The 1153433-nt window shown below is 37.0% G+C and overlaps 1 protein-coding gene, 1 non-coding gene and 1 pseudogene across 2 annotated transcripts; 1 reads left to right on the top strand and 2 right to left on the bottom strand.

The window, feature by feature from the left end:
- Positions 1-28191: 28191 nt before the first annotated feature.
- LOC133065659 (U6 spliceosomal RNA) lies at positions 28192-28298 on the top strand. The gene has a single exon (XR_009694931.1). It is a non-coding gene; the product is annotated as a U6 spliceosomal RNA (small nuclear RNA).
- A 198584-nt stretch (positions 28299-226882) lies between these two features.
- On the bottom strand, positions 226883-228500 carry LOC133064884 (E3 ubiquitin-protein ligase KCMF1-like). Its single transcript, XM_061155407.1, has one exon. It carries the CDS (start codon positions 228383-228385, stop codon positions 227240-227242), a length of 1146 nt encoding a protein of 381 aa, XP_061011390.1. The 5' UTR covers positions 228386-228500; the 3' UTR covers positions 226883-227239.
- A 622386-nt stretch (positions 228501-850886) lies between these two features.
- On the bottom strand, positions 850887-852218 carry LOC133065569 (proteasome maturation protein-like; annotated as a pseudogene).
- Between the last annotated feature and the right edge of the window lie 301215 nt (positions 852219-1153433).

Genomic DNA, 1153433 nt, shown 5'->3' with positions numbered 1-1153433 from the left:
TCTGTTTCCTAAGAAACAAAAACACATAAGGGACTTATGGCCAGCAAAGGAAACCACTGGCAAAGTGAAAAGACAATCTACTGAATGGAAGAAGATATTTGTAAATGATATAACTGATAATGGATTAATATCCAGGATATACAAAGAGTACATAGAACTCAACAACTAACAAAACAAAACAAGCAGATTCAAAAACAGGCAGAAAATGTGAATAGACATTTCTCAAAAAAATAGGCACATGAAATGATGCTCAGCAGCATTAATCAGAGAAATGCAAATTAAAACTACAAAGACATCACATCACACTGGTCAGAATGGCCACCATCAAAAAGAACACAAATAAATGTTGGCAAGGATATGGAGCAGAGCGAACCTTCCTACACTGTCTTTGGGAATGTATACTGGCATAGTAACTGTTGAAAACAGTATGGAGGTTTCTAAAAAATTTAAAAATATACCTAACATCTGGTCCAGCAATTCCAAACATAGGTATGTATCTGAAAAAAACACTAGCTTGAAAAGATACATGCACGCCTATGTTCATAGCAGCATTGTTTACAATCAACAATTTATGGGAGTATCCTAAGTGTTCATTGGTGGATAAATGGATAAAGAATGGATACACACATGATGGAATACTACACAGTCATAAAAAAGAATAAAAATTTTGCCATTTGCATCAACACGGATGAACTTGGAAGTTTATAATGCCAAGTGAAATAAGTCAGAAATGGAATCTAATAAATAAAAAGTAACTAAAGAGTACAACACAAAGAAAACAGATCTAGAGAACAAAACTAGTGGCTGTAAGTGGGAAGAGGGGAGGGAGAGGGGCAAGAGAACAATGGGGCATGAATGCACAAATTATTATGCATAAAGTAAGCTACAAGAAAATATTGTACAATACAGGGGATATATCCAATATTTTATAGCTATAAATGGAATATAACCTTTAATTGTGAATATCTATGCTGTACCCTATGCCGCATACTATGTTGTACACTATGTACTATGTTGCACATTGGAAAAGACCCTGATGCTGGGAAAGATTGAAGGCAAAAGGAGAAGAGGGCAGAAGAGGGTGAAATGGTTAGATGGCATCACCGACTCAGCGGACATGAATTTGAGTAAACTGCAGAAGATAGTGAAGAACAGGGAAGCCTGGATACTGCAGTGCATGGGGTTGCAGAGTCAGACATGAACAACAAAATGTTATACACTTGAAACTTATTTAATACTGTATATCAACTATCCCTCCAAAAAGCCTTCTTACCCTGAAACTACTATAAAGATAATCTACTTATTCTAAGCATTTAAAAAATTGTATTATTTACATGTGCATCTAACCAGTTATAATTTTTATGTTTTATAAGATAGGAATCAAGTTTTTTTCTCTATTTTATTCCAGAATCAATTAGTGAATAGTCCATCCTTCTGCACCTATTTTTAGTTTCACTTGTTTAAGTTTATAAATATATACAAGTGTGTATGAACACCCATGCATCTGTGTTTTTAGATCTCTTCTGGTTCACTGATTTTTTTTATGCCAATATTTCATTGTTGGTTTGAATGCTGATTCCTGCACAAGGAGGGAAAGAAAAGATGGAAGAAAGAGGCAGGCCACTCTAGATTGGTAGGTGCTATTTCACAGTTATGGAAATTAATGAGGCTTGTTTTGCACAGTCGCAAGATGAGAAGATCTCTGCACCAACCTGCCTTAACCTTAAAAGTTCATAAAGAGGCCATAATGAGATTCAGTCAAGTATACTGTCCAGATGGTCTTGACATATTTCTCTCTCAAGGCCACGGCTTTGAAAATAGCTCCCACTGTGGATACAGCGAGCAGAACATTCATTTGAAGGACAGGGGAGGCTGTGAGGAGTTTCTCCAGTTGCCTGGGTCCAACTTATGGGTCAAGCGGCAGTCATGTCCTATGGAAGACCTTCTCCAATGTGCCTCATAACTAGCTTTTACAATCTTATAGACACCCTGAGAGGTCAGCAAGGACTTCCACTGGCATGAAGATGGCTCGTTTGGTGGCTGGCTGCAGTAGAGGCAGATATCACAGTAGCAACAGAAGTGAATGCAAGATAAACCACATACGAAGATCAGTTCAGTTCAGTTCAGTTCAGTCGCTCAGTCGTGTCCGACTGTTTGAGACCCCATGAACCACAGCATGCCAGGCCTCCCTGTCCATCACCAACTCCCGGAGTCCACCTAAACACATGTCCATTGTCGGTGATGTCATCCAACCATCTCATCCTCTGTCGTCCCCTTCTCCTCCTGTTTCCCAGCATCAGGGTCTTTTCAAATGAGTCAGCTCTTCGCATCAGGTGGCCAAAGTACTGAAGTTTCAGCTTCAACATCAATCCTTCCAATGAACACCCAGGACTGATTTCCTTTAGGATGGACTGGTTGGATCTCCTTGCAGTCCAAGGACTCTCAAGAGTCTTCTCCAACACCACAGTTCAAAAACATCAATTCGTCAGCACTCAGCTTTCTTTATAGTCCAACTCACATCCATACATGCCCACTGGAAAAACCATAGCCTTGACTAGAGGGACCTTTGTTGACAAAATGGTGTCTCTGCTTTTTAATATGCTGTCTAGATTGGTCATAACTTTCCTTCCAAGGAGTAAGCGTCTTTTAATTTCATGACTGCAATCACCATCTGCAGTGATTTTGGAGCCCCCCCAAATAAGGTCACCCACTGTTTCCACTTTTTACCCAACTATTTGCCATGGAGTGATGGGACCGGATGCCATGATCTTAGTTTTCTCAATGTTGAGCTTTAAGTCAACTTTTTCACTTTCCTCTTTCACTTTCATCAAGAGGCCCTATAGTTCTTCTTCACCAATACCTAAAAGAAGTAACACACTTTTTTTTTTCCCCACCAAGAGCCAAACCACTAATTTATTAAGTCCCTTGGACTGGGGATTGGATCAGTTAGGGTGTTCACTTAAGTCTTTATAAAGAAGGCTGAGTGTGGAAGAACTGATGCTTTTGAATTTTGGTGCTGGAGAATATTCTTGAGAGTTCCTTGGATTGCAAGGAGATCAAATCAGTCCATCCTAAAATAAGTCAACCCTAAATATTCACTGAAAGGACTGATACTGAAACTGAAGCTCCAATACTTTGGCCACCTGATGTGAAGAGCCAACTCATTGGAAAAGACCCTGATGGTGGGAAAGATTGAAGGCAGGAGGAGAAGGGGATGACAGAGGATGAGGCGGTTGGATGGCATCACTGACTCAATGGACATGAGTGTGAGCATACTTAGGGAGATAGTGATGGACAGGGAAGCCTGGCATGCTTCAGTGCATGGGGCTGCAAAGAGTGACACGACTTAGTGACTAAACAACAACAACAACACCTCATGACCTTTAAAAGGTGATCCCAATCACCATCTAGTTGAGGAGGGTATTTGTACATGGTACCCAGCTTCTCTAGTCCCCAGTGATGGCAGGCTGGGATAGGCCAGACACGGTGTCCACACAAACTAAGGTACATTTAGAACCTTTACTCAGAGGGACTGGTCTGCCTAATATAATCTGCCAATCACTTGCATGTTGAGAACCTTGGGGGGCAACCTCAGACTCCTTTGATAGTTGCCTTGGCTGTTGTTTAGAACACACAGAACAAGCTGTCATTGCATTAACCAAGTCACTGCATTGGGTTGGCCAAAAAGTTCATGCAGGGTTTTCCATATGATGTGAAAATAAAACTCAAATGAATCTTTTGGCCGGCCCAATACTTCAGTGGAAATCTGGCATTCTTGGCAATATGCCATCCACCCAGGTACTGCTGTGGGTGTTTTTTCTATGCGCCCAGTCTGCCGCATCTACTGAAGGGTCATCCTTTCTGTCAAACACCACAGCATCTTCCTGTAGGCTCATTTTCACAAAGATTCCACCTCTTGACATCCCAACCTGTTTTATCACCAGCACTCATACCATGATCAACTGCAACTTTTACTCTTCTAGCTTTGCAAAACAGCACATAAATGTCTCCAATTTATCCAGTTTGCCCATCTTATCTGCCAGCTCTGAACTGCCAGAGTAGTGGACACCCACACATTCTCCTCTAATCACAGCCCTCCTTCCAAATTTCTAACCCAAATTTCTGCCTCTGGTTGGGTATCAGTAACCACAGAACTGCCCACAGCAGAGCCCAGCCTAATGTGCAGACGTATGGTTTTCTTTGCTGAAATGCACTCCACCTTGTTCCTTGAAGAAGCACATTAGTCCAGCCAGCATCTTCAGGGAGTCGCTATACACACAGCAATCCACAAGCATCTAAAGAACACAGAGGCCAAAGACGAACCTGGGATTTTCTCTGTGGTCACCCTTTTTACCAAGGCCCATTTCTCCCATCTCCTAACTGGTTTGCCAACTGTTGGTTCACAAATTGTTTCCTGTACATGGAAGTCATGGAGAGACGGAAGAAAAAGGCAGACCACTCCAGACTAGGAGGTGGTAGATTCAATAAACAAGAGAACTTACGTATGAGGCGTGTCTTGCGAGACCACCAAGCCAGTCAATCTCTATGCCCACTGCCACATTTTGAGTTTACATAGAGGCCTTAACCGGTGTTCAATTGTGTATTAGGACCAGGTGATTTTTTTAAAAATTAATTTATTTTTTGTTGAAGGATAATTGCTTTACAGAATTTTGCTGTTTTCTGTTAAACCTCAACACAAATCAGCCATAGGTATACATATATCCCCTCCCTTTAGAAACTCCCTCCCATCTCCCTCCCCATCCCTCTAGGTTGATCCATAGCCCCTGTTTTGAGTTTCCTGAGCCATACAGCAAATATCTGTTGGCTATCTATTTTACATATGATAATGTAAGTTTCCATGTTACTCTTTTCATACATTTCATCTTTTCCTTCCCTGTCCCCATGTCTATAAGTCTATTCTTTATGTCTGTTTCTCCATTGTTGCCCTGTAAATAAATTCTTCAGTATCATTTTTCTAGATTCCATATATATGCATTAGAATACAGTATTTATCTTTCTTTTTCTGACTCACTTCACTCTTAATAATAGACTCTAGGTTCATCCACATCATTAGAACTGACTCAAATGTGTTCCTTTTTATGGCTGAGTACTATTCCATTGTATATATGTACTACAACTTCTTTATCCATTCATCTGTTGATGGACATCTAGGTTGCTTCCATGTTCTAGCTTTTGTAAATAGTGCTGCAATGAACAATGGGATACATGTTTCTCTTTCAATTTTGTTTTCCCCAGGGTATATGCCTAGGAGTGGGATTGCTGGGTCATATGGTGGTTTTATTCCTAGTTTTTTTAAAGGACTCTCCATAAAGAAAGCTGAGCACTGAAGAATTCATGCTTTTGAACTGTGGTGTTGGAGAAGAATCTTGAGAGTCCCTTGGACTGCAAGAAGATCCAACCAGTCCATCCTAAAGGAGATCAGTCTTGGGTGTTCATTGGTAGGACTGATGTTGAAGCTGAAACTCTAATACTTTGGCCACCTGATGGGAAGAGCTGGCTTATTTGAAAAGACCCTGATTCTGGGAAAGATTGAGGGCAGTAAAAGGGGATGACAGAGGATTAGATGGCTGGATGGCATCACTGACTCAATGGACATGTGTTTGAGTAAACTCTGGGAGCTGGTGATGGACAGGGAGGCCTGGCTACGGTACATGGGGTCGCAAAGAGTCAGACACGAATGAGCAACTTAACTGAACTGAACTGAGTCTCATATAATGAAGTATTGATGTTTTTTTCCCCCCACTGTCTTTTGTTTAGTGTGTTTAAACTTACCACATTTGACCTCCTGACTGACAGGAGGTCCAGAGTGATGTTGAGAAGTTCAGTCATATAAACAGTATTAATCTCCATGACAAACATCTTTGAATTTCTATTTTTTCCTCAGTCCTTATTTTACATTCCTGATTTATTTATTTCCAATAACCATTCCAGTGTCATCTTCTCATAAGCTCATTAACTATTTTTTGAAAGAACCAGAGTATATATTTAGGAACTTAAAAATGTAACCATCAAGCTGTCCTTATCAAATGTCAACCAAAGCCACAGGAACAGCATTAAGGAAATTCTAAATCAACTACCATAAAACAAAACAAAAATCAAACAACACTGCCATGAACTAAAGGGTTTTATTTCTTTTTCACATTTACTATGTGAATAAACATTTCATCTAAGTTTGGATTAAATAAATTATATTTTAATGCAGTAATTTGCATTTATGGTGAAACAAAGATTTAGTTATTGAGTTAAAATCAATACAGTTAATTTGCATGCATGATGAAACAGAGATTTAGTTACTGAATTCTCTTCCTTTAGCACACAAAGTCAAACATAGTTCTATTCTTTTCTGAGATGGTATAACTATTTTCAAAATGTTAGCATGAGGCTTTTATAAAGAAGACATCTTTGCAGACAATATACATTGACTTTTCTCTCCTCAGGACTCTCTTCAACTCAGAGCAGGACCTTAATTTCTTTCATCTTGAGCAAGGTTCCTTAGCTCCCCAAGGGAATATGGTACAAGTTGGAGCCAAGGTCTTATGGATAATGAACACATCTTTTTCTACATTACAACTCAAAATTGGCATTTATATTGGGTGAATGAAATATTCAACTCACAGAGGAAGAAGACAACTTAAAAAAAGATTTAAAAATGAAAAATTCACATTTGTTCAGTTTGCCTTTTAAAATTCTAGGCAGAAGAGCAGGAAGAATCAACTCATTTTTTTTTTTTTCCATGTGTACTTCTCTTCTGTATTCTTTGACCTGACATTATTCAGGAAATACTTGTTGCCATTTGGTGTCTTAAGTGAGCGAGAACACACACTGAGAGAATCAGTTAGTTCCTTTTCCTTCAGATGAACAGGTGGATTAATGCACACATTTTCTCTCCTGAATTTATTGCTCTGATGACCTGAACCATTTGCTGAGGCCTCACTTAGCAAACTTGAGCAGCAGAGGTGATGACTGGGGCTTGAACCATTTGTTGTGTTTTGCTGATTTTGTTCAAAGAATCTGATATTCTGAACATTGTTCAATTGATCATAGCTACAAGGATGGAACCTAAGAGGAAGAAGGACTATGACAATCATATATCCTATATAACTGGTACCTACTTAGCCCCTTTCTTGCTTCTGTCTTCTCTTTTAAGTGATTGGAGTTGAAAATATAAAGAAGGTCCAGAAGGCTAAAAACTGACAAGTATATTTGTAAGGACTTTTTCAGCAGTAAGTCTGGCTTATCTGTCTTAGGTTAATTCACTAACTCTACTTAGAGGCAATAAAGCATTGTTTCCTTTAAAAACATTACAAACATGTCACTAATTCACTAATTAATCTTGACCCTCTGGGTTTGTTCATTCATTCATTTACAATCCAACATGTATTTGAATCTATGCGCCACTAACAAGGTTAGATGCTCAGGATACAGCAGTGAGGACAACACAGTCACTCATACAGTTCACACACTTCAGGGAACATAGATTTTGCACAAGTAATTGCCTGTCAGTTGAGTAATATGAAGCAGAAGTACAAGGTGCTGTGAAAACTTACTACAAAAATGTTTCAGGTCACGTTTCTCAGAAGGACTCTTGTATTTGAGAAGCAGTCTCTGGAGAAACGGGGGAAATATGAACAGAAGGGGGATGGGTACCCTAGCCTGATGCTGCAAGGGTGTCAACAGTCCCGAGTCAAGGCAAGTAAGCTGGGCTGTCATCCTGCCATGCCATCTGTCACTTGCAAAGGACTGGATGCAGAATAAGGGTGTGCGCATGATGGTATGAATGGAAAACCCAGATACTTTCAGCTTTCTGCACAAGTGGCTCTGGTACCCTGAGGACAGTAGGTCACAACAGACTGATGGAGCTCATTGGAGGCAAAATTGCATAAAAAGCTGGGAGCAGGGCAGACAGAAATTTATTGATTATTTGCATCTAACACTGAATATACCCCACCATATCATAGCTGCTATTTCTGACTCCAGTTCTAATGCTCTTTGAACTACTTTTTTTCCCTCTGCTAGTATGTTTTCTAAAGTTTTTTGTTGAAAGGTGGATATGAGATACTAAATAAAAGGCCTTTAGTAATACTGTGGTAAGGGGTGGTGGGGAGGGGAAGCATTCTATAATGCTAACAAGTCCTATAGTTAGATCTCAGTCTCATAGAGAGCCTGCATCCCTGGACTGTGAATTTTACCAGTACTTCTCAATATTCTTCTTCCCCTACATGAGACAGGATGGGCTGCAGTTGCGTGTTTCCCTTCCCTCATATAGGTTGGATTCTGATAAAACCCCAGCAAATTAGGCTCTGGTAAAATAGTTTTACCTGAGGATAGGCCTTAAAATCAGAATTCTCTAGCATATTTTCAAAGGGTTTCATTTTTTTGTCCTCTGCTGGAATCATGAAGAGAATTTTTTCTGATATTCACTGTGAGGATCTGTATGGCTCCTGGAGGTAAAACTTACATAAATGTTGGGGTACCCCATGAATGGGGCCCCTGGAGTTTTAAACTCTCAAACTTTCCCACAGTGAGCCTCCAGCAATCCATCAATTACAGGGAAAGTTTTCCTACACTGTACTAGTTCCTGTGGAAGTTACTGCTTACCAGTTTCCTCTCCAGTGTACTTGCCTCTCTGTGTATTTTCCTGTCTCCCCAATTTGAGGGGTAGTGGGGGGGGGGGTGCTGTGACATCATTTCTGTGATGGAGGTAAGAAGGGTTGTTGATTTTGCAGTTTTTTATACATTAGAGTGGAGTGATGACTTCTAAGTTTCTTAAATCCTAGACAGGGAAGCAGAAGTCCAAACTCCACTTTTTTAAAAATTAGAGTTCTTCATCTTTCTAAGTCTAATCTTTGGCTTTGTGTTCTCCAAATTATGACATCTCCATCTTTCTGATTGCTTAAACCAAACACTTAGAGCCATCTTCAACTCCTCTCACTCTCTAACCCATCAGCAAATCCCATGGTATTACCTTTAAAACATATCTATTATCCAGGCCCCCTTCATGGATCAAAGCATTGTTATGGCAAATGGGTTTGCATAACTCAATGAAGCTATGAGCCATGCTGTGCATGACCACCTATGGTGGACAGGTCATAGGGAAGAGTTCTGACAAAACATGGTCAACTGGAGAAGGAAATGGCAACCCACTCCAGTATTCTTGCTTGGAGAACCCTATGGACTGTATGAAAAGGCAAAAAGATATGACACCAGAAGATGAGCACTCCTCCTAGGTCAGAAGGCATCCAATATGCTACTCGGGAAGTGAAAGTGAAAGTCTCTCAGTCATGTCTGACTGTTTGCGACCCCATGGACTATGTACAGTCCACGGAATTCTCCAGGCCAGAATACTGGAGTGGGTAGCCTTTCCCTTCTCCAGAGGATCTTCCAACCCAGGGATTGAACCCAGGTCTCCTGAATTGCAGGAGCTTTACCAGCTGAGCCACGAGGGAAGACCAAGAATACTGGTGTGGTAGCCTACTGCTTCTCCAGCAGATCTTCCTGGTCCAGGAATCGAACTGGGGTCTCCTACATTGCAGGCAGATTCTTTACCAGCTGAGCTACATGGGGAAGCATGGCAGGCAATTACAAATAGCTCCAGAAAGAATGAAAGGCTGGGCCAAAGCAGAAACAATGCTCAGTTATGGATGCGTCTGGTGGTGAAAATAAAGTCGATACTCTATAGAAAAATACTGCATAGGAACCTGATGTTAGGTCCATGAATCAAGGCAAATTGGACATGGTCAAGCAGGAGATGGCAAGAGTGAACATCAACATCTTAGGAATCAGTGAATTAAAATGGATGGGAATGGGTGAATTTAATTCAGATGACCATTATACCTACTACAGTGGGCAAGAATCCCTTAGAAGAAATGGAATAGCCCTCAGAGTCAACAAGAGAGTCCAAAATGCAGTACGTGGGAACAATCTCAAAAACAACAGAGTGATCTCAGTTCGTTTCCAAGGCAAACCATTCAACATCACAGTAATCCAAGCCTATGTCCCAACCACTGATGCCAAAGAAGCTGAAGTTGAATGGATCTATGAAGGCCTACAAGATCTTCTAGAACTAACACCAAAAAAAAGATGTTCTTTTCATCATAGGAGATTGGAATGTGAAAGTAGGAAGTCAAGAAGATACCCAGAATAACAGACAAGTTTGGCCTTGAATTGCAAAATGAAGCAGGGCAAAGGCTAACAAGAGTTTTGTCAAGAGAACATGCTGGTCATAACAAAGACCCTTTTCCAACAATCCAAGAGATGACTCTACACATGGACATCACCAGATGGTCAATACTGAAATCAGATTGATTATATTCTTTGCAGCAAAAGATGTAGAAGCTCTACAGAATCAGCAAAAACAAGACCTGGAGGTGATTGTGGCTCAGATCATGAGCTCATAATCGCAAAATTCAGGCTTAAATTGAAGAAAGTAGGGAAAACCACTAGGTCATTTAAGTATGACCTAAATAAAATCCCTTATACAGTGGTGGTGATGAGTAGATTCAAGGGATTAGATCTGGTAGACAGAATGCCTGAAGAGCTATGGATGGAGGTTCTTAACACTGTACAGGAGGCAGTGACCAAAACCATCCCAAAGAAAAGGAATTGCAAGAAGGCAAAGTGGTTGTCTGAGAAGGCTTTACAAATAGCTGAGGAAAGAAGAGAAGCAAAAAGCAAGGGAGAAAGGGAAAGATATACCCAACTGAATGGAGACTTCTAAAGAGTAGCAAGGAGAGATAAGAAAGCCTTCCTAAGTGAACAATGTAAAAAAACAGGAAAACAACAGAATGGAAAAGACTAGTAATTTCCTCAAGAAAATTAGAGGTATCAAGGGAATATTTCATGCAAGCATGGGCATGACAAAGGACTGAAAATGATAAGGACAAAACAGAAGCAGAAGAGATTAGGAAGGGGTGGCTAGAATACACAGAAGAACTATACAAGAAAGGTCTTAATGACTTGTATAACCATGGTGGTGTGGGCACTCACCTAAAGTCAAACATCTTGGAGTGTGAAGTCAAGGGAGCTGTAGGAAGCATTGCTATGAAAAAAACTAGTGGAGGTGATGAAATTCCAGTTGAGTTACTTCAGATCCTAAAAGATGATATGTTAAAATGATGTACTCTATACGCCAGCAAATTTGGAAAACGCAGCGGTGGCCACATGACTGGAAAAGGTTGGTTTTTGTTCCTATCCCAAAGAAAGGAAATACCAAAGAATGTTCAAACTACCGTACAATTGCACTCATTTTACATGCTAGCAAGGTAACGCTCAAAATCCTTCAAGACAGGCTGCAACAGTACATGAACTGAGGACTTCCAGATGTACAAGCTGTATTTTAAAAAGGTAGAGGATTTACATGTATTCATGGCTGATTCATGTCAATGTATGACAAAAACCACTACAATATTGTAAAAAAAAAAAAAAAAGGTAGAGGAACCAGAGATCAAACTGCCAGCATCCTTTGGATCATAGAAAAAGAAGGGGAATTCCCAAAAAACATCTACTTCTGCTTCATTGCCTACACTAAAGTGTTTGACTGTATGGATCACAACAAACTGTGGAAAATTCTTAAAGAGATCAGAATAACAGACCACTTCACCTATCTTCTGAGCAGCCTATATACAGGTCAAGAAGCAACAGGTAGAACAGGATATGCAACAATGGACTGGTTCAAAATTGGGAAAAAAGTATGTCAAGGCTATGTATTGTCACCCTGCTTATTTAACTTATATGCTGAGTACATCATGTGAAATGCTGTGCTGGATGAATCACAAGCTGGAATCAAGATGACTGGTAGAAATATCAACAACCTCAGATATGCTGATGACACCATTTTTATGGCTGAAAGCAAAGAGGAACTAAAGCGTCTCTTGATAAAAGTGAAAGAGTAGAGTGAAAAAGCTGGCTTGAAACTCATCATCCAAAAAATTAAAATCATGGCATCCAGTCCCATCACTTCATGGCAAATAGAAGGGGAAAAAGTGGAAGCAGTGACAGATTTTCTTTACTTGGGCTCCAAAATCACTTCAGACAGTGAAGATTAAAAGATGCTTGCTCCTTGGAAGGACAGCTGTGACAAACCTAGACAGCATATTAAAAAGCTGAGACATTACTTTGTTGACAAAGAGTCAAAGCAACGGTTTTTCAAGTAGTCATGTACTCATGTGAGGGGTGGACCATAAGAGAGGCTGAGAGCTGAAGAACTGATGCTTTTGAACTGTGGTGCCAGATAAGACTCTTGTGGGTCCTTTGGACAGCAAGGAGATCAAACCAGCCAATCTGAAAGGAAATCAACCTTGACTATTCATTGGAATGACTGATCCTGAAGCTGAAGCTCCAATACTTTGGCCACCTGATGCAAAGAGCTGACTCACTGGAAGAGATCCTGATGCTGGGAAAGAAGGAAGGCAAAAGCAGATGGGGGCAGCAGAGGATGAAATGGTTAGGTAGCATCACCAACTTAGCAGACATGTATTTCAACAAATTCTGGGATATAGTGGGGACAGAGGAGCCTGGCATGCTGCAGTCCATGGGGTTGCAAAGAGACACGACTTAGCGACTGAACAATAGCAACAATTATTCAACCACTTCTCACCACTTTTTGTCACCTACACAGCTATTTTTCTGATCTCTGCTGCCATGCCCTCTTACCTGAATAACTATAACACTTTCCTATCTGATCTTTCTACTAGCCTTGGCCTTACTCTCTACAGCCTAATCACAACAGAACAGCTACAACTTAAGTTAGATTATGGGGCTCCCTACATAAAAACCTTCCAAAGGCTTTCCCTGCTACTTAGAGTAAAATCACAAGTACTTGCAGAGACTTATAAGTCTTCCTATTATCTTCTTATCTTTTCTCCTATTACTCTTCCTTTCACTCACTCCATTAGAGGCACTGGCCTTCCTGCTATTCCTTGAATGTATGAGATATAATTCCACTTTATATTAGTTGCACTGCCTCTCTCTGTCTCATTCTCTTTTCCCAGATGTCTGTAGCTAACCTCTTCAACTCCTCTAAATCCTTCCTCAAAGACATCTCAGTGAGGTCTCCCCTACAACCTTAGATAAGATTGCAACCCTGCACCGAGTCTTGGTCCCTCTTTCTGTGCTCTGTTATCTTCTTTTTCCTTAGCACTAACTACTTTTTCTACATATTGCCATAGCATTTATTTTTTTTTTAGGGTGTTTGTAAACTACAAGCTCATGGAGTCAGTGGCCTTTTTCCATTCATGGATGTGTTCCAATTGCCCAGAACAGTACTTGGCATGTAGTAGGTGCCCAGTGGATACTGTTTCAAGATGAATAAATTGATCATTAGGGTTTTCAAATAGACTTTTTAAAATCTCAGCTGCAAAATAACAATTAAAAGTTGTTTAATGTAGCAGACAAAGGAGTGAGGTATGTCTAAAAAAATCAGTGGGGCTGAGATAAGATAAAAGTTCTCTGGTGTCCAAAAGCAAAGAAACTAACCTGATTAACAACAACAGAATTAACAAAACACCATGAAAACAAAAACCATCAACAACAGGGGACAACAAAAGTCTTCCCCTGTGCTGCTAAAGTTTGTTTTCCCACAATTGTTGATTTACATTGTAAACTCTTCTGCAGAAAGGGATTTCCATGGCAATATGTCCAATTTCTAGTTTTGGTTAATCCATAAAAATATCAGAAATATCCCCCAAACCTCAGAGTAACATAAAAAATTAATGAGATATAATTTTTATACATAAGATACATATGTTATTATTATAAATAAGAAAGTAGTCCATATGAAGCCACACACTATTCTCATTTTAGAATTAAGCAATTCAAAGTACAATTATTAAGTACTAATGCTTTGAAAAATACACAGCTGTCTAATATTTTGTAATCAGAATTTGAAATTAAATTCCCAAAGCACACTGACACTTTATATTCAAGTGTTAACTTATTATTGTCAGTTCTGATATTCTACAGAAAGGTTTCAATCCCGAGTGAAAGATCAATGGCATCCAGTAGGGATTCTGTTTAATTACCATTTCTTTCATGGTCTAAAGGGGCTTTTCTGACAGGAGAAGCAACTGACATGTTATTTTGACAGTTATTTGAATAACAATAAATAGTAAAAGGCTCTTAAAGCAATACATTAATGGTTTTGGAGAATTAATCTGTTGAAAAAAATGCATTTTGTATAGCTTTAGTAGAATTCAATGGGGCCACTACGAAAAAAGGGGAATTATTAGAAGATAGAAAAATCATTTTATTTTTAAAGTAATGCTTTTGCTGGCTGATCACTTTGGGGATCCCATCTCTTCACATTCCAGTCTTCTCACACAATGAACCACTTCTTTTTTCACTGGCAAGTCAAACGTTTTCATGTTTTCAATTACTTCTGCAAAGTTTTCCACACAATAAGAACTATCATTATATATAATAATTATATAATTACACTATTATATAATTATTATAATAATGTAATAATTATTATATATAGTAGGAGTTATTGTTAATTTCTGGGGTATGTGTGTGTGTTTTGGAGCTATTCTTCCTAATGCTCTCGTCTCTCTAGCCTCATTTAGACTGACAACTCTCAAAATTGTTTTGAAAGTCCCTAGTAGATCACATCAATTACATGATGACCGATGCCATTCTGCTCTGCTCAGTCTCTCAGTCTGACTCCTAGTGACCTTATGGACTATAGCTTGCCAGGCTCTTGTGTCCATGGAATTTTCCAGGCAGGAATTCTGGAGTGGGTTGCCATTTCCTCCTCCATGGGATCTTCCTGAGCCAGGGATTGATTCTGGGTCTCCTGTGGCTCCTGCGTTGACAGGCCAATTTTTACTGCTGAGCCACTGGAGAAGACCCTGACAGATCACACTGCTACTCAAACCTGATACTCAACATACCAAAGCTGCATGAGGTTCAGGACTAAATCCCATATTTTAGCTGGAATTTTCTCCTCTCTTTTGTATGTGTGCAGTTTTTCTACTACACAAAAGCAGCTTGCACTGAATTTTAATTCCTCCTAAGGGTTTACTCTTTATACTACTCTCATCTTAGCTTTCAAGACCATAAGATTAGAGTGGATGGCAGCTAGAGTACCAGCCAAAGGTGAGCAGCAAACACCACACTATGCTTGAGACTTGGTTAATGAGTCAAGCTTGCTGTGACTGGTTCCTTTTTCCCTTAAAAATTATGTTCTTAACCAGAGTTGACCAGCCCTGACTGTGTCTGAATGAACTACAGAAGTTATATGAGCCTAGTGAATTTGTACAAACATTTTGTGGGTATGTGAATTTAACTAGAGGTATTTCAAAATCCCCCAAAGGTTAATAATCATAACAAATTAACTTTCTGTCATCTCATGAAAATATCTCTAGTTTGCCCATCCCATGAGTTTTGCTGACATGCTGAGAAATACCTTAATTCTACGATTTTTGGTTCAAACTAGAATAATTTTCCACTCCTACCCCCAAACCCTAGTACCATATTGATACCAAGTACTTGGTAGTTGGGGTTCCCTGGTGGCTCAGTGTTAAAGAATCTGTCTGCCAGTGCAAGAGGCATGGGTTTGATCCCTGGTCTGGGAAGATCCCCTGGAGAAGGAAATGGCAACCCACTCCAGTACTCTTGCCTGGGAAATCTCATGGAAGAGAAGCCTGGTAGGCTACAGTCCATGGGGTCACAAAGAGTCGGACACAACTGAGCAATTGAACAACAACAATTTGGTAGGTAGCTAGTTACAGCATGAGGCAATATCTAACAATATTTTAGGAGAACTACTTGAAAATAGGCAAAGCTGGACTTAAGTCCCAACTCTGTCATTTTCTAACAAGTTTTGACAAGTTACACAGAACGGCTAAGCCTGTTATACACTGGATATAGGGTTCTTGTGAAGAATATGGAAAATACATGGAAAAGAATATGCTTGGGATGCAGGGTAGAGTTCATGCTTCAGAATGAAAGTAAATACTTAAAAACATGTTGGGACTTCCTTGGTGCTCACTAGTAAAAGAATCCGCCTGCCAATGCAAGAGGCATGGATTCGATCTCTGGTCTGGGAAGATCCAACATGCTGTGGGGTTACTAAACCCATGTGCCACAACTATTGAGCCTGTGCTCTAGAGCCCAGGAGCCACAACTACTAAGCTTACACGCCACACCAACTGAAGCCTGTGCACACCCTAGAGCCCGTGCTCCACAGCAGGAGAAGCTACTGCAATGAGAAGCCTGTGCACTGCAACTAGAAAGTAGTCCCCCCCCCCACACACACTGTAACTAGAGAAAATGCCTGCATGCAGCAATGAAAACCCAGCATAGCTAAATAGAGAAATAAACAAAAATTACATATATAAAAAATACATCAATAGACTGATTGAGTAACTCCTTTTAGCTCTTCCCTGTGTTTTACATATCCTCAATAACACTCAAAAGGCAGAGAGGAAATAACAGCCAAAGACTAGATCCGGATACAAAAAATGAACCTACAAAGCTTTCCAGTCCTCCCACATCAAGCAAAAAAAGACACTCTGAGAACTAAGCACTAGATCTTTAGAAACACCTATTCAGGCTTTGTCTGCCTTTAACAAATTCAGATTGTCCTAGATTGCACTTCTTGATACTTCACCACTTTGCATGTGTAAAACACTACTAATACTAGATTGCAAACCCATTTAGGGCAAATATAGAGTTTTACTCATCTGTTTTTGCAATCAAGCACATTGTTTTATATTAAGATTGAAGCAATACTTACTGGGTTGATGCTATGGGAAGCACAGATAGGTATTAAATATTAATAAGTGTTAAAGCATTTCTAGAACAAAAGTGAATGAGATCATTTTGGTGGGTAATAGTCACTGCCTTTTAAAGACAGGCTTCTCTTTAAATGTCAGCGTTGTCGGGGAGCCCAGGTGTCTCTGTGTTTAAGAGACTTGGAAGGAGATGAAGCTCTCCAGCCGGGTGGTCCTGGCTTCCAGATTCAACTGTGTAACGGGCAGCTCTTCGGGCCAAGCACTAAATGTCCTTGTGCTGGTGCCAGCGGCAGGTGTCTCACCCTAGCCACAGAATTCCACCGCACCCTCGGTTCTGGGAAAACTTAATTGCAGATCGTTGGCTCAGAGTAAAATGACGTCTTGTGATTAAGGAGGAAAATTATTTTCCAATGGGAATGAACTGGGAGACTTTCCCTGTCTGATTCCACCTGACTGATTCCACCAGCAGGCTGTGTATGACTGCACCCCTCCAAGTTGATTCTTTGTTACCATCAACTTCTTTCTTTCTAGCTTAAGGCTTTGTCTGTCTTAGCTCTCTTTAGGACAAACCTACCAATGAGCTCAATCCTGGTTCCTAACTGAGGGGAAATACATCATACCTGTCCTACTTGGGCCTAGCCCTAACCACTTGAGTCATGAGACTCCACAGTAGTCAGATGCAGAGTTTCAGGGTACAGGGGTATGCCTCTGGGCCTGTTCCATTGTCATCGTTCATTCGCTAAGTCATGTCTGACTCTGTGACCCCATGCACACATCCGAATCCCCTGTCCTTCACTATCTCCCAGAGTTACTATTCCATAGAGCCATACTTTTGCTTAGATTTCCCACCTTTGTTACCATGTTTCCCTCTAGAACCAAACGCCATGATTCATGATTGGATTCTAGTTTAATACTTTGTCTAAAATAGGTTTTTATTGTAATATATTTTGATTTTACATTGTAGACATTTTGAGCATGTTGGACTGGATTTGCACTAGGGCTATAAATCAGACTAAACTCCAGATTCTGTTTGTTCAGGAGGTTGAAGAATAAGGATTTTCCAGTTTTCTTCTGTTTTAGTAAATTTACCTACTATATATGGGTTTGATTTTGTTTGAAGAGATTGACTAAAGATTTTGACAGGGTAACATATAACAAAACATGATAATACTACATGGTTCAATTTAGTTCAGATAGCTGGGTGGGTTTTTTTTTTTTTCATACAAATGATTACAGGCAACTCCCTTCTGTCTTTTCTTGTTCTTTGGCCTCTACCTGCATCACAGATACATAATATCCAATTGTCAGGATGCTTCCTATCTCTGCTCAGGCAGGTCTCATACTATGATCCTATGATATCACAGAAGGTACACCTATGACTTGAAAAATAAGTCTTAGAATGCAAAGAAATAGATATATTTTATACAGAGGGTTGCCTTCTTTTCAGAGAGCAAGCACCCAGTGTTCCTTATAAATTTTTGATTTTTTGGTTAAACATTACAAGAAGAGGTAAAAACTTTTGAGTTAGCAGAGGGGTCCACTTGTACTTCCATTGCTAGCATAAATGGAAAGGCTGAATCCCCCAGAGATGATAAAAAAGTATAAATATGGCAAATGACCACAGGAGGGTCAGAGTGGTACTCTCTGGAAAGCCACTGGTTGGGGGGAGCACGGCAGAGCGGGGCCGGAGCTGAGCCCCAGTGCTGGCCATCTGCCCCTGCTGATGGTCCTCTTGGCAGCAAACGAGGCATCGAGGGGCTGAGGGGCTCGAGGGACTTGGTGAACAATGATGCCATGCTCTGCTGATTCCAGTGCCCGAGATCAAAAGGTAGAGTGGACCACAGCCCTTTACCTAGGCCTTCCAGCCTGGCTTAGAGTCTGTATAGAGATTCTCAGGGATTTCCTGGTGGAATATCATTGCTCTCAGTATGAGATAAGAATTAGAACTAACAAAGCAAAAGGCATTTTTAGTCATGAAGTCACTGATTTTATCCTGTTTCTTCTGGGAACCCACCTGTAGCAGGAAAGGCTCTTGCCTAAAGTCAGTGGTTCTTAAGCAAGTGTTCATGTGCAGAAGAATCACCTGAGTACTTTTTCAAAATGGGCCTCATTTCCAGAAATTCTGATTGGTACTAATGTTTCATGGCCCACAATAATGTATTTTGATATCAGTACCTTGAGTAATTCTGACCTGACAGGGTAGAACCAGTTTGGAAAACACTGAAAAAGCAAAACCCAAATGCATATGGGTTTGGTGGACTCATTTCACATGGGTTGGGTAGCCTTTCTGGAAGAAAACACATTTGTTTTTCAGGTACAAATAATGGAGGACACAGCCGTGAGACTCCCAAGAAGCCCTCTGCAAACTGTTTTCAGACTCTTAGCATAAGCACATAACTGTGACTTGGTTGGTAATGTCATGGCTGTAAGTCGGAAGAATGCAATTTAACGTCATAGCCATAAGTTGGAGGAATGCAATTATAGTATGTTGTGTATTTTCCGGTACTGATCTGTTTTCCTGGTGAGCTCTCTGTCACTGAGTATGGAAAAGTGGCCCAAACTAGGAGTCAGGAGACTCACAACCAGGTTTTTCAAATATGTGTGATACTGAGCAAATCATTTCACTTTTCATTTCCTAATTTTCTCATATGCAAAATTTAAATGCTGGTATAAATAATTTTAAGGTTCTTTTAAACCCTGTGTCATATGTGTGTAAGTGTGTGTATTTTTTTCAAATTTATTTTTATTGGAGTGTAGTTACTTTACAATGCTATATTAGTTTCTGCTGTATAGCAAAGTGAATCACTTTGATTTTTGTGATTTCCTTACCCCTTAGGTCACCACAGAACACTGAGTAGAGTTCCTCTGCTATGTTCTCATTTATTATCTATTTTATACAAGTAGCATATGTATGTAATTCCATATCTTCCAATTCTTCCCACTCCTCCCCTTTCCCTCATGGTATTCACATGTTGGTTCTCTACCTCTGTGTCTCCATTTCCGCTTTGCAAATAAGACCATATCTACCATTTTTTCAGATTCTACATATATGCGTTAAAATACAACTTTTTTTTTCCTTCTGACTTACTTCCATCTGTATGACAGTCCCTAGGTCCGTCCACCTCTCTTCAAATGACCCAGTCTCATTCCTTTTTATGGCTGAGAAATATTCCATTGTATATATGTACCACATCTTCTTCCTCCATTCCTTTGTTGATGTGTATCTTCTTTTAATGAACTTTTCTGTGTACCTAAAAGGAAGAGTGAAGGCACTAAATATTTCTACATTATTGTCCTGTCATTCTTATCATCATCATCATTTTCTTCCTCCCCAAAGAACTTGACTTTTAACCATAGAAAGGCTTAATGGCTATTTAAATAACCCCTCTAAATTCAATAGCTTCCTCTATACAATGAGTATAATGGCAACTATCAAGTAGAGTTGTTTTGAGACTTGAATGAGATAATGCTTCTAAATAATTTAGTGCAATCCTTAGCATATGGCAAGTCCTCAATAAATACAATTTTTGTGTGTATACCAGAGGTTCTGAACCTTTGCTGTGTAGCAGAATCTCCTGGGAAGTTTGTAATACATTGTGATGTCTGTGCTCCACCTGAGACTAATTATTTCAGTGCTTCTGAGGATGAAGTCAGGACATAGGCCTATTTTGAAAGCTTCCCAGGCAATCCTGTGTGTGATAATGGTTTAGAATCTCTGGTATTTGCCAGCATAATATAGAAATCAGAGAGGAGATGATTCTTCTGGCCTCTTTATGTACATATGACTATTAGACACAGCTGATACAGATATCTCCCTCCATGCAGAAGAGAGGCATTTGGTTCTCATTACAGTGCTCATCCTTAACTAGTCCCTGACAGGAGCCCTAGAGGTCAAGGCTGTTATTTGGTAGCAAGAAAAAAAGACACGCTGGAAAGTCTACTTTAGCCTGTAAAGCCCAACATACTGTTCTGAATTTTATGATCTCTGGTTTTGAGAGGATTTTTCACAATCCTTCTGGTCCAATTACTATTAAAACACACAACACAACAAAAAATAATCTATGAAGGCTGTGAGAGTTATATAAGAAAGGTGACATTTTCTGAGTGTGAGGGAAGATGGTCAGGGCCTCTTGGGGGGTCAGTGTGGTTTTTCACTTTTCGTTGATTCTCTGGTCCAACTTAGAGCACAGAACAAGCCCAGCAATGTTGATCTGATTTGAAGGAGTTTCCCTGAAGTGAGGGCCAGGAGGGGCCACTTTGGCAGCCCTAGATCTGGAGCAAGCTCTGCTTCCAGGCTCAGACCTCTAGTGCTGAGTTCCTAACAGATTTTTAAGCTTGGGCTTGTCTGAATGGATAAGGTAAATGCCAGCTTTCTCGAGAAGCTTTCTAAAACTTGGAGGCTATTCTTGTATGTTAGAGAGGATCCTGAAGCTCTGACATGAATTCAAATAAATGAAATTACACCTTTTGACTTTCTAAGACAACTGCCTACACCCTGTACTCTGATGGGCTCTGACCTTCATCAACAGAGGAGGCTCCTCAGTTGAAGGAATATTTCTTTCAGCAGCTCCTAATTTATGCATTCCATCCTTATCAGGGGCTGGAATTTGAAGGCTATAAAGTACAGAGTGGAGAGGACAACAGTCCTTACAGACACAGAGAGCGTTGAGATGGGTGCTGGACAGTGGATGGGCAGTGAGAGGGCAGTAAGTGCCTCGCAGGGCCGGTGGAGGAGGATGGTGGTGGGAAACCGTAAAGCTGCCCTAGCGACTAGTACATGTGATTGTTTTGCCTTCCCAGAGCCCTTCCCCTCTTCTGGCCTCCCAAATCGAATAGTGCAAGCGGACCTGTCCCCGCTCCTGACTTGGCGAAGCAGTGAGGGGTCTGGAGGTACAAATGTAACTCAAGGAAGGTCTATCAGAGTCGTTTTGGGGATTGATACCAAAACAGTGAAACCCAGATGCTGATGGTAACCCTCTGTCACCACAGGGAGAGAGGATGCCTTAAAAGCCAACAAACATGGGACTCAAGAGGAGAGAGGGGGAGGAGAGACCTGGGGATTCCTCTGTGCCTGGAGCTGGCCCTGCCTTGTTCTTCCCAACAACATGAGCCAGCCAGTTCCCCTTTTAGCCCAACCAAAGTGAATAGAGTTTCTGTCACAGAAAGTTCCAGTACAATCCATTTCACAATTTTGACAAGAATTGGCCCTCCACAGGGCAGTAACAATAGAACTTTGTCCTCAGAGTTATCTTGAGAAGGCTGCCTCTCCTAACAGAAAAGTCCTGAAGCCTACAGTTCACCCAGAACTATCCGCTTCGTAGGCATTTTTCTATGGTCTGTTTCTCACATTTGTCCTGCCCCTGGTGGACTGAAAGCTCCTCGGTTGTATTCCAGATTTAGACTCAGAACACCTCAGCTCAGGGCCTGACAGAGGCTGCTTCCTACTCCCTCTCATTCTTTCAGACGAGGCAGTTTCTTCATTTAAATGCTGCTCTATGTGTAGAAGGTGAAGGAGAGGAGAGTCAGGACCGGTCAGAACATGTACTGATGAGAAGCCCTCCCTGGCCTGTCCTCTTTCTTTCCTCTTCACAGGAACACAGTGCTGACACTGCTTGGATCCAGGAACTAAAATAATCCACTAGGGTCATTTCTTGGGGGGTGGGGGGATGGAAGAGAGAGCTCTTTAGGTGATATAGATAATTGTGCTTGGAGCTAGAGAGAGCTAACTGGATACTTTCTGCCTTTGCCCTCTGGCCCTGCTCCATCAGAACAATGGAGAGCCCTCCCTGAACCTCTCTCATTTTATGTGTCCAATTCCTATAAACAACCAAAGAAATCCTACTTTTAAAGGGCTCAGGTGATTAGGTTAGGCTGGTCTGGGTAATCTCCCCTTTGATTAATTCAAAGTCAACTGATTAAAAACTTTAATTATATCCGAAAGATCCCTTTGCCATGGAATATAACATAATCAGAGGCTTAACTTGAAGGAACAAAAATCATGGGGATCATTTTAGAATTCTGCCTACTACACTAATTAAATAATGATTGCTATTTTAATTAAGTAGAAATCACAGAGATTTGTTGCTGACATACATATGCACAGAAAATAAACTTCACTAAGACTAAAGGCTCTAAAATAAATAAAATAAATCATAATGTAAATAGATAAATGAACTTTAAAAATTTCCAAAGCAGTAATAAATGTATCAAATAGTGACAGACACTTATACTTAGTATATAATTTCAGAAATCTCAGAAATACTACTGTTTATATATTAATTATTTGCACAGTGTATCAGGCTACAAAAAGTCATTTGAAATAAGACTTCATTATTCTAAGTTTTGAGGCAGCTATATTTCTAAAGCATAGTTATTTACTTCTAATTGAATAACATGCTTTGTGACTTTAATACTATCTACTTGTCCCTTTCAATTTCTTCTATAAATTGCACCAACCGTTGTAAACTATAAAACCATATGTTACCTTAAGATGATGGAAGATATTTTTAATATATTTGTTCTGTGAAAATGGTGAAATGCCATTAAATTCTTATGTAAAAATTCTCACCTGAACTTACTTCATGCCAGAACAAGTCACTACTACTTCATCAGGATACACAGTCAATTTATTGAATGCTTATTAATTTAATAAAAGATGATCTATTCTATATCTAGACTTATAAGGTAAAAACAATTGATATTAAGCAAGCTTTTAATAAGCTAATATTCCTTTTGTATTTATATGCAACCTCAAAATTACAATTCAAATTTGTATTAACCATACCTAATAAAATTATCCACTGTGGAAATAGGTATGTAATTTCTATGATTATAAAAAAAGGAATTCTAGAGGCAATGAGCTATAATATAGTGAAAAATGAAATTTAATGTTAGCTGCCATTATACTAAAGTGAAAAATGAAAAAGAAACTATAAATAGACATGCTGGTTTTGCAAAATAATGCATTTTCATGTCCTTACCTCAGTTATATATTCTAATTTCTTTTGCTTGATATTTGGTCTCTCTTTATGCAATATAAATACTATTTAACTATCTCAATCAAAAAAGGAAAATAATTTGAAAAAGCTTAATAGTCACTCATAAAAATTTCTTACCAAAATAGACATAATTTTTTTAGTGTAATAAAATCTAAAAACATTTACAAAAACTGACCTTTTGCAGTCCCATGGCTGCTGCTGAGTTTTCCAAATTTGCTGGCATATTGAGTGCAGCACTTTCACAGCATCATCTTCTAGGATTTGAAATAGCTCAACTGAAATTCCATCACTTCAAATATGCAGATGACACCACCCTTATGGCAGAAAGTGAACAAGAACTAAAGAGCCTCTTGATGAAAGTGAAAGAGGAGAGTGAAAAGTTGGCTTAAAGCTCAACATTTAGAAAACTAATATCATGGCATCTGGTCCCATTACTTCATGGCAAGTAGATAGGGAAACAGTGTAAACAGTGCTGACTTCATTTTCTTGGGTGATTTTGGAAAATCACTGCAGATGGTGATTGCAGCCATGAAATTAAAAGACGCTTACTCCTTGGAAGGAAAGTTATGACCAACCTAGACAGCATATTAAAAAGCAGAGACATTACTTTGCCAACAAAGGTCCGTCTAGTCAAGGCTATGGTTTTTCCAGTGGTCATGTATGGATGCGAGAGTTGGACTGTGAAAAAAGCTGAGCACTGAAGAATTGATGCTTTTGAACTGTGGTGTTGGAGAAGACTCTTGAGAGTCCCTTGGATTGCAAGGAGATCTAACCAGTCCATCCTAAAGGAGATCAGTCCTGGGTGTTGATTGGAAGAACTGATGTTGAAGCTTAAACTCCAATATTTTGGCCACCTGATGTGAAGAGCTGATTCATTGGAAAAGACCGTGATGCTGGGAAAGATTGAGGGCAGGAGGAGAAGGGGACGACAGAGGATAAGATGGTTGGATGGCATCACCGACTCAGTGGACATGGGTTTGGGTAGACTCCGACAGTTGGTAATGGATAGGGAGGCCTGGTGTGCTGTCGCAAAGGGGTCGCAAAGAGTCGGACACAACTGAGCGACTGAACTGAACTGAAGTTCTTTTTTATCTTGAACAGTACTTTAGGACTACTATGAAAAAAATAATTTTAAATGCTTTACATTTTAATATTGTAAAACCTCAGACATTAAAAGAAAAAAAAATGCTGTATTTTGACTCACTATAGAGCATTAGATACTAAGTTGCAATGTACCTTAATACCAACAAGTAGTATTGGAGTATTTGTTCCAACATTTTTAAGCTTCCAAATCACAGAAGCTTCAGTTTGGAAATTATCTTAATGTTTTTACAAATATCTGTAACTTAGCTGCCATTTATTTAATTTTAGCACTCACTATTAAAAAGTGAATTAAATGTTCATGGTCTTGTATATTTTCAAAATATCTCTGTATAGGGATGTAGAGTAGAGCAAATTTTCTTTTATATATAAAAATGAAAGGTAGTTTCAAGTTTCTGTTTTAAGAACAAGATAAATATGCTCTCTACATATCCATTTATTCAGTCTTTACTCACTTTTCCCCCAAGACTTAAGATATAATCAAATATTAATATTTTTAAAATGCATTTATGGATGGTGCACACACAAGCACAATATAAATAAATTTTCTACATGTTTTTATAAAGTTTACACAATATTTGCGCTCACTCCAAAATTTTGATAGAGTATTCTCACCCTGAATTGTGTTATTTTTGTCATATTTCTTATCTTCATTTTCTTTAATATATTTGCTCTAATAGCATGTGCTTTAATGTAATTCTGACAGGAAGTTCATGTTCAGTAAAACTTTTAAGTGTCATAATCTTTGAACAATTTATTAAACAGATACTTATCCATGTATTAAGCATAGATAATTATCTTCTAAAAGTCCTTAAAAGAAAAGAAGTAATGAATACAAAGTAACTTATATATAGTATAATAAAATAAATGTATGCACACATATATGCATGTATACACACATATGTGCATCTATACACACATGCCAATGTGTTTGAACCAATTGGATTTTAAAATGTATACTTATAAAATGTTGAGAATTTAAAATGTAAATATAATAAATCTTACACTTTAAAAGATCTTAAAGGAAAGCACCATTGAATATTCATTAGAAGGACTATGTTTAAGTGCCAATACTTTGGCCACCTGATGCCAAGAGCCGTCTCATTGGAAAAGATCCTAATGCTGGGAAAGACTGAGCATAGGAAGAGAAGGGGGTGACAGAGGATGAGATAATTGCATAATGTCACTGACTCAGTGGATGTGAGTTTGAGCAAACTCCAGAAGATAGTGAAAATAGGGAAGCAAGGTGCGCTGCAGTCCGTGGGGTCGCATAGTCAGACAAGACTTGGAGACTAAACAACAACAACATAATAAATCTATTTAAACAACTTTTCATATATTTCTTAATGTCTGTACATTTTCTAAGCAGATTTTCTAATCATTATCCCATAAATTATATTTACAGGAAGTAAATAACTTTGTTTTTCTAAATGACTAGGCAGTTCTCAGAAAAAAGGAAAAATAAAGCCTACATAATCAATCAATGAATATCTTCTAACCTATAATGAATGCAAAGCTTAATTTTTTTAAGAATAAAGTTTTACTTTTAATAATAAAAGTTACAGTGGATGCAAAATTGAGAATTGTATGAAACAATTAGAATATTTGGTTGTGAGAAACTAGATCAGCATTGAGTAATTTGAGCTTGGAATGAAATGACTGGGGAATACATGCTATCTCACAGAATTGCAAGAACAGCTGAGTAGGCAGAATCACAACCAGGAGGCAGAGGAGATCACAGAAGATGGAGCTCTGAGACAAGCTTATGTATTGCTGTCACCAGATAACAAAGTTCCAACAGCTTTATATGCCTTTTTATCTCAGTTCGAGACTCAAAATTTCAATAGACCAAGACTTCTATGGTAGAAAGGTGGGCCCCCGGCCAAACCACTTAGAATGTGAAGGGGGAAGAGGCGGGTATAGGAAGGAGATGGAAATTAAGAGAGGGAAAGTACATGATATGATCATAGATTAAAAATATCAGTGATAGCCTTGAAATGATAAACAGACTCAAGAAAAAAATTGGCAATAACAAATGGGGATTTATTTAGTTGAGCCAAAAAGAAGTAGGATGTTTTTTTAAATAGCATTTCATGTGCAAAGAACCTGGAAGAATTAACAATCATGCAGTCACTATAAGCCCCAAGTCTTCCATGATTGCAAGAATATACAAAATGCAAACAGTATGATAAGCTGTATTAAAAATGGTAAATTGTTCAAATTACTGGAAATAATTCCTATTTTGACTAAATTGTACATGGAATAATAATATGCTCAGTTCCTGATGCAATATTTTAAGAGAGGCTTTCATGTGATAGATTGCATTCACATAAAGTTAACAGAACAGGGAGTATTAACATCAAGTGAGATTAACTGAAAGGACTAGGAAGAATGACCATATAGATGAACTTTGAAAGAATTGATATCCATCTACAAGACCTGTAAGTGTGCCATGAGGAAGAAGGATTACTTATTTCCTGTTGATCAAGAGAATAGAATTGTGATTTAAAAAACATTCCAAGAACAAATACTACAGTTGATTATAAGAATGATTTCTCTAAAACTTGGGCTGCTCCTTACAGAAATGTCCTGTTCTGTGATGTAATTAATCATAAGTTGGAAGATCCTCTATAGATGGGCTGTCTTATTGGTGAGACTACTTTGAGTATTTTGGGTAGGTGAGAGGATATAAATCCCAAGGATCTTTTAACTCTAAAATTTTCCAAATTAAGTGATGTATTGCCTAAAGGTAAAGATAAATTTCTTGATATTTTCACACAGAGCAGAGCCAAATGCTATACACTTCCATTTCATTTTATCATCTATATAATTTGGTCTATTAATATATATATTGAATGTTTTATGTGGGGTGGTCCTAACAATCAAAAGAACACATAATCCAGGAGTTCTTCTGTCCTCAGTAACATTCAGTACATAGTTGGCAGGGAAAGGGCAGGAAAGATTTTATAACTAGATCTTTAGACAGAAAGTGCACAATGCTCACTTGGCTACAAGTGATAAAAATGTAAAAATGGATAGTGTGAATAGATGGCAATCTGTTCTGTTTAAACGAGCTCCAGATACTTGCCTCTTCTATATTGTGTGTGTCAGAATGCATCAGTAGACTTTGCTCGTGTTGTCCATGACTCACTGGGGAATAAGAAGGTCTTTCTTTAAGAGATGGGAAATTGTATCAGATTTTTCAATATCTTTAATTCCACATTATTGATTTCCACTGTATAATGAGAGGCTCTGATTTTGTTATATCATATCATATTGCTCACATAAGTGGATATGTATTAAATTCCCCAGCTCAGCTGGTAAAGAATCCACCTGCAGTGCTCACTTCGGCAGCACATATACTAAAATTGGAACAATACAGAGAAGATTAGCATGGTCCCTGTGCAAGGATGACATGCAAATTCGTGAAGTGTTCCATATTTCTATTCAGTGCAATCCCTATCAAGCTACCAATGGTATTCTTCACAGAACTAGAACAAATAATTTCACAATTTGTATGGAAATACAAAAATCCTCGAATAGACAAAGCAATCTTGAGGAAGAAGAATGGAACTGGAGGAATCAACCTGCCTGACTTCAGACTATACTACAAAGCCATAGTTATCAAGACAGTATGGTACTGGCACAAAGACAGAAATATAGATCAATGGAACAGAATAGAAAGCCCAGAGATAAATCCACAAACCTATGGACACCTTATCTGTGACAAAGGATGTGAGAATATACAATGGAAGAAAGACAACCTCTTTAACAAGTGGTGCTGGGAAAAACTGGTCAACCACTTGTAAAAGAATGAAACTAGAACACTTTCTAACACCATACACAAAAATAAACTCAAAATGGATTAAAGATCTAAATGTAAGACCAGAAACTATAAAACTCCTAGAGGAGAACATAGACAAAACACTCTCTGACATAAATCACAGCAGGATCCTCTATGACCCACCTCCCAGAATACTGGAAATAAAAGCAAAAATAAACAAATGGGACCCAGTTAAACTTAAAAGCTTTTGCACAACAAAGGAAACTATAAGCAAGGTGAAAAGACAGCCTTCAGAATGGGAGAAAATAATAGCAAATGAAGCAACAGACAAAGGATTAATCTCAAAAATAATACAAGCAACACCTGAAGCTCAATTCCAGAAAAATAAATGACCCAATCAAAAAATGGGCCAAAGAACTAAACAGACATTTCTCCAAAGAAGACATACATATTGGCTAACAAACACATGAAAAGATGCTCAACATCACTCATTATCAGAGAAATGCAAATCAAAACCACAATGAGGTACGATTACACGCCAGTCAGGATGGCGGCTATCCAAAAGTCTACAAGCAATAAATGCTGGAGAGGGTGCGGAGATAAGGGAAACCTCTTACACTGTTGGTGGGAATGCAAACTAGTACAGCCACTGTGGAGAACAGTGTGGAGATTTCTTAAAAAACTGGAAATAGAACTGCCATATGACCCAGCAATCCCACTCCTGGGCATACACACTGAGGAAACCAGATCTGAAAGAAACACATGTACCTCAATGTTCATTGCAGCACTGTTTATAATAGCCAGGACATGGAAGCAACCTAGATGCCCATTAGCAGATGAATGGATAAGGAAGCTCTGATACATATATACAATGGAATATTACTCAGCCATTAAAAAGAATATATTTGAATCAGTTCTAGTGAGATGGATGAAACTGGAGCCCATACAGAGTGAAGTAAGCCAGAAAGATAAACACCAATACAGTATACTAATGCATATATATGGAATTTAGAAAGATGGTAACAATAACCCTATATGCAAAACAGAAAAAGAGACACAGATGTATAGAACAGACTTTTGGACTTTGTGGGAGAAAGCGAGGGTGGGATGATCTGAGAGAACAGTGTCGAAACATGTATGTGAAACATGTATGTGAAACAGATCACCAGCCCAGGTTGGATGCATGAGACAAGTGCTCGGGGCTGGTGCACTGGGAAGACCCAGAGGGATGGGATGGGGAGGGAGGTGGGAGCGGGGTTCAGGATGGGGAACACATGTAAATCCATGGCTGATTCATGTCAATGTATGGCAAAACCACTACAAGATTGTAAAGTAATTAGCCTCCAACTAATAAAAATAAATGAAAAAAAAAAAAAAAAAAAAAAAAACCAGAATCCGCCTGCAATGCAGGAGACCTAGGTTCAATCCTTGGGTTGGGAACATCCCTGAACAAGGGATAGGCTACCCACTCCAGTATTCTGGTCTGGAGAATTCCATGGACTGTATAGTCCATGGGGTGACAAAGAGTTGGACATGACTGAGCGACTTTCACTCACTCATATTAAATTTAGTGCTCAGTCTCCTTTGTGTGTGGAATTAGATATATTAATTAAAGAAAAGTTTTGATGTCAGGTGTGATTTGTGTGATGATAGAGAGTTCTTTGTGTGTCATATTTGTTATTTTTCTCTTGATGTTTACTTGAATAATATTTCTCCTATAGTATGTGCTTTAATACCACTTTGACAAGGAGTTTATGTGCAGTGATGTTTTAAATATCATAATATCTGAAAAATTAAACAAATATCTCTTCATGTTACTGAGCAGATAAAACTATTTTTAAAGGACTTTAGAAAACCAATAATAAGCAAAATAAATTACTTTCTCATAATCAGTAATAGTTTTGTAGGCTGGAATTTTTTTTTTCCAGAATAAATACATTTCTCAGTAACCAATCCATGCACTAAACAGCAAAAACATAGACCAATGATAGCACTGAGGAGATTCATATGTGAAAAAAATATATATCCAGATTAAACTGTAATAATCACAGCATTAGATAGTGGTATGAGCATGCTCTGGAAACTTTTCTTTCCAATGACCTAAGAATTTGTGAGGGGCTTTTGCACTTTATGTTATTTCATCATGAAATGCCAAATTTCACAAAATTTCTGTAGATTTTTACCTGGATTGTTTCTTTTTGCCATGTAAGTATTTTAAGTCCTGTGGTATGTAAACCCCCTCTCATTAATCTAAGCATTCACAAAATCTATCTGCATGTCATTACCTATTATATTTTTATCCTTAGCTCTTAGAAGAACATCCATGTATAAAAACTGTTTTACAATTGTTGAATAAAACAAAAACCATATTCTCTTTATGACTAAGTAAAGTGACCCAGTGTTTCATACTTTTTTAAGATAAAAATGTTTTTGAAAAATAAAATAATTACATGAATTCAAGAAGATGAGTCCTTCTCGTGACCAGGAAGATCAAGAGCAAGAAATATTTCAAAGCAAATCAATTAAATGAAAATCATGAAAGAAATGGTGAGACATGTGACTAATATGCCAAATGAATTAAAATGCATGTATAAAATCAGAGTACATAGAAGAAGATGAAGAAGAGCCAATATTTATAATGATACAGAAGAAAAATTTCTTCTATCTGAATAAAGACTTGAGCTTTCATACTGAAGGGGTTTATCGAGTTATAGGCTGGATTGATGAGAAAATGTGCATTGCCTGAACACATCTTGGTAACAATTCTGAAACTTCTTAGTTCCTTGCTTAAATTTTGATAGATTTGGTCAAAGAAAAGAAAAAAGAGTTGAAATGAAGATAAGGTGAATAATATAATCAATAATCTTAATTTAACATATACATGTAAGATTTTTATCATTTAAAGAGAAAATATACACTCTTTCTTGTATACACCTAAAACTTAAAAAAATGACTGGATTAAACATAAAGCACATATTTATAAAGTTCAAATGTATAAAATTTTATTAGCAACATAGTATAGTTGTGAATAAATATATTTCAAAATTATGAATAAAATGTAACCAACACAATTAATTATTTAGAAAGACACTACACAACTACTTTTGCAACAAAGGGAAAGTCAAAAGAAAAATTGAAAACTATAAGAAAATGAAAAAAAAAAGAGAGAACATGTAGCAACTAAATCTATATGTTGCAAATTATATTTAGATAACAAAATTATAGGTTTAAATATCTCAATTACTAAAGAAGGGAAAAATTCCTTCAGTTAACTTACATAACAAAATTACCTTTAATATAAAAATCTGAAAAAATTAAGGTCACAAAAGGACACTCATTTATAACCTTAATTAGAAATACAGTTATAACAGTTTGAAATAAATTATTAGCAAACAGAATCTGGTAATATAAGAAAGAATTAATACAGTGGCACCAAAAATTGATATAATTTATGCCAAAAGAAAAAAAACAATATTGAAACATGTCAAAAGGACAAGTAAAACCTAGCGTCCATTCTTGACTAAAAATCTAAATAAATTAAAAGAGGGGAAAACACTTCCCAATTTATTTTCTAGAACCACTAACAGGCTGACACCAAACTAGAAGCTATAAGAAAAAACAGTATAGACAAATACCCCTTGAGAGCATAAATGTAAGTATCCTTAAAAATGTTAAATAAACATTTGATTCTCAGGACAGACCTAGATATAGTATTTTTTTATATTGCCAGATAGCAGATTAAATCTTACAGTATAAAAAATTATACTACTTCTGGACTAAGTGAGGTCAATTCTGAGAATCAAAGATTTATTTAACATTTTACCACATAAACTGAATCAAGGTGAATGAACATATACTGATAATTATTTTCTTAATGCACACACACAAAAAAACACTTTATAAAATTCAGTACACATTCATGCAAACCAAGAATAGAAACTTCTTCAAGCTTAAAAGACCATCTAAGTAAAACCCTAAATTTTAATAGCAAAATATTGAATGCATCCTATACAATGTCTTAAACAAGATAAAGATATCAACACTTGCCACTGCTTTCAACATTGTTTCAGGGATCCTAAACAGTGCAGTAAAGCGTGCACACACAAACACACACATACACACACAAGAGCAAGTAAAAGATATGTCAAATGTCAATTTGGAGAAGAAGAAGTAAATTTTCTTTTCTTATTTTCTTGTAGTAATAAGTTTATAAGTTTGTGTAACTTGAAAATGTTAAGGAATCTACAGAAAAAGAAACTACTAGAACTATTTGTTAAGCTTGTTGAATAAAATAGCAATGTTTAAAATCATTCTTCAAAAACTGAATGTATCTCCACATACTATCAAAAAAGTTGCAAAATAAAAGTTACATTATTTTAAAAACTTCAAAAACATAAAATATTGATATTCAAGGATACATGTAACAAAATATGGGCAAGAAGACTTCTACACAAATATTTTCAGCGATTTTATTTGTAATAGCCAGAAACAGGAATCAAGATGAAGGCACATCAACAGGTTGCTGGATAATGCACTTGAATACTAGTTAGCAATATAAATTAATGAACCAGTGGTACATGCAGTAATATAAATGTTGCTCAAAACACTGTGTGGAGTGAAAAAAGGCTAGGTACAAAAGGGGATATGTGATTTCAATGGACATCTTTAGGAAATACAAAGTAATCTAAAGTGTCAGAAGTCAGATATATAATTGCCTGCACAAAGGGCAGGATTGCCTGTAGAGGCATGAAGACATTTTCAAGGGCCCCAGAAAAATTCTACACATTGCCTGTGGTGGTTTTATGTCTGTGTATATCTGTCACCCTGGCAGGCTCCTCTGTCCATGGGATTCTCCAAGCAAGGATGCTGAAATGAGTCACCACGCCCTCCTCCAGGGGATCGCCTCAATACAGGACTCCAACATGTTTCTCTTACATTGCATCTCTTACGTCTCCTGCATTGGCAGGAGGGTTCTTTACCATTAGTGCCGCCAGGGAAGCCCTGTATACCTTATACATGGGGAGAATTTACTATACACAAATTAAACTTTAATAAAGTTGATTTTGAAAAGTGTAAATAAAATAGAAATAAAATATAGATAGACAAAAAACAGTAAGTATTATTCTTTTCTTTTTTATTTTCTCCCAATCTGGGCTTATCTTTTCATCTTCTTCTTCTTCTTTTTTTTTTTTTTTTTTCATTTATTTTTATTAGTTGGAGGCTAATCACTTTACAATACCGCAGTGGGTCTTGTCATACATTGACATGAATCAGCCATGGATTTACATGTATTCCCCATCTGGATCCCCCCTCCCACCTCCCTCTCTACCCAGTCCCTCTGGGTCTTCCCAGTGCACCAGGCCCGAGCACTTGTCTCATGCATCCAACCTGGGCTGGTGATCTGTTTCACTATAGATAATATACATGTTTCGATGCTGTTCTCTCAGATCATCCCACCCTTGTCTTCTCCCACAGAGTCCAAAAGTCTGTTCTGTACATCTGTGTCTCTTTTTCTGTTTTGCATATAGGGTTATTGTTACCATCTTTCTAAATTCCATATATATGCATTAGTATACTGTATTGGTGTTTATCTTTCTGGCTTACTTCACTCTGTATAATGGGCTCCAGTTTCATCCATCTCACTAGAACTGATTCAAATATATTCTTTTTAATGGCTGAGTAATATTCCATTGTATATACGTATCATAGCTTTCTTATCCATTCATCTGCTGATGAGCATCTAGGTTGCTTCCATGTCCTGGCTATTATAAACAGTGCTGCGATGAACATTGAGGTACATGTGTTTCTTTCAGATCTGGTTTCCTCAGTGTGTATGCCCAGGAGTGGGATTGCTGGGTCATATGGCAGTTCTATTTCCAGTTTTTTAAGAAATCTCCACACTGTTCTCCACAGTGGCTGTACTAGTTTGCATTCCCACCAACAGTGTAAGAGGTTTCCCTTATCTCCGCACCCTCTCCAGCATTTATTGCTTGTAGACTTTTGGATAGCAGCCATCCTGACTGGCGTGTAATCGTACCTCATTGTGGTTTTGATTTGCATTTCTCTGATAATGAGTGATGTTGAGCATCTTTTCATGTGTTTGTTAGCCATCTGTATGTCTTCTTTGGAGAAATGTCTGTTTAGTTCTTTGGCTCATTTTTTGATTGGGTCATTTATTTTTCTGGATTGAGCTTCAGGTGTTGCTTGTATATTTTTGAGATTAATCCTTTGTCTGTTGCTTCATTTGCTATTATTTTCTCCCATTCTGAAGGCTGTCTTTTCACCTTGCTTATAGTTTCCTTTGTTGTGCAAAAGCTTTTAAGTTTAACTGGGTCCCATTTGTTTATTGTTGCTTTTATTTCCAGTATTCTGGGAGGTGGGTCATAGAGGATCCTGCTGTGATTTATGTCAGAGAGTGTTTTGTCTATGTTCTCCTCTAGGAGTTTTATAGTTTCTGGTCTTACATTTAGATCTTTAATCCATTTTGAGTTTATTTTTGTGTATGGTGTTAGAAAGTGTTCTAGTTTCATTCTTTTACAAGTGGTTGACCAGTTTTCCCAGCACCACTTGTTAAAGAGGTTGTATATTTTCCATTGTATATCCTTGCCTCCTTTGTCGAAGCTAAGTTGTCCATAGGTTTGTGGATTTATCTCTGGGCTTTCTATTCTGTTCCATTGATCTATATTTCTGTCTTTGTGCCAGTACCATACTGTCTTGATGACTGTGGCTTTGTAGTAGAGTCTGAAGTCAGGCAGGTTGATTCCTCCAGTTCCATTCTTCTTTCTCAAGATAACTTTGGGTATTTGAGGTTTTCTCGTATTTCCATACAAATTGTGAAATTATTTGTTCTAGTTCTGTGAAAAATGCCGTTGGTAGCTTGAAAGGGATTGTATTGAATCTATAGATTGCTTTGGGTAGAATAGCCATTTTGACAATATTGATTCTTCCAATCCGTGAACACGGTATGTTTCTCCAAAAAACAGTAAGTATTATTCTAACCCTCAAGATTTTTAAAATATAAATCAGTGACACATAGAGATGTCTACTCTTAGTTTATTATTAAAGATGTACTGGAAGACTTTGGAAAAAGAAACAAAAAAGATTGGCATAACATAAAAATATTTTTAGATGTCTTTTGCTATAATATGAATATGATTTATAAAATTCAAGAGAACCTCATAAAATATACCTATCAGAATTAATAATATATATTCTAATTCAGTTAAGATAGCTAAATAAAATAGTTCTATTCTACTCTAAGTATAAATTCCTGTAAGTGAAAGTGGGAAACATATTTCACTCACAATAGTAAATAAAATAAAATAGTAAGTAAAATTAAAAATTTTTAGATATGCTGCTGCTAAGTCACTTCAGTCATGTCCGACTCTGTGAGACGCCATAGATGGCAGTCCACCAGGCTCCCCCATTCCTGGGATTCTCCAGGCAAGGATACTGGAGTGGGCTGCCATTTATATAATGTGTAAAAAAACTATGAGTCCCTATAATGATAAATGTAGTACTCTAAACAGATAACAGTATGATCTAAAAAAATATAAAGTCATATCATAATCTTGGAGGGGTAATTATTAATAATATCTAGTTTCAAAAATCTTTCCAGGTTGCATATGTATGTGCCAATATTTTTGATAAACAATTTGCCACATCTAATATGGTAAGTTCCATTAATGAAATTGAAAATAGGAAATGATAAAATAAGAGTAAGTAGCAACTGGAGGAGGGCATGGTGATTCACTCCAGTATTCTTACTTAGAGAATCCCAAGGACAGAGGAGCCTGCCAGGCTACAGTCCATAGGGTTGCAAGGAGTTGGACATGACTGAAGCCACTTAGCACTCACTCATAAGGTAAACAATGTGAAGAGTTTTGACAGATATACATACAGATATAAATATATTGTTGGTGAAAGCAAAAAATGGTACAGTTATTGATAAAAACAGTTCAGTAGTCTCTTGTTAAAAATATACTTCCTATCCAACCCAGCAATTTTATTCCACAGTATTTACCAAAATAGAATAAAAACTTATGTTCATACAAAAAAACCCTTGTACTATATAGTTAATATGGCCTTATTCAGATATGCAAAAAACTGGAAACAAACAAAAAAAAAATCAACTGGCTACTAACCAAATGGTAGTCTATCCATATAATAGAGCACTGCTCAGTGTTTAAAAAGAAATGAACTGAGACTTCTCCTTGTGTGAAAATAGTTGATACTTTTCCTTATTTCCTCTGCTAAGACAACTAAGAAATGTGGATATTCCATATAAAACAATTCTAAGAAGACAAAGTGGAGAGGAGAAGACCAATAGGCTAAAGCCCTCAAGATCGAAGGACAGTATAAAGGTATGCTCCCTACGTTTTGTGTTTTATTTGCTTGTTTGCTTGGTTTTTGCCACACATATCCAAGATTGGGATTTAAATATAACAGTCTGATGTGGTTCTAAATAAAGGTAGAGGAAATGGTTAAAGATTACTATGTTATATGTGAGAAAGAATAGACAGTTATAAAGGAAGGTATTTTGCTCAAACTCATTAAATTATGTCACTGTACTGTAAAGAATAATGTATGTATTGTTTAATTCCTAGAACCACTGAAAAACCACACAAAGATTCATTCAAAAACACTATTAAGATAAGAATAGGATTCTAAACAATATTCAAGGAAATATTAGAAAGATTAAGGAATACATAGAGAACAAACATTAAACATAAACAATGAAAAGCAGAAAAAGTTCAAAGATATCAATACATACAATAAAATGTATATGGTTGAATATGCCAATTAAATGAGAGAGATTGGAAGAATGAACTTAAACACAGGCTTAACTATATGCAATAAATCAACTTGATTTCAGCATTAAAAGTAGAATCTTTGAGATCTAAGCAAAGATTGACACCCAAAATATGATCTATTAAAAGTAATCAAAAAAGAAACAAAAATACCTAGAGAGGAATGAAAATGAAAACATAATATATCGAAACTTATGAGACATAGCTATGGCAGTGCTTAGAGAGAAACTTAACCTTAGTTCAGTTCAGTTCAGTCACTCAGTCGTGTCCGACTCTTTGTGACCCCATGGACTGCAGCATGCCAGGTTTCCCTGTCCATCACTAACTCCCCAAGCCTACTCAAACTCATGTCCATCGCGTCAGTGATGTCATCCAACCATCTCGTCCTCTGTTGTCCCCTTCTTCTCCCGCCTTCAATCTTTCCCAGCATCAGGGTCTTTTCCAATGAGTCAGTTCTTTGCATCAGATGGCCAAAGTTTTGGAGTTTCAGCTTCAGCATCAGTCTTTTCAATGAATATTCAGGGCTGATTTCCTTTAGGATTGACTGGTTGGATCTCCTTAAGACATTGGTAAAAGAAGAGAAAACTAAACATAAAGCAAGCAGAAAGAAACAATAAAGATTAGAATAGAAATTAAGGAAATGGAGAATAGAAAAGCAATATATATCAATGAGACCAAGAACCGACTCTGAAAATACCAACAAACAAATTGCAACACTGAACAAGAAAAAGAAAAAGAGACACCAATTACTAGAATCAGAAATAAAGAAGGGTCTGCTACTACTGACTTTATAGAAATAAACAGGCTTGCCTGGTGACTCAGCAGTAAAGAATCTACCTGCAATGTAGGAGACAGGCAAAGTGAGTTCGGGAAGTGAGTTGGTTAGGAAGATCCTGGAGCAGGGCATGGCAACCCACTTCATTATTCTTGCCTGGGGCTACAGTCCATGGAGTCACAAAGAGACAGACATGATTTAGAGACTAAACAACATGAAGGAGTGCTAAGAACACTTGTATGCCAATACGTTCTGCAATCTGCATGAAACAAAATTCTTCAGCTAAAATGGTGACATAGGAGCTCCTGAGTTCCCCTGCGCCACAGACACATCGAACTTGCAGCCACACACTCTTCTGAAAGACATCCAGAAACTAGCTGAGGAACTCCTACACACCAGATTGTTTAATTAATTAGCAAAGAGATCCTTTGACTGAGGTGGCCTCAATGCCTTAGCACACTATTTAAGCACAATACAACCTAAGCCTGTAAATGCCTCAGGTTAAGAAATCAAAACTTTATGACAACCAATCACAAACAGCCAACTAGGCTGTTCCCCCCAAAAGGTGACCTCTTAAGCTATATAGCCAATCAATTTCTTCGTTTCGTTTCTGGGTTTGGTAAAGAATCTGCCTGTAATTCAGGAGATTCCAATTTGATTCCTGGGTTGGGAAGATGTCCTGGAGAAGGGATAGGCTACCCAATCCAGTATTCTTGGGCTTTCCTGGTGACTAAGTTGGTAAAGAACCCACCTGTAGTGCGGGAGACCTGGATTCCATCCCTGGGTTGGGAAGATCCTCTGGAAGAGGGCATGGCAACCCACTCCAGTATTCTCGCCTGGAGAATCCACATGGACAGAAGAGCCTGGCAGGCTGCAGTCCATGGGGTTACGGAGTCAGATATGACTGAATGACTAAGCACATTTCTCTACAAAACTCTTGCTGCTAGCTCCTGTCAGTGGAGCGCTTCTTACCACTTCCCATTTGGTGCTAATCTGAATCAGTTTGCTCAAATAAACTCTTAAAATTTTGTATATACTTTAGTTGATCTTTTAACAGGGTGAATGAAAAAATATCTACATTGAAACAGATAGGAAACGCTGAGACACACTCTTGTCATAAATTCCACTCCCAGTGTAGTGCCATAATTATTAGGAGGGAACCCCAAATGTCAGCTTCCTCCTGAGGATTTGAAACCATAAAACTCCTAGGAAAAAACCCTATAGGGATATAAATCCTTGACATTGTATTAAATTTGACACCAAAAGCAAAGGTAACAAAAGCAAAAATAGACAAGAGAATCCATATCCAATTAAAAGGCCTCTGAATAGCAAGGTAAACCATCAACAAAATGAAAAGGCAACCTACTGAATGGGAGAAAATATTTGCATACCATATATCCAAAAGGGGTTAATATTCAAAATACACAAAGAATACATTTGTGAATATGGGCAAAACAACAAATACATTGATTAAAAATGAGCAAAGGATCTAAATAGACATTATCCAAAAGAAGACATGCAAATGGCCAAGAGGTACATGAAAAGATGCTCAACCTTACTAATCACTAGGAAAATGCAAATCAAAACCACACCTGTTAAAATGGCTATTATCAAAAAGACCAGAGATGTCAAATGCTGGCAAGGACTGGAGAAAAGAGAAATTTTGTACACTGTTGGTGGGAGTGTAAACTTGCATAACAGCCTTAGGAAAGAGCAGGGAGTTCCTCGGGAGAAGGAAATGACAACTCACTTCAGTATTCTTGCCTGGAGAGTCCTGTGGACAGGGGAGCCTGGTGGGCTACTGTCCATGGGGTCGCACAGAGTCTGACACAACTGAAGTGACTTAGCAGCAGCAGCAGCAGCAGGGAGTTCCTCAAGAATTTTAAAATAGAACTACCATAGGAACCAGCACTCCCACCTCCCGGTATATAACCAAAGGAAACAAAGTCATTATCTCAAAGCCACATTTGTACTCTCGTGTTCACATGTTGCAGCATTATTTATAATATTTACATTGTGGAAACAATCTAAGTGTCCATGGAGGAATGAATGATGAAATGTGGTAGATGATACACCCACATATAGATGTGCATGTATACATACACATGTACATGAAATGAAATACTATTTAACCTTATAAAAGAGGGAAATCCTGCCATTTGTGATAAAATGGATGGAACTGAAAGACAGGTATATTTCTTTGTTTTATGATGTTTCAGGACAGAAACAGTCAGATAATTCTCTGATTATCTATAAAGCCAGTCAAAATTTTAGGGTGCATTCCTGATTTTATCTCTTCTGAGAAAATTTTGATATGATATTTTTAAAATTCAAAGCAATATTTATATTGGTATTAACAATAGTAATGCCTTTGTTATTAACAAAGACATGACACAAGAAAAGTAATGTTCATATTTTTCAGAGAAAAACAGTATTATACTTTATAATATTATATTTTTTATACTTCCAATAAAAAAGATAAAAATAAAAATAAATAAGTAGGCCAATTCTAGATTTTAGTTTATCGTGCAGAGGGAACAGCTACATTTAATGAAACTGAACTTGATATAATCTTAGGACAAGAAACTGATGACTATGTCATGATTTCATTGGTATTATAAATCAAAATAAATCCAATAGAGATATAGAATGACCATTTTTTCTCTCAACGTTACCCAAGAGGAACTGGTAGAATTTTGGAGTCAAAGAGCTCTACAGATAATCCTTAAGAATAATTTGGCCAGAATATATTAGTTAGGAATTCAACTGGGTAGAGTAACAGAATATTCAACACTCAATGCTTCACTTACAATAAAAGTCTGGAGGTAAAATGCTGTAAGCATTACTTTAATTCTCATGACTCTTTTTTTCTGTTTCACTGGACTTGGTTCATGCCTACTCATCCGCTATTTGTTACCTTGTGTGTACAGCATGGCTACTGAATATAGAGGCATCATTTTCACAATCAAAGCAATAAGAATTTGAAAAAAGGTACCTGTCCTGTCTCTTTCTTGGGAACATAATATTTCTTAAAAGAAAAGCCCTATCCTAGGAGATCATGCAATATTCCATGGGAGAGAATGGTTCACATGGCCAGTGAGAGCAGAAAGGGAGTCTGGAAAACTATCTTTCCGAGGGTTAGAGCAACACTGAGACTGTCTTTTCCCAACTGTTGTACATTGCCTGGGGTGGGACACATTAAAATTAGGTTCTGTTAGAAGGAAGTAATGGAACAGCAGCTAAAGGAAAAGTGAATAATAGTGCTTACTACACACAACTCAAATGTCCTTCTTGAAGAAATAATATAATCCCTAAAGATTTGGAGATATTCTAGCTAAAATATTGAAATCATTAGAAATAGTCATTTTTTTCTTCCTTTCTCTCTTTCCTTCCTTTTTAAGTAAGTTGGATATCCCACACAGATCGGTTCTCCAGTAGCTTTCTACAAAGCCTTCAGTCAGTTCCTGAGTCAGGTTATCTAGCACCTGCATATGGTTGCCTGGTACCCATCTCTGAGCACACTGCTTCCTTTGCAACTCTGTCTCTTACCAGATGCTGCCACCGTTACATTTGACTTTAGAACTCACTCAGACTGGGATGAAGAAAATAGCTATTTCTTCTCCATTTGCCAATAGAGCTATATTTACATTATAATAGTAATAGGATACAAGAGATCACATGTGAGTTGTTAAATTCTGGGTCATGAAACAGGGGAAGAGAAGTCTAAGACAACTCTAATTTCAGATGGGAAGTTGTTTATCAAGTATTCTTTTGGCCTTTAGATCTTTTTACTGTGAATGTGAGCTAGAAGGAAAACTGAGTAATATGAATTTCATATCTCATTTTCTTCTTCCTTGCCTGTAATGACAGTCTTAATAACCAGGAGGCAGGAGGTGAGAAGTCTTATGGCCACATAGACAGTCTACTCTCTGAATAGCTAATTTTATGTTACACCAGAATAAACATTTATTCTTTACTTTACTCTCATATGCTGAGACATAGAGATTAATTTCATTATTTATCTGTACAGGAAATACATGAATAACAACTGAATACTTATACTGTATTTTCTAAAAATTAAACAAAAAATCAGGGAAGTTTTGATCTTCCAAACTGGCCTGATATGCATTTCCTCAAAACTATAGTCACTGACCTACTTGCAAAGCACTAATTTTTCCCACTTTGAATATTTTCTGGTGATGCAACAAATTCTATGCAATGTGCAATAGTTGAACCTGAAGTATTAGGACACTGCAGATGTGCAAAAAATGTTTTTAAGATTTTATTTTGTTAAGCAAAATGTAGAAACTAATCAGATATCTACAGATGGCTTCTTTGTTATATAGAGAAATCATGCCAGAAACAATGCAAAATCTTAGATCCAAAGGACTTCCCTTACATATTTATTTTTACAAAACATTTTACTCCCTACACTATCACAAACATACTTTGTATATAATCTTTTTTTGTTCACATTAGTGACATAAAAACACAGCTTGAAGGAAATACAGTAGGCTTTACATGTCAATGAGTTCAAATACCACAGAAAATTTAATTGTACTTAAATGCTCTTTTTTTTTTTTTTTTGCCTTGTTTACTAGTTCTAGGATTACTACATTTGCTGATATACATATACGTATATTTCCAAGTTTAGTAAATACTTTTCCTGCAAAGAAAGTACTTTTTTGATTGGTCAGTAAAATCAACTATATTATTGCATTTAACTAAGTCTACAGAATTTTGTGAAGTGCAAAGCTAAATATTTAAGTGGAAAATCTGATTAGCCCACATCTTTCAGGTTCCTAAGTATCTTGTCACTGTATATTCTTTTATTCTAGTTTCCACCTACATTAACTTAGTCAGTAATCCACTCGTTTGGGTTCCTTATTTCAGTTTTGGGCCATGGACTTCCAGAATTGACTTCAGTTCTATCAGAAAGAAAGATGATCCAATATAAATGTTGTTAAGACTATATGCAGATTTCCTCAGTCTGTTTGCTGAGTTAAGACTCAGTGTTTTTCCTGATCTTTTTGCTTCTTGACAACTCTTTACAAATTTTTCTTGACTTCTGACTTCTATGTGTACCCAAACTCTTCCTAAAAACTGGTTGATTGCTAAGCCAATCCCAAACTCTCTCAGTTTTCCCTTGTCTTTTTATTCTCTGGGAAGAAACCCTACCTGCATGGTCTCTGTGATTCAGTTTTCCCATGACTTTCATTCTTTTACTCAGTGGCAGTTTCCCTCAATTATCACGATATATTTGATTCCAGAACTTCTACTTCAGGCTTGTCTCTGCTATTTGAATTCTAGACTTGTATATCCAACACCCATTGGACATTTTTGTTTGAATTTCCATTAGGAATCTCAATCTTGACACTGGAAAGTTCCACTCCTGATTTTATTTTCTTCACATAATTCTCCTCTCCTTCAGTTTTTACCATCTTAATGCCTATCCTGTTGCTGAAGCCAAAAATTTAGAAGTCATCTTTATTCGCTTCTTTCTCTCAGTTTCTGTATGACATTCCTTTATCAAGTCCTGTCAGGTCAAACTATAAAGTATATTCTGTATCCACCCACCTCATCTCATGCTTTCATCCTTCAACCCAAGTCAAAACCACCTAATCCTGGACAAAACTATAATTCAAAAAGATACATGCTACCCTATATTCATAGCAGCAGTATTGACAACAGTTAAAACGTGGAAACAACTTAAATGTCCATTGACAAATGAATGGATAAAGATGATGTAGTACATATATACAATGGAATATTAACCACAAAAAAGAATAAAATAATGCCATTTGCAGTAACATGGATAGAAATAAAGATTATCACACTAAGTGAGTCAGAAAGAGAAAGACAAACATCAAATGATATCACTTATATTTGGAATCTAAAATAGGGCCCAAATGAACTTATCTACAAAAGAGAAACAGAATCACAGACATAGAGAACAGACCTGTGGTTGCCAAAGGGGAGGGGAGAGGAGGAGAAGGAAGTTCTAGGAGTCTGGGATTAGCAGATGCAAGCTATTATATACAGGATGGATAAACAGCAAGGTCTTACTGTATAGCGCAGGAAATCATATTCAAGATCCTGTGATAAATCATAATGGAAAAGAACATCTATATGTGTATAATCAAGTCACTATGCTGTACAACAGAGATTGGTACAACTTTGTAAATCAACCATAGTGAAAGTAAAGTCGCTCAGTCGTGTCCAACTCTTTGCAACCCCATGGACTGTAGCCTACCATGCTCCTCTGTCCATGGGATTTTTCAGGCAAGAGTACTGGAGTAGGCTGCCATTTCCTTCTTCAAAGGATCTTCCAGACCCAGGGATCGAACCTGGGTCTCCTGCATTGTAGGCAGACGCTTTACTGTCTGAGCCACCAGGAAAGTCCTCCAATAAAAAATTTTTTAAAAACTCACCCATTATATGAGAACCTATTCTCACTTAGTATCCTTGCTCCCTCTTTGATTCTTCTTCAATTTATTCTTCACATTATACCCAGGATGGCCCCATTCTTTTAGTGTAAATCAGACTATATACTTCCCTGAGTTAAAAACTCTGAATGAAAACCAAACTCACTGGTTTCAACTACAAAACCTGCTATAAGGTGACTTCTAACTACTATTGTGCCATCTCTTCTTGCTACAAGCCCATTACAGCCTTTTCTTTCTGGTTCCTTAAAAGTGAAGTGAAAGCTTTAGTTGCTCAGTCATGTCCAGCTCTTTGTGACCTCGTGGACTGTAGCCCACTAGGCTCCTCTCTCCATGGGATTCTCTGGGCAAGAATACTGGAGTGGGTTGCTATTCCCTTCTCCAGGGGATCTTTCTGACCTAGGGATCAAACCTGGGTCTCCTTCATTGCAGGCAGATTCTTTACCATCTGAGCCATCAAGGAAGCCCCCTTCCCATTCCTTAAATGTAAGTTAATAACTCCCAGAGAGGACTCCCCTGATTGTCTGCCTACAATTTCTACTCCTTCACCCAAATAAGTGCACTTATCAATAACTGACCTTTGTTTGGTACTCCTCCTTTGGCACAACCCAAAATTTACTCCATAAAACCAGGAAGCTAGACAATGCTCACTGCTTTGTTCTGAATGTCTTGAATTATAATAATAGAAAGTGCTCAGTAACAGTAGTAATGAAACATGAAAATCATATTTCAGCCTCATATTTTGCTGTGAATGTATCATAGTCCACCAATGAAAATGTAATACTTCAAACCCTAGTATTTTGTCTTGACAGCAATCACCAATCCATCTAAATCAGTAGTTCTCAGACTTGGCTTTATTTTATTATCATTTGGAACTTCTACAAAACACAGATGGTAGGCCTCAACTCCTAAGTTACTCATTTAATTGCTTTGGACTGTGTGTGCATCAATATTTGTATAAAGTATCCATAGGTGATCCTACTGTCATATATGGATAAGAACATTTGATTTACAGTTTTTATTTTAAAAGTTTATACATCATATTTATTAGAGAATACCTATAATCCCTAAAATATATGGGTTGTGTGACTTCCCTGGCAGTCCAGTGGTTAAAACTTTGCTCTCTAATGCAGGGAGTGTAGGTTCAGTCCCTGTGTGGGGAGGTAAGAGCCCACATGCCTCTGGGCCAAAAAACCAAAATATAGAACAGAAGCAATATTGTAACAAATTCAATCAAGTCTTTATAAAAATGGTCTAAATTAAAAAAAATCTTAAAAAAATATATGGGCTGTAAAAAAATAATAAAATCTAGCTCCATAGCTCCAACTTGCCTCTTCATAGCTGCCTTCCCTCTATATAGTTGTTTTAGGTGTATACATACCATTTCTTTTTGTTTACACAAATCTTTAAATACCATAAATTACTGATTTAGGACAAAAATTCCTAGTTGGCACTGACAATAGTGTCTCACAACTTAATTGATCTCATTTGCCTGCTGAAACTGTGATTCACAATGGAATATTTTCTTGACAGAAAATCCATTTAATTAATCTCCTTGTTAATTTTTTCCCCATCAATCCAACAAAAACACATTTAACAAATTCAACAAAAGTAGGACATCCTAATTCTCTCCTAACCATTAAGGAAATTAAACCTTAATAAAAACAAAGAAACCAATCAATCAAACAGAAAAATTCTCCACAAAGAAAACTTCAAAGCAGATGATTTTACAAAAAAGTTTTACCAAATGTTTTTGAATGAATATCAATCTTACATAAACTCTTTCAAGAGAATAGAAAGAAAAATCAACTACTTGTCTTACACCTTGCATATCTTGCTTACAAAATAGGACAAAGAGATTATGGAAAAGGATAATTACAGGTCATTTTCAGTCAAAAGCATAGATGAAAAATGCCATATAAAGCATTATTCAAGGTTTAGAAAGGTGCGGGACTTTACTTTTGCACCCCAAAACTGAAATACCAGTGTATTTTTCTTCTGCTTTATATCCATACCTCTGTAGACCCAAAGATGTGTTTGGTGAGAAATTTCAGAAGTCTGTTTAGGTCAGGTGCTATACTGATATTTGAATGCTAATTCTACAGAACCAAAGAAAAAAAAAGAATGAAAAGGGAGAAAGAAAGTGAGGAGATACTCCAGAGACTGAGAGTCCAATGAATCAGAGGCAATGATCAAATAGCAGAGACTATCCAAGTCAAATTAAATACATTGCAGGCTGTGTATAATATCAGGGGGGCAGAAAAACAGATATAGACTGGTATAGGAAAAGCAGAGGCAGCAAAAGAGTGGGTCCAGAAAGACCCAGGTCAACACTAGGTGTTAGGATTTTTGTTTGGCTGAATTTTCTTTCATTCCTCCCATATAGGCTTTCAATCCAAAGCTTTTAAAAGGTATTAAGTTGGTGTCTACAGGGATTGCTCTTGTTGTTGTTCAGTTGCTCAGTTATGTCTGTTTGTGACTCCATGGACAGCAGCACACCAGGCTTCCCTGTCCTTCACCACCTCCCAGAGATTGCTTAAACTTATGTCCATTGAGCCGGCAATGACATCCAACCATCTCACCCTCTGTCATCCCCTTTTCTTCCTGCCTTCAATCTTTCCCAGCCTTAGAGTCTTTTCCAATGAGTCGGCTCTTCACATCAGGTGACCGAAGTATTGGAGCTTCAGCTTCAGCATCAGTCATTCCAATGAATATTCAGGACTGATTTCCTTTAGGATGGACTGGGTTGATCTCCTTTCTGTCCAAGGGACTCTCAAGAGCGTTCTCCAGCGCCAGAGTTCGAAGGCATCAATTCTTTGGTGCTCAGCCTTCTTTATTTATGGTCCAGCTCTCACATCCATACATGACTCCTGGAAAAACCATAGCTTTGACTAGACCAACCTTTGTAGACAAAGTAATGTCTCTGCTTTTTAATACACTGTCTAGGTTTGTCACTGCTTTTCTTCCAAGGACCAAGCATCTTTTAATTTCATGGCTTCAGTCACTCTCCACAGTAATTTTGGAGACCAAGCAAATAAAGTCTGTTACTGTTTCCATTGTTTCCCCATCTATTTGTCATGAGATGATGGGAGCAGATGCCATGATCTTCATTTTTTGAATGCTGCATTTTAAGCCAGCTTTTTCACTCTCTTCTTTCACCTTTATCAAGAGTCTGTTTAATTCCTCTTTGCTTTCTGCCATAAGGGTGGTGTCATCTGCATATTTGAGGTTATCGATATTTCTCACAGAAATCTTGATTCGAGCTTGTGCTTCATCCAGCCCAGCATTTCACATGATGTACTCTGTATATAAGTTAAATAAGCAGGGTGACAATATACACACTTGACATACTCCTTCCCCAAGTTTGAACCAGTCTGTTGTTCCATGTCTGGTTCTAACTGTTGCTTCTTGACCTGCATGTTTCTCAGAAGGCAGGTAAGATGGTCTGATATTCCCATTTCTTTAAGAATTTCCCACAGTTTGTTGTATTTACACAGTGAAAGGCTTTAGTGTAGTCATCAAAGCAGAAGTAGATGCTTTTCTGGAATTCTCTAGCTTTTTCTCTGATCCAACAAATGTTGGCAATTTGATCTCTGGTTCCTCTGCTTTTTCTAAATCCAGCTTTTACACCTGGAAGTTCTTGGTTCACACACTGTTGAAGCCTAGCTTGAGGGGTTTTGAGCATTACATTGCTATCAGGGATCGTAGCAAGCAAATTTAGGGGTCTTGCGTCAAAACCAATGAGTTTGATTCTCATGTTAGTCCTTGAATTGTTCTGTGTTCCAGAGTGAGTGATTATGATCTTACCAAACAGGACTAGACACAAGCAACTAGAGGATGGAAAGAGTGAATGGCACAGTTAAACTGCTCCCAGTTGCTGGATAAACAATGTAAAGTAGTTCCCCTACAAAGCTTGGGTCTAGAAGAGATTTAATGACCTGTCAGTATACAACCTCATGATGAAAGAGAAATTTTATTGTAATTTGCATTTTTACTCTTATAATTTATGCAATTATTCTCTCCAAACTCCAGTACAGACGTAAATTTGGAGAGAAATAAATCCATAAATGTAACATTATATTATATATTAGTATATAATATTCTTATATATATAGCATTTTCTGGTTAATTATTTAGTGAAATTAGGGTACAACCACATAGTTTGAATAAACTTAGCCAATACTGAATTGATTTTATTTTTTTAAAAAATGAAACTCAATATAAATGAACATTTTGCATTTCTTCTAGGTCTGTGACCAACTTTATGCAAAGTTATTTAATAGAAAAAGTATTTATCTACCTGATAAATTGACAGTGGCTATACAAGGACTTATTAATCTTAAAATAAATAAAGAAACAAATGCCTACATGGATATGTTAATTATTATTTTTCATCTAAATGTGAATTGTTAGTTTCTTGCTTGTTTAGCAATCTTTAATATCTCTCTCTTAATTGATAAAATTGTGTCTCCAACAAACAATCCCCAAACTGTATTTTAGAAAAGAAATTAATTTCCTAGTTACAGGAATGCAAAGCCAGACATGCTGCACTCCCATATTTACTTTTTTATTACTATTTTCTTATTTAGAAAGAGTTGAACCAATTTAAACTAAACTTGAATTAAAAAATAAAACACTCCAAGCTGAGTCCTCATGTGCTGAATTTCTGTCTCAGAGCCTGTTTTATAGCTGAATTACAAATACTAAAGAAAATTTATAATAGAACCTGGGATAACCTCATTTTGTAATGGGAGGTAATGGTCATCAGCAATGAGAGAATATATTGTGCTCAGATGTCAACCTCTTTACCTTTCTAAAACAGTGGCTCTTGAGTTTAGAAATCAATATCCATATATTTTGTCTTATGCACCACTTTGTCATAACACAATATCTTTCCCTGCTGAGGTGAAAAAGGGTCTAGTTTAGTAACAAAAATGAGGTGGGCAGGAATTGTTAGACAATTTATAGTTCTTCCTAAAAATAAATTGAAGGCTATTACCAATAAAGTACATAGAAATGAGGGAGAGAAAAGAGAGAAGAGACCAATAGATCTGAATATTATGCAAACTCAAAATGTAAGAAATGAAAAATCTGAAGTTTTCTATCTTTATATAGGCAAAGCATATCACATGCAAAATAAATAACATTTATTCTTTATAATAAAATTAAAAAGAATGACTTAAATACCCTTAAATTACCAGGCTAAATTACCAGGTTTAAGAATTTTGGTCAGTATTCTAAAATGATATAACAAATCACATTATAAGAAATCATTTTCTTGGTAAAACACAAAAGTGCTCTGCTATAGGTTATGCAGAATTAATTTTAATTAACATTAAAATAAAGAAATATTATAACACCTAAAATGTTCATTTCATGTACCTATGACTGAACACTTTACAAAAGACAGGCATCATCCTAAATCTATTAATCTAGGTTGTATTTTTAAATCTAAATATTTTCTTTCATATTATATGATCATCAAATAACATGTTCATCTCTAGCAGAGAACTCAGTTTCTTCAAGTTCATTGTAAATGTTTTTAGAGTTTAATGTCTTTGCATAGTTGTGCCCAGTTTTTAACATTTTTCCTATAATCTAGTCAATGAAAGCAGTATTATCCCCTTCCTCTTGGTAATTATGGAAAAGAAGTGAAAAACTCTTCCCAGTGTTTCAAAAAATAACATTTCATAAATATGAATTTCCAAATCCCCAAGCAATCAAAACTAATGATGTCTGACACTGGTGGTTGAATTTATGACTAGTACAGTAACAGTTTGAATGTTCTCATTAGATTTGCAATCTAATGTAATCGGGTTTAAAATATGTCTTTAACTTGACCTGGTCATTGATTTTGCACTGGACAATGGCTTTCTTTTACATTAAATTTTTTCTCAGAGTCCATTTGAGCATTTGGTTATGTAGTGAAATAGGCTTTAATTGTGTTGTGAAAGAAATTCTTCTTAACACAGCAGAGAAAAGCAGGGAGAGTCATGCTATTTGTCAAAATCTCTTTTGGCTTCAGCTATTGTACGTTGCAAATGGATTAGCTTTCAAAAAATTCAATCTTTACTATTTTTTTCATTGGGGGGAAAGGAGAAATAGTGTTGAAAACTGTATTTCATAAGGGTGCAGCTCTTTGTTTTTATTTCTTTTAACTGGTGCATTAACTGGACTATTTATAGTGAGTAGTATAGGCCTTTCTAATATGGATGTATACATCTTTAAAAAATATTTTCTTAGTATTTCAATGTGAAGATGAGTCCTGACTGGAGTCCTCTATCAATACACTTGAAATTTCATAAATGTCTTCACTCACTCCAGTCCCTGGTGAAAGCTGTGTAATGGAAAAGTGATATCACACATATTTTGAAAATAGTTGATTTTGCTTTAGTCCATTTAATTCTATATATGAAAATAGTATTAACCCTAGAGATTAAAAATAATATTAGGGTGCATGAGTAATTATTTGCACAATTCTGATAATTCACATTTCTTTCTCTAGTATTCTACTAAGTTATATATTTTAAATGGTATATAACAAGGACATTTATTTTTTCAGAACAGATGCTTTCAAACTGTAGTGTTGGAGAAGACTCTTGAGAGTCCCTTGGACTGCAAGGAGCTCAAACCAGTCAATTCTAAAGGAAATCAATCCTGAATATTCGTTGGAAGGACTGATGCTAAAGCTCCAATACTTTGGCCACCTGATGCGAAGAGCTGACTCACTGGAAAAGATCCTGATGCTGGGAAAGACTGAAGGTAGGAGAAGAAGGGATGACAGAGGACGAGATGCTTGGATGTCATCACCGACTCAGTGGACATGAGTTTGAGCAAACTCTGGGAGATGGTGAAGGACAGGGAAGCGTGGCGTGCTGCAGTCCATGGGGTCGCAAAGAGTTGGACATGACTGAGCAACTGAACAACAACAAAAACTGCCAAAACCAAAATCTGAGTAGAAATTATATACTTGCATTTGCTATATGTGTTTAAAGATTTTACAAGATCCAATTATTTGTTATTCTCTTATTTAAATAAATTGATCCACTTAACAAATACTCATTGAATACATTTTGTATAAGACACCACACATAGTTTATGTGGCCTGTGGCCACATGAAACTTACATTCTAATGATAGAGATGGCCATTAATTAAATAACCACATGTATAAACACAGAAGTGAATGTTTTGCAGCAGAAGAGTTTACTGTCAGGCAATATGGAAATATGACCTCATTTTGGTAAGGGAAGTGAAAATGAAAGTCACTTGGTTGTGTCCGACTCTTTGCCACCCCATGGACTATACAGTCCATGGAATTCTTCAGGCTAGAATACTGGAGTGCATAAACATTCCGTTTTCCAGGGGATCTTCCCAATCCAGGGATGGAACCCAGGTCTCCCACATTGCAGGTGGAACTGACACTAAACCTGAGACCTGAAGAATGTATTAACTAGATGAAGGCAAAGGGAGTTATCTCCTGCATAGTCAATGACATCTGCAAGATCTGAGATTAAAAGAAGTATAAAACTGTTTCAGTTCAGTTCAGTTCAGTCGCTCAGTTGTGTCCGACTCTTTGCGACCCTATGAATCGCAGCACGCCAGGCCTCCCTGTCCATCACAAACTCCTGGAGTTTACTCAAACTCATGCCCATCGAGTCGATGATGCCATCCAGCCATCTCATCCTCTGTTGTCCCCTTCTCCTCCTGCCCCCAATCCCTCCCAGCATCAGGGTCTTTTCCAATGAGTCAACTCTTCGCATGAGGTGGCCAAAGTATTGGAGTTTCAGCTTCAGCATCTAAAACTATTTAGAAACTTACAAAAAAAAAAGAAAAAGAAAAGACAGGGGAATTGTAAGTCATGGTAGGATTTTTTTTTGTCCTAAAGGCAATTTGAGATATTGAGTAAGATAATGTTTAGTGGAGGAAATACCAGTACTGGCTTGCCTGGCTGTTTTTTACATTAGGAAAAAAAGACCCTCTTAAACTTTTACCCAGATTGCTTTAACTGCTTAATAGAAGTCTTGGGCATAAAATTGAGAAAGTGAGAATTAGTACTAATTACTCATAATGAAGATGAGAGTCAAGAAGTTGGGAATATTCAGTAAAAACTTCTTGAACTTTGGCTATAGCAGATTACCTCATATGCAAAGAACCACTGTGTCTCATTTATGGAGAATCTTGTCCCACTGTACTCTGCTCTCTGCTGACAACACTAGGACCAGCTTAAGGCAAGGTTGTCTCTCCCTTGGTTGGAAGATGAGCCAAAGTCTTGAGGACTATCATACTATGAGATTAGCTCTTATTTTTCTTACCCTCCTTAAGATGTACTAGCCTCTGCTAGAGAGGGAAACTGTGCAGTCTGCCATCATCTAAGAGCAATGCTCTTGCCACCCATCACTGACTCTCCTTCATGAACCAAAGAATGAAGGAACAAGGAGAATGAAAGGTAAGAGGTGGTACCATGGTTGAGAATCTGCCTGCCAATGCAGGGGACACAAGTTCAATCCCTGGTCCAGGAAGATGCCATATGCTATGGAGCAGCTCAGCATGTATGCCAAAACTGCTGAACCTGTGTGATACAACTACTGAAGCCTGAGTACCTAGAGCCTGTGCTCCACAACAAGAGATGACACCACAATGAGAAGTCTGTGCACTGCAAGGAAGAGTAGCCCTTGCTTGCCATAACTAGAGAAAGTTCACACAGCAATGATGATGCAGTGCAATCAAAAAAATAAATAAAATGTAAAAAAATTTAAAAAGTATGCTTGCCTTTCTGAATGTGCATATATGAGTCTTTTATCTCTAGGCACCAATCAAAAGTAGAAGAATCTAAGAGCAATCAAGAAACAGATAACTGAGTTTTCAGAACAAACTGCATAATCAGATTTGCATCTTTAAAAGATGGCTCAGACAACAGGGAGTCAGAAAGATCACAAAGATTTGGACAAGACTGAGCATGCATGCCTTTTCATGCTGAGATGGAGAGGCTGTAAACAGTCAACAAAAACAAGACTGGGAACTGACTATGGCTCAGATCATGAACTCCTTATTGCCAAATTCAGACTTAAAGTGAAGAAAGTAGGGAAAATCACTAGACCACTTAGGTATGACCTAAATCAAATCCCTTACAATTATACAGTGGAAGTGACAAATAGATTCAAGGGATTAGATCTGATAGAGAGCCTGAAGAGCTATGGATGGAGGTTTGTAACATTGTACAAGAGGCAGTGATCATGATCATCCCCAAGAAAAAGAGATGCAAAAAAGCACAATGATTGTCTGAGGAGGCCTTACAAATAGCTGTGAAAAAAAGAGAAGTGAAAGGCAACGGAGAAAAGGAAAGATATACCCATTCGAATGCAGAATTCAAGTGAATAGCAAGGAGAGATAAGAAAGCCTTTCTCAGTGATCAATGCAGAGAAATAGAGGAAAACAATAAAATGGGAAAGACTAAAGATCTCTTCAAGAAAATTAGAGATACCATGGGAACATTTCATGCAAAAATGGGCATAATAAAGGACAGAAATGGTATGGACCTAACAGAAGCATAAGATATTAAGAAGAGGTGGCAAGAATACACAGAAGAACTGTACAGAAAAGATCTTCATCACCCAGATAACCATGATGGTGTGATCACTCACTTAGAGCCAGACATCCTGGAATGCGAAGTCAAGTGGGCCTTAGGAAGCATCATTACAAACAAAGCTAGTGGAGGTGACGAAGTTCCAGTTGAGCTATTTCAAATCCTGAAAGATGATGCTGTGAAAGTGCTGCATTCAATATGCCAGCAAATTTGGAAAATTCAGCAGTGGCCACAGGACTAGAAAAGGTCAGTTTTCATTCCAATCCCAAAGAAAGGCAACGCCAAAGAATGTTCAAACAATTGCACTCATCTCACATGCTAGCAAGGTAATGCTCAAAATTCTCCAAGCCAGGCTTCAGTAGTACGTGAACCGCGAACTTCCAGTTGTTCAAGCTGGATTTAGAAAAGCCAAAGGAACCAGAGATCAAATTGCCAACAACCACTGGATCATTGAAAAAGCAAGAGAGTTCCAGAAAAACATATACTTCTGCTTTATTGAGTGTGCCAAAGCCTTTGGCTGTGTGGATTACAACAAACTGTGGAAAATTCTTCAAGAGATGGGAATACCAGACCACCTGCCTCCTGAGTAATCTGTACGCAGCTCAGGAAGCAACAGTTAGAACTGGACACAGAACAACAAACTGGTTGCAAATAGGAAAAGGAGTACATCAAGGCTGTATATTGTCACCCTGCATATTTAACTTATTTGCAGAGCTTGGATATAAGAAATTCTAGGGTAGATGAGGCACAAGCTGGAATCAAGATTGTTGGGAGAAATATCAATATCCTCAGATAGGCAGGTGATACCACCCTTATGGCAGAAAGCATAGAAGAACTAAAGAGCCTGTTGATGAAAGTAAAAGAGGAGAGTGAAAAAGTTGGCTTAAAATTCAGCATTCAGAAACTAAGATCATGGCATCCAATCTTATCACTTCACTGCAAATAGATGTGGAAACAATGGAAACAGAGACAGACTTTATTTTCTTGGGCTCCAAAATAACTGCAGATGGTGACTGCAGTCATGAAATTAAAACACACTTGCTAAGTTATTACCAACCTAGACAGCATATTCAAAAGGAGAGACATTACTTTGCCAACAAAGGTCTGTCTAGTGAAAGCTATGGTTTTTCCAGTAGTCATGTATGGATGTGAGAATTGGACTATAAAGAAAGCTGAGTGCCAAAGAATTGATGATTTTGACCTGTGGTGTTGGAGAAGACTCTTGAGAGTCTCTTGGACTGCAAGAAGATCCAACCAGTCAATCCTAAAAGAAATCAGCCCTGAATATTTATTCAAAGGACTGATAATGAAGCTGAAACTCCAATACTTTGGCCACCTGATGCAAAGAACTGACTCACTGGAAAGACCCTGATGCTTGGAAAGATTGAAGGTGGGAGGTGAAGGGGATGACAGAGGATGAGATGGTTGGATGGCATCACTGACTCAATGGACATGAATTTGGGTAAACTCCAGGAGTTGGTGATGGACAGGAAAGCCTGGCATGATGCAGCCCATGTAGCCTGGTGGGCTACAGTCCATTTTTTTTCAAACTGCCAGACACAATTGAGCACACGTGCATGCAGACAGCAGGGAGTAGAAGAACTGGAAGAGAGCACGAGTATATGTTGAAGGAATACTTAAGAGGTCATGATAGTTGTCTGGCAGCTTTGATTAGAGAAGGAATGAGGTGGACAGGGAGAATGTGTGTTTTATTTTGGATAGGTTGAGTTTGAAATGACTTTAAGCATCAAGGTGGAAATGCCAAATAGTTGCTTTTATGAAGTTTAGAGAACAGTTTCAGAACAAACAAGAATTTTCAGGTTATTAGCATCCAGATGACCTCATTTTCAATACCATTTTTTCATTGGATTTATTCTCAATGCTATAAAAGTATTCACATGAAGCAGTTTTCTACTTTTAAATGAAAAACTATGAGCATAAAAACATACACATAAGCAAACACAGAAATGGGCTCTAACACCAAAGCTGATCTTAAAACCCCACTGAAACAGACCTTCATTTACCTTAATCTGCAAGCCTTGGTTATTAAACTAAGGAGAAAAAGTGTTTATTTTCATAGCATTCAAAATATTAATACTAAAGAATGCTTATAAGTATTGAGATATTAATAAAAATTGTGATTTTTAATTGAGAAGTACTAACATGTTTTGGTCATTATTTAAAGCAAAGGGAGTCTGGAAAATGCAGCTTATTTGTATTTTTCTTTAAAAAGGCATCCATTTTACCTTTAGCCAAATGCTTATGCATGTCATTATCAGTTAATTGATTGGAGAGGAATTTTTATACATGTTACGCCAATGAGTCTGAAATATTTTGAAAATAATTTCTGTGTTATTTTCTAGTTTCCATTTTTCTTTCCAAATGAGTGACCTACTCTTCAACACTAATTTTAGATGTCATGGTAAATAAAATAAATATAATACCTGATACTTGATATTACTACTTTGGCTTTAGATGAGCTAATTTCAGATAACTGTAGTTGTATGGTATGCAGACCATCATCTTTCATAGTCTTTAAAGACTGGAGGAAACTGTGATTAGTCTCTCTTCTCTTTAATCAATCTTTATGCTCTCGAAAAATTACTGTCTGCCAGCTATGCTGCAAAAATCACCAAATGTGCCTCCGTGGATCAATCTTTGAATGCCATGATACATGGACTTATTTGCAAACATGGCTAGAGGCTTCGAGCATTAGCTTCTCTCAGAAATCATTATTGCTGCCTGTGACTGAAAGTTATTGCTGTTGAAATGATGACTTGAATTAATGAAATAAGTCACTGCTAGAATCTTCACATCTAACACACAAATGGGTCATTAACTGAAACACAAATGCTATCTGCTCAGTTTAAGTTAGGAAATCTGCAAATCTTCAGGAAAAGAAGATGGTGGAATTACAAGCCCAAGTATTTTATCATTTAGATATTAGATCAAATAGATATTAAGACCCATGCTTGTAAAGAGTCAATGATGACCCAATCTAAAATACCAGAAATGTCATTTCTATCTAAATAAAACAAAATATCAATTTATATCGAAGTTTCACCAATTTTTTTTTTTTTTTTTTTTTTTGCCATTTCATTAGGCTATTAAGTCGGATGATTTGTCTGCCCACCTATTTGACAGATGTGGAGGGTAACTGGGATGGTTCGGTTTCTTGGGGCAGTGGCTTTGAATGTGCCGTATACCAAGGTAACTGGTAACAGATGTGCAATCCAGGTGTTCCAGGGTGGGAAGCTAAAGTGATTTGTGAAAAGTTCACACCAACACTGTTAGGTAGCTCAGCTCAGGATGTGTATATGTAGTTCTGCTTCTAAGATTTTCTTTTAAATATGGATTGGCATAAGGGGGAGGGTCCTTTAAATGCATTCTTGAATCACATGACTAGAGCTAAGGAAACCTATCAAGAGAAGAGTGGTAGGTATAGAAAAACAGGAAATAGACAAGTAAGTTTTGTCAGCATGCATTCAGGACAGTCTGGAACAGGGCAGCGTGGAACCTGGGGGCTAAGACTATTATCAGACAGGAGTCTGGAAAATATCCTTCAAGACTGATTTCTTTTTGTCTAAACTGTGCTTATGATGACACTTTCCTTTTACTTTAAAAGTATTAATTTTTCCTTGCTTGGATCTTAGGATAACTAGAGTATGGTAATTTAGATATGTATTTGGCTGAGGTATATCAAGTAACTATACCAGGAATTACAATGAGTAAAAAGAAAGTCTCTACCTTCAAGATATCTCCACCTAGAATGAAGATAAACAAAGAATAATTCTAATATAATAGAGATAAATGTGTACACTGAAGGGCTCAGGAATGCAGGAGAGGTTGGGAGCCCCTCAGAGAGCCTTCCCAGGGGGTTGTTGCGTGAGCTTAATAGTATAGTTCAGTTACTTTTGTATGCCTAAGAGAAAATTCTCCTTTTAGACCAAAATGGTTTGCCAATGGGTCTCAAGCCATTTAATTATCTATGGCCAATTCACTGATCCTGATTCACTGTGAAAGGTGTGAAGTTTGGGGCCCTGTTTTTCTTTTGTGAGTTGTATTCCTTATCTATTGCTCTATAACAAGTGACCCCAAACACAGCCTCTTTAAAAAGTATATTATCGCACATATTTCTCTGAAGGTCAGGAATCTAGGAATGACTCAAGTCAGTGCTTCTGGCTCAAAAGCTCTCTGAGGTTATAGACAACTAACAGCTAGGGCTGTAGGTGGTTATGGCTACAGGATTTGTGTCTAAATCCACTTAATGAGAACTTTGGCAAGAAAGTTTAATCACACCACATGGGCCTCTTCTAAGGATCACTTACGATCTGGTAATTCACTTTCTCCAGACTGAGGGATCCAAGAGAGAAAATCAGAGAGCTTGCCCAAGCTAGAAGCCACCATGCTTTAATAATTTAGCCTCAGAAGTGATGTAACATCATGTCTGCTGTACTCTGTTGATCACACAGACCAAAGCTGATATAAGGTGGATACACAAAGATGTGACTGCCAAGAAGTGCAAATCATTGGGGCCCATTGTCAAAGCTGGTTAACATGTAACTCAAATTAGATCTCTAATAACACCAAGCCCCCTAGTCTAACTAAAATAGTTTGTGATGCAAGCTGCTTTTAATTGTGATGCTTTTTATTTTAAAATTGAAAGGGACTTTGAATATGATCAATTTTCATGAGATTTAGAAGGGAAGTAAGAACAAGTAAGAAAGACTCATATTTAGTTTAAAATAGCACATGTGTATTTTTGTTATTTACTTTCATTTCTGCTTTAGTTGGGCTTCCCAGGTGGCGCTAGTGGTAAAGAATCCACCTGTCAATGCAGGAGGTGTAAGAGACGCGATCCTTGGGTTGGGGAGATCCCCTGGAGGTGGAAATGGCAACCCACTCCACTATTCTTGCCTGGAGAATCCCACGGACAGAGAAGCCTGGCAGGCTATGGTCCACGTCATCACATAGAGTTGGACACAACTGAAGTAACTTAGCATGCAAGAATGCTTTATTTTTACTTTACTTGCTCCAAAAAGAATTCCAGACACAAGGTTTATCTCTAAAAGCAAACTTTGTATTATTATGCTTGATGGTATCTTATTCCTCTGTTTAAGTTAATATTCTGGCTAAGAATTTGTTTTGTAAAAAATGGTATATTAAAGGAAAATATATATAAAGGCAAGGTTTGGTCATTAAAATTAAAAATAAATGTTTGCAATAAATACAAGTCCAATCGCAAACCTGGAAACCATATTTCTGAAAGATTCAGAATAAGTCAATTCAGTTTAGTTTGTTGCACTTTACGGAATTTTTAGAGATCTTTCTGGGTTTTATTGGTATGACCCATAAGAATATTTCTGTAGACTGACAAAAAGTATCATTAAGAAAGCATTTAAGAGAGAGAGAGATTATAGATACATAATACGGCCTCATGATTTCATTATGTTAATTGATCTCCCTCCTCTCTCTCTCTCTCTCTTTAGTCCCTAAGTCGTGTTTGACTCTTGTGACCCCATTGCCTGTAGCCTGCCAGGCTCCTCTGTCCGTGGGATTCTCCAGGCAAGAATACTGGAGTGGGTTGCCATTTCCTTCTCCAAAGGATCTTCCCAACCCAGGGATCAGATCTGGATCTCCTGCATTGCAGGCAGATTCTTTACCAACTGAGCTATGAGGGAAGTCCTTGTTAATTGCTAACATAATTCATTATATTTCTGAACTTTTTAATATTAAGTAATATCAAGAAAATTAATTGGATTAAAAAATCATAAGCTCCATTAGAATAAGATATATTTATATTTCAAAAGACTTTATTAAAAAAACTGTGCTCTGAATTACTTCAAAATTGGCTATTAATTACAAGTTTAGTTCTGCTTGTTATTCTGAATGATGGGCAATTTTAGCAGTAGTTTTTGAACAAAAGAAATTTACTGAAATCCCTGCTTCACTGTCATTTAAAAAATTACATTTTGGAGCCTATTTCCTCCTACAGCTTTTGAGATTTGTGGTAAATGTTCAATCTTGCATACTATTTTATAACTGCAATCTATGAAACCAGCAATAACATGAGATTTCAAATATGGATAGCAAATGTCAATAGGACACTATATAAAATCATGGAATAAAACATAAAAAGTTATTTAAGTTGCATATAAAACACCACCTCAGTCTTATACTGCAAATTACTTACACACCATGCAGTCTTTGAGAATTAGAAAAAAGCAGTGCTTTATAAAGGAGTGATTTTTAAAATATTAATAGTAACATGTAAGGACAGTTTTATTATTGTGTTAAATTTCTTCCCAAAACATCAGGCATGTTAAACAAATGTTATTTTTCAGGGAAGAAAAGCCATTGCATTTAACTATGTAAAAACACAGTGAGATAATGTTTCCCACCTCAGAACTATGGGGAGAGGCAGTGGTAGATGTGATAACTATGACTTGAGAGCATACGGTGAGGAGAGGACCAATTCTCTCCAGTTGTAAACATAGATCCTGACTCTCTGAGTCAAGGATACCTGGAAGGAGTAGGTTTTTAAGGCTAGATGTAATCATCTTTAATTTTTTCCAAATGTGAATTTGGAGCTCACGATTTCAGTCTTAAAAACAAAGTTATGAAAACAGATCTGACCTTTAAATGCACAAATTTGCACTGGTTAAAAAAATAATATATTCATAAATTAATACATATGATATAGTTTAAAAAGTTCATTAATTAACCCATCAATTTATTGACACTTTAAAACAATTCATCCTACTAATGAATATTTGTATTAGCAGTTTATGAAATATTTACATGTATATTAGCTTATTTATTTCAATAGTAATTTAACATATATTGAGTAATTACTACTTGCTAGGCCTTGCTCTCAGGGCTTTGTATGAGTTGGCCCTCTTAGTCCCCATCTCAACTCTGCATCAAAGAAGAGGAAGCAGAAACACTGGGAGTGTGGATAGGAGTGTAGCTAGGTCACAATGCTAGTGATGGTGGTTCAAACTTGGGAAGGTGGAGATAAGTTCAAACTCGGGAAGGTGCTCTTAGCATTTCACCACATAACAATGTGAGGCTAATGAACAGAAATTAGGCTTACATTGTTATTAGCACTTGCAAATAAGGAAAATGATACTTGCAGGAGTAAAATACAAAGGCTGTTAAATGGAGGAGTATGGACTTTAGTCTTGATTTCCTGCCACCAAGTCTACTATAATGATTTCCCTTGGATCTTAAGGAGCTCATCTTCAGAGGAAACACACACAGAAGCAACTAATAATACAATGCAGAGAGAGATATAAAAGAAGTGCTGCTGTACTGGATTTTAGAGGAGGGAGATTACCTTCTCTGGGAGTCAAGGATGTGAAACAAACCTTTAGCAACAGGGCCAATCACAAGTTCGAGGAAAGCAGATTTCTAATAAAGCATCGGACAATTTGAGGGACTTTAAAAATGTCCATGACACAACTTTAACTGTGGCCCTGTTTGGTGCTTCAACTTGCCTTTAAGTAATCATTCTTGGGGCTTCCCAGGTGGTACAGTGGTAAAGAATATGCCTGCCAATGCAGGAGGCACAAGAGATGTGGGTTCAATCCCTAGGTCGTGAAAATCCCCTGGAGGAGGAAATGGTAACCCACTCCAGTATTCTTGCCTAGAAAATTCCATGGACAGAGAAGCCTGGTGAGCTACAGTCCATGAGGTGGCAGAGAATCAGACATGACTGAGCACACACACACACATTTCAACTAAAAAAAAATCATTCTTTTTATAGCTAACAGCAAAGACTTCATGAAATACAATTGTGAAATATTTCCTGAGGAGAGCAAGGGTTATAAAGTTGTACTTTAATAATGACTAACATCATCAAGCTCTTATTATGAACCAGGTACTATTCTATGTACTTCACGGGTATTATGTTTTTCTTATTCCTCAAAGCAATTTGTTTGACAGTTAAAATAATTGCCTCATTTTACTTTTGAAGAAACCAAGGGACAACTTTCCAAGGGCCCAGTTTCCCAGGAGAATGGCTCTGGGCTCCTTGGAGGAAGGCTACAGAGAAATTCACTATATGCATTTGTATGTATGTTTCTATTGAGACCTATATTTTAAGATAGATTGTTAAGGTTCATACAAGGCTCGGTAGATGAACTGCCTCAGATCTAAGAATGGTTGAGGGTCCATAATTCTTGGGTTTGCTATCTTAGGTCTGTTCTTTAGTTGGCCACATCTGGAGTGTTTTGGGTATGTAAATTAAGTAAGATCTTAGAGATATAATGATTTCATTCTTAGGAACACCATGAACCATTAACCTGGGCAGAGATTTTTATTGGCTCAACAGAGTTCTACTACCTGTCTTGTCCTGTTGCCTATTCTTGTAATCACATCCACTATTTTCACTTCCTGAGATCAACCACCTGGGATCCTCCCACCTCCACTGAGATTTCAATTCCCTCCAGTATATTTTTAGTGTAAAGATAACAACCAATGAAATGCCATTTTAAAATTAATTATTTACCCTACTTTTTAAATAATCCTGTGCTTTTGCTAATTAACCTGCCCCCTAAAGCATTTATAAGGGAAAAACTGAGATCTCTTGGGGGAATGTGGTGAAGGCATAATTGGGACAGATTCACATGACAAATAAAAGGTGGAACATGTTGATCTTGGAATCTGATTACTAATTTAATAGTGAGATTAGGGGTAAGAGAGAACACATCAGCTTTCTCCTGAAAGTTTGAAATAATCCAAATGCATGCATCTTCCCAGAACCCTCAGTCTGATTGCTAGAATTTGCTTCTTTGTTGATTGATATACTGCTTTCTTTAGGGCGTCCCCAGCCATTCAGCAGTAAAGAATCTGCCTGCTAATGCAGGAGACCTGGGTTTGACTCCTGGGTTGGGAAGATCCCCTGGAGGAGGGCACGGCAACAAGCTCCAGTATTCTTACCTGGAGAATCTCATGGAGAGAGGAGCCTGGTGGGCTACAGTCCATAGTGTTGCAAAGAGTTGGACATGAGAGAAGAAATTTAGCATGCACACATATTAGCTTTCATGTTGTCATTTTTGTTGTTCAGTCGCTTAGCTATGTCTGACTCTTTGTGACCCCATGGACTGCAGCACTCCAGGCTTTCTTGTCCTACACCATCTCCCAGGATGCTCAAACTCATGTCCATTGAGTTGGTGATGCCATCCAACCATCTCATCCTCTTTGTCCCCTTTTCCTCCTGCTTTCAGTCTTTTGGGTTTTTTCTAGTGAGTCAGCTCTTTGCATCAGGTGGCCAAAGTACTGGAGCTTCAGCATCAACTTTCCAATGAATATTCAGTACTGATTTCCTTTAGGTTTGAATGGTTTGATCTCCTTGCAGGCCAAGGGTATCTCAAGAATCTTCTCCAATACCACAGGTCAAAAGCATCAATTCTTTGGCAGGCAGCCTTTTTCATGGTTCAACTGTCACATCCATACATAACTAATGGAAAAATCACAGCTTTGACTATACAGACCTTTGTCAGCAAACTAATGTCTCTGCCTTTTAATATGCTGTCTAGGTTTGTCATAGCTTGTCTTCCAAGGAGCGAGCATCTTTCAATTTCATGGCTGCAGTCACCATCTGCAGTAATTTTGGAGCCCAAGATAATAGTCTGTCACTGTTTCCATTATTTCCCCATCTGTTTGCCATGAAGTGATAGGACTGGGTGCCATGATCTTAGTTTTCTGAATGTTGAGTTTTAAGCCAACTTTTTCACTCTCCTCTTTCACTTTCATCAAGAGGCTCTTTAGTTCCTCTTCCCTTTCTGCCATAAGGGTGGTGTCATCTGCGTATTTGAGGTTATTGACATTTCTCCCAGCAATCTTGATTCCAGCTTGTGCTTCATCCAACCTAGCATTTCATATGACGTACTCTGCATAAAAGTTGAATAAACAGGGTGACAATGTACAGCCTTGACGTACTCTTTTCCTGATTTGGAAACAGTCCATTGTTCCATGTCCAGTTCTAACTGTTGCTTCTTGACCTGCATACAGCTTTTCAGGAGGCAGGTAAGGTGGTTTGGTATTCTCATCTCTTGAAGAACTTTCCAGTTTGTTGTAATCCACACAGTCAAGGCTTTAGTGCAGTCAGAAGCAGAAGTAGATATTTTTCTGGAATTCTCTTGCTTTTTCGATGATCCAATGGATGTTGGCAATTTGATCTCTGGTTCCTCTGCTTTTCCTAAATGCAGCTTGCACATCTGGGAGTTCTTGGTACTGTTGAAGCCTAACTTTGAGAATTTTGAGGATTACTTTGTTAGCATGTGAAATAAGTGCAATTGTGTGGTAGTTTGAACATTGTTTGGCAGACCTTCTTCGGGATTGTAATGCAAACTGACTGTTTGCAGTCCTGTGGCCACTGCTACGTTTTCCAGATTAGATTTCCTGTTGACCCTGATAAACTCAAATGATTTTCAACTCAGCATCTCAAAAACTAATTCTCCAAAAGTTTCGTTTGTTATTTTAATTTGTTTCTTTTGTTGTCATTATTGTTTCCTTATCTTAGCTAAGGGTTAGAAAACCCAAGTAATTCTTTCAGTATTTTCAAATTAACCCTTGAAATGCATGTGAATTTCACTTTAGATCTTGACAAAAGGATTTATGTGATTTTAGTTTACTGTTCTCTCATTCCATCTCATTGTTCTACACCATTGCAAACTTAAAGCTTATTTATTATCTTCCTTACTATCCAACCTTACTATCTTCCTTACAGTTTACAATTCAAGATGGTGCCTTTTATCACATCTCAGGCCAGGAATCAATTCAACATCTTCATGAGGATATCTGGCCCACTATAAGACCAATTTTTGTATTATCTAGGGTTATTTATTTGCAAGATACAGACAATGACGTCTGGGCCAAAATAAGCCAGACATTATTTTTAAAAAGTAGCAGTTAAAAAAAAAAAATCAAAGGCAAAACATTGACATTGCAACATACATCAAAAGGGAGCTACTCCAGGATCCAGGTGGCAGGACTCATCATCCGGAGCCTATAGTCTGAAACTGGATGAATCCATGCCAGACATTTTCTGTATTTATCACTTCCCAAGAGAATAAGGCTTATTGATGAAACTCAGACCACAAGCTTACTCCTTGATAAAGGGAATACAACACTAGTTAAGTGACAATTTCATTAAGATATCAGTGAGATAATTGCCAAAACAAAAACTGAGATACTGTTACTAAAAATGAAGGAATGTAAGATGTACAGGCAAAAGTAATGGATGACTTCTACTTTAAATCAATAAGACTGAATTGAACACTGGACAGTAAGCAATAAGAAGCAATCTCTATGACTAAATGTCTTAAGGACCCATACAGTGAAGGAAGAAGGCAAAAACCTTTGGATACCAAAACATTAGCTGCTGTTTTCTAAGTACTGTTTCTATAAATCTTTTAAGTCAGAGACTTAACAATTTTTTATATTTTCTAATGATTCTACAATAAATTTTTATTGCATTCAAAATGAGTAAAACATATTTTTTAAAAATATCAGGGAACTTCCCATTTCTGCCCAGGACTGATAAACTACTACTGTATTTATCTTTATACCATAAACCACCATAAAATATATAAGGCAAACATTTTCAGGAATTGTTCAACAGCTAGTACAGGATTGCTATTCTTAAGAGGAACACGTAAACTGAATCCCACATTTCCTCTGGAATTTTGCTTTGGAATATTTTATAAACTGGAATGTGGGACATTCAGCCCAAGTAGAGCAGGATGAACTCACTAGAGAGGCAGAGATTGGACTTGGGAGCTGCTGGAATGTCTGGAATTTGCAGATCCCTGTACTAGCGAATCGGAGAAGGCAATGGCAGCCCACTCCAGTCCTCTTGCCTGGAAAATCCCATGGTCGGAGGAGCCTGGTGCGCTCCAGGCCATGGGGTCGCTAAGAGTCTAAGAGTCGGGGACGACTGAGCGACTTCACCTTCACTTCTCACTTTCATGCATCGGAGAAGGAAATGGCAACCCACTCCAGTGTTCTTGCCTGGAGAACCCCGGGGACGCGGGAGCCTGGTGGGCTGCCGTCTGTGGGGTCGCAGAGAGCTGGACAGGACTGAAGCGACTTAGCAGCAGCAGCAGCAGCAGTACCAGCTAATAGGAAGTCTCCAGAGGGCTTCCTTGAGGTCTTGATGGAAGGCTGGGCTATGCAACAGGTTTTGTAAGGAGAAAGTGTCAAAGCTGTGAGAGATAAAGAAGATAATAGAAATAATGCAGTTCTCTGAGAGTTTGGAGTTCTGGCCTGCTTAGACTGGAGAAATATTACTAAACTCTTTGAACAACTGATTGAAATTCCAGAAAAAACACTATGTAGGATTAAGTATAATGCTCTAGGTTAACTGCCATGCCCTAAAACTATGGAAAAAACTAAGATACACTATCTCCTAAAACCAAGCCTTTTAAGAACAATCAGAATCACCATAAATTTAATTGTCTGTCAGAATAAATCTCAGCACCATTTAAAGGAAGAAGACAGTGTAGCCTATATTCATACCATGTAGTACCCCAAAATGCCAAACATACAATAGAAAGTACTAGACATATGAGAAATGATAAAAATGTAACCCATATTTTAAAAAATGATAACAGAAATAGAAAAGACCTCAGCATGACTGAGATGTTGGAATTATAGACGGTGATTAAAACCTATGTAATTATATTCAGAGATGTGAAGGAGAAGATGGACATAATGGTGACATGGAAAATGTCAGCAGAGAACTAAAAATGATAAAAAGAAGAAAGCAAAAGTATATTTACTTAAAGGGCTTAATAGCAGCTAGAGACAGACATACAGTGTCAATTTCCTGCAAAGGCATCAAATTAAATGGGGGGGGGTATAAAAGTAAATGTAAATATAAATTTTCATCATGTATTGGTGAAAAAACTTGACAAATATATGGGGGAAAGTGAACCTTTACCTTTACATTATAACAGGATTAATTTGAGATGGTTCATAGGTCAAATCTTAAGTGTCAAAATTATAAATCTTCTAGAATAACATTTAAGGGACTATATGTGGGACTTTGGGAAGACAAATATCTCTTAGAGAACACAAAATGCACCAATCATAAAAGAAAAAAAAACGAACTTCAAACTTAAGTCTTTACATCAAATAATAATTAAGAAATTGTAAATGATAGCTATGATTTGGAAGAAAATATTTATATATATGACTCTAATAACCTGTTTTATAACTTATATATTTACATAATATTATACATAAAATTTCTAATTATATGAATCTCAAGAATAGGCAAAAATCTTTCTTGTGATAGAAATAAGAAAAATGGTTACCTATGAAGGGTAGAAGTGGACTGGAATGGGAATGAAGGCACTTTCTGTGGCGATTAAACTTTTTGTCTTAAGATTTTGGTTACATTGTTACATAAATTTATTAAAAATCTCATTAAATTATATTCTTAAAATGTGTATGTTGTATTTTACATACCACTGTATATAAAAATTTTACCTAATTATCTTGAGTTGCTTTCTATGTGCTACAATCTTCACCAGTAGCTCTCAATTGGTTACAATTTTTTCTCTGGGGTCATTAAACAATCTGGAGTTATGTTTCTGTCATGACTTGGTGGTATACCATGGGCATCTAGCAGGTAGAAGCTAGAGATGCTGCTAAACACAGGCCATCATTCCACAACAGACCCCAAATGTCACTAGTGCAGAGGTTGGGAAACCTTGCTTCAAATCAAGCAATTTATATGTATTAGATCATTTCTAAAGTACTCTAAGAAAAGTCATAGACTAAGATTAACTGATCATTTTGGTCAATCACATACAACTCTTTAAAGAACGTATCAGCACTGCAATGTTTTACAGAATAGGCAAACTAGATCCAGAATTTAGGAGAACAGGTCATTTTTGGTTAATATCGATCTTTACCATTGGGATCTTTCAAATTCAATGTGGGGACAGGACTCTCATTAAACATAAATGATCCAATAAATATGTAACAACGACAGGGGTACTCAGGGTTGGAATAAAAAAAATTCCGAATTGCCACATTTAAATGACTAATTGAGAGACAAGCCAAGTGTACTTGTTCCTAACGATGACCCCCAAACCTGGCAGCAGCGGATTTGGATAGAAAAGCAAAAATCATGGTACAAAGCCAGAGACAGACTGATAATGAGGGAGAAAAGTGGGACTGGCTTTATGAAAATTTCCAAACCAAACAGCCACTATGACTTTTTCTTCATAACCTGTAGAAATGGCTTGAAATGTGAAAAAAAAACCTAGAGAAGAAACCCGTGAGTAATTGGGGCAGTGACATCATACTTTCCAGTGAAAACAGTACTGCACTTGGAAGTAAGGGTTGTGACATTTATCAGGTTAGTCCTTATTGGTAGCTTCAGCCTCTTCATCTGTAAAATAAAAGACCGGAGTGGCTGAAATTCTGAGGTCTTTTCACTAATTCACCTATTAGTTCTTCTTTCCCAGCTTGATAACATTTTGGATTAGAGAAGACACCAAAAACATACAAGGAGCAATGCCTAGAAAAATGCTCCTGGGTAAGCCCCCTCCACTCCTTTTTATTCTCTTGCTTTATACTGTTACAGCATTTGTAGGGCTTATTTATTTAAGTCACAAGCACTCCTAATTTTCACAAATGCTTTTTAAAAAAATATTATTTTCCATCATGGTTTATTATAGGATATTGAATATAGTTCCCCATGTGCTATATGTTAAGATCTTCTTGTTTCTTCATTCTAAATGTACCAGTTTGCATCTACCAACCCCAAACTCTCAGTCCATCTCTCTCCCTCCCCCCTACCCCTTGGCAACCACAAACTAGTTCTCTATGTCTATGAGTCTGTTCCTGTTTTGTAGATAGGTTCAAAGCACTTCTTTTTATGCAGTTGTAACTATTTGCATAGAAGGTTTCCATTCATACCATATTCCTTTTATAATTGCAAATAGCCTCTTTAACCTTTAGAACCCGATGTGCTCATTTCTTGCCTAAGGAAACCACATAGACATCTTCGTTATGGACAGACAGTTCTCTTATTAATCTGTCTGAATTCTTAGTCAGTCAGAGACTTGCCCACTGGATTCAAAATCTGTGATTTTAACCAGGCAAGTAAGTGAAAAATTTAATTTTTAGGTTCAGCAACTCAGAAAATCTGTAATAAAAATATAGATACTTTATTTCAGTGCGTTGAATCTAGCTATCATCTATGTCTTTTGTTTTCACTGGTTCTTCTTACTTGTCCTTAATATATAACCTTTCCTTCCCAAAGTAAGCTTAGCAGTGGAGATGAGGAACCATTACAGGGTCATGTGCACAGTCCTGGCACAAACATGAACAATTATTTCTAAGAACTCAGACTTAAATAGCCCAAATTATTCGGCAGCCCCAGATCAATCTTGCTTCCCTATGGCAGCTGTCAAAGCTGTCTGCTGTGGGCCTTTAGTTCTCTGAGTGCCCAAGGATTTGTTGTTTTGTTTGTTAACCTTCAACATATTTTCCCAGTCCATATGATGAGCTTTTGTGTTAGTTTTCTTATTTTAATCTTAGGTCCCAGGATCTTTCATTTGTCCTGAACTGCAACCATTTCACTGGGACCTACTGAATAACTCTAATTCATTAGTGTATCTGTTAGTCGATCAGTCGTGTCCAACTCTTTGCGACCCCATGGACTGTAGCCCACCAGGCTCTTCTGTCCATGGAGTTCTCCAGGCAAGAATACTGGAGTGGGTTGCCGTTTCCTTCTCCAGGGGATCTACCCGACTCAGGGGTTGAACCCAGCTCTCCTGCATTGCAGGCAGATTCTATGCCATCTGAGCCACCAGGGAAGCCCCCAGTGTATCTGTATAATGGAATATTATTTAGGCATAATCTAATTAATTAGTATTCCCCATAAATCTTGATTTTGTTTTTACTTCCAGTTATCAGCTAGAATCCAGGGCTAAACCCATAAGACCATCTAAAATCGTGGCTCTACACTGTTTTACCATGGTTACTTTCACATTCCCATGGTGTAAAACATTGTTTCTGCTGTGTCTCAAGTACCCTCTGCCTCATTGAACCTCTCCGGAAATCATCAACTTTCTGATGATATTTTGGATACTGACTCAGACTGCTGGCTATGACAACAAAGAGCCAACTCTCTCATCAGGTATATGATGTACTTTTCAGGATGTTTGTTAACTGTTTAACTCTGAGAGCTTCCCCCACTCCACATAGTAGATGGGCCGCCTGGTTTATTCTATGAAATCCTAAACCAAGGTTTAGCTTGCTCTTTATTAAGGTGCCAGCTACTAAATATTTTATGCTCTGTGGGCCATACAATTTCTGTTGCTACTACTCAACTCTGCCATGGCAATGTATAGAGGCCATAGACAATGCATAAATAAATGGATATGGTTGTCTTACAATATGATTTTATTTATGAAAGTCTGAAGCATATTCGGTCTGGCCCAGGTGAAGTAAGTTTTCAGACCCTTCTCCTAAGACTTCAGTTAGCAGTAGGCATGTGATCTAAGTTTGGATTATTTTCCAGGAATTTTGAAGTGGGATAAGAAGAAAATATGTAACTGGTCTTTCTTTGTGATTTTAACTGAAAAGACAAATATACATACTTTGCAAGGGGAACAACTCTTACCTAATAGCTTCGCAGAAAGATCTGGTCTACCAATGTGATGGCAGCAGTAGAAGAACGCTTTTTACTAAAGCCCTTCTTAATGCACTGGTCTCTAGCTACTCTTCATTCACCACTCAGTTGCCACTTGAGATGACAGCATGTCTTACGGCTGAGTTCAGTCAAAAAATGAAAATACATGCGTTAAGAAGTTTTAGACTGTAGATGATAAACAGTTCAGCTCACTTAAACAAAATAAAAATGTAGCGTAAAGAAAATACAATTGACCCCCAAATTGAAAAAAGAATACTTCCTCAAAAATGAATTACCCAAGAGCAAGTGGAAAGCTTTTTGCTACACCTGCTAATGTTTTCTGAAAGCACAGAGGATCTAATCATCATGAAATAGAATCAAGGGAGTCATAAACAGGCAAAATCAGAAATAAGGACTGGGAGAAACTTCTATTTCAAGTTGTGACAGGTTAGCTTTTTGTGAAAAAAATCCTTTGGCAAAGAGTAATTAGAAAAAAATGTATACATAAAAGAAAATAATAATGAACTAAATAAAGGCATTGGAAAACCACCAAGAGAATGAGAATTTGAGGGGTGAATAATACAGAAAAAAGAGAAACTCAGATTAATAAACTGATATTGTATACCACATTATGTCTTAAGGTATTTACCAAATCTAAACTAGTAGTCTCAACCAAATTGCTGATAAGCAAAGATTCTGACTATGTCACAGAACCTGAGGAAACTAAAGTAGGAGCTCAGAGTCCATCAGGGAAGAATGGTCTTGACACCCAGCTCAGGTTTTCAGCCAAGGTGCTCAAGGTACTCAAATTAACTAATTTGCAGTATTATTCTTAGGATACAGAACTGAGCATAAAACAGACAAATTGTCTTTGTTAATATTCGAGTTCTAGAGAGACACAGCAAGCAAGATAAATGAGTAAATCTGTATAGTATATATGATAGTCATAATTGAGTTATAAGTGGGAAATTCTAAATAAGGAAGGAAGACAGTCTTTCTTGAGTTGGAAATCTGTGAGTTATTTTCTTTTCTATGTAAGCACTGACTCTACCCAACTTTAGTCACCTGATTCCATCTATTGTTGATGGGTCCTAATTAGCTTCCCATATCTACATTTCAATGAAACCTACATAGATTTGCCAGAGATCTTTCTATAAATACTAATCCAGGTATTAATACTCTCTGTTTCCTGCTCTAAATTCTTCAGTGATGCCTCAATTCCACGTAAAAATATGACAAAGACCCACATTTTTTTATCTAACCAACCTGGATCAGGTTAAGTTGTTCCAACCTGATGCTGTTATTCAACTCAAATATCCACTGATCCTTATTGTGCCCTGCATTTTTTAATTCCCAATCATATTTTAATAGGGCAAGGCCTATCTTACCAAAACACAAATCTATCATATCACTCTCATTTATAAAACATTTCAGTGATTCTGTATTATCTAAGAGTTATAAAGCTGGCTACTTATTATGACAGGAAGCCTCATTTCATACCATATCCCCAGTTCATGTTTCAGTCATTGATCCTGAACTGTATGTCTCAACCTAGAGTGGTTAGTACCTCAACTCTGCCTAATAAACTGCGGATTTTTTAAAATTCACTTCCAACATTTCCTCTTTTGGTTCTTATCCATGCCAGAAATCAGGTGCTCACCTAGCACTTTAAGTAAGTATCTATTGTAACATACTAAAATCTATAATTTTTCATTTTGTTCCTTCTATCATAAAAGCACCATTTGTTGTGTTTTTCTGATACATAAATATTTCATAAATGTTTGATGTACATAACATAATATATTTCAAACAACAGACAGTGTTGATATATGCACATCTGTTAACTAAAGGACTAGAAGCAGAATTCTCAGGAAAGAGAATATCATACTGTGAAAAGTTAGGTGTGATGCAATCACTGAAACAGAAGAGGAAATTCTTGATTGAAGACATGTGAAAATCAGTTACTGCTAGTTTTTTGGGAAATAAAAACAAATGCTGTGGAGGGTCTGGGGAGCATACACTCCCCAGTAGAAGTTTGGCTAGCATCGAGCATGTGACACAAAGCCATATTTGAGCTTTTCTCTCTTCTATTCTCTTTTGACCTGCCTTGTGCTGGCTCAGTTATTATTAAGCTATCACCTTAGTGAGCAAATTCTTTATACCATGTGGTTCATTTCCTATCTGTGTTGTATATATTGCTATGTGTGCATTTGTGTGTGCTGGTTTTTAATGATTGAAGAGAGGTGAAAAATTTATAACCTCCAAGTTACCTTTGGCCATGCCTGGTGAGGGATGTTAATTGAAAGTTAAAACCTATATGACAAATGGTGCCTTCCTTGTCTATAGAAAGGTTATTTTTACAACAATAGTTGGAGATCAGTTCTGCTAAATATCTCTTCTCATTTGGCACCATATTCTATAACTTATCACACAGTTTCTTAGATAATTTTGGTGCATTTCTGCTCTCTTCATTAACCAACAAATCACCAAGGACAGGTTTCACTTTTCTTGATTTCCCCCATACAATTTAGCCCCGTTTTCATCAGTAGGTAGTTAGATAATTGAATTCATCTAACACTATTCTCTTGGACTGCAGGGAGATCAAACCAGTCAATCCTAAAAGAAATCAACCCTGAGTATTCATTGGAGGGATTGATGCTGAGGCTGAAGCTCCAATATTTGGCCACCTGATGTGAAGAGATGACTCACTGGAAAAGATCTTGATGCTGGGAAAGACTAAAGGCAAAAGAAGAGGGTAGCAGAGGATGAGATGGTTAGATAGCATCACTGAGTCAATGGACATTAATCTAAGCAAACTCTGGGGGGTAGTGAAGGACACGGAAGCTTGGCATGCTAGAGTCCATAGGACTGCAAAGAATTGGACATGACTTGTTGACTGAATAACAACACTATTCAGTTTTTTTACATATAAAGTCATGCTTAATTCTATGGGTTTACTTTAATATTGCTTCTTAAGCTAAACAACTAACAGTGTATTAGAAATACAAGGAACACTGTATTAATTGATTAACCCATGAATTTATCTAAAAATACTTTATAGGATGACAAGAAGTATAAATAAGAAGCTTGTAATTGAGTTAGAAGTAAGCTCCTCTATTGGATGAATATATGGAGTTCCAAAGCATATCACACTGATTTGTAAGGTTGTCTGCATTCATAAAGTGAATCCATGAAAATGCTGTATATTGTTATGTTAGGCAAGCAGTTAAAGTGATTTACTTTTATTATTTACAATAGCAATTTATAATTAATGAGTCTGTTGCTAAAATAAGCTTCTTAACTTATTCTTCAGCTTCTAACATTGACATAAACATGAGCACTAAGAATAGTAACATATATTACTAAAATATAACACTTGAATTCCTCCTGAGAATCCTTAATCAGTGCTTTAATTAATTCAGTGACTGTACTACATGGAATTAAGGTTTATTTTTGTGACAAATGCATGCCAACAAAAAGGAAGCTGGTAATCAATATCAGAATTTGTTTTATGATAATCCTGGGGAAGATGACTGCAAGGTAAAGACAGCAGAAGGGCTCCTCTATGAGAAAAAAATAAGCTAAATAATTTTTAAGTCAAAGCACACAAACAAACAGAACTCTTCCATTCCTTACTCATTTTTTAATTCGATTGTTATTACCCTGACAATTGGCTCAATACATCAGCTTCTGTTTGGCAAAGAATTATTTTAGGTAGTAAATGAGCTGTGTTTGAGTTTCATAACTGAGCATGAATCATTGCCTTTGCAGTAGCCAGATCTTTGAAGACAGCTGTTGAGACAATTTCAACTGATGATAATTTTAAAAAATCATAAGTACCAATTTACAATGTGTCTCAGAAAACTGAACTACTTATTACATTCAGTTACTTGTCCCTTTAGGGTGAGGAAGAAGCAATAATTGTTTCTAGTGCAATTTATGGTGATATTTTATAAAACATTAGAAAACCAAATGTCATTTTTCACCTTACTCCCTTAAATATTAAGCAGTACAAAGCTCTGCTAAGGTCACCACTCCCAAAGGGTTTAATCAGTGATACAAAAGACTGTGGCAAAGAACTCAATGGCCATTTAATATTTTTCATTCAATGATACATAACTTTTATTAGATAGATGAAAGTTAAAATAGATATTGTACATTAAAAGCTCTTTTTATTTCTCAGTGCTTCATCAGGAGAGGTGAAAAGGTAGTTGGGGATTTTACATTCCCCCTGATTTGGATGGTTGTGAGCCCATGGGAACTTTTGTTTTCTAGCTGGATGGATGATTTACAATAAGGAGAAGCTGAATGGGTTACAAAGAACAAGAAGAACAGTGAAAGATAATGTTTCCACATTTCTTTCAATGAAAAAATAGTCCATGCATAAAGTCCAGAAGAATCATTCATTGGGCATCATTTTGCATGCTGTGATTTTAAGTTCTTCTCATCATATGGTCAATATAGATATTTTACCATTATTCTGTATAACTAAGCCAACTGAAATTATCTAAGGATGCCTGCTGCTTAGTTTTATAGAACTATGCAAAGTTTTTATGACTGTTGGGAAGAAAAAATATCCTTATTACTTTTTTCTGTCCAAAACTAATTCTTTAGTGAGCTGATTTATTCTTTCAGTAAAAACAAAACTTGATTCAAATTATGGAGCCCAACAAATATCTAAGTTTAGAGCTAGGGACTGGTAAATCGCTTTGCAATTACTACCTAGGCATCAATTGTTAGAAATTTAATGAAAAGGACTTGTGTCCAGAAATAGGACAAAATCATAAGATAATATTAAGCTATAATATCCATTGTAAATTATTCTCATGGTCATTCAAATGTCAATCAAAACTCCTCAAAAAACTAATGACATTAAAACCAAATTTATGACTTCCAGTTTCCACATTCACTAGAAACAAACTTGATGTCTCCACTTCATTCTAACAAAAAGTTAAAAGTTTGAATGGAACTTCCAAACAGAAAGTACCAGGCCAAGATAGGTTCATTGGTGAATTCTGCCAAATGTTTGAATGTCAGTTATCTACAATCTCTACAAAAGATTGAAGCAGAGAAAGAATTTTTTTTGACTCATTCCGTGAAGCAGCATCACTCTAATGTCAAAACTAGACACAGCCTTTACAAGAAAAATATAGGCCAAAGTCTCTCATGAACATAGATGCAAAAATCTTAACAAAATATGAGAAAATTGAATCAAAAAATTACAAGAGAGAATTATACACCACAACCAAATGGGATTTATCTCAGATATGCAAAGTGGATTCAACATTCAAATATTAATTAATGTAACCCATTACATCAAAATACGAAAAAAGAAAAAAAATCATATGAACATATCAATATGCAGATAAAAACATTTGACAAAATCCAACACCTATTCATGATATAACTTCTCAGTAAACTAGAAATAGAGAGGAACTACTTCAACTTGATAAAACTACCTGCAACTAACATCATACTTCATGATGAGAAACCCAAAGTCTTCCCACTAAGATCAATCATGAGACAAGGATGTCTCTTCTCACCACTCCTTTTCTGTATGTACTAGAAGTTCTTGATAATGGAATAAGGAAAGAAAAGAAATGAAAAGAAAAGAGAAGAAAAGAAAGGAAAAGGTTTATAGACTGGGAATGAAGACATAAAACTGCTTTCAATTGTAGACAACATGAATGTCTCTGTAGAAAATCTGAAAGAATTGACAAAAGAACTCCTGGAAAAAAGTGCTAAGAGAACAGAAACTTCACATGCAAAAATAAAGGATACCCAAAACTTTTTGTCATTTTAAAATAAAAGGTGTTTTATCTTGGGAAGAGCAACTAATACCTTGGGAAGACAGTTATTAACCACAGATTATGTGAGGTTCATAAACATCATTCTATTGCAGGAAAATTAGATGTGTTGAAAATAGGAGGACTTTCCAAAAATATAGAGACACAAAGAAGTCACACAAATATGGCAATTCCAAACTTACAGGAAACTAGCTCCTTTTTGCTAGTAAATATTTATACATATGTAAAAATTCAGCCTGAGACATAATTTCATTTATACTTTGTGGACAGTGGGTTCTATCGCAAATCATAAGAGGCTACCAATATGTATAAAGAAGAATGAGATAAACATAAAACTGCCCAATTAGTTTAGGTCAGTTCTCAGCAGGACTAAATGTAAGCATCATTAACAAAAATGCGTTAACATACATTGGTTCATGAGAACAAAATCTGACAATTTTAATACTACTAAAGCCCTTTAAATATTGGAATTCTTTCATAGTAGCAACATAATCTTTATGAATGTTATTTTCATAGATAAAGTAATGATTGACCTAGCGTAAATAATATGACCACTAATGGGAATATATATTGTAGGTTGACATGCTTTCAAGGGGGAGTCTTTGGAAATAGTTCAGCAGCTCATTCATTACATGTTTCATTAATAAAAATTTGCTATTTTGCACACTTGTGTCAATTGATATTATGAATAAATCACAATGAAAACCTCATAATATTTTATTAAAATATGAATGTTCTGAAATAAATTTTATTCAATCACCGTAGAATTTAGGCTTGCTATTGGGTTGTAGGGGAGATTTCAAAGAATTCACAATATTCATTACTATCATCTATTATTCACAATCTTAGATTACCCTCAGTAACACAGCACTGTTTTTCTTCATAGAAAATTATAGTGCCTGTGAAATTAAAGTGCCTTTCTCTTTTGGCCCTTATGTTTCTGAGACTTGATCACATAACAGAATTGCATGCTGAATGCCATAATCTGAAGATTTGAGCAGGTTATGATTTTTTCAGGGTCACAATAGAGTTTCTCTGGGTAGGCTAGTGTGTATGGAATATCTGTTTCTTGATGATATTCATATATACAACTGAATATAGTTGATATTTCCATAATCTGTGACTTTGAGCAAGTTCTTTAAATTTCCCTATTCTTGAATTTCTCACTTGTATAGTTGGTACTAATGATTTTTGCCTGTTTTGTACTTTACAGATATACTTGATTCTCATGCTTCTCTTCCAAAAGTGTTCCTTGCTCAGTAAAACAGTTAATAAACATGAGTATGTAAGCCTGAAATTGGAAAGATGATAAAGATCATGAGACACATTTAGGTTAGCAGCCTATGGAACTAGTAAGTCATTGTTCCTGGGACTCTAGGGCAGATTTAGATGAGGATGGAATCTCTATGAAAAGTTTCATGCCTGGTAGACAATGATTCCCAGGAGGATTGCTCCAGAAGTTTGTTTACTGCTGTTTTGATTTTAAAAGCAAACTGGTCTTTGCTGGGTACTCATTGACCTTTTTCAGTAAAGAGACAGGTTTGGCCTGTGACCATCTGAGTTTTCTGCCGCCCTCAGCAATGTGCTGTCATTCTCTCAACAGAAGCAAAAACTGTTAACTTACACTCTTATTAGCATACAATCCTATTTGAACAGGCGAGACTCCCATCAGCATTTGCCTGCTTGGGTACTAAAATTTTAATTCAATTTTCCTCAAGAAATTTAAGAGTGAGGTTCAAACATCAATTTATTAAAATGTTTAGGCTTTTCTGTGAAATATAATCTGTCTCAGCAAAAGGCAAATCCTGTCATTATATCCAAAATGTATAGTTCTCAAGTCTGGATGTCTCTAATCTGTGTACATTTATCAAAATGATAATCAGTCTGCTTTAAAGCTCTATTTTTTTTTTTCTGAAATCCTAACATATTGTGGAGACAAACACGATGATTGCCACCACTTACAACTAAAAGCCTGCCTATCTCTTAATGAGATGCAAAATATATGTAAAGTGTAAAAAGAATGCCACTGCCAGCTAAATAATGTTATTGTCTCTGAGATAGTTTATGATATTGATGTGGTTGGTTATCTATCTCTGTGAAAGAAAAATGCAAATTCAAATTATCGAACATCCAAGAGAGTCTTCTGAAGTCTAATTTATATTCTAAAACAGTAACATCACACAGAAACACTGTTTCCAGAATTATCCTGTGAAAATGTCTTTACTCAAATTTTCAAAGCAAGCTCTGAAGAATTCAGTGTAAGGTTAAAATATAAAGTTCCTACTATGATCCCAAAATAGAAAATGGCAAACTAATCAGATCTAATCTTGAAAATGGTAGAGCTGACTCAGTAGCAGAGATCTTATTTAACAGCTAAATAATGGAAAGTTTGGAGATTAAAAAAAAAATAGACAAGAATACAATTAAAAAAAACTATCCAGAGTTGCCTCTAGGGACTTTCCTGGTGACTCAGTAAATAAGAATCCACCTGCCAATGCAGGAGACAGTTTGACCCCTGACTTGGGAAGATATCACATGCCTTGGAGCAATTAAGCCCCTGTGTCGCAACTGTTGAGAAAATGTGCCGCAACTACTGAAGTCCATGTGCCCTAGAGCCTGTGCTCCACAATAAGAGAAGCCGCCACAGTGTGACGCCTGTGTACCACAACCAGAGAGTAGCCCGCCCTTGCCACAAGCAGAGAAAGCCAGTGCAGCAATGAAGACCCAGTGCAGACAAAAATAAATGAATTAACTTTTTTCAAAAAAAGAATTGCCTCTAGAAAAGAAACTTGGAATAATCTTACTTTTGCTAACATATTTTACTATATGTAGACATCACCAAAAAAGGAAATCTGCATCTCTATTCTGTGCTCAGTGGTGTCTGACTCTTTGTGACCCCATGGACTGTAGCCTGCCAGGCTTCTCTGTCCGTGGAATTTTCCAGGCAAGAATACTGGAGCGGGTTGTCATTTACTACTCCAGGGGATCTTTCCAACCCAGGGATCGAACCCGTGTGGCTTGGGTCTCTTGCACTGGCAGGCAGATACTTTACCTCTGTGCCTCCTGGGAAGCCCATATATAATGTATGTGTGAGCTCAGTTGCTCAGACTAAACACACAGCTGTCAAATATAGTAAAGATAATTAACAGAACTCACTGAATTTAGATTTATTTCTTACTTGGAGCTTCATATTTTTCCCTTTTTATTGTCTGTCCACAAATAAAGTCATAATGCAACATTATTTCTTTTTTGGAAATAAGCTACCTTTGACACGATTTTTGTTACACTTAGTTTCAGCTCAGGTGTTCATACATATATATATATATATATATGTATATATATATATATATTTGAGACATAAGGAAAGACATTTTATAAAATTAAAACAAATGTGGTTTAAACAAGGCCATTTGCAGCAACATGAATGGACCTAGAGAGTATCATTCTGAGCAAAGTAAGTCAGAGAGAGAAGGAGAACTATCATATGATATTCCTTATATGTGGAATCTAAAAAGAAATAATACAAATGAATTTACTTACAAAACAGAAAGAGACTTATGACTTAGAAAACAAACTCCTGGTTTGGGATAGTTAAGAATTTTGGGAAGGTCATATACACACTGCTATATTTAAAATGGATAACCAACAAAACATATTGTATAACACATGAAACTCTGCCCAGCACCATGTGCCATCTTGGATGCGAGGACAGTTTGAGGGAGAATAGTTACAAATATAGTATGGCTAAGTTGCTTCACTATTCGCCTGAAACTATCACAACATTGTTAATTGGCTATACCCCAATACAAAATGTTTTTGGTGCTAAAAAAAAAAATTAATTAAATTAGAAAGAAAGAAATTTGTTGGAGGTTCCCTCTGAACACTAATTGATAGTCTATAACATCCATAATGACATAACATAACATAACAACATAAATAATGACAAATTATCCAAATTCAAAATAAACTAAATTAGTAACACATCCTAGAGCTTTCCCATTATACTTTTTTGTTCTAATCAAGATTGCTATTTTCAAAAACACCTTCTATGTATTTTGAACTGGAGATATTTTATTATCTTCAAAGATATGTTGCAATTGGAATAAATATAAGAATTGTGGCCAAGAATTAATGGTAAATCATGACATTTAGAAGTCTTTGAAACAAGAAGATGGTCTGCAAATATTACTTACTTAAGCATTATATTTATAAGTCAGCATTTTATAGTAGTTTAATAATTTTAAAATGTACTATAATAGTAGCTATCACAAAATCATATTCTAAAAGTCAAAATTGTATTTTGTAAATATTTTTAATTTCAATTATGTCTGGTTTTATAAGCTGTGCATTATGAATTATTTTCTGAATGCATATACATCTATGTATTTTCTTCTCTGTCATGTTACATGTGGGAAAATGTATCATGAACTACCAAAGTGACCCAGAAGGCACATATGGTAGAAATGAGTAACTACAATAAAGTGAATATACCTTTTGTATGTCTTATTTTTTCTAAAAGCTTAAAAGCAGAAACTCCTTTACATTACAGTGAATGTACTGTGATTAAGTTTAAGGAAATTGTGAATAAAAGATACATGACACTGTAGTGTCACTAAATTTGCACAACTCCAGGTAACTCTTTATAAAGATTATATCTGAAGTTGTGCAAATTTAAAGATTGAGCTAATATTAATCTGCCATATGAAAATCAACTATAGTAAATACAAGTCTAAATAAAGAGTGGATTGCTAGAAACTAGATTTTATAATTGATTTACATTCTTGTTTCACATGGAGTATAATTTTTGGATAAGAATAAAAATTATAATATTTTGAATTATTTATTGATTTTTATATCATTAGGCACAGGTTAGAGAATTTCAATCTTTAGACTTTTCAGAAGGATAGGGTTTCCAAATTCATAATGGAGCATTCATTTGTTGTATGATGAAATTTCAGGACTTAGACATCTCCATTTACAATACAATACAATACAATACAATACAATTTCTAAGACAAATGACTAAAATAAATTTACTTAAATATACTTTGTAGAAATGCTTATATTTTCAATAATTCAGCTTGTTATCTTCTTTTAAAGGTACTTTCAAAATTGCAGTTAGACCCATCTGCCAATGCAGGAGACATAAGAGATGCAGGTTTGATCTCTGTATTGGGAAGATCCCCTGGAGAAGGAAATGGCAACCCACTCCAATATTTTTGCGTGGAGAATCCCATGGATAGAGGAAGCTGGTAGGCTGCAGTCCATGGGGTCGCACATAGTCAGACATGACTGAAGTTCCTTAGCACACATATATACACAACTGTTTTACAAAATCAATATAAGAACCAGGACTCTTTGTTAGGTAGCTTTTTTTGTCTGAAGATTGAGACCTAACTCAAGAAACTAGGCACCATGGTAGGCATAGGAGTAACAAAGGGCACTTGGGACAAACGGTTGTATTTATGTGGCAATGATAGTGACAAGAAATATGGTGGAGAAGGCCAGGATAATTCCCCTCAAACTAATGGCATCGTTTTGATGCGGCAAGTGTCATTTCCAGTGGGTTAATATCACCACACCAAATAATCTGTTCCAAAAAATTACATTACAACTACTTTTCCTGATACCATTGAAGGGGAAAGAAAAGGATAAAGAAAAACATAGTACATTTAAGCCAAAGGTTGAGGGAGAAGATAATCCTGTTTCTTTCAGGGTGGGAGGATGAGGAGGACCACAGAAGGAAAGCAATAAAAGATTAAAAAAAAAAATGGTACAGCTTGAAGAATTTTAGTACTGTTTTGAGTAAACATTATCAAATCTTTTATATCCATTCTAAAGAAAAGGTACACTTTCTCTTCTACCATTTTTATAAAAACGCATAAGATCGGAAATGATCCATTAGATAAAATAGATATATAAGTTCAACAACAACTATAAAATGTAAAACCTGTGACATTTTCCTTGAGCTTCAATGCCCTTACAGGTCCTCACCTTGGTACCTTGAGGGATTTCCTTCCAGCTCCTAATCAAGAACCCCAGTCTTGCCTGAGGCTTTCCACACTAGCTGTCAGAGAGGTTTAGAATGAGGCATTTCTATTCTAGAACATGGATATTTTCTCCTTCAGAGGGGGTTTACATTTTAAACTTTCTTTATCCTCACGGACTTTTCTACTTATAGGAGAAATCTGAAGGGTAGAAGACCTTACCAGAGTGCAGATGTAACAGCAGTAGCCACAGTATTTCCCCACTGCATAAGACTAGTTCTTCCCACAAAGTCACAGGATAGTCAATTTACACCTCTTTTTCACATATGTCTTACACTTCTAGCTTCAATTTATTTAAACACTTGCTGGAATTTTAATTTCTCAAGTGATTCAGAAAATGAACCAAATGAATCTCTGAACTGTCTTGCTGCAGTAGAGTCTAGTAATTATACCTGTGGGCCCAAGAGATAACCCAGCTTGGGCTCAAATCCCACTCCTGTTTGGCAGTCACTATCTATGCTATTATAAAAGTAATTTGCGTCTGTCTCAGTTTTTTCAACCAAAAAGTAAGATGAGTAACATCACCAACTTCTCAGAAAAATCATGAAGATTGAAACAAATATGTGAAAGTATCCTGAACATTTCACACATATGTTCATGAATGATATTAATGATATGATCATAGTCCTCATTTCACAAAGCTGGGATAATTAAATGACAAAAGTAATATAAACCATTTAACCCAGTGTCTGGTATATTAAATGTGCCTATTAATGGTTTGGTCTATTAAGAGAAGGGTCTGTTTGGTTGACTTGATAAAGGAGTTAGTTCTGTCTTTATTTTATACATGTTTGGTTCTTGTCTCCAACACTGTGCGTATAAAGGTTAAACACATTTTGGTGTATGTATATACCTAAATCTTGTTACAATACTTATCTTATGATTGCAAAGGTTGTCTCTTAACTAGAATTTAAGTACAATATTTTATACATCCTTTGCAGCCAGAAGGAAACAGTGGGGAGCAAAACAACATTTGTGTTTTCTGAATGCTCAGCTTCTATTCTGGGTGATTTACTTACATTTGGCCACTCAATCCTCCCAGGAACCTTTGAGAGGGATGTTATTATCTCCATCTGACAGACAGGAATGCTGAGAGTCAAAATATTTTCAAAGCCAGAGCTAGAACTAGGTATATAAATATTCACATTCATTGCCAAGAATATACAATGGGGAAAGTATAGCCTCTTCAAAAAATGGGGCTGGGAAAACTGGATACCGACACACAAATTGGAAACTTATTATACACAAAAATTACTAAACAGAAAAATCAACTCAGAGTGTATAAAACATCTAAAACTTCTAAAAGGAAAACAGGAGAAAAGCTTCATGACATTGATCTTAGAAATGATTTCATAGATATGACACCAAAAAACACAGGCAACAAAAACAAAAATAAATAAGTAGGACTACACGAAACTGAAAAGCTTCTGTAGACCTAAGGAAACACCATATGAAAAGGGAACTTATGGAAGCAAGTATTTGCAAATCATATGTCTGATATGCTGTTAGTCCCCAAAATATATAAGGAAGACATACAAATGGTCAACTGGTATAGGAAGAGATTCTCAATGCTATTAATCATCAGGGAAATGCAAATCAAAATGAGGAGATATCACCTCCTATCTGTTAGGATGGTCATTATTTTAAAAGTACAGAAAATAACAAAGGTTAATGAGTGTATGAAAAAATTAGAACCCTCTTGCATGGCTGACGGGAATGCAAAATAGTATAGCTGCTACAGAAAAGAGTATGCTGTTCTCTCAAAGAACACCATATGAGCCAACGATTCCACTTCTGGGTACTTAACCAAAATAGTTGCAATTGGAATCTCAAAGAGATATTACAACTCTGATGTTAACTGAAGCACTCTCTATAATAGCCAAAGTGTGGAAACAACCTGAATCTCCATTGAGAGATGGAGTGATAAAGAAAATGTGGTTTATACACACGGTGGGAATCTAGTCATCCTGTAAAAAGAAACAAGCGAGATCGATGAACCTTGAAGACATTACACTAAGTGAAATAAGTCAATAACAAAAGACACAGACCGTATGATTTCACTTATGTAAAAGAATTAAAAAAATAAATTTTATAAAGTCAGACTGTGGAATGCTGATTGCCGGGAGATGAGAAGAGGGAGAAACAGGGAGCTACTAATCAATGGGCATAAACTTTCAATTAGTAAAATAAAAAATCTCTAGTGATCTGCTGTAAGATATTGTACATGTAGTCAACAATACTGCACTGTGCACTTAAAAATGCATTAAGAGGATATATGTCATTGTGTTCTCGATGACAATAAATAACATTTAAAAAATTTCAGTATCAAGGTAGTGTGACTGAAAACACATAATGTCTCTCTTTCCATTAAAGTGTTCAGTGTGAATTAATTAAACAAGCAAATTTATTTCTGAACTCACTAAACCAAAATTATAAGCTCCAGAATAAGAAAAAAAAAAACAACAACAACAACATCTGTTACCATTTAGTAATAATTTATTACATAACTAGCAATGAGCATGGAGATGTCTGATAGTAAGTGATGGATTGATTATTTTATGGCTATCCTGAAGAAGCAAAATTGACACCTCTTCAAAATTTGGTTCAGATGTTCAGAGTGATGATGTCATACACATACTAAATGTGTGTAAAAAACACTTATTACTCACAAGTGAGATTTTTCTGGGGAGAGCAGTGTAGCTTTTCCCAGTTGAACTGAAAATCGCTTGGGTTTTTATGGTGGTAAGGGGATAATATCTAGCTGAAGGTTGCTACGAGTTGTTTGAACTTGTTGCCTGTATCAAAGGTCAGCATACACCTGGCTGTCTTGCCTGCTTGCTCAGATACAGATCAGAAGAGGAAAAGGGAAGAATAATATTAAAAGCTGTTAACATTAAGAATAATGTTAAAAAATAGTTTAAAAAAAATTTAGTCAGAGTTCTCTTTGCTCCAAAAGGATAGAACAATTGTGGAAATATAAAAATTAGAAAAGAAAAAGTTAAGGTAAATTTAAAATAAGTATGAAGAAAAGTTAAGCATCAGGTTAGAAAATAGCAAAGTCAGTTTGTTGTACACAATATAATCTGAACAGTTGGAAATTTTAAATTATCAAATATTATTGCCTTGCTTTTAGAAATGGAAATTTGTAAAAGTGATTCAAGCAGCAATACTTTGAAATCAGTTGAGTCTCAAGCATTGCTTTAATGATAAAACTTGCTTTAATTCTAGAAAAATATAATGGGGGAAATTTTTCTTTAGCTTTTAGTGAATTCCTCAAGTTTTAGTGAATTCATTCTATCTCAAGGCCACCTCTACATTTCATTATCACCTGCGCTGTTTTAATTAAGAAATTATCTGCCTAGAGCCTCTACTCCACAACAAGAGAAGCCAGCACAATGAGAAGCCAGTGCACCATGATGAAAAGTAGTCCCTGATTGCTGTGGAGAAAAAAGCCCACATAGCAACGGACACCCAGCACAACCACAAATAAACAAATAATTAGATAAATAAATACATTTTTTAAAAAAGAAATTATCCACAAAGACAAGTAGAGTTAAATATAAAAATGGATGTGTCTTGAATTTACTCAGTTCTGTCCTGTAACATTTCAATGTTCCTTTGCACTCTGTTGGAAATGGGGAAAACAGATCTGCCAACTACGAATGGAAAGAGGATAAGAATATCCATGAAGGTACCAATTGAGTGGCACTAATTTACCATGTAGAGAAGGCAATGACAGCCCACTCCAGTACTCTTGCCTGGAAAATCCCATGGACGGAGGAGCCTGGTAGGCTGCAGTCCACGGGGTGGCTAAGAGTCGGACACCACTGAGCGACTTCACTTTCATGCATTGGAGAAGGAAATGGCATCCCACTCCAGTGTTCTTGCCTGGAGAATCCCAGGGACGGGGGAGCCTGGTGGGCTGCCATCTATGGGGTTGCAGAGAGTCAGACATGACTGAAGCGACTTAGCAGCAGCAGCAGAATTTACCATGGGTTGTCTTAAATATGGAATATTTTTATATTAAAAGCAATCACAATCAATGTAATACACCACATTAACAAATTGAAAGATAAAAACCATATGATTATCTCAATAGATGCAGAAAAAGCCTTTGACAAAATTCAACACCCATTTATGATTAAAACTCTCCAGAAAGCAGGAATAGAAGGAACATTCCTCAACATAATAAAAGCTATATATGACAAACCCACGGCAAGCATTACCCTCAATGGTGAAAAATTGAAAGCATTTCCCCTGAAATCAGGAACAAGACAAGGGTGTCCACTCTCACCACTACTATTCAACATAGTTTTGGAAGTTTTGGCCACAACAATCAGAGCAGAAAAAGAATTAAAAGGAATCCAGATAGGAAAAGAAGTGAAACTCTCGCTGTTTGCAGATGACATGATCCTCTACATAGAAAACCCTAAAGATTCTACCAGAAAATTATTAGAGCTAATCAATGAATATAGTAAAGTTGCAGGATATAAAATTAACACACAGAAATCCCTTGCATTCCTATATACTAACAATGAAAAAACAGAAAGAGAAATTAAGGAAACAATATCATTCACCATTGCAACAAAAAGAATAAAATACTTAGGAGTATATCTACCTAAAGAAACAAAAGACCTATACATAGAAAACTATAAAACACTGATGAAAGAAATCAAAGAGGACACAAACAGATGGAGAAACATATCATGTTCATGGATTGGAAGAATCAATATTGTCAAAATGACTATACTACCCAAAGCAATCTATAGATTCAATGCAATCCCTATCAAGCTACCAATGGTATTTTTCACAGAACTAGAACAAATAATTTCACAATTTGTATTGAAATACAAAAAACCTCGAATAGCCAAAGTAATCTTGAGAAAGAAGAATGGAACTGGAGGAATCAACCTGCCTGACTTCAGACTCTACTACAAAGCCACAGTCATCAAGACAGTATGGTACTGGCACAAAGACAGAAATATAGATCAATGGAACAGAATAGAAAGCCCAGAGATAAATCCAGGGACCTATGGACACCTTATCTTTGACAAAGGAGGCAAGGATATACAATGGAAAAAAGACAACTTCTTTAACAAGTGGTGCTGGGAAAACTGGTCAACCACTTGTAAAAGAATGATACTATAACGCTTTCTAACACCATACACAAAAATAAACTCAAAATGGATTAAAGATCTAAATGTAAGACTGAAACTATACAACTCCTAGAGGAGAACATAGGCAAAACACTCTCCGACATAAATCACAGCAGGATCTTCTATGACCCACCTCCCAGAATATTGGAAATAAAAGCAAACAAATGGGACCTAATGAAACTTAAAAGCTTTTGCACAACAAAGGAAACTATAAGCAAGGTGAAAAGACAGCCCTCAGATTGGGAGAAAATAATAGCAAATGAAGAAACAGACAAAGGGTTAATCTCAAAAATATACAAGCAACTCCTGAAGCTCAATTCCAGAAAAATAAATGACCCAATGAAAAAATGGGTCAAAGAACTAAACGGACATTTCTCCAAAGAAGACATACAGATGGCTAACAAACACATGAAAAGATGCTCAACATCACTCATTATCAGAGAAATGCAAATCAAAACCACAATGAGGTACCATTACACACCAGTCAGGATGGCTGCTATCCAAAAGTCTACAAGCAATAAAAGCTGGAGAGGGTGTGGAGATAAGGGAACCCTCTTACACTGTTGGTGGGAATGCAAACTAGTACAGCCGCTATGGAGAACAGTGTGGAGATTTTTTAAAAAACTGGAAATAGAACTGCCATATGACCCAGCAATCCCACTTCTGGGCATACACACTGAGGAAACCAGATCTGAAAGAGACACGTGCACCCCAATGTTCATTGCAGCACTGTTTATAATAGCCAGGACATGGAAGCAACCTAGATGCCATCAGCAGACGAATGGATAAGGAAGCTGTAGTACATATACACCATGGAATATTACTCAGCTGTTAAAAAGAAGTCATTTGAATCAGTTCTAGTGAGATGGATGAAACTGGAGCCCATTATACAGAGTGAAGTAAGCCAGAAAGATAAAGAACATTGCAGCATACTAACACATACATATGGAATTTAGAAAGATGGTAATGATTACCTTATATGCAAAACAGAAAAAGAGACACAGATGTACGGAACACTTTTGGACGCTGTGGGAGAAGGCGAGGGTGGGATATTTCGAGAGAACAGCATGAATATTATCTATAGTGAAACAGACCACCAGCCCTGGTGGGATGCATGAGACAAGTGCTCGGGCCTGTTGCACTGGGAAGACCCAGAGGATTCGGGTGGAGAGGGAGGTGGGAGGGGGGATCAGGATGGGGAATACATGTAATTCCATGGCTCATTCATGTCAATGTATGACAAAACCCACTGCAATGTTGTGAAGTAATTAGCCTCCAACTAATAAAAATAAATGAAAAAAAAATTAAAAAAAAAATAAAAGCAATCACAAATATTCTACAATTATTTTCCTTAACTATTTAATAATCAGATGAATAATCATCTCAATTAACATTCAAATTCTATTAATATGAATTATTTTCCCCATTTTTGCTTTGTTTCCCTTTCTATTGTTCTTTTCCTATGTGATTTTTTTCCCCCTGCCTTTTCCTATTAAACGTGAGACCCTTCCCAATCTGGAGATTTAGTAAATATTCATATTCCTCCACTTAAAAAAAACAACAACACCTAATCTTTTAGACATAAGACTAAAATTATGTCTAAGTTTAGTCACTATTTTTTTGTTGTTGTTTAAATATATACTAACACATACAACTGAGCAGAGACTGTGCTAGAACCCTGGGTGGTGGGAACAATGGGAGGATAAAAGTTTGAAAAAAGGCTACCTTTACTAGTTCACAGTCTAGTAGGGGGGCAAGAGAAGAGTAAACATATAACTAAATATAACATAACCAGAGGTATATAATATAGGTATATAATTATAATAGAGGTATATAAAAAAGGTAGACAGTAAGAGGTTTTAATGGACATTAAGAACTAATCTGTGAGATGCTAAGAAAAGGTGTTATATGTAAGAAAAGAAAAGATGCAAGACTATGGCTAATTTAAGAAATTGTAGACTAATTTGGTATAACAACATAGAGGGCTTTGGGGGAATGTATGAAATGTGGTTGAAAGAGAAATATGAAATCTCACTGTGAAAGATTACAAATGTTCTGAGAAGAATATGCTTTCTGGAGGCAAAGAAAAGCCATTGAATGCTTACGTGATCAAGGTGGGCTTTAAAAACACTTCTGATGATGGTGTGGGTGATGCATGGGAGCAAAACGGAGGGAACAGGGAAGCCAGGTGGGAGGCTGAGACACTTGCTTGCCTGAAAGGATTCAGTTCTGATCTGAGACAGCAGATGTGAAGATGGAGGGGGAAGAAATGAATTCGAGGGCTCCTCCAAGATTACAGTGGACAGGAGTTGGTTTAAGGATGAAGTAAAAGAAAGAGAAATATCTAATAACACTCTCCTGTTTCACTTGGTGAATTGACTATGATGATTTTTATCAGACATGGGAAACCTAGGAGAGGAGCATATTTGAAACAAAAGAAAATTATTATTATTTTTAATGTGTTGTATCTGCATTGCTTACCTGATAGCTATATAGATAAACCTGACTACATGAATAGCTATATAGCTATATAGATACACCTGACTACATGAATGGGGCTTCCCAGGGGGTGCTAGTGTTAAAGAACCTGCCTGCCAATGCAGGAGACATAAGAGACACGGGTTTGATCCCTGGGTCAGGAAGATCCCCTGGAGGAGGGCATGGTAACTCATTCCAGTATTCTTGCCTGGAGAACGAATCCCATGGACAGAGGAGCCTGGTGGGCTACAGTCCATAGGGTCACAGAGTTGGACATGACTGAAACAACTTAACATGCAAGCATGTGACATCATGACTACATGAATATGTTTGCTAACTTCTATTTTTCCTTCTGTTATACACTTCTTCTTATGTTTCAGCCTAGAATGTTTTGGTATCATGTTGTCATATGCTAAAAATAATCATATACAAAATGTACACTAAATTGTCCAGTCTTAAAATTTTCTAATTTCCACATCTATTGCCCACTGCATAATTGTATTTGTCCTTCAGAATGGCCATTGGCAAGCATTCTTTTAGGCACTGGACTCAGAATAATGGAGCACTGAACCCTATGTGTCTGAGGGTAGTTGCTACCCCACAGAACTCTTTTTAAGTGTAAATCTTCAAGTACATCATTTGGTTTCTCCTAATAAGTTTGACGATAAAAAAAGCTTCTCTATTGGAGATATAATGTAAATAATATATATTATATAATGTATTTTAGTCAAAGCTATGATCTTTCCAGTAGTCATCTATGGACATGAGAGTTGAACCAAAAAGAAGGCTGAATGCCAAAGAATGGATGCTCTCGAACTGTGATGTTAGAGAACACTTTTAAGAGTCCCTTGGACAGCAAGGAGATCAAACCAGTCATTCCTAAAGGGAAGTCAACACTGACTATTCATTGGAATGCTGAAGCTAAATCTCCAATACTTTGGCCACCTGATGAGAAGAGCTGACTTGCTAGAAAAGACCCTGATGCTGGGAGAATTGAAGGCAGGAGGAAAAAGAGATGACAGAGGATGAGATGGTTGGATAGCATCACCAAGCCAATTCAATGGACATGAACTTGGGAAATCTCTGGGAGATAGTGAAGGACAGAGAGGTCTACTGTGCTGCAGTCCATGAGGTTGCAAAGAGTTGGATGTGACTTAGTAATTGAAAAATGTAAATAATAATAAAAAATCCAAGACCCATAGGAAAATCTTACTGTGGTTCCTATTCATCACAAATCATCTAAAAATGAAAATACTGCTAATATGGATATGAAAGATATGGGGGAGCACTCATCTCAAAGTGTTCCAAGCAAACAAATGATCCATAATAATTCAGGGCCCTCTGACTTCAGATCCACTCTGCTAAGATTCATGTTCAACTTTTGGAAGAAATCAGCTTTCAGATGCCCACTGAATGAAGAAGCTCCGCTAGCCAGATGGCACATTGCCTAAGGTGTTTTTGCTCAGATCTTGTAATGTTAATAGCATCAGCTGCCCTGCGATGAGCTAAAAGCTATCACTTTAGAGCCTTGACTATTTTGTAAATTGAAAAAAAAGAACTTCCTAGAGTTATAATCATTTGTAGTCACAGAAATGGATAACATTGATTGGGTTTACCTGATAATAGATCAAATAGCTGCTCACTGTACTGTTTGGTATTTAAACTGTTGGCTGTATTATATTAGAAATCAATTTGGCAGGGATGCACTCTGCCCTAATTTCATTTTTTAGCTCTTCTGATAAGTATTTCCTGTCTACTAAAATAGCACAGATAACTTGAAGCACAAAGTATTATTTACTTGGAATGTCTACTTCATCCTCTTTACCAAGATGGCACCAAAGTATAAGAATTGGAAAAAAGAAATCATTTATGTTTTAATTTTATTTGATTACAAAATCTGTTTGGGGCTATTGAGTTGGTGATGGACAGCACAGCCTGGCATGCTGCAGTCCATGGGGTCACTAACAGCTGAACATGACTGAGTGACTGAACTGAACTATTGCTAAGTTTCATAAAATGACTGCATACTTGGAAACAATGCCACTGTCTTAGACCAAAAGCTACTCAGTTATCAACAAGCTCATTTGCAAAGTTGTCACTGGTTAGTTTCCAAGTTGTGTCTGACTTTTAAGAAATCATGGACTGTACATAGCCCGCAGAGCTCTTATGTACATGAGATTTCCCAGGCAAGAATACTGAAGTGGATTGCCATTTCCTTCTCCAGGGGAGCTTCCTGATCCAGGGATCAAAGCCATGTCTCCTGCTTGGCAGGCAGATTGTCCACCACTGTGTCACTAGTGAAGCCGCCTATGCAAAGTTAGGGACCAATCATTTTTGTAAGATCAAAATCACTAATCAAAACCATCATCACTCCATTGAATAGGAATGCTAAAACATTATGGGAGATTTAGATTCAAGCTGGAGGCCTAAAGATCTGAGGAAGTTAAGGACTCCTTACACCCAACTCATCTTTAAATAGAAGAGGAAGAAGGAATAAACTTAGAAAATTTCTCTCTCAAAATAACCATGAAATAAAATTTTCAAACACATGAAGAAATCTGATGTTAAGCAATTTAACTAAACTGATAACAGAATTATGTTCTCATTTCTGATAAAAAGAATGTTATGCAACAGCCTAACAGAAATTTTAAAATAAATATGTTTAAGTTGCTAAAAGAGATAAATGAGGGGCAACCGTAAATTAAAAGTGATCAATACAATAAGCAACATATGGATTAATCTCATAAACACAATTTTGAACAAAATAAACCACATGAAAGAATATATAGTGTGTAATTCCAATCATAAAAAAATGCAAAAACATGACAAAAAAATCTTCCCTGACTTCTGGTTTAAATACTTACTCATTTTTTTCTTATTCAAAAATATGCCAGCTTTTTCTACACTTATCTGCACCTTTGCATTTGCTGTTTTCTCTTTTTAGAATGTTCTCACTCAAATTTTAAATCTTGATTAATTCCTTCCTTAAAGACTAAGCTGTGATGGTTTCAGGAATGGTGTATGCATATGTCCAAACTCATCCAATTGTATACATTACACATGCACTGTTTTTTGCTTATCAATCACACTTCAATAAAGCTTAAGTTGGACTGCTACCTTCTCTGGGAAGTCTTATCCCTCATCTTCGATGAGAGTTAGCAGTCATTCTAGTACCACTTCTCAGACACATGAGATCATTACAGCAATTATATGCTCAGGTTTAGAGTAGATACAGCCTGGGGTGTAACATCTTTCCCACTACTTCCCAATTTTGTGATATTGATGATTCATCCAACCTCTCTATGCCTTAGTTTTCTTGTAAGTAAAATGTGAATAAAATATAACCTTCTTGTTAGGCTTGCCTTAATGATTAAAGCACAAATCCATACAGTAGTATCTGATACATACTAAGTGTTCATTAAATCTTAAAGATTATTTTTGAATCACAGCTTTTTGTGTTCTATAACGTGGTCACTGCTAAGCTCCCTAAGATTCCTGGTTTCGTCTTTACTGTATCCTGTAGGCTTTGTACCATGTCTAGCATTTGGCATATATGAGGTACTCAGTATTGTCTCATGATTTGAATTGAATCTCCCTATTAGTCAATCATTAAATATAGACTTAAAATAATGATTATGAGGCTCTTGACACATTTGAGGGGACTTAAATAATAACAAGTATTTAAGTTATGTTCAACATAAATGTTATATGAAACCAATAAGTACTCATTTCTCCAGAGTTCCACTAGCTGTCTATGGGCTTACCTGTACATATGTCTCAAAAAATGAACTCCCTTTTTACAAAGAATGGTAAAAGGACAGAACCACACAAACATCGAGCAAAGAAGAGTTCTAACTGAGTGATAAGACTCTGCTCTCAGTTTACACTTTCCTTTAAGTTTCACTCACTCTGATTTTCTCCACCTGTGGCTATAGGCATAAGTTTCCCTTGAAAAATATTTGTCCATGTCTATACAAAGATGTTATCAAAGTTCGAGATCATAAAAGAGAACCCCACTTGAGCTCTCTATAAAAAGAGGGTGGGCTTCAGGGGGTGATGTCAAAAATATAATAATGTATTAGAGACTTCAGGGCTGGGGGAAGAATCAGAAAATAGACTTTATACAAAATAATCATCCTTCTTCCTTCTCTTTCTTTTGCTCTCTCCTGATTCTTGGGTTCATTCTTTGCATGAGCCAAGTTTTCTCTATTTTAATCCACATGGCAGAAAGCAATCATTCAAAGTTTTACTTATAACTCCATTCACAATAGAGTTGGGGCTCCTATATTTAGTTTTCAATAACTAGTTAGATTCTTAAAGTCAGTCAGTCAGTCAGTTATGGTTAAGGAGGCAGAATTATACTAAAACAGCTTGGTTATATTCATACATACACACACACACACACACACACACAGAGTGTGAGTCTGATTTTGATGATAACAGCAATGATACAAAGAATCTCAAATATAGTGAGTTTTACAATGTCACTCAAAATCTGTATCTACTGGAAACCTCAAAATGTAATCTTACTTGAAAATATGTCCTTTATAAATGTAATTATAGTAAGGAACAAGATAAAAAAAATTATCCTTAATTAGGCTTAGGTCAAAACCCAGTGAATGTATCCTTCTTTATAAGAAACAAAAAATACACAAGGAGACAGACACAGAGAAGAAAGTGGTATGAAGATGGAAGCAGAGATTAATGATGTGTCTATAAGTCGAAGAAAGTTATGGATATTGTGCAACTGCCAGATGCTAGGAGAGAAGCATGGGAAAGTTTTCCCCTAAGAGATGGTAAGACAAAAAGCAAGTAATGGCAAAATTATAACATTATGACAGAATGAAATCATGACAGAGGGAAGTAGCCTTATTGAATCCTTGATTTCACACTGCTGGCTTCATGAACTCTGAGTGAATAGATTTCTGTTGTCATATAACCCACCAAGTTGGTAGTAATTTATTATTGCAGCCCCAGGAAACTAACAGACTAAGCAAAGAGAAAAGGAATGAAGGAAACCAACTGAGTAGTTACTTTTCTCCACCAAGATATTCCCCTGTCTTCTTCTCTGGTATACCATGCATTCTGTATTCGGGTTCAGCTATTTGCTTCCACTGTCCAATTTCTATTAATTTATGACTATAAAAGGATCCCAAACAACTTAACATAAAACAATCTAATGATCATTGATTATTATTGCTCACAAATGTCAAAAAAGCAGAAAATATTCATTCTTTATTTCCATTCCTTTACTGATTTGAACTCATGTAACTAAGTGGTAATGTTTCCTCAGTTTAAGGACAAAATGTACTCAATAGTTCTCACTTACGCATTCATCACCAGGTCTCAAGGTCCTTGCATCATTTGAGATTGATTCTGTACAAAGGTGACTAAAATAAAATGCTTGAGCTGGTCCTTAAATATTCCTGTAGTCATTGAATACCTCTGCAAATAGCTTTTTAATGGCAAAGTTGCCACATTATGATTGAATTTGTACTGAACAAATGAGGACATATTATCATCTCAGCCAATATTTGAGTTAGCTCAGAATTTCAGCTAACTTGGATTTTGTATGAGTTTGTCTGCAATGCAGTGCCTGAAATAAAATAAACTTTGTTTTTGTCTGTGTGTTATGCAAAAATATAAGTACATATAATGAATAGAAAATAACCTTCATTTTTTATAACTAGAATAAAACTAAAATGGAAAGCTGCCAGTATTTTTTTTTTTCTGTAGTAGAAAATACAACTGACCTTTCATTCATGGCTTAATCATGTCTCAAGTGTCCTGTGAAGAGAAAATCAAGCAGTAGCGTGTCATTTTTCTGAAGGTCACTTACAGTACAAGTCAGCAATTTGGAATATCGGTGAGAACTTGGTAATATTGAGAAAAGCCCATGATAATATAAAGAGATGCTCATACATCTTTTGATTTGATGATTTAACAAAACATTTGATTTGGCCATTCACAAAGAAAGCATTTGATATATAATTGTGGCTCCCGCCTGCAGTGTGGGAGACCTGGGTTCAATCCCTGGGTTGGGAAGATTCCCTGGAGAAGGGAAAAGAAAATACTCCAGTATTCTGGCCTGGAGAATCCCATGGGGTGTATAGTCCATGGGGTCACAAAGAGTTGGACATGACTGAGCAAATTTCATTTCACTTATTTATTTTTCTGCTATAGTAATAATTTTATAAAGTCCAACTAGCTTATATGATTATCAACAAATTAAAATTAATCAGAATTAGGGAGCTCTAGAGTTAGTCACAGTGATGACAGAAGGAAATTAGCAATCTGGGAGCAATGGAGGAAACAGATTGCACTTTAAAATACAGAAAGGAGAGAGGTCTCTAAAGTGATAGGAAAAAGACCTCCTGATAAATAGTGCAAAGTCACAACTGCTCAAACCTCCCACAATGTCATCTGGACACATATAAATGAAAGAACAAGTATTGCCAAATAAAATTGCCATAATTATGAGATTTTTTTTTTTTCATAAACTAGATATGAAGTAATACAGTTACTAAACATTCTGGGCTAAGTCAGAAACATGGAGAAGGGTCAATGTAACAGAATCTGTGCTTTATTTGGGAGGTGCTCATAAAACGTGTGTAATGGCAAAGAATCAGAAAATATAACATAATGCTAGGAGAGGAATACATTTTTATTGACTGAAAACTCAAGCAGGATCTCTAATACATGAAGCCAATCTAGAAATCTTTAATGTATTTAATGACATAAATCCAGAAATAAATTAACCACATTGGATCAGAATCCAATGATAGGTGAAACATGCAAAGCCTGTCTTGGAACCTTGTGTCATGGAAGGCCAAGACTAAGCTTCTTTAAGATAGTTATGTATTCCCTCGATGTGTAACAAAGTAATATCTGTCCAAAGATGACCTTGCAAATAAGAATTATAAAGAACTAGAGGAAAACCAATGCAACTGACAAAAATAGTTATTACTGAGAACAGAGAGAAAAGTACAACAATCTGAAAAAGAACTGTAAAGTAATTGATTTAATGTTTTCCACAGAAAAATAAAAGTGAAAGCAACCAAAACAAGAATTAAAATGTTATCACACAGAAGTTGGTGGTTATTAAATAAGAAATACTTGAGTAGATTTACTTCCAAGCCAACTGGAGAGATTTGAGAAATGAAATAATAGCTGTAAAATCAGTGAAAACTGCCTTGAAAACAGAGTAAGGAGATTAAAAAATACAAAATATACAAAATATAAAACAAGGTTAAAATACACTAAATATTGTAGTTTAATAACATAAGTAAATTGGGACAATAATACCAGGTGAGAGATGAAATGGTACAGAGGAAAGTGTAAGTATGCTAAAAATTTTGTCTTATCCCAAAGAAAGGTAGAATTACATCATGTATTTGTTTGAAAAAAAAGTTGATAATGTGTGAATAAAAATTTAAATAAATCCAAAACATGAAGATGAGGAGGAAGAAAAAGGAAAAGGAGAAGAGGAAGGGGAAGGAAGGAAGAGGAAGAAGAAGAAATATTAAGAATTAAACTGTGGGGAGATGGGAGGGAGGTTCGGGAGGGAGGCCACATGGGTGTACTTATGGTTAATTCTTGTTGATGTTTGACAGAAAACCAAAAAATTCTGTAAAGCAATTATCCTTCAATTAAAAAAAATAAAAAAGGTGGCAAAAAATGTATGACACAACGGGCTTTCCTCAAGAAGAGAAAAAAAAAAATGAATTAAACTGTAAAACTTATAAACCTATAGAGAAAAAAAATGAAAAATCAATGGAATAAGGAAAAAATGATGGACAGTTAAACAGTGGTTGAAAAAATGAACTAGACAAATGGTGCTGGGAAAACATTATAAAAATAATAAAACCCTGTTCATTCATACCTTTCCCCATATACCAAGAATTCTAATAGATAAAATACACAAATAAAAATATATTGTTTAATAACCTATATGAAAACATGGGTGGTATTTTCACAATTTCAGAGTGAGCAATCTTTCTAAACTGTCACATAATTCAGAAATCCTAACAAAATCAAATATGAAAAATTCAATGTCTTAAAACATAAAAAATTACAAAATTATTAATGACAAATTCAAAACTTAGAAAAAATGCCTTAATTCATCTTTAAAAAGGTTAATTTATCTAAGTTGAAAGAAAAAGATCCGCAGCCAAAAAAAAAAGTGCAAACAATATGAACACTCATTTCAACGAATGAGAAACAGAAATGACTTTTAAACATACAAAACATTTCTAATCTAACTCAAAAAATAAGAGATGCAATTAAACTATATGCTTTGTGTTCATCAATTGAGCAAATTTCTTAAATCTGGTGACAATTAAATTCCATTGGAGAGTCTGTGTGCAAATAATTTCATGTATCTTTAATCCAGCTATTCCGCTTGTAATAAATTTTCCTACAGATATATCCATGCTATGTGAAATGATTTATGTTCAGATTTATTTACAATAACATTCTTAAGAGAGCAAAAGAATGGAAACAATCTAAATGAGAAAGGAAAAAAGAATTCAGTGAAGAAATTATATTTATACAATGGCATATTATGTGGATGTAAAAGATAAGAAGTCTTTTATGAACTGACATAAAGATTTCTGTGATATATTGCTATGTGAAAACAGTGAATAATAGTCTGCATATGTAACCAATTATGCAGAAAAGAAAAAAAATAGCATATATTTTCATTGGTTTGAAATGAATAAAATTACCTGGAAGGATAAACAAGAAGTCAGGAGTGATAGTTATATGCTAAGGGCTGTAAGAAGTTTTCATGTGAGAACAAAACTGGGAAGAGACACACTGTAGAAGTTTTTAAATTTGTGATGCTTGACTTACACATTAAGTATGCAATATATTATTGAAAACCTATGCCTTAAAATATTATTTTTAAGAAATAGAAATAAAATAGGAAAAAGTTTAAAGTAAAAGCAGTAAATTAAACAGGAAGTACAAATATACTGACTAAAATGTTCTACATTATCAAGAGTTGACCAGGGCATGAGCAAAGGCAGGGCAGGCTATTTTATTGGTGGGAATATGTGAATTACTTATGTTTCTGAGACTAATTCACAGTACTACTGAAACAAAAAGTCACCTACTTCCCATACAGTTTTCTTCTAGATACATATATTTCAGGTATATTTATACATATGCACAATAAATAGGCAAACATATGCTTACTGTGGTGTTATTTATTATAATAAAAAATTTGGTAGCAGTGTAAATGTCTACCTGTAGAGAAATAGTGGTATATTCAAAAATGGAATGATACACTAATTAAAAAATAAACTTGAGCTACACATGACAACCTGGAAAATGTTCCATCAGTACAATAATTCCCTTTCATCCAGCCTCATTTTCCTTGCCAGACTATCCCTCCATTGCACTTAGCCTTGAAAGCCCAACTTTCCCTCTACTCTCCTGTCTCTAAGGCCACTCAATCTGATGAGAGAAAAGACACAATCATGCTGACTAGTTAATTTAAGTTCACTTAGCAATTTGCACTGTGATTCTGTTACCAATTAGTGGCAATTTTGCTCTCTCTCTGTATTCCAATTAATTACTTATTCTCTTAAAGGATATTTTTATTTTCACACTTTATTCTCTCTCCCCAACCTCCAACTATTCCCATTATTTTCATACTCAGCTGATTATTTTAGCCCTTATTTCATTGAGAAAATAATAAAAACTGCAGATAACTTTATTATATCAATTAACTTACCATCATCTGTTCCAATATACCCTGCCTTCTCTTCTGCTGTTGTATAAGTTGTCCTTGTAGAGCCAACCCATCCATTCCCCCACTATTTCTGATTATTTTTCCCTGCATCATTTTTTTCCCCCTATCAGCAAAGAAACGTCTTAAAAAGGAAAGCCCTCGTGACCTCTGTGTCTCTTTTAGATGATTCATTTTTTCTGAACTCCTTTTGTGTTACTTGTCTATCAAAACATGATGGTCTATTTTATGGGCATAGAAGGAACCTACTCTTGTCCCTGCAATTCTCCAGGCAAGAATATTGGAGTGGGTTGCCATTTCCTTCTCCAGTGCCTGAAAATGAAAAGTGAAAGTGAAGTCGCTCAGTCATGTCTGACTCTTTGAACCCCCATGGGCTGTAGCCTACCAGGCTCCTCCGTCCATGGGATTTCCCAGGCAAGAGTACTGGAGTGGGTTGCCACTGCCTTATCCATACCTCAACATAGTAAAGACCATGTATGATAGGCTTACAGCAAACATTATTCTCAATGGTGAAAAACTGAAAGCATTTCCCCCTAATATCAGGAGCAAGACAAGGGTATCCACTTTCACCACCATTATTCAACATAGTTCTGGAAGTCCTAGCTATGGCAATCAGGGAAGAAAAAGAAATAAAAGGAATCCTGATCAAAAAAGAAGTAAAGCTCTCACTGCAGATGACATGATACTATACATAGAAAACTGTAAAGATAGTATCAGAAAATTACTAGAGCTAATCAGTGAATTTAGCAAAGTTGCAGGATACAAAATCAATACACAGAAATCACTTGCATTTCTGTATACTAACAATGAAAAATCAGAAAGTGAAATTAAGGAATCAATCCCATTCACCATTGCAACAATAATTAAATATCTAGGAATAAACTTACTAAGGACACAAAAGAACTGTACACAGAAAATTATAAGACACTGATGAAAGAAATTGAAGATGACATAAACAGATGTTCCTGTGTAGGAAGAATCAATATTGTGAAAATGACTATACTACCAAAGACAATCTACAGATTTAATGCAATCCCTATCAAATTACCAATGGCATTTTTCACAGAACTAGAACAAAAAATTTCACAATTCATATGGAAACACAAAAGACCCTGAATAGCCAAAGAAGTCTATAGAACGAAGAATGGAGCTGGAGGAATCAACCTTCCTGACTTCAGGTTATATGACAAAGCTACAGTCATCAAGACAGAATGGTACTGGCACAAAAACAGAGAGACCAATGGAACAGGATAGAAAGCCCAGAAATAAACCCATGCACCTGTGGGTACCTTATTTTTGACAAAGAAGCCAAGAATATACAATGGGGCAAAGAAAGGCTCTTCAATAAATGGTGCTGGGAAAACTGGACAGCTACACGTAGAAGAAGGAAAGTAGAACACCTCCTAATACCATACACAAAGATAAACTCAAAATGGATTAAGGACCTAAATTTAAGACCAGAAACTATAAAACTCTTAGAGGAAAACATAGGCAGAACACTTGATGACATAAATCAAAGCAAGATCTTCTATGACCCACCTCCTAGTGTAATGGAAATAAAAACAAAAGTAAACAAGTGGGGTCTGATTAAACTTAAAAGCTTTTGCACAGCAAAGGAATCTAAAAGCAAGATGAAAAGACAACCCTCAGGATGGGTGAAAAAAATAAAGCAAATGAAACAAGTGACAAAGGATTAATTTCCAAAATATACAAGCAGCTCATACAACTCAATGCCAGAAAAGCAAACAACACAATTAAAAAGTGGGGAAAAGACCTAAATGGACTTTTCTCCAAAGAAGACATACAGATGGCTAACACATGAAAAGATGCCCAACATTGCTCATTATTAAAGAAATGCAAGTCAAAACCACAATGAGATATCACCTCACAGTGGTCAGAATGGCCCTTATCAAAAAGTCTACAAATGATAAGTGCTGGAGAGGGTGTAGAGAAAAGGGAACACTCTTGTGCTGTTGGTGGGAATGTAAATTTATACAGTCACTATGGAAGATTCCTTAAAAAAACTAGGAATAAAACTACCATATGACCCAGCAATCCCACTCCTAGGCATATACCCTGAGGAAATCAGGGTTGAAAAAGACACATGTACCCTATTGTTCATTGCAGCACTATTTACAGTAGCTAGAACATGGAAGCAACCTAGACGTCCATCAACAGATGAATGGATAATGAAGTTGTGGTGTATATACACAATGGCATATTCTGTTCAGTTCAGTTCAGTCACTCAGTCATGTCCGACTCTTTGCGACCCCATGAACTGCAGCACGCCAGGCCTCCCTGTCCATCACCAACTCCCAGAGTTCAACCAAACCCACGTCCATTGAGTCAGTGATGCCATCCAACCATCTCATCCTCTGTTGTCCCTTCTCCTCCTGCCCTCAATCTTTCCCAGCTTCAGGGTCTTTTCAAATGAGTCAGCTCTTCGCATCAGGTGGCCAAAGTACTGGAGTTTCTGCTTCAACATCAGTCCCTCCAATGAACACCCAGGACCAATCTCCTTTAGGATGGACTGGTTGGATCTCCTTGCAATCCATTTCTCTCAAGAGTCTTCTTCAACACCACAGTTCAAAAGCATCAATTCTTTGGCACTCAGCTTTCTTTATAGTTCATTTCTCACATCCATACACGACCACTGGGAAAACCATAGCCTTGACTAGATGGACCTTTGTTGGTAAAGTAATGTCTCTGCTTTTTAATATGCTGTCTAGGCTGGTCATAACTTTCCTTCCAAGGAGTAAGTCTCTTTTAATTTCACGGCTGCAATCACCATCTGCAGTGATTTTGGAGCCCTCAAAAATAAAGTCAGCCATTGTTTCCACTGTTTCTCCATTTATTTGCCATGAAGTGATGGGACCAGATGCCATGATCTTAGTTTTCTGAATGTTGAGCTTTAGGCCAGCTTTTTCACTCTCCTCTTTCACTTTCATCAAGAGGCTCTTTAGTTCTTCTTCACTTTCTGCCATAAGGGTGGTGTCATCTGCATATCTGAGGTGATTGATATTTCTCCGGGCAATCTTGATTCCAGCTTGTGCTTCTTCCAGCCCAGCGTTTCTTATGATGTACTCTGCATATAAATTAAATAAGCAGGGTGACAATACACAGCTTTGAAGTACTTCTTTTCCTGTTTGGAACCAGTCTGTTGTTCCATGTCCAGTTCTAATTGTTGCTTCCTGACCTGCATACAGGTTTCTCAAGAGGCAGGTCAGGTGGTCTGGTATGCCCAACTCTTTCAGAATTTTCCACCGTTTATTATGATCCACACAGTCAAAGGCTTTGGCATAGTCAATAAAGCAGAAATAGATGTTATTTCTGGAACTCTCTTGCTTTTTCCATGATCCAACAGATGTTGGCAATTTGATCTCTGGTTCCTCTGACTTTTCTAAAACCAACTTGAACATCTGGAAGTTCATGGTTCATATATTGCTGAAGCCTGGCTTGGTGACCTAAATGAAATCCTTTATGCCTATACAGTGGAAGTGAGAAATAGATTTAAGGGACTAGATCTGACAGACAGAGTGCCTGATGAACTACGGATGGAGGTTCATGACATTGTACAGGAGACAGGAATCAAGACCATCCCTAAGAAAAAGAAATGCAAAAAAGCAAAATGGCTGTCTAAGGAGGCCTTACAAATAGCTGTGAAAAGATGGGAAGTGAAAAGCAAAGGAGAAAAGGAAAGATAAAGTCATTTGAATGCAGAGTTCCAAAGAATAGCAAGGAGAGATAAGAAAGCCTTCCTTAGCAAACAATGCAAAGAAATAGAGGAAAACAATAGAATAGGAAAGACTAGAAATCTCTTCAAGAAAATTAGAGATACCAAGGGAATATTTCATGCAAAGATGGGCTCAATAAAGGACAGAAATGGTATGGACCTAATAGAAGCATAAGATACTAAGAAGAGGTGGCAAGAATACACAGAAGAACTGTACAAAAAGGATATTCACAACCCAGATAATCACAATGGTGTGATCATCACCTAGAGCCAGACATCCTGGAATGTGAAGTCAAGTGGGCCTTAGGAAGCATCACTAGGAACAAAGCTAGTGGAGGTGATGGAATTCCTGTTCAGCTATTTGAAATCCTGAAAGACGATGCTGTGAAAGTGCTGCACTCAATATGCCAGCAAATTTGGAAAACTTAGCAGTGGCCATAGGACTGGAAAAAGTCAGTTTTCATTACAGTCCTAAAGAAAGGCAATGCCAAGGAATGCTCAATGGCATATTACTCAGCCATAAAATGCAAGACAGTTGAGTCAGTTCTAATGAGATGGATGAACCTAGAACTTATTATACAGAGTGAAGTGAGTCAGAAAGAGAAAGATAAATACTGTATTCTAAGACATATATACAGAATTTAGAAAAATGATACTGAAGAATTTACTTATAGGGCAACAGTGGAGAAAGAGACATAGAGAATAGACTTATGGACATGGGGAGAGGGGAGGAGAGGAGAGTGTGAGGTGTATGGAAAAAATAATGTGGAAACTTACATTACCATATATAAAATAGATAGCCAATAGGAATTTGCTGTATCACTCAGGAAACAAACAGGGGCTCTCTATCATCCAAGGGGGGTGGGATGGGATGGGAGATGGGAGGGAGCTCCTAAAGGGAGTGGATATATGTATACCTATGACTGATTCATGTTGAGGTTTGACAGAAAACAACAAAATTCTGTAAAGTAATTATCTGTCAATAAAAAATAAATGAATTAAAAAAAAACATGATGGCCTATTTTAAAAGTTTGTATTAAAATATCAGAAACCTATTGGTATAAATAAAACAAATAATAACCTCATAATTTCTGTGGGTCAGGAGTCACATATAAATTAATTGGGTTTTCTACTCAGACTCTCAGTGGGTTGAATCAAGAAGTCAGCTGGGACTCTGATTTAAATGTGGGGTTTATTGGGATTGTCTTCTAAGCTAACTAGTTCCTGTCACGATTCATTTCCATGTAGTTGTAGAACTGAGTTCCACGTTTTCTTGCTGGCTGTTTGTGGCAGGTAGGCCCCTGTAATCTCCCAGAAGACTCCAGCTCACAGACTCTCTCAGAACATAGTAATTTGCTTTTTCTTCAAGGTCAGGAGACAAATTTACCTCACACATTGAACCTCTGATTTCAGGAGAGGCCTTGTCCCTTTTAGAGCTCATTTGATTATGCTAGGGTCACCTGAATAATTTGCTTTTTGATTAACTAATAGTCAACTGATTTGGTGTCTTAACTGCAAATGCAAACATTTTCTTGTTTGTTATATAAACTAAATGTGGGTGAAACTCATCATATATGCAGTTATATCTGCACTCAAGGAGCGATGACAGAAAGCTTGTACCCTGAAGGTGATGAGTTCAGATGTTTCAAGGATCATTTCTACCTACCACATATTTGACATAAAATTCTTTTAAGTGTTGGTCTATACCAATTGGTTTGTCACTAATATGCCTAGCGTTGAGCCCTCTCAAAACAGGTTTTCATCCATATTACTCCATTAAATTGACTCCTGTAAAAGTTATCAATGATATTCGCACTACTAATTCTGTCAGTTGAATCCTCATTTTACTTTCCTTACTTGTAGCATTTGACATATTTAATCTTGTTCTCCTTTTTTTTTAATCAGTTAAGATCATTATCTTAAGTGGGCATAGTTCACAGTGCCCCTAAATAATTACAATAGTAATATCAAAGATCAGTGATCATAGATTACCAGTAAGTTTTATTTATCACCACCAATTCCTTCTCCAATGCTTTTCATTTCTCTATGTACATCTGACTTTCTGACCTATGCAATTTTTCTTCTCTCTAAAGAACTTCTTTTAATGTTTCTTGTAAGGCACATCTACTGGCCACAAATTCCCTGTTTTTGTTTGTCTGAGAAAGTCTTTATTTCTCCTTCACTTTTAAAGGATGATTTCACAGGTCACAGAATTCTAGGTTGGTGTTTTCTTCTCATAACACTTTAATTTCATTCTACTCTCTGCCTGTTTGCAATGTTTCTGAAGAGAAATTGGATGCAGTTGCTCAGTCGTGTCTGACTCTCTGTGACCACATGGGCTGTAGCCCTCCATGCTCCCCCATCCATGGAGTTCCCCAAGTAAGAATACTGGAGTGGGCTGCCGTTTCCTACTCCAGGGGCTTGTTCTCCTTCTTGAAACACTTTTTCCATTTAGATTTCAAGGCATCATATTCTCCTGGCTTTCCCCCTATTTCCCTGAGTATTCTCTTCATTCTTCTTGACCAGTTCTTCATTCTCTCCACAAATCCCTTAAATGTTAAAGTAAAGCTGGGCCTCATCCTTATAATCTGTACTCATTTTCTTAAACATTTTGTCTGGTGTCATGGTTTTAAAGAATCTGTATATGCCATTTTTGACCTTTCTCTTGAAATCCAGATTCTTATATCTTGCTCTCACTTATCATCTTCATTTAGATTTCTTCCTAAAAAGCATTCATTAATAAATTGACCAAAAGTAGTATCCTACTTTTACCAGGTGTCACATATGTTTTCTCTATTCCTTGACTTAGTGAATTTTGAGTCCAGTATTTAAATTGCTCAGGTGAAAACCCATGGATTCATCATGGACATTTTCATACCACATTCAGGATACTGAGAGAGGCATTTGGCTACATCTTAGATATACCCTGTGTGTGTGCGTGCATGTGTGTGTGTGTGTGTGTGTGTGTGTGTGTGTGTGTGTGTGTGCACATGCTCAGTAGTGTCTGACTCTTTCTGACCTCAAGGACTGTAGCTTGCCAGGGTCCCCTGACCATGGAATTTCTCATGCAAGAATACTGGAATGGGTTGTCATTTTCTACTCCAGGGGATTTTCCTCACACAGGGATCAAACACACATATCTTGCATCTCCTGTACTGGCAAGCAGATTCTTTACCACTGAGTCACCTGGGAAGCCCTCAGATATAATCCTATTATCCAACCATATCTTAAAATTTCTACCACAGTGTGGAAAACAAGAGAAAAAAAATTATCAATTAAGGGGTTTATAAATCAATCTAACATACATTTCCTAGTGAAATAATTTTTTGTTTAAATTTATTTAATGACTCACATTTACTATAGGATACAATTAAAATTATTTTTATGACCCTTATATGAAGCATGTAGAATGTTCTCTGCTGGAAATGTCATCACCGTAATCTGTCGTTTCCACATGAATCCTAATATTCCTTCTGTACTCTGCTCATTTTCCACAAATTAAAGAACCCTGGATCATACAAATACACTAGTCTTTCAACTCATTCAATGAGAATCAAGGCATACACTGATATAAAGGCAGTATCAAAATTCATTAAGACTGAATAAAAATATTACTATTGTCAACTCCATACTTTGAGGCATTTAATTATTAGCACTCTGGTCTTACAGAAGAAAAATTCATTTATGGTGTACAGACTAATGGTTCCTCCTAAGATGTCCATATCTTAATTCTTGGAATACGTGAATGTTATGTTAAAAGGCAAAAGGGAATTAGGTTTGCAGATAGAAATAAGAATGTAACCAGCTAACTTTAAGTAAAAAATATTTGTTATCCTATAATATCTGGATATGCTCAAGTCATCACAATGATTCTTAAAAGTGGAAGAGGGAGGCAGAAAAAGAGAACATGATGATGGAAACAGGGAGAACAATTGCCACTTGACATGCAGTCTATTGTTTAATTCTTTCTTGAGGCTGATTGTATCTCTCTTTTTTCAATTTGTGAAATACTGTTATATTCTTATAATAAATCCCCTAAACTTACCTTCTTTTGCTTCAGAGAGCTCAAGTAGAGTTCTGTTACATGATTCCAAATAAGTCTGAACTTTTAACATAATCGAGAGGGGAAAAAAAAGAATAAAAAGGAGCAAATCACTAACTGGGGGGGAGAACTTTAAGAAAAAATATATCTGACAAAGAACTTGAATCAAGAATATATAAAGTACCTCCACAACTGAACAATTAAAAACAAACATAAAAATGGGCAAATAATTAAACAGACAATTCAAAAGTAGACATGAACAGTCAAAAAGCACATAAAAACGTGTAATCTCTTTAGTTTACAGGGAAACGCAAAGTAAATCACAGCTTGATACCATTACACATCAGAAAAAAAAAGTTAAATTTAAAATGACCGTCAATTACGTATGTTGGCAAAAATGTACAGCAATTGGAACTCTGATACAGTGATGGCAAGAATTTAAATAAAGTAAAACCATGTTGTCAGGGTGTTTGGAAGTTTGTTGTCATCTTAAACATACATGTACAATATGACCTGAAAATACCATTCCCAAGAAAATTAAAAATTAAGTTTCCATTAAGACAAACAAGAAAACTTATATTGGAATGTCTAAAGGCAATTTGTAATAGCCCCAAGATGGATACAACTCAAAAGTCTATCAGAAGAAGAATGAATATGAAAAATTGAGTTACATTCTTAGAATAATATCCAAAAATATGAAGGAAAGAATTAGTGTTATTTGCAGTAACATAGATGAATAACAAATTTATGCTGAGCAACAGCAGACGGACAAAAAGAGCATATATTGTATGGTTTCATTTTAATGAAATTCTAGAACAGGCAAATCTAATCTATGGTGAAATTCAGTACAAAGGCAGATAAGCACTAGGGATTGTTTATTGTGGCAATGGATACGCTCTATCTTCATAAGAGTTTAGGTTACATGGGTGCTGCCTGTCAAAACAGCATACAGATCACCATACATATCTTACTTCAAGAACACAAAGGACTAAAAGGAAGTGAACTCTCTTCTTATATATACACACCAAAATTTTCTTCTCATGAAATAAGAATTTGAGTAATCACAAAAAGAAAAGGTTTGTACTTTTGTAGGTATGGTATGTGTGTGTGTTCTAAGAAGTACAATTGTTTACAACATGTGTCTAACTAGATATTTGCTATGTAATTAAGGAACATTTGAGTATACAGGATTTATGATGAGATCAAAACACTATCTGTTTTTTCTTGCAGTTTGGGGAGAAAATGTTAGGAATTAGGTAGCTCTGAAGCTGCTACTGTCCACAGTTACAGTATCAATGAAGGTAATGAAGATCAATGAAGGTCTAATTGGAAAAGGAAATGGCAACCCACTCCAGTACTCTTGCCTGGAAAATCCCATGGACCGAGGAGCCTAGTAGGCTACAGTCCATGGGGTCGCAAAGAGTCGGACACGACTGAGCGACTTCACTTCACTTCACTTCAGGAAGTTATTGCCTCCATAGGCAGCTGTGGTCCTGAAAATACAGACAGTCTCTATCAACTGCCTCTAAAGCAAGCATACACTATTTCTTAAAATGTTCATCATTCTTCCAAGACCTACCCATGTGAGTTAAAATTGGTCACAACCTTCTCTTTGTTCATATAGTTTGTCCCTACTGAACCATGTTTCAAATATTGCTTCAACTCTCATTATTTTTGAACTTATCTCCTTTAGGTATCTAGAATGTAAGTTTCTTGAGATCAGCCTCTTGTCTTAATCACTTATATTTCCTCATAATAACTAGTATCATAGCAAATGCCACGTGAGAATTTGAGGGGCTATTTATCTTGGTTTTCACTAACAGATTAGAATCCATTCATTAGTTTCTAAAAATTCATTAAAATTATAGAGCACTTAAAGACAGCTTTGTCTATTTTAAAAATATCCTTGAGATTTTTCTGTTTGAAACATTATGAAACATTATGAAAAAACAGTTCTCATAGAGAACTAACATGGTTAGTGAGAACAGAAACTGTCTCCTGACATGATTCATTGAATGAAACTGGAACACAGGTTGATTAACTTATTCTATTCCATGAAGATAGAATGAAAAGTCATATGAACTTTCCCAGTTATGACAATCAAAAGAGAACTGCATCAACAGATGAGTCATCATATTCACATAGAGGGCTATCTTCAGCACAGACTTGTTTCTCAGGTTTGTTAATTCCGAAGGTCTCGTGGTGATTTACAGGGCAGATTACATTCCATGAAAGGAAAATGACGTATATAAATCCTGAACCCAGAGAAGTGTAGAGAGCAATATGACCTCTGGGTTAATATGTGGGAGGGAGGTAAGGAAAAGGGTGGGGCAAGCACAAAAGTCATGTCTTAACATCAAAAGTCTTGTAGTAAAAAAGTGTTTTTGTAATACTGATAACACATAAAATAAGTATAGAATTCTAGATTTCCATCGTGCTTTATGCACTAATGGTATTAATGAAAACAAAATTTGAATACTAAAGTGAGTAATAAATAATATGACTTCTCCAGATAGATTACTGGAAATTCTCTCAAGTACAGAAGTGATGTGGGAAAAAGCAAATTTGTTTTAAAAACTCAAAAATCCACTTACATACCTGAGAATTTTGGCAACTTTGAAAAACAAACACTGTATAGCATTGAGACTGGATGCTAGGAAAGTGATGTTCAAGAAAAGATGAAGTCCAGTTTTAAAAAAGGAGTTATTTTGGCATATGATTTCTAATTTTTGTACTGGTAAATGATTTTTAAACTGTTAGATATGGCCTGTCTTCAGTGCTGTGGGTTCCTGAAACTGTTTTGATACCTTTTATTTTCTTTCCCATTTACACAGGGAATGAATCAGTTTTTACTAAGCTGTATTTGGAAGGCACCCAGTTCCAAGCAGAGAAGACAGTCCAATTTTTACTTCTGGGCTCTGCTTCTTACATTTACTCAAATGAATTGTTTTCAATTTTTAAACACTCCAAATTAAACTCATAATAAGGTAGACTTAAAGTGGAAAACACATAAATAAATATAACAAGAGAATCCTCTTATGTTGTTTAAAGTTGCTTCTTTGTCATTATTATATACGATAACTTTAAAACAATATTCTATGCACTTTTAAAGAGGCCTAGAATAAGCACAGGATGAGTACAACATGGTCAGGAAAGAAGCACTGTGAAGGTTAATTTTTTTGTGTCAATTTGCCTGGGCCAAGGTGCCCAGATATTTATTGGAACATTATTCTGGATAATTCTGTCAGAGTGATCTGGATAAAAATGTGCATTAAAATTGGTAGGCTCTGAGTAAAGCAGATTGCTCTTCATAATGTAGGTGGCCAGGTAAAGGGCTAAAGAGAACAAAAGACTGGACTTCCCTGTAGTAGAAAGAGATTCTGCAGCTTGATAGCCTTGGACTTGAACTGCGATACCATCTCTTGCTGGAGCTCCAGCCTACTCTATTGATTTAGACTTGTAAGCCTTCATAACTGTGTGAGTTATTTCCTTTTATATAAATAAATACACACACAGAGTTTATTGGTTCTCTTTCTGATAAACCCTGACTAATACAAGCTATACCTGAAACACAGTCTCCATATGAAGTGCCCCGTTATTTGAGGTTTTTGGGAAATGAGGTAATCAACTTTCTTCACAGGACAACAAAGATTCTGTTGAAATAAGAACAAGAAATCTGTTTGGAGATCATTAAAAATTGGTCCAGAGTTGGTGAAAAGAGAAAAATCATGTAGCCTTCTTTCTTTTAGAAAGACCATTCCTCTTTTGACAGTGTCTCCTATTCTTCACTTAAAAGATGAATAACAGATGGTGATACATAACAAACATTCCACTGAGTTACCCAATGACACCTTACCAGTAATCAAGTCCAGAGTTTTTCAACCTCAATCAAACATTTTGGACCAGATAATTCTTTACTGTGGATACCCCTCCTCCCGTGCCTTATATATAGAGTACTTAGCAGCATCCATGGCCCCTCCCCAATAGATCCTAGTTGCATTTTCGAACTGTGATAATCAAAAAAGTGTCAGATATCGCCAAATTGCCTTTGACTGAGAGCAACTGGCCTAGACCAAAGCTGCTATCTTAGTCTTCTCAGGCTTCCATAAAAAATACCACAGTGTGTGTGCCTTAGACAACAGAAATGTATATTCTCATAGTTCTGGAGGCTTACTTGAAGTCCTAGATCAGGTCACCACCATGGTCAGTTTCTGATGGCTCTCACATAGTGGAGAGAGAGACAGAAAGAGAGAAAGGAGTAGGAGAGAAAGAGAATATGAGAGGAAGGAAGCTCTCTGTTGTTTCTTCCAATCAGGAAAATAATCCCACCATGATGTCCACTATCATGACTTCATCTCAACCTACTTACCTCCCAAGTTCCCATCTTCAAATACCAATATTATTACACCGGGTGTTAGGGCCTCAATGTATAAATTCGAGGGGACATAATTCAGCCCATAATGGCTGCCCTTTGAAAATGTGGAAGTATTTGAAACCTCATATTGACATTAAAATTCTTATTACATTTCTTACTAATATAAAAATAATGAGGCTTCTTTCAAAAAAAAATCTTTATGGAAAAGTAAGACTACCCTGGGGCTCCCTTCACATAACTCCAGAAGAAAGGCCCCAACTTCAAGAATGGCAGACATAAAGAGACCAAAGTTCAGGATCTTGCTGTGTACTTTTTACTATTATTATCTCCAATATTAGTATTTTGTGACAATGTCTTTACAGAAAAAAGAAGTAGACTAGATGATTTCTAAACTTTCTTCCATTTCTTAAAAATTGGCACGTCTTTGAATTTTCAAAAACTGGTTGCAGTAACTTGGAGTGATTCACTATTTTAATAGGACCTTGTGAGGATATGTTAATAGTAGATTAAAATATGTGAGAGGTTACAAAGTAAATGAGAGCTTATTTTTTCTGTATATTTCTAGAAAGTAAAATTAGGGTTCAGGTTACAGAAAGGTGAGGGGTAGAGATTTCAACTCAATATAAGAAAAAAACTTTCTTACACTCAAAGCTGCTAAAGTGGAATGAGATGTTTGATGAGGCAGTAAGTTCCAAGTCATTTAAAGTGCTTGAGCTGATAAATCATTTTAGTGGATGATGTAAAGGGATGTATGCATTAGAAAAAGACTAACTTGCTTTTGAGGTCTCTTTCAGTCGTAAAATTATATGATTCTGAAGGGATACTTTTAAAAAATAATGTGAAAATAAAATTATACTTTTTTCCCAATTTGCTAGGGAAAAAAACACAAGCAAAAGAAAAACCCTAAGTGCCAAATATGGCAATTGTTCTCAACTAAAACAATGCCCTTGGCAAAGTAAGATTCACTGCGATGTTCTTTTAAGGAAGTGAGGTCAACCATCAGGGTCACTTGTTGGAATCCCTCACACAAAAGCTGAGGTCGAAAGTCACCATAGGGAGCTTTTACATCCATTCTTAGCTTTTACATCTCTTCTGGTGCTTAACACGTGCCTGTGCTATGCCCACAGAGAAGAAGAGAGCTGCAATCAGAGTCACAGTGTGAGAAAGGTGACTCCGGCAACATCATTCCTGAACTTACTATTTCACAAATGAACAGTCAGGGAAGTTTAGCCGGTTCATCGGATCCCTAGATAAATAGCTCATGGACAAATGCCTGCACTTTCTTAGCCATTCACCAACTTGTGACCCATTAGTTGTACCATTTCTAAGTGGCTACAAACTTTTCAGTCCCCTCTGGTTGTTTTTTAATGTGAGAGTGTTTTAGGACTAATTAAGAAATTCCTTGGTTTTCACATCAAGATTGATAGGATAATACTTTGAGACCTCTGGGAAGCTGTTAGTATCAAATGCAGATGAAGAACCTTCTTTCCCTGTTAGAAGATAGAATCCAGGGACTGAAGAGAAGTAGGGCTTCAATTTGAAAGTTAAAGGTGAAATCAGAATGTCTAGATAATCGACTGGCTCGGGGCAATATCTTACAATAGGGAAGATTTGCTTAGAGTTTTCTATGCACTCGCTCATATTCATTCAACAAATATCTATTGACTACAAATTACATAGAAAGCCAAGTCCTCCCAGTATTCAGAACCTAATTCTTCTGCCTTTCAAAGACAAGTATCTGATGATTTCCCTAAGGCGCTATTGTTTAAGAAATTAATCACATAGAAATAATTAACATGGCTACTTGCAGATTTGGGTTTTTCTTACAGGATACTTCCAGAAGATACCAAAGGACTGAAGTTTTAGTTTGTACCAGCTGTACTAGAAAGCTGTATTAGGTAGAGAGGGTATAAGTGTCCTTTCAGGCTCCCACAAATGATGGCAACACACAATTCTGGCTTATTCTGTATAAATAGGATTAGTACAATTCTTTTCAAAACTGTTTTAAGAAAAGTTATTTAATAAATTTTGTTGAAGGAATGCATAAATGAACAAAGAAAAACAAACAAAACCCTCATAGCTTCTTCAGCAACAACATTTTTAACAAGAAAACATTAAAATAAAAAATTTCTTTGTTTTCTCATCAATCAAACCCAAACATTACAGGAGTGATTGAATGAATGCTCTCCCAAATTTTCTCTAATCTGAAGTATAAAATTACTAGAGCTTCCCAAATATTGGGCATTTTGTATGCCAGTAAGACTATGAACTTGAAAAGGAAGTCTGTAGGGAGGAAGAATAACTTACTTTCAGGGGAATTCAGATGCAATATTGTATTTTCTGGAATACTTGAAGAGCAGATGGTGAAGGATAAATTTAAGTCTATAGAAAAAACAAGTGCATCTATCAAGGGAAACCAGCTACCAGCATGTAAAACGTGTTGCCCTTTTATTTTTAGTGTGAACTATAATGCAATTCCCTGAAATAGCAGTGCTGCTGTCATAAATATCTTGTAATTATGGGGTTTTCTCAGTGTGTGACCAGAGAAATCTGCATGGTTATCTGGAAATAATCAAAGGATGCTTTCTGCTTTTGAAGGTCTCTTGTTATTAGAAAAAAATAATAATAAAAGGAAGAGTGAAAGAACAAACTAAGCTAAAGTCAAATGGTACCAAAGCCATGTATTATGGAAGAGATGGTTTATACTCACATAAAACTGAGAAAATAAATGCACGAAGGTTGCAAGGCCTAAAAGGATGAAAGAAACATCAGCTAAAAGATTCCACTTTGAAACTGTAAAAGGCAGGCAGACCATCTCCTTTATGCATCACTGATGGGATGAGAAGCTTTTCAGGCCCTTCAATAATTCTTAGTATATGATTTCACTGAATCTCTCATTATTTTAAATGTCCTTGGTTGTTGTTACATATAAGCTTACTGAGAACTGAAATGTAAATTACTACCATACTAAAGTGAACTTGGTATGTCACTTACATCCACTTTTACTAGCAGTAGTTTGCAACAGAAAGTAATAGCTACTTTAACCCAGAATATAAATTTTACTTATGGAACATTTACTAGAATTTTAAGAATGAATATCTTGAAATATATATTCTTACATCAATAAATCAGAAAATAGATTTACTAAGTTTCATGTAGATTCTACTAGTAGAAGTCTTGACCTCAAAGAGAATGCAGTCTGAACTCAACTAGATTTAACAAATTCTGGCGTACCAAGAACATCCATATTCACAACTGTAGAACAGTGCACAGAAGCGTTTTTCCCAACAAATAGTACAGTCCACAGAGATCTAGAATTCTTGATATTCTGCTACTGAAAAGAAGCTTTTCCAATTTACTAACTGAAAAGTTTGGATTTCTTCAATATGTGCCTTAAAAGCCATTAGAAAAATGGCTTAAAAATAAAAGATCTTCATTAGTTATTTCATCAGAACTTGCATTCATAATGTTCCTGTGTTTTTACCATTTAATATACATGACATGATAAATCTAAAGAGTGTCTTTTAAAATAAAAATTTCTAATATTAAACTGAAATGTCTCAAAGAACTTCAGCATTAAGGCTTTATTCCAAAATAATACCATGTAAATTTTTACAAATTGGAGAAAAGTTCTTTTTTTTTATAATCTTGGACACTTTAAATGTCCAATCTTCGGCGCTTTTCAGAATAAAAAGATACAGTGGGTTTTTCTTTGGAGGAGAGGGGATGGCTAGCTACTGAGAAAACAAGCACACAAATAAGCATAAGGAGTACACCGAGTCTATACTTCAACATTTAATAAACCACCTTAAATTAACTCAGTGTTCATTATGTTTCCTTAATTTCCTCACAAAGTTATTTCAGTACATTAGAACCTGTACAGATAGTTTCACAGCAGGAAGGGAGCTTCTTTTTGAGTTTTCTTTTTCTCCAAATGGCTAATTTACAAATGGTCATGCCTTCAACAAATATTTTGTCCAGAATGGGGCTAGTCTCATCACCAATGATAGGAAAGAGAAGAGAACAAGAGGATAAAGTTCCTGGTGTTTATTGAGCTTAAATTTTATTAGGAAATCCAAGCCATAAACAACCACATAAACCACTTAATATAGCATTAAATACTGATACACATCATGCAGAAAATGAAACAGGTAATAGGCTAGGGGTGGGATGGAATAGGAGTGGGTAAGGAGGTTAAACATGTGGTTTAGTTAGTTGGTTAGTATTAGTCACTCAGTTGTGTCTGACTCTTTGTGACCCCATGGACCACAGCCCACCAGGCTCCTCTGTCCATGGGATTCTCTAGGCAAGAATGTTGGAGTGGCTTGCCATTTCCTGTGGTTAGGGAAGGTCTTCTAAGAAGATAACATTTAGATGCAGACCAGAACACAGAGACAGACAAAAACGGAGATAAAGAGCACATCAAGGTGAAGAAATAACAAAAGGATAAGCCATTCCAGACAGGACTTTTACCTGGAACTAACCTTAAATTAAAAATACCATCAGTTATTTACCATTCCTCATTAGCTACTAAGAAATTAAGTTAAATCAAAACAATCACCAAATAAGAAAAAAAATTTCCTTGTGACTTTAAACATTATTTGTGGGTTTTATTAATATCTCTTTCATCTGCTTAAAATGAAAGAATCTATTTTCCAAATAAAAAAAAAGAAAAGTCCTACATCGAAAAGATTTTGTTTTCTAAACAGCTAGGAGGCTGGTGAGACAGGAGCTGTATAAGCAATGAAGGTGAAGGTGTTTATGAGAGACAATGGCAGGACCAGATCCTGCAGGGCTTGGCAGGGCAGCCTGTGATGTGAAGGTTGAAGTTCCATAGACATTTATTAGAGGATTTAATATATCTCTGGCTGCTGTGAGGAGAAGGATATTTAAAGGTATTTAATGTGCCAGGTCGAATGGACTTCTGCATCCTCTTTCATTTTCTTGGCACACAAGACTCTGTGTTTGTGATATTTCACCTTTTGTTCTATTTCCATAGAAACTATTCTTGCTGTCCCAGGTTGCAGAAATTATTTTTTGTTTTTTTTGTCTACTTTTCCTTAGGCAAATAGTCTTACTCCCCTGTGCTTTGTTTTATTGAAACATAAACTTTTTAATATATTTCTGCTAGTGTCAATTAGATACCTTATTTTTTCCCCTGTAGAACTTAGGCTTATTGACCTGGTGTTATCAATATAAATAATATGTATGTTCCCTATCAGGTTATTAAAGCCTTTGATTAAAAATTATCCATTTAAAAATAACATTTAGATAACACTAGTCAATACTACTCTCACTGTATATGTTGCACTCCCCCTCCTCCATTAAAAATCCAAATATCTAGAAAAGAATTCCATCCATAATAATAAACTTTCAACAAGTTTTTTTCCACATTAAACAGAAAGCTTTTTTCCTTTTTCATAAAATGGAAACAGATCAGTCTGACATTTTTCATTTGAGACACAGTGATCTTCCAGGCACTGTTGAAAATTGGCTTTATTATTTTTCCATACTCTATTTTTGGAGGCTTTAAAAATAGGTTTGATGGCTTCATGCTTACTCTTCATGCCTCAAAAATAGCCAAAGGCACCTCAGTTTACTTATGTCAAACAGATAATTATCATATACTATGGCAGAGGAATGAATAAGCCACTTTTCCTACCCTCTAGTGTCCTATGTCTAATATTATAGTCTGAAATTGTGAAAATTAATCCAAGGACTATAACAGAATATGATGAATATAATATTCAGATATGAGGCTCAATGAACACACACAAGAACTATGCATGCTCAATCACATCTGACTCTTTTGCAACCCCATGGACTGCAGACTGCCAGGCTCCTGTCCTTGGGATTTCTCAGGCAAGAATACTGGAGTGGGTTGCCATTTTTACTCAAGTAAACACCTGAGTGATTCTTTAATGCATCTTTCTAGAAACAACAATTCTGATAGTGGTTCTTAGAAATTATTATCCTTCCATCCAAAAATAAGCAGAAAAAGGAATTCTATACTGACCTTTCTTGAAAAATGTTTGCAGGAATGTCACTGATATATTTATAGACTCTGAAAGGTCAACCATGATTAACAAGACACATGGAAGGTAAACTTAAAATAAAAAAATTCTGTATAATGGGCTCCAGTTTCATCCATCTCATTAGGACTGATTCAAATGAATTCTTTTTAACAGCTGAGTAATATTCCATGAGATGGATGAAACTGGAGCCCATCATACAGAGTGAAGTAAGCCAGAAAGATAAAGAACATTACAGCATACTAACACATATATATGGAATTTAGAAAGATGGTAATGATAACCCTATATGCAAAACAGAAAAAGAGACACAGAAATACAGAACAGACTTTTGAACTCTGTGGGAGAAGGCGAGGGTGGGATGTTTCAAAAGAACAGCATGTATACTATCTATGGTGAAACAGATCACCAGCCCAGGTGGGATGCATGAGACAAGTGCTCAGGGCTGGTGCACTGGGAAGACCCAGAGGAATTGGGTGGAGAGGGAGGTGGGAGGGGGGATCGGGATGGGGAATACGTGTAAATCTATGGCTGATTCATATCAATGTATGACAAAACCCACTGAAATGTTGTGAAACAAAATAAAAAAAAATATAATAATATTTTTAAAATAAAATTACATAAGTGACCTTAAAAAAAAAATAAAAAAATTCTAGCAGTCATTTCAATTTTTTTTCCAAAAATGAAACAAATTTCAGATTATAGAGTTGATTTTAAAAAATATTAAGTTCCTAACAGGTAGTAAGTGACAGTAATTTAGTTTTTCCTCCCCTTCTTTTATAACTACTGAAAACTATTTCAAACTATAGAATATCAGCAAGAGAAATGGGTAAGCACTTTCCTCCCTCAGGATTCACACATAGTTTCCATGAAGACATAAGCTTCTCTTCAACCAAAATAAAACAAAGGACGATAGTGTTTATTTATATTTTTAAGAGTCACAGTTCGGAATAGAACATTCCAACACCCAGTTTATTTAACTTACATGCAGAGTACTTCAGGCAAAATGCCAAGCTGGATGAAACACAAGCAAGAATCCAAATTGCCAGGAGAAATATCAATAACCTCAGATATGCAAATGACATCACCCTTATGGCAAAAAATGAAGAGGGACTAACTAAAGAGTCTCTTGATGAAGGTGAAAGAGGAGAGTGAAAAAGCTGGCTTAAAACTCAACATTCAAAAAACTAAGATCATGGCATCTGTCCAATCACTTCATGGAAAATAGATGGGGAAATAATGGAAACAGTGACAAATTTTATTTTCTTGGGCTCCAAAATCACTGTGCATGATGACTGCAGCCATGACATTAAAAGATGCTTGCTCCTTAAAAAAAAAGCTGTGACCAACCTAGACAGCATACTAAAAAGCAGAGACGTTACTTTGCCAACAAAAGTCAGTACAGTCAAAGCTATGGTCTTTCCTGTAGTCACATATGGATGTGAGAGTTGGACCATAAACAAGGCTGAAAGCACCAAAGAACTGATGCTTTTGAAATGTGGTCCTGGAGGAGACTCTTGAGATTCCCTTGGACTGCAAGGTGATCAAACCAGTCAATCCTGAAAGAAATCAATCCTGAATATTCATTGGAAGGACTGATGCTGAGGCTGAAGTGTCAGTTCTTTGGCCACCTGATGCGAAGAGCCAACTCATTGGAAAAGATTGTGTTGCTGGGAAAGACTGAAGGCAGGGGAAGGGACAACAGAAGATGAGATGGTTGGATGGCATCACTGACTCAGTGGACATAAGTTTGAGCAAGCTCCAGGAGATGATGAAGGATAGGGAAGCCTGGTGTGTTGCAGTCCACGGGGTCGCAAAGAGCTGGACATGATTGAGCGACTGAACAACAACAGAAGGACAGAAGGACTAGTGATTTTTGAATGTGCTTATGTTTCTAATAAGATATACTTTCTTTCAAGATATCTAGAAGTGCCCACCCATATTGAATCTAATCTCCTATCAACCTCCAGTATTCTTATTTAATTTTCATGGAAAAAAAAAAAAAAAAATCAGACCTATTTACTCACACATCTGTGCTGCACACCTCAAATAACAACCAAGAAGTGAGTTGTCTTGCTTAAAGCTGAATTTAGTGCGATTTTATGCAGTAATTTCCAAGTTCTGCCTGGGCCTTAGATGTGCAAACATGGCCCTAAGTTCCATTTGTAGACAGGGAGTATACAAAGCTCACACAAATTTTCTTCATAAAGAAAATTTGAGGATATTTTCCTCTTATATATGAAAGAGAAAGAGAAACAAAAGAATGAAACAAAAGGATTAACTTCTCATGATGGTAAGGGCTGAATCAGGGGTAAGGGTTGTTTCAGATTCCTCTTGTAGATCACCTGATTGTCTTCCGGGCCAACATTTTATCCAGTCATGGCCATAGCACTAGCTTCACACAGGTGTACCTGGAAGCATTTCCCATCAGTTGCACTGTGGAGCTCTTACTTTCTGCTCTGACTACATGATTAAAGTGCTCATGAAAACCCACCCGGCTTCTCATGAAAGTAGGGCCTGGATATGCATGAGCGTGAACATCTTGTGGGGCAGCACTTGATCAATAGGAGATCGGGCCATGCAGATAAAGTCTCTGCTCTTCTGTCTCTTGGGCATTAGATTCTGAAATGCATTCTTTGAGGTTATGCAGAAGGTCCCAGTGGATTAAGTTCTCTGTATGTGCTGTGTAGGAGTAGTCTTCATTTATTTCAGTCTTTTCTTAGTCCAAAATTACTATTCCCTGTCAAATCTTTTCTAATAATTGATACCTAGAACTAAACTGTATCAGCCCAGTGCCTAGTGTAGTTATCAGGCAGATAGTGTTCAGGAAGTATTCATTGCATGAATTGACAAATGAATGTCATGAGATAGGCTAATGTATATAAAATATATGCTTAATGCATGTAACATAAGAGAGGCTTTTTAAATACTTGATTTGTAAAGAATCCTAATGGTGTTGAAAGTGAAAGTGAAAGTCGCTCAGTTGTGTCTGACTCTTTGCAACCCCATGGACTATACAGTCCGTGGAATTCTTCAGGCCAGAAAACTGGAGTGGGTAGCCTTTCCCTTAACCAGGGGATCTTTCCAATCCAGGGATCAAACCCAGGTCTCCCGCATTCTCCACCTGCAATGCAGGAGACCCCAGTTTGATTCCTAGGTCAGGAAGGTTCGTTGGAGAAGGGATAGGCTACCCACTCCAGTATTCTTGGGCTTCCCTTGTAGCTCAACTGGTAAAGAATACACCTGTAATGTGGGAGACCTGGGTTCGATCCCTGGGTTGGGAAGATCCCCTGGAGAAGAGAAATGCTACCCACTCCAGTATTCTGGCCTAGAGAATTCCATGTACTGTATAGTCCATGAGGTCAGAAAGAGTTGGACATGACTAAGCAACTTTCACTTTTCACTTTCAAAGAGTCCTAAAACATTCAAAGAGCACTTCTTAAAGTATGACAGTGACAATTCATACAAATTTGAGTTAGAAAAGACTTTAAGTTTATCTAGGACAAACATTTCCAAGTTAGAAATTCTTCTCCAACATTCTGGACAGATAAAATCCCAAATTTAGTTCTGTGTGTAGTTATGAAAAGAAATGTAGGACTTCAGATTGGCGAACACTCAATTTTTTAACATATCTGTTCATAAGTTTTGCTTCTATTAGTATAATTTGCTTCATAAAACTTCCAATTATTATTCTTATTCTGCCTCCTGGCTTCAGTTATCTTATAGTCTTCTATTTTGACTGAAAAGACATAAAATTTATACTGCCATCTTCCAAGGCTTATTTTGACTAAGCTTTCCATGGAAATTTTTCTACTGCCCATCAGATGACTTGGTATTCCACTATACTCAGATGCTTTATGAACTTGTCAACGTCTTCTGAGCATGCATCAGTTTGTCAATGATCTTCTTAATTTATGTTATCAAAACCAACATACAATATGTTGGTAGTGTTCTGGCTACCCTGGAGTACAATGGGATTAAAGCACTTGTATTCTAGAAGCAGTTCTTTTCTTTTGGCATCTTAAAAATATTCACTTCAGCAGTCAATTGAGCACAGTGTTTTCTCATGATCTACTCAAATTTTAGAGCTCCTTTCACTGAATTCAAAGCTACAATCATGATAAACAACCCTGATGCAGGCCATTTGCCCTGATGGGATCTTCACATTCATATACAGGAATAACATTAAGAAGGCTGACACAGTTGGATTTCAGTTGAATTTGAGGGCTTTTTAAGTGTTATATAGGACCTAATGTGTTATTTCTCTCATTATCTATTAACTGAATCAAAACTTGAGAAGCCATAAGAAACACAAATTCTACACTAAACTACAGGTCTAATATTTGCTTTTATCAGCTTACTTACAAATTCATTTGTCTCCTTACATTTTAAAGTGTGAATTTTCATCTTCCTATATGGATTTCAGCAGGATATATTATAGATAGATATAATTTTTATAGCAAAGCATGTTGCCAGTTTTCTAATGTTACAGAGATCCAGGGATTTGCAAGCACATTAGTGCTGAAAACTTGTTTTACTCAAGAGAAAATAATGCCTAGAAGCATAAACAAATAAAACTAATAGAGCAGACCTACTCTGGTAGAATGGTATGATGCTCACCATCTCTCTCTTTTACAATGGGTGCTCATCATTGATGTATCTGCATAGAATTCTTAGAGTTCTTCAAAGAACAGTTTTAAAGTCATTGTATTTAAATAGCAGAGAGAGAAACATGATGTAGCAGCAAACTTTTAGGTACTCAAAAATAAGGATGAGAGGCAAAGAGTGGGAAACTTAAAATCATCTGAGAGACTTTCTACCCAGAGTATTCTGTTTAAACCATGAAGTAGCTTAACATGAATTCTTTTGAAGGTCTTAATATGCTTCCCTCAGGAAATTTTCTAATTATACTCCAAAAAGGCTTTTTCTGTCAGAGGCAAAAGAGGTCTGTATGTCTTAGTAATTTTAATTTTCACTTAGCTACTATTTAAGCTATCCCTTTCCGTTTCCCTAAAATTTTCCAAAACAAGTCTCTCTTCCTTGTCATCTTTATTTCATCTATAGTTTAACCAGTATTGCCATTGAAGAAAGAGTAGATACAAACAGGGAGATTTGCAGTAGATCGTAACTTAAGTAGTACCAAGATATAGCCATACTTCCTTTCCCTTTCATTCTCTATCTCTATCCTCTATCTCTATCTCGATTTCATATCTCTATCCTGACAGGTTTTTGAGATTTGCACTTGCATTTCTATTGAAGAGGGTCACTCAGTACTTTCAACTCCTGCTGACCTTCACCTTTCATCCTAGATGACAACTAAGAGTTAAGTGATATTTTTGATATCAAGATAGTGAATAAGCCAGAATCTATTAGGGAAAAAAAAAAGGTTCAGTGCTCCTGGTGGTATTTTCTATTTCAAAAGCTAACTAGGATTCACAGGGCTGAGTTGGAGTCAATCACCCTGGAAAGCCCCGTTTTTCCATTTTCCCAGCATATGCCCCACTAGTTAACAGAATGTGAAGTGTTCTCCCTCTGGGAGAGGGAATGGGGAGGGCTAAAACTGGAAGATTCCTATGAAAATCTGCAGATGTGATTATACAGAATCATCAAACATCTGGATTCTTTCATACTGGGATCATCCTCCCCCATAATATTTAAATTAAAATTCCTTGCCAAAATTTCTTTTACAGACTCAGATACACACATTGTAGTTGTTCAGTCTCTAAGTCATGCCCAACTCTTTGGGACCCCATGTATGGCAGCATACCAGACATCCCTGTTCACTGTCTCTAACAGTTTGCTCAAACTCACATTCATTGAGTTGGTAGGCCATCCAACCATCTCCTTCTTCCCCTCCTGCCTGCAATCTTTCCCAGCATCAGGGTCTTTTCTGATGAGTAGGCTCCTCACATCAGGTGGCCAAAGTATTGGAGCTTCAGCTTCAGCATCAGCATCAGTCCTTCCAATGAATATTCAGGGTTGATTTCCTTTAGGATTGACTGATTTGATTTCTTTGCTATCCATGGGACTCTCAAGAGTCTTCTTCAGTATCATGGTTTGAAAACATCAATTCTTCGGTGCTCAGCCTTCTTTATGGTCCAGCTCTCATATCTGTACGTGACTACTGGAAAAACCATGCATAATGAAACCAAAATACCTGAAGATTCTGATTGATTTTCTGGTTGTTTTCCTCCTTTCACTGAATAGTGTGTCTGTGGGTAGTGTGACCTCTTTGTTCAGTATGCTGAATGAACCCATTTTAGGTTAGATTATTTTTCCTTGATCCTGCCCCTGCTGCAAACACCAGTCACTCACTGCAGGTAAAGGCAAGAGGCACTGACAGGGCAGGGTGGGTGGGTGGGTGGGGGGGTCATGAGGTAGAGAGATAGCCAGGATATATTCATATATTCACCACCATATTCCCCAAAGTCTGGCAACCACTGAATCTATTCTCCATGCCTATAATTTTCAATAATGATATATACAAGTTTGTGTGGCTTAGTCACTCAGTCATGTCCAACTCTTTGCAACCCCCTGAACTATAGCCTGACAGGCTCCTCTGTCCATGGGGATTCTCCAGGCAAGAATACTAGAGTGGGTTGCCATGCCCTCTTCCAGGGGATCTAGTCAACCCAGGGATCAAACCCAGTTCTTCTGCATTGCTGGCAGATTCTTTACCATCTGAGTCATCAACGAAGCCAAAAGTATATAAGGCCTTGATAAGACTAGCAAGTGGGGCACTCTCCATCCCCCTTCTGATGTCTATGTAAGAAGCTTTCTCTGTTATTTTTCACTATATTTAAACTTCTGCCACACAAAAGTTCTGAATGATCAAGCCTGGTCCCTGGTCCCAAAGCTAAATCTTCTTTGGCAATCACAAATCCAACATCATTCACTGTAAGCTATCAGTCCTAGAACTAGATCTAATATATAGTAATGCACAGATTTGGCAAACGAGTTAATGGCAATAATAATAATACCTTAGTATTATTAGTTAGAACTCATAAAGTTTAGTTAGTACTCATAAAGGTTAGTACTCATAAAGTCGTTTCGAGGGTTAAATTTGATAATGTACTTATGCAAGAGACTGGTAATTATCTCCTAACGTCAATTCTTCCTTTCTTCTTCATAGAATGTCCAACTTTTATTTGGGCATGTTGTTGCTAAGAGTAAATGCTTCATTTCCCACCATGCTTTTCAATTCATATACATGTTTACTTACAGTATATAACCTTTTGAGATTGGCTTTTCTCACGCATAATTCCTTGGGCATTCATCAAATTGTTACATGCATCAGTAACTTGTTCTTTTTAATTGATGACTAATATTTCACGATACAGATGTATTAGAGCCTGTTGAACCATTTGTCTGTTGAAGAAGAGTTTCCAGTTTTTGGCAAATGGAAATTATAGAACTTAAAAATACAATAATCAAAATAAAAACTCAATGGATGGACTTACTAGTAGAGGTTACAGAAGACAAGTCAATAAAATTTAACCAACATGAACAAGAAAGAGAGTTCCAGAAAAACATCTACTTCAGCTTTATTGACTGCGCCAAAGCTTTTGACTGTGTGGATTACAACAAACTGTGGAAAATTCTCAAAGAAATAGGAATACCAGACCACCTTACCTGCCTCCTGAGAAATCTGTATACAGGTCAAGAAGCAACAGTTAGAACTGGACATGGAACTATAGACTGGTTCCACATTGGTAAAGGAGTAAGTCAAGGCTGTATATTGTCACCCTGTTTATTTAACTGATATGCAGAGTATATCATATGAAATGCCAGGTTGCATGAAGCACAAGCTGAAATCAAGATCGCCAGGAGAAATATCAATAACCTCAGGAACGCAGATGACACGACCCTTATGGCAGAAAGTGAAGAAGAACTAAAGAGACTCTTGATGAAAGTGAAAGCAGAGAGTGAAAAAGCTGGCTTCAAATTCAACATTCAAAAAAGGACGATCATGGCATCTGCTCCCATCATCTCATGACAAGTAGATGGGGAAACAATGGAAACAGTGACAAACTTTATTTCTTTGGGCTCCAAAATCATTGCAGATGGTGACTACATCCATGAAATTAAAAGACGCTTGCTCCTTGGAAGAAAAGCTATGACCAGCTTAGACAGCATATTAAAAAGCAGAGACATTGCTTTACCAACAAAAGTCCATCTAGTCAAAGCTATGTTTTTTCCAGTCATGTAAGGATGTGAGAGTTGGACTATAAAGAAAACTGAGCACCAAAGAACTGATGCTTTTGAACTGTGGTATTGGAGAAGACTCTTGAGAGTCCCTTGGACTGCAAGGAGATCCAACCATTCAATCCTAAAGGAAATCAGTCCTGAATATTCATTGAAAGGACTGATGCTGAAGCTGAAGCTCCAATCCTTTGGCCACATGACACAAAGCACTGACTTATTGGAAAAGACCCTGATGCTGGGAAAGATGGAAGGCAGGAGAAGGGGACGACAAAGGATGAGATGGTTAGAGGCATCACTGACTCGATGGACATGAGTTTGAGAAAGCTCTGGGAGTTGATGATGGACAGGGAAGCCTGGTGTGTGGCAGTCTATGGGGTTGCAAAGAGTTGAACACAACTGAGTGACTGAACTGAACTGAATTTGAACAACAGAGAGAAAAGAAAATGGAAAGCAGTAACAGCCTCAGGGACCTGTGGAATCATAACAAAAGAGGTAACATTCATATTATGCTTTCTTTGTCACATCAAGACCGATGTAGGAGTGATGAATACTTTCACTACTCTTTTTCTTCATAGGACTAGAATGTCAAGCCATGTGGTAAGGCAAGGAGAAGAAATAGAAGAATACTTAGCTGTAAAGCATGGAACTGAAGGAATGAGGCTATTCTAACTTGGCAGAAACTGATTTTCTGTTCTTCATTTATTTTATTCATTGATTTTTCACCCAACTAATATCTCTGAATTTTAAAATAAATGAAATAATTCAACCACACAGAAAAATACAGAAGACAATGTGAGGAATGCTGAGCTTTATCAAATCATATTTGTCACTTTAAATAAAACATAGACACAGGTAAATCACCCCTCTAATCTCATTCCTCTGCCCGCATCCCATGTTGATTTCTATGCTATAAACATCTACATATAGTCTATTTTTTGTTGTTCAGTTGCCAAGTCATGTCTGACCCTTCATAACCCCATGGACGGCAGCATGCCATGATTCCCTGTCCATCACCATCTCCTGGAGTCTGCCCAAGTTCATGTCCATTGAATTGGTGATATACGATAGTATTTGAAGTTTTTCAAACTTGAGTAAGTTGTGACAGATAATACATTTTCTCTCCTAAACTGCATTTTACCTTAAAATTAGAAACTATTAGCAGTTTACTTAAAAGGCTAAATCCATGCTTATAAATGAAGTTCCAATATAATTTATTTTCTTGAATTGTCACTATTCAATTCTAGTATTTATATTATTGAGTATTCACTTTAAGCAAATACCATTTATTTCCTATTTATTCAGTTCTGCCTCTTGTGACACTTATAGCATGTTTTTTAACTGCTCTTTCATATTTCTATATTTTTTTTCAATCTGGGTAATTAACTCACATTATCTTCTAATTTATTCATTCTTTAGCTTTGCCTGGTCTGATGGTTATCTTATTTTATTGCCTTTTAATTTTTAATTATAGATTATTTCTTCATATATGAACATCTGAATTATGTTTTTTTTTTAAACAGGCTGTCCGCTAAATTTAATCTTGAGTAGAATAAAATTCAGATTGTCGATTTTGCTAGTGTTGTTTCATTTGAAAGTTACTTATTATTTTTCATTTCCTTTATAATCTTGGCATGCAGGTTTATTTTGAGTAGTAAAATTTCACTTTTTTCTCTTTCTTCCCTGACTTCCTCTCTTCTATGCTCACCTACCATTATGTAGTAACTTTAAGTTGCCTACCTCCTACATTTAGGCTTCCCAAGCGGCTCAGTAGTAAAGAATCTGCCTGCAATGCAGGAGACATGGGTTCAGTCCCTAGGTTGGGACGATCCCCTGGAGAAAGCAATGGCAACCTGCTCCAGTATCCTTGCCTGTGAAATTCTGTGGACCGGGGAGCCTGGTGAGGTATAGTCCAGGAGGTTGCAAAAAGAGTTGGGCCACAACTTAGCAACACACACACACACATACACACACACACTCTACATTCAGCCCTGAGAATCCCCAATTCTTATGATATTTCAAAACTTCATCCTTGTCACGTTATTGAGAAAGTCATTGGTCAATTTGCTGAGCTAGAGATTTTGATTTTGTTCCTGAAGGGTCTTTATCCTCCACTTCCCTAGACACACTACTTCTTACAAAGCTGTAACCTAGGGCATTACGTGAAAAGCACAACACTATTATTTTTATTATTTTATATATCTGTGGATTGATCTCAGCTCGGGATACAAGCAAGGAGCTTGGTCCTGTGTCAGACCTGACCTGTGTCACTTTTAGTCTCCATTTCCTACAGAGAACGGCTCCTGCAAAGTTGGGTGCAGCTTCAGCACCACACACTGCTTTGCTTCTCTTTTCCATTTCTGACCTCTATTCTTGTTTTGAGCTCAGCTATGTTTTCTTAATTTGCCCTTAAATTCTATCCAAGATTGCTTTGTGTTTGTATCAGAGGAAAGCATCAAAGATGAACTTACCATGCCATCTGAAACTGACCTCCACTAACAACCTATTCTTGTTCTTTGCAGCTTAAATTAATGGCAGATGTATTTAAAATGAAACCACAACAGGAGAAATAAAAGGCTTTTTATCCACTCCATCTCTGCAGTTCTTTTAATGACACCAGAACAACATCTGTTGTTTAAAGTTTGACGACACTTATTCACATAATTTTAAAAATTCATTTTAAAACTGTATTTCTGTGTCTCATGTACACACCCATTAAAATCTAGAACTCTTCCTTATATGTAGGACATATGTAAATAAAAATCTTAAATTTTGTTTAGAAATACGTTGTACTTTCTTTTAAAACCATCATTAAAAAGCTGCCAATGTTTTCCTCTGAGAATTGTGCCTCTTAATCTACCACTTCAATAGAGCTGCTTTCAAGCTCAGTCTGATTAGTCTTTTGAGATAAAATTCATACAGCAAAACTAGCCACCAGAAGTTTTATATGTTTAAATGAATCTTTTTCATTTAAATTTCCACTGGTAAGTCATGCTAATTTTTAGAGCTTCTATGTTTTAAATGAACCCAACTATCTTTCTTATGTTAGTTAAGTAGGAGGGAGAAAAGTCCTAAAACTATGAGTTTACCTGAAGGAACAATTGGATGATGGAGTGGCTAAAAGAGTTTACATAAGAATTTTATCCCAAGTGGAAGCCAGTAGACACAGGTAGGAAGCCCAGAGTGTGTGTCTGAATATTCTAGGAGAGAAGAGACCCTGGGGAGGTCATGAACTTAAAGCCCCAGTGCTTATGCCCCCAGGAACCTGGGTCAGTGATGATCCTCATCATTCAAAGTTTCAATACTTTGAAGGGTACAGAGAGAGCCTTCTTTCTGAGAGGAGTGACAGCAATCAGAGGATGTAAAATGGCATCAATCTTGTAGGAGTGCTGCTGAGAGGATTTTAAAGATCTCTGTTTTGGTAAAAGGACTATTCAGCCTCCAAATGAGGACTGAACCACTTCCATGACATGGAGAATATGAGTGCACTTAGCAAGCATATTGGAGAAGGCGATGGCACCCCACTCCAGTATTCTTGCCTGGAAAATCCCATGGACAGAGGAGCCTGGTGGGCTACAGTCCATGGGGTTGCTAAGGGTCAGACTGAGCAACTTCACTTTCGCTTTTCACTTTCATGCATTGGAGAAGGAAATGGCAACCCACTCCAGTGTTCTTGCCTGGAGAATCCCAGGGATGGGGGAGCCTGGTGGGCTGCCATCTATGGGGTTGCCCAGAGTTAGACATGACTGAAGTGACTTAGCAGCAGCAGCAGCAGCAACTAGCAAGCATAATTTGGACAGAAACCTAGTTACAAGTTGGGTTGAGATATGGTAAGGACTAAAATTTTTTATAAATCCCCAAAGTAAAGCATGCTCTTTATCTTTTTTTTAAATAAGGATAAAATCTACATGGCTAAGCTAGTTTGATGGCAAACATTATGATTTATATTCTAAAGGAAGAAGCAAGATTGACACAGGAAATCAAATAACTTGTCTGAGAGATTATATCTCATAAGTAGAAAAGACCTCTGGTTAAACATTCAGTAACAGAAATATGACTTTTGGCAATAAAGAAGAGCACCATCATCATACAGATGTTTCGGGGATATAAACAATGTAACAATTTTAAGCTATGTTTTCAGTGAGAAATGGTTTAATGATCTAATGTTTCTATCCAGTTGTATACATGCTGTCTCTGATAATGAACGGAGAATTCAATGGCAACCCACTCCAGTACTCTTGCCTGGAAAATCCCATGGACGGAGGAGCCTGTTAGGCTGCAGTCCATGGGGTCGCTAAGAGTCAGCCATGACCGAGCGACTTCACTTTCACCTTTCGTTTTCATGCACTGGAGAAGGAAATGGCAACCCACTCCAGTGTTCTTGCCTGGAGAATCCCAGGGACGGGAGAGCCAGGTGGGCTGCAGTCTATGGGGTTGCACAGAGTCGAACACAACTGAAGCGACTTAGCAGCAGCAGCAGCAGCTGATAATGAATTCAGTGGTAATCTTTTATTTATTCTCTAGGTGTCCAATGAGATAAAACATAATACCAGAATCGGGTAGTTACATGCTTGAAAAAAAATTTAATGTACACTTACCTTTAGTAAGGAAGAAAGGTAAGTTTTGCAGTCTATAGAATAATTATTTTAAAAGGAAATAAAACCATTTAGGTAGAATTTTATTCTTGCTCCAAATCAAAATGCAATTTATATAAGCTATGTATTATTTATGCAATATTTCATTTTTTAAAACAAGCTGTTACAGAAAAGAAAAAAATAAGTTGTTGCAGAAGAGAAAATAATAAATTAGTAGATAATACATACACTGGCACTCAGAAACTCACACACTTAACTTCAACTTATTGTGCATACAACCCAATGTTGAAAACAAATTGCCCTATATAATGTACACACTCAACAATGCTGACTGATTAAATTAAAACATATTCTTAGGAAGCACAGGAAAAGGAAGTTTGAAAATGAAGTCATTAAATGGATGTTTCATTCAGCTCAGACAGAAAATGCTTCTGAAGTCACAGCGCTGCAGTCGTCCGCCTGTCAACCTTCTTAAACTCAAGTCTGGAAAAAAGGGATGCTAATATTTGTTGCTATTTATCTACCCCTAGAGGAACTCAACGTTTTTCTTGAATATTTATTTTGTATAATGTGCTAGAAAGAAGTACTTTCAGCACATAAACTGTCTTGTTGTGTGGACATAAGTACAGTTAGAAGAACTGTCTATCGTGGGGGACAGAGACCTCAGTCCTTCACTCAACTCACTGTCACAAAGGCTTTTGAAGGAGTTTGCCTCATACACTGGGCTGTGGTTCGTTCTGTGGGGAAGGAGAGGGCCTTTCATTAGAATTGTGAGGCTAAAAATAAATCTTGCATTTCTTTTTCTTATGGGAATGCTCCAGCAGGCTAAAGCAAGTAATATCCGGTGCTGAATTCTGTAATGTTATCTGATGGATTTCTTCACAAAATGCTTACTCCCTTCCCTTCATTGCTGTAATACTTTCCCCTTTCTCTACCTCTTACACTTTTTAATTTTCTTCTTACAGAGATTATTCCCACAGCATTTGTATCAGTCTGAATCTCTTCTGAGACTTCCAGGACAAGAAATCAATACATCTTTAATATTTAAGCAGTTTACAAGCAACAATTAAATTTTCATTGTTGTCATAATCTTCTAATTTGAGCACACTGTTCTGTAAATCAGAAAAAAATAAACCAAGTATTTTAAAAAATAAAATAAACCAAGTATTTTAAAATACTTATTTGTAAAGGCATTGTAGATGTGTTAGTGAAAATAATATAACCAAAATCCATCATAAAATGCTCATTATCTTACTTTAAAGACAATGACTAATTAATGTTTTGAAATGTATCAATTACATAGAATAAAAGCTTGATAAAAACATGGTCTGCTTATTTAGTCCTATTTTGTATTTAAAATTGCAAATCAGAACACATAACATTTGTGTTTTCGATGTTACAATGATGTACTTGCTCTTACAAAGCACAAAGTCAGCTTGGCTACAGAACACTGCAAGTTCTGATTCAGTTGTCCAAATTCATCTTTCATAACTCTAACTCTCTTTTGCTCCTTTATGATACAGCTATATTGACATTTTGCATTCCTTGGTGTGCCATGCTTTTTCTGCCAGAAAATTTGCATTGATATTTGCATATATCTCTTCCTTTACCTTTTTTTCCCCCCACCCCTAGGCAGTTAGAAACTTCTTTACTCCCAGGTCCCAAATAAATACAATTCTTTAGCAAAAGGTCCTGAATTATGCTGTTTTAGACTCAGCTGTTCTCTTTAATATTGCATTGTTTTATTTCATTCACAGACTTCACTGTTGTCTGAAATCTTTCTTTTCTCATTCAGTTGATTTAACTATTGATAGGTCTTATTACTAGAAATGAAAATTCCACAAGATTGGGGGGCATTTTTGTCTTATTCACCACGAAATTCCCTGAGTCTAGAATAATAAATGACATAAAATGGCACATGTTCTATTTAATTACAGGAGAGTCAGGTGGGATTAGATAAAAAGAGAAAATGCAAATTAGTGTAGCTTTAAAGATGAGGACCATGTCCTGATGTTTTTTTCCTTGAAGAAGTTAAGTAAGCTCTCAATAGAAGAGATTAAATGTTCAAGCATCATTTATTAACCACTCTTTCACACATCCCACAAAAGGTTAATAAAACACAAAGTTAGGGAAAAAATGAACTTGTTGCTTTGAAATTGATGAGGAATCAGAGATATTTTTTGCTCTCTCTAACCTCATCTACTCTTATATTAGCATAGTAGCTACTTGCAAAGCACATGGAAGCCAGTAAAGAATGTACATAGACGACCAAAAGATAAATATCTGGGTAACAGAAGAAGTGATGCTGAATCTTAGACTAACCATATTTTAATAAATTTGTGGCCCAATGAGTCAGGATTAAAGAACAGAATCTACAATAAAATGGCACCAAAGAAATTGAATGGGTTCAAAAAAAATGAATAGCTAAAAATGTCTTTAGCAGTCCTTTTTCTTGAGTTGTTTTTCACTCTCAGTGCCATACATTCTATATATATATATGTCTACAATACCAACACCCACCTTCTATACTTCTCCCTACTGGTCAGAAACTGGACCCCTTTCCTAAGCTCCTTTGACTGATGGGTTGGTTCTAGTTTAGTAACATTAATGAGACATACTCTTAAGAAATTCAAAATGTGTGAGAGGGAAAGAAGCTCTTATTCTTCTCCAGCAGGTAGATATACAGGTAGATAGAGTACACAGTTGCAGTGGCTTCCCTGTGAGCTCCTGCAAATGCTATATTTTGCTGATACAGGAAGCTAGCATCAAGTTTCTTTGTTTGCATCTTGTATGTTTATGAAAGCTAGCAATAGCTTTTTCTGAAAGTTGGCATCAGCAGTAGCTCTTTCTGATTTCATTTTATTAGTGGAAATACCTACAGGAAAGAAAATGGGGCCAGGGCTGGGAAGGCTAAGAAAATCATTAGATCATGATGCAATTGTGCACCAGAGTTAAGAGGAGGGATGCAAGGGTGGGTGGAAGTGCCCAGGGAAGATTAAACACAGCCACTGGGAGCCCTCTAACCAAAGTCAGCTATTCTGAGGAGTCCTATGTTACCTACGAATGAGGCTTCCTTGGCATTCCTGTGATGGAATTCAGAGGGAGTAGCTGGGGTCCTCCAACAGCTAAGTTTCAAGTAGTTGGAAATCTTCCAGATGCATTCTCATGGCCATGGTTGTCACAAATAGTTACCCAACTCTCTTTGGTCTCTTTGTCTTCATTTGACAAAGGGCAATGAAATTACTTATCCTATCTCATAGGGTCCCAGTGAGGAACCTAAGAGTAAATTCATGTCAAAATATTGAAAATGGGATATGTTCCATAGCCAATAAAGGGAAGAATTAGTGGAAAGGGAGGATGGATAACTTTTAGATATGATCTAACATGTGATGATAAAGTAATTCTCAATGGAGCAAAGAGTTATGAAAACAATTAGTACTTCAGACAGTGCTGTTTTACCAGTATTAAGAGTAGCTCTCCAGGATCCAATGCAAAGACAAAAAGCAGCACCCACGTGATCGATGGCTTGGTCTTTTTTTGTTTGTTTGTTTTGTTTCACATATGATATTTTAAATGTTTCAGTGCCATTTTCCCATATCATCCCACCCTCGCCCTCTCCCACAGAGTCCAAAAGACTGTTCAATATATCTGTGTCTCTTTAGCTGTCTCGCATACAGGGTTATCGTTACCTTCTTTCTAAATTCCATATATATGCGTTAGTATACTGTATTGGTATGTTTCCTTCTGGCTTACTTCACTCTGTACAATAGGCTCCAGTTTCATCCACCTCATTAGAACTGATTCAAATGTTTTCTTTTTAATGGCTGAGTAATATTCCATCGTGTATATGTACCATAGCTTTCTTAGCCATTCATTGCTCATGGACATCTAGGTTGCTTCCATGTCCTGGCTATTATAAACAGTGCTGCAATGAACATTGGGGTACACGTGTCTTTTTCAATTCTGTATGTGTATGCCCAGCAGTGGGATTGCTGGGTCGTATGGTAGTTCTATTTCCAGTTTTTTAAAGAAAGTCTTGGTCTTGATAGCAAATTTCAATTGTCTAGCTTAGCATCTCAAACCAATGTGTATGCCCAGCAGTGGGATTGCTGGGTCGTATGGTAGTTATATTTCCAGTTTTTTAAAGAAAGTCCTGGTCTTGATATCAAATTTCACTTGTCTAGCTTAGCATCTCAAACCGAGAAAGAAAAGCTGACCTAAAAGGTCAGTTCTCAGAATATGCATACTTCTTAAGACCATCAGTATTTTTCTAACTGATTTAATAGCTAATATAATAATTGTATTATCCTGCTGCTTGTTAAAACATAAGGCCTTTGTACTTAACTAGTCACTGAATAGTCCCTCTAGAGGTGTATCCTTTAGAATGTAATTCTAAATTCTCTGCTTCTTCCCTTTTTAGGATTAGAAAGAAGTTATGAACATAAAATTTTGCCTTAAGAATTGAAAGCCCAGAGAGAGAACAAGACGGTGGAGGACTAGGTGGGGGTGGAGTACATCTCTCTCCACGGATACATCAGGAATACACCTTCAGACACAGAACTGCATGCAGAACACCAGCTGAGAGCTGACAGGGGTAAATGACCAGAGAAAAAGAATATATAGAACCATGCAAAACTCAGTACGATGAAGGAACTAGGGGGAAAAACAGAAGTGTTAATAGGACTGCACCAGCCCTCGGCGGGTGGGGAACTGAAGCAGCAGTCTGATTCCCAGATAGGGGCAATTGTCTGAGTCAGAGGAGAAACATTTAAGGCTGAGAGTGAAACAGCTGATCTGTAGCAGCCTAAATGGAATGAGAATCAGACAGTCCTTGTTGTAGTCATACATACCCCGGAGAGGGATGCAGAGTGTGGGGATGCTGGAGCGATCCCAGGGCGAGGGCTGCTGTTGACTGCAGAGAGATGGATAGAGAGGAGGTGAGGGAGGAGACTGTGGTGGGAAAGGCCTGTGGAGGAAAGTCGGGCAGCCATGGAAGCAAGGCGATACTGCTGAGTCATGTGTAGGGGGTGGAGCCATCACCAAAGACTCTCTCTCCCCACACGCCAGCATCTGCAGCTGAACAATAGAGAGGCTGGCCCATCAAATGCCCAACACACTGAACTACAGAGCAGGACCCCACCCAGGGCGCCCCTTTAAGTGCCTGACGTGCTGAACTACAAAGTAGGACCCCACCCAGGGCACCCCTTTAAGTGACTGCCGTGCTGAACTACAGAGTAGGACCCCACCCAGGGGGGCCCCTCTATGTGCCTGAGGCACTGAACACCTGAGAAGGACCCCAGGGAAGGGAGCCCTCTAAGTGCCTGAATGGGAGAAACTACGGAGAAAGACTGGCCAAAGATCACCAGCACCTGAACACCAGCCACAAGAGGCTCTGTAGCTGGTAGGTTACAGAGATTCTGATAGGGCCATAACTCTTGAGGTGGAGGCAGCCCGTGTCTCTCCACACGTGGTGCCGCCAGGGTCCCCGCAAGCCAAGCAGCTGCACCACCTTCACGCTCAGCTCTCACTGGGGCAGAGCTGCCACAGGCAAAAAGATTCTTGAATGCACCTATGCGTGCAGGGTCACTTCAGTAGTGTCTGACGCCTTGCGACCCTGTAGACTGTGGCCTGCCAGGCTTCTCTGTCTGGGAGGGGCTTCTCCAGGCAAGAATGCTGGAGCGTATTAGCTGATACTGGTTGCCATACCCTTCTAGAGCACTGTATTTCCTGCTGCCCCAGCCGCCGACTCCCCTGAGAACCTGGTGCTGCCAGAACCCCTGCAACCCAAGCAGCTGCACCACCTCCACACCTGGCCCTCACAGGGGCAGACCCAAGTCCTCAGGAGCAAACTCCAGTGGAAGACCCACATGCAGAGGAGGAAACCCAGGAGCAGTGTAGCTAAGGTAGAAGACCCAAAACCTTCCCACCAGCTGTACAAGCTGCAGATTAAATCCACACAATCAACTAGAAAGACTCTGTGTCTATGGAATATATAAAAGGTCATTGAGAGCTCCCACAAAAGAAAATGCACTAGTTTTCGTAGCTGTGAACATTGGTGGCAGGAAACATAGAAGGAGGACCAGATTAGAATCTGAGCTGCCCCCACAGTAGGTCCATCCAGAGATCAGCACACTGTTGGAGGGCATCCTAGGGAGATGAGGTGGACAGCGACTTCCTGCGAGGGAAAGGACTCAAGAAAAAGATTTGTCATTCTTAAGTTTTGACTTGTTCTGTAGATTATTTTGCAATTTTTAAATTTTTTTCTCCCCTTCCCCTCCCCCCTCTGTTGTAGTTGTTGATTTTATTGGCACTATGAAATCTAATTAAGTTTTTGAGATTTTTTTTTTCTTTTTTTTCTTGGTCACAATTTTTATTGTTGTTATAAAACTCTGCCTCTGCCTCTATGTTGTGTTTTTGCAGCTCTGGGGAATTTTTTGTTTGTTTCTCTCTTTTTTTTTAATTTTAATTTTTAAAATCTATTATTATTATTTTTCTACATTTATTCCCTTGTTTGCTTCTCCTACTGTTCTTTTCCCCTTGCAGTTAATCTTTAATATATATAAATCTTCTTTATCTACCTTTATTTAACTTTGCATATCTATTCTTTCTTTCTTTTCTTTCCTCTCAACATATTTGTTAGTTTTATGTTCATTGCTTTATTCCCCAATTGGCACCTTGCTTTACTTTTGTTTTCCAGTTTGTGCTTTGATTAGTTTTGTTTTAGTAGACATAATTTTTGGTTCCCTTTACTAGCTGAGTCAATCCATTGTACTTTATTTTTGTTGGACTGATTTGATTTTGCTTGTGGGTGTATATGTATGTGTGTATATTCAGTCACACTTTTTATTGTTGTTATAAACCACTGCATCTACATTGAGCTTTTTCAGTTCTGTGGAGTTTTCCTTTTTTTTTTTTCTTTCTTCTTCCGTTTTCTTTTCTCTTTTTTATAATTTTAAGTTTTTTTTTAACCTATTATTTTTTTCTACACTTATGCCTTTGTTTGCCTTTCCTACTGCTCTTTTAGCCTTGCAGTTAATCTTTAATGTATATAAATCTCCTTCATCTACCTCTATTTAACTTTGATATCTATTCTTTCTTTCTTTCCTTTCCTCTCAACATATTTCTTAATTTCATTTTCATTGCTTTATTCCCCACTTGGCACCTTGCTTTAGTTTTGTTTTCCAGTCTGCACTTTAGTTAATTTTGTTCTTAACTAGTAAATATAATTTTTGATTTCCTTTGTTCGCCAGGTCAATCTATTGTACTTTATTTTTGTTGGATTGTTTTGACATTGCTCATGGGTGTATATGTATATGTGTATATTCCATTATTTTAATTATTATTTGCCTGATTTTGCAACTGCCATTTGTCTGAGGTTTATCTTTGGTTTCTCAGATTTGGATATTTGTTTTAGTCTCACTTAATGCCCTAACAAGCTACTTGTGGAATCTTCGTTCCTGACCAGAGATCAAACTCTGAGCCTTTAGAGTGGTAGCACTGACTCCAAGACCCTAGACTACCAGAGAACTAACCCAAGGGAGTATCAAATAGTGAGAACTCACACAAATGAAGCCATTTGAACAAAAGTCCCAACATCACCCAATCACCAGTAGCACCCTGTGCAGGACGCCTCATCTAAACAACAATCAAAACAAAAATACAAACCCAATCATCAGCAGACAGGATTAACACCTCACTCAGCCTTGCCCATCAGAGGAAGAAAAAACAAACAAACAAAAACTAAGCACAAATCTCACCCTTTAGGAAGCTTACACAAACCACTGGACCAATTTTTGAAGGACAGAAACCAAGAGGAAGAAAGAATTCAACCTTGAAGCCTAGGGAAAGGAGACCCCAGGAAAAACACAATAAGTTTTTTTTTTTAAAAAGCAATGAAAAGGCAGAGAAATACTACACAAATGAAGGAACAAACTAGAAACATAGAAATCCAAATAAATGAAGAGGAAATAGGCAAACTATCTAAAAAAGAATTCAGAATAATGATAGTAAAGATGATCAAGAACTTTGAAAACAAAATGGAGAAAATGCAAGAATCAATTAACAAAGACCCAGGAGAATTAAAGAATAAACACACAGAGACAAACAACACAGTTACTGAAATTAAAAATACTCTAGAAGTAATCAATTGCAGAACATCTGAAGCAGAAGAACGAATCAGTGAGCTGGAAGATAAAATAGTGGAAATAACTTCTGAAGAGCAGAATAAAGTAAAAAGAATGAAAAGAACTGAGGATAGTCTCAGAGACCTCTGGGACAATATCAAATGCACCAACATTCAAATTATAGGGGTCCCAGAAGGAGAAGAGAAAAAGAAAGGGTATGAGAAAATTTTTGAAGAGATGATAGTTGAAAATTTCCCCAACATGGAAAAGGAAATAGTCAATCAAGTCCAAGAGGCACAAAGAGTCCCATACAGGATAAACCCAAGGAGAAACATGCCAAGACACATACTAATCAATCTAACAAAGACTAAACACATAGAAAGAATATTGAAAGCAGCAAGGGAGAAGCAACAAGTAACATACAAGGGAAACCCCATATGCTTAACAGCTGATCTTTCAGCAGATACTCTGCAGGTCAGAAGGGAATGGCAGGGTATATTTAAAGTATTGAAAGGGAAAAATCTACAACCAAGATTACAGTGTCCAGCAAGGATCTCATTCAAAATTGATGGAGAAATAAAAAGCTTTTCAGACAAGCAAAAGTTAAGAGCATTCAGTACCACCAAACCAGCTTTATAAGAAATATTAAATGGACTTATATAGTCAAGAAATACACGAGAAGAAAAAAAGATCTACAAAATCAAGCCCAAGCAATTAAGAAAATGGCAATAGGAACATATATATAAGTAATTACTTTAAATGTAAATGGATTACATGCTCCACCAAAAAGACACATACTGGCTGAATGGATACAAAAACAAGACCCATATATGCAGTATACAAAAAACCCACTTCAGACCTCAAATACATATAGACTGAAAGTGAGAGGATGGAAAAATATATTCCATGCAAATGGGAAGCAAAAGAAATCTGGAATAGCAATCCTCATATCAGACAAAATAGGCCTTAAAATAAAGAAGATTATTAGAGATAAGGAAGGACACTACATAATGATCAAGAGATCAATCAAGAGGAAGACATAACGGTTGTTAATATTATCCACCCAACATAGGAGCACCTCAATACATAAGGCAAACAATAACAGACATAAAAGGAGACATTGACAGTAACACAATATTATTAGGAGACTTTAACACTCCACTCACACCAATTGACAGAGCATCAAAACAGAAAATTAATAAGGAAACACAACTCTTAAATGATACATTAGATGAGATGGATCTCATTGATATCTTCAGGACAGTCCATCCAAATACAGAAGAATATACCTTCTTCTCAAGTGCACATGGAACATTCTCCAGGATAGACCACATCTTGGGTCACAAATCAAACATCTGTAAATTTAAGAAAATTGAAATCATATCAAACATCTTCTCCAACCACAATGCTATGAGACTAGATATCAATTATGAGAAAAAAACTGTAAGAAACACAAACACATGGAGATTAAACAACACCTTTCTAAATAACCAATAGGCTACTGAAGAAATCAAAAGAGAAATAAAAAATTTCTAGAAACAAATGACAATGAAAACACGACAACTCAAAACTTATGGGATGCAGCCAAAGCAGTTATAAGAGGGAAGTTTATAGCAATACAATCCTACCTCAAGAAACAAGAAAAGCATCGACTAGACAACCTAACTACACCTAAAACAACTGGAAAACGAAGAACAGAAGACCCCAAAATTAGTAGAAGAAAATAAATCATAAAGATGAAAGCAGAAATAAATGAAAAAGAAATGAAGGAAACAATAGTAAAGATTAATAAAACTAAAAGCTGGTTCTTTAAGAAGATAAAGTTGAGAAGCCTTTAGCCAGACTCATTAAGAAAAAGAGAGAAGAATCAAGTCAACAAAATTAGGGATGAAAAAGGAGAGGTTACAACAGAAAATGCAGAAATACAAAGGATTATAAGAGGCTATTATGAACAACTATATGGCAATAAAATGGATAACCTGGAAGAAATGGACAGATTCTCAATAAAGTTCAATTTTTCAAGACTGAACCAAGAAGAAATAGAAATTATGAAAACCCAATTACAAGCACTAAAATTGAAGCTGTGATCAAAAGTCTCCCCCTTCACCCCCAACCCCTGCAAAAAAAAAAAAAAAAAGGCCAGGACCAGATGGCTTCACAGGAGAATTCTATCAAGCATTTAGAGAAGAGCTAATGCCTATACTTCTAAAACTCTTTCAAAAAATTGCAGAGAAAGGAACACTTCCAAACTCATTCTACAAGGCCACCATCACCCTGATGCCAAAACCCAGACAAAGACAACATAACAAAAGAAAACTACAGGCCAATATCACTGATGAACATAGATGCAAAAATCCTCAACAAAATTTTAGCAAACAGAATTCAGCAACATATCAAAAAGCTCAGACACCATAATCAAGTTGGGTTTATTCCAGGAATGCAAGGATTCTTCAATATACACAAATCAATCAATGTGGTACATCATATTAAAAATTGAAAGATAAAAACCATATGATCAGCTCAATAGATGCAGGAAAAGCCTTTGACAAAATCCATTTAGGATTAAAATTCTTCAAAAAATGGGTGTAGAAGGAACCTATCTCAACATAGTAAAGGCTGTGTATGATAAGCCTACAGCAAACATTTTTCTCAATGGTGAAAAACTGAAAGCATTTCCCTCTAAGATCAGGAACAAGACAAATGTGTCCACTTTCACCACTATTCAGTATAGTTCTGCAAGCCTTGCTACAGCAATTAGAGAAGAAAAAGAAATACAAGGACTCCAGACCAGAAAAGAAGAAGTAAAGCTCTCCCTGTTTGCAGATGACATGATACTGGACATAGAAAACCCTAAAGATAGTATCAGAAATTACTGGAGCTAATCAATGAATTTAGCAAAGTTTTAGGATATGAAATCAATACACAGAAATCAGTTGCATTTCTATATACTAACAATGAAAATCAGAAAGAGAAATTAAGGAATCAATCCCATTCACCATTGCTACAAAAAGAATTAAATATCTAGGCATAAGCTTACCTAAGGACACAAAAGAACTATACACAGAAAATTATGACACTGATGAAAGAAATCGAAGATGACATAAACAGATGGAGAGATATTCCATGTACCTGGGTAGGAAGAATCAATACTGTGAAAAAGACTATACTAAAAAAATGCAATCTATAGATTCAATACAACTCCCTATCAAATAACTAATGGCATTTTTTCACAAAATTAGAACAAAAATTTTCACAATTCATATGGAAACAAAAAGACCCTGAATAGCCAAAGAAGTCTATAGAAAGAAGAATGGAGCTGGAGGAATCCACGTTCTTGACTTCAGATTATACTACAAAGCTACAGATATCAGGACAGTATGGTACTGGCAGAAAAACAGAAACAGAGACCAATGGAACAGGATAGAAAGCCCAGAAATAAACCCGTGCACCTATGTGTACCTTATTTTTGACAAAGGAGGCAAGAATATACAATGGGGCAAAGACAGCCTCTTCAATAAATGGTGCTGGGAAAATTGGATAGCTACATGTAAAAGGATAAAGGTAGAACACTTCTTAACACCATACACAAAGATAAACTCAAAATGGATTAAAGACCTAAATGTAAGACCAGAAACTATAAAACTCTTAGAGGAAAACATAGGCAGAACACTTGATGACATAAATCAAAGCAAGATCTTCTATGACCCACCTCCTAGTGTAATGGAAATAAAAACAAAAGTAAACAAGTGGGGTCTGATTAAACTTAAAAGCTTTTGCACAGCAAAGGAAACTAAAAGCAAGATGAAAAGACAACCCTCAGAATGGGAGAAAAAAATAAAGTAAATGAAACAAGTGACAAAGGATTAATTTCCAAAATATACAAGCAGTCATACAACTCAATGCCAGAAAAGCAAACAACCCAATCAAAAAGTGGGGTAAAGACCTAAACAGACTTTTCCCCAAAGAAGACATACAGATGGCTAACAAACACATGAAAGGATGCTCAATATTGCTCATTATCTGAGAAATGCAAATCAAAACCACAGTGAGATATCACCTCATACCAGTCAGAATGGCCATCATTAAAAAGTCTACAAACAATAAATGCTGGACAGGGTGTGGAGAAAAGGAAACACTCTTGCACTGTTGGTGGGAATGTCAATTGATACAGCCACTATGGAAGATGTTATGGAGATTCCTTAGAAAACTAGGAATAAAATCACCATATGACCCAGGAATCCCAGTCCTAGGCATATACCCTGAGGAAACCAGGGTTGAAAAAGCCACATGTATCCCATTGTTTTTTGTGGCACTACTTACAGTAGCTAGAACATGGAAGCAACCTAGATGTCCATTGATAGATGAATGGATAAAGAAGTTGTGGTACATATCAGTTTAGTTCAGTTCAGTCACTCAGTCGTGTTTGACTCTTTGTGACCCCATGAATTGCAGCACGCTGGCCTCCCTGTCCATCACAAACTCCCAGATTTTACTCAAACACATGTCCATCGAGTCGGTGATGCCATCCAGCCATCTCATCCTCTGTTGTCCCCTTCTCCTCCTGCCCCCAATCCCTCCCAGGGTCTTTGCCAATGAGTCAACCCTTCACATGAGGTGGCCAAAGTATTGGAGTTTCAGCTTCAGCATCAGTCCTTCCAATGAACACCCAGGACTGATCTGCTTTAGGATGGACTGGTTGGATCTCCTTGCAGTCCAAGGGACTCTCAAGAGTCTTCTCTAACACCGCAGTTCAAAAGCATCAATTCTTCGTCACTTAGCTTTCTTCACAGTCCAACTTTCACATCCATACATGACCACTGGAAAAACCATAGCCTTGACCAGACGGACTTTTGTTGGCAAAGTAATGTCTCTGCTGTTTAATATGCTTCTAGGTTGGTCATAACTTTCCTTCCAAGGAGTAAGTGTCTTTTAATTTCATGGCTACAATTACCATCTACAGTGATTTTGGAGCCTCAAAAAATAAAGTCTGACACTGTTTCCACTATTTTCCCATCTATTTCCCATATACACAATGGAATATTACTCAGCCATAAAAAAGAATGCATTTGAATCAGTTCTGATGAGATGAATGAACCTAGAACCTATTATACAGAGTGAAGTGAGTCAGAAAGAGAAAGATAAACATTGTATTGTAACGCACATATATGGAAAATAGAAAAATGGTACTGAAAAATTTACTAACATGGCAGCAATGGAGAAACAGACATAGAGAATAGACTTATGGACATGGGGAGAGGGGAGGAGAGGGTGAGATGTATGGAAAGAGTACCATGTATGGGAAGAGTAACATGGACACTAATTTACCGTATATAAAAGAGATAGCCAACGGGAATTTTCTATATGGCTCAGGACCTCAAACTGGGACTCTGTTTGAGGGGTGGGATGGGGTGGGAGATGGGAGGGAGGTTCAAAACGAATGGAATATATGTATATTTATGGCTGATTCATATCGAGGTTTTATAGAAAACAACAAAATTCTGTAAAGCAATTATCCTTCAATAAAAAAATAAATTAAAAAAAAAAAGAAAGCCCATTCTCAATTATGCCCGTGAATGAAGAGAAATGATCAGTGAACTAGCTACCTCTGGGTCTCTGAACTCCCTTGTTCTATTGATGCTGTTGAGCACTTTGGTGAGGGTTATAAAAAAAAAAAAAAAAAAAACCCACAAAACTATCTAGTAGATCTGTTTTTTGAATTTGCTGTAAGGAATTAAGATGCTTTCAATAACATTAAACAATAACCTTTCCATGAGAAACCTCAGTTAATATTTCTCCCTGAACCTAATACAGGTAGTCTTTACCAAAACATTGTAAAAATGACTATTAAAGGTAGAACTGTGAAAATTTCTCTTAATAATCAATAGAAAATAGGTTTTTATTGTTCTGTAAACTTTTAAAAAATTGTCAAAACATAAAATTTTCTTAGACTTAGGGATAAAGTATGGGGAAATAAAGAATTACTAAAAATAATATTAAGTGTACTATAATTCAAGCCATGAGAAACATTGAGAATTAAAGTGTTTTATTTCTTTGTTAAAAAAAAAAAAACAACTTATCAAGAGTAACTTCAACATTGCTTGCCTTCTTCTTGTGTTATAAGTTAGGATAGGGAGCAAGCACCTTTTATATGTCTTGACAAATTGTCATATATTACTTTCTAACTTTGCATCAGCTTCCAACACATTTTCCTCTTTATGCTTTCAGTGATATAAAATAATTTTAGAAAGTTCCATCAATGTGAGGTTTTGACAGCACCACTTCCTCTGCATATTTTTTAACCCAACCACATCCCTCATTTATGTCTATAAATTGGCTTTTACTGAGTTCCCCAGACTGCATATCTAGACTTCTCAGATGATGGCAGTGCCAGCATTCTCACAATCAGTCTTTTATGACTCCACATATTTTTAGTTAAAATTTCACTTCCACTGTTATGATTTTTTGTTTATTGATTGCATTTCTTCTCTGTTGGCTTATTCTCTCTTTTGATCATTTCTTTTTTAATGTGTCACGTGGGTTATCACTTGGAGACAAGAAGGCAACACAAGTACATGCTTTATTGTCTGTGCATGCTGTCTGAAAACAACATGCGATAACCAATCAGCAAGAGAGTGAGAAGAAAGTTCATGATTGGTTACTGAACATGATGTACATAGATATTTGTGGAATGAATAGCTAGTAGTGGAATCAACACTTTATATAACAACTCATAGTTAATATACCACGGTAACTACAATTTGGATCATGTTATTTGAGAACTAGTGTTAATTACCTAAACTAATGGAAACTGAAATCTATGCATATGAGAACTATGCAAAGCGAGGGCTGCCTGTGTTAGGAATAGTGGTGATTTCCTAGAGTAATGAAATTGGTTTACTATATGGACCAGTGCTGTCATAAAGAAATATAATTAAAAAAAAAAGGAAGAAATATAATAAACTGTAATTATAGGCCACCTATGTAATTTCAAAAACTGTAGTAGCCACTCTAAAAGTGAAGACATAGACAAAATTAATTTTAATAATATATTCTGTTAACACAATATACCAAAAATACATTAATTAAATGTGTAATCTCTATAAAACTTACTAGTGAGATATTTACATTCTTTTTTTTTTTATTCTAGTCTGAAATTCAGAGTGCATTTTCAATTTGGACTAACCATATTTCAAGTGTCTATATCACATGTGGTTAGTGACTACTTTATTGAACAAAAAAATATAAATTATTTTCCCCTCTTTCTCTTGGATTTTCAAGAATGTATGTCAAACAGAAAGGCTACTCCTTGTTAAGTGCATTTGACACGATGGCATGGATACTGGGAACTAGTCAGGCTCCAGTCCCTGGGCCCTTGTTTAAAATAATTTAGTCTTCATTTTCCTACTTATTTAAACTTACTTTATGTTGCTACATTTTGTACATGTTCCTAAGTCACTTGTATCCTTTTCAAAATAAAGTGGTACATAAATTAAAAAGTATATATAAAATAAAGTGGGGCATGCATTAGAAAGCACATAAAAATATATCCAGATCTAACTTAAACATAATTAAAGTCTTAAAATGTTGCTTCTGTTGAATGGGTATGCGTACCAAAATCACACTGATTATATCTCATCATAAAAGTATTGCATCTTAGGCAGTATATTGGTAAAAAATAAAAGGGAGAAAGAAAACATACAATATGGGAGGAAGATAATTACTTAATTTCCACTCTTCTTTTTTTTTTTTCCAGTGCAAAATTCTGGAAAATGGGATCTAATAATTAATGCTCTGAGGAATTACATAAACAGAGAGGACATTCTTTTCTGAGTCCCTAGATACACAGAGAATCTAGAAGAACAGAGATTACTTTCTGGAGTTTTAAGAACATTCAGCATGTTATTCCACCAAATCTTTAAGTTTCAGAAAGAAGACTGGAAAAGGGGGTTGTTTCCCAAGGTTGTCATTGTTGAACTTAAATTCTTGTAATCCTGAGCTTTCTCTTCCTCCTGAGAAAATATATTCATGTGTTCATCTTATCTGGTGCATCACTTTCTGTACACTATAAATTTCTTGACAGCATACATGATTCTAATATACTGTTCATTCAAATAAGAAGCTATCTTTTGTATTCTCTTCCAATAAGGTATAATTATTTTTTGAAATATTAAAATGATTGCTATGAATGTACCTTATTCATATTTTGAGGATGTGTAGGTCTCAAGCTTGTCTTGGGAGTAGGAAAAGACTGTGTACAAAGAATTAGTGTAAGAGTCACACAAGAAGCTATATCATTCACACAAGAAGCTATGTACATTTTGGTTGCCCAAGGTCGAATATCACACCACCAACTGAATTATTTTAATAAAGATACATAACTTGTATCTTGTAGATACAAGTTGTAGATAAAGACTTTTGGTTGCAAAATGTGTAAAATTAAAATAAGCCCAAATTAGCCTAATGGGAGAATTATTGACTCATATAAGTGAACAATAATAAGGGCTTCAGGGATGATTGATCACTGTATCCCCAAAGCCACTGGACATTCTTTGTGAGTCACTCCGTCTGTTCTATTCCTGTTCTTTCTTTTACACTGGTTTCATTTAAACATTAGAATCGTGGCTATTACTGTCTTACCTCATGTTTTCCAATTTCAATACAAGAAAGGCAACGGCTCTTTTCTTAGTATTAATTCAAAATCACTTTTCATAAAACTCTGATTTCTGGTTGGGTCTTTGTGCTAACTACCTGGACAAATCAGAAAGTAATGTTGCAATTAATACTGTAGTTTGGGTGAGGGAATAAATAGTAGAACATGACCAGGGAGGTGGAGTCACTTAAAAGATGATGACACCTCCTACCTGGAGGTGTCTGAATGAGATAGGAACAGATCTGCAAAAGCTGGCAAGAGAGGCAGGGCAAGGGTGCTATTACTGGATACAAGAGTTGTGTAAATGTTTTTCACTATAATATTAAAGCACAAGATTTTTCCCACATTTTTGTCTACTTGTTCTGTGCTCTTTGGAGATAGCTATAACCTAACTAAATGACTTGTTAGTCTAAATGGCACATCTTTTAGATATGAGGTATCACAATAATGGAAAACTGAAAAATGAATAATATGACAACACATGTTAGAAATTTCATTCAGGTATGGAGAAGGAAATGGTAACCCACTCCAGTATTGCCTGGAGAGTCCCATGGATGGAGGAGCCTGCTGGGCTATAGTCCACGGGGTCGCAAAAAGTCGGACACGACTGAGCGACTTCACTTTCACTTTATGTACAACAGAAGTTCATTAAACAATAGCTTAAATAAGGTAGTTTCTTTTTTTTTATATTAAAAGCAGCCAGGCATGGATAAAACAGAATGAGCATGGCAGCCCCATCTTCCTTAGGGAACCGTACTCTTTTAATCTTTCTTTCTCTACTATTCTAACTTTTCTAAAGTCCCAGAAAATTTCTGCTTAAGTTATCTGCTAGAATTTGGTTACATCATTATACTTAGCTGCAAAGGAACTTTGAAAATGATGAATTTTTAACTAGATACTGCTGTGCCAAAAAAGATCATTATTCTGTTACTAAGAATAGCTGATAGAATTTGGTGATCTCTGCCTCAATTGAGCACGCAAAGTCTGAAAGCACTTTAAATATACAACAGACTCAGAATGTATAAATGATAACAATGTTATCCTTGTTTTAAAATAGTTTCCCTTTTAAAGGCAAGACCAAATATATCGATATCTATCTATCTATTTTCAGTTGACTCTTGAATGACATAGGTTTGAACTGCATGGGTTCATTTATATTTTATTTTTCAATAAATGCTACAATAATACATGATCCACAGTTGGGTGAATACAAGGATGCAGAATTGCAGATATGAGGCCTGACTATAAAGTTCTGCACAGATTTTTGATTGCATAGGGGTGGGTGCCCCTAGTCTATTTCAAGTACAAGGATCGACTCTATATATGTGTATGTATATAGAGATACAGATACAAATGTAAATATATATGAATAGAATAAGACTTTGGAGTTAGAAGAGATCTTTTTTCCTAGTATTGATACTCATTTACCAAGTAATGCATACATGTATAAGAGAATAATCTCTTTTGTCTATTTTGGAAAGAAAATTAGTAGCTATCTCATCTTACTGAGTTGTTAGAAATATGGATAGCATCCTGAATAACATTTGAAGCAAGTTCCTAAGTTTTAATTTTAATATTATTTCAAAGTTGAAAAGCTGACCATTTAGTTAGTCTTTCAATTAATTTATCCTTTTTTATGTAATAAAATAAATTGATAAGAATATCATCTGGAAAGAGGTAATCTAAAGCTATCAAATGCTTTATGGTTATTCAAAATCACATGATATTTCATTCAAGTTCACTTTTAAATCTATCCCATGTATTTAGAGATTTTCCTAGGGACAGTAGTATTATTACATTTACTGCTTAATTTAGTAAATGAAAATAATACAGTTACTCAAAAGCAATTCCAAACTCAGTGCTAAGATAAATAGAGTACCAAGCAGAAACTTATTTCTTTATCATGTCCAATAGATAAATTAATTAGATTTTATTTTTAATTCTTAAATATTCTTAGCATAAATAATTGATAGTATTATAAAATTTGCTATAGAATATATTGAAATACATGAAGTTTCTCAGCTAACTTAACAGAAGCTATAATGAAAAGGTAAAATTAATTCAAAAAATTTTGTTTGATTAGCTGTCCTTGCTAATACACTGCAAGATGTACTACTTTCATACCATGAAAATGCATCAAGCAGCTTAATTAAGCTACATTCATTGACTATAATCAGATATCTTTATGTTGTTAAAGTAATTCTATGATATAAATGCCACCCCTCATAAAGATTTGATATTCTCTTTCCTCTTTAGGTAAAAATGTTAATCAGAATAAAATGTAATGGAGAAGTAGAAGATAAATGATGTGGAGTTGACAAATGTTTAACTTCCATTTCTCTGAAAGTTAAAAAAGCACATATTTGTAGAATTTGGTGACTTATATGGAGTAAATACTCCCATCATAAATAATTTTCATCTATCAAAATGATAGCTTTCAAATTTCCCTGAAATTCACTCATCAGTTCTTGTGATGCAGTACAAACTGGCTTCAGCAAATCAAATAGATTAACACCATAATCAGTCACTAAGATGCTATTCTTTGGAACTCTTTATTCAAATGGGAGTTATCTTTCTTTTTCTCCTTTGCCTTTAGCTCCTCTTCTTTTCTCAGTTATTTGTAAGGCCTCCTCAGACAACCATTTTGCTTTTTTGCATTTCTTTTTCTTGGGGATGGTCTTGACCACAGGCTCCTGTAAAATGTCACAAACCTCCATCCATAGTTCTTCAAGCACTCTATCTATCAGATCTAATCCCTTGAATCTATTTGTCATTTCCACTGTATAACCGTAAGGAATTTGATTAAGGTCATATCTGGATGATCTAGTCGTTTTCCCTACTTTGTTCAATTTATGTCTGAATTTTGCAATAAGGAGTTCGTGATCTGTTCTACAGTTAGCTCCCAGTCTTGTTTTTGCTGATTGTATAGAGTTCTCCATCTTTGGCTGCAAAGAATATAATCAATGTGATTTCGATATTGACCATCTGGTGACGTCCATGTGTAGAGTTTTTTCTTGTGTTGTTGGAAGAGGTTGTTTGCCATGACCAGTGTTTTCTCTTGGCAAACCTCTGTTAGCCTTTGCCCTGCTTCATTTTGTACTCCAAGGCCAAATTTGCTTGTTACTCCAGGCATTTCTTGACTTCTTACTCTTGCATTCCTGTCCCCTATGATGATAAAGACATCTTTTTGGGATGTTAGTTCTAGAAGGTCTTGTAGGTCTTCTTAGAACCATTCAACTTCGGCATCTTCAGCATTAGTGGTTGGGGCATGAACTTGGATTACTGTGATATTGAATGGTTTGCCTTAGAATTGAACAGAGATCATTCTGTCATTTTTGAGATTGCACCAAAGTACTGCATTTTGGAAATTTTTGTTGACTATGAGGGCTACTCCATTTCTTCTAAGGGATTCTTTCCCACAGTAGTAGATATACTGCTCATCTGAAACAAATTCGCCCATTCCAGTCCATTTTAGTTCACTGATTCCTAAAATGCTGATGTTCACTCTTGCCATCTCCTGTTTGACTACTTCTAATTTACCTTGATTCGTGGACCTAAGTTTCCAGGTTCCTATGCAGTATTGGTCTTTACAGCATCAGACTTTACTTACATCACCAGTCACATCCAAAACTGGGTGTTGTTTTTGCTTTGGCTCCATGTCTCCATTCTTTCTGGAGTTATTCCTTCACTCTTCTCCAGGAGCATATTGGGCATCTACCAACCTGGTGAGTTCATCTTTCAGTGTCCTGTCTTTTTGCCTTTTCATTCTGTTCACGGGGTTCTCAAGGCAAGAATACTGAAGTGGTTTGCTATTTCCTTCTCCAGTGGACCACGTTTTGTCAGAACTGTCCACCATGACCCACCCATTTTGGGTGGCCCCACACGCCATGGCTCATAGTTTCATTGAGTTATACAAGTTCGTTGTCCATGCGATCAGTTTGGTTAGTTTTCTGTGATTGTTGTTTTCATTCTGTCTACCCTCTGATGGCTAAGGTTAAGAGGCTTATAGAAGTTTCCTGATGAGACAGACTGACTGTGGGGGAAACTGGGTACTGTTCCAATGAGTAGGACCATGCTCATTAAATCTTTCATCCAATTTTCTGTTGATGGGCAGGGCTCTATTCCCTCCCTGTTGTTTTACCTGAGACCAAACTATGCAGGATGTAGTGAAGATACATTAGCTCCTTCCTCCTGGTTCCTGACACACACAAGGTTTTGTTTGAGCCCTCTGAGCATCTCTGACATTATGGGGTTTGATTCAAAATGTGATTTCACCCCTCCTACCATCTTACTAGGGCTTCTGCTTTTCCCTTGGGTGTGGGATATCTTTTTTTGGTGGGATCCAACATTCTCCTGGGGCTTCCCTGGTGGCTCTGTGGGTAAAGAGTCTGCCTACAGTGTGGGAGAGCCATGTTCGATCCCTGGCTTGAGAAGATGCCCTGGAGAAGGAAATGGCAACCTACTCCAACAATCTTGCTTGGAGAATCTCATGGACAGAAGAGCCTGGTGGGCTAGAGTCCATGGTGTTGCAAAGAGTCGGACATGACTGAATGACTAACACTCACTGACATTCTCCTATAGATGGTTCTTCAGGAGCGAGTTGTAATTTTTGAGTTCTCGCAGAAGGAGATGAGTGCATGTCCTCTATTCCACCATCTACACAGTGCATGGGATTAGATAAGACAATGTCTGCAAAAGCTTAGCACAACAACTGATGTTTGAGGTATACTGGGCGCCCACCATGTGCCAGACATGGTGGAAGACACTGGAGATTCAACAGTGACTCAGACAAGGTCTCTGCTCTTACGGAATTTACATACTTGAAAACCCCCATCAGACTGGCAGGAGGAGCTGAACCCCCACCTTTCCCAGTCAACAGAATCCCCACACTGATTTATGTTAAATCAAACCGTTCCTTGGGCAGGGAATGTCTGTGTCAGGCAAGAATTAGAGACCAGCGGTCAGTAGAGTCTTGGTAGCCATCGCGGCACCAACCTGGTTGGGAAAACAGTGAGCACCCATATGTGGGCCACTCAACCTGGCGGAGGAACTCCATAAATGTGAGAGCCCACTTACTTAAGGCCACTTCGAAGGCTGGCTCTTGGGGGACATGGAGGCTAAGCGGTGGAGTTAAAAGCCAGCTGGACGCAGCTGGCAGGTGGAGCACACAGCACTTTTCCCGTGGTTGGGGCTGAGCGCCTCTGCCAGCCTTCAGGCCTCCACAAACTGCAGCGTGCCTCCAGCCCCGAGGGTCCTACCCAGCGCCTCAGGGAGGGAGCCAGTCGCAAGGGATCCTGGGGCGACTGGGACGCAGGAACTCGCTGCCAGACACCAGCTCCGCAAGAGAGCTACGGGTCGCAGGCAGGCTGCCATGTTTGGAGTACCATCTTTGTTGGGTGCGAGAGTGTATTGGGTGCCTGGTTGGCCAGCATTGTCCCATCCCTTCCGTTGAGGAAATGGAGGGTGTAGAGATTAAGTATTCAGCACACAGTAGATTTATGGAATGGAGGAAAGAGAAGGAAGTGAGGGACTCCTGCCAGGAGTCCTCTCCAGCTGCAGTCTGGCCTTCACCCGCTGTCTGAAAAACAAAACAAAACAAAAAACTATCTACTTCACATTTTTTTTTTTACAAGTAACAAACTAGTAGAATAATAGTGCTGCTAATTCGAATTGTCTTTTATTTCTCCTACAAAGGAGCATAGTATTTACACGCTATTCTCTATAGAATATTCCTGTAGCTACAACATGATTAGTAGGTAACCATTAGCAAGTAAATTTTAATTGCAAAGCTGAAAATTATTAAGTATTTTATAATGCTCTTGAGGTCTTAAGTACAAATAACTAACTTATCATATATCAAGAACTCATGGATCTTTTTAAGAGTCTGGAAATACACTGCCTTAGGAAATAATGTCTACATATGGTTTCTGTCTCAACAAAAGGTACTTACTGGAAGGGTAATTTTCCTTTGCTAATTTACATATTAGCAAAGTATGCAAATTATTATAAAGCTGCTTGGAAAAGGATGGTGCTTGCTTGAAAGTTATTTTTGGCAGGAAGAACATTTGATTCCTCTTTACAAATTAACTTAAAGAATCATTAAATGAGCAATATATTTTATTTTCAACTAAATCAATTACCAATTGTGAAGACTACAAAATATTATTGATTAAAATGTGTATATTTAAACTAAGTTATATGCTGTTTAGATTTGATTCTAATATTTTACTCTTAAATAATAACTTCTAACCAGATATCCCTTGGATAATTATGTGCTTTTCTATTTTTTGGAATTGTTGAGCCAAGATAACCATGAATTTAAGTGCAAACAAAGCCCTTTATGAGAATTTTTAAATTCAGTTTTTTAAACTAGGTGCAAGTTGTTTAAAAAACACCTTATTTCACTGTTTCCTTCGAGTTTTATTGCAACATAATTCACACAGCATGGTATAAGTTTAAGGAATACAGTATCATTATTTGAGTTACATACACTATTAAATGATGACCAAATAAATTTAGTGAACATCCATAATCCAAGAAAAAGAAACAAAAAACATTTTTTTCTTTGTGATGAGAACTCCCAGGATTCATTCTCTTAACAACTTTGATATATACGTGTGTGTGTGTGTTTGTGTAGCAGTGTTAATTATATCTATCATGTTGTACATTACATCCCTAGTGTTTATCTTCCAACTGTTAGTTTGTATCTGTTGACTGCATTTAATTCTACCTCCCTCACTTGCCACTTCTTGTAATCACAAATCTGATCTCTTTCCCTGTGAGTTGGTTTGTTTATTTTTGAATTATAATTGACTTACAACTTTATGTTAGTTCCTGATGTACAAATTGTGATTCAATATTTCAACACAATAGTCTATTTACTATTTGTTATTATACAAAGACATTGCATTATTACTGACTATATATTCTCCACACTACATTTCATACACATGACTCATTTATTCTGTACCTAAATGTTTATACCTCTTAGTCTCTTACCTATTTTTCCGTCTCCTCTGGCAACCACCTCTTTGTTCTCTGTATCTATATAGACACTTTCATTTGTAAAGACAGATTTAAAAATATAATTGTCAATGGCAAAACTAGCATGTTGCTATAAAGTCAGCTAAAGCGTGTATGACTAATAGTGTGTCTTTACCTCAAAGCTGATTTGACCATAAGGTCTCATAGGTAGTAGGCTCATAATTGTTGGAGGAGACAGAGAAGAGGGCACAAAGAGTGAAAGTACAAAGCCAAACTTAAACCTGTATTCATTTTATGGAGGCCTATGTCTTAACTGACATAATTGAAAAAAAAAACCTTAGATTGTGCAAATAACAATAGGCCAATTTCTCTAGAGAAATAAAATGTAAATATAAATATATTTAGAAGGCAATAAAAGGCTTTATCTGGTTTCAACATTTAGTAGACATATTTCTGCCTCACAAGTGAAATTATCTGAGAAAAATAAGTCATTGTCCTACCTATTATACAACTATTTGTATAACACAATTCATAATATGTTTGGCAAATGATGTTATCAAGGCTTTTGAACATTTCATGTTCTGTTCCCTTAAGAGACACTCAATAAATAATTGTTGAGCTGAATTGAATTAATCAAGTTAATGAAGTTCTTAGTTATTCCTTTTAAAGTTTTTTTTAACACATTACTGTAAAAATCTTCTAAGACAATCACTGATCATTAGTCTACCCCAAAGTTGGTTCAAAATTTTCTATACTTATCAATTAAAATTTAGATGACATTGAGAGTAAATGAATTCACTCTGAATAGCACTACAAGTAGTAGTCTTATTTCTGGTTGCTTACTTTCCTGACTTCAAACATCTAGTCACTCCAGAAAACTCTTTCCAATCCATTATATAATTTATTATATACTACATCATTATATATTATAATTAATATATAATATGTTATGATACTAAAGTGTATGTATCTTTAGATGAATTTGATAAGCTCCATTTAAACTGGATCTCTATTAAAACCAAGGATCTATAAGGTGCTGAGTTTACTGATCCTCCAAAAAGTCAATGATTCACTCGTTTCATAGTAGAAAGATGATGAAGTAAGTTGGAAATATACTCTTCAGAATTATAGCCTAGGAAAACAATAACTCTATTACCTTGACTGTGCCAATTTGTGTTGTTCATATTGCTTCTGATGTATTCAAAATTGAACTTCATTAGTGCTTCTCAATTTTTTTCTTGTCATGGCACACAGAAAATGGTAATATTTTTATGGTAAACTAATGCAAACTGAAGGGAAATGGGAGGCTTCTCTAGGGAACCCAGTACGGGTAAAACAGTGTATTTTCCTACACACACACACACACACACACACACACACATGCAAACACACATATTTAATAAGCATGAAGTGAGATTAAAGTTGGCTGCTGCCAAGATCTGTATCTGCCAGCAGCTCCCCACTACCCCACTGTCACCTTCCCCATCAGCCTTAGCTCAGCCTGCACTCACTGCTTCCTGGGTTTCTTGATTGCTCTTCTTAGCATCTCATCAGGCCCATTATACTCACTGGGCAGTTGAACCCTAGGTAGTTATTGCTATGGTAGATGTTAGATAGGAGAGCTTCTCTTTGGGTCTTACTAATAGTAAAGGAGGGCAGCAAATTCATTCATTCTCTTTGTACCTATTGACTATGGGCTTTATCTTTAGACTTCTCTGGTCAGACTGTCTTTGAAAGAGATTTGAAGTTATTTACAGACAGAGATATAAGATGAGACAGCTGTAGGCACTTAAGCTTGACTTTGTCTCTAAGGGAACAGAGGGGATCAATGTCTTATAATGTGTTTGTGACCCCTTCCTGGTACCCGCATAAGGAAGCTGTGAATTATTCAATGGCAGAAATTACATAGCATTCTAAATTAACTATTTTTCTGGATTCCATAGATTACAACAGTTGAGGAAAGTTTGTGGGTAATCTGGAAATATGATGCTTGTAAGGTATCATCAGACCACTGCAATTCATTTAAATACAATTGTTATAGTAGGGCAGCAAAGCCAACAAATTATATAAAGTTTAATTACTTAGAGTCAAATATACCCTCATCCATTTAGATGTTCAAAAAACCCAGGTAATATGCAGTAACAAAACACAGCATAACAAACCAGATGAAATGCACTAATAAACAATGTCAAATTTACTAATGACTAAAGTGTACATCCCATACCATGAATCAAAATTATATTGACCAGTGGCCTCAAAAATGTTTTTAACTTTCATTGCACACTGTAATCATTCAGGTAGACTTTTTAAAGACTAATTAATTCCAGGGACTCACCCCAGGAATTGTAATTGAATTGGTCTGATGGGGGACTCAGGAATATGTATTATTTTAAAGTTTCCCACATGATGCTAACAACTAATAACTGAATACCACCGCCTTTGACTTCTATTCAATTGTCTTTCTCTCTCTACCAGGAAAAACTGGATAGTCTCTTATCTCTTTTTCCTGCAATGTTCTAATCACTTTGGCTTTAGAATCCCCTTTTCATGTTCAATGACATACTTAACTGTGCAGTAAAATAGCTTTTCTTTTTCTCAATATCCTAAGTATTGGCAGACACATAATCCCCCGATGCCTACTAGTATGCCTAGTAGCTGGGTCCTGCGTCCTCCCAAAGGAAGCCCCTGTCCCAATCCACACAGCTGTCCTAGATAAGAAGATATTTGTTGAATTATTTGCATCAGTTCAGTTCAGTTGCTCAGGATGTCTGACTCTTTGCAACCCCATGGACTGCAGCATGCCAGGCCTCCCTGTCCATCACCAACTCCTGGAGTTTACTCAAACTCATGTCCATTGAGTTGGTGATGCCATCCAACCATCTCATCCTCTGTCGTCCCCTTCTCCTCCCACCTTCAATCTTTCCTAGCATCAGGGTCTTTTCCAATTAGTCAGTTCTTCACATCCGGTTGCCAAAGTATTGGAGTTTCAGCTTCAGCATCGGTTTTTCCAATGAATATTCAGGACTGATTTATTGGCATAGCCAATAAAATACATTTGAAACAATGAGCTTTTATCCTTTCTGTTTTCTTAACTTGACCTGTGGTACCAGGCTGGTCACTCAGCTCCTGAGATACTGGCAACAGTAAGATACCATTTATTCTGCACTAATTTCGGTGCTCTTTTCTTTTTCTCCAAGCATATATGCTTAAATGTCTGAGAATACAGGTGGAAAAGAAGATTAGAAATGATCTCAGAGCAGAATAAGAGTGTTTTTCCTATACAATTGCTAAATGGTTCTATAACAAATAGAGCGGATCTATAATAGAAATACTTTTACCACACATTCAAGACATCAGTTATAGAAACCAAGCAGCTTTGTCTGAGTTTCCCTGACATTTCACAATTCAACTGCCAGATGGAAGGATGGAAGGAAGGAAGGACGGGAGGAAGGAAGGGAAGTGAGGGAGGGAGGTAGGGAGGGAAGTGAGGGAGGAAGGAGAAAAGAAAGGAAAAGGAAAAGAAAAAGAAACAATGTTACAGATTTTAAAGTATCCAAAAGGATATGATACATGAATTACATGGGCTTATTAAACCATGTCCTATTAAACACTGAGAGTATAGTTCTTGGTAATTCAAGTCAAATAAATAATGTGCATGAAAATCAGCAACTGAATTTTCCTATATAATGGTAAATCTATACCAGTAAAGTGTTTTATATCACCATGGAAACCATGCTCAAGCTCTTAAAATTATTTTCACAGAATTTTTTTACAGTTTATAAAAACACTTATGCTAGTTGAAGGGGGGGGGGCGGTGAATGAACCTGTCATGTAGAGTGAAAGAAATGATAGAAAATGCAGTGCTTTTTACATATACACACACTACATATTGTAGCTGTCAAGTGCAGCTACATGCATTTCATGAAATGCAGTATCAAATCATAAAAAAATTGGGAACATTAATGATCTACTTCTAAAGTTTATATAATCTTACTTCTTTCATTTAGAATAATAGTTTCAGAGCAGGGGAACTGATTTAACAAAATTAAATTATTGTGCTTGAAAGAACAATGTCTTCTCAATAACATTTTATAAAACTGTTTTTTGTGTCTTTTATGATTTGGGAGAAATATTAAGATACAAAATATCATTATGTGGGGATTAAAAAAGATTGACCAGTTATTTTATTTTATAGAATGTACAAGTGGCTCTGTGGTAAAGAATCCACCTGCCAAGCAGGAAATGTGAGTTTGATCCCTGGGTCAGGAAGATCCATGGAGAAGGAAATGGCAACCCACTTCAGTGTTCTTGCCTGGGAAAACCCACAGACAGAGAAGTCTAGTGGGCTACAGTTCAAAAGATCGCAAAGAGTTGGACATGACTTCATGACTAAACACACACAAACACAAAGTTATCTATACTTTAAACAGATCTTAACATTTCTCAAATTAGTAAGTAGCTATTTCTCATGAAGTAAACAGCAAGTTCTGCAAATATACATTTGGAGAGGGCTTCTTTACCTATTGTTCCTTTGCACATATGTTTATTTTTATTGTCAATATTTTTTGAACCTCTGACTTATTGAAATGCTACATTGGTAACAATATTAATTTTTGTGCTCTAAACTATAAGTTAAATTGAAAAATAAGAGAAAAAATTAATTATAATGAATTATTTCTAATATTGTCACTGTTGCCTGGCATATAAAACTGTTGCAAACCTTAGAGTTCAAATAGCCCTGGATGTTTGCTTTGAATAAAATACCTGAATTCTTGTGTAGTCATATATCTGTGCAATAAAATTGATAATTATGCAAAATTACTCTTCATTGGATAAAAAATAAACTCTGCAATAACAACTGGATGGCATAAACCTTTCTGCAGCCATTCAGAATTGTATCTCCTTTTTTTAAGGAACAAAAGACAAAATGTCACTCTGAAAAGTATGATTACACTATAGGAAAAAAATCATGTTCAGTGTATTCCATACCATTGCTTCTGTATGTTCAGGTACTTTACTCTCTCCAAGTATCATGGTTACTTGTGTAATTCACTGTCATATATAATAAAGACATTGTTTTATTTTTCTGATACTGGAATCCTACTTGGGAAATGTTACAGTATGAAATTAAATTAGATCTGTAGAGACAGCTAATTAAAGATGATTGACAATATCCTGGTTTCCCTGGGAATGTCCACATCTATTTAGACAAGAAAGACAATTAGGGGGCATTTGTCTTTACCATGGGAAGCTAAATACTTACTAAATACTTTGACTCCACAGGCAGCAGTTTCAGGACAGATCTCCAGAAAGCTGGTATGTTGTCCAACCTGCCAAATCTGCCTCAATCTCTATTTCCTTCTTCCCATAATTAGAGATTCTGATTTGGTGTTTGTTGAGGTCCTTTTCATCCATATTCTTTCTTGATTAAAAAAGGCTTCAATCCTAATTTGCTTCAGATAGTGCTGTCCTATGTCTGTATCCCTTCTGGAAGCCTGAGGCACACTGACAAGGCTCTTTCAACACAACACTGAATCCTGAAGAGAACCACATAGTCATTTCTAATGTCAACATTTTAAGTTCATTTGATATGTGTTGATTATAGAAATTCAGAATGGTAAAATGTCTGAATACAAAGAATCCTAGACAGAAAACTGAAGTTAATTATCATCTGGCCAGAAAGGCCAAAGGATACTTTGGCAAGCCTTATTTGATAAAAAAACATAGTAGAAAAGAGAACAAGGTCCCAGAATTTACCAGTTTGAAAGAATGAAGATACTTGTCTTAAAGAGCTGAATTACAAAGGATAACCTGTAAATCTAAGAAAATGTTTACAGTTTTAATTACATAAGTAACTACACTGGAAGGGTTTTTGGGAGAGAAGACTCCCTAAATGGTGATAAAGAGAAAAGAGAGTCAATGGCAGATTCTAATCATATTTCACTAATCTAGTTTCTTTGTGCCTGATAGTATTTTTCCAATAATAATATAAAAATAAATTCAGAAATTAGAGTTATTTAAAAAAATTTTAGTATATGAAATCATCTAATTATGCATAAAACATGAATAAAGTATAACTGTCTCAATAAAACCTTGTTTTCAAAGATATTTTCCCCTCTAACTGATACTAGTATCTTGTAAGTTTAATTAAGTTGGCATGAACAGATTGATAAAAAATAGGAAGTTTATTTGGGAAAATGTACCTTTCACATTTCTGTTTTTCTCAAGATTTATCTGTCTGAAAAGAAAGGAATATAGTTGAGAACAGAAAGAGTAATTAAATAATTCCAGTCCAAATTTGCTGGTCAAAAATCATTAGACCTTAATTTGCTCATTAAATAGAATTTTTTCATTGCAAATTAATAGGTGGTTTAGGTGTGTTAAAATCTATTGACTCAGCAACTAATACCATATTTCCTTTTGTGTACTGATTTTTCTCCCTCTGCATTCTGAATAATGCAATCCCAAATAAGCAACTTATGCAGTTAATATAAAATTATCTAACATTAAAACATGCTAAGTTTACATGGCCAGGTTTTTCTATTACAAAACAACAAGAACAAAACATTTTCAAGGAAAACTGTCAAATTCTCAAGTATATTTTAATATGCCCTAGGCTGGATAAGAACTTGGGAGAAACAAACTAAAGAAGTTAGCCTACAACCTATGGTTCATTTGTCTCTTTATAACTGGTGTGTACTCCAAAATTTAAAGATCATCTAGAAATGTAAAAGGTAAAGAAGTAACATGGCTTCCCAGGTGGCTCAGTGGTAGAGAATCTGCCAGCCAAGCAGGAGACACAGGTTTGATCCCCGGGTCAGGAAGTTTTCCTGGAGAAGGAAACGACAACCCACTTCAGTATTCTTTTCTGGAAAATCCCACAGACAAAGGAGCCTGGTGGTCTACAGTCCACGGTCGCTAAAGAGTAGGATGTGACTTAAAGACTAGACAACTAAAGAAATAATATATAGTCTCTGACACTGAATTATAGCTTTGGAAAATCTTTTGACACCTTCTTTTCATCTAATACCACAGTGTTAAAATATTTAAGAACATTTTCATTGTGTTAATCTATATCATTGAATTAAGACTTTTAGAGCAAGTAAGTGCTCAGTAAATGAAAGCCATTGCCAGAAAAAAAAAGTATCTTTAGAATCTTATTATTTTTGAACGAAAATGTTCCATGATATAATTAAAAAGGAAGAACATAGTTATGGAAGCCTACTTCTATAATCCCTTTCTCTATGAAGAGCACATCATGTTATTTTCTACGCATTTCATTCCAGTGCTTTTTACCCTCAGTCTCCATCTTTCACCTCCACTGCCCACCTCTCATCACTTCTCCTTTGAATATGTAACCAGAACAAGTCCTTGTTGGTTGACTATCCCAGAAGAGATTTTTCATGCATAATTAGTCGACTCAAAAATGTTGACATCTTCATTTAAGAAATCCATATTGCAGAAACATGCTTTATATTTTTCCTGGGAATTCTTAACATACTTTGAAGAAGTCCCCCTTTAGGTCACGAGTGAAAATTTAGAAAAAAAAATAAGTGGAATAATAAATGACACATTTTTTTCCAATTCATTAAAGCATTTCCTAGATATAATTGAAATTTTCACTACAAACTTTATTCCTCTACAAACTAGTACATAGTTTTAAGTTCCCTTAATACCCACTGAGAAGCAGTATTTCTCTGTGATTTCTCAGCTAACCATATTTCAGAAAAAGAAAAAAATAACAGGGCTCTCATTTTTTTTTCGAGTTAAGAGATTTAAAATGTTCCCCTAACTAGAAACTGAACTAACTACTGTGAAATAAGAAGGCAAAAAGGATATGAAAAATTTCTTCTCTGCGGTTCTGATAGAGATTCAATTATCTGTTTCTTTATCTTTTCCAGAAACTGCTCTGAGGACCGCAGGGTATTTGCAGGTTTACATTTTTATGGACTCGTACTGTTTTCACGGTGGAAAGATGGTGGTCTCATTAACTGCTATCTGACAACAAACGGACACAGACTGTTCTAGGCAAAGCAGTTTTGGATAATTTCTGTTTTATACCCACATGTGCAAATATTGTATATCCTCTGTCATTTCTGGAACTTCCATTAATTACTGAACACCAATCTATCTATTCAGGATTTTAGCATATTACATGATCCCTCACATGTCTGAGTGTGTACTCAGTCGTGTCTGACTTTTTGCGACCCTATGGATTGTATCAGTCTGGAATATTCATTGGAAGGAAGGACGCTGAAGCTGAAACTCCAATACTTCGGCCACCTGATGCACAGAACTGACTTGTTGGAAAAGACCCTGATGGTGGGAAAGATTTAAGGCAGGAGGAGAAGGGGACAACGGAGGATGAGATGGTTGGATGGCATCATTGACTCAATGGACATGAGTCTGAGCAATCTCCAGGAGTTGGTGATGGACAGGGAGGCCTGGCGTGCTGCAGTCCATGGAGTTGCAAAGAGTCAGACATGACTGAGTGACTGAACTGAACTGAACTGATGGATTGTAGGCCACAAGGCTACTCTGTCCATTGATTTTTCAGGCAAGAATGCTGGAGAGGGTTGCCATTTCCTCCTCCAGGGGATCTTCCCGACCTAGGGATAGACACTGTATCTCCCGCATTGGCAGGTGGATTCTTTACCACTCAGCCACCTGGGAAGCCTTCTATGCATCCAGTGGAATTTAATTTGAAATTTATTTGTTTTTGACCAATCCATCCAGGTACTATTTTTGCTTTTAACTTTAAAAACTATATTTTCATATAATGCTTGTAATTACTCTGGAAAATTTTAAATTGCAAAAGAAGTCTTACCACTGAAAATTTATATAGAATTCCACCACATACACATATTTTATTTAATCCCAAACTTCTGGGACTATTTGTAAATCATCAAATTGAGCATAACCAAAATACTATTTGAAAAAAATAACATCATTGAATAATGTTAATAAATTAATTGTTTTTTTAGTTTATTTTCATTTTAAACTTAAATTTATATAATCAATTTAATATTTTAACTTATTAAAATTCTAATTGACCTTTGCTGATATTTAGAAAAATTCTATAATTGTGGGTTAATTTTACCTCAGCTAATTTAGTAAGCTTTCCTAGGAACGATCTGAGTTTCTCAGTTGATCTTACAGATTTTCCAGGCAGATGATTATACAAGGTATTACCTATAGAAATGACTATTCTTTTACCCAATGATGTGGTTACTCTGATCCTGACATTAATAAGAATGCCTCTAATAAATCTTATTTAATATTTGGTAGTTATTAATTTAGATAAATATGATTTATCGTTTTAATGAGCTTATTTTCTGAAGAATAGAAGAATTTGTAAATGTCTTTTAAACATATAAATAGATGTGAAAGTTTTATTTGTTTTATATCTTCAGATCACTTGATACAGATGCAATTAATATACTGTACAATTTTTATTTTTTAATATAAAGCAGAATTTGGGTGTCATTTTATTTGGGATTTCTGTATTTGTCTTTATGAGACTGATCTCTGCTGTTGTGTTGTCTTTACTCTTGCTATTAATTTTTTTGGTTTTTACTATCAATGACATGAAACAATTTTTGAAACTACTGGAAAGTTTTCCATCATTTTATATTGGTAACAGAGTATATGGAATGTAAATCATCTCATCTTTAAAAACAGAAATACTTTGTGTATGTGTCTGGGGGTAAGGGGTGAATACCAGGAGTTCCTTACCTAACATATAAAACTATTCAATACATATGTCTCCTATTACTTGTGAATTACTGAATATATCAAGAGATAGCAGTCATAAGAATGTATTGTAAATGTAAATTTTGTGGAGCTCTAAAACTAGCTGAGATGCATAATGGGAAAGAACTCACCATGTTACTATCTGGATCCACTGTCTTGTTTGGGATAAGGGATGACTGTCTTCTATATTATTACTGCAATGGCTATAACTCTGCTACATTTTACAATTCATTTTAGATATTTTTGTTTTATGTATTTGAGCTTTGATTTCTACATATATTTTTCTTATATTTTAAAAATCTTTATTAAGATAAATGCATTTCATTAAATGGCATGTTATTCTCACATATGTTAATAATTATGTATCTGTACTACATTTTCTTTTCTATTAATTATTATTTTAGACTTGTATTCTTATGTATTAAACTATTTATATCTTTCCTATTGCTTTACTCTCCAAATGACCAGATCTTGTATTCATTCATATTATGGGCTGAACCATGTCCTTCAAAAAGGTATGTTGAAATCCTATCCAGCTGTGAGTTAGAATATGACCTTATTTGCAAACTTAATCTTTACAGAGGTCATAAAGTTAAAACGAGGTTATTCAAGTGAGCCCTAATCTAATATGACTGCTGTCTTTATAAAAAGGAAATACAGTGACAGACAGAAACACAGAGGAAAGACAACATGAATACAGAGGGGAAGATGTCATGTGGAGGTAAGGTAGAGATTGGAGCGATGCATCAACAACTAAGGAATAGTGGGACTACCAACAAATTTTCAGAAACTGCAAGAGAGACATGGAACAGATTCTCCCTCCCACCCCCCAAAACCAACTGTGCTGACATCTTAATTTGGGGCTTCCAGAATCTACATCTGTGAGAAAATAAATTTATATTGTTTAAGCCACCTTGTTTAGTTGCAGTAACCCTAGAAAACTAATACAATTTATATCTATTTTTTTCTGTTTTCTTATTAATTTATGCTCTTGCATTTGTTGATTATCTTCCTCCTGCTCCTCCTAAATTTGTTCTCTTCTTGAGTAAAAATTATTTTCTCTTGATATAGGAATATGAGTCTAAGAAAATATCACAAATACATTTTTGGCTATAGTCTGCAATTCTAATGTGTCATACATTCATTTTCATTTTTGTTCTAAAATTCTGTTTTGATTTCTTTGCTGACACTGGAGATGTTTCAAAAATGTCTTTTAAATTAAAAAGAGAACGTCTTTTCTAAACTCTTATTATTTTCTATTCTTTTTGAAATGTGTCAAAATTTCTATGTGATATTTTTCCTTCTGTAATGTACTACATTTTATATTTTGACCATAAGTATGATTATATATTTAAGAATTTTAAAATGCTATTAGTGTTTAAAAAATGTATACATATCTATATGCATATATATGTATATACCTATATGGAGATATTTGAGAATTTCTCTGGTGGCTCAGATGGTAAAGTGTCTGCCTACAATGCAGGAGACCCGTGTTCAATCCCTGGGTCGGGAAGATCTCCTGGAGAAGGAAATGGCAACCCATTCCAGTACTCTTGCCTGGAAAATCCCATGGATAGAGGAGCCTGGGAGGCTATAGTCCATGGGGTTGCAAAGAGTTGGACATGACTGAGTGACTTCACTTTCACTTGAGTACGTCTACTATATTTATAATTGATGTATTTTACATTTTTCTTGTTTTTTAAAAAATTTTGTTTGATCTGATAAATGTACAAAATCTTAAGCTTGCTAGTAGTACATTTCTCTTCATCTCTTTCATGTAACAAATTTGTTTCAGTAATTACTCTGTTATATGTTGTATGTGCTTTTCCTTTCATATCTATAAGAACTTTAAATAATCTTAGCTTAAATTTGTTTGTTTTTCAGTTTAAAAAGGATTAATCAGTTAAACTTAATCCTATACTTTTCAAATTCAAAACTAAATATTTTTGAGTGCAAGATTGAGATAAATAATTTAATTCAATGATATTTGACAAATTTATTGACTTTATAAAGCTAAGTTTTACATTAAATTTGTTTTAATTAGTGCCTTCTCTTTGAGAATCATTTTTGTATATTTGCCAAATTATGTATCAATATTTAATATAAAATAGGTTTAATTATATATATTTGACTTGGATCAATATTGATCATTACTTTTATGGTTTCTGATATCTGAATTTTAATTAAGTTCAGCTGTAATACTTCAGCTAAGCTTTTTCATGAAGTTATGCCATGTATTTTCAAAATTATGAGTCATATATTTTCAAAAGTTATGAGTCATGTATTTTCAGAATTTTGCTATATCTGAGAAGTATTGCCTAGCACATGTTCCCAATGAGGTGTTACCATTTGGTTAAAAATATATAACTTGGATCAAACTTCAACCATCAAAACTCTTCATGCTGCTTCATTGTCACCTGGTACTAAATGAACTAAAGAAGCAGACTGAGGAGAACTCAAGTGTCTAAGATTTTACTTTGCCTTTGAAATTCAAAAATGTCACAAGGATTTTTCTAAAAATGGGTTTTCTTTCTATTGCTTATGCCTGCAAATCATGAGGATTTTTATCTATAGGATCTGATTTTCACTTCAGAAAGTCTTGACTTTTTAATTAAGCCATAAATTATTACTATGTTTAACTTGTCCAGATTCTTCTTTGGAAATACCTCAAGTATTGTAGTAGCTCAGGCTTCTTTTAACAAATACACCATGACTAGCTAGTTTAAACAACAAATATTTATTTCTGACAGTTCTGGAGACTGGATCTTTCAGGATGTAGATGGCTGCAGATTCAAGTTCTGGTGAGAAGCCACTTTCTGCTTTGAAGATGGCCATCTTTTTATATCCTCACACAGCAGAGACAAGAGAGAAAAGCTCTTTGTGTCTCTATGTAAAGGCACTAACTCCATTAATCAGGGCTCCACCCTCCAGACCTAGTTACACCCCAAAGGCAACACTTCCAATTATCCTCACATTGGGGGAGTCATGATTTCAACATGAGTTTTGGGGAGACACAAATATTCAGTGAATAGCAAATACTATCTATTTTGCTGTTTGTTCCTTTCAATCTAGTTTTAAATTCCTCTATATTGTATTTGTTTGGTTTTCTTTTAGATTTTTCTTCTTTTCCTGAGTTTCTATTACAGCCTGAGTTTATATATATATATATATATATATATATATATATATGTATATATATATATAAGTCATTCAGTCATGTGCAACTCTTTGCAGTTACATGGACTGTAGCTCACCAGACTTGTCTGTCTATTGAATTCTCCAGGCAAGAATACTGGAGTAGGTTGCCATTTTCTTCTCCAGGGGATCTTCCTAACCCAGGGATCAAACTCAGGTGTCCTGCATTGCAGGCAGATTCTTTACCATCTGAGTTATCAGGGAACTTAATGCTGCAATTCCTGAGTTCACATGCCTCACCTAGAGAATCCACATGCTGCAAACTACAGAGCCCATGCACTCTTGTGCCCGCACAACACAACTAGGGAGAGATGCTTACGCACTGCAACAAAAGATTCCACGTGCCACAATGAAGGAACCCACATGCAACAAATAAGACCAACACAGGCAAAAAGAAAATAAACTTTAAAAAATAAAATAAAGTTTTTTTTCATGCTAATAAGCAAACCATCTTCATGCTTTTTTTTCTTCCATAATAACCTCCTTTTTTTTATTATACATTTTTTTCTGCTTTTTAGATCTAGTCATTTAGAAATGCCAATCTAACTCCTACAATATCAGTCATCATTTATTCTGATAAAGACATCCTCCTCAGATATAAACCAGTGTTGTTTTTTGTCAAATTTAATATATATATATACAATTATATAAATATATATATATGTATCAGTTCAGTCGCTCAGTAGTGTCTGACTCTTTGCGAACCCATGAACCGCAGCATGCCAGGCCTCCCTGTCCATCACCAACTCCCAGAGTCCATACACACACACAAAGGTTACTTTCCATTTACAGCTATTACAAATTATTGCCTTTGTTTCCCATATTGTACAATACATCCTTGAGCTTATCTTTCATGGAACAGTTTGTGCCTCCCACCCTAATGCTATAGTGCTCCTACTTTCCCTCATAATAGTTTCAGGTATGCAATGTAGTGATTCAATATTTTTATAGATTATATTCCATTTAAGAATATTATAAAACAATGGATATATTTCTTTGTGCTGTACAACATATCCTTTTTGCTTATTTATTTTACATATGGTAGTTTGCGTACCTTAATCCCACACAACAATCTTGTCTCTTCCCCATCCCTCTCCTGATTGATAATCACACTATCACTAGTGTGTTCTCTGCACCTATTAGTCTGTTTCAGTTTTATTATGTATATTTGTTTCTTATATCCCACATATAATTGATAACAGATTATCTTTGTCTGACTTGTTTCACTAAGCATAATTCTCTCTAGGTCCATCCTCATTATAGCAAATGGGAAATTTTATTCTTTTTATGGCTGATTATCTTGGCTATTGTAAATAATGCTGCTGTGAAATTGGGGTTCATGTATATTTTCAAATTAGTGGTTTTGTTTTTTTCAGATATATATTCAGGAGTGGAATTCCTGGGTCATAAGGTAGTTCTCTTTTTAGTTTTTTGAGAAACCTCCATACGGTTTTCAACAGTGGCTGCACCAATTTATTTTCCCATTTTCCCACCAACAGTGTATGAGGGTTCTTTTTACTCCACATCCTTGACAACATTTGTTATTTATGTTCTTTTTGATGATAGACATTTTTGATGGGTGTGGGATGTACTATCACTGAGCTTTTGATTTGCATTTCCCTGATGATTAGTGATGTTGAGTGTCTTTTCATGTACCTATTGGTCATTTGCAATTCTTCTTTGGAAAAACATCTATTCAGTTCTTCTGCCCATTTTTTAATGGAATTGTGTTTTTTTGTCTTGTTTTTGACACTGAGTTGTATGAACTATTTAAATATGTTGGATATTAATTATTGGTCATATCATTTGCAATTATTTTCTCCCATTCAGTTGGTTTTCTATTCATTTTTTCAATGGTTTCTTTTGCTTTGCAAAAGCTTTTGATTTTAGGTCAAGTCAGTCATTTCAGTAACTCAGTCATGTCTGACTCTTTGCAACTCCATGGACTGCAGCATGCCAGGCTTCCCTGTCCATCGCCAACTCCTGGAGAGTGCTCAAACTCATGTCCATCGAGTTGGTGATGCCATCTAACCATCTTATCCTCTGTTGTCCCCTTCTCCTCCTGCCTTCAATCTTTCCCAGAATCAGGGTCTTTTCCAATAGGCAGCTCTTTGCATCAGGTGGCCAAAGTATTGGAGTTTCAGCTTAGGCATCAGTCCTTCCAACAAATATTCAGGAATGATTTCCTTTAGGATTGACTGGTTGGATTTCCTTGCAGTCCAAGGGACTCTCAAGAGTCTTCTCTAACACAGATTAAAAAATGTTAATCAATTTATGTCAGAGAGTGTTCTATATTTTCCTCTAGGAGTTTTATGGCTTCCATCTTACATTTAGGTTTTTAATCCAACTTGAATTTTTTTATATATATATGGTGTGAGAAAATGTTCTAACTTTATTCTTTTACATGTAGCTGTCACATTTTCCCAGAACTAATTATTGAAGAGACGGTCTTTTCTCCATTGTATTTTCTTTCTTTTTTTTTAATTTTTTTATTTTTTCATTTATTTTTATTAGTTGGAGGCTAATTACTTCACAACATTGCAGTGGGTTTTGTCATACATTGACATGAATCAGCCATGGAGTTACATGTATTCCCCATCCCGATCCCCCCTCCCACCTCCCTCTCCACCCAATTCCTCTGGGTCTTCCCAGTGCACCAGGCCCTAGCACTTGCCTCATGCATCCCACCTGGGCTGGTGATCTGTTTCACTATAGATAATATACATGCTGTTCTTTCGAAACATCCCACCCTCACCTTCTCCCACAGAGTTCAAAAGTCTGTTCTGTATTTCTGTGTCTCTTTTTCTGTTTTGCATATAGGGTTATCATTATCATCTTTCTAAATTCCATATATATGTGTTAGTATGCTGTAATGTTCTTTATCTTTCTGGCTTACTTCACTCTGTATAATGGGCTCCAGTTTCATCCATCTCACTAGAACTGATTCAAATGAATTCTTTTTAACAGCTGAGTAATATTCCATGGTGTATATGTACCACAGCTTCCTTATCCATTCATCTGCTGATGGGCATCTAGGTTGCTTCCATGTCCTGGCTATTATAAACAGTGCTGCGATGAACATTGGGGTGCACGTGTCTCTTTCAGATCTGGTTTCCTCAGTGTGTATGCCCAGAAGTGGGATTGCTGGGTCATATGGCAGTTCTATTTCCAGTTTTTTTAAAAAATCTCCACACTGTCCTCCATAGTGGCTGTACTAGTTTGCATTCCCACCAACAGTGTAAGAGGGTTCCCTTTTCTCCACACCCTCTCCAGCATTTATTGCTTGTAGACTTTTGGATAGTAGCCATCGTGACTGGCATGTAATGGTACCTCATTGTGGTTTTGATTTGCATTTCTCTGATAATGAGTGATGTTGAGCACCTTTTCATGTGTTTGTTAGCCATCTGTATGTCTTCTTTGGAGAAATGTCTGTTTAGTTCTTTGGCCCATTTTTTGATTGGGTCATTTATTTTTCTGGAATTGAGCTGCAGGAGTTGCTTGTATATTTTTGAGATTAATCCTTTGTCTGTTTCTTCATTTGCTATTATTTTCTCCCAATCTGAGGGCTGTCATTTCACCTTGCTTGTAGTTTCCTTTGTTGTGCAAAAGCTTTTAAGTTTCATTAGGTCCCATTTGTTTGCTTTTATTTCCAATATTCTGGGAGGTGGGTCATAGAAGATCCTGCTGTGATACATGTCGGAGAGTGTTTTGCCTATGTCCTCCTCTAGGAGTTTTATAGTTTCTGGTCTTACATTTAGATCTTTAATCCATTTTGAGTTTATTTTTGTGTATGGTGTTAGAAAGTGTTCTAGTATCATTCTTTTACAAGTGGTTGACCAGTTTTCCCAGCACCACTTGTTAAAGAGGTTGTCTTTTTTCCATTGTATATCCTTGCCTCCTTTGTCAAAGATAAGGTGTCCATAGGTTCCTGGATTTATCTCTGGGCTTTCTATTCTGTTCCATTGATCTATATTTCTGTCTTTGTGCCAGTACCATACTGTCTTGATGACTGTGGCTTTGTAGTAGAGTCTGAAGTCAGGCAGGTTGATTCCTCCAGTTCCATTCTTCTTTCTCAAGATTACTTTGGCTATTTGAGGTTTTTTGTATTTCCATACAAATTGTGAAATTATTTGTTCTAGTTCTGTGAAAAATACCGTTGGTAGCTTGATAGGGATTGCATTGAATCTATAGATTGCTTTGGGTAGAATAGCCATTTTGACAATATTGATTCTTCCAATCCATGAACACGGTATGTTTCTCCATCTGTTTGTGTCCTCTTTGATTTCTTTCATCAGTGTTTTATAGTTTTCTATATATAGGTCTTTTGTTTCTTTAGGTAGATGTACTCCTAAGTATTTTATTCTTTTTGTTGCAATGGTGAATGATATTGTTTCCTTAATTTCGCTTTCCGTTTTCTCATTGTTAGTGTATAGGAATGCAAGGGATTTCTGTGTGTTAATTTTATATCCTGCAACTTTACTATATTCCTTGATTAGCTCTAATAATTTTCTGGTAGAGTCTTTAGGGTTTTCTATGTAGAAGATCATGTCATCTGCAAACAGCGAGAGTTTCACTTCTTCTTTTCCTATCTGGATTCCTTTTACTTCTTTTTCTGCTCTGATTGCTGTGGCCAAAACTTCAAACACCATGTTGAATAGTAGTAGTGAGAGTGGGCACCCTTGTCTTGTTCCTGATTTCAGGGGAAATGCTTTCAATTTTTCACCATTGAGGGTGATGCTTGCTGTGGCTTTGTCATATACAGCTTTTATTATGTTGAGGTATGTTCCTTCTATTCCTGCTTTCTGGAGAGTTTTAATCATAAATGAGTGTTGAATTTTGTCAAAGGCTTTCTCTGCATCTATTGAGATAATCATATCTCCATTGTATTTTCTTGCCTTCCTATCATACTGTAATTGAACAAAAGTGTCTGGGTTTACTTTCAGACTCTCTATCCTGTTCCATTGAGCAATGTGTTTGTTTTTCTGCCAGCATCAAACTGTTTTCATTACTATAGCTTTGTAGTATAGTATGAAGCCAGGGAGCATAATTTCTCCAGCTATGTTCTTCTTTCTCAAGCTTTTGCTAGTTGGGGTCTCTTGTGTTTCCAAAAAATATTTTATATTATTTGTTGCATTTCTGTGAAAAATAACATTGATATTTTGATATGGATTGCACTGAATCTGTAGATTGCTTTTATACCAGTGTTGAGTTGATCCACAAGTACTTCTGCTAAATTTCTCATTTTTTGTGTTAGTAATCACTACCTACAGATAATCTACCACTTACTTAATATTTTAAAACTTCTACATCTCATAGAGGAACCTGAGGTATAACCCACTAATAAAGTATCTCAAAATTAATCTTTGACCACAGGGCCAACAACAAATTACAGGCTGATCTTTATTTGAAGTTTATTAGCTAATTTTCTTTAAAACAAAATATAAAAGTGATTAAAGTTATTTCAAGTAAGTTTATGTGAAAATCTTACAAGGTATGATGGCAGTTTGTATATATTTCATAAATTATAGTATTTTTTAGTTTCATAAGCTCAGCTGAAGATTATAGATTTATACCTAGAGAGATCTTAAATACAACAGTAATTTATAACTATGTGCATACAGTTAAATATTCACCTTCACTGAAGTATAAAATCATTAATTATAGTTTTCTATGAGGAGTTTGAAATAATATTTTTATGTTTTTATTACAAAGTGGAAGCATATCTTTTCCAGTATTTTTCATATTAATTTCTTGCTTGGATTTAATTTCAATTTTAAGAAAACTGCCAATATTTCTGTTATTTCAGGAAGAAAGTTATGCTAGTTTTTAGAGTTATTAGCACCAAAATATGATGTTGTAAGTTTATTCCTGGACTTTATTTTTTTATTATTTTTAAAAAATTTTTTCCATTCATTTTTATTAGTTGGAGGCTAATTACTTTACAATATTGTAGTGTTTTTTGCCATACATTGACATGAATCAACCATGGATTTACATGTGTTCCCCATCCTGATCCCCCCTCCCGCCTCCCTCTCCATCCCATCCCTCTGGGTCTTCCCAGTGCACCAGCCCTGAGCACTTGTCTCATGCATCCAACCTGGGCTGGTGATCTGTTTCACCCTTGATAGTATACTTGTTTCAGTGCTATTCTCTCAGAACATTCCACCCTCGCCTTCTCCCACAGAGTCCAAAATTCTGTTCTGTATTCCTGGACTTTAAAACTTGATCTCATCATGATTATTTGAAATTTTAATATAATGGTTTTCTTACAATTACATTGTTAACTATGCTATGTTAGATTTGCCATGGTTTCCTAATGTGACTAAAGGAAATTAGATGAAAACATTAAGAGAAACTCTAGCTTATTGAAAGAACAATCATATGCAAATATGTAGATGGAAACATTTTTACATAAAATGAGAACCAATTTTTATAATGTAGAGCTAAATAAAGCCAAATTAGAACTGTTTATATATACATATATATATGTGTGTGTGTGTGTATGTGTGTGTATATATATATATATATATATATATATATATATATAAGCATTGTGGTGGGCCCAATGCTAAACATTTCTTCACAAAATAGCTATTCAAAAGTGATCTTGAACAAAATTATATTGGGACATTTTTCTTTTTAATTGCAAGTATCACACTATAGATCAGAAAGTTAAGATGTGAGATATAATGCTATCATTTACCCAAGGCCATAAGTTCAGAAAATCACTCTATGCCTTTCTTTTTTGTTGGCTCTATTCTTTTACCTATTAAAACTGTTGTCATTTTACCTACTTTGGAGGTGTTGGGGTAGGTTCATATATAAAAGTAACTTGTGGGTTTTTAAGCCTATATAAACGTCTAATTTTTTTAAATTGGAGGATAATTGCTTTACAATGCTTTATTTGTTTCTGCCATACAACACCATGAATCAGCCATAAGTATACATATGTTCCCTTCTTGAACCTACCTTCCACCCCTCTGGGTTGTCACAGACAATGCTACTCTCTCAGTTGGCCACATCCTCTCTTTCCCCCACTGTGTCCATAAGTCTGTTCTCTACATTTGCATCTCTATTCCTGTCCTGCAAATAGGTTCATGAGTTCCATTTTTCTAGATTTCATATATATGCACTAATATGTGATATTTGTTTTTCTCTTTCTGACTTACTTCACTCTGTATAATAGGCTCTAAGTTCATTCACTTCACTAGAACTGACTCAAATTGGTGCCTGTTTATGGCTGAGTAGTATTCTGTTGTAAATATGTACCACATCTTCTTTATCCATTCATATGTAGATGGACATCTAAGTTGCTTCCATGTACTGGCTATTGTAAATAGTGCTGCAAGGAACACTGGAGTACATGTGTCTTTTTCAATTATGGTTTTCTCAGGGTATATGCCAAATAGTGGGATTGCTCGGTCATTTGGAAGTTTCATTCTTAGTTTTTTAAGTAATCTCCATACTGTTCTCTGGAGCTTCCCTGGTGGCTCAGATGGTAAAGAATCTGCCTGCAATGCAAGAGACCCACGTTCGATCCCTGAGTCAGGAAGATTCCCTGGAGAAGGGAATGGCAATCCACTCCAGTATTGTTGATAACAAACTTCTCTATTACAGAAAATGTAAGCTGTCTTTTTTCTAAGTAGAGAAATGCCTGCTATTAGAAAGCCTATAAACAATACAAAAAGAACCAATTAATTAGTGAAAACATAGTTAATTTAGCAGATGGAGGCAGAATGGGAAGCTGTTTAAAAATATTTGATACTCTGCACCTCTGGAGAAGGAAATGGCAATCCATGCCAGTATTCTTGCCTGGAAAAATTCCATGGACAGAGGAGCCTGGCAGGCTACAGTCCATGGGGTTGCAAAGAGTCAAACACAACTGAGCACTTGCCAGCATACCAAAAGATCAGTATTTTTTTAAGTTGAAAGCTTGAAGTTAATGAAGAGATTAAAAAAAAATACAAATTTTAAGAATAAAATTTTCTTTAGCAATTCACAGTATTACTTAAATGAAAATTAAAATTTATATTTACTTTTTTTGGTTTTATCTTATTCTGATTATATAGGACATTGGTTATATTACACAGAATAGATTTTATGAATTTAAAAGAGAAACTACCATCCAAGAGTGTTATAACTGAGGAAATACATGATATCACTGAAGAAACAAAGGCTTCCCTTGTGGCTCAGCTGGTAAAGAATCTGCCTGCAATGTGAGAGACCTGGGTTTGATCCCTGGGTTGGGAAGATCCCTTGGAGAAGGGAAAGGCTACCCACACCAATATTCTGGCCTGGAGAATTCCATGGACTGTATAGTCCATGGGGTCGCAACGAGTCGGACAAGACTGAGCCACTTTCACTTTCAAGGAAACAAAGGTTACACAAATACATAATATGTTACATTAAAGTAACATATTATCTTCCCAACCTAGGTCTCCCACACTACACAAGGGAAGCCCAAGAACACTGGAGTGGATAGCCTATCCCTTCTCCAGAAGATCTTTCCAATCCAGGAATCAAACCAGGGTCTCCTGCATTGCAGGAGGATTCTTTACCAACTGGGCTATTAGGGAAACCCTGTTACATAAAATGTCATTCTTTATTAGTCTGCATTCTTTACCAGCTGAGCCACAAGGGAAGCCCTTATTAGTCTGCAGATGATAAAAATATAAATAAAGAAGACATTTGCAAAAATATTAAAATTTACATTGTTTTAAGAAACTCTTAAGTTGTTTTCATTCAAGTTGTTCTCCAAATGTCTTTTATTCTTTGTATATATGATCAATTATATTTTTGGGGGCTCCAAAATCACTGCAGATGGTGATTGCAGCCATGAAATTAAAAGACGCTTACTCCTTGGAAGGAAAGTTATGACCAACCTAGATAGCATATTAAAAAGCAGAAACATTACTTTGCCAACAAAGGTCTGTCTAGTCAAGGCTATGGTTTTTCCAGTGGTCATGTATGGATGTGAGAGTTGGACTGTGAGGAAAGCTGAGCGCCGAAAAATTGCTGCTTTTGAACTGTGGTATTGGAGAAGACTCTTGAGAGTCCCTTGGACTGTAAGGAGATCCAACCAGTCCATCCTCAAGGAGATCTGTCCTGGGTGTTCATTGGAAGGACTGATGCTGAAGCTCAAACTCCAATACTTTGGCCACCTCATGTGAGGAGTTGACTCATTGGAAAAGACCCTGATGCTGGGAGGGATTGGGGGCAGGAGGAGAAGGGGACGACAGAGGATGAGATGGCTGGATGGTATCACCGACTCGATGAGCATGAGTTTGAGTAAACTCTGGGAGTTGGTGATGGACAGGGAGGCCTGGCATGCTGTGATTCATGGGTTTTTAAAGAGTCAGACACGACTGAGCAACTGAACTGAACTGACTGATCCTAAAAAGATAATGCTCTTCTGGGAATTCAATCTATGGACATATTAAATTACTCTAAAATTTTCTCAGAACCCAACTATAAAAATAGTCTCTTACTATTCTTAGGAACTACATATGACTTCTTGAGGACTATATTCTGACTTGTGTTTATTAAATGAGTTCAATTTCATGGTTCCATTCAGTGATCTCTTCACTGATCTTCAATGTCCAATGTTTCATAGTCTGTGATTGCATGCATAGTGGCACTACAATCTCGATTAAAAACAAAGCATCAATAACATTCACTTCTAGGCAAGATGGAGTAAGAGGGACCAGATTTATCTTCCTTCTTTTTTATTTTTTTATTTTTATTTATTTTTTTTTTTTAAATTTTTTTTTTATCTTCCTTCTTGAAGTAAATTAAAAACAGACAATGACATCAACTTTTCAAGGAATAATAATAATAAAGCACAAACAGACTATATGTTAACTATAAGAAATACACTGTAATTTTAAAGACACAAATAGGTCAGAATTAAAATGGTGAGAAAAGATATACCAAGTGAATACCAATCAAGAAAAGACTGAAGTGCTACATTAAAACCACATAAAGAATATTTCAGAAGAACGGTATTGTGGTATGGCATCACCAACTCAATGGACATGAGTTTGTCAAACTCTGGGAGACAGTGAAGGACAGGGAAGCCTGGAAGAGCTGCATGTCCATGGGGTGGCAAAGAGTTGGACATGACTGAGTGACTGAATGAGGTGATATATATTGTGGTAAACCAAACTATCAAAACTTACTCAAGAAGACAGATAATCTGAACAGTTTCATATCTATTACTGCACTCAAAGTAAACACAAGGCCAATGGCTTCACTGGGAAATTATAATGTGTACATATATGAAAAAATAGTACCAATTCTACAAAAGTTCTTCAGGACATTGAGAAGTAGAGACTATTTCTAGTTAAAGAGCTGTTCACAGATGTTCATAGCAGCTTTATTTGTAATAGCTCCAAATTAAAACAACTCAAATGTCCATGGAGAAACAAATTATTTTATATATATATATATATATATATATATATATATATATAATGGAATATTATTCAACATTTTAAACAAGTTTACTACTGGTAGATCAAACAATGTCCATGGATCTCAAAATAATAATGTTGGGTGAATGAATCCATATAAAAATAGTGTGATTATATAAAATTTTAGAGAATGCAAACTGATCTCAATTGGGGTGGAGGCATGAGGAAATCCTGGGGACAATGGTTATAGTCATTACACTGATCATGATCATGTTATTTACACACATATATATATACACACAGATGGCTAGATAGATAATTACACACATATATGTCTAAAACTATCAAATTTTTTACTTTATTATACATAAATTCTATTTAATAAAGCTGTGAAATAATTTTAAATAAAATAATTTCTTGCTGTCTCCAACAATTTCAAGATCAGTCATAATATAGTACATATTAATCATATATTATATATAATGTTATATAACAATGTATAATATATAATACATAAAATATAGATTGGAGGGTTTGCGAATGATTTCTAAATAATGAAAAAAATCCAAAAATAAAAATGAAGTATTGAAGCAATTCATTAAAAAATTCTCAAAAAGCAATTCTTTGAATAATATTCAGTACTTGATTATCTGAAACTATTAAAAGTTAATTCCTAAATGATATCTGATTTTTTTTCAATACTGCCCAGAGACTCCAGACTCTTTTCCATACTATTCACAAAGGACATCTAACCAGTTTCAAAGATCCCTTCTTTTGAGTATTTTTAGTGCCTAGAGTGGTGGAGGAAGAGAAGTACATTAGTACGTTAGTCTCCAAGGACAAGTTGGAGACTCACTGCTCTATTAGCTTCATGCAAAGACTATTTCTAGTTGAGATAACAATTTATCATAGGTGCACCTAGGATAATGCCTGTACATAAGAAATATTCACTATATATCTGAAGAATGGCTAAATCTGTTTCATAAATGGTAATGCCATTATCTAAGCATGAAACACAAGAAGAGAAGAGGCTATGAGGGAAGATTATGAGTTTAGATTGAAGCTATTGAATTTGTTACTTGTAAACCAGGTTAATGTATTTGTCACATACCTGGAGACGTCAATCTAAAGATGGATCTCTAAGGCTGAATTAAGAACAAATTAGCACAGAGGTAGTAATTAAATCTGCCTAGAGGATGGCATTTCCAGGGGAGAAAAGGCCCCAATTACAAAGCTCAAAGCACACAAATGAAGAAAAGTCAATGCTGGAGATAAATTGTGGAGGTTGGAAAAATATCATTTCACAAGTGTTGAGAGAATAATTTTAAAAAAAATTAAAGAAATTAATGTCCCAATGAAGGATAAATAAGGAAACAATTCAATTGTATCCAATCCAATGTTTCATCTATAAAATCTAGTCAAACTGATACTTAGCTTAGGCCTATCATATGTAAATCATGTGGATGACTGAGTTATCAATGACTTTTAACGGGTTCTTGTGCAGACTTGGAAGAATAATTTTGGCTTCTTTCCATAGTTCAAAAACATCCAGAGTTTAGTGACCTGGCTGTAACTTGCAGTACATCGATGCTCAATGGACATGAATTTGCGTAAAGTCTGGGAGACTGTGGAGAACAAAGGAGCCTGGTACGCTATATTCCATGGGGTTGCAAAAAGTCACACATGACTTAGTGACTGAGCAACAACAGTGAGGCTCCAATAAATGTTATCCTATTTGCTAAGTGTCAGAGAATTACTCAGTAATAAAAATAAATGTATTTAAATTGCTGTTTGGAGAACTATAAAACTGGATGTCATATGATGAAATGTTAATTGCCACCTCTGGGAATCTGAGTTGTGTTAGAAATAGTGTATTTTTCAACACAGCCTCCTTCTCTTTATACCTTGGAGTATATGTTTGCTTTTTACTCTCTTCATCCTTTCCCCCTCAAAAAAAGATGTTTCATCTCCCAAAATAGTTTCTACAATAGTCTTCTACTGTGTATAGATACAAAAACATAGACATACTTACATACACATGTACCTATTAAATTTCACTTTATCTCATTCTAAAGAACACCCATTATGTGCTACTGGGTTTCCCAAAAGGAAAAAAAAATATTATTTCCCATTTCAATGAAAATAAACTGAAAATTGGAAGTAACAAAAGAAAGTAGAGGTTATATTTTGCGTGTGATGGTAAAACATTTTTTCACCTCATATCTTGTGATTGGGGGGTTAGTTGCTAAGTTGTGTCCGACTCTTGCAACCCCATGGACTGTAGCCTGCCAGGCTCCTCTGTCCGTGGGATTCTCCAGGCAAGATTACTGGAGTGGGTTGCCATTTTCTTCTCCAGGGGATCTTCCCAACCCAGGAATCAAACCCAGGTCTCCTGCACTGCAGGCAAATTCTTTACCAACTGAGCTATAAGGGAAGCCATATCTTCTGAGAGGTTTCCCTAAACATCAGTTAAGGATTCTGCCACAGAACTTGATTCAAGGTCATAAGTAAAACAGCATGGTCTCTCTTACTTAGGACAGAAAGAGATTCATAAAAGAAGCTTACTACTGGACCTTTAAAAAATGTTTCCTTATTCTAAAGATAAAGATAGAATCACGATGTCAAGAACGCACTCTCTGACACCACATCTCTGTCTTTTGATGTGTAATAATGATCAGTGGGGGCTTCACAGATAGCTCTAGTGTTAAAGAATCTGCCTGCCAGTGTAGGAGAAGTAGGAGAGGCTGGTTCAACCCCTGGGTGAAGAAGATCCCTTGGAGGAGGGCATGGTAACCCACTCCAGTATTCTTGCCTAGAGAATCCCATGGACAGAGGAGCCTGGCAGGCTATAGTGCATAGGGTTGCAAAGAGTCGGACATGACTGAAGTGACTTAGCATGCACACAGAGTGATCAGTGAAGCATTTCATTTCATAAAAGCATTTGTAATGAATGACAACTTTATTTTACTTTTACCATATTCTCTTTAGTTTTCAGAACATAAAAAAATCCGTAACATTGGTATTGTCATATCTTTTAAATTAATTTTGAAAAATTTACAAGTGTCTGTTTTCAAATTTGCAAATGTTCTCATATAATTTATCTTTAAACTTCAGAATATCATTTGGTTTGCTCAACAGAAGTTCTCTAAGGTGGTTAGTGAGGCTTGTGGAAACAAATCTAAGCCAACTAGTATTAAAATTAAACAGGAACAACAATAATTACAACATCATATAAGGAACTTAATTTTAGGAAGATTGGCTGGATTTTTTTACTTTTCAGGTGGGTGTTTTAGTTTAGTAGATATAAAATAATTTATGACCAAGCTGTCCATGATGAATTAACTTAGTACCCAATTTATTTCACCTCCCAGATGCTGCTAGTGGTAAAGATCCCACCTGCCAATGCAGGAAACGTAAAATACACAAGTGGGATCCCTGGGTTGGGAAGATTCCCTGGAGGAGGGCATGGCAACCCACTGCAGTTCTTGCCTGGAGAATCCCATGGACAGAGGAGCCTGGCGGGGTACAGTTCATAGATCAACACAGAGCTGGACATGACTGAAGCAACTTAGGACGCCTGCACATATGAGTATTGTAGCATTAAGCAGTAATATTTTCCCTACAGTCTCTTCAGCACCTGGAGTACTGCTTCTCTTTCTTATATAAGACCAAACAACATTTACGTAGAATTGTCAACAATGCCTTCTCCCCCAAAGATAGTTTTAGAGAATTGCATTAGATTACCTGATAAAATTTATTTTGGAATCTTTCATACTGTTAATTCTATGAATAAATTATAGGTTAGCTTTTTCTTGATGATGGTCCTAAACGTAAGGCTTCTTCTCTACCCTGAAGCCCCAGCTCTTTCATCATCCATACTGTCACCGGCTTATTGGTACTTCTGCTGTGTTATTCCATCCTCAACTGCTCATCACTATATACTCTGCAACCTCCATTTCATCTCACCCTCTTCTACATGCTCAAATGTTTACATAAATTCTCCACACCCACCCTTGTTTCAGCATGACTCTTTCTCAAAAACACTTTTCCTCTGTACTTCTCTTGAGTACAAAATTTAGTAGGAGAGAGTTAGATCTTCAAATATTTTCTTTGTCACTTTTAGACCTTTTCACTCCACTATTATGCACTGTTCACTCATTCTTTTATGTATAAAGCACCCATCTTGACTATTCCTATGCATTCTTGTCCACATCATCTACCAACTTCCTGAGTACTCACATTTAGCCACGTTCTAAATATCCATCTTAGCAGCATCCCAACATCCCAGAGATCACTATCACCTTGGAATTTCAAGTGGACCCATTCTACACCTGGAGTTGCTTGATGTCAGTGACTGTCATTCATTGTCCATTTTAGGAAGCATGATCCCACTTTTGACCTAGTTATCATCTGAGATTGTTTCCCATCTAAAAATCTCAGGCTCTACTATAATCTCCTGTCCTTCCTCTTCCCTGTTTCCTGTATGTGCTGTGCTTAGTCACTGAGTCATGTCTGACTCTTTGCGACCCCATGAACTGTAGTCCGCCAGGCTCCTCTTCCCTGGGGATTCTCCAGGCAAGAATATTGGAGTGGGTTGCCATGCCCTTCTCCAGGGGATCTTCTCAACCCTGGGATCAAACCCATGTCTCCTGCATTGGCAGGTGGATTCTTTACCAGTTGAGCTACCAGGGAAGTCTGTTTCCTGTATAACTGCTTTCTTAACCTTGTTATATGTAGGAGACTAACCTTCCCTCTTGTCTACTACTATCATCCCTCTTTTAGGTTTACTTCTTCTGTATATGTACTTCAGACTTCTGTGATTCCTCTCAGAAGCTATCCCGAATATTCCAGTTTTTTTAAGTTTTCTACCTCCCTGTTACATAATTCAGTCATAGAAAACATTTAATGAAGGAAATTGGGGCCATAAAGAAGACTTTTTGCTTTTCCATTTACAGATTTAGCTATATTCGCATCCCACCCAATCACTTTTCCCGTCGTTGCAAAGAAGCACGTGTCTTCTTCCCATCAAAGATGAACACATCCAACAATTCTTAATGAATTACCCATTGCCATCACTTCTAAAATATGTGGCTCGCTATTATCCCTATTTCTGGAGTCATTTTTTCTTCTGCATGGAATCACGGTAAAGTAATTTGCAATTGAAGAAAAAATCTTCCAGCTATCTATTACTTTCTCTTTGTCCCTTCACAGCTGAAATTTCAAAATCAGCCAGTATGTGCCATATCGAATTACTCATTTAAAGTTATTGCTTAAACCAATTCAAATCAGATTCTAAAACCACTCTCAATTACTGCTGCAGTCCAGTTCATCTGAAAACCTTGATTGTCCAAATAAGTGGACTGGCCTTGCAGCTAAAAACTAGTATAAGATACAGATCCAAAGTGATATGGGGAGGAAAAAGTCAGAAAGTACAACTCCAAGATGAGAACACAGACAACCAAGGTCACATAACAAGAGACCAATTTTGAACACCAAGCTTGAAAGGTCAATCAAAGGATTATAAGTCAATAATAGAACCAAAAGTTTAGCATCATAAGATCAGCTACCAGAGTATTTGTGCCCCAAACTGCCTTAGGAGAGCTGCAGCAAGATAAGAGGATTTTATTTATTGATGGCCACTCTCCATTAGCATTACCTCCTCCTCTGTTGTTTCTCTTGGTATTTCTATTTCATCTTTCTTATCTCATCTCCTCTCAGTGACAAATAGGTAGATAGGTAGATAGACAGATGGATAGACGGGGATACCAGACAACTTTACCTGCCTCCTGAGAAATATGCAGGTCAAGAGACAGCAGTTAGAACTGGACAGGGAAAAACAGACTAGTTCCAAATTGGGAAAGGAGTATGCCAAGACTGTATATTTTCACCCTGCTTATTTAATCATGGGCTTTAATTGGGTCTTAATTATAGGACTGGGCTTCCCTGGTGGCTCAGCTGGTAAAGAATCTGCTTTCAATGCAGGAGACCTGGGTTCAGCCCCTGGGTTGGGAAGGTCCCCTGAAGGGAATGGCTACCCACTCCAGTATTCTGGCCTGGAGAATTCCATGGACTATGTATTACATGGGATTGCAAAGAGTTGGACACGACTGAGCGACTTTCACTTTCACTTTAACTGTAGGGTCAGAGTCACAACCTTGGTATTGAAAATAGGACTTCATTGAGGATATACATAAAATACTCTTTGATTAAAAGAATACATGATGGAAATTTTTTTTTAATTGGTGCTTTTTATTTAAAATAAAATTGCCTTACAAATAGATAATGTGGAATCAAATGTTTGCCTATAAAATTATTCAAAACACTGAGCTTATGTGTGAAGTTGCTACTTGGTAATAAGATAGTTAATAATGTAATTCCATAACACTGTTACCTTTGACATTTTCAAGGCAAAGTGTATACACTAATGAATAATAAGACCTTTTAAATTTGTTTATTACCTTAATGTTTCTGCTTGTTATGCATATTAAATGTGAGCTTTGGTCCTTGTGAGCTTAATTACCATACAAATAGCAATGATACTTAAACTGAATGATCTTTCATTATTAACCCCTGTTACAAATTGCTACATTAAAACTTAAGAATTCATAGTACCTGTAATAATTTTCATAAAAGCAATGACAAAAAATAATACTAATAGCTTTGTCTTTATATTTTTAACTATATTAATTGTTAAAATAATTTTGATTTCTTCAATCTGAGAAAAGCTGCAAACATTACGTGCTTCTCTCTTTAGATACTCTAAAATTAGCATATCATTATTACACTATTATTATTGAATGGTCAAAATCAGAATATTTGTATATGGAGAAGGCATAGCTCACTTGAAATGGGACCATAACTTGATTAATGCTTTATTAAACATGCCATAATAATACAGATTTAGCTCTTATAATTTTAAAACTATGGAATTGGCACAGAAATATCCATGTTAGAAAGACTAACACTGAACAAGTTATCAATAGAAGCTAGCATTTTTCCAAGGTGATTTATATTTTTATAGAAAACTGTTAGGACAAACTTTGAGAAAAAAAAAAAAAGCTGCCTTCTTTTTATTAATAGAGGTGAATACAGTGATGCTACACTTATTCAAAGGCACATGATATAAGAAATCAAGTTATTGTTAAAAGCAAAACTTAAGCTCTTTCCTTCTTGTCATCATAGAAGAAATAAAACTGATTGAACCAGAAAAGAACTATCAATTCTGATCATTAACTTAGTGTGTTATGAAGCCTATTTTCAATGATAATTAAGACATATCATAGATGTTCAAACACCATATCATTGGAAAAAAAACAATGGTTTCACATATTAGGCCCAAATCATTTATACTCAGAAGTCTAACCTCATTCAAATCAATGTCTAAAACTTGCCATTTACCATTCTTGTTGAGTTCTAAATTGGAAAGGTAAGAAAAAATATATATTCTGTTCCAGTAAAGGTCATGTAGGAGCCAATTACTGAGCATTCAGGGTCACTAACATTTCTTCTAACTGGGCAACATTCAGAATCCAGACTTTTAAAAAAACTACTTTTCCAAGCCACTTCACTATCCCTGTGTTCTCAGCATACACATTCTTTTAACTACACACATTACAGTTGCAAAATAAAAATGGATCTTATCAGGCATGATTATCTTTACAGCTTAGAATGCATATTTTTAACAGAATCTCTGCATGCCTAATGTTTACATACCAAGGCAAAATTACAACCTACAGGCAAGTAAAGCATGGGAGTGACCTGTTGTATCACAATATGCTGTAGATAAGAGAGGACAATATTGTCTACTTCAAACTCTCACATCCCTGTGCTAAGCTTTCAGACTATACTGCATTAAATTTCTATTGTCCTTTCAAAGATTATTAAAATACTTTCCATTAAGCCTAATATCCTTATTATCCTTAGTTACTCTATAGAATCTCAGGCTATGCAGCCAACTTTTATCTTGGCATTCTCCTTCCCTTACTTTTTTAGATTAACCCTAATTTCCCTTACCTCTTATTCAGAAAATTTTAACTCTGGTTTCCTCCAGAATTTTCACCTTGTAGACTGTACATGTCTATATACTCAGGTTGTTCTCAAAAATGTTATTCTTTTCTTGCCTTATCCGACACAAGATTCCCTGTTTTATTCTTGATAGCCATCTCAATTGGCAGGATGGCTTTCCTTTCTCATCATGAAACACCTCCTGTTCAAGAGATATTCTGGATATCCTCTATACTTACATTTGTTTATTCCACATGTTTCCTCTACCTGTCTTCTGGAAAATATCTTTTTCTTTGATGTTTAAGTTATTTGGCTATATCAATTTCTCCTCTTCTTATCACTTTTGGCTAAATTTTCATTTATTGAATACTTAGCTTCTGGTCTACAGATTTCCAATCCTTCTCCACTTTGTTTTTTCCCATGCTAACTGGCGCATCTAAAATGTATCTTCTTCCAACACTCAAGCTACTATGTTTCTTGACCTCATCAGTAACAAAATGTTTTCTTCACTTCAGATAGACAATTCCATTGTCATTTATTGGAATTTTTAATGGCCTCCGAGATCATTAATTTAGTCATCTTTCTGTCTAAACACCATCTCTCTCTATCAGTCTTTCTGGTTCTATACATTAGTTGTCAGACTATTCAGCCAGTTAATACCTCCGCTTTCCCTAATGAACCAATCCCTTATTCTTCACCTTTTTTTTTTTCCTTAAAATTCATGGTCCATTAATTAATAAATTATTTAAATAATAACATAAAATCCCTGGCCCTTTCACCTGGAAAAGGCCCATTCCACATGGAAAAACTACAGTCAGACTAGAAATTCTGCAAACTATCACCCAAGAGGCCAAAACAGCTTTGACTAATTACAGACCCCAAATGGGTACAAAAAGCATTATCACAATTATTCAAAATATATAGCATGTCAACCACTGGATATGTTCTCACTCTCAGCAGATGATCTAATCTTTTATTTCAACCTCTGACTGCATCTTTTCATCTTTCGCATCTGTACCCATTTTAAGTCCTTTTACCATCATAAACAAAAAATCTTTCCACCTTTTGTCTGACTTATCTTTTCACTTATATTATCAGGCTCTGTTCTTTCCTATAGTTAAAAAAAAATTCTATACTATTCTACTACTACTTTATATACTATTCTATACTACTTCCCAATAATCAATCTCTAATACATTTAGTATATTATTCTATACTACTTCCCAATAATCAATCTCTAATACATTTAGTACATTATTCTATACTACTTCCCAATAATCAATCTCTAATACATTCCCAGTAACTTTTAAACATGTTCAACTTCCTCTCTCTCAAAAAATAAGACAAAAGCAAACAAACCAGGAACAATTTGATGTCACGTTTTCCTAGCTATGATGTAACGTGTAGACTTTCATAAGGAAATACCTTGCAAGAAGTAATCAAAATCCTGTTTCCTCATCTCTCTGTTTCCTAATCTTATATTCATTCAAAGGCCTTACTGCAATGAGGTTTCAGCTCCCATAATTCCTCCAGTATAGCTCTTGCTGCCACGTCCACAACCATCTCTACAGAGCTAAATACAGTGATATTTTCATCCCGATATGTCTTGAACTCTTTATAGCATTTGACCCTGTTGACCCTTCTGCCCTGAATTTTTTTCTTTCTGAAGTTTCCCTGGGAATGCAAGCTGGATATCTTCCTTCAAATTCACTTATGGCTTGTCATTGTTCTATTCTACATACTCAACTGCCTTTGTATCTTTTTTCCCCTCTTCTTGGAATTTCTTGACCAATCTCTCTACTACTTCTCCATGTCCTACTCCTACACAGACACACACACACACACACACACACACACACACACACACACACACTCACATTCCTTTTTGGTTGTCAGACATTCTTTTTTAAATTCACATCGTTTTTCAGGAAATACATATTTTTTTTCTTAATATCTGACGAAGTAGCTTTGATACTCCCCTCAGCTTATCTCAACTTTGGACTGGTTTCTTCCTGAAATAAGCCCCTGACCTCCCTTTTCTTGGAGCATTTACTTTAGACAACTTACAATTGTAGATTCTTTCTTTGCCCCTTTGAAATGTAAATCTTCTCCTAGGCTCCTGTCAACTTTAAAACCCAGAAATGTCTGTCTCAAGAACCTAGGAGCATTTTCTTTGAAATGTGATTATCAAGAAAAATAGTGCCCCTTCTCCCAGGCTTTGTGGGGGGGTAGAAGCCTAACTTCTGATAAGCGATAATTGGCAAAGGCAGGGTAATCACACTGACCAAATTTTCACCTAACATCTTCCAAGATTTTTCCACTTGCCCACTTCAGTGCTTAAAAACTTTCCTCTCTTTTGTTTCACAGGGGTTGAATTCTATTTCTTCTCTCTATTGCAATAGCCTCGAATAATGACTCCCTTGCTTGTTTAATTCTGTCCAGTTCATTTTTTTTTCTCTTCTTAGACACTCCCTATGCAGATCAAATTCCCCCACTATAACGTTTTCAAGTGTATCACAAAACCCTCAATGAGTGAAGGAATTGGTCACATCTCTTTCTCAGTATCTGTCCACTTTTATCCTGACTTCCTTCAGATTTATTTTAAATTCAATGCTCTGCAAAACTTTCCTCCTTAAAAATATTCTTAATTTTTTGGCTCTTCTTTCCTCTCATCACATGTATCTAGACAGACACTGAGCCCAATTCATTCTAATCATTTTTCTCTCTGCGTTAGAACCTGAGCATATGAGCATTGTTGATGGAACTCATACAACTATGACTTTATTGCAGAAAGAGATGAAACAACTTATTAGTTTGTACTGGTTGATGGTTTATTCTCTGTAAATACTAGGCTTGTCAGGATTTATTTTTGAAATATCCTTTCTTCTTGTCCAATACTCTCACTAGACAGTCACATAAAAACAACTCTTCAAAAGGCCTTTATAGTCATAGGCTTTCAAATTTAGATAAAATAATTATTCACCTATTTTTTTTATACTTCTGCTATGTTTTTGGTTTTTAAGTTTCTTTTTTGTTAGGATTTTTTTTCCTTTTAATTATTTAACATCTACAATACAGATTATGTTGTAATTTTGGTATGTGAGTAATTTTATTCCAAGAATTTAAACTATTGTACCATCATAAATTAGTAAATATTGGTAATTATCCACTAAAGGTAGATTCTTAACTTACTTGTACACAGATGAACAATTTTCCCTTATAATGCAATTTATTGCTTCCTCTGGAATGAAATAATCTGAAATAATTTCTACATTTTAAAATTTATGTCCTATTTTTTGTCTTGTTTCCTTGACTGCATTGGCCATATATTGTCAAAATTATTACCCTCAAAAATTCAGCTCTTGGATTTATTTATCAACTCTATTTTTTAAAGACATTTATTAGTTTAAGTTTCATGTAAGATTCATAATATTTTGGTACCCTCAGGGATATTTTTTTGTTTTATATATTATAATATTATGATTTAAACACTTCATTTGGTAATTTTTATTTTTTATTTTTCTACAATAACTTGAAACTATTGAATTGCCTTACAATATCTACTAAGTTAAGCATTAGAAAAGTTTTAGTCAAAGTCCTTAAGATTTGAGAACTTGTGCCTCTTCTTGAAAAAATGTAAAAACTCGCAATCATGTTTAAAAGCATTTCAAAATGGATTAAATATTGTGACTAAATACAAATAAAAAATAAAGTGAAATGATCATTTTTTATGGCAAGTTATTTCTTTAAATGTTGACCATATGATAATAAGGAGTCTTCGTATTATTGTGACCCAAGTTTTCTCTGCTAGTCTCACAATAAGTGGGTTAATTTCTGTGTTAACTTTCTAGGTCTGTTTGATTTCAAAGTGAAAAATCCATTAAAAATTTTCATTATTTCAGGTTACCATAAACAAGGTATGGGGGGAATAACAGCTAAAACAAACAAAAGAAAACCATGTGCATGTATTGAGGATAAAAGGAAAATATTTTATGGTGCAAAGTGATATTATATAGATAGATAGATATGTAGATACAGATAGATAGATACTGTTATATTGTCAATTTTATTCTTTTAAAAAGTTATTTTTTTTTTTAATTGGAGCGTAATTGCTTTACAATATTGTGCTGGTTTCCACCATACATCAACATGAATCAAAGTGATATATTCTGCAACTTAAATTCGACAACTGAGCAACATTTGAGTTCCTAAACTCCTGAGGGGAATCTTTTGGTAAATATCATAGAATAAAAAATTTCTTCCAAGCTTCCAAGGATATTTTCAAATATAAGGTCAAACTAAAGTTTGAATTCACATTCTACACAAGAATATAATATTTGATTTGCCTTGTGAAATCAATTAAAAAGAAAGTACTTTTTCTTAAGAGAATAATTGAGTAAAAATTAGATAATTAGCTACAATTCATAATATCTATAGTTAGACTTGTGCTCAAACTGTTTAGAATATAAGAAATATGAGAACTTGCCTTTTGAAACCTCAGATTTTTTAACAGGTGTTCAAATTTATCTGCTGAATATGCTGGGTTTAGCATAAAGTTAAGATTATTTAATTTTTGTAGTATTTTCTACTTCTATTCTACATAGAGCAACAGTAGTCCCCACCTTTTAAATCTAGCCAAGCATTTTTCCCCCCTAACAAAGCCATCAAATTTCAACAACAACCAAAAAACCACCTTAACTACTTGAGCAACATCATCCTAGTCTTCAAAATATTTAAATATTTTTTCAAACCTAATAAACAGTGTGAAAGCAAAGAATCAGCCATGATAAGAAAAGAAACTATGACTCAACTCACAAAAACAACAGAAGAACACATACATAATCTTTCAGATACTAACATTATCAGACACGACTGTAGATTAACTACTGCACACACCTCCTTGTTGCGATCCTGAGATTCCTCACTGCCCTGCATATAATCTGCACAGGGCACTAGAGAAGCCTTTTTGACACAGAACAGCCAAGAGATGTAGATAAAAAAGCTCCATGAAAAGACTGTTCTCCTTTCTGCCTACCTGTCCCTGAAAAAAAAAAAAAAACCTGGAGAAGACCAGCTACACCACCTTGAAATTCCAAAGGGAAAACTGCAGGTACACACATACACATTCTGCCATGGTTCATGGTTATATTAGGGCCAAAGAGTTACCTGCTGAGTGGGGTGTAGGTTTTGAGTATGGAGTTAGTCTTTCAGGAAATAGTAAGGTTTATAAAATAACTTTCTGATGATGAAACCATCAGTGGTACTCAGAGGAGAACTGGTAGAGCTCCCAACAAAGATAGAAAAATCTGAGCAACAAAATACAGTAGTAGCCTAGAGGGAATTCTAGAATGGAAAAATGATGTTAGATAATGAGTAAGAAACTTTGATTAGGGCATGGTATTTAGTTAATAATAATGTATCAATATTGTTTCATGAATTGGTGCAGTTCTTATGTACCACACTAATGTATAATGTTTAAATTAGGAGAAACTGAATGTGGGGTATACAGGACTTTCTGTGCTAATTTCACTTTTTTTTTTCCTGTAAATCTAACTCCATTCTAAAATACAAAGTGTAATTGAAATTATAGAACTGAGAAATGTAATAACCTATATAACTGAATTGGCTCAAGAGTCAAGTGGAGATGAGAAAGAGTAGAATTAGTAAACTTGAAGAGATTAATATATAATCCATGCAGTCTAAAAAAGAGAAATAGTAGATTGGAAAAAAGTAAATGCAATTCCCTAAACAAATTTAATTTTGTATTAAAAATAGCCAAGAGAAAACTAACAAACTGAGAAATGGATCAGAAACTATTCATAATGAAACTCAGAAAGATTAAAAGTTAATAATTAGAGAGGATAACAGAAAGTGAAAAATAAATAAGGATATCTAACATCTCTTTATGGCAGAAAGTGAAGAAGAAGTAAGGAGACTCTTGATGAAAGTGAAAGAGGAGAGTGAAAAAGTTGGCTTAAAACTCAACATTCAGAAAACTAATATCATGGCATCCTGTCTGATCACTTCATGGGAAATAGATGGGGAAACAGTGGAAACAGTGGCTGACTTCATTTTTGGGGGTTCCAAAATCACTGCAGATGGTGACTGCAGTCATAAAATTAAAAGACACTTACTCCTTGGAAGGGAAGTTATGGCCAACCTAGATAGCATATTAAAAAGCAGAGACATTACTTTGTCAACAAAGGTCAGTCTAGTCAAGGCTATGGTTTTTCCAGTAGTCATGTATGAATGTGAGAGTTGGACTATAAAGAAAGCTGAGCACCAAGGAATTGATGTTTTTGAACTGTGGTGTTGGAGAAGATGCTTGAGAGTCCCTTGGACTGCAAGGAGATCCAACCAGTCCATCCTAAAGGAGATCAGTCCTGGGTGTTCATTGAAAGGACTGATGTTGAAGTTGAAACTCCAATCCTTTGGCCACCTGATGCGAAGAGCTGACTCATTGGAAAAGACCCTGATGCTGGGAGGGATTGGGGGCAGGAGGAGAAGGGGATGACAGAAGATGAGATGGTTGGATGGCATCACCGATTCAATGGACAAGAGTCTGGGTAAACTCCGGGAGTTGGTGATGGACAGGGAGGCCTGGTGTGCTGTGGTTCATGGGGTCGCAAAGAGTCGGACACGACTGAGCAACTGAACTGAACTGAATTTAAGAGTTAAATAGAAGATGAAGAAAGAAGAAGCGAAGCAAAGGAATGATGGAAGAGGTAATTAATGTCTTAGGAAGTTAGTTAAATATGAATCCATCCCTACAAACACCATGGGAGAGCTATAAAGAAAGAAGAGACAAAAAAAAAAGAGAGAGAGAGAAAAAAAACAAAACAGTGAAAGGCCGATAGCCATCTTGTGAACCATAATATTGGAAGGTGGTAGTAGTAAGTGGAATGACACTGTAAATGACTTGAAAGAAAGTAATTGTCAGTCATAATTCTATAAGCCTCAAAAGAGTTTTTAAATAATAAAGGTAATAAATGCCATGAAACTGGGGGAATTTCCAATCAGCAGATATACACTAAAAGAAATGATAAAATGTGCACTTTAGGCTAAAGGTAAAATGATATCAGATGGAAGGGTAAAGAAGCAAGAAGGGAAGAACAAATTAATGGTAAATATGTAGCAAATATAAATATTTATTGTATAAAACAATGTTTTAGGGGTAAATATGTATATTCATACATACATTTACATATACAAATAGATAAAAACAAAATTATATAAGTCAGCAGGAGGTTAAAATAAGGAGGGCTAGGTAATAATCAAATGACACTGACTTCTGAGATATCAAAGTTACATATTGTAACAACCATCCAATATGAACACTGGAGGAAAATAAACAGTGTATGGCTTCAAAACTAGTAAAAAGGGAAACAATCAATGAAAAGGAAACAACCTGTTCAAATAAAGATAAATAAAAATAAAAACTGAAGAAAAATAAAACACAGGTAGGGGAAAATAGACACACAAATTGTAGAAACTCATATATATATATACATATATATATATATCAATAATTACAATAAATGAAGTAAATGCTACATTTAAGATTCAAGTCATATTTACCACATAAAGATGCAAAATATCTGAGAGTATAGCAATGGAAAAAAGGTACAGAAAGAAACAGTAACTGAAAGTTGGTTTGACAGATTAAGTGCAAATCTGGAGAATTATGCTTTATTAATACCAGATAAAATATATGCTAAGGAAAAAATCATTACAAGAGATAAAAGAAGATAACTCAGAATAATCAACATTTTGATTCACCATAAATATAGAAGTATAATTGTTAACATAAGTACATAAAATATGGTCTCAAAATATATAAAGCAAAATTGAAAGCAAACCAAGGAAAATATTAAGAATTAAAAAATAATAAAAATACTACATATTAGAAGTGTGAGGTCAGTGAAAATAATAATTCAAAAAAATTTATTTCAAATTAAAGATAAAATATTGAAGTCAACCGTCTGAGCACAATTAAAATATGGGCTAGGGCCTTGAGTAGATATTTCTCCAAAGAATATATACAAATAGCCAACAGCCCATCATTAATGATTAGGGAACTTCACATGAAAACTACTGTGAAGTATCACCTCACACTTGTCAGGATGAATATTATTAAAAAGTAAAAGATAACAAATGCTGATGAGGATGCAGAAAATTTAGAATACTTGAACATTATGGCAGGAATACAAAATGGTATAGGTACAAAGGAAAATAGTATGAAGATCTTCAAGAAATTAAGACTAGAACTACCATATGATCCAACAATCCTACTTCTAAGTATTTATCTAAAAGTACTGAAATCAAGATCTTGAAGAGGTATTCACACACTCATGTTCACTGCAGCACTGTTCACAATCTCCAGAATGTGGACACAACCTAAAATTCCATGGATAGATGAATAGAGAAAATGTGGTATATAGATAAAGCAGAATGTTATCCAACCTTACAAAAAGAAGAAAATTCTACAATATGTTACAGCATGGATGAACCTTGAGGACATTATACTAAGTGAAATAAACTGTCACAAAAAGACAAATACTGCAAGATTCCACTTACATGAGGTATCTAAGACAGTCAAATTCATAGAATCAGAGTTGTATGCCTGCTTTGGGGGCTGTGGAGGAGGAGTAAATGGGGATTTAAGAATCATCAGGCATAAGGTTTAAGTTAAGCAAGATAAACACATTTTAGAGATCCACTATACAACTTAGAACATACATTCAACAATGTTGTATTGTACACATAAACATCTGTTAATAGGGGAGATCTCACATTGTCTTTTACCACAATAAAATAAATTTTTTAAAAAGTTAATTAAAATCCTGGATAGTTCTATAGTCACTAGAATTATTGAAAAAGTAGTTAAAACATCTTATTTAAAAAAAAAAAAAAAAGACTCCAGTCCTAGACAGTTTGTCAATTTTAACAAACATGGAGGAAATAACTCTAATCTTAAATAGCTATTTTACATTTGACTGTTGTCAAACCCATTGAAGGACAATACGGGAAAGGAAAATTACAGAGAATAATCTCACACATAAACGTATATGCAAACAATTAGAAAATCAAATTCATTAATGCATTTTTTCTGAAATAAATAAATTTACTTTCACAATAGGAATGCAAGTTTGACTTACATTAAAATTTGATTACTGTGAATCACTTTATTAACACATTAAGAGATTAATATATGACCATTGCAATATATGCAGGAAAGCATTGTCCAAAATTCAATATTTATTCATGATGAAAATTCTTAGCAAATTAGAAATAAAAGGGAATCTAGCCTGATTTAAGTAGTTATATTAATTCAAGCTTCATGGCAAAATGGTGAAAACAATTCTGTATAGTGTAAGAAAAAGGTAGTTATCCAATATTAACACATCATTTAACATCATATTAGATTCCATATCATTGTATTGTGTGTGTTCAGTTGCTTAGTGGTATTTGACTCTTTGTGACCCCATGGACTATAGCCCGCCAGGCCACTCTCCATGGGATTTCTCCAGATAAGAATACTGGAGTGGGTTGCCATTTCCTTCTCCAGGGGATCTTCCCGACCCAGGTCAAAATGCTATCTACTGCATTGAAAGTGGATTCTTTACCACTGAGCCACTAGGGAAGCCATTATATTAAGAAAAATAATTAAAGGTATAAAAATTGTGAAGAGGAAAGAGTTTGCATGTGTTTTTGAGGAGCACAGGAGTGGATATAATTATCTATATCAAAGATTAGCAAACACTTTACATAAAGGGCAAGCAAGCCAGTAAATATTTCAGATTTTGCTGGCCCTTGTAGTCTCTGCTACACTATTCAAATCTGTATCCTGGAAGCAGTCATACACAGTACTTAAAAAAATAAGCATGGCTGGGTTTCAATAAAACTTAATTAACAAAAATAAAGCACAGGCCAGAGTTGGTCCAGAGGCTGGAGTCTGTAACCCTTGCCCTACACAGCCGGATCCCCCAAATTTTATAGATGCATTATTAGAATTAGTAAAAGAGATTTAAAATTTTTGAACACAAAACCAAAATACAAGATTAATTGTATTTCTCTACACTAGGAACAAATAGAAAAGATAAGTTTAGCGACCAAAATGAAACATATCTAAAAATAAATCTGGAAAAAATATACACAAGGACTTTATAGGTCAAATGATTAAAATTCATTGAAAACCATTAAAGAACACCCAAATTAATGCATCTAGGCATTTTATTTATGGATTAGAAGCTTTAAGATTACAAAGATAACACTCCCTCAAAAACAGATCTACAAATCAGTGATAATTCTAATTTTTTTAACAAATCACTTTTGGGGGAGGAATTCTAAAAGCTGTTTGCATAATTTACTTGGGAAAACAATTACCCTAAAGGAGCCTGAGTATTTATTAATAACAGGAAGCAAACCAAGTAGGGTAGTTGTCTTATCAGACATCAATTATTTTTATTACCTTCTATTAACTTAGTACAGTATTGATGCAAGGATTGACCAAAGGAACAGAATAATTCTGAAACCAGCCCACAAATATAAAAAACATAATTTGTAACTAATTTAACATTGTATGTGATGAATTCAATGATGCACTGTTACTGTTTGACAGTATTTAGATTTAACATTAACAAACACAAGATAGTATAGTAAAAGAGCCTTTCCTCTGTTTTTCCTTCAAGATGAATATTTATGGGAAGCTACATAAAACTGGGTCTGAACTAAACACAAGTGATGAATTATGGGAAAAATCAGACTTTTCATAGAAAAACATGTCTGTTGTAACAGGCATCACCAATGACATTTGCTGAATATATTGATAATATATCCAAAATTAAGATGGATCATTTGTGAAAACCAGCAAATGTGCTCTAAAATCAATCAACTCTACATCACATCTCATTAATCAAATGGTTTTCCTCCTGTCAAGGACTCTAGGCCACATGCTTTGTGCTTTATCATCCCTTCAAAATGCTTGGACAGTAGAGCTTTGTGTCAAAATAATAGACACCTCCACATCTGACTAACATTCCCATGTTTCTACAGGATCTCATCCCATTTCAAGGCTGGGGTTTTTGTTTTACTCTATCTACTTCTCTGTCCAAACAAATTAATCACAATACATTAAGATATCTAGTAGACAACCAGGACCATTCTATTAGAAAGGTGACCTACTAATAGTTACCTAGGGATGACAAACAACATTAGTTGGAAAAATATCTCCCCTAATCCACCACTAAAATCATTCAGAAATCAAATGTAGATAATATATTTTTGGCAACTTTGCATTGTTTACTTTAGTGATATAAACATTTAAATATTTACCACTCAGCTGTAAATATGCTTGCTGCTTTGCTTTACAATTTTAATGTTAGAATTACCACTGCTATTTTTATTAGTGCCTAATAAAGTTTTATAGACCTTTCTATTTCTTGAATTTTATCTCTTTAGCTTAACCTCCATATGCAAGTATTTTTATTATTGTTTAATCATTGCTAGATGTGTGTGGCATTTTTAAAATTTGATTGTAAAGTTTGACAGCCTCTACTGCATAAGGAGAGTTTCCTATAAAAATGGTGACTAGATTTACAAACCAAGACAGTCTGGCATGTTTTCTTTACATACACATTATTTCTCTGTTTCTTGTTTAGTTGCTAAGTCTTGTCCGACTCTTTTGCTACTCCATAGACTGTAGCCTGCCAGGCTCCTCTGTCCATGAGACTTCCCGGGCAAGAATATTGGAGTGGGCTTCCATTTCTTTCTCCAGGGAATCTTCCCAACCCAGGGACCAAAGCCATGTCTTCTACTTTGGCAGGCAGGTTCTTGACCACTGGGACACCAGGGAAGTGTACCTATGAGCACTCCTATCATTGAGGATTTAGTAAGAATGTATACAAAAGAAAACCTGAATAACATCAAATTAGCAAACACAAATGCTTTTCACTTTTAAATAAAAGCCCAACAAAGAGTATTCTGGAATGAGAGGTGGCTACAGTTTTCAGGCATCTTTCAGATCACCATTCTCCCTGTCATCAGCAAGTGGCCTAGAACTCGGGATCCAAGGTGCTGCCAGAATCAGGAAGCAGGATGGAAGGTAAAGAAAAAGGGGGCAAAGGACTGAGTTAAACACTAAACATACAATAGACATTCAATGTTCACAGACAGACTGAAGATAACCCATGAAATCAGAAAAAGAAGTACAGTTAGTCCATGACTCCCCTCTTCTCTCTTCCCCCTTTTCCCTACTCCATGCCATACTATTTCTTCCCTCTGGCTCTCTCTACCCCCACCCCTCTTGTCTGCAAAAGTGAAACTCCAAAGCTTCCCACAGTTGTCACCAAAACTGTGCTTCAGTAAACCAGTAATTCAGAGGTAGCTTCTTCTTCATGACACAAATGATGAATGACTTATCTTCCCTTTGACTCTTCTGAATCTGGTAGCTGTTTTGGCATTAGCTTTACATGTGGGGAGACAGTCATGTTCCCTCTGCTCAAGGACTTTGAAGTCAAATTTGTGCCTAGCAGTCAGTAGGATCATTTCTGAACATAAAGAAACGTGTCTGACAATTCATAGGGGAGCAATCCCAACTAGTATTTTCACAGGAATTATGTATTATTTAACTGAGATATAGACATAAATTTTAAATAAGCCAAAGCAATGTCCTGTTTTGCAGTTGGAATTGACCATATTGAAGATCACATTCACTGATTACAAATTAGGGAAGTTTATCACAATCATCTGTGGGGTGTTTAAAATTCAGGAACCACCCACATATACTCCTCCATAGACACAGGTCCAAAAGAATGCTGCAGATCTGGAAAAGCAAGGAGGTGTAACTCTGTCATATGTGCTCTGATCAAAATCCCAAATTATGCTTAAATATTCCTATTTCCCCTACTTGAGAATCACTCATCTGGTCAAATTCCACCTTTGAGAAATACAAGTGTAACAGAAAAAAATAGCCTGCTCTATCAAGGACTATAAATACCATGAGGTAATACATATTTTAATAAATATATTCTTAGCATTCAGCACAATGCCTTTCAAAAGTAGTCAATTAAAACAATTATGTTAAAGCAGTATGTCCAGATGGCTGAGAGAAGCAGAAATTTCTCTCAAAAATTTGTCTGAACACAGAACTGAGCTCCTCTGAGCAGGAAGCAAACTGGGTGATTTCTTAAGTGTTTAAATGTATTAATCTCTCTATAAAACTTCATTGATGGCAGGAGGAGAAGGGGGCGACAGAGAATGAGATGGTTGGATGGCATCGCCAATTCAATGGACATGAGTTTGAGCAAACTCCAGGAGATAGTGAAGGACAGGGAAGCCTGGCGTGTTGTAGTCTGTGGGGTTGCAAAGAGTTGGACATGACTGAGTGGCTGAACAACCACAGTAAATTTTACTCATTCATTTTCTTATCCGTTGTTCACTCTTTAAATCCTTTACTAGAATATTAGTTTCTTAATAAGGATACAGCGGCAGCACACAAAACACTTCCTGGTACAGGGTGATTGGGTTCTGAAAATTTGCTAAATGATCATTAAAGGAATACGTGAAAAGGTTCCCCGTTTGTGGATTTAGACTAAGAAAATGTCCTTTAAAAAATAAAAGTGGCTTTTGACTAGAAGGATCACATACTCCTTGAAAATGCAAAACAAAAACATGATGTAGGAAAATAAATGTAAAAACCATGTGGTATTTCATTAAAATTGCTTTTAATAATTTGGTGAACAACCTTTCAGCTTTTTCTATGTGCATATGTCTTTCTGCATATAATTTTATAGAAAAAGGCTTATACTTAAATCATGTTTCATTTATTCAGAGCTTTACTAAGTAACATGCCATACACATTTTGCTTCTTTATGGTCATTTTAAATTATGCATGATAAAACATCAGCAGCAAAACATTTCTATAATAAAACAGAAACAATTTCCAACTTCTGACATTTTGTACTATTCAAATTGAAATTATTTTTTAAAACACAAAGAAATCTGCAGAAAACAATGTATTGATTCACTTCATTTCTTCAATGTGTACAAAATATACTACACTAAATAAATGCACCATGAGTTGTGCAAGTGTATTGATGGATACTTGAATAGTTCAAATGTTTTGCTCTTAACTCAGTTTAGTCAATTCAGTCACTCAGTCGTGTCTGACTCTTTGCGACCCCATGATGTTCCCTTTAATGTTTGTATTCATATGTACGTGTATATTCAGAGGTCATGTTATTAAAAGCGAAACTGCTTTAAAAAAAGCACATTCATTTCATATTATGATGGATATTACCAAATTATCTTTCAATGAAGTCTTAACAATTAGGTTTCTACAGAGGCATGTGTGTGTACCTTTATACCCTGACCCCTGTAATCTACTTCTAAAATTTTAAACTTTGTCGGTCTCTTGGATGTAAGGAAAAGTAACTCATTATCTTAAAATGTATTAACTATAAATGAGGTTGAGATTTATTAATGAAGCTTATATATGTTTGTAAGACTTGTATTACTGTTTGTGTGACCTGTGTTTTCTTATTCTTTGCATGTTTCTTTCTTTTGAATAATTAATGTTTGATTGATATATAAGAATTCTCCATACGTTAGAAAAATATGTAATTTATTACACCAGGATTCTCACAGATTGTATTAAGGCCCCAGTTCTTCACCCTTTATCCATGCCCTTCATTCTATAACTCTGTAACTTCTATATTATCTAATTTCCTAAATCCAAGCATCCGTTGTGACTTGCTTCAGCTGTATTAAGTGGCAGAAGTTACGGTGTGCAAGTTCTGTGTCTGGACCTCACTAGGACTTTCTCCTTTCTGTTTTTCTATTGAATTGTACTCTGTCATTGCCACAAGTAGGACAAGGCCAGGCTAGTCCATCAGTCCCAGCAGAGGATGAATATCAGGGGGAATACACCCAATCCACCCAGTTGTCTCAAATGAAATTAGTTTAGATAATTCTAGAACCATCTAACCCACAGCCACTTTAAGCAGACCAGCTGAGATGAGCCCATTATCATGATTTAAGAGTCATAATGAATGACTGTGGTTTTAAGCCTCTGAATCTTGGGGTGGTTTGTTATGCAGCAATGTGAAACTAATGCAATTGTCAAATAAGTCAATGTTTCAGCTCTCTTTTGTTACTTTCCTTCCTTACATTCTCAACCTTCCTTCTTTTCCTTCTCTTTCTTTCCCGTACTTACATGGGGCAAAATTAGTACCCTCTAATTATTCTTCATTTAAAAAACTTAGCCTGCATCATATTTTTACTTTTGTTTGCATTTTTGGTTGGAAATCTCATTAAATGTATTCATCAATGTAGATAAAATATTTAGCACCTTTCTATTTTAATAAATATCAAACTATATCATTATTTAACATTAGTATTTTATTTCATGGGTTATCTTCAGTTCTTCATGCTATAAGCTATATTTTGCTGAACCTCTTCCTCATATTTTTTATACTCATTTTCCAATTACCACTTCAGGAATCTCTGGGAGTTAATCTGTGTGTCACACATGTTAGGGGAAGCACACTAACTGAAACCACCCATCCTGGCCAGGCAACATAGTAATATTTGCATGAGGTGTTTTAAGACAGGAGGTCCTAGTAATGAATGCTGAACTAAGAAGCCACCACCAACCAGAAGAGTTGAGGAAAAGTCAAAAGTAGATGCCATGTGTCTGACCACCTCCCAGAATCCTTCTCGCTGGCATCCACTTTGGTTGAGCAATGCATGCACCACCCGGAAGGACTCTTGAGTCAGAACTGTTGGCCAAAGACAACCCGGAAACTAAAACCATTACCATAAAACCTAAGACTGCAAGCCATGTGGGAGAGCAGTTCTCCTGGGTTCCCCTACCCTACTTCTCTCTGCCTGGGCGCCCCTTCCCAATAAAATCTCTTGCTTTGTCAGCATGTATGTCTCCTTGGACAATTCATTTCTGAGTGTTAGACAAGAGCTCACTTTCCTGCCCTGAAGGGGGTCCCCCTTCCTGCAACATGCATTTTAAAACATTTATAAGTATCAAAATTATTCCCAGGAAAATTTGCATAAAGTTACACTAACATTAGCAATTTATAATGATGCATGTTTCCTATACTCCAGAATACTTTGATTATTAGCAGCTTTTTACATATTTATTCACATAAGTAAGGAATGATAGAAGTAGGTAGTATAAATTCATGGTGCATACCTATACTTAGGGACTACAAAGAAAGAAATCATATCGTATGTGATTAATGATACTCCAAGGAATGTTTGTTCCTCTGGACTGTCATGTAATCCTTGCAAAATGTTCTATTTTAGAAATGTCTGTGCTCTATATGGTAACAGCACATTCATATCTCCCTCAGAATTATTATGGCTCTGATATTGTTGCCAGAAGACATCCTTTTTTCACATTTTATCCCCTGTTCTCTATGTGTTGCAGAGTCTTACATAGGCTCAGGTGCTATAATTTTAATAGTTTTCCACAAATTCTAATTAATTTGCTTTTAAATGGCCCCAAAGATTTATTACCAGCACACCCACAACACAAAAGCTTAAAAGTGCATAAAAAATTTAAAAGATCTAATTTTTCAAGGCAAGATAAGATAAAATCTAAAAATACAATGAGAATGTTACACCACTATAGTAGTAGGATAGGTTTGCTGTCAATCAAATTCTTTTGGCACCTCCCACTGCTATTCCCTGAGGAACAAGAACACAGACTTCTAAAAATTTCCAAAGTTTCAGTCCACATGTGATTTCTCTTAAATTTTCTCTTGCTTTATTAACAGCTGCAGTCCATGGGTTCGCAAAGAGTTGGACATGACTGAGTGACTGAACTGAACTATTAACAGCAAAATGTGTATTTTTGGTGGTATGATATTACTTTTCAACCGGAAGGCCACACAAACTGTGTACCTTGAAAATTTATAAAGTTAGTGAAGTTTACAAGATACCAGAGTAATCTGGAGGCTCTATCTAGTTTAGGATTTATACTAAAATTTTGTGTGCATGTGAATATCTGACTCTTTGTAACCCAACAGCTCTAGCCCACCAGGCTCCTCTGTCCACGGGATTTTTCAAGCAAGAATACTGGAGTGGGTTGCCATTTCCTTCTCCAGGTGATCTTTCCAACCCAGGGATTGAATCCACATTTCCTGCATTGCAGGCCAGTTCTTTACCCCTGCACCACCTGGGAACTAAAAGTATTTTCAACATTATGGGCAGAAGTTTAGCAATGCCATTATAAGAACAGAATGCATCATATTCAGGACTAGCAAGATAAAGAAGCACTTGTTTGATAGTTTGCTTATATTCTTGATATTCTAATCAGCCCATTCACTCTTTTACCATTTGAGAATTGACTACCCAGAACTCTAGGTGACCCAATTACTCCTCTTAACAGTTACTGTTTTAGGGATGGATAATAAATCAGAGCCTATATTCATGGTAGCTTCTTAGTTTGGTCCAACATGGGTAGTTGGATGAAAGAACTCTACTTTCTCTCCCAGTGAATATAATCATGAAATCCTATTGCCCTTAAACTAGAAGCAGCCATCTAGATGCTTGGAGAGAAGCACCCCATAGGACAAAGCCAGCACCCCCAGAGGAAAGAATATAAAGAAATCGAGTCCCAGGCTTGCAAACGTGTTAAATTAAATCCAATGATTTATCTCTGAATGGTTCAGTTATGTGACCCAATAAAATAGTTATTGCTTATGCCACCTTGGGTAGTTTCTTTTTTTAATTTACAAGATAAAGTATCATACTTATGCAGAATATTTCTTAGTAGGACAGTAAGTCAAATTCTTGATATTTGGTACACACCAAAGGAAGTTCATCTGGTACCACAGCTGCAGGAAAAATTTAACATTGTGATACAGAAAGACAGTCATTCTAGAGGAAAATATGTATTTGAAAGCGCTTGGTTGATGGGTTATTCATGCTCTACCCCCAAACATACTGGGTGAAGCAGATTTTTCTAAATTCTGTGTTTGATGTTAAATTTGCTGAATGGAACGTCTTTCACTTTGAGGGTTTTAAAAACACTGCTTGGAATATAGGTCACAGTTATTCTGTCAAATAAAATATTTCAATGACTTATGAATACTTTTAAAGAAAGATCCCTTTAACAACCAAAAGAGAAGCTCCAAACAAAAATGAACAAAACTTATTTGGAAACATTTCACCATAGTGGCTAGGGTAAAGACAAAATGTCAGCTAGAATCCTAGTAGAGACAAAATTAAATTCATGAATTACACTGTGTTTACACTTCAAACATGAATTAAAATTGTTTATTTAGCTAACAGGCTCAGTCTTGGTTACATATCATTAGTGTCCATTATAACTTCAACTGTGCTTGAATTTCATAAGCCTGCTAGAAAATTGCATTCTTATATTTCAGCGCTAGAAATAAATTTAATGTGATTTTTAGCTATTAATGCCTTAATCAAGTTAATCATTGCTTAAAGATTCTACATTTTTAATTTTCTAGGAATAAAACAGAAATTGAAAGGTTTTTTTCAAATTGATAATCAATGCTTAACTTTCAGGTGGCATCAGTACTAGCCTCCTCCTCACCAACTGGCTATAGCTCTCCTGAAACGTGATTATTATTTTCTCTGTAAAGTGCTGGCCTTGACTACTATAGGATTGATGCACTTAATCCACAGCTTATTTCCTTCTTCATTGTTTGAAGCACCTTATGGCACTTAAATGAACACATACTCATTTATTTTTAGAATCATTTCATAGTTGAATGTCAACAGAACTATTATCAATGTTTTGCTCATGCCATTTCTTATAAAATGGGTAACAAGTTTTATTTAGAGATGAATAAAATGGGGCACTAGAGATTTACAACATCAAAAAAGCCACAGGGAAGCCCAACCTAAACAGGATTTAACATTCTGACCAAGACAGAGTGTTAGAGGAGAAATAAAAAGATTTCTATTTGCTCAGGGATTAATGTTTTCTCTCCCTGGAGACTTCAGTAAGGGCTCATATGATTTTCTCCATCCTATGAAATTGGTAGAAAATCTAGAGACAACCTAGACCCTGCTGTTGCCGGGTTTGTGGTTCACAGAAGATTTTAAGTGGAGGTGCCATTAGGACTGGGAGTGGTAATGTGGAAAGTATGGCTTATAAAGAGAAGTGAGTGTGTGTGTGTGTGTCTGTGTGTGTGTGTGAAATCTCCTCAGCCTTAATTCTTAGTACATTGTAGCACACATAATTTTGAAAAAATGAATGAGCACCTCACACGTAGTATCACTGGACAGAGTTGTCACTTTCTCAGAGACACAGATAAAAAAGGATTCCTGAAGATTTCTGAAACTCAGTTTAGAATGCATTTCAAGGAACTATGAAAGGTTGAACACAGATGCAAACTTTTCTCCACACTGGCTCAGATTATGGAAGAAGGGATGTATCAGAGGACTACAAGATATAAGACATTAGAACTGAGGTTGTATGGGCTTTTTACAGATGAGAAATCCTAGACACTCTGGAAGACAAATTTTTGATCTTCATTTTAGGTATTATTTTCTGTTAATAAAACCTATTAAATTAACAATGGGGTAAAAGTACTTGTGGCAGAGAAAGGAATTTGTGTTGAGTTGTGTTAAACCACAAAAGTTTGGAGTTGTTTGAAGAAAATATCATTCTTCTCAAGTCATTTAGCCACCCTAACAAGTAATTCACTTGGTTATTGCCACCAAAACTAGAAAAATTAGAGGCAAGTCAAGAGAGATGAGATGAATCTCTTAACAACATTCTGGGAAACAATCACCAGAAAGATATCAAAAGCAATTGGTGTCACTGTTAAGTAAAATAGGCACCTATTTGCTTATATTTCACTGTTACTTCTATTTTTGTAAATATCTTGGAGATAGGTCCTTATTCTATTTTGTGATCCCCAAAATTATCCAGTGTGGCATTAAGCTTTGGGGAATAATTGATGAATGTTTGGTGAATAAATGAATTATTTTCATGCCAACTTTACAATGTAATTTAGAGATATTACACAGTAAAAAGCATGGATTTGGAAGGAAAAAATTCTATCAGGCCTTACTTATTACAGCTGGGCAGAAAAGGAAATCTTTGATTTTCTTACCTTTAAAGGAAATATTGTAAGTACTCATTTAACATTGGTAATGGGATAATACACATTTAGTTCAATGCATAGTAACTCACTGAAGTTGGTGGTTAATGTATGCTTAATTGATATTTAAGTGAAAAAATTAGTATTTTTCTTAAGTCATTTACAAGCTAAAAGTAAATTATGCAGAGTGGTCTTTTTCTTTGGTTTTGCATTTGTTTTACGTTTCTAAAAACATAAGTATAAAGGGATGGTCTTTATGCAGTGATAGAAGGGTACAGTTAACAGAACTCTTTCCTTCAGATTTCTGCTATTTCATTTTCTTCCTTTCAGATATGTTCTAGCAAAAATTTTTTCTTTAATGGTATTCTTAACTCCAGGCTTGCTGGAGCTCCAGCAAGCCTGGAGTTAAGAATATTATTCACTTTATTTTAGACAAAATGACAGAATTGGAGTAAAAATTATACATATGGTGGTGTTTTAGTCACTAAGTCATGTCCGACTCTTGCAACACCAAGGCTCCACTGTCCATGGGCTTCTCCAGGCAAGAATACTGGAGTAGGTTACCATTTCCTCCTCCAAAAATTATATATATATTATATATATAATATATATATATATAAATTATGTGATTAAATGTCCCCATGTTTATTCATTATCAAATCATGACAAGAGATAATATAAAGCAGAATGTTTGGTGGATAGTAAGCATGCTTTCCAGATGGCTCAGTGGTAAAGAATCCACCTGACAATGAAGGAGACACGAGATGAGAGTTTGATCCCTGGGTCAGGAAAATGCCTTGGAGTAGGAAATGGCAACCCAATTGCTCCAGTATTCTTGCCTGGAAAACTCTATGGACAGAGGAGGCTGGTGGGCTATAGTCCATGGCGTCTCAAAGAGTCGGAAATGGCTGAATGACTGAGCACACACACATCTGAACCTGCCTGCCAATGCAGGAGACATGGATTCAATCCCTGGTTTGGGAAGATGCCCTGGAGAAGGGAATGGCAACCCACTCTGGTATTCTTGCCTGGGAAATCCCATGGACAGAGGAGCCTGGAAGGTTACAGTCCATGGGGTCGCAAAGAATCGGACGCAACTTGGTGACTGAACAACAACAAACAGCATATTTAGCCTATCTTTTATGAGATAAAAGCTTGTCATGGAAATTTGATAATATGTCAACAGAAACAAAATATGTGCCTTACAACATTCTCTCAAGTTACTGATTCATTTCCTATTATCCAACTAAAATTTTAAAGGTTAAAACTTGATTTGGATTGTTTGTCTTACAGAAATATATGAAACTCTCTAAATGTTCACTATTGTATTTTGCCGTGAAATATCTCAGTGTGGTAAATGGGCAGAAAAATAAGAGAGAGAATTGCCCAGAGACAAGAGCCAAAAGACTATAGTTCCTTCACTTCAAAGTTTAGTTGATGAATTTGCAAAACTGGTGTGCTTTATGAATGTGAGACTCCCAGGAATTTCAATGCCAAGTTGACCATGTTTTTCCCCTTTTTTTCATTATGTTTGACATTTCTAAGGCAGGTTTTTTTTTTTTTTTTTTTTAATACAGGCAAGCCAATCTATGGCAATAGACTGGGGAAATGAGACTTAGCAGTAGATGTGGAGAAAGTGGAAGAGGGCAACAGAAATGAGAAAGTGAATTGGAATAGGGCTTTGGAGGTCCATCACAGCTTGTGATATTCTCTGTGAAATATCAGAGACTGCCAGAGAAGGCTCTTAAGATTCAAAAGCAAACTCATCTGTTTTGTTACTCAGGATCAATAAGTTGGCTCAGGAGCTAATACAAGAAGACAATGACAAAATTGATAACATACGCCACTTTTTACTGCATTCTGTATCCTTCAGTGCTCATGTACAGCTACAAAGAGAAAATAGGGCAAGCTTTGTCTAAACAACGATTAGGAAAAACCTTGCAACTCAGTCAGTAAAGAATCTGCCTGCAGTGTAAGAGAATTAGGTTTGATTCCTGGGTCAGGAAGATCCTCTGGAGAAGGAAATGGCAACCCACTCCAGTATTCTTGCCTGGAGAATCCCATGCACAGAGGACCCAGGCAGGCTACAGTCCATGGGGTTGCAAGAGTTGGACACAACTTTGTCTCTAAACCACCACGACATCATCATCGTCATCATCACTGCTCAGATAATAGAAATCTTTTTTTCCCCATTACATTCCCCTCAAATTTCTTCATCTTATTGTGCTTTTCAGGGAACTCAAGGGGCAGCGAGATAGGAGAGGGTGGCAGGCAAAGGATTAAGATATAGTGAGGGGCTGAAATTTCTCCTCCCCTTATGACTGAGCAGGAGAATATCCAACATCTACCCCAAAGTGTCATTTTCTTGCTGGATTTGTTATCAACCAGGGTTAAGGTCTGATTGTGCAGGGTTCTATTGTTGACAGGCCTAGAGTTGATGAATAAAGCCAATCAAGTTTATTAAACTATAATAGATAATATGACTTTAACTAAAAGTGCTAAATCATAGTGCTTGTGTGACAAGCAGGATGAAACTTTCCTATTATATGACAATTTAGTATACTGAATTAGTAAATTAAAGGCTTTAATAAAAACAAGGAGAGGTGAGTTCTCTGGCAACTTGATTGATTATTCCCAGCCTACAGAGATTATGATTTTCTTGTTAACTGTTTCCATGTTCACTGGATTCATGTTCTCTTCTCCAGTTACTGATAGAATAATGCTGCCCATTTCTGGCTCTTCAGGCTTCCACACTCTACATCAATGGCTCCAAATGCACATTCATTAAAAAGGCACAAGCCCGGCTACATAAGGATCCATCAAGGATCTGGTTAAAAATATAAATTTGAGGGACTCATTCCCAAATTTACTAAAATATAATCTTCTTTCTTTCTCCAAAGAAACTGGTAAAAGAATTGGATATTCTCCCATATAGTACATTTAAATCGTATGCTAGTGTGTCCACACTGAGGTTATCACTAGGTCACTTCAGCTTGGTACTGGTGGTAATAAAAAGTATTGATAGTTTCTAGACACTTTGATCACTCATTTAAATTTTCCTATTTCCCTCTCACATATGGTTGATAACATCACTTTGTAGACAAATTTTAATAGCTGAACTTCAGAATTACTCTTTCCAAATTTGGAGTGGAAAAGATTAGATAGAATTCTCCATAATAGGATTAATAGTGCATCTTCTTTCAGTTGGAAATTATCAGAAATTTACACTTTTCAGGGTTTGTGGGTATTGATGATGATGCTAAAATCCCCGTTTTGTAGAAGGATAGGGCAAATCAATTATGTCGAATAGACATCATTTCTGAAGTTAACAGTTTCTTCCTGAGAGAATGCTAATAATGTTTCACCTTCTGTGAGTTCATTTTTTGACAGTTGAGAATGCCAACCCTTGTGAAAATTTCCAGAAACATTAGGATATAGTACATGTAATGTTTCATAAGCTAAGTTTCTATTATGGTTCAAAATTCATAAAACAGAAATATAGAACAAATCAGTAAAAAAAAAAAAAGTGATTTGGGAACTGTTCTTTCTGTATTATGATTTAGAAGAAGAAAAACATTTTCCCAGGTGCATCACGGTATATTCATCCTGCAGGATGCTCTTTTAAAAAAGAAAATGACCCTGAGGTAAAATACACTGTCCTACTCTGGCCTGGAGACTCATCTTGCACATTAGCAAATTAAAGATTTGAAAAACTTTGGAAAAAAGAAACCTAGCTAACTCAGCACTTGCTAGATGTATTTGATGACAAAATATTTCCATATGCTATCTATTAACATCTAAGCCCCACAGAACACACTAATATTTAGGATATAAAATCTGATTGTAAATGATTAATAATCTTGGATGGATTTAGCATGGGTATATGGAGGAGAAATTCTTAATTGAATAACATGAACAAAATATGTCTTTTCATATCTTGTGGATATGAACTGACCATTGTATACTGTCACATGAAAATATTTATAATTTCCTTAATGATAGCTTTTGAGAACCTGGTAACCAATGATGTCAAAGAATTCATCTATAGATAAAAGTATTGGAAAGTTTTAAAGTGTTCTATTTGTTATCATGAAATTCCACCTCACTGATAATGAAAAATTCACTACTAAGTACAATCATGGAAATTTAAAGCCTATACAGTTTGGATGAATTAGAAAAGGCAATGGCCATTGAGACTGTAAAGTCTCTTTGGAAAATACAACTGAAATACAAATACAAACTGAAGAATATAAGCCTAATAGTTTTGGGCAAATTGAGCTCTTCAGATAATAGTAAGACAATATACCAATATTTATAGCATATGAATTATGAAATACTAATAGAAACTTTGTGATAACTGATTTATAACTCTATACAGATGTATACCTATTTTTTGAAATAAAGTGTTTATTTCTATATAAATGGCTTATTAAGTCATTAACAATGTCAATGTTTATTTTTGTCCATAAGTGAATTCACAAATGAGGAAATAATTCTTTGATGAGCCACATTTCCAGATAATTGTTTCTAAAAACATGATCACTGTAACTATGCCCAGTCTTCCTAGGTATAATAATATTAACTGGTTATATATTTTTTCTTATAGACTTCATTTTTTAAAGTAGTTTTAGGTTCCCAGAAAAAACTGAGCAGAAAGTACAGAGAATTTCACTATATTTCCCTAATCCCACATGTGCACTCCATCTGTTCCCCACTATAAACATAACCCACAAGAAAGGTACAACTGCTACAACTGATGAACCTACCCTGACACATCATTATCACTCAGAATCCACAGTTACATCCAGATTCACTCAGTGTACATTCTATAGCTCTGGAAAAAAATATGATGACAGTAATCTACCACTGTCATATCATGCAGAATAGTTTCACTGCTCTAAAAATACTCTGTGCTCTATTCGTCTGTTGCTCTTTCAGACCTCTGGCAACATCTCATCTTTTTACTGTCTGCAGAGTTTTGCCCTTTTCAGAATGTCCTATAGTTGGAATCACACAGTATGCACCCACTGAGGATTGGCTTCTTTCATTTAATAATATTCATTTAAGATTCCATGTCTTTTCATGGATCTGTAGCTCATTTTTTAGTGCTAAAGAGTATTCCATTGTCTGGAAGTACCACAGTTTATCTATCCATTCATCTACTGAAAGACATCTTGGTTTCTTAATGGGTTACTCTTTAACCTTGTTATAATTCTAATAGGCAGACAGAGCAGAAAAAAGTGGGCATGTTTAGGTTACTAAGAGCCATTATATCATTTTTCACTTCTTTGGAAATTACTGTTCTTTTCCCACAAACGTAAGTATGAAAAGAACAGAGATTGCAAAAAAAAAAAAAAAAAAAAAAGAACAAAGGATCCTATAAATAGGCTCAATTAGAGCCTTAAATGTAAGTGAGTAATACAGAGCATGAACATACACATACACAAACATTACCTCCATGGCACAATACAAGTAGTAAATTTATACAATGTAGTTTTAATCTGCTAAAATTGTTACTGCCACAAGAAAATTTGTTCTACTCCTAATTACCTTTTTGCCTTCTTTTGCTTCTTAATGAGTAAGGTGTTTCTTTTGTGATTAAAGAGACACTAGGATATTTCTTCAATAATGTAATCAAGTGGTTAAGGAGTTCCAGGATTCTGAGATTTGATCAAAGTCAAATCAGTCTTTGTTTATTGATTATAAATAAAATTATGAAATGAAACCAAAAAACTCTAGTTCCTGTAACCTAAATCATAATCTATGTATACCATTTTTAAAGTCACTTAATGAAAAAAATGATTTAGACTAAATTATAGTCAATACTTGAGAAATAACATATCTGTTTATATAAATGATAGCCATTAGATTTGAAATAGGCCTATATTTTTATAGTATTTCTTTCAGGCAAATTTTCATTTGTCTAAAGTCTAAGATCCAATCAATTTGGTCTGACTGGTTTTGAACCTAATTTTGAGAAATATTTTATAATGCATAAATTAGACTCATTGAAATGGGAGGAATCTGACAGGAGGAGTATACAGCAATACATACTTCTGAAAAATCACAAGGAAATAGTTTACATTTGACCTTTTGTCCAAACAGGCAAGACATGAAACATCATTGAGATAGTATCTTTTTTCTAAGAAAATTTCAGTCCTAAAAGAAAATATCAAAAGATTCAGTGAAAGACTTCTCTTGATTTCCTTTGTATCTATGAAAACATGTACTATTGAAAGCAAGTTTAGGTAAGATAGGTTTTGAGGGGTTTACATGCATAGTGAGATTTTGATAAAATATCTGAGCCTATTTATTTGAGGCAAACAGTGAAAATAATCAGAGAGTAATTTATGAAAGGAAATTGAATTTCTTTTTTATTACTTCAGCCTTTATACTCTCTCCTAAACATTTCTTCCAGCGAGATGGAGAGGGAATAAAGTTACTTGGGGAAAAGTTTATTTTTAATGGAAGTTATTTTGGGTGAGGGACTAATTATAATATATAGTTATTATTTTATGAATAAAAGAAATAAGACACATTAACAATAGCCCATCATGACATTCTCATGCATTTTTCTCTTGATTAGCTTTGATGTTCACTTTTATTTTGCTTTCATCCTAAATTCATGAAATACCTTTTCTTCTCTTTCATTTTATTTATAGTTTTATTCACATTATGAGTTGATGAAAGTGATATTTTACTATAAAATCTATTTAGTCTGGGAGACATGTGGTTACCAGATCTCTGACTACAACTCCAGATAATTGGGAGAGAAGGGACTGACCACTGAAATCCACTTGATGAAGAGTATAGAAGGAGTCTGGAAGGGAAAAGAGATTGAGCTGCAGTAAATGAAACAGAAGAGCTAGACTGACATAGCAAAACAGAAATAAAGACCAAGGCAGGCAGATAAATCTAGGCCATCAATCTAAAGTGGCAAGCAATTGAAAGGAGTTTTCATCTTACATGCTAATGTCTATCACTTGTTAGAAGCAATTGATGAAGAATGTGAGGTGGTGAAGAATAAGAGGTTACAGCCAAGTTCAGAGTGAGACAGTACTACAACTGATTAGCTATCACTCTCATGGATACAAGAAGAGTAAATAAATAAATTAATTTAAAAAATTTAAAAACAAAATTAAAAAATAAACCAAATTAACCTTTTGGGGGGGGGGGAGAAGAGAGCTATGATAGTTTCTTGAATAGAGGCACAGTGAGAAATAATGAGTAAACCTTACTATAGAAACTGCATGCTCTTACCCCAAGTCTATTCATCATCAAGTGCCCACTTGGTATACTTTCCATCATTAATCACTGATAATGGGTTCAGAATGCCAAAAGCAGAATAACTGAAGCTAGATGTCTGATATCTTGATAGTATGCGGTAAGATAACATCTTACTGACAAATGGAATAACAGAGTTTGGTAGGTAACACAGAAGATATAATATGTCATATTCAGTGAAGTGCCAAACATCACTAGGAAAGTCTTGCCAATATTTGAGCCAGATATGTTGGAGATTAGGATGAACAACTTTCCAGGAACATGTAAAGGATGAAAGGATGGGAAACAGCCTCTCAAGTTAACCTGCAACTGTGACTAAGGATCAACACCATAGGAGATGGTTTACTGTCACCAGAAATCACTGCCAGTAGTCTTCAATGTTTTAAACATGCTCTAGTAGACAACTGAAATACTTTGTTATATAAGCTTTTCCAAGTGAACTCTTTTTCTGCATGCCATCTTCGTTCTGGTGTACAGAATCACACAGTGGCTAGGAACTTGGCCTCTGAAGTCAGACACCTCTTAGATCAAATACCAATTCTATCAGATCATACTTAGATAAACTTCTAATTGGTTATGTGACATTTCTAAGCCCAAATCTCCTAATATGCAAAGAGGATAAAACAAACATAGCTATTTAACTGTAAAGGTCAAATATGATAATATACGCAAAGTGACTAAGCCAGAACCTGGCACGGTAAGTGCTCAGTTAAATGTTAGATTTAAAACAAATGAAAATTGCCCTCAGGTACTCTGAATTTTTGGGTCCAGTTATTATGGGCACTGATGTACATGCTGACCACATGAAGAGCTTCTGTTGGCGTGAGCCTGGTGGGACCTGGCATGGGCCGAGTTCTTGGCTCACTACAATTATTCTAGGCCAGCTCGCATTGGATGTGATAGTAAGAATTCCCTTCTCCACTGTTGCTTCCAGAGCCAGCTTCCAAGTAGATGTGACTTTGAGGGCCGCCAAGTTCACACATTTGAATAGAAACACCCTAAATTCCTGCTCCTAGCTCTACATTTGGCCTTGGACAGGGTGAGACAGTAAACTAAGACTTTAGCAACTAGAAAACAGAGACTACCTACATTTAGAAACAGTTCTCTCCTTTAAAGTGAATGTTTATTGGGAAGGTCAAGTCCACTGAATTTAAAATGATTTGCTATTAAACCATGATGAAGCTTAAAACCCCAGAGGTCATAATCATCTTTTCATCATACACATTGCATATGATTTTCAGGAGGCCTAAACTGGCTCTGAAAAGTGGTTCATCTTGCTGGGTTTCATATCAGTAGGGCCAGGAATGAGACCTAAAACTTCTGGTAGAGTTCTACATAAAAAGGTGATCATTCTAAGATCAATGTTAGTGCTTTATTTTTTGAGCTTCAGCCATTACTTGAAGACAAGCAAAAGTTCAAGAGTCTATAGAGGTCAGATTGTCTCCAATTCCTTCTGTCAGGCTAATAGGAATCTCAGGTAAAGAAGTTCTAGCCTGGGGGATTCTAGGAGTTGTAATGAACAAGTTGATTTACGTAATTGAATGGCAAAAATCTAAAAGCCTAGGTACAATATTCAAATGAATTACTAGTTTAAAGAGGTCAGACAGAGAGCAAGAGTTCATGCATGACTTAAAGGGTAGAAATCTGAAGAGAGTGAAGGTTTCAAAGCATGATAAAGAAGGGAGTTGGTAAAAGACTGAGCAGCATGAACACAATGTTTCACACATCATAAAACTAAGTGAGAGTTTAATTTCCAACATGGAATAACATAGCCAGGAAATAATGGTCAGAGAATTAAGAATGTAGAATTGTGCTAAAGAGTTATGTGAAAAATTCCTTTTAATGAGGGGGTTCAATCCTCACATCCATGTTCTCTAGTCAATCTTACCATGTCTCTGATGACTATTTCACACTAAAGAAGCTTAGTGTGAAAGTCAAAACAAGTTTCCCATTATTGCCCCAACTTTCCCTTTTCCAAAAGGTCCCTGCATCTCCTTACCATGCACAGCAAATTTGAATTGCCGAAAATAATTTCCATTAGCACTACGTTATAAAAAGTGGAACTTAGCAGTGAACCAATTATTGCAAAATGTCACAAGAAGTGTGAGAAAACCAAATGGTTGGGAATTTGACACCACATCATCATTCTTGATGATGAACCAACTCATTTTTGTCACTGTAGCACACATACTGGAGTACAATCACAGTATTCTGTCAAGGCAAGGGAATAGAGTAGATGAAATGCCAATTTAGCTAGAGATCAGTACTAACAACAAGTGCTGACTCAGCACACAAGAAGCTGTTCTACAGTTAATTCAGGAAAAGAGAGAACTACTCTTTTCTGTAGCAAATGTATTTCTAGTCCATTAAACTATAACATAATGCTGAATAAAGCTGCCTCACAATGGTTCTATTACTGGATTGACTTAAAATACCAGAATCATCCACTTAGACAGATGCAGATTTCCCTATTTCTATAGCAGAAAGGTAACTGAAAGCTCCAAACATTATTCACAGTTAACATTGAGCTCCTAGAGAATGCTTTTTGTTGAAAGTTCAAAACAAGATAAAATATTAGAAGCATTCAAAAGCATTTTATCTTTTAAATATCAGTCTCCAGAACAAAAAGTCATAGACTTCCTGAAATATTTTTCAGTAGAAAAATGGACTAGAATTTGCAATACATATTGAAATGCTTCAATGTATAATACAATACTCACAAACATGGGAATTATGCCTAATAAAAACTAGTAGGAATTTTTTGAAATTACATATAAAAGGATATATTTTCAAGATCATAAATATATTTTTATATACAAATAAATTCAGAATATGCAGACGGGACATGAATTTCTGACTTAGTATCTTCCAGTTTGGAGAATGTAATACAAGTGGTCAGCTATTTTTGGAAAACATGAATGCCCATCCATTTCAGTGATATCCGTTGGCCATTTAATAGCAGATGACAAGTAGGCTGGGAAAACACTGGAAAGAGCAGAGCAAATAAAAATAAATGTGCTATAAAAATATATTTCTCATAATTAAATGTTCATTTTATATACCTGAGGATATTAAAATCCAGATTCTGATTTGGTAGGTCTGAGATTCTACATCTCTCAAGGCTACCACATAGTATCTATGCTGTTAGTCTGGGGAGCAGTCCTTGAAAAACAGTTATGAAGAGATACAAAAGTAAATCTGCATCATACAGAGAGGAGCTTGCTTTTTCAGATTTCTATGTGAAATCCCTCTTAGTCTAAACTGTGTGATATCAATGGATTTTAACTTGGCTGCACATTAGAATTATCTGGTGAGTTTTCAAAACCTCTGTGGTCCAGGTCACATCCCAAATCAACTAAATCAGAATCTTGAGGGCTAGTGCCCAGCATCAGTGGTTGTTGAGGGCCCTCAGGGGTTTCGAATGTATAACAAGAGTTAGAAACAATCGCTAAATCACTTAGATTGACTTTTAGTGACATTAACAAACAAAATTTAAGCTCAGCTCTTCTTAACTTTAGCTCAGTAACCAAGTACTTGAACAGATGTCGTGACTGCTACAAATATCAACACAGGAAAATCAAGCAAAATCCTTAGCTCTTTTGATCCTTTTTCCATTGTAGTTCTTCTTTTTTTTTTTTTATGACTAAGCAAAGAACTTCCAGTTTTTATTTTTTGAACATTTAACAAGAAAACATTCAACCAAATTGAAAAAAAATTAGGATGGATTAATTTACAATAAAATAGTCAACTTAAAATACCAGCCTTTTCATTTAGGGCCAATGAGGCCAATAGTTTCTGTTTGAACAGCAGAACTGCACAATAGACATTTTTACCTTTATTTGATGGCACAGAAATATAAAAGTCATTCAACTTTCATTGAGCTCCTCCTTTCCCCTCAGAGAATTCATACAATTGCTTCCTAGGTCAGTACTCAGGCTTTTAAAAATTATCAGTTATGTTTTGAAATATATCTACAATTACTCTGATAATGAGAACACTTTTAAAAACACTTCTTTTAAGAAACACCTTAAAATAATGTTGTGGCACATTAGGTTTCTTAAAGAAACAGCAAAAATGAAAAATAATGTTTAAGAATCATAGTCCCTTGTTTATAGAAACCACCCAAATAAAATAGTTTCTCTAATTAGTTATCCTTGCTTCTTATAATTTATCCACTGTAGCTCTTTAGGCAACTTTGTGAGGACTTCTTAGAGTAAGGTCCATAGATGTCCTCTCATCTATTAGTTGGATGCACATTTTGCTGGTCTTATTTCACTACAGTTTTAAGGAAAGAAAAGCACAACTTTCTGAATATATGTCGTCTTTGCTTCACAGTGGCACACATTCATTGATAATTCTTCGTGAATCCCAACTTCATCTTCATACTGAATATGGAAATAGCTTCAATCTCCTCATTATTGCAGAAAAGTAATACTTTGTATATGGGGATTTCCAAGTGGTTCAGTGGGAGAGAATCTGTCTGCTAATGCAGACATTAGAGATGTGGGTTTGATCCCTGGGTCTGGAAGATCTCCTGGAGAAGGAAATGTCAACCTACTCTAGTATTCTTACCTGGGAAACCCCATGAACAGAGGAGTCTTGGAAGGCTACAGTCCTTGGGATTGTAAAAGAGTCAAACATGACTTAGTGACTAAATAACAATACTTTATATAATGTTTGTAAAGACAAAAGATGCTGATAGTAGTCACAGCAAATGAAAACAAGATTAACTTACAGCTATGACACTGGTTGTCAATATCTTGATCTCACGTAACCCAGAACCATGGAAATAAACTTCGGTTAGCTTAAATTCTCTACACCATAGAACATTATCACAATAAAAACTCATTATGGATCTGAAACATTTTACATACTAATGCATATTTCTCTATAAGTGTGCAGGATAATTAAAAAGCAAAGATAATCTTGACTAGTGGTGTCTCCAACACAAATTTCTAAATGTTTACATAGCAACCATAGGTCAAAATCCTTTCCAATATTGATTGTACCAAAGAAATCCTCCCATATCCTCAGTATCTGGTCTCTTATTTCTTTCAAATTAAACTTTTAATCATGTCTTTATTCCTTTATTCAATATTCCTTTATTCAACTAATTAAATGCTAGTGTACTGTGCTACACTCTGGCTATAAGGTGCAGTGAGCAAAACCAGATCAAGTTCCTGATTTTGTTAGAGTTTATAAAACAGAAGGGCAGATAGACATCCCTTAAAAAAGTACAGTATCACAAATTACTATGTGTAAAATAGATAAGCAATGTGGATTTTGTAAGAACCTAAAATGAACTATAATCTGCAAGACTACTGAATCACTATTCTACATGTTAAACTAGCACAGTATTGCAAAACAACTACACTTCATTTTTTAAAAAGAAATGTATGAATCATATCCCCTTTATGGGTCACTGCCTTGTCGTGCTGAAGGGGCTTGTGTAACTTAATGAAGCTACGAGCCATGCTGTGTAGGACCATCTAAGATGGATGGGCCATAGCGAAGAGTTCTGACAAAAAGTGCTACACCGGAGGCAGGACTGGAAAACCACCCCAGTATACTTTCTCTGAGAACCTCATGAACTGTATAAAAAGACAAGAAGATATGACATCGAAAGATGAGTCCCCCAGGTCTTGACACCACTATTCAAGATTATCTTTGCTTTTTAATTATCCTGCACATTTATAGAGAAATGTGCTGCTGCTGCTAAGTCACTTCAGTCGTGTCTGACTCTGTGCAACCCCATAGATGGCAGCCCACCAGTCTCCGCCATCCCTGGGATTCTTCAGGCAAGAACACTGAAGTGGGTTTCCATTTCCTTCTCCAATGCATGAAAGTGAAAAGTGAAAGTGAAGTTACTCAGTTGTGTCCGATGCTTCACGACTCCATGGACTACAGCCTACCAGGCTCCTCCTTCCATGGGATTTTCCAAGCAAGAGTACTGGAGTGGGTTGCCATTGCCTTCTCTGAAAGAGAAATGTGCATTAGTATGTAAAATGTTTCAAAACCATAATGAGTTTTCATTGTGATAATGTTCTGTGGTGTGGAGAATTTATATGGGAATGGGTGAATTTAATTCAGATGACCATTATATCTACTATTGTGGGCAAAAACCCCATAGAAAAAATGGGGTAGGCCTCATAATCAACAAGAGTCAGAAATACAGTACTTGGGTGCAACCTAAATGATGACAGGATGATCTTGGTTTGGTTCCTAGGCTACACTCAACATCACAGTAACTGAAGTCTATGTCCCTACCACTGATGCCAAAGAAGCTGAACTCGGTCAGTTCTATGAAGACCTAGAAGACCTCCTAGAACTAACACCAAAAAAAGATGTTCTATTCATCATTGGGGATTGGAATGCAAAAGTAGGAAGCCAAGAGATACCTGGAGTGACAGGCAAGTTTGGCCTTCGAGAACAAAAAGCAGCAGAGCAAGGGCTAACTGAATTCTGCCAAGAGAATGCACTGGTCATAGCACCCTTTTCAACAGCACAAAAGAAACTTTATACATGAACATCACCAAATGGTCAATACTGAAATAAAATTGATCACATTTTTTGTAACCATAGATGGAGAAACTTATATGGTCAGCAAAAACAAGACATGTTGCTGACTGTGGCTCAGATCATCAGCTTCCTATAGCACAATTCAGGCTTAAACTCAAGAGACAGGGAAAACCACCAGGTCAGCCAGGTATGACTTAAATCAAATCTGCTATGAAAATGCAGTGGAGATGATGAACAGATTCAGGGGAATAAGATCTAGTAAACAGTGTGCCTGAAGAACTATGGATGGAGGTCTGTAATATTGTGCAGGAAGCAGTGAACAAAACTACCTCAAATAAAAAGAAAGCAAGAAGGCAAAGTGGTTATATGAGGAAGCTTTACAAATAGTTGAAGAAAGAAGAGAAATGAAAAGCAAGGGAGAAAAGGAAAGGTACACCCAACTGAACACAGAATTCCAAAGAATAGCAAGGAGCGACAAGATGGCCTTCTTCAATGAACACTGCATAAAAATAGAGGAAAACAACAGAAGGGGAAAGATTAGTGATCTTTTCAGGAAAGTTGGAAATATCAGAGAACATTTTGCCCAAAGATGGACACAATAAATGACAGAAACAGCAGAGATCTAGTAGGTGCTGAAGAGATCAAGAGGAGATGGAAAGAATACATGGAAGAACTATACAAAAAAGATCTTCATGAATTGGATAACCATGATGATGTGGTCAGTCACTCAGAGTCAGACATTCTGGAGTGTGAAATCAAGTGGGCCTTAGGAAGCACTGCTGTTTATAAAGCTAGTGAATGTGATAGAATTCCAGTAGAGCTATTCAAAATCCTAAAGGATGACGCTATCAAAGTGTTGCACTGAGTATGTCAGCAAATCTGGAAGACCCAGCAGTGGCTACAGGACTGGAAAAAGTCAGTCCTCATCCAAATTCCCAAGAAGAGTAGTATTAAGAATGTTCTAGCCATCGGACAATTGCACTTATCTCCCATGCTAGTAAGGTTATGCTTAAATTTTGCATACTAGGCTCCAGCATTATGTGAACCAAGAACTTCCAGATGTCCAAGCTGGGTATAGAAAAGGTACAGGAACCAGAGATCAAATTGCCAACATTTGCTGGACCATAGAGAAAGGAAGGGGATTTCAGAAAAAAAAAAAAATCCATCTCTGTTTCATCAACTATGCTAAAGCGTTTGACTGTGTGAATCATAACAAACTGTGGAAAGTTCTTAAAGAAACGGGAATATCAGACCACCTTACCTGCCTGAGAAACCTGTATGCGGGTCAAGAAGCAAGAGTTAGTGAACCCTGTATGGGACAACTGATTGGTTCAGGATTGAGAAAGGAGTACGGTAGGACTGCCAGCTATCACCCTGTTTATTTAAACTATATGCTGAGCACATTATGAGAAATGACAGGCTGGGTGAGTTATAAGCTCAAATCAAAATAGTCAGGAGAAACATCAACAACCTCAGATATGCGGATGATACCACTCTAATGGCAGAAAGAGAAGAGGAACTAAAGAGCCTCTTGATGAGGGTGAAGGAGAGAGAGTGAAAGAGCCAGCTTGAAACTAAATATTAAAAAAAAAAACAACAACAAAACTAAGATCATGGCATCCAGTCCCCATTACTTCATAGCAAATAGAAGGGTAAAAGGTGGAAATAGTGACATATTTCCTCTTCTTGGGGTCTAACGTCACTGTGGATGGTGACTGCAGCCATGACATCAGAAGATGATTGTTTTTTGATAGGAAAGCAAGATAGTGTGTTGAAAAGCAGAGACTACTCTGCCAACAAAGGTCCATATAGTCAATGCTATGGTCTTCCCAGTGGTCATGTATAGTTGTGAGAGCTGGACAATAAAGAAGGCAAAACACCAAAGAATTGATGCCTTTGAACTCTGGTGCTGAAGACTCCTCAGAGTCCTTTGGACAGCAAGGAGATCAAACCAGTCAATCTTATGGGAAATCAATCCTGAATACTCATTGGAAGGACTGATGCTGAAGCTGAAGCTCCAGTATTTTGGTCACTAGATGAGAACAGCTGACTCATTGGAAAAGTCCCTGATGCTAGAGAAGATTGAGGGCAGAAGGAGAAGAGGGTGTCAGAGGATGAGATGGCTGGATGGTAACACCAATGCAATGGACATGAACTTGGGCAAATTTCAGGAGATGGTGAGGGATAGGGAGGCCTGGTGTGCTGCTCTCCATGGGGTTGCAAAGAGTCAGATAAGACTGGGCAACTGAACAACAGCAATGACAATGAATCATACAGGCTCATGTAAAAGAAAAAAAATACAGACTCCAGTATAAAAAAAATCATAAAACTGCAGCTACAACAAATGTTTTTTTTTAAAAAAGCAAGGAACACTGGCATGGACTCTAAAATAGAGTTTGACCTGTTTAGGGAGGTCAAAGAAGAATATCCTGAAGAAGCAACATTTGAACTGTAATCTGAAAGATTGTCAGTTTTTGTCTTTTTTTAAAAGCTATATTGAGGTGTAATTGCTATACAAAGAACCACACAAATTTAATGTATACAATTTCATGCATTTGAACACAGGCAAACATGTACCACACCATCACCTCCATCAATGTAATGGACATATCCAACACCTCCCAGAGTTTCCTTTGTCCCTTTGTTTTGTGTTTGGTCAGTCAGTCAGTCAGTTCAGTCGCTCAGTTGTGTGCAAGTCTTTGTGATCCCATGGACTGCAGCATGTCAGGCTTCTTTGTCCATCACTAACTCCTGGAGCTTGCTCAAACTCATGTCCATTGAGTTGGTGATGCCATCTGATCATCTCATCCTCTGTCATTCCCTTCTCCTCCTGCCTTCAATCTTTTCCAGCATCAGAGTCTTTTCCAATGAGTCAGTTCTTCACATCATGTGGCCAAATTATTGGAGCTTCAGTTTCAGCATCAGTCCTTCCAATGAACACTCAGGACTGATTTCCTTTAGGAATGACTGGTTGGATCTCCTTGCAGTCCTAGGGACTCTCAAGAGTCTTCTCCAATGCCACAGTTCAAAAGCATCAATTCTTCGGTGCTCAGCTTTGTTTATGATACAATTCTCATATTCATACATGACTACTAATGAGATCTACCCTCTTAACAAATTTTGAAGTGCACAAAATAGTATTGTCAACTATAGGCACTAATGTACAAGACATCTCAAGAAGTTATCTGACATAAATGAAACTTCATACCTTTTGAATAACAATTCCTCAATCCTTCATCCTCCAGCTTTTGGCAACCACTATTAACATTCTCTGCTTCTATGAGTTTGAGTACTTTAGGTATCTCATATAAGTGGAATTTAAGTGGAATCATACAGTATTTGACTTACCGTGACTGGCTTATTTCATTTAGATGATCCCTCAAGGATCATCCAGATAGTTACAAAGAGAGAATTCACTTTTTTAAGGCTGAATGATGTCCCATTTTATGTATATATCACTTTTGTTCTTTATCTATACATCTGTAAATGTACACTTAGGTTATTTCCACATCTTAACAATTGTGATTACTGCTGCAGAAAACATGGGAATATAGCTATCTTTGAGATTTTTCTTTCAACTGTTTTGGTTGTATAACCAGAAGTAAGATTGCTTGATCATATAATACTGTTTTTAACTTTTTGAGGAACCTCTATACTGTTTTCCATAGCTGCCATACCATTTTGCATCCCCATCAACAGTGTACAAGGGTTTGATTTTTCCATAACCTTACCAACACTTGTTACCTAGCAGGCGTGAAGTGATATGTTATTGAAGTTTTGATTTGCACTTCCCTGATAATTAGTGATATTGAGCATCTTCATATACTCGTTGGCCATTTGTATGCCTTCTTCAGAGAAATGTCAGTTCAAGTCCTTTGCCATTTTATCTGTCTGTCTACCTATTAACTTACTGCTATTGAGTTGTAGTAGTTCCTTATATATTTTTGAAATTAACCTCTTATCAAATATATGTTTTGCAAATATATTCTCACACTCCAGAGGTTGTCTTTTCATTCTGTTTATTGTTTCCTCTGCCTACCAGGACTAAGTCGTGAAAAAACAGAAAATCTGAACAGATTTTTCAACAATGAGTTAGGATATTAAAGGCATGCTTCCAGAAATTAAAAAAAATTTTTTTTTAAACTCATATGGAACCACAAAAGACCCTAAATAGTCAAAGCAATTTTGAACGAGATAAACAAAGCTGAAGGCATCACACATCTTGACTTTGAGATTAAAACAGTATAGTACTGGCATATAACACTGATCTAATGATTAATGGAATGAAATAGAGAGCCCAGAAATAAACACACACGTATATATACTCGATTGATCTTTGACAAGGGTACCAAGACCAATGGTCTTGTCAACAAAATGGTACTGGGAAAACTGGAAATCCACATATAGAAACATGAAATTGGACCCAACCTTATACCATAACACAAAAATCAACTCAATAAGCTGTGAAACTGTGAAACTTTTTTAAAGAAAACCTAAAAAAATTAGTTTTTTACATCGGCCTTGGCAATAATTTATTGAATATGACACTAAAAGCATAAATAGACAAATGAGACTACATCAAGGATGGTCAATGTTAATTTAATGAAAACGAACTAGAAGAACTTTCTCAGTAGAAGGAAGCATTGCAGGTAGGAAGAACAGAATGGAAGCAGTGAAGTTCTGCTTGGAGCAGAGAGGGAAGGAAGTATGGTGGGCATCTAAACTGTTGTTCAAAATGGTGCCACTACTTGCATCTTAGATTTGGGAAATACTTCTCTAGATGATTATATGTTCTTTGATTAGGGAGGTGAAAATTACAGAATACAATTAAAACAGTCAAACGCACAGGACAGCTGGCTTTTGAGTAACACAGGGGATAGGATCACCGACCCGCCATGAAGTTAAAAATCCAAGTAAAACTTCTAGTTGGCCTTCCATATATTCAGTTTCTTTGTATCCAAGTTTCCTCTGCATACAAGGATCTGTACCTGCAAAGTCAGTCAGCTGCAGATCATGTAGTTTTGCAGTATTTACTACTGAAAAAAAATATCCACATATAAGTGAACCCATGCAGTTCAAACACACGTTGTTCAAAAGTCTGTATATTGTAAACACATCCTCCAATTTACAGTTCTTTCTTTTCACAATTCTATATCAATAAATATATTATAGATGTATTAGAATATTATAAGAATATTAGAATATTATAAAAGGTAATGATAAAATTATCCTAGGGATTAGACTGGTACACTAATTTTTAATATAATAACTCTATATTCTACATTTTCTTATACTTTCTTTACAATAATCTAAATTCTATGACACATCTTCTATAAATAGAGTGGAAAAATCTAGTGATAAGCCTTGTGAGCCAAATGTCACCATTTGGTTGTATGTACGTAAATATATTACCATATATGGAGAACAATTTTAAACAGGAAACACCAGGAAACAATTTTAAAATAAGAATTTGATTTCAGGGTAAGTAAATGATAGCCAGTTGGCCCAATCCAGTCACGGCCTATTTTTGTAAATAAAGCTATCTTGGAACAGAGTCACATACATTAATTTAAATACTGTCTATGGTTACTTTTGTTAGGTAATTAAAATAGAAAAAAGGAGTCCTGGTGGCTAAAAGACAAAGAAGGGAAAAGCTCATTAAAAATAGAACAGAGGAAGGTCCAAAGACTGGAGTGAGGACCTCCAAAACAGTCTTCTTGGCTAGCCCAATTTACATAGAGAAGGTCCAGGGGGAGGAGTGAAAGAAAACATAAAAAGAGGAGCCAAAATTAAGGGGCGGGGAGGTGCTTCTCTTTTCTTTGCACGTTTTGGGTCAGTCTACCCTCACACTTCAAGGATGTACATTCCTTTCCTTGCCAAATAAAGCTGAGCTGTAACACTGGGCCATCCCTTGCTTCAGATTTCTGTGGCGACTGAGGAAATTAAACAGGGCTGCAACACTGATCCATCAGTCGCTTCAAATTTTTGCTGCAGTGAGACAGAACCCAGGAAATTACAAACTCCCCCAACAGTCCTGGGAAAACCAGGACATTATTTGCTTTATGATGGGCCTCTTAAAACTCCAACTAGGAATCAACTTACCCTGAGACTTTTTTGCATGAAGACTGTGTTTTATGCCTACTTTTAGTTCCATCCCCACAAGGACCTCGAGGACAAGTGCTAATAATTAGGAGAACTACAGCAATGCCTTCATATTAGTTCAGTCTCAAAGTCATGTCCAGCTCTTTGCAACCCCAGGAACCACAGCACTCCAGGCCTCCCTGTCCATCACCAATTCCCAGAGTCCACCCAAACCCATATCCATTGAGTCAGTGATGCCATCCAACCATCTCATCCTCTGTCCTTCCTTTCTCCTCCTGCCTTCAATCTTTACCGGCATCAGGGCCTTTTCCAATGAGTCAGTTCTTCACATCAGGTGGCCAAAGTGTTGGAGTTTCAGCTTCAGCATCAGTCCTTCCAATGAATATTCAGGACTAATTTCCCTTAGGATGGACTGGTTGGATTTCCTTGCAGTCCTAGGGACTTCAAGAGTCTTCTCCAACACCACAGTTCAAAATCAATTCTTCTGCACTCAGCTCTTTATAATCCAACTCTCACACCATACATGACTACTGGAAAAACCATAGCTTTGACTAGACAGAGCTTTGTTGGCAAAGTAATGTCTCTGCTTTTTTTTTTTTAATTTATTTTTTTTTTAAGGTAAACCATCCAAGCAGTTTTTATTCATTAATATTCATAAATACACACAGCAGCTTCATTAGAGATTTCCATTTTCCTCTTCAGTTTGAATGTGGAGTATTACGAGAGCCTTCTGCATGTCAGGGTGCAGGAAGCAGAGATCACCCCTGCACTGCTACCTACATTTACCTGCTAGAAGTAAAAATTAGTTAAGTGGAAATGATTATCATATATATTTTTCTCTCTTCCTTTTTGAATGTACACAATGTAACAAGAGTGACAGACCTGAAATTACAGTCACCAAACAAACCCAAGATAGTTGTTGTCCACTTTCATTGGCAAATACAGCACAGAGGACATTGTCTGCGAATTGGGATGTCATCAAAGAGGAGGTGGTGGAGGCTCATTTCCTTTATTACTCTCTTTTAAATTTAGGTTTTCTAAAGCAACATCTAAAGGCATAATATCTACACAGCCCATAGCACCAAAATCTGCCATTTCCCCCCGTTCATCCTCGTCTGAGGACGAGCTCTCTTCGCGCACTAAAGTGGACAGAAGGAGCTCTTGGACAAAGAGGCTGCGGTCTGCGCGCTCACTTTCCATGGACTGGCGCTCTGTTTCAGACATTTTAGGATCATTCAACCTTGTTAAAAGAAGCTGGGAGTTCTGGATCGTTTGCTGACTGCTTTCTGTGTTCGCTGTGTTGGTCGTGGCTGTGGATTGCGTGATTGTAGTGGTGACGCTGCTTGTGTTAGTGCGCCGGGTTGCATTGCGTGCGGTCTCCAGTTGCTGCCGTGCCGCCCGGGCATGCTGCCGTTCGAGCTGCAGCTGCATCTGCAATTGTTGTAACTGAGAAGCGGAAGGGCCAGAGGAGTTCAGCTGTCCTCCTGCAGAACGTCTCACTCCCGATAACTGAGATAAAAGCTCAGCTATAGGATCCATGGCTTCCCTATTGCTTGGAGAATATGAACTCTGAGAAGAAGAAAGTCCACCAGTAGAACTGCTAGTAAAGTGCATGTTTGATCTGCGCGCACGAGGACCTCCTAACCCCCGGCCAGGGTGAAACATTCTACGTACATGTCGGACACCGCTCGACTCATCTAAATCTCTAGGGGCTCTGTGTTCAAGTGTAAGGTGAGCTGCAAAGTCATCCGTGACATGATGAGGATCGCCTCCAGGTAACGCTGCACATATTGGACAAATCACGTCTGTTGATGTTTCTGCGTGTTCAGAAGTAACATGTTCTTGAAGAGATGTCTCCGTATAGCCCATTTTTCCACAATAGGGACAAGTAAAAGACTGTGGCTGCTCTACGGAGAAAGCTTCCCCACCATAGTACAAATCAAAATCTACCCTTGTTAATGTGCACTGCATTGGGTGGTCAGTTGTATGCCTTGTTGTTGTTGCACCACTTTCATAACAAGATGCACAAAGATCGTAATCGTAGCAAATTAAACACTTGTATCTGCGACCTCGAAAATTTCCTTTTAAACATGCATCACAGCTGACACCTTCATGTCGGGACATCCTAGTTCAGACGGTGGCGGCGCGGCCCCTCCCGGGCTCCGGCTGCAGTGTCCCCCGTGGGGTCCCGGCGCTGCCCGCGCCGGCCGGCCGACTCCCACTCGACTCCCGGGCTCGGCCGCGGGGGCGGGGTGGGCAGGGGAGCGCTCCCGCGGCGGCGGTGGCTGCGCCGGCGGGGAGGCGGCGCGGGGCGGGAATGGGGCCGGGCCTGGCCGGGGCTGAGCTCCTCCAGGAGGCGGGTCCGACGCCGCGGCTCCGCTGGCGCCCGCCGTGACTCGGTCACTCTCGGCCCGCCGGCTCCCGGCTGCGGCGCCCCGCTCCGCAAACCCCGCTCCTCCCCCTCCCCCCCCCCCAAAGTAATGTCTCTGCTTTTTAACTTGCTTCTAGGCTGGTCAAAACTTTCCTTCTAAGGAGCAAGCATCTTTTAATTTCATGGCTGCAGTCACCATCTGCAGTGATTTTGGAGCCCCCCCAAGATAAAGTCTCTCACTGTTTCTATTGTTTCCCCATCTATTTGCCATGAAATGATGGGGCCAGATGCCATGATCTTAGTTTTCTGAAAGTTGAGTTTTAAATCAACTTTTTCACTCTCCTCTTTCACTTTCAAGAGGCTCTTTAGTTTATAGTTTTCTTTGAACACTTTCTAACACCATACACAAAAATAAACTCAAAATGGATTAAAGATCTAAATGTAAGACCAGAAACTATAAAACTCCTAGAGGAGAACATAGGCAAAACACTCTCTGATGTAAATCACAGCAAGATCCTCTATGACCCACATCCCAGAAAATTGGAAATAAAAGCAAAAATAAACAAATGGGACCTAATGAAACTTAAAAGCTTTTGCACAACACAGCAAACTATAAGCAAGGTGAAAAGACAGCCCTCAGAATGGGAGAAAATAATAGCAAACGAAACAACAGACAAGGGATTAATCTCAAAAATATACAAGCAACTCCTGCAGCTCAAATCTAGAAAAATAAATGACCCAATCAAAAAATGGGCCAAAGAACTAAACAGACATTTCTCCAAAGAAGACATACAGATGGCTAACAAACACATGAAAAGATGCTCAACATCACTGATTATCAACTATTTTTAAAGCCTTCTCAGACAACCATTTTGTCATTCTTTTTCTTGGGGATGGTCTTTATCACTGTCTCCTGTACAAAGTCATGAACCTCCATCGATAGTTCTTTAGGCACTCTATCAGATCGAATCCCTTGAATCTATTTGTCACTTCCACTGTATAAACGTAAGGGATTTGATTTAGATCATACCTGAATGGTTTAGTGGCTTTCCCTACTTTCTTCAATTTAAGTCTGAATTTGGCAATAAGGAGTTCATGATCTGAGACACAGTCAGCTCCCACTCTAATATTGCTGACTATATAGAGCTTCTCCATCTTTATCTGCAAAGAATATAATCAATCTGATTTTGGGATTGACCATCTGGTGATGTCCATGTGTAGAGTCTTCTCTTGTATTGTTGGAAGAGAGTGTTTGCTATGACCAGTGCATTCTCTTGGCAAAATTGTTAGCCTTTGCCCTGCTTCATTTTGTGCTCCAAGGCCAAATTTGCTTGTTATTCCAGGTATCTCTTGACTCCTACTTTTGCATTCCAGTCCCCTACAATGAAAAGGACATCTTTATGGGGTGTTAGTTCTAGAAGTTCTTGTAGGTCTTCATAGCACAGTTCAACTTCAGCTTCTTCAGGATTACTGGTTGGGGGCATAGACTTGGATTACTCTGATATTGAATGGTTTGCCTTGGAAATGAATAGAGATCATTCTGTCATTTTTGAGATTGCACCCAAAAAACTGCATTTCAGACTCTTTTGTTGACTATGATGTCTACTCTATTTCTTCTATGGGATTCTTGCCCATAGTAGTAGATATAATGGTCAATACAATATTGTATAAGAACCTGGAATGTTAGGTCCATGAATCAAGATAAATTGGAAGTGGTCAAAAGGAGATGGCAAGAGGGAACATCGCCATTTTAGGAATCAGTGCATTAAAATGGACTGAAATGGGCAAATTTAATTCAGATGACCACTATATCTACTACTGTGGGCAAGAGTCACCAGACGGTCAATATAAAAATCGTATTGATTATATTTTTTGCACCCAAATATGGAGAAACTCTATATAGTCAGCAAAACCAAGACGTGGAGCTGACTGTGGCTCAAATCAGCTTCTTATTGCAAAGTTAGGATTCAAATTCAAGAAAGTAGGGAAAACCTCCACACCATTCAGGTATGACATAAAACAAATCCCTTATGATTATACATTAGAGGCAATAAATTGATTCAAGAGATTAGATCTGATAAACAGTGTCTGAAAACCTATGCATAGGTTTTTAACATTGTACAGGAGGTGGTGACCAAAACCATCCCAAAGAAAAAGAAATGAAAGAAAGCAAACTGCTTGTCTGAGGAGGCTTTACAAATAGCTGAGAAAAGAAGAGAAGTGAAAGGCAAGGGAGAAAGGGAAAGATATACCCAACTGAATGCAGAGTTCAAGAGAATAGCAAGAAGAGTCAGAAAGCCTTCTTAAGTGAACAATGCAAAGAAAAATAGAGTAAAACAATAGAATAGGAAAGACTAGAGATCTCTTCAAGAAAATTGGAAATATCAAGGGAATATTTCATGCAAAGATGGGCACAATAAAGGACAGAAATGGTACGGACCTAAAAGAAGCAGAACATATTAAGAAGAGATGGCAAGAAGATGCATAAGAAGTATACAAAATAGTTTTTAATGACCCAGAAAACCACAATGATGTGGTCATTCATCTAGAGCCATACATACTGGAGAGTGAATTCAAATGGGTCTTAGGAAACATTACTAGAAACAGCTAGTAGGGGTAATGTAATTCCAACTGAGCTATTTCTAATCCTAAAATGATGCTGTTAAAGTGCTGCACTCAATATATCAGCAAATCTGGAAAACTCAGCAGTGGCTATAGGACTGGAAAAGGTCAGTTTTCATTCCAATCCCAAAGAAGAGCAAGGCCAAAAAATGTTCATACTACTCTACAGTTGTGCTCATTTGACATGCTAGCAAAGTAATGCTCAAAATTCTTCAAGCTAGGCTTCAGCAGTACATGAACAGAGAACTTCCAGATGTATAAGCTGGATTTAGAAAAGGTAAAGGAACCAGAGATCAGGTTGCCAACATTCATTGTATCGTGGAGAAAGCAAAGGAATTCCAGAAAAATCATCTACTTCACTGACTATGCTAAAACCTTGGACGGTGTGGATCATAACAAATTGTGGAAAATTCTTAAAGATTTGGGAATACCAGACTGCTTTTACCTGTCTCCTGAGAAACCTGTATGCAGGTCAAGAAGCAACAATTAGAACTGGACATGGAACAATGGACTGGTTCCAAGTTGGGAAAAGAGTACAATAAGGCTGTATGTAAAGTACAGTACGTAAGTACTGTAAGTAAGTATGATAAGGTGACAATCATAATTGTCATGCTGCTTATTTTACTTATAGGTAGAATCCATCATGGGAAATGCCAGCTAGATGAATCCCAAGCTGTAAATAAGATTGCTGGGAAACATATCAACATCAACATCCTCAGATATGCAGATAGTACCACGTTAATGGCAGAAAGTGCAGTGGAACTAAAGAGCCTCTTGATGAGGGTGAAAGAGGAGAGTGACAAAGCTGGCTTAAAACTCAACATTTAAAAAAATAAAAATCATGGCATCCAATCTGATCACTTCATGGCAAATAGAAGGGGAAACAGTGGATGTAGTAACAGATTTTATTTTTTAATGTTTCAAAGCAACTGCAGACAGTGACTATAGTCATGAAATTAAAAGACTCTTGCCCCTTGGAAAGAAAGCTGTGAGAAACCTCGACAGCATATTAAAAAGCAGAGGCATCATTTTGCCAGCAAAGATCTCTATAGTCAATGCTATGGTTTCACCAGTAATCATGTATGGATGTGAGAGTTGGTCCATAAAGACGGCTGAGTGCTGAAGAATTGATGATTTCGAATTGTGGTACTGGAGAAGACTCTTGAGGGTCCCTTGAAGTGTAAGGAGATCAAGCCAGTCAGTCCCAAAGGAAATCAAACCTGAATATTTATTGGAAGAACTGATGCTGAAGCTGAAGCTCCGATCTTTGGCCACCTGTTGCTAAGAGTTGACTCATTGGAAAAGACACTGATGTTGGGAAAGATTGAAGTCAGAAGGAGAAGAGGGCAGCAGAGGATGAAGTAGAGAGTATACCTAACTCAATGGACATGAATTTGAGCCAACTCCAGGAGATAGTGAACGACAGAGGAGCCTGTTGTGTTGCAGTTGCTGTCAGGGGTCATAGAGTTGGACACAACCTGACAACTGAACAATGTAAACAGCCCCTGCATCATCATAGAGATTATTTGAGGTTGAATGAAGGTGAAAATATTTCTTCCTTTCATTCAAAAAAGCAAGGAATAAACATCTAGATTTGGGTAGAGGAAAGATGCATGGGAGCTTCTGGACAACAGAGTGGGACTCCCAGCTCTGAGTTAAGGAGAATGAGAAAGAAGGATATCTTAAACAGAGCACCATGGCTTGTGTCTAAGGAGATTATTGTGTCATCAAAGGCATACTTACTAAAATGTTTGATATACCAAAGTAAGAAACTTGCCTCTAAGTAAGAAAGTAACAGGAGCATCCAAACCAGAGAAGGCATGGCCCGTGACTAATGACATAGAATCCTGCTTGAAATTTTACTTCTGTTAGTTCTGTAATTCTTCATATTTTGCACAAGTTCTCAATACAAAGTTTTACTTTTTGTTAAATTGTTATTTGTGTGTATCTTATAACTGTGAAACTGAGTGAATTCTCACTAGCCAAACATACCTATATAGCCAACAGTCACATCAGGAAAGAGAAATTACCTGCCATCACTGCTCATTCTGTATACACCATCTTAACTTGGCTCCATGCATCTTTATTAAGTATCGCTATTTGGTCTTAGCCATATTTCTGGTTCTTATTTCTGGGGATCAGGTTTCCAATGGGGTGAAGTCCAGGGTTAACTGCTCAGTTCTAGAAGATCTGGTGAGGGGGCAACCTCAGAGACAAAGCAGAGGTGGCCTGGGTCTGTTACATAGACCATAGTTCAGCAACATTTTTCTTATAAAGGACCAAATAAGAAACATCACTGGCTTTCAGGGTCATAACATCTTTGGTAAAATTCTAAATGAGTATGAAACTTTACTTATAAAAACAGCAGTGTTTTGTACTTTGTTGATCTGTGGTATAGAGAAGCAAAAGCAGTGGAATGTGGGTTATTATGTGAAAACATCAGAAATCTTCAGGAGAGGAACCTTGTAAAATCCTGGACCTCACTCTAAATAAAAGGCAGTTAATTCAGACAATTGTTATCTGGACTCCTCAAGGCAGGAAAACTTCAGCCTTGTAGCTTATTTTTGCTTGTTTCTACCATTAGTCTTGTTCCTAACTTTCAAAATAATGCAGTCGTCAGCAGCCAGAGAATGTAAATGTCTAGAAGCAAGACTATTTCTGTTATATTTAGCAATACTGCTTAAGGAAAAGTACTCTGGATTTCACACTATTTTTTAAATTTCAAATTCACTAAAAGCAAAGTTTTTTTCAGTAAAATATTCCATGAACAATGGAATTTGTGTAAATCTTGAGGATTTTTATATTTGACAGGTTAACCATTAATGAAAAGTTCACTATATTATAAATTGAAAAGAGGGACACAGTTACATGTAATAGCATAGTTTTTTTTTTCCATTTTTTAAAAACTACTAGAGGCACAACAGGGTAAATCAACTGTATTTCAATAAGAAAACAACAAAAATAAAACAAAAAAATGAACAAGAAAACACTAGTCATTTTAAGATACTTCTATTCAATTCTGTTTCCAGAAAGCTATTGTTTGGGGACATGAAGAAGTGATTCCCATCATTTCCAGCTCAATGTATTGGCTGCTTTATGATTTTGGCAGAGGATGCTCTAATACCTACTACAGAAATAACAAACATGAGAGAGAAATGTGGAATTGGTACAAAGTTCCTGCTTAATCTGCTCTCTATTTTTCCTTCAGAAAACTATAAAAATACATAGGGAAAAGTGAACGCTAATGTTACTTGACAAAAATCATACAACCATTGGACATCACCTGATATTTATCACTTACACATTGAATTAATTTTTGTGATTACATTTTACAGCTGGGAAATTACCCATAGTCTTTCCTTGATCTACATAGTAGATATAACATCAGATTTGGGGTTTTGTTGTTGTTGTTTTCCCTTACACAAAAAATCACAACATCACCTCACCAACATATAGGCCATCTTTGACTCCTCATTTTATCTTTTCCGGTATCCAAAATATATTATTATACATATTGCTCCCATTAACCCTAATGCCTACCCTCTAGTCCAAAACAGCCTCATATTTCAATTAGATTACTGCTATAGCCTCCTCGCAGTTATCTTGTTTCCACAATTTACGCCTTCTACAGTCTACATTCCACAAAGCAGCTACAGTGGTACCTTTCAAACAAAGACTCAGTTCAGTTCAGTCTCTCAGTTGTGTCCAACTCTCTGTGACCCCATGAATTTCAGCACGCCAGGCCTCCCTGTCTATCACCAACTCCCGGAGTTTACTCAAACTCATGTGCATCGAGTCAGTGATGCCATCCAGACATCTCACCCTCTGCTGTCCCCTTCTTCTCCTGCCCCCAATCCCTCCCAGCATCAGGGTCTTTTCCAATGAGTCAACTCTTCACATCAGGTGGCCAAAGTATTGGAGTTTGGGCTTCAGCATAAGTCCTTCCAATGAACACCCAAAGACTAGATGTTATTAATTGGCTCAAAATCCTCCCATAGCTATCACCCTTTTCCTTAATTTATCCATATATTCATATTTATGTTATATATTTTAATGATATTTTCTATTAACTAGAATAAGTTCAATAGGAATAAGGAAAGTTGGGAAGCAGGAGAGGAAAGGACAATGGAGTAGAAAAATTGCCTTGAAATTATTAGATAAATACACATAAGACCACACAACAGAATATCTTTTTTATTTGCAATGCAAATTATATTAAAATATTCTAGTATGCCTCAACTCTAATCCAAAAACTATGGATGAAGTTAAGGTGCTTTTAAAGAGGAAGTAGAATAAATGGTGTGTAAAGTTTTTTTCCTGTGGCCATTTTGATATTATCAGTAAATATTGAACTTTTGTGGAAAGCACATTTTTTTCTTGTTACTGTGGGAGCTGTATCATGTAAAGAAGTTTATCTCTCACTTAAGTAGTTTACAATCATTGTCAGAAGAAAAAATGATAAGGCATACATAGCAAAAAAAACATGTTTTTAAGATAATAAAGATGCCAGAGAGCAAAGAAATCAGGTATAGAGTTTGGCGGGTGGTAGGCAGATATTTTAGACAGGATAGAGGAAGCCCTGAAATGGTCACATCTGAGTTAAGACCTGAGTAATGTGAAGGAGTAAAACACAGAAAGGTGTAGGAAGGAGGTGGTCCTCCTACACATTAACAGACACTGAGTACAAAATAAGCTTGGCATGTACAAACCACAGGAAAATCAGTGTGGGTTAAGGCAAGGAATGAAGCCATGGGCATCGCAAACTGAGGTAGGCAGAGTAACCATGACTTGTTCACCTCAAACACTTTTATTATATATATATCTAAGAGTGAAAAGTCATATGAAATGCTTAACAGTATCATTTTACAGTATGATAATTCAGCTCAACATCATGCATTATTTGCTTAAGTTAATTGTGAAATTTGTCAGAGTTTTGATTTTCTACAGCATGGGGAATAGGTTTTTATAAAAACCTCTCTAGTTGGAATAAAAATTATAGTTCTATAAATAACATTAAAATAATAGTTAAAAATTAAATCAACATGATTTGGCCATGTCAAGAACATTCTCTGTTTTCAGAATTTATTCCACTGAGATTAGTGTACCAGATAAGGCAACAGCAGGAAAGAGAACACACGTTAGACTGAATAATTTAAGGAGCATTTACTAAAGGAACTGTTGATAAAAGTGTGGGCGAGGTTAAACGGGACCTCCAGGGACTGCAGGATCCCGGCCTAGTCATAACAGGAAGCTGGACACCATCACCATCTTTAGTCCAGAGAGGCCTGCTGCTGGAACCTGGGCAATGGAAGAGGAACGAGGAGTGATAGAATAAGGTCTTTGTGTCGATGGCCACCCAGCAGAGCTGTGATCTTCACTTGAGGATTCAACTAATGACAGAGCCACCAGACAGAGCTGGGGTCATAGTGTCCTGACCTGACCCTGTCTTCTTCCTTCAGATCTCTTCCCAGAGTTACCCAGAGACCAAAGTAGATGTAGTCTGCAGAGCTTAGCCTCCTGGAGCATAGCACAGAGGGGAGAAAGGTGGACACTGAGTTTGGGAGAACCAAGTGGAATAGCTGTATCACCCGAGCCAACAAATACAATTAGAATTTGCATTATTTGTTTATGGTATTGAGCAAATAAATACCTAAGTGTCAAATCACTGTTAATTTACCAAACAAGCTTACAAGTTTGCAAAATGTAAGCTTCTTCATAAGTCACTGAAAACTCAGTGCATAACTTTTACTTTCGGGATGATTACTTATACCAATAAGATGATCATTCAGTTAATGGAAGACTTACACAGTGTGGTCAGTAGTGACAGAGAGACATATTGAATTTTCTACTTTATCTATGATATATCCATATATATAAGTATATAATACATATAACTAATTTTAGTCACTGATACATTACCTGTATCAATGATTCTATAATTTCTATACCAGAACATACACATATGATGTTAACTCTGGTCCCATCACTTCATGGGAAATATATGGGGAAACAGTGGAAGCAGTGTCAGACTTTATTTTTTTGGGCTCCAAAATCACTGCAGATGGTGATTGCAGCCATGAAATTAAAAGACGCTTACTCCTTGGAAGGAAAGTTGTGACCAACCTAGATAGCATATTAAAAAGCAGAGACATTCCTTCGCCAACAAAGGTTCATCTAGTCAAGGCTATGGTTTTTCCAGTAGTCATGTATGGATGTGAGAGTTGGACTGTGAAGAAAGCTGAGTGCTGAAGAATTGATGCTTTTGAACTATGGTGTTGGAGAAGACTCTTGAGAGTCCCTTGGACTGCAAGGAGATCCAACCAGTCCATCCTAAAGGAGATCAGTCCTGGGTGTTCACTGGAAGGACTGATGCTGAAGCTGAAACTCTAATACTTTGGTCACCTGATGCAAAGAGCTGACTCATTGGAAAAGACCCTGATGCTGGGAGGGGTTGGGGGCAGGAGGAGAAGGGGATGACAGAGGATGAAATGGCTGGATGGCATCACCGACTCAATGGACATGAGTTCGAGTAAACTCCGGGAGTTGGTGATGGACAGGGAGGCCTGGCATGCTGCGATTGATGGGATTGCAAAGAGTCAGACAAGACTGAGCAACTGAACCTAACTGAGCTGACTGATGCAACACTTTTTCTCATATGCTTACCCAGCATTATGACCAATTCCTTGTATTTGTGCTTCTATTTCAATATATTTCCCACTCAAAAACTGGTATCTGAACACAGGGGAAAATGGCATAACTAGAAGAGTAACCTGATAAATTTTTACAATTTGACTTGATTTTGCATTTGTAATAGTATATATGTGATTTATTTTTTATAATACAGAGTTGTGACAGTGATTCTCAGCTCCATTATTGAAAACAATGAACTTAAATGGTACTGTGACCTACATTACATTATGTTATAACCAGCAAAGTAGGCACAAACAGACTGTCCATCTTCCTGACATGCAAACAGCAACAAATAACACATTCCTTTGGTTTCCAACTCATTTGCTAGATGTCAAAACTAAAACCTGAGTTAACATACTTATTAAAATTACTCAGAACCATGGAACATCCTGTAAAGTGTTGGAACCAATAAGAGGGAAAGCCAAGCAAAACATTAAAATAAAGGTTTTCTACTTATTTCAAAACATCTTAATGATTGAAAACCTGCTTATGGGGAATAGTGTGCAAATATATTTGCTGGGTGAGTAGAGTTAACCCTCTCATCCACCTTATTAAGTCTCACTTTCATGTTCCATGATGTAATAGAATTATTAAAATTAATACCATTACACTGACTTGTGAATTAGAGCACATAAATTGTATTACATGATTCAATGATTCATGTTATTAATACATTTCATTTTGTTTGCTTAATTATACACCAAAAGAAATATAAAAAGAAAACATACAAGATGAGCAAGGTTCTCCCCTTCTTCCTTCAACTGTTATTTTTAGCTCCAAACATTCTCTTATTTGTTTAGTTTGTACATGAAGGGGTATAGCAAAAGTATCTTGTGTTAATGTGCCCAAGTTGATGGTAGAATAAAACTCAAAGAAATTGTGGTACACATGTATAGTGTATGTGTATGGAAGGGTGGGGTGTGTGTTGGGGGGAGAGAGAGAGAGACATTACAACCAAAAAGACTTCACCAAGTCATAAATGTGAGTTTTTGGCTTGTGTTGATAGCATAATTTGAAACAGTGGGATATAATGAAATAAGGTAGCTGTCTATCTTCCCTGTCTTCCAGAAACATAGAAATCTCTTCCTGGTAGGATTTTCAAGATAGTAGCGTCTTACAGTATTTGTCTTTCTCTGACTGACTTATTTCACTTTGCACAATGCCCTCCAAGTCCATCTATGTTGCTACAAATGGCAAATTTTCATTCTTTTTATGGTTGTATAGTATTCCATCACACACGTGCGTGCACACACACACACACACAGGCACGTGCTAAGTCGCCTCAGTCGTGTTTGACTCTGTGCGACGCTATGGATGGCAGCCCCTCAGGCTCTTCTGTCCATGGGATTCCGCCAGGAAAGAATAATGGAGTGGATTGTGGTGCCCTCTTCCAGGGGATCTTTTTGACCAATCTAACCTGCATCTCTTATATCCACCTGCATTGGCAGGGTTTTTTTTTTTTTTACCACTAACGCTATCTGGAAAGCCTATACACTTACACACACAGATGTGTGTGTGTGTGTGTGTGTAAATATATGTATATATATATATATATATGCATATATACATACACATATTTATCTGTTCACCTACTGATGGATAGTTATGTTGCTTCCATACCTTGGCAATTGTAAATAATTGTGCTATGAACATTATGGTACCTGCATCTTTTCATAGTAGTGTTTTTGTTTTTTTTGGATATACAGTGTGCTATCACATATATGTGGAATCCAAAAAACACAACAAACTAGTGAACAAAACAGAGAAGAAGCAGACTCGCAGAAGTCGGGAATAAACTAGTGGTTACCAGTGGGAGAAGTGGTGATGGGGAATATAAAGGTAGAGGGGAAAAGTTATTATGGGATTATATGAATCATGGGTGAGAAAATTTTGAAAATTGTAAAGTACTATAGAATTTAAAGAATCTTTCATTCAATTAAAAAAAAAAAAAACACACCAGAAAACATATAAACATCTTTCATGGGTCATGTATTTGGTTCTCCCTGCATCTTAGAGCACTGTTGTCCCAAGTGGAATTTATTAGCTTAAAATAGAAATTTTGTGCCAAATTGCTTGCTTTCATGAGCAAGAAATACTACTTTGTTTTGTCATAAATGCTAAAGGGGCAGTTAAACATCTGCAAATTCAGATGATGCTCAGAACAAGTGATCCAGAATAATCAGTAGCTCAGGGCACAGATAAATCCAAATTCGGATTATCTTTCCTAGAAATCAACATAAGTTAATCAAATGAAACAATGAATTGCATAAATATTTAATGAACAATTAGGCTTTAATTATTTTTTGGTTTTGTGATATAGTATTAATAACTGCACGTGATTTTAAAGGTTCTAATTTCAGTCTGTTTTTTTTTCTTGAGAAAAAATCAAATTGAATTTTTTAAAATAGTTTTTTAAGTTGATATTTTTATTTTCACTTCATTTAATTAAATGAAATAGAGTATTCGACTTAGAAAGGACTGCAAAGGATCTCAGAAAAGTTTTTTTCATCTATAAATGAATGAATTCTGGACCCTTACAATTTTTTGTTCCTAGAAATCAAAACCAAGTCATTTTAATACTCAGCTAAAATTGCTGACATGTGAATAGTAACGGCGAAAAAATACATCTCGCATCACAGAACACAAAGCAAAGAACACGGGCTAAAAGGAGCTGTGCTGGTTTTCAGTTCCCTATTATAGGCTTGCCGGAACAATCATTTAATTTGCATCTCCATTGTTTAAAGTCACTTTAGGAAATCCACCTCCACTCTGTCAGTCAAAATATTATATTGGGATTTTTTTCTTATTAGGTAGTATATGTGAAAATTTAAATCACCAGTATTTTTCATAAATAAAAAAATTATGTTTATGTTTTGAGTTTAATGATTCATTATTTTATATCTGCTGTCTTCAATAAGAAGAATAAATTTATGAGAGTGTGTTGAGCTTCACAAAGGCATGCACTTTACTTCTAAGAACTAATTGATATGTAAAGTTTTTTAATTAATCCCTGTGTATTGTCCAGCAGGATATAATGTTTTTATATTTAAAATTCATTATATTCTTCTTTTTGTAACTTGCTCCCTAATGTACACAGTGAAAAAATGTTCCTCATAAAAATTTTGTTTTAAGATATATTTTTCCTTGTTTGCAAAATAACTTTGATTGGAAACAATTATAAGAAATTTGACCAAATCTTAATAGGCTCTGAAACAAAAATGTACACTTTCTAATATGACAAATAAGAGTAATAAGACAAATGGCTGTAATTGTATTGACCTGTTCACCTAGCAGAACCATTTAAGCTTGGTTGCCATGGAAAACCATGCTGAGAATGAAATAGCAGGAGAAATCTAATTTAGTGCTAGTGCCAGTGTGTACCTCCAAGGCTACTTTCTAGTCTCTTTTCCTTGGAATTTTTTCCCGGGGTGACTAGTTGTGCCCCAGAAAACTTGTAACACTTCAGAATATTTTGCACACAAATATACTTTCCCTCTCTTTACCATTAAACAAGTGTGGAATAAAGCACTCTGATACTTTGACATGGACAATGGATCAGTTTGGCTGCTGACTTGACTCTACACACACTATCAGCAGGAATTTGCCATTTTACAGTATTTTTCTTGATTTGTCAGTAAGATTCAATACTGCTAATCACTCTCACTTATAAGTTTCTCTTTTATTGATGTAGATGATGTTATGCTCTCCTTTATCATTTTTATAGATTTATCCCCTTGTACCCTCTGGGTAATTAAAAACTCAGATTTAGCCCCGCTCTTTCACCATTCAAAACTTTTCCGTCCATGGAATCTCATCCTCACTGAAGGTTTTGATTACTGCTCATGTGCTGATTCTCAATATTTTATCTCCAGGCTTGACTAGTCTTCAGAACCCCAGAACTATATATTTCAATCTCTATATAAACTTTCTATAACAGTAAAGAATCTGCCTGCGATCCCTGGGTTGGGAAGTTCCTCTGGATAAGGGAATGGCAATCCACTCTAGTATTCTTGCCTAGAGAATTTTGTGGACAGAGAAGCCTGGTGGGCTACAGTCCATGGGGTCACAAACAGTCAGACATGACTGAGCAACTAACACACACATAACCTTTCTACTGGGATAACTTAGTGATGCGTATCCATAACAGCTCTTCTCTTTAATGTTCTCTATGTTAGTGAACACTATCAACTACAATCAACAAGTATCAATTGTACAGTCAGAAACCAGGAGGTACTTTGGAGTCCTTTCTCCCTTTCAAGTCCAATTCACTAGCCCATCCTGTTGACTCTTGCTCCAGAACTCATGTCATTTTCACTGATTTCTTTCCTTCTCCATTGAGTATGTTAATCGCTCAGTCGTGTCTGACTCTTTGCAATATCATGGATTGGGGCCTGCCAGGCTCCTCTGTCCATGGGATTTTCCAGGCAAGAATACTGCCATTCTTTTCTCCAGGGCAGAAATACTGCCACTTTTTCCTCCAGTGGGTTGCCATTCCTTTCTCCAGGGGATCTTCCCGACCCAGGGGTCAAACTTGGGTCTCCCGCATTGCAGGCCGTCTCTTTACCATCTGAGCCACTTGGGAAGATAACCTCTTCCACTATTGCCACCCTTTTGAAAGTCGCCACAATCCATCTCCTACTCTAGGGCAGAGTCTTTTAACTGGTGTCCCTGTGTCTGCTCTTATCCTCTTCCAGGATTGTTTCATCTACAATTATTTAAAAATTATGAACCTAACTTTAGCAGATTTTAAAATCATCTCTTTACTAAAACAATCCACTGGCTTCCTACTGAGTTTACAAGGAAGACCAAAATTCTATCCATGGCCTTCCAGGTCTATAAGGTCTTGCTCCTACCATGACTCATCTTAACATCATGGTCCTCTCAATTCTCTTCATTCTAGTCACACTGGCTTCTTTAAGTTCTTGGATAACTGATGTCCCTTACTCCACAGAATCTTTGTACAGGCTCTTGTCTTTTGTTCATTTTTTTTCCTAGAATTCTCCTCCCTCTTTGCCCCCCATGTTTTTCCTTCATATATCAACTCATTAATAATCCTATCAGAGAGGACTTTTTTTTTTTCTTTTTTCCGTAAGGTAGAAACATCATCACATTCTTTGTTGAAACAAGGGTGAGAAATAAAGACTATAATACTTATATTCAACATGCTGCCATTGTGAGCTTAGATTTTCCAGGCTTGAAAATTAAGTTTAGGAAATGTTTATTCTTGCACATGACTGCACATCTTATTAGATACAAATGCTGTGCTTTGACTCTAGTGGTTGTTAATAAGTATTTTAATATAGATGAAAAGATTACAGTTGTAATAATATAGTTACACCCTAGGTGTGGATGAGTCAAGTGTTTTTTTTCTCTAGGCAGGACTTGGCATTAGCATAAAAAGACAAGAATAAGACAAAATAAAATGGAATTGAAAAGATTCATGGTCTTACTTGGAATATAATGGATGGGATGGTGGAATTCTTTTGAAGTAGAGCTAGTGACTTATATAGGAGGCTGTAAAACAATAATAGACTAGAAGTCAGAAGATCATTGCTGTTTATACTACTAACTTAGTGGAACTTTGGCTAAGTCACAGTCTTCATAAACTTGGTTTTCCACTTAAAACAGGGATATATATATATATATATATATATATATAATAGACTAAAATGGCACATATAAAAGCACCTATTAATTACTGAGCAGATTTGAATAGAAATTCCCTTCTCCTTCCTTACCTGGCTAGCAACTCTCATTAAAGCCCTACCTCAGTATGGCATGAGTGGCTCAAAAGGACACAGCAATCTGAAGCAATATTTGCTAAAGTTATTCCTAGGCACCACATTCATGCCTAAATGTAATACTCTGCTTTTCTTCTAGTGCCTCACTTCTTCATTTTTAAAATCTTGGTTTATTTATATATTCAGATAAAAAGTTGTCAATTTATTTCTCATTTCATGACTGTTTTTCTGACTAGCAATAGTGGGTCTACTTTGCTGACAATTCAGATATGATTTTCACGTTATAATGGTCTTGCCCCTATAGGATCCTTCACAGTAATGTTAGGCCTTCACAGAATCCAATTCCTTCGCCTCACCTTGGGTCTAGTGTCTCAGGGTTGGAGATTGAAAATCTTTCCACTTCTTACCATTATTTCAAGCAGTGCCCCTGAAAAGTTTTGCACCTTTTACCATTTACTTTTTTTGCTTCTTTTTAAAAAATAAATAATACACCTTCAATGTCAATGCAGACTGATTGGGCAGACTTATTTTCTATATGTTTATCTAGTGCTGAATAGAACCGAAGTGATATTTTTGTGTAATTCTTTTCTGATGCTAGAAATGTTAGTTTAATAAAAAGGCAAGTCAATGGTCAAATTTAAGATACTTGCAGTAGGTTTGAGCTTAGATTCCATGAGTCTTCTGTGAATTAGTTTTCTATTTACACTATCTCTAACTACTGGAATTTAATCTTTCAAAAATCACAGATTTGATCTCTTTGTACTATACTTTCCAGAGACAGGAACAGTATCTGAGACATAGTAAGCATTTAATAAGTATTTGTCAATGAATGAACACCACTGCAAGTCAAGGTATATTTTTTAGAAGAATTCAAGAAAGTGCTACCATTGTATGAATAATTTGATAGAAACTCAAGATACATTAACACAATTACTTTATTAGTTTATAGAAAAAAATTATAAACAGATATGTACCTCTAACTAAACACTAAACACAGTGTAAAGAATCCGCCTGCAATGTGGGAGACCAGGGTTCAATCCCTGGGTTGGGAAGATCCCCTGGAGAAGGGAAAGGCTACCCACTTCAGTATTCTGTCCTAGAGAAGTTCATGGACTATACAGTCCATGGCGTTGCAAAGAGTCAGACACAACTGAGTGACTTTCACTATCACAGAGTCACCAGGCAACCTGTCATGAAAAGAGGGTACTGAAAAGCAAGAGAACTATGATGCTAATCATCCTTTTAATAAAATGTCACCTAAGAAAGTAAAACACTTAGCGTATGACTCCTGTGCACTAAAACTAAGCATGCACACACACACACACACACACAAAGACACCTCTTCAATAAAGTCTGCACAGAGTCTGCTTATATTCTTATTTAATACATTAGGGAACATGATGCTTATGATGTTAAATATTTTTCAAAACTTGGAAAATACCTGAAATAATACCCAGCTCAGTGCTTATGGCTTCATTTTTAGTGTTTTTAAATTTGATTTTAAACTTGAGCTTGGAAAAGTCATGTAAAATTCAGAAATAAATGAAGAAGGGCAGGTTAACACAAATACTCGATAATCATTTGAATCAAGCAAATTTGTTAAACTCACTTTATGCATAAATGGGATTTGCCTTAAGGCTTTAGATATGATTGGTATATTAAATTCTCCAAACTTTGTTATGAAATAAAATACTTGATTTCTGTAAACAAAAGTTTATACCATTAATATTCAAGGTTCTATGATCAACAAAACAAAACATCAAAGCATTCAAAAAACACCTTCTCCCAGATGGCATCTATAGTAAATCTGATTTACTATACCTGGGTTTGGGGTCAGAATTGTTGATTTCAAGGATAATCAAGGTTTCGTTGACAAAATTAAAAGAGAAACATGCTGATGATATCAACACTGCTTATGAAAATGCGAAAGATTATATAAGGTACCAAGAAACACCTGTATTTCATGAGGCACCTTTGGATTTTTAAAATTTACAATTTCCTTCTGCTTTCAGTTGGTCAGTGGTATCTCTCCTTAAAACTACAGTTTGAGCAAACTCTTTCCATTTTCCAACCCTTGCATTCATTACTCACTTTTCCAAAATTATCCCTATATATTTCTCAAAATCCCTACATATAGAATGTTAACAGTTCTATTTTAATCACTATAAAAGAGCAGTGTGGGATAGAAAACAGACCTGCCTAGACTTATCTATTTCCTGTAAACCTATCAGACAACAGTTTATTTTTCCTTGCATACCTCCTCTTTCTCTGCCATTTTTCTCTGTTATGTCCTTTTTAATCAGTTAATTCATAACATCATATGCTCTTTCTCCTTGTATCAGCAGGATTCTTAGCTACAAACAACAGAAGGCACTTTAAATAGTTTAAATAGAAATTAAACATATTCATGATATTTGATCATTCTCAGAATCTCTTGGATATCCAGAAAATTAGGCTTAAAATATCCAGACAGTTATTAGGTCAAATTTTATAATGGAATTTCTCTAAATTAATGCCACAGTATCATGGCACCACACATCTACTGGAATGGCTAACATGAAAAAGACTGACAACTATACATACTGCTGATGATGTAGAGCAACAAGGAATTTTATCCATTGCCAGTAGAACAGTGAATTCAATAACTGGAAAGAAATGTTGAGGCTTCTTGAGTATTTGCAATATTCATTTTACTGTCAACACAGTGGTGATCACACAAGCATTTTCACATGATAATTTATTAGGCTGTATACATATTGTGTATTTTTATTTATGTATATTCAGAAAACCAAGATCATGGCATCTGGTCCTGTCACTTCATGGCAAATAGATGGGGAAATGGTGGAAAGAGTGGATGACTTAATTTTGGGGGGCTCCAAAATCACTGTAGATGGTGATTGCAGCCATGTAATTAAAAGACGCTTACTCCTTGGAAAGAAGTCATGACCAACCTAGACAGCATATTAAAAAGCAGAGACATTACTTTGTCAACAAAGGTCTGTCTAGTTAGTCCATTTCAGTTCAGTCGCTCAGTCGTGTCTGACTCTTTGCAAGTCCATGAACTGCAGCACGCCAGGTCTCTCTGTCCATCACCAACTCCCAGAGTTTACTCAAACTCATGTCCATTGAGTTGGTGATGCCATCCAGCCATCTCATCCTCTGTCATCCCCATCTCCTCCTGCCCCCAATCCCACCCAGCATCAGGGTCTTTTCCAGTGGGTCAGCTCTTCTCATCCGGTGACCAAAGGATTGGAGTTTCAGCTTCAACATCAGTCCTTCCAATGAACACCCAGGACTGATCTCCTTTAGGATGGACTGGTTGGATCTCCTTACAGTCCAAGGGACTCTCAAGAGTCTTCTCCAACACCACAGTTCAAAAGCATCAGTTCTTTGGCACTTAGCTTTTTTTATAGTACAATTCTTACATTCATACATGACCACTGGAAAAACCATAGCCTTGACTAGATGGACCTTTGTTGGCAAAGTAATGTCTCTGCTTTTTAATATGCCATCTAGATTGGTCATAACTTTTCTTCCAAGGAGTAAGTGTCTTTTAATTTCATGGCTGCAATCACCATCTGCAGTGGTTTTGGAGCCCCCAAAATAAAGTCTGTCACTGTTTCTACTGTTTCCCCATCTATTTCCCATGAAGTGATGGTGCTAGATGCCATGATCTTAGTTTTCTGAATGTTGAGCTTTAAGCCAACTTTTTCCTCTTTAAGCCAACACTCCTCTTTCACTTTAATTAAGAGGCTCTTTAAGTTTCTCTTCACTTTCTGCCATAAGGGCAAGAAAGGCTAGTTTAGTCAGGGCTTTAGTCAATACTTTGGCCACCTGATGCAAAGAGCTGACTTATTTGAAAAGACCCTGATGCTGAGAAAGATCGAGGGCAGGAGGAGAAGGGGATGATAGAGGATGGGATGGTTGGATGGCATCACCGATTCAATGGACATGAGTTTGGGTAAACTCTGGGAGTTGGTGATGGACAGGGAGGTCTGGCATGCTGCAGTTCATGGGGTTGCAAACAGTCAGACATGACTGAGCTACTGAACTGACTAACTGATAATACCCAATAAAATAAAAATATTTTGTGTGGTAAAAAAGTATGACAAATACCACCATATTTTCTTTCCAGCTTTAATTTAGAAGGCTTTGAGTTGGGGCAGCGAGGTGAGCTATATAGACTTAATGACAGTGTACTGGTAATGCTATGAAGAAAAGCTATGACAAACCTAGACAGTGTATTAAAAACCAAAGACATCATTTTGCGGACAAAGGTTTGTCTAGACAAAGCTATAGTTTTTCCAGTAGTTATGTATGGATTTGACAACTGGATCATAAAAAAGGCTGGGCACTGAAGAATTGATGCTTTCAAACTGTGGTGCTAGAGAAGACTCTAGAGAGCACTGGACAGCAAAGAGATCAAACCAGTCAATCCTAAAGAAAATCAACCCTGAATATTCATTGGAAAGATTGATGCTGAAGCTGAAGCTCCAATACTTTGGCCACTTAATGCAAACAGCCAACTCACTAGAAAAGATGCTGATGCTGGGAAAGATTGAATGCAGGAGGAGAAGGGTATCACAGAGGATGAGATGGTTGGATGGCATCACTGACTTGATGGACATGAGTTTGAGCAAACTCTGGGAAATAGTGAAGGACAGGAAAGCCTGGTGTGCTGCAGTCCATGGGGTCACAAAGAGTTGGACATGATTGAGCTACTGAACAACAATAACAACAACAGCAGGTAATGCCAGAAAATAAAGGCATACTGCTGATCCATGGTCAAGCAATTTGAGAAATCCACTGCATTTGCCATGGCCAATCTTATATCAGTGTAATGAGCCCATTACTTTATCGGTTCAGTTCAGTTCAGTTGCTCAGTCGTGTCTGACTCTTTGCGACCCCATAGAATTCAGCATGCCAATACTACTTGGTTAATATTTTCCCCTTCTGTATATGGTTACTATAACTTAAAATGACCCCACAACGGACAAGAAGAGGAAACTATTACCCAAAAGGTGGCCAAAAGAAAAATGAAAAAGTCAAGCAGTCTTAATACTGAGCCAAATTCATGAACATGCATCTAATCACATTATACAAATAGAATTTTCAGAAACGATTCTCCAGAAAAAGTATTGCAGAGTGACTATTTCCATGAGATATCCATGTTTTCTCAGTCCGATATCCATATTCTCCTTAAATGTTTAAAAATAAAATGACCTTGAAACATCACACTTGAAATTGTATTTTATGATTCAAGTAGATATTAAGTATTGTATCAAGTATATTATTATTGATGTAATCAATATTGATATGCCAAACCATTAACAAATAAATTCAAAAGCACTGGAGAAATTATATCCTGTGAACCAGATTTAAAGTCATTTTTTCTTTAACTTACATTTTTTTCTTTAACTTACATTTTTTCTTTAACTTACATTTTTCTTTAACTTACATTTCTTTAACTTACATTTTTTCCTTTAACTTACATTTAAACTTTGAAAGCTCTCTATTTGACTGATGATAATTTTTAATTCTAGATCTTCTCATTTCAAACTGCCAAAGACTTCATAGGACTTCTAGGGCACTTATATTTCACATAAAGAGCCTACCCTTGGTCCTGCCTACCAGGGTAAAGGATGGTTAAAAAATCACCTTCAAATGACCTCCCTGATCTGGGCATTTTACAACAATGTTGAATCAAGGTCACCACTACCATTGAGAAATTCAGCACCTAGCAGCTGTGTAGGAGCTCAGCATCATGAATTTCCCCTAAGAAACCAAATAAACCAACTGAAAATGCTCAGGGAAAAAAGTTGCATCTGTAATTGCAATACACATATCCAAAGTCAGTTGTACTTTAAATCACTGGCTCTAGAGGGTCTTTGTAAAGTATACAGTCCAGTGAACCAAGACTGAGTCACTCTGGCATTTAGCTCATACTGTCAGAACTCTGCCACTGAGGAACAAGTGACAGATGGAGGCAACTGGATTACCTCTGCTTCATGGCTACAGGGTTCATTGGAACCACAGCTGGGTCCTGTCCAAGTTACGCAGAAAAGAAGCAGCAAGGTTCCCAGGAAACATTAGCCCAAGTCCATATTTCAACACAAAGTCTGTGTCTTGATAAGTAGGAGTATCAACTTCACATGAAAGATGAGCACAATTAATATCTATCTCTTCTTTTCATGTGATTTCCATGGTTCTCCTGGGATGATGTGTCTCAGTCTCTAAGGGAAGTATCTCATGGTCTCATCACTAAAATTTTGGTTTTCCTGGTGACTATCAATCTTATCAAACACATGTTGTCCCAGGAGAACTTTCTGATCAGATGAGTTGGATCCATTGGATAAGGTGTGCTTAACTCTGCTGCAGGGAAATCAATATATGCATATTTTTAATTTGGTAAAACAGACAGTATAGTATTGATGCAAAGATACATAAATAGACACATGGAATATAATAGAAAGCTTATATACACAAATGGTTAATTTGTGAAAAAGAAGGTACAACAAACAAATGGTAAATATGTTTCTGGGTAACTGACACTAGATATTGGGGGGGGGGCTGGGCATGTAAAATGAAGCATGATTTCACATCATACCAAAAATTATATCTTAAGTCAACAGTAATAAATGTGAAAGTCAAAACAATAATGATTTCTAGAAGATAACACAGGAGAATAAATCCATGAAACTGAATTAGGAAAGGACCACTTCAGTATACTAAAAATGCCCTATGTGGCAAAAATAGATAAATAGGGCTACATTTAAAGTCCATGAAAATATACCACAGGATAAGTGAAGAGGTAAGACACGCAATGGAAGAGGATAATTGCAGTAAATAACATGAAGAATTTATAAAGAATATGTAATTTTGAAAGACTCATAAATTCAAAGGAAAATACAGAAAACTCAATATAAAAATGGGCTGAAGACTTGAACATGAACTTTCCAAAATATATATACAACTGTCCAATAAAACTATGGAAAATAAAATCATTAGAGAAATGTAAGTTAAAAGTATATGAGGCTTTGCTACGTCATAGTAAAGAATTATCAGAAATAGAAAGATGGCCAAAAACAAGTCTTTGAACAATGTGGATCAATATACATAACTAAACATTGATTTGGGAGGTATAAATTGATATAATCACTTTGAAAAGCTCATTGGTGTTATTCTGTAAAATTCAATTGCCTCATGGTGTTTCAATCAGAAATTCCCCTCCAAGGTATTACCCCAGAGAAACTTACACATGTGCACCAGAATACATGTACAAGGATGTTCACAACAGCGTGGTTCATTATATTATGTATTCACACATAGGAAAACAGATCATTAATACTGGAATTTCATTACAGTAACAAACATAAATGAACTACCCAACATTATGAGTGAAGGATAATAACATAATGCTGAGAGATTAAAGACATGATTCTAAACACTGCATAGTACTCCTTATAAACCACTAGTCAAACATACTAAACAATATGTTTACTTATATACACATATGTGATAGAATAATCTTAAGCAGAGAGGAATTGGGTTTATAGAATGTAGGACAAAGAATAATTCTAAAGAGAAGAAAGGGTTCATTTAGGAGACAGCCACAAAGGAAGATGAGATAAATGGTAAAGTTTTATTTTCTGAATCGGGTGTTGATTTACTGTTCATAATATTACTATGTTCTAGAATCTACACCATAAATGTACATACTATATATGTACATATATAATATCTCTATACATATACATATATATTGCATATAATTTTTTATGTTCTAGATGTTATACCAGAAAGACAATGAAGAAAAAGAGTAAAGAAAGAGCACTGCAGGCAGAAAGAAGAAAATGTAAAACAGCCCCCAAGGCAAGAATCAATATGAAGTGGTAAAAAAATTAAAAGAAGGCAACTGAACAATTGGGAGCAAAGAGAGGAGGGGACCAGAGTGGGCTGGAAAGGTCAGAAGACACTTTTCAAGTTGATTATTTTATTTCATGTGCATAACCCCCTTGGGAAGAAATCCAGTTGGCTGTTTTTCTTCATGTATTACAGATGAAGAGACAGAAGCCAAAGAAGGGGGAAATGTGGATGGAATCTTGAGCAAAGCTGAAAAATTTAAAAATGCTTGTTAAGAAGGAGTCCAGCCAAAAGCAAGCTGCACCCAGATGCAGAATCTCTTGAGGATGAGCTTCTGAGCTTAAAAAATAAAGGTGTACAAAACTCATACAAGAAGTTAAACCAGTCAGACTTCTTCCTCTACATCTGTCAGTCAAGTGGCCATCCTTAAGAGACTGTAAATGTATTCTTTGGAGAAATTAAAAGACTCAAGACTGAGGCAGAACAGGAAAGGGGACAGTGAGGGGCATATGTCATATTAAAAACAGTGAGAATAAATGGAAGTCTATGTCCTGAATATATAGGCTTCTTGCCCCTGTATGTAACTGACCCAAGAAAGCTGTCATTCAGGCATATATTCCCTTCGGGAGGAGAGCAGAAGATTCCTCTCTGAACAAATAAAGAAGTCACAGGAAAAAAAAAAACCAAAACTGTAAATGCTAATATTTGGGACCAAATGCCCGGATCCTAATGGGATCAGTCTACACAAAAAATTTGTCAGTCGATAAGACTTCCACTTAGTTTTTAATGTCTCAGTCTGAAATAGCTAACACTTGAGAAGACACTACAAAATGAAAAACAAAAGGAACTGAGATTAAAATATATGTAACATAATGCAAATAAGAAATCTTTAAAAAGACAAATAATATTCTCAGAGAGGAGACGATATCATGCACATGAAATAAGAATAGAATATTAGGTAAATGGAACACTTACTGAAAGTGTTCTTGGAAACAATAAAACACTGTGACAGAAAGAAGAAATTCAAAGAAATATTGGGATCTAGAAGTTGAGAAATTAACTTATAAGTAAGAGATAAAAGAAAGGAAAGATAATAGGAATGTTCCTCTTTGAGAAATACATATTAAGAAATTCAATCCTTTACTTTTTCATGCCTTTATAAAATGGTACATGATTTATCAGTCCTTTTTTGAGGAATCTACTTAAAATTGCAATCCACTCTCCTCCCCCCTGGCACAATGTATTACTCAAGCTGCTTTTGCTCCCCCTCCCATAGATCTTATAGCCATAGATCTTATATAATTTATATATTGCCTGTACCCTTCCACTAGAATATAAACTCTATGACATGTTTGCTTTGCTTTGTTCACTGCTATATTAATCCCTCCAACAACAAGAACACTGATATAGTAGGCGAGGAGGTGAAGGCAAAAAGATCTAAAAAAATAAACTATTAAAACTAGACTTGGAAAAGGAATGGAGATGAGAAAAAGTGGATGAATGCCTCATCATTCATATCAGTCTTATGCTAGTAATAGAAATAGATATGTTAATATATTTCACAAAGGAGTTACAATAGAGATAAGCAGAATAATAATTACAAAACCTTATGATTATCAGTAAGGAAACCCCCAAAATACAAATGGAACCATAATGATTTTACTATGTTTAGTTTTATACTGATAGGCAATAATCTCCAAGATGCACTTTAGTTGAAAACAGCAAAATTTAGAGTGCATATAATATGCTATACTGCTGTGTTTTTAAAAATCCATGTACATATACTTATTAGATGCAAACAATATTTCTATAAATAAATACAAGTATTGATAGAAAAAGATCCATAAGCGTGTGTTCCAATATGCATGTGCTAGCTTTTTAACAATTTTTAGGTTAATGAGAACTTATTTTGCTTTACAAAGTAGCCCCTTCCCTCTTAAAAAACTTAGTTCCATGCATGTCTTTGTTGATTTCTCTTCCAGGCAGTCTTTAGCCTATCACTTGTCTGGTCCACTATTACACTTGCAGGATCTAAGAATACCTTGCACCATCTCTTTTATAGCTCTTACCACATTGTTTCATTGTTGTCAGTTAAAAGGCTCCTTCCTTTCAGTAAGCCATGGGCTCCTTAAGGGTAGAAATACATTTAATTTGGAATCTCCAGTAGTTAACACATAGCTTTACTTTTATATCTCTACTGGCTCACATTTTACCATCCCTCCAAACCACAGGTACCCAATAAATGATCTGTTGCCTCAGTGTATGAACATTTTAGGGATTCTCTATAGACCAGCTTTGCGTTTGTCTTCAGAAATTGTCCCCTTTTTTTTTAATCATAATTTTATTCAAGTGTAATACTGTAGTAAAATTCACCCTTTTTGGTATGCAATTCTATGAGTTTGGCAATCACACAGTCATATAACAGTTATATAGACAGTCATATAATAATCATTAATAGTCATATAACCACTACTACCAACAAAGAGGTGATAATATCATCATCAATCCCCTAAAACCCTCTCCATGTCAGTCTAGGTAACACCTTCCACAATCATGTGTGAAAGTGTCAATTGCTCAGTCCTGTCTGCCTCTTTGCAACCCTATGAATTGCAGCCTGCCAGGCTCTTCTGTCCATGGAATTTCCTGGCAAGAATACTGGAGTGGGTTGCCATTTTCTTCTCCAGGTGATCTTCCCAACATCTGGAGTGTACAGATTTGTTTCTTTCTCTTTAGTTATGCCTTTCCCTTCTCAATGCCATAAAAATAGAGTGTATACATGCAGCCCTGTAGATGTGGTTTTTTTCATTTTTTAAATATTCATGTTAGATTCACTAATGTTGTCTGTATGAATAGTTCATATTTTTAATTGTTGAGTATTAATCACATGGATGTGTTACATTTTGCTTATCCATTCACCTGTTGAAGGAAATTTGGGCTGTTTCTGGTTTTTGGTTATTATAAATAAGGTCATATAGTCATATAATGATTTTTGTGTGGACATAGGTTTTTAAGTCACTTGGACAAACACCTACAAGTAGGACAACTGGACTGGAAGGTAAGTGCATGTTCAACTATAAAAGAAACAAAACTGGGTTTCAAAGTAGCCAAACCACATTTTAACTTTCATCAGCAGTGTCTGAGATTTCCAATTGCTCCGCATTCTCAACACTTCACATTATCAGTTTTTAAAAGCCATTCTGATAGGTATACGTCATTGTGACTGTTAGTTTATATTTACTAAAGATGTGGAGAATGTTCAGAATGATTTAATTCGGATTTTGTTACTCTATTCTCAGCATTTTTCTTATGCCTGAGGAACTTTCTTTAGCATTTGTTTTAGTATAGTTTTGCTGATGATGTATTGTTTCAGTCTTTTTATGTCTGAAAAATTCATTATTCCTTAAAAAAGGTATCTTTACTGGAATAAAATTTTATGTTGACAGTTTTTTTTCTTTCCATTCAGTAATGTCATTAAAAAAAAAAAAAAAATAGAAAGATCCCTTGAAGGAGAAATGGTATCCCACACCAGTATTCTTGCTTAGAGAATCCCATGGACAGAGGAGCCTGGTGGGCTATAGGCCATAGGGTTGCAAAGAGTTGGACATGACTGAGTGTCTGAATATACACACACTATGTCACAATACTGGTCATTCTCGTTAACACTATTGCTTATGAGCTATCTTTCTTTTTTTCACTCTACATTGTGTCCTTTTCCTTTGGGTGCATCTAAAACACTCTCTTTATCACTGCATATGTCTTGGCATAGTTTTTTTTTTCACGTTTCTAGTTGTTGAAACTTCCTGAGCTGCTTAGGACCTCTGGGCTTGGAGTTGCCATCAAATTTGGAAAACTATCAGCTATAACTTCTTAAAATATTGTACCTGCTCCCCCAACCCCATTTCCTTCAGGGTATCCAACAGCACATATAATAGGGCACCTAGGAGTGTCCCACATGTCATTAGTGCTCCTTTTTGAAAATGATCCTGTTTTCCCTTAGTGTTTCATTTTAGATAGTTTATATTACTACATCTTTAAATTCACTAATCCTTTTTCTAAGTTGTCTAATGTGTCATTAGTCAAATTTAGTGTATTAAATCTTTTATACATTCTATTTCTCTTCTTTAGAAGCTTGATTTGGGTCATTTTTTACATCTCCCATGTCTTTATTTTTAAATACATTTATAATAAATGTCTTAATGCTTCTGTCTTCTAATGCTGCTATCAGGATCAGTCTAGGATTGTTTTCCATTGGTTGACATTTCTCTTCATTATGGGTCATATTTGCTGCTTCTTTTCATACTGGTAACCTTTATGTCATATGATAACATTATAGATTTTGTTGTTTATGTATAGATATTTTGCATTCCTATAAATATTCTTATGCTTTTATCTGAGATGCCATTAAGTAACCTACAGTGTGATCATTTGTGGGGGGGCGGTCTTACATTTTAGTTTTGTTAAGCAGGATGGGCAGGATGTATTAGTCAGAGTTCTTTAGAGAAATAGAACCAATAGGATATATGTGCATATATTACTCTCTTTAGTAACACTTTAAAAATAAAAAAGAATATCTCAAAGTAGAAAGTCATGCCCAGTTTTCATGATCTCTAGGAGTGAAAATGTGATGCACGGGAAACTTTTGATTTTTCAGAGTAGCGAATTACATTCCTAGCAAGATAGAAAACAAAACAAAACTAAAAAACAAAAACATGCTGCAATTTCGCATTAAAACTAGAAAACTAAAGCTAATTACCTTTTAATGTTGACGGATTACACTTCATTTCACTTGGTAATCTAAAATCATGTTATACTACTCACTGGGGTAATATGCTTTCTAACAAAGTAATTTCATTGTAAGTTTAAAAGTCTTTGTAAGGGTAATACTGAAAAGTTACCTACAATTTTAGCATTATTAGTACCCTTCCTTCAAGTAACATATGAGGTAAAGAGAAAGCAACTTTGGAAAGTACAAAAATGGCATATACATTTAAGATGATAACTTTGCTGTTTCAAGTTCTAAATAACCCATACAAATGGTGCTTTAACATCATCCACATTAATTTCAAGTAACAACGATTCAGATATCACTCAGTGGCTGAACAACAACTCCTCCTCTTAGGAAAACACCCAAGATTACACAAAGTGAACTTCCACAGGGAAAGTAAGTTTTGTTTTATTTTATATGTACTCTATATAGATCAAATTAGTTAGAAGATTACTAGATCTCTTTTTTACTAAAGTTATGTGGAACTACATTAATAATTTATATCAAAAAATCACTTACTGAAGGAAAGGAGAATCATCCTCAAACAACATGCTTAACAGCATTAGTTCTCAAAATACCACAGTAGATTATGAAGATGAAATGTATCACAGATGTTCATAAAACCTACCTAATCATAGCAACATTACAGTTCAAAAGAGAGAACAATTGATTTTCTAAAGTAAAAAGCTTTTGAGAATTGGAGGAACCTACTGAAATGTAAAATCTGTACTAGTAATTAATAACCCGGAGGTTCTCAACTCAGCTAAAGCCAAGAAGCAAATAAAGGTTAGTTTTAAACAGAGTATCTGCCAGCTGCCTAATAGCTACCCCCAATAGTTAGTAAAAGTAAAGAAATACTGCTTTAATTGTAAAATGTGAAGAACTTCAGAGCATTTGAGATACGAGATTTTCTTCTTGCAGTGAAATTTTATTGAAAGTATAAAGCAGGTAAAATCAAAATACACCAAAGAAAAAGTATCCCCTCGTTTTTGCATAGACAGACAGCATTCCTATGGAGCAGCAGTTTATGTAATTTTCAATTAGGTGGCCTACTCTGACCATTACACAATGAAGTCAATAACTAAAAGTGAAGAAAATATTTGTACTTCACGTTTTCTTAAGGGTGTATCAGATGTCCCTGTGGGCAAAATGAATTTTTTTATGTTAAATTTGTATTAAGTACCATTTATGCATTTGAAAAGACCCTGATGCTGGGAGAGATTGAGGGCAGGAGGAGAAGGGGATGACAGAGGATGAGATGGTTGGATGGAATCACCGACTCAATGGACATGAGCTTGGGTAAACTCTGGGAGTTGGTGATGGACAGGGAGACCTGGCATGCTGCGGTTCATGGTGTTGCAAAGAGTCGGACACGATTGAGTGACTGAACTGAACTGATGTATATAAAATGTACATACACACACAAATATGTTATATAGTATAGGATAGACAATGGTCAACTTGTTACTTAGCTTAACAGCTAGAGTATTACAAATAGTTTTGAAACTCCTGTGTACATTTTCTAGTTTCAGTTCATCTACCTTCTCAGAGCCCCATTTCCACTAGATGCAATTGGTTTATACTTTTTAAGAAATTTACCCTTAGGGTATTTATCTGTAAACTATATATTCTTTTATCTTGTTGTTTTTGATGCTAACAGAAGTACTAATACTGTCTGTAGTAATCTGAAGTCACTCATGTCATATATATTAATTTCAAAAATCCATTGTTGTTGTTTAGTTGCTAAATTGTGTCTGACTCTTTTGCAATCCCATGGGCTGTAGCTCACCAGGCCCTCTGTCCATGGGACTTCTCAGGCAAGAACACAGGTTTGGGTTGCCATTTCCTTCTCCAGGGTATCTTCCTGATCCAGGGATTGAACCCAGGTCTCCTGCATTGGCAGGCAGACTCTTTACTGCTGAGCCACCTGGGAACCCCCTTAAAAAATGTACACACCGCTGTACACACATTTAAAATGGATAATCAAGAAGAACCTATCATATAGTCATGGAACTCTGCTCAATGTTATGTGGTGCCAGGAGCCAACTCACGAGATCCCACCCATGACAAGGTCATGAGGAGAAAACCTGACAGGCAGGGCAGATCAGGTTTTCAGGGATTCCAAAAAGCTGCCCCCGGTGCTCACCTTAAAGATGATATCTGTCTTTCTGATGCTTGTTTCAACAGACTACTCCCTAATTTCTGTGACATAGGCAGAAGGCCTTCCCCAATCTCTTTCCAAATAAGAATCAATTTAGAACTTTAATCAATAAGTTTTCTAGGTGGTGGTATTTTATGAGATTATCCAGGGTGAAAGGAGTGTTTAAAACTCCTTTGCTGGTATTTTAGTTTGTTTGGCAAATGTGTCTATGCCCTTGGTACTAATATGCATGACTGCTTATAATACCCTAGTCATAAAACAACATAAAGAACCTGATCATATAAAGGCCCTAATAGACATAGAGCCTTTTTGCGGGGTGAAGGAGTCCTATTAGAAAACATAAGAAAAATTATTCTAAAGGTGGTTATTGGGTTACCATTTGCTTGCTGTGTTTTTGCTCTTTTTATTTTTTTTGCAAAACGAAACAAAAGTTTATTTTCTGCAGTACTTTTCTGTAAATTACAAAGGCAAAATGCTAAACTACAGCATGTAACTTCAGTATTTAACCAGAGTACTTGAAATAAATATGCATCCTGAAACAAGATAAAAGGCTACACTTTGTCAGGCGTCCTACAAAATGTCTCAAGTTTTACACTCTGCAGCATTTCTGTGTGGGGGTGGGGTGGGGGTGGTTTTGTGTTTTCTTAAGTGCTGTGACAGAAAGTCCTTTCACATTTTTCTTTGGAGCATGTTCGAAATTGCTGAACTATAAACAACTTAAGAAAAGTAACACCAAGTTCGAAAGCCATTTCTGCTTCGCTGTCATTGGCCCTCATTCAGCACAGGGCTGCCAAGTGGCCTCTGAGCGCAGGCAGCCCAGTCAGAGCCGGCCTACACTTAACAGTTCTATACGTTAGAGACTTCTGTCTTCAGTTTACATCCCTTATAAGATCAAGGCCATAAAGGAAGCTGCAAGCAAGTCAGAAACATTTTTTAACCTGAAAGTAAAGGGAACAGAGATGTTTTCTCCCAAGACCTTGGCTAGGCACCGTAATGTTTACCAGGATTTTGTGTTTCAAAGTTGAAAAACCCACTGGTACTCACAGTCCTTCCCGAGGTAATTTACAGGTGCTGGTAGAGTTGGGGCACTCAGAAATATTCAATGGGCTAAAGAGGATTTACTATATTTAGAGACATGCTACAGTCCTAAGAACACAATGGTAGAAAGTCTAGGGGTGTTGGTGGCAGCTCATTTTGAGTGGAATATATAGCCACCTTCTGATATAGCTGAAAACGTGGAGAGAAATCCCAGTTTAATGTGCTATGGTTGTGTTATAGAAATCATTGTTAATATAGTTATAGATCTAGAAAAATAAGAGCTTAGCCCTAGTGTAGTAATAATGAGACGGTTGTTAATTTAGCCAGGAGTGCTAGGCAGGGACTGCCTCACCAAAGTCGCAGAGTCAGTGTGGGGTAAACTTCTTAGATAAACCCAACTGACAACTTCTGCAGAATGATTAATTTTTGTGTTAACAAGGTTATACTTCTACTCTGTACTGTTGCCCTATGAGACTGCTACCTTTCAGTTAAGGTCACCACAGAAACAGAAAATAGGTTTACATTCACCTGACTTGCATAAAATGTTAATAGGCCTCAAGGCCAAAAGATAATGTACAAGACCCTCATAAACAAAGAAGTATGCAAAAAACACCCTGGTTTCATGAAGAACAAGCTGATGTAATGTTAAACTATCTTCCCCTTAGAAATGTACTAACTTAGATATAAAAGCTGTGGTAAAAAATAGAGCATTGCCAGACTCTGCTGCACCCCCCGTCTGGTCACTCTCTCTCTTTTTCTCTCTCTTTCTCTCTCTCTCTCCCTCGTAGACTTGGCCCTATCAAGGCTGGTCTCACGTGCCTTCTCTCGCTGACGCTGTTCATACAGAGGGTACCCCCTGGGTCCTGCCGAGGCTGAACCCTGGCAATGTGGCAGCATGGATAGGAGGGGGTTTTAGGGAGAATGGATACATGTATGTGTGTGGCTGAATTCCTTCACTGTTCACCTGAAACTACTGCAGCATTGTTAATTGACTATGCCTGAATACAAAATAAAAAGTTCAAAGTGTGAAAAAATGGCACACATTCAAAAACAAAAGTTAAGAAAATAAGTTAGAATTTTATGTTTCTTCCCTTAAAGCTAAATATCAAACTGACTGAAGACCACAGAACTTTCAGAAAAATCTCCATAGTTCAGATTCCACCTTCATTATACATTGTCCATGTGATCTTGAGTAATTACTTATTTATGGTTCACTTTCTAGGATTTTAGTAAATTTAATTTACTTTAAATTCAGTTTCTCCATCTATAAAATAAAATAATATATAAACCATAGGATATTTAGGAGACACAAAATGTAAGTAAAGCCCTCAGAACTTTGCCTGGCACACAATAGGTACTCTGTGTGTTTGCTTTTATTCTCATCACTATTTAATTCCATTAAGTTATACATTTTATTTTCTTTTTGAGTTCATTTTCTTTGAGAATATTCCTTCTCCCTTCAATTTATACTTAGCTTATTACTTTCATCTATTCTTCTCTTCAGGGACAAGCATTATAGGTCTCCTAGACATTTATGTTTTCAATTTTATTTTCTCACTAGTATCTTTTTTAATAATGGTAAAAGTTACATATAGTGAGATGTGCAGATCTTAAATGTGATATTCAAAAAATTTGACAAACAGATATCAAACACACAGAACATTTTAATTGCTGCACAATATCTCCAACATGGTGCTTCTTAGTCACTAACCCTTAATGAAACAGTCACAAATTTCATTTCTGTTACTATTCTCAGTGCATGCTGTCATGTCTAACTCTTTGTGACCACATGGACTGTAGCCCACCAGGCTCCTCTGTCCATGGGGTTCTCTAGGCAAGAATACTTGAGTGGGTTGTCATTTCCTATTCCAGGAGATCTTTCTGACTCAGGGATCAAAAGTGCAGCTCCTGAGTTTCCTGTATTGGCAGGCAGATTCTTCACCATTGTGCCACCTGGCTATTACTCTAGGTTTATTTATTAGTATTCCATGCAGATGGAATTCATAAAAAAGCTGGAATATCAATACTCATATCAGAAAAAATAGACTTTAAAACAAAAAACTGTTAAAACAGAAAAAGAAGGACACTAAATAATGATTAAGAGTTCAACCCAAGAAGAAGATATAACAATTATAAATATACACACACCCAACATAGGAGCACTTCAATATTTAGGGCAAATACTAATAAACATAAAAAGTAAGACTGATAGTAACACAATAATAGTGGAGGAATTTAATACCCTGTTTTCATCAACAGACAGATCATCTGAATAGAAAATTAACAAGAAAACATAGGCCTTAAATGACACTTTAGATGAGTTGAACTCAATTGATAATTATATAGCATGCACTCAAAAACAGCAGACTCCATATTCTTCTCAAGTGCACATGGAACATTCTCCAAGATTGACCACATGTTGGGCCACAAAGCAAGCCTTGGTAAATTGTTGAAATTATATCAAGTGTCTTTCTGATCACAGTGTTATGTGATTAGAAATAAACTACAAGAAATGAATTCTAGAAAACACCAATACATGGTGCATAAATAGTATGCTACTCAACAACCTTTAGACCACTGAAGAAATCAAAGAAGAAATTAAAAAAATTCCTAGAGACAAATGAAAATGAAAGCACAACAGTCCAAAACTTATGGGATGTGGCAGCAGCAGTTCTAAGAGGGAAGATTATAGCAATCTTACCTCAAGAAATAAGAAAAATCTCAAATAAACAACCAAACCTTACCCCTAAAACAAGAGAAAGAACAAAGTCTAAAAGTTAGCAGAGGGAAGGAAATTATAAAGATCAGAGCAGAAATAAATGAAATAGAGATAAAGAAAATAATTGCAAAGATCAATGAAACTAAAAGCTGGTTCTTTGAAAAGATAACAAAATTGTTAAACTTTTAGCCAGACTCACCAAGAACAAATGGGAACAGATTCAAATCAATAAAATTAGAAATGAAAAAGGAGAACTTACAACTGACTCCACAGAAATATCAAGGATCATAAGAGGATATTATGAACACCTGTATGTCGAGAAAATGGACAACCTGGAAGACATGGGCAAATTATTAGAAAGATACAGTCTCCCTAGACTAAACAAGGAATAAACAGAAATATGAATAAACCATTAACAAGCACTGAATTTAAGAAATTAAAATCACAAACACTGTGATTAAAAACCTCCCAACATAGGTTCGTGGATTTATCTCTGGGCTTTCTATTCTGTTCCATTGATCTATATTTCTGTCTTTGTGCCATCCACGAATCTATGGACACCTTATCTTTGACAAAGGAGGCAAGAATATACAATGTAAAAAAGACAACCTCTTTAATAAGTGGTGCTTGGAAAACTGGTCAACCACTTGAAAAAGAATGTAACTAGAACACTTTCTAACACCATACACAAATATAAACTCAAAATGGATTAAAGATCTAAATGTAAGACCAGAAACTATCAAACTCCTAGAGGAGAACATAGGCAAAACACTCTCCGACATAAATCACAGCAAGATCCTCTATGACCCACATCCCAGAAAATTGGAAATAAAAGCAAAAATAAACAAATGGGACCTAATGAAACTTAAAAGCTTTTGCACAACAAAGGAAACTATAAGCAAGGTGAAAAGACAGCCCTCAGATTGGGAGAAAATAATAGCAAATGAAGCAACAGACAAAGGATTAATCTCAAAAATATACAAGCAACCCCTGAAGCTCAATTCCAGAAAAATAAATGACTCAATCAAAAAATGGGCCAAAGAACTAAACAGACATTTCTCCAAAGAAGACATACAGATGGCTAACAAACACATGAAAAGATGCTCAACATCACTCATTATCAGAGAAATGCAAATCAAAACCACAACAAGGTACCATTACACGCCAGTCAGGATGGCTGCTATCCAAAAGTCTACAAGCAATAAAAGCTGGAGAGGGTGTGGAGAAAAGGGAACCCTCTTACACTGTTGGTGGGAATGCAAACTAGTACAGCCACTATGGAGAAAAGTGTGGAGATTTCTTAAAAAACTGGAAATAGAACTGCCATATGACCCAGCAATCCCACTTCTGGGCATACACACTGAGGAAACCAGATCTGAAAGAGACACGTGCACCCCAATGTTCATCGCAGCACTGTTTATAACAGCCAGGACATGGAAGCAACCTAGATGTCCATCAGTAGACGAATGGATAAGGAAGCTGTGGTACATATATACCATGGAATATTACTCAGCCATTAAAAAGAATTCATTTGAATCAGTTCTAATGAGATGGATGAAACTGGAGCCCATTATAGAGTGAAGTAACCCAGAAAGATAAAGACCAATACAGTATACTAACACATATATATGGAATTTAGAAAGATGGTAACGATAACCCTATATGCAAAATGGAAAAAGAGACACAGATGTACAGAACAGGCTTTGGGACTCCATGGGAGAAGGTGAGGGTGGGATGTTTTGAGAGAACAGCATCGAAACATGTATATTATCAAGGGTGAAACAGATCACCAGCCCAGGCTGGATGCATGAGACAAGTGCTCGGGGCGAGTGCACTGGGAAGACCCAGAGGGATCAGGTGGAGATGGGGTGGGAGGGGGGATTGGGATGGGGAATACATGTAAACCCGTGGCTGATTCATGTCAATGTATGGCAAAACCCACTACAATATTGTAAAGTAATTAGCCTCTAACTAATAAAAATAAATGGGGGGGGGGGGGGAACCTCCCAACAAACAAAACTCCAGGATCTGACAGCTTCACAGGTGAATATTATCAAACATTTAGAGAAGAGTTAACACCTAGCCTTCTGAAATTGTTCCAAAAAATTGCAGACAAAGGAAAATTTTCAAACTCATTTTATGAGGCCACCATCACCCTAGTAACAAAACCTGACAAAAATACCATAAAAAAGAAAATTACAGGCCAATATCACTGATGAACATAGATGCAAAAATCCTCAACAAAATACTAGCAACTCATATCCAATAATACATTAAAAAGATTATACACAATGATCAAATGGGATTCACCCCAGAGATGCAAGGGTTTTTCAACATCTGAAAATCAATGTAAGACACCACACTTCAACAAATTGCAGAATAAAAACCATATGATCATCTCAATAGATGCTGAAAAAGCTTTTGACAAAATTCATCATGCATTTTTGATAGAAACTCTCTAGAAAGAGGGCATAGAGGGTATACACCTCAATATAATAAAGGCCAAATGCCACAAACCTACAACTTGCATCATACTTGATGGTGAAATGATGAAAGCATTCCCTCTAAGATCAGGAACAAGACAAGGATGTCCACTCTCACCACTTTTATTCAACATAATTTTTGAAGTCCTAGTTACAGCAATCAGAGAAGAGAAAGAAGCAAAGGGAATACAAATTGGAAAAGAAGTTAAACTATCACTGTTTGTAGATAACATGATATTACATATAGAAGATCCTAAAGATGGTGCCAGAAAACAACTAGAACTTTTTAATGAATTTGATAATGTTGCAGGGTACAAGCTTAGTATACAGAAATCTGTTGCATTTTCATACACTAAAAATGAAAGATCAAAAAGAGAAATTCAAGAAGCAATACCATTTACTATTACATCAGAAAGAATAAAATACCTAGGAACAAACTTACCTAAGGAAACAAAAGACCTGTACTCCAAAAACTGTAAGATGCTGAGGAAAGAAATCAAAGAAGACATAAACAGAAAGATATACTATGTTATGGATTATAAGAATCAATATTGTCAAAATGACTATACCATTCAAGGCAATCTTCAGATTCAATGAAATCCCTGTCAAATTATCAATGACATTTTTCACAGAACTAGAACAAAAAAAAAATTCAAAATTTGTTTGGAAATACAAAAGATACCAAATAGCCAAAGTAATCTTGAAGAATAAATACAGAGCTGAAGGAATCAGGCTCCCTGACTCCAGACTAGACTACGAAGCTACAGGCATTAAAACAGTGTGGTATTGGCACAAACAGAAATATAAACCAATGGAACAGGATAGAAAATCCAGAAATAAATCCATGCACTTATAGTCAATTAATCTATGACAAAGGAAGCAAGACTACACAATGCTGGGAAGACAAGACTCATCAACAAATGATGGGAAAACTGGACAGCCACATGAAAAAAAAAATGGAATTATTCTTTAACTTCATACACAAAAATAAGCTCAAATGGATTAAAGATCTAAATGTGAGACTATACACTATAAAACTCCTAGAGGAAAACATAGGTAGAAGACCCTTTGACATAAATCACAGGAAATTCTTTTTTGATTCATCTCCCTGTAAAGGAAATAAAAATTAAAAAATGAGACCTACTTAAACTCAAAAGCTGTTGCACAGCAAGTGACATGAAGTCGCTCAGTTGTGTCTGGCTCTTTGTGACCCCATAGACTGTATTAATCCATGGCTTTCTTTAGGCCAGACTACTGGAATGGGTATCTTTCCCTTCTCCAGGGGATCTTCCCAACCCAGGAATCAAATTGGGGTCTCCTGAATTGCAGGTGGATTCTTTACCAACTGTGCTATCAGGCCAGCCCTGCACAGCAAAGGAAACAATAAACAAAAGAGAAGATAGCCACAGATTGGGAGAAAATATTTGCTAATGATATGACTGATAGGGGATTAGTCTCCAAATTTTACAAACAGCTCTTATGATACTTAACTATCAAAGGAAATAGCCCACTCAAAAATGGGCAGAATATCTGAACAGATATTTCTCCAAAGAGGACATACAGATGGCCAAGAGGCACATGAAAAGATGTTCAACATCACTAGCTATTAGATATAATTTAGATAAATAAAAATCTAAATTATAATGAGATATTATCTCACACCAGTCAGAATGGATATTATATATACATATATATATATATATATATATATATATATATATATATATATATATATAAAATCCACAAGCAACAAATGTTGGAGAGGGTGTGGAGAGAAGGGAACCTTCCCATGCTTTTGATGCAAATGTAAACTGGTATAGCCACTATACAGAACAGTCTGGATCTTTTTTTAAACTAAAAATAGAGCTACCATAAGACCCTGCCATTTCACTCCTAAGCATATATCCAGAGAAAAACATGATCTGAAAGGATAAATGCACACCAAGATTCGTTGCAGCATTGTTTCCAATAGCCAAGACATGGAAGTAACCTAAATGTCCATCCAAAGAGGAATGGATAAAGAAGATGTGGTACATATATACAATGGAATATTACTCAGCTATTAACAAGAATTAAATAATGCCATTTGCCGCAACATGGATGAACCTAGACAGTGTCATACTGAGTGAAGTAGGCTAGACAGAGAAGGAGAAATATCATACGACACCACTTATATGTGGAATCAAAAAAGAAATGATACAAATGAACTTAATTACAAACCAGGAAGAGACTCACTGACTTAGAAAACAAACTTATGGTTGCTAGGGGTAAGGGATAGTTAGGAAGTTTGGGAAGGTCATGTACACACTGATATATTTAAAATGGATAACCAACAAGGATCTATTATATAGCACATGGAACTCTATTCAATGTTATGTGCCAGCCTGGATGGGAGGGGATTTGGGGGGAGAATGGATAAATGCTGAGTACCTTTGCTGTACACCTGAAACTACTACATACTTGTTAATTGGCTATACTCCAAATAAACAAACAAAAAAAGTTTAAAGTTTGAAAAAAATATTCTGTATTTTAAGTTAATGAAATTATATATCATAACTGAATCTGGATTCTTTTATCAGCATACCACTGTTGGATCCATCCATGTACTAATATAGTGCATATTTGCATGCTCATTCTCTCAGTTGTGTCCAACTCTTTGCAACCCCATGGACTGTAGCCTGCCAGTTTCTTCTATTCATGGGATTTTTCAGGCAAGAATACTGGAGTGGGTTGCCATTTCCTCCTCCTTCAGGGGATATTCCCGACCCAGGGATCAAACCCATATCTTCTGTATTGGCAGGCAGATTATCACTAAGTCACCTGGAAAACCCCTGTATTAGTATAGTAGTTCATTTTATCTTACTGTTGAGTAGTCCATTATGTACTTAGACCATCATTTGTTTACCCATTCCCTTGTTGATAGAATTTAGATTGGTTCCTACTTTTGGCTATACTGAATAAAGCTGTCATAAACATTCCTTGTACAGTGCCTTTTGAGACATGGTTTTATTACTTTTGAGTTAAAAATCTAGAAGTGCAATTGCTGGGTCATAAGTATGTGTTTATTTTTAAAGAAAAACTACCCAACTATTTTCCAGAGTAGTTGCACTCCTCACTTGAAAGAGCAATGCATGAAAGTTCTGTTTGCTCTGTAGTCTGCACAACATTTGGTGTTGCCAATCTTTTGTTATATTGGACATTTTTTCCAAATTTATAGTGATATCTCACTATGGTTTTGATTTGTATTTCTATGACAATGAATAAGATTTGACACTTTTTCCTTCCGCTTTTTAAATGTTTTATGTATTTTATAAGTGTTTAAGTCTTTTCCACATTTTATATTTCCTGAGTTGTGAGCATTTCAAAATATTCTTAATAGAGTCCTTTGTTAGATACATGAATTGTGAATATATTATTCTTTCCTGTTTAATATTTCCAGATGTTTAATTTCTGACTGTTGTATTCTGATAAGCAAATGTGTTCAACTTTCAGTAAGTTTATATAATCAATTTATATTTTCATGGTACATCCTATGCCCTTTCTAAGAAAATTTGCCACCTTCAACGTTGCACAGATATTCTTCTATGTTGTTTCCTAGTAGCTTAATTGTTTTAGTTTTTAAACTTGCAGTCTCCTTTCTACCTTTAATTCATATTTGCTGTGATACAAAATAGAAGTCAAGTTTCTTTTTCCATACAGATATTTGGAAAATATTTTCCTTCTGTACTGAATTTATCTATCAGACTTTTCATCTATTCCTAATTCACTGAGACAGTTTTTAATCACAAATAGATCTGCTGCTGCTGCTGCTGCTGCTGCTGCTGCCGCTGCTAAGTCACTTCAGTCCTGTCTGACTCTGTGCAACCCCATAGACGGCAGCCACCAGGCTCCTCTGTCCCTGGGATTCTCCAGGCAGGAATACTGGAGTGGGTTGCCATGTCCTTCTCCAATGCATGAAAGTGAAAAGTGAAAGTGAAGTTGATCAGTCGTGTCCGACTCTTTGCAACTACATGGACTGTAGCCTACCAGGCTCCTCCATTCATGGGATTTTCCAGGCAAGAGTACTGGAATGGGTTGCCATTTCCTTCTCCAAAAATTGATTTGATATTTTGTCAAATATTTACATATTTATTATAAATAATTAGTATATAAATGTGATTAATTACATTGACTGACTTTTGTATGCTAAAGCAACCTTGCATTCCTAGATTAAATCATACATCATGGTTTTGTATTCTTTCCCAATATTCCTAACTTTAATTGCATAAAATTTTACATAGAATTTTTGCATCTATATTCAGCAGGATTATTGATCTGGAATTTAACATTCTCTTAAAGAATATTAGTCTGAGTCTTTGTTTTATGGTTAAATGGCTTCATAAAGTGAGTGGAGAAATTATTCCCTTATATTCTATTTTTAAAAAATGCATTTTGTATAGGATTAATAGTATTTCTTTACTAAATATTTGGTGGAAATCACAAGTGAAATCATCCTGTCCTTGGCTTTTTCTTGTGTGGAAAATGTAATTTTGTTCAATTACAAATTATATTATTTTTTTTATAAATTATATTCTTTAATTGATAACAGTATATCTATTTTAAAAATGCTTATTGGTGTGTAGTCAATTTACAGTGCTGTGCTAGTTTCAGGTGTACAGCAAGATCAATTAGTTACACATACACAGATATGCAGATGACACCACCCTTATGGCAGAAAGTGAAGAATTAAAGAGCCTCTTGATGAAAGTGAAAGAGGAGAGTGAAAAAGTTGGCCTAAAGCTCAACATTCAGAAAACTAAGATCATGGCATCTGGCCCCATCACTTCATGAGAAATAGATGGGGTAACAGTGGAAACAGTGTCAGTCGTTATTTTTCTGGGCTCCAAAATCACTGCAGATGGTGATTGCTGCAATGAAATTAAAAGACGCTTACTCCTTGGAAGGAAAGTTATGACCAACCTAGATAGCATATTAAAAAGCAGAGACATTACTTTGCCAACAAAGGTCCGTCTAGTCAAGGCTGTGGTTTTTCCAGTGGTCATGTATGGATGTGAGAGTTGGACTATAAAGAAAGCTGAGTGCCAAGGAATTGATGCTTTTGAGCCGTAGTGTTGGAGAAGACTCTTGAGAGTCCCTTGTACTGCAAGGAGATCCAACCAGTCCATCCTAAAGGAGATCAGTCCTGGGTATTCATTGGTAGGACAGATGTTGAAGCTGAAACTCCAGTACTTTGGCCACCTGATGCGAAGAGCTGACTCATTTGAAAAGACCCTGATGCTGGGAAAGATTGAGGGCAGGAGAATGAGCTGGTTGGATGACACCACCGACTCAATGGACATGGGTTTGGGTGGACTGCGGCAGTTTGTGATGGACATGGAGGCCTGGTGTGCTGTGGTTCATGGGGCCACAAAGTCAGATACAACTGAACACATACCACCACTATTTTTTAGATTATTTTCTCATATAGAACATTACAGAATACTGAATAAAGTTCCCTGTGCTATAAAGTAGGTTCTTATTATTTACCTATTTTATATACGGTAGAGTGAATATGTCAATTCCAATCTTCCAATTTGTCCCTCCCCCACCATTCCCTGGAAATAATGTTTGTTTTCTACATCTGTGACTCTACTTCTGCTTTGTAAATAAGTTCATTAGTACCATTTTTTTTTTTTAGATTCCACATACAAGCAATATCATATCATATTTATCTTTATCTGCATGACTTACTTCACTCAGTATGACATTCTCTAGGTCCATCCATGTTGCTGAAAATGGCATTATACTTTTTTATGGCTGAGTGATGTTCTACTGTAGGTATGCATGACATTTTTATCCATTCCTCTGTTGACAAACATTTAGGTTGCTTCCATGTCCTGGCTAGTGTAAACAGAGCTTCAGTGAACATCGGGGTGCATATATTTCTTCAAATTATGGTGTTCTGTGGATACATGTCTAGGAGTAGGATTGCAGGGTCATACAGTAGGTCTATTTTTTTATTTTAAGGAAGCACCATACTGTTCTTCATAGTGACTGTACTGGTTTACATTCTCACCAACAGTGTAAGAGGGCTCCCTGCTCTCCACACCCTCTCCATCATTTATTGTTTGTAGATTACATAATGATGGCCATTCTGACAGATGTGAGAATGTAGCTTTGATTTGAATTTCTCTAATAATTAGTGATGTTGAACATCTTTTCACACACTTTTTAACAATCTTCACGTCTTCCTTAGAGCAATGTTTATTTAGATCTTCTGCCTATGTTTTTATTGGTTTTTTTTTTTTATTATATTGACCTGCAAAAGCTGTTGGTATATTTTAGAAATTAATCCTCTGTCAATTGCTTTGTTTGCAAATATTTTCTCCCATTCAGATGATTGTCTTATAATTTTGTTTATGGTTTCCTTTGCTATGAAAAAAATTAAGTTTAATTAGGTTTATATATTTTTTCTATTTCATTAATTTAGAACATTGATTGAAAAAGATCTTGCTTCATTTTATGTCAGAGTGTCCTGCCTATGTTTTCCTCTAAGAGTTTTATACTATCCGGCCTTAGATTTGGGTCTTTAATCCTTTTTGAGTTCATCTTTGTGTATCAAGTTATGGAGTGTTCTAATTTCATTCTTTTACATGTAGCTGTCCAGTTTTGCCAGTGCCACTTACTGAAGAGACTGTCTTTTCTCCATTGTACTAATATATTCTTACCTCCTTTGTAACATGTTAGGTGATCATAAGTATATGGGTTTATTTCCTGTTTCACTGATCTATATTTCTGTTTTTTGATGACCATAGCTTTGCAGTGTAGTCAGGAAGCCTGAAGTCAGGAAGCCTGATTTCTGCAGCTTTGTTTTTCTTTCCTGAGATTGCTTTGGCTGTTTGTGGTCTTCGTTTCTAGATTTCCTATTTTCTCATTTCAACTGCGGTAAGTTGTATCTCTCAAGAAATTTGTCAATGTCATATAATTTATTGGCATAACATTGTTCATAATGGCCATGTTATCTTAATAATCTCTGTGGGATCTGTACTGTTATCCTTTTCTCTGATATTTTTATTTGTACTGTTTACTTCTTTTCTAAGTTAGACTTTAGTTCAGTTCAGTTCAGTTCAGTTCAGTTGCTCAGTCGTGTCTGACCCTCTGCGACCCCATGAATCACAGCACGCCAGGCCTCCCTGTCCATCACCAACTCCTGGACTATGAAAAGTTAGACTTACCAGGGTCTTATTAATTGTACCAATATTTTAATAAAATTCTAGATTTGTTTATTTTTTTCCATTGTTTCTTTCTTTTCTATGTGTTATTTTCTATAATTTCACTTATTCCACTGATTTGGGGTTCAATTTCTTTATTTTTGAGCTCTGAAATTGGAAATACACTTCATTGTTTCTTTTCTCCTTTTCTAATATATGCATTCAAACCTATATATTTTTTTCAGTGAGATACATTTCTTTTGCTTCCATATTTTTGTTATTGGGCAGGCTACTTTCAATCTCATTGCCTTCCATTAAAATTATCTGTTTTTTCTTGGATGCTTTTAGAATGTTTTCTACATATTTTGACATTGTGTGGGATCATTATGTACGATATCTCCTCCTGTGTCTGTTGTTAGCCTAAAATAGTTTCATCTGTTCTATTTCAACTTCTGGTATTAAGAATAAACATGTTTTAGACATTCTCATCCAGTCCTTTGGCTCTTCAAATGTCTGGTAATTTCTTACCTCTACAATGAAAACTTCTTCTACCCCTCTCTCTAGTTTCCATGAGTGGGACCTTTATTAACATAGCACTGCTGGTCTCTCTATCTCCTCTCTCAGTCTCCTCAAGGGAAGGAGAAAATAATCTGACTGGTATTTTGGAGCAGGATCAGATACAAAGGTTCAGCTCTTTACAGTCTCTCTTTTTAAGAGAGGTCTGTCACCTCTGTTTTGCTGTGGACCACCCATAAAACTCAGGGATACTGATTCTTTACCTGCTAGGACAGGCTTACATGTATGCAGTGCTGCCTGTGCTGAGGTATGTGAAAGTTGCTCAGTCCTGCCCGATTCTTTGCAACTCCATGGACTATACAGTCCATCAGTCCATGAAATTCTTCAGGCCAGAACACTGAAGTAGGTAGCCTTTCCCTTCTACAGGGAATCTTCCCAACCCAGGGATCAAACCCACGTCTCCAGCATTGCAGGTGAATTCTTTACCAGCTGAGCCACCAGGGAAGCCCAAGAATACTGGAGTGGGTAGCCCATCCCTTCTCCAGGGGATCTTCCCGACCTGTGAATAGAACCGGGGTCTCCTGCATTGCAGGCAGATTCTGTGCTGAGGTATATTAAGTCTTTCATTCTGGGCTTTGTTAAGTCACCCTCTAACCTGGACTTTGTTGACAGTAAAGCTTATATTTTCATTTCCATGTGTTTCTTTTTATATCTCTTTGTTGTTTCATATATAAACAAAAAATAAGAAAATTTATTATTTCCATAAAATCTGAGCATCACCTTTCAGATGGCTGTTTAAATATTACCTCTTCTAAGAGTCCTTGCCACTTCATTCATTTATTTAGCACCTACATATTATTTTTTCATTGTGTCCTATATGTCTTTATTATAGTGATTAATACAAGCTGTGATTATCTATTTCCTTCCTTATTTGTCTATTGCTCCTTTTCTCCATTAAATTTTTAAATCTAATAATTAAAAAAAGTTAACATAGTTTAAAGATTACAATTTTAACATTTTAAAGTGTATAGTCAGTGGTTTTTAGTACATCCACATGCAACCATAACCACTACCTAATTGCAAAACATTTCAACACTCCAAAAACAAATTTTAGGCCCATTAAGTAAACTTCTCATTCCCATTCCTCCATCCCCCATGTTTCTTGGCAACCAGTAATCTACTTTCAGTCTCTGTGGATTTGCCTATTATGGACATTTCATACAAATGGAATTACGTGTGACCTTTTGTGCCTTGTTTTTTTTATTAACATTATGTTTACAAGGTTCATAAAGGCTGCAGCATGTATTAGGACCTTATTTTTTATGGCAGAATGATATTGCATTGTATGAATATATCAATTGATTTATACCTTTTTGGCTATTATGAAAAACACTGCTATGACTATTTGGGTACAAATTTTTGTGTGAATAGATATTTTCACTTCACTTGGGTTAGTAACTTTGTTTCATTTTTTGGGAAACCACAAAATTGTTTTTCTTAGAAATTGAGCCACTTTATATTTCCATCAGCAATACACGTCCAACATATTTTAAACTTCGAAAGGGTAAGGACTATTTTGTGCACCACTATATACCTAGTACCTAGGGCAAAAAGCCTGACACACAGAATATTCTTGAATTAGATATGTGGTTAAATAAAGGAATAAATAAATGAAATGGTTTAAATGCTTTCTGAAGCTATATTCTTAGTACATATACAAAGGTATGATAAATGTTAAAATAACAGTATTTTTACTTTTGATTTGCACTAATTTGAGTCCTTGTCTGCACCATAAAGTTAAAATTGGCTTGAGTTATTTAAGTGTCTGCTGATTTCAGGGGAAAATGCCTGATAAAATTGACTCTTACTGGCAACTACTCAGCCTGAAATAAGAAATATTGGAATATTGAATGATTTGCCAGTCCTTGGAACTGTTTACAGTTACATGAAAAGAACAACAGCACAAAATTGTGGCTCAGAGGAAGTAACTCCAAACCTCAGCACCTTTAGGATAAACAGCTGAGGTGAATGATCACCTAACCTCAAAGTTCCCATCTAGTTAGGTGATGAGGAAATTTCTATCCATCCCAATAAGCCACTAGTCAGAGTCATTTTCCAACCCATCCTCCATCCCTTAGTCCAAATTAACTTTTATGCCATTTTGCTATTAATATTTCTAAGTATGCAAACCATAGCTTTTAGAATTAAATTTAAAACCTAATATAGTCTGCAGGATAATTATGTAAAGGCAATCGTGACATAGGATATGCAGTCTATGGAGTTAGATGGCTCTGGTTCATATTTTGTTTCCAACCCTTTCTAGCTAAGTGAGTTTAGAAGATAGTTGTTATTTGAGTCTCAAATATTTCATCAGAAACTGGGATAACAGTAACAATATCTGCATTATGGATTTGTCCCCTGTTAATCTTTTCTCATGCCACTCACCTACCTCTTGCTATATCCCAGTGATACCAGACTTCTCTTTGCTCCTCAAATATATCATGGTTTTTCTCTCTATTTCCTTTTCCTGAGGTATACACTCTATCCAATAGTTGGTCAATATCTCACCATCAGTCTCATCTGATTCTTTCCCACGGAGGTTTTTTTCTTCAAAGAAGTATTCAAAATTATAATTATTCAACTACTTTTATAATTATTTTATTTCTGCCTGTATTATTTGCTTGACTGACAACTCCCTTTTGACCATCACCATATCCCTTCTGCTAAATGGGTGAATGCTTGAATGGAAGCCATCATGTGGATATGTTTTGAATGAATAAATACAACATTTTAAATGAATTATACTCCAACAAAATGTTTTAAAAAGCAAGCTTTGCCTATGGCATCATCTTACTGACCTCAGAACATGTCCTGAGCCCCTAAAGATTATTCTTGCATTGATTCTCCAGAGTCTTATCCTATTCCCTTAGTCCTGGACTTCTATGACCATCTCATCTCATAGCTTACCCATTTAATTTAAACCATTAGAGCATCCACTCTGACTTCTGTATCCTAGAACCCTTTTTTCATCCTATTTGTTTGGTAAATCATTTAGAGAAACATTTTTGTTCTAATACAACTTGGTTGCTTACATCCTTGGCAAATCTTGGCACTGTGCTTTAGTTTGCACTTCTCATGTCTGTATCTAAATTCTTTCTCTAGGGAAGTCAGTTCCAGATGTATCAAGACATATCCTGACAGCAAAAGGAACATGGAAGTAATTTCAGAGTTAACAATCACAATCCAGTTACAAGATCTAAGACAGGTGACATAATTCTAAGCCCTGTAAGGCCAGCTCTGATTGACACTGGTTCTGAAATTGGATCTAAACACAGGTTCCCAGTGGAACATATAAGGCAGAGTGAGAAATTTTGGAGGGACTCGTGTAGGTCAGGCTATGCCCAAGCAAATGATCCACAAGCAAAGAGAACACAACCTTTTTCTCCCTTACAAGTTGGTTTACAGTTGACCCTAAATGTATCAACTTCAAGCACTATAGTGAACAAGAAATCTATTTCTCTCACTGTCTGAAGCATAACTCAAACATAACAGTAAACAGTAAATGCATACAACCTGTGATAAAGGATTTTTCCTAAAATCTTTCAATTTCTGGATATTTCTCATACTCAAGTTGTGAGGCTCTCTAGTCTCAAAAACCAGCCTGACAAACTTTGCACAAATGATTTTTGCTTTCGTTTTTAATATTACATTCCTTGACTAAGCCTTACTGGGATGATGTTCCTTGAGTGAAATAACCTGTTTAAAACTCTGTCCCAGACACTTTGACTCTATGGCCTCAGCAAGTCACATATTTTTTTTCTTGGATCTCAGTTTGATTCTCCATTTTTTTTTTTTTTGATTCTCCATTTTTTAAGCAAAAATTAATAGCAAAGTCAGTGATCTTACAGCATCATGGTGGAGATTTATTGAAAAACATGTTTACAACTTCTGTTGTAGGGACTGCAACACTAACCATAGTGGCATGATATATAGTGTTAGGTATCTTCAGATACATATTTGAGTGGAGTCTAGGAATATGATAGTGTGAAGATGATAAGGATGGTTGATCCATAAACTCTGTCCTATGGAACTTTCAGGACAATGACAGATGTAAGGCATATACAAAAACAATGAGAATATTAACAACAGAGGTTATACCTCAGGGTAATACTGAGCTGTCAGACATGCAAGGTGCTATTTGTCCCCCAGGGTGGTTGAAAAGAAGGGGTTTTAACATGGCCTACAATTATGGTGGCAGGAAAAACAGAGGCTAGGAAACAGCAAAAACATAGGACATAGAACATTGAAGAGCATGTTAAATAAGCATTGAGTAGAACAGTTTGTAAATATACCAGTTCAAGTAAGGGAAAAATCTTTATTTATGGAGATGAAGCAGGTTAGGGCCATATCATCGAAGATTTTGGATGCCAGGCTAAAATGTTTAGATTTTATATGCAGGCAGTGGATGTCAATGATAGTTTTTGAAAAGTTGTTTTAAAGGATTACACTTCTCATTGGAAGGAAAAGTTGGAGGAGGGAAGCAGAGTGAGGGGTGTTGTTAGAAAGCTGGGAGGCATGGAGACCACCTAATCCATAAATACCTACGTTATAATTGAGACAACAGGAAAGGTGACAGTAAAATTGCCCGTGTTTCCTTTTTCATCTGGCTTAACTCAGACAGGGCTTCCCTGGTGGCCCAGCTGGTAAAAATCTGCCCACAGTGCAGGAAACCTGGATTCGGTCCCTGGGTTGGGAAGATCCCCTGGAGAAGAGAAATACTACCCACTCCAATATTCTGGCTTGGAGAATTTCATGTACTATATAGTCCATGGGGTCGCAAAGAGTCAGACACAACTGAGCGACTTTCACTTCACTTCGCTTAATTGAGACTAGCAGAGCATGTGAGAAATTTTACCTTGTATTCTTCCAAAGAGCCCCAAAGGAAAATGGTTAGGCTGAGCGCAAGGGCCTCCATGTTCATGACAAAGTAAATGAATATCTGAACTCTGAGAGGAGAATGGCACCCCACTCCAGTACTCTTGCCTGGAAAATCCCATGGACAGAGAAGCCTGGTGGGCTGCAGTCCATGGGGTCGCTAAGAGTCGGACACGACTGAGCGACTTCACTTTCACTTTTCACTTTCATGCATTGGAGAAGGAAATGGCAACCCACTCCAGTGTTCTTGCCTGGAGAATCCCAGGGACGGGGAGGCTGGTGGGCTGCCCTCTATGGGGTCGCACAGAGTCGGACACGACTGAAGCGACCTAGTAGAGAGGAGAATGCTGTTGATTTCTGTGAACTGCTTCTCTGAATGACATCATCTTCTAGAGAGTATTGGGCTCTTTCCCTATTACACTTTTGGATACAATATCTTAGGTATTTGTACTTTATTGAAGATAAAGTCAGTATTTCAACAAATTTAGATACTCTCTTTTTCTTTCAATAAAAGAGCTTTGGGGCTTGATAACAGGGTACTGAAAACTCTGATGCCAGTGTACACTATTATCACCAAGAACGCCAAAAAGAAAATGAGCAGTAAAATGTAGGAAGAGAAAATACCAGTGCATATTTGGGATATTTCTCTCTCTTATTGGCTTGAAAATAGTCTGCAAAGACTATCTCAAAAGTTCTTACAAAAAGGCAGATACATGGTAACCACTGTCATTCTATTTAGTGGATGTAGGTGACCAGATGTAGAGAGATGAAAGTGAAGATAAGCTTCATAAATTCAACAATAGAGACATTTCAACACTTTGTCAATACACAATAAGAATAGAGAGCTGCTGCTAAGTTACACCTTTATGAATAGAGAGATGAAAAGTTTACAATAATCAACCCATTCCTTGATTGCTCAGTGATATTTCCCACTTTTTTTTTTTTTGGAAAGACAGTAAAACTTGGATGCAGAGGTGACTAGCTGACCTTTCCAACATTTTCTTAGGAGTGAGGTTTCAAATAATAGGTCAGCCAATTTGTTGCCTCTTCACAGTATGCTATTCAATGATAGCTACAGAGGAGTATAAGTGTCATTGGTTTGGAAGCAATAAAATTATTCACTGAATAGGCACTGAGCTAGGCACTTGTTGGGAAATGCAAAAATGAATGATGATCAGTGTTGTAATCAACATGTTACTAGGGGTAGAAGAAAGAGAAAGCCCTTTCCTTTGGTCTTAGATAAGTGGACTGGTTCTTTATGGAAGTACTGATGTGTTATGATTTGGAGTGGATACTGTAGAATTTGCGAGTTGGATATGCAACTAGATATTATTTCATCAAATTGCCTCCTTAATAGTATATAATCATAAACATATACCTATGTATTTTAAAAACATTCACAATGTTTTCAAGTATCGATACATAGTATTTTTTAAATCTAAAACTCCAGAGATGTTGAAACTATCACAATCTCCATGTTATAGGTGGGAAAACTAAGATTTAAAGAGGTAAAATCAGCAACTTCCCTGGTGGTCCAGCGGTTAAGAATCTGCCAGCCAAAGCAGGGTATGCAGGTTTGATCCTTGGTCTGGGAAGATCCCACCTGCTGTGGAGCAACTGAGCCCATGCTCCACAATGACAGCTGGTGGGCTGCAACTGCTGAAACCCGCAAACGCTATAGCCTATGCTCTGCAACAAGAGAAGCCACCACAATGAGTAGCCCATACACTGCAATCAAAAGCAATTCCTGTTCAGCATAACTAGAGAAAACCCGTGCCAGCAATGAAGATCTACCACAGCCAAAAATAAATAAGTAATTTTTTTTAAAAAAAAGGAATAACAAGACTTTTTAAAAAAAGAGGCAAAATCACATCACATTATAAAATCAAATTGCCAAACAGAAACACTAGTTTGCATATAAAACAGAACTCATTCCAATAAAGAACTTGAATGTGAATACTTAAAGGATGAATTCTAAAGTAAGTTTTTCACATTCATTTATGGTTCATTCTACATTCTTTTCTTTACAGCCCAGTCTCTAATTTCTTTATTTTCATATCCTTTCAACTTTCAACAAAAGGTAGCATGTTCTAAAAACACAAAGTGAAGGGGTTGTGATTTTTATTTGCTTCTAAGTTCTCTTTAGTTTGTGACAATCACACTAAGCATTTCTTGAAAGAACCCAGCCACCAACCTGTTTGTTGTCAGCAAATATTATGATGTAATGACAGTTAAAGTCTTTAATTATATAGGCTGGTTACTACATACTGTTCATGGGGTGCTCTAGGCAAGAACACTGAAGTGGTCTGCCATTCCCTTCTCTAGTAGACCACGTTTTGTTAGAGCTCTCCACTATGGAGGCTGTGATCCATGAGAGCATTTTGGTTAGCTGTCTGGGATTGTGGTTTTCATTCTGGAGGCTTGGTTTATAGCTCTTGATTCCTGATGGGAGGGCCTGGCGTTGGGGAAAACTGGGTCCTGCTCTGGTGGGCAGGCCCAAGCTCAGTGAGTCTTTAATACAAGTGTCTGCTGATGGCTGGGGCTGTGTTCCCTCTAGTGAGGTGACTCAGTCCTGGAATGCACAGGCTTCAAAAATGTACCTGGAAGGTAACTCCAAAAATGACTCTTGCCAACACACACCTTCCACACTGCTGCCGCCAGCACCCGTGTCCCTACAGGAGGCCACTGCTGACCCATGCCTCCACAGGAGACCCTCAAACACTCACAGGAAGTCTGGCTCAGTCTCTTGTGGGTTCATTGCTCCTTTCCCCTGAGTCCTGGTGTGCATGAGATTTTGTTTGTGCTGTCCAAGAGGATACCCATGTCAACTGTAAATGATTTTAAGTGATTCTGGTATTTGGGGAGACTTATTGTGTGGGTCACAACAAACTGTGGAAAATTCTTAGAGAGAGGTGAATACCAGACCACCTTACCTGTCTCCTGAGAAATCTGTATGCAGATCAAGAAGCAACAGCTAGAACCTTACATGGAACAACAGACTGGTTCAAAATTGGGAAAGAAGTATGAGAAGGCTGTATATATTGTCACCCTCTCTATTTAACATTTATGCAGAGTACCTCATGCAAAACACTGGGCTGGATGAAACAACCTGGAATCAAGATTGCTGGAAGAAATAATGACAGTCTCATATATGCAGATGATACCATTCTAACGGCAGAAAGCGATGAGGAACTAAAGGTCCTCTTGATGAAGGTGAAAGAGGCAAGTGAAAAAGTTGGCTTAAAACTCAATTTGCAAAAAAAGAAAATCATGGCATCTAGTCCTATCATTTCATGTCAAATAGATTGGGAAAATGTGACAGATTCTATTTTCTTGGGCTCCAAAATCACTGCAGATGGTGACTGCAGCCATGAAATTAAAAGATGCTTGCTTTTTGTAAGAAAGTTATGAAAAAACTAGACAGCATATTAAAAAGCAGAGATATTACTTTGCCAAAAAAGGTCCATATAATCAAAGCTATGGTTTTTCCAGTAGTCCTATATGGTTGTGACAGTTGGACCATATAGAAGGCTGAGTGCCAAAGAACTGATGCTTTCTAACTGTGGTGCTGGAGAAGACTCTTGAGAGTCCTTTGGACAGGAAGGAGATCAAACCTGTCAATGCTAAAGGAAGTCAACCCTGAATACTCATCGGAAGAACTGATGCTGAAGCTGAAGTTCCAATAATTTGGACACCTGATGTGAAGAACTGACACATTGGAAAAGACCCAATGCTGGGAAAGACTGAAGTCAAAAGGAGATGAGGGTGGCAGAGGATGAGATAGATAGCATCACTGATTCAATGGACATGGATTTGAGCAAATTCTGGGAGATAGTGAAGGCAGGAAAGCCTGGTGTACTGCAATCAATGGAGTCACGAAAAGTTGGACAAGACTTAACTGACTGAACAACTATAACAAGGCAGGGGGCATCAAGAAGAGCAGGGTAAAGCCATTTTTAAAATGAGCTCTCCATAGAATGATGCCAGTGAGGAAACTGAATTTCTGTCTAGAATTTTAAGAAGAGGTATAAGAAGTGAGATCTGTTGGCTCATCTCTGTATATAAAAAGGAAAATAAAATATCTTTTCTATAAGTAATTAAGATGAAAGGACCTAAATTGGTATTTGATAATTCTGTAATTGTGTATCAATTACACTCATTGTGAATCTGCACCAGATTAATGAGTTGACATTGAGGTATCACTATCTCTCAGCTCTGTAATCCTCACATAATTAGATTTCTAAGGAAATCCTTCTGGGCAAAGGGCCTATTTTCAAAGAGAGTTGTGCATTATGCTTCATACAATGGAAAAGAAACAGCAAGAGATTGGTTATGACTCATTTGACTAATAACTAGTTATACCTTCACCTTTTTTGAGTCTTACCTTAATCATCTGTGATGTCAGGAGTTAAAATAAATGATCTGCAGGTTATTCTAACTCTAGTATCCCATGATGTTTAGACATGCCTGTTGTAATTACAGAGAAGTATATTTAGCTTCATAAGCTCAGCAATTATCTAAAAAAAAAAAAATCTTTATTTTTCTACTATTTCAACTCTGTTTCCATCTTTTCTACTTTCATAGTTTGGGGGGATATTGTACTGGAATTAAATCTTCAGAATCTCAAATATTCCCAGATGAGCATTTGAGCTTTAAAAATATCTTACCTTCAAAGCATTGCTCGTTATGAAAAACATTAACTTGAACACCGACTGCACATACTGAGAAAGACTTGGAACTAGTTATTTCTTTAAAAAAAAGTTTTCTAAGAAGCCAGAACTATGAACCTCATGGCCCACAATGGAGAGAAAAAACATTGGAAATCATACACACTTTAAGGAGAAAAATCTATTCAAGATACAGTGAAATTTGTGGAGCTCACAGCATCTCTGAAAGGATCAAACATTTTATCAAGGGCCAAAAAGCTTATCTGTGGAGAGGGAACAGTAGCCATATACTTTCATCTATCAAACACAGTAATCTTTACCAAACCAAAGGGAACATAGGTATATAAAATCTCTAGAGAAGATCTATGAAAAGAACTGATTAAGTCTTCAGCATAGGCTTGAAATTAAGATGCTCTTTATGGTCTACCATCAGACTACTAAGCACACATTATGACCCTAAAAGTGTGTCATAATGAACAGACCTTTGACCTTGTTCAGGAGGTCTAAAACCTAATTCCAAGCAAAAGCTTTGGTTTCCTCATCTGCAAAAGGAGGATAACAAGAGGAGCACACATTTATTGGTCCCATACTATATGCTCACTCTCCTACATGTCATGTCATTTCCTGTAACTCTAAAATCAGCACTAGAGGCATGTTATTACCCTTATTATACAATTGAGGAAACCAAGGTTCAGAGATATTTAAATCTTCAACTTAAGAGGCAGAACAGGATGTAGAATTGGCTCTATCTGAAACCAAATTTGTGCTCTTTTACTACAACTTGTAGTTTTCACAGCATCTTAAGAGATCTTAACAGATATCATATATGAAAACAGATTATACATTTCAAAGTGCTATACAAATATAGAGTTTAATAACATTAGCCCTTTTGATGTCCAGGCATGGAAATTCAGGATTGGGTGCTGCTTTTTAATGAGTTCTATCTCCCCATTAAAAGATTAGCTTGCAAGGAAGCCTGCATCTGAATTTCTATTTCTTTGTACAGTGCACCTCTCAGAATGAGAGCTCAATTACCATTAATAACTAATCATGCAATGTTATTTCTACAGTTTCACATTTAACTTCATGATCCATTCTACCCAATTAAAAGCATCCAGTATAAGTTTTATATGGAGTACATTCCCTGTAAAAGATGAAAACTTGGAAGAACATGTAGATTATTTTTGCTAAAATACCAAGATTTTATCTATATTTCATTATTCTTTTTTATCTGATTTATTATTAGAGCTCAAATTTCCTTTTGCAGGAGTGTAATGAAATATGAGGCCAAGTGACTATTTGAAAAGAAGAAAATTAAGGCATTGAGCTACTTTCCTAATCTGCTGTACATTAACAGATATTTTACAGATAAAAGATTGTTAACTTATTGTCATATCTACATCTGACTTATTGTAGAGCCAATATGACTTTGCTCTTCCAAAAATACATCATTTAAGTTAATACATTTTCATTTAAAAAGTCAGTAATTCTAAAAGAAAAAAGACTTAAAAGTATACCCGTATTCTTAGCATATCACCTTAAGGAATTATTTTCAATACTATCTCCAAAGGTAAAATGACTTAACAGAATTAAGAGATGAAAATTACAAAATTATTGAAATTTAAGTCTGAGACCAAAGAGCTATATGTTATCTAACTATTGCAAGAGGTAGAAGGGAAAACAGGATCAAAGAAAAGGCATCAAGTACAGAAGAAAGATGGGATTTTAGGTACAGGGAAAATAACAGAGCAAAAAGAAGGAATGAATTCTGGCATAGACAGTTAAGTTCTTTGATATGACTTTTACACTGCTTCATTTCAAAGAACTTATGATTCAGTTCAGTCATTCAATAGTGTCCAACTCTTTGTGACCCCAAGGACTGCAGCACACCAGGCTTCTCTGTCCATCACCAACTCCAGAGTTTGCTCAAACTCATGTCCATTGAGTCAGTGACACCATCCAACCATCTCATTCTGTCGTTTTTGGTTTGAAAAGCTTACAAATCTCTGTAGATGTAACTTTAGAAACATGTTGGAATGAACCAGATAAATTTCAAAACTCTGATAATTTAATCGTAAAACTGGAGGAAACATTAATATAATGTCTCACGTATACTGTAGCCCATTTTTTTCAGATTATTACGCCCAGAAATCATTCCTTTCCTCTAAAAAACAAACAAACAAACAAACAAACAAAAAATGAGAGCATAACCTGTAACCTGGTAGGTCTATCTGAAAAGCACAGAGAAATAATTACTTTCTAGGGCAGACATAGCCTTTCGTCAAAATTACACTGAACAAGAGAAAATTCTTCAACTTCTAGCATCTCAAATACCTATAAAAAGAAAATTAGGTAAAATAGTAGGTAGAACCATAGGAATATAGTTGAGAAACCTCAAAAAGGGACTGTATACAATCTGCAATGGCTATTTCAACCTAAACTCTATCAAGGTGGAACTCAGAATTACTTTCTTGAGATGACATCAAACCAAGACATTAAAACATGATACAATCAGGGCCATGACAGAAATATTCTCTAGACTTGATGCATCTAAAGATATAACCAACTCCTTAGTAAAGAGGGGTTGAAAATATTATCTAAACCATGGTAACTACTAAATAAACTTCTAATTGATCTATCTAAGGTAACAAACAGAAATTAACTAGCAAAACATGAATTAGTCACACCATAAGTTCAGTCAGTTGTAGGTGTAACATATTTAAATTAAAATAATCCTTCCAAAGCTGTTGTGTGTACAAGCCCATAATTTTTGCATACACTGTGAGTTATATAAATACAGCCTCAATCAGTTTTCGAAGATTCTAGGTAGGATCTGCATTTCTATTTTTCAGATCAAATGAAAATATTTTGAACCTAAAGGCTTTATTTAAATTTGATATAAAGGGTGAGAGTTGCATGTCTAACTGATAGATCAGTATATATCATTTTAAGCTGACAGTTACAAATTCACAAATCTTTCTTCTAAACAAGTCAACAGAAAATTGTAACCAAATCAAAGTAGCAAACTTTTCTATAAAATTTTTATTTTACTTTTGTCACTATCATAAGTGAAAGCACAACTAGAAATTTTGAAATTCACCACTAGAAGGTGAATTTTATGAGGACTGAAAGCATAAGTTAAAAAGTGAAAAAGAAACTCCAGGCAAAGGATTTGCTATTTTTCTCACATGATTCTCCCACCTCATCCACAATATATCCCCTCACAACACAATTGCTCAGCAATCAAATGCAAAGGAAGGAGAAAATAACTCATTTTTAAGTAAAACATCCAATGAGCAGATAATTACCTAAGAGACAGCTTTACTTTCTCCTATTCTATGGGTCAAATGGCTTTAATTCAAAAAAAAAAAAAAAAAGCATATCTGTGAAAACAGGAGATTGTAGGAAAGCACCAAGAGACTTTGGGAAGATAAATACTTTTCTGGGCTCTGTTGCCTTTCAACACTAAACTTATGTTCCTTCTGGATTTGACTCTCAAGATGACTGAAGATTCTGTTGTGTTCATTTGCTTGTTTGCTTGCTTATTTTTTTTGACTCTGGTTTGTTAGCTTATTGACCTTTTCCTTTGTTTTTACTATGCTAGGAACTAATATCTGATTTTAAAGAACAACTATAATATGGGGAGAGCAGTATCATAAAAAAAAAAAAAAAAAATGGTAGCATAGGAATTTCTAGAGCTTGTCCCTTCCCCAGAAACATCAATTTGAACAATTATTCACATAAAAAAATAATTTTATGAGTCAAGAATTTCAGCACCTGAATGAAACACAGAAATTAGAAAAGATGCATCAATGAGGTAGGAAACATATAATCACATTACTCTCATCACTAGTCCCCAAGCTCAGGCAGCGCAACACACAGAAAGATACCCTCTGCCTATGAGAGAAGGAGAATAAAGTGAGCCCAAATGCCAGGCCCACTCCAGTGGCCCTGGGTTACTAATTGGCCCTCTGGACTCATGATCTAAGTTTGCCTATGTAGACTCAGTCCTATATCCATCACTGAAGACTCCAGTGCTAGGCCAATGCACATGGACCCAGACACCAAGATGACCCCTTGCTGACTCCCCACATGCTGACTCAGGTACCAAATCTGCTCATCCAAGTATACCAGCAGCCAACCTACCTGTGGACACCACCAGAGAGCCCACCCAGAATCTCTGGACAGGCTGCCTTGGTGAATGGATTTGCCTTCCTAAAGCTGGGGAGATATTTGTATTTCAAGTTCACGAAGCTAATAGGTCACTCCAAAATTTCAGCTCAAATTAATCTCCTCCAAACACATTATAATAAAACTGTCTAAAATGAAAGACAAGAAAAAATTATCAAGGGGGAAAAAAAAAAAAAAAAAACAAGAGAAAAATAAGTTCATACATAAGGCAATCTCCATAAGGCTATCAGTGGGTTTCTCAGAAGAAAACTGCAGGCCAGGAGAGTATAAGATAATGAGGTCAAACTGTTGGAAAAAAATTTCTAAAGAAGACTATTTTACCTGGCACAGTTGTCTTTCAGGAATGAAGCAGTTCCTCACCATCAGACCTGTTTCACAAGGTGCTGAAAGGGATTCTTCAAGCTGAAAAGAAAGGACTCTAATTAGTAACATGAAACAATATGAAAATATAAAACATACTGGTAAAGGCAAGTATCTAATATTCTAACACTGTAATTTGGGGTTGTATTAACTAAATCCTGCCTACATGACTCTCACTTCAGCTTTAAGGATATATATAGGCTCAAAATTAAGGGACAGAAAAAGCAAAAGTGAGTAGGGAAAGGTAAATTTATATTATACAAAACAGACTTTAAGTTAAAAACTGTCACAAGAGGCAAATAAGGTGATTATATAATGACAAAGTGTTCAATTCATCAAAAGGATATATCAAACACAAGTAAACAGGCACCCAACATCAGAGCACTTAAATATATTAAGCACATACCAACAGAGCTGAAGGACACATGGACAGCAATACCAAAACAGTATGGTTCTTCAATACCACACTTTTGGCCACGGATAGATCATCCAGAGAAAAAATCAATAAGGAAACACTGCACTTGAACTATACCTAAGTCCAAACAGACATAACAGACAGATACAGAACATTCCACCCAACAACAGCAGAATATAGATTCTTCTCAAGAACATGCAGAATATTCTCCAGTTTAGATATTATGTTGTCACAAAACAAATCTTAGCAAATGTAAAGGATTGAAATAATGTCAACTACCTTTTCTGAACACAATAGTATGAAACTAGATATCAATGCCAAAAGGAAAACTGGGAAATTCACAAATGTGTGGAGAGTAAACAACACACTTACAAACAACAGGTCAAACAAGAAATCAAAATGGAAAATCAAAAGATGTCTTGAAACAGATGAAAAGAGAAACACAACATACCAGAAATTACAGTATGAGCAAAAGCAGTTCTAAGAGTGAAGTTCATAGTGATAAATACCCGTGCATTAAAACGGAAAATCTCACATAGACAACCTAACTTTATACCTCAAGAAGAAATAAATGAAATGGAGACCAGAAAATCAGTAGAAAACATCAGTAAAACGAAGATCTGAATTTTTGAAAAGATAACCAAAATTGACAAACCTTTAGCTAGACCAGCCAAGAATAAATGAGGGAACACTGAAATAAATACATCAAAAATGAAAGTGGAAACATTACCACTGATGCCACAGAATATAAAGGATCATGAGACTAAACAGTTATAAATGTTCAACAAATTGAATAACCTAGAACAAGTAGAAAAATTCCTAGAAAAACACAATAAGACTGACTTATGAAGAAATTGAAAATTTGAACAGACCAATAATGAGTAAGGAGATTAAAATAGTAAACAAAAACCAGCCAACTAAAAGAGCACAGAAATGGATGGCTCACTGGTGAGTTCTACTAAACATTTAAAGAACTGACAATTCCTTTCAAACTCTTCTAAAAAACTGAAGATGAGAACATTTCCAAACTCATTTTATAAAGCCAACACTACCCTGATACAGAGAAAGACATTAAAATAAAAGAGGCCAGTATCCTTCACAAACATAGATGCAAAAATTCTCAACAAAATACTAGCAAAAGACAAGCCACAGGATGGAAGAAAATATTTGCAAACTAAGAGAACAAGGGATTAATCTTCAAAATACACAAACAGTTCATGCAGCTCAATAACAAAAACACCCAAACAACCCAATCAAAAAATGGGTGGGAGATCTAAATAGATGTTCCTCCAAAGAAGGCATACAAATGGCAAAAACAAACAAACAAACCAAAAAACCCACACATGAAAAGATGTTCAACATCATCAATTATTAGAGAAATTAAATCAGAACTACAATGAGGTACCTACCACCTTGCACCTGTCAGAAAGGCCCTTATCAAAAAATCTGTTAGTGATACATTCTGGAGAGGGTAGGGAAAAAAAGGAAACCCTCCTACACTGTTGGTAAAATGTAAATTGGTACAGCCACTTTGGAGAACAGTATGGAGGTTTCTTAAAAATCTAAAAATATATCTACCATGTGACCCTGCAATTTCACTCCTGGGCATATATTCAGAGAAAACCAAAACTCAAAACAATACATGCACCCCAGTGTTCATTGCAACACTATTTACAATAGCCAGGACATTGAATCAACCTAAATGTCCATCAACAGAGGGATGCATCAATAATTTGTGGTACACATGTATGATGGAATATTTCTCAACCATAAAAAAGAACAGAATAATGCCCTTTGCAGCAACATGGATGGGCCTAGAGATTGTCATACTAGTGAAGTAACTCAGACAGAGAAATACAAATATCATATGATATCACTTGTATGTGGAATCAGAAAAAAAAAAAAAAATGGTACAAATGAATTATTTACAAAACAGAAATAGACTCACAAATGTAAAAATAAACTTAGGGTGACCAGCGGGGAAGTTGTGGAGGGGGTGTGTAGGGATAAACTTGGAGACTGGGATTAACAAGTACACACTGCTATATATAAAATAGATAACTAATAAGGACCTGCTATATAGCACAGGGAACTCTACACAATACTCTACAATGACCTATATGAGAAAATAATCTAAAGAAGAGTTGATATGTGTATGCATATAACTGATTAACTTTGCTGTATACCTGAATCTAAAAAAACACTGTAAAGCAACTATACTCCAATTAATTAAAAATAATAGTATCAGCATCAAAAGAGAAACACTGACCAGTAAAACAGAAATGAGAGTCCAGAATGATTGCATAATGTAGTAAATAATGTTTGATAAGGGAGTCAAGAGTATTCAGTGTGGAAAGGATAATCCCTTCAACAAATGCTATTGGGAAAACTGAACTGTCACATGCAAAAGAATGAAGTTGGACTTCTTTCTAACACTACTGATAAAAATGAACTCAATATAGATTAAATATTTAAATCTAGGATTCAAAACTATAAATTTCTTTGAAGAAAGCATAGACAAAAACTCCTTCACAGTGCTTTTGACAATCATTTCTCAGATATGATGCCAGATGTGCAAGCAACAAAAGTAAAAATAAGCTGTGACTATAGCAAAACAAAAATCTTCTGCACAGAAAAAAAACAATCAGCAGAATGAAAAGGAAACTATAGAATGGGAGAAAATATTTTCAATCCTTCTATCTGATAAGGATAAATAAAAAACCAAGAAATTCATACAACTCAACAGAAAAAAAAGACACAATCTAATTGAAAGATGAACAAGAACCTATTAAATAGACATTTTTGAAAGGAAAACATACAATGGCCAGAAAACACATGAAAAGATTATCAAAATTAATCATCAGGGAAATACAAACCAAACCCACAATGAGAAATCACCTTACACTTGTCAGAATAGTTACTATCAAAAAGAAAAAGAAAAAAAGAGTAGTGAGGATATGTAAAGAAGGAACTTTTGTGCTCTGCTGGTGGAAATGTAAAATGGTACTATTAACACTATTATAGAAAACAGTACGGCGGTTCCTCAGAAGATTAAAAAAAATAAAATAACACTACTATATAATCCAGAAATCCCACTTCCAGCTATATAGCCAAAGGAAATGAAATAATTATCTTGGAGAGATTATTTGCATTTTAATATCCATTGCAGCAGTCATCTACGATAGCCAAGAAATGGAAATAACCTAAGGATACCTGGAAGAATGAATAAAGAAAATATGGCATATGCATCCACTGGAATATTATTTAGCTATAAAAAAGAGGAAAAACCTGCCATTTATACAACATAGACTGACTGTAAGAGCATTATGCTACATGAAATAAGCCAACCAGCAGAAGAAAAATATTGTATGGTCTCATTTATATGTGGTATCTGAAAAAGTCACACTCACAGACAGAGTACAGTGGTGATAACCAGAGATGGGGGTAGGGGAAAAGAGGAGATGTTGGTCAAAGGGTACATACTTCCAATTATAAGATAAATAAGTTCTGGGGATCTAATTTATAGCATGGTGACTCCAATGGACAATACTGTATTATATACTTGAAATCTGTTAAGAGAATAGATCTTAAATATTGTCATCAAAAATTTTTAAAAGGCAGTTAGGTGAAGGCGTGGGTATGTTAACTAACATTATTGTGGCACTCATTTCACAATACATGTGTATATGAAATGATCACACTGTACAGCTTAAACATACATATATGTCAATAATATTAATATTGCAATAAAGTTAGAAAAAAATAGAGCAGATATTTTGCCATAGGAGGAAGTTGGTAACAGCATTAAATCCTTATTAACCAAAGTTAATATGTTGAGATTTGAAAAACAAGAAATTAAACTACACTAAAATTTTCACTGAGGCAATTCTATTCCTACAGCAGACAGACTTAAGATGGCCCCATGATCTCTGTCTTCAGGTGTTATATTCTTATAAATTCCCTCCCCTTTAGAGTTAGCAGGACACATATCTTATTTCTACCCAAAAGAATATAGCAGAAGTAATAGGCTTTTGTGTCCATGATTATGTTTCATTATATAAGACCCAATCATTCCAGCCAACTTTTCCCTTTGCTAGCTTAGAAAAAGCAAGCTTCCATGAAACTTAAAATTATAAGAAACTAAATGCTGCCAACAAGAATGCTACAGGACACAAAGAACAAGATGGCGGAGGAGTAGGTGGACGTGGAGTACATCTCTCTCAATGGATGCATCAGAAATACACCATCAAACGCTTAAGTGCACGCAGAACACCAGCTGAGAGCGGACAGGAATACCTGAGCAGCAGAAAAGAACATACAGAACCACACAAAACTTGGTAGGATGAAGGAACCAGGGGGAAAACAGGAGTCTTAATAGGACTGGACCTGCCCTCAGCGGGTGGGGGAACTGAAGCAGGGGTCTGATCCCCACATTGGGCAATTATCTGAGTCAGAGGAGAAACATTTAAGGCTGAGAGTGAAACAGCTGATCTGTGGCGGCCTAAATGGGATGAGAATCAGACAATCCTTGCCACAGCCATACAAACCCCAGACAGTGCAGCGGCTGGGAGCTGGAGTTCAGGGATTGTGGAGCAATCTGAGGGCAAAGGCTGCTGTTGACTGTGGAGAGACAGATTGAGGGGATGTGGGGGAGGAGATTCTGGTGGGAAATGCCTGTAGAGGAAAGCCAGGCAGCCAAGGAAGCAAGACCATGTTGCTGAGTTATGCGTAGGGGATGGAGACATCACCACAGCCTCTCTCCCCCTACACACCAGCATCTGCAGCTGAACAATAGAGAGGCTGGCCCATCAAACGCCTGACACACTGAACTAGAGTAGGCCCCCACCCAGGGCGCTCCTTTAAGTGACTGATGTGCTGAAAAGCAGAGAAGCACCCCAGGCAAGGGAGCCCTTTAAGTGTCTGAATGGGAGGAGCTACGGAGAAAGACTGGCCAAAGAGGCCTGCTGATCGCCAGCTACAAGAGGCTCGAAAAAAGACTCTGATAGGGCCGTAACTTCTACAGTGGAGGCAGTCTGTGTCCCTGCACACTCGGCACCACCAGGATCCCCACAAGCCAAGCAGCTGCACCACCTTCATGCTCAGGTCTCACTGGGGCAGAGCTGACACAGGCAAGAAAAGTCTTACATCTATGCTTGCAGGGTCGCTTTGGTTATGTCTAGGCTCTTTGCGACCCTGTAGACTGTGGCCTGCCAGGCTTCTCTGCCTGGGAGGGGGGTCTCCAGGCAAGAGTACTGGAGCGTATTGGCCAATACTGGTTGCCATGCCCTTCTAGAGCTCTATATTTCCTGCTGCCCCAGCCACCAACTCCCCTGAGTACCTGGTGCTGCCAGAGCCCCTGCGACCCAAGCAGCTGCACCACCTCCACACCTGGCCCTCACAGGGGCAGACCCAAGTCCTCCAGGGCAGCCTCAGGAGCAAACCCCAGTGGACGACCCACACGCAGAGGTGGAAATAAAAGCACAATTGAAACCCAGGGGCAGTGTGGCTAAGGAAGAAGACCCAAAACCTTCCACCAGCTGTGCAAGCTACAGATTAAGTCCACACAATCAACTAGTCAGACACTGTGTCTATGGAATATATAAAAGGTCATTGAGAGCTCCCACAAAAGAAAATGCACTATTTCTGATAGCTGTGGACTTTAGAGGCAAGAATACACAGGAGTAGGACCAGATTAGAATCTGAGCAGCCCCCACAGAAGGTCCAGAGACAGCAGTGTTGGAGGACATCCTAGGGAAGTGAGGTGGACTGTGACTCCTAGTGAGGGAAAGGATTCTGACAGCAGTGACTCAAGAAAAACATTTATTATTCTTATGTTTTGAATTATTCTTTAGATTCTCCCCCTGAACCCCATTGTAGCTGTCAATTTTATTGGTACTGTGAAATCTAATAAAGCTTTTCAGCTATTTTTTTTCTCAGTCACATTTTTTATTGTTGTTATAAAATCTCAGCCTCTATGTTGGGCTTTGGCAGTTCTGTGGAGTTTTCCTTTTTTAAAATTTTCTCTTTTCTAATTTTAATATTTTAATCTATTATTATTTCTTCTACATTTATTCCTTTGTTTGCCTTTCCTACTGTTCTTTTCCCCTTGCAGTTAATCTTTAAGGTATATAAATCTTCTTCATCTACCTCTATTTAACTTTGCATACCCATTCTTTCTTTCCTTTCTTTCCTTTCCTCTCAACGTATTTGCTAGTTTTATTTTCATGCTTTATTTCTCACTTGGCACCTAGTTTTGGTTTTGTTTTCCAGTTTGTGCTTTAATTAGCTTTGTTTTTAACTGGTAAATAAAACTTTTGATTTCCTGTGTCAGGTCAATCTATTGTGATTAATTTTTGTTGGACTGTTGTGAATTTGCTCATGGGTGTATATGTATATGTGCTTATTCCACTATTTTAATATTATTTGCTGGATTTTGTAACTGCCATTTGTCTGGGGTTCATTTTTGATTTCTTGTTTTTCAATATTTGTTTTAATCTCACTTAATGCACTTGTGGAATCTTTGTTCCTGACCAGAGATCAGACACTAGGCCTTTGGAGTGGGAGCACTGATTCCAAGACTCTAGACTACCAGAGAACTAACCCTAGGAAGTATCAAATAGTGAGAACTCACACAAAGTTGTGAATACAAGGTCTTGAATACAAGACTTGGCATCACCCAACCACCAGTAGCACCCTGTGTAGGATGCCTAATCCAAACAACAACAACAAAAATACAAAGCCAATCATCAGCAGACAGGATTACGACCTCACTAAGCCTTGCCCATCAGAGGAAAAACAAATAAACAAACAAAAACTCAGCACAAATCTCACCCTATAGGAAGCTTATACAGACCACTGGACCAACCTTAGGAGGGCAGAAACCAAACAGAAGAAAGATTTCAACTTTGAAGCCTGGGAAAAGGAGATCTCAAATACAATAAGTTAAAAAAGTAATGAAAAGGCAGAGAAATACCACACAAATGAAAGAACAAACTAGAAACACAAAAGTCCAAATAAATGGAGAGGAAATAGGCAAACTACCTGAAAAATAATTCAGAATAATGATAGTAAAGATGATCAAAAACCTTGAAAACAAAATGGAGAAAATGTAAAAATTAATTGACAAAGACCTAGAAGAATTAAAGAATAAACATACAGAGACAAACAACATAATTACTAAAATTAAAAATACTCTAGAAGGAATCAATAGCAGAATATCTGAAGCAGAAGAATAAATCAGTAAGCTGGAAGATAAAATGGTGTTAATAACTTCTGAAGAGCAGAACAAAGTAAAAAGAATGAAAAGAACTGAGGATAGTCTCAGAGACTTCTGGAACGATGCAAATGCACCAACATTCGAGTTATAGGGGGGTCCCAGAAGAAAAGAAAAAGAAAGGGTATGAGAAAAATTTTGAATAAATTATAGTTGAAAATTTTCCCAGTGCGGAAAAGGAAATAGTCAAACAGGTAATCAAACTAACAAACACTAAACACAAAGAAAGAATATTAAAATCAGCAAGGGAGAAGCAACAAGTAACAAACAAGGGAAACCCCATACGCTTAATAGCTGATCTTTCAGCAGAAAACTCTGTGGACCAGAAGGAATGGTAGGATATATTTAAAGTAATGAAAGGGAAAAATCTCCAACCAAGATTATTGTACCTGGCAAGGATCTCGTTCAAAATTGATGGAGAAACAAAAAGTTTTTCAGACAAGCAAAAGTTAAGAGCATTCAGTACCACCAAATCAGCTCTACAACAAATGTTAAAAGGATTTATATAGTCAAGAAATACAAGAAATGTAAAAGAGCTACAAAATCAACCCCAAACCAATTAAGAAAATGGCCATAGGGACATATATATCAGTAATTACTTTAAATGTAAATGGATTAAATGCTCCACCCAAAAGACACAGACTGGCTGAATGGATACAAAAATAAGACCCATACTGATGCTGTCTACAAGAGAACTATTTCAGACCTAAAGAGACAAATAGACTGAAAGTGGGAGGATGGAAAAATATATTCCATCCTAACGGAAAGCAAAAGAAAGCTGGAGTAGCAATCCTCATGTCAGACAAAATAGACCTTAACATGAAGATTACAAGAAATAAGGAAGGACACTACATAATGATCAAGAGATCAATCCAAGAGGAGGACATAACAATTGTAAATATCTATGCACCCAACATAGGAGCACCTCAATACATAAGACAAACACTAACAGACATAAAAGGAGAAACTGACAGTAGTACAATATGAGTAGGAGACTTTAACACCCCACTCACACCAGTGGGCAGATCAACAAAACAGAAAATTAATAAGGAAATACAACTCTTAAATGATACATTAGATGAGATGGATCTCATTGATATCTTCAGGACATTCCATCTAAATGCAGAAGAATACACCTTCTTCTCAAATGCACATGGAACATTCTCCAGGATAGACCATGTCTTGGGTCACAAATCAAACCTCAGTAAATTTAAGAAAATTGAAATCATATCAAGCATCTTCTCTGACCACAACATGATGAGACTCAATATCAATTACAAGAAAGAACTGTAAGAAACACAAACACATGGAGATTAAACAACACATTTCTAAATAACTAATAGGTACTGAAGAAATCTATAGGGAAATCAAAAAATTTCTAGAAACAAATGTCAATGAAAACATGACAACTCAAAACCTATGGGATGCAGCCAAAGCAGTTCTAAGAGGGAAGTTTATAGCAATACCATCCTACCTCAAGAAACAAGAAGAACAGAACAGACAACCTAACTTTACACCTAAAACAACTAGAAAAAGATGAAGAAAAGAACCCCAAAATTAGAATAAGGAAAGAAATCATAAAGATCCAAGCAGAAATAAATGAAAAAGAAATGAAAGAAACAATAGTAAAGATTAATAAAACTAAAAGCTGGTTCTTTGAGAAGATAAAACTGACATACCATAAGTCAGACTCATCAAGAAAAGAAGAGAGAAGAATCAAATCAACAAAATTAGAAAAAAAGGAGATGTTACAACAGAAAATGTAGAAATACAAAGGATTATAAGAGACTATTATGTACAACTATATCACAATAAAATGGATAACCTGGAAGAAATGGACAGGTTCTTAGAAAAATTCAATCTTCCAGGGCTGACCCAGGAAGAAACAGAAATTATGAACAACCCAATTACAAGCACTGAAATTGAAGCTTTGATCAAAAATCTCAAGAAAACAAAAGCTCAGGATCAGATGGATTCACAGGAGACTTCTATCAAGCATTTAGAGAAAATCTAATGCCTATCTTTCTAATACTCTCAAAAAGGTGCAGAGGAAGGACCACTTCCAAACTCATTCTAAAGGCCACCATCACCCTGATTCCAAAACCCAGAGAAAGACAACAGAAAAAAAGTCAACTACAGGCCAATATCACTGATGAACATAGATGCAAAAATCCTCAACAAAATTTTAGCAAACAGAATTCAGCAACACATTAAAAAGCTCGTACACTTTGATCAAGTTGGGTTTATTCAGGAATACAAGGATTCTTCAATATTCACAAATCAATGTGATACACCATATTAACAAATTGAAAGATAAAAACCATATGATAATGTCAATAAATGCAGAGGAAGACTTTGACAAAATTCATCACCCATTTATGATTAAAACTCTTCAAAAAATGAGCATAGAGGGAACCTACCTCAACACAGTAAAGGCCATATATGATAAGCAAACAGCAAACATTATTCTCAGTGGTGAAAATCTAAAAGCATTCCCAAGATCGGGAACAAGACAAGGGTGTCCAATTTCACCACTGTTATTCAACACAGTTCTGGAAGTCCTAGCTACAGCAATCAGAGGAAGAAAAAGAAATAAAAGGAATCCAGATTGGGAAAGAAGAAGTAAACCTCTCACTGTAGATGACATGATACTATACATAGAAAACCCTAAAGATAGTATCAGAAAATTACTGGAGCTAATCAATGAATTTAGCAAAGTTGCAGGGTACAAAATCAATACACAGAAATCACTTGCATTTCTATATACTAACAATGAAAAAGGAAATTAAGGAATCAATCTCATTCACCATTCACCAAAATAAAGAATTAAATATCTAGGAATAAATTTACCTAAGGAGACAAAAGAACTGTACAGAGAAAATTATAAGACACTCATAAAAGAAATTGAAGATGAAATAAACAGATGGAGAGATATTCCATGTTCCTGGGTAGGAAGAATCAATAGTGTGGAAATGATTATACTAAAAAATGCAACCTATGGATTCAATGTGATCCCTATCAAATTATCAATGTAATTTTTCACAGAACTAGAACAAAAAGTTTCACAATTCATATGGAAACACTAAAGACCCTGAATAGCCAAAGCAGTCTTGAATGAATGGAGCTGGAGGAATCACCCTTCCTGACTTCAGATTATACTACAAACCTACAGTTATCAAGACAGTATGGTACTGGCACAAAAACAGAATGGAACAAGATAGAAAGCCCAGAAATAAACTCATGCACCTTTGGGTACCTTATTTTTGACAAAGAAGCCAAGAATATACAATGGGGCAAAGACAACCTCTTCAATAAATGATGCTGTAAAAACTGGACAGCTACATGTAAAAGAATGAAAGTAGAACACTTCTTAACAACATATACAAAGATAAACTCAAAATGGATTAAAGACCTAAATGTAAGACCAGAAACTATAAAACTCTTAGATGAAAACATAGGCAGAACACTCGATTACATAAATCAAAGCAAGATCCTCTATGACTCATCTCCTAGAACGGAAATAAAAACAAAGGTAAACAAGTGGTACCTGATAAAACTTAAAAGCTTTTGCATAGCAAAGGAAACTCTAAGCAAGGTGAAAAGACAACCCTTCAGAATGGGAGAAAACAATAGCAAATGAAACAAGTGACAAAAGATTAATTTTCAAAATATACAAATAGCACATACAAATCAATACCAGGAATACAAACAACCCAATCAAAAAGTGGGAAAAAGAAGACATTTCTCCAAAGAAGATATACAGATGGCTAACTGACACAGGAAAAGATGCCCAACATCGCTCATTATTAGAGAAATACAAATCACAACTACAATGAGATATCACCTCACACCAGTCAGAATGGCCCTCATCAAAAAGTCTACAAATAATAAATGTTGGAGAAGGTGTGGAGAAAAGGGAACGCTCTTGCACTGTTGGTGGGAATGTAAACTGATATAGCCCTACAGAAGACAGTATGGAGATTCCTTAAAAAACTAGGAATAAAACCACCATATGACCCAGCAATCCCACTCTTTGGCATATAGTCTGAAGAAACTAAAATTGAGAGATACATGTGTATCCCATTGTTCACTGCAGCGCTATTTACAATAGCTAGAACATGGAAGCAACCTAGATGTCCATCAACAGATGAATGGATAAAGAAGCTGTGGTACATATTCACAAGGTAATATTAATCTGCCTCATTTGAGTCAGTTCTAATGAGGTGGATGAACCAAGAACCTATTATACAGAGTGAAGTGAGTCAGAAAGACAAAGATAAATATCGTATTCTAACACGTATATATGGAATCTAGAAGAATGGTTTTGAAGAATTTGTTTACAGGGCAGCAATGGAGAAACAGACATAGAGAACAGACTTATGGACATGGGGAGAGGGGAGGAGAGGGTGAGATGTATGGAAAGAGTAACATGGAAACTTACATTACCATATTTAAAATAGACAGCCCACAGGAATTTGCTGTATGGCTCAGGAAACTCAAACAGGGGCTCTGTACCAACCTTAGAGGGGTGGAAGAGGAGGAAGATGGGAGGGAGTTTCAAAAGGGAGGGGCTATGTCTATACCTATAGCTGATTCATGCTGAGGTTTGACAGAAAACAAGATTCTGTAAAGCAATAATCCTTCAATAAAATAATTAATTTTAAAAAATGCTAGACAAGAAGTGGATATTTCCTAAGGTGGGTCTCCAGCTGAGAACCCAGCCCTGGAAAACACCTTGACTGTGGGCTCTGATACCCTAAGCAGTGAAGTTCTGCCCAGACATCTGACCCACAAAACTTCTGAGAAAATAAATGCAAAAATAAAAACAAATAAACACAGATAATAAATTACTATATACACTAATACAATTCCACAGTCAAAAAGTTGGTTTAAAATATAAATGTCCATAAGAAAAAGTGTCAGGCTAATGATTTTTATGAGAGTTTGTCCTTTAGAAGATACTGATAGTGTGATGGGGGCTGGAAATTATTTAGAAAGTATGACAGAACTAGGAGATACTTGAAGTAATTGCCTGAAATAAGAAAAAATTATCATTTTTAAAATGAACAAAATAATCTTTTTAAAACAACTGTAATAACTGGACTCAAATTTCCAAAGCTTTGATCAATTCCAACACCCTTGTGAATATTCTCATCCTTCTGTAGCAGTGAAACATCACTATTCTCTTAGTTGTTTTTATAGTTTGAAAGTTCTCTTGGACACTTTCTTTTATCACCAAATTCTGGTCAGTTTATCTCTATGGGCCTGTAACATCTGACCTCTTCTTTTCATGTGAATTCCACTCTCTCTGAGTTTTCATCTCTCCTGATCTATATCAACTAGTCTTTAAGTCTCATTTATTGAACAAAAACTTTGGGAATACCTTCTACCATGTGGTAGAATATTCAATAAAATATCATCTAAACTGTTGCCAGAGCATCTTTCTAAATGACAGGCCTAATCAGGGAACAGAATCTATCAAAGCCATTCCACCATCAAACAGAGGTTGTCTGATTTTGCATTTTAGCTAACTTTCAATCAAGTGATGACAATTAGAATTAGTCTAGAAAAGTCAAATATTTAACTTAGCTAACTAAGAAAAATAACAAAACTATTTTCATAAAAATAATACATATTTTATTATAAAAATTAACCTTTAAATTTCATATGTTTAACTTACTAATTGTACTCACCTGATATAGTTGTTTTGAGAATAAATGAAAGAGTATACATAAATCCCTGAACCATCAGAACCATTCAATAAATTGTAGTAAATATTATTTGTATTCTTATTTAAATTGATTCATAATCAAGCACTAATTTTTAAATGACAAGATTTAGCTGAAATGAGAAAGATATACTTTGCAAGAAAAGATAGTTGATAACTTTATACTTAGAGACATGTACACAAAATTTAACAGATTATTTTAGTAATTCAGGAACAATAACTATGTCCTTAGACATGAGAATAAAAACTCATTTTATGACATATTGAAGTGATATATTTGAAAGAAATTGACTGATAGTGAAGGGTAGAAAAAGAGACTTTAAGAAAGGCTTCTATATTTCAGGCTATATTTCATCAGTAACATTAACCAAGGTGAGAATTAAATTCAGCTTGGGACAGGTTGAATTTTAGATACAGAAACTTTTGTCAGTGAAACCCAATGGGCAATAAAATGATGCCTGTGCCCCTAGATTGAATAGCTTGAGGGTAGGGACCTTTTTTACTCATGTTGTCATTTTTCTTCAAGTACAAGTCCTTGCACTAGAAAGTATTCAATACAAGATTTAATCCAATTGACAGCTCTATTTTGGAAAGGTCAGAAAGCCCAAGAAAAAGAATACAGTAAATATAAAAATGCCTATTCTTCTCTTTTAAATCAAAACTCAGTAGGGATTGGAAATATTCATGTTTACTGTCTCACCAATCCAGAATAGAAACAGAATGTTTTGCAAAGAATAGAACTGATTCAAAACCCTATAATTTTGCCAAAGTTGCTTGAAACAGTTTTTTAAATAATTGAATACAACTTTATTTCAATTAAAAAATTCTTGATATCAAATATTTAGTTTCTCCTATTCATCTATCACTTAAACTGAAATACCCAATGTTTTCAAACCTTTCCAAATGAAATCTCTAAGTAACTGTCAGGTCCTTCCCCTGGTGGAGATATTGCTTTGTGCAATTCACATTGTATCTATGAAATCCAATTTCTGCATAAAACCTGTGATCAGACTCTATAATCTATTTCCCACATTAGTCAGGCTCTTTAATATGGCTTTCAGTCAGAATTATTTGATCTCTTTAACTTTAAGCTTCTGAAGATAGGCACAGGGATCTGTCTTTCTTAAGCTGTCAATTGTCATTTAAATATAAGAACTTTTTTTAGCAGTCATTACCAAACTTTGAATACAGAAAATTCCCTGAGCTACTTCCCCACCTAAAAAAGTCTAATTCCACTTCTCAGACCATTTCTAAAAAGAAACTTCCCAAGGATAATCATCATGCTGCATGCAGAAATTTGAGGTGAATGTGATAGTTTAGGTTCTGGGAAAACATCTAAACCTAAAAAATAGTTAAAAAAAAAAATTTCCTATGGGAAAAAAAAAAAAGACAAATTTAGTCAATATGACCTATTTTAAAATGTATGTTTCTCTGAGATAAAAATCTGAAGCATGCTTTACTCTGCACCACACACACACACACACACACACACAACACTTTCTTTCTCCTGGACCAAGCATGTTTCTGAGATTACAAACAGAAGTCAAATTAAGTTAGTCCAGTAGCTACAATTCATGGCATTTCTTATAAGATATTCCTTTGCAAATATTGAGTAGTAAGTTCTGGAGCAATTTTAAGCAATATTCTGAATCATATACCATACTCCACCTTAAAAGTTTCTCTCCAAGAGCTTCAGAAGGGCAAAAATGGTAGAGTTTAGGACCACTGGGTCTAGATTTCCAACCTAGGGTATGGAGTCATATTTTTCACATTTTTACTCACTAACATCATCTATAAAATCTGAGTACCCAACATTTATTAACTTCTATGCCAAGTGCTGAGAGCATATACAAAAGAGAGGAATTGACACTGCTTCCCAAGACAGATGGGCTTTCCTTCAAACTAAGGGTATCAGGATAGCCCAAAAGGCTTATCTCAAAAGATAGAAGACCCATCAGAATCTCTCTCACACACAAAACTCTTATCTTAGATAAGACTGGGTAATCTTGTCGTCTGCTCTCAGTCTTAGTTGTCCAGACCTTTGTTGAAAGAGCTTAGAGTCATTTTTTTGGTGAAATAACCTTAAAGAATTGCTTCCACCAAGTTTCTTTGTGCCTCCTTCTTTCTCTTTTCACATACCCTCAGCCAAATTTGCCTCTCTTGTCATTTAATACTAAAAAACACTCAAAGGCATTGATCAAACTGTTCCTCAAAACTGCCTCACATTCCCACGTTAAAGCCTTTGCATGAGCAATGTGTGATAACTGACACAATCTCTTACCTCATTGTAATCTACTGGTAACTTAAAAAAAATTTACACTTCCTACTATCTCTGACTACCTAATCCACAGTAACTACTCAATCTCTTATTTTATTTTAACGTTCTGAACAGTCTTTAAAACTGATGTTTTTTTGAAGGTCCTATTATAAGACCATAAAGTGACAATGAAGAACCTTTTCTGTCTGCCCCCCTTGCTTATCTCTATATCCACAGTAACGAGAACAGTGCCTGACATGTACTGGATGCTCAATAAATATCTGTCAATGAAAAAAATATGTATCATTTCAGAAATCATTCACAATGCAGTCTGCGGAAGTAGTATATCCCAATAATTCAATGAAGGGGCCCTATTTTTGAGTCCAGTCTGGTCACAATTCAGACTGTGTCTTGTGGAAAGCAAGGGTTTGTAAAGAGCAGTGAGACAACAACAAATATGCCAGAAGATAACTGGGCTTTTGCCATTGTGAGTATCAGCATTTGCTCAGCCTTCAGAAACAGAACAATTTTCTTCTGGTTGGTGTGTAACTTTAGGAAAGACTGTCAACCTGATTTGGAAAGTGTCCCCCTGAACTGAAAACAACATCACAGAATAAAGTTCTGCCCCTGCAGCTGAAAATGGCCTCAATGTTTCCTCACCAGCAGTCTATGCTATATGACATTTTACTTTACTGGACAGGTAGCCAGCTCAGGGAAGATGCAGCTTCTGTCCAGATCCATATAAAATGTAAAACATAGAAGATGTAGTTACTCTGTTTGAAAAGAGGAAAGAGATTTGATCGTATTCCTGTAGTATCTGGAAAGATTTTTCAAACTTTGGGGGGCTGAACGGGAAGCAATTAGTTGGAGAGGTATAGATTCCAAAGCAGATAAATAGGAGGAGGATGGGGGAGCAGTTGAGCATGGCTTTATGAAAATCCTTTTATCTGTACCTCTCCTGGCTTCCCCGGCGGCCTGCCAGTCCAGGGTGAGCACATAAATATGTGTAGCAGAGCACACCAGGGGGCCCATGTTCCTCAGCAAGGGCGATTAATATGTGATATCAACATCTAAGACAAGACACATTTTATTTCTGTCAACAAAGAGGTTTCTACTTTCTCTGTCAGCTGAATACCCAAGGCTTTTATTTTGCGCAATAAACCCTTCTATAGCTGGAGCTGAAAGATAGATGTTGAACTGCAGTCAATTCTTTAAATAGGTTTCTTCAATTGGCAGGTGGCTTGTCTGGGGCCAGTATCAAATATGAGGAATTCTACTTTTGGTGGGAAATAAGCAAGCATGATGCGGAGGGGTCCAAGAGATTTGCCTGCTCCAGTTTTCATAGCAAGCATTTAGCACTGCGCTATGTACACTGGAGAAAAAAGCTGGTTTTTCTATTCTCAAGGAACTTTCAAGTGAGTCTAATACATATGACACAGTAGAAATGTTGGAAAATTTATCTTTAGATGGTGCTTTCTTTTTAAGACTTTGAGGAGAAAAAGAGGGGACTTCCCTGGTGATTCAGTGGTTAAGAATCTGCCTTTCAATGCACAGGATGTGGGTTCAATCCCTTGCTGGGGAACTAAGATTCCACATGCTGCAACTGAGCCTGCCTGCCACAATACTGAGCCCGTGTGCCACAAGTAGAGGGTCTGTGCACCACAGGAAAGATCCCACATGCGGCAACTAATAATCCATGTAGCCAAAAAAAAAAAAAAAAAAAGACCTTCAGGTGCTATACAAATGTTAATTTCTAAAATGGAACCCATTTACAGTAAAATGAGCTGTTATAACTTTCCCTCAGAACACAGAAAACAAAGACTAGTACTTAGATAAGAAAGGAGAATGGTTTTCTTTTTCTTACCATGAGGATGAGTTCCCTAAAGAGCAGTAAGTGCCATGATCCAGTGATGCAGATAATGCCCCTGAGTGTGGCCGAATGTTTGCTCTGTAAAACCCAATGGACCCAAGCAGATGTAGTGGCTTTGACCCTCCTGTTAATGCCAACTCAGCCCACCTGAGATCTGTGCCCACTATGTCCAGAAATGATATGCTCAAGCTCTTCATGAGCCATTGGGCTCTCTGTTAACATGTTCTTGGTATCTGATAAGTTTTTATTGTTGATGTTAATGAACAAATAGATCCACTGGAGCTGTAAATCTCATTAAGATATTCATGGACTTAATGGGACAGCTGGTAGCTGACACATCTTCCAGTCTTATAGTGGGTTCTTATCCCTGATTATTAAGCAAGTTGATGCCTCAGTAAAATGGCAAAATACTATCTGTAATGTACTTTCTGAAATTTTATTAGAAAATGATGATGAGGACAAAGCTAGTTAGTATACCTATTAAGAGTGCTTCATGTTCTCCATGCTTTACCTATGTTATGTGATTATCATAATCATTCTACTAGGTAAATTTTTTAACAAGTTCATTTTAGAGATGAAGAAATGAACTCATAGATTCAGCAACTTGTCCAAGATCTCACAAATAGTAAGTGGTGTTTCAGTGACTCGAATTAGGTTTTCCTGACCCTGAAGCCTTTTTGTTGTTGACAGAGTGGATTATTACTCCAAAGACCAAGCTTATGCTATCCAGTAATTTATTTGGAGCATCTACTGTTTTCTCAGCATCATCCTATGTGCTCTGGGAGATACAGTGCCCTGGCAATGTTTGACTTTGCTTTCAGATGTTTACAGTCTTAAGGGAAAAGGAAGATGAACAGGAATAAAACAATTAGAGGATAATTCAAAAGGGAATAATTAAGGGCTGATAAAATGAAAGGAAGCATCAGCTTGGCATTACGTACAGAGCCCTAGATTTGAAATCAGAGATAGGATTTAAGCACAGTTCTATCATTTATTTCTGTATATCGTTAGGCAAATTGCTTGACTTTGATCTCCTCACAGGATAGTATTCTCTATCATGGGAATATGTCTCTTTGTATTTACTGGACTCAGATGAGTCCTGTGAAATCTGTATATAAAAACAGAAAGATATATTTCACTTAATGTCTCTTTCAAAAGAAGAGCACATGCAGTACAGTCTGGGTTCACCTCTGAGGGAGGATAACATTGAAGACAAACCTGCAGCAAACCATGCTTCCCAAATGGCCTTCCTACCGGGAGGGTGCTCGCACCTCCTAAGAGGAGCAGCAGAAAAGGCCCTGGTGCCAGACAAGCAGCAGCAGAGCAGCTGGGGAGGAGCACCAGGGGGAATGGGGAGGAGCGCCAGGGGGAGTGGGGAGGAGCACCAGGGGGAGTGGGGAGGCAGCAGCGCCCAGCAGGTGGGTGTGGAGCAGAGGCAGCAGGCGGGAAGGCGTGACCAGGCCCATCCTAAACCTCTGCAGGCAGGGCTGGGGGCGGGAGAATGAATGGAGTCAACATAGTGTGCATCTAAACATTTAAAGTTGTAAATAGAGTTACTAGACTGAGAAATAAAATCTCTTCTATCCCCCGAGCTCCATGTGATCCTCTACTTGACAGCACTGGGAGCACTGGGAGCTGTTGGTCACTGCTGGCTGGGGGCCTGCACCTCACGCCCTTTTACTTCCTGATGAGGAGCAGCCCAGCTCTGCAGGTGCATCTCAGGTGCATGCAGGTGGCATCTCAGATGCAACGTGGACATCTCAGCCTAAGTACCCAAGCTCCCCTGTGTCTGTGTGTTAGTTGCTCAGTCATGTCCGACTCTTAGGGACCCCATAGACTGTAGCCCGCCAGGCTGCTGTGTCCATGGACTTCTCCAGGCAAGAATACTGGAGTGCGTTGCCACATCTTTCTCCAGGGGCTTTTCTCAACTCAGGGATCAAACCTGGGTCTTCTGCTTGGTAGGCAGATTCTTTACCACGTGAGTCAACAGGGAAGCTCCTCTATAACGCCCTAAAACAGTTCTGCTTAGTGCAGGCCTACGGGTGTGCTCTGTGATGACACCACCCAACCTCAGAAAGACAGAATTCTGTAGGGAAGAGATAACAGGAGCATGCTGCTTCTCTAGCAGGCAGAATCCTGCAGGCAGGGAGGGTTAAGTTATGACTGCAAAAAGGTAGAGAGCTAGTGCTTTGCAGAAAAGTTTGCAAAACTAAAAGGAAGGTAAGAAATCATCAGAGGGAAATATTAGTGATGTCATGGTTCACTATAGCTTTGGCACCTGGCATAAGATTTTTTCAAAGGAACAACCCCCACAAAGTTCCTCCCATCCAGTCCAAAATTATATCTGCATTCCCAGCATCTAACTCTGTACATGATGTATAACATTATGAATAAGCATTTGTTAAATAAATACATAGAAAACTGTGTGCTAGAGCCCAAAGCCACTGAATCCAGAAAGAATTCTTTAAATCAAATCAGAATAAATGAGTGAATGAATAAAAATATTATTCAAGGGAGAATCAGGGTATTGCCACTATCACCACCTCACTGTGAATAAATAAATAAGCTCAAGTCAAGAATGAAAATTCTTGTGGTTCAAGCCAGAAATATAAGACTAAATTAAAAAATAAAAATTGTCTTAGTTTTCCATGGAATTTGGGATAAATTCTTAGGTCACTGTCTTTTGCAAGCATAGGCAAAGCCTAAGGAATTGCATACATAAGGTGTCTATTAGATTTTTCCAGCACTAAGGTAACTCGCTATAAATAGTATGGAATTTTACATAAATTATATATGACTCTATAAATGTTATGATCAGTTTATTAGACTTACTGTTTTTTTCCATCCATGGAGGGGTGAAAGTTCCATGCTAGTTGATAAATCTAAGCAATCTTTTTTTTTCAATTAAAAAAATATAAAAAGCAACCAGGTTTGTTGTTCTTTGATATATTATTAAAAAACTACCCAAATATCTCTCTCAGGAACTTATTCTACTTTATTTGGGAAAGAATTCATGTAAGAAATGTTCTGAGACAGGGAACTTAACATTTTTAATATGTTGTTCCCCCAACTAAGTGTTTTTCTCTGCTAGCTTCAGAGTCTGGAAGCAAATATTCTTTGTGTCTATATCAGTTTAAGATAAAAATTTATTGGTATTTCCACTCACTAGGATTTCAAATGAGACACTTGAGGACACCAAGGGGTTCTTTCATATCCCAAATGACTTCTCGGAAACATTCTTTGTCATCACGGAGACTGATTCTGGGAAGCCATGGAGAAGGATGGCTATTAGGTAATGTTTTCGGAAAAAAAGAGCAAATGGAGGAAATTTCCTGGCCCCCTCCTCTTCACATTCAAAGTAAACCACCATCCTTGTCCTTTAGTCTTATGAGATTTCTGTTGTACAAATACTGCTTGAAATTCTGGCTTGTTCCATCTTGAGTAATTTCCACCTACTATATATTGTTCACAGGTAGTAGAACAGCACTTAGCTTCCCTTTGCCAACTGCATGTCTAGCTTTACTTTGTACTTCTCATCCTAGATCAAAATATAACTGAGATGATAATGAGTGCTGATTAACCAAGAACCTCTCAATTTATCTGCTCCCACTGCTTAAAACATCAATTTAAAAATATATTTCCATCAGTTACCACTAGGTGGAGATACTAATTTTGAAGTGCATAATAAAGTGCACAATTAACCCTTCAATTCAGTAACTGAAGGGTTAATTGTATAAAATAATATATATGATTGTTGTATTTCTATACATCTTTAAATTCCACTGCATTGGTAATGCTGAATCCGTATACTATTTTAACTCATGTTAAGAAATACACACATACATCGTGTGTGTGTGTGTGTGTGTGTGTGTGTGTGTGTTTGTACGTGTGCTGTGATAAGCAGCTTCAGTCATGTCCGACTCTTTGTGACTCTGGACTGTAGCCCACAAGGCTCCTCTGTCCATGGGGATTCTCTAGGCAAGAATACTGGAGTGTATAAATATACACACACATGCATACGCTTGTACACATTTATGAATAATGCTAAGTGTAGAGAATATGCATTTTTATATTAGTTCCATAATATATGCATATTTGGAAAAGCTAATAATAAATTTAATGCTTCTGTGGCTTGGCAATAATCAAAGAAAATCCACTGCATATTATTTTATTGGAAATGCCTTCAATACTTGACAGAATATAACGATGTTAGTTGAAACTGAGGCTGAGGTAAGGGAACTATGGAAGCAAAAGTAAATGTTCATTATACTGAGAGTGGAGTGTCCCCTTTCTGTTCCCTTATGTGCTTAATACAGGGGTTTCATGTTTTTTGCCCCCCTACTCCTTATAGAAATCTACTTTCAGAACATATTTGGCAATCTTATTCAAACTAAAACGTCAGTGATTAACAATGTGCTCTGAGCTATCTCACACAGGGAGATTGTTCTGAAACAGGGCTTACAAAGCTTAAGTCTTTAACAAAGGAAATTCAAACATCAGCAAATTAGTGGACAGAATCTAAATGGTTTTGTCTTGATCACTGAAATCACTCACAAAGGAGGAAGGTCAGCCCATACGGAAATGCAGGAAGGTCCTGATTGATTGTCTTATTTCTCACCGTGGCATTTGGTGCAATGCAGAAAGAGCATCTCTGGGCTTGTGATGATTTGGAGGAGGGCAGTTAGTGCATGAATTCTCAGCATGAGATGGCAGCTAGCAAGAGAAACTGCACTGATGGCAGTCCTTCAAGAAGAGAAAGAGATGTCATGGGGCCAGGACATGTTGTACCATGAAGAGAAAAACAGAAATGGGGTGGGGACTGTGAATGGATGAAACAAGGAATGCAAATTAAAGACTGATAAGGGTCTATAGGGGTACCTTACTCGTTCACAAAGGTGTTCCCCAGAGACTTAGGCCACAAGGAGACCAAAATCTACCTAAGATGAAGCATGTTAATGGAGAAAACAAATGAAGCATTTCAAAGAGAAGTTCTTGCTAGTTACCATATCTGCAAATATTTGGAGTGATGAAAAATGTTTTTCTCTTCATCTAATGCAGGCTACCCATTTAGGCAATGCGACTAAGTTATCAGAAAAAAAATATCACAGTAAATGAAAACCTGCAGCTCTGTCAAACTTAACACCTAAAACTTTCTGGCACTGTGATTCTCTGAGAAAAAGCCTTTTATTGTAAGTGGGTATCTGCTAGTGCCTCTGATTAGAAATACTTTGGAGAGAAGGAAAGGAAAGTGTGAGAATACAGTGGTTCTTCTGCCTGTTCGTCAGGAAAAGGTACATTGAATGCTCACTCACCAAGTTTAATCCAGCACCAGTCCTATACTTACCACACAGTTGTTCTGGCTTTGTAGGATTTATTGTTATGTTATCAAGTATTGACAATTTGTTTGATAGGTTTCTGCCTCCTTTCTTATAGCAAATGTTTCAGAAAATAGACATGTTTCTGAAAAACAAGTAGAACCATTCACCTATAACTTAGAGGTCTGTGTGGGCATTGGCATAATTGGTCCATATTACTGAGCTAGTGGAAGTACAGAAAGTAACGTCTATATATGTATGGTTTATATATAGCATAGTTTTTTCTCCCAGCGGAAAAGGATAATGGTGAAACTGGCTAGGATAGCTATATTTTATTCATTCACATATTCAACAGAAATCAAAGGAGCATGTGCAAAGGGCAGGTGTTAATAAATACAAAATAGTCAGAACCCACCTATAGATCACACTCTAGGAGATGCCCAAAGATAATATAAGATAAATGACTTACAATATGAATAAATACAACTAAGGAAAAATAAAGCATATGATGAGAAGGTATAGCAGGGGAAGCTAATTTAGCTTGGGGGAGGTGTTTGAGGAGTTTTCTAGAAATTGACATGCAAGGTAAGACTTTTTTAACAACCAGGATTTAGCCAGATAAACAGGTGACAGAAGGGAGCCTTAGGAAGGGACAATAGTACATGTGAGTACTTGTCACATTTGATGAACTAAACTGTTGCTCACCAAAGAGATAAAGCCCCCTGTCCTTTTGGATCCTGCCTAAAGACATTCAGTTGCTGTTTCAATAGGGTCCAAATAGGAAACAGCTGCTATAGTCAAATTAGAATAATTCAAAGAGTGTTAAAACATATATAAGCATGTGGGCAGGTTGTAGAAACAAAGGATTCTGCAGTTAACCTGGGGTTTGTAACCCTGGAGCTATTACTACCCTCAGAACCAAAGGGACAAGGGAAAAAATGTAACAGAACCTGGAAGTAGAGTACTATGTAGAAAAGGCCACCCTGAGCGGAGCAATGATTTTCAGTCCAAAGAGACAGCTAGCCAGATCAGATCCACAGTAAGGGGGCCTGACTTCACTCCCTCTCTCTGATCTCCTTCTAGGGCACCCTACTGATCCATCAATTAGAAGCCACAGAGCATGAGAACCACGTGATGCAGTCTAGCATTTCAACTCTCCAGACAGAGAACAGGGTGGATGGAAAGGGATGGAGAGCAGATCTGAAAGAGAAAACAGAAATGTCTGTTTGTTGGGTCATTTCTAGGATGAAGAAGGGATGCTAGGAAGGGAAATGGCTCTTAGACTAGTCACTTCTGATAAAGCAATAAAAAACTAGCAGCAATCCATCCTAGTTTTCATTATTTTAATGAGTTTTCTCATTTCTATTATTTCTCTGTTCACTTGGATGAATCTGCTTCTTATGAGCAAGAGGGTTTCTGTATTTGCTTTTAATCATACACCCTGGGAATACAGAATCCTGAAACTCCTCCACTTCTCTACAGGAATCTCTACATCTAGGTGGCCTGATCCTCTAAATCTGTTCCTAGGACAACTTGTGAATAGAATCACCTATGATGTAGCATGGGCTTTTCACTTTACAGGGTGCATGAGATTCGCCCTTGGGAGCATGGAGAAAGGCAGAATCCTTGCCTCAGTGGTTCTGAATCAGCAGGTCTGGCCTGAGACCCTAGAATCTGTCATGTAAAAACAAGCATCCTAGATGATTCTGATGCATGTAATCCAAGGAACACATTTTAAAAAACTCTGGTAGTGTTGCTATAGCAAATAGAGCATCTTACTTAATTAGTAGAAATTCTGAAAACACTGGGGTATATACTAGGAGTATTTTAAAAAGTAGAAAGTTTGGAAAAAGAAGCTAAGTGCGAAAATAGAAACAGAAAAAACAGAATTATGTAGTGACTTATTTAATGTACAAGTTAAGCCAAAAATGAATGGAGTTATTACAATTAACCCTGAATTGCTAATGACATCATTTGGAAAGGTTTTACCTTTTTCTGTGACTAATCTGTGACTAATAGTTCATGGTGCTTTTGCTGTATATTTACATAAGTATCCACCCCCAGGGGCACCTAATGATCTTTAAACCATACTTAAATGCACTGGGGTAGCTTATACTTTCAAAGATTCTTGAAAATTGTTTTATTGTTATATATTTGTTGATGTGAAGAAGCCTTCTTAATACTATATGTCAGTTTTGTACATTAAGATCTCTCTACCAGGTTTTGCTTTAGAGCAGAAATCAACAAAACTTTATTGTGTAAAAGGCTAAGTAGTAAACACTTTAGGCTATGCTGGCCACATTGTCTCCGTCATTAGCACTCAACTCTGCAACAGTGGTGAGAAAGCAGCACCAGGTAAAACAAAATGACCAAGTGTGGATGTTCCAGTTAAAACTTTATCTGTGGTCAACAAATTTGAATTGCATATCATTTTCATGGGCCATGAAATATCCTTCTTTAATTTTGCTTCAACCATTTCCAAATGTAAAAACCATTCTTATAAGGCACAGAAAAACAGACAATGGGTTATAAATTTTTGACCCTTGATTTTGAGCAATCTTATAAATTATAGTGGTTGGAACATACAGATTTTATTTCTTATCCCTAGACATAAGACAAAAAAGAATGTAGGTCTTCAGGCAATCCATGATAAGCTATCCTTTATAACTTTGTCTTAAAGGAAAGGTAGGAAAAACGAAGAATTGTGCAGACACAGGACTGAGTCCCAGCTGCTAGCTTCATCCCCGCAAACACTGTCAGTCTGAGCAAGTTACTTCTCTTCCCTTAGCCTCGCTTTCTTCACCTTTTAAATTGCGTTGACTCTTCTCACTTCACAGTATTACAATAAAAATTAAAAAGGTAATAGTACTCAGCATCATTCCTGGCACCGAAAGGTGCTCCTTAAAGATGAGCCTGCTTCCCTTCGGTTAAAAACAAAGGTAACAGTTGCACTTTGCATCTATGGATTTAATACTGATTTTCAAAATCCACTTATAACTACAGTTCTTAACCACTGGCTGCATGTTGGAAATCTACTGGGAAGATTTTTAAACTTCTGATGAGAAAGCCACAACACAGAACAATTAAATAGGTATCTCTCATGAGGTATACTAAGCCTCAGTATTTTTAAAAATAAACTTTCCAATGTACAAGCAAGATTGAAAATCACTACCTTTTACCTTACTATTTTTAAAAACTGAAACACTGGTACTTTTTTTGTGGTCATGCAAATGTTTGAGACATTGGTCAGCAACTTAGTTGACCATTTTTCTCTCTGTCTTTAATAGCCTCCTCTTCCACTCCTGCTCCATCCCCTTTCCTAACATCCTCAATGCAAGCTCTTCCTCTTGTTCTCTGTCACTGATCTCCTGCCGCATCTAATATCCTTTCCCCAACCTTATCACGGCCTCCCACAAAAAGCCTGCAAGGACCTGGCAGTGCAATGCACAGGCAGATGCTTCAGCTGAGAATGAAGTGACTAGGACCACAGTCACTTCTTTGGAGATGGCAAGCAAGGCAATAAAACTGCTCGCATACAACTGCTCTGGCCCATGCAGAGCAGTGACCCAGGGCAGTATTAGTGACAGCTCCACTCAGGGGAGATGCATGACAAAAGATATGCAAGGCCAATTGGGCTGACCCAGCCCAGGTTAGTGGGCTTCGCTGGTGGCTCAAAGGGTAAAGAATCTCCCTGCAATGCAGGAGACCAGGTTTTGATTCCTGGGGTCAGGAAGATTCCCTGGAGGAGGAAATGACAACCCACTCTAGTATTCTTGCCTGGGGAATTCCACGGACAGAGGAGACTGGCAAGCTACAGTCCATGGCGTCACAAAGAATCAGATATGATTGAGCAACTAACTCTTGCACTTCACTGCAGGTTACAGCTCTCATTGATCCCAAGATGGAAAGGAATACAGCTCAGAGATGTCATTTAATAGCTAGTAATTTATATTTAAGTAATATTTTTCTTTCACTTTTATATTATTTCATAACTTTACATTGGATACATTTAGTTCAAATGTATTTGATAAGGTTGAGTAACTAGTTATGATTATTTTGTTAATTAAATTATGCTTACATTTTCATAATATGCCAATATTGTACTGTTACCCACTCCCCCAAAAAAACTCCAGTAACTTTCCCCAGCATAGTTATCACTACTTCTCTCTTCTCCTGATGTGTGTGCTGCTTTAGAAGATCTCCTTCTGGCCACGTTCACTCTCTCTGTAGGCAAAGCTCCGTAAGCTAGAGCTCTCTCAGTCAGCACTAATGCTCCACCCAAACTAACCTCAGCTAAGCCTTTCCTCGCTTACTTGCCAAGCCTTCACACACACTCTCCAGTGTTAACAGTGTCTTGTCTTGCAGGGGCTACAGAGGGTTAGGTGAGTCAAGGACTCAGAAAATAAAGCATATTTGATTGACACCAGATCAATAAGTCTTGAATTCAGAGACTCTGAAGGCAAGATGAAGAACTGGACTGTGTTAAATCTACAATCAGTAAAGGCAGGGCACTGCAATGAAACGAAAGTTAATATTTATCTTAGAATCCTGACAGCCTTTTGACATATGTCATGATTTTTAATATCAGATAAAATCTGGGCAACTTTCAGGTGCTTAAGGGAAGCCGATTTTTTTCCCCTTTCAGAATTACTTCTTCTGGGACAAATGCATTGACAACAGAGAACAGCCTCTCAATTTTTTCCCTTCTACTTTGCCCTATTCTGCCTTTCATGACTCTATACTTTCTCTATTTCCCAAGTTATTTTTTTTTTAATTTCTAAAAGATTTGGCAAACATTTGTTTTTTTTTTTAATAATCCATGGATTTAAAAATTCATAGTTGATTATGTCTCTAGTCACAGTAAGCCAAATTACAGATTTAAAATGAATATGCAATTTCCTTTTGCTTACTTGGAAACTAAGAATGATCATGCAAAGGCAAAAATTGGCTGAGTAGGAATTCTCTCCCTGTTGCCGAGAGTGAGGCTTGCTATAAACATGTAAACAGCTAAAGAAATGAATATACATTTGCCCAGACACAGTGCTACAAGGGTCCCCCGATTCTGTTATTCCTATTACATTTCCTTGAGAATAAAAAAAATTACCTTAAAAGCTATAGATAAATCTTCATTTTAGGAAAACTGTATGATTTTGGCTATCCATATTCCATGGAAATATTACATTCCCAGGGTGATTATGAAAACCTTAGTAACTACATTTCAAAATGTACTGCATTATTAAGAGGTGTCACTTAGAAAAAAGTTCAAGCATTTTGGGTCTTGATATTTTTGAGTTGCTATGAAGTTTGATATATGCTTTCTTGATACTGAATCTGCTAAGATAAGCAAAACTCCCACAGAACTTTAAAAACAGCTATTTGAAACAATGGCAAAAATATAACTCACAAATAAAACTTTTCCGAAACCTAGAAGACTAAGATCTGCTCCCCTTGTCTAGATCCAGAATGATACTACCCATGAAAAGGGGCAGGGGTGGGGGGGGAAACAACAACAACACTTTCTTACTTTTACTCTTGTATCTTTAATCAGCGGGCGCTGAGAAAAAAAAAACTGTACCCAGATTTTCAGTATGCACACTTCCACCCACCTCAGTTTCTCTGGAAGAGCCCGAGGGAACACACCAGCTGAGTAGTCACAGCTGTGGGCTCCTTGGCCTTGTACCAGCGCAGAATGTTCTATCGCTCAGGGACAAGGGTGACTTGTGGAGGCTCTGAAAGTGAATTAGTAGGTTTGCCAGGCCCCCCGGCTTATCCGAGTACAAGTAGCACCTCAGAGGCTCAGAACTCACAGGGCTGGGCCCCAGCAGGGCTCAGGGGAGCCATATCCTCCAAACAGCAATAGCCGCTGATGGAAACCAAAGCTAATGGACGATAAAGGTACTGCCTCACACATGGGCAAAACACTGCTAACGTCATGGCTGCTCAAAGATAAACTTAAAGGACTGCAAATTTCAGTGTTTTAGATAACCAACAGTGAAAAAGAGAAAAAACCCACCAAACTCATTTCCTACCATCTTATTACAGAGAGAGAAAAGCTGCAGTCTGCACATTGCTCATTTGAATATCAAAGTGGAAAGAAAATTGCCTTTTTAAGTCTTCCAGAAAATTTTATTAGAAAGTTTGTACCTGGTCTAGGAAAGTAGCCACTTTGAATTATGATGGCACCATAATACCGCACTATGAAAGATGGCAAAGCAGCGCACAGGCACATCTTCTCACCTAGTAAAATCATCTTTCCATGCAGTTGTTCTTTCAGAGCATAGACCAATGCACAGATTTCTATACTACAGCAGTAAGAGATAATGTTTAAAAATGTATAAGCTCTACGTGCCATTTATAAACCCTTCGGATGGGCTATCTTACATGCTAGTTTCCTCCAATTTTGGTTCGCTTCTGCCAGTCTCCCTAAATGTGACCAAACTGCATGCTCTGGCAAAACTAAATTTCTGGGACAGTAAAACTAAAAATAATATTGTTCTCCATGTTCCAAAATTGTGAGGTTCTGTCAAAAGGCTGACTTGCCCCGAGCATCAATCTCTCCTTCACTCCTTAAGAAAGTTACCAAGCTCTGTTTAACATCCTTAACTTGTTGGGACATGCTCAGACACCTCCCTCTATGTTAATCCAGCACACACTACACCTTTTTGCCTCCACAGTTATGATTTATTCCTATTCTGAAGAACTTTTCCAATCCCTATGGTTTTTACTTTTGTTTTATTAACTTTTCTTCTAAAACTTGTGTGTTTGGGAAGAAAACACATGAAACTATAGTCCCAAAGGTTACTGATCAATCCAGCAAGTATTATAGCTTTCGTTTTATACTTTTCTCAATTTTGAGGTCTCATAGCAATTGTTGAAAAATGTAAACTGCCACCCAGAAAATTGTTAGAAATGTCCTGGGAGCTGTTGGATCGTGCTGGTGAGAGCTCATTTGAAGGATTAGAACTCCCCAAAGAATAGGCAGTTTTCCATCCCATAATTCCTCCTTTTTCTATTTTTTGGAGGGTTATGGCTATAACAGTTCAAATGGCTTTCTGAATAAATACTAATGATAAAGAAGGCTATTTCCTTGCTTATTCCCTTGCTTGAAACCATCTCATACTGATTCAGCATCTCATACTGATTCTCTCCAGAGTAATTTCTTTCTCTGAGAGCAATGAGGTCCGAATGCTCAAATAAATAAACCAGTCACGTGGGAATAAGTATTCCCAAACAGAAACCCTTTCCATGTCTAGGAGAGGGAGTGTTCTAAATGCTATTTAACCATCTTGGAGGTGAGTTAATTCATCCAGAGCTCTACCACCTTAAAAGTAAGTACATGATGAATAGCCTAAGTTCAATCATAAAATGGTAAAGATGCCTCAGGAACAAAAATGTGCTTGCAAGTTTTCAGTACAGTGGTTACTTATTTCTCTGAAAGTGTTCAGAGGAAAGGAGAAAGGAAAAGAAAAGATCATCATTTCTGGTATGTCATTCACTTGTGCTGTACTACCAACCAGTTCTCAAGGTATGACAATATTATGTGTCTCTCTTGACGAATCAGTGTTTATAAACCCCTGACCCTTTATGCTCCCCACCCACATGTCACTGAACAGAATCTGCTATGTGAATCAAAGACATCTTATCAGGATATTACACATATGGATATTTGTAACATATATATATATATATTTGTCATTTGGTGTCACATGCCTTTAGCCACACAAGTGTTTAACTTAAATAGGAACTAGAGTGCATTATGTATACAAAGATTCAGTGACTAATTCTATTAAAAACTGTGATGCACCTGATTGCATTAAGAATATAGTATACTTAATTTACTTAACATAGAACGTAAAATTAAAAGTTAGGTTTTGAAAAGAATTTAAATTAAGGAGGACCTCACAGAAATGAAGATCCACTGTATCTTGGGGGAAAGACCTGAGGGGGAAAAAAAAAACAAACACAAAAAGGTAAGACAGCAAAATTCAAGTTTCTGTGACCATTAAATTCCTATCTGTGAAAGTTGTCAAAAAGCTTCAATCTAGACTAGGTAGACAGCAGAGAAAACGGCATAATTATACACTGATGTAGATTGGAATGACCACTTGTGGGACTGAATTGCAGTTGCTGGGACAAAATTTCCTAGACAGCCCTAGCTAGAAGTAAAAAAAAAAATAGGGACTCAAATATGCAGCTTCCAACTATGCACTCAAATATCTGTTTAGGTATAAGCCAGAAAATCATGTCTGCATCAATCATATGTAAGTATTTACATTATATGGATATAGCTAAAACCAAGAAAATGCACTACTTACAATGTGGTGCAATGGTCATGATTAGTCTGCAGGAGCCCAAGGTATGACAAAGGAATAATATAAACTGAGGCTGGAGAGAGAGGATAGGACTATTATTTGTATTGGAAATTTATATTCTAATTTCCCTAAATTGTAAAACTTCATCTCACCTTGGTGGGCAAGGCAGAATCCTTGATGGTTTTAAATACAGAAAGTACCATATACTAATGGTATATTATATCTTCAATGCAGGTGACCCAGGTTTGATCTGGGTCGGGATGACTCTCTGGAGAAGAGAATGGCAATCCACTCCAGTATTCTTGCCTGGAGAATCCCATGGACAGAGGAGCCTGGCAGGTCACAGTCCAGTTCAGTTCAGTCGCTCAGTCGTGTCCGACTCTTTGTGACCCTATGAATCGCAGCATGCCAGGCCTCCCTGTCCATCACCAACTCCAGGAGTTGACTCAAACTCATGTCCATCGAGTCGGTGATGCCATTCAGCCATCTCATCCTTTTTCGTCCCTTTCTCCTCCTGCCCCCAATCCCCCCCCAGCATCAGGGTCTTTTCCAGTGAGTCAAGTCTTCGCATGAGGTGGCCAAAGTATTGGAGTTTCAGCTTCAGCATCAGTTCTTCCAGTGAACACCCAGGACTGATCTCCTTTAGGATGGACTGGTTGGACCTCCTAGCAGACTCTCAAGAGTCTTTTCCAACACCACAGTTCAAAAGCATCAGTTTTTCGGTGCTCAGCTTTCTTCACAGTCCAACTCTCACATCCATGCATGACCTCTGGAAAAACCATAGCCTTGACTAGATGGACCTTTGTTGGCAAAGTAATGTCTCTGCTTTTTAATATGCTATCTAGGTTGGTCATAACTTTCCATCCAAGGAGTAAGCATCTTTTAATTTCATGGCTGCCATCACCATCTGCAGTGATTTTGGAGCCCCCAAAAATAAAGTCTGACACTGTTTCCACTGTCTCCCCATCTATTTCCCATAAAGTGATGGGACCAGATGCCGTGATCTTAGTTTTCTGAATGTTTAGCTTTAAGCCAAATTTTTCACTCTCCTCTTTCACTTTCATCAAGAGGTTTTTTAGTTCCTCTTCAGTTTCTGCCATAAGAGTGGTGTCATCTGCATATCTGAGGCTATTGATATTTCTCCCAGCAATCTTGATTACAGCTTGTGCTTCATCCATGATGTACTCTGCATATAAATTAAATAAGCAGGGTGACAATATACAGCTTTGACATACTCTTTTTCTATTTGGAACCAGTCTGTTGTTCTATGTCCAGTTCTAACTGCTGCTTCCTGACCTGCATATAGGTTTCTCAAGAGGCAGGTCAGGTGGTCCGGTATTCCCATCTCTTTCAGAATTTTCCACAGTTTATTGTGACCCACACAGTCAAAGGCTTTGGCATAGTCAATAAAGCAGAAATAGATGTTTTTCTGGAACTCTCTTGTGTTTTCTATGATCCAACAGATGTTGGCAATTTGATCTCTGGTTCCTCTGCCTTTTCTAAAACCAGCTTGAACATCTGGAAGTTCACGGTTCACATATTGCTGAAGCCTGGCTTGGAGAATTTTGAGCATTACTTTACTAGCGTGTGAGATGAGTGCAATTGTGCGGTAGTTCGAGCATTCTTTGAAATTGCCTTTCTTTGGGATTGGAATGAAAACTGACCTTTTCCAGTCCTGTGGTCACTGCTGAGTTTTCCAAATGTGCTGGCATATTGAGTGCAGTACTTTCACAGCATCATTTTTCAAGATTTGAAATCGCTCAACTGGAATTCCATCACCTCCACTAGCTTTGTTCGTAGTGAGGCTTCCTAAGGCCCACTTGACTTCACATTCCAGGATGTCTGGCTCTAGGTGAGTGATTACACCATTGTGATTATCTGGGTCATGAAGATCTTTTTTGTACATTTCTTCTGTGTATCCTTGCCACCTCTTCTTAATATCTTCTGCTTCTGTTAGGTCCATACCATTTTTGTCCTTTATCGAACTCATCTTTGTATGAAATGTTCCCTTGGTATCTCTAATTTTCTTGAAGAGATCTTGTCTTTCCCATTCTGTTGTTTTCCTCTATTTCTTTGCATTGATCACTGAGGAAGGCTTTCTTATCTCTCCTTGCTATTCTTTGGAACTCTGCATTCAAATCTTTCCCTTTCTCCTTTGCTTTTCACTTCTCTTCTTTTCGCAGACTGTGACAGTGGGTCATAGTCCATGGGGGTGCAAAGAGTGGGACACAACTGAGTGACTAACACTACTACCATATGTAAAGATACTACAGCACCAACTATCATAAGATAATACGAAAGATGCAGTTTCCCTGTTGGCTCAGTAGTAAATAATCCGCCTGCCAATGCAGGTGATGCAGACTTGATCCTTGGATCTGGAAGATCTCCTGGAGAAGAAAATGGCAACCCACTCCAGTACTCTTGTCTGGGAAATACCTTGGACAGAGTATTGGCTGGCTACAGTTCATGGGGTTGCAAAAGAGTCAGACACAACTTAGTGACTAAAACAACAATAATAAAACCAAAGATAGTCCCCAAAATAAGAATAATAGCTATAATAATAGTTTCATGTTGTATACTTTAAATAAGTATACAGATGTAGCAAATATTATTGGAATAAGTCCCATGATAAAATACTAAATCTATAAAATTAAAATATAAAATATTATAAGCTGCCTTGAGGCCTAAACAAATTATATTTTTATATAGTGAAAAGTAAATGTGTTGGTCACTCAGTATATTTTTCTTATAACTCAAGTATAAACTCAGTTATATTTTTATATAGCTACATCCCATTTGCACTTCCTTTTCCTCCTGACACCGGTTAGAAACTAGCGTGTGTTTGGGCTGAGATGAAAACAATTCTCTCAGTTCAGTTCAGTCGCTCAGTGGCATCTGACTCTTTTTGACCCCATGGACTGCAGCACGCCAGGCCTCCCTGTCCATCACCAACTCCCAGAGTTTACTCAGACTCATGTCCACTGAGTTGGTGATGCCATCCAACCATCTCATCCTTTGTTGTCCCCTTCTCCTCCCACCTTCAATCTTTCCCAGCACAAGGATCTTTTCAAATGAGTTAGTTCTTCCCATCAGGTGGCCAACGTATTAGAGTTTCAGCTTCAGCATCAGTCCTTGCAATGAGTATTCAGGGCTAATCTCCCTTGGGATGGACTGGTTGGATCTCCATACAGTCCAAGGGACTCTCAAGAGTCTTCTCCAACACTACAGTTCAAAAGCATCAATTCTTCAGCACTCAGCTTTCTTTATAGTCCAACACTCACATCCATGCATGACTCCTGGAAAAACCATAGCTTTGACTAGATGGACCTTTGTTGGCAAAGTAAGGTCTTTGTTTTTTAATATGCTGCCTAGGTTAGTCATGGCTTTTCTTCCAAGCAGCAAGCGTCTTTTAATTTCATGGCTGCAATCACCATCTGCACTGACTTTGGAGCCCAAAAAAATAAAGTCTGTTACTGTTTCCATTGTTTCCCCATCTATTTGCCATGAAGTGATGGGACCAGATGCAATGATCTTAGTTTTCTAAATGTTGAGTTTTAAGCCAACTTTTTCACTCTCCTTTTTCACTTTCACCAAGAGGCTCTTTAGTTCCTCTTCACTTTCTGCCATAAGGGTGGTGTCATCTGCATATCTGAGGTTATTGATATTTCTCTAAAAAATTCTCTAGTCCTCAACGAGTATTGAACTTGAACTGGACATATTAGTAAGGCCAGAAAAAACTCTAAGAATAAGAGCAAGATGAGTAATTAGTATTAACTAGCATCAATTGCTGTTTTCTCTGAAAACAGCTCATGCTGAGGAAGCCATGTCATGGCATAGGCTGAATGCATACCTACAGCTTTCTTGAATTTCACCAATCTTATATATATATATATATATTTACATTGAACTTAATTTTATTTTATTCAAGAACACTGATTGGGGGAAAAAGCTTTATTTGATGAGATCATGTAGCACTGGATTGTTGACTTTTGTGTGCTGTCTGAATTGGAAGGGGCTGTTCTCACTTGGCTCTGTTTTCTGACATGAAATGAGCCTTGAAGATTAACCAGCCATGTGGTATGTGCATCCCTGATATCATATGTTGTCTTGTACTTACTGTCAACAGAAGTTTCTTATTTTTTTCTTTATCTCCTCATATCATCTGCCTCACATTCATATTGGACCTTCAGATTATCACACAGCCAGAATACTGAAGAAACTGCTTGTGAAACAATGTCCACTGTGTCTGCAAAATTCCTGTTGGCCGGGTTAGTACCTGACTGCGCAGTACTGTCTCAGCTAATGCAAGGTGGCTTTTCATATCCAAAATAATATATCTCCCTCCCTGGGGCAAAGTCCAAAAATAGCATGAAATGCAGGAATTTGCCACAGACCAATAGCTAATTTTCAGCTGTTTGTTTTGCTTGTTTGTTTTTCTCATTTAACATGATAAAATTATATGCACATCAATTAGCCCTTCCTCTTGGAGTTAAAGAAAAATGCATATGCTCCTAAGACACCATCAAGATGTTTTTATTCTTAATTATATTATTGTTTAAGTCTTTGACTTCCACAAAATCAAATAATCTCACCAAAATCAGTCTGCTCTGTAAATTTTTCAATATTTATTCTTAAAGCTATTGCATAGAGCCATTGTCTTGAATCCCTCCTTCAATGCATTTACAAAGGGTTTCTTCTTAAGTGGGTTGTGACTTGGTTCTCAATCTCATAGTCTCTGACAATTTTCAGTCTCACATGTCTCTCACCATGGAGACATGTACATTGAGATATGGATCAGCTCAGAATGCTGAGCATTATTTCTGTAGTTTCATGGCTGCTGCTTATGATTGTATTAGTTTAATTTCAATTCCCTATTCCATGTCTCTTTTTCCTGTCTTGTCAAAAAGAATTTTAGCTAACAATACTCTTCCATGGATAGGGCACAGGTTTGCAAAAATGCATCTGAAGATGTGTGCTCTTCTGGTCTTTTTTATGAGTTTACATAAAAAGGTACACTTTGAAAACATGTACAGTCTCTTCTCAGTTATCAGTTTACATGGATCTAGTAAGCTAGACTGTGCTCAACTTGCAAATTATTTTTAAAATAATTGAAAAAATCATTTTAGCTCAGTTATTGGGAATTCTAGATATGGTTCTTGTCACCAAACAATCCCACCTCAAGTACAGCATTTATGGCTGATGAGAAGGGCTCTGAGAAATTGGGGCCTGAGGTCATTACCAGGGCTCTAGAAGCTTCTGGGAGGTAGGGATATTCTGGTAGGAGGATAGAAACTTAGAAGCGTGTATGGGTCTTAGGGGAATGATCCCATGGGTTCATATATGCAGACTTATGTGGTAATGAAGCCAATGTACCAATGATGGCAGGAATATAGCACTAACAGAAGGGATGTGGGGGGAAGGCATTTAGGCGTAAGGCAGGGGCCCCATTTTTAAAAGCTGGAGCTCCTTGTGAGAGTTGGTGGGCTCTGTGTGTTAGCCAAGAGAAATGTAAATTATGGATTTATTTTTTTTTAAACAAAGCTACGCAATAGAACACTCTGTATTTTTTCACCATTTGAGACACTTAAAAATTTCATCATATTTTGATGTTTGCCTAAAATATGGTTACATGTTAAAATCTAAATATTAACTCTTCTTAAATCACATCTAGTAAATTTTTCTTGTGCTTTCTTTCTCATGGTACATGATATCGTCACATGCTTACACAAAATGGTATTCTTTTTGATGTACTTCATACCTACTGTCTACTATGTTCCTGGCTTTATAGCAACTTTTGAAGATATAAAGATGGATAAAAAGCTGTGTTTGCCTTCAAAGTCTTCACTAAAGATAAGTGTGTGAGATATTGAAGTATCAAGAAATAATTAAAATGCAGTGTGAAATATGATAACAATTGAATATACAGATGAATAATAATAGTTTTATCAGTCTTTACTGTATAACAAGCGCTCTGACACTTTATTTTTTAACTGAATCCTGATAACTGCCCAATGATGGAGATATTATTATCATTTAGTTGAGGTACAGGAGAGAGAAAATAACTTATTCAAGGTAACACAGCTACTAAAAGATGGCTTTAAGCAGCCTGGATCCAGAGCATTGAGTTAGAGGGCCTTAGTTCAGAAGATGTAATGATTCAGCTCTTCCCTGGGGATGGTTTTGAAAAATCAGTAGAAGTTAGCAATGTCAATGGTGGCATGAAACTAGGGGGTTAGAGCAGGGTGTAGCCTGGAAGAGGGAACAGCCTGGAAAAGGTACAGAAATTGGATAGAATTTTGAAACCATAAGAGTTCAAAAACTCTAAATCTAAAAGAAGAAAGGAATAAATAATGAAAAAAAAAAAATGCACCTGGAAAGCTGAGCTACTGACTGAAGCTTGAATGGACTTTCAGGTTGTTGTTCAGCCACTGTCATGACCAACTCTTTTTACGACCCCCATGGACAGAGGACCCTGTAGCCCACCAGGCTCCTCTGTCAATGGGATTTCCCAGGCAAGAATACTGGAGTGGGCTGCCATTTCCTTCTCAATGGGATCTTCCTAACTAAGGGATCAAACTTAGGGTCTCCTGCATTGGCAGGTAGATTCTTTACCCCTGAGCCAACAGGGAAGCTCAGGATTCCAGGAGCTTAGGTTTAATTTAAGATTGTGAGCTACAGGGAGATGGAGAGGTTTGTATGGAGAAGAGGGAAGGGCTCGTAAGGAGAATACATGGGATTGTGGGCAGATCCAAGACAAGGAGACAGTGATGGATAGTTGGACTGTCCAGCTCAGAGAAGCTAGGACCTGGAGAACATGGGGGCAGTGATGACAGAGGGAAGGGGATAGGTGCAAAACAAATCTCAGAGGAGGTAACAGATTTGGACAGTGATTTGAGCATGAGAGCCAAAGCAGACTATTGGCTCTAGGAGTTTGCTTCCAGTAGTAAAAAATGTAAATAATTAACTCCTGGTGAACTCATTTCCATTGAATACATAGAAATTGGAGGTTTCTTTTAAAAAGGGAATAATGATAATGAGCTGCTTTAAGTTTTTCGCAAAGTCAAATCTAATGCAACTCTGCTGACATAGTTATCTAATAGCTTGGAAACTGTTACAAAACTATAAGGGAAAAACATCACAATTGTGCCAAAATAACTCTTTTTACACTGCATTAGTCATCATTATATAAGAACGATTTCCCCCCATCCTTTTAAGGGCTTACATTAAATAACACTCATTCTTAGCTTTTTAATCCACAAAATAAAGACACAGTATCTATAATAGCACAATCATGTACTGCAGAGCTTTGCAATCTTGGCTCTAGAAGAGAGAACCTTTTCTGTCTGTAGATCCCCACTCTATCCTGAGGACAGGGCCAGCTTCAACTAAAACACCAGCTCTCAAGGGGCTCTTCTATGGAGGTTTGCAGAACAAAATTTTGAAATCAGTACTCTAAAATGCAAATCAAAGCTACAATGTGAGGAACTTCCCTGGTGGTCCAGTGGCTAAGACTCCAAGTTCCCAATGCAGGGGGCCTGGGTTCTATCTGTGGTCCCGGAACTAGATCCCGCATGCCACAACTAAGACCAGATGTAGCCAAATAAATGAAGAAATAAATAAATATTTTAAAAAATAGGTATCACCTCACATTGGTCAGAATGGTTATCACAAACAAGTCTGCAAATAAAAACTGATGGAGAGGGTGTAGACAAAAAAAGAACCCTCTTACTCTGTTGGTGTGAATGTAAATTGGTATAATCACTATGGAAAGCAAGATGGAGGTTCCTCAAAAAACTAAAATCAGAGTTGCCATATGATCCAGCAATTCCACTCCTGGGCTTATACCCAGAGAAAACTATAATGTGAAAAAAATACATGCACCCCAATGTCCACCACAGCACCATTTACAATAGCCAAGACACAGAAGCAATCTAAATGGCCATCAACAGAAGAATGAATAAAGAAGTGGTACATACATGCACTATATACATATTTACAATAATATATATACAATATATAGAATATTGCAATAATACAATATTATGGCAACCCACTCCAGTATTCTTGCCTGGAGAATGCTTGGCAGGCTACAGTCTATGGGGTTGCAGATAGTCAGACACGACTGAGCGACTCATACACACAGACACACTCAGCCATAAAAATGAATGAACTGATGCCAGCTGCATTAACTTGGATGGACCCAGAGATTATCGTACTAAGTGAAGTAAGTTGGACAGAGAACAACAAATATCATATGATATCACTTACATGTGGAGTCTAAAATAGGACACAAATGAACTCATTTGTAAAACAGAAATGGACTCACAGGCATAGAAAACAAACTTATGGCGATCAAAGGAAAAAGGAGAAGGAGAGGGATAAATTAGTATTTGGGATTAGCATATACAAACTACCATATATAAAATAGATTAAACAGCACAGCCCTACTGTATAGCATAGGAAACTATATTAAAAATCCTGAAATAAATCATAATGGAAAATAATATATATATATATATTTTAATCACTGCTATATACCAGACACCAACACAATATTATAATTCAACTATACTTCAGTAAAAATTCCTTAAAAAAAATCAATACTCCATTAAACTTAGAAATTCTCCATGGGACTCAATTAAATGCTTTTTGGTTACAAGCTAATTTTAGTTCATTTTCTTCTGAAAAAAAAATTTATGATGAATGATTATAAATTCCAAGAATGATCAGTCATGAGAAAACTTAGGCCTTACTTTAATTCAGAGACATGATAAGGAATGATTTTTTAAATTTGCTTAACTGATTTTAGGGTTGTGGACCTTGAACGGAGAAGTTTAATTAGGACAATCTTGTAATGATACAGGTAAAGCATCAAAAATAAAGTTCTATTCCCATTGTATTTAAAAGATGAATATCCCACCTCTTCCCAATAAATGTCTAATCTGCATACTTTCACAAGTTCCCCAAACACTAATACTAATTCTAGCCCATAAACTCGAGAGTTTATAGCGCCTCCAAGGTATCAGACTGAAATAAAAGACTGGTGGATTCAATCAACCAAGCAAGCATTTCATCAATTTAAATAATGTTACGCAATACAGTGATTAGTACACAATAGGTGTTCACAGCCATAAACCCAAAGTGACATAGCACCAAACTGTTTCTCTACCAGATTGAAGCCTAGGGATTTGTCTGTTTATATATACACAAGTGTTCTTTATCCAAGCATTTTTAAACACAGATTTTTCCTCTAAAGGACAAAACATATCCTACAGGGAAACTTACTGTAATGTATTAATCAAAGATAATAAACTAAATAGTTCTGCTTGAAGACTTTGTCCCTGCCACCAGTAGGAGGCAAGGAGTATACTATCTCAAACCTCTTTGGTACAGCTCAAAAATCTAGGCGTATCTTCCTAACAAGAGGGTTGGGTTTAAAAAAGTAAACTCTTAACAGGCACTGTCAACTGGGTTTGGCTAAGAAAACAAGGAAAGACAGACAGATGCAGACTTCCCTGGTGGCACAGTGGGTAAGAATCTGCCTGCCAATGCAGGGGACATGGGTTAGGTCTCTGGTCAGGGAAGATTCCATGTGCCACTGAGCAACTAAGCCCCTGACCTGCAGCTACTGAGCCCACGCACCCTGACTACTGAAGCCTGTGTGCCTAGAGCCTCTGCTTCTCAGCAAGAGAAGACATGGCATTCAGGACCGCCGCACCACAATTAGAGAAAGCCCGTGGAAAGCAACAAAGACCCAGCTCAGCCAAAGATAAAAACAAATAAATAAGCAAATAAATTTAAAAGTTAAAGAAAATAATCTCCACTTTTATAAAGAGACCTATGCATATTGTTTAGTCTGTAAATTAAAAGTTCTCCTTCTGCTATTATAAGGTAAAGAAAAGCAATATTTAATCTTCTTGATAATTCTAAAGACCTAGACAGCACTAATGGAGAAGGAAATGGCAACCCACTGCAGTAATCTTGCCTGGAGAATCTCATAGACAGAGGAGCCTGGGGGGCTAGAGTCCATGGGGTGGGAAAGAGTCGGATACGACTGAGCGGCTAACATTTTCACTTTCACTAGATGACACTAAAAGGCAATGCAGATGAAAACTAGATTCTAGACATCTGTGGAAAAACAAAATGCTTTGTTATGTGCAAGGTAATACGAGTGAATTGAGCTTTGCTTTTTTTTTTTAATCTGTAAGAAATGAATTTCTGGACAGTGTTAAACCTCTGTGAGAATATTCATGATATTTATGCAAGACATTTATATAAGACATATAATTTTGGACAAACAATAAGCACACAGGAGGAAAGATCTTTTCATTTCCAAAATAATTTGTTGGATTAAAAGCTTTACATATCTTAAAATATTTCCCTTCTAATTTCTGTGACCAAAATTTCATTTTCATATATAATAAAACATTTAGCAATATAAAAATAAACCCAACTCCCACTGAATCATTTGTGAGGAGGAAATCTTGAACACATTCAAAAGATAATGAACCAGTTCTATCACCCAGTAGTTATATATCTCAATATAAGATTAAAACTCTTATTCCTAAACTCTTAATTGAGTCAAAATAAGACAATTACAGCAAAGAGATGGTGTAGCGCTTGGCAATGACTCAAAGGAGCAGCAACCGACGAGACCCGAATCTCTCCTCCCCACTACTCTCTCCCCTCTAAAGAATTCGTAGACATTGGATCTTAGATTGGATATTTACTTCCATGCTCAAGTCAGCTCCTCCTTTATCTAAATGTTTCTTTAGCATTAACTGCCTGGACGTTAATATTATTTCACCTTATTTCCACATCCTCACCCCAACTGTTTCTTAATACTGGGGGAAGAATCCAGGCATCTGGGAGGTGTCAGACTGTCACAGCACAGTGACAGAGCAACTATAAGTGCTGACAGGGATGTGACTTGCCTTGCAATAAGAACCTGTCTCCTGCAAGGCAGACAGCAATATACAAGTTATACATCTAGCCTGAGTTGTCAAAACTGAAATGCAAAAACTGGTCTGTGTGCATCTAAGTATATTTACCTTTATCAAACAGCTTTAGTTGGTTTCCAACAGGCTCAGATTTCAGAAGATTTAGAATTGTAACTTGTTTTGATAGTGTTTTTAAAAATTTATTGGTGGTGCTTTCTAGAGACAATCAAAAAGATAAAGATGTTGGACTTCAGAGGAGTCGATACCCAAATACTTTTCCAGATGGGAGACTATGCGTAAGCAGAATTAGGGAGGTGATTTCCATGTTCTGATATCAGCCTAGAAATAACATTTCTATACATTTATATTTTGCATACTAAAATTTGTGAAGCACTTTTCAGTTCAGTTGCCTGTGGACTCTCCGTAGGGCTGTCCTGCCACCTCCCCCTCCAAGACTTTCCAAGCTTCCAAAACGACCCTGCTCTCCGTTTAGTCTTCTGCCATACCCAGCATTCCTCAGCGCTCACACCACACAGAGCAGTTAATCTGAGATATTGAATGAGAATCAATCAGCATCTTTGCTTCAATAGAAAATGGTCCACATATTCACAATTAGCTAGAACTATCCTCTCCAACAGGATAGCCACCAGTCACCTGTGGCTATTTAAAGTAATGAAAATTAATAAAATTAAAAACTCAGTTACTCAGTCACGCTGACCACATTTTAAGTGACAAATTGTCACAAGTGGCACCTGATCACTGCTTTGATCAGAGCAGAGTTGGTATATTTCCGTTGTCACTGAAAGTTACTACTCTAGACAAAGGGTCAACATACTTATTCAGTAAAGGGCCAGATATACATATTTTTAGACTCTGGGCCATATTGTCTCTAGCTCACATATCTCTTTGCATTTTTATAGTGCTTACTTAAAAAATAAAAGCTTTCCTTTTCCAGTGGTTGTATGAAAAGTTTTCATTTGCCAGGTTTATCCCTCAGGTCACAATCTGCCAACCTCTCCTCTAGATCATTCCCCTCACTGGAAAAGCCAATGTGCCTGCCTTCCTTTTTCCTTTTTTTCTTTTTATCACCAGGTTATCTCCTGAGTGGCCCCTCAGTTTGCTCCCTTAGCAATAATCTCTCTGCTTCAAGTCCTCAACTTGCTGTTGTTTAGTCGCTAAGTCCTGTCTGGCTCTTTGCAACCTCAGGGACTGTAGCCCACCAGGCTCCTCTGTCCATGGGATTCTCCTGGCAAGAATCCTGGAGTGCGTTCCCATTTCCTTCTCCAGGAGATCTTCCTGATACAGGATCGAACCCGTATCTCCTGCACTGGGAGGCAGATTCTTTAACACTGAGACACCTGAGAAGCACAGTCCTCAACCTGCCTCAACTTTAATTCTATTCTTTTACATTTAAAATCATAAGTTTTATGACAGCATAAATTTTCATATAGTTTTCCCCTAGTGAAAGGATTGAAGGCTTTACAATTATTTTTACCTTTGGAAGTTTTATCTTTCAAAAACCAGATAACAAGTTACAAGAAGATCCTCGCTATGGCTCTTCTTCCACTTGTCTCCCTCTCTGAATTACTGAACATGGTCCTGAGCCCATGTGACAAAGTATTTGCTAAGTGACAGAGCACTTATCTTAGATTTCATAATACTGTGGAATATGAGGGTTAAAAAAAAACTCATAAAGCTTTTTGGTATATAGCCTGTTTGAATGAGCATATGAATTATAATAAGATGTTTTTCATATACCCTATAATCTGTAATCTATATAATACATAACATTTGACTTATTGTCACACTAAACAGAAAATGGTGGTGGTGGGGGTTATACTATTCTTTCATGTTTAAAGTTTTTCTTACTTCCTATTTATATAGTAAAGAACATTGGGGAAAGAGAGAAGAAATGGGGAATATGAGGTTAAAACCTAGTTTTGAGAATGCAGTGGACAATATGGATTTAACAGAATATGGCATTCAGATTTTTAAGTTATATATGAACTTGACCAATCCAATAATAGCTAGGGCCTCCTAATTAAACTACAAAAATTGCTTTTCAGACATTCTTACTTCCCTCATTTCCCTCTCCTGGTTGGAAGAATGAGGAATGAATGAATGAGGAATCTGGCTTTATTTGACTCTAAACCAATACAGGTGTCCTTTTAAAGCAAAAACAGTTGGACAAAACCCATAATATTCTCAAAATTTGTATCTCTGTCTTCCATGTTTGCATTTATACTAAATATATTTTACTTTTTAAGGCTCTTTGAGAAAAACGGTACTGTTGCATCATAATACAACTGTCCCATAGACAATTCAGTTTATGTCCCCAGTATCTGATTACATATGCAACTGTCTTAAATTTCTTCCTTCAAGTGGAAAGATACACCCACCTTCACTCAGGGATTTAATTTACTTTGAAAATCAACTTCATTTAACATGCAGCATGATTTCAATATTTAATAGCCATATTAACAGGGATTGATTTACTTACTGAACAGTTCTTTTAAAAGCTAGAAATCAGATATCTTACCTCTACAGAATGTGAGAGGGTACCAAAATATACTGAGGTGTAAAGTGTAATGTAGCTAAAAAGTAAAAACTTAAAAATCAATTAAATTTTTGAATTTGGGGGCATCTACTGTTTAAAAGAGTAACTGCCTGGGATATACTTTGAATTTTTTTAAAAAGAACCTTGCTCCTGTCATTTGATACAATTTCTAAGTAGAGTATAGAGACAGACATGGGATAATAATTCACTGCAACAGGGTACCCCAGTTTTCATTGTACAATAAAATCACAATGCACCAATAATTGGATTGTTTTCATTAATGAGTTTTTATAGAGTGAGTTATGATGCCAGAATCTGTACTAGTTACTGACAGACTAAAACACCCAGGACTTGGCAACCTCATTTTCTAAAAGTCAAGCATGAGAGGGAAGGCACTGGGCAGATCATAAATTCTGCAAGAGTGAGCAAAGTGGCCCAATTCAGCAGCTTCTCTTCAGGGAGGGACCCAGCCCTCTGCAGCTGCAGGACACGGGACACCACACCGACTCCTGGGCTGCGCTGCCAAGAGGGAGTGACAAGTCGCTATTAGATTTCCACACGAGTGAGGCCACTTTCCAATTCTTTTGCAAAGAGCTGACAGATCTGATTATAGCGACAGGCTGCCCATCCGCAAGGAGAAATTGATGTGCACAAGGAAATTGCTATCACTTTTTGAGACCTGCTGGATACAGGGAATGCCGATTTCTGCCACCCAGGGGTGGGGGCAGGATTGCCAAAGGTTATCAGGGCAGGTGACACTGATCTTTATTTTGAAAATTCAGTAACCTTCTCTTTCTGAAGACTGGTTTAGAAAAGAAAACCACCAAAATCCATTCCATACAATCCCTGGGTAGAATGTAACATGAAACTCCAAAAGTAAGAGCTAGGTGACATGTTAACATTATAGACAAACAATAATAGGGTTAGTTGTCAAATGGTTTTATACCTCGATACAAGGTATTATAAACTTTAAAACCTAACTTCTTGTTTACAGAATGCCTCTGAGAAGCAAGTTAGCAGAAACTGACCATTTTGGTAAGAACTGACTGTCAGTATTTTACATCAAGATTTAGAGTACTGATTGATTAGATTAAGGTAGCTCCTTGAGTATGCATAAAGCAGTTAAATCAAGAAGAAAAGCAATGAGGAATGATTTGTCAACTTGAAAATTTTATGGTTATAAAAAATGTTGGAATGGAAAAAAATGATATAATGTCAAATGTGTACAGAAGGCATGTAGTCTGCATGGAATCTAAAATAAGAAAGAGAAATGGGAGAATGGGTACTTATAAATATGATTCTGCAGTGTTCAGGAGGAATGGTATTCTGACTCTATCAGCTGGTCCTGATCAGTGGGCAGAAAAAGCTTCCAATGTGGAAAAGAGCAATTCATTGTTTCCCAGTGTTCCCCAAACTATGTTCCCTGAAGCTCACATCATATGATTAAAACTAGACAAACAGACAAAAATGTTCATCATCTAGTAACTTCAGAAAATACCACGTGCTACATACTCACTTATGGACTGATATTGGACATCAGCATATTAGAACCTCTAGGAGAATTTCTGACTAAGGAAACTCATTAACTCTGTTTAACCAAGAATTTTTCAAATTTATTTAATTTAACCATGTGGGTGCCCAGACTTTCCAACATCAAACAACTTTAGCATTCCGGGAAATTATGATCTGTGACATATGTTACATAAGAAAAGATTGTTTATATGAACTGATTCCTTTTCCCTAACTGCACGCTTAACAAGCATTCCTGTGATCATAATGCAGTGTTTGGTATGAATCCACCTACCTGCAAAGCAAAGCCCACACAGAAAGGCTATTCTAGACTTCAGGCTAGGTATATGTCTGACTCCTTCTCCAGGGCCTGCCTTCCTGCTGCCGGGTTAATTGCTAACATGGATTCTGGAAACAATAACCCAGAAGCTAGAGCACAGTTCTTGATTTGTTTTCAGATTTCCTGTGTCTGTGCACAATTATTTCTGTTTCCTTAGGGAAAACTAGATACATTTAGAAAGGGGTAAAGAGAGAAGGAGAAATTTTATCATTTCATTCTAATAGTTAAAACACACACATACACACACACACACACACACACACACACACACACACACACACACACACACACGGCCTACTAAGACTTTATTTATGAAGGAAGAAGAAGTGGACAGAAGAAGCAATAACAGATACAAATTGCCTGCTTGCTCTGTCTGGACTCTGGTATAACCCAGTGCAGCATTTCTCAACTACAGGTCTCAGCCTGCTAACAGTAAGCTACAACTAATTGTAACTCATAAAAAATGCAGAAGTGTGTGAACTACAGCTTAATGGTTAGACTTGCTGGGGTTGGCACACGCTTTTTTAAAGATCCAGAACTTCAGGTTTTGTGGGGCAAAGAAGAAAAATTGAGGACATTACATTGGTACTTCAATAATCATTTAAAATGTGATAAATTTAAAAATGTAAAATCTATTCTTAGTTCATGGGCAGTAAAAGATTTTAAAAAATAAATAAATAAAGCCAAGCAAGCAACTAATCAAATTCAGCCAATAGGCTGTGGTTTGCCAGTCTCTGGTTTAGAGCAGGGGCTCTAGAATCAGACACTTGGGGTCTTGGTGTCTCCTATAATCATCTGTGAGACTGACATGGCAAAGTACTTAATTTCTTTCTCAGTTTTTTTATCTATTAAAAAAAAGATTATAATAACATCCTCTATCTCAATTGAAAGCGATGAGGATGACTTATTGCATATGAAGCACTACAACTCTGCCTGAGGGTGCTCAGTAAATGTTTACTAACATCTTTAAAATAAAGTGATTCCTATTAGTCCAAATAGCAACAGATTTGAGATGTACCCAGCTCTTTAAATGATAAAATCAGAGTGGAGTTTGGGTTTCGTGCACCAGGAACCCTGAGGAAGGTGGTGAACCTGTGAGCTTCCTGTCACCCATGTTGCTCTGCAAAAGTATTAAGAGCCACTGACCTAAGAGATTAGCATCCTTGGGTTCTAATTACAGTCCTGTCCTGGTTCTCATACATTCAAGATGACCAGTCACTTTGTATCTCATTTTCAACAGCCACAAAATAGACTTAGCAATACTTTTTGGTTCAGGAAGTATGTGAGTTAAATAAGATATTAAGTATAAATGTATACTGGGGCTTCCCAGCTGGCACTGTGGTAAATAACCCACCTGCCAATGCAGGAGACATAAGAGATGTGGGCTCCATCCCTGGGTCAGAAAGATCCCCTGGAAAAGGAAATGGCAACCCACTGCACTATTCTTGACTGGAGAATCCCATGGACAGAGGAGCCTGGTGGGCTATAGTTCATAGGGTCACAAAAAATTGGACATGACTGAAGCGACTTAGCATGTGTGCATAAACGTATTATGGAAAAGCACTGTTAGGTGCCAGATTTTAATAAAGTATTTAATGTAACTTGGATGTGTCCTTGTTTACTCTGGGAGAGCTACCAAGTTTTGCAGTAGTTCTGAGGAGGAAGCTCCTAGGAGAGAAATTGTCCATGATTGTATTGGGAGCAAATCCTCAACTGTGGCTGAAAAACTTTATTGAGCATGCAGTCTTGCTGTCTTGGAATTTTTATGGTCTGAGTACTGAACTGAGCCCAAATGTCTGTATCCTCTCCAACTGAAAATCTCTTTAAAAATCAATATAAATGTTCCTGTAACATCACAGGGAAACACGAATGAATGTCATTTGTATTTTTGAAATTTTGGAAATTCCTTTAAGGACAGAAATTAAATGGAGTAAGATTGACAGGAAAAAGCAGAGGAAAAAAATATATATCTAAAACATCAGAACCCAATGAGGTACTTAAGAAATTCCAAGCCTGAAGTCTGTAAATCGACAAGGCAGACCTCATAGCACCAAGGTGAAGAAGAACTATTTGGAGTACTGCTAAGTTCACAGGGTTCGCTTTTTAACCTGTAAAGCAGATGACAGCTGTGTCTCCTGCCCTCAACTGCTGCCTGAAAGTCTGTGGACCATCCATCCAGGGAGGGTTCACAGTGTACATGGATAGTGAGGCAAGAGCAGTCTCCAAAAAGACAGAAAATCAAAAAGGATGACTGCATGCTAAGGCCATTCTGTGAAGTATCAATTAAGACAAGGGAGGAAGCCCAGGCAAGAAGGCAGCAGCACTGTTACCCCAGGTAATTTACAGTTTCTGGAGGGACAGAGAGGTCTCACAGCAGGAAGACAGATCAGTCTCCTGCACCACATTCCTCCCCACCATCAGCAGAGGCAGGCACTGTAAGAGGATAAATGTGAGACAAAAGCTGAGGCACAGAAAGGTTAGATCCCAAAGTCTCAAGGTCCATCAATTATGTGTTTCAGAATGAAAATTTCAGGGGAACAGGACAGGCAGGAATAATAATTAATGAAGTCAAATAAAACCAAAGTCTGATGACTGAGTATAGTGTTAGTACCAAGGAAACTGCACTGACACAAATTGTGGTGAACTTTTCAATAGTTAAATAGAAGGGAAAAAGTCAACAGCTTCCCAGAAGAAAAATAAAAACTTACTTAGCGGCATGTGAACATCAAACTTCCATCAGAATTTTTATCAGTAACAGTCTCCAGAAAACTATAGGGTCATGTCTTCAATACAAAGAAAAGTAACTTAAAGGTAGTATTCAAGTATAAGAACAGAAATTCAAGAAAGGAAGGCATGAGAATAAAACTGCTTTTTAAAGGAAAAAGACTGGTCTTTACACAAGTAAAGGAGGGGAAGGTGGAGCCTCTAGCTAAGTCTAAAAATTGCTGCTGCACAATATATAAGAAAAAAATTAAAATATGTAATAAAATCATAAATGTGGTTAATACTAGAGCTGGTGGTGATGGAGGGAATGGGACTTCAAAAACAGACTGGCTTATTATTTTCCATCTCAGTTGAAACAAATCATCAACAAAGGGCTTTCCTGGTGCCTCAGTGGTGGAGAATCTGCTTGCCAATGCAGGAGACACAGGTTCGATCCCTGGTCTAGGAGGATCCCAAGTGCCACATGGCAACTGAGCCTATGCATGTGCTGCAGCTACTGAAGCCCACACACCCTAGAGCCCATGATCTGTAACAAGAGAAGCCACCATAATAAGCTCACGCATCGCAACTAGAGAAAGTGAAGAGTAGCTCTCGTTCACAGCAACTAGAGAAAGCCCATACACAGCAAGAAAGCCCATGCACAGCAACAAAAATAAATAAAATCATTCAAATTTCTATGATCCAGTGAGTATAAAGCTCTCTATCCTGACCCATTCTTCATCTGCTCCATGAAACTATCTAAAGGTTAGTGAGATGGTAACTTCAGACCCCATATCATCATTTAAAACATGTAAGACGACACGCACTCTCCCACAATACTGACTGGATCACAAGGGAGACTTGAGCAACACCCAACACTCACTGTGAGCTGAGCTGGACCAAATGGAAATGAGATTATTTTTTTCCCTAGGCTACAGGTGAGCAGTAATTAAGACCAGAGGGAAGGATCCCCTTGTACCTTGTCTCAGAGGCTGTTTTCATTTTTATATGTTTTTAAAGCACACTAATGGAATGTGGATAAAGAGGAGAAACAGCACACCTCCACTATTTACTATTGCATCACTCACCTTTATCCTTAGAGATTTAATGGTGTACAAGGGTCATTGTACCATCTACTAAAAAAGGACCATCTACTAAAAAAGCATTTGATTTACTCATTGCTGTTAGCTTTTGCATTAACAGGAAGACATTTTGATTTTAAAAGTCAACCCAGCTGCAGCAGTAAAGTCAATAAGAATCATGGCTTTATGGAAATAAGGAGTCCAGCAATGAGTTCTTAAAAATACCAAATGCTTCCACACAGATCTTTGAGAAATACATGCATACCCTGCCTTCCAAGAAAAGATGAGATAATTCTTTAAAGAAGTAGACATGATTAGAAAATAAATTTCACATGAGGAAAGAATCATTCACATCTACCTAAAGAGTTAAGTCAAGGCTAAATGGGGCTGGGATCAAAGCCAAGGATGGTAGATATTACCCCACTCTTGCCTCCATTTTCAGGAAATAATGCTTCTACAATGGGTCAGATGTCCATTTCACTCAACTGCAAAGCAGTGAGTGAGGCACCATTCCTGTGTGGCCAGATAAGATCATCTAGTTTACCCTGTGTTCTTCTGATTTCCATCAGTAGAGTACAACAAAGCTCTCTTCCCTTTAAACTCCTCATTCCTCTCCGTCCTCAATCTTATTCTGAAGAGCTTTTATGACATCATGGTGAGCACAAGTTATCCTATCAGATTTATCTCTGTAATAAGAGAAACAGTTCCTTTTTTCAAGGCCTTGTTATGCCTTTTCTACATGTTGAAGAATGTGAACAACTGGAGAATTCGACTTGGTGATACAGATTCACCATATGAAATACATGAAATTCAATTTTTTCAGATTGAGCACAAGTGTAATATAAAGTAGAACTTTGGGGAGAGGAATAGGAAACAGAGTCCACGGGAGGGAGTCTATCATGGCCCAACAGCCCCAACCTCTGGACGCCAGGAACATTCCTGCCTCTACTGGAAAGATTTGGTTCTTGTTGGTGATGGACTATGTACTATTTTCCAGACTTTAATCAGAATGCTAGATTGCATGAGCATGACTCATATTGATCACAGAATTTCCCACATCTTTTCAGATGTGAAAGGCTGTTAGGGGCTAAATTAATGCCATAGCAATTCCTTATAAACACCTTATAGTCTTTGTTTTCTTCCTCTTTCATTTCTGTTTCTTCAAGACTCAGAATAATTGGTTTTCTGTACTGTAAAGGAACCATGGCTCCATGAGAGCACACAAAGAAATATGAGTAATTTAAGCAGATTTCCTTTTATTTATTTATTTATTTTTTTTGTAATAATGCTATTTAAAATTCTGACTACAAAAATACACATGGACATCATAATTTGAAAACTACAGAAAAAACTAGAGAAGAAAATTAAAATACCTCATAATCATCATTTTTTTTATGGTTTGGTAACACACAAACACACATAACATACATTTACAAAACTAGTATTAGTGTGTCTATGATATCTTAACTCCATCAGTTTTTCACTAAATATTTTATCATAATTATTATTTTCTTTTTCTTAAATTTTATTTATTTTATGATTTATAGTGTTTCATTTGTATGCATTGTTATCCACTGAACTTAGTACAGAAAATTTTTATTTTCATTATAAATGACACTGCAGAAAGGCATCATGCATTTTACTTACATTAAACCAACACCACTTACACTTCTTAAAGTGCCCTTACCAAGTTACCAAGAAGCTGCCACTGCCATCTCCCTGCAACAACACACAAGGTGAATAACTGAACAGGGAGAGTATCAAACAGTTCCTTCTGGAATCAGAGATGCTATTATGCAGGTTGGGAAGAGGAACAATTTCACAGGCACTGCTTTGCAGAGTGATAGTTAATAATCAGATTTTGGGAAAGTGCGCAGCTGCTGTGGTGGATAGCTGAATAGCAGGATAGTCAATTCTGAATAATCTTTATAATGAAGGCAAACTTCGAGCAAGATAGGAAAGATGTCAGATGAGTAATCCAACAGCAATCCAGTAAAAATTTAAAAAATCATTGATATTTGAGGCTAGATATGGTTTCTTTAGACCATAGGAATAACTTCCAAAATTCAGTCTTTAACTAATAATACAAATTAATATTGGCTGTACTCGCAGAATCCTGGACACTGTAATGGAAAATTGACCAAAAGAAGGAAGTTGGTTTAGGATTAAATTTATGCTTCTGGGTAAATATGCATCAAGAATCATCAGCATGCGGAGAGCCTAGAGGCACTGTTGCAATGTTGATAAATAGTCATAACACATTTTAATTGAGGCTATGGAAAGAAAATTATGCTTTAACAGGAAGAGTCTAAGAAAGTAGCCAACACTGAGAAGATAATGATAACAAAAGAAAGTAAAAGTGCTATCTCCAAAACATACTACACGTGAGAGTTTGTTTAAATAATTTAAAATCCAGATTGTTTTATGACTGATATGTTTCTCCAAAATATGTAAATTGTTTGTCAGACATGTGGAGTATTTTTCCCTTTTAACTGAGTTGAAAACTCTGGCAGAGTACACATACTGGATTTCAATTTCTACTCAACATAAAAGTTACCACAAGGCAAAGTGTGGCCTTAAGTGAATTTATTGTGTGTTAGCATACTAATAATTTCACCATGACCTGTTAAAAGCACAACAGTCACATTCCCCACTTCAAATCCAGAGGAATCCTGAGTCCTTGTCTAAAAAGTAGCCAAATTCATGTTCTTCTAGGCACCCTTTTCCTTTCTCTCTGAGTGCTCCAGAGGTTTGTCCACCTTCTTACTTTTCTAGTTACTCCCATTTGTGATTTCTTTTCTTCAACTGATAAATGTAAACTGGTAAACTGATAAATGTTTAACCAGAGACTCTTTGGAAAAAAACATGAATATACATATATGTATACATAAAACCCTTTACCATTTTAAAAAGGTTTTTAGCACACAATTAAAAATAATAATAAAAAATACAATACACAATTAATTCCACATACCTACTCCATTCTCACACAATGTTTTGGTTGATTTTTGCCCACTTTGAGTGTCCAGAACCAATCTATAATTGCAGTGGACAAACATGTGTAGTTCTGGCATAAATAGTGGATGATATTTTCATTTGCATTAATGAGTTACATGAAAGTGAAACATAGAAGACATTATGTCAGAATGGCACTCATTCCTCAATGATGCTAGTGGCTTTCTTGCCAAATGGGATAATAGTGTTCAAATATTGGAATATTTTCCAAATTTTCTGTATTTCTCACAATGTAACTGATACAGATACAATACACTTCTAATTTAAATGAATTATGAAATTTTCAGCATTCTCTTAAGTTTACACTAGAGATCAGCAAACCTTGGCTGATGGGCTGTATATGGGCAACCTCCTGCTTTGGTAAAAAGTTTTATTGACACAAAGGTAAAGAAAAAGTTTGCCAACTTTTAGAGAGACAGTAAACAATAAAATGAGCCTTGGGGTGTAATATTTTCTGATTTCTATGGTATTAAAACTCCCCCCATGGCAAAATTTAAGCTACAAGTCTGACTATGGAATTGGGGGAAAGTACACAGTAACACATGGCTTCCCTGGTGGCCCAGCATTAAAGAACCTGTCTGCCGAAGCAGGAGATGTGAGTTCAGTCCCTGGGTAGGAAGATCCCCAGGAGAAGTAAATGGCAACCCTCTCCAGTATTCTTTCCTGGGAAATGCCATGAACAGAGGAGCCTGGCAGGTTATAGTCCATGGGGCTGCAAGAGTCAGACTGGACTTGGTGACAAAACACCACCACGACAACAGCACACTCTTGGGTGCTATTGCCACCAGGTAAATGTAATGGATTAAATAACTTTGATCAAATAGAATAGTGACATGTAAGTGGTGAGTTTTGAATATTTATTTCTTTGGGTTTAATATGTTATTTAAATATAAGCTTATATAATTTAATTCTTAACAATGGCTTTGTTACAAGGCCAATTTTGTTGTAATTAATGAAAAGCTAACAGTTGGCTCTGGAGGGCCACTCTCACCTGCTGCTCTGCAGAAGCCAGCTGGAGCAAGCTCCGGCTTTGACTTTACTCCCACCGCCCTCACCTCACAACTGCTGACCTGTGTATTCCTGTCGCTCAGCTAAACCCATCCTTCTGGGCAGAATGGGCTTTAGATATGCTTATCAAGAAAATACAGGCAGTGATTTAAAGGGATTTTTCCACTTCACTGTCTATCTTTTATTCTTTGCAGTTAAACTCAACAGGAGAATTACTAAAGTGTACACAAAAGGGATCAATGTGGATTTTTAAACATTCATAGTAGAAGATCCCATTACTTTATAAAGAGAAATAATTGAGCCTTAATTTTGGGCATTTGATCTGAAAGAGCCTGGTCTAAGGTGCACAAATGAAGTAAAAGAATTGGAGATAAAGAACCAAAAAATCCACAATTTAGTAAGTCTAGGGTGGTAGGAGGACTGCCTGGGGTGGCCAGAACACAAGTCTGAGGCGGGGGATGTTTATGAGGGGTAACACTCCCCATCCTGCTAGACCCGAAGGGAAGTGGAAAGTTGGGCAATCAAAGGAAAATGACTGGAAGTTCACATTTTAAAACATAAACAATACGGAAGTACAGGAAGTCACAGCAGTAGCTAGTCTTGAGTTCATAAGTTACATGGTGAATGTGAATAAAAACCAACAGTAAAAAAAAGTTTTTACGCTATTTACCATCATTTTACCAAAGCAGGTTTTGGCGGATGAAGTGATGATAGTTTATTTTCATTTTCACACTCAATGAGGTATAATACTTAGGCAAAACCAAGATCCTCAGTGGAGGCTCTATTACACTTTGTTTCTACCTTCCTACTTCCCCATTCAACACGGGTTTTGTCCAGGTTTTCAAATAGTCAGATTAATGTTTCATGGAGTGCCTTCTATAAAGCCTTAGAGCCAGGAATTATTTTGTATCTCTATGAAAAAAAATGTAATATGATTAAATACATTTGGGCAATGTTGAAAAGTATGTTTTTCCCCTTGTAGACTTACAAATGTATGTTAGCAATAACAAGCGCTCTGAGAAATCTAGTAGTAAAAAGAACTACAAGACTTCCCTGGTGGTCCAGTGGTTCAGAATCCACCTGCCAATGCAGGGAACATGGGTTTTATCCCTGGTATGGGAGGATCCCACATGCTATAGAGCAACAAAGCCCCTGTGCCACAATTACCGAGCCCCCATTCTGGAGCCCTAGAACCCCAACTACTGAAGCCCACACACCCTAGAGCTTGTGCTCTGCAGCAAGAGAAGCCACTGCAATGAGAAGCCTGTGCAACACAACAAAGAGGAGCCCCTCGTCACTGCAACTAAAGTCTGCACACAACAGCAAGGACCCAGTGAAGCCAAGAATAATCTTTTTTTAAAAAAAAAATCAAACTGCATAAAAACTTACATATTAAAAAAAAAAACTAAGACCTACAACAACAACACAACTAGTTTTTTTCTCCAAAATACAAGTTAGAAAACAATGAGCTAGACCATTAAATAAAGGTGGTCTATGAAGCCACCTCACACAGATAGATATGGTGCACCGTGACACCACAGGCTGGCGAACACTTCTCCATTTCAAAACATCTCCCTCTTGCTTGGTTTTAGTTGTATTTAGTCACATTTGAGGCTGAAGCTAAAACTCCAATACTTTGGCCACCTCATGCGAAGAGTTGACTCATTGGAAAAGACCCTGATGCTGGGAGGGATTGAGGGCAGGAGGAGAAGGGGACAACAGAGGGTGAGATGGCTGGAAGGCATCACCGACTCAATGGGCATGAGTTTGAGTAAACTCTGGGAGCTGGTGATGGACAGGGAGGCCTGGCGTGCTGCGATTCATGGGGTCGCAAAGAGTCAGACATGGCTGAGCGACTGAACTGAACTGAACTGAGGCAAGGTGGGATAATGGGACACTGGCATGGTAGACAGTACATAAGTCACAAAAATATGTGGGTCCTAATACTTGGCTCAGGGTTATAATGAGGATGGAATGAGAAATGAATCTGAGTCAGCAGTATCTTCAAATATGAAAGGTGACACTGTCAACAAAAGCAGTTACTTAAGTTGTCTTTACTAGAAATGCCTTGAAAATTGCGATCTGGTCCCTCAAGAAGTTTCCTGATTCAAATTTTAATATTAGTGAGCTCCTTCCTTCATATACATTCCTGACATAGGACCTTTGATATGTAAATTACTCATACTCCCTTTGAGAATCATTATGAATGATCATGCCAGAACAACCCGTGTGCAGACATGCCACCTGTTAGGTTCTGCAAGGCTTCTCTTCGACAGGTACAAGGATTCAGGGCATATGGTGTTTGTCACAAACAAACGCTTTGCCATTTGAATATGGAACTGAAACACTCCTGAATCAAGAACAGCAGGAAGTCAGTTACAAAGCGAGGAGTGTTGGGAGAGGGGGCAATTCTTAGACTCTGTAGACAGTAATCACAATAAGAACAGCCAAGAGGAATGTAAATATGCAAAAATGCTAAGCAATTCAAGTGCTTACATGGAAGGGCATCTCCAGTGATCACAGCCTAAAATTAGTAGAGGTAATGTCTGCCCTGAAAATATGCAAGAGCCACTTTAGTGATTCATCTGGATCCAAAGAGAATTAAATGAGATATACAGTTATATCACCCCTATAAGAAAAGAGACATGAGAACTGGTGATTATCATATCATGGGTGCCAAGAAAGGCAACTCTCTGTAAAATTGTCTTCTAACTTCCTGATGCTTGAAGAAACATCAAATGGCTTCATTATTAGAGGTAAGATTTAATATCCATAAGTCCCTCAAGAATTTAACAAATCACAACACTTTATAAAAGATGTTTGTAATAATAGCAATGACTAACATTCATTGAAATACTTATTAATGACAGTCCCTCAAATGGATAATTATTTTTTTAAACATTAGAGAATCTTATGAATTAGTTAGTTTACTCGACTGTAAACAGAGAGGTTAATGAACTTGCCCAGAGCATACAGCAGTAAGTGATAGAGTCAGAATTTGATACCAAATGGTCTATCTCCAAACCCCACACTCTTAACCACCACTCTATGCAATATCTTCTTATACTTTACTTTCTGAAAGCAAAGTTTGATATACTAATTTCAAATAAAAGATTTCTGAGCATAACACAAGGAAGAATTAGAGGAGTCAAGAGGTGAGGAGAAGAGCAGGCATAGAATTCTGTTCACCACTGAGACACAGCTTCTCCACTTCATGCAATTCCTTTCTTAGTCTCCTCTGACACTTAAAGAAATAGGCTAGTAGTCAACACTGGGTGATGTCTAAGAAGGCTTCTTTATTGGATTTAAGATAAGATAATGAATTATTTCTTACCACTGACAAATACTGCTGACTAGATTAGACCTGCCAGAAGTCTCAAAAATGTTTTTAGTGTGCTTATGTGAAAATTGTGCTTTTATTCAGTTATTCACAAACTGATAAAATTTAAACTTGCCAATGACCAAGGTTTCAAGTAGTCAGGAAATGTTGGTAATCAACATATTCACTGAGGGTTGAAATCTCTTGGAAACAGTATAAAAGTGGTTGTCAGGGGTTGGGGGCTGGAGGAAATGGGGAGAGGTGGGTGAAAAGGCACAAATTTTCTGCTGAATAAAGCCTGAGGATTGAATGTATAACATGGTGACTACAGTTGATAACACTGTATTGTACAACTGAAATGTGCTACAAGAATAGAATTTAAATGTTCTCAAAAATAGAGAAAGATATGTGAGACAATAGATGTGTTTAAATCAATGGGGGAATTTTTTCACAATATTCACATACATCAAATTGCCATGATGTACACTTCATTTCGCAAGATTCTATAGCTCAGGGGTTAGCACACTGGTCTTGTAAAGCAGGGGTCCTGAGTTGATACTTTGCTGGAGCCTACTGTGTATTTCTTTGGGCTCCTCTGGTAGCTCAGTGGTAAAGAATTTGCCTGTAATGCAGGAGATGTGGGATCCATCCCTGGGTCAGGAAGATCCCCTGGAGAAGAAAATGGCAACCCATTCCAGTAATTTTGCCTGGGAAATCTCATGGACAGGGGAGACTGACGGGCTTTAGCCCCTGGGCTATAGTCCATGTCCAACAAAGAGCTAGACATGACTGAAAGACTAAACAACAAACAAACACTTCAATGACCTTACAAATTTATTTGTCAACTATGGCTCAATAAAGCTGAAATAAAAAAAAAAAAGTCTGAATATCATATTGTAGAAGTACAGGCCCTTTATTGCTTTAAAGAGACATCAACACATTTGCTGATTTTGTAAGGACCAACAGTGCAAAGGCTGACCTAGGAAAGTAACCTGCTTGATGGTCCAACTGTTCTCAATTTTATCTTCAGAAAATCTTAGGGAGTCTTAGACTGCAATCTTAACCCTACTGGAGAAAAATTAACAGGTGCTCTTTGGAACAAATAAATTAAATGCCTTATTTATTCAAAAACATGACTCAGTCTGATAAAATATGCTTTGAAATAAATGTTCACTACACTATCATTTTTCAAAGGGTTGAAGAATGAAATGATTTAATCTGAAGAAAATGCTCTCTGAGATTTTGATGCAAACTCTTAGGTTTGAAAAACATATCAACACATGGAAAATAGAGAATATTATCAACATGATTCTCTCTGACTGAAAACAACAACAGTGTCACCTATCTAACAGGGAGCATTTTAAATTGATATTTCATGATCCCATTTAAATAGCTTCTATTATCATCTTCCCTGGTTAAAGTCCTGACTTCCCTGACTTCCAACAAGCAGCTCTTGTTTAGTTGCTAAGTCATGATTGACTCTCTTGCAACCCCGCAGACTGGAGCTTGCCATGTTCTTCTGTCCGTGGGATTTCCCAGGCAAGAATACTGGAGTGGGTGGCCATTTCCTTTTCCAGGGGATCTTCCTGAACCAGGGATTGAACCCCACATCTGCTGCATTGGCAGGTGGACTCTACCACTGAGCCACCAAGGAAACCCAATGCAGCTGTTATACTTTTTTATATCACTATGACACTGTGACTCAGACATGAGCCACATGATTTACATGGCACATCAACTTAACATCTGCACACCAAGACACAATATTAGCAGTGAGTTCAACACAGAATTGTGATCAGTATTTGATGATAAGACAAATGCAATTCATTCTAGCTATAATTAAGAAGTGAATCACATTTATCCAACTTTTCCAGGTTTATATAGAGCAAAATTGAAAAAAAGAAAAGATTCTCTTTAAGGTTTTATTCCCAGGGGAGGAGCCAAGATGGCGGAGGAGTAGGACGGGGAGACCACTTTCTCTCCTACAAATTCATCAAAAGAATAACTGAACACAGAGCAAACTTCGCAAAACAACTTCTGATCGCTAGCTGAGGTCATCAGGCGCCCAGAAAAGCAGCCCATTGTCTTCGAAAGGAGGGCTGTATAGTTGGAGAAGTCCTGAGACTACAGGAAGAATAAAACTGAAATCCAGAGGCAGGAGACTTAAGCCCAAAACCTGAGAACACCAGAAAACTCCTGATTACAAGGAACTTTAAGTAATAAGTGACTGTCCAAAAGCCTCCATACCTACACTGAAACCAACCACCACACAAGAGCCAATAAGTTTTAGAGCAAGACATACCATGCAAATTCTCCAGCAACGCAGGAACATAGCCCTGAACATCAACATACAGGCTGCCCAAGGTCACACCTAACACATAGACCCATCTCAAAACTCATTACTGGGCACTCCATTGCTCTCCAAAGAGAAGAAATCAAGTTCCACGCACCAGAACACTGACGCAAGCTTCCCTAACCAGGAAATCTCGACAAGCCAATCGTCTAACCCCACCCACTGGGTTAATCCTCCACAACAAAAAGGAACCACAGACCTCCAGAATACAGAAAGCCCACTCCAGATACAGCAATCTAAACAAGATGAAAAGGCAAAGAAATACCCAACAGGTAAAGGAACATGAAAAATGCCCACCAAGTCAAACAAAAGAGGAGGAGATAGGGAATCTACCTGAAAAAGAATTTAGAATAATGATAATAAAAATGATCCAAAATCTTGAAAACAAAATGGAGTTACAGATAAATAGCCTGGAAACAAAGATTGAAAAGATTCAAGAACTGTTTAATAAAGACCTAGAAGAAATAAAAAAGAGTCAATTACAAATGAATAATGCAATGAATGAGATCAAAAACACTTTGGAGGGAACCAAGAGTAGAATAACGGAGGCAGAAGATAGGATAAGTGAGGTAGAAGATAAAATGGTGGAAATAAATGAAGCAGAGAGGAAAAAAGAAAAAAGGATCAAAAGAAATGAGGACAACCTCAGGGACCTCTGGGACACTGTGAAACGCCCCAACATTCGAATCATAGGAGTTCCAGAAGAAGAAGACAAAAAGAAAGGCCATGAGAAAATACTCGAGGAGATAATAGCTGAAAACTTCCCTAAAATGGGGAAGGAAATAGCCACCCAAGTCCAAGAAACCCAGAGAGTCCCAAACAGGATAAACCCAAGGCGAAACACCCCAAGACACATATTAATCAAATTAACAAAGATCAAACACAAAGAACAAATATTAAAAGCAGCAAGGGAAAAACAACAAATAACACACAAAGGGATTCCCATAAGGATAACAGCTGATCTATCAATAGAAACCCTCCAGGCCAGAAGGGAATGGCAGGACGTACTGAAAGTAATGAAAGAGAATAACCTACAACCTAGATTACTGTATCCAGCAAGGATCTCATTCAGATATGAAGGAGAATTCAAAAGCTTTACAGATAAGCAAAAGTTGAGAGAATTCAGCACCACCAAACCAGCTCTTCAACAAATGCTAAAGGATCTTCTCTAGACAGGAAATACAGAAAGGTTGTATAAACGTGAACCCAAAACAACAAAGTAAATGGCAACGGGACCACACCTATCAATAATTACCCTAAATGTAAATGGGTTGAATGCCCCAACCATAAGACAAAGACTGGCTGAATGGATACAAAAACAAGACCCCTATATATGCTGTCTACAAGAGACCCACCTCAAAACAAGAGACACATACAGACTAAAAGTGAAGGGCTGGAAAAAAATATTTCATGCAAACGGAGACCAAAAGAAAGCAGGAGTCGCAATACTCATATCAGATAAAATAGACTTTCAAATAAAGGAAGTGAAAAGAGACAAAGAGGGCACTACATAATGATCAAAGGATCAATCCAAGAAGAAGATATAACAATTATAAATATATATGCACCCAACATAGGAGCACCGCAATATGTACGGCAAACGCTAATGAGTATGAAAGAGGAAATTAATAGTAACACAATAATAGTGGGAGACTTTAATACCCCACTCACAACTATGGATAGATCAACTAAACAGAAAATTAACAAGGAAACACAAACCTTGAATGACACAATGGACCAGCTAGACCTAATTGATATCTATAGGACATTTCACCCCAAAACAACCAACTTCACCTTTTTCTCAAGTGCACACGGAACATTCTCCAGAATAGATCACATCCTGGGCCATAAATCTGGTCTTGGAAAATTCAAAAAAATTGAAATCATTCCAGTCATCTTTTCTGACCACAGTGCAGTAAGATTAGGTCTCAATTACAGGGAAAAAATTGTTAAAACTTCAAACATATGGAGGCTAAATAACACGCTTCTGAATAACCAACAAATCATAGAAGAAATCAAAAAAGAAATCAAAATATGTATAGAAATGAATGAAAATGAAAACACAACAACCCAAAACCTATGGGACACTGTAAAAGCAGTGCTAAGGGGAAGGTTCATAGCATTACAGGCTTACATCAAGAAACAGGAAAAAAACCAATTAAATAACCTAACTCTACACCTAAAGCAATTAGAGAAGGAAGAAATGAAGAACCCCAGAGTTAGCAGAAGGAAAGAAATCTTAAAAATCAGGGCAGAAATAAATGCAAAAGAAACTAAAGAGACCATAGCAAAAATCAACAAAGCTAAAAGCTGGTTTTTTGAAAAAATAAACAAAATTGACAAACCATTAGCAAGACTCATTAAGAAACAAAGAGAGAAAAATCAAATTAACAAAATTAGAAATGAAAATGGAGAGATCACAACAGACAACACTGAAATACAAAGGATCATAAGAGACTACTACCAGCAGCTCTATGCCAATAAAATGGACAACTTGGATGAAATGGACAAATTCTTAGAAAAGTATAACTTTCCAAAACTGAACCAGGAAGAAATAGAAGATCTTAACAGACCCATCACAAGCAAGGAAATCGAAACTGTCATCAAAAATCTTCCAGCAAACAAAAGCCCAGGACCAGATGGCTTCACAGCTGAATTCTACCAAAAATTTAGAGAAGAGCTAACACCTATCTTACTCAAACTCTTCCAGAAAATTGCAGAAGAAGGTAAGCTTCCAAACTCATTCTATGAGGCCACCATCACCCTAACTCCAAAACCAGACAAAGATGCCACAAAAAAAGAAAACTACAGGCCAATATCACTGATGAACATAGATGTAAAAATCCTTAACAAAATTCTAGCAAACAGAATCCAACAACATATTAAAAAAATCATACACCATGACCAAGTGGGCTTTATCCCAGGAATGCAAGGATTCTTTAATATCCGCAAATCAATCAATGTAATACACCACATTAACAAACTGAAAGATAAAAACCATATGATTATCTCAATAGATGCAGAGAAAGCCTTTGACAAAATTCAACACTCATTTATGATTAAAACTCTCCAAAAAGCAGGAATAGAAGGCACATACCTCAACATAATAAAAGCTATATATGACAAACCCACAGCAAGCATCACCTTCAATGGTGAAAAATTGAAGGCATTTCCCCTGAAATCAGGAACAAGACAAGGGTGCCCACTCTCACCACTACTATTCAACATAGTGTTGGAAGTTCTGGCCACAGCAATCAGAGCAGAAACAGAAGTAAAAGGAATCCAGATAGGAAAAGAAGAAGTAAAACTCTCACTGTTTGCAGATGACATGATCCTCTACATAGAAAACCCTAAAGACTCTACCAGAAAATTACTAGAGCTAATCAATGAATATAGTAAAGTTGCAGGATATAAAATTAACACACAGAAATCCCTTGCATTCCTATATACTAACAATGAAAAAACAGACAGAGAAATTAAGGAAACAATACCATTCACCATTGCAACAAAAAGAATAAAATACTTAGGAGTATATCTACCTAAAGAAACAAAGGACCTATACATAGAAAACTATAAAACACTGATGAAAGAAATCAAAGAGGACACAAACAGATGGAGAAACATACCGTGTTCATGGATTGGAAGAATTAATATTGTCAAAATGGCTATTCTACCCAAAGCAGTCTATAGATTCAATGCAATCCCTATCAAGCTACCAACGGTATTTTTCACAGAACTAGACCAAAGAATTTCACAATTTGTATGGAAATACAAAAAACCTCGAATAGCCAAAGTAATCTTGAGAAAGAAGAATGGAGCTGGAGGAATCAACCTGCCTGACTTCAGACTCTACTACAAAGCCACAGTCATCAAGACAGTATGGTACTGGCACAAAGACAGAAATATAGATCAATGGAACAGAATAGAAAGCCCAGAGATAAATCCACGAACCTATGGACACCTTATCTTCGACAAAGGAAGCAAGGATATACAATGGAAAAAAGACAACCTCTTTAACAAGTGGTGCTGGGAAAACTGGTCAACCACTTGTAAAAGAATGAAACTAGAACACTTTCTAACACCATACACCAAAATAAACTCAAAATGGATTAAAGATCTAAATGTAAGACCAGAAACTATAAAACTCCTAGAGGAGAACATAGGCAAAACACTCTCTGACATAAATCAAAGCAAGATCCTCTATGACCCACCTCCCAGAATATTGGAAATAAAAGCAAAACTAAACAAATAGGACCTAATGAAACTGAAAAGCTTTTGCACTACAAAGGAAAATATAAGTAAGGTGAAAAGACAGCCCTCAGATTGGGAGAAAATAATAGCAAATGAAGAAACAGACAAAGGATTAATCTCAAAAATATACAAGCAACTCCTGCAGCTCAATTCCAGAAAAATAAATGACCCAATCAAAAAATGGGCCAAAGAACTAAACAGACATTTCTCCAAAGAAGACATACAGATGGCTAACAAACACATGAAAAGATGCTCAACATCACTCATTATTAGAGAAATGCAAATCAAAACCACAATGAGGTACCATTACACGCCAGTCAGGATGGCTGCTATCCAAAAGTCTACAAGCAATAAATGCTGGAGAGGGTGTGGAGAAAAGGGAACCCTTTTACACTGTTGGTGGGAATGCAAACTAGTACAGCCGCTATGGAAAACAGTGTGGAGATTTCTTAAAAAACTGGAAATAGAACTGCCATATGACCCAGCAATCCCACTTCTGGGCATACACACTGAGGAAACCAGATCTGAAAGAGACACGTGCACCCCAATGTTCATCGCAGCACTGTTTATAATAGCCAGGACATGGAAGCAACCTAGATGCCCATCAGCAGATGAATGGATAAGGAAGCTGTGCTACATATACACCATGGAATATTACTCAGCCATTAAAAAGAATTCATTTGAACCAGTCCTAATGAGATGGATGAAGCTGGAGCCCATTATACAGAGTGAAGTAAGCCAGAAAGATAAAGAACAATACAGCATACTGACACATGTATATGGAATTTAGAAAGGTGATAACGATAACCCTATATGCAGAACAGAAAAAGAGACACAGAAATACAGAACAGACTTTTGAACTTTGTGGGAGAATGTGAGGGTGGGATATTTCAAAAGAACAGCATGTATGCTATCTATGGTGAAACAGATCACCAGCCCAGGTGGGATGCACGAGACAAGTGCTCCGGCCTGGTGCACTGGGAAGACCCAGAGGAATCGGGTGGAGAGGGAGGTGGGAGGGGGGATCGGGATTGGGAATACATGTAAATCCATGGCTGATTCATATCAATGTATGTATGACAAAACCCACTGGGGGAAAAAAAAAAAAATTCAGAATGAAAAAAAAAAAAGAAAAAAATGGACCAGGTATTATGTCACATAGTAAAAAGACAATGATAAATTAAAATAAAAACACTATTCCAGATTTTAAGATTTTATAGTTTGTGAGTGGAAAAGATAGATAATCTATGACTTGCAAAGATAATATTATACATGCTATACAAGTGTCATGGGACTGCACAGGCATATGGAAAAAAAGAACTATTATCTCTAATGGAGAAAGTCTAAGAAGAATTCAAGAAGGAGATGAAATCTGAGCTGGCTTTAAAGCACCAGTAGATACTTGGTGATGTGGACTGAGAAAATATTCCAAGCAGACAGAACAGCTTATACAGAAAAAAAATGAAAGGGACTCTCAAGAGTCTTCTCCAGCAACAACAGTTTGAAGACCCAATGGCAAAACCCAGCATCATGTTCAGACCTTCGATAACTGAGAGCGGACCTCAGGCTGCTATACTTCAGATGTCATGCTGGCAGACCCACCAGCTGGCCACAGGTCATTGTCCTGTGGATGTGTAGAACTTATGTTCTACTCAAGCAGGAAAAAGAATCCCTGGCACCTGCAAATTCATTGTTCCCTGCTGCTACTGCTGCTGCTAAGTCACTTCAGTCGTATCCGACTCTGTGCAACCCCATAGACGGCAGCCCACCAGGCTCCCCTGTCCCTGGGATTCTCCAGGCAAGAACACAGGAGTGGGTTGCCATTTCCTTCTCCAATGCATGAAAGTGAAAACTGAAAGTGAAGTCGCTCAGTTGTGTGGGACTCTTGGCAACCCCACGGACTGCAGCCTACCAGGCTCCTCGACTGCAGCCTACCAAGCTCCTCCGTCCATGGGATTTTCTGGGCAAGAGTACTGGAGTTGGGTGCCATTGCCTTCTCCACATTGTTCCCTAAAGAACATATAAAAGACTACTTCTGTGCTTACTTGTGGGAGCCACCTTGGCCAGGCCCCACCTCAGCATACCTTCTGATGTTCTGTTAAGAATCCTGTTGCCCAACAGACTCATAGAGAACAAAGTAGTGGTCACCCATGGGAAGAGGGAAGAGGGGAGGGACAAGAAGGGTTACAGATTAAGAGATATAAGTCATTATGTATAAAATAAATAAGTCACAAGAATATATTTTACAACATGGAAAAAAAAAAAAAGGTTTTATTCCCCAGATCATAAAAAGGAATATGTCAAAGAATAAATTGAAATAGACATATCAACGACCAATTGGCCATTTGGAGGTCACAAGAGATTGTCACCTGAGCCCTCAGGTCTAGGCTTATGCTGTGAACTAAAAGAAAAGATGTACAATATAGAACAGAAATGGAGAAGGAAATGGGAATCCATTTCAGAATTCATGCTTGGATAATTCTATGGACAGAGGAGCCTGGTGGGCTACAATCCATGGGGTCACAGAGAATCGGACACAACTGTAGTTAGCAGCAGCGCATGGAACAGAAAATAAGACATAAACCCATAAAACAATAGAAAACCAAACTGATGGTATGTCCAAATCCAAAAATGCTTGGGCAAACAAATATGAAAACAAGTCTCACAAACCTACATATGAATTATGAAATACACACACAGTTAAAAGCAATATATAAAGCATGTCTATGGCCCTATTGTAGTAGCAATAGATGCAAGAATTTACATATAAGATTATCGGTAATATTAACTCAATCAGAAAGCAGCTGATTAGCTTGGAGAAGTACATAGGCACTTTGTTTAGCAGCACAGGAGAGAAGATAATTAAAAATGTGTAAACCACATAGAAAACAAATGATGTTTTTTCAAATTTTTACTGAGGTTGTGGTGTTAATTCAGCATTTACTTCATAAAAGCATATATGTGTTAGATAAATGTTTGGTGAAGGAATGAATGAATCAATCAAAAATATTTGACAAATACTGTCAGAGAGTTTCAGGGTAGCAGGGAACAGAGTCCAGGGAAGCCACCAGCTCCCTAGATCCTTCCTTATTTTGTTGCCCTCTTTAGAAAACACAAAATCAAAGACTACTTACTATGGTTTAATGTCTGCCCAGTTTTGTTTAGTAACAGGAAATGAAATTTTGAGGGGCTACCCGGTTATCCTTTTACTTTGGAGGCTAACTGTAAGCTGTGATTTCAGTCCTACCTCACAGTCACACATCATCTTAACAGGCTATATTGATCTAACAAAAAACACACTAGATTGAGATCAGAAATTATAATCATGTTTTAAAATTTACATGAAATTTCCTTTTTATACTCTACTAAAATTTACCTTTGAATTACAAATACACCATTTGATTTTAAAGGAAACTCTCTTTTCTATATTGCATGTTTGAACTCCTGGAGGAAGACATGAATAGAAAATATAATGAGTTTTAAAGAAAGACTGATTTACATTTCTCAGTGCATATATTTCCAGGGTTATTTTCTTTTATTGACTTCTATCCTTTTATTTTACACAGTTGCAGGTATTATTCTTTTATGGGTGTAAAGTATGATGCTTGGAAGGAAGGAACAGTGTTCCATTAAAGCTAATATAAATAAGATTGGATTGTAACTGACTAAATTTGGAAAACTCAGCAGTGGCCACAGGACTGGAAAAGGTCAGTTTTCATTCCAATCCCAAAGAAAGGCAATGCCAAAGAATGATCAAACTACCTCACAATTGCCCTCATCTCACACGCTAGTAAAGTGATGATCAAAATTCTCCAGGCCGGGATCAACAGTAGGTGAAATGTGAAGTTCCAGATGTTCAAGCTGGATTTAGGAGAGGCAGAGATCAAATTGTTAACATCCATTGGATCATAGAAAAAGCAAGACAGTTCCAGAAAAACATCTATTTCTGCTTTATTGACTACACCAAAGCCTTTCACTATGTGGATCAAAATAAACTCTGGACATTTTTAAAGAGATGGGAATACCAGATCACCTGACCTGCCTCTTGAGAAATCTGTATGCAGGTCAGGAAGCAACAGTTAGAACTGCACATGGAACAACAGACTGGTTCCAAATAAGAAAAAGGACTATGTCAAAGCTGTATGTTGTCACCCTGCTTATTTAACTTCTATGCAGAGTATACCATGAGAAATGCTGGACTGGATGAAGTACAAGCTAGAATCAAGAATGCCAGGAGAAATATCAATAACCTCAGATATGCAGATGACACCATCCTTATTGCAGAAAGTGAAGAGGAACTAAAGAGCCTCTTGATGAAACTGAAAGAGCAGAGTGAAAAAGTTGGCTTAAAACTCAACATTCAGAAAATTAAGATCATGGAATCTGGTCCCACCACTTCATTGCAAATAATTTCCCATGGCAATAGATGGGGAACCAGTGGAAACAGTGACAGATTTAATTTTCTGGGGCTCCAAAATCACTCCAGATGGTGACTGCAGCCATGAAATTAAAAGACGCTTGCTCCTTGAAAGAAAAGTTATGACCAACCTAGATAGCATATTAAAGAGTGGAGACATTTCTTTGCCAACAAAGATCTGTCTAGTCAAGGCTATGGTTTTTCCAGGAGTCATGTATGGATCTGAGAGTTGGATTATAAAGAAAGCTGAGTGCCAAAGAATTGATGCTTTTGAACTGTGGTGTTGGAGAAGACTCTTGAGAGCCCCTTAGACTGCAAAGAGATCCAACCAGTCCATCCTAAAGGAAATCAGTCCTGAATATTCATTGGAAAGACTGATGCTAAAGCTGAAACTCCAATACTTTGGCCACCTGATGGGAAGAACTAACTCATTTGAAAAGATTCTGATGCTGGGAAAGATTGAAAGCAAGAGCAGAAGGGGATGACAGAGGATGAGATGGCTGGATGGCATCACCAACTCAATGGACATGAGTTCGAGTAAGCTCTGGGAGTTGGTGATAGATAGGGAGGCCTGGCGTGCTGCAATCCATGGGGTCGCAAAGAGTCAGACATAACTGAGCGACTGAACTGAACAGAACAGATAACTCTTTAAAATTTAGAGCAGAAGAGAGTATGAGTTGGGTGTAGAGACTCATTTCTAACAGCTTGGTTTGTGGAATTTTGATTATTATTTAAGTAGGTCCATTTTCATTTCTGGTCCTCTTACAAGCTGTGTGATCTTAGAAGCCTCACATGTACTTTATCTTCTTTCACAGCACAGTGCTCTGAAAGTTGCTCAGTTCCTGTTTCCTCAAATTGTAAGGCACATGATTGTGTTGCTACAAAGCTAACTCTGGAAATAAGTCTTTACAGAGTTAGCACTCATACTATCTTAATTATAATTTCTGTGTTTCAGGTCCTTGCAATCAAAAGTATGGCCCATGAATGGACAATATTCACATCATCTGAGAGCATCTTAGAGAAGCAGAATCTCTTATCCTACTCTAATTTAATGAAAGTGAATTTGCATTGTAATAAGATGCTCAGCTAATTCGTATGCATATTGCAGTCTGAGAAGCACTGCCCTAACAGTGCTTCCCTAAAGTATAAAGAGGGAAAATGGAATCAGTACAAGGCAGATGTTTATCCTGGTATCATTCACTGCATTCAAGGGGTCATCTGCTAAATAATAATAAAAAAAATGACAACTAAATGCAATGTGTTATCTTGAATTGGTCCTCAGACACCAAAACGACATTAGGGGAAAAAACAATGAAATCCAAATAAAATTTCTGCCAATGATAATTTCCTAATTTTGGTAAATGTAACACAGTTATTTGGGATGTTAACATTAGGAGAAGCTTATTGAAGAGTATGTAGGAACTCTGCATATTTACAATTCTTCAGTAAATTTACAAATTGACTGTTTCAAAATAAAAAGTTTAAAAATCATACTGCATAGCAATTAATCACAAAAATCTTTGTGGAATACAACACATAAATTTTCTTTATTTAAAAGTTTAACATTCTCAATGGGCCCACTCATGAGCTAGAGAGTTCTGCTCATCTTAGCTTGATTCATTCACATATCTGGGGATGGACTCTCTACTGGCTTATCTATTTTATGGCCTTGTCCAAGAAAATTGGGTCAATATACAAGTGTCCTACATTTCTTTCATCATGGCCATTTATCATGGTCACAGAAGAGATCAATAACAGGCAAGTGAAAACAGAGTTTGTTTTCATGCTAGGAATACTGTAATAATGGGCCAAATAAAGTTACGAACTGCCCAATTCAAGGGGTGGAAAACCGGTGTCACTTCTGTTTTAAGAAGAAGAGCAAAATAGATTGACAAAGGTGTGGATATGCAGAAGTTTAAATAATTGAGGCTATTATTATAATCTATCATGTATGCTATTAATCTACATATTAGCAATGTCTTCCATATTGGCACATCAGATAAGATACACACTACAACTCTAATCTCACCTGATCAAAAAAAATTCAGTGCTAACAACAACAAAAATAGTGCTACAAGGGAGGAGACAGGATGGCAGAACAGAAGGACATGAGCTCACCTCTTCCAAGGAAAACACACTACAATCACAACTAACTGCTCACCTATCATCAAGAAAAAATGCTGGAAACAACCCAAAAGGATACCCTAGATCCAAAGACAAAGAAGAAGCCACAGTGAGATGGTCAACCAGTCAGTTCAGTCGATCAATCATGTCTGACTCTTTGCCACCCCATGGACTGCAGCATGCCAGGCTTCCCTGTCCATTGCCAACTCTGGGAGTTTACTCAAACTCATGTTCATTGAGCCAGTGATGCCATCCAGCCATCTCATCCTCTACCATCCCCTTCTCCTCCCACCTTCAATCTTTCCCAGCATCAGGGTCTTTTCAAATGAGTCAGTTCTTCCCATCAGGTGGCCAAAGTATTGGAGTTTCAGCTTTAGCATCAGTCTTTCTAATGACTATTCAGGACTGATTTCCTTTAGGATGGGCTGGTTGGATCTCCTTGCAGTCCAAGGGACTCTCAGGAGTCTTCTCCAACACCATAGTTCAAAAGCATCAATTCTTTGGCACTCAGCTTTCTTTATAATCCAACTCTCAGATCCATACATGACTCCTGGAAAAACCATAGCCTTGACTAGATGGACCTTTGTTGGCAAAGAAATGTCTCTGCTCTTATATGCTATCTAGGTTGGTCATAACTTTTCTTCATAGGAGCAAGCATTTTTTAATTTCATGGCTGTAGTCACCATCTGCAGTGATTTTGGAGCCTCCCCAAGATAGGTCCATACCATTCTGTTAGGTCATACCATTTTTGCCCTTTATTTTGCCCCTTTGCATTAAGTGTTCCCTTGGTGTCTTGTTTTCCTCCATTTCTTTGCACTGATCACACTGAGGAAGGCTTTCTGATCTCTCCTTGCTATTCTTTGGAACTCTGCATTCAAATGGGAATATCTTTCCTTTTCTCCTTTGCCTTTCACTTCTTTCCTATTCACAGCTATTTGTACAGCCTCCTCAGACAGCCATTTTGCCTTTTTGCATTTCTTTTCCTTGGGGATGGTCTTGATCCCTGCCTCCTGTACAATGTCACGAACCTCTGTCCATAGTTCTTCAGGCACTCTGTATATCAGATCTAATCCCTTGAATCTATTTGTCACTTCCACTGTATAATTGTAAGGGATTTGATGTATGTCATACCTGAATGGTCTAGTGGTTTTCCCTATGTTCTTCAATTTAAGTTTGAATTTGGCAATAAGGAGTTCACAGTCTGTGCCATAGTCAGCTCCCAGTCTTATTTTTGCTGACTGTATAGAACTTCTCCATCTTTTGTTGCAAAGAATATAATCAGTCTAACTTCAGTATTGACCATATGGTGATGTCCACGTGTAGAGTCTTCTCTTGTGTTGTTGGAAGAGGGTGTTTGCTATGACCAGTGCTTTCTCTTGGCAGAACTCTATTAGCCTTTACCCTGCTTCATTCTGTACTCCAAGGCCAAATTTGCCTGTTACTCCAGATAGCGACTTCTTGATTTTGCATTCTAGTCCCCTATAGTGAAAAGGACATCTTTTTTGGATGAGATGGTAGGAGGAGTGAAATCATTATAAAATCAAATCCCATAGACACTGCATGGGTGACTCATGAACTGAAAAATATTTACACCAAAGAAGTTTTCCCACAGGAGAGAAAGTTCTGAGCTCCACATCAGGTTACCCAGCCTAGAAGTTTAGGAACCAGGAAGAGGATCCCACAGAGAATCTGACTGTAAAGCCCAAGAGGGTTTGATCTCAGGAATTCCACAGGACTGGGGGAAACAGAAACTCTTCTCTTGGAGGGCACACAAAGAGTCTTGTGTACACCAGGACCCAGGGAATAAAAGTGGGGACCTCATAAGAAACGAGCCCAGACGTACCTGTTAGTATTGGAGGGTCTCCTGCGAAGGCAGTGGGTTACACCTGTGGTTCATTGCAGAGAAAGTGCCACTGGCTGCAGTAGTTCTGGGGAGTAAGTATGAGCCCTCTTAGGAGCTGCCGCCATTTACTCACCAAGACCTGTCCCCACCCAACAGGCTGTAGTTTCCAGCGCTGGGATGCCTTATACTAAACAACCAATAGGGCGAGAACGGCAGACAGGCTGTTTGAAGTCTTCCTGAGCACACAGCTACCTGATAAACACACCCCTTTACACAGACTTCCCACCAGAGGGACAAGACCAAAACAGACAAAGATACTACAACAAAAGAAAATTGTGGAACAATATCACTGATGAACATAGGATCAGAAATCCTCAACAAAATACTAGTGACCCAAACCAACAATTCAATAAAAGGCTCATATACCATGATCAAGTATGATTTATCCCATTGATGCAAGGAGTTTTCAAAATATTCAAATCAATCAGCTTGATACATGATATCAACAAACTGAAAAATAAAAATCATATGATCATCTCATTAGATGCAGAAAGTTTTTGAAAAAAATCAACACTTATTTAGGATAAAAATCTCCAGAAAGTGTCATGGAGGGAACATACTTCAACATAATAAACACCATCTATGACAAATCTAGAGCTAACATCATACTCAGTGGTGAAAAGCTAAAAGCATTTCTACTAAGATCACGAACAAGACAATGATGCCCACTCTTACCACTTTAAATGATCACAGTATTGGAAGTCCCAGGCATGGCTATTACAGAAGAAAAAGAAAAGGAATCTAAATTGGAAAAGAAGTAATACTGTCACTATTTGCAGATGACATCATACTATACATAGAAAATCATAAAGATGCTGCCAGAACACTACAAGAACTCATCAACAAACTTGGTCAAGTTGCAGGATATAAATAAATGCACAGAAATCTGTTGCCTTTTTATACACTAACAATAAAAAGTCAGAAAGGGAAATCACAGAAAAAGAACCTGTCTACCACTGCATCAAAAACAATAAGATCTATAGGAATTAACTTACCTAAGGAAGCAAAAATCTTGTACTCCAAAAACTATAACATGCTGATGAAAGAAATCAAAGATGACACAAACAGATGAAAGGATATACCATGTTGTTTGGAAAAATTAATATTATCAAAATGACTATACTACCCAAGCCATCTACAGATTTAATACAATTCCTATCAAATTACCAATGTCATTTTTCACAGAACTAGAATGAAGAAAAATCTTGAAATTTGTATGAAGACACAAAAGACTGCAAATAACTTAATTAATCTTAAGAAAGAAAAAAGGAGCTGGAGAGATCAGACTCCTTGACTTCAGACTATGCTGCAGAGCTATAGTCATCAAAATAGTATGGTACTGGCACAAAAACAGAAATACAAATCAATGGAACAGGATAGAAATCCCAGAAATAAACCCACACACATATGGCCAATTAATCTATGACAAAGGAGGCAAGAATATTCAATGGCGAAAAGACAGTCTCTTCAATAAATGTTGCTGGGAAGATTACACAGTTACATGTAAAAAAATGGAATTAAAATATTATTTAACATCACATACAAAAATAAATTCAAAAGGGATGAAAGGCCTAAGTATAGCACTGGACACTATAAAATTCTTAGAGGAAAACACAGGTAGAACACTGACAAAAACTGTGGCAATATCCTTCTTGATGCATCTCCTACAGTAATAGAAATAAAAACAAAAATGAAGAAACAGGCTCTAATTAAACTCAAAAGTTTCTTTACAGCAAAGGAAACCACTGATAGAATGAAATGAAAACTGACATAATGGGAGCGTATATATTTAACATTAGAAAATGACAGAGGATTGATCTCCAAAATTTACAAACAGCTCATGTGGCTCAACAACAACAAAAAAACAATCAAAAAGTGGGCAGAAGACCTAGATAGACATTTCTCTGAAGAGGACATTCAGATGGTCAAGAAACACATGAAAAGGTACTCAACATCACTAATTCACTAATTATTAGAAAAATGCAAATTGAAACTTAATGAGGCATCTCCTCACACTAGTCAGAATGGCCATCATCAAAAATCTACAAACTGTAAGTACTAGAGAAAGAAAGAAAGTGAAGTCGCTCAGTCGTATCTGACTCTTTGTGACCCATGGACTGTAGCCTACCAGGCTTCTTTGTGGAGAAAAGGGAACCTCCTATACTGTTGGTGGGAATGTAAATGGTACAGCCACTATGGAGCAACTTAAATGTCCATCAACAGATAAATGGATAAAGATTATGTGATACATATGCACAATAGAATAATACTCAGTGATGAAAAAGAATGAAATCATGCCAATTACAGCAACATTGATGGATCTACTAAGTGAAGTAAGTCCAACAGAGAAAGACAAATATCAAATGACACAATTGAACTTATTTATAAAATAGAAACAGTCCTACAGACATAGAATATGAACTATGGTTACCAGGGGGATTCAACTGGGGTGAGGGAGAGGGTAGATTGGGAGTTTGGGATTGACATGTACACATGGCTATATTTACAGTAGATAACCAACCAGGGCCTACTGTATAACACAATACTATATATAACTAAATCACTTTGCTTTAACCTGAAACTAATACAAACGCTGTTAATCAACTATGTGTGCTCAGTTGCTTAGTTGTGCCTGACTCTTTGCAACCCCATGGACTGTAAGCCCATCAGGGTCCTCCATTCATGTAATTTTCCAGGCAAGAATACTGGAGTGAGTTGTCATTTTCTACTCCAGTTAGTCAACTATACTCCAATATAAAATTTAAAAAAAAATTAAATTTCCTTTGGATTAAAAAAAAATCAGTGCTAATATTCCTATCATTTCATTCTTTAAAAGTTTTATTACAAGGGAAAGATAAATGCTTTTTCTGATAAACTTTATATCATTATTTGTCTTGAAAACTTTAAAAATTTAAGAATAGAACAAAAACAGATAGAAGTCAAGTTCAACTTAAACATCATTTCCTTTGTTCTCTTCTTAACCAAATCATACAATTAAAAAACATAATGATTCAAATTTATGCTTATTACAATTTTGAATCTGAACTATTGAAATTAGGAATGGATACAAATAAAAACATTTTAATTTTAAAATTACATTAAAAAATAGAAATAAATAAGTATCGGACATCTCCCAAGATAGAGCTATTGAAATATCTATCAACAAATCCCCTCCCATCTCACTCTTTGCTCTCATTTATATTAAATGAATAAATATGTTTTATTTAGGTGTATGATTTTTATTGGACTTCCCAGGGTGGTGGTAGTTGGTAAAGAAGCAGCCTGCCAATGCAGGAGATATAAGAGATGTGGGTTCAATTCTTGGGTTGGGAAGATCTTTTGGGGGAGGGCACAGCAACCCATTCCAGTATTCTTGCCTGGAGAATTCCATGGACAGAGGAAACTGGCGGGCTGTAATCCATGGGGTCACAAAAAGTCGAACATGACTGAAGCAACTTAGCACATATGTGCAAGCATGATTTTCAGAATAGGTAAAATTCAATGGACATTTATAATTGATCTCTTAGATAAATTCTGAGGGTGCTTCCCAGGTGGCTTGGTAGTAAAGAATCCGCCTGCCAAAGCAGGAGGCATGAGTTCGCTCTTTGGGTTGGAAAGATCCCTTGGAGGAAGAAATGGCAAGCCACTCCAGTATTCTCTGGAAGATCCCATGGAACAAAGGAGCCTGGTGGGCTGCAGTCCATGGGGTCACAAAGAGTCAGACACAACTGAGTGAATGAGCATACAGGTATAAACCCTGAGAACATATCCTTGCTCTATTAAAATTGACATCTGTTTAAATGACCTTAGAAAGGTTCCTTTGGAAAGGAAACAGAAGAGAAAAGAAAGTTTCATAGCCTGTCACACCAAGTCAGTTGCTATTACATAAATAAACTTTGAAGCAAAGCATGACCGGGATACAGAGCAAAACAACCAAATCCCCCAAATTATTTATGTGGGCATCATTATATTTCCTTTGCTGGAGTCCAAAAATATACAAGGATGATAAAATTGGTTTTATCAAATGTGCCATGCAATTGGGTCAATGTTGCTATTTGGGTCAGATGTTACTCTCTTTATGGTAAGAATACTGCGAAGTCCTATGGTTTTTGGTAATGAATAAAAACAGGTGTTTTTTTTGTTTGTTTTTAAATACATGTCATAAGCACAAATACAATTACTTTTGTAGTATAGTGATGAATGTAGAGCAGTTTCACAACACAGAGAGGACACAGTGGGATTCTGACTGTGTAATCTTCCTTTTTTTAAATTTGAATGTTAACAATCTATAGGTTCACATTTTAGTAATGAATAGAAGATATACCACCTTTGGATTTGAAGAAATTCCTAACTAAATACTGACCCCTACATGATATTAAATTTAAAGCACACATACATAGCTTTGTGCTCATAAATGTTTGAAGACAGAGATATTAAAAATAGATTTAATCAATTAAATTAATATTTATTATATAATTACTCTGTGTCAAATATTCTAGGTGCTAGTATTGTTGATATTTCTCTTCTTTTAATGTTTGGTAGAATTCATCAGTGAAGTCATCTGACTGGAAGTTTTCTATGTAGAAATGTTTTTAACCAAAAACTTTAGTTCCTCTAATAGTTACATGGCTTTTCAGGTTAACTGTTTCTTCTTGAGTGAGAGTTGATAGTTTGTGTCTTTCAGGAAATTTGTATCATCTAAGTTTCAAACTGTTAGTATAAAGTTGTTTATAAATTTCCCTTATCTTCTTCAGATTTATAGGATTTATACTGCTGTTCCTCTTCTCATCTTAGTATTAGTAACATATGTTCTTTTTCATGATCAATCTGGCTAAAACCTTTGACCAATTTATTGATAGTCTCAAAAAATCAGCTTTCAATTTCACTGATTTTTCATTCTTGATTTTTAGTTTTCCATTTTATTTCTGTTTTTATCTTTGTTATTTTGCTATTTCTTTAATTCTGCTTACTTTGGATTAAACTTACTTTTCTTTTTCTAATGTCTTAAGAAAGCTTGTGTAGGTCACAATATGAGACTAATTTTTTCTTTTACTTACATGTTTTAAGTTTGAAATTTCATTTATGTATCATTTTAAAACTGCATCCCAAGAATTTTGATATATCTTGTTTTCAATTTCATTCAGTCCCACATAAGTTCTTATTTCTTTCAGATGGAAATATTTACCATATTCATGGACCAGAAGAATCAATACTATTAATGACCATACTACCCAAAGTAATCTATAGATTTGATGTTATTCATATATATATATGTGTGTGTGTGTGTGTGTGTGTATATATATATATATATATATATATATATATATATATGGCATTTCACACAGAACTAGAAAAAAAATTAAACTTGTATGAAGGGGGCATAGTTTCTTGAGGTGTTAGCCTATTGTGTTTCCCCTTTGCCTAGCAAAGAAATAAAGCCATTATTTTCCTTTTTCTCAAAAAAAAAAAAAAAAGTTATGGAAACACAAAAGACTATGAGTAGCCGAAACAATTCTGAAAAAGAAGAACAGAGATGGAGGAAAACACTCCTTGACCTCAGAATACCCTACAAAGCTAAAGTAATCAAAACAGTATGGTACTGGCACAAAAATAGATACATAAATCAATGGAACAGAATAGAGAGCCCATAAATAAATCTACACATTTATGATCAGTGAATCTATGACAAAAGAGGCAAGAATATACAATGGAGACAAGACAGTCCCGTCAATAAATAGTACTGAGAAAATTAAACAGCTACATGTACAAGAAAATTAAATTAGAACATTCTCTAACACCATGTACAAAAGTAAACTCTTTGACCCAAGTCTTATTTACAGATGTTGGTTTATTTTGTTTGGAAATTTTCCAGATTTCTTCCCTTATGGTTTTCTAATTTAATCTCATGTTTGTTATACAGTATACTTTGCAAGATCTGAATGCTTTTCAGTTTACTGAGATATGCATATAATCATGATACAGTCTATCTGGTAAAAATTCTATGTGCAATTAAGAGGAATGAATATTTTTCTACTACTGAGTAAAAGGTTCTAAAACTATTTATTAGATAAAATTTGTTTATATTGTTGTTCAATTCTTCTCAATCCTTATTTATGTTTGTTTTGTTTATATCCAGTATAAAATCTTTCACTGTAGTTGAGAATCTGTCCATTTCTCCTTTCAATTCCATTAATTAAAATAAAAATATCTATAAACTTTGGTCATAGGAACATAAACATTTAGGGCTATTATTATATGTTCTTTACAATTAGAAATAACCCACTTTATTGATGGCATTATTCTTTGCTTCAAATTTATTTCATCTCATATTATTATAGCCACTATAGATTTCTTTATATTAGCTTAGTATTACATATATTTTCTCATTATTTGACTTTGACCCATTTATGTCTCTATGCTTGAAAGGAGCTTACTGTATACCACATATATTTATTTGCATCTTGCTTTTTATGCAATCTGACTTATCTGTCATTTATTAGGATATCATGACCATTTATATATTTAATGTGATGTATTAATATTTTAAGGTTTAGTTCTATGACCTTGCTTATCATTTTAGTTTGTCCTATCTGATCTTTGTATCCTTTCTCCTCTTCACTCCTATCTTCTGGAATAGGCAGGTTATTTTTTTCAGTCCATTGTATCTTCTTTATTGACTTATTAATTGTTCATCTCTTTAAATGATTACTTTATCATTAGCTATTGCTGAAATATAATTAACTCTTCACAATTGTATTACTTATAGGATAGTAGAAAATATTGTGACATTATTATTTCCTCTCCCCTCTACTGGACTTTGTCCTATTATTTTCATACATTTGCTTTTCCAAATGGTATAGATGTTACAATGCTAAACTGGTGATATTTTACTGGGGGTGGACAGGAAATGTTTTAAACATTGCCAGTCACATGAGATCTGTTGCACATACTTATTATTCATTTTTACTTATGTCTTATTATTGTTAAATATGTAAAAATTACTCTTAGCTCACAAGGCATATAAAACAGGTTATAGGAAACAGATAAGGTCCACAGACCTTATTTTGCCAACCACTGTCTTAAACAGTCCAATTTTTCATAGAGAAACAAAAGTAAGAAAAAAAGTCTTTATATTTACTCACATATTTGCCATTTCCAATGTTATTTATTCCATGTCAATACTGATTTCCATCTCTTTTACTTTTGATGGTATGATCTGCTGATGGCACATTTTTTCACCTTTTATATGTCTGAAAAGCATAAGCTGCAGTCGTGTCCAACTCTTTGCAACCCAAAGGACTGTACAATCCATAGAATTCTCCAGGCCAGAATACTGGAGTGCATAGCCTTTCCCTTCTCCAGGGGATCTTCCCAACCCAGGGACTGAACAAAGGTTTCCCACACTGCAGGCAGATTCTTTACCAGCTGAGCCACCAGGGAAGCCTGACATTGAGAAATGTGTTTGTCAATTATCCAATTGAAAGTTGGCAGGGTTTTTTTTTTTTCCTTTGAATATGTTACAACTGTTAAAAAATGTGTTTTCATTTGTATTATTTCTCACAAAGTCAGTTGTCAGTCTTTGTTCTTTCATATGTAACATATTGGGAGGATAATTTTAAGGAAAAGGCAAATATCACATTCTTTTACTTATATATAGAATTTAAAGGAAAAAAACAAATGAATAAACAAAACAGAAAGAGACTCATAGATATACAGAACAATACTGTGATCACTAGAGAAGAGGAGGGTGAAAGGCAAGCAAATGGGTGAAAGGGATTAAGGGTATAAATTTTCTGTTACAATAAAAATAAGTCATGATGATGTAATGTAAAGCCTAGGGAATATAGTCAATAATACTGTAACAATTATATATGGTTACTAGACAGATGGTGCCTAATTTGTAATGAATATAGTGTTGAATCACTATACTGTATATCTGAAGTAAACATACTATTGTATGTCAACTATACTTCAATTAAAAAAAGACTTAAAGAACTTTAAGGGATGTAACAACAAAATGCAATGTGTAGACTCTCAATATTGAGTTTAAAAACTCAGTACTGCAGAAAAATAAAGATAACTAAAAATCTCAGTAAAAAGAAAACTAAAAAACTCAGTATACCAACAAGCTAAAGATACTTGGGATGCAGTTCAAGACACTTCAATATGGACTACATGTTAGGCAATAATTAGGAAAGAAGACCAGGAGCTGATTCTGGCTTAGGTCATGAAAGCCTTATTGCCAAATTCAGACTTAAATTGAAGAAAATAGGGAAAACCACTAGATAATTCAGGTATGACCTAAGTCAAATGCCTTATGATTATACAGTGGAAGTGAGAAATAGATTCAACGGATTAGATCTGATAGACAGAGTGCCTGAAGAACTATGGATGGAGGTTCATGACATTGTACAGGAGGTGGCGATCAAGACCATCCCCAAGAAAAAGAAATGCAAAAAGTCAAACGGTTGTCTGAGAAGGCCTTACAAACAGCTGAGAAAAGAATAGAAGCAAAAGGCAAAGAAGAAAAGGAAAGATATATCCATCTGAATGCAGAGTTCCAAAGAATAACAAGGAGGGAAATGAAAGTCTTCCTCAGTGATCAATGCAAAGAGAGGAAAACAACAGAATGGGAAAGACTAGAGAGCTCTTCAAGAAAATTAGAGGTACCAAGGGAACATTTCATGCAAAGATGGGTACAATAAAAGGACAGAAACAATATGGACTTAACAGAAGCAGAAGATATTAAGAAGAGGTGGGAAGAATACACAGAACTATACAAAAAAGATCTTCAGGACCCAGACAACCACGATGGTGTGATCACTCACCTAGAGTTAGACATCCTGGATTATAAAGTCAAGTGGGCCTTGGGAAGCATCACTACAAACAAAGCTAGTGGAGGTGATGGAATTCCAGTTGAGCTATTTCAAATCCTAGAAGATGATGCTGTTAAAGTGCTGCATACAATATGCCAGCAAATTTGGAAAATTCCACAGGGGCCACAGGACTGGAAATGTTTAGTTTTCATTCCAATCCCAAAGAAGGGCAATGCCTAAGAATGTTCAAACTATTGCATGATTGCACTCATCTCACACGAATTTTGAGAATGCTCAAAATTCTCCATGTCAGGCTTCAACAGTATGTGAACCATGAATTTCCAGATGTGCAAGCTGGATTTAGAAAAGGCAGAGGAACCAGAGATCAAATTGCCAACATCCGCTGGATCACAGAAAAAGCAAGAGAGTTCCAGAAAAACATCTACTTCTGCATTATTGACTATGCCAAAACCTTTAACCGTGTGGATCAAAGCAAGCTGTGGAAAATTCTTAAAGAGATGAGAATGCCAGACCACCTTACCTGCCTCCTGAGAAATTTGTATGCAGGTCAAGAAGCAACAGTTAGAACCAAAAATGGAATAACAGATTGGTTCCAACCTGGGAAAGGAGTATGTCAAGGCTATATAATGTCACCCTGCTTATTTAATGTATATGCAGAGTGCATCGTGTGAAATGACAGGATGGATGAAGCACAAGCTGGAATTAAATTGTCAGGAGTAAATATCAGTAATCTCACATATGCAGATGATACCACCCTTATGGCAGAAAGCAAAGAACTAAAGAGCCTCTTAATGAAATTGAAAGAGGAGAGTGAAAAAGCTGGCTTAAAAATCAACATTCAGAAAACTAAGATCATGGCATCTGGTCCCATCACTTCATAGCAAATAGATGGGAAAACACTGGAAACAGTGACAGACTTTACGTTTTTGGACTCTAAAATCACTGTAGATAGTGACTGCAGTCATGAAATTAAAAGATGCTTGCTCCTTGGAATAAATGTTATGATCAACCTAGACAGCATTTTAAAAAACAGAGACATTTCTTTGCTGACATAGGTCCATCTCTAAGCTATGGTTTTTCCAATAGTCATGTATGGATGTGAGAGTTGGACCATAAAGAAAGCTGAGCGCTGAAGAATTGATGCTTTTGAACTGTTTGGTTGGAGAAGATGCTTGAGAGTCCCGTGGACTGCAAGGAGATCCAACCAGTCCATCCTAAAGGAAATCAGTCCTGACTATTCTTTGGAAGGACTGATGTGGAAACTGAAGCTCCAACACTTGGCCACCTGACGTGAAGAACTGACTCATTTGAAAAGACCCTGATTCTGGGAAAGATTGAAGGTGGGAGAAGAAGGGGATGACAGAGGATGAGGTGGTTGGATGGCATCCTGGACTGAATGGACATGAGTGTGAGCAAGCTCTGGGGGTTGGTGATGGGCAGGGAGGCCTGGCGTGCTGTGGTCCACGGGGTCATGAGGACTCTGACACGCTGAGTGACTGAACTGAACTGATGTTTAATATTGGTGTGATAATGACCGTGAATATATGAGAACATTTCTCCCAAGGAGCAAGCATCTTTTAGGTAATCTTTTATGATTATTAAAATATACCATTCAGTTCAGTTCAGTCGCTCTGTCGTGTCCGACTCTTTGCGACCCCATGAATTGCAGCACGCCAGGCCTCCCTGTCCATCACCAACTCCCGGAGTTTGCTCAGACTCATGTTCATCGAGCCGGTGATGCCATCCAGCCATCTCATCCTCTGTCATCCCCTTCTCCTCCTGCCCCGAATCCCTCCCAGCATAAGGTCTTTTCCAGTGAGTCAAGTCTTCACATGAGGTGGCCAAAGTATTAGAGTTTCAGCTTCAACATCAGTCCTTCCAAGAAACCATACCATTAGGCTTTTTAGAAAAAAAGGTTGTCATTTTAGGTTTTCATGTTGTTTAAGCAATAAAGCAGAGGAAGGATGATTTTCAGATTACTAACATATAGTATTAGTATAACATAGATTCAAGATAACTTGGTCATCAGAAACATAAGGTTTTTTCCAGAATCTATCACTGAAGAGATGAAATAATATTAAAGATTATAGCTCGGATCTTGCTGTGATATGCCACTTAGTCCTGGCCTTTGGATGTCTATTTAGAAGTTTAGCTTTGCCTCTAATTCAAAGGTGTGTATTTGTGGCTCTTGCTAAGCTCTAGGCAAACACAAATCTCCTTTGCTCCACAGAGCATGTCAAATGACAGTGAAGCTTGGGCTCTGAAGTCTGACAATGAGGACAACCCTCTGGTTCCACATAACAGCAGCTTTAGGACAGAAATTCAAGCCGAGGTGAAACAGAGTCAACAGTCAGGACTAGTCCAATGTTGGGGATTATGGCCAGAAATATTCCATTCACAGAATAATTGATACTATGTAGAAATCCATATATCACTGAATTACTAAAAAGTTTTAGAGGCAATTATTTTTGGCTCTTTAAATCCACAGACAAGAATCTGAATTCAAAAAACAATTTAGTCCCCTTCAAATATGCAAATGAAACCTAGGGAGTACAAAAGACATAATACCTTTCACATGGTTAGTCTTTGAATTTGAATAAGGTAGTCTTCTAGAAGGTAACTCCAAAATCATATGCTTCCAGGTAAGAGCAGCATATGACAACACTGACGTCATGGTCCACAGATTCTGTTAGGACATAAATAATACATTTCTTTATTTCCAGTTTTCTCATCATACAAGGTAGAATTCATAACAAAGAGATTTCAAAAGACATACCCATTGCCCTGATGCTCTGTGTTATCATTTAAGGGAGTATTTATCCACATGGACTTCCTTGGTGGCTCAGATGGTAAAGCGTCTGCCTGGGATGCGGGAGCCCTGGGTTCAATCCCCGGGTTGGGCAGATCTCCTGGAGAAGGAAATGGCAACCCACTCCAGTATTCTGGCCTGGAGAAATCCCATGGATGGAGGAGCCTGGTGGGCTATAGTCCAAGAGGTTGCAAAGAGTCAGACACGACTGAGCAACTTCACACACAGAGTGTTTTAAATTTAGTGTTTCTAATGTTTAGAGTATTTGCTGTTCTTACTTGGATTTCAACATCTGCAAAAATCAGTATTTCAATTCAGGCTACTTTTTTTTTATGATCTTCTAGACATCTCTCTATTATGTCTCACAAGGATGTCAGAAACTAGATTCACCACATTTGTCCACATAGCTGTTCTTTCCTCTTCCACACAGAGATGGCATTATTTCCCTGTCATTCAAACAGAAACCTGAAAGATATGTGTAAACGTCCCTCTGCTTCACTTTCCATTTGGATAAAATCAAATGAGCTTTTAGCTCACCTATATCTCTGCAATCTTTCCCCTCTTCTCTGATACTCTATTTCCCCCTAAGGTCTAGCTTTCACAACCCCAGATCAATGCAGTGGTCTCCTTACCTGTTATGTCTCTCTTTACAGTTCATCCTACATGTTACTGCCTCATACCCTGTGCAATCCCCACTGACTATAAGAGGAAGCCATTCGGAAATCTCTTGCTGCTTCATCTGCCAGACACCCTACAAGCAGGTCCTAAGTTCCAGGGGCTTAGGAGCCATGGGGCTCCTTGAGCATCTATCACTTCTGAATCCACCCTGCACACAGCTATTTGTCCTTATTACTCAATTCCAACATCTCCTTCCTCTTGGAAGTCTCCATAAACATTCCTTCCCCTCTCCACTTCCTTTAGGTGGACGCCAGCCTCTATATTGTGTGTTTATGCAACCTGTTTCTACTTCAATGCTGATGCAATTTTTTTATTGTTTTAAACATTTGTTTCTTCCTTCAAAAGTGACCTATCTCTAGGCAGCAGTGGCTTTTTGTCAGTTTATTTTATAATTCATATTGTCTAATGCAGGGTTTGCTATATAATAAGATTCAAATGTATTGTTGAATAAATTGAATTTGCTGTGAAACTGGAGAGTAAAAATTAGTTGGGAGATTAAAACCTACCTAAGATTGAAATGTTTTCCCTGCTTTATACATTTATTTTATGAGAACCATAAGCTTGTTATTTTGTCAAGGAAAAAATTTGATAGAAATATACGCCAAGTAGTGTCATCACAGCTTGCATATGAAAAGTAAAAACTTCAGTTCACAAGACAGATGTTTTATTTGTTTGATGCCAAACATCTGAATGTTTATATAATCAGCAATGATAGGTTAATTTTGTTCTAATTTTTCATCCAGTGTTCTGTATCATGTAACAACTTCTATTTCTAATATAACATGTTTTATATACATAGAAAAAAATACTGTTTGTGTTTAGTAAAATAGCAGATGGTCCCAATTTTCCTTTGTATATTTTTGTTTCTACAGTTTTGACTTTTGAGGTATTATACACGGAAGACATTCACACCTTCCCACACATCAATAATCATGCATTTTAATCCATATTTTATAAGTGAGGAGGCTATATATGTTGTCCTGGCACATACAACATTGTGGAGAGCTATGACTTGAAACTAGGTCTTTCTGACTTTAACTTCCAAGGTATTAACATCTACATCACACCAAATTTTAGACTTATGTCCTGAGTCCATCTCAATACAGATCACTTTTTAATGCTGCATTTACTATTAATAATAAATAATGCCCTGAAAGTCCTTAGCATCATGTCATGATGTTATCTCTGATCCCCCCTTTATATTTTAAAATGTTTTATTCATATTCTCCTCAAATATGATCTTCACTAAGGTGTAGTCTTATTGTTGGCATAACAGGTGAAAAGGAGCTTCTCTTCCATCAAGACATCATGACAGATTTGAAAAGCTATCAGGATGGCCTCTCACAATTAATATTTACTTTTCAATTTCATAACCAATTCAATGTATTCAATAAAAATTTTGAATCTTATTATATACAAAACCTTGCATTAGACAATACAGATTTACAATCAAATAAAAAGAACTTAAAGTTTGGAACTGAAGATGTTTTACTTAATCACTGCAAAAGCCTTCAGTATTCCTTGTTTAACATTTGCCAGAGCAAATTCCGATCTCCTTAGGAAAATTTTAGGCTGTATATGCTGGCCTTATTCAATGTTCCATATCTCCATGTCCATTTGTTGTAATTTGTGGCTGACTCCAATATTTCTGTTAATACAACAGACCAGATAAGATTAAGCTATTTGGACTATTTTTGAAGTATTTGAGTTAACTGTATTTTTCCCTAAACTATTTTGTATTCATCTCCACTATTTTAGAGTTTCTACAAAAAGGAATATTCATTTTTAAAACAATTTTTATCTACAAAGTATTCTAGTGAAGGTTCTGTAGTCATACAGACGAGGGATTGAATTCTGCCTCTATCACTTTCTAATTGCTGTGACCTTGGGAAAGTACCTCAGTTCTCTAGGCTTGTTTCTTTTTACTCATAGTGGCTCATGTGATCCTAATTTATACGACTGTTGTGAAGATTAAAGAAGATAAAGCAGGAAAAGTGCAGTATCCTGCCAAGTAAACTCTCAATAAATCCTAGCTATTATGATGCTAATAGTGATCATTATGGAACCAATGTAAATCAATAATACTAGAAAGGATATTAGATTAGAAATCAGTGATTTGCAAACCCTTAGTGTGTAGCTAAATAATTATCTGGTGTGCCCTATAGCCTGAGCATACAACCCCACAGAGACTGACTAGGTAGGGAGGAAGGGTGATTCTGCCAGGAAAGCTTCACTCAGACAACACTTTGAAAAAACACTGGGCTAGTGAAATCCAAGTCCACTACATACCTATTTCATTATGATTTTGAATTTATCCTCCCATGTTTTTACATAACCCCTGCCCTTGCTCTTGCCCCTGATCTCTCTCCCTCTCAAGGTGTGCCAGATGGTGGAACTGCACCTTTGGGGAGGGAAGTGAGGCAGCCAGTATCTCTGATGTCCATCCAGGGAGAACTCCAATTCTCTCTCATTTTTAGCATCATTTAGGGCTTCCCTGGCAGCTCAGATGGTAAAGAATCTGCCTGCAATGCAGGAGACCCTGGTTTGATTCCTGGGTCAGGAGTTCCTGTGAAGAAGGCACAGGCAGCCTACTCCAGTATTCTTGGGCTTCCCTGATGGCTCAGAAGGTAATGAGTACTTCTGCAATGCATGAGACCTGGGTTCAATCCCTGGGTTGGGAAGATAAAATGAAAGAGGGCATTGGCACTTCACTCCAGTATTCTTGTCTGGAGAATCCCCGTAGACAGAGGAGCCTGGTGAGCTACAGTCCATGGGGTGGTAAAAAGTTGGACGTGACTAAGCGACTAGGCATAGCACACAGTAATCTGTAATCAGAGTGGCTCCGGTTGCTTGCTAAAAATATATACTTGCTTGGGTCTGACTTACAAAGTGATTATAACAAATGAATGAACAAAAACTACTTTCCAGTTGGTAACAAAGCTTTAGCAAATGATAAAAACAAGAGCAAACCAAAACCAGAAATGCATTAAAATAGCAGCTCTCACTTTAATTATTCAAAAGGCCAAAATTAAGTTATTGATCTAAATGGCCATAAAGTGGGTAAAAAGAAATAACTATAGCTATGCATATATACATTATACAGGAATACATCTTAGAAATACATAATACACTATATTAATACATTATTTTGCATATAGTAAAACAGTTTGTGTGTGTATCTTTTAAAACTCCAATTGATATCACTATCTATGATATGTAAACACCTGTTTCAATTCTCCACTTTTACTTAAGGTAGTGTTTTACAAATCTTTCTGGAAAGAGGAAGCTGAGGTACTTTTTCATTTTGCAAATAAACTCTTATCCTGAAATTTTTTTTGACAAACTACCTTTCCTGACAAATACCTTTGAATTTTGATGAACTCATTTAGGATCAACTGCATTTTTTCCCTCCTATGCATTCAGAGGAGGTAAAATGTAGACTATGATAAAATGACTTCCTCAAGCAAAAGCCCATAGGTGGATTCAAGACCTAGCTCTGGTTACCACCTGCAATTTGTTCTATGAATCTCAAGTCAGAGTCCAGCTGTGAAAAGAATGGCAGAAAACCTGGCCTCACTTTTAATAGCTACAAGCCAAGAGAATATAAAGTCAACAGAGGTCACAGACCCTTCAGTCAAGAATAGCAAGGTGGGTCTTTCTCCATGTCTCATATCAGTTCTCCAGCTCGGAGGAGGTTAGAACCCAGACAGGGAAGAGACCATCACTCTATCAAGGGGAAAACCAGAGCTTGTGAGGAAAAATAGCACCTCTGAAACATACCCTCTTGAAGAATAAATAATAATGTCTTAATATCAGCCTCTGTTATTGTGAGTTATATATTTTTTTAACACTTTGTCTCAGGATCAGTTTTGAGTAGTAACTCTTTCTGCTTTCCAGAGGACTGACTGCCTTGTAAGTGAAAACACTAATTGAGCAGGTTGTGAGGGCCCAGTCATTCTCTGGATAATTCCAAGGGGATGAGCTATCATGACTGTGGAGACATGGAACACAGCAAGCTTATCAAACTTTTCTTGTGACAGAAATTATTTCTGATCAAAGCTAACTCCCAGAATAAATTTAAATTACACAGCCACTCTTATGGATTATGTAAAGCAGTCTGGCAATGAGAGCTGTAGGGTCTTTGCACTAATATTAGCTCGAATTAGACCTATGTTTGGCTCTAAAAGCCAGATGCAGTTTAAGAATTACAGTATTAACAGCGATTTTCCCTAAATGAATCAGCTGTCAAACTCTGCCCCTAGTGAATATATACATCAAAGCAAGTATTTTCTGGTACAGTGGTTACTTTTTTCAATAGATCATCATTGTGTGGCAAAACAATGTTTCCTTATATACTTACAAAACTGATATTTTCCACATTCACATGCTAACTTCAAATCTGTCAGATCTCAATGTTCACTGCTGAGATGTCAAAAGTGATTTGTTGGGAGAGATCTTTTATTTCTAAATTTATTACATTTCAAGCATATATTCTGAAATTGCTCAAAATCTCTCACAACATCCCAGATTGTCCCTATGACTCAAATAAAAAAGTTAATATCTATATTAAGCAAGAAAGTGCATTTCATGATCATTGCAAAATTCATTTTAATATTTTATGAGAAGGATTTTATTTTTATTTTACTTTGTATTGTTGCTGAATATTTTTTCAGACAATTCCAAATATTGAGCAATAAGCCAAGCCTATTTTTACTTGTAAAAATCTTTTCCCCTAATTGACTATGTGGTCTGAGGCTGAATCAAAGCATCTTTCAAAATGTTATCCAGGGCTCAGAGAGTTTGCTGATGGGCTTACAGAAATATTTGTAAGTAAGGAAGGCTCCTGTATATCCTTTCTCACAGACTCAGTTTTAAAATATGTATGGAAATACAAAAGACACCAAATAGCCAAAGCAATCCTGAAAAAGAAAAATGGACCTGGAATCAGGCTTCCTGACCTCAGACTACTACAGAGCTACAGTAATCAAAACAGCATGGCACTGGCCCTAGGACAGAAATGCCAATCACCACTGAAAAGATAAAAAGCCCAGAAATAAATGCACCCACCTATGGTCAATTAATCTATGACAAAGGAGGTAAGAATATACAATGGAGAAAAGACATTCTCTTCAATAAGTGGTGCTGGGAACACTGGACAGCAATATGTAAAAGAATGAAATTAGAACATTCCCTAAAACTACACACAAAAGCAAAATGAAAATGAATCAAAGACCTAAATGTAAGGCCAGACACTATTAAATTCTCAGAGGAAAACACAGGCAGAAAATTCTTTGACACAAATCATAGCAATATCTTCTTTTATCTATCTCCAAAAGTATGGAAATAAAATAAAAAATAAACAAAGGGGACCTAATTAAACTTAAAAGCTTCTGCACAGCAAAAGAAATCGCAAACAAAACAAAAAGGCAATTCACAGAATGGGAGAAAATATTTGCAAGTGAAGCGACTGAGAAGGGAATAATGTCCGAGTATACAAAAGTTCACGCATTTCTATAAAAAAACAAATAAAAAACTGGGTAGAAATATAAATAGACACTTCTCCAAAGAAGACACAGATGTGGCCAAATAGCACATGAAAAGATGTTCACTATCACTAATTATCAGAGAAATAAGAATCAAAATTATAATGAAGTATTACCTCACAGCAGTCAGCATAGTCATCATCAAAAAGTCTACGAAGGATATATGCTGAGGAAGGTGGGGAGAAAAGGGAACACTCTTGCACTGTTGGTGGAAATGTAAACTTGTACAGCCACTATGGAAAACAGTATAGAGTTTCATTAAAAAACTAAAATTCTAAAATTACCTTATAATCCAGCGATCCTACTTCTGGGCATACATCTGGAGAAAACCATAATCAAAAGATACATGCACCTCAAAGATCACTGCAAAACTACTTACAATATCCAGGACATGAAAGCAACAGAGGAATGGATAAAGAAGATATGTTATATACAACATATAAAATAGAATATTACTCAGCCATAAAAAAGAATAAAATAATGACATTTGCTTCAATGTTGACAAATTTAGGGATTATCATACTAAGTGAAGTAAATCAGACAGAGAAAGGCAAAATTCATATCATATCACTCATATGTGGAATTTATTTTTTAATGACACAAATGAACTTATTTACAAAATAGAAACAAACTTACAGATGTCCAAAACAAACTTATGGTTACCAAAAGGGAAATGTGGGTAGGGGGAAGCAAATTCATGAGTTTGGGATTAACATATTAAACTACTATATGTAAGATAGATAACCACCAAGGACTTACTGTATAACACAAGGAACTCTACTCATTATTCTTGTGACAGTCTATATTAGAAAAGAATCTGAAGAATAAATATATATATATATATATGCATAACAATCAATTTACTGTACACCAAAAACACAACATTGTAAATCAACTATAATAAAATATAAAAAATAAAAGACTTAGAAAACCCCATGATAACAATTTTGGACGATTTTGATATATAATATTTAAAAATCAACACCTTCCTAATTAAGAAAAGAGATGAATAAATGAGGCCAAGACATCTTTCAGTCCTTTGATTTGAATAAACATGTTAATTCAAAATAATAGCATTCTTTAGAATAGACCTCCCTGGAGAAGGAAATGGCAACCCACTCCAGTATCCTTGCCTAGAGAATCCCATGGACAGAGGAGCCTGGTGGGCTACAGTTCACAAGGTCGCAAAGATTCAGACATGACTTAGTGACTAAATAACTAGAAATAGACCTAGAAAGATACTGTACATTCTATTCTAAGTTCCAAATCCTCTTCTCAAGCTGTTCTTTACACTTTCATCAACTCTTACCTTGGGGCAAAGTTACAGGTAAAAGCAACAGCTGTATCTGATATTTTTGAGTGACCCACAGAGGAACAATGAACAGCAAAAGGGATAGGGTTTCAAGAACTAACAGCCCTAGGCACGTGGGGAATGCTGAAATGATGACATCCTCAAGAGGGAAAGGAATATGTACATAGAAGTTACAGAAAGAAACAAGTAGAGGCTGCCTAAATAGTTTTGGGCAAAATTACTTGAGGAAACTCAAAGATATCAGTTTTTATGCTGTTCCAAATACAAGTAAGCTTTTGTTAGACAAATTTTGTTCTTCATTGGGAAGAACATTCTCAGGAATGTAATGAAAACTTACAGATAATCCAGAATTTTAAAATGCATTTTCTGTAAAAAACAGACCCAAGGTCTATAAATGTTAATCTATTTCTAATGAAAAGGTGAAGATCCACTTTACTAAGACCATCTTTTTTCTGTCCACATATATTCGCATTTGGATGTCTTTTTCTTTTTTTTTTTTAAAGATCTTAAACCATAAGAAAATCTTTTGGAAAGCCTCATAGACAACTTGCATCTGTATTAGAATAATATTGATATTTATTTTTAAAGATTGAGCTGGAAAGTCTCATAGAAAACTTGCATGTGTATTATAATAATATTGACATTTGTTTTTAAAAATTGAGCTGGAAATAAAGTTAATGCCACTGTATTTTACAATGATGTAGGGTACTTTCTTCCTAAAGGAAATGCATAGGTTTACACATATAGTTAATAATTTAGCTTGTGCAATGTCAACAGCTGCTACCCAATTTCTCAGTGTTTTTAACACCTGAAGAATTGGGCCCTCACTTTTAATCACTGTAGAAATCACTGACTTTGGATTACCTATAATAGAGTGCACATGTCATGATGGCCTTGGTTATTTTCTGAAGATGACTTATTATATAATAATAAAATCATATTGATGATAATCCAACAACAAATTTTTATCAATACCCAGAACTATACTTGATGCTTGAAGGAAAAGATATTTTACAGTTGATAAAACTGAGCCAGAGATAAAATTGACTTACCCAAGAACCCATAATCAGTGAGAAACAGAAAGAGAATTAAAATGCATGCCTCCTGAGTCTCAGGGCCTAACAGTGGTAGACATCCATAGAGATTTCTTAAGCATAAAAAAACAATTGATGATATCTGCCAGCAATTATTCTGTTGAAGAAGTATGTTACAAATTTCTATATGTACCTCAAGGTTTTCTCTGCTAAAATGGCTCTAAAAATTGTGTGAGCTGTATCATAAAGTGTTTGAAATATCACAAAATATTGATGTTTAAAAAATAGATGTATATAAAGATCTTTTAAATAATATAATGTATGCTGGGTTTTTTTTTGATTAATGCATCTGTGAAAATAATGAACTTTAACTGTTTTAATCTTTCAAGTTTTCTTTCAGATGCTGTGCCTAATACACTATCTTATTATCCAGGTTATTAACCAGCACTTGCTGACTGAACTAAGGAAACTCAGTTTATCTTACATGCCTCAATATTCCAAGCTATAAAAATATAGGGTTAAACTATACAATCTCTGAAAGCCTCTTCGACTTCATGTAAATACAAACATAAATGATCATGCCTAATATTTTAGAGTATCTACTTGTACCCATCAGTGGGTTAAGTACTTTATAAGCATTATCTCATGTAATGGACACAAGAATTCCATGATATATGACCAGATATTATCTACTTTTTATATAATGGGAAACCTAGGCTTAGAAACATTTAACAGTTTAGTCACAGCTAAGTAAAGGTGAAGTCAAACTGGAAGTCAAACTCAGATCACCTGACACTAGAACTCATGGTCTTAATCATTATATTTCACCATCCTTATTGGTCCTGAAATAAGGAGGTCAAATAGCTTACTACAATAGCTATAGAAATAGTAACTATTACATAATAGAAACTAGAAGTATGGTCTGCAGATCAGCAGCATCGGCATTAACTGGGTGCTTTTTAGAAATCTAAAACTTTCCAGATTCTGCATTTTAATAAGATGCATAAATGATTCATGTTCATATTAAAGTTTTGAAGCACTGTCCTAAAGAACATTTAAGAAAGAACAGACTTGAAGAAAAGAAAATGATCACACATTACCCAATTTTAAGATGTGGACATCATTATTTAACAATATTTTTTTTTTTCCTTAGGCCTTCAAGTTAATTGTATCTGGGGTAAACACTAAAACTGCCAAATGTGAAATGAAAGCAGCCACAAAATTCAAAGCATATTGTCAACAGCATAGGACTACTGGCAACTAGATCACCTATCCTAGGGCCTGGAAAATTAATTTTGTCTTTAAGCTGATTCTGCTATTTAAATCACTGAAAAGGAGGCCAAAACCTTAATAAATCCTTATCTGTGTTCACATGGTATCACATACGGAGAAGGCAATGACAACCCACTCCAGTACTCTTGCCTGGAAAATCCCATGGACGGAGGAGCCTGGTAGGCTACAGTCCATGGGGTCGCAAAGAGTCGGACATGACTGAGCGACTTCACTTTCACTTTTCACTTTCATGCATTGGAGAAGGAAATGGCAACCCACTCCAGTGTTCTTGCCTAGAGAATCTCAGGGACAGAGGAGCCTGGTGGGCTGCCATCTGTGGGGTCGCACAGAGTCGGACATGACTGATGCGACTCAGCAGCAGCAGCAGCATAGAAAAGGTAAAAATAAAAACAATAATTGCCAATGAATATTTTTGTATTATCACTTAGGTATTATTCTTTGCTTTCCATATTCAAATATCATGGATTCTAGCCAATAATAAGGTATGTAAGTAGAGGAAGCCTGCTTTATTTATCAGACTTCTATATATGTATGTGGTATTACCAGGTGGTGCAGTGGTAAAGAATCTGCCTGCCAGTGTAGGAGATAAAAGAGATGTGGGTTTGATCTCTGGGTCAGGAAGATCCCCTGGAGGAAGACATGGCAACCCACTCCAGTATTCTTGCCTCAAAAATTCCATGGACAGAGGAGCCTGGCAGGGTCCATGGGGTTGCAAAGAGTCACATATGACTAAACACACATATGGGAAGTTTGCCAAGGGGGAATATACATGGGCTTCTAAATGCTGCAAAGTTTAGTAGTGGTACTACTGTTAATTTAATGAAATACAGATTAAAAGATATTTTTCCAAAAAAAAAAAGATATTTTTCAATTTTATATTCATTAAGAGATCTAAAAACCAAGTTTATTTTTATTTCATTGTTTGGAAAAAAAGGTAAATCAGATGCAATGAAAATAATGTCTTAGGTAAATCATCATCCTGCCAGTTACTCCATTCCCCTTACCTTGAGAGTACCTGATTTAATCTAAATTAATTCTTAGGTAAGTTGGAGGTCCTGTCACCCTAGTATGTTCTGTTTTGTTTTAAGGAATCTGCCTAGTTTCCTTGCTACTGGATTTGATTCTTACTGTGTGGCAAACATGCACTTTCTGGTCAGTGCCAATGCTGCAATTCCCCCTGATCAGTACTCCTCAAGTTGGCTTGTTTGTGCCCTTGACTGTTAAAAACTGACTCTTTAACTGGAATCAACTCTGTAATTACTGTTCTTCTTAGTACAGGTGATGAGTTTCATGTGCTTGGCATAAAAGATACACTTCATAGGCTTAAAAGTTGTTGAAGAGAATAATCAAACCACAATGCCAAAACAGAATTCTCATCTTTCCTTTTCTCATTTCCAAAGTAGGGCATTTACATGACAGTGGAATCTGTGAGATAACATAGTAAGAATCAAAGTAGCCCATGTGATGTCATCATCTGTTAAAAATATTATTTTACTCTGCTGGGATTCTTGGCTGAGATAAGAAATCTGAACAATCAGTAGAAGTATAATTTACAATCAAATCACTGCTTAGATAATATATCAAGTTATTCATAAGATTTATCTGTTTCCCAATCAGGTTCTTCTCAAATACTTAAAAATGTCACAAACCATAAAAATTAATTGGATTTACACTATAGTTATTGATTCCTTATGAAAGTAATTCTCTGACCACTGGCAATATGCACAATATGTGCTTTGCCTGTTGTGTAATTAATCTAGTGTAAAAGCAGAATGTAGGTTCTGAGGCATATCTGGAGAATGTGAAGATCAGGCTAGACATTGATTAACTTAGGCAGCAAAGTAACTCATTGACTTATGAAGGTTAATGGAAGTTAGATTGGAAACCATTCGAGGTATACAAATATTTCTCAGATTAATTTTGGTCTGGAGCACAGTGATATTAAAGGCAGTTATAATCAGGAGGATAATGTTCAAGGCAAATATTGTATCAAGAATAGGGATATTGACCCTTGGATGTAGAAAGGTTAGTAATTGAGTATCAGAACCATGCCTTGAGAGCCTTGTAAGGAAGATGTTACTGAGGCATCCAATGTTCATAACTCTTCCAGTCCCCATCAGAGAAAACTTATAAAAAGTCATCTTCCTTTGAGAGAGTAGCATTGAAACATATGTATTACCCAGTGTAAAACAGACAGCTAGTGGGAAGTTGCTTTGTTATATAGGCAGTTCTACCTGGTGCTCTGTGGCAACTTAGAGAGGTTGGATTGCAGGGCTGGATGAGAGGAAGGTTTAAGAGGGAGGGGACATATGTATACTTATGGCTGAGTCACACTGTTGTATGGCAGAAACCAACACAACACTGTAAAGTAATTATCCTCCAATTAAAAATAAATTTTAAAAATTTCATCTTCCTTAGAGTTTAACTATTGTGACAGAAGCCTTTATAGTCTTTGCATCACAAAGGAGATTCCTCTTATACAGCCCAACTGAAGTCACCACAAATACGTCCAAATATTCACTGGGTTCACTGATTGCCATGCAGCCTTTAAGCCTGTTTGTCCTCAGATAACTCAGAATCTTTCTCTCTACTGGGGAGTAGACCAGTATGTGACCAGTCACCAGCTCAACACTCCTCATACTAAGCAGTATGATATAAATATAGTACCTTGAAGTTAGCTAGAATGCAGAGTTTTTCAAATAAACTTATAACTCTCCTTTGAATCCCCTGTAAGATGTTAACGAGACATGGTTTTATGCCTATTACACATGCAGAAAAGGCATGCTGGAAAATTCAATGTCCTGAGCAAATGATAAATCAGGAAGTACAGACTCAAAATCCAATTTCAGACTTCTGTTCTTTTAAAACCACTATATTTTGAGTATATTCAATTTTAAAAATATTCATTTAAATTATTTTTGGATGAATATATAATATGGTAGACATCTAAGGGTCTCAAGAAATATGTTTATTATTAGTCTAATTATGGAACTCAAGTTCTCCAAGCCAGGCTTCAATAGTACATGAACCAAGAACTTCCAGATGTTCAAGCTGGATTTAGAAAAGGCAGAGGAACCAGAGATCAAATTTCCAACACCTGTTGGATCATAGAAAAAGCAAGAGAATTCAAGGAATACATCTACTTCTGTTTCATTGACTACGCTAAAGCCTTTGACTGTGTGGATCACAATATGCTGTGGGAAATTCTTCAAAAGATGGGAATACCAGACTACCTCACCTGCTTCCAGAGAAACCTGTGTACAGATCAGCAAACAACAGTTAGAACCAGACATGGAACAATGGACTTTTTCCAAATTGGGAAAGGAATATGTCAAGGCTATATATTGTCATCCTGCTTATTTAACTTCTATGCAGAGTACAACGAGTACATCATGTGGAATTCTGGGCTGAATGAAGCTCAAGCTGGAATCAAAATTGCCAGAAGAAATATCAATAACCTCAGATATGCAGATGATACCACCCTTATGGCACAAAGCAAGAGGAACTAAAGAGCCTCTTGAGGAAAGTGAAAGAGGACAGTGAAAAAGCTGGTTTAAAACTCAACATTCAGAAGACTAAGATCATGGCATCTGGTCCCATCACTTCATGGCAAATAGGTGGGGAAACAATGGAAACAGTGACAGACTTTATTTTTTGGGCCCCCAAATTACTGTAGATGGTGATTGCAGCCACAAAATTAAAAGATGCTTGCTCCTTGGAAGAAAAGTTATGATCAACCTAGATAGCATATTAAAAAGCAGAGACATTACTTTGCCAGCAATGGTCCATCTAGTCAAAGCTACGGTTTTTCCAGGAGTCATGTATGGATGTGAGAGCTGAACCATAAAGAGAGCTGAGAGCCAGAGAACTGATGATTTTGAACTGTGGTGTTGGAGAAGACTCTTGAGAGTCCCTTGGACTGCAAGGAGATTAAACCAGTCAATCCTAAAAGAAATCAGTCCTGAATATTTATTAGAAGGACTGATGCTGAAGCTGAAGTTCCAAATTTGGCCACCTGATGGGAAGAGCCGACTCATTAGAAAAGACGGTGATGCTGGGACAGGTTGAAGGCAGGAGGAGAAGGGGATGACAGGGGATAAGATGGTTGGATGGCATCACTGACTCAATGCGTGTGAGTTTGAGTAAGCTTGAGAGGTGGTTAAGGACAGGGAAGCCTTGGATGCTGCAGTCCATGTGGTTGCAAAGAGTCAGTCACCACTGAATAACAACAAACTATTGAACTATAGTGTCTATAGGTTTCAAAGATTTTTTCCCTTCTCTTCAGGGTAAATATCTTAGAACACCTGCCAGTGGCACCTCAGTTTAGTTCATCTCCCAAACATCTATCAACAGTCCCAACTAAAGGGGTCCATGGGGAAGAAAAAATTAATGCAGCAAAGAAGCGTAAGTGACATAGCACTTATTTCTCAAGGATTAGTGTTTTGCTCTTTTTTCTTTGCAGGTAGGGTGGAATAATTACTTGGAAATCGTTGCTGACTTAGGAACTAGATTTTCCAGTTCATAGTCATCTATGTGATGCCAAAGCCTACTTTTCTCAATGGAATGTAAGCAGATACAATGTGCATGCCCTTTCCTATCCAAAGTAGTTAACAACTGAGCAGTTTTTTTCCTGATCTCTTTTTCTATTCACTGGATAGAAAAGACTCAAAGCCCCTTGCAAAAGGTAGATCTATTAAATATAGAGAGCTTATATTTCTTCATTACATTATGGAAGGCCATCTGACAAGGAATATCTGCAGATAATGGTGAAGTGAACATAAACTTTTACTGTGTTGAACAACTGAGATCTGAAGAGAGCAGCTAGATCACCACACTTAGTGCAGTTTTTAAAATTATTCTTTTAGTACAATGGTTCTCAACCAGGGGTGACTTGGGGGGATCTTTTGCAAATATCTCAAGGAGTATCTGGTAATGTCTAGAGATTATTTTTCTTTTTTTGCTTCTAGGAAGGAAAGCTATGGCAAATCCAGAAAGCATATTAAAAATCAGAAACATCATTTTGCTGACAAAGCTCCATATACTCAAAGCTATGGTATTTCCAGTAGTCATGTGTGGATGTGAGAGAAGGACCATGAAGAAGGCTGAGCCCTGAAGAATTGATGTTTTTGAATTGTGGTGCTGGAAAACTCTTGAGAGCCCCTTGGACTGCAAGGAGATCAAACTAATCAATCCTAAAGGAAATCAACCCTGAATATTCACTGGGGACTGATGCTGAAGCTCCAATACTTTGGCCATGTGATGCAAAGATCCAACTCACTGGAAAAGACCCTGATGCTAGGAAAGACTGAAGACAAAATGGGAAGGAGGTGGCAGAGAATAAGGTAGTTCGATACCATCACTGACTCAATAGATATGAATTTGAGCAAACTACAGGAAACTGGTAGATAGAGGAGCCTGGCGTGCTGCAGTGCATTGGGTCACAGAGAGTCAGACGTGACTTAGCAGCTGAATAGCAACAAAGAGGTATTTTTGGTTGTCATAACTAGGGTAGGGAAGAACTGTGTTATTCAGATCTAGTTGACAAGTCAAAGTTGCTACTTAACAGCTTATAATGCCCCAAACAGCCCAGTCTTCACTCCTCAGAAAAGAATTAACTCATCCAAAATGTCAGTGGTACCACTTCTGAGAAGCTCCATTTGCGTATAAATGAACAAATGGCAGAACACAGCAAGCAGGAGGATATACAAGAGAAAAAGATAAGAAAATCTCCACAATGAGTATATTAGCTCTTGGTGGTTTTTAATTGGTTTCATCCTATCTATGAAATGGAGAAGATGTTCAATACTAAAGCTAAGATCAGAAGGAGCATGCTCTCTTTAAGGATATATAATCCTTTTTCCTCTTTTTGCCACAGAATTTACCAACTCAATTCCCACATCCTCATCCTCTCATTTCATCACAAGTATCAGATTTGAGCCTAAGAGAAGTACTAGAATGGACCACTCACAAACAAGCCAGCTGATTTCAAAGCTTCTCTCATTGCTTGCCCATGCACTTCCCTTCTGGGGCCTAATCTGTCTGAGAAACACACAGAAGCTTGTATCTGTGTAGATACAAAAACAGTGTAAAACACAGAACACGGTTAGGTCAGGTCAGGCAAGTAGATTACTTTAACAAACATTTCTTGTTTACTGCCATGAAGTGAGTTATATTGCTTCAGCATCTGAAAACATGGGCAATGAAGACAAAAATCTGTAGGATTTCAGTTGCAACTCTGAGGTTTGTTTTCTGGAAGTTATGTGGCCTCTTTTAAAGTAGTTTTAATTAATACAGTGATAATATCCATTTTTCTACCTACTATATTTCTTTTGTTTAAGGTGTCATGATTGAATAGAAAACTGCAAATGGCAAATGAGTTTACAAGTCTAAAGTAAATAATCATTTTATCACAAATGTGGATCACTTCTCTTTGACAGTATGGAGATTGCCACCATACTCTCCTGAAGTTGTTTTGTGGCATTTTACATCAAACTCAGAATAAGAAACATTAATTGCCTTGACTAGAACTGAGAAATTTATTAAATGCATGATAAAGAAAGAATACAATAGAATCTTCAAGAGCTTTAATTCATTTCAAATAAATGTCCTGAACATACTGCAGGTATTTTCCAGGGTTCATTATCTCAAAATGCAATCTTCTAAAAATTAAATAGTTTGGAGAAATCATAAAGAGGTAAAATGAGCAAACAAAGAGTGATTTTCTCCCTTTATTCTCACCCATAAATAATATATTCAGATCAGAAATAAATTCAATAGGGAATAATTACACATTAATAACATATTTTCAACTGGATACAAAATTATAGTTGTATACTTTCTGGACACTTATAATAATATGATAAGTGGTAACTCTTTTCTAGAACACAGATATTAAAGTTCTTATACTATTGAAGCACTCAGGATTTGATGCCATTTTTGGTGATTTTGGAGGCAAAAGTCTAAGGGCTAAATTTGTAAAAAAGCTGATAAATGAGAAGCATGATATGCTGACAAATGATGACGTTCTGGACATTGGTAGACATTTCTGTAACTCTTTGGGAGTTATGCAGTGTCTGACTTTAGACAACAAGTAGCCTGTAGCATAGAAATGAGAGGTGACACCTACAAATCAGGACAATAACAATTATACTAGGTGGCTATGGAGGTTGGAACAGAGAAATATGTTAGAGAGGAAGCTGTGAATAAATTAATATGTGCTTAGGAATCCATACTGAATCTGTATCTGAAGCTGCAAATGAAATTTCTTTATTGTCATCTCAGTTACTGGGGAAATAACAGCAAAATCTCTACCAAGCCCAAACAAACCAGCAATATAGGCACACTTCTCAACTAAAGCAATATTAGTCATTTCTCCAAAGCATACCGTGTTTTAACTTTGAACAAGTAACCTCAGGGTACATTGCTTAATCAGTGGCACTTGTCTGTTTTCTTCCTCATTCTCAAAGGGATAGTACATACTGACAATAGAGAGAGAGGTATGCAGGAGACAGATAGCTAGCAGGAAGATAAAATACATAGGTAAATAAAATACTCTTAGATATTTAATATGCATACATAATTGATACAAATAGTTACATGACAGGTGCTTATATAGTATAAATCTACAAATCTTAGGTATTTCATTGCATTCACAGAAGCCACATAACTAGAACATGGTCTTAATATTAAAGTTTACTTAATTCATTCCATTAAAAAATAATGGAGAAACAAGATGGCAGAGGAGTAGGTGATGTGGAATACATCTCTCTCCATGGATACATCAGAGGTACACCTTCAGACACAGAAATGCAAGGAGAACATCAGCTGAGAGTGAAAGGACCACCTAACCAGCAGAAAAGATTATATGGACCCACGCAAAACTCAGTAGGACAAAGGAACTAGGGGGAAAAGTGGGAGTGCTACAGTAACACAATAATAGTAGGAGACTTTAACACCCCATTCACACCAATGGACAGATCATCAAAACAGAAAATTAATAAGGAAACACAAGTCTTAAGCGATACATTAGATGAGATGGATCTCATTGATATCTTCAGGACATTCCATCCAAATGTGGAATACACCTTCTTATCAAGTGCACATGGAACATTCTCCAAGATAGATCACATCATGGGTCACAAATCAAACCTCAGTAAATTTAAGAAAATTGAAATCATATCAAGCATCTTCTCTGACCACAACACTATGAGACTAGATATCAATTACAAGAAAAAAACTATAAGAAACACAAACACATGGAGATTAAACAACACGTTTCTAAGTAATCAACAGTTTACTGAAGAAATTGACAGGGAAACCAAAGAATTTCTAGAAACAAATGACAATGAAAACATGAACTCATCTCAAAACCTATTGGATACAGCAAAAGCACTCCTAAGAGGGAAATTTATAACAATACAATCCTACGTCAAAAAACAAGAAAAACATCAAATATACAACCTAACTTTACACCTAAAACAACTGGAAAAAGAACAAAAGAACCCCAAAATTAGTAGAAGGAAAGAAGTCATAAAGATCCAAGCAGAAATAAATGAAAAAGAAATGAAAGAAATAATAGTAAAGATTAATAAAACTAAAAGCTGGTTCTTTGAGAAAATAAATAAAATTGACAAGTCTTTAGCCAGACTCATCAAGAAAAAAAGAGAGGAGAATCAAATCAATAAAATTAGAGATGAAAAAGGAGAGGTTACAACAGAAAATGCAGATATACAAAGGATTATAAAAGACTATTATGGGAGGGGGGATGGGGATTGGGAATACATGTAAATCCATGGCTGATTCATATCAATGTATGACAAAACCCACTGGAAAAAAAATAATAATAATAATAAAAAAAAAAGAAAAAAAAAGACTATTATGAACAATTATATCACAATAAAATTGATAAGCTGGAAGAAATGAACAGATTCTTAGAAAAGTTCAATCTCCCAAGGACTGAGCCAGGAAGAAATAGAAATTATGAATAATCCAATCACAAGCACTGAAATTGAAGATGGGATTAAAAAACCTCACAAAAAACAAAAGCCCAGGACCAGATGGCTTCACAGGAGAATTCTATCAAACATTTAGAGAAGAGCTAATTCCTGTCTTCTAAAACTCTTTCAAAAAATTGCAGAGGAAGGAGCACTTTCAAACTCATTCTATGAGGCCACCATCAAACTGATACCAAAATCAGACAAAGATAACACACAAAAACAGAAAACTAAAGGCCAATATCACTGATGAACATAGGTGAAAAAATCCTCAACAAAATTTTAGCAAACAGAATTCAGTAATACATAGAAAAGCTCATACACCAGGATCAAGTTGGGTTTATTCCAGGAATGCAAGGATTCTTCAATATATGCAAGTCAATCAATGTGGTACACCATATAAGCAAATTGAAAGATAAAAGCATATGATAATGTCAATAGCTGCAGAAAAAACCTTTGACAAAATTCATCACCCATTTATGATCAAAACCATTCAAAAAATGGGCAAAGAAGGAACCTACCTCAATATAGTAAAGGCCATGTATGATAAGCCTACAGCAAACATTATTCTCAATGGTGAAAATCTGAAAGCATCCCCCCTGATATCAGGAATGAGACAAGGGTGTCCATTTTCACCATTATTCAACAATAGTTCTTGAAGTCCTAGCTATAGCAATCAGAGAAGAAAAAGAAATAAAAGGAATTTAGATCGGAAAAAAAAGAAGTAAAGCTCTCACTGTCTGCAGATGACATGATACTATGCATGCTGCTGCTGCTGCTAAGTCGCTTTAGTCTGACTCTGTGCGACCCCATAGACGGCAGCCCACCAGGCTCCCCTGTCCCTGGGATTTTCGAGGCAAGAATACTGGAGTGGGTTGCCATTTCCTTGTCCAATGCATGAAAGTGAAAAGTGAAAGTGAAGTCGCTCAGTCATGTCTGACTCCTAGCGACCCCATGGACTGCAGCCTACCAGGCTCCTCTGTCCATGGGATTTTCCAGGCAAGAGTACTGGAGTGGGTTGCCATTGCCTGCTCCAGATACTGTACATAGAAAACCCTAAAAATAGTATCAGAAAACTGCTAGAGCTAATCAGTGAATTTAGCAAAGTTGCAGGATACAAAATCAATACACAGAAAGCACTTGCATTTCTATATAATAACAATGGAAAATCAGAAAGAGAAATTAAAGAATCAATCCTATTCACCATAGCAACAAAAACAATTAAATATCTAGGAATAAATTTACCTAAGGAGACAAAAGAACTCTACACAAAAAATTATAAGACACTCATGAAGGAAATTAAAGATTACATAAACAGATGGAGAGATATTCCATGTTCCTGGGTAGGAAGAATCAGTAGTGTGGAAATGAGGAAATGACTATACTACCAAATGCAATCTACAGATTCAATGTGATCCCTATCAAATTACCAATGGCATTTTTCACAGAACTAGAACAAAAAATTTCACAATTCATGTGGAAACACTAAAGACCCTGAATAGCCAAAGCAGTCTTGAATGAATGGAGCTGGAGGAATCACCCTTCCTGACTTCAGATTATACTACAAAGCTACAGTCATCAAGACAGTACGGTACTGCCACAAAACAGAAATATAGATGAATGGAACATGATAGAAAGCCCAGAAATAAACCCATGCATCTACAGGTACCTTATTTTTGACAAAGAAGCCAAGAATATACAATGGGGCAAAGACAGCCTCTTCAATAAATGGTGCTGGGAAAACTGGACAGCTACATGTAAAAGAATGAAAGTAGAACACTTCCTAACACCATACACAAAGATAAACACAAAATGGATTAAAGACCTAATGTAAGACCAGAAACTATAAAACTCTTAGAGGAAAACATAGGCAGAACACTTGATGACATAAATAAAAACAAGATCCTCTATGACTCACCTCCTAGAGTAATGGAAATAAAAACAAAGGTAAACAAGTGGTACCTGATTAAACTTTAAAGCTTTTGCATAGCAAAGGAAACTCTAAGCAAGGTGAAAAGACAACCCTCAGAATGGGAGAAAATAATAGCAAATGAAGTAACTGACAAAGGATTAATTTCCAAAATATACAAACAGCTCATGTAAGTCAATACCAAGAAAACAAACAACTCAATCAAAAAGTGGGAAAAAGACCCAAACAGATATTTCTCCAAATAAAACATAAAGATGGCTAACAAATATATGAAAGGATGCTCAACGTTGCTCATTATTAAAGAAATGCAAATCAAAACCATAATGAGATATCACCTCACACTGGCCAGAATGGCCCTTGTCAAAAAGTCTACAAACAATAAATGCTGGAGAGGGTGTGGAGGAAAGGGAACATTCTTGCACTGTTGGTGGGAATGTAAATTGATACAGCCACTATGGAAGACAGTAAAAACTAGGAATAAAACCACCATATGACTTAGCAATTCCAGTCCTAGGCATGAGGAAACCAGAGTTGAAAAAGACACATGTATCCTGTTGTTCATTGCAGCACTATTTACAATAGCTAGGACGTGGAAGCAACCTAGATGTCCATCAACAGACGAATGGATAAAGAAGTTGTGGTACATATACACAATGGATTATTACTCAGCCATAAAAAGGAACACATTTGAGTCATTTTTGATGAGGTGGATGAACCTAAAACCTATTATACAGAGTGAAGTGAGTCAGAAAGAGAAAGATAAATATCCTATTCCAATGCACATATACGGAATCTAGAAAAATGGTTCTGAATAATTTGTTTACAGAGCAGCAATGGAGAATAGACATAGAGAATAGACTTATGGACATGGGGAGAGGGGAGGAGAGGGTGAGATGTATGGAAAGAGTTACATGGAAACTTACATTACCATATGTAAAATAGATAGCCAACGGGAATTTGCTGTATGGTTCAGGAAACTCAAACAGGGGCTCTGTATCAATCTGGAGGGGTGGGATGGGGAGGGAGATGGGAGGGATGTTCAAAAGGGAGGGGATATATCTATACCTATGACTGATTCATGTTGAGGTTTGACAGAAAACAACAAAATTCTGTAAAGCAATTATCCTTCAATGAAAAATAAACAAAAAAAAATAATTATTAGTCTCAGAGACCATTAATGATGTTTAAGATCCAAAGAAGCATAAGATAAAACTCTCAAGGAGCTCATGGTTTAATCAGCAATACAAACCATTATAAAACACATGGTAAATATAGTGTAAATGTATGTGCTAGAAAGCTAATAGTAACATAATGGAGAAAATGATTAATTCTGCTTGAGTGGATCAAGATTTATAGCTGATCCACTGAAATAAGACTTGAATAATGATCAGGAGTTTGCTACTCAAGTAAGAAAAAAGAAAATCAGTGTAGGTATAAGAAGTAGATACATGTATCTGAGGCATGTGATATATTAGCTTACTTTTTCTAGAATCAAAGCTTAAGGCAAAAATGCATATATAAATACTTTATTGGTGAGAGAAACCCAGGAATTCAAAAGGGAAGGAAATCAACGGGAGGTATCAAATGAAGGAGAGTAAATAGGAAAGAACTATAGAGCTGGTCAATGCTTGAAATCCAGCGCAACTGATTTTGCTTCATCTCATAGGTCTGTTTTCTGAGGGCATAGTTACTACTGCATTTAAAAAAACATTATATTTATTTATTTAATTGGAGTATAATTGTTTTTACAAAGTTGTGCTAGTTTTTGCTGAACCACAAAATGAATCAGTTATATGCATATAAGTATCCCCTTCCTCTTGGACCTTCCTCCCACCAATGCTCCCAGCCTACCCATCTAGGTCATCATAGAGTCTACTGTGCTTTATAGCAGGTTTCCACCAGCTATCTATTTTACACATGGTAGTGTACATAAGTCAATCTTAATCTCCCAATTCATCCCACCATCCCCTCCCTGCCATGTGCATTTTAAGAGAGTCCTTCAGGTAGAGAAGAATTAAGAATACAGTTATCATTTCCCACTTCAGCTCAATCAAAAGTTCAACCTCAGGGCTGTATAAGCATAGGTGCCAGTGTATTTTATTGTATTTCACTTCATATGCCACTTACAACTCAGTGGAAACCAGAAAGTCTCAGGCAAGAGACAGATATAGAGTACAGGCATGAGACAAGGTGTTTATCATGTGAAGTTAGTCATCACAGAAATAGCGATAAAACAAGTGGCCACAGACTAGTCACAGATGAGGTCACAAGCAAATGGAAGTGGTACTTGGAAGGTGTCTCATTTAGCCCATTCATTGCATTACTCAGATCCATTCATACCCTCCTATTTTTTCCAGTTGTCATACTGCAGAATGACCCACCATGTTTATAAAGATAAAATGCCCTCACTTCTCCAAAAGAGAAAGTGGAATTCACAGAAACAATATCTGCAAAAACTTCAGGTAAGGAAGGTATAAAACAAGCTATGACAATTACTGCTACAACCAGTCCACCATTGATCTCTAACTAGAAGACCATGATGATGTCTCAGACATTCTGTGTCAGTGTCAATTCAGACCCCCAATTGAAAATCTAGGTAAGGGGCCTTTCCAGGGCACTGTAACCCTGACAAAGGTCACAGATCTTTTGGAGAATAAAACAATGGACTGTATAATATACAAGCATATTTGTGGTGTTGTTAGGGACTTAGAATCTCCTTCTATCAACAAACTCTGAGTCTGTGGACTGATTTAAATCTGGAAATTGGCAGGACATGAGTTTCCATTTTAATGACTGATATTAATTTCTTTATTCCTACAACTCAAGAAATGCCATAGTCTACTGTCAATGTATATAACACCTGGGATTCTCAGATCCCTATGACCTGGGCATCCTGATTACCATTCTGGACTTCAGTGTCAATAATGGCAATTACATCCACCTTACATCTGATGAGTGAGTGCTCTCATTGAGCCTCTGCATTTCTGACATTTATCTTCTCCATATTTATTAAAGAAGCTAGTTTCATGAGATCATTTCTCAACATTCTAGCCTGCAGATAATAACCACATTTAACCTCAAAAATCCCACTACCTCCCCTTCCCATGACTGATCAGTGTATTCCCTATTAACTTAGAGAAGAAAATATATCCTTTAGGAACTTCTTGGAAGCCTATTGGATAGTGGTTTCACAGATCTTTCCAAGTAAGTCATTTTGGCTTTCTCACCTCTCTTTCCCTCTGACATCTGTCTCAGCTCTATACCTAATTTATCTTAGATCATCATGTGTATGCTTCAGAGTCATCACTGCAGATCATTAGGGTTAACCACTTGCCAGGATATTTAAATCTGAGTCATGGGTGAGACTATCATGTAAATACATTATATTTTACAGTCTAATATTCTGCTTCCCAGGTCCGACATCCTCAATAATCACCCCTCTACCTGTTTTCTATGTCCCTGCCAATATATATAGCCACATCAAGCAATTCCTTTCATTAATAGGATACTTTCCTCAAGATGGGGAATGTATCTCTTCCCTGAACATATACTAAGAAATTTACCCCTGGTAATTATCCTAAATGGAATGAGTCTTGATGAAAACAGATTTAAAGGAGAACAAATATCATCTTAAAAGGCACTTGTCTAGGCTGAAGTCAATACAGTGTCTTTAGACAAGGAAAGGCTGTGGTATTTTGGAAGAAGGAAAAAGGCTGTTCTTAGTGTTCCTAAGTATTCAAAGAAATTTGGGGACTTAATATTCTCAGGCTTGTTCTTGTAAATGTCCCTAAGCTTGTTTTGAGAGTCCTACTTATTATAATCATGGCTCTGAATTTAATGCAGGAGACCTGGTGAGCCTGTAAATTCAGTTTTCTTTTGCAGCTTTGCCATCCTATAATCAGATCCTAGGCCTGATTTTCAGCAGAGGGTTTAGGAAAGCTGTAACTTGAATTTTAAAATTTTTCTTCCAGTCACAGGAGGGCTATTACTATAATTTGTTTTATACCTGCTTAAGAACACTCCCACTGAATCTTCCTGGGGTAGGCATGTCCAACGGTACCAGTGAACTTGTAATTCAGGACTTGGATGTGCCTCTTCACTGAATTAGAGAAGGAAATTTCTAGCCTCCAGTTAATAAGAGAACGGCCAAAAGGAGGAAGCATAAGCTCCCATGGAGAGTAACATGACTGAAGAAATCCAGAAAAGTGCCCTCCAGAGCAGACAACCACTTTTGCCTGGATCTAAGGGTATTATTGTTTAAGAGCAGTAACCATTATTTATATAACTTTGTATCCATGGATGTCTGACAAGGTGATACAGTATTCCAATGTGTACTTTTAAAAACTGTGAGCATGAAGATAATAAACACAGATGGCCATATGAATGTTAGAATAGAGAAAGAGATAGAGATAGAGATTGGGTACCAGAGATGTCCCCTTCATGGGTCACTGCCTTGTCATGGAGAAGGGGCTTGAGTAACTCAATGAAGCTGTGAGCCATGCTGTGCAGGGCCACCTTCGACAGACAGGTCACAGCAGAGAGTTCTGACAAAATGTGATCCACTGGAGGAGGAAATGGCAAACCACCTCAGTATACTTGCTGGGAGAACCTCATGAACTGAATGAAAGGCCAAAAAGATATGACACCAAAAGATGAGTCCCCCAGATCTAAAGATGTCCAATATGCTACTGGGGAAGAGCAGAGGAGAATTACCAATAACCCCAGAATGAATGAAGCGACTGGGCAAAGTGAATACGAAACTCAGTTGTTGATGAGTCTGGTGACGAAAGTAAAATCTGATGTTGCAAAGAACAGTACTGTATAGGAACCTGGAATATTAGATCCATGAATCAAGGAAAATTGGATGTGGTCAAGCAGGAGATGGTAAGAGTAAATATCAACATCCTAGAAATCAGTGAACTAAAATGGATGGGAATGGGTGAATTAAATTTAGATGAACATTATATCTACTACTGTGGGCAAGAATCCCATAGAAGAAATGGAGTACCCTTATAATCAACAAAAGAGTCCAAAATACAGTACTTGGGTGCAACCTCAAGAATAACAGAATGATCTTGGTTTATTTCCAAGGCAAGCCATTCAACATCAAAGTAATCCAAGTCTATGCCCCTATCACCAATGCCAAAAGAGTTGAAGTTGAGCATTTCTCTGAAGACCTACAAGATCTCCTGGAGTTCAGATCAGCCGCTCAGTCATGTCTGACTCTTTCCGAACCCATGGACTGCAGCATGCCAGGCTTCCCTGTGAATCACCAACTCCCAGAGCTTAATTCAAGCTCATGTTCATCAAGTTGGTGATGTCATCCAACCACCTCATCCTCTATTGTCCCCTTCTCCTCCCACCTTCAATCCTTGCCAGCATCAGGGTCTTTTCAAATGAGTCAGTTCTTCCCATCAGGTGGCCAAGGTACTAAAGCTTCAGCTTCAGCATCTGTCTTTCCAATGAATATTCAGGACTGATTTCCTTTAGGATAGACTGGTTGGATCTCCTTGCTGTCCAAGGGACTCTTAAGAGTCTTCTCCAACCACACAATTCAAAAGCATCAATTCTTCAGAACTCAGCTTTCTTTATAGTCTAACTCTCACATCCATACATGACTACTGGAAAAACCATCGCTTTGATTAGACAGACCTTTGTTGGCAAAGTAAGTCTCTGCTTTTTAATGTGCTGTCTAGGTTGGTCATAACTTTTCTTCCAAGGAGCAAGCGTCTTTTAATTTCATGGCTGTTGTCACCATCTGTACCGATTTTGGAGACCCCAAAAATGAAGTCAGTCACTCTTTCCATTGTTTCCCCATCTATTTGCCATGAAGGGATGGGGCTGGATGCCATGATCTTAGTTTTCTGAATATTGAGTTTTAAGCCAACTTTTTTGCACTGTCCTCTTTCACTTTCATCAAGGGGCTCTTTGGCTCTTTTCTTCCATAAGGGTGGTGTCATCTGCATATCTGAATTATTGATATTTCTCCCGGAAATCTTGATTCCAACTTGTGCTTCATCTAGTCTGGCATTTCGCATGGGGTAGTCCACATATAAGTTAAATAAGCACAGCGACAATATACAGCCTTGATGTACTCTTTTCCCGATTTGGAACCGTTCTGGTGTTCCATGTCCAGTTCTAACTGTTGCTTCCTGATCTGCATACAGATTTCTCGGGAGGCAGGTAAGGTGGTCTGGTATTCCCATCTCTTGAAGAATTTTCCACAGTTTGTTGTGATCCACACAGTCAAAGTCTTTGACGTAGTCAATAAAGTAGATGTTTTTCTGGAACTCTATTGCTTTTTTGATGATCCAACAGATGTTGGCAATTTGATCTCTGGTTCTGCTGCCTTTTCTAAATCCAGCTTGATCATCTGGAAGAGCATGGTTCATGTACTGTTTAAGCTTGGCTTGGAGAATTTTTAGTGTTCTTTGCTAGCGTGTGAGATGAGTGCAATTGTGTGGTAGTTTCAGCATTCTTTTGTATTGCCTTTCTTTGGGATTGGGATGAAAACTGACCTTTTGCAGTCCTGTGGCCTCTGTTGAGTTTTCCAAATTTCCTGGCATATCGTGTGCAGCACTTTAACAGCATCATCTTTTAGGATTTGAAATAGCTCAACTGGAATTCCATCACCTCCACTAGCTTTGTTTGTAGTGATGCTTCCTAAGGTCCATTTGACTTTGTCTTCCAGGATGTCTGGCTCTAGGTGAGTGATCACACCATCATGGTTATCTGGGTCATGAAGATCTTTTTTGTACAGTTCTTCTGTGTATTCTTGCCACCTCTTCTTAATATCTTCTGCTTCTGTTAGGTCCATACCATTTCTGTCCAGAAATGGTATAGACCTCCTAGAACTAACACCAAAAAAAAAAAAAAAAAAAAGATGTTCTATTCATCATTGGAGATTGGAATGCAAAAGTAGGAAATCAAGATATACCTGAAATGACAGGTAATTTTGGCCTTGGAGAACAGAATGAAGCAGGGAAAGGCTAACAGGATTCTGCCAAGAGAATGCACTAGTCATAGAAAATACTCTTTTTCAACAACACAAGGAACGACTTAACACATGGACGTCACCAAATGGTCAATACCAAAATCAAATTGATTACATTCTTTGTAGTCAAAGATGGAAAAGCTGTATACAGTCAGCAAAAACAAGACCTGACCTGCTGCTGACTGCAGCTCAGATCATCAGCTTCTCATAGAAAAATTCAGGCTTAAACTAAAGAAAACTAGGAAAAACACTGGCCATCGAGGTATGATTTAAAACAAATCCTGTATGAAATCTCAGTAGAGGTAATGAATAGAATCAAGTGACTAGATCTAGATAACGATGTGCCTGAAGAACTACGGACAGGGACCTGTAATATTCTACAGGAGGAGGCAAACAAAACCATCCAAAGAAAAAGAAAAGCAAGAAGGCAAAGTGGTTATCTGAGGAGGCTTTATAAATAATGAAGAATGAAAAGAAGTGAAAAGCTAGGGAAAGAGGGAAAGGTACATCCAATTAAACAGAGTTTCAGAGAATATTTAGAAGAGACTAGAAGGTCCTTTTCGATGAACAGTGTTTAATAATGGATGAAAACAACAAAAGAGGAAAGACTAAAGATCTCTTCAGGAAAATTGGAAACATCAAGGCAGCATTCCAACCAAAGATGGGCACAATAAAGGATAAAAATGGTATAGACCTAGTAGACCTTCAGATCGTGATGCTGAAGCAATCATGAAGACATGGAAATAACACACAGAAGAACTATATAAAGAAAATCTTAATGAACCTGATTACTACAATGGTTTGGTTAGTCTCCCAGAGCCAGCCATTCTGGAGTGCAAAGTCAAGTGGGCCTTAAGAAGCACTGCTGTTAATAAAATTAGTGGATGCGATGAAATTCCAGAACTATTCAAATCCTTAAAAGAGGATGCCATCAAGGTTTTGCATTCATTATGTCAGCAAATCTGGAAGACATAGCAGTGGCACGGGACTGGAAAAGGTCAGTCCTCATCCCAATTCCCAAGAAGGGTAGCACCAAAGAATATGCTAACCATTGGACAATTGCACTCATTTGCACTCAAATGCTAGTAAGGTCATGTTTAAAATCTTGCATGCTAGGCTTCAGCATTATGTGAACCAAGAACTTCCAGATGTCCACGCTGGATTTAGAAAAGGAAGAGGAACTAGTGATCAAATTGCCAGCATCTGCTGTATTAGAGAGAAAGCAAGAGAATTTCAGAAAAACATCTATCTCTGTTTCACTGACTATGGTAAAACCTTTAACATAGTGTGGATCATGACAAACTGTGGAAAGTTCTTAAAGAGTCAGGAATATCAGACCATCTTATCTGTCTCCTGAGAAACCTGTATGTGGGTCAAGAAGCAACAGTTAAAACCCTGTATATAACAACTGATTGGTTCAAGATTGAGAAAGGAGTATGACAGGGTTGTCTGCTGTCACCCTGTTTGTTTAACCTATATGCTGAGCACATCATGAGAAATGCTGGACTGGATGAGTTATAAGCCAGAATAGAGATAGGCTAGAGAAACATCAACAACCTCAGGTATGTGGATGATACCACTCTAATGGCAGAAAGCAAAGAGGATCTAAAGAGACTCTTGATGAGGTGAAGGAGGAGAGCGAAAGAGTTGGCTTAATACTAAACAAACAAACAAACAAACAAAAAAACAAAACAAAACAAAAAAACTAAGATCATGGCATCCAGTTCCATTCAGTTCAGTTCAGTCGCTCAGTCATGTCCGACTCTTTGCAACCCCATGAATCGCAGCACGCCAGGCCTCCCTGTCCATCACCAGCTCCCAGAGTCTACTCAAACTCATGCCCATCGAGTCGGTGATGCCATCCAGCCATCTCATCCTCTGTCGTCCCCTTCTCCTCCCGCCCCCAAACCCTCCCAGTATCAGGGTCTTTTCCAATGAGTCAACTCTTCGCATCAGGTGGCCAAAGTATTGGAGTTTCAGCTTCGGCATCAGTCCTTCCAATGAACACCCAGGACTGATCTCCTTTAGGATGGACTGGCTGGATATCCTTGCAGTCCAAGGGTCTCTCAAGAGTCTTCTCCAACACCACAGTTCAAAAGCATCAATTGTTTGGCGCTCAGCTTTCTTTACAGTCCAACTCTCACACCCATACATGACCACTGGAAAAACCATAGCCTTAACCAGACGTACCTTTGTTGGCAAAGTAATGTCTCTGCTTTTTAATATGCTATCTAGGTTGGTCATAACTTTCCTTCCAAGGAGTAAGCATCTTTTAATTTCATGGCTGCAGTTTGAGGTATATTTGATATAAAAAACTACAGGTATTTAATATGTGCAGTTTGATGAATTTACATATTTTCAAACACCCATGATATCATCATAATGATCAAGGAATAGATCTAACAGCGCCCAATGTTTCTTTGTGGCACTTTGTTTTCTTTTTTTTTCTGTTTTTGTTTGTTTATTTTTTGTGTCAACAACTCTTAACATGAGATCTATTCTCTTAAGAGATTTGACATGTAAATGCAATAGTATTATAGTGTATAGTTATATTGTTTCTTTTGATAGGAAGTCTTTTGGCAACCTAAATTAACCTAACGAGAGAATCATATTAAAGTAAATACCTGTGTTAGCACGTAAGTCTCTGGTTGTTTTTGTTGTTCAGTCACCCAGCTGTGTCTGACTCTCTGAGACCCCATGGACTGCAACACGCCTCCTTGTTCCTCATCATCTCCTGGAGTTTGCCCAAGTTTTTGTTCATTGCATCGGTGATGCCATCCAGCCGTCACATCCTTTGACACCCTCTTTTCCTTCTGCCCTTGATCTTTCCCAGCATCAGGGACTTTTCCAATGAGTCATCTGTTCACATCAGATGACCGAAATACTAGAGCTTCAGCTTCAGCATCAGTCCTTCCAGTGAATATTCAGAGTTGATTTCCTGTAAGATTGACTGGTTTGATCTCCTTGCTGTCCAAGGGAGTTTCAGGAGTCTTCTCCAGCACTACAGTTTGAAGCCATTGATTTTCTGATGCTCTGCCTTCTTTATGGTCCAGCTCTCACAACCATACATGACCACTGGGAAGACCATGGCCTTGACTCTATGGACCTTTGTCGACAGAGTAATGTCTCTTGCTTTTCAACGCACTGTCTAGGTTTGTCATCATTTTCCTGCCAAGAAGCAATCATCTGATTTCATTGAGTCACAGTTCACAGTAACTTTGGAGTCCAAGAAGAGGAAATCTGTCACTACTTCCACCTTTCCCCCTTTTATTTGCCAGGCAGTGGCTTTGCCAACAAAGGTCTATCTGGTCAAGCTATGGTTTTTCCAGTGGTCATGTATGGGTGTGAGAGTTGGACTGTGAAGAAAGCTGAGCGCCAAACAATTGATGCATTTGAACTGTGGTTTTGGAGAAGACTCTTGAGAGACCCTTGGACTGCAAGGATATCCAGCCAGTCCATCCTAAAGGAGATCAGTCCTGGGTGTTCATTGGAAGGACTGATGCCGAAGCTGAAACTCCAATACTTTGGCCACCTGATGCGAAGAGTTGACTCATTGGAAAAGACCCTGATACTGGGAGGGTTTGGGGGCGGGAGGAGAAGGGGACGACAGAGGATGAGATGGCTGGATGGCATCACCGACTCGATGGGCATGAGTTTGAGTAGACTCCGGGAGCTGGTGATGGACAGGGAGGCCTGGCGTGCTGCGATTCATGGGGTTGCAAAGAGTCGGACACGACTGAGCGACTGAACTGAACTGAACTGATACCTCAAAAAAGCTGTTTAAAAAATTAAAAAGATACCAGAGACTAAGACTTACAGAAGACCTGGGTTCTTATTTTCTATTCTTCTCTACCTGTCCCACTTTCTAAATATCCTATTCTTTTTCAAAATCCACCCATTTCTCTATAATTATCCAAGGATAATGTCCTTGGAACATAACATGCTTAGTTGCTCAATTGTGTCTGACTCTGCGACTCCAGTGACTGTAGCCCACCAGGCTCTTCTGTCCATGGGATTTCCCAGGCAAGAATACTTGAGTGGTTGCCATTTCCTTCTCCAGGGGATCTTCCCGACCCAGGGACTGAACCCATGTCTTCTGCATTACAAGTGGATTCTTTACTCACTGAGCCATCTGTAAAGCCACAAAGCATTACATGAGGCCAATTTGTTTACTAGTCAATCCTCAGTCAAGTTTCATTTCTACTTCATTTGAAACAAAAAGATAAAAAGAGCATTGACAATTACATGCACTGAAATTTCAATTTGTAATTTGTATTTGCTTTCCTTTAATTGTGGATTGTGGTTATAACAATCATAATTAGTAAACAAGTGTAGGAATTAAAAGGATTCACACAATGTATTAAAAAGAACCAGGAAACTCATTGATTTTGCTTAGAAGAGTTCTTTATTCCTAATCAAAGAAGTTGACACCTGCTCATGTTCACTGCTATCCTTCCTTAATAGGGAAGAACTCTGCCAGTGAATGTAACCTGGGCAGCCATTTTAAAATGAAAATGATTTGATTCCTTAGAGGGGTAACGGGATGCATGCTTATGTACAGTGGTAGCTTGGTAGGAAGAGTGGGGCAACATGAGAGGTGAAGGAGAAATCTGACAATATCTTCAATTCTCTTACTTGGTGCTAGATTAAATGAAACAAGTCAGTGTGTAAGCTGTTATCAACTGCCTTTGGAAATTTGCCCCATTTTATTCCAGGCACTGAAAATACAGATGCTACCAAGTGATTCTTATGTATCTTGTGGGGAAAAAAAGCTGACTTTTCTTTGATTTTTAAAAGTTCAGTATTGATCTTTCAAAAATGTACTGAAGCTTTTAAAAAGGATTATGGTAAACATTCACATAACTGCTTTATTTGAATGTTAGTATGTACATTCTAAAAATGTTGGGTACTGATTATCCAGTGTATCAGTGAATTAACATTAAATGAAAATTCAGAGCTGTGAAAAAAAAAAAAAACAACAAAAAGACTTTTTTTTTTTTTTGCAGTGCCAAGCAGCTTGTGAGATCAAATCTGGACCCACAGCAGTGAAAATGCTGTCTTTATCACTGGACAACCAGGGAATTCCCACATATAAGCATAATTATCCATTTATATTCTCAGTTAAATATGACATATTGTCCAATTTACTATTTCTTTCTAGATTAAGTTTTGAAATTAGAGTTTTCACTAATAATTTTTTTTTTAGCAACGAATGCTACTAAATATACTCTCATCTACTTTTATTTATTTATTTTTTAGTTTGAGGCATATTTCATTGATTCAAAATTATTTTCTGTCTGATGCAATTAGTTATAAACATAATCACAAGAATAGTAGAAGGAAAAGACAAGGGTTCTGGTAGGGTAAGACAGAGTGAAAATGAATTGGATTGGAAGAAACAACTAAGAATTACCTGAGTTTCACAAGAGTAAACATTTAAAGCTATGAAAAATTTTCAGAAAAAGCTGATAAAAACAGTAACTAGCACTTCCAGTCTGGTAATGAATATATTGCTTCTTGATATTTTCCTTTAATACTTATACTAAGAAATATGTACCCCTCATATGTCACTGTACTTTGTAGATGTTAGTTTGTTGAAACTTTTTCTTCTCCCTAAGAGGAGAGAACTGTGATTATTGAATATTTTATAGATGATACAAAATATTAAGGTATATTTTCTGACATTAGCCTTTGCCAAGTGAGGTAACTTCTATAGAACTTAACTTTAATGTATATTGGCCACGTTTCAACTTATAATTTTATTTTCTGCCCACATGTCTAGCACTAGGGTGTATTAGGCTGTTGGTAATGAGGATATTTTAAAACAATACAAACTTAATTAAGTATCTCTAAGAATTATGGCATTAAAAAACTTTGGAAGTGCAAAGTCTTGGAGAAAAAAAAAAGGAGAATTCACCTTATGTCTACAGACATGAATTTAATTAACTAGTGTGTGAAAGTATAGATCACACATTTAATTAAACATGTTCAGTAACAGCAGAGATGTTAGCCACCAAAGAACAACCAAAACTCAAAAGTAATACCTGAAACTACCCACTCATCACATCAAAATTACACAAGACTTAAGAAAATGCACTGAAATTGAATGTCACAGTTTTAAAATTAATCTAGTTTATTTCATAACTGTTAAAAGGTTTTTTTTGTTGTTGTTGTTCTTCAATATACATATTGAAATGTTTGTAGAGAATATTCATTTATAAAGAAACAGGAAAGAAACAGGACGAAATGGCAGAGTAGAAGGCCATTGACTCACCTCCTCTCAAAAAAACAATATCGCAACTGAATGCTGAAGAGCCATCAACAAAAGAAGACTGGAACCTATCAAAAATGATATTTTGCATCCAAAGACAAAATATAAGCCACAATGAGATGATATGAAGGACACAATCATGATAAAATCAAATCCCACACCTGCTGGGTGGGAAACCCCAAAACTGGAAAATAATAATCATATTGCAGAGGTTCTCCCAGAGGAGAACTCTCAGAAATTGTTCAAATTCAAGTCCATCAAGTAGGTGATGCTATTCAACCATTTCATTCTCTGTTGTCCCTTTATCCTGCCTTCAATTCTTCCCAGCATCTGGGTCTTTTTTAAGGAGTCAGTTATTTGCATCCAGTGGTCAAAGTATTAGAGCTTCAGCTTCAGCATCAGCCCATCCAATGAATAATCAGGACTGATTTCCTTTAGGATGGACTGGTTTAATCTCCTTGCAGTCCAAGAGTCTTCTCCAACACCACAGTTCAAAAGCATCAATTCTTCAGCGCTCAGTTTTCTTTATGGACCAACTCACATCTACACGTGACTCCTGGGAAAACCATAGCTTTGATTAGACAGAACTTTGTTGGCAAACTAATGCCTCTGCTTTTTAATATGCTGTCTAGGTTGATCATAGTTTTTCTTCCAAAGAACAAGCATCTTTTAATTTAATGGCTGCAGTCACCATCTGCAGTGATTTTGGAGCCCAAGAAAATAAACTGTCACTATTTCCATTGTTTGTCCCATTTATTTGCCATGGAGGGATGTGACTGGATGCCATGATCTTAGTTTTCTGAATGTTGAGTTCTAAGCCAACTTTTTTCACTATCCTCTTTCACTTTCATCAAGAGGCTTAGTTCTTCGCTTTCTGCCATAAGGGTAGTATCATCTGCATATCTGAGGTTACTGATATTTCTCCTGGCAATCTTTTTTTTTTTTCCTCCCGACAATTTGATTCCAGCCTGTGCTTTATCCAGCCTGGCATTTAGTATGATATACTCTGCATATAAGTTAAATAAGCAGGGTGACAATATACAGCCTTGATGTACTCCTTTCCCTATTTTGAACCAGCCCATTGTTCCATGTCTGGTTCTAACTGTTGTTTCTTGACCTGCATACAGATTTCTCAGGAGGCAGGTAAGGTGGTCTGGTATTCCCATCTCTTTAAGAATGTTCCACATTTGTTGTGATCCACACAGTCAAAGCCTTTGGCATAGTCAATAAAGCAGAAGTAGATGTTTTTCTGGAATTCTCTTGCTTTTTCTATGATCCAACAGTTGTTGGCTGTTGATCTCTGGTTCCTCTGCCTTTTCTAAATCCATTTTGAACATCTGGAAGTTCTCAGTTCACGTACTATTGAAGCCTAGCTTATAGAATTTTGAGCTTGACTTTGCTGGTGTGTGGGGCAGACCTACTTGCTGGCTTAGAGGGTCTCCTGGGGAGGCAGGGGCAGCTACGGCTGACTGTGCAGTCAGACATTGGTGGCAGACCTTCTGGGAAGTACTCATTGGTGTGAACTCTCCAGGAGGCCTTTATTTTGACCTGGCCTTATCCAAGACCTTGATCTACCTAACAGCGGTAGGCTCCCATGCTGGGATACTTCAGGTCAAACATCCAAAAAGTTAGGAACACAGCTGTACCCCACCCTACAGCCATATCTCAACACACCGCTTGACACAGCCCTGTCTGCCAGAGAAACAAGATTCAGCTGCAGCCACCAGTGGACAGGAAGCAGCCTCTCCCACTAGCAGAGGTTGCATAAACCTTTGAGATGAGCCTCATGTGTCAGACGGCAGACATTAGCAGCAAGTGGAAATAGAAACCTGCAGCCTGTGCAGTGGAGACAACAATCACAGAAAAATAAAAGGTGAGAGCAGAGGGATATGTTCCAGAAGGAGGGACAAGATAAAACCCCAGAAAAACAACTAAGTGAGATAGAGATAGGAAACCAACCTAAAAAAGAATTTGGACTACTGACAATAAAGGTAATCCAAGATCTCAGGGAAAGAATGGAGGCACACACTGAGAATATGCAAGAACTATTTAACAAAGACCTAGAAGAACTAAAGAACAAACAAACCAAGATGAATAATACAGAAACTGCAATGAAAAGTACACTAGAACAAATCAACAGCAGAATAAATGAGGCAGAAGAATGAGTAAGTGAGCTGGAAGACAGAATGGTTGAAGTCACTGCCATAAAACAAAATTTTAAAAGTATGAAAAGAAATGAAGACAGTTTAAGAGACCTCTGAGACAACATTAAACATATCAACATTCTCATTACTAATGTCCCAGAAGTAGAGAGAAAGAGCCTGAGAAGATATTTGAAGAGATAATAGCTGAAAACTTCCCTAACATGGGAAAGTCACCCAAGTCCAGGAAGCACAGAGAATCTCATCCAGAGAATCTCATCCAGTATAAATCCAAGGAGGAACACACCAAGATATGTAGCAATCAAACTGATAAAAGTTAAAGAATAGAGAAAATATTAAAAGCAACAAATTTCATACAATGAAATTCCTGTAAGTTTATCAGCTGATTTTTCAGCAGAAACTCTTCATTCCAGGAGGGAAGGGAACAATATATTTAAAGTGATGAAAGAAAAAGCTTTAACACAAAATACTCTACCCAGTAAGGCTCTCATTTGCATTGAATGAAGAAAAAATTTATAGGCAAGCCAAAGCTAAGATAACTCAACACCACCAAATGAGCTTCACAACAAATGCTTAGGGAACTTCTCAAGGGAAAAAAAGAAAAGGTGACAACTAGAAACAAGAGAATTATGGATGGGAAAGTTAATGGGTAAGAGCAAAAATACAGTAAAGGTAGGATATCAACAACTCTGATATCAAAACCAGCAATCGTGAGCAGAGCACAAATATAGAATATTATAAATAAATTTGAAATTAAAAGACCAGCAACTTAAAACAATCTTGTATATGTGTGTGTATATATATACATGTATGTAGGTATGTATGTACACGGACTGCTGTATCAGAGCTTCATGGTAACCACAAACTGAAAATCTACAATAGATAACACACACAGAAAAGAAAAAGGAATCCAAACACAACGTTAAGATTATTCATCAAATCACAAGAGTAGATATTAAAAGACAAAGGGAAGAAAAAATATTTACAAAAACAAGTCTGAAACAATTAACAAAATAGCATTAGGAACTTAAATATTGATAATTACTTTGAATATAAACAGATTAAACACTCCAACCAAAAGTCATAGACTGGCTGAACAGATACAAAACCAAGGCCTGTACATATGCTGTCTACAAGAGGCTGAAGAATTGATGCTTTTGAACTGTGGTGTTGGAGAAGACTCTTGAGAGTCCCTTGGACTGCAAGGAGATCCAACCAGTCCATCCTGAAGGAGAACAGTCCTGGGTGTTCATTGGAGCTGAAGCTGAAACTCCAATACTTTGGACACCTGGTGCAGAGAGCTGACTCATTGGAAAAGACCCTGATGCTGGAAAGATTGAGGGTAGGAGAAGGGGATGACAGAGTATGAGATGGTTGGATGGCATCACCGACTCAATGGACATGGGTTTGGGTGGACTCCGGGAGTTGGTGATGGACAGGAAGACCTGGTATGCTGTGGTTCATGGGGTCACAAAGAGTCAGACATGACAGTGACTGAACTGAACTGAACAAGAGACCCACTTCAGATTTAGGGACACATACAGACTGAAAGTGTGGGGATGGAAAAATGTAGTCCATGTAAACTGAAATGGAAAGAAATCTGGTATAGTGAAATTCATATCAGAAAAATAGACTTTAAAGACTCTGATAAAAGAGACGCTCCATAATGATGGAGGGTTCAATCCAAGAAAATATAACAATTGTAAATATATAAACACCCAACATAGAAGCACCTTGATATATAAGTCATATGTTAACAACCATAAGAGGAAAAATTGACAGTGACATAATAATAAGAGCAAACTTTAGCACCCCACTTTCATCAGTGGACAGATCCTCCAGATAGACAATCAACAAAGAACACAGGCCTTAAATGACTTAAATATACAAAGAGTATTTCATTCATGTATTCAATTGACAAATACTTATTAGCTACCAAATAACTACAAAGCATTGCATTATTTATTGCTTCATAATAAATTACTACAAACTTATCAACCTCAATTTCTGTAGATCATGAATCCCAGCATGGCTTAGCTGGGTCCTCTCCTTAAGTGTTTCTCACAAGGCTGCAATCAAGGCATTGATCAGTGCTGGGGTTCTCATCTGATGCTTGACTGGTGAAGGATCTACTGCTTCCAAGCTTATGTGGCTATCAGCAAGATTCAGAACTTATAAGCTATCGGATAAGGACCTTAGTGACTTGTTGACTGTCAGCCAGAGATCACCCTTACATCCTTGTCATGAGGATCTATCAATGTGGTAGCCTTCTTCATAAAAGCCAACAAGTGCAAGAGTCAATTGTCAAAGTCTGCTAGCAAGATAGAAGTTACAATCTTTTATAAGGGAATTGTGGAAATGGCATTCTACCACCTTTCCATGTTATATTGGTTAGAAACAGGCCACAGGTTCTATCTACAATCAAATCTGAACAGCTCAAAATACCATAAGGCAGAAGAGTTATCTTAGAGTCAGTTCATGGGAGTACTATTTTAGGTGCTAGGGATAAAGTGTGAACAAGACACGAGATACCTGTTTTTATGAAAAATTTTAAAAATACAACAAAAATGCCACTGACATATTAGCAGTCTTTCTTTATTCTATATCTTCTCTGGTTGACAATAATTATGCATACATATATATGTGTGTGTGTGTATATATATATACATATATATATATATGCATGTATGTATACACACAAACACACACATGCACTGACTCTGCTGTTTGAGTTTGCATGATGAACTGAAAAGGATGGAGAAAATTAACTACAAAATTATTAAAATCATCCAAAAATGAAGTAACAAAATTCCATCTTAGCATGAAAACAGTGGCACGGAAGGGAATTAGCAATTGCAGAAGATACTGGTGACTGGCTGTTCTGAGAAAGGGGAGAATAAAAAGAGTGAAGCAGCAAAGATGGCTTAGTTTTCATCTTTAGCAACTGGGAAAATAACAATGTCTATAAAAATACTTTGGAATAAAATTTATTTGGAAAGAAAGATAACAAATTCGTTTTACACGTGATAGGCTGAAAGTAAAATAAAAACTTCAGGTGAGACTGTTCTTCAAAAAGAGAGACCGCACTTAAGGTTCAAAGAGAGATCAGAGTTGCAGAAATAGAAAACTGCTCACCAAAAATAGTTACGCTTTGGTTGAGCAGAAAAATCTGTTCCATAAAACTCGAAGAAAATGTAATGGGAATGATAGTTCTTTAAAATGGAATGATATAGTTTGATGTTAGAAGAGGCTTTAAGAATGATCTTGGTTTTATCTGCATCAAATCTGAAACAGGAAAAACCTGAGATCTTGAGACTCTTTTATACCCTGTATCTTTTCAGCTCTGTTGCCTTTGTCGCTGCTGTCTTGGCAGCCACTCCCCTCCCCCTGTCTAAATATGGGCCCAATGCCTTGATGCTATCTGCTACTGCTTATCAGTCATAAAACACAGGCAAGTCATTTTACCTTTCCTTGTGTCATACTCTTCTAATAAATGTGGATAATCATATATATCTCCCAAACTTTGAGTCTTTATTAATGCAAATTGCCTAGTGATATGCAGTTATAATAAATTAAAATGTAATAAATTAAACCATTATTATTAAAGATTCTGGTGATCATGCTATTCTCTTCCCTTTGTATTTGTTACAAATGTTACAAACTGTATTGGTTTCTAATTGTTTCACCTTTAGCTTAAGTTTAGTTAAGACAGTCTTTGAGTTTTAAGGAAAAAGAGGAGGGGTGTACCAACTTTTAAGGATCATGGCACTTTACAAACACTGGGATATAGTAAATACTCAGTAAATATTTCATTATTTGATTTCATATGACAAACATTTTTCCTGTATTTGCATCCACTATAAGCTCCCTAAGGGCAAAGATTGCTGTCTTTTATTCACTTTTTATTCACATCCTCTCTTCCCAGAGAGGCATTCAACACATACTAGGCATTCACTGAATATTTATTGAATGAACAGATGACTATATTGTTATTCCTACATTATTTAAAGTTAGATTCATTAAAAGAAAATATTCAGACAGTCAAGGTAACCATACACTGGTTTAATTATTTTGATGATTCAGAAAAAAAATTTGTATTTTTGTCTCATGTTATCTGGAATATTTGATGCATATGAACCCAGTCTAAAATGAGATGTAGGATTTGGGAAATATATTTGTTTGAAACACTCAGAGAAGTACAGAGTTAGCAGAAACTCTTTAGGCTTACAAGTGGTAACATGTTTCCTTTGGCTTTTCTAACTACTGTTACAAATGTGCTCTGCTTCTACTTTGGGGCATTTTGAAGCTGCAATATAGCACACAGATGATCTCTGTACAGTTGCAGTTAGTAGTGGGTAGGGCTTGCCCATGTAATGCAGATACCCAGTTATCGGCTATGCAGCTGAGATGCACAAACATTTGCCTTCAGACTTGAAGTCAGCTGTTGAAACAAAAGACTACCAAGACAAGACTCAGAAACTGTGAAAAGTTTAATGGCTAAAGTGAAAAGGAAAGGAATAGACATCAGCTTTGATTTCAACAGCCAAAAGCATGTTTCCTTCCACCAAACAAAAGTTGGGGTAGGTGAGAAAAAAAGGACAAAGAAAGCCACAGAAATGCCCAATAGTAAAAGAATATCAAATGGAGTTTGAAAGCCTCTGAAAATCTTATATCAATGCAGCTATTATGTTCTGCATGTTTCCTCTTTGGATATTATTGTAGGCCATGACCAATATAGACTTGAGTATAGGTTATCATGAATTACGTGTCAACAAATTATTTAATGAGGGGCTATTACACAGCAAAAACTGTGCTGATATATTTTTCATCACAATCCTTGTTCTCCATTAGATTATGCATTAAAGGTGAAAATTCATTAACAGACCAATGTGATTGGTTCATTTTCAAAATTAATTTGCACACTGAAGCCACTGAAGTTCTTAAACCAAAGACATAATAGGTAATGGAGATCATTTTTGTAAATATGTTAAGTGCATTTTAACTTCCCCTTTTATCATGGTTACACTGCAACTTTCCACCTAAATGAATCAAATTGTTCTCAAGAAGTAAACCATCAGTACTTCACCTCTTTGGCACACCAATAGGCAGAGAAGCCAGGCTTCTTAAAGAGAAATTGCTTCACTCTTTTAGCTATCATTTAACAAGTCAAAGGCTAATGTGAGAAGTTATAGAATTCTCCCTGTAAAGTGGATGAAATACTCATCATCATTTAGGTTCAGTAAAGAACCCCCTTCAGTCTCTTCTTCAACCTACCCTCTTCAGTCTTCATCTCAGAAAAGGAGAGTTAATGAGACAAGTGGTAGTGATATTGGTGGATATCCACCCTTCTTTTGGAATTATAAGAAGAGAAAGCCTAAGAGCCACAGTTGTAAAAAGTAAACCCAATGGCTGGGGATAGTCACAAAAAGGCATAGTCATTAAAAGGATAGTCACTAAAAGGCAGTGAGATTCCATGATTGTGAGCCCTCTGAAACCAACAGGGAATTGACAGGACCCACAAGTAGCTAAAGATCTGGCTAGGGAACCTTATAGAGGAGATCCCAGGAGTGAGAGAGAATGGCTTTGATGGGAACTGTATTTCAGACTCCTGGTACTCCTGGTACCTGGTTGAAGGGGAGATACAGTCAGATCTAAAAATGGTCTAGACCAAGAGCAGCTCAGCTAAAGCTGAATGAGTGAGTCCCTGAAAAGAAGAGAGGAACTACATCAGCAACGCCTTCCAGCCAGGGATACCAGATGAGCTTGCTGCAACCTGGGAGGAAAAAAAGACTCTGCTGAGACTGGAAAAAACAGACACATAACCCCACAAGGTTCTGTAAGTCTTCCTGTCCTACATGACATCATGTAAGTCTTATTTCTACTCCCATATGTTCAGCCACCCTCTTGGAGAGAATTTGCCACTGTAAGGAAGAACTAAAATCTGAAAGCCTAAGCATTCTTTCCTAGGTGTGCTGAGCAAAATCTGTAGGCACTGTATGTACAAATTGTAGGAACAGATGATATTTGAAATAAGAAATGACTAAAATAGCCCTTCCCCCATCCTGCCACCCTCCAACTATAAAAATAAATAGTTGTTGAGAGAAAAACAAATCAGCTACTGATAAAAGAAACTACAGTTTCCCCAAATATCATAACTACATTGTTAGCAGTCAGATTTGGAGATCTGGGTAGATGAGTTTTAAATAACAAAATGAAGAATGTCAAGAGGTTGCTTGTTTGTTCTCTGTCCAGACACATTTTAAGTCAGTAAAGGAAAGAAAAACTGCCTTTTGAAATCTTCCACTAGCAGAACAGAGCTTAACTCAAAGTGGATTTAAGGTCACAGCTGGTTTGATTTGAAGAGTCTCACAAAGTTCCTTCCACGTTTCTTCCTCTTTCCTTTGAGTCAAATTTGCATCTACTTCTCTCAGTTACAGGGACAGAAATTCTACCCCTAGACTCAGGTCTTGAATATTAAAGGGAAGAGAAGTGAAATCAGAATTACAGTGATTTTAATATATTCTAAGCTCTGTTCTGGGTGATTTAAATAGAGGAGCACAGCAGTTGGGTTATTTATGGAGCCCTCACTTGGTGCTGTGCACTGTGTTTGATACATACATTATCTCATTTAATCTTCACATTTCACACCAAACCAGAAGGTATTTATCTCCATGTTATAGATGGAGGCATTTGGGATTAGGGAAGATAAATGACTTATCAAAAAAGCAGAAGCATATTAAATGGTAAAGCAGAAATTTAAAAAAAAAAGTCATATTCCTAAGCTAATGTCCTTTCTATCTATCCAACTGGTCTTCTACAATTATTTTAAATTGCAAATAACCTTATAAGGTAATTCTCCATGATTTCTTACCAATAATTACTCAGAAAATTCTGGATAAACACATCAAAAGAAAAATTCTTGAAGCAAGCCATCTGAGAGGAAGGTGACCAGTAAGGGGAGAATTGAGGCACTGAAGAAAACTTGAAGTTATTACAAAATATAGCCTAGCTTTAGCTCTGTCCGCACTGCCAGTGCCAGGAATACAGTAAATTATGAATAAATTTTTGTTAATTCAATCAATTTTACTTCTCTTGTTAATTCAATAGTCCTCACTTGCCCAACTCCACATTTTCCATGCACTTTAACCTAACCAGGTTAAAACGTGGTTTTGCTCTTTTTCCATGAATGATTATAAAAGAACTGACACCAGTGCCAACATCAACTTATATAAATGAATATAGGTTCTGGAATTTACACTCCAGTTCCTACTCTTGGATCCTTGCTCATTTGGTTCTGTATTTTACTAGATGAATATATCCTGGGGGCTATATCTCCCATCTACCCTCAGTTACTGTGATAAAATTTACATAATAAGATGGACATTCACCTTGGATAGGCACTGAGAAATACTTTCCCTGGAAGAAATTAACTTCAACAATTTCATTCTACTGAAAACTGCCATGTGTAAAAGTTCATGGAGGATGCTTACAAGACTGTAAGGCAAGTTCAAATACTAGCCTCAAGTAATGAAACTGATGAGAGGAGGCATATAAAGTGCAAGCAGCTAAAAGAATAAAGGAATGATAAAGGAAGAGGTTACAATAAATTGATAGCAAGGATCTGTAAGTTTTCTTGGTGGAACAGTTCTGATTGGACACAAGGCAGATGAGGAAAGGTTCTTTAAACTATGAAGCACCAAGGACTTGGATTGCTCTAGCTTTCTTTGCAATGCTTCTCTCCATCATTGCACCAAGCACATATTTGCAACCACATACCCATGAATACTTTGCCTGCATCTCATTGTCCCAGGACCTGGCTCAAATTTCATCCTCCTATACTTTTAGCCAAGAAAGGCATAATACCTGATAAATCTTAGCCTCTCTGGAGGATTTGTGCACTGAAGAATCATTTAAACAGTCAGTGTTTTAATGATCTAAATGGGTAAATCAGTTTTAGAAGTTAATCATCCAGGGAGAGAGATTATTAGAGGAGTAGTACAATTCAAGGGAAGGCCAAATTATCCTATTTGGTCAGGTAGCACTGGCTAAGAAATACTAGAGAAGAGGCTTTGGTGCTACACAAAATGAAGAGCAGATTTTGTCCCTAGCACTCTCTGCCTGCATAGCTTTGGGTAACATCAATAAGTGGGCAAAAATCGTCTGTCATATAGTTGGCAATTACACATTGTAGCTACAATTACTACACCATGTGATTAAACAGTATCATTAAAATATGTGGCAGTGTCTGGCATGCAGTTTTTGCTCAGTAAGTGTTAGCTTAACCAGAATCTGCATTCTAATAAACCAACACATAGGAGCATCCCTGGTGTCTGATTATTTAGAAAGAGAAAATACACTATTTGTGCAACATTATAGAGTAAGAGTTTGTTCTTTTTCCTCTAGTAAAGAAACTTGATTAAATTTTTCATAAGCTGGTCTATTTCAGGCTGCAGTGATGAAATTTTTTGTGAAGGGCAAGTCTGGGAAAAAATGAATGCTGAATTTGAACCGCTAACCTTCTTCTGCTGTTTAAGTGTCAACATGAGAAACTAAAAACATTAATTTTGTATAGCCATATATGAAGGCCAGCTGGAATGCAGGAAAACAGAGCATTTTCTTCCTCTAGGTTTGATTTGACTCAATCTAGTGAGTTTTTATCTTTTAAAGACACAATGATGCCCTGGGGATCATATCACATAGTATGCCAATTTATTATGTGAAAGCTTGTATTTTTGGTAGTGTGAATACCTGATAAATCTTTCAGATGTCTTGATATCTCTACACATTCTGTAAGATGTCAAAGATGTGACAAGAGGAGAGGAATTACACTCAGCTGAAAGGAATTCCTTACCAAGTTACAGAAGATCACTGAAGGATATTTCAAACCACAAGTATTAGAGAGTGGTCAGTTAAAAAAATAAACTGCAACTATTGAAAATAACTCTATGGGAAGAGAGCAGTTTTCCCTGTTATGCCTCAAAGATAAAAAAAAAAAAAAATCAGATGTTCACCATCAGGCAAAAGTAAATCCAGCCTCATGAGGCACAGCACTGAATTCTTGTGAGAAAACAAACCTCAAGTATCTTCTAGCTTGAATGGCAACAGATGGTTATATGATCAATGGGTTTTTAAAACTATGAAACTTACTTAAAAATCCTCAATATTTCTCACTTAATCATATTTATGTATCTTCAACAGTGGAAGAGGAATGTAACTTTTTAAGGAGCATAGACCACAAACCACCAAATGCAGAAGGTGCCCTTGTCAGCTATGCATCCACAATTTTCCTTAATATCATAATTATGTGATTACTCTACCCTTACCACCACCACCATAAACATAGTAATAATATTAACAGCAGTGAGCAACACTCTAACACATACAGTTAAAGACAGTATCTGTAGTAGTATCTGACTCTGTGACCCTATGGACTTTAGCCCACCATGTTCTTCTGTGAGAAGAAGAACTTCAGGCAAGAATTCTCAGGCAAGAATATTGGAGTGAGTTGCCATGTCCTTCTCCAGGGTATCTTCCCAACCCAAGGATCAAACTCAGGGATTGAATCCATCTCTTATATCTCCTGCACTGGCAGGTAGGTTCTTTTTTTTTTTTTTTTTTTTTTATTAGTTGGAGACTAATTACTTCACAACATTTCAGTGGGTTTTGTCATACATTGATATGAATCAGCCATAGATTGCAGGTAGGTTCTTTACCAGAAGTGCTGTGGGGGAAGGCCCAAGAGGCCCCAATATTTCCTGCAAAGCTGCTATTTGCTTCTTAGTGAGCTGGATGATATGAAATTCCTTTATACTTAAATCCCCCACTGTTTTCAAGAGTTCAAACTCTTCCTGTATTGTCCAAGGTTTCTTTAATGAGACAAATCTACAATTAGATAACTGTAAAGGTAATAATACCTTCAGTATTACATCAGGTAAGTTTGAATTGATGCTATTGGATTTTTTATTTTTAGATGTGGGTTGGAGAGATTGTACCATTTGAAAGAATGACTGGAAATAATATCTGCAGATAATAATTCCAGCAGAGAAGAGGGATGGCTCTGAGAAAGAAGCAGGTGGCATGATTCCTGTCAGTACAATGGACACCACAGGGGCTGAAATCAAGAACAAATGATTTCACAGTACGATCTTAGACTGGCTGTACTTGTGCTAGGCTGCACAAGGTTGATGCAGGGCCTCCACACCCCAAAGACATGGGCCTGAATGTTTTCATATGTGTATTTGCGTGTCTCTCTGTGTGTATCTGTATGAGAGAGAGAGAAGGAGAGAGAGTCTACCTACCAGGTTAAACATAATCCCCTGTGTACCTTCAGTGACCCCATACTTGTGTTTAAAGTCGTAGTAAATATTCCAGTTTCCCATAAGAACCTGATTTCTTTGTCTTTAGATGCTTCAGGCTTTTCTTTCTTTTTTTTTTCAAACATAGCATGATTATATTTTAATACACAACCAAAATACAAAACACCATAGTAAATTGACAGGAATAAAATATGGTTTTTCATTTGCACTACACTAAGACATTGCTATACCAAGGAAAATGAAAGGAAAAAAAAAAACAGAGCAAAATGAAATAACACAAGAGACTGGTAAGGACTAAGCATATATGACGATGACAGAACTGAACAGTAACAGAAGAAAAGGCAATTTCTTTGTAACATCATATTGCCAAAGAGTTAAAAATGTAACATATGTACAGTTGTAGGAAATATATCTACATCAACACTTGTAGATAAGATTGATGGTCTTCAGAAGCTTCAGGCTTTATACCTGGCAGACTTGTCATTGTTCAGAGCTCTTAGAACTTCCCAGTCTTTCTCAGTGTGAACACTTAAGGGACTCACCCACTTAAGTACAACTGTTTGTACTTAAATATTTCAAGTACAACTGTTTGAAATTAATGAGTATGCCATTGTCTTGATGACGGGAGGTATAGATATTGACATCTGGGGAAATGGAAGTGAACTTTTAATTTACTCCATGTAGCCACCGAAGGATAAGAAGTATGTGGGTATTGTCTTCAACGTACTTAGATTTAGAGCTGCATTTTTTCTAATTTATAATCTTAGTTGGGATTTCAGCCAATAATTGCAAAACCAGACCCAAAGAAGGAATGGGACATTAACTCAGGCCCTTCAATACCAATCCAGTCCTTCCTGAGTTGAGCTCAGATTCTGGAGGCTTCTCTGGGGAATAAAGCAGCCTCAGTCACAGCTCAGTCCCCTCTATAGTGGATTTCCCTGCAGTCGAGGCAGTGGTTTCACCAGCCCCATGCTCTACCAGGCCCACTTACTGAGCACTTGTGGATGTGCTCATAAATGTTTATACTCCTTCTGGTGCTGAAGTGGACATGTCTGTCTGTGCTGGTCCTACTGACCTATGATTATCACAAGTAAATATTTTCATGGTGACTGTGCAAAAAAATAGTTTGTGACATTCTTTAAAAGTATATTCTCTACCGCTCTAATCTCTTAAACATAATATACTGAACATAAGCTAAGTCTGCTTTGATAATTTTAATACAATTATCATTTGAATAATTATGTTATAATTATCATTTTAATATTACTATAGGGTAACTATAATATCAATAGCACCCATTATAACAGTGTAGGTTGTTGAGGGATGTGAAATGATTAACCCCTGCATTACATGATTCCTGTCCACTGTACATTGCTGTTTTGTATGTTTTATAACTTCCTGTCTTCTAAATAATAGGCTGTACCTTATCACTGAGTCAAGTCACTGCGTAGTGAGTCACCGAAGCTAGTTGCTTAAACACCTTGTGAGCTAAGAAAAAAGACAATCAAAAGTATATGCTGAAAGAGTCAATAAAATCTAATGGGAATCTGAAGATCTCCTGGTAGAAAGCAGTGCCAGGAATTCAATGTATACATTTCGTGGCAAGACTGATAAACTGTGAACAACTTAACTCTGAGATTGTGGGTGAAGTTGTAGGAAAATCTAAGAAAATAAACTTGGCATTAGTTCAACAATATATTTCAACCTACTAATGAACTAATGAAATGAATTAATGAAACATCCACTGGGAACCAAGAATTCTTTGCAAATATCTGATTTCTCTCACTACACTATTATTATTTATATTTCTATTGTCTTCATTAGTCTCAGCACCTGAAAGGTAAGGATGAAATTTGTTTATACCTTCTCATTCCCAAAGACCAGCTTAGTCCTTGACACATATATAGATACTTAACTTATTGATTAGACAATAAATTAGTGAGTTTCCCCACCTAAGCTCTTCAGTTAGAGTTCTTTGGTTGCAAGAAAACAAAATTGATTCTAGCTACTAGGAAAAGGAGGAAATTATTATAAAACATTGGACTTAAGTAGCTCAGAGAGTCAAAGAAATAGCTAAAAAATTAGGATCAAAATAGAAAGAGCTTTACTATCTGGGAATCCAGATAGTAAATGTCAGTGCCTAATTTCCCCAGGGAACTTTGCTGTCTAAAGCAGAAGTTACTGTAAAAAGGTGGTTATTTACATTTTAATTAATCAAAATTAGATAACACTGAAAATTCAGTTATTAAGTTACTCTAGCTAGTTATACTACCTAGTGTAACACTATTGAGTTACACCACCCATGCTTCATTGCTCAGTATTCTCACGTGGCTAACAGTTATTAGACAGCATGGATGTATCTTAATTTCATGATTGCAGTGTTATCCATGATAACACTATGCTAGAATGAACCAGCCTCTGACAAGAATCACATCCATTTTTCCATTCTGGGTCATGCCACTAAAGGTTAAAATCCTGGAGAGACTTTCTCTGGCTGAGCCTCAGGTATGTGTTTACCAGGAATGTACAGAGCACGTCAATGGAGAACAATGCCCAGACCACATATAATGAAGAGAATACAAATTCCCCTAAGGGAATTTCATTTCTAATATTAGAAGAAGCAGGAGTGGAAATTTGGGTGGAAGGAGAAATACAAATATTTACTACATATACCTATTCTTGCATGTTCATATATTCACTATAATTTTAACAAGAGAATGTAGATGGCATTGCGCATTGCCATTTATCCATCAGTTAATTGAAACACAAGGCAACCTCTTTAAACTATCCATTCCCTCAACAAGCATCTGGGTTGGGGTATGCAAGGCTGCTTGATGCTCTGCCAGAAATTCTGGCAGGTAGGGCAGAAACACAAAGAGCCCTGGAACCGTTTGCCTGGTCTCTTTATGTCTGAACTGTACTTTCCTTTAAGCCCTGTCTGGTGATAAAAGGAATTAAATATTCTTATCAAGTTTGGGAAGGTTAGCACTGCTGGCTTCAAAGGGTCACTTTTGATTATGCAGCAGCCTTCAGCTTCAACAGGGAAGGGGAAGGGAAAAAGAGGTTTTTGTCAGTACACAGCATTACAATACATTCATTTTCACAACACAAACTGCCTTAGTTAAATATCTCTAGCTTGATTTATGACGGCAGATCATAGCTCATAGTTCCTTGTGGTCTCAAGGTAGCATGCATGCAGGAAAACACATCCAAAACCTAAATTGGTTGCGGCATGAGTTTCACAGTCAACCTGCCAAGAACTCAGTACTTCACTCTTTACCAAGGTTTGAATGAGAAAAAGCAGGCATCCAAGACATGAAAAACAAGAGTTTGAAATGGAGATTGAGCTGGTAATTAAGAGCCCTGGACTTTGGTTCCAGCTCGGAGCCTCAGATTACCCTAGTGTAAAAGAAAAGAATTGGATTATACAATCTTCAGAGTCTTTTTGGCTCCTAAAATTCTTTTTCTGACTGTGCTGTTACATAACCACACTGTCTGCCCTCTTACCCCACTAGGCCATTCTCCCCCAGCATCTCCTGTTTGTTGGACTCAGCACTGGATCATTTTAGTGTGACCTTTTTGGGTGCATTAATTTGCCTGCTGTTTGCTTTATTTTTCCTCCCTCTCTCCAATAAAGTAGCCAGGCCCTTAGTAGTTTCTTGCCTTTGGTATTTCCTTTTTTCCAGGGTTAACATCAGAAGCAGTTTGAAGTCAAGAGCTATTCTTTTATTTGTATAGGTATAAACTCACTGAGAAGATTACTCTGGAAATCTCCAAAGAGAGGGAATCAAAGAAAATGAGTTTTAGAAAGATGCAAGAGAGAGCAAAGAAAGGTTTTCCTAGACTGGGAAAGTGAGACAGGAGTGGTTATTTGACAGCATGTTGCCTACATACGGCAACCCACTCCAGTACTCTTGCCTGGAAAATTCCATGGACTGAGGAGCCTGGTAAGCTACAGTCCATGGGGTCGCAAAGAGTCAGACACCACTGAGCAACTTCACTTTCACTTTCCTACATATGCTTTCCTACACCTTGAAGACAAGGGTGTGACTTGTCACAGCATATCTTAGGGGACTGGACGGTCGGAAGCAGTGTTCCCAGACTTGGAATCACAACACCAGGTATGCCACTGAGACCAGCAGAGGTTGGCCGTGACTGAAGTAAAGACTGAATGATGACAGAGGAAAGAGACGATGAGTATCAGTTATGATTTCAAGAAAAGCTGCAGCAGCAGGGTCTGCAGTGATCTTACTAACCTTCCTATTATAAGTTTCCACAGGAAAAGAAGTGAACCATATCCTAGAATAGCTTAGATATACAGGAAGAAGTAGATCTGATCAGAAGTACGTGGACTGTAGTGGACACTACACTGCACTCACAGACCTTCCCTTCAGTAATAAAGGCCACTTTTCCTTACTGCTTAGAAGCCTGCAGCCCTATAACCCTCAGTTGTCAGCTTTAACCAGGAATTTCCCTCAGCTAAACGTTATAGTCACTTTTCAAGGGTAGCCTGCATGTCTGCTCAGTGTGAGGGTGCTCAGGAAAACTCCAAAAACCTGCTCCAGTCTCTGAGATCCCAGTGGATTTACTGACTCTTTTGAATATATCACACAGCCAATTCCCCTCTCTGCCCAATCCTGCTTCCTTACCTTGCATACTGTACATGTTAATCCTGAGACCATCTCTAATAATATTTCTGCACACAAATCTCAACCTTAGAATCTGTGTCTCAAGTGCCTGACCTCAATATCTTATATGTAAGAAACAATTTCTCCCTCATTCGAAATCACTTAGTCCTTGATCTCTTCTTCTTTCAGGCTCTCTTATCCATTCAGTATTTATGGAAAAGCACAGGGATTGTGCTTCACTGGAAAGTGACAGGAATTGTGATAAGCCTCTAAATCCAAAACTAGACAAAACACAGATACGTTTACTCCCTTCATATGTATGCTAACAGTTTTTGTGTCCCTATGCTAAATATGTCGGATCTAACTCATTTGAAAGGCTTTCCATAGTTTTGATGAGCATCAGTTTCAGTCAGTTCCTTGGGGACAGAAACCACATCATCATATCTGCATCAGTTCCAGAATCATAAGGAAAGATAGGTCAAAAAGCAGAGGGAATTAACTAGTGTTGTGTGATACCACTTAATTGATTAAGAAAAGTATGCTATAATATTCACTTCTTCCTTTTATACATGGAGAAACTAAAGCATAGACTAGTTTATGTAACTTGCCAGGACCAAAAAAAAAAAAAAAAGTCAGGTTTGAGCTCCAGAAGAGCCTTGGTTTGCAATATGTGGGTTTTTTTGTAATCAACTCCTCTGTACATTACACAATAGGACATATAAGAGACCTTAGTAATAGTCTGATGAATGAGAGAATAAATGAGACAATAAAAGAATGGGCAGTTATCTATAGGTCAAGTCAGGAGCCAAATCTCTTAGCTTGTGATTTCTATGCTAGTTTTGGGGGCTTTTCTGTTGAGGAGAGGCTCACATTTCCTCATCATTTTGCAGCTATTATGATGTGCTCTTTGTGTATGTTACAGAGTGGAAATAATGCCTACTCTATATTTGGCTCTATGAACTTTCAGCTCCAGGGGACACAGTTAAAATTTACCATTAGAAAATCACTCCCGGACTTAGTAGAATTGATGGAGATGTCTGATTTCAGGGGACACGATAGCCAGAGGAAACCTTTCTTATGTAAAGAAACAAATAGTCCACTGCTGAGGATAACTTAAGGACAAAACTCAAAAGTCAAGAAAAATAAGACTCAAATCTACTGGGCTGCAGAGAACCAGAGTAGGAAGTGCCCCAAAATAAATCATGATTCTTCCCAATCTCCCTACACCACACTCTCTCTTTATCCCACTTAAAGGTAAGACAGTTTTACAGAAGATTATTTAGCAAGAATTTACTGCACAAGAGAATATGAGATACAAACTCCCTGGTCAAGTTTGCAGATGACTGATTTGTAACTCAGTCCTTAAATGGGTTTTACTACCAGTCTCCTTCTTCATGGTCTCTCTGGCCCATTTATGGCATAAAGAGAAAATAGGCATAATTTCTTACATCTCAGAAAAAACTGTTTTGGGGCCAGATCTCCAAAAATATAGTTGATACCTGTATGCAGGTCAGGAAGCAACAGTTAGAACTGGACATGGAACAACAGACTGGTTCCAAATAGGAAAAGGATATGTCAAGGCTGTATATCGTCACCCTGCTTATTTAACTTATATGCAGAGTACCTCATGAGAAACGCTGGGCTGGAGGAAGCACAAGCTGGAATTAAGATTGACGGGAGAAATATCAATAACCTCAGATACGCAGATGACACCACGCTTATGGCAGAAAGTAAAGAAGAACTAAAGAGCCTCTTGATAAAAGTGAAAGAGGAGAGTGGAAAGTGTTGGCTTAAAGCTCAACATTCAGAAAACTAAGATCATGGTATCTGGGCAGATAGGTGGGGAAACAGTGGAAACAGTGGCTGACTTTATTTTTCTGGGCTCCAGAATCACTACAGATGGTGATTGCTGCAATGAAATTAAAAGATACTTACTCCTTGGAAGGAAAGTTATGACCAACCCAGATAGCATATTAAAAAGCAGAGACATTACTTTGCCAACAGAGGTCCATCTGGTCAAGGCTATGGTTTTTCCAGTGGTCATGTATGCATGTGAGAGTTGGACTGTGAAGAAAGCTGAGCACCGAAAAATTGATGCTTTTGAACTGTGGTGTTGGAGAAGACTCTTGAGAGTCCCTTGGACTCAAGGAGATCCAACCAGTCCATCCTGAAGGAGATCAGTCCTGGGTGTTCATTGGAAGGACTGATGCTGAAGCTGAAACTCCAATACTTTGACCACCTCATGCGAAGAGTTGATTCATTGGAAAAGACCCTGATGCTGGGAGAGATTGAGGGCAGGAGGAGAAGGGGACAACAGAGGATGAGATGGTTGGATGGCATCACTGACTCAAAGGACATGGGTTTGGGTGGACTCCAGGAGTTGGTGAAGGACAAGGAGGCCTGGCGTGCTGTGGTTCATGGGGTTGCGAAGAGTCGGACATGACTGAGCCACTGAACTGAACTGAACAGAATAAGATAGTCTGGCAGCCCAGCCCCACTGGAACATCATACAGTACATTTTATTTTCTAACATTTTCATTATCTTATATCTATTTTCATTATCTGGATTTTGCTTCATTCATTACATCATGGTCATGGCTGCCTTTGTCTATTACGATATCCCAAAGACCCATAAAGAGTCCTTATTTTATGTGGCCCAAAGATAAATCCACTTAAAAATGAGCTTTAACAAGGAATACTTATCCCGACAAATAGCTGTCTCTTCTTGTTATCAAGAAAGATAGAGTGGAGTAGAGCAAATCTAAATGGGCTGTTAAAATGGGAGGTTTCTGATTGCCTGCTCTGGAGAACTACTCAAGGTACATTTTGGAAATGTGCCTTCATTATGGAAAGTGGCAGCTAGCCTTGCTGATGAAAATTCTTTAGCTTTCACTGTCTTTGACGTATGCTGGTGCCTGAAATCATGACTTCTCTACTTCACTAGTTCAGTGCACTCTGCTTCTAATGTTCCCTATAAGAAGTTAGCAAATCTAAAGTGTGTGATAGTTTATTCTATTACTGTTTTGCTGGTCATCTTTAAGAAACACATAGATAGGATACTTTAGTTAAGAAAAACAGACAAATGGTAAATTATTTCCATTCTTTAATTTTCCTAATAAGAAAGTGGGAAAAAAAAAAAAAGGAAGATTAGACAGAAAAATCAAAACTGACTGCCTACTGGGTTAGGTATTGTACTTATTGTTTCTCTCATCCTCATGGCAACTATTAACTCCATTTTACAAATAAGACTTATGAGATCCCAAAAGTTCTGAGGATCAAATGAGACTATCCAAGGATCTGCATTATGGGCTACAAAGCACATCACACATGAAGAGTCCTATTTTTTATTTTAGGTATGATTTAAAAATCTATTAACAGCAATTAATGGTATATTATATTTATAGTTTTCTGATTTCTATCAATTTTAATACCAGAAACCAGAGGACATAACTTACACTTTTATTTAGTTAACCCATATTCAATTTGTCTTAGAGCTTAATAAGAATCAACCATATTATTTAGTTACCTTCAATTATAGCAAATATAAAATACTTATTTAACCTTATCTAGTTACTGATCTTTAAATTATAAAGGCACAAAATGATCATAAAAATAACTCATATATTCCAAAATATTAATATAGGTCTATCTTTATTCTAAGTTGAACTTATTTTGCTAATTCCCACTATATATTGATTGTAAGTCAATTTTCCCTAGTAGCTACATTCACTAAGAAACAAATTACTATTACAAGCTAGAGACAAGCATTGGTAGGAGGTAGAAAAATGCATGACTCTGACTATCTAGTCAGTGGTTTATTGAAGTGGAAGAAGGAACAGACTCTAATGATGAGGATGAGTATTTCTATTGAGAGTGCTTTACTGTCAGAAAGAACCCAATGTCATGTTCCCTCAGAACTGCCTCCGTCGTGCTTTCTCCATCACTCCCCGAGTCCCTGCCTTCTGTCTCACTTGCTGGACCACTGTAATATGTCCTAATGGTGTTTCCTAACTTCAAGCACTTCCTTTCCAAACATTACCACATTTGTTTCAATTCTTTTTAAAAACATGAAGGTAACCATGTCACTTTCTTCTTTATAAGAATTTAATGGCCCCAAAGTATTTAATTGCAAAGGACCAGAACCCGCCGACTCAGCCTAGCACAGTCTGGGTAAACAGTTGTGAGAGTAATTCCACTCCCGTCTTACTTTACTCTCTTATTTCTTCCAATGCATAGTTGATATTTCAAGCACTCTAGACTGAGTTCTAGTTTCAAACTCAGCTTGGCCTCTCCTCCTTGATACTTCTTTCTGTGGTAATCTCTCTCCTTGAATTGCCTAAACTGTCACTCCCTAATTCATCCAATCATTCCAGGTAGAGACCTACCTCTTTCAAATTCATGTTCAAATTCCACCTCTAATTTGTACAAACCTCAAGAATGACTAAATGTTGCCTTTCTCACTACTACCATGAGTGGTAACTCAGATTTCAAATTAAGCTTAATTACAGGAAATGTTTATTATAAATGGGAATTTGCAAGCTGAAATTACTGTTAATCACATTTTATCTTCAAAACATTTCTGTAAAGTGTATATTTTAATTTCTATTTTATATGAGAAAATTAAGACTTTATTATATAAAGCCAAATAATGTTTTGTAAAATATTCAGAAACTTCTTTTGCAAACAGTAATTTCCACAATTTGGTGACATTTATAAACAAGGGTAAATGAATAAATGCTCACATATGCAATTGATTTTTAAAGAAAAAAAATCTAAGTTTTTAGTCCCTTCACAAGAGTTGTCACATAAAATCCAATACATCACTGAATGAGTATGTAGGTTATTTGTAATATAACATAATTCCAGATGCTTCCTTAAATGCCTTGATAGCACCTTGAAACAATTTATTCTATGCCCCAGCACCTCAGAATCGCTAATGAACCATAGATCAGAAGGACAGACAGAATTAAGCCATTTGTCAGTAATGACGAATTAAATATCAGGCAAGTAGGTTCAAAAACTCAGCTTCATAAGTATCAGATGATGAAAGTTTAACTCCAGGTTATTTGAAGTATAAAGGCATGGAGTTTCAGCTAACAGCACATTTAATGTTATTAAGAACTGAGACATATGCATGAACAAACATGGAATCATGGGTTTTGGGGAAGAGGCACAAAATCCAGGACAAAATAGCTCCCATATTTTCTGCTCCAGTTAGCATGTATCTATAACAGGTATGAGTTCAACCTTGATAAAATATGGTACATTCTAATAATGGTAAAGAGGATGATGAAGGGTTTGAAAATCAAGTACTATGGGGAATTATTAAAGGAATAGATGATTATACCATAGTGTAGGGGATGGGGAAGATTCAAGGAAATCCACCACTGAAGCACAGAATAATAATCAATAAATGAAGGTTACAGATGGTAATTTTAACAATCTGAATAGAGAAACCCATTCAACCAGAACTCAACAACAGCAGACTATGCTTCCCTTTGGCTCCAAAAATATACCTTTTTCATGACTCTTTCCCACTGCTTAAAATGATGCTACTCAAAATGAGGTCTTCCGTGAACTAAGAGCTTACACTAAACTGCGAGTTTCATGCTGCTTCTTGCAGAAAGTCTTGCTACATACAAAATAGCTAAACTAACTGGGGTTCTTAGTGACCTAGTACATTTACATCCTGATGAAGCTGTCAATCTTGTAGATGAAAAGATGACAATTCATCTTGTTCTAAGGTTCTGTACTCCTTATATCCTCTACCCATAGTCACAAGAATGTAATCCTCAAAGCCATGTTGCCCAACTCTTATAAACAAAGTCATTATATACACCCTGGATATCATGGACATTTCTAATATTAAATATTCTATCCCCTTTTCCTCAAAGAGTAATCTTGAGGTGTTAGAAGAGGCACACTGATTTTTTTCTCAAAAATATAACATAAATGAACTATCCTTTTGCCTTCTCACTAAAAGAATATTAGAAAATCACGATTATAACACTACATGGATTTTTTTTTCATTCTATCAGTGATGAAAACATTGTCAAAAAATAAGATAAAAGTCTAAGTATGTCAATTAAAGTCATCAGCAGTGGGACAGTGTCCCTTGTTAGTGCACTGGGGTACATTTTAATTCCCCCTGAAATTCTGATGTACAGGTAGCTCCCTGCACCATCCTTGAATTTAGTAGCCCTGTTAAAAAAACAACTTTAATGTATACCTTTAACCTATTAAGATTGAGGCTGTCATCTGTACAGCTGGACCACTTATCTCTGCCAGGGTGGTTGGCCAGACTGGAGGGATATACAGCAACTGTTGCACAGCCCTCCCTCTGATCACTTCTGAGAACTTGAATAAAAGGTGTCAGAATCCATTATCACTATCAGGACAACAGCATCTCAATTCCAGAAAAATGGTCCTTTCTTAGATCTAAACTTATGTATATGCAAAATTTGCTCAGTTGAGTCCAACTCTGCAGCCCCATGGACTATAGCCCTTCAAGGCTCCTCTGTTCATGGAATTCTTCAGGCAAGAATACTGGTCTGGATAGCTGTCCCTTTCTCCAGGGGATCTTCCAAACCCAGGGAATAAAACTCAGGTCTCCCACATTACAGGCAGATTCTTTACCATCTGAGCCACCAGGGAAGTCCAAGTATACTGGAGTGGGTAGCCTATCTCTTCTCCAGGGGATCTTCCTGACCCAAGAATTGAACCAGTATCTCTTGCATTGCAGTCGGATTCTATACCAGCTGAGCTACCAGGGAAGCCCAAACTTATGCACAGACTCTAGGGGGAAAAAAGTATTTCAGGCTTGGGAAAGGAGTACAAGACTGTATATTGTCACCCTGCTTATTTAACTTATGTGCAGAGAACATCACGCTAAATGTCAGGGTGGATGAATCACAAGGTGGAATCAAGATTGCCGGGAGAAATATCAACAACCTCAGATATGCAGATAATATCACTCTAATGGCAAAAAGTGAAGAACTAAAGAGCCTTCCTTTAACATGTTAAGACAGAATACCTATTGTACATTTAGGCTACCTATCAGTAAGGAAGAGTATATTAAAAGTCCAATTGGGGGTAATGCAAGTAACAGCATGGTATGTGAACATATATAAAACTTGCTATTAAGTTTCCTTGGAAAATAAAGATTGATACAGAAAAAAAAAAAAAAGAGACAAACAATAAACAGAATATATAAATCTATATTAATTAATTACAATACTACAAATATTTATTAATTACCTGTGATGATTCCCTGGTGGCACAGAGGTTAAAGTGTCTGCCGGCAATGTGGGAGACCCAGGTTTGATCCCTGGGTCAGGAAGATCCCCTGGAGAAGGAAATGGCAACCCACTACAGTATTCTTGCCTGGGAAATCCCATGGATAGAGGAGCCTGGTGGGCTACAGTCCATGGGGTTGCAAAGAATCGGACACGACTGAGTGACTTCACTTTTGATGATGGTTCAAGTACTTGATAAGGCAGCCAGAAACAGTAACGTTACAAACACAAACTCTACCTTCAAGGAGCTCAGTGTAGTAGGGAAGCAAATGTACATACGAGTGATTATGTGGCAAGATGAGAAGGGCAGTTAAAAAAAAATAAGTACAAGAAATAGAACTACAGAAAAATCAGTGATTAATTCTAATTTGGAAATTCAAGGAAAATCTTTAAAGGAGATGATGCCAGGTTATGACTTTGATGAATGGATGGGCTTTCTCAGGTTGATGAATAATGGAGGGGAAAGAGAAAATTCCAGATAGAGAAGACAGGTATATAGAGGATCAAAAGTATGAAATCACATGGAACCTTCAGGGAAATAAAAGTAAATTCATATATTCTGAACAGAGTGCATGTGGTCAAAAAAACAAGAGAGATGAACAAGACAGAAGACTAGAGAGATTGCAGGGATCACAATATAAGTGGTCTAACATATAAAGTTGGTAAACTTTTGCATTTTGGTAATCAGATGCCACAAGAAGGTTTTAAGTAGTAAAGCAGTAAAATCTGATTTGTATGTTAAAAAGGTTATTTTTAATGACAATATAGAGAATGAAATGGGGTAAAGTATGAAAAAGGGAAATACAACCAATTATGTGTATTCAATAAACTTACAATATACACCTAAAGTTTTTACTCCTACTACGACACTTATGATCTCAAGCAATTGGGTAGTCCATGAGGGACCACACCAGGTTAAAGAGTAGAAATTCTGCCTCCCCAACATCATCGTGCAAGACTAAATTCAAAGTCCCTTCCCCCTTTCTTTGCTGCATCTTCCATTAAACCTAGTTCTATTTCCATTCCTCTAAAGCAAAATCAAAGTTATAATCTAGCTAACTGTCATTTCCAGGCATGTGAAGCAGGACAAACCCAGCTAGGCACACCCAGAACTTTGGCATAAATCAGCTAAGCACATGGAGAGGATAGAGAAGTGATTTTGGGAAAAGCAATGGATAAAGGAAAGTGAAAGTGAAAGTCACTCAGTGCGTCAGACTCTTTGTGACCCCATGGACTATACAGTCCATGGAATTCTCCAGGCCAGAGTACTGGAGTGGGTAGCCTTTCCCTTCTCCAGGGGATCTTCCCAACTCAAGGATTGAATCCAAGTCTCCTGCACTGCAGGTGAATTCTTTACCAGCTGAACCACCAGGGAAGCCCAAGAATACTGGAGTGGGTAGGCTATCTCTTCTCCAGTGTATCTTCCCAACCCAGGGATCGAACCAGTGTCTCCTGAATTGCAGGTGGATTCTTTACTGACTGAGCTATCAGGGAAGCCCATGAATGAATGAAGGAAGCTGCTTATTTTGTGAATAAGAATGAAGAGCAAGAGGTCATTGTGAATCCTTCACAGGCAAGGACATTTGCAACCATAGTTACATCCATCATGTGTGGCACATAGCAGTACTTTAATTAATGTTGACAGAACAATTTTAAAAATAAGAATGAGGAAGTAGGAAGGAAGGTAGGAAAGAAACAAGAAGAGTAGGAAGAAGGGAAGGGAAGAAAGAGGGAAGGAAATCAAACAAGAGGAAAATGTCATTTAAATTAAATTAAAATTAAATTAACTAAACTCATAAGGGAACAAATTTAGACAACTAAAAGATCTAAAGAGCCTCCATTTTCCATATAAAATCATGATTAAAATAAAATTATTTTTCTTAAATTGAAGGTTTCAATGATGAACATAGATGTTGACAGTTTAGCCCTCAAGGGAACTTCAGGAAGCCAGGAATTGCTCACTCAGCTGTGACACCACTGACAAAGGTCTAAAAAGAACAGAACATTTGGTTAAGGAAAAAAAAAATCACTGAATTCATGAATGCTTTGATGTGATCAACAGCATTTTCTGATATGCAGAGAGCACATGTCAAAGAGATGGACAAGATCAGCTCCCAAGAGGCTGAAGAAATCAGCTCGGAAAACTTCCAGCCACTTCACCTTGGCCTGACTTGGCTGATTGTTAGAGATCCCTGAGGGATAATTGCATTAAAGTTGATAGAAGCATAATGTGTACTGTGTGTATGTTAAGGAAAATATCAAATGAATCACTTTCTCTTCATTTCAGGTTGCTGCATCAGTAGCAGACTTCTTCAGCTGCTTGAAGTTGGTAAGATTGTAGTTTCATTTGTGTTTCTAATGAGCTTGGGGCCTTTGGAAAGAAAGTTAAAAGCATTTGAGTAAATGTCCCTAAATCTTATTGTCATTTTAAAATTCAATGCATTGGGAAATCTGAGTTGTACAACATGTCAACTTGAGAGGAGCTAAATTTACTGCTCTCTAGTCAGCCAGTACTGTTCTTTTATAAGCCTACAAGTCTATTGTATCAAGCTCATTAACCTGTAGACAATTTTAAAGCCTTCTACAAAAAAACTCATTTACAACACTGAATGGGTTAGGTACTGAATGCCCTGATTCTGTATGTCAGCTTGTTGTCTGAAAATTCACTTTAGAGAGGATACTGTTGTATGCAGTCCTTGCTAAAAATAAATTTGAAGCAGGCAATTTTTATTTCTTTTATGTTTCAATCCAATTTAACATGGGAAGTAATTTATTGTAGTGTTTAAGAGCATAAACTTCATGGTTGGATGTTTGAATCCCACCTTTGCCACTCACTAAACTGAAGAATTTTGATCAAGTTATTAAGCATATCTATATCTTCATTCTCTCAACAGGAAAATGGTAACAGTAAGACTACCTATATAAATTAGTGCATCATTCAGTTCAGTTCAATGACTCAGTTGTGTCCGACTCTTTGCAACCCCATGGACTGCAGCACACCAGGCTTCCCTGCCCATCACCAACTCCCGGAGCTCGCTCAAATTCATGTCTATCCAGTCGGTGATACCATCCAACCATCACATCCTCTGTCAGCCCCTTCCTCTCCTGCTTTCAATCTTCCCCAGCATCAGGGTCTTTTCCAATGAGTCATTTCTTCACATCAGGTGACCAAAGGATTGGAGTTTCAGCTTCAGCATCAGTCCTTCCAATGAACACCTAGGACTGATTTTCTTTAGCACTGACTAGTTGGATCTCCTTACAGTCCAAGGGACTCTCAAGAGTCTTCTCCAATACCACAGTTCAAAAGCATCAATTCTTCGGTGCTCAGCTTTCTTTGTGGTCCAGCTCTCACATCCGTATGTGACTACTGGAAAAACCATAGCTTTGACTATATGAACTTTTGTCATTAAAGTAGTGTCTCTGCTTTTTAATATGCTGTCTAGGTTGGTCATAACTTTTCTTTCAAGGAGCAAGCATATTTTAATTTCATGACTGCAGTCAACATCTGTCAAAGCATCATTGGGAACACTAAATGAGTTAACCCTTGGAAGGTTATTATTATACCTGATATTTCTTAGAGCATGGTGCATAGTATACCTGGCACAAAATAAATACCTTCAAAATATCTGGTATAGTAATAATGTGTGTGTGTGCTTAGTTGCTCAGTCATGTTCAACTCTGCGACCCTGTGGATTGTAGCCTGTCAGGCTCCCCTGTCCATGGAATTCTCCTGGCAAGAATACTGGAGTGGGCTGCCATTTTCTACCCTGGGGGATCTTCCCATTCCAGGGATCGAACCCATATCTCTTGCGTCTCCTGCATTGGCAGGCAGATACTTTACCATCGCACTACCTGGGAAACCCTATAATAATATTTATTACTATTGTTATGAATACTCTTTTTGGCCAATCTTTAGCTGCTAATATCCCTACATTCTCATTCCATGAATTTTCTGTTTGCTTAAATTTTTTCTTTACTCCATACTAATTTATCTGCCATTAAAAAAAAAGAAGAAGCTATTTTAATGCACTTCGCATACATACATATAAATTTCTGTCTCTCTCTCTCTTGAATGCTCACCTATACACAGATATAAACAGATATAAAACAACTTTTCACAAAACAATATTTATCTTTAATTCAAATCTGATGGTCTAATCTGAAAAGAAATGCTAGTTATTGCCCATTAAATTGATTTTATAACCAAAAATAAGTCATGGTCCATGGTTTGAAAAAAATTTTTCTAAAAGACAGGGGCTAATCAGGTAAACTGCTGTATTATTAAATAATGATGTTAAATAATGAGTTAGCCCTAGAGCAACAGGTTTGCCTATTATTAGAGGCCTAAAATGACTTAATCTAAAAAAAAAAAAATGTATGGGAACGATAGATAGGCAGGATCAATTTTGCACTGGAACATACACCTCCACACCATAAATCCATGTTAAATATGATCCATTCCTGAGTCTGATAAGTTATTCTATCAACAACTGTCTCTGTAATATCTTCATGATTCAGACTGGGCATTAAAATAAAGGATACATGTCTAAGACTATTTCACTAATAATCTAAGACAAACAAATAATTTGTGTGGTGCCTAGTCTCAGAAAAGGCTGACCAGAAATCATCCACTTAAGAAAGAAGTGATAATGCCAGAAAAGATTCCATTAATAGTATTGTGACTAAAATCTGACGGATTCTTACTGGTGTAGCTTTGTGAATATTCTGCTAGAACAATAGAAAATAATACTGCATCTCCTGGATAAATGAGACAATTGCTTAGTTGATTCTATTTAGAAAATAGACTTATAAATAACTTGCTTCCATGACAGTCTAAAATAATTAATTTTGTCATCAGTATATGCTAGAAACCTTGTGCATGCAATCAATCTCTGGGAGCCTAGGGAAGTCGATGAACCTCTTCTTTTAAAAAATTTTTCAACACACAATATCAAACACTGGGAATAAAAAGTAGGATGATTATATTATAGTAATAATCAATTTATAAGGCCCCTGACAGTCTTAGAACCCAAGTTAAAATCTATATGACCATGAAAAAAATATTATATACATAGAATGAGAGAGGGTTCTTTTCTTACCCAGCTCAACCACTTCCTTGAAGAGGTAAATAAAACAACTTACACTCTGATAAATTAGATGTGATCTATTAAACTTTAATCCAAGTTGTGTTTTTTTTTATTATCCATTTTTCTTTTTGATATTAGGGTAATACTGTAAGATATGAAGACAAAACAGATTCCTGCAGAATGAATTCCACTAGTAGTACTACAAAACTAATCATGTTATTTGTATAAATTTATTTCATAAAATGTCAGTACAAAATAGTCTTTAAACATGTATGCTTGGACATTCTAGGTTGGAGAAAAAGAAAATTTCTGTATGCATTGTGCAGGTTGCCAAACTCCGTGATCATCTTTGTTTGAGATGAAAGCCTATGTATTTCTTCATCTGGATGTTGTTAAAATGATGAGCATCTAAAACTGAAGAATCATGCTTACCACCATTTGTCACTATTTTGATGTTTCATCTTTGGAAAACTGCTGTCAGTCAATGAGTTTCCTCCATTCTGCCTTATTGTAATTGACCAAATACATATTTCATGTAAGCAATCTAAAGAATTGGCTTTCTCAGACTCAATTTATGATTCCTGGGAGAGCTGTGGAAGAAAAGAGAATCTCTGAAAATAACATTTTTTTAATGATACAAGATGATGGAGTAGAAGGACATAAGCTCAATTACTCTCATGAAAACACCACAAACTGCTGAACAACCACTGACAAAAAAGACTGGAACCTAATGAAAAAGATATTCTACAATCAAAGTCAAAGAAGAAGCCAAAACAAAACCTTGGGAGGGTACAATTGCAACTCAAATTCCATGATTGCTAGGCAGGCAACTTACAAACTCCAGATATATCACAAAAGTTCTTCCACAGGAGAGTTCTGAGCCCCATATTAGCTCCACAGTCTGGGGGTCTGGCACTAAAAGGAGGCACCTCCAGAGTATTGACTTTGAAGGCCAGGAGGGCTTGATCATAGGAACTCCACAGGACTGAGGGGAGCGGAAGATTTCCTCTCTTGGAGGGCACACACAGGGTCTCATATGCACTGCATCTCAAAGAAAAAGCAGAGACTTCATAGGAGACTGGGTGAGACCTACTTGCTGGTCTTAGAGGGACTCCTGAGGAGGTGAGGGGGTGGCTTTGGCTCTCTGTGGGGACAGAGACAGTGGTGGCAGTGGTGCTGGGGAGTACTTATTAGCATGAGACCTCTTGGAGGCTGCCATGTTCTCACCAAGACCTGGCTCTACCCAACAGCTTAGAAGCCCCTGGGTTGGGACACGCCAGGCCAATGAACCAACAGGGTGGGAACACAGTGCCAAGCATTAGCAGACAGACTGCCTCAGATTTTTCTGATCTCACAGCTGCTTGTCAAATACATCTCTTGACATGGTCCTGTCTACCAGAGGAACAAGACTCAATTTTACCTATCAATGAGCAGGAGCTAGTCCTTCCAACAAGGAAGCATGCATAAGCTTCTTAGTCCAGTCTCATCCACCAGGAGGCAGACACCATAAGCCTGAGGAACTACAACCCTTCAGCTTGAGGAAGGGAGACAGCAATCACATAAAACTAGACAAAATGAGAAGGCAGAGGAATGTGTTCCAGGTGAAGGAACAAGATAAAATTCCAAAAGAACAACTAAGTGATGTGGCAATAGGTAATCTACCCAAAAAATAATTCAGTGTAAATGAATAGTAAAGATGATTCAAGATCTCAGAGAAAGAATGGAGGCACAGACTGAAAAGATACAAGAAATGTTTAACAAAAAGTTAGAAGATCTAACATACAAAAGGGCTTCCTTGGTGGCTCAGAAGTTAAAGCATCTGCCTGCAATGTGGGAGACCCGGGTTCGATCCCAGGGTCGGGAAGATCCCCTGGAGAAGGAAATGGCAACCCACTCCAGTATTCTTGCCTGGAGAATCCCATGGATGGAGGAGCCTGGTGGGCTACAGTTCACGGGGTCGCAAAGAGTCAGACACGACTGAGTGACTTCACTATCACTATAACATACAAACAGAGATGAACAACACAATAACTGAAAAAAAAATACAACAGAAGGAATTGATAGCAGAATAAATGAGGGAGAGGAACAGATAAGTGAGCTGAAAGACAGAATGGTAGAAATCAGTACAGTGCAATAGGATAAAGAAAAAAGAATGAAAAGATATGAAGATAGTTTAAGAGAACTCTGGAACAACATTAAACACACCAACAATCACATTACAGAGGTCCCAGAAGGAAAAGAGAGAAAGAGCATGGGAAAATATTTGAAGAGATAATAGATAAAAACTTCCCTTACATGGGAAAGGAAATAGTCACCCAAGTTCAGGAAATTCAAAGTCCCAGGCAGGATAAATCCAAGGAGGAACATGCCAAGACACAGAGCAACTAAAATGACAAAATTAAAGACAATGAGAAAATATTAAAAGTAACAAGGAGAAGCAACAGATAACATACAAAGGAATCCCCATAATGTTATCTGTTTTTCTCAGCAAAACACTGCAGGTCAGAAAGGAGTGACCAAATATACTTAAAATGATAAAAGAGAAAAACCTACAAACCAAGAATACTCTGCCCAACAAGGCTGTCATTCAGATTTAACAGAGGAATAAAAAGCTTTACAGATAAGCAAAGACTAACAGAATTTAGCACCATTAAATGAGGTTTACAAAAAGTGCTAAAGGAACTTCTCCAGGCAGGAAAGAAGAAGCCCCAGTTAGAAACAGAACATTATGGATGGGAAAGTTCATCAGTAAAGGCAAACACACAGTAAAGGTAAGAAAATCATCCACACACAACATATGATCTCAAAACCAGCAATTAAGAGAAGGTATGAGCACAAGGCAGGATATTGGAAATTTATTTGAAATTAAAAACAAAGCAACTTAAAAAATAAAATCCTGTTGATATACAGAGCTGTATATCAAAATCCCATGGTAACCACAAACTGAAAATCTACAATAGATACAAAAAAGAAAAATCAATTCAAACAAAACACTGAAGTTAGTAATCAAATCACAAGAAAAGAGAACAAATGAAAAGAAAGGAAGGAAAAATGATTTACAAAAATAATCAAAAGCAATTAACAAAATGACAATAAGAATATACATATGTATCGATAACTACCTTAAACACAAAGTAAACTAATTATATGCTTCAATCGAAAGACATAGACTGGCTGAATGAATACAAAAACAAGAACTGTATATAAATGTCTACAAGAGATCCACTTTAGATCTAGGGGCATATGCAGACTGAAACTGAGGGGATTGAAGAAAGAATGTCATAAGAATGGAAATCAAAAGAAAATTGGAGAAGCAATACTTGTATCAGCCAAAATAGACTGTAAAATACTGTTAAAAGATACAGTGGGACACTGCATAATCATCATTGGATCAATCCCAGAAGAAGATATAACATTTGCAAATATGTTGTCACCCAACATGGGCTTCCCTAGTGGCATAGGTGGTAAAGAATCCATGGGCAATGCAGGAGACCTGGGTTCCATCCCTAGTTGGTAAAGTACCCTGGAGGAGGGCATGGCAACCCACTCCAGTTTCTTGCCTGAAGAATCCTTATGGACAGAGGAGCCTGGTGAGCTCAGTCCATGGGGTTGCAAAGAGTCAGACATGACTGAAAGTTTAAGCACAGCACATACACCCAACATAGGAGGATTTCAAAATACAAGGCAAATGCTAACAGCCATAAAATGAGAAATCCACAGTAACACAATAATAGTGGGGGGTTTTAACACCCCACTTTCATCAAAGGACAGATCATTCAGACAGAAAATCAATTAAAATAACCACAGGCCTTAAATGACACATTATACCAGAACAACTAAATTGATATTTATAAAGGATTTCATCAGAAAGCACAGAATACACATTCTTTACAAGTGCACATGGAATATTCTCTATGATTGATCACCTGCTGGGCCACAAACCAAGCCTCAGTAAATTTAAGAAAACTGAAATCATATCAAGTATCTTTTCTGGCCACAATGCTATGAGATTAGAAGTCAACTGCAAGAAAAAATTTGTAAAAAACAAAACAAAACAAACATGTGAAGGCTGAACAGTATGCTACCAAACAACCAACAGATCACTGAAGAAATCAAAGAGGAAATCAAAAATACGAGAGACAAATGAAAATGAAAACATAACACTCCAAATCCTATGGGACACAGCAAAAGTAGTTCTAAGAGGGAAGTTTATATCAATACAACTTTACCTTTGGAGACAAGAAATATCTCAGGTAAAAAACCTACAGCTAAAGCAACCACAGAAAGAAAAACAAACAAAACTCAGAGTTAGGTAGAAGGAAAGAAATAATAAAGATCAGAGTAGAAGTGAATGAAACAAAGCCAAAGAAAACAATAAGAAAAATCAATGAAATGAAAAGCTGGTTCTTTGAAAGGATAAAATAGATAAACCTTTTGCCAGACTCATCAAGCTAAAAAGGGAATGGGCTCAAATCAATAACATTAGAAATGAAAAAGGACAAGTTATAACAGACACCACAGAAACACAAGGAATCATAAGAGACTACTATAAACAACATGCCAATAAAATGTCTTTTGGTTGAAGGATATAATTAGAAAAAATGGACAAATTCTTAGAAAGGTACAATCTTCCAAGGCTGAACCAGGAATAATAGAAGTATGAACAGATTGATCTCAAGTACTGAAATTGAAATTGTGATTAATAAACTCTCAACAAACCAAAGTCCAGGACCATATATCTTCTCAGCCAAATTTCTATCAAACATTTAGAGAAGAGTTAACATCTATAAATCGGAAATTTCTGCAAAAAATTGCAGAGGAAGGAACATTTCAAACTCATTCTATGAGGCCACCATCACCCTGATACCAAAACTAGACAAAAGTATCACAAAAAAAATAAATTACAGGCCAATATCACTGATGAACATAGGCACAAAGATCTGCAACAAAATACAAGTAAACAGAATACAACCATATATTAAAAGGATCATACACCATGATCAAATGAGATTTATTCCAAGGATACAAGACTTTTTTTTCAATATCTGTAAATCAATCAATGTGATATGTAACACTAAGAAAGTGAAGGATTAAAAATCATATGATAATCTCAATAAAGGCAGAAAAAGCTTTTGGTAAGATTCAATACTGATTCATGGTGAAAACTCTACAAAATGTGGGCACAGAGGGGATGCATCTCAACATAATAAAGGCCATATATGACAAATCTACAACTAATGTCATGTTCAGTGGTGAAAAGCTGAAAGCATTTCCTTTAAGAACAAGAAAAGAGAAGGATGCCTATTATTGCCAATATTTTTTTCCATTTATTTTTATTAGTTGGAGGCTAATTACTTTACAATATTGTAGTGGTTTTTGCCATACACTGACATGAATCAGCCATGGATTTACGTGTATTCCCCATCCTGATCCCCCCTCCCACCTCCCTCTCCACCCAATCCCTCTGGGTCTTCCCAGTGCACCAGGCCCGAGCACTTGTCTCATGCATCCAACCTGGGCTGGTGATCTGCTTCACCCTAGGTAATATACATGTTTCGATGCTGTTCTCTGGAAACATCCCACCCTCGCCTTCTCCCACAGAGTCCAAAAGTCTGTTCTGTATATCTGTGTCTCTTTTTCTGTTTTTCATATAGGGTTATCGTTACCATCTTTCTAAATTCCATATATATGTGTTAGTATACTGTATTGGTCTTTATCTTTCTGGCAACATAGTTTTGGAAGGTCTAGGCATGGCAATCAGAGAAGAACAATGAAGGGCATCCAAACTGGAAAACAGTATGCAAAATTGTCACTGTTTGCAGATGACATGATACTACACATAGAAAATCCTAAAGATGTTTCCCAAAACCTACTAGGTTTCATCAATGAATTCAGTAAAGTTGTAGGATACAAAACTAATACACAGAAGTCTGCTGCATTTCCATACACTAACAACAAAAGATCAAAAAGAGAAATTAAGAAATCAATCCCTTTTACCATTTCACTGGAAAGAAGAAAATACCTAGGAATAAACCTACCTCAGGAGACAAAAGGTCTGTACTCTTAAAACTGTAAGACTTTGATGAAAGAAATTGAAGATGACACAAACAGATGAAGAGATACACTATGTTCTTGGACTGAAGAGTTTATATTGTTAAAATGACTACTACCCAAAGCAATATACAGATTCAGTGCAATTCCTATCAAATTACCAATGGTATTTTTTCACAGAAATACAACCAAATAATCAAATTTATATGGAGACACAAAAAAATCTTAAATAATAAAACAATTTTGAGAAAGAAAAACAGCTGGAGGGATCAGGCCCTTTGAATTCAGACTATACTACAAAGCTACAGTAGTCAAAAGAGTATGATTCAAGCACAGAAACCAATACAAATCAATGGAACAGGATAGAAAGCCCATAAATAAACCTACCCACTAATGGTCAGTTAAGCGATAAACTTAAAGGAGGCACGATTTACAATGGAAAAAAGACAGTCTCTAGATAACCAGTGGGAATTTGCTGCATGACCCAGGGAACACCAACAGGGGCTCTGTGACAATCTAGAAGGGTGGGATGGGGAGGCGGATGGTGGGGAAGTCGGGGAGGGAGGGGACACGGGTGTGCCTGTGGCCGATTCTTGTTGATGTTTGACAGAAAACCACGAAATTCTGTAAAGAAATTATCCTTCAATTAAAAAACAAGGTGGCAAGGAAATATGATACAAAGGAGCTTATTTATAAAACAGAAATACAGACACAGAAAATAAATTTATGGTTACCAAAGGGGAAAGGGAAGGAGGTGGTATAAATCAGGAGTTTGGGATTAGCAGATACAAACTACTGTGTATAAAATAAACAATAAGGTCCTATTGGGCTTCCCTGGTGGCTCAGAGGGTAAAGCATCTGCCTGCAATGTGGGAGACCCGGGTTTGATCCCTTGGTCAGGAAGAACCCCTGGGGAAGGAAATGGCAACCCACTGCAGTACTCTTGCCTGGAAAATTCCATGGATGTAGGAGCCTGGTAGGCTACTTTCCAAGACATTGCAAAGAGTCAGACATGACTGAGCAACTTCACTTTCACTTTCATGTAATACAGGGAACTATGTTCAATAACTTGTAATAACATATAACAAAATAATCTGAAAAAAACATAACTGAATCACTTTGCTGCACACCAGAAACTAACACAACACTGTAAATCAACTATACGTCAATAAAAACCAACCAAAAAACAAAGAACATAAAATCAAAAAGACAATGTCTTCAATAAGTGGGGCTGGGAAAACTGGACAACTACATGTAAATATACGAAATTCAAACATTCTTTAACACCATATACAGAAATAAACTCAAAATGGACTAAAGACCTAAATGTAAGACCAGATACTATGAAACTCTTAGAGGAAAACAAAGGAAGAAACCTCTTTGACATAAATTGCAGTAATATCACTTTTGATCCACCTTCTAGAGTAATAGAAACAAAAATAAATAAATGGGATCTATGAAATGTAAAAGTATTTGCATTGTAAATTAAGCAATAAACAAAAAGACAGTACTGAATTGAAGAATATATTTGTAAACAATGGGACTAAAAAGGGATTAATCTCCAAAATAAACAACAGCTCATGCAGCTCAATATCAAAATAAATAAATAAATAAATAAAAACAGCCCAGTCAAAAAAATGAACAGAAGACCTAAAGAGACATTTCTCCAAAGAAAACATACAGATGGATAAGAGGCATGTGAAAAATGCTTAAAATGCTAATTATTAGAGAAATAAAAATCAAAACTATGATGAGATACCACCTCACACAAGTTAGAATGGCCTTCATCAAACAATTCATGCTGGAGAGGGTGTATAGAAAAGGGGAACCCTCCTACACTATTGGTGGGAATGTAAATTAGAACAGCCACTATGGAGAACAAGTATGGTGGCTCCTTAAAAAACTAAAATAGAGCTATGATATGATCCAGCAGTTCTAGGCCTGGGCATATATCTGGAGAAAACCATAGTTCAAAAAGATACATGCACAACAACGTTCATTGCAGCACTATTTATAATAACCCACACATTTAGGAAGCAACCTAAATATCCATCAACAGATGAATGGATAAAAAGAAATGGTACATTTTATACAATGGAATATTGTTGTTTGGTCATTAAACTGTGTCCGACTCTTTTGGGACCCCATGAGCTATAGACGACAGACTTGTCTGTCTATGGGATTTCCCAGACAAGAATACAGGAATGGGTTGCCACTTCCTTCTCTAGGTAATCTTCCCAACCCAAGTATTGAACCCAAGTATCCAGAACTGACATGGCAGATTCTTTACCACTGAGCTACCAGGGAAGCCTCACAATGGAATATCATTCATCCCTTCCTTAAAAAGAATGAAATAATGTCATTTGCAGCAACATGGATGGGCCTAGGGATTATATTACTAAGTAAGGTAAGTCAGGAAGCAACAGTTAGAACTGGACATGGAACAACAAACTGGTTCCAAATAGGAAAAGGAGTACATCAAGGCTGTATATTTTCATCCTGCTTATTTAACTTACATGCAGAGTGCATCATGAGAAATGCTGGGCTGAAAGAAGCACAAGCTGGAATCAAGATTGCCAGGAGAAATACCAATAACCTCAGATATGCAGATGACACCACCCTTATGGCAAAAAGTGAAGAGGAACTAAGAAACCTCTTGATGAAAGTGAAAGAGGAGAGTAAAAAAGTTGGCTTAAAGTTCAACATTCAGAAAACTAAGATCATGGCATCTGGTCCCATCACTTCATGGGAAATAGATGGGGAAACAGTGGAAACAGTGTCAGACTTTATTTTTTTTTTTTTTGGCTCCAAAATCACTGCAGATGGTGATTGCAGCCATGAAATTAAAAGACGCTTACTCCTTGGAAGGAAAGTTATGACCAACCTAGATAGCAGATTAAAAAGAAGAGACATTACTTTGCCAACAAACGTCCGTCTGGTCAAGGCTATGGTTTTTCCAGTAGTCATGTATGGATATGAGAGTTGGACTGTGAAGAAAGCTGAGCGCTGAAAAATTGATGCTTTTGAACTGTGGTGTTGGAGAAGACTCTTGAGAGTCTCTTGGACTGCAAGGAGATCCAACTAGTCCATCCTAAAGGAGATCAGTCCTGGGTGTTCATTGGAAGGACTGATGCTGAAGCTGAAACTCCAATACTTTGGCCACTTCGTGCAAAGAGTTGATTCATTGGAAAAGACCCTGATGCTGGGAGGGATTGGGGGCAGGAGGAGAAGGGGATGACAGAGGATGAAATGGCTGGGTGGCATCACCGACTGGATGGGCATGAGTTTGAGTAAACTCTGGGAGTTGGTGATGGACCAGGAGGCCTGGCGTGCTGCGATTCATGGGGTTGCAAAGAGTCGAACACGACTGAGCAACTGAACTGAAGGTACGTCAGACACAGAAAGAAAATTACTATGATATCATTTATATGTAAAATCTAAAAAAAAAAAAAAAAATGATAGAAATGAACTTATTTACAAAACAGCAGACTCACAGATTTAGAAAACAAAATTGTGGTTACCAAAGGGGAGAGATGTGGGAAAGAAATAAATTAGAAGTCTGGGATAAACCTATACACATTACTATATTTAAAACACATAATCAACAAGGACCTATGGATAGCACAGGGAACTATGCTAAATATTCTGTAGTAGGTAAAATGGGAAAAGAATTTGATAAAGGATAGGTATGTGTGTATCCATAACTGAATCACTTTGCTGTACACCTGAAACTAAGGTAACACTGTCAATCAACCATATTTCAATTAAAAAACAAAACAAAACAGATAAAGACCAAAACCTCATGGGGTTTACATTCTATTTGAAAAGAGAAAATAAATGAGAGACTAAATAGTTATATAAAATAATTTCATATCATCATGAAGTGAAAATAAAATTAGAAACTAAAATGTTCATTTGTAAACATGGGAAAATTGTTATCTCTGGGAGATTTTTGAGTCTTTCTTTCATGGTCCCAAGATGACTAGAAATATCATGGTAAGATTAGAAAAATAAAAGGGAATGTCCACTCAAAAGGATACAGAAAAATATGAGCTTAGGGACCTTAGAAATTCATATACTCATGACAATGAGAACAGGGTGTATGTTGTTTTACAATTCCCAAACCCTATGACTGCAAATTTTCTCCCTACTAGGGCTGCTTGTATTTTTGACAGTTTCTTCAGGATCTATGGCCTTAAATGATGCATGGTGAAGGAGGAAAATGGGATTACTCCTTTGTGCCATACTTGAATTTAATGTCTCACAGAAATGCCTCAGAGTTTTACTTTGGGTCTTGTAAAAGTAGTATCTCTCCATGAGGGATAGGCAAAACTGGAGGCAAGAAAGACCTGAGTGCCTGAAAATAGAGCCATCATATTTAGCCTAAGAAAAAGAAGTGGCAACCAGAAGTAATTATGAACATTATAGCAAGTATGATTTATTGACTATCCACTATGACTTATGTATTGAAGAGGCATCTGTATATTTTACCCAAATAAATTCAAAGACCCAGAGTAACCTAATTTCCGGGAAAAATCACATTCAAAGTAACACAATCCAACTGTCAAAAGAAATTTTTAAATAGTTCCATTCATTACTTGTATTTGAATTAAACTTAAATTTTTTTTTTAAAAAGTATGCTTTTATTTTTCTCAGCAATAAACCATGGTCTTTAGAATATTTCTGTAAATATGTAAATCAATCCCTGACTCACCCAAAAAAATTTTTAAAAAGGAAGAAAAAGTCAGCTACCTGGCCTGGCTCAAAAAACCAAAAAGTAAGAGGATGCAGCCTTGGACAGAGCCATAATGAAGAAACTACTAGGACTGAAATTGGAAGTACACCTGAGTTCAGTTGAAATGAACACTACTGATATTACAGTTATTTCCTAACATTGAATCAAAAAAATCCAGGAGATTTGAAGGCTTCTAAATTAGTCTTTGGCTTTTCTATTCAAATAAGCTTCCCCCCACTTCAGGATATTTTTTTTTATCTTTATATTATTTTGATCTTTCATTGCTAGAAAATTTTATAACACTGTGACTGGTATATTGAGGTCGTCTTATTTCTGAAGTATCAGTCAATCATAAATGTTGCTGAAATGAAATTCTCTCTACTGCTGATGAATTTCTCCTTTGTGATCAGTCTTGCTAACTTGTGGAAACAAATGAGTGACAGACAGTTCTGAGGGATGGAGACTGGAACCGAGATAGACAGAGATATGAAAGTGCAAAACAATATAATGTAGATAGAGCATTATCCAACTGCAGCTTCCAGTCACTGTATGTAGCCATCCAACCCATTCATTTCCATGATATCCCCTAAGGAAGTTATATGGCATAAAAGCACAGATTTGTTTCAGAATGAGAAAAATCAACCTAACAATTTTCCCTCCTTTTATATTTACAGTCAACTACATGAAATATTCAAGTAGGAAATTACCCTAGTATCTAAATCATACATAAATAATTCAAATTGTCATCTTTTGGCAGATCCACTAAAATCACTGTTTTTATTTTTGAAACAATTGAGAATTTTAATATAGAAGAACATATGTATAGGGAATACACCCACAGTGTTTTATTATAAAGCCTGTCATGCTCCCATGTTCCCAAGTGATGTGCCTGATGTACAGGTTCAGAACCTGACATTCTATTAAGAGCTAGTGATTAGCAGGCCAGAGGGGATGCCTTACTTTGCATAAAGACATCTAATAGAGTTTCACATGGTAGATGGCATTTACAGTAATAATTTTATGATACTGTTCTAAAGAGAGAAAACAGTTTATTTTGAAGATTAGGCTAACTGATTAATGACCATTTAAGAAATGATTCAAGTGTTTAATATCCACCTGTCAGTCTATCTGGTTCTTTAGATGAGAAAGGTGAGATAAAATACAGTCCTTACCACAAAAAGTTGGTGCTAGAGGTAAAGAACCTGCCTGCCAATGCAGGAAATGCAAGTGACACAGGTTTGATACCTGGGTCAGGAAGATCACTTGGAGGAGAGCATGGCAATCCATTCCAGTATTCTTGCCTGGAGATTTCTATGGACAGAAGAGCCTGGCGGGCTAGTCCACAGGGTTGCAAAGAGTCAGACGTGATTAAAGCAACTTGGCCTGCACGTACCACAAAGAAGTCCCATTACACTTAAGGAGCAATGTATACATATTTTTAAAATGAGCTTTATATAAACCATACCTGTACAGCAGTTTCCTTGTAAATTAGAATGATACGTAACATTTCAAAAAATTCTTCATTTGCTTTATTAAACTACTTGTGGTCAAATCTTCCATTTTATAATTTTAAGTTTATTGACTATCACCCAAGGTGGGAGAGAGAACACTAATATAAATTCAGTTGTCCTCATGTCAAATATTTGGCAGATCCTAAAGTAGCTATCTACATAGTTACAAAGTTTTAGTTGGAAGGAATACAGATATCCAGGTAAGCAAATCTTCTCATGCCATATTAGGTCATGGTTAGTTGGACCAAAAATCATGGAAATGCTGGCTTTGTAACCATGGAGAAGTATACAAAAATAAGTTTTTAATTTGTCATGATGAATTTATCTATTAAATATTTTGTGAAAGTATACTATGTACTGGCATGTATTCTAAATACTTATTTTGAATACAGAGATGAATTAAATGCACAGCTCACAATGAAAGATAAAAATATGTATATTGTTAAAAATTATTATAATAAATTTATACTAATATTTTGGATGATATTTTTGGAGTCACAGGAAAGTACAACACATTCCTGAGGGTTGTAGGGTGGGCAAGAAATTAGTAGAGATTTTACTGAGGTAGTGATATTTGAGGTGGGTTCTAAAGGGTAATTTAGACATTGCATTCTAGGATAAGTCAAGAAATTTACATGAAAAGGTAAAATACCCAAATTAGCCAATGCAATATTGATTGATGAAGAAAGTCAGAGGACTGACACTACTTGAATTCAACACTTACTGCAAAGATACAGTGATCAAGACAGTATAGTACTGACAAAAGATCAGACAAACAACAAGCAATATAACAGAATAAGGAGGCCAGAAATACACCCACATAAATATAAACAATTGATCTTTGATAAATAAACCCAGGCTATTCAACAGAGTAAAAATAAGTCTTTTCAAAAAATGTTGCTAGAAAAACAGGACATTTGCATACCAAAAAGAAAAGAAAAAAAAAAAAAAGAGTGAAGACACTGACCTTAAATATTTCACAAAAATTAAGTCACAATACAGACTTAAGAGTGTGATACAAAGTTATAAAACTAGGGGGGAGGAGCCAAGATGGCAGAGGAATAGGACAGGGAGACCACTTTCTCCCCTACAAATTCATCAAAAGAACAACTGAACGCTGAGCAAACGCCACAAAACAACTTCTGATCACTAGCAGAGGACATCAGGCACCCAGAAAAGCAGCCCATTGTCTTCAAAAGGAGGTAGGACAAAATATAAAAGATAAAAAGAGAGACAAAAGAGTTAGGGATGGAGACCCGTCCCGGGAAGGGAGTCTTAATAGAGGAAGTTTCCAAACACCAGGAAACCCTTGCACTGGCGGGTCTGGGGGAAGTTTTCGAATCTCGGAGGGCAACCTAACTGGGAGGAAAAATAAATAAAACCCACAGATTACGTGCCTAAAAGCAACTCCAAGCATAAAAGTACCTCAGATGCCCATATCCACCACCAGCAAGTAGGGGCGGAACGGAGAGGAGCGGGCTGCATTGCTTAGGGTAAGGACCTGGCCTGAGTGCCCCAAGGGCAATTGGAGGGAGCTTTTGTGAGATAGCAACTTAAACTGTGGGACAGCAAGAGAGAGAGAAAATTAACTGGCCTGAACACACTGCCGGCCATTCTCAGAACAAAGGGAGTGAGCAACTCCAGAGAAGAGCTAGTCTGTGGCGGACCAGCTCATCCCCCGCCAGAGGCAGGAGGCAGGGGGGAGGGGAAAGGGGCAAACTCGGCCCCAGAGATGATATCCCCTACCACACTGCAAACAGGCCTCCAGTTTCTAACCAAAGACTTCCTGAGATTCTGGATGGTCACCATCCGCCAGGAGGGTCACGGCTAAACACAAGGCACACGCACCTGACTGGCGCGGGCAGAAACTGAGGCTGGGGCCGCGGAGGGGAGAAGGCACACCGCACCCGGGGAGAGTACGCCCATCAAGCTCCTGGCTGCCTGAGCTGCTCGGGCCGGGGAAGGCACAAAACGCAGGCGCAACCAAATCCGCGCTTTTGTGGAATACCCGAAAACTGGAACCGCACGCAACGCAGGGCACGCTCCATATAGAGCAGCCGGGAACCTGAGCAGCGTAGACGGGGAGAGCACACACCCGTGAGCGGGGCAAACCCAGTGTGGCCGGAACACTGTGAGTGCTCCCCACACAGTGATATCTGCCTGCAGCGCCCCTCCCTCCCCGCAAGACTGAACTAGTGAACCTGAACAAGAGACCACCTCCACCCGCCTGTGTCAGGGCGGAAATTAGACACTGAAGAGACCGGCAAACAGAAGCCAAACAAACAAAGGGAACCACTTCAGAAGTGACAGGTGCAACAGATTAAAATCCCTGTAGGTAACATCGACTACACTGGAAGGGGCCTGTAGATATCGAGAAGTGTAAGCTGGAATGAGGAGCTATCTGAAACGGAACCGAACCCACACTGACCACAACAGCTCCAGAGAAATTCCTAGATATATTTTCACCTTTTTTTTTTTTAATTAAAAAAATTTTTTTTCTTTACTTTTTTATTTTTTCTCTTTTATTTTCTTATAAAATTCCCTATTACTCCCCCATTACTCCTTAACTTTCATTTTCATATATTTTTATGATTTTTTTAATTAGGAGAAAACTTTTTTCTTTTTTTTTCTTGTTTTCTTCTCTTATTTTCTTTTAAAGTCCTCTATTTCTCCTCTATTACTCCTTAATTTTCATTTTCATTTCACTATAACCTTGCAAAAAAAGAGAGAAAAGCCCTATTTTTAAACCAAACTTCATATATACTTCCAAAATATTTTGTGTTTTTGTTTTTAATATTGTATTTTTAAGAGTCTAACCTCTACTCTAGATTTTTAATATATCTTTTTTCAGTATGTGATATAAATTTTGGACAATTAAGAATCCAATATTCATTTCCCATTTTTATTCAGGAGTGTGTTGATTACTCTCTCCCACTTTGACTCTCCGTTTTCTACCTCAGAACACCTCTATTTCCTCCTTTCCTCTTCTCTTCCCAATCCAATTCTGTGAATCTTTGTGGGTGCCTGGGCTACGGAGAACACCTTGGGTACAGAGAACTGCATAGATCTGTCTCTCTCCTCTTGAGTCCCCCCTTTTCTCCTCCTGCTCATCTCTATCCCCCTCCTCCCTCTCCTCTTTTTCATGTAACTCTGTGAACCTCTCTGGGTGTCCCTCACGGTGGAGAATCTTTTCACCATTAACCCAGAAGTTTTATTATCAGTGCTGTATAGCTGGAGAAGTCTTGAGACTACTGGTAGAGTAAAACTGAAATCCAGAGGCAGGAGACTTAAGCCCAAAACCTGAGAACACCAGAAAACTCCTGACTACATGGAACATTAAGTAATAAGAGACCATCTAAAAGCCTCCATACCTACACTGAAACCAACCACCACCCAAGAGCCAATAAGTTCCAGAGCAAGACATACAACGCAAATTCTCCAGGAATGCAGGAACATAGCCCTGAGTGTCAACATACAGGCTGCCCAAAGTCACACCTAACACATAGACCCATCTCAAAACTCATTACTGGACACTCCATTGCACTCCAGAGAGAAGGAATCCAGCTCCACACACCAGAACACCGACGCAAGCTTCCCTAACCAGGAAACCTTGACAAGCCAATCGTCCAACCCCACCCACTGGGTGAAACCTCCACAATAGAAAGGAACCACAGACCACCAGAATACAGAAAGCCCACTCTAGATACAGCAATCTAGACAAGATGAAAAGGCAGAGAAATACCCAACTGGTAAAGGAACATGAAAAATGCCCACCAAGTCAAACAAAAGAGGAGGAGATAGGGAATCTACCTGAAAAAGAATTTAGAATAATGATAAAAATGATCCAAAATCTTGAAAACAAAATGGAGTTACAGATAAATGGCCTGAAGACAAAGATTGGGAAGATGCAAGAAATGTTTAATAAAGACCTAGAAGAAATAAAAAAGTCAATTAAAAATGAATAAAGATCAAAAACACTCTGGAGGGAACCAAGAGTAGAATAACGGAGACAGAAGATAGGATAAGTAAGGTAGAAGATAAAATGGTGGAAACAAATGAAGCAGAGTGGAAAAATGAAAAAAGAAACAAAAGAAATGAGGACAACCTCAGGGACCTCTGGGACAATGTGAAACGCCCCAACATTCGAATCATAGGAATCCCAGAAGAAGAAGACAAAAAGAAAGGCCATGAGAAAATACTCGAGGAGATAATAGCTGAAAACTTCCCTAAAATGGGGAAGGAAATAGCCACCCAAGTCCAAGAAACCCAGAGAGTCCCAAACAGGATAAACCCAAGGCAAAACACCCAAGACACATATTAATCAAATTAACAAAGATCAAACACAAAGAACAAATATTAAAAGCATCACGGGAGAAACAACAAATAACACACAAAGGGATTCCCATAAGGATAGCAGCTCATCTATCAATAGAAACCCTCCAGGCCAGAAGGGAATGGCAGGACATACTGAAAGTAATGAAAGAGAATAACCTACAACCTAGATTACTGTACCCAGCAAGGATCTCATTCAGATATGAAGGAGAATTCAAAAGCTTTACAGACAAGCAAAAGCTGAGAGAATTCAGCACCACCAATCCAGCTCTTCAACAAATGCTAAAGGATCTTCTCTAGATAGGAAATGCAGAAAGGTTGTATAAACGTGAATCCAAAACAACAAAGTAAGTGGCAACGGGACCACACCTATCAATGATTACCCTAAATGTAAATGGGTTGAATGCCCCCACCAAAAGACAAAGACTGGCTGAATGGATACAAAAACAAGACCCCTGTATATGCTGTCTACAAGAGACCCACCTCAAAACAAGGGACACATACAGATTAAAAGTGAAGGGCTGGAAAAAAAATATTTCACACAAAAAGAGACCAAAAGAAAGCAGGAGTCGCAATAACTCATATCAGATAAAATAGACTTTCAAATAAAGGCTGTGAAAAGAGACAAAGAAGGACACTACATAATGATCAAATGATCATTCCAAGAAGAAGATATAACAATTATAAATATATATGCACCCAACATAGGAGCATCACAATATGTAAGGCAAACGCTAACGAGTATGAAAGAGGAAATTAATAGTAACACAATAATAGTGGGAGACTTTAATACCCCACTCACAACTATGGATAGATAGATCAACTAAACAGAAAATTAACAAGGAAACACAAACCTTGAATGACACAATGGACCAGCTAGACCTAATTGATATCTATAGGACATTTCACCCCAAAACAATCAACTTCACTTTTTTCTCAAGTGCACACGGAACCTTCTCCAGAATAGATCACATTCTGGGCCATAAATCTAGTCTTGGTAAATTCAAAAAAATTGAAATCATCCCAGTCATCTTTTCTGACCACAGTGCAGTAAGATTAGATCTCAATTACAGGAAAAAAATTATTAAAATTTAAACATTTGGAGGCTAAATAACACGCTTCTGAAGAACCAAAAAATCACAGAAGAAATCAAAAAAGAAATCAAAATATGCATAGAAATGAATGAAAATGAAAACACAACAACCCAAAACCTATGGGACACTGTAAAAGCAGTGGTAAGGGGAAGGTTCATAGCATTACAGGCTTACCTCAAGAAAAAAGTCAAATAAATAACCTAACTACACATAAAGCAACTAGAGAAGGAAGAAATGAAGAACCCCAGGGTAAGTAGAAGGAAAGAAATCTTAAAAATTAGGGCAGAAATAAATGCAAAAGAAACTAAAGAGACCATAGTAAAAATCAACAAAGGTAAAAGCTGTTTTTTTGAAAAAGTAAACAAAACTAGAAAACCATTAGCAAGACTCATTAAGAAACAAAGGAAGAAGAACCAAATTAACAAAATTAGAAATGAAAATGGAGAGATCACAACAGACAACACTGAAATACAAAGGATCATAAGAGACTACTACCAGCAGCTCTATGCTAATAAAATGGACAACTTGAAAGAACTGGACAAATTCTTAGAAAAGTATAATTTTCCAAAACTGAACCAGAAAGAAATAGAAGATATTGATAGACCCATCACAAGCAAGGAAATTGAAACTGTAATCAGAAATCTTCCAGGAAACAAAGCCCAAGACCAGATGGCTTCACAGCTGAATTCTACCAAAAATTTAGAGAAGCGCTAACACCTATCTTACTCAAACTCTTCCAGAAAATTGCAGAAGAAGGTAAACTTCCAAACTCATTCTATGAGGCCACCATCACCCTAATTCCAAAACCAGACAAAGAGGCCACAAAAAAAGAAAACTACAGGCCAATATCACTGATGAACATAGATGCAAAAATCCTTAACAAAATTCTAGCAAACAGAATCCAACAACATATTAAAAAAATCATACACAATGACCAAGTTGGCTTTATCCCTGGAATTCAAGGATTCTTTAATATCTGCAAATCAATCAATGTAATATACCACATTAACAAATTGAAAGATAAAAACTATATGATTATCTCAATAGATGCAGAAAAAGCCTTTGACAAAATTCAATATCAATTTATGATTAAAACTCTCCAGAAAGCAGGAACAGAAGGAACATACCTCAACATAATAAAAGCTATATATGACAAACCCACAGCAAGCATCACCCTCAATGGTGAAAAATTGAAAGCATTTCCCCTGAAATCAGGAACAAGACAAGGGTGCCCACTCTCACCACTACTATTCAACATAGCTTTGGAAGTTTTGGCCACAGCAATTAGAGCAGAAAAAGAAGTAAAAGGAATCCAGATAGGAAAAGAAGAAGTGAAACTCTTGCTGTTTGCAGATGACATGATCTTCTACATAGAAAACCCTAAAGACTCTACCAGAAAATTACTAGAGCTAATCAATGAATATAGTAAAGTTGCAGGATATAAAATTAACACACAGAAATCCCTTGCATTCCTATACACTAACAATGAGAAAACAAAAGAGAAATTAAGAAAACAATACCATTCACCATTGCAACAAAAAGAATAAAATACTCAGGAGTATATCTACCTAAAGAAACAAAAGACCTATACATAGAAAACTATAAAACACTGATAAAAGAAATCAAAAAGGACACAAATGGATGGAGAAACATACCATGTTCATGGATTGGAAGAATCAATATTGTCAAAGTGACTATACTACCCAAAGCAATCTATAGATTCAGTGCAATCCCTATCAAACTACCATTAGTATTTTTCACAGAACTAGAACAAATAATTTCACAATTTGTATGGAAATACAAAAAACCTCGAATAGCCAAAGTAATCTTGAGAAAGAAGAATGGAACTGGAAGAATCAACCTGCCTGACCTCAGACTATACTACAAAGCCACAATCATCAAGACAGCATGGTAATAGCACAAAGACAGAAATATAGATCAATGGAACAGAATAGAAAGCCCAGAGATAAATCCATATACTTATGGACACCTTAGCTTCGACAAAGGAGGCAAGGATATACAATGGAAAAAAGACAACCTCTTTAACAAGTGGTGCTGGGAAAACTGGTAAACCACTTGTAAAAGAATGATACTAGAACACTTTCTAACACCATACACAAATATAAACTCAAAACGGATTAAAGATCTAAATGTAAGACCAGAAACTATACAACTCCTAAAGGAGAACATAGGCAAAACACTCTCCGACATAAATCACAGCAGGATCCTCTATGACCCACCTCCCAGAATGATGGAAATAAAAGCAAAAATAAACAAATGGGACCTAATGAAACTTAAAAGCTTTTGCACTACAAAGGAAACTATAAGCAAGGTGAAAAGACAGCCCTCAGATCGGGAGAAAATAATAGCAAACAAAGCAACAGACAAAGGATTAATCTCAAAAATATAAAAGCAACTCCTGCAGCTCAATTCCAGAAAAATAAATGACCCAATCAAAAAATGGGCCAAAGAACTAAACAGACATTTCTCCAAAGAAGACATACAGATGGCTAACAAACACATGAAAAGATGCTCAACATCACTCATTATCAGAGAAGTGCAAATCAAAACCACAATGAGGTACCATTACATGCCAGTCAGGATGGCTGCTATCCAAGTCTACAAGCAATAAATGCTGGAGAGGGTGTGGAGAAAAGGGAACCCTCTTACACTGTTGGTGGGAATGCAAACTACTACAGCCGCTATGGAGAACAGTGTGGAGATTCCTTAAAAAACTGGAAATAGAACTGCCATATGACCCAGGAACCCCACTTCTGGGCATACACACCAAGGAAACCAGATCTGAAAGAGACACGTGTACCCCAATGTTCATCGCAGTTTATAATAGCCAGGACATAGAAGCAACCTAGATGCCCATCAGCAGACGAATGGATAAGGAAGCTGTGGTACATATACACCATGGAATATTACTCAGCTGTTAAAAAGAATTCATTTGAATCAGTTCTAATAAGATGGATGAAACTGGAGCCCATTATACAGAGTGAAGTAAGCCAGAAAGATAAAGACCATTACAGTATACTAACACATATATATGGAATTTAGAAAGATGGTAATGATAACCCTATATGCAAAACAGAAAAAGAGACACAGATGTACAGAACAGACTTTTGGACTCTGTGGGAGAAGGCGAGTTGGATGTTTTGAGAGATCAGCATCGAAACATGTATAATATCTAGGGTGAAACAGATCACCAGCCCAGGTTGGATGCATGAGACAAGTGCTCGGCCCTGGTGCACTGGGAAAACCCAGAAGGATCGGGTAGAGAGGGAGGTGGGAGGGGGGATCGGGATGGGGAATACATGTAAATCCATGGCTGATTCATGTCAATGTATGACAAAAACTACTACAATGTTGTAAAGTAGTTAGCCTCCAACTAATAAAATTTTTTTTAAAAAAAGCAAAAAAAAAAAAAAAAAAAGTTATAAAACTAGAAAATAACAGGAAAATCTTTAGCTGAACGTTTTTTTGGCCACAGATTTAGATGAAATACTAAAGGCATAATCCTTGAAAGAAAAAAATGGTAAATTGGATTTCATTAAAATTTTTTAAAAAACTGCTTCTCTGCAAAGGAAAGAATGAAAAGGACCATTAAACTATTAAAAGAATGAAAAAAAAAAAAAACAAGACATAGCTGGTAGAAACTGTTTTCAAGGATTTGCTTGTGTCTAAAATATTTAAAGAATTAAAAATTAACAATAGGAAAAGAAACAACTCAATTAAAAAGTGGGTAAAAGTTCTAAATGGAAATCTCACCAAAGCAGACATACAAGTAGAAAATAAGCATATGGAAAAATGTTCATCAAATGTCATTAGAGAATTGAAAATTAATACAACAATGGTCCAACACTATACCCCTATTAGAATGGCTAAAATCCATAGCATTAATAACATCAAATGCTGGCAAGGGTGTGGAGGCATAGGAACTCTCATTCATTGCTGGTGGGATTGCAAAATGGTACAGCTACTTTGGAAGACAGTTTGATAGTTTCTTGAAATACTACACATACTTTTACCATAATATCCCACAATCACACTCCTTGATAGCTACACATGGGATGTTTACAGCTGTTTTATTCATAATTGTGAACAATCAGAAGCAACCAAGATATACGTCAACAAGTGAATGGAGAAACAAACTGTGACACATCCATAGAATGGACTATTAGCCACTGATTAAAAAGAAATATGTCATCAAGCCACAAAAAGACATGGAAGAACCTCTAATGCATATTGCTAAGTGAAAGGAGTCAGTCGGAAAGTCTACACACTACACAATTTGAATACTATTATATTCCAGAAAAAACTACAGAGACAATAAACAGGCTGGTATTTGCCAGTTCAGTTGTGGCAGGGGAAAGGAGTATGGTAAGAAGGGGAGAAAAGAAAGGGGGAGATGAGTGGAGCACAGGGAATTCTTAAGGAATTGAAACCGCATGATACTAAAATGGTGGATATATAATATTCTGCATTTGTCAAAATTCATAGAATGTACAACAGTGAACTCTAATGTAAATGGACTTCAGTTAATGGTAATGCATCAGTATTGGTTAATCAATTGCTAAAAACATACCACACCAAGGCAAGATATTAAAACAGAAGAAATGATGGGAGTGGGGGGAAAGGGAGTATATGAAAACTCTACATTTTCTGTTCAGCTGTTCTACAAATTTAAAACTGATGTAAACAATAAAGTCTAATTATCTTAAAAGCATAATTGATATACTAAAGAGAAGAGATAAAATATAATCATATAAAATACTCAGAATCAGAAGAGAGAAAAATGGAGGTAAGAAACAAAAATAAATACAATGGATATTTACATACATAGAGGATAATGATCTAACTATATCAATAACTCATTTTATATATAAATGATATGAACACACCCATTAAATGACAAATGTTTTCAAAGTAGATTTTAAGAAAACAAGATCCAGCTGTGTGAAGTCCATAAGAAATAAACCTTAAATTTACACTCACTCAGATGGGTAAAAATTATGGGGACAGAGAGAAAGCTTTACTATGCTAACACTAATCAAAAGCAAGCTGGGTGATTATATTAATTTCCACTTAAGCAGGGATCATTAGGGGCATTATATAATGATAAAGGAGATAATTTTTAAAGAAGACATAACAATCCCAGATGTGAATGCACCTTACAAAAGAGTGTCAAAATACATGAAGAAAAAACAGAAAACTGCAAGGTTTATTATAGATGAATTCAGTATTATAGTTGGAGGTTTCAACTTCTCTCTGCCAGTTATTGATAGCTCAAGTAGGTGGAAAATCAGTAACAATATACATGACCTGAATAGTACTATCAATCAACTTGATCTAGCTGCTATTTGTAGAATAGTCCAGCCAACATCCAAAACCACATTCTTTTCAAGCCTATATGTTCACCACGAGAGACCACAGTAAATATGTCACCAAATTTTAAAGAATAGAAACCATACAAAGGATGTTTCCAGGCCTCAGTGGAATTAAACTAGAAATCAAAAACAGAAAGGTAGCTGGAAAATCACCAAATATATAGAAACTAAACAGCATATTTCTAAATAACACATGGGTCAAAGATATTTTAAAAGAAAAAATTTTTAAATATTTCATGACTGAAATTGCATGACAAATGCATTGAACTCTTAATGTATCTTGCTGTGTGGAATTGATAGAAAGTAGGACTGGAAAACAGACAGGACGACAGGATTCAGAATGCAAAAAGCTTTCCTGAGCATAATAAGTGTAGTCTTTATTCTGTAAGAGAAACTGCACCACTGATGTCCCTGAGCTTATATACGCATTTCAGAACTATCTTTACCAGAGATATAGACAAGCCAATACGTATAGACAAATCAATATAAAAATAGGATCTGCCATACGGTAACTAATTTTAAGGAACCATCGATCCCACTCCTGGGCATATATCCATAAAAAACCATAATTTGAAAAGATACATGCACCCCAATATTCACTGCAGCACTATTTACAATAGCCAGAACATGGAAGCAACCTAAACATCCATCAACAGAGGAATAAATAAAGAAGATGCGGTACATATATACAATGGAATATTACTCAGTCACAAAAGAGAACAAAATGCCATTTACAGCAACCTGGATGAACCTAGAGATTGACATACTGAGTGAAATAAGTCAGACAGAAAAAGATAAATATCATATACTATCACTTATGGGGATGCACACATGCTCATTCACTTCAGTTGTGTCCGACTCTATGTGATCCTATGGACTGTAGCCCTCCAGGCTCCTCTGTCCATGGGATTCTCCAGGCAAGAATACTGGAGTGGGTTACCATGTCCTCCTCCAGGGGATCTTCTTGATCTAGGGATCGAAAATATGTCTCCTACATTGTAGGCAGATTCTTTAGCTCCTGAGCCACTTAGGAACCCCTTGGAATCTGAAAAAATAAAAAGGTACAAATGAACTTATCTACAAAACATAAAGAGAATTACAGATATATAAAACAACGTTATGATTACTGGGGGATAATGGAGGAGGCAATAATTTGGGAGAGTTATATTGACATATACACGTGCTATATATAAAAGAGATAGCTAATAAAGACCTCTCCTTCATGGATCACACTCATGTGGTGGTGAAGGGGCTTGCATAACTCAATGAAGCTATGAACCATGCCATGCCGGGTCACTCAAGACGGGAGGGTCATGGTAGAGGTCTAACAAAACTGGAGGAGAGAATTGCTAGCCACTCTAGTATTCTTTCCATAAGAACCCCATGAACAGTATGAAAAGGCAAAAAAATATGACACTGGAAGATGAGCCCCACCACCCCCCCAGACCAAAAGGGGTCCAATATGCTATTGGGGAAGAGTGAGGGGTGATTACTAATAGCTCCAGAAAGAATGAAGAGGTCTGGCCAAAGAGGAAATGAAGCTCAACTGTGGATGGGTCTGGTAATGAAAGTAAAGTCTGATTCTGTAAAACACAATACTGCATTGGAACCTGGACTCTTAGGTCCATGAATCAAGGTAAATTGGACATGATCAAGCAGGAGACAGCAAGAGTGAACCTCAACATCTGAGGAATAAATGAACTAAAATGGACAAGAATGGAAGATTTAATTCAGATGACATTATATCTACTACTGTGGGCAAGAATCCCTTGGAAGAAATGGAGTAGCCCTCACAGTTAACAAGAGTCCAAAATGAAGTACTTGGGTGCAATCTCAAAAATGGCAGAACAATCTTGGTTCATTTCCAAGGCAAATCAATCAATATAGAATTCAACATCACAGTAATTCATCATCATAGTAATTCAAATCTATGCCCCAATCATGAATGCCAAAGAAGCTGAAGTTGACCAGCTCTCTGAAGGCCAACAAGGCTTTTTATAACTAAAACCAAGAAAAGATGTCCTTTTCATCATAGGGGATTGGAATGCAAAAGTAGGAGGTCAAGATAAACCTGGAATAATAGGCAAATTTTGCCTGCAGTACAGAATAAAGCAGGGTAAAGTCTAACAGATTTGTCAAGAGAACATACTGGTCATAGCAAACACTTTCTTTCAACAACACAAGAGACAACTTCACACATGGTCATCACCAGATGGTCAATATCAAAGTCAGAATGATTATATTCTTTGCAGCCAAAGATGGAGAAGCTCCATACAGTCAGCAAAAACAAGACTTGGAGGTGACTGTGGCTCAGATCATGAGATCCTTCTTGCAAAATTCAGGCTTAAATTGAAGAAAGTAGGGAAAAGCACTAGGCCATTCAGGTACTTGTTCAGTTGCCAAGTTATGTCTGACCCTTTGCAACTCTATGGACCACAGCATTCCAGGCTTCTCTGTCCTTCATTATCTTCCAAAGTTTGCTCAAACTCATATCCATTGAGTTGGTGATGCCATCCAACCATCTCATCCTCTGTCCTGCCTTGTTCTCCTGCCATCAGTCTTCCCAGTAGTAGGGTCTTCTCCAATGGGTCAGCTCATCACATCAGGTGGCCAATGTACTGGAGCTTCAGATTCAGCATCAGTCCTTCTAAAGAATATTAAGGGGTAATTTCCTTAAGGATTGACTGGTTTGACCTTTTTGCTGTCCAAGGGACTCTCAAGAGTCTTCTCCAGCACCACAAATCAAAAAGATCAAAATGTCCGGGCTTAGTCTTCTTTATGGTCTATCTCTCACAACCATACATGACTACTGGAAAAACCATAGCTTTGACTATATTCTCCTTTGTTTGCAAATTGATATCTCTACTTTTTAATATGTTGCCTAAATCTGCCATAGCTTTTCGTTCAAGGAGCATGACATTTTTTAATTTCATGGCTGCTGTCACTATCCACAGTGGTTTTGGAGCCCGATGAAATACAAAGTCTGCAACTGTTCTTGACTTTTCCCTCATCTGTTCACCATGAAATGATGGGACCAGATGCCATGATCTTTGTTTTTTGAATGTTGAGTTTTAAGCCAGGTTTTTTGCTCTCCTCTTTCACCTTCATCAAGAAGCTCTCTATTTCCTCTTCTCTTTCTGCCATTAGAGTGGTATTATTTGCATATCTGAGGTTGTTGATATTTCTCCCAGAAATCTTGATTCCAGCTTGTGATTCAAATAGCCAGCATTTTGCATGATGTTAAATAAGTAGAAGCAGAAGATAACAGAAGCAGAAGATATTAAGAGGAGGTGGCAAGAATACACAGAAGAACTGCACAAAAAAAATGTTCATGATCCAGATAATCATGATGGTATGATCACTCACCTAGAGCCAGGCATCCTGAAATGTGAAGGCAAGTGGACCTTAGGAAGCATCAATACAAGCAAAGCTAGTGGAGGTGATGGAATTCCAATTGAGCTATTTCAAATCCTAAAACATGATGCTGTGAAAGTGCTGCACTCAATATGTCAGCAAATTTGGAAAACTCAGCAGTGGTCACAGGACTGGAAAAGATCAGTTTTCATTCTAATCCCAAAGAAAGGCAATGCCAAAGAATGCTCAAACTACCACACAATTACACTCATCTCCCACACTAGTAAAATAGTGCTCAAAATTATCCAAGCCAGGCTTCAGCAATACATGAACCGTGAACTTCCAGATGTTCAAACTGGTTTTAGAAAAGCCAGCGTAACCAGGGATCAATTGCCAACATTCGCTGGATCATAGAAAAAACAAGAGAGTTTCAGAAAAACATCTATTTCTGCTTTATTGACTACATCAAAGCCTTTGACTGTGTGGATCACAACAAACTGTGGAAAATTCTGAAAGAGATGGGAATACCAGACCACCTGACCTGCCTCTTGAGAAGCTGTTTGCAGCTCAGGAAGCAACAGTTAGAAATGGACATGGAACAACAGACTAGTTCCAAATAGGAAAAGGAGTACATCTAGGCTGTATATTGTCACACTGATTATTTAACTTATATGCAGAGTACATCATGAGAAACGCTGGGCTAGAAGAAGCACAAGCTGGAATCACGATTGCTGGTAGAAATATCAATCAGCTCTGATATGCAGATGACACCACCCTTATGGCACAAAGTGAAGAAGAACTAAAGAGCCTCTTGATGAAAGTGAAAGAGGAGAGTGAAAAAGTTGGCTTAAAACTCAACATTCATAAAACTAAGATCATGGCATCCGGTCCCATCACTTCATGGCAAATAGATGGGGAAACAGTGGAAACAGTGGCTGACTTTATCTTGGGGGGCTCCAGAATCACTGCAGATGGTGATTGCTACAATGAAATTAAAAGACGCTTACTCCTTGGAAGAAAAGTTATGACCAACCTAGACAGCATATTAAAAAGCAGAGACATTACTTTACCAACATAGGTCCATCTAGTCAAGGTTATGGCTTTTCTAGTGGTCATGTATGGATGTGAGAGTTGGACTAGAAAGAAAGCTGAGTGCTGAAGAATTGATGCTTTTGAACTGTGGTGTTGGAGAAGACAAGATCTTGAGAGTCCCTTGGACTGCAGGAGATCCAACCCGTCTATCCTAAAGGAGATCAGTCCTGGGTGTTCATTGGAAGGACTGATGTTGAAACTGAAACCCCAGTCCTTGGCCACCTGATGTGAAGAGCTGATTCATTTGAAAAGACCCTGATGCTGGGAAAGATTGAGGGCAGGAGGAGAAGGGACGAGAAAGATGAGATGGCTGGATGGCATCACCAACTCGATGGACATGAGTTTGAGTAAACTCTGGGAGGCGGTGATGGACAGGGAGGCCTGGCGTTCTGTGCTTCATGGGGTCACAAAGATTCGAGCACGACTGAGTGACTGAACTGAAATAAGTAGAGTGACAATATACAGCCTTGACATACTCCTTTTCCAATTTTGAACCAGTCTATTTTCCCAAGTCCAGTTTTAACTGTTGCCTCTTGACCCGCCTACAGGTTTCACAGGGGGCAGGTATGGTGATCTGGTATTCCCAGCTCTTTAAGAATTTTCCACAGTTTGTTCTGAGCTACACAGTCAAAGGCTTTCGCTTTATCAATGAAACGGAAGTAGTTTTTCTAGAATTCCCTTCCAAGGAGACAAAGTGGTTGTCTTAGGAGGCTTTGCAAATAGCTCAGAAAAGAAGTGAAAGGCAAAGAAGAAAGGGAAAGATATATCCAACTGAGTGTAGATTTCCAGAGAATAGGAAGGAAAGACAAGAAAGCCTTAAGTGAACAATGCAAAGAAATAGAGAAAAAACTATTTAATGGAAAAGACTAGCAAGCTCTTCAAGAAAATTGGAGATACCAAGGGAAACTTTCAAGCAAAGATGGGCACAATAAAGGACAGAAACAGCAAGGGCCTAACAGATGCAGAAGAGATTAAGAAGAGGTGGCTAAAATATGCAGAAAAACTATGCCAAAAATTCTTAATGACCTGGATAATCACGACGCCTAGAGCCAGACATCCTGGAGTGTGAGGTCAAGTGGACGTTAAGAAGTGTTACTACCAATAAAGCTAGTGGAGGTAGTGAAATTCCAGTCAAGCTACTTTAAATCCTAAAAGATGATACTGTGAGAGTGCTGCAGTCAATATGTCAGCAAATTTGGAACACTCAGCAGTGGCCACAGGACTGGAAAAGGTCAGTTTTCCTTCCAATCCCAAAAAAGACAATGCCAAAGAATGTTCAAACTACTACCATACAAATGTACTCATTTCACATACTAGCAAGTTAATGCTCCAAATCCTTCAAGCTAGGCTTCAGCAGTACCTGAACTGAGAACTTCCAGATGTACAAGCTAGATTTAGAAAAGGCAGGGAAATTAGAGATCAAACTGCCAACATTTGTTGGATCACAGAGAAAGCCATTTGGGTATGACCTAAATCAAATCCCTTTTGATTATACAGTGGAGGAGAGAACTAGATTCAAGGGATTAGATCTGGTAAACAAAGTGCCTGAAGAACTATGGTCAGAAGTTCCAAACATTGGACAGGAGGCAGTGACCAAAACCATCCTAAAGAAAAATAAATACAAGAGGGCAAAGCAGCTGCCTGAGGAGGGCTTACAAATAACTGAGAAAAGAAGAGAAGCAAAAGGTAAGGGAGAAAGGGAAAGATATACTCACTGAATGCAGAGTTCTAGAGAAGAGCAAAAGCCTTCTTAAGTGAACACTGTAAAGAGAGAAAGAAAATCAACAGAATGGGAAAGATTAGAGGTCTCATCAAGAAAATTGGAGATATCGAAGGAACATGTCAGGAAAGGATGGGCACAATAAAGGATAGAAACTGTAAGGACCTAACAGAAGCAGAAGACATTAAGAAGAAGTGGCAAAAATACACAGAAGAACTATATAGCACAGGGAACTCTACAGTACTCTGCAATGGCCTATATGGGAAATAAATCTAAAAAAGAGTAGACATATGTATAACTGATTCAATGCTGAAACTAACACAGCACTGCAAATCACCTACAAAAAACATTTTTAATAGGGTAGGCCAAATATTCCCAGATAAGGCTAAAGCAGCATGACTAGAAAGGAAGAACGCCAAATGATACCCAGGTGATGAAAGTTGAAGTCAATAGAACTTTGTGCTTCCCTACAGGTTGGAGGTAAAATAAAACAGAATATGACTTTAACGTATTTGGTTTGGGCAGCTAGATAGATGATGGTGCTCTTTACTGGGAGAAGTGAAAACAGTTGTTTGTAATATGGAGATGCTAATTTTTAACCATTTAACTACAAATGGTTATTTTCTTTTGACAAACTGGTAACCAACTTAGAGTATGATTCCAAAAGCCTTATTTTGAAACACTTATTTTTATTCTTTTATGAACTACCTGAGAGTAAAACTGTATAATTTTTATAAGCATGTTTTTCTTTATTCAAAAAGCTTCACTGAGATATAATCCGTATATCACAACATATAGCCAACTAAAGTTTACCACTGAATGGTTTCCAGTACATTCACAGGTTTTTGCATCCACCACGCTATCTAATTTTAGAAACTTTTCATCCCAAAATAAAGCATGTACCCACTGGCAGTCACTCCCCATTCCTCTCTCTCCCTAGCCCTAGGCAACCATTATCTACTTCCTGTCTCTATTAAATTTTCCTAATCTAGTCATTTCATAAACATGGAATTATATGATACATGGTCATTTAGGATTGGTGTCTTTCACTTAGTGTGTTTCCAAGGTTCATCTATGTTATAGTATGCATCATTCACTTTTATTGAAAAATAATTTTTGATTGTATAGATATACCACATTTTGTTTATTCTTCAGTTGATAGATATTTGGATTCTTTTCAATTTTGACTATTATGGTAATGCTAATATGAGCATTCCTGTACAAAATTTTGTTTTCACCTATGTTTTCATTTCTTTTGAGCCTATACCTAGGGGTAGAATAACCTAGCTTAAAAGTAGGCAAAAGATTTGAATAGAAGATATATAAAATGACCAAAAAGTACCTGAGAAGATGCTCAATACAATTAGTCATTAGGGAAATACAACTTCTAACTACAATAAGAGATTTCTCACATCCACTGTATCTCTCTCTACCTACATATACACAGACATGCATAAAATTCCTACATTAATTAGATTCACTTTTTATCAGTATATGAATGCTCACTATAGCAAGTTTCTATGTTTTGAAAGTGAAAGTTTCTCAGTCATGCCCGACTGTTTGCAACCCCATGGACTATACAGTCCATGGAATTCTCCAGGCCAGAATCCTGGAGTGAGTAGAATTCCCTTCTCCAGGGGATCTTCCCAACCCAGGGATCAAACTCAAGTCTCCTGGATTGAGGGCAGATTCTTTACCAGCTGAGCCACAAGGGAAGCCCTTCTATATTTTGAAATTATATTGAATATCTGTCATAGGAAAACAATATTAAATTCTGCAACTTGCTTTATTACAGCAAGAATATTTTTTGTCCTACCTGTAAAAAAAAAAATAAACCCTACTTAATATATAAAAACATGTCATCTCACTTTTAAAACTTTATGTTTATGCAAAATAATATTATTAAATGTATTTTTTATATAAATTTCAGAAGGTACACCTACGGAAATAAGAATCTGATACAAGTAGTATGTGTCTAAGTGTATACAGTGAGTCTCCAAATGTCAGAGGTCATGAAACATTAACTATTTAAACCATTCTTGAAACTTATATACAAAATTAAGGTTGTGGAGAAAATATTATTTTAGCTTTCTTTGTACTTAAGTTCTAAATAATATAATCATATGGCAAAAAAAAATAATTCTGAAGTTCATATAGAAAAACCATATGCTAGAAAACTGATGCCAGGAATTAGTAATTCTGTATTATTATGCCTATTCTGCCTCTTTCTATCTGAGAGAGAGCCTGGGCTAGTCACTTAACCAATCTGACTTTCAGTGTCCTTATATGAAAAAAATTAAGGCATTGTGCTGAATTACCCACAAAATCACTGCCTATTCTAAATAATATGATTCAACCTATACTCTTGCCTTTAAGTATTCAAAGAATTCTAAATATACATGCATCAAAATAAAGAAAAGCTCTTCTCTTTTAAAGGAATATTTTCCATAAGAGGTATGAGTACTAGGTTTCTATTTTAGATGACTTTCTGAAATAGGTGGTGGGAGGAATGACCAGCAGAATGAAAAAAGAGCAATAAAAACTTACGTATCAGGCCACTTGGCTATTCTGCTATTCATTATTATTATTTTATTTCACAAAAACCTGAAATTAGCCAGGGGTAGACAGAAGCTGTGCAATTTACATGATTAGATGATAAATGATTTTATGGTTGATGATTTTTAAGATTCGCACAAATGTCACCAACTACCACAAGGTCACTTCTGATAAGCAGAGCTGAGTCTTCTTAATTTGTGCAAACTGCTGGAAAGTTGAAAGTGCCAATTAAGAAATCATCTCAATCTAGTAGTCGCATGGTATGTTAGAGTACATGGTATAGTACTTGACATCAAAGGAGAATATCAGTTAGTAATAAAGCCTTGGGTTATCCTAGGATGGGAAATGTGTTTGCTAAAATAAGGACTATTCATTATGAATTCAAGCAAGGAACAACACAAGAAAATGTAAAACAAAATCACAATAGCATGAAGTGATTTAAGCTGAAGTTTAACAATTAACCCTGTTAAACTTTAACCCTCATGAAGCAAAATATTCTGTAAGTGCTAGTCACGAGTAATACATCATGTCAAGACATAAAAAACAGTAAACTAGTCATCTTTGGCATTTGGTTCAATAAACTAACATTTCATTTATTCATATGCCAATTAAGTGCTTTAACCACTTCTCTGGATATTATTCATCTTTTAGTAATGATATAAGAATAGCAGAATCAGGCAGATTCTTACATATAGGAATGAATATATACACATGCATTGTCCTTCATTAATGAAAAAAAGTTGTAATTTTTGTTACTAATATAGGGTCCACAGTTAATGTTAACTTATGTTAAGTTTCATTTTGGCCAAAGATTTCAAAAACGTCCCTGGAGTGACTATTCATTTAGAGTAGAAATTGATTTTCATTCACACTAGTATTTTCAGCACCTAGCATAGAAAAGCAATCCATTTATTGAAATTTCTGTCAGTCAGAACATAGACAGTTGTAGTCTGTAATGGAATAATGCTTCTGTAAAAAGAACTACCCATCTCAAAATTTTTTCAAAATTTATTTGAAGTATAGCTGATTTACAATCATTTCATGATTTCTTTAGGATAAACTCCAGGCACTGGGCTCAATCTGCATGAAAACCCAACCCTAATATCAGGGAGGCTGCAGAATCAGGCTTTCATCATTTCTTGGGGACCCAAATAAATTTCTCTCTAGAACAGCTGTAGCAGCAAACTGGTTCCAAATAGGGAAGGGAGTACGTCAAGGCTGTATATTTTCACCCTTCTTATTTAACTTACATGCAGAGTACATCATGAGAAATGCCAGGCTGGATGAAGCGCAAGCTGAATCAAGATTATCAGGAGAAATATCAATAACCCCAGATATTTAGATGACACCACCCTTATGGCAGAAAGCAAAGAACTAAAGAGCCTCTTGATGTAAGTGAAAGAGGAGAGTGAAAAAGTTGGCTTAAAGCTCAACATTCAGAAAACTAAGATCATGGTATTTTGTCCCATCGTTTCATGACAAATAGATGAGGAAACAATGGAAACAGTGGCAGAATTTATTTTGGGGGGCTCCAAAATCATTGTACATGGTGACTGCAGCCATGAAATTAAGACACTTACTCCTTGGAAGAAAAGTTATGACCAACCTAGACAGCATATTAAAAAGAAGAGACATTACTTTGTCAACAAAGGTCCATCTAGTCAAGGCTATGGCTTATCCAGTAGTCATGTATGGATGTGAGAGTTGGACTATAAAGAAAACTGAGTGACAAAGAATTGAGGCTTTTGAACTGTGGTGCTAGAGAAGACTCTTAGAGTCCCTAGGACTGCAAGGAGTTCTAACCAGTCCATCCTAAAAGAAATCAGTACTGAATATTCATTGGAAGGACAGATGTTGAAGCTGAAACTCCAATACTTTGGCCACCTGTTGCGAAGAGCTGACTCATTTGAAAAGACCCTGATGCTGGGAAAGATGGAAGGCAGGAGGAGAAGGGAACGACAGAGGATGAGATGGTTGGATGGCATCACTGACTCAATGGACATGAGTTTGAGTAAACTCTGGGAATTGGTGATGGACAGGGAGGCCTGGCGTGCGGCAGTCCATGGGGTCTCAAAGACTCAGACAGGACTGAGTGACTGAACTGAACTGAGAACAGTTGTTCTCATCTGGGAGCAATTCTGCCCCCAAGGGGCATTTGGGAAGAATTAAAGATATTTTTTGTTGTCACAGTGTGTGTATGAGTACTACTGGCATCTAGTAGATTACTGAGCCTGGGGAAGATGATAATCATCCTACAATGCATAGACCAGATACCACAAAAAAGAATCAACAGCCAGCATTGGGAAACTGCCCTAGATGAACCAATCAGAGGAGTCTGGCAAGGGTGAGACCATCTGTGATTTTAGAAAGGAGATTGGGTTGGTCCAAGGATGATGCTTTTGTAAATTTATACTTCTTCCAGAAGAACAGGTAACCTCCAGGCTGCTTGAATGCAGCTGAGAATGTGTGAGATTTGGTAGAAGATAAAAGCAGGAGTCTTCAATAATATGCAGTACAGGAACACATGATCTATGAGGTGCCCTCAGAATCTTGTTAACCTAGGATTGAATACCTGGAATATTAACTTTTCTTGAAGCTTCTCCTTTAGCAAACTTGATACTGATTGTGACTACTGAGAATGCAAATCAGAAACACCATCTTGCCCCTGAAATGCCTGAGTATAACTTGGCAAAACTTCTTTGCAGAAAGCCTATAAAAGATTTATTTTATTATAAGGAGAGGACAGAGAGGCCTTTGAGTCTCTCCCTCTTCTACTATCAAGATATCATTTGGTGTTTGTTCTGTTCCATTGCTTGTCTAGTTTCCCACTGGTGAATTCTTGGAACCTAGCTGAAAAAAAAAATTATAATCCATGTTTGGTTCAGTGAACAAAATATATTAATAAAGTTTTTATTCTTAACTGAAATGAACTCTCCATTTACCAGGCCTATTTTCTCCACAAATGGTCTAAAACTGCTTAAAAACCTAAATACTGTTTTTACTTTAGTTTTAAACATATATTAACTTTTCATAGTTCAGAACAAAGCGTGAGGTCATAAAATTGGTCAACATTGGAAAAGTGATACCTATCTAATAAAACTGACACATATTTGAATCTAGGATGCCTTTTAAGTGTAGTTTCATTCTTATGCAACTTCACTTGCTCACTTTATTAATACTTAATAGTATTCATTAGCTCTTTTCATACCATAAAAAAAGAGGATCAGCACTAAGAATAGAAGCACCAGCTTCTGTGATTTGCCGAGAATTTGATCAGGCACAAGTAAACTGTGCTCCGGTGAAATTGTATATAACTTTGGGTTATGAGAAGGACATGGCAACCCACTCCAGTACTCTTACCTGGAAAATCCCATGGACAGAGGAGCCTGGTAGGCTACAGTCCATGGAGTTGCAAAGAGTCGCACATGACTGAGCGACTTTTAAATTAAAATCTGGGTTATGAAGGTTAGGATGAACTCTTTCTGTGACTCCTTACCATTGCTAGAAAATATAACAATTTTTCAAAGAGATCCTATATCTAGAACTAGTACAGAAATTAAATGACCATAAAGCAATATGCAGCAAGTTCTGATCAACTAGCAAAATCCGCAAAAGTCATGCTGGGTTAAAAAGTGCAGCAACACACATTTTTCACCTGAGCTCCTATGAGCAGTGAAAACCTTGCACATTGTGCTTTCCAGGGCCCTCTCCAGTATACAGTTCAGCCTATTGTACAGTCTCCAGCCAGCATATTTAGGTAACATCCCTTCCCTGACAGGTGATTTTCAGCTGCAGACACTATTTTAATCCAATCAGCATTTCTATAGTCCAAAGCCCATACTGTCCACAAGTAGGACCAAGCAATATATCTTTCCTAAATCACCTCATGCCAGCCAGTTCTGTAATAACTGCAAATATGCCATCTAAATGATCTACTGTTTTATACAGAACATTTTAACTTTGACTTTTCAAAAGGAAGCAAGCCATATCAGAAAATTCCTTCTGGCAAAGGCTCCAGGATGCATTTTTTAGGATATACAACACCTCAAGAAATGTTGAAACACACATAAATTGTAAATATTAAAATCACTTTACCTCCAAACACCAACATCATGCTTTCTGCATGTATTTTCTAGCAATAGAAGCCATTTTATTGTCCACTAGGAGGCTCATGATAGAAATATTTGAACCATCCTTGCATCAGCCTTTCCCTAAATTTTCACTTTCAAGTTGTCTCACTTCCTAAATTTACTTCCTAAATGGTTTTTATACTTCCTAAATGGTTTTCAGATTCACTGTTTTCTTCCATCTGCTCCTGCAATAAAACTCAATAGCATCTCACACTCCCTTACCTACTCTGATCCACTATCCACACACTAGCAAGTATAACCTTTTAGAAAATAACACAATTAAAATAGCAGCAAAGTAACACAAATATCAGAATACTTACAGATCTACTATCCACTTTACTGTGCATGCTTCAGATAAGCAAATGACAGATGATGACTGGTAAAGAAATAGATGATAGATACATGAATGATTCATAGTGGATAGATGGATGGATGATATGCTAGGATTGTGAAATAATTAAGGTATACAAAAATCATAAAAATAATATAACAAACATCTATGTAACAGACCCTCAGCTTAAAAAATATTACTTCATGAAGCCCCAAAGCATGTCTCTTCCATCCTCTTCCCTTCTTTTTCCCCAGAGATAACACTGTCTTGAAACCTGGTATTCATCATTCCCATGCACATTACCTATGACTACTTGTGCATGTATGAATACACATTATGTAGAAGAGTTGTTTCTTTTTTCAAATTTTATAAAATTGCACCTCACTAGGAAACTTGATTTTTTTCTGCTTCATATGATAATTTTGAAGTGCAACTGTGTAGCTTTAGTTCATTCCTTTGAACAACAGGTGGTAAATATTCTACTGTAAAGTAACAACATTTATGTTTTTTTGTTAATGGATATTTAAGTCATTTTCAGTCTTTCCTATGACAAGCAATATTGCCAAGAGCATATTTTTTATTTATTTATTTTTTTTCACTTTGTTTTTTTTTTTTTAGTTGGAGCCTAATTACTTCACAACATTTCAGTGGGTTTTGTCATACATTGATAAGAATCAGCCATAGAGCATCTTTTTTAAACCTGTGTTAGCAAAATCTCCCCAGGATGTATAAATAGCATGAAGGATATGACCTCCACTGACATTGTTGAATCATGCTAAATTCTACTGCCACCAACATAAATGAGAGGTCATGTAGTTCCATACTCTCATCAACTTACTGAATTGTCAAAGTGGATTTTAATTCTGCAAATTTAATAGCTATTAAATGGAGTTCTCCAAATAATAAGTGAAATTGAGGATATGTTTATGGGTTTGGGTTAGGCTTCCATTTCTGTCCCCTCTTCCTCTCCTATGTTCATTCACTTGTTGTATGATTATTTATATGTAGGAATCCTTTCTTAATTCTAGATCTCAACTTTTTGTTAGATGCATTTCAAATACTTTTAGATATTTCAGATATTTGCTCTCATGTATGGCTTATATTTTAATTTTTATGGTGTCTCTTGATAACCAGAAACTTTTGATTTGAATATAGTCAAGTCATTAATAATTTCCTTTAAGATTTATGCTGTTTTGAAACAACTCATTTCTTAATTCAAGTTCATAAACTTAATTATTTCATCCACCTAATTATTTATGTAAGTTGAAATAGGAATCCAATTGTCTTCATCAGTAAAACTAATTTTCTCAGACTGTTTACATACTTGGTCACTCTTTTCCAGTAATTTTAATGACACCTCTGGAATATAAGTATTTAAGTATTCACATAGGTGCTTTCAGCTCCCTAAAAATTCCCATTTTTCTATTTGCCTAATCTCAAGCAACTACTGTACAGCATAATCACAATCATTATGCTGGGAAATAAGTTAGGTAAGGTCTATTTTGCATTTAAAAAAAATTGTCTGAGGTATTTTTGGTCCTTTGTAACTTCACATTCATTTTATGAAGAGCTATTAAAGACCCCCAATAAATCCTTTTAAAGTTTCAGTAGACACTGAACAGACAGTATAAAATCTAGTATTAAACTGAGGCAAATCAATGTCTCTTTAAGATGAGTGACTAAATTCCAAAACCTACCTCCTTCTATTCATCTAAAGTACTTCAGTAACACTTTGAAATTATTTCCTTTTTAAAAGTGTATAAAATTATGTTAGGTTGATTCCTAAGTGTTTTATAATGTATTATATAATGTTATTTCTTTTTACTGGTCAGTAGTAGCTATGTAGTCTTTTTATTCAGTTGATCTTGAAATCAGTAAGCTTGCAAAACTATATTACTGGTTATGTTGTTTGTCTATATATGCTTTCCAGTTTTCCATGAAAGCAATCATATTCTTGGCAATTTTTTTCCTTTTCTTTTCTACTGTTTTAACATTTCTGCTTCTATCTTATAGCACTGACTAGGATCTGTAGTCTGGCATCTTTTTCATTTCAGAATGTAGTGGGAGACTGCTAACCTTTTTTCAACTAGTATCATACTTGCTAAAGAATCTGAGTAGATACCTTTTCCAGGCTAAACTTTTTTCAGCTAGTATGATACTTGCGAAAGAATCTGAATAGATACCTTTTTTCAGGTTAAAGAAGCTTCCTACTTTATCAGTGAGGACTACTTTGGGCTGAATGTAAGAGTATCTAGTATTGCTATTTACAAAAAAGACACAAATTATCTCATACAACAACTAAAGCCAACGGAGGTGATGGAATTCCAGTTGAGCGATTTCAAACCCTAAAAGATGATGCTATGAAAGTCCTACATTCAATATGCCAGCAAATTTGGAAACCTCAGCAGTGGCCACAGGACTGGAAAAGGTCAGTTTTCATTCCCATCCCAAAGAAAGGCAATGCCAAAGAATGTTGAAACTACTGCACAATGGCACTCATTTCACACACTAGCAAAGTAAGCTCAAAATTCTCCATGCCAGGCTTCAACAGTATATGAACCATGAACTTCCAGATGTTCAAGATGGATTTAGAAAAGGCAGAGGAACCAGAGATCAAATTGCCAACATCCATTGGATCATTGATAAAGCAAGAGAGTTCTAGAAAAACATCTACTTCTGCTTTATTGACTAGGCCAAAGCCTCTGACTGTGTGGATCACAACACATTGTGGAAAATTCTTCAAAAGATGGGAATATCAGGCCACCTGACCTGCCTCCTGACAAATCTGTATGCCAGTCAAGAAGCAATAGTTAGAACTGGACATGGAATAACAGAATGGTTCCAAACCAGGAAAAGAATACATCAAGGTTGTATATTGTCACCCTGCTTATTTAACTTACATGCAGAGTGCATCATAAGAAATGCCAGGCTGGATAAAGTACAGGCTGGAATCAAGATTGCTGAGAGAAGTATCAATCACCTCAGATATGCAGATGACCCCACCCTTATGGCACAAAGTGAAGAAGAACTACAACAGCCTCTTGTTAAAAGTGAAAGAGGAGAGTGAAAAAGTTGGCTTAAAACTCAACATTCAGAAAACTAAGATCATGGCATCTGGTCAAATTATTTCATGGCAAATAGATGGGGAAAGAATGGAAACAGTGACAGACTTTATTTTGGGGGGCTCCAAAATCGCTGCAGATGGTGACTGCAGCCATGAAATTAAAAGATGTTTGCCCTTTGGAAGAAAAGCTATGATCAACCTAGAAAGCATATTAAAAAGCAGAGACATTACTTTGCCAACAAAGGTCCATCTAGTCATAGATGGTTTTAGTCATACTGGTTTTTCCAGTAGTCATGTATGGATGTGAGAGTTGGACTATAAAGAAAGCTGAGCGCCGAAGAATAGATGCTTTTGAACTGTGGTGTTGGAGAAGACTCTTGAGAGTCTCTTGGACTGCAAGGAGATCCAACCAGTCTATCCTAAAGGAAATCAGCCCTGAATATTTATTGGAAAGACTAATGCTGATGCTGAAAGTCCAATACTTTGGCCATCTTATGCGAAGGACTGACTCAGTAGAAAAGACCCTGATGCTGGGAAAAATTGAAGGTGGGAGGAGAAGGGGACAACAGAGGAAACGATGGTTGGATGGCATCACTGACTCAATGGACATGAGTTTGAGTAAGCTCCAGGGGTTGGTGATGGACAGGGAAACCTGGTATGCTGCAGTCCATGGGATCACAAAGAGTCAAACACAAATGAGTGACTGAATTGAAAGGAAATCAAACCTAAATATTCACTGGAAGGACTGATGCTAAAGCTCCAATAATTTGGCCACCTGATGCAAAGAGCTGACTCATTGGAAAAGACCCTGATGCTGGAAAAGACTGAAGGCAAAAGGAGAAGGGGGTGGCAGAGGATGAAATGGTTAGACAGCATCACCAACTCAATGGACATGAATTTGAGCAAACTCCTGGAGATAGTGAAGGATGGTGGAGTGGGCATGCTACAGTCCATGGGGTTGCAAAGAGTTGGACATGACTTAGTGACTGAACAATACCATAGTGGTTCTAGGTTTGGGCAGCAGTTCATTGATAGCAGGGTACTGGGCAATCTTATGCCATAATTACAAGCATCACATCCACTTTCACCATGGTCAGTAAAAAAAGATTGCGTATCTCTTTTATCAGGGAGGAAAGTCATTCCTAGAATCCTTCCATCAGAATTTTCTTTTCACTTCACTGCCCAGAACTGGGTCATATGACCATTCCTACACAAGAGAGACTAGAAAAGTGAATAGTTGGCTTTTTCACCTTGATAGTAAGAAGTAGGTAAGAAAAAGTGTTTAGGAATGGGTATTGGATTGGTTTAAAAAAAAAAAACAAAAAAAACAGAAGTGACACATTTTATCTGCCTTTCATCTGCTAGATTTTATTTTTTTTATCTATGAAGCAGTGCTGAAATTACATTTATTTTTACTGCTTCTACAGAAATAATCATACAGATTTTTAAATTTGGTCTATTAATCATATATGATTTTGATCACTTTTTAAATACTGAAGCATTCTTGCTTTCCTGGGATCAACTGCAATTGGTCATGATGTGTTTTTTTATGTACTGCTCAGTTAAATACATTAGGATTTGGGGAGACTTTTTCCATTCAAATTCATAGGTGTGATTTTCTATAACTTTTTCTAAAGTTATTATTATCTCATTTTGATCTCAATATTACACTAGACTCATTAAAATGAATTTGCTCATTTCTATCTTCTGTTTTCCACAGGAAAATTCACATAAAGACTGTTGATTTCATAGGCTAATTCACCGTCATGTGTTTTCTTATTTTTATTTTTTGGAATTGTGTGCCCAATAGGCTACAGAAGTCAATAATTTCTTGTGCCACCACTGACAGTGTAAGGTATCAGATACCAAAGCTCATGGCTTTATACTACTTGAGTTTCTGTTATGTTTTTGATCTGCATAATTAAGTTTGTTCTGGACCCCAACTGCATATTGGGGGAGGGGGTTACTACTGTTTTTATATATACTGTTTTATATCATTGCTATTTGCTTAATATTGAAGGACTTCATATAAACTCATGTACAATCTTGATCAAAAGCCCAAAACAATTCTTCAAAAATGTGGTCTAGCATAGCCTGCAATACTTAGCTCTTCCCTATCTCTCCTCCTATGCTCCTACCTATTTCTCTTCTATTCTTTATGCTTCATTCAAGCAGGCCTACATTTGTTTCCTAAATCAAATATCTTGCCATCTTAAGGATCTTTTAATATTTCCTAACCTAGTCTGAAATCCTCTCCCACCCATGCATAGTCATGTTTATCATTACACCATATCATCTTACTAAACATCACTCAAGTTCAATACACATGTCCATTCTCAGAGGAGCCTTTTTTCCCCTTCCTCATTCTTGCTTAGTTCCAGTCCCCATTAAGGCCCACATAGCATCATGTGCTTTCTTTTCACAGCATTTATCACAATTGTAATTAAATAAATATTTGGTTACTGATGTACACTTCTAAAACTAGATAGTAATCATTATGAAATATAGATTCAGTTGCTCACATTAGATGTATCTATAGAACGACTCAATGGACATGAGTTTGAGCAAACTCTGGGAGATAATGAAGGACAGGGAAACCTGGTGTGCTGTAGTCCATGGCGTCGCAGAGTCCAACACAATAGAGCAACTGGACAACAACAACAATAGAATTAAGGCTAACATAGATATAGAGTAAAAAAAAATCATGTAGCAAAGAAGGACTGCTGAAAGAAAGCAGAAAATATGAATCAACAGTTTTAGGCAAAGAAGTAGAAATGTACTTAAGGACTTAGCCTTGTATGCACACTACAATTTTATCATTGTAATTCAGAGCCACCATTTATAATTCCTTCTGGACAATATAACATAGGAGTAGGTTGCATATTATTTATCACTAACAATAGAAAAATTGGGTTTCGCTGGTTGCTCAGCTGGTAAATTATCTGCCTATAATGCAGGAGACCCCAGTTTAGGAAGATCCCTTGGAGAAGGGATAGGCTATCCACTCCAGTATTTTGGGGCTTCCCTGATGGCTCAGATGGTAAGAATCTGCCTTCAAAGCAGTAGACCTGGGTCTGATCCCTGGGTTGGGAAGATCCCCTAGAGGAGGGCATGGAAACCCACTCTAACATTCTTGCCTGGAGAATCCCCATGGACAGAGGAGCCTGGCAAACTACAGTCCATGAGGTCACAAAGAGATGGACATGACTGAGTGACTAAGCACAACACAGAAATAGGAAAATTATTAAATTTTTAAAGATTAAAAATGAATTACAACAGATTCATGATTAGACATAACAAAATCACTCCAATTCACTCACATTATAACACACATTAAGTGGGAGAGAAGGAGATGGAGACACAGCTTAAGAATGAGAAATTTCTACAATGAGATATAACCTCACATCCAGAAAGATGACTACTATCAAAAAAAATATACAGAACACAGCAAGTGTTGATGAGGATGTGGAGAAATTAGAACTCTTGCATACTGTTGGTAGAATGTAAAATAGTCCAGCCACCATAAAAAGAGTCTGGAGGCTTCTCAAAAAATTAAAAACAGAATGACCATATGATCCAGCTATTCATTTTTGGGTAAATAACCAAAATAATTGAAAGCAAGATTGTGAAAAATTTTGTGTACCCTTGTTCATAGTAGAATTAGTCACAATAACTAAAGGGTAGAAACAATCCAAGTGTTTATTAATGGATGAAAGAATAAACAAAATGTGGCAAATGTATAAGCTATAGACCAAATACTTGTATTGTCCCAAAACTCACATGGTGAAACTTCATCATATCAAATTAACCTAAAGAGCACAATTTTAAAATAGACAGAAGACCTGAATAGACATTTTTCCAAAGAAGATATACAAATGGCCAACAGACACATGGAAAGATGCTCAATATTGATAATTATCAAATAAGTACAAATCAAAACCACAGTGACATAATCACCTCACACCTGTCAGAATGGCTATCAAAAAGACCAGAAATAAATATTGATGAGGATGTGGAGAAAAGGGAACTTTTGTGTACTGGATATATATCTGAAGAAAATGAAAACACTAATTTGAAAAGATACATGCACCCCAAGGTTCACAGCAGCATTACTTACAATAGCCAGGATGTGGAAGCAACCTAAATGTCCATCAACAGATGAATGTATATAAAAGATGTGGTATGTATATACATACATATATACAAAACAGAATATCATTTAGCCATATCACGCTTAGTGAAATAAGTCAGACAGAGACAAATATGTTATTACTTACATGTGGAATCTAAAAAATAAATGAATATATATAACAAAATATAAATAGATTGGATACAGAGAATGAACTAGTGGCTATCACTGGGAAGAGGGGTATGGGATTAAGAGATACAGGTTACTATGAATAAAATAAACACAGGATATAATTATACAGCAGAAAAATATAGCTGTTATTTGGTAATAACTTTAAATGGAGAATTATCTATAAAAATGTTGAATCACTATGCTGTACATCTGAAATTAATATACTTTTGTAAATAAAATATATTTCAATAGAAAAAAGAAACAAAATGCTATTAGGAAGTGGAGTCTTTGGGAAGTAATTAGGACTAGAGATCATGAGGGTAGAGCCTTCATGAATGGGATTAATGACCTTATAAGATTCATAGGACAGCTTGCTTTCTCTTTGCTCTCTGCCATGTGAGGATACATTAGGAAGTCAGCATTCTGCAACCCAGAAGAGGAATTTGATTATACTTGCACCCTGATTTCAGACTGCCACCCTCCATAACTCTGAGAAATAAATCTCTGTTGCTTATTAGCCATCCAGTCAATGGCATTTTTGATATAGTTGCCCAAGTTGACTAAGACAGAAATTAATACTGAGAAGGGGATATGCTGTTGTAACAAATAACCTAAAGATGTAGAAGGAACTTTGAAACTGGTAATAGTAGAGGCTGGGACAGTTTTGAGATACATGCTAGAAAAAGCCTACATTGCCATGACTGGATTGTTAAGGGGCAGTCTGGAGAGAGCTCAGAAAGAAAACATGTAGAGAAAGTTTCAAACTCTTTAAAGGATACTTAAGTATTCCTAAACAAAATGTTGGTAGAAATACAGATGATGAAGTCCATTCTGATATGATTTTGGACAGAAATGAGAAGCATGTTATTGGATACTGGAGAAAAGGTAATCCTTGCTATAAAGTGGCAAAGACCTTGGCTAAATTGTGTTTATGTTCCAGTGTTTTGTGGAAGGTTCAGTTCAGTTCAGTTCAGTGGCTCAGTCGTGTCCGACTCTTTGCGACTCCATGGGCTGCCACACACCAGGCCTCCCTGACCATCACCAACTACCAAAGTTTACACAAACTCATGTCCATTGAGTCGGTGATGCCATCCAACCACCTCATTCTCTGTCATCTCCTTCTCCTCCTGCCCTCAATCTTTCCCAGCATCAGGGTCTTTTCAAATGAGTCACCCCTTTGCATGAGGTGGCCAAAGTACTGGAGTTTTAGCTTCAACATCAGTCCTTCCAATGAAAACCCAGGACAGATCTCCTTTAGGATGGACTGGTTGGATCTCCTCACAGTCCAAGGGACTCTCAAGAGTCTTCTCCAACACCACAGGTCAAAAGCATTAACTGTTCAGTGCTCACCTTTCTTTATAGTCCAACTCTCACATTCATACATGACTACTGGACAAAACTATAGCCCTGATTAGATAGACCTTAGTTGACAAAATAATGTCTCTGCTTTTTTTTTTTTTTTTATGTCTCTGCTTTCAAATATGCTGTCTAGGCTGGTCATAACTTTCCTTCCAAGGAGTAAGTGTCTTTTAATTTTATGGCTGCAATCACCATCTGCAGTGATTTTGGAGCCCAAAAAAATAAAATCAGCAACTATTTCCATGGTTTCCCCATCTATTTGCCATGAAGTGATGGGACCAGATGTCATGATCTTAGTTTTCTGAATGTTGAGCTTTAAGCCAACCTTTTGACTCTCCTCTTTCACATTCATCAAGAGGCTCTTTAGTTCTTCTTCACTTTCTGCCATAAGGGTGGTGTCATCTGCATATCTGAGGTTATTGATATTTCTCCCGGCAATCTTGATTCCAGCTTGTGCTTCTTCCAGGCCAGCATTTCTCATGATGTACTCTGCATATAAGTTAAATAAGCAAGGTAACAATATGCAGCCTAGATGTACTCCTTTTCCTATTTGGAACCATTCTGTTATTCCATGTCCAGTTCTAACTGTTGCTTCCCGACCTGCATATAGGTTTCTCAGGAGGCAGGTCAGGTGGTCTGGTATTCCCATCTCTTTAGAATTTTCCAGAGTTTATTGTGATCCACACAGTCAAAGGCTTTGGCATAGTTTGTGGAAGGTAGAACTTATGAAATTGGGTATCAATCTAAAACTATTTCTAAGTAAAGAATTGAAAGTACAGCTTGGGTTCTCTTGACTACTTAAGATGTGAGAAGAGAGAAATGACTTAAAGATGGAATCATTAAACAAATATTGAGGCAGAAGTTAAAGATTTGGAAAATTCTCAGTGTATCCATAATGGGAAAGATAAGAACATGAAGGATGTGGACAGGCAGTTCTTTGATAAGATTAGCATGAACCAGTAATTTCAACAGAAGCCAGGAATTATTCAAGGCAACTGAAGAATGACCCCAAAAGGGAACTAAAGGCTGCTCAAAGCTGCTCCCTCCCTCACAGAGTCAGTGTGCAGAAGACTGGGGGGGAAGAGGGGTTGGGAAGAATGGTTTCAAAGGAGGGGGTCACCAGACAAGCCAGGATGCTCCTATCAAGCGCCTCAAAGTTTGAGCCCCTGCAGAGAACTAAGCATGGACTATATTCAGCAGAGCCACGGGGCATCATTTCCACCTAGATTTCAAAGAATGGGATCACTCAGTAAAGCCTCAGGCTCAGGAACTCAGAAGAGCCATGGGCACATGATCTCAACCTAGAGAGCCATAAAATCCAGGCAGGAAGTTGCTGTGTGAGCAGGGCCCTTGCAGGAAGTCACTTAAGACTGTCCCGCACTGTCATGCTGATGACACCATCCCTATGACAGAAAATGAAGAGGAACTAAAGAGCCTCTTGATAAAAGTGAAAAAGGAGAGTGAAAAAGTTGGTTTAAAACTCAACATTCATAAAACTAAGATCATGGCATCTGGTCCCATCACCTCATGACAAATAGATCTGGAAACAATGGAAACAGTGGCAGACTTTATTTTCTTGGGCTCCAAAATCACTGCAGACGGTGACTGCAGCCATGAAATTAGAAGACGCTTACTCCTTGGAAGAAAAGCTATGACCAACCTAGGCAGCATATTAAAAAGCAGAGACATTACTTTGCCAACAAAGGTCTGTCTAGTCAAAGTTATAGTTTTTCCAGTAGTCATGTATGGATGTGAGAGTTGGACCATAAAGAAAGCTGAGTGTCCAAGAATTGATGCTTTTGAACTGTGGTGTTGGAGAAACTCTTAGAGTCCCTTGGACTGCAAGGAGATCCAACCAGTCTATCCTATAGGAAATCAATCCTGAATATTCACTGGAAGACTGATGAGGAAGCCAAAGCTCCAATACTTTGGCTGCCTAATGGGAAAAACTGACTCATTGGATAAGACCCTGATGCTGGGCATCACCAACTTGATGGACATGAGTTTGAGCAAGCTCCGGGAATTGGTGATGGACAGGGAAGCCTGGTGTGCTGTAGTACATGGGGTCACAAAGAGTGAGATATGATTGAGCGACTGAACTGAACACTGTCATGAGGGTAGTATGCCACCCAGTGGGATTGGATGGCAGAGCATCAAGCCAAAGAGGGTTATTCTTAAGCCTTGAGGTTTACTGCTACTTGCCTTATGTTTTAGACTTATTTGAGACTCATTACATAACCCTTTCTTCTTTCCTACTTCTCCCTTTTGGAACAGGAATATCAACCCTATGCCTGTCCCACTGTTGTATTTTGGAAGCATATTGCATATTTGGTTTCATAGATTCACAGCTGAAGAGAAATTTGCCTCAGGGTGAAGGACACCTTAAATCTCACCCATTTTTGATTTAGATGATATTTACATGAGCCTTTGGATTTTAGACTTTAGAGCTGATGTTGCAGTGAGTTGAGACTTTGGGGATTGCTGAGACGATTTCTTTTCATGTGAGAAGGACATAAATTTTGGTAGCCAGGGATGGAATGTTATGCATTGCATGCTGTTTCCTCAAGAACTCATATGTTGCTATCCAATGGGATGGTATTAAGAGATAATTAAGAGATAAGTACTTCTTGGGAAGTACTTAGGATTTGATAAGTTCATGAGGGTAGAGCCAACATGAAGAAACCAATGAGAGAATCAGAGTCAAATGTAAAGGAAACCATGAGTTTTTCTGAATGCAGATTCCAGTTATCCCAGAGTTACTGCCAATAATGTTTTTGAGATTTGGCTATGTGACTCAGAAATTATTCTTTTTTTTTTTTTTCTTTTTTGGGCTTTAGCCTATTTTGTCTCAATTGAACCTGTAATATCACTTGAATTAAAGGGAGAGCTAAGAATTGAGACTTCTTCTGCCCTGCCTAGTGAGACAAGGCTAGAAATGTTGTTGTACTGGCAAACTTAAGAAGGGGCCACTAGGAAGTCTCCTTCCAACATCTATATCTGAGGCAGCACACTAATACACTCTCTTAAGAATTATTAAAATTATTACTCTTAAGTAATAAAAGTAATTTATGACCACGATTCAGCTTAGTTTTCAAACATCTTTTATTCTTATTCCCCTCAGACACACGATAATCCTGCAAACAAACAGAAAAGCAAGACAAAAGAGTCTGACTTGAAACTCATTTTTCCCTCCGCCCATTCATCCACCCATCCAGACATGCTTTTCCACAGAAGAATGCCTCTGATTACTACTCTCACTGAGATTCAGAACACTGACATCTTAATAAATTTTCTTTACGTTTATACAGAGGTTATTCCATTTCTTGTACAATTCAAATATCAATAGCTTCCTTTTAAATCAAGCACACTTTAATTCTCTTTGGTTGTCTAGACTTATTTTGGTATTTCCAAAACTCTGATACATATTAAAGGTAATTTTGAATATTGGTGTGACTTTCGTTCTCTCCCAAGGTTGGAAATAAAGGCTCAAGTAAATTTAACCCGATAAATACTTTAAACTTAGATAGTGAAACAACTTTTAAACTTCTCACAGAAATTAATCCCTTGGTTGCGTTTATACCACAGGCAATTAATTTGGCTGAAACAAATATTTTTTGATGACCATCAAGGATAAAGCAGAGTAATTTTGATATGATAGAATTATTATTGACTGGGGAGTATTATGCAAAATTGGTATAACCAAGCAAGACCAAAAAGGCTCTCTAATTATAAAACATCAAAGGTTTCAAGCAAGTCTCTCCTTGGAGACAAGCCTGAAATATTGGAGAACCCATTTACACCATTACGTTAAGGAATGATTTTAATGATGGTCCCCTTGAGATGATATACTAAGGTAGAACTTCAGAATTGTATTCAATCAGCTCCATGAATTGCTTAGTTAGAGAAATAATTCACACTAAGCATCTGTCACTCATGCATGTACACATTATTTCTAAATGTATGATACTGAAAAAAGTATATAATTTATAGTTTATCTCAGTTTGGTCAATTACTATAGATTTGACCTCAGGTTATCCTCAACATTTCTGAATATTTTCCCCTTTGTGATTATACTTTTTTATAATTTAAAGAGACAGTAATATGAAGAAATTTTCCAAACTTATTATCATCAATTTATAAACCATACATTTCTATATCAGTTCCTAACATCTAGGGTATATATTTGAATAACAGAAACAACTTTCCAAAGTCTCTTTACTAAAATTAAACAAGTTGAAACAGTAGTTTAGAACTTCAATTTCAACAGTAGTCAATAATTTCTTTAAGCATATGTAACACAGAGAATATGCAAACTAAACTTAATATTCAAAGTAGAAAAACCCTTGTTTACCATTCTAGTATCTCCCTGTATAGCTGCAGAAAATTATATTTTTTTGCAAACAATTTTAAGTCAATATATATCTCCCCACAATTCCACTCCTATGTGAGGATGCCACATTTGAGAGTTAGTAATGCTGGGGAAGTACCTACAGAGAAGAGAGAAGCACAGAAGTACATTTGGTATTTATTAGTGTGTGATACTGAAGGTAATCATTGTTAAATGGAAAATGTTATCTAATGGTAACTGTTAACTGACTACACCAACACTGAGTCTTGGCAAGGAGGGAGGACAATGATGAAGAAGGTTAAAGAGGCTTTAACTCTCCTGTTTTTTATACCAAGTTCAATTTCTAATTATTGAGAAAGAAAAATATATACAGATTAAAATGGGTCAAGATATGGAGTATCATGTAGGTTATATATAATATAATAAAATATATCACACTGCATTAAGATATGGATATTTTAGCTTGGATTCTCATTAGTAGATATTCAATGTTATAATTTATTAAAATCCTGAAGAGAATAATGTTAACAAAAAATGGCACAGCAATAAAATCTAAATCTATCTTGCCATAAAATCATAAAAAACACTGGCAAAATCTATCAGAATGAACTTTTTTGGGAATTCTGGAAAATAATCAGAAGCTTGAAGCAACTAAGATAATGTTTAAACAAGAAAAACTGGTGGAATTTTGGTAAAAATTGAGAGCACGTGGTACTTTTACATTGGTCCCATTAACAAATTCTGTGTTCAGAAGGGGCTTTGACTTGACAGCTCAGAGTCCCAGTGCAGAGAATGCTACTAGAGAGACTAAAAACAGATTTCATTCGCAAAGATGTGGGTTGATGTTGACCTATCTGGTGACTCCTTGGATCAAACTTTTTGCTTTCATTTTGCCTAACTTACAACTTCTGCAGAGCTGAAAGGTGGCTATCTGAGGAGGGGTATTTACCAAATTTACAAGCAAAAATACTAGTCATGGCTGCCTAAGGGCAATGGATGACAGTTGGGGCAAATAATAGACTATCCAGAAAGTTTGAGAAGATTAATGAATGAGATACTTTGAGGAGAAAAGATTTTGAAAAGCTCCAACATAATACTAAGAGTCCAAAAGACCATGTATGCTTGTTCAAAAAAGACATGAGAAGGCCCTAAATTCTCCCCTTAACTGATTTGTAGGCTATGCACAAGCAGGAAGTGAAGGCTAAAACAAAGCTATAAACTGTCTGGCTGAGTACTGAAGATATCTCCTAAAATGATGCACAGAGCCCATTTGAAAACTGAGAGACTGTACTTTAGTTCCAAGAATTTAGGGATCACCAGCTGATCACTAAGGCAACAAAAGAGAAAATTCAGCAGCCAAGCATAACAAAGAACACAGGTTTTACAAAATTAGTTCAGAAAAGCCACCAAATACACAACAACAAGAAGCAGCAACAAAAAGCTGAAGGGAGGAGGAGAATATAATTTCCAAGTTTGCATAATCATAATATTCAAAATGTCAAGTTTTCAAAGAAAATTACAAGGCAATAAGAAAACAAGAAAGCATGACTTGTACCACACCAAAAAAAGAAATTAATAGGAACTCTCTTTGAGGAAGCTTTGACATTGGAATTACTAAACAAAAATTTTAAATAGCCATTATAAATATATCCAGGGACTTTCCTGATGGTCCAGTAGCTGGTACTCTGCACTCCCAATGCAGGGAGTCCAAGATCCCCAAGTGCAATTCCTAGTCAGCAGACTGGATCCCACATGCTGCACCTAGGAGTTCACAGGCCACAACTAAAGATCCCACATGACAAAACTAGGACCTGATGCACTTAACTAAATGTTCAAAAACTAAATGAAATCATGCCATAAGAACAAAAAGAAACTATGAGAATGACTCACCAAATTGATAAGATCAACAAAGGAAATAATTATAAAAGGGAACCAAAAGTTATACACTAACAGTGAATAATCTGAAACAAAATTAAGAAAACAATCCCATTTACAACTGCAACAAAGAAATAAAATATTTAGTAATAACCTAACCAAGATGGTGAAAAACTTGTACAGTGAAAACCATAGAATATTGCTGAAACAAATTAAAGAAGACACAAATAATGGAAAGGCAGGCTGCACTCATGCCTTGGAAACTTAATATTGTTAAGATGTTCATACTATCCAGAATGATCTGCATAGTCAATGACATTCCAATCAAAATCCCTACATATATTTTTCAGAAATAGAAAAAATTATTCACATAAAGAACATACATAAAGAACACTTACAACTCAACAACAAAATGACAAACAACCCAATTAAAAAATGAGCAAAAGTTTTGAATAGAAAATTCTCCAAAGAATACACACAAATGAACAACATAAAAAGATGCTCAATATCTTTACTAATAAGGGAAATGAAAATCAAATCACATTAAGTTATCACTTCATGCCCACTAGGATGGCTATAACACACAAACAAAACAAAATAAAAAGCATTGCAATGATGTGAATCAACTGGAACCCTCATATATTGCTGGTGGGAACATAAAATTGTGGCGCTGTGATAAGAAAAATAATTTGGCAGTCCCTCAACAAGTTAAATATGGAGTTAACATTACTCAGCAATTCCATTGCAAGGTATACATCTGAGAGAAAGTATATATCCATGCAAAAAACTATGCATGAGTGATACATCAGTATTACTCATAGTAGCCAAAATGTGAAAACAACCCAGATGTTCTTGAATCAGTGAATGAATAAAGATGTGATACATTCATACAATGAAATATTATTCAATCTTGAGAAGGACTGAGGTGCTGATGCTACAACATGGATGAATCTCAAAAATGTTATGCTGAATGATAGAAGCCAGACATAAAATACCATATATGATTACATTTATTTGAAATATACAGAATAAGCAAATTCACTGATACAGGAAGTACATTAGTTCTTGCCAGTGATTTGGGAAGAAGGAAAGAATGGGGAGTAACTGCTAATAAATGAAGAGTTACATTTTGGGATGATAAAAATGTCTTATTAGTGGTGAAGGTCATACAACTTTGTGAAAATACCAAAAATCATTGACTTGTATACTTTAAAATTGCTAAAGTAATAAGTTTTATGTCATGCAAATGTCTTAATTTTTTTAAAATCCTAATATTCATGATACTTAAAAAATAAATGTTAAGTTAAATGTAAACAGTTAAGTCTAATATTGACAAGAGGGAAATATGTTTTAGACCTTCTCTATAATATAGTTATATAGGTGCCACACTAAATATTTTGCTAAATACTTCTTTATATATCCTTTCATAGTAATTCTTATGGAAACTCAAAAAACTCAATTGTTACTTAATTTTACACTGCCTTATTTCCCAGGGGATTTAAGAAAGTCATAATGAGTAGATCTTAGACTCTCATTGGTAAGGAAGAGTTTGAATTGTAGTTCATGATGAATGTTACAGAAACTAATCTAAGAATTTTAGCATTAACCTTATTCATATGCAATTAGGAGTATAATAAGTAGTATTTTATTAGATGACTTCTGTTTCTTTGTCATGAAATTTTTTAATATCAAGAAGTCACAAAGTTTCTGGAAAAAGACTATGTGATGAGAACTAATCTAAAGACATAAACACAGGCATACCTCAGAGATATTCTGTCTTTGGTTCCAGACCATTATAATAAAGCAATATGGCAGTAAAGCAAGTCACAAGAACTTTCTGGTTTCCTAGCTCCTATAAAAGTTATGTTTACACTCTATTGTAGTCCATTGTGTGCAACAGACTATGCCTTAAAAAAATGTACATACCTTAATAAAAAAATATTTTATTGCCAAAAAAAGATAACCATCATCTAACAGCCAAGGGTTGCCACAAACCTTCAATTTACAAAAACCCCACAATATCTGTGAACTGCAATAAAGTGAAATGAGTGCAATAAAATGAGTTATGCCTATATCTGCATAATAAAGTGTAATCAATTGCATAAATTAAACTTTCTACTGCTTAGAACATTTTTTCTAAGAATGTTCTAGAAATTCTTAGAACATTTTTTCAAGTTATATTTCCCAAGGTCATTACAATTCATATTATAGACACTGAACATCTTGGAAGTATCCTAAGAATATAATCTTTACCTTCTAAAGAAATTATATGAACAGATCAATAATATCTCTTGCCAGATCCATCTTTCTCTGAAGTGAAGCTTAACCAAAGGTTCTATTGGCCTAATTTCGTTTACTTTATACACTTAAGCAGGAGTTAAAACTGATGCTAATATACATACAATTAGCCTTTGTAAAAGATCTTGTGGCTTCTTTCTTTTGTCAGACCTACTGCTCATTGCCTAATTCCCCAAACACCAGGTGACTGGTTGCTAGGCAACCAAACACTAACATCCAGAGAATTCTATCCATCTCAACAGACACCATTTCATTTGGATACAAAGGGGTTCAAAGCCTCAGAATTTGTTTATGTGACCCAGTAACTCAATGTTATTTGGTGGTGAATTTCTAATTAGTATACCATATAAGTGGATTGCACTGAAATGTTCATATTAACACATTATTATCAACATTTTATGATTGTATGGTATAATACATGTTAACGGTGAAAAGTTTTGGAAAACTTGTAAATGAAATATATTTGTAGCTAATTTTAAAATAGCACTTTTCTTCATTCCTGACACAAAAGCTAATACAATGTAGATTCTGCCTTCCTGGTTTAGAATCATCTAATTGCTAATTTAATAAAATTGATAAATACTGTGTTCTGTAAGGTCTAATATGGTACATAGAAGCATTTTAAAACATTGTATCAGCTTTGGATACTCAAAATGACTATTACATTTTTGTAAAATTGTGGTTTTTCCCAACTGCTCTTAAATTTATCAAATTCAGAATTTGATTTTGCTCTTCGAGTAATCTGGGACTACTTCTGTAAAGAGTTAATCAACTCTTCCCTAACTATTTGACATATCAGATCCCTTTATAGATATCAACTGATGTTCAGATCAAAGATAATTCAATAAAAATGTCTTTTGGTAGTAATTCTTTTCATAAGTTATTTATAGCAATCCATTAGAAAGATTGTCAGGATCTGTTGATGTGTAGCAGGATATTTTACCATATCAAATAAGCAAACACACAATATTGTATTAAATGATGATATCCTAGTAAAAGATTGCAAGCTCAAATATTTAGTTTTTCTCCCTCTGGCTTTAGGATTCCTTTCAAATATGTAAGAATTTTCTGTTTTTAAAATGATCTGTTTTCTCAAACACAGGTTTCACTCAGCTCAACCAGAAGTTACTCAAATAGGTGGATGAAGCTTGGGAGTTCCCAAAAGAGAGGGTTAAATAAGTAGCAACTCCTTGTGGAAAGACGTTGTTCAGTTACTCAGTAGTGTCCGACTCTTTACAATCCCATGGACTGCAGCACTTCCAGGCTTCCCTGTCTTTCACTATCTCTTCACTGTCCTTTCCTGTCCTGTCCTATCCCTGCAGAGGGATGACCTTCAATCAAACACAGATGAATTAACCAAAACTGGAAAACTTGCTCAAGGGTCTGGCAAGAGAAAACCTGTATATTAAAAGGAAAGTAGATATAAATCCATGGCTGATTCATATCAATGTATGACAAAACCCACTGGGAAAAAAAAAATAAATAAAATAAAGTGTGTTCGCTAAAAAGCAAAAAAAAAAAAAAAAAAAAAAAAGAAAGTAGAAATGACTTTCTGACTGTACAAACTTTTGTTGTTCAGTCACTCAGTTGTGTCTGACTCTGCAACCCCATGGACTGCAGGATGCCAGGCTTTGCTGTCCTTCACTATCTCCCAGAGTTTGTGCAAACTCATATTCATTGAATTGATGCCAACCATCTCAGCCTCTGTCGCCCCTTCCCCCTCCTGCCCTCAATCTTTCCCAGCATCAATGTCTTTTTCAATAAGTGACTCTTCCAATCAGGTGGCAGAGTATTGAAGCTTCAGCATTAATACTTCCAAAGAATATTCAGGGTTGTTTTCCTTTAGGATTGATTGGTTTGATCTCCTTGTAGTCCAAGGGACTCTCAAGAGTCTTCTCTAGCACCACAGTTCAAAAGCATCAATCCTTTGGTGCTTAGCTTTCTTTATGGTCCAATTCTTACATCCATACACGACTACTGGAAAAATCATGGCTTTGACTATATCAGCAAAGTGATGTCTCTGCTTTTTAACAGGCTGTCTAAGTTTGTCAAAACTTTCCTTCCAAGGAGCAAGCATCTTTTAATTTCATGGCAGCAGTCATCATCTGCAGTGATTTTGGAGCCAAAAAAATAAAATTTGTCATTATTTCCAGTTTCCCCATGTATTTGCCATCAAGTGATGGGACTGAATGCCATGATCTTAGTTTTTTGAATGTTGAATTTTAAGCCAGCTGTTTCATTATTCTCTTTCACTTCATCAAGAGGCTGTTTAATTTCTCTTCACTTTCGGCCATTAGGTTGGTGTCAAGTTCATATATGAGGTTATTGATATTTCTCCCAGCAATCTTGATTCCAGCTTGAGCTTCATCTAGCCTGGCATTTCACATGATGTACTGTGCGTAGAAGTTATATAAGCAGGGTAACAATATATAGACTTGATGTACTCCTTTCCCAATTTGGAAACAGTCCATTGTTCCATGTCCAGTTCTAACTGTTGCTTCTTGGACTACAAACAGATTTCTCATGACACTGGTATTCTTATCTTTTTAAGAATTTTCCACAGTTTATTGTGATCCACACAGTCAAAGACTTTATCATAGTCAATGAAACAGGTGTTTTTTCTGGAATTCCCTCGCTTTTTCTATGATCCAGTGGATGTCGGCAATTTGATCTCTGGTTCCTCTCCCTTTTCTAAATCCAACTTGAATATCTGTAAGTTCTCAGTTCATGTACTGTTGACGCCTGGCTTGGAGGATTTTGAGCATTACTTTGCTAGCATGGGAGATGAGTGCAATTGTGCAGTAGTTTGAACATTCTTTGGCGTTGCCCTTCTTTGGGATTGGAATGAACATTGACCTTTTCCAGTTTTGTGGCCATTGCTGAATTTTCCAAATTTGCTGGAATATTACATGCAGTACCTACAGCACCATCTTTTAGGATTTGAAATAGCTCAGCTGGAATTTCATCACCTCTACTTGGTTTGTTTGTAGTAATATATATTATTATTAACCTTAACAAAGTTTAGGTTAATAACTATATATCTATTAGGAAAAATGACTAGAATAATTAAAACTTGCCTACTAAGGGTAATTTGCAAAGCTCCTTGACATAATTTTTTTTCTTTACTCAAAACAGCCACATGATATAATATGTTTTTCTATTTTTAGGAAAGAATAAACTAAAATTCAGAGAGGCAAAGACCTCAGGATTAGAACCACAGCCATGTGACTCACAAATCAGTGGTTTTGCATCTATACTTATATTCTAACAGGCAAGGATGTGCATTTTAGAAATTATTATGAATGAGGCCCTTTTTATTTAAAATCTCTTAAACAATGTGGCATTTTCAATGTTTATTATAATCTCAGTGCTAGAGACATAAATTGCATACTATAGCCTATTGGAGTCAATCAAGAAATTATCATTGTATCTAAAACATACTAGATATTTTGAAAGGTAACAAATCAGTCACATCAAGGGCTTCTTGTTTCTCTGTAAACAGAGTCACCCAAAGAAAATAAAATCATAGATGCTCAAAATGAACTCTAATAGTCAAGCAGTTTCATAAAATCATAAACTTCACTGTACATTTTTTGCTTAGGGACTTGTGCCACCCCTATTCAAATCTTGTGTTGCAAACAAAAGTTACTTTATGAGACTCACTCCTTCACTGCCTTACGCCCTCAAGTATATTACAGATTTTATGAACTATAATACCTAAAACCATCTGAATTCAGTTTCTTCTAGATAGATCCACCTTGAAATTAATGTGTTTACACTAGCCTAAATATTCATGGCATCAAAGTATCTTTATTTGAAGGCTTTCTGTATTTTAAAATTTCTGACTCTTTGGAAAATCTATGGTTAGAATTATTCCTACTGAGGTTGTTTTTTACAATAAATCAACCATTGAAAGCACTTTCAAACAAATCTTTACTTTTCCTCTTTCTATACAAAACCTAATGTAAGTTATAACTAAAGTAGTGATGGTCTACATTGAAACGGAGAGAGAAAAAAAATGCTCAACTGATTTTCTAAAAGGCATTTTCTTACAATCAAAGATAATCAACATCACATGATTTCACTTTTATATAGTCATATGGCTGAATCATAAATCTTCAGTACTATTCATTCAGACTGAATGCAGTTATTTCAGAATTTTGTGAATGTCCAATGTATCATGAGGAGAAACTTTAAAATAAGGTAAAAATGAAGGTGTATTACAAAAACATATATTAAAAAACCTATATGGGCTACAGCCAGACATTTATACTGTATGGTTATTTTAAAGGGACACATTTGCAAGATATTGAGATATTTTAGTCTAATTAATTTGGCAAAAATTCTACAAAAGCCATTATTTTAAGCCTGATGCATATGTGGGTAGGCTAATTGATTTATATATGCAAGCAGGGGTTCAGTTTGTGTATGAATTCCAAAAAGGAAAACTTTAAGCACTACATTTTTAAAAATGTGTACAGGAAAAATTGAGTAAACATGCATAATTCTGGATTTTGCTATCAAATTGGATTTTCAAGGGGATTGTTTAAGTAAGCAGGTACAATAGAAAAGGCAGAAAGGAGGAAATGGGCTACAATGATAAGGAGAACAAGCTCCATCCTAAGACTAGGTAGAAATTCTAGCTCTATTACTTAATTGTTGTTTAGTCACTAACTTGTGTCTGACTCTTTGCTTAATAACTGTGTGATTTTGGATAAGTTTGTTAAAATGCATAGGACTTTACTTGTGGTTACATAGAGATAGTAACTATATCTACTACAAAGGGTTTTTTTTGGTGATTTTTAAATTTTAATAATAGATAAAATTCCTGGGAACGGTGTTAGATGCATCAGTTCAGTTCAGTCGCTCAGTCATGTTCAACCCTTTGCAACCCCATGTACCACAGCATGCCAGGCCTCCCTGTCCATCACCAACTCCTGGAGTACACCCAAATCCAGGTCCTTTGAGTCAGTGATGCCATCCAACCATCTCATCCTCTGTCATCCCCTTCTCCTCCTGCCCAAAATCTTTCCCAGCATCAGGGTCTTTACAAATGAGTCAGCTCTTCACATCATGTTGCTGAAGGATTGGAGTTTCAGCTTCATCATCAGTCCTTCCAATGAACATCCAGGACTGATCTCCTTTAGGATGGACTGGTTGGATCTCCTTGCAGTCCAAGGGTCTCTCAAGAGTCTTCTCCAACACCACAGTTCAAAAGCATCAATTCTTTGGTGCTCAGCTTTCTTTATAGTCCAACTATCACATCCATACATGACCACTGGAAGAACCATAACCTTGACTACATGGACCTTTGTCAGCAAAGTAATGTCTTTGCTTTTTAATGTGCTGTCTAGATTGGTCATAACTTTCCTTCCAAGGAGTAAGTGTCTTTTAATTTCATGGCTGCAATCACCATGTGCAGTGATTCTGGAGCCCCCAAAATTAAAGTCAGCCACTATTTCCGCTGTTTCCCCATCTATTTGCCATGAAGTGATGGGACTGGATGCCATGATCTTAGTTTTCTGAATGCTGCACTTTAAGCCAACTTTTTCACACTCCTCTTTCACTATCATCAAGAGGCTCTATTTCGTCTTCACTTTCTGCCATAAGCGTGGCGTCATCTGCATATTTGAGGTGATTGATATTTCTCCCACAATCTTGATTCCAGCTTGTGCTTCCTTCAGCCCAGCGTTTTTCATGATGTACTCTGCATATAAGGTAAATAAGCAGGGTGACAATATACAACCTTGACGTACTCCTTTTCTTATTTGGAACCAGTCTGTTGTTCCATGTCCAGTTCTAACTGTTGTTTCCTAACCTGCATACAGCTTTCTCAAGAGGCAGGTCAGGTGGTCTGGTATTCCCATCTCTTTCAGAATTTTCCAGAATTTGTTGTGACTCATACAGTCAAAGGCTTTGGCATAGTCAATAAAGCAGAAATAGATGTTTTTCTGGAACTCTCTTTCCTTTTCAATGATCCAGTGGATGTTAGCAATTTGATGTCTGGTTCTTCTGTCTACATAAACATAAAATATTATTGTTGTTGATGGTCTTAAAATTAGGAGCAGTAACAATGGTATTGCCTTGACGTCAAGCTATTAATGTAAGTGTATAGGAAGCAGAGACTCTTTCTAAATAAATCTTCAAATGTACTCCACATAGTAGGAACTCAAAAATGTCGATTTACTGAATCTAGGAATACTGCTATTGCAACTCTTCAGACGGAAGAATTACAAGGCCAGCCCTTACAATATGAGGGCAGAAAGATAGCTGATTACACAATTAGTTTGTATACACCAACAGTCATCTACTCTACATCCAATTTTGGATCCTGGTGTGATCAAATAAAGAGGTCAAATAGCCACGGTAATCAACAGACAATTTGGGGGTATTTTATCTCATTTAGTTCAAAATTTCTTGCTTAAAGCCTTTATCACTGACCATGTTTCAGCACATCTTAAGATAAATTTACAACAGATACCATTTCAACACTCAGTAAAATATACAGAATTACATTTTGTACACAGAATGCATTTTTTTTCTGTAGCTAAAGATTGATAGTTCAAATTTCTACCAATTTTTTGAGGTAAAAGAATAAATATTGTGTATATAAAATTCAGAAACATTTAAATTCACATACATCTACAAACTACATATGGTACAATGCTAGAAAATCCAGACAAAGAATTTTTTGATGAGTTCAATGCTTTGAAAATGAAGAAACTACATAATATTTGGTATGCTTTATACATCTAGATAATTTCAACAAGTTCTAAATGTTTATCTGTTTCTATTCAATTTCAGTGCATTATGGAATCATAAGTCTGGAAAGTTCCATGGGAGGTAACTGAACCTAATTCCACCTATTCTATTTTATCCTATTTAGTCGTCATTCTTATATTAACAATCTTCCATGTGTCCAGGTTTAAATAAAGGGTTAAATAAGCAGATTAGGAAAATGCTAGCTATGCCTGAATTCAAAGAACCCAAAATCTAGTGAAAAAAATACACATGAATTTAAAATAACAACACCCTTGTTAATCAGCAATTTGGTGGGATATATGGTGCATCATCACTAAAGAAAATAGAGTAGCAGTTAACTATTAGTGAAGGCTTTGGAAATGAGGAATATATATTGTGTTCACACCAACAAACTAGAGGTATAAGACTTTTCCTATTAAAAACAATGTACCAAAGCAGAAAAGTTAAAATATTAGTTGCTCAGTCATGTCTGACTCTTTGCAACTCCATGAACTATATCCCACCAGGCTCCTCTGTCCATGGAATTCTCCAGGCAAGAATACTGGAGTGGTTAGCCATTCCCTTCTGCAGGGGCTCTTCTTGACCCAGGGACCAAACTGCAACTCCTGTATTGCAGGTTGATTCTTCACCATCTGAGCTCCCAAGGAAGCCCGAAAGCAAAAAGATGTGAATAATACAGAAGAAATGCTGTGGCACTGATGAATTCATTTGATGTAATAATCAGAAATGAGACTGGTTACTCTCAGTAGTGGCTACAGGACTGGAAAAGGTCAGTTTTCATTCCAACCCCAAAGAAAGGCAATGCCAAAGAATGCTCAAACTACTGCACAATTGCACTCATCTCACATGCTAATAAAGTAATGCTCAAAATTCTCCAAGCCAGGCTTCAACAATATGTGAACCGAGAACTTCCAGATATTCAGGCTGGTTTTAGAAAAGGCAGGGGAATCAGAGATCAAATTGCCAACATCCGCTGGATCATCGAAAAAGCAAGAGAGTTCCAGAAAAACATCTACTTCTGCTTTATTGACTATGCCAAAACCTTTGACTGTGTGGATCATAATAAATTGTGGAAAATTCTGAAAGAGATGGGAATACCAGACAACCTGACCTGCCTCTTGAGAAAGCTGTATGCAGGTCAGGAAGCAACAGTTACAACTGGACATGGAACAACAGACTGGTTCCAAATAGGAAAAGGAGTACGTCAAGGTTGTATATTGTCACCCTGCTTATTTAACTTATATGCAGGGTACATCATGAGAAACACTGGGCTGGAAGATGCACAAGCTGGAACCAAGATTGCCGGGAGAAATATCAATCACCTCAGATATGCAGATGATACCACCCTTATGGCAGAAAGTGAAGACGAAAGATCACTTTCTTGATGAAAGTGAAAGAGGAGAGTGAAAAAGTTGGCTTAAAGCTCAACATTCAGAAAACTAAGATCATGACATCAGGTCCCATCACTTCATGGGAAATAGATGGGGAAACAGTGGCTGACTTTATTTTTCTGGGTTCCAAAATCACTGCAGATGGTGACTGAAGCCATGAACTTAAAAGACACTTACTCCTTGGAAGGAAAGTTTTGACCGACCTAGACAGCAGATTAAAAAGCAGAGACATTACTTTGCCAATAAAGGTCCATCTAGTCAAGGCTATGGTTTTTCCAGTGGTCATGTATGGATGTGATAGTTGGACTATAAAGAAAGCTGAGCACCGAAGAATTGATGCTTTTGAACTATGGTGTTGGAGAAGACTCTTGAGAGACCCTTGGACTGCAAGGAGATCCAACCAGTCCATCCTAAAGGAGATCAGTCCTGGATGTTCATTGGAAGGACTGATGTTGAAGCTGAAACTCCAATCCTTCAGCAACCTGATGTGAAGAGCTGACTCATTTGTAAAGACCCTGATGCTGGGAAAGATTTTGGGCAGGAGGAGAAGGGGATGACAGAGGATGAGATGGTTGGATGGCATCACTGACTCAAAGGACCTGGATTTGGGTGTACTCCAGGAGTTGGTGATGGACAGGGAGGCCTGGCATGCTGTGGCACATGGGGTCGCAAAGGGTTGGACATGACTGAGTGTATAAACTGAACAGAACTGAACTGACTCAGAAGGATGATATAAAGAAGGATCATGTGCCTCCCGATGACAATGAATAATGTGTCTTATACATGAGATCATATCTCATTTTGGAAATATACTTCCAGAATCACAGTATTGGATGACTTCAAGAAAATGAATCTAGTTAAGAAAATAATACACTAGCTCAGGCAATGTACAAAGAGGTAAGAGCAACAGGAACTGAGATGATGATAAAAAAATATGATAGGCACTCGAATGGTGTAATAAACTCTATAGTAGTTAATGAATGGAGAAAAACAGAAATTGAAGACAACTTCAGTTGTATAATTTGAATAACTTAGGGCCTCGTGATAATATTATCAATAGTCAATACAAAGATAAAATAAGCTTGGGTGAGAAGTCAGAAATTAAAATAGAACAAAAATATCAATATAACAAGAAAAAGATCAAAAAGTTATATTAACAACTAGTACTTACTGCAAACTTGCCACATGCTAATGATTGCATCAGCTCTTTATATATTTCATTTAATCATGGGCAAGATACAGTAAGAGTGTAAACTAGAGAGAGGTTGACATTTCTGGGAAGACATTACAACCAAATGTTAATCTTATGGAACTTGGGTCAAGCAACAGAAGTTAGGGGACCATACTTGTATTGGGCATCCCACTGAAAGGAGTGGAGAGAAAAAGGAGGCAATGGTATTTAATCAAAGTCCTAAAATAATACCTAGGGTCCAGATAAGGAAATCAAGATCAATCTCACCTCAAAAATACAGGAGCATGAGTGAAAATAAAAGTTAAAACCAATGAGGAATGGATCAGCGGATTCAATTATAGTCCTCTGTTGACTCTTAGCCACAGGATATGAGGGTGGTAGAAGCGTATCTAGAGGGGGCACAGGTAAGTCAACAAAGAGTTAAGAGGTTTGGGTACTTTCTAGAAATTTATTATTTCTAGTGTAACTCCTCTAGGATCTAAGAACACATTTTGTATGCCTTCTACTATTTTAAGTTTGCAAGGTTTATCTTATGGCCCAGAATATGGTAAATTTGGTGATTATTTCTTGTGTATTTGAAAAAAAAAAAAGGTATATTCTACTGCATGTGTGTGTGAGTGTGTATGTGTGTGGAGAAGGGTGTTCTATAAATGTCAATTAGATTGACTTGGTTTGTATTATTCAGGTCATCTATATGCAAGTTTAATTTCTGTCTTGGTTAATGAGAGGAGAGTTGAAATCTTCAACTAAAATTGTGTATTTGCTTATTTCTCCTAAATTCTGTCAGTTTTTGCTCTTCTTTTGTTACATACCTATTTATAATTGATAAGCCTTCTTGGAGAATTGACTCTTTTGTGTTGTGAAATATCCTTTACTTCTGGTGCTGTTTCCTGTTCTGAAGTCTTATTTAACTGATATTTGTCCAACTACTCTAGCTTTCTTTATTATTTACATGGTATATATTTTTCAATCCTAGTATTTTACCCTTTTTACTTTTTCTATGTTTTAAGTAGGTTTCTTGTAGAAAGTACAGAATTGGGTCTTTCTGTTATTTCCAATCTGACAATATATGTCTTTTATATGGTGGGTTTAAAGCATTTATATGATTATCAATAGGTTGTAGTAAAGTCTACAACTTTCTAGCTGCCTTTATTCCATTTGTTCTTTTTAAATTTCCTTTTTGTCTTCTTTTATATTAATTGAATATCCTTAAGATTCTATATCTCCCCTCTTTATCAACCATACATTTTTATTATTTTACAGTTTACATAATTGCCCAAATACCCTACAGAATCTGCACCACCCTCTCTCACTGACTGCTCCAGCCACTTGGCTTAGTTGTTTTTTGCATATGGCAGGCATGCTCCTCTCAAGATCTTTCTACTCCATGTTTCATCTGCTAAAGTGTTCTTCCCCAGTTCAGCCTGTTCTACACTCTAGCTGCTTTTGTACAAATACCACCTTCTTAGTGAAGCCTTCCTAGATTACTGTATTTTACAGTGAATGCCTCATTGGTCCCTATCATCTTCTGTATTACATATCTATTTAATTTTAAAATCTATTCTCTGCTCACCAGAAAACCTCCACAGAAATATATATTTTTGTCCATTTCAATCCATACCATATTTCCAGTGCCTAGAAAAGAACCTGCTGTCAAATAGATTCTTGATAAAGAGTTGTTGAATTAATGAATATGTGCAAATTGAGAAAAAGAAACCAGTGAAGTTCAAGAGATTAATAGCTGAAAAGAGATCAAATGATAAAACATATAATAAGAAACTAGAGCTTGATAACAGGAGGGGATGGGTTACAGAGCACCAGAAAACAATAGGTCTTGACCCTCTCTCTCTGTAAGTGAAGTAACTATACAGAAGAAGATAAATTTATGGGTGGTGGGGCAGAAGGCTGAAAGAGTTTACGTTACGTAGCTCCCATTTTCCTTCTGACACAGGGGCATTTGCTGGGATTTGGGCAGGGTATGTGAGTGGTAAGCACTTCCCAGGTGGTGCTAGTGGTAAAGAACCCAACTGCTAATGCAGGAGACATAAGAGATGCGGTTTGATCCTTGGGTAGGGAAGATCCCCTGGAGGAGGACATGGCAACCCACTTGCAATACACATGTGAGTGGTAAAGTGTAGGGATTCAAAAGGACCACAACCAGAGAGCCAAAGTCACCACTGTGGCTTCTGGAGTTATATAAATTCCACTTAGTGAGAGAGTAGCACAAGTTTATAAAACACTATCCATGAAGCATTAAAGTAAAACTCTGGAATGACTGGCAATTTTATTTTCATTCTATCTATAACCTGAAAAATAAGTGCAACTTATGTTTGTGTTGCTTAAGTCTTTAAGTTAAAGCTTTTCAAGCTCAAATACTGTCTTAAATAGCAACTTTAGTTGCATTCTGCATACAGGTTTATCTACTTTGTGAAATATCTGCTTTTCATTACCTATCTACCATCTTCAAATAGAAAATATAAATTTAGCTATGAACGGGAGGAAGAATGACAAATTAATTTAACTTACTTTGTTTCTGAATTCTCCATTTTTCACAAAAGACTGGATTTTGTCACAGCTGGAACTGACATATCAGAATATCTAAAAATCAATAATTGTACTTTCTTCCAGTTTCAAATCATTTTGGAACTGTCATATTAGTGCAGCTGCAGAATTTCTGGCATTCTGTACCCTGTCTGCAATCCTTTTGGCAGGTGGACAGAGAGAGAACAACACTTCCACTCTTAGAAGTCATATTATTAATATCCCCTGACAACTATGAATGACTTCATCTTTCAGTCATGCCTGATTCTGCCACAGATATACAGGCCTTGCCTTTGTACAGTATAAATCCACATACGATTTAATGAGAAAAATATTAGTAAACCTATTATATTTGATGATTTTTTTCTCAATGGTATCAAGGATTTTGGGACCACTGGCCTTTTGCTTATTGAATGCATATCAAATGAATGTGTTTATTTTCAAAGTTGCACAATAATGCTGTAAAATAACCTGTGTAAATCACATTTCTCTTTACAATACCTGTTAACCAGAAAATCAATAGCATGGATTTCCTGACAGTTAAAATGGATAGATACATATTTACAAACCCTAAATCAAGCAGGTATGTAGGCTAAAGTAAAGGACCCAGGCTCAGCATAGGAAGGAATAAACTAATCAATAGGAAATGATGAAGATGTTTTGGTGATAATATAGAACACAGATCCAGGAATATAATACATTTCATGATAACAGAATCTGGTTTCTGACAATATACAAACTGAGAAAAGTTATGGCATTATAAACCTCTAGGTGTGTGACTTAATAAGTTACTAAACCAGTCCAAGACTTGGTTCCTTCATCTGGCACATCAAGATAAGGGAACTAACTGGATTGCTATGTGGATTAAATGAGATAAATGCATATAATAATAATCATCCAACATCTATCTACATGCAGTATGTGGTTACTTAAAAACTGTCAGTTGACTTTTTGCATTCTTAAGTCTCAGTAACTTGATTCAGAGACCAAAGTTTTTCTGAACAGATACCTTGCACTATGAATTTTTTAAAAAAAGACTTTCTTTGCATTATCTAAGTAATAAAGTTCTAGATAAAACTTACAATGATGTGAGAGATATTAGGATTTTATAGATTTCTGACCTGAAAATCAAAGGCTTAAATTCAATATAATCTCAGGAAAAGACCAACATACCTTTTAGATTAATTAATGTATATATGGCCTTCCTAGTCCAAAACAAATGAAAAGATGAGTAAGAAACTTCAGGATCTTTCTCCTCTTCACAAGCAACACCAGCTGTATCTCCATGATGTAAAATTAACCAGTTCACGAGGCAAACCTGAACATGTCCCTAGATGCAAAGACCAGTTCTTCAGGGACCATCAATTTCCCTATCAACTACCATCATCACTATATCTTCCTTAATATATAATCAAAATTTAAAAAGAATGACCATGCCCTTCTTTTAAAACACCTAACAAAAATGAGATATAGTCCGTAAACGCTTGTGTCTTTAACCATTAAGAGGTTTCTGCTTTATAAAACAAAAGTGAAAGATAGCTGGTTAATTGAGTAGGGAAAACCACAGAATAAAGATTTCACCCCAACAAAATATTTATCTGACATCATCAAAATGCTCAAGACAAACACTGATTTAAAAAGTGTGAATATTAAAGAAAAACACCTTAGTTGTTTACTGGCTACTAGCAATAATTACCTCTTATTCTAAAACTACTACATGCCACACACTGAAAAGTAACATGGAAAGATGAAAAGAACACAACTACTACATGGAGAACTGGGAATTGACTCCAAAGCTGCTATTCTCCACAACGTAATCTTGTCTGCACTACGTAAGTTCAGTCATTAAGTTGTGTCCGACCCTGCGACCCCACGGACAGCAGCACTCCAGGCCGCCCTATCCATCACCAACTACTGGAGCTTACTCAAGCTCCTGTCCATTGAGTCAGTGATGCCATCCAACCACCTCATCCTCTGTCATCCCCTTCTCTTCCCACGTTCAATCTTTCCCAGCATCAGGGTCTTTTCAAATGAGTCAGTCCTTTGCACCAGGTGGCCAAAGGATTGGAGTTTCGCTTCAGCATCAGTCCTTCCAATGATTATTCAGGACTGATTTCCTTTAGGATCGACTGGTTGGATCTCCTTGCAGTCGAAGGGACTGTCAAGAGTCTTTTCCAACATCCCAGTTCAAAAGCATCAATTTCTAACCCTCAGTTTTCTTTATAGTCCAACTCTCATATCCATACTTTACAGGAAAAACCATAGCCTTGATTAGATGGACCATTGTTGGCAAAGTAATGTCTCTGCTTTTTAAAATGTTGTCTAGGTTGGTCATAACTTCCCTTCCAAGGAGCAAGTGTCTTTTAATTTCATGGCTGCAATCATCATCTGCAGTGATTTTGGGCCCCTCCCAAAAAAGTCAGCCACTGTTTCCACTGTTTTCCCGTCTATTTGTCATGAATTGATGGGACTAGATGTCATGATCTTAGTTTTCTGAATGTTGAGTTTTAAGCTAACTTTTTCACTCTCCTCTCTCACTTTCATCAAGAGGTTCTTTAGTTCTTCTCTATCTGCCATAAGCGTGGTATCATCTGCATATTTGAGATTACTGATATTTCTCCTGGCAATCTTGATTCCAGCTTGTGCTTCTTCTAGCCCAGCATTTCACATGATGTACTCTGCATATAAGGTAAATAAGCAGGGTGACAATATGCAGCCTTGATGTACTCCTTTCCCTATTTGGAACCAGTCTGTTGTTCCATGCCCAGTTCTTACTGTTGCATCCTGATCTGAATACAGCTTTCTCAAGAGGCAGGTCAGGTGGTCTCGTATTCCCATCTCTTTCAGAATTTTCTACAGTTTGTTGTGGTCCACACAGTCAAAGGCTTTGGCATAGTCAATAAAGCAGAAGTAGATGTTTTTCTGGAACTCCCTTGCTTTTTCGATGATCCAGCAGATGTTGGCAATTTGATCTCTGGTTCTTCTGCCTCTTCTAAAGACAGATTGAACATCTGGAAGTTCTCAGGTCACATACTATTGAAGTCTTGCTCAGAGAGTTTTGAGCATTACTTTACTAGCATGTGAGATGAGTGCAATTGTGTGGTAGTTTGAGCATTCTTTGGCATTGCCTTTCTTTGGGATTGGAATGAAAACTGACCTTTTCCAGTCCTGTGGCCACTGCTGAGTTTTCCAAATTTGCTGACATATCCAGTGCAGTACTTTCACAGTGTTATCTTTTAGGATTTGAAACAGCTCAACTGGAATTCCATCGCCTCCACTATCTTTGTTCATAGTGATGCTTCCTTTGGCCCACTTGACTTTGCATTCCAGGATGTCTGGCTCTGGGTGAGTGATCATACCATCATGATTATCTGGGTCATGAAGATCTTTTTTGTACAGTTCTTCTGTGTATTCTTGTCACCTCTTCTTAATATCTTCTGCTTCTGTTATATCCATACTTAGACCTAACATTACTTAGTCATCTAATAAACTCTTCTCACCCACTCCCAACATTGTCTCAACTTACATCTGCATAGCCAGTTGATTTGTTTGTAAATAACTGCTATGATGATATTGCTATCATATACTCTCTCCTTTCATCTGAATGTGCCTCATTTATTCATTTTAGGATAAAGCAATAAAGTGTTTCTTTCTGGATCCTCCTCTTGCACCAAACTGAAAACACAGAACCATAAATTAAAACCTAGAAACTATATATAAAAAGACACAAAATTCTATAACTTATGCACACATATCATTTCCCACATAACCAAACTGCAACTATGTCTATGATGACACATCACCAATGTTCACCAATTATCCATCCCCAGAAGAAACTATAAAACTAGGTAAATGCATTCTACCCCAGGAAGGAGATTTTCCAGAGCATAAAGCAATTATCGAACCTGGCATTTGACTGGAGTTGTCAGGTTAAACAGAATTCAATATGGAATTTTATCCCTGAAAAGTAACTTTGATTTTGTAATCATCTTGACTATATTAGGAGATTCTGTGGAAATGCACTTAACATTTTTAAAAAGAGAACCAAAGTTTCTAAAGTTCTACAAGTGCATTAAAAAATAACAAAAACTAACAACCACTGGCATTTTTCAATCAAGAACTTGCCATCTAGAATCTTCAATGAGATTGGAAATGTGTTTTTAGTTAAGGGTAGTCTTAGAAAATGAAGTAATATATAAAAGACAGAAAATAACCTGAATTCAGTTCAGTTCCGTAGCTCATTCATGTCCGACTCTTTGTGACCCCATGAACCACAGCACACCAGGCCTCCCTGTCCATCACCAACTACCAAAGTTTACCCAAACTCATGTCCACTGAGTCGATGATGCCATCCAACCATCTCATCTTCTGTCATCCCCTTCTCCTCCTGCCCTCAATCTTTCCCAGCATCAGTGTCTTTTTAAATGAGTTAGCTCTACACATCAGGTGGCCAAAGCATTGGAGTTTCAGCTTCAACATCAGTCCATCTGATGAACACCCAGGACTTATCTCATTTAGGATGGACTGGTTGGATCTCCTTTCAGGGACTCTCAAGAGTCTTCCCTAACACCACGGTTCAAAAGCATCATTCTTCGGCATCAGCTTTCTTTATAGTCCAACTATCACATCCATGCTTGACTACAGGAAAAACGATAGCCTTGACTAGATGGACCTTTGTTGACAAAGTAATGTCTCATTTTTTTTTAATATGCTGTCTAGGTTGGTCATAACTTATCTTCCAAGGAGTAAGCATCTTTTAATTTCATGGCTGCAATCACCATCTGCAGTGATTTTGGAGCCCCCCAAAATAAAGTCAGTCACTGTTTCCATGATTTCCCCATCTATTTGCCATGAAGTGACAGGACTGGATGCCATGATCTTAGTTCTGAATGTTGAGTTTTAAGCCAACTTTTTCACTCTCCTCTTTCACTTTCATAAAGAGGTCTTTAGTATTTCTTCACTTTCTGCCATAAGGGTGGTATCATCTGCATATCCGAGATTACTGATATTTCTCCCAGCAATCTTGGCTCCAGCTTGTGCATCTTCTAGCCCAGTGCTTCTCATGATGTACTCTGCACATAAGTTAAATAAGAAGGGTGACAATATACAGCCTTGATATACTCCTTTTCCTATTTGGAACCAGTCTGTTGTTCCATGTCCAATTCTAACTGTTGATTCCTGACCTGAATACAGGTTTCTCAAGAGGCAGTTCAGGTGGTCTGGTACTCCCATCTCTTTCAGGATTTTCCACAGTTTATTGTGATCTACACAGTCAAAGGCTTTGACATAATCAATAAAGCAGAAGTAGATGTTTTTCTGAAACTCTCTTGCTTTCTCGATGATCCAGCAGATGTTGGCAATTTGATACCTGGTTCCTCAGCCTTTTCTAAAACAAGCTTGAACATCTGGAAATTCAGTTTACGTATTGCTGAGGCCTGGCTTGGAGAATTTTGAGCATTACTTTATTAGCATGTGAGATGAGTGTAATTGTGCAATAGTTTGAGCATTCTTTGGCATTGCATTTCTTTGTGATTGTGTAAAAACTGACCTTTTTCAGTCCTGTGGCCGCTGCTGAGTTTTCCAAATTTGCTGACATATTGAGTGCAGCACTCTCACAGCATCGTCTTTTAGGATCTGAAATAGTTCAACTGGAATTCCATCACCTCCACCAGCTTTGTTCATAGTGATGCTTCCTAAGGCCCACTCGACCTCACATTCCAGAATGTCTGGCTCCAGTTGAGTGATCACACGATTGTGATTATCTGGGCCATGAAGATCTTTTTTGTACAGTTCTTCTGTATATTCTTGCCACCTCTTCTTACTATCTTCTGCTTCTGTTAGGTCATCCATACAATTTCTGTCCTTTATTGAGCCCATCTTTGCATGAAATATTCCCTTGGTATCTCTAATTTTCTTGAAGAGATCTCTAGTCTTTCCCATTCTATTTTTTCCTCTATTTCTTTGCATTGATTGCTGAGGAAGGCCTCCTCAGACAGCCATTGGGTTTTTCTGCATTCCATTTTCTTGGGAATGGTCTTGATTCTTGTCTCCTGTACAATGTCATGAAGCTCCATCCATAGTTCATCAGGCACTTTGTCCATCAGATCCAGTCCCTTAAATCTATTTCTCACTTCCACTATATAGTCATAAGGGATATGATTTAGGTCATACCTGAATGGTCTAGTGGTTTTCCCCACTTTCTTCAATATAAGTCTGAATTTGGCAATAAGGAGTTCATGATCTGAGCTATGGTTAGTCCTGGTCTTGTTTTTGCTGACTGTATAGAGCTTCTCCATCTTTGGCTGCAAAGAATATAATCAATTTGATTTCAGTGTTGACTCTCTGGTGAGGTCCATGTGTAGAGTCTTCTCTTGTGTTATTGGAAGAGGGTGTTTGCTATGACCAGTGCCTAACAACAGGAAAGTAAAGTTCTCTATTATTTTGGTTGAAATATGGGCTTAATCTTTAAGTTAGATGAGCAGAAATTCTTTCTTTTTTTTCCTCACTCTCTTTTTTACTGATTTATTTTTATTAGTTGGAGGCTAATTAATATACAATATCATAGTGGTTTTTGCCATACTTTGACACGAATCAGCCATGGATTAACATGTATTCCCCATCCCGATCCCCCCTCCCACCTCCCTCTCCACTGGATTCCCCTGGGTCTTCCCAGTGCACCAGGCCCGAGCACTTGTCTCATGCATCCAACCTGGGCTAGTGATCTGTTTCACCCTAGATAATATACATGTTACAATGCTGTTCCCTCGAAACATCCCACCGTCAACTTCTCCCACAGATTCCAAAATTCTGTTCTGTACATCTGTGTCTCTTTTTCTGTTTTGCATATAGGGTTATTGTTACCATCTTTCTAAATTCCATATATATGCGTTAGTATGCTCTTTTGGTCTTTTATCATTCTGGCTTACTTCACTCTGTATAAAGAGCTCCGGTTTCATCCATCTCATTAGAACTGATTCAAATGAATTCTTTTTAATGGCTGAGTAATATTCCATGGTGTATATGTACCACAGCTTCTGTATGTATGTATAGCCATCTGTATGTCTTCTCTGGAGAAATGTCTGTTTAGTTCTTTGGCCCATTTTTTGATTGGGTCCTTTATTTTTCTGGAATTGAGCTGCAGGAGTTGCTTGTATATTTTTGAGATTAATCCTTTGTCTGTTGCTTCGTTTGCTATTATTTTCTCCCAATCTGAGGGCTGTCTTTTCACCTTGCTTATAGTTTCCTTTGTTGTGCAAAAGCTTTTAAGTTTCATTATGTCCCATTTGTTTATTTTTGCTTTTATTTCCAATATTTTGGGAGGTGGGTCATAGAGGATCTTGCTGTGCTTTATGTCGGAGAGTGTTTTGCCTATATTCTCCTCTAGGAGTTTTATAGTTTCTGGTCTTACATTTAGATCTTTAATCCATTTTGAGTTTATTTTTGTGTATGGTGTTAGAAAGTGTTCTAGTTTCATTCTTTTACAAGTGGTTTACCAGTTTTCCCAGCACCACTTGTTAAAGAGGTTGTCTTTTTTCCATTGTATATTCTTGCCTCCTTTGTCGAAGATAAGGTGTTCATAGGTTCGTGGATTTATCTCTGGGCTTTCTATTCTGTTCCATTGATCTATATTTCTGTCTTTGTGCCAGTACCATACTGTCTTGATGACTGTGACTTTGTAGTATAGCCTGAAGTCAGGCAGGTTGATTCCTCCAGTTCCATTCTTCTTTCTCAAGATTACTTTGGCTATTCAAGTCTTTTTGTATTTCCATACAAACTGTGAAATTATTTGTTCTAGTTCTGTGAAAAATACTGTTGGTAGCTTGATAGGGATTGCATTGAATCTATAGATTGCTTTGGGTAGAATAGCCATTTTGACAATATTGATTCTTCCAATCCATGAACACGGTATGTTTCTCCATCTGTTTGTGTCCTCTTTGATTTCTTTCATCAGTGTTTTATAGTTTTCTATATATAGGTCTTTTGTTTCTTTGGGTAGATATACTCCTAAGTATTTTATTCTTTTTGTTGCAATGGTGAATGGTATTGTTTTCTTAATTTCTCTTTCTGTTTTCTCATTGTTAGTGTATAGGAATGCAAGGGATTTCTGTGTGTTAATTTTATATCCTGCAACTTTACTATATTCATTGATTAGCTCTAGTAATTTTCTGGTAGAGTCTTTAGGGTTTTCTATGTAGAGGATCATGTCATCTGCAAACAGCGAGAGTTTCACTTCTTCTTTTCCAATCTGGATTCGTTTTACTTCTTTTTTTGCTCTGATTGCTGTGGCCAAAACTTCCAAAGCTATGTTGAATAGTAGTGGTGAGAGTGGGCACCCTTGCCTTGTTCCTGATTTCAGGGGAAATGCTTTCAATTTTTCACCATTGAGGGTAATGCTTGCTGTGGGTTTGTCATATATGGCTTTTATTATGTTGAGGTATGTTCCTTCTATTCCTGCTTTCTGGAGAGTTTTAATCATAAATGGATGTTGTATTTTGTCAAAGGCTTTTTCTGCATCTATTGAGATAATCATATAGTTTTTATCTTTCAATTTGTTAATGTGGTGTATTACATGGATTGATTTCTGGATATTAAAGAATCCTTGCATTCCTGGGAAGCCCACTTGGTCATGATGTATGATTTTTTTTAATATGTTGTTGGATTCTGTTTGCTAGAATTTTGTTAAGGATTTTTGCATCTATGTTCATCAGTGATATTGGACTGTAGTTTTCTTTTGTGTGTGTGGCATCTTTGTCTGGTTTTGGAATTAGGGTGATGGTGGCCTCATAGAATGAGTTTGGAAGTTTACCTTCTTCTGCAATTTTCTGGAAGAGTTTGAGTAAGATAGGTGTTAGCTCTTCTCTAAATTTTTGGTAGAATTCACCTGTGAAGCCATCTGGTCCTGCGCTTTTGTTTCCTGGAAGATTTCTGATTACAGTTTCGATTTCCTTGCTTGTGATGGGTCTGTTAAGATCTTACATTTCTTCCTGGCTCAGTTTTGGAAAGCTATTCTTTTCTAAGAATTTGTCCATTTCTTCCACGTTGTCCATTTTATTGGCATAGAGCTGCTGGTAGTAGTCTCTTATGATTCTTTGTATTTCAGTGTTGTCTGTTGTGATCTCTCCATTTTCATTTCTAGTTTTGTTAATTTGGTTCTTCTCCTTTTGTTTCTTGATGAGTCTTACTAACGGTTGCTCAATTTTGTTTATTTTTTCAAAAAACCAGCTTTTAGCTTTGTCGGCTTTTGCTATGGTCTCTTTAGTTTCTTTTGCATTTATTTCTGCCCTAATTTTTAAGATTTCTTTCCTTCTACTAACCCTGGGGTTCTTCATCTCTTCCTTCTCTAGTTGCTTTAGGTGTAGAATTAGGTTATTTATTTGACTTTTTAAAAATATTTTTATTAGTTGGAGGCTATTTACTTTACAATATTGTAGTGGTTTTTGTCATATATTTGACTTTTTTCTTGTTTCTTGAGTTAAGCCTGTAATGCTATGAACCTTCCCCTTACCACTGCTTTTACAGTGTCCCATAGGTTTTGGGTTGTTGTCTTTTCATTTTCACTCATTTCTATGCATATTTTGATTTCTTTTTTGATTTCTTCTATGATTTGTTGGTTATTCAGAAGTGTGTTATTTAGCCTCCATACGTTTGAATTTTTAATAATTTTTTTTCCTGTAATTGAGATCTAATCTTACTGCATTGTGGCCAGAAAAGATGACTGGAATGATTTCAATATTTTTGAATTTACCAAGGCTAGATTTATGGCCAAGGATGTGATCTATTCTGGAGAAGGTTCCGTGTGCACTTGAGAAAAAGGTGAAGTTGATTGTTTTGGGGTGAAATGTCGTATAGATATCAATTAGGTCTAGCTGGTCCATTGTGTCATTTAAAGTTTGTGTTTCCTTGTTAATTTTCTGTTTAGTTGATCTATCCATGGTTGTGAGTGGGGTATTAAAGTCTCCCACTATTATTGTGTTATTGTTAATTTCCCCCTTCATACTTATTAGCATTTACCTTACTAATTGCGGTGCTCCTATATTGGGTGCATATATATTTATAATTGTTATATCTTCTTCTTGGATTGATCCTTTGATCATTATGTAGTGTCCTTCTTTGCCTCTTTTCACAGCCTTTATTTGAAAGTCTATTTTATCTGATATGAGTATTGCAACTCCTGCTTTCTTTTGGTCTCCGTTTGCATGAAATATTTTTTTCCAGCCCTTCACTTTTAGTCTGTATGTGTCCCTTGTTTTAAGGTGGGTCTCTTATAGACAGCATATATAGGGGTCTTGTTTTTGTATCCATTCAGCCAGTCTTTGTCTTTTTAAGAAATTCTTAAAAATAATTGCTACTAAGAAAATAAGTTGCTTCACCATTTTTCTTATAAATTCGATGTACATCTATTTCTTTGAATATGAGTTATCCCTGTTGGTCATTAAATCAAACTAAAACATTGACTTAAGTGTGTTCTATTCCAGACATTTTAGATATATTATTCAGTCAGTCAGTAAGCATTTACGGAACCCCTACTTCATGTAAATACCATTCTGGGACACAGAGCCAAATATGCTATAGAGCTTACTCTCAAAGAACTCATAGTCCAGGGAGACACATACATATGAACATAGCTCAGTCTTCACTATTCTAACCTAACTAGCTGTATCTTATAAATAAAAAGAGTAAAGTACATGGATTCTAAGACACTTATTACCACCCACAAAACAATGTTCCTTTCATTTGCAGATAGCACATATAGAAATGAAACCACTTACATTCTTTCATTGCTTTGGTCTCAAGAATGTAAACAATGTATTTTGACTGTAAATTGACAAAAGCTATTTTATAGGTAATACTCTCCTTTCTATATCAATAACCAAACATTTACATGTGGCCAATCCTGGTGGCTCAGACAGTAAAGAATTTGCCTGCAATGCAGGAAACCCAGGTTCCATCCCTGAATTGGGAAGATCCCCTGGAGAAGGGAATGACTACCCACTCCAATATTCTTGTCTGGAGAATCCCATGGAGAGAGGAGCCTGGCAGGCTACACATTGGTCTCAGAGTCAGATATGACTGAGTGACTAACATACACAATCCTGTTGCCATGGTTTAAGTCCCTTTCCTAGGGACAAAAGGCCATTCACAAATTCAGACAACGTATGTTTAACATATTTAGTTCTAGCTTCCAGCTGTAGTGAGCAGCAAAGAAATAAAACACATTGAGATTCTTTTTAAACACACATGATACATTTTATACCATCATATATACAGATGTACAAGAAATCTGCAAAATGAAAGGATTAGGGACTATATATTGCACTATATGTATGGCTATATTTAGGCAGAAAGAGAAAGGAGTAAGTTGTACTGAGCAATTAGAATTATGAGTTTATGTATTTTTTTAATGTTTAATGGAAAGTGGGTAAGTAAAGATGTTTGATATTTGGTCTGTTTAAAAATTCTGCATTGTATCTGAACTTTCTCTTTTTCTTACTTTTCCATCAGATCTACCAGTCATCTAACCATGAATTTCTGGGTTAATTTAAAAATGTGTCTTTGGTAACCATGTTCTTTCTGAAAAAAATAAGGAGAGGGGCAGCCAAAATAGGAGACATAGGTTTAGTCAGTGTACTTTTAGTCAGACAGATGGCAACACATCATGCTTTGCAAACACTGGTTTCTGGGAAATCTGGAGGAATTAACTACAATACTCAAAGTGAAAATCCAGGTAATATTGTTATTATGGACTGAACTGTATCCCCCCCCCCCCCCCCAGATTCACAAATTTAAGCATCTGAAGGTGGGTCCTCTGTAAGTATCAAAGTATCTGTATCAAATGTAAGTAAGGTTATGAGATTGAGGACTTTGCTATGGAATTAGTGCTCTTATAACAAGAGACACCAGAGAGCTGACTCTTCTCTGTGAGGACATGGAGAAAAGGAGGCTTCTGCAAGTCTGGACAAGAGTCTTTACCAGAATCTGATCATATTACAGCCTGATCTAGACTTCAAAACTGTGAGAAAATAAAGTTATTTTGCTTAAGCCACTCAGTCTATAGCATTTTATTATGGTAGCCCAAGTAGATGAAGACAATCGTCTAAAATTTTTGGCACCGAATTTGGAAGGAAATAATAATTATGCTATAAACTGCTGACCATCATCTTTAAGCTTATGTTTTTGAATTGGGAGGTTATTTGAAAAGAATATAAGTATGTATCCAACCCATTCAGGAACTTTCTGAATACTCAGCTTCTTGATATCAATAAGAATAATATTTTCTATATGTGCAATCAAAAAAATGAAGAACCCCAGAGTTAGCAGAAGGAAAGAAATCTTAAAAATCAGGGCAGAAATAAATGCAAAAGAAACTAAAGAGACCATAGCAAAAATCAACAAAGCTAAAAGCTGGTTCTTTGAAAAAATAAACAAAATTGACAAACCATTAGCAAGACTCATTAAGAAACAAAGAGAGAAAAACCAAATTAACAAAATTAGAAATGAAAATGGAGAGATCACAACAGACAACACTGAAATACAAAGGATCATAAGAGACTACTACCAGCAGCTCTATGCCAATAAAATGGACAACTTGGATGAAATGGACAAATTCTTAGAAAAGTACAACTTTCCAAAACTGAACCAGGAAGAAATAGAAGATCTTAACAGACCCATCACAAGCAAGGAAATCGAAACTGTCATCAAAAATCTTCCAGCAAACAAAAGCCCAGGACCAGATGGCTTCACAGCTGAATTCTACCAAAAATTTAGAGAAGAGCTAACACCTATCTTACTCAAATTCTTCCAGAAAATTGCAGAAGAAGGTAAGCTTCCAAACTCATTCTATGAGGCCACCATCACCCTAATTCCAAAACCAGACAAAGATGCCACAAAAAAAGAAAACTACAGGCCAATATCACTGATGAACATAGAGGCAAAAATCCTTAACAAAATTCTAGCAAACAGAATCCAACAACATATTAAAAAAATGGACATATCTTTACCCATATCGAGGAAAATAGAGAAGTGAATCTAAGACTATATCACAAGTTATAAATGTTATAGAGAATTTCAGTTACAGGGATGTAATTATGATTACTTCAGGGAAAATAATTCTCCTATACTCCTGAATATCTACAGAAGAGCTAAATTTCCTATAGAAATCCTATGGAATCTTCCACTTGCTTATACTGATGATACTAGAAAGAATCCAATGGGTGTGCTGACATCCATTTGCCTAATTCCCTAAGACCATTCTGATATTAAACCTACAGACAGTAAAGCACATTTACCACATTATCACAGCCCTTCAAAGAAGTGCTTTCACTAAGGCCCAGCTTAATGTAGTGGCCTTTGCTGCTACTGAAGGTTGCCATAGGAACCATTAGTTTAGGCAGGGTTTCCTTGCTGCTGCTGCTGTTTAGTCGCTCAGTCATGGCCAACTCTTTGCGACCCCGTGGACTGTAGCCCGTCAGGCTCCTCTGTCCATGGCGTTCTCCAGGAAAGAGTACTGGAGTGGGTTGCCATTCCCTTCTCCAGGGGATCTTCCTGACCCAGGAATTGAAACTGCCCCTTCTGCTTGGCAGGTGGATTTTTTTTTTTTCTTTACAACTGAGCCACTTTTAGGTTTGAAGATTTTATTCCTAGACATTCTCTGCATAAGGACACAAGGAGAAAATTTCCACTTTTTGTCAGTAAAAAAAAAAAAAAATTGTCCTCAATCTTCTTTTTGTCAAAAAATAAAAGTTGTTAAACTCTCTACATTTCTATTTTATTTTCCTTAACATCTGAAAATTTAAAACCAAACCTCATTTCTGCTCAGGATATGTAATCTACTTAATTAGAGTACAGAAAAAAAAAAAGTCTACTCTTAATATACATAAGTCAACATACCTCTTACCAGTATGAGTAAGCATTTCTTTAAGACACATGGTACCTAACTGAAAGGGAGTAATTTGCTTTACCCAGGGATTCAATCTTCCAGCTTTTCACTGATGCCATTTGGAAATAATAAAAAATAAAATGCAACCATTTAATCCCAAATAGTATTTCAAATGCTGTGTCATTTGAGAAGTGACTTGCACTTAATGGGCAGATACTGAGTTAAGTTGAGGAAAAGAGCAAAATCCACTACAGATTCAGTAGAATCCAAATAATAAAGCCATGTCACCAAATTTATGATGGAAAGTATGTATAGTACCTCACAAGTCAGGTAACACAATTCTTAAACTATGATTTTAATAAAAAAATACTCGGCATTAACCATATACTAGAAAATTAGAAAAATACTTTAGAAAAACAGTTGACCACTCCAGACCTATTTTTCTCTACTCCTGCTACATCCCTTCCTAGCAGTGCTATGCTGTGCTGGTGAGGTGTAACCTGTTTATTTGGAACTCCTCCACTAAAAGGAACGATTTGGAAGATCCCTAATTGTTCTCATTGAATTTCAACTCAATATTAAGAATGAGATAAGATAATTTGAATATTCTTTATTCATGATAGCTAATGGGAAACTTGGTCTGGAAGTGAAGGGTAAAAGTGATACCAAATATTGACATATTAGCTAAAAAATTCTTTTTTATCAGATAACCACACAGCATCTTTCAAATCTTGTCATATTTGATTTATTTACCCTGATAGAAGTAGCAGTTGTATGAGCAACCTTGATAAGGAACACATAAAGTGGAGATTAAAACATATCATCCCATTATGTTCTGTTGGCCAAACAATTCATGGCACCAAATGTCAAAACCCCAATGGGTAGTTCAGTTCAGTTCAGTTCAATTTAGTCGTTCAGTCATGTCCAATTCTTTGCGACCACATGAATTGCAGCACGCCAGGCCTCCCTGTCCATCACAAACTCCCGGAGTCTACTCAAACTCATGTCCATCGAGTCAGTGATGCCATTCAGCCATCTCATCTTCTGTTGTCCCCTTGTCCTCGTGCCCCCAATCCCTCCCAGCATCAGGATCTTTTCCAATTAGTCGACTCTTCTCATGAGGTGGCCAAAGTATTGGAGTTTGAGCTTCAGCATCAGTCCTTCCAATGAATACCCAGAACTGATTTTCTTTAGGATGGAATGGTTGGATCTCCTTGCAGTCCAAGGGACTCTCAAGAGTTTTCTCTGACACCACAGTTCAAAAGCATCAATTCTTCTGTGCTCAGCTTTCTTATAGTCCAACTCTCACATCCATATATGACCACTGGAAAAACCATAGCCTTGACTAGATGGACCTTTATTGACAAAGTAATGTCTCTGCTTTTTAATATGCTGTCTAGGTTGGTCAAAACTTTCTTTCCAAGGAGTAAGCATCTTTTAATTTCATTGCTGCAATCAGTATCTGCAGTGATATATCCATAATGAAAGTAAGATTCACGAGTGGTTACTGTCTTAGGGGAGACATTTGAAACCAATTCCAGCCAGACAACCTCTAGAGGTTCACTAATTGGAGTAAGCAGGTGTGTTCACAGAAGTAGGAGATGAGTCTGAAAAAGGGAGGATTTGCCAGAATCTTTATGCAGATAATGTAGACCCTCAGATCTCCTCTTCTATCACACCATCTGGAGTAAAGTTTCTGGGAAATTTGAACTTAAGAATAAGTGGATTTGAAGCTGTACAAATGAGGGCAGAGATATTGTGCCATTTTGAAAACAGAAAAATGAATTCAATTCCACATCCTTAAAGGTTTGCACTCTAGTTCTTATGTTCCACTCCCAGAAAGTTAATAGGCAAGTTTAAAGCCCTGCCCTGGGCAGTGGGTTAGAACAGTCTTCCACAGAGAGTCTGATCAGAAGAAGAAAACACAATATACATATATTAAATCATTATGTCACATACATTAAACTCATGCAGTGTTATATGTCAATTGTATCTCAACAAAACTGGAAATAATTCTATCCACAGATATTGAATTCTTTGGAATTCTCCCTATGAAATGGTCTAGACCCTACAACTCAGTGTTACAGGTAAATGATAAGCTCTGTACAGTTTCCAATTACCTGTTAAGCACCCCACAATTAAAGTGAAATATATTACCAACGCATTACAAGATACATAGTGAAAAGAAAAAGAAAATGAGGAAACAGGAAAAAAGTACCTTGGAGAATCAGAAGAAAATACTAAAACTTTATCATTAATGGTCTCAGAGAGAGAAGTTATTAAACCCAGGATGTAAAAAGAGATTGCTATAAAATAGAAAAATTGCTATAAAAGAAACATAATATCATTGGACAGCAAAAATAATGAAATTCAAGGGAAGAATTTGAAGATAAAATTGGAAAAAATAATAAAATAAAAACACAGGACCAAAAAGAAACTAACTGAAAAATAAAAGAGAAAAAAAAAAAAATACAGGTTCAGTCCAGGAATTCCAACATTCAACAACTTAGAGCAGTAACATCTAGAATCAAAACACAGAAAAAGGAGATGGGGGTAAATTATCAAAGAAATATATTGTAAATCACCTATACTTCAATAAACTTTGTCTAATATTTTAAATGAGAAAAGAAAGTTTAAATGAAATAGTATAAGAAAATGGTTTGAAAGAAATTGAGTTTCCAGACTAAAATCACCAAGCATCCATCACATGAAGCAAAAAGACTCAAAACAAGATGACTATCATGAAATTTAAAAAACAATCTAAAAGAAAGATGCTAAGGGCACCTAGAGGGGGGAAATGACCAAAAGAATCAGAAATCGGAATAATATGACTTCTCAGTACCAATACTGAAAGCCAGAAGACATTGAGGGAATTGCTTCAACATTTTAGTCTAAGGGAAAATTATTTCCAACATATACCTTTAAATAAAGTCAAAACAAATTTTACATAAGAACCCTTCTCTCTTTTCCCCACTTCTTCCTCCTGTTTGCTGCTTCTAGAGCAGATGCGATGCCAGCCATTCAATCCTGCATAAGCATGGTTGAACAGGAGAGAAGCAGCCAGGATTCCTGGTGACTTTTGGAGCTACCATAACTGAACTGGCTCTCTACCACTTTTATATTAGCAAAAAGTCAATTATTGCTGTGAAAGTCACGGTTGCTTTGGTGTCTTTTATGAGTTTGTTGTTGTCATTCAATCACTAAGTTGTGTCCGAATCTTTTGTGACCCCATGGACTGTATATAGCTGGCCAGGCTCCTCTGTCCATGGAATTTTCCAGGCAAGAATACTGGAGTGGGCTGTCATTTCCTTCTCAGGGGATCTTCCTGGACCAGGGCTCAAACCCATGTCTCCTGTACTGGCATGCAGATTCTGAGCCTCTTTACCTCTGAGCCACTGGGGAAGCCCGTCTTTTATGAAAAGCCAATTTATAACCAATCCATATGAATCCCTGAAATGCACTTAATCAGATTAGTAAGGCAAAGGAAATTTTTAGTATGACAAGGAGAAACTGCAAGATGATACTAATATATCTGACTGAGAGCAACTAGTCCATAGGGTAACTGGAGGATATAGGTATCTCCCAGAAAAAACGGAACTGACAGGTTAATGGATGTCTTTGACAATGTCTTATATGTCCGCTAGTGAATTTACATATATAATGAAGCAAAGACACACAAATAATGCAGTTATTAACGCCAATAAAAACAAAATATATATGAAAGACAGTAATATAATTGTTTGACATGTAATTTCAGTGGTGAACAATAATTAATAACATGGTCATTTTTCAGAAAATGAAACGAGTGGTTTTCAACCAGAAGCAATTCTGTCCTTTAGGAGATATTTGGCAAGGTCTGGAGATAGTGTTGATTATCACAACTAGGATGTGTTCCAGGCATCTAATAGACAGACACCAGGGATGCTGCTAAACATCCTTAGAATGCACACAACAGCCCCTCACAATAAGGATTATCCAGCTGAAGCATCAACAGTGTTGAGACTAAGAAATCTCAGGGAAGAGTTATATATTAGAAACTGAATCGGGTGGAGAGGGAGGTGGGAGGGGGGATCGGGATTGGGAATACATGTAAATCCATGGCTGATTCATATCAATGTATGACAAAACCCACTGGAAAAAAAAAAATAATAATAATAAAAAAAAAAAAAAAAGAAAAGAAACTGAGAATGAGGACTTCAACAGAAATTACAATTTTGAGAAACATAGGAGAAATGCAGGTGTTTGGGGTGTGTATTTATAGAGAGAGTTAGTGTAACAAAGTTAAATACCATTCTTAACTTAATAATGATTTATAATATCTAAAATTTGAAGATCAAAATACAGATGCTTAAATATATTACTTACAAATATACAGGCAAATATTTGTTCTAAAATGATAAAAAGTGGCTGCTTCTATCCAGTGGTACAGAGGATGCAGAGGGACAGGATAGGGTATTAGTGTTCTTTTAGTTCTAAGCTGCTTAACATTACTAGATTTTTTTTAACTGTGCCCATTAAATTTATACTTGTAATAAATTATTATAAAGGAAAAAATGTAAAATACAGCAATATGAATTATGAAGTCAGATTTCTTATAGTGTGGCAATGTAAATGCAATCAATATCTGTCTTGGTTAAAACAGAGTTTTTGGTGTGAAGACCACCTTTTCCTTCTCTTTTATCTTCCTTGCCTTGATCATTAAATTATCGCTTAGCTCAGCTGTCATATCTATTTTGTTCAATTTAGTGCCCTCCATTAAACATAGTATTGGTCAATAACTATTTTCTAAATGTTGTTAAACTGAGAAAAGTTTTAGTATTTTTTTTCTGGATAAGGACATAAAAAAATAATATGCAAATTATGTGAACAAATAACTCACAAGTAAATGCATTTGTCAAGAAATACATGAAAGCTTATCTAAATTTTTGCAACCATACACAATAAAACAAAAATTATTTGAGTTGCCATTGAGACTGGTAAAGAGTAAAAAGAATAAAGACAGTGAGTTGAGAATTAATCATTTTCATATACTGCTGGTTAAAATATATACACCCTTTATGGAGAGTTATTTAACAATATCTATCAAAAGCTTTCATGTATATTTATTTTAAAATCAGTAATTCCACTTCACAGAACATGCTTTAAAGTCATAAGTGGACATGATTCTAAAGACTTATGTACAAACATATTTGTTCTGGGATTATTTATCGAAGCAAAAGACAAATATTATACAATATCCCTTATATGGAGAATCTAAAATGAAATGATACAAATTAATTTACTTACAAAACAGAAACAGACTCATAGACTTAGAGAATGAATTTATGGTTGCCAAGGGAAAGGATGGGGGGAAGGGATAGTTAGGGAGTTTGGGATCGACATGTACAAACTGCTATATTTAAATGGATAACCAACAAGGTCCTACTGTATAGCACAGGGAACTCTGCTCAATGTCATGTGGCAGCCTGGATGGGAAAGCAGTTTGGGGGAAAATGGATACATGTGTATGTATGGTTGAGTCCCTTTGCTGTCCACCTGAAACCATCACCTATACTCCAACACAAAATAAAAAGTTTAAAAAAAATCTTAGATGTTTTAAGAATGTGACATAAATTATAAACTTTATATTATAATAAATTATAAAGAGCAATTCTTGGTTCATAATTAAACTGTGGTATAGAAATCATGGATAAAATCTGAACCCTAAGAAAGCCTCCTCCAGCTGCCCTGTCTACCTCCCCAGGTCTCCTCTGATTTCCTCTCTGCTTCTTCAGGACCTCTGCAACAGCACTGCAAAATTATGCAACTCTGCAAAAACCTACACATTCAGTAACAAATTATAAGGGATGTTCTAAGGATAGTAAACAGTACTCAATAAATAATATTTTTACTTATTAAAGGTTCTTTTGCTACAAAATTATTACAAATCTAAATATTCACAAAAAAGGTCTTTCTCTTTGACTTTGTCATTCTATTTCATAAAATGTATCTTAAGAAACTGTGTAAGTGGACAAATATTCCAGACTGTATTCATGCTAGACCCAACCCTAAAATTTGCAAGGCCCAAAGCAAGAGTACAAATGAAGTGCACAAACCATATGTCTCAATATTTAAAAGTTATAAAACAAGCTAACACACTGTGACATAAAAATAGTTTCTTCTTCTTTTACAAATCTACTTATAAAATTATGGTTTTTATGTGACTGGAATTATCAAAATATCAAAGATGACTGAATTTAATAAATATTGTATATGTTAGGCATTCTCTTGTTGAGCTTGCAAAGTACGGACATGTAATAGACAAGTGTTAGTCACTCAGTCGTGTCTGACTCTTTGCGACCCCATGGACCATACCCTACCAGGCTTCTCTGTCCATGGAATTCTCCTGGTGAGGATACTGGAGTGGGTAGCCATTTCCCTCCCCAGAGGGACTTCCCAGCCCAGGTATCAAACCTAGGTCTCCTGCATTGCAGGCAGATTCTTAACACATACCTAATTCACAGAGTATATTAAAAAATATTTTTGCCTTTCTTATATTAAAATCTCAAATTGTTTTTATAAGTAATATTATAGTGGTATTTTTGTTCTACTGACTGGAATGATCTAAAAACATTTTTTTATTATTTTTTTATTTTTATTTTTTCATTTATTTTTATTAGTTGGAGGCTAATTACTTTACACTATTGTAGTGGTTTTTGTCATACATTGACATAAATCAAAAAATTAAATATAAAATGTTAATGATCTCCAAGCATCCAAATTTTGAATATATTTTCATCAAAAACATAAAAATAAATAATTTAAAAATCGTTATATAGTGTGATTTGTTTAACATTACAAACTGATTCTCAGCTGCCACACAAATGCTGCAAATACTGTAGCATTTTGAGTGACTCTAGAATCAGGATTGGAACACAGAGGAGCAAAGAATGGAAGCTCAGAACTGCTGGGATGCTTACTTTGTCATGCAAGAATCTCCATGTGAGAGGAAGAATTTGGCAAGTTAATCAATATTATCTTTTTTACCTATGCAATATTGATGCTCAGATCATTCTTGCACCTCGAAGCTATAGCCATCTCTGATTTTGACACTGGCCTGACACATAAATTTCATGGCATTCAGACACTCATTTTTTGTCGTGAAGACATGGTATAAGGGGAAAAGAAGTATTTCCCTGAAGACTGAATGGTATGTCACAGAAGAGTATAATTAGGTTCACTGCATGTTTTACAAAAGCACTGAGTTCTAGATCAGCACTCAGATTGCTCTTCTAGTAACAGCACTGCCATGTGTTTTATTATTTCCTTTAAACTTTTTATTTTGTATTGGGGTATAGCTGATTAACAATATTATGGTAGTCTCAGGTGAAGGGCGAAGGGACTCAGCCATACATATACATGTATCCATTGCCCCTCAAACTCCTCTCCTGTTCACTGCCTATGTGTTCTTTAATAACAATGTTAAGTCTGTGTGCTTGTGGTCTGTATGTCCTTTTCATAATGCAGGTCTGAGAGTAGGGGCCACTCTCCCAGTTGAAAGAGTGGTATTGATAAGGATGGCATATCCTCAACTCCTTACTTCATCTCACCCCACTTATCTTAAACCTAACTGAATTTGGCTTGTACTTAATGAACCTACTAAAATACGATCTTGAAAATTCATTAGTACCATCCTAAACAATGAATCCAAAAGAATACTACCAAGGTATAATTCCTCTGTATCATTCCCATGGACTCCCACAGCTTCTTGAAACTCTTCTTTTCCTAGACTTTCAATGCAATACTCTATTTTTTCTACTCTCTTTCTGATTACCTTATATGTTTCCTTTACTGAAACAGATTGATAATACCATTTTATATTTATAAAGGTCAATAAATTTAATATTATGTATACATGTAAGGACAGATGGACCTGTAGATCAATGGACTTATGGATCAATGAATCAAAGGATGGGTTGGTGGATGAAACATGATATGGCTTTGAACACTAGGTTTTGTTCTCTGGTTGTTTGATTGGTTGTGGGGTGTGTTTATGTCTGTGTAAATACATGTATGTATAAGTGCTTGTATTTGATTATTTTTATTGTAATTCTGAATTCTAACTTTATATCTTCAGAAACTAGAGTACATAACAACCAAGGATTAAAATTAAGGAGCAAAACAAGTTAAAAAAAAGAGGAATAAATCTGCAAACTTTGACTATTTGATTAAATACTAGAATCACATGCCTCTATTATGTCTCTGTTATATAAAGAGCTGGATGTAAATTTTAATGTAATATTCATGTAATAGAAAACAGCTACACAAATATGTGTACATATATATTCATCATATATGTATATATACAGAGTATCAACATTGCAATATTTTTACATCACAAAAGCATTTCCCAAACTATTTTCTACATATTCTACAAGGCTGAGTCATTAGTTATTCAACAAATAGCTCATGGCTAAGTCTAGCAATATTCAAAGCATTAGAGATACAAAAGAGGAGAAAGACAGTCTTTTATTTACTTCCTCAATATGTCTTAAATTTGCTTGTATGACAAATTTTGAGATTATTCCCAGAAATTTCATATTTTACAACTTCAGTGTAATTTTTGTTCTGTTTAGTATTTCTTACTGATAAAGTTATTGATTTGTAATATTTACTTTGAAAATAGTCACTTTACCAAATGTTCTTAGCTTTAATATTTTTCCCATTGACTTGCTTTGATTGGGACACATTAACAAATAATATCATCCTTAAGTAGCATTTGGAAATATTAAAAGCTTGCACTCAAATATACTCTCTCAGAAAGAAGAAATATGTTGCTCCTTATCTTTTCACTATTTTCCATCAAATGAAGCTATTCCTAATGCAATATTTAAAAACTGGATGTATTAGTTACTTCTATTATCTTTCAGATTTTTGGGGTAGGAATTCAATAGAAAACAACTTTTGTGTCACTATTTAGCATGCATTTTTTAAAAAGTTTTTTAATTTTCTCTCTGTCCCTGCCTATACACTACTTGGAAAAGTGCATATAAAGTACATTAATATTTTCTTATTCATAATAACTTACATGAGAAAGAACTTTTTAAGAATTATCTTTTCTCCAAGGAAGAGGGATTATCTAATTGCAAACTGAGCTTATAAGACTAAGTTCAGATAACTTAATTAATATGCCAAACAAATTACATTATTGCAAAGTGTTTTATTTCAAACCTATAGTTTTTCATTACTTGGTTTTACATTTAGGATTTTTCTAGTGCTTATTAAAAGACTTTATTATTTTATTATAAGCATTAAGTTTCATGAGAAAACAATCTATGCTATTAAAATACAATTATATGTTTGATCTGTTATAGAATTTCCTGATACTAAGCCCCAGTTTTATAAGATTATAGTAAAACATGCAAGTAAACACATACAACTTACTTACTGATGACAATGAAATTTTATATTCACCTTCTCTCTCCTACTTTCTTCTTATTCTACTTCTTACTAACCAGACTTGGTAATCAAGAGGGAGAAACATGATTAAAATATATCTTTATTCAGAGAAATTTGTTTTACCTACCTTATCTTTAAATTTTTATCAATGCTATCCCTCAGGTTTCTTATTTTCTTACAAGACTTGCATCCTGCCCTCAAAGGCATTAGCAATCACCTAGGAATTTTTTTTTATAAATAGTAGGAACTCTGTTAGGTCAGTCAAAGTCAAATGACTGAAGACAGTTGGCTCCTCCCTCCTCTGCCCACCCCCATACACAAGCACACCTGCTTTCAATTCTAGGTCCCAAACACTTTATGAACTAATGCAGTAAGCAATTCACCTATGCAATGAAATATGTCAATGTGTGAGGTATTAATTAGCAGGAAGAAAAATCCTGATTTCATTGAGTTTTTGTCTAAAACTCAACAGGGATTGTCAGTTTAAAGAAATATGTGCTGTGCTGAATCACCTCAGTTGTGTCTGACTCTTTGCAACCCTATGGACCATAGCCCACCAGGCTCCTCTGTCCATGGGATTCTCCAGGCAAGAATCCTAAAGTGGGTTATCATTTCCTTCAGGTGATCTTCCTGACCCAGGGATTGAACCTATGTCTCTTAAGTCTCCTCACTGGCAGGAGGAGACTTAATAATAACGCCACCTGGGAAGCCCTCTAAACCAATCACTTAATTTCCTTGTCTACAATAACAAATAATTACTTAATTTTACTTTGCTAAATTGACTGAATCTGTCTCCAGTAAAAAATTTATACTGAGGATTTGAACTAAAATAATTAAATAGACCACATACTCTGTACTCCTTTTGTTTTTTCTTCTTGTCATTGTCTGAGAAATGATCTCAGACTGACAATTTGCATTTAGTTATCTAGGGTACAGTTTAAGGGTCTTGACAGTTTCAAAACAATATTCATCTAAGTCTGTTTGGTCACATTTGAATCACAGCTTCAAAAAAAGTCAAAATTCAAATTAGAAAAACTTTTAATTTACTCTTCTTACATTCTACATACCTCTGTTTTCAGCATTCTCTGATAAGGCTTTAAGCCTGTCTCAGGCTTATCTACACTCTTCTACACATAAAATAAGTATAAATACTTATACCTAATGAGTTTCCTTTAAAAAAAAAAAACACTCATTTGCCAAATAAAATTAGCTCTTTCTATTCTAGATACAAAAAGACAACAGTAAACTGCATTCCCAACAATTATAATATGAATAACTAATATTAGTTGAGATTCTAACACTTAGTTCATCAAAGCAACACTAGGAAGTGGACATATGTTATCTTCATTTTACAGTCATGGAACTAAGGCACAGATAATTAAATAATGTCCCTGTATTAGTCTCATTTCAGGTAAGGCTTTTTTCTTGACCTGCAGGTAGCTGCCTTCGTGCTTCATGGACATGTGGTCTTTGTTCTGTATAAGGGGAAGCAGAGAGTCAGGTGGAGTGGGAAAGGACATTTTCAGGTGTTTCTTATACAGACTAACCCCTTTAGACCAAGGCCTCACCCTATGACCTCATTAAACTTAATTACTTTCTTACAGGCCCCATCTTCAAACACAGCCACACCCAGAGAGCTTCAACATAAGAATTTTGTGGGAACAAGAACATTTAGTCCATAACATTTCCCAAGGTCACACAGGTAATAAGTTGTAGAACCACGACTGAAAACCCAGCATTTATATTCAGAGCCTGAGCTCTTAATATCATTGCCTACTTTATACTGAGCTCCTTATAACTAAGCTTTTGCTGCACATTAAACAGATTAAAACTAATCACATCTATTTTTCCCCCATAGGAAGTATCTATTGATAGGAGGGGAGTAGAAAAGAAAGTAGCCCCTGTACTGGGCCCTGCTTGGCTTAGTGCTCTGTCAGGTTAAGGAAGAAATTGAAAAGAACAGTTGTTCAGAAAAATTCAGTCATATTTTGTACGTTACAAAGAGTAAAAAGTTTGCAGTGAGGTGTGAACACCCATCACACCACCAATGGGCCTCAAATCCAGAGTCAAGCTCAGATAGAGTTACACGGACAGTATGTCTGCAAAGACGGAGAGGTACTCATCTGGAGTGGTCCACACACATTCAGCCCCACTCGGACATAGCAGTCTCCACTCATTGGAGGCTGGAATCCGAAAGGTTTGAAAACTCCGACCCAGCACGTCTGCCCATTGCACAGCAGGCAGTACCACCTCTCTAGCCCCACAGCCTCGACTCCCCTCTGCAATGACCAGCCTCCAGGAAAGAAATCAAAACATCCCTGGAGCTAAGATGGTGGAGGAATAGGATGGGGAGACCACTTTCTCCCCACAAATTCATCGAAAGAACATTTGAACGCTGAGCAAACGCCACAAAACAACTTCTGGTCACTAGCAGAGGACATCAGGCACCCAGAAAAGCAGCCCATTGTCTTCAAAAGGAAGTAGGACAAAATATAAAAGATAAAGAGAGAGACAAAAGAGTTAGGGACGGAGATCCATCCCGGGAAGGGAGTCTTTATAGAGGAAGTTTTCAAACACCAGGAAACCCTCTCACCGGCGGGCCTGGGGGACGTTTTCAAATCTTGGAGGGCAACCTAACCGGGAGGAAAAATAAATGAAACCCACAGATTACATGCCTAAAAGCAACTCCCAGCAGAAAAGTACCCCAGATGCTAGCATCCGCCACCAGCAGTGGGGGCTGAACGAAGAGGAGAGGAGCCGGCGGCATTGCTTAGGGTAAGGACCAGGCCTGAAAGCCCTGAGGGCAATCGGAGGGAGCTAATGTGAGATAGCAACTTAAACTGTGGGATAGCAAGAGAGAGAGAGAGAATTAACCTGGGAAAAGCCCTAACCGAAGGCACTGCCGCCATTTGCAGAACAAAGGAAGGACTGAGCAATTCCAGAGAAGAGCTAGCCGGAAGCGGACTGGCCCATCCCCCGCCGGAGGCATGGGGATGGGGGGGGGGGGAGGGGCAAACTCAGCCCCAGAGACGGCATCCCCTACCAAACTGCAAACAGGCTTCCAGTTTCTAAGCAAAGACTTCCTGAGATTCTGGATGCTTGCCATCCACTGGGAGGGTCACAGCCAGGGATCAGCTCCCCAGAACAGACACAAGGCACACCAGACCAGCGCGCCTGGAAACTGAGGCAGGGATAGGGAGGGGAAAAGTCTCGCTGCACCCGGGGAGAGTGCACTCGTCAAGCTCCTGGCTTCCTGAGCTGCTGGGGCCAGGGAAGGCACAAAATGCAGGCCCAACCGAGTCTGAGCCTTTGTGGAGTACCCGAAAACCTGAATCTGAGCAGCTTAGGCCTGGGAAGTGCACACAACCCCGGGCTGCTCCCTGGAGAGAAGCCTGGAGCCTGAGCAGTGTAGACGGGGAAAGCACACACGCTGTGAGCGGGGGCAAGCCCAGTGTGGCTGAACACTACGAGTGCTCCCCACACAGGCCAGTGACATTTGTCTGCAGCGCCCCTCCCTCCCCACAGCAGGACTGAACAAGCAAACCTAAACAAGAGATCACCTCCGCCCTCTTGTGTCAGGGCGGAAATTAGACACTGAAGAGACCTGCAAACAGAAGCCAAATAAACAAAGGGAACCGCTTTAGAAGTGACAGGTGCAACAGATTAAAATCCCTGTCGTTAACAACGACTACACTGGAAGGGGCCTATAGATATCTAGAAGTGTAAGCTGGAACAAGGAACTATCTGAAACTGAACTGAACCCACTGAACTGAACACTGCCCACAACAGTGCCAGAGAAATTCCTAGATATATTTTTACTATTATTTTTTTAATTTAAAATTTTTTTTTCTTTTTTAATTTTTTTCTTTAATTTTTTAAAAGTCCTCTATTACACCTCTATTCTTAATTTTCATTTTCAGAACCCACTGTAACTTTGCAAAAAAAAAAAAAAAAAAGACCCTATTTTTAAAGCAAACTTCATATATATTTCTTAAATTTTTTGTGTTTTGTTTTTTTTTTAATATTGTATTTTTAAGAGTCTAACCTCTACTCTAGATTTTTAATCTTTGTTTTTCAGTATTTGATATCAATTTTGGACATTTAAGAATCCAATACTCAGTACCCATTTTTACTCAGGAGTGTGATGTTTACTCTCTCCCCCTTTTGACTCTCCTTTTTCTCCCCCAGATCACTTCTATTTCCTCCCTCCCCCTTCTCTTCTCAATCCAATTCTGTGAATCTCTGTGGGTGTTTTGGGCTGTGGAGAACACTTAGAGAACAGAGTACTGCCTAGATCTGTCTCTCTCCTCTTGAGTCCCCCTTTTTCTCTTTCTGCTCATCTCTATCTCCTTCCTCCCTCTCCTCTTCTTCAACTAAATCTGTGAACCTTTCTGGGTATCCCTCACTGTGGAGAATCTTTTCACCATTAACCTAGAAGTTTTATTATCAGTGCTGTATGGATGGAGAAGTCTTGAGGCTACCGGAAGAATAAGACTGAAATCCAGAGGCAGGAGACTTAAGCCCAAAACCTGAGAACACCAGAGAACTCCTGACTACAGGGAACATTAAGTAATAAGAGATCATCCAAAAGCCTTCATACCTACACTGAAACCAACCACCACCCAAGAGCCAACAAGTTCCAGAGTAAGACATACTATATTTATATGCAAATTCCCCAGCAACGCAGGGACATAGCCCTGAGTGTCAACATACAGGCTGCCCAAAGTCACACCAAACACATAGACCCATCTCAAAACTCACTACTGGACACTCCATTGCACTCCAGAGAGAAGAAATACAGCTCCACCCACCAGAACACCGACGCCAGCTTCCCTAACCAGGAAACCTTGACAAGCCAATTGTCCAACCCCACCCACTGGGAGAAACCTCCACAATAAAAAGAAACCACAGACCACCAGAATACAGAAAGGCCACTCCAAACACAGCAATCTAAACAAGACGAAAAGGCAGAGAAATACCCAACAGGTAAAGGAACATGAAAAATGCCCACCAAGCCAAACAAAAGAGAAGATGGGGAATCTACCTGAAAAAGAATTTAGAATAATGATAATAAAAATGATCCAAAATCTTGAAAACAAAATGGAGTTACAGATAAATAGCCTGGAGACAAGGATTGAGAAGACACAAGAAATGTTTAACAAGGACCTAGAAGAAATAAAGAGTCAATTAAAAATGAATAATGCAATAAATGAGATCAAAAACACTGTGGAGGGAACCAACATATAATGGAGGCAGAAGATAAGATAAGTGAAGTAGAAGATAAAATGGTGGAAATAAATGAAACAGAGGGGAAAAAAGAAAAAAAAGGATAAAAAATGAGGACAACCTCAGGGACCTCTGGGACAATGTCAAATGCCCCAACATTCGAATCATAGGAGTCCCAGAAGAAGAAGACAAAAAGAAAGGCCATGAGAAAATACTCGAGGAGATAATAGCTGAACTTCCCTAAAATGGGGAAGGAAGTAGTCACACAAGTCCAAGAAACCCAGAGAGTGCCAAACAGGATAAACCCAAGGTGAAACACCCCCAAGACACATATTAATTAAATTAACAAAGACCAAACGCAAAGAACAATTATTCAAAGCAGCAAGGGAGAAAAAACAAATAACATAAAAGGGGATTCCCATAAGGATAACAGCTGATCTATCAATAGAAACTCTGCAGGCCAAAAGGGAATGGGAGGATAATGAAAGAGAATAGCCTATATCCCAGATTACTGTACCCAGCAAGGATCTCATTCATATATGAAGGAGAATTCAAAAGCTTTACAGACAAGCAAAAGCTGAGAGAATTCAGCACCACCAAACCAGCTCTTCAACAAATGCTAAAGGATGTTCTCTAGACAGGGAACACAGAAAGGTTGTATGAACACGAACCCAAAACAACAAAGTAAATGGCAACGGGACCATACCTATCAATAATTACCTTAAATGTAAATGGGGTGAATGCCCCAACCAAAAGACAAAGACTGGCTGAATGGATACATAAACAAGACCCCTATATATGCTGTCTACAAGAGACCCACCTCAAAACAAGGGACACACACAGACTGAAAGTGAAGGGCTGGAAAAAAATATTTCACGCCAGAAGAGATCAAAAGAAAGCAGGAATTGCAATAACTCATATCAGATAAAATAGACTTTAAAATAAAGGCTGTGAAAAGAGACAAAGAAGGACACTGCATAATGATCAAAGGATCAATCCAAGAAGAAGATATAACAATTATATATGCACCCAACATAGGAGCACTGCAATTAGTAAGACAAATGCTAACGAGTATGAAGGGGGAAATTAACAATAACACAATAATAGTGGGAGATTTTAATACCCCACTCATACCTACGGATAGATCAACTAAACAGAAAATTAACAAGGAAACACAAACTTTAAATGACACAATGGACCAGCTAGACCTAATTGATATCTATAGGACATTTCACCCCAAAACAATCAATTTCACCTTTTCCTCAAGTGCACACGGAACCTTCTCCAGAATAGATCACATTCTGGGCCATAAATCTAGCCTTGGTAAATTCAAAAAAATTGAAGTCATTCCAGTCATCTTTTCTGGCCACAATGCAGTAAAATTAGATCTCAATTACAGGAAAAAAACTATTAAAAATTCAAACATATGGAGGCTAAATAACACTCTTCTGAAGAACCAACGAATCATAGAAGAAATAAAAATATGCATAGAAACAAAAAAAATAAAAATACAACCACCCAAAACCTATGGGACACTGTAAAAGCAATGCTAAGGGGAAGACTCATAGCAATATAGGCTTACCTCAAGAAACAAGAAAAAAATCAAATAAATAACCTAACTCTACACCTAAAGCAACTAGAGAAGGAAGAGATGAAGAACCCCAGGGTTAGTAGAAGGAAAGAAATCTTAAAAATTAGGTCAGAAATAAATGCAAAAGAAACAAAAGAGACCACAGCAAAAATCAACAAAGCTAAAAGCTGTTTTTTTGAAAAGATAAACAAAATTGACAAACTGTTAGCCAGACTCATCAAGAAACAAAGGGAGAAGAACCAAATTAACAAAATTAGAAATGAAAATGGAGAGATCACAACAGACAACAATGACATACAAAGGATCATAAGAGACTACTACCAGCAGCTCTATGCCAATAAAATGGACAACTTGGATGAAATGGACAAATTCTTAGAAAAGTATAACTTTCCAAAACTGAACCAGGAAGAAATAGAAGGTCTCAACAGACCCATCACAAGCACAGAAATTGAAACTGTAATCAGAAATCTTCCAGCAAACAAAAGCCCAGTACCAGATGGCTTCACAGCTGAATTCTACCAAAAATTTAGAGAAGAGCTAACACCTATCTTACTCAAACTCTTCCAGAAAATTGCAGAAGAAGGTAAACTTCCAAACTCATTCTATGAGGCCACCATCACCCTAATTCCAAAACCAGACAAAGATGCCACACACAAAAAAATAAATAAATAAAAAGAAAGAAAGAAAACTACAGGCCAATATCACTGATGAACATAGATGCAAAAATCCTTAACAAAATTCTAGCAAACAGAATCCAACAACATATTAAAAAGATCATACATCATGACCAAGTGGGCTTTATCCCAGGAATGCAAGGATTCATTAATATCCACAAATCAATCAATGTAATACACCACATTAACAAATTGAAAGATAAAAACCACATGATTATCTCAATAGATGCAGAAAAAGCCTTTGACAAAATTCAACATCCATTTATGATAAAAACTCTTCAGAAAGTAGGAATAGAAGGAACATGCCTCAACATAATAAAAGCTTTATATGACAAACCCACAGCCAACATTATCCTCAATGGGGAAAAATTGAAAGAATTTCCCCTAAAGTCAGGAAGAAGACAAGGGTGCCCACTCTCACTACTACTATTCAACATAGTTTTGGAAGTTTTGGCCACAACAATCAGAGCAGAAAAAAAAAAAATAAAAGGAATCCAGATAGGAAAAGAGGAAGTGAAACTCTCACTCTTTGCAGATGACATGATCCTCTACATAGAAAACCCTAAAGACTCTACCAGAAAATTACTAGAGCTAATCAATGAATAGAGTAAAGTTGCAGGATATAAAATTAACACACAGAAATCCCTTGCATTCCTATACACTAATGATGAGAAAACAGAAGGAGACATTAAGGAAACAATACCATTCACCATTGCAACCAAAAGAATAAAAAACTTAGGAGTATATCTACCTAAAGAAACAAAAGACCTTTACATAGAAAACTATAAAACACTGATGAAAGAAATCAAAGAGAGAAAGAAAAAAAAAAAAGAAAGAGGACACAAATAGATGGAGAAATATACTGTGTTCATGGATTGGAAGAATCAATATTGTGAAAATGAGTATACTCTTCCAAAGCAATCTAAAGATTTAATGCAATCCCCATCAAGCTACCAATGGTATTCTCCACTGAACTAGAACAAATAATTTCACAGTTTGTATGGAAATACAAAAAACCTCGAATAACCAAAGCAATCTTGAGAAAGAAGAATGGAACTGGAGGAATCAACCTGCCTGACTTCAGTCTCTACTACAAAGCCACAGTCATCAAGACAGTGTGGTACTGGAACAAAGACAGAAATAAAGATCAATGGAACAAAATAGAAAGCCCAGAGATAAATCCACGAACCTATGGACACCTTATCTTCGACAAAGGAGGCAAGAATATACAATGGAAAAAAGACAACCTCTTTAACAAATGGTGCTGGGAAAACTGGTCAACCACTTGTAAAAGAATGAAACTAGAACACTTTCTAGCACTATACACAAAAATAAACTCAAAATGGATTAAAGATCTAAATGTAAGACCAGAAACTATAAAACTCCTAGTGGAGAATATAGGCAAAACACTCTCCGACATAAATCACAGCAAGATCCTCAATGACCCACCTCCCAAAATATTGGAAATAAAAGCAAAAATAAATAAATGGGACCTAATTAAACTTAAAAGCTTTTGCACAACAAAGGAAACTATAAGCAAGGTGAAAAGACAGCCCTCAGATTGGGAGAAAATAGTAGCAAATGAAGCAACTGACAAAGGATTAATCTCAAAAATATACAAGCAACTCCTGCAGCTCAATTCCAGAAAAATAAATGACCCAATCAAAAAATGGGCCAAAGAACTAAACAGACATTTCTCCAAAGAGGACATACAGATGGCTAACAAACACATGAAAAGATGCTCAACATCACTCATTATCAGAGAAATGCAAATCAAAACCACAATGAGGTACCATTACACGCCAGTCAGGATGGCTGCTATCCAAACGTCTACAAGCAATAAATGCTGGAGAGAGTGTGGAGAGAAGGGAACCCTCCTACAGTATTGGTGGGAATGCAAACTAGTACAACCACTATGGAGAACAGTGCGGAGATTCCTTAAAAAACTGGAAATAGAACTGCCATATGACCCAGCAATCCCACTCCTGGGCATACACACTGAGGAAACCAGATCTGAAAGAGACACCTGCACCCCAGTGTTCATCGCAGCACTGTTTATAATAGCCAGGACATGGAAGCAACCTAGATGCCCATCAGCAGATGAATGGATAAGAAAGCTATGGTACATATACACAATGGAATATTACTCAGCCATTAAAAAGAATTCATTTGAATCAGTTCTAATGAGATGGATAAAACTGGAGCCCATTATATAGAATGAAGTAAGCCAAAAAGATAAACACCAATACAGTATACTAACATATATATATATATGGAATTTAGAAAGATGATAATGATAACCATATATGCAAGATAGAAAAAGAGACACAGGTGTATAGAACAGACTTTTGGACTCTATGGAAGAAGGTGAGGGTGGGATGATTTGAGAGAATAGCATTGAAACATGTATATTATCAAGTGTGAAACAGATCGCCAGTCCAGGTTGGATGCATGAGACAAGTGCTTAGGGCTGGTGCACTGGGATGACCCAGAGGGATGGGATGGGGAGGGAGATGGGAGGGGGTTCAGGATGGGGAATACATGTAAATCCATGGCTGATTCATGTCAGTGTATGGCAAAAACCACTACAATATTGTAAAGTAATTAGCTTCCAACTAATAAAAATAAATGAAAAAAAAAAAAAAAGTAAAACATGTCTGTGGGACCACATCTCACTTATTCTTCTCTTTCTGAAACTGCACCTCAGATAGAGACTTGAACCCACAACCTTCCAACTGAAACCACAACTTGTCTCATGACTTATTGAAGCTGAGGTTATGGCTTGTTGCATAAGGAATTCAGCAAGTAGCAAAGTGATATATAAGAAGTAGATTTACTGATATAGGATGCTTCTGAAGGATATAAGCAGACAAGCAATGGGACTCTGCCATGATAGAACTAAGTGGTCTGCATTTTTATAATCAAAGGAGGGAGGGGGAGAAGACCACCTCAGGTCCAAATTCTCAGGTGAATCCAGGGGAGATGGGCTTTACATAGGAAAGAACTCAAGTGCGAGCCATAGTAAAGTGAAAGCAAAGCATGTTTTTTTAGAGAGATACACATTGTATAGGCAGAATGTGATCCAGCCTGGGGAAAACAGATTCCACAGACAGAGTATGGGCCTTCCAGAAAGTGAGGGCAACCAGGGTGTAGGGTTAGTTATTTATGGGTTGGGTAATTTCATAGGCTGAGTGAGAGGATTATTCCAACAACTATGGTGAAGGTGTGGGAATTCCCAGGAAGTGAGCCATAGACCACTTTTCAGCCTTTTATGATTGGCCTGGGAACTGCCATGGCAACTGTGGGTGTGTCATTTAGCATATGTTAATGTATTACAATGAGCCCGTAATGAGGCTCAAGTGTCTACTGGAAGTCGAATCTTCTGCCATCTTGGGCCTAGCTGGTTCTCACCAGTTTATGTCATATTCTCAATGGTTATGTCATTCTTTTGATTGTTGTGCCCTGCCGCCTTCTCTCCTGTCTCTTTTCCAGGTTTATTATCCTGGAAAGAGAATGTTCTATTATAATTTTGCCTAACTTGAAAACCATCCTACTTTATCCTTTCATAAATTCATAGATACACTTCAGGTGTCACACTACATCCTCTTTGCCCATATCACTGGATATGTGGCATAGATAATGCTAAGCAGGGTGTTTCATGTTTCCATGCGGTGAACATTATATCATAGCTTCTCAAATTGACTAGAATCTTTATCATCAGCAACCACAGTTCTGTTCATAGGAGTACACAGTTGCTTTATTTCTATCCATTTCTCTCAGTCTTAGAAGCTTACCTCTTTCTATAGTGAACACATACATGAGTTGTAGAATATGTATATTTCTACATATGTAGAAACATGTATATTATACATATGTGCAAATATATACAAATGTGTATATTTCTACATATATCATTTATGAAAGCATGTAACAACACATAAGTTTATTTCCTGTATCATCACTGAAAAATGCTAACATTCAGTAACTCTTATTATATGGTAAAGTCAAATTGCCCTTACACTCTATAAATGTCATCTCCTTTGGTGATTTTGAGACATTCTTTAATATAATTGGAATTGACATTAATTCCACAAATAGAATTATCTCATGGAAACCAGCTGAAACCCTAACATAATTTTGAGATCATTTTACTAGATCCTATGAAACAAGCAAGTGGTTCTAGAGAAAGCAGTGGATCAAATTTCAGTAAGAATAATTTAGAATAAATATAGTACTTCCTAATGGATATTATTTCAAAATTTATAGAAGTTATAAAGTGTCCTTCAGTGGAAATGTTAAAAAAAACTTTTGTTTTCCTTAGTACATTGTCGTCTACATAGTATGAACTTCGTAGTATTGTTATAGTATTAAACAAACATGTCCCTAAAGTGAGCTGGCTTTCAGCCAAGGCATGATTCTACAGTTATTTGTACTCGTAGTAAACACATATTTGGTCTTTTTTCTCAGTTCCTAACACAAACTTTCTAAAATCCTTGGAATTTCCTGAGTGATAGTGGTGATAGTAACATCTTTCGCTATTTATAACAGACCCTTTCAACTCTACAGAAGTGTATGTTAATTAGTTGACTCTTGCTGGGCCGCTAGATAGCTTCAGGATGGCCAGAGGAACCAATCATGTTCTCAGGGGACTGGAACTTTCACCCCAAATCTCAGACCTCTGAGGAAGAGAGAGAGGCTTGAGACTGGGTTCAATCACCAATGGCCAATGATTTAATCTACAAAATCACCATAAAAACTCTTAAATGATGCGTTCAGAAAAACTACCAGGTTGATGAACACATTCAGACATTGGGACAGTATTGCACCCAGAGATGGCATGGAAACTTTATGTTCCTTCCCCTTTCACTTGCCTCATGCATCTCTTCTATTTGGCTGTGAAACCACGTCCCACTAAAACTAAGTTCACATGATGAGTTTATGATTAACTGCTCTATCCAAAACTTTTCCTTTTCTTGTCCCACCTCTGTTCCCCTCAGGATTGAAGTGAATCAAAAAAAGCAGGAATTGAAACAGAGTAAGGATCTGTGGGCCTTTCCAGGAATGAAAGTCCTTCCATGTCCCCCTGTTTCTTGTTTGCAGAAAAGGCTTTAGTCTTCTAGACCTTCCCTGATTCAAGGAGTTACTAAATTAGGGATGTGAGGGACTGCAAAAACAAAGGGAAAGCAGTCAAGTAAGAAAAGTAATAATAGCTCAAATAATTCTTCATTGATATATATATACCTCCTCCACCCAGATGGAGGATGGTATCTCCATGATGACCACAGACATGTAGACCCCAAACTGGTTTGAACCAAAAGATTGATGATTAAGATCCTCAAAATATCACTCTGTTACTTGAACACTAGCCAATCAGAAGAAAGTCCATGGACAGCAAAGTGAAATTCTCTCAGTCATGTCCAACTCTTTGTGACACTATAGACTGCAGCCTGCCAGGCTCCTCAGTCTATGGAATTCTCTAGGCCAGAATACTGGAGTTGGTTGCTATTCTCTTCTTCTTCAGAGGATCCTCCCAACCCAGGGATCAAATCCAGGTCTTCTGCATTGCAAGAGTATTCTTTATCATCTGAGCCACCAAATGATGTCTTTAGAAATCCTTCTGTGAAAGCCATCTGGCAGTTCAGCTCTTTTGAGCATAAACTATTCATTCTCTTTGCTTGGCACCCTGAAATAAATGTTATTCTTTCCTTCACTACAACTGGAGTCAGTAGATTGACTTTGTTACAGGTGGGAGAGTGGACCCAAGCTCATTTTGGTAACAGTTCTTCCTGAGTTGTATGTTTCATAATAAAACAGAGAAAGTAAACTCTTTTCTTGAGCTCTGTGAATCATGGAACAAGTTGTTAAACTTGAGGGGTAGAAACCCAATTTGCAGCCAAGTTGGACAAAGTGTGGGTAACCTTGGGACCCAATATTTGTGACTAACATCAAAAGTGAGGACAATCTTGAGGGACTGAGCCCTTAAATCTGTGGAGTTTGGCACTAGCTCTAAATTTAGAAAGATGGTAACGACAACCCTATATGCAAAACAGAAAAAGAGACACAGAAGTACAGAACAGACTTTTGAACTCTGTGGGAGAAGGTGAGGGTGGGATGTTTCGAAAGAACAGCATGTATATTATCTATGGTGAAACAGATCACCAGCCCAGGTGGGATGCATGAGACAAGTGCTCGGGCCTGGTGCACTGGGAAGACCCAGAGGAATCGGGTGGAGAGGGAGGTGGGAGAGGGGATTGGGATGGGGAATACGTGTAAATCTATGGCTGATTCATATCAATGTATGACAAAACCCACTGAAATGTTGTGAAGTAATTAGCCTCCAACTAATAAAAAAAAAAAAATTTAAAAAAAAAAAAAAAGAGTTAGTACCAGAACTGAATTGAATTGTAGGACATAGATGGTATCCAGAGAACAAGAGACTTGGCTGTTGATGTTGGAAAACACCATTGAACCCTGTAAACATATTTTGAAGACATATACCATTATAGCCATACCAGTCAAGGCCAACCTTGGTCTAGGCCACCATCACCTCCCAACACTCCACTTTCTCAACAGTCTTTTCTCCCCAGAGCAGCAAAAGTGATCATTTAAAATCACAAAGTCTGCTCAAAATTCTCTCTGCGTGATACTAAATGAACACTTTACCATGACATAGAAGATCAGGCATTCTCTACCTCTTTAAACTGGTTTTCTTTAGCACTCTTCTTCTCTCTTCCTTTTTAACTGTACTGGACACTTGTTTTTCCACCATACACTCCCCCTCAGAGTCTTCATACTTACTGTTCCTTCCGTCTGGATGTTTCTTCCTCAGATTGACTCCCTCTCTGTGTCCTTCAGGACTTGACTCAAGTGTCACACGAGAGAGTCCTTTCCTGATCACTGCTCTGAAAACAATACCCCTCCATCATTATATCTCCTATTCTTGTTTGCTTTTCTTCTTAATGGAGATATAAGGTGCAAAATAGACTCTACCCTGCCTCCAGCTAGTACACAAACTCTGTGCTTGCAGGCACTTTGCTTTGTCTCCTACTTTACTTCCAACTCCTGGACAGAACCCATTACAGACCTGAGTGAGTTAATACTATTTGACAATAATATTAGGCAAGAGTGAAGGCAGACTGTTTCATTGCCCCCTTTTCATGCATTTAGTTGTATCAGAAGCTACGTGCACAGTGACAGTGTATTACAAGTTATAAGTCAGTGTTTCTCACTGGGGAGCAGCTACACACCACCTGAATTTGTTATTGCTAAGATCAAAATTCTAGGCTGTGCTCCAGGCAGAAAAATCAGAACTTCTGCAAAGGAGATCTGGGAAACTACATTTAACAAACTTTAGTAAAAATTTAACAAACAGAAACATCAATTAAATAGAGTTGGTAGGCCAGATGGGGATCTCTCATGCTCTGCAATCACAGCAGAGCCCAATAGGAAGAAGAGAGATGCCTTTTCTTTCATGGCAAGAACTTATGGGATCTGTTTCCTGTAGCCATCCCAGCTTTCTTTTCCTCTCTATAAATGGTTTCTCCATCACTTGCCTACAGGGACTTGCAGGTGGCTGGCCAGGGTTGCAGAGTCCAAATTGCAATTCTCTGCTGATCTTGAATAAACCCATCTTTGCAGGAGAAATATCTAGCAGTCCATTTGTGTCAGGTCAACACTTCCCTTTGAGATTGTTTGAAACTGCAACAGATAGCTCATAGAAACACTGGAAAGACATAAAGGATGAGAAGAAATAAAGGAAACTAAGGCAGAGCCAAGACAGTACCCAGAAGCACTCTGAATTGATGTTGTGATCTCTAACATCCATTTTGCAGTGGACACTTGCCCCTGAAAACTCGTTGTGACAGTTCTATGAGTAAACTTAATTCCCTTATCTTTAACTGATTCCCTTAATATTAAATGTTCCATTCATAGTGTCCACCTAGCCAAATCTATGATATCTGCTTGCACTTTAGCTTCCAGAAGTCAAAGAATTATCTACCACTTTCACTGCTTTAGTGAGAGGCAGGGTCCTACTTACCACCACTGTTAAGGTTATCCCACAGTAAGAGAGATGTTTGAATCTGGGGATGCTGAGCAGCCAAAAGCAACACATGCTCACTGTGAGACTCATTTTTCTGTAGGAAATTTGAAATTTATGTTAAATGTTCTATTTTGCTTAAAATAACTAAAACTCACTATTAAATTTTACTAAGCACCTATCAGGTACCCAATAAGTTTAACTGGGTGGAAATAATTGAAATATATTTCAAAATAAAAGAGTAAACCTAAAAATCTGATTACAGTATATATGTATGACAAAGTTATTACACAGATTGATAGCCAGGACTATGCGGAGAAGTAATCTTAAATAACAGAAAATCTGGAAATGTATAATGAATAAACCTCCAACTGTATCAGAAATCAAATTTAAAAGTTGTTGTTTTTCTCACAATTGGAAGCTTGGTTTAAATCCCTGTACCAAACCAGAAACTTTATTTAGCTTAAACATAAGAGGGAGAAAGGTAAAAGAAGAAATTAGCAATAGTAAAAGGCTGTATCAGCATAAAAGTATTTATGCTTTCTTTTGTATGTATGTATTATCTATGTTATAAAGCAAGACAGTCAATTTTATGTATTTTATAAGAGAATCCAAATGGATCAGAAAAAAATTTAAAAGCCATGTATTAAATACTGGTGTGGCCTAGATTTTTTTTTTCCAGAGTCTTTGAAATTATGGAATAGCAAAAGTTGTCATGTCTTCATTGTGGTACTGAGGAACCATTTCAGTATTTATGAACACAGGAACAGAAAAAGTGTCACATCACCCAACACTGAACCACTAAGTAGACTTAGACACAAAGAGACCCACAAATAATTTGCATCTTCTTCAAAATAATTCCTCTCTTTTTTAAGAAGTTTCCCCTGTGAAAAGTGAAACTTTTCTTCCAGTTTAGACAGCTCAGGTTTACTTGCTTTCAAATGCGCCAAAGTGAAAAATTCAGTCTTTGAAAAGAATTCTGCTAACGCAACCACTGGAAACTTTAATATGTATTATTACTCTCACTTTTTCCCTGAAGAGATTCAACACAATTATTGCCAGAATTTGCCCTAGATTTTTAGTCAGCTGCTGCAAGAGAAAAATAATACTGCCAAAGGAGTTAATTAAAACTTGTGTTAATAAACGACAACAGAGTGAAACAAAAAATGGCCAATAGTTTTCAAATATTTCTCATTGGCAGCAATTACATCTATTTTTAAACATATGTAACCCCAAGTGACACCATCCATAATTCTCATGGTGGCTTCTCCTTCCAAGAAAACCAGTTAACTTACTTCGTGATGTTTCACATTATGTCAATCCAGACAGATCTGAAGATGCGCTTTCTAAGTTAGGATCTAATGTTTGTGAGCTAAGTCGCGTCAGCCGTGTCTGACTTTGTGACCCACTGGACTACAGCTCACCAGGCTCCTCTGTCCATGGGATTCTCCAGGCAAGAATACTGGACTGGGTTGCCATGCCCTCCCTCAGGGGATCTTCCTGACCCAGAGACTGAACCCACGTGTCTTACATCTCCTGCATTGGCAGGTGGATTCCTTACCACTACCACCAACATGAGAAGCCCTTGGACCTAATAATGCTTCCTTAAATGATAATATATTTCTATGTATATTATATTTCCCTTCAATTTCCTTTACTAATTTGAGAGGTAGAATTCTGTTTTATTCCTCCTTTTTTCTCCTTCCCTTTTTTCTTACTGTCTTATTTTGCTACAGCTGCCATAACAAAATACCTGGGTATCTTAAACAACAGAAATTTATTTGTTCACAGTTCTGCAGGCCACAAGTCCAAGATCAAGGAACTGTCAGTGGTGGTTTCTACTGAGAACCCTCTTCTTGGTTTGCCGACTTTCTCACTGTGACCTCACGTGACCATTTTCCTGTGTGCACGAGTGGGGCGGGGAGAGAGAGAGAGAGTGAGCTTGGGTCTCATTTCCTCTTCTTCTAAGGGCCCCAAACCCTATCAGATTAGGGTCCCATCCTCATAACCTCATTTAGCCTTCAGTTCAGTTCAGTCACTCAGTCATGTCCGACTCTTTGCGACTCCATGAACCGCAATGGACAGGCCTCCCTGTCCATCACCAACTACCGGAGTTTACCCAAACCCATGTCCATTGAGTCAGTGATGCCATCCAACCATCTCATCCTCTGTCGTCACCTTCTTCTCCTGCCCTCAGTCTTTCCCAGCATCAGGGTCTTTTCAAATGAGTCAGCTCTTCGAGTCAGGTAGCCAAAGTATTGGAGTTTCAGCTTCAACATCAGTCCTTCCAATGAACACCCAGGGACTGATCTGCTTTAGGATGGACTGGTTGGCTCTCCTTGCAGTCCAAGGGACTCTCAAGAGTCTTCAGCACCACAGTTCCAACACCACAGTTCAAAAGCATCAATTCTTCGGCGCTTAGCTTTCTTTATAGTCCAACTCTCACATCCGTACATCACCACTGGAAAAAGCATAGCTTTGGCTAGATGGACCTTTGTTGACAAAGTAATGTCTCTGCTTTTTAATATGCTGTCTAGGTTGGTCATAATTTTACATCCAAGGAATAAGCATCTTTTAATTTCATGGCTGCAATCACCATTCTTATTTACCACCTATTGGCCCTGTCTCTGCATACAGTCACGTTGAGAGTTTGGCTTCAACATACAAACTTCGTGGAGACACAAATCAATCCACAAACACTCATGTCTTCGGTTTAGTTGAAACTCTAGAAATGAGTTTTCCACATAATAAGAACCTCAAACAAGTTACATCTTAGCTTCAAAGCATTTCTTTTATGAGTTTCAAGAGTCTTCAGCAGAAATCCAATAACAGCACATAATTTTATGTTACTTATCACATATTGGAACATTAGAATTTTGAGTTAAAAAAGTTATTTCCCAGTACTTGAGGTCATTTATAAGACCTCAGACATTTCAGAAAGCTGAGTTCTTCCATTCTGAGTCCTCCTTTCCAATATTAAAGCAGCTGCTAATGTTCATAGTAGAACGACAAGAAAATAAATTCAATAAATCCTCAGGTATCTACAAAATTAAAGTCAAATCCCTGTGCCCAAATTCAAGACTGCCACAAAATTTTAAAAAATATTTTATTCAAATATAGTTGATCTACAAAGTTGTTTTAATTCCTGCTATACAGCAACGTGATTCAGTTATACATATATATATACACATATTCTTTTTCATATTTTTTCCATTATAGTTTATCACAAGATATTGAATATAGCTTTTCCCTGGTGGCTCAGACGGTAAAGAATCTGCCTGCAATGTGGGAGACCTGGGTTTGATCTTTGGGTTGGGAAGATTCCCTGGAGAAGGGAAAGGCTACCCACTTCAATATTCTGGCCTGGAGAATTCCATGGACAGAGGAGCCTGGCAGGCTACAGTCCACGACATTGCAAAGAGTCAGACACGACTGAGACACTTTCACTTTGCAGCCCATGGACTTTCTTTTGGTTGGTTAGAGTTGGACACAACTGAGCTGAACTGAACTAAAGCATTTATTTAGCTATTTACCATAAATCTAACTCTCTGATGTCCTTTAATAAGATGCTGTTCATTTATTTTGGTTCCTACCAGCCTGTGTTTCACATGTTTATGCACCATCTCCCTAGTTTATTTATAGACTCAATCACGGTTTTGAATCACCACAGCACCTAGCAGAGTATACAGCATGCAGTAGATACTCAGTAAATATCTCACTATTCTGTACTGTGTTCAGCTTATGTATCCAAATTACTCATGAATATTTTAACTGTCCCCTCCTCATTCCCAACTCTCAGCTTTCAGAAAGCAAGAATATTCTTTTTTCTTTTTTTTTTTCCTTTGGACTTCTAGTATACTGCCTTGGAAATAGCAAAGACTTCAAAAAATTATGGAATGAAGATTTGCTCTCATTATCAACACTTTAAGTGGCAGGCTAAGGAGGTCAGGAAAAATCAGAAAAGCTGAACCAGGAGTGGTGCCTGTCCATTTTAAAATGTGTACAAATTCACTGATTATGGCTCAGGAGAAATAGTAGCAGTTCCTCTGATGAGGAGACTGGAGAGGAAAGAACTAAGGGGACAGACCAAAGGCTTCAAAGAAAGGTGGTGAGAAATCCTAGCATAGGCTCCAGGTTTCATGATTTGGAGTCCCCTAAAAGGAAAAGCAAATAGACTGCCCCATTGCAAAAAATCTCTAGTGAGAACAGAACTGTAGATCATTGAGGGTAAGTTGTCACATTTAAATGACATTTTGTGAATGACTTTCCCACCAAAAGGACTAAGCCTATTGTATTGTATCTGACCATTTAAAATGTTGTTTTTTTTTTTTGTGCTTATGTTTCTCTTATGTATTGACTGATTGCTGAAATTTTTCATTATGTCCAAGTGGCTCTAAGAGTTCTAAAAGAATCATGATCCTAGTCTTAAAATACAATGAGTTGATTGCCAAGTGAGCTGACATACACATTTTCTAGGCATTATATGTGCTATTGTCCTCTGAATGGGAAATTCAAGCAGAGAAACACTTAGAAGGGTGTTCTCAAGCATGAATTTTTTTTTTTTTAATGTGCCCAAGTTGTGTATAGGGGACAACTTACCACAGTCAACCCAGTCTAGCACTATTTTAGCAACTACCCCAAGGCAGATATACGTATAAGACCTGGGTTCAATCCCTGGGTTGGGAAGATCCTCTGAAGGATAGCATATCAACTCACTATGGTATTATTGCCTGGAGATTCTCATAGACAGAGGAGCCTGACAGGCTGCAGTCCCTAGGGTTACACAGAGTTGGACAAGACTGAAGTGACTTAACATGCAACATGCCCAGCCATCTACAAGGCTAATATTTAAATAATAGCTATAGCTTTAGCCGGCTTTAAGGTTAAGTAGTGTAGAAAGGCCAGAGTACACATATATAAAACTGTCATCCTAGCTGACTTGTGAGTGCTCTGGCCTCTCAGTTCACTCCTCTTTATTCCTTCCAGTTTTATGGTATTGTTTCTTCCCTCTAGTGTACTCTTGCTCTATTTACTCTTCTTCCATCCATCAGAATGGCTCTTTGGAAAGGAAAATTTTTTTATACCTTAGTATGAACTTGAATCAAAATGTCTCCTGTTCCAGAGAAATTTGCATTTAATTCTCTTTCCTCATTACAGAACTAAAAGTTATCCCATATTAATTTCTGCACCAGAGATGCTGTGCTGATATTACCTTCACACTAAGTAGGTAAATATGCATGTGAGGGGTTCAGAAGAAAACAGGTATCCTTTCAAACACTGCTATGAAAATATGCATCTCAACCCTCTTCCTCAGTGAAATCTTTCTTGAGAACTTCACTCTGCTGAGATCTCCCAGAACACTAAGATTCAGATTGATTCTGAAACAACACAGTGCTTTTAATAAAAATGGAAAGTGTAATCCTTGGATCTGTTCTCCTATTTCTCTGGGTCAGTGAAGCTCCTAAGTATCAGGTGCTTTGCCGAAACACGAATACCAGTAGGAAAAGTTAAGAAAGCTTTTCAGGTCACTAAAAGTTTTAGGAGGCCTGGAGGCATTTTTCACCTCATCTCTGAGCCTACTCTAAAGTCTCTTTTTTTAAATACAGTCTTCAAAAAGCAAAGAAAATGTCAAATATATAAAATTCCCTTCGCAGCATATCACTGCACTATTTGGTGTCATAGACTGACTGGATGTTTCACTTTCAGTGCTATCTATTCATAGAAAATACATTCTCTCTCTCTTAGAGAGAGAGAGAAGAGGGGACTTTGACTCAAAAAATGCTTGTCCTTGGTTTATTTTGGTTTATTTTTTAGTTGATGTTAAGATCAAACTATGCCAGGAAGAAAAAAAATGGGCATATTAAATGTTTGCTTAATCTTCAAGTATAAGAAATTAATGACAAAGTCTGGTTTAGAGCTCAAAGAATTAAGTATTGTTAACATCAGTTTAAACCACTGAAATTTTATAATTTCTTCACTTTGCACAAGTCTTCATCATGCCTCTCTAACCTCAATCACAAGTTGAACAGTGAAAAAAAATGCCTATCCAGCGGTTGAAGGGTAATAATGTAAGATAGCATCTAAAGAAACATTTCTGCAACAATATGCAAGCATCTGCCGTTGTCCTGAATGAACACACATACAGACACACAGATATTTATAAACAACCCTATATAAAGTCACAAAGATGAGACTCGAGTAAACAAGGTGATACATGGAAAAAATGCATTCTTTGTCTAAGTACCTGAAGAACATAGAAGACATTAAACAAACCTGGCTTCCCTCGCTGCACATTTTACAGATGCAGTTGCTATTTCAGAGCAAAACCTTAAAAAAAAGCCAGCTCAGAGTAAGGATCTCTGTATCATAAAGATAAGAATATAAATCACCTCTTAGAAAACAATACAAGCTTCTCAAATCTGTCAAGTGTATAGTACATAAAGTTGTGCAAATATGATTACCTTTCAGTTTCTCCATTGAGAAATGCCTAGAGGTGTACTGGCTTATAATTTCAGACCGGAAAATGGTATCATCTACTTCTGATAGAAGAATATAGTTTCCAAGAAGAGGAAAAAGATTTTCAATACTTAGAGTCTGATGAGGTGATGCTGTTTTATTCCAGTTGATTTCACAGCAACTTACATCCAAAAGCATAACTGATGTTTAAGGTGAAATGTTATGTATTATTAAAAACTACATATATTTATATATTTATGGAAACTAAAAGGCTTATTGAATTAGTTGGACACAGAAAAGTTTCTTATTCTTATCGTCTGACTTAAGTCACTATTTAAATGTATAGTTTCCTAGAGCCCTTTCATAATACTGCTATAGAGAAGAATGTGGTTTAGAATTTAGAAAAAGCCCTTGGTAAAACACATATCATGAATTTGTACTTAAAAGTAAATTTACTCACAACACAGAAGTCATATAAACTACTTGAGAACAGTCATGCTCATAATCAGAGTAGATTATTTTGTATTTTAGTGCATCTGTGAGTGATAGCAATTTTCTTCTTCAGCAAAAATACTTCCCTCATGTCTCAAGCATTCATTCATTTATTCATTCAACTTAACATTTATTAAGCCCCATAATTATGCTAGGTGTCTACTAGAGAAAACATGACATAAAAATCACAGTATAATTTGATGAGTTTGGTAATATTAATAACAAAATGTGTGAAATGTTATGGAGAAAAGTGAGAATGATTTAACCTGCTCAAGTTAGGAATAGAGAGAAAATATCAGAGGGGCTTTTTAAGATGGATTTTGAAAGATGAGTAAGCATTTTCCAGCTAAGAGAAGAAAAAGAATGTACTGTAGATATATGCAATGCCATATACAAAGATCAAAACTCAGGAATCTCTGGAAAGAGCAATGTTGTTGTGAATTTTAATACACTGATTACAAGAGCAAGGGATAAGGTTGGAAAAATAGTTGATAGTACCAGATTGTGCAGACCTTTGCATACCATGATGAGGAGTTTTCTCTTTATCCATTGAGGGAGCAGGGAACCGTCAGGAGCTTTTTTATAGATGAATAATGATAAGGTCTTTATTTAAATACCTTGGACTGGACCACATTGATAGTGTAGTAGAAGGACTAGGTCACTGTGATTATCTGACTGAATAGCATGAGAAACATAAATAAAGGAGGAAGAAAATGTAGATTATAAATCTGGAGGCAAGTGATAAGGCCGAAACAGTAAGGCACTATGGAACATTGGTAACTACTTAGAGAATATCAGGAAAAGTTTCAACGAAAGGTGATGCTATAGCTTCTAAAAGGAACAGGAAGATGAGTATGGTATTAATTGAGATGGAAGATAGAAGAGTTTGAGTGTGATAAAATACTGCTTACAATTTGTAACCTACAGTGTTTATAGTTATTTCTGAAAGGACTTTGAGGCCCTTGGATAAACCAGTCCACAGGAATGAATCACATATATAATGAATTTAATTATTTTCTAGCAGGTAAGATGATATAATGGAGAACACTGGCTGAGATTCAATTAGTGGGAAAGGATATCCAACCCTGAGTGAATTTTACAAACAGGTAAGGTGAAAGCTCTAACCATGTACTTTACCATCACTGCAATGCTCACACACACAAGTAAAGCTTTACACATACTTGTATAGTGCCTGTATTCGTAATAAGCCCAAACTGGAAATTATCTGAATGTCCTTCTAGTTGAGGGCATGTGTGCTAATTTGCTCAGTCGTGGCAGACTCTGCAACCCCATGAACTGTAGCCTTCCAAGCGCCTCTGTCCATGGAATTTCTTTCTGGGTGCCTGGTGTCCTCTGCCAGCATTCAGAAGTTGTTTTGCAGTATTTGCTCAGTGTAGGTGACAGGAAGAATAAAAGATAAGCAGGCTCCGGCATGGGCTGCAAAAGAAATTTATAATTATTGATAAACTGGATGCTATAAGGCATGAGACTCTTGGAACAAGTCCAGAGGGAACAGTTCATAATCTTGAAAACAAGATATGATCCTGGGATTGGAAAACCGACCTCAGACTGTTTCTCAACTGATGTCTTAAGGTCACATGTTTTACGTATCTGGTGGAAAATCTATAGATAAGAATATTAGTCTTAGTTACTAATTTGTCATTGATTACTGTTTCCTAATTACTCAATGGTTAATGATCATTTTGTTCTTTGGTCCTGAAGGCCACATGAAATATAGTTTAACTCCCTGCATAGTCTTTCCTTCACAGCTGAAAGTATAACAAAGCTGGCTTGGATTCAGTTTCAGCACCTTCACCTTGGAGCGGTGTTGGTCCCCTGATCCTCGCTTTTCTCTGAATTCTTGTGTCTCCTTTCTCATTATCCGATGGTATCATGCTTTTGGAAACCCTGCTTCTCGAGCTGGTCTCGACCGCTCAGCGTTCAAATGATCTTTCCATGAATTTGTGGGGGAGAAAGTGGTCTCCCTGTCCTATTCCTCCACCATCTTAGGACTGCCTCTGTCCATGGAATTTCCAAGGAATGAATACTGGCGTAGGTTGCCATTTCCTCCTCCAGGGGATTTTCCTGACTCAAGGGTTGAACCTGCTTTTCCTGCACTGGCAGGGGGATCCTTTACCACTGAGCCATGTGGGAAGCCCCTGTCCTTCTATTAATGAATGAACAAATAAACTGTGATACACCCACCATACAATGAATATTGCGCAGCAAAAAAAATAATAATAACTAGATTTTGAAGTATGCAATAATATGTATGATTCTCAAATGCTTTGTGAGAAGTGAAACAAACCAGATTCAAAGGGCAAAATATTATAATGGTTCTACTTATTAAATGAAATTAAATGGTGCCAGGGAGTTTTTGACAGTGATGGGACTGTTCTTTGATCTTGCCCTTTACATAACTTTACATATTTGTTAGTTATATCTCCATAGGTTATGGAGAATAAAGTTTTAGATTACAAAATTATTATACTTTTACCCAAAATTATCAATTGTAAGTGTGTGGGAAAATTTTGTTTCAGAAAAGAATGGTTTCCCCATGCTATGAAAAATACTTTATTAATGTAGTTTTGAAGTTTACTGACTATAATATAAATCATTTAATGGTATATGCAGATTTCCATTTCTTTTATATTGAGTACCTTAAATCTTTGAACTTTAAACTAAGGTTTAGTGAGTAATAGTATTTCCTGAAGATATGTTGTTTTCTTCAAATCGTGTATGTGAAGAAAATATTCTATATGAATGTAACGAGTATGCAGCAAGCATAAATATGCTTTCTATTCACCTTGCTTATAGTTTCCTTCATTGTGCAAAAGCTTTTAAGTTTATTTAGGCCCCAAAGACAGCCCTCAGAATGGGAGAAAATAATAGCAAACGAAGCAACAGACAAAGGATTAATCTCAAAAATATACAAGCAACTCCTGCAGCTCAATTCCAGAAAAATAAATAACCCAACCAAAAAATGGGTCAAAGATCTAAACAGACATTTCTCCAAAGAAGACATACAGATGGCTAACAAACACATGAAAAGATGCTCAACATCACTCATTATCAGAGAAATGCAAATCAAAACCACAACAAGGTACCATTACATGCCAGTCAGGATGGCTGCTATCCAAAAGTCTATAAGTAATGAATGCTGGAGAGGGTGTGGAGAAAAGGGAACCCTCTTACACTGTTGGTGGGAATGCAAACTAGTACAGCCGCTATGGAAAACAGTGTGGAGATTTCTTAAAAAACTGGAAATAGAACTGCCATATGACCCAGCAATCCCACTCCTGGGCATACACACTGAGGAAACCAGATCTGAAAGAGACACCTGCACCCCAGTGTTCATCGCAGCACCGTTTATACTAGCCAGGACATGGAAGCAACCTAGATGCCCATCAGCAGATGAATGGATAAGGAAGCTGTGGTACATATACACCATGGAATATTATTCAGCCATTAAAAAGAATTCATTTGAATCAGTTCTAATGAGATGGATGAAACTGGAGCCCATTATACAGAGTGAAGTAAGCCAGAAAGATAAGGACCAATAAAGTATACTAACACATATATATGGAATTTAGAAAGATGGTAACGATAACCCTTTATGCAAAACAGAAAAAGAGACACAGATGTACAGAGCAGACTTTTGGACTCTGCGGGAGAAGGCGAGGGTGGGATATTTTGAGATAACAGCATTGAAACATGTATATTATCTAGGGTGAAACAGATCACCAGCCCGGGTTGGATGCATGAGACAAGTGCTCAGGCCTGGTGCACTGGGAAGACCCAGAGGGATCAGGTAGAGAGGAAGGTGGGGGGGGGGGGGGATCGGGATGGGGAATACATGTAAATCCATGGCTGATTCATGTCAATGTAAGGCAAAACCACTACAATATTATAAAGTAATTAGCCTCCAACTAATAAAAATAAATGGAAAAATAATTTAAAAAAGAAAGAAACTATGCTTTCTAAAGACTGTAGAGGATGATAACCATTTTAAAGTTTCAGAAATCAATTTGATTTTTAAAAATTTTAATATTTAAGTACTTTTAGAAATTAAAAGGTACAAAAGTAACACAAAAGATGTATGTGTATATCACTGAGTTTGCCCAATGTTTACATCTTTCATAACTAGAGTACAGTCACAAGAATTCAGTCAGTTCAGTCACTCAGTCATGTTCAACTCTTTGCAACCCCATGGACTACAGCACACCAGGGGCCTGTCACAAGAATTAGGAAATTATATTGGTGAAATCAAATCATATCTAAAGTCCTCATTCTAATTTTGCCAACTGATAAGTAATATCTTATTTCTCTTCCAATATAATCCAGTAAGATATTTGTTTGTCATATATTCTTAGTCTATTTTAATCTGGACTAACTCCTCATTCTTTGTCTTTCATGACCTTGATATGTTTAAGGAGTACTGACCAATTATTTTGCAGAATGTCCTTTCATTTGGGTTTGTCTACTATTTTTTCATTGTTATTGTTTATTTTTTTCATTGTTATTGTTTAGTAGCTAAGTCATGTCCTACTCTTTTGCGACCCCATGGATCATAGTCACCATGCTCCCCTGTTCAAGGGTTTTCCCAGGCAAGAATATTGGAGTGGGTTTTCATTTCCTTCTCCAGGGGATCTTCCCAACCCAACGATGTCACCTGTGTTTCCTATGTTGGCAGGCAAGTTCTTTACCACTGAGCCATCAGGGAAGAGTGTGTTCTCTTTTTTTTTTTATTTTTTATTTTATTTTATTATTATTATTTTTTTTTGTCATACATTGATATGAATCACGTGTTCTCATTTTTAAACTGAAAATAATAATAATGAGAACTATTTTCTCATTATTGAATATCACTTTTTGTAACATATCAGGGAAGTGATGTAGGTCCTTCTCAGTGTATCATATTAGGAGACACATTGTCAATTTATTTATAACTGTAATGTCTTCCATGGCTCTTCACTATGAAGTTACAACTTCCCCACTGTATCTTATGGGAAGACACTTTGAGACTACGCAAATATCCTATCTCTCATTACTAATGTTAGCATCCATTGATAATTGTTGTCTAAAAACACCCTTTAGTGATATTTATATTTCCATCATTTCTTCTACATTTGTTAATTTGAATTAAACTATAATGAAAAACTTTCTCTTCTTTCTCCATTTATTTATCCATCTATTTATTCAATTATTTATGTGTACTAGCAAGTCTCATCAATTCTTATTTTACTGTATGGATTATAATCTATTACTAACATTAGTTGTTGTTCATATATTCACAGATTTGGCTACTGAGAGTCACTTCAAGATGGCTCATCTGTCTTTTTGATACATCTCAATCATTGTTCTGAACATTTCCTTACTTTCTGACACCACTCTTTGCTCTAGTTTCATCATGCTATCTCCCAGATCCAGCCACAGAACTAAGTATTTTTCCAAGGAGTTCATTTTCTTTTACTGGAGACCAATATTTAAAAATCAAGATGTTGTTGATAGGTGTGCTTCTTTTTGCTGGTGTGTCATTGCTTCTAGACCCTTTTGGGGTCAGAGCTAAGAAACATATATCAATGTGCATGAATCATTAATTCATACCAATTCCTCCAATTTTAATCTACTGATGGTGGTCCAGCACTCATAGTTAGGCCATGTTATCCTCCTGTTGAACATAAACATTCTCACATAATACCAGCATCAGGAAAGTTTACCCTGAAAGCTATAAGATTTGGCTTATGATTTTTCCATTCATTTGAATAATTTCTGTATGGTCAAATTTATCAAGTTTCTTTATTTTTTTTTTTTTCTTATTGCCTCTGATTTTACAACAGTTCGATCCCTAGTAGTTACTCTGTTGGACAGAAGTCAGGGTACCTCAGTGCTTGACCAAAAATATGGGGTAGAGAAGGAGTAGGTAGCCACATGAAAACCCCTTAGACTTTCAGTCAATTCATCACCAACAAATGTCCAAATCCTATGATAGATTCTTTCTAACAATTTCTGAAACACTCCATGGTTCCCTAGAGTGTTTATTCTCCCTCAGGGCAACAAATTGTAAGTCAAACTTGTCAATTATAAGAATGTTCCTCATGGGCTCTGGTTGAAGGACTCTGACAGCAAAAAGATGTATTCCAGACTTCTGTGTGTGTGTGCTAAGTCGCTTCGATCTTAGCTAACTCTGTGCAACCTGCCAGGCTCCTCTGTCCATTGGATTCTCCAGGCAAGAATACTGGAGTGGGGTGCCATGCCCTTCTCCAAGAGATCTTCCTGACGTAGGGACAGACCCTAGTCTTTTACATCTCCTGCAGTGGTAGGAGGGTTCCTTACCACTAGTGCCACCTGGGAAGCCCCATTCCAGCCCTTCCACCTCTCCTTAACTCTAACTGCTTCCTCAGACAGTGAGAAATCTGCTCTCATTATACACAATGTATTTGTTTATTTGCTTGACTCCAGAATACATACTAAAGAATTTCAGAATTACTTACCTATACACTTCTGAAAACCTAACTTGGGTTCACTATTTGTGTACAGTTTTGTTTGTTTGTTTGTTTGTTTTATCTTTCAGTTCAGTTCAGTTCAGTTGCTCAGTCACGTCCGACTCTTTGCGACCCCATCAATCGCAGCACGCCAGGCCTTCCTGTCCATCACCAACTCCCGGAGTTTACTCAAACTCATGCCCATCAAGTCGGTGATGCCATCCAGCCATCTCATCCTCTGTCGTCCCCTTCTCCTCCTGCCCCCAATCCCTCCCAGCCTCAGGGTCTTTTCCAATGGGTCAACTCTTCGCACCAGGTGGGCAAAGTACTGGAGTTTCAGCTTCAGCATCAGTCCTTCCAATGAACACCCAGGACTGATCTCCTTTAGGATGGACTAGTTGGATCTCCTTGCAGTCCAAGGGACTCTCAAGAGTCTTCTCCAACACCACAGTTCAAAAGCATCAATTTTTCGGTGCTCAGCTTTCTTCACAGTCCAACTCTCACATCCATACATGACCACTGGAAAAACCATAGCCTTGACCAGATGGACATTTGTTGGCAAAGTAATGTCTCTGCTTTTTAATATGCTATCCAGGTTGGTCATAACTTTCCTTCCAAGGAGTAAACGTCTTTTAATTTCATGGCTGCAGTCACCATCTGCAGTGATTTTGGAGGCCCCAAAAATAAAGTCTGACACTGTTTCCACTGTGTCCCCATCTATTTTTATCTTTAGCCTTAGAGTATATTTAGTCAAAATGCTGTTGTTTAAAGTTACTTAGGTTAATTCTTTTCTTCCTCTTTCTCTCTCTCAGTATGGTTATGGCATTTATTGTAACTATATTTAGGGCCAATTGTTTCCATTTGTTTTCCTTGTTGGGTTCCTTGTATCAAAATATAATTTATTTTTGAGTACATATGAAACATTGATACATTTCTAAATGTCAGAACTGAATAAAAAATACATTCAGAGAAGTGTTACCCCCATCCCTTCCACACTATTTTAATTGTCCCTTCCTTCTATGCCACGTTCACCTACTTTCTAGGAGGTCTATAACAGTAGTTTTTGTTGTATGTCTTTAGTGTTTCTTTTTCCTCAAATGAAATAAACACATGCACATATATATTTTTTCTTATTTCCTTTTCTTTCTAATATGGGTGATAGCCTACTAATTTGTATAGACGCCAACTTAATAATATATCCTGAAAAGGATTTTTTTAATAATTTGATAATAAACCCTGCAAATTGCTACATAGCAGTTTTAGAGAGCTATCTCTTTTTTTATACTGTTCTGATGTATGAATATTCATTTACCTAAGTTCTTATGTTTCCATAATCTGCAATTTCAAACAATGCTAAATAACTTTGTATGCATGTATCTCTATATTATTGGGTGTATGCCTTCAAGGAAAAGTCCTGTAAGTGGGATTATTGAGTCCAAAGGTAAATGGATATATATTTTTGTTGTCAAATTCCCATCTGGTAGAATTATGATCATTAGCATCCTGTCCTCCAGCAAAATATGTGAGTCCTGGTTGCCTCACAGCCTTGCCAACAGAATCTGGTCATACTTTTTAATTTTCACTAATTGGGAAAAGTTATAATGTTATCACAGTGTAATTTTCAACTTTCTAATTATGTCTAAAGTTGGATGCCTTTTTATATTTTTATTTTGCTCTGTTTTATTGTTTTGAAACGAGTTTACTGAGGCATAATTGAGATACAAGAAACTGCATGTATTTAATGTTTACAATTTGATATGCATATGCACAAAACTATAATCACAATTAAGGTACTCCTCCATATCCATCACCTCCAAAAATGTCCCTGTGTCCCTTTGGTTTTCTTGGTTCTGTTTTCTTTTGTGTTAAGAATATTTAATAAAAGATCTACTCTTTTAATAAATTTTAAGTGCATATTACATATTGTTGACAATAAACACTATGCTGAGTAGCAGATCTCTAGAAATAATTCAGCTTGTATAACTGAAAACTTATATCCATTGAGTAACAACTGCCCATTTCTCTCTTCCCACATCCCTTGTAACCACTGTTTTATTCTCTGCTTCAATGAATTTGACTATTTTAGGTATCTCATAAAATTAAATTGCACAGTATTTATCCTCCTGTGACTGATATATTTCACTTGTCATAATCTCCTCCAGGTTCACTCAGTACAACTCAGTAGCAATAATGATAATAATAATAATTTCTAAATAAAGAACTTGAATAGAAATTTCTCCAAAAAAAGCCATATAAATTAGTATATGTATGTGAAAAGATACTCAATGTAACTAATCATTAGGGGAAAGCAAATCAAAACCACAGCAGTTATCAAAACAATAAAAGGTAAATGTTGGCAAAGATGTGGAGAAATTAGAAACATTTTTATGTTTAAGGGCTATTTCTATTGTGTATTATCTGTTTAGATCTTCTTCCTAATTTCTATTAGCTTTTTCCCCCACTCTAATTTTAAAAGTTTATTATGAATTAGTGATGTTAACCCTTTATATGTGATGTGTCTTGAAAATATAGTCTCCAAATTTATCAAGTGTTTTTGATTTTGCTTATGAATTTTTATGCATTTGAAGAATTTTGTATGGTCAAACTTGGCAATTTTTTTAATCATCTCTGATTTTATAATTGTTTGACCCTTAGTAGCTACTCGGTTAGACAGAAGTCAGGATACCTGACGCCTTGACCAAAACTATGAAGTAGAGAAGGAGCAGGGAGCCAAATGAAAATGTACTGGGCAGACAGGAGCAGCAAATATCTATTACAGCAAAGTATCTGACTGGGGAGCTCCACTACTTCTCTTCCTTTCCTAATCCACATGCATTCCAGTCTCCTGTGGTTACTCAATTCTTCACAAGTGAAAATTTCTAAGTCCAACCTCCCATTTGTGCCAAATGGCAGCATAGTATTTACACAGCTGTGCAAAGAGATTCATCATTCCCTAGAGCAAAACTTCAATGGGAAACAAAACCAACCCAGAATTTATGTTGATGCTCTTATTATTTGAAGTGCTAAACAAACAGCTAGTGAAACTGACACTTTGGTTCTTTCTCACTACCCATGAACTGAAAATGTTCTCAATTCTGAGTCATTCAGGCCCCATTTTCATGTCCCTTGCACACTTTATGATCTCAAAAAATCTCCAGAAGAGAAAACAGCACAACATCAATTTGATATCTGAAAGTTGAAGGAGATATCAGACTTGTAATGACTAATGCATCCTGAAAAGTGAAAAAGTGTGTGTGTATATACTCTGACCTTTCAATATTCAGATTTGTTGGTATTTATTTTCTCTCTTGATCTCTAGGCATAAGCCCATAAACAAAAGACAGTGACAGATGAGTGTTCAAAAAAGCAAAAATAAAAGAAGATATTTAATAGAAATTTTAAAGCTTATAATCAACAATATTCCCATTGCAGTAAATGGAAGTGGAAATAGTTTGGATTTCTACTCTAGGATTTTTACATCACGTAACAAGAGAAATTAGGCTGTGTTATATGAATTTTTTAGTACAAAATTTAGATAAGATGATATTTTTCTTTGTTCATGTAATTTTTCATTTTTTTGATAACTTAAATACTAAAATTACTCAAGGAAGTCCAATATTGCTCATTTAATCTAATGGAATTTTACATGACTTTTATTCAATTTTTTCACCATCAATACTAATCAGCATATGTCTCTACTTTGCATTCAAAAAGGAAGAAAGGAGCTCAGGAATAAAATAAATTAAATGGAATTTTTCCAAAGAAGGGAAAGCTAGCAATTATTAAGTACCTAATCCAAAAATACAAGAGACAACACATGTTGGTATAGATGTAGAGAAAAAGGAACATTTGAGCACTGTTGGTGGGAATGTAAATTGATACAGCCACTGTGGAAAACAATATAAAGTAACATATGATCCAGTAATTCCACTTCTGGATACATAGCCAAAGAAAATGAAATCACTATCTTGAAAAGATATGTGTGTGTGCTCAGAAGCTTAAGTTGTGTCCAACTCTTTGCGACTCCATGGACTGTAGCCTGCCAGGCTCCTCTGTCCATGGGATTATCCAGGCAAGAATGCTGGAGTGGGTTGCCATGCCCACCTCCAGGGGATCTTCCTGACCCAAGGATCAAACCCACATCTCCCATGTCTCCTGCCCTGCAGGTGGATTCTTTACCACTGAGCCACTGGGAAAGCCCTGAAAAGATATTAGCACCCCCATATTCATTTCAGCATTGTTCACAACAGCCAAGACATGTTTTCAGGAAACAACTGTGTCTGTAGGTGGATGAGTAGATAAGGCAAATGTAATATATGCATTTATACCATGGAATATTTTTCAACCATAAAAAAAAGAAGAAAATTCTGCCATTTGTGAGAACATTATTGGAGGATATTATGCTACTTGAAATATATCAAGCAGAAAAAGACAAATACTATGTAATCTCTTTTATATGTGGAATAAAGTCTAAAAAAACAAACTCATAGACACAGGGCACAGACTTGTGGTTGACAGAGGTGGGGGTGGGAGATGGACAAAATGGATGAAGGCCGTTAGAAGGTACCATCTAGTTATAAGATGAATAAGTTCTGGGCATGTAACATATAGCATTGGAGAAGGAAATGACAACCCACTCCAATATTCTTGACTGGGAAATCCCATGGACAGAGGAGCCTAGTGGACTACAGTCCATGGGGTTGCAAAGAGTCAGACACGACATTGTCACTAAACAACAACAATGTACAGCATGATGACTATAATTAACAATACTGTATTGTATATTTGAAAGTTGCTAAGAGAATAGAGCTTAAAAGTTATAGTCTCAAGAAAAAAATATGACAAAACCCACTGGGAAAAAAAAAATAATAATAAAAAAAAAACAAACAAACAAAAAAATAAAATAAAATAAAAAAAAAAAAAGAAAAAAATATTTCTAACCACATTGGTTATGAATGTTAACTTAGAACTTATTATTGTAATAATTTTGTAATATATGCATATAATAAATAGTTATGTTGTACACCTCAGACTATTACAATGTTATGTAGAAATTATATCTCAATAAAACTGGGGGTGAGGAAGTAAACACTCTCTCTTATCTGGCCATAACTGGAGGCAGCCATTGTCAGTATATGATATTACATTTTTCAAGTTTGGGTGGATCCTTGAGACCTGAGTCAGTGTCTTGAATCTACCAGAACAAACCTCTTTGGTGAGAAAACAGCTGTCATGACCTAAGAGAAATCACCATCATCACATACAGACAGCTAGATTCCTCCCAGAGGAGGCTTTCCATAGTTTCTGGTCTGAAATCCCAACTCTTCCAAAACTAGTTGTGTGACAGAAAACATGTGCTTTCACTCTCTGAGCCTTTTCTTCTCCTAAATAACACTGAAAATAATTGAAGCCTCTTAATTTTGTTACGAGGATGAAACGATGTATTTTAACCAGATACTTTCGATTTACTTTATACTTCCACTGTTTTTCAAGCATTTACTGCTTCCACCTCCTAATTCCTTACTATTGTATTGCCTCGGATTTTGGTCTTGTCTTCTCTCACTATCTCCTTGGTGATTTCATTCGATCTAATTACTTGAAATACCATCTCGATTAGCACTGTACATCAGAACTTTCTTTGATGGTGGAAATACTCCATCTGTGCACTACTTAATACAACCACCACTAACTGCACGAGGGCTGCTGAGCATTTTATGCTAGTGCATGTGACTATTGTATTGGACAGTGCAGAGCTTTAGTTTTATGTGCTGTGCTTAGTCATTCAGTTGTGTCCGACTCTTTGCAACCCCCTGGAATGTAGCCTGCCTGACTCCTCTGTCCATGGCATTCTCCAGACAAGAATATTGGAGTGGGTTGCCATGCCCTCCTCCAGGGGATATTCACAACCCATGGATCGAACCCAGGTCTCCCACATTGCAAGCAGATTCTTTACCATATATAATGACCCTCAATTTATTACTCCAGATCATATATCTGACTTCCTACCTATGATTTCCAATTGGAGATATCAAATATACATGCCAAATATATTTGGCATATCCAAAGCCAAGCTGATCTCCCCACATTCCATCTGAGGTGACACAAGTCCACCTTACCAATAGTCAAAGATGCAAACCATGGAGTCATCCTTTACTCTTCCTGTTCTCTTATAGCCCACATTGTACATGGGCTCTGACCAATTTGGATCACCTTCTTTGATATCACCAAGGATAGAATTACTATCATTTTCTAAGAAAACTACTATGGTTATCTCCAACTAGTTATCTTCCCTTCAGTCCCTCTCCCTGCCTGCAGCTAATTTTAACTAGGTATCCAAAGCTATCCTGTTAAAATTAAAATGTCAGATCATATCACTCTTTTGTTTAATATTGTGCAGTGACTCCCAATTTCAGAGTAAAACCCACTTTATTTGCAATGACTTTCAATAGCTCCGTGGTCTCTGATCTTCTACTGTTATAAGCCAATGTATTCACTATGCTCCACAGCCCTCTGTCTTCCATTGTTTCTTGATTGAGTAGGACACATCATTCTTAGTACCTTATCTATAGTTGCTCCTTCAGCCTGAAATGATCCTTCCCCAGATATCCACTTTAACCCCTTCATCTCCTTCCAGGCTTTACTTAAACGTCTCATTTTTAATGAAACTCAACTAACTATCCTATTCAACACTCCACATTACCCTCTCACTTCTGACAATCCTGAATCCCCTTATCATGGTTAATTTTTTCCCTCTTTTTACCTGGTACTTATCACTAGTCAAGGTTGGTAGAAAACAAATGGTATACTCAAATAGGAAGTGAAAGGATTGAAGGTGCTATTGGGCAAATACAAGGAGATTAACTAAGAATGTTGAAACACATCAAGGCTAGAAACAGCAGAATTCTAGGGCCAATCTTGGCTAAAAGGGCGAAGAAGGGAGAAGCAGTTTGCTGGAACCTTGAGAAACCAGTAGGAGAGAGCATTTTACAGAAGTTGAGCCTACTGCTAGATAAGCCCACTCATCATCAACACTTAGATTATAGGAAGAGAGAGCAACTCTTTCTCCTCTAAGATTCTGATTTCCTTTTGTTGCCTCTCATTGGTTAAACTTAATTGGAGGCCTGAAAGCAAAAAAGCCCATTGATTTCTCTGTAAAAGTCAGACTTCCAGAGCTCTGGGCAGGAAGAGGAAAAGATAAAATAACTCTAGAGAAGCAAGTAGAGAATGAATACCAGCCATACTGACTTCTAATATATTACATACTTAGTGCCACTGTTATTTGCTTATCATCTGTATTCAGATTTTCCTGATAGCTCAGTTGGTAAAAAAGCCACCTGCAATTCCAGAGACCCCGGTTCAATTCCTGGGTCTGGAAGATCCCCTGGAGAAGGGACAGGCTACCTCTCCAGTATACTTGGACTTTCCTTGTGGCTCAACTGCTAAAGAATCTGCCTGCAATGTAGGAGACGGGGGTTCAATCCCTGTGTTGGGAAGATCTCCTGGAGAAGAGAAAGGCTACCCACTCCAGTATTCTGGCCTTGAGAATTCCATGGACTGTATAGTCCATTGGCTTGAAAAGAGCTGGACACTTTGAGCGACTTTCACTTTTTCACCTGTATTCAGCACTAAAGAGTAAACTACAAGAGCAGGAATCATTTCTTTGTCCACTAATACTTCCCAAGCATATGGAACAATGTCAGGCTCATAGCAAGTACTCAGTAAATTTTGTTGAAGAATTGAACATTTGAAAATGTCTAAAAATTTCCTGAAATATAACTTAAAATATTGGTTTTCTTCCCCTTTTCCATTGTTTAAAATCTCAGCCTCCAAATATCCCTGCATAGTATTTACAGTTGGTTATAAAAACATACAAATTTTACCTCTGTAATAACTCCTACATGCATATCCTCTTTTCTATTCTTACTGTTCCTTTCATTATTCTAGGCCCTTAGGACAACACTCTTTTGTTAAAATAGCTTCCTCAGGGACTCCCTATCTGCAGTCCTTCAATTCCTCTTAAATAATCTGTCTAGACTTAAGTGAAAAAGAAAAAAAAAAAATCACAAAGGAAAAGCATCACAGTTAAACTATTTTTAAATTGTTGAATTCATTATGTAATAAATATAACTGAAAATTTTAAAGTACAATAATGCATTGGGAAGAATGAATGTCAAGTATAATTGTACAAAGAGCTAATATCTTCATGTTATGGAAAATACATATGGATGGATAATAAGGACTGTAATCAAAAAAGGATTCAATGGATAAAATTTGTGGTGACACCAAGCAGGACCCTGTGGGACTTTTGGGCACAAAAGCCTTTCTGTATCCTGCATTTCTTAATTACAGGAAATAGGCTTCTTTTAGGCTCCAAGCCACCCCCTGAGTTCCAGTGAGCAGATTCAAACAGTTGCAATGAGGGAGGTAACCCAGTCAAAAGAAACAATAGAGTGGCCTTGGGGCAAAGTCCAGGTTCCCCATTAAAGGATATATAAAACAATATCTTTGAACTTTGTGCAGATACTGAAACCCACACCTGGTGATAGTTAAGGACAGAGGAGCCTGGCTTGCTGCAGTCCAGGGGGTCTCAAAGATCAGAGGTAATCCAAGTAACTGAAGAACAAACACCACCACCAGGTGGGAGAAATTGACCGTATGCTGCCCATAAGCTCCTAGACCTCAGACCTGAGGGAATCAGTTTGGTTGAAAGTCGCTCAGTCATGTCCAACTATGTGCAACCCCATGGACTGCAGCACACCAGGCCTCCCTGTCCATCACCAACTCTTGGAGTTTACTCAAACTCATGTCCAATGAGTAGGTAATGCCACCCAAACATCTCATCCTCTGTTGTCCCCTTCTCCTCCTGCCTTCAATCTTTCCCAGCATCAGGGTCTTTTCAAATAAGTCAGTTCTTCTCATCAGGTGGCCAAAATATTGGAGTTTCAGATTCAGCATCAATCTTTCCAAAGAATATTCAGAACTGATTACTTTGGATTGGACTGGTTGGATCTCCTTGCAGTCCAGGGGACTCTCAAGGGTTGTCTTCAACACCACAGTTCAAAAGCATCAGTTCTTCCAATCTCAACTTTCTTTCAGTCCAACTCTCACATCCATACTTGACTACTGGAAAAACCATAGCCTTGACTAAATGGACCTTTCTTGGCAAAGTAATGTCTCTGCTTTTAAATATGCTATCTAGGTTGGTCATAACTTTTCTCCCAAGGAGTAAACATCTTTTAATTTCATGGCTGCAGTCACCATCTGCAGTGATTTTGGAGCCCCCCCTCCCCCAAAAAAAAAAGTGTCACTGTTTCTACTGTTTCCCCATCTATTTGCCATGAAGTGATGGGACCAGATGCCATGATCTTAGTTTTCTGAATGCTGAGTTTTAAGCCAACTTTTTTCACTTTCCTCTTTCACTTTCATAAAGAGGCTCTTTAGTCCTTCTTCACTTTCTGCCATAAGGGTGGTTTCAACTGCGTATCTGAGGTTATTGATATTTCTCCCAGAAATCTTGATTCCACCTTGTGCTTCATCTAGCCCAGCGTTTCTCATGATGTACTCTGCATATAAGTTAAATAAGCAGGGTGACAATATACAGCCTTGACATACTCCTTTGCCTATTTGGAACCAGTCTGTTGTACCATGTCCAGTTCTAACTGTTGCTTCCTGACCTGCATACAGATTTCTCAAGAGACAGATCAGGTGGTCTGGTATTCCCATCTCTTTCAGAATTTTCCACAGTTTGTTGTGGCCCACACAGTCAAAGGCTTTGGCATAGTCAATAAAGTAGAAATAGATGTTTTTCTGATGAACTCTCTTGCTTTTTCGATGATCCAGAGGATGTGGCAATTTGATCTCTGGTTCCTCTGCCTTTTCTAAAACCAGCTTGAACATCTGGAGGTTCACGGTTAACTTGTTGTTGAAGCTTGGCTTGGAAAATTTTGAGCATTACTTTGCTAGTGTGTGAGATGAGTGCAATCATGCAGTAGTTTGAGCATTCTTTGGCATTGCCTTTCTTTGGGATTGCAATGAAAACTGAACTTTTCTAGTCCCGTGGCCACTGCTGAGTTTTCCAAATTTGCTGGCATATTGAGTGCAGCACTTTCATAGCATCATCTTTTAGGATTTGAAATAGCTCAATTGGAATTCCACCACCTCCACTAGCTTTGTTCGCAGTCATGCTTCCTAAGGCCCACTTGACCTCACATTTCAGGATGTCTGGCTCTAGGTAAGTGATCACAGCATTGTGATTATCTTGGTCATGAAGATCTTTTTTGTAGAGTTGTTTTGTGTACAGCAAAATGTGTATTTTCGGTGTTAGGGTATTACTCTTCAACCAGAAGGCCATACAAACTCTGTACCTTGAAAATTTATAAAGTTTATATTCTTGCCACCTCTTTTTAATATCTTCTGCTTCTGAGAGTTCCATACCATTTCTGTCCTTTATTGTGCCCATCTTTGTTACATGAAATGTTCGCTTGGTATCTTTAATTTTCTTGAAGAGATCTCTAGGCTTTCCCATTCTATTGTTTTCCTCTATTTCTTTGCATTGATCCCTGAGGAAGGCTTTCTTATGTCTCCTTGCTATTCTTTGGAACTCTACATTCAAATGGGTATATCTTTCCTTTTCTCCTTTGCCATTTGCTTCTCTTCTATTCACAGTTATTTGTAAGGCCGCCTCAGACAACCATTTTGACTTTTTGAATTTCTTTTCCTTTGGGATGGTCTTGATCCTTGCCTCCTGTACAATGTCACAAACCTCCATCCATAGTAGTTCAGGCACTCTATCAGATCTAATCCCTTGAATCTATTTGTCACTTCCACTCTATAATCTTAAGAAATTTGATTTAGGTCATACCTGAATGGTCTAGTGGTTTTCCCCACTTTCTTCAATTTAAGTCTGAATTTGGCAATTAGGAGTTCATGGAATGTGCCATAGTCATCTACTGGTCTTGTTTTTGCTGACTGTATAGAACTTCTCCATCTTTGCCTGCAAAGTATAAAATCAATTTGATTTCAGTATTGACAATCTGGTGATGTCCATATGTAGAGTCTTCTCTTTTGTTGTTGGAAGAGGGTGTTTTCTATGTGGGAATCTGAAGGATGATAATGCTGACTCCTGCTTATCTCTCCCCCAACCAATCAAAAGAATATCCACAAACTGATCACTCCCTCTTATGTTTTTGTTGTTAAGTTGCTCAGTCATGTCCCACTTTTTGTGACCCCATGGACTGCAGCACACCATGCTTCTTTGTCCCTCACCATCTCCTGGAGCTTGCTGAAACTCATGTTCATTGAGTCGGTGATGCCTTCCAACCATCTCATCCTCTGTCCCCTTCTCCTGCCTTCAATCTTTCCCAGCATTGGAGTCTTTTCCAATGGGTCAGCTCTTAACATCAGGTGGCTAAAGTATTGGAGATTCAGTTTCAATATCAGCATCGGTCCTTCCAAAGAATATTCAGGGTTTATTTCTTTCATGATTGACTGGTCTGATCTCCTTGCAGTCCAAGTGACTCTCAAGAGTCTTCTCCAACACCACAGTTTAAAAGCATCAGTTCTTCGGCCCTCAGTCTTCTCAATGATCCAACTCTCACATCCATGAATGACTACTGGAAAAACCATAGCTTTCACTAGATAGACCTTTGTTGGCAAAGTGATGTCTCTGCTTTTTAATATGCTATCTAGGTTTGTCATAGCTTTTCTTCCAAGGAGTAAGCATCTTTTAATTTTATGGCTGCAGTCACCATCCACAGTGATTTTGGAGCCCAAGAATATAATTTCTATCACTATTTCCATGTTTTCCCATCTATTTGCCATGAACTGATGGGGCCAGATGCCACGATGTTACTTTTTTGAATTTTGAGTTTTAAGCCAGCATTTTCTTTCTCTTCTTTCACCTTCATCAAGAGGCTCTTTAGTTCCTTTTCACTTTCTGCCATAAGGGTTGTGTCACCTGCATATCTCAGCTTATTGACATTTCCCCAAGCCATCTTGATTCCAGGTTGTGTTTCATCTAGTCATGCATTTTGTATGATGTACTGTGCATATCAGTTAAATAAGCAGGATAACAATATACGGGCTTGATGTACTCTTTTCCCAATTTATAACCAGTCTGTTGTTCCATGTCCAGTGCTAATTATTGTGTCTTGACCTGCATACAGATTTCTCAGGAGTCTGGTAAGGTGGCCTGGTATTTCCATCTCTTTGAGAATTTTCCACAGTTTTTGTGATTCACGGAAAGACTTTAGTACCATCAATGAAGCAGAAATAGATGTTTTTCTGGAACTCTCATGGTTTTTCTATGATCCAATGGATGTTGTCAATTTGAACTTTGGTTCCTCTGCCTTTCCTAAATCCAGCTTGAACAACTAGAAGTTCTCAATTCACATACTGCTGAAGCCTAGCTTGGAGGATTTTGAACATTACCTTGCTAGCATGTGAAATGAGTGCAATTGTGGAATAGTTTCAACATTTTTTAGCATTGATCTTCTTTGGGATGGGAATGAAAACTGACCTTTTCCATTCCTGTGCCCACTGTTGAGCTTTCCAGATTTGCTGGCATATTGAATGCAGCACTTGAACAGCATCATCTTTTAGAATTTGAAATAGCTCAACTGGAATTCCATCACCTCTACTAGCATTGTTTGTAGTGATGATTCCTAAGGCCCACTTGACTTCACATTCCAGGATATCTGGATCTAGGTGAGTCATCACACCATCAAGGTTATCTGTGTCATGAATCATTTTTGTATAGTTCTTCTGTGGATTCTTGCCATCTCTTCTTAATATATTCTGGTTCTGTTTGGTCTATACCATTTCTGTCCTTTATTGTGCCCATCTTTGCATGAAATTTTCCCTTGGTATCTCTAATTTTCTTGAAGGGATCTCTAGTCTTTCCTATTCTATTTTTTCCTTCTATTTCTTTGCATTGTTCACTTAGGAAAACTTTCATATTTCTCCTTGTTATTCTTTGGAGCTCTGCATTTAGATGGGTGATATCTTTCCTTTTCTCCTTCACCTTTCACTTCTTCTCTTTGAACCATTACTATAAAAGTTCTCACTACCCTCTCCAGGTTGGAACATACAATTTTGAGAGCATTAGCCCACTCTGGTCCCCTTTGCCAGGCAAAGTAATAAAGCTGTTCTTTTCTACTTTACCCAAGATTCTGTCTTTGAAAATTAATTCAGTGTTGGAGAGCAGAGGCCAGATTAAGCTTCAGTGGAGATAATATTTTATCTAAATGCACTTATCCAACAAATATTTTTGACTCTTCAACCCTGATTCATCTTTTTGCCTTGATGTTTGCTCTTTGCCTCTGGTTTCTTCTCCTACTGCCTCTTCCTCCTCCGTTTGACTTATTTCCCAACCCTCTGTTTTTGGCCCTGAATCATTCAACACACGCTCCCTCAGTGATGTCATCCAAATGTCACACAAATACATTCAAATGCCACGTGTACAAATGACTTTAAAATCTTTGGTTCTCTTCTGAGTCTGCAAGCACATAAAACTCAATGTGCCCAAAGCTCCTTTTACCTCCTATCTGAACTATCAACACAAGTGTCATTTTCTCTACCTTCAGCAATTTGTCACTCTCAAATCTCTACTCCTTAAGACTTACCAAAGGATTCTTTTACAGTAGAAAACTACGTTGGATATTTAATCTACCTAAAACCCTTCATTAAAACCATCACTGCCTACATGTCCAGTTCCTAGATTGGGTATATAAGGCCTTTCATCATCTGTGTCCCATTTAGCAGAACTCAGCCTCCTTCATACTGCCCTGTTGCTAATGAAGTGAAGTGAAGTGAAGTCACTCAGTCTTGTCCGACTCTTTGCGACCCCGTAGACTGTAGCCCACCAGGCTCCTCCATCCATGGGATTCTCCAAGCAAGAATACTGGAGTGGGTTGCCATTTCCTCATATTGCTAATGAGTGGAACAATTCAGGAAAATCCAGTTTACCAGAGTTCCATGTCCTTGCACAAGTTCTTTCTTATGTCTGTAATCCCTTCTGCATTCACAAAACTATTTAAAAAGAACACATTTTTCAAGACTTGGTAATAGCATCAGGTCTTTTACATATATATAAAAAAAAAATGACCCTTTAGGAATTTACCATTGTCATTCTCTCACTGTACCCAGATGCTATAGCAACTGTTGCCCAGTTATTTCATGTCTATCATCACTACAATGTAAATTTTAGGCAATGGATCATCTCCACGCTATGCTGCTTTTAAAAGAAGGAAAAAAAAATTATATATGTTGCTATATTATATAACTGCTTGTCTCAATGATTTTAATCATAGAAAACCTTGGAAACTCTAAATAAGCATCACTATTAGAGAAAATTTTAAGATATAACATATCTACCAAAAGGATATAACCACAGGTATGATAATTTATGAAAATGATCCAACATGGAAAATATATATGACATCAATTTTAGCATAAAATCAGACATAATTCTATCTGCACCTTGATTAACACTATGAACACAATGTTTATAAAGAAAAATGAAAATTTAAGACATTTTCTATAATTGAGTGGTGATATTTCAGACAACCTTCTTTGTTCTTTATGTCTTGTTTGTTATTTTATGCTAATTGCATGATAAATAAATAAAGAGAAGAAAAAATGCTTATAAAAGCACAACAAAAAATATACTTCATGGGTATGGAGCAGGGAGTAGGGGAATTTGAAAATGTCCTTTTGTCATAAAGATACAAGCTTTATATGGCAGTTTTAAAAATATTTGTCAGGTCCCTAAAAGTGAGTGAAAGTTATGACCAACCTAGATAGCATATTAAAAAGCAGAGACATTACTTTGCCAACAAAGGTCCATCTGGTCAAGGCTATGGTTTTTCTAGTGGTCATGTATGGATGTGAGAGTTGGATTATAAAGAAAGCTGAGTGCCGAAAAATTGATGCTTTTGAACTGTGGTGTTGGAGAAGACTCTTGAGAGTCCCTTGGACTGCAAGGAGATCCAATCAGTCCATCCTAAAGGAGATAAGTCCTGGGTATTCATTGGAAGGACTGATGCTGAAGCTGAAATTCCAATACTTTGGCCACCTGATGCGAAGAGCTGACCCATTGGAAAAGACCCTGAGGCTGGGAGGGATTGGGGACAGGAGGAGAAGGGGACGACAGAGGATGAGATGGCTGGATGGCATCACCGACTCAATGGGCATGAGTTTGAGTAAACTCCAGGAGTTGGTGATGGACAGGGAGGCCTGACGTGCTGAGATTCATGGGGTCACAAAGAGTCGGACACAACAACAACATAGCGACTGAACTGAACTGAACTGATAAGTCAGTGAACCCAGGAAAATTAGTGTTCTCCAAAGCCACACATTAAGTGGTAGATTGATTTGTCAGTATCCAAGAATCCATAATGTCTTGCAGTCACATGCCCACAATTATACAAGGCCAGGAAAAGAAAAAAAAAATTAATTTTGAAAGTTCTGATGTAAACTGCATCTAATCTAGAGCAAACTTGGGCATCTGTTTCATACTGGTAAGTTACTGTTTTAAAAAATATCCTTGCTTCCTTTATTACTGCCCAAAGAGATTAACACAGGAAACAATTTTTGAGGTGCTGACTGGGAAGATACTGACTGAGTTAGGTTGGCCCCAGGTCTGTGCCTCATGTCTCTTCTGCCACAGCCATCCTAGCTTCTGCCCAGGCTACCAGAACAGAAAACTGGGAAAATTGTTATCTTTGGCAGCCATCCCTTGGGGTGAAATCCAATAGAGAGGCTAGGAAGCCAAAATTCACTATGCCACTGACTTGTCATTGCTTCTCATTAAGCCATTTAGAGAATTAAAGCTCTCTACTGTACCAAAAACAGCATTTGTCCCACAAATACTTGTCAAGAACCCACTGTGTGCAAGACCTTATGTTGAGCATTGATTATTTAATTTAGCTGAAATGAAAGGGCATGAGTCAATGCTTGCTGAATATCATGTACACTACCAAACTACTTCTTGATATGCAGGCAGAGAGCCCTTCCTGGAATATCAGAGCTGAAGTACTGTCATAAAAGCTACCCTCTGCCCTAAGGTAAATCTGTGCTGGCCAAATGATCATCTGGCTCACTGTTTTTCACTCAGACTATGCTTTTGGGATTCAGGGACCCACTGGTATGGGGGATTCTAAGTCTACCTCCACTTCCACCTGATTTATATAGCGGGCTTCCCTCCATTTGAACAGGTGGTTTACAACTAAGCACACACATATACACACCTAGATATCTAGATTATTTTTCAAAAATATCTCAGTGTCTTTAAAAAATATAGGTTTATCTTTTTTTCCCCAGAAATATATTTCTACATTTAATTCCAGGGAATTTTTAATACCTCACCCCAAATCATCATGGTACAACTTAAATATAATTTGTTCCTTTCATGCCTTCAATCAATAGTGCTGGTCATTACAATTTTTGCTGCAAGAACTGTCTTATACCCTTAAATGCAGCTAGCTTTGAAGTTTCCAATTAGCCTATTCCTGTCCTTGCCAAATACTTACAAATTTCAGATTGGGTCTAATTTTCCACCATTTAGTTCTCTCTGGGCTCACTCTGCTTTAGGTTCTCCCTACATCCAAAACATGATTGCGCATGTGCATATTCAGTCATGTCTGACTCTTTGTGATTCTATGAACTGCATTCTGCTAGGCTCTTCTGTCCATGGAATTTTCCACGCAGGAATACTAGAGTGAGTTGACATTTCCTTCTCTAGGGGATATTCTCAACCCAGGAATCAAACCCGTGCCTCTTGAATTGGCAGGCAGGTTCTTTACCACTGGAAGACCTGGGAAGCCCAACATGTTAGAGTTACACTAATCAGAGATAGGTTTGATCCCTGGTTCAGGAAGATCCCCTGGAATAGGAAATGGCAGAGAGTCAGAAAAGCTAGGTTCTCGGTCCAGTGATGGGGACTCTGCCCTTTCACTGTAGGGGGCACAGGTTCAATCCCTGGTCAGGGGACTAAGATCCTGCATGCCACACAGCTTGTCAAAAAAAAAAAAAAAGAAAGAAAAGAAAGAAATACAGAAAGAAAAGCCAGGTTCTGATATGTATTTTTATACAAATCTGATGTGAGGCATTTGACAACTCAAAACGTCTATGGCCTCAGATTTCCTACTCTGTTAAGTACAAGTGGAACAGAGCAAGATCCCTGAGATTCTTTTATCAAGCTTCTGGTTAGCTGTGAATATCAGAGAGGCTATGCACCTACCCATAAACAGTGATACTAAGACAAATAATTTAGTTATTTGCAGATTAACACCAAATTCCCTTAGTAAAACCCAATACCTCTACATTGATGTAAGACTTCAGATTTATTATCCCTGGAAGAGAGAAGTAAAGCCGACTTCTATTCACAGTTGAGAATATATGACTTATTGCAATTCCGTCTCTAAAAGCAGTTTGAGAAAGCTATAAAACCACTAGGAGGACTAGGGTAGTACTGAGTATATTATAGATACTCAAAAACAGTTGTTCTGTGAATGATGACTCAAAGAAGGGACAGAGGGTGTTATGATAAAAAGTGAAAAAAAAGTTATGATGAGGCTGACATACTGGTATCTCTGTTCACTGATGTATCTCAGTGAGTAAGATGGGAATACTGAATGAGTAAGAAAAGACAGAAAAAGTTAAAAGATTTAAATGATAAGTTCTAGTCCTTCCCAATTTTGTTAAGAGTATGCCCTGATTAAGAGTATGCACTAATCATTTTCATGACCTAGAACTAAAGTCACAAAAGTTCCCAATAAATAGACTTCTACACAGAGAAAAAAAATGAGTGATCTACACAAATTACAGTGACAAATACATGTTGCCTAGACTAGGGCACCACTTTAGACTACCAGATATCTAAATGAAAATACATATTCAGAAGTTTGAAAGGTAAGACACAAAACTGTCTCCTCAAATTGTAGAATATAAACAGTACTACTAAAAAAACATAGATATAAGAAATCATCACAGAGCAATGTTTTTGTATAAAAGATCTGATTTTAATTGAGTATAAGGTAAACTAAGGACTTCCCTAGTGGTTCAGATAGTGAAGAATCTGCCTGCAATGCAGGAGACTGGGTTTGATCCCTGGTCAGAAAGACCCCCTGGAGAAGGGAATGGTTATCCCTCCAGTGTTCCAGCCTGGAGACTTCCATGGACAGAGGACTCTTGTGGATTCCATGGGATCACAAAGAGTCAGACACGACTGAGCAACTAACATGCACACACACACACAAAATGTAAAGTACACTTTTCAGTTGCCATAATAATAATTAAAAAAAGACTTATTTCTAGCCTTTAAACTTGAAACAAGGTTTACAAATCCTTTGAAATAAGTTTAATCTCTGGTTGAAGTTGTCAAAAATAATTTACATGAAATTCTGCAGGGATAAAGGTCTACTGCCATAAGAAATGTATACAGATTTGTGCCTTGTGGGATCTTAGTTCCCCAACCATGGGCTGAACCTTGGGCCCAGGGCAGTGAAAGTGCCAAGTCCTAACCACTGGAATGCCAGGGAATTCCCTGCCACAAGAAATTGTAAGTATTTTCATTTCTTGGTTTCAATTGGAATGGCAAAAAAAAAAAAAAGTGCAATTTAAATGGTTAAAAGTGTGAATTTCTTTGGAACAAACATATTATGATATTTGCCTTTGTAAGTATCAAGTTTGGATTATTTTGAAGATATTTTATATTTTTCTGACTTTCACAACCCTATGGTCAGGTAAACATGAGTGCACAGCAAAGCAGGCATTCACTGTCTGGTAATTACACAATTGCTACAGGGATCAGAGAAGATACCAAGTCAGACAGCTTAATTTTTATATGAGGTCCACTACAGGGTGAAAAATGTTCTGGCAAGGACAATTCAAAGATCTGTGTAATCCTGAAAACTGGAAACAAAACTTTTCATTAGTATAGACCAGGAGGAATCTTGAACAAGCATTTTTAAATAACAGCATTCCTTTTCCATAGCCTAGAATGCTTTTTGCTGACTTTCTCCCATGACATTAAAGTCTATCTAAATGACTGTGGAACGTGGAACACTGGTGTACTGTCCTCCATGCATGTGATCACTAAATGGTCATTACTGGGCCAGGCTTTGATAAGCCTGACTACTATCATGTCCATGTCTGGCCCATGGCTAATACCAGCACTCCTGGTGTAAGGGTCTGCTTGAGTTATCCTGGTAGCTACACAGGACCTAAAAATTTCTTTCACTGGGTTGCTACTGTTTGGCACAACATCTGCAGGACAATGTGTTAGAGAAAAGCATAAGAACAGAAGGGGATTATGATGGAAAAGACAGGAAAATAGGTTATAAACCTGTATAGAAATGCAACCACATAAGACTTACATGACCTTGTCAAAACAGACTGTAGATGTTGTGCTCTTACCAAAGTTACAAACTAGCCTAGACAACATTGGTCACATTTCAGTGAAGACAGGAAAGGAGAATGTGGAAGACCAACATCAATCCCTCAAAAGCAGAATATTCTGTAATTAGGATTACGAGAGCAAGACACCCAAAGGCCGTGGAACTTCCCTTTGTTCTTTCAGTTTCCCAGGATGACCATGAGGTTTAGAAGACCTTTACAGGCCCACAGAGAAACCCTTTGATACTCCCTTCCTTCTGCACACACTGGTTGAAAAGCATTGAGGAAACATACTCCCCAGCTGTCCATACACTCTCCTACCTGCCTGCTATGCCAAACTTTACTTAGTTAAACAGAAATTCCCATTCACTTAGATGCAAAAAATGTAGCTAAGGAAATTCCCTGGTAGTCTAGTGGTTAGGACTCCATGCTTCCACTACCAGGGGCATAGGTTCAATCTGTGACCAAACACAGCCAAGCTCTAACAAAGCAATATTCAGTGTTTGGGCACTAAACTCAGAATACCTGGGTCTGAATCCCGGTTCTATCACTTACTAGGCTACGTAGCCTTGAATAAATTATTTAAATTTCTTTAAGCTTCAGTTTCCTCTTCTATACAAGCTTCCCGCAGGATTCAGTGTTTTGGAGGCAGTAGATTCCTAAGTGTTAACTGCTGCTGTCATTAATGAAAGGTTCTCACTGTGTAACAGGGAAGAGCAAACTCTGATTCCATGTTGGATCTGTTTCTTTCACTTTAACCTTTGCTTTTCCTTGCTTTTGTTATTATAATCACTAAAAGGAAGCTGTCTATAGGATCTGCTATGGGAACCCTGCCCCCTTTGCCTGAATATTACAGTGCCTTTGTTCAGCTCAGGAGACATTCTGACTCTGCCCACATGTGAACTGGCTGCAGAAAAGGAGAAATTAACACATCCTCTCCCTAATGCTGACCAAGGCCGGAGATAGTTTGAAAGACTAATGGACTTCCCAGTTGACACAGTGGTAAAGAATCTGCCTGCCAATGCAGAAGACATAAGAGATGATCCCTGGGTTGGGAAGATCCCCTCGAGAAAGAAATGGCAACCCACTCTAGTATTCTTGCCTGGAAAATTCCACGGTCAGATGAGCCTAGCGGGCTACAGTCCATCAGGTCACAAAGAATCAGACACAACTAAGTGCACATACACATACATTGGCCTTTTTACTTTACTTCCTTACCTCTTCTTCACCTCTGTTCTATAAAAGAACCTGGCATTTAGACCACCCCCTCTAAGATGGTACGTAGGACATCAGTCTGCCATCTTCTCGAACCTCCAGCTTTCTGAATAAAGTCACTATTCCTTGCTTCAACATGTCATGTCCCAATATTGGTCTGTTGTGCAATGAACGGACAGAGTTTGGATTCATTAACAACTGTATGAAGACATTATTTTCCAAAGACTTTAAAAGTAATTAAATCAAAGCTGACAAAGGCTCAGATATAAACTGCTTCACTCATATTGTAAAAGTAAGATAAAGTATAATTTGGAGTTTTTTAAATTGTATGTATTTAGAATTAGGATTAAAAGAAGAAAAAGAAAACAGAAGACTTTAGGGGCAGGTAAAAAGTGATTTTTCTCTGCATTAGGGAAAAATGTGAATCAGAAGCTGAGTTCGTGTCACTCAGCAATAACAACACTTTCAGAGTGTCTTAGGCAAATCATTTGAATTATCTAGAACACTGAAGCCACTTGAAAGCAAAAATATCTTCATGTTCACCTTAAAGAGATGTATTGAGAACAAAGCACAATATATGACATTTATCTGGTCAAATAACGCTTTAAAAAAATCACAGTAGAAATATTATGAGAGTCATTTTTCATTGGTCATTAGATTAAAAAAATTTAAAAAATAAAGCAAGTGATTTCAGAAGGGAAGACACATACATTTCCCGGGTCACTGAAGGGACCTGCTGGTTTTCTGTAGCTTATAGTTTGCAAGATATTTTGGATGAGAATTCCTTCTATTCTTTGAGCCACATGGAAGCATCACTTTGGCATTAACACTATGCAAATATGATCTCAGCTAGGTATGCCATACTAATTGCCACTGTTGTAGGCTTTTGGCACCTTATACAAAATGATTATTGTTTTGCTTGCTTTCATAATTATATGATTTCCATATTGTAATTTCAGAGTATATTGAGCAAAATTGTAACAAAAACAAACCTAGTGCATTCATCCTTCAAAAGAAACAGAACAAGTGAGAACAACAAAGGGCTCAGAAGATTTCTGTGGACCCCTGAGGTGGTAACAAGAGAATCTAAAGGAAAATTGTTCTGCCTTTCAGTAAATGACTAATCCGGCACGGTGATTTTGACTCCCTTGTCCCAGAAATTTAATGAATCTTTCCAGTTTACCCATCTCCTCTCAGTGCTTGCTTGTGGATATATATTGGCCACAGTACTCTCTGGCTGGAGGAACAGTGGTGGAAGAGAAGAATAACAATATCAGGAAATAAATCAAAAGGAATCAATAAACAATCTGGGAATAGCTTTAGGTTATTTGAGACTATGAAATCACTTGATTATAATACTTCAAACTCCTGATTGAGACTCATAATGTAGAACTCTAGTTCATCTTTAATTTTTTTTTAAAACATATAATAGAAAATGAAATTCTATGCTGAACCAAATCAATGGGCTGTCCTGCTATATATATATATATATATATATATATATATATATATATATATACACACATATATATACGTATATATGCCAACTGGTTTAGCTACAGAAGTTACATTGTTTTGTTAGGGGCATGAGTTTTTGTGACAGTCAGTAAACTCAGTGACCCTATAGTAAACTCATTTTATAAATATAATCTAAGCACATTATACTCCTTTAATAAGTGATTATTTTTTGGATCACTGTCATTTTTTTATTCTTCTCATAAGAACTTTCAGAGGTTACCGGATAAATGTCTTCTATTTACTACCCACTATGTGAAAAAGCTATTGTTACTGCAATTTGAGGCAGGCAATATTTGTAGGTCATTTGCCAGCTGTTGATGCTTCCTATTGCTGACTCTGGCAGATGTTCAGGTTCCCTCAGCTCAATTAGCACCATCCCAAATCCACATCCTCACTGCCTCAAAGTGATTCCCAAGAGATGACACAGGATCCAAACCGGCCAAATGCACAGTCATTACCACCTCCATGGCTTCTGTTCTAAATACTTGTCTGCTTCCTACCCACCTAAGCAGAGCAGTATAGAATTTAAAGAGCCCTGAGGCCTGACCCAGAGACAGCCAAGCACCCCTTCTTGCTTCCTTTCACCATATCTCCACCCACCCCCAAGGCTTCACCTTGGCCCGGGTTAACCCTCCATTAAGCCCTGCTTGGCAAAAAACACACTCAGACCTTTAATTACCACCACTGCCTGCAAGAGAGGGCCAAAAAGTGCAAGCAAGCAGTCTTTTCTCATCTTCTCCCAAAGGCTCAGTCCTCTACAATAATAGCCCCTAGCGTTGGTCCTTTCTGGAACCCTCTCTGCTGACGTAATTTGTAGGTGACGATTCCTCTGCCCTACTCCGTGGTGCTTTTTGAATCACTCAGACAGTGCAGGTATTAAGAATCGAGTTTCTGAAGATTCCACACTTACTCTCCTTGCTTCCTTCCCACTGGAGTCTAACCTTTGGGCTCTGCCACCCTTCAGTCTCTGCTGCAACTAGTCAACTCTGCCACTGCAGCACAAAAGCAGTCATAATACATACACGATAAATACATTAAACAGATGCATGGAGATATGTATCAACAAAACTTTATTAAAAAAAAAAACAAAACAGGGAATGGGTTGAATTTGGCCTGCAGACTATAGTCTGTCAACCCCTGGGCTGGAGGGAAGACACACAATTACAAAAGTGAAGGTGTGCAAAACTCTCAATGAGCATTAAGAGAAAACACATCTCATTTAGCTCCTGCCATTAGTGATTTGTGTCATTGGTTAGCACTTCCTACGAGGTGGCAGAATAATCTCAAAAATATACAAGCAACTCCTGCAGCTCAATTCCAGAAAAATAAATGACCCAATCAAAAAATGGGCCAAAGAACTAAACAGACATTTCTCCAAAGAAGACATACAGATGGCTAACAAACACATGAAAAGATGCTCAACATCACTCATTATTAGAGAAATGCAAATCAAAACCACAATGAGGTACCATTACACGCCAGTCAGGATGGCTGCTATCCAAAAGTCTACAAGCAATAAATGCTGGAGAGGGTGTGGAGAAAAGGGAACCCTCTTACACTGTTGGTGGGAATGCAAACTAGTACAGCCACTATGGAAAACAGTGTGGAGATTTCTTAAAAAACTGGAAATAGAACTGCCATATGACCCAGCAATCCCACTTCTGGGCATACACACTGAGGAAACCAGATCTGAAAGAGACCCGTGCACCCCAATGTTCATCGCAGCACTGTTTATAATAGCCAGGACATGGAAGCAACCTAGATGCCCATCAGCAGATGAATGGATAAGGAAGCTGTGGTACATATACACCATGGAATATTACTCAGCCATTAAAAAGAATTCATTTGAACCAGTCCTAATGAGATGGATGAAGCTGGAGCCCCTTATACAGAGTGAAGTAAACCAGAAAGACAAAGAACATTACAGCATACTAACACATATATATGGAATTTAGAAAGATGGTAACAATAACCCTATATGCAAAACAGAAAAAGAGACACAGAAATACAGAACAGACTTTTGAACTCTGTGGGAGAAGGCGAGGGTGGGATGTTTTGAGAGGAATCGGGTGGAGAGGGAGGTGGGAGCGGGGATTGGGATGGGGAAGACGTGTAAATCCATGGCTGATTCATATCAATGTATGACAAAACCCACTGAAATGTTGTGAAGTAATTAGCCTCCAACTAATAAAAAAATTAAAAAAAAAAAAAAAGAAGTTTAAAGGGAGTAAAAAAACCCTAAAATTAATGGATAGAGGGACTTCCCTGGTGGTCCAGTGGGAAAGAATCCACCTTGCAATGCAGTGGATGAGGGTTTGATTCCTGGTCAGGGAACTAAGATCCCATGGGCCTCAGAGCAACTAAGCCTGTGAGGAGCAACTATAATACTAAGCCCCCATGCCACAGTTAGAGAGTCTGGGTGCTGCAATGGAAGATCCTACATGATACAACAAAGACCTGATGCAGCCAAATAAATAAATACTTGAAAAAATTAAATTAATGGATAGATGGATTCAGTAAGAATGTCAATTCTCTGAGATTCCTCTGCTTTGTAGCATACTTGATTTGGAAAACTTAAGCTAAAAAAATCTTTATCATCATGTCATCTCATTCACTGGGCAACCTATAATCTTCAGAAAGACTGAAGACAAGTATCATAGAAGACTCTATTTACTATAATTTCCAGAATCCAGTCTACTCCTGGTGGATGAAGACAACAGGATCTTGAGAACTGTAATAAAGCATTTTGACATATTATAAACCTGAGTTTTGGCTACAGTAGGATCTAACTTAGGAATCAAAATATGTTCTGGAAGAAATGTGGTAATACTAGCAGATAGTATAAAAATATTTTTGAAGATGCTTACACACAAAACCTCTTATTTTTTTAAGTGAGCATCTTTAGCTCATTAAAATGAATATCTCAGAGAGAATAAGACTTGGAACATAATTCACAATGGTAAATACAATTGCTGACTGCTTTTGGCTTTGAATAATTATACTGGAAAAAATAGTTTGTCCCAGCAGCTGTCAGAACTGTCTGAAGTGTGGGCATACGAGACGTGTGCATAATGCTGTGTACACACAACACAGATACCGCATCCTACTCCCAAGCTGCACATACTTCCAGCGCCCCGGTCCTGAGCGCAAGGAGCACAGGAACAACAATCAAGACTGTGTCAGCTGCAATGAAAACAGTATATGGTGTTTCCCCCTCATTATGTATTTTTCTGTTCTCTCTAGATAAAACTGCAGCTTCTCACAGAAAGACAGAACCAGTGCTAGGAGAGGTCGGTCCAGTCTCAGGGAGAAACTGGACATTGGATTTTTTTCTTTTTCCTCCCATCTCTCTCCGAAAGGCCTGGACAATTCATTGCTAGCTAATGCTTCAATGCGTAAAATCCTTCATTTAAGTGGATTCAAGGGAAATGAAATATAATTAAGCCAGAATCAATCTCATTTTAGCGACTTGCTAACCCCTCTACTAAAGGTTACTAACAGATAAGACAGAAATGACTGCCTAAATGAATATGCTTAATTCCCCTGGACTTTATTGCCTGTGTGAGCTCAGAATCTGAGTAAAATAATCATAAGTTCGACATAAAACTTCAACACTGCAGAACTCTTAGGAGCTAGATGAATCATGAATCTTCAAGAATCATGAATATCCATGGTAAACAGACACTCTGATATTTTTAAGAGTCCATGTTGGTACCAGGCTACATATCAGGGCTCAAAAATACCCATAACTGAGGGGTAGGAGGTCATTACAACCTTCTGAAATGAAGGTTAAACAAACAAAAAAAAAATGTAAAACGCTTCATATTATTTTCATGTTCCAACAACTCCTAAGAAAGAGACAAACATAGATTTTTTTAAAAAGTGAGGAATTAATTGGACTTCCCAGGTGGCTCAGCGGTAAAGAATCTGCCTGTCAATACAGGAGATACAAGTTCGGTCTCTGGGTTGGGAAGATTCCTCTGGAGAAGGAAATTGCAATCCATCCCATATTCTTGCCTGGGAAATCCCATAGACAGAGGAACCTGGCGGGCTACAGTCCATGAGGTCACGAAAGAACCAGACATGACTTAGTGACTAAACAACAACAACAAAGGATTTAAATAAGTTATTTCCTAGATGTAAAATAGTGTCTCCCATTTTCATTTTGTTGCTAATTTTCTTCAGTCCCATCATAACTCTAGGAAAAATTATGAGAATCATTAATAAAGCTGGCTAAAATAGTGGCCTTTGTTCTAACTCTGCTTCTTTAAGGATTAAAGGCATTCCATAGAGAATGTAGAGAAAAAAATGAAATTGGTTAGGGATGTAGGAATCCTTTGTGAAGAGGATAAATCAGAAAACCTATCAAGTTTACCCAATTCTTTCCATTGGGATTATTTTCTTTCCTAAATAGTGTTACTGTTTGAACTCACAATGTTGTAGTCTCTGCTTCTTTCTGTTTTGCTTGCAAAATCAAATCTAACAGATAATAATATCCTTCTTGCTAATAGGAAAGAAAAAAATAATTTAAATTAGGAACCTGAGATATATCAACTCTGTTGATAGAAATTCTCCTACTAAATAATGATGCCAGTAACTACTTACTGAATCTAAGCTCGGAAAACTCCTAGGAGTGAATTTTTTCCCCCTAAATTAATACTGCATAGTATCTTGACAGGTATTTAATTCCTTTGGCTAAAACAATCCCTCATCCACATCTCTGACAAAAAACACTAAGACTGAAACACCAGTTCCCAGTTCCTTGCAGGTGTCCTAACAGCACCTGCACAGGTGGGGTCCCTGGCTTTACAGCCAGGAGATCTCCTGGCAAGACCCTAGCCGGAAATCATATCCTGCCACCCACCTGAAGACAACCATCAGCCAACAAAACACAGGAAAGAAGAGTGCTCCCTAGACAGAAGGTGCTTTTCTTATTCACGGGAAACCAGAAATTCAATTTCAGGCTTGCTGCTATCTGGAGGATCTAATAGACAAAACAAAACATAAAACAGGATATAAACAAATGCCCATATGAACCTCCAGCTCACGTCTTCCACCTATCTGCTTGTAGAAAGAAGAACTAGAGATGAGCCAAAGAATGAGATGCAATAATTCCAAGGTCTGGTTGAGACCGAGGGAACAGCCCACACAAAGGACTGGAGCTAGTGGAGAACTAGACGGCATGGAGCTTGAAAGAATCTAGTTTAACTGGGACTGAGAGAAGGAAGAACGACATGGCAAGCGACAAAGGGAAAGGAAGTAGACAGGTCTATTTGAAGAGCTTGGTGGTTACCTTAATGGTAATGGATGCCATGGGAGTAGAGAGTGACATGATTGGACCTACCTTTCGCAAAGCTTGTCCTAAGTGCAAATGGAAGATAATATTGAACAGGAGCAAATCAGGAGTTGAGCAGAACTTTGAACAGAATACTGAAGTCACACTGCCTTCCCACATCCTCTGAATCTTAGAAAAACTCAGATAGTGTAGTAGTAGAGAAAAGTTATGCCAAGAGAGGCACTCAATAATGACAAAAGAAAAGTGTCTGTCTAGCTTATGGTCTGAAGCATCTGAAATGCCTGAAAGTTTCTCCATCCATAGCCACTCAGACAGAACAGAATCAGGAGCCATTATCAGAATCTCCAGGAATTTAAGGCACTTGAATTGAAGGCACTGGAGAAGAACCAAAGGGATGGTTGGAAGAGTAAAGAGGAGAGGGAAAAAATGAAATGGAAGAGTTTCTCAAATTTTCATATGAAGCCAACTCTATGTGAACTGAAAGGTGATCATAAGAGAAAGTTGAAGAAATGCTGTGGCTCATCCTATGGAGCCTTGTTTTATTCTAGTTTGGCTAATGGCAAGACTTTCTTTTTTTTTTTTTTTTGAATGTAACTCAGTTTATTTTTTTTTTTCTTTGATATGAATCAGCCATGGATTTACATGTATTCCCAATCCCGATCCCCCCTCCCACCTCCCTCTCCACCCGATTCCTCTGGGTCTTCCCAGTGCACCAGGCCGGAGCACTTGTCTCGTGCATCCCACCTGGGCTGGTGATCTGTTTCACCATAGATAGTATACATGCTGTTCTTTTGAAATATCCCACCCTCACATTCTCCCACAAAGTTCAAAAGTCTGTTCTGTATTTCTGTGTCTCTTTTTCTGTTCTGCATATAGGGCCATCGTTATCACCTTTCTAAATTCCATATACATGTGTCAGTATGCTATAATGTTCTTTATCTTTCTGGCTTACTTCACTCTGTATAATGGGCTCCAGCTTCATCCATCTCATTAGGACTGGTTCAAATGAATTCCTTTTAATGGCTGAGTAATATTCCATGGTGTATATGTACCACAGCTTCCTTATCCATTCATCTGCTGATGGGCATCTAGGTTGCTTCCATGTCCTGGCTATTATAAACAGTGCTGCGATGAACATTGGGGTGCACGTGTCTCTTTCAGATCTGGTTTCCTCAGTGTGTATGCCCAGAAGTGGGATTGCTGGGTCATATGGCAGTTCTATGTCCAGTTTTTTAAGAAATCTCCACACTGTTTTCCATAGCGGCTGTACTAGTTTGCATTCCCACCAACAGTGTAAGAGGGTTCCCCTTTCTCCACACCCTCTCCAGGATTTATTGCTTGTAGACTTTTGGATAGCAGCCATCCTGACTGGCGTGTAATGGTACCTCATTGTGGTTTTGATTTGCATTTCTCTAATAATGAGTGATGTTGAGCATCTTTTCATGTGTTTGTTAGCCATCTGTATGTCTTCTTTGGAGAAATGTCTGTTTAGTTCTTTGGCCCATTTTTTGATTGGGTCATTTATTTTTCTGGAATTGAGCTGCAGGAGTTGCTTGTATATTTTTGAGATTAATCCTTTGTCTGTTTCTTCATTTGCTATTATTTTCTCCCAATCTGAGGGCTGTCTTTTCACCTTACTTATAGTTTCCTTTGTAGTGCAAAAGCTTTTAAGTTTCTTGATAAAAATGACAGCATTGGTCCTCTCTTCCGAATGTTGCATGTTTAAATAAAGACTTAATCTGGGGAGAAATATTCACACTCAGATTGGGGTAAGGAAGGAAACAGGAAAAAAGAGGCATGTGAACATATTTTTAAATGTTTCTTAGTTAAAACTCAAGAACTTGGTAATTAGTCGAGTGTGCAGAGAAGAAAGATTTAACCACACCAGCCACACCTAGCTTATTCTATGGGTTAGATTTTAGTGCCATTCAGTGAAAAAATTGAAAGATGAGTCAAATTTGTGGGAGAAGATGATTTTTCCATGATTATACTATAATAGAAGTATCTGGGAAACAGCAAAGAGAGCCATCCATGGGGCAATTTGATATATGGAGTGGTGTACAGGCATGAAGATTCAAATGAAAACATAAGTTTAGGAACACATACATAAGAGGCTTTACAGTAGAGATGGGATTAGGGATTACAAAGCCATTGGAATGACTCTGATAACTAAGGGAGGTTGAGTAGAAAGTAAAGAGGAGAGAGAAGAAAGGAGGGGAAAGGAGAGGAGGGATCTAGAGAACCCTGCTAAAATACCAACATTCTGGGGATTAGCGGAGCCGGGGGGAAACCTGCTAAGGACCTAAAATGAGGCATCAGAGAGAAGCAGTAGAAAAGCCAGGTAACTTGGTATCCCATTGGCCAGGGAAGCAGCTGTTTATGAAGGGGACACTGGTCAACACTGTGGAATGCTCCAGAAAGGTCAAATAAGGTAAGGACTGTTTATTAATTTCATCAACAAAGGGGTCATCATTGACCTTGCCAAGAGAAATTCCACTCAGCTGATATGGCAAGAGGTTGAGGAGTGAATGAGATACAAGGAGACAGCAAAGCACCAGGAACTATTTCTCCAGACATTGTTTAGGTTCTCCTGTGCCTAGTACATACACAAGCACACACTAAATGATTAACAGATGGGCTTCCCTTGTAGCTCACTCGGTAAAGAATCTGCCTGCAGTGCAGGAGACCTGCGTTCGATCCCTGGGTTGGGAAGATCCCCTGGAGAAGGAAATGGCAACCCACTCCAGTATCCTTGCCTGGAAAGTCTCATGGACAGAGGAGCCTGGTGGGCTGCAGTCCCTGGGGTGGCAAAGAGTCGGGCATGACTGAGTGACTAATACTTACTTACTTATAGTAAAGTTACACTGTATTTCAAGTCAAGTTAATTCATGTGTGTTTAATAATTGATATTAACAAATATGAAAACCCCCAAAAGAAAATATAGATTGCCTGATAAATGTCTGGTTAATCATAACCCTGGGTAAATTAATTTTTAAATAAGCAATCATATTTCCAAAGTTCCTACAAGGCTATAGAAGTAGAAAAGAGGAAAGAGAAGGTTTACTTCCTTCTCCTCCTCCCTTTAGACAAATATTTGGTTTTCCTCCTCCCTCTGCATGGTTGAAGGTAGGTGATAAATGAAACCAAATCCCCTAGGCATCCTATCCCGATCTGAAATCTGGATGCATTGATTCAAGTCTTAGTTCAAGTGCCAGAGGCTTTTCACTCATGAGCATCATACCACAAGGGGTTTCCAGTCTCATCATTTTCAGCTGCTATGAAAAGAAACAAGTGTCTATGGGGTTCCTTCTCTAGTGATTTCATTTATATGCCTTCTGGAGAGACCACAATATGAAAAATACATAAGATGAAATAAGCAGAGGCATACCAATGTACACAGAAAAGTCTATTTTTTCTTTTTTGGCTGAGCCACACAGCATGTGGGATCCTAGTTCCCCCACCAGGGATTGAACCCGTGCCCCCTTCAATGGAAGCTCAGAGTCTTAAATACTGGACCACCAGGAAAGTCCTAGAATATACTATTTTAAAAGGTTCCCCTCTGATGATCTGCAGTAGAATCGAAGACTATCCTGTCATCATTTATATCCCTACTGTCTTCATGGCTGCCCTGCTGTTATAATAGGCTGCCTAAGACTCCCACTTTTTATGAGGGTACAAAGAGAGACATTTATACTCCAACATACCAGACTGGAATTATGTATAATTCTGTTTTTCTCTCTATATGGGTTTTTTTCTCCCCATCATCAACTTGCAATTTTGTCCACACAAGGCCAAGTGTCTCAGTGATGAATGGGAGATGCAGTCAACCACCCAGCTGCTTTGTTTACACTGTGAATATCAGCAAGCATCTGGACCGTCAGTTGCAACATGCCCTTTTCCATCTTTTGCTGGTTGCTATGCAGGCACAGCCCCTGTCTGTTTTAAAACAAAGCTAGGCAGTTGCATTTTCCTTATTCTCTTTAAAATGATCGTGGCACAAGGTAAATTGGGACATGGTTTGAAAAGAAAAAAAAAAAAAAGGTTTTTGTTTTGTTTTTTCTCTAGTTCTCCCCTTGGTACTGTTCCCTTATCCCTAGACATGACACAACTAAAAAGGTATCCCTTTCACATTAGTAGAGTGTTTGGGTTTTTCACAATAATATGTGAAGAGAAGAAGGAAAAGGATTATGCACTTACTTATATAAAATCTTAAGGTCAAAGAAGTTAAGTGATTAGGTTAAAATTACAGCGCTATTAAGTGGAAGAATTAAAATAAGAACAAACACACACACACACACACACACACACACAACAGGAGAGGGCCAGCTGCAGTTTCTTTTCTCAACAATAAACCCCAGGCTTTCAGAAAAGGAACATGGGAAAGGTCTTTCAAATAAAGATCTAGATTTCACTTACGTTTGGCTAGCACCTCACAGCCTGGGTGGTTCACTTGGCTAGGATAAGTCAGACCCTAGTCTCTATGGGGTCTGATCCCTGGATATTCTTCACAGTATACGGCTGTGAATCTCATTGACAGAATTAGATTTTTTCACACTGGAATGGGCAGCAACTCAACCTGAGTGGAATCAGCATACTTTCCAGTTTGGGTTGGTTTTTCCTGCTTGCACCGCCTATCTACCTTAAGGTTCCAAGAGCTTCCACAGTGTTTGATCACCTGACAGGATCCTGTAGACTTTCAAATGGTCACAGGACCATGCAGTCCACTGGTGCTATCGCTTACTATGCCATCTAGAAGATGCCAACACAGGAGAGTGATGCCATGACCTGAAGAAGGCCCAGCTAAAGCCCCTGAGGAAATGGGGGCTCTTCCTCCAAAATGTTATAGAACACTCTAAATCAATGACCTGCTAATGGTGCTGTCTTTTTAAAAGGTAGAAACAGATGTCCAGGAAACAAGGGGTGAAAACAGGAGTGGCCCAGCTTACCTTCACTCTCAGTGATGCACTTGAGGAATGTGTGTTTCTCTTCCACTCAACACAGGGCTCTGCAGGTTTAAAACTTCTGGTTCCCAGGCAGGAATGCTTCCATCACAGGACACAGCAAGAATGCCACTGAGCTTTAAGCTACGAGTGCTGCCCATTCACTTTATGCTTCTTGTGCTGAGACCAGTTGGCAAAGAAAGGAGTTACATCCTGGGAGGCATGGCTGGCCTAATCATCCCGGTATAAGTGGTGAGCTATTGCACAATGAAGGCATGGAACAATCTGCTGGCACCCAGGTAAACTTGACAAGCTTCTCCCTGGCACCATTGTGATTGTAAAGAAGCAAATTCACAGCCATATGCCACGTTATCCAGGGCTCAGACCCCACAGAGACTAGGGTCTGAGTTATCTTAACAAGTAGGCCATCCAGGCTGAGGTGCTAGCCAAACCTAAGTGGAATTTAGAAAGGTTAGTAGAAAACAGAAATGTTAAGTTGTAGCCCTGTGACCAGCTGAAGCAGCCAGAGTTACAGCTCATCCCACTAACCTTCTCTTGTAAATTTTCTAGGAAAACCCTGAGAGGATACAGGAAGTGCTGTTCCCTGAGCATATTATGTGAAATTTACAGACATGACCAGCACAACTGGGGGCTGATGTGATGCTGCGGTGTCCCGTCCAGATCAACTTTAGGACTCAACCTACCACTCATTACCCTACCTCCTGTAAGTGTTGGCTGCTGATAGCTTTCACCTGAGCTTATGTCTGGGCTTCACCTTGGGTAAGGTCCATGGGTAAGGTCACCTTTGTGACCCCATGGACTGTAGCCCGCCAGGCTCCTTTGTCCATGGAATACTCCAGGCAAGAAACTGGAGTAGATTGCCATTTCCTTCTCCAGGGTATCTTCCCAACCCAGGGATTGAACTCATGTCTCCTGCATTGCAGGGGGATTCTTTACTGCTGGGCCACCGGGGAAGCCCAGGGTACACCTCCCACCCTTAAGTTTCCAGAGGCAACACATATTGGTCAGTGTGAGATTATGAAGACCTAGCTCTCTTGCCTCTGATTTCTCCCTCAGGCCATCCTAATTCCTTTATTCTGTCACATGTGTGGTTCCCAAGAGCATTCTTAATAAACTCCCAGCAAAACCTCAGTCTGAATACTTTCCCCAGGGGATACAATATACAACATGGAGTATTACTTTAGAAACATATACATTAATACAGTTAAAGTATGTTGCTATATCTATTGTCTTCTTTATGCAAAACATCCTCATGTAGGATACTTCAAGTCCCAAGGCTGCTCAGAGTAGGATATTGAGATGAGGACTTGAGCAAGGTAAATTGATTCAGAGGAATGGACGTCTTCTGAATCAGATGAAAAAAGAAAAAAGTCAAGTAAATCACCTTAAGATTTGAAAGCAGTGAAGATCACAGTCATAAGGGGAAAAAATGAAGATAATTTGTGAAATATGCATGATGCTGCCTTTAATCAGGGAATTACATTATTCATGTTGAGCAGAAGTCTATTGGATGATAACCTCTTGACTTCATAAGCCTCTGTCAAGCTAATAAGGAGCAGGGAGAGTTCATGGTGGAAAAAAGCTCACCAGGGAACAGATGGGTAGGCAGATAGCTGAGTAAGCAGGGATACACATATGCAGATGTCTTCTTTTTGGATTCATACCATATATTTCTTCAAGATGACTCTCATTTTGTAGATTTTCAGTTTTTCAGGTCTTTAGTAAATTTTCAATATTTTTTCAGATGTTAAATAAATCATCATAGTGTCTCGTGTATAATGAATGGAAGCTAAGGCTGACTTTTATTAGTGAAATGTGATTTTTTTTCTTGAAATGTGATTGTTTTGCACATTTTAATTTCATTTGTTCCTTGAGAGTCCCCTGGACAGCAAGGAGGTCAAATCAGTCAATCCTAAAGGAAACCAACCCTGAATATTCATTGGAAGGATTGATGCTGAAGCTGAAGTTACAATACTTTGACCACCTGATACGAATAACTGACTCATTGGAAAAGACCCTGATGCTGGGAAAGACAGAGGGCAAGAGGGAAAAAGGGCAACAGAGAATGAGATGGTTGGATGGCATCACTGACTCAATGGACATGAGTTTGAGCAAACTCTGGGAGACAGTGAAGGACAGGAAAGCCTGGCATGTTTCAGTCCATGGGGTCACAAAGAGTTAGACATGACTTAGTGACTGAATAGCAACAACAACAATTTGATTTGTGGTCCTAAATATTTATAACAAGTATTTGATGTTTTAGAGTACTTTAGGAAAAACATTTCCCCCTTTGTATTGGAGGTGCTGGGTAAGTCAATCCAAAGATGCACCAAAGGCTGGGACTCAAAGATGCTTAATCCTGTCTGGCTCTGAAACCTTGGGTAAGGTATCTCACACTTTGAGACCTCAGCAACTTCATCTATGAGCCAAATGATAGGGCTGGATGATTCCAAAACTCCCTTCCCCTAAGATATTATGAGTGTGATGTTACAAAGTCACTAAAATGTCTTGCTAGAAAAGTTTACTAACCTAGTTTGTGTATAAAGTCATAAAATGTTAGTTGCTCAATCATGTCTGACTCTTTACGACCCCATGGACTTTTGCCCTCCAGGCTACTCTGACCATGGGATTCTTTAGGCAAAAATACTGGAGTTGGTAGCCATTTCCTTCTCCAGGAGATCTTCCCAACTCAGGGATCAAATCTGGGTCTCCCGCATTGCAGACAGATTCTTTACTGTCTGAGCCACCAGGGAAGCCTCTAGTCTGTGTATACCCAACCCTAAGGATTTACTTTTGAGGAGACCTGATCATGAATTAACATAGCACATGGGATATAGAGAAGGGAAAGGCTCTTCTCTATATCCCATGCTGCTATGTTAATTCATGACTCCATGGTCTCCTCAAAGAGTAAATCCTTAGGGTTGGGCTATACACAGACTAGAGGCTTCCCTGGTGGCTCAGACAGTAAAGAATCTGTCTGCAACACAGGAGACCCTGGTTCGATTCCTGGGTCAAGAAGATCCCCTGGAGAAGGGATAGGCTACCCACTCCAGTATTTTTGGGCTTCCCTTGTGGCTTAGCTGGTAAAGAATCTGCCTGCAACGTGGGAGACCTGGGTTCAGTGCCTAGGTTGGGAAGATACCTTGGAGAAGGGAAAGGCTACCCTTTCCAGTATTCTGGCCTGGAGAATTCCATGGACTTTATAGTCCATGGGGTTACAAAGAGTCGGACACGACTGAGCGACTTTCACTTTCACATGGGATATGCAACATTTAAACTGAACATGAGGGAGATAATATCTTGATATAATCAGTAGATGTCTACAAGTTCAAAGACACAAGTCTGTTAAAGAACAGCATGGGTTTCTAGTGACCTCCTCTCAGAAAGTCCCTGGTATGTGTAGCACATCAGTGGTTTTGATAAAGGCCAAACCAGTGTAGCCACTAGCTATGCCTTAAATGCCATGGGTTAGAGCAATGAGAATCCCTTCCTTTTGGCCCTCTCCAAAAATCTCAGCTTCACTGATTCATAATCTTCCCTTTCCACCACTTTCTGCCTCCTTGTCTCAGCCTACTCCCCACTGGAGCACAGAACCCTGAAATTCAGAGATGAGAGTTACAGACATTAAGGAAGGAGGCAGAGGAAGAACCTCTAGATGAGAGAAGAGATTTTGGCTTCAAAGAATCCAAAACTCAAGCCCCCCAGACAACTCAAGAAGACTCCACAGTGGTTCAGCCCAGCTTCAGGTAAAAATAAGCCCATAGAGAAACAAATACCATATATTAACACATTTATGTGTAATCTAAAAAAAAAAAAAAAAAAGTACAGATGAAACTATTTACAGGGCAGGAATAGAGACAGAGATGTAGATAATGTATATGTGGACATGGGGGTCGGGCGAGGGAGAATAGGATGAACTGGGAGATTAGAACTGACATATATATATATATATATATATATATATATATATATACACTACCATGTGTAAAATGAATAGCTAGTGGGAACCTGTTTTATAGCAGAGGGAACTCAGCTCAGTGCTCTGTGATGATCTAGAGGGGTGAGATGGGGTGTGGGGTGGGGGGGATAGATCCAAGAGGGAGGTGATACATGTATATATATAAATGATTCACTTCATTGTACAGCAGAAACTAACACAACTGTGTAGCACAATTATATTCCAATTTTTTTTTTTTAAAAAGTCCATTAAAGACTTCTAGTGATGGTTAGCAAAGATGCTTTCCTCTCTTTCTGACTAAAAAGTAACAACCCAGCGAGCCATCTGTTCACTGCACCCACATCAACACTATACAGAGTTAATGAGATTTTCAGACCTGGCACTTAAAGTAGAATTGTTTGTGTCTGGTGTCCCAGCCTCTCTCTTCCATGACCTTCTTCTCTGCTCCTGACATAAGCTATCACAAATCCTCCTGCAGTCTCTTCCCCTACTCAGTCTTCCTCTGAGATCAACTTGCTTGAAATCCTTAATATATGATATGTTTACATATCAAGCTGAAGACCTATGCACCTTTTAACACTGATCAAAGGGCTCAAAAGAAACAGATGAATCCCCATCACATAGAACAGAATGTTCACAGTCATTCTTCGGTGTTGTGAGAGCCCTGAAATCACATCACACAGTCCCCAGCTAAACTTACAAACCTGCTTTAGATCATTTGTCTCTCTTTTCACTTATTTGAATCATAATGGGAATTCTGTCCCTCTTCATATCAAAGATGTTTTTAGAATCTAAGAAATTTTACCAATATGAATCAATCTCCCTTTTGCCTCATATAAGACACAGTGAAGAATGAAAGTTTCTGCAGACATGTATTGAAAGTGTTAGGTCATAGAAATTGAGAAGAGAACACAGTGAAATTATCTGTTGGATAAAACAATAAAATACTGGTAGGCAATCTGTAATTTAGACACAAAACTTTACAGGCATGTAGACAAAGCAGAAGATAAGCTGCCAAATGACAAAACAGAATAACCCAACTGCCTGAGAGTCCTCACATTGGTAAGCTGATTTTGAATATGTGGGAGGAAAAAATAGAAAAATAACTTTAAAATTTCCTTCAAATAAGCATTAAGAAATGGGCTATTTAAGGAAAATCTCAGACCAGAAGAACAGTGACAGTTTAAATTCCCTAACAATACCAGGAGCAATGACAAAAGGGCTTAGAGCTTCAAAGTTATTATAGGCATCACCGTACTTGTATTGAGCCTTCGGAGAGTGAGCAGCACTTACTGCTCACATATAAAAATGTCTCTCTCTTTTTTTTTTTTTTCCAATCTGCTCATTGCATAGCCAAAATAATCATTGCCTGAGGGTGGGCAAATTGCATGGCTTCTAGAGCCAGCCGTCATATCCAGATTGGCTCTGTGGTTGAAATTTTGGACAGAGTCTACAGACCATAATAAAGCTTAACCATCATGCACTGTACCTCTGATAAATAGCAAAGTTTTGTCAAGCAAATGCAGAGAAGCAACTTGGTTAACAGTGTCCATGACAGCATCATATCCAAGGTATAGTAATTTTATCAGTTAGTTATGAAGCCTCTAACTAAAATCATAAAATGTGTTATTCTTATACCAATAAAAGGTGATAATATAGATTAACTTTCTAAAGTATAAATTTATTTTGATATAATGAGAGATTTGGCTGTAAGTCAAATTATTAATAAATTATTCTTTCTTTTTTTTAATGTCCAAAGATATGCCCTTATCAGTATTTCCCAAATCTATTCTACTAAACAGATGTTCTATAGAGGAAAAATAACTTCCATGGCCAAAGAAGTTTGGGATATATTTCCCTCTGGTATATTCACCATCCTAATTAGAATATGAACTAGTTCTAGCGAAGACTTCTGGTAAAAAAGAAAAAAAAAAGTACAGTATTCATTTTTCTTTAACTCCAATATTTGCATAGTAATTGCTCACACCAAGTTTTTAGACATTTGTTTGCAGATGCACACTCTTTGGAAAATTTGGTGATAAAGAATCAGTCACAGAAGCATGCTTTTTTTTTTCCTCAAATAACTACATTCACTTTATTTCATTAAAAGTTTTTATTCAATTTCCAGGAGTTTCATATGAAAGCAAAGAACTGTCATGATAGATTCAAGTTGGAGGCATTTATGCTAATCTAAAACCAGTGAGGAAACTAGGAGAACTAAAGGGTTCTCTGCACCCATTCTGCTCTAGAAACGATTCACCTCAGGGTGATGAGAACTTCTGAAGTGGGTTCCCATTTCCTTATTTAGAAAATGGAAAGATCATGTCATCCTACTTGGTTATAATAAACCCATAGAAAAATAGAATCCACTTTTGGTTGAAACTAGGGCCTTGCTGTAACATAATTAGCACAATTTATTTTGTGAAACTTGGCTCATTAAATGGTGGATATACAAAATTGATTTGAGAAAAAAGGGAAACAGGATACAATTTAACTTGGTGATGAATTAATTTTCAAGTTCTTAATAACATTATTAATTCATGGCTGAATAAACTATATTCTTCTGGCTTATGTTTGATTTATATTTGAAGGTAGAATATTTTTTAAATAATATTTCTACAAAGAAGGACTAAATGAGAATTATTCATATCTTTTTAAAATTCTGAAAACAGCAATGAAATAGGTACAATTATGCAGAGATTTAAGATAATCATTTTATTCTGAAAGAACACCTATAGGAAATTAATCATGAAGCTAAAAGAATACAGTAAGTTGTAAAAGTCCACTGTTTTTAAATTAAAGACTATACTTATATTAGAATATGGCATTGGAATCCAGGGGGATGGCAAACTGAATAGTTTAGCTTTTACATATTTTATATGGGTCTATTAAAAAGTTACACAATGAACTGCATTATTTCAAAATACCTATCTCCAAAACAAAATGTTAAATTCATATAATACTCTTAAAAACTAACAAAAGTTGGTTTTATCAGAAATCAATATAATGCATTTAATTATGTACATTGCAGTCTTTATATTCCCTTTTCTTTTCCCTTTATATTTAATCTGATGACTTTTGAAATAATCAACTATTATCTTAGAACACACTTATTACACTTTGCATTAAGTGAACATTACTGCACGATCAAAAAACTAAGATCATGGCTTCTGGTCCCATCACTTCATGGCAAATAGATGGGGAAACAATGAAAACAGTGAAAAGCTTTGTTTTTGGGGGGCTCTAAAATCACTGCAGATGGTTACTACAGCCATGAAATTAAAAGGCGCTTGCTCCTTAGAAGAAAAGTTATGACCAAACTAGACAGCATATTAAAAAGCAGAGACATTACTTTGCCAATGAAGGTCCGTCTAGTCAAATCTTTGGCTTTTCCAGGAGATGTGAGTGTTGGACTATAAAGAAAGCTGAGCGCGGAACAATTGATGCTTTTCAACTGCGGTGTTGGACAAGACTCTTTAACGAGCCCCTTGGACAGCAAGGAGATCCAACCAGTCCATCCTGAAGGAAATCAGTCCTGAATAATCATTAGAAGGACTGATGCTGAAGCTGAAACGCCAGTCCTTTGGCCACCTGATGCAAAGAACTGACTCATTGGAAAAGACCCTGATGCTGGGAAAGATTGAAGGCAGGAGGAGAAGGGAACGACAGAGGATGAGATGGTAGGATGGAATCATGGACTCAATGGACATGAGTTTGAGCGAGCTCCGGGTGTTGGCGATGGACAGGGAAGCCCGGTGTGCTGCAGTTCATGGGGTTGCAAAGAGTTAGACTGAGCAACCGAATTGAACTGAACTGCAGTGTTAATCGGAGAAGGCAATGGCACCCCGCTCCAGTACTCTTGCCTGGAAAATCCCATGGACTGAGGAGCCTGGTAGGCTGCAGTCCATGGGTCGCCAAGAGTCGGACATGACTGAGCGACTTCATTTTCACTTTTTATTTTCATGCTTTGGAGAAGGAAATGGCAACCCACTCCAGTGTTCTTGCCTGGAGAATCCCAGGGATGGGGGAGCCTGGTGGGCTGCCGTCTATGGGGTCGCACAGAGTCGGACACGAGTGAAGTGACTTAGCAGCAGCAGGAGCAGCAGTGTTAATAGAGATATTCTGTTAGAAATTCCCTGCTTCTTCACAGAGACAGGACATTTGTGTATATTTTAGGTCCCTTATTCAGATGATAATGTAGTTTGGATATTTTTCCAGTCAGTTAAAAAAAATCAGCTTCATTTTTAAACAAAAATTTTCAGTTTACTTTAGGATTTGTGTGAATCATAATTGATACATATTTTGATTGTTTCCAGAATTTGTGTGTGTGGTTGTCACAAATGTGTTGTGATGGTCATCCTCTTAAGCTACCTCTTTACGTTTTTGTCCATATCTTACATGGTTATTTTTCCTCATTAATTTATGAATCCTTTCTTAAAAACAAAATTAGCCCTTTCTCATATGCTTTTTCAATTACTGTTTCCCATGGCTGCCATTCATGTTTTGACTTCAATTTTTGCTTTGATTGAAGGATTTAATTTTTATGCCCTCAAATTTTTCAGTCTCTCCTTTATGACTTACAAATTTTGTGTCATGCTTAGAAGGCCTTTACTACAGCAATATCCTAAGGTTTTACTCCATTGCTTTTATGATTTTATTTTTTATGGTATAACATTTGATTCATCTGAAATTCATTTTAGCACAAGAAATGAGGTAAAGATCTCAGATTAGTTCTACAAATGTTAAGGCAATTTATTGAACACAATTAATTAAATGATCTGTTCCTTTCCCATTTATTTGAATCTTGCCTTAATCATATATTAAATCTTCATATACTTTGACTTTTATTTCGATACTCTTCAGTCTTTCCTTAAAATCAGTAACAAATTCTTTAACGTTCTCTAGCTTTATACTTTATGTTAACATCTGGTAAGGCTTATTTTCCAACATTAATCTCATTTACAATCTTTCATTTTAATCTCACTATTTATTTTTCCAAATGAAATTTATTATCACTTTGCAAATTTTCTTAAAAGCAATTTTGCTGGTATTTATTTTGAAAGGAATATATTAAATGTACAGATTTGAGAAAAATATACATTTTTAACATAGATTATTCTTATCTAAAGTACATCTTCTTTCTTTGTTTAATATTTCTTTACTATCCTTAGAAAAAATTTCACGTTTTTCATAATAGTTCTACATATTGATTATTATTTGCAGAATTGTATATTAAACATTTTATCCCATTATGTTTCTATTTTACTTTTTGCACGTCATGCAGCATGTGGGATCTTAGTTCCCCTAGAAGGGACTGAATCTGTATGCCCTGTATTGGAAACCCAGAGTTTTAACCACTGGACCAGCAGGGGCCTTGCTTTAAATTTTAATAATATATTTTATTCAACCCAAGATGTCTAAACATCTTTTTAACATGCAATCAACATAAAACATGATTAATGAGATTTTTTAAAAAATACTGAGTCTTCAAAAGCCAGCATGTATTTTACACTCAGAGCCCACCTCAGTTTGGGCTAGCTATATTTCAAGAGCTCAAAAGCCATAGATAGTTAGTAGTTATCATATTGGTCAGTATAGTACAGACAATTCTCATTTATAGTTGAGCTCGGAGTGCTGTTATGCAGAATTTTGAGGTCTATCTGAATTTTTCTCTTTTGGAAATGATTAGCTTCTTCTGATGCCTGAATATTTATTCATTCTTGAAATTCATAAACTTAAAGGACATATATCCATGTAAGGAATTCTATACCTAATACTCATGTTCATTCACCATGCAGATGCAGTTCTTCATTTTAAGAAGAGCTTCTTAGTTTATTTTTTTTTTTATTTTTTTTTTTTTTAGTTTTTTTTTTTTTTTTTTAAATTTTTATTATTATTATTATTTTTTTTCCAGTGGGTTTTGTCATACATTGATATGAATCAGCCATGGATTTACATGTATTCCCAATCCCGATCCCCGCTCCCACCTCCCTCTCCACCCGATTCCTCTGGGTCTTCCCAGTGCACCAGGCCGGAGCACTTGTCTCGTGCATCCCACCTGGGCTGGTGATCTGTTTCACCATAGATAGTATACATGCTGTTCTTTTGAAATATCCCACCCTCACATTCTCCCACAAAGTTCAAAAGTCTGTTCTGTATTTCTGTGTCTCTTTTTCTGTTCTGCATATAGGGTTATCGTTATCACCTTTCTAAATTCCATATACATGTGTCAGTATGCTGTAATGTTCTTTATCTTTCTGGCTTACTTCACTCTGTATAAGGGGCTCCAGCTTCATCCATCTCATTAGGACTGGTTCAAATGAATTCTTTTTAATGGCTCTAAAGACTCTACCAGAAAATTACTAGAGCTAATCAATGAATATAGTAAAGTTGCAGGATATAAAATTAACACACAGAAATCCCTTGCATTCCTATATACTAACAATGAAAAAACAGAAAGAGAAATTAAGGAAACAATACCATTCACCATTGCAACAAAAAGAATAAAATACTTAGGAGTATATCTACCTAAAGAAACAAAGGACCTATACATAGAAAACTATAAAACACTGATGAAAGAAATCAAAGAGGACACAAACAGATGGAGAAACATACCGTGTTCATGGATTGGAAGAATTAATATTGTCAAAATGGCTATTCTACCCAAAGCAGTCTATAGATTCAATGCAATCCCTATCAAGCTACCAACGGTATTTTTCACAGAACTAGACCAAAGAATTTCACAATTTGTATGGAAATACAAAAAACCTCGAATAGCCAAAGTAATCTTGAGAAAGAAGAATGGAACTGGAGGAATCAACCTGCCTGACTTCAGACTCTTAGTTTAATAATATATCTCTGTAATACTGTTTTTCTTATTTTACATGTTGCATAGAACATAGAGAAACTATGTGGCTCTAAAGTGATAGCTTTGTCTATAGAAAACTGATTACGTGTTTTTAATGTTAATTCACTACATTATTTTTATAATAGTTTTAAGTTGATTCTTTTAGGGTTTTCAAGTTTAATATTGCTATTGCTTGCAAAATAAACATTTAGGCCATACTTTTCAGTATTCATAAATATAAATATACTTTTGTCTAATGAATCAAATGGTGATATTTTCAGAAAATAATAAATAATAATGATGTAGAAGAGCATCTTTGTATTTCTTCTAAATGTAACAGGAATATCTTAATGTTCCAATATTTAGCCTGATGCTTGCTTTTGAATTAGACATGCATTTATCCCATGCCAACAAGTTTCTATTTCCATTTTAAAAGTGCTATATTAAAGATAAATATTGCTTTAAAGCAAATCATTTTTTATCAATTATTAAATTGCGTCTTTAATATGGTAAATTATATAACTAGTTTTTCCAAATGTTAAGGCATCCTTCACATAGATCTAATTCTACTTGCCAATAATTTGTTTTGCATTTTTGTGTTTATGGTTTAGTAAAGTGATTTTTGTTTTTCTCTTTCTATTATCATTAATCTGATTGTGATACCAGTTTAAGCCTTTTATGCAAGAAAAATTATTTAAAATAACTAGAATTATTACTTTCTAAAGCTTTAAATTATTTGGGAGACTTAACTTGTAAAATCTTCTAAGTGTGATGTTTCTGGGGAATGAAGGTTTTCTTAATTTCCACCTTGGATTTTGGGGCTAGTTTTCCTACATCTTTTTGAGTTAATTCTAGCATTTATGGAATTTTTTAATCAGAAAAACTTTTGTTTTGTCTAAGTTTTCAAATAGTATTAGAATATATAGGATACTCATTTATACCTAACTTTATTTTTTTCTCTATGTGCAGTTTATTTCCTGAACTTTGTTTCAAACTTAATATATTTTCCATTATCAAAAACTCTATGAACAATAAATACTGGCAAGGGTGCTGAGAAAAGAAAACCTTTCTGCTTTGTTAGTGCAGATGTAAGTTGGTACAACCATTATGGAAACCAGTATGGAGGTTCTTTAAAAAAACTAAAAGTAGGAACTACCAAATGACCTACAAATCGCACTCCTGAGCATATGAAAGTGAAAGTTGCTGAGTCATGTGCCACTTTTTGCAACCCCATGGACTATACATTCCATGGAATTCTCCAGGCCAGAATACTGGAGTGGGTAGCCTTTCCCTTCTCCAGGGGATCTTCCAAACCCAGTGATCGAACCCAGGTCTCTCACATTGCAGGTGGATTCTTTACCAGCTGAGCCACAAGGAAGGCCCAAGAATACTGGAGTGGGTAGCCTATCCAGAGAAAACTCTAATTCCAAAAGATACATGCTCCCCAATGTTTATAACAACACTATTTACAATAGCCAAGACATGGAAGCAACCTAAATGTCCATCAACAGATGAATGGATAAATAAAACATGGTACTTATATACAGTAGAATATAATTCAGCCATAAAAAGAATGAATTAATGCCATTTGCAGCAATATGAATGGACCTAGAGATTATCTTAACACTAAGTAAAGTAAGTCAGAGAAAGACAGCTACCATATGATATTGCTTATATGTGGAATCTAAAAAGAAATGATAAAAATGAACTGACAGAATAGAAACAGAGTCACAAATGTTGAAAACAAACATGGTTACCAGGGGAAAAGGGGAGGGAGGATAAATTGGGAGACCGGGATTGACATGTACACATTACTATATATAAAATAGATAACTAACAATGACTTAGTGTACAACAGAGGGAACTCTATTCAATACTGTAATGATCTATATGGGAATATAATATAAAAAAAAGTGGATATATGTGTATATATAACCGACTCACTTTGCTGCACAGCAGAACTAATACAACATTGTAAATCAACTCTACTCCAATAAAAAATTTTTAAAAAGAAATAATCAAACTCCTCATTAAAGAAAATAGATTCATAAAAAAGCTAATTTAATATATTTTATCTCTTTTTCTTTTTTAAAGAACCAAGTCTTGAATTCATCTACAGGCTCTATTTTGTTGTATATAAATTGATGCTTTCATTTTGTTAAATAATTTCTTCTACTTTCCTTAGTTTCTATTTGTTGATTTGAATGATTTATTCATCTTATTAATCTTTCTTATTTAAGACTTCAAGGCTATGGGAATTGTGCTGTAATTAACTGTAGATATACCCCATTTGTTCTGAGGCTTATTGTTTTTATTTTCATTATTTTATGAATATTGCACAATCAGGTTTTGAATTTTTTTATTTTACCAATGAGGTTTTTAACAGAAATTTGTTATCAAAGTCACCTGTCTTATTTTGTTGGTTTGATTTATATTCTGGGATGGTTGTACTAGATTTAATTTAAATATATCACAGATACCCAAACCAAACCAAACTCTTGTTGAACCATTACTGAATTTCAGATAGCCACTGGCAAATCTTGGAAGTGGAAGATTTATATTCCACAAAATGAAAATGATAATACTGACCTCACTGGTATTCTGTGTAGAACTTATTTAAAACTAAAGCCCACAGATAATGCTTCACATCCATCTATCATATTTAACTTTTCTCCAGAGCACTTTTTACCACCTAAAATTTATATATTTTTCTTTTATGTGTACTTATTTTGTGCCTCGCCCAACAATAATAGAAGCTCTATTGGATTTAAGAACAGACTCAGATATTTATACTTCTTACTTAAATTTAATATCATTTTGTCAGATGTGTCAAAATGTAGGTATTTTATGAGGACTGCATTAGTTACATACCTTATTTAGGATTTACAATCTTTGAAATCTAAGTTATGCATAGCAGATACCCAATGTGTATTTATAAATATATTTCTTTAATGAAATATATGAGAAGTATCAGAGAGACCTATTATGAAGACATAGCTTGCTGCTCACCTACTCAGATACAGAGTCTATTAGTGCACAACCTGGTCTATATCTGTTCATCTCACATATCATTTGGTAAACAGCAGTAGCTCAACATATGTTTGTTTCCTCTCTATCAGTCAAAGGAACAGAACTGGCCTCAAGAAGTTCCCATCTCTTAAACAGATAGTTTTATGTCTATATACTCATTATCAGACTGGAGGGGATAAACAGAATTTTTATTTTTTAAACAGAAAATTCTAAATAGTCAAATTTTATTTTGACCTTGAGCAAGTCCTTTATAGAGCCTCATATATGTATATATATACACACATATATGTATATATATGTGTATATATGTATATATGTGTGTATATACATGTGTGTATATATATATATATATATATATATATATATATATATATAAACTGTCAAACCAATCAAGTCAATCAGATCAAGTTTCATTACCTTGTCATTTAACTTAAGTAAATGGAAAGTCAATGAGATGACTAAATCTTATAATGAATGAAATAACATATAATGGGAACTTGCTTCCAACTGTGATTAATGCAATTGTGTAGGTGAGCTCAAGCTAAATTTCTCAGGATTCATTTGATTTGAAGTGAATAATACTATACAAGGCTCATGTAAAATCAATACTTAGGGATCTGAGTGATACTGATTGGCTTCTCAGACATGTATTTAAGCCAAGGTTTCTGAATCTAGGCTCTCAATCTCGTCAGCCTCTCTGCAGGCAGTCATATTCTGTGGAGTTGATTCATAATGACCAAACTCAGAAGGCAACCTGGTAGTAGAGGGAAGATAATATTCACTTCAGATAGGACTGCACTATCTCAAAACCACAGTGGCTGCAAACCAAAACCATTCATGCCCTTCAATAATATGTTTCTTCTGAGTTGAAGAAACTGGTTCTTATAGAATCCATAGGCATGTTTTATTGTTCATTTATTGTTGATTAGATTATGAAACATCATGCTTTCTCATTAGATTTAGGAGATACCTCTGCAGTACACATTAACAAAATATCTCTTGAAGTGACCTGCTTCAAATTTACTTATCCATCCATTTATTTTTCCTTCATTTTTTCCTTATTTTTTCTGTTCATTCACTCATTGAAGAATAACTATCTGCTGCATGACAGAACTTATGCCAGGCACTGATGAAAGAGTAGTAAAGCGCAGTCTCTGCTTTAAGAAGGTCACAGTCTGGAGGGGAAGACAGACATATAAAAAGATAATTTACAATATGGTGTGACAAATGCTTTGACAGGGTGCTACAGAGCATATTGTAGCTGTATCAACTAATCCGTTTTTTTTTTTTTTTTTTTAATTCCATTTTGCAATTTAAGTGGAAGTCTTTCTGGGGGAAGAGGTCAAGGTTGAAACCATCTAAACACTAACTGTACCATGCACTTTTAGGGGCAAGAACTATTACCCACCAAACTTTATATTCAGCTACAGGAATCATTTTCACCTTGGCAAAATAATAATATTAATAATAACCTAAAGGTAAAAGTAGAACTTAAAGCAGGCAAACTCATACCCGATAGGCTGTATTTCCCAGGTCCCTGTAACCCAACTGAAAATCACCACCATCTCTGATAACTTAGAACTAGTATTCACATTTTCATGATGAAAATCAACATTACCCTGTCTAGTCAGTTGTCTATGCATCAATTGTCTAGTCCAGTTGTCTTTAACACCAAACTCTGGCAACAGTCTAAGACCTCAGTATCAAAGATTGAGGAGCTACCCAAATTCTCCATGACTCTTCTTATATACTATAAGATAAACTAGGAGAAATATTAGGACAAAATAATAAAGAAGTGATTATGAAAAAGCCAACACTTGGTGCCATACTTTGTATGCATACTTTGTACGCATACTTTGGCAGCAGACTTTAACTTACCATGAAGGCCAATGTTCACAGTCTGCCCAGACAAAGCAAGCAACCAAATAGTAGGGTAAGGACTTCAAAGGCAAGGTACAATGAAAGAGTAAAACACATTTTATATCTGAGAATGTATTTGTGCTGAAAACTAAACTTCTGCCTATCTTTTTGACTTTGACATAAAAGAACAGGCTCATTTGAAAAGGTGTTGTTCTACCAAGTTTCTTACCAGGGTCAGCATTTTGAAATTGCTCTCCAAAGAGAGCAAGTGTGATGTATTGTAGAACACAAACATTTTAAATTTCCTTTTGGAAATAACCTTTTTTTTCCCTTCAGTGTAGTTGGGAATTATGCCCCATTATTGTTCAATAACCACTAAAAAGAACAGAGCAGCAATAATTCCTTTGAATTTTAAAGCTTCAAAGTAAAATTTCTTCCTATCATCTTTAGATATTTACTTCCTCATCAGCAGACCATGTCCTCATTCTAAAATATCGCCTTTGTAAGCATAAAAGTTCCCAAAGGAGAGTATCAATGGTTATTGACTTCAAACCACTGACACAGCAAATGACATTCATCTGTTAAGAAGGAGAGGTTGAGAGACTGACACAAGGTCAGTTTCTTTTCAAAACTTATGTGTGCACCCTGTCTATTCACTTCTATTTACCCCCATGAGATTGACTAGCATTCTTTCTCATAAATTCTCAGCAATAATTAGAAAACTAAATTATTTCCCATTTTGTGTCATTTTTAAGAATTATGAATTTAAGAAAACAATATGCCTTTTATGCAAAAGATAGAAAAACATTGTTCCTAGTTACTTAAACTTAGCCATATCATTCAAGTTTAAATAACCCTTACTATTCTTTGAAGGATTAAAATGCAAAATAAGTGTGAATATACATTAAAAATGGAAATTGTTTATCTTCAAAAGACTAATTTTAAAACTATCTCAATGAATTCTAGGAGGATTAAAGCACAGAGCTCTCTGTGCAGTTGCATTAACTCTTCCTAGATACTTGTTCCCATTAAAGCTATTCATCTAAATAGTCATATTTGTCTGAAATTGAAATATTTTGAAAAAAAATTTGCAGATACATTTTTAAAATTCTTCATGTATTGAAAAGATTGTCTTTTTTTTTTTTTCAAAATTCATCTCTTTGATAAGCTAGGTTGATGAACATTCTCTGAAATCAAATATTTAATGGAGGCAATCATTTAAAGATTTTAGGACACAAAACTATTAGTTTCTTGAGGGCAGGAATCTTGTCTTAGTCCTTGCCTGCTAGTCCTTAATCTAGCACAGTTCCTGACACATAGTTGGATGCTTAATAAATGTCATGTTAGTGGCTCAAAATAATTCTCTTTTTGTCCACTGTTAATAATAGCCAATGATTTTTGAGTGCTTGTTATGTACCAGGCACTGTAATCACTTAATATATATTAACTATTTTAATCTTCACAACAGACATGTGATATTTGGACCATTATTATCTCCATTTTATAGATGGGAAAACTAAAGTGGAGACAGGTTAGGTAACTTGCCCAAGATGTACAACTACTGTACAGTAGACCCATGATTCAACTAAGTAAAATATCCCAAGTCCTCTTATATAATCAAGACACTACACTATTTTCAATAGTAGCCAGTTGCACACTAAAAACATTTCATGTGTGTCTAATTTGCTCTGGTGGTCTTAAAATAATTTTAAAATAAGACATTGCATATTGAAAAGTTAGTTTAATATGGATAAAATACTTTAAAAATAAAGTTGTAAACCAGTCAAAAAGTTATTCTAAAGTTACAACAAAATATTTGAATAGTTTTTTAATATATTTACTAATTTGTTACTTTATTGTATTTACTAAATTGTTGCTTTTGTTCTAGAAGTAATCAGGTTATTTGGCTTAACTAAATTGATTTTAAATATCATTTTTCTGAAGGCAAAAAAAGTAGAATGCACTGTAGGACTGATAAAATAAAATATACTGAAATGTATAGTGCAGAGGTTTTGACTTGAACTACATGAATTCAATCCACTAACTCACTTAATACAAAGACAATTAAAATTAAGATGCTATATGTAGAAAGTGCAAGGGACAAGATGGTTCCTTCCAATGTTCAGAGTTCATAACGACCAGTAGAGGGAGGTCACTGAAGTAGTTACATGACTAGACTGGATTTTAGTACCTCCCCTTTTCTCCATTCAGGCTTCAGGTCCTACTGGTTGATTTTCATGAGGTGAGGAGTGCCCACAAAATGATAACTTTTGATTCATGAGAGCCTGAAGGAGAAATGAGAAACAAAAGAGATCTTGAGCTGCCTTGACCCTAACCTGTTTCAAGAAAAGCACTTGAACCAAATGCAAGCAGGAGCTTTCTCTCCATTTCTCTGATTAGTTCACAATGGCACTGACTCTTCTGATGATTTTCAGATTTTGAGAATTACATATTTAATACTCAGGGCAAGAAGCAGCAGCAGAAGATACTGTGGGTAATATTAGATATGAATGTTTATGGAACACTTAACACATCAGGCACTTTCCAACTACTCCAAATGCATTAGGTCTTAAAACAATCTCCACTTCCCAGTTAACAAGCTAAAGTTTAAGGAAGTTAAGCAGCTTGCCCAAGATCACACAGCTAAATAGTGGCACTAGCATTTCAAATCCAGGTAGCCTTAGCTTCAGAGCCTAAGGCTCTCTTAAAACCAAGAAATCTGGTGGAGAAATGGATCTCTAGGGGAACGCAGGCTTTATGAACCCATATGAGAATACTCCCTGGGAATTCTCAAGAATACTTTTATGGGTACTGGAGTGGCAGTGGTAAGGGGATTTTCTGAAATGCTGAGTTCCTGCTTTAGTAGGGAAGGCAATGTCTAGGCAGAAAATGAGAATAAATTCTAATGCAAACTCCGTATTTCCACATAGCAGTGAGGCCTGAGGGTAGCTGGGCAACACATGATTTCATATTTTATATTTAGGGAGAAAAGCATGTGAGGATTAGCAGAAGTTAGTCAATACTGTTGTATATGTATAAAGTTTCAGTTCTGAAGTAATGAGCTAGCTAAAAAACTGAACAATATGATTCATCTAAACCAAGGATCTGGCTTGGAAAAAGGGGACCAAATGCTTATTCAATAAGGCATTTGTACAAATATAATAAGAAAATCAAACATAGAATGCCCAGTGAAATTTAGTTAGCCATTGACATGAGAGGAATTAAAGGCAATTCCCTGTAAGTCTGATGAGATTGTGCTCAAAAAATCATTTTTCACTTGGGACGCATGCCCCTTAGAGAAAATGTTAAAAATGGTGATTGGACATTGGGCAGACCATCTACAGAAATCTATTTAACTTATAAAATACAAGAAATAAAGTTTAAGATGTACTTTGAGGCCCACTGCCATACACAACAATTTTTCTTTTCCCTTAAATCATATTTAGAACAAGGCAGAACTTAAGTAAATATAAATAAGAGAAAATGCATTTGAAAAATCCAACTTGGCTATGGCCCAAAGACACATCTTCATCTTTTCAGCAGTGACTATGGAGATTCTGGCATCGGTGAGGGCAGACGAGCTTGTTGGATAATGACTAAGGGGAAAGTGAATTCTTTTCCCTTTGTGTGTTAAAAAGAAGAAAGTAGCCTGTTTAACCAAGTCCCACAGTCAAATTTTAAGACTTCTATAATAAGAATATAGATTTGGAGAGAGGTAGATTTTCAATGACAGAATATGAGCACATGGATCAAACTGGCCTTAAGTCATATACTTCTGGACCTTTCAGTTCTGTGACAGTAAATGAAATACCTGGTATTGTTTATCAGTTTGCTTTAAGGCATTTAATTTTCAGTTGAAAGGTTCCCAACTAATTAATACTTGAGACTCTCAAGGTGTTAAGACACTGGGTGGGAGCCTGTGATGGGCTGAAGAACAGGGATGGTTTGGGAAGAGAGAGCAGGATAACAGGTGTTAATCCAGCCTTCAAATGATATATGGAGGTAGGTCAGAGGGAAAAAACAGGAACTAGGGAAAGTTACACACAGTGGCACATGCATTTCTCTACCTTTCTCTTTTTCACCACTGGGGCACTCCAGGAAAAACCGGCATTGGAAAGAAGGGAGGCTGGGACTAGTTCAGCAGCAGCAGTCAGTATGCTGTGCGTTCCTGCCAAGTTGCTTTAGTAGTGTCCGACTCTTTGCGACCCCATGGACTATAGCCCACCAGGCTCCTCTGTACATGGGATTCTCCAGGCAAGAGTATTGGAATGGGTTGCTATGCCCTCCTCCAGGGGATCTTCCCAACTCAGGGATCAAACCTGTGTCTCTTGCTGCTCCTGCATTGCAAGTGAATTCTTTACTACTGAGCCACCAGGGAAGCCCCAGTGTGCTGTAGGGGGTGGTTAATAGGTGTTTCTCCAAACATCAGGATAAAGTATATAGCTACAGTAGTAAAGTGGATGAAGCCTAGTAAGAAAAGTCCTTTGCAGTTACATTCTTTGCAATTACAGGGGTGCACAGATACTGATTATTAAAAAGGTGAACATTTGTCTAGGATGACTTAAATAATTAAAGACAGAACAACAGAATCTCAAGACCCGATTTTCAGAATTTGCAGCATTCTAACTAGATAGCTACATCTGGTGTCACTGACACCATCCAAAAGTCCCGAGAAAGCATTTGAATTTCACAGAGAAGAACTCTGACTTTCCAAAAGTCAAGAAAGCAAATAAAGGTCGTGTCACACATTTATCCAACAGGAAGTCATTAGCTATAAGCATGGAAGAAAGTAAGTCAACAGCAAAGATTAATTAAATTTGTTGCACTAGGAACAATCATTGGGGAAGCATTTTCCAGCTACAACAAAGCACCCTGGGGGTTGGTAGGGAAGTTGCTCTATAATGTAGACTGAAAATCATCCAGTAAAGAACAGAAATTTAAGGAAGGATGGAAAATTATCAAGGACCTCTATAATGATGGCCCAAGATAAAATAGTAATAAAATAGACAGTCGATGGTCTTCGTGTGTGCATAGTCATGTCCAACTCTTTGCAACCTCATGGACCGTAGCCCACCAGGCTCCTTTGTTCATGGGATTTCCCAGGAACAACACTGGAGTGGTTTGCCAGTTCCTCCTCAGGGGCATCTTCCCAACTCAGGGGTTGAATCCACATCTTTTGCATTGCAAGCAGATTCTTTATCACTGAGCCATCTTGGAAACCAATAAAATAGTACTCACAGACAAATGAGAAAGGAGTAATCTAAATAATCAGAGGAGCCTTCATATTAAAATATTCTATGAAGGGATTTTCCAAAACCAGAGAAAGATAATAAAGAGGAGAACCTACAAATATATATATTTTTTATACCTACAGATGAATAGGGGAGAAAAAAAATAATTCTCAGTATTGAATTTCATAGACTTACCATTTTACTGAATTTACTAATAGGATTTTACTTTTTTAGTAATAACGGGAGTCTTCTGAAATTACAAATTAAATCTCCTCAGTATGAGGACATTGCAGCATTTTTAAAAGGGAACATGTGATATGTATGAAGATGAAAAGTCCATGTGCCTCTGTGTTTAAGTGCTAATTTGATTTGGGAAGCTTTTATGCACTTAATAATTACCCCCTTTCTCCTTGTTAATTGGTTCCCAACCCCCACCAGCACCTCCCAGCAGAGGAGTAAAATGAATTTCTTTAGCACTATGTTTAGAATTGTTAACACCTCCTATGAAGTTATACTGTCCTTCACAATAGGAGCAGCTGCAGGAAGGTCTAACTTTGGCACTCACTGGGTGGTGAGAAAGAATCCCTGGATTAAAAGCAAATGACACTTTATTAAATTTCAGGCATGGTTTTGAATTAAATAAAATCTAACACTAAACTTACTACACAGATAACTAAAATCTCAGGAAGAGGGCAAAGTATTTGTCAACTGAAAAGAAATAAGAAAGATGAACTCAAAGTTGTGTGTTTTTGCATATTAGAAGCTCAGTGGTGTCTGACTCTTTGTGACCTTATGAACTGTAGCCAGGGCTTCCTAGGTGGTGCTAGTGATAAAGAACCTGCCTGCCAGTGCAGGAGACAGAAGAGATGCAGGTTTGATCCCTGGGTTGGGAAGATCCCCTGGAGGAGGGCATGGCAACCTATTTCAGTATTCTTGCCTGGAGAATCCCATGGACAGAGGAGCCTGGTGGGCTACAGTCCATGGTGTAGCAAAGAGTTAAACATGACTGAAATGACTTAGCACACATGCACACATGCAAGGACTGTAGCCAGCCAGACCTCTGTCCATGGGATTCTTCACACAAGAAACTGCAGTGGGTAGCCATTCCATTCTCCAAGGGATCCTCCTGACCCAGGGATCAAACCTGTCCCCTGCATTGCAGGCAGATTCTTTATTGAGTCACCAGGGAAGCCCAAACTCAAGGTCAAAGATAAGTAATTCCAAAACCTATGTGTTTACCACCCTAAAGGTTGATAATCAAAACATTTTAAAACTAGTATAGGTGATGTCAGCAAGGTGGCAGAATAGAAGTTTTACACTGTCATCTCCCCACAGTGCACCAATTTTGACAACTATCCCCAAATGAGAGTATTGTGGGAATCCAGTAGGTCAGCAGAAAAGTTCCAGCATATCAATAAAACAAGAAAAGCACAGAAGAGATTCATTGGAGGGGGTAAGATGACAGCTTTGGTGGAGGGAGAAGGGTGGGAGGGGAGGGTAAGCAGACTGTAGAGTGGTCATGGATGCTTTGGTCACTGGCTGTGCTGTGAATGTGAGGATCACCTGGTGTGTGCAGACTCTGGTGGTGGCTGGGGGCTTGCTGGACAGTGGCATCTTTTTGAACAACAAACAATGTCTCCACATGGCATCCCAGTATGACTGGAGATCTGATGAAGGAAATCAAAGATGATGCAAACAGATGGCGAGATATACCATGTTCTTGGATTGGAAGAATCAGTATTGTCAAAATGACTATACTATCCAAAGAAATCTACAGATTCAATGCAATCTCTCAAATTACCAGGAGTATTTTTCACAGAATCAGAACAAAACAATTTACAGTTTCTATGGAAACACAAAATACCCAGAATAGCCAAGGTGATCTTGAGAAAGAAAAACAGAGCTGGAAGAATTAAGCTCCCTGACTTCAAACTATACTACAAGCTATAGTCAAAACAGTATGGTACTGGAACAAAGAGAAATATAGATCAAGGGAACAGGATAGGAAGTCCAGAGATAAACTTGTGTTTATCTCTGTGTATTATATTTGATGTATGATAAATATAATAGAGAAAAGATAGTCTCTTTAATAAGTAGCCTTGGGAAAACTGGACAGCTGCAAGTAAAAGAATGAAATTAGAACATTCTGTAATACCACACACAAAAAATAAAATGGATTAAAGATCTAAATGTGAGTGAAAGTCACTCAGTCATGTCTGATTCTTTGTGATCCCATGGACTATACATTCCATGGAATTCTCTGGGCCAGAATACTGGAGTGGGTAGCCTTTCCCTTCTCCAAGGGATCTTCCCAACCCAGGGATCCCACATTGCAAGTGGATTCTTTACCAGCTGAGTCACAAGGGAAGCCCAAGAATACTGGAGTGGGTAGCCTATCCCTTCTCCAGGGAATCTTCCCAACCCAGGAATTGAACCAAGGTCTCCTGCATTGCAGGCAGATTCTTTACCAACTGAGCTATCAGGGAAGCCCAAAGATCTAAATGTAAGACTGGATAATATAAAAGTCTTGGAGGAAAACATAGGCATAACACTCTCTGACATAAATGATAGCAAGAATTTATTTGATCTGCCTTGGAGAGTAATGAAAATAAAAACAAAAAATAAACAAAATAAGCAAATGGGAACCTAACTAAAATTTAAAAACTTTTGCAGCACAAAGGAAATCATCAAAAAAAAAAAAAAGAAAAGAAAAAAAGAAAAAAGAAAATAAAACCCACAGAATAGGAGAAAATATTTCTAAACTGAGTGATCAACAAGGGATTAATCTTCAAAATATACAACAGCTGATATAACTCAATATAAAAAAAAAAAACAAATCAAAAAGTGGATGGAAGATCTGAATAGACATCTCTCCAAAGAAGACACACAGATGGCCAAGAAAGACGTTCAACATCGGTAATTACTAGAGAAATACAAATCAAAAGCATACAATGAGGCATCACCTCACATTGGTCAGAATGACCATCATTAAATAATGTACAAATAACAAAAGCTGGAGAGGGTGTGGAGAAAAGAAAACCCTCCTACACTGTTGGCCGGAGTATAAATTGGTAAAGCCACTACAGAGAACAGTATGGAGTTCCTTTAAAAACTAAAAATAGAGCTACCATATGATCCAGCATATGATCTGAGAAGGTCTTACAAATAGCGGAAGAATGAAGAGAAGTGAAAAGCAAGGGAGAGAGGGAAAGGTACATCCAATTAAATACAGAGTTTCAAAAAATAGTTAGAAGAGACAAAAAGGCCTTCAGTGAACAATGCCTTATAATATAAGAAAACAACAAAATGGGAAAGACTAGAGATCTCTTCAGGAAAATTGGAAACATCAAGGGAACATTCCACCCAAAGATGGACGCAATAAAGGATAAGAATGGTAGAAACCTAGTAGACACTGAAGAGATCAAAAATAGATGGAAAGAATATATGGAAGAGCTGTATAAAAAAGATACTAATGAACCAGGTTACTATGATGTTGTAGTCAGTCACCCAGGGCCAGATATTCTGGAGTACAAAGTGAAGTGGACCTTAAGAAGCACTGCTGTTAATAAAGCTAGTGGATGTGATGAAATTCCAGCAGAGCTATTCAGATCCCTAAAGAATGATGCCATCAAAGTTTTGCATTTATTATGTCAGCAAATCTGGAAGACACAGCAGTGGCCACAGGACTAGAAAAGGTCATTCCTCATCCCAGTCCCCAAGAAAAGTTAGTCGCACAGTCTTGTCCAACTCTTTGAGATACCATGGACAGCAGCCCGCCCCACTCCTCTGTCCATGGAATTTTCCAGGCAAGAGTACTGGAGTGAGTTGCCATTTCTTTCTCTGGGGGATCTCCCCAACCTGGGGACTGAACCGGGGTCTCCTTCATTGCAGGTGGATTCTTTACAAACTGACCCACCAAGGAAATGATCCCCAAGAAGTGTAATGCCAAAGAATGTGCTAACCATTGATTGGACAGTTGCACTCATCTCCTGTGCTAGTAAGGTCATGCTTAAATCTTACATGCTAGGCTTCAGCATTATGAGAACCAAGAACTTCCAAGTTCCATGGACTGGGGTTGCAAAGAGTCAGACATGACTGGATAACTGAACAACAACAATAGTGATCCAGCAATTCCACTCCTGGGCATATACCCAGAGAAAACCATAAATTGAAAGGATACATGCACCTCAATGTTCATTGCAGTACTGTTTACAATAGCCAGAACATGGATGCAACCTAAATGTCCACTGATATAGGAATGGATAAAGAAGATGTGGTATATAAATACCATGGGGTATTATTCAGGCATAAAAAAGAATTAAATAATGTCATTTTTTGCAACATTGATGTAACTGGAGATTGTTAAACTGAGTGAAGTAAGTCAGAGAGAGAAAGACAAATATCATATGATATTGCATTTATGTGGACTCTAAAACAATTATATGAATGAATCTATTTACAAAAGAGAAATTGAGTCACAGATTAGATATTAAATCTATAGTTACCAAGAGGGGAAAGGGAGATAAATTGAGAGGTTGAGATTGACATATCCACCCTAGTATATATTGTATAAAAGATAACTAATAAGAACCTATTAGATAGCACAGGGAACTCTACTTGGTGCTCCATAATGATCTATATGGGATGGAGTCTAGAAGACAGTAGGTGTATGTATATATATGGTTGATCGACTTTGCTGTACAGAAGAAACTAACATAACATTACAAATCAAATATGCTCCAATAAAATCAATGAAAATAAATAAAAATAAATAAAACAAACAGTTTTATGTTACCTGCATTACCCCTACCCCAAGCTGGCACAGTTTAATGTCAACAGAGTATTTTCAGCCTTTAATACCTCCGATGGGGGAATGTGAGAACACAGTGACTCGGTGACTAGCCTCCCTAGTTGTCCGGAACACTGGCTAAGAGACCTACCTCTTTCTCACTCCATCTAGAACACTGAGGGGCATCAGCAAGAGCAAGTGGCTGCGAGAAGCTAGGACCAGAGAAGAGCAGCAAGGACTTATAACAAGGAGGGCTTGGAAATCAACGAAGGACCAAGTATTCTACTAACTGTGGTAGTAGACTGACTGTAAATTCTTGACTCCATCAAGAAGCCTGCCCATGAGCTACTGCAGATGCCTCACTTGTGGACTGCAGAAATAATCTTTGATATTTAGAAAGGAATAATTTGCTGATCTTCTTTAGAAAATAATCCTGCAATGAACTATATGCCAACAAATTTGATAAATGAAATGGAAAATTTCTTTGAAAGGTACCAACCACCAAAACTAGCTCAAGATGAAATAGAAAATCTAAATAGGTCTATAACAAACAAAAAGATTAGATGTGTAATTTTAAAAGTCACTACAAAGGAAAATACAGATCTGAAAGCCTACTCTGGTGAATTCTAGCAACTATGTAAAGAGGGATTAATGCTACTACTTTGCAAGATCTTAAAAAAAAAAAAAAAACAGAGGAGGAGGGAATACTTTCCAATGCCTTATCAGAAGAAAGAAGTTACCAAAACCAAACACACAGAATAAAAGAAAACAACAGACTGATAACTCAGGAAAACAGATGCAAAAATCTTCAACAAAATCACTAGTAAACAATCCAGAAACATATAAAAAGGGTGACACACCATAACCAAATGAGTTTTATCCAAGGAATGCAAGGCTGACGCAGCATACAAAAATCAGTTAGTATAATTCAACATATTAATAGCATAAAAGATAAAAGCCACAATCATCTCGATAGACATAGAAAAAAATTTTTGACAAAAATTCAACACCCCTTTAAAAAAAAAAAAAACACACTAAGAAAACTAGAAATAGGAACTTTTTCAACCTAGTAAGAGATATCTATTAATACAAAATAACCACAGTTAACATCATCTTTTATGGAGAAGGACTGAGAGCTTTCCCCTTTAAATCCCCTTTAAAATACCCATAATATATGTTTTCCTTTAAAATCAGATAAGATGTCTGCTCCCAGGTGGCAGAGTGATAAAGAATCTGCCTGCCAATGCAGGAGACTCAGGAGATACAAGTGACATGGATTTGATCCCTTGCTTGGGAAGATTCCCTGGAGAAGGAAATGGCAACCCACTCCAGTATTCTTGTCTGAAAAATTCCATGGAAAGAAGAGTCTGGTGGGCTACATTCAATGAGGTCAAAAAATAGTTGAACATGACAGAGCGACTGAACACCCATGCACTTGCCACTTATATTCAACACAGTACTAAAGGTTCCACAAAGGGCAATTAGGCATAACAAATAAATGAAAGTAATCCATATTGAAAAGAAGAAGTAAAATTATCTTTATTTGCAAGTGATCTTGCATATTAAAAATTGTGACAAATGCAGAAAAATTTTATAATAGATCAGCAAATTTCAGAACACAAAATCAATGTATAAACACAATAAACTATGTGACAATAATATTACAAAATCAATTTCATTTACAATAGCATCAAAAAATAAAATATTTATGGATAAATTTACCAAATAAATATAAAACATACTAAAAATACAAAGTATCATAGAAAGAAATTAAAGAAGATTTAAACAAACGGAAAGACATTCAGAATTCAAGGATTGGAAGCTTTAATACTGAGGTGAAAACCCTCCCCTCACCACAAACTTATTTGTAGATTCAATACAATTTGTCTAAATCTCAGTTTTATTTTGTTTTGCTTTTGCAAAAACTTGCAGACTGATCCTACTGTTTGTATGAAATTGCAAAAGAACCAGAGTAGCCTAAACAACCTTAAAAGTGAAAATCAAATTTGGAGAATTCATATCTCCTGATTTCAAAACTTAGTCAATTCAGTCGCTCAGTAGTGTCTGGCTCTTTGAGACCCCATGAACTGCAGCATGCTAGGCCTCCCTGTCTAACACCAACTCCCGGAGTTTACTCAAACTCATGTCCATTGAGTCGGTGATGCCATCCAACCATCTCATCCTCTGTTGTCCCCTTCTCCTCCCACCTTCAAACTTTCCCAGCATCAGGGTCTTTTAAAATGAGTCAGTTCTTCGCATCAGGTGGCCAAAGTATTGGAGTTTCAGCTTCAGCAACAGTCCTTCCAATGAATATTCAGAATTGATTTCTTTTAGGATGGACTGGTTTGATCTCCTTGCTGGCCAAGGGACTCTTAAGAGTCTTCTCCAATACCACAGTTCAAGAGCATCAATTCTTTGGCGCTCAGTTTTCTTCATAATCCAACTCTCACATCCATACATGACTACTGGAAAAATCATCGCCTTGACCAGATGGACGTTTGTTGGCAAAGTAATGAATGTCTCTGCTTTTTAATATGCTGTCTAGGTTGGTCATAACTTTCCTTCCAAGGAGTAAGCGTATTTTAATTTCATGGCTGTGGCCACCATCTGCAGTGATTTTGGAACCCCCCAAAATAAAGTCTGCCAATGTTTCCCCATCTATTAGCCATGAAGTGATGGGACTGGATGCCATGATCTTAGTTTTCTGAATGCTGAGTTTTAACCCAACTTTTTCAATCTCCTCTTTCACTTTCATCAAGAAGCTCTGTAGTTCTTCACTTTTTACCATAAGGGCGGTGTCATCTGCATATCTGAGGTTATTGATATGTCTCCCGACAATCTTAATTCCAACTTGTGCTTCATCCAGCCCAGTGTTTCTCATGATGTCCTCTGCAAGGAAGCTAAATAAGCAGGTGATAATATACAGCCTTGACTTACTCCTTTCCCTATTTGGAACCAGTCTGCTGTTCCATGTTCAGTTCTAACGATTGCTTCCTGACCTGCATATAGATTTCTCAAGAGGCAGGTCAGGTGGTCTGGTATTCCCATCTCTTTCAGAATTTTCCACAGTTTCTTGTGATCCACATGGTCAAAGCCTTTGGCATAGTCAATAAAGCAGAAATAGATGTTTTTCTGGAACTCTCTTGCTTTTTTGATAACCCAATGTATGTTGGCAATCTGATCTCTAATTCCTCTGCCTTTTCTAAATCCAGCTTGAACATCTGGAAGTTCACTGTTCACATCAGTTGAAGCCTGGTTTGGAGAATTTTGAGCATTCCATTACTAGTGTGTGAGATGGGTGCAATTGTCTGGTAGTTTGAACATTCTTTGGCATTGTCTTTCTTTGGGATTGGAATGAAAACTGACCTTTTCCAGTCCTGTGGCCACTGATGAGTTTTCCAGATTTGCTGGTATATTGAGTGTAGCACTTTCACAGCATCATCTTTCAGGATTTGAAATACCTCAACTGGAATTCCATCACCTCCACTAGCTTTGTTCATAGTGGTGTTTTCTAAGACCCACTTGACTTCTCATTCCACCATGTCTGGCTCTAGATGAGTGATCACACCATCATGATTATCTGGGTAGTGAAAATCTTTTTTTTATAGTTCTTCTGTGTATTCTTGCCACCTCTTTTTAGTATCTTCTGCTTCTGTTAGGTCCATACCATTTCTGTCCTTTAATGTGCCCATCTTTGCATGAAATATTCCCTTGGTATCACTAATTTTCTTGAAGAGATCTCTAGTTTTTCCTATTCTATTATTTTCCTCTATTTCTTTGCACTGATAACTGAAGGAGACTTTCTTATCTCTCCTTGCTATTCTCTGGGACTCTGCGTTCAATTTGGTATATCTTTCCTTTTCTCCTTTGTTTTTTGCTTCTCTTCTTTTCACAGCTATATTTAAGGCCTCCTCAGATAGCCATTTTGCTTTTCTGCATTTCTTTTTCTTGGGGATGGTCTTGATCCCTGTCTCCTGTACAATGTCATGAACCTCCATCCATAGTTCTTCAGGCACTCTGTCTACCAGATCTAATCCCTTGAATCTATTTCTCACTTCCACTGTATAATCGTAAAGGATTTGATTTAGGTTATACCTGAATGGTCTATTGGTTTTCCCTACTTTCCTCAATTTGAGTCTGAATTTGGCAATAAGGAGTTCATGATCTGAGCCACAGTCTGCTCTCGGTATTGTTTTTGCTGACCATATAGAGCTTCTCCATCTCCTGAGGATAGACATATATATCAATGAAATACAATTGGGAGTCCAGAAATAAACATTTACATTTATGTTCAACTAATTTTCTATAAGGATACAAAGACAATTCAAACAGGCATAAAGAGTCATTAAAATTGTTTAAATTAGTTAATTAATTTGGCTTCAAATTGGGTTGGCTGCAAAGAATATAATCAATCTGATTTCAGTGTTGACCATCTGGTGATGTCCATGTGTAGAGTCTTCCCTTGTATTGTTGGAAGAGGGTGTTTGCTATGACTGGTGCATTCTCTTGGCAAAACTCAATTAGTCTTTGCTCTGCTTCATTCCATACTCCAAGGCCAAATTTGCCTGTTACTCCAGGTGTTTCCTTACTTCCTACTTTTGCATTCCAGCCCCCTATAATGAAAAGGACATCTTTTTTCGGTGTTAGTTCTAGAAGGTCTTGTAAGTCTTCATAGAACCATTCAACTTCAGCTTCTTCAGCATTACTGGTAGGGGCATAGACTTGGATTACCATGATATTGAATGGTTTGCCCTGGAAATGAATAGAGATCATTCTGTCGTTTTTGAGATTGCATCCAAGTGCTGCATTTTGGACTCTTTTGTTTACTATGATGGCTACTCTATTTCTTCTAAGGATTCTTCTTGTTCTGATGGGTGGGGCCATACAGTAAATCTTTAATCCAATTTTCTGTTGATGGGTGGAGCTATGTTCCAACACCTGGGGCCAAACTCTGGTGGAGGTAATGAAGATAATGTAATCTCCTTCAAAAGGACCCATGCTTCTACTGCTACACTCAGTGCCCCCAACCCTGCAGCAGGCCACCACCAACCCATGCCTCCGCTGGAGACTCCTGGACACTCCTGGGCAAGTCAGGGTCAGTCTCTTGTGGGGTCACTGTTCCTTTCTCCTGGGTCCTGGTGCACACAAGGTTCTGTTTGTGCCCTCCAAGAGTCTGTTTCCCAGTCCTGTATAAGTTCTGGCAGTCCATGGTGGGGTTAATGGCCACCTCCTCCAAGCGGGCTTATGCCATACCCAGGTCTACTGCACCCAGCCATACCCAAGTCTGTTGCACCCAGAGCTCCTGTCCCCGCAGCAGTCCACTGCTGACCCATACGTCCACAGGAGATGCTCAAATGCAGTTTTGTCTCAGTCTCTGCGGGGTCTCTGGGTCCTGGTGCTCACAAAGGTTGTTTGAGCCCTCTGAGCGTCTCTGGCGGGAATGGGGTTTGAGTCTAAACGTGAATTCACCCCTCCTACCATCTTGCTGGGGCTTCTCCTTTGCCCTTGGATGTAGGGTATCTCCTCATAGCCGCTCCAGCGCCACGCAGCCGTGGTTCCAGCACTGCACAGCTTACTTACTATAAAGCTACTAAAAACTTACTATAAGGCTACTAAAGTCAAGACTATGTGGCACTGGCCTGAGGATAGACACATATATCAATGAAATACAATTGGGAGTCCAGAAATAAACATTTACGCTTATGTTCAACTAATTTTCTACAAGGATACAAAGATAATTCAAACAGGCAGAAAGAGTCATTTAATTTTTTTTTTTAATTAATCAATTAATTTGGCTGTGTTGGGTCTCAGGCTTTTCTGGTGGCTCAGCTAGTAAAGAATCTGTCTGCAATGTGGGAAACCTGGATTTGATCCCTGGGTTGGGAAGATCCCCTGAAGAAGGGAACTACTACATACTCCAGTATTCTGGCCTGGAGAATTCCATGGACTGTGTAGTCCATGGGCTCAGAAAGAATGGGACATGACTGAGTGACTCAGTTTCAATCTCACCTGGCTCTCAGCTGAGACATGTGGGATCTTTCACTGTGGCCTGTGCAGTCCAGAGTATGGGCTCAGTAGTTGCAGCATATGGGCTACTTGCCCCACGGTATGTGGGCTCTTATTTTCTCGACAAGGGGTTGAACCTGTGTTGCCTGCATTGGCAGGTAGATTCTTAACCACTGGACCACCCGGCAGAAGGCCCATGAAGATACTTTTTAAAGTTATTGAAAATATTCTAAAATTGTGGGATGATTGAATAACTCCATAACATTACTAAGAATCACTTAATTGTACACTTATAGTAAGTGAGTATCTTGGCATGTATATTGTTACTTGATAAAAATGTTGAACAATCAACCAATTAGACTTCAAACATAAAAATATTCCTTTTAGATTGAAAAGACAACACATAAAACAACTGATGGTTTTTAAGGGTGGAGAAAAGAGAGGGATGTTTGGGTGTTTCAAACTTTTGATAGTTGAAATCATATATTTAAATGCATGTTTCATTTTATAGATTGACAAATTGAGGAAGACATTGGGTGAATTCCTTGTGCACCAACGTATTCTAATGAGATTTTGGTCACTGCCAGCATTATCTGACTGAGGAAGCCAAAAAGAGAATCACTCAAATCATTGTGGGAAGCAAAGGCAAAGATTAGAGGGAGGCATTCTAGATTTGTTTCAGATCAGCACACATTTGGATGCTTTTAATACTGAACATTTATTAAATGCAAGCAATCCACTGGGGCAAAGAGAATCTTGAGCTATTTGAGGTCTCCAGCTCCCTGGTCTGAAAAACTGGAATGAATATCAGTGCATTCTACTCGAGGCTTAAGAACTCTGAATTTATGAAATTGGAAACAGATATTTGCATCAATTTGTACAATTATTCATCCATAGCATGGATGTAAGTGTTTTCAGTATAGTTTCCATTTGAGTGGTATAATGTAAAAGATAAATCCCTGGCAAATTCTAGAGAAATTCACCTTTTTATGAACCAAATATAGATTTGTGAGTTTGTTTTGATTACCTTATCTCTAAGTCCCATGAACTCTGAGCTTTGTATAACAGTAGCAGCATTACGTTACCAGAACCTGAAATCATGCTTTTCTGGGATGTTCTGATGGCAGAGAATACAAAGAAATGACTTCTCTGGAACTGTTCCAGGATAGCATGCTGTCAGGGCAATCTGAAGATAATATGCACAGTCCAGTGAAGGCTGCATAATTGCCCATGTGCTATTTTTAACTTATTCTCATGAGTTACATCATTGGCAGTGATAAGCTATTACAATGTGCTCAGATACACATTAAAAATGATTAACTGAGTGTCATGGACTCACTGATATGATCTATTTAAAATTTTGAAGGTTGAGCATTGACTCCAGTGCTCTTGCTTATAGTGCTCTTTGTTACTTCTCATGTCATGCCATTATTAGGAGAGATGACAGAAAATGGAATGCAGGGAGAAATCAAGTCACTCAGATCACAGCTAGATGCCAAGGTCAATGCAAGGTGAGTGACTGCCAAGGGTTCTTTATATTCTGATAAACATGAAAGTGCTTTTCCCCTTCAACTCTAAACAGCTCATTGATACGTGATTTTCTTACACCTGCAACAGTCATGGTGATATCTATTTTCTTCAGAGACTTTCCTCCTATGACTATTAAAACAAAGCTTCACTTAACAATCAATATAACGTTCATTATCTGAGAATAAATCGTCAATGGCATAGAATCATGAATGAACAAGATTGTTAATACATTACATTCCTGTTCTCCCAGCCTGTCTAGTGTCCTCAGTTTGAGTTCTTATCACTTAAAGAACTTCTTCCCCTTCTACTTCATCTTCTCCCTTCAAGTTGGAGGAATTTCAGATATAAGCCAAGTAGATGAGCCTTTTACTTTAAGCGTGTGTGCATTCTCGGCTTCCCTGAAATAATTCATGACTCTGGATAAGAGTGAAAGAGAGAGGTAATGAAATGCCCACATGATGTTAGAAGAGAAAGGTTGAAAATGAAGGTCTCTATCATGAGCTGGAGTCTATACTTTATAGCTCCTTAACAGGTCTTCAAATCGGGAATTAACTTGAGGGGACAATTACAGCACAAACTAATTTTTGAACTGACCCATGCTTCTCTTCACTGAGCTTTCACTAGGCTTTATAAGACTCTTTAAAGTACCATTTTAAAACTGCTTAGAAGAATTAAACCGCCTATTTAAAATACTGTTTAAGAACTGTTCAGAAGAATTAAACTGCCTAAAGTTGTGTGAACTAAGATATCTTTGCAACACTGTGATTCTGGGCCAAAATGAGCCCCTTTAAGATACATTACTCTAGGTTAGCTTAATTTCAAGGCCTAATTAGTCCTAAGGACAACTCCAGTGTAACAATCTGGAACTCTCTATGTGCTCTGAAGGCGTCTTGGACCTGAGTGTATGAAGTTCCCAGGGAAGCCAGGACATCCCTCAGTGCTGGTCCCGTGCCCTTAGGGCTTCACTGAGGAACTAGCCGGATTAGTTCAATCCCAAGTGGTGTTAGTGACCTGCAGCAAAAGGAAGTAAATTCAGGTATTTTGATTTCTAAGAAAGAAACCTCACAATGTTTGCAAAGGCAGTAATTGAAGAGTATCCACTCTGAGATTATATTCATAGATTCAATCCTAGCTCCCTGACTTTCTGACCTTGAGAAACTGTCTAACCTTTCAATGCCTCAGTTTGCTATGCTATAAAATGATGATAACAATATCCTCCTTCAAAGAGTGATTTTTTTCTTTTTTTGGCCATGCTACATGGCTTATGGGATCTTAGTTCCCTGACCAGGGTCTGAACCCAGGCCCTCAGCAGTGAAAGCACAGAGTCCTAACCACCAGACCACGAGGGAGCTCCCCTCAGAGAGTGATTTTGATGATTAAATGAGATTATGCATATATGCCAGAGTCTGGTACATAAAATTTTTCAACAAAGGCTTATATGTGTTAGTGCCAGGACAAATATTTGTATCATTTATATTGTTTTTGGTGATGGTTTAAAATATGAGATACAAGATTCAAAGGAACAGATTAGCAGCTTCTCAGAGGAGTCTATGACCTATATCTCAGATAAACTTTATCTGCATCCCTGGGAAATAAATCCTGTTGCCATGCAGCCTGGGGCTTGGCTGACTGCCCCCGAGAACAGCTTGTGTCCTGTAGCTCTCACTGGTTAGTTCCCGGCAGCTCTTCAGGGAGACTTACTCCTTGAGATGCATTCGTTCACCTAGGGTATTCCAAACTGAGTGAAACAGCACAAAAGTGGTACTTCTCAGCCAAGACATGGAAGCAAGCTAAGTGTCTATATCAGTGGATGAGTGGATAAAGAAGACATTCAGCCACAAGAAGAAAACCCAGTCATTTGTGACCAAACATGAAACTTGAGGGGATTTTGCAAAGTGAAGTAAGTCAGACAGAGAAAGATAAATACTGTAGATCTCACTTATATTTGGAATCTTAAAAAGAAAAGAAAAAAAAAAAACAGAATTCTTAGAAAAAGAGAATAGTTAGTGGTTGTCAGGGGCAAGAGGTAGAAGTTAGTAGGGGAAATAGTTGAAAGTGGTCAAAGGGTACAAACTTCCAGTTATAAGATGAATAAGTCCTGTGGATCTAATGTGCAGCATGGTGACTATAGTAAAGGGTACAAACTTCCAGTTATAAGATGAATAAGTCCTGTGGATCTAATGTGCAGCATGGTGACTATAGTTAATACTGTCTCGTATATTTGAAATAAAGTCTTCCCAGGTGGTGCCAGTGGTAAAGAACCTGCTTGCCAATGCAGGAGACTTAAGAAATGTGGGTTCATTCTCTGGGTGGGGAAGATCTCCTGGAGGATAGCATGGCAACCCACTCCAGTATTCTTGCCTGGAGAATCCCATGGACAGAGGAGCCTGGTGGGCTATAGTCCATAGGGTCACAGAGTCAGACACAACTGAAGTGACTCAGCAGCAGCAGCATATGTGAAATATAAGAGAATACATTTTAAAAGTTCTTGTCATACACAAAAATCTGTAACTAGATGAGTTGATGGATGTGTTAACTAACTTGTTGTAATCATTTTGCAATATACACATGTATCAAATCATTACATTGTATACCTCTTTAATTAAAATAGAACTGACACAACATTATGTAAATTTAGGTGTTGATTTGATATATGTATATATTGCAGTATGATTATTACTGGAACATTAACACCTCTATCATGTTAAATAATTATCATTTCTCTTTTTGTAGTGAGAACATTTAAGATCTAGTCTCTTAACAACTTTTATAATACTAAGTATTGTTGATAATCACAATGCTGTGCATGAGATCTCCAGAATTTATTCATCTTCTAACTGCAGTTTGTATCTTTTGACTAGCATATCCTCAAAGCCCCCTGAACCCCAGGTTCTGTTAATCATCAATCTACTCTGTTTCTCTGAGTTCAAAATTTTTAGATTCTATATTTAAGTGATATAGTACCATATTTGTTTTTTTCTGTTTGATTTATCTCACTTAGCATACTGTCCTCATGTTTTACCCATGTTTGCAAATGACTGGATTTCCTTCTTTCTCGTGGCTGAATAACATTCCATTCTCTACATACACACCACATCTTCTTGATGCATTCAGCCATTGAAGGAAGTCAGTTAAGGTTATTGTGAAAAACGCTGCAGTAAACATGAGAGTACAGATATCTTTTCTTTAGATATCCTTTTTCATTTCCTTTGGATGTATACCACAAGTGGGACTGCTGGGTCATAGGGGAGTGCTGCTTTTTATTTTTTTGAGGAAACCCCACACTGTTTTCCATAGAGGCTGCACCAACGTTCATTCCTACAGATAGGGCACATAAGATATTTTTGTTTTTTTTTTTTTCACATCTTCATCAATATTCGCTATCTCTTGTCTTTCTGATGATGGCCATTCTAACAAGTATGAGTTAATATCTCATTGTGAGATATACGTGTGCATATATATATATATATATATATATATATATATATATATATTCTTATATATAAGATCACATCATCTGAAAATAAGGATAATTTTACTTTTTTTCCTTTCCAATTTGACTGCCTTTATTTCTTTATTTTCCTAATTGTTCTAGATAGGACTTCTAGTACCATGTTGAATGAGAGAGAGAAAAAGATAGAGAGGTGAGAATTTTTAAGATCTACTCTCTCAGCAACTTTCAAGTATATGACACGGTATTGTTAACTACAGTCACTGTGCTGCACATTAGATCCCCAGAACTTATTTGTCTTATATGTTTGTACCTTTTGACTACCTTTATCCACTCCCTTCAACCCCACCCCTCAACCCTAGCAACCACCAATCTCGTCTCTATATCTGAGTCCTGCTTTTTTTTTTTAGATTCCACATACAAGTGAGACAATATGGTATATGTCTTTGTCTGTATCCTGCAACTTTACTAAATTTTTTTACTGATTCTCTTTTAGTGGAATCTTCAGGATGTTTTGTGTATAAGATCATGTCATCTGCTAATGGAGACAATTTTACTCTTTCCTCTCTGAATTAAAAGCCTTTATTTCTATTCCCTGACTAGCCCTAACTAGGGCTTCCAATAATACACTGAACAGGAGTAGTAAGAGTGGGTACCCTTGTCTTGCTCCTGATCTTAGAGGGAAAGCTTTGATCTTTCACAACTGCATATAGTGTTTGCTGTGGTTTGTCATATGTGACCTTCATTATGTTGAGGTATATTCCTTCTGTGTCAGTTTGTTGAGAGTTTTAATCATGAAAGGATGCTGACTTTTGTCATATAGTTTTTCTGTATCTATTGATATGATCATATGGTTTTTCTTTCATCTTATTAATGTGATGTATCATACATACTGTTTCACATATGCTGAACCATCCTTGGATGCCAAGAATGACTCCCACTTAACCATGATGTATGATCCTTTTAATGCACTATTTAATTCATTTTGCTAGTATTTTGCTGATAATTTATAGTCATCAGGGATATCAGCCTACAGTTTTCTTTTCTTATGTTGTCCTTGTTGTTGTTTAGTTGCTGTCATGTCCAACTCTTTTTCATCCCCAAGGACTGTGGCCCACAAAGCTCCTCTTCCCATGGGATTTCCCAGGCAAGGATACTAGAGTGGGTTCTTCCTCCAGGGTACCTTCTCAACCCAGGGATTGAACCCACATCTCCTCCATTTCCTGCATTGCAGGTGGATTCTACACCACTGCGACAACAGCCATTCCTTACTTGACTTTTATATCAGAGTAAAACTGGCCTAGAAAAAGCAGCTTGGGAGTATATATTACTCTTCAATTTTTTTGAAGAGGGTGAGAAGGACTGACATTAATCATTCCTTAAGTATTTGGTGGAATTCACCAGTAAAACTTTCTGATCCTGGCTAGCATCAGGATTTTAAAAGCTCCGTAGGTGGTGCAACTATCAGCCAGGATATAGAACCGCTGTTTGAGAGCCTTAATATATCTATCTAGAATGTAACAGGGGTGTCCCTCCACTTCTTCCATTACCCTATTGCTAGAATAACCTTTCTTAAATATAAACTGTTTGTGACATTCTAATACTTTTAATATGTCCCTATGGCTCGCCATCACTGCAATGGATGATCTTCATTATCTGTCCCTCCAAATCTACATTTGTCACTATCCCCTCACTTTACCCATACTGGGTAGCCATATTGACCTTAGTGTCATTTCTGAGATGAGTCACTCTCCATCATAATTCTATGCCTGATATAATAACTTTCTCAGCTTAGAATACTTACTCCCATTGGTGTATCTGGTTAACTCTAACTTGTTCTTCCAGTTTCCTCCACATAGGGAGAAGATTGAGAATGAGAAGGCTAGAAATGGTCTGTAATTGTGTCTTACAGGCTCTACTTCATTTTTACTAAAAAAAATATATATATAACAAAAGTCCAACTCAGTCACCATCTCTACTGGCCCCATCTTTTATTTCCACTGTGTAAATTAAAAAAATCAAATAATTATATGGATAAATGAATCATACTATAATATGTGGTATTTAGCATTTGCCATTTCATGGAAAATAGATGGGAAAACAATGGAAACAGTGACAGACTTTATTTTCTTGGGCTCCAAAGTCATTGCAGATGGTGACTGCAGCCATGAAAATAAAAAATGCTTGCTCCTTGGAAGAAAAGGTGTGACAAACCTAGACAGCATATTAAAAAGCAGAGACATTACTTTGCCAACAAAGGTCTGTCTAGTCAAAGCTATGGTTTTTCTGGTAGTCATGTATGGATTGAGAGTTGGACCATAAAGAAGGCTGAACGCTGTTGAATTGATGCTTTTGAACTGTGGTGTTGGGGAAGACTCTTGAGAGTCCCTTGGACTGCAAGATCAAACTAGTCAGTCCTAAAGAAAATCAACCCTGAATATTCATTGGAAGGACTGATGCTGAGCTGAGACTCCAATACTTCGGCCACCTGATGTGAAGAGCCAACTCATTAGGAAAGACCCTGATGCTTGGAAAGATTGTAGGCAGGAGGAGAAGGGGATGACAGAGGAAGAGATGATTGGATGGCATCACTGACTCAATGGACATGAGCTTGAGCAAACTCTGGGAGATGATGAAGGACAGGGAAGCCTGTTATGCTTCAGTCCATGGGGTCTCAAAGAGTCAGACACAACTAAGAGACTGGACAACAACAACAAATAATATGTGGTAAGTTTGTCTATCCTAACCTTGCAACATTAGGATCAGTGTCTAATTCATCTTTTTATCTCTAACACTTATCAGAATCTAAGCTATATGGTAGTTATGGAAAAGTATAACTTTGACTATCAAATGAATGAATGAAGCAAGCACAGACATGTTAAAGCAACTCTCCAAAGGTGTTATTTCTTTCCTCACAAAATCTTTTCCCATGGTTTGCTTTTGTGGCATAATTTAATACATAACAGCTTTAGACTAGGACTGTAAATACATTTTGGGTGTCAGAATCACTGCTGGGAAAAGAAGAGTTCTCAGCTCTAAAGGTCTCCATCCATTTATGGCAGTCAAGGGCAAAAGAAGCTAAAGGTCCAACAAGAATCTTCACAAAGGCCTCACCTCATAGGTGATGGTAGGATTGCGTATCTACTTTGGAATGAAATATACAGATATTTTTTAAATGCTTCACTTTCTTCTTGGAATTATATATTTGTCCCAGGATATTCTGTGCCATTTTCTGCCTGCCTTTATAATCAATCTGAAATTAGAGACATTACTGCACTCCAAGAGTAAAGCACATATCCAGATAGTGTGATCACACAGGCCCCCTCAGGAGTAATGTGTACACAATAGGAAATTAATCAGACTAGTGGCCATATTCAGACTATGCCATATTCATATCTATGCTTTTTCTCTCCTGAGTGAATTGCTCCTCTGGGAGCTATAAGCACAGTTAAAAGTGACCCATGTCTGACAGAGAAGTTTCTTTTAAAATGAAAATATAGAACGGCATGATCAGTTTCCTTCTCAGTGAATATGATTTCCCAATGAATATTTTATCATAAACTTTGAAAGTCAAAGCCCCAAACACATCTGCTCTTAATAGAAAAGCAACAGACAAATCATTGGACAAATCTGATGCTTTAAAGGTGATAATTTCACATTATAAACTTTGTTCCTTTATCTTTTAATCTCAAATTCCAAATGAATCTTTGTTTTCAGTCTGTTATTTCCAATCAAGTTAAAGTCAAATATCATAGCCTCAAACTCAAATTCTTTAAATTAAAGAGAACTTTTCTTCAAAGAACTTTCCTAGTCTTGATTTGTTAAATGTTTATCTGTGCCCCATCATCTCTAACCCTTGCATGCATCTTCTCTCACCCATATCCTTCCCCTAAGAAAATCAACAGACTCTAAAATCTCAAGGCCATAGGACCAGAGAACTTAGTCTTCAATAACACTTTACACAGTTAGAATGGTAAGAGGGGAGGCTAGGTGCCATAGGTCAGGGTCAAAGCTCCAGACTGCGTTCTTGACTCTTGAGTTCTGCATCTTCCCTGCATTATGAGCCATGGTTAATGGCATCATCTCTTATCTTCATATTGTCCACATCTAGAAGCAAGGACTCTCTAGGAATTAGTGTTTTGCATAAGGGCTGAGTCAAGCTAGGATCTATTGAAGAGATTTTGAGAAGACTCTCATCAAGAGAGACACAAGCCATTGGTTCACTGCCAGGCTGTTTCCCAGTGCTACTCTTGATGCTTTTTTCACAGTTCAGCCCATGAATAACAGCCCGACCACCACTACTGCTGAATGGCAAGAAAAGGACACATAGCTACCACCTGCTGACCTCAAATCATTATAGTCATACTCTGAATGCATAAAAAGGTAACATTCAACTTGATTCAATCCATGTTGAGCAGGAGAAAGAGCATGGGCTTTGGAGTACAGGGTCCTAGGTTCAAACCTTAGTTTTGTTACTTTCTATTGCCTTTAATTTTAGGTACATCCACTAGCCTTTTTAAACTTATGCTCCTATTCCATAAAATTAATGTATATAGCCTGTCTAGAATATTCTATGGGCACATACTCAATAGGAGCACCCTCACTCCACACCCCACTCTCTCTCACACTCCTAGCACAAGAACATCACAACTCTGTATCCATCTGTAAACATGCTTTCACACATACTCAAATATATCCTCCTGCCAATACAGGAGACACAGGAGATATGGGTTCAATCCCTGGGTTGAGAAGATCCCCTGGAGTAGGAATTGGCAACCTGCTCCAGTATTCTTGCCTGGGAAATCCCATTGATTATGAAGCCTGGTGGGTTATAGTCCATGGGATCACAAAGAGCTGGACACAGCTGAGGGACTGCCTAACTAATCAGTCAATGTGTAATAAACCTTGTTGATAAGGCAAGAAAGAGGGGAAAATGTTCTGAGGAAGAAATGAAGACTAGTTCTCTGTACATAAGCTGGTGATCTTTGCAGCTTTGCTGAGATCAGACACAGGGCACGTTGGCATTCCCTGGGCAAGTGGGAAGGTTTTTGGAAGATCTAGTTAGAAATCACCTAATGGGTTCCCTTCAGACTCAAGAGAGCCCTTAGGCAATCATCCCTAATCCCATATTTCAGATAGTGCATAAAATCAGAATCCCTTTAAGTGCTTCAGGAGGGTTATCTCTGTGTTCTTTTCATGGATAAATAAATGGTGAGAAGGTTGCCTGGGAGACTGGGAACTTGAGTAACCCAAGAGCTTTGTCAACCCAAGAGGCAAACAGACCAAAGACTATAGATACAGAAAGACCATTTCTTCCCAAAATGGTAGATGCTAAGCTTGGGCAGCTGAGCAGACAGAGGAGTGGCATGCAAGCAGAGGAAATGCATTTTTTATTCCTGCAACTGGGATTCCTGCTGCAAAATGTTTGAGGCAGCCTTGTTTATGCTTTTGTCTTTAACTGCAAACACATGCCAAGTAGGAGATGCTAGCCAGGATCAAAATGTAGAATCAGTTTGCCTTGGCAAAGTTGTAGTCTTCCCCCAGTGTACAATTAGCCCTTCCTAAAAAGTGAGTAGAGAAGCATTTGAGAAAGGGAGGGAGAAAGGGGAAAAAAAAAAAGTCAGGGAGAGAAAAGGAAGATGAGGATTTGGGTGAGGTTTCTTCAGTACTAAGTGCTGTTTGAAGTGTTACTTACCTACTAGTCATGATAAAAGAAAACATCCTTCTATGTAAGCTTCTATTTAATTTTATTTCTAGTTTCTTTACATTCTAACTGTTTGCTGTAGCTTTCAAGAAAGAATTCTCATTTCTGTTTACAAAAATGCCTTTCTGGGTTCAAGTTAAACACAGAAAATCTGACCCAAGCTTTGGGAACTAAGCTTGTATGGGCTCCCAGCGTGGGATCATTTATGAGGTCTGGGAGAGCCTTTTTTACAACCATCTATGTCATATTAATGCCTCTGTCTCACAGAAATCTCCTGAGAAGCAAAACAGCTGAGAAAGGAATAAAATCTGGTGGTTGTTGACTTAATGGGCAGCCAGGGAGTTTGGTTCTCTATCCATCTTCATGAGCTTTAGCACAAAGCTGTAACAAAGACATGGGTAGGAGCTAACGGGAGGGCTCTTCTTGTCTCTCAAAGTAGACATCACTAGATCTGCAAACAACAATCCTGATATCTATCTCATAGTCACATGGAACTTCACAGTGCACAAAGACCATCGTATACCTGTGTGTGTATATGTGTATCTTTATGTGTGGATACATATATGTGTGTGTATATGATTTATCCATCATTTAATCCTCATAAAGACAATAAAAGCTGGGAAATAGTGCTCCTATTCCTTTTCATACAGATAAGAAAGGTGGGGCTCAAAGTGATAAAGTGACTTGTCCTATGCCAATGAGACAGTAACAGGCAAAGCTGGGATAGGAGCTCAGATCCTGTGACTTCAAGTCTGATACACTTGAACTATGCATTTGAATTATACAGGGAAACTGAGTCACCAGAAGAGATTCAGCGACATACCTAAGGACACATGGCTGGTGAGAAGCAGAACCCAAACTAAACAGATTGCTCTGAAACGACCGAGAACTGTCACAGGGAGAGAGGAAGGGACTGATTGGTAAGGTCTGATGGCCTGCCTCACATGACTCCATGACATAGTCATCCCTTTGGAAACTGAAAGACACACAGAAGAGGTCTTACAAGAGGAGGAAAGGGCCTTGTGTGTGCATGTTCACTCAATCATGTCCAACTTAGAAGAGGCCTTACAAGAGGAGGAAAGGGCCTTGTGTGTGTGTGTGTGTGTGTGTGTGTGTGTGCTCAGTCGTGTCCAACTTCGCAATCCCATGGACTGTAGCTCACCAGGCTCCTCTGTCCAGAGAAAAGTGCCTTAGAAGAGGAGAAAAAGAGAAAATGTACTTGTTCTTTTGTCCCCTCCCCACAGCTTCGTCACATGGCCTTGAGGAGTTCTTCCCAGGATTTTTAACGTCTCATAGGTATGAGCAAATAAACACAGCAGAAGGTTTAAGGTGAAACTGAGCTTCGACCCCACCTCACCAGTTTCAAAGCCTATCTTTCCTCACCGGCATCAGCAATGGTGTGGGAAGCCTCAGCCATCGCCAGCAGGGGGAGCCACAGTGCTCCCTCAGCCCCAGCCCTGTTGGTTGGCTTAGCTGCTGTGCAGCACACACTTCCATTTCAGCTGCTAGGTTTAAGTTGTGTGTGGGGAGGGCACGGTGGGGTGGGTGCGTGTGTGTAGAGAGGGTGGCTCTGGAAGGCTTCCATTTAATTTATGAACCTTCACGGATAGCCACACTCATAACTAAGGTGCTATTTCCGGGATCTGACACATTTAATTTTGTGGTTGCCAGGTTTCTTTCATTTTTAGGAAAAGTAGTTACAGCCCTATTTGGAGTTTCCAAATTTAAAGCTGAATCCAAGTTTTTACTCTATCCTTGCTATAAATGGAATCCTAATCATTTTGAGGGACTGACAGAAAAATGTGTAAGCACAAGACTCATGTTCTTCACACATTTTTGTTTCCCCTTTATACAATGAGAACAATGGTACCCACTACAAACACTTGTGGGGGTAGAGGGAGGGGCATCTGAATATCACTGATCTTGGCCTGAGATTAGCCTACAGAGAAGAACCTCAGGTTCCCTGTCCAGAAGCTGGAAGGCTATGGCGAGACAGGATGTGTTCAATTGCTCGGCTGTTTTTGACTATTTGCAAGCCCATAGTCTGTAGCCCACCAGGATCCTCTGTCCATGGAATTCTCCAGGCAAGAATACTGGAGTGGGTTGTCATTTTCTCCTCCAGGGGATCTTTCCAACCCAGGGATCGATCCTGCATGGCATCTCCTGCATTCGCAGGTGGATTCTTTACCACTGAGCCACCTGGAAAGCCCCTGGCCTCATGGTAAAAAGCCCTGTGTGGATCCTTTGTTTCTCTTTCGGTTTCTTTCCCTGTATAACTGAAGTGTTAGTATCTTCCACATAGGATTGTTCAGAAGATTAAGTGACTTATGTTAATTATACTGCTGCTGCTAAGTCGCTTCAGTTGTGTCCGACTCTGTGAGACCCCATAGATGGCAGCCCACCAGGCTCCCCTGTCCTATAGATGCCCTTAAACATTATAAGTGTCCAATAAAGTTTAGCTATTGTCACTGCTACTATTGTCTTCATTGGGTAGCTTCTGTGAGGAGGAGACAGCAAGAGTTTACATTCATAAGACAAAATGCTCTGTGAAGTTCTGATCCATAAAAAAATAAAAGCAAATGCTCTTCTAGAGGATGTGCGAGGTGTGCGTGCATACTCAGTCATTAAGTCATGTATGACTCTCTGTGACCCCATGGACTATATATAGCCTGCCAGGCTCTTGTGTCCATGAGATTTTCCAGGCAAGAATACTAGAGTGGGTTGCCATTTCCTTCTCCAGGGGATCTTCCCTATGGGCTTGAACTCGTCTCCTGCGTCTCATCTGCACTGGCAGGCAGATTCTTTACCAGTGGGCGGCCACCACAATTTGATTGTAATAAACTCAGACGACATGTTTTCTATAGTTCGACTCCCTTTCAGCAAAGAATTTAATGTTTTCTTTGGGCCAGTAAAAAGGATTTGGTTTGTGGTGTGTGCTTTGCTTGCAGGAAAAAGACCAAGCTGTATGAAGACACTGTTCTCTGAGCAGAAACAACTAGAGAATCTTACTCTGTATCTTCAGAAATGGGAATGATGGCTATTGAAGATCTGGTCACTTGGTTTGAGTCACTGTGAAGATTTAATGGGGTCAGCAATAGTGGCGTCGCACTCTGGCTGTGGTCTGGGTGATCATCCTTTGGAAATATCAGTGGAGCAAGGGAGGGGTAGCCCATGGCGACTTGTCCTGCAGACAACCAACAGGTCCTGCAGTCAGGCAAGTGGTCTGATTTCAGAACCTGTTGAGACATAGCCCCACTCAGACTTTTGAGACATGGTTTATGTTGTTGTTTTTTTAATAGAAGAATATGAGGAAAGTAAAGCTCTAATTGTCATCTTACAGAAGAGAGGAGGGAATTTGCAATGATCCTATTGTGAATATGGGGTGCTTCATGATGCAGAAATTACTTGGTAGAATATTTGATGGGTAAATTCTAAAGGAAACCCGAAGGATGTTTCTCTCAGCAGACTGTATGAGAATCCCATCAGAACAGGGATGACTTGGTGTCATTCTCAAGTTGGTCTCTTTGGTTCATAGGGTTTCCTGAGGAAAGATCTTCTATGAAGAGTTTTCAGTTATCAATAAAAGCTTAAACTAATCCCAAAGTGTGGAGTTAGACCACTGTGCCTGGCACTATGATAGTCCAACAATGGTAACATGGCAGCTAACAAAGAAATAGTCTATTGTACAGGACTTCCCTGGTGGGCCAGTGACTATGACTTCACGCTCCCAATGCAGGGGGCTCAGGTTTGATCCCTGGTCAGGGAACTTGATCCCACATGCAGCAACTAAAACTTGGTACAACCAAATAAATAAATATTAAAAAAGAAACAGTCTAATTTTATTCACATCATTTGCCACAACATCACTTTGTCAAAGTGAAGAGTATTTTGCTCCTCAAAAAATTATTTATGGAAAACACATGAATTAGGTTGCTTATTTATGGTGGGAAGTTATTCTAGAATTATGACACTCTCCCTGCAAGTCCCACCCTTCCTCTTCACAGAGGCAAAAAAATAGATTTTCAAAACAAAGCAGTCATGGGAAAGTTTGCAATAATTTCCTATCTTATTTTCTGATGCAGAAGAGCAAAAGAATGTATAAAATCATAAACTTTATCAACATTTTCAAAACTGTTAAAATCAAAGCCTCTTGGTAAATGTATTTAATGGAGTTCAGAAAAACTGCACCATGTTCAGCCACTAAAGTAACTGAGACATTTATTCTTCATCCGTGGTGTCAGGGAGGGCACATGTTCGACAAAGATAACATGAATTTTCCTGCACTTCCTCCCTTTGGAGAAGAGTAAAGAAAAGTGTCAGGCACAGCACGGGTGCTGGGTGAGTGTGACCACCCTCCTCACCCCACTGCCATAACCAGGGCTTGGGCCACAGGACAGAGGTTCTCAACATTATGGAGCATCAGTCAATGCAGCCTGGGCAAATGCACTCCCTATTTCTAAAGCCTGTGAAAGGACTCTGTGCCAGTCTTTGAGGGGTTTATGTGGTAAGAACAGGATTACTTTCTTCTAGTTACGTTTCAAGACATGGCCTTCCCACACCACAAATACCGGTTTGGCCAAAAAGTTCATTTGGGTTTTCCTATAAGATGTTATGGACTTCCCTGGTAGCTCAGCTGGTAAAGAATCCGCCTGCAATGCAGGAGACCCAGTTTCCATTCCTGGGTCAGGAAGATCCCCTAGAGAAGGGATAGGCTACCCATTCCAGTGTTTTTGGGCTTCCCTGGGGGTTCAGATGATAAAGAATACACATGCAATGTGGGAGATCTGGGTTTGATCCCTGGGTTGGGAAGATCCCCTGGAGGAGGGCTTGGCAACCCACTCCAATACTCTTGCCTGGGGAACTCCCATGGAGAGAGGAGCCTGGTGGGCTACAGTCCATGGGGTTGCAGAGTCGGACACGACTAAGTGACTAAGCACACAATAGATGTTATGGATGTACAATATTTGCCCATTGGCTGGGAAACCCTGGAGGGTTTTTCAACGCTGGCCTCTTAGTCTTTACATCTTCTAAGCTAAAGGGTACCCTCGATTACTTGAGCTTTCTCTTTTTCTCTCTGCCATATGCCAAGCAGTTGTAGCTACTGCTGGTTTTTCCTGACAGGTCTGCATCCAGTAACAGAACTTCAACCTCACCCCCTGAAATTCCATCTCTTCAAGAACTAAGCAATGTCTCTTTATAAATATTAGTTCTGCTTCTTGAAATACAGAATATTTCACTGGGAAAGGGGTCTCACATTACATCCCATAGACCCTTGGGTGCTCCTGGAATCTCAAGAGTATTTTATGATCAAATAGGTTCCAGTTTGTGTTGCAGTATTTCATTCAGCACTTAAATCTGCCTCTTGGCTTTCAAAGTCATGCATTGCTTTACAGTCTATTTTCACACTTTCATAGCCTTCTTTCTCCAATCACTCAATTATTTATTTAACCTGGATCTAATCCTCAGGGGTCAGGCTAGCCTTGTCCTCATTTTTGAGGCAGGAAAATAAAGTGGTAAGGGTGCATGAGAGGACAGAAAGAGGCACTGTGCTCATCACAGAACCAATTCAGAACATGGAGTTAGAATACACAGCCTTTCTCATATAGTCCTGTACTATGTCCCTATGTGGACACACACTGCCGCCCCCAACACACACACGTAGATTATATACTGACCGTATGGAAGGTAAGCTATGAAAAAGTGGAGGTTTACAAATTTATTCCATCTGGACAAATACCTTAGAAATTCACCAAAGAAATATTTAGTTCTCTGTAGATAAATCTTTTCTCCTAACCTTCTTTTATTCTTAGATTTCTTGAAGGACATTGATAGGTGAAGAGCAAGTCGATACTAAGTCACTGTAGGAGTTTATTGTCCTAGTATTAATTCTCCTGTGGTTTAAGCTTAGTGGTCTTTTCTTTTCTTGTTTGCTTTTTTTTTTTTTCCTTTGACATTACAGGCACAGAACAATATGGAGTGGTAGCTCGCCTGCATTTTGAAAAATCCCTTGGATTAATAATTCAGTCAGATACCTTCTTCATCTCTCCTCTTATCCTCAAATATAGGCAAATCCAAATCATTATATAAAATAATTAGGCTAATGATGCCTCCATCCTATAATCACTTTGACTAACTGCACTTAATTTTAATTTTTTGAGACTCTCTTAGGTAACAGTTATTCTATATGATATATAATTCAGCATCTGCTTTAATGTTACTTTTTCTTTGACTTTTGCTCCCCATGCAAGGCAAGCCTTAGCAGCTAATTGTGTTGAGTGAATTGAGTCATGCACAATTTATCACAGAAGCAGCAAGGCTACTCCCAGAGAGGTGAAATGACACTGGTGACAAAAACTTTCTCAAATGATCCAAAGGAGGGATTTCTTTTTCAAAAGTTACATGAAGATGTAATTAATTGGAATAGCAGATAAATAACATTCTTTTTTAAATTTTAACATTTTATTCTGGGAATCAGTTAAAATCTTATTTATCCAACCAACTTAGAAAGGATAAAGCAAACATCAAATGCTACACGTTTGAGGATCCTGTCTTCATCCCTGGTGGTGGCAGTTTAGTTGCTATGTCCGACTTTTGTGATCCCATGGGCGTAGCCTGCTAGGCTACTCTGCCCGTGGGATTTCCCAGGCAAGAATACCAGAGTGGGTTGCCATTTCATACTCCAAAAGTGGGAAGCATTCTTAAAGGAGACTAGATAAACCTTATTTCAGTTCCATAAAAATAGTCATCTCTATTTTCATTATCCTATGTCTCTGTCACATCTCTCTGTGCTGCCTCTCTTTTCCTTAGGAAGAAAAGAAACACAGGGATGGACAGGTCCTAGAAGGGACTATGAGAGGAAGGAGGATCTTGAGAATGGCTGGATTCAGGGATAAATCTGTAGTCTGTGGAGGACAATGGTAACTGCTGGTAAGGAAGCAGAGATGGGATGAAGGAGAAACACATGGAAATCTATAAAGTGCTGGTTATGTTCTAGTCCTTGGGACGAATGAAGGATTCATACATAAAATATACATATATGGATATAGTGGCACCGGTGGTAAAGAATCTGCCTGCCAAAGCAGGAAGCACAAGAGATGTGGATTTGATAGCTGCGTTGGGAAGATCCCCTGGAGTAGGAAATAGCACCCTACTCTAGTATTCTTGCCTGGAAAATTCCATGGGCAGAGGAGCCTTGTGGGCTACACTCTGTGAGGTCGCAAAGAGTTGGACACGACTGAGCACACTGTGTGTGATGGATATACATATTAATATATTACATATATTTTTGTTTTATCAAGTTTTAAATTTCAAATTATATTGGCAGCATCACAATTGCCACAAACTGGAGTTCAGTCTTATACATAATATTTTGACTGCTTTTTAAAAAAAATATTATTCTTTTTTAGCTGGGATTATGAAGTAGAAGATTCTCAGGAACAAAGAATCTACAGCTGGATAAAAACATCCTAGTATCCCTGTAACTCTCAAATGGAAAATATTTTTCCAGACACTTAGAGTAGACATTTTATTTGCATCATCAAGAAAGCCTACTTATATAGATTCCTATGTCTTCCTCTCTGTTATTCTACTAAACTGTGTCAATGACAAAATGTTACACATTAGAAATGATGGCATTTTTTTCCATCTATCACATACAAGAGGTTTCCATAAAACAGGTTTGTTGTATACAGGTGTCAAGAACAATAGTTCTTAACAAGTCTATCCGAATTCATCTAGCACAGCATTTCTATTTGATGTCCATCTGAAGACAATACTCTTTAGAAATGGAACTTGAGACAGGTAAGCTTTTTGTGTGTCTCCTGAAGGCAAGGGAAGAACAGAAAGTAAATAAATAAACCCCAACCTGAAGCACTGCTCTGGGACACAGTACTGGATTATGAAATGGACTATTCAACTATCTAACCCCATGTGAGCTCCAGGAGTTGGGGAGAGCAAGATACACTGAAATCATGGAAACTTAAGCTATGTTGTCTGGTCATTTTTCATCCCATACAGTATGCTATTAGCCTCCATTTGGTAGGCCCACTGTTGAGAGATGGAAGTAAAATCACCTAAGCATGTTAGACACCAACAGTGAGCAACCACACACACAAAAAAAGGTTTAATAAAATTGCTTCAAGGGAACCCTAAAATACATTATCAGAATTCCTGGAGATTCCTAGGCTCAAGAGCAAATGATCCAGGCATTTTCAGAGGAGCACAAAAATCACAGAAGTCATTTCTTCTAGATAGCAAGGTCAGTGATGTTGCCTTACCATGTTACAGAACACCATAGAACTGCCCAATCTCTCCTCTTGCTAGACAAGACTTGGGGACAAAACCTAGATTGTGGTGTCCATGAGACAGGGACCAGTATGTGAATGATTAGGATTAAATCTCAACACATAGAAGTGGAGCAAGAGAGAAATAGGTTACCATTATCAACAGAGATAGCTTCAGTGAGATCATCTGTGTCATTTAGAATACCAGAAGAAAATAAATTTGAATTTAGATGACACCAGAAACTTTAATAAACAGAATATACCTGAAAATCATGAACCACATGAAAAGGCAAAAAGATATGACACTGAAAGATGAACTCCCTGGGTCAGTAGGTGCCCAATATGCTACTGAAGAAGAGTGGAAGAATAACTCCAGAAAGAATGAAGAGACAGAGCCAAAGCAAAAACAATACCTGTTGTGGAAGTGACTGGTGATGGAGGTAAAGTCCAACGCTATAAAGAACAATATTGCATAGGAACCTGGAATGTTAGGTCCATGAATCAAGTTACATTGGAAGTGGTCAAATAGGAGATGGCAAGAGTGAACACTGACATTTTAGGAATTAGTGAACTAAAATGGACTGGAATGGGTGAATTTAACTCAGATGACCATTATATCTACTACTGTGGGCAAGAATCCCTTAGCAGAAATGGAGTAGCTCTCATAGTCAACAAAAGAGTCTGAAATGCAGTACTTGGGTGCAATCTCAAAAACAACAGATTGATCTCTGTTCATTTCCAGGGCAAACAATCAATATCACAGTAATCCATGTCTATGCCCAAACCAGTAATGCCGAAGAAGCTGAAGCTGAACAGTTCTATGAAGACCTACAAGACCTTCTAGAACTAACACCCAAAAAAGATGTCCTTTTCATCATACAGTACACGAATGAAAAAGTAGGAAGTCAAGAGATACCTGGAGTAACAGGTAAATTTGGCCTTGGAGTACAGAATGAAGCAGTTCAAAGGCTAAGAGAGCTTTGCCAAGAGAACACACTGGTCATAGCAAACACCTTCTTCCAAAAACACAAGAGAAGACCCTACACACGGACATCACCATATAGTTGATACCAAAACCAGATTGATTATATTCTTTGCAGCAAAAGATGGAGAAGCTCTATACAGTGAGCAAAAACAAGACTAGGAGCAGATTGTGGTTCAGATCATGAACTCATTGCCAAACTCAGACTTAAGTTGAAGAAAGTAGGGAAAGCCACTAGACCACTCAGATATGGCATAAATCAAGTCCCTTATGATTATATAGTGGAAGTGAGAAATAGATTCAAGGGATTAGATCTGATAGGCACAGTGCCTGAAGAACTATGAATGGAGGGTCTTGAGATTGTACAGGAGGCAGTGACCAAGACCATCCCCAAGAAAAAGAAATGCAAAAGGACAAAATGGTTGTCTGAGGAGGCCTTACAAATACCTGAGAAAAGAAGAGAAGCTGAAGGCGAAAGAGAAAAGGAAAGATATACCCATCTGAATGCAGAGTTCCAAAGAATAGCAATGAGAGATTAGAAAGACTTTCTAGGAGATCACTGCAAAGAAACAGAGGAAAACAATAGAATGGGAAAGACTAGAAATCTCTTCAAGAAAATTAGAGATACCAAGTGAGCATTTAATGCAAAGATGGGCTCAATAAAGGACAGAAATGGTTTGGACCTAACAGAAGCAGAAGATATTAAGAAGAGGTGGCAAGAATACACAGAACTATACAAGAAAGATCTTCATGACCCAGATAACCACAGTGGTGTGATCACTCACCTAGAGCCAGACACCCAGGAATGTGAGGTCAAGTGGGCCTTAGGAAGCATCACTACAAATAAAGCTAGTGGAGGTGATGAAATTCCAGTTGAGCTATTTCAAATCCTAAAAGATGATGCTGTGAAAGTGCTGCACTCAATATGCCAGCAAATTTGGAAAATTCAGCAGTGGCCAGGATTGGAAAAGGTAAGTTTTCATTCCAATCCAAAAGAAGGGCAATGCCAAAGAATGTTCAAACTACTGCACAATTTCACTCATCTCACACACTAGCAAAGTAATGCTCAAAATTCTCTGAGTGAGGCTTCAATAGTATGTGACCTGAGAGCTTCCAGATGCTCAAGCTGGATTGAAAATAGGCAGAGGAACCAGAGAACAAATTGCAAACATCTGCTGGATCATTGAAAAAGCAAGAGTGTTCCAGAAAAACATCTACTTCTGCTTATTGACTATGCCAAAGCCTTTGACTGTGTGCATCACAATAAACTGTGGAAAATTAGAGATGGGAATACCAGAACACCTTACCTGCATCCTGAGAAATCTGTATGCAGGTCCAGAAGCAGCAGTTAGAACCAGATACAGAACAACAGACTGACTCCAAATTGGGAAAGCAGTATGTTAAGGATGTATATTGCCACCCTGCTTATTTAACTTATGTGCAGAGTACATCATGTGAACTGCTAGGCTGTGAAGCACAATTTGGAATCAAGATTGCCAAGAAAAATATCAGTAACCTCAGATATGCAGATGACACCACCCTTATAGCAGAAAGCAAAGAAGAGCTAAAGAGCCTCTTGATGAAAGTGAGAGAGGAGAGTGAAAAACTTGGCTTTAAAACTCAACATTCAAAAAACTAGGTCGTGGCATCCAGTCCCATCACTTCATAGAAAATAGATGGGGAAACAATGGAAACAGTGAGAGACTTTATTTTCTTGGGTTCCAATATTACTGCAGACGGTGACTGCAGTCATGAAATTAAAAGACATTTGCTTCTTGGAAGAAAAGCTATGACCAATCTAGACAGCATATTAAAAAACAGAGACATTACTTTGCCAACAAAGGTCCATCTAGTCAAAGCTATGGCTTTTCCAATAGTCAAGTATGGATGTGAGAGTTGGACTATAAAGAAAGCTGAGCACTGAAGAATTGAAGGTTTTGAACTCTCACATTGGAGAAGACTCTTGAGAGTCCCTTGGACTGCAAGGAATTCAAACCAGTCCATCCTAAAGGAAATCAGTCCTGGGTGTTCATTGGAAGGACTGATGATGAAGCTGAAACTCCCAATACTTTTGCCACCTGATGTGAAGAACTGACTCATTGGAAAAGACCCCGATGCTTGGAAAGAATGAAGCCTGGAGAAAGGGATGACAGAGGATGAGATGTTTGGATGGCATCACCAACTCGATGGACATGAGTTTGGGTAAGCTCTGGGAGTTGGTGATGCACAGGGAAGCCTGTCGTGCTGCAGTCCGTGGGGTCAGACACAACTGAGCAACTGAACTGAGGCACCCAGAGACTACCAACAGCTAGAAACCATCACCAATTGAGATTGAAGGAGCAAAGGGAAGAGACAGCACTATGGAAGCTCAGTGAAACTTGTCCCTTATTGAGAGGACAGGAGTTATGCTGACGAAGCAATATAGTACTTACAGAAATTCAGCCCAAAGCAAGCACCCAACCCTGACTTATCTTTCCTCTTGCCTGTCTACATCATCAGGTGCCTCCTCTTGGTGGAACTGAACAAGTCAACAAAAAGAGGACTGAAGTGATGCGCACTTGGAAATTTAGCTTTCTGGGGCCCAGAATGGAGTGATAAAGGCTAGAGAATCAAACTGAGTTATGTGGTATGAGAGGTCAAATGGAGAGTAACCAGCACATTTAAAATATCATATCATCAAAGAATGTGTGAAGAATAAGAATAGACTTCAAAGTCAAGAACTGATCAAATAAAGGAAAATTATAGCCTGGAGAGAATCCTCATGGAACCACACACATCAGTGGAGAGGGAGCTATTCGGGCAGTTGGGCATTTGGCCACTGACCAGACCAGATAATTTTAACCATCACTGACATGGGCACAGGTCTGAATTCCAATCTCACTGACTTCCCAAATTTTCTTTTCAAAATTCTCAGAGGGGACCTTTACATAAGCTATTCCCATCTGCCAACACATGCACCAACTCTGTCACTCTTCTTTCAAACACAATTAAATATTTCAGGGAACCCTTGACCTCACTGACAAGACAACCTTCACCCCAACACATGCTCTTACAAAACTCTCTACTTTCCGTTCATCTCTGTTTCCTCATAAGCAGTTTTATGTTTAGTTGCATGACTATTTGTTTTCCTCTCATACAACAGAGAGCAGGTATCATGCCTATCTTTGTAACCATTGCATCAACAGTGCTTAGTAAATAGTAAGAGCCCAATAGATATTTTTTGAGCAAAAAAAAAAAAAAAGAATCTCAGAACCAGTGTATGCTCTTATTCAGCCTGGGAAGTACTTGCTATGAGTCAGTGGGAGCATAAGATTATATGATGATAGCAAAAATCCCCTTAAAGAAAGAGAAAATAATCGGCTTCTGTGGTTTCCAATTATACCCTCTCAGCTATTGCACTGAAAATAGAATCATGCTTGGTAATTATGGAAGAGATACCTTGGAAGCAGGAGGTATTTACACTAAATGCCAACTCAGCAAGCAGTAGCACAGGAAAATTATTCTACCCCCTTTTGCTGACTTGAGACCTGGAGTCTGACATGCTGACTGCACACCTTCCTGTCCCCCCAGCCTGGAAATCCAAAGGACTGCAGGGGGTCAGCTGCAAGCCCACAATTTACTGTAGAATGGAGGGGAAAAAAACAAGATATCAAATCAAGCAACAAAACAGGGAAAGCTTTCACCGAATCAAGTGCACCTAACAATGTAGGTCATCAGCTGCTCAGACTCTCCTGAAATAATTGCTTCAGGTAGAGGGTTCTCTAAAAATGAACGAATGAGATGAATAAAGTAACATATCTGAGGCTGGCATGGAGATGCAAAGGGCTTCCCTGGTGGCTCAGTGGTAAAGAAGCCCCCTGCCAAATGCAGGAGACACAGGTTTGACCCCTGGGTTGGGAAGATCCCCTGGAAAAGGAAATGGCAACCCACTCCAGTATTCTTGCCTGGAAAATCCCATGGACAGAGGACTCTGATGGGCTACAGTCCATGGGTTCACAAAGAGTCGGACACGACTTAGTGACTAAACAACAACAAGATGGAGATGAAAAACTGGTGTGGATGATGTACACTGAATCTGCACTGCTGCTCCGGTCATCTAGAAAGTTCACTCACATATGTGGCCTCCAAGTGGAGATGTGCCCCACAGATGCACTGTCACCCCTCCCAGGACAGGCGACCCCACCGCTCAGCTCTAGCTCTTCTGCAGCTGCAGCTGATTCTTTGCCTTTTTGCTTTCCACTTGGCAAGAGCAAGTCTGTTCATTAGTCCTAGTGCTCTGAGCTCCTGCTTATGGGGACTAATTAGCTCCCTGCCTCTGGTGAGAAAAGGCCGTGAGGACCAGATTCATGCCTCTCATCTTCCCACTCCTTTCTTGGGAAATACATATCTAATTTCTTTTCTTTTCTCCCCCTTTATTTTATTTTTGCAGAGCTTCAGAAATTGATATGCTGACGATTCAGCAATTTTAATGTCCTCGAAAATGTATGAAGAGGAGAGGAGACAATGCTATTCACTAAGGTGACTTCAGCTTCTGTCACACTGAGGGTCTGCAAGGCAGGGTTCATGTCACTGCTTAAATGACCACTAGCCCCAAAGTATAGGTGGTCCTCTTGAGTGTCTGTGTCTCCCTTGCCTCTCTGTTTGGCTTTGCTTCCCCCCTCCTCTTCCTATAGTAGATGATGAGTTTATCCTGCCTCCCTGCCTGCCCCACATCCTTCTAGCTCTGGATGAAGCCCATTAACTCCTTTGACTCCCAAGCCACTCAGTGAGTTAATGACTGAGTTGCAGGGGACCCTGGTTGCCTCAAACCTCGTCTCCACTGACAGTGGGGCATGTGGGGGGGGCATGCCTTGGCACCCAGTTCATCCTGTGGTTCCAAAATGGACAGTTCATCTTCTTGTTTTAGAACTTCCAAAGATTTTAAAGAGACTGCATCAGCATCTCCTAAAATCCCTTTTGTTTCACTGACAGCTTTAAAAGATCGTCTTCCCTGGCTGCAAAATTACAGATGTCATCTTTAATGATCGATGTTATTTGTCATCCCAGAGGATGATCTCTGGTGAGAATTACAAAGATGCCTTTATGAGACAGGGCTAGGAGCCCAGAGTAAATCAGCGGCTGGTTTTATGGCGACCCAAGTGACAGAGCTGAAGTAATCATGTGGAAAGTGGCACCAGACTCTAAATAACACTCCCTTCCTTGTCGCCTCTGACCTGAGGCTCATTTGTTCACGTTGCCTTAAGCCAAATATGCCTTCAGTCCATTGTGTGGGAGAGGAACATGCAGGGAATCATTATCTGATGGACAATGGCCTTTAACTCCTGCTCTGTCAGTAATCAGCTGAGGACTTATCCATACCAGTTACTTTTCTGAGCCTCAGTTTCCACAACTGTGAAGTGATCTCTATTTTAGTGCAAAGGTTCTATGATGCTGTGGTATGTCCTTCATGAGAAGCATCTCATGGACCACTAACTGCATCCTTCATTATCAGAATGAAAGCTGGCTGAACACCACACGCTAAAGAGCTTCAGTGTCAGAAACTATACAATAATACCCTCTGGAAAATATAAGCCTGTGATTGGTTTAAACAACTATTCCTGGCCTACTCAAGGAAGCCTGACAAACACTAATTATGGTCATTAAGTTTATTTGGTTTCCCAGACTTTCCCTGACATTCAGAAATCAAAGGCTGATACTCTACCTGTGAGTCTTTTTGGAGGAAACCCATAAATAAAAGGTTTTAAGGCCCAACTATGCATAGTAACCAAAAGAAGAGTTTTTTTACTTTCCTTTAATATGATGAGAATATACAATATGAGGAAGTGGGTCAGACCAGTCACAATGCTGTGTGGGCCTGCCCATGACATTTGTAGGGCCTGGGACAAAAGTAAAAATGAAGATCTACTGACTACTGATATCAGTGTTTGTGCCCTTCAGAACCCTGTAAAGCCTGGGGTTCATAATGGGGACCTCTCCACACAGACCTAAAAGTTTCCCTGTGTCCGTATAACCTGCATGGTCCTTGGTGGGTCAAAAGGCACTACAGCCTCATTCCTAAGGAGTTGCTTCACTCATACCTGGTGTGGTAGGCTGGATCTTCCAATAAATAAAGGGATGTCAGGACAAGAGTAAATGTGCAGAATATATATTAGGGGAAATTCCTAGGAGAGAAAATAGAGAATGATAAAAAGAGGCCAGGAAAACTTTCAAACAGCATTGCAGGTCTGACTACTACAAAGACCGATCAAAGAAAGGCAGGCAGGCTGGTGGCAAGAGTTTTACCCTCCAGGGCAGTTCTAAGAAAGTCTGTGTGGCGACTAGTCATGCTGAAGATGGTCTCGCATCAGAGGGGAACAGCCTCTCAAAGGAGTGCCCCTGCGTGAGCACCACTCAGTCATCGGCTGGAGCAGGGTAGAAAGCGTGCACCAGGTCAAGGCTGTGATGGGTTTCAGAGAGCAGCACCTAGAGATAAAGCTCAGCTTTGCCTCCAGCGGTCACATACCTGCCGGCTTCACCAGGGCCGGCTTCGTTCTCACAAACCTTATCTCCGGTGCTAACTGCATACACGCATGTGAGCTCAGTCGCCCAGTCGTATCCAACTCTTTGCAACCCCTTAGACTGCAGCCCACCAGGCTCCTCTCTCCATGGAATTCCCCAGGCAAGAATACTGGAGAGTGTTGTCATTTCCTCTTCCAAGAAATCTTCCCGACCCAGGGATCCAACCCACATCTCCTGCATTGGCAGATGAATTCTTTACCACTGAGCCGCCTGGGAAGCTGCAGGCTAACTGCAGATGAAGCTGTTTATCAGTATTGCCAAGCAAGCTACTGGTGTGCGTGGCACTGTTTCTTTCAGCCTCCAAATGTCAGCAGTGCCACCATGTGGCAAACTGCCTGCATTTTCAGAAGATGACCTAGCCCTATTTAGGTTACAGAGCTGCTTATTAAAAGAATAGACATCTAAGGAGGGGATGTCATTGGCCACATCGGCCAGTGTCCTCCTGTCTCACTCACCTCTCTGCACTACAGTGACTTGGCGCGGGGGGGTGGTATCTCCTTTGGAGAAGACGCCTGCTCCAAATCACAGTCTGCCCCCCTTCCCACTGTGATGTCTGCCTTTGTGAAAGTGAAAGCCTTGACATGGGTACTGGATGAAGTTTCTACTAGTGTCAAAACAACTGACCACAAATTCAGTGGCTTAAAATACTCCACTTAATATCTCAGTTTCTGTGTCCCTGCATAGCATCTCACAAGGCCAAAATCAAAGTATCAGATAAGTTGCACTCTTAACCAGAGGCCATGGGGAAGAACCCACTTACTTCCTGTCTCACTTAGATTACTGGCTGAATACAGTCCCTACAGTCACAAGGCTGAGGTCTCCACTCCCTTGCTAACCATCACTTGGGAGTTGCTTTTAGTTTCTAAAGGCCACCTGCATCCCTTAACACATAGTTCCCACATCTTCAAAGTCAGTGTGCCTCAACTCTCCTTCATGCTTCAAACTTCTGATCTCCCTTTTGTTGCTGGCCAGAAAAAAAGTTTCCACTTTTAAAGGGTTTGTATAACGAGATTAGACACAACCAGATAATCCAGGATAATCCCCCTAATCTTAAAGTCAGTTAATTAGTATCTTAATTACCTCTTTAAAGTCTCTTTGACAGATAACAACATGTTCCTGGGTATGATATTGCGTTATACTCACAGTCATAGGCTTTAGGGCAGACAGTTTTTAATGGTGGTAAGTAAGAAAGTCACTCAGTTGTGTCCAACTCTTTGGGATCCCATGGACTGTAGTCCCCCAGGCTCCTCTGTCCATGGGATTCTCCAGGCAAGAATACTGGAGTTGGTAGCCTTTCACTTCTCCAGGGGATCTTCCCAACTCAGGGATCGAACTCAGGTCTCCCACATTATAGGCAGATTCTTTTTTTTTTTATTAGTTGGAGGCTAATTACTTCACAACATTTCAGTGGGTTTTGTCATACATTGATATGAATCAGCCATAGATTTACACGTATTCCCCATCCCGATCCCCCCTCCCACCTCCCTCTCCACCCGATTCCTCTGGGTCTTCCCAGTGCACCAGGCCCGAGCACTTGTCTCATGCATCCCACCTGGGCTGGTGATCTGTTTCACCATAGATAATATTCATGCTGTTCTTTCGAAACATCCCACCCTCACCTTCTCCCACAGAGTTCAAAAGTCTGTTCTGTATTCCTGTGTCTCTTTTTCTGTTTTGCATATAGGGTTATCGTTACCATCTTTCTAAATTCCATATATATGTGTTAGTATGCTGTAATGTTCTTTATCTTTCTGGCTTACTTCACTCTGTATAAGGGGCTCCAGCTTCATCCATCTCATTAGGACTGGTTCAAATGAATTCTTTTTAATGGCTGAGTAATATTCCATGGTGTATATGTACCACGGCTTCCTTATCCATTCATCTGCTGATGGGCATCTAGGTTGCTTCCATGTCCTGGCTATTATAAACAGTGCTGCGATGAACATTGGGGTGCACGTGTCTCTTTCAAATCTGGTTTCCTTGGTGTGTATGCCCAGAAGTGGGATTGCTGGGTCATATGGCAGTTCTATTTCCAGTTTTTTAAGAAATCTCCACACTGTTTTCCATAGCGGCTGTACTAGTTTGCATTCCCACCAACAGTGTAAGAGGGTTCCCTTTTCTCCACACCCTCTCCAGCATTTATTGCTTGTAGACTTTTGGATAGCAGCCATCCTGACTGGCGTGTAATGGTACCTCATTGTGGTTTTGATTTGCATTTCTCTAATAATGAGTGATGTTGAGCATCTTTTCATGTGTTTGTTAGCCATCTGTATGTCTTCTTTGGAGAAATGTCTGTTTAGTTCTTTGGCCCATTCTTTGATTGGGTCATTTATTTTTCTGGAATTGAGCTGCAGGAGTTGCTTGTATATTTTTGAGATTAATCCTTTGTCTATTTCTTCATTTGCTATTATTTTCTCCCATTCTGAGGGCTGTCTTTTCACCTTACTTATAGTTTCCTTTGTAGTGCAAAAGCTTTTAAGTTTCATTAGGTCCCATTTGTTTAGTTTTGCTTTTATTTCTATAGGCAGATTCTTTACCATCTGAACCACCAGAGACACTTTAATGATGGTGGGGGAATGCGTTTTTAGAACTCTACCTACAGAATAGGTACTTGGACCTAAACATTCCCCAAAGTTATGTTCCTGTGATGAATGGAGACAGTGACAGACTTTATTTCCTTAGGCTCCAAAATCACTGCAGATGATGACTGCAGTCATGAAATTAAAAGACACTCGCTCCTTGGAAGAAAATCTATGACCAACCTAGAAAGCATATTAAAAAGCAGAGACATTACTTTGCCAACAAAGGTCCGTTTAGTCAAAGCTACAGTTTTTCCAATAGCCATGTATGGGTGTGAGAGGTGGACTATAAAGAAAGCTGAGTGCCGAAGAACTGATACTTTTGAACTGTGGTGTTGGCTCTTGAGAGTCTCTTGGACTACAAGGAGATCCAACCAGTCCATCCTAAAGGAAATCAGTCTGAATATTCATTGAAAGGACTGATGCTGAAGCTGAAGCTCCAATCCTTTGGCCACCTGATGCGAAGAACTGACTCATTGGAAAAGATCCTGATGCTGGGAAAGATTGAAGGCCGGAGGAGAAGGGGACGACAGAGGATGAGATGGTTGGATGGCATCACCGACTCGATGGACATGAGTTTGGGTAAACTACGGAAGTTTATGATGGACAGTTGGTGATGGACAGGAAAGCCTGGTGTGCTGCAGTCCATGTGGTTGCAAAGAGTCAGACATGAATGAGCGACTGAACTGAACTGATGAAAACCTTAACAACATAACTCTTTAACAATAGATGAGAATATTAGACACTCAGAGGCCTATACACATGCCTGTCAAGGTGATGGATAAAGCTGCTCCAGGAAGCAGATGCCAGAAGAGGACTGGAACCCCCACCAACTCCATCACTCTGCAGGACAGATCTAGAGGCATCAATAAAACCACTTCACAAGATACTCTGCTAAGCTGAGGAAAATGCAGGACAAAGGAAGTGGGATTACATTTTCAAGACTGAAACTTTAGAAGAATTTAAAGGAGCTACTCAAGTTGATAAATAAGGAAAAATCATGACAATTCAGTAAAAGGGAAAATAGTGCAGTGCCAGCATATCCCTACAGCACAGACATGACACAGACATGAAAAAAAGATACTAAAGATGGAACAGACTCAAATGCAATCTACTTATATACAAATAAAAAGCAATCCACTGTCATAAAATAACTTTATGGATTTAAGCTACATAATGTGGGAAAATGTATCTAATAAAATGACAAATAAAATATAAGTGATGTATATTTTTTCTCAAATTGACAAAAGGCATTTTTAAGATTAAAAGCAGAGGAGGAAATCCAAAACGAAGCATGACATTTACTACATACATTTGAAAACTTCTAAACAGCTAAAAACAATCATAAAGGGAATTAACATTTTCTTGTTTTGCACTTTCTTATTTCTTTTCAGCTTAATTGAGAAGCTAATTTGGACAAAGTCTACTTTCTGATCTATATCTCTACCATTTTCTATATGTCTCAAATTCCCAACAGCACAAAAAAAAAAGAGTCACCACTACATATGCCACTGGTTCTGAGTTTTCATATCTAGTTCCTTTTGCCTTTGGGATACGTGAATACGTGATAGATACCTTTCCTATCAGGCCTTTTCTGTTCTTGAGAATAGGATTCCCACATTGTGAATTTGGGTTGGGAGGAGGTAGTGATTGGCTTAAACCTGAAGCCTAACCCATGTACCCAGTTTTGAATGACAGCCTTGATTTGGGAGTTGTGGGGTTCAGGAACCATGAAACACAAAACCTAACTTTGATTCTGTTGTTTCCACAGTAACCTCTAGCCTCCCTCCTCCACACAAAATTTCAGGTTTCCACAATTTTCCATATATTTCAATGATTGGTGAAATAAAGATTGTGGATAAGAGATCTTTAAACACTTATGTTCACCTTTAGTTTTGATACATGTTTAATTTATTTGGTTTCACAATGCTGCAGTTCATTTATTAAAGACTGATTGATAATATCCCTCTAAGGTGTTCTCAGGCACGTTAAGACCCCAACTCCCTCGAGGCAGAGATTGTCCTGTATTTTGTTTGTGGCTGCAGGGCCAGTGCACACAGCACTATGCCTGACACATCAGAGATGTAAAGTAACTATTTGTGTCATGAGTGAACTGTGGCCTCTAAATGAAAAGCTTTCAGAACCTTGGTAGTGAGCCACATGGCTACCCAATACTTGACATTATCAATTACCTTCATCCTCAGCCATTTAAAATCCTTTTGAACGACCTTTAAAACTACCCAAACTATTCAGGAAGTTGATATCAGCATTGGTTGTGTGATATCAGCATTGGTTGTGTGCTTGCAAACAAAATGAGCTGATATCTATCTTCCCTATCAGCATTGGCTGTGTGTTTGCAAACAATCTAGTTATTATGAATAATATGAATAGTACATACATGAATGTAATTTAGTGTCTTTTCACAGTGATTTTTTTTTTTCCTGACCTTTCCTCATTACTATCATGGTAAACATGTAAGAATTACAATGCCAAGCAGTTGGCAAATAAGGTCTCATGAACATTTAGAGAGAATTTTGCTAGTTCCTTAATAATCCCCTCTCAGATGGCTGTACTTTATAGCCTTTCTTTGGAAATTCCTTCCACTCTGTATTCTTGGGAGTATCTTCGGTCTCTTCAATTTGTCTCTGGGATTTTGCCTAGGCCCTACTGCATATGTCATGCAGTGCCTTCCATGATAAAGACGTTATCATCTTTCTATAGCACTATCTGTTATATATTCACACCCATTTCTCATTTTTCTCATGGCTCCTTCCCATCTTTCTGGGCCAGAGTTTTGATGCTCCCCACTCTTTGGAGGAATTGACTAAAGCAATTCCCACTTCTCTAAATTGTGTTCATTTATCCCGTTATCTGTGCTTAGCTTCCAAGGTCCAAAATTTTCTAAGTTTACTATAATTTGTTCATTCCCAAGTGTGTGTGTTTACCACCAGGATAGCAAACTTGAGAAACATCAAGAATAGTCACCAAACATGCTATGAATTTTGCGCTTCATCTCAATTTTCTTGTAACATTGGGACAAATCCTCTTCCAGGGCATCCCTCTGTCTCTCATCAGAATGAATGAATGTTCTGTTGCAAACTCTTCTACCTTCAGACATGACTAAGATTCTTACCATAGGAGTCTTCACAGTCCCCACAGTGGGGAATGGAGGGAGGGAAAGCTAGGAATAGATCTGGGAGATGTCAAATTCTGTAACGAAATCTCAGTTCAGATTTATTTGGGTCTCCTGTCATATCCTTCAGTGTGCAGCACTGTATAATTAATATTAATTATACATATCTATCTATCTATACACCTATCTCTTTGTATTTATGAATTTCCTTATCATCTATCTATATGATCTATCATCTAATCTGTCATCCATTTATCTATATTTTCTCCTTATGAAGACTTGCCTTATTAGCTTTGCATCACTACTGATTAAAAGTAATATAAGCTAAATTTATGTTTAACATAAATTCCGTAAAAGTTCTTGTCCAGGATCTACTTTTAAAATAATTATTTTTTTTACACTGAGCTTCCCAATGTACTCAATCTAAACATAAGAAAGAAAAAAATGGCATTTAAGCCATTTAGCCTGAAATTATTTTTTTTTAATTTAACATGAATGTGTTTTGAGGTAGCTCAAGCTTTCTTATTTTATTTATTAATCTTTATATTAGACATTATTTTTCATTGAAGGATTATGTATATACAACAGTTGTGACAATGATAATATAGAGATTAATTTTATATATTTACATACCTCAGGATAAGTTAATAAGATAAAATTTCCATAGAGTTGATTTTTTAAACTTTATTTTAGAGTATGACTCCATAAATCTGATTTATAGAGCAATTATGGAAACTCTTTTTACTATCACTTTGGATTAAGAGTGCTCTAGGAAATAATCTAATAAAATGGTGATTAAACCACAGCAACTCCTCCAAATGAGAGCATGAGAGCTCTGGTCTTTTTCATTCTTACACTATGTCCTATGCATAGAGTTTCAATGAGATCCAGAAAAATTTCTCTTGGGCCCTAAATGATTCTATCACTACTAAACATGCTTCACACACACAGACAAAATGTTTGGTGGCTGCTACGGCTTTAAAATGCATTCTAATCAGAGTCTCTCAATTGATTCATGTGGCATCTGGTTTTAGAAGCCATCAAATATATGGACAATAGAGAATTCTTCAGAATTCTCCTCTGTTATTAATCTTGATCATTGCAGAGGATTCAGACAAATCTGCATGAATCTGAACCTCTGCACCTCAAGCGCTGTCTAGTAAAGGACAGTGGGGCTGAAATCTGCTTTCACTCAGGGTAAGCCAACTCAACCAGTCATTTTCTAACAGCTTTTTCCTCTGACTGTTTCTGTGACAAATGGCTTGATTGGCCTATGAAAAGATTTTTGGGGAGCCATGTAACTCAGAACTTTTATATATCTGAAATCTTTTTGCTTGCATATCTTTAAAAATAATTTTTAAAATGTATGTACCTATACATATAGTTTAAGATGGCTCAAAATTTTTATTAAAGTTTTAAATAGTAGGAATGCATATATAATTTGAAACAATATTATATCAATTTTAAAAAAATACTGTGACAAAAATGCTATAGTTTTTGAGGTCTACTATTATTGATTTAAATATATATAAACAGAATGTTTTAATAATCATGTGTTTTACACAGCTCTTCTTCCTTCTGTAACATATTTTCTCTACACTTAGTCCACAGAAGCTTGTTCCAATCTATTATATTTTGAGATTGAAAGTCATCCTTAATCATCCTATCATATTCCTTTGCAACCAAAACATGTATATAAACTTGGATTTGCTACATTAATTTGTATGACCCCAGAGTTCTGAATATTATGATTTTCTTAGGAAGAGTCTTGCCATTGAATATTAGAACACATCTCATCAAATAACAGAAATATACAACATTTTAAAAATAATTAAACATAAAGGTAGAATTTTACTAGAAGTGTATCACTTTATGAGGTAGATGGAGAGTTATAAAAAATTGATTATATGTATCTGTGATGTTAATTTTTAATTGAAGACCACATGGCTAAATATTAACTTTTATATTTATTCATTATTATAAACTTTGAAAATCTTGTCAACATAAACTATTAGATAAGAATAGAGAAAAGTTCTGTGTCAAATATTATACAGTGATCAGTCATCAAAAATTACTATTGATGATCTATATGCTGAAAGCTCAATTAAGCCTTGAATTAATTTTGTTAAAAACATTTGGACAAGCTGCCTTGCAAAATAATGTGTTAATAATTATAGAGTTATCCAGTTTCTCAACATTAATGATATTTCTAATTATTCTTCTTGGCAATTGAAAAAAAAAAAAGGCCATCAGAAAGGAGAACTCACACCATGCCTTGACAGTAGGCACATTCTCAGGCAGGACAGTTTCAGCAAAGAGACATATGGGATTTGAAATTTTTGAATTTAAGTTACTTAAAGCTCTTTATGACCATGAACCCAAAGTAAGCCTATACCCACATTTAAAACTACTGAAGGAGAGAACTGGCCTGAAAAGTTTTCCTGATTTCTTGCATTAAGTGAAGCTGGTAAAATCTCTAGAGCCTTGAGGACAGGCAAAATATTCTGTTTGGGTTTTGGCTATTTACAAAATCCTAAAAAGCCATTGTCTTACATGCCTCTTGGACCAAAGGAACATGTTGATTTGTGACAGTGTACTTCTAAGAAACCAGCTCTATCTGAAGTGTACTGTCTGTAGGTCAGGTAAAACACTACCAAACTTATCTTTTACTTTTCTTCATCTTTTTTTTAAATCTAATTAAAGTCATTGGCCACTAAATTCCACATTTGGGATTCCCTTGCCTTAGAAGGAGACAGGGAGCAAGACAATCCCCAAGAAAAAGAAATGCAAAAAAACAAAATTGCTGTCTGAGGAGGCTTTACAAATAGCGGTGAAAAGAAGAGAAGCAAAAAGCAAAGGAGAAAAGGAAAGATACACCCATTTGAATGCAGAGTTCCGAAGAATAGCAAGGAGACATAAGAAAGCCTTCCTTGGCGATCAGTGCAAAGAAATAGAGGAAAACAATAAAATGGGAAAAGGCTAGAGATCTCTTCAAGAAAATGAGAGATACCAAGGGAACATTTCATGCAAAGACGGGCACAATAAAAGACAGAAATGGTATGGACCTAACAAAAGCAGAAGATATTAAGAAGAGGTGGCAAGAATACACAGAAGAACTGTACAAAAAAGATCTTCATGACCCAGATAACCTAGAGCCAAACATCCTGGAATGTGAGGTCAAGTGGGCCTTAGGAAGCATCACTATGAACAAAGCTAGTGGAGGTGATGGAATTCCAAGTTGAGCTATTTCAAATCCTAAAAGATGATACTGTGAATGTGCTGCACTCAATATGTCAGCAAATTTGGAAAACTCAGCAGTGGCCACAGGACTGGAAAAGGTCAGTTTTCATTCCAATCCCAAAGAAAGGCAATGCCAAAGAATGCTCAAACTACCGCACAATTGCCCTCATCTCACCTGCTAGTAAAGTAATGGTCAAAATTCTCCAAGCCAGGCTTCAACAATACGTGAGCCGTAAATTCCAGATGTTCAAGCTGGTTTTAGGAAAGGCAGAGAAACCAGAGATCAAATTGCCAACATCTGCTGGATCATCAAAAAAGCAAGAGAGTTCCAGAAAAACATCTATTTCTGCTTTATTGACTATGCCAAAGCCTTTGACTATGTGGATCACAATAAACTGTGGAAAATTCTGAAAGAGATGGGAATACCAGACCACCTGACCTGCCTCTTGAGAAATCCGTATGCAGGGCAGGAAGCAACAGTTAGAAATGGACATGGAACAACAGACTGGTTCCAAATAGGAAAATGAGTATGTCAAGGCTGCATATTGTCACCCAACTTATTTAACTTATATGCAGAGTACATCATGAGAAACGCTGGGCTGGAGGAAGCACAAGCGGGTATCAAGATTGCCAGGAGAAATATCCATAGCCTTAGATATGCAGATGACATCACCCTAATGGCAGAAAGTGAAGAAGAACTAAAGAGCCTCTTGATGACAGTGAAAGAGGAGAGTGAAAAAGTTGGCTTAAAGCTCAACATTCAGAAAACAAAGATCATGTCATATGGTCCCATCATTTCATGGCAAATAGATGGGGAAACAATGGAAACAGTGAGAGACTTTATTTTGGGGGGGGCTCCAAAATCACTACAGATGGCAATTGCAGCCATGAAATTAAAAGACGCTTACTCCTTTAAAGAAAAGCTATGACCAACCTAGACAGCATATTAAAATGCAGAGACATTACTTTGCCAACAATGGTTCATCTAGTCAAGGCTATGGTTTTTCCGTTAGCCATGTATGGATGTTAGAGGTGGACTATAAAGAAAACTGAGTGCCAAAGACTTGATGCTTGTGAATTGTGGTGTTGGAGAGGACTCTTGAGAGTTCCTTGGACTGCAAGGAGATCCAACCAGTCCATCCCAAAGGAAATCAGTCCTGAATATTCATTGGAAGGACTGTTGTTGAAGCTGAAACTCCAATACTTGGCCACCTGATGCGAAGCACTGACTCATTTGAAAAGACCCTGATGCTAGGAAAGATTGAAGGCAAGAGGAGAAGGGGACGACAGAGGATGAGATGGTTGGATGGTATCAACGACTGAGTGGACATGTGTTTGAGTAAACTCCGGGAGTTGGTGATGGGCAGGGAAGCCTGTCGTGCTGCAGTCCATGGGATCACAAAGAGTCAGACACAACTGAGCGACTGAACTGAACTGAGCTGTCTTAGAAGAGGTAGTGGGAGCAAAGAGTGAAAAAAAAAAACAAAAACAGATGGTGAGGGGGGGAAGAGACAGATAGTTATAGAGACACACACATGACATACACACACAGATAGAATTGTTTTCTCTTAGCCAGTATAATTTCGGCCTCAAAATGGTGATGCTATTTCATAGATAGGTTCATGAGTTTTTTATTCACTTTTCAAACAGATAGCTTTAGATTCATAGGTAAATTAAGTAAAAATGTATATCTGACCCTTGAACAACAAGGTTTTGAACTGCATGGGTCCACTTTCACATGTTTTTTTTTTTTTTTTTTTCAGTAGTAAATACAACAATACTACAAGATCTGCAGCTAGTTGAACCCATGGATGTGGAACCTCAGATAAGGAGGAACCACGGAGAGGGAAAGTCAAGTACAAATATGCACAAATTTTTCACTTCGCAGAGGTTGTTTCCCCTAACCTCCACATTGCTCAAGGGCCAACCATACAAACATTTTTGTTATCCCTGCCCTTATAAATGCTTAGCCTCTGGTATTATCAATAACCCCAATCACAGTGCAACATCAGTTACAATCAACAAATGCATATTGACACTCAAAGTTCTTAGTTTTCGCTAAGGTTTATTCTTTGCTTTGTACATTCTACGGTTTTGAACAAATATATATGAGGACATGTATCCACCATTATAGTATCATAAAGAGTAGTTTCAATACCTTAAAAATCCTCTGTGGTCTATCTATTTATCTTTCCTGTTTCCCAAACTCCAGCATCCATTGTTACTGTCTATTTTTTCCAAAATGTCATATACTTAGAATCATGCAGTAGGTAGCCTCTTCAGATTGGCTTTTTCTGAAGCTTTTATTAGGCTTTATCGTTCCTCCATGTCTTTTCATGGATTATAGACCCATTTAATTTTAGCTTTGAATAGTATTCCATATCTACATGTACCACAGTTATCCATTCACCTACTGAGGAACATTATGGTTGCTTCCCAGGTTTGGCAATTGTGAATAAAAGTGCTGTAAATATCCACATACAGAATTTTTTGTGGACACGTTTTCAAATCCTCTGGGTAATTACCAAGGAGCATGATTGTGGAACTGTATGATAAGAATAAGTTTATTTTTGGAAGAAACTTTCAAACTGTGTTAAAAGTGGCCGTAACAATTCTGCATTCCCAGAAGCAATGTATCCGAGTTCCTGTTGCTTACATCCTCATCAGCATCTGGTATTGTTAGTGCTCCAGATTTTCTAGGTTCTAATAGGTGTGTAGTGTTATATCATGGCTACTTTTGCTTGCATTCCCCTTAAGGCATGTGATGTAGGGCATCTTGCTGTGCTGTGTCGCTCAGTCTTATCTGACTCTTCGTGGCCACATGGACTGTAGCCCACCAGGCTCCTCTGTCCATGGGGATTCTCCAGGCAGGAACACTGGAGTGGGTTGCCTTGCCTTCTTCCAGGGAATCTTCCCAATCCAGGGATCAAACCTAGGTCTCCCACATTTCAGGTGGATTCTTTACCATCTGAGCCACAAAGGAAGCCCAATGGGCAACTTATTTCCTATCTATAAATCTTCTTTGGTAAGATATCTGTTAAGGTCTTTGACTAATTTTTAATTGGGTTGTTTATTTTTCTTTTGGTGTGCTATATGTTCTTTGTATGTTCTGGATAACCAGATGTGTCTTTCGCAAATAATTTCTTCTAATCTATGGCCTGTCTCTTCATTCTCTTGAAAATGCCTTTTGCATAGTAGACTTTTTAAATTTTAATGAAGCCAAGTTTATTATTTCTTTCATAGATCATGCTCCTGCTACTGTATTTAAAAAATCATCACCATACATAAGGTGATTCAAGTTTTCTCATGTTTTATCTTAGAGTTTTGTAGTTTTGCATCTTACATTTAGGTCTGTGATCCATTTGAGCTAACTTTTGTGACAAATATAAGATCTGTGTCTAAGTTTATTTACATGTGCATATGGATATCTAGTTCTTCCAGCACTGTTTGTTGAAAAGACTACACCTTTGTTCTATTTTACTACCTTTGCTCTTTTGTTAAAGATTGATTGACTATATTTCTAGGATTTATATTCTATTCCATTGATCTATATATGTTCTTTTGCCAGTATTATACTGGCTTTGAATAGTATAACTTTAGAGTAAGTCTTGACATTGGGTAATGTCAACCCTCAACTTTGCTCTTATACTTTAACATTGTATTAGCTATTCTGGATTTTTTTTTTTTTTTTTTTTTTTGCCTCTCTATATAAACTTTAGAATCAATCTGTCAATATCTATAAAATAACTTACTAGGATTTTGATTTGGTTTGCATTGAATCTAAAGATCAAGTTGGGAAGAAAAAATGACATCTTGACAATACTGAAACTTCTTATCCAGGAACATTGATTATCTCTTCATTTATTTAGTTTTTCTTTAATGTCTTTCATCAGAGTTTTATAGTTCTCTATCTTATACAAATTTCATTAGTTTTATGCCTAAGTATTTTATTTTGGAGTGTGCTAAAGTAAATGCTATTGTAACCCTAATTTCAAATTCCACTTGTTTACCACTGGTATATGATAAAGTGATGGAATTTTGTATATTAATCTTGTATCCTGCTTGCTATCATCACTTATTAGGGTTGTTTTTTTCTTTTTGGTCAATTTCATTATATTTTCTACATAGACAACACATATAAACATAATTGAATATATTATTGCTATTATTATTTTGAAACTATTATCTGTTAGATCAATTAAGAATAAGAAAAATACAAAAGATTTTATTTTACCTTCACTTATTCCTTCTCCAATGGTCTTCCTTTCTTTATACAGATCATGTTTCTGACATATAATTTTCCTTCTAAAATATGTCTTTGAACCTTTATTATGAGGCAGGTTAATTGATAACAAATTACCTCAATTTTTCTTTGTCAGAAGTCTTTATCCTTTAATTTTGAAGAATAATTTTGCCAGGTACAGTATTCTAGTTTGGTGGATGTGTTTCTCAAAACTTTAAATATTTTACTCTGCTCTTCTTGCTTGCATGATTTCAAAGAAAAATTTAGATTTAATTCTTATCTTTACCACTCTGTAGGTAAGGTCATTTTTCTGTCTTCTGACTTCTTTTAGAATTTTTTTCTTTATCCTTGTTATTTTATTGTTTGCACAAAGGCCTAGGTGTTTTTCTTTTTTTTTGCCTTTATCTTGCTTATTATTTTAGGGATTCCTGGATCTGTGGTTTGGTTTCTTGCACTATTTTGATCAAATTCTCAGTCAGTTTTGTTCCCAGCATATCTACTCTTCCCTTCTCTCTTTCTTCTTTTTCTGATATTCTTATCACATGTATACTATTTCTTTTATAGTTTTCCCACAAGTCTTGGATATTCTGTTCTGTTGTTGGCAGGATTTTCCAGTCTTTCTTTTCTTTGCTTTTCAGTTTTGGAGATTTCTACTGAGATATTCTCAAGCTCAGATTCTTTCTTCAGCTCTGTCTAGTTTACTAATAGGTCATCAAAGGCATTTTTCACTTCTATACAGTGCTTTTGACCTCTAATATTTTATTTTTGGTTCTTTCATAGAATTTACATTTCTCTACTGTAATTCCATGGTTGATTCTTACATTCTACTTTATCCATTAGAATCCTTAGCATATTAATTATAGTTGCCTTAAAATTCCAGTGGGATAATTCCAACATCACAATCATATCTGAGTCTGATTTTGATGTTTGCTTTGTCTCTCTGAACTGTGTATTTAATCTTTTACTATGCCTTGTAATTTTTTCTTGATAGCTGGACATGATGTCTTGGGTAAAAGGAAGTGCTGTAAATGTGGCTTTAGAAATGTGGTGATAAGGTGTGGGGGAAGGGGTTGCCTTCTATAGTCCTATGATTAGGTCTCAGTCTTTTAGTAAGCCTATGCCTCTGGACTGTGAACCTCACAAGTGTTTTCAGCTTGCCACTTCCTACTCATGTGGAACAGAATGAGTCTAGTAGGCTGGGATTGGTTATTGACCTGCCTCCGCATGGATGGCATTTTGAGTTCGATATCTACCTTCTCCAGTGTTATTTAAGTTCTGATAAAATCCCAACCACTTAGGCTCTGGTTAAGTAGTTTCTCTTGAGGATAGATAGACTTTGTTAAGAAGAAAAGAAAACTCTGCTGCATTTTAAAATGATTCCTTTAGTAGAGTCTTTAGGGTTTTCTATGTAGAGGATCATGTCATCTGCAAACAGTGAGAGTTTCACTTCTTCTTTTCCTATCTGGATTCCTTTTACTTCTTTTTCTGCTCTGATTGCTGTGACCAAAACTTCCAAAACTATGTTGAATAGTAGTGGTGAGAGTGGGCACCCTTGTCTTGTTCCTGATTTTAGGGGAAATGCTTTCAATTTTTCACCACTTCTGGGCATACACACCAAGGAAACCAGATCTGAAAGAGAAACGTGCACCCCAATGTTCATCGCAGCACTGTTTATAATAGCCAGGACATGGAAGCAACCTAGATGCCCATCAGCAGACGAATGGATAAGGAAGCTGTGGTACATATACACCATGGAATATTACTCAGCCATTAAAAAGAATTCATTTGAATCAGTGCTAATGAGATGGATGAAACTGGAGCCCATTATACAGAGTGAAGTAAGCCAGAAAGATAAAGACCATTACAGTATACTAACACATATATATGGAATTTAGAAAGATGGTAATGATAACCTATATGCAAAACAGAAAAAGAGACTCAAATGTACAGAACAGACTTTTGGACTCTGTGGGAGAAGGCGAGGGTGGGATGTTTCGAGAGAACAGCATCGAAACATGTATATTATCTATGGTGAAACAGATCACCAGCCCAGGTTGGGTGCATGAGACAAGTGTTCGGGCCTGGTGCACTGGGAAGACCCAGAGGAATCGGGTGGAGAGGGAGGTGGGAGGGGGGATCGGGATGGGGAATACATGTAAATCCATGGCTGATTCATGTCAATGTATGACAAAAACCACTATAATATTGTAAAGTAATTAGCCTCCAACTAATAAAAATAAATGAAAAAATAAAATAAAATAAAATGATTCCTTTAACTCTTCCTCTTCAGAAACCTAAGGGGATGTTTCTCTGCTTATTCACTGTGACAATTTGCTAGAGCTCTAGAAAGTAAAACACAAAAGTTCGCCTACCCCTTCACCACCAACCCCTGCCACAACTGGGTCACTCTGGAGTTTTTATGTGAGACTTGTCCACACTGAACCTCCAGCAATTCCTCAATTACAGTTCATTGGCACTTGTTCCCATGGAATTCCTGGTAGCTCAGCTGGTAAAGAACTCGCTTGCCAGTGCACCAGCCCTGGGCACTTGTCTCATGCATCCAACCTGGGCTGGTGATCTGTTTCACCCTTGATAGTATACTTGTTTCAATGTTATTCTCTCAGAACATGGGGAACACATGTAAATCCATGGCTGATTCATGTCAATGTATGGCAAAAACCACTACAATATTGTAAAGTAATTAGCCTCCAACTAATAAAAATAAATGAAAAAAAAAATAAATAAAAAAAATTGAACTACAAAAAAAAAAAAAAAAGAAAAAAAAAAGAATTTGCTTGCAATGCAGGAGACCCTGGTTCAATTTCTGGTTCGGAAAGATGTGCTGGAGAAGGGATAGGCTACCCATTTCAGTATTCTTGGGCTTCCTTGGTGGCTCAGCTGCTAAAGAATCTGCCTACAATGTAGGAGACCTGGGTTTGATCCCTGGGTTGGGAAGATCTCCTGGAGAAGGGAACAGCTACCCACTCCAGTATACTGGCTTGGAGAGTTCCATAGACTGTATAGTCCATGGGGTCACAAAGGGATGGACACAACTAAGCAACTTTCACTTTCCCGTGGAAGTTTTCCCTCGTGGATTTCTGTTCTGGTAAATTGTGATGCTCTGTATTTGCCTGTTTGTCTCTCCAATTTTGAGAGCAGTTTTGGCCCTGTTACCTCATTCTCTTACAAATTTAAGTATAATTATTAATTTAATTATTATATTTTCTGTTTGCTTAATTTTTTACTTGTTAGGATAGTCTGGTGACTTCCAAGATTCTTACATGCTGTACTGGAAATTGAAAGTCCTTTTAATTTTTTTAATTCACTTTTACAAGAAAAATATCTGTGTCTAATTATAGTTTAAAAGGGAAACTTGTATTATATATTCAGGATATATATATATACATACACACACACACACACACACACATATATATATATATATATATATATATATATATATAAACATCATAGGAAAAAAATTTGGAGCTACTCTATAACATACTTCTATCCCTGAAAAGTAGAGCAAAGACATCTAACTAGTGCTTCCTGTGCCATTTTGCTTCTAACATCAGTTTCTTTATCAAGAAGGCGCATCTATAAAAGACGTGTAAAAGATACAAGTGAGTAATAAAAGATCATGCTTTATACTGACATCTATTGCTCAGATTTATTGTTAAAAGTGCTAGCAGGGCATAAGAAACTTGCAGATAACTACAAGTGAAATGGATGATCTTCATACACTTTGACCAAACCTATTTAAAGAGAGAGAATTGAATTTGGAAGGATGGGGTATATGTAATTGCTCTTCTGAGCACAATTCATCTCATCTAATAGTGCGGTTAATTCTATTGCATTCCCTTAGCAATAATTAGTACTGAGGATTGAAGAAATCCCGATCTCCCGTGCATAATTCAGGAAAACAAACAGGGACTTTTAGAGTTTCTTTAGTATGAAGTCTAGATCTAGATTTACTTTTATAAACTCAGTGTTCCCACTTCATTGATACATAAGAAATACATTCATCTATCTACAATTCAAGAACTAGGTGCTTTATCCTTTACTTTCCTGCTTTATGATTTTGTAGTATTCCTTTTATAGAAATACCAATACCCAGCATAGATGGACAATCCAAAATTTTATACCAGCAAACACATTCTTCTAGGTATTTATTAGACACATTTAAGATGAAGCACATTAGATTTTTCTTGTCTAATGTAGTGAAATTACGTCTACCAATTCCTTCACTGTCAGAATAGCATAGTAGACACAGTGGAAATAGGATTAAGTAAATCTGTTTCAAATGCTGCCTTTTACTGTTTGTATAATTTTGGACAAACTATAACCTTCTCTTAGGACATAATTGTTAATTGCAATTAAGCCCCTATGTGATTTACCCCATAGGATGATTATAATTTTCAACAATTTTGAAAATAAGTCAAAGTCTTTGCATTAGTTCCTGACCTTTTATTACTCAGTGAATTGATCCTAAAATTCAGAACTTAATCTCACCCTTTCATTGGTCATTAAGGATGTGGCTTTTGACCATGGGCAGCAATAGTTGCCCTTCTCTGTGTCACTGTCTTCAATTTCACTTCTTTCTGCTCATCAGCTAATTAGCTACTCACAAGCTGCTGCCACTCCCTGTGTTTGGCACCTGGCCTCTCATAGTAAGATGCTTAGGGCTAAGAAACCAGGTAGGCCAACTACTCGTCAGTTTTCATCTGGGCACGGGATTTTTCTCTTGCACATTTCTCAGTGTTAGTGTTTCTCACATTCCCAAGGTCATAAGGTCCATCAGTATGGTAACTTTGTTGTCACACTAGAAAAGTTGTCCTTGACCTCAATGGAGCGCTAAAAAGCTGATGACCCCTCCCCCCAGACTCTGGTTTCATCCATCTGGAGTGTTTTGTAAAACTCTCTGGGACATTTTAATACACTTATAAAGATTGAGAACCACTAATCTAGAAGACTCTGGAAGGTCTGAGGACAAGAGATACTGTGCTATCATTTCTTAAAGAAACTAAATACATTTTTATATTTGCATAAAACTTCCAGTTTTCAAGCATAGGAGATTATTGAAAGATGCCTACTGCTTTCCCCACAAACTGAAGTGGATAGAAACTATTTTGTTTTAGAAACTGTTCACCCTTTGATTCACTCAATAGCAGTAATTGATTATAACTTGTATATAGAAGCAGACTCATATGTTATATTTAGGCCTACTGGGACTTTTGAGATCCCTAGAGAAAGAGAGGGCTTCCCTTGTGGCTCAGATGGTAAAGAATGGTTGGATGGCATCACCAATGCGATGGACATGAGTTTGAGTAGGCTCTGGGAGTTGGTGATGGATAGGGAAGCCCAGCATGCTGCAATCCATGGGGTTGCAAAGAGTTGGACATGACTGAGTGACTGAACTGAACTGAAGAGAAAGAGAAACACTACATGAGATAAAGTTGATTTCTATGCTGCTAACATTGGAAACTAAGGTAGGATGTGGCATAATTCATATATATGTGTGTGTTAATAATGACATGAAATAGTAATATTCTTTGCTAATGTTTGTTGGAGATGATCAAGGGCTGAGGAGGCTTGTGAAGAGATTTTGATTAAATAGATTTTACGGTAGTTTTCATTCATGTGCTAAATACTGATCTATCCAATTCCTCATTGGTATGTGTGGCACATTGCGCTCTGTGTGTTGCTAAGTCTCTTCAGTCATGTCCGACTCTTTGTGATCCTCTGAGCTGTAGCCGCCAGGCTCCTCTGTTCATGGGATTCTCCAGGCAAGAATACTAGAGTGGGTTGACATGCCCTCCTCCAGGGGATCTTCCTGACCCAGGGATCTAACCTGCATTTCTTATGTCTCCTGCATTGGCAGGTGGGTTCTTTACCATTAGCTCCACTTGGGAAACCCTGAATGGTAAGTCACAATGTTCTTAAAAAACAGATATAAGTGCATCTAGGGCATGAGGCTGACAAAATGATGAGCTTGAGGAATGACAATATATGATGAGTCTGAGACCTATCTGGGCCTAGATACTCTTCCAATCTTGAGGGGAAAAAAAAAATCTAAAATGGGAGATTTTCTACTTACAGATTTTTCTCAGAGAGATTCAAAAAGCAGACATGTGTCATGTGGGAACATTGATTAACCCATCAGTACCAATTGTAATGTCATACTTTAGTTTTTAATCTAGCAAAACCCTGGAATGTGAGGGAATAGAGCATCGTAGGGAGATACTTGGATCAGGAGTTTGGATATCAGAAAGGCTCAGAATAGAGGCCATACTTCAGAGAAACTACCAGAAATTACCTGACAGCAGTGGGCAGGGGGGTAGGAGTGGGGAGTATGTCAAGGGAGATGATTAGGAACTCTGGAATCTGAGCAAGCAAATCTCAGAATAAGAGTTGGGGGTACAGAGTGGGAGAGAAGGAAAGGAAAGAATAACCTATTACTTTATATTTAAAGATAGAAATACATTATGAGGGAGAAAATAATGCAAAAGTTCACTATCTAATAAAAGTTCTTGGTATCCATAATGCCTGTAATTGTGAGTAAGAATTTTATGACAGAGAGAGAGAGATGGAGAGGAAGATTGAGAGAATATGAATATAGGCATGTCTCAGGCATAGTTGACTTAGGGGTAAGAAAAAAATGTATACTTCCCTTCAATTAGAAAATGCCTTTTCCTCTCTTTGAGTCAACACTATCCCATCCTTGTCTGCTTATCCATTCTCATCCTAATGTCTATTCTAGCTGATACTGGATCCCAACTCTAAACCATACTTTCCTTGAGAATGGTGGCATCTCATTCATCTTTTATTTCCCAGGTCTTACATAGTCCCTGACATAAAAGCGACTTTCAGGAAATACTGACATTAAGTAAACTGAAAGTGCCCTATCTGCAGCTAATCTCCTGGTTTTTCAAGCTGAGTAAAATAGCCATAATCATTGTTTTCCTTTAAGAACACACATTGCACGTAATCCTCAGGCAAAGCGCTGTCATTCCACAAAGAGCCACTGTTTTGGTTACCAACTATATTTGCATCTATTAATTCAACATGGCCTAATTAAAGTAGCAAATATGTTTGAAAGCATAATAAAGTAACATCCATGAATAATCATTTTGCTTCCTGTCATATTAATATAGAGAAAAGGCGACACATTATTTTTTCCTGAGATAAAATGCTTGATCTCAATGTCAGTGGTTTCATGTATTAAAAATCTCAACATTAATATTGAAAAAGAGCATCATTGAATGTATTAGTAATTTGGACCACAGGAGAACTTACAAGTTGCTGCTAAATACATGATATGTTTTCATAATTATAATCAGCTAAACTGCTTAAGTGAGTGAATCTGCTTAAATTAGGAAATTAAAAATTTGAATTATTTTTCTGCAAATTTGCTGCTGCTTCTAGAAGAAGTTAAAGGCTTGTTGGATGCCAAAATTCTTCATAGCCACTGATTGTGTGCTGTTTACAGTCAATCTGTAATTTGCCTAGCTGCTTCCGGTAAAATATTAATGCAATCAAACCGAAACAGTTTTCTCTCACATTCATTTCTCATCCTGGATCAGGCTGTAAAGCTCTTTTTTTTTCCTTTTTTTTAAAATAAGCCAAGCTGTTTAACTGTCTAAATGTAAGTTTGAAATCCCATCTTAAGGTGGTCAAGAGATTTTTTTTTGGCGGGGGGAATGGGACTTCCTCATTTATATGATTTACAGCAAAGTACGTATTGTTGATATACTTTTATGTTCTAGCACATTCATACTAGGCCTGTGTAGATAGAACAAAGTCTCTGACAGTTACAGTATGACTGGGGAGACAATAACACACTTACAAAGAATAATAATATGAAACAACATACTCTGAAAAAAGTACTACCAGCCATCACTTTCTCAAGAGGAGCGGTGTCAGACTGGGGCAGTGTCAGAGTAAAAACGAGGTAAAAGAGCAGGCAGCTGATGAAAGGCGGTAGTATTAACACTCTCCTCCCCTCCAAGGGACTCTGACCTGCCCAGTAATCCAAAGTAGAGAGTTATTGTAAAAGCAGTTTAATAAGAGGGCGATATCATTTACACTGGAAAGACCAAATATCAAATTAGAGAATTTGGTTGTAGTTGAACTGAAATTATTAAGACCAGAAATCAGATAGGTGGAAAACTTAAGGGCAGGACATTCCAGGTGCAGGGGAAAAAAAGGAGAACAAAAAACAGAATAACGGCAATTACAAAACCAAGAGGAAACATTTGGGTATGGTGATGACCTGGAATAAAGGAGCAGGGGCAGGTAAATAAAATTGATGAAAGTAGTTTGGCACACATAGATTTACAGTATTATTGAAATTTAAAGATAAGATTTTATCTCAAAAATAAATTCCATGAAGGCCTAGGTGGTAATGGTGGAACGTTGCTTCTCAGACATCACAGAGATTAGACAGGATCTAGGAATTTTTTATTGGATGTGGCTAGAACAATCCTAAACTTCCTTGGCAGTTATCAGAGATTCCACATTTAGTATCAAGAGAAGCCCCAAACTCACCCCATACTCTGTCCCACCATATGTGATAACGAACTGAGGTACTGGCTTCTCCATGCAGTGCAGCACAGAGATCTCACTAGCTAAAATATCTTCTCACTTCATTCATGTAGTCTAATCAAGCATGATGCATAAACCAATGTCTTACAAAACATCTTTTTGGTTTAAACCTCACTTGTTAAATCAAAATAAAACAATCACCATAACTGAGTAGACAAAACTGAGAATACTGATTGTTTGGCAAAAAAGAGCTATATCACTTAGGGAACAAATTCGATGGGTCTCCACGAGCAGAAATGTAAAAGGCCAGCTTAGGGTGTTCCAACAGTAAAGCTAAGACATTTTGAACAAGATAATTTTTCATCATATGTGTGTGTGTGTGTGTGTGTGTGTGTGTGTGAGGGGTGTCCTGTATACAGCAGGATGCTGAGCAGTATCTCTGGTCTCTATCTAGTAAATGTGTTACTCCATACTGCCATACTGCCAAGGTATGACAATGAAAACTGTCTCATGGGTAAAATCACCCTGGCTGACAATCACTGGGCAAGATAAAGAAAAAAAAGAAAACATCAATCTAGGCAATATTCTGAGTTTAAGTGTTTCGTTCACTCCTGAAGCAGATTGTAAATGTTTTTCTATTAAGGTTGGTGCAAAGGTAACTGCGGTTTTGCAATCCTGAACACTGCTGTTTAACATTGGAATACATTCTTAAATAAATATGGTTAGGTTCTACATCATTTTAATGTGCATTTCTTGTTTTGTATTTTTTGCTAATGACTTTTTACTTACTTATTTGGTATTTATTTTAGACTAGGGAAATGATGTTAGAAAGTAAATTCAAACGATTTTCTTAATCAAGTTCAAACTGGGTTGTAAAACAGAGGAGATAACTCGCAACACCAACAATGCATTTGGCCCAGGAACTGGTAACAGATGTACAGTGCAGTGGTGGTCAAGACGTTTTGCAAAGGAGACAAGAGCTTTGAAGATGAGGGGCGCAGTAGTGAGCTAGCAGAAGTTGACAACAGTTAAAAGCCATCATCAAAACTGATCCTCTAGCCACTACATGAAAAGGTGCCAAAGAACTCAATGACAACCTCTGGCATTAGAAACAAATTGGAAAGGTGAAAAAGCTTGATAAGTGGGTGCCTCATGAGCTGTCTGGAAAAAAAAGAAAAGAAAAGAAATGTCGCTTAGAAGCGTCATCTTCTCTTACTCTAGGCAACAACAACAAGCCATTTCTTGATTGGATTATGACATGTGACAAAAATGGATTTTATATGACAACCAGAGATGACCAGCTCTGTGGTTGGATGGAGAAGAAGCTCCAAAGCACTTCCCAAAGTCAAACTTGCACCAAAAAAATGTCATGGTCACTTTTTGATGGTCTTCCTCCCTTATGATCCACTACAGCTTTTGATATCCAAGCAAAACCATTACATCTTAGAAGTATGCTCAGCAAATCAATGAAATGCACTGAAAATGCACTGCAATGCCTGGAACCAGTGTTGGTCAACAGAAAGCACCCTGTTCTCCATGACAACTCCCAACTGTGTGTCACACAACCGATGCTTCAAAAGTTCAACAAATTGAGCTATGGAATTTTGTCTAATCCTCCATATTCACCTGACCTCTCACCAACTGACTACCACTTCTTCAAGCATCTCGACAACTTTTTGCAGGGAAAACACTTCTATAACCAGCAGGAGGCAGAAAATGCTTTCCAAGAGTGCATCAAATCCTGAAGCACAGATTTATATGCTACAGGAATAAACAAAGTTATTTCTCACTGACAAAAATTTGTTGATTGTAATGGTTTCCTATTTTGATTAATAAAGATGTGTCTGAATTTAGTTATAGTGATTTAAAACTCATGGTCTGAAACCTCAATTGCTTTTTCACCAACCTAAAGACAAATGATCTTTATATAATTTCAGCCTTTAAAGAGGAGGGTACAGTTCTCAAAGAGGTCCAAGATGAGACGAACAAGGCTTCTGTCACATCTAGAAGTGCGTGATAGAGGCTTGACAGAGTTTTTTCTTTAACAATACACTTTACAGCCCCCTGTTACCCTTAAAAACACAGAAGAGCTTAGCAATGGGCTCTACGTTAATAGCTTCCAGGTCATCACCACCATCGACGTTATTAGAACAGATGTTCTATGAAGTGGATTTAGATGAATGTTCTGGTATGCAGCCTGAGCAGAACAGAAGCAGTTTATTTTCCTTTTGTTGAAGAATGAGTTCTTGTGTTATCTGACAAGAAAGCAGTTATGCAGCCTCATTTAAGACTTTGGAGACCAGACATCTGATGATGTGAGATGAATAAGAATAACTGCAGCCATATGAAATGGGACTAAGATGACACTGCAGAGCCAGCACTGACAGTTCCCTGATCTTTACAAGAACAGATCCCAGAGACTTCTAGTGTCTATGTTCAGTAACCAAGTTGCTCTTTAATTTGCATATAGATTACTCAACTATCTCTACAGTATTACTCCATGTGCAACAGGAAACGTTAGTCATAGCATGTACTTTCTCTCAGCACACTAGCAGGAAAACACAGATGATCTATTATTATTCTGAAGCACCTAGGCCAATGTACTCAGTCTGGTTCATTTTGCTTTTAGGGCTTATGAAGTGGGATTTATCACAAGCCAATATCAAAGTAACATTTGAATTGATAGCTTTCTTTTAATATCCTGGGTTTCCCCATTCATAAGTAACAACACCATCTTGATGAGATAAGGAAATATGGTATAAAAGTTAATATAATATGCAAAACTGACATTATGAGTTTCCCCACTGTTTGAAATGATGTCATGATAAATCTCAATATTATAAAAGGATTTCAGGAAGTGTCTGGTTTCAGTGAAGTCTTTTTATGAAAGGTGAGATGGCTTAGTGTGAGAAAGGATCTGAAAATTGGATTTAATCCATCCTAATCCCAAATACTGATATAAATTTGCATATGTAATATATTTGCATATTACCATAGGCACTGTGGAAATTGTTAGAACTAGTTGATCATGGTTTCCTCCCTTCTTGTTAATATATACTTATATATAATATAATCTTTAACTTCCTTGCTAGCCTCCTACACCCAGTCATCCATCCTGGCCAGCCTAAAATCACAACCACATCTAATAGATCTCTTTTCACAAACTTTCATCTCTGTCTTATTTACCTTCTTCCTTTTCAAGACATGGTACCCTAATCTAAATTCTGTTTAGCCTAAGGATTTCTTTCTCCATCATGCACAAATTCCTTCTCTATCTTCTGTCTCTTCCTTAAGTGTGATGTCTCTTGACATGAAAAGATACTTGGCTTTCTCTCTTAAGGGCACTTCCTATCAGGACTCTGAAGGAAAGAATCCTATTCACTTCTTTGAATCCATACAGAATTTTATTGTTGCCCATTTAAATTTCCAGTTTTGGTATTAGTTCATTTACACCATGCTTTCTGCATTCTTGTTTTCAGTTCAGTTCAGTTCAGTTGCTCAGTCGTGTCCAACTCTTTGTGACCCCATGTACTGCAACACGCCAGGCCTCCCTGTCCATCACCAACTCCCAGAGTTTACCCAAACTCATGTCCATTGAGTTGGTGATGCCATCCAACCATCTCATCCTCTGTTGTCCCCTTCTCTTCCTGCCCTCAATCTTTCCCAGCATCAGGGTCTTTTCAAATGAATCAGCTCTTTGCATCAGGTGGCCAAAGTATTGGAGTTTCAGCTTCAACATCAGTCCTTCCAATGAACACCCAGGACTGATCTCCTTTAGGATGGACTGGTGGGATCTCCTTGCAGTCCAAGGGACTCTCAAGAGTCTTCTCCAACACCACAGTTCAAAAGCATCAATTCTTTGGAGCTCAGCTTTCTTTATAGTCCAACTCTCACATCCATACATGACCACTAGAAAAACCATAGCCTTGACTGGACCTTTGTTGAGAAAGTAATGTCTCTGCTTTTTAATACGCTGTCTAGCTTGTTCATAACTTTCCTCCCAAGGAGTAAGCGTCTTTTAATTTCATGGCTGCAATCATCATCTGCAGTGATTTTGGAGCCCCCCCAAAATAGTCTCTCACTTTTTCCATTGTTTCCCCATCTATTTGCCATGAAGTGATGGGAACAGATGCCATGATCTTAGTTTTCTGAATGTTGAGCTTTAAGCCAACTTTTTAACTCTCCTCTTTCACTTTCGTCAAGAGGCTCTTTAGTTCTTCACTTTCTGCCATAAGGGTGGTGTCATCTGCATCTCTGAGGTTATTGATATTTCTCCCAGCAATCTTGATTCCAGCTTGTGCTTCCTCCAGCCCAGCGTTTCTCATGATGTACTCTGCATATAAGTTAAATAAGCAGGGTGACAAGATACAGCCTTGACATACTCCTTTACCTATTTGGAACCAGTCTGTTGTTCCATGTCCAGTTCTAGCTGTTGCTTCCTGACCTGCATACAGGTTTCTCAAGAGGCAGGTCAGGTGGCCTGGTATTCTGATCTCTTTAAGAATATTCCACAGTTTATTGTGATCCACACAGTCGAAGGCTTTGGCATAGTCAATAAAGCAGAAATAAATGTTTTTCTGGAATTCCCTTGCTTTTTCAATGATCCAGTGGAAGTTGGCAATTTGATCTCTGGTTCCTTTCCCTTTTCTAAAGCCAGCTTGAACATCTGGAAGTTCATGGTTCACATATTGCTGAAGCCTGGCTTGGAGAATTTTAAGCATTACTTTACTAGTGTGTGAGATGAGTGCAATTGTGTGGTAGTTTGAGCATTCTTTGGCATTGCCTTTCTTTGGGATTGGAATGAAAACTGACCTTTTCCAGTCCTGTGGACACTGCTGAGTTTTCCAAATTTGCTGGCATATTGAGTACAGCACTTTCACAGCATCATCTTCCAGGATTTGAAATAGCTCAACTTGGAATTCCATCACCTCCACTGGCTTTGTTCATAGTGATGCTTCCTAAGGCCCACTTGACTTCACATTCCAGGATGTCTGGCTCTAGGTGAGTGATCACACCATCGTGATTATCTGGGTCATGAAGATCTTTTTTGTATAGTTCTTCTGAGTATTCTTGTCACCTCTTCTTAATATCTTCTGCTTCTGTTAGGTCCCTACCACTTCTGTCCTTTATTGAGCCCATCTTTGCATGAAATGTTCCCTTGGTATCCCTAATTACATTGAAGAGATCTCTAGTCTGTCCCATTCTATTGTTTTCCTCTTTTCTTTGAATTGATCACTGAGGAAGGCTTTCTTATCTCTCCTTGCTATTCTTTGGAACTCTGCATTCAGATGGGTATATCTTTCCTTTTCTCCTTTGCTTTTGCTTCCCTTCTCTTCACAGCTATTTGTAAGGCCTTCTCAGGCAGCCATTTTGCTTTTTTGCATTTATTTTTCTTGGGGATGGTCTTGAGTCCTGTCTCCTGTACAATGTCATGAACCTCCATCCATTTTTCCTCAGACACTCTGTTTGTCAGATCTAGTCACTTTAATCTATTTCTCACTTCCACTGTATAGCCCTAAGGGATTTGAATTAGGTCATACCTGAATGATTTTCTTCACTTTCTTGAATTTCAGTCTGAATTTGGCAATAAGGAGTTCATGATCTGAGCCACAGTCAGCTCCCAGTCTTGTGTTTAATCACACCCAAAACTTCAATGACAAATCTATTTCAATAACAATTTTTATGGAAAGGAAAAAAGTTCTATGAGTTTTTTATTACAAATTTAACAGTAGCAACAACATAGGATTGCTACCTCCATAAAACTAACTTGTTTGGAGAGTGCAAAAACAGACGTACAGCATCAAGAAATGGGGGAGAATTTATCTCCCAATTTACACTGAATTTCACTGTCTAAAGTTGCTATTGCTCTGGCAACCACATTTTAAAGAACAGATGTCAAAACCTTAAGACTATAGAGAGGAGGAGAATCAGAATGTGGTTGTATCTAGAACATATGTCAAATAAGAAAACAGTATTCAAGGGTTATGCTTTTTCCTATTTAGTTGTATTTCTATCTATAAAGTTTAGACATGTATTTCTCTGTGTATAAATAGGAAGGAGCACTACCAATAATTAGGAAAATTAAAAAAAAAAAAAGAAGCTGTATGAAGGACAGGAAGGAACTGGAAGTTGGCTAAGAATAGTAACCAGGTAGAAAAGGGTTCAAGAAGGAGCTCCATGTGATGGCTCATCTACATGTAATAAGAGGCGAGTTTACAACACAGATACATACTAATAAGAGAATAACTGTGGAGGACCATTTACGTCCCTGTCAATCAGATGGGCTTGCCATGTCTGTGAGCTGAGAGAGTGGTGCCATTCACTTCACATCTCTGCTGCCATCCCGCTGTTGAGGGGAGCCTACTGCCTGCCCTGGGTGCAGCCAAATGTGTGAGCTCCAGGCTGATGTGGGGAAGGAGCCACCAGGCTGGCCTCACCATCTCCAGAGATACATCTGAGCTTGGCCGTAGAGCTGTGAGACCCTTTCTACAGATCCTCCTCTTCTGAAAGATAGAGCCTCTGAACCAATGCGCTAGCAACAGTGAACTGCTAAGTCACACTGAATAAAAAGGAACATTCTTAGGATACATTTAAGAGGAAGTGGAGGGAAGAGTAAACAAAAGCAAAGTTTTCCTAAATTTTGTGCGAAGACTAAAGACTTATGGTGGTTTATTTACTTACTGAAAATTCTAGGTCATGGTGTAAAGCAAGCATTTTCAACAGAAATGTTGAAGCTAGCAATTTTCAGCTATGAAAATCAAAGACGTTAATAGTCATCATCAAAACTAAAGGTCTGTCATAAGGAAGCTAGATTAGATCCTCCTTAAACCCATTCAAGGAATTTCTCCTGAATTGAGCCATGTGATTTAGGAGGCCCTGCACATCACACACACAAGTACTAGAGAAGACACAAGCACCCCTGTCACTCAGAATCTGGCATGCAGTGCTGGCACAGTTCAACCCATAACCCACACATTTGTTTTGTAACTGTCTGCTTCAGGTCTCTAGGAAATTCTTCACCATAGTCTTGCCCTATACTTTGAAAACAAAAGTCAACTGTGGCTAAAGGTTCTGAAGGTTTAGAATGTGTTACCGACACCATTGTGGGTCACTTTGTTGTTGTTCAGTAGCTCACCTGTGTCTGACTCTTTGCAACCCCATGACTGCAGCCCGGCTTCCCTGTCCTTCACCATCTCCCAAAGTTTGCTCAAACTCATGTCCATGGTTTAGATTCTATTACCAACCCCTTTGTAGATCACTGTGTGTGTGCGTTAAGTTACTTCAGTCTTGTCTGACTCTTTGCGACCCTACGGACTGTATTGTAGCCTGCCAGGCTCCTCTGTCCTTGGGATTCTCCAGGCAAGAATACTGGAGTGGGTTGCCATGTCTTCTCCTTTATAGATCACTGCTTTGAACTAAAAATGAGAATTTCAGCTGTGGAAACACAGGTAAAAGCAGAAAAATTTTATCTGTGAATCCTTCTCCAATAGAAAGAATGCAATAAAGTCTTACAGAATGAAGTAACTTTGGCTGGTTAAATATTTTTTGTTTTGTTTTGCTCACTTCTTTTTCCAAACTGTGGTTCCAGAGAGAATCATCAAAATAAAACAATTAGATTTATTTTAGACAAGATATGAGATTCAATAGAAAAAAATTAAACAAGAATTATCATCAAAAAGTGACTCATTATCTTTGGCAGAAACTAAAGTTTAAATTTGCACTATTCACATTATTTGGTGTAATCCTAATTTACTTTTAATAATATCATTAAAAGCTTAGCAAAAAAAGTTATCAGACTGAGTGGGAAAAAATGCAACATACATAACATTCCAATAAAAGCAAGATAATTAGAACAAGGAAATGAACACCATACCCATGACTATGAAGAATAAGATTAATGTACAAATAATCTCAACACTGATTTCTATAGAGAATAATCTTTTCTGGCAATTATAGATCAAAGTATATGAGGAAAAACTGGAACAAATTGGGCACCATACTGCTATTTTCATTTTCTTCATAATATCCTAGTATTAAAATTTCAAAAGAAGAATGCAAGCAATAATCTATGAAACTATATATTGCTTGAAGAGATGGTAAAAATGGCAAACTAAGATAAGCAATTTGTAAGATGAAATTTAAATGCTTTTCAATATTTTCTATGATGATGATGCTATACTATTTGCTATCCCATCACAATGTTTGAGCATATTATTTAAAACCTATAATTCCTTTTTAAACCTAACATTTAATTTAAGAATTTTATTGCCAGTTCCACTGACCACTGTCTCAGTAGGTTACAGTTTTCCATGTTGGATCATAAAATAACTAAGAACTATAATAACTAAGAACTTAATAACTTCCCTGGTGGCTAAGACGGTAAATCATCTGCCTACAATGCGGGAGACCTGGGTTCGATCACAGGGTTGGGAAGATCCCATGGAGAAGGAAATGGCAACCCACTCCAGTACTCTTACCTGGAAAATCCCATGGACAGAGGAGCCTGGTAGGCTACAGTCCATGGAGTCGCCAAGAGTTGGACATGACTGAGTAACGTCACTTTTCACTTTCATAATAATAAGAACCTTTGGGGGTTGCGGGCAGATAAACATGAGAGAACGTCTTAGAGCCATCAAATAACTTCATCTTCTTGGTGGTTCCATGACTGTACATTTGTCAAACTTATCAAGCATACTCTTAAAAAGTGTATCACTTTTTGCAAGTTCAGTTCAATTCAGTTCAGTTGCTCAGTCGTGTCCGACTCTTTAAGTCTACCTCAATAAAATGGACGTCAAAAAAGACTGCAACATCTGTTCTTTGAGCTCTAGTACAAAAATGTAATAATACACTTCTATTTCAATAAATGATCTAAAGATCACTTGAATGTTTTTAAAGTTGTCTAATGTGGTATTACTGTCAAGAAAGAAAAAAAATACATTAAAATTGTTTATAAGAACAGTTAATGATGTTGATAAAATGAAGGCTAAGACTGCATTGAATAAACATTATATTTTATGAATTATGTCCATCTTAATTTATTAATCATCCAAACACCACCGAGCCATCAATAATTAGATATCCAGAGAAGCATATGAAATTAAGTTTGCTTAATTTTGTATTAAGTAGTTTGTATTAGTAGCTTAAGTTTGTATTAGTAGTTTACATTTTGCTTTCAGTACACTACAAATAGTATCGTAATATATACATTTCCATTTTCCATTATGTAGACATATTTTTCATAACAAAATATTTTGTGTATCAACTGTGCCATTGCATTATAGTTTTCAGACAAAGGGCATGTGATCCTCCATATGTTCTCATGCCACAGGTCCTGCAGAAACATTTGGAAGTGGGTCTGAGGCTATTGATTAATGAAACAATTTATTTTAATATAATCTATGAGGCTAGATTATTATTAGTGAAGTAATTCCAATTCCAACATGAAAAAGAACATGTTAGCCATTAGTGCTGCCCCAAACTAGAAAAGACAAACTTTAGGCTGCATATGCGCTGTAACTAGAAGGATTCAAGTTCAGATTGAACAGTTGCCTGAGAAAGGTGATTTAGAGGAAATGTGTTGCACTAGAATAAGGTTGATAAATAGAATATTTTTAACACCAAACTATCTTTTGTGTGCATTAATATTTATTATTTATTGATCACTAAATACTGTTGTAAACACATCTTAGTAATTCTTTTTCTTTTTTAACAAACTTTAAGGTAAGTGCCCCATTTCCATTCAATAGAGAAGGAAGTCCAGACTAAGAGAAATTAAACCATTTTCCTGAGATTAGCCTGCCAGGATATTCAGAGTCTGGATTTGACTTCTGGTCTATCAGCTCTAGTAACCATGCATTTATTCACTACATAATACTGCCTTTCATTTATTTCTCAATTTGAAACCAATGTTTCCTCTAGAAGACATCATAGCTTCCTGTCAACATCTTACCATGTCCTCTGAGGGCTTACCAGTTCCCTTCATGCCACCCCAAATTCTAGCACATCTTCTAACATCTAGCACCTGCCTCTTGTCAAATAACTTTCTTAGACCCAGGGATTAGTTCTGCATACACGGGTGGCAGGTTAGAATTACCAGGGAACTAATGCTCTCTGAGGCTATTAATATTTCTCCCAGCAATCTTAATTCCAGCTTGTGCTTCATCTAGCCCAGCGTTTCTCATAATGTACTCTGCATATAAGTTAAATAAGCAGGGTGACAATATACAGCCTTGACGTACTCCTTTTCCTATTTGGAATCAGTCTGTTGTTCCATGTCCAGTTCTAACTGTCACTTCCTGACCTGCATACAGCTTTCTCAAGAGGCAGGTCAGGTGGTCTGGTACTCCCATTTCTTTCAGAATTTTCCACAGTTTGTTGTTGCCCACAAGGTCAAAGGCTTTGGCATAGTCAATAAAGCAGAAATAGATGTTTTTCTGAAACTCTCTTGCTTTTTTGATGATCCAGCAGATGCTGCCAATTTAATCTCTGGTTCCTCTTTCTTTTCTAAAACCAGCTTGAATATCTGGAAGTTCGTGGTTCACATATTGCTGAAGCCTGGCTTGGAGAATTTTGAGCATTGCTTTACTAGCGTGTGAGATGAGTGGAACTGTGCAGTAGTTTGAACATTCTTTGGGATTGCCTTTCTTTGGGATTGGAATGAAAACTAACCTTTTCCAGTCCCTCAGCAATTTGGCCACTACTGAGTTTTCCAAATTTGCTGGCATATTGAATGCAGCACTTTCACAGCATCCTCTTTTAGGATTTGAAATAGCTCAACTGAAATTCCATCACCTCAGATATGCAGATGACACCACCCTTATGGCAGAAAGTGAAGAAGGACTAAAGGGCCTCTTGATGAAAGTGAAAGAGGAGAGTGAAAAAGTTGGCCTAAAGCTCAACATTCAGAAAACTAAGACCATGGCATCTGGTCCCATCACTTCATGGCAAATAGATGGGGAAATAGTGGCTGACTTTGTTTTGGGGGGCTCCAAAATCACTGCAGATGGTAACTGCAGCCATGAAATTAAAAGACGCTTACTCCTTGGAAGGAAAGTTATGACCAACCTAGACAGCATATTAAAAAGCAGAGACATTACTTTGCCAACAAAGTCTGTCTAGTCAAGGCTATAGTTTTTCCAATAGTCATGTGTGGATGTGAGAGTTGGACTGTGAAGAAAGCTGAGCACTGAAGAATTGATGCTTTTGAACTGTGGTGCTGGAGAAGACTCTTGAGAGTCCCTTAGACTGCAAGGAGATCCAACCAGTCCATCCTAAAGGAGATCAGTCCTGAGTGTTCATTGGAAGGTCTAATGTTGAAGCTTAAACTCCAATCCTTTGGCCACCTGATGCGGAGCTGACTCATTTGAAAAGACCCCGATGCTGGGAAAGATTGAGGGCAGGAGGAGAAGGGGACAACAGAGGATGAGATGGTTGGATGGCATCACTGACTCAATGGACGTCAGTTTGGGTAAACTCAGGAGTTGGTGATGGACAGGGAGGCCTGGCGTGTTGCAGTGCATGGGGTCGCAAAGTGTCGGACTTGACTGAGCAACTGAACTGAATTGAACTGAATGCTCTCTGGAAACAGCTTCCTGACGAAGCACTGAAAGGTATTGTATGTTAAAGACCCTACCTCTTTACATCTAATTCAGAAAACTCTGAGGTTTGTGCCCCCAGGATTTCCAAGCAGAATTGACCATCCATCAATTTACTTGGAAAATGATATCTTCGTTTATCTTATATAATAAAATATATTCCATAAAATGTATTATAAATATATAAATGTGATGCCTTTATATAAAAGGATATTAATTAACTGGTCAGTATGTATCATACAGTTCCTAGTTAGAACCTATGTAAAGTTGCAATAATTCAGGTTATTAATTTCCTATTGTCTGTCTACAGTGTGTTCAGGAATATACAATATAAAATCTCTAACGACTCAAGTTAAAATTAACCAGGAAAATATCTTATCTTAATGAAGTTACTGGTAGCCCAACTGAAAAACACTTGAAAATACAACTTTGGCTATAACTGAAAAATAGGTTATCCTTTACAAAATTTTAAGCCATAGGTTGAAATGTAATAATAATTGAATGATGGTCATTTTCCTTATTATAGGTGTTGTATTACAGGTATGAAGTGTTTTAAGCTTTTTATTTCTTATATGCAGAAAATTATTTCCCTCTCATATATGCAGTATTAACTAACTGCATACTTATCAAGTAATACCCAAATTTTAGAATAAAAGAAAGAGCTTAAAGTTTCTAGTGTAGGGCTTCCCTGCTGGTTCAGTGGTTAAGAATCCACCTGCAAATGCCAGGGACACAGGTTTGACTGATCCCTGCTCCCAAAAGATCCCACAAGCTGCAGAGTAACTAAGCCCAAGGGCCACAACAGATGAGACCATCCATCACAACTACTGCAGCCTGTGCATCTAGAGGCTGTGCTCCGCAACAAGAGGAGCCCCCGCAGTGAGAAGCTTGGGCATCACCACTACAGAGTAGCCCCTATTCGGCGCAACTAGAGACAACCTATGCGCAGCAATGAAGACCCAGTGCGGCCAAAATAAATAAACAAATAAATCTTTAAAAACAAAAAGTGTCTAGAGTAATGCTTGGTATAAGCTAGTGCTGAACAATCATTACTTTTCTCCTCCCATTTCGGCAGATTATTTTTATTGTCAGTAAATAAACATTTTAAAAAGAGCTATAGTTAGAAAATGAGATTATGTAATGAAACATGTTTGAATCAAAATATCTTTATATGCTCAGAGAGTTCAAGAAGAGAAGTATTGAAAGAATCACAGAATTGTTGTCCTGGACCCAGTGAGTTCTCATTTTCCTAAAGGAGATGATGTATGGTTCATAACTCTCAGGAGGTCCAGACAATGGCATAGAGACCCCAGGTGGCTCAAATAATGGAAGCAGAAATAAAATTGAAAAAAAGTAAAACACGATTTTCCAGATGGATATGTGGGGAGGGCTCCAGATGTTCTGATCCTTCTATTCTCAGTGCTCACCAACACACCTCCATGCTGAATATGGATGTGTCTCTTGGTTAATACTAGGTATTTATTTTTCGTTAGATATTTTTAAATGCATCTTTTTAATGGTATCCTTTTAATTGCACATTTATCCATTTTCTATAAGCATTTTTGGAACTCTTAGGGCTTAGCCCAGTGTTTTGCATGAGACATATACACTGTGTTTGGGAAGACCAATTCTGTGGTATCGTAAGAGAATCATGAGAAAGTACAAAGTTCTGTGGACACATATGTTTGGAAATGCTATGATAAGCAAATTCAGTCAATCTGTTATTTAGTAATGATAACGAGTTTAGAGGAAGATATGAAATAGTCACAAAAGAGGAAGAAAGACAAAAAAGAAAGAAGAGGAAAGCAACATAGAACCATTAGAAATAATCTCTCAAGACTTGTGGTCCACATATCATACTTACATACCCTGGGAAACATATACTAATGCTTCAGCATAAGCTTTAATATAATGTGGTAATTATCTTAGCTTCCAGCTTTTTATTAATGAATAAAATGGAAGAGTAAAAAGAAAATTATTCTCCCTATTAAGTGTACTTGGTAAAGAACTAACAATATTGTAGGTTGTATCTCCAAAGCCCTCAAAATCCTCCAAAACTGACTTGAAAGACAAAACAGGACATTGCTACCTTGATATAAATTCTGAACAGTGTAGTGTAGAAATGGTGTAATGATATGAAGATAACTGAGTAGAAGTGTTTTATAAAATTTAAACATCAGGCAAGTGTAAAAGGTGATTATCAAATATTGGGAATAAGAAAACTAACATATACTTCAATTCATTTTGTTTCAGTTCAGTTGCTCAGACATGTCTGACTCTTTGTAACCCCATGGGCTGCAGTACGCCAGGCCTCCCTGTCCATCACCAACTCCCGGAGTTTATTCAAACTTATGCCCATTGAGTCGGTGATGCCATCCAACCATCTCATTCTCTGTCATCCCCTTCTCTTCCTGCCCTCAATCTTTCCCAGCATCAGGGTCTTTTCAAATGAGTCAACTCCGCATCAGGTGGCCAAAGGATAGGAGTTTCAGCTTCAATATCAGTCCTTCCAATGAACGCCCAGGACTGATCTCCTTTAGGATGGACTGGTTGGATCTCCTTGCAGTCCAAGGGACTCTCAAGAGTCTTCTCCAACACCACATTTCAAAAGTATCAATTCTTTGGCACTCAACTTTCTTTATAGTCCAACTCTCCCATCCACACATGACTACTGGAAAAACCATAGCCTTGATTCTATGGATCTTCGTTGGCAAAGCAATGTCTCTGCTTTTTAATATGCTGTCTAGTTTGGTCATAGTTTTTCTTCCAACTATTTCAATTAAAAGGAGACAAAATCTAAAAATAACCATAGAACTACCTAGGAAATAAATCCCACTATGTAATATGGCGTTTATTCTAAGACATTAATATTTTTAAAGACATTTGTAAGATTTGAATAGTAATTTCTTTTGTGTATGTTTTTTGTAATAAATATTAATGTTTAAGCAATTCTGGAAAGGAAATATAGGGGATAAAATCAGGCAGGGTGCCATTTAACTACCCCACATAATTCCATGCTGCATGATTGGAAGGAATTAGAAATGCATGAACTTTTCTTGCTCTTGTTGGCAGGAAAAACTCAATCACTATTACACAGGGTGAATACTTTGTATATGTCCTGGCTCCAGAGTAGATAAACACCTCACATTAGGGAAAAGTTATGCTGCTCAAAAGAAAATGAATTTCCCCATCTAATACTCCTTTCTGTCCACTTTTAAAAGTCTATAGCAGTAAACTCTCCAAAGTACCTCAAAGGAAATTATTTATGGAAGCTATATTGCTCCTAGTTGTCACTCTATAAATATTAGTAAAATTAAAGTCATAACTATTTTAAAAGACGTTTTGACTTGACTTCAGAGAAGTAACACAAATGTAGATACCTGCAAGAAATCGAAGTACCACACATGAATCTTGAAAAAGTGGAAAGAAGGGCTGCTTCTTCTAAGTCTTTGCTAATTTTTTGGTATTACTAAATGGTATTAAGCTATTCCTTCTCTGTAGCGTTGCACATTTAACCCTCAAAATCTATTTCTCCACTCCAATCTCTCTCTCTCTCTCTCCCCCCCACCTCACACACACACACACCTATACTGTTCCATAAAGTGAGAGAAAGGAAATATATATTCACCAAGACAGCAAGAACAAGGCTAGAAGCTCTACAAGGTAATTTTTTTTTAAGTATTAAAATTTTAAATACCAAATTTTAAGGGCACTGTCAAAAAAGGTTCCAACTACTGTACAACTGTGTTCTTTCACACACTAGCAGGGTTATGCCCCAAATCTTTCAAACTAGATTTCACTAGTATGTAAGCTGAGAACTTTCAGATGTACAAGCTGGGTTTAGAAAAGGCAGAGGAACCAGAGTTCAAATTGACAGCATCCATTGAATAATAGAGCAAGAAAATTCCAGAAAAAAAATATCTACTTCTGCTTCATTGACTACAATAAAGCCTTTGACTGTGTGGATCACAAAAAATCATGGAAAATTCTTAAAGAGATGAGAGTACCAGATCACCTTACCTGCCTCCTAAGAAACCTGTATGCAGGTCAAGAAGAAACAGCTAGAATTGGACATGGAACAACTGACTAGTTCAAATTGGGAAAAAAAGTGCATCAAGGCTGCATATTGTCACCCTGCTTATTTAACTTATAGGCAGAGTACATCATGCAAAATGCCGTAGTGGAAGAATCACAAGCTGGAATCAAGATTGCTGGGAGAAATGCCAACCACTTCACATATGCAGATGATATCACTCCAATGGCAGAAGGTGAAGAAGAACTAATGAATCTCTTGATGAGGGTGAAAGAGGAGAGTGAAAAGGCTGGCTTGAAACTCAACATTAAAAACACTAAGATCATGGGCTAGCATCTTAAAAAGAAGAGTAGGGCTCAACAACAACATAAAAACATACAGGCACATGAGAAAGGCACTGGCCAGACTGAATTGACTTTCTTCTCTAAATCTGATAGAGTAGAGCAATAAAATAAACTACTCTTTCAGTTATTATTGCTCCCATCATCACCACTGCTAACTGTTGTTAATGTAAACAGAATAAAACAGAATCTCATAATAAATGATGATTATTCTTATGTAATTATTATAATCAAAACAAGGAACCAACTCTGCACACTGAGTGCATCACATAATTTATCATTTAGTCTCCACAACAATGCTATTAGGCAGCCTTCCTACATGCTCTCAAGTCATGAGAAATCTAAGGTGATTTGAGATTCCTAGTCTCTCATCATTTGGAAGATTCAAGATGTTTGTTTATTTGTTTGTTTGTGATTGTGCATTAAATGAATCAATTTAATAGGTAGGAGAAAGTTTATGTTCCTCAGTGGGTTTTTATGGCTGTGCTACTCAAAGTTGACAGAAACAAAAAAGTACAAAATAATAATAGTAATAAACACATACAATAGATTTACATAGTTATTCTTCACAACTGCCTTTGAAGCACACACTATGTATGTTTTCCTCATTTTTCTGAAGAGAAAGCTGAGGCAGAGAATTAAGCCAAGAAATCAACTAAGATTCAGTTCAGTTCAGTTCAGTCATTCAGTCATGTCTGACTCTTTGTGACCCCAAGGACTGCAGCACGCCAGGCTTCCCTATTCTTCACCAACTCCTGGAGCTTGCTCAAACTCATATCCATCAAGTCAGTGATGCCATCCAACCATCTCATCCTGTTGGTCCCTTCTCCTCTTGCCTTCAATCTTTCCCAGCATCAGGGTCTTTTCAAATGAGTCAGTTCTTCACATCAGGTGGCCAAAGGATTGGAGTTTCAGCTTCAACATCAGTTCCAATGATTATCCAGGACTTATTTCCTTTAGGATGGACTGGTTGGATCTCCTTGCAGTCCAAGGGACTCTCAAGAGTCTTCTCCAACACCACAGTTCAAAAGCATCAATTCTTCAGCACTCAGCTTTCTTAATAGTTCACCTCTCACATCCATACATGACTACTGGAAAAACCATAGCTTTGACTAGATGAGCCTTTGTTGGCAAAGTAATGTCTCTGCTTTTTAATATGCTGTCTAGGTTTTTCCTTTCAAGAAGCAAGTGTCTTTTAATTTCATTGCTGCAATCACCAACTGCAGTGATTTTGGAGCCCCAAAAATAAAGTATGTCAGTTTCCATTGTTTCCCCATCTATTTGTCATGAAGTGATGGGACTGGATGCCATGATCTTAGTTTTCCGAATGTTGAGTTTTAAACCAACTTTTTCACTCTCCTCTTTCACTTTCATCAAGAGGCTCTTTAGTTCTTTTTCTCTTTCTGCAGTAAGTGTGGTGTCATCTGCATATCTGAGGTTATTGATATTTCTCCCAGCAATCTTGATTCCAATTTGTGCTTCATCTAGCCCAGCATTTCACATGATGTACTCCACATATAAATTAAATAAGCAGGATGACAATATGCAGCCTTGACATATCCCTTTCCTGATTTGGAGAAGATGAGTGCATGTCCTTCTACTCTGCCATCTTGAAACTTTTCCAAGCAAGATTAGGAAGGTTTACAAAAAATTACTGGACAATTTGAAGCCTTCAGAAATAGATATTTAACCTATCAAATTGGCTTCTTCAAGTGACAGGTAACTTTAGGAACATGTAAAATTCTGGAAAGCATTCCTATCGTTTTCCATCATGAATTGGAAAAATATCTCCTGGCAAGGTACTCCTAGGTTCCACACTAATGCCTTTGGCTTTAGCTAACTACATGTGGAGGTGCTACACAGAAAATTTCACATGGGACTAAAACCATTTGAATGGTTTTTTGCCAAAGATAAATTTTTCATCTTTCTGGTTATTTTTCACTGGGTCCATTTCTCAAGGATTGAGTATTTATTATAGCTTCAGGAACAGGGGGATTTAGAATAGGGTGTTTGACATCATTCTCTGTTATTTACAGAATGACGTTGGAGCAATAGCTTCTAATGAAAACTAAAATGGATGGTTGATTCCACTGGGCCCACATGTGTTCATATTCCGTAGAACTATATCAAAACAACATATGATATTGTCACATCCTCAGCATTTTTCTTTAATTTCCCAATTGCACCACCCCACATTCTTATCAGGAAAAAAATAAGAAGTAGAGAGCTATCTGAGAAAAGAAAGGAGGAGTTAATTTAAAATATAAAGAAGTAGCAATAATGCCAAAAGCTTAAGAAATTAAATGAGATAAAAGTTGACCAATGACATTAAACTTTAGTAGGGCATTGTTAGTGATTCTGAAGACTATAAAATCAATAAATAGAAAGACTGAGGAGAAAACAAGGATGAAGGTATAAATATAAATACCAAGTATATATTCTTTAAAATATTTTTGATGGTGGTGAGGGGTGAGATAGAGCCCTACGTACAAAGAGTAACAAGATTGAGCATAATGTTTTTGTTTCTTTATTTTTTAATATTTTGAGCACAGAAGGCACATAAGCTGCAGAGAAAAGAGATCAATGGGGACAGAGAAAGGAGAGGGTTGGGCTGTGATCTATAGCAGAGGTTCAAGGTAAGTTTGGGATGGAAGGAGGGGCATTATTTCCAAGGAAACCAAAGCTAAGCAAAGAATGGTTGACTGGATGGAAATGTACAGGGATGTTTGTGAAGTGAGAGTATTTAAGGGGCTTTACACCTAATGGACTCAACAGTCATTAGGAAGAAAAGAGTTACGGACATTTGTTGAGAGTGGGAAGAGGGTGGGGTAAAAGGCTGAAAGGGGTGGCAATAATATAAATTAGCAATTGAAGGGAAAGGTTTCTAAGGAAATATGAGCATACAACTAAGGTCAGCAATAATGAATGTGCTATGACTTCTGGACAAACAAGTGATCTTTTCCTCTAGGACTTCGCAACATGGGTGTAGAGACTGGAGAGATGAATGGTTGAATTTATACAAGGTTGTTACTTTTCTGAACCAAAACAGGTAAGTAATTTTTGGTAATTTGTGCTAAATTTGATAAAGAAAATGAATGAGACAATAAGTTCAAAGTATCTGCAGCTTTGATTTCTATTGAAGGAATCTGGGTCAGAGGAGAATTCCTGGCCTCTGAAATCATACCTTGCACCCATATAACTAACAAGCCAGAAACACAGAGTTGTAGCTTGCCTGGACACTTCTGTCAGAATGCTTGGCTGACACTTTCCATCTATATAACAGGGGATCAGTTCTAAATTGTTCAATTTTAATATCTTTAAAATGGAAATTAAAGTAATGTTATGAACCTCATGAAGATTCACTGAGCTAATACTTAAAACTGTGCCTGCCTGGTCATATGAAGTATTCTATAAATGTTTGTACTAATTAGCTTCTATGACAGTCTCTTCCTCAAACTTAATGGAATCTCCAAGTGATAAAAGCAGAGAGTTAAACCTATGCAAGGGATAAAGCCAAGAAGAAATTATTTTATTTTTCTATTAATGTTATAAATAATATATGAAATATTTAATCCCTCAATTCCATTAACTACTGAATGAGGATAAGGTTCAAGGTTAATTTTTTTTTAAAAAGCAGTTAGTTTGCTCCACTAGTAGCAGAACCTATTACCTTATTGCCACTTACTCCATTTCTTTACACATGGACAAAATTCTTACTTCAACTTTGAATATAGCTGTTTCAGTGGCTAAGACAGTATTTTTACCACTAGATCATTAGTAGGCCATGCTTTGAAATTTCCTTACAAATATGATATTTTAATAACAAGAGGTCTGCATAACCTAGATAGAGAAGCATAGTGAAATTTGAAGAGAATATTTTTTCTTCTGTAATCAAAGGTAATGAGGTGCTTAACTAACAACGATCAGCAGATTCTTATACACACTTACAGTGCAAGAGAATAAATAATCAAATCCTAAATGTCCAATGCTTCCTTTTGTTTCATTTGACTACTAGTCTTGGGAAAGTAGGTGGGTCAAAGGTGGGCTGAAGAGGCAAATTTGCACAAAGACTATATTCAGATGTTCTGTACTGAGTAATTCTAAGGACCAGCAACCTTAGAATCATCTGTTAGAAATATAAACTCACGGGTACCATTTTTAACCTATCAAAACAGTTCCACATTTCAACAAGATGCCTGGGGATTTACATACATGTTCATGTTTGAGAAGCACTGCCTCAAGAAGAAGCTTATATTCTCTGATAAAATTAAGACTTACTTCTCATCATTTTGCCCTTTTCTATTACTCTGGTTTCTGAACAACTAGAAAAAGCTGATCTGGAAACTTGAGAATAAGTCAAAAAACACTCTACCCCTACTGGCCTCCACATCTCATTTCCTTGCCCATGTCTGAGTGAAAAAGACTCTATATTCACCTAACCCTAGACCTTGACTCTCCTCATAAGATGATGGATTTTTGGTTGAAGAAATAGGATGCTCATGTGGTGGGTATTAGTACAGCTCATCAATTTTAGCAACCGCAGCTTTTGAAAATGAAATAATAAAATATGACTGAACATACAGTTAGAAAATGAGGGATAAATTTTCCTATGACAAGAACATTTTTTAAATCTACAAGTTTGCCCAGGGTGATATGTACTTTATCAATAAAGACAGTAGTTGTGTCAAGTTGTCACACTAAGTGGATTTAAGAGAACAAGAAGGGATGGGACAACACAAACCAAACATATTTGTTTAAAGTTAGAAATTAAGTATTCCTTGTTTTATTTCTTTGACTGACATATAGGGGAGAAGAGGGAATAATGAATTTGGTTCTCAGAACAAGATTTAAGATGAGAATTGAGTCTGAAGTTGCACTAAATCACCTCTGATGTCTTTTTAAATAGTAAATCAACTATTTATTTTGAAAGTTTTTGATAAAGCTAACACCTTACAATTGAATGTGAATTAAAATTTTCTTTATGGATTCTAAGTGGCATATGTCCAAAGTAATATTGAAATGATAATCCCTGTGGACTGGGATCTTTAAACATATCAAATTGTGGGTTTTCTATAACTATATACCATGTCAATTTCTAGACCCAAATTATATTCTCTGTATTACATACAGATGAACTGAACATTTTTCAGAAGCTAACCCATTTTTCTTGCCTTGATATTTCTTCTGTGAATTAATCTCCATCTCAAAGTTTACTCTGAAGTTCAAGGTTAAGGAACAAGTTGAGAAATGCAAAGAAAGTCGGAGTGAATGATTTGCAGCAGTTAATCTGCAGTTTTGTTATACTATATACTGGGACTTTAAACAATATTAGACAATCAGACTTTGGGGATACAAGAGATATTTGAGGCTTGAGGTTAAATGTTCACTTTATAAGGGTAACCCAAATACCGTATTAAAGAGCTTCTTCACTCTAGGAGAAATATGATGTACAGGCCACCCCAGACCAAATGAATGAGAATCATTTAGGGTGTGTGGTCTGTGCATCTGCATTAAAAGCAAACAATAAACTGTCCAAATGCGGCTAACTGCAGTTAGGGTTGAGATGTGTTTCCACCTATTAGAGGATGGTAATGGACTTTGTAGCTGATGTATATAAAATACCATCCAAACTATAAATTTATAACAAGGAAAATTATACCTGTTTATTATACCCAATGTCAGGCTACAGATTTCAAATGAGTAAAAGAAAGTCAGGAGACTGTAATCATAATATCTCTACTTGAGTGACATACTCACTTAATATGTGAAAAATGCATTGTGATATATATGGACACTGTTCTTTCAGGAGAGATTAGAAATATTGTTTCTTACCCTTATTAGTGCAACTGAGATTTTTATTGCCTTTTAAACTTTATACAGAGGAGAATATAGTCTTGTAAACATTCTTCTAAGGAAAACAGAATATAAATTTTCTGGTGGATGAATCTACCCTAACATAAATATATAACTGGAGTTCAGGAACTGTTATACTTTGTTTGAAGTGATGGTCATTAACTAACAATGCCATTATCATTTTTTCTTATAATGCTCAGGTGTTAACACATTTTAGCAAATTCCATTTACTGAAGCATTTTGTATGGCACTGCATGCCAAGTTTAATTGATAGTTTAAGTTCATTTTAAACTTTATATACCTACCTCCAGAGGGTAGATGACTAGGAATGAGGATTATGAAGGCAATAACTGCAACTGTAGGAAACAAAAGTATACTTCTGAGTGTTTATGGTGAATGACTTCCCTATACATTTGTAATTGTAGTTTTCCCTCCAACGTCAGCTTCTGATAAAGTCTTAGTCATGAAAAAACTGTAAGGTAACCGAAAATCATTCCAATTTATCTCTCCTAGATAATCACTTCACAAGTGGACTTTTATCATTTGAGAGCTGATAGTATGGTAGCATATTTGTGTTTTATTGCTATGGCAACAGTTCTCTTGTGACAAGGATCATGTATTTTTGGTTTCTTGTTCTGAAATCACATGTTTACAAACAGACACAGCTTTATGATGGTGGTTTCCAATTTAATTGCCTTCAGCAGTGTGCTGTGGATCCTGAGCCACGTTACTTAGATATCCCCTTCAGGACTGAAGGATGGTTGAACCCAGGCTTGGGGACTGCTGCTCTCAAATTATCTTCAACTGTCAATCCTTTGGAAATTGCCCTCAGCTCAAGAAAGCCTTCTTGTTCAAGATCATATTCTCATACCAGGCACAGCCTGAACCCAGTAACTGGTTAATACAAGGATTTAAGAGTCAGCTCAATTCTGAATATCCAGGCCAGAGCTTGAAGGAGGTTAGGCAGAGCCCAAGTTCTCCCTCTGCCAACACCTGATCTGTTCCGTTTCCTTCAGGTGTTAATTATAACAGTACTGCCCACTGAACCTCCTATAGGAAAAAAATCTCCTTAGTGTCTGCTTCATGGGTAACTTGACCTGGAACAGTTTTATCTAGTAAAGCAGATGGACTGAATCACTTGCTAGCCAGCCCACAACGAGTATCCAAATTCCTGGTGGTAGATGGAACTTGGAAAGCTTCTGTATCAGTTAAATTGTTAAAAACTTTATTTAGTGAACTGGTAGATGTACACTTACTAGCAGGTATAATATATATAGCAGATGTTTGAGAAATATGATAGATACAGTATTTATAAAGATAGTGGATTGTTAGGGGTTATGACACTAAAGATTGTTAGGGGTTATGACACTGAAGAAAGTACATGAAGGTCTGGGATTTATTAACTGTCAGTGAGAAGCGAACTGTGAAAGCTAGAGGGGCTCCTTGACTGCATACAATAGCCCTTATTCCCAGATACAAAGGACAGAGAAAACCCAGGACCTAATGGTAAAAAGTAGCCTGGTTCCTGGAAAGGTTAACCTAGACATATCTGATGCACCAAGTTTAGAGCTCTGATTGGGGAAAAAATGGGATCCTGATATATGGGATCATCTGTATTCATGCTCTCGATTCCCCAGACGCCTCTGAATTCTTTGAATTCCTCAAACTCACCCACTTCTCTCTGTTAGCTGTTAGTGTTTTCATTTGTCTTGAAGAAAACCTCCCTCCTCCAAGACATGTGCCCTTCTACATCTCCTCTTAGGAAATAGGTCAACAGCTAGAATTACTGGCCACCATAATCTGGCCTTGGAAGTGACAGGATTGCAGAGGGAGAAAGGGACTATATCCCAAGAATCTTCATCCCCATGCTAAACAGTGTTGAGAGGAACTTGGAAAATATATATGGAACTAAACTCAGGGAGAATATGCAGTTTTATAAGGGAGAGTATATTGACACAGGGGATTTGCTTTTTGGAAAATAATCTGGGAGAAAATATTCAAAGAAAGACTGAAGGAAATGGTTCTAATATTTTCTAGGATATCTCATAGAAGCTTGGAGAAAATGGTGACCCTGAATAAGTAAAAGGATGGCTATAGCAAATGATAGTCAAAGAACAAATGGTTCAGAGAAAGGAGAATGCCAAAGTGGTTGCATGATGTAAGGCTGGGGAAAATACTAGAATAATATGTTCTACAGGAGGGCCAGAACTTATTTAACAAAGTAATAAAAAATATGCTGGTGAGAGAGCCATCAGTATTAGAGCCTACAGTCTAATTGTAAGCTAGGATTCATGCGAAGATGTTGAGAACTGGTCTCATGATAAGAATGGGGATGGTAAATTCTGAAAAAGTGGAGTCTAGGTGGTTTCTCTTAACAGTTTAAAGGTAGGATAACTAATTCTCAAGGGCAGCAAGGTTGGAATGACAATCAGAGGAGCATGGCAAGCAGAGAACTGAAGATATGGCTAATATATCAATAATGCAGCTTTCTTGGGCATGAGAAAGATATGCATCCAATGAGGGTATCACTCAATCTCTCTAACAACAACAACAACAACAACAATCAAGGAAGTATGATCAAAGAAGGTAACTTCAGGCAGTCATCTTAGTAAAATGTCTCAATCTCTTGTCTAATATCCAGATGTGAGCCACTTTTCCAACTATGAACCCATTGAATGAAGGACAAACTTGATCCCCAAGAAGAAGTATCCTGTAGCATTCTGGCTACAATGATTACTTCATCTTTTCCCAAAGAAACCTACAGTCATTGACTTGAGTAACTATGCACTGGGGAAAATGGAATACCTAAACATTCTAAGGATTGTTGCACACCAGAGCTAAGTAGGCATTGATACCGAAGACCACAAATCACCTTCATAGTTTCCCTGTGAGAGTAGGAACACATGGATTTTTGTTTTGCCAGGAAATAAAGTCCTAGTCTAAGTTCAGCTCAAAATGTATCCACTGGTCCCATGACTTACATGTAATCCTTTTCCCCCATTGTCAAATGTATAATTTTAGCTAATATCCCTGACAATTAATGCAATTTCTATATTAGTTTTTTGGCCTAGAAAGTAAAATCTATTATGGTGGAAAAGGCAAAATGGAAGCCTCTAAAACATCGCCCTACCACTAACTCAAATAAGATGGTGACAATACTGCAGGAGAAATGGCAGAGATTTGTACTGTTTTAAAGACATCAAGGAGGCAGAGGTGGAGTCTCCAAAATATCTGCATTTAGTTCACTTGGCTGGCCCAGTAAACCAAACTGAGCCTGGAAAATAATGTATACTACTAAAGATTCAACCAAGAAGCAGCCCTAATTAAACCTGCTATGGGAGAGATAACATCTTAGCTAGAGAAGATTGACATCATTTTATGTAGATAGTATTTGGCCATTTATCACCCAAACATGTTCTTTTCCATCCCTATCAGCAAGGAAGAACAGAAACAGTTCACATTCATTTGGGGGATTTCCTTGGTGGTCCAGTGGTTAAGAATCTTCCTTCCAGTGTAGGGGACATGAGTCCCATCCCTGGATGGGGAACTAAGATCCCACATGGCAAGTGGCAAGTAAACCTGAGCACCACAACTGGAGAGAAGGCTGCATGCCAAAATGAAAAGCTCACGTGCCACAGCTCAAATAAATAAATATTTAAAAGATAATTTAAAAAAAATATTTCACTTGGAAAGGACATCACTATTCAGTTTTGGTTTTGCAGCAAAGCTTTGCTCACTTCCCCACCCTCTGTTTATAATATGGTCGACAGAAACCCAAACCATATATGCTTCCTGTAGAACATCAAAGGTGTTCACAGTGTTGAAGACATCATGCTGATAAACCTGTATAAGCAGGAAATGTAAGGACAACAGAAAGCTTAGTAAGGCATGTGTGACCCAGGAGGTTGAAAAGAAGCCCTATGATTCATAGGTTTGCTATCATTGAATCTGTAGGAACTGGTGGTCTGGAACATGTTGGAACATCATATCTAAAGTATAGGGCAGATCATTTCATCTCATTTTATTCCAACACAAAGAAGAAAGTTCAACCCCTGGTAGGTCGATAGGTTTACTTGGGTTGTAGGGATAATATAGTCTATGCCTGCTACCATATTCCACTGTTAAATCATATACACCTAGTGACATGAAAAACTTGCAACGCTGAATGGGATTCATAAGACACAGTAGATTCTAAGCATAAGTAATGCATGTGGTAGGAAACAATATCACGTGGAGTTTGTAACAATGCTCAGTATAACAATAACAATATAGACTAGGGATTCTGGAGAAAGACTATGCCACCTAAACAAGACTTTAATAAAATGTTTAATTTATATTCATTTTAATATAAATCATGTACATTATATATTTTAGCATAAATATAGATATAGACCTAGATAAAGTTATAAATAAATATACATGTCTATACCAACATCTGTATCTGTTATATTTCTATACCTAGCAGGCTCTGTTTAATCCCTACTGAAAGGTAAAAAAATCCTCTAATTCAAGTTCAAAACCCCTCTCGTTTACCAGTGCTCCCACACTTGAGAACATTTTAGAGATCTTCAGAAACAATTAGTTCAGAATACTGACCAGCATAAAGACTGATACCTCACTAGAAAACACAAAAATTGAGGTACATGAAGGCCTTGTACATAACACAACCAGATGAATCTATTAATAAAGTTGCTCAGCAAGTTCCTAGAAACCTAGATATGGTCCTTCTACAGGCAATACATATGCTATTTCCTATGCAACAGCCCCATCTTTTGGACCAATAGCTTGGTTAGTGAACTTTGAGTTTCTTTATCTTGTTTGTCTTTTCTCCATTATATATTTTTTCCTACATCTTCACCAGTCTGTACACAAAATCCTTCTGCTCTTCATTCTGTCCACAGTCCTCCTGGTGCTGTATGTGGAGTTCAATGTCATTACTAACAACTGAGAACTAGCTCTGCTTTTATTTTAAGTCAAAGAAGGATCATCCCCTAAAAACCCAGCTTCTCAAAACCTGCTGTGAGCAAGGTGAGGAGATATGTTTGCTTTCCATCATGGGGGAAGCTTTCTCATTCCATAAACACTCACAATGAATTAAACAAGTCCTAATACAGCAAAGAAAATGACTAAAAAGCACAAGAAGTGGGAACGACCATTTAGCTACACTCTTCCTGCAAATACCTATTTGTATTACACAGAAATAACTTAAATACATCATTACAGAGTTGTCCCCCAACCTTTAAATTTATAATCCTCTGCTCTATCCAAAAAGAGAAGGTGGTATATCACCTGTGATATAAAGGACCCAAGATGGCAACAATTGTTCATCTTGATATTTCTCTTACCGTGAAGCATGATCATTTAGGTAGTCACTATTTTAAGCAGCCACCTGTACTAGTTTTCTTTCAGTACTTACAACAAATTCTACAAACCTAGTTGCTTATAGCTACACAAATTTATACTTTTTTTTTTTTTTTTTTACAAAAGTCTGCAATGAGTCAGCAGGTGGGAATAGGTTAGTCAGTTCTAACTTTTGGTCCAGTGGTTAGGACTCTGTGCTTTCACTGCCGGAAGCATGGGTTCAATCCCTGGTCGGGGAACTAAGATCTTGCAAACTGCTTATTGCAGTCAAAAGAGACACAATGAGTCAACAGAAAAATATTGCTTCTGGAGGCTCTAGAGGAGAATCTGTTTCTTTTCCTTTTCTAGAGGCCACGTGTATTCCTTGACTCACAGCCCTGCATCATCCCAACTTCTGCTTCCATGGCCACATATCTGGCTCTGACACTGAAAAAGTGTCGGTTGCTCAGTTGTGTTCAACTCTTTGCGACCCCACGGACTGTAGCCCACCAGGCTCCTCTGTCCATGGGGATTCTCCAGGCAAGAATACTGGAGTGGGTTGACACTCCTTTCTCCAGAGGATCTTCCTGACCCAGGGATCGAACCCTGTCTCTCCACTGGAGGCAGATTCTTTACTGTCTGAGCCACCGGGGAAGACTCTGACATGCCTCCCTCTTAAAAGGGCCCTTGGATTATACTGGGCTCACTTAGATAATCCAGGATAATCTGCCCATCTCAAAAGCCTTTACTTTACTATACCTGTAAAGTCCCTTTTGCCATATAAGGTAACATATTCATTGGCTCTGAGAGTTAGTTTGTGAACATCTTTGAGGGCTATTATTCTGCCTGTGAACCAACCCTCATCCCCCATTCAATATCCCAAGATGAGTAGCATTCAACCTGGCTACATGTGAGAAAGACCTGCGGAATTTTAAAAATACCCATTCTGGATCCCATCTCCAGAGCCTTTGGTTTAACTGGTTTAGAGTTCAGGCCCAGGGATTTATAGTTTTTAAAAGATTCCCTATAGCACCCTATGTTAAGACCCATGCTATATAGTATTGAATGATTTTCAAATTTTCTGCCACGGATTTAATCCCTAAGAATAAAGTGTATTCAAATATAATCAGTTTTGCCTCAATTACTCATTTATTCTAACCAATCCAACAAAAGTTAATCACTCTTAAATGTGCCAAGATAAACTCAGCGTTCTTGTACGTCCTTGGTGTAACATATTAATTTTCAAATCTGGTTTGGCCCCATCTTCTTTGCAAAATGTCTTTTTAGAGACTTTTAAAAGTATTTTATTTTTCTTCCAAACTGATACCATTTATTATGTATATCTATTAATTCAGCTTACCTAACTCGGAGGAAGTTGGTTACACTGCTGCTTTGACACCTTACAGGAACTGACTTGTATGTATCTTGACTGCTATCCTGTTCTTCCTAAACAGATGTGCTTGCAATTCTGGGTATGGCTATTTGTTACCACCGTACATGTTTTACTTTCCTAAAATATAAATTTCCCTGAATATTTGGGAATATTAATGCTATTAATACATTTCATAAAAGATTGTTAAAATTAAAATTATTTAAAATAAAATTAGAGTTCCGTCAAAAACAAAAGGACTGGTGCTACGAACACATTTTTTTCAGACTCTATGTCATTCCTGATGAATCCTACTGTACTTTAGAATTCTTTTGAAGAAAAACATGAGATTTAGAAAGATAACTTCTATTCCTAGATTATGGAATAACAAGTATAGAGGGTGAGGTATCTGAAGAAAAGAGCAGAGAAGAACTTTGGTAAAATGAAGAACTGTAAAATATAAGAATGGTTGAGAAATGAAGAACGGATGCTTTCAAATCATGGTGCTGGAGAAGACTTGAGAGTCCCTTGAACTGCAAAAAGACCAAACCAGCCAATCATAAAGGAAATAACCCTGTATGTTTAATGGAAGGTCTGTTGCTGAAGCTGAAACTCCAATACTTTGGACACCTTATGAAAAGAGATTATTTTTTGGAAAAGACCCTGATGCTGGGAAAGATTGAAGGCAAAAAAAGAAGGGGGCAGCAGATAATTTAATGCCTCTTTCACTCTCACCTCCTCGTCATTTTTTCCCCTACAAGGCTTCATTTCCTCTTTCTCTCAAAATATTCTTAAAAGACATGAAAGTCATTTATTTGTAGGCAATCTCTGCTTTCATCCCTGCAACGAAGATGTCCTTGGGGGAAAATAACAAACAAACCAAAATGATAGCTTCATTCTTTACAAAGGGAGAGAAAAATGTACACAAATTAAAGTCTCAATAAACTGTGTGCTCACACATTATATAAAGTACTTCTTAATAATACTCTCAGGGAAGTATAATCATGAAATACAGGTTGCTTGGTCCCCAAACATTTAGTGAGTGTAAATATAAATGAACCCATTTATGGAAAAGCTAGCTTCGTGACCTGGGGTCCCTTCTCTAAGCCTTAGATTTTTCATTTTCAAAATAAGGATGTTAGACCAGGTGATCTCTAAGGACACTTCCAAGCCCCAGGTCTGCTTGGATGTTATTGAAACTATGTGAAGAAAAACAGCTCACTGGAACAGCAACTTATAAAAAATTTAACTTATTCCTGTCAGAGATTCTTCATCTTAGTGGGTTTTATGTCATGATGGGAACAGATGCCGTTTGACTTTGTAATTCGAGTTTAATTGATTTACAGGCTTACGGTGCCCAGCAGTGCAGTGGCTTCTCCAAGCAAGAGAGAATTGCTACTCTGGAAGATCTTTAAATTCTCTGATATGAAATTATACTTATGTTCTGTGCTGAAATTACAATTCCCTTCCTGATTTTTCACAGGGACCTGCCCTTGGCCTGCATTTTCCGTATTCACCGTCTCTTGTCAAGCCCTTTCCTGGAATCGTCCATCATCCCCTTTTGGAAAACTCTAAAGCATGTCTCTCCATATCCTTCCCTAGTTCATCCTGCATTTCCATCTGTTTTCTGGACATCACCACTTTTATAATCCAAAAGGACTAAAGCTTAAAATGTCAAAACCAGACTCACTTTGTCTCCCTTTATTCTACCATATCATTTTTTCTGCAATTGTCATCTGCATTTTCTCAGTCACTAAGGCTGGAACACTTCTGTTGTGATGTCAAAATTCTGCCTTTCACATGCTACCCTATGAGTGATGGGGTTCTAAAATAGCACAACTGCTGAGTACCAGCCTTGGAGAGAGACAATATGGTTCAAATCTCTGCTCCCCTGAGTCCCCAGCTGTGTGGTCTTTGGTTTCAGTTATCTCTCCTTGAAATAGAGCCACAGCTCTTGTCTTAGACTTGTCATGAAGATAAGATTGAATTATATATGTGATATTCTTGGCACTGACCTAATAATTTTGAATATGATTATCCTAGTTGAGTTCCAAACAGTATTTTTCTCAAGCCTCCGTTCCCACTTGTACTATAAGATAACTTGAAATTTCCTTGCCTCAAACATAACCTTTTCACCCCCCAAACTTTTTGGGGTCATTTTAACCTATTTATCATACCAGTTTTTCACTTTCTATTTTCTTCAGAATAGCTTTCCATTTCTCATTTTCCATGGAATGAAATCAATATTATTTAGTCTAACATTCAAGGGCACTCATGATCTAGACCAGTGTTCTTTCCCAAATTTATTTGCTGCATTTCTATTAATATTACCTATAATTTAAATAAATCCAAATGACTTTAAATGGCTACTTTCTTCCAACAGCACTGTGTGATTTGCCCATATTCATATTCATTCTTGCATGTTTTCCCTGCCAATAGCTCCACACCCATGATGGAACTCAAACAGTACTTTGGTCTTTATTTCCCTTATCATCTGGGAGTTTTCTGTATATTGTCTCATTTTTCATCTTCACAATGATATGGCATCTGTATTTTCTTTATTAAACACAGGGATCTGGGTATCAAGAAGGATTACATTGCCCATCTATTTTCCTTAGTAATATAAGATCTGGGACTCAGATCCAGAGCTTATGAGCTGTAATCTAGATTCTTTCATTTTTTTGTTTTGTTTTGCTTTGTTTTTGTTCTTGCCCAGTATAGGGTAGATGGTATATATTCAAATTCAGCAAAATAAAGTGACAATCCTATATATTAACCCTCTGAAAATCTACTTTTGCTATGATCAATGTTATTTTTAAATAAAATAGTAAGTTCAATTTGTCTGGGCTGAGTATCAACCTTTTACATGCTGCTCATGCTACCCTTGACAAGGCATAATGGCTCCTCTACAATTTCTCACCAGCCTGTAATAAGCCTGGCATGTAGAATCCATGCTGCCAACCTGCACTGAGGAATTGTGTCATTCCTCTATAATTTGTTTACTTTCTCCCTCGAGTCTATTTTCTCTGGATGATTTTAGTACTGAAAAGAAGACAGAGGCAGAAGCAGGCATATGAATGTTTGGTGACAAATGTTGCTCTATTGTTCTGCGACACAAAAAATAATACATAATAGAGAGCAGCATACTGCAGTACGATGAAAAGAATCACTCTTCTTAAAAAATAAAGAACATTGAGAAATACAAAAAGATGATTTAGGGTTTCTTAGTCTAGGTAAAACAGACAGTAATTTCCTAATGAATTTGACCTACTTTAGTTAAAATTATATACTCTATTTAGTTGCCAAAAGAACTGAATTATGAGTTATAAGTGTATTTATAATTTTTTTCTCTCTGCTCTAAATGTATAAAATAAAATTAATTTATATTAACTTTATATAAATCATATATAGTTTATATATCTATTATCAGAGAAAGTAATAAAATTAAATGTAACATTAAGCATGGAAATTAATAATTTTGGAATCTTAAAAAAAGGTGACAAATAAAATGCTTCACAAACCTGTTCACAAAAATCACTACAAAACATATATGACCAGCAGTGTAATTGCTGGGTGATATGGTAGTTTTGGGCTTCCGTGATGGCTCAGTTGGTAAAGAATCTACCTGCAGTGCAGGAGACCCTGGTTTGATCCCTGCGTTATGATGATCCCCTGGAGAAAGAAATGGCAACTCACTCGAGTATTCTTGCCTGAGAAATCCCATGGACAGAGAAGCCTGGCGGGCTACAGTCCTATGGTGGCAAGAGTCAGACACGATTTAGCACCTAAGCCACCACCCCCACCACCAGGGTAGTTTTATACCTAGTTTTTTAAGGAGTCTCCATATTGTTCTCCACAGTGGCTGTATTAATTTATATTCTTATCAACAGTACAAGAGGGTTCCCTTTTCCCCACACCCGCCCTAGCATGTATTGTTTGTAGATTTCTTCATGATGGCCATTCTGACCTGTGCCAGGTGAAGCTTCCTTGTAGTTTTGACTTGCATTTCTCTAAAATGAATGAAGTTGAGCATCTTTTCAGGTGTTTATTAGCCAGTTTGGAGAAATGTCTATTTAGGTCTTCCACCCATTTTTTGATTGGGTTGTTTGTTTTCCTAATACTGAGCTACATGAGCTGCTTGTATACTTTGGAAATTAATCCTTTGTTAGTTGCTACATTTACAATTATTCTCTCCCATTCTGAGGGCTGCCTTTTCAATTTATTTATAGTTTCCTTTGCTGTGAAAAGCTTTTAAGTTTAATTAGGTCCCATTTGTTTACTTCTGTTTTTATATCCATTACTCCAGGAGATGGGTGAAAGAGGATCCTGCTGAGATTTATGTCAGAGAATGTTGTGCTTACATTTTCCTCTATGAGTTTTTATAGTATTTGGCTTTGCACTTAAGTCTTTAATCCATTTTGATTTTATATTTGTGTATGGTGTTAGGAGGGCTTTCCTGGTAGCTAAGTTGGTAAAGAATCCACTTGCAATGCAGGAGACTCCAGTTCAATTCCTGGGTCAGGAAGATCCTGGAGAAGGGACAGGCTACTCATTCCAGTATTCATGGGCTTCCCTGGTGGCTCAGATGGTAAAGAGTTCACCTGTAATGCAGGAGACCTGGATTCGATCTTTGGGTTGGGAAGATCCCCTGGAGGAAGGCATGGCAACCCACTCCAGTATTCTTGCCTGGAGAATTCCCATTGGACAGAGGAGCCTGGTGGGCTACAGTCTATGGGGCTGCAAAGAGTCGGACATGATTGAGGGACTGGTGTTAGGAAGTGTTCTAATAAGTGGGACTAGGCATATACCCTCAGAAAACTATAATTCAAAAGACCCCTGTACCCCAGTGTTCATAGCAGCACTATTTACAATAGCCAGGACATGGATGTAACCTACCTATCTATCAACAGATGAATGGATAAAGAAGTTGGTACATATATACAATGGAATATTATTCAGCCATAAACACAATCAATTTGAGTCCATTGTAGTGAGGTAGATAAACCTAGAGCCTGTTAAACAGAGTGAAGTAAGTCAGAAAGAGAAAAAAAAATATCGTATATGAATGTGTATATATATATATATATATATATATAATCTATAAAAATGATACTGATAAACCTTTTTGCAGGGCAGCAATAGAGACGCAGACATACAGAACAGACTTGTGAACACAGTGAAGAGAGGAGAGGGTGGGAGGAATTGAAAGAGTAGCACTGACGTATAAACACTACTATGTATAAAACACATATCTAATAGAAAGGAGCTGTATAACACAAGGAGTTTGACTTGGTGCTCTGTGCAAACCTAGAGGGGTGGGATCGGGTGTGTGAGGGAGGCTCTAGAGGGAGGAGTTATATGGATACTTAGAACTGATTCAGGCTGTTGAACAGCTGAAATCAGCACAACATTGTAAAGCAATTATTCTCCAATTTAAAAAAAAGTGCAACCCATATCACAAAGAGCTAATATGTAAAAAGTTTCTAATTTTTTTTTAAAAGAAGGTCATCTTGATGGAAAATAGGTGATGAATCGACAAAGAAATAACATTCAAATAAAAAGAAACAGGAAAAGGTAACTATAAAGGACAGACCAAGACAAAATTGCAAAAGATTTTTGGGAAAAAAAATCAACCTGAAAGTGACTATTAGCGAATAGTTCACCAAGTAGTAGATGCATGGAACTGAATTTAAAATCACAATTAGAGAGAAACATTTATTTTGCTCCTGAGATAATTCAGAATTGTCAAAATTGAAAAAGCCTTCTGGGAAACTTAGTTTCCGCTACCTGAGTCTCCCAGCTTATAGTCGTAGAATCATCAGAGAACTGAACAACCATCCCTTTCCTTCATTTTAATTCAATAAGAATAATATAATTTTCTCTACTCTCACCCATTTGTCATCCATCAAAATCTCTACATCAGTATTTACCTTTAGACTGCAATATGCATGTGTGCACACACATACACATAAGAAATTAAATGTAGATTTCTGATGTTACTCATATTTTAAGGGAATGAGGGACATGAAATGCTGATTCTTAAAGTTTCATCATTCAGAAAGAATATAAGAAATACAACTGATAATAGTACTTGATGGGAAATGTAGATCTTGTTTGTGCAATCTGGGCAGTTTTTTAGTGATCAAATCTATCAGAAAAGAGCTTTGCTGAACAAGCAAAAATACTCTAGTTGAAGTATTTTTTATAGAAATTGTTTTGAAATGCTTCTTATCATTACATTTCCTGTATTTTAGGGTGAATGGGGACTAATGCAAATATGCTAGATAACAGTGACCAAGGCTTAAGAGAAGCCTAATTCTTGATAGAAAACATGGGTCTGGGATAGACACCAGATTGTTCAACAATCAGTAAATAAATACACTAAATAATCCAAAATGAGGCATATGAAAAATACTTCAGCACAAGGAAACATTAAATATTGCCCTCAATACTCAAAGAATAAAAACACCACTGAAAGTTATTTTTCTATAAGAAATCAATGTTCATCACAGCACTGTTTATAATAGCCAGGACATGGAAGCAACCTAGATGCCCATCAGCAGATGAATGGATAAGAAAGCTGTGGTACATATACACAATGGAATATTACTCAGCCATTAAAAAAATTCATTTGAATCAGTTCTAATGAGGTGGATGAAACTGGAGCCCATTATACAGAGTGAAGTAAGCCAGAAAGAAAAACACCAATACAGTATACTAATGCATATATATGGAATTTAGAAAGATGGTAACAATAACCCTATATGCAAGACAGAAAAAGAGACACAGATGTATAGAACATACTTTTGGACTCTATGGGAGAAGGCGAGGGTGGGATGATCTGAGAGAACAGCATCGAAACATGTATATTATCAAGTGTGAAACAGATCACCAGTCCAGGTTGGATGCATGAGACAAGTGCTCGGGGCTGGTGCACTGGGATGACCCAGAGGGATGGGATGGGGAGGGAGGTGGGAGGGGGGTTCAGGAGGGGAACACATGTAAATCCATGGCTGATTCATGTCAACGTATGGCAAAAACCACTACAATATTGTAAAGTAATTAGCCTCCAACTAATAAAAATAATTGGGAAAGAATAAAAAAATAAAATAAAGCTAAACAGGCATTAATATGGGAAAAAAACCTAAAAAAAGAAATTAATGAAAAAATAGAATCTGTTTAATAGTTTCAATACAATGCAATTGTACATGAACAACAAATAATACTTGCTTAGAATTGTGTCTGGAACATAATAAGCATTCAGTAAATTGTAACTATTGTTACTAGAGAGAGACAAACAAAATATTGTATAATGTGAAAAGGGTCAATCCATCATGAAAGTATAGTTATCATGGGCATATGTGCACTTAATAGAAAACAAAAATGTATGAAGCAAAACCTCACAGAATTAATAAGGGTGAATACACAATTCAATTATAATACCTGAAAACTTCAATAGCTCACTTTTAATATGGAATATGTAAATGGTCCCCAAAAGGTACATAAAGCAACTTAGCTGGCAATGGGAAACTGGTTAATAAAGTAAAAGCTACTCATGATTTCCTGTTCTGAGAGAAACAATACTAGCTTTGATTAAGGATGACATTACTGGTTAAATCCACTGAGAAAGGAGCCACACACTATCAAATGCTGACCAGGGACAGAGTCTCTTTTTCCTAATATTATGATGCCATCTGAAAAAAGCCACACTAGGGTCACAATTTTTACTCTTTTTTCTCTTTTATTTACTCCTTCCCAGTGGTGAATTTGAGGAGATATGTTAGATGTAACAATTTCTTCCGAACATAGTCCCTGGAAACTATGAGTGTGTTGCCTTATATGTCAAGAGGCACTTGACATACATGTTGAGATGTAATTAAGAATCTTGAGATTGGAAGACCATCCTGGATGATCCTAGTTAGTTCAATATAAATCACAAAGGTCCTCATAAAAGGCATGCAAGATGTATCAAAGAGGCAGAACACAACATGACAAAAGTGGTAGAGGGTGGAATGATGAATTTCTGAAGATGAAGGAAGAGGGCCATGAGCTAAAGCATGCATGTGGCCTGTAGAAGCTAGTAAGTGCAAGGACACATATTCTCCCTAGAGCCTCCACAAAGAACACAGCCTTACCAATACCTTGATTCTAGGAACTCTGAACTCCAGAACTGTAAGATAACAAATAGGTAATGTGTTAATCTAATAAATTTGTGGTGATTTTTACAGAAATAGGGCTTCCCTGGTGGCTCAGATGGTAAAAAAAAAAAAAAAAAAAAAAAAAATTCTGCCTGCAACACGAGAGACCCAGATTTGATCCCTGGGTCAGGAAGATCCCCTGGAGAAGGGAATGGCTACCCACTCCAGTATTCTTGCCTGGAGAATGCCATGGACAGAGAAACCTGGCAGGTTACAGTCCATGGGGTCTCAAAGAGTTGGACATGACTGAGTGACTTTCACTTTCCCTTTAGAGAAATAAGAAACTAATACTGGAAGATGGTAGCATGTGTGCCCTCTCTCTTTTTTCTTTTTGTTCTTTTTTCTTCTATCTAATCTACCTTCCTTGTCGGGAGCCGTTATGTGAGGTCCCGCCCGTGACGAGGTCATGAAGAAAATACCGGGCAGGCAAGGCCGTCCGGGACCCCATCCATGACGAGGTCACGAGGAAAATACCTGACAGGCAAGGCCGCCTAGGATAAGGGACCCTCCAGGTTGGCCTCGGCCTCTACCCTACCCTATATCCTCCCCCCTTTTCTGCTGTTCTTGTTTGCCCTGCTGCGGATTCTTGTGTTGCCTGCCGAGAGCTCTCCTGCTCCTCTTTCACTGAATGAGGACCAACTTAAAACCCTAATTAATAAATCTCCTGGACACTGGTACCCTATGAAGGGGCCAGGGATGAAGGAAATGCTTCAGTTCAAACCCTTTTGCTGGCATTCTGGCTTGTTTGATAAATGTGTGCTCTCATTGCACAAAATGCTCATGATTGTTCTAAACATCCTAAACATAGTATGCTAACAAAAGAAACTATTAAGCATAGGCCCCTTCGCGGGGTGAAAAAAGCTCCACAAATATTATAGCCACAAATGTGCCTAATAGAAAATAGTTTAGATAGAGATTAGCTGGCGACTTCTTGCAGGTAATAAACTTTTAGACTAAGAGCCTGTTTTGTGCCATATCTGCTGTTTTTTAAATCCCTTGCATTTCTGTTCTATAAAAAATGTAATCCTATCTAGTTCTCTTGGAGATGACACCTAATAGAAAGAAAATAGATTAACCACAAATAAGACAGGGTTGGGTACTGAAGTTGCTTAAAGTTGCACAAGGTACAAGCCATAAATTGTCAACAGGTCTGAAAGCCAAAAGATATTATACATAGAGATTAACCATTAAAAAGGCCCTAATAGGCACAGAGCCCTTCTGGGGGTAAGGAAGCCCTATTAGAAAATACAAAAAATATTGTTTTAAAAGTGGTTATTAGATCAATGTTTGATTGATGTTAATGTGATGAGGTTGTGCAGTGGACACTATTGTTAATATGGTTAAAGATATGGTAAAATAAGAGTTTAGCCCTAGTGTAAAAACAATAAGATAATTGTTAATTTCAACCAAGAGCGCTAAACAGGGGCTGCCTCTCGAGAGCCACAGAGTCTTTGTGTGTTAAACTTTTTAGATAAATTTAGCTGAGAATTTCTGCAAAAAGACTGACTTTTATGTTAACAGGATTGTATGTCTATTATGTTACAACTTGCTGTATCATGAGACTGCCACTTTTCTGTTTTCTGCTAACCTCAAGGCCAGAAGATAATGTACAAAAAAATCTATGGGAAAAGACTCTCGTAAACAAAAATATACAGAGCACACCTGGTTTCGTGAAGGACAAGCTGATGTAATGTTAAACTAAGTCTGTATGCTGATCTGCCCCTTAGAAATGTACCAACTTAGGGTATAAAGGCTACGGTGAAAAATAAAGCAACTGCCAGACTCTGCTGCATATTCCTGGTCTGGTCTCTTTCTTTCTCTCTCTGTCACTCTCCCTAGCAGACTTGGCCCTATCAAGGCCGGTCCTACGTCTCTCTCTCGCCGACGCCGTTCATCCTGAGGGCTCCCCTGGATCCTGCCGGGGCTGGACCCCGGCACTTCCTGCAAAGAACCTATGTTCTGTTCTGCTCTTTTATGACATATTTTTTAGGCAGATGACCCTGGAAATCATTGATTTTTAAACCACTGCCAGGGACAGTGTGTCCAATTTAGGGTTAAAATTTTTGGCAAACAAGCAAAATTTTGGCAGATAATCTTTGGCAAACAAATTTAATGCTCCTGTTCTTCACCACAGGCATTATAAGTAACAGGTTAAGTTTTGGCCATTTGACTCTAACATCTCTTTCTCACTTTGTTTCCAATTCAGAAAGGTGAAAAAATTATGCTATGTATTTTAGCTCTCTCAAAGTCTTGCAGTAACCTCACTGGCTGGCTAAATGTTAACACAGTTGGTGTCCTTGAGCAAGTCACTCAAACTATCTGTACCTCTTTGTCCTTATTTCTAAAATGTAACTAATAATACTTGTATCTTAGGGTTCTTACAATGATTAAACATATTAATATTTATAAAGTGCTTAAATTGGTGCCTGTCATAGACTAAGTACTCTATCAGTGTTGACTACTTTCCCTTTTAGATTGCAAACTCTTAGAGAGCTTCTTTAAAAACTATTTTTTACAGGCTTATACCATAACATATGTCCTAAGTACTCAGTAAACAATACTGAAAGATGATTCCCTTTAGCACCAAATATTTCTAATAGCTACTCTCAGAAATGCTTTTATTTTATAAAATGTTTTAGATAGATTTTTTCCCACCTGCCAATTTAGTTCACTTGAGTGGAAAAGCAAATTCAAAAAGTATCAAACCTGAAACATTATCCAATTTTTGTTTCCTCTTCACTAACATAAATGCTCAGTCTCACTTCAAAATAATGATTCACTAGAAAAATGGTCACTTTCAGCTTTTAGTATGTGGGGGAAAATAAAAAATGCTAAACCTAGCTAAGAAATCATACCAGGAGAAAATATTTTGGAAAGAGAACAAATCAAGGTTTTCAGATAGTTATGAGCTCATTTATGTTCCAAAATATTAAACAAAGCATTTAAAAAACCAGTTGTCTATTTACATGATAAACACATTTATTTTTCTTTTCTGCCTTATATTTACTAACATATCACTCTGAAAATTACGAGGTGGAGGTAATATCTTAATCATTGGAATCATGATTTTAAAGTATTATTTGACACAGTGTGACAAATGGAATGTTTATGAATAGTAAATCTGGTTAAAACTGTTGAAGAGCAGATTGTCTCAAAACAGTATCATTGCTCTGGGTGGCTGTCTCTGTATGTAAATCACAGATGATAATCAACCGAATCAAACTTTTTTGTCCTTATCATGCTGACACTACTGATATCATAATATTAATATATACATCCTAGGTCTTGGGGTTGCTTGAGAGTGAATTACATACCTAGAAAGATCTCACAGGGTCACCCTAAGTATAGCTGTTCTTTTATGTTGTCTATAGCACTTGCCTTAGCAAAAAGCTTTCCAAATGGTTTTTATTTCTCCTGTTTGATAGAAGAAAACAAGCAGTGTTCTCTCCACATATTTATAAACAGAACTCTGGATCCTGACTTAAAACTAAAGTTTTAAATTATCTTGACAGCTTTTCAACATAAGTTTAGGCATTTCGTTTATTAGATACTCTAGAAATTATGCCATTGTCCAGTGACTGTTTTATATAGTCTTTTTCAGGTTTTATTTCAGTACAACAAATTTTAAGAGACTAGCCAAACCTGAGATGGAACTGGAGTTTTTTGTTTCATTGAAAAGTCATTTGAATAGAGGACTATATATGTGTGTGTGTATCCCCCTCCAAAATGGTACAGTACCAGTGTTTACTAATGCAGAAATCAAACTAAGATTTTCAAGATGAAGAATTACCTCATCGATGTAAAAGTAACAAAACAATTTAACAATGTTGATGACAGTTGACTGACATGTCTGTATATTTGGCCAATTGAAGTGAATGTTGGTAGATGGGATAAACTGAAGATAAATGGCATTCTACTTCCTCTGGAGGGTGACTCAAATTCTCTTCCTCATTTTTGAGCATTTATAAAATATATTAGGACATCTCTTCTTTCCTCCTTTTCTCATCTATCAACCTCACTCACACATACAATGGCTGAGAATCACAACTCCCAATGTATCTTTGAAGTCTAATATTGTGTCAACATCTATATGATGAACTGGATAGTTATGTGAAGAAAATAAGGTGGAATATCTCTTGCACTTACTTCTGGTGAATTATATACTGGTTAAAATTGTCATGATTAACTGATGTTAAGAAATAACATAGTGATTCAAATGAGGTATGCTATCTAAAGTAGTATTTTTCCTTATTCATCTCTCCTTTTCTACCTATTCAACATATTTTTGAAATAAAGTCTCAGGCCCCAAATTTCACAATTTGTATGGAAAGGCAAAAAACCCTGAATAGCCTAAGCAATCTTAAGAAAGAATGGAGCTGAAGGAATCAACCTTCCTGACTTCAGACTATACTACAAAGGGAAAATCAGTGCCAGCAAAGAAGAAGCCTCCTCATTTTCATTACTGACTTCAATTCATTCAAACTGATTTCTAATTCAAAATCTCCCTCTACACCCTAATGTCTACACTTTATTGTTATGTATGTCCCAATCAGACAATGTTTCCAACATCTTAGACTCTAAGATCCTTGATATCCTTTCTTCAATATATATGGAGGTAGCATGGCACAACTTGAACCTTAGCATCATCTAGATTAACTAACCTCACAGTGTGAAAGAGCCTGTCCTAACTTTCCTTTCTGTGTATTTAATATAGCTACTCTTCCAAGGTACTGAGCCCCTTGATTCCCTTATCTATCCCTTTTCCTCAGTCTAATAGCCATCTCTTTTTACGAGCCCATTTTCTTCCTGCCAGTTTTAAGATATTACTAGCTTCCACTGGTAATTATTCAGTGCAGGAGGCTCCACTCTTTTGCTCTCCTGTGTTTTATGCAGGACTCACTTTGAAAATTACAAAACCTGGAAAAGAGACAACCTACACTTCAATTTCCACATGGTGGCTAATCTCAAATCTATCCCTTTATCAAACTACACCCTTAAGTTACAGACCTATATTTTCCTTAACCTACTGAACCATTCCACCTTTATGTTTCATAGACATCTATAAATCAATATATTCAAAATGTTTCCCTTCCATACTTTCTTCTCTTTGTATATATCTATCTTTGGTTAATGGAAGGAATCATCCCCAGTCATAATTGACCACAAAGTATTGCCTATCACAGTAAGCTGTTATTAATGAAGCAGAATTTTAAAGTCTGCTTATGCTTTTATGTATAGTCTATTCCATTTGAATGCTCTATTCAAGCCCTTATAATAATTACTTTATTATATAAATATTCTGAAGTGTATGTAATTATATATTTACAATGAAAAACAACAAAAATTTAGAGCAATTTAACATTATGTATGTCTTAGAAATAAAAATACAGAACTGCATTTAAATAAGAAAGTCAATTATATTAAGGAGCCTCTCAAATCATTAACATCTACTTGATGCTAAATAGTATATTTAGCATAGATGTTATTTTCATTTTTTTCTTTTCTAATACAATTTTAGATGAGAAGCTTTACACAGAAATACATTCATTTTTAGAAAAACATTCATTTTCTAGAAAAAGCATATATTAGTTTGACAAACCAGGCTGAAATATAGTCAGAATTTTAAATAACATATATTAAATAATTTTTCCAAGCACATCTTAAAAAATACATCCTGCAGCCACAGTTCCTTACCTTGGATGTGGGGTAGTCGCTCTCTGCCGCCACGCCTGACCTTGGCGTAGCTCTGCTCAGCGGGCTCCTGAGCTATCGCAGCCGCCACAGCCCAAAAAGATGTCCTTTTCATTATAGGGGACTGGAATGCAAAAGTAGGAAGTCAAGAAATACCTGCAGTAACAGGCAAATATGGCCTTGGAGAACAGAATGAAGCAGGGCAAAGGCTAATAGAGTTCTGCCAAGAGAACACACTGGTCATAGCAAACACCCTCTTCCAACAACACAAGAGAAGACTCTACACATGGGCATCACCAGAGGGTCAACACTAAAATCAGACTGATATATTCTTTGCAACCAAAGGTGGAGAAGCTCTCTACAGTCAGCAAAAACAAGACCAGGAGCTGACTGTGGCTCAGATCATAAACTCATTATTGCCAAATTCAGACTGAAATTGAAGAAAGTGGGGAAAACCACTAGACCATTCAGGTATGACCTAAATCAAATCCCTTATGACTATACAATGGAAGTGAGAAACAGATTTAAGGGACTAGACCTGATAGACAGAGTACTTGATGAACTATGGACAGAGGTCTGTGTCATTGTAAGGAGACAGAAATCAAGACCATCCCCAAGAAAAGGCAATGCAAAAAAGCAAAACGGCTGTTTAAGGAGGCCTTACAAATTGCTGTGAAAAAGAGAAGTGAAAAGCAAAGGAGAAAAGGAAAGATATACCCATTTGAATGCAGAGTTCCAAAGAATAGCCAGGAGAGATAAGAAAGCCTTCCTCAGGGATCAATGCAAAGAAATAGAGGAAAACAACAGAATGGGAAAGACTAGAGATCACTTCAAGAAAATTAGAGATACCAAGGGAACATTTCATGCAAAGATGGGCTCAATAAAGGACAGAAGTGGTAGGGACCTAACAGAAGCAGAAGATATTAAGAAGGGGTGGCAAGAATACACAGAACTGTACAAAAAAGATCTTAATGACCCCGATAATAACGATGGTGTGATCACTCACTTAGAGCCAGACATCCTGGAATGTGAAGTCAAGTGGGCCTTAGAAAGCATCACTACGAAAAAAGCTAGTGAATGTGATGGAATTCCAGTTGAGCTATTTCAAATCCTGAAAGATAATGCTGTGAAAGTGCTGCACTCAATATGTCAGCAAATTTGGAAAACTCAGAAGTGGCCACAGGACTGGAAAAGTTCAGTTTTCATTCCAATCCCAAAGAAAGGCAATGCCAAAGAATGTTCAAACTACCACACAATTGCACTCATTTCACACGCTAGTAAAGTAATGCTCAAAATTCTCCAAGCCAGGTTTCAGCAATACGTGAACTGTGAACTTCCAGATGTTCAAGCTCATTTTAGAAAAGGCAGAGGAACCAGAGATCAAATTGCCAATAATCCGCTGGATCATCGAGAAAGGAAGAGAGTGTCAGAAAAACATTTATTTCTGCTTTATTGACTATGCCAAAGCCTTTGACTGTGTGGATCACAAGAAACTGTGGAAAATTCTTCAACAGATGGGAACACCAGACCACCTGATATGCCTTTTGAGAAACCTGTATGCAGGTCAGGAAGCAACAGTTAGAACTGGACATGGAGCAACAGACTGGTTCTAAATAGGAAAAGGAGTACGTCAGGCTGTATATTGTCACCCTGCTTATTTAACTTCTATGCAGAGTACATCATGAGAGACGCTGGGCTGGAGGAAGCATAAGCTGGAATCAAGATTGCCAGGAGAAAGAACAATAACCTCAGATATGCAGATGACACCACCCTTATGGCAGAAAGTGAAGAAGAACTAAAGGGACTCTTGATGAAAGTGAAAGAGGAGAGTTAAAAAGTTGGCTTAAAGCTCAACATTCAGAAAACTAAGATCATGGCATCCGGTCCTATCACTTCATGGCAAATAGATGGGGAAACAGTGGAAATGGTGGCTGACTTTATTTTTCTGGGCTCCAAAATCACTGTAGATGGTGATTGCAGCAATGAAATTAAAAGATACTTACTCCTTGGAAGGAAACTTATGATCAACCTAGACAGCATATTAAAAAGCAGAGACAATACTTTGCCAACAAAGGTCAACCTAGTCAAGGCTATGGTTTTTCCAGTGGTCATGTATGGATGTGAGGGTTGGACTATAATGTAAGCTGAGCACCAAAGCATTGATGCTTTTGAAATGTGGTGTTGGAGAAGACTCTTGAGAGTCCCTTGGACTGCAAGGAGATCCCACCAGTCCATCCTAAAGGAGGTCAGTCCTGGGTGTTCATTGGAAGGACCGATGTTGAAGCTGAAACTCCAATACTTTGGCCACCTGATGGGAAGAACTGACTCATTTGAAAAGACCCTGATGTTGGTAAAGATTGAAGACGGGAGAAGAAGGGGACGACAGAAGATGAGATGGTTGGATGGCATCACTGATATGATGGATATGAGTTTGAGTAGGCTCCAGTTGGTGCTGGACAGGGAGGCCTGGCGTGCTGTAGTCCATGGGGTCGCAAAGAGTTAGACACAACTGTGTGACTGAACTGAACTGAACTTTTTCTCCTGGTTATATGCAAAGCACTGGAATTGTTGGATCATTTGGTAATTTTATCTTTAATCATTTGAGGATCTTCCAGAATGTTTCCAAAGTTGTTGCACAATTTTATATTTCAACCAACACTGATGAAGTTTTCCAGTTTCTCTACATCCTCACTAGTATTTATCGTTTGAATTTTAGTCATCCTGATGAGTGTGAAATGGTATCTTATTGTTAATTTGATTTGCACTTCTCTGTTTACTAATGATATCGAACATCTCTTCATATGCTCAGTGTCTTATATATGGGCATTATGAGAGATATCTATTCAGATTCTTTATGTTTAGATTGTAATTTTTTTAAATTAGTTGTAAGAGTTGTTTACATATTCAAAGTACAAGTGCTTTATCAGGTATCTGATTTGCAAATATTTTCTCCCACTGCATTGGTGGCCTTTTAATTTTCATAATAGTGTTGACTGAATCAGAAAAGTTTTTAATTTTGATAAAGTACAAACATCTCTATTTTTTGTTCATCTTTAAGAACTAACTGCTTATGTAAGCTCAAAAATTTATCTTATGTTTTCTTGTAAGAAAAGTATAGTTTAAATTCTCACATTTGGGTTTCTGATATACACTGAGTTAATTTTTGTATATAGTTTGAGGTAAAAGGATCTAATTTCATTCTTTGGCATGTGGTTATGCAATTGTCCCATTATTATTTTTAAAAAGATTTCTTTCCCCATTGAATTATATTAGATTCATAGACATATACTTACTTCTCAGCTCCCAATTCTACTTCATTGATTTTTAAGTTTCTTTTTCCCAGGTTTGATCCCTGGGATGGGAAGATCCCCTGGAGAAGGAAGTGGCAACCCATTCTGGTATTCTTGCATGGAAAAACCCCATTGACAGAGGAGCCTGTCAGGCTACATTCCATGGGGTAGCAAAGAGTCAGACAGGACTGAGTGACTAACACTTTTGCTTTCACGTAAAGGCTATTTTTATGCCAGTTCCACATTAGAATGTATCATTGTTGTGATTTACATTTCTTTGCAGTAGGCTTTGAAACAGGCAAATGCGAGTTTCCCAATTTTGTTCAAGGTTATTTTGACTATTCCAGGTATCTTGTTCTTGTTGTTCAGTTGCTCAGTAATTCTATATAATTTTAAAACCAGATGATCAATTTCCAGAAGCTGGATTACTTTATTATTGCTGTTTAGTTGCTAAGTTGTGTCTGACTCTTCGGGACCCCATGAACTGCAACACGCCCTCTCCTCTGTTCTCTACTACCTTACGGAGTTTGCTCAAATTCATGTCCATTGAGTTGGTGACGCTATCTAACCATCTCATCCTCTGCTGCCCACATCTCCTTTTGCCTTCAATCTTTCCAAGCATCAGGGTCTTTTCCGACAAGTCAGCTTTTCGCCTCAGATGGCCAAAGTATTGGAGCTTCAGCATCAGTCCTTCCAGTGAATTTTTTCAGGGTTAATTTCCTGTAGGATTGACTGATTTGATCTGCTTGCTGTCCAAGGAACTCTCAATAATCTTCTCCAGCACCACAATTTGAAAGCATCAATTCTTTGGCTCTCAGTCTTCTTTATGGATCAAACCTCACACTCATACATGACTACTGGAAAAACCATATCTTTGACTATATGGACCTTTTTGGGCAAAGTGATGTCTCTGTTTCTTAATATACTATCTAGGTTTTCATAGCTTTCCTTCCAAGGAGCAAGCATCTTTTAATTTCATGACAGCAGTCACAGTCCACAGTGATTTTGGAGTTACTTTGGTGGAGTCTATTTCTCCGTACAGTATGAGACCTTTGATATTGTGTTTCAGAGGATGCACCCTTGCTTATGCCCACAGTCACTTGGGTAACAATGCCTTCAGCAAGACTCTTTCCTTATCTATAGCCATCTGTTAAGCCCCACAAATTATTGGTTGGTTGTCTAACTTACAACTATAATGTAATACATAACTTGCTCACAGACTGATACAATCAAACCTGGACTCCTTTAAAGAGATAGTCCTATGGTTAGTGTTTATTTTTCTTCACTCAGAAAAATTCCTCCTTGATGTCTCTTTCCTCATTTGTCTTTTGCAAATAAGCCTGCAACAGTTTAGCTTATATCTTTGATGATTCAATGAATCCATCTCACCTGTGAGTTAAACCTCTCCAAACTCTGTGGCAAATTAAGTCACTTCTTTTGAAAAGAGATTAAGAACTCTCTGTAATATCTCCAGCTTCTTCCTTGTGCAAAAACTTTGGGCCATGTCTTTACTGCTGGGGGTGGGACAACAGTGCACTTCTCTCCAAGGGACCCCCAATTGAGTAAGAGAACATTTTGTTTGAGTGGGAGGGCAACAGCCCCAGGCCTCCTTTGGCTTCCCACTCCTGATGTGGAATTTCTGCTCCACACATCAAGGCCAGAAAGAACAAGACCCTAGTATCTTCAGTGCAGTCATGCCCAAGGTAGAACTTTCATCTCATGAGTGCGGGCCAGGTGGGAGAAAGCACTCCCAAGCTCACTGTTGCACATTTCCTGAATTTAAACTCAAAAACAAGTAGCTGGGGGCAGAAGGAGAACTTTTGACACCCAGCTTCTCCTCAGAAAATAGCCCTCTAACTAGGAGCTATAGGTGGTAAAGGGGCCTTGCATTTCTGGCTGTTCCGGTCAGGAGTTGGAGTTTCCATCTCACTGATCTTAGAGAGCAGAGAGACAGAGTTAAGTCTTGGTTCCACAGTCACAGACATAATTGTTCTCAAAAAGTTTTAGATTTTCTTAAATAAATGTTCACATTTTTGCTGTATGCCCTCAGACCATTTCCAGATATTTTAATGGTTGGGATTTTATTTTTACTGATTTTCTCTGGTTTTGCTGGACAGCATGACTACAGAGCTCCTCACGTTGTCACGCTATGAATGCTTTCAGGTTTTGGTACTTAGTACTAACAGAAAGTCTATAAGGAATGCATTGAAAATACTGTTTGCAAATTGAGGTATTATACAACTTAATACAGTAAAAAAGTGATTTAGACACCATTTTTCTATCAAAAATTGTTAATTTTTCTTTATTGTCTGTTTAATTTTAATATTATAATCAAATGATATCTAAGAGATGTTTTGTTATGCTTATTGTCTATTGTTTAACAGCATGAAGTAGTTGCCATTATGTCTTGAATATACTACTACTACTTAAATTCAAAATATCTATCAATGCTCTTCATAAAAATACACTGCCTGGATGTATAATAAGTCCGTGCTCTCTGTCCCCTTTTCAAAATAATCTACCTAGTATAGCATTTCGCAAACTGAAATCTGTTTTTCTCACTGAACAATTTTCAGTGTTTCAAAATCATTTTCAGTTCAGTTCAGTTCAGTTCAGTTCAGTCGCTCAGTCGTGTCCGACTCTTTGAGACCCCATGAATCGCAGCAGCCAGGCCTCCCTGTCCATCACCAACTCCCGGAGTTCACTCAAACTCATGTCCATCGAGTCAGTGATGCCATGCAGCCATCTCATCCTCTGCCGTCCCCTTCTCCTCCTGCCCCCAATCCCTCCCAGCATCAGGGTCTTTTCCAATGAGTCAACTCTACGTATGAGGTGGCCAAAGTATTAGAGTTTCAGCTTCAGCATCAGTCCTTCCAATGAACACCCAGGACTGATCTCCTTTAGGATGGACTGGTTGGATCTCCTTGCAGTCCAATTAGCTACCTACTAATAGCATTGGGTTTCTTTGCTTTGAGATAGAAATTATTTTAATTAAGCTCACACATAGAAGATATCACATACTGAAAGATCTGCTTAGCTATTAAGAGTGTTGTTCAAATTTCCAAAATTCATTATGTGTGGTACAGGGCAGTAAGGAGAGAAATATTTATGTGGTGTATCATCCTCATTTCCTATTGATTTTTTCCTATTATTGAGAAATATTCGTTTATAAAACACAGAATATAGGTTTTGTAGGTTCTCCCTTTCTTTAATTTTGCAAACTATTTTGTTTTTTTCAGTGTAATTTATTGAGAAATTTGGTCCTAAGTGGTCAAAAGAGGAACAGGGTTTTTTTAAAGTTTTAAATATAACCACTTTAAAATATAAAATTTCTAGCACCATCTGCATTTCTTTTCAAAGAATGCAGTATGGAGAAAAAGCCTGGCAAGTGCTTTTTTTGGAGATGATTGCATTCTTCTTCCTGCTGATTTTATATTTCAGTGGGAATTATATTAGCGTTCTTTGGGAGAAAGTGATGGGGAAGATCAGAAAAGATTAAGTGATATAATCTGTTGACAAAAGGGGAATTGATATTAGATGATTTCTATTTTAAAATAATCTGAAGAAGGAGATATTTACCAGTGTTGTGCTCCAAGGAATCCAAATGGGTCGAGTTTTGAAACTGAAACTGGGTTCTAATCTATTTTAAGGGATATGTTTTATGGATTCGTTTTCTCTCTTTTTTACATTAGAAATCATATTTTTACATTCTCACTCTCATGTACATTGATATCAAATAATTTATAATTAATTTTCATAGGGAAATGACTGCTGATTACTATTTTCTTTCCTATCCTGTCATTATTTTAAATCAGTTCATATGATACCAGATGACTTGTACTTGTTTACTCAAGAAGAGCATGGCTGTGAAGGATTTAGTTCTTCTTTAGTCTAAATTAATATCAGCATTAATCGAGAATTAGTGTGGAAAATTACTTTCAATTAATAAAATTCCTATTATTATTCTTTTTAATTAATTACTTACTATTTCTTGAAATAATTAGAACTCCCCTACATATTATATATATACATAAAATATATATGTCCATGTGCATATGTGTGCACACACACACACACACACACTCACACTCCCCTCACCCGTGGGCTCCATTTCATCACATTTATGGAAAAGTTTCAAAGTCACAGAACTGAAAGAAGTTACCATAATATTTTCAGATTTCCCTGACATTAAATATATGAGCTTTCAGGACTACTTTCTTTGATGTATGAACACCCCTGGAAATTTATATTAATATTAATATTTCAGTATTAAAATATTTGCTATCTTCAGTTACACCCACTAAAACTATAATGACTGTCAATCAATTGGGGAGTGATATAACTCAGAGGAGATCCAGCGTTCAAAGTGATGCACCTTTTCTCACCAAAGTAAGTAAAAATGTTTCAGTAGCATCAAGCAAGGACTACTGGAGTGAGTGAACAGTCATCACGGTTAGCACTGCCATAGTTTACAATTCATTTCAGGATGGACATTTACTTTTTGAAAATAATGTCTCCAGTTGTATTGGGTTCTTAGTTGCAGGGCTTTCTCCTACATTCTCCTGAATTCTAAATACCTTGTGTGTCTGCAGCTAGCCTAAATATAGTACTTCCAAGATGATCATTTCCAAGATAAACATGCACAAAGCTCTGTGATCAGGGCTAGAATGCACAGTGACTTACGGTAGGTAATCTTCTCTGAAACAACATATATGACATTTATAGAAACAGGCTGTATGTATCACAGTGAGAGAAAATGGCAATGCCAATTACAATAGTATTAATAATAAAAGTTATCTTTTGTGACACATTCTAAATATTTCATGAAGAAACTTACAGGTACTGGGGACTGAGGGGAGGGATACATTGAGAGACTGGGATTGACATGTACAGACTACCATCTATAAAATAAATAACTAATAAGGACACACTATAGCACAGGAAACTCTACTCAATATTCTGCAATGGCTTATACGGGGAAAGAATCTGAAAAAGAGTGGATATACATATATGAGGGCTTCCCTCAGCTGGTAGCTCAGCTGGTAAAGAATCCTCCTGCATGCAGGAGACGCCGGTTCTATTCCTGGGTCAGGAAGATCCCCTGGAGAAGGGAAATGCTACCCACTCCAGTATTCATGGGCTTCCCTGGTGGCTCAGCTGGTAAAGAATCCACCTGCAATGTGGGAGACCTTGGTTCAGTCCCTGAGATGGGAAGATCCCCTGGAGAAGGGAATGGCTACCCACTCCAGTGTTCTGGCCTGGAGAATTCCATGGACTGTATAGCCCATGGGGTCACAAAGAGTTGGACACGACTGAGTGACTTTCACACACAATTCACAATACATGTATGAATAAGTGACTTACCTTGTTGTACACTGGAAACTAACGCAACATTGTAAATCAACTATACTTCAATAAAAATAAAATATAAAAAAAAAAGAGGAGTAAAAGTGAAAAAGAAGAGCAGAGTTCTGATTTCTCCACTCTGTTTTACAGTTCCTTTATTATTCTTGATAATATTCTTGCTTTCTATTTTTGAAAAAATATAATGCCACTCTGAAGCAAACACTATACAACAACTTCCCAGTCTCTACCCACATTCCCAAGAGGCTTATCACTTTTGCCTGATACATTTTCTTCACATGTCACACACTTGCTAATTTACTTTCCCCTGAATATCAGTGATGCCTTCTTCTTAGTTCTCTTAACTAGCAAGATTATAAATCCAAGTTAGAATATCAAGTTAAATAATTTATAAATAGTGATCAGAATCCCTGGGCTCTATGAAAACACAAGATCATGTGTTCCAAAGTGTGTTTCAGAAGAGAAAATTGTCATTTTCATGTAGTCTATCCAAGCACTACTGTTCTCCCTCTCTGTTGCCTTTTACATTAGCCTTTTCCTTGACATTCCAACTGTCACCACCTCTCTCAGTCCATCATTATGTAAAACATGGATGGTGACAACTGATATGAAACCAGATTCTTTTCATTTCAGATTTCTCCACAATGCAATCGTCCCTGAACACACCACCAAGGTAGTATTTCTAATGCAGTAACTGGAGGCGACCAATGATATCCTGTGTCTCTGCATTACCACTAGAAGGTTTCATCTCCTTCACTCAATAACAGATAAAAATTCAAATGTTCAATTAGCATAAAAATAAAAGAAATGACTATTTAAAAAGCAGAGATGAGAGAGAGTAAAACTTTCTGGTTGGAAAAAAATGTGTGTCATATTTTTGAAATCTGACCAACAAAATTTAGCAAATAATCAGTTGTACAAAGCATTTGACCAAGATTGTTACAGACTGAAATGTGTTCCCTGCCCCAATTTGTACATTAGAATCCTGAGCTCTGGTGCCTTAGCTTGTGTTTCAAGATAGGGTCTTTAAAGAAATAAACAAGTTAAAATGAGGTCATTAGGATGGACCCTAATGCAATATAACTGGTTCAGTTATCAGACAACGGGATCAGGACACAGACCTACACAGAAGGAAGACCATGTGAAGACACAAGGAAAAGATGGCTATGTGCAAGCCAAGGAGCAAGGGTGGGAAGAAACCAGCCTGACTTTGACCTTGACCTTGCATGTGTGACTTCCAGAATTGTGAGAAATACATTTCTTCTGTGTCAGTTACCTACTCTGCCGTTCCTTGTTACAGCAGCCATAACAAATTACTATTAATGTTCTCCTTCAAGGAATTTATTACACAGAAATACAAAAATGGGAGACAACAAGTGTGTTAATGATTGCAAACTGAATACCAAGTGTAATATTTTTAAAATAGAAGATATTTCAAATATGATTCATTTGTAGATTAAGGAGATATATTAAGTTGCTGTCATAAATAGAAAAAAAATGGAATATATGGAAAAAGGTTATTGTTAATGAGAAAAAACAAGCTTCAGAATAATATGTAAAATATAAATCTTATAATAATAATAAAAGCCTTTCTAAAGTGACTTTCCTTATTTTATTTAGATATCCTCTTGGATATCAGTTTTTAATGGTGCCATAGCTTACGATTCATTTCAAAAAGAAATTTACTTTAAAAAACAAACCATTACAATATTGTAAAGTAATTAGCCTCCAACTAATAAAAATAAATGGAAAAAAATGGTATTTTTTCAGTTGAAAAAGATGAGGGATAAATTGGGAGATTGTGATTGATATATATATACACTATGATATATAAAAGATACCAAATAACCTACTGTATAACAGAGAGAACTCTATTTCGTGCTCTGTAATGAGCTATATCCCCTTCATGGATATCTGCCTTGTCCTGGCAAAAAGGTTTATGTAACTCCATGAAGCTATGAGCCATGCCCGTGTAGGGCCATGCAAGATGGATGGGTCGTATTAGAGAGCTCTGACAAAATGTGATCCACTGGAGGCAGGAATGGCAAAACACTCCAGTGTACTAGCTGTGAAAATCCCATGAACTATATAAAAGGGCAAAAAGATATGACACCAAAAAATGATCCCCCCAGGTAAGAAGGTATCCAATATGCTACTGGGGAAGAGCGGAGAACAATTACTAATAGTTCCAGGAAGAATGAAGCAGCTAGGTCAAAGCAGAAACAATGCTCAATTGTAGATGTGTCTGGTGATGAAAGTAAAATCTGATGCTGTAAAGAACAATATTGCATAGGAACCTGGAATGTTAGGTCCATGAATCAAGGTAAACTGGACATAGTCAAGCAGGAAGTGGCAAGAAAAACATCGACATCTTAGGAATCAGTGAACTAAAGTGGATGGGAATGGGTTAATTTAATTCAGATGACTATTATATCTACTACTGTAGGCAAGAATCCCATAGAGAAATGGAGTGGCCCTCATAATCAACAAAAGATTCTGAAATGCAGTACTTGAGTGCAAACTTAAAAATGACAGAATGATCTTGGTTCATTCCAAGGCAAAACATACAACATGACAGTAATCCAAATCTATGCCCTAACCACTGATGCCAAAGAAGCTGATCAGTTCTGTGAAGACCTAGAAGACCTCCTAGAACTAACACCAAAAAAGATATCTTATTCATCATAGGGGATTGGAATGCAAAAGTAGGAAGTCAAGAGATACCTGGAATAATGGGCAAATTTGGCCTTGGAGTACAAAATGAAGCAGAGCAAAGGCTATCAGAATTCTGCCAACTTGGTCAGAGCAAATACCATTTTTCAACAACACAGGGGATGACTCTACACATGGATATCACCAGATGGTCAATACCGAAAACAGACTGATTACATTCTTCATAGCCAAAGATGGAGAGCTGTATACAGTCAGCAAAAACTAGACCTGGAGCTGACCATCAGCTCCTTATTGAAAAAGTCAGGCTCAAATTGAAGGAAACAGGAAAAAGAACGCTGGCCATTCAGGTATGACCTAAATCAAACCCCTTACGATTATACAGTAGAGGTGACAAATAGATTCAAGGGACTAGATCTGATAGACAGAGTGCCTGAAGAACTATGGACAGAGGTTTTTGACAATGTACAGGAGGTGGTGATCAAAACCATCCCCAAGAAAAAGAAATGCAAGAAGACAAAACGGTTGTCTGAGGAGGCCTTACAAATAGCTGAGAAAAGAAGAGAAGCGAAAAGTAAAGGAGGAAGGGAGAGATGTACCCAACTGAATATAGAGTTCCAGAGAATACCAAGGAGAGATAAGAAAACCTTCTTAAGTGAACAATGCAAAGAAATAGAGGAAAGCAATAGAATGGGAAAGATTAGAGATCTCTTTAAGAAATCTGGAGATACCAAGGGAATATTTCAGGCAAAGATAAGCAAAATAAAAGACAAAAATGGCAAGGACCTAGAAAAATCAAAAGACATTAAGAAGAGGTGACAAGAATACACAGAAGAATTGTTAAAAAACAAACAAAAAAAACTCTTAATGACCCAGATAAGCACAATGGTATGGTCACTTACCTAAAGCCAGACATCTGGAGTGTGAAGTCAAGTGGACCTTAGGAAGCATTACTACAAACAAAGCTAGTGGAGGTGATGGCGCTCCAGCTGAGCTATTTAAATCCTAAAGGATGATGCTATTAAAGTGCTGCACTCAATATCTCAGCAAATTTGGAAAACCCAGCAGTGGGCACAGGACTAGAAAAGGTCAATCCTCACCCCAATTCCCAGGAAGGGCAGTACCAAAGAATGTTCAAACCACCAGACAATCGCACTCATCTCCCATGCTAGTAAGGTTTTGCTCAAAATCCTCCAAGCTAGTCTTCAGCATTACATGAACAGAGAACTTCCAGATGTTCAAGCTGGGTTTAGAAGAAGGAGAGAAACCAGAGATCAAATTGCCAACATTGGCTGGATCATAGAGAAAGCAAGGGAATTCCAGAAAAACATCTACCTTTGTTTCATTGTCTATGCTAAAGTCTTTGACTGTGTAGATCATAGCAAATTGTGGAAAACTCTTAGAGATGGAAATACCAGATCACCTGACCTGCCTCCTGAGAAATCTGTATGCAGATCAAAAAGCAACAGGTAGAACTGGACATGGAACAGCAGATTGGTTCCATATCGGAAAAGGAGTACGTCAGGGCTGTATATTGTCACCCTGGTTATTTAAATTATATGCAGAGCACATCATGCAAAATGCAAGGCTGGATGGGTTACAAGATGGAATCAAGATTGCCAGGAGAAATATCTACAACCTCAGATATCCAGATGATATCACTCTAATGACAGAAAGCAAAGAGGAACTAGAGAGCCTCTCTTGATGAGGGTGAAGAAGGAGGGTGAAAATGTCAGCTTAAAACTCAACATTAAAACAAAAACTAAACCAAGATCATGGCCCCTGGTCCCATCACGACTTGGCAAATAGAAATGAAAAACATGAAAGCCGTGACAGATTTCTTCTTCTTGGGCTCTAAAATTATTGCAGATGGTGATTGCAGCCACAAAATTAGAAGATGATTGCTTCTAATTGGCAATGACAGCAAGGGTATGACAAACCTAGACAGTGTGTTAAAAAGGAAAGACATCGTTTTGCCAACAAAGGTCCATATAGTGAAGGCTATGGTCTTTCCAGTAGTCATGTATATATGTGAGAGCTGGACAGGAAAGAAAGCAAAGAACCAGAGAATTGATGCTTTCAAACTGTGATGCTAGAGAAGACTCTTGAGAGTCCCTTGGAAAACAAGGAGATCAAACCAGTCAATCCTAAAGGAAATCAACCATGAATACTCTTTGAAAGGATTGATGCTGAAGCTCCAATACTTCGGCCACCTGATGCCAACAGCTGACTTATTGGAAAACACCCTGATGCTGGGAAAGATTGAAGGAAGAAGAAGAGAACAACAGAGGATGAGATGCTTAGATGGCATCACCAATTCAATAGACAAGAACTTGGGCAAACTCCAGGAGATGGTGAGGGGCAGAGAAGCCTGGCATGCTGCAGCCCATGGGGTCATGAAGAGTCCAGTGTGACTTGGCTACTGAATAACAACAACAATGAGTAATATGGGAATGGAGTCTAGAAGAGAGTGGATATATGTATTTGCATGGCTGATTTACCTTTCTATACAGCATAAACTAACACAATATTATAAATCAACTATGCTCCAATAAAAATTCATTAAAAATTAAATTAAACTAAAAAACAAACAAAAAACACAAATGGGCTAAAGAGTGTTAGAAAAAGCCTGATATAGAAGGCACTGGTGAAGTCATGTAACTATATAATTACCAGGAATAATGAGGTGCTCCAAAATACTAAGAACTTTCTAAACATAAATGGAAATTGTACAAAACTGTTGTTTATTTATTATATTCAACTTGAATTAAATAGTTTATATTCATTGAAAATAAAAGAAAAAGAATTATCCTGGCTCCATGCTTTTAATGCTTGACACAGTTATTCTAATATCCTGAATACTCTCATATCTGAAAATTTTAAAGTGATGTATATGGACAGAACCTCTACAGTCCATGTGGTTGCAAGAGTCAGGCATGACTTAGCAGTTAAAATAACAATAACAGGGCTGCATCAATCTAATGGTATAATTAGTTGATGTGAATTTAATGAAAAAGCAACAAAGTACAAGCAGAGGATTGATGGCCTTAAGGTTGGCACAGGTAAGTTAGTAATGCCAAGTTCTCTGAAACTATTAACTGCACATTCACCTCTTATGAACATATTCTAAATGCAGGTAATATTAAATTTATTTTTGTTCATTTGTTAGAGACTCTTAATCAGAGCAATTTGAAAAAGGAATACACTATAGATGAAATTATAGTTAAGTATAATTTTTGGACTGACCTTATTTCTATATTCATATTATCTTCTCACAGATGGAATAGTTTTCACAAATGACCTTAACACCAATAGCCATTTAAGAAACCTCTGCTCACTATTTTAAAGACAGTATAAGGTATTAAAAATAATTTAACCAATTATCAGTTAACTAGAATTGGTGCTATTTATCTACACATCCTGATGGCTCAGCACTTCATAAAGCCAATATCCACTACACATGTTAAATGTAGAAACACAAAATCAAGAATATGCCAAAATCCTTGTGGATTTTTCATTGAAATTCAGTGAATTTTTCAAATCTGACTTGTCTTCCCAATTTGCTCTGTAAAGTAGTAGTAAAATGAAAATTTAATTTCTAATCAATATAACATGATAGTTGGTAATGGAAATATTTCCCTTACTTGTGATAACTGTAAATATTTAGAAATGCCTTACTAAAAAGCATAGAGAAGTTAATTTAGAACTTCTTGAATAGAACTTTTTGAATACTATAATAACCACAATAACTTTGTAATTATATTATGATTATATATGTTTATAAGTTTAAAATATTCTCTAAGATTTTGCCTGATAGAAATTACACTGAGAGTCTGCAAGGATATGAAATCTTTAGAAAACAGAAGAGCCAATTATTTTACCAGCAAAATGAGTTTAGTTGAGAATAGCAGAGGTTTACAATTTGGGTCAAGCAAACTATCCTAAACCATAGGCAAGTCCTAAAGATCTAGAAGAGAGATTTGCTTTTACAGAGGAAAGGGGCTGTTTCAAAGCATCCCAGGGTGATGAGAGCTTGTCATTGGCTGGGCTGTTGCTAGACAAGGAGAAGTTCTTCCTCCTGCTTGGCTCTGGGAGTGCATGATCATTCCCTCTTCAGAGTTTCTTGTTTTATTTTAAGTGAGGTTTCCCTTATTTATTTTCACAAATGTTAATCTTAAGATGTGTAATTCCTGCATATGCTTTATACTTCTGAAAAAAAAAAAAGATTTGTAATAAAGACATTTTTAAACAAGGTGTCTGAAACATTCCATAGCTAATACTTCATATTTACTTATTTATCATAACAGCTTTTCTTTGAAGCATAGTTTTTAAAGTTTAACTCTTGTTATTATAAATGAATATTCCTGAATATTCATTGAAAGAACTGATGATGAGGCTGAAACTTCAATACTTTGGCCACCTGATGTGAAGAACTGACTCGTTGGAAAAGATCCTAATGCTGGGAAAGATTGAAGACAGGAGGAGAAGGGGACAACAGAGGATGAGATGGGTGGATGGCATCACTGAGTCAATGGACATGAGTTTGAGCAAGCTCTGGGAGATGGTGAAGGACAGGAAAGCCTGGCTTGCTGCAGTCCATGGGGTCACAAAGAGTATGACATGGCTGAGTGACTGAACAGAACTGATTATAAATGAATATTGCTTTGATTTATTATAGCTTCTCTCTATGCAATGAATTTTTAATGAAACTGAGCAGGACCCTATGGCCCTTGCCATTCATGTCCTCAGCCTCCTTTATGTTTGTGGAAAAACTTTAGCCAAAGAATAAGTTTAATCGGAGAAGTGGGAAAATGCAGAAAGAAAGGAGAACAGTCAAAAGAGACCAAGTGATAATAATGTAGCCACTAAACATAGTCAAGGACCTTTAATTTCTTCTCAAGGGCCATAGATAATATTCTGAGCCATAACCTGTGTGATGTCTTACAGATATTGAAACCCCAGGTAGAAAAGTTAACTACATGATGACTACACTGTGTAAGCATGACATAAGCTGCCATAACTCTGAGAACAGGCCTCAGGAAATGGAAGCAAACCAATCCTAGAACTGAAGATTAATTGTACTCAAGATGAAACTGATCAGACCACCAATGACCAATGTCAAGATGACTGTCAAATGACTCTTTCTGCATGTAGCCCCCTTCTTCAACCTGTAAAAGCTCTTGCCCACTATCAGTGGGGGAAGGGGGTCACATTTGGACAAGTGTCTGTCCACCATCTCTCCCAGTTGCTGGCATCCAAAATACACCAAACTCTCCTTTCCACCAACCCGGCCCCTTAATGGCCTTTGAGCAGCAAGCAGTTGGACCTGGTTTTGGCAACAATAGCACATATTAACACTGAAATTTAAAGCATTTTTAAAAAGAGATACATATGCTTTGGTTTTCTGCTCTTGGTTTTTGTTATCACACAATTAATATTACTTTTTAATTAGTTATTTTATATTGAAATGGAATTGTGCTTAACCTCTGGCATTCAACTCTCTGCCACAAAATTATATTGAAAGAACAGGTATTAACTTTCTGAGAGTTCCTCAATTCCTTTAGTTGATATTAAATTGTATTATAATGTCATGACAACAGTTAAATGATAAACCATGAAGCATCTGATTATAAAACTAAATCCAAAAGTAAGCTCATTTTAACATAAATCCTTTTTTAAAGCAAAACTTCAAATGAAAAATAAACTGAGCATAGCATTATAAATTAACCTGCACTGCCCCTTTGCTTTGATATTTATAAATTTAAAATTCAATGACTTTTCATTTTGAAAAACTAGTATAAGTTTTCCTATATAACCCAATCCTGGTGAGTCCACAGAAGCAAGAAGTCTCTGGTATTTTAGAACCTTATGACAATTTAAATTTTAAAAGCAGTAGAAGGAGAATCCCTGTAGGAAGCAGAATGTGTGGAAGAAAACAGCCTCTTAGAAAATGAGAAAATATTACTTATGGCAAAGGAGATGCAAACACTTTCCTTTACTTTCCCATATTTTATTCCACATTGTCTACTGCATTGCCCTTTTGTTGTTCATTCGCTCAGTCATATCTAACTCTTTGTGGCCCCATGGACTGCAACACGCCAGGATTCCCTGTCCTTCACCATCTCCTGGAGCTTGCTCAAACTCATGGCCATTGAGTCGGTGATGCCATCCAACCATCTCATCCTCTGTTGTCCCCTTTTCCTCCTGCCTTCAATCTTTCCTAGCTTCAGGGTCTTTTCTAATGAGTCAGCTCTTCACATCAGGTGGCCAAAGTATTGGAGTTTCAGCTTCAGTATCAGTCCTTCCGATGAATATTCAGGGCTTATTTATTTTAGGATTGACTGGTTTGATCTCCTTGCAGTCCAAGGGACTCTCAAGAGTCTTCTCCAGCACAACCTTCCAACAGCATCAGTTCTTCAGCACTCAGCCTTCATTATCTAATTAAAAGTTAAGAAAGCAGCCATGCCAGACCAGACAGCCAGGTTGACAAGGAAACATCAAGGCATCCCTGGATCCTAGCATCACTATCACAAAGGCAGGAAAGCTGGGTTATGCCTGGGAATTTGTTTTTCTACATATTCCATGGCTTGAAACAAAATATAATCTGCATCACTTACCTGGAGCTTTCCTGTCATCCATTTCTTAAACATCAGGAAGGGAAGCTAGGTCATAGTGTTCAGCACTTTCCCTGAGGTAATATATATATAATTGGTCATGAAAACTGAAAATGGCAAGGAAATATGAGGTGATGATGGAAAATAATGTGTCACCAGTGAAATCTAAAGCGCTAAGGAAGGCAAAAAAGAAACCAAGTAACATATTAATATAATAGAGTTCACTACAAATCAGAGCTAGGGGCAAAACTTAGGTTCTAACATTACTGCAGTGTGTAATCTCAGTGCAATGTGAGGGATGGCAAGGGGTGGGGGTGAGGTAGCTAAGTGCAGGAATCAAACACATGCTGGCCATGTGGGTATATCCACTTACCCTCCATAAGTTCCTGCTCAACTCAGAGGACAAAAAAGGCATTTCATGGTTCTGATGTCAGTGTCAGATCAGACCCCTTATCAAACAGTCCTCAAACTGTTTTTAGATTCTGGCAAATGGCTGCAGATATTGGTGGAAGCAATAGAGCATGCATTTTCAATGGGTGTGACAGTATCCCTAAGGAGGCATTAATTGGCTTGGGGCGGAGGGGCTGCAAAAATTCTTACATTTAAATAAGAGCACATATATACAGTACAGATACACATATGATTAAGACTAGCTGCATAATTTGCAATGTCCTGAAGAAAATGAAAATGCAAGGCTCCTTATTCAAAAAGTAGGGGGGAAGTGTCACCAAAAATACTAAAATACATGACTTTTTCCTTTCAACTGCAGTTTAGCTATTTATCAAGAGTTTTATTTGATATTTATTGTCATTTAAAATAAAGAAAAATTAAACATTCAAATTTGGGGTTGAATTTTTCTAATCATCTTTATATTGTGCAATGAGTTTGAAATGCAAAATGTAGGACCATTTAACTCTTATGCCAAATCACAAAAATTACATAATTTATATTCCACAGCCCATATATACACATGTACTGTGCTTTTTTTTCCCTCAGAAAACTGAAATATTGGACAAAACTGTCCTCAAAAATGGCTGTATCATTTTGCATTCTTGCTAGCAATGAGTAAGAGTTCCTGTTGTTACACATTCACTGCAGTATTTGATGTTGTCAGTGTTCCAAACTTTAGCCATTCTAATAGGTGTGATCCTTCTAAAACTTGCCTTCCATCTATGCCTCCTTTGAGTCAACTGCTTGTGAAAGCTTAAGAAATTATGATATTACTGAATGTCAGATTACCACCCCATTTATCAGGGCATCAGAGTCCCTGTTGTTCTCACAGGTATAGATAATAGGATCCCAAAATCTCAGCCTGAGAGTCTGTTTTCTAGAAACACTTCTAATTGTCTTAGCTCAAGCATCCAAGAAAACAGCCTGAATCAAAACTTACACACTGACTTCTTAATGAAAAGTGCAATTTCAATGCTGCAGAAAGAAGGAAGAGTAACAAGGTGGGTAAAGGTGGGAAGCAAACCCAAGGTGGTGCATTTCTGCACTGGTCATTGTCTCACATAAATATGAAAGGGCTAAACTTGGTACTTTCACACTCTGGGCCACCATATTAAGTTTCATATGGAGTGTAAGTTGGAATATCTCAGAAAAAGGAAGAGGGTGAGGAACGCACGCACTAGCTCTTTTCTATCTCCAACTGATCAAACATGTACCTACAGGAAGTCAACTCCCACATACTTTGTGGTTTCATCACGTGGTCTTTTAACCAACTACTTAATCATACACTGCTGAAGCATAAAGCAGTGGCAACACATTTCATAGTTTTGAATTCATACAGAATATGTTTTCTGATCTCATGGAAATCAGGCTATAAATCAATAAATATGTGAAAAGATCCCGATGCCCCAATGTTGGAAAATTTAACAGAGGGGGCTTTCAGAAATTGAAAGTCATGATGTGTCCTAAACAAAGTGTGTTTTTGACTTGACTCTGTGTAAAAGGGTAGGAGAAGAGTGGATAAAGAGGGAGAGAGAAAGAGAGAGAACAGGGCATGGATCTCTCAAAGTGGTTATATGGTAAGACATATCAATTAAGATTAAGGATAAATGCTGCTCACTATTTCTTGTTTCCATTTCTGATCTTGTTCTTTTATTTATTTGCCTTTCCCCACTTTGATGATTTAAAAAATCTCTACAGGCAAAGACTCTCCCCACAGACAAGCAGTTCAGACTGATTGATTTCAGGAGAGTCTAGTCACTGTATTAGCAGGCTATTATTTTGAGAGACTTCATCTTACTTGACTGCCAGGATTTTCATGGACACTGATGCCCATTCATGTGGAAAGATGGTAAATGAAAACTTTTCTTTCCCCTCTGAGATTTTTCAAATTGGGACTTCAACTTTTAGGTCTCTTAAGTGTTCTAAAAATTCCTCCAGAAAATCATTATGGTTTTGCTTGGCCCCTAGCCTTTGACACTCAGACACCCCAGTAAGTACCTGCTTGGGTGTGTCCCTCCCAAGATGACAAACCATGGCTCCACTAATGGAGCCACCTCTAGCCCATGAGAGACTGATTCTGGCTCCCTCTCTTAGTGAAAATAATATAATACATACTTTCATCCACTACTCTGCCAACAGAGGCTGCACTAGCCATGCCTTGCCTTTAGACTTTTTGAACTCAGAGTCAGGTATATACCCTACGGCTCTCAAACTCTAGTGACACCGGTCAAACTTTTAGGGTGGTTCTCTGAAGTCCTCTTCTTTGGCTTGGTTGAAGAGAGAGGGAAAGGCTCAGCTTTCTGCAACACTTATTATATAAATTCTCTCTAACCCTCCCCTGACCCATCTTTGATCCAGAAACGACCCAAAATGATGAGATAAGCTACATGCTATAAAACTGATTTGACAACTGGATACCATGCTATAAGTAGATAATTTAACACTTTAAACCAAGCATTTAGGATATCTGAAATTCTGAGACAAAAAAAAAAAAAGAAACAACAGGTAACTTCCTATCAAAAATATTGATATGCACACACATGTGTTTAGATGGCCAATACAGAAATGAGACTGATTATATTCTTTGCAGCCAAAGATGGAGAAGCTCTATACAGTCAGCAAAAACAAAACCAGGAGATGACTGTGGCTCAGATCATGAATGCTTTACTGAAAAATTCAGACTTAAATTGAAGAAAGTAGGGAAAACCCCTAGAGCATTCAGGTATGACCTAAATCAAATCCCTTACGATTATACAGTGGAAGTGACAAATAAATTCAAGTGATTAGATCTGATAGACAGAGTCCTTGAAGAACTATGGCAGAGGTTTGTGATACTGTACAGGAGGTGGTGATCAAAAACATCCCCAAGAAAAAGAAATTCAAAAAGGCAAAATGGTTGTCTAAGGACACCTTATGAAGAGCTGAGAAAAGAAGAGAAGCAAAATGCAAAGGAAAAAAGGAAAGATATATCCATCTGAATGCAGAGTTCCAAAGAATAGCAAGGAGAGATAAGAAAGCCTTCCTCAGTGATCAATGCAAAGAAATAGAGGAAAACAATACAATGGGAAAGACTAGAGATATTTTCAAGAAAATTAGAGATACCAAAGGAACATTTCATTAAAGATGGACACAATAAAGGACAGAAATGGTATGAACCTAACAGAAGCAGAAGATATTAAGAAGAGGTGGCGAGAATACAAAAGAAATATATATATATATATATAAATATTAACCCAGATAACCATGATGGTGTGATCACTCACCTAGAACCAGACTCCTGGAATGCAAAGTCAAGTGGGCCTTAGGAAGCATTACCATGAATAAAGCTAGTGGAGGTAATGGAATTCCAGCTGGGCTATTTCAAAACCTAAAAGATGATGCTGTTAACGTGCTGTACTCAATATGCGAGCAAATTTGGAAAACTCAGAGGTGGCCATAGGACTGGAAAAGGTCAGTTTTCATTCCAATTCCAAAGAAAGGAAAAGCCAAAGATTGCTCAAACTACCACACAATGGCACTCAACTCACATGCTAGCAAAGTAATCTCAAAATTCTCCAAGCCAGGCTTCAACAGTATGTGAACCATGAACTTCCAGATGTTCAAGTTGGATTTAGAAAAGGCAGAGGAACCAGGGATCAAATTGTCAACATCTGCTGGATCATCAAAAAAGCAAGAGTTCCAGAAAAAACGTCTCCTTCTGCTTTATTGACTACACCAAAGCCTTTGATTGTGTGGTTCACAACAAACTATGGAAAATTCTTCAAGAGATGGGAATACCAGACCATCTTACCTGCCTCCTGGGAAATCTGTATGCAGGTCAAGAAGCAACAGTTAGAACTGGACATGGAACAACAGACTGGTTCCAAATTGGAAAAGGAGTATGTTGAGGCTATTTATTGTTACCCTTCTTATTTAACTTATATTCAGAATAGATCATGCAAAATGTTGGATGGATGAAGCACAAACTGGAATCAAGATTGCTGGGAGAAATATCAATAACCTTAGGTATGCAGATGACACCACCCTTATGGCAGAAAGTGAAGAAGAACTAAAAAGCCTCTTGATGAAAGTGAAAGAGGAGAGTGAAAAAGTTGGCTTAAAGCTCAACATTCAGAAAACTAAGATCATGGCATCTGTTCCCATCACTTCATGGCAAGTAGATGGCGAAATCATGGTAAGAGTGAGATAATTTATTTTCTTGGGCTTCAAAATAACTGCAGGTGGTGACTGCAGCCATGAAATTAAAGGACACTTGCTCCTTGGAAGAAAAGCCATAACCAATCTAGACAGCATATTAAAAGGCAGAGACATTACTTTGCAAACAAATTCCATATAGTCAAAGCTATGGTTTTTCCAGTAGTCATGTACGGATGTGAATGATGGACCATAAATAGAGCTGAACTCCAGATAATTGATGCTTTTGAACTGTGGCACTGGAGAAGATTTTTGAGAGTCCCTTGGACTGCAAGGAAATCAAACCAGCCTATCCTAATGGAAATCAGTCCTGAATATTCATTGGAAGGACTGATGCTGAAGATGAAGCTCCAATACTTTGGCCACCTGTAGGGAAGAACTGACTCATTGGAAAAGTCCCTGATGCTGGGAAAGATTGAGGGCAGGAGGAGAAGGGGATGACAGAGGATGAGATGGTTGGATGGCATGACCAACTAGATGGACATGAATTTGAGCAAGCTCTGGGAGTTGGTGATGGACAGGGAAGCCTGTGTGCTGTAGTCTATCGGGTCACAAATAGCTGGACACAACTGAATGACTGAACTGAACTGATTTGTTTACATGCTATCACATTTATATAGGGATATATTTTATATGCCAGTATATGTCAATAAATACATATACACAAACATGCATGTAAGCACAACACATGTGCAGTTAATAGACCAGTATAATATTTGCGTGTTTACGTGTTATATGCCAATGTATCTCACAACCTATTAAACTGGTTTATTAAACATTAGACAGCATGTACAATTATAGAGATGGAAACCAGTTATCTTTTTATTCTGCTTGCTCCTGAATTGGGGAGAATAGTGTCTAAAATGTAAAAATATGCATATGTAAAAAGGATAATTTATTATCATATCTATTTTAGAGCATCAACATTGATAGGCAATTTACATAATTTAACAAAGTTGGGTTTAGCTATCATAAAATTAGAATACTAATTCAATTGCAACATATTTTCACTGGAAAAATTAGCCTATAATTCAACCACTGGGTATATGTTGATTTAGGCATATAGCTTCTCACCTACATAAACCTAAATATGTACAATACAAACTAATATCCCCAAAGCCTAAACTTATAAGGAGCATAGTGTGCTCTGATCAAGTAAAGGAGCCCCAGGGTTTCCTCAAATTCTTAAACTGGTTTTCCTTGAATTTTTCATCAAGATTTAAGAAAAGATTAGGTTAATAAATAAACAAATAAAAAATAAAGTTAAATAAGATAACAGTTGACAAGAATTCTCCAGCAAAAGAAAAAATGAAGTACATAATGGATACCAAATGTGAAAATACTCATCACTAGAAATAAACAAATAACAATTAAAACATAATGAGATGCCCTATTTTGCTACAAATTAGGTATCAGAGAATCAGAGTAAAGGTGGGCTGAGATGGGTATTTTGATACACTGCTTGAAAGACTGCAATTTTCTATATCTCTTCTGAATAGCAATTTGACAGTCAAGGACTTGAGAATGCTTCATTATTTTTTCCCCAGTAATTTTACATCCAACACAAAGAAACATCTCTAAATAAAACCTCATAAATAAAGGCATCTATTGTGAAATTATTTATAACAGTGAAAATAATCAAAATGTTCAACTAGAAGAGAATTCTTAATTTAATTGTTATACTCACATTATGAATGTTAAACAGCCACTGAAAAGTATATTTATGAAGATGTAGTTATAATATAAGAAAGAACCAATGATAAAATTAATAACAGACAAAAATAATAAAAAGATAAAATCCCAAGTATGAAACAAATATGCCCCCTAACTCTTAACAGAAACAAATACAGAACCTCTCTGTAGGAAGTCCCCTCAACTCAGACTCCTTAGCTAGCTAGTTTAGTCTCTAAGTTAAATCTGACTCCATGGACTGTAAACTGCCAGCCTCCTTTGTCATTTAGATTTCTCAGGCAAGAATACTAGAGGAGATTCCCATTTCTTTCTCCAGATGTTCCCAGCCCAGAGATCAAACCTAGGACTTCAGTATTGCAGGCAGTTTCTTTCCTGGCTGAGCTACCAGGGCTCCTATAAATAGATTTAATAAAACATGAACTAAAAAAGAATTACAAAATGCAAGAGGTAATCAACAATTATGAGGAAGAGTATTTCAGATATAATAACTTCCATATATAAAACATAAAAATCACCTTAAGTATCTTTGAAGAAACAACAAAGGAAAGAAAAGATGACCAACCAATGAGAAACTATTAAAGATGACAAGAAACTTTTGGTAATGAATCAAATAGAGTTTCTGGAGTAAAAAATATGATATATTAATATAATACATAATATAATTATATATAATGCAAAATAAAACCAAATGCATTTTTAAATACTACTGACGAATTAATTAAGAGTATGACAGAACTGAAATTTGGATGGTATACCCTTTCAAGGTGGCCTTTTATTTGCAATAATGTACATTCTTCTTACTTGAATTGAAAAGCAGAGAAGACATTCAACAAATGCCCATTTAAATAGGACTGACTACATTTGGACTCATAAGAAGACATTCTGAAACACTCCTTTTTCTTTGGTCCTGATGAATTTTTTTAAGATTTCTGTTCCTTTTGTGCTACGGGCAGAATTGATATGAGAAGCTGTTCTATTTATATAAATGACCTGTACTAATGCATTCTCATTGCTGAAGGCCTTGTTCTGAGCCAATATGGATGTCAAAATTGATTCCATCAAAGAATGCCTGTAGAGGGTTCATCATGACCTCCACATGGAATACAAAAGTTCACAATATTGTCAATGCAAACTCTAAAATTGTAAGGTTGGACTATAACAGGTCTACAGGGTAAGCAATAACCTCTGACCCAGTCACCTCTTTAATTTTGAAATGCAGATCTCTGAATCACAAGATGCCATGCTGGTAACAAGTGTGTTTCCACTTTTTCATGTGTTCAAAAGAAACCTTGGATGAACAATTCAAATGACCTAACACAGTCCTGACACACAGTAATCGTCTCTCAGAAATAATCATCAGCACCTTCTGAGCCCAAACACAACATTAACTCAGACTCCTGTAACGCAGAAAAAACAGAAAAGAAGCAAAAGCCTAGCATTTACTGGAGTTCATCCTAAGTGCCCAAAACTGTGACAGAGGTTTTATTGTTTATTGCATTTTACTTCCACAAAGATCTTAACAGTGATATTATTTTACACATTGGAAAACCAAGACTTAGAAGCTAAATAACATAATAAGTCACAGAGAAAGCTGGAGTGTGACTCCAGGAACGTATGACTTTAAACCTTATATCCAATTTTAAAGACTAAATCCATGGCTGATTTATATCAATGTATGACAAAACCCACTGAAATGATGTGAAGTAATTAGCCTTCAACTAATAAAAAAAAATAATAATAAAGACTAATACTCTCCCCCAATTTTAAAGCAACTCATAAGCCCTTTATAATAACTTAAAAAAAAAAAAAAACTTGTTTGGTGTATTTCATTTGTTCCCTCACCTGTGTTTTATATTTTAACATCAAACAATTTGCTTTTATATGTTGTTTTATTTGTATAGTCTTACAGTGGAATTCTACTAAATTTTCCAAAGACGAAATCATCACAAAATCACATAAAATGTTCAGATATTAGAAAAACAGTAAATGCTTTTCAACTAATTTGATGATATCAGAATAAAGTTTATACTAAAACCAGTGACTAAATTAAGATAAAGTTGCATATCAATCTCAGGCATATAAACAAATGGAAAATGCTAAACAAAAATATGGCACTGTATAAAAAACAAACCCAGATCAAGTTGAATTTTTCTGAGAAATTCAAGAATAATTTCATATTAGCAAAACTACAAATAAAAGCTGTGCATGCATGTGTGCATCAGTCACGACCGACTCTGCGACCCCATGGACTGTAGCCTTCCAGGCTCCTCTGTCGGTGGAATTTTTCCAGCAAGAATAGGGGAGTTGGTTGCCATTTCCTTCTCCAAGGGATTTTCCTGACCCAGGGATCGAACCTGCATCTCCTGTGTCTCCTGCATTGCAGGCAGGTTCTTTACCTGCTGAGCAATCAGGGAAGCCCAAATCGCCATCTAAATAGATGTGCAAAACTCATTTAATAAATGTCAATTTTAATTTGGGACAAAACTTCTAGGCAAATAATGAGACTTCCTTAAACCAGTAAAATTATATCTAGAAAAACAATTTAGAATAATAACTACTCTTACTAGAAAACTGGAGAAGGATATAGCAACCCACACCAGTATTCTTGCCTGGGAAATCCTATGGGCAGAGAAGGCCAGCAGGTTACAGTCCATGGGGTCCTAAAGAGTCAGACACAACTGAGCAACTAACACTCTCACATTTTACTGGAAAATAACACAGTATCACCTTTAAAATCAGACACCAGTAAAGGCACTCAGTAGCACTACTTTACTACTTAATATACTGGTTATTCTTGTCATTACAGTAAGGCAAAATTTAATTAAAATAATCATAACTATTTGAAAAAAACTATTGTTACATATAATCAAATTTTAGAATATCAGTATCTTTGTACAAGGAATTCTAGTGCTAGGATTTTATTATTTAGGAATACTTATATGTCTGCATGTAAATACATGATCAAAGATTATTATTTTGGCATTGTTCACAGTAGTGAAAAGTTGAGAAACATATAAACGTTAGTTAATAGAGTATTTGGCAAGTAACATTAAATTTTATATTGGGTCAGTAAAACCAATTGAAGAGATCAAATGCAAAATCATTGCAAAATAATGAAAGGGTATCATCTCATTATCAAATGCATTAATGTGTCTGCATATGTGTGTACATATGAATACATGTATATGCAGGGAAATTAATGATTCCCAGGTGGATCAGTGGTAAAGAATCTGCCTGCCAATGCAGGAGATGTGGGTTTGATCCCTGGGTTAGGAAGATCTCCTGGAGAAGGAAACGGCAACCCACTCTAGTATTCTTGCCTGGAAAATCCCATGGACAGAGGAGCCTTGTGGGCTACAGTCCACGGGGCTGCAAAGAGTTGGACATGATTGAGCACATTCACAGAGAGGAAAATTAACATAAAACACTGCAAAAAGATGCACATCAGTTGATAAAGCCTAAATGTGGAAAGCAGAGCAGTTGTCCACATATTTGGGGAGGAGCTGGAACTAAAGAGAAGCTTTCCTCTTTTGTTCAGTATAATAATTTACAAATAGAATGTGTTCATATGTTAATTACTTCATTTGGGAAAGGGACAATATAGAATAAAGAAAAGAATAATAAGCAAGGAAGACAAATGACATTACATAAAAGAGAAAATAAATTAAAAGGCCAATAACCATATTAAAAGATGAGTAATCTCACTTCCCTTATGGCAGAAAGTGAAGAAGAACTAAAGAGCCTCTTGACGAAAGTGAAAGAGGAGAGTGAAAAAGTTGGCTTAAAGCTCAACATTCAGAAAACTAAGATCATGGCATCCGGTCCTATTACTTCATGGCAAATAGATGGGGAAACAGTGGAAACAGTGACAGACTTTATTTTGGGGGGCTCCAAAAGCACTGCAGATGGTGACTGCAGCCATGGAATTAAAAGACACTTACTCCTTAGAAGGAAAGTTATGACCAACCTAGACAGCATATTGTGAAAGCTATGAAAGTTATATTATGAAAGTTATGAAAATGTGAAATCATATTATGAAAGTTATGACCAACCCAGACAGCATATTAAAAAGCAGAGACATTACTTTACAAGGCTACGGTTTTTCCAGTAGTCATGTATGGATGTCAGAGTTGGACTATAAAGAAAGCTGAGTGTCAAAGAATTGATGTTTTTGAACTGGGGTGTTGGAAAAGACTCTTGAGAGTCCCTTGGACTGCAAGGAGATCCAACCAGTTCATCCTAAAGGAGATCAGTCCTGAATATTCATTGGGAGGACTGATGTTGAAGCTGAAAGTCCAATACTTTGGCCACCTGACACAAAGAACTGACTCATTTGAAAAGACTCTGATGCTGGGAAAGATTGAAGGCAGGAGGAGAAGTGGATGACAGAGGATGAGATGGTTGGATGGCATCACCAACTCAATGGACATGAGTTTAGTAAACTCCAGGAGATGGTGATGGACAGGGAGGCCTGGCATGCTGCAGTCCAGGGGTCTTAAAGAGTCGGCCACGACTGAGCAACTGAACTGAACTGAATCTCACTAATAATTAGAGACACATAAGTTAAAACTGTTAAATATACACTGTTCACCTAAAAGATTTTCACCCATTAAAGTGAATGAAGGGCTTGTTATTATCCTCTGTGGGTAAGAAAGAAGGATAATAGATAATCTAAACCATTGTTTGCAAGAGTATAAACTGATACATTTTTCTTTGAAAAATCACTTAGAAGCATCCATAAAAATTAAAAACTATATATCATTTATGCAGCGAAAACATTTATAGAAAATTTCCCAACACATATGCATAAAGGCATATGTAAAGAGATATTCATAGTATCACCAATGGGGGAGTGAAAATAAAATGCTTATACACTGAGGAATAGTTAAACACATTGAGCAATAAGTTAGCAGCAATTATGAAGTATAAGAATGAGGTAGCTCCAAATACACTAATATTAAAGATTATCCAAATGCTTGTTATGTTAGGAAGAGAAAACAGTTATATAAAGCATGACCCCAATTGTGTTAAAAATGTTAACTAAAATTGTGTGTATTCACCTACAATTTTCACTCCTACCAATTTTCATGCAATAGGAAACACTATCATGAGGAATGTTGAATGCTCAAGCAGTAAGCTGGCTTGAGAAAGAATAAAGTAGTTCTATAACTCTTCCTGGTTCCAAATTTTATATTACTTACATTTGTTTATTAGCATTTACTCTAACATTATTTGGAGAATTAAAATAATTAATCAAAATAAAATCACTATATAATCTCATAGAGAATAAACTAACAATTTCATTGGGAGGCAGCTGAGTTTTTATTGCATTGTGGGTGCAAATACATACTTTCAAGCATCTTTTTCCCCATGAACCCAAATGCTTCATCTCCATTTTTTAAATACACCACTCATTTATTTTAAGCAGTATTCCCCACAGTTTGGCACATTCGTCTAATACTAATGTCTTCTATTTATGTTATATTTCAGTTTAAAAGGGTGCCAGAGATACAAAAGTAAGAAAGTGACAGGCAGGTAAAAAGACCTGTGCAGACTCTGAGAGTTTGCCCTACTAGAAGCCATGATATTCCTGGATCAGAGACAAAGGACTTTATTATTCACAACGATAGAACTGTCAGGTATATTAGTTTCTCTCTTTTGCCATTTCCCTGGGCTCAGCTTCTTACTGGAAAATGCAAAGAGGGCCAAATGATTCCTGCACATACAGTAGGCTACATTACAGGAAAGAAACCCTGGGCTTACAATATAATTTTATTATAAATGGTCAGTTAACATGTCTGACACTATTTCTAAAGACCGAGGTTTTATTACAAAAATATGCTTGAATGTAGTTCAGAATAAAAACGAAAATCAATGTCTTCGCTTGCTAGGCAGACACGCTGAAACACAAACTATCAAAAAAAAAGTCATTTTGATGAGCTGCCATCTGAGAGTGTTAAAGGGTCTGTCATGCCACTAAACTGTAGATGCATGTCTCTCATCAGTAAATATCTTGCATTACTTAACTGAATGAACTCTGATAGTATCTTAACTGATGTGTAAAAATACAGAGAAGAAACTAATTACGGAAAATCTTAGAGATGGTTGGGAGAAAATTTATTGAAATTTAAGGTGAGGGACAATCCATTATTAATAGTAAAACATTAGAAGTATTGTAAGACAATATTTCTAGGTAAAATACAAAAATATTTGAGAAAACTGAGTTATATTACCCTGTATTTTGTGAGACTACACTAAGAAGCTGAAAAGGAGAGGGTTAACAGTGTGTTTGTTTGTTTGTTTTTTCCCTAAGCTGTCTTCCTTTTCCTGGAAAACTAGTTGATTTCAAGGCTCTGTTTAGGAGAAGATATATATTTTCAGAAACCTGGAAGACATCACCTCAACCAAGTGAGTAAGTTTAGTATTACAAGCACATCACTACTTATAGACATCCTATACTACCTAACATACACTGAGAAGGGCACAGTTTCACTTCTGTGATCAGTTGCTGAAGATGCACATGTTTAATTCAATCATGAAAAAGAATCAGGCAAATCAAGATTGGGAGACATTTCTCAAAATAACTGACTGCTGCTGCTGCTAAGCCAATTCAGTCATGTCTGACTCTGTGCAACCCCATAGACTTCAGCCCACCAGGCTCCCCCATCCCTGGAATTCTCCAGGCAAGAACACTGGCGTGAGTTGCCATTTCCTTCTCCAATGCATGAAAGTGAAAAGTGAAAGTAAAGTCGCTCAGTCATGTCTGACTCTTAGCGACCCCAGGGACTGTAGCCTACCAGGCTCCTCCATCCATGGGATTTTTCAGGCAAGAGTACTGGAGTGGGGTGCCATTGACTTCTCCAAAATAACTGACGAGTCCTCTTCAAAAGTTTCAAGGTCATGATAGACAAGGAAAGATTAAGAAACTGTCATGATTGGAGAAAACTAAGAATCCTTGGTTGGATCCAGAAAGAGAAAAAAGATGTTAGTAGGAAAATTAATGAATCCAGAATAATGACTGCATTTTAGTTAATAATATTGCACTAATTATTAACTATTGTTGTTTTTTTTTTTTCAATTGTACTATGCCAGGAGACATAAGAGATAAAGGTTTGATCCCTGGGTTGGGAAGATCCCTTGGAGGAGGGCATGGCAACCCACTCCAGTATTACTGCCTGGATTATCTCATGGACAGAGGAGCCTGACAGGCTATGGTCCATAGGGTCACAGAGAACTGGACACAACTGAACCAACTTAGCACAAATGGGTATATAAGATGTCAGCTTTAGGGGAACTGACTGAAAAGTCTATGGGAACTCTATATACTTTTTTTTTTCTTCCTTAAATCTATTCTTTTTTCCAAAAATTATTAAAAGATACATGAAACCAAGAGAATAAATGAGAAAAATATGACATGAATTTATTTATTGTAGATTGTTAAATCAATGGCCTCCAATGAATTATACTTCCCAGTATCCACACCACCCTTCAAAACTAAGGGTTTGGTCATGTGATTTGGGTTAGCCAATGGCAAATCAGCAAACATGAGGTAAGAGGAGACTTGTTAAGTGCTTGAGCAATGGTATTTACCTTCCCAGATTGCTGCTATGATCGTATATACTAGTAGACTGGACAGACCAAATGGAGGAGGATGAGACATCCCAGATAGTAGATGTAGATAACAATCAGACATGTGATAGAGACTGTCTTGGACAGTCTTTGACAGCCCCAGTCAAACTATCAGATGACAATAGCTATAAAAGAGACCTCAGACAAGACCAGAGAGTACCACCCAGTTGATTTCAGTCCAAGTTACAGAATTATAAGCAAACAACTTGTATTTGTCTTAAGCATAGATACAGATATTATTCATTGTGACAACTGCTCAAATAAGTACATATAATTTGAGGTGTTATTATTGTTGAATAAAGTGAATATGGCAAGAGATAATTTTTAAAAAGTGAATACTCATAAGTTTTAATCTAACATACCTAAAGTCAGAAAAATAGTCATGGCCTCTTAGATGTCCTGCACACAGTGGAATTTTATGTCCTCTTCCTCTGAACAGTGAAGGTGAATGACATCTCCAAACAATACACCACTTCTTGTAGGTATTTGTTATCAGTAGGTATAAAAAGAAAATCACATCCCTGTGAACGGGATATAGTGTCTGTTTGTCTACTGCCTACTTGTACTTGTATTTATAGCTGCTCTCCTTTACTCAGTGCAAACCTCTTTTCTGTAAAAGCCATGATAATTTAATGGAATATTCAGGGTTGTTGCTTAAAGATATGACCTCTTGCTTCTAATAATAAAAACAGGTTATAACAAATTTGCATGTTTGATCAATATTTTTCTCTGGATTTACGAAACCTCTGAGGCAAACCCATACCTAAAAGTATTTCCAATGGTTTTGTCTCTCCTTATAATATCTGTGCAAGGTTTTTTTCTGACAGACTCTGATTCAGGAGAATAAATGAGGTGAGTTTCTTTCAAGAAGCAAACAGAGCCCACAGCCTCTGAGTACAGCTTTCAGGTATTTGGACTGTTGCTCTTTTAGCCCTGTGCTGCCCCTGGTCCTGATCTGTCTTCATCAGATCTTCCTGGAGGGGAAGCCTTCAATTCCCCTGAAGCCCTGATCTCAGGAAGAAAACCTCAGATTGTTCTGACATCTGTTGTCCTGTCTTCTAAGGACACAAAGAACTATGCATTGGGTTATTCCCTCAGGCATTCCTAAGACATATTTTTTCATACCAACTACTCTTCTTTTCCTCTTCATTTAAAAATTTTTTTAATGAAATTCTATCACCCTGATACATACACAATGAAAGGGGAAAATAAAGTGTAAAGCATTTTTTTTTCTAGATGATGTTTCAAATGTTGCAGTTTTCTAGTGAAGAAATCTTGTTTGATAAAATGAATGTGGAGTAAAAGCAAAATATAAACCCATCATTATTTGCAGATGATGTGAGATTGTACATTAAAAATCTCAAGGTATCTAGAGAAATAACATAATAATTAAGACAATTGGGTGATATTGTGGGATGTTGTTCAGTTGCTAAGCTGTGTCTGACTGTGACTCCATGGACTGCAGCACGACAGGCTTCCCTGACTTTCACAATCTCCCAGAGTTTGCTCACATTCATGTCCACTGAGTCAGTGTATGCTATCTAACCATCTCATCCTGTGCTGCCCTCTTCTCCTTTTGCCTCCCATCTTTCCCAGCATAAGGGTTTTCTACAGTGAATCAACTTTTCACATCAAGTGGCCAAAATATTGGCGCTTCAGCTTTAGTCCGTCCAATGAATATTCAGAGTTGATTTATTTTAGGATTGCCTGGTTTTATCTCCTTGCAGTCCACATTTTGTCAGAAATCTCCACTATGTGGAGATATGTCGGTCTTGGGTGGCCTTGAATAGCATGGCTCAGAGCTTCCTTGAATTAGGCAAGCCCTTCCACCAAGACAAGGCTGTGATCCACGAAGGGGATTGTGGGATACAATGTCAATATACAAAAATATATCAACCTATTTGACTATAACGGAGAAGGCAATGGCACCCCACTCCAGTACTCTTACCTGGAAAATCCCACGGAGGGAGGAGCCTGGTAGGCTGCGGTCCATAGGAGCGCTAAGAGTTGGACACGACTGAGGGACTTCACTGTCACTTTTCACTTTCATGCATTGGAGAAGGAAATGGCAACCCACTCCAGTGTTCTTGCCTGGAGAATCCCAGGGACAGGGGAGCCTGGTGGGCTGAAGTCTATGGGGTCGCACAGAGTCGGATATGACTGAAGCAACTTAGCAGCAGCAGCAGCAATTGACTATAAAATAGCAACAAAATTTTGAAAATGAGATTTAAGCAATTACACTTTACTCTCTAACCAGCAATTGTAAGAGCTTTTAGCGCTTTAATTTTTTCACATTCTCACCGACATTTGACGTTTTTATTTGTTTTAAGATCTAATGAATTTGAAATAGTATTTCAGTGTGGCTTTGCACTTCATAACGTTTAAAGTTATTCTAAATGGTATTGTAAGCACCACTATGAACAAAGCTAGTGGAGGTGATGGAATTCCAGTTGAGCTATTTCAAATCCTAAAAGATGATGCTGTGAAAGTGCTGCACTCAATATGCCAGCAAATTTGGAAAACTCAGCAGTGGCCACAGGACTGGAAAAGGTCAGTTTTCATTCAATCCCAAAGACAGGCAATGCCAAAGAATGCTCAAACTACTGCACAATTGCATTCGTCGCATATACTAGCAAAGTAATGCTTAAAATTCTCCAAGCCAGGCATCAGCAATATGTGAACTGTGAACTTCCAGATGTCCAAGTCGGTTTTAGAAAAGGCGAGGAACCAGAGATCAAATTGCCAACATCTGCTGGATCATCAAAAAAGCAAGAGAGTTCCAGAAAAACATCTATTTCTGCTTTATTGACTATGCCAAAGCCTTTGACTGTGTGGATCACAAGAAACTGTGGGAAATTCTTAAAGAAATGGGAACACCAAACCACCTTACCTGCTTCCTGAGAAATCTGTATGCAGGTCAAGAGCAACAGTTAGAATTGGACATGGAACAACAGACTAGTTCCAAATCGGGAAAGGAATATGTCAAGGCTGCATAGTGTCACCCTGCTTAGTTAACTTATATGCAGAGTACATCATGAGAAATGCCGGGCTGGATGAAGAACAAGCTGGAATCAAGATTGCTGGGAGAAATATCAATAACCTCAGATATACAGATGACACCATCCTTATGTTATGGCAGAAGAACTAAAGAGCCTCTTAATGAAAGTGAAAGAGGAGAGTGAAAAAGTTGGCTTAAAACTCAACATTCAGGAAACTAAGATTATGGCATCTGGTCCCATCAGTTCATGGCAAATAGATGGGGAAACAATGGAAACAGTGAAAGACTACTTTTTTGGACTCCAGAATCATTGCAGATGGTGACTGAAGCTGTGAAATGAAAATATGCTTGCTCCTTGGAAGAAAAGTTATTACCAGCCTAGACAGTATATTAAAAAGTAGAGACATTGCTTTGCCAACAAAGGTGCATCTAGTCAAAGCTATGGTTTTTCCAGTAGTCATGTATGGATGTGAGAGTTGGACTAAAAAGAAAGCTGAGTGTCGAAGAATTGATGCTTTTGAACTGTGGTGTTGAAGACTCTTGACAGTCCCTTGGACTGCCAGGAGATCCAACCAGTCCATCCTAAAGGGGATCGGCCCTGAATATTCATTGGGAGGACTGCTGCTGAAGTTGAAACTCCAATACTTTGGCCACCTAATGCGAAGAACTGACTCATTTGAAAAGACCCTAATGTTGGGTAAGACTGAAGGTGGGAGGAGAATGGGACAACAGAGGATGAGATGGTTGGATGACATCACCAACTCAATGGACAGGAGTTTTGAGTAAACTCTGGGAGTTGGTGATGCTAGATGTCAGGGAAGCCTGGTGTGCTGCAGTCCATGGGGTTGCAAAGAGTCAGACATGACTGAGCAACTGAACTGAACTGAAGATATATATAAGTAATAAATATATATAAAAAGACTTAATTTTGACAAAGTGACAATGAATTAGAATGGGAAAGAGATTTTCTTTTTTTTCAGAAATGAATCTGGGATAACTGGATATCAATATAGAAAAAAAATACCTCACATCACACACAAAAATTAATTACAACTAGATTGTGATCTTACATGTTAAAGGTAAAAATGAACTTTTTAGAAGAAAATATAGGAAACTATATTATCTCAGAGTAAGTAAATATTTCTTGAACAGCAAACAAAAGCAGTCATTAAGAAAAAAGAACAATAAATTGAATTTCACTCAAAGTGAAACTTTTTTTCTTCAATAAAAGTTACCTCATCAATATAAAAGGCCAGCTATAAGGTGAGAGAAAATTTTTGTAATATATTTGTCTTTAAAGAACTAAAATAATACAAACTAATTCTCACAAATCAATGTAAATCAAATACCCAATTTAGAAAGTTGGCAAAAGTATTTAATGGAATTTTAAAATTCTAAAAGGCCAAGAAAGATATGAAAAGGTGCTCAACTTCATTATTCATTATTACAGTGTGAATTAAAACTTCAATGAGATATCACTACACAACCACTAGAATATAAAAAATGCAAAAGAATGATGTTTTCAAATGGTATAAAGAAAATAGAAAAATTTATACTCTCATAGACTCTTTGGAGATATGTAAATAGGTGCCACCACTTTGGAAATCTATTTGGCAATATATAATAAATCTAAACATATGTTATTTTGTGACTGAACAATTTCATCTCTGCAAATACACCCAAATGAAATATGTTCATGGATGCACTCAAATACATGTATAAGAATGTTGATAGAAAATTTTGTAGCCTCCATTAAGATAGCAAAGAAAATTAAATTGTGTCATAGTAATATATTGAACACTATTCAGTAATAAAATTACAGAGCTTTTTTTTTTCTACATACAACAGTGTTCTTGAGTAAAACAAATATCAGATGAAAGTGAAAGTGAAAGCCACTAAGTCGTGTCCGACTCTTTGCAACCCAAAGCATTCTCCAGGCCAGAATACAAAAGTGGGTAGCTTTTCCTTTCTCTGGGGCATCTTCCCAACCCAGAAATCGAACCCATGTGTCCCACATTGCAGACAGATTCTTTACCAGCTGAGCCACACGGGAAGCCCAAGAATACTGGAGTGAGTAACCTATCCCTTCTGTAGGGGATATTCCTGACCCAGGAATCAAACCAGGATCTCCTGCATTGCAGGCGGACTCTTTAGCACATAAGCTATGAGGGAAGACCAATATCAGATACAGAAGGGCATATATTGTATGATTTCATTTTATAAGAGTCAGAAATTGAGAAACTATTCTATAGTAAGAGAAGTTCCAGGAGTGATTACATTTTTCTAAGCACTTGGAAATGCGTTAGAATTTTCTGTGCTGCCTGTAAGATTTGATTTTGGTCTAGGTGCTGCTTACATAGATGTTTTCACTCTGTAAAAAATTATATACATTGAACTTATGATTTGTAGACTTTTTGTACATATGTTATATTTCAATATGAGTTTACTTTAAAAATAAAATGTCCACCAAAATATTGTTAGAACTAATAAACCAATTCAGTAAGTTGCAGGATACAAAATCAACATACGAAATCTGTATTTTATGTGATATGTGTGTGTATATATATGTATATTAAACTATTTTTCAGCCATTATAAAAAAGGAAATCTTGCCTTTTTTCACAACTTGGATGAAACTTGAGGGCATTAAGCTAAGTTAAATAAGTCAGACAGAGAAAGACAAATATCACTGACCTCACTTATATGTGTAATCTATAAGTGAAGCAACGCAGCAAAAGCAACAACAAAGATCACTAATACAGAGAACAGACTGGTAGCTGGAGGTGGGAAAAGTGAGAAATAAGTGAAGGGTTTTAAACAGTACAAACTTTCAGCTATAAAAAAGTAGGTCATGGATGTAACATACAGCATGGTAGTAGTAGCAGTGTTTACCGCTCAACTGTGTTCAACTCTGCAACACCAAGGCCTGTAGCCCACCAGGCTTCTCTGTCCATGGGATTCTCCAGGCAAGAATACTGGAGTGAGTTGCTATTCTCTTCCCCAGAGAATCTTCCCAACCGAGAGATCGAACCTGGGTCTTACAACATGGTGACTACAGTTAATATGATAATGCATATTTGAAAGTTGCTAAGAGAGATCTTAAAAGTTCTCATCACAAGAAAAATATTGCAACTGTATATGGTGATGAACATTAACTGGACTTATTGTGGTCATCATTTCACAACATATATAAAAATATCAAATCATTATATTGTACATCTGAAACTAATACAATGCTATATGTCAATTGTATCTCAGTAAAAATAAATAAAAAGCAAATGTCCACACCTTCCCAAGTACATAAAGTATTCTCATTTGTAACTGTGTTATTGTATGGGAAATAGCTTCAGGAAGATATTTCTCAACAATTTGAAACATTATTAACTATGAAATAAATACACAAAAGATACTTCCTTGCATTAGAGCCCTCCAGAACTCAGTTCCTTGTAGACTAAATGAACTTGTGCATATTCACTCTATCACAAACACCTAGTATTTCACTGCTTCTGAGCAAAACCAGGCCATCACTTTGTAAAGCACACACTCACCCTTCTTTTTCTCTGACATAGCAGTATAGGAGGGTTCTAGCTTAAAGGTACATTTTATTTATATACCATCCTGTCCAAACAGGTTTCTCTTAATTCACTAACCAGAAACAATAGTAACCTCTGAAATCTCTTAATTAATGTTCTTCTAACCAACAAATTTCACAATTAATTATATTTTTGTTGTCAAATATTGTGCTGTTTTATTGAATTGCCCTTTGAATTTTTACTGTTGTTTAATGTTTTGTCCAATACTGTTCCCCGAAATAGGGACTGTTGATTTCTTAAAGAGAGGAATAGATCTGGAAATTATTCATGTTTTCAATCATATTTCATATTGAAGGAGAAAGGATTACTTGAATGGAAGCCAGGTGAACCCTTGAATGCACAAAATTTGAATTACTAGTATTTATTCAATTATCAGTTCTGTTCAGTCACTCAGTCATATTTGACTCTTTGCTACCCCATTGACTGCAGCACGCCAGACTTCCCTGTCCTTGACCAACTCTCAAAACTTGCTCAGTCTCATGTACATCGAGTCAGTGATACCATCCAACAATATCATCCTCTGTCGTCACCTACTCCTCCTGCCTTCAATCTTTCTCAGCATCAGGGTCTTTTCAAATGAGTCAGTCCTTCACATCAGATGGCCAAAGGATTGGAGTTTCAACTTCAGCATCAGTCCTTCCAATGAATATCCAGGACTGATCTCCTTTAGGATGGACTGGTTGGATCTCCTTTCAGTCCAAGGGATTCTCAAGAGTCTTCTCCAAAACCGCAGTTCAAAGGCATCAATTCTTTGGCGTTCAGCTTTCTTTAAAGTCCAACTCTTATATTACATGTAACTACTGGAAAAACAGTAGCTTTGACGACGTGGAACTTTGTTGCCAAAGTAATGTCTCTGCATTTTAATACGCCGTCTAAGTTGTTCACAGCTTTTCTTCCAAGGAACAAGTATCTTTTAATTTCATGGCTGCAGTCACTGCCTGTAGTGATTTTGAAGCCCCCAAAGATAAAGTTGTGCACTGTTTCAATTGTTCCCCATCTATTTGCCATGAAGTGATGGAACTAGATGCCATGATCTTAGTTTTCTGAATGTTGAGTTTTAAGCCAACTTTTTCACTCTCCTCTTTCACTTTCATCAATAGGCTCTTTAGTTTTTCTTCACTTTCTGCCATAACAGTGCTGTCATCTGCATACGTGAGGTTATTGATATTTCTCCTGGCAATCTTGATTCCAGCTTGTGCTTCATCCAGCCCAGCATTTTGCGTGATATACTCTGCATATAAGTTAAATAAGCAGGGTGACAATATACTCCTTTCTCAATCTGGAACAACTCTGTTGTTCCATGTCCACTTCTAAATGTTGGAATCCAGATAGGAAAAGAAGAAGTGAAACTCTCACTGTTTGCAGATGACATGATCCTCTACATAGAAAACCCTAAAGACTCTACCAGAAAATTACTAGAGCTAATCAATGAATATAGCAAAGTTGCAGGATATAAAATTAACACACAGAAATCCCTTGCATTCCTATATACTAACAATGAAAAAACAGAAAGAGAAATTAAGGAAACAAAACCATTCACCATTGCAACAAAAAGAATAAAATACTCAGGAGTATATCTACCTAAAGAAACGAAAGACCTATACATAGAAAACTATAAAACACTGATGAAAGAAATCAAAGAGGACACAAACAGATGGAGAAACCTACCCTGTTCATGGATTGGAAGAATCAATATTGTCAAAATGGCTATTCTACCCAAAGCAGTCTATAGATTCAATGCAATCCCTATCAAGCTACCAACGGTATTTTTCACAGAACTAGACCAAAGAATTTCACAATTTGTATGGAAATACAAAAAACCTCAAATAGCCAAAGTAATCTTGAGAAAGAAGAATGGAACTGGAGGAATCAACCTGCCTGACTTCAGACTCTACTACAAAGCCACAGTCATCAAGACAGTATGGTACTGGCACAAAGACAGAAATATAGATCAATGGAAAAAAATAGAAAGCCCAGAGATAAATCCATGAACCTATGGACACCTTATCTTTGACAAAGGAGGCAAGGATATACAATGGAAAAAAGACAACCTCTTTAACAAGTGGTGCTGGGAAAACTGGTCAACCACTTGTAAAAGAATGAAACTAGAACACTTTCTAACACCATACACAAAAATAAACTCAAAATGGATTAAAGATCTAAATGTAAGACCAGAAACCATAAAACTCCTAGAGGAGAACATAGGCAAAACACTCTCCGACATAAATCACAGCAAGATCCTCTATGACCCACCTCCCAGAATATTGGAAATAAAAGCAAAACTAAACAAATGGGACCTAATGAAACTTAAAAGCTTTTGCACTACAAAGGAAACTATAAGTAAGGTGAAAAGACAGCCCTCAGATTGGGAGAAAATAATAGCAAATGAAGAAATAGACAAAGGATTAATCTCAAAAATATACAAGCAACTCCTGCAGCTCAATTCCAGAAAAATAAATGACCCAATCAAAAAATGGGCCAAAGAACTAAACAGACATTTCTCCAAAGAAGACATACAGATGGCTAACAAACACATGAAAAGATGCTCAACATCACTCATTATTAGAGAAATGCAAATCAAAACCACAATGAGGTACCATTACACGCCAGTCAGGATGGCTGCTATCCAAAAGTCTACAAGCAATAAATGCTGGAGAGGGTGTGGAGAAAAGGGAACCCTCTTACACTGTTGGTGGGAATGCAAACTAGTACAGCCACTATGGAAAACAGTGTGGAGATTTCTTAAAAAACTGGAAATAGAACTGCCATATGACCCAGCAATCCCACTTCTGGGCATACACACTGAGGAAACCAGATCTGAAAGAGACACGTGCACCCCAATGTTCATTGCAGCACTGTTTATAATAGCCAGGACATGGAAGCAACCTAGATGCCCATCAGCAGATGAATGGATAAGGAAGCTGTGGTACATATACACCATGGAATATTACTCAGCCGTTAAAAAGAATTCATTTGAACCAGTCCTAATGAGATGGATGAAGCTGGAGCCCCTTATACAGAGTGAAGTAAGCCAGAAAGATAAAGAACATTACAGCATACTAACACATATATATGGAATTTAGAATGGTAGTAACGATAACCCTATATGCAAAACAGAAAAAGAGACACAGAAATACAGAACAGACTTTTGAACTCTGTGGGAGAATGTGAGGGTGGGATATTTCAAAAGAACAGCATGTATACTATCTATGGTGAAACAGATCACCAGCCCAGGTGGGATGCATGAGACAAGTGCTCCAGCCTGGTGCACTGGGAGGACCCGGGGGAATCGGGTGGAGAGGGAGGTGGGAGCGGGGATCGGGATGGGGAATACGTGTAAATCCATGGCTGATTCATATCAATGTATGACAAAACCCACTGAAATGTTGTGAAGTGATTGGCCTCCAACTAATAAAATAAATAAATAAATAAATGTTGCTTCTTGACCTGCATACAGATTTACCAGGAGGCAGGTAATATGGTATGGTACTCCCATTTCTTGAAGAATTTCCCACAGTTTGTTGTGATCCACACAGTCAAAGGCTTTGGCATAATCAATAAAGCAGAAGTAGATGTTTTTCTGGAGCTCTCTTGTTTTTGATGATCCAGTGGATGTTGGCAACTTGATCTCTGGTTCCTCTGCCTTTTCTAAATCCAGCTTGAATATCTGGAAGTTCACGGTTCCTGTACCATTCAAGCCTGGCTTGGAGAATTTTGAGCATTACTTTGCTAGTGTCTGAGATGAGTGCAACTGTGCTATAGTTTGAACATTCTATGGCATTGCCTTTCTTTTGGATTGGAATGAAAATTGACCTTTTCCAGTCCTATGGCCACTGCTGAGTTTTCCAAATTTGCTGACATATTGAGTGCAGCACTTTAACAGCTTTATCTTTTAGGATTTGAAACAGCCCAGCTGGGATTCCATCACCTCCACTAGCTTTGTTCATGGTGATGCTTCCTAAAGCCCATTTGACTTCACATTCCAGGATGTCTGGCTCTAGGTGAGTAAACACACCATCATGGTTATCTGGGTCGTGAAGATCTTTTTTGTACAGTTCTTTTGTGTATTCTTGCCACCTCTTCTTAATATCTTCTGCCTCTTTTAGGTCTATACCATTTCTGTCCTTTATTGTGCCCATCTTTGCATAAAATGTTCCCTTGGTATTTCTCATTTTCTTAAAGAGATTTCTAGTCTTTCCAATTCTATTGCTTTTCTCTGTTTCTTTACATTGATCACTGAAGAAGGCTTTCTTATCTCTCCTTGTATTCTTTGGACCTCTGCACTCAAATGTGTATATCTTTCCTTTTCTCCTTTGCCTTTCGCTTCTCCTTTTCTCAGCTATTTGAAAGGCCTCCTCAGACAACCATTTTACCTTTTTGCATTTCTTTTTCTTGGAAATGGTCTTGATCACTGCCTCCTGTACAATGTCATGAACCACTACCATAGTTCTTCAAGAACTCTATCAGATCTAATCCCTTGACTGTATTTGTCACTTCCATTGTATAACTGTAAGGGATTTGATTTAGGTCATATCTGAATCATCTGGTGGTTTTCCCTAGTTTCTTCAATTTAAGTCTGAATTTTGCAATAAAGCGTTCATAATCTGAGCCACAGTCAGCTCCTGGTTTTGTTTTTGCTGACTGTGTAGAGCTTCTACATCTTTGGCTGCAAAGAATATAATCAATCTGATTTCGGTATTGACCATCTGGTGATGTCCATGTGTAGAGTCTTCTCTTGTGTTGTTGGAATAGGATATTTTCTATGATCAGTGTGTTCTCTTGGCAAACCTCTGTTAGCCTTTTCCCTGCTTCATTTGTTACTCCAAGGCCAAATTTGTTTGTTATTCCATATATCTCTTGACTTCCTACTTTTGCATTCCAGTCCCCTATATTGAAAATAACATCTTTTTCGAGTTTTAGTTTTAGAAGGTGTTGTAGCTCTTCATAGAGCCATTCAACTTCAGCTTCCTCAGAGTTCCTTGTTGGGCTGTAGACTTGGATTGCTGTGATATTTAATGGTTTGGCTTGGAAACACACAGAGCTCATTCTGCTGTTTTTGAGGCTGCACCCAAGGACTGCATTCGGACTCTTTTGTTAACTATGATGGCTACTCTATTTCTTCTAAGGGATTCTTGCCCATGGTAGTAGATATAATGGTCATCTGAGTTAAATCCGCCCTTTCCAGTACATTTTAGTTCACTGATTCCTAAAATGTCGATATTCACCCTTGTCATCTCCTGTTTGACCACTTCTAATTTACCTTGATTCATGGACCTAACATTCCAGGTTCCTATGCAATATTGCTGTTTACAGCATCGGACTTTACTTCCATCACCAATCACATCCACAACTGGGTGTTATTTTTGCTTTGGCTCCACCTCTTCATTCTTTCTGGAGTTATTTCTCTACTGATCTCCAGTAGCATATTGGGCACCTAATGACCTGGGGAGTTCATCTTTTAGTGCCCTATCTTTTTGCCTTTTCATACTGTTCATGGGGTTTTCAAGGCAAGAATACTGAAGTGCTTTGCCATTCCCTTCTCCAGTGGATCACGTTTTGTCATAACTCTCCACCATGACCTGCCCATCTTGGGTGGCTCTACCTGGCATAGCTCATAGTTTCATTGAGTTAGACAAGGCTGTGTTTCCTGTGATCAGTTTGATTAGTCTTCTGTGATTGTGGTTTTAATTTTGACTGCCCTCTGAGGGATAAGGATAAAAGGATTATGGAAGCTTCCTGATGGGAGAAACTGACTGTGGGGGAAACCTGGTCTTGTTCTAATGGGCAAGGCTATGCTCAGTAAACATTTGATCCAGTTTTCTGTTGATGGGTGGGGCTGTGTTCCCTCCCTGTTTTTTAACCTGAGACCAAACTCTGGTGGAGGTAATGAAGATGATGGTGACCTCTTTCTAAAGGCCCCACGCATGCACTGCTGCAATCGGTGCCCCCGACCCTGTAGCAGGCCACCGCCAACTCTACACCTCAGCTGGAGACTCCTGGACACTCACAGGCAAGTCTGGGTCAGTCTTTTGTGGGATCACTGCTCCTTTCTCCTGGGTCCTGGTGCACAAAAAGTTTTTCTTTTGCCCTCCATGAGTATGATTCCCTAGTCCTGTGTAAGTTCTGTAATCTAATCCCACTGGCCTCTAAAGTCAAATTCCCTGGGGGGTTCTCAGTCCCTTTGCCAGATCTCCAGGTTGGGAAATCTGTTGTGGATCCTAGAAGTTTCTTAACAGTGTGAAAATTTCTTTGGTATAGTTGTTTTGCAGTTTGTGGGTCGTCTGCTCAGTGGCTCTACGGTGAGGTTAATGGTGACCTTCTCCTAGAGGGCTTATGCCACACCCAGGTCTCCTGTACCCAGAGCCCCTGCCCCTGCAGCAGGCCACTGCTGACCCATACCTCTGCGGGAGACACTGAAACACTCAAAGCCAGGTCTGGCTCAGTCTTTGTGGGATCTCCTGGTGTGAACAAGGTTTTGTTTGAGCCCTCCGAGCATCTCTGGTGGATATGGGGTTTGATTATAAACTCTAATTTAACTTTCAACTAATATAATCTAACAGCATTGCAGAGGACAATATTGCATCATATGATCTGGGTTTGCATCCTATGGGTTCTGTCTGAATTTACATTAATTCTCTTAGCTTTTTATGCATCTTAAAATCTTCTTTATTAGCAAGAAGATGCTCAGATATCAGACTGTGTTAGTTATCATTACGTGAAATACTCTATATAAAGTGCATTAAGAAAATTTTTATTTCTCATCTAACATTTTGTGATTAGAAGAGAGTAAGAGCTGAGAGACACTGATTGTTTTCCATTATTTCCATTTCATCCCCAATTCTTTCTCCATTTCCCTCAGTCTCTCCTCCTCCATGCCTACACATATTATATTGGATCATGACTCTTCCATCAAGAACTAGAACCTTATTTCACACAGGAGGGGAGTGGTCTCTACAGCCAGGAAATAAGGAGGGAATATTGTGTTCCTTGCATCTAAGTAAGAACTAGAAACATAACTATCATAGAAACATAGTTTTCAGTTTTCTTATATTTCCTGGCTGTAAATATAAACAGAAAAAGTTAATACCACTTTCTAAAGTCTACACTATTGAGAAGGCAATCTCTCTCTCTTTTTAAATTTAAAACCATCAATTCACAAATAAACAATTTTCCATGAAGTTCAAAGACCTATACTACTGACACTATATTACTTTCTTTTCCTAAGAAACACAGGCACATGTAGGAAATAACAACAAAAAAGAAAACAGTTGTATTGTTATTTTATAACAAGCACAACCAAAGAAAATCTAATGTATTGTTAAAATGTGATGAGGTTGAGCCAAACTGTTTTTTCCAGTTCCTTCATATCCATTCACATTCAAAAATGAACTCACAGTATTTGTGATAAACTGTCAAATAAGAAAGCATGCCTGTACAGAAGGAAATTATATTCTAATGGATTTTAACAGATAAATTTATTTAAGTATTAAATATGAAAAAATGTTGTGGCAACAGAAGTAATATTTCTTCATTCATATACATTTGATTCAAGATAGGAGACAAACGATCTCTCCATGTATATCAATCAAAATCAGTTGTCTTGAAACATTTTTTTTTTGGCCAGTTCCTTTTTTATTTTAATAAAAATACATGTACAAAACTGATAAGCTAAATAACTGGTGGCTACCTGAAATCTTTCCAAAATTTGGTCTATGATTCTACTTATAATATCCTCTTTAATCACTTGCTTTATTATCTTTCATTTGTAAAACTTAATTTTGTAATCACAGCCATTAGTGAATATAATATAAAGAATTATCAGATATTCTTGTAACAAAGGAGACTAAAGACAATTTGCTGAATGTTGAGCAAGTGTTAATAAAAAAACTAAAGTTATCTTAAGAACAAAGTAGAGGCACTCAAGAAGTGAGTTTTATTATTTATTTTTCATTTAACTTAGTGTACAATTTTCTTTGCATTCACAGAGATGCTTTGTCTTTCAGTTTTTTGACTTTCTGTTTCTTATATAAGCCCAGTAATTGTGTGCAAAAAGTAGGTGTTTTTTAAACATTTCTAATTTGGAAAAAAATATAAAACCCAGTTCACATGGCCAAGGTCTTTTTCCATGTTCTTGCTTTCAACAAACAGACTCAACTCTTTGCACTCTTATTTCACAGACACATACTCTTTTATTAATCTTGAAGAGCATAAAACTGTTCTATTGTAACAATATAACATCTATATCAGGTTAATCAAGTTAGAGAAATCATAAGATCCCACTTATAATTTATGTTTAAAAGACTTGCTCCTTAGAAGAAAAGCTATGACAAACCTAGACAGCATATTCACAAGCAGAGACATTACTTTGCTAACAAAGGTCCGTACAGTCAAAGCTATGTTTTTTCCACTAGTTGTGTATGGATGAGAGAGCTGGACCATAAAGAAAGCTGAGTGCTGAAGTATTGATGCTTTTGAACTGTGGTGTTGGAGAAGACTCTTGAGAGTCTCTTGGACTGCAAGGAGATCCAACCAGTCAATCCTAAAGAAAATCAGTCTTGAATATTCATTGGAAGGATGGATGCTGAAGTTGAAAATGAATCTGCATAAACTCTGGGAGTTGGTGATGGACAGGGAGGCCTGGCATACTGTGGTCCTTGGGGTCACAAAGAGGCAGACATAACTGAGCAACTGAACTAAGCTGAGCTGATCCTTGCTTTGTCCTCTGCATTTTCATTTTGGTTTTTTTTTGCCTGTCTCTTCCTTTTTTTTTTTTTTTTTTTAGTTTAGTTTTTCTGTTTTCTTTTCCAGTTGTCTAATTTCTCAGTAGATCATTCCATGAAAAATCAAATTACTCTCTTGGCACTAATATCTTCACATATATAGTTCTTAAATATTAAAACATCTCTTTCAGTTCAGTTCATTCACTCAGTTGTGTCTGACTGTTTGCAATACCATGGACTGTAGCATGCCATGCTTCCCCGTCCATCACCAACTCCCAGAGCTTGCTCAAACTCACTTCTATAGAGTCAGTGATGCCATGCCAACCATTTCATCTTCTGTCATCCCCTTCTCCTCCCATCATCAATCTTTTCCAGCATCAGGGTCTTTTCCAGTGAGTCAGTTCTTCGCATCAGGTGGTCAAAGTATTGGAGTTTCAGCTTCAGCATCAGTCCTTCAAATGAATATTCAGGACTGATTTCCTTTAGTATTGACTGGTTTGATCCCCTTGCAGTCCAAGGGACTCTCAAGAGTCTTCTCCACACCACAGTACAAAAGCATCAATTCTTTGCACTCAGTTTTATTTATACTCAAAATCTCACATCCATCTTAAACATCCAGGTGTTCAAGCTGAATTCAAAAGGGCAGAGGAACCAAAGATCAAATTGCCAAAATCCATTGAATCATCCAAAAAGCAAGAGAGTTCTAGAAAAACCTATTTCTTTTTAATTGATTATCCTAAACCCTTTGACTGTGTGGATCACAACAAACTGTGGAAAATTCTTAGAGAGATGGAAATATCAGATCACCTGACCTAACTCCTGAGAAATCTGTGTGCAGGTCAAATAGCAACAGCTAGAACTGGACATGGAACAACAGACTGGTTCCATATCGGGAAAGGCATAAGCTATATATATTGTCACCCTGATTATTTAAACTTATATGCAGAGTACATCGTGAGAGATATTGGACTGGATGAAGCAAAAGCTGGAATCAAGATTGCCAGGAGAAATAACAATGACCTCAGACACGCAGGTGACACCACACTTATGGCAGAAAGCGAAGAAGAACTAAAGAGCCTCTTGATGAAAGTGAGTGAGGAGAGTGAAAAAGTTGGCTTAAAACTCAACATTCAGAAAACTAAGATCATGGCATATGGTCCCATCACTTCATTGCAAATAGATAGAGAAACAGTGGAAACAGTGAGAGCTTTTATTTTTTTTTGGACTCCGAAATCACTGCAGATGTGGACTGCAGCCAAGAAATTAAAAGATGCTTGCTCCTTGGAAGAAAAGCTATGACAAACCTAGCATATTAAAAATTAGAGATGTTACTTTGACAACAAAGGTCTATCTAGTCAAAGCTACAGTTTTTCCAGTAGTCATGTATGGATGAAAGGGTTGGACTATAAAGAAAACTGAGCGCCCAAGAATTGATCTTTTTGAACTGTGGTGTTGGAGAAGACTCAAGAGAATCCCTTGGACTGCAAGGAGATCCAACCAGTCCATCCTAAATGATCAGGCCTGGATATTCATTGGAAGGACTGATGCTGAAACTGAAACACCAATGCTTTGGCCACCTGATGCAAAGAATTGACTCATTTGAAAAGACTCTGATGCTGGTAACGATTGAAGGCAGGAGGAGAAGGGGACGACAGAGGATGAGATGGTTGGATTGTATCACAGACTCAATAGACATGAGTTCTAGTAAACTCCGGGAGTTGGTGATGGACAGGGAGACCTGGAGTGCTGCAGCACATGGGGTTGCAGAGTCGGACACGATTGGGCGACTGAACTGAACTGAACTGAACACATCCATACATGACAACTGGAAAACCATAGATTTGACGAGACAGACTTTTGTCGGCAAAGCAATGTGTCTGCTTTTTAATATGCTGTGTAGATTGGTCATAGCTTTTCTTCCAAGGAGAAAGTGTCTTTTAATTTCTTGGCTGCAGTCACCATCTGCAGTGATTTTGAATCCCAATAAAATAAATTATCTCACTCTTTCCATTATTTCCCCATCTATTTGCCATTAAGTGATGGGACCAGATGCCATGATCTTAGTTTTCTGAATGTTGAGTTTTAAGCCAACATTTTCACTCTCCTCTTCACTTTCAATAGGCCCTTTAGATCTTCTTCGCTTTCTGCCATAAGGGTGATTTCATCTGCATACCTGAGGTTATTGATATTTCTCCTGGCAATATCAATTCCAAATTGTGCTTCATCCAGCCCAACATTTGCATGATGTATTGTGCATATAAGTTAAATAAGCAAGGTGACAATATAGAGCCTTGATGTACTCTTTTCCCATTTTGGAGCCAGTCTGCTCTTCCACGTCCAGGTCTAACTGTTGGTTTTTCACATGCATACAGATTTCTCAGGAGGAAGGTCAGGTGGTATGGTATTCCCATCTCTTGAAGAATTTTCCACAGTTTATTGTGATTCACACAGTCAAAGGCTTTGGCATAGTCAATAAAGCAGAAATATATGATTTTCTGGAACTCTCTTGCTTTTTTGATGATCCAGCAGATGTTGGCAATTTGACCTTTGGTTCCTCTGCCTTTTCTAAATCTAGCTTGAATAACTGGAAGTTGATGGTTCATGCACTGTTTTAGCCTGGCTTGGAGAATTTTGAGCATTATTTTGCTAGCATGTGAGATGAGTGCAATTGTGCAGTAATTTGAACATTCTTTAGCATCTCCTTTCTTTGGGATCGGAATGAAAACTGACCTTTTCCAGTCCTGTGGCCACTGCTGAGTTTTCCAAATTTGCTGGCATACTTAGTGCAGCACTTTCACAGCATCATCTTTTATGATTTGAAATAGAATTTGAATTCAACTGGAATTCCATCACCTTCACTAGTTCTGTTCGTAGTGATGTTTCCTAAGGCCCACTTGACTTTGCATTCTTGGATGTCTGGCTCTAGGTGAGTGATCACACCATTGTTGTTATCTGGGTCATGAACACCTTTTTTGTATAGTTCTGTGTATTTTCCCACCTCTTCTTAATATCTTCTGCTTCTGATAGGTATTTACATTAGTTAAGCCAAACATCTCCTTTGGTGAAATTAAAAACTTACTCCTTTTTGATGCATTACAAAGAGTCTCCTAAATATTCTCTGTTACGGAAATTCTGAGATCATTCTCAAGTCTTTCTAAGGAATTCACGGGGATACATTGGATATACTGCTGGTGCAGTTCTAAACCACCACAATAAAGTGAACATTGTAATAATGAGAGCCACATCATTTCTTTTTTTTTTTTTTTTTGGTTTCCCAGTGCATATGAAAGTTATGTTTAATATACAATCCTCTATTACCTGTGCAATGAAATGTCTTAGAAAGGGCACATACCTAAATAAAAAATGCCTTATTGTGCTGAGTGCTAACTATCATTGCAGCCTTCAGCAAGTTGTAATATCAGCAATATCAAAGATCACAGATCATGATAACAAATATAACAACAATGAAAAAGTCTGAAATACTGCACAGGTCAACAAATGTGATGCAAAAACAGAGTGAGCAAATGAAATGTTGTTGGAGAAAATGGCAGTTAAGACACTGGCTAGACACAGGCTGCCAAAAGCCTTCAATTTAAAAAAAAAAAAAAAGCAATATCTAAAAAAGCAATAATGTGAAGCACAGTAAAATGGTGTATGCTTGTACAAGGGAATGGTTTCTCAGGGATACTCTTTCTTATTTTTTCTTTGACTTAGGATATTTACACAGATATCACTAGCATTTTCCTAATAGTGATCATCAGCCTTACAAACCACTATTGTATTTTGAATTAAAAAATCTTTTCTTACAGCAGAGCCAAAATGTGGGGATGGAACATCATATCTACTAGCCATGAGAAACAGGATTGACATTTGTAATCAAATAATTGAAAAACTCCTTGCCTTTTTGGTGGAAAATGATGGAAATTTGAGATGGACCATGTTTCAGAATTTAGGTGGCCAGGCATTGAACCATCTAAGAAATCAGCACATCTAAGAAAATTAAATTTTAACAAAGAAACAACAATAAATAGATGCCATCAGGAAAGACTGTAATGGTAGCCCTGTATTGTTAATGGTCACATCTTCACATGACTAAAACTCTGGGCTGAAGAATTGACATCCATTAGGCTTCTATGGAGAGTTTCCCTGGTAGCTCAGGTGGTAAAGAATCTGCCTGCAGTGCAGGAGACCCCGGGTCATTTCCCAGTTTGGGAAGATCCCCGGAGGAGGGCATAGAAACCCACTCCAGTAATCTTGCCTGTAGAATCCTCATGGACAGAGGAACCTGGAGGGCTACAGTCCAAGGGGTTGCAGAATCAGACACAGCTAAGTGACTAAACACACAGTAATAGTGAAAATAGTTTATAAAATGAGAACTTCATTACGTGGTTTAATACTTTTGTTATAGATGTCACATCTTCCTGATTCATGAACCTGTTACTCATGTACCTCCAAAATCTAGCAACAACCTATTCTTTTTGTGTGGTCATGTGCTCATTCATTCATTTGTTCATTCAGCAAGGCTTATTAGTCAATTACAATATTCCAGACTCTGAGTGAGTTTCCGGATAATTCATTTCCAGCTGTGTACAGAAGAGAAGTGAATACATGTGTACCACAAAAGACTGATAGGTAAATGGTCATAGCAATTTTATGCACAAACAGACAAAAAACAAAACTGGGGCAAATGCTCATTAACAAGTGAATGGACAAGTACATTATGGGGCATCTGCACAAAGGTATACTACTCAAAAATTTAAAATTGGGCAACAATTAGACACACAGTTGAAAAGAATTGGAGATGAGGGAGGTGTGATGTCAACAGCCTTCCAGAATTACTGGAGCTACTGATAAAGCAAAAATATCTCACCATAGAATGCATAGAGACAAAACATAACCAAAGAGTCATGGCGTCTGTTCTTGCTTTAACTGGAAAAATTAGCTGTGTCTCATCCAAGACTAGACGTGGTTTACTCAAACACTATTCATAGTTAAACAGAAGCTGGTGGAGAATACTACTAACTGATATTTAAAAATAATTTCCTCATATAAATGGAAGGGTGAATGTAAATTTAATTACATTTCACAGCTCTTGGATAATTTATTTACTAGAGTTGCATCAGATTATTTATCATCTATTAGATCTCTGCTAATCTGTAAATTTTTATAACATAATAGTAAATGAGACTCAATTTCTTATATTTTCAGGATTCTCATCTAATCAGGGAAACATGTTTTAACTAATAGTTTCTCTCTCTCAACCTCTCTGTCTCTCTCTCTCACATGTACATGCCCATGCATATGCATACGTGCACACACACACACATACATACACACACACATACATACACACACACATACACATGCTACTATCTGAACCACCAGGGAAGCCCCATATGAAAGGATATACTATTAAAATTCCTCCTTTGAATTGCATGTATTTCAAACTCCAACCAAAATCTTATCATCTTCTGCACCTTCTTGAATATAACTTTTATCCCACATCTACTGAACTTTCTTATTTTCCTACATGCACCATAATGATGGACAAATAGAAATGAAAGCAGACAGATCCCCTTTCATCACTTAATGAAGTCACCATATCCAAAGAACAATTTTTGAGGCAGAAACATCAGATGCAGCTTGTAGGTCCATTTCAGGGCTGGCTCTTGATTGAAACATGAAGGATGAAACTTCAAACTCAAGACCACAGGAGGGAAATGTTTCATGTTACTTCATCAAAATACAAACAAGGTGAGGTTTTTTTCATTAACGAGACATAGGTTTGATCTCTTTTCAAACTGAGTTGCAAAATATTTGTAAGTCTTAATGAAACTAGTTTAATGATATTTTTAAGACTTGCAAATGTATTGATCTACCAAGGTCTAAGTTAATCAAAACCTCACTTAAAAGTATGAATTTTGGAATCTGACAAATTCTGGAATTCACCATGTATGACAAACAATAATGAATAATTTGACCTCCCAAGGTGTTTAAGTTTTTCCTCCTCCAGCAAAGAGAAAGTTGGCAGACAAGCTCCTCTCTTTACCTACTCATTACTCATAGTATATGACTAGAAATATCCAATTGTTTTGCCCATTTGCTAATGCTGACCTTCCTGCTTTCTGCTTCCCTGCAAGATAAAAACTATTTCAGCTTTTACTTTACAAAGTAACCATAGAATTACAACAGGAAAACAAAAATATTCTGAATTTTATGGAGTTTCAAATGTTTATAAGATAATAAGCTTCAGCATTAAAATACCTTGTGGAGAAACACAGAAGTTCAAAATGGCATGGACCTCACTTCCTCCCACGAATACATAAAAATTACATGTACATATGGAACAACTCACTGAAAACTACTTAGAAACTGGCAGAAAGACCCCTGTACAACCATGACTTTAAGAAAGATCCACAGAGAATTGGGGAGGAAGTGAAGAGAAGTAATCAGGTTGGGACCTGTGCCCAGGGAGAAGACTCAGAGGAAAAGGGAGATTATACAGCTCTCCCAGCAAAGCCCTGGGCACATGAAGACTATGCAGGGATGCTCCCACACGGGGACACCACTTGAAGTCCACAATAGGTAATCATTTCATTAATTTCATAGAAACAGCAAAAGTTATGCAAAATGAGAAGGGAGAAGAATCAGTCTCAATTAAAAGAATAACTGAAGAACCCTGAAAAATAAATAATGAAACAGAAATAAACGTTACCAGATAAAGAAATCAAGCATAAGTAGTAATAATGCTAATGGAGTTAAGGAAAAGAATAGATGAACACAATGAGAACAGTAACAAGGAAACAGAAAATATGAAACGGAAACAATCAGAACTAATGAATACAATAATTGAAATGGAAAACACACTAGAAGGAGTTAATAGAAGACCCGGTGATATAAAAGAATGCATAAGAGATCTGAAAGATGGAATGATGGAGAGCATCCAATCAGAACAGAAAAAGGAAAAACAAATTTAAAAAATGGTAACAGTTTAAGAGCCCTCTAGGATAATATCAAGCATACCAATATTTGGAATATAGAGGTCCCAGAAGGAGAAGAGGGAGAGAAGGGACAAAACAAGTCTATCAGGCACCGTTGAAGAATTTATTAAGCAAATAATTTGCCACAGAACATTCTCAAATTGCTAGTGTAAATGTTAAAAACAAATAGATTCTGTATTCCAATAGACATCTTAATTTAAAATTCAACCCTATACCTATTAACCACATTACCTCTTATTATCTTAGATAGTTTAAGCCTAGAGACACTCAAAATGTTTCAACTATAAAATGAGAAAGCAATCTGTAATATACATTTAGGGGAGAATAGGAAATGAAATAATCTACAAAACACTGGAAAATATCTTTATATAATAAATGTTTAAAAGAGGTTATGTAGGATTCCAGTTTCTCCATAATGGAGTAAGGAGCGTCATATTTACCCTCATGCTATAGAAAAATCTTAAGCGGGACAAGAAATATAAAGCAAAACTTTGCAGGCACTGGGCAACTTATCACATAGTGCTTTGATCAGTCAGAGAAGTGAAATACATTAGAAGAGCTACACATTTATCCCCAATTTTCTACCTGGGGGATTTTCTAAACTTTAGTGAAGTAGAAGTATAGCACAAATAAACAGCAGTGGTTTCACTAGTTGGGAGGAAGAAGACGTCAGAGTTCATGCTGAGATAAAGGTATTAGAATGAAGGTGCATTCACAGAGAAAGAGTTCTAGACATGGTCCTTTAGGTCCCTTTGACTTTTTGGTCAAATGTTAGCTAACTTAACTGACCAAATGTCTGTAGTTGTGAGCACAAATAGAATTGTTGCAACTATAGAGGTTCACAATACTAGGAGAGTTGGAGTTCTGACAGTCAGTTGGGTTGATTTTGAGACTGAAGTTGATTTGAAGGAGACCCAAAGATAGCACAAATGTTGTAATAGGGAAAGGATTTATGCAATAACTATAAATACATAGAAGAAATTCAAATGGACATAAATCACTGAACACATAGAGACTCTTAGGAGAAAAATGAAAGCGTAACAAAAGAAAAGAAAAATTATAAATGCATAAATAAAATATTTGAAATTAAGAATTCCCTGGATTATTCTACAGTCAGATTGTATGGTGACAATCTGAGTAAAGTGCAGGGAAAGAGAGACAATCCTACTTATAAAATCAAGAGGAAAGATATTTTAAAGAAATCAACATAGCCTTACTGACTTGTAGAAAATATTTAGTAGCAAGATATACATAACTGGAGGGCTTCTGTGGTGGCTCAGATGGTAAAGAATCTGCCTGCAGTGAAGGAGACCTGGGTCTGATACCTGGGTCAGGAGGATCCTCTGAAGAAGGGAAGGGCTACCCACTCCAGTATTCTAGCCTGGAGAATTACACGGACAGTGGAGCCTGGTGGGATGCAGTCCATGGGCTTGCAAAGAGTTGTACATGACTGAGCAACTAACACTTTCACTTGAATCCTCTGAATGAAAAGAGGTTAGGGCTAGGGAAAAAAAAAAAAAAAAACTGAATTTCTAAGTTTGATGAGGAATGTCAACCCAAATATTTAATATATTAAACAAATCCCAAGTAGGATAAACACACAGCAAATATAAGCAGGCGTATCATAGACAATTGTGGAAAACCAAACATAAAGAGAAAATTATAAAAGAAATAAGACAAAATAACCACTACAATATTGTAAAGAACATTACAGCATACTGACACATGTATATGGAATTTAGAAAGGTGATAACGATAACCCTATATGCAGAACAGAAAAAGAGACACAGAAATACAGAACAGACTTTTGAACTTTGTGGGAGAATGTGAGGGTGGGATATTTCAAAAGAACAGCATGTATACTATCTATGGTGAAACAGATCACCAGCCCAGGTGGGATGCACGAGACAAGTGCTCCGGCCTGGTGCACTGGGAAGACCCAGAGGAATCGGGTGGAGAGGGAGGTGGGAGGGGGGATCGGGATTGGGAATACATGTAAATCCATGGCTGATTCATATCAATGTATGACAAAACCCACTGGAAAAAAAAATAATAATAATAATAAAAAAAAATATTGTAAAGTAATTCGCCTCCAACTAATAAAAATAAATGAAAAAATAAAAAATAAAACCCAACATTTCCTCCCTCCACAAAAAAAAAAGAAATAAGACAAAATGAAATGTTCTATAGATTTAAATTTACATACATATAGAAAAGCAGTGGACAAGAATAACCACTAACTTTTCATCAGAAACAACTCGAACCACAAAGAAACGCAATGGCACATTTAAGGTGCTGAAAGATGAAACACATCATATCAATTAAAAATCCATATCTAGTAAAACAATCTTTGAAAAAATGGAGGCAAAATAAAGGATTTAAAATGAAACAACAACAACAAAAAATAAAATGAAATGAAACAACAGCCAAGAGAAGTTATTGCCAGAAGCCTGGCTCTCTCTCTAAGAAATATTAAAGAATATCATTAAGGTTGATGGGATTTTATACCCAATGGAAATATAAGCCTACATGATGCAAAGAACACTAAAAATAACAAATAAATTGGTTAATTTACAAATTGGTAGTAGATTTACAAATAAATAGATTTATTTCTTCTTTATTTAAAAGATACTTATTTACAGCAAAACAGTAACAATATATTATAGGGCTTATATCATATATTGAAATAAAATGTGTGACAATAAAAGTTGGGAATTATGTGAATTCTAAAGTATAAAAGAATAGTAAATAATTTATATTTTAAAGCAAAAAGAATTGTTATAAAGACATGATTAAAGGACAATTAGTCAAGAAGCTATATCTCCACTAAATGTGCACAATCCTAATAACAAAAGATTAAATTACATTATGCAAAACTGAAAGAACTAAAGGGAGAATTAGACAAAGTCACCGTAATAGTGGTACATCTCAACACATTCTCTCAGTAATTAACAAAAGCCATGAGTCAGAAAAGATCTACCCCTATCTTACATCATGGGATGAGATTAATTTGATGAAGCTCACCGACTTAAAAGTTAAAGTGAAGATTATAAAAAGTTTAGGGAAAAATAACTAGAGTAGGTAGAGTTGTTGCTGTTGTTTTTCAACAGGATAAAGAAAGAAATATTCATAAAATTTTATTGATAAATTTGACTTCATTGAAATTCAAATACTGTTAAGAAAATAAATAGGCAAGATACAGACTGGGAGAAATATTTTCAATACATATATCTGACAAAAGGCTTGATTGACATTTTTAGGCATCAAGGCCAATTTAAACTACAAAGAGATACCATTTATATACTCATTACATGTACACTAGAACTTCTAAAATATAAATATGATAGGATCAAATGCTGACAACAATATGAAACAAAGGGAACTTTCATACATTACTTCTGAGAATGCACATGGTAGTGATCATTGGGAAAACAGCTTGCCAGTGACTCATAAATTTAAATGTATGCCTACTCTATACCGATGATGCAACCATTTCATTAATAGATTTTAAGCTAGAAAATAAAGTTCAAGTATAGTCTACCCAAGACTTATGTAAAAATCTTCAGAGCAGTCCTATTCCTCATAGAGTCAAACTGGAAAGAGTCCATTAGCTGAAAAATGTATTAACACGTTGTCATATGTTCAAATAACGATATACTACTCAACAATGAATGGAATAAAGAGGAGTAAATTCATAGAATATTGATAAGCAATAAAATATATCATGGTACTATCACAGATACGATGCTGAAGCCAAAAACCAAAGTACAGAAAAGTACATACGGTATGATGCATTTATATAAAGTTCTAGAACAGACAAAGCTAATCTGTGGTGATAGAAATCTGGTTGCTTCCAAGAGTGTGAAAGGGTAGGAGGTTACTTTTTTTTGAGCTATAAAAACATTCCATATCTTGATAGATTTCTGGATGACATAAGAGTTTGGGTTTGTCAAAATTTATGAACTATACTCTTAAACTGTACCGTATGAATAGCACAAAATACTGCTGCTATCGCTGCTGCTGAAAAATGGTATGTTTCTTTCTCTCTCTTCCTTTTCCTTCAGTTTTCTGGCTGCCTCTTGCCAAGGTTTTTCCTCCGTGGACACTATTTTATTCATAATTTTTCAGATATGACCTAAAGCCTAGCTGCTTTTAAAGGATTAATCATTTCTCTTTCTTCCAAAAATATGATTATGGATTTAGGATTGTTAAGTAAGTAAATAAATGTTAGTTGCTCAGTCGTGCCCGACTGCTTGCGACTCCATGGACTGCAGCCCACCAGGCTCTTCTGTCCATGAGATTTTCCAGGCAAGGATACCGGAGTGGGTTGCCATTTCCTTCTCCAGGGGATCTTCCCAACCCAGGGATCGAACCCGAGTCTCCTGCACTGCAGGCAGATTCCTTTATCAACTAAGCTACAAGGGAAACTTATCTAATTATCTCCTTGCTAACATGCCAATTCATTTTATTTTAAGAAATATTTTAAGGATTTACACAAATGGATATGCTTCTTTGACTTCGATCAGAATTTTTCTCTCATTCCAGTTTTAATGTTATTGTTCAAAGTCCTTTTTAAAATAAATAATAAAATTACTTTGACATTCTCTTTGGATTATGTTTTAAATCCACAATAGAAAATAAGTCTCATAACATAATGGCAATATGTGTTTCAAGAGAAAATGCTATTGTGGTGTTAGAGTTCCATATTATTTACCAGCACTTGTAAATAATTGGTCTATTTATTTATTTTATAACAAACATCAATCAAGTCCACTATTAAAGTCAGGAAATTCTCTGCACCAATCATGTTCAGATGATTGTACATGGAACCAGGAGTTTGAGCCCCTGTTGTGCTTATGAAGCACACAAAGATTTTAAGTCTTTTAAACATATGCAGACATAAGCAAATACTACCAAAAGAGGGTAGAATTTATAAACCTAAATGTAGATAACAAATGAAGCTGTGATAACAGAAATACTAAAACAGAATAATTAAATTTGTTTCAAATATGCTATATGTATAACATTAATTCAAACGTCTTTCAGATTAGGTTCAAAAGATACAACTCAACAAAATAAAGAAATTATTATATAAAATTTATTTATTAATATCTACAATAATTTCTCCTTATTTTAAGTACAAATACAAATTAAAAATTTTTCTGGTGTAAAAAACAGAAAGAAACTCTTCTCAAATCCTGTTTTTAGAGGATTGCCTTAAGAAACTTGTAACTGTGTATTCCTTCTCTGCCCCTTTGAAATATCTGCATATCTTTTTAAAAGCTAGATAACATCTTGTCAACTTTATAAGCCTTTCCTCAAGGAACTGGAAGACATTTCTTTAAAAATGTAGCCAAGGAAGACAGTGCCCCTATCCACCAGTTTCTGTGGGAGAATATGAGACTAATTCAGCTGACCCCCTGGCTACAAACCTACCTCCTTTCAGAGATATAAGAAATGTATGTTTTCTTTGGATTAAAGTAATTAGGAAACACAAGTGGCAAACACAAGTACCCTGATTATCAGGTGAATTTAGGATGAACTATATGTGACAAATGATGCTGTCAAGACCTCTTACTTACAGATGAATAACTACTGTTTATTTTGAAAACTGTATACAGTGAGCTGTATCAGCCTGACTATATGAACTGATAAAATTTCTTTTTGTCTTTTACCTGTAATGAGTTTCACATTCTCGTTTAATGATTATTCAAAAATAAAACTGTTTTCATCCTCTGCTACTTTTTGCAGAGATTTTTCTGGTACAACAAACAATTTTGTTTTTAATTGTATTTCCCCTACACACTCTGCTCCAACTTTTGTGCTTTTCACAGACTTGTTAGGCTAAGATTATCCCACAGAACTGGAGTTTACATGAAGAAGGTCCAGAGACAAGTTGACATTTTCTGTAAGCCTTGAGGCTTCAAAGCAGAGTCTTGGAGAAGGATTCTTGTCTCAAAAAAGGTGTTCACTACATGATTATTGTCTTGATTTTCAAGGAAAAAATATTAGGTTTCAGATGGTTAAATATCTTGAAGGAGAATGAAACATATATATTTTGCTAACAATATTATCTTACTATAGATACTTTGGAACTTGGAAACAACTGAATCAAACTGTATAGTATATATTCAGTGACAAACTGTATAGAAATAGAGTTGTTTCACAGACTGTTGTAGGGAATCTTTATTTTTTTTGTCTGAGTGCACACACAGGAAGGATTAAACTTTGTTTGCCAAAAGGTATATGGATAGGACATGTATGATAAAGTCATGTTCACAAGCATTCATGACATCTTTACTAGATTCCAGAAGATATGAATCCTAAAATTTATATTTGAATAAGGCCTTCAAAGTAACCTCTTTTAGTCTGGATGAGAAGTCTGATGTTCAGTATGATTGAATTTTATGATAAAAAGAAACGACATCAATCTTTTTGAGACAACTTTTTCTGGACTTGGTTTTTAGAACATTTCTAGGTATTGCCTCTTTGAAGAAGTTTGAAATTTTATAACTGAGTGGAAATATCTTCAAGCTAAAGAGTGTAATTTGTATCCACAGATGGCAAAAATCACACAGCAAAAATACCAGTGAACTTGAATTTAGAAGTCATGTATTCCTTCTGCCTTTACAGCTAAAAGTTATTATGAGTCTGTGGAGGTAATTGCATTTCATGTACTCTTATTACTTCATGTGTAAAATAAAAGCACTGCATCAGAATTGCTTTCCAATTGCCTATTTTTAAAGTATTCTTGAGATGCCATTCCAAATTAGTAAAAGATCAATGAGGAAGAAATAACAGTGATGGAAATATTAACACACACTGTAGTGTGATGATTCATTGTTTAAGTGACATCCCTGGCTAATCAAAGGAAAACAAATTTTCGTTTTGATTGCTTTTCTTTTGCTGCATCCATTCAGATATTAATATAGAAAGTAATATTAGTCTCTATTTTTCTTTTTCTTTCATTTAGTTGACCTTTGATATTTTTCTTTTTTCTTAATTTTCCTAAAGAGAAAGTCGATGAATTTATGAATTGGCATGAGGACATGTGCAATTGAATGTGCTTTTCCTTTTTCAGTGACCTTACCTTATGAGTGCATTAAAGTGCTGACACTCAGGAGGTGCTGAGTCCAGGAGAGTCAGTGAGTCCAGGAATTTCTGAAAGGTCATAGATTTTACTGCAATTCACTTGACAGTTTTGTTTTGCTTTTTTCTAATTTTGAAGCTGCTCCATAAAACTCATTGTTAGTAAATGATTTGTTATAGATTCATTTATATAGTTAGGATCTTCAAATCTATTATTTACCATTGCAACTGAAATAATTTTACCATTAAAATCACTTGGGAAAATTATATTCCATTTTTAAAGATAATAATTACAGTAAGGGGAGACCTGTCTAGAAGCCAAACACTTGAGATAAGTCAATCCTCTAAATGAATTTAATCTTCTTTCTATTTTGCCTAGCATGATCCCAGGTACTAATTTGATTATACATTTTTTTTGTTACTTAAAACAACTGATTGATTTGGGTTAGCCATAATATTTTATAATTAACTAATTTATTTTAATTGGAGGCTAATTACTTTACAATATTGTGGTGGTTTTTGCCATACATTAATATGAATCAGTCACAGGTATACATGTGTCCCCCATTTGGAAGCTTCCCCACCCACTTCCCTCTCCATCCCATCCCTCTTGGTTATACTAGTGCACCAGCTTTAAGTGACCTGTTTCATGCATTAAACTTGGACTGGTCAACTATTTCACATATGGTAATATACATGTTTCAATGTTATTCTCTCAAATCATCACATCCTCTAATTAAAGGACTCTTTTCCCACAGAGTCCACAGGTCTGTTCTTTATATCTGTGTCTCTTTTGCTGTCTTGCATATAGGGTCACTATTATCATCTTTCCAAATTCCATATATATGCATTAATATACTGTATTGGTGTTTTTCTTTCTGACTTACTTCACTCTGTGTAATAGACTCCAGTTTCATCCACCTCATTAGAACTGATTCAAATGTGTTCTTTTTAATAGCTGAGTAATATTCCATTGTGTATATGCACCACAACTTTCTTATCCATTCATCTGCTGATGGACATCTAGGTGGCTTTCATGCCCTGTCTATTGTAAGCAGTGCTGTAATGAACATTGGGGTATACGTGACTCTTTCAATTCTGGTTTCCTCAGTGTATATGCCCAGCAGTGGGATTGCTGGATCATATGACAGTTCTATTTCCAGTTTTGTAAGGAATCTCCACACTGCTCTCCATAGTAGCTGTATTAGTTTGTATTCCCACCAACAGTGTAGAGGGTTCCCCTTTTTCCTCACCCTCTCCAGCATTTAATTTTTGTAGACTCTTTGATTCAGTTATTCTGACCAGTGTGAGATGGTACTTCATTGTGGTTTTGATTTGCATTTCTCTGATAATGAGTGACGTTGAGCATGTTTTCATGTGTTTATTAGCTATCTGTATGCCTTCTTTGGGGAAATGTTCTTTGGAGAAAAGTTCTTTGGCCCATTTGTTGATTGGGTCCTTTATTTTTCTGGAATTGAGCTGCAGGAGCTGCTTGTATATTTTTGAGATTAATCCTTTGTCAGTTGCATTGTTTGCTATTATTTTCTCCCATTCTGAAGGCTGACTTTTCACCTTGCTTACAGTTTCCTTCGTTGTGCAAGAGCTTTTAAGTTTAATTAGGTCCCATTTGTTTATTTTTGCTTTTATTTCCATTATTCTGGGAGGTGGGTCATAGAGGATCCTGCTGTGATTTATGTCAGAGAGTGTTTTGCCTATGTTTTCCTCTAGGAGTTTTATAGTTTCTAGTCTTACATTTCGATCTTTAATCCATTTTGAGTTGTGTTTTGTGTATGGTGTTAGAAAGTGTTCTAGCTTCATTCTTTTACAGGTGGTTGACCAGTTTTCCCAGCACCACTTGTTAAAGAGGTTGTGTTTTCTCCATTGTATATTCTTGCATCCTTTGTGAAAGATAAGGTGTCCATAGGTATGTGGATTTATCTCTGGACTTTCTATTTTGTTCCATTGATCTATGTTTCTGTCTTTGTGCCAGTACCATACTGTCTTGATGACTGTAGCTTTGTAGTATAGTCTGAAGTCTGGCAGGTTGATTCCTCCAGTTCCATTCTTCTTTCTCAAGATTGCTTTGGCTATTCAAGGTTTTATGTATTTCCATACAAATTGTGAAATTATTTGTTATAGTTCTGTGAAGAATACCGTTGGTAGCTTGATAGGAATTGCATTGAATCTATAGATTGCTTTGGGTAGTATAGCCATTTTGACAATATTGATTCTTCCAATCCATGAACACGGTATATTTCTCCATCTGTTTGTGTCCTCTTTGATTTCTTTCCTCAGTGCTTTATAGTTTTCTATGTATAGGTCTTTCGTTTCTTTAGGTAGATATACTCCTAAGTCTTTTATTCTTTTTGTTGCAATGGTGAATGGTATTGTTTCCTTAATTTCTCTTTCTGTTTTCTCATTGTTAGTGTATAGGAATGCAAGGGATTTCTGTGTATTAATTTTATATCCTGCAACTTTACTATATTTATTGATCAGCTCTAGTAATTTTCTGGTGGTGTCTTTAGAGTTTTCTACATAGAGGATCATGTCATCTGCAAACAGTGAGAGTCACTTAATGTGTAAAATGGAAATGATAAATACCATCGCTCTATGACCATAAAATGCACATTTTTCTCTCTCTCTAATGTCTGTGTTATACCTCACAATCAATGTAGTAGCTTAGAGACCTTTTGTGAAGATGGCAGAGGAATAGGATGGGGAGACCACTTTCTCCCCCACAAACTCATCAAAAGATCATTTGAAGACTGAGCAAGTTCCACAAAACAACTTCTGAACGCTCTTGGAGGACACCAGACACCCAGAAAGGCAGTCCATTGTCTTTGAAAGGAGGTAGGAAAAAAGATAAAAAGAGAGGCAAAAGAGTTAGGGATGGAGACCTGTCTCAGGGAGGGAGTCATGAAGGAGGAGAAATTCTCAAACACCAGAAAACCTTCTCACCAATGGGCCTGTGGGGAGTTTTGGAATCTCAGAGGGCAACATAATCTGGAGGAAAAAAAATAAATAAATAAAACCCACAGATCATGTACCTAAAGACAACTCCCAGCAGATAAGTAGCCCAGACACACACGTCTGCCACCAGCAAGCAGGGGCTGAATCGGGAGGCGTGGTCTGCATTGCTTAGGGTAAGGACAGGGTCTGAATGCCCTGAGGACATTCAGCTAACGTGAGACAGCAACCCAAACTGTGGGATAGCCAGAGAGAAAAAAAAAAGAAAGAAAGAAAGAAAAAGAGAGACTTTCCTGCAGAAAGCTCTAACTTAAGGCACTGCCAGGTCCACTCACAGAACAAAGGACTGAGCGAACACCAGAGGACAGCCAGCTGGCTATGGACTGGCCCATCCCCTGCAAGAGGCAGAGAAGCAGGAGGGCGAGAGCCAGAGCCAGAAGGTGAGGGGCAATCTTGGCCCCAGAGACGGCATCCTCTACCAAACTGCAAGCAGGCTCCCAGTTGTTAACCAAGTCTTCCTGGGATCCTGGACGGTTGACATCCGTCAGGAGGGCCACAGCCAGAGATCAGCTCCCTAGAGGAGACACATGGCACACCTGAAACGGTGCTCCCACTGCGCACCCAGGACACTGGGTAGCTGGGACCAGGGAGGTGATAAGACACTCGGCCCCACATGGGAAAGTGCGCTTACCAAGCACCTGGTTGCCTGAGCTGCTCGGACCTGGGAAGGACACAAAACGCAGGTCCAACCGAGTCTGTGCCTTTGTGGAGTACCCGAGGACCTGAACCTGAGCAGCTTAGACCTGGGAAGTGCACACAACCCAGGGCCCGCTTTAGACAGTTGCCCTGCAGAGCAACCTGGAACTTGAGCAGTGTAGACCAGGAAAGCACACACGCTGTGAATGGGGGCAAACCCAGTGTGGCCCAGCCACTGTGAGCACTCCCCATACATGCCAGTGATATTTGCTTGTAGTGTTCCTCCCTCCCCACAGCACAACTGAACAAGGGAGCCTAAATAAGTGACCAACTCTGCCTCCTTGTGTCAGGGCTAAAATTACACAATGAAGAAACTTGGAAACAGAAGAAGCCAAAATAAACAGAGGGAAGCGCTTGGGAAGTGACAGATGCAACAGATTAAAACACTGGAGTTAGCACTGACTACATTGGAAGGGGCTTATAGACCTCGAGAAGAAGTATAAGTTGGAACAAGGAACTATCTGAAACTGAAGTGACCCCACACTGCCTGCAACAGCTCCAAGAAATTCCTAGATATATTTTACTATTATCATTTTTAATTTTTTAAATTTTTAAGCCCTTTTGTACTGTTTTAATTTTCATTTTTATAATGTACTATTACCTTGCCAAAGAAAGATGCTATTTTTAAAGCAAATTTCATATATATTTTTTATAATTTTTGTGATTTTGTTTTGTTTCTTTAATATTGTATTTTTGAGAGTCTAACCTCTACTCTAGATTGTTAATCTTTGCTTTTGGGAATTTGTTATCAATTTTGTACCTTTATGAACCCAGTCTTCAGTACCCATTTTTACTTAGGAGTGTGATTACTGGCTTGATTGCCCTCTCCCCCTTCTGACTATCATTTTTCTCCCCCAGGTCACCTCTATCTCCTCCCTCCCCCTTATCTTCTCTACCAAATGCTGTTGAATCTGTTTTGGTTTTCCAGGCTGTGGAGAACACTTAGGGAACTGATTACTGGCTAGATCTGTCTCTCTCCTTCTGACTCTCATCTTCTTCTCCTGGTCACCTCTATCTCCTTCCTCCCTCTTCTCTTCCCTATGTAACTCTGTGAACCCCTCTGGGTGTTCCAGACTGTGGAGAGCACATAGGGAATTGATTACTGGCTAGATTGCTCTCTCCCCTTTTGATCCCCCCTCTTCTCCTCCTGGTCACCTCTATCTCCCTCATCCCTCTTCTCCGTGTAACTCTGTGAACCTCTCTGGGTGTCCCTCACTGTGGAGAGTCTTTTCTCCATTAACCTAGGTGTTTTATCATTGGTGTGGTATGGGTGGAGAAGTCTTGAGGCTACTGTAAGAATAAGACTGAAAACCAGAGGCAGGAGGCTTAAATCCAAAACTTGAGAACACCAGAAAACTCCTGACTCCAGGAAACATTAATCGACAAGAGCTCATCCAAAAGCTTCCATACCTACACTAAGACCAAGCTCCACCCAAGAGCCAACAAGTTCCAGAGCAAGACATACCATGCTAATTCTCCAGCAATGCAGGAACATAATACTGAGCATTAATTTCCAGGCTGCCCAAGGTCACACCAAACCCATAGACACCTCAAAACTCACTACTGGACACTTCATTGCACTCCAGAGAGAAGAGATCCAGCTCCACCCACCAGGACACCGATGCAAGCTTCCCTAGCTAGGTAACCTTGATAAGTCACTCATCCAACCCCACCCACAGGGAGGAACCTCCACAATAAGAGGAACCACAAACTTCCAGCATACAGAAAGGCCACCCCAAACACAGCAACCTAAACAAGATGAAAAGGCAGAGAAATATTCAGCAGGTAAAGGAACATGATAAATGCCCACCAAACAAAACAAAAGAGGAGAAGATAGGGAGTCTACCTGAAAAAGAATTCAGAATAATGATAGTAAAAATAATCCAAAATTTTGAAAACAAAATAGAGTTATAGATAGTCTGGAGACAAGGATTGAGAAGATGCGAGAAATGTTTAACAAGGACCTAGAAGAAATAAAAAAGAGTCAATCAATAATGAATAATGCAATAACTGAGATCAAAAACACTCTGGAGAGAAAAGATAAAAGGTTGTTGCTGACTCATGAAAAGATGCCAGGATTCTTGGCCTCCGGAAGAGAAGAATTCAATCTGGGGTCAGAGATGAGGCTGGATCGCTCAGAACTTTTGTGTAATAGAGTTTTATTGAAGTATAAAAGGGATAGAGAAAGCTTCTGACGTAGACATCATAAGGGGGCAGAAAGAGTACCCCCTTGCTAGTGTTAGCAATGGAGTTATATACCTTTTAATTAGTTATTACAACGAATCAAAAGAATGTTTCAAGTTTGTGAAAATTTTACCAGACATACTCCCACAATTTACATTTTATGATAACAAGGTTAGAATTTAACAATAGAAAGATCCTCCAGACTCACTCCCATAATATACATTCTAAGATATTAGGATTAGTCAGAAGGTTTTCAGGAAGGACAAACTGTCCTCCAGCCAGATACATTGTTGTATACTTCCTGGTACAGAGTTTAAACTGAGTTGTCTAACTGACTAAGACTAAGGAGTGTAGAGCTTCCCTTGTAGCTCAGTCGGTAAAGGATCTGCCTGCAGTGCAGGAGACCTGGGTTCGATCCCTGGGTTGGGAAGATCCCCTGGAGAAGGAAATGGCAACCCACTCCAGTATCCTTGCCTGGAAAATCTCATGGACAGAGGAGCCTGGTGGGCTGCAGCCCATGGGGTCGCAAAGAGTCAGACACAACTGAGAGACTAACAACACAAAGAATGTAGAGGAAAAAGAAAAAAAGTTTGTCCTTTTCTCCTCCTTGAGAATTCCAGAGCCCCAATCTCCACTTCCAGAGCCCCAGACCCCTTTCTCCTCTTTGGGGATCCTGAACTTCTTACCAACTTGCCTAGGAATTGACTCTCTCACCAACAGTAGAATAACTGAGGCAGAAGATAGGATAAGTGAGGTGGAAGATAGAATGGTGGAAATAAATGAAGCAGAGAGCAAAAAAAGTAAAAAGAATTAAAAGAAATGAGGACAACCTCAGAGACCTCTGGGACAATGTCAAACGCCCCAGCATTCAAATCGTAGGAGTCACAGAAGAAGAAAAAAAGAAAGGCCATGAGAAAATACTTGAGGAGATAATAGTTGAAAACTTCCCTAAAATAAGGAAGGAAATAGCCATCGAAGTCCATGAAACGCAGAGAGTCCCAAACAGGATAAACCCAAGGCAAAACATCCCAAGACACATTTTAATCAATAATGGGATCATATTTATCAATAAGTACCTTAAATGTAAATGGGTTGAACACCCCAACCAAAAGACAAAGACTGGTTGAATGGATACAAAAACAAGACCCCTATATATGCTGCCTACAAGAGACCCACCTCTAAACAAGGGACACATACAGACTGAAAGTAAAGGGTTGGAAAAAGATATTTCATGTAAATGGGGACCAAAAGAAAGCAGGAGTAGCAATACTCATATCATATAAAATAGACTTTGAAATAAAGGCCATGAAAAGAGACAATGAAGGACACTACATAAAGATTAAAGGGTCAATCCAAGAAGATATAACAATTATAAGTATATATGCACCCAACATAGGAGCACCACAATATGTAAGGCAAATGCTAACAAGTATGAAAGGGGAAATTAACAGTAACACAATAATAGTGGGTGACTTTAATATCCCACTCACACCTATGGATAGATCAACTAAACAGAAAATTAGCAAGGAAACACAAACTTATACAATTGAACAGTTAGACCTAATTGATATCTGTAGGACATTTCACCCCAAAACAATCAATTTTACCTTTTTCTCAAGTGCACATGGAACCTTCTCCAGGAGAGACCACATCCTGGGCCATAAATCTAGCCTTGGTAAGTTCAAAAAAATTGAAATCATTCCAAGCATCTTTTCTGATCACAATGTGGTAAGATTAGATGTCAACTACATGGGGAAAATTAAAAAAAAAAAAACTATTAAAAATACAAACATATGGAGGCTAAACAACACACTTTTGAATAACCAACAATTCACAGAAGACATCAAAATAGAAATCAAAATATGAACAGAAATGAATGAAAATGAAAACACAACAACCCAAAACCTATGGGACTCAGTAAAAGCAGTGCTAAGGGGAAGGTTCATAGCAATACAAGCTTACCTCAAGAAACAAGAGAAACATCAAATAAATAACCTAACTCTATATCTAAAGCAACTAGAAGACAAGAAGACATGAAGAACCTCAGGGTTAGTAGAAGGAAAGAAATCACAAAAATTAGGGCAGAAATAACTGAAAAAGAGACAAAGGAGATCATAGCAAAAATCAACAAAGCTGAAAGCTGGTTCTTTGAGAAGATAAATAAAATAGACAAACCATTAGCCAGACTCATCAAGAATAAAAGGGAGAAAAATCAAATCAACAAAATTAGAAATGAAAATGGAGAAATCACAACAGTCAACACAGAAAACAAAGGATCATAAGAGACTACTACCAGCAGCTATATGCCAATAAAATGGACAACTTGGAAGAAATGGACAAATTCTTAGAAAAGTTTAACTTTCCAAAACTGAACCAGGAAGAAACAGAAAATCTGAACAGCCCCATCACAAGCATGGAAATCAAAACTGTAATCAGAATTCTTCCAGCAAATAAAAGTCCAGGACAAGACAGCTTCACAGCTGAATTCTACCAAAAATTTAGAGAAGAGCTAAAACCTATCCTACTCAAAATCTTTCAGAAAATTGCAGAGGAAGGTAAACTTTGAAACTCATTATATGAAGTCACCATCACCCTAATACCAAAACCAGACCAAGATGCCACAAAAAAAGGAAACTACAGGCAAATATCACTGATGAACATAGATCCAAAATTTCTTAACAAAATTCTAGCAAACAGAATCCAACAACGTATTAAAAAGATCATACATCATGACCAAGTGGGCTTTATTCCACAGATGCAAGGATTCTTTAATATCCTCAAATCAATCAATGTGATACACCAATTTAACAAATTGAAAGATAAAAACCATATGATTATGTTAATAGATACAGAGAAAGCCTTTGACAAAATTCAATATCCATTTATAATAAAAACCCTCCAAAAGCAGGAATATAAGGAACATACCTCAACATAATAAAAGCCATATATGATAAACCCACAGCAAACATTATCCTCAATTGTGAAAAATTGAGAGCATTTCCCCTAAAGTCAGGAACAAGACAAGGGGGCCCACTCTCACCACTACTATTCAACATAGTGTTGGAAGTTTTAGCCACAGCAACCAGAGAAGAAAAACAAATAAAAGGAATCCAGATTGGAAAAGAAGAAGTAAAACTCTCTCTGTTTGCAGATGACATAATCCTCTACATAGAAAACCTTAAAGATGCCACCAGAAAATTACTAGAGCTAATCAATTAATATAGTAAAGTTGCAGGATATAAAAATAATGCACACAAATCCCTTGCATTCCTATACACTAACAATGAGAAAACAAAACGAGAAATTAAGGAAACAATTCCATTCACCATTGCAACAAAAAGAATAAATTATTTAGGAATAAATCTACTTAAAGAAACAAAAGACCTATATATAGAAATCTATAAAGCACTGATGAAAGAAATCAAAGGTGACACAAATAGATGGAGAAATATACCATGTTCATGGATTGGAAGAATCAATATACTGAAAATGAGCATACTACCCAAACCAATCTACAGATTCAATACAATCCCTATCAAGCTACCAACAGTATTTTTCAGAGACTAGAACAAATAATTTCACAATTTGTATGGAAATACATAAAACCTCGAATAGCCAAAGCAATCTTGAGAAAGAAGAATGGAACTGGAGGAATCAACCTGCCGGACTTCAGACTATACTACAAAGCTACAGTCATCAAGACAGTATGGTACTGGCACAAAGACAGAAACATAGATCAATGGAACAAAATAGAAAGTCCAGAGATAAATCCACATACCTATGGACACCTTATCTTTCACAAAGGATGCAAGAATATACAATGGAGAAAACACAACCTCTTTAACAAGTGGTGCTGGGAAAACTGGTCAACCACCTGTAAAAGAATGAAGCTAGAACACTTTCTAACACCATACACAAAACACAACTCAAAATGGATTAAAGATCGAAATGTAAGACTAGAAACTATAAAATTCCTAGAGGAAAACAGGCAAAACACTCTCTGATGTAAATCACAGCAGGATCCTCTATGACCCACCTCCCAGAATAATGGAAATAAAAGCAAAAATAAACAAATGGGACCTAATTAAACTTAAAAGCTCTTGTACAATGAAGGAAACTATAAGCAAGGTGAAAAGACTGCCTTCAGAATGGGAGAAAATAATAGCAAATGAAGCAACTGACAAAGAATTAATCTCAAAAATATACAAGCAATTCCTGCAGCTCAATTCCAGGAAAATAAAGGACCCAATCAAAAAATGGGCCAAAGAACTAAACAGGCATTTCTCTGAAGAAAACATACAGGTGGCTAACTAACACATGAAAAGATGCTCAACATCACTCATTATCAGAGAAATGCAAATCAAAACCACAATGAGGTACCATCTCACACTGGTCAGAATGGCTGCTATCAAAAAGTCTACAAACAATAAATTCTGGAGAGGGTGGGGAGAAAAAGGAACCCTCTTACACTGTTGGCGGGAATACAAACTAATACAGCTACCATGGAGAACAGTGTGGAGATTCCTTAAAAAACTGGGAATAGACCTAGCAATCCCGCTGCTGGGCATACACACCAAGGAAACCAGAATTGAATGAGACACATGTACCCCAACGTTTATCACAGCACTGCTTATAATAGATAGGGCATGGAAGCCACCTAGATGTCCATCAGCAGATGAATGGATAAGAAAGTTCTGGTACAAATACACAATGGAATATTACTCAGCTATTAAAAAGAACACATTTGAATCAGTTCTAATGAGGTGGATGATACTGGAGCCTATTACACAGAGTGAAGTAAGTCAGAAAGAAAAACACCAGTACAGTATAATAATGCATTTATATGTAATTTAGAAAGATGGTAATGATGACCCTATACGTGAGACAGCAAAAGAGACACAGATGTAAAACACAGTCTTTTGGACTCTGTGGGAGAAGGCGAGGGTGGGATGATTTGAGAGGATAGCACTGAAGCATGTATATTATCATATGTGAAGCAGATCACCAGTCCAGGTTCGATGCATGAGGCAGGGTGCTCAGGGCTGGTGCACTGGGATGACCCTGGGGGATGGGATAGGGAGGGAGGAGGAAAGGGGTTCTGGATGGGGAACACATATGCACCCATGGCTGATTCATGTCAATGTATGGCAAAAACAACTATAATATTGTAAAGTAATTAGTCTCCAATTAAAAAAAATTAATTTTAAAAAATATAGTAGCTTATTCATCAGCTTTTTTTTTCTTTTTTAGTGGCACATAGAAATGGTATATCTTAGGTCTTAAAATCAATGATACAGTTTTACTTCTTCTTTTCCAATCTGGATTCCTTCTATTTCTTTTTCTTCTCCGATTGCTGTGGGGTTAACCATAATTTTCAAGATAATCATATAATGGTCTAAATGGAAAAAATGCATCAACTTCTTTTCAGATTGTAAATCAAATTCACATCTATTTTGAAATCTAGCTTGACTGTCTGTATACTCTCTCATGAGTTTCCAAAGATTGGTTGACTATTTTAGCTCACCAAACTTGCAATTCTCAACATATTTTTTACAATTTAGAAAAAATAATTTTATCATTATTGATTTTTTCAAGATTAATAAACCATCCTTAAACTTATGGCCAAAAAGATATTTTATTATTGACTCAGTATTGAAATTTAAAAATCATACTTCATTTCAAATGCTAATTATAAATATCCTATAGCTAAATATAGTTTTCACCTTCATTAATTGTCCAGTTTACACTTTAAATCTTCATTAATGCTACTAATTAGAGCCTGAATTCCCTCAGTGATATTGTAAGAATACCTTCAGAAGTGTTCTTTTTTCTAAGAGTTTTGTTTTTGCTAACTTTTTCCTATAACTTTTAGAAATCCACAGAACTATTTAGTTTTTAAAAGCAGTTCATCTTATGACTCAAAAGAGAATAATATAACTCTCTCCAAAAAATTAAATTTGGATTTAATAATTCTTTTAAAACTTTAATTGATTTTAATAGAACTTAATGACAGATTGAAGAGAAAATTTCTATTAAAAGCTCTCATTTATCTGACAAATCAATATTATCAATAACAAAAATACTTAAAGCTAATCAATGGTCTAAGCTCATCACCCTCTCTTTCACTTTCTCTATTTAAACATAACACACTCTAGAAAGTATGTAACTTTATAACTTATTTAATCTAAGATACCACTGTAACATTGATTATAAGACCTAAGATATACCATTTCTATGTGCCACTAAAAAAGAAAAGAAAGCTGATGAATAAGCTACTACATTGATTGTGAGGTATAACAGACCTAAGAGAGAGAAAAAAATGTGCATTTTATGATCAATTAGTGATGGTATTTATCATTTCCAGTTTACACATTAAGTAACTGTAGGAGAAATAGCAGGATTATATAACTCGTCTAACATCACACAGCTCGAGAATGTCAGAACTGTACTCTAGCTTCAAGATCCTAAGGCATTAACCACTATTCAATATTCTCTCAGATTAGAAAAAAACAAAAAAACTAAACCTAAGTCAGGAGTTCAAAATGTCTGGAAGAGAACAATGAACCAAATATTGCTGCGCTAGTATAAAGTGTAGTATAGTTCTAGAGTCTGACATCTTAAAAATCATAAGCAAAAACTTTTTCAGGAGGAGTTCAAAAATTTTCACACAGCATATGGTTTTTAGGTATAAGCAGTTATAGAGATATTTTATGTCAATTAAAAATGTTTAATAAGGCTGATGATCTGAAATTTTATTTAAATGAAATGGAAATAATTGACTAAAATCAGCAGGTTGCAAGATAGGATGTATATTTATGATACAGTTTTGGTATGCACATGCTTGTGCAGATAAATATCTAGAAGGGTATAGAAATGTCTGGTAAACTACCTTGATGGGGGGCAGCCTTCATTTATAGCAGGGGTTGATTATCATGGTATATATACTCCCACCATGGCAATCAGTTCTATTTTAATCAACTATCAACTTTCTTTATGGTCCAACTCTCACATCCATACATGACTACTGGAAAAACTGTAGCTTTGGCTAGACAGACCCAGCAAAGTAATGTCTCTGCTTTTTAATATGCTGTGTTGGTCATAGCTTTTCTTCCAAGGAGCAAGAGTCTTTTGATTACATGGCTACAGTAACCATCTGCAGTGATTTTGGAGCCCAAGAAAATAAAGGCTCTCACTTTTTTCACTATTTCCCCATCTATTTACCATGAAGGGGTGGAACCAGATGCCATGATCTTAGTTTTTTGAATGTTGAGTTTTAAGCCAACTTTTTCACTCTCCTCTTTCACTTTCATCAAGAGGCTCTTAAGTTCCTCTTCACTTTCTGCCATAAGAGTGCTGTCACCTGCATATCTGAGGTTATTGATATTTCTCTCAGTAATCTTGATTCTATCTAGGGTTTCATCCACATTCATCATTCCACATGATGTAGTCTGCATAGAAGTTAAATGAGCTGGGTGACAATATACAGCCTTGACGTACTCTTTTCCCAATTTGGAACCAATGTGTTGTTCCATTTCCAGTTCTTGGAACTGTTGCTTCTTGACCGGCATACAGATTTCTCAGAAGGTAGGTCAGGTGGTCTGGTATTCCTATCTCTTTCAGAATTTTCCACAGTTTGTTGTGATCCACACAGTCAAAGCCTTTATTGTAGTCAATGAGGCAGAAGTAGATGTTTTTCTGCAATTCTCTTGTTTTTTCTATGATCCAACAGATGTTAGCAATTTGATCTCTGGTTCCTCTGCCTTTTCTAACTCCAGCTTAAGCATCTGGAATTTCTTATTTCACATACTGTTGAAGCCTAGCTTGGAAAATTTTCAGCATTACTTTGCTAGCATGTGAGATGAGTGCAATTGTGTGGTAATTTGAACATTATTTGGCATTGCCTTTCTTTATCAATGCCTGTAGCAGTCCTGTAGCCACTGCTGAGTTTTCCAAATTTGCTGGAATAGTGAGTGCAGCACTTTCACAGCATCATCTTTTAGGATTTGAAATAGCTCAGGTGGAATTCCATTACCTCTACTAGCTTTGTTCGTAATGATGTTTCCTAAGGCCCATTTGACTTCACACTCCAGGATGTCTGGCTCTAGGTGAGTGATTTGATTACAGCATCATGGTTGTCTGGGTCATGAAGATCTTTTTTTGTATAGTTTTTCTGTGTATTCTTGCCACCTCTTCTCAATATCCTCTGCCTCTGTTAGGTCTGTACCATTTCTGTCCCTTATTGTAACCGTCTTTGAATGAAATTTTCCCTTGATTCTCTAATTTTCTTAAAGAGATCTCTAGTCTTTTAGCTAAGACCAAATGTCCTGCAAGGGACAGGGAGTTGAGTGCAGATGCATCAGTATTCCTAGACAAGGCCAGAAGAATCGCCCAGTAGAATTGAACTTAAATTATTAACTTGTTGCTGTAGCTGCTGCTGCTAAGTCACTTCAGTCGTGTCTGACTCTGTGCGACCCCATAGACAGCAGCCCACCAGGCTCCCCCATCCCTGGGATTCTCCAGGCAAGAACACTGGAGTGGGTTGCCATTTCCTCCTCCAATGCATGAAAGTGAAAAGTGAAAGTGAAGTCACTCAGTCATGTCCAACTGGGAGCAACCCCGTGGACTGCAGCCCACCAGGCTCCTCTGTCCATGCGATATTCCAGGCAAGAATACTGGAGTGGGGTGACATTGCCTTCTCCGATTAACTTGTTAGTAATAAACAATTTTCAAATGGTCTGTGATACAAATGTAAAGCATAATTCCACTTATATGGACTATCTAAAATAGTCAAATTCATTGAGTCAAAGAGTGGAAGACTGGTTGCCATGTGCTAGGGAGAGACATAAATGGAAATTTACTCGTCAAAGATTATTCCCATAAATCATAAAGTTTCAGTTAAGCAAGATGAGTGAGCTCTAGTGATGTGATGTACAATATTCTACTTATGCTTTAAAACACTGTATATTACACTCAAAGTTTTGTTAGGATGGGATGCCTCAGGTTGTGTTCTTACCACAGTGTATATAGATATAGATATAGGCATAGATATAGAAATGCATTTAAATGTAAAACAAAAGCAATATTAATTTATAACCTGGGTAGGGAAGTGATTTTAATATTTTGTTAAAATTTAGAAGACATAAAAGAGAAGATGGATAATTTAGCCACTTAAAAAAAAGAAGTTTTTATAATAAGAAAAAAGGAACAATTGAAAGGAAAATATTTTCAACAAATACCACATGAAAAATAGGCTAGCATAATCACTTACCTAACATAAAATGAGCTTTTGAAAAAATAAACACTGACTGAAATCCAAAATTATTATACAAAAGTAGGCTCTCAGACACCCAAAATAGTTAAGACAGTTCACCAAATAAGATTTACCATCATAACATGTGAGAAGACTTTTTTACTCATAATAAAATGTGCAGAAAAAAATTTCTCTTGAAATTAGTCAAACATGTAAAGCTAAACAACCCACTCTGTTCGCAAGGCTATGAAGAAAGCAGTAGTCTAATTTATTCCCGTGGAAGTACAAAATTGGACTATACTTAAGAAAGGGACTTGACAATTGTTAGGGAAATTAAATAAAAAGTCCTGTTTAGGCTTCAGAGACCAAGCAGAGTAGACCTCTGACCTTGCTTCTAACCTACCTAGACACTACCTTGATAGTGAGTTGACAGTGAGTAATTGCCTGCTGTGAGTGCAAGACTCGCAGCACCTTAGGTAAGATGGAGGAGGAATCTTGAGATGTGGTGCCCCTAGAGGGGGCCTGGGCAACCAAACCCCAGGCTTAGTAACATTCAGAGTTTTACATGACAAAATCAAAAGCATTAGCATGAAACCAGAGCTGCAATTTGGTCACAGATTGATGATGAAATCAGTTTGTGTCCTGGGATTATAAGCAGGAAGCCCGAACTGCAATCTTTGAGGTCTTACCCATGCAGCGGACACACTTCCTGGGAACTTTTTTCCCAACTGGGATGCCAGATGTGCTGTGACACGGGACTTCCCAGTGCTGATTAAATCTGAATGTTGGTCAAAACACAATTTGGTGATGTATCCTCTGCTCTATTTCTCTTCTTTGAAAGTTAGTATAATGAAAGTAAGCTAGATAATTATCTAATAAATATTTGAATTATTTATTTGTAAATAGTGAGTGGCTTATTTTGTTAACAGATTCTTTGAACCTGAGATGAAAGTGAAAACTTTAGGCAAAACAGCAATCAGTACAAACATCTTTTCCTGCTCTGAATTCATCCTAAATATATACTCCACACTATAAAATATGTGTGCACAAGGTATGTGTGATGACATTATATGTAAAAACAAATATTGGAAAAATACCAATACCCACTCACTGGAAACTGGGTACAAACACTATAATGGGTATCACACAGCTGAGACTTATGCAGTCATTAAAATAACTGGAAGGATCCGCTTGATCTAACATGGACTGACTTCCAGGATGTACTGTTAAGTAAAAAAAAAAAAAATTAAAAGTAATCTTAGGTTTATCTCTATGTTTTGGTTCAATGAGACATTTTCTGTAAGTTTAAATAAATTTCTCTGCGTGTGTGTTAGTAGCTCAGTCATGTCCAAATCTTTGCAATTCCATGGGTTATAGCCCACCGGGCTCCTCTGTCCATGGCATTCTCCAGGCAAGAATACTGGAGTGGGTAGCTATTCCCTTCTCCAGGGGATCTTCCCAACTTGGGTCTCCTGCACTCAGGTAGATGCTTTACCATCTGAATCAACAGGGAAACCCTAAATGAGTTTTAATCATTTCACGTGGGTTTTGATACTTACACTCAAAAGAATATCAGTCGGTATACTAGTTGTATAGGATAACACCCACTTTTGACTTTATTCTTCTCCACGCTAAGATGAAACCAAAAATATAGCTTTTAGGAAATCAACTGCTCAATCTGATACAGCTCTAACACCCTCAAGGGAATTTCGTTTTTTTTTTGTTTTTTTTTATTATTATTATTTTTTTTTTTCCCAGTGGGTTTTGTCATACATTGATATGAATCAGCCATGGATTTACATGTATTCCCAATCCCGATCCCCCCTCCCACCTCCCTCTCCACCCGATTCCTCTGGGTCTTCCCAGTGCACCAGGCCGGAGCACTTGTCTCGTGCATCCCACCTGGGCTGGTGATCTGTTTCACCATAGATAGTATACATGCTGTTCTTTTGAAATATCCCACCCTCACATTCTCCCACAAAGTTCAAAAGTCTGTTCTGTATTTCTGTGTCTCTTTTTCTGTTCTGCATATAGGGTTATCGTTATCACCTTTCTAAATTCCATATACATGTGTCAGTATGCTGTAATGTTCTTTATCTTTCTGGCTTACTTCACTCTGTATAAGGGAATTTCGTTTTGAAGGAACAAGTTTTCTTCTTTTTAAATCCTATTTTCTCTCATTTTCTTGTCAGTTCCTGTGTGTACTCTATGTCCTCCTTGCCAAATGCCACATTTATATGACTGAGTTTCAGGTGATAAAAGCAAGGTCAATAAACCTCTATCCTCTCCAACAAGCATATATACATTAATATTGGAAGAAGTAGCAGGGACTTTTAAGAAATGAATATAAACATTTCCTAAAATATAAGGCTTCCTGAAATAACACTGGGGAAGAAAAAATTAAACACACCTTGCTATTTTTTTAAAAAATAAGCTACACTTTCCTGAAAGAAAATTGAAAATTTTTAACAATTCTAGTGTGGCCTGTCTCAAAATGCTTATTGCAATGATGGCATTGAGAATGGATCTATGACCTCTAGACTGGAAGCAGGGGTCAGATGGGATAGATGATTATAAAGGGATCATTTATTCTGACCTTTTAATGTCTAATGAGACATTAATGAGGCAGTTCAAATATCTAGGCTAAAAGCAACTTGGATTCTATCACAGAGTTGGTAGAGACAAACCAACTAGACAGTTCTTAAGGAGTTAACTCCTTTCATATGACTTCAATACTCAAGACACTTTTTTTAAAGTAAATTCTCTGTTTTCCCACTCCACAAATCTATTCTGCTTTTCCAGTGTAGTAGTTGCATTTCTCAAAAATAATCAGGGGAATTTTTAAATTAATGAGTTTGGGAAGGAAATTTAACTCCCAAATATTCTTAAGAAACTGATTCTGAATAGATTTTATGTCTCTTCATAGTTTCAAATCTTTCAGAAAATATCTGGGGAATACTACTCAATCACATTTAACTTGTATACAGCATTCACCCTTTTGCTCTGTCGACTGAAAAATATACCCACAAAGTGAGAGCCGTGAGTTTCCGTTTTTTTCCTAGGGACTTGCTGAGGACTGTAGTCCAGGAGACAGGGGAGCTGCTCGAAAAAACAGTGTGTTTGCAGGATGAGGAGACCAGTAAAGGGGCATGTACAATCAAGCACACATCTTGGTAGGTAACTGCTAATCAGAAGGAAGAGATATCTCAGTCAGTGATTTTACTACTGTTCTGAGTTTGGAAAGACAGAAGAATCCAGGTTCATAAACATTTTCTCCTGAAATGTTTCTAGCTATCTATGGGAGAGTAATACCTGTTTTCCCAGAGCCTCATTCTTATCTTGGTCTTGAATTCCTTTCAGGGTGTGTTAGAGGTCAATAACTATAGGGACTAATTACTTAATTCTTGTAGAACGGAATGGTGGGCGATATTCTTTGCTTTATAGTTTCTACAGGCTATCCATATAAAGGAACTTCCTTGGGAAATAATTCTACTGGTTTCTTAGCTATTTCCCATTTAGGGGCAACAGTAAGAAAAAGATTTCCCAAAGAACATAGGGTAGTCAAAGACTTTCAGAGGGAAATGAACAACTGTGTTATATTTTGCAAATGCTGTCTATTGGCAAGCAGAGTTTTCAGCTTGAAATTCACACTTACTTGTTCTATGATAGTTTAAAAAAGAAGAAAAGAGAAAAAGAAAAATTCTACTTGTTGACAAAAAAAAAAAATTGAGAAAAGGATGTGGTTTAGGTATGAAAAAAGTTATCTTTCTCATAATCTCAGACATTTCAGAAATTCAAGACACTATTTTAAATAAATGCTATTTATTTTCATGATAGTTGACTTGAGGGTATTTGTGTTGAAACATTTTGTCAAGGAGGAAGGAAATTTCCTCCACCCTCTCAGGTTCTTCTGGTGATCTAAGAATTAAAATGACATGAGACAGCTTAACAGTAAAAAATCAAACAGATGTTTAATAATATGTTTACAAGGGAGAGACCCAGAGGAACTGATAACTTGCCAAAATGGCTGAAGCCATCACCTTAAAACCATCTTTGGCTAAAGACAAAAGATGTTGGGGGTAATGGTTTAAGATTACAAAGGGGAAAAAGGAAAGCCATATGAAGATGGAAAAGCAACTCTGCGGTAAACAAATGTTTGCTTGACCATGTAGAGACAATGGGGCACAGAGATGAATTGTAGCAAAGAGACTTTGCTGGTTTCATCCCTATCTACACACCTAGTTCATATTAGGGCTATCTATGGTGATCACCAGAAAAAAGTTGGATTAAAACTCAACATTCAAAAAACTAAGATCATAGCATCTGGTCCCATCACTTCATGGCACATAGAAGGGGAAACAATGGAAACAGTAACAGACTTTATTTTTGGGTGCTCCAAAATCACTGCAGATGGTGACTGCAGCCATGAAATTAAAAGACTCCTTGGAAGAAAAGCCATGAACAAGCTAGACAGCATATTAAAAAGCAGAGACATTACTTTGCCAACAAAGGTTCATCTAGTCAAAGTTGTGGTTTTTCCAGTAGTCATGTATGAATGTGAAAGTTGGACCATAAGGAAAGTTGATAACCGAAGAATTGATGCTTTTGAACTGTGGTATTGGAGAGTCCCTTGGAGTGCAAGGAGATCCAACCAGCCCATCCTAAAGGAAATCAATCCTGAATATTCATTGGAAGGACTGATGTTGAAGCTGAAACTCCAATAGTTTGGCCACCTGATGTGAAGAACTGACTCATTTGAAAAGACCCTCATGCTGGGAAAGATTGAAGGCAGGAGGAGAAGGCGACACAGAGGGTAAGATGGTTGGATGACATCACTGACTCGATGGAAATGAGTTTGAGCAAGCTCTGGGAGTTGGTGATGGACAGGGAAGCCTGGCATGCTGCAGCCCATGGGGCCAAAAAGAGTTGGACATGACTGAGCCACTGAACTGAACTGATAGTGATCATCCCTGTCTTTTGTCTGTGTTCTTTTAGGCAGGTAGAGGGACGGTCAAAGTGTTGCCTTGAGTCTTTCTCTGGGGTCTGATTGTTTTCAGCTTAAAATAATCTGCATGCAAGAGACATTTTGGGGTGGCAAATTTTGTTCTCCTCCAGTTCTCTATCTTCTCTGATTAAAACAGCTATTTGTTAAATTATTATTCCTAAGCATAAAATACTAAAAACAATTTGCAAGAAAAGCCAATTTTCTATATTAAAAATATCACTAAACCTCATCAAAATTTGATTTTGAATATTTAATTATTTTCAACACTTCAGAGTTCAACATATTAAGAAAACATTTGTAATCAACTTTTTAAAAAGATTCTTATTCTTAAACTGGGACTTGAAGACTATTACTCTGCAATATTTACATTTTTAAAAATGAATAGTCTGATGGCTCATGTGGTAAAGAATCCACCTGCTATGCAGGAGACATAGGAGATACAGGTTCAATCCCTGGGTCAGGAAGATCCCCTGGAGAAAGAAATGGCAACCTTACCAGTATTCTTACCTATAAAATCCCATGGTCTGAGGGGTCTGGCAGGCTATAGTCCATAGAATCACACAGTTGGACACAACTGAGTACAGGCACACAGTCAACATCCTACAGAAACCTGAAAGCATATTTATTCAATGCAGAGTTTCTGCAATGACTGGTATAAGTAGATTCAGATGGGTTATCCTAAAGATCATCCTAAATGTAATGATGAAGAGTTATACAGCTTTACCAGGATTCACATTCCCCAGTATTTGACTTGGGGTAGGAATCAAATCTAATTTTACAGTTTGGCAAGAAAAATCTGGCTACTGTAGAGGAATAAATAAATACTTAAATGAGACTGAATCCCACTGCATCCTTTGGTCTCAATGACACTGAGCACAAGGTATTGTCTACTCTCCATGTTTCCAGTTTCATTTGTGATGAACACTGTATGGGGAGAGAACTACATTGAGGGTCAAAAGGTAAATTTTGGCCTCAACACCAACTGAAACTTTTTAATTTTGCTTAGGCTTATGTTGTTTCTATGAAAAGTATGTAGTAGCTCCAGGCAACACAATCCCAGTTGTTCTGTAAAAAACTAGCTTCATACTGAACAGTGTAAATTACAAAACATAAACTTTCTATAAATAAATCTGTTGCTCTTCTGACTGCCGTAGGATGATGGAAAAATCTAAATAATGTTGATGCCACTTACTTGAAATTTCAAATTAATATGCAGTAACACAAAAATTATTTTAAATCCTTATTTTCTGAATTCTATGCCAAAGTTTCTGATAATTTCTGAAGATAGCTCTCAGAATGCTGCTTTTAAGCTGCTAAATTATTGTTATAATAGACATTTTTATTAAACCTGGGAAAATTTTAGTGAAGTAGGCATTCTCCAGAAATACTGTAGATGAGAAAAAAAAAGGTGAGATACTACCCTGATGGCTTATTGAGTGCAGTATAAGTAAATTAATCATTGTTGCTGTGTCTGACATGATAAAGTTGTTTGGCACAAATAAGGACATATATAAAACTGATGGGCAATTTCTTTGGAATTACAATCGAGATGGGATGAGCTGCCAAGATTCCTTTTATGAAGCAATTTCACAAGCATTCTCTTGGGCTGAGAGTCTTGTCAGATAATGTTAAATTCAGGCTTGTTTAAAACATGCATATCCAGGGTACACACCAGCTGAAATCAGACAGGAAATGTCAGAACCTAACCCTAATTATCCAAAACAGAGGAATTCAAATAATTCAGAAAGACCTCTGGGGTGGGAATTAGGAGTCTTGATTTATTAAATCAGCTAGAGCTATATCATTCACTGGTGATCTTCGCTAGTTCCTCAGGCCTTCTTGGGCTCTATTCTCTCATTTATGAAAGACAGACTCTGGTGTAAGTCAGTGGTTTTCCACCTCACAGCCTGCTATCAACTGAATTATGTGCCCTCCAAAATCATATAATATATATAGGGCTTCACTGGTAGCTCAGCTGGTAAAGAATCTGCCCAAAATGAGGGAGACCTGAGTTCAGTCCTTCAGGTCGGGAAGATCCCCTGGAGAAAGAAATGGCTATCCACTCCAGCATTCTGGCCTGGAGAATTCCATGAATTGTATAGGTCATAGGGTTGCAAAGTTGGACATGACTGAGCAATTTTCACTGTCACTTTCTTTCATATATGTATGTTAAGTGCTAACCCTCATTACCTCAGAATGTGATCTTATTTGGAAATAGGGTCTTTGCAGATGTAATTAACTAATTACGGTTTGGATGAAATCATGCTGGAGTAGGGTGGCCAACATGATTAGTTTAAATTTGAAAGGTCACTGAAAAATAGGACAGTTAATCAGGTATCAAGAAAAGACACCTCAGTAACATGCCGGTTCCACTTTGGTAAGTTAAGATCAAATTTTATAAAAAGCATGACTTAACTATCCTTTATAGATAGCACAAATTTTTAAAAAGTGTTTTGGGGATTAGACTTATTTTAACTACTATATAATCACAGGTCATGTTATATAAATAATTATTTATGGGAGAAAAATCCTACCCAATTTAGACAAAGATAAAACTACACTGTGGTAGACTGAATATTGGTCTCCAAAGTTATCCAAGTTCTAAAACTTAAAGCTTGTGAATCTTATTTGCATGGCAATTGAGATTTTGCAGATAGGATTAAATTAAAGATCTTGCAGAAGTTTAGCATGCTTATCTGATGGGCCTTCAATATAACTACCAATGTCCTTATAAAAGTATTGAAGAGGGAGATTTAACTATAGAAGAGATATAGGAAATATGATGATTGCACAAGAAACTGGTGTGATGCCAGAAAGAGGTTATGAACCTGAGAATGCAGAATCCTCCAGAAGCTAGAAAAAAAGGAAAAATCAGATTCTATTCTCAAAGCCTCCAGAAACAACCAGCTGACATGCTGACTTCATCCCAGTGAAACTGACTTCAGACTTCTGACCTCCAAAATTATAAAATAATAAATTGATGTTCCTTTAAGCTACTGTAAGTTGCAGCAGCAAAAGGAAAGTAATAAATACAGCATTTTTCACATTCTTCTTTCTGAATTAGCATTCTTTTCTCATTCTATGTAATTCCCTCTCAGTCTAAGACAATCTAGGCAGTCTTCAATTAGTTGACACCAATGTTTTTTTAACCCAAAGGACTGCTTAAGAATGAATGATGCATTAATAGATAAGGCAGCATTTCTTCTCTGTTTTACTGTGAAGGAAACAGTTTTCCACTTATTTAAGCCAAAGTAATGAGGGAAGATATATATTGCACATGTCAGGTATTATGTATAATGAATAAGAACCATGAATAAGAGATATGGGAGTCATAACATCCAATACAGGTGACACGCTACTACTATTAAAACTGTCATTTAGGTGGTTTTGTGGGGGCCTTTCAAATCACACTACCTACATTTGGTGTTGTATAAACAGAGGCTTTAAAATTCTCTAAGCATTTTGAAATACATAAATTGCAATAATAGTGTTAATTCTCTTTTCCAACCTAAAAGTGAAAATCTCTTGCATATTCAGATATCTGAATACATTTGAAATCAGTGAAAAACACAGGTTATCCACCTGGTGATTGCCATTAATTAGAGTCAAATTATGAATAGTTAAAGAAATAAAATCCCCCAAAATAAAAAGCTATTTTCTGGCTTGACTCTCTCATTCTTGGTGAAATGGCCACTGTAGTAGATAATTCTAAGAAAGGATAAAAGGAGATTCATTTTCTTTGAGGAATTCAAGGTCATGCTATAATGTTTGTGAAGTTCTTTTTTAATGGGAGGAAGACTTTTATTCTATTGTTATAATAATATCACCATATTATGCTAGTAAAATGACCAAAATATTAAAGGAAAAAAGAACAGGTCGAATGAATAAAAATTGATGATAAAGAGAAAAACTAGGGAGAGGAAAAAAAAGATACAGTCCTTACAGAGAAAAACATAATAATTGCAAACTTCTTGGGAACAAAATTATTCAAAAGTCAATGGAACAATATTTTTAAATGATAAAACTATACCACACAAACTCAACAAATCTCTAAAGGATTCATTAATCTTTTGAAGGGAAAAATAAAGAAAAAATTTCTCCAGCAGACTTGTACTACAAGAAATGTTAAAAGGAGCTCTTCTAGTAGAAATAAAATGATAGCAGATGAAAACTGATCCTATATATGAATGAGAAATTCTAAATACATAAGAAATGGTAAATGGAAAAGGTAAGTACATAAGAAACGGAATACAAGTTTATCTTTATTTGCCTTAAAATATGACTAACTGTTTAAAGTGAAAATAAGAACAATATAATGTGTTTTATAACATGTGTAGAAGTAGAAGGTATGATAGTAGTAGTAAAAAAAATGGAAGAGTTACAAAAGGATGTAACTAAAATTTTATCACAGCATCTTTTAACTAATATCATTCTATTTCATATAAAGAATAATGTGAAAATTCAAACATTCAAGCAGTATATGCATTTCTTTCAGATGAACATGTAACATTCACAGGAAATATCATAGACTAGTTCATGGCACAAATCTCAAAGTCAGACCATATAGAATCAAATTATAATTTATAACAAAAAAATACCTGGAAAATCTTCAAACATTTGGAGACAGAATAAGCACTTGTAAGAAAGCCCAGGGATCAAAGTAGAAATCACTAGGGATACCAAAAAATATGCTGAATTGGACAATACTGAAACACAAAATGTCAAAATTGTAAGATGAAAGTAACACACTAATTAGAGGGAAATTTATAATTCAGAATATTTATATTGGGAACCATAAAGGTCTAAATCCTTCATCTAAGTATCTTCCATGTGAAACTAGAAAAGGAAGAACAAATAAAATGTTAGTTAGTAGAAGAAATTAAATAATAACACTAAAATGGAAATCATTAAAATAGTAGACAAAAGAGAAAAAACAATGAAACTAAAAGCTGTTTTTAATAAGATCAATAACATGATATATATCTATCTAGTCTAAGAAAAATAAAATAGAGAAGATCCAAATGACCATATCAAGATTAAAGTCAGAACATCATTATAAATTATGAGGATAACAAGAGAATATTCAGAGAATATTAAAAACAATTTCATGATAATGTAAAATATAAAAAAAACAGTCAAAATAAACAAGGAAAACAAAATATAAATAACAAAGAACACTGGCAACAAGGAATATATATTTAAACCCAAGGTGATATATTTAAACCAAAACATATAAAGAATTTTCATTTAACAAATTTGTTCTAATTCTCTGAAATTTGACAACCTATAAGAAATAGAAAAATTTCTGAAAAGACTCCATTACTAAAACTTACTCGAGAATTTATGTAAATATTAATGGCCTATAAATATATTAAAGATACTGAATTACAATGAAAGACCTTGGCATAAAGTTAACTACAAACTCATGGCTTAACTAGAAATTTCTGCTAAACATTTTCAGAAAAGATAATACTAATCCTACCAAAACATTTTTCAGAATAAAAGTGGAGAGAACACTTTCTAATTTTAATAGGCCAGCATTACTCAAATGTCAAAATCAGACAAAGATACTATAAGAAAAGAAAATTATAAACTAACTTATTCATAAATATAGATTAAAATATCCTTAGTAAAATAATAGCAAATTCAACCCAGCCATGTGGAACTAATCTTAGCAATGAAAGGTCAGCTGGACATTAGAAAATCAAATCAATTTAACACATTAACAGAATATGTAATAAAAAATGATAATTTTGATTGATGGGGAGAAAGTATTTATCAAAATTATAAAGTTATTTATGATAAAAAGTCTCAGAAAACTAGAAAAACAAGTGGCATCTACCAAGAAAAAATCAGTGAACATCTACTTAATGATAATGGAGCAGGAAATGGCAACCCACTTCAGTATTCTGTCCTGGAAAATTCTATGCACAGGGCACTTAGTGGCTGCAGTCCATGGGGCCACTGAGAGTCAGACACAGCTGAGTACACACATATGCACTTGATGATAAAACACTGAAAGTTTTCTCTCTGTGACTGGGAATAAGGCAATATTTGTATATCCATTTGAATACAAATATCAAATAAAAATATAACTTCATTTCAGATGGATATACAAATTGTATATTCATTTGAAATTAAAAAAAAACAACAACATTATCTCTTGTAGATCCCTTCCCCACAAAAATTTTAAATCATATAAGAGTATACTAAATTAAAGCTGTAAAACTTCTATTAGAAAACACAGGATATTTTTTTTTGCAAGATCAGGTTAATTTGTTAAACAGGGTGAAAACTGTAAAGGATAAAGTAATGTTAAACTGAATATCAAATTTTTAATTTCTGCTTAAAAATGCTAATATTAAAAATTAAAATCCAGGAATTAATAATATTATTTCAGTAGAAGGTTTGAATATACACACACACACACACACACACACACACATATGTGCTTATATATATATGCTTTATCTTCTACCACTCAGAAATTGGAAAGAAGCAACCCAATTAAAATAGGTCAAAAGTACAATCAAGGGATATAATGAGGGTATTTTTACAGTGATTCAATTGTTCTACATATTGATTCTAGTATTGATTACACAACTCTATGCCTTTGTCAAAATTCATTGAACACTATAGCAAAGCAATTACATTTTACTATATGTAAATTAATCAGTATTTTTGAATAGATACTTCCAAAAAGAGATATATAAGTCAATAAGTACATGAAAAGATGTTCAACACAATTACAATTAGGGCAATGGGAGTTAAAGTCTCTATACACCTACTATAATGCTAAAATTAAAAAGACTAAAAGCACCTCGTGTCAAGAATGTTGTGAAGCAACTGGAATTTGCATCACTGCTGTTTAAAATATAAAATGGTGCAACTACTTTAGAAAACAGACAGTGTCACATAGAATTGAGTATACAAATACCACATTACATAGTAATTCAATGCATGGGTATTTACTCAAGAGAATAAAATAGATTAAAAATATGTTCATGGAAATTCTTATACTTAAGCATAGCACCTTTATTTATATTGACCCCAAAACTGGAAACAACTCAATGTCCACAGACTAATGATTTTATAAACAATTTCTGGTATATCCATATAATAGTATACAACTCAGCAGCCAAAAGAAACAAGCTACTGTAAAAGCACAACATGCTTGATTTGCTAAAACACACTCATAGATGCCAGAGGCAACGGAGCCTATATTGTAAAATTTCATTTGTGTGTTAGACCAGAACTGGAGAAATTAATTTGTGGTGACACAAAGCAAATCAGCAATTGCAGGTAGAGAAGCGGGTAACAGGATGAGATGGTTGGATGGCATCACCGACCAATGGACGTGAGTTTGAGCAAGCTCCGGGAGATGGTGAAGGTCAGGGAAGCCTGGCGTGCTGCAGTCCATGGGGTCACAAAGAGTTGGGCACGACTGAGCGATTGAACAGCAAAGGGAGGCCACTGGTGGGGGAGCAGAGTATGAAGTGGGCTTTGAGGGATAGCAAAGGACACAGGAAAACTCTCCGGGGTGATAAAAATATTCTGTAATGTACACTTTTGTCTAAACTCTCTGCTTAAAACAAATATTGATGTATGTTATATACCTTAGTAATATTGATTAAAGTAACATTTTTGCTTTTTGCATGTATATAAAGCATGCAAAAAGCAAAAATGTTACTTTCTGTTTAGATAGAAATATCTGTGTAAATATGCAAAAGGTAGAACCAAAATGCTATTTTAATCAATATTACTACAGCAGTATATAATTTATATTTCTAACGCAGAAAAATTAACTAGATTTTTACATTTAATGATACTGAAACTTTGCTTCTAAGCTTGCTAATTTAATTTTCAGTATTTCCATAAAGGGAATTTTAAACAGTTTCAGGCCCTTTTTTACCACTTTTCCCTCCCTCATCTTCTCTAGCAAATATGGATGATGTTTAACCAAAATGCTCTCTACAGTATATCACCCTGGTCATCCTGGACTAAAGTGTGACTGAATATGAGCCTTTAAAATATTTCACTGGATAAAATATCACAAATAAGTTCTGTTATAAGCAAGCTCATATTCACTAGATAAAATGGGATACAGAGAGTTTTTCATGTGTCAATATTATTGTCTCAAAGGAAAACCAGATACAAAGACCTACAAAGTCCCCAGGGATCTTGTGGACTGCTTTGTTTTGAGCAGTACATGCTGTGATCTTTTAACCTGTTTGCATGGACGTAATCTTTCCCAACCTTTACCTTATTGAGTTGAAGCTGTATTGAAACTGGATGAAAATCAGTGCCTCCTGACAACTGAAAAGCTCTTAAGAAAAAAGAGGTATGGCAACCGAGCAGGGTGATGACAGCCAGCCAGTCATGTGTCAAGCGTATTTAAGTGTTTTGTTTTTTAAGACTGAAGCTTGCTGTAGGCATCTGCACTAGCACAGGTACTGGGCCACATTTGTTCATTTTCTAGTTTTGTTTTTAGAAACTATACTACCATTGGAAAAAACGTGTCCTAGATTTAGTGACTAAAGAGCAAAAAAATAAAAGTCAAGAATGTAATTATTTGGGGGCATTGTATGTATATGTAATTTTTAAACATTATGGAGATAACCATAGATATCAACCCTTATATGAGAAATGTAAAAAAGAAGAAATGTTACAAGGTGATTCATCAAAGCATTACTAACAATATTTTAAAAAATGGAAAAATCTAAATGTCCACTAGACATTTAGTTTAAATCAGCTACATTTACTAATATGGAGAGTTTGTAAGATATAATAAAGATTGAAAAAATTAAGAAGTATAATTACATTATAATGAATTTTTTAAAAATACCAAGCCATAGTAAATAATACTCACAGATATACCTATATGATACAAAACTATAAAGACAGACAGTACTAAAATCATTTATGAAAATTATAACCAATTAATTTATTACAGTTGTTATTAACACTGGTAAAGTGGGAAATGAGACTTCAATGATTTTATGCAAATAAATGAAGATGACCTAAATGACCTTGCTATAGAAAGAAAGTCAGACACCATTACTTGCATTTGACAGAGACTCAAAGGAAGACAGAAGAGTCAGAAAGATTTATAGTAGATAAAATAAGAGAGATGGATTTAGGCATGCCCTGATTGGAAGTTTTTGGCATGAGAAGCTGAAGAAAAGCTAACTAAAATTGGAACATCATACATGGAATTGTTTAGGGGAGTATATATGATTTTTTCCAGTTGGTCTTACATTGGATGTAGAAGCATAAATTAGGGAAACTGTCAGTTATTCATCAAGTCCTGGCCATTTGGGACCACCTGCTTCAGGGGTTACTGCCTGTCTTCTTGGGCTGGTTGCTGCAGATAATTTGGCTTTGTGGGCTGGCTGCTAAAGCTAATGGGTTAGAGTTCTATTTTTATATGATCTGACCATCATCCATTCATCTATTCTGTCTATCAATTTGTAAGGCTTTATTCCTTAAGAAGACTCACACTATTGATATAAGTCAAAATGTAATTCCATGGGCAAATACTTAAAAGTGGCAAGAAGTATAAATTTATATTAACAAAAAATATAAAATTAAGATATTATAATCATGTATATTTTGCTATTTCTTGGCATTTGCTGAAGGTTATCACTTATATGCTTGTATATATAAGCATGATTCCTAAATTAAAACTTCACATGTGCTTCCAAAATGTTGATTCTTAAAACATACAACTCAAGATAGCTTTGGCATTCATTATACACACTATTATGGGACTACAAATGAAATTTTATTAAGATATATTTTCATAACTGAGCACTGTAATAGGAGCTGAACAATGCAAGTCATGTATTATATTTATCAGCATTATTTATTTACTATTAATATTTTATTTTCAATATTTCAATTTATGGGAAAGAAATACACAATAAAAATATTTTAAATCACTGTTAAGGAAAATGTTTGTCCTGCTTCTCAGCTAGTAGAGTATGGGGGTTGATTAATGGTAGTATCTTTCATGAAAAGAGAAACAGAGACAATTCTTGTGTTATAAATGCTACTTTTACAGGCCTAAGTTATCTACTTGCAAAATTGGTGTTTCCTTGAAAGAAATCATATTATCAGGCTGAGGAAGAAGTTTAACTTCATATCTGCTAGAACATTACAGCCCATTTTGATTTCTTACTTTGATTTCTTCCTTTCCTTAGAGAGGAAATAGCAGGGATTGTTGTTGAGGAAATCATTATATTTTACAGAGGAGCTGACTGATTTGAGGAAGGGGCATAAGGATTTACTAATGGTCTGGCTTTTATTTATTGATTGATTTCTTATAAGCTAACTCTGATACTTGGTATGATAGAAAACGTAACTGTGGATGATTGCTACTAGAATTTTGGAAAGTTTCATTGGTTCAGTTTTTAAGGAGATAGTGCTCTGGTTATCCAAATGGTATTAACAGGAATTGAAAATTACTTCCTTTCCACTCACTCAGCTTCAAAAATCAGGTTAGGTTGTTCTATAAATGAAAACTCAACTGAAGCAGTTTCTCTCATCCTCTTCTTTGGCTAAATCATGATCTAGACTTCAAAGCTAAAAATGTAATCTTTTCAGGAGCAATACAATCAGTGCAGACAAAAGTAAAACTCACAGATCAGCCTCTTCAAACTTTGAAACTAAGATAAAAAGACCCAGTTAAATTTCATGGGCAGTGAAATGTCATGTTAATCATAGAAATTTGACCCACAGGTACAATCTTCTCTGACATATTTGTTTTAAGAGCAGTGGGCTTAGCCATGCAAGCATTAAACTGAGATAACCTGAATGAATTTTGTTTTAATAAAGACTATAGATAATGCAGGTCCACTCTAAAGTTATAACACATCTTCATGAATATGTGTCCTTTATGTGTTAAGAGTTGGCCAGCAAAAATCTTCTAAAATCTATTTTAAGGAACAATTTACATTCTTCTGCACCATTGCTGAGGACTTGTCTTATAAATCTAAAGACTGACTACATTTCTGTTTTATTCCTCATGTAGAAAAAAGAGAGTTTTCTATTTTTTAAATTAATATGTTGGTCATAGTTTTTTTTAAATTTCAGGAAAACATGAGAAATAATATTTCAAAAATGCCCACATCCTTAAAGCCTCAAGTTTAGTATGGAAAACAAATTCATAAATTCATAGTTCATAAACTATATGCCACAGATTTCTAAATGGTGCCCTAGAGTTTAGAGCCCCACAGATAACAACATAAGCAACTCTACTAGAGTTGATTAAGGCACCGTAGGGAAAACAACCTTTAATATGAAGTCAGAATTATGAAAATGAGCACAACAGACAAAGAAGAGGGAGGAAAAAAAAAAAAAAAAAGAACCTTTAGGCAGAGGCAGGAGAATGTTCCAGAAAGTGTGAAAGGACATAGTGTATTTTAGGAAATTCAGTTAGGCTGCCTGACAAGACAACGAATCTGAACACTGGCTTGTGGGCAATAAGTAGTCAGTAAACATGAGCATATTTAGAATTTATCTGTTTGCCTTTTAAAAGATAATTGACAGTAGTTCTATGAGCTATAAGTGGAGAATGAGGTATGAGAAGGAGAAACAAGTGGCAGGAAGTTGGTAATGAGGCTGTTTCAGGATGAATAATCTAATTCAAAAGCCTATTAGATAGAGAGGAAGTAAAGAATTCAGCCTTCATTTCCAAAGTAGCAATTAATGATTGATTAGTCATAATTGGGAAAGAAAAAAACTGGAGATTAAGATACCAGTTTAGGTTAAGGACAGTGGTACAAATTATCAAGCTCAGGAATATTATAGAAGAAGCAGATTGAGGAGGCTGGGATAGAGAATGAAAGTAGAAATAAGTGAGATCTTTGTATCAGTGGTGATTTTGAAATTCCTAAAGGATGCTCATTAGACATACAGGCTTGGGTCTTGACCCTTAAACCCATAAAATCAATAGTTGATGTTCTATCAGTTGAGGAGCTCAGCCAGGAACAGTATAAAAATTGAGAAAACCCTAAGGAACTATGTAGCATTTGAAGGGGTATGAAGAAACAGGATTCAAAGAGGAACACTAAGAAAACATCATACAATTGTACATTGTTGCTGGTGATGAAAGTGTTCTAAAAACCAAACGAGATCATTTCCAAAAATTCAGAATCAACACTGTCAAATGACAACACGTGTATTACAAACACATGTATTACAAGGTCACCATGTTAATACTTTCATGGATGATTTGTTAATTTTCTGTTATCTTTTCAAACAAACAGGTGAAGATTATGTACTTAATTAAATGCTATTGCTTTCAAAATGCCTTTTTCCTTTATCTTGCACACATAAAGAATGTTGCATTTAACATTTTTCTTTTTTTTTTAAATTTAGCTCTGTTAGATTGCATTTGACTGAGTGACAGAATATTAAAAAAAAATGGTTTAATCACTCAAAGATTCAATTTCTCATGTTAAAAAAACAAATATAGCCCTCTTTGGGCTCCTACCTTAGCTTTGCAGTCTCTTGAGTCTGTCTCTTTCATCTAACAGCCTACTTCACCATCTTACCATGAGGCATCCATTCTAAGGGTCAAGATGGCTGCTGAATCTCTGGTATCACATCTGAATTTCCAGTCTAATAAAGGAAAAAGAGAAAAGAAAAGAAGAGATTGGTAAAAATGTCCCTCTCATTTGAGTCAGATTCTCTGAAAAAACCTTCCTGAATTCCTTCCCAACACTTAAGGTTTCTGGACCACATCTAGGTTTAACAGAAATTGGAAATGTAGCATTCATTTCTAGCACTAATAGACCAAGATAAAACTTGGGAGTCTGCTAAATAGAAAGGAATGTTTTATAGGTTATTAGCTATCTTTGTCATGAGTTCCTAATATATGGAAGGGTTTGGATGATTGAAAAAATACATATATTTTTAAAATTTAAATGTGGTCCCTTCTTTTCATTAATAGTCCATAGAAAATCATATAAAACACAATATGAAAAACAGTACTTTTTGCCATTAAGAAGGTAGTATTAAGTACAATGGGTGATAGTGGAGAATGTAATCCCAGATGGAATCCAAATTTTCCAGGTTGCTAAGACTGGGGAAGGACACAAGGGATTGGAAAACTCAAAGGCAGAGAAAATGATATGCTTTGGTTAAAGCACCCAAAATAGTAGGGGGAGAATAACACTGGGCCTTAGAAATTCAAACAGCAAATTCAAACCAATATTTAAAACTTAGAAATATTTACTTATAAAGAGAAGGTCAGGCCCTTAGGAATATGGAAACTTCTAGGTCCTAAGTATCAATTACTGAGGAATTTTACATGAAAGCTACTGCCCAAAACTGCAAGACAAATTCTTTAGATTCTGTAGCAAAGGTGTGAATGTCACCTACATGCAATTTGTTAACTTTTAAGAAATTCTCATGCTTCTCTAATGGAGTGAATTGCCATCAATATTGTACAAAAGAAGAGAAAGAAGTTTGCTGTTTTATATATCTTCAAATATTCAGTTTAGATAAATTTAATATTTGAAAAGGGAAAAATACAAAATGCATTTTTGGTGTATATTAAATTTTATCCCAAATGAAGATTTGAAGTGTGTGTTTAGAGAAATTTAAGACACCGGATTAAAATGACTGATATTCAATCAGGAGAGACTTTTGTACAATGTGCAATTTGGTTTTCTGACTTTTTTTAGAGACATTTGCCCTTTCATAACTGTTACTATCTTAAGAATTTTATTAAGTTATTGGTTTTTTGATGTTATTTCATGTATTATGTATTTTGAGCAGATAATTAAACTAGCATTTAGATTTTCCAACTTGCTTAACCTTACAACCCTCTGTAATAGATGTCGTTATGAACAAAACTTTACGGGCAAGAAAATGCAAACATTGTATGTTATAGCCATTCCTTTCAAGCAAAAAGGAGAGATCACTTTCTACATCTGATAATTATTAGCTATTCGTAAAGCCTGTAAACTCACCACATAGACAGCATCAGAATATTCTATTATAGGAATGTGAAAGTTATATTTTTCTGTGGATTAGTTGTATTTCTAAAACCAATTTCAATATTTTTTTTCCAAATCCACCCTCCCCCACAAAATATGAAATCAACATGCCCTTTTAAATCTCAGAGTTAAAAACAGTACTATCCAAACTGGTTTATGGAGTCCTAACTTCTTGCTCCCATGTGCCTTTCTCCTAGAATGCTTTGCCTGTTTTGGCATACCTCTTTTTTGGGGCAGAAAGAGTCCTGAGACCCTTTGCTTATAAAGTGGCACACATTGAATATAATAGTCTGTTTTTATCAATGATACATGAGCAGCTTCCAAGAAATTGATGCCAAATCTAGAGAATGAAGATGCATATGGTATTCACAATTGAACTGATCAACTTCTTGAGACACCTGCAAGTAAAGATGAAGAAAAAACATATAATTAAAAAAAATAAAAAAACAGTCACTTTCATTAACAAAGCATTTGGGGAACAACCCTCAGTCTCAAAGAGGTTATGTGCACCTTATCTGTAGCTGTCAATTCTACTTTCTCACTTTCTTTTTTGATTCCTTTACAAATCCAGAGAGCTCCAATGCTTCAGAGAAAATTGTCTTATTGGCCTTAGGTGTGATATGGCAGGAGAGCCAACAATAGATCTTTATCCTCCCACTGTTGGGACCATTAAAACTTCAAAATCAAAACTGCTTTAAATAGAACACATCAATTTTCAAGATATATTTCAAGTTTGTTGAAACATTACTGACAGGAGTTACCTTAAACCAGGGTATGCTAAAAGAGTGCATTTTTCTTAAACTCTATCCAAGAATGTTAGTAAATTAAGAACTTGAAAGGCAGCTAGGTGCAGAAAATGATTTCACACTTGGAGCATGAGCATGGGTCCGACAGGTGTGCAAACAGATTTTTGCTTAACTGATTATTGTATGCACTAGAACACTTTCCAGGTCTGGAGCTTGATAAAATGCAAATAACACTTTGCATGACAATTAAGAGGGTTAAAATAGGTCATGGACAAAGAAAGCTGATCACATTGATTCTCTATAAATAATACTTATTGTGCTTGTTTAAAGTGCTATATTATTGTGGCAACGCTAGGTAAATCTTGAAAACTACTCAGGATACTTCAAATAAGCATATGTACTCTTTTACCCTGTGCTGGGCTTTGTATTACCTCCTGAAATTCCAGAGAAAATGAAGATTCAATCCCCAAATTGAAAAGTATTCACTCTAATGGATAAGCAAATACATAAACAAATTGTTTACCATAATTTGGTAATTTGGACTCCTATACCTAAAATGCCATTTTTTAAATCTAGCTATTTCCATTTTTTTTAAATTTATTTTTGTTGTTGTTTAGTCACTAAGTTGTGTCCAACTCTTTGTGACCCCATGAACTACAGCACACCAGGCTTCTCTGTCCTTCATCATCTCTCAGAGTTTGCTCAAACTCATGACCATTGAGTAGGTAATGCCATCCAACCATCTCTACCTGTCACCCCCCTCTTCCTCCTGTCCTCAAACTTTCCAGAATCAGGGTCTTTTCCAATAAGCCAGCTCTTTGCATCAGGTGGCCAAAGTATTGGAATTTCAGCTTCAGTATCAGCTCTTCTAATGAATATTTAGAGTTGATTTCCTTTAGGATTGACTGGTTTGATCTTCTTACTGTCTAAGGGACTCTCAAGAGTCTTCTCCAGCAACACAGTTTGAAAGCATCAATTCTTCAGTACTCAGCCTTCTTTCTTGTCCAACTCTCACATCCATACATGACTACTGGAAAAACCACAACTTGGACTATATGGATCTTTGTTGGCAAAATGATGTCTCTGCTTTTTAATATGCTGCCTAGGATTATCATAGTTTTTCTTCCAAGGAGCAAATGTTTTCTAATTTCATGGCTGCAGTTACCATCCACTGTGATTTTTGAGCCCAAGAAAATAAAACCTGCCACTGTTTCCATTTTGGAGAAGGCAATGGCACTCCACTCCAGTACTCTTGTCTGGAAAATCCCATGGATGGAGGAGCCTGGTAGGCTGCAGTCCACGGGGTCGCTAAGAGTCGGACACAACTGAGTGACTTCACTTTCACTTTTCACTTTCATGCATTGGAGAAGGCAATGGTAACCCAATTTAGTGTTCTTGCCTGGAGAATCCCAGGGACAGGGGAGCCTGGTGGGCTTCCGTCTATGGGGTTGCACAGAGTTGGACACGACTGAAAAGACTTAGCAGCAGCAGCAGTTTCCATTTTTCCCGTCTATTTACCATGAAGTGATGGGATTGGATGCCATGATCTTAGTTTTTGGACTGCTGAGTTTTAAGCTAGCTTTTTCACTCTCCTCTTTCACCTTCATCAAAAGGCTCTTTTGTTCGTCTTTGCTTTCTGCCATTAGACTAGTAACATCTACGTATGTGAGGTTGGTGATATTTCTCCTGGCAATCTTGATTCCAGCCTGTGATTCATCCAGCTCAGCATTTCACATGATGTAGTCTGCATAGAAGTTAAATAAGCAGGGTGACAATATATAGCCTTGATGTACTCCTTTACCAACTTTGGAACCAGTCCATTGTTTCATGTCCAGTTTTAGCTGTTGCTTTCTGACTTGTACACACGTTTCTCAGGAGGCAGGCTTTTTTTTTTTTTTTTTATAATTTGATTATGATGTGTCTGAGCATGGTTTTCTTAGAATTTATCCTGTGGGGAAGTTTTTCAGTTTCTTGAGTCTGTATATTGTGTTTATTTATGTATTTTGTCTAATTTGATGTTTTAAATCATTATTTCTTCATTTTTTTTCTCTTATGCATTTGAAACAGCAATTATCTATTTGTTTGCTTTTAAAAATTCTCCTATAAGTTACGGTCCATTTTTTTAAAATCAATTTTCCCCTTTATAAATGTGATGATTTCTATTGCTACAATGTCAAACCTACTGGGTTTTTTTTTTGTTTTTTTTTGTTTTTTTTTTTTTGCTTTTCAGAGATTCTAGAAATAAGAACCAGAAATCTGTGGGGGATTTTGGTAACAGCTTTTAGAGATACAGTTTACATATTATGCAACTTATCCATTTAAAGCATAGAATAAATATTTATTAGTTGTGCAATGATTACTTCAGCAATTTTAGAAGATTTTATCACTCCAAAAAAAATACCATATGCTGTAGCCAGCATAGAAGGTAGGGATTGAAAGTGGTTGATTCACAGTTTGGGAAAAATAAACTAGAGACAGAATTAAACTTTTAAAGATGGGACTAGGGGACTCAAGACCTCTTAGGTCAAGAGCCCTCTTCCTCGGAGCCACAATACTTTTATTTAGCGTCTTGGCAAGCAGAAAGTATCTGTTGTGTTACAATGAAGTCAGCCTCCTTTGTTCCTGGTCATATCTTCCATTTTATTGATTACTTTAAACTATCTTTGCTATTTTCTTGGACAAGGGCTATCACTTAGCTGGAGGTCACAGACCAGCATATGCCTTGAGAAAACATCTTAGTGTGTGAACAAGCAGTGTTCTGAACTTGCTCTGACCTGGTTTTCCAAGGTCCACACTATGTTTTTCCTCAGCTTAGCAGGGCATGACAACCCGAACTAATCAGCCCAATGTACTTTTATTTAGATTATGCTGTATTGCTATATTTTACTTTTATTATTTTCTCATAGTGATTTCTCATGGCTTAGCCAGAGCAACAGGCAGCTATTAAACCCTGCATAAGAATAGCAAGGAGAGATGAGAAAGCCTTCCTAAGCAATCAATGCAAAGAAATAGAGGAAAACAACAGAATGGGAAAGACTAGAGATCACTTCAAGAAAATTAGAGATACCAAGGGAACATTTCATGCAAAGATGGGCTCAATAAAGGACAGAAATGGTAGGGACCTAACAGAAGCAGAAGATATTAAGAAGAGGTGGCAAGAATACACAGAAGAAATGTACAAAAAAGATCTTCATGACCCAGATAACATAGATGGTGTGATCACTCACCTAGAGCCAGACATCCTGGAATGTGAAGTCAAGTGGGCTCTAGGAAGCATCACTATGAACAAAGCTAGTGGAGGTGATGGAATTCCAGTTGAGCTATGTCAAATCCTGAAAGATGATGCTGTGAAAGAACTGCACTCAATATGCCAGCAAAATGGAAAACTCAGCAGTGGCCACAGGACTGGAAAAGGTCAGTTTTCATTCCAATCCCAAAGAAAGGCAATCCCAAAGAATGCTCAAACTGCCTCACAAATGCACTCATCTCACATGCTAGTAAAGTAATGCTCAAAATTCTCCAAGCCAGGCTTCAACAATACGTGAACTGTGAACTTCCAGATGTTCAAGCTGGTTTTAGAAAAGCCAGAGGAACCAGAGATCAAACTGCCAACATCAATTGGATCATCGAAAAAGCAAGAGAGTTCCAGAAAAACATCTATTTCTGCTTTTTTGACTATGCCAAAGCCTTCGACTGTGTGGATCACAACAAACTGTGGAAAATTCTGAAACAGATGGGAATACCAGACCACCAGACCTGCCTTTTGAGAAACCTGTATGCAGGTCAGGAAGCAACAGTTAGAACTGGACATGGAACAACAGACTGGTTCCAGATAGGAAAAGGAGTATGTCAAGGCTGTATACTGTCACCCTGCTTATTTAACTTATATGCAGAGCATATCATGAGAAATGCTGGGCTGGAGGAAGCACAAGCTGGAATCAAGACTGCCAGGAGATTATCAATAACCTCAGAGATGCAGATGACGCCACCCTTATGGCAGAAAGCAAAGAAGAACTAAAGAGCCTCTTGATGAAAGTGAAAGAGGAGAGTGAAAAAGTTGGCTTAAAGCTCAACATTCAGAAAACTAAGATCATGACATCTTGTCCCATCACTTCATGGCAAATAGATGGGAAAAACAGTGGAAACAGTGGCTGACTTCATTTTTCTGGGCTCCAAAATCACTGCAAATGGTGATTGCAGCTATGAAATTAAAAGACACTTACTCCTTGGAAGAAAAGTTATGACAAACCTAGACAGCATATGAAAAAGCAGAGACATTACTTTGTCAACAAATGTCCATCTGGTCAAGGCTATGGTTTTTCCAGTGGTCACATATGGATGTGGGAGTTGGACTATGAAGAAAGCTGAGCGCCGAAGAATTGATGCTTTTGAACTGTGGTGTTGGAGAATACTCTTAAGAGTCCCTTGGATAGCAAGGAGATCTAACCAGCCCATCCTAAAGGAGATCAGTCCTGGGTGTTCATTGGAAGGACTGGTATTGAAGCTGAAATTCCAATACTTTGGCCACCTGATGTGAAGAGCTGACTCACTGGAAAAGACCCTGATGCTGGGAAACATTGAGGACAGGAGGAGAAGGGGACGACAGAGGATGAGATGGTTGGATGGCATCACTGACTCAATGGACATGGGTTTGGGTGGACTCTGCGAGTTGGTGATGGACAGGGAGGCCTGGCGTGCAGTGGTTCATGGGGTCACAAAGAGTCGGACACAACTGAGTGACTGAACTGAACTGATCCCCCTTCTTGTTTTTGTTGCACAAACCTTGGAAGAATATCAGCCAGACATACACAAAAATCTCAGAATATACTGGGGAGCCAAAATATACAGAGAAAGATTGAAGGCAGAAGGAGAAGGGGTCGACGGGATGAGACGATTGGATGGCATCACTGATTTGATGGATATAAGTTTGAGTAAGCTCCGAGAGTTGCTGAAGGATAGGGAAGCCTGGCATGCTGCAGTCCATGGGGTTGCAAAGAGTCAGACATGACTGAATGACTGAACTGAACTGAACTGAATCTTACTTGATTTCTAGGCTGAAATATCAGCCGTATATATGCCTCCTAGAAAGAAACAAAGTGAAAGTTGCTCAGTGATGTCTGACTCTTTGCGACCCCATGGACTGTATAATCCATGGACTTCTCCAGGCCAGAACACTGGAGCCTTTCCCTTCTCCAGGAGATCTTCCAAACCTGGGGATTGTACCCACGTCTCCCGCATTGCAGGAGGATTCTTTACCAGCTGAGCCACAAGGGAAGCCCAAGAATACTGGAGTGGTTAAGCTATCCTTTCTCCAGGGGATCTTCCCAACCCAGGAATCAAACTGGGGTCTCCTGCATTGAGGGAATCCCATATGCCTCTTAGGGCAGCTTTTAAAAGCAGGGGAACAAAAATAAGTAAGGGCAGGCTATTGGAGCTTTTACAACCCTTTTACAACCCTACAGTTCCTTCTGCACCTTTGTTTGGGGAGGACAAATTCCCTTTGCCTCCTCTTCCTCCCTCTCCTGGCTTAAATGCTGGAGAGACTTAAGCTTTTCCTTCCTTACAACAAGCAGCAGTTCTGTCACCCCTCCAGAAAGGTATTAGTCGGACTCCACAGGAGGGTGACTTGGATGCTATTACTATGGCATTTCCAGTGACAAATCATGAAGGGATAGTTCCTGGGACAGATCCTAATAATCCTAATGGGGTATATGAGGCTGTACACAAACAGATTCCCTTCAGAATACTGAAGGAACTTAAGCAAGCTATTCAGAATTATGGAGCAAATTCTCCTTTTACCTTGGGAATAGTGCAAGGACTAGCTGAGGGTTCCCATTTGACTATGGTCGCTCAGGGCTTAGCCAGAGCAACAGGCGGCTGACTATTAACCCCTGCAGTTATATCCTTTAGCCCCAATTTTATCTCTCAAGTATCCTCTGTTCCCCATCCCTGGGTAATAACCACTAAGCAAATGTCTGTTTCCATTGAGTTGCCTATTCTGGATATTTTACATAATATATATGATCTTTTGTGGTGACTTATTTCACTTATAATATTTTCAAGGTTCATCCCTCTTATAGCATGTACAAGGATCAAGATTCATCCCTTTTGTGGTATCTATCTTATTTTATGTTTATTTAGCACATTTTAATTATCTGTTCATCAGTTGATGGGCACTATTCTATTTGTGCTGCATTTCTCAGATATTTATTGACAGTAAGATTCCTGGGTTTTATTATTCATTTCCATTTCCTGGCATCCTTGGAAGAATCAGGCTGTCTATCTCATTTTATCTTTTTGTGCACATACTGGCTGATATGGAGTTGTAAAGAAGTGTTTGTCATGTAAAGGAAAATCACAAAGGTGAACACAGGCATAGGCCCTATATGATTGTTGTTCAAGCCAGAGCACTTCCTCTTGAGTTTTTTATTCTCACCACATTTGGAAAAACTCTGCTATAGGTCAGCACTACAACCAGATGTGACTGTAAGTCAGTCACGTAAGATCAAATACTATATGATTCCACTTACTATTCAAATAGTGTATTCAAATAGTGAAAGTCACTCAGTTGTGTCTGACTCTTTATAACCCATGGACTATACAATCTGTGGAATTCTCCAGGCCAGAATACTGGAGTGGGCAGCCTTTCCCCTCTCCAGGGGATCTTCCTGACCCAGGTATCAAACCAGGGTTTCCTGCATTGCAGGCAGATTCTTTACCAGCTGAGCCACAAGGGAAGCCATATTAGGTATCTAAAATATTCAAATTCATGGAATCAAAGAGTAGAATGGTGGTCACCCCTTTTATTTTCCCCACATCCTCAATCTAGACTTAAAAGATCTAACTTTCCCTCTCTTATTCAGTTCTGAAACAATATGTAGATGTTCTACATTGTTCAGAGAACATAGAAGCCTGTAGAAAATATTCCAATTGTTTTTGTTTTTCTCATTCTTATCAGAAAAAGTATATAAAGTCTCAAAAGATAAATTACAATTTTGTCAAAACACAGTTAAGTATTTATGGATTGACTTATCTAAGGAGAGAAACGCACTCTCTCCTGACAGACTAAAAACTGTTTAAACTTATCACATGCCCTGCACACACAAATACACCCACACACAAATGTTACCCCTTACTCCAAAAATGATACTTTCCTTACCACCAACAATCTTCTGAAAGTAATGGAAGGACCAATGTGCTTTGCTGTGCTCCATCTCTTCAGTCAAGTCCGACTCTTTTTGACCCTATGGACTGTAGCTTGTCAAGTTCCTCTGTCCATGGGATTCTCCAGGCAAGAATACTGGAGTGGGTTGCCAGGCCCTTATCCAGGGGATATTACCAACCCAGGGATTGAAACCCACCACTCCTACATTTCCTGCATTGCAGGCAATTGCAGGCAGATTCTTTATCCACTGAGCTACCTGGGAAGGACCAATAGCATACTTAAATTCAAATCAGTAAAACTTTCAGAAGTCCTTGAGTTGTCTTGGCCAAAGATACTAGCAGTACATTTAATAGCCACCTGAACCATGGTTAAAAGGACATATCAATTTTCCATTTATAAACCGGCAACTGGAAGGCCATGCCTTTAGGGAAGTTATCTTTGATTCTAGACTCTGCCCTACTGCATGCAGACATGGTGAAACACTGAAAGGAGTTCATGTACTATATCCCTGTTCTATACACAGTAAGGCTGCCTCACCACATCTTTCTAAGCAGACTCTTCATGATTGTCAACTAAGAGATTTCATCTGTTGGAGGAGAGATCAGAGAAAATATGCTCTTGAACCTTATGAAGAGAGATTTTATCAGGTATTGGAAAGAACAAACACAGAAGGTGAACTCCAGGGAATCAAACCTGGAGTTTGTATTTCATAGCTAAGAAGAAATTTAAATTTCTTCACATCTTCTATTCCAGTAGGGAACCTCAAGCTGAGAACTGGCAGAGATCCCCTAGAAGCAGCTGATCTTTAAAGCAGACAGCTCATCCAAGGTCTTTGGAATAAATGATCGACTTCAAATAGTAAACAGCTTCTTGCCAACTGTGTGACCAACACTCATATCTCATTCCTTTTTCCCTTTGATATGCCTGATCATAACCTTCCTCATTTCCTACCGATCCCTGGTTGTCACCCGTTTGGAGGGACCCTTTCCCCTTTCCTTCCCTCCCCGCTGTAATTGTTAATTGAGAACATTCTCATTCTCAAGTCACTGCCTTCAGTCCTGCTGACAGCTGAATTTGCCATCTATCATAAGGCCCTACTAATTAAATAAAAACCTCTGGGCAATGCTGGCCTCATCAAATGAGACCACCAGGAAGGAATTACAGCCAACTGCATTCCTATTTTCACTTAACATGTACAAGCAATGTTAAACTAATCAAACCATTGTTTTGTTAGTCTCTCTCTCTTCCAGAGAAAGAACAAACTATTACAATCTATTGATTAGACCAGAGGCATTTCTAAATTTGATTTAACAACCTTCAGAGAACAATAGGCAAATACTTGCCATCTAGAAAAAAACTACATATATGGAAGTCCATATATGTAACCCCACTAATGTAAGGTCTTTGTTCCAATTTTGCATTGTGTACAACTCATTTTTTTCCCCCTGTATTTCCACAGGGCTCTATTGGATACTTTTTTCCTTTGAGGCCATAGCACCACAAAACCCATAACAACACTTCATGACCCTTAGGAATAATATTCCGAGACTTGACTAGTCACTAAGATCCTAATTTCATAAGTCACCAAGTCTAGAAATTGCAGCTCATATGTAGGCTCCATAATGAGGCCACCTTGCTTATTCAGCCTATTTATTTGGGGGAATTACTGACATTATTTACACAAAGAATCTGAATAACGATCCCATTGGTAGTACTCATCCAAAAAGAAAAGGCTATAAGAAACTTATCACTAAGTCTGGGAGAAGTTATTAATGATGTCATCTCTGCCAAATAAAAATTGCAAGGGTTTACAAAAATTACAAGTAGAAACAAAATTTAAAACTTTAAAAATAAAAAGTTTAGAGGCATACTAAATTATTCTGTTGCTTACTCACTTAGCTTTTATTTATTTCCACCATTTTTAAAGAACTCTGCTTTCTCCCAAAAAAGAAAGGCAAAGAGACATGGCCCTGAATTTGATACCCCAGACTTTAGCGAGTGGCTTATGTATGTAATAAAAATCAGTGTGAAAATTACATTTTATAAAAAAAGAATTACATACTATTCTAAAAGAGCACATTGGGGGGGGGGTATACTCTCCCCACAACATTAAAAAAAAAGATGGCTTCATAAAAGGATTGATGCTTGAGTTTCATCCTTAAAGAATTAATTTAATTTTCTATGTAGAGAAAGAATGGAGAATATGACAGGTGCACAAATTAGAGTGTGCTCACAATTGAAGGTATGGGGAAAAAACCAGTGCTCTCAGTGAGAAGTGAATATGTCAGTGTGGCCATACACAAATCATGGCTGGGAACATGGAAAACCTAGTCTAGGAAAATATGTAGAGTCTGAATTGTGAAGGGTCTGAGATGCTGTGTTAACACTATCTTAAAGGAAATGTAGAGTTATTAAAGTTTTTGAAGCAGGGTTCATCACAATTATATTTCTCTGTTAGAATGTACTGTTAAACTTGGATAGTGATTGGGCTTCCCTGGTGGCTCAGATGGTAAAGAATCCACCTGCAATGTGGGAGACTTGGGTTCGATCCCTGGGTTGTGAAGATCCCCTGGAGGAGGGCATGGCAACCCACTCCAGTATTCTTGCCTGGAGAAACCCCATGGACAGAGAAACCGGGCCAGCTACAGTACATGGGGTTGCAAGGAGTTGGACATGATAGTGATTAGTCAGGTAGAATCTGAGAGACCTCAATTTATGCCTGCATTAGAATAAAATGGTCCCCTAAAGATGTATATGTTCTAATCCCTAGAACCTGTGGCTATGTTATGCTATATGGAAAGTGGTAATTAATATGGAAAGAGGTAATGAAGGTTGCTAATTAGCTGACCTGAAAATGAGAGCTTATTCTGTATAACTAGATGGACCCGATGTAATCATGGTTCAGTTCAGTTTAGTCGCTCAGTCGTGTCTGACTCTTTGTGACCCCATGGACTGCAGCACGCCAGTCTTCCCTGTCCATCACCAACCCCCCAAGATCGCTCAAACTCATGTCCATTGAGTCGGGGATGCCATCCAACCATCTTATCCTCTGTCATCCACTTTTCCTCCCACCTTCAATCTTTCACAGCATCAGTCTTTTCAAATGAGTCAGTTCTTATTAGACATGAGTTTCAAATGTCTATTGTAATAAAAGATAAGAACATTATCCCATTTGTCTTCCAGGAAAACTGAAATAATGTACATAAAGCACTTTGCCTATTGTTGACATATATATATATATATTGACATATATATATATATATATATATATATATATATATATATAGTAGGAGGCAGCAATAACTGTAGCATTATCTTTATTTTCTTCATTATTGAACATTCTGTGAATTAAATGTTATATTGATAAAAGAAGACAAATTTAAATTTTTTTCAGTCGATCTTATTAGACATGAGTTTCAAATGAGTCAGTTCTTCCCATCAGGTGGCCAAAGTATTGGTGTTTCAGCTTCAGCATCAGTCCTTCCAATGAATATTCAGGACTGATTTCCTTTAGAATGGACTGGTTGGATTTCCTTGCTGTCCAAGGGACTCTCAAGAGTCTTCTCCAACACCACAGTTCAAAATAATCAATTCTTCTGCACTCTGCTTTCTTTATAGTTCATACATGACTACTGGAAAAACTATAGCTTTGACTAGATATGCATGACCTTTGGCAAATTACTCAACTTTCTATTTCCCCAATTGTAATAAAAGATAAGAACATTATCCCATTTGTCTTCCAGGAAAACTGAAATAATGTACATAAAGCACTTTGCCTATTGTTGACATATATATATATATATATATATAGTAGGAGGCAGCAGAGGCAGCAATAACTGTAGCATTATCTTTATTTTCTTCATTATTGAACATTCTGTGAATTAAATATTATATTGATAAAAGAAGACAAATTTAAATTTTTTTCAGTCGATCTTATTAGACATGAGTTAGGGTTTAAGCAAAAGTAGTGCTGGTGGGGTTGGTGAGAAGAGGATGATCTGAGAAGCATTTCAGGGAAGAAACGAAGATTTTTAGTGGTAAGAAAGGAATAGCAATGTAAAGGGAAGGCTTTTATCTTCAGTCTTGGGTGACTGAATATATTTCACAAACAGCAACATGGTTTAATATATCATGTCATGCTCTGATACATGAGCACCTGTATAACTCAGGCTGAGAGCCATATGAGAAGCTGTTTCAAACGCACAGTCTTTTTCTACTTTCTTAAAGTATATTAAAGACATTAAATAACTTAGTTAAGCTGCAAGAAAAATTGATCTAGTGTCAGATAAGCCCTGCTGTCCACTGCACATACTCTGCAAGACAAGACCTTCAATAGCATCTTAAAATCTACCCAATAACTCCATTAACAACGTTTTCTCTCTGGTAGCCTAACCCTTGCACACCACCTTTAATAAAATGCTTATGCCCACACTGATCACACTGCCCGCTGCAACTATTGGGTGCCTGAATGTTCTACTCTAACAATTATCTTTCCCAAATAGCTTCCTTTTGGACTTCCCTGGTGGCTCAGACAGTAAAAGCGTCTGCCTACAATGCAGGAGACCCAGGTTCTATCCCTGGGTCAGGAAGATCCCCTGGAGAAGAAAATGGCAACCCATTCCAGTACTCTTGCCTTGAAAATTCCATGGATGGAGAAGCCTGATAGGCTACAGTCCATGGGGTCGTGAGGAGTCAGACACTACTAAGCGACTTCACTTTCACTTTCATAGCTTCCTTTTTAAGCTCAGAATGAATAGCAGAGTTTCTGTGTTGCTATGGATTCTGGACATATATCATTTTGTCAACTCTTGAGCCTAAACCTCTCCTTTTCATCAACAGTTTACTTAAGGAGACATTTTCCTTTACCTTGTTCCCTTATTAATAGACAAATGCTTATATATTGAGAATGTATCTGGAGTCCTGCTGAAATTAGTCCTTGGACTTCTGCTGATTTTAATCTGCACAAACGATCTAGAGAAAGAAACTGTGAACTAGTTGGAATTATTAATCAGCCAAAATGGCAGGGGAGAAGAAAAGTAGAGGAAGCTACAACCAAACACAGGTGGGGTTCAATATGTCCTGTGACTAAGTGGGTATGTGGTAAACAAAACATAAAAGGGAACCTCATGAAGAGCTCTATACACTGGGCCTCGATGATTAAGAAATAAGTAATGCCATTCAGTTGAGATGCATGAAGTTTGGGGCATAATTATGGATCAGTCACTCCAAAATGGTATGAACTGTGTGAAGCTTCAATTAGACCAGAAAAATATGTAAGACCCACTTATCTGGCTCACTTGGAAACAGATTTGAATTTCAGTTTAACTTTCATAAAAAATACTGCTGAGGAAAGATACAGAAATATGATATAAGGATTTGCTGTCAGACTCACTAATAAATTGGAGTGTGTGTGTGTGTGTGTGTGTGTGTGTGCATGCACATGTATGTTCAGAGTCAAGTTTACCATTTTGCAAATTTTGATATATATATATATACACACACACACCCATGTATACATATATATACATATATATAGGTTTATGGATATGCATATTTTACATATATAAATATATATGTGTATATGCATATCCATAAACCTAGAAAGTGTTCTTGAGGCCCCTTAAAAGCAATTTCCCTTTTTCCATAGGCAACCATAGTTCTTATTTCTATCTCTATAGATTAGTAAGGAACATTCCAGAAGGAATCCTATAGTATATACTCCGTGTCTGGCCACTTACACTTAGTTTTAGACTTCTGAGATGCATCTACACTGTTGAGTTTATTAGTATTTCATATCACAATTTGTCCATTTCCTGATTGATGGACACTTAGACTCTTTCCTGTTTGTGGTTATTGTTTAACAAAATGAAAACACTGTATGAATTTTCTTGCACAAATCTTCTTTCCTTAAGGACTTATATTTTCATTTATCTTACAATTGCATCTGAGGGTTGGTACACATGTAGCACTATAAAAAACAGAAGAGGGACGTCCCCAGTGGTCCAGTGGCAAAGGTTCTGTGCTCCCACTGCAGGAGGCCTGGGTACCACCCCCAGTCAGGGAACTAGATCCCATGCCACAACTAAGAGTTGGCATACCACAGCTAAAGATCTTGCATACAACAACTAAAAGACCTCACATGCTGCAAAAAAAGATCAAAAATACCGCATGTCACAAGTAAGACCTAGCACAGACAAATCTATACAGTAAATAATATACGTTAAAAACACAGAACAAAAGATTGGCCAAGTCATTGTACTAATTTCTATTCCTATGAGCAAATACAGAGTTCCAACTAATGCATGTCCTTGTCCACATTTTACGCTGCAAGTTTTTATATTTTTTAACTACTAGATGTAAAATGGTTTCTAAGTAAAAAAATGATTTCTCATTTCAAAATTTAATTGCATGTCTACAAAGACTAAATATGGTAAGCATCTTTTCCCATGCTTTGGGACAACAAGCCTTTTGATCAATATAATTATATTATTTGTCTTTTCATTATTTATTAAAAGGGAGAGAAAACATATATGCAGTACTTAGATATAATTATTGCAAATTTTTTTCTCATCTGCAACTTGCATTATCATATTCTTAACAATGTTTTGAGATAGAAAGGGTTTTATGTCTAATATACTTTTTTCCTTCTAAAAGTTCCTTTTGTATTCTAAGAAATATTTGCCTATCCAAGGTCACAAAGATATTCTCTTAGAGAGGTTTTCCTTTACAAGATTTAGGTTGAATTTGTGCTTATAACTATGATATATCAGGAATTAATTTTTATGATATAATGATTTTTTTGTATTTCTCCCTTAAGTTTTTTTAAATTTTTCCATTCACATCTGTTGAGCAGACTACCCTACCTCTTTCAACTGGTTTGGCACCTGGGTAGAAAAAAAAATCAACCTCAATCAACAGGTACATGTTGGTCTATTTCTGGAGCCTCTATTATATTCTATTTACCACTTTGTCTATCCTTGTACCAACAGTACACTGTATAAGTTTACCTTTGTGATGTGGTGTTGGAGAAGACTCTTGAGAGTCCCTTGAACAGCAAGATCAAAACAGTCCATCCTAAAGGAAATCAGTCCTGAATATTCATTGGAAGGACTGATGCTGAAGCTGAAACTCTAATCCTTTGGCCACCTGATGCAAAAACTGACTCATTGGAAAAGACCCTGATGCTGGAAAGATTGAAGGCAGGAGGAGATGGAGATGACAGAGGATGAGCATCCTTTGTTGGATGGCAGAGGTTGGATGGCATCACCAACTCGATGGGCATGAGTTTGAGCAAGCTTGAGGAGTTGGTGATGGATTGGGAAGCCTGGCATGCTACAGTCCATGGGGTTGCACTGAACTGTAAGCCCTTTAACTATTATTTTTGAATTTGCATATAAAATTTTGTTTTCTTTTTCCTTTGTTTTCTCTTTTAAGTAAATTCTAGAAATAACTTGACAAGTTCTATTTTTTAAAAGACTGGATTCTTATTGAGATCATGTTGAATTCATAGATCAATTTATAGAGACCAGCATTTTAATATTCAGTCTTCCAATCTATAAACATAACTATTTACTTGTCTTCTTAAATTTCTTCTAGTAATGATTTGTGGTAGTTTACCATGTAGAAATTTCACATATTTAAAAACTTCATTTCTAGGTATTTTGTGTTTTCTGATGCTAGTATAAATAGAATGTTCTAATTTTATTTTTAAAATTTTATTCCTGGTATATGTTTCCTAACAAAGTACAACAAATTGGGTGACTTAAAACACCAGAAATATATTCTCTCACAGTTTTGGAGCCTAGAAGTCTGAGATCAAAATATAAATAGGGCCAGACTCCTTCTGAAGGCTCTAAGGAAAAACCCTTCCTTGTCTCTTCAAGGTGGGCAGAGGCAGCGGATATTCCTTGCTAGTGTGTGGTTAGTTGCTCAGCCACGTCCGACTCTTTGCAACCCCATGAACTATATATAGTTCACCGGGCTCTTCTGTCCATGGGGATTCTCCAGTCAAGAATACTGGAGTAGGTTGCTATGCCTTCCTCCAGGGGATTTTCCCAACCCAGGGATCAAAACCCAGGTCTCCTGCATGGCAGGCAGATTCATACCATCTGAGCCAGCAGGGAAGCCTAACTCCAATCTCTGCCTCCATCTTTACATGGCCTTCTTCTCTGTGTGTCTCTATGCCCATTCATCTTCTTGGAAGGAAATTAATTGTAGGATTTAGAGTCTACAGTAATCCAGTATGACCATCTCCTAACTGCAAAGGTTCTCATTCCAAATAAGATCATATTCTGAGCCCCTAGTGGCATGAATTTGGGGTGAGGGACACCATTCAATATACTGCATTGAGCATATGGAAATACAATTTATTTTGTTTAATAAACTAGGGTCATATGGCCTTGCTAAATTCATTGATAAGATGCAGAAGTTGCTTTACAGATTTTTATGGTTTTCTTTTTATAGCTGTGTCTGGTCATCTGTGAATAAAGACAGGGCTACATCTTTCTTTTTCTTGCCTTGTTCTCAAGAAGACTTCCAATACAATGCTAAGTAGGAGTAATAAGCCCCGTCATCTTCTCCTTTATGCAATTTTAGGTAGAGAGCATTATGGGTGCTTTTTATCATATTAGAAAAGAGTTTCTGTATTTTTACTTTGCTGAATTTTTTTAAAATGATGAATGGCTGTCAGATTTTGTCAAATGCTTTCATTTAACACATTTATGATGATAATCATTATTTTTTCTTTACTTTGTTAATTAGGTAAAGTACATTGACTGATTTTTTTGTTTTTAAAGCACCTTGCATTTCTAAGATAAATCCCACTTGCTCTATTATGTTTTATCAATTATTCTTTGCTGGATTCATTTTAATAATATTTTATTGAAGACTTTTATGTTCTGTCCATGAGAAATGTTGGTCTATAATTTTATTTTATTGTCCAATTTTGGCTACCAGGGTATGCAGCCCTTGAAAAACAAATTAAGAGATGTGTCCTCCTCTTCTATTTTCTGAAAGAGTTTGTATATGATTGGAATCGCCTACTCTTTAATAATGAAGAAATTCACCAACAAGATTATATGTACCCAAAATTTTCAATGAGAGTTTTTTGATGATGAGTTCAATTACTTTAATAGGCTTATTCAGATTTTAATTTATTTTTTATCAGTTTTTTTTTTCACATATGGTAATATACATGTTTCAATGCTATTCTCTCAAATCATCCCACCCTTGCTTTCTCCCACAGAGTCCAAAAGTCTGTTCTTTACATCTGTGTCTCTTTTGCTGTTTCACATATAGTATCGTTACCATCTTTCTAAATTCCATATATATGCGTCAATATACTGTATTGGTGTTTTTCTTTCTGACTTACTCTCGGTATAATAGGCTCCACTTCATAATAAATTATCCATTTCAACTTGCTAAAGTCATCAGCAAAAAGTAGCTCATAATATTTACTTATTACATTTTTAACTTTCATAGTATCTATACGGTGTCAGTTGCTCAGTTGTGTTCAACTCTTTGCAGCCCCACGGACTCTTCTGTCGTGGAGTTCTCCATAGGAAGTATTTTATTTTATTCCTGACATTGGCAATTTATATTGTTAACAGTTTGGTCTATTTTATTAACCTTTTCAAAGAACCAACTTTGGACTTAAGCTTTTGCTTTTGTTTCCAGTTTCATTGGTTTGGGCTGTTATTATTTCTTTCTTTTACCTTTTATCTTTATCTTTTTATCTTATTATTTAATTTGCTTATCTATTTGTAGCTTCACAAATGAAAACCTACATCACTGATTTTAGAACATTCATATATTCTAATATTGACATTAAAGTCAAACATTATCTTATAATAACTGCCTTATTTTAAGGTCAAATTTTTGATATGTGGTACTGAAATATTTTCATTATAACTTAGTTCAAAATACTTCCTCCTTTTCTTTGAATCATGGGTTAATTAGAAGCATACTGTTTAATTTTCAAGTATTTGGAATTTTTCCAGATATCTTTCTGGTTCTGATTTCTAACCTATTTCTACTGTTGTTAGAAATTATACCCTAAAGTAGATCAAATTTTTGCAAATTATTGAGTTGTATTTCATTTTTCCAATACATGGTATATCTTGATACATGTACCATATGTGATAGCATAGTGAACATATCCTATTATCCTAACTGATCTGTTTGGTTTAGTTTTCAATTCAGTCACTCAGTCGTTTCCAACTCTTTGCGATCCCATGGACTGCAGCACACCAGGCTTCCCTGTCCATCACCAACTCCGGGAGCTTGCTCAAACTCATGTTCATCAAGTCGGTGATGCCTTCCAATCATCTCATCCTCTGTCATCCCCATCTCCTCCTAACTTCAATCTTTCCCAGTATCAGGGTCTTTTCCAATGAGTCAGTTCTTCATATCCAGTGGCCAAAGTATTGAACTGTTATACAAACATGGATATTGAGCTGCGTCACAGAGAAAAGATGTGCCTCTCAGATTTCTGTTCATAATAGGACACAACACCTGGCTGTGAGGATTGTGGTTATCCAGATATCTTTTAGGATAATCTGCTTGAGTACTTTAAAAATCATACTGATCAAGGTCACCCGAGCCAGTGACTGAGCAGGAATGTAATACAAGGTCCTACCCTAGCCAACTCTTCTAATGTGAGGTTCTTCTATTAATAATATGTAACCTTTGCTTGGGACTTCCTGTTTGACTGAAAGATAGACAAGCATCACAGTTTGATATCACCTTTTGCCAGATACTGCTTCTACTATCTTCATTTTGTAGGTGATACTCCCCAGGAAAACTTTTGCACTTCTAACCCATTTCAGTGTCTGCTTCCTGGAAAAATAGACACAACTGTTAAAATCTCCCAGTTTCTTTGAGTATTTGTATAATTTTATTTTTATGTGTGTCAGTTTTCCTTAATCATTTTTAAAAATTAAAGTATCACTGATTTATAATGCTACATTAATATCAGTTGTACAGCATAGTGATTTAATAGTTTTAAAGGTTATAGTCCATTTAAAGTCATTACAAAATATTGGCCTTATTCCCTGTTATGTATGTTATATCCTTGTTGCTTATTTATTTTATACATAGTAGTTGTTCCCCTTTATCTCCTACCCCTATTTTGTCCCTCCTACTATCACCGTTCCCATAAATAACCACTAATTTGTTCTCTACATCTGTGAGTCTGTTTCTGTTTTTTTATCTTTATTTGTTCATTTTTTAGATTCCACATATAAGCAATATCATACAGTATTTTTATTTCTCTGAATGACTCATTTAGCTAAGCATAATACTCTCTAGGTCCATCCATATTGTTGCAAATGGCAAAATTCCATTCACATTATGGGGCTTCCCATGTGGCACGGTGGTAAAGAATCCACCTGCCAATGCAGTGTATGAAAGAGATGTGGGTTCAATCCCTGAGTCAGGAAGATCCCCTGTAGTAGGAAATGGCAACCCACTCCAGTATTCTTTCCTGGGAAATCCCATCGACAGAAAAACCTGGTGGGCTACAATCCATGGGGTTGCAAATGTTGGCCACAACTGAGTTTCTGAGCATGCACACAAGTGTGGTGTATCTTTTCCTATCTTTTTATTTTTCCATTTATCTTGGTTTTTATTAAAGCTGTATTTTTTACAGGATAGAGTTGGGTCCCTCTTATCAAATCTGATAATCTCTTTTAATTGGAATGGTTGGCATAATTACATTTTCATTATTAATGGTATGCAAGTTTGTCTTTCTTTCATTTTGCTACTTATTTTTTCTATTTGTTTAATTTTTGTTCCTCTCTTCTTTTCCTGACTTCTTTTGGGATAACTGGATGTTAGTATTCATCTAGTATTTCATGTTAATTTATAAATTTATTTTTAGATATACTCATTCATTATTAATACATTATTTCTTAGTGGTTGGTCTAGATATTACAATATTCAGTTCAGTTCAGTTCAGTCGCTCAGTCGTGTCTGACTCTTTGTGACCCCATGAATCGCAGCACGCCAGGCCTCCCTATCCATCACCAACTCCCGGAGTTTATTCAAACTCATGTCCATCGAGTCAGTGATGCCATCCAGCCATCTCATCCTCTGTCGTCCACTTCTCCTCCTGCCCCCAATCCCTCCCAGCATCAGGGTCTTTTCCACTGAGTCAACTCTTTGCACTACAATATTAATTCTTAACTAATCAAAGCCTTTTTAGAAATAATATCGTACCACATCATATAAAATGTAAAAACCTTATTGGTATAATTTCATTTAATCTTCAACCAGCTTTTGTATGTGTGTGTTGTTTTGATACATACTTCACAGCAGAAAGAAAGCTCTTTAAAATAAAAATTAAAAGATAGTCTTGTATGTTTATCCACATATTTACCATTCTCAGTTCTTTGTGGTCAATCATCAAAATCTTATTTTCCACTTGATATAATTTTTCTTCCTCCTGAAAACCTTCATGTATCATTTCTCAGAGGGCAGGTCTGATAGTAGTAGTTTTTACCTTTCATTTATCCAAAAATATCTTTACTTGAGCTTCAATTTTGAAAGATTTTACAGGTTATAAATTCTTCCTTGACAACTTTTTCATCTCTTTTAAAGGTATCATTCCATTGTCTTCTAACCTCCACTGTCAACCAATGAGAAGACAGCCATCATTTTTACCCTGTTCTCTATATGTGACATGTCTTTTAACTCTGGCTATTTTCAAGATCTGTCTGTCTGTCTGTCTACTTATCTACTATCTATGTATCATCCACTTATATCTCTGTCTCTCTCCGTTTTCAGCAATTTGCCTATGTTGAAGTGGCACGTTCTTATTTATACTGCTCAGGTTTGCTGAGTACCTTAGTTTCTTCTACTGAATTTAAGAAAGTTTTAGACATTGTTTTGTTTCTTCATATATCTCTTTGGGCTTGTCTTGTTTATGAATTCCAGTTACAGTATAGGTATGTTCACTAAGTCGTATCATACCATGAGTTACAGACCTCTGTTTTACCCTCTCTTGTAGATTGAATATTTTTTTCATCTGCCTTTGATTGGCCCATTCTCTTAATTTTGGACCCTTTGTTAATAATGGATCCTTTGTTCTGCCCCATCAGTTAATTTTATTTAATGCTGTGTACTTTATAATTCTGACATTTTTATTTAGCTTTTTAAAGATAATGTCCTTATCTCTCTTTTCTTGAAATCTTATATTCCCTTTAACACTGATGTCTTTCATTTTTCTTTAACTCCAGGACATTTATCTTGCATTTCTTAAAGTATTTCTTCCTGTGAATTAAAAAGAGAACTTTCACCTTTCAGATTTTCAGTATTCTTTTACTTCCTTGTTTCCCTCTGGAATAGTTCTGAGAAACTATTCCTCAATTTTATTACTAATAATTCAGATGCATCTGTCTCTCTATTCCCTATATCTACTGTTTATTATTCATACCATTAAATTTTAAATCCAGTATTTTTATCTGGCCCTTTTTGCTTCATATTGTCAATATATTTAATCTCCTTAATATAATTATCATGCTTGCATTTTGCACTTATTCTTAATTATTGAACTATATATTCTTATAATACTGTTTCCTATACACCTCATTCCTTCAAACCATTTGAGAGATTCTGCATCTGGGAAAGCAAAGTGTTCTCAGACTAAACTTCATCAGCTCTAGCTGTTAGGGGCTGAATGAGGAATACTCAGGTTTGTTTACTCAAACTCCATAGCCAACCACCATCTGTTCAACATGTTGCTGAGTAAGTTCCTGTAGTAAAGTGGACAAGGAAAACTCCCTCAGAGCATATTGGAGAAGAACTATACCTGAACTTAAGTAGCTTTCTTGCAATTTATGTTCTCAGTATTTATGAAGAAAACTTCTGCAACAAACTGGAGTAATAATATACCAATTAAAAAGAGCTTTCCTTTTTCATTCGTCAGTTCCGTCACTCAGTCATGTCCAACTCTTTGCGACCCCACGGATGCGGCAAGTGAGGCCTCCCTGTCCATCACCAACTCCCAGATTTAACTCAAACTCATGTCCATTGAGTCGGTGATGCCAACCTACCATCTCATTCTCTGTTGTCTCTTTCTCCTCCCACCTTCAATATTTCCCAGCATCAGGGTCTATTCAAATGAGTCACCTCTTAGCATCAGGTGGCCAAAGTATTAAGTTTCAGCTTCAACATCAGTCCTTCCAATGAATATTTAGGACTGATCTCCTTTAGGATAGACTGGTTGGATTTCCTTGCAGTCCAAGGGACTCTCAAGAGTCTTCTCCAACACCACAGTTCAAAGGCATCAATTCTGCAGTGCTCAGCTTTCTTTATAGTCCAACTCTCACATCCATATGTGACCACTGGAAAAACCATAGCTTTGATTAGATGGACATTTGTTGGCAAAGTAATGTCTCTGCTTTTTATTATGCGTCTAGGTTGGTCATGACTTTTCTTCCAAGGAGTAACTGTCTTTTAATTTCATGGCTGCAGTGACCATTTGCAGTGATTTTGGAGCCCAGAAAAAGAAAGTCTGCCATTGTTTCCACTGTTTCCCCATCTATTTGCCATGAAGTGATGGGAGTGGGTGCCACAGTCTTAGTTTTCTGAATGTTGAGCTTTAAGTCAACTTTTTCACTCTGCTCTTTCACTTTTATCAAGAGGCTGACTAGTTGTTCTTCATTTTCTGCCATAAGGGTGGTGTCATGTGCATCTCTGAGGTTATTGATATTTCTCCCAGGAATCTTGATTCCAGCTTGTGCTTCACCTAGCCCAGCGTTTCTCATGATGTACACTGCATAGATGTTAAATAAGCAGGGTGACAATATACAGCCTTGATGTACTCCTTTTCCTATTTGGAACCAGTCTGTTGTTCCATGTCCAGTTCTAACTGTTGCTTTCTGACCTGCAAACAGATTTCTCAAGAGGCAGTTCATGTGATTTGGTATTCCCATCTCTTTCAGAATTTTCCACAGTTTATCATGATCCAACCAGTCAAAGGATTTGGCATAGTCAAAAAAACAGAAATGCTGTTTTTCTGAAACTGTTTTGCTTTTTTGATGATCCGGCAGATGTTGGCAATTTGATTTCCGTTTCCTCTGCCTTTTCTAAAACCAGTTTCAACATCTGGAAGTTCATGGTTCACATACTGTTGAAGCCTGGCTTGGAGAATTTTGAGCATTACTTTGCTAGTGTGTGAGATGAGTGCAATTGTGTGGTAGTTTGAGCATTCTTGGGCATTGCCTTTCTTTGGGATTGGAATGAAAACTGACCTTTTCCATCCCCGTGGCCACTGCTGAGTTTTCCAAATTTGCTGACATATTGAGTGCAGCACTTTCATAGTATCTTTTAGGATTTGAATTAGCTCAACTGGAATTCCATCACCTCCACTAGCTTTGTTCATAGTGATGCTTCCTAAGGCCAACTTGACTTCACATTCCAGAATTTCTGGCTCTAGATGAGTGATCAAACCATTATGATTATCTGGGTCATGAAGATCTTTTTGGTACAGTTCTGCTGTGTATTCTTGCCACCTCTGCTTCATATCTTCTGCTTCTGTTAGGTCCACGCCATTTCTGTCCTTTATTGAGCCCATCTTTGTATGAAATGTTCCCTTGGTATCTCTAATTTTCTTGAAGCAATCTCTAGTCTTTTCTGTTCTATTGTTTTCCTCTATTTCTTTGCACTGATCACTGAAGAAGTCTTTCTTCTCTCTCCTTGCTATTCTTTGGAACTCTGCATTCCAAAGAGAGTTCTGAAAAAACGTCATCCACTGGAGAAGGGAATGGCAAACCACTTCAGTATTCTTGCCTTGAGAACCCCATGAACACTATGAAAAGGCAAAAAGGCATGACACTGAAAGATGAACTCCCTAGGTCAGTAGGTACCCAATATGCTACTGGAGATCAGTGGAGAAGTAACTCCAGAAAGAGTGAACAGACAGAGTCAAAGCAAAAACAAAACCTACTTGTGGATGAGACAGTGATGGTGTAGCAAGATCCAATGTTATAAGGAGCAATATAATGTAGGAACCTGGAATGTTAGGTCCATGAATCAAGGCAAATTTGAAGTGGTCATACAGGAGATGGCAAGAGTGAATGTCAACATTTTAGGAATCAGCAAACTAAAATGGACTGGAATGGGTGAATTTAACTCAGATGACCATTATATCTACTACTGTGGGCAAGAAACCCTTAGAAGAAATGGAGTAGCCATCATAGTCAACTATATATATTTCAAAATGCAGTACTTCGATGCAATCTCAAAAATGACAGAATGATCTCTGTTCATTTCCAAGGCAAACCATTCAATATCATGATAATCCAAGTCTATACCCTGACCAGTAATGCTGAAAAAGCTGAAGTTGAATGGTTTTATGAGGACCTACAAGACTTTCCAGAAATAACACCCAAAAAGATGTCCTTTTCATTATAGGGGACTGGGCTGAAAAAGTAGGAAGCCAAGAAACACCTGGAGTAAGCGGCAAATTTGGCCTTGGGGTACAGAATGAAGCAGGGCAAAGGCTAATAGAATTTTGCCAAGAGAACGCACTGGTCAGAGCAAACACCCTCTTCCAACAACACAAGAGAAGACTCTACACATGGACATCACCAGATGGTCAACACCGAAATCAGATTGATTATATTCTTTGAAGCCAAAGATGGAGAAAGTCTATACAGTCAGCAAAAGCAAGACCAGGGGCTAACTGTGGCTCAGATCATGAACTCCTTATTGCCAAATTCAGACTTACATTGAAGAAAGTAGGGACAACTACTAGACCATTCAGGTATGACCTAAATCAAATCCCTTACAATTATACAGTGGAAGTGAGAAATAGATTTAAGGGACTAGATCTGATAGACAGAGAGCTTGATGAACTATGGATGGAGGTTCGTGACATTGTACAGGAGGCAGTGATCAGGACCATCCCCAAGAAAAAGAAATGCAAAAAAGCAAAAATGGCTATCTGAGAAGGGCTTACAAGTAGCTGTGAAAAGAAGAGGAGTGAAAAGCAAAGGAGAAAAGGAAAGATATATTCAGTTGAATGCAGAGTTGTAAAGAATAGCAAGGAGAGAGAAGAAAGCCTTCCTTGGTGATCAGTGCAAAAAAATACAGGAAATCAAAAGAATGGGAAAGGCTAGAGATCTCTTCCTTTTTTGTTAGACTTCCCAGGTGGCACTAGTGGTAAAGAACCCACCTGCCATGCAGGAGACATCAGAGGTCCAGGCTCTATCCCTAAGTTGGGAAGATCTCCTAGAGGAGGGCACGGCAACCCACTCCAGTATTCTTGCCTGGAGAATCCCATGGACAGAGGAGCCTGGTGGTCTACAGTCCATGGGGGTCACAAAGAAATCAGACATGACTGAGTGACTTAGCACATTCCTTTGTTAGAAGAACTCTTGGTTGTGATGTTGTTTTCTGAATTCTATGTTCCCTTCTATAATTTCTCTAGGGCTAATTTTTAGGGAAGCTATGACTATCCATTCTAATTCTCATCCCAAGCAAGTATCAGGTCTATCATTACATATCTTTACACTAAAATTAGCACATTTCCTATAGTATTAATATAACAGATATGTAATAAGTCCTTTCCAGTGAATTCCCTTTCATCTCATTTCTCCAGTGAGATTTTTCAGGCTTTTTTCTAACTTTCTGTTCTTCCTAGTCAATCCAAGCCTCCCCCAAGCTTAATGCATAGTTTCTAAGCTAGGTTTCATAAATTTTATACATAATATGCTTGCCTCACTGGTTTTATAGCACAAGATTTACTATGTTTATCCCATTGGGCTTCTATAGAGGAGCAAATTACTTTAGAGAAAATGTGATTTTGATCAATTAGGTCAATTGATTGCTCATGTTGAGTTTTGCAACAGGGGAAATTTGATATTTATTGTTAATTACTGAAAACTGCATTTAGGACTAGAGAATAAAATGTAGGTTTGGTGTGTTTGTGTATGTGTGTATGCGAAAGGGACAGTTGATTAAGACAACAAGACTCGCATATCTGATGTTCCTTGAAATTAATTTATGGAAGGATAGTTGCCTCTAATATATTAACAACTTTGAGTGTCAGAGACTATATTTTTATTAGTTAATTGTGAGATTAATTGGCCATAAAAAAGACCATGAAAGTGAAAGTGTTAGTTGTTCAGTTTTATCTGACTCTGTGAGACCTGTTGGACTGTAACCTGCCAGGCTCTTCTGTCCATAGAGTTTTCCAGGCAAGAACACTGGAGTGGTTTGCCATGCCCTTCTCCAGGTGATCTTCCTGACCCAGGGATTGAACCTGGGTTTCCTGCCTTGCAGGCATTCTTTTACCATCTGAGCCACCTGGGAAGCCCCCTAAAAAGGCCATAGACTAAAAGTAACTTAACCTACTGAGACAGGTTAAGACAGAAAATTATTAATATATTTAGATGTTCCCTATATTATTCTTCTTAATCTTAAATCCTTACCTATCCTCTCTATTTTAAATGGTGTCTTAACTTTAGTGTCAACTGTATCACTTTGTAGTTTTCTACTTATTTGTATATCCCTAAGCAATATTTTGTTTTAATTTTGATGCTTATAAAATTCAAATTCATGAAATCATATTGTAAGTATTGTATGAGTTGCATCTTTAGCTCAACATTATGTTTTTAATAATTCACATCAATGCAACAGTTGCAGTTTTTCTCATTTTTATTGAAGTAGCCTGTTTTCATATATGAATATATTATTTATGTATCTATTCTGTTATTTATGAACATTTAGTTGCTGACATTTTGTGAAAATGGACCATACTACTAAGTATTCCTCTATGGGTCTTCTATACAAACATAAGGGAAAACTCCTAGGTCATAAGTTATAATATCTTCATAGTCTACAGAAACAATTATTCCATGATTTTCTGTAATAACTTCTGATTTTCCAAGCCATCTTGTCTGTCTTTATTCTTAGTCTAGAATGACCCATATGAATCATTAAAACAGAACTCATTCCTTATCACTCTTAATTATGAATGCTATTCCCAAATCAAAGTTCTATCAGGGAAAAGTACTGTATAATTAGACATGATTCTAAAGATCAATGCATGGCTAATTTGATCATTTTGACATTCTTTATAGTAGATATGCTTCAGTGCTCAATTTATCCAATTAGAGTATTTGATTCTGATAAAATAGATAGCTAAATTAGATTCCCAAATATGTCTAAATGCTTCAATCTCATTTATCTTCTGTGGACCCATAGACATCTAGTCTCTACAAGGCAAAACAGAAAGAATATTTTCCATTTGTACCCAAGCATAATTTTTTATAGATTTTCACACTGAAAGAAGATAGCTGACAGCAAAGAGACTTTTTACCTAGCTATCAGTTTCAGAGAGTTTATGGGGAAGAACAAGTTATTTTTGCAAATTCATTAGGAGATCTATAAACCTAACTTTTTATCTCCTCTTATTATGTTACATGCTCAATCTATGTGTCTCCGAATATTAATTGTATAGCATATTAATACCATACTTCTTTCAACATAGAACTCATTTAATTTGAAGGTTCACTATTGAATTAATTATATCTTCAAGAGGGACTACAAAAAAGGATGTATATACATTTTAACTACCCCTGAATTTTATATTTTTAATCCATATAATTATATACCATTTTTTCTTTAGAATTCTAATTAAAGTTTCAATGTAAGTCTTGTTTACATTCAGTGTATAAAGACTCTATAGTTCTCAGCATCTTTTCATGTGCCTATTGGCCATCTGCATTTCCTCTTTGGAAGATGTCTATTCAGTTCTTCAGCGCATTCTTTAAACTAGGTAGCTTGCCTTTTTGATGCTGAGTTGTATTAGCTGTTCATATATGTTGGCTATTTACCTCTATTGGTCAAATCATTTGCAAATATTTTCTCCTATTTCAGTAGGTTGTCTTTTTGTTTTGTTGATAGCTTCCCTTGATGTTCAAAGCTTATTTTAAGTTTAACTAGGAACCATTTGTTTATTTTTGCTTTCATTTCCTTTGCTTTCGAAAGTGAAAGTTGCTCAGTCATGTCCGACTCTTTGTGATCCCATAGACTATACGGTCCATGGAATTCTCCAGGCCAGAATCCTGGAGTGGGTAGCCTTTCCCTTCTCCAGGGGATATTCCCAACTCAGGTATCGAAACCAGGTCTGCATTGCAGGCGGATTCTTTACCAACTGAGCCACAAGGGAAGCCCTTGCTTTCAGAGATATAGCCAAAAAAAGTGCTACACTTTATGTCAGAGAGTGGTCTGCCTACGTTTTCCTCTAAGATTTTTATGGTTTCTACTCCTACATTTGGATCTTTAATTCATTTTGAGTTTGTTTTTATATACTGCATTGAATCTTAAAATGTCCTTGAGGAGTATGGTCATGTTAACAGTACTAATTCTTTCAATCCAGGAACAGAATATGCTTTTCCATCTGTGTTTTCTTCCATTTTTTTCATCAGTGTCTTATAGTTTTACACATACAGGTCCTTTACCTCCTTATGTAGGTTTATTCCTAGGTATTTTATTCTTTTTGTTGTGATGGCAAATGTGATTGTTTCATTAATTTCTCTTCTGGATACTTTGTTGTTGTGTAATGACATGCAACAGATTTCTGTATATTAATTTTGTATCCAGCTGCTTTACTGAATTAATTGATGAGCTCCAGCAGTTTTCTGGTAGTATCTTCACTATTTTCTATGTATAGTATTATGTCATCAGCAACCCACTCCAATATTCTTGCCTGGAGAATCCCCCATGGACAGAGGAGCCTGGCATTATACCCAACATATGTGAACAATTTTCTATGCATAGTATTATGTCAACAGTGACAGTTTCACTTCTTCCTTTCAAATTTGGATTCCTTTTATATACCTCCCTTGTCTGATTGCTGTCTATGACTTCCAATACTTTGTTGAATAAAAGTGGAGAGAGCAGGCATCCTTGTCTTATTGCTGATCTTAGAGGAAATGCTTCTGATTTTTCACCATTGACTATAATCTTAGCTGTGGGTTTGTCATATACAGCCTAATTATGTTGAAGTATGTTCCCTCCATGTCCACTTTCTGGAGAGTTTTCATCATAAATGGATGCTGGATTTTACAGAACAATCACTGATTTAAAAAAAAAAAAAAGATTAGAATCTATCTGGAAAGATTTTCTACAGCTGAAGACAAAGAGAAGGAATGACAAGGAGACAGGTAGGAGAGGCATACTCTTTATATAGTCAAGTTCCATATCTCCCAGGTAGGAGACTTAAAGGTTGGAGAATAATTATATTGGAGAGGTTCTCCCACAGGAATGAGAATTTTGAATCTCACATGTGTGTCTCTCCATCCTGGGGGTCCTACACTGGGAAGACAAGCCCCCAGAGTATTTGCATAGCTAGTCATTAGGGAAATGCAAATCAAAACCACAATGAGATAACACTTCACACCTTTCAGAATGGTTATCATCATAACACCAAAAATAACAAATGTTGGCCAAAATGTGGAGGCAAGGGAGCCTTTTTACACTGTTGGTGGGAATGTAAATTGGTGCAGCTGCTGTGAAAACAGTATGGAAGTTTCAGACAAAAATAAAACTTGAACTACCATATGACCCAGAAAGGGCTTCCCTGGTAGCTCAGCTGGTAAAGAATTCACCTGCAATGCAGGAGACCCCAGTTTGATTCCTGGATTGGGAAGATCCCCTGGAGAAGGAATAGGCCACCCTCTCTAGTATTCTTGGGCTTCCCTGGTGGCTCAGATGGTAAAGAATCTGCCTGCAATGTGGGAGACCTGAGTTTGATCCCCAGATTGGTAAGATCCCCTGAAAGAGGGCATGGCAATCCACTCCAGTATTCTTGCCTGCAGAATCCCCCATGGACAGAGGAGCCTGGCAGGCTACAGTCCATGGGGCCGCAAAGAGTCAGACATGACTGAGCGAATAAGCACAGCAAAACAGCATGACCCAGAAATTCCACTGTTGAGTATTTGCGTGTGTGTCACCTAGTTGTGTAAGTAACCTAAGTTATGGAAATAACCTAAGTGTTCATCAGTGTGCATCAATAGATGAATGGATAAAGAAGAAAAATAGATGTGAGATGTATACACACACACACACACACACACACACACACATACATGTTTGTGTATATATATATATACACACACACACACATATTTATATATATATATGTATGTATGTATATGATGGAATACTACTCAGCTATGGAAAAGAATGAAATTTTACCATATGAAAAAGAATGAAATTTTGCCATTTGCAGAAACATGGATGGACTTTGAGGGCATTTTGATGAGCAAAATAGCAAGACAGAGAAAGACAAATACTATATATCACTTATACATGGAATTTAAAAAATACAGTCAATTAATGAATATAATAAAAAAGAAGAGGACTCACAGATATGATGACAAACTAGGGGTTACCAGTTTGTGGTAGCCACCAGTTTGGAGAGATGGAAAGGGGAAGGAGCAATATAAGGTTAGGGGATTAAGAGGTACAAAATATTACATATAAAATGAGCTACAAGAATATATTATACAGTACAGGGTATATAGTCACTATTTTGTAATAACTATAAAAGGACCATAACCCTAAAAACCATGAATCACTATAATATACACATGCAAGTGTGTATAATATACACTATATTATACACCTGTATATAGCAATGTACATAAATTATACACCAATAAAGAAAGATTCTACCATTCTAGTTTGACTATTAGTGGATAACATACTTGTCAAAATATGTGCATGCATACTGATTCTTATTATAGAGGTAAGTAAAATATCACCTGTGGGCCATATTTGACATGCAATCTGGTTTTGTAAATAAAGTTTTATTGGAACACAGCTACACCTATACATTAACATATTGTCCATGGTTGTTTCTGCATTTTAATAGAGTTGAGGATTAAGATAGAAGCCATACAGTTGACAAAGCCAAGCATAAAATATTTTCTATCAGGTTCTTTATTTTAAAAAAAGTTGATGATACGTGCACTAGTATCAATACATCAGAATTGAGAAATATAATTTCAAAGAAAAATGGAAGAAAAATAAAATTGTTTCTTAATTCCTTTCTTCATTGTGTTGCTTCATTTGTTATTTTAACTTTCTTTCCTTAATTTAACTGTGTATCTCTGGATGTTAAACTGCCCTTTTCAAAAATTAGTGGAATTTTAATTAATAGATGTTTGGAATATGATTAATAATTGGTTTCACCATTGTAGGAGTCATTTGAGATGTACATAAAGTCTTCTGATTTTTTCCACTCTGGACACATAATAAGAGTCCACTTCTTCATTGACTTGAAATAAGGTATAGCAATATAACTTGAGTTGGCCAAGAAAATATGAATAGAAATAAGACATTTTTTTTTTTTCAGACAGAAGTATAGAATTCCCAGCTTTATATTTTCCCACTCTTGGGGCAACTGAACTGCCACTAAAGTCACAGCCTCCTTGCCTATATGGAATGATAAAGAGTAAGAAATAAGTTTTGTTGTTTTAAGCCACTGAGAAGTTAAGACAACTCATTACCAGAATCATAAGCAAATTTACCTTGATTGATTAAAGAAAAAATTTGTTCAAGCCATGGGATATAGTCAGTGTAAAGAATGGTGATTGGTGAAACAGTTTTAGAAAATGGGAGGATGGTAATGAGTGATAGGCAGTTACAAAACACTTGGTAAAACTCTCACCTATAATAACTTGAGGTAGACAATGTAAACGTATAGCTTTAGGTGAACATATTGGAAAAGAGCATGTTAATATCATAAGTTAGTGATTACAGGGCTCTTTTATCAAAATAATAATGCAAGTTCAGAATATAAATGGTCATTTTCCAAACAGCATTGAACAGGAATAGAAGAAAATCCAGAGATGCAGGGATTTACAGAGTTATCAAGAACAAAGTGAAAGTCGCTCAGTTGTATCTGACTACTTGCATGAACTATACAGTCCATGGAATTTTCCAGGCCAGAAAACTGGAGTGGGTAGTCTTTCCCTTCTCCAGGGGATCTTCCCAACCTGGGAATCGAACCTAGGTCTCCCACATGACAGGCAGATTCTTTACCAGCTGAGCCACCAGGGAACTGGCAAAAAGATAGGGAAAAAGTGGAAACAGTCATAGATTTTATTTTCTTGGACTTCAAAATCACCATGGACAGTGACTGCAGCCATGAAATTAAAAGACACTTGCTCCTCAGAAGAAAAGCTATGACAAACCTAGAGAGCACATTAAAAAGCAGAGACAACACTTTGTTGACAAAGGTGCATATAGTCAATGCTAAGGTTTTTCCAGTAGTCATGTATGGATATGAGAGTTGAACCATAAAGAAGGCTAAGCGCTGAAGAACTGATGCTTTTGAATTGTGGTACTGGAGAAGACTCATTAGAGTCACTAGGACAGCAAAGAGATTAAATCAGTCTGTCCTGAAGGAAATTATTCCTGAATGTTCACTTGAAGGACTAATGCTGAAGCTGAAGCTCCAATACTCTGGCTACCTGATGTGAAGAGCTGACTCACTGGAAAAGACCCCAATTCTGGGAAAGATTGAGGGCAGGAGGAGAAGGGATAAACAGAGGATGAGATGGTTGGATGGCATCACTGACTCAGTGGACATGAATTTGAGCAAGCTCCGGGAGATAGTAAAGGACAGGGAAGCCTGGTGTGCTGCAATTCATGGGGCTGCAAAGAGTCACACACGACTTAGCGACTGAAAAACAACAGAGATAGGAGGGAAAAAAGAAAAAAAAAAATAACAGGTTTTGAGCAATTTTTGAACAAATCGGGTGGAGAGGGAGGTGGGAGGGGGGATCGGGATTGGGAATACATGTAAATCCATGGCTGATTCATGTCAATGTATGACAAAACCCACTGGAAAAAAAAAATAAAAATAATAAAAAAAAAATTTAAAAAAAATAAAATAAAATTCAAATATAAGTAAAAAATATCCAATAAAATTCATCCTCACAGTAAAAGTAAATAAAAATTTTAAATGCCAGACTTAGTCACCCAGTGTTAGTTAAAAATTCTGAATGGGTTTAGATATTTCCAAGTTAGTCTTTTGAATCTGACAAAATTGTTCAGAGACAAAGAGATTAAGTGTGGAACTGTGCCATGTAATCTTGAAAGGTAAGGAATGTCACCACTGGGAAGAAGATTTAGGGGTCACTGCACTTTTCACAATGTCCTATTTTCCTGACCTCAGTAACCACAGAAACACGTGTCAAAAATGAGTCTCCATTATCCTCGGTCCCTAAATGACTACACTAAATAGAACTCCTTGTTGATTTACAAAAAACAAGCAGGATGAGAGCGGTAAACATTATGAAGACACTGAGATTCTGGATTTTCTTTGTTTCTTCAGGATAATGTAGCCTATCTTGACCCCAAACATTACTTATCTTAAATATCTAACCTAAGATATATAGTGATGCCTATTGCATTTAATTGTATACAAAAATGATAGGTGATCCAGGATACCATAATTTCATTTGAATATTGTTGTTGTTTACATCAGAATATAATGTTTTAAAAATATTTCAAATAACAATTGTCAGTGTTCTTTAGACAAAGATGTACAGGAACACATGCTGTTACTCAGGTTGGTTTATTACTCATTGCAGTGAGAGAACACACATATGGCGGACCATGGGTTCTCAGTAAAAAAAAGTGTTACAGTACTTATCATACAGTGTAGGCTTTGATTGGTGATTTGGGAAGGGTCTACAAAAGATGTTATCTTTATATCCATTGCTATCAGAAAGCAGGGGTAATTCTACGTGGAGTTACATAATAAATCTTATCTATAGGAAGGAAAGATTAGAAAGAGGATAAAAGTATCGTTGGTAAATAAACAATAATTCTTCATTTTGGCCAAGAGAGGAGGCATCTGGTATATTTTCGGAGTAGCACAGTGGCTTTGTGACTTGGAGGCACTTGGATAAAAATAACGAAGTGGTCCTGCTTTGTCTCATTTATCTTGGTCTCAGGGTAAATTTCTTTGAAATTAGTACTCTCTGAAATTATTTATATCAAATATTAATAGAATGACATAGTCTGGCTGCGAGTGCTAGGAAAGTTTTTAAATGCCACAGATTGTTTTTTTCTTTTCAACCTGAAAATACAAATTCAAACTTGAGATACTAGTTGGTATCACCAAGAAAATAACTCAACTGTGGTTCTAGTAGGATAAAAATATTTTTTATATGTGGTTTAAGTGTGCACATGTACATATAAGATGACTACATTATAATACACTTTTTATGAAAGGGAACAGCTTTCCTCTTAATATTAATAATGAGATATCTAAATTTCAGAAAAAATATAATTTTATATCTTAGAATAAAATACTACATATTTCTAGAAAATTCATGAATATATGATGAGACAATCATTGAGTTGATTGTGTTGAGACATTAGAAATGTCCCAGCTGATGTTTTCTGTAAGAACTACTATGTTTAGTTGAGAATATACCTGAGTCCTGGATCACTTGATTTCAGTCCCTGAGGCATCGTTATTATGACGAAAGTCATATCTTCCATTCTGAAGATAAATATGAGAAAGACTAAACCAAATGGAATTATGTTCTTTTAAATAAATAGGTGATTTAGACTTTGGGGATATAATAGTGTCAAAATCACAAAGGGATTACTAAAACTTATGAAAATTTTAAACATTTAAATTTTTGCAGTGTGAGTAGTCCTACTCAGTATTTTGGGAGGTTGTTTGAAAGCATTTATGTTTCAAAATTAAAGTCTACACAAATACATTTACTTTTCTCTTTCCCCGAATCTCATTTAAAGGGTAATAGGGGACAAAAATAAATCACAAGCCGGCAAAAATAAAGGCAATCTGAAGGGAGCTTTCCATGAGTAAGACATTGCAATAAATTTCTTGAAGGTATAAAGTAAATTGAAAAGGGAACTGAAATATCTCACGGGTAGAGGAAGGGTTACCAGATAAAATAAACTCTTCAGTTAAATTTAACTTTAAATAAGCAATTTTCTTAGTATAAGTATGTCCCATGCAATACTAGGAGTTCTGCATTTAAAAACATTTTTATTCATCTATTTATTTTTACTTTTTTGTTAATCTGACAAGCCTAGACACACAGAACCTATTACTCCTAGAATGATTTGTAAAGGTAGATGATTTATAAATCCCAATTAAGATGGCATCAAAAAAATAACTGTTACAGAAAGTAATCTTGGAAACATAATTGCAATTGGAAATAGAAAGCAGAATAAAGGACAAATGAACATAAAAAAGAAAATCTTTCAGAACATGACAAAGAAATTGTACATAGGAAGAAGAAAATAAAGGTTTGCAAGTCTGCAAGACGTGGCAGACTATTGCCTATTGCCAATTTCTGTTGCCTTTGGACACTGTTCAAGGAGGTTAGCACTGTGAGTTCCAGAAACCAAGCCAGAGCATCTCTCTCTGCTCCTATTCCTGCTCCATCTCCAGTTCCGGCCGGCGTCCCCAACTAGCAACCACAACGATGCTCAAGCTACGGGATAGTCATCCCACTGCATGCAGGGGACACTGCAGTTGGAAATTACCAAGCACCAAATGGTGGAATTTCAAGTCAGGAACACAGTTCAGTTCAGTCGCTCAGTTGTGTCCCACTCTTTGCAACCCCATGAACTGAGGCACGCCAGGCTTCCCTGTCCATCACCAACTCCTGGAGCTTACTCAAACTCATGTCCATTGAATCAGTGATGTGATCCAACCATCTCATCCTCTCTAGTCCCCTTCTCCTCCTGCCTTCAATCTTTCCTGGCATCTGGGTCTTTTCCAATGAGCCAGTTCTTCACATCAGGTGGCCAAACTATTGGAGTTGCAGCTTCAGCTTCAGTCCTTCCAATGAACATTCAGGACTGATTTCTTTAGGATGTACTGCTTTGATCCCCTTGCAGTCCAAGGGACTCTCAAGAGTCAAAAGCATCAATTCTTCATCACTCAGCTTTCTTTATAATCCAACTCTCACATTCATATGTCACTACTGGAAAAACCATAGCTTTGACTAGACGGACCTTTGTTGGCAAAGTAATGTCTCTGCTTTTTAATATGCTATGTAGGTTGGTCATAACTTTTCTTCCAAGGAGTAAGCGTCTTTTAATTTTGGAGCCCCCCCCCCCCCCAAATAAAGTCTCTAACTGTTTCCATTGTTTCCCCATCTGTTTGTCATGAAGTGATGGGACCAGATCACATGATCTTAGTTTTCTGAATGTTGAGTTTTGAGTCAACTTTTTCACTCTCCTCTTTCACTTTCATCAAGAGGCTCTTTAGTTCTTCTTTGCTTTCTGCCATAAGGGTGGTGTCATCTGCATATCTGAGGTTACTGTTATTTCTCCCGGCAATCTTAATTCCAGCTTGTGTTTCATCTAGTTTAGCATTTTGCATGATGTATTCTGCATATAAGTTAAATAAACAGGGTGACAATATACAGCCTTGATATACTCCTTATCCAATTTGGAACCAGTCTGTTGTTTCATTTCCAGTTCTAACTGTTGCTTCTTGACCTGCACACAGATTTCTCAGGAGGCAGGTCAGGTGGTCTGGTATTCCCATCTCTTTCAGAATTTTCCACAGTTTGTTATGATCCACACAGTCAAAGCTATGGCATAGTCAATAAAGCAGAAATAGATGTTTTTCTGGAACTCTCTCGCTTTTTCGATGATCCAGCAGATGTTGGCAATTTGATCTCTGGTTCTTCTGCCTTTTCTAAATCCAGTTTGACCATCTGGAAGTTCATGGTTCACCTACTGTTGAAGCCTGGCTTGGAGAATTTTGAGCATTACTTTGCTAGTGTGTGAGATGTGCAATTGTGCAGTAGATTGAAGAGTTTTTAGCATTGCCTTTCTTTGGGATTGGAATAAAAACTGACCTTTTCCAGTCCTGTGGCCACTGCTGAGTTTTCCAAATTTGCTGGCATATTGGGTGCAGCCCTTTTACAGCATCATCTTTTAGGATTTGAAATAGCTCAACTGGAATTCCATCACCTCCACTAACTTTGTTTATAGTGATGCTTCCTAAGTCCCACTTGACTTGGCATTCCAGGATGTCTGGCTCAAGGTGAGTGATCACACCATCGTCGTTATCTGGGTCATTAAGATCTTTTTTGTACATTTCTTCTGTGTATTCTTGCCACCTCTTCTTAATATCTTCTGCTTCTGTTAGGTCCATATCATTTCTGTCCTTTATTGTGCTCATCTTTGCAGGAAAAGATGCAAAGATCTTGGTATCTCTAATTTTCTTGAAGAGATCTCTAGTCTTTCCTATTCTATTGTTTTCCTCTATTTTTTGCATTGATTACTGAGGAAGACTTTCTTATCTCTCCTTGCTATTCTTTGGAACTCTGCCTTCAAATGGGTATATCTGTCCTTTTCTCCTTTGCCTTTCGCTTCTCTTCTTTCACAGCTATTTGTAAGGCCTCCTCAGACAACCATTTTGCCTTTTTGCATTTCTTTTTCTTGGGGATTGTCTTGATTCCTGTCTCCTGTACAATGTCATGTACCTCCATCCATAGTTCATCAGGCACTCTGTCTATCAGATCTAGTCCCTTAAATCTATTTAGGGACACAGAGAAGCAGCAAATTTCCTCATCTCCAGGCAGCTTCCCAACTTGAGAGAGCTTTGCTCTCCTGAGGAACAGAAGGATTAAGTATCACTGAGGCAGTGAATGAAACTGGCCCAGGTGGCTTCCTGTTCCACCCTCACTTACCTCGTCCATGCTGTTTCTCCCTCTCTGAACATTGGTTCTTTGTTCTTCATCTTCAAGTTTCTCCAGTGTTTAGCAACTGGGTGCAAAGCATGCCTACCATTTAGTGGGATCTGTCACAGGTAAACAGGGCAGGCAGAGCCAGAGTTTCCCTCTTACTGTGTAAATACCACATAATATTCTCCAAGTTAGTGAAGTTCCCTTCACTAACAAAGCCTGAAGTATTCACTACCTGGTGTTTCCCATAAAATATCTGCAAACCCCAAGTCTAGTGATCAGTCACAAGAATAAAAAAAGTGACTGCAAATAGTTTCATGAAGAAAAAAAAAAACGTGAAAGTAGACTGAAATGGAGCAATAAAAGAAATAATAGAAAAAGTCCCTTAAAACTGTAGAAGGAAACACATCTTCAGTTTGAAAGGACTCTTGAAGTGTATATGAACAATGAAATGGAGAGAAAGCATTATGTTATAAAGAGGAAAGCCTACATGTTTCCTAGGGTAGGGGATAGTGGGAGGGGAAAAAACAAAAATCATCTGCCATCAAATTTCTCATTAGCAATAGCTGATGTTAAAAGGTACATGCTTGAATGCTTTCCAGTTGCTGAATTAAATTGTCATCTGAAAGTTTCAATTCATCCTTGTATTTATTAAAAATCACAATCCACTGCAATGAGAAGATTAACATATTTTCAGATATGCAAGGTTATGGTTTTGTATTATTTTGATCTTGTTATTTTTTAAAATTTTCTTTTCATTGATTTATAACATATAAGTTTCACTGTATAAGTTATATTTCAATTTCTGTATATATCATAGTGTGCTCACCACCAAAGATTTAGTTTCTGCCCATCACTATAAAATTGATCCCCTTTATTGATTTTGTCCTACCCACCCATTCCCCCTCTGGTAACTGTTACTCTGGTTTTTGTATCCATGTGTTTGTTTTCTATTTTGTTTGGTTTGCTCATTTTGTTTTTATATTCCACTTATGAGTGAAATAATATGGTATTTATCTTTCTCCACATGACTTATTTCACTTAGGATATTTTCAAGGCCTATCTATGTTGCTATGGTATTCCCAGGTGGCTCAGTGGTAAAGAATCCACCTGCCAATCAAAGCAAGAGACATGGGTTCGATCCCTAGGTCAGGAAGATACCCTGTGGAAGGACATGGCAACCCATTCTAGTTTCTTGCCTGGGAAACCCCATGGACAAAGAAACCTGGCGGGCTAGAGTTCATGGGGTCACAAAAGATTGGACACAACTTAGCAACTGAACAACAACAACAACAAAATCCATGTTGTTGCAAATGACAAAATTTCATGTTTTAAAACAGAATAGTATTCCATTGTAGTCATACACCACATTTTCTTCATCCATTTGTCATTTGATGGGAGCTTAAGATTGTGTCCATATCTTGGCTATTATAAATAATACTACAATGAATATAGGGCTGCATATAGCTTCTTAAAACAGTTTTTATATTTTTTGGATAAATATCCTGAGAGTAACATTTGGATTATATGGTAGTTCTATTCTCTCTTTTTTTTTTTTTTTTTTGAGGAATCTCCATACTGTTTTCCTTAGTGACATACTAAGTTTTACATTCCCATCAACAGTGCATGAGAGCTTTCTTTTCTCCATAACCTTGCTAACACTTTTTATTTCTTGCCTTTTTGATAATAGCCATTCTAAGGGGCATGAGGTGGATATATCATTGTGGCTTTAATAATTTCGGATGTTGAACATTTTTTTCATGTGCCTATTGGTCATCTGTATGTCTTCTTTAGAAAATGTGAATTCAGATCTCTGTCCATTTTTAAAATGGGCTATTTTGTCATTTTTTTTAAGTTGTATTATTTATATATTAGGAATATCATACATTATTGGATATATGATTTGCAAAGATCTTCCTCCATTGGTAGGCTTTTTTTTTTTTTTTTTTTTCTGATAGTTTCCTTTGCTATGAAAAAACTTTTTAGTTTGATGTAGTACCATTTATTTATCTTTGCTTTTGCTTCTCCTGTCTGAGAAGACACATCTAGAAAGACATTATTAAGACCAATATCAGAGAGTGTACAACCTATATTTTCTTCTAGGAGTTTTATGGTTTAAGGTCTTACACTCAAGTCTTTAACTATTTGAGGTGATTTTTGTGTCTATTTCTATGATATTATAGTCTACTTTCATTCTTTGACAAGTGTGTGTCCAGTTTTCCCAATATTGTTTATTGAAAAGATTATCCTTTCCTTTAGTGTAAGTTCTTTGCTCCTCTGTCACATAATCGTCCATATATGTGTGGATTTATTTGCGGGCTCTCCATTCTGTTCCATTGATCTATATACCTGTTTTGCTGCCAATACATGCTGCTTTGTAATAATATGAAATAAGGGAGTATGATACCTCCAGCTTTGTTCCTTTTTTCTCAGAATTAATTTGGTTTCATGGGGTCTTATTTGGTTCCATACTAATTTTAGGATTTTTTGTTCTATTTCTATGAAAAATACTATTCAGATTTTGATAGGGAATACACTGAATCTAAAGACTGCATTAGGTAATATGCACATTTTAATAATGTTAATTCTTCCAATTCATGAACATGGAATATACTTCCATTTCTTTGTGCCATCTTTGATTTATTTCAAGAATGTCTCATAGTTTTCAGTGTATAGGTTTTTTATTTCCTTGGTTAAATTTATTCCTAGGTATTTTACTCTTTTATTGTGATTGTAATTGGGTTGTTTTAATTTTTCTTTCTGCTAGTATACAGAAATGCAATAGATTTTTGTATATTGATTTTGCATCCTGAAACTTCACTATATTTATTGTTTCTAATAGTCTTTTGATGGCATCATTAGGGTTTTCTATGTATAATATTATGCTATCCACAAATAGTAAAATTTTAATTCCTCTTTTCCAATTGAATTACCTTTTGTTTCTTTTTCTTTTCTCATTGCTCTGGCTGAGTTTCCTTAGTATGTTAAATAAGAGTGGGGAGAATGGGCATCCTTTCAAATCTTTAGCTAGATTCACTAAAAATGAGAGAGGGCTCTGATAAAATAAGAAACAAAAGGGGAAAAATAGCAATGAATATAACAGAAATGCAAAGGATTATAAGAGAATATTATGAACAACTATATGCCAAGAATTTGGACAAGTGAAAAGAAATGGATAAATTCTTAGAATCATGAAACTTTCCAGAACTGAATCATGAAGGAATAGAAAATCTGAATAGGCCGATCACTAGTAAAGACATTGAAACAGTAATCAAAAGCTCCTCAAAAATAAAAACCTAGGACCAGATGACTTCACTACTGAATTCTAACAAAAATTCAAAGATTTAACACCTATATTTTTCAAACTATTGTAAAGGATAAAATAGCAAGGAACTCTTCCAAACTCATTTTATGAGGCCAGCATCACCCTGATACTGAAACCAGATAAGGACATAACCCAGGAAGAAAATCATAGCTCAGTCCCTCTGATGAACACATATGCAAATATACTCAACAAAATGTTAGCAAGCCAAATCCAACAGTACCTTAAAGTGATCACACACTGTGATCAAATGGGATTTATTCCAGAGATGCAAGGATGGTTTAATGTTCACAAACCATGAATACACTGCATGATCACAATAAAAGATAAAAGCGTTTGTGACTGATGCACCAAAAGCATTTTACAAGATTCAACAGCCGTTTGTGAGGAAAAAACAAAACAAAACAAAAAAACCTCTCAATAAAATTGGCACAGAAGGAATATACCTCAACATAATAAAAGGCATATGTGGCAGATCCAGAGCTAACATCAGACATAGTGGTGAAAAACTGAAAGCCATTCCTGTAAACCTTTTCTTATATTCTTGGATACAAGCCAAGAAAGAAGGTATAACAGAAAAGCAGCAAAATACACCTCAAAAGAAAACAGTGAGAAGAGAGTTACCCAAAGGTGACTACTAGTCTTACACTTCCAAGCCCAGAATTGGCACAGGATAGAGGATTTAGGAAGAGAAGTTTTGAATGGGAAAGTAATACTCTATAGAAAAATCAGTAGAGTTAAAAGTTTGAAAAAAAAATGAGAATATGCTAAAACCTATTAATATTAGGGGAATGTAAAAAGAAAAATTTATTTAACTTGACACTTGATTCATTATACATTGAGGAAGAGTATTTGAACCATAAATAAATCAATATAATCATAGCACATAGGCACATGGTTTCCATGCCAAGGAAAACTATTTATAGTACAATATGAGTATAACTTTGCATTATTTATTTTATAACTTTCATAATCAGGCATCAGTAAAGTCACAGAAGAATAAACTATAGCTTATTAATAAATAATAATCAATTATTTAATTAATATACATAATATATTAATAAAACAAGCAGAGTTCTTTACATTACGAGGTTCTCTGTGAAAAACTTAATGAGTTGAATGTAAGCCAAACAACTAAAATTGAATTAGGAAGATGTAGGAGTTTCACTCAAATTCCTCAAAGAAAGGAGAGGTGGTTTCATTTCTGAGAGGTTCAGGAATGAATGATAGGTTCAGAGAAGAGATATAAAAAGGTTGGGAGAGAAAGGATGTTCAAGGCTACATTATCAGTATTCACAATTTTGTTAATACTTTAGAGACAACAACCTCCTGCTTTCCAGTGCAATAACTTGAAAAGGAAAATTGTTTTACTGACATTACTCAAAATGAACTTTTTAAAAGGATGCTTTAGTATGGTAACAGCAATGAGAGCTTTTATGTACTAAATGCTTACTGCTCAAAGCATATAGTGATTTTTTAAAAATTTCCTTTTTCCCTCAAATAACCCTATAAAGTAAGTAATGCCTTTTAAATTTCATATGTGGATGAAACTAAAGTTTGGAGAGCAATATCTTGCCCGAGACAATACAGTTTACAAGTAACAGAATCAATACGCTAATCAAGGTTTTTGCAATTGAGATACTGAACAGAATGGAAAATGGCTAGGCCATAAACTTAACGCTAATAGAATTTGGACCTACAACCTCTGTAGCAATCATCAGAATGATCAGGGCTAGGTCACTGACTTCTAGCTTCCCTATTTTTCCCACTTCCACCTTTGTCCAACTCAGGATCAACCAGAGAAAGTAAAATGTGCTCTCCAACCCAATTATATAGCATATCCCACTTCTAGTTAGCTCACCTCTCCTTTGCCATGCCAACAACCTCTAATCACAGCCTACCTGAAGTCTTCTCTTTTTTTTACTATAAAACTTTTCTACTCTGCCTAACTTTGAGTCCTTGCTGAAACAATTAACGGTTACTGAATCCATTGCCATAACAAGCTCTGAATAAATACCTTTTGTTTGTCCTCATTTGGGTGAGCTTTGTTTACTTCCACATACCAAATGCTATAATTTCAGTCACTGTACAGTAACATTTAGACTTCCAAAGAAACAACGAATTGCTAGTATTCTTAAAACTTGCTCTTGAAAGATAAAATTTTCCAGGCAAAGATAAAAACAAAAAAAAAACATTCACAGGAGCTCCCCACTTTAGATAATTTGGAGTGATAAACTATAGTAAAATAAAAACTGCAAATTGTGGTTCTAACTCTTAAGTTCACTTTGGTTCTGCATTTATAGTTGGAAGAAAGGATCTAGGGCCAAATGACCTTTTATTTTGTATTCCTTGGTTCCCTTCTACAGCTGGCATTGTTACAGATAAAAACAACCAGCAGCGCTCAGATGTAAGCTGCAGATGGTGTTAAAGCAAAGTGCTTCCTGGCTCTTAATGGCTTTCACTTTGCAAATGGAATGAAACACAGCAGGGACTAAAAGTAAGCACCTAAATATTTCCAATTAAAGCAAGCGGTCTGGGCAAATAAAATAGTTAAGGGGAAATGTTTAAAATAGTATCAGTGCATGAGGTATGACTCAGACAAAGAAGGAGAGATTCTATATCAATCACTTCCAAGTACTTTGACTTCAGCATATGATACCTTAGGGGGCTTGGCATTAATCTATTTCCAGAGGCCACCAGGCTCTAATTTTCTGGCTACCTGATGCAAACAGCTGACTCATTTGAAAATACCCTGATGCTGGGAAAGATTGAAGGCAAATGAAGAAGAGGGTGGCAGAAGATGAGATGGTTAGATAGCATCACCGACCCAATGGACATAAATCTGAGCAAATTCTGGGAGGTAAGGAAGGACAGGGAAGCCTGTAGTGCTTCAGTCCATGGGGTCACAGTCAGAAATGACTTAGAAACTGAACAACAACAATAACCAGTATTTCTTTCTCAACTGTTGTTTCTGGGAAAATCAGTTTCTCCAGACCTTATGACGTGTACTACAAAAAAGCAGAGGGTAGTATCTTTTTGAATGAAATGTGAACAACTGGGTTACACAAAATTGTAAACATTCCTTTCTTATATTACTTCCATGAACTTTAATTATATAGGAAGATATGACCTGAAAATGTTTCTAAATATTTTCACAGTTCAGTTCATGGGAGTAGTGTTCAAAGAAACATAATTGAGTTGTTATATCTTCATTGGAAGCTATCTTAAAGCTTTAAGTGCATTTCTATATTCCACTGCAATGAAGATATTACAGAGTGCAGAGTCTGAAAAGGGCCAATGAGTTAACTTTAGAATTTTTGAACTAGGATAAGGTAAAAGAAGGAAGGGTCTTACATTACAGAGTAGAACAGTGATTAAAGGCTGAGGACATGATACCAGTCTGTTAGATTTGAATTGCTGGATTTACTGCTTTGTGGCTTTGAAAGTGAAAGTGTTAGCCTCTCAGTCATGTCCAACTCTTTACAATCCCATGGACTGCACACCAGGCTCCTCTGTCCCATGGAATTCTCCAGGAAAGAATATTGGAGTAGGTAGTGGCATATTATTAATTACATTATGCTTCAGTTTCCCCTTCAGTTGAAAGTTATTGAAAGGACTGAATAAGTTAGCATATGCAAAGTGCTAAAAATGTTACCTAGTTTATACTTTTCATTACTATTGCCATAATTTATTTACCATTTTCTGGGAAAATTGAACAGCAGACCTTGGACTATTCTGATCATACTCTTTCCTCTGAGTTTACAATAAACAAGTTAATTATTGATGCTATAAAAAATGGCTCTGAAAATTTTTTGAAAATCTCAATGTGTGCTGTTTGGGGAAGGTTGTCAGAAGAGGTGAGGGCTCATATACAAGTCATACATTTCAGTCCCCGAGCACCTTTGTACCTATAAAGAGGATAATCCCCTGCCAAATGAATACCCACTACATTCTACTTCCCTCCTCAAGATGTTTTTCTTCTACAGAACTATGTTATAAATTGGAGCGTGGTGCAAACTGCTCTGAGGGCTAACTCACTGGGATAACTCTGACACCATTTTAAGCACAGAGACCCTCTAGGAACTCTAGGGGGTTTATTTGCCTACTACTGTGTTTGCAATTAGGTCCTTCCCTCAGCTGAAGAGTGACTCACATTTCTGTTGAAAGACTGTCTTGATTTACAGATATCTAATGAAATGACTAGATTTTAAATCAGCAAAACATTTCATATATAATATTCTACTCTTTGCCCCCCCCGCCATTCTTCCTTCACACTGGTACTCGAACAGGATAAATATATTTTCCCCAGATTGAAAGTTCTTTGTCTAGCATGCTATTTAAATCAGCATTGATTTTATGGGAAACAATAAAAAACTGGAACTGAATTTGGCTTATTCAGTTTCAATTTTAGTTTAACAGTTCAGTTTAGTCACACAGTCCTATCAGGCTCTTTGCAACCCCATGGACTGCAGCACGCCAGGCTTCCCTGTCCATCAACAACTCCTATTTACTCAAACTCATCTCCATGGAGTCGGTGATGCCACCCAACCATCTCATCCTATGTCGTCCCTTTCTCCTCCCATCACCAATCGTTCCTAGCATCAGGGCCTTTTCCAAAGAGTCAGTTCTTTGCATCAGGTGGCCAAAGTATTGGAGTTTCAACTTCAGCATCAGTCCTTCCAAGAAATATTCATGACTCATTTCCTTTAGGATTGATTGGTTGGATCTCCTTGCAGTTCAAGGGAATCTCAAGAGTCTTCTCCAACACCATGGTTCAAAAGCATTAATTCTTCACTGCTCAGCTTTCTTTGTAGTCAAACTCTCACATCCATACATGACTACTGGAAAAACCATAGCTTGACTAGATGGACCTTTGTTGGCAAAGTAACGTCTGTACTTTTTAATATGCTGTCTAGGTTGGTCATAGCTTTTCTTCCAAGGAGCAAGTGATTTTAATTTCATGGCTGCAGTCACCATCTGCAGTGATTTTGAAGCCCCCAAAATATAGTCTCTCACTGTTTCCATTGTTTCCACATCTATTTGCCATAAAGTGATGGGACTGAATGCCATGATCTTAGTTTTCTGAATGTTATATCTTGAGCCAACTTTTTCGCTTTCCTCTTACACTTTCATCAAGAGGCTCTTTAGTTCTTCTTTACTCTCTGCCATAAGGGTGGTGTCATCTGCATATCTGAGGTTATTGATATTTCTCCCAGCAATCTTGATTTCAGCTTGTGCTTCCTCCAGCCCAGCATTTCTCATGATGTACTCTGCATAAAAGTTAAATAAGCAGGGTGACAATATACAGTCTTGATATACTCCTTACCCAATTTGGAACCAGTCTGTTGTTTCATTTCCAGTTCTAACTGTTGCTTCTTGACCTGCACACAGATTTCTCAGGAGGCAGGTCAGGTGGTCTGGTATTCCCATCTCTTTCAGAATTTTCAACAGTTTGTTGTGATCCACACAGTCAAAGCTTTGGCATAGTCAGTAAAGCAGAAATAGATGTTTTTCTGGAACTCTCTTGCTTTTTCAACGATTCAACAGATGTTGACAATTTGTCCTCTGGTTCCTCTGCCTTTTCTAAATCCAGCTTGAACATTTGGAAGTTCTCATTTCATGTACTGTTAAAGCCTTTCTTATAGAATTTTGAGCATTACTTTACTAGCGTGTGAGATGAGTGCAGTTGTGTGATAGTTTGAACATTCTTTGGCATTGCCTTTCTTTGGGATTGAAATGAAAACTGACCTTTTCCAGTCCTGTGGACCCTGCTGAGTTTTCCAAATTTGCTGGCATATCGAGTGCAGCACTTTCACAGCATCATCTTTTAGTATTTGAAATAGCTCAACTGGAATTCCATCACCTTCACTAGGCTTTGTTCCTAGTGATGCTTCCTAAGGCCCACTTGACTTCGCTTTCCAGGATGTTTGGCTCTAGGTGAGAGATTATACTATCATGATTATCTGGGTCATTAAGATCTTTTTTGTTTAGTTCTTCTGTGTATGCTTGCCACCTCTTTTTAATATCTTCTGCTTCTGTTAGGTCCATACCATTTCTATTCTTTATTGTGCTCACCTTTGCATGAAATGTCCCCTTGGTATGTCTAATTTTCTTGAAGAGATCTCTAGTCTTTCCTATTCTATTGTTTCCCTCTATTTTTTTTGCATTGTTCATTGAGTAAGGCTTTCTTATTTCTCCTTGTTATTCTTTGGAACTCTGCATTCAAATGGGTATATCTGTCCTTTTCTCCTTTGCCTTTCACTTCTCTTCTTTCACAGCTATTTGTAAGGCCTCCTCAGACAACCATTTTGTCTTTTTGCATTTCTTTTTCTTGGGGATGGTCTTGATCACTGCCTCCTGTACAATGTCAGGAACCTCTGTCCATAGTTCTTCAGGCAGTCTATCAGACCTAATCCCTTGAATTTATTTGTCACTTCCACTGTATAATCTCTTCAATTTAAGTCATGATCTGAGCCACAATCAGCTTCCAGTTTTGTTTTTGCTGACTGTATAGAGTTTTCTCCATCTTTATTTGCAAAGAATATAATCAATCTGATTTCAGTATTGACCATCTGGTGATGTCCATTTGCAGAGTCTTCTCTTGTGTTGTTGAAAGAGGGTGTCTGCTGTGACCAGTCTGTTCTCTTGGCAAAACTCTATTAGACTTTGCCCTGCTTCACTCTGTACTCCAAGGGCAAATTTGCCTATTACTCCTGGAATTTCTGGACTTACCACTTTTGCATTTCAGTCCCCTTTGATGAAAAGGACATCTTTTTGGGGTGTTAGTTCTAGAAGGTCTTGTAGGTCTTCCTAGAACCGTTCAACTTCAGCTTCTTCAGCATTACTGGTTGGGGCATAGATGTGGATTACTGTGATACTGAAAGGTTTGCCTTGGAAACAGAGATCATTCTGTCATTTTTGAGATTGCATCCAAGTACTGCATTTTGGACTCTTTTGTTGACTATGATGACTATTCCATTTCTTCTAAGGGATTCTTGCCCACAGTAGATGAAAGAATTTCAGAATCTATGGCTTCTAAATTCTTCAAGGTTTATTAGTCTCTGTACTCTCACACAGCAACAAGCTGATAACTATAATGCATTACTTTCCAATGAAGAAGGTATTTAAAAGCTGAATAGCCACAAAAACAGCTTATAATATTACAATGCTAGCTAACAGGATTAGAACTAATGAGCAACATTTGGATTACATGTTTGTATGGTACTATAAAAATTCTCATTCTCCTAAAATATTATAAGCTCTTTTTCTGAATATCATCTAATTAGAATCATACAGTATGAAAATTTTTGGATTAGCTTCTTTCACTTAGTATTATGCATTTAAGTTTCCTCCGTGTCTTCTAACTTGATAGCTATTTCTTTTTAGTGATAAATAATATTTCATTGTCTGGATGCACCACTGTTTATTTACATTTTTGGCAAAAATTCTCATGTATCAGTACTTTTAATGTTTTATAGGTTAAATTAAAGTAAAAAGGCAACTATAAACAAGATGCAGTGCTTCTACTTTAATTAATAACACAACTTTATTATAGTAAGCCAAATTTATATTCCACCATCAAGAAGCGTTCTTTCATGACATCATTTTATGATGGATCATTAAAAATACCTTAAAAAATTCTTCATTACCCCTTAACATAATCAGTGAAAGATTTGAAGCTGGAAAAAAATGGAAGATGCTGAACATTCTACATTGCCTTGAACTTCATTTGTAATTTTAGTAAAGCAAATGGACCTTAAATGTTTCTTAATGTGGATAAATTCATTTTATTTCCATTGAACATTTTATTTTGGTATACTAGTTAGCTGGGGCTACCATTAAAAAAGAAAAAAAAAAAACGCCAACTGAATGACCTAAACAACAGATGTTTATTTTCCCACATTCTGAAGGTTGGAAGTCTGAAATCATGATGCTGGCAGGGTTAGTTTCTCCTAAGGTCTCTGTCCTTCACTCACAGATACAGGCTTTCTCTTTGTGTCCTCACAAGGCCTTTGTGTAAATCTCTGGGGTCTCTTCCTCTTGTCATAGTGACATCAGTCATTGGATTAGGGCCTTTATGGCCACATTTAATCTTAATGACCTTCTTAAAGGCCTTCTCTCCAAATATAGTCATCCTGGGAATTAGAGCTTCAATATATGAATTTGGGGAATACTATTGGGTTCAGGGTACAGGGGGATTCTGCCATTGAGCCACCATGGATTCAGAAAATACCTCTGTCAATATAATATACACTAAAAGCATGAAGCTTCAAATATTACATTTTTGTATGATTTTAAATGATTCAAAACACTTAGCAAATGACCCAACAATTAAAGGAACACTGCTGCTGCTAAGTCACTTCAGTCATGTCTGACTGTGCGACCCCACAGACAGCAGTCCACCAGACTCCTCTGTCCCTGGGATTCTCTAGGCAAGAACACTGGAGTGGGTTGCCATTTCCTTCTCCTAAAGGAACAAGCTGTGTCTTATCTCAAAAACTTTATATATCTTATATTATGTTGCTTTGCATATTTATTTTAAAGTATTTACTGTATAAAACTTTAACCATATATAGAAATAGAAGAATATAGTAAAATCCTTCACCATTACCCATCATTGACAGTTATTAACACCTGGTCCATCTTGTGTTATATACCCTACCTACTTCCCCTTATCATTTCTGAGCAGATATAAGATGCAAGATTAAAATGTAAGATTAGGTGTCTCTAATAATTCAAGAGGATGACTGGGCAAAAGTTGATTTTTCACATAAGGAAAACATTTCCAAAGAATATCATGACTTTCAAAAGGTCCACCTGCTGAAAGTTCAGTTACTGGAAAACTGCTCATTGGCTGAGATCCAAGTTCTCCAGCATCCATTTTCAGCCTGCCCTCTACACAGCTTCTCAGCCCCCTGGACCCTCATTTCCAATTTTGGGAGTTAATTTCTCACATCTGGTGGCGCACTTCTTTTGTTTGTTTGTTTTTAATACACAGATTTGTGGTCCAAAAGAGTTAAAAGTTACAAATAGCAAACAAACATACGAAAAGATGCTTCACATTATATATCGTTAGAGAAATGCAAATGAAAACAACAATGAAATACCACTACACACCTAGAAAAATGGGTGAAATCCAGAACTGACAACACCAGATGCTGGTGAAGTATGGAGCATCAAGAGTTCTCATTCATTTCTGGTGGAAATGAAAAATGATAGCCATTTTGGAAGACAGTTTGGTGGCATTTAACGAAACTAAACATACTCTTACCATAGAATCCAGCAAATTCACTCCTTGGTATTTACCTGAAAGAGTTGAAAATGTATACCCACACAAAAACCTGCATATGGATATTTACTGCAGCTTTATTCACAAATGCCAAAATTTGGACGTGACCATGATGCCCGTCAGCAGGAGAATGAATAAATAAACGGTGGTGCATCAAGACAATGAAATATTATTTATCACTAAAAAGAAACAGCTATCAAGTTAAAAGACACGGAGGAAACTTAAATGCATAATACTAAGTGAAAGAAGCTAATCCAAAAATTTTACATACTGTATGATTCTAATTAGATGATATCCAGAAAAAGACAAAATTATAGATATTTTCAGTGGTTGCCAGGGCTTAATGGGAAAGGATATGTGAATAGGTAAAGCAGGGCTTTAGGGCAGTGCAGATGCCCTATATGATACCGTAATGATGTATATATTTCATTATATAGATACATTTGCCAAAACTCATAGAATACACAACACCAAGAATGAATTTTAATGTAAGCTTTAAACTTCAGGTACATGCATGCATACCGTCACTTCAGTCATGTCCAACTCTTTGGGACCCTATGGACTGTAGCCCAACAGGCTTCTCTGTCCATGGGATTCTCCAGGCAAGAATACTGGAGTGAGTTGCCATGCCCTCCTCCAGAGGATCTTCCTGACCCAAGTATCGAACCCTCATCTCTTATGTTTCCTGCATTGGCAGGTGGGTTTTTAACCTGCCACTTGGGAACTTCAGGTAATTATGATATATCACTGTAGGTACATCAGTTATAACAGATATACCACGGTGGTGAGGGGTGTTGATAATGGGGAAGCTATGCATGCATGGGGACAAGGAATATGAGAAATCTCCATACTTTCTGTTCTAAAAAAATATGCTCTATTTTTAAAGCATAATAAAAATTTTAAAGTTTTCAAAGTCTGAATCCCATCCCTTTTATTTACCATGTGATTTTGAATGAATTAATATCTATGAAGTTCAGTATGTATACCTGTCTATAAAATGGAATATCAAAAGTATATGCCTTTCAGAATGATTAAGGATAATTTAAAATAAAAATATAAGAATTTTACAAAATGCTTTCAGGTACATATTTGTACTAAATTGATGGGAGGCTTTCAGCTGGGACATAAGGGAGAAACAAAAGGTGCAGCTAGGAGGCCATTTATTCCTTTATAGTACTTCTATAATGGGATCATAGAAATACTGATTTCCATTGATTACTTTATAGATTCCCAAGTTCTCAACATGAGATTTAATCTATAATGTTTGCATAATTTTAAAAATCACTCTTTTGATGAGGCAATACATATTCATGGTATAAATTTCAAAATTAGCTAAATCATATATGGTGAAAATAAATCCTCCTACTCCTTTCTTCAACCAAAAAATCTATATTCTATATAGATAATATAGTTTTATTAGTAAGAACTTTGGTGATTTTTTTTGCACCTTAAAAGACTTGCCAGAGCAATATTGTAGTACCTTTACATACTTTCCCCCTAATTTTCAAAACATCATTTCTAATAAACTTATATTCCTGCTATGTAGATGAAACTGATGCTGAAAATGATTAAGAAGCTGCTCAGAACCGTGAGCTAGGATTTATCCCATATCTTTGTGGTTGTGATTCCAAAACCAAAGGTTTTAAATTTGACTAATCAGCTCTATTAAGATGAGTCCTTGAGTAAAGATTTATTTATTCTCTTACCTAAAATAATATTTTCTGATCTCTTGAAGTTTTACTTTGATTTTCTTTGTTCCCTACACCCATCTTCCTTCCATACCCCCTCCCTAAACCTCCTAAGAATTGTCATTTTCTAGGATTTCAGGATGAGACTCTCTATACAATCACATTTTAAGCTTTTTTCTAACTTTAGAAATGTGGCAATGAGAATTTTAGCCAGCTTTTCTTCAGATTCAATTTTGATCATATATAAAACTCTTTCAGCCTTCTCAGGTCCTTCCATGAACAGGCTCAGAAGTAAGGCACCTCAAGTTTGATGAATTTCAAGTCTTATAAAATGCACTGCTCGCTTTCAAGTATGTGAATTCATAGCCATTCTCTTTCTAGACCTCAAAGTCAAGAAAGGTATTTTTATGAAAGAATTTCCCAACCTACCACTGCTAATTCCATATGAATACAGTGAGGCGATAAGAGAAATACTCAAAGGAAGCACCATTTGCCCATGTTCAATCAAAATAAAATATCAAGTCATATTCATTTCCCTTACTACGAAACACAGATATTAAAAAAAAATCAAAGAGCTAATATGTGATTTCAGAAGTTCCTATTTTTGAAACAGCTAACACTAATTGGTGTGTCCTATGACAGTGTTGTATAATGGGAAGCACAGTAGCTGGATGAGCTGCACCTCTCACTAATGGACGATTTTAGGCATCCATTCACTAATCTTCAAATTCAGCTTCCATAAAATCATCTTAATATCTACTGGGGCTATAAGAACCTTCAGTGATATGTATTAAATGTTTTATAAACTGAAAAGGACATAAAGTGGAGGATGTATTATCTCTGAAAATAGGTATGTTTTTTGGTAAGAGAGTTTTGTTGCAAAATCTCATTTCTTGTTTACAGCATTTAAAAAGCTATACAAATATTTAAAGTCAGTTCCAAATTTGGCATATGAATTTTATCTATGGCAGGGAAGATGGAAGATAATCTCATGACAGAGCAATGCAAGTTCCAGGAACAAAGACTCTGTGAATATTACTCAGCCGTTAAAAAGAATTCATTCCCCATCCCGATCCCCCCTCCCACCTCCCTCTCCACCCGATTCCTCTGGGTCTTCCCAGTGCACCAGGCCCGAGCACTTGTCTCATGCATCCCACCTGGGCTGGTGATCTGTTTCACCATAGATAATATTCATGCTGTTCTCTCGAAACATCCCACCCTCACCTTCTCCCACAGAGTTCAAAAGTCTGTTCTGTATTTCTGTGTCTCTTTTTCTGTTTTGCATATAGGGTTATCATTACCATCTTTCTAAATTCCATATATATGTGTTAGTATGCTGTAATGTTCTTTATCTTTCTGGCTTACTTCACTCTGTATAAGGGGCTCCAGCTTCATCCATCTCATTAGGACTGGTTCAAATGAATTCTTTTTAATGGCTGAGTAATATTCCATGGTGTATATGTACCACAGCTTCCTTATCCATTCGTCTGCTGATGGGCATCTAGGTTGCTTCCATGTCCTGGCTATTGTAAACAGTGCTGCGATGAACATTGGGGTGCACGTGTCTCTTTCAGATCTGGTTTCCTCAGTGTGTATGCCCAGAAGTGGGATTGCTGGGTCATATGGCAGTTCTATTTCCAGTTTTTTAAGAAATCTCCACACTGTTTTCCATAGTGGCTGTACTAGTTTGCATTCCCACCAACAGTGTAAGAGGGTTCCCTTTTCTCCACACCCTCTCCAGCATTTATTGCTTGTAGACTTTTGGATAGCAGCCATCCTGACTGGCATGTAATGGTACCTCATTGTGGTTTTGAGTTGCATTTCTCTAATAATGAGTGATGTTGAGCATCTTTTCATGTGTTTGTTAGCCATCTGTATGTCTTCTTTGGAGAAATGTCTGTTTAGTTCTTTGGCCCACTTTTTGATTGGGTCATTTATTTTTCTGGAATTGAGCTTCAGGAGTTGCTTGTATATTTTTGAGATTAATCCTTTGTCTGTTTCTTCATTTGCTATTATTTTCTCCCAATCTGAGGGCTGTCTTTTCACCTTACTTATAGTTTCCTTTGTAGTGCAAAAGCTTTTAAGTTTCATTAGGTCTCATTTGTTTAGTTTTGCTTTTATTTCCAATATTCTGGGAGGCAGATCATAGAGGATCTTGCTGTGATTTATGTCGGAGAGTGTTTTGCCTATGTTCTCCTCTAGGAGTTTTATAGTTTCTGGTCTTACATTTAGATCTTTACCATCTGAGCCACCAGGGAAGCCCTTATTTTGTCTTTACCTTATAGTATTTCCCATAGTTTTTTATATTAGTTCTTGACTTCTCCACTTTATTCAGTGTGGGATATGTTATTCATTTGTGATGCAGTTAGGTTTACTTGCTGGTATTTGGAGTAAATTTTTGGTTCCCATCACATCGTGGTTGGTTGAAAATGTCTATTTATTTTAGGGCATATGGGAATACCCTCAGGGCATTTTAAAATTATTATTATCTCACCAAAACATTGATGTTTTAAATTGCTATTTATGAAAAAAATTCAATCTATTAAGTGGTCATTTCCTGATTTATTTTTGTTTTCATTAAAGTCACATATAATTACAAAGAGAGTTTCCAATGGCATCTCTAAGTTGATTTAAATTCTGAGCAAAAGAAGACAAAAATTAACAATCAGCTATCTCATACACTGTTATAATTTCTCATATTTATAATTGTTATGCACATTTTATGACTAATTAAAATGCATAATTTTGATTGTTTTTCAAGAGACACACTGCAAAAAGTTGATTTTACTACTTCCACAGGCACATAGACTACAACACTTTACTAAATGATTTCTAAGATTATATACTTTTTTCTGACTCAAGATCTAATAGACAGAGGGCCAGAAGAACTATGGACAAAAGTTCACGACATTGTACAGGAGGCATGATAAAGACCATCTCCAAGAAAAAGAAATGCAAGAAAGCAAAATGGTTGTCTGGGGAGATCTTACAAATAGCTGAGAAAAGGAGAGAAGCTAAAGGCAAAAGACAAAAGGAAAAATATCTGAACGCAGAGTTCCAAAGAATAGAAAGGAGAGATAAGAAAGCCTTCCTCAGTGATCAAGGCAAAGAAATAGAAGAAAACAATAGAATGGAAAAGACTAGAGATCAGTTCAAGAAAATTAGAGATACAAAGGGAAGATACAGGGCTTCCCTGATAGCTCACCTGCTAAAGAATCCACCTGCCTCAGTCAGGACGATCCACTGGAGAAAGGATAGGCTACCCACTCCAGTATTCTTGTGTGTCCCTTGTGGCTCAGCTGGTAAAGAATCTGCCTGCAATGCGGGAGACCTGGGTTTGATCCCTGGGTTGGGAAGATCCCCTGGAGAAGGGAAAGGCTACCCACTCCAGTATTCCGGCCTGGAGAATCCCATGGACTATACAGAGTTGGACTACACAAAGAGTTGGACACGACTGAGCAACTTTCACAAGGGAAGATTTCATGCAAAGATGGGCACATTTAAGGACAGAAACCACATGGACCTAACAGAAGCAGAAGATACTAAGAAGAGGTTGCAAGAATACATAGAATTGTACAAAAAAGATCTTCATGACCCAGATAACCATGATGGTGTGATCACACCTAGAGACAGACATCCTGGAATGTGAAGTCAAATGGGCCTTAGGAAGCATCACTACAAACAAAGCTAGTGGAGGTGATGGAATTCCAGCTAGGCTATTCCAAATACTAAAAGATGATGCTGTGAAAGTGCTGCACTCAATATGCCAGCAAATTTGGAAAACTCAGCAGTGGCCACAAGACTGGAAAAGGTCAGTTTTCATTCCAGTCCCAAAAGGGCAATGCCAAAAACTCTTCAAACTACTGCACAATTGCACTCATCTCACATGCTAGCAAAGTCATGCTCAAAATTCCCCAAGCCAGGGTTCAACAGTACATGAACTGAGAACTTCCAGATATTCAAGCTAGATTTAGAAAAGCCAGAGGAACCAGAGATCAAATTGCCAACATCTGTTGGATCATTGAGAAAGCAAGAGAGTTCCAGAAAAACATCTACTTCTGCTTTAATGACTATGCCAAAGCCTTTGACTGTGTGGACCACAACAAACTGGAAAATTCTTCAAGAGTTAGGGATACCAGACCACCTTACCTTCCTCCTGAGAAATCTGTATGCAGGTCAAGAAGCAACAGTCAGAACTGGACATGGAACATGGACTAGTTCCAAATTGGGAAAGGCATATGTCAAGGCTGTATATTGTCACCCTGCTTATGTAACTTCTATGCAGAGTACATCATGAGAAATGACGGGCTAGATGAAGCACAATCTGGAATCAACATTTCTGGGAGAAATATCAATAACCTCAATATGCTGATGATGTCACCTTTATGGAAGAAAGTGATGAAGATCTAAACAGCCTCTTGATGAAAGTGAAAAAGGAGAGTGAAAAAGCTGGATTTTCCAGGAAACATTCAAAAACCTAAGATCATGGCATGAGGTCTTCATGGCAAATAGATGGGGAGACAATGGAAACAGTAACAGACTTTATTTCCTTAGGCTCCAAAATCACTGCAGATAGTGACTGCAGCTATGAAATTAAAAGATGCTTGCTCCTTGGAAGGAAAGCTATGACCAGCCTAGACAGCATATTAAAAAGCAGAGACATTACTTTGTGGACAAAGGTCTGTGTAGCCAAAGCTTTGGTTTTTCCAGCAGTCATGTATAGATGTGAGAGTTAGACTTTAAAGAAAGCTGAGTGCTGAAGAATTGATGCTTTTGAACTGTGGTGTTGGGAAAGACTCTTGAGATTCCCTTGGACTGCAAGGAGATCCAACCAGTCAATCCTAAAGGAAATCAATCCTGAATACTCACTGGAAGGACTGATGCTGAAGCTGAAGCTCCAATACTTTGGTTATCTAATGCGGAAAGCTGACTCATCTGAAAAGATTCTGATGCTGGGAAAGATTGCAGGCACGAGGAAAAGAGGATGACAGAGGATGAGAAGGTTGGATGGCATCGTGGACTTGATGGACATGAGTTTGAGCATGCTCCAGGAGTTGGCAAAGGACAGGGAAGCCTGGCAAGCTGCAGCCAATGGGGTTGTAAAGAGTTGGACACAGCTGAACAACTGAACTCTGACTCAATCCTGAGTCAGAAGGAGAGGTCTAATTTTCTGCACCATACCTGACCTACCAAACAACTCTCCAGGGACAGATAGGGACAGGAGGAATACATGTAATGACTCTCTGAACTAATAAATTCTGGGAATTGTACTCCATTTTCTGATCTGTCAAAGGTCAAAGTCGATTCAAGCAGACCACGAAATTAGAAACATTGTTTTTATTACTGATACCAGTTTCAATTCTTATATTCTGGTATGTGAAGTGGAAATCACATGATTCAAGTTATATAATATCTACAGTTACATATTAAATTCTTAAGGTTAAAATTCACCAGATTTAACACTATGAAGAGACTTGTAGAAGGACGTTGATGAGTTTGATAAGAAATTCTCTAAGAAAAATGATTCATGTGTTGGCCATTATTCTTGAGCAGAATATGCTCCAAAATAATTCATTTCCACCCCATATTTTGAATACTGTGTGTAGTTTCCTTTCCTATCTTTATTTGAATTTTACATCTTAATATTAGTCATGGGAAAGTAATATAAAGCAAACACATTAATTATCTTCTTTGATGGCTGGAGATTGACAAGTCTCATTGTCAGTTTGGTAGAACTGCACATGTATCCTAGCTCAGGCTTTAAAATTTCCCTCAGAGATTTTGTGGTAATTAACAGTGAAGTGTAATATCTTTCCATAACTCTGTGATTTTGTTGAATCCAGGTGACTCTAAGGTTCCAATTAAAGTTGAGAACTGTGCTGAATTCAAGCCCTGGCATTTTAGCTTTCACATGCCATTAGAGAACACTTAGCCGGTGGACACAATGATGTCATTCTGGAGCATTCTCAGTTGGTACACTAAGCTAGCAGTGATTTCAGCAGGTCTTCTGATAGTAAAAAGTCATGATATTCCTAACAATACTGATAACAAAAGTACTCCCAGAAAAGATAAGTTACCTCAACTTATCTTGAGAATTGTGTCGTGTAGGAGAACATTAGCAGAATTCGAACTTAAGTATAAATAATTCAGGAAATATTTCCACTGAAATTCTAAGCTCCACAACCATTTTTGTTTTCTTTGAGTTTAGGTACTCTGTACTGTTTCAGAAATAGATTTTAAATGAGCAAAATGTCTGACTTTCTTTAAAGTTTATATATATGTGTTTCATATATGTTTCATATAAGTGTATATGTTTCATATACATATATATTTTTTTCCAGAGAGAAGGAAAGTACTTGCAAAGCTCAAAAAATAATAATAATTATGTAAAATTTTCACTTGCCCTGATTTACCATAATTTCTAAATAATATCTAATGAATAATGAAAGTTGCTCAGTTGTGTCCGACTCTTTGTGACCCCATGGACTATACAGTTCATGAAATTCTCCAGGCCAGAATACTGGAATGGGTAGCCATTCCCTTCTCCAGGGGATCTTCCCAACCCAGGGATCAAACCCAGATCTCCTGCAATGCAGGAAGATTCTTTATCTGTTGGGCCACAAGGGAAGCCCTAGTATCCTATTACTTCCCAGTTTTCTAAAATACCTATTGTTAGTCATAATGAGATCATTAATTCCGAGATACATTATTATAGTGTTGACACTGGGAAGTAATTTTTTTCTTCTTTTATTGATGTAAAAAAATTCAAATAACATTTTAGCATTAGAAACTAAGATATTAAAAGGCTTTGGTGCTTACATATTTACAATAATATCATTTTCTCTATTTTTTCACTGAAACGATGAGAACACTAAGCTTTTAGTAACTAATAGAGTCCCTTACATTAACACAACAACCTATAATTACATTCTAATGTGATCAGTTTTAGGTCTTACCCATCTCCTATACTCTGATACAATAGAATTTCAGAGAATTTTTCTTCCTTTACAAATGAATTTAAACAGTTCCCATATTGGATTTCTACTACTTTTTTGAGTTTTGTTTGCAACTGCAAATTTCTTACCCTGAGTCACACTCACATACTCATTTAGTGTTTCCATGAAATTTCTGAGATTTTAATTCTGGAAAGTATTACTCTGAAGATGATTCACATCAAGGACCACATGTTTCTAACTTGAAGGCTCAACAATAAAAATCTCTAAAAGGACTACTTAGCCCAGACCTTGGCATCTCAATACTATTCTCCAATAAAATGAACTGGGTCTCCCTGGAAAATGACTGATGTCAGAGCTGGGACACAGAAATGCACAACATGACCCTGGAAAATCTTGAATAGGCAATAAATAAGGACATACACAGGAAAAAATGGGGCACATGTTGAAAGCAAACAGGCTCCAACTCAAAGGAGCTGCCAATGGCTAAATCTGACACACATTTAGTAATAAAATAAACGATGATAATGCTGGATTACAAGAAACAAAGCAAGATAAATGTGCAGTAATCTGTATTAGTATAAATGAATGAATGAATAAACAGCTCACTACATAAATGCAGGAGGAAAATGTCTCTTTATCGGGAATTCCAATTAACAAATACAGGAAAATAAACAAAACAGAAATTGACCATTAGACAAATACCACAATAATATTTGTAGCAGCCAAGAACTATCCATGGATGCTAAAATCAGTGGGTAGAAGTATTATGAGAAACAGGACATTTATACAGTCTTAAAGTATCTTTTTAAGAGAGACTTGTTAATTACAAAACAAGAAGCATAACTTTGCAGTGGAGAAAACTGGTTAACATCACCTTAAACGTGGGATCAGAGTTAAGACTACCAGCAATAATATTGACCTTATGCCCTTCCTAAAATTATACACTGAGGAGGGTATAACATTTCTGTGGCGTTCTTGCCAAAAATATATAACTTCAGCCTAATCATGACAAAATATTGCACAAACCCAAACTGAGAGGTATTCTACAAATAATTGGCTTAGAGTCTTCAAAAGTGGCAAGGCAAGGCTATGAAAGACAAAATAAAAAGGACTGAGGAAATGAAGAACTCTCTAGAATGAAGGAAAGTAAGAGATCATGACAATTTAAACAGAATGTGAGATCCAGGATTAGATTCTGAATCATAAAAAACACAATAGTGGGGAAAATGGCAATATTCACATAAGATCAATAGACTACTTAAGAGGATTGCATCAAGGTTAATTTCTCCTTTTGATAGTTTTAAATGGTTTCTAAGACAGTAACATTAGGGAAAGCTGGGTGAACAAATATTATTCAAAACAGAAATTTTTAAAAACATCTGCTTAAGATGACTTATCTCCCAAACTTCTATAGCTGAGATAGGATATAGAAAGACACCTTTAAAAAATAGATCCACTGAGAGCATCTTTTCAATCTCCAGTAATATAAAGAGAAACCTATAAAAAAGAAAACAAAATCTGAATTTTATTGATACATTGAAAAAGAAAGTGAAAGTGTTAGTCACTCAGTTGTGTCCAACTTTTTGCGACCCTATAGACTGCAGCCCACCGGGCCCCTCTGTGCATGGAATTCTCCAGGCAGGAATACTGGAGTGGGGAGCCATTCCCTTCTCCAGGGGATATTCCTGACCCAGGGAACAAACCCAGGTCTTCTGCATTGCAGGCAGACTCTTTACTCTCTGAGCCACTAGGGAAGACCTTGTTCCCTATTTTCGAAATATTGCTTTAAGATAGTTCACTACAGTCTCTGGGAACCAGACTTCGAATCATTGCTCTGCAAATTGCTTATTTAGCTCCCTAGAGTAGGCTACAAGTCCACTGAGTCTCCAGGGGACATTCTTATATCACCTAGTGGTGGGTGCCCTTGCAGAGTGTCTCTCTCTCCTTGTGAGTATCTACATTTAGTTCCTGGAATATATTTGGATATAAAATGTTCCCCAAAGAAGAGATGCAATTAAAATATGTGTGGTTCCATGTCATATTAGCATTGGGCTTCATCTTATCATCCCACTAACACATCCCACATAACACATATACTTTTTAATCTGTGTAAAAAGTATATATCTCAGTATATCTTCTGAGTAAGATACATATCAAAAACTTTTAAGGCTAAGGTCAGAAATATCTCATAGAATCCTGTATTTAAATAAACTACATTTGTTGGCTCTTTCTTGTCAGGAATTACTAAAGAAGACATGTTCAGTAATAGTACACTCATCTCTGCTTTAAATCTTTTTCTCTTCCTAACAACCAACTACTTCAAAAAGTACTTGCTAGAATAAACTGTTTGATACCAATAATGCCTGGTGGCTTGATTACTATAAGCATATCTCAAATAGAATTCTGTTACAGCATTTTCATTAGGAAAAATTCTTAATGATTCCTGATGTCTCTACCTTTTTTTCTCCTTAAAGGATAGTCTTTTATAAAATACATTCATATGAGTTCATTTATACACACATATATATTCATATATATATATATATACATATATATATCATATGTCATAAGTATCTTATATATTAAAGGAAACGTATAGTCACTCTTTTAAAAGACCCCCTATTTTGTTTAGGATAAAATTTAAACTATTTAGGGGCTTATAACCTGTCTTTAACCTCTTTTATCTTACCTATTAGTAAACACCTACATAAAATTTGTAATTTAACTTTCTTCATAGCTTACATAATTCCAATTTCTTTTTTTTAATGGACACCTTTCTGCCAACTTCCCCCTTCTTTCATTTACTTATAATTTGAGAAAAGCTCTAAAAGAACTAACTCTATGAAGCTTGTGAAGAATTCCAGTCCTAGGGATAATCCTTCTTTTTTAACTGCCTTTTTTTTTAACTACTCCACTTAAAAAAAATTGTGATTAAAAAATTCAGCACATGATATTATATATATCATCTTACATTTTTAAGTATGTAATCAGTAGTGCTAACTATGAACACTACATTATACATCATACATCAGATCTCAAGAACTTTTTTTTTTCTTGCATGTTTGAAATTCAATACTCACTGAACAGGAATTCCAAATTTCTCCCTCCCCTCAGTCTCTGACAACCACCATTTTCCTTCCTGTTTCTACGAGTTGACTATTTTAGATACCTCCTATAAGTGGGATTATGCAGTATCTGCCCTTCAATGATCAGCTTAGTTCAAATAGCACAATGCCCTGAAGGTTCATCCACGTTGTAGCATATGACAGAATTTCCTTTTTTTTTTTTCTTATTCCTGAATATTCTTTCATTGTATGTATATACCACATTTTCTTTATCCATTCATCCATCAATGCACATTTAGATATTACATCTCTTGGCTATAGCGAATAATGCTACAATGAATATGGAAGTCAAATACCTCTTTAAAGTCCTAATTTTAGTTCTTTTGAATAAATATCCAGAAGTGAGCATTTTACAGTCAATTTCTATCTTTTAATCAATTTGATGACAGTTGTTCAGTCATATTGTAGTATTCTTGAATTTTTTATCCCAAGGTCAGTACTAAATCATATATATTTATATATATTAAATACAGATAATGAGACACATGAATTTATGAAAGAAACATTTTGATTAATGTTGGTTAGTAAGTCAGAAGAGAGAAACACTTTTTGAGAATGGTTATCTAGAAGAAAACATTGAATTTAAATAAGCTGTGTATGTATGTTTTCTTTCTTCCTCTTTTATCATCTCCAGGTTTTGTAGGCTTACATAAAATGGTGGTCATATTACGAACATACCTTTTTTTTTTTTTAAATGGAAATCATGGTTCCAACTAAGGAGGAGTTGAAATTTAGTTTATATAGATTTTTGTGATAGTTCCTAAGAGTTTTTCCTCTCGTATAACAAAATTGAGAACTGGTGAATTATATAGTATAATTGAGATAATGATTGGAATAAGTTTAAATATATAAAAACCATCTAAGTTTACCTTTATCAGTATGAAATCATAAAAAAGAATTACACAGCTCTCTCAAAGTTATTTTCTTATTTAGTCAGTTGACTAGGGTTATGGGTAACTCATTTAAGAAGACATAACAAAATTTAAGAAGATAACATACTGCACAAATTCAATAGATGTTGAAAAATTAGCAGAAATCTATGCTTATCAGAGTACATGTTCACCTGGCTTTCAATATGTTAAATCAATTTTGATTCAACAAATAGAAGTTTAAATAAGAATTTCAGGAAATCTTGTGGCTTACTTCCAAGATAATCTCCTCAAAAATTAAAGTATTTCCCACAATAGATTAAGTCTTCAGTGGTAATTATACATCATTTTAAAATGAGCAACCAAAGGTGAAAGACCTGTACTTTGGAAACTTTAAGACACTGATGAAAGAAATCAAAGATGACAAAAACAGCAGAAACATATACCATGCTTTTGGACTGGAAGAATCAATATTGTCAAAATGACTACACTACCCAAGGCAATCTACAGATTAAATTCCATCCCTATCAAATTACATTTTCCACAAAACTAGAACAACAACAAAATTTGTATGGAAACACAAAAGACTCCAGATAGCCAAAGCAATCCTGAGAAATAAACATGGAGCTGGAGGAATCAGGTTCCCTTATATTACAAAGCTACAGTAATCAAAACAATATGGTGCTGGCACAAAACCAGAAATATAGATCAATGAAACAGGATAGAAAACCCAGAAATAAACTCACATATCTATGACAAATAAGGCAAGGTTGTATGTATCTGCAACATACAATGGAGAAAACACAATCTCTTCAACAAATGGTCCTGGAAAACTGGACAGCTATATGTAAAAGAATGAAATTAGAATACTCTATAACACCATACATAAAAATGAATGAAAAATGGAGAAAAGACCTAAAAATAAGACCAGACACTATAAAACTCTTAGAGGAAAAGTAGAACACTCTGTGGCATAAATCGCAGCAATATCTTTTTTGATCTACCTCCTAAAGTAATGAAAATAAAAACAAAAATAAACAAATGGAACCTAACTGAACTTAAAAGCTTTTGCATAGCAAAGGAAACCATAAACAAAATGAGAAAACAACCCACAGAATGGGATAAAATATTTGCAAATGAAGCAACCAACAAGGACATGCATGCATGCTCAGTCATGTCCAACTCTCTGCAACCCCATGGACTGTAGCCCTCGAGGCTCCTCTGTCCATGGAATTTACCAGGCAAGAATACTGGAGTGGGCTGTCATTTCCTTCTCCAACCAACAAGGGATTACTCTCCAAAATATACAAACAGCTCATGCAGCTATACATCAAATAAATAAACCCAAACAGTTCAATTAAAAAATGAGCAGATCTAAATAGACATCTTTCTAATGAAGACATACAGATGGCCCCAAAGCATGAAAAGATGCTCAACATCACTGATTAGCAGAAAAATGCAGATCAAAACCACAATGAGGTGTCACCTCACACCAGTCAGAATGGCCATTATCTAAAAAAAAAAAAAAAAATACAAACAATAAATCCTGAAGAGGATGTGGAGAAAAGAGAACCCTCCTACACCGTTGGTGGGAATATAAATTGGTACAACTGCTGTGCAGAACAGTATGGAGGCTCTTTAAAAAAACTAAAAATAGAACTACTGTATGATCCAGCAATAGCACTTCTGAGTATATATCCAGAGAAAACGATAATTCGAAAAGATACATGCACCCTGATGTTCAAGCAACACTATTTACAATAGCCAAAACATGGAAGCAGTCTAAATGTCCATCAACAGATGAATGGATAAAGGAGATGTTGTACATATATAAAACAAATATTAGCCCTGAAAAAGAATGAAATGGTGTCATTTGCAGCAACATGGATTGGACCTAGAAATTATCATACTAAGTGAAGTAAGTCAGACAAAGAAAGACAAATACCATACGATATCACTCACATGTGAAATCTAATTTTAAAAATGATACAAATGAACTTATTCACAAGACAGAAACAGACTCAGAGACATAGAAAACAAATATGGTTTTCAAAGGGGAAATGTGGTGGGGAGGGATAAACAGGAGCTTGGGATCAACAAACATACACTATTATATATAAAAGAGGTAACTGACAAGTACCTATGCTATAGCACAGAGAATTCTACTCAATATTCTTTACTAACTTATATGGGAAAAGAATCTGAAAAAGAATGTATATAAAAATATACACACACACACACATACATATATTTTTATATATGAGATATCTATGAGTATTTATATGTATGAGATATATATGAGAATCACTTACTTGGTTGTACACCTGAAATTAACACAGCTTTGTAAATCAACTATACTTAATAAAATTAAAGGAAAAAAATGAGCACCTCTTCAAAAAAAGAGAACAGGAATGAGCAAGCAATCCATGCAGTACATAATAAATACAGACAGAGATTTAAAACATGGTCTTTCCATACTAAAATATGTTTCATTTTGACTTGGGCACTTACTTAAATTCGACCGCATCTGTAATATTCTGCCCCAATCTACTATTTGGTTTTAATTTGTAAGAAATTAATTCATGTCAATGTATGGCAAAAACCACTACAGTATTGTAAAGTAATTAGCCTCCAACTAATAAAAATAAATTAAAAAAAAAAAAAAGAAATTAATATAAACCTTAACGAAACAAAGTCAGGATATCAGAAGGGGGCGCTCTCGTGGCCTGTGATAATAGTGAATCCCAACAGGAAAAAGAAAGACAGCTTGCTAGCAACAGCTTGGCCCAAGAAAAACTGTGGACTCTGTTTATCATAGCCCTCCTAACTTCCTATTCCTCTCTACAAAAGCTAACATTTCTCTTGCCCTGCAGGGACTTGACTCACCAAGGCTGCAAAACCAGAATTGCAATTCTCTGTTGATCTTAAAAAAACCTTTTCTTCTCCAGAGAAATATCTGGTAACTATTTCAAGTAAACAGAATTTATCTTTTAATGATCAACTGCTAAATGGCTCCTTCAACATTGTTAACAGCAAGCCTGTACTTTGCATAATAAATGTGTAATCTGATAAGCTATAGTAGCTTATCTAATCACCTTAAAAATATCAGTAATACAATCAAGGTATACTATCTACAGTTATTAATATCTGAGTATTCACTTTCAAATATAGGAAAGCCTCTGGATATCACACATAGAAAAGTTCTTATATACTTTAAATGTTGACATTCTGTATATAACTTGAAGCATAAACTTATCATTGCTTGGGTAAAATTCTGTGACAATCTATGGTTTTGAAAGATGCTAATTATTTATCATAAAAAAGTATTAGCAACTTTAAATAGTTATAGAAAAATGAATTAGCAAACTATACAAATGTTGAATGTGTTAACTAGATAATATCTGAAAGAATTTTAGACATATTTTTGAGTCAATAAATATTAAAAATATATAGGAAATTTTATTTATAAAATGTAAAAAAACTACAAGGCAGGATATGGGTATTACATTAGATAAAAATTCTTTGCAGAATCTTTGGTATGCTGTCATTTAAAATTTCAACAAATAACTTAAAAGAACTTCACTTTATATTAAGACACTGAATTTCATTTGGGTTGTCAGCCTTTCAAAATAAAATCTTATATGAATTCTACATTTTAAAATATCCTAAATATATATAACAGTTTATAATAAAAATACTTAAGAAAAAATAAATACATAAACAGTTGGAAGGAAAAACTATTTTTATAAAATGAGATGCCAACAAAAAATCCTGCAATCTTTTTAGTAAAATGGAGCCATCAATGTCTGACAGCAGAAGTGCAATGTATTTAATTTAGCTATAAGACACTGAGTTTTTATTATTCTTGCATAGCAATGCAACATTTTAAAAGTTGACTATATTTATTATATTTATTACATTTATATATTTGTTATATTTATTAAAGCTGTAAAAATAATTATTTTATACACATTTTGATAACATTTTATTCTTTCATTTCAGAGTACAGTCTATGAGTGGATGACACTTGATTTCACACTAAACTTCAGCCAAACATTATTTCTAACACTTTCAGTGTTTGACCAGCATGTATATCTTTGTATATTTGGTGAGTCTCAAAAATACAATAAATTTTCTTTAATAAAAGATGAATTTGTTGAGGAAGATGAGAAAGATGATCTGGTACTTTGAGGCAAGAAGTTAAAATTTGCTCTATCTTCTTTGAAGAGTAGTTTGGAAACACGTGCTTAAAAAATTTTTAAATATGGATACAAGCTGAAAAAAGAATGCAATATGAAATAAATATGCAGATAGCTACTCTTCAAGGAATTTGTTTAAACATAGTATTATTTGCTTGGTGCAAACATATGACCATAGGAAAGTATTAAAAGGTACCTTGCAAAGTTAGTTTTTACAGTACAAGAGACAAAAATGAAAAAAAAATTATAAGCAATCATATAAATAGCCAACAAAACAATACTGGAAGAATTTTCATTAAATTAAACATTGGGATGACCCAAATGAAATTTTTGGAGAACACAGTAATGTTTTCAATATACTAGTGGCAAAATACATTAAAAATAATATGTATAGCCCAATGTCACTTGTATAGTTCTATGACATATCTATTATTCTGGCATGATTATTAATAATTTCCATTTACTCAAACTGATTCTTATTGGATGAATATTATACAGTCTTTACCTATAAGGAACTTACATTTCGACTGACCTCTGAGGAAAATATTAAGATATTTTCTTATTTAAATCTGGACTAATTTATACAGCACCACTGATGACATTCATTCTGCACTGACAAATACTGCCTTCAGAAAAACAGAAAATAATTTCTCTGTAAGTGTCACTGGCGCTACATTTCTGCAACTGTATGGTCTTGAACACAACATTTTCTTATATAAAATTTTCAACTACAGTATATGCTTCACTTGGTGACAGTATACCTAGGATTGTCAACATGACAATTGTCAACAGTGTACTAAGGGTACACTGAATCACATAGCTGAATGACTTTATAAAACTTCTCATATCTTTGTGAAAACAGAATCTTCAGGTTGTATGATAAGGATTGGGAGCTTTCAAAGATAAGTAAAAACTATAGTGTTGTCTTAGTAAAGAAGACTTTACTCCAATTCAGCTAAGACTAGGAATCTAGGTGACATTAAAACAAAAATAAACAAAGTGGATCTAATTAAACTTAAAAGTTTTGCACAGCAAAGGAAATCATAAATGAGACAAAGAGACAGCCCTCAGAACGGGAGAAAATACTTGCAAATGAAGGAACTGATAAGGGACTAATCTCCAAAATATACAAACATATCATAAAATTCAAAAAACAAACAACTCAGTAAAAAAGGAAAAAAAAGTTTTGAAGACCTAAATAGACATTTCTCCAAAGAAAACATACAGATGGTCAAAAGGCACATGAAAAGATGCTCAACATCACTAATTTAGAGAAATGCAAATCAAAGTATGAGGTACCACCTCACACCATCAATATGCCCATCATCAGAAAATCCATAAGCAATAAATTCTGGAGAGAGTGTGGAAGAAGGGAACCCACTTTCACTGCTGGTGGAGATGTATATTGATACAAACACTGTGGAGAACAGTATGGAGGCTTCCTTTAAAAAGCTAAATATAATTGCCATATGAACCAGCAATCCCACTACTGGGCCTATACCCTGAGAAAACCATAATTCAAAAAAGACATATGCACCCCAATGTTCACTGCAGCACTATTGTACAATAGCCTGGACTTGGAAGCAAGCTAAATGTCCATCAACAGATGAATGGATAAAGAAGATGTTGTACACATATACAATGGAGTATTACTCAGCCATCAAAGGAACAAAATTGGGTCATTTGTAGAGATGTAGATGGACCTAGAAATATACAGAATGAAGTATAAGTCAGGAAGAGAAAAACAGAAGCTGTATATTAACACATATATGTGTGGAATGTAGAAAAATGGTATAGATGGACTTATCTGAAGGGCAGGAAAAGAGATGCAGATGCAGAGAGCAAATGGTGGGCATAGGGTGGTTAGGGGGAAGGAATTGGGAGATTGGGGTTGATATGTGTGCACTTCCATGTGCAAAACAGGTATCTAGTGGGAACCTGCTGTGTAATGCAGGGAGCTTAGCTCGGCGTTCTCTGGTGACCTAAATGGGTAGAATGGGGGCAGTGGGGCAGAGGACCAAGATATATAGCTAATTCACTTTGTTATACAACACTGTAAAGCAACTATTTCCTTGTTCAGTTGCTAAGTCTTGTCCAACCCTTTACTGCAGCACACCAGGCTTCCTTGTCCTTCACTCTCTCCCTGAGTTTGCTCAACTCATCCATTGAGTTGGTGATGCCATCCAACCATCTCATCCTCTGCTACCTCCTTCTCCTCCTGCCCTCAATCTTTCCAAGCATCAAGGTCTTTTCCAATGAGTCAGTTCTTCGCATCAGGTGGCCAAAGTATTGGAGCTTCAGCTTCAGCATCAGATCTTCCCAATAAATATTCAGGGTTGATTTCCTTTAGAATTGACCAGTTTGATCTCCCTGCTGTCCAAGGGACTCTCAAGAGTCTTCTCCAACAGCACAATTCAAAAGCATCACTACTTTGGAACTCAGCCTTCTTAATGGCCAGGCTCTCATATCCATACATGACTACTGGAAAAACCATAGCTTTAACTATATACACACTTGTTGGCAATGTGATGCCTCCGGTTTTTAATACACTGTCTAGGTTGGTCACAGCTTTTCTTCCGAGGAGCAAGTGTCTTAATTTCATGACTATAGTCACTGTCCACAATGATTTTGGAGCCCAAGAAAATGAAATCTGTCACTGTTTCTACTTTTTCCCTTTCTATTTGCCATGAAGTGATGGGACCAGTTTTTTCACTCTCCTCTTTCATTCTCATCAAGAGGCTCTTTAGTTCCTCTTCACTTTCTGCCATTAGAATGGAATCATCTGCATATCTAAGATTGTTATTTCTCCTGGTAATCTTGATGGTACATATCTAATAATAAAATAAAAATAATAAAATGCAATAAATATTACATGAATATGGTCTTTTTCACTCTCTTAAAATATTTTATTGTACAAATATAAGGCCTTCCCCTTGATAACTAAGAATTTATCACTCGGTGTGGCCAAAACTTTCACAGTTTGAAGTGCAACAGCACCTGTTTACAATTGCACGGAGAGAAGATTCATTCATATTGGAAATCTTAGCAACATTAGTGTACAATTTCTTTTTCTTTCCTTATTAAACTGAGAACTTTTACCTTTTTTACTTAGAGGAAGCACTTTACCAGCTTCTCTTTGGCATACCTAAATTGCCAGCATTACTACTCTCATGTTTGGGGGGCAATATTAAGTAAAATAAGGGTTACTTGCACAAAAGCACTGAGATATTAGAGAGTGAATCTGACAACTGAGATGTTTCTAAGTGGCTGAATGGGCGTGGTATGCCGGATGAAGGGATAGAGTGCTGGGCAGGACAGAGCAGGGGGCTGTGAGAATTCAGAACACTACTCAGAGCAGTGCACAATTTAAAACTTAAGAAATATTTACTTCTAGAACTTTTCATTTAACATTTCTGGACTGCAATTGACCACAGGAAACTGAAACCATGGAAAGCAAAGCTGCAGATGAGGAGACTATTGTATGTTCTTTGACATAGTATCAGCAAAGTCTTTAGAAGCTTAGTGACCTGGGGGATGTTAGGATACCCCCTCCAAGCAAAGTTGTTCTACTTGCACAATTCTCCACTAAGAAGAGACATAAGTACCTGTTGGACCTTTTTGGATTTTGAAGGCAGCATTTGCCAAATCAAGGGTGATGTTCTGGCCAGTTAACAGTTTGCCCACTGTGAATGAGGATGAGAGTATAAACTGCTCTGCACAATTCCCAAGCTCAGATGCAGGTACATTTCTCTGCAGGCCTTAGAAGTAAATGGCCAAATGCTATTCAAAGTGTCTATGCTGGAATGACTGCTATATAGATTTAAGGACTATCGTACCATAAGAAATATTAAAGGAATAAAATTATTATTACTAAAGAATGTGTAACAATTAAGTAGAATGAAGATTGGTTTCCAAAATGCTAAGTGACCAATTTTTTATTTTAAAACAAGTATCTAAATGACTCATATCAAATTATTATGTATTTATTTAATTTAGCAATTTTTTTTTCAAATTTCACAGGGGTGGACTATTTGGGTTTTTATTTTGCATGCCAGAATCATGTATCTCTGAAATAAGTGAATATAGTCTTATGACTGAAAAAGAAAATCATAAGTAGTACATGTTTATTAAAGACTTGCAGATAATATGTAGTTCATAGATCAGCTTGATTTAAATGAGAATTAAAATAGAATATACATTAAAGCCAAAATTATGAAGCAGAGTATGAGACAGAATAGAGATTGAAGTGTTAACCTATACTCTAAAATGTAGCTTGACCATACAACCATCAGCAAGATCTTATTCTTCATAAAAAGAGAAAGTCTAGGGGAGCAATATTTTAATTTCCCAACATAATTTCTCTGTGCAGAAAAGTGTGTGTGAAACTATAAAAACATGGGAACCAAACTAGAGTGTGCTTAAGTAAATTATAGTAATGATGTGAACTAAAAATAAGTGAGAGCCAATTATGGATTGAGTGATAAGAAAATTTACTTCAGTCACATGTTAGTGATACCCTACATTTCCTACAATGACTTCTTTGACAAATAGTTGATTATTTTTTTATTTAAAATTTTGTGCTATTAAGTTTTTGGTTATAAATTAGAGCATTACAAAAAATGTCATTGGCTGTAGCCCACCAGGCTCCTCTGTCCATGGAAATTTCCAGGCAAGAATACTGGAGTGGGTAGCCATTTCCACATCCAGGGGATCTTCCTGATCCAGGGATCGAACCTAGGTCTCTGCGTTGTGGGCAAATTCTTTGCCATCTGAGACACCAGGGAAGCACACATGTTACAAAGACTTCTTTGACAAATTACTAATTTTTTTTTTTGGTTTAAAATTTTGTCTTTTTAATTTTTTGCTTATAAATTATAGCATTACAAGAAAAGTTATTGTGCTTGATTTCTCAGCCATGTCTGTCTTTGAGATCCTAAAGACTGTAGCCCACCAGGTTCCTTTGTCCTTGGAATTCTCCAGGAAAGAATACTTGAGTGGGTAGCCATTCCCTTCTCCAGGGCATCTTCCTGACCCAGGGATGGAATCCAGATCTCCTGCATTGCAAGCAGATTCTTTACTGTCTGAGCCATCAAGAAAACCTATCAATTCTTGGTAATATTTCAGTTATTCACTGGAGAACACTTTTTACCCAACAAAATGTATTCTGACCCTAAAAACTTCATATTCTAAAATGGTTTCATGTAATTATTTACCAGCATTCTCACTGTGTTTTGTTCTCCAAACTTATCCAGATGGTGATAGAGCACGTATAAAAAATTTCACTTGTTGATCCATAAGTGTGATGATAAAATTGTATCAGCAAAGGAAAAGTCTTGGAGAAAATTTATTTTAGAAAATTCTCTGTCTGTCCTTAGGCATTTGGAAAATGGCAAATACGTCTAAAAAGTATAACCCTTTCTTTGGCAAATTTATAAGTTCTTAAAAGTCTTAAGAGAAGCTGAAAAAAGAACAAAAGTGTGTTTAATTTGTAGACATATGTATTGGTCAGGTTTGCTATATGATAATACTCTATAACAAAAACCCCAATATCACAGTGGCTTATAATACCACATTTATTTCCCATTTATGCTTCCTGTTAGATCCAAGTCAGTGGATTTTGTCTGAACTTGAACTGTACAAAAAAGACCTTCAGGACCCAGATAATCATGATGGTGTGATCACTCACCTAGAGCCAGACATCCTGGAATATGAAATCAAGTGAGCCTTAGAAAGCATCACTACGAACAAAGCTAGTGGGGGTGATGGAATTCTAGCAAATTTGGAAAACTCAGCAGTGGCCACAGGACTGGAAAAGGTCAGTTTTCATTCCAATCCCAAAGAAAGGCAATGCCAAAGAATGCTCAAACTACCACACAATTGCACTCATCTCACATGCTAGTAAACTAATGCTCAAAATTCTCCAAGCCAGGCTTCAGCAATACGTGTACCGTGAACTTCCAGATGTTCAAGCTGGCTTCAGAAAAGCCAGAGGAACCAGAGATCAATTGCCAACATCCACTGGATCATCAAAAAAGCAAGAGAGTTCCAGAAAAACATCTATTTCTGCTTTACTGACTATGCCAAAGCCTTTGACTGTGTGGATCACAATAAACTGTGGAAAATTCTGAAAGAGATGGGAATACCATACCATCTGACCTGTCTCTTGAGAAACCTGTATGCAGGTCAAGAAGCAACAGTTAGAACTGGACATGGAACAAAAGACTGGTTCCAAATAGGAAAAGGTGTGTGTCAAGGCTGTATATTGTCACCCTGCTTATTTAACTTATACGCAGAGTACATCAAGAGAAACGCTAGGCTGGAAGAAGCACAAGCTGGAATCAAGATTGCCGGGAGAAATATCAATAACCTCAGATATGCAGATGACACCACCCTTATGGCAGAAAGTGAAGAGGAACCAAAAAGCCTCTTGATGAAGGTGAAGGAGGAGAGTGAAAAAGTTGGCTTAAAGCTTAACATTCAGAAAACTAAGATCATGGAATCTGGTCCCATCACTTCATGTGAAATAGATGGGAAAAAAGTGGAAACAGTGTCAGACTTTATTTTGGGGGGCTCCAAAATCACTGCAGATGGTGATTGCAGCCATGAAATTAAAAGACGCTTACTCCTTGGAAGGAAAATTATAATCAACCTGGATAGCATATTTAAAAGCAGAGACATTACTTTGCTAACAAAGGTCCATCTAGTCAAGGCTATGGCCTTTCCAGTGGTCATGTATGGATGTGAGAGTTGGATGGTGAAGAAAGTTGAGCACCGAAGAATTGATGCTTTTGAACTGTGGTGCTGGAGAAGACTCTTGAGAGTCCCTTGGACTGTAAGATTATCCAACCAGTCCATCCTAAAGGAGATCAGTCCTGGATGTTCATTTGAAGGGCTGATGTTGAAGCTGAAACTCCAGTACTTTGGCCACCTGATGTGAAGAGTTGACTCATTTGAAAAGACCCTAATGCTGGGAAGGATTTGGGGCAGGAGGAGAAGGGGACGACAGAGGATGAGATGGTTGGATGGCATCACCAACTCGATGGACATGGGTTTGAGTAAACTCCGGGAGTTGGTGATGGACAGGGAGGCCTGGCGTGCTGCAGTTCATGGGGTCGCAAAGAGTCGGACACGACTGAGTGAGTGAACTGAACTGGTGACATTATTAGCTTTGGGTTTGGTCCTGTTTCATATGCAGTCATTATAAGACAACCTAATGGCAATAGGTATGTTGGCTGTGTGGCGTGTGCTCTTCTCCCATGCTGTCCCTCCCAAAATCTCAGCTTGGAACTGACACACTGCCATTCACACCCATTGGCCACAGCCAGTCACATTGCCAAATTCTGACATTCACACCTACTGGCCACAGCCAGCCACATGGCCAAATTCTGAGTCTACAAGATGATAAATTACACTTCTTCCATGAAGAGAAGTTTGTGCCTATTTGATGAACAGTAACCTACGCTACTGCAATGGTAACCTAAGCTACTGCAATGTGGATGAGCTAGTTCAAACTCTCTTCAGAGGAAGATAAAATGATAGAGTCTATGTCAGTGATCAATATTCAACAAGTCTGAGAGGAAATGACACTACTGGACATTTTGTCTGTTCAGACTTAAACTTCGGGTGAAACAACAGAAGTAAACTACATAGTCATATCTTCTATAAGCCAAAAGGTGTTGAAAATTTAGAGTTAATGATATTAATAATAGCAAAGTCAGGGCCAAAATAATTGCAATATTTTTCTTAACTAGAACATCATTTGGCAAAATTTCCTTGTCAAAATGCAAAATGAATAAAATTGAAAAGGCTAGCATACCTTCTCTGTTCTTGAATCTAAACCTTTTCTATCAAACTCTTTTTAAAAAATAAGAAAAATGACACCTATATTATAATATTTGCTAATTCCTGTTTAAATAGTGGCATAAACTTTATGGTTTATAAATGAAGTAATGCAACATATTTTTTACTTTCCATTAGAGAGATCAAACATCTGGCCCTTTTGCATGGTCCAAGTGTAATTCTTTATCTTTATCAAGGTAAAATTATAATTGCTAAACAGAGAATGACATAAATTTGCTTAGTAATTTCTTTATTCATAATTCTTTTAGTTATTTCATCAAAATAAATAATTAAAATATTGCTTCCTCAGAAACAGACTCACATAGAACACAATCTTATGGTTACCAAAAGGGAAAGGGGCTGGGGGAGGCAGATAAATTAGGAGTTTGGGATAAACAGAAACACATTGCTACATATGAAACTGATAAACAACAAGGACATACTGTATAGCATATGGAACTATATGCAATATCCTATAATAACCTATAATGGAAAAGAATCTGAGAAAGAATATATATGTTCATATATTCAACATTTTATTTTACATTGTCATACAACCAATTAACAATGTGATAATTTCAGGTGCACAACAAAGTGACTCAGCCTTACATATACATGCAATATATATATATATATATATAATGCATATATATATTTAAATATATATATTTAAATCACTTTGCTGCACACCTGAAACTAAAACAACAGCATAATCAACTAACTTCAAAAACAATTGAAAAAAAAATAGAGTATTCTCTTTAGAATGCTTTACCAACTGAGTTATCAGGGGAGCCTTGAAAGTCACTAAGTCTTGTCTGACTTTTTGCAACCCCATGGACTATACAGTCCATGGAATTCTCCAGGCCAGAAGAAGTGGGAAGCCGTTCCCTTCTCCAGGGGATCTTCACAACCCAGGGATCGAACCCAGGTCTCCCGCATTGGAGGTGGCTTCTTTATCAGCTGAGCCACCAGGGAAGCCCTTAGAGTGCTAATCCACCTTATATAGCATGCTACTTAATTTTATTAATTGATACACATCTTGTTGAATGGATTTTATACTTTATCCTCCTCCTATATCCGCTAATATTCCATTTCCTCCTTTCAGCTTTTTTCAAATACAAAGATCTACAGTGATAACTTGCAGCTCAGTCAGTAAAGGATCTGCCTGCAGTGCAGGAGACCCGGGTTCGATCCCTGGGTTGGAAAGATCCCCTGGAGAAGGAAATGGTAACCAACTCCAGTATCCTTGCCTGGAAAGTCTCATGGACAGAGGAGTCTGGTGGGCTGCAGTCCATGGGGTCGCAAAGAGTCGGACACGACTGAGCGACTAACACACACAGTGATAATATCTGTTTCCAGTATCTTTTGTTCTTTGTAAACACTATTATTTTCCTCTGACTCATATGTGTATGTGTTATTCTTTCAGGTAGAAAGGCTTTGGTTATCTAGTGCTACTTAACAAATGACAAACTACTAGCAAAAACAGTAACATTTATTTATTAGTCTTACCTTCTATCTTTCTGGTGTTAATGGCCTCAGCAAGGCAGTTTACTTATGGGGTCTTTCAAGCAGTTGCAATCTGATGGCACCTGGGGCTGAAATCATCTCAAAGTGCACCTCAGTTAAGTGTCTGGAGGCTGATTCTTTCTACAAGCTAAGATCTCATTGGGAGTTCTCAGAACACTACATGTTAGAAGTCCCAGACATTTCCATATGGAAATGTCTGGGACTTCTACACACCATGGCAGCTGGATTCCAAAGGTGGGTATTACATTTATCAACTAGTTTGAAAAGTCACACACCTAGACCTCATTTTAAAATCATTCTAACCTCATCTCCTTTCCCTAGACTCCTCATACCTGCTCAACATCCCACAGTCAAAACAGGGCTGGAGAAATAAAATGTTTGATTAATAAATGAAGTCAATGTTTTGATTTCTATAATTATATTTGCCTAAGGCTTATGTTACTCTTTCAATGTCTATAATTTGATGCAACTGAACTGAACATTTTATTTATGGATATATTTAAATATCTAATAAAATATTTAATTAAATAAAATTAAATAAATATTTGATTAAAAATACAAATTGATATTAAATTAAATTAAATTAAATATATATTATGAAAAGAAAGTTGTGTATTTTACTTTACTTAGCTTTACTAATTAAAAATAAAAAGTTAAAAAAAAATCAGAGTTGAATTCCATTAGGAAGTAGAGTAAGAGACACATATTCAATCCCTGGGTCAGGAAGATCCCTTGGAGGAGGGCATGGTAACCCACTCCAGTATTCTTGCCCGGAGAATCCCATGGACAGACAAGCCTGGCGGGCTATAGTCCACAGTGTTGCAAAGAGTCGGACATGACTGAAGTGACTGAGCGAGCACACAGCATGCGTGAAGCAGACTCTGGGCTAATGGTTAACAAAGCCAGATAGAATTTGTCAGGGTATAACAGGAAGCTGTACTCTGAATTATACCTGGGGATAAAATAATATTTGGAATAATCAAATACTCTGAAAAAACTAAGGACTTATTTTAGTTTTATTGCAGTTCAACTTATGATAGCCCCGCTGGTTAAAAAAAAAAAAAAAAAGCTACCTGCAATGCTGGAGACCCTGGTTCAATTCCTGGGTCAGGAAGATCCACTGGAGAAGGGATAGGCTACCCACTCCAGTATTCTTGGGCTTCCCTGGAGGATCAGTTGGTAAAAAAATCCACCTGCAATGTGGAAGACCTGGGTTCAATCCCTGGATTCAGAAGATCCCCTGGAGAAGGGAACGGCTACCCACTTGAGTATTCTGGCCTGGAGAATCCCATGGACTGTATTGCAAAGACTAGGACACAACTGAGCAACTTTCCTTTATTAATTGGCTTTCAAATATTAAGTAGACAATTTCAATTTAGATGACTTGTTGATATAGTGTAATTTCCATCAAATTCAAGATCCTCAGATACAGTTGTGTCTACTGTTCATAGCTCTGGGGTCCTGGCTGAAAGTGCAAGTGGGCTTGGAAATTCAGCCTATTCTCTCTCTACCAACTCATATACTTTTAGCACCAGGCTGCTTGTTCATGAGCTGCTCTTTTGAATTTGCATTAAAATGATGCCAGATGGGCTAGTAGAGTCCCTGGTATGACACATGGTGTTAAACAAATTCCCATCAAAGAAAGTGGTGTAATAGAAAGACTACTACAGTCTTGGCACTAAAAAACAAAAACAAAAAAACAGATGCAGTTGGAATCTTGTCTCTGCCACTTACAGTATTGTGACTCTGAGAAAGTGATGATACCTCTCTGAGGCTCAGGTTCCTCACAGATAAAATAGAAATATCAATTCATACTTTTCAGAGCTGATATGAGCAAGAGGGCTAGTATATGAGAAGCATGAAATACTGTCTCTTATAGAGTAGAACTTTTTTAAATAACATCCATAATAAATTGTCAGGGAAGGGTTGTCATAGAGTTATAATCCTTGGTCCTGCATTTGTTTTTTGATAGATAGACAGATACTCTACAGTGATATTTTAGGTATATAATTATATAAATCACTGGTTAAAGTCACAGTAGGGAGAATAAAAGAAAATAATATGTCATCATTCAGTTCAGGAAAAACACTCCTGAACAAAATATTTCTAAGCATTCATGTAAGAACTGATCAGTTTGAATTGTCAAAAACTAACTTTCTCATTTTTTATATGGTCATCCCTTAACCAGCTGTGAGGGATTTGTTTCAGGACACTCCCCCAAAATACCCAAATCCTAGACATTCAAATCCTCTGTGTACAATGGCATAGTATGTGCACATAATCTATGAACATCTTGTATATTTTCAATCAACTCTAGATTACATGAATACCTAATGCAACATAAATACTATGTAAATATTTGCCAGAGCATGGGAAATTCAAATTTTGCCTTTTAGAACTTTCTGGAATTTTTTGGAATATTTTTGATCTAGTTAGTTGAATTTGCTGATGCAAACCTGTGGATAGGGCTTCCCAGGTGGCAGAGTGGTAAAGAATCTACTTGCCATTGCAGGAGAGGAAGGTTCAGTCTCTGGGTCAGGAAGATCCTCTGGAGTGCTGTGCTGTGCTGGGTGGTGATCAACTCTTTGTGACCCCACAAGCAAGAATACTGGAGCAGGTTGCCACTTCCTACTCCAAGCAATCTTTCCGACCTAGGGATCGAACCCATGTCTCTTGAATCTCCTGCACTGGCAAGCAGATACTTTACCCCTGCACCCCTTAGAAAATGGCAGTCTGCTCTAGTATTCTTACCCAGAAAATTCCATGGACAGGAAAACCTGGTAGGCTACAGTCCATGGGCTCGCAAAGAGTAGGACTTGACTGAGCGGCTGAGCACACAGCATACAAACCTGTGGATACTGGAGGCTGGCCATAGTTCTCAATATTTAGCTTCCTGGCACTAAAAAGAACCATCTTGTAAAACCACATCCTGGCTAACTTCCATTAGGCAACAGCCTCTCCCAGTGATAGGACCCAGTTAGATTCTGGTTCAACCCCATTCTTTATTAGCCACACGTTGCTACAAATGCAACAGATTCATCACAACGTTCATTTCAGTTCAGTTCCGTTGCTCAGTCATGTCCGACTACTTGCTACCCCATGGACTGCAGCATGCCAGGCCTCCCTGTCCTTCATCAACTCCCGGAGCTTACTCAAACTCATGTCCATAGAGTTGGTGATGCCATCCAACCATCTCATCCTCTATCGTCCCCTTCTCCTCCCACCTTCAATTTTCCCTTCAATCTTTCAAGGGTCTTTTCAAATGAGTCAGGTCTTCACATCAGATGGCCAAAGTATTGTAGTTTCAGCTTCAGCATCAGTCTTTTCAATAAATATTCAGGACTGATTTCCTTTAGGATGGACCAGTTGGATCTTCTTGCTGTCCAAGTGACTCTCAAGAGTCTTCTCCAACACCACTGTTCAAAAGCATCAATTCTTCAGCACTCAGCTTTCTTTATGGTCCAACTCTCACATCCATACATGACTACTAGAAAAACTAAAGCTTTGACTATTCGGACCCTTGTTGGCAAAGTAATGTCTCTGCTTTTTAATATGCTGTCTAGGTTGATCATAACTTTCCATCCAAGGAGCAAGCGTCTTTTAATTTCAAGGCTGCAGTCACCATCTGCAGTGATTTTGGAGTCCCCCCCCCAAAAAAAGTCTGTCACTGTTTCCATTGTTTCCCCATCTATTTGCCATGAAGTGATGGGACCAGATGTCATGATCTTAGTTTTCTGAATGTTGAGTTTTACGTCAACATTTTATTTTTTTTTTTTTTAATTTTTATTATTTTTTTTTTTTTCCAGTGGGTTTTGTCATACATTGCTATGAATCAGCCATGGATTTACATGTATTCCCAATCCCGATCCCCCCTCCCACCTCCCTCTCCACCCGATTCCTGTTTCACTTTCCTCTTCCACTTTCATCAAGAGGCTCTTTAGTTCTTCTTTGCTTTCTGTCATAAGTGTGGTATGATCTGCGTATCTGAGGTTATTGATATTTCTCCCAGCAATCTTGATTCCAGCTTGGGCTTCACCTGTGGCTCAGCTGGTAAAGAATCTGCCTACAATGGGTTCGATCCCTGGGTTGGGAAGATCCCTGGCAGAGGGAAAGGCTACCCTCTCCAATATCATGGCCTGGAGAATTCCATGAACTGCATTGTCCATGGGGTCGCAGAGTTGGACACAACTGAGCAACTAATAATAATAATAAAAAGTCACACATCAATATTAGAAAAAACGTTAAGAACTGTGGTTAAAAATAAAGATTAAGCTAAAATAACAACACAGATAATATTTATGCTTGTATTGAATACAGGTTAAAAAAACACCTAAATGTATGTTTAGAATGGTGCAGGGAAACTAAGTCTATGCACCACAACTATTGAGTCTGCATGCTCTAGATTCCATTCTCCACAATAAGAGAAGCCTCTGTGTGCATTAAAAAAGAACATAATCTGACTGCCTCATTCAATGACACACATCTAAATATCTAAATATTAAGTATTGTGGTTCCAAATTTTAAATAATTAGAACTATTTCACAATGGAAAATGACATGGCTGTTTCTTAATAAACAAGAGGTGATTTAAAATGAGCTTCAAACAAATCACAGTATGTTTCATACATTTAAATTTAAATAGCTGCACAATGTAATGCCCAAAACAGAAATCCTTACCAAAGCATTTGAAGTGCTATCTTATTTCTCCTAGTGTATCTGTGTGCTTGCTTCCCTTGCTTATATGCTCTGACCATGTAAGTCTTTTAGTTCTTAAAAAATATGTAGCCATAGGACCCTTTAACAGCTGTTCCCTTTTTCACTAATGTGTTTCCTCCTGCACTTTGCATATATCATGTCTCAGTGTAAATCTCCACTTATGAAGATGCTGTCTCTGACACAAGATTAACAATTCAATCACTGTGAGCTTTTGTCGTTACTCTCATTTCAAATAGAAATCATGTACTTACTCTCCCATTACTTGTGTTTTCCCATGCTTCTTCCCACTAAGCCATACTTATTACCTTCATTTGTCTAGTGCCAAGCAAACAGCAGGTCCCTCATAAACATTTGTTAAATGAATAAACAATTAAATAAGGAGATACAAAATTGTAAAACTCCGATTATTTCCAAATCAACACAAATGAGGGTCTGGAGAAAATCTTCATGAATAAACACAGCATTCATGTGGAAGAAAAATATGAAAATAGATGAATTTTTCAAAAATATTGAAACATGATCTCATCAAAGTAAGTAATAAATAGTGTGTAACCTACTATGTAAATGCAAGGCTGCTCATTATATCATTCTTAAAAGCAATCAGTGCAGTTCAGTCACTCAGTCATGTCCAACTGTTTGCAACCCCATGGATCACAGCATGCCAGGCCTCCCTGTCCATCACCAACCCCCGGAGTCCACCCAAACCCATGTCCATCGAGTCGGTGATGCCATCCAACCATCTCATCCTCTGTCATCCCCTTCTCCTCCTGCCTTCAGTCTTTCCCAGCATCAGGGTCTTTTCAAATGAGTCAGCTCTTCGCATCAGGTAGCCAAAGTATTAGAGTTTCAGTTTCAACATCAGTTCTTCCAATGAACACTCAGGACTGATCTCCTTTAGGATGGACTGGTTGGATCTCCTTGCAGTCCAAGGGACTCTCAAGAGTCTTCTCCAACACCACAGTTCAAAAGCATCAATTCTTTTGCGCTCAGCTTTCCTTAAAGTCCAACTCTCACATCCATACATGATAACAATTTACTTAAATGGCTAATTTAATCTAAAAAAGTTTAATGCAAAGAATCATGCTCCAACATTAAGAATGAGTGTAGATTTGAGTTTATTATTAAGGAGAATTGCTCAGAATATATGTATAACTGAAAAATCTAGTATAACCATTGTGCCTCATGTAATTCCACTGCAAGGGGTAGAAGACAAAATATAAATGGGAGACATGTTTGAACAATACAGCTACAGGTGATTTTTCACTCTATTGATTTTTTTGCTTACAGTTTCCAGAATTTTCTATGAATATTGAATAGAGAAAGATTTATTTTGGCCAGGTATGCCTTTGGCACATCTCTCTTTTTGCTACATATTTTTCTGTACAATTTGATCTCTTTAGAAGTGTGTCTTCTCTCCCAAGGCACTTTACCAAGTATACTGAGGCACAATGTTTACCCTCAAGAATCTCATATTCATATTGATGATAAAGCTATCTGTATGAGTAATTTTTGTTGTGTGCAATGAATCCATGATATCTGATACAGAGGCACTGAGAGAAGGCAGTCTCTCTGGAGAAGAGTGCTTAGTTTCTCAGATAACTTCCTCTATCCCCTGCTTCTTACTCTATATTGATGCCTGCATATAAAGGGGCAGGGTGTAGTTTATGGGACATTTGCGGGGACAAATGTAGGCCTCCTGATTACTGGATGATCTGTTTTGTACACCTGTGAGGCTTTACATCCTTAACAGAAGACTGTAGATGGTATAACTCAAAGACTTTTCCTTTGGCTCAGAAACATCTTCAGATATGCCACCAAAGGACCTCAACAACATCTCCTTCATTTGCTATCATAGATGTCTATGCTTTCCCATCATCCATCCACTCCCCTTGACTTTGCTCAGGTATAGACTTTTTTTTTGCCTTCTACTCAGAGTCATTTTACTGTTAATGCATCCCCTTAGAAGGTTCTCCATTAAGACACCAGCTATCTCTGCAAGATTGTCACAGGGAAGCAAAGGGTAGCTGAGAAATCTGAACCTCACAGCTCCACCTGTAAGAGCATGTAGGACTAACACATTTGATTTAAAGAAGCAAAACGCCTGATCGGACAAGGGTAGCTTTTCTGGAGGATACATCCCAGACTCACAAGTGAGAGGCAAGAAGACTCTTATTTATCAGATATGTGTCTCACTCTCTCTAGTCTTTATAATCAATACTACAAGCTTTAAAAACATGAAAATTCTATTTTGAAAAGGAAAAGAAACTATAGGTCACAGAACTATTTATGGAAAAGACATTCAGAGAAAATAATCTTGTTATACAAACTTCCTTAATTCAAGTACTGAGCTGATTACTGTCCCTTTCCATGAGATAGGGAAGAGACAGTTACTATAATACAAAGAGCAGGGTCCAAAACATGAAGTCAGGGAAGCCTGGAGTGCTGCAGTATATAAGGTCACAAAGAGTCAGACAGGACATAGACGCTGAACAACAAAACATGAAGATGCACAACTGCAGTGCTGTGGAATTACTGAGATAACCACAGAAAGTGTGGCCAATCAGTTGGCCTTGTACTCTAAAGGTTCTTCAGGATGCGAATCCAACTTTTTTGTTCTGGTTGAAGTTCAGAATGATCTGGTGTCATTTTTTTTTTTTTTTTCTTTTTTTGAGAAATGTTGGCTGACATTTTTGTTGCTCGGGGGTCAGTGAGTGACAACACTATGTCTCCCGTTCACCATCACAGGCATCTCCTCTACAGGATGGCACTGACTATGCTCAGATCCCAGAGGTACTTGTTCTTGCAGATGACGTGCTGGATGCTGCTGAGGGTGGCAGGGGAGTTCTTGTTGGCGGTGGTCTGCATGCAGGAGGTGGCAAGGCCAGACCTCCACTTCACCACCTCCAGGCCACTTTTGTCATCTGCTGCTGGCTCCATGCCATATCCTTGTGGTCAGTCAGCTGGTTACAATGGAAGGAACTGTGGGCCTACAGATTATTGAAGTGGGTGTCCTATATCTGTTTGCCCTTTTTGATCAGGAAATTGGAGCACTTCCACAGGACCATTCATCGCAAATGTGTGGTCAAATATTGATGAGGATATTTATGGATCTTGTGGCTGGCTTGTGTAATTTGAAGGACAGGGTCAATAACCCTAAGGCTCTTCTAGTCAGTTAGTATCTGATTAACACTGACAGAAAAATATCAGATGCCCAGTTAAGACTGGATTTCAGCTAAGTGATGAATAAATTATGTTCCAAATATTGTACAGACATATGTATACTAGGGAATTATCTGTTGTTGTTGTTAGTCACTCAGTTGTGTCTGACTCGTTCTGACTCCATGGGCTGTAGCCCACCAGGATTCTCTATCCATGGGATTCTCCAGGCAAGAATACTGGAGTTGGTTGCCATTTCCTTCTCCAGGGGATCTTCCCAACCCAAGGATCGAAACTGCATCTCCCATCTCCTTAAATTCAAATTTAACAGGTTATCCTATATTTTTAGGTGATAAATCTTCAACCTATATTCAACTCACTAGCCTTGTCAAAGAAATTAAGCTGGGAGAATACTGGAGATTCCTCTTAAAAAATACAGAGCTCCCTGTTTTATTCTCCTTCCCACACCCTACCTGCTCCACAAAATAAGAACATTAGCCTACTTCTAGCCCTCATTCTCAGCAGGTGTCAGGAGCCAATGACAACACATCTTAATCCATGTTACTACTGCTATGAAAGTTATAGCAGAGCTTTACAACATAAAGAGTCTGGTGATCTCAGAAGCATAGGGAACAAAGGGTACTTCTGAAAGAAATATTTCATTTAAAATTAAAGCTAAGCATGTTCCATATCTTTTAAAAAACGACCCACCTCCAAGAATATTGGAAATAAAAGCAAAAATAAACAAATGGGACCTAATTAAATTTAAAAGCTTTTGCACAACAAAGGAAACTATAAGCAAGGTGAAAAGACAGCCCTCAGATTGGGAGAAAATAACAGCAAACGAAGCAACAGACAAAGGATTAATCTCAAAAATATAAAAGCAACTCCTGCAGCTCAATTCCAGAAAAATAAATGACCCAATCAAAAAATGGGCCAAAGAACTAAACAGACATTTCTCCAAAGAAGACATACAGATGGCTAGCAAACACATGAAAAGATGCTCAACATCACTCATTATCAGAGAAACACAAATCAAAACCACAATGAGGTACCATAACACGCCAGTCAGGATGGTTGCTATCCAAAAGTCTACAAGCAATAAATGCTGGAGAGGGTGTGGAGAAAAGGGAACCCTCTTACACTGTTGGTGGGAATGCAAACTAGTACAGCCGCTATGGAGAACAGTGTGGAGATTTCTTTAAAAACTGGAATTAGAACTGCCATATGACCCAGCAATCCCACTTCTGGGCATACACACTGAGGAAACCAGATCTGAAAGAGACACGTGCACCCCAATGTTCATCACAGCACTGTTTATAATAGCCAGGACATAGAAGCAACCTAGATGCCCATCAGCAGATGAATGGATAAGGAAGCTGTGGTACATATACACCATGGAATATTACTCAGCCATTAAAAAGAATTCATTTGAATCAGTTCTAATGAGATGGATGAAACTGGAGCCCCTTATACAGAGTGAAGTAAGCCAGAAAGATAAAGACCAATACAGTATACTAACGCATATATATGGAATTTAGAAAGATGGTAACGATAACCCTATATGCAAAACAGAAAAAGAGACACAGATGTACAGAACAGAATTTTGGACTCTGTGCGAGAAGGCGAGGGTGGGATGTTTCGAGAGAACAGCATCAAAACATGTATATTATCTAGGGGGAAACAGATCACCAGCCCAGGCTGAATGCATGAGACCAGTGCTCAGGCCTGGTGCACTGGGAAGACCCAGAGGAATCGGGTGGAGAGGGAGGTGGGAGGGGGGATCGGGATGGGGAATACATGTAAATCCATGGCTGATTCATGTCAATGTATGACAAAAACCACTACAATATTGTAAAGTAATTAGCCTCCAACTAATAAAAATAAATGAAAAAAAAACACATAACATGATTGTATTTCATTTCCTTTTATTGTTGATTATAGTTCCTTCTATATCTTTTCATTTAAAAATAAAATGGCTAAAGTTCCTTCAAGTCACTTAGCAGTTTAATATGAAGATATTATTTAATCTTATAAAAGTAATCTTAACTATAGAACATGTGATAACCACAAAGCCTGTAAATCATATCTAATTTAGAAAACTGAATTTGCTAATATAAATGTGAAATGAGCTCACTAGCTTTGCAGTAATCAGATGACCACACCGTAACTGAACGCACCAGCACCCACCTCCCTGCACATGCAGTGTGCTCCTTTTTAAAGCATTTAAAATTTTGGTCTAACTTGATCCTTGAAGAACTGCTTATAAAAATACACAATTCTTATCCACAGTACACAAAACTCCACTCTTCTCATAGGACTTAATTCTAAACTTTTTTTTGTTTTTTCAAATTAGGATATTTTCTAAGGATAAGCAAAGGATACCTATGTTATCTCCTGCTTCTCTCTTCTTTCACATTCCCATAATCCTCAGAAATGGAAACTGACTTTCCCTTTTGATTCTCCTAAGTTATGATTTCCTTCTATAGAAGAGGTCATCTTGATGTGCTAGGCAAATGGGTATCTCGTCTACACTGTGGCTCAAACTATGAGATGGGTTTTCATTGTTTGAGCTGAGATACTCTTCAAAGGAAAGGGAAAAAGGAAAAGAATTTGGAAAATCTACCCAAAGGCAATAATGCCACTATTTATATTTTTAAATACCACTATATTTTTCTATACAATCTTTCCTTAATAAGGTCTACTGCTTTTTTTATATAAATCTTCATTTTCTCCAAAGTAATAGATGTCTCAGGCAGTAAAGCATCAAGGTTAAAAGCTCAGGCATATATATGGAATCTCTAAAGATAGTACTGATGAATCCCAAGTGCAGGGCAGCAAAGAAGACACCGACATAAAGAACAAACTTTTGGACACAGTGGGCGAAGGAGAAGGTGGGATGATTACAGAGAATAGCATTGAAACATATACATTAGCATAGGCAAAACAGATAGTCAGTGGGAGTCCGATGTATGATGCAGAAAACCCATAGCCAATGCTCTGTGACAACCTAAAGGGGTGAGAGGGGGAGGGAGGTGGGTATATGAGGGAGGGGACATATGTATATCTATAGCTCTTTCATGTTGATATGTGACAGAAACCATCACAAAGTAATTATCCTATAATTAAATAAAGTTCACGAAGGCAAATAAAATATCACATTGAAGATTTTAAAGTGTCACTGCTATTACAATATCAAGAAAGAGAAGAAAAAATTTAAATATTTTAAAAAGCTTTAAAGAGACAGCAGACTTCCTAACTGGTGGCAATATATCCATGAACTGCAAGCTTAACCCCTTGCCTCCCCTGCCTTGGACACTCTGTAGACTTAAGAAATAAATATTTTTTGCAAACTGACTTTTAGAACTTAACCACTTTGTAAGGAGATGAACTTCTGTATTTAATAATGTAAACAATATTTAGAGCAAAGTCAACATATATATTCCTTCTCAAAGGCTACTTTGAGAATTTGTGGCCTTACTCTGATGGAAAAGAATCAAAGTTATAATCAACTCAAAAGGAAATAAAAGAGAGGGAAGAAAACGTTAACAGTTCAATAGTGTTTCATAGAACAGCTGTACCAATTCTGAAACTTTTCTTAGTATAGTCAAATCTCATTAACAAGGCAAAAAATTCTAGGAAGAAAAGTGGATCTCAAAACAATTTCAAGAAACAATATTCAATTAAGCTGCCATATGTGTTTCCTCTGTGTGAGTGATACACAATATAATGAGATGTGGGCTACAAACATTTTATAGACTTTTTATTTTTATCATGAAAGTCTTCCAGACAGTCTAAGGGATGTTAAAATTAGTTTGGAAAAATATCTTGAAAGTTTTCATTGTTGACTTTGAAAAAGATATTCCTTCACTGCTAAGCACTGAAACATATACCATCACTCATAATGAGTTACTACCACATCTGTTGTACCTTTTTAGGTTCAAGCAAAGGAAAAGGGACAAATTCTAATTGGTGAAACAAGTGATCAGATTTAAGCCAATTATTTCAAATTTGCCCCTCAATGATTTTGACTAAAAATGAAAGTAAACTTTTTAAAACACAGAGAGTCTTGCTGCACTTCTATTCACTCCACAAGTGTCTCCAGCCATTCACTGACTCAAAAGATATATATTAACTGCTTACTGTGAGCCAGGAATGTTTACAGAGACAAGGAATGCAAAAATAACATTTTACTTTATGGAACAATCCACCCACCCAACAATATCAGAATGCATTATTTTTTAAACACATATGGAAGAAACAGCAAAAAATTACTGTTATCATGGAGATCACAAATCACCAGATGGGAGGATAGCTAGATAAACTGACAAGTACACAAATTCTCTGGGAAAATTAAAGAAGTAAGGGACATAGTGTTGTTGGTGAGTGGTAGGGTGGGTGCTCCGAGTGCAACTTTAAGTATGACACAAAAGGAAGGCTGCTCTGAGAAAAAGACTTTAGGAAGTCTAAAGTCTGTGAGTGAACAACCCACAGGGAAGAATGTAGTTGACAGAGGGTGCAGGAAGTAAAAAACCCTTGAGAGGGTGTACATCAAATGTTGCAGAGGAAGTGAAAAACAGGAATTCTGGTACATTGTTGAGGGAATGTCATAATCACTTTGACAAAAGTCTTTCATTTCCTTGATGGGGAGTACATGTAACTCCATGGCTGATTCATGTTAATGTATGACAAAACCCACTGCAATGTTGTGAAGTAATTAGCCTCCAACTAATAAAAATAAATGAAAAAAAAAATAAAAGTAGGTTTCTATCTACTCTGTAACCCAGCAATTCTCATCCTAAACGTGGACCAAGAGAAACAAAGACAAACCTCTACAAAAATATATGTACAAGAATGTTCAAAGCAGTTTTATTCATAATAAAGAAAACACATATATCCATCAACTGGTGAAAGCATAAAACAAACTGGTATATTTATATGATGAAACATCATACATTTTATTATCATAAAAATTAACAACTATAGAAACACGTGGAAAAACACAAATGTAACGCAAAATGATACTGAGTAAAAGAAGCCTCATCCAAATTATTTCATTTAAGTTCTAGAACAACAACAACAACAAAAAACTATCTATGAGGAGGCTAGTGGGAATTATTATTGGGGAACAGGGTTAAAGATTGACTGGGAACTTTTCTGTGGTGATGGTAACATTTAATGTGTTGATAGGGATTTAGTTACATCGTTGTATGCAATTTCAAAGCTCAAAGTGCACGGAAAAGTATATTTATAAATTTATATTTCCTTGTAGGTTAAATTTTTACTTCAAAAGAAAAGATTTTTAATACTAATTAGATACTGACATCAAGCTAGTCATGCTGAAGTGTTTAGGATTGAAGGGTACTGGTGTCTGCAACTTGCTTTGAAATACATGTAAAACAAGAGGAATGATGTATCAATAACCAGATGAACTGACTATGTGATATGTATAGAAATGTTAATGGAATCTATCTAGTAAATGCATGGGTTTTCAAGGTAAAAATTCCTTCAGCTTTCACATAAATCTGATATTTTTGTAATGAAATACTGAGGACCTGTGCAGTGCCTGCTGAGTGTCCTTGGTCCACATGGGCTAGATGCTAGTTCTGTTGGGTCTTCCAGCTGCTCCATCATCAATGTACATACAGACAGAGACTGGAAACCTGGGAGTTTCTGACTCAGAAGGAGATGATGCACAAACTCAGAAATCTGGGCTCAGAGAAAACCATGCCAAAGCTGCGTTTACTCTGTTCATCTACTCCATTAAGCAACATGGGGCATGGGACAAGTGGGCTGACACCAGAACCAGACTCTGGAGTTGTTAATAACCAGTGTCTGCCATTCTTCCTTGATGCTTCAAGGAAAACCAAACAGATTTAATAAATAGTTTTAGACCATTTGCAGCTGCCAGTCATTTTTCTAAATCATCTACACATACTAAGGCGTCTTATCCCCACAGTGAGTCTAGATAGTAGGTACAGATATTTACAGACAGACAAACTGAGGCACAGAGAGGTAAATGAACTTGCCCAAACCTGTAGAGCTAGGAAGTACTACAGTTAAATTCAAACTCAAGTTGTCTGGCCCCAGACTCTCAGCCCTTGAGTGCAACTTAAGCGTCTTTGCAGTTGAGACAGTACTTTTAAGAACAATTGTTCTTCCAGGCCCATTTCACAAGGCTTTTCCTGTTGTCTTCACTACATGCCTGCTGGACTGATCTGGTACATTCCACTCATCTTTTTTGGTGAGGGAAAAAGTATCTGCTCTAAGCTGTTCAAGTAAAGGAACTGAGAATCTGATGCACACCATTTTATTTATTTATTCATGCTGTTTTATTTTTTTTACATCATTCATTTATTCAGCAAATTTTTTTGTATACATATTCTGAGCTGAGAACATCATGATGAACAACCAGATATGGCCTCTGGTCTTGGAAATCAGAGTCCAACAGGGGAAAATGATAATGTAGAGGTGATGGGATAAGAGAATTTCAGTACATATGTGCTATAAGCAAATCAAATGGGATTAATACCGGATGGCATCTGCAGGGTGGGCAGCCTTAGCTGGTCTGGACAGGCAAATACTCTCAGAAGCAATTACTTTAAAGCTGATGCTTGAAAGATGAAAAAGAAAGCCTATGTGAAGAAAAGAAAGTAAAATATTCCAGGCAGAGGGACCAGCAAGGACAAGGTGCTGGGGGCAGGAAAGTACTTAGTGTGTTCAAGTAATGGGAAGAGGTCCAGGTTGGGACATTGTGTGTGTGTGTGTGTGTATGTGACAGGTAGCAGGGGAATGGGGAATGAGGTCACAGAGGTAGACAAAAGTCAGATCAGGTAGAACCTTTACAGATAAGCTTTTTAAAAAAAATTATTCTAAGCTGGAATAATTCTAAGGGGGAAAGTCATTGAAGTACACCTTCAACATAAGAAAAAAAATGGGAGAAAGAAAAGAAAGATCAAGGAGACACAAGTAGTAAAAGTCAAGAAAGGAGACAAAAGTCGTAAGAGTCAAAGGAAGGAGTAGTAAAAATAGGCTGGAGAAACAATGAGCCAAATTCTACTGGTCTCTTTAGGCCTTCGTTATTTTAACAATGAGAGTAATGAGAAATCACTGAATATTTCTGAAAGTAGCAATAATATGATGTGACTTACATGTTATAAGGTCTACTCAAAATGTTTGACTAAAGTGTGGAGTGAGACAGGGTGTATAGGGAGAGTACAAAAAAAGAAAAAAGCAGAAGGAGCAGAGAAAAAGTTCTTATAACCATGTAAACAAAAATGATGACAACTTGGACTATCACCATAGCAGTGGGGTGGTGAGAAGTGGTAGAATTTTGTATTAATCAGAAAATTGAACCAACAGAGTTATAGATATATTTTTCTAAAGTTTTTAATTATCCCAGCTTGGCTGGAATAAGAATCTCATGTTTCTACTTTTGCTCACTTCAAAATGTTTTTTAATTTCCATTTTGATTTCTTCTTTAGCTCATGAATTATTTAGAAGTGTGTTGTTTAATTTCCAAATATGTAGATATTTTCCTGATAGCTGTCTATTAATTTTAATTCCATGCTATTGTTGTCTGTGAACATATTGTTTATGATTTTAACCTCCTGGCATTTATTCAGATTTGCTTTATATCCTAGTACATGCTTTATCATTATATGAGCCATGCATGTTTAAAAAGAAGCTGTAAAAACAAATAGAGAAATAAATAAATGGGTTTCAACATAACATTCAAAATAATAATAATGATAAATAGAAAGTATATTCTGATATTGCTAGGGGACTGTTCTATAATGTAAATTAGGTAAATTTCTTTGAAATGCTTCCTTTGTCTTCTATATCCTTACTAACAATCTGTCTACTTATTTTATCAATTATTAAAAGATAATTATTGAAATATTCAACACAATTTTCATTTATACATTTACCTTTTTTACTCCTGTCAGATTTGGCCTTCACTTAAACTCTGAAGATCATCTAACTTGGCCTTCTCAAGGAATCTATCCATTTATATATTCCTTCTACGGAATTCCCTGGCAATCCAGTGGTTAGGCCTCATTACCTTCACAGCTGTGGGCCTGAGTTCGATCCTTGGTTGGGGAACTAAGATGATACAAGCCACATGGCACAGCCAAAAAGGTTTTTTTAATATATTCCTTCTAAACCTTGCATGATAAATTTTTCTTCTATACTTAATCAGTTACAACATGCTCTGGGATCTTACCATCTTGAAATGCACACCTCCCCTCATTTCACATTTATCCTCAAAAGACTGCCTCATCTTCTATTGCCCTTTGATAACTAAACATCTCAAAAGACTTGTCTCTACACAATGACTCAATTTTCTGCTTCTATGCCCACTATAACATATTCTAATCTAATTTTTTTTAAATCTTTTTTTTTTTATTAGTTGGAGGCCTATCACTTCACAACATTTCAGTGGGTTTTGTCATACATTGATATGAATCAGCCATGGATTTACACGTATTCCCCATCCCGATCCCCGCTCCCACCTCCCTCTTCACCCGATTCCCCCGAGTCCTCCCAGTGCACCAGGCTGGAGCACTTGTCTCATGCATCCCACCTGGGCTGGTGATCTGTTTCACCATAGATAGTATATATGCTGTTCTTTTGAAATATCCCACCCTCACATTCTCCCACAGAGTTCAAAAGTCTGTTCTGTATTTCTGTGTCTCTTTTTCTGTTTTGCATATAGGGTTATCGTTACCATCTTTCTAAATTCCATATATATGTGTTAGTATACTGTATTGGTCTTTATCTTTCTGGCTTACTTCACTCTGTATAAGGGGCTCCAGCTTCATCCATCTCATTAGGACTGATTCAAATGAATTCTTTTTAATGGCTGAGTAATATTCCATGGTGTATATGTACCACAGCTTCCTTATTCATTCATCTGCTGATGGGCATCTAGGTTGCTTCCATGTCCTGGCTATTATAAACAGTGCTGTGATGAACATTGGGGTGCACGTGTCTCTTTCAGATCTGGTTTCCTCAGTGTGTATGCCCAGCAGTGGGATTGCTGGGTCATAAGGCAGTTCTAATTCCAGTTTTTTAAGAAATCTCCACACCGTTTTCCATAGCGGCTGTACTAGTTTGCATTCCCACCAACAGTGTAAGAGGGTTCCCTTTTCTCCACACCCTCTCCAGCATTTATTGTTTGTAGACTTTTGGATAGCAGCCATCCTGACTGGCGTGTAATGGTACCTCATTGTGGTTTTGATTTGCATTTCTCTAATAATGAGTGATGTTGAGCATCTTTTCATGTGTTTGTTGGCCATCTGTATGTCTTGTTTGGAGAAATGTCTGTTTAGTTCTTTGGCCCATTTTTTGATTGGGTCCTTTATTTTTCTGGAATTGAGCTTCAGGAGTTGCTTGTATATTTTTGAGATTAATCCTTTGTCTGTTTCTTCATTTGCTATTATTTTCTCCCAATCTGAGGGCTGTCTTTTCACCTTACTTATAGTTTCCTTTGTAGTGCAAAAGCTTTTAAGTTTCATTAGGTCCCATTTGTTTAGTTTTGCTTTTATTTCCAATATTCTGGGAGGTGGGTCATAGAGGATCTTGCTGTGATTTATGTCGGAGAGTGTTTTGCCTATGTTCTCCTCTAGGAGTTTTATAGTTTCTGGTCTTACATTTAGATCTTTAATCCATTTTGAGTTTATTTTTGTGTATGGTGTTAGAAAGTGTTCTAGTTTCATTCTTTTACAAGTGGTTGACCAGTTTTCCCAGCACCACTTGTTAAAGAGGTTGTCTTTTTTCCATTGTATATCCTTGCCTCCTTTGTCAAAAATAAGGTGTCCGTAGGTTCGTGGATTTATCTCTGGGCTTTCTGTTCTGTTCCATTGATCTAATCTAATTTTATCAGCACCTTGTGCTTTTATCAGGTTTACCAAGTATCTGAGAATTGCCAAATTCAATGAACACTTCTTTTTGTCCTAGCCTCTTAGCTACATTTGACACTATTAGGCACTCTTTCTTTTTTGTTAAATTGAGGTATAATTTACAGAGTCAAATCCACAAATCTTAAGTATACAGTGCAATGAGTTTTGATGAATATAAACATAGACACAACTATTTCTATACACTCCACAAAATTATCTTGTATTCCTTTCTAGTCAATCTTTCCATTTTCAGAAACAATCACTGTACTCATTTCTATCATTAGAAATATGCTTTGACTATTCTTGAAATTTAGGTAAATGAAAAAACCTAATAGGTAACCTATTAGGCCTGATTTCATTTAGCAATGGTTTTGAGACTAATCTATGTTTTGTGTGTAGGTCATATTTTTTTTATTGCTAAATATATCCATTTTCTATCACTGCATGAAAAATTGTCCTAAACTTAATGGCACAAGAAAGCATTCATTTATCATTTCACGTTTTCCACAACTCATGAGTTCGGTCACAGTTTAGCTGAGTGCTCTGCTGTTTCACAAGGCTGAAATCCAGATGTGGCAGCGGGGCTACATTTCTTTCTGAAGCACGGGTCCTATTCTGAGCTCACCAACTATTGGCTGAACTCAGTTCTCTGTGGTTGTAAGAAACAGGTTCCCATTTTTCCACTGATTGTCAGCCAGCATCTACTATCAACTCCTAGAGGACCTTGAAATAGTTTGCCACATGACTCTCTCACAAATCTCACAATATGGAAATTTACTTCTTTAAAGCCAGCAGGAAAACATCTCTTTATTTTCAGAAAGAGCCCAGTCCTAATTTTAAGTGTTTTCATCTAATTAAAGCAGGGACACTTGGAAAGGTCTCTTTTTAAACTCAAAATCAACTGATCTGAAATGTTAATTATATCTACAAAAATCTCTTCACCTATCCACAGGATACAATCTAATCACAGGCATGAGATCCCAACATATTCACCAGAGCTGCCCACACTCAAGGAGAGGAGACTATTCAGGCAATATGTATCAGCAGGTGGGAATCTTGGAGTTCATCTTAGAATTCTGCCTACCACAATAAATATCTATTTGTATACCACAATTTATCTATGCTTTTTCTTATTAATGGGCATCTCAACTTCAGTATTTTGGCTACTACGAATAAACTTGCTCAGTTCAGTTGAGTTCAGTTGCTCAGTCATGTCCAACTGTTTGCAACCCCATGAACTGTAGCAAGCCCGGCCTCCCTGTCCAACACAAACTCCCGGAGTTTACCGAAACTTGTGTCCATTGAGTCAGTGATGCCATCTAACCATCTCATCCTCTGTCGTCCCCTTCTCCTCCTGCCTTCAATCTTTTCCAACATCAGGGTCTTTTCAAACGAGTTAGCTCTTCACATCAGGTGACCAAAATACTGGAGTTTCAGCTTTAACATCAGTCCTTCCAATGAACACAAGGACCATTTTCCCTTAGGATGGACTGGTTGGATCTCCTTGTAGTCCAAGGGATTCTCAAGAGTCTTCTCCAACACCACAGTTCAACAGGATCAATGCTTCTGTGCTCAGCTTTCTTTATAGTCCAACTCTCACATCCATACATGACTACTGGAAAAACCATAGCCTTGACTAGACGGACCTTTGTTGACAAAGTAATGTCTCTGCTTTTTAATATGCTGTCTAGGTTGGTCATAACGTTCCTTCCAAGGAGAAAGCATCTTTTCATTTCATGGCTGCAATCACCATCTTCAGTGATTTTGGAGCCCCCAAAAATAAAGTCAGCCATTGTTTCCACTGTTTCCCCATCTATTTGAAATGAAGTGATGGGACCGAATGCCATGATCTTAGTTTTCTGAATGTTGAACTTAAAGCCAACTTTTTCACTCTCCTCTTTCACTTTCATCAAGAGGCTTTTTAGTTCCTCTTCACTTTCTGCCATAAGGGTGAGGTCATCTGCATATCTGAGGTTATTGATATTTCTCCTGGTCATCTTGATTCCAGCTTCTGCTTCATCCAGCCCAGCATTTCTCATGATGTACTCTACATATAAGTTAAATAAATGGGGTGACAATATACGGCCATGTCCAGTTCTAATTGTTGTATCCTGACCAGCATACAGGTTCCTCAAGAGGCAGGTCAGGTGGTCTGGTATTCCCATCTCTTTTGGAATTTTCCACAGTTTATTGCAACCCACACAGTCAAAGGCTTTGGCATAGTCAATAAAGCAGAAATAGATGTTTTTCTGGCATTCTCTTCCTTTCTCGATGATACAGCGATTGCTGGCAATTTGATTTCTGGTTCCAAGATTTCTTAAGAAGAAACAAATATTTCCCCTGGCTTTTCTAAAACCAGCTTGAACATCTGGAAGTTTATGGTTCACGTACTGTTGAAGCCTGGCTTAGAGAATTTTGAACATTACTTTGCTAGTGTGTGAGATGAGTGCAGCTGTGTGGTAGTTTGAGCATTCTTTGGCATTGCCTTTCTTTGTGATTGCAATGAAAAGTGACCTTTTGCAGTCCTGTGACCACTGCTGAGTTTTCCAAATTTGCTGGCATATTGAGTGCAGCACTTTCACAACATCATCTTTTAGGATTTGAAATACCTCAACTGATATTCCATCACTTCCACTGGATTTGTTCATAGTGATACTTCTTAAGACCCACTTGACTTCACATTCCAGAATGCCTGGCTCTAGATGAGTGATCACACCATTGTGATTATCTGTGTCGTGAAGATCCTTTTTGTACAGTTCTTCTGTGTATTCTTGCCACCTCTTCTTAATATCTTCTGCTTCTGTTAGGTCCATACCTTTTATGTCCTTTATTGAGCCCATCTTTGCATGAAATGTTCCTCTGGTATCTCTAATTTTCTTGAAGAGATCTCTGGTCTTTCCTATTCTATTGTTTTCCTCTATTTCTTTGCACTGATCACAGAGGAAGTCTTTCTTATCTCTCCTTGGAACTCTGCATTTGAATGGGTATATCTTTCCTTTTCTCCTTTGCTTTTTGCTTCTCTTCTTTTCACAGTTATTTGTAAGGCCTCCTCAGACAGCCATTTTGCTTTTTTGCATTTCTTTTTCTTGAGGGTGGTCTTGATCCCTGTTTCCTGTACAATTTCATGAACCTCCATCTATAGTTCATCAGGCACTCGTCTATCAAATCTAGTCCCTTAAATCTGTTTCTCACTTCCACTGTATAATCGTAAGGGATTTGATTTAGGTCATACCTGAATGGTCTAGTGGTTCTTTCCACTTTCTTCAATTTAAGTCTGAATTTGAAAATAAGGAGTTCATGATCTGAGCCACAGTCAGCTCCCGGTCTTTATTTTTGCTGACTGTATAGAACTTTTCCATTTTTGGCTGCAAATAATATAATCAATCTGATTTCAGGGTTGACATTCGGTGATGTCCATGTGTAGAATCTTCTCTTGTGTTGTTGGGAGAGGGTGTTTGCTATGACCAGTGTGTTCTCTTGGCAAAACTCTATTAACCTTTGCCCTACTTCATTCTGTACTCCAAGGCCAAATTTGCCTGTTACTCCAGGTATTTCTTGACTTCCTACTTTTTCATTCCAGTGCCCTATAATGAAAAGGACATCTTTTTTAGGTGTTAGTTCAAAAGGTCTTGTAGGTCTTCAAAGAACTGTTCAACTTAAGCTTCTTCAGCATTACTGGTTGGGGCATAGACTTGGATTACTGCAATATTGAATGGTTTGTCTTGGAAATGAACAGAGATCATTCTGTCATTTTTGAGATTGCATCCAAGTACTGCATTTTGGACTCTTTTGTTGACTATGATGGCTACTCCATTTCATCTAAGGGATTCCTGCCCACAGTAGTAGATATAATGGTCATCTAAGTTAAATTCACCCATTCCAGTCCATCTTAGTTCGCTGATTCCTAGAATGTCGACATTGACTTTTGTCATCTCCTGTTTGACCACTTCTAAGTTGCCTTGATTCATGGACCTAACGTTTCAGATTCCTATGCAATATTGCTCTTTACAGCATTTAACCTTACTTCTATCTCCAGTCACATCCATAGCTGGGTGTTGTTTTTGCTTTGGCTCCATCCCTTCATTCTTTCTGGAGTTACTTCTCCACTGATCTCCAGTAGCATATTGGGCATCTGCCGACCTGGGGAGTTCATCTTTCAGTGTCCTATCTTTTTGCCTTTTCATACTGTTCATGGGGTTCTCAAGCCAAGAATACTGAAGTGGTTTGCCATTCCCATCTCCAGTGGACCACATTCTGTCAGACCGCTCCACCATGACCTGTCTGTCTTGGGTGGCCCCACATGGCATGGCTTAGTTTCATTGAGTTAGACATGCTGTGGTCCTTGTGATCAGATTGGCTGCTGCTAAGTCACTTCAGTCGTGTCCAACTCTGTGCGACCCCATACTCGGCAGCCCACCAGCCTACCCTGTCCCTGGGATTCTCCAGGCAAGAACACTGGAGTGGGTTGCCATTTCCTTTTCCAATGCATGAAAGTGAAAGTGAAGTTGCTCAGTCATGTCCAACTCTTAGTGACCCCATGGACTGCAGTCCACCAGGCTCCTCCATCCATGGGATTTTCCAGGCAAGCGTACTGGAGTAGGGTGCCATTGCCTTCTCCGGATCAGATTGGCTAGTTTTCTGTAATTGTGGTTTAGTCTGTCTGCCCTCTGATGCCCTCTCAGCGCCTACCATCTTACTTGGGTTTCTCTTACCTTGGATGTGGGGTGTCTCTTCACAGCTGCTCCAATAAACTTGCTATGAACATCTAAATATGTTTTATATGGATATATTATTCACTGGGCTTCCCTAGTGGTGTAGTGGTAAAGAATGACAAAAAAGACGTGGGTTTGATCCCTGGGTTGAGAAGATCCCCTAGTGAATGAAATGACAACCCACTGCAGTATTCTTGTTGGAAAAATTCTATGGACAAAGGACACTGGAAGGCTATGGTCCATGGGGATGCAGAGTTGAACACATCTGAGCGACCCAGATTCATTATTATTTCATTATTCATTTCTGGTTTCATTACTCATTTCTCTTGGATAAATATCTAGGAATAGAATCACTTGGTCATAGAATAAACATATGTTTAACTTTACAAGAAACTTCCTAACAGTTCTCCAAAGTAACTGAATCTCCTTATACTCTGTCCAGGAATGTATGGAAGTTCTGGTTGCTTTCCACCAGGATTTGGTATTGTCAGTCAAAAAATGTCACCATTCATTTGCCACATTCGATCATAATCATTTGCCAGAATGAAGTGGTGGTGGTTTCAATCTGTTTTCCCCTACTGATTAATGATTATGAGCATCTTATTATATCATCCTTGGTTATTAGAATATTGCTTGTGAAGTATCTTGTGCCAGTGTTTTGAACTTTTGCCAATATTTTGAATTGGATTGTCTGCATTTTTATTACTGATTTGCAGAGATTCTTTTTATATTCTGCAAGTTTTTGCCAAGTATATAAATTGTTAAGGTTTTATCCTAGTTGTGGTTTGCTTATTCAGTCCTTAACGGTGTCTTTTGAAGAACAAATGCTTTAATTTTAATTAAGTCCAACTTACCAGCTTCTTTTCCTTTGTGTAGGCTAAAAAATATTTTCTTAACCCAAATTTGTAAAGATATACTCTAATGTTTTCTTCTATATGTTTACATATTTAGCTTTTTCTTTTGGTCTGTGATCCAGTTTGAATTATTTTTTTAGATAACAAGAGGCAGAAATCAAGGCTCCTTTTATTTACATTTTGCAATATGTCTATTATATTCACCATCCTGTATTGGAAATATTTCCTACTCTGTCTTTCTTAAAATTCTTTTATTTCTAAATATAGATATTATTCAGGAATTAGCCATAACCTCTCTTTCACTACACTTTCTTCTTGTATGATTTTGCCTTTTCCCATGACTTTCGATGAGATTTAAACACTGATGATATCTAAATATATATCTGCATTGGAGTACTCTCTCCTGGGTCTTCAGGTAAATCAGTTCAGCTATCTATTTGACATTGTCCATCGAATGTTTCAAAGACATCTTAAATTTAACATAGCCAGAAACAGTCTTCATTTCCCCAGTAATAGGACTGTTCCATTCTTGTGAGTTTTCCTTATTTCCACAAATATTATTACTGTACTCTCAGAAATCTAGGAATTATCTTAAGCCATTTTTCACTTACCTTCCTCAGCCAATAGCAGTGAATTTTCATTTATTTTTCTAAATCATCTAAAATCCAGCTACCTAAATTGAAGATATGCTCTGTTATGTCTTTAATACCCACCCACAACTGCCTCTCACCTGAACTACTGCAGCAAGCTGTTTACCAGCTCTCTTCTTCACATATGCCCATCTATAATCCATTCCTCTCAATACAGCAAAAGTGATCATTTAAAAATATACACTGTATTATATAATCCCCTGCCTGCAATAGTTCAATAACTTTTACTCAGTGAGCTAAATAAATATGTATTAATCATTTATTGTGTGTCAAACACTGTTCAAAGCACTGGGGATATAATTGTAATTGCAAAAAGACATGGTTCCTAACTTCATTAAATTTGCATTCATCCAATATCCACACACACACAACTATAATACGTTAACTCTGTCAAATATACAGAAGAGCAGTGAACAGTGTCATCAATGTCTTCAAACAGGAATTTTATATGGTTAGAAGATAAAGCAAGCCTACTTGGGATACTGATTCTTTAACACAAATTATCTAAGTAATAGGACCCCAGGTAGAAAACTATGCATATAAATGTGCAGATTTGAGCTATGATAAGGCATGACAAGGACATGAAGCTAGAAGGACAGATAATTAGGGCAGCAAGCAAAAAAGAACAAGATGAGTTTGGTGAAAAAGGAAGGAGCCTGATTTGCAGGCCTTGTTATGTAGTTTTCTCTTCCTTAAAATAACAGAACAATCTGAGATGGATTACTGTGGCTATTATGTAAAGAGTATATTGAGCACCAGACAGAGCTTTGGAAGGTTTGGAAATGATTTAGATCAAGTGGGATGGTAGCACTTTCCTGCTTCAAGATCCATACCCATTTTGCCTGGAAAGCTCTCTTCCACCTGTCAGGTCTCAAAATGTAATGTTTCCAGTTCAGTGGAGGCAACCCCGACTACCAGGAAAATAAAATGCTTCTTGTTCAGATCCATTATTTTCTATCACTTTGTTTGCTTCCTTCTTAGCACTTTCATATTTTATAATTAGCACTTCTTGTTTATTGGTTTATTTCTATTTCCAGCACTAGAATGTTTGTACCAGGAGAGCAGAGACCATGTCTGTCTGTTTCTTTGTCTGTTTTTCCCAGCTTATAAATTGTCATCACATGCGCCAGCAACTGCTTCATGGTTGTACTCAAAACATGTTAATCAAATGAAGTAATAACACAGTCTTCAAAATATTAGCTCTCCACTTTTCATAGTATATGCCACTTTAGTTCAAGAATTCTCAGTTAAACATTTCAACAACTGCTCAATTTCTATATGTCACATACTGGGCAAGGTATTAGGGACAGAATGGCTTGTAAGACCATATGATATCTATCAATAGTTTAGGGCAAGGGTTCTGGAACCAGTCCACTTGGACATGAACTAAAGTGTTTCTGCTCCCCAGCTATGTGACATTGGGAAATGGTCTTAGCATCTCTGGTTCCTTATAACATTGTATATTAAAGGACATTTTTGGTTTTCAGCTATTATTCATCCTAATGGGCAAAGCAGAAACTGAAATCAAATTAATAGTTTACTACAAATATGCTATGTGTCAGGAAGGAGAATTACAGGATATTTGAGAGTATAGAACAGGTTGACATATTTATCATTATATAACAAGCAGTCCTAATATTTAGAGAAAAGAGAAAACTTTGGTCTTCCCTGGTGGCTTAGACAGTAAAGAATCTGCCTGCAATGCAGGAGATCTGGGTTTGATCCCTGGGTTGGGAAGATCTCCTGAAGAAGGGAATGGCTACTCACTCCAGTATTCTTGCTTGGAAAATTCCATGGACACAGAAGCCAGGCGGGCTATAGCCCTGGAGTCGCAGAAAGTCAGACCTGACTGAGCAACTAACACACACACTCTCAGGAGAAAATGTGACTTCATTTCAAGTCCAGGTTCATTCTGCCAATGCATGTTAAGGAGATGAGCTGAAGAAAGCACTGAGATCTCAAGTAAAACCCTAGTGTCATGAAAACAGTAGCTGCTGAATGTGTGTTTATGTGTATGCAGTCATCTCATGGATCAGATGTCACAAAAATCTGCTAGCAACTACTGCTTATAACTATTCAAATACTATGTGGCTTAAAATAGCAGTCATTAACTCTCACTAATTTTGGTTCCACTGGGGACTGGCTGATGCAGGTTGGACTTAGGGGGTGAGTAGCTCTATATCTCTGGAGACGGCAATGGCACCCCACTCCAGTACTCTTGCCTGGAAAATCCCATGGACAGAGAAGCCTGGTAGGCTGCAGTCCATGGGGTCGCTGGGAGTTGGACACGACTGAGTGACTTCACTTTCACTTTTCACTTCCATGCATTGGAGAAGGAAATGGCAACCCACTCCAGTGTTCATGCTTGGAGAAGCCCAGGGACGGGGAGCCTGGTGGGCTGCTGTCTCTGGGGTTGCACAGAGTCGGACACGACTGAAGCGACTTAGCAGCATCAACAGCAGCTGTATATCTCATGCTTTTCTTTCTCCCCCTGAAATCAACAGTCTAGAGCAAGAGTTTTTCCCATGCCCGGGCAAAAGCTATTCCCGGGCAAAAGAGAAGTTCCACATAAACTCTGAAGTGGCATGCAGCTATTAACGCAACATGGAATTGAAAAGAGAATCTCCAGGCTGAACTCCAAGTTGAAGGAAACAGACACCGCCCTGTGTATGAAAAGTACATGGCCCATGAGTTGGGAAGAGGAGGAATGAGGAATTGGGACCTGGATGCAGGAAAAAATGAAGGATAATTCAATTCACCAAATCTGCTCAATTTGTTCTTCATTTTTCCTGTAGGGACAGGGATGCTGAATGTTGGCTTGATGAAGAAATAAATATGGGAAAACATATACCTCTCTATTATATGAGAGTTCAATAGTAATCTTAAGTAGAATTTTAACTAAAATAGACAAATAGAAAGAATGAAAAAGAAAGACAAGGCATGTTTTTGTCTTTGAAGTTTTAAGATAAATGCCACTAGTTATAGCAACTATTTTGTAGGTATATGACAGAATAAAGACATGAAGCATATTATGCAACTTATGATTACAGCTATTATTCCTTTAACTAAATTTTCCCTTATTGCACAGGGTACTTTTAGTAAGAAAATACCATTTTTTTTTCTCTCTCTCTTTTTCTTATCACAATTCAAGCTCTATTTCCTATGGGATTACTTTGGGCAGCTAAGCATTCTATAGTTTGTTGGTGCCCTTTCAGGATCTTTCCTTACATAAGAGATACTTTTTAAAAAACAGTTTTATTCTGTATTCTGTAATTGCCTGGATTTCAGGCTCGTTTTTACCAGGCTATGGGAGGAAATCTAATCAAGTATAGAAACTGAATTATGTGCTCTGACTTCAATCCTAAAATGTCTATTTTCCTTTTTATTTTTTTCTCATTAGAAAGGACTTTCAAACTAATTTCTTTAGTTTTTGTATTTCCTTTGACTATTACAAAACTACTGTTTAGGACAGCTCATTAAAATATGAATTTTAGTATTAAATTATGAAAATAAAGTTATTCCAATATCTTCTTTCACCTAAGAAAAACTGCTTTACATAAAATATCAAAAGGAAAAGGAAAACTTCTAAATTATACTTAATCCATTGTAATGCTCAATCATCCAAAAAGAGAGAGAGAGAGAGAGAGAAATATTCCTCTGAAAAATTGTTTGCTTTAGGAGGAGGTAGTAGTAATGCTTAAATGTTTAAGACTTTCTCTTCTATTCCTCTGTTGTTTTACAAAGCTCCTTATTCTAAGGCTCTCAGAGAACTCAAAACAGCCAAATTCTCCCCCTATGAATCAGAATTTCAGTCAAAGAGTTAAGAGTTCACTTACCCTACTTCTTTCAATTTAAGAGGAAATTGAATTGAGGGAAAAGGACACCAAGACTTTCCACCAATTACCTAGGGTTGTGGCCATAGACAATCATAGGTATAAATACTATTTTTACCATGCAGAGATGATATGACTACCTCATTTCAGTTTCCTTATCTGCAAAATGAGAATAACAACATATCCCTTGAAGTGTAATTGTAAGGATTCAATGAGAAAATATATATTCCATAAGGTCATATCAGTTCAGTTGCTCAGTCGTGTATGACTCTTTGTGACCCCATGGACTGCAGCACACCAGGCTTCCATGTCCATCACCAACTCCTGAAGCTTACTCAAACTCATGTCCATAGAGGCAGTGATGACATCCAACCATCTCATCCTCTGTCCCCTTCTCCTCCTGTCTTCTATCTTTCCCAGCATCAGGGTCTTTCCAATCAGTCAGTTTTTTGCATCAGGTGGCCAAACTATCGGAATTTCAGCTTTAGCATCAGTCCTTCCAATGAATATTCAGGACTGACTTCCTTTAGGGTGGACGGGTTTGATCTCCTTGCAAAGGGACTCTCAAGAGTCTTCTCCAACACCACTGTTCAAAAGCATCAATTCTTCGGCACTCAGCTTTCTTTACAGTCCAACTCTCACATCCATACATGACTACTGGAAAAACCATAGCTTTGACTAGACTGATCTTTGTTGGTAAAGTAATATCTCTGCTTATCAATATGCTGTATAGGTTAGTCATAGCTTTTCTTCCAAGGAGTAAGCATCTTTTAATTTCATGGCTTCAGTCACCATCTGCAGTGATTTTGGAGCCCCCCCCCCCAAAAAAAAAAAGACTGTCACTGTTTCCATTGTTTCCCCATCTATTTGTCATGAAGTGATGGAACCAGATGCCATGATCTTAGTTTTCTGAATGTTGAGTTTTAAGCCAACTTTTTCACTCTCCTCTTTCACTTTCATCAAGAGGCTCTTTAGTTCTTCACTTTCTGCCATAAATGTGGTGTCATCTGTGTATCTGAGGTTATTGATATTTCTCCTAGCAATCTTGATTCCAGGTTGTGCTTCATCCAGCCTGTCATTTCTCATGATGTACTCTGCATATAAGTTAAATAAGCAGGGTGACAATATAAAGCCTTGACATACTCCTTTCCCAGTTTGGAACCATTCTGTTCCATGTCTGGTTCTAACTGGTGCTTTTTGACCTCATACAGATTTCTCGGGAGGCAGATAAGGTGGTCTGGTATCCCCATCTCTTAAAGAGTTTTCCACAATTTGTTGTGATCCACACAGTAAAAGGCTTTGGTGTAGTCAATAAAACAAATTCTTCACTTCCAGTCCAGTTACCTTTGCCCATAATGGTTTATGTTCACCTTGTTCCAGTATGTACAGTTTATTGGTAATATAGGAATCACACATAAGAGTGCTTAAACCATCATTTATGTAGACTGTACTGAGTAAGAGGTTAAAGAGAGACCTGCCAGAGTGGTGGGATGGTGGGAAGGGAAGGTGGTGGTATATGTATAATTATGGCTGATTCGTGGTGGTGTATATCAGAAATCAACACAACATGGAAAAAATTAGAAAACAAAAAAACTTTAAAAGTAAATATAGAAAAAATAATAAAGGATAGTATAAATGGAAAAAAAAATGAGCTGAGATACCAGTGCAAATAACACAGACATTCCTGGTGTCAGAAGAAGACTGTAAGTGAGCATCTAGCTCCCTCTCTCTCTCTTCTATGCAGACTTCACATCATGATATACTATCACAGTTTGTCCTATGTGTAATATTTCAATACATCAGGATTGTATCAAGAGGAAATTAATAAAATTCAAAAAGGCAAAAATCCAAGAGTTCTTTTTCTCTCATCCCTTTACTCATCGAGGGCTGTCCAACTCAGATAGTTCTTATGCCCCATTAATGACGGTAATATCTAGTTAGAGGAAACACCTCTCAGAGTTGATTCTGTTTCACACAAAAAATGCGGTGCCCCATTATAAGTTCACTTAGTGAGAAGTGAATTTTTATTGAAAATATTTGAAAGTGAGGTTCCCAGCTCAGTTTCTGTGCAGCAAAAGCCACATCCTAAAGCTCATCCAAGTAGAACACCTGTCAGTTTTTCTTTGGGTTGATACATTTAATCAGGCACTGGAAAGTGCTTTTCACCACTGTAACACTGTACCACCATACAATATTGTGAGGTGTATAGGAGTATTTATTTAAACAGTGCCTCCATATGAAGCCCACTGTTTCTAATTTAATCATTAAAATAGGTCGAAATGTTAAGACTCATGATGTTCATTCTACAAAGGGATGACAGGTTTAAAGAGCTCTAACGTCTTACTCTAGTTTATACAAGTTGTACAGAGCTAAACCAGGACATGAACTGACCTTTATCAAAGGTCAAAGCTCATGTGCAGAGATTAACTTTCTGAAAAATTGTTATCATTTACTAAATGCCTATAAACTGCAGAGCACATTGGGAGAACAGTTTCATAGGCTATTTCATTCACATATGAGCTTCATCTAATAGAGAGGTCTATATTCCACGACATTTTGTGAACTGAAAAATCCCTAGTGATTATACAAATCACAGTCCTCATTGCCTTCCAATCCATGTTTCATTAAACCCTGTTCACAAAGAGAATTGAATTGCAAATCAACATAATTGACTCATTTTCTAATCTGCAATCATTTCAAGAATTTACTTTAGGATTTCCCTCCTGGTCCAGTGGCTAAGAATCCACCTGCCAAAGCAGGGAACGTGGGTTCAATCCCTGGTCTGGGAAGATTCCACACACCACGGGGCACTTAAGCCGCTGCAGCACAACTACTGAGTTCACGTGCTGCAATGGGCGCCTGAAGTCCTTGCACCTAGAGCCCACTTTCCACAACAAGAGAAACCACTGCAGTGAGAAGCCCACAGCCCACAACTATAGACTAGCCCCCACTGGTCTACAGAGAAAGCCCGCTCACAGCAACAAAGACTCAGCACAGCCAAAAATAAATAAATAAGTAAACAAATAGATGAGAGAAAGACAGAGAGAGAGAGAAGTCCCCTTTAAAAAAGAAGAGTTTACTTAAAAAATGTATACATAAACACATACTTAGGACAGAGGAGTACTGGTGAGCTATGGTACATGGGATGACAAAAGAGTCAGGCGTGATAAGTGACTAAACAAAACACATACTTAAATGTTTAATAAATGCATAAAATAGCATCATTTGAATATCATATAATACATTATTTTATTTTCTGCTTGGCCACACTGTGTCCTCTTCTTTCCTCATTCTACACAGCTCACTATCCCAACCTAAATCCAAATACTGCTAAGTCCAAACATCCCAATGTTTTCTAGAAAATATATGTATGTATAGAAAGTGACATCACTCAGTCGTGTCCGATTCTTTGCGACCCCATGGACTGTAGCCCACCAGACTTCTCCGTCCACGGGATTTTCCAGGCAAGAGTACTGGAGTCAGTTGCCATCTCCTTCTCCAGGGGATCTTTCCAACCCTGGGATTGAACCTGGGTCTCCTGCATTGCTGGCAGACGCTTTACCATCTGAGCCACCAGGGAAGCCAGTATGTATGTATACTATGTATTTATGTATCTGTACACATACACAAACACACGAATGCAAATATTTCTTTGACACATACAAACACAAAATAAACAATCAATATAATCAGCCACACATTTGCATATGCATATATAGGTTTTATTGTCATTCTTTCTCTGTAAGAAATGATCTAGCACTATGTACATTTTTCTGCATCTTAATTTTTTCTCTGATAAATATTTTAGAAAATTCCTCCACTAAGTGACCATAGCTGTAATTCATTCTTTTAATCATCACTTTAACAGTCTATTGTGTGGATATACCAAAATGTATTCAAGAATTTCTGTAATTGGTGGACAACACTTGTTTCCACATTTTTGTTACTGAAAACAATGTTGAAATAATTATCATTGTACCTATGACCTTAAATACTAGTGACTTTCATTTCATGGAATGGGCTCTAAGAAAGAAGATTCATATATTGAAAATGTATATATGTTTTTTATATATACCCAAACTTAAGTTATATTTTATATTGGAATATTGTTGATTTATAATGTTGTTACTTTCAGGTGTTGTTACTTATAGCTAAGTGCATCAGTTTTATATATATATATACATATATATATACACTATATACACACACACATACACACACATGTATATGTATATACATGTACATATATATGTGTATATATATGTATATTCATTCCTTTTCCATTTCATTTCCCATATAGATTATTACAGAATAATAAATAGAGTTCCCTGTGCTATACAGTAGGTCCTTGTTGATTATTTTACATATAGTAATGTGTGAATACGAATCCCAAACTTCAGATTTATTCCACTTTAGTAACCATAAGTTTATTTTCTATGTCCATGTGCCTATTTCTGTTTCATAAGTTCATTTGTACCATTTTCTAGATTCCAAATATAAATGATATCATATGGTATTTGTCTTTGATTTGTTTCACTTGGTGATAATCTCTAGGTCCATCCATGTTGTTGCAAATGGTGTTACTTCATTCATTTTTATGACTGAGCAATAATTCACTGTATATATGTACCACATATTCTTTACTCATTCCTCTGTCAACAGACATTAAACTTCCATATCTTGTCTTTTACAAACAGTGCTTCAATGAACACTGGGGTGCATGTATCTTTTTGAATTATGGTTTGCCTCAGATACATGCCCAAGAGTGGGACTGCTGGATCATATGGTAGTTTTATTTTCAGTTCTTAAAGGAATCCCCATATTGTTCTCCATGGTGGTTGTAACAACTTATATTCCCACCAACAGTGCTGAGGGGGTTCTCTTTCTTCTGCACTCTCTCTAGCATTTATTGTTTGTAGAGCTTCTGATGGTGATTTGCTATTCTGACTGGTGTGAAATGATACCTCATTGTAGTTTTGACTTGCATTTCTCTAATAATTAGTGATGTTGCCCATCTTTCTATGCACCGTCTGTATGTCTTCTTTGGAGAAATGTCTATTTAGATTTTTTTCCCCATTTTTTGATTGACTTTTTTTATTTTCTTGCTGTTGTTGATGATACAGAGCTGCATGAGCTGTTTGGTAAGGAGGCAAAAGACCTGTATTCTGAAAACTATAAGATGCTGATGAAAGAAATTGAAGATGACACACACAGATGGAAAAGATACATATGTTCTTGGATTGGAAGAATCAACATTGTCAAAATGACTACACTACCCAAGGCAATCTACAGATTCTTTGCAATCCCTATCAAATTACCAATGGCATTTTTTATAGAACCAGAAGAAAACATTTTTTAATTTCCATGGAAACACAAAGGACTCTGAATAGGCAAAGCTATTCCAAGAAAGAAAAATGGAGATGAAGGAATCAGAACCTTGTCTTTAGACTATATTACAAAGCTATAATCATCAAAATAATATGGTACTGGCACAGAAACAGAAATGCAGATCAATGGAATAGGATAGAAAGCCCAGAAATAGACCATGCACCTAAGGTCAATTTATCTACAACAAAGGAGGCAAGAATATTCAAAGGAAAAAAGACAGCCTCTTCAATAAGTGGTACTGGGAAAACTGGACAATTATTGTACATGTAAAAGAAAGAATTAGAACATTCTCTAATACTATACACAAAGGTAAATTTAAAATGGACTAAAGACCTAACTTTAAGGCTGAATACTATAAAACTATTAGAGGAAACAAAGGCAGAACACTTTTGGATATAAATCACAATAATATCTTTTAAATTCACCTCCTATAGTAATGGAATAAAACAAAAAAGGAACAGATAGAATCTAATTAAACTTAAAGGCTTTTGCACAGCAAGGAAATCATAAACAAAATGAAAAGACAACCCACAGAATGAGAGAAAATATTTGCATGTAAAGCCACCAAAAAGATTGCAAAATTTGCAGTTCCATCAGTCAATGTGAAAACATGTATTTCTCCACATCTCTCCAAGAGTACTTACTAACAATAATACTCTTATTTTTCATCAATGTTTATTTTAAGTGGTATACAGTGTATACACCTTACCTGTCTACTGAGAAATCTGTATGCAAGTCAACATGCAACATTTAGAACTGGAAATGAAAAACAGACTGGTTCCAAATCGGGAAAGGAGTACGTCAAGGTTGTATATTGTCACCCTGCTCATTTAACTTATATAGAGAGTATATCATGTGAAATGACGGGTTGGATGAAGCACAAGGTGGAATTAAGATTGCCAGGAGAAATATCAATAACCTTAGATACTTAGATGACACCACACTATGGCAGAAAATGAAGAAGAACTAAAAAGCCTCTTGATGAAAGTGAAAGAGGAGAGTGAAAAAGTTGGCTTAAAGCTCAACATTCAGAAAACTAAGATCACCACTTCATGTCAAATAGATGGGGAAACAATGGAAACAGTGAGAGACTTTATTTTGGGGAGCTCCAAAATCACTGCAGATGGTGACGGCAGCCATGAAATTAAGACACTTGCTCTTTGGAAAAAAAAGACATGACTAACCTAGATAGCATATTAAAAAGCAGAGACATTACTTTACCAACAAAGGTCCATCTAGTCAAAGCTATGGTTTTTCCAAGTAGTCATGTATGGATGTGAGAGTTGGACTATAAAGAAAGCTAAGTGCCAAAGAATTGATGCTTTTGAACTGTGGTGTTGGAGAAGACTCTTGAGAGTCCCTAGGACTGCAAGGAGATCAAACCCGTCCATCCTAAAGGAAATCAGTCCTGAATATTCATTGGAGGAACTGATGCTAAAGCTGAAGCTCCAATACTTTGGCCACCTGATGTGAAGAACTGACTCATTGGAAAAGACCCTGATGCTGGGAAAGATTGAAGGTGGGAAAGGAAGAGGACAACAGAGTATGAGAGTGTTGGATGTCATCACCGACTTAATGGACACAAGTTTGAGCAAGCTCCGGGAGTTGGTAAAGGACAGGGAAGCCTTGCATGCTGCAGTCCATGAGATCACAGAGTCAAGAGTCAGCCATGACTGAGTGACTGAACTGAACTGAACCTATACAATGTTAACACCTATTTGCATTTTTCAGATCACTGACTAGAGAGAGGATCTTTTCATTTGTATACTGATCATTTATTTTCAAAATTGCCTTACCTCCCCCCACCCCACCCCCATTTTTTCTACTGGGTTATTTGTTCCACTCTTTGTAATTTGTAAATATTTTTAGTATCACACTTTATTAATGCTATTAGAATTAGTGTTTGAATATGATATTTTCTTACCAAGAAATGGCTTCTCCATGTTAAAACTTTTTAAAAATCCATGTCTTCCTTATTGGAAGAAAAACATTCAAATTGCTATGTATTAAATTACCTCATATATACTGGTATCTAATTTTGAACACTACTGGATTTCACCAAACAATTTATCTATTGAAAATTTACATCAAAATCACATTGACTTTTAATGTAGCTTTACAATAGACTCTAATATCTAGTTTTCTTTTTTAACATATTGTCACTCTATTCATCTCCATATTTTTCTCATCAAATATTAGGTATTTATCCTTTCTTATAAATTTTAGAATAAATTTCCAACTAGGAAAATTAATTTTTTAAAATATTGATTACCATCAGTGTCATATAATCATGATTCTGACATCTTGGCCAAATTTCTGATTTTAATTGAAGTGGAATTAAGAGTTTTGTACTTGGGACAGTATTTACTGCTACTGCTGGTAAACAGCCTTTTTTACAGCTTGGTAAGGCCCACTTTTCTGTTGTACTTAAATTTTTTCATTAGAAATGTGTTGCTAAATTTTATCAAATGCCCTTTCAACATCAATATTTTTAATCCTATGCTTTTTCTTCACATTTCAGTTATGTCTTTGGACATCTTATTTTCTTAATGAGTAAATTAATGGGTCCTTTAAGTGGGAAAAAGAATCTTCACTTGATACGTGCAGAGGATTAGCTCCAAGGTCACCATGTGTATCAAAATACGTAGGTTTCAAGTCCCATGGTTAGCCCTCCAATCCATGATTCTGTATCCATGGATTCAGCCAGCTATGGATGATTCAGTAGAAATCCTTTGTACAAGTAGACATGCACAGTTCAAACCCCTTTTGTACAAGGATCAACTGCAAATAATGGTGTTTTTAAATCATTAATAACTTTTCATGAAAAGTAGCCTTATCCTCTTTTGCAATAAAAAGACAGTTGCAACTAAGCAATTTTGGAACACGACACTTTGTTTTTGGCAAATAATACTGAAAAAAATTAATAATCAATTGGACTGCATCTTTTGGCTTCATCCCTGCCTTAAAGGGGAATTAGTCATTCTTCCAAACTCCTTGTTCTTATTTCTATCACAGTTTTAAGTACAATATCTCTTAAGTATATGTTATTATATTTACATCTCACAGTAAAATTTGTATCTTGAAGGTAAAGCTCTCTCTTTTTCTATATGTTAGCGACTTGGCCCAGTGTCAAGCCCATCACAGCTTTTCAATAATTAGTTGTTGAATAATAGAGCTTTTAATTTGTTATTTTTTGCCTCTAGAATGACACAATGAAACAAAAATGCTGAATAAACTTAAGTACATCTTTTAATGACTGCCTTCTTAAAAGCGAAGTCTTTTCTGAGAGACTTTCAAAGTTAACTCAATCTCTAAGGAATGAAGAATGTTGTCTGGTGACAAGGAAAAATTTGCTGTAATTCTGATGGAGCCATAATGAATTCTGTACCATCTATTAAGGATTAAAACAAAATAGAAAAGCAAGGAACCCTAAGTGTACTTAGATTACAGATCTAATCAATACCATATTCAATTTACTTAAAATATCTGTGCATGTAAAGTTTTAACTGCTGCTTTATATTTTGTACCATAGAAAATTAACCAAAACTTCAGTGACCTCTCTTAGTAAGCAGTGCTCAATGTTTCCTCAAAAAGACAAGGTTGTAGGAAGTTAAAGAGCCAATGCATTTACTGGATCTACACAGTCTCGTGATTTGATGTCAATCACTGGACTCTTTCTATTGATTGGCAGGTTATATCTTATATAAAAATGGAATGAGAACCTGCACAATTTATATATTTCCTAGAATTTTATCACAATCCTTCATAGGTTTTTTAAACTTGATACTGTATTTCCACCACTATAATTAAAAATAAATTTATTTGAAATATACTTTCAATGTCATCTGCAAAACTCACAAATTTAAATATTAATAAAATAGTAAAATTTTCTTCAACCACTCTAGGCTGCATATTTTACATACTTTACCAATTGTGCCTCCACACACATGCCAATGGCTGTGTCCTTTAGAAGTCTGAAATCCCTGGAGAAACACACATGTGTGAGTACACATATACACACACACACACACACACAATCAGATTTTCTGTCCTAAGACTATTTTTAAGTAATCCTTGATTTGCTGCAGACAACCCAAAACAAAAAGTTTAATTGCCTAAATATACACTTGCATTCTTAAACCATATTCTTTCTCTAAACACACAAAGTATCACTCCGAAATAACAGAAATAATTCATTCATTCATACATTCATTCACTAATTTATTCAATAATAATTTTGAGCATCTATTACATACTAGGAATTATTTGAAAAGCTAGAAATATGAAAGGAATGAAACAAGTTCCAAACCAAAGAGTTTACCTTCAAGAGGAAGAAAAATCATCTGAATATTTACAATTAAACAGATATCTATATCTATATAAAGATATGTATATAAATCACATTCAAAACTAAAATAAAAATATATGTGCATAAGATCAGTGACCCATTGTGGTGACCAGGGACAAAGCACAAATATTTATGGTACTGCAGCACTGGAGACAAGTAGTGAGCAAATGATTAAAATTACTTTATAAGAACAAAGAATACATATTTATTCTGAAGGCTTTGATCCTTCTTGAGCTTTTATTGCTATTGCTGTTCTGATGCATTAATCTTCCCATATGAGCAGTTGAGGGAGTGGTGATCTTTGAAGCATATTGGCATAATTTGCTTGGTCTTAGAGCAAAGTAAAATTCCCACTGATGATTATTCAACTCAAATCAAGGAAAGAAAAATAGAAATCTAATCTAGGCATTACCCTAACTAACCTTTTCTACAGTTCAGGTATGTTGTAATTGATTTAGAGTGAATAGGTTTCTTCCCTTAAGAAAAGTCTGATATTTGTTATATTATTTTTTCTGTTAACAAGAGAGTTTGGATATGTGTGTTGTATGTGATTTTCCTATTATAGTTGGACAGTTCAGATAAAAATGTTTCCCATAATTTTGCAACCAAATGCATTATTTACTTTCCCACTAGGAAAAAAAAAAATAAAAGATCATTAGCTGAAAGCATTGGGTAAGAAAACTAGATGTATAATGACAGACCTGCCATAGACAAGTGAAGACAGCACAGCAAAGAAATGTATCAAAGACCTACCAAGCAGTGGTGGAGGGGATAACCAAGACCTATTTCCACCATCTGACTTTAATGACTTCGTATTTTATCTTAAAACTCACCTGCATGTATTCCCAATCCATGGCTGATTCATATCAATGTATGACAAAACCCACTGGAAAAAAAAAAAAAAAAAAAAAAACTCACCTGCTTATGTGGGAATTGGAAAACGAAACATATTACTGATTTGGCCTAATTAAATCCTTTCATCAATGATGTATTATAGTTGTATTCTCAGTCTGCTGGACTAGTACCATAACAGTTATTTAAGATATCCCTTAAAATAAATCTCTTGATTTTAGATATTAGCTTAAATCTCAAGCGTAGCAAATCATGTGGTTCCTCTTTCCAAGCAGAGGAGGGGATCAGTTTCATATAAGATTTGGTATCAGATATACTGACAATCAGACTGCATGCCTTAATCAAATTCAAATGGTATAAACATAAAGGAATATCATATATTATACTATATTTTTACCAAAAATGCAATGAACATATAAATATTGAGCATACACAAGTTGAAGCTGAGAAAGTTTGAAGGCAAAGGGTAAGGGGGACAGCAGAGGATGAGATAGTTGGACAGTAACCCTGACTCAACCGGCATGAATTTGAACAAACTCCCAGAGACAATGAAGAACAGGGAAAGCTTGCAGCCTATGGGGCTGAAAAGAGTCAGCTGCTGAACAACAGCAATGCAAGTTGAAAGGTCAGATGGATATAGGTGACATACACACATATATGGATCAGGAGCATCCAACCTTGAAGTCGTTTATGATTTAATGATGGAAATTCAACATAAATACATATCACAACTATTTTAGTAGACTTGATAATACAGAGCAATCCTGATTAGATTACTGAATAAACCAAACTATCAAGTCTTTTTTAGGGGTTCAGTAGCATTACACAGTTATACTGAATTTTCTCAGTATGTCTCCATATAAGTACATGCTGGTAAAGTTTCCAGTGGAAAGCATTGCTAATTCTATGGGAATATCACGTGAATGACTCCCTCAAAGCACCAAGAACAAATAGAGATGATAGGTTTCCACTGCCAACAGCTGCTGAAGCCCTTGCTATAGTCTCTGGTTGGACATCTCTTCCCAATAGCAATTGTATTATATCTTCGTTTATGGTAGCAGGTCCTGGTACATGTGGGGCAAATTGGTGACACCAACAAATCTGATCCCATTTGCTGGCAAGGTAGGTTGTTTTCCCAATTCTTTGTCAGCCAACACATTAGGAGCCTCCAATGAGCAGCGAAGGATGCCGTGATCCTCTTGAAAATGTCTGCTAAGATGAGTATTCATTGGAGACCTGAAACTAGCAAAGTGCCATTGACAAATGGTCTCCCATGTGGAGGAAAGGAAGGTGGAAGAGAAAAGCACTGCTGTCCACACCGCCTGCAGAACAGTGTTACCCAAGAGATGCTGGGCTTTCTTGCTTATTCCTATGCGAACTCATTCAGAATAACATGCCCTGAATATATCCTCTTTGAGCTAAAGAGGTTATAATACAAGTCCTCGCACAAAATAGCAACAGGATTATCAGTAAATTATATTTCTCTGAATTTCACCATAGGCATTGGCACTCTCCATATTTTCACATTAGCAATACCGCAGGCAGCAAAAGATAACTATGCTCAGCTTTAACATGGATGGGTTCAGTGTCACTTTCAATAATTATTGAATTCCTGCCTTTGGATTTATATTTTGTCCATATTTAACATTTTCTTTAAACCATTTAAATATCCCACCAGGAGAATGTCTCTGAGATACTGGCTAAAGTAAAAAAAAAAAAAAAAGAAAATCAAAATAGAAAAACAGCAAGAGTTTGCCTATCCATTCTTTCTTCATTAAATCATTTAGTCAGTAGTTTGTGTATATTTACTATGTTCCAAAAGCCTACGTTTAAGGTTGTAAGTGCAAACGGCTTGGTACTTGCCCTCACTGAATTTACATGTTTGAAGAAAAACTTTAGATAGTGATATAGACAAGAAATTATAGTAGAAGTACCATGTTCCAACAGTGGGGTGGTGGAGAAATACAGAAAGGAAGAGAGGCATAGAGCATGGAAATTTTCTATAAAATACAAACTAAATGGAACTGCATTTTGCAGTTGCAGAGCTTGGTTCACATTTGCCAGATTTGAAGAATTCAGACTGATTCACAGGAAAATTCTGTGGGACTCATCGGGGGCCTTGACAAAGAACAAGTGCCTCCACAGTGAAGAGTTAATGAATTATGAAGGGCACTGCCATAGCATTTAGTGAACAAGCCACCTTACAAAAAATAGATGGGAAAGTATTGAGAAGATTGTTAAAACTGCCATGAAAAAGTTCTCCCTGATGGGTTTGAAATTTTCTGACAGACAACACAAATCCGTCACAGTGGGCTCTATATTATCAGATATAACTTGTTTACCTGGTTTCAGTTAGACTTGAAATTTCAATTAGACTTTCCAATCATTTCAACAAGGAAACAAAACTTTATAAAATGTATCTGAGTATCTTTTTTTAAGGGAGAATATAAGAAAGAAATAATAAGAAGAAAGCAACAAAGGCTTGGAAAGTAAGAAGCAATGACTTTAACCAGGAAAATAATGAAAAGATGTCCCAGGTTAACATCTGTATCCCAACCGAGAGAGCAATATATCTATCCCATTTATAACAGAATGTTCTACAGGGAAAAAAAGTTTAAGAAAAGTTTTGCACACGATAAATGACATTTTCAATATACTAGAATACCTTAGTGTCATGATGAAGGTAAACACTTCTTCCATGAAGGACAAGAAACAGAGTGTAACTTGAAATGCAGTGAGAAAAAAACAAATCTATAAAAGCACTTCCAGGAACATATATAAGCCAACTAATTTCTGACATGCTTTTCATTTAAGGAACATTTATTAAACTTTGATTATGCAGTTATAACTCTAGGAAGGTGACAGTATTGATGAAGAATATAGACAAGGTGCCAACCTTATTAGAGTTTATACTCCAGAAATGGAAAATGTATTATTAAATACATGAAAAACAACTCCAATAAATTCAAATAATAATAAATGCTATGAATATACCAAATGGGATGGAAAGTTTCTGGAGAGATGAGTGGCCCCGTAGAGGTGGGGTGGTCCAGAAAGGCTTCTTTGTGAAGACTAAATGGTGAGAAGAAATCAACCGTAGTAGGATCTAGAGAAAGTGGAACACAGGAGAACATAAAACCTGAAGCAAAGGCTTCAAGCCAGTGATGAGGTTGGTGTGTGTTAAGAATAGAAAGAACAATCCATGAGACAGGAATGTAAGGAAAAACAAGAGAACTGTACAGGCTTATGTCACAAAGGAGGTCAGATGCTAGATTAGGTAGTACATGTCAGGCTATGGCCCAAATTCTGCAGGTTGTTCCACAATCAATGTCAAGCAACTGATACTGTCTGGGCATGATACAATCAAAGCATCACACTCATTCTCATATGTATAATAGGTATTAGACAAGAGACAAGTAGACCACTGATAAGTCTACTGCAAAAGACCATGAAGTTTTTACCAGGATGGCAAAGTGTAAATGAAAAACAGAAGTGATGTGAAAGATATATTTTTGAGACAGAACTATCATATTTTATCTATTAAAATTGTGACCCATGTTTTATTTCAAAGCAACACATTTTTTTCTGTTCTAAATAAAGACAGAATCTCTTTAAAATGTAAAATATCTCATTTAAATATTGCTTCCTTTTGGTATTTCCACATCTGTTGCCTCTTACTCTTCCCACATAACACTTTTTTCTAATTATAAAGACATGTTCATTCATAATTCTGCTAATTAGTGTCATTCAAGTTGCAAAAAATAGCTACAGTCAGGTTACTTCAGATCATAAAAAATACACAGGAATATAAAAATATGCCCCAAGCTGGTCAAGCAGCTGCATGCAGTCCTTATAAATGCCAAGAATAACAGCTTATTTCCTTTTTATAACTGCAAGCCTCTTGACCCAAGGACAGATCCAGAGACATTGTTATCACGTCCTCCCATAAGATGTGGGTATTTAATGTTGTCTATGTTATACTTCGGAGCTCTCTTCTCACTCTCGCCTGCTCTCCTTTAGGTTCTTCCATCATAGTTTGTGTTTCTTGCATTGTCCTAGATTCAACTTCCTGCCTTTGTGTGTTCATGTATGTGCACCTTTTCTTATAAGTGTAATTTCCAAAGAGAGATTCATTTTATTAGACCTTCTCAAGTCAGGACTGGACACCTGGTTTTGTGATACAGACATTAGATAATTCACTTTAGTTATTGGAATAACCTCTGTGTTCAGAGAAGTGTGTTCATGTGACTCAGAAACGTCTTCTCATGCATGGCCACTTGTCTCAGTGGAGGAGCTGAATCTGACAAGCTCTGTAACAGATGCTTCCATCTGCAGCTGCATGTCAGAGAGAAACAATAAACTTTAAAAAAATAATATGCCTCAGAAGCACACCTAAGAGTGTTGTCTATTTCTCAATCTCACCGCCGCCCCCCCGCCCCCACCAACAAACACAAATCTGCACAGAATTCTGATGTAAAACCAGGGTTGACAGTCACTCGGAACCTGATTGGCTTTTTTCAAGTTCATTTAAAAATTTGAACTTAACCATTTTACCCTGCAAGAAATATCAACCACTTGACTCATTTGACTTTATAAAATATTTATGGTCTTTGGGAATTGGAGGCATCTTTGGGCTTCCTTGGTGGCTCAGTTGGTAAAGAGTCTGCTTGCAATGCAGGAGTCCTGAGTTTGATCCCTGGAAAGGAAGATCTCCTGGAGAAAGAAATGGCAACCCATTTAAGTGTTCTTGTCTGGAAAATCAATGGACAAAGGAGCCTGGTGGAACTACAGGCCGTGGGGTCGCAAGAGTCGGACATGACTAAGCGACTAAACCTACCAAACAGTTCTTTATAGAATTTATCTTTATATGCCTTTTGCTTTAAGAAATGGTTGAATTCTTAATTCAATCATTCTAAAAGGTAATATAGGATAAAGCATATGTTTCCCAAATAAAAGTTAAGTCAGTAAAATCACATAGCAGAATTCACTTGGGAGACTATGTCACTTACCTGTTATCACTAAATACAAGGTAAGTATCTAATGTTATTTATATTCTAAGTGGCTATGAAACTTTATCTTTATCAGTTTTCCTAATGACTAAGGGTAACCAGCAAAGACACTGAAAGACAAAGGGATGCATAATACATAATAAACAAAAAAATGTGATACGGTCAACTGTACATACATTTAAAACACGTATTTCAAAATTTACTACATCTCTATGTATGTGGGCTTTGTCGTTCAGCATGTCTGACTCTTTTGCAATGCCATGAACTGTAGCCCACAAGGCTCCTCTGTCCATAGGATTTTTCAGGTAAGAATACTGGAGTGGGTTGCCATTTCCTTCTCCAGGGGATCTTCCTGGCCCAGGGATTGAACCCACAACTCCTGTGTCTCCTGAATTGTGGATTTTTTACCCACTTAACCATTCATAATTAAATGTTACTATTCAGCTTCTGGCAACAAAGTAAAATCTATTTATTTCTATACACAGGGTGACCATATGCTTTATTGTCCATACTGGGATACTTTTTAGAAAGAAAAAGGTCGATATTATTAATTACTTTCTGACTCAACTGGAACTGTTACAGAGATTTTTCTATTAGCCATATTTTCACAATTCCTAAGGATATGGTTTCAATTTAAAAATATAAATTATTTATTTACAAATTTTCAAAATAATCTAGAACTTTAGAAAGTCTATGTATTCTGGAGATTTTTGTGGCTAGTTAAATGATCTCTCTAACTCATTTTCTAAAGCTTTCAAAATCAAGCTGTCAGCTTTAGACACTGGCAGATTAGCTTTTATACTTGCCCTAGAGGTCAAAACTTCCCACCAGGAAAAGTTTAAAAAGATAAACAATTGTTACAAATAAAATAAAATAAAACATGTCTTTGAGGATATCATTTATTCTTTGCAGGGTCATGATCCTAGAGGAAGAAAACCTGGTGAAATGAGCCTTGCGATTTTTTTTTAATGAATTATCACAATGGCTGCTGACAGGTAAGAAATTAAGCATATTTAGGGATCTTAGGGCTAGAGAGACAAAAATTGGACTTTGAGAGTCACTAAAAACAGACACAGAATTCTGGTAAATAATCTGGGCTTTCACTGAGACCCTGAGGTCATTCTTCCTTACATGTAAGCAGGAATCAGTAATTGATTTAATGAATGAATTTAATGAATCCTCAATTTGAATTTTCTTGATACAATGGGATTTGCCCCCAACTTAGCTATCTCTCGAAGGAAATGACAACCCACTCCAGTGTTCTTGCCTGGAGAATCCCAGGGACGGGGGAGCCTGGTGGGCTGCCATCTATTGGGTCGCACAGAGTCGGACATGACTGAAGTGACTTAGCAGCAACAGCAGCATACAAAAGAAAGCAAAGTAAATCATCAATAAACAAAGATACCACTCTAGGATTCAAGTCATATTGACAAATTTTAATATTCAATCTAGAATTCCACTTCTAAAAACAACAGAGTTTCAAGGAGGGAAGACTTTATAGAAATCGAGACAAAAATTAGACAATATAGAAAGACTACAGGAGCTATAATAATGACTTTTTAGACTAACATTAAAATAATTATAGAAAATATATATAAGTTCATATATTTTGATTAGAGAGTTTAAAACTATTAAAAAGGAACCAAGAGTTCTACAGAGCATCAGTAACATGGTGAACAAAAGATCTCCGAGCTTTTGTTCCAGCACAGAAACATGAAAAACAATAAAACTGGCTGAAATGTCTTCAAAGAAGCCTGGAACAATCAAAGGCTTAGCAACCATGCAAATGGCAAATCAAGAAAAATCTACCTTCAAAAAGGTAGGGATTTTGTGATGTTTTCCCCCTGCCTTTGTCCCACTTTTCCCCTAGTGTGCCGAGGTATTGGTCTGGAGGAGGTGGCAGCCTGAGGCCCAGTCTCATCTCTCAAACTAGAGAGAGCAAAGTAGATCTTTTTCTCAGTGTTTTAACCTGTCTGGGCTGCCTGAAGGAGAAGAGGATAGCAGAGAGAGGTCGAAATAATGCCAATCTGATGAAATTTTGTTTAATATAAACAAATTCTTGTGTCTCTTTCATCTCTCTATATAGCTAGACAAGTGATGTGCCCCCCGTGTTACAAGAATGGTGGTTTATTTGCTGAAGCAGATGAAACAGGTTTTCTGGGCTAGAGGATGAACAGACCAAGTTAAGAGTGAATGTAATGTGCTGAAAACAGAAAAATTAAACCCCCCATGTATAGCAAATGATGAGACTCTTGACCCTATTCTTCCACTTGGCTACAAGAATATTGGCAACTAACCACCCCAGAGATTCAAAGACTTAGAGGAAATGACTGGCCCAGTAGAAAGACCTCGAAAGAGAGGTATTGAGAGGAATCTACTCAAAACGAATACTTAGAAGAATATAAATAAGTTGTAAAATATTAAAAATTAAAGCCTGTCATTAATATCAACAGAAAGAAGTGAACTTTAATTGCAGCTGCAAACTTAAACCAGCATAATACAAAGAGAAAACAAACAAAAAATACTTGAAACTATCACTTTGAATATGACAGCATAATAAAATAATGACAGGATTGGTAGGGAAACTTTAAGAAATCTCACAGGAAGCAGAGTAAAAGGTAAAGTGAAATAAAAGAGAAAAGATACCATTTTAGAGGAAAAAAACCAAGTGGCTCACCAACTGAAAATAATTTAAGAAAGATAGTAAGGAATTGTGGAGGAAAGGAAATTATCAAGGACATAATTCAGGAAAACCTCTGAGTTGGAGGCCATGAAATTGGAAATCTACAATGCCAAACTAGGGACTTCCCTGGTTGTCTAGTGGTTAAGACTCTGTGCTCCCGCATGCCACTTGCTGAGCCAATAAATAAATAAAGTGCCAACCTAATCTAATTGCTGAAAATGGATTCATGTCAAACATATAATTCTAAATTTTAGAAGTCTCCAAAAATACACAGAGCTTAAAGCAAAAAAACAAAAAGCAGGTTATAAAAATCATCAAGAACCATCAGGGTACCAAGGACAGGAAACAGCAGCAGTGAAAATGGTCCTTCTAGGAGGGAGTAAATTCTTTCACTGATATTGCTTAGATTTTTCTTTGTTGCTTGAATCTGAGGTCAACTATTCCCCCATTCCCAATCTTATCATTTTATATCATTGAGAACCAGAATGGCTTTTGACTTAGAAGAAACACTGGAAAATGGAAGGCAATGAAGCAATACATTCATTTAATGAACAAAAAATATGTATTGACCTGCAACTGTGTACCAGACATTGTTGTGTGGGTTTGGAACACATTTGTGCCAAACATGAACAATCCTAAACCCATAGATCTTTCATTTTAACAGAGGGAAGATAACACATCTAGTAAAATAGTGTTAATATTATGTTAGAAATGGTAACTGTTATAACAGGAACAATAAAAGTAAATGTAGAGCATTGTTAGGGGTATCTGGTATGATGAGGAGATAGATTGGGTAGCAATAGTAAGTTAGATAGTAATGGTAGACCTCAATGTGAAGATGACATTCTAACAAAATCTTGAAGGAGATGGAGTAAGAGCATGATAAGACAAAAGGAGTATCTTGTGCAAAAACTAAACTGGGAACACGCAGAGTGATGGTGTGTAACAATGGAAAATGGAAAAGGTGGTATAAAGGTCATCCTAAACCTTATGAGGACTCAGACTTTTATACGGATGAAGTAGTGGCCACTTTGAGTAAAAGAATAGCATGATTTGACTTTAGTTAATATGATTCACTCAATATTGTGTTCAGAATATAGTGAAATTAAAAGGACAGCAAGGGTAGAGTCAAGAAGGCCAAATAGAAGATTGCTGCAGTAATTCAGGCAAAAGGTGATTGTGTCTCAAAGCAAGTAATTCCAATGGAGGTGTTATGATGTTTCACATTTTGTTCATATTTTTAAGGTTGATGAGATTTCTGGTTGTGCTAGATGTAGAGTGTATGAGAAGAAGACTCAAGATTGAAGCTGAACTTTTATCCTACTTCACAGAAAAAGTGGAATTGCCATTAACTGTGTAGGAAAAATATATCTAAAGAAGAAAAGAAGATGACCTTCGTTCAGTATTAAGAGGGTGAACAAAAGCAGCAATCAGCAAAGGAGATCACTCAGTTGATCAAATGAAGAAAAACCAACAGCATGTGGTATCCCTGAAGCCAAGAGAAGAAATGCTATTAAGGAGGAATGAGTGATAGAGTAGCTAGGTAAGACCTGAGTTGACAAGTGGACTTAGCAGCATGGCTATTAAAATTTATATTGAAAAGAGAAACTTCCAGGTGTGGATCAAGGAAAAAGTATAATTGGAATGAATATCAAAGAGTTGAGAATAAATGGAAGACAATGTGAATAGAAAAAAACTACTTGGGAATTTTGCTGTAAAGGGCAGCAAAGGGATAAGAGCTTGAATCAGTAATGGGGTCAAGAGATTTTTTTTTTTTTTAATCTTTCTTTTTTATCTAAAATGAGAGAAATAGAATGTTTCTATGGAGATAGGGCTAATTCACTTGAGAAGGAAAATTTGACCATGTGGGAAAGAAAGGGGGGGTGGGGAATGTTTTAAAAGATACTCTTTAGCAGGATAGAGAACATAGAATATACTGTACAAGTGGAAGAAACAGCTTTAGAACAGAGAATGGATGGTTCATCAGTCCATCTCTGGTCAAGGCAGGCATGCCCTCTAATTGGATCAGCAGGCGGGTGGACCCAGTTGTGGGAACCCCTTGGGCATCCTGCTAATGGCTTCAGTTTTCTCATTGAAGCTGTCAATAAGCTCACCAGCTGAGAGTGAGCAGGGAGGCAAAAATGGGGGATATTAGGTGAAAGGAGGGAAGTGAAATAAGCATTTAGGAGAGTGGGGGTATCAACGGGCTTTGGAAATACAGTGTGATTCTCTGGTCACTTGAGGTTCATGGTCATGAATTTTAAGTGAGATCAATCAGTGTATTTCCACAGTCATGTTTAAGTGCACAACTGCTTCCAAAATCCTGAAGAAAAAATTTTTTCCAACCTAGTGCATGCATTCTCAGTCACTTGAGTCATGTCTGATACACAAGCATTCTGCCTGTTTCATACGCTCTCCAGTATTTAGTATTTTACTATTAATATTTTCATTTGCATGTGCTCAGTCACCCGTGGACCAAAGCCTGCAGGCTCCTCTGTTCATGGGGATTCTCCAGGCAAGAACACTGGAATGGCTTGCTGTGCCCTCCTCCAGGGGATCTTCCCAACCTGGGGATCGAACCCATGTCTCAAATCTCCTGCATTGACAGGCTGGTTCTTTAACCACTGAGCCACCTGAACCTAGTGTGCTACACATTTCCAAACTTTCAACTATGAATCAGGATGAAATAAAAATTTCCAACATACAGCATCTCAAAAAAGTGACCTCCCGTGCACACATTTCCAGGGTGATACTTAAGGATGTGCTCTACCAGATGAGAATACAGACTAAGAGAAAGGAAGACATGAGATAACAGGAAATAGGAAATCAAACACAGGCCAGAAATGAAGGGAATCCTTGAAAATACATGAAGGGAAAGTCTAGCATGACAGCTGAGTTTCAAATAAAGAGGACAACCAAGACTAGAAGAGGAACCTATACAGGAAGATGGAAAGGACACAGAGGAGATTCAGGAACTTGATGAAGAGATAGTTACTGATGAGTATGTAAAATTATGACAATTATTAGCTCCCAATAAAATAAAAAGTAATTCCAGGAAGGAAAGGCAATTATGACTTGTTAACTGGTTCATGTGTAAATAGTGTTTATACTATCATCATAATGCTTATACTGACTAGTAGCTTATAAAAATTTCCATACAACAATATTGGATAGAGGATAGGAAGAGAGTTCATGTGTGGTAGGAAAAGCAGTGAGAAAACTGAAAAGATCTAAATTCTTATACATAAAGGGAAAGATCAGCTAGTGAGGACTGAAACAAAACAAAAAATAAAGATTCTACAATAGAAGCATTTTATTTAGAAATTAAGATACCAATCTAATTAATCAGTAGAGATGAAAGTGGCTATCTCTGGAGTGGGAACAGGGGGAATGGTAATAAATTTTATTTGATCTCAGTTTGCTTTTTATGTTCATGTGTAACTCTGTTAAAGAAAAAATAAGAATAGTACATACAGAAGTAACAGCATGTTTGAAGGAAATGGCAAGTAGCTGTTTACTATTCTCACTATAGCTAGAGGGTAGAATGTGTATAGTGAGAGTAAAGGGAAAAAAGAGGGGGAAACTATGTTTTCAGAAAGAATCTCAAGCTAAGAGATTTTGCCTTTGTTCAAGACAACATAGAAGACACTGAATGTAATGAAGTAAGGCAATTACACAATCAGATTTCTGCAAAGATGATTCTAACAGCAGTGTAGTCTGTGGCATGGAGGGTGTAAACCAGAGGATGGAAATGAGCCAGAATATTGAAATATTTTAGTAGAAAGAAAACGAGGCCTAAGGCTGTCTTTTTCCTTTCAGACCACGTGTATCTGTTCCACTCCCATTTTACTCACATTTGCCTATTTCTCTTTCTGTCTCCTTTAAGCCTCATCTTTCTTCCCTAGAGAGGGTGTGTGTGTGTGTGTGTGTGTGTGTGTGTGTGTGTGTGTGTGCATGCTGTACTATCTGTATGTGCATGATGTGCATTTTTTTCTGAAAATGAATTCATAGCTATGGTCTCTACTTATGTAAAAGATGTAAGTGCAGAAATAGTAATAATTTTATGGAGAAAAATAAATTAAATTGCATTTTACACTGTATATATTTATATTTCTCTCAGGGTCAGTCTTTAATATTGTCTAAAAATGTTGTCTAAGCACTAAACCGGGCCTGTAGGGAAAATAGGGAGATCTAGGCTGCCGTCTATGGGGTCTCACAGAGTAGGACACAACTGAAGTGACTTAGCAGCAGCAGCATTATTGCTTTAAAGCATCCATGAAGCTTTGTGCATATGTTCTAAGTCGCTTCAGTCATGTCCAACTGTTTGTGACCCTATGGACTATAGCCTGTCAGGCTCCTCTGTCCATAGGATCCTCCAGGCAAGAATACCGGAGTGAGCTGCCATGCCCTCCTCCCCTGATGCTTTATATAATCCCAAATATACCTAGCTGAGCTGTGCTCAGTCATGTCTGACTCTTTGCGATCCTTTGGTGGAGTCTAAAATAAGGGCTGATACCCAGCCCTTTGCCAGCCTCCAACATAAAATCCAAACTGAGACCCAGTTATTTGAGTCTGATGGGTCATGGGCAGGACCAACCCGATGCTATTTGTCTTTCCTTGTGTGATGCCCCAGTTCTTCCCTTACAAATTCTTTCATTAACTGTTCATTTTGGCTCTCTCTATTTCTGACATGATCATTTTTCTTCCCTGTGTTGCTGCTATTCTATTTCCTAGTTGTTGTTGGTTTTTTTCCCACTCTCTCCCTCATTTCCTTTTTCTTCTCCTTTCTAGAAGTATGTAAATTTCATGTTTCTACAGCTCACTAATTTTCCTGTTGTCAATCATATCTTCTGCCCTCAATGCATGTGGGTCTATGCAAATATTCATTCAGTCTTCATTTATCTTGTTGCTTTTTTCTTTCTGCATTTCTTTCCTTTACAAAAAAAGTGAAGTCTAGGTTTCTATAGTTCTGACATCAGTCCCAGTGGTCCCCAAATAAGCTAAGGGGACTCATTTGTCCATGCCGGGCCACAAACCTGGGCACCCAGTCTGTGGTTCAAGCTGCTACTCACTCTTCAAGGAGGATCTTGGAGCCCAAGTAATCCCCCTCCTCTTCTGTATCCCCTCCTAGAGGTACAGGTCCCACGACCTCATTAATTCTCTTTCCTTCCCATCTGATGCCGTGTTACAGACCTGGCTGCATGAGAGGCATTCTGCCAGTCTCCAGCTTGTTTTCAGTGAGAATTGCTCCAAATGTAGATGTATTTATGATGTGCTTGTGGGGGAAGATGAATTCTATGACCTCCTACTCTGACTTCTTGATCTCCTCCCCTCATAACTATTGTGGTTTGAGTAGGATTTTACTTAGGGACAAAGAAAACTTTGCTGGATTGAAGTCAGTTGACATTAAAATGGATGACAGGGGGCGTGCCTGATTTCTCCAAGTCTATGTATCTGAGAAAGTCTTTCTCCTCTCACATTTGGGTCACTTTAGAGCTTTACTGAGGGAAAGCATATTAAAGAAGTAAACGATTAGGTCAATCAGTGAAAAAGAAGAAAGTGAAAGTTGCTCAGTCCTGTCTGACTCTTTGTGAGTCCGACTCTGTACAGTCCATTGAATCCTCTAGGCCAGAATACTGGAGTGGGTAGCCTTTCCTTTCTCCAGAGGATCGTCTCAACCAGGGATTGAACCCAAGTCTCCTACATTGCCAGGCGGATTCTTTACCAGCTGAGCCACAAGGCAAGATCGATCAGTAAGAATATATAATATCTGAAAATGTAATAAAATGTTAATTAGTGGAGAAAAATAAGGAGCTGAGAAGGAGAAAATTAAAGGCCTGCCCAGGTGACTGTCCGTCTCATGAAGAAGCTGACAGGATAAGGCAGTACCAGCTGTGTGGGAGAGGAGCGGCGCACTCTGCGCTCGGAGGTGGAGCCATGAGTGCAGCTGGAGGTCTGACCCCACAGCCTGCGCCAGTCACAGCGTCCGGAACGAACCTTGCCAATCTGAAAGGGGCACCCAGGCATGGGTGGACGAGAATCAGACAAGTCCTTGTCCAAAAGAAGGGTTTCCCCATGTTGCTAGAAATAAAAGGGGTTCTAGAGTCAGGAAATATTCTAGGCCTAGATTGGGGATCTATGAGGATGCTGAATCCCTGATAAAGAATGTCTACTAAGTTCATCCCCAGTACTGACGGGAGGAAGGACATGGGCTCCCCGGACATCTCAACTAAGGAGACAGGAGGGCTTTTGAGGAAAAGAGAGTAGCAGAGCCTACTAGTGAGATGACAGTAAATTCTAGCGCATTTGATGCAGTTTATATCCTACAGATAGTGTTGGAAGTCTCTGCTGGAGATATCCATGGGCACTAGGAATTACTACTGATTCAAAAAGACAGATGATCCAATAGACAAACCAACATCAGGTGCCAACAGGCATTTCACAAAGTAGGAAATCTCAATGGCAAAAATTCCTTTGAAATGGAATTCAGGCTTCCTATTCAGGCTCACTCATAATCCAGGAAGTGAAAATTAAAACCACAGTGAAGCAGTGTTTAAATAAACTTGCAAACTGGTACAACCACTTTAGAAAGCAGTTTGATATTTTCTAGAAATTTGAAAATAAAGGTAACATAATATCTAAGAATATAACCTAGATAAAATTTTATTTTATTTTTTTGCCTCAGAAGTCAATATTAGAATGGTCATTGCAGCAGTGTCCATAATAGCAAAACAGAAAACTGCCTAAGTATTCATTAGTAAAACATATAAACTGCAATATAGTCAAACAATGGAAAAACATAGAATGGTGGAAATACATAAATATACAAATAGACATCAGTATAATCATAGGGAGCAAATTGGAAGTTCGATTGGCCCATTTATATTTTGGTGAAAATGAAACCTACATTAGGGAATTATTGGACCTCAAGTAGACCACTTCCTAACTTGAAATAAGGAAATATGTAAGTAATGAAAACATAAAAATGCATTTGAAATGTGTTGCAATGATGTGTAGACGTGGGATATACATGGTTTTTGTGTGTATATGTGTGTCTAAGCAATTAAATAGCCCTTCACATTCTGTTGCACATAAAATTTTTGGTTAAAATTTTTAAATACCTGATAATTACTATCATTTTGCTTATTTATTCTGCTACCATAATTAGATCTGGGAAATTTAAATTGTCAGAATATTGAAACAATGACTACCTACATTTATCTAAATGTCTTTCTAAAAGCAGATATCAACATTATACAAACATTATAAGAGATAGGAAATATCTCTTACAAAATTGAATATAAAAGTGAAAATTAAATAGAACTACAAAAGATTATATTTGCCTACAATATACTCTTTATTTTTATCCTTCAACAATTATACATAGTTTTATATGGATGCTATATCTCAGTGTATTCTGAATTATTTATTTAGTAGATATTGCTCCAGAAGGAAATCAGAAGTTCTTTTTTTTTTCCCCCTGTTTCCAGGGATTTGGTGAGGTTAATGTTAGTTGATTTTGACCTGCATCTGTTCAAGATGCTTGGACCAAGAATGAAAAGGGAAGATGAGAATTCTAAATTTGGGGTCAAAGCTTCACTTTAAACACATATGGGTCAGGAAGATCCCCTGGAGGAAGGCATTGTAACTCACTCCATATTCTTGCCTGGAGAATCCCATGTACAGAGGAGCCTGACAGGCTACAGTCCAGAGTCAAAAAGAATCAGACACCACTGAAGCAACTTATCACACATACATGCATGATACTATGTAATAGTTATATCAAACTATGACTATCAAACTAGACCTACAAACTATTATTAAAGTTGATATAAAAAAAAAGGGGGGGTAGTTTAGATGAGGAAGCTCTCATAGTAAAGAAAGGTAAAAAGAACCTTAGTCAAAATCAAAATTGAAATAATGAACTTTTTGTAGAATATTTCTCTGATATAAATTGCCCTTTCTCTTTTGCCACTCTGATCTATTGGCAGTTTTCCTATGAAACATTATAACCTGTAGCACTAGTATACAGAGTCTGGTCTTTAACATTATTCTCCACTACAGATTGTCAGGACACTTTAGCAAGCCACTGAGTCTACGTTTAGTGGAGGAGAACTCAGGATCTCTTCACAATATCAATTAGAAATCAAGGTTAAATTTTAATATGTATGAAAATGACTACAAGAATGGACTTGATGGGGTTCCTACTGCTTGAACTATGACAATTCAAGCATCAAAAGAGAAACAAAGATTGCTGTCAATTAGAAACAATGAGCCAGAAAAAAATCTGAAATTCATCATGTTGCCCCCAAGGGACGGAGAAGGTGATGGCACCCCTCTCCAGCACTCTTGCCTGGAAAATCCCATGGACGGAGGAGCCTGGTAGGCTGCAGTCCATGGGGTCGCTAAGAGTCGGACACGACTGAGCAAATTCACTTTCACTTTTCACTTTCATGCATTGAAGGAAATGGCAATCCACTCCAGTGTTCTTGCCTGGAGAATCCCAGGGACAGGGGAGCCTGATGGGCTGCCGTTTATGGGGTCGGACAGAGTTGGACACAACTGAAGTGACTTAGCAACAGCAGCAGCCCCCAAGGGATAACTAATTATAAAAGGTATTCACAGGGTGAAGCAATAGCTGCCAATGAGAGGCAGTGTCTCTGAATCTTTGCTGACACTGAATTTGGATCAAGAGCAGTCCTAATGTTGGAATATCCTCTGTCAAATGTAAGTTATATTCTTGCTGAATGATGATATAGACTTCTAGGACTATGTCTCAGCAAGAGTTGAGTTTTCTTGATCACATGAAACCCTTTCTTGCACAAATAGTATCACCAGGTCTGGGTTCCTTTTAGAGACTCTGAGGCACAGGAAACCTCTTCCTCAATTCCATTTCATCATCCTCAATGGCCACTTTATTCATAATAAGACATTGAATCATTGGCTAATTAAAATATGAACTTATTCATCCCAATGTGTATATGTGTTTGTATGTGGGTGTGTATATAGAGGCCTATGCATGTGGTTTCTTTCCACTAGTTCATAACTCTTTTTTTTTCATTTATTTTTATTAGTTGGAGGCTAATTACTTTACAATATTGTAGTGGTTTTTGTCATACATTGACATGAATCAGCCATGGATTTACATGTATTCCCCATCCCAATCCCCCCTCCCACCTCCCTCTTACAAAACTTTGCAGAAAACATCATCAATGGAGAGAAAGATTCTATTTCAGCTGTTCATGCTACAGCGTCTCCATCTTTAGAGTCAATTGAAGTGTAGCTGTGGGGTTTAGGAATCCCCCAGCGATGACACCACCCTTAGGGCAGAAAGCAAAGAAGAACTAAAAAGGCTTTTGATGAGAGTGAAAGAGGAAAGTGAAAAAACTGGCCTAAAACGCACATTCAGAATACTAAGATCATGGCATTCGGTTGCATCACTTCATGGCCAATAGATGGGGAAACAATGGCAACAGTGAGAGACTTTATTCTGGGGGGGGCTCCAAAATCATGGCAGATGGTGATTGCAGCCATGAAATTAAAAGACACTTGCTCCTTGGAAAAAAAGCTATGGGCAAACTAGATAGCATATTAAAAAGCAGAGACATTACTTTACCAACAAAGGTCCATCTAGTCAAAGCTATGGTTTTCCCAGTAGTCATGTATGGATGTAAGAGTTGGACCATAAAGAAGCTGAGCACCAAAGAATTGATGCTTTTGAACTGGGGTGTTGGAGAAGACTCTTGAGAGTCCCTTGGACTGCAAGATCAAACCAGTCAATCCTAAAGGAAATCAGTCCCAACGAATCATTGAAAGGACTGATGCTGAAGCTGAAACTCCAATAATTTTGGCCACCTGATGCAAAGAACTGACTCACTGGAAAGACCCTGATGCCAGGAAAGACTGAAGGCAGGAGGAGAAGGGGATGACAGGGGATGAGATGGTTGGATGACATCATCACTGACTCGATGGATATGAATTTGAGTAGACTCTGGGAGTTGGTGATGGACAAGGAAGCCTGGCGTGCTGCAGTTCATGGGGTTGCAAAGAGTCGGACATGACTGAGCGACCAAAGTGAACAGCCGTGCTTTCTCATCTACTGTCCTTTCCCACTCCAGCCTGGGAACCATGTCTCTCATTCTCCCCATTAAATACTTTAAGAGACAGAAATATCACAAAACATATATTTTGTGGCACTGAGGAAAGCAAAGTTTCAAAACCTCTGAGCTCAGAATGTGGCCCTTTGGCATCTCCGTCAGCTTAGGCCAACAGACCTCTCTTGACCCAAAAGATCTTTCCAGTCAGATACAAGTCCTTATCATGACCCTGTCCCAATATTTTTAGAATTGCTATCCAGATCCAGTCCATCCTAAAGGAAATCAATCCTGAATATTCATTGGAAGGACTGATGTTGAAGCTGAAACTCCAATACTCTGGTCACCTGATGTGAAGAACTGACTCATTTGAAAAGACCCTGATGCTGGGAGAGATTGAAGGCAGGCGAAGGGGATGACAGAGGATGAGATGGTTGGATGGCACTACTGACTCAATGGACAGGGGTTTGAATGAGCTCTGGGAGTTGGTGAAGCACAGGGAAGACTGGCGTGCTGCAGTCCATGGGGTGGCAGAGAGTCGGGCATGACTGAGAGACTGAACTGAACTGAACTGATTCCCCATTTATTCATTCATAAACCTCAACGCAGGGAGAATAGGAGAATGAGTATACTTTTAAATGAATTTGTATGCAATATAGAAATTGAGTCACAGTAAGTCACAGACTGCCAAAGGCACACATTCATAACTTTCACACTGTGTGAACTGAGTCATGATCTCCTGTTGGGGAAAACTTATCAAGATTCAAAATATTAAGTTAATGTTCTATATTAATATGCATATATGCAATAACAGAATTATAATCTTAATATTCAGTTCTTAATTCAACACACAAAAATATTCATAGAAGATATGAAGATGAATCATAGAAGATATGAAGATGAAATCAAAGAAGATGTGAAGATGGAGGCAGAGGAAGGTGAGAGACATACATAGAGAGAGAAAGAAATAGACTTGAAGACGCTACCCTGTTGTCTTTGAAAATAAGGGAAGAGGACATGAACCAAAAGAATGCAAGGACGCGATTCTCTCCTAGAACCTCCAGAAAGAAACACATTCTTTCTGACACCTGGATTTCAGTACTTCTGACTGGCAGTACTGTGAGAAAATAGATTTTTGTTGTTATAAGTCATAAAGTTTGTTGAAACTTGCTACAGCAACAATAGAAACTAATACAATGCATCAAAAGAAAGGGTCCAAAAAAATACTATAAACTTCTCCCAACTGAGAACAATAAAACTGCAATAATCTTGATGCTTGATACTCTCAGTGGAAACTTGGTCAATCAGAATCTGTTAGAGCTCACTGTATCTGACATAGAAGAGACACTCAATACATAACTCTTATATGTAAACTAATTAATAAAGTGAATAAAGCTAATAAAATATAAATAAATAAATCAGAGCCTTTCACATGGAATTTAAATAAAAATGTATAACTTTCCATTTTTCAAAAATGCAGTCTCTGTGAAGGAAAATATGATCAGTGTATCATCAACTCAAAAAATCTAATGTTCTCTTGATCTGATGACCTTGTTCAGAATGAGTAAATGTGCAATTGTTTGAAGGTATAGAAAGAAGACATAGCAACATGCTTTTGGATATGTATTTCATTTTCCTTTTCCTTCACCTTTGCATAGACCAAACATTTGCCACAGAGGAACTACACAAATAGTCGAAGGCGGCATGAAGGTTGTAGAAAGCATATTTTCCAGAAATATATTTTTGCATTTGAAATTGAGAGAGTCAATTCCTAGGCAGATTGATAAGAAGTCCAGGGTCCCCAAGAAGGAGAAAGGGGTCTGGGGCTCTTGAAGTGCAGATACGGGTCTGGAATTCTCAAGGAGGAGGAAAGGACAAACTTTTTTTGTCTACATTCCTTCAGTTCAGTTCAGTTCAGTCGCTCAGTCGTGTCCGACTCTTTGCGACCCCGTGAATCGCAGCACGCCAGGCCTCCCTGTCCATCACCAACTCCCGGAGTTTATTCAAACTCATTTCCGTCGAGTCGGTGATGCCATCCAGCCGTCTCATCCTCTGTCGTCCCCTTCTCCTCCTGCCCTCAATCCCTCCCAGCATCAGGGTCTTTTCCAATGAGTCAACTCTTCACATGAGGTGGCCAAAGTATTGGAGTTTCAGCTTCAGCATCAGTCCTTCCAATGAACACCCAGGACTGATCTCCTTGAGGAAGGACTGGTTGGATATCCTTGAGTCCAAGGGACTCTCAAGAGTCTTCTCCAACACCACAGTTCAAAAGCATCAATTTTTCGGTGCTCAGGTTTCTTCACAGTCCAACTCTCACATCCATACATGACCACTGGAAAAACCATAGCCTTGACTAGACAGACCTTTGTTGGCAAATTAATGTCTCTGCTTTTTAATATGCTATCCAGGCTGGTCATAACTTTCCTTCCAAGGAGTAAGCATCTTTTAATTTCATGGCTGCAATCACCATCTGCAGTGATTTTGGAGCCCCCCAAAATAAAGTCTGACACTGTTTCCACTGTTTCCCCATCTATTTCCCATGAAGTGATGGGATCAGATGCCATGATCTTAGTTTTCTGAATGTTGAGCTTTAAGCCAACTTTTTCACAAGTCTTAGTCAATTACACAACTCCGTTTAAACTCTGTACTAGGGATTATACAACAACAATGTATTCTGCTTGAGGACAGTTTCTCTTTCCTGAAGACCTTCTGGCTAATCCTGTTATCTTAAAACGTAAATTATGGAAGTGGGTCTAGTAAGAACTTTACAACCTCCAGACATTCTTTTGATTCATTGTAATAACTAATTAAAAGGTATATAACTCCATGCTAACACTAGCAAGGGGGTACTCTTTCTGCCCTCTTCTGATGTCTATGTCAGAAGCTTTCTCTATCCCTTTTATACTTTAATAAAACTCTATTACACAAAAGCTCTGAGCAGTCAAGCCTCATCTCTGGCCCCGGATTGAATTCTTCTCCTCCAGAGGCCAAGAATCCCAGCATCTTTCGTGGTTCAGCAACAACCTTTCAAAATCAGCCATAGTTTAGCAACACCAGCTTTCAAAACACGTATACCAAGTGAAGAGCTGCCTGACTGTTATGTTCCATGTACTGAAATAGCACCAAGCAGGGGTACCCGACAGGGTGGAAAGGGAGAATCGCAAAACATGCTGATTTTCTTGTTATTATTGCTGTTTAAAATCGTTGATTTCAACTGAGAGTGCCATGCCTTTAATGTTAGTTCAGTATTGTGGAAGGATATGTTCTTTATGTTTACCTTTGAAATGCTGCTTGTTATCACTGGGATCATTATTATTATTATGACAAAAGAGCAGCCTCCAAATTGAAAAATGAGGAGCTCTAGTGGCATATCCTGACTCCAGTGCAATGCCCCCTTGCAAGTCATCAAAGGGCCCCATGCTTTCTCCATTTCCCTCCCAAAGTCCCCTGACTGGTGTGGGGCGCAGCTCATCGTGCCAGTTGAGGGCAGAGCATAGCTTCTGCTCCATCTTTTCCCCTATGTTCACCTGAGAGGAGGATTTCATCTATTTTCTCTTCCACAGGGGCTTAGTGCTTAGTGCGGACATCCAGACAGCCCCTTCCTCCTCTCACTGGAGATGACTTGGTTAATTAAAAATCATATGCAAAGTGGCTGGGTAAATACATGGTTTAACTGCCCAGCAGATTAAAGTGAACAACGGCAGCACCTAAATATTAGCCATGGCACAGATTCTGTCTTAAAGTTCAGAGATTTGCTCCTGTCTCCCTGCAGAAAAGGTTTCCAGTGCTCTGGGGTCAAAGCTGGAGGACATCCCACATGTCTTCCTGAATACATTTCCTTATCTTCTTCCTACCTTGTCCATGCTGTTCTTGGAAAGTTCTGAAGGCAGAATGAAGACCTTGTAGAGAATAAAGAACAGGGCCTTTAGAGCAAAACATGCTGTGTGTGCTAAGTCACTTCAGTTGTGTCCAATTCTCTGCAACCTCATAGATTGTCAGGCTCCCCTGTCCACAGGATTCTCCAGGCAAGAATGCTACAGTGGGTTGCCATGCCCTTCTCCAGGGGATCTTCCTAATCCAGAGATCAAACCCACATCTCCTGCACTGGCAGGCCAGATCTTTACCACTAATACCATGAGGGAAGCCCACCCAGAACAAAACGTGTGTGTTCTTAGTCGCTCAGTGGCCTTCTAATCTTTGCAACCACATGGACTGTAGCCCGCCAGGCTCCTCTGTCCACGGGGATTCTCCAGGCAAGAATACTGGAGTGGGTTATGATGCCCTCCTCCAGGGGATCTTCCCAACCCAGGGATCGAGCCCAGGTCTCCCACATTGCAGGCAGATTCTTTACCATCTGAGGCACCAGGGAAGCAGAATAAAATATATCCGGGCTCAAATTTCGCTCCTGATGCTTTCTGGTTGTGACATCCTGGATCTGGCAGACAGTATTTCTGAGGCTCAGTTTGTTTACTTGTTAAATAAAATAGCATCACACAGTTTGCAACCTTGTTGCAGGATGATTGAAAGAGTTAAAGCCCTATTATCGCTCATCTCACTCCATAAATCGTAGCTACTACAGAAATCCACAAATACCTCTGTACTAGTAGAGTATGTACCATTCTTTCAGGATCCACCATTACTGTTTAATATTTTCTGAAACTCATAAGTTGTCTATGACTAGGATGACAACAACCACCTCTTCAGAGACAAAGGAAAGTGTTAGTGTTAGTCTCTCAGTCGTGTCCGACTCTTTGCAACCTCATGAACTGCAGCCCACCAAGCTCCTCTGTCCATGAGGTTTTCCAGGCAAGGATACTGGAGTGGGTTGCCATTTCCTTCTCCAGGAGATCTTCCCAACCCAGGGATTGAACCCGGGTCTCCTGCACTGCTGGCAGGTTCTTTACCGACTGAGCTACAAGGGAAGCCCAATTTTTGCAGCACCACACAACATGTGGGACTTAGTTCCCAAACCTGGGATTGAACCCAAGACCCCTGCACTGGAAGGGCATAGTCTTAACCACTGGACCACCAGGGAAATCCCTGATACAAAGGAAGCTACTACCTAAATCTAGTCTGAGTGTACACTGTTCTGGAAAGAGTGGGAAGCTTCCCTTAGGAGAGAAAGGAAATTCAAAAGCCAATTTTCCATGAAGAAAATTAACCGGTCAATTCTGAATGGCCAGGTAAATGGATTAGATTACCTGCTAGCCTGGGAACCTGCAGGCTCTAAATGCTGACTTAACCTCTTACTCATCCAGATGTTGGTGATCCATGACACCGACATGCCCTGACATTCATGGGATTCCTTTTCAACGCCTCAGGTACGGCTGCTTTGTTCTGGTTGGCTGGGGTTCTCGGGGTGTGGTTGCCCTCTGGTGGCAGCTGCCTTCCCCATATCCAAATGTAATCGTTCTTTGAGGAGCAGCAGAAAATCTGGGAGGCTGACTGGCCTCGGCATCCTGTGCAGCCTTCTAGTGAGAGGGAACCACTGACATTAGCTGCATTTTTTTTTTCCTACCTAAATATCTGTCTCCTGAAACTCTGCTAACAGCTAAAGACATTTATCATTTCCTCTTTGCATTCTCTTTTCGCAGGCATCTGGATTTGAATTCACACCTAGTCATGGCTCAGAGGCTCTCCTCTGCTCCCCACATCTGTGTCTCGAGTTCACATGCACTTAGTACTGCCAATCAAACATCTCTCATCTGGGTGGCTTGCATGCACCTCAAATTCCATAACATAAAATCAAACTAATTTTCCCCGAAACCTGTTCCTCCTCCTTCTGTGCTCACTGCCTTGGATAAATATCTATCACCCCAGCTCCACAGCTGTTCCCTTCTGGCTCCATCACTACTGGCCTAATTATCGCTGACAGGCATACCTAAAAGATTACTCTCTGATCACAATAGTTTTTTTCTGCCTACAGAATAAAACCCAAGTGCTTTGGCAAGTTACTCTGGGCCCTTTATAATCTGAAGGACCCAATACAATCCGAGGCTCACTGCCCTAGATCTGCAACTTAATCTTATAAAATTTGTAAATCTAACACTAAGAATAGTGCTGGACATTTGGTGGGTGCTTAAAAACACTTTGTGAATTAAATCCAAATATCAGCACAGCTTAAAATTAAAGGTGCTTTTAAAAATGTTACATAACTGAGGTCAGTTAAAAAGTCCATCTCTTACGCTTTAACCTAAACTAGTGTAAAGGCAAGTTTCCATTTCCTGTGGGTGTGTAGGTGATTTCTTTGGGGGAGGGGAAAGGTAATCACTCAGCAATGGCCAGTAATATTCAGTATTTAGGTCTATCTGTGGACTTGAGTTTCAGTCTGAGTTTGGTGATTAAGAAGGCAGTCTCCATATGATCCAGTAATCCCACTACTGGGCATACATACCGAGGAGACCAGAATTGAAAGAGACATGTGTACTCCAATGTTCATCACAGCACTGTTTATAATAGCTAGGACATGGAAGCAACTTAGATGTCCATCGGCAAATGAATGAATAAGAAAGTTGTGGTACCTATACATAATGAAATATCACTCAGCTATTAAAAAGAATGCATTTGAATTAGTTTTAATAAGGTGGATGAAACTGGAACCTATTATACAGAGCAAAGTAAGTCAGAAAGAAAAACACCAATACAGTGTATTAACACATATATATGGAATTTAGAAAGATGGTAACGATAACCCTATATGTAAGACAGCAAAAGAGACACAGATGTAAAGAACAGACTTTTGGACTCTGTGGGAGAAGGTGAGGGTGGGATGATTTGAAAGAACAGCACTGAAACATGTATATTATCGTATGTGAAATAAATTGCCAGTCCAGGTTTGATGCATGAGACAGGGTGTTCAGGGTCGGTGCACTGGGACGATCCTAAAGGATGGGATGGGAGGGAGGTTAGAGGGGGGTTCAGGACACATGTACACCCATGGCTGATTCATGTCAATGTATGGCAAAAACCACTACAATATTGTAAAGTAATTAGCCTCCAATTAAAATAAATTAATTAATTTTTAAACAACGGCTGTCTCTGAGGTCGGACATCTACGTTCAAATACCAATTCTTTCTTTCATTAGACCTTAAAGAAAGTGAAGTTGCTCAGTCGTGACCAACTCTTTGTGACCCCATGGACTGTAGCCTACCAGCCTTCTCCATCCACGGGATTTTCCAGGCAAGAGTACTGGAGAGGGTTGCCATTTCCTTCTCCAGGGATCTTCCAGAGGCAGGGATCAAACCTGAGTCTCCTGCATTGCAGGCAGACGCTTTACCATCTGAGCCACCAGGGAAGTCAAACTTTAATCATTAGACCATAGGCATGCTAATTATATCTCTAGAACAATTCCGTATCTAGCAAGTTGGAATAAAGAAATTGCTTACCAAGATATTTGCCAGGATTAATTGGAATAATGCACGAAAAACATTTACACAGTGCCTAGTAGACAGTAACTGCTCTATAAATGTTAGCTACAGTCATAGCTGTCATCTATACACCTCATGTCTACATGGATATTTATGATATATAAAATTCCAGAAAGACAATAATATTATTCATCATGCATAAACATTGTGATGAGAAGAGAATTCTACTGAGAATTCTGTCGTTTTATGAGCATTGCTAATTTGGCTTAATTCACAATTCAGTTCATTTCAGTCATTCAGTCCTGTCTGACTATTTGCGACCCCATGGACTGCAGCACGCCAGGCTTCCCTGTCCACCACCAACTCCTGGAGCTTGCTCAAACTCATGTCCATTGAGTCAGTGATGACATCCAACCATCTCAACCTTGGTCGTTCCCTTCTCCTACTGTCTTCAATCTTTCCCAGCATCAGGGTCTTTCCAATGAGTACCTCCATAGTTCTAAGCATCAGGTGGCCACAGTATTGAAGTTTCAGCTTCAGCATCAGTCCTTCCAATGAATATCCAGGACTGATTTCATTCAGGATTGAGTGGCTTGATCTTCTTGCAGTCCAAGGGACTCTTCAGAGTCTTCTCCAACACCACAGTTCAAAAGCATCAATTCTTCGCTGCTCAGCTTTCTTCATAGTCCAACTTTCACATCCATACATGACTACTGGAAAAACCATAGCTTAAAGTAGATGGACCTCTGTTGGCAAAGTAATGTCTCTGCTTTTTAATATGCTGTCTAGGTTGGTCATAGCTTTTCCTCCAAGGAGCAGGCATCTTTTGATTAATGGTGCAGTCACCATCTGCAGCGATTTTGGAGCCCCCAAAAATAAAGTCTCTCACTGTTTCCATTGTTTCCTCATCTATCTGTCATGAAGTGATGGGACTGGATGCCATGATCTTATTTTTCTGAATGCTGAATTTTAAGACAACTTTTTCACTCTCCTCTTTCACTTTCATAAAGAGTCTCTTTAGTTCTTCTTTGTTTTCTGCCATAAGGGTGGTGTCATCTCCATATCTGAGGCTATTGATATTTCTCTCGGTAATCTTGATTCCTGCTTGTGCTTCATCCAGCCTAACATTTCACGTGATGTACTCTGCATACAAGTTAAATAAGCAGAGTGACAGTATACAGCCTTGAAGTATGCTTTTCACAATTTGGAGCCAGTTCTTTGTTCCATGTCTACTTCTAACTGTTGCGTCTTGACCTGCATACAGATTTCTCAGGAGGCCAGGTGGTCTGGTACTCCCATATCTTAAAGAACTTTCCACTCTTTGTTGTGATCCACACAGTCAAAGGCTTTGGCATAATCAGTAAAGCAGAAGTAGATTTTTTTCTGGAACTCTCTTGCTTTTTCGATGGTCCAATGGATGTTGGCAATTTGATCTCTGGTTCCTCTGCCTTTTCTAAATCCAACTTGATCATTTGGAAGTTCATGGTTTACCTACTGTTGAAGCCTGGCTTGGAGAATTTTAAGCATTACTTTGCTAGCGTGTGAGATGAGTGCAATTGTGTGATAGTTTGAACATTTTCTGGCCTTGCCTTTCTTTAGAATTGGAATGAATATTGACCTTTTCTAGTCTTATGGCCACTGCTGAGTTTTCCAAATTTGCTGGTATATTGAGTGCAGCACTTTCACAGCATCATCTTTTAAGATTTGAAATAGCTCAACTGGAATTCTGTCATCTCCACTAGCTTTGGTCATAATAGTGCTTCCTAAGGCCCACATGACTTCACATTCCAGGGTGTCTGCCTCTAGGTGTGTGATCACACCATCGTGGTTACCTGGGTCATGAAGATCTTTTTTCTATAGTTCTTCTGTGTATTTTTGCCACCTCTTTTCAATATCTTCTGCTTCTGTTAGGTCCATACAATTTCTGTCCTTTACTGTACCCACCTTTGCATGAAATGTTCCCTTGGTATCTCTAATTTTCTTGTAGAGATCTCTAGTCTTTCCCATTTTATTGCTTTCCTCTATTTCTTTGCATTGATCACTGAGGAAGGCTTTCTGATCTCTCCTTGCTATTCTTTGGAACTCTGTGTTCAAACAGGTATATTTTTCCTTTTCTCTTTTGCCTTTGGCTTCTCTTCTTTTCTCAGGTATTTGTAAGACCTCCTCAGACAACCATTTTGCCTTTTTACATTTCTTTTTCTTGAGGATGGTCTTGATCACTACCTCCTGTACAATGTCACAAACATCTGTCCATACTTCTTCAGGCACTCTTGTCTTTCAGATCTAATCCCTTGAATCTACTTGTCATTTCTACTATATAATCGTAAGGGATTTTATTTAGGTCATACCTGAATGGTCTAGTGGTTTTCCCTACTTTTTCTTCAATTTAAGTCTGAATTTGGCAATAAGGAGTTCACGATCTGAGCCACATTCATCCTCCAGTCTTATTTTTGCTGACTGTATAGTGCTGCTCCTTCTCTGGTACTAATTCTCTGTAGGTACTAAATGTTGCCTCTTCCCTGGGAAACAATGCCCATGTTAATAAGTACATGTTGTAGAACTCTGAGCTACTGTTTTACGGGAGGTAAATTCCAGGTGGTTACATTGCAGCTCAGTAAACAGTTTCATCACCTGGACTCCAGTGGTGAAAAACCTAGAAAATTATTGTTCCCAGGATATTTCATTATTCTTCTTTCACTTGTAGACATTGCAATTTTTTAAATGTACCAAATATCACTAGTACATGCTTAGTCACTCTGTTCCTCAGTTTCCTTACATGTAAAATGGGGGTCATAATAATAGGACCTACTATGTAGGGGTGTTTTCAGAATTAAATGAATTAATATTTTTAAAGTGTTTAAAACAAGCGACTGATCTAAGGAATTAAATAAGTACTGACTACCACATTCACAGTAAGAATCCTTTTAGAGATAAGATTGCCTCAGAAAATCCAGAGCAGATGGATACATAGACATCAAGTAAAATAAAAAACAGATAAATAAAGACATGTTGGAAAACTGTAAAACCAGAATCCTTTCCACTTGACCCTATGAGAATATTTGACAAAAACAGCAATGTTCTGCAGTCCATGGAGTCACAGAGTCAGACACAACTTAACAACTGAACAACAACAATGGTATCATAGATGGCTGTTTCAGTTCAGTTTAGTTCAGTCGCTCTGTCGTGTCCAACTCTTTGCGACCCCATGAATCGCAGCATGCCAGGCCTCCCTATCCATCACCAACTCCTGGAGTCCACTCAAACCCATGTCCATTGAGTCAGTGATGCCATCCAACCATCTCATCCTCTGTCATCCCCTTCTCCTCCTGTCCTCAATCTTTCCCAGCATCAGGGTCTTTTCCAATGAGTCAGCTCTTCACATCAGGTGGCCAAAGTAATGGAGTTTCAGCTTCAATATCAGTCCTTCCAATGAACACCCAGGACTGATCTCCTTTAGGATGGACTGGTGGATCTCCTTGCAGTCCAAGGGACTCAAGAGTCTTCTCCAACACCACAGTTAAAAAGCATCAGTTCTTCTGCACTCAGCTTTCTTTATAGTCTAACTCTCACATTCATACATGACTACTGGAAAAACCATAGCCTTGACTAGATGGACCTTTGTTGGCAAAGTAATGTCTCTGCTTTTTAATATGCTGTCTAGGTTGGTCATAACTTTACTTCCAAGGAGTAAGTATCTTTTAATTTCATTGCTGCAATCACCATTTGCAGTGATTTTGGAGCCCAGAAAAATAAAGTCAGCCACTCTTTCCACTGTTTCCCCATCTATCTGCCATGAAGTGATGGGACCAGATGCCATGATCTTAGTTTTCTGAATGTTGAGCTTTAAGCCAACTTTTTCACTCTCCTCTTTCACTTTCATCAAGAGGGTCTTTAGTTCTTCTTCACTTTCTGCCATAAAGGTGGTGTCATTGGCATATCTGAGGTGATTGATATTTCTCCCAGCAATCTTGATTCCAGCTTGTGCTTCCTCCAGCCCAGCGTTTCTCATGATGTACTCTGCATATAAGTTAAATAAGCAGGGTGACAATATACAGCCTTGATGTACTCCTTTTCCTATTTGGAACCAGTCTGTTTTTCCATGTCCAGTTCTAACTGTTGCTTCCTGACCTGCATATAAGTTTTTCAAGAGGCAGGTCAGGTGATCTGTTATTCCCATCTCTTTAAGAATTTTCCACAGTTTATTGTGATCCACACAGTCAAAGGCTTTGGCATAGTCAATAAATCAGAAATAGATGATTTTCTGGAACTCTCTTGCTTTTTTCAATAATCCAGCAGATGTTGGCAATTTGATCTCTGGTTCCTCTGCCTTTTCTAAAATCAGTTTGAACATCTGGAAGTTCACGGTTCACGTATTACTGAAGCCTGGCTTGGAGAATTTTAAGCATTAATTTGCTAGCCTGTGAGATGAGTGAAATTGTGCGGTAGTTTGAGCATTCTTTGGCATTGCCTTTCTTTGGGACTGGAATGAAAACTGATCTTTTCCAGTCCTGTGGCCACTGCTGAGTTTTCCAAATTTGCTGGCATATTGAGTGCAGCGCTTTCATAGCATCGTCATTCAGGATTTGACATAGCTCAACTGGAATTCCATCACCTCCACTAGCTTTGTTTGTAGTGATGCTTCCTAAGGCCCACTTGACTTCACATTCCAGGACGTCTGGCTCTAGGTGAATGATCACACCATTGTGATTATCTGGGTCATGAAGATCTTTTTTGTACAGTTCTTCTGTGTATTCTTGCCACCTCTTCTTAATATCTTCTGCTTCTGATAGGTCCCTACCATTTCTGTCCTTTTTTGAGCCCACCTTTGCATGAAATGTTCCCTTGGTATCTCTAATTTTCTTGAAGAGATCTCTAGTCTTTCCCATTCTATTGTTTTCCTTTATTTCTTTGCATTGATCACTGAGGAAGGCTTTCTTATCTCTCCTTCTTATTCTTTGGATCTTTGCATTCAAATGGGTATATCTTTCCTTTTCTCCTTTGCTTCCCTTTTTTTCTCAGGTATTTGTAAAGCCTCCTCAGACAGCCATTTTGCTTTTTTGCATTTCTTTTAACATATGTTTAAGGAAGTAAAACTTTACACAGAGAGTTTGTACATTTTGGAGCTTAAAATGTGTACAAAGAAAATTTGAATGCTCACTTGAAACTATTTTGCTTTTCTTTCATCTTAAAAAATGGGCTTCCCTGGTGGCAAAGTAATAAATATCCCCCCAAAAGCTTTTGTTTTCCTAATTGATCAAGAATTTCTCTGCTATGTGTGGAATTAAAGAGGCAAATATATTCAGAATTTATATTCCCACCATCAGTGGCTTATGTTCTTTGCAACAATCAAGTTACCTGGAGGGTAGAATCCTTTTATATTTCCCTTTACATCCTGGAAGTTATTCTGAATTGACTGATCAGACACTCCAGGGACACTTGCTGAAGATACGCTGTTCTGAGAGTCCACTCTAGACCTATTGATCAGAACTCTCAAGATGTCTTCAAGGAATCTGTATGTCTAACAAGCACCCCAGGAATTCCGGTAACCATTTGATTTGGGAGCTGTTACTTGCATGCCTGGTAAAAGATTCAGTAAATAATGGGCATTAGGTAGAAAGCAATTTAAAATGTGAAGTTAGAACTGCTTATTTCAACCTCTGGTTCTACTACTTACCAAGAGGACGAGTTTAGACACTGTTATCTTTAAAAATCATCAATTTCCTCAACTGCAAAAGGGAATTAATCATACCTATCTTATAGGATTACTGTGAAATTAAAATCAAAAGTAAAGCACCAAACACAGTGCCTGACACAAAGTATCTGAGTAATAAATGTTAGTCCTTTATAAAGGTAATATTATTTTCAATAAATACAGGTGGAACAGAGGACATAATTTTTCCATGGAATGACATTTGAAAAAGTCCTTAAATACTATTCTTCTGGTTCCCAGGAATTCCGCATAGAGAGATGGATTTAATATTTCTGCCTTTTGCTCACCTGTTAGCACTAATATCAATGCAATGATGTTTTGTAGACTGTCTGTTGCTAGAGCAACACTTCTGGAAGCCTCTTTTTGTCTCTGTGCATAAAATGGAGCTAGGACATTAGTGTTCTGGCAATGATATTTTTGGAAGGAATTCTTTAAAATAAACTTCAAATCAAAACATTTTATAAGAATGCTGACATAATTACACAAAAATTTCTTTAAGAATTAGACAGGATTACTTGGAGAAAAGGAGTTGTTGTTTGCTAAGTCATGTCCAACTCTTTGCAACCCCATACACTGTAGCACATCAGGCTCCTCTCTCCTCCACTGTTTTCTAGAGTCTGCTCAAATTCATGTCCATCGAGTCAGCGATGCTAGCTAACAATCTCGTCCTCTGCAGCCCCCTTTTCCTTTTGCCTTCAATCTTTCCCAGCATCAGTCTTTTCCAATGGCCTGGCTCTTTGCACCAGGTGACCAAAGTATTGGAACTTCAGTAACAGTCCTTTCAATGTACAGGGTTGATTTCTTTTAGGATCGACTTGTTTGATATCCTTGCTGTCCAAGGGACTCTCAAGGAGAAGAGGAGTAGAGAATACCAATGGGAGTTTTGTTATTCACTCCACGTAGTCTGTTTCCATTAGCTGACCCATCCTAAGGCACCTTGTATTACTCCTTTAAAAATGTCCCATCTGCATTTTTTTCCCATCTGCATTTTTTAACAAGAAAAAGATCTAATAAAATTGTTATCTCATTGATAACAATGCACCTCACTTATCAACTTCCCATTGTTTAGTTGTCTTTGAAACTCAGAGTTTCAGAGAATATTGATCCAGTCAAGTTACACAGAGGAAAGTACTTTACATAATGAAGTTGGCTGTTTTATATTCACACAAGATAAAAGTGTCAATTAAGGTATCAAGTAAACTGCCCATATAGACTCCTTATCATGAAATATTAGCATTTTCAAGATCATTAACCTTCTAGTTTTATCTTTGTGCCATGAAATTAAACTAAAAAGCAAATGTAATCTCTTATTTCAATTTAGCATTGAGGGAGGAAAGAATCTATAAGAAACCTGTAACCTTCCAAAATGAGCAGTCAGAAACCTACACTGGACACAAAGAGATTGGCCCTGGAACTGTGGGGAGGCGGGTGCTGCAGGAGCCAGGACGCTGGGCTTGGATGGAGCTGATTTCCTGTCTAAGTCTGTACCACCTGCTACCTAATATGACTGTAGGCACACCACTTACTTTCTCTGGACATCAGGGTTTTTTTGTCTGTCAATTTTTCAAGTAGAAAAATAATTATGGTGCAAGTTTATTATAAAGATTAAATGATATAAAATCTATTATTCTTTCAACAGTGCCTGACATATAATGTGTGAATAGTAGTTCTTATTGGCTCAAACCAAACGTTAACACAAAGAATAAATTTCATTAAAAATTGAAAATATACCTTTCTATACAAATACTAAGCACTCCATGGCTTTAGGTGCCCATAGGAAGAGTTATAATTGAATATTTTATGGAAATATTACCACATCAATTGCAATTGATGACTGATGTGGATAGTGTATTCTACAAAAACAGAATACTGGTATTCTATTTAAGCTCCACACTATGTAAGGTACAGTCCCTGGCATAGTGGAGACAATGATACAACCATGGCCTCTGTCCTTGTTGTGTTTACAGTCAGGTGGAGAAGTAGATTATGATAATAAATAATAGACATAAATGTCATAATTGCAAATCCTATGCTTCTCTGACCACACACTCCCTGGAAATGGTGGATATTTTGAGATTCAAAATTTCAAAACTTGTCTGGCCTTGATCCAAGTTTTACTTTTAAGAACAACGTGGGTTCTAGAGCATGGAGCTCATTCTATTACTGCTGAGCTAAGATTAGATTTAATCATTTATATGTAATCTCTTAGGAATTCAATGTTCAATATTAAAAACTGAATGAATTATTGGTGCATCAATGAATTACATTTACATTTATTAATTAGGCTTCAAGTACATAATATATAAATTATTAATTCAATATGTATATTTTCCCAGAAATGCTGTCTGATAAATTTGAGAAACTGTGTTTCAATCAAGCCCCAATTTCAGTCAAGTCCTCATCACAATCTATTTCACAGTCTCCTCTTTAGAATAATAACAATAGCAATGTAGCTGCCTCACAATTGCCTGAGCCCACTTATTTTGTAGCAGAAAAGATAGTTGAAGAGTACTCTAGACAACAGAAAATTGTAATTTTGCAAAGGAGAAGCATAATTTAGATTGCATGTATTCATAAACACTTCCTGAGGAAATAATTCTCTGAATCCTAAAGAATTAATACTTTTGACTCATGCTGAAGGAGGAGTATTTCTCACAACAAGATCACAAGGGTAAATGTATTAAACAAGTGTGTTCGTGCATTTTAAGAATTTTTGTATGCATGCTTAGTCATTCAGACATGTCTAATTCTTTGCAACCATATGGACTGCAGCCTGCCAGGCTCCTCTGTCTATGGAAACTTCCAGGCAAGAATACTGGAATGATTTTCTATTTCCTACTCCTGGGGATCTTTTTTAGGTGGCAAGAAATGTGGTGGGAGATAAGGACAATGGCGTTGGCTGAGGCCAGATTGTGTAGCATCTTGAAGGCTGTTATCCTTAGAGCACAGGAAACCTATCAAAGAACATAATCCATGGGTCAGAGAGACTAAGCCAAGTTCTGCTTTAACAATAAAACAATTTCCAAAGTGCTCAGTTCAGTTCAGTCACTCAGTTGTGTCTGACTATTTGCAACCCCAGGGACTACAGCACGCCAGGCTTTCCTGTCCATCATCTACTGCCAGAACTTGCTCAAACTCATGTCCATTGAGTTGTTGATACCATCCAACCATCTCATCCTCTGTCATCCCCTTTTCCTCCCGCCTTCAATCTTTCCTAGCATCAGAGTCTTTCCAATGTGTCAGCTCTTCACATCAGGTGGCCAAACAACTGGAGTTTCAGCTTTAGCATCAGTCCTTTCAATGAATCTTCAGGACTGATCTCCTTTAGGATTGATTGGTTGGATCTCCTTGCAGTCCAAGGGACTCTCAAGAGTCTTCAACAGCACAGTTCAAAAGCATCAATTCTTCTGTACTCAGGTTTCTTTATAGTCCAACTCTCACATCCATACATGACTACTGGAAAAACCATAGCTTTGACTAGATGGACATTTGTTGGTAAAGTAATGTCACTGCTTTTTAATATGCTGTCTAGTTTGGTCATAGCTTTTCCTCCAAGGAGCAAGTGTCTTTTAATTTCATGGCTGCAGTCGCCACCTGCAGCGATTTTGGAGCCCCCAAAAATAAAGTCTCTCACTGTTTCCATTGTTTCCTCATCTATTTGTCATGAAGTGATGGGACTGGATGCCATGATCTTAGTTTTCTGGATGTTGAGCTCTAAGCCAACTTTTTCACTCTCCTCTTTTACTTTCATCAAGAGGCTCTTCAGTTCTTCTTTGCTTTCTGCCACAAGGGTGGTGTCACCTGCACATCTGAAGTTATTGATATTTCTCCCGGCAATCTTGATTCCAGCTTGTGCTTAATCCAGCCTGGCATTTCGCGTGATGTACTCCGCATACAAGCTAAACAAGCAGGGTGACAGTATACAGCCTTGACATATGCCTTTCACAATATGGAACCATTCTGTTGTTCCATGTCTGGTTCTAACTGTTGCGTCTTGACCTGCATACAGATTTCTCAGGAGGTAGGTGAGGTGGTCTAGTATTCCCATATCTTGAAGAATTTTCTACAGTTTGTTGTGATCCACACATTCAAAGGCTTTGGCATAGTCAATAAAGCAGAAGTATATTTTGTTTCTGGAACTCTCTTGCTTTTTCGATCGTCCAATGGATATGGCAATTTGATCTCTGGTTCCTCTGCCTTTTCTAAATCCAGCTTGAACATCTGGAAGTTCACGGTTCATGTACAGTTGAAGCCTGGCTTGGAGAATTTTGAGCATTACTTTGCTAGCGTTTGATGTGAGTGCAATTGTGTGATAGTTTGAACATTCTTTGGCATTGCCTTTCTTGGTGACTATCAAAACAATAGCATACTTCTTGGCTCACATGAAATATCTATTATGACTTCACTGTGCTTCTGCTCTGTCTCCTTAATTCCAGGATCACAGCTGAAGGAGAAAGAAGTCTTGCCACTCAAATGACCAAGGAAAGAAGGGTGATGACAAAGTCTTGTCAACAACTCTTCTTAAAAATTAATTTTGATTAGAGTGTAGTTGATTTATACTGTTGTGTTAGTTTTTGCTGTATAACAAAATGAATCAGTTGTACTTATACATATATCCCCTCTTTTTTAGACTATTTTTCCACACAGATCATTACAGAGTACTGAGTAGAGTTTGCTGTTCTAAACAGTAGGTCCTTATTAGTTATCCATTTTAAAGTTTAAATGTATAAAAGTTTCTTCAAAAGTGTCACATATTGCTCCTACTCACATCTCATAGTCAAACAATTGACAGGGCTAAACTTGATCACAACAGAGTCAAAAACAAAATTCCTGCCCAAGGAAACACTATGAGAGCAGCAGAAATTATTTTTGAGCCATAATAAAATGTGGCACAAAGCAGAGGAATGAGAACAGTAAGCTTGTATTTTTGAAAGATTAGTAACTTCAGGACAGAGAAGAAGGACACTAGGATGATAAGTGGGGAAACCAATCAGAAGTTTGCTGTAAGACTGAAGCTTAGAGAAAACAGACACTCTGAGATGGTTGCAGAGGTAAGAAGCAAGCTGGAGAGACACAGGATATACTTTGGTGGTAGAATGGACAGGGTGACTTTGTTTCAAAGCTGAATAGCAGTGACATATGAATGGCAATAGCTCAGGGAGTTTGGACCTGACATTTGACATTTACTATTTAAATTGTACAAAAGGAGAAAGATGTGAATGTAGAACAAATGCAAGAGTTATCTCAGCAGAAACGTTCACTAGTGAACCTTGGGAGCAGGTGACTACTTTCTGGCTTCCCTGGTAATTCTACACTGGAAGAGCTCAGTGTAGAATCCAAGATACCTAAGGCAATCTACTTAATCATGATGACCCACCTCAGTTCCCTCATTTTTCAAATTGGGACTATACTACCTACCCTTCCTAATGCAGAAGTCTGAAAAATTTTAAATGTAAAGTCTTCAAACTTATAGAATAATTTGCTCTCTACAAACCACTTCAAAGAATAAATGATAGAGTTCCTTTAGAAGGCAATGTGATACAGGAGAAAGCGGCATTAAATCTGATATGGGAAGATCCTGGTTTAATTTTGATGTGAATTTAATCTATTTATCTTAATAAATTTAAGTACCCCTTATAATAAAAATATAACCTTAGAAAAATTATTTAGGTTTTCAGAACACCAATGTTACCATCAACAAAAATAAAATTACCTGCTTGCTGTTATGAGAATTAAATGAGATGATGACTGATAGCCCCTAGTCCAGGATTAGTTGAGTCTGAATGGCTTGAAATTATCAGATTATGTAATTTTTAATTAACATTCTTATTTTGAGATACTTGTAGGTTCACATTAGTTTGTAAGAAATAATCCAGAGAGATTTACATTTACTCAGTTTTCCCATTGGTAACATTTTGCAACACTAAAGTACAGTGTACCAATCAAGATACTGGCATTTATTTGGTCAAAATGCAGAGTATTTTCATCATCACAAAGGATCCCTCATGGTATCCTTTAAAAATCCCACTTCTCTCTCAGCTCTAGCCCCTTAATCCCTGGCAAATACTTAATCCGTTTTCCATTTCTATAAATATGTCATGTAAGGAATGTTACATAAATGGAATTATAATGTATGTAATCTTTGGGAGTAGTTTTTTCACTCTGCATAATTCTCTAGAGATTCATCCAGGTTTTGCTGTGTATATCAATAGTTTATTCCTTTTTCTTGGAGAGTGGCATACCATGATATGAATCATTCGACCATTTAAGAACATATGGGTTATTTCCAGTTTGGGGGTATTATGAATATAGCTTCATAAATATTCATTAACAAGTTTCTAAGAAAACATAAATTTTCATTTCTCTAGGAAATTTATCCATAGGTATAACATTCCCCCATGGAGTATAGAGATATTGTAATTGCATTAAAAAAAGAGAAAAACCATCAAACTCTTTTCCAGAGTGGCAGTATGATTTTTACATGCCCACTGGCAATGTATGAGTAATCTAGTTTCTCTTCATCCTTGCTAGTGTATGATGGTGTCACTTTTGTTTAAGCCATTCTGAGAGGTGTGCATTGATATCCCATTGTGGTTTTAATTTGCCTTTTCCTGATGGCTAATAATGTTGATCTTTCCATGAGCTTATTTGCCAACCATATATCCTTCCTAGGGAAATATTTCTTTGTGTGTGAAAATATTTCATTTTCTAATTAGATTACGTTTGAGATTTTGTAAGTTCTTTATATATTCTAGATACTAGTCCTTTGCATGATATATGGTTTGCAAATACATTCTTCCACTCTAGCTTGTTTATCCTTATACTGAGGTCTTTCATAAAACAAAATTTTGAAATTTTGATGAAGTCTAATTTATCAATTTTTCCTTTTATGGATCATGATTTTGCTGTCAACAACAAACTCTGTTTAAAATTCTTTCCCAAGCTTCCATTTCCCAGAAATTTCTCTGGCTCCTTAAGCTTTATAGTTTTTCATTTTACATTTAAGTTGATTCATTTTGAGTTAATTTTTGTAAGATATGATTCACCTCAAGGTTCACTTTATTGCAGTAGGTGTCAAATTGCTCCATCACTACTTGCTGAAATTGGCATCTTTCCTCTATTGAATTGCTTTTGCACAGTTAAAAAAAAATCAGTGGAGAAGATTTTTGTAGATCTATTTCGAAGTTCTATATTCTGTACATTTAATCTATGTCTCTCCACCAACACCACAATATATTGGATACAATAGTAGTATAATGATCCAAGACATCAGGTAGGCTGATTCCTCCCACTGTATTCTTATTTTTCAAAATTGTGTTAGCTACCCTAATCCCTTTGCCTTTCCATGTTAGAAAATTTTAATCTAGATATACAAAAATGTCTCTGGGATTTTGATCATAATTGCCTTAAAATTATATATCAACTTGAGGAGAACTGGCATCTTCACCATATTTATTCTTCCAATCCAGGAACACCTCATTTCTCTCTGTATATTTAGATATTCCTTGATTTATCTCATCAGCAATTTGTGATTTTTAACATATACACCCTGCACAGTTTTTGTTACATTTTATCTAAATATTCCCATTTTGTGAGCAATTATAAATGCATTTTTAATCTCAGTGTTCATATATTCACTTATAGTAAATTGAAATATAATTGGTTTGATTTTTGTATGTTAGTCTTGTATTCAGCAACCTTGCTGAATTCAGTTATTAGCTCCAGGAGTTACTATTATTATATATTCCTTGGAATTTTCTACATAGACAATCATGCCATATGCACACAGGAACAGTTTTCTTTCTTCTGGTCTATATGCCTTTTTATATACTTTCCTTGCCTATTGCACTGGCTAAATTTCCCATCACCATGTTAGTAAGAATGGGAGAGCAGTCATCCTTGCTTTATCCCTGACCTTAGCATACAGTCTTTTACCCTTAAGTATGATGTCAGTTGCAAGTTTTCTATAGATGGTCTTTATCAAGTTATAGAAGTCTCCCTTTCTTCCTGTTTTTCTGATAGTTTTTTTTTATTATCATGAATGAGTATTGGATTTTTAAAAATGATTTTCCTCCACCAATTGATATAATTATGTGATATTTTTCTTCTTTAGCCTGTTAGTTACAATGGATTATACTGATTTTTGAATACTGAACCAACTTTGCATCCCTGGAAGAAACTTCACTTGGTTATGGCACATAACTCATTGTACATCTCTGAACTCTATTTGCTAATATTCCATTAAGGATTTTTGCATCTATATTCATAAAAGATACTGGTCTGCTGCTTATTTATGTACTGATTTGGTTTTTATGTTAGAGTAACACTAGCATTGTACAATGATATGGAAAGTGATATTTCCTCTTCTATTTTTTGGAAGAAATTGCAGATAATTGGTGTTAATTCTTCTTTAAATGTTTGCCAGAGATTTCCAGTACAACCTCCTGGGCCTGGCAATTTCTTTTAGTGAATTTCTAAATTATGAAGCAAATTCCCTTAATAGTTATAAAGTTATTCAAATGATCTATTTCATATTGTGCAAGTGTGGCATTTTGCATTTTTCAACTGTTATTTTTCATTTCATCTAAGCTGTCAAATATATGAGTGCAGAGTCGTATATGGTATTCCCTTATTATGATTTCAACATCTAAAGACCTGTTGTGATTTCTTATTTAATTTCTGATATTGATAATTTACATCTTCTCCCTTTTTTGGTCAACCTTGTCACAGACTGGTCAGTTTTACTGATCTTTTCAAACAGTGAAATTTTTATTTTATTAAAATAAAATAATTATTTATGATGCCTCTTTATTGCTTTCCTATTCTCATTGGTTTCTGGGTTTATCTTTATGCTTGCTTTGTATTTATTTTGCTTTGCTTTTTCTAGGTTCTTGGGGGAGGAGCTTAATTAGATTTGAGACTTTTCCTTTTTTTAATTGTGTACATTTAATTCTGTAGCATCCCTCTTAAGTACTGCTTTTCTGAATACCACAGATTGTAAAGTTGTTTTTTTCTTATTTTTGTTTAGTTGAATGTACTGTTCAATTTCCTCTTTCCAAAGAGGCCTCCACTGATGCTCAGAGAAATTGATTCTCCCAAAACCACATATACCTATGTGTAGCAAGTGGCACAGATTGGATTGGAGCTCAACTAGTCCAAAGCTTTGACTCCTAAAGTCTATTCTTGCTGCTTCCCTAGATCTCTGTGGCCAGGCTCAGTGTGAATGATACGGACAGGAGTCCTCATTGCTGGTTACTGCTCCCCATGTGGCTTCCACCATGGATGGTGGGGAGGGGTGATTTTATCCAGCTGTGCATTTCTGAGAGTCTCCTCCTATACTACCCCAGTGGGGTAATGCCTCATTCCATCTGCCTCTTCTCCCTGGCCCTTTGCCTAGAGACACTAGGCTTTTGTTGTGCTTATTTAAATATTGCCTGATGGTATTTTCAAGTAGCCAGGTTCTCCTGCTGCAAGTCTGGGAGACATATGAGGCAAAAAGAAGACTCAAGGAGCTCAAAGGTGTTCGTTGGTCTTGGGTCCTAAAGTCCCTACTCTGTCCCTCTTTTATCTTTCAGAAACTTCTTCAGTTTTTTCTTTATAACATCCAGGATTTTGACTTCTACACAGCAGGAAAAACAGGGAAAGGTATGTCTCCTTCATCATCTTGGAAGCAAAAGTCCATATTGTACCAATTTTCAAAATTTTAATAAACAGAATTTTCTTTAGAATTAACATATTTGAAAGGAGCATGCATTCTCCCACACTAAAATAGAAACAATATTTCCTTCATTGGAGATTTAATTCCACATCACCTAACTTTATACTGATGGTTCTTACCAGCTGTTTTTCAATGATAAGAAGCATTTTATTGCAAGTATGTCATCAGACATATTTCATTTCAGATATGATCAAAAAATTTCACTTAAGAAAATACTTAGTATGGAGAAAATCATAGGACACCTATTCAAACACTGCCTTGGAGCTGATGGTGTAGGATATTCTGGCTGTAAATTACCAGAGCCATTTGGTCAAACCCACAGATGAAGGTGCAAATGTACCCTGCAGTTCTCAGAATCAGCTGTGTTTGTGAGACTGACACTGGTTTAGCGACAAACATTCATTTGATAGCAGAGTCGGAGCTGCCATTAATTTTAAAGCAGTTGATGACTTCCACTGTTAAGTGCCATTATCACAAAATGATACAACACTTATCACAGCAGTTGCTGCCAACATTCTCCTTCTCTCGCATCCCAGGCTGTGTGACTTCCAGGTGATGAGGATCAGACTGCTTTCAGTGAGAAGTGGTTGATATATTATGACAGAAAACATATCCCATTGTTCCTCTACTGATAAGGTGCCACAAATTCAATATAACTGAGTCTGATGGAGACTTTCAGATTCAATGCAAAGATTGTTCAGTTCTTTGCACATATAATCCATTAACCTCCACTCCCATTCCGGTAGTTGACAGATTAAATAGATCACCTCACATTCCCCGTTAATCTTGGTACAGCATCAGTAGGATGGCCAGATTTAACAAATGAAAGTTCAGAACACCCAGTTAAATTTGAATTTCAAATGAACAGCACACCATGTTTTAGTGTAAGTCCATCCCAAATATAGCATGAGACAAACTTATATCCAAAAGTGTCTATTGTTCATATGAAACCCTATTTAACCAGGCTTCTTAGATTTTATCCAGCAGCCCTATAACAGAATCCTTAACACTGCACCTTCAGGAATCACCTGTCAATCTGTTGGAATCTGACTGTTACAAATATACCATGTAGGGTGTCAGAAGTAGAGAAAAGAGAGGACAAGTGGGAGTTTTAGAGCAGGGAATGACATAATGAATTTATGTCTAAAAAATCAGACACTGGCAGCATATTTCTGTAACAGTAAAGTAAAGCAATCTCCATATTTCCTACCTGATGCAGGAAAATCTCTGAATATATTCCAGTTACATGTTAGTCACTGAAACATTATTACTAAAGACCAAGGGTGTGTGTGTGTGTGTGTGTGTGTGTGTGTGTGTGTTTGTGTTTTTTCACTAATAAGTGTTATGGTGTGTGCTAAATCGCTTCAGTTGTGTCTGACTCTTTGCTACCCCATGGACTGTGGCCCACCAGGCTCCTCTGTCCATGGAATTCTCTAGACAAGAATACTGGAGTGGGTTGCTATGCCCTCCTCCAGGGGATCTTTGCTATTATAGTGGTTCACAAAGCATAATCCCTAGACCAGCAGCAGCATCACCTGTGAACACCTACGAAATGCAAATTACCAGGTCCCTCCCCCCACACCCCAAGACCTTCTAAATCAGAAATTCTGGAGTGAGTGCCCAGGAATCTAGACCTAAAAACTCTTCAGGAAATCCTGGTGTATACTCAGATCTGAGAACTGTTATCCCATCAGCACAGCAAAGAACAGTAGTTGCCCTGCTAGAGAAAATTCTTGAAAGAGAAAACTTCTTTCATTCTTCTGCCTGCTTAGTGTTCTGTAAGTTAAATCAGAAAAGTCAGTGAACCTACAGCTGGCTTTTAATTTCAGTTAGATATCAACTCAGTACAAATCCAAAATCTTCCCACAGAAAAGGTATAAACCCTGAGTGAATGAATGCCATGTCTTCTCCTTTTTTTAATCCCTGGTGGGGAGGAAGGTGACCAATGCTCTCTCTGCTGCCTGATCAGTGGTCAAACCTGGTTATCATGACCTCCCCAAGCATAAATCATGCACAGAGGGTCCAGTTTCTAGATTCAATGTCCTCTTTAGGTCAATCAATAATAGTTTTAACTGTTCTCTTAACTAACTCAACACAACAAGTCAGACAGACATTGTCACTATCTTAAATTCACCTTTGTACCAGCTTTCTTGGAAAAAAAAAGACAAAAACAAAATAAACAATAGCCACAAAATGAAGACACAACTCCAAACAGATTTCACTTTTACAGACTTAACACTAATAAATCGGCATCTTCCACATGTATTGTTTTTAATTCACATCAGAAGAGGAAAGATTTTCTACCTCCAATTTATGAATAAGATCAGATTAAGATTGCCTATGTAATTTACTTGAGATCACATAGTAATACAGGGTGATTCCCGTTCTTTTGTTTTAAATTCATGAAGAGTGAGCCCAGGAAACCATAGGCCCCGACCCTTGACCCTAATAAAAGCACAACCTCAGACCTGCACTCCCTTTCTTTATACCTGAGGCCACAACCAGGTATGTCATTTAATTTCCAGGACTTGTAGGTAATAAACTCCTTCCCAAAGCTTCCTGGTGGTTATTGCTGAAGTGCACTGTGCAGTCTAACAGGAGCCACAAGGGCTGGTCCAGCCTCAATATTGGTTATCGATCATCTGAGACAGGTTTGAAACAGATACACTATAGAAAACCATGGATGAACTTTGAGGATGGAGCTGAATGATCATATTTGAGTATTTGATTATTTTGGTGGGAGAATGGAAATGAAATAAGGAAAAATTGATAAAGAAGCTATCTTAGCAGTTCAACTGGGAAAAGTCTGAGTAAATTCACTGGTTTCAGGGATAGAGAGACGAGAGCAAGGATATGAGAGATAAATAATAGAATGGATAGGACTTGCACTTGTCAAATACAAAATTTCAGAAGGCAGGAAAAATTTGTATTCATATGTATTATTTTGTATACCAGTATTGTCACTTAGCAATATACTTATGGATATAAAGCAATGATTTTAAATATTATTATATAAAATAATTTAATTATTGAATTATATACCATTATAAAGATGAACTATGGTTTGTGGAGCCAAATCTCTACTTTCTCTCAACTTTTAAATGTCTCATAAGTAATATTACAGCTAATATCCTTGAATATATATTTGTACACTTCTCTGATTATTTCAGTATTTCCTTAGAGTTAATTCAGACTGAATAAAATATAAGTAGATGTTATGGATTTTCTTTTTCTAAAAATTTTTCCATATTGCCATGTTTGCCCCCTTGAGAATTTTGTTTCTTTTATTAATTTAAACATCTACCAACCATGCTTGACAGAGGCTATGTATTTACTCTCTCCCAGGGTACCGACATTCTTAAAGATTATATATCTCTTACAGGTAAAAAATGACAAAAACTGTTGTTTTATTTACATTTCTTTAATTATCATTATATTGAACAGTTCTGTGTGATGTTTACGACCTTTTGTGCATCTTCCTTCTTGCAAGGCTGAGTATCATGCTTCGTGCCCATTTTGCTATTAGGTCTTTTCTCTCATTGAATCTTAAAAAAGTTATTACACACAAGTGTTATGACTCTTTGTCAGTAACCCTTACACATATTTCCCCAACATTTTACTTTTTTTATTTTTATGCTGTATTGTATACTAGATGTTTATACCCACCAAATTCATATGCTGAAATGCTCAATTTCCAGATGGTATTTGGAGACTGAGCCCGTGGCAGGTAATTAGAGGAGCACTTACGAATGTAATTAGCACCCTTATTAAAGAGAGCCCACAAGACTCCCTCATCCCTTCTGTGACATGAGGTCATAGCAAGAAGATGGCCATCTATGGACCAGACATGGATTTTCCGCCTCCAAAATTGTGATGAATAATTGTTTGTCATTTAAGCCATCCAGTTTATGATAGCTTTGTTACAAAGCAACCTGAATAGACTAAGACATGCTTTCCTTCTGATTCATGAAACTATTCATTTTTATCGTTTAACCTATCAGCTTTTCTCCTATGGAAAATGCCTTGCATGCCAGGTTAAAAAAACGATTACTTCAAAATTTTGTGAACATTTAGTATATTTTCTTTTAGTACTTTTACTGTTTATGTAAATAGTCAATTCATATTAAATTTATTTGGAAAAATATGAAATAGGGATTTATATTCATTCTTTATGCCATACACTTTGTTATTGAATTAACATGATATTTGAAACCACAACAGGTTTGAATAATGACTAAAATTAACAGGTAGAAGAGAGAGAATCTATTTACTGAGAAAGTTTCTCTTACTTCTCAGTTGTAAGATGGAAAGGTTATGGATGAAAGCCTGATTTGAGTTGATTCACAACAGAACTGCAGGGAGGCTTGGAGATAAAGAATGTGAGCAATTCTTTTGAAGAGTTCTGCTCTAAGCTGCAGCAAAGAAATCTGGTAGCAGCTGGGAGAAGTGCAGTCAGAACTTCTGAGTTCTCTGAAATAATTCTTCACACAGTTTTGCTTTGTTTGTTTTCCTGAAGGTTGAATGAACAATTCTAAATGAGAGGTATGGATACACACTGAAAGATAATGGCTCCTGTCATGAATGCAATCTCTCTTCCTCTCCAAGACCTCCTGGAAAGGATTATAAAAATATGTAAAACAAATAGATGTACAGCACAGGAAAATACAGAACTATGTAATTTGCAGGACAAGCATTTTGACAATTTTTTAGAAGATAGAATGTACGTGCATGATAACTTAATCAGGGCAGAAGAGATCACAGACACTTCAAACAAGCACATAACTGCACAGCGTAGAAATGAGCAAGACGTGGCCAAGAGACTCCAAGCAGGAGCTTGTTCAGAACAGTAAACTGGGTGGATAAGAGAAGGAGTGTCTACATGGGTGCCTGGGGCCCTCAACATTTACTAATCATTATACAAGACTTAAACTGAAGAAAGTAGAGAAAACCACTAGACCATTCAGGAATGACAGAAATCAAATCCCTCACAATTACACAGTAGAAGTGACAAATATTTTCGAGGGATTAGATCTGATAGAGTGCCTGAAGAACTGTGAACAGAGGTTCATGACATTGTACAGGAGGTGTTGATCAAAACCACCCCCAAGGGGGAAAAAATGCAAAAAGGCAAAATGTTTGTCTGAGGAGGCCTTACAAATAGCTGAGAAAAGAAGAGAAATGAAAGGCAAAGGAGAAAGGGGGAGATATATCCACCTGAATGCAGAGTTCTAAAGAATAGCAAGAAGAAATAAAAAATGCCTTCCTCAGTGATCAATGAAAAAATAGAGGAAAACAATAGAGTGTGAAAGACTAGCGATCTCTTCAAGAAAATTAGAGATACCAAAGGAACATTTCATGCAAATATGGGCACAATCAGGAACAGAAACCGTATGGACCTAACAGAAGCAGAAGATTATAAGAAGAGGTAATATTCTGTTAACTGGTTGATGGTTGGTAAGGTCCTCAGGTCCAGAGCTCAGATCTACAGAATGTGGAGTTCTAGCTGTTCTTATTCCAGAAAGATGATGGAAATATTATTTTTTTGCACTAGCATATTGTACAGTTTATGCATATTCTCAAAAAGAAAGTAAGACTTTATTTTGTACAATATAGAGAATTAGGAATATGAAAATTATATAGCTCTGTCATGACTTGGGGTGGGATTGGGTGTAGGAGGGTATCCCAAGAGGGATATATATATATATATTTACAGCTGATTCCCATTGTTAAACGGCAGAAATCAATACAACATTGTAAAGCAATTATCCTCCAAATACATAAATAAAAACTACATAAAGTATGTTTCAGATGGTGACTGCAGCCATGAAGTTAAAAGACGCTTGTTCCTTGGTAGAAAAGCTATGACCAACATAGACAGCATATTAAAAAGCAGAGACATTACTTTATCAACAAAGGTCCATCTAGTCAAAGTTATGGTTTTCCCAGTAGTCATGTATGGATGTGAGAGTTGGACTGTGAAGAAAACTGAGCACCGAAGAATTGATGCTTTTGAACTGCGGTGTTAGAGAAGATTCTTGAGAGTCCTTTGGGCTGCAAGGAGATTCAACCAGTCCATCCTAAAGGAAATCAATCCTGAATATTCATTGGAAGGACTGATGCTGAAGCTCCAATACTTTGGCCACCTGATGCAAAGAACTGACTCATTGGAAAAGCCCCTGATGCTGGGAAAGATTGAAGGCGGGAGGAAAAGGGGATGACAGAGGATGAGATCTTTGGATGGCATCACCGACTCAATGGACATGAGTTTGAGTAAACCCTAGGAGTTGGTGATGGACAGGGGTCCTGGCATGCTGCAGTCCTTGGGGTAGCAAACAGTTGGACACAATTGAGCGACTGAACTGAAACTGAAACATAAACCACACCTTCCATGATATATTAACCACTTGAAATATATAACACCTTTCTGTGCTTTCTTTCCTTGAAGCATATTATTGAAAACTGTCATTTTTCTAGCCAATAAAATGCTATAGACAGTTTATTCCTCAAGGCAGGATTTTATGAGTTATGGTGTAATATTGACTGGTTTTGTTTACTGAATCTCTCTTAGAGTGGAATAATATCTGTGAATTCTTTTATTTTATACATATGCAGAGGAGAAATTTTTCTCTAAATGATCAAATAAGAAAAAAGTAACATGGAAATTTTTCTTTCATACTAAAACAACTTCCTTTCTCTCTCAGTATTTCTCTCTACAAATGCTTACGGTAATTTAGAAGATGCTAAAGTAGTGTTGGCAAAACTCTATTTCTTTTGCTCTGAATCTTTTTTTTTTTTTTCCTTCGAACACTCAAAATTTCAGGTTGCTAACTTCTGTATCAAAGTTTAGACATATCAACCTGCTTTCCATTCTAAAATGGCTTTTAGAAACCTAGTTTTCTTTATATTTAAAGCAAAATTCATATGCTGAAAGAGGAAAGAATCAAAGTCAGAGATGAGAAGGAGGGAGGAAGAAAATGAAATGAAGATAAATCCTCTGGATTACATCATAGCACAAATTCTGTTTCATTGCTTTGAAAATAGTGACATCTAGTGGACACAAGGTGTTACTACCACAGTGTCTTGCTGTCAGAATTCACTGCCATCGCGAAAAGCAAAGTTCAGTTGCTCAGTCCTGTCTGACTCTGTCCATCACCAACTCCTGGAGCCTACTCAAACTCACGTCCATCATGTCGGCGAACCATCCAACCATGTCATCCTCTGTCGTCCCCTTCTCCTGCCTTCTATCTCTCCTAGCATCAGGGTCTTTTCCAATGAGTCAGTTCTTCGCATCAGGTGGCCAAACTACTGGAGTTTCAGCTTCAGCATCAGTCCTTCCAATGAATATCCAGGACTGGTCTCCTTTAGGATGGACTGGTTTGATCTCCTTGCAGTCCAAGGGACTCTCAAGAGTCTTCTCCAACACCACAGTTCAAAAGCATCAATTCTTTGGCACTCAGCTTTCTTCATAGTCCAACTCTCACATCCATTCATGACTATGAAAAACCGTATGTTTGACTAGACAGATGTTGGTTGGCAAAGTAATGAATCTGCTTTTTAATATCCTATATAGATTGGTCATAGCTTTTCTTCCAAGGATCAAGTGTCTTCACCATCTGCAGGAGTCCCCCTAAATAAAGTCTCTCACTGTTTCCATTGTTTCCCCATCCATTTGCCATGAAGTGATGGGACCAGATGCCATGATCTTAGTTTTTGGAATGGTGAATTTTAAGACTTTTTCACTTTCATCAAGAGGCTCTTTAGTTCTTCTTTGCTTTCTACCATAAGGGTGGTATCATCTGTGTATCTCAAGTTATTGATATTTCCCCCGGAAATCTTGATTCCAGCTTGTGCTTCATCTAGCCTGGCATTTCACATAATGTACTCTGCATGTAAGTTAAATAAGCAGGGTGACAATATACAGCCTTGGTGTACTCCTTTCCCGATTTGGAACCAGTCTGTTGTTCCATGTCCAGTTGTAACTGTTGCTTCTTGACTTGCATACAGATTTCTCAGGAGGCAGGTCAGGTGGTCTGGTATTCCCATCTCTTGAAGGATTTTCCACAGTTTGTTGTGATCCACACAGTCAAAAGGTTTGGTGTTATCAATAAAGCAGAAGTAGTATAGGGTATTCAGAGGAGGCAACGGCACCCCACTCCAGTACTCTTGACAGGAAAATCCCATGGATGGAGGAGCCTGGTAGGCTGCAGTCCATGGGGCTCTAAGAGTCGGACATGACTGAGCGACTTCACTTTCACTTTTCACTTTCATGCATTGAAGAAGGAAATGGCAACCCACTCCAGTGTTCTTGCCTGGAGAATCCCAGGGACAGGGGAGCCTGGTGGGCTGCCGTCTATGGGGTTGCACAGAGTCGGACATGACTGAAGTGACTCAGCAGCTTAGCAGCAGTATAGGGTGTTATAAGTGAAGTGAAGTGAAGTGAAGTGGCTCAGTCGTGTCCGACTCTTTGCAACCCCATGGGCTATAGCCCACCAGGCTCCTTGGTCCATGGGATTTTCCAGGCATGAATACTGGAGTGGGTTGCCATTTCCTTCTCCATAGGGTGTTATACTGCCCAATAAATATAAATGAGTTGAATATCTCTTGTTTAACTCAATGTACTTTTTTTTAATTGACATTTTATCTACTTAGGAAGAAATCAGACAAATGAAAAATTATGCCTGTGATATTTGAGTGTGTGTATTTGTGTTAAGAAACTGGTCAGATCAAGAGGATGAAATCTAGCTTAATGCTTCTGGTTGTAATTTTAATAAATCAGTTATCTTCTTATTCCAATTCTATTTCTCTCTCTAATCAATCTTGTTTAAGAAATAGCAGTAACATTAAACAACAAAACAAAATATTACACCTCCTGAATTGCCTCATTGAAAATGAACAATTACACAAGTGCGAAACTTCTAATTTAAAAATCTGGGTTTATATTGTACTGGTTGTTACTTATGCTGACAAAAGGAGGGCAACCATATTTTCACCCCAAAGATACCAGCAATATGACCTTAGTTATTAAATCTCTCTGTACTTCAAATTCCTCCTCTATTAACTAAGAATAATTATTTCTTAGAGTACTATTTGCTGCAGAAGGTATTCCATAAATGGTAGTGATGATTGTTGTTGCCATTATAATTCCCACTTTACCTGGACTCCATCTAAATTGGATGTTTTTTTTTTTAAGGCCAGGAGCCAGCATTGTGTTATTTGTTTTTTGTCCTGGAACTTCAGTAGGCAGGGATGGTGGAAAAAAGAGATGGTTTGTTCTACTGGATTCATTGGCTCTCTTATTGAGTTGGCTTTAGCTGGCTTAGCTAATTAATTTAAATATTTTTGAGATTTGTTTTACTTACTATAAATGGGAGCATTATTACTGTTTTGTAACTGCAAAGTGCCAAATATAGGTTAGTAGTCTACATAGTAGGTTTGATGAAGAATTATAATGCAGGCCAAACAGTCTCTGTTCATTTAGAGGTTTATACCTATTGGCATATATATCAAACTTACTATGTAGACTATAATTATGAATTAGGTGTTGCAGACAAATGGAACAAATGGAAAACAAATATATGATGAATAATTTGTGGGTGGAAAATACTGTAAAGGGAATATATGCAGAAAGTGTTGAAAGTGGTCTGTTCTCAGAATATATAAAAGGTGCATTTTTGCTAACCAGCCTCAGACTCTAGCTTTGTTTAAACTTCCTCAAGCCTGAACCAATAACATTTTTTCCTATTTGGCAATGATTGAGACTCTCAAATTAATACATTCACTTTCTATTTGGAATTTTATTGGCAAATGAACAGATATCTCACAACAGATCAGTGAATTTGATTAATATAAAATCCTCATGATTTTCTTTGTTTATACAATTGGACATCTCTTTTGCTGGGAATACCAGACCACCTGACCTGCCTCCTGAGAAATCTATATGCAGGTCAAGAAGCAACAGAACAGGACATGGAACAACAGACTGGTTCCAAATCAGGAAAGGAGTACAACAAGGCTGTATATTGTCACTTTGCCTATTTAATGTATATGCAGAGTACATCATGTGAAATGCCAGGGTGGATGAACCACAAGCTGGAATCGAGATTGCCAGGAGAAAACCAATAACCTCAGATACACAGATGATACCAGTCTTATGGCAGAAGTTGAAGAGGAACTAAAGAGCCTCTTGAGGAAAGTGAAAGAGGACAGTGAAAAGCTGGCTTAAAACTCAACATTCAAAAAAAGAAGATTATGACATCTGGTCCCATCACTTCATGGAAAGTAGATGAGGAAACAATGGAAACAGCAAGAGATTTTGTTTATTTATTTATTTTGCTCCAAAATCACTGCAGATGGTGACTGCAGCCATAAAATTAAAAGACACTTGCTCCTTGGAAGAAAAGCTATGACCAACCTAGACAGCATATTAGAAAGCAGATTCACTACTTTGCCCACAAAGGTCCATCTAGTCAAAGCTATGGTTTTTCCAGTAGTCATGTATGGGTGCTAGAGTTGGACTATAAAGAAAGCTGAGTACCGAAAAATCGATGCTTTTGAACTGTGGTGTTGGAGAAGACTCTTGAAAGTCCCTTGGACTGCAAGGAGCTCAAACCAGTCCATCCTAAAGGAAATCAGTCCTGAATATTCATTGGAAGGACTGATGCTAAAGCTGAAGCTCCAACACTTTGGTCACCTTACACGAAAAGCTGACTCATTGGAAAAGACCCTGATGCTGGGAAAGACTGAAGGCAGGAGAAGGGGACGACAGAGGATGAGATGGTTGGATGGCATCACTGACTTGATGGACACGAGTTTGAGCAAGCTCCCGGAGTTGGTGAAGGACAGGGAAGTCTGGTGTACTGCAGTCCATGGGTTGCAAAGAGTCAGACACGAGTAAGCAACTGAACTGAACAGATAATACCCTATAGCATTATAGGAATAATATAAAAGAAGTATGGAACACTTTGAAAGTGAAAGTGAAAGTGAATTTGCTCAGTCGTGTCCAACTCTTTGCGACCCAGTGGACTGTAGCCCACCAGGCTCCACATATTACCAGATACCAATAAATTCACAATGTTATTGAAGTCAAGGTCTTATACACTGAATACTTATCCTGATCATTTCCTTTCTTACTCCTACGTTGGGAAGGATACTACTCACAGAAAAAAGATAGCGTGTTCTACTTCAATAATATGAAAACTGCTTAAAAAGATAATTTGCAAGTTTGGACCCAGCATGGAAACTAAAAGAAATAACACAGCTAGGAAGAACAGGGAAACTTCTCACTCTTTAGCTTGAAAGAGTAGGAGGAGGGAGCAGTACTGGAACTTGAAGAGAAAGAAGAATGGAGACAGACAGACAGAGCACTGCCATGAAGCCAGCAGGACACTGCCAAGTGACCCAGACAGACAGAAGAGATAACCTTCTAAGGAAGAAACTGGAAGGTCAAGCCCACTCTCAATCTCTGCCTTTCCTTTTTCCCTGCCACTGCTCCCTGCTGGCTGGTTACAACCAGGGACCAGGGAACATGACTGAGCAAGGGAATCTGCTGATCCAACTCAGCTTTCAGGGCAGTGTGGGGAGGAGTGGAGAGGGATCTAGAAGGACAAATGAGACAGATCCACCTTTCTTCCCACAGCACTTGTGGGGTCTCTCAACGGTGTGCCGGCACCGCCTCTGGCCGGGCTTGAATTGTGTGCATCCCTTCCCAACTCCACTTTCAGTGACTTCACATTGCTGGCTTGAAATTGGCCATGGTGGGAATATTTACAACATGGGAATCTACAGATATCACAAATTAGGCATATTTATTTTTTTCCTTAAACATTTATAAGCATGCCACTGATTCTGTGCATTGCCGCACTTCAGATGTATATTTGTTATAAATATTCCAATGCAACTTTATTTTTAAAATGTATGAAAGAGATTTTATAAAAAAGGAAATGTGATGTATTGTAAATATATTTTTTCTAAGTCTGCAAGTTGAAAAGGTATGAGAGTAAGACTCATACTGGCATTTACAGTCAATGATCGTAACCAAAACAAATATCTAACAACACAACTGTAAACAATGAAATTATAAAACATACACATAATGGAATACTATGTAGACATAAATAAGGTATAAAGAAACTCTTTACAGTAGTATGCAGAGATTTTTAAGATGCATTGAAGTTAACTGAAAGTGGCAAGAGGCAGAATTTTATCTGTCATATTGTATGTTATCACTCCATATAACTATAAGCATAAATTTATTATATTTATAAAAAGAAACATTGGAAGGATAAACTGAAGACTAATAAAAATCAATACTTATGGAGGAGAGGAACAAATGAATGAAGAAGATAGTGGTAAAAGTGATACTTTTCTAGATAAACTTAGTATATGTTTTTGCTCATAACATCTTTTTTTTAAGTCACTTTAAAAAAAAATTGAAACCCAACAGAAACAAGGGTCTCTAACTGAATATTAAGTTGATGATGTAACACCACAGATAAAAGGATTTTCTAAGTGGCTTCAGAACACAGCCTTAGGAAACATATTTTAAGGGAAAACAGAATTGCAAAGAAATCTTAAACGTCATCAAATGTTCTAACTTTTCATTATAATATTTTATTACTTTGAAAATAGTTTGAATATAATGAAATGTAATACAATACAAGGAGGTTTGGTAATGCTGTTAGGAGCCAAGATATTCAGCTTAGAAAAAAAAAAGATAAAAGCACAAAATAAAATGATGTTATGGAATGTTGAGTTGGATATATTAAAAAGTTTACGTTCCCCTTCAAATTATGTTATTGAAAAGGCAACCTAAATACCCTTCCCTTAAAAAAAAATAAAACAAAAAGCAGGACACCTTTGAAGAACATCTGATTCCATGTCTGGAGCAGGAAGCATCAAGATGATCCAGTCTATTTTGTTGTGCCAGAAAATAAAGTTTTCTAGGAAAGGCAAAACTGTGTGCAGTTTTTTGACTCCTCACTCAGCCACATAAAAATGGGCCTTGGGCCTGGAACACCTCCTTACTACCAAGTCATAAGGAGCCCTCCCAGCCTGCGTGGGAACATCCTTCTTGTTTTAGACCCAACACATGTTCCTCTGTCCTCTTTGAGCGTGTGTACCATACGGCTCCTTGCCAACCACTACTGCATTCTTTCATGGGTGTTGTAGAGTGAAGGGGAAGGAACAGGGTCCTTCACCCAGCACACAGGAGGGGTCCCTGCAGATCATCACCTTGAGTCAGATGTGGGAGGTGACCTGCTGGCCACGGGGAACCAATGTCCACTCTTGAATCTCACCTTGCTCTGTCTCTTCTCGCTGTGAGTAAAGCATTGTTTCACTGTAAAAGTCTGTGAGTTATGGCTTTCAGTGGTGACCCTGAACCATGGAGTGGGGTTGACTTCTGGGACTGCTGCTTCTGGTGGAATGGAAGTCCTTCCCAGGAGGATAACAATTGCCATTCACTTGACAAAGTTGTGAACACAGAGGAACCAGTGTGAAGGACTCTTCCATGCCAAAGGTAGGATAACTTGAGTATCAACAAAATAATAAATGTATTTCACAGAAATCCACTAAATATATTTTTTAAAAAACATCAATTTGTGCTGAAACTCATTTTTTAATACAGAAATACAACCAAAAATAATAACAATTAAGGAATTTGGAAATTGCTAGGACACCAACACCTTCATATGAAAATTGTAAATTAAAAGGAAATAAATATTTATTCTATCTTTTGCTGTATAAACTGGTAATAAAGGAAAAATATTCTATATAGAAAAATTCCTATTACAATAAATATGGAAGAGAATTTTAAAATCATAACATTGCAAATTTTAATTAAATTATTGATTCAGGTAGCAATCATTATTTAAAAATTAATGAAGAATTTCACATCGACTGGTTCCATTGATCAATGTCAGTGTCACCGAAAAATGTGACAACTTCCTGAAGTGATTTCACCTGAAGCACACAGCACCAACAGAAAACTGTTCTTACCCAAACAGCTGAACCTGAAACTAACAAAGCTTTCTGGAAGAACCTTGCTTTATAGGAAATACAGGGAACCAAGGTACATATTAAACAATGTGGAGGTAAACAAACATATTCAGGATGTGCAGCATTTAAAGACAACTAACCTGGCTTCTATAATAAGTTAAAGATATTTAACATAAAAGTGAGAGGGAAAATGGCTAAAAGATTTTAAGATATAAAAATGGCAAAGGAACACATGAAGAGATGTTTAACATCATTAGTAATTAGAGAATCATAAATTAATATCACAATGAGAGGAGCTTGGTCAAAATGGTAGAGAAGAAGAGCTTACTTTTCCTCAAGGCACACTAAAATTTCAATTCCGTACAAAGTGACTATTAGTGAGAAAGGCCAGAATCTAGCAGAAATAGCAGAAATAATCTTCTACAACTATAGATATATAAAGAAGAAACCACAACAAGACAGGTAGGAAGAGTGGAGCTGAAGTAGTCAAGACTCATACTCCCCAGCGGGCAATCCCCAAGTAAGAAGTGAAGTGAAAGTCACCAACTCATGTCCAACCCTTTGGGACCCCATGGGCTGTAGCCTGCCAGGCTCCTCTGTCCATGGGGATTCTTTAGGCAAGAATACTGGAGTGGGTTGCCATGCCGTTCTCCAGGGAATCTTCCTGACCCAGAGATGGAACCTGGGTCTCCCGCATTGCAGGCGGATTCTTTACCACTGAGCCACCAGGGAAACCTCAAATGTCCTCTTATCCCAAATAAGAGGATAATTACAATTGCAAAGGTTCTCTGCAAAAAGCAAGTGGTTGAATCCTACAGCAGGCTCCCCTGAGCCCCCAGGACAGTTGGATTCAAAGGCCAGTGGGACTTACTCTCAGGAGACACAGAAAGCTGTGGGAAATAGACACTCCATTCTTTTTTTTTAAAGACTCCATTCTTAAAGGGTCCATATGAAATCTCAAATGCTCTAGACCATGAGGCAGGAACAATACTTTAAAGGGTCCTTGCTGATCTTGGAGAGTCTCCCAGAGAGGGTGGAGGCAACCAGACCTCACCCTGAGGACACAGATACTGCTGGAAGCCATTTTTTGGCAGCTCATTCTACCATATGGACACTGGTGCTGGGAAGCCACATTTTAGAATCCTCTCATTAGCTTATTAACACCATGACCCAGCCCCACTCACCAGCCTATTGGTACCATTACCAAGATACCTCAGGCCAAGCAACTAGCCAGGCAGAAACACAGCCCCAGCCACCAGCAGGCAGGCTGCCTTCAAGGCCTCCTGAGTCCACAGCGACCTCAGTACATGGACCTGCCCACCACAGAGCCCAGGGCCTGGCCCAACACAGAACTGCACAGGCATTGGCCCCAGGACTTCCAGGGCCCTAGAGCCAGAGACCCTAGCACCCAGCAGTGAGCTCACCAGTGAGCCAAAGCTATCCCAAGGACTCCCCTGGGCCCAGTCCCAACCATCAGCATGCCAAGATGATATCTGAAACATCTTGAGCTCCTCAACCAGCTGCACTGACAAAAACTGTAGCAATTTTTTTTATCTGTCTCCTAAGGCAAAGGAACCAAAAAACATTTAAATTTATGGGACATAATTAAAGTTAAAAGCTTCTGCACAGCAAAGGAAACCATCAAAAAAAGAAAGACACTTTACTGAATGGCAGAAAATATATGCAACTGATATGATCAACAAGGAGTTAATATCCAAAATATATAAATTCATACAACTCAGTATCAAAAAACCAAACAATTTGATTTTAAAAAATGGACAGAAGACCTGAACAGATATTTTTCCCAAAAGACATATGGATGGTCAATGGGCACGTGAAAAGATGTTCCATGTTGCTAATCAACATAGAAATGCAAATCAAAATCACAATGAAATATCATCTAATATCTGTCAGAAAGGATATTATCATAAAGACCACAAATAACAAATATTGGTGAGGATGTGTAGAAAAGGGAATCCTTGGACACTGTTGGTGTGAAGGTAAATTGGTGCAACAACTACGGAAAACAGTAGTGAGGTTCCTCAAAAAATTAAAAATAGAACTATCATATGATTCAGCAATTACATTCCTGGGCATATATCTAAGAAAACAAAAGTCACTAATTCACAAAGATACATGACCTGATAGCTGAGTTGGTAAAGAATCCGCCTGCAATGCAGGAGACCCTGGGTTTGATTTCTGGGTTGGGAAGACCCGCTGAAGAAGGGAAAGGCTACCCACTCCAGTATTCTCAGGCTTCCCTTGTGGCTCAGCTGGTAAACAATCTGCCTGCAATGTGGGAGACCTGAGTTCAATCCCTGGGTTGGGAAGATAGCCTGGAGAAGGGAAAGGCTATCCACTCCAGTATTCTGGCCTGGAGAATTCCATGGACTATATAGTCCATGGGGTTGCAAATAGTCAGACACGACTGAGCGACTTCACTTAACTTACCTACATGCACCCCAATGTTCATAGCAGCATTATTTCCAATAGACGAGATATAGAAGCAACCTAAATGTCCATCAATAGATGAATAGATAAAGAGGAATGGTATATATATACAATGGAATACTATTCAGCCATAAAAAGAATGAGGTGTTGCCATTTGTTATAACATGGATGAACTTTGAGTGTGTTATGCAAAGTGAAATGTCATAAAGACAAATACTGTATTATATTACATGAACATGGAATCTAAAAGTTATAAAACACTAATGAATATAACACAAAAGTAACAGCCTCACAGATACAGAGAACAAACCAGTGATTACCAGTGAGAAGAGAGAAGAGGGGAGGAGCAAGTTGAGGTAGAAGATTAAGAGATAAAAACTTATATGTATGAAATAAATATGTTATAAAATCTAGTACATCAGAGGGAATATAGCTAATATTATATGGCAATATTAAATGGTGTATAATCTATAAAAATTTGAATTATTATGTTGTAAGCCTGAAACTAATCTAATAATGTACATCAAACTATACCTTAATAAAGAGAAAATATTTTAAAAACATGTAATGAGATACTACTGTTTACCTGTTAGAATGGTTCAAGTTAAGAAGAATGCCTCTTCCAAGTGCTTTGACCCATAATGGTTCTATAGATCTTTTTTGATCTTGCTATGTAATTTTTATCCTTTCTGCCTGCATTTTCTAACTTGGATTTTCCTTCTCAGTTTGTGGGTGCATTTGCTTAATATCTTTCAGTTCTTTCATTTTGGGCAGAGTACAATGTACTTGTGAGATCTACTCAGATTCCTAATGTCTGTTACCCTTGGATTCCCTCTTTTCTGGAAGGGCTGTTTGGTTTTTATCATAAACGGATGCTGGATTTTGTTAAATGTTTTTTCTAGATCTACTGATATGACCATTTGATTTTTCTTACTTAGCATTGATATGATGAATTTAATTGATTTAACTTTGAATTTGTTGACCCAGCTTTACATATCTGGAATAAATCTCACTTGGTCATGGTGTATATTTATTTTACACATTGTTGGATTTGATTTGCTAATGTTCTGTTGAGAATTTTTGCATATACATTTATAAGAGACGTTGGGCTTTAATTTTTATTTCTTGTAATGTCACAGAACGAGTTAAGAATTGTTTCTTCTGCTTTTATTTACAGGAAGAGATTGAAGAGAAATGGCATAATTTTCTCCTTAAATGTTTAGTAGGATTTGCTAGTGAACATTTATTGGCCTGGTGATTTCTCTTTTGGGAGGCTGTTAATTCTCAATTTAATTTATTTGATAAAGGCATGTAAGGATTTTTAAATTCTCCTTGTGTGAGTCTTAGTAGATTTTATCTTTCAAGAAATTGGTCTAATTAATCTAAGTTATCAAATTGATAGGAATAAAATTCTTCACAATATTGCTTATTATCCTTTTCATGTCCATAAGAACAGCAGAAATGACCTCTTTTCAACTTTTTATATTTATGATTTATGACTTATTTTTTCTTAGTGAGCCTGCTTAAAAACTTGCCAATTTTACTGATTTTTGCTAAGAAGTTTTTGACTTTTTAATTTTCTCTATTAATTTCTCATTTTCAATTGTATTGACTTTTGCTCTAATTTGTATTATTTCTTTTTTTCTGCCTACTTTGGATTTAACCTGTTCTCTTTTTTCATTCCTAAGGTTAAAGTGCATATCACCGACTTTTAGATCTTTCTCTTTTCTAATATATGCATTCAAGGTATAAATTATCCAACATGCTTTGCTTTTGCGGCATCTCACAGACTTGATGAGCTGCTTTTTCATTTTCATTTAGCTTGAACTATTTTAAAATGTATCTTGAAACTTCTTTGACTCATGTGGGATTTAAAAATGGGTTGTTTACCTCTAAATATATTTGAGATTTTCCACCTATCTTACTGTGATTTCTAACTTAATTCTACAGATATTATGATCATAAAAGTATACTTTGTATGATATCTATTCTTCTAAATTTGCTAAGATGCCCCCATGTATTCTTATACTACTCTGAACTTCTGTTTATTTTCTAATGTAATTTGTTGTAAATTAAATCTGTTCTAGAAAATCATATCCCTAAATACTTTCAAATTTCATAAGCTTTTGCCTGAATGAGGAAGAGACCAGTGGGGTGAGGAGATCAGTTGAGAGGGCAGACATTTTAGACAGGAGTCTCTGGATTTTTAACAAAACTCCTTGGTTTATACACTAAACCGTGGAGGTAGCCAAAAATGATGAGTATATGCTTCCAGGTGATGGGCTAAACAGCTGAAGGAAAAAAAAAAAAAACTTGCATAGGCACAGAGCCAAAACTGGAGGCTTTTTCTTTTTGGTTTGGCAAAAAGGGATGTATGCTGAACACCAGAGTGGTATTACTGAAAAAAAGATTAGAAATAATTTAATCTGTGCTAGGAAACTTCATATATTTTCCTTCTCTCATTTTTATACCTTATCTCCTCCATGCAATAAGCTTTGGATAAACTTATATTTGCATAATGACTTTGCTGCTCTTTGGTGATTTCTATTTTTGTAAAAATTTACTTTAGAACATATCCCCTCAAGGTCAGAAGCAATTTAGTTGAGACTTGTGATAGGGTCTACAAGCAATAGCACATATTGAAAAAAACTGCTAATGGTATTGAATCACCTATCTGATATGTATTGTGCTCAGTCACTCAGTCATGTCTGACTCTTTGCAACCCCATGGACTGCAGCCCTCCAGGCTCCTCTGTCCATGCGATTTCCCAGGCAAGAATACTGGAGCGGGTTCCCAACTCCTACTCCAGGGAGTCTTCCCGACCCAGAGATCTGCCCTGCGAGTCCGGTGTCTCCTGCTTTGGCAGGCAGGTTCTTTACCACTGTGCCATCTGGGAAGCCCCCATCTGATATGTATATATTCAGAATGTATGATGTAGAATGCTGAGTTTTCTTCTTGTGGTCTATCAAACAGAAGAGTCCTGGAAAAACACAGTGTAAGGAATTTCCCATGCCTGCCCCTTTATGTTACAGGAATTGCAATGGATATAGGAGGCAGATTCAACTGAGAAGAAAACCAATGTTGCTCTTAAACTTGGGGTTTTTCTTCTATGTCAGCATCAGAAGGGCTGTCACACTGCTTGAGTCTCATGGTAAGGGGTCTGTCAGAAAATCTTGAGAGAGAGTTTCTAGCCAGATGAATTCTTCGTGCTCCAGCTGTTGTGTTTTGGTTGGCTTGTTGTTTTTCAGTTATTCAGATGCCCCACATGCTGAGAACACTAACAATGCAGATACTCTTCACAATTTTTATTGGAAACTATCTGGTGATTTAACTAAAGGTAAATACAGTTGAAGAGGTAAAATAGTTTTTATTTACCTAACAATATTTCTAGAAAAAGAGTCATAAATTACAGTGTGATGAAGATTGTGTTTTCGGTGTATCTGATGATTTGTTTCTTTTGGTTTGATTCAAAAAACAGAGGAGGAACTGACTTTTCTTTGATGTCTTACTAAGGGCCTTTACTTCCTCCTGTTTCCTATATTTTGGGCATTTCACTGCCTATTAGAGTCTCCACCAAGAATAATGAAGAGAATAGAAATATAGAATTTGGCTGGTGAAAAGGATTGTCACAATGATTGATACAGTGGCTAACAAAAGCTTAGCAAGTACATAGACATTTTCTTATTATAATGTCTCCTCATGTCTCAGAGTTAGCTAAGATCTGATAATGCATATAGAGATACTTATTATGATTACTTGTCAGACATCATCATTATAATTCTGAAGTGGTTTTCTTTCTGTAAGATGACTTATATTATTAATTTTATTGTGAAGGCTCTTCTTTCATATGTATGAAGATTTTCAGTTTCTGTGGATCTTAAATATCCAGTGATGCTTGTCATTACTTTTCCATGCTAAAAATAACTTTGGTTGGCTTAAACAAAGATTCACTATATTCTAAAGCTGAGTTTTCCCACTTAGGTAAAAAACCAAGCAGTAAGAATGTGATTTTTAGTAAAAAAAGTTTCTTGAAGTTAATTCTTCCAGAAACATTAGAGTATATTCTTAATTTATAAATATAAGCCAGAAAAAGGACTGGCAATGTAGCAGTCGGTCAATCACCTGGAAACTTACATTTTTCTTCAATATATTTATGATGTCACACATAAAAAGAAATGTAAAACCCTGAAAGAACAAAATTCAAGTACTGTGGGAGGAGGTGAGCATATATTAGATAAAAGAGATTCTAGTGAAAAAACATCAGATGATTTCATTAAAAACCTTAAGCTTTTATAATTCATGATGGGGGATTTTTTAATTCCTAAAAGCACAAAGACCATCTACACATGAGCTGAGACCTCACCTTCTCCCATACAACTAAGAGCAAACTGGTTTGAAGAAACTAAGATTCAAGAAAGTGCAAGTTTACATGGTTGCATTTTCTTCTAGGGGACCCAAGAGCCTCCTTTTTCACCAGAGCAGGAGAATAGCCCCAGCTGCACATGACCCAGAAATGTGAGTATTCTATGTGTCATAAAATAATTTCATCCTTTCTTTAGTCAAACAGTACAAGATGGATAGATAGGGCAGAAATCATGCTGAAGAAGAAGCTATATCAAGGTCTGATAAGTGGCAGGGAAGCCTGGTTAAAAGTCAGAATCCTGTTTCCAGCCAAAGGTTTAACACAAGTAGGAAAAGATGGCATGGATCTGAGTTCACTCAGAGAAGCGTGTGCGTAGACTGTGGAGCAGTGTCTGTAGACTGTCTCACAGTGACTCCCCGTTTCCCTCACCACCTCCCTTCTGCCTGCAGCTATCTCCAATCTCCAGCCATCTCAATTGGGAATTTTCTGATGTCTGTACAGGGCAGAGAAATGGTTGCTACATTTCTTACTTTGGTTGCAGTGACCAACTATCTCTCACCTGAGACCTAGCTCTGTCACCTCCTCATAACCTTCCACTAGCTCTAACAAAACATTTTTGTTAGATGTTTTGTTAGTAACAAAACATTCTGTTACTTTACTTGGTTACGGGAATAATCCCGAAATCTGCCAGTTTAAATGCTACCATTAGATTACACATGGTCTTATTAATATTACATTCTGAATATTTTTTGAATCTCCATAAATCTTTCCATGCCCATTATCACCACAGCAGTGCAGGCCACCATCATCCTTCACCTGGATTTCATCAGTATCCTATCTAATTTATTTCTATTGTTTAATATTAATAGTATCTGGTGTGCTCACTCAGTCACATCTGACTCTTTGTGACCCCATAGACTGTAGCCCACCAGGCTCCTCTGCCCATGGAATTTTCCAGGCAAAAATACTGAAATGAATTGCCATTTCCTACTCCAGGTGATCTCAGCCCAGGCATTGAACTCTTGTGTCTCTTGTGTCTTCTGCATTAACAGGCAGATTCCTTACCACTGCATCACCTATTGATACATAAATTACCTTCAGTGAAATATATACAAGCATATTCACTTATTAAAGTTCATATACCAATAAGAGGAAATACTAAGGGCATTTTAGAAGATTTTGAAATTTATAAGAAACTAATGAATAGTTTACAATGATTACACCACTATTTTCCATTACCACTAATGATCCACAAGTGTTCTACCTGCTTCATACCCTCTCCAATATTTAGCATTTTACTATTAATATTTTTCATTTGCATGTGCTCAGTCACTCAGTGTGTGTGATTCTTTGAGACCCCATGGACTGCAGCCCGCCAGGCTCCTCTATCCATGGTATTTCCCAGGCAAGAACATCTGATTTGCCACTTCCTTCTCCAGGGGATCTTCCTGGCCAAGGGATCAAACCCATGTCTCTTTTGTCTCCTGCATTAGCAGTCGGATTCTTTACAACTAACACTATCTGGGAAACCCTATTTTTCCACTTAAGTCATTCTGATGAGGGTTTGGGCTTCCCTGGTGGCTCAGTGGTAAAGAATCTGCTTACCAATGCATGGAAAGTAGATGGGGAAAAGTGGAAACAGTGACAGATTTTATTTTCTTGGGGCCCAAAATCACTGTGGATGGTGGTAGCAGTCACAAAATTAAAAGATGCTTGCTCTTTGGAGGAAAAGCTATGACAAATGTGGACAGTGTATTAAAAAGCAGAGACATCACTTGCCGACAAAGGTCCCTATACTCAAAGCTATGGTTTTTCCAGGAGTCTTGTATGGATGTGAGATTTGGACCATAAAGAAGGTTGAGAGCTGAAGAATTAATGCTTTCAAACTGTGGTACTGGACAAGACTCTTGAGAATCCCTTGGACAGCAAAATCAAATCAGTAAATCCTAAAGGAAATCAACCCTGATTATTCATTGAAAGGACTGGTGCTGAAGCTGAAGCTCCAACACTTTGGCCACCTGATGTGAAGAGCCAATTCATTGGAAAAGACCTTGATGCTGGGAAAGGCTGAGGGCAAGAGGAGACGGGGGTGACAGGAAGAGATGGTTGGATGGCATTACTGACTCAATGGACATGAGTCTGAGAAAACTCTGAGAGATAGTGAAGGACAGGGGAGCCTGGCGTAGTACAGTTCATGGGGTCACAAAGAGGCAGACACAACTTGGTGACTGAACAACAATGATCCAGTGGCACTCAACACATTCTCATAAGCTCTATGAACATTCTTCTATAAGATTTGGTAAAATATCTGTTCAAGTCTTTTTTCCATATTTAGTTATTTTACCTTTACTTATTTAGTTGTAGGCATCCTTTTTGTAATCTTAATATGAGTCCTTTGTCAGACATTAAGAATGTCTGACATTAAGAATATTTTCTCTCAGTCTGAGACTTAATTTTGACTTTCTTCATGCTTTCTTTTTTGGACACGACTGAGTATGCACACACAACAAGGTCTGTGAGCCACCTCCAATTACTATCTCTGTTTAGTATGAGGAAATGATCAATGCTTATTTTTTCGACATGATTATCTAGTTGTTCCAGCACATTTTACTGAAAATTTCTTCTCTCAGAATGAAAGGGATTAACCTCTTTGACAAAAGCCACTGACATTTAACGTGTAGATCTAGAGTTAAAATGTGTATTTTGTGCCACTGAAGTTTTTGTCTAACTCCAAAATCATGTGTTGATCATTCCAGTTTTACAGTATGTTTTGATATTTGGTAGTAAAATCTTCCACATTTGTATTTCTTCTTCAAGACCATTTGAACAGACAATATACATAGGATATGGATTTTATTTCAACATAAATTTTAGAATCTTTGCATCAATTTCTATAGAAAATTCTTCTGCAATTTTGACTGAAAGTGAATTGAATAGTTGGGTTAATTTAGGAGAAATAGTATCTTAAATTAAGCTTTCACACTCATTAATTAGCATGTTTCTTCATGTATCTTGTATTTCTTCAACTTCTTTTACCAATATTTGATAGCTTTAATATGTTTTACACATGTCAATTTATTCCTACATTTCTAAGTATTTAGCTATTTTATAAATAATCACTTTTAAATTCAGCTTTACAGGGTATCTTTTTTTTTTTTTCCTTTTTTGCTATTCTATTAACATGCCATTGATGTTTGTATATTGACTTCTTAATCCAACAACCTTGCTATATTATTTTTAGTTAAGTTCTTTACAGATTCTTTGGCTTTGCATTTTTGATACACACAATTATATCATTCTAAAAATAAATATATTTCTTTTTTTTTAAATTTAGATGCTGACTTTATGCTTACCCCTTTTCTATATACTTGCAATGTTTTAGGCTTTTGACAAGAATTCATAAAGAAGTTTCCGATAAAAGCACTAAGATAGCTAATGGGAAATTTTATAATAGATAATAATGATTCCTATAATAAATTCTCTGGTCCTGAATTTCAACTGCAAAGGGCAGGATTGTTCTTAAGAATGTTTTTGTGCCATAAAGAAAAAAATGAAAATATGGAATACATAGAAATCATGTGTGAGAATGTGGGGAGGATTAACAAAGGAAAAAAAAAAGGATTTTTTGTCCTAGAAAACAAATAAAAATAAATATATTTTTATTATACCTTTTAGCTCTATATTCCTTTTCTTTTTTTCTCTTTTCTCTCTCCCTTTCTTCCCTTCCCTTCCCCTTTTGCATTAGCTAGGAACTGCAGAACAATGTGGTGTTTAGAGTGTACTTTCTTCCTTTCCATGTATCAGGGAGAAATTACTTACTAATTCATCATTATTCATAATTAAATGTATTATCTGATTATCTGCAGGTTTTCTATTAAGAAAATTTTAAAGAAAATTAAGAAAGTTTTGGGATTTTTTATTCCTAGATTGCTAAACTCATTCTTATGTTTAACTGGTTTAAATTTTAATTATTTTTCTTAATCTGTTGAGCTGATCATTTTTCCCCCTCTAGGATGGCATTGTGGTAAATTATGATGACTGACTTGTGAATGTTAAATCTTACCCCACTTTTCAAGGATAAAACTTACTAATCATGATGACCTTTTAATATACATTACTATATTTACTTTGTTAATATTTATAAATGATCTTTGGAATGAAGGATATTATTTTACTTTTTTTTTTCTTTTAATGTCCTTGTCAGGTTATGCTGGTTTCACAGGGCTTCCCAGGTGGCTCAGTGGTAAAGAGTATGCCTGACAATGCAAGAGATGCGGGAGACTCAGGTTTGATCCCTGGGTCAGGAGTGTCCCTTGGAGGAGGAAATGGCAATCCATTCCAGTATTCTTGCCTGGAAAATCCCATGGACACAGGAGCCTCACAGGCCAAAGTCCATAGTGTTGCAAACAGTCAGACATGACTCAGTGATTGAGCATGAATGCACACTAATTTCATAAAATAAAAATGGCTGTGTCTTTTCCTCCTCTGGTTTCTGAAATATATTGAATAAAATCGGCATTTTTTCTTATACATTTGAAAAAAGTTCTTTTTTGAAGTAATTTTCACATTCTGTTGAAGTACCCCATTCAATTGCTTGATTATTCATCTCTAAATTTTTTAACATATTTGTAAATGGTATTTTAAAATCACTGTCTAATATTTTCAGTATCTTGTTCATCTCTGGATCTGCTCCTATAAGCTATTTTATCCTTTGGAAATATTAAATGAGTGTTGCTTTCATACTGGTTTGCTGTTGTTCTTTGTTTTCTTGTTTGACTAATACCTTCTATCATTATGTACTGGATATTGTGCGTGGTAGTTAGTGGACAGTATAGGTTAGTCCTGGTATGGGGGTGGTTAAATTACAGGTGGATTATTTTATCACATGCTGACTTGTTTTCTTGCTTTACAAAGAATGGATTTATTTTAAATTTGCCCTTAGTTGTTGGGCAAAGAACTTGTTAACATGCATACAAAGTAGTTTTAGAGTGTGATCTTTACTGTTTGGCGATCTCAGTTAAACAACGTGGCTTGATTATTAAGGTTTCTGGACTCTATTTAGGTCAGAACTCCACTGTTTCCTTAGCATTCCATAACCTATGTATGCTCAGAAATCTCACTTGGCTGCCAGCCCTTTATCAACCATTCCACCCACCCAGTTGTGTTTGCAGCCCCAAAACACAAAACTGTCTTACTCTGCCCAGTGCAAATCCCCTTTCTGCTCTCAAGTATTACACATGGGACATCTCCTTTGGTAGAAAGGGTAAATAAGTTACGTGAGGTTTTTTGTTTCTATTTTTCCTCAAAGATCTCAACCTTACACTGACTGATGCCCAATGCCTAAAACTATTTGTTTTCCATCTAGTAAGAAGTTAGTCTAATGTCAATTTCTCTGATAAGACTGGAACAAGAAGTCCTCCATTTTTCATATGCAACCAAAATGATTTGCCCAGTCTTATCATATACAAATCTAAGTGTGCCATAGCCATCCTAAAAATCAGTAAGTGGCTGCTTATCTTTGTAATGAAGCCTATACCCTAATGTGCCTTTAAAGCCCCTAAAGAATATGAGCTCTATCTACCTGCCAACCCTAATTCTCACCATTCTCTATCTCACCAATGTCTTTGGTCTAACTGTGCTAAAATGCATTCCTTCCTCATTTATAGATCTTTACACATACTAGTCCCTCTTCTTGGAAAATTAATTTCTCTTCTTTTTCTAGAGAGCTCTCATTCAACATTGAAGAGACCACCTTTAGCTGGAACTCCTTTCCTCTGCTCTGAAACAGAGCAGAACTGCGAGCTACAGTGCTATCTAAATTCCTGGTAATTCTACCACCATAGCATGTATCCCATAGTTCAGATATATTCCTTTAATCATCTGTCATCACCACTCTATCCACAACTTTTTAATTTATACGTGTACTCCTAAACTTTGTCATACTATCTAACACAGTGTGCATTTAAAGGTACATCTTAAATAAGTGATCAGTCAATTTGTTCGTTTCTATGTGCTTTTCAAAGCAGATGTTTTTCCTATTTATCTTGGGTGAAAATAAAATCTAATTAAAAAAATCATAAATACTTATTGTTCTAAGTGTGTTCTAGGTGATACAAAGGTCTTCAATGAGGCATATAGATGAAGCCTTATTACTTTATGAGAATAATGTCTAAAGGGGCAAGCAATTTACAGAGCATTTTGAAAGACATAAAAATGCCAAAGAGTTGTTATAAATAGTATTGTTCCCTGTTAATGTTCAGAGTTCTAATATAAATTTTTGGCATAACTAACTTTCATAGTTTGAAAATCTTCTGACATTTTCTTTCGTTCCCTTTGAAAGATTTCCTTTCAGAGCTGTGAAATCCTTATTCACACACAACAGTTATTTTTAGGAACAAGACCGTCAGAATCACAAGGTTTACTCATTTCTTTCCCACCACTGGTATAGAATTCACAAACCAGTGTAACAGCTTAATAGAAGATTGACTCCTTTTCCCTTCCTCTAAATTCCCCAAGAGAGTCTAAAGTGCATTTTCCAGGTTTAATACCCAAATAAAAAAATAGTACCCAGAGTTGAAATCCTAGAAGTTCACCTGCAATCTCTGGAATTGGCCTCTATTTTGAAAACTAGGAATGTGAAGTTTCTGATAATATGGGAAGACTTTGGGCAAAACAAGGTCTCACATAAGAATGTACCATTTTGATCTCCTGGGAAAAAAAACCTGACACCAGGCTAAGGCATGTCACTCAGGACAGAAAGGAGCAGGTTTCAGAATACATGCCTTGAGTTTGATGATTTAAAGGGGAACAGAGCTCGTGCCCCTCAGCTTCGCAAAGTCTGCCACCAATGGCTTCCAGAGGGTGGATATACCTGCCTTCCTTTACTTGGGAAATTGGGAAGTACTCAAGAGGAATTTTCTTGCTCCAAGTGAGAAAAATTAGGTTCTTTCCTCTTCTAGACAAGTGACTATTTCCTCCTAAAAATCACAGATGGCACAGAATTGTGATAAAGATACAAAGTTATATATTGCCTTCTTTGAAGCTAAAAAATAAAACAACACTGAAGCTCTATAGATTTTCTCAGCTCCAGGCAATATATAATGCTAGGGAAGGGTTGGGGGATGGGAGGTAAAAAATGTTCTGACACATGTTGGTACCAGGGTAGGGTTGGAAGTAGGCACTGTTCTGACAGTCACATGTCCTCAGAAATCTGGGTCCTTTCTGGCCAGAAAAGTAACTGCAGTTCTGTCAGAAGACATAGCAATTGCACGAAGAGAGCACAGACTGCATGAACTGATGACTCAAGACCTTTTCAGACTGGGCCAGCTTGTAACAGAGATAAATATTAGTAGAGAAGAGTCCAGATTCCCAACTATGTTGAGACTTCGGCCTACGCACACACATCATACATTAACAGACATTTGGGTGCTAGGCTCATTAGTCCAAAATTATAGTCCACAGTGTTCCTAGCAAAGGTGGTATATTGGACACACATGTTTTACCCCATGTGCTTCCTAAATTCCATGAAATGACCAAAAGGGTGTGAAATCAACCCCAAAATACAAACAAAAAGCCTGAAAAGGAGGTGAAAGCTACCTAATATTGTAGCTAGGAAAGTAGTTCCTGAATGAATGGACCAAATAGAAAATGAAAACAGGGAGCACAAAGGGCTAAACAAAATGCAAGCCAGTTTACACTAGAGAAGACCAAAGTTTAGAATTTGGAGACAACAATGAGTTCTGAAAGTAAGGGTTTGGTTGAGGATGAAAGTTCCACAGGGAATAGGGGATTTTGTCTGTTTCACAGACAATCACTTTCACACTACAGAAAACAATGCTTGGCATGTAGCAGGCATTTGATAAGTTATTTCTTGAAGAAATTAATTACTGAACTCAAGTCTGCGTAAGAAACAACTAGGCCTCTACAACCTGATGGGTGAGTAGGTTTAATGACTGAAGAGGTAGAACAGAGGAAGTCTGGGTTTGGAGACACGAGACACAGTAGTGGGTGAGGGTGAAGACTGCAGAAGAGTCTATATACTGAACCCTGGGACCCCCAGTCCCTACCTGCTTGGTTCCAGAACCCTGAAGCCAGCTTTATATTTACTGGGAAGAATATTAGATAATTCTTCTCTGGGAAAAATCAATCCTAGCAGGAGAGACCTTCAGGTACTGACAAGAATCCCTAAATAAACATCTCTCCGCAATAAAAAAATTCCACCAAACACCTCTTTTTTCCTCTCTTTCTCTGTCTCCCTTTCCCTCATCCTCTCTCTCCCTATTTGTCTGCCTCTGGCACACATGTTATTAGATAGCCCAATGGATCACCAGACATCGGAGGAAAGTCCCTAAGAAAACTGACAAAGATAAAAATCAATAGATAGAGAAAAAAATTACACTTTAGAAATACAAACAGTGTGGGAAGGCCAAATAGAATCAAGAAAAAAAAGTTATATTATATTCAGATAGATAAATGAAATTACTGTTTCTCCAAAAGAAGAGACAGTTATAAAAAAAAAAAAAAAGTGGAACATTTAGAAAACAAGAGTGCTCTTGAAAAAAAGATAAATATGACAAAGGAAAAAGAAAATTCAGAAGTTCTGGAAAATAAAATTGAGCAAATCTCCAAAGACTCAAATAAAAGGGAAATAGAAACTTCAAGAGAAGATAATTCAAAAGGTGACTGAGAAAGTCTAGTTTACAAATAAAAGAAGTTCTAAAAGAGAGAAAAACGAACAGGACAAAATTTATAGAATAAAATTGTTGAAGAAATAGTTCAGAAAGTGATCCACAATGTTTGCATTTTTTACAAAATGAATGAAGAAAAAACCACACCAAGACCTACACGTGAAACTTCAGAACCCTGGGTACAAAGAAATCATTCTGCACACTTCAAGAGAACACCATACACGAAAATAAACTCAAAATGCATTAAAGACTTAAAGGTAAGACCGGATGCTATAAAACTCTTAGAGGACACACAGGCAGAACACTCTCTGACATAAATCACAGCAAATCTTTTTTGATCTATCTCCTGCAGTAATGAAAATAAAACAAAAATAAACAAATGGAACCTAACAAAACTTAAAAGCTTTTGCACAGCCAAAGAAATCATAAACAAAATGAAAAGACAATCCTTAGAATGGGAGAAAATATTTGCAAATGTAGCATCTGACAAGGGATTAATCTCCAAAATATATAATACAAAGAGTTCATACAGCTCAATGTCAAAAACAAAAGAAAATAACTACCCAATCACAAAACTGGCCAAAGATTTAAACAGATGTTACTCCAAAGAAGACACACAAAAGGCATATGAAAAGGCATATGAAAAGATGCTCACCATCACTTATTATTAGAGTGATGCAAAGTAAAACTACAATAGGTATCATCTCACACAACAGCCAATCATGGCTGTCAGAACAGCCATCTGGAAACATCTGCAAAGAAATGCTGGAGAGGGTGTAAAGAAAAGGGAATCCTCCTACACTGCTGTTGGGAATGGAAATTAATACAGACACTACAGAGAACAGTATGGAAGTTCCTTAAAAAAACAAAAATAAAGTTACCAAATGATCCAACAGTCCCACTCCAGGGCATATTGTTTAGTCACTCAGTTGTATTCGACTCTTTCTGACCCCATGGACTGTAGCCCACCAGGCTCCTTTGTCCATGGGATTTCCCAGACAAGAATACTGGAGAGGGTTGCTATTTCCTTCTCTAAGGGATCTTCCAACCTAGAGATCAAACCCGCGTCTCCTGCACTGGCAGGAGGATTCTTTACCACTGATCACCAGGGAAGCCCACTCCTGAGCATACCTCTGGAGAAAACCATAATTTAAAAATATACATGCATCACAACATTCACAATAGCCAGGACATGGAAGCAACCTAAATATCTACTGACAGGAATGGATAAGGAAGATGTGGTATATATATACAGTGGAATATTACTCAGCCATAAAAAGGATGAAATAATGCCATTTGCAGCAACCTACTTGGACGTAGAGAACATCATACTGAGAGAAGTCAGACAGAGATAAGTATCATATGACATCACTTATATGTGGAATCTAAAAAAACGGGTCCAAATGAACTTATCTATAAAACTGACACAGACTTATAGATGTAGAACACAAATTTATGACTACCAGAGGGTAAGGAGGGGAGGGATAAATGAGGACACTGGGATTGACATACACACACTACTATATACAGACAGATAACTAATGAGAACCTGATGCAGCACAGGAAACTCTACTCAATGCTCTGGAATGGCCTAATGGGACAAAATCTACAAAAGAGAAAATCACATGTCATCTACCAAGTATCAGGAGTTAGAATTGCGTCAGAATTCTCCAAACAAAAAAGAAAAGAAAATTAAACATTTACACTGGAAAATAGAAAGCAATAGAATAATGCTTTTAAAATTTTGTGGAAAATTCATTTTCTTCCCAGAAGTTCTTTTTCAGCAAGGTTACCACATCTCAAACAAGCAAAAACACCCAGGCACCTTTTCTGGAGAAGATTCTAAACAGTTTCTCAAATGAAGGCATGAACTAAGACAGTTTACAGAATTCAGGGAGAGGACACTAAAATGAATAAAGAAAATATCCAGGGTAGCAGCAGGCCCAGGAGCCAATAATCCAGTGGGACAAAATGAGTTGTACAAAAAGAAATATATTAATAACTAACAGATAACCTCCTGAGTTTGAATATGCAGATAACATATTTTTTGAGAGTCTAAGGATGTTGAAGTGTTCAGAGATGATTTACTGATAGGTACATAGAGACCTGTGTAAAGTTTAAAAAGAGACATTTATTAAGTCCAGGAAAAGTAACATTTGTACAAGAAATAAAACAGTCCAATGAACAAGCACCCCTGAAGCATAAACATGCCTCATCTTCAAACAAAATTTATACAATCATAACAGTTTACATACTGAGTATTGATCATATTTTGAGCCAAATACGAAATGACTCTACTGGTTGGGTGGGTGAGGGATTGCATGCCTGTGTGTTTGGGAGGACTGTTTAAAGAAGCTAAATCCTCAATCTGCACAGCAGAAAATAAACAGGCATTATATGCAGTTAACTAAATAAGAAATTTGCCCATAAGTATGCTATGTGGAAATAAGACACATTACACAAAAATATCTTTGATCAAAATAAAACTGAATTGAAAGAATTCACCCATATTTAGGACATGAATTCTAAAGGGCTAAACATATTGAACATAGCTCTGTTCCTTAAATTGAAATTATTTTATTGTCATCTAGTTAAACCAGCCAACTTTCTAGCTATGGTTGAAATGATTTGATAACATTTGGGGATGTCCCAGAGGCTCCTGACCAAGACAGGGCACAGACACCAAACACTTGCTGAATATGCATGAAAAAAATTTAGAAAAGTAAACAGGAACTCATAAACCTGATTCATTTCTGGGCAAGAGGCTGCAATTCTGGGACTCAGGGAGAGTTATGTTTCATTATACACTTTTTGCAGTTTGGATCTTTTGTTTACTATGTGCATATATTAGCTCTTTAATTTAAACAAGGCTTTATTTTTTTTTAAGTGTAGAAAGCTTAAGATAAAAATTAATGCACCCCAAATATATAACTATTTTCATTTCTTTTTCCCACCTATGATTATCTATTTGATACATATTTTGCTACAGCTACAGATCTGTTAAGGATTACTTTTGAAGGCTATGTTTGTGGCCAATGCACAAAATAACACATTTGAAAAAAAAAATCTTAAATTCATCAAACTGGGTGCACTTCCTTTCTCCCACTTCTAAATCCCCTGAAGACATATTTGCATATTTGCTTATAATAGTGTAACCTACTGTTTTACTCATTATTCCAAAATACACGTTTCTGCATATTCTCCCTGTTACATCAGGTCTAGAAATACTCATTACGTGGTTTTGCAGTGTCTCCTTTAACCATTCCCCTACCTCTGATTGACTTTTAAAAACCAATCTGCTCAATTTCAGGAGTGCAGTTTGCCTTCTCTTTTTTGTCAGTTTCAGGTTTCCCTGGTGGCTCAGATGGTAGAGAATCTGCCTGTAATGTAGGAGACCTAGGTTTAATCCCTGGGTTGGGAAGATCCCCTGGGGAAGGAAACAGCTACCCACACCAGTATTCTGGCCTGGAGAATTCCATGGACTGTATAGTCCATGGGGTCCCCCAAAGTCGGACAGGACTGAGCGACACTCACTTTCCTTTTACTTTACTTTTCTGTCAGTTTACCAGCAGGTGGCGCTGGATAGTAACTGTAAATAATCTGGTTTAGAACACTGCTGGGAGATCACTTTCTGTAGACGGTACTGAGTCTGATCAGAGAAGTAATTTCAACTGTTTTCTCGGTGGTGAACATGAGTTTTCCGCCATTCCAAGCATATTCTCTTGTACGCTTCCTAATGTGTCAATTCTAAACAGATTTTCATGATGACTGCCTGGAATTAGCGTTACTGTGTGTGGTCCTGACAGGGAGAAGACCCCACTCGGCAAGGACCCCACTCTTGATAAAGTACCCGCCTCGGGCTTCACCACAGTGCTCTCCTGCGCTCCATCGCATAACCATCGGGCGCCCACCCGGCTCTGTGACAAGCCCTGTTCTGAGTCCTTCCCAGAAACTATCCCCAAACATTTCTCACCACAGCCCTATCGGACCTGTATCATTACCCACCTGTACAGATGAGAAAACTGGGGCGGGTAAGTGACCTGTTTAAACTTCTACAACTAACCGACTGCAATAGAGAAAGTCCAGAACTTGCAGCCAGAGACACGGGTTTGAAACCTGGCTCTTTCATGGAGTGATTATTTGTTGCTCGGGAGGATTTAACATCACCAAACACTTGTTTCTGGCCTGTAAAATGGAATAATAATGTGTGACTCCTTGAGTCATATCAAACAAGAAAATACATGCATGGTTCCTAATAAAGTTGCAGGCCTAACATAAAAACATCTCCAATACAAAGCATAAACAAAAAATGGCTGATTAAGATTCTTCTTGCTTCCTGACTCAAATATCTTTCAGACGCCCATGCCTTTCTCCTCCTTTCTAATTTAAGATTCAGAGCTCTTACTCCTATAGGGCCCTTCACTTCTCTATTTCTCTAATCTGCAGTACTGCATAACCCTTCTTACCCTGGATTAATTGTCACTTTTCAGAAGAAACCAGAGGTCATCATTTCAATTCCAGATTACTTATGCTCTGCTGGTGTCCATACTCTCCTAGGACCAGCATTTAAGGGGAAGTAATGTATCTGATGTGCAGCCCTGTCCTTTAAATCCAGGCTGGTGTTATCTTTATTGGCTATTTCCAAGTAAATAATATAATCACTTTTTTTCCATTTTTCTTTCTTTGTGGGGAGGAAATGGGTAATACTTTCAATGCTTTCTTCTCAAAGGAGTTGCTCTTACGTGATATTTATAGGTTTTCCTTCTAACTTGCCCCGTGAGTGCTGGCTTGTCTTTCAGGTGTGAGTAGATGGCTAACTGCCATCATTAACAGTATCTGTTTTCTTATCATTGAAGCAGACCAAAGCACTGTAGCTTAATATTTCAAAATGTTTAATCAGGATACATGATTAGTAACTCTCTCAACTCATTCACTTTCTAGAGTCCACTTCTGAAACACCTGTTTAGAATGGACTATGTGTGGCTGGCAACTAGCCAATTTATTGGCAAATACACACTTTACAATAAGCTAGTTACACCCACATTCTGAGGAGCAAGAAGGTTTTTTACCTTTTCCGTTTTCTCTAAGTCCCCAAGCTATGCCCTGGCTATTGCCTTATGACCTGCCTTGTGAAATGTAAATGGGCTTTGAGAAATACAGATCTTATGGAAAATTCTAACTAGACTGAATTTGAACATCATTGGCTGGCTGTCTGAATTTGAACATCACTGGTTAGCTGTCAATACTTTTGTTTATTCATCTGTGAACACTAGCAGCTAAAACGTGGACAACTTGTCATTAAATAACTGGAAATTGGAATATTCATCCTATGTAAAAATAGCCAATTTTTTATAAAATTAACTAATCTTTATTTTATAATTGAGGCAGCTTTTTTTAGCATATTGAACTGCAGGTGTCAACAAAGCAGCAGGTTTAGAACTAAACAGTATTTCCTCATTTCCTCACATGTTTGACCACTGTACCAACTAGAATACTACAAAACTCTAATTGCTGGGCTTCTATGGTTAGGGCTAATGTGCCAGCATAGAACAAACTGGGTTATATTGATTCAGGAGTATAGATTTCACTCAGAGGACCCTGCTGGGAGTCACCTAAATTTTATTTGATCCTTCATAGGATATACTCACCTCAGGGTAGACGGAGAGATATTTAATAGCTTTGTGAATAATCTGTGACCCAGAAGATCAACTCAAAGTAGTGTAAAATAGAGCACAAGCTTTAGAAACAGACACCTCAACTTGTATCATCCATCACCATCGTACTCTGTAATCTTAGGAAAGTTAACCTCTTTGTGAGTATGTATTCTCATCTGTAAAATTGGAATACTAGTTGTTAATATCTCATTATATTGTTTTGAAGGAAAAATGAGTTAAAATTTAAAGCATTTTATGTCTGAAACATATAATGAATGTTTTAAAATGCTAGCTATTATAACCTGACTAAATCAAATATGTTCTTTTAAGGAATGGGAAGGGATCTATGAAATTTCCCTCTTCAAGCTTTACACAGTGACATTGCTGAAAAGCTAGTGTTACACAATCACCCGTGTTTCCCTATGGGTCTTACCAGGCACCTGGAAATACTTTACTCAGTATTACTTCATTCTAGCCCTGTTCCAGATCTCAGGTTCCAGGCTTTTTGGTTCAGGATTTCAACATACAACATTCCTCTCCCCAAAAAAGTTTATCTCCAAAAGGTATCAGTTTTAGGAAAAAGAAATAAAGACTTAAAAATCTACTTCAAAAAGAAAAAATCTACTTCATACAGATGATAGTTGTATATAAAATGAAACCAAACTACAGAATTTTTTTTAGAATAAATAAGTGCACTTTTAGGGAGATTAGTAGATAATTTGTTGCTTATGTTGGTTCCAACCAGAAAATAAAATTGAAAGAGATAACTTACAATAGCATCAACAAATCAAATATCTACATATAAATCTACTAAAAACACAAAAAACCTATAGAGATTGAGAGAAATTTTAGAAGATCTAATAAGTGCATTTATATATGATGTTCATGATTTGTGGAACTCATTAATAATATCAACAAGCTGTCACTTCTCTCTGCTGGTACACAGGAATCAGGCTGCAATAAAGACCTGCCAAAGGTTAGTTTCCTGTCACCTGCCTCTTCAGCATGTTTAATTTTTCCTGTTGCTGAGTTCTTCCACCATTACCCTTGTAGCACCTTGTAGCAAGAATTTGTCAGACACCATTCCACCTCCCCAGCAAAGGACCAAGCACTTCATAACAAAGCAAGTCTCTTTATACACTCCCAATGACCTGTGACAGAACTAATACATGCCATTTCAAAAACAAAAAAAAAGCTAATTTTCTATTAACTCCCAACCTCATGACCCAACTCTACAAGACATAGACATTCACAAAGCTGAACAGTTAATCTATGAACAGCCCTGCCCATATCACAGAGAACACTAAATGGAATCCGAAGTGGGACCACTGAATTCCAGAGGGAACCCAGGGGAATCCTAGGTCAGGATCCAAACAAGAGTGTAAGACGACACATTTTTAAGTTGTGCTAAAATCCATACTTTAGCCAGTCCTTTAAAGCAAGCAATAAACACAGCTTCACCTGGCCTTCAGTAAACCCATGGGACTGATTTCTTCTGCTTCATTTTGCATTTGTTCTAATTGCTCTGGTTGCTGGCTTCTGACCCACTGATTGTTCACCTCCAGATCTACTTGCCGGCTTTCTCTTGCCACAGTTTCTACCTTGGCCCTGCTATTTCCCACTGTCTTGGATGACAAAATTCTCTGTTGTGTCTGATACTGGCAAAATCTCCCTGGGCCATCTAGTCCCTCAAATCATAAAATCATGATAGATGGGAAAGGGGACATAACCTAGAACAAATACAGAAGACAGAAACAAAAAGACATACAATTTTATTTCAGAAAGTTAAATTCTACATTAGGGAAAGCTTGAAAAAAATTATCAACAATAACCACAGAGTGTCTGGAGCATTGTTCAGAGACAGAAAAAGCAGGAACAGATAACCACACTGCTCGGAAGCAGGGATAAAGAGATGACAAAAGGAAAGCAAAACTACTCCTCCTCTTCCCTCAAGGAGAATAATCTCCAAACTGCAAAAAGACAGCAAACATGCTTAAGAGGAAATTGAAACTCAGGAGAGGTGAGAAGGTAGTGACAGAACCCCCAGAGACCTTAAGTGGATTTTTTTGTCTTTAGACTAAGATGAATGGCATCTTATGCACTGAGAAAACCTGCAGTGTGATTGCCCAAACACTGGCAGTGATGTTTAAGAAATACAGAAGAAAAAAAAAAAAAAAAAAACTCATAGGAAATGCCAGGAGTCCAACAAGAGTGAATATGAACTACATTCTGAACAGAAATAAAGACACTTGCTCTGCAAACTACAGATTAGATAGATAGATGCCTAACCTCTTACATTTCTATAGTTACATTTCTAGAGTAGTTAAAAAAAAAGAATGAAACATATCATTTGAATTGTGCCTCATACGATAATAATTTCTACCATATAATTAACACATTTCATCATCACAGCATTCCTTTATTGAAAAAAAGCATTACTCCCAATTTTTGTTGTTGTTTACAAATATGGAAATTGAGATTTGGGAGAGACTGAAATATTTAGATGATGACATAATACTACCTGCCAAGACTATTTTTTATTATGACTCTCTGGTACTCTTCAAGTTCTATTTTGACATTGGAATGCTGTTACACATCATGTTTTTCAATTGCATCTAAAGAGAGTTGATTAAAGATCAAATCAACAGTTGAGGCAAGTATCTCAGATTTGACAGCACACAACATTTTATATATACTGTATGCAAAAGATATATATTGAAAGACAAGTTTGTGTGAAATCTGACTTAAAACTACTCCCTACTGCTGCTGCTAAGTCACTTCAGTCGCCTCTGACTCTTTGTTACCCTATGGCCTGTAGGCCACCAGGCTCTTCTGTCCATGGAATTCTCCAGGCAAGAATACTGCAGTGGGTTGCCATTTTCTCCTCCAGGGGATCTTCCCCACCCAGGGATTGAACCCACATCTCCTACAGGTCCTGCATTATGCAGGTGGATATTACTACTGAACCACTGGGGAAGCACCTGTAAACAACTCATGATCTTCCTGCAAATCAAAAAGGAAAAGAAATAATCAAACAAAAACCTGGACAAATGGCAAGTTAGTACATAAAAGATTATTACTATGCATGTAAATGCAAATTAAAACAAAAATATTGGATGGACAATGATTAGAAAGATTTACATTCAACTTGCTAGTAAAGAGGTAAAGAAACGAGAAGTTATTATACTGGAAGTGATTATGTGAAATTGTTCACACTTTCTAGTGGGCAATTTGGTAATGTATACTAAAACCTTAATTTCTATATAATTTAATTCATTTCTGGAACTATTCTACTTCTGAAACTTAAGTCAGGCTAGTGTAAAAACACAAAGATGTATATCCCTGCATGCATGGTTCATGTTGCTTATAAAGGAAAAAATTTGGAAACAGCTTAACACTCAATGAACAATAAATAAGTAACAGCATACACATAAAGTAGAATATAGTCCATAAACTCAAAAGCAGGAATATTTATTACACTTAAAAACAAAATGTGTATAATAGGTATGTTAGTTTAAAAACATATAATATGACAGTATATAAAAATATGTGGATTAAAATTCTGAAAAGGGAAAGGATGAATTGTTAATGATGGTTATACACGGGAACAGAATTTATGAGAGACTGGTTGCACTGTCAGTCTTTTGAAATGTTTTAAACCACAATGTTTGTTTTAAGTGATATTACCATTTGAAACCAAGAATAACATGACTACTTAGGATTTAAAGATTCTGCACTTGGCTCTTTTCCTAAATAACCCTTTAATCATAGCTTAATAAAGTCACACAAAATGTTATCAATTTTTTGTTTATCTAAAACCCAAAGGGCCAATTTACAGATAAGAAAATCAAATTGTAAAGATTATTTCAAGTTGGAGGATAAGATGAAATTTTAAAAAGATAATAAGTGCATTAATTTGAGAGGTAATTATGAAAGAAGTTAGAGTGGGAGACTGCACCATCCTCACCTGATAAACCCTAAATATTTTCATTAGTGATTAGTTAAATATGAGCAAATAGGATGATTTACCTGCTGAATTGAAATTTTCTAATTAAGTGTAAGACTATTAAAAAGAAAAAGTGTGTTTCGATCTAGGGATATAAATCACATTTTAAAATATGCACTGCTGAGCACGCAGGCTTCCCAGGTGGCCCGGAGATAAAGAACCCGCCTGCCAGTGCAGGAGAGATGGGTTCCATCCCTGGGTCAGGAAGATCCCCTTGAGGAGGAAATGGCAACCCACTCCAGTATTCCTGCTTGGAGAATTCCATCGACAGAGGAGCCTGGCGGGCTATAGTCCATGGGGTCACAAAGAGTCGGACATGACTGAGCAACTAAATACGCACACACACACACACACACACACACACACACTGAGCATACACAGAAACACTGTGAAGACAGACTGTTTTTCTTCCTGGTGTATGCCTCAGCTAACAATTGTGACAAATTTTTGATACAAAATAGAAATTAAATAGGTATTTTGTTGAATGGACAAATCAGAAGCAGCAAATGTGCCATTTCTCAAGAGCATACCACAAGTTTCAAGAGGAAATTTCACCTTAATGTGGCAGAGTTACAAAAAATATAGAAACTGTGTGGCATGAGAAGTGTTTAAGGACTAAAATGGCTCCAGTTTCTATCTAAAAGGGCAAAGCATGATGGACACACAGTGACTGTCTGTCTTCAAAGATCTAAAGGTCTCCAATGCAAGAAGGACTAAGCTAACTCCGTATGTCACCAGGGGCAAGAATACTGACAAGAGCTTTGGATTTACATAGACATATACCTTATATGAATACAAATTAAGATTTTCTAAAAGTCATGTTTGTCTAAAACTGTAAATATTAATCTCTTCATCCCTTCCAGTACTCAAATATCACTTCTTAAAAAGGCATATTTAAGGTGTTTTTGCATGGCATGGAAGTTTGAGTAATAACTACATCCTTCATCACTCTACATATTGAAAAGCACTGCATTGGGTGTTATTATCCCAGTTGAAATAATGCTAAACTATCAGAAACGGACTTCAAGGCAATACTTTACACTTCCAATCCTGCCCCCTCCTTCCAGCAAGACTATCATAGTAGTTCTCAAAACCGTTAGTGATAATGAAATTGATACCACAAGAATAAATCCCTTCCACCTCCCATAAAGTTTCACAGGCCTATGACTGTGCATTAGCACAAACACTCACAAATACACACAGGCACATACACACACAGCACAACAAGCATCTTCTATTGAGTGATATTTATGACTTTGCTTAAATTAGTTTGAGAGACCAAATTGCCATGATGTGCTAGCTCTGATATTAGAACCTCTTCATTAATCAGAGAATTATGCATCACCTGAATAAAAAAAGACTAATATATCAATTCCACTCTAGGTTGAGTCCATTGTTTTGAGTAAAAGCAACTACAGGAAGTTATGGGTTTATGTCTTGCCTGGGAACCTCATAAGTCAGAACTACAATACACTTAAGGCATTTTGAGGGCTCTCAAGTAAGGCACATGAAGCTATTACTCATCACAGCCTGTGAAGCAGCTGTACTATGGCATTTAATGGTAATTTTGTAAATATTTCAAATTTGTATTTTTATGAAGATTCATTAAAAACAATGCTATGTCACACACACACACACACACACACACACACACACACACACACGCACCCCTACAACTATATACTCACTCCGGGGTTGCTTTGAGGGGGCATTAGAAGAAATGACATTCACATGAAGCTGCAGGGTACACAGTAAAGGACACTCAGCTGCTATCAGTTCAGTTTCTTCTCGGGCTGTATTTTTAATGATTTCTAATACCCCTATGAATTATTTTCATCCAGCAGGCCAATTTGTTTTATTTTAATAGTGTTTGGTTTCTTTTCATCCTTTTTAAATCACCCAATTTAAATTTATGAAAACCTGTTGCTGGAGAGCAGGAGTCTAGGTGTTGGGGATATTAGGATGCTTGTCCTGGTTGTCGCCCAGCTGCTCAGGAAGGCTGTGACCTTGAGCAGAGCACACGCCCTCTGCCGCTCAGTCCCTCATCAATAAAACAAGGCCATTGGACGGGTGGATCGCTAAGGCCTTTCCAGCACATTCTCCGTCTGTGCCTGTTTAAACAAGAAATAATTTAGGATTTGATTGACAACCTAGGTCGACATTATGGACTAAGGACATGAAAAACATTTTAAAGCCTCTCCTGTGAAGTTGTATATCTCAGATAGAGTTCCCCAGACACCAGTTCTGAGTCAAGGACTCTTGCAAAAGTGATATGTTAGAAAAACTAATAGGCAAGTGAGGAACCAGTATAAGGAAGGGATTAATGGAAGTCAAGCAAGAATGTAGAACTGAGAAAAACCACACAGAGCATAGTAACTGGCTCAATTCCACGTGGGAACATCAGAAACAAAGGAGATCGTAGTCTTAATTGGGGATGAAACTTATCAGACCTCTGTTAAGGGATCAGACTCCAGAGAGTTGTGAACCCCAGACATTCAGGACCTGAGCATCTCTACTAGCCTGAGGGCAGCCTTCACAGAAAGAGACAATATTTGGCTTCTGGGAGTGAATGAAATCAGGGAACTGAAAATACAGCAAAAGAGCAAGGGGATCCAAAAAGGCATCAGTAGAGGTTACAAAGGCCAACAGGGCCAGCCTCGATCATCAGTCCTTCCAAAAGACAAACAATGGGGCTTCCCTGGTGAGCCAGTGGTTCAGTTCAGTCGCTCAGTCGTGTCCAACTCTTTGCGACCTTGTGGACTGTAGAATGCCAGACTTCCATGTCCATCACCAACTCCTGGAGCTTGCTCAAATTCATGTCCAATGAGTCGGTGATGCCATCTAACCATCTCATTCTCTGTTGTCCCCTTCTCCTTCTGCCTTCAATCTTTCCCAGCATCAGGGTCTTTTCCAATAAGTCAGTTCTTTGTATCAGGTGGCCAAAGTACAGAGTGCATCACAACTACTAAGCTCACTCAGCACAACTAAAGAGTCTATGCACTACAACAAAAGATCCCACATGACGCAAGGAAGATTCCATGTGCTATAACTAAGACCCGACACAGCCAAAAAACGAAAAAGACAAGCAATGAAACCATCTTACATTTTCCCCCCAAATATGACACTCATTACATACTCAGTAAAAGTATTTGAGCACATGTAGATGCCTGACAGCAGCTGCACTTTGCTGGAGCAGCGGTGAAGAGATACCCCACATCTGAGGTAAGAGAAACCCAAGTAAGATGGTAGGTGTTGCGAGAGGGCATCAGAGGGCAGACACACTAAAATCATAATCACAGAAAACTAGCCAATCTGATCACAGGACCACAGTTGTGTCTAACTCAATGAAACTAAGCCATGCCGTGTGGGGTCACCCAAGACAGTCGGGTCATGGTGGAGGGGCCTGACAGAATGTGGTCCACTGGAGAAGGGAATGGCAAACCACTTTGGTATTCTTGAAAATCCCATGAACAGTATGAGAAGGCAAAATGATAGAATACTGAAAGAGGAACTCCCCAGGAGGGGCCTGACAGAATGTGGTCCACTGGAGAAGGGAATGGCAAACCACTTTGGTATTCTTGAAAATCCCATGAACAGTATGAGAAGGCAAAATGATAGAATACTGAAAGAGGAACTCCCCAGGTCGGTAGGTGCCCAATATGCTACTGGAGATCAGAGGAGAAATAACTCCAGAAAGAATGAAATGATGGAGCCAAAGCAAAAACAATACCCAGTTGTGGATGGGACTGGTAATAGAAGCAAGCTCCGATGCTGTAAAGAGCAATATTGCATAGGAACCAGGAATATTAGGTCCATGAATCAAGGCAAATTGGAAGTGGTCAAACAGGAGATGGCAAGAGTGAATGTCGACATTCTAGGAATTAGCAAACTAAAATGGACTGGAATGGGTGAATTTAACTCAGATGACCATTATATCTACTACTGTGGGCAGGAATCCCTTAGAAGAAATGGAGTAGCCATCATGGTCAACAAGAAAGTCCGAAATGCAGTACTTGGATGCAATCTCAAAAATGACAGAATGATCTCTGTTCATTTCAAAGGCAAACCATTCAATATCACAGTAATCCAAGCCTATGCCCCAACCAGTAATGCTGAAGAAGCTGAGGTTGAACGGTTCTATGAAGATCTACAGGACCTTTTAGAACTAACACCCAAAAAAGATGTCCTTTTCATTATAGGGGACTGGAGTGCAAAAGTAGAAAGTTAAGAAACACCTGGAGTAACAGGCAAATTTGGCCTTGGAGTACGGAATGAAGCAGGGCAAAGGCTAATAGAGTTTTGCCAAGAGAACGCACTGGTCATAGCAAACACCCTCTCCCAACAACACAAGAGAAGACTCTACACATGGACGTCACCAGATGGTCAACATCAAAATCAGACTGATTATATTCTTTGCAGCCAAAGATGGAGAAGTTCTATACAGTCAGCAAAAACAAGACCAGGAGCTGACTGTGGCTCAGATCATGAACTCCTTATTTCCAAATTCAGACTTAAACTGAAGAAAGTAGGGAAAATCACTAGACCATTCAGGTATGACCTAAATCAAATCCCTTATGACTACACAGTGGAAGTGAGAAATAGATTTAAGGGACTAGATCTGATAGACAGAGAGCTTGATGAACTATAGACGGAGGTTCATGACATTGTACAGGAGGCAGTGATCAAGATCATCCCCAAGGAAAAGAAATGCAAAAAGGCAAAATGGCTGTCTGAGGAGGCCTTACAAATAGCTGTGAAAAGAAGAGAAGCGAAAAGCAAAGGAGAAAAGGAAAGATATTCCCATTTGAATGCAGAGTTCCAAAGAATAGCCAGGAGAGACAAGAAAGCCTTCCTCAGCAATCAATGCAAAGAAATAGAGGAAAACAACAGAATGGGAAAGACTAGAGATCTCTTCAAGAAAATTAGAGATATCAAGGGAACATTTCAGGCAAAGATGGGTTCGATAAAGGATGGAAATGGTATGGACCTAACAGAAGCAGAGGATATTAAGAAGAGGTGGCAAGAATACACAGAAGAACTGTACAAAAAAGATCTTCACGACACAGATAATCACAGTGGTGTGATCACTGACCTAGAGCCAGACATCCTGGAATGTGAAGTCAAGTGGGCCTTAGAAAGCATCACTATGAACAAAGTTAGTGGATGTGATGGAATTCCAGTTGAGCTATTTCAAATCCTGAAAGATGATGCTGTGAAAATGCTGCACTCAATATGCCAGCAAATTTGGAAAACTCAGCAGTGGCCACAGGACTGGAAAAGTTCAGTTTTCATTCCAATCCCTAAGAAAGGCAATGCCAAAGAATGCTCTAACTACCACACAATTGCACTCATCTCACACGCTAGTAAAGTAGTGCTCAAAATTCTCCAAGCCAGGCTTCAGCAATACATGAACTGAGAGCTTCCAGCTGTTCAAGCTGGTTTTAGAAAAGGGAGAGGTACCAGAGATCAAATTGCCAATATCCACTGGATCACTGAAAAAGCAAGAGAGTTCCAGAAAAACATCTATTTCTGCTTTATTGACTACGCGAAAGCCTTCGACTGTGTGGATCACAATAAACTGTGGAAAATTCTGAAAGACATGGGAATACGAGACCACCTGACCCACCACTTGAGAAACCTGTATGCAGGTCAGGAAGCAACAGTTAGAACTGGACGTGGAACAACAGACTGGTTCCAAATAGGAAAAGGAGTACACCAAGGCTGCATATTGTCACCCTGCTTATTTAACTTATATGCAGAGTACATCATGAGAAACGCTGAGCTGGAAGAAGCACAAGCTGGAATCAAGATTGCTGGGAGAAATATCAATAACCTCAGATATGCAGATGACACCACCCTTATGACAGAGAGTGAAGAGGAACTAAAAAGCCTCTTGATGAAAGTGAAAGAGGAGAGTGAAAAAGTTGGCTTAAAGCTTAACATTCAGAAAACTAAAATCATGGCATCTGGTCCCATCACCTCATGGGAAATAGACGGGGAGACAGTGCAAACAGTGTCAGACTTCATTTTTTTGGGCTCCAAAATCACTGCAGATGGTGACTGCAGCCGTGAAACTAAAAGATGCTTACTCCTTGGAAGGAAAGTTATGACCAACTTAGAGAGCATTTAAAAAGCAGAGACATTACTTTGCCAACACAGGTCCATCTGGTCAAGGCTATGGTTTTTCCAGTGGTCATGTATGGATGTGAGAGTTGGACTGTGAAGAAAGCTGAGTGCCGAAAAATTGATGCTTTTGAACTGTGGTGTTGGAGAAGACTCTTGAGAGTCCCTTGGACTGCAAGGAGATCCAACCAGTCCATCCTGAAGGAGATAAGTCCTGGGTGTTCATTGGAAGGACTGATAATGAAGCTGAAACTCCAGTACTTTGGCCACCTCATGGGAAGAGTGGACTCATTGGAAAAGACCCTGATGCTGCGAGGGGTTGGGGGCAGGAGGAGAAGGGGACGACAGAGGATGAGATGGCTGGATGGCATCACCGACTCAATGGGCATGAGTTTGAGTAAACTCCGGGAGTTGTTGATGGACAGGGAGGCCTGGGGTGCTGTGATTCATGGGGTCGCAAAGAGTTGGACACAACTGAGCCACTGAACTGAACTGACTGAGATGCCTGACAAGTTATACAGGAGAAGATAAAAAAGATAGGGTCTCTAGACTCATGGACTCTACAGCTCTATAGTGAAATGGAGGGGATAGATTACAATTATGTTGTTGTTCAGTTGCTAAGTCATGTCAACTCTTTGTGACCCCCTGGACTGCAGCATAACAGGATTCTCTATCCTTTATTATCTCCCAGAGTTTTCTCAAATTCATGCCCATTGAGTTGGTGATGCTATCTAACCATCTCATCTTTTGTTGTCTCCTTTACCTCCTGCCTTCAATCTTTCCCAGCATCAGAGACTTTGCCAATGAGTAAGCTTTTCGCATAAGGTGGCCAAAGTACTGGAGCTTTAGCTTCATTATCAGTCCTTCCAGTGAGTATTCAGGACTGATTTCCAATAGGATTGACTGATTTGACCTCCTTGCAGTCCAAGGGACTCTCAAGAGTCTTCTCCAGCACCACAGTTTGAAAGAATCAATTATTTGGATTTGGTGCTCAGCCTTCTTTATGGTCCAACTCTCACATCCATACACGACTACTGGAAAAACCATAGCTTTGACCATATGCACCTTTGCTGGCATAGTGGTGTCTCTGCTTTTTAATACACTGCCTAGGTTTGCCATAGCTTTTCTTCCAAGGATCAAGTGTCTTTTAATTTCATGGCTGCAGTTACCAGCTGCGGTGATTTTGGAGCTGAAGAAAATAAAGTCTGTCACTGTTTCAATTTTTCCCCATCTATTTGCCATGAAGTGATAAATCATAGTAATTCTGAGGTACCCTGATGAGGTGCAGTGTGAGAATGAAAAGCGGGGTTCATTACAAAATAAAAAGTCTAAAAAGGCTTATGTGAGTTAGTGACATTTAAACTGAGACCTGAATGATGGGCACAAACAGCCATATAAAGAATGGAGGGGTGGAGATGGGGAGAATATTCAGACAGAAAGGCCATGAGCCAAGAATGTGATGTTGTAAAGAGCTTTACATGGTTCAAAGATCTGAAATAAGGCCAATGTGGCTGAAGAGCTGTGGGCAAGATGGAGAAGGATGAATTTCAAGAGATAAATAAGAGTAAAGCCTCTGACACCACGTGAATGTGTTTGCATTTTATTCTCAGTGACATAGTAAACTGAGCTTCTCAGAGGGCACAGTGGTAAAGAACCTGCCTGCCAATGCAGGAGACACAGGAGATGTGGGTTCGATCCCTGGGTCAGGAAGATCCCCGGGAGAAGGAAATGGCAACCCACTCCAGTATCCTTGCCTGGAGAGTCCCATGGACAGAGGAGTGTGGCGGGTCACAGTCCACGGGGTAGCAAAGAGTCAGACACAACTGAGCGACTGAGCACGCACTCACAGTGGGAAACCATTTAAGCTTAGGACAGACATGATTAAATGGGAAACCATTTTAAACAGAAGACAAATATCTTAAAAATAACACTGAGTTCTGTGTAGAGAATGAATTTGAAAGGAAGCAAGAATAGGAATGGGAACACATGTTACGACTTTATTATGGTATTGTTATTGATTATTTGTTGAGACCCCATGGACTGCAGCCTGCCAGGCTCCTCTGTCCATAGGATTTTCAAGTCAAGAATACTGGACTGGGTTGCCATTTCCTACTCCATCAAGCCCACATCTTCTGTGTCTCCTACATTACAGGGGGATTCTTTACTGCTTGGCCATCAGGGAAGTCCTATTATGGTATTAGGTCTCATGAAAAAAGACAGTAAGTTGAAATAGAATGATAGTAAAAATATGAAAAATAAATTTCTTCCTGTGAATCCAAATAAGAAATTCAAGAACTCCTTCAAGCTAACTATAAGAATAAAAAAATTGATGAGAATACTTGATCATTAATACGAGAAGACAGAGGTAACTGTGGCTTTTCATATTCCAGACACAATCCTAGTCTTTTTACGGTTGGAGCCACAGGAGAAAGGAAGCAGAAATGAGAGTTGGTCATGGCTATTCCAGGAGAAAAGCCCTGGGCCAATTAACACTTAATCCTAGAGAGGCAAGAAGAAAAGAGAACAGTACCTGAGACAGTAGAAAACGATGTAGCTTATTCCCCAAGCAAAAAAAAAAAAAAATTAAATACTATGGATTATTTTATTAATATAGTTAAATAACATTAAAAGGGAGGAGAAAGTGCCACTCTTATGGTATGACTTTACATGAGTTCCTACTAGAAAATCAATTCCCTCTCATTTATGTTTGTGTGTATATGTGTGGGAGGGTGAGGGTTGTGGTAGAAAAAGAGTATACACAATTGAAGAATTCTGTGTGAGCTTTATCCTCTAGATTGGAATAATACACAATAAAAACAATCATGGAATTATATCCTTGAAGGACAAAGAACTGACCCCTTAACTAGACTGGGAAGATACAGGAAGACAACAAAAATGGGAGTCATGTACTAAATCCTGGAAGTGAGAGGGAACATTGTTTCTTAGGGAAGTAGAAGTATTACAATCTGACTGAAATGTAGGATTTGAAAGAGGCATACACAAGAGACGGGAAATAAGAATAACTTAGGCACAAGAAGACTTACATGACAAGCTAAGAGAGCTGACAGTGACTTGACCATCTGGTGATTCACTGAAGACGGTTTAGCACTGAAACAGCATGACCACATTGCATATTAGACCATATGCAAATATGACCATTTGCATCTTAGAAGAATCATGCTGGGAGAAGGGTCAAAACTAGATTTAAAGTGTAACTGCTTAGGAGGCTCTTCTAGTAATCTGGGCAAGAGAAGACAGACCCTAAAAGAAAGGAGTAGCAGTGAACATGGAAGAAAGAGAACAGAAGCTAAAGAAGTTTAAGCAAGTGAAATCAATGCTACTTGATGACTGATCATCACAGCGAGTAAGGGGGAAAAGTAGACAAGAGATCAAGGAGTGAAAACCCAAGGTCTGATTTGAACAACCTAAAGGAGGGTGACAATTTTTTTGAGAGAGAAGGAAAGTAAGAATAAGAAAAATAAGTAAGATAAAAGTTGACAGTAAGAAGATCCAGGAAAGACATGACAATGGGTTTGCTTTGAAAATGATATGTAGGATATCTGGATAAAGAAGAAAACCAGCAAATTGTTGACACATAACCTTAGAAAGAAAAGAGATCTCTGCAGTACATCTTGAGACTTGCACATAGTAGCTTGAGCCAATAAATTAAACTAGAGCACTCAGGAGATGCCTCAGAAGTACAAAAATTGAGCCATAGGGAACACCCAAGTGAAATATGAATTGAGGAATAATAGTTCATTTCAATTCAGTTCAGTTCAGTCACTCAGTCATGTCCAACTCTTTGCAACTCCATGAACCGCAGCACGCCAGGCCTCCCTGTCCATCACCAACTCAGGGAGTTTACTCAAACTTATGTCCATTGAGTCAGTGATGCCATCCAGCCATCTCATCCTCTGTCATCCCCTTCTCCTCCTGCCCTCAATCTTTCCCAGCATCAGGGTCTTTTCAAATGAGTCAGCTCTTCACATCAGGTGGCCAAAGTATTGGAGTTTCAGCTTCAGCATCAGTCTTTTCAATGAACACCCATCCTTTAGGATGGACTGGTTGTATCTCCTTGCAGTCCAAAGGACTCTCAAGAGTCTTCTCCAATACCACAGTTCAAAAACATCAATTCTTCGGCGCTCAGCTTTCTTTATAGTCCAACTCTCACATCCATACTAGATACCAAGAAAAATCTAGGAAGTAGGAGGAGAGTCAGGAAAGAGAAGTATTAGGGAATCAATGAAGGAAAAAAGATTGAGGAGAGAATGGTCAGTGAATCCAAACACTACAGAGAAATCAAATTGATAAGGATTCCCCATTTTATGTTTAGCAGTTTGGTAGAGAGCAGGATGATGGGGTGGGGGAGAGCTCAGACTTTAGGAGTAAGGTCATTGAATAGGCAGTGTGGAAGTGAAAAACAGGAGGGAAGATAATATTTTAAAGAAACTAGAAACTTGGCTCTGAAGTAAAAAGAAAGAGGATGTTGGCTAGACTCTCAGCTTTTTGAACATAGGTTTTACTGTGTTGGTCAGCATTGGTCACCTTAAAAGTGAAAGTGAAGTGAAATCACTCAGTCGTGTCCGACTCTTTGAGACCCCGTGGACTGTTGCCCACCAGGCTCCTCCATCCATGGGATTCTCCAGGCATGAATACTGGAGTGGGTTGCCATTTCCTTCTCCAGGGGATCTTCCCAACCCAGGGATCGAACCCAGGTCTCCCGCATTGCAGGCAGACGCTTTAACCTCTGAGCCACCAGGGAAGTCGCCTTATGTAATCTTAAATGCTGTTGAAGCCAGACAAAAACTACAGGTCTTCTGCCATATACGCCCAATAACTAAAGTAACTGGATGTTTGGAAGGATTGTTTTGACTCCTTTTTGTTTGTTTTTAGTTGTTTGCTAAATTGGAAGAAACCTGAACATACATTCATTCTGAAGGGAAAGCAGGAAAGACTGAAGATAGAAGCAAAATCAGGGAGTGTTGGAATGAGACACCAAAGGGGTCTAGAGAAGAAATAACCCAAAGCATAGGGAAAGGATGTGCCTTAACCACAGGAGGAACCTGTAATCCCCTCAACGGCAGGGAGACAAGAAAATGGTAGATTTGTGAGAAGTCATATTCTCAAGTGGTGTGAAGGTGTTACCTATTTGCCCAATATTTTCAAGCACCTCCTGATTGCCAGCCACTGGGCAAAGTACTCAGAATACAACAGTGAGCAAAAAGATCTAGCTTCTGCACTCAAGTGGCTCAGAGTTTGCAGAAGCTAAGACAAACATTATTAAAAATAACCACATATATGTTATCAGACAGTAATGAATAGTAACAAGGAGAAAACTACACTTTTCCAAAACAACGCATAAAATACCTAGTCTTCAATAAGATCAGAAAAGACTACCCAGGGAAAGATATGACTGAGTTAACAATTAAGGAATAAATAGAGTCAACTGGACAGGCATGATAGAAGGGATACTGCAGAGAGCTCAGTGGCTCTAGGGACAGTAAAGTGCTCTAAAAATGTTGAGAGTTTTTGAACTTTGGATTCTGTACATCTAAATTCACTTTAGCGACTGGTTACTTTACAGCAGGGCTTCCCAGGTGGCACTAGTGGTAAAGAATCTGCCTGTCGATGCAGGAAATGCAAGAGACACAGGTTTGATCCCTGGGTCAGGAAGATCCCCTGGAGAAGGAAACAGCACCCTACTGCGGTACAGAAGCAAAGCGCCGGACACAACGGAGGATCTGAGCATACTTGACAGCGGAATTGGTTGCCCTGAAATTTTGTCTTTGCCTCCATTTCCCACATTTCTCAAGAAGACTTAGGCATGGGTAGCGGAATAAAGGAGTCTTAATTCTCTCATAGTTCAGTTGGTAAATCATCTGCCTGCAGTGCAGGAGACCAGGGTTCAATTCTTGGTTTGGGAAGATCCCCTAGAGAAGGAAATGGCAATCCACTCCAGTATTCTTGGGCTTCCCTGGTGGCTCAGGGGTTAAAGCGTCTGCCTGCAATGCAGGAAACCCGGGTTTGATCCCTGAGTCAGGAAGATCCCCTGGAGAAGGAAATGGCAATCCACTCCAGTATTCTTGCCCAGAGAATCCCATGAAGGGAGGAGCCTGGTAGGCTACAGTCCATGGGGTCGCAAAGAGTCAGACACGACTGAGTGACTTCACTCCACTAATGGGAAATTAACCAAAGGAGTACCAAGAATTAATTTCAAATGACACACACTTTCAGAGGGCTGAACTACTATACATACTAGTCATATAAGTTCCGATAATATTACTTTTGAGAGTTGTCTTCAGTACAGCTACTAAGGCACAAGCTACTTACATTGCATTACAGTTTGAAAATGCATGGATTTTGAAAGTCTGAAATACATGGATTTAAAACTTCACATACATAAATTAATGTATTGTTTCACAATGAATTTTATTTCCCTGGGTTTCTCCATTGATAAAAGCAGACACCGCTAAATAAAAATTGATCAAGCAGCTAGAGATCTGAGGGATTGTTTTGATCAGGTGTCTTTTTTTTTTTTTTTTGACAAATACTTTCAGCAGTGTCCATTCTTGATACAAATTCCTTAATTTACTTAATCAAGTGTGTATTTATTCTTCACCTGTGTGATTTTGATGGATGAAGATATGTTTTCTGAAGCAGAAATGCAAATCCTGGATCTGGCCCATGAAACAGCTAATCAGGGGAATTCCAACAGTTGATTTATTGTAGCCATTGCAAAGGAGGAGAGCAGGTTGCTAATAAACAGCAATTAGACACATGTTTTAGGCCAAGTGGAGACTATTACTCATGCTAAGAGTTTTTGAACTTTGAATTATCTACATCTTATTCACTCACTTTGGCAGGTTATTACTTTTGGAAATTATTTGTAATAATGTTCATATACAAGAGCACTTTTCCCTTCTCTTTGTCATAGGGAATTTGAGCCAATCCAGCACTCATATAGATCTAATTACCACTTTTCATTGAGTCCAAATATGATTCTAAATCAGGCAATTTGGGAAAGATCACATGGTTTGGGAGGTATTTCCAGTAATGACGAGCTAGTAAGACTCAAACTTGTATTGAATTTAGGAGCCAGGCCTAAATCTGGGCTAACAACATCACAAGTCTGCAGCAATGAACTTTCCCAAAGGGTGTTATTTAGAGCCAGTATTTGTGCTATATACATTATTCAAAATATTTTTAATTTTATAAACTTCAATGAAATGGAATCTTTATGAATTGTCAAAACAGAGATACATACTTACTAGAATTTCAGTATCAGCTAAAACTTAGATGAGGCTACCAAATAAAGCATCACTATCTTATGGTTAAAGAAAACTAGTTAAAAGAAATAACAATAGAAAGTAAGAATTGTCTTAAGATGGAATTACTGGCTTTGAAAAGTTGTGAGCTGTCTGTCACTGAAGACATTTGCATGAAAATCAAATATCCACTTATCAGAAATGTCATAGAAGTTACCATGCACTGTTTAAACAATTGTTTAAAGTATGCCTTCTAGGGTTACTTTCAATATTCAGTGGCTATAAATTCTAGGAAAACGATAGATGCAAAATATTATCTAATAGAGTTATTTTAAAATATCTATATATTTAAACATTCAGGCTTCTTGGCCACAAGCACTTGGTAAACCTCTAGTTAATACAGAAGGAACTAGGTATGTGGTAGCTGACAGACTGGGAACTGGAGAAACAAGCTTGGGAATATGGGTAGACCAAGGGAGGCTAAGCAACAACAACCACAACCAAGTTCATACCAGAAGTCTAGTCTAATAAGAATGTTGCTTTAGATATCAGAGCCATCCATCCTGCTGAACCCAGCTGTCATGGAATACCTAAAATCAAGGCTATTGCCAGTCCTGTTGCTAATGTGTATCTCACAGGAATATGTAGAGCTCCTGCAAATAAATTCTGTTCTATTCTTATTGCATCACCCTCTCCAGAGTTTAAACTCAGGTTGAAACATCATTCTGACAAAAAATCAGATACTTAGACCCTACCTACTAAGGGGTAGAGAGAGAAAGAAGTTGTACCCCTTCAGCTAAATAGTGAGGATAAGGCATTCTTCCAACGTGGGAAGGGAGCTTGAATTCTGATAAGTCAAAATAAAGGTAAGTATCTACTCCAAAGATTTTATTGAATGTTTTAATATCCAATATTTTGTCTCTTTATAATGTTGGTGAGTTTGATCCACTGCAGGGAGTAGGGATTGTGACTTTTGCAAATTTTACTTTACCTGCAAATTTTCTTACTCGCCATCTTCTGGAAGTATTTCCTAGAGAACTACTCTAGTTTTTAAATAGAATACACTAGGTAATGATCCGTAGAAGGCAATGGCAACCCACTCCAGTACTCTTGCCTGGAAAATCCCATGGATGGAGGAGCCTGATGGGCTGTAGTCCATGGGGTCGCGAAGAGTCGGACGACTGAGCGACTTCACTTTCACTTTTCACTTTAATGCACTGGAGAAGGAAATGGCAACCCACTCCAGTGTTCTTGCCTGGAGAATCCTAGGGATGGGGGAGCCTGTTGGGCTGCCGTCTATGGGGTCTCACAGAGTCGGACACGACTGAAACAACTTAGCAGCAGCAACAGCAGCAGGTAATGATCATTCATCATGCCCTATTCTATACTTTTATTTTATCTGAAAAGAACAAAGTAATCAATTCTAAAGAAATAGATGCCTCTCCTCAGTTCATGGTTTCCAATTAATTAAAGGTTTCCTGGGAAATGCCAGGATTGCTTATGGCCCGTTGTTAATGATCTGAGGCCGCCTATTCTGCTAAATGTTAACTGTGGTATGGAAATGTGATGGCGTCTGCATTAGAGTTCACTAATCAAAATAATTATACCCACTCTGCACATTTCACATGTCTTCACTTAAATAGGATCAAGTATCATTTAATATGAACCTTTTATATAAAGTTACATCCTCAAGAGGCTCCCTCCAAACTGAATGAGCTCAGAGTCTCTTACCCAAAGAGCATTTGTAAAAGTGTGAAGGTCTATTTTTTGTAATGCTAGCATATATGTAACTGCTACAGGATTCCCCCTACCCCGGTGACCAGAGTAACAGAGAGACAACAGAAACCGGTATTCAGTTCAGTTCAGTCGCTCAGTCGTGTCCGACTCTTTGTGACCCCATGGACTGCAGCACGCCAGGCTTCCCTGTCCATCACCAACTCCCGGAGCTTGCTCAGATTTATATCCATCGAGTTGGTGATGCCATCTAACCATCTTGTCCTCTGTGGTCCCCTTATATAATAAGGATAATTATATAATATAATAATTGGGAGAGCCTTGTTGAAAAAGTAATTAATACAGTTCAGGTCAAATTCAGTTAACTTGTCCTGGTATAATACTCATATCCTTAACCCAATCACTAGAATCAGCCTTTATCCCACAAGAGGATATTATTATTATAGAAGGTATTATTATAGAAGATTGGAGGACCAGTTTTGCTCATAATTTAGAGATATTTTTCTTTGGGGCTCTCATCCAGTGATAATTTTTCCTTTGTTCGCCTACCATCTTGTGTTGCAAAGCACATGCTGATGAGCACTAGAAGAATCCTGACACTTCCTTCACCCTCGTACTAAGGGTATAACTTTTATTTATAGTGTGTCTTCCTCATCAAACAGCATTTATCATGCAAAAAGATGGACAAATATCCAATAACATAAATACTACATACCAAACAGGAAATGCAGAGAATGGCATCCAGTCCCATCACTTCAATGCAAACAGTCAGGGGAAAAGTGAAAGCAGTGACAGATTTTAGTTTCTTGGACTCCAAAATCATTGCAAACAATGACTGCAGCCATGAAATTAAAAGACACTTGCTTCTGTGAAGAGGAGCTATGACAAACTTAGCATCGTAAAAAGCAGAGACATCACTTTGCCAACAATAGTTGTATTGTTAGCACTTTGCCAACAATAGTTGTATTGACTATCTGTACAGTCAAAGCTATGGTTTTTCCAGTGGTCATCTATGGATGTGAGAGTTGGGCCATAAAGAAGGCTAAGCACTGAAGAACTGATGCTTTTGAATTGTGATGCTGGAGAATACTTTTGAGAGGACCTTGGACTGTAAAGAGACCAAACCAGTCAATCCTACAGGAAATCAACCCTGAGTATTCATTGGAAGGATTGATGCTGAAGCTGAAGCTCCAGTAATTTGGCCACTGATGTGAAGAGTTGACTCACTGGAAAAGACCCTGATGCTGGGAAAGACTGAGGACAGGAGAAGAAGAGGGTGACAGAGGATGGGATGGATGGAAGGCATCACCAACTCAATGGACATTAGTTTGAGCAAACTCCAGGAGAAAGTGAAGGACAGGGAAGCCTGGCATGCTGCAATCCATGGGGTAGCAAAGAGTCAGACATGACTTTGTGACCAAACAACAGCAACAAAGAATCCTTGCTTTTATCTTCCAGTTTCACCATGCTTACAAAGTCAATAAACATATGCAAGAATAAAAAGGAATATCAGAAATTATGATTTTTTCAAAAAGTAGGATATTCAGAATTTGAAAATTAAGAGGACAATGAAAAAAGAAATGTAACCAAAAATAGGCTGTCCCCACTGTAAAATCAGAAAAGTCTAACTAGTTTTGCAAACATCAAGAGAAACTATGTCATAAATGTAAGCTGCTATCTTTAATGAACAACATAAGGTTGAAGCTCACAGCTTCAAAGAACATCTGAACATTTCTATTACATGCGTGTATTACTCTAGGTCCTCTGAGAAGCCAATGCCAAGTCGGGATTAAACGTGCAAGGATTTTACGAGGGAAATGTATGTGTGAGAGAAAATGGGGCAGGGGCTGAAAGGCAGGGTGAAACACCAGACAACAATGTAAGCCTGACTCCAGCGGAGCAGTGAGGGTGTGAAGGCTGGATGAAGCACCTTGGAATGCTCTGCAGCTTCAGGAGGGGTCAGCAGGGCTCTCAGGGTGTTCTGGAGTCAAGGTTGTTCTGTCCCAGCAGTGTCCTTCCTAACAATCCCTGCCACGCTCAGTCACTGTGGAAACAGCCATAAAATGAGAACAATTTTGTGTCATTAAAATGGATCAAATGCAAAAGGCTTCTGAGCACTCCCCTTATAGTAATACTGTCTTTGCGTAGAAAAGCTGGCAAGAAAGCTGAGTAGTTGCTAATAGTTTTGTCAGTTTCCTTCTCTTACTGCCCAGTCTCTGTAACTAGATTCATCTTAAGACACTTTGAAAGTCACCTAGGTTTTACCTCTTACTTTCTTTCACCAACTTACTCCTCAGCTGTCTATAATGTTTCTAACTTTCTGTTGAAACTGTTCATTTGAAAATTTTCATCAATTGTCTCATTACCGAAAGACAATATTATTTTTTAGAATATGGATACATTCTAACAAACTGCTTACTGAAGCAACTGAGTCTTGAAGCCGACTCCCTCTCCTTGAGATGCTCCTGTCTTGACTTCTTTGACTCTGTATTGTTTCAGTCCTCTAAGTATGCATTCCAGGCCTTTTTCTTATACCCATTCACATCTCCAGATCTCACATTTAAATATTCACCAAGCTGATGCCTTAGGTTGCTTATCTATAAATAAAATTTTGCTTAGAGGACTAATTATTTCCCCTAATTCCAGATCCTAAACTGCTCTGAACTATTTTTACAGCACCTGACATGTCTTTCCAAGTAAGATATTATGGAAGAAACCAAATGAACTTGTTGGCCAACCCAATGTATTCTGGAGGTTTTCAAAGGCACTTTAAATGGATTATGTCCACAATCCAATAACTTCTGTTTTACTTTCCTATTTTAGGTAATGGCATCATCAATGAGCTATGTTTTAACACATCTTTAATCATTTTGACTTTCTTATGTTTATCTCCTGATGTTAAATAAAATGGTTCAAATTTACCCTAAATTTTGTCAACAGATAAAGCAATATTTTTATTTTTCATATTTAAAAGTTTATATTTTGCCAATTATAAAATGAATAAATTCTTTAAATAAGCCAATTATATATAAGATATAATTTTTAAGTAAAATTTAATATTTGCTATTAGATTTTTCCAATTTTTCTAGTATTTTAAATTGTGCTCAGTGAACAATGTATGCATGCTCAGTCCCTCAGTTGTGTCCAACTCCGCAATCCCAAGGACTGTAGCCCTCCAGGTTCCTCTGTCTATGGAATTTTCCAGTCAAGAATACTGGTGTGAGTAGCCATTTCCTACTCCAAGGGATCTTCCCAACCCAGGGATCCACCTGTGTCTTCTGTGTCTCCTCCGCTGGCAGGCAGATTCTATACCACTGAGCCACCTGGGAAGACCCTCAGTGAACATGGTTATGTGTAAATTTTAGCACATCTTACAGAGATACATCCTATTGGATAAAACCTAGTAAAGGAATCAGTAGACAATACTGAATAAACAATTTTGTTTAACTGTTCTGTTAAAAGAATAAAACTAAAATCAATGTAAACAAGTGTTCATTTTTAATGCAACTGTATAATAAATATTATTCTATAAGAAAATTTGTATACATTCATATTTATTTTCATTTAGTGAATTCCTATGAGTGAACTGGAAATGGGCTTTTGTTTCCAAATACACAGAAAATTCACATCATCAGAGAAGGCAAATCAAAACCACAATGAGATATCACCTTATCCCTGTTAATGGCTATTAGCAAAAAGACAAGAAATAACAAGTGTTGTGAAGATGTGGAGAAAAGAGAACCTTAATGCACTATTGGGAATGTAAACTGGTGCAGCTACTATGGAAACCAGTATGGAGGTTTTTAACAAATTAAAAATAGAACTTCCATATGATCTAGCAATTCTACTTCTGGGTATATATGAAAAGGAAAAGAAAACACTAACTCAAAAAGTTATCTGCTATCCCCTTGTTCACTGCAGCAGTATTTAGACAAGAAATAGACATTATTTAGACACTAATTTAAAAAGACAAGCATTATTTAGACATTAATAGACAAGAAAATGAAACAGCCTAAGTATCCACCAATAGATGAATTGATAAAGAAAATATGGCATATATATATACACACACACATACACACACACACACAATTCAACCATAAAATAGAATATCTTGCCACTGCAACAACACGGATGGCCTTAAGGGCACTATGCTAAGTGAAATAGAGAAAGACAAATACCATATGATCTCAGTTATAGGTGGAATCTAAAAGAAACTAACTCATAGATACAGAGATCAGACAGGTGGTTGCCAGTGGTTGGGGAGTGGAGAATGGGAGAATTGGGTGAAGGTAGTCAAATAGTACAAACTTCCAATTATAAGATAAATAAGTCCTAGCCTAGAGATGTACAAGCATACTTCAGAGATATTCCAGGTTCAGTTCTAGACCACTGCAATAAAGCAAACATCACAATAAAGCAAGTCACATGAATTTTTTGGTTTCCCAATGCACATACAGGTTATGTTTACACTATAGTCTATTAAGAATTCAATTGGATAATATATTTTAAGATGTATATCTTAATGTAAAACTATTGCTATAAAATGCTAACCATTATCTGAGCTTTCAACTAGTTGCAATCCTTTTGCTGGTGGAAGGTCCCGCCTCAATGTTGGTGGCTGATTGATCAGGGTAGTGGGTGCTGAAGGTTGGAGTGGCTGTAACAGTTTCTTAAAATAAGACAACAATGAAGATTGCTGCATCAGTTGATTCTCCCATTCAAGAAAACCACCTTGATAGCATGAATGTCATTGATTGCATTCTAAACACAATGAATTTCTTTCGAGTCAGTCCTCTCAAATCCAGATGCTGTTTTATCAACAAATTTATGTAATATTCTAAATATTTAACTGTCATTTCAACAATCCTCACTGCATCTTCACCAGGAGTACATTCCATCTCAAGAAACTGCTCTCTTTGTTCATCCATAGCAAGCAACTCCTAATCCATTCAAGTTTTATCATTAGAGTGCAGCAATTCAGACTCCTCTTTTGATTCTCTTGCAACTTCTGTCACATCTGCAGTTACTTCCTCTACTGAAGAATTGAATCCTTCAAAGTCATTCATTAGGGTTGGAATTAGCTTCTTCCAAACTCCTGTCCATGTTGACAGCTTGACCTCTTCCCATGAATCAAAAAATATTCTTAATTGTATCCAGAATGATGAATCCTTTTCAGAAAACTTTCAGTTGACTTTTCCCAGATCCATGAGAGGAATCATTATCTGCAGTAGCTAGAGCCTTATGAAATATATTTCTCAAAATTTAAGACTTGAAAATAGAACTTACTCCTTGATCCCCAGGTTGCAGAAAGAATCCTGTGTTAGCAAGCATGAAAACAACATTAATCTCATTTTACATCTCTGTCACACCTCTTTGGGGATTAGGTGCACTGTCAATAAGCAGTAAAATTTTGAAAGAGATTTTTTTGTTTTTCCTGAGCAGTAGACTTCAAATATTCAGTAAACCATGTTATAAACAGATGCTTTATCATCCAGGCTTTGTTGTTCCATTGACAGAGCACAGGGAGAGTAGATTTGGCATAACTCTTAAGGGACCTAGATTTTCAGGATGATAAATGAGCTATGGCTTCAACTTAAAGTTACTAACTACGTTAGCCCCTCACAAGAGAGTCAGCCTGTCCTTTGAAGCTCTGAAGGCAGACATTGATTTCTCCTCTCCAGCTATGAAAGTCCTAGATGGCACCTTCTTCCAGTAGTAGGCTGTTTCATCTACACTGAAAGTCTATGGTTTGGTGTAACCACCTTCATTAATTATCTTAGTTAAATCTTTAGGATAACTGGCTAAGGCTTCTACATTAGCACTTGCTGCTTCACTGTGCATTTCTACAATACAGAGACAGCTTCTTTCCTTAAACCTCATGCATCGATCTCTGCTAGCTTCATACTTTTCTTCTGCAGCTTCTTCACCTCTCTCAGCCTTCACAGAATCAAAGAGAACCAAAGATAGGTAATCTTTGCTTTGGATTAAGTTTCGGTTTAAGGAAACTTGGTGGCTGATTTGACTTCTACATAGACTACTAAAATTTTCTCCATATCAGCCATAAGACTGTTTAAGACTGCTTTGCTTGCTTTTTTTTTTTTTTTTCAAATTTTATTTTCTTATTTATTTATTTTTGGTTATACTGGGTCTTCGTTGCTGTGCGGGCTTTTATCTAGTTGCAGTGAGCGGGGCCTACTCTGTTACAGTGTGCAGGCTTCTCATTGCAGCGGCTTCTCTCGTGGCAGATCACAGGATCTAGGGCAAGCAGGCTTCAGGAGTTGTGACACATGGCCTTAGCAGCTGTGGCTCCCAGCTCTAGCACAGGCTCAATAGTTGTGGCACACGGGCTTAATTGCTCTGTGGCATGTCTGATTTCCCCAGACAAGGGATCGAACCAGTGTCTCCTGCAATGGCAGGGAGATTCTTCACCACTGAGCCACCAGGGAAGCCCTGGTTCTGCTTTTCTATCATTTATGTCTCCACTGGAGTAGCATTTTTAATTCAAGAACTTTTTGTTTACATTCACAACTTGGCTAACTGACACAAAAGAAGCCTAGTCTTCATGCTATCTCAGTCTTTGACATGTCTTCCTAACTAAGCTTAATCATTTCTAGCTTCTGATTTAAAGTGAGAAATATGTGACTCTTCATTTCACTTAAACACTTGGGGATCACTGTAGGGTTATTTATCACCCTACTTTTAATACTGTCACATCCCAGGTAGTAAGGAGGACTGAGGAGAGGGAGAGAGACAGGGGAAGGACTGGTTGATGGAGCAGTCAAAATACACAAAACATTTATCAGTTATGTTTGCCATTATATATGGGTATGGTTCTTGGTATCCCAAAACAACTTCCTCAGTAACATCAAAGACCACTGATCACAGATCACTATAACAAATATTATAAAAGTAATGAAAAATGTTGACATACTGCAAGAAATACCAAAATGTGACACAAACTGAACAAATGCTGTTGGAAACACATTGCCAATAGATACCACTGCTTGATGCAAGGTTGTCACAAACTTTCAATTTGTAAAAATACACAGTACTGGGAAGCACAATGAAGCAAACTGCAATAAAACAATGTATCCCTGTAATGTACAACATAGGGATTGTAGTTAACAATTTTTGTTATTTTTCAGTCCCTACATCCTGTCAGACTATTTGTAATCCCATGGACTGCAGCATGCCAGGCTTACTTGTCCTTCACCATCTCCTGGAGCTTGCCCATACTCATGTCTTTTGGGTCATTGATGCCATCCAACAATTTCATCCTCTGTCACCCCTTTCTCCAACCATCAATCTTTCCCAGCATCAGGGTCTTTTCAAATCAGTTGACACTTTGCATCAGGTGGCCAAAGTATTGGAGCTTCAGCATCAGGCCTTCAACTGAACATTCAGGGTTGATTTCCTTTATATTAACTGGTTTGATTTCTTGCCCATCATACTCTCAAGAGTCCTCTCCAGCACCAAAGTTTGAAAACATCAGTTCTTCAGTGCTGAATCTGCTTTATGGTACAACTCTCACAAGTGTACATGACTATTGGAAAAACCATAGTTTTGTCAACAAGGTGAGGTCTCTGCTTTATAATATGATGTCTAGATTTGTTATAGCTTTCCTTCCAAGGAGCAAGTGTCTTTTAATTTCATGGCTGAAGTAAACATCCACAATGATTCTGGAGCTCAAGAAAATAAAATCTGTTACTCCTTCCACTTTTCCCCTTCTATTTGCCATGAAGTGATGGGACTGTATGCCATGATCTTCATTTTTGGAATGCTGAGTTTCAAGCCAGCTTTTTCACCCTCCTGTTTCACCACCATCAGGAAGCTCTTTAGTTCCTCTTCACTTTCTGCCATCAGAGTGGTATAATCTGCATAACTGAGGTTGCTGATATTTCTCCTGGTAATCTTCATTTTAGCTTGTGATTCATCCAGCCTGGTATTTGGTATGATGTACTCAGCATATAAGTTAAATAAGTAGTGTGACAATATGCAGCCTTGTCATACTCCTTTCCTAACTTTGAACCAGTCTATTGTTCCATGTCCAGTTCTAACTGTGGCTTCTTGACCTACATACAGGTTTCTTAGAAGACAGGTAAAGTGGTCTGGTATTGTCATTTCTTTAAACAATTTCCACAGTTTTTTGTGATCCACAGCCAAAGGCTTCAGCATAGTCAACGAAGCAGAAAGATATTTTTCTGGAATTCCCTTGCTGTCTCTATGATCCAAGGAAAGTAGGCAATTTAATCTCTGGTTTCCCTGCCTTTTCTAAATCCAGTTTATTCATCTGGAAGTTCTCAGTTCATGTGCTGATGAAGCCTAGCTTGAAGGACTTTGAGCATTACCTTATTAGCATGTGAAATGAGCACAACTGCACAGAAGTTTGAACATTCGTTGGCATTGACCGTCTTTGGGATTGGAATGAAAATTGATCTTTTCCAGTCCTATGGCCACTGCCAAGTTTTCCAAATTTGCTGGCATACTGAGTGTAGCACTTAAACAGCATCATATTTTAGGATTTGAAATAGCTCAGCTAGAATTACATTATCTCCACTAGCTTTATTCATAGTAATGCTTTCTAAGCATTGACTTCACATATGACTTCATACTCCATATGACTTCACACTCCAAGATGTCTGACTCTAGGTGAGTGATCACACCATCATGGTTATCCTCATCATTAAGACCTTTTTTGTATAGTTCTTTTGTATATTCCTGCCACCTTTTCTTAATCTCTTTTGCTTCTGTTAAGTCCTTACCATTTCTGTCCTTTTCAATGTCCATCCTTGCACGAAAAGGTCCCTTTATATCTCCAATTTTCTTGAAGAGATCTCTAGTCTTTCCCATTCCATTGTTTCCCTCTGTTTCTTTGCATTGTTCACTTAAGAAGGCTTTCTTATCTCTCCTTGCTATTCTCTGGAATTCTGCATTCAGTTGGGTGTATCTTTCCCTTTCCCTTGTCTTACTTCTCTTCTTTTCTCAGCTATTTGGAAAGCCTCCTCAGACAACCACTTTGCTTTCTTGCATTTGTTCTCTGGGATGCTTTTGGTCACCATCTCCTGTACAATGTCATGAACCTCCGTCCATAGTTCTTCAGGCACTCTATCAGATCTAATCCCTCAAATCTACTTGTCACCTGCACTGTATAATCATAAGGGATTTGATTTAGGTCATATCTAAATGACCTAGTGGTTTTCCCCTACTTTCTTTAATTTAAGCCTGAATTTTGCAATAAAGAGCTCATGATCTGAGCCATGGTCAGCTACTAGTCTTCATTTTGCTGACTGTATAGAACTTCTCCATTTTTGGGTGCAAAAAATATAATCAATCTGGTTTCAGTATTGACCATCTGGGGATGTCCATGTGTAACTCATGTCTTGTGTTGTTGGAAGAGGGTGTTTGCTATGACCAGTGTGTTCTCTTGACCAAACGCTGTTAGCCTTTGCCCTGCTTCATTCCGTACTCCAAGGCCAAACTTGCCTGTTACTCCAGGTATCCCTTGATTTCCTACTATTACATTCCAATCCCCATCATGAAAAGGACATCATTTTTTTATTTTAGTTCTAGAAGTTCTTGAATGTCTTCATAGAAACATTCAACTCCAGTTTGTTCGGCATCAGTGGCTGGGGCATAGACTTGGATTACTGTGATGCTGAATGGTTTGCCTTGGAAACAAGCCAACATCATTCTGTCATTTTTGAGATTGTACTGCATTCTGGACTCTTGCTGACTATGCGGGCTACTCCATTTCTTCTAAGGGATTCTTGCCCACAACAGTATATATAATGGTCATCTGAGTTAAATTCGCCCATTCCCACTGTGCATTTTAGTTCACTGATTCCTAAGATGCTTAGGCTCACTCTTGCTATTTTGTTTGACCACTTCCAATTTACCTTGATTTATGGACCTAATATTCCAGGTTTATATGCAATATTGTCCTTTAAGTATAGGACTTAATTTTCACCACCAGACACATCCACAACTGAGAGTAGTTTCCGCTTTGGCCCAGCCTCTTCATTATTTCTGAAGCATTTAGTAATTGACCTCCTTTCTTCCCCAGTAGCATACTAGGAACCTACTGACCTGGGGTGGGGGATGGCTCATCTTCCAGTGTCATATCTTTTTGCCTTTTCCTATTGTTCCTGGTGTCTTCTAGGCAAGAATACTGGAGTGGTATGCCTTTTCCTATTCCAGTGGACCATGCTTCATCAGAACTCCCGTCCATCTCTGGTGGCCCTGCATGGCATGACTCATAGCTTCACCCTCACCATGACAAGGCTGTGATCCTCTCCATCATTATCATATATCACAATGAATGCATCCTCAAGTCTACACTTCTTCACATTGACAGAAGTGGTATTTTCTACATCTTTCTTCTCCAGGATCTGAGTTCCAGAGATGTTTTTTAACTTTTTTTCTTTCTCTGCAACATCACTTTTTTGACTGGTCTTATATTAAGTGCCACTCCCTATATAGTATATTTGAAAGCTGCTAATATAGTAAATCTTACAAGTTCTCCTCACTAGAAAAAAATTATAACTATGTGATGTGATGGATGCTAACTAAACTTCTTGTGGCAATAATTTCACAATATTTACATATATAAAGCCATTATTTTGTACACCTAAAACTAATAAAAGTATGATACATCAGTTATATCTCAATTTAAAACAAAAGAAAATTCATGAAGTCTTAAGAGAGCTGTATTGGCAAAGCCCTGCTAGTCTGCAAAGAAAAAGAATGGGTGACTAAGAAAGTAAAAGACTCTAGACCTTCCTTCAACTTTCTACAGGCTGAGACAGCCACTCAGATAATAGGATCAGTTCTTCAAAAGTGGCCAGGATGGACAGAAAAGAAAAGATATCTCAGAAGGAAAAGCTAAAAGTCATAAAGAACAGTAAACAGAAGATCCATTTCTAGAAAGCAAAAGTAGGCCTAAATTAATAAATATGAAACAAGAGGGAAATCTGGAAATTTTGCTCCAGAAATTTCAAAAATTTTATTGACCAGGGACTACAAAGTGTTGTTCATTCTTTTTATTTCCATCAATTAATTTTTAATTGTTTCTTCATTTTATATTTGGAGAAGGAAATGACTGCAGGGGCACATAAATTATCTTTTTGGCCATAGATCTTTGGACTAAGAAGGGCTATGTCCAGACCAAGAGAGATGATGAAAATGAAAGACTGTGAGCTTCATGCTGTGATGGAATCTGACTTGTGACAGTCATGGTAAAGGGAGAACACAGTTTATACATAAGAGGGATGTGAATAACTGTCTCCCTGAGGGAAAAGCATGGCAGGATGATTGTATTAACAATCCCACTGATTTCCTCCTCTATGCGCGAACCAAGAATTTTGTGGTTTCTCCAACTAAAGAGGCAGAGTTGATTTCCCTGCCTTTTGAATTTGGCCCATCTGGGTGACTTGTTTTACCAAACAGAATGTGACAGAGACCACATTGCCACTGACCAAAAGAACCTGCCAGACTGAATCACTGATTCACAGACACATCCACTGAATGAATATCTACTATTGTAATATACAACACTGTTGTATGAAGTTTTGATTATTAAAGAATTTGCTTGATGCATTATGTAATACATAATAATATATTATATACCTTTTTATAAAGAAAAATATGCCATTTTTCTTTTTTAAAATATTTATCATTGTATAACTTTCTACACAATTAGTCATCGCTGTACCTCACACACCTAGATTGTGCAAGATATTTCATAAAAACTATACATTTTTTTATTATATACTAGGGCTTCCCTGATAGCTCAGTTGGTAAAGAATCTGCCTGCACTGCAGGAGACCCTGGTTTGATTCCTGAGTCAGGAATATCCACTGGAGACGGGATACACTATGCACTCAGTAAGAATTCCATGAGCTTTATAGTCCATGGGGTCGCAAAGAGTCAGACATGACTGAACGACTTTCACTTCACTTTCACACGTTTTATTAATTTAAATTCACCTAATTCATTGAATTGAAATAGAAAGTTTGAGATAGATGATTTTATTTTAGATGGTTATGCAAGCATGGGGTAATGGGTATGTTCCCCATCACAATCTTCATGTTAGTCAAAGAAGAGGTGGAAGGAGAAAGAGGCATTAGGCATGGTATCATAGGGATCTATTTCAGCAGGATCATCTCAGGCAATGATTATCTCCTTGGCACTGAACTGGTCTCTTTTTTCCAACAGGTCTTATTTCAAAGCTCACCTTTGAAGTTCATCCTAGATAGTTCAGCTTGAAGGCATTTAGCAAATCCTTCAGTGCTGACAATAATAACCTCCAGCTTATGCTGCCAAACCAAATTTATCAGTTCCCTAGAATTTCAATCTAATTTGCAACCTATAATTACTATAATTATCTGATGAATGAGAGATGTTCTATATTGATTGACTCATTAATTAATTAAAATCAATACCAATGTATATTTGTTTGGATTACATCCTTCCCTACTTTTCTCTCTGACTCACATAACACATCATTACTGCATTTGCTTTGTTTGCCACAGCCTTGTAGACATTGTATATAATATAAAATAGCAGAAAAATAAACCATAGGAGAGCAAGAGCATTTATTTTCCACACTCCATTAGTACCCTAATAATAATTCACACGTTATCAGAATTTGAACCCAACTTAATTAACAAAAATATTCCAAAGTTACACTGCTGTCTGTTGCTTCTGCAATTGATTGTTATCTGCAAGTAAACACACACAAACCAAGGACAAATCACAATAAATCTAAGTAGACATGTACAAGCAAATTGGACTATGAAAGTGGCATGTCTCTTTGCTTAATATCCTCCACAAATCCCAGAGAGATGTGCTTGAAATGAACATAATTGGATTTGCTGTTTCCTCACAGTTTAATGTGTGAATAACTGTAATTACCTATGACTCTACTATCCTAGCTAAACAAAGTCATTAGGCCATTTGAATCTATGAATCATGGGAATTAGAAATCATTTGACAACATTAGCTTTATATTTGGTCAAGTAATTTTTTTTTTCTGGTTACCATTTTCAAATGACACCAGTGAAGTAGGCTTGGAAAGACTGACACAATTTAAACATTGAAATGGAAGACTCAGAAATGTCTCTTGTCACCTCTCCCTCTTGGTTTATTTTTGTTTTGTTATTGCTGTTTTTTCTATGCTTCAGCAGTGCTATAAGTCTCACTGTGTCATTTCAAAAATTCATATGTCCAGGTCCTAACCCCCAATACTTCAGAATTTGTATTTAGAAATAGTCTTTAAGAGGTAATTGAGTTAAAATTTGGTCATATTTTGTGGTCTAATTAAACATGACTCTTGTTACAAGAAGAAGATATTAGGACACAGATACACATAAAAAAAGACTATGTAAAGACACAGGGAGAAGATGGACATCCACAAACCAAAGAGAGAGGCCTCATTAAAAATAAAAAAAGAAATCAACCATTCTGACACCTTTTTTTTTGGACTTCTAGCTTCCACAATTGTGAGAAAATAAATATTTACTGTTTAAGCCACTGAGGCTTTGATACCTTATTATGGCTGCTCTAGAAAACTCATATCAGCAGCTGCAAAATATTTTTCCATTATAGTCCTTGAAAATCATAAAACAAATTTCTGATATTCAGGGACACAGACTTGATTCATATTTACATATCTGAGTAGCACAAGGCATATACTGCTCTTGTTTTGAGAATCTGCCAAATGAAATCAAAGAGTAAATATGGTAGGTAGATTTTACAAGAGGTCCATTTTTACCTATTATAGGGAGAACAGGCTCAGCTGGTACACGTTTTATTCTTTATTCTTCCCTCTTTCTTTATACCTGGAATATAAACATTCTTGGAGGCATATAAGTCATTTTGAAACTATGAAAAAAAAATTCCATATGAAAAGAATAATAGGGCAAGAATCTGAAAGGATCTTGGACCTTCCCGGAGCAGCTGTACCAATCCTGAACTAATTGTTTCCAGATTTCTCATAATATGAGAAAATATGAACCTCTATTTGGTTCAGCTATTGTGGTTAGCTTTCTGTTATATGTAGTCAAACATAGTTCAAACTGATACAAAGAGTTTTACTAGACAAGACCACTGTAGACGATCTCAAAGTATAAATTATGATTAGCTATGTTGATTAAAGCATTAAGCTACAGGTATTTAATACTGAACTGAATATAAAAAATGTTTAGCTTTATGCTGAGAAATGTTACACAAAATAAAATCTATGGATACAAATCATTTGAACTCTTCCTTAATTTTTCTATTTTTAATATTTTGCTTCATTTATTATTTATTTGGCTGCACTGGGTTTTAACTGTAGCACATGGATTTTATATATATATAAGTATATATATACATACACACACATATATATATATAGTTGTGGCATGTGAACTCTTAGCTGCAGCATGTGGAATCTAGTTCCCTGACCAGTGATCAAAGCTGGGCCCCCTGCATTGGGAGCACTGATCCTTAACCACTGGACCACCACAGAAATCCCTCTTACTGTTTTAACAAGGGGACTAGTGGAGGTGATGGAATTCCAGTTGAGCTATTTCAAATCCTGAAAGATGGTGCTGTGAAAGTGCTGCACTAAATATGCCAACAAATTTGGAAAACTCAGCAGTGGCCACAGGACTGGAAAAGGTCAGTTTTCATTCCAACCCCAAAGAAAGGCAATGCCAAAGAATGCTCAAACTACTGCACAATTGCACTCATCTCACACGCTAGTAAAGTAATGCTTAAAATACTCCAAGCCAGGCTTCAGCAAAACGTGAACTGTGAACTTCCAGAGGTTTAAGCTGGTTTTAGAAAAGGCAGAGGAACCAGAGATCAAATTGCCAACATCTGCTGGATCATCAAGAAAGCAAGAGAGTTCCAGACAAACATCTATTTCTGCTTTACTGACTACACCAAAGCCTTTGACTGTGTGGATCACAATAAACTGTGGAAAATTCTGAAAGACATGGGAATACCAGATCACCTGACCTGCCTCTTCAGAAACCTGTATGCAGGTCAGGAAGCAACAGTTAGAACTGGACATGGAACAACAGACTGGTTCCAAACAGGAAAAGGAGTACATCAAAGCTGTATATTGTCACCCTGCTTATTTAACTTATATGCAGAGTACATCATGAGAAACGCTGGGCTGGAGAAAGCACAAGCTAGAATCAAGATGGCCAGGAGAAATATCACTCAGATATGCAGATGACACCACCCTTATGGCAGAAAGTGAAGAAGAACTAAAGAGCCTCTTGATGAAAGTGAAAGAGGAGAGTGAAATAGTTGGCTTAAAGTTCAACATTCAGAAAACTAAGATCATGGCACCTGGTCCCATCACTTCATGGGAAATAGATAGGGAAACAGTGGAAACAGTGGCTGAGTTTATTTTTCTGGGCTCCAAAATCACTGCAGATGGTAATTGCAGCCATGAAATTAAGACACTCCTTGGAAGGAAAGTTATGATCAACCTAGACAGCTAAAAAGCAGAGACATTACTTTGCCAGCAAAGGTCTGTCTAGTCAAGGCTATGGTTTTTCCAGTGGTCATGTATGGATGTGAGAGTTGGACTATAAAGAAAGCTGAGCACTGAAGAATCGATGCTTTTGAACTGTGGTACTGGAGAAGACTCTTGAGAGTCCCTTGGACTGCAAGGAGATCCAGCCAGTCCATCCTAAAGGAGATCAGTCCTGGGTGTTCATTGGAAGGACTGATGTTGAAGCTGAAACTCTAATCCTTTGGCCACCTAATGCAAAGAGCTGACTCTTTTCAAAAGACCCTGATGCTGGGAAAGACAGGGCAGGAGGAGAAGGGGACAACAAAGGATGAGATGGTTGGATGGCATCACCGACTCGATGGACATGGGTTTGGGTGGACTCCAGGAGTTAGTGGTGGACAGGGAGGCCTGGTGTGCTGTGGTTCATGGGGTTGCAGAGTCAGACATGAATGAGTGACTGAACTGAACTGAAATGCAAGATATGTGTCTAGTGAATATCTGTAAATGGATAAATATGAAATTGCATTGTATGGCCATTTTCATTAATGGAAAATCACAATGGCACACAGTCTGGTGCCAATGCCATTTTATTCAGAATTATATGGACTATGGAATTTATGAAATACAGGCAAATATTCTTGGGCATCCCTGGTGGTTCAGCTGGTAAAGAATCTGCCTGGAATGTGGGAGACCTGGGTTCAATTCCTGGGTTGAGAAAATCTGCTGGAGAAGGGAAAGGCTACCCACTCTGGTATTCTGGCCTGGAGAATTCTATGAACTGTATAGTCAGTCCATGGGGTGGCAAAGAATTGAATATGACTCTGCAATTTTCACTTTCACTTTTCATAACTTAACTGAAATATCATTTTTTTTATATTTTCAAAGAATTTATATTCATTTGCTAATGTACAAATTTAATTTCCCATAAGTTGCAGTAAATTTCCATTCAGTTCTCATTCAGCATTGTTGAATATTGAATATATATGTGTATATATGTATGTATGTATGAATGTGTAGATACATGCATTTATGTATAAAGATAAACCATATGTGGCTTTGTAAATGTATAATATATTTATTTAAGGGGAGGGAGGGAATGGATTTAGGGAAAAGGAACAGACAAACACTTCTCTAGGTATAACACATTTGATACTTTTTACTTTAATATATGTGAATGTTTTACATAATTATAATACAAAACTAAATTTTAAAGAGTCAGTTGCTAAATGTCTGAAGCAAAATAAATTATACAAACCAAACTGTGTACTACTTGGCAGTATAACCAAACAGAGAGGAAAATTCCAGGTGAATATGAAGCAATACTTTCACTGAATAACACTACTGTGAAATTTCTGAAAGACAAAAAAAAAGGAAAATCAAACTCTATTTTCAGTAATTACAGAGTTGGTGATAATGTTGATGTTATTATACTGAGTCTGTAGAGTGTGCATTGTGAAATAAAGTAAATGAATAATTACTTTATTAATTTGAAATAAAATTGAAATAAAGAAATAGGATCAAAGAGGTTAGGAAAAGCCCTATAGTCTTGAGTTTGAATTAACTATGTGAGTTGTTATTGGGTTAATTATTAACATATTTAATAATTAAATGAGATAGTTATAAAGTATTTTATATTTATAAAATAGACAAATATTTCCTAGTTCTGAAAACTACAAAAGGACTAGAAACAAAAATTAATCCAAGGGCAATGAAATATTCTAGTGTTTAAGTTGTAGTTTCTATATCCCAGAACAAGCAACAGCAGTTTTTCATATAGGCCTGGTCTAGTTGGCATTAGAATTTAATAGGATGAATGCTAAGAGTCTGTCATATTAGATAGTAAAAAAGACAACAAGGATTATTAGTATCATGTTAAACAGACCCAGAAGACAACTTGAAGAGGTTTCAGTTAGACAAAGATAAAATAATTTAACCATGAATTAAAAAATAATTGCACTTTTTTGAAACACATCAAGTGTGCTTAAATACCATCCACTCATCATGAAAAAAGTAGTAATCTTTTTTAGAAGAGTCTAAGGAAACATGTTATTTTAAAAAATGGTAAGTAATTCACCAATTAAATGTTTACCAAGGAAATACACCAAGCAGCTATTCTTTACATAGTTTTCCTATATAAGCTGTACTTTTCAACAATCAAAATAATTTCTGAGGTATAGATTCTCCTTATAGAATCATTCCACCTAGGAATAAACCTACCTGAGGAGGTAAGAGACCTGTACTCAGAAAACAATAAGAAGCTAATGAAAGAAACTGAAGGTGACACAAACAGATGGAAAGATATATTCATAGATTGGAAAAACTAACATTGTTAAAATGACCGCAAAACCCACAGGAACCTACAGATTCAATGCAATGTTTATCAAAATACCCAGGACATTTTCAGAGAATTAGGATAAATAATTTATAAACATCTATGGAAACACAAAACGCTCCAAATAGCCAAAACAATCTTGAGAAAGAACAACAATGCTGGAGGTATTATGCTCCCTGACTTCAGGCATACTACAAAGGTAAAGTAATCAAAACAGCAAGGCACTGGCACAAAACAGACACATAGACCAATGGAACAGAATATAGAGCCCAGAAATGAACCCGCACATCTATGATCGATTAGTATATGACAAAGGAGACAGGAATATACAATGTAGAAAAGAAAGTCTCTTCAATAAGTGGTGCTGGGAAACCTAAATAGCTAATGTAAAAAAATGAAATTAGAACATATCCTTTATCATATGCAACTGGATTAAAGATATAAATATAAAGCTAGAAACCATAAAATTCCTAGAGAAAATCATAGGTAGAAAACACTTTGACATAAATCATAGTGATAATTTTTTTTCTGTCTCCAAAAGCAAACAAAAGCAAAAATAAATAAATGGTACCCAATGAAACATAAGCTTTTGCACAGCAAAGTAAACAAACACCCAGGACCAGATAGCTTCAAAGGTGAATTATGCCAAAAATATAGAGAAGCGCTAACATCTATCCTACTCAAACTATTCCAGAAAATTGCAGAAGGAAAACTCCCAAATGCATTCTACAAGGCCACCCTGATACCAAAACCAGACAAAGATGCCACAAAAAAAGGAAAACTACAGGCCAATATCACTGATGAACACAGATGCAAAAATACTCAACAAAATTATAGCAAACAGTCCAACAATATATTACAAAGGTTATACATCATGACCAAGTGGGCTTTATTCCAGGGATGCAAGGATTCTTCAAAATTCACAAATCAATCAATGTGATGCACCATATTAACAAATTGAAAGATTAAAAATGTGATTATTTCAAGAAATGCAGAGAAAGCCTTTGACAAAATTCAACACCCACTATGATAAAAACTCCAGAAAGTAGGCAGAGAAGGAACATACCTCAACACAATAAAAGCCATATGTGACAAACCTACAGCAAATATTATCCTAAATGGCAAAAAATTCAAAGCATTTTTCCTAAAATCAGGAACAAGACATGGGTGTCCACTCACAACTGCTATTCAACATAGTGTTGGAAATCCTAGCCAGTAACCTAGTAATCCTAGTAACCAGAGAAGAAAAAGAAAATTAATCCAGATTGGAATAGAAGCAAAATTCTCACTGTTTGAAGATGACATGATCCTCTATATATAAAACCCTAAGGATGCCACCAGAAAACTACTAGAACTGATCAATGAATATAGTAAAGTTGCAGGATATAAAAGTAAAACACAGAAATCTACTGCATTCCTATATACTAACAATGAAAAATCAGAAAGAGAAATTAAGGAAACAATTCCATACACCATTGCAATGAAAAATTAAAACATTTAGGAATAAATTTACCTAAAAAAAAAAAGCTCTGTATACAGAAAACTATAAAACACTGATGTAAGAAATTAAAGTGACACAAATAGATGGAGAAATATACCATGTTCTTGAATTTGAAGAATCAATATAGTGAAAATGAGTATATGACCCAAAGCAATCTATAGATTCAACTCAATCCCTATAAAACTACCAATGGCATTTTTCACAGATCTAGAACAAACAATTTCACAATTTTTATGGAACAACAAAAAAATTCAAAATTCACTACTCAATCAATGTGGTGAACCATATTAACAAATTGAAAGATTAAAAACATGATTATTTCAAGAGATGCAGAAGCCTTTGACAGAATTCAACACCAATTTATGATAGACCTGAATAGCCAAAGACTCTGAATAGCCAAAGTAATACTGATAAATAAGAATGGAACTGGAGGAGTCAACCTTCCTGACTTCAGACTATACTACAAAGCTAGAGTCATCAAGACAGTATGGTACTTGCACAAAGAGAGAAATATAGATCAATGGAACAAAATGGAAAGTCCAGAGATAAATCCACATACCTATGGACAACTTATCTTTGACAAAGTAAGCAAAAAACATACAATGGAGAAAAGACAGTCTCTTCAATATGTGGTGCTGGGAAAACTGGTCAACTACATGCAAAAGACTGAAACTAGAACACTTTCTAATGCCATACACAAAAATAAACTCAAAATGTATTAAAGATCTAAATGTAAGACCAGAACCTATAAAACTCTTAGAGGAAAACATAGGCAGAACACTCTCTGACATAAATGACAGCTAGATCTTCTGTGACCCACCTCCCAGATTAATGGAACAAAAACAAAAATAAACAAATGGGACCCAAATACACTTAGAAGCTTTTGCACAATGAAAGCAAAGGAGAAAAGACAGCCCTCAGAATGGGAGAAAATAGTAGCAAATGAAACAGCTGACAAAGAATTGACCTCCAAAATATACAAGCAGCTCTTGCAGCTCAATTCCAGAAAAAAATGAACAACCCAGTTAAAAACTGGGAAAAATACCTAAACAGACTTTTCTCCAAAGAAAACATACAGATGGCTAATAAACACATGAAAAGATCCTCAACATCACTCATTATTAGAGAAATAAAAATCAAAACCACAATGAGGTGTCATCGCATGCCAGTCAGAATGGTTGCCATCAAAAAATCTACAAACAATAAATGCTAGGGAGGGTGTGGAGAAAAGGGAACCCTCTTAAACTATTTGTGGGAATGCAAACTGGTAAAGCCACTATGGAGAACAGTGTGGAGATTCCTTAAAATACTGGGAATAAAACTGCCATACAGCCTAGCAATCCCACTGTTGGGCCACATCCCAAGGAAATCAGAATTGAAAGGACACATGTACTCCAATGTTCAGTGCAGCACTATTTACAATAGCCAGAACATGGAAGCAACCTAAATGTCTATTGGCAGATGAATGGATAAGGAAGTTGTGGTAGATATACACAATGGAATATTACTCAGCTATAAAAAAGAACACATTTGTGTCAGTTCTAATGAGGTGGATGAAACTGGAGCCTATTATAGAATGAAGTAAGTCAGAAAGAAAAACACCAACAGAGTATATTAATGCACATATATGGAATTTACAAAGACGGTAATGACGATCCTATATGCAAGGCAACAAGAGAGACACAGATGGAAAGAACAGACTTTTGGACTATGTGGGAGAAGTGAGGATGGGATGGTTTGAGAGAATAGAATTGAAACATGTATATTACCATATGTAAAAGGGATGACCAGTGCAAGTTCAATGCAGGAAGCAAGGCACCCAAAGTCGGTGCTCAGGGACAACTCAGAGGAATGTGGTAGGGAGGGAGGTGGGAGGGGGTTCAGGATGGGGGACACATGCATACCTGTGGCTGATTCATGTTGATGTATGCCAGAAGCCATCACAATATTGTAAAGTATTCTCCAATTAAAATAAATTAATTAGCTAAAAAAATACAAAAGAAGAAATCTCCATTTTTCCACTTCTGGTAAAATAAAGAAATGTTGTACCTAGGCAATAAAAATTTAAAAACTACTAACACTAGATGTCAGCTGTGAGGTGTGTTACTTATATCTGCCTTTAAAAACATACTTGCCTTTCAGATGCAAGGGAGATTGCTAGGAAGGGAAGAGATAAAGACAATAAATCTGTAGGTTAAAAGCAATCAAAAAGCCAAATAAGCCAATACTAATATATGGATTTTATTTGGATCCTGTCTCAAACAAAAATTATTGTACAATCAAGGAAATTTTTACACCAAAATTAGAAATGTGATGATATTAATCACATGATTAATTAATAATTAATGACTGTTAAAATGCTTCTTGTGACAATGGTTTTATCATTATGCTTTGAGAAAGTAATTGTTTTATATAAATATATACCAAGGTATCTACAAAAAATAATATTAGTTTTTCAAAACAATTTGAGACTAAAGTTAGGTGTTGTTTGAAACAAGGGTATAGTGGAAACAAGACTGGCCATAAGTTTTTAGTTTTGAAACTGCCTGATTATATTATTCTAAGATATCTAAAATTTTCAAAATTAAAATTTTTTTTCCTAATCTACAATTTGTTTTTTTCAGTTGTAGGTAGCTATTGGTAGCAAGGCACAGGTTCAGATGCTAAAAATGTGCAAGGATAAATAAAATAAATTTCATAATCTAAAATAGCTTACTACCTGGTGGAGAAGAAATTATGTCCACAAACCTCTATAATCTGAAATAGATTATTTTTAAATGTTATAGCAAAGACCCAACGGAGCCCAAAGGAGAGAATTAATTAATTCTCTTTGGAGATCAGATCTGGTAATAACAAATGTGACATTTAACCTGAGAAAGGGTGAATTCCAAAAAGAAGTTAGAGCATGCATGAAGAAAGAACACAAAACATTCTTGAAATGGAGATGAGTCTTCTGAATGAACAATATAGAATACTGAGCTAGTTGGGAGTGAGTAGTGGTGAGAAATACCTTTAAACATGTATGAGGAATCTCACTGTGTAAAGGCTAGAATGCCATACTACATCCCTTTTAGTTGGTTATTTTATTTAGTTATGAAGGCATATTTGTCAGTGAAGGAAGCTGAAGTATATTTTAATTTGATTTATAACTTCGGTATTTAGATATATATTATGTGGACCTCTATGTGCCTTGTTCTAGGCCTGGGAATGCTAAGAACAGGCCAAGTTTCATAATGGTTCTAACCATTTCTATTTCCCCTACTGGCTTCCCTGGTGGCTCAGCAGCAAAGAATTCACCTGCAATACAGGAACTGCAGGAAACCTGGGTTCAATCCCTAGGTCAGAAAGATCCCCTCAAGGAGGGCATAGCATCTCCAGTATTCTTGCCTGAAGGATCCCATGGTCAGAGGAGGCTGGCAGGCTACAGTCCATAGGGTTGCAAAGAGTCAGACATGAATGAAGCAAACTAGCACGCACAAACACATTTTCCCTATTGAAAAACAATGTTATGATTACTAAAATTAATACTATAATGATCATGATTATAAATGTATCTTCTCATACACTGTATATATTTAATTCATGGTAAATGTCTAAAAATGGAATTGCAAAACAAAGGGTATAGGCATAGCGAATTTGATAGATATTGTAAATTTGATAGATACTACAGAATTGCCTTACAAAAAAGTGTCATTCTCTTGCCAAATCAATGTGTGTGAGATTGCCCTTTTTTTCACACCTTCCTCAATGCACACAATAGTAATAGTGTTCATATTTCATTTCTTCCAATGTTACACATGTGAAAAAACACTAGGGATTTCCTTTATCATCCAGTGACTGACTCTGCACTCCCAGTACTGTGGGTCCCAGTTTAATCCCTAGTCAGGGACTAGATCCCAGATGCCTTAACTAAGAGTTTAAATGCTGCAACGGAAAGATTCCACAGGCCACAAGGAAGATCGAAGATCCCACCTGCCACAACTATGACCCAGCACAGTGAACAAATACATAAATAAAACAAATATTAAAAATTTATTTTAAAACACTTTCACCATTACAATTAGTATCTTTTAAATTGTGATACCATACATACTCTCAAGTTTATAATTGATTTGTATTTGTATCCAGTTTCTGTTGAATTCCTCTTTAAAACTTTTGCCCCTTCCATTATTTTGGGTTGCTGGTTCTTATATTGTTAATTTCTCTGAGCTCTCTCTATACAATAAGAAAATTAACCCTTTTCTATGATATTTTTGCAATAATCTTTTCAAGTGCATTATTTCTCTATTTTCATGACACATTACATTTTATCTCATTGAAAACAGGATATTTCTGTTTCACTCTCCAATAGCATTAATTACCATGTGTGTGTGTGTATGTGTATGTGTGTGTGTATGTGTGGTGAGAACACTTAAGATCAATCTATCCTTTTATCGAATTGAAGTATTCAATAGAGTTTTGGATACTGCAGTCACTTTGATGTTATATACATTAGACTTCTAGAATTCAGTCATTTGCATCAGTGAATATTGTATCCTTTGACTAAATCTTCCTATTTCTCCCTTCCCTGGTTCCTAGAGGTCACCAATCTACTCTGTTTCTATGAGTCTGACTACTTTAAATTCTACTTATAAATAAGATCATGCAATATTTGTCTTTTTGTCTTTCTGAGTCTTGCTTATTTCACTATGCCTACTATCCTCCAGGTTCATCAGTGTTGTCTCAAATGGCAGTATTTCCTTCTTTATATAAGGCTGAATAATATGTGTATATACATGTAATATGGATTTATATATTATATTACTATTAATCACATTTTCTTTATCCATTCATCCATTAACAAGCATTTAGGTTTTTTCCATATCTTTGCTATTAACACTATGAATAGTGTTTCAATAAATGTGGGAGTGCAAATTATTAATAAACATATTTATTTTAAGAAAAGTTTTTCAGGCTTTCCATCTTAGTAATGCCATATTCATATAACAGAATTTATTTGACTGTTTTTTTAATGTGTTTTGGAATTTTGGCTTATAGATAGTTTTTGAATAGGAGGCTATTTCTATGTAGGGGTATGTCGTGTGTGTGTGTGTGTGTGTGTGTACTAACCTCTCTCTAGTATTTTTGCAATTGCTACCACTCTATCCATTTTAGACCCCATGCAGACAGGGTCATATATTAAAAGTATCTGCATCATAATACATTGGAGATGTCATCAATCATTAAGCCAGAAAGCAACTTGATGATTTAATTTCTAGTCATGTCGTTATACCTATATCTGCTAGCTCCTCTTTTCATGAAACATGATGTAAGGAGAAGTCCTAGCTACAGTTCTGCCACAGATGATCTTACTCTCTTACCTTCAGTAACCAAATTCCTGACCAAATCAGCCTGTTTTCTTACCTAGAATCTGGCACACTGGTAGGCTGATGACTCTATGCTGCTTTTCACTTTCAGTTTCTGGGTGTTAGAGACATTTATCTTACTTCTGAGTATAACTATCCCTTTTAGATTTCCTCATTCTACATATTATCTACATGTCATATGTACAGAGAAGAGGGGTTATCTTGGAGAATTTACAGTGCCATCATGACTAGAAATCTTGCTCAACAATATGCTAGAAACATCTCCTCATATTTTAATATCTTTAATGGATGCACAATATATCATCTTTAGAGGCTGAAGAATATGCTAAAGTGGATATAGACCATTATTATTAAACAAATTTTTTACTGATGAATAGTCTGTTGTTGCAATTTAGTCACTAAGTCATGTCCAGTTCTTTTTTGTGGCCCCAAGCACTACAGCCCACCAGGCTCCTCTGTCCATGGGATTTTCCAGGCAAGGATACTAGAGTGGGTGGCTATTTCATTTTCCAGGGGATCTTCCCAACCCATGGATCAAACCTGCATCTCCTGCATTTGTAGGCAGATTCTTTACCACTAAGCCACCAGGGAAGCCCAATGAAGTTAGGTTACTTGAAATATTTTTTTTTTCTATTATAGATACTACAATTAACATGTGTAAACATATACATTTACCTCCCTGTCAGATTCTCTTGGAAAAATTTCCTTCAATGGAAGTGCTGAGTTATTATAAACTAGCAAATGTCTCTAGGAGGCAACTATGAACATCTGATTCATATGTAGCCACAACCTAAACCCAGTCAGATAATTTCTGATTCCACATCTTCCATAAGCAGAGTAGAGTCATCATCCCCCAAAACTTCTCTTCCATCTATACAACTCACCAAAAAGCCCCCTGATGCAATTAAAATGACATGGGGCCAGATTATGACAGAAAAAACAAACATAAGAGTGACTTAATACAGTTTATTTCTTATTCTCCCACATAAAAATTATTCCATGCTTAATATGATATTCCTCTTCATGAAGTTTTTAGACTCAGGCTTTTCCAGTTCATTATTTCTCCATCCCTAGGATATGACCCTTGACCTCACAATCCTATATGATTGTTAGAGACCCAACCATCTGCCTCATGATAGGAAATAGGATGGAGAAGAGAATAAAGAAGTGTTAACGGGCATGCACCAATACTTGGAAAACAACTGAGAAGCCCACACAAAGCATTTCCACTTTTTTGGGCTCCAAAATCACTGCAGATGGTGATTGCAGCCATGAAATTAAAAGACGCTTACTCCTTGGGAGGAAAGTTATGATCAACCTAAACAACATATTAAAAAGTAGAGACATTACTTTGCCAAAAAAGGTCTGTCTAGTCAAGGCTATGGAGCTTCCAGTGGTCATGTATGGATGTGAGAGTTGGACTATAAAGAAAGCTGAGCACTTAAGAATTTATGTTTTTGAACTGTGGTATTGGAGAGGACTCTTGAGAGTCCCTTGGACTGCAAGGAGATCCAACCAGTCCCTCCTAAAGGAGATCAGTCCTGGGTGTTCATTGGAAGGACTGATGCTGAAGCAGAAACTACAATACTTTGGCCACCTGATGCAAAGAGCTGACTCATTGGAAAAGACCCTGATGCTGGAAAAGATTGAGGGCAGGAGGAGAAGGGGACGACAGAGGATGAGATGGTTGGATGGCATCACTGACTCAATGGACATGGGTTTGGGTGGACTCTGGGAGTTGGTGATGGACAGGGAGGCCTGGCGTGCTGGGGTTCATGGGGTCACAAAGAGTCAGAAACAACTGAGTGACTGAACTGAACTGAATCAATTGGAGGAAGGTATACATGGTGAATTGAGAAATGGACTCTTTATTCAGCTTAGCAAGTACCTAGCTAGAACCTGGAGGTTGTGGTCCCAAGGAAGAAAAGGAAAAACAGATACTAAGTTAGTCTCTTCCATACGCCCAAATGAAAGTCCTAAGTATAAAAGCTTTAATCAGAATGAATTAGTCTCTGAATCTAGGGATTTTTATTAGCCTGGGGCTGCTCCAAAGAGTTCCATTCAGAAGGGAGGAGCTACTGATATGCAGGTATCCAAAACTGATCTTCTGTAATGTCAGTTTTTCATAACATCTTCAGAAATGATTTCTTATACTTCAATAGAGGGGATGCTGACTTATTCATGCTACGTCTTTGAACCACCTCTACTTAAAGCAGAAGGATAAAATAAAAAATGATGACAAATTCATTGAGTCTTTCAACAATGTAATTCTTTCACTGCCTATAGCCAACACATAGCACTGTTTCTGGATACAAAGGAAGCCCTAAAACACACACATATGATATAAATTCTTTGAACAAAAAAAAAAAAAATGTGTAAGATACACAAGGGTCTTAGACATTACAAAAGGAAAAGGAAAGGAGAATGAAATATGCAGGACCACTTGTGTAGCTCAAGAATCCTCTTCCTCTGGTGTCCAAGCAGTAAATTTTGGGGAGAGGGAGTCCAGTGGCAGAAAAATAGAAATGAAAGAGAAAAATTAGGGTCTAATGAGGAATGCATCAGAAAGAGGTGTAATAGGGACACAATAAAGGAATTTAGCACAGTCAAGATAAAGACAAAACAAGTGTGAGATTAAGAGAAATAAATGAAACAAGTAGGGAGTCGAGGAAATCTCAAATGAAAAGTGAGTTTCTATCACGACTTCTAGAGGGACACGAGAAGGGTGAGGAGGGGACTTGCGGGTCATCCTGCACTTATTTAGTCAGTTATAAGGGAAAACTGCTGTCTCATTAAGGCTAGAAATGATGTTGATCATTTTTTTCTCCCTTTTAGATAACTGCATGGGAGTTATAATTGGTATGAGGAAGCATGGGCGGCACAGTTCAGGCCCTTGCTCAGCGGGAATACCCTAGAGGCATGTGCCAAGTTGGATAATAATGACAGCTATGGCTATCAAATCATGCAGCCAAGGCTTTCAGAGGAAATGGGGCTGACCCCAGAGACCGGACAGGTTACATCTAGATCTCCAAGGACAGGAGTGAAGAACTCCCTTATTGAATTGGTTTTAAAAATGACAAGTTTATTTAACAGATGTGGAGAAGGTGAAAGAGTATATATATTTATGTATATGCTTAAAGATAAAATCATTCTATCAGAGGATATTAGAAAAATGATTCCTAGAGACTTGATAGAATATTTAATAGAAATTCTACTAGTGTGATACAAAGATACAAATATCTTCTCAGGTCTATTCTTTTTTAAAAGTGATTTTATTTATTTATTTATTTTTGGTTGTGCTGGGTCTTTGCTGCTGCACGGACTTTTCTCTAGTTGTGGCCAGTGGGGTCTACTCTTTAGTACAGGCTCTAGGTCATATGTTCTTCAGTAACTGGGGCTCCTGGGCTCTAGGGCACAGGCTCAGTAATTGTGGCACACAGGCTTACTTGCTTTGCAGCATGTGGGATCTTCTCTGGCCAGGGATTGAACCTGTGTCTCCTGCATTGGCAGGCAGATTCTTTTCCACTGTGTCATCAGAGAAGTCCCTGGTTTATTCTTATTGTATAAACCAATAATCCAAATAGGGCTTCCTATTTTTTTTTTTTTTTTTACTCAATGTCTAAAACTTTTAGTAACAAACATAGCCAAGCACAGTTTTTAAGCACAAAACATAAAACCTCTGTTATTTGTGAGATATCTGGTTGCTACAGAAGAGTTTATCAGTAGGTTAATATTAGAAAAATCTTTTCATCATAAAGAAGCAATCTGGTGATGAGAAAAACTTCCGTTTGTCTGTATGGGAGCTTATCTAAATTGTATAAGTCGCATATTAGTTTATACGAAATGCTTTCAATGTTTTACAAAGTTAATTCCAGACACACAAACATAAAAGGTTCTGTCAGAAACTACCCTGGTTTGTAGCTGCACTTGGAGATTTAGACTTTGATCAGCAATCTTACGGAAGCTGACTTGATCCCAGTGGACTGTCTTGCCAGACCACATGAACAGCTGAAACATCCAGAAAAGAGCCTCCCCAGAAATTTCAACTTTTAAAGGTGATAATATAATCTATATGTTTTTTATTTATGTAAAACCTTTGCTCCAAAGATGAAACTCAGCACTGAATTCCTGGGAAGATGTGGCCTGTCTACACTGTAAATGGCTATGTATCACTTTTTCTCTTAGGAGCACAGAGACTAGCCACTGGAGGTCCCAAATACCTAACAATAACACTACTGGATTTGGTAAATCTCTAAAACTCAGCAAAATAATATTTCATATGCAGGAACCTGTTAGGGTTCCTGAACATTTGGGGAATAATCAATTTATGTGGCTTTCCATGAACTTAAAATTATAGATGTTTGACCTCTCAGTTAACACTTGCTTTCTCAGCAGACATCCTAAACTGTAGTGAGACTGTCTCCTTGTCTATATTACAGGAATATTTTATTGCTTTAGATAAAATGAATGACTTGCTACAACCTAACCTGTTTATAAATCTTCACATGGATTCCTGGAACTCTGAAGAGAATCGGCTTTCAACAGATTTGCCTCTATGGGAATAATAAGATTATTGCAGGTAATCTGGTGCAGTACAGTGGCTTTGTAAATACCCCTTTTTGATGACAGTAAGAGCTTAATGAATGTCACTGTTCCTCCTCACAAACACTGACTGAAGGCTCTGAAGGCTTACTTTGGGTGGGCAAGCTGTTATGTTCTATACAGTATGCCAGGAGGTGCAGGACAGGTTTCCCTTCTGGGGGCCGGGGGGTGGTGTTGCAATCTGCTGGGGCAGATGGGAATGTACACAATGGGAAATAACAATGAAAAACAGCACAGGAAACAGAGGCCGCTGAGAACAATGGTGGAGCTAGGGTCTACAAAGATCAGAGAGAGTCTAGAACTCAAGTCTTAAGGCATGGTAGGGCTTTGAGAGAGTTGATAAGAGGTCATTTCAGGATCTGCCTAAGTGGAAACATGGGATGTACCAGACATATTAAAGGAATGGGGAAGAGCTATTCTTGAGATGATCATAGAACATGGCCCTTGGAATCTGAGAATGTTTAAAAAATATATAATATACATTCTCTAGGGACTTCAAGTAAAGCAAAAAAGAAGGGCTGTTGTCTGTGTTTATCGTTTGGGAAGACTGTGAAGGAGCCACCACAGTACCCACCACAGAACATGAGGCAGGACGCATTGAAGCAGTCATCAAAATTGGCCAGAAGGCAGCCAAACCTGAATAAAGATAGTAGAAAAACTATGAGAAGAAGGGAGAGGACACCAATTAGACTGACCTTTAAGAAGGTTCCCTACTACAGATATGCAAGTGTGAGTAGTCTGCCTGCTAAGGAAATCATTAGCTCTCTGAACTATGGCAGTTCATGTAGAAAATATTAAGTCACCCAAAATTCCAAATTAAATTGTGGGCTTAGAATGTTTGATTATAATATTATAGTAATTATAATATTTTCCTATCAAAGTAACATTAAGTGTCAGAAACCCAGAAATCAAGTATATGATTAATTTAATAATATCAGCTTTTATACAGGAAGCTCAAATTATAGCTAAGTTTCATTTTTATTTTTTATGAATCTACTTTGGAGCATAAGTAATGATGGATTTTGTGACCTCTAAATAAGAACACTGGGTAAGACAAATTTTAGCAATAAACACTTTAAATGAAGAATTTGATTTTACTTAGGCAGTCACTGCATCTCATGGAATCAGATTTCATTAACACTCACTAAAGATTAATTAATTCCTAGGATATTCCCAGATAAATTGACAATCCCTTTGTTCACCCATGCCACCTCTTACTCAGAAACCAGCACAGAATTTACTGAGGCCAAAGACAATGAAATTATCTGTCTTTGGGGTTAAGGTTGCATTCAAAAGAGGCAGGATACACTTGACTCCCTATGAAAGTGGGATTAGATTCAAACTTTTAAGAATTTGTTATTCAGCTCACTGTGCACTCACTGGAGAGCCAAAAAGTCTGTCATAGAAATGAGTGCAAAATAAAATGTTCTTGAATCTTATAAGATTGACTTTTTGTCAATACTTGCTCATTACAGAATTAACACTGAAAAACATAAATAATGGTAAAAAATCTCATTAGTATATTAACATGAAATATTAATAAATAATAATTTAAAACTTTAAATATTAAATATTTATTTATTTAGTGGTGCGAGGTTTTTGTAACATGTGGGATCTAGCTCCCTGACCAAGGATTGAACGTGGGCTCTCTGTATTGGCAGTGCAGAGTCTTAGCCACTAGACCACCAGAGAAATCCCTAAATCTTTAACCCATTTAAAGATATATTGAAAATTCTGTAGATCCATTTAAACCTAATTGCTTTTAATAAAACCAAGTGATTTGAAAGGCAGCTGATTACTAAAATCTGTGAGATTATCAAAACTGCTAGCATGGTTAGATTTGACTCACACATCCCTTTCTGAATTGTTGTAGCTGCTGCTTGCTATTTTTTTTTTTAATACTCTCAACCTGTTTCACTTTCCTTTTCTTATTCACATCAACCCTGAATCAAAACTTTTATTTCTTCCTCTGTAGGTGACTCAAGTGCCATCTATTCTTAGTGTCAATCTCAATCCTCACCTTCACCAGCAAACATTTCAGGATGTTCCACCCTAAAAGCAGTTGCAGCACAGTCTTCCTGCAAAGCCTATCTGTGATCTTGCCATCTATGGAATTTGTTGACTTCTATTTCTAGAGCAAGGTCAGAATCAGTCTTTCCTATGTTCACTAATTTTGCACTTAGTTATCTTTGATATTCCATGCATTACTTTAACCGTTTATTTATTGATTTGCCTGAAAATAAATAATGCACTATCTATACATCCAATGATTCAAATAAGATGGGAAATAGTAATTGTCATTTTTTTCTATCTTGAATACAAATAATCCAAAATTTTTAAAAGTAAAAACACTCAAGTTAATTGCTTCTACATCAGTATACTCCAGTATACTTCTCACCAGGGAAGATGAAAACATGGTAGGTTTTTGTCTTTGATTTTATACATGAAAATCAGCATGACTTGTTGTTCTAGAGCAGGGGATGGTAAACTACAAGTCCAAATCCAGGCCACCACCTATTTTTGTAAATAAAGTATTACTGGAACATACCCACATATATATTTACCTATTGTCTATGGCTGATTTTGTACAACAGCAGAATGAAGTAGCTACAACAGAGACTCAATGGCCTGCAAATCTTATTTATAACCTGGCAACTTAGAAAATGTGCCAAGACCATTTCTATGGCAAGGTAGGAACCACTGTAGATATTTTAATCATTAAAAGCCTAGCTTCTTCTGTTTAGATATCATTCGCTGATAGAAAGAAATAGGGATACATTGAGAACTGGTAGCAATAAGTGAAGAAGTGCTCCAAATATGATGGAGCCATATCAAAAGAGCATAGGAGCCAATCAGAAAGAGCTCCCAATGGTCAAAGCTGGATCAATTTGAGACACAGAATAAGTCATGATAGTATTGGATTATAATAGAACAAAATTTTAAAGTCATGAATGAGTCCATGTTGAATAATAAATAAATGTAGAATAAATGAGGGAAATACAAAATCACCAGTAGAGTACCATAATAACAGTTACAGGAAAGACCCACCAATGGAAGCTGAAATTCATAATCAAAAATTTAAGGAGAAACAGCAGTGCAACAGGGTTGCAAAGTATTTCCCCTAAGATACTTGTTAATTTCAAATAGAAAAATATTAACGTAGAGAAACCCAGCAGACACTACCTTAACCAACTGATCAAAGTTAACATCACCAGTAAAAAGACATAAGGAGATAATTTAACATCAAAAAGATGCACTGTGGGAAGGGCTTCCCCAGGTGGCTCAGCGGTAAAGAATCTGACTGCCAATGCAGGAGACACAAATTCAATCCCTGGTCAGGGAAGATTCCACCTTCCACAGAGCAAGTAAGTCCATGTACCAAAATTACTGAAGCCCACACACCTAGAACCTGTGCTCCACGGCAAGAGAAGTCACCACAATGACACAATGACAAGCCCACGCACCACAGCTGGAACAGCCCTCACTCTCCACAACTAGAGAAGAGCCCACACAGCAGTAAAGGCAGCACAGCCAAAAATGAAATAAATAAATAAAATTATAAAAAAAATCAAACTCAAAATGAGTGACAGTCTACAAAAATAACTACCTAGTACTATTCAAAAATGCCAAGGTCATGACAGACAAACAGATGAACTGTCACTGACTGGCAGGTATTAAAGAGACAACAACAAAGGCAATGTGGTGTCTTATATTGCATCCCAGGATAGAGAAAGGACATAGTGGAAAACTGGTGAAAGATGAAATGTCTTTAATAAATTAATAGCATTGTTACAATGCTAGTTCTTAGTTCTTATCACTGTGTTTGAGTTACAGAAATATAAATATTAGTGGAAACTGGGTAAAAGTTATGCAGGGACCCACTGTACTATTTTTGCAAATTTTCTATAAGTTTAAAATTACTTCAAACTAAAAATTGAAAAATGCGTTGGGAAAAAAAGCATAATTTTCTGATTAAGGGAATGAATAGAAATACAACGTGCTATCGTTTTTAGTGACAACAGCTCCAGGTTATAATATTTAGGTTAATAAAATCTCTACACTGTCATGGCTGTTGAATTATTTTTAGGTAGAAGGAGTTTCTTTGACTTTCACATAATCACAGAGTTTTAACCTAGGAAAGCAGAAGAAATCCTAATTGAGTAGAAGAGGAGAAGGGCGTGACAGGATCACATAAGACTAGAAGGCTCTTGTCCCTGAGGGTCCTCAAAGCCATTTATTCCCTGCACGTTCTGATAGCATGAAGAACACGGACCCAGAGATGGTGCAGCTGGAATAAGGCTGGACTGTGGAGGCCTTAGGGGTGCCTTCCCTCCCCTTTCCCTCTAAAAGAGAAATTTTCTCTTTCTTGTACTCCTGAGAAGGATTTGGTGTCTGTGTGTGGCTTATAGAAATCACTGTTACTATTTTAGAGGAATATCTTATGTTGGAATAAGGAATATAGAAAATGAGAGTGGGTCATATGCAGAAACACAAATTAGAAAAGGGAAAAAAAAATCTATTTTAAAGGATAAATTCTTACATAAATGACACATTTTTTTCTAAATTTATATTAAAATTGGAGAGTTTGGAAACAAATCACATTAAAATGTGTTAATTACAATCATTTGGCCCAACACTCTGCTAGTCTCTATTGAAATAAATAAATAAATAAATCACACTATCTCTGTCCTTCAATGCTTGTCCTCTTTTGAGGCAACAAATGAACTCTTGAGAAATAAGAAAAATTAGGGAAAAAAGTAACAGTGTATACAAATGGGATAGATATTTAGAAAGATAAAGATACTTGTTAAAGGGAGCATTTAGCATGAATGTCATGAGGATTATGAGAGATAACTTGCTTCTTGAAAGAGGATAAAAATATTATCAAAATATTGCCTTTTATTGTAAAGATCAACTAAAATACTACAGGAAAGAAACTAAATCCTGTCCTTACAAAATACATTTTAAAATGTTCAGGTTCATTACAAGCCTAAAAGTGAGAAATGCGATTTTAAATTATTGGGACAAAATGTAATAAAATTTCCTACTTTAAACAAGGCACAAAGTGCCCAAAGTCTGTTGTTCAGTCACTAAGTCATGTCTGACTCTTTGTGACCCCACGAACTGCAGCAGGCCAGGTTTCCTTAATACGTTTAACTAAATCAAAAAATTCAAATTCTTGATCAAAAGACTCTATAAACACTGCAAGCAAAGAATTCAGACATCAGTTTGGGAGAAGACATCAGCAATTAATTGAGAAAAACATTAGAAATCAAGAATTGTATTACTACCACAATTAAAAAAGAATATGTAAATAATTCAGGAGGCCCATGAGCGTGAATAAAAACAAATTTATTCTTTATCATCATTAAGCTCTAACTGAAATCTTAGCGGTTTCTTTTACTACAAATGTAGAACACAAACCAGAGTGGCGTGAGTCATACTTGAGACCGTTGAAATTAGAGTTTATAGATTTTTTTTCCCCATGGAACATTATAGCTGTTACAGACATCCAGAAATTGTTTACTCTCATCACTTCTTCCAAATTATGGAAGTGTATATTCACTACTAGATCTTATTATTTCTTGCATTAATGACGACAGATAAGTGTTGCTATATTACAATTAGCTTTTTAAAATACATTGTATAGTTATACTTTAATATAATTGAGTTCCTTTGTAATCCTATTTTATTAAATAAAATTGTAAATGTTCCCCAAAAAGGAGATCATTAACTTCACAAGGCTACCAAAGGGGCCTATGCCACAACAGAGGTTAAGAACCAGTAAACTATGCTAATATGAATAGAATGCTATAAACACTAGTGAGAGAAAACAGCCATTGTCAAAATGATGTACATATAACATGGTATGATTATATATGGGGTTTTGTGGAAATCACATGAAATAATACTACATATTTTCATGAAATCCTATTCATGCATCAGAATCTATGTAAATAAAATGAGTTATACTAAATTCATGACAGTTTTTGCCTCCAAGAATGGAAGATGTACATAGGATATAAGACCATGGATTTTAAAAAAAACTTCACATTTAGCTGTAAAACTGCCTTTTATTAAAAAAAAAAAATGAAAGAACATATGTCATTTTTAACAACTGTAAATTTGGAGTTATGGATACACTGGTGGTTGTGCTTTTGAATTTTTTAAAGATCTCAAAATTTTAATAAACCCTTGGAAATTAATTCAAAGTAAGATAGAGTATCCTAAAGCATTTTGAAAAGTTTCTAATATAAACATAAGTTTTATATGAAATGTTATAAATATTTCATAACTTTTGGGCATTTCCATTGTTGCTATTGAAGATTTTAAAAAGTATTTGCTGAGAACTATAAAACATCGATAAAGGAAATTAAAGATGATTCAAAGAAATGGAAAGATAGACCATGTTCTTAGATTGGAAGCATTAATATTGTGAAAATGACCATACTACCCAAAGCAATCCACAGAGTTAATGTGTCCTTATCAAATTACTCATGACATTATTCACAGAACTAGAACAAATAATCATAAAATTTGTTTGGAACCACAAAAGACCCATAATGGCCAAAGCAATCCTGAGGAAAAAGAACAAAGTTGAAGGCATAAACCTCCCAGACTTCAGACATTACTGACAATACAGAAAACAAAATAGCATGATACTGGCACAAAAACAGACATATGGATCAATGGAATGGAACAGAAACTCCACAAATAAACCCACACACCCACAGTCAATTAATTTTTGACAATGGAGGCAAGAATATACAATTGAGTAATGACAGTTTTTTCAGCAGGTGGTATTGAGAAAGTTGGACAGACACATATAAATACACGAAGTTAGAATATTCCCTCACATCATACACAAAAATAAACTCAAAATGTCTTAAAGAATTAAATATAAGACATGATACCTTTATGGTATCACTAGAAGAGAACACAGGCAAAACATTCTCTGACAAAAATCATATAGCAATGTTTTCTTAACTTAATCTCCCAAGGCAAAAGAAATAAAAGCAAAAATAAACAAATGGGACCTAATGAAACAAGCTTTTACACAGCAAAGGAAACCACAAACAAAATAAAAACAACCTGTGTAATGGGAGAAAATATTTGCAAACAATGCAACTAACAAGGGCTTAATTTACAAAATACATAAACAGCTCAATATCAAAAAACAAACAACAAAAACCCAATCAGAAAAAGGGCAGAAGACTTAGACATTTCTCAAAGAAGGCATTCATATGGCCAAACAGGCACATGAAAAGATGCTCAAAGTCACTAATTATTAGAGAAATGAAAATCAAAACTACAGTGAGGTATCACCTAACACCAGTCAGAATGGCCATCATCAAAAAGTCTACAATAAATGCTGGAGAGGGTGTGGAAAAAGGAAACCTTCCTACACTGTTGGTGGGAATCAACTACTATGGAGAATAGTATGGAGGTTCCTTAAAAAAAACTAAAAATAGGGTTACTTCATGAGCCAGCAATCCCACTCCTGAGGATGTATCTGGGAAAGACAAAAACTCTAATTTGAAAAGATACATGCACCCCAATGTTCACAACAGCACCATCTACAACAGGCAAGACATGGAAGTAACCTAATAGTTTACTGAGAGAAGAAGACTTTGTCAGTATAAAGATGTAGTGTTTTTTAAAACTTGGAATATTACTCAGCCAAAAAAAATAATGAAATAATGCCATTTGCAGCAATACAGATGGACTTAGATGTTATTATATGAAATGAAGTTAAGTCAGTCAGAGAAAGAAAAATATCAAATGATATCACTTATATGTGGAATTTTAAATGATACAAGTGAACTTATTTATAAAACAGAAATAGCCTTACAGACATAGAAGACAAACTTACCATTACCAAAGGGGAAATGGGGGGAATAAATTAGGAGTTTTGGATTAACATATTCATACTATTATATATATAATGATAAGCAACAAGGACCTATTGTATGGCACAGGAAATGACATCAATACCTTGTTAATAACCTATAATGGAAAAGAATCAGAAAAAGAATATACATATATTCATAAGTAAATCACTTTGCTATATACTTGAAACTTACACACCATTGTAAATGAACTACAATTTAAAAAAAAAAATTTTTAAGTATTTGGAAAGAAAATGTGGAAAATGTTGGTTTTTCAGGTGGGGGATACTGCAGGAATAAGGGACACTAACATGGAGTATTGTCAGGAGTTAATGAGATGTTGTCAGCAGCCTCATGCAGCAATTCCCCATGCTGGAAGAGTTTCTATGAACTATCTGTCTTTCTGGTTCATGATCCAGAATATTGGCTCTAAATTTCTAATTATTTGTTATGTGGGCAAAACCAGTCCTTCGAGATCTGGAAGCCCAGGGCAGACACTGGTGATCTGATGGATACTTGGGGTTCTCAGTGAGGGTCTGCAGGGTAAGGCAGTGTTGATGCCAACTGCAGAGGAAGCTCACCAAACAGACTTCCTCACCAAACAGGAGCCGCCATCCTCGAAAAGACTCTGGTTGAGGATGAAGAATCCTGATGCAGGATGTTGCTAAGCAAGATGTAGTAAAGTAGATCAGGCTTTGTGTAAAGAGCATCTGGTTTGACGAAGAAGGCAGACACATTCTAGCATATGTTTGTGAAGTCTGAAAAACAGTCACTTCAGCTTTCTTTCTTTTTTCTAAGTTGTTTCTCAAAGAGGTACGCCAAAGAAGAAGGGTTTGCAATATAAGAAGACAGGAAACACTGTATAATTTACCCTCCTCATGGAGAGTTATAAATATATTTCAATAATAAAGGCACTGAGGAGTCCTATTTCCTTCCTCAACTCATTCTCTCCCCCAAACCGAGTATTAACATCTCATAGAACTTACATTCTAAGAAGATCCTTTTGGAAACATTTTTCAATGTTTCAAAAAATATATAAATGATTTCAGTTAGTTATTTGTAGGGGAGGGGATAGAAATTTCATAAACATCCAGTTTACACTTGAAGCATGACACTAAAAGATGATTATAAATATATTAGAGTACATAAAGCTGGATGAATTTCCAAGGCAGCAGGTTATCTCAGAGGTCTGATCATTGTCAAAAGTCTCTTTATGGTTTATGATCCTGTCAGAAACTCTCAGTTCTCCCATATGTACATATATGGTACTCTTTCCTTCCCAGTTAATCTTGCTATAAATAATTTCTTCTTATCTGCATATCGATTACAAGGTAATGAATGCCACTTCATATTATGTGAAATACAAATCAAGCCCTAGACCCCATGAGATAATTTTCTTGGCCAAACTCCCAGGCCCTGTACTTGGGATGAACTTCAATTGTGTCTCTAGAGTTAGTGAGTGTTATGTTTCTAAGCGATGATCTGTTTATTTCATGCCACATTTGCAAGCTGTCTTTTCCTCAAATGTACCATTAAGATTTATATTGAGATTTTTTAAGGTGTTCAATTCACTTTATTTTTGTAAATGTTCTTTATTCAAATTTATCTCAAAGTACAATTTGTTCATACCAAACCTCTCTAGAGAGCTTTGAGGTTATGCTTTCCCTACAGGAGGCTTACAGGGGGAAAAAAAATAGCAGTAAAATTCACATTTGACAAAGGCATATTTTCTTCTTCCCAATCTTTAACATGCTTGCTCCAATGAAAATGACGACATGCTTGCAGATGAACCAAAAGAGATTCATTCATTCATTCATTCACTCATTCATTGACTTTCTTCTTTGTATAAAGGCACATACCTATGTCAACTCTTCTTGGAAATTCCAGTACAGTTTCTTCCTGCTTTAAATAAAACTTTGGGTGTCAATTTCACATTGAAAATTTATTTGATACCTGTGAGAGAAATATTTTCATCTGAAAGATATTAACTTTGAGATTGAGTCAGATTCCACGCTGAGAAAAGGATGGAGGAGATATTACAACTGTTGAAGAAGTGAAACTCAGCGTGTAAAATATTTTCAAACATAGAAACAGCGTACAGTGAAGGTGAAAGATCGGAAAGAGCATTTCCTCTGACAATTTTGAATAGTTGTTATCTTTATTTCAGTGCTGAAATGCTCTGTATATTTGCTTAATAATCATTTTCCCCAATATCAGTGCCTAAATAATTTCCTCCTGAAAGATTGACACAAAAAATTATTTGTAACTTTAAACTCAACATTTTTACCCTGAAATTCAAACCACATGTGACTCAAAGGGATCTCAATTATTTTCTGAGATCTAAGTTTTCCTTTGGTTACCAGACACTGACATTTTTCCCCCTTAGACACAAAATTATAAATTTAACAAAACAATTCACACCCCAAATCCCCCAAGGTCTATACAAATGGAAAACTTTGAAAATAGTAGAGCTAGGGACTGAACATGCTTCCAACCACTGTATAAATCATATTCCTTTGCTGTTCACAAGATGGGTATCAGCAATGTTGTTAAGTGAGGAGAAAGTCTTAATTGCAGGATCACTCTGCAAGATCATATTTTAAACCCACCTCTTGAGACAGCCCTTTACTTCTGACTGGGGACCCCAATACACCTGAGCCATGAATTATTTCCTTCTGAAATAAGCCAAAGCAAGATGAAATGCTGAGAAAAGGAAACCCAAAGGATGCTCAAAACACATATTCACTGTAGGGAAAATACTTTAATATTTTGTTAAATTGAGAATCCACAAACGTGACAGAAACTTTCATATTTTCATGGTTAAGCTCAATTGCATCCTTGTGGGTTTTAATGCTCTCATTAAAACACATCACTGAAAACTTACAACTATTTTCATCTTCTTTTATTCTATGAAACTACAAAGATTTCAGGTTCTAATTGTCTTTTGCTCTCTTGATCTCATCATGCAAATGGAGTTGGTAGAACTAGAAAACATACTTCTATGAAGAGTGTAATAAATGTTAAAGACTATATTGGTATCATTTCTCTTGCCCAGTGTTGAAAATGGAATTTTCAAAATGCCACTGGATTAATGAGTTTTTCTTATATCTATTTTCTTTTTACTGCGTGTCTTTCATGTTTTAATATTTTAATATAGTTCATTCAGTTACTCAGGAAATAATTATCTAGGTTGTCCTTTTATTCATGGCTTCTCAAAATAATAAATTTGCATTTCAAATATTATACTTTTATTTGTAAAAATCCATAGCTTGCTTGTTAATCAGTATGCTTCTGTGCTAGGAAATTTTCATATTTTTAAATTATGCATACATAAATTTTATATATTTAGTATACATGTGTATCTTTAAACATGTGTATTTGATGTTGAAGGAGAAATTTAGCAATATTTTCAACTTTTTGTTGACTTTTTCTTTAGGCACCGAGGTACAAAACAAATCTGGATATATCTCTAATTCATAAGTCACTAAAATTTCCAGAGATGCTTCAAAATTATAGATAATTCAGAAAGCATTATTTCTTTTTCCAGCATATATTCTTCTAAGGTGTATTTTTAAATAGTACATTGTCTGATCTGAGTCCTTTACACTCTCTGCTTCCTCTTCACTTGAGGTGCTAACAGTCAGTTGCAGAGACTAAGACATTGCTGACAGGAATGCCTGACCACTGTCCATCAGACTGGGAAATGTCTTCCAGACTTTACCACATGTCTTGAAGTGAAAGTGTTGTGGCTCAGTTATGTCCAACTCTTTGAGACCCCATGGACTGTAGCCGGCCAGGCTCCTCTATCTTTGGGATTCTGCAGGCAAGAATATTGGAGTGGGTTGTCATGCCCTTCTCCAAAAGATCTTCCCAACCTGGGGTTCGAACCTGGGTCTGCTGCATTGCAGACAGACTCTTTACTATCTTAGACCACATGTCTTAGAGCAATATAGGGATAGCTCAGAAAATGAAAGCGTCTTATGGCATGAAATTACTCAGTGCTAGTTTTATCACCAGAAGGAGGAGAAAGTAAGATGGAGGCTCTAGCAAACTCCATTGTCTCAGAGTAGCAATTCTGCCCAGCAAGTAGTTTCTCCTTTCCTGACATCCCAGTGCTGTTAAAGGAGTGTCCACAGTCCAATGTTGCTGTTATTCATATTCTCAGCAAAAGACAGTATCACTGAACTGACTAATTTAAGTTCTTCAACTTGGGCTTTGGAAAAGCTACTTAACAACTCTAAACTTTGGCTTTTTTTCTCTGAAAAACAGAGAAATGGATATGATTTCTTTTTTACAGCTGTTATTAAAAAAATAAATAAGTTAATCCCTGTTAGCACTGTACATGGTCAATACTTTTAAAATCCTGTTATTAACTTCCAAACATAATGTTAACTTCTCTGAGCCTTTTGGTCTTTTTATCAGTAAAAGTGTTGTAGTCACATAGTAAGTGCTCAGGAAAGGCGTTTCCCCTGCTTGTCCTCTGGAGCAGTGGTGAAACTCAAGACTTTGCTTGAGTACATAGAAAATATATAAGACTTTGCCATATATCTCAGTTACCTATTTTTAAGAATCAATCTTGCAGTCTGTCTTTTATTTTTAATAACACTGTCCTTAGAAACACTGTAAAATAAGAGAAAAGACAGCTTTCTTTCCAGCTTTGAGTGCCTCCGTCCTCAGTGTGATTGCTGCTCACTCTTGGGGTGTGTCCTCAACATCAGTCACCTTCAGCCCTCAGTATTGAGAATTTCCTTATTGAGGAAGCAAATGTTCTTAAAATATGAGGAAAAGAACAGAGGATTCAAAACATGATTTAACAAAGGTCAAAATCGTGATTGAACTAGTTGAACATCCAACTTGAGCAGAGCACTGTGGAAGGACAGGCACTGCGCCAAACGGACGGTATGCCGGAAAAGGACTCCATGGTCCCAGCTCTAGGCAGAGCTCCACCGCCACCAGCCCTGACCTGGGCAAGCTGCTTCAGCCTCTCTTAGCAGCACGTTCCCTGGCCCTTAAGTGAGCACATCAAACTCACTTTGCAGCATTGTCCTGAGGCTTGTGTGTGAACTAGGCAGCAATTTAAGTAGGATGAAATGGTATACTATCATGATAAATTTGCTAGACAGAGGGAAGGTACATAGGAAAGCAATAAAGCATTAGAGGCCATGGGAAGCAAATGCTGAAGAAAATTAAAGCACCCCAATGCATCAAATTGGTTTTGTTTTCTAGAGTTTACTTCCCTCTCTCATACCTTCCTCCCTCTGTTCTGAACTGAGGCATGGTCAAGACCCAGAGGAATCGGGTGGAGAGGGAGGTGGGAGGGGGGATCGGGATTGGGAATACATGTAAATCCATGGCTGATTCATATCAATGTATGTCAAAACCCACTGGAAAAAAAAAATAATAAAAAAAAGAAAAAATTAAAAAAAAAAAAAAAAAGAGGTTTCTCTCCCTGCAGACTCTATATTGCCACACCACCTGGAATATATTTTCAGCTTAAATCTAAACAATTCAATGTGAAAAATGAAGCCAGCCTAACTTGAGGAAACATGAAGTAAGAGGGGCTGACTTCTATAATAACTTGAAAATTTTCAAAATGCCAACTGGACCAATGTAATGTTTTTAATAAGCTCTAATCATAAATACATTTGTGTGACACATTTAATTTATTGGGAAACTTTCATTTTATTCGATCTTTTTTTTTCTTTTTAATGTGAAAGCAAAACATCCAATACACTGCCATAATACAATAAATATAATTTTCTAAACCAGAAACCATGGCAACAGCTTTTAATAATAGAATATGATTGGCTGCATATGAAAAATAAAACCACATTCTAAATAATTAAATTGTTTCTCAATATAAAATAATAATATTGCAAGCATTTTCATGTTTTTGTATGTACAATGTGATACACTGTTTCAGTCTGTAGGGAAGCCTATAATTACCAGACTATCTTTTCATATACTACATTCTTTTTGTCACTAATCCAAGAATTAAAATGATAATTCAAAGAAAATAACCTGTCTGAAAATGAGAAACCTGAGAATTAGGTCCTTTAGAATGAATTCTTTTTATGTTGGTCCATTCAATTGAGTACATTTTCTATGATTCTGCAGGAAGGGCTTTATAGTTTTTAAAAGGGGTCAAAGCAGGAACACTGATTTAAATATGATGCTGTCAATTCGGCCTCACATATCTGCATTCATATATCCCAGGAGTTTAAACAAATAGGCAAAGGCTTTTCATTGACACAATGTCTGTTCAAATACAAAAATCTGCTGAAAAGAGGAAATTTTAATTCAAGCATTCTGATGTTTAGCTTCCTAGTAGGCATTTGGCACCACTGAAACAACACACCTGTATGGTTAAAATTGCTCCCTTTTCCTCTGCATTGTCTGGCAGGGCTTTCCAAAAAGCAGACCACAGTGGAATCACGTTTCCAAGTTCCAAATCAGAATTCAAATCGTATTCTCTATATGCTATTCAAATGTCTTAGGGAATAAGGTTATGGGAATACATAACTAGATAAATGACTAGTGCAAGTCACTCAGTCGTGTCTGACTCTTTGCGACCCCATGGACTGTAGCCTACCAAGATCCTCTGTTCATGGAATTCTCCAGGCAAGACTACTGGAGTGGTTGCCATGCCCTTCTCCAGGGGATCTTCCTGACCCAGGGATTGAACCTGGGTCTCCTGCATTGGCAGGCAGGTTCTTGACAGTCTGAACCCTAGATAAATGACCAGATACTAATAAAAGAATGAATAATTCATATACATGAAAGGTTCAGGTAGTGATTATCACACACATGGTCCTGTTAAGTAAAAAAAAAAAAAACATCCTGTATCCAATATAGCATCTCTACCAGAATGAGTAAATAGTGCTTTATTTCTCCAAAGGTCAATATGATATTACTTAGTCTGACAAATTCTAATAGTTATAGCACAGTTATTAGAGGCAAAGTCAGAGATGGTAGTAACAATTTTGACCCTAGAAGTTTCAATCCTATTTTCCATGAGCTAATCAGAGGAAGGTATACTGCCTCTCTTCAATGTCTTAAATATGATATATTCAGGTTGCTGTTCAGAATATATTTCTCAAAATCATATGTGCTATTAACAAATACTCAAGGGGGTTTAAGAGTATGTTCACATATTTCTCAACATGTTGTGATCCATCCTGTGGTTTCAGCATAGATTCTGCTATACAATATAGCATTTAATTTTCATAAGGGTACTGACCATTAAAACCAATCTTCTTGTCAAGATTACTAGAAACTTTGTTTATAATAAATAGAGACTAATATATACAATATAATAGTAAAATTTTAAATGTTTATATTTTTAAAGATTTCTCTTTGAGAATCCCAACTTTTGCAGAGCTCTCTCCTTAATTGCTTATTTATACTGGAACCAGTCATGTAAGACCTATTTCCATGTAACTGCATACTACACTTCCTTTATATGGCTTCAGTTCAGTTCAGTTCAGTCACTCAGTCATGTCCGACTAGTTTATATGGCTTACTTAGCATCTATTAACAACTCATCTTGGCTACATAGTAAGAAGGAATATGTGCATTTTATGAAAGTAGAGAAACAGCATGAATATTACCGTAAGCTGTCCACAAAAGAAACAGGAATGATGCCAGATATACATTTGGCTGACCAGTACCTGATTTGTGTGCACATTTCTGGTAAAAATGGATAAATGATGGAATACTGATTCAGCATCTCAACTGCTCTATTTCTTCTGGCTTTGATTATAAAAATACAGCAAAAACACAGCTAATCCATTCCTGCTGTCTCACATCTACTTTGAGCTTAGCCCACGAAATCCCAAAGTGTGAGACTCAAAGACTTTAAAGATTTCAATAGGATAAGTTTTCATTTAGAGTGAATCTCTTAACTCATACTTCTCACAATTATTTTTACTGAAATGTTACATTTAAGGTACTCTTGATTATTTCCTTTTTACCAATTCCTTAAGTTTGTTTAAAAGGTGATAACAATCATATTATTTCAGAGGTCATTCCATATACAACTGAAGAGTCAGAAAAAAATCCTTTACAATACATTGAAAGCAATACCCGTAATTCATTCTAATGTATGGATGAATGATAGTTATCTTGGGCAAATAAGTATTTAGAAATACTGGTAAAACTCTCAGAAAGGAAAAGTAAAAACACCCAGTGTAAGTACATAATTCTGCTTTTAAAAAATATAAAATTAGTTTGCAATTATTTAAGAAAATTAAAGTTTAATTTTATATTTAGAGAATTTGTTTTAGAAGCATGTTTATCATCCATTAGAAAAGTACATTTCTATTTTATGATGTATTATTTGTAAAATATGAGAATATAAATAGAAAATTCATGTGTTCCCAAGCACTTAAATTTTAAGTAACCAACATATGTACTATTGTATGTGTTTGAAATACTTATGTTGTCTCTGTTACTTATGCTGTCTTTTCACAGTAAAAAATACTAATCTTAAAAAATTCTTCATTTACTTTTTTCACTTTTTCTAGCTATAATCAGTTTCAAGTGGGAAATCATTCTTGGAATTCATACCTTAAAGTAGGAAAAAAGGAGAAAAGTTATAAAATACTTTGTGGGTTAAAATTTGTATCCTGGTCAGTAAATTTTATGACCTAAAGCAAGTCCCTGTGGTATCATTTATTATAGCTAAAATGATTGGAACTGGGGGCCCATGACACTATTACCTGTTTCTGTAGATTTATTGAAAATTAGCAATTCCATTTATATGTCTGAGATTTCAGGGATTACACTGTTATAGACTAGAAAATTGATGGATTTATGAGTCTAGTGAATCTAGTTGTACCAACTAATAAAGCAACCGAGAAAATTTAGGGGTCTGTACTCCGAAAGGAGTTAACCTTTGGATAAAGAAACATTTTTCAAGCAGAATGTGAGAAATTATTGAATCCATAAATTGTCACTGCTGCGAAGTTGAAGAGAGAGAGAGATAACAGCACATTTAACTTTTGTACAAGAAACAAAAGTTACCCAAAACACTATGACTTTCGTTTGCTAATATAATTGCTTATGGGGTGTTTACTGCTGAACTATAGTATTTCTTGGCTGTGGATTTTCTTTTCAGGTGTCTTGTTCAAACAGCAGGACATCACTTGTGGGAATTTCCACAACCCCTTGAATTGTAGATCACATATCCCTCCTAATCTTCAGCACTGTCCCAGGCACAAAGCAGACATATAATCGTTGTTTGCAGTTTTCGATAAACCAGATAAATACATACATACATATTGACTGTCTGTGATTTATGTTAATACCAGAGATGCCAGCTCAGATTTCAAATAATTCTATGGAGATGATCTGCCTCCCAAGGAACTTGACCATGTCTTCTATGTTAGAAAAAGGTCTATGAAAACAATTAATTAACTAAAAAAAAAAAAAAAGAAAGAGGTCTATGTGTTTGAAATTTTATTAGGCGTAAACATTTATTGAATTATAGTCTGATGGCACATATTTGTGAAATTCTTACTACTTTTTTCCTTGTTTTACTACTATTATATTTAGCCAAACAATATATAAGTAACTGATAGTAGATCTGACATTAAACTTGTTCACACAGCATGGATCTAATGGGTCCGGGTTCTTGCTGAATCAGTGGTTAGGTATTATAAATACCCTTTCCAATTTTAAGGGGTACTAAAGAAATGCCAAAAAAAATAGTGCAATGAAATATTTAATGATACATTTAATGAAAAAAAATTTACCTACACGTGTGTGTACATATATATACACACATATAAATACATAAATGTATATGTATACATATATGTTCATATGTTGATAACATTTACACTTAAGGAAACAGGTGGTAATAGAAATACAGAGCATCATCAGAGGATGGGAAAGATATCCTGTAAGTAATAGGCCTTAATTTGAGGTTTGTAAGATAATGTTTCCTTAAATGGAGCTGAGTAAGGGGAATGTTTGAAGTAGTGGGGAACTTCTAGCTTAATGTATACAGATCATAATGAAAAAAAAATGGGGGCTTTTTGGTTGTGTAATTTAGAAACTATTGGCAGAAATTAATGTGGGGTGACCAAAAAGGAAAGAGAGTAATTTAATAGTTACATCTCAGTTAATAGTACTCTTCTAGTTGTCAACCTGACAGCTGAAAGACCTGTAGAAAAGCTGAGACAAATCTTCTTAAGCATCTGACCACCATCATGGAAAAATGATATGTAAAGTCTAAACAAGGTGCATATCGAGTTTAAATAGGATGCATCTAACTGTATTCTCCTACCATTCAGCCTCCTTACTTCCTGCAGGTATCCTGTGTAAATTAAAGTAGGGTATTTGGACTTGGTTTATTTACCATTTATATCCGTTACAAAATTTTTTCTTCGATTGATACTGAGAGTTGACAAATGAGAATATGTAGGAAAAAATAGGAATGAACTCAGTAGTTCCACAAATGCCTTTTTGAAACAAAGTCTACATAATTTCTTTCTCCATTAAAATTCACAACATGAAAGCCAATTTTTGTTTTCTTAATAACAGATGAAAATTGTTTTTTAAGGTCTTTACATGCCAGCATATCACCTTTTCCCTGGTCTAATACTAAGTGACAGCCCCGTATTGAGCAATTTTAAACCAGGTCTTCGATTTACTGCAGACATGTTGAAATTTGTGATAAGTGAAATAGATATTTAATGACACCTAATGTGTAGTGATACAGCATACTATAGGTGGTTTGGCTTACAAAAGACTTGCAAACATTATGCCACCAAAGCAGAGAGCTGAAAGCTTAGCATAATTTCTTTCCATAAGATATTCAGCTGCAGAAAGATTTCATAACAAAAAGATCAAGAAAATAATACATTCACTTGAGAACGTGAAAATTACCTCGGAACTCACCTTGCTATTTGCATTCCATCTTGGACATGCCAAGGTGTTTGGAACTTAAGTTTTACTCTTTCTGTTTAGTGAAGGTTCCAAGGTTTCAAGAGAATAAATACTTATTTCTGAGCAAGCATACTTCTGAATTTAAAAAAGAATACACAATTGTTCTAAATAATCATCAGAATATGAATATATCTATTAACATTCTAACACTATGTGTATATAATTCTATGATAAAATATCCTTCATTTTATGGAGCTAATAGATTTGTTATCTTTAGATCAAAATATGTATATGTATATACACGTGCATATATTAGAAAAATATAATAAATAAAACATAAAAATCACTAATGATGTGTTCCCTCTGAGACTTTGATTTATCTATAAACCTACATAAAAGATATATATATCTTATATCTTACTATATATATATATATATCTTATTTATATACATATCTTATTTTTTCCTACAGATTGAATTTTCAAATATTTAGGAGACTAACACAGACTTACAGCAACCTCTACCCTTAAAGAACAATCTTATTTTATATAGACATCATCGTTCTAGAGGGAGAAAATATAAGTGAAACAGTGGGAGAGGAAAAGAGCATTTGCCCAGCAGGTTAGATCAGCTACAAATATGCTGACAAATAACAGCACAAGGGGTCTCAGAAAAGGAAGAAATAGACAGCAAAAGAGTTAAGTATCAATAAGTAGATCTGTTTTCATCAAACAGAAATAAATCTATAATTGATTCAATTGAGAATGATAGTTAGATCAGAAAAACTTGCAGAAACAGACTGTATTTATTGAGGGGAAAGTTTTTATCTTATTCAATTAAGATTAAAAGGCCTGAGTATGACCCCACTTACACCAATGGACAAATCATCAAAACAGAAAATTAGTAAGGAAACACAAGCCTTAAATGATACATTAGGTGAGATAGATCTCATATATCTTTAGGACATTCCATCCAAATGCAGAAGAATACACCTTCTGGAGTGCACATGGAACATTCTGCAGTATAGACCACATCTTGGGTCACAAATCAAATCTCAGTAAATTTAAGAAAATTGAAATCATATCAAGCATCTTCTCCGACCACAACGCTATGAGACTAGAAATCAATTACCAAAAAAAAAAAAAAAAAAAAACTGTAAGAAACACAAACACATGGAGATTAAACAACACATTTCTAAATAACCAACAGGTTAGTGAAGAAATCAAAAGGGAAATCAAACAATTTCTAGAAACAAATGACAATGAAAACATGACAACTCAAAATCTATGGAATGCAGCAAAAGTAGTTCTAAGCAGGAAGCTTATAGCAATACAATCCTACCTCAAGAAACAAGAAAAACATCGAATGAACAATCTAACTTTACACCTAAAACAACTGGAAAACAAGAAGAAAAAATTAGTACAAGGAAAGAAATTATAAAGATGTGAGCAGAAATAAATAAAAAAGAAATGAAAGAAACAATAGTAAAGATTAATAAAACCAAAAGCTGGTTCTTTGAGAAGATAATCAAAATTGATAAGCCTTTAGTCAGACTCATCAAGAAAAAAAAAGAGAGAGAAGAATCAAATCAACAAAATTAGAAATGAAAAAGGAGAGGTTACAACAGACAATGCAGAAATACAAAGGATTATAAGAGACTATTATGAACAACTAGATGGCAATAAAACGGAAAGTTCAATCTTCCAAGACTGAACCAGGAAGAAATAGAAATTATGAACAACCCAATTACAAGCACTGAAATTGAAGGTGGGATCAAAAATCTCCCAAAAAACAAAAGCCTAGAACCAGATGGCTTCAAAGAATTCTATCAAACATTTAGAGAAGAGCTAATGTCTATCCTTCTAAAACTCTTTCAAAAAACTGCAGAGGAAGGAACACTTCCAAAATCATTCTACAAGGCCACCATCACCCTGATACCAAAACCAAACAAAGACAACACAGAAAAAGAAAACTATAGGCCAATATCACTGGTGAACATAGATGCAAAAATCCTCAACAAAATTTTATCAAACAGAATTCAGAAACACATCAAAAATCTAATACACCATAATCAAGCTGGGTTTATTCCAGGAATCCAAGGATTCTTCAACATACACAAATCAGTCAATGTGATACACCATATCAAAAAATTGAAACATAAAAACAATATGACCATCTCAATAGATGTAGAAAAAGCCTTTGACAAAATTAAGCACCCATTTATGATTAAAACTTTTCAAAAGATGCCATATGTGATAAGCCTATAGAAAGCATTATTCTTTCTTTTTTTTTTTTTTTTTTTTTTTTTTTTGAGGGTTTATGCCACCTGGTGGCAGTTTATCCACTTTTATTTTTTATTTATTTATTTTTTTTGATGCTTTTGTTTTTGGTTTTTTTTTTTTTTTATGCTTTTGTGTTTTTTTTTTTTTTTTTTAATTTTTTTATTAGTTGGAGGCTAATTACTTCACAACATTTCAGTGGGTTTTGTCATACATTGATATGAATCAGCCATAGATTTACACATACTCCCCATCCCGATCCCCCCTCCCACCTCCCTCTCCACCCGATTCCTCTGGGTCTTCCCAGTGCACCAGGCCCGAGCACTTGTCTCATGCATCCCACCTGGGCTGGCGATCTGTTTCACCATAGATAGTATACATGCTGTTCTTTTGAAACATCCTACCCTCACCTTCTCCCATAGAGTTCAAAAGTCTGTTCTGTATTTCTGTGTCTCTTTTTCTGTTTTGCATATAGGGTTATCGTTACCATCTTTCTAAATTCCATATATATGTGTTAGTATGCTGTAATGTTCTTTATCTTTCTGGCTTACTTCACTCTGCACAATGGGCTCCAGTTTCATCCATCTCACTAGAACTGATTCAAATGAATTCTTTTTAATGGCTGAGTAATATTCCATGGTGTATATGTACCACAGCTTCCTTATCCATTCGTCTGCTGATGGGCATCTAGGTTGTTTCCATGTCCTGGCTATTATAAACAGTGCTGCGATGAACATTGGGGTGCACGTGTCTCTTTCAGATCTGGTTTCCTCAGTGTGTATGCCCAGAAGTGGGATTGCTGGGTCATACGGCAGTTCTATTTCCAGTTTTTTAAGGAATCTCCACACTGTTTTCCATAGTGGCTGTACTAGTTTGCATTCCCACCAACAGTGTAAGAGGGTTCCCTTTTCTCCACACCCTCTCCAGCATTTATTGCTTGTAGACTTTTGGATAGCAACCATCCTGACTGGCGTGTAATGGTACCTCATTGTGGTTTTGATTTGTGTTTCTCTGATAATGAGTGATGTTGAGCATCTTTTCATGTGTTTGTTAGCCATCTGTATGTCTTCTTTGGAGAAATGTCTGTTTAGTTCTAAGGCCCATTTTTTGATCGGGTCATTTATTTTTCTGGAATTGAGCTGCAGGAGTTGCTTGTATATTTTTGAGATTAATCCTTTGTCTGTTTCTTCATTTGCTATTATTTTCTCCCAATCTGAGGGCTGTCTTTTCACCTTACTTATAGTTTCCTTTGTAGAGCAAAAGCTTTTAAGTTTCATTAGGTCCCATTTGTTTAGTTTTGCTTTTATTTCCAATATTCTGGGAGGTGGGTCATAGAGGATCTTGCTGTGATTTATGTCGGAGAGGGTTTTGCCTATGTTCTCCTCTAGGAGTTTTATAGTTTCTGGTCTTACATTTAGATCTTTAATCCATTTTGAGTTTATTTTTGTGTATGGTGTTAGAAAGTGTTCTAGTTTCATTCTTTTACAAGTGGTTGACCAGTTTTCCCAGCACCACTTGTTAAAGAGGTTGTCTTTTTTCCATTGTATATCCTTGCCTCCTTTGTCAAAGATAAGGTGTCCATAGGTTCGTGGATTTATCTCTGGGCTTTCTATTCTGTTCCATTGATCTATATTTCTGTCTTTGTGCCAGTACCATACTGTCTTGATGACTGTGGCTTTGTAGTAGAGTCTGAAGTCAGGCAGGTTGATTCCTCCAGTTCCATTATTCTTTCTCAAGATTACTTTGGCTATTCGAGGTTTTTTGTATTTCCATACAAATTGTGAAATTCTTTGGTCTAGTTCTGTGAAAAATACCATTGGTAGCTTGATAGGGATTGCATTGAATCTAATAGATTGCTTTGGGTAGAATAGCCATTTTGACAATATTGATTCTTCCAATCCATGAACACGGTATGTTTCTCCATCTGTTTGTGTCCTCTTTGATTTCTTTCATCAGTGTTTTATAGTTTTCTATGTATAGGTCCTTTGTTTCTTTAGGTAGATATACTCCTAAGTATTTTATTCTTTTTGTTGCAATGGTGAATGGTATTGTTTCTTTAATTTCTCTTTCTGTTTTTTCATTGTTAGTATATAGGAATGCAAGGGATTTCTGTGTGTTAATTTTATATCCTGCAACTTTACTATATTCATTGATTAGCTCTAGCAATTTTCTGGTAGAGTCTTTAGGGTTTTCTATGTAGAGGATCATGTCATCTGCAAACAGTGAGAGTTTCACTTCTTCTTTTCCTATCTGGATTCCTTTTACTTCTTTTTCTGCTCTGATTGCTGTGGCCAAAACTTCCAACACTATGTTGAATAGTAGTGGTGAGAGTGGGCACCCTTGTCTTGTTCCTGATTTCAGGGGAAATGCTTTCAATTTTTCACCATTGAGGGTGATGCTTGCTGTGGGTTTGTCATATATAGCTTTTATTATGTTGAGGTATGTTCCTTCTATTCCTGCTTTTTGGAGAGTTTTAATCATAAATGAGTGTTGAATTTTGTCAAAGGCTTTCTCTGCATCTATTGAGATAATCATATGTTTTTTATCTTGCAATTTGTTAATGTGGTGTATTACATTGATTGATTTGCGGATATTGAAGAATCCTTGCATTCCTGGGATAAAGCCCACTTGGTCGTGGTGTATGATTTTTTTAATATGTTGTTGGATTCTGTTTGCTAGAATTTTGTTAAGGATTTTTGCATCTATGTTCATCAGTGATATTGGCCTGTATTTTTCTTTTTTTGTGGCATCTTTGTCTGGTTTTGGAATTAGGGTGATGGTGGCCTCATAGAATGAGTTTGGAAGTTTACCTTCTTCTGCAATTTTCTGGAAGAGTTTGAGTAAGATAGGTGTTAGCTCTTCTCTAAATTTTTGGTAGAATTCAGCTGTGAAGCCATCTGGTCCTGGGCTTTTGTTTGCTGGAAGATTTTTGATGACAGTTTCGATTTCCTTGCTTGTGATGGGTCTGTTAAGATCTTCTATTTCTTCCTGGTTCAGTTTTGGAAAGTTATACTTTTCTAAGAATTTGTCCATTTCATCCAAGTTGTCCATTTTATTGGCATAGAGCTGCTGGTAGTAGTCTCTTATGATCCTTTGTATTTCAGTGTTGTCTGTTGTGATCTCTCCATTTTCATTTCTAATTTTGCTAATTTGGTTCTTCTCTTTTTGTTTCCTAATGAGTCTTGCTAATGGTTTGTCAATTTTGTTTATTTTTTCAAAAAACCAGCTTTTAGCTTTGTTGATTTTTGCTATGGTCTCTTTGCAGTTTCTACTGCATTTATTTCTGCCTTAATTTTTAAGATTTCTTTCCTTCTGCTCACCCTGGGGTTCTTCATTTCTTCCTTCTCTAATTGCTTTAGGTGTAGAGTTAGGTTATTTATTTGGCTTTTTTCTTGTTTCTTGATGTAAGCCTGCAATGCTATGAACCTTCCCCTTAGCACTGCTTTTACAGTGTCCCATAGGTTTTGGGTTGTTGTGTTTTCATTTTCATTCATTTCTATACATATTTTGATTTCTTTTTTGATTTCTTCTATGATTTGTTGGTTATTCAGAAGCGTGTTATTTAGCCTCCATGTGTTTGAATTTTTAACAATTTTTTTCCTGTAATTGAGATCTAATCTTACTGCACTGTAGTCAGAAAAGATGACTGGAATGATTTCAATTTTTTTGAATTTTCCAAGACTAGATTTATGGCCCAGGATGTGATCTATTCTGGAGAAGGTTCCGTGTGCACTTGAGAAAAAAGGTGAAGTTGATTGTTTTGGGGTGAAATGTCCTATAGATATCAATTAGGTTTGTTTTTGTTTTTGTTTTTGTTTTTTTTTATTAGTTGGAGGCTAATTACTTCACAACATTTCAGTGGGTTTTGTCATAAAAACTGAAAGCATTCCCCCTAAGATCAGGAACAAGACAAGAGTGTCCACTTTCACCACTACTATTCAACATAGTTCTGGAAGTCCTAGCTACAGCAATCAGAGAAGAAAAAGAACTAAAAGGAATCCAGATCAGAAAAGAAGTAAAGCTCTCACTGTTGGCAAATGACATGATACTGTACATAGAAAACCCTAAAGAAAGTATCAAAAAATTACTAGAGCTAATCAGTGAATTTAGCAATGTTGCAGGATACAAAATCAATATACAGATATCACTTGCATTTCTATATACTAACAACAAGAAAATTAGAAAGAGATATTAAGGAATCAATCCCATTCACCATTGCAACAAAAAGAATTAAATATCTAGGAACAAACGTACCTAAGGAGATAAAAGAACTGTACACAGAAAATTGTAAGACACTGATGAAAGAAATCAAAGATGACATAAACAGATGGAGAGATATTCCATGTTCCTGCACAGGAAGAATCCATATTGTGAAAATGACTATACTAAAAATGCAATCTACAGATTCAATGTGATCCCTACCAAATTACCAATGGCATTTTTCACAGAACTAGGACAAAAAATTTTACAATTCATGTGGAAACACATAAGACCCCAAATAGCCAAAGAAGTCTTGAGAAAGAAGAATGGAACTGGAGGAATCAACTTTCCTGACTTCAGGTTATCCTACAAAGCTACAGTCATCAAGACAGTATGGTACTGGCACAAAAACAGAAATATAGACCAATGGAACAAGACAGAAAGCCCAGAAATAAACCCATGCACCTATGATATCTTATTTTTGACAAAGGAGGCAATATACAATGGGGTAAAGATAGCCTCTTCAATAAATGGTGCTGGGAAAACTGGACAGCTACATGTAAAAGAATGAAATTAGAACACTTCCTAACACCATACACAAAGATAAACTCAAAATGTATTAAAGACCTAAATGTAAGACCAGAAACTACAAAACTCTTAGAGGAAAACATAGGCAGAACACTCAATGACATAAATCAAAGCAAGGTCCTCTATGACCCACTTTCTACAGTAACAGAAATAAAAACAAAAGTAAACAAGTGGGACCTGATTAAACTTAAAAGCTTTTGCACAGCAAAGGAAACTTTAAGCAAGGTGAAAAGACAACCCTCAGAATGGGAGAAAATAATAGCAAATGAAACAAGTGGCAAAGGATTAATTTCCAAAATATACAAGCAGTTCATACAACTCAATACCAAAAAAACAAACAACCCAATCAATAAGTTGGAAAAAGACCTAAACAGACATTTCTCCAAAGAAGACATACAGATGGCTAACAAACACATGAAAAGATGTTCAACGTCGCTCAATATTAGAGAAATGCAAATCAAAACCACAATGAGATATCACCTCACACTGGTCAGAATGGATGTTATCAAAAAATCTACAAACAATAAATGCTGGAGAGGGTGTAGAGAAAAAGGAACACTCTTGCACTGTTGGTGGAAATATAAATTGATACAGCCACTATGGAAGACTGTATGGAGATTCCTTAAAAAAAACTAGGAATAAAACCACTGTATGACCCAGCAATCCTATTCCTAGGCATAGACCCTGAGGAAACCATGGTTGAAAAAGATACATGTATCCCACTGTTCATTGCAGCACTATTTACAATAGCTAGAACATGGAAGCAACCTAGATGTCCATGGACAGATGAATGGATAAAGAAATTGTGGTACATATACACAGTGGAATATTACTCAGCCACAAAAATGCATTTGAGTCAGTTCTGATGAGGTGGATGGACCTAGAACCTATTATACACAGTGAAGTGAGTCAGAAAGAGACTCACTTATATAAATATTCTAACGCATATATATGGAATCTAGAAAAATGATACTGAAGAATTTATTTACAGGGCAGCAATGGAGAAACAGACATAGAGAATAGACTTATGGACATGGGGAGAGGGGAGGAGAGGGTGAGATGTATGGAAAGAGTAACATGGAAACTTACATCACCATATGTAAAATAGATAGCCAGCGGGAATCTACTGTATGGCTCAGGAAACTCAAACAGGGGCTCTGTATCAATCTAGAGGGGTGAGATGGGGAGGGAGATGGGAGAGAGGTTCATAAGGGAGGGGATATATGTATACCTATGGCTGATTCATGTTGAGGTTTGACAGAAAAAAACAAAATTCTATAAAGCAACTATCCTTCAGCAAAAAAATAAATTTAAAAAACTAAGAAAAGAAAAAAAAAAAAAAAGACCTGAGTATGTCCAGATTTACTATGCATGGGAATTAGGAAGGATTTTCTCTTCTTTCCCCACCTTTTAAAGAAGGCGGCAACGGGTGGGATGGGCAGAAATGAAAGGAAGAAGGCAGAGAAGATGAAGATGGAGCTAGGAGATTGCAGAATATCACATTATTGTTTGAAATCCTGTCTATAATTTCTCCTCTACAGCACTCCCTGCCCACCTGTCTTCAACAGAGACTATGAGAAGACACAATATTAACTGTGAATGAGTTTCCTGTGGAAACCAGTGAAAGCAATGTGATCTAAGTCCAAGTGGTTCAGGATAAAAATGGAACACAGCTGAAGACAGCATAATGAAGTAAGATGTAGAATCTCAGAGAAAGCAAGCAGAAGACTTCTGGACTCCCACAGAGCAATGACCACAGGCTTAAGTCAAATTTAACTGAATCATCAAGGGACAGAGTGGCCCTAGTTGAATGTAGGCTATGCATTTATATTGATTCATACCCTATGTTGGTCATCAACCATATCTCCTTTGCCATTAACACATTATTATTGACTTCATAATGTTATTATGATAAAGTATTATAGGTTTTACATCCAACCCTTTCTATTTATTTCCAGTTTTTTTTTAATAAAATAGTATTTGTACATAAATTAGGCAAAAAAGTCTCTCTCACTGGGATGGAGAGAATGCCTAATCTTGGGTTGAAAAATGTTTGTAAGTCACAGTGATATACCTTGACAATTCTCTTTGAGATAATTTGTATTAATTTCCACTGTCACCAGAAGAATATAAATGTATCTATTTCATTATACCATTGCTAACATTAGTATATCTTAATAGTATTTTACTTTTTAACATTAAAAATATTGTCTATAAAGATATATTCAAGGTGCTTTAGAACAGTTTCAACCCTCTTTTTAACTGGGAATTTAGAAGTTATCAAAGCAAACCTATTAATACAAAGCAGACACAACTGATCATTTGCACCAGGAAGTGGTCATTAGTTAGGATTAAGACATATCCATTTGTCGTTGTTTAGTCACTAAGCTGTGTCCGACTCTTTGCAACCTCATGAACTGTAGCCCACTAGGCTTCTCTGTACGTGGAACTGTCCAGGCAAGAACGCTGGAGTGGGTTGCCATTTCCTTCTCCAGGGGATCTTCCCAACCTAGGGATCAAACTTGCACCTCCTGCATTGCAGGCCAGTTCTTTACCTCTGAGCCTCCAGGGAAGACTAAGGCATATTCATTACTTTTGACTTATGTGAATGAGTTTCATATCCTTCTGAAAGAAAAGAGAGACTCAGTAGAGGTCCCAAAAGGAGACTGAGCTGGGGAAAACATGGTTTCCTATAAATGAGATGCAATGCAACATCAAAAAAGCCATGTGGCCATCCCAGGGACTAAGCTGAGACGAACATAACAGTTGAGCAGACAGTTAATAACAATGCAGATCATGCAGGTCAAAAAGGAAAACATTCTTCTAGGTGTCATTTGCTTTAGAAGTCACCTTTAAGGAGACCAAAGAGGGAAAGAAAATAAGTAAGTCTAAAGTTAGGCAGCCTGGAAAAATAAACTATGGGGAACATGTTCTTCTGTTCTAGGGAGTGAGATTAAAACCAGAAAATGTCTCATGAGAGCTACTGGAGGAGCCATAGGCAATACTGATCACTGTTGCCCTAGTAGTTCCAGCCAGATCAGCAATGGGGCTTAAAATAGTGGTCCCATGGAGGAGAAGTTGTAGGTTCTCAGTACAGTGATAAATGGGACTACTTCTGGCCCATGGAGCATCTTTCTGTCTATGTAATTCTCTCCCAAACTGCTTATCCGACAAGAGATGGAAATCAGATAGGATGTGGACCTCCTTCCAAGGTTTAATCAGCTTGGATAAAACCAAGTTCACATGGTAATAAACCTCCAGGTGTCTGCCACAAAAGCTACATAAGAGATTGTAACACACAAATTATAAAAAATCAATACATTTTGGAGAGTGCAGAATTCTATTTTCAAATTCTATACAACTTTGAAGATAATCCTTGTTGTAATGCCCAAAGCAGAGAAACAAAGAGGAAAAATATTCACTTTGCATACACTACTGGCAGGATACCAGACAGTTTATATTACAGAACAGAGAAGAGACCAGAAGAGGGAATGATGAGGGAAAATATTCATTTTCTTTAGACTGAGGACACTTAAGATGTTGACTGTTTTTTTCAGTGGTAGGGCAGGGTAAATAGCAGCAGCTTACTCACTTCTTACATGTTCCTGGAGACCTCAACAAAAAGCAAGAAATCTGAAAAGCAGAGAGATCTTAAAGAGAATATATCTTCTCAAATCAGACCAATTCCTCCATCTTAGTTTTTTGTGTTTAAGGATAAAGTTAGAGCATCCCATTTGGCTCAGGATTGAGGATCTGATGAGGGAGAGATCAACTTCTTGTTGAGAGATGTGTGTAGGCGCTAATGTTATCAACCAACACATGCAGAAAAAAAAGAAAGACAGATGCTCTAATTATACTCTTTTTTCCTAATTTATATCTCAGTTCAGTTCAGTTCAGTAACTCAGTTGTGTCTGACTCTGTGAGCCCACAGACTGCAGCATGTCAGGCTTCCCTGTCCATCACCAGCTTCCGGAGCCTGCTCAAATTCATGTCCATCAAGTCGGTGATGCCATCCAACCATTTATATCTACTTTGTATTATTTTTGCAAAATTTAACCAATTTATTTCTACTCGGCATTATCTTTGTATCTGGAACTGATTTTTAATTACTCTTACATCCTAAGACATGGAGAGATACAGAGAATTTTCATTTTTACTAGCCATTGAATATTCCCTATACAGTTGAAGCTAAGAATGGGTAATATGTGTATCCATTAAAGAGAATGCATTATTTCTAAATGGTTAACCTCATATTCCATAAATAAATTTGCCAGTGTACAAACTTTCCCAGTGTACAAAAGCAGAGACATTTCTTTGCCAACAAAGTTCCGTCTAATCAAAGCTATGATTTTTCCAGTAGTCATGTATAGATGTGAGAGTTGAACCGCAAAGAAAGCTGAGTGCTAAAGAATTGATGCTTTTGAACTGTGGTGTTAGAGAAGACTCTTGAGAGTCCCTTGAACTGCAAGGAAATCCAACCAGTCAATCCTAAAAGAAATCAGTCCTGAATATTCATTGGAAGGACTGATGCTGAAGCTCCAATACTTTGGCCACCTGAAGTGAAGAACTGACTCATTGGAAAACATACTGATGCTGGGAAAGATTGAAGGCAAGAGGAGAAGGGGACAACACAGGATGGGATGTTTGGATGGCATCACCGACTTGACAGACATGAGTTTGAGCGTGCTCCGGGAGTTGGTAATGGACAGGGAAGCCTGACTGAACTAACTAACCTCATATTCCATAAATAAGTTTGCCAGTGAAAAAAATGCTTCTAAACACACCAAGATAGCATTTCTCTCCCTTTTTCTAATATATGCCCTCTGACAGGGAACACATGGGCCCTTACTCCCTAATGTCTTGATCAAATACACTTTGATAAGATTAGAAGAAATACACTGCTGAAGGACATTATTCTTCTAACCATAGATAAGCACATGGGCAACTCATAGCAGTGCAGTCAGCCTTTTTCTTTATGAATATTTGAGAAACGCTGAAACTCTACAACCAAACTGACAGCTTAAAAACATTATGAATTTGCAGGATAAGAAGTATTTTAGTTAGTTAGTTAGTTCAGTCACTCAGTCGTGTCCGACTCTTTGTGACCCCATGAATCGCAGCACGCCAGGCCTCCCTGTCCATCACAGACTCCCGGAGTTTACTCAAACTCATGCCCATCGAGTCGGTGATGCCATCCAGCCATCTCATCCTCTGTCATCCCCTTCTCCTCCTGCCCCCAGTCCCTCCAAGCATCAGGGTCTTTTCCAATGAGTCAACTCTTCACATGAGGTGGCCAAAGTATTGGAGTTTCAGCTTCAGCATCAGTCCTTGCAATGAACACCCAGGACTTATCTCCTTTAGGATGGTTACCTCAGGACAAAGTTACAATATCTGCTTCTCCTTCATTTTGCTTAATCACTGATTGTCTCTTCTCATTCACATATCTCTGATTAGATTTCAACAAAATAAGTTCAGTTAGGAGTTACAAACATTTCACTGCTATTCCTTCTTTAGTGCTATACTGACAAAACAGAAAAACTACTCCTTAACATCGTATGGGAATTTTCTCTCCCAGTGACACGTGACCACAAAGACTGATTGAAGAGTGTCTCTTTACTGCTGAACACACATGAAAACACATCATCGGGTTCATGGATCTGGGTATTTTTCCTCAAGCTTATTCCTGTTTGTAATCCTGCTTCTGAGAGTCTTTAAAATGCTTGAAATTTTTGTCCCCAAAGGCTTCTTTCTGCTGGTAACTGGTGCCGACACCTTCCTGGCTAGTTTGTTGCAAGCTCAGTGGCTTAGTCAAGTCTGATTGTAACTCCATGGACTGCAACCCACCAGCCTGCTCTGTCTGAGGCCAGGATACTGGAGTGGGTTACTATCTTCCTGACCCAGGGATAGAACCCACATCTCCTGCATTGACAGGCAGATTCTTTACCACTGACATACCTGGGAAGCCCATGTTTCCAGAAAGGCCATTTTTTTTTTTCTGAGAAAAAAATACATTGAGCTCAGTGATGTTGAGTTCTGCTCAAGTTCTCAGCACTTAATATCCATCCAGTTTAGTATTTGAGCTTGATCACTGTGGCTACACACACCCACTATATGACTCTTATAATTATTATCATTTATCTGCCTTTCAAGATCACTAACTTTATGCATGTGGATAAAGTCAAATTATTGAATATAACTTTTATTCTTTTATTCAGTAAGTATCCATTATGCATCCTTTAGAGCCCTGCTATTCTTTAGGTCCTGAGGATATAATCTCTGCCTCCACAAACCTTATGTTCTAAAATCAGAGAGTGAAAAATGATAAGGGCAAAATATGGTAAGGACTAGAGAGTAATGAGAGAGAAGCAAGAAGCCTGATGTGGAGGGAAATAGAAGGAAAGGAGGTCAGAGAGGTAGTCTGGATCTTGTGTATGTTGGAACCAGCTCAAGTTATTGCATGAATTTCAGAAATTTTGTGAACCTATTGTTGAACCACTGGCAACTTAAAATCACCTACGGTGGGAACATTTACCTAGAAATCAGCAAAGGCTACACATCAAGACTCCCTTCCCTGAGAGAGCCAATTATTAAATATTTGCCTACACAGCAGCTGCCTAGAGCATAAGATTTCATAGGTATGATAATGTACTGAGATTACAAATTTGGTGGAAAACTATGGGAGAGATGTATGCATGTCAGTAAATAATCTCTCTGGCTACTGCATTAAGAAAAGATGGTGGTGTGGCAAGAGTGAGCGCATAGAAACCTTTAAGAATGCTTTTTGCAGTTATTACTGAAAATTACCCAGCTGAATAAACCAGAATTTACGAATCTTCCAGTTATTCATAAATGAGACATCTTGAGCAGATTTATATGACCTAAATCAGAGTTGTCTGAAAACAGACCTTTGGTATCAATGGCATGACTCCAAGAAATCCATGGCCTTGGATGGCTGAGAAACACTCAGACTTCTCTTTTCAAGGTACTGGAGTATCTTGCTGTTGTTAGTGGACATTGCTGGCCCACTGATAAACTCTGGGTCACAAAGCAATTGTTTTAAATGTATATTTACTCCTAACAAAGTTTTAAAGTGCATCAATGCTACATTTGTCCTAAAACTCTCAAAGGAAATGCTCAGACATTCATAAAATTGAGACAAGATAAAGGAAAAACAAGGAGTTTTTGAAGTTTCTGAACTTACCTGTAAGCTCTCAATTTTTCTTCCTGAACTTCTTTGGGTAAAGAGAAATGGAGAAAAGGAGGATGAAATTGAATATAACCATGTTGCAAAAATTTCTAAATCTAGACTCTGGGGATGGGAGCCATCCAAAGAATCAAAGAAATACCTCCTCTTAAAGAATTTCTCAGGCATCAGTGGTGTAAGATTAAAAGACCTTCTGTCTAATGTAGTGGTCATATTACTATTAGATGTGATCCATATGTCTTAGCTAAATATGTCAAGCTTACAGCTTACCTGTGATTATTGGTAATAGGTTGCTATTTGTTTTGTTTTGCTTTTCTGTTAACACAGAGAAATCAGTCAGGGTACTGACATCTTTCTGGAAGAAAGATACTATGCTTTTTTCTTATATTTAAACCTTTTGACTGAAGTACATTTATACATAGAGATCAATGATTATTCACCTGCTGTAACTAGCATTAAAGTCAAGAATATTATCAGCATCTCAGTAAGCTCCACATTATGCTCTCTCTGTCATTCCCTTTGCAAAACTAATCATCCTCCTAGCTTATACCACTTCACATCATATTATTATATACCAATACGTCCTTCACCCTCATTGCTTCATAATAATCCACTGTAAGAATACACCAAGGAATTTAATCCACTATACTGTTTACTGACATGTGGGTTACTTCCGATATTTACCTTTATAAGTAATACTGCTGTGAACACTCTACTAAATGTCTTTTCAGGAACAAATATACATATTTCCTTTGGACATATCTAGAAGTAGAGTTGATGTGTCAGATTGTACACACGTTCCCATTTGCTATATATTGTCACGTAGATTTCAAGAATATTTTCACCATTTACACACCACAGTTGTGTAAGAAATTCCAGTTGCTCTATATCCTAGCCAATATTTGGTATTATCAATCCGTTAATTTTAATGCTATTCTGGTGAGTATATAATGATGTTTTGCCATTTATATTTTTGTTTCCTGCTTATTGACAAACAGTTGCTTCTGTATTTATTGACTAGGTATATATCTTCCTTTGTAAGTGCCACTAAAGTCTCTTGACCATTTTTCTTTTGAGTGATCTTTTTTAGTTGATTTGTTGATTTGTGCAAGCTCTTCATTTTGTCCTGTGTGATATGTGTTTTCAGTATTTTAGTTATGTCATTTGACTTTAAAAGTTCTTCATTTTTAATTCAGTACACTTTTTTTCTTAATAGCTATTATTTCTGTGTCCAGTTTAAGAAAACTTTGTATCTCAAGGTCATGAAGATGCTCAACTAGGTTTTCTCATAGAAGTTTACTGATTTTTCTTTCACATCTAGATTGGTGATCCAACTAGAATTCACCCTTGTTTATGAAGTGAAGTAGAGGGCCAAGGTAAATTTTCTCCTGTATAATTATCTAACTTTCCTAGGGCCATTTATTGAAAAGAACATTCTTTTCCTACTTCACAGCCTCTACCATAGATCAGTGAGCACATGTGTATGAGTCTGTTTCCGGCTGAAACACTGTGCTGATTGATTGTCTCCTGGCTTCCAGTGTTTCCATGTGATTCCTTCTTCTCCAGCATCTTAACCTAAATAGCTCCAAGTAGATGTTTGTCATATTTAATCCCAATCCTCCAGCTCGTTTCAAAAGACGCATTGTCTGCCATAAGCATGAATGTGCCCAAAGCAGAAGTCCACAAAGTTATCATTATTCACTTAGGTTAAAAACTGAGCCCTTGAGGAACTTAGAAGTAATACTGTGATTGCTAGAAAATTCACACTGTGACAACTCAGAAAGGATACAACCTGAGCTTCCAAGTTTACTTCTAATTCCTTGTGTAGTACCATAATTAATGTATGTTTGCACTTATAAAAAATCAAGTAAAATTTGTTAAAAATAAAATCAAATCAATACAATTTCTTTATTCATTTATCAGGGATACCAAAATAAACTAAAGGCTAATTTTTTAAGATATTGAATAAAATTGAGAATTTCAAATTCACTTAGTAAAGAGGTGTTATTTCTGAGATATCTAAGTGTATTTCAGGAATAAGACTGACTTCAAGCATCACAGCAAAGTAAGAAATATTAATTTGGAAGTATAGAATTAACCAAAGTAGTGCTTTGAAGTTACTTGATGTTATAAAATCTGGAGCCAATTTAGAACTATGCACAGTGATCAAATCTTGGCTCCTGACTTTCAAAAAAGTACAATTACATATAGTTAAAACCCACTAGCCTCAACCTAGACGCCCATCAGCAGATGAATGGATAAGGAAGCTGTGGTACATATACACCATGGAATATTACTCAGCCATTAAAAAGAATTCATTTGAATCAGTTCTAATGAGGTGGATGAAACTGGAGTCCATTATACAGAGTGAAGTAAGCCAGAAAGATAAAGAACATTACAGCATACTAACACATATATATGGAATTTAGAAAGATGGTAATGATAACCCTATATGCAAAACAGAAAAAGAGACACAGATGTACAGAACAGACTTTTGGACTCTGTGGGAGAAGGCGAGGGTGGGATATATCGAGAGAACAGCATCGAAACATGTATATTATCTAGGGTGAAACAGATCACCAGCCCAGGTTGGATGCATGAAACAAGTGCTCGGGCCTGGTGCACTGGGAAGACTCAGAGGGATTGGGTAGAGAGGGAGGTGGGAGCGGGGATCGGGATGGGGAATACATGTAAATCCATGGCTGATTCATGTCAATGTATGACAAAACCCACTACAATACTGTAAAGTAATTAGCCTCCAACTAATAAAAATAAATGGAAAAAAAAAAACTGTATGTAATAGTTGGGATTCCAATAGGAAATAAGTGGTGCACTTAAATGATAATAAATCAAGGCCAGGTTACTTACAAAGGCTCTCTGTGGGTACAGAGAGCCAGAAGATAGTGCAATCACCTACGATTAGTGACCCTAAAGCTGCTGTGACCCTTTGGACATAAAGAGAAAAATAAACCACAACCAGAACCAAAGGAAGAGAGGTGTATAGAGAAGACCACCTTGAGAAGAAGTCATCTTAGTTTGAGGGGGGAACAAATACTCTAAAAACCTGTATCAGAGAACTAAATCTGGTTCTAAAGCCTTAAATTCTGCTTTAAATGTTTCAGGAAAAAGCCTTTAGCATTACATCATAATTCTTTCCAAATAAGGGAAACCAAGCCAAGAAAACTCTGTAGGGAGAGAGTTTTCTCTGCTTGGAAATAAATACCCAGAAACCCTGACCTGAATCCCCCTGTCTATCTCCAGGCCCTTATTGACCAAAGCCAACCAGAGGTCGGAGGGCATGGGAAACCACTGTTGAAGTCCACACAGATTGATCTCTTTCCAGATGCGAGGCAAAGTAGGATAGAGAGGGAGACGTGTGGGAGTTCAGTTCAGTTCAGTCGCTCAGTCATGTCCGACTATAACCCCATGAACCACAGCACGCCAGACCTCCCTGTCCATCACCAACTCCCAGAGTTTACCCAAACTCATGTCCATTGGGTCGGTGATGCCATCCAACCAGCTCATCCTCTGTCGTCCCCTTCTCCTCCTGCCCTCAATCTTTCCCAGCATCAGGGTCTTTTCAAATGAGTCAGCTCTTCGCATCAGGTGGCCAAAGTACTGGAGTTTCAGCTTCAACCTCAGTCCTTCCAATGAACACCCAGGGCTGATCTCCTTTAGGTTGGACTGGTGTGGGAGAGATCTAAGCAAAAGCAATTTGGAATTTTAACTTTGCTATCATATCTGTACCTTTTTGACTCTCCTGTGAGTTTAATTATTATGTGTTAAAACGTAATTTGAAATCAATTAGACTTTGGGCATTTAAGCAGATTAGGTTCAGATAGATGATAAGTGTTTAACTCTACAGTAAAAATAAATGTATATTTTGTGCATGTAAGAAAGAGATCTGGAATGAGTTTTAAGGAGGAGGCAAGGGACATAGATCCTTCAGAAAGATTCCTCAGAAGGTTCTTTTACAACAGTTATGGAAATAAAAGGGCATAATTAGTTCATCTGGGAACATTTTTGAATCCTTTAAAAACCATTTGGCATTGATATTCTCTATAAGGAAAACTAGATTAAAGAAAGCAGTAATTAAAATAGAGAGCTTTAGCTATACTTAATGGAGATGTTCTTTACTGAAATGCTAGGAATAATATTGGCTTGAAGCATTATGGTGATTTAAGAAATAAGAAGTAGGGAAGCACAGAGCTGGCTAAGGTGGAATATTTATAGACAGGTTTTGGATGTAAATCAAAACTCTACCAGGAACATTTAGAAAGGAATGGGTAGTTTATTAGGTAAAGGATCAATCTACAACTGTGAGTCAATTGAAAGTTAATAGCAACTTTGTTAAAGGTCACAGATAAATGGCTACTGTAGTTTTAATGAATATTTTATTCATGTCACCTTTAAATTAGTTACATTTGGAAAGAGTAATGATGTAATGCCAAAGGCTCCTTCCTGGAACATTAAAAGCAAGATTTAATTTTAAGGTTTTAGTACCAGTTATAGTTTTCGATACAAGGTTTTGAGGTATTTGGAGTCATTTTTTTTTTCTTTTTAACATTTATTACATGTTAGAATTATTCTTTAAATATTTATGTTTTACACAAATAATGTAACAGAAAGAGCAGAGAATTTACAATAAGATAGAACTCATTTTGAACCTGAACTTCATCAGTTATTACCAGAGCAAAATTAAAGAAACTCATTTAAACCGTTTCTTTGAGCCTCAGTTTTCTGAGAAATGGGAAATAACTCAAATTTTTAAGCATTAAGATAAACTTTTTAATTAATACATTTACCCTCTCCAGTTTTGTCTCTGTAAGAACAGAGCTTCTTTTCTGTGGTTCAATAGCCAGGAAGTCTAATAAAATAAAGAGATAGACCCAGAGAATTTTCCCTGTAAACACTATGATACTAAGCATTATTGAATTGAAGCCCATGGATTATGAGGGCCAGTTTTAGTAGAGAGTGATAGCCAGAGAGAAATGATAGCTTACAGTGATCTCCAAAGAAGAAGATTTAGCTTCAGGACCAGGGACCAGGCTTGATCCCTCAAGAGCTTTTGTGTAGCAGAGTTTTATTAAAGTGAAAAAGGGATAGAGAAAGCTTTTGACATAGACCTCAGGAGGGGGACAGAGAAGTGCCCCCCTTGCTAGTGTTAGCAAGGAAGTTACATACTTTTTAATTAATTATTACAATAAATCTAAAGCATGTCTCAAGTTTGTGAAAATTTTACCAGACTCACTCCCACAAGTTACATTTTAGGACAACAGGATTAGAATTTAACAATAGAAAGATCCTACCAGACCAGCTCCCATAATATACATTCTAAAATATCAGGATTAGTCAGAAGGTTTTCAGGAAGGAGAAACTATCCTCAAGCAGGATACATTGTTGTTATATAATCCCTAGTACAGAGTTTAAACTGAGTTGTTTGTCATATAATCACTAGTTTCAGGCTTAAAGAAAAAAAAAAAAAAAGTTTTATGTGACTAAGAGTAAGGAATGTAGAGGGAAAAAAAAGTTTGTCCTTTCTTCCTTCTTGAGAATTCCAGACCCCTATCTCCTCCTCGAGAACCCCACACCCTTCTCTCCTCGCGGATCCTCGGACTTCTTATCAACCTTCCTAGGAATCGACTGTCTCAGAAACTGCAGGTAGCATTTCTAAATGAGACTTTCAGACATTAAGGGGAAGGAGCCTAGAGAGAAGAGGCTTGGACCTGTGAAGCAAGACCCACCTGTAAGTCAGGTATCAGGTATGAGAAAACCAAAAAAGATGAGGTAAAGGGAACTAGGTTGATGGAACGAGAATAGATTGGGGAATCCAATGTATTCAAGTGCATAGAGGACATGTGTCTTGGGTTACTTTTATAGGAAAGATGAGCAGTCACATTGTGCAGTGTCTGTTAGGTTTTGTGGGCCCCTGAAAGCATTATTCCTGCTGTAATAAGATGCCCCAAAGAGTCATGAAAATGTAGAATATTTTGATTGCCTTCCTTAGTCATCAGAGACTGAAGCTTTATTAGAAAAAGCTTGTAAGGCATTCTGAGATCAGATAATATTAGATAATATTAAATTATTTAGTAATTGAAAATTCTCATGTTAGCTGTCCACATTTGTACATTGCCCTTCAAACGAAATTGGTAAATGCCTTTTAAAAAGTAACTTTTCAAATTAAATATAAACTAAATAACTGCTTGACTACTTGAAAAACAGACCCAGTTACATCATTTTTTATGGCTGAGTAGTATTCCATTGGCTATGTACACTACATCTTCTTTATCCATTAATTCATAGATGAGCACTTCAGTTACTTCCACAACTTGGCTATTGTAAATAATGTTACAATGAACATAGGTGTGCATACATCTTTTCAAATTAGTATTTTCATATTCTTTGTATAAACATTTTGAAGTGAGATAGCTGAATACTATCATAGTTATATTCTTAATTTTTTAAGGATATTCTCTACTGTCTTCTATAGTGGCTGTACCAATTTACATTCCCACCAATAATACATGAGAGCTCCCTTTTCTCCACATCCTCACCAATACCTATTATTTCCTGTCTTCTTGGTAACAATCATTCTGGCAAATATGAGGTGATATCTCATTGTGGTTTTGATGTGCACTTCCCTAATAATTAGTAATATTGAACATCTTCTCATGTGCCCATTGGCCATCTGCATATCTTCTTTGGGAACATGTCTATTCAGTTCTACCTATTTTTTAAATGGTTTTATTGTTTTAGTTAATTTTTGTGCGAGACAGTGGTCTAGTTTCATGAAGAGATGATCCTTTCTCCACCGTATGTTCCTTGTCCCTTTATCATTAATTAATTGTATATATAAATATGGGTTTACTTCCAGAACCTTCATTGTGTTCCATTGACCTAACTCATCTATGTATCAGTTTGACTGCCCAAATCATGTCATTTTGATTACAATAACTTCATAACACAGTTTAACATCAGACAGCATGACACTCAGTTTTGTTCTCTTTTTCATGATTGATTTAGCTATTCAGGTTCTGTTGTGGTTCCATCTAAATTTTAGAGTATTTTGTTCTATTTCTGTAAAAAATGTTCTTGGAAAGTTGGTAGACAATGCATTGAATCTGCAGATTGCCTTAGGTAACATGGACATTTTGACAATGTTAATTCTTTCAGCCCACAAATATGGGATATCTTTCATCTCTTGGTGCCTTCTTCAATTTCTTTCAGTACATTTTCAGGGTATAGGTCTTTCACATCTTTGATTAAACATATTCCTAGGTATCTTATTTTTTACAGTGATTGGTATATTGGATTTTTTCTTAAATTTATTTTATATTGGTTTTGTATCTTGTAACTTTAATTGTATAGTTTTTCCATTAGTTTTGCAAATAGTGACAGTTTACTTCAGTTCAGCTTACTTTAGTTCAGTCATTCAGCCGTGTCTGACTCTTTGCGACCCCACGGACTATGGCACATCAGGCTTCCCTGTCTATCACCAACTCCCGGAGCTTTCTGAAACTCATGTCCATCGAGTTGGTGATTCCATCCAACCACCTCATTCTCTGTCATCCCCTTCTCCTCCTGCCTTCAATCTTTCCCAGCATCAGGGTCTTTTCAAATGACTCAGTTCTTCACATCAGGTGGCCAAAGTATTGGAGCTTTAGCATCAGTCCTTCCAATGAATATTCTGGACTGATTTCCTTCAGGATTGACTGGTTGGATCTCCTTACAGTCCAAGAGACTCTCAAGAGTCTTCCCCACCACCACAGTTCAAAAGCATCAATCCTTTGGCACTCTGCTTTCTTTATAGTCCAACTCTCACATCCATACATGACTACTGGAAAAACCATACCCTTGACTAAACTGACCTTTGTTGGCAAAGTAATGTCTCTGTTTGTCAATATGCTGTCTGGGTTGGTCATAGCTTTCCTTCCAAGGAGCAAGCGTCTTTTAATTTCATGGTTGCAGTCACCATCTGCAAGTGACTTTGGAGCCCAAGAAAATAAAGTCTGTCACTGTTTCCACTGTTTCCCCAACTATTTGCCATGAAGTGATGGGACCAGATGCCATGAGTTTAGTTTTCTGAATGTTGAGTTTTAAGCCAGCTTTTTCACTCTCCTCTTTCACTTTCATCAAGAGGCTCTTCAGTTTTACTTACTCCTTTCCAATTTTATGCTCCCTTTAATTCTTTTTATTGCCTAGTTGCACTGGCTAGGACTTCCAATACTATGCTAAATAAGAATAACAAGAGTGAGTCTCCTTGTCTTGTTCCTGATCTTAGAGGGATAGCTTTCAAATGTGTACCATTGATTATAATGTTAGATGTGGGTTTGTCATATATGGTCTTTACAAGTGTGGTGGTACATCCCCTATATATCTACTTTATTGATAGTTTTTAATCACAAATAAGCGTTGAATATTGTCAAATGATTTTACTCTATCTATTGAGATGATCCTATGTTTTTATCCTTCATTTGTTAATATGGTATTTCTCATGTTCATTGATTTCTGGATTTTAAGCCATCTTTTCATTCCTGAGATAAATCTCATTTGGTCATGATGTATTGTTGAATGTTACTTGCTAATATTATAAAATATTAGGATTTTTGTATTTATATTCCCTCAGATAAATTGGTCTATAATTTTGTTTTTGTGATGTCTTTGATATCAGAGTGATTTTGGCCTCAGAAAGTGAGTTAGGAAATGCTCAACCTCTTCGATTTCGTGGGATAGTTTGAGAAGGACAGGCATTAAATCTGCTTTGAGTGTTTGGTAGAATTCACCTGTGAAGCTGTCTAGTACTGAACTTTCATTTTGGGGAAGCTTTTTGATTACTGTCTTAATTTCTGTATTAGTGATTGTTCTATCCAGATTTTCTATTTCTTCATGATTCAGTTCTAAAAGATTGTATGATTCTAAGAATCTGTTCATATTTTCTAAGCTGTCCTATCTGTTGGTATATAGCTGTTTATAATATTCTTATAATCCTCTGTATTTCCATGGCATGCACTGTTATTTCTCCTCCTTGATTCTTGATTATATTTATCAGGGTCTTCTCTGTTTTTAGTGAGGCTAGCTAACAGTTTGTCATTTTTTTTTTTTATCTTTTCAAAGTACCAGCTCTTGGTTTCATTGATATCTTCTATTATCTTTTTATTCTTTATTTATTTATGCTCTGGTCTTTATTATTTCCTTCTTTCTACTAACTCTGTGCTTAATTTTTTGCTATTTTTTTCTTGTTATTTTAGGTGTAAGGTTATATTATTTGAGAGTTTTCTCATTTTTTGAAGTAGGTCTTTATTCCTGTGAACATCCCTTAGTTCTGCATTTTCTATATCTCATAGATTTTGTTATGTTGTATTCTCATGTTCATTTGTTTCAGATAATTTTTTATTGTTCTGATTTCTTCAATGACTCTGTAGCTGTTCAGCAGGATACTGTTCAATCTCAACATATTTATGATTTTTTTTCAGTTTTATTCTTATAGTTGATTTCTAGTTTCATACCATTTTGACCAGAAAATATGTTTAATATGATTGCAATCTTCTTAAAATTTTTAAGACTGTGTCCAAACCTATGTTTGGACTATATCCTTGAGACAGTTCTATGTGCATTTGAGAAGAATGTGTATTCTTCTGCATTTAGATGGAATGTTCTGTACAAAATTATCAAATCCATCTGGTCTGTTTCATTTAAGACCACCATTTCTTTGTTGATGTTTTGGTTGGATGATATATCCACTGATTTAAGTGGGCTATTAAAATTCTTTACTATTATTGTGCTACAGTCCATTTCTCCCTTTAGATATTCTAATAGCTACTTTATGTATTACCATGTTCTTATGCAGGTGCATATATGTTAACCAATATTATGTCTTCTTGATGAATTGACCCCTTTATATACTGTCCACTTTGACTTGTTATCTTTTTTTGGCTTGAAGTATATTTTGTCTGACATTAAGTATGCTTGGAATATCACTTTTCATCCCTTCCATCCCTTTTAGACTATATTTGTCTTAAGAGATGATGTGTGTCTTTTAGAGGTAACATAGTTGGGTCTTGTTTTTCAATCCATCCAGCCACACTCTCTATCTTTTGACTGATTAATTTAATCCAAGTACATTTAGGGGGATTACTTAAAACTTATTACAGCTATTCTGTATTTTATTTTCTGGTTTCTCTATAGCTCCAATATTTCTTTTTCCTTACATTTTTGTCTGTCATCTTGGTCTGGTGGTTTTCTCTGATATTTTTCTCAGTTTCCTCTTTTGTTATGGTTCATGCCTCTGATCTATGTTTATGTTTCATAGTTATCTTTCGGTCTGAATAAAAATCTCAGATAAAATATTTCCTTTTCTGTTCATAGTATCTTATCTTCATTTACCAAATGAGTTCCATTCTTTTCTTTTCTCCTTGTACGTAATTGTTGTTTCAAATTATTTCCTTTTATGTTCTGAGTTTTATAAAAAACTGAAATTGCTATAGTTATTTTTCTGCTTTCTTTTTCTCTTTCTTTAACCTTTATGCTATAATAAAGTATTGAAAACTCATTCTGACAAAGAGTTGCAATTTTCACTCAAAATTCAGTGTAGCTTTTGCCTTTCTTTTTTTCCTAGTAAAAGAGCTCCTTTCAACATTTCTCAGGTGGTAAAGAATCTGCCTTCAATGCAGGAGACCCGGGTTCAATTCCTGGGTTGGGAAGATACCCTGGGGAAGGCAATGCCAACCCACTCCAGTATTCTTGCCTGGAGAATCCCATGGACAGAGGAGCCTGGCAGGCTATAGCCCATGGGGTTGCAAAGAGTCGGACATAACTTAGCAACTAAACCACCATCACCACCATTTCTTATAAGGCAGGTGTAGTATTTATGAACTCCTTCAGATTTTGCTGATTTGGGAAAGTATTTCTCCATCATATCTAAATGATAATGTTGCTGGATAGAGTACTCTTGGGTGACAATTTGTATATTTCAATATTTTGAAAATGCTATTCTACTTCCTCCTGATAAGTAGGGTTTCTGCTGAGGAATCTATTTATAGCCTAATGGAGATTCCTTTGTAGGTTACCATCCTTTGTCCCCTTGCTGTCTTTAAAATGTTTTCTTTGTTATTGACTTTAGGCAATTTTAGGATTATGTGTCTTGGAGAAAGTCTTTTTACATTGAAGTAATTACATGTTCTCTTAGACTCACAGACTTATATACTCAGTTTCTTCTCCATATTTGGGAAGTTCTCAGCTGTTATTTCTTTGGATAAACTCTCTCCTTCCTTCTCCCTCTCTTTTTTTTTTTTCTGGGATACCTATTAACTTAATATTTCCCTTTCTAAAAGAATCGAGTAGCTCTCATAGAACCTGCTCATCTTTAAGTATCTTATTTGTTTTCCCCTTCTATTTGTATCATTTCTAGATTTTCATCTTCAAGCTCACTAATCCTCTGTTCTGTATGGCCGGATCGATTTCCAATACTTTCTAATGCATTCTTCATTTTGTTTACTAAATTCTTCAGCTCCAGAATTTCTGTTTGCTTTTCTTCAGAGTTTCAGTCTCTTTATTTAAATACTTCTCTTCATTAGTTTTATTTCTGAGCTCACTGAATTGCCTTTCTAAGTTTCCTTGTAGCTCACTGAATTCTCTGTCAGTTATATAGCAGTATTCTATGACTTCAAGCTCGATTTCTGAAGAACTGTCATCTTCTTTATGTGGAATAGTGTTTCTGTAGTTCTTTACAGTACTTGGGTGAATTTTCCACTGTTGCATTTGGAAGTTAATGACCAGGATAGAAGTTACCCTTTCATCTGTTTTCCTGTGATTGAGGTCACTCAGTCATGTCCGACTCTTTGTGACCCCATGGACTGTAGCCTACAAGGCTCCCCTGTCCATGGAATTTTCCAGTCAAGAGTACTGGAGTGAGTTGCCATTGCCTTCTCCAGGGGATCTTCCCAACTCAGAGATCAAACCCCGGTCTCCTGCATTACAGGCAGACACTTTACCATCTGAGCCACCAGGGAAGCCCTAGGTGGTAATATAACGCAAACTTTTTGTTTTTCTTACCTGAGTTGCCTCTGGTTACATTTGAGAGTTAGCATTTCTCAGTTTCTACCATCTCCGTAAAAGTATGGCTCCAAGTCTTTATTATCTCTTCTTGTGCCTTGGTGGCCCTGCTGCTCTGCTTCTGCCAGAGCCCCTGTCATCACTGGAACAGTGGAGTCCTCCCTCCACCTGGGATCCCCTGAGTCACAGGCTTCATTGCCTCGAGGGAAGAGGAAGGACAGGTAGGGAGGTAGGCCCCAGGCCTGTCTACCACCTCTGCCCTGTTACCTGTGGTCATGGATGCTGCTGCACTTGGGAGGCCAGAGCCGTGATAGGCCCTCCTCTCTGCTACTGGGTTCTCTGAAGCTGTGGGCTCAGCTGTTGTGGTCTCAGGGCCAGGGTTGCAGGCATTGATTCTTCTATTCCCTCAGTTCTGCTTCTTTGATGTGTTCCAATTAGCCCACCTTTAGATGCACTGATGTAACAGGAGGGAAAGGGACAGGCCACAACTTTTGAAAGAATGACATAGCCCAAGGACACAACATAAACCGATTAGAATCAAATTGGCCAAGATGGCAGACAAGACTAGACCTTGATCTTCAATCAGCAAGTGAAATGACACACCCAGAGGTGCCATGATAGTTCCAAGGCACTGTTAGAAGATCAAGGAGTGGGCGAGGGCTGTGTGCTCATCTTCTCCTGTGAGAACTCCAAAAATATAACTCGCTGCTGAACAACCACCAACTGGAGAATGCTGGCAAAGGAGAAGCTCCAGCAAGATGGTAGGAGGGGCGAAATCACGTTTAGAATCAAACCCTTTACCCACCAGAGATGCTCAGAGAGCTCAAACAAATCATGTCCCTCTCATTAGCATATGAAATTACCCAGTTTATAAAAATTAACCATGCCAAATTTCGTGGCTTCACTTGCCCTCTGCAGTGGCCCACACTCTATCTGTGGAGGGTGCTTCTCTCTGAATCTGAATAAATCCACTTCTTACCTATCACTTTGTCTCTCACTGAATTCTTTCTCCGATGATTCATCAAGAACCCGAGCTTCATTAGGTCCTGAAAGCAGGTACTGTGGGTTTTGGCTGGGTTTGAGCCCCAGCCACGTGGGTTCAAGTCCCAATCAGTGGTAAACAGTTTCACTAATGTGTGGAATTCCCAGGCATCCTGTTTGGGGCAGGTTGCCTCTGTCAAATTATATATATTTTACTAGTTGTAGATTGAAGGAGATAAAGAAAGGTAGATTTTCACTCTGCCATTTTGTTGACGTCACTCAACCAATCATTTCTTAATGAACTCCATGTAAGACAAATTACTTTCAAATCTCAAAATCCATTAATGCTTGCACAGTTATTCAGAAATTAATTCATTCACCCAACAAGTATTTATCTAGCCTCTACTCTATGTCCTGTCTTATCTTAAGAAATGGGAATAACACAAAATGTCTGGCCTTATTATGCTTTCATTTCAGTGGAAGAATATAATTTATTAAGATAAACAACATAAACTTGACACTTAAGTACAACAGAGTACCAAAGAGAAATCAGTAGGAAAAAAAGTGAGAAGACAGAGAACAGATTGACCTAGATAATGTGGTCAGAGAAGGCCTCTCTGAAAAGATCCTTTTAAGAAGAATCTTGAATAAAGAAAAGAGGCAAGTTCTACATATCTTTGGTGGAAAAGCATTCAGGGCAGAACAGCCAGCAAGTGCTAAGAGCCTGAGAAGGGAACAGTCATTTGATGTGTCCAAGAAAGAGAAAAGAAGCTTATTTAACTAGGATGAGAGGGGTAGTCAGAAGCCAAATAATAAAGTCCTTGTAAGCCTTACATGGATTAGTTCAGGGAAGAGACGGAATTTTTATTATGTTTTGAAAGGATTACTTTCTTCCCCCAGGGAAAAGACAGCAAGGAGACAGGGAAATCATTAGATGTAAGGGACCAAACATCACAGCCTTCCAGGAGGCAGGTGATGGTGTTTTAATTTAGGATATATCAGTGAAAGGTATGAAGACTTAGATTTTTTATATATTTTGAGGAACAGCATTTGCTGATTATGAGAGAGAAAATGGAATTAAGAATGACCTAAATATTTTTTATTTATAATTGAGCAAAAATTTTGAAGGTGGATAATGCTGGGCAGGAAGAAAATTAGGAAGAAAATAAAGATTCTGACGTTAGATATAGTAAGTCTAAGATACTTATTAGCTATCCAACACAAAGATGTGAAGTACCACTTCTAAATTCCTAGATCAGGAATTTAGGAAAGACAGCAAAGCAAATGATCTCCAGTCTATAAATGAGGCCTATTGTCCACCTTTTAACTTGATATTATAGAAAATTTTCTAAGGAGACTCGTACTCATTCTCCTTACCATGAAATATGGTTCAGGCTCCTGAAGGCATGTTTCTCCAGAGTCAATATTGATTCCATTACTGTTCTCCAAAGATCATTTGAGTATATTTCTGATTGTTGTAAAGATAGTGGTGGGCAGACCCAAACCTTTGGAAAATCTTGCATCCCCCAAGAAGGAAAACCATTTAACATGGACAAAGCTATATTTTGGATGTTTTTCCAAAACAAACCTGAGAACAGATGAAACAGTTTTTTCCAAAGACATGTATTTGGTTTTCTAAATGTGAACTAATAAAATAGTCACTTTGGGCTATTTAAATTTAAATTAATTTAAATTTAAAACTTAGAAGTCAATTTATCATTTGTACTGGTCACATTTCAAGGACTCACACTGATGGTGATTACCATTATGGACAGCACAAAAATAGAACATTTCTATCATCGCAAAAATGTATTACAAACTAATGGAATGACTATTTTAGCTTTTGTCTTTGAATATTAATTTATATGTTACTGAATTACTCAAATCATATGCTATGTAGTTTTTTGCTTGCTTCAGTCCTATTATAAATTCAGTATTAGTTCTGTCAATTTTGTGTATAAAGGTGTTTTCTGAGAGAATGTTCCAAAGACAGGCCAGAATTCTTTGTAAATAGAGGGTAATCACTCAATCAGTTCTGAAAAGGACTTTAAATTATTGTGGGTTTATGTGGTAATCATTTCACTGTTCATCCATTGTGCCAAGTCTCTTTCTTTCACTTCCTTTAATTAAGCTAAGTCATGTGATGTGGTTCGGTCACTGAAATATGAGCAAGTTTGATGTGTGTCCCTTTCAGAAGGAAGGCACAAACTACTTAGAGCATGATTTAGCATGTTACTTTCCTTCTTTATATCAACTGGCAATGTTTCTGATGCTGAAGGTTCTGTGAGAGTTGGTGGAAGATGGAAAATGAAAAACAGAACAGAGTATGCAGAATGGGCTTGAAGACAGACATATAAAATGAGTGAGAAACAACGTTACTGTTTGCATTAGTTTTCATTAGATAAGGCTGCAGGAACAAGCAACTCCACATTGTAGTGGTTTACAACAGCAAAGTCACGTTCCGTGATGGCTCTGAGTCAGCCACACCTCTGAATCATTATTCTGTGTGTACTCTCCATCCCAGGATGTACTTAAGAACCTCTGTCTTGACCTAATGCTGAGAAGAAAAGAGTAAAATAGAACCACACAATGGCCACTAAAGTGTCTGAGTGTGGTATACATCACACCCATTCAAATTCCTTTGGACAAAAAATAAGACAGAAGGCCTAAGCTCACATCAACAGGTTCGGGATGTACATTATCCCACCAGGAAACACTCATGTTTCATGGGAACCAACAGGAGTACTGTGATCATGTGACCAGAAGAAGAGAAAAATCATTGGAAATAATATGATCTATCACATTACTTTGTTGTTGTTGCTGTTGCAAGTCGTGTCTAATTCTTTGCAAGCCCGTGGACTGTAGCACCCCCCTCACCCTCACCGTCTCCCAGAGTTGGCCCAAGTTCATGCCCACATTATTTTAAGCTACTGACTTTGTTTCTTCAACATAACATAGTTCATCCTATCTAATGCAATTCATTTTTAAAAGCTTAAATAGAAGGCATCTATCAATTAAAAGCTATTTGCCAATTTATCTACTTATTACCTAACAAAGTTACATGTCAAAGCATTTTAAATGCCTGCCTTTAACAGGTTAATAGCAAGCATACATTTACATCAAGCTGAATTCAACCTTATTTCCAAGAGATCAAAAATGATTATATATCAAGACATCTCTGGAATTCTCCAGTAAACATTATTGAGCACAAAACAGGGTGCCTGGGATTATGAACGATGTTTGTTGGATGAATAAATGTAACTGAAATTAGCCCTATATAACTTATCACTAATATATGAGATCCCAGTTTGAAGCGGAATGCATCATCTCATTATTAAGAATGCTTTAAACCCATATATCTTCCTCTCTATCTAATGAGGACCTAGGTTAATTACCAGTTTGTCAGAAGTGATACTCCAGAAAGTATTATAGAAAAATGACTAGTGGAGCTATGAACCATCCAGACAAATCCTATAACAGAAAGAAATTAACTCATGCCATTTGTACTCTGCAGGCAGTAAGAAGTTCAGAAATAATTAAATGGCTAAAATAAAGTCTTCAGGCTTGCCTAATAATATGGGAATCTATAGAATTAATCAAAATGGTTCTTTAATGATTCACATCCCTGCTGTACTCAATCTCCAAACCCCATCTCCAAATTTGGTCTGTGCAGTACCAGAAGCACTCTTTCATTTAGAATATAAGTACTGAATGCTTCCTGTATGTCAGGCGCTAAAAATAATTTAGAGATTATAACACCCATCACCCTGCCCTTATGGAACTTCCAAGTAAGAGTTTCAGAATATTCTGTTTCATTTTTATTTTTGAAGCAAAACTATTCCATATACTTTTAAGAATAAAATATTGTTCTAATTAATCTACAAAAAATGGACCTAAGAATGATTTTCAAATAAATGTGAAATGTGCTGAATTCAGGATACCTTTCTAACATCTTGAATAGTATAGAGTTGGAGACCAAACTGCACCCCTATGGGTTTTATATTTTCAATGTCAAGATTCCATTTCAACTACTAAGAATATGTGAGCTCCTCCTCTACATGTCCACAATAAAAATAGTAAAGCTTAACTATTAGCTCTAAAACACGAGGCAGTATGAATAAAAACTATAAATCAAATTTCAAGGAGGCTAATATATCAATAAGATCGGCAAAGTGAAGCAGAGTGACTACAATTTCCTTCAAATCTATTAAACTGTTTAAAGTGCAGAGGATTAGGGACTTACTGATGACTTATTGATGATTAATGATTTAACTGATTTAAGTATGAATTATTAAATATTAAAAACCAATCCACAAATAGTACCAAGGCTTAGCCTACTTATGTTAACCCAATCACATACAAATTCTAATCACTGACATATATTTAAAACCTCATTTATCAGTGGCCATTTTATCTGGATTTATAGTTCACAGGAACTATTTGCTTTCTAAGACTGTCTTAAAATCTCCACTATCAAATTTTTGGCAAAATATAACATACATTAAAATACAGCAAATATTTTGGTAAACATGTCTAGGAACCTTGGCTTGTTAACACATAATTGGAGAATTCAGAGTTGGGACAATGAGGGGCCACACATTGTACCTGCTCACAAGACAGATGCTGTGCTTCATCTAAAATGAATACAACTAACACAACATTATAAAGCAATTATATTCCAATTAAGAAATAAATAAAATAAAGCAAATACACCTACACACTGTTCCTGGGTATTCAAAATCATCCCATTCACTAAAAGGTGGAACAACAGTATTGTATAACAGAAAGACTATTTTAAGATCTGGATTTCTCTTCTAGTAATATTAGAAATGTCCTCAGTGAGTCACAGTTTGTCAATTTCTAAAATAGGGATAAATAAGGTCAAATATGAATAATGAATCTTACCTTCACAGTGACTGTGAAGGACATACAGGTAGAGATGCAGATAAAGATAAAAATTCAGATATAGACCCATGTACATACACAGTGAAATTCTCATTATCATAAAAACAGATATATTTGAGGGCCGTGTTGTACTGTATGGAACTTAATAGGCTGAGAAGGCATATAATGTATCCATAGGAACACTAAATTTGAACCCAAAGCAATTATCTACTTGGTCAGAAAATCACTTCAAAATGAGTTTCCATTTGGCAAGTTATGGATATTTAATATATAGAGAGAGCTTGAGTTGAATAAAAAAAACTTTCAGGAGTTGCTTTGAGGAGTTCTATTCTCTCTGAATTAAGCTCTGAGTGAAATATGTGATCCTTTCTGCTGGATGAACTTCACCTCAAAGACGGCAAAACTTCTGTGAAATGCAGCATAATTTTAGCCTACTTATTTCACAGATTACAGGAAACCATCTGGACATTCTTTTTCCTGGAAATCCTTAAAAATTGGGTCCTCATAAGATGAGAGTCCTTTGTCAGTGCACAAATCAGAAGAATGAGGATGAAAGTGCCTTTAATGATGGTCCTACTTTTGGTCCTCATCCATCCCATGTATTTCCACTGCTATGGAAACTCTAAGGTACATTAAGGTCCAGATTTGCTACAGTGGTTATCTGTACACTTAGTTATCAATCATTTAAAATAGAAGATGAACAGATCAATGTACTTCTGTACATTTTGAGATGATTAAATATTTTAGCTTTCTGTAAATACATGTGGAGGTAGATAGGAAGAGAAAATGTTATATGACATAATCTTTTCTAACAACCAAGTATGTATGTGTGTGCATGTATGTAGAAACCTAAGAAAGTAACACTCTATTTACGAAGCATAAATATGTAGTTTAATAAAAGAAAATCTGTGGAAGTCAAGTTAAAAAAACATATTGACTTTGATTTTTAATTCCATTTTAATTAATAATTAATTAATTATTCAGTTTTGTATTTCTCATTAACTTTTTAAGTGTGAAAATCACTGTCCAAAGTTATTGTAATTCATTTTCTCAGATATGAAAGTCATATGAAATCCAATTTAGTAAGGGCTTAAATTAACCAAAATAAGGACATTCATGTTTGGACACTAAATTTTTAATCTCCTTTATTTTCACAACTACCCCCTAATCCTCCCTCCAACATACACATGTCACATGCACACACAAATATGCCTTGGTCTAACTTCTTATGCTCTTTATATATAGCATATATGTGTATACAAACACACACACACACACACACACACATATAGAGAGAGAGAGAGAAAAACAGATAGACAGGCAGAGACAGAGAGATCTCCAAGCTAAACCTAAGTAAATGAGGTCATAAAGAAAAAAATGGGACATTTATGATAAAGTATATTCTCAAAAGATATTTATTAAGTACAAAGATATTTATTAAGTACAATAGTAATCTCAGAGTGGAGATACCTATGATTAAATGATCAAAGTTAATATTACCAATAATGGGAGACTCTATATCTGTATATTTAAATCTATGACCTATAGCCATATGAGGGGGAATGGTGAAGCAAATAGGGGAAATTTAGAATTAGTTTGCAGAACATAGAGGAAGGGTATTGGTAATTTTTAGTGCTTTTTAAAATAATACCATTATTGAATTATGATTTACCTATCATAAAATTTACCATTTTTAAGTGTACAATTAAGTATGTTTTAGTATTATGTTCTCAGAGTTGTGCAATAATCACTACTTTCTAATTTTAAAACACTCTCATCACCCCATTAGCAGTCACTCCTTACTCTCCCCTAAACTTGACCCCCATAATCACAAAATCTTTCTGTCAGTTGAACTTGTTTATTCTGGACCTTTAATACAAATAGAGTAACACAATATGTGATCCTTTGTAACTAGCTGCTTTCAATTAGCATAATGTGTTCAAGATTCATCTATGTTGCAACATTTATCCCTCACACCTTTATTTTATTGAAGAATGATATCCCACTGCATTGATAAACCACATCTTATTTATCCACTTTCAGCTGATGAACATTTGGACTGCTTTTAGCTTTGTTTGACTCTTCTGATAATGCTGCTGTGAAGACTTATGCGCAAGTTTTTGTGTTGGTATATGTTTCATTCCTCTTCAGTACAGGAGGTGAATTACCAAATCACAAGGCAATTCTATGTTTAATATTCTGAGAAACTGCCAAACAGTTTTCCTCACATTCTTGTCACCATCGTTATTATCTGCCTTGGGTGTGTGTCTGTGTGTGTTTGACCATCCTAATGGATGTAAAGTGGTGTCTCTTGTTTTTATGTGCATTTTACTAATGACTGATATTAAATTTTTGAGGGGCTTACTGGACATTTATATATCCTCCTTGGAAAAATGTAATCCCTATGAAAATCTCAATAACATTTTTCATAGATATAAAGAAACACAATCCTAAAATTTATATGAACTCAAAAAAGATCCTGAATTGCCAAACAAATCCTGAAAAGAACAAAGCTGAAGGCATCACACTTCCTGGTTTCAAACTACAATATAAAGTTACAGCAATCAAAACATCATGATACTGGCATAAAATAGACACATAGACCAACAGAACGTAATCAAGGTCCCCAAAACAAATCTTTCATATATAGTCAACTAATATTTGACAAGAGACCTTTCCCCCATTGAGTAATGGGGAAAGGACAGTCTCTTCAATAACTGGAGCTGGGGAAATTGGATCATCATATGTAGAAGAATGAACTGGATTCCCAACTTATACTATTCACAAAAACTAACTCAAAATTAATTAAAGATTCAAACATAGACCTGAAACCATAAAATCCCTAGAAGAAAACAGATAGAAAAGTTCCTTGACTTTAGGCTTAGAAATGATTCTTTGGCTATAACACCAAAAGTACAAACACAAAAACAAAAATCAGCAAGTGGGACTTTGTGAAACTGAAAAACTTTTACACAGCAAAAGAAACAACCAACAAAATAAGAAGGCAGTCGATGGAATGAGGGAAACTATTTGCAAATCATGTATCTAACAAGGGGTTAATATTCAAAATATATAAGGAACCCAGACAACTCAACAGCAAAAAAAAAAAGAAAACCACTAATTTAAAAATGGGCAGAGAAATTTGAATAGACATATTTTTCCAAAGAAGACATACAAACGGACAACAAGTATATAAAAAGCTGCTCAACATCACTAATTATTAAGAAAATGCAAACCAAATCACATGTATCACCTCACACCTCATAGGATGGTTATCTTCAAAAAGACAAGAGATAATTGTCGACAAGGATGTGAAGAAAAGGGAATCCTTGTGCATTGTTGGTGGGCATGTAAATCAGTGCAGCCACTATGGAAAACAACATGGAAGTTCCTCAAAAATTAAAAACAGAACTATCAGTACTATAATATGATCCAGCAATTTTACTTTTAGATGTATATCTAAAGGAAAATAAATCACTGTTTTGGAAAAAAAAAAAATCTGCACCCCATATCACGCAAGCACTGTTTACAATAGCCAAGATATGGACACAACTTAAGTATCCACTGATCAATGAATGGATAAAGAAAATGTGCTGCATATATATAAGGGGATATTACTTAGCTATAAAAAAGAAAGAAATTCTAACATTTGTGACAATATTGGTGGATCTTGAAGGCATTATACTAAGTGAAATAAGTCAGACAGAAAGTTAAATATTGTATGATCTCTTTTATATGTAGAATCTAAAATAAAAATATCAAACTCATAAATACAAAGAATAGATGGGTGATTGACAGAGGCAGGGATGGGGAGGTTAGTAAAATAGGTGAAGGTCCTACAAAGGTAAAAACTTCCACTTAGAAGGTCAGTAAATTCTGAGAATATAATGTGTACCATGGTTATAGTTAATGATACTGTATTGTATATTTGAAAGTTTATAAGAGAATAAATCTTGAGAATTCCTGTCACAAGAAAAAAAAAAGTGTAACTATGTGAGGTAATGGATGTTAATTGGACTTATTATGGCAAACATTTTGAAATTACATACATATCTCAAACCAGTATACTATATACCTTAAATTAATAAAATGTTATATGTCAATTATATGTAATAAAACTAGGGAAAATATTAAAACTAGAAGGATCAAATGATTCAGTAATCTCACTTCTGGGTATATATCCAAAAGAAGAAAATTAGGATCTCAAAGAGACATCCACCCTCCCATGTTCACTGCAGTTTATTACAAAATAGACAAGACATAGAAAAGAGGGGGTGGGGGTGTGTGTGTGACACAAGGACATACAAAGGAATATTATTTGGCCATAAAAAAGAAGGAAACCCTATCATTTCTGACAATATGAACGGAACTTGAGGACATTATGCTAAGTGAAATAAGCCAGAGAAAGGCAAATACCATATGATATCACTTAGAGCAGAGTCTACAAAAGCCAAAGATATAGAAACTCTTAGAGAGTAGGATAATGGTTAACAGGGTCTGGAAGACGGAAGAAACAGACATGTTGTTCAAAGGGTACAAACTCCCAGTTATACAATGCATGAATTCTGGAGCTCTAATGTACAGCATAGCATAGACTTGGTTTCCTTTAGTTATTGAACATATTTATAATGAGTACCGTAAAGTTTTTGTCCCATATCATAGGCAGAATACTGCTCCTTCCTCAAAAATGCCCACTCTCCAATCACTGGAATCTGTGTATATGTTACCAACCCTACATTGTTAAAAGGACTTTGTAGATGTGATTAAGTTTATAGACTTTAAGACTGGAAAACTATCTTGGATTATCTGACTAAGCCAGACCTGTTCACATGAGTCCATGAAAGCAAAGAGTCTTTCCAGGCTATAATCAGGAAGAGATACAAATACAGCAGAAGGATGAGAGAAATACAAAGTGTTAAGATCTCCATCCTCCACTGCTAGGCCACCCAGAGTAACATGGGTGGCCTCTGGAAGCAGGGAAAGGTAAGGAAATGGAATGTTCCCTAGAGGCTCCAGAAAAAAATTCCGTCCTGAAAACTGTCTGATTTTAGCTCAGTGATCCACATCAGACTTCTGACCTATGAAACTTCAAGGTAATAAATTTATATTGTTTTAAGTCACTATGTTTTCAGTAATTTGTTGTGTCAGCAAGAGAAAAATAATTCATCTAGTAACTCTAACTCTGAGCTTTCTCAAGGACACTTTCTATTGTCTGCCTTTGTGCATGTGTGTGTATAAACCATACTTTCCTGTATCTATGTGTGCCTCACAATTTTCTTAAAAAATTGGACATTTTAATACAGTGTGAGTAGTCTGGAAATCAGATTCCCTACCAAAAATTTGTTCCTGCTATTGTTTCTGTGTTGGGTTTTGTGTTGTTGTTGTTATAATCTGTTTATTCCTAGACTAACTACACAATGTATTCTCTGTTGTATACAGCCACTGGTTAGTTTGCATTCAGTTAATAATGAAAGATTTCTTCAAATGTCTTGAAGCATTACAGCTTCTACCCTTTGTCAAAGGCCTTTGTGTGCCCTGAGGCACAGCTTCAGTGTTCAGGCAAATTTGAACTCTGACTTGATTTTCATTTAAAAGGACCCAAAGTTGACCAGAGGTCTTCCCTAATCACAGATCTTTCTTTAGCATGCCCACAGTCCTGCAGAAGTTCATGGCCTATGCATGCACATGGTGTTCTAGGGTCCCAGGAACACAATGGAACTTTCCAAAGTCCCCTATGGACTTTTCATTCAACAGATATTTGGAAAGTTTATGGTCTACCACTTGGTTGCTGCAACTGGTATTACTGCCTAGGGCAACAGCAATTTTAAGCAATTGCTGCTGATGGACAAATGCCCTGGGGATACAATCCATTCTACATCCTCCAGTGGATGCTATCCCGGTGGTTTTTAAGGATCTTGATATTAGTGAGGAGTTGGAAATAGGGCAAGTTAAAGTGCTACAAACTCAATGTTCTTCTTTAGATGTAATCATTTTGTCAAATAAACTTTCTTTGAATTTTTGAAATCCTTTGGTTTATTTCCAAAATTCTAAAAAGGCTGATTGCCAGAGTTTTTACTGCTTTAAGTGAGAGCAGATTTTTAGAGGTCCTCACTCCAGCACTGTGAAAGTTCAGCTCCTTTGAAGTACCATTCTTCCACTTACTCTGTAAGTCTCAAACTAGTTCAATATAAGATTTTTCAAATAATATTTATATCAAATAATAAGTTAAAATAGATACACACATAGACATATATGTAAAGATATTTAGTGAAGAAAATAAAAACTGATTTGTGAAAATATATGTTTATATTAATTGGGCTTTTCCCCAAATATAACTTCAGGAAACTATAATGCTTTATAATGAAGTTTCAGCTTATTTTTCATTTTCACCTTAGGTATCCTTAATCACACTTAAGAATACTTAAGTTACTGAGGTGTAATGTAAGTATGCATGTAAGTGAAAATTGATAGAAGTATCCATAAAATTATTTTGCATCAGCAACGTGTATGAAAACAGAGACCTGATTCCATTAGTTCTCAAATTCATTTTCATAAATCTATTCTGTAAGTTTTGTAGGAAAGGACAAAATGTATATTAAATTTATCCTCCAATATATTGAATGAGCCTTTCTGATTTCCTCAATTTTCTAATATATAACATGTAACTGTCTTGAATGCTTATCTTTTTTAAAAATGTTATTTTAACCACAATGAATGATTAAATAACACTTTCCTCTTTGTGGTTCAAGGATTACAAAAAAAAGAAATAACTATTTAAAAGATAAAAATATCCCTATTCATTAGGGAAGTTGCCCAAACAAAAGGGAATTTCAGATGAACTCACAAATAGGGAGAATATGTAGCTTCTGCAGTATATCCTACTTCACTTCATCATATTTTTTTTGATCAAATGTTGTTACTGAATATTCCCTAAAGGAACCAAAAAAATTTGAATATTTTATATTTTACACAGCCAAACCTGTCTGAAGAGAAATCCTGAGAAAGGAAAAGTCAGTCTCAAGAGCAGCTGCTGAAATGATGCCTAATTAAATTTGCACACACAGATTAAAAGGATATGCTAATATTTTGTGTGCACTCAGAATTTGTAAAGCAACCTAGGCAATCAGAATTTATCAAGTATTGAGAGATACTCTTAAATTCTACCTGCTGCGGAACCTCCAAGTTCCGTGGTGGCAGTTTCTGACATATCATTGCTCACTCTGGGTACACACTTGAACCACCTGGGCATATTTTTTAAAATACTTATTTGTTTGTTCATTTTATTTAGCTGTGCCAGGTCTTAGATACAGCATGTGGGATCTAGTTCCCTGACCAGGGATGGAACCTGGGCCCCCTTCACTGCAAGGCGAATTCTTAGTCACTGGACCACCAGGGAAGTCCAGGTTATCTTCAAAAACAATTGTGATGTCCAGGTTCTACTCATTTATCAGAATTAGTCTTAATGAAAATGAACTGTGGCTTAGGCATCAGGGATTTTCTACCTCCCCAAATAATTCTAGAACACAGCAATATTTGTCTAGAGCAGTAGCTCTTAAACTTGACTATGTCTATGTATCACCTGGGATTTTTTTGAAATGCAGATTCTGATGTAGAGGAGCTGAACTGGGTCCTGGTAATCCACATTTCTAACCAGGTCCTAGGTGACACCCAAGCCACTGGTACTTGGAACACTTTGCATAGTATGACACTAACAGAAATTAAAAGGAATACCAAAAATAAAGTCCCTAAACACAGGCTACTCACTCCTGCAGGACAGCACCTCAACGTACATTTGACACTGATCTCAGAAATAAAGAACAGCAATTTCCACTAGGTACTTTCTCCTCACAAGGCTCTCCTCTCACCTCAACTGTCTTTCTGCTAAATTTCAGGATATTGGGAAACATATGTCTATTACTCAAACCCAGATCAGGAGATCTCATCCTCCAAAATGAGCTTGACTTCTTACCTCTTTCTTAGAACTCCTCTTAAATGTCATGCAGCTCAGTACTGAATTTTCTTTAATTTTTGCCATTATAAATTTTACAAGCCAAGGGCTATGCCTCATATTTCTCTTAGCAAAAGTTAAGGACAAGAAGGGGCTTCCCTGATGGCTCAGCAGATAAAGAATCCACATACAATGCAGGAGACACAGGAGATGCACGTTCAATCCCTGGGTTGGGAAGATCTCCTGGAGAAGGAAACGGCAACCCACTCTAGTATTCTTGCCTGGAAAATCCCATGGACAGAGAAGCGGGTTACAGTCCAGTGGGTCGTAGAGCTGGACTAAGCGCAGCAAGGACAAGACTCAATAAATATGTACTCACTAAATTGTGTTCAGACAGACCTCAGGCATTATTAATATACAGATACTGGGAAGCTCTTGGCCTAAGCAGTTAAGTTGTAAAAAAAAAAAAAAATATGAATGGGTTACTGTTTAACTTTCTTTTATTTATTTTAATTGGAGGCTAATTACTTTATAATATTGTGGTGGGTTTTGCCATACATTCACATGAATCAGTCATGTGTGTACCTCTGTCCCCCATCCTGACTCTCCCTCCCACCCCCTTCCCCATCCCATCCCTCAAAATCATCCCAGTGCACCAGCCCTGAGCACCCTGTCTCATGCATCGAACCTGGACTGGTTATCTATTTTGCATATGATAATATACATGTTTCAATGCTATTCTTTCAAATCATCCCACCCTCACCTTCTCCCACAGAGTCCTAAAGTCTGTTCTTTACATCTGTGTCTCTTTTGCTGTCTTGAATATAGGGTCATCATTACCATCTTTCTAAATTCCATCTATATGTATTAATATACTGTATTGGTGTTTTTCTTTCTGACTTACTTCACTCTGTATAATAGGCTCCAGTTTCATCCACCTCATTAGAACTGATTCAAATGCATTCTTTTTAATAGCTGAGTGATATTCTATTGTGTGTATGTACCACAACTTTCTTATCCATTCATCTGCTGATGGGCATCTAGGTTGCTTCCATGTCCTGGCTATTGTAAATAGTGCTGCAATGAACATTGGGGTACACGTGTCTCTTTCAATTCTGGTTTCCTTGGTGTGTATACCCAGGAGTGGGATTACTGGGTCATATGGCAGTTCTATTTCCAGTTTTTTAAGGAATCTCCACATTGTTTTCCATAGTGGCTGTACCAGTTTGCATTCCCACCAACAGTGTTAAGAGGGTTCCTTTTTCTCCACACCCTCCCTAGATTTATTGTTTGTAGACTTTTTGATAGCAGCCATTCTGACCCATGTGAGAGGGTACCTCATTGTGGTTTTGATTTGCGTTTCTCTGAAAATGAGTGATGTTGACCATTTTTTCATGTGTTTGTTAGCCATCTGTATGTCTTCTTTGGAGAAATGTCTGTTTAGTTCTTTGGCCCATTGTGTGATTGAGTCGTTTAATTTTTTAGAATTGAGCTGCATGCAGGAGCTGCTTGTATATTTTTGAGATTAATTCTTTGTCAGTTGCTTCATTTGCTATTATTTTCTCCCATTCTGAAGGCTGTCTTTTCATCTTGCTTATAGTTTCCTTTGTTGTGCAACAGCTTTTAAGTTTAATTAGGTCCCATTTGTTTATTTTTGCTTTTATTTCCAATATTCTGGGAGGTGGGTCATAGAGGACTCTGCATGGTTTATGTCAAAGAGTGTTTTGCCTATGTTTTCCTCTAGGAATTTTATAGTTTCTGGTCTTACATTTAGATCTTTAATCCATTTTGAGTTTATTTGTGTGTATGGTGTTAGAAAGTGTTCTAGTTACATTCTTTTACAAGTGGTTGACCAGTTTTCCCAGCACCACTTGTTAAAGAGATTGTCTTTTCTCCACTGTATATTCTTGCCTTTGTCAAAGATAAGGTGTCCATAGGTGCATGGATTTATCTCTGGGCTTTCTATTTCTGTTTAATTTATACAACATGTATGTGATTGAAATACTATACTATACTTCTTTAAAAATAGGAACACATGGTATACCAGCTGCCTGCTGAATTTTTCTTCTATGTCTCTTGAACATTGAATATCTATATAATACACAACCTGTTCTAGCATCATGCTTAAAAATGAGGGCATTAGAAAGGTCTCTGTGGACCCTGGAATCTTCGTCCATCCATTAACTGAGACATTAAGTTCTCTTCTCTGAATTTCATGTCTTCTGCTTTTACACCACAACCTTATTAAAATGTGGGTATCAGCAGAAGGGAAACAGTTCAAAAAATGCATTATTAGTAATCTGTCTACAAGTAGAAATGAAGAACTTAAGATCCAGTTTGACAGACATAGGAACACAGAAAGGAAGAGTACATACCATAATTCTATACACGGCAGTTTCAGAAAGACCTAATGTTCCCAAAATTGACACTTGTCAAGTTGACTAAAGCTTCCATTCAAACATCATCTCAGAATAAACCAAACATACTCAATTCATGTAGTTAGTATGTGCTTAGTAGCTACTATGTATACAGGTGTGTGTGTGTGCGCGTGCGCACGCACGCACGCACAAGTCACTCAGTTGTGAGCAATGCTTTGAAACCCAATGGAATGCAGCCCACCAGCCTCCTCTTCATGGGATTCTCCAGGCAAGAATACTGGAGTAGGTTGCCATTCCCTTCTCCACGAGATCTCCCGATCCAGGGTTCAAACCTGGGTCTCTTGCATTGCAGGCAGATTGTTTGCCTTCTGAGTCACCATGGAAGCCCTACACAGTTATATAGGATAATTATAATAAAATGAAAATTTTCTCCCCAAAAATGTCACATGCAAATTAGGAGGTATAGTGATAGAAAGTAAGGAAATGAATTTATAAACAATAGGAAAAGCTATTATATAAGGTGTGTTGTAAAGACAAGGTCATTAGCTACTTCTCTCTTCTGAAGTTAAAACAATGCAGGTGTGCCCATGACAGTAAGGATAAAGTGTCCACTGATCCTAGTCAAACATTCTGGAGTCAGGTCACATTTATCTTTAACATTACTTTTTTAAATATGCTTTACCTTGCATTATACATGGTCTAATCTTTTCATTATGCAAAGCATTAACATTAACCTTTCTTAGATAAAGGTGATATATTAAATCCATATTTAAGCAATTTCTAGAATAAACTCAGCTTGTTATTCTTTTTGAGTTTTTCCTATCGACAATGTCTAAAACTCCAAAAGGAGGAAAAACTAAGTGCAATAAAACCTGGATAACACACACACACAAACACATGCACACAAACAGGATCTAAACTAAACTTACACAGTTAAAAATAAATACAAACCAGAGAGTTTCAGAAAGTTCTAACCAGGACACAAAGACAGAGTGCAAGTCCATTTTCACCTACTACAGTTAATTCTCCTTCTGCGCTTATCTCAGGCAATAGATCTCTGTTTTTGCTTTCATATATTAATTTGCATTTTTTTTCTAGAATTGTATTACACAATTGTCAAAAGTTACCACACTGAACATTTTAAATGGAAGCAGTTTGTGGTACATACAGAATTCTTTCCCCTTCATAGATCACTGCCTTGTCATGGAGAAGGGCCTTGTGTAACTCAATGAAGCTATGAGCCATGCCATGCAGGGCCACCCAGGACGGACAGGTTGTAGTAGAGCGTTCTGACAAAACGTGATTCACTGCAGGAAGCAAACCACCCCAGTATACTTGCTGTGAGAGCCTCGGGAACTGTATAAAAGGCCAAAAAGATATGACACCAAAAGATGAGTCCCCCAGGTCTGAAGCTGTCCAATAAGCTACTGGGGAAGAGCAGAGGAGAAATACCCACTGCCCCAGAATGAATGAAGTGGCTGGGCCAAAGTGAATATGACACTCAGTTGTGGATGTGTCTGGTGACGAAAGTAAAATCCGATGTCGCAAAGAACAGTACTGTATAGGAATCTAGTATGTTAGGTCCATGAATCAAAGAAAACTGGATGTAGTCAAGCAGGAGACTTGTCAGGTAAGAATAAACATTGACATGCTAGGAATCAGCAAACTACAATGGACAGGAATGGGCGAATTTAATTCAGATGACCATTATATCTACTACTGTGGGAAAGAATCCTTAGGAGAAACAGAGTAGGAGTAGCCCCCAGAATCAATAAAAGAGACCAAAATACAGTACTTGAGTGCAGCCTCAAAAATGACAGGATGACCTCAGTTCGTTTCCAAGGCAAACCTTTCAACATCACAATAATCCAAGTCTATGCCCCTACCAGCAATGCCAAAGAAGCTGAAGTTGATCAGTTCTACAAAGACCTAGAAGACATCCTAGAACTAACACCTAAAAAAAAAAAAAAAAAAAAAAAAAAAAAGATGTTCTATTCATCAACAGGGACTGGAATGCAAAAGTAGGAAGTCAAGAGATACGTGGAGTAACAGGCAAGTCTGGCCTTGGAGAACAAAATGAAGCAAGGGCAAAAGTTAAATTAATTCTGCCAAGAGAATGCACTAGTCATAGCAAACACCCTTTTTCAACAACACAAGAGACAACTTTACATGTGGACACCACCAAGTGGTCAATACGGAAATCAAATTGATTACGTTCTTTGTAGCCAAAGATGGAGAAGCTGTATACAGTCAGCAAAAACAAGACCTGGAGCTGACTGTGGCTCAGATCATCAGTTTCTCATAGCAAAACTCAGGCTTAAACTAAAGAAAACTGGGAAAAACAACAGGCCAGCCGGGTATGACTTAAATCCCATATAAATTCACAGTAGAGGTAATGAATAGATTCAAGGGACTAGATTTAGTTAACAGTGTGCCTGAAGAACTATGGACAGAGATCTATAATATTTACAGGAGGTGGTGAACAAAACCATCCTGAAGAAAAAGAAAAGCAAGAAGGCAAAGTGGTTATCTGAAGGGGCTTTACAAACAGTGGAAGAACGAAGAGAAGTGAAAAGCAAGGGAGTGAAGGAAAGGTACATCCAATTAAACACAGAATCCCAAAAAATAGCTAGAAGAGACAAAGTGAAGGAAGTCACTCAGTCGTGTCCAACTCTTTGCAACCCCATAGACTGCAGCCTACCAGGTTCCTCCGTCCATGGGATTTTCCAGGCAAGAATACTGGAGTGGGTTGCCATTTCCTTCAGGAGATCTTCCCAACCCAGGGATTGAACCCGGGTCTACCACATTGTAGGCAGACACATTACCATCTGAGCCACCAGGGAAGCTCAAAGTCTTCTTCAATGAACAACACTTAATAATAGAACAAAGCAAAAAAAGGGGAAAGACTAGAAATCTCGTAAGGAAAATTGGAAATATCAAGAGAGTATTCCACCCAAAAATGGGCACAATAAAGGATAAAAATGGTAGAGACCTGGTAGACACTGAAGAGATCAAGAAGAGATGGAAAGAATACATGGAAGAACTGTGTAAAAAAGATCTTAATGAACTGGATTACTGCAGTGGTTGTGGTGAGTCACCCAGAGCCAGACATTCTGGAGTGCAAAGTCAAGTGGGGCTTAAGAAGCACTGCTGTTAACAAAGCTAGTGGATGCGATGAAGTTCCAGGAGAACTATTCAAATCCCAAAAGGAGGATGCTATCAAGGTTTCACATTCCATTATGTCAACAAATCTGGAAGACCTAGCAGTGGCCACAGGACTGGAAAAGGTCAATCCTCATCCCAATTCTCAAGAAGGGTAGTGCCAAAGAATGTGCTAACCATCAGACAATTGCACTCATCTCCCATGCTAGTAAGGCCATACTTAAAATCTTGCATGCTAGGCTTCAGCATTATGGGGACCAAGAACTTCCAGATGTCCAAGTTTGGTTTAGAAAAGGAAGAGGAACTAGAGATTAAATTGCCAATATTTGCCGGGATACAGAGAAAGCAAAGGAATTTCAGAAAAACATCCATCTCTGTTTCATCAATTATGCTAAAGCCTTTGACTGTGTGGATCATGACAAACTGTGGCTGATTCATATCAATGTATGACAAAACCCACTGAAATGTTGTGAAGTAATTAGCCTCCAACTAATAAAAAAAAAAAAAAAAGAAAGAAAGAAAGAAAAAAAAATAAATAAATAAATAAAATAAAAGAGATGGGAATACCAGACTATCTTGCCTGTCTCCTGAGAAACCTGTACGTGGGTCAAGAAGCAACAGTTAGAACCCTGTATGGAACAACTGATTGTTTCAAGATCAAGAAAGAAGTAAAACAGGACTATTTGCTGTCACCCTGCTTGTTTAACCTATATGCTGAGCACATCATGAGAAATGCCCAGCTGGATGAGTTACAAGCAGGAATCAAGATACGAAGGAGAAACATCAACAACCTCAGATATGTGAATGATGCCACCTATTCAATGACAGAAAGTGAAGAGGAACAAAAGAGCCTCTTGATGAGGATGAAGGAGGAGAGTGAATGAGCTGGCTTAAGACTAAATATTAAAAAAAAAAAAACTAAGATCATGGTGTCTGGACCTGTTACTGCATGGCAAATAGAAGGGGGAAAGGTGGGAATAGTGACTGATTTCCTCTTCTTGGGCTCTAAAATCACTACAGATGGTGACTGCAGCCATGAAATAAGAAGATGATTGCGTCTTGGTAGGAAGGCAATGACAAACATAGTGTGTTGAAAAGTAACATTACTCTGCCAACAAAGGTCTGTAGAGTCAATCCTATGGTCTTCCCAGTTTTCACATATGGTTGTGAGAGCTAGACTGTAAAGAAGGCAGAACGCCAAAGAATTGATGCCTTCAAACTATGGTGCCGGAGAAGACTTCTGAAAGTCCCTTGGACAGCAAGAAGATCAAACCAGTCAATCTTAAGGGAGATCAACCCTGAAGATTCACTGAAAGGACTGATGCTGAAGCTCCAATATTTTGGTCATCTGATGTGAACAGATGACTCATTGGAAAAGTCCCTGATGATGGGAAAGACTGAGGGAGGAAGGAGAAGAAGGCATCAGAGGATAAGATGGCTAGACGGCATCACTGATGCAATGAACATGAACTTGAGTGAACTTTGCTAGGTGGTATGTGACAGGGAGGCCTAGCGTGCTGCAGTCCATGGGGTCACAAAGAGTTGGACACGACTGGACGACTGAACAACAATAGAATTCTTTAAAAAAAATGATGAAACAAATAATAGGACAAGTTTTTAAAAGTTTTTTTTTTAATTTAAACATTTTGATCAAGAACTTGTTTACTGAGTCCCAAGATGTCACATGATTCTAGTTTCCTACTTCTTTCTCAAGAATGAAGAAAGCCTTGGAAAAGAGTGATTGATGAATCTCTAGAAGGACTACTCAGCCTGCCTTGGGAGCCAACAGATACCCCAAAGAACTGACACAGTTAGCTTGGTATCTCCAAGGTAATTTTGCCTCTGTGTCTATCTCTAAGTGTTTATTCAACTACAAATAAGAGCAAACAGTTATAATTTCCTTAATTTTCCTTCCTGATTAAGCTTGTATATCAAACTTACACCCCAATTCTTCTCAGCCTAAAAATGATAGATAGATAGGTAGACAAACAAATAGATAGGCTTCCTAGGTGCTATTAGTGGTAAAGAACCCACCTGCCAATGCAGGAGCCTTAAGAGATGAGGGCTTGATCCCTGGGTTGGGAAGATACCCTGGAAGAGGGCATGGCAACCCACATCAGTATTCTTGCCTAGAGAATACCATGGACAGAGAAGCCTGGTGGGCTACAGTTCATGGGGTCACAAAGTGTCAGACAAAAATGAGTGACTAACAGACACAAATACACACACACACACACACACACACACACACACACACACACATGAGTGTGTGAGTCATTCAGTTGTATCCAACTCTGTGACCCCAACCAGGCTCCTCTGTCCATGGAATTCTCCAGGAAAGAATACTGGAGTGGGTTGCCATTTCTTTCTCCAGGAGATCTTCCTGACCCAGGCATCTAATGAGAGAACCTAGGTCTCCAAGGTCTCCTGCACTGCAAGCAGATTTTTTAACATCTGAGCTACTAGGTAAGCTATATATATATATATATATATATATACCTATATAAGCTCATATATAAGCTCCATGAAAGTTTAATCATCACATAGGTTTTTCCATTACAAAGAAGAATAGATTTGCCTTGGAATAATGTATCATAGTAGTATAGGAAGATGTGGGAGAAGGGGAATTAGGGTTAATCACAGTAAGCCTCATCACAAAAAGGTCCATGAGACTATAGATTTAGCTCCATTTGTACAGGAGAGAGTTCTAAATGGTAGGCAAATCAAACTCTATTTTTAATACCAGATAATCTAAAATTATCCCAGGGTGAATTCTTTGGTTAATTAAAGAATCACTTTGAACTTTAATTGCTTTGGAATTCCAAGGCTCCAGTTTACTTTCTTAAAGTAGGCTCCATTTATAAAGATTTGTGGGTTTTTCTCTGTCATCCTCATCTCTCTCTTGTTTATATCATCAAAAACATCATCTCCACTTAAACCACATTCACTGTTGGCCACATTTTTGCCAAGAAACAGAAAGAAAACACGGTCTTTGAAAAAGCAAAAATCTTGGGAAGTGGGAGTTGATAAATCTCATTTCATTATGATGAAACACCTTTGATATCTTGACATTTAGTGCTCACACTAAATTCTTCTAAAATATATCACTAATCTGCTCAGAGTCCTCATGTGGCATCCTGGTATGATGAGGAAGCGAATATTGCAAAGTTGCCAAAAGACCAATTTCAACCTAATTAGGACTTGTGCTGCTTCAGTGGAGGCTACATAAACACTCTGTTAATATTCACAGCAGCAGCTTTGTCGATAACTCCCCCAGAATCTTCAAATTTATAATGGAAATCAGCAAACTATTGATTTCCTGACACTGATAGATCTATCTAGAGTCATTGCCTCCTTTCTCATGCCTCTGCCCCAATAGAGGGGACAAATGCCAGTCGTTCTAATCGGCTCCTAAACACTGAAGGATCATTATTAAAGTATGGCTGGCATCCCTGATCATTAATTATAATCTTGTGCACATATGCAGTGTGATTGCAGGAAATAATCAGCTTTGTCTGCCAAATTGGCAACATTTAGAAACTAATTTGTTATGACACAGCATCAAAGATATTTAAACAACAAACTCAAAGCTCTGCTGCTTCTGCATACATTGTTAAAATATCAGATAACATCATTAAAAAATAGTTAACATATCCAGAGGGAGGTGGTATGTATCCTTGAACTTCCATTGGAGTGGAATTATCAAATATAATGTTTATGGGCTCCCCATCCTGCAGTCACATGTTGGGGATGCCCCTCCAGCATGACTGCCATTTAGGGGGCTGCCTAGAAGAGCAGCTGTCAGTCTAGTGTAATTAAGTGGGCATTGGAAGGATGATTCAAAGTGTACCGTGGACAAAGATTAGACAGGATTGCTAGTTTTTTGTCTGGGGTACACTAGAATTCATTTCCGCACTTAATTCTTGACAGGTCAAATCATAGCAGCAGCTTCCTCACACTTGTGTACACTGTAGTGAAGTAGAAGAAATGATTTTAAGGCAGTTATGTTCATTGCATGCCCAATGCTATTCTGTTCACTCCAGAGTGAGAATGCTGAATTACGGAACTCTGAGATGCACACTGTGGGTCTCTCCCTCTCCTGACCTTTCACTCTGGACAGCAATGCAACTCTTCTGAGCCCATGTTTCTACCGTGGGCTATTCAGAGAACTTTTTTTTTTAATTGCATCTGATTTTTTATTTGCATAATTTTGTTATATGTCTATTTTCAAAAAATGGCAACATCTTAACAAAAATGAAAGAATACATGTACAAATTAAAGCTTAAAATGGTAGCATTTACAACAGAAAATGAGATAAATATCTGAATTCATACTCATATATAATGAATGCTGATATGTACCCATTCTTTTTTATTGGAGTATAATTGCTTTCCAATGCTGTGTTAGTTTCTGCTGTATAGCTCAGTGCTCTGTAATAACCTACAGGGCTGGGATGGGGGGGCGGGTGGAAGGGAGGCTCAAGAAGGAGGGGATATATGTATAAATTTGGCTGATTCAGGGAACTTTTAATCCAATGCTTTTCCTCCATTATTTCCTTTTATCTCCCTCAGAAGAATCAAGCCCAAGCCATGTGCTTCATCCTCTTGCCAAGTCTCTCTCTTCAACTCCCTAACGCCTCTCAAATACACACACATGTAAGTTTGCTTCATTTCTTTTACACATGAAAATACAAATTATAATACCATTTTATAACAGTTTCTTTCAAACGATTCCAAATACTTCTAGAAATGTTACTATTGACACTTTTTTGTACCCCTCCAAAAGGAGTTAAATATTAAACAGTGCCAATAATCCACCTGTAGAAAGTAAAAGTCCTGAGTGTTTGTTGGAACAACAGTTCCCCCTCCACCCTGAGTGGGTATACACTTTGGCTTCTCTCTACACTTTTATTCACTCCATTTGGGTTGAGGGTGTGATTTGGGGAAAAATAAACAAGACTGACATAGCCATTACTTTACTTGGACTGTGAAGAAAGCTGAGCACCAAAGAATTGACGCTTTTGAACTGTGGTGTTGGAGAAGACTCTTGAGAGTCCCTTGGACTGCAAGGAGATCCAACCAGTCCATCCAAAGGAGATCAATCCTGGGTGTTGATTGGAAGGACTGATGTTGAAGCTAAAACCCCAAAACTTTGGCCACCTCATGTGAAGAGCTGACTCATTGGAAAAGACCCTGATGCTGGGAAGAAGTGGGGGCAGGAGAAGAAGGGGACGACAGAGGATGAGATGGCTGGATGGCATCACCGCCTCTATGGACATGAGTTTGGGTAGGCTCCAGGAGTTGGTGATGGACAAGGAGGCCTGGCGTGCTGTGATTCATGGGGTTGCAAAGAGTCGGACATGACTGAGCAACTGAACTGAACTGACATAGCCAGAACCTCCTTGCTTCCTTTCGAGACTAAGCTGCCCACAGAAGCAGCCATTTATTCTCCACTGTTCTCCCAAGGCAGCTCTTTGCCCACCTCTACCAGCTGGGGCCAGCCTAAGTCCAGTGCAACGTATCATCTGTCCATAAGTCTACCTAATTTTGGAGCTTCTCGTGCAAGTTTATTTGGCCCTTAAACTTTGCTAAGTCCTTCAACTTAGCATTTACCAAAAATAAAACTGACACTCTGGTTGTTGTTGGCCATCTTTTTATTTTTTTTAATTTTTCTGAACCTTGGCAAGGAAATAGGATGCTAGTTATTGGACCTCCACAAAGATGACAACAATTTCTATATTTTACATAAAAAAATACAAGCAGAAGATATTAAGAAGAGGTACAAGAATACACAGAAGAACTATACAAAGAAGATATTAATGACCCAAAAGCATGATGGTGTGATCACTCACCTAGAGCCATACATTCTGGAGTGTGAAATCAAATGGGCTTTAGGAAACATCACTGTGAACAAAGTTAGTGGAGGTGATGAAATCCCAGTTGAGCTATTTCAAATTCTAACAGATGGTGCTGTTAAAGTACCGCACCCCGGTATGCCAACAAATTTGGGAAACTCAGCAGTGGCCACAGGACTGGAAACGGCCAGTTTTCATTCCAACCCCAAAGAAAGGTAACGCCAAAGAATGTTCAAACTACCACACAATTGCCCTCATTTCACACACTAGCAATGTTAGTCTCAAAATTCTCAAAGCTGGGCTTCAACAGTACATGAACTGAGAACTTCCAGATGCTCAAGCTAGATTTAGAAAAGGCAGAGGAACCAGAGATTAAACTGCCAAGGATCACAGAAAAAGTAAGAGAATTGCAGAAAAACATCTACTTCTGCTTCATTGACTGCACTAAAGGCTTTGACTGCGTGGGTCACAACAAACTGGAAAAGTCTTCAAGAGATGGGAATACCAGACCACCTGACCTGCCTCCTGAGAAACCTGCCTGCAGGTCAAGCAGCAACAGTTAGAATCAGACATGGAGCAACAGGCTGGTTCCGAACTGGGGAAGGAGTACATCGAGACTGTATATTGTCACCCTGCCTATTTAAATTATACGCAGAGTACATCAGGTGGGATGAAGCACAAGCTGGAATCAGTGTTGCCAGGAGAAGTATCAATAAACTCAGATATGCAGAAGACACCACCCTTATGGCAGCAAGCAAAGAGGAACTAAACAGTCTCTTGATGAAAGTGAAAAAGGAGAGTGAAAAACCTGGGCTAAAACTCAACATTCAAAAAATGAATATCATGGCATCCAGTCCCATCACTTCATGGCAAATAGATGGGGAAACAGTAGAAACAGTGACAGACTTTATTTTCTTGGGCTCCAAAATCACTGCAGATGGCAACTGCCACCACAAAATTAAAAGACACGTGTTCCTTGGAAGAAAAGCTATGACAAACCTATACAGCACATTAAAAAGCAGGGACAGTACTTTGCCAACAAAGGTCTGTATAGTCAAAGTTATGGTTTTTCCAGTAGTCATGTATGGGTGTGAGAGCTGGATGGCAAAGAAGGCTGAGCATTGAAGAATTGATGATTTTGAACTGTGGTGCTGCAGAAGATTCTTGAGAGTCCCTTGGACTGGAAGGAGATTAAACCAGTAATCCTAAAGGAAATCAATCCTGAATATTTATTCGAAGGATTGATGCTCCATACTTTGGCCACCTGATGAGAAGAGCCAACTCATTAGAAAAGACCCTGATGCTGGGAAAGATTGAAGGCAGGAGGAGAAGGGGACAACAGAGGAAGAGATGATTGAATGGCATCACTAACTCAGTGGACATGAGTTGACCAAGCTTTGTGAGATGGTAAAGGACAGGGAAGCCTAGCATGCTACAGTCCATGAGATCTCAAAGAGTCACACACGACTGAGCAACTGAACAACTACAGCAGTATAAATAATAAAAATAAAACAGAATTTGGGAGAATAAAATATGCCACAGAGAAACTTCTAGTAAGGCCAGGACATGGCTGTCTAGGACTGCTTCCAACCAGGTGGTAAATCTGCCTAACACTAACCTATATCTTCTCCTCCATCTTGTATTTTATTAGTAAAGAAGCTGACATTTCAGTAACCATCAAACAGTCTTTTTTTTCCTTCAATTTTTTTCAGAACTTGAAGTGGGAGAAGCTTTTGAAGAGTAGAAGCTATAATAATAGGAAAGTGAGAAAGAAGAATCACTGAACTAATATATGATTTAATTAAACAATTTTTGTTTTCTTCATTTTAAATTACCAACATACACAGACTGGATGAAACATACTCTTTGTTTCATGACCAGCACCATCTACTCTCCTAAGTCATGTTATGTTTAATAAGGTACTAAATACCTACCTCTTCCCAGTCTCCGTTGCTGAATCCACTTCCTGTTCCAGTCTAAGAACCACAAAGTCATGAATCTGTTCTATTCTTAATCTATATTCATTCATTATAGGTCCTCACCCAATTCACTGGCTTCAAAGAAGATCTAAGTATCTTGACCCTTACTTAAAATCCACACTCACATACCAAAAGGCAACATGATACTTCAGTATAGCTAAGGAATATTTTCAACTTAACCTATCCATGACAGACTTCCAGATCTTTCTGTCCAATTCTGCTCCACATGTCTTGTGATGAAGCCTGCATGAAGGGATGGATACACATGAAAGGACCAGTGGAGGAGAACCAAAACCCCGCCTTTAGTTCTTCGCCTTCGCCAACTGTCAGACCTCTGAAGGAGGCCTTCCAAAACCAAGCAGTTGGCGACTGACTGCCCACCGACCACCTAAGCACTCACTGAGCTCGGCCATCTCCCTGGAGCAGAGTCAAGACATCTCGGCCGCGCCCTTCCCACACGGCCCACACACACAACTGTCAGCAAATTAGCGGTAGTTATTTTACGTCACTAAGGATTCTGATACCTTTGGGAATAGCAATAAATACCTGATAGACTTGGAAACATAAGGTTTTTGGTGACTTCTCACCACAGTGAGAAGGAAACCCAAAGTCTGCACCATGATTGTAGTTTCTAAGACCTAAACCTTGTGGTCGCTGGCTCTCACAAAACCTCCTGCCACTCGCCATTGCCCACTGGAGTCCAGTCCTCAGGCCTCTGTGTGGCCCCACAAGAGCAGCAAGGCGCCTTCTACCTCAGAGCTTGTCTACAGCTCTTCTCCCTGGGGATTCTTTTCTGCTAAATATTAACTGATTTTACTTCTGCACCTCACCTGTCTTTGTTAGTCTATCATCTCCTCAGAGAGGTCTTTCCTGATCACTCCATCTAAAACAAAAAGCAAAAAAACAACAACAAAAAAAATCCTAGACACCACGTCCTCTTACCTGGCTTTACTTTTCTTCATCAATATCCTCATCTGATATCATATAGATGATTCTATATGTAACAGTATGTAACTATGTGTAACAAGCAACAGTAATTGCTTGTTGCATATTACTTATATTCCCAAGGGAATATTGGCTCAATAAGAGAGACAAATTGTTTACTCTTATTTTCCCAACACCTGAAACATGCTGTTGTGTTTGCTCAGTTGCTAACTTGTGTCCGACTCTTTGCAGCCCCATGGACTGTAGCCCGCCAGGCTCCTCTGTCCATGGGATTTTCCAGGCAAGAATACTGGAGTGGGTTGACATTTCTTCCTTCAAGGGATGTTCCTGACCCAGGGATCGAACTCACATCTCCTGCATTGGCAGTGGATTCTTTACCACTGAGCCGCTGACAAATGCTGGCTAACTGAATGAATGAATCATGTGACTTGACTGGAACACAGGATAAGTGAAGAGCAGCAGCAGGAAATAGGCCTTCATAGGAAGGAAGATTGCAAGTGCCAACGGAAAAAGGTGCTGGACATTGTTGACACTCTGCCTACCTTCCTTGCAGTCCTAGGCACTGATCACCTGGCCTGTATGCTTTGCTTCTATTGGCTTGCACCCAAAATTTTTTCCTAAGGATGTCATGTGGGTTATGTTCAATACTTTGACTATACAGGCCAGAAGTCAGAAATGCTGGGAGTTTATGTCTCTCCCAGGGTGACTCATTGCCAATGACTGACCAGAAATATAAAGCCAACCCACCTCCACAGCCTCAATGTGCAATAGACCTTGAGGTGTAATGTATATTTCAGAGCTCCTATGAGATCCAGTGGGTGCTCAGATGTCATATGAATCATTCATAGATCTTCCCCTTCCATCTAGATTCCTGCACTTCACTGTCAATTTCTCCAGGCAGCATCTCTTCAGGTAATCACTCACACATGAAACCTCTTCCCACCGTCTTCTTCTAGGAAGCTCCACTGTATCTTCCCTTTATGAACAATGGAAAGTCATTTATGGTCTCTGCATAAGAACACAATAATAGCAAGTATTCACTGGATGCTAAGTGCTTAGCCCTGTATTAAGAACGTTAAATGTTTTATTTCTTTTAATCCTCACAACCTAATACCATCCCATTTTGGTGTAACAAGTATTTGTATTTTAAAAGTCTATTCAAGCAGCAGTATATAGGATTATTAACTTGAGGCCATCTAGTCAAAGCTATGGGTTTTCCAGTAATCATGTATGGATGTGAGAGTTGGACTACAAAGAAAGCTGAGTGCCGAACAATTGGTGCTTTAGAACTGTGGTGCTGGAGAAGACTCTTGAGAGTTTCTTGGACTGCAAGGCGATCAATCCAGTCAATCCTAAAGGAAAACAATCCTGAATAGTCATTGGAAGGACTGATGCTGAAGCTGAAGCTCCAATATTTTGGCCACCTGATGTGAGGAGCCAACTCATTAGAAATAATCCTGATGCTGAGAAAGATTGAAGGTGGGAAGGGAAGGGGACAACAGAGGATGAGGTGGTTGGATGGCATCACTGACTCAATGGACATGAGTCTGAGCAAGCTTTGTGAGATGGTGGACAGGGATACCTGGCATGCTGCAGTCCATGGGGTCGCAAAGAGTCAGACACGACTGAGTGACCGAACTGAACTGAACTGAAAGACACCAGAGAGGAGGCTCCTGCAGTAGTGCAGGCAAGAGATAACAAGGATTGGGATTTTGTCACCAGAAATAGAAACAGGAAGGCAGCCACCAGAAACCAAAGGAACGGAATTTGGGATTGGCTCTGCCCATGTGTAGTGAGTCCCTCAAATGTTCTTCCCCTTAGTTTTCTTAATTGTAAAGAAATGGGTTTGGGAAAAAGTTGTCTGTCTCAGAGTTACTTCCCTTCAGGAAATCCAGGAAGACACTGGGCATAAAGTCTTTCAAAGTGAACTGAAATTCCCCATGACTTCTCACAGCATGGCACAGAAGGAACAATGTGGGTGGTAGGCTGGTCGTACTCAAGGGAAGATTCATATTCATGTATTTTTTTCTTTTTTTTTTTTTTTGCTCATTGACTCTAGATAAATTAAATCTGATGAGTTTCAGAGTACTTACTTGCACAATGGGAATAACCATTACCTTACTTTACTTTACCTTATAGGTAAGGCTGAGAATTGTGAGAATAAAATACAAGGTGCCTAGTAATCTGAGTTCATTATTCTGCAACTTTGTCTCATCTTCTTTATCTCATCTTCTTTTTCTCATCTTTCTTTAAATCTAATTTCCTCTAGTTCAAAATTTGTAATAAAAACCCTTATTATATTTTGATCTTTTGCTTTATTAGCATTAGGATAAATTTCTTTCTCCAAATTTTATTGTAAAATAAAATGTATAAATTATATTATGGAGTTAAATAGGATTTTTTTATGTTGGCCTGGAAGACACATTATCATTTTTAATACTGCATCTATATGCTAAAAATTTACTGCTGAGAGTAAAAGATTCACAAATATATTTTCACAAAGGAAAAATGCTACATGAAACAGTTTTTTCATGAGGTTGTGATGAAATGTTATTTACCTTATACAAATAAGGAAAAGATGGAAAAAGGACAAGAAGTAAAGGGAAGAGAATAAGAGAAAGCAAAGAGAATTCAAATAAAAGAATTATAATATTGAGTCTTCTAATTCTAGGATACAGAATAGCTACTTACTAAGTCTTTAATTTCTCTCAGCAGTGTTTTGAGATTTTTAAGATAAAGAACTTGAATATCTTACATTAGATTTATTTGTAAAGGCTTAATACTTGTAAAAGTTTAATACTGACTCAATGGACATGGATTTGAGCAAACCCCTGGAGAGAGTGGAAGACAGAGGAGCCTGGCATGCTGCAGTCCATGGGGTTGCAAAGAATTAGACACAACTTCACAACTGAACAACAAAAATACTTTTATGCTATTGCAAATCATATTTTTTAAAAATTTATTTTCTCACATTTGGTTAGTCAAAAATGATCATAGATTTTTTTTATATTGACTTTGATTCTAGCAAACTTATTAAATTAACTGCAATAATTTGTATATTCTTCTGATTTTACATGCACAGTCATGTTAGCTAAAATTACAGTGTTGTCTTTCTTTATAACTTTTCTTTCTTTTTTGTCTTATTGAACTAAGATTCATAGTACAAAGTTAAATATCAATTATAATTGTGATTATAATTGCTCTGTGCCCAAACTTGCTCTGTGCCCAAACTTTGGAAGAAAGGATTTAATATTTTACTATCAAGTATGATACAAGCTTTTTAAAATTCAATAGTGTTTTTCATATTAAATAAATCTCCTAGTTGAGACTTTAAAAATATTAATGGTATTAGATTTTATCAAATGCATTTTTATTCATGTATTGAGATAATCATACTAATTGATTCTGTTAATGTGGTGAATTATATTGATTCATTTTAGAATGTTAAATTGATTTGAGAGTGATTCTAATTATAGGAAAATTTTTGAGGTAGATGAACTTTGGAATATCATTAAAAGTAAGGTTTTAAAAAAATAATTCTAATTTTAAAATATATGTAAAATATATTCATGTGGTAGATGCTTTATCTCATGTAACTAATTTGTCTAAAAGAGAATACTCTATCTGTTTCAATGAAAACATGGACAAGAGAAACAGCCTGGAACAGCCATCAGTAAGAAATGTTGAGCAGTGGCAGAAGGAACCTGGTTCTTTACTGTACAGGTGAGTTGCCTCTCTAGTCTTCATATGCCTATCCTCAAATTTTGTGGTATGTATGTAAGTCTACTTCTTCACTGAGCTTCTGTTACTTAAAGCCAAACACAATAATGTCTAGAAAAGAATATATTTCCATAAAATTAATTCAAACTGGGCACAGAAAAAGTGATGCTGATAAAATACATTAAAAAGTTATCAATTAGTTATCCTTGGCTTGCAAAAATACAGTTGATGCTTTTTCCTTTGAATTCATGATTGTTCAGAAATAAAAGGCTTCACCTATCTCTTGGCCCAGCCACTTCATGCATGCACATTCTGACGGTGCTTTAGCCCAGGTCATAGAACCATTTCCATAAACCCTTCATTCGGTCCTGGGAACTGGACAGTCAAAGTATTTCACTTGTGGGGTGAACCTTTAATCAGTAAGGGAGGGAAGCCAGTTGACAATTCTCCCTTTTTTCCCCTAATGAATTGTCCTGAGACACAGTATGCATGGCTTCTGCGAGGACTCTGCTGTTGGATTAAGCAATCTATGATGCTTGGGAGTGGCCAATTTATCTGATAAGGCATCATCACCTTGTCTTTCCTTCTCCTTGTTTCATTGCCTTGCCCCGCATCCTGTTCCCTAGGATTAAATATACAAGCCGCCTGCTTCAGTCCCTCCTTTCTGGGAAACCCAAGCTAAAATAATACATTTCTGTATTCTGTGTTTGTAATCATTCACAGATAATACCAAGTCAAGTGATTATCTGGAAGAATCTATTTTTTGCTATTTTCAAAAATTTCCCCACACAATCTTTATATTATTTTAAACCTCTCTTCCCATGCTTTAACTTAGTCATGATGATCCAAAAAAATAAAATAAAATCCCTACCATTTCTAATTTAAAGAATATACCTTTTTAAAGTATGCAATCCCTGAACATTCCTTCAGGAAATATTTAGGTCATATTTTCATTTGAAAAGTCAAGATACACCAAAAAACTTAGGTAATATCATGCCTAGAAGTCTAAATTATCACAAAACTTATCTTTATAACTTGCAAGATTAGACTTTAATTTGCCATTTTTTCATTTATCAATTAATACGCCAAATAGCATATTAAAAAGCAGAGACATCACTTTTCCAACAAAGGTCCTTACAGTCAAAGCTATGATTTTTCTAGTAATCATGTATGGATGTGAGAGTTGGACCATTAAGAAGGTTGACCACTGAAGAATTGATACTTTTGAACTGTGGTGCTGGAGAAGACTCTTGAGACTCCCTTAGACTGCAAGGAGATCCAACCAGTCCATCCTAAAGGAGATCAGTCCTGGGTGTTCATTGGAAGGACTGATGTTGAAGCTGAAACTCCAATACTTTGACCACCTGATTAAAAGAGCCAAGCCAACTCACTGGAAATGATCCTGAAGCTGGTAAAGATTGAGGGCAGGAGCAGAAAGGGGCAACAGAAGATGAGATTGTTGGATGGCATCACTGACTCAATGGATATGAGTTTGAACAGCCTCCGAGAGACAGTGAAGGACAGGGAAGCCTGGTGTGCTGCAGTCCATGGGGTCCCAAGAAGTTGAACTCTAATGAGTGACTGAACCACAACAACATTTATCAATTGCATTATGAAATCTATGTGACAATCTTTAAATGTTTAATACTCATCACATCCAATGAATATATAATTTGTCTTTCAAATAAAATATTTAGGTGTATTTTTGAATTCTTCCTATTGAAATCAAAATATATATAATAAAAATATTTGCATTAGAGTAATATATTTAAAAAATCATTTTTAGATGCATATATGGTAGGTTTTATTTGTAGACCTGAAAAAAATAGGTTTAAAAATATACTTTAAAACTTGCACTCCTTCATATTGTATTGGAAGAGTGGCCCTCAGTTATGTGAGAGGTCTTCTGATGAGCAGTAACCAAAGCAGTAGATGATAGCAAATAATTTCACTAAAAGTGAGCCTTGTGGCTCAGCTGGTCAAGTATCCGCCTGCAATGTGGGAGTCCTGGGTTTGACCCTTGGGTTGGGAAGATCCCCTGGAGAAGGGAAAGGCTACCCACTCCAGTATTCTGGCCTGGAGAATTCCATGGGCTGTGTAGTCCATGGGGTCACAAAGAGTCAGATACAACTGAGCAACTTTCACTATAAAACATAAAGGTTGGTAGAAATGGGTATTCTGCCTCTAAATACTTCTCAATCATTTATGGAGTCTGAATTTCACCTGTATAATTTTTATTTTTAGTTAAAAATGTTATCGTATTAAGATTAAAATTTAAGCAAGAAGAATAATGCTTTAAATCATAACATTTATAAAATATCACCATAAAATCAACAAGACTATCGGATATTTATTAAATGCATTTTATGTACCAAGACTGAATACTTTATATGTATTTATTCATTTCTCACAGCCCTACAAAGCAGGAATAATTATTATTCCCACTCTACACATGAAGAAAATAAGGTCAAGAACATTTAAGTAAATTGCCCCAAAGTCACATAATTAAGAAACAATGGAATTGAAATTTGAACTCAAGATGTCTGACTTTATGCTAAAAACTAGTAACATTATGAAAATACTGAATTGCTGAGTATATTCATTTCTTCCCAGTATCAGTCAATATGACAGGCTTCAACTGTTTCTCAAAAGCCAGGGACATCATCTGGAGTATTTGAATGACAGCTTAATAGGTAGAGAATCCACATACGAACAGGCAATAAACAAAACAGCTAGGTAAAGGACATTTTCTAATAGGGAGACTTGAACACTAGGCAGGGGGTTCTAAAGACAAGCAAATCATCTTGGTTTTCCAAGTAGACACATTTTAAGGCTACAGATTCATTCAAAAATATTTCTATTACTCAAAATGTTTTGTAAAACCTCTTTGGGAACTGCCTTTCAGACTAGTTTCTAAGTTGCAAGATAAAGTCATCACTATTCTTCTTTGGCTCTTAAACCAGAAGAACACAGTAAGTCCCCTACATATGAACCTTCAAGTTGAGAGCTTTCAAAGATGCAAATGTGTGTTCGCATGTCCAGTCATGTAAGTTAGTTCGTGAATCTGGCATACATTGTCACATGTGTGCATTTCTACAAGCTGTTGTGTTCTTGTGTACTTTAGGTATAATACTGTATAGAATACAGTAATACAGTATTTTATTTCTTGCCTGTTCACTAGATGCCAGTGTGCCAGTTGATGTACTGTACTACTATGCTTTTCAAGGTACTGTACTGTAAGATTAAGATTTTTTTTTCTGTTTGTTTATGTATTATTTGTGTGAAAAGTGTTATAGGCCTATTACAATACAATACTACTATATAGCCTATTGTGTTAAACAAGTGGCTAGGCTAACTGTTAGATTTAACAAATGTGCTCTTGGAAGGGAAACTGCTCATGTGTAGGATACTTACTGTATCACAAACTGTCAATATCTATCTAATCTATAAGACTTCAACCCAAATTAAATTCTACTCTAGAGATTAAGATCTCACCACACTAAAAATAATCAAAAGAATATATGAGAAGTCCTAGGAACTCCCAGAATATTTTAAGGAAAATCAGTGACTATTAAGGAAAAAGAAAAATTATTATTTCAGATTTATATCTGAAGATATTTTTAAACATGCAAACTTTCTTTTTTGGCAGTCAAGTCTTGATGACCTTAGTGTGAGTCAATTTTGAGATCTTTTCAGTGCAGAGCTGAAAGACTGTGAGAAGTAAGGGCTGGAGGAAAGAACACAGGAGAGGTGTTTGGGAAGGTATGTTTAACCTGCTACCCAGCATCCTAAGGGTTATTTAGGAATTATCAAGTGGGTTCCATGATAATTTTCTCTCCTTGCTTATTTCAGAAAGTGATTCATGGGCTGATACTTCAACCTGGTATGATTTATGTCACAGTAGTATCTTCAGCCAACTGAGATGTCTCATGCGGATGCAGTGTTCATTAACAGTCTTCGGTCAACATAAAGTAATTTGGTTAACATAGTATTTAGCTGCTCTCTAAAGAGTAAAATTTTCTCTACAGATTTTTATTCCTATATGTATTGGCCCCTTGCCCATTTTGTAAGCCCTGAATGGCAGGAATGCATCATCCCCAGGAAAGGCAGGGTGGGAAATGAAAGTAGAGCTGCCAAGGCAAAATACTTAAATTGTGTGATTGCTTCTCCATTCTTAACATAATAACTGTTTACTTGAGGAGATTATACTTCATCACAATGTCTACTTTAGTCAAAGCAGTTTATGCAACAATTCCCTACATTTTCCCATATTTCTCAGAATATACAGTTTCATATTACTGAAATTGCATTCAGAAAAGCAGTTTTGTACAAACTATTTCACTAGCCAATTGCTATCATCAACTACTGAAATAACAGTAACGTTAATCTTTTCCCTATACTGTACATTATTTTCTAGCATTTTGCTTATATTAAAACATTTTAGAATACTTAAGTACAACTATATATTGTGAGTTTTTGGAGTTGTTATTGGGTCATTAATGATAAACATTCCTTAATTATCTACCCACCTTGAAGTCTGAAATATAAAACTAACTCAGTCATTTGAGTGTATTAAGGAGAAGATACCTTAACAGATTTAACACAGCTTAAAGCTTTTCCTTAAAAATGCTTGCAGCTTCTGCATGAGTAACAAATGTATTTTTCTTTGTTCTGCATAATAGAAATGACACATGAAATTAAAATAAGCTCCTTTTCAAAACAAAAACTGAACACATATAAATCTGCTATATACATTTCAGCTTTAGCCTTTGAGCTTTTAACATTTTCCTTTCCTATTTGACTGTGCATAATAAACAGTGAGAAAAGCACAAGGCTATTAATTATCCCTAAACAAGGACATTCCCCAATGTTGTTATTTGAATTGGTTCACCATTTCAAAGAAGAAATTTAAAATTTACTATAGAACTGGGCAATTATTTATAACTCTTTATTCACATTTTTTTTTTCCTTCTTAAAGTCTGTTAAGGGGGTTTTAGGCCATCCACAAATGCAGATCAGAGGTACTTGACAAGAAACAGAGATCTGCACTATATATTCTGTTGACTACAGAGAATTTTCTCTTTCTTGGTTTGATCTCAAAGGAAGACCTCTGTGAAATAATGCATCTGCATGAATAGGCTACAGTTTTACTATAGTTTTGTACTGTATTCAAAACATTAGGCTTAAAGGGGGAAAAATGGCCCTTGAAAGTTACTACTCCATACAAATAGCTACAGAGTAAAATATACAAGACACATACAAACACACACACACTTACACCCAGAGTTTAATTTAATCATTTCAACACTGTATGGTTCAGAATATAAGTATGGACAAAGTCAGGTTGCCAATCAAGTTGCACTATTGAGATATCCTAATTTTGCAACAAATGAGGATATGATTAATACTAAATGGATCTGCATTCATCCTTGGGAGTTCTGACAATAACTCTTTCTAGTCTTTCTTACTGAGAGTGCTATATGTGTTTATCTTACATATTCCTAAAATATTAGGGGCACAATGTTCTCTGAGTTCTTCTGTTTTACCTGTTTTCCAGGTAAAATATGTTCCAATACCTATTATTTTAATGATGAAGCTAAATTGATAATGTCCTAACTATGGAATTTTGCACTAAACCCATTAGTCATAGAAAGTATTTACCCCACATGATTTAATGAAGTAAGAAAACATTCCTCACTGGCATAGACACTCAGATGAGCCAGAGTGTTTAGTTTAATATGGCCAGGCAGCCAGTTCACATAAAAAGGATTTTTGAGGAAAAACTGGAAGAGCAATGCTTTCTTCAGGAGGCCTACCATATTCACATCCAACCTGGCAAAGAAGAAACAGAATGACACTATATGTCATCCTAAAGGCTAAATAAGTTCAAGTCAGTTTGAAAAATGTCCATACTCTAATACAAAGATGATGGGGGTGGTTTCATCACCAAGTTGTGTCCGACTCTTGCGACCCCCTTTGACTGTAGCCTGCCAGGCTTCTCTGTCCATAGGATTTCCCAGGCAAGACTACTGGAGCAGGTTGCCATTTCCTTCTCCAGGGGATCTTCCCCACCCAGTATTGAACCCAGGTCTCCTGCATTGCATGCAGATTCTTTACCAACTGAGCTATGAATACAAAGACAAATTGCAAATATCCTAGCTTTTAAATTCTAATATAGGATTACTCTGATCAGTCATGCTATATATTTTACTGCATACTGTCATTATTGATCACAACATGGCCCCTTTTTTTCGCTCTTGTTGACACCTCATTCCTCCAACCATTTCCCAGGCACAAGTCTTGCAAACTTAACATGCATCCTTTCTCCTCACTTTCCATACTTTAATTGATATAAATTTGCACTCATTAAGAACATATAGGGGGCTTCTCTGATGGCTCAGTTGGTAAAGAATCTGCCTTCAATGAAGGAGACCTGGGTTCAATCACTGGGTTGCAAAGATGCCCTGGAAAAGGGAACAGCTACCCACTCCAGTGTTCTGGCCTGAAGAATTCCATGGACTGTAGAGTCCATGGGGTCACAAAGAGTTGAACATGACAGATTGACTTTCACTTTCAGTCACTTTCAACAACATATAGGGTAGTTTCAATAAATGGACAGTAAAATGATATTTTACCCTGTATATCCTTAAGCATCTTACTTTTCATTGTTCAATGCTATGTTTTTGAGATGCCTTTATATGGACATACATCAGACTACCTAGGAATGAACTGACTTAAGTTATTGCCTCACACAAATAATTGTGTAAGTGTGTGTACCTGTGTCCCAACTGGACAACCAGTTAAGAAGTCAAAAAATCAGCCAAGTCAATTTTTGGTATTGAGATAATAACCAAAGGCTGATTGATTCACCCAGACACAATCAATTTACTTTAGGTCAAACAACTAGTTGATGTAATTTTTGTCTCAATAGAATGGTTGTTAAGACCTTTATGAAGGGCTTGTATCTTTGCTACATCTTTGTTGCCTAGTAAAAGGTCTGTTAGAATAATGACTTGATATTTAACTGGAAGTCATTAGTCTTCCTAGAATCCACTTGCCAAGCTCTTAGTATTTTATTAATATTTATAACATTGATATTTCAAGGATAACATTTTAAATCAACAAAAGGACAGAGACCTTGATGGTGCATTGTGTCCCACTAAGCAAGGCAGGTGTCAGTGATTCAAGTCTCTAATTAGCATAATGTCAATATGCAGTCTGTCCCATCCACCGACTCTTCCCTTTTAGAAATCCCACTTTCTGTAAATTTACATTTTCTAATGCTAGCGTTTCCTTCAAGTCAAAACAATAAATTCATTCTTTACATAAGAAGTTAAGTACTTTAGTTTTAAATATTAGTCTGTGAAAAAGACTCTAGCAGCTTCTTTTTATAAGCTTTGGGTGATATTTAAATCATAATCAGATGTTTTATAAATGGAATGTCTATAAGCAGTAAATAAAATTTTAATTAATTTAAACAAATAATGTGCCAATGATTAATTATAGTTAATTTCAATTTTATCTTTTGGTGACAGGTATCTAAGAGACTGATTTGTTTAGCTGTCTGGTCATGAGTCTTACTTTCCCTGATGAATGCTCTTCAGGAGCACTGGGGGCATAAAAATCATTTAAGGAAACTTTCAAATCACATATATTTCCTACATGAAGATACATTCTTTTGCATATGACAAGGGAATGGGTATATTTTCAAACATCTACAGTATGTAATGTGCCACACTCTAAATCCAAATAATATAGTCTAAATAAGAAATCATTATACCTATTTTAACATGAAGAAGCAGAATCAGGAAGGAAGGTGCATGCTCTCGCATGCATGCTCAGTCACTTCAGTTGTGTCTAACTCTTTGGGACCCCACAGACCACAGCCTGCCAGGTTCCTCTGTCCATGGGATTTTCCTGGCAAGAATACCAGAGTTGGTTGCCATGTCCTCCTCCAGGGGATCTTCCTGACCCCAGGATCAAACCCCCATCTCCTGTGTCTCCTGCATTGCAGGTGGATTCTTTACCACTGAGCCACCAGGAAGCCTAGGAAGGAAGATAACTTGTTCAATTTCAGATAAGGAGTATTTGAGCCAGGACAGAACTAAGGACTTTGTGACTCCAAAGCTAATGGGGTTTCCTTTCAATAGTCAGCTCCCAACATATGAGTTACACTTATAATGAAAGAAGCCTTGAGGCACATTTGGACCTCAGAAATCAAGCATTGAAAGAAGGAAAAATACCAACTTTCAAACTGTCCTTTGAAGTTGGCCACATATCAAAATTACTTTGTTGGAAAAGGATGTAGGAACTGATTATAATTTCATTGATGGGACTATGGGACCCTTCAGACAGTGTCAATAGGTAATTTTAATGTTTTGATTCCTCACTTTTGCCCATATCAACTTAAATAAAATATTTAGGAAAACTTGGTTATTCTTATTTTATTGATGTTTCTAACTTCTTCAAGTAGAGATCTCACATTTTCTTTGCATGTGGCAGGGGCTATTCTGATTATCAACTGTTGTTATCTAAGATAAACAATTCAGTAAGTATGTTAGCATATGTTTATGTTGGCTTAATTTGTAACAATGTGACAACATATAGGTAATACAGTAGTAAGTAGAACATGTCTTCAAAAGAGAAGTCTCTTAGACTGAGGGAAAAAAAATCACATAAAACTGGGTAATATTATGTGAGCACTGCAAAAGAAACTTTTTGATTTATGATATTATGTTACACACTTGGGGATACTTTAGGATAAAAGGGGTATCAAAATCTAATTCCTTTTTCTTTATTACAGGTACAACTATGAAACAATATTCACTAGATGGGATCATCAGAACCCATTTACAACTGCTATACTTTTTGAAAATACGGCAATTGTATCAGACATGCATTCATTACAGGCCTACTCTAACCAACCGGAGATGATGATGGCTTTTCTGAAAAACTACAGAATGTCAGATGGGAGCTGCTTCTACTTTACAAATATACTAGACTCAAAATTCAAAGGCAAAAGGTATATAAGTCAATGTTTACTATCTATCCTCTCAACTACCAATGTTTAAGACTCACGCAACTCACTGTTTATCTATTTTTATAAATATATGGTGTTATTCAAAAAGGGACACCAAAGATATACTGTCCATATATACCTAATGCAAAAAAAAAAGGAAAATTCAATTAAAAGTTCCTATGGTAAAAAAAATTAAAAAAATAAAAAATAAAAGTTCCTATGGTACCTTCTGGAGGAGGAAATGGCAGCCCACTCCAATGTTCTTGCCTGGAGAGTCCCGTTAACAAAGGAGCCTGCAGTCCATGGTGCTGCAGAGAGTCGGACATGACTGAGTGACTAAACAACAACAAACAGTACCTTTCTATTCAGATTTTTCAACTTGAATGAAAATATCTCCCCAGTTGTGAATTCTCACTGTGAGTGCTTTAGGAGAATGGTACCTGGCCCAATTTTGAAATTTCACTGAGATTAAAAGTAAAAATACATGTTGTGCTCTATATTTTTTATTACATTTATATAATTTTAAAAATAACAACTGGAATGTATAGATTACAGTGCACTATTGTGTGTGTTTGTGTGTGTTTTATATCTGTGTATTAAAAAAACTTCTAGTAAATCTTATGTTTCGAAAGAGAATCATGAAGGTGGCAATAGTGGCAAAGCTTTTGAATTTCTTTAAACACCCATTATCAAAGTGAGCAGAGGAACTAAACAGTAAAGCCAAAAACCTATGGACAACATTTACAACAAACTAGGTAAGAACTTGCCCTACCATCCCTCAAAACAAGCAAATGGGGACAAACCAACAGCAACCATTGCCAGTGAAGGAAAAAAACAGGCAGAAGCAAAGATATTTAGTCAACCAGAAAACAACAAAACCCCATAATAGCTGACAGGCAGTCACTGGATTTTTGATGGATCAACTTGAGAACAGTAGCTCAACTTGAAGGTGTTTACTCAACTCAAAAGCAGGCAAGTTTAAGGCGCTCATATTAGTAGTTAGGAGTTTTCCTGGTGCAGCAGACTGTAAAGGATCTGCATGGACTGCAGGAGACATGGGTTTGATCCCTGGGTCTGGAAGATCCCCTGGAGAAGGGAATGACTGCCCACTCGAATATTCTTGCCTGGAGAATTCCATGGACAGAGGATCCTGGTGGGCTACAGTCCATGGGGTTGAAAAGATTTGGACACAACTGAGACAGAAGAATTATACTAAAAAGATCTTCATGACACAGATAATCACAAGGGTATGATCACTCACCTAGAGCCAGACATCCTGGAAGGCAAAGTCAAGTGGGCCTTAGGAAACATCACTATGAACAAAGCTAGTGGAGGTGATGGAATTCCAGTTGAGCTATTTCAAATCCTAAAAGATGATGCTATGAAAGTGCTTCATTCAATAAGCCAGCAAATTTGGAAAACTCAGTAGTGGCCACAGGACTGCAAAAGGTCAGTTTTCAGTCCAATCCCAAAGAAAGGCAATGCCAAAGAATGATCAAACTACCATACAACTGCACTCATCTCACACATTATCAGAGTAACACTCAAAATTCTCCAAGCCAGGCTTCAACAGTATGTGAACTGTGAACTTCCAGATGTTCAAGCTAGATTTAGAAAAGGCAGAGGAACCAGAGATCAAATTGCCAATATCCACTGGATTATAGAAAAAGCAGGAGAGTTCCAGAAAAACAACTACTTCTGCTTTATTGATTATGCCAAAACCTTTGACTGTGTGGATCACCACAAGCTGTGGAAAATCCTTAAAGAAATGGGAATAACAGACCACCTGACCTGCCTCTTGAGAAATCTGTATGCAGGTTAGGAAGCAACAGTTAGAACTGGACATGGAACAACAGTCTTGTTCCAAATTGGGAAAGGAGTACATCATGGCTGTATATTGTCACCTGTTTATTTAACTTATATGCAGAGTACATCATGAGAAACGCTGAGCTGGATGAAGCACAAGCTGGAATCAAGATCGCCAGGAGAAATATCAATAACCTCAGGTACACAGATGACCCCACCCTTATGGCAGAAAGTGAAGAAGAACTAAAGAGCCTCTTGATGAAAATAAAAGAGGAGAGTGAAAAGGGTGTCTTAAAGCTCAACATTCAGAAAACTAAGATCATGGCATCTGGTCCCATCACTTCATGGGAAACAGATGGGCAGACAGTGGAAACAGTGACAGACTTTACTTTGGGGGGCTCCAAAATCACTGTAGATGGTGACTGCAGCCATGAAACTAAAAGACGCTTGCACCTTGGAAGGAAAGTTATGACCAACCTAGACAATATATTAAAAAGCAGAGACATTACTTGGCCAAGAAAGGTCCATCTAGTCAAGGCTATGGTTTTTCCAGTAATCATATATGGATGTGAGAGTTGGACTATAAAGAAAGCTGAGTGCTGAAGAATTGATGCATTTGAACCGTGGTGTTGGAGAAGACTCTTGAGAGTCCCTTGGATGGCAAGGAGATCCAACCAGTCCATCCTAAAGGAAATCAGTCCTGAATATTCATTGGAAGGACTGATGTTGAAGCTGAAACTCCAATACTTTGGCCACCTGATGTGAAGAGCTGGCTCATTGGAAAAGACCCTGATCCTGGGACAGATTGAAGGCGGGAGGAGAAGGGGACGACAGAGGATGAGATGGTTGGATGGCATCACCGACTCAATGGACATGAATTTGAGTAAACTCCGGGAGTTGGTGATGGACAGGGTGACCTGTCATGCTGCAGTCCATGGGGTTGCAAAGGGTCAGACACAACTGAGCAACTGAACTGACTGACTGACTATCTGAGCAACTAACACTTTCATTAAGGTGTGAAGGAAGCAGAGCAGACTAATCCCTGTGAACTGACACCTACTCTGAGGAGAAACTCCTGAAAGTGGCATCAAAATTGAGAAAGATTCAGACAATATAAGCAGAAGATAGAAATTTCAGGTAAAATTTGGGAGCACAGAAGCAGAACAAAGCCAAGAAACCTTAGTGAATGGATGATCACACTGTGAACACTAAATGAAATAGCAAGAGAGAAAACATATTTTAGGGGCTATTTTGAACCACACCCTCTTCTAAGAATCCAGCAAAATTAATAAAATTGAGCAAGATAAAAAGAAAATAATCAAGTCCTACTCAAAGTTATTATAAGAAAAAAGGTCAAATTCTATCTAAAATTATTTTAAGATTTTTTAAAAGATCAAAATAACATTCCTACAAACATTTTGAGCATTGTAGAAGGACATGTCTACAAAACAGACCAAACCATACTCTACTCTTTCAAAACAATCTAAAAGGCATTAAAATATGATCAGTGATATGAAAGAACACCACAAATCATAATTAGAGAAACTTAAGAATCAGGTGACAAAACTCAGGAAACAATCATAAACAAAAGAAAAAATCAGAAATGAAGGCTAAATTAAAAACAATACATTAGTTAAAAAAAATAGAAGTCAATGCTTTAAGTGGAATGAAAGATATTAGTAAAAGGAATTTTTAATTAGAAAAAAAATAAGAAAAAGGAGAAAAAAATTTCTTAAAAACTTAAGACTTTCCTGAAGCAAAATTTTAAAATGCCACCTGAAACTTAGACGTTGAAAGAGCTTATTTTAATGTGGATCTTAAATTGTTAAAAAAGAATATTTTATGCATCGAAGCTGAAGAGTTAGTGTCCTTATGACAGAAATAAAATCAGATTACTAGACTTGTTAACAGTAACACTTACGATACTCAAGGAAAGGAATGTAAGCCAAATATTTTTTACCCAGAAAAACTGACACTCAAACACAAAGAATAGAGACAAATGGTTATTAAATGCAGGAAGAGAAAATATCATTTCCATGACTCCTTTCAGAAAAATAAAGAAAAATCTTCAGACAATTACAATAACCAGAGGAACTTTGATACAAGTTTAGTAGTAAACATTAAAGATGGAGTTAAAAATGGAGGTTAAAGGGAGAAGATGGTTGGTAATGACTTTAGGCTCTGAAATTTTACAAACAGTACAACTATGAAAGATGAATGTATGACAAAAACCACTACAATATTGTAAAGTAATTAGCCTCCAACTAATAAAAATAAATGAAAAAAAAAAAAAACCTCAACATTCAAAAACAGAAAAAAAAAAAAAGAGAGTAAAACATGTTTTAATGAAAGATGAAGCAGTGGTAAGAGCACATCAAGGATTTTTAACAAAATAATCTCAATTACATGTTAAGTAGTGGCAGTACATGAGTACTGTTATTGCTACTCCAGGTTCTTTCGATTTCCATTTGCATGGAATATCTTTTTCCATCCCCTCACTTTCAGTATGTATGTGTCCCTAGGTCTGAAGTGGATCTCTTATAGACACCATTTATACAGGTCTTGTTTTTGTATTCATTCAGCCAGTCTGTATCTTTTGGGTGCAGCTGAGCACTTCATCATGCTATTGTCGTGTGCCCTGTATGGGTATTCTGTCATCATTTAACATCTTGAGAAGCAGGCTTTATGGTGAAGCAAAATGGAAATACACATGTCATATAAAATAAATTAAATTTAAAAATTTTAATTATTCAATTAGAAATATGCATATGAACCCATGACTCACACATACACAGACACACGTGTGCACCCACAAATGCATATTCTATCTAATTCTGCCTACTAAAAATGCCTAGAAAAAATGACCCACACAACTGAGACCAATAAAATTCACTAGTAGATACATATGTTGGACCTGAAATATCATTTTCTACTAAAAGAACCCAGAGCTTCTTGCAAGAATGGCAGTTCCCAGTCCATGACAGAAACTAAAGATAAAAATGGAGCATATTGTCATACTCTATAGCACGAGAGTTACCAAAATCTATTAAAATTATAACAAAAGACCTCAGTTATCAACCTAAAGAGGCTCCAACTGGCCAAAGTTGGGGAAAATTGAGTTTCAATCATGATAATAATTGCAACTGGGTGAAGCCCACCAAGTATGTTAAAACACAGGAATTCTTACTAAAGAATAAGTATTTTAAAGTAAAAACTGCATGGTTATATGTTACATTTGGAGGATAAGAATCCAATTAATGTTCTCAAAAACTGCTTTTAAAAATCAAGCAATGATGCTGTTTTTCCTACAGAAGTGAAAGCACTGGGTAGTATTCATTTTTTTTTTTAATTTTTATTATTATTATTTTTTTTTCCAGTGGGTTTTGTCATACATTGATATGAATCAGCCATGGATTTACATGTATTCCCAATCCCGATCCCCCCTCCCACCTCCCTCTCCACCCGATTAATTTATCAAAAGGTAGTATTCATTTTTATGAGTAGTCTAAATAATAATGAAAAAAGTTACAGAATCAGAACATCACCAAATTTGGCAACTACCTAAATTCTTACAACTAGGCATTGAACATGAACAGCTATTTACATCATCACAGAAAGAGAAACAAGGGGGCATTTTGCCCTTCTAAAAAAGATACCTAAAATCTTGTCAAGGGGATTATTACATGATTCTGAAAAGTCATCTGGATCCAGCTAGCTATACAACTTTAGGAAACACAGAAGTCAGAGGAACACATTAAACAGTACCTAATGTATGCACTCTTCAATATCCAAGCTTAGAAACTCTGTAGGGCTGATATTTATATTTTCAGTAAATAAATGATAAAGAAAAAAGCTATAGAAGGTGAACTTGTAGATTACAAAATAATTTTTAATTATGAAATAAAAAATTTGATAAGACTATTTAGCCTTAGAGATGTACATTTGGGTGATAAAACAATAGAGAAATTCAAGGAAGTGATTGCTATAAAAATTAAGATAATGATCAGGGTGAAGAAAGTAGTAAGATTAGGATAAGGCATATACAATGACTGATAATATTCTTTCTTGACCTAATTGGTAGTTACAAGTTTTTCACTTGAAATAAGCCATTAAGTCACACATTTATTCAGTGTGATTTTCTAGACCTGTGTTTCATATGTTGACAAAGATTTAAACCAAAATAATAATGAATTAATATCCAACCACCATTGTATATTAATTTTAAATTAATTCATCTCATTGTAAAAATGTGAGATATAATTTAAAGCATATAATTACTTCAGGTATATTTGTGAATTCCTAGTAATTTACAAAATTAACATTGTTTTATTAGATTAGGGATATCACACCTACAAGTGAGGAATGTAAAACAGATTCAATTTAAAGTAGCACCGACAAAACCAAAGAACAGCTTCAAAAATTCTTTTATCTACGGGAAACTGATGGTGTGGGAGGTGTAGTAACGTCTGGAGCTTTCACTGTGATGGGGCTGCCATCTTGAGCACCAGAAACTGAGCTCCCACTTGCTCAGGCTGGGATGAGGGCAGAAATGAATCATGCCGAAGAGGCTGATACTGTGGAAATCCCTTCCAGTCCTTCCGGTCACTTCTCTGGGTAAAGTGTCACCACGAGCAGAAAGCCAATCCTCCATAATGATGATTTACAGTTGGAAAGTGGCTTTAGGACAGATTTACTGTTGCCCTATTCACACCACTCTGTTTCTATCACCAAAAAACATTTTTCCTGTAAAAAGCAATGTTAGGAAAGGACATATACATCAGAGCATGTTAATAAACCCCCTTCCTTTTCCCCTTCAAGAAAGTGAGCAGTTCAAAAAGAAAGAGAAAAAATGTGCACTAAGAGAGTGAATAAAACATTGACAACATCTAAAGCTTGTACGGGAGAGAATAAACATTGCAGCAAATACTCAAGTCACTAGAAATAAATTTCTTGTCGAGAAATCTCAGGTTACAGTGATAATTACAAGATTGACACATCTTCAGAGACTGTATATAGACAGACATTTTTCTTGTTCTCAAGTACAGTGATTCTACAAATACCAAGCAATAATAGCCCCCACATATTGGTCACCTACTATGTGCTAAGTGATAAACATAATGATTCCATCTTAAAAAAAAAAAAAAACTAGAAAACTTGAGCTTAGAAGAGTTAACTGACTCAAGGTTATATTGCTTGTTCTCTTAACCAATATAGAATTCCGTACTTATAAAAAGAGATGTTAATACATTACATTTCAGCTGTGATTCAAAGATAATCCTTCTACAAAAATTTTTTTAAAAAGGATCAGATAGAAAATCTGATTTTAAAAATCAATAAAAGTGTTTTAAAAACCTGGTAAAAAATTATTAAGTGAAAACTGTTCAAAGGAGGTGTTCAAAAACTAGTCCTTAAGAACTTTGCACACACAGATGCGCAAGTGATTCCTTTGGGCCATGCAGGCCTTTTATGAGAGAAGGTCTGCATGGTTCTTCTTAAGGTCCATCCAGGAAGACTACCTCAAGAGAAAACTAGAGAAACTAGAGGTATGATTTGATTCCTAACAGCAGAGGAATGAGTCAGTTGTAGAACCAGAATGGAGATGTATTTGACCTTTCCAAAGGGACTCCCAGGAAAGAATCCTCAGAAATAGGGGAATTCTCCAAAGGAGCCATGAAATGCTCAGGATAGGGGTGAACTTACAGAAAGACCACTAGCTTTAATCATCCACAATATCCATAAAGCACCAACATCAGTTCTCAACGCTATCAGTGCAGTAGCATGCTTTGTTAGCATTTAAAAAAAAAAAAAAAAAAAGCTTTGTTTTTAAAAATATAGATTTACTTATTTGGCTGCACCAGGTCTTAGTTGCAGCATGCAGGATCTTAAATTGCAGCATACAAACTCTTAGTTGCAACATGTGGGATCTAGTTACCTGACCAGCAATCAAACCCAAGCCCCCTCCATTGGAAGAACAGTCTTAGCCACTGGACCTTAAAGGAAGTTCCTTTATAACACCTTCTATCTCCTCCTTCCTCATACACCAAGTGGTCAGAAACTGTTTCGGTGAACAAGCTAGCGGAAGGAGCATGAAACCTCTGATGGGTAAGAGAAAACGTCACTTCCCTTTTTCCTTATGGTAGATTTTCCACCTACTGCAGTGGGAGAACAGGAGTCTACAAATCGGGGGGCCTGAATATTCTTTGGTTTTGATGGTATTAATCACGCTTTTTACTGAGCTGAGCCTGGGTTTTGGGATTGAATTTGATTCTTATTACTTGAGAGTAAGGAGAAATGTTATAGGGCCTACCAGGAAGAGAGGAAAAAGAAGCTCCAGAGGTGAATTTAAATAAAGAAAAGAAAATAAATATAAAGTTGTTTTATGATTACCTTCCCTGAGTTTCAATTGCTCAACATAGGAGTTACACTGACATTTGTGCTTCTGGCCAAATGTGGACCCCGTAACATATCAGTGGAATGATTATTTTTGCCATCATATTATTGCCCCATATGCCTCATACATAAGTCCTCTTTTTTATATCCAGGAAAATCTCTGTTGACATTGTTATAACTCACATGCCCAAGTGGTGTTTAAAAAAGGCTGACGACCAATAATTGTTTTCAGGGAGCTATTTTTACTGTGAAGGCACAAGTCTTCTCTGGGTTGCCTATAAAATGTCATCCTTATCCCAACTCAGCTGCAACTGTGCTTCTCTATTATTTGTACCACTCATGTGAAATTTATTTATTGGCTTTTATCATGATTTTGATCAGTCAGATACACATTCTGTCTTTATCATATATATGTGTGCTATCTTTCCCAAATTAGACCACATTCTCTTTGAGGACTGGTTCTCAAACATCTTCTTTATCAAATTAATCTATAGCACCTGACAGAACTTTACTCACATTGGGCTCAAGAAATAAGTAATGTCTAGAAACACTAGTTATAAGTTAGCAGACCATGTTTCATTTTTTGACCTCAAACACTTATTTCTATTTCTGTAACAGCTTGATGCAGAATAAATCATTCTTTCCATAATGTAAAAGCATCAATTTTTAGGTGAACGATGCAAATACATAGAGGAAAACAATAAAGCGGGAAAGACTAGAGATCTCTTCAAGAAAATTGGAGATACCAAAGGGAGAGATGCTTGCTCCTTGGAAGAAAAGCTATGACAAACCTAGACGGTGTATTAAAAAGCAGAGACATTAGTTTGCTGACAAAGGTCCATATAGTCAAAGCTATGGTTTTTCCAGTAGTCATGTACGGATGTGACAGTTGGGCAATAAAAAAGGCTGAGCACTGAAGAACTGATGTCTTTGAACTGTGGCACTAGAGAAGACTCTTAAGAGTCTCTTGGACAGCAAGGAGATCAAACCAGTCAGTCCTAAAGGAAATCAACCCTGAATATTCATTGGAAGGCCTGATGCTGAAGCTGAAGCTCCAATACTTGGCCATCTGATGCAAAGAGCTGACTCATTGGAAAGGACCCCGATGCTGGGAAAAATTGAAGGCAAGAAGAGAAGGTAAGATGGTTGGATGGCATCACTGACTCAACAGACATGACTTTAAGCAAACTCTGGGAAATAGTGATGGAAAGAGAAGCCTGGCGTGCTGTAGTCCATGGGGTCACAGAGTCAGACATGACTGACTGAAAACAACAAAGGAGAAAGAGAATACATCCTGTCTTATTAGACAAGGTTTCTGCATTTTATTTAAGCAAGTATGGAAGTTCAGGGTTTTAACACTGAAGTGTAGGACATTTCTGCAGATCCAGAAGATTCAGGGGGATATGTGGTTTCAACATTATTAAAGGATGTGACTCAGATATTTAATCCCAAGGCCCAGAGTCCCTATCCTTCCCAACCAGGGCCAGAGAACAGCAAACTTGCCAGATTGAGAATTCAGCCTTCTAAGCTCTATTATCTTTTTAATGAAGTCCTAGGCACCAGCTTTTTCCGTCCTCTGGTTACAAGAAATAACATCCTTTTGTATGCACTGAAGGAACCTTTCTGACATTTACTATTTACATTAAGGTGGTGATAAATCACTCTTCATATTTCTTGGTCTATCTCCAAAAGATAACATATAGTCATGAAGAGTTATAGGATTCCATGTCCCATATAATAACTACATACCCTGAACTTCTCAGGCACCTAAAATATGGTATGGCCAATGAAACTCTTTCCTAGTTTTCCATGCCATTTATCCACTGGTGAAAGCTGTAACCACTGCAACCAAAGGCATTCCAGAGCCTACCTGTACTCTACCTACCACCAGTGAGAGTGCCCTCATTACCAACCATTCACCAATGATTCAGTTCCAACATTCCATTAGGTCTGTTCTTTTCTTCAGTCCACTCTGGGGAACAACAGTCTTAGATTAGGTGCCCTAAGGTTTACCAAAACAGATGTGCACACAGGAAGCTTACTGGGGAACACTCTCACAGATGCAAACAAAAATGAAATGCCTGGAAAGGAAGCTGAACTACAGGACTGGTGAAAAAAGCTGAAGTGAGAGATATAGTTGCAACAGAGGCCTCAGCTGATTTCACGAGATAGCTCTTCAAAGGTGTCCCAGATAGAGGCAAGAAGATAAGCCTGTGTCCTGCCACGCTGGCCATCACGTTATGTGGTCGTCTCAGAATGTAACTGGTCTTCTGAAAAGGAGTACAAGATGTAACACGACAATGAAGTCATAGCTGACATCGACAACCAAGTTAAAAGGAGAAAACAAAGACCTTTGGAGATATTCAAGGCTGAGAAAATTAGTCCTATGTACCCTGTAAAGACATTTTTGAGGAAGCATTTCAAGACAGCAAAGAGAAGAGGATGTGAGATTCCAACCCTAGTGAGCATCAGAGAAACTCAGAAAAGACAGATGAGCCATTCTCACTGCCAACCAGGGGTTCAGATCTCTGGTCTTCCAAGGCCCCAGGTACAAAGCCATCTCACTGTTAGGCACTGGAAAGACCAAAGCAAGATTTTAATAGAACATTTCCTACTTGTAAATGCTTAATATTCCTTAAATATATATACATATATATTTAAATAGACTACAGTTGATTTATTAATACAATGTCTTAGTTTCAGGTGCATGGCAAAGTGAATTAGTTATAAATACACACATATCCACTCTTTTTTAGATTATTTTCCCCTAGAGGCCATTACAGAGTATTGAGTAGTGTTCCCTGTGCCATACAGTAGGCCTTATTAGTTATCTGTTCTATACATAGTAGTGTGTATATATCAATGCCAGATGTCCAATTTACCTCCCCCTTTCCCCTGGTAACACCCTAATAAAGCCCTTATTTGCTTATTTAAATGTAAAAGCAAACACTACTATAGAAAAATGATCAAAGGACATCAATCAGGTTTGTGAAATGAGTATATCCAAAAATTTACTAAATACAAAACGTTAGACTTCACCAAGTAGTAAAGAAAAATGAATTTTTATAAACAATGAGATACCATTTGGGCCTATAATTTTCAAAGATTTGAAAAACCTAGTGTTGTGCAGGTGAAAAAATACTGGCCTTCTCAGGCACTGCTGATAAGTGTACAAATTGTATTAATCATCCTGGAGGGTGATTATTAAGTTTAACAAGGTGTGACCCCCTTGAGTTAGCAGTCTGCACCAGGGATATTCAGAGCAATTCTGTTTGTAATAGCAAGGAATTAGAAATAGCCTAATCACCCAAAATAGGGTTGAATATATAAATTATTCTATTGAATTACAAAATAAAGCAGTCTTGCTAATAACAAAGGTGTTGTATAAAAAACAGGTATTGTATAGTTTGTGAACCAATAACTTCATTGTATCTGTTATCAGCCTTCTATCCTACAAGAAGGAGTGAGAAGGTTTGATATGCACACTTGTGTGTAGGGAGAGATGGATAGTAAAAGAAGTTAGAAAGAAGGAATATAAGGGGGGAAGTTGACTCAGGCATGAACCGATTTAATTCCATCTTGTGGCAAGGGAGTATATAAACATGAAGCTAAGAGTTTGCTAGTGAGTGAGCAAAGATCACAGATTCTGTGATATTCTTGGGATTAAAAAAAAATTTGTATGTTGCCCCAAGTGACACAGTGTGGCACAAAGATTATTAGCATCCAAACACATGTCTTAGCCTAGCTTTGGCCCCTTGATGATTGATGACTTTCATTTGTTCATAAAGTCATTCAATTTACAAGCATTTATTGAGCAACAGTGGGTTTCCCTGGTGGCTCAGTTGGTAAAGAACCTGCCTGCAATGCAAGAGACCCAGGTTTGGTCCCTGGGTTGGGAAGATCCCCTGGAGAGGAAGCGGCTACCCACTCTGGTACTCTTGCCCGGAGAATCCCATGGATAGAGGAGTCTTGCGGGCTACAGTCCAAGGGGTCACAAAGAGTCAGATAAGACTAAGTGACCGAGCACACACACATACATCATTCAGTGAAACATGAGATTAAATACATATCCTTGTATTACTTTATCTAAAACAAAAAATAATCCTTTGACTCTCATGGTCTGTCAGTGGTGGCAGTGACTGTCTCTACTTCTTCTTAGATGAACTGCCCTCTTCCCCCAAGTACACAGGCTGTCTGACCTGTCTAAGAGGGCAGATGGCCATCTCAAGGAAAGCAGGAGTGACATTCACGGCACAAGGGGGTAGACACAAGAGGGGGCAGCTGCAGAATGTCTCAGCAGTCATCCAGTTAAACTCTAGGTGAAGAAGAACAAAAGAAAACCTAACCCAAGGAGTCTTTTCATGCTATGTCTAGTACCTCTTACTTTGTTACTGACCAGATGGGTAGGAGCTCTGAGAGTTAAGGAAAACAGGTGTGTTTCCTACAAAGAGAACAGGCCCAGCTTTCAAAAAGAGAAAGCCATGAGTGCAATCTGTGCTTCAGGCTCCTTCCCTCAACAGAATCATCAGGCTCCCCATGTGGGGCAGCACGTGGGAATCAAAGACCTTTGTGAGCTCCACAGCTGGGGTAGGAAGTCTTGCTCCCAGTTCCTATGGAGCATCACATCATGCCCAGAAGCATGAGGATATCTTTGTTGTTTTCTTCCTCACAGTGCTTTTTGATCCTACTAGAAGATCTGGGAAATGTCATTTTTTATTCATATAAATTCTGAGGCCCTACAAAGTTATTTGTTTCAGTGATTTTCTTTCACTAGCAATGAAATCCATGGGTTGATTATAGGCTATGTCTGTAAAAAATTGAAAGGATTTCTTTTATCCATTTTGCATTTGTATGCCTTTTCAGTTCCATCTGGAGTCCCCCTTGGTTCTATTCTGGGAGCAAGGTGAGTACCAATTTTAGCTTTTCATTTGTGAGAAGAAAATCTCCACAGGTTGAAGGGTTCACTGGATACTTAAATTGATACCCTCATTGTGGTTATATTAAGCTATGCAAATCTTTCCATAATGCAACAGGAAAATGCATTTTAACAGCACATGCCAATATATGTAGAGTCTTAGATTTTACTCATCTCAAGAAATACATAATATACTTAACAGTTGGTCACATTTAGATGAAATCTGAACACATTTTGCATTGAGGTTACAGTTGATAATATATTATTCCACAGTCTCTTTTTCCTTGCCTTATCTCTTTCTGCCAAAGCAGTGATCTGGAAAGCCAAAGGTAATACAGATTTTACTTAAATCACTATGGAAACACAATAATTGCTGAGAAAGATAACCTTGCTAATAAGTTGGGTGTTTTATGGGTGAAAGAGTTTTTATACCTACAGGCAAAGTTGGTAAATTAATTGACTCAATATTTATTTCAAGTGAACTCAATGACGCTCATCTTTGCTCCCTGAGAAGACCATGCCTTAGTTTATTTTAGTGTCCTCAACACTTACCAGACTGTCTAGTTTACTAACTGTTTAAGAAATGATAATTATATAGATTATAGGATGGATAAATAGATAGTGTGGACAGACTACAGTGAAATCATGAACCATCTAGGGGTAAGACAATGAATGAGCAACGACAAGTGCTTGTGAATCCAGTACATTATACAGTTTCTCAGTCTTGACTGGGAAACTCCTAGTCTTGTCAACCCCCCAGGAATCTCAAAAGAATGTTAAAGCAAATATTTAACACAAGTCCCAATTAACATATAAGGGCCATCCCCCAAGAATAATAGTGTTTGTATAAAAAAAAATGAAATTAGTTGGAGGATCCAATAAAGGCCATTCTTAGCTATCAAAAGATGGAAAGGAGGAGAAGGAGAGAAGGGAGAGGTCTTCTCAGGAAACATTTAAAAATAGGACTACATCTGAGTAAAAGCTTTATGGTGACAGGAGACTACATTTCTTCACTACTAGCAAGCTAGAGTTTTAAACAGCTGAACACTTTAAGACCATGTGTGTTTACTTTTTCTCTCCTTATAGGCAAACACAACAAAACAGAATGTTCCTTCTTTGTAAAACAAATTCTAACCTCGAGATTCTGTGATGTTTTACAGAAAGTGATGAGAGTTCCGTGATGTTTTACAGAAAGTGATGAGAGTTAAAATACACTATTCAGAGATTTTTAGAGACTCAAAAATGATTGTTCCTTTGGGAATGGTACCTCCTAAATGAACCAGCATTTAATTGGAAACAGAAGATGCCATTGTCAAAGTTACAATAGACCTATTTCTCCAGGAAAGCATGCTCAAGTATTACTCACACATACTTAGCAAGCTCTCTCTCTCTCTGGTGAGCTACATGTGGCCCTGGACCTGCCTTCTTTCCTCCCCTGGCATGTAGTTGAGCTATAAATTTGTCATTAAAATTTAAAAACCTACACATCGTGTTCATAATAATAGTGCCTTTATTTTCAGGTTTACTGGGTGAGAGAATGTAGATCTTCAAATAGTGAGAGCAAGGCATAATTTTGATGCAGATTTTAGTCTTTAATTTCAAGCAAGATATAGATGTTTTGCAAAGGGAAGTCCTGTAGCCTTTGGTGGTCACTGGCAGATCAATCAGAGAGAAACAAAGATATTTAAATGGCTTCAAACCATTAGATTTTTGCTAACTGTTGAGGTGATTTGTTTTTTGGTGGGGGGAGAATTATGGAGCAGGGGGATAAGAAAAGACCAAGTCTTAAACAACTTTGGACCAAGGTCATGGAATCTCAATCACATAACCTTGTCACCCCTTGTTCCAGATATCTATTTCTGCATAACAACCATTCCAAAAATTACTGGAGTAAAACTATAAGCACTTGATTATGTTCATAATTTTGTGGGTCAGGAATTTGAGTAGGGTGCAGTGTGGAATTGCTCACCTTTGATGCACAATGCCTGGGCCTCAGTGAAGGTGGAGTGGATGGGTGCAGTTGGCTGGGACTGCTCAACTGTGGTCTTGGTTCAGCCTGTTGAAGCTTCATTGGTTCTTTTCCACTTTGTGTCTGCTGGCACTGAAGTGTTTACAATGGCTTCTTTGCCCACATGTCTGATGCCTAGAGTGGGGTGCTGGAACAGTTAGGACTATCTGTGTATCTTTCTCCATGTGGCTTGTCTATGTGGCTAGACTGACCCTCCCTGCAGCCTTGCAATCTCAGGCCCTGGGATGTCTCACACAGAGGCTGGCTCCCCCAGAAACAAACATCCTAAGAGCAGTTTGACTTAGCTTCACACATTCTAGAACATCACTTCTACCCCAATCTATCGGTCATCCAAGCCATTAAGAAAAGATCAAATTCAAGATGCACATCTCAAAAGGAGAAGTAAGATATACAGCCATTTTCAATATACCATACCTCCTCCTCATAATAAAACCCCATATCATTTTTCAAGTTTTACTATATTGTTTTATTTAAAATCTTTTAAAAAGACAGAAGAAAAAGCAATGGCATAATAAGACCAAAAGATTCACTATCTTCCATTTTAAGAATATTCTCACCCTGGTGGTTCCTATTGAAATAGGAAAAAGATAATTACTGGTAAGCTTGGTTGTCTGGTCAATAAGTTTCCCTTATGAGACAGAAATATAAATACCATGGAATGCAAAATCAAGTGTATAAATCTGGCATATTTCAATCCACTTAAAATGTAAAGCTATTTTTGTTGTTGCTGTTCTTGTTGATTGTAACTCTCCAATGGATCCTTGTGAAAGAATTTAAAGTAGACTAGTTCCAATTACAGGGTCTTGAAAGAATCCTGTATTGTTATTTTTCGTCACTACCTCCCCATCGGGATTGGGTAATTTGCACACCTGCCGCCTTCCTTGGATGTGGTAGCCATTTCTCAGGCTCCCTCTCTGGAATCGAACCCTGATTCCCCATCACCCATGGTCACCAAGATAGGCACAGTGATTACCATCGCAAGTTGATAAGGTAGACATTCAAATAGGTCCTCTCGCCGCCATGGTGTGCGGGGAAGGGGTGTAATCAGCCTGAGGTTATCTAGAGTCACCAAAGCAACTGGCACCTACCTTTTGGCCGAGGCCAGCCAGGAGAAAGCTGATGGAGGCTTTACCAAAATTGAAAAAGACATGTATTCCATTGTTCATTGCAGCACTATTCACAATAGCTAGAACATGGAAACAACTTAGATGTCCATCAACAGATGAATGGATGAAGAAGCTGTGGTACATATACACAATGGAATTTTATTCAGCCATAAAAAGGAACGCATTTGAGTCAGTGCTAATGAGGTGGATGAACCTAGAGTCTATTATACAGAGTGAAATAAGTCAGAAAGATAAAAATACTGTGTACTAATGCATATATATGGAATCTAGAAAAATGGTACTGAAAAATTTATTTGCAGGGCAGCAATGGAGAAACAGACAGAGAATAGATTTATGGACATGGGGAGAGGGGAGAAGAGGGTGAGCTGTATGGACAGAGTAACTTTGAAACTTACATCACCATATGTAAAACAGACAGCCAATGGGAATTTGCTCTATGGCTCAGGGAACTCAAACAGGGGCTCTGTCTCAGCCTAGAGGTGGGATGGGGAGGAGATGGAGAGGTTCAAATGGGAGGGGATATATGTATACCTGTGGCTGATTCATGTTGGGGTTTGATAAAAAAAAAACAACAAAATTCTGTAAAGCAATTATCCTTCAATTAAAAAAATAAATAAATTTTTTACAATGTAAAGCTTTTTTTTCTAGGGTAATTGTGACCTTCCAACTTTCTATGTTTTCCCTCATTCAAAACACTTTAGGCTTACCTAGTAAATGGGTCTGAAATTTCTTCTTGTAGGATACATCTAAATGTGCTGTGATTAACAGGATTATATCTCAAGTGTCTTCTAATTCAACTGTATCTGTGAATTTTGTAATTTGGCTTTTATGAACTCTTATAATAAGTCAAAGTTTACATGGAAATTATATTTATTGAGCTTTCAGTCTGTGCCAGGGAATATTTTAAGCACTTCATGTCTATTAACTTATTTAAATCTCAAAATGGCCCTATGAGTAGTATTATCTCCATTTAATAAAAAAGCTATCTAAACCCCAGCAAAGATCTTGCCCCAGATCATACGAGGTAGCTCTGGGATTCAAATCCAGATAGCTAGCTTTACTCACTGTTCTAACCACCATGGTATATCCTGTCTGAGTACTCTCAAAAGTTAACAGCTGGAGACAAAAATGACTTTACCTAATTTCTCTAACTCTGATGTGTTCTTCTGTATATAAATTTTGAAGGATGAATCCTTTGTCTCTATAACCTAAAATCCTACCAAAACAGAAAGAAAATACAAGCTCAACAAACAAACAAAATATGAAGTTAATTTTCTACTGTTTCTAAGTAAAGGAGTATTAACACATGCATTAGAACATATTTTGGTTATCTGTAATTGGAGCCACTTGAGGAAATGGCAACCCACTCCAGTATTCCTGCCTGGAAAATTACATGGACAGAGAAGCCTGTAATCCAGTCCATGGAGTAGCAACAGTCAGACGCCATGGAGCAACTGAGCACAACTGTGACCTGGATCTAGCACTAAAATCCTGCTGGGCATCATGGACCGCTCAGGCTAGATACTGTTGCTTACATTCAGGTTTTCCAAATCATGGAACATAATCCCCATACATAAGTGTAAAGGATTTTAAGAGCCTACCCTTTCTGTTGACATATACAAACAACAGAAGGCAGGAGTCACTGTGCAGCTAAAAGTCTCAGTTGGCTTTGACCTTTTCCCAGCATGTCCCGGTACAAATCCCAGGTACCCTTAGTAGACCAGGCATATCAAATGGATGATATCCATAGAAACTTAAATAAAGCTCTATCAGATACAATTCTAGATAACAGGATAATTGTGGTATCCGATTGGGCCTCTGAGTACATACTGGCGTATATGTCATCTCTACTTCTGAGAAGATAGAAAAAAAGGAACCAGGAAGAGTGACAATCAGGAAAACCCTATCAAAACAGACATCCGAGACTTCCCTGGTGGTACAGTGGATAAAATCCACCTGCCAACACAATTCAATTCAATCTCTGGTCCAGGAAGATTACACATGCCACAGAGCAACTAAACCTGTGAGCCACAACTGCTAGGTCCCTGTGCTACAACTGTCGAAGCCGTGGAACTAGAGCCTGTATTCTGCAACGAGAGGCCACCACAACGAGAAGTCCGCGCGCGGCGGTGAGAACAGCCCCCACGCGCCACAACTAGACAAAGCCCACGCACTGCAACAAAGACGCAGTGCAACCAAAAGTAAAATAAATTACGTAAATGACAGACACCTTCAAAGAGTGAATGCGATCCTCGAGACGTGTAAACACAGGGCACAGAAAACAGTGAGGGTGAATGGGGTTTTGAGAGAGCAGAAAGGTTCTCCACTATCATGTCGTCTATTGCCATTTGCCACATCATCGTCATAAAGCAAGTGTGGGGTTTTCCTAAAGTCCACAGGCTCGTGTAATTAACTGCTCCAGAACTGTATCCCTCAGTAGGTCCTGTGGGGCAGTAAGGACAAGTCATAATTCTTTACAAGTCTAATCTTCATCATCAGAAATGTTACTTTCTGGTGAGTCTTTTTCCATGAACATGAAACTAGATCTAAACATCTAGGACTGTCCCCTCCTGGGTCAAAAAGCCTCTGGATAATATAACTCTCTAACACCCCTTTCTGAGACATGAGTTCTAATTTTTCCCATTTTCTCTTTGGGCTTGAGCCTTTTTGCTGTATGCCTTTTCCTGGAGCTTCAAAACCTCCATAATCAAGTCTTACCCACTCAGTTGACGAGTAAACAGGACCTTAAACTCGCCTATTATAAATTCAATTTATACTTGAATCCTGGAAGCTGGAGCCTCTTTGGGGAATGTAAGTGGGTAGAATACAAATATTTCACTTTGTGCCTTTCATTTTCTGAGTTAAAAAAATCTTACTTTTTGTACTGCCTCATATTAGCCTCTCTAAGATAACTTGAACCATTTTCTTTGCCCTTTTATTGAAGCCAATGGGGCATTGCAAATTATCATTGTACTACTGAGTCAGTAATAGCCACAGAGTTTTAAAAAGCATTATTAAAGGAACTAATCTGAATGCACATCAACTACTTTTCTCATTTGAATAATACAGCCATGTAATTTTTAAAACTGTATTAAAATGCCTAGTTTAAATTACAGAATACAGTTCCCATTTATGAGGCTCTAACATGGATTTCCAAAGCAAGGATTTGCTTAAGTTTTGTTTTTATAATGCTTCTGAAATAAATTAGAAATGAAAAGAATTAATAAACAAATTCTTAACCAAGATTTTAATTCAATGTGCTGATGTAATTGTCTTAAAAATTATTATATTTCAAGGACTATCACAATTTTCCATGCAGTCTAGCCAGAGCAAAGGAGGAGAACTAGTCTCTTTTCTCCATTTCTCCAACAATCCTTAAACAGAGAAAGACAACAGCAACGGTAACTAACACACAGCTGCTTGATTTAGATGAGCGGCACCATGTCCCATGTTATAAATTATCTTATTTAATCTTCCGAACAAGTCTAAACATCAACACTTTACACTATATGTAACGGATTGTTATTTATATTCTCTCTGCTTTATACTCACCTACTAGTCACCACTATGTGTATGTGTGTGTGTGCGCGCATGTGTGTGTGTGTGTGTGTGTGTGCGCATGTGTGTGCGCATGTGTGTGTGTGTGCTCAGTCGCTTCAGTCACGTCCAACTCTTTGCAATCCTATGGACTGTAACCCACCAGGCTCCTCTGTCCATGGGATTCTCCAGGCAAGAATATTGGAGTGGGTTGCCATGCCCTCCTCCAGGAGATCTTCTCAACCCAAGGAGAGAATTTGCCTCTCCTGTTTCTCCTGCATTGCAGGTGGATTCTTCACCACTGACCCACCAGGGAAGCCCCCTGTTACCACTATATGTATCCCAAATCTTCAGCACAACCATGAATGCTAAAAACATGTTTGAACTCTACTCTGGAGACACCAGGTTGATGGTGGTATGTTTTGAGGGCTTCACAGTGATATGACCAGAGCTAAGCTTCACAAATATAAATCTGAGATCAATATGCACTGTATAGTATGGAAAATGCACTACTAGACAGAAATCCAAACAAATGCCATTGCAACAGCTCAGTAATGACACAATGAGCCCTGCATCTCTGGGAGATGGGAGAAAAGAAAGGAACCAGTGGTGAATGAGTTGTGGAGGCATCAGTGCCTGGACCTGAGGAGTTTGTGAAAGACAAGAGGCTAGATGAATGGACTTTGTAATGAAAGGCAAGAGTGTTAACAGAAATAGTGCAGATGGGTTAGGCAGAACAGGATGGGGAGACTTCTTTGAGACAGGTTGGTTTAAAGTCCTAGTAAAATCTGTAGGTAGAAATGCCCAAGTCCCCTTTTTGACCAGAAGAGTGAAATGAAAATACTGTGTTGCTTATGAAAGAAAATCAAATCAGAACAACAAAAGGAAAGACTGAACAGAGAGGAGAGAGGAGATGTGGGTGACAGGGAAGTGTTTTCCTACTTTACTATGCACAAGGGAGGATTCTGTATCTTCTCTGTACTGTTGACAGAGAAGAAGTTCTGCTGTTCCCAAAGAAGAAAAGTGATGTGACTTTACCAAATCACCCAATAGGATGGCCCCATCAACAAATCAAATGAATAATTAAAACTCCCTGGAGCCCACAGTCAGAGGGGCACAGGCCACTCCTTATCACTTAGTTTAATTACCTACTTCCAAGTCAGTTCAAAATAAAGAATGGAGAAAGACAAGGAGCGAAGAAGCGACGGAGGGAAGGGGGAAAAAAAGCAGACAGAAAACAACAGAAAAGAAGTAAAAACCTGTTTTTCTTTGGCTTTGCTGTTAAGTAGGTGACACATAAGACATGTTAACTCTTGTGGAGTTAACTGTAGGGCTTATTAGAAGCACATAATTTGTCTATTTCTTTCCAATATATGTAGCTACCTAATTTTTTAACACAGAAATTTATTTTTTCATTTTCTACTATTTAATGTTCAGTATGACACTGAAATGGGCAAAGTTAATTGGTTACAATTCAAAACTCTACTTTTAACACTTCACTTTATTAGATACCTATAGGGCAAGATCCCTTGATTGCTGCCAGAAGTCTCCCACACAGAAAGGTCACATGTGCACCTGTTCAAAAGAAAAGCAGCCCCCAGCTTCATCAGACTTCTTTCCTCCCAGGATTCTCTGCAACTATTAGGAATGCTTTTAGTATTTGGTTTCTTAGAACAACAAAACTGCTCTTCCCCAGACAAGATAAAGATTTCTAATGATCTGTTTTCTTTGGTAATATGTATGTCTAGAATGAAATTACCAGCTTCTGAAGCCATTCTGAAACTCTCTGACAGACATTACCATGTTGACTTTGGTGAACAACCACAAATATTTATCAAGCAGCCATCAACCCCTTTGCACACTCCTAAGCATGATCATGTGATAAAGGAAGATTATTTGATACAATTCTTCAACTCTTTGTCTGCCTGGGTTTCCTAACATAAATTTAACATTGATTATATAGGCACTAAGATAAGATTAAAATGAAGCAGCATCTCTGGGTGTGTGCTCAGTCGTGCCCAACTCTTTGTGACCCCATAGCCCACCATGCTGTCTGCCCATGGGATTGTCCAAGCAAGAATAACTGGAGTAGGTTGCTATTTCTTTCTCCAGGGCATCTTCCTGACCCAGGGATCGAATCTGCGTCTCCTGCAGTGCAGGCAGATTTTTACCACTGTGCCACCTGGGAAATCCCAAACTAAAGCAGAGACCAGAGTAATTATGCAGAAAACTTAGACCTCAAATACAGTTGTATCAGGCAAAAGTGGGGGTGGTATTTTATTCAGAGAAGGTTCAGTGTTTTTCTCTGGAGGTGATCTAAGAATACTCTTGCCTTTTCTGCATACCACCTGAGTGACTGTCTCATTGGTGGGCTCATTCAGGTACCCAGTTGTTTTCCTAAAATATGAACTCCCCTCATGACAAAAACAGAGTGGCAAAATGAAATTTGTTTTCCTTCTCTGAGAAAGTTCCTCCTCTGCATGGGGAGCACAGGGATGTGGAAAGAACATTAGAGCTGGAATTTCTAAAGAACTGAATATCAATCCCAGTTCTGCAATTTGTCATTGTTCATCTACTCAGCAAACACATCTCCAGCACATGTTACAGAGAAGATGGTACATTTAGGACTGGAGGTGTAAAGGTATTTCCTACCTTTAGGAGAGGCAGTGAAACACCTGGGTGCTATTCATTGTGCTGAGTGTTACATTGAAGACTTGCACACAAAGCCATAGGATTCTGCAAAGCCCCGAGAAGAATCTCCCTGAAGTAAGAGGGAGTATTTGGGCTGAGATCTAAAAAGTGACTAGAGCCCTTCACATCCTCACTTCCATCATCTATCAAATGAGACACATGTGTTTCTCCTACTGCTGTTTCAAAGGTTTGTTCTTTGTAATGCACAAGTCAAGAGACCTGGTCCAAGGTCTGGCACTGAGTCAGTTCCTCAGTAACTCTCCTTTTCGCTAACCTGGCTGAGAAATCTCTGTGCTCAGTTCACTTATTCATTTTTTATAGCTTTCTTCCCATCTGAAATGGACTTTGATAAGTCTAGCAGAAGAATCGAGTTTCCCTGATTTTTCTGCTTTGAGTATTTGGTTGGTTTGTATACCTCTTTTTTTCCCCCAACTTGCCTGTAGTTTGCTACAGGACCAAGCCCATGCCGCATGCTCCCTTAATATCTCCCTTCCTGCTTAGCACAATACCTGTATGCAGCTGGAGCTGGATGGGTGCTCATGAAGGAAGGAAAGCAGGGGCAGGCATATAGCTTGTTCTCAAATGATACTACGGAGAAGGCAATGGCACCCCACTCCAGTACTCTTGCCTGGAAAATCCCACGGATGGAGGAACCTGGTAGGCTGCAGTCCATGGGGTCGCTAAGAGTTGGACATGACTGAGCGACTGCACTTTCACTTTTCACTTTCATGCATTGGAGAAGGAAATGGCAACCCACTCCAGTGTTCTTGCCTGGAGAATCCCAGGGAAGGGGGAGCCTGGTGGGCTGCCGTCTATGGGGTCGCACAGAGTCGGACACAACTGAAGCGACTTAGCAGCAGCAGCAGCAAATGATACTGAACTGGATCAACAAGCTGACTACAAGCAAATTCCAAACAGCAACAACAAACATTCCAAAGCTGAAACAGCCAATAGTAACACTCTGTAAAACTAATTCTCTGTTTACTGTCATTTTTGCTATGACTGGTATCTTTAAAAGTCATCCTTATTAGCATGCAGATTTACAACTACACTCTGAGCTCTGAGCCTTATAATGCCCTGTCTAGGGCATGACCTCTAGGGATTTATGCCTAATTCTAGTTAGTAAGTACCCATCAGACAGAATGACAGAGCCATTCGTGTTTCACCAGCAGATGATGGTGATGATATTATTATTTCCACAATCAGTTTGGTGATGGTTGTTTGAACTTCATGATGTCTAATAAGAGAAAAAAATAAAGGAATTAATATTTGAAAACTCAGTGTATTGTGTTTAGCATCATTATTGCCATTTTTATGGCAAGTACTCTGACATTTAAGTGAGTTCCCACTTACGATACTGCCACAATAATCTCCTCATTTTGTAATTGCTTTTGAAACTTACAAGGTTTAATTTCTGATATTACTCCTCAATAAAAAAGAATGCATGCATTAGATTTATGGAAAATTATCCTGAGGATTTTAAATAGACTGTTATTTTAATGTTGCAAGAGCTCAATATAGCAACAGGTCCTATTGTTAGCAGCTGTAGCCTGCATGAGTTAAATGAACTCCCTGGGCTATACAGCCATGGGGATTAATTGCACTCTGGGGGAAGCAACTCTTGCCTTGGAGTTGTAGAATAAATGCATAATAAAGTATTCTGAAATAAGCATCTTATCTGGCTGTTCCTATGAGACCCTCTGACTCTGGGGTGGAGGTAGGATGTCTGTCCCAGCACATCTTCCTTGACTTCCAAAGCCCAAACAGAGAGTCCCACTCAAGTGTGGGATTTTCACTAGGTGGCAGTGATGTCAGCCAACTGAGGAATATGTTTCAGAAGGCAGCAAGTCAGGGCACGCCTATCTGACAGCTTTTTTTCCATATGATTGATTGGCTAGAAGATCAACAAGCCAGAGATCAGACATGATCTAAACATTCAGCTGTAGGACTTGGTGTTTGGATAAAGGGAAAATTTCCTCTGGCCAATGAATTGGAACCCAGCACAGAGATACTCTTTTTCTCTCGTTTGGAGAACATTCTTTTTTTTTTTTTTTTTTCCATTTATTTTTATTAGTTGAAGGCCAGTTACTTTACAATATTGTAGTGGTTTTTGCCATACATTGACATGAATCAGCCACGGATTTACATGTGTTCCCCATCCCGATCCCCGCTCCCGCCTCCCTCTCCATCCCATCCCTCTGGGTCTTCCCAGTGCACCAGCCCTGAGCACTTGTCTCATGCATCCAACCTGGGCTGGTGATCTGTTTCACCCTTGATAGTATACTTGTTTCAATGCTGTGGAGAACATTCTTAAATTAACATTATAATTAACATTTGAATCGTCTCCAGCAGTCTTACCAAGCTTAGATATTTCTTCCAAACAAAATCATTTTGCTTCATTTGTACCCAATGCAAAAAATATATATATGTATATGTATATACATACACACACACACACAAACACACATATACATACAGATACATATTCCCAAACCGCTGAAATGCTATAGGCTCTCCTGAAGATATCTTACTCATCTTTTGGCTCTAATCATCAATACTCAGTTATTTCTCAGTCCTAATATTACTCAACTTACAAAAAACTGTGTTAGTTGGTTCTTAGTTTTTTTTTTTTCTGGATCATATAAGTACTGAGGACACCAAAATATCAGTGAGTTGAAGGCAGAAATGTAAATAAGGAAGATTTTTTTTTTCTTCTTGCATAGTTCTGCAGTAAGTCCTATAAAAATAATTTTTCCTGTAGTCTGGCTTCTCTCTACATGATAATGTCTACTCAGTTCTAGAAACAGGAATGCTAAGGATCAAAGAGGTTATGTAAAGGCACCTTTGCTTTAAGTGTTGAGAAACTAAATTTAACAAACTTTGAGAGGGAAGAGGAGGTATGTGATATGATCAAGTGAAGAAATGTCCCTAAGTAAGTAAAAATCAAGAAATTATTTGCTTAAAATAGGATAACCTAGGCAACTGGGGAGCCTGTACCATGATGAATTTCAACAAGTCTAACCTTGGATTTGTTTCCCTAACTTGAGCATTTAATCCATATTAGACATTAGAAGAAATCAAGCAAGTCAATGGAAGAAATAACATCATGTTGCCAGTTAACATTTTCAAACAGACTCAGAGTTTTAAAAATCAGCCCCATTTTTCAGTTAATATTTTAAGGATTACAAGTATAATCTCTTGATAATCTACTCAATGATTTATACATAATCATAGCAAAAATGTTCTGCAACTACCGTTGACGCCAGGAATCTTCACATTTCAGTGAGTCACTAAAAAAAAATCCTGCAGCGTTGAGCTGTCAGTTCATAGGAAGTTTCCTTGAGTTTCTGAGGCCGTCAGAGTACTATCTCCTCTGCCTGTCCATTTCTATAGCAGCTTTGTTGTGTTTTATGATGACAGTCTCAACTCCTTGAGACTAGCCATAGGGAAGGTACAATAGATGCATTATTTGTATTGTTTGGTTTTCTATGAGACACACATTGGGAAACCACTACTTCGTGGAACA

Source organism: Dama dama, chromosome 11 (genome assembly GCF_033118175.1).
Source record: "Dama dama isolate Ldn47 chromosome 11, ASM3311817v1, whole genome shotgun sequence".
NCBI lineage: Eukaryota > Metazoa > Chordata > Mammalia > Artiodactyla > Cervidae > Dama > Dama dama.
This window is presented reverse-complemented; position numbering and strand designations above follow the sequence as displayed.

Excerpts from the sequence above, each read along its gene's own strand:
- LOC133064884 (XM_061155407.1), bottom strand. The coding sequence starts at position 228,385 with ATGTCCCGACATGAAGGTGTCAGCTGTGATGCATGTTTAAAAGGAAAT.